Source organism: Bactrocera oleae, chromosome 3 (genome assembly GCF_042242935.1).
Source record: "Bactrocera oleae isolate idBacOlea1 chromosome 3, idBacOlea1, whole genome shotgun sequence".
In the NCBI taxonomy this organism is placed as follows: Eukaryota; Metazoa; Arthropoda; class Insecta; order Diptera; family Tephritidae; genus Bactrocera; species Bactrocera oleae.
Genome location: NC_091537.1, coordinates 90,648,989 through 91,573,080, shown reverse-complemented (window position 1 = coordinate 91,573,080; position 924,092 = coordinate 90,648,989). Strand labels below are relative to the sequence as shown.

General features: G+C 34.0%; 24 protein-coding genes, 9 long non-coding RNA genes, 2 other non-coding genes and 1 pseudogene across 59 annotated transcripts; 18 read left to right on the top strand and 18 right to left on the bottom strand.

Annotated features, from left to right (window-relative positions):
• Positions 1-11,195: 11,195 nt before the first annotated feature.
• LOC106621128 (uncharacterized) lies at positions 11,196-12,060 on the bottom strand. Its single transcript, XM_014239852.3, has 2 exons — positions 11,961-12,060; positions 11,196-11,844 (listed from the first exon to the last, which is right to left on the bottom strand). Exons 1-2 carry the CDS (start codon positions 12,009-12,011, stop codon positions 11,278-11,280), a joined length of 618 nt encoding a protein of 205 aa, XP_014095327.2. The 5' UTR covers positions 12,012-12,060; the 3' UTR covers positions 11,196-11,277.
• A 24,204-nt stretch (positions 12,061-36,264) lies between these two features.
• On the top strand, positions 36,265-156,993 carry LOC106626542 (uncharacterized). The gene is made up of 6 exons (XM_036359982.2): positions 36,265-36,692; positions 75,448-75,487; positions 124,090-124,276; positions 134,350-134,410; positions 155,104-155,781; positions 155,854-156,993. Exons 5-6 carry the CDS (start codon positions 155,242-155,244, stop codon positions 156,991-156,993), a joined length of 1,680 nt encoding a protein of 559 aa, XP_036215875.2. The 5' UTR covers positions 36,265-36,692; positions 75,448-75,487; positions 124,090-124,276; positions 134,350-134,410; positions 155,104-155,241.
• On the bottom strand, positions 101,474-105,849 carry LOC106625141 (uncharacterized). The gene is made up of 3 exons (XM_070106553.1): positions 104,920-105,849; positions 104,596-104,856; positions 101,474-101,892 (listed from the first exon to the last, which is right to left on the bottom strand). Exons 1-3 carry the CDS (start codon positions 104,971-104,973, stop codon positions 101,611-101,613), a joined length of 597 nt encoding a protein of 198 aa, XP_069962654.1. The 5' UTR covers positions 104,974-105,849; the 3' UTR covers positions 101,474-101,610.
• Positions 113,964-114,743, top strand: LOC106623582 (uncharacterized). Of its 2 annotated transcripts, XM_070106464.1 has the most exons (3): positions 113,964-114,056; positions 114,146-114,454; positions 114,557-114,743. In XM_070106464.1, exons 1-2 carry the CDS (start codon positions 114,012-114,014, stop codon positions 114,446-114,448), a joined length of 348 nt encoding a protein of 115 aa, XP_069962565.1. In that variant the 5' UTR covers positions 113,964-114,011; the 3' UTR covers positions 114,449-114,454; positions 114,557-114,743. The 2 variants fall into 2 exon arrangements, with proteins under 2 accessions (XP_069962565.1, XP_014098628.3); XM_014243153.3 differs by having other exon boundaries at positions 114,146-114,743.
• A 10,507-nt stretch (positions 156,994-167,500) lies between the features above and the next one.
• On the bottom strand, positions 167,501-170,042 carry LOC138856346 (uncharacterized). 3 transcript variants are annotated; one of them, XR_011395554.1, is made up of 4 exons: positions 169,958-170,042; positions 169,817-169,903; positions 168,030-168,707; positions 167,501-167,951 (listed from the first exon to the last, which is right to left on the bottom strand). It is a non-coding gene; the product is annotated as an uncharacterized lncRNA (long non-coding RNA). The 3 variants fall into 3 exon arrangements; XR_011395553.1 differs by having other exon boundaries at positions 169,817-170,020; XR_011395555.1 differs by lacking the exons at positions 169,817-169,903; positions 169,958-170,042 and adding an exon at positions 168,775-169,810.
• Positions 170,043-170,175: 133 nt separating this feature from the next.
• Positions 170,176-171,884, top strand: LOC138856344 (uncharacterized). Of its 2 annotated transcripts, XR_011395551.1 has the most exons (4): positions 170,218-170,247; positions 170,327-170,376; positions 171,235-171,520; positions 171,588-171,884. It is a non-coding gene; the product is annotated as an uncharacterized lncRNA (long non-coding RNA). The 2 variants fall into 2 exon arrangements; XR_011395550.1 differs by lacking the exon at positions 170,327-170,376 and having other exon boundaries at positions 170,176-170,247.
• LOC138856345 (uncharacterized) lies at positions 170,378-171,239 on the bottom strand. The gene is made up of 2 exons (XR_011395552.1): positions 170,766-171,239; positions 170,378-170,702 (listed from the first exon to the last, which is right to left on the bottom strand). It is a non-coding gene; the product is annotated as an uncharacterized lncRNA (long non-coding RNA).
• Positions 171,885-174,286: 2,402 nt separating the features above from the next.
• Positions 174,287-175,535, top strand: LOC106622189 (uncharacterized). Its single transcript, XM_070107213.1, has 3 exons — positions 174,287-174,310; positions 174,408-174,521; positions 174,595-175,535. Exons 1-3 carry the CDS (start codon positions 174,302-174,304, stop codon positions 175,387-175,389), a joined length of 918 nt encoding a protein of 305 aa, XP_069963314.1. The 5' UTR covers positions 174,287-174,301; the 3' UTR covers positions 175,390-175,535.
• Positions 175,536-176,938: 1,403 nt separating this feature from the next.
• On the top strand, positions 176,939-177,437 carry LOC138856007 (uncharacterized). Its single transcript, XR_011395162.1, has 2 exons — positions 176,939-177,025; positions 177,089-177,437. It is a non-coding gene; the product is annotated as an uncharacterized lncRNA (long non-coding RNA).
• Positions 177,438-178,474: 1,037 nt separating this feature from the next.
• Positions 178,475-179,113, top strand: LOC138856347 (uncharacterized). Its single transcript, XR_011395556.1, has 2 exons — positions 178,475-178,617; positions 178,701-179,113. It is a non-coding gene; the product is annotated as an uncharacterized lncRNA (long non-coding RNA).
• Positions 179,114-181,965: 2,852 nt separating this feature from the next.
• On the top strand, positions 181,966-183,413 carry LOC106625890 (uncharacterized). The gene is made up of 2 exons (XM_014245710.3): positions 181,966-182,114; positions 182,176-183,413. Exons 1-2 carry the CDS (start codon positions 182,064-182,066, stop codon positions 183,238-183,240), a joined length of 1,116 nt encoding a protein of 371 aa, XP_014101185.3. The 5' UTR covers positions 181,966-182,063; the 3' UTR covers positions 183,241-183,413.
• Positions 183,414-187,299: 3,886 nt separating this feature from the next.
• On the top strand, positions 187,300-188,291 carry LOC106622185 (uncharacterized). The gene is made up of 2 exons (XM_014241275.3): positions 187,300-187,440; positions 187,513-188,291. Exons 1-2 carry the CDS (start codon positions 187,390-187,392, stop codon positions 188,200-188,202), a joined length of 741 nt encoding a protein of 246 aa, XP_014096750.2. The 5' UTR covers positions 187,300-187,389; the 3' UTR covers positions 188,203-188,291.
• Positions 188,292-189,107: 816 nt separating this feature from the next.
• On the top strand, positions 189,108-190,259 carry LOC118680404 (uncharacterized). Its single transcript, XR_011395161.1, has 2 exons — positions 189,108-189,532; positions 189,624-190,259. It is a non-coding gene; the product is annotated as an uncharacterized protein (transcript).
• Positions 190,260-191,617: 1,358 nt separating this feature from the next.
• On the top strand, positions 191,618-192,459 carry LOC106622180 (uncharacterized). Its single transcript, XM_036359977.2, has 2 exons — positions 191,618-191,754; positions 191,827-192,459. The coding sequence occupies exon 2, from the start codon at positions 191,860-191,862 to the stop codon at positions 192,457-192,459; it is 600 nt and encodes a 199-aa protein (XP_036215870.2). The 5' UTR covers positions 191,618-191,754; positions 191,827-191,859.
• Positions 192,460-195,387: 2,928 nt separating this feature from the next.
• LOC106622188 (uncharacterized) lies at positions 195,388-196,775 on the top strand. The gene is made up of 2 exons (XM_014241279.3): positions 195,388-195,507; positions 195,563-196,775. Exons 1-2 carry the CDS (start codon positions 195,439-195,441, stop codon positions 196,325-196,327), a joined length of 834 nt encoding a protein of 277 aa, XP_014096754.2. The 5' UTR covers positions 195,388-195,438; the 3' UTR covers positions 196,328-196,775.
• An 87-nt stretch (positions 196,776-196,862) lies between these two features.
• LOC118680403 (uncharacterized) lies at positions 196,863-197,916 on the top strand. The gene is made up of 2 exons (XM_036359975.2): positions 196,863-197,300; positions 197,361-197,916. Exons 1-2 carry the CDS (start codon positions 197,211-197,213, stop codon positions 197,784-197,786), a joined length of 516 nt encoding a protein of 171 aa, XP_036215868.2. The 5' UTR covers positions 196,863-197,210; the 3' UTR covers positions 197,787-197,916.
• Positions 197,917-199,800: 1,884 nt separating this feature from the next.
• Positions 199,801-200,766, top strand: LOC106622187 (uncharacterized). Its single transcript, XM_014241278.3, has 2 exons — positions 199,801-199,933; positions 199,996-200,766. The coding sequence occupies exons 1-2, from the start codon at positions 199,883-199,885 to the stop codon at positions 200,656-200,658; spliced, it is 714 nt and encodes a 237-aa protein (XP_014096753.3). The 5' UTR covers positions 199,801-199,882; the 3' UTR covers positions 200,659-200,766.
• Positions 200,767-201,654: 888 nt separating this feature from the next.
• On the bottom strand, positions 201,655-202,815 carry LOC138856126 (uncharacterized; annotated as a pseudogene).
• Positions 202,816-203,859: 1,044 nt separating this feature from the next.
• On the bottom strand, positions 203,860-204,813 carry LOC106626485 (uncharacterized). The gene is made up of 2 exons (XM_014246297.3): positions 204,665-204,813; positions 203,860-204,594 (listed from the first exon to the last, which is right to left on the bottom strand). The coding sequence occupies exons 1-2, from the start codon at positions 204,707-204,709 to the stop codon at positions 203,905-203,907; spliced, it is 735 nt and encodes a 244-aa protein (XP_014101772.3). The 5' UTR covers positions 204,710-204,813; the 3' UTR covers positions 203,860-203,904.
• Positions 204,814-207,053: 2,240 nt separating this feature from the next.
• Positions 207,054-208,016, bottom strand: LOC106622179 (uncharacterized). The gene is made up of 2 exons (XM_036359973.2): positions 207,859-208,016; positions 207,054-207,790 (listed from the first exon to the last, which is right to left on the bottom strand). Exons 1-2 carry the CDS (start codon positions 207,901-207,903, stop codon positions 207,101-207,103), a joined length of 735 nt encoding a protein of 244 aa, XP_036215866.2. The 5' UTR covers positions 207,904-208,016; the 3' UTR covers positions 207,054-207,100.
• A 942-nt stretch (positions 208,017-208,958) lies between these two features.
• LOC118680402 (uncharacterized) lies at positions 208,959-209,984 on the top strand. 3 transcript variants are annotated; one of them, XR_011395546.1, is made up of 4 exons: positions 208,959-209,022; positions 209,210-209,629; positions 209,705-209,764; positions 209,837-209,984. It is a non-coding gene; the product is annotated as an uncharacterized lncRNA (long non-coding RNA). The 3 variants fall into 3 exon arrangements; XR_004975934.2 differs by lacking the exon at positions 208,959-209,022 and having other exon boundaries at positions 209,128-209,629; positions 209,705-209,751; XR_004975933.2 differs by lacking the exon at positions 208,959-209,022 and having other exon boundaries at positions 209,128-209,629.
• Positions 209,985-211,727: 1,743 nt separating this feature from the next.
• Positions 211,728-212,813, bottom strand: LOC106622184 (uncharacterized). Its single transcript, XM_014241274.3, has 2 exons — positions 212,646-212,813; positions 211,728-212,579 (listed from the first exon to the last, which is right to left on the bottom strand). The coding sequence occupies exons 1-2, from the start codon at positions 212,694-212,696 to the stop codon at positions 211,881-211,883; spliced, it is 750 nt and encodes a 249-aa protein (XP_014096749.3). The 5' UTR covers positions 212,697-212,813; the 3' UTR covers positions 211,728-211,880.
• Positions 212,814-213,920: 1,107 nt separating this feature from the next.
• On the bottom strand, positions 213,921-214,882 carry LOC106622183 (uncharacterized). The gene is made up of 2 exons (XM_014241273.3): positions 214,739-214,882; positions 213,921-214,674 (listed from the first exon to the last, which is right to left on the bottom strand). The coding sequence occupies exons 1-2, from the start codon at positions 214,787-214,789 to the stop codon at positions 214,030-214,032; spliced, it is 696 nt and encodes a 231-aa protein (XP_014096748.1). The 5' UTR covers positions 214,790-214,882; the 3' UTR covers positions 213,921-214,029.
• Positions 214,883-216,471: 1,589 nt separating this feature from the next.
• On the bottom strand, positions 216,472-217,996 carry LOC106622192 (uncharacterized). 2 transcript variants are annotated; one of them, XM_014241285.3, is made up of 3 exons: positions 217,877-217,996; positions 217,386-217,499; positions 216,472-217,304 (listed from the first exon to the last, which is right to left on the bottom strand). In XM_014241285.3, the coding sequence occupies exons 2-3, from the start codon at positions 217,437-217,439 to the stop codon at positions 216,564-216,566; spliced, it is 795 nt and encodes a 264-aa protein (XP_014096760.3). In that variant the 5' UTR covers positions 217,440-217,499; positions 217,877-217,996; the 3' UTR covers positions 216,472-216,563. The 2 variants fall into 2 exon arrangements, with proteins under 2 accessions (XP_014096760.3, XP_014096761.3); XM_014241286.3 differs by having other exon boundaries at positions 217,386-217,489.
• A 453-nt stretch (positions 217,997-218,449) lies between these two features.
• Positions 218,450-225,249, bottom strand: LOC106622191 (uncharacterized). The gene is made up of 3 exons (XM_014241284.3): positions 224,546-225,249; positions 220,144-220,254; positions 218,450-219,952 (listed from the first exon to the last, which is right to left on the bottom strand). Exons 2-3 carry the CDS (start codon positions 220,204-220,206, stop codon positions 218,891-218,893), a joined length of 1,125 nt encoding a protein of 374 aa, XP_014096759.3. The 5' UTR covers positions 220,207-220,254; positions 224,546-225,249; the 3' UTR covers positions 218,450-218,890.
• Positions 225,250-225,398: 149 nt separating this feature from the next.
• On the bottom strand, positions 225,399-226,851 carry LOC106622178 (uncharacterized). The gene is made up of 2 exons (XR_011395544.1): positions 226,541-226,851; positions 225,399-226,466 (listed from the first exon to the last, which is right to left on the bottom strand). It is a non-coding gene; the product is annotated as an uncharacterized protein (transcript).
• Positions 226,852-232,268: 5,417 nt separating this feature from the next.
• On the top strand, positions 232,269-233,751 carry COX4 (Cytochrome c oxidase subunit 4). Its single transcript, XM_014245922.3, has 3 exons — positions 232,269-232,383; positions 232,879-233,299; positions 233,367-233,751. The coding sequence occupies exons 2-3, from the start codon at positions 232,888-232,890 to the stop codon at positions 233,498-233,500; spliced, it is 546 nt and encodes a 181-aa protein (XP_014101397.1). The 5' UTR covers positions 232,269-232,383; positions 232,879-232,887; the 3' UTR covers positions 233,501-233,751.
• A 5,666-nt stretch (positions 233,752-239,417) lies between these two features.
• Positions 239,418-657,208, bottom strand: sick (sickie). 10 transcript variants are annotated; one of them, XM_070107203.1, is made up of 17 exons: positions 657,101-657,208; positions 634,433-634,862; positions 521,147-521,317; positions 439,022-439,371; positions 382,616-382,746; positions 377,194-377,302; positions 375,288-376,955; positions 341,078-341,757; positions 340,725-340,869; positions 338,522-338,890; positions 338,346-338,372; positions 327,033-327,403; positions 326,775-326,926; positions 240,594-242,428; positions 240,270-240,525; positions 239,711-240,190; positions 239,418-239,636 (listed from the first exon to the last, which is right to left on the bottom strand). In XM_070107203.1, exons 2-17 carry the CDS (start codon positions 634,490-634,492, stop codon positions 239,517-239,519), a joined length of 6,924 nt encoding a protein of 2,307 aa, XP_069963304.1. In that variant the 5' UTR covers positions 634,493-634,862; positions 657,101-657,208; the 3' UTR covers positions 239,418-239,516. The 10 variants fall into 10 exon arrangements, with proteins under 10 accessions (XP_069963304.1, XP_069963305.1, XP_069963312.1 ...); XM_070107204.1 differs by lacking the exon at positions 338,346-338,372; XM_070107211.1 differs by lacking the exons at positions 634,433-634,862; positions 657,101-657,208 and adding an exon at positions 599,514-602,363.
• Cht8 (Chitinase 8) lies at positions 329,619-333,084 on the top strand. Its single transcript, XM_036359971.2, has 4 exons — positions 329,619-329,781; positions 331,446-331,902; positions 331,979-332,226; positions 332,287-333,084. Exons 1-4 carry the CDS (start codon positions 329,703-329,705, stop codon positions 333,006-333,008), a joined length of 1,506 nt encoding a protein of 501 aa, XP_036215864.2. The 5' UTR covers positions 329,619-329,702; the 3' UTR covers positions 333,009-333,084.
• LOC106624216 (uncharacterized) lies at positions 531,929-534,340 on the top strand. 2 transcript variants are annotated; one of them, XM_014243904.3, is made up of 4 exons: positions 531,929-532,264; positions 532,378-532,586; positions 532,646-532,937; positions 533,006-534,340. In XM_014243904.3, the coding sequence occupies exons 1-4, from the start codon at positions 531,953-531,955 to the stop codon at positions 534,182-534,184; spliced, it is 1,992 nt and encodes a 663-aa protein (XP_014099379.3). In that variant the 5' UTR covers positions 531,929-531,952; the 3' UTR covers positions 534,185-534,340. The 2 variants fall into 2 exon arrangements, with proteins under 2 accessions (XP_014099379.3, XP_036215863.2); XM_036359970.2 differs by having other exon boundaries at positions 531,929-532,282.
• Positions 567,180-570,887, top strand: LOC138856341 (uncharacterized). Its single transcript, XM_070107202.1, has one exon. It carries the CDS (start codon positions 570,023-570,025, stop codon positions 570,638-570,640), a length of 618 nt encoding a protein of 205 aa, XP_069963303.1. The 5' UTR covers positions 567,180-570,022; the 3' UTR covers positions 570,641-570,887.
• A 17,485-nt stretch (positions 657,209-674,693) lies between the features above and the next one.
• Positions 674,694-677,532, bottom strand: LOC138856340 (uncharacterized). Its single transcript, XR_011395543.1, has 2 exons — positions 676,423-677,532; positions 674,694-676,156 (listed from the first exon to the last, which is right to left on the bottom strand). It is a non-coding gene; the product is annotated as an uncharacterized lncRNA (long non-coding RNA).
• Positions 677,533-679,979: 2,447 nt separating this feature from the next.
• Positions 679,980-682,179, bottom strand: LOC138856339 (uncharacterized). The gene is made up of 2 exons (XR_011395542.1): positions 681,693-682,179; positions 679,980-680,348 (listed from the first exon to the last, which is right to left on the bottom strand). It is a non-coding gene; the product is annotated as an uncharacterized lncRNA (long non-coding RNA).
• A 57-nt stretch (positions 682,180-682,236) lies between these two features.
• Positions 682,237-908,028, bottom strand: B4 (imaginal disc development protein B4). 3 transcript variants are annotated; one of them, XR_011395541.1, is made up of 11 exons: positions 907,839-908,028; positions 822,429-822,454; positions 790,292-790,449; positions 765,328-765,373; positions 744,995-745,024; positions 711,374-713,115; positions 705,760-706,002; positions 705,272-705,639; positions 704,673-705,204; positions 686,594-689,437; positions 682,237-685,355 (listed from the first exon to the last, which is right to left on the bottom strand). XR_011395541.1 is itself a non-coding variant. In XM_070107200.1 (10 exons), the coding sequence occupies exons 6-10, from the start codon at positions 711,633-711,635 to the stop codon at positions 686,829-686,831; spliced, it is 4,014 nt and encodes a 1,337-aa protein (XP_069963301.1). In that variant the 5' UTR covers positions 711,636-713,115; positions 744,995-745,024; positions 765,328-765,373; positions 790,292-790,449; positions 822,429-822,454; positions 907,839-908,028; the 3' UTR covers positions 682,237-686,828. The 3 variants fall into 3 exon arrangements, 2 of the variants coding, with proteins under 2 accessions (XP_069963301.1, XP_069963302.1); XM_070107200.1 differs by having other exon boundaries at positions 682,237-689,437; XM_070107201.1 differs by lacking the exons at positions 822,429-822,454; positions 907,839-908,028 and adding an exon at positions 822,167-822,310 and having other exon boundaries at positions 682,237-689,437.
• Positions 755,679-756,073, bottom strand: LOC106615802 (uncharacterized). 2 transcript variants are annotated; one of them, XR_011395159.1, is made up of 3 exons: positions 755,930-756,073; positions 755,791-755,853; positions 755,679-755,736 (listed from the first exon to the last, which is right to left on the bottom strand). It is a non-coding gene; the product is annotated as an uncharacterized lncRNA (long non-coding RNA). The 2 variants fall into 2 exon arrangements; XR_011395160.1 differs by having other exon boundaries at positions 755,703-755,747.
• On the bottom strand, positions 804,685-813,112 carry LOC106615139 (uncharacterized). 5 transcript variants are annotated; one of them, XM_036359967.2, is made up of 3 exons: positions 811,990-813,112; positions 811,194-811,933; positions 804,685-804,786 (listed from the first exon to the last, which is right to left on the bottom strand). In XM_036359967.2, the coding sequence occupies exons 1-3, from the start codon at positions 812,951-812,953 to the stop codon at positions 804,721-804,723; spliced, it is 1,770 nt and encodes a 589-aa protein (XP_036215860.2). In that variant the 5' UTR covers positions 812,954-813,112; the 3' UTR covers positions 804,685-804,720. The 5 variants fall into 5 exon arrangements, with proteins under 5 accessions (XP_036215860.2, XP_036215861.2, XP_069963300.1 ...); XM_036359968.2 differs by lacking the exon at positions 804,685-804,786 and adding an exon at positions 805,384-805,502 and having other exon boundaries at positions 811,990-813,111; XM_070107199.1 differs by lacking the exon at positions 804,685-804,786 and adding an exon at positions 805,577-805,666.
• Positions 908,029-924,092: the final 16,064 nt, after the last annotated feature.

Here is a 924,092-nt window from a genome sequence, read left to right as displayed (position 1 = left end):
GAATGGCTGAACTCCTTCGCGCTTACGCTCTGAGCCAACGTGGCCACTGTTTTATTGTTATCCTTTGCCTATTAGATAATGTTCATGCAACGCACAAAAATGTGTTGTAAAATTTATCTATAATTACTTAATTTATTGTAAATTGTGGGGCTTTAACCAATAATCCTCTTATATTATTTGAAGGATTATTTTAAATTACAAAAATTATGATTTTTTGGTAATATGAAAATTTAAATCAGGATGCGCATAATTCATTTAAGAACATTCTTTGTGTCTATAGCCTCTTCTCTGTTTCGATCATTGCGTGGTGTATTTCAAAAGAGTCGAAGTTATATTTTTCGATGTTCCCTCATGTGAAAATCTCAAATTAGTACTTCCAGAGAATGTTGATGAGTAGAGAAGGAGCAAATGTTAAATGAAAACTTTTTGAGTACTAATTTGTAATTCCACAAGAGGGAACATCGAAAAGTATAACTTCGAAAAAGAAAAATACACCACACAATATGCGAAATGCTATAAATAGACACAACGAATATTCCTATATGAAAAATCGTTGCGCATACCTATTTAGATTAATGTTTTCAATTTCTATGATATGACAAATTTATAATTATGAAAAGCCTTCTGAATTAAAAATCTGTATTACCGGTAAAAACCCCAGAATTCATAATAAAATAAACATTTAATAAGCTAGTTTTCTAACTTATGTATGTGCGTTGCGTAAGCAATATACTTATTAAACAAATGATAATAATAAAACGGTGGCTAAGCGGCCACGTTTCCATTTTTGTGGTGGCTTAGGTCGTAAGCGGGAAGGGGTTAAGCACAATCCGAATACGAGCCTATACGTTCGAATCCTAAAACGAATTTTATTTAATTTTTTTATTTTATTAATTGGAGTCTAAGCATATCATAATTCAATTTCTTTAATAGCATATTTTACTTCCTGAGATAATTAAAATATATCAGGAAAATGTAATATGTTCATATGTTTAGGTTTATTGAATATTTCCTTATTATGCGTATTTACACAAATGTGATAATCACACATACATTCTTAAATACACGTACGCTGATGCTTGCTTCTTCTTGCCCCGCACAAGCAATGACTTTTGTGTACGCTTTTTGCTTTTTGCGAGTTGAACGATCGCAGGCAAGGAGGGATTGGGGCGCACCGCCACATAATTATTTCAGATATATATTTTATTTATCGAATTCAGTTTGAAAACGATTATAGGTATGAATTTATTGGTATATATATATTCGAAAAAGAAAAATATATATATATATATAATATATATTATATTACGAAAATAATTTATAAATGCATCAGTATTTTTCAATACAAATTAAGCAACATATCAATATATTATGAGCCCTCACTTGACACGCCTATGTGCATGGTGGCAAGCCAACGAAATAACGGCGAGTTCGCGCGGACATTGTGTTGTTGAAAAAAACCAAATGACGACTTTGCCGACAAACATACATATTTATATACATACATACAAACGAGCTCGCATACAAATTTTGCGCATCGTCGCGGAGTTGACAAAATTTGTTTCAATCGACAATTTTGCGACAATGTCGATCGGCTATGTTGTCTCGTTTGTCCTTTTTGCAGTGGTTTGCTATTGAAAGTTGACTTATGCTCTTTTGAAATATTGCGATTACCAATTGGGCTGCATTTTCATAGCGTCGTATTTAGATAAAATGGGCTAAATCGAAAAACTCTGAAACAATGATAATAAGTAAACATATAAAAGTACTATATGGACTGTGCTTAGAATATATAGAAGTAGTTAATGATTTCATATGAATGTCAATTTGATATAAATTTTATAATTTAATGCCATAAATAGTGCATAATATGAAAAAATATAAATATTATTTAAACTCGAATAGGTCATGTTGCCAATTCTCCTTTCTGAAGTGAACATCAGACAAATTCTTCAATTTCTGATTTTTAGCAAATGTTGTGAGGAAGCAGCTTGTGGACATACAAATGCGAGGGGGATGGTAGGATTTTCAGTGGTGGCTGTCAAATTGTAAAATTGAATTTTTCTCGTTTTACTCATTTATTTCGCATATGCGTAGGAATTCTATATGAAAACCAAATGTGGTTTACCAGGCGCACAGAAAAAATAGCGCGGCGCAAAGTTATGAACGAACGCACTTTGCTTTGAAGCAGACGCACGTTCCTTATGAATGAATTTGTTGTCGTTGTAATATGAAATACTTAGAAAATAAGCCGCGAGTTTGCTTGAATATTATTGGTCGATGATGGTGCGTCTACGTTTTTTTGTCACTTGCGCGAATGTTTGATTTTTTGCGAAAGACATATTGAGGGACATACATATGTACATATGTGTACATATATGCAAATATATTTGGACATGCGAATGAAAGAAGGCAATTTCAAGAATATTCACATATGGACATATGAACATTTGAAGCAAGTAAACAATAATAGCTGTTTGAATTCACAGATTAGACAAAATTACTCGAATATTGTCTATGGTGCTGCTTGTATAGCAGATTTCTTTATTGCAATGTGAAATATTTTGCCTAAGTTCAAATCCTATCAGATATTTTTTTATACTCTTTTTTTATTTTTATATTCCTTTTTTATTAAATTATATTTTAATTCTATTTTCATATTATTTCCCTCATTATTTATATTTTCTTGTCGGAAGTCAATTACTTTCATTTTTATTATTTCAATTTTTGTTTATGCGCATATCAAAGAACATCTGCGCATATGTATGTATATACATTTTGCTTATAGAGTGGTGTAGTTCGTTGCGTAAATTGACAGCTGTGGTGACATTTTATTTTCGAACTTGCGCGTTTTCGATGTTCCTTCTTAGCAATTAACATTTTAGTACTGCTAACATTTGCTCCTTCTCTACTCATCAACATTCTCTGGCTCTGGTACTTCTTAACATTTGCGCCATCTCTATTCATTAACATTCTCTGTTAACATTCTCTGTTTGCGCCTTCTCTATTTTTTAACATTCTCTGCTAAGGCTGAGCCATTTTTATCCAAAACACAAACCAACAGTTTGAGAGCTACTCCCGCATTGGCAGTTGAACATTTTGAAATCGATGTACTCTGAGCGCAACATTTGCAAGTCTTAAATATATTTGTACTTATAAACGAGAAACTATTGAAATAAACATAAAAATAAGAAAAAAGGATTTTGTAATAACATTACATTAATATCAATACCTCTTGTGCCTTTATTGAACCAATTATATATTGCTTTGTACTCTGTAAAATAAACAAATAAATAAATAATTAAATAGCGAAACTCGACCGCAGACATTTCTGCCAGCGCAACCACAGAATAACACTTCCTTCACACTTCCACTGACCACACAGAGCACTAAACCAACTCCAGCTGCCTCTATGCAGCGTTCAGCCCGGAGCTTAATTTTGCAAGTGTAAATTGCAATTTGCAGCACTACTAACTCCGCTGTGCAAGCATGTGCATGGGCACACAACAACAAAAAGTACACTGTGAGCGCAACATTAGCTCGCCTGGACGCCTACAAAAGCGGCGTATCTGACAGCTGCAGCTAATTAAGTTACAAATATCAGTTAAATCAAACGCACCCCGTGCTGACTCGTTGACTTGCGGCTAAGTTGCCAGTGAAGAATAAATTCAGTTGACTTTTAAAACAATGTTGAACCTTAATTTACATAAAATAATAGAGCTTTCCAAATATTACCCATATGGAGACACTCTTAAGATCTTAGCGAACTTATGAGATCATAGAACCATAATAATTATGACCAGCATTATCATTTGAGGAATAATGTCAACGATGCGACCTGATGAAAAACTGAGTCTATTTGGGTTACCTATACACGACTGTCCAGTGATTTTTTAAAGCGTTTACCTGATTACCCAATAATAAAAAAAAAACGCTGACGTGCTTTTTACGGTGGTAATACATGTAATTCGGTTCTTGATCGAATTCTTCTCCGATTTTCGGGTTATGCTTTGGATGCCTTGCAAGCTTAATAGAGATTTCCAACTTTATTTCAACGGGTTACCCCAATTAGAAAAACTTTTCTAAAAAAATATTTTAGAGAAAACCTCAATCGACGCAATGACGATCCATATTTGCTTGCTGGTTTAAGCGCTCCTAGAGCGATACCTACAAAGATTGAAGTAGGTATAGACTGACCGCCTTGTTGGAACTGGATTTCCTCGAGCAACTGGACTTCCTCCACATTTGTATGCATCCCCGAAGTTCTTACATGATCTTATCTTGCAAGTTAACAGAAGCAGACTGAAATAGTTTAATGTGACTTGATGCAGCACCAAGCTTTATATGAACTTTAAGATGAGCTTTCAAATGCATTTCAGATATTTTGTTAAGCTCATCCATCTTGTCTATGCCACAATTGCTAACAAATAGTATAGAAATTTATGCAGCGACAAGGCGAAGGTGTGGCAACATTCACCTTTAACCACAGCAATGAATTGTTGCATACAAAATTTGGCTGCCAACAGCCATAAGCGGGGAACAAAATAAGCAACTACAAAAAATGCATACATATATTTGTTGGTACAAGTATACACTACCATATTAATGTATCTAAAATTCCGCTTGTACAACTATTCCAACAACAACAAGCGCTATTGCTACCCGGCTACAAAACGCAATCGACTGCGTTATACATACACACATACAACATTTTGTTTCTGCGTTGCCTTTTCGAAAGGAAATTGAAAGTATTGAGCTTGTGCGCTTTGAGATGTTGGCACCCAGTCGTAACTCACCGAAACAATATAAGGTGAAGGTAGGGAAGTGCTACAATGTTGCAAGCTCTATATACACAAATATACAAGTACGTGTTGTTGTTGTTGTTGGAAGATCGTTTCGCGCATTTCACGGCAGTGGCGTGTGAAAAGCCGATAATTGAAATTGTAAAGAGGACAGCTGCGAACCAAAGTAACAAGAATTGCAACAACTCCAACGATTTTTATACATTCTGTTGCCGCAAAACAACAACAAACAATTGTAATAAGCATTATTTAGTTGCTTGAGCTGTCAGTCAAAAGTTGCATCTTTCAACGCCTTTACCTACACCTCGGCGCTGTTGCAACATGATGTGGCACCGAGATGTGTACGTGAGCGACCAGCGACCTCTACGCCCTTTCTGTTGAAGCGAATAAAATTTTATCGTCAAAACATGACCGATGATGCTGGCGATCAAAAGCCATCAATATCTGTGAATTTATGTGTAATCGACATTAATTTCATACACACTCACACGTACATACATACAAACACATAGAACGATATTGTAAGCTGGCTTATTTATATCTGGATGGCAGATTACAAACAGCACAGAACAATGTAAATCATAACTAGAAACACAAAAAAAAATATCTACACACATACAAATATGCATATATCTGCATATGCATATTGGGGCGCATATGCATATGGACAAAAAAAGAAAAGGGCGTGTATTGAGTACAAATCACTCAAAAGCGCAACTCAGCGCGTCTCATTTGTAAGGAGGTTGATGGGGCCTGACGATGGCTTCACTTTTCACTAATGACTAAACGCAGGCCGTTTTCAGCACTAGGATGGTTCGAATCGTTGCACGACTGGCCGACTGAGCGCCGACTGCACGTTGCGTCGTTCGGCCTGCTAGATGGGTGGATTGAAATGGATGAATTGTTTTGTCCGTTCTGCTTTATTGCATTTGAAGTTGGGAAGAAAAACCACTACTCTGAAGGTTAGCAGGCATCATAATGTATCAAAATCATTATTGGTAATTATTCATTGTGCATTTTGCATGAGCTAGCGTAAAGAGTGAACCTTTGCTTTGTGTTTTTTCGCAAGGCTTGTGATGAGCGCTGGCTGTTGAGGTGGCCGTAAGTGGTCACATGTGCATGCAAAGGTAGAGTATTCCACGGTAGGTTAGCAATGTGTGGTTGAATCCTGTTGAAGCTCAAATTAAACTTTTGAACTATCGAACGAAGCACCGATTATGTCTAATTTATCGCTATTTCGTTACAATAAATACTTGTCTTATAGTTTCGTCAGCTAACTCAGTGTTATGATTTTTTAGAACATTCTAGACTTTTGAAGTATTTCTGATTTATTTTACGAAGTTATTGGCTGCATGAGATATTGATTGTAAAATTTAATAAGGCATGTGATAATTATTTTCGAGTTTGGAAAATGTATGCTTTATTACATTACTGTCTTTGTGCGTCTGTCGAAACGGGGTATCAAAAATTGGTTTGATTGGCATTTTTCTAATGTCAGTTTCGGTTATGTCTCCTGGTTCGCCGAAGGTATGACTGCTGAAATGTGTGAACTTGAGCCTCGCAAAAGCTGGACAATGGGGTAGAAAGTGTCTGGATGGTTCCTCCCCACCTTTATCCATACAAATTTGACAGTTTGCCTCCGACTGGATTTTAAGTCTTACAACATATATGCCTATTGGACAATATTCATTAAGAATACCTACGATTGCGGCAAGATGAACTTTGCTAAGGACAAGTAGTTTAGTAGATCTACTACTCTAGGATAGTCGTGCAGTCGCGCAGAGCAGGGCGTATGCGAGTATTATCAACGCTAGTGTTGCCGTTCTGCTGTCGAAAAAAATGCTCACCTCTGTGAAAGAAGCACTAAGTCTATGCACTGAACTTCGGAGCACTAAGTCTACTGCTAATAGCAGTCACGACAGTTCTACCCTCCAACCTTCCACCCTAGCTTCTATTCATTAATGAAAAAGCTCACCAAGTCTCTTCTCCTATGACTTTTTTCCGGAGAAACAACCACCAGGAGTAGCTTCTACGACACAGTGGTCCAAGTTTTCAGAGATGTAATTGAAGTGGGAAAAAATTTAAGCGTGACTTTTTGGAAGGTTATTCATACAAGATGGAGTTGTAATGGGTTGGAAGCCTCTAGATCATGGAATACTGGGTCAATGTTATAACGGTTTCGTTTTCCAGCGTTTGTAATATTTGAAATCGCTACGATACGAATACATTCCTCTAATGATATTACCAAAACAAATTCATCAAGCAGATCTTCCCACTCATATATTCGTAAAGCCACGGTAATGTTTTCCCATTGAACTAAGAATGCTTTAAAACTCACTAGCTACAATAACTATTTAGTATTGAGATTATTTACAGTTACTCAGTTTTAAACGACGGGTATCGGAAAAGAACTAATGCAACTGTCTCTTTAAGAGAGTAAGCAAATGCTACAATCTATAAATTTTTAAACGGCAACCCACTACTAGCTTACTTTGTGTCATTTGTAAGCATAACTAGACCTTTCGAATACAACTATACACACATATTTTTAAGTACTGGTATAATCTGAAAAACTCACAACACATTTGTCAACCTCAAGAAGTGGTTGCCTTAGTGGCTGCCGCTCGGCAACTTTAATAGTAACATTGTGTGCTTGAATAAACGGAAATAAATGCATACAAATGTGTCAAAGAGAGACCCATACGCACATATATACACACACTACTACACACACAAAGCTTGTGTTATATATATTTAAGCTGCAATATATGGAAATTTATTTATACGCCATGAATATTTGGCTGAGAAGTTAGCTGAGCAACCATACGCTATACAGTAAACAGTGTGAAGTTGTTGCACGTTGCAAGATGTTTCGCACTGCGTTTTGCTTGGTTGCATGGATGAATAATTGCTGAGCGCTTGTCATTGATGTATGGTAGTGGATACAGCTGCGCTTATTTGGAACGAAAACGAAGAAACGAAGACGATGAATGCGTACCAAATTTTGGAAGCGTGTAAAGAAACGTGATTCCTTAAATAAATATATATATATAGCATATATACATATGTATTAGGGAAGGAAATTAATATTTTTCAAAAGGTACCGTGAAAATATTTATTATAATTTTTGAAAAAAAGTTTAAAATTTATATGATTTAAGGTTGACTTTGACCACAAACAACTTTTGAATGAGTCGACATAGCAAAAGATTGTAACGGACCTTTTTGTAGATCATTAAGTTTGCAACAAGAATATGTTTTAATTTGTACTCTAAAAAAATCTGTTCATATACATTAGACATCAAAAAAAAAAATATATAAAAAATATTGCTGTGTTATTCATGTGCCGTTCATATTAATATTAAGACCTTAAACTTTAGCAATTTTTTTTCGTCATTTCGGATGCTATTTTCACGGTAACTGAGGAAAACAGAATAAAATTTCTATTTTGTTTATATAATATGTGTATATAATATTTTCTACCCGAACTGGAGTCAGTGTATTTATTATGGGAAAGTATTGAGCACTGACTTAAAGCGCTTTAAATAGGATACCTGCCACCTTGTTGTTGTGGTATATATGTTAGAGGAAAATATAAAATATATTCTTGGCATAAAACTCTTCCTCACGTTTACGCAATTTGCTTTCTTCTCATCCCTTAAATTGGCTGGTAAAACTTGAAGAACTTACTAACCAACCAAAACACACACGCACGCGCAAGTTTTAGAAAACTTGTGAAAATTATTTTAAAGTTATTCTTAACACATTGCTCAAATATACCAAATATCTTCAAAGCGTTTTGTTTTAATTTCATTATACCCTGAACCGGGTATATTAAGTTTGTCACGATGTTTGTAACACCCAGAAGGAAAAGTTGAGGACCTTATAATGTCTATATAAATATAAATGTCCGTTATTGAACCACTATAATATATAGCTGCCATACAAACTGAACGATCGGAATCAAGTTCTTCTGTGGAACCTTTTGTATTTGTGAAGGGTATCATAGCTTCGGTGCAACCGAAGTTAATGTTTTTTCTTGTTTTGTTTTACTTTCATTTTCCGAGAAGTTTGTGCACAACAAAAACCACTCCGTTGTCCACTTGTTGAAAAGATTCAATCTGCTTGAGAATTTGCTCGTATTTTCGGCTTTGTGGATTAGTTTGCACACTGCTTACAGTAGTTACACAAACACTTATACTAACACTTATATATTTACATGGCTTGCTCTGAAAGCTTTTAGCAGTTAGCTGCTGTTTGTTTTAGCTTTTTGACTTCCTTGCTTTGCCTTGCTGGGCTTTGTGTTGACATTGTTGTACAAGCTGGCTTTATTTAAATAATCTTCAGTCATACTGAAAGTCAATTGTTAGATTGCAGCAGTATTGGGGATTATTGCCTAAGCTACCGCTGAGTGAGCTAAGGAGATTTGCCGTTATAGCGATATTCAAGGCGTAAGCGTTTATTTTATTTGATAAGATGAATATACCATAAAACAGTACTTTTGCAATATAGGACAGCTGAATAAATAGCAAATGCTATGCACATTACATTGCTGCTAGTTCTAAATATAATATTATATAAATAAATATACATACATAAATTATTATGAATTGGGCAGTTTTACCAAATTATCAAATTCGGTCTGACAAAAAAACAAAAAAAAAAAAAATTTTTTTTATGTATTTTAACGCTTGCTAACGGGTTATGGGGACAGGTGCTTCACAGAACAAATAAAATGATAAACAATCCTTCTCCTTGTACAATGGTAATAACATCGTTAACGATTATTTTATATCTGGTCCACTTTCATAACACGCTATCCAAAAAGCTTCTGCTCCGCTTCTGCGACTGTAAGGTTACACTTGTTGCTTCCTTCTCTGTATTTAATCTGTCACACTTGAGCCAAATATGCTCGGCTGCCTTAAGATGTCTAGCACATCACGTCTGCTGTGAGTCATCTGCACTGCAGTAGTCAAATTTCTACGAATTAAGATGCAGAGAGATAAAGAAACCGAAAAGCGATCTTTTCCACAGTTTCTAGTACATCAAGCTTTGTCATATAAATATTTAAATACTGCACTCTTATAACTGAAACCAACAATGTTTTTTAATCAATTTATGCTCACGAAAGCTTACGGTCAAGGATTTGTCTGGGCGTCGACGCCGAAAGCAAAGAAAGGCAAGTCTCAACAAACAAGTGAACTTTCATAAAATAATTCTCACCATTATTATTATGCCACCAATGGCACCTACGCTGCCGTAACACCAGCACGAGTATTCAACATATATAGAAAATAACAAAATAATACAACAATAACACAATGTTGGCTGCTCTTGACATTGAATTTGCAGCAAAACCATATTGTTTCGTTATTTCATTTTCTTATTTTTTTTTGTATGTATGTGTATGTTTCTTATTCCACGTATTTTCACATGGACTTCTTTACACTTTCCCTGCTTTCAATACGACTCTTTAATGGCGGCCTTTCCTCCCTGCTTTCGCTATGCCTTCCGGCGCGGCTACTTGTTTCGGTTTCGACCACTCTGGCAGCCATAAAGTATAAACAAATTAAAGTTTTAATTAAATTTACGGCTGCATGCTTGTTACTAGAAGTTTTCTTTGCAGAAATAGCGCGAACATTTTCAATATTTATTGGTTCCATACACGAAGAAACTTTCAGATTTACAGCTTGCTGTAAAAGTAATTGGGCACTTGTAAGGGAGATGGCCAATTAAAGGTTTGTTGCGAAATAAAAACTTATAACAGTTAAGTTACGTGTGTATCTAGATAAAGGGAATTATATGGAAAGTATTAAAGCGAGTTGATTTGCGGATTGGTAAAAACTCATGGGTAAAACTCATGTAATTTCGGTTTCACTTTTTTTTTATTTTTTTTATTTTTAATTTTGTTAAATATTAGATTACATTACCTAGTACTTTCAGAGAGCTCTACATAAAGCCTTCTACTACATGGCTCTTCTAATGCAGAGATTGGCTCGCTCTGACACTATTGAATCCGCTGAGAGAGACATAAGCTGTTCATAAGAATTTCATGAGGAAAAATTTTCCATCAAAGATCTTGGTTTTGAACGGTCAGTTTGTATGACAGCTATTCCCAGAAATCAACAGTTTTTTGAGGAGATAAGGACGTGTGCAAAACTTCAGATCGATATCTCAAAAACTTAGTGTATAGTTCGTGTATATACAGACAGACGGATAGACGGTCATGGTTGAATCGATTCAGCTTGACACGCTGATCACTTTTATATAATATATACTTTATAAGGTATCCAGAGTTTTCTGCTGGATATAACAAAATGCGTTGCAAACTTAATATGTAGATTCTATTCAGCGTAGAATTACTAATGACAAGATGGTATTATTTATGAGAGAAAAGAAATCACCTTTTATTTTGAAATAAAATTTATATATATTGATCTTAAAAACTACCAAACTCACTTCTACTTATGGAAGTTTTACAACTCAAAATAATTCCATAGCTTAATCCAGATTTGCCACTTTTCATCCTTGTCACTTTCGTTGTATTGCTGGTGCAAATTCACCAACCCAGCGTCCAACTCCCGCTCCTGGGCTGTCAGTGTTGTAATGAAATCATCAAAGGCCTCACCAAAGAAAAAGTTAAATCTTTGCAACTCAAATGCCAGCTTTTTCTGCTTCTCTACAGCGCTCACTAATTTAATATTCGCTTGAGAAATTAATTCGCCGATTGTGTTGGTCACGAAGCGTACTTCATGTGCGTCTAACGGTTCATTGATTAAATTTATATTTTCAATTTTATTCAAAGCGTTCTTTAAAGCCGTGATTTTGTTGTTATTTGTAACACTTTGCTCTGGCTCAGCTTGCAAGTCAGCTAAAATCACTTTAATTGCTTCACGTGAGAATTGCGCAAATGGCTTTTCAAATTCCAACAACACTTTATGGCGTGCGTTTAAATCGAGTCTACTACTGTCGGGGTGACCATTGTCTCCTATGTTGATTTCTTCCTCGGTTTGCACAGGTATAGCTGAGCTGTTAGCGATCAGCTGAAATTAAATGAAGTGAGGTTTGACTTAGAATATGTATTTATACTTAGTATTTATCTAAATAATTTTATAAAAATATGTGTGAAAGTATATTTTTGAATATGTAGTTAAATTACCTGTATCACGACGAAAGCCAATAAAAAGTTTATACCTAAAATTTTAGTCATGGTTACTTTGTTGTAATCACTTGGTCGCACTGCAATAAACTTAAGAAGATAAGTGACTAGAAACCTATCAATACATTTCATTTTATACTCACTTGTCTTCAATTATATTGCGTTTCCAATTAATTGACTTCGATAATTAGCTGTAAAATTCTTAGTTAAGAGTAGTTCCAGCGAAAGTACTTGTTTATTTACTGAAACAGCATTGGGTGCAAGAAAATGTATGTAAGCATACATAATTTGTTTTTTTTACATGTCATTGAAGAACTAGCGATCTAATTATGACGTATTAGATTTATTCGTGTTACGTGGTGTTACGGAAAAACTTTGTCATTGTTTAGGAGAAACCAGCAGCTAAATTGCGACTTAGCTAAACCTATTCGTAGAATGAATCATTTTACGCATAGGTTTCAATTTGCTTAAAAGCTCCATTCATTACCTCTAATCGATTCAGTAATTGTATTTGTAATTTTAACTGTAATTGTAATTGTAATTGTAATTGGATTTGTAATTGTATTTATATTTGTATTTGTATTCGTATTTGTATGTATATTTGTATTTGTATTTATATTTGTATTAGTATTTGTATTTGAATTTGTATTTGTATTTATATTTATGTTTATATTTGTATTTGTATTTATATTTATATTTGTAATTATATTTGTATTGGTATTTGTATTTATATTTATATTTATATTTGGATTTGTAATTGTATTTGTATTTACATTTGTATTTGTATTTGAATTTGTATTTGTATTTATATTAATATTTGTAATTGTATTTGTATTTATATTAATATTTGTATTTATATTTGTGTTTGTAATCGTATTTATATTTGTATTTGTATTTGCATTAGTATTCGTATTTGTATTTATATTTGTATTTATATTTGTATTTATATTAATATTTGTATTTATATTTGTATTTGTATTTGTATTTGCATTTATATTTGTATTTGTATTTGTATTTATATTTGTATTTGTATTTGCATTTATATTTGTATTTGTATTTATATTTATATTTGTATTTGTATTTGTATTTATATTTATATTTATATTTATATTTATATTTATATTTATATTTATATTTATATTTATATTTATATTTATATTTATATTTATATTTATATTTATATTTATATTTATATTTATATTTATATTTATATTTATATTTATATTTATATTTATATTTATATTTATATTTATATTTAGATTTGTATTTAATTAATTTTTGTATTTAATTGTTAATTTATATTGTATTTATATTTGTGTTTGTATTCGTATTTATATTTGTATTTGTATTTGTATTTGCATTAGTATTCGTATTTGTATTTATATTTGTATTTATATTTGTATTTATATATATATTTGTATTTGTATTTATATTTGTATTTGTATTTGTATTATTGTAGTATTCGTATTTGTATTTGTATTTGTATTTATATTTATATTTGTATTTGTATATGTATTGGTATTTACATTTGTATTTGTAACAATTTGACTCTTCCGCCACCTAACAGTAGCAATGATAACCATCTGGCGAATGTTTTTCAGAGAAATGTGTGTCTATAATTTGTTCTATAGAAGGTGTTAATAAAATATAATAGGGTTGGTTAATATAATGAAAGCAGGATGACAAAGATATAAGAAGAATTGAAATCTAAAATGGAGATTAGGTGAAGTAAAATTTGAAAGGTCTTATCATAAGTAGAATATTGCAAAGCAGAAACATATACGAAGACGGAGTATGGGAAATGCCAGTTCCTTTCTAGGCCCCTTAAAATTATGTAGGCTAAAAAGGAAAAGTGAAATTGAAAATATAAAATATCCAATCATCGTAGTTGACAGTAAAATTGATTCAAATATATATTTGCGTTCAACTTCTACCTCTCTGTAAATATCTTATACACCAGGATGTAACTTTTGCACTCAACAAGCGAGAGCACATCAAATATATGCTATAAACCCAATTATATGAACATATCTATGTCCTTGCACATCACCTCTGCGCCTTATTTACAGGTAATTATTTTCATGAGCATTTCGAAAAAGGTTTATTGCTGTATATTTACATTTTCATACATCAATTATGCGGGCCATTTATTTGAATCAAGTAGTTTACATGTGTATATCTGTGTAACTTACGCCCACTTGCTATTGGTCCAAAGCACACCTGCCGTTGCTTGCCGAAGTGACGCAAAACTTCGAGTTAATTTAAATTTGTAATTCAAATATTTGTGCCTCATTAAACATACATTTTCGATTGCTGTTTGCACAAAACATGTTAAGCCTATATAAACATTGGAAATGCGCCGGAAAATATGCAAAGTAGCTGTGCTATCCGGTATTTGGTTGGCTGCGGGTACAGAAAGGGTCACGTTGGGGCATTTAGTGGGTGGCCTTTTGTTTATTTTGTGCACATACAAAAATCTGTGTGCCATGGAAATTTCACTCGCTTCGATTTCGCTGTTTGTTTGCGTTTGCTTTATATATGCTAATAGGCGACGGGGAACGTGACGTATTTTGTGTAGTATTTATTTTGTTGGATATTTGTGCTTTTGACTGTTTTGTAACTGAAATATTTTAATAAGTATGATTTTGTTGTTCGTTTTTATAAAAATGGACTTATTTGGACATGTTTTTAAATCTATTATCTAATATATTGCATACTTTTGTGCGCGGACTAGTTGAAATGCGTTATTTGCGATACTATATAATCTAGCTTATTGCAACTTGTTGGAGTTGGGTTATTATATATAAGTTTATGAACGTAATTGAATAAATTATCACTTCAGTCTACTGAAATGTATTTAATGAAACTCTTAACTCTATAAGCAAACAATTGTTAGATTTTTTGTTTTGAAAATTATTCTCTAAACAATTTTGCTTCTCAGTGCATTGTTGTAAGTTTAAATCATGTTATATAATATTATATTTCCCCAAAATGTTCAAAATGTGCTTGCATAAGTGACAAGGTGTTGAAGAAGGTAAAATTTCGGGCATCATCCGTTGTTGTTAACCGCAAAGGATGCGCAATAAAGTTAATGGCATGTTAAATGTTTAAGACATTTGCTTACTTTCCTTTTTTAACAGACCATTTCCATAATATATGAGTTTTCGTCTCCCACAAATATTTTGTGTGCCGATTTAAACTCTTTTATTTTTATACCCTGAATAGCGTAGATTAAGTTTGCCATGAAGTTTGAAACATCCAGACGTAAATCTTGGAGACCTTATATGTAAATAATCAGCGTGACAAGCTGAATTGATTGAGCCATGTTCGTCTGCCTATCCGTCTTTCGGTCTGTCTTGACACAAATCAAGGCATTGTGTGGCAAATTTTCTTATTTGACAAGATATCTTCAGGAAATTTGGCAGGAATTATTGTTTAACGCAGCGGTACAATCTCCGAATATATTGTTCAGATCGCACTACTATAGTATATATTGATCATATAAACTGACCTATCAAAATCAAAATAAATATCTTTGTATACCCCTCTATGCTATAAGAAACACACTTGTAAAGGGTATTATAGCTGCGGTGCGGCCGAAGGTAACGTTTTTCCCTGTTTTTATTTTTATTTTGCTTCTTTATTTATATTTATCCACTGCTCCTTATTTCATTTGTTGGCACTTTTTATAGCTGGAGAGTGCTGCTTTGTTTGCCACAGTTTTATTTGCTCAGCTAATGTGAAGGAAAATTTATTTGTGTTTACTTTCTTTATTTTGCTTTGCTCTATATTTGTTCCTCTAAATGCTTACGTAATTTTCGTCTCGCAATGTTTGCTGTTGTGCTGTTTTTGTGATTTTTTTTCATTCTAAGTCCTTTGTACTTTTGTGATCCACAAGCGATAATATATTAAGGTCACGTAAGATTTCGTAAACGTCAGTTTCCTGGTCACGTTCTAATTTCTGAATTGATTCAAGTTTACCACGTGCTTTCCTATGTTTATGTGTTGATTGCTCTTATCCTTTTAGAGCCTTTTGGAAAGAGCTCGAACCAAAAATTTAATATTGCTGAAGATATATGAGAAACTTAAGAGATATTAGAAATTATGCTTCTTCTAAAAGCATATGTATATATTGTGTCACAGGCAAGCTTGCCTTATATAAGTCGGATAATACGCGGCCATTAATATTATACAATCACATAGTACTTTAAATCCTTCAATTAACGCATTACCTGTTACAAATACAACAACAACATAAATATGCTTACAATAAAAAACGTAATCCCATTTAATTTTAATTTTTATACGTATAACTAGTGCTTACAAACTTATGGGGGAATTATGCAAAGCGTTCGGCTAATTCCCTAGAACAGCGTCAAATAAGCATTATGCACTCACACACGTGCACTCAACCGGTTGCAGCAAAGCGTAGTTGCACAAAATTATGCCAAAGTGATGCAAATCTACATGGAACTTATTGTTATTGCTTTTGTAGTGCATATATAGTTGCACACACACTTCTGCAATTATACAGGCTGCTGGAAAGCGCAGCAGTGTCTCATCCATGTGTGCATTAAAAGTAGATGCGCATTTATCCTTTGGGTTGCACGTTCTCAGGGAGAAGTTATGGGTAAGTACTGCTTATAGTCTTTGCCAATTTTTATGGAACAGTGATAGTTGATATGTAGAGTATGTGATTATGTGGTTATGTGAGCATTTGAGAATTTATTTTTAAATATTTGCAATTATTTGTTGAACTATGTCGATATACATGCATTTTTAAAGTGTTTCCTGTCACTATTTACTTCTTCACTCTTCCTCCTTTGGCCTTGTAACTGAATTATATATTTTTATATAATTTTTCCGTACAAAAATGTGTATGTAAGCAATCGAAAGTAACTTTTTGCCGCACACCTCAAATTATAATATTAAAATTCGCGTACCAGTGCGTATACGCAACACGACGAGTGGTCAAAGACAATACTAAAAGTTTTATTCATAAACAGTGCGAATTTTTAATTAAAGAGTTTGGGATTAAAAATACGATTTTCAATTTCCAATTCCAATAATAACCAAAAAAAATTAAATTTTCAAAAATTCCGATTTTGGGATTAAAAATTAAATTTTTAAGATTTTTCGGATTAAAAATATATTATTCAATTTTAAATACTTAATCAAATAATCGGAATTAAAAATTTAAAAAATATTTTTTAAATTAAAAATTCGAAAAACAAATAAATAATATTTTTCAAAATAAAGGCTGTAATTAAAAGGTATCATAAGCAAAGATTTACATTATTCTAACCGAAATTCTACAAATAAAAAGGGGAGTGTACTAAAATCTAGCTTTACTTTTCAAAAGTAAACACAAACGCGAAAAAATGTAAATTCTAAACCAATTCAAATGCTAGTTAAAATATTTTTAAATACATTATTTGTTTATAACGCTACATTTAATTGAAGATGAGCTCGAAAAAATCACAGTTACAAATTCTATAAATATTTTCTTAAATTGATCATTTAAATTACAAACGTCTCCCATTGGTCAATACTATTTTGTGAATCCGTCAGTTAAAGCGCTACCCGTTATTTCTACTTTACTCCACAAATTATTGCCAATCATGCCTTTCCTATTTCTATTCTTAATTTCCGTCTTAAACTTTTTCTTATACTTAGCGCTTGCAATCACAAACTTTCCTGCCGCAAGTAACTTGCCGGCCATCGCATTTAGTGTACAATTGCTGCTTAAGTTGTGGTTGTTGTTGTAGTACACAATCAGCAAAAATAATAAAGTTCAAAGGCAGAAATAAAATAATGAATAAAAACAACAAAATTGAAAACAGTAAACTGTTAAGTGTGAACGGGCATAAAAAATTAACTAAGTTGCTGCATGCAGAGAATAAATAAACTAATACAGAGATAAATAAAGCAAACTTTTTATTTACTTGGTTGTTGTTGCTGTTTAAAAGCGCAAAAGTGAAATGGAAGTGTACGAGACACTACAAAGCCAAGACATTACTTACTTACTCGAAGCTAAGCAGCAATAAACAACAACTATTGGTGGGATGTGGAGCAGCTGCAGGTGCTTGTAGAGCGGAGTGTGGAGAGTGCAGGCTAAGTTGACTCAAATCGTTACTTTTGTGGAAGGACCGAATGCAGTTTGCTTTTTATTTTACTGCCAGCGGTCAGCAGCTGTAGAAGATGTACAATTGCGCTGTCCTCCCGACTGGGCGTGTGCTGCTCTTGAATTATTTATGTATTTGACAATGTGGCTGGCGAAAGCGATAAACCGTGGCGCAGCTAAAGTGCTTTGAAAGCTTTGAATTTTTAAAGAAAGAATTTAAAACCAATGTTTGTTTTTAAGTGCGGAGTTTGTTGTAAATTTTAATTTCAAAAAAAAAGGACAATATATATAATTTTCGCTTTAACTTAACTCGCTGTGATGAGTTTAAATTTTCAATACTCATCGGAAATAATTCTGGTTTGCGGGCAGCGGTTAAGGAATCAGTTTAACTGTTGTGAACTAAATTGTTGCAGATCTTACTGTGAAATTCCTCTCTCTGTGTATTTATTGCGCCCTGAGTATACCAAAAAAATGAGCAAACGTTACAAAATGTCATACATCAAGTGGTACATCTAGTGTGATAGCCTAAAAATAAGGCGATTTTTGGGAATAAACAACAAGCTACTGTACCAATTAATATCGAAATGTAACGGTAATTTATACATATTTTTAGAATACAGTGAATGGCTTGAACAAATTAAAAAAAAAATTAAACATTTTTCGATCTATATGCTATCTCAGAAGGCGCTAAATAAAAGGTCCTCCGCTGCTGAAGGGATTTCGGCTTTCTGCATATATTAAACTTAAAAAAATGTTAAAATGGTTTTTAAAAAGGAAAATTGAAAAGTCGATCAAATTGAAATACTGACACATCATTTGATAGTGATCGGATTTTTCGTCTCCGAGAAATTGCGCAAGCAAATTGGAAAATTGTAGTTTTGATAAAAAAGCGTTTACAGACAAACTCTATAACCTATCCTATTATGAAAACAAAATCGATTTTATGAAAATTCACATCACATTAAGTATGACCCTTAAACACTCTATTATATTTTTACTGAAGTCGGCGGATCTAGGCCAAAGCTGTCTGTGATAGAGTCATATGAAATTTTACACAATAATTATATTATTTGAGCAGAGTGGAGAGTTGGTAAGGGCCTGAAATCGTAAACAAACCTATGTGAAACCCAAAAATGGCTTAACTAAATCTTCTTATATTAGTATACCCCCAGCAAAAAATTTAGTAGCATACAAATTTGTATGGGGTGATCTTATAAGAAATTGTTGATGGGTTTACCAATGCACTTACATATGTGAGGTCAGCCATGAAGCTCAGTTTACTGGTCAATACGTTACTGTTTTTTTTTTTTAAATAGAGACGCCTACTTATAATGCTTGCAATACTTTACACATGTAAGAATGAAATTTTGTAGTGAATTCTTTTCTTTGTAAAATGACTGCAAGTTTATGCGTATGAAAAGAAATACTTAGCATTTTTTTCAAAAGCAAATTTCGTTTATCTCAAAAGGAGGCAGCAAACATTGCCATAGGAGTTTCGAGAAGTTGTGCAATACCAAAAATTGCTGTTATTCCTTGCGATAAACTAAATTGTTGTTGATGTGCTTCCGTAGAAAATCTCTTCTGTGATTTATAGTAGAATATATATTTTAACGTTTAATTGATTTTTAGTTTATTTCTTCTTTAGGCATGTACGGAGAGTTATCTCGCCTCAATAGCAGGGCATCCAGTGAAAAATTAAAAACAATTTTCATAACTCATTATATTAATATTTTTTGAATTAGCCAAAGTTTCAGTTATAATGGATTTACGCAGTGTCCCAGAAAAAGGGATGTGAGCAAGCAGTATAGATATATAGTTAATCAATTTCAAATACCAATTTGTTAAAGAGAGATATACAATCACACGTATACGTTTGTTTACGGGTCAGTTTTCGCACGTTGCCTCTAAGAAAATGTTAGAGACTTCGTTCTAAGTGCTGACAAAATCGTTTTAGCCATGACTATCAAATGACCGGTCAAATGTATGACACTGTTCTTGAGACCAAAGAAACTTTTTGATAATGAAAATAAAAATTTATTTTAATAACTTAATTGCCATATATGAAACTCTCTTTCAAAATACATTTTCCATAATATTATATAAAGGCGTGTATTGCGCTTTGATTTCAATTGTTTTTTTTACCCTTTGATATCTGCTATGAAAGTAAAATATTCCGATTATATTTACAGATAATTTGGCGATTGACATTACAAAATTATTGTAGTATATATTCACGATAATATTTATATGCATATGTAATTTTTTTGACATCAGTAACATTGTTTAACATATTTTCGTAGGTAAAATTGTTGTAGTTTACTCGTTTATCGTTTAATTCGATTTAATCTATATGCATGCAATACCTACAAACACCATACCCGCACATGCAATATTTACAATGGGAAAAGCCAGATGAAGGGAAAGTCTTTGTCGTGGTTAGCATAAGAACAAGTTGAATTATGTGGCTGAATAAATTATTTGACTATCAAATGACAATCCAACGAATAACAATTGCAGAGTGTAACGGAATGGCCTTGACTGAATGGTCGTTATTTCAAATGCTTTGAGGGGGAAAAATGAGTGGAAATCGAAATAGTATATATCAAACAAATAAATAAACACGTAATTTATTGTTGATAAATGTGTGCTTAAAGAAAATATAAAACAACCGTTAGCTAATCATAGAGCACATGGCAATGACAAACAACAATTGGTTAGGGGGAAATATTAATAGCATTTTGGTTACTTTATACGCTTCGTGATTCCTACTAGTACTTCACACTTCAACTGACACAAATATCAATCATTTATTATTAAACTTGTAATCGACTTTATTAGCTGAAACTCTGTTAACTAGAAAATTTTGCAAATACAATAGGCAATTAAGCCTTCAAGTGAAATTCTGCCATGAAAAATATTAGCTTCATAAAGCTAAGCAATCAAAGGTGTCTTGAAACTGTAAGACTAGCTGAAGCAAACTTTTCGCTCATATGTTCTTTTTATAACCCTCATACTGCTACTATAATATTTTAAATAATTTAATTTAAAACTTAATCCCCTCAACTAAAGCAAAAATAGCAGCCAACTAGTTGCTCATGCTCCATACCAAAGCCAGTGTGAACTTCCTCTGTTTGTAACACAATATTTTATACATCCACAGCCAAGTTTATTGTGTATTTTTCACGTATTTACTTATATTTGTATGTGCTAGTACTTGCGGTTTATGCTTAGTGTTTTGACTTGCTGCCCCAGCGGTCTTGATGTCACTGCCATTGCCTATCCGTTAAGGAATTTAGAAGTCGGTCCAAGGCAATTTAATATTAAATACTTAAATATTCTGAATGCTCGACATATTTCCACCTTCAGTTCACCATTTTGCAAGTTTATAGAGTTTGACATATTTGGTCGCTTGCTTATGTCAATATGTCTCCTTCTGTTTGGAACGACATGGGTTAAATATGTATTTAGTTTTATTGAAGGTCATGTTGGTTGACTGAAAAGCATAAACATATTTTTGATGTACACAGGGATGTTATTTTAGTGCTGGAATTTATGTTCTTAATACAAAAGTACAAAGGAGTATTTGCTGGTATATTACTGGTATACTACACATATATATACATACATACTTTTCAACCAACTTGTATGTCTACAAGTAGATACTATAATACCTCTATTCTTAGCACTTGACAAATTAACAAAATATTGATAATTTATCGAGTTTTTTTTTTTTATCAAATAAGAATCTTTTTGTTATGCTGTGGCAATATTAATATAATATTAAGACAAACTAATAGACAGAAACAGCATGCTTGTTGCGTGTTGCCATATAATAGCAATAAAAATAGGGGAAATTAAAATTTTAAAATTACGTATATTTATTTTAAAGGGTCGGCAAAGTTAGAAAATGCCTGTCTAAAGCTAACCTACAGACATTAGTTGTCTAATTACTCTCATTTATCAGCAACGACTGCACGCACACACCTTTGCATCTAACGCTCGTGTACATATGTGCAAGCCTTCCCTAAACTTTAGGCGAGGCAAGGATCTGTGCGAGTAGCTACATATGGTCACGTACTGTTGCTTCCTTTTCCGGTGTGCAATGGCGCTACAACCTACATTGCATGTTAGGAATTAAACATACTTGCCACGGTGACACTTGCTGCTTGCTACTACATGCTCTACTGTTGGGTCTGCACAACTCAGCATAAAAATCTTGATCCCAACGTCTTCTACACTACACCAACCCACACACATACACATATAAAACCGTTTATCTAAATATATAAGTACAAGCATTTCTATTTTCGCAATTAACTCCAAGAGTGGCTAAATATACTAAAGTTTAATCACACACACGTACTCCGGTAAATATGTATATCCATGTATGTACAAGTATGTATGTATGTATGCACGGCGTCCTTGTATAGAGCCTCAAGGCACCGCAAAGGCTATGGTCAAGGTGGATGTGGAAAAAAACTGTAATATCTCGAAGTGTAAAGTCAACACACACAGTCACACATTTAAGGATATTCTTATACAGATACATACACGCATATGAGATTGGCCTTGCGTTCCACAGCAAACTGCTACATTTTGGTGGCGATGTAATCACGAGTCGCTGTCAAGGCAAGGCTACATGTGGGGGCTATCCTCAGTTATAGGTAGATATATTTCCACAACGTTCGTATTCAGGTGTGACTGCATTGCTAATGAATGTGTTACTATAGCTTTACAGTTAACTGGAGGAAAATGTGAAAAATCACGTTTCGAGCATAAAAATACGTGTTTGGGGCGTCATGCATTCATTTGCTGACAACTGGAGAGTGCACACATCCATACGTACTGACATACATAAAACATATATATTAGGGTGGGTAAATAAAAAATAATGTTTTTTACGCTTGGTACTCCGAAAAATTGGTTGGTAGATACCTCTAAGAAAGGCTCTCCAAGTTTTTGCTCTAAATTGTAACGGGAAGGTCCACCGCTTTACAGTTGTCTAGTTCTTTCTTATGTGCGGAATGAAAGATTCATATCTCGCTTTCAACTATTTACTTGAAAAAATTTCGTTTTATGGATCTTGTAGGAAATTGAATGCTCTATAAAATGGTCTCTCGCGGTTTAACGTTAGTTTTTTTTTCCTACCCTAATGTATATTTGCTGGCATGTACAGGGTATATTTGTAGTTAAAATATCGTAAATTATTTCTATTCTCGTTCTATGCCTGACGGACTATTGAGCGATAAAAATATTTGAGCTCCTCTAACGCATCTTAAAAACTCTTTGGACAGTCACGTTTTCTGCAGAAGCTAAATGTGAGTAGCATATCAATTTATTGCGGTTAAATTTGGCTCTTCGAATCGGAGAGATCTCTGAAGGTTCATGTATTAAAAAGATTTTAAAAATTCTTCAATCTTAGCAGCAACAAGCCACAAAGTCGTGCTGATAATGTTGTTTTACTTCGCATATTCATTCTCTGAGCAATTGCTAGAGTTTAGCTTGCATATCACAGCTAGTTAAATCAAAATTAGTACTCACAATATATGATATCCTTGTTTATTCAAAAAAAGAAAATTCCAATAGTGAACGGATGGATGACATCATTCGTTAGCATGATATTTAGTACATATACCGGATACTAGTTTAAGATTACTAAATAATTTTTTATTTATCACATAAATCGAATGACTTGTTCTCACAGGTATGTCGTTAATAAAACTTATAGATTGAAAGTAATCGAGTATTTTGCTTAAAACTTACTTTTACTGTCACTGAGTGTCTCTGCTCACTAACAATAGCATAAAGCTACTTCATTAACATATTCATTTAGTTGCCTGGTTATAGCGGATGTAAAGCTGAACAGAAGTGGTGTCACCCTCATTCCACTAACATCGGTGTGTTCTGGCACTGTACCTAAAGCCCTCGCTTGAGCTTAGCAGGCGTTAGTCGATGACCAGCTCCTTGCGACCGCGATATCCTTTTGGCCTAGAGTAGAATGCAGGTGATCCACTGAACTACTTGCCCTCAGCAGGGTTCATCTTGCCACAGTCTTAGCAGTTCTTACCCGACATCGTCCAATAGGCATCCAGGCGATAGAGCGAAATATTTTATCGGTTGGTAGAAACCTTCAGGCACTTTCTACTTCATTGTCCAGCTTTTGCAAGACTGCGGTAGAAACATCTCGGCATTCATAATTTCGCCGAACCAGGAGTGACAGCCAAAACTGATATTAGCCGACTCAAGAAATTTGTGGTAGGCTTTGTCGAATTATGAGGATCTTTATAATCATCATATAGGAGTTTTAGCTAACACAACGAGCCTTTATAAACAGCATGGGCCTTTCAACCTAACCTATTGTTACTGTGTAAGATTTATGGAGAGCCTCTACATTTAACCAACTGGTAAAAGTTAAATAAAGAAATATTTGAATTTTACAATAAAAAATTTCTTTGACCATAAAAAAGTTTTCGTAGGCTCATCACAATGCAAATATAATTTTCATTATTGTGTAATTAACCAGAAATTACAACGTGTAATTTTAATCAATATTGATATGCTGCAGCCCCTTTAAATGTTTATTTTTTTTCGCCTGGCGGAATTGTATATTAATTAAATCGTCACTTGGCTTCTGGCTTTTGCAGGTAATTTTACGTACGTGTGGACTTGCGTACAGTATTTGATTGCACTTATTCACTGTGGAAATTCGAGGTAATTAAAAACTGATTACTTTTGGTCTAGTACAGGTGTGTTATGCTCATATGGCGAAGAAACTTTTTTCACAGGATCAGCTTTACTTATTTTCTTTTTTGTAATATTTAGCCTTAGCAACTCCACACATTAACTCATGATTAGATCACACAGTTGTTCAAATATGATCAACCCATTTAGCAATCGTTTTTCACTAGTTCGCTATGAATAAAATAAACAGTGACTATGAGTCTTCACCTTGAATATGACAATCATTTCATCTGTGGGGTTTCTCTGATTTTGCTACAATAATTATTTATTCTGCAATTTATACGTTTATATGTATGTACTCCGACCTGTATTCATGGCATTTATTATGTAAGCAGTCGATACGTGCTTTAACAACTTAATTGTTCTGACCTGACCCGACCCAACATTCATTAAATGTAAATGAGTTTTTACGAACAAAAGCAACACAACGAAGATAGTAATACACAAGTGTAATATAGATATGTATATCCGGGATTAATGGACATGCTACTGGATATTATAGGGATTAAATGCTTCCCTATATGCAAACTAAACGTGGTGGGTGAAATATTTTTTACTGCAAATCTTAGTGTGGGAAATTGTTACATTTTCATTCATACACATCGATAGTGGCTCACCAGAAGCTCCGGGAGCTTGGTTGGCAAGTTCTAATGTATTAACCTTATGATGCGGATTCAGCACCAAATAATGGGCGAATGTTTTTGCTAGTGAAAAATTCGCCTTAAAAGAGGCTTCTGAAATTTGACTTTGCCAGGTTTGCCAATAGCGATGATTATTCTTATGAGAGTGCCATATGACATAAGTTATCGAACAAAAATGCGTGTATTTGACCTAAGTCGTATAATTTTAATTATTCTAAGTAAAACTTTCAATTCCATATTAAAAGAATTTATTTATTTTTACTAAACCTAAGGCCTAGGCCAACTCAGCGAACAAAAATATTATTTTCATATTTCACAGAAATGCTATAAAAATATATGTTTATAGTATTCCCCCTCAAGTAAATCATAAAAATTGGACACCACAATGTTTTTATTAGTCGTCGATCGACCTTCTTGGGTGATGCTGTGAATATGCTTGCCGATATAATCCGAATAATTTTTTATCGATTACGATTCTTAATGTAAATACCGAACAATCCACTTGGGATATTGATACAAAATTTGTCTCCAATATTTTAGAAAACTGTGGATGTGCTACTGAGAAGTTAGCAGAGAGCTTATGAGTTTTCATGCTTTCAATTAGCACTATTATATGAATCGCCCTGTACTATCACATATCATTATGCTCAATAATAGCCGAATCGGTTCCCAAAATAGCTCCCAAATTTTAAGCCATAAATTAGTTAACACTGAATAACTTAAATCGCAACATGAAATACCAAACAAAATTCACGCTTCCGCTGCAGCTACGCATACACCCACTTTATTGCAACACTGACGTGTAATAAACGCTTTCCGCTAACAGCGAATAGTTTTTATATGCCACTAACTTTCCGAAATGAACGCCCTCTATTTCGCTGCCTTAATAGATGCTTCTTATTAAAGCGATACACATCTTAATTAGACGCGGCTGCTACAAAAGCCTTTGTTTACAATCGGACGCCTTCAATAGCATCAAGGTTGCACGCCGCCGCCTATGCTGTCGTGATTTGAGATGTGTTGCAAATGTGCGCACTTGCCACATCGCACTCGTATTGCTACTGCCGGTGCAACGCATTGTATTCGCACACGCGTGCATACGTCATCAAACACACTCACACATAAGCGAGCTTTGCGTTCAATTGTGCAGTGGGCGTTGTTGGGGTGTTGCCTGGCAGTTGCAACCCACTAACGCGGCGTTCATGGCAAGCAGCTAGGCTGCAGTTACGGGTATAAATCATAAGGCAACAATGAATGTAGTGACAGACAATGGAGTGCAATAATGTGAAGCCGACAAGTTGCAATGTGAATATTATGGTGAGAAATTCGTATGCATACCGTCTGATCAAAAATGATCCGGACTGACAAAACAAAAATGTTCACGTATTTTAATACAAATATTTACTATGGCCATCAAAATAGGTTCTTTTGTGAGCCAAAATATTAGCTTGACAACGCTTAATCCAGTTTTCCATACACTTGTTATAAGCCTCAACTGCGATGTCCTTCGGTGCCTTCATCAAATCTTTTTCGGTTTCGGCAGATTTTTGGAGCGCCATTCGCTAGATTGTTGAATAGTTTCGTCTCTCTTTACCAATAATGATGCGTTTGGTAATTGTAGGGTCCTCAATTACCTTGTCAAGCATCTCGTTTGCGTTCCCAGGTCTTTAGGTACGCGTCATTGCCACACTTCAAACCCAAGCGTTAATCAAAATATTTTGAGTCAATTCATAAGAGATGTTGAGATCCTCTGCTATATTTTTGATAAGGCTATGCTCTATGTTATTGTGGAAGCTTTTGTAGCTCGATCAGTTATTCACTTAATCTACATTTCTATACCATAAAAAGATCAGATCTTTAGCTGACTGACTGGTAATCAGAAAGCTAGGAAATGTCACTCCAAACATATGTGCCTCGTAACTACGGTGTAACAGAAGCGCCGCAGTATTATTGGGCATCCTCTCGAGCCGCGTACTCCAGTTGTTAGCAGACCTCATTACAAGTTAACACAAATGGTCTTAATGATTTTTAAATTATTTTTAATATCATTAAGCGCTTTCCTTGAAAGAAATCCAACATATGTAAGCTCCGATTAACAGCTTAAACAATTAATTTAACCTTCCAAAAACTCTAGAGGGCGAATGATTCTTAAAGTTCAGTCGAATATGTTGGGGGGCGAAATTTTTTGAGCTGACATTCTTTCATAAACTGGTAAGTCACTCGTCAGATAACTGTCAAAAATACACATCCCAAAACAATACAAAGAGAGAAGAGAGCTTTTAACTTTGACGATACTGAAGAGAGAAATTATGTGAAGTGAGCAGACGCTAGAGAAAAAGAGAGTAAAACTAGTTTTTTAGTTTGAGGAACAATTTCGGAAATCCGAGTTGACTTAATATTATGAAGTTTAAAAATGATTACCTCAAATTACTGATGGGTGGATCTACAGTGGCGAGCAAAACCGTTCGAAAGTTTGACACTTTTGCACTTTCTGTGCTCTAACATTTTGGCTCGCCACTGTGCGTTTATATGTGGTGAATTCTCACCTTAAAGCTATCTGACACGCGCTAGCAGTCACAATCTAGAATGCCAAAACATTGTGAACTATTTTTTGTATATAAATTGTGTATATTTTCCGCCTCTCCTGGATATTTGTCGTTTGGAAAGTAACATATTGAAATTAATAAACATTCAACTCCACATAAAATACTATCATATTTTACACAACACTGCCAAATTAGCCCTGTAAATATTCGCTTTCAACTATATATGTAGAAATGTGCTTTCAGGCTCTATATTCACATCCTTAAACGCATAAATACATCGGGCTAAGCTGACATAGACAAATGATTGCATGTGTGTCATTGCTTGAAGATTTCTCAGACTGCTTGGCTCTACTCGAGCACAATTTTAGCTGGCGGCTTGACTGCTGTCTGCTTAGCTGCTGCACTGTCTGCTCGCTTTGGCCTCTGCTAGACTGATTGACTGGCTGTCTGGCTGCGAGCCTGCCAGTGCTCTGCTGGAATCTGTAACAACATATTTAAAACTTACTTGCTTCTCTAGGCTTAAGAGTATTAAACGAGTCAACTCGCATTTCTTGTTGTTGTTTTCCTAAATTTTTTTTCATTCTACTAAACCATAGCGCTTCAAGTGCCGCTTTGGCTGTGTGTTTAAATTGGCTTTTTGGTATTATTTCGCACCTCGTTGTGGAGTTCCTCTCTTTCTTCGTCCCCTGGCGCTCTCGTTGCCTGTAAATTATGCCTTTAAGAACTTGGCTTTATATTAATTCACGCATGTGTGTCATTTACTTGGAGTTAATTAGAAAATTAAGAATGCTGAAGATGAATTACTTTTGCGGTTTTGTGCAACATTTTAGGTGCGGCAAGTTGAATAATGTATAAGCCATAAATATTCATATATGTCAGTGGATTTTCGAAATGAATGAGGCGAGATAGTACTGCAATTTAGGGCTGAAGACTATACCATATTATTATTCAAAGTGCATACCATTTCTTTTTATTAAGGGGCACACCTAGTGTGATAGCCCACGGTTATTGTTTTTGTAGCGACAGTTTTCCGAGTTGACAGTTTTTAGGCGAATGAAAATCCGTGTCCGTTCCTGTTACGTAGACCCGACTGTCGTGGGAACGGACTCGCGGTCTTCGACGACGCTAAAAAAATATCCTGCATCGTTGCAGTGATCGGCCTTCACCAAGGATGAAATCTTAAAAAAAAATTTCTAATAAAAATTATTGTTCGAAATAATTTATAAAACGGATGCATGTTTAAAAAAATGTTGAACTTTACTCAAAATATTGGTAATTTCTAGCCTGCCAAAAATTTGACGAGATCAACTATGTATAGAACATCGGATCATTTGTCTCCGAATAATCACTCCAGTAAGTTTGATAAAGTAGTTTTGAAAAATGCGCTCAAAGATTAGATGGAGCTGATAGAACAGAAGCGACTACACTTTATGAGGCTGTAACTCAAAAACTATTTGAGATATTGATTTAATATTTTAGTAGGTGGTTTTTAAAGATATAACCTATCGAAATATAAAAAGAAATCGATGTGTGCCTTTTAAATATCTATAGGCGTACTGAGAGCGTCTCTTTTCAATAAAAGTTCGGAACATATTTTAACCTCCACTTCTTCTGTTATAATGAATTTTTTATGTGTTGATATTTTCTCGTTCCCTTTCTAACGTTTTCTAATACATTGATCGCCGAAGGACTGATTTGGCACCGTATTTTCTATGATTTGGGTTGTTGATAGAGAAATTTTGGTCAAATAAAGAGTGCTTTCAATCTTTTTTAAAAAAAAATTGAAAAAATGAGTATCATGTTTTTATCACTACCGATATATAGTAATAAGCGTAAAACCAATTAAAACCTTTTATATCCGTCAGTATGCCGATAATGCCAAACTTTTGGTGGAATACGCTTTTATTTTGCGCTTCTTATAGGATTATCTTTGAAAGTAGTGAAGAAATACGGCTGGATTCAATGGGGTTTGGTATTTGAAAGAGATATTGAAGCATGCTGTAAAGAACACTATCAGCTTATGGAACTTGACTTACTTGATTCAAAATTATAAAGTGTTAGAAAGTGCCACTGAGATGTGGCATGGGGAATTTCTATGTTAGGAAACAGTTTTTAATGCGAGTAATTTGTAAGAAGCAGAACTTGTCTATTGGTTCAATTACAATGCAACTTTGACTTGTTCGTGTCTCTCGCGATTAGTAGACCTCATAGACCTGATATGATCTTAATTAGATGAAACTGTATTTGGCCCTTCAAATTTCGAACAGCTCTTTTTTTAACATGTGAAATCATGTCAACTCAACTATGCGAAAACCCTTTTCGAAAATTCTATAAAATGAAACTTCTGAAATTGTATGAGGACATATGTATATATATGAGAGATTTTTGGAGCAAGTAGTCTGAGAGATAGATAGTCTCTAAAATAGAAGTAGATACTTCTATATTACTCGCCAACTTAATCTTAATTATGATTCTTTTATATGTATAAGTATGGCATCAATCTAAATCGCCTCAAGGTTTCATTGTTTTTGTTTTTATTACTAAACCTAATCTTTTCAATCAAAACTTATTATATATATCCCGCAGGATATAATTCAAGATATTTATGATATTGAAAAGTACTCCTCATTTACACAAACACCCATTGAAATTATCTAAAATACTGCTACACACAATATCCGGGGAAATAATAATTCTTATAGCCAATCGAAACTGATAAAAGCCCTCAGGTGGGAAATTGCTTCTTAAGCGAGAAATGTATAAATAAACGATAAGCAACGGAGTAATGTACGACAATAAAAAATGCGCTCAACGAAATAAAGCCATTTAACCGTTACTCACAGCTTACACACCTCCAAATACTGCAGTTGCACCTTTGGTGCTCATTTCACTTCCGCCAGCAACCGCACAATTTATTACCCATTCGATCGGGCACTTGCGCATGGTTGCATCGGCTAAGCAAATACAAATATATGCATGCGTGTCTTGGCGCAGGCGCCTATTGTACGCCCACTACTGTTTGCGCATATCTACGGTTTAGCGCCTTGAGTACTATTGGTGTTTGCTTTTACCCAAGTACCCGGCAGGCAGCGGCGTAATCTGAGTGAGTGTGGATTTTCAATCAAGACATTATTTACGGGTTTGTAAGTGTGAGATTTTGTCTATTGTTGTTGTATCTAAAGGTACGCATATGCAAATTAGCAATCATCTCCTTGTGGCATTATTGATGATGTTTAAAATGCACCAAAAATGTTCAACTTAGTGAGATTATTCACATGGTGTTCATTAAGGTTATGTCGGCAGTTAAGTTTTTCTACTATCTTTTTCCCTATAACTTTTATTAGGCTTTTACTCGCTTTTTTTATATAATTTTGCTACTAAATCTATTTCAAATTTTTTGCTAATTTTTCTACTATCTTTTAGCTATAACTTTTTCTACTTTTTCAACTACATTTTTCGATATAACTTCTTTTCTACTAACTTTTTTCCCAGAATTTCTACTATTTTTTCTACTATCTTTTTTCTATAACTTCTACTACTCTGTTAACAGTTTTTGGTATGAATTCTAAAATTTTGCTTACTAGTTTTTTCTACTCGCTTTTTTATACACATATGTACATACATCTGCTACTATTCTATTTTCTTCTTTTTCTTCTTCTCCTCTTCTTGCCTACCCTTTTCGTTGGAACTTCTTATATCTTTTTTGCTATAAGTTGTACTAGATTTCCTACTACCATTGCTGCAACTTCTACTACGTTTTGTACTCCCATTTTGGTATAACTTTTCCTACTTTTTCTAATGTTCATAACAACAAGTTTTCTACTACTATACGTTATCAACTACATTTTTTCCTTAACTACTACTACCTAGAATTACTTTCTAGAATTTCTATTAGTAGATTTCCCATTTCTATTACTTTTCTACTTTCAAAATTTGTATCTAAATTTTCTACTACCTTCTTGGTTGCTACTACTTTGCCCCCCCAAAATTTCTACTAAGTTTTTCGCTACAATTTCTAGGACCTTTTCTAGTACATTTTTCACTTTAACTTCTACAACTGTTTCCCTATAAGTTCTACTATTATTAAATGTGAATTCTACTACTTTATCTGCTCTTGTAGAACTTATATTAATTTTTAGCTGCAATTCAACTACTTTTTCTTTTAGTATCTACTAACTTTTTCCTAAAACTTCTACTACTTGTTTACTCCCCTACGACATAATTTCTACTATTTTTAAATATGAGCTCTATTTTTTTTCAACTCAGTTTTTCTACTACCTTTTTGCATACAACTTCTACTACATTTTTATCTTTTTCACATTCATTCGAATTTCTAAAAAGATTCGACTATAATTCTACTTCTCTTCTGATCCCTTTTTGTTTATAACTTCCACTACTTTTTCCATTCCTAATTTTAAATATTTTTATCGGAAAAACGCGTGAAGGGAAGATATATTACTCTTCTCCATAGTTTAATTATTAAATTTATAATTCTTCATGTCTGGACATATGTTAGTACATATGTGTATGGTATGTAAGCCTGAATAACGCACATGCTAGCATTAAGCTCAATTTGCTCGTCCTAGTTAAGACTTTTGAATCAGATTTTCACGGTTGTTCTTCATGTGTCAACGTGTTAATTATCATCCAGTAGCCACAGTGCTACCAGATTGTCAATCAAAGTGTTTGGAAGTGTGACTAATTTACACAATTTGTAGCTGTTAAGCAATGTCAGTTAATCTAACAAGAAGTAAGGCTGTAGTCAGGGAGTAAAACAGACATTCTTAGCTTCGGTTTCTTCAAATACTGTGCAATTGTAAATTTTGTTATGTTTATTAGGGTGATCTTTAAAATTGAGTTTATTTGTTCAGTCTAACATATTTAAGTCAGGGATGGTTGAAATGTGTTGCTCAGGGGTCAAGATTCAAATTACTTAAGACGCAATTAATTAGAATACAAGTTTATAAGTGATATATAAATATGATTGTAAGGACCACCTTAATGCGTTTACAATTGTATATTCATAGCATTAATATTTGCTTAGCTACTGGCTTCCACTCAGTTTTTTGCTTGACCATATCCAAACTTACGCATCATATTAACGTGAATCTTCAATGGGTGTAGTCTTCACGCTTGTAAGCTGCATTACACGCGCTAAGCGCGATAAAAGCTTACACTTACACTTACTATTTTTTACTTGCGATTCAGTAGTTAGCATTTTATGGTTGTTAGAACTCCGTTTATATTTAATTTGGAACGCTTGTTTGGTATTAAGCGCCTACACACGTCCAACTAGCTGCCGTTTAAGCTCGTTCGCGGTGTCACTGACTGCAGTTAGTACATTTTTGCTGCATATTGAATACACCACGGGTAATTTTTGTTAGCCACCACTGTGACGCTTGCAACATGTGTGCTGTTGGAGCAAACTTATCCTCACCGAACAAATCCATGCCATCAAACCAGAGCGCCCCTATAAAAGCCAATACAACAAATATATCCATATATTTGGTTGTTTAGCACGTTTGTTGTTGTTGTCGTAGCAGCAGCTCTACACTCAAATGTGGGCCATTAGGCAATTCTATTCTGCCTGTTGCATTCATTCACGGCGGTTCACCATGCAGCTGCTGGTAAACAGTGGCGAGTGGGTTTGAAGCTCTTCGCCAGCGTTCTTCTCAAGTGTGTGTATGTGTGCATAGTGAAGCCTGAATGTGGGTTGCTTTTATTGTTTTCTACGGGCGTTGTTTGTTTCGGTTTGATGGCGGTTTTTGTTCGAAGACGCCAATTGTTTTCTATTTGACGGTTTCCCTCATATCTGGGGACTGGAAATGCTTGTGCGAATTTTTCATGTTTACCATAAGTTTACTAATTTATATTAAGAATAGATGTATGGAACTTCGGAAAAATTAATAACGGTAAATTACTGATTGTGAGTTTAGAGTAATCAGAGTTATTGAAAGATGTAAGAAAGTTATAAGTAATATTATAAAAAATTTCGAAAACTTAAAAATAGTAATCTTGACTTTATATGTTATGTATAACAAAGTTCTAAGCTTAAGGAGTAAATATATTTGAGAATACTCTCCGAACATTTGAAATCGATCCGGCGAATAGTTTCGGAGATATAAACATATTTGTTAGAATTATTGACTTAGTGTAATCGGCTCCCAAAACTTTATATGCGTTTACCCGAAACGTTATTTTCACAGTGAAAAAAATTTCTTCTGTTTTTATCTGGTATGATCGAAGTTTGATTATAATTTAGATTTTGTAAGCATCTCTGAAGTGTTATTTTTTTTTACATAAAAACAATTTTTTTGGCATAAATGAAAATTATAATTAGTCCTTTTGTATTTAATTTTTTTTTTTGATTTTTGGATTTGAGATAATTTTAAGCAGACACATTTTACTTATCACCAGATGCCTATTTTCTGATCTGCAAAGCTATGGGATCGATGGTGTCCAAAATGTTTCAAAATGAATTGCCGATTATTGAAATAATACATATATATAATATTATATATAATATATGGTATATTATTGGTATTCGTCTATTAAACGCCTCTGCACAAAAAATTACAAAAAAGGCTTTTTCATAATATGGAAAAAAAAGAAATACAAAAATTTAGAAAAACTCGCCTCTGTGCGCAGAGTACCTTAATTTTATATACGTAAGTATCGTATATCACATATCTCTTTTACTTGCAAGCTATTTACTTGCTCCCTTAATGATTCAATTACTGCATTTTTTAAATTTTTTCCAGCATTAAACTTCGTGTTTTATTATTTATGTCTGGTAGTTGCGGGCTTTCTGCCTTCATACGAGCCGTGTGCGTAATAAAATATCCATAATACATATTTCCAGTTTGCGCCACTGTACCCGCCAGCCTTCCAGTTGCAACAAAACACAACATTACAACCCCAAAACGAACCGACGGCGAACTTGTTTTCAAGCAACAGTTGAAACGGCAGTTAAAGCACGAGCATGGAAACGACTACTCATACAATTCGGTTGGCAGCACATATTTTAGCCAATTACCAGTGCTAGCTGCGGTACACTTAGCAAGTTTAGTTTACAATACGAGCTCTTGGACTAATGTTCATGGGTGATGCATACCGGGCCAATTTTAGTGAACGGTTTAATAGCAGATGGTCAATTTGAAAATAAAAATCCAAAAAAAGTAAAAAACAAGTAATGGTTAATGAAAAGTAAATTAAAGTAATTAGAATAATCACTAGCATTACATAATTAAAGTGGGCAATGATTTAAACAAAACACACAAAGAAAGAGTGCAAATGGAATATAAGTAGTAAAAAGTATGCTAACATAATACAAAAAAAAAGAACAATGCTCCAAAAGCGAATTTTAGTGAAGTGCGGTAAGCGTTGACGCGCCCATTTGGGGGTGTGGTGCGGAGCAGATAAGTGTAACGTAGTGCACTCAGTGAGCTATTTCGGCGTTTGGCGCCCACAAAATCGGCTTGCATTTTTGTTGTAACTGTTTTAACATTTTACCCGCGGCCTGCGAAATAAAACTAACAAAAATACTAATATATTTGTACATATGTATGTGTGTGTGTATTAATGTGAGTCTTTCTATATGCTTGGCTTAGGCGACGTCAGCGACGCGCCAGACAAGATTTAAGAGTTGGCAGTGGCTCAGCATCTGGGCTTTGGCTTGTTTGATTCCCTTCGTCTATTCTTTGCTTACATTTTGCTGTTGTTGTCTTTTCCGCAACTGGCTTTCAAGAGCTGGCTATCAGCGGTGGTGGCAGCAGCGCATTTGCAACCGCTGTGGCCGTGTGTGCCACTTTTGTTTGTGTCTCTCCGTTTGCATCTCTGTTTATAGTGCGCGTCCAACTTACTGTAAATTGCAAAACAGTGACATAAAACACAAGAAAATCGAGAAAAAATATAGCTAAGCTAAACAAAGCGAAAAATTATTGCTAACGTGCAACGTGCGTGCGTGTGTGTTTGTGGCAACTAGATAAGTCAGCTGTATATAGATTATTACGCTAACTAAGTGGTATTAACTTAATTAAGAATAAGAAATTTTAAGATACAAAATATTACATAATACTTAATATTCTGATGACAGATATAATTTACTCAACATAAAACAACAACAACACTAACAAAGCTAATCCTAATCATGAACTGAAAGTGTTGATTTTTGAACAAAAAAAAAAAAAAATAATAATAATAATGAATAAAAAAAATTAAAGAAATACAAAAATTTATTAAACATTTTGAAAAACTACAGGTAAAAGAGAAAATACAAAAACAAAAAAAAATAATAATAATAATAAAATTATATAAATACAGTAGCAACCAATAGGATTTTGAAAATATAATGGAAAAATTCATCATTCGATTAAAATATAAGTGTCAATTTCCTCCAAAAAGATCTGAACAATTTTGGAAACACAAAAGCGTGAACGTGCTGCATAAATAATATTCAAAGTAAGCCTGAAAACTAAGTTCAACACTATTTGCATATTGTGTGTGCATAAATAAACATTTGTCTGGTTGCTTTGAAAGTTTTCCCTGCAACATCTCATTTATTCTCCAAACGCCAACTGGTTGATTTCTTATTCTTGTGTTAAAAACTTTTAGAACGTACAAATACAGTTGGCAGCGTATAAATAGGCATTAGGTGCGCGTAGCTGCTTCATTCAGTGAGGTGAGTCCTAAAAATAAATAATTAATATGTAATAGATATGCAAATAAATAGTGGTTCCAAATCTCTTAAGTATGTTGGCATATATTTTATGATAATTTTTTTTAATTTTCTATATGCTTGTACCATGTGTCTAGCAATTGGCTGTTTTACCATTGCTAGATCCTTGTTTAAACTTTACTCCTTATTTGTGTCCCTCCCGCAGCCGTTAGCGAAGCGTGGACTAATAATTATTGGAAAAAAATTCGAGTTCAGATATTTCGCGAAAATTTAAAATTTTTTTAAATTACAATGGGTGGTTAGAGGAAGATAAAATGGTTGAGTAAAATTTTATGTCAAGCTTCCTTTTTTACATTTTTTAGTTTGTGGTCAAAATGTTATGCGTGATCGAGAACTACTTTGATGTAAATATCTGTTTTCTTCGTATGCCAATATTCTAATTCTCTGAAATTAGTAAGCAGTTGTGATTTAGGGAAGATTTTTCAACAGATTTTTGTTGAGAGCATTCAATTGTCTAGCCCTATATGTGCTAATCACCACATATTTGTGAGATTAAGTGTTTGATAAATAGTTGCATTCCTCACTAGCTTTCAGTTTTTCAAATACACTGTACGAAATTCGGCTGGGTAATAGACCAAGGCACCACTCAACCTTTTAAAAAAATTTGGTTTGCTTCAATACTGAGAAAAAAGAAGGTTTTTTCCGTATAATGTTGTGACTGACAAAGCAATAAGTTCTTACACTAAGGTAAAGATAAACACAAATATATAGCTCTTAGACTTATCAAGTGTAGTTCTGTTGCAATATTGTGCAAGAACCTCAATTAACAAAGCTTTTCTTCTATAAATATGTAGTCTAATATTTTATCCACAAATACCCGTATGTATACTATCCAACACTTTAGACCAGTACGTATATCATTTCTTGGATCAAAAAGGTGCATCATTCGGTTAAATCCGAAACATTCCCGATTTTGATATGGAATACTTCCTAACACCTTAAAATGTTCAGGTCATTTTAATACAAGTAACATGAACGTAAACTTTAAAAAAATGGTGATACAAGTAAAAATCGGACGACTTAACTAATGCTGTGGGCAAATACCTACCATTTCAGGTTCTCAATGCCACTGAAACCTCCGAAAGATTTTTTATTGTCCTATCACTTGCAATGTTTTTAATCAATGTAAGCGATTTATTTATATTTGAATACTAGTGAGTTGTGCAGACGATTAAAGCAATCCATGCTTTTATGACTTTTACCAACTTTTGCAACAATAATGGCTTGAATTACTAGACATGAAGAAACTAATTATTAATTTCTATCATTGCTTGTGAATTATTCTTGCTCGACCCTAACTCTTGTTCTTCTTTGCACTTCCATAGTTGCCGCACTAAAAAATAAAAAATCTAATTACTTATGCATACTTTTCAAGAAGCAAGAAGCTACTTAGTGGACGTTCATTCAAGCGGACACATTTCAATTCCAAGTCTTACAAACTAATTACTTAACTGTGCCGCATTTCGCCAGCCCACAACGGTGCATAGACGTTTATATGTATGTGTGTGTGGTTGAGTCTTGAGCAGTGAACTTTCATTGTAATCTAGCCACTCATTGTTCCAAGTATGTTTTTGTAAGAAATTCTTTGCGATTTTCGCGCTTACTAAAGCACCAGCTCGGCGTGGCGGCGTAATTTCCGACGAAAAATATTTGTCTTACATAATTTACTTCGTTTTCGTTTGTGTGCTTGTCTGAAATTGTCTTCATTTGATGTGCGTTGTCAATGCCACAGCCTGTTGGTACTTGAATTATATTGTTATTAAAATGTGTGTGTTGCACGTTTGTAATTTTTTAATGTGACAATAAAAGTTTTATTTTTAAGTGTCATTGCTGGAACTAGTTGCTAAATATGTAGTTATATATTATTATTTTTTGATCCCAAAATGTATTCTTTGTTTTCGAAAAATTATAATTTATCTAACTTATATTCCTATCAAATTGAAATCCTACGATCTTGGTCTTTCAAGCGGAAGTGATGATCGCTTTAATATTTCTAAGAAGCAGCTATTTCTGCAAGTTATGTATGCACTCCGATATCAGAGTATAAGTAGAAGCTAATCTGGTAATGCCTGTTCACAGCGGAATCGCTGAAAACTTTAAAGCCGATGAGCTTACAAGAAAGCAATCATACCCAAATCCCATCAGAATAGACACGAGCAGGTGTTCCTCTCTCATCTTGCGTTCTGGGGTTGGATCTATGGATCTCGCGCGAGCTCAGCAAGCGTTGGTCAGCAATCAGCACATGTAGGGTTGCGAAGTTCGTTAGAGGTTTATTAAATTACTTGCTCTTAGCAATGTTCATTTTACCGCAAGGATAGCAGTTCTAACTTGGCATAGTCCTATTGGCACTCAAGCGATGAGGCTATAGATTTTCGAGGACGCATCTCTTCGATGGTGTATAAAGGAAGGTATACTTTCTCTTTCACTGTCTAGCTTTCCTCAGACTTAGGTTGAAGCATCTCAGTTGTCGTACCTTCTACGAAGCAAGCGAATTGGCTAAAATTGATAAAAATAGAACTTCAATAGTTCTTTGGGCAAATAAGGTCGGAGGCATTTTTGATATTTTGGGTTGACTTTTCCACTTGACGAGATATCTTGAAGAAATTTTGCATGTACTATTGCTTAAAGCAATCGTGTATTCTCAGAAGAAATTATACAGATCGGATTACTATAGCATATAGCTGCCATACAAACTGGCCGATCCAAATCAAGTTCTTGTAAGGAATTTTTTGTATATGTGAAAGTGAGTTAACAATTTTTCTAGTTAAAAAAAATATTTTTTTTTTTCGTTCAAATTGTTGCTAATAAATTTCAATATAATTATTTAAAATATTACAAAAAAATTATGCGTTAACATTTGTGCAATGATGTGGCAATTCTCAAACCATTTCTAAGCCAAAAGTTTGCCAAACAACTTGAAGAAACTAAATGTACGAAATTTAAATTAAACAAGGTTGTTGCATAAAATAGGTCACATGACATGCATAAATACGGTAATGCATGTAAATGCTGAAGCATAGATACATAGGTAATTATGTTACATGCTCGCAGCAATAGCAAATTCAAATATTTGTATGTGCGCATGCGCTTGCTGCGCACACTGTATTGTGTGCCAATGTGTGTGCAAAGTCACGCATTGCATTACAAACTGCAATAACAGCAACAACAAAACATCAGCCAACACATAAAAGCTTATTGTTGTTGTTGTTGCACATTGTTGCTTTTGCCATCTATGGGCAGCTAACAGAATTGCATCACCAGCCAACGGCCATCAGGCGAACGAGTTAGTCGCCGGGCGAAGAGCGAGCAAAACAAACGCGCAAACAAGCGGCGAAGCAGCAGCAGCGGCGTTAACCAGAGAGTGAGCGTGTGCGTGTGTACAGCGTATTGTTGGCAGCAAACAAAAGCACACTATGCACTAATGGCAACAGCAACAGCAACATTGACAATAACAACAATAACACTATCTAATGACAACAACCAAAAGTTTGCTTGCTTGTTTACTTTTTCACCATTGCAATTTCTGCTCACAACACGTTCGCTGGCGGTCAATCCAAAATTTGAGCCAACAGGCGTGTCGGCCACCAAAAGCACACTCACGCACACAACAAAATTTTGTATGTGTGCACTTACAGTATTACATATCAATGACATGTTGCAGTGTGGTTGCTGTTGCTGCTGCGGCTTGGCATCAGCTGTTTTTCTGCACGTTATTTATTTAGCTAAGTGATACTTGGTTTTATATGAGATTTTCTTTTAATTTGATTGCTTCTCCGCTTTATTTCGTTCATATTTCACATCCGTTGCAAGCGTTGTTTTGCGGGTGGTGGCTCAACTGAATGGCTAATCTGCTTGGTGTCTGCTCTCAAATGCGAACGCACGTCATAGTCCGGCAGCCATTTGGTATTAGGGACGCACAGACTGTTTTATGAACACATGCAATATAACATACACATATACATATATGTAAAAATGTTAATGTATATGTAGAAACGTGTTGCACGATTGCTTTTTTTATTGCTAACCATATCAGCAGCTGTTCAGCTGGCAAGCGCCAATTTTTCCATTTACTTTGTTGCCACCGCCAGTGCTAGACACCTACGTGTCTGTATATGTATGCATGCGTAGTTGTGGGTGTGTTTACAGTGAAATGTTGGCTCTTTTGCTTTTCATCGCTTGGATGCGCGCCCAGATTACACTTTCCGATAAACGAAAAGAATTTACTAGTGCAAATTCATGTCGGCTGACCAATTTATGCTTGCAATTCGATGCAATCGCCGATATGGTGGTCTAATCGGTAAAAAATTGGCAGTAAAAAATAAATGGCAGATTGAAAGTTATTCTTTTCAGTTGCGCATAGATAAGGTGGTGTAGGAAAAACCTTTGCGGTAAAGAAATGTATTGCAGAAATAAAAATTTTAAGTTTTTTCCAAGCTTTGCTTGCAATATTATTAGCCGAATTGTAGACTATGGCTGAAAACATGCGGTCTGTAATATAGACTCTACAAATGGTAGTAAGAAATCGCGGAAACACTTCAATGAATACTATTATAAACTCCTAAGCTGAAGGCATTGTCGCTAGTGCTATTATGTATTTATGGGTGGTATAATTATATTTCCTTTAATAAATAAAAAAATAAATATAAAGTCCTACTACTATAAATTCCTCCTACTATGGTATAAGGTCTAGTAAACAGAAATCTATTATTTTTCCAATAAATGGCTTTAGTAGTCTATATCTCGCGTTGTATAAATGCGATTGTATAATTGGTTGAATGGCGTTGGAAAGATAAGATTTCGTAGTAAATAAACTTCTCAGACAGTTTTGTGATTGCTTGACTCAGTATTGTTTAAGTACGCATAAAAGATGGAGACCAGCAAAGAGTAAATACGTCATATTTTACAGTTTTTCCGCTATAGAGGCGAAAACGCACGTCAGGTGGTTAGTTGAATATGTGAAGAGTATTTATAATCCTGATTCCAATTTCGGTTTCGTCAATTCTGTTCCGGTAATATTTGTGTCAAATAAGCACCATGCTCTGGAAAACCAATTGACGAAAAAAAACGATAAAATAATGGAACTATCGATGAGTTCAACGTCATGTAAGCACTGCTTCGTTTATTGAAGAGCTAAACATTGCACCAAAAATGTTGTGGAACCATTTTAATAAGGTTGGATACAAAATACAGCTCTATATATGGGTGCCACACTAGTTGACGCACAAAAATAATTTCATGGACCGAATTTCCATCCACGGCAGACAGCTGAATTGCAATTATATCGATCTATTTCTGAAGCGGATGATTACTGCTGATGAAAAGGGGGTCACTAATGGTAAGGGCGAGCTAAAAAGATCGTAAACGAAACGTAGTGAGCCGGCAAACGTTAGCCAAGCGAGAGTTGACGGTTAGGAGGGTTTAGTTTGTGTTTGATAGGATTTGCAGAAAATCAGCTACTTCGAGCTACTTCCCTACTGCTGAACACTTAATTCGGATTTGTACGGTCAACAATTAAAAGAAAGCAATCGGTCAGATCAGGGCAACACCAGGCCACACACTTCGATAATGAGCTACCAGAAGCTCCTAAGCTCGGTTGGGATGTTCTTATGCATTCAACCTATTGTCTGGAGCTGATACCGAATGATAGTTATCTGTTCTTATCTAGCTTATTAAAATCGACTATTCCAGGTTTATTGAACAAAGCGGTGCATATTTGATTAAAGAGGATCTTATAATTATACTAAATAAATCCTTTAATTCAATGTAAACATAATGGGCTCAAAGCAGCTTTTTTCTCAAGGCTCGTAGATTGATTACTAATCAAGCCCATCCGAATTAGGCATGAAGCTATTATTTGTTTAGAACTTTTGGTGTCTGTGATATTGTCACCTTCTCCAATACCAATTACCAGCATGGACTTGGTGTTTTATGTAGACTTTCGCATAACCGAATAGAGTGCCAACAAAGTTTTCTTCGGCCTGCCAATTTCACTTTAATTTCGTCTTTAATTACAGAAGTAATGCTGCGCCAAAAGTCAAACGAAAGTTAAGCTAAGACGAAAAAGTAAATTAGAAAGGTAAATAAAACTTTCGTCTGTGCTAATTTCTTACAACTTTTTTGATTTGCAATAAGAATGATTACTGCACACATGCATATATGTATTGTATTGTAACTTAGCGGTACGTTTTAAGTGGGAACTCTTCATCACTTTTTAGTTTCATTTTTCCAGTCTTATTACCAGTTGGCTAACTGATTTAGCAGAAAATGCTAACGGCATTCTAAATATTCAGTAACTGTACATGAGAGACATTGATCTTTGATGGTTGTTAGCTAATTTATCGGAAAAAATTTCGTACATATTACGTAAGATATTTGAGTTCAACTAGAAGTCCTACGTTGGGGTAGTATAGCTCGGAAAGTTCATAATTCAAGGTATGTTATCAATGAACCTCCTTCTTGCGACATCTTCCGCAATGAAGAAGCGTTGCCATCAAGTCTCTTATGTCCAAAATACATTTAGCTGGTTTCGATGTTATCACGACATCATTGGCGAATTTCGTTTTCTGATATTGACGTTTCCACCAAATGCGCATTTTCTTGGGTACAAAATGACTTGTACAAAAATTCAGAATTCGATAACTCGAAAACTCAGAGGTTGCTGAGCTGATCATTTATTTATGTACGAGTACTTTATAGGATATCCGATGTTTCCTTCGTTTCCTTATTATTCGTTATTATTCGGCCATGACACAGCCAAGCAAGTTGTATAGTTTTTTGCAACAATTAAATCACCGAAGCGTTGGGTTTGTCTACTATGATCTCCGTTTGTAATCTCTATTTATTTTGACAACTACCTACTCTGTTAATTGATTGACAGTTGCAAGTGGACGACTTGTAAAGGCTTTCGGGTGCACATTCGTCAGCGCACTCCATTTCATGCTTAATTTGCTTAATTCAATACAGCTTCACTAATTAGTTTTGTAAACGTTCATCTCCCAAATGTCTAAACATCACACTCCGCTTGAAATGTGTCCAACTAATTCGAGACTGACAAGTCGTTCGGCAGCAGAAAAAGAAAAGCAAATTCTCGTTGTGTGACATTGTTGCGCAAGAAAACTGGACATGTCGTCTGCGGTCATTCTGGCTCCTCGTGTTCTTGTCACAACAGACTTGTTCTGCATATTTCACTCCGCCGTCATACTGTCTGTCTGTCACTTGACACGCACACACACACACTTGCATTGGTTTCTCATTCTGTTTAGCTGACACTCGCCACCACCAGACACATTGCCTGATTTGTGCAGCCACTGGGGGATTGCAACAATGTTTCGCCAAGATTTGCGCTGGCAACATAACCTCAACAGCAGTAATAAAGAAAAGGAGCGTTGTAAACAAATAAATGCTTGTAAAAAGGCTCAATGACAAATAATGCAATGCAAATTGACCGACAATTATTCGTGCTGAATGATTGCATTGCCGCCGGTGCGTGGTAAGATATAACTGCAACAACAAATACTGCACTCGTTGCAGTGTTGCAATTTACAGCATTGTCCACATTTCGCCTTTGGCAATAATTCATTTATTTTTCTTTCTATTTGTAACTTTTTCATTATTTCTCTTTCTATTTCATGCTTATTTGTATTTTTAATTGTTTTCTCTTTGTTTACTACTTCGTCTGTCGATGTTGCTGTCGTTTTCAGTGCTGTTGCTGCTGTTGCTGACAATGTGTTTTAAGCTGTCATCGCTTCGCTGGAACTTTGTGTTGGTGACAAAACGCCTCTTTGCCGACTTTTTACGATATTTGCTTTTGTTTGACAGTTGTGTTGTTGCGATACTGCTCTTAATTGCTTTTCGCATTTGGCGTTTCGCTTTTTGCCCTTTCCATTTTTATTTTCTTCGCTTATAATTCATTCGATCATTAAACAATTTTGTTACATATTAAATACGTTTAAGCGAACATAGAAAAAAGCTTTGTCTTGAGAACTAAGCGATGTTTCTTACAGAGATATTTTTATAGTTAGAAATGTTATTAAGGTGGCACTTAAAAAACAAATCTGTTTGTTCATATTTCTAATGAGCAGTCGCAGTACTAAATGCATGGATACATAAGAAAATCAACTTCTTAATAAAAACGAAGAATTTTTGCAGTTTTTGGGAGCAACACTTTTAGGGAGTAGCAAAATACACATGAAGATATTTATAGTCTAACTTAGATTAAAAATACTCTTCACCTTGGGGATTTTAAACAATAAGGTAGGTTTCGAATTCCAAAAATTTATGGTGATAATTGCTAATATTAACGATTTCTGAATAGTTCAGTTTAATAAAGGTTTAGAGAGTTATGAGGTTACCAACACGATATAAAAGCATTATCATTGTTTTCTTCAGAAATAACATACCATGAGAACTGCATCTATTGACGCTGTAGAGGGAATATATCTGATTATCCGTATGTTGGTCATTGAATTGGTTATCTTTTAAGACCGACTTTATAAGCTTTTCATTCAAAAGATATTTGAAGAGATTATAATATTATATTAAAAGATCAAATTTGAACCGGACTGACAATCTTTATTAACGCCTATAAAATAGGCTCCCTGGGATGGCCTTCAGCGAATCCCAAATTGGGCTCATTTTTGACCAGCCAATCCCTAGATTTTTAGACAGTTTCGGCATCATATTCATAAAGTCATGTATCGTCTGATGTATTTTATGAGTGTAGAACCCTCAGCCACATTGTCAAGCATCGTTTTGCGACCGCTGCTCGATGTGGTCTTTTCAAAATATTATTTTGGTAGAAATCTAGCATTGACACGCTTTATACCCAAAACATTTACCAAAATGTGCTTATTCGCTCCATAAGAGATTGTGAGTTACTCTGCTATTTCTCGTCTACCAACAACGACGATTTTCAAGCACCGATTCTATTTTGCTCTATTTTCAATGTTATCTTTATTAATAGAAGTGTATGGACGACTCACATGAGGCGAATTTTCGATGACTTTACGATCTTGACTGCATTTTTTTTGCCACTCGAATACTTATGTTCGTGAGAAAGCAGACTTCCCAAAATAGTTCTGCAACGTCTTTCAACGATTCCTTAGCCGTGATTCCATTGGAACCGCAAAATTTCAAGCACATTCGGTGTACAATTTTTTTTCGTGTTAAAAATCGCCAAACAAACTTTTCGTCGTAAACAAACAGCTGTCAAACACACACTAATTGACATATGGAGATCACACGAAATTAAATACCTTGCATTCTCTTCCGATCTCTAGATTTTTCTTTATATTGATCTTCCAACAATTATCGATAGCATAATAACTCTAAATCCTGATCAATACAAAATTATGACCATTTTCTCATCATGCTTAAAGTTCAAATCTAAGATGGATTAACCAACTACAAGACCTATTCAGCCTATCTAGTGTCTTCTGTTGTTACGGGTTTTAGATCGATTCCAACCAGCAGAGAAAGGATCCCAAACTGCTGACTAATTAGAGCCGAAATTATCGTCAGTTGCGAAAAAAAAAATTCCACATAAACACATCAACTTCTTTTGAGAGACCGTAAAGTAAAAATAAAAAATTCGAGCATTTAAAAAACCAAAGCATTTTAAGAGAAATACAGCTATAAAATATAATAAATGAAATGCCAGATTTTATAAATCAGACAACTGGCTGGGAAAGCTATACAGCTTTCAGCGCATACTTGCGAAATATTGCATGTCACCCACTGCTATCAACTAAAAATTAGAAAAAAGCAGCGTTTCGCAATCAAATGACAGCGTTGTGCTATATTTTCAACACGCTGCCAACAGCGAATACAGCACACGTCTTCAGCGGTTGCGAGAAGAGCTTTGTTTGTGCCGTTTCAGACAGGGACTCAAAAGAGTCTCAAACCAGTTTATTGTGGGCGAGGGGACGACGAGGAAAGACGAAGGGACCGTGCCACTCGTGTTCGGGTGGCACGCTTTGTGTTCTTGTTCGTAACAGCTCGCTGCTACCCTTTTCAGCATTCCTTTTCACTTTCAAATCCTTTGAATGGTTGCAAGAGCGCTCGGTTTCAAATGAATTCGATCGCAAATTTGAGTTCAGTTATCTATTTTTGTATGTAATATGCAAATATGTATGCATAGAATAATAGAAATATTATGACAAATTGTAAATAAGGAGAAAATTAAGATATAGATTATGGAGTAAAGAAATTATGAATTTTTAATACGCAGTAAAGAAATTATGAGTTTTTAATACTTAAAGATTAGGAAATTGCTATTATAAATTTGGCCTTGAAAATATTGGTTGCGGATATTCAATACATTCTTGTGGATTAGGGAATTCCCGTCTTTAGTATTTTTTTGAAACTATTTAGCGGGTAGGTACTTGTACTATGCATATTGTTCTACCATATTCATGGTAATTCATTGCAAGCAAAATGTGTGACCATCATCTCAGCATACAAATGAAATACGCAGCACGCAGTGTTGCGCGGTGTTGCGCAGTCGAACCGCACAAATATTTACGAACATTTTGTGAAAAGGAATGCAGAAAAACTAGACTCGAGTTGCTGGACTCTTTTTGACCGTGTGAATGCCCAGAGCGACACCAAAAGAAAATTTGAAAAAGATCAGACTCTTTTGCATCCCTGTCTGAAACGGCACTTTCACACCATTTAATGTCATCGCATTGCACAAACCGCACACATACATATATACCAGCATATGGATGTGAGCGACAGCACAATCAGCTGCCAGTAAAACGTTCACGCATCCTCACTCACGCTTTATTGTCGCCGCATAGATACATATATAGATATCGTAGATACATGAATATTACGCTTGCATGGCGCTGTTGAGATGGCGAATTTGAGACATAACGGCAGACATGTTTATATAATGCATATGAGCATGAAATATGAAAATGCATAATATATAATATATATGCATATTTATATATGACTGCCTGATTTTGCATATAAATTGTTGCATTGGTAACAGTTGGCGCAACACTTCTTGCATATACATACTGTTGTGCAAATATTATATATATATGTAGCTGCATGGGTTTGTGCAAATAATTTCCCAGTTGGCCATCTCATTTTATTGCAATGTGCGCTGCTGCTGCTGCTTTCTTTTCTCCAAAGCACATGCACACACGCGCACCAACCGTCCGTGGCAAGGCATTGTCTTTATCGCATACCAGCAGCGGTGGCGCATTAGACACAGCTGCGACTGCATTTATTTGCTGTGGGAGGCGCACCAAACGGCGTTGTGACGCATTGCGACACTTTGTTTGACGATGCCTTACATACACGCGCACAATGAGCAGCAACGAAGAATGTTAATGAGCGTGTGAGTGCAGAAGCGAAAAAAGTTGCGGTAGAGGGGGGGGACTATGGTGACTGCTGCTAGCAAGCGGCGCAGCGTTTTGCATATGCTCGTAAACAAATGCTGGTGTGTGCCGCATAGCAGCTTGAGTGAACGTTGCTAATATACATATATACACACATGCATATATTAAATGCATTTATATATGTGTGTACATGCCTCGCTTATAGTTTGCTTGTGCCAACGCCATTATCTAAACCTTTTCCCAGCCTCAAAGCTAAGTAATAGCACCGTAGACATACACATGCACATGCACATCTATATAGCAACAAAACAAAAAAAATATTTATAGCATCGCTACTTTGTGAGAAATCATCTTTTTCTGATGCGCAGCAATGGATAATCATTTTTCCACAAAGCTTATGTGAAATTACTTTATCTTAGGCGGCGCAGTCGTTTTGGTTTTGTGTTGCACGGTAGCGCAGGTGTTTCACATGGCAGGATAATTGAGCCAGCCGCAGCTCGGGCAGTTTTTAGCACTTACATATATACATACATACATACATAATATATGCATACATGTATATATTGTATCTACATACATAAATATGCATGTAGTTTGATTTTCGTTTCTTGTTTTACAGAAATTATAAAGTATTCAGCAGATTGCTCTATCAATTACGCATAGTGTTGCCAGTACGGGCGTATATTGCAAGCAATGCTGCCAAACACAATGCATACATAATAAGCACTTTATATTCTTATAATAGGCACTTAAGCGCAAATACATATACACATTTACATATATTATATGTATATATATAATATATGGTTTGTATGTGTGTTTGCTGATGAAGCAAGGAAGCACCTGCTTTGGCGCTAAATAGGTTGCACTTTTTTTTACATAAAAGCATACACACACACACACACACACATATTTGTGCGTCGAACTTTCTTTAAGCTTAGTAAATCACTTTGTCAGCCATTATATATTTCTATTATCCTTTTATCCGCATATACTACATATCTATACTTAGGAAAAATTCATGAGCCGCTTAAGATTGCTTAGCATGTAAAGCAGCGTGTCGACAGCCCAGCATAGCTTTTGTTTATAAGCTTATTATTATGCCATCGAAGGCATTCTTCTGCATACTTTTCAAAGAGCCCTCATGTCTTTTCATTGTTTTTGCATAAAGCGCTTTCAATTGAAGTGATTTTATATAATCGCTTTTATTGAAATTCGTTTAGAGACTTTGTTGAAAAAAGAATGATATTTGATACAAATTTCGATATCGAGATGAGTGTTTTTGATAGCTAAATGAGCTAGTTTAATTTAATAAACTTTTAGCCATTAATTTTAATTTTGAGAGCGTCTATTAGTTGTCTTTAATACCTGCGCCTTAATTATATAATAGTTATTAAGAAACTCAAACTTTGAAGATATTAGTGTAAAAAGGAGAAACTCTCGGCCTAAAAATAACAAAAAATCGTTTTTGATTGAACTTTAACAAAGTTCTGCGCAAACAATAATCCAAGCGATCATTAAAGGACAAATAAGCTAGAGGTATTTAAGATATTCTTTTATGCCTACAAGGCTTCAACTTATGAACAGTTGATTCTGAGAACAGTTGCAGTGTTACAGTTACTGAAAACAGTTCATGCAATCCTAACAACAAGATTTTGGCTCTAAGATCTTGTTGACAGGATAGACCTTTACATTCGAATAGCTGGTATAAGCATTCTCTAGCCTCGTACACCAAGTTTCGTCACAGCTTCTTCTAAAAGTACTTCGTTACTTCACCGAAATAGGTCGCGGAGCATGCCTCTATTTCAATCTACTTCACCGACTATGTTAGTATAGTGATACAGCTCGTCATTATACATCGTTCATACTTTTCGCCATACAGAAACACTCGTACTATGAGCGATCTAATACTGCGAACGTAATTGCAGCGATTCGCAATTGTTGCTGGAGCTACAGGTTGGCATCATTATTGCTGTTAATGGTAGTTTCAACATAAATGAAGTCCTTGACTGCTTCGAAAATATAGCTGCCAACTACTATTGCTAGTAGCCAGTATATATTTCGTCTTGTCCTCATTAACCGCCAGACTCGTTTTGACAGATTCCTTCTCGACAGCCGTAAAAGTTTCGGATTCATAGGCATAGTGTTGGACACAATGATAAATTATCTGTTCCGATGAGAATCTTTACTGCGTAAAACTACCTCCAGCCGAAGTTGAAGAAGTCGCAAGATAAGCAAACGCTTTGTTAGAAACTTCGTCTGGTATCAAAGGGTTTGGAAAAGTCCGTTCCTATATTGATGGCGCTGCGCGGGTTGCTGAACGTCAGTCTGTAATGGTAGTTATAATAAAGTAATTATAGAAGATACAAAAAGAAAGAAAATAATTTGTTATAAATTTAAGTTTCAAAAGTAGAAGTTTATTAAATTTGAACTCATTGTTCTGTGTGCTTCTAGCGAAATCGTATGACATTCGTCTCTAACTCCACATAAGAGTATAAATTTGAGATTTGAGAGCTAATAAATATTTATTAAGCCCAGAAGAGGCTATATTAAGCTTGCCACGAAATTTGTAACACGCAGAAGAAAACATCGAAGACCCTATAAAGTATATACATATATAAATGATCAGGGTGACGAGCTTAGTCGGTTAAATCAATCTGAAATTTTGCACACGTCGTTTGCTCTCTAAGAAGCTGCACGTTTGTTGGAACGGCCGATATCGGAGCAATACAGGATATAGGTGCCATACAAACTGAACGATCGGAATTAAGTCCTTATATGAAAAACTTTTTCGTTTGACGAGATATCTTCACCAAATTAGGCACAATTTATTGTTTAAAGCAATAATGTATTCTCCGCAGAAATTGTTCAGATCAGATCACTATATCTTATAGCTGCCATACAAATTGAACGATCGGAATTAAGTTCTTGTGAAGAGTCTTTGTATTTGTAAAGGGTATTATAGCTTCGGTGCAACCGAAGTTAATGTTTTTTTTTTGTTTTTTTTTTCATTAACTAATTTCCTCTATTTCGCTGACATTGACATTTCTGACCGAAATCCCAACGGTTTCGCAATATTTATGCGTCCAATGTGTTTACATAAATTTGGAAATGCACAAACATTATTCCGCATGCAATACATTGTGCAAATTTTAATGTAGCGATTTTGGAATGTACGAAACGGCCCATTAAACACATTCACCGCACTCGTAACGGCGCATAACACGAGCGTGAGACGGCTATGGGCCGCTCTAAAACCTGCCGAACGCCCACAATTGCACAATGCCATTTCACACATACATATATACCTTTTTATGTATTTATATATTCATATAAGAGTTGCCGAAAATTTGCGGTTGAACTCGCTACTTGTACAAGTATAATATTCATAATAACGCTGCATAAAAAGTATGGATTGCTATTATTTTTAGTTTGCTTTAATCAAGACCCGTATTAGCTGTGAACTAAAATTTTGTGTACTTTATTGTTTGTTGCTATTGTTGTTTGTGTTTTCCACGATATTTGTTATCTAAGCTTTTCAAATTCACATGCCACACATTTCGTTTGCCCGCAGGCGCACATGGCGCACGTGTGTATGTGTGTTGGTAGTAGTATGACAACAAAAAAAAAATACACAAACATATACATATGTGTCTGATGTTCGTGTATGCATGCATGCGCCATTAGTGATTTTTTGTGGCAAACGGGAAGTAAACATTTTTTGGTTACAACGCCGCTGCCGCATGGGCCATGTTGAACGTTGCACATGACCGTCGCCCCGCTTCGCCGCACCAACAACTCACCACTTTACCAACCATAGCCAACCGTGCCAACAACGCCGCAACATAGCTCACTTGCAACTTGCTTTTGTTGCTCCCTTGTTGTTGGCCGCCCGGTTGCCTGTATTTCTGTGTGTGTGTGTGTGTTGCAGGCGGCATTGTTTTACTGCCAATTATTAATGTGATGTGAATATGCTTGGCATGGAGAGCACACAACCAGTAATACCACTGTTTAGTAGAGCTGTGGCATGATGATGTGACTGGTGGCAATGGGGGTAGCTAGCACAAGGTTTTATAGAATGCATGCATGCGCACCGTTAGTTGCAATGCACTCATTGAACTGCGCTCATGCTCGGCACATACTTACACGTCCGAACTATGTAAAATATGTAAACAGTTTGTTTTGTCCTTAGCGACAATTTTCGGGGTTTCAGTTGTTGTTGTTTCGGTTTTTGTTCTTGTTGTTAGTCGCTTTACAGATAGCCATGACCATTTGTAGCGATGGGTTTTCCGTTTTTGCGCTATAAAAGCGTAAGCCTGTCACGGTTATTATAGTAGCTGGCTGCATATTGGGAGTCTTCAGTACTAGAGGCAGTATCACATGTTACAATACAAAATGAAAAATAAAGAAGAAATATTAGTTGCATTTTTTTTCGCTCAAAACCAATTTTGACTCTTAGCTTTTGCTCTTGTGTAAATTTTCAATGTCATTTTTCAGCAAGGTGATATCGCAAAATCTGTTGCTTATTGATAACGTGAAGTGTTTTTTGCTTTTATATATATTTTATGGATATACTCGTATATGTATATGTGTATAAGGTAAACATGAAATTTAGTTTCAATAGAAGCTTTTGTGCCCCTAACCCTGATTAAATTTTAGTAGGACAGATTCATGAAATTCGTAGAAAGTTATAAATATATTAGATATTATAGCATGGTCACATTAGGTTAGGTTAGGTTGAAAGATTGACCCTCGCGCGGAAGGTAGTAATGGAACTTGCTTGGACAGCTGTGAAGATTGGTCTTTTATGATAATTAAAAACTTCTACAAATGATGATCCATTGATATTCATAGATCAACGAAGCGTTTTGAGCTCACCACAAATGACTGAAGACGGTTAATATCAATAGCAGCACATTCGCTAGGTTCACAGAAGATGTGTCTACTGAGATATTTCAATCCCAGTCTGAAGACGGTTAATATCAATAGCAGCACATTCGCTAGGTTCACAGAAGATGTGTCTACTGAGATATTTCAATCCCAGTCTAGCTAAAGCTGGACAGTAAAGAAGAAAGATGTCTCCACATCGCTTTCTTCATAGAATTTTAGCAAAAAGCGTCCGACAAAATATTTAGTCCCATCGCGTGTGAGCCTCTTGGACAGAGTCCAGTCAAATAATCTACAATTGCCACGATATTGACTTTGCTAAGAGCGAGTAGTTTAGCGGACCTCTTCCATTTCACTCTGAGCCAGAAGTATCTCGCTGTAGTACAAGTAATTGTTGTTGACCATCGAAAGAGGAACACGAAGAACGACAACGAAGTATAGACTCGTGAAATGTAAGGCGTGGCGTAAGAGTGTTTTACCTATGAAGCTCATCAGTTTTGCAGTTTCCGGCAATTCCGCTGTGACCATGCACCCAAAAAAGTTTATTATCGAAGAAGCTTGATGATATTTCTAATGATGTCATGCATTCCACGACTAACTTTAATTTTAATTATTTTTAGTTTTACACTTTAAAGAACTATTAAATTCCTATCTAAAAAGTATATAAGTTACCTAACTATTTCAATTTCATTTGGTGTAACTGGAGCTGAATGGTTATTGTTGGTATTAAACCTAAATTTATGGTCCGATCTAAACAATTTGTTTCTAAATTGTACTGTTGGTTTGGACATTAATATTTGCCAAATTTTGTGAATATGTTTTTTTAAATAAAAATGTTTGCAATGCATGGGCTTGAATTAGATCAACCAGTTTCTATGACAGCTTTATGTTATAGTGATCCAATCTGAACAATTTCTTCGGAGATTGTACCCTTGTCTTGAAAAATAGTCTACGCCAAATTTGGTGAAATAAAAAAGTTTTCCTTACAAGTAATTGATTTTGATCGTTCAGTTTGTATGACAGCTATATGCTAAAGCGGTCCGATATCTGTGGTTCCAACAAATGAGTAGAAATTTCAGATCGATATCTCAAAAACTGAGGTATTAATTCGCAAATAAACAGGCAGACGGACGGATAGGCAGATGGACATGACGAAAGCGACTTAGCTCGTCACGCTGATCATTAATTTTTACTTTATAGGGTCTACTTTTTGGTATTACAAATTTTGAGACGAACGTAACATATTCTGTTCAGGGTATACAATTTAATCATGCCTTCAAAATCCAGTAAGTAGTTTGTCAGTCACTGAATCTTAAACTCGAATTTAGTGCAGAGTGATTTTAAAAATGCTCCTCACAGCTTTATACTTTATACTCCACTGTTTGCCACAATTTTAGGCAGCACTGGCCATGTTAAAAAAGTATTGAAGATATTTGTTGTTGTTATTAGTTTTTTTACAGTCGCATATTTTTTTTAACCGTAATGTATGCTGCGTAGTGCCAAACAGTCGACAGTCGCAAGTTACTGTCATTTATAACACTCCCCCGCATACTCGCGGACACATAAATAGAAACTTATACATATGTATATATGTATGCACATAAAGAGCTACACACATTAGTCGAATGAGTGCAACGTAGCGGAACATTTTTGGTTTTTGGTTAGCTGGCATTGTTGACGGTGTGTATTTTGGTCAGCGCACAGCTATGGGCCTTCATGGTGCATGCAACATGCCAGCAGGTACAACCGAAAAACAATGCAGGAACGTGAACTTAGATGCTTTGCAAAGCATATTAACATGGATCACATTCATACATATGTATGTACATACTTATATGTAGTTATGTGCATATTTTTGTGTGTTTTACTGACAGGTTGTTGCAGCATATGTATTTGCATAGTCCATTGCCATTGGCATGTATTTGTTTGGCATTTACATACGTACAAATTTGCCATTAAGCTCCCAACCCTGTTTGCTTGTAATTACCTGTATGTACCAACAACATAAGCCTTGTTTTGTTCTTTCCACAATTGCCGATATGTTTTTGACCGCCTTGCCCTTTGCTTCCAACCCACTCGACGCTTGTGGAAGCCGTTCATTTTACACAAATGTTGTTGTTTACATTCGTTTGTATATGTATACAGGTGTAACATACGATATGTACATATTTAGTTTTTGTTCAAACATGAATGACAGCGACTGCCGATTTATCAATTCGCATATGCATATGCACATACATATATACTAACTTATATACAATATGTAAATATACTATAGTGCGTCAAAAAAACCAAAATTTTTTTTCGCGTGGTGCTCTGAAAAATACATTCCTAGACATTTCCAAGAAAGTCTTTTCAAGTCTGATCTCTGGATTGTAACGGGAAGATACTCCGCCTTATAATTTTAAATTTGTTTTCCTATTACTAGATATAATAATACAAATCTCGTTTCAAATTAATTGAAAAAATATCGCGTATCATAGATTTTGTAGGAAATTGAATGCTTTACAAAAAGTTCTCTGACGATTTTTTCGTAAATCTTACCGCTTAAGAGCTATGAACGGTTACAGTTTAATTATTTTAACACATTTTTTTTTGCTTATGAATTTTATAACTCTATAAAATAAAAATATATTATAATAATTCGGAAAACTCATAGGTTTGTAGAAAATTTACTGCTTTACAAAAATGGTCACTTACTTATAATTAAAAAAAAAGCGAGGAAAAAATATACCGGTTTTTTGGCCCACCCTAATATATACAGAAGTATGTTTTATATTTTTGTAAAACATCGCAACATAACTCTGAAATATGTTGTACATTAGCGTGCATTATATACATATGTTATAAAATATACACATAACTTGAACATACTCGTGCGTACATACGTATATATGCTATAAAAAAATAAGGATTAGCAGTTTTTAGCAGCCTTATTTGAGTGCAAATTTTTTTATACGTAGTTATAAGCTTTCCTCAAATAGTTTTGAAGTTTAACTGTTAAATTTCGAACCAATAAAACGTAGTAAATGTGTATGTAAGTATAAAAATGGATTCAACTAAAATTGTATGCAAATTTATTTATGTTAGTTAAATATTTAGAAATGAGTTTAACGGTATACCAAATATTAAGAGGACAAACCCTGGAAGTTATGTTAATATTCGATTTAGGAGAACGATGATTCCTGGATATATTGGGTGCGTTTTTTACAATTTTATTATTCTTGAAGCTGTAACATTTTCCCATCTTTCTGGCAATTTTTTGATTCCATACCAAAAAAATTGGTCTGGCTTGGTGGCCAAGCATGTATCAAGCAAATTTTGGCTACCCTGTTCTTATGTGAACCGTATTCCAGTGAGGGCGATCTGCATCGATGGAACAAAAGGTTGTCAGAAGGATCAAGATCTGGGCTATAAGGCGCCTGCCACTTTTTTGCAAATAGTTCTTAAGTAGACTTGCAATATGAGGAGAAGCGTTGCCAGAGGATAGTAGCTTTTCAAGGGTTGTGCGGAATATTATAACAATGAAACAGTAATTAAGTTACGCCTTAACTTAGCAAACCGCACAAATATACTTATATAATTTACGCTTACGTATCTTTAAGGTTTGAGGCCAGTCTAGACCCCAAAAAGATGGCTTACGACGGCTTTGGCTATTTATTTGGGAAGCAAGAAAAATTAACTTAAAATAAAAGGGTTAAATTTGTTGAATCGAAACTTTCCAGTAATAAGAAAGACACGTACGTAATTTACCAGATAATATTTCGGTGAGGTATAGTTATAATTTCCTGCAGTTTTGAGAAAAACGGTTAACATTTTTTGTGCTTAAGCTTTGCTGTGAATTGGAGTAGTAGTAATCTAACTTCTACCTTCTTCTTAGTAAAATGTTTTAATGACTTTAAAGAGTACTTTCAGCCAAAGGCGAATTTTTAAATTTTTTGGAAATTTTTTACTAGCCTAATCCTTTATATTAATCAGTGATGATTTGAGGAAAGCATATAACCGCAATTACGTTAAATGTTGGCCCTTCGCTACTTCATATTTTATTTAACTTTATCTCTAAATTAAATTTTGAGTTTATTTGGAAATATTTATTACGGATTTTAATATAATATTTTAATTTATATAAACTGGTAAAAAGCTTTTAATAAATAAGTAATAAGCTCAATTAGCTCGCTTGTCGCCAAGAATGAAAAACTTAAATTCTGATTTATTTGCGTAGTTACAATGAGCGTCTACAAAATATTGTAGTTATATACTATGTAAATACATATGGTATATACATATATAACCTATCTAGATATATTTATATAAAAATATGTATTTTGCTGCTTTATTTATGAACAATGAAAATTTTGCTTTATGCAGATAACCTGCAAATTTATTACTGTGGAAATCCGCACAAAACTTATGAAAATAAATATTTTTGTATAGAATTAAATCTGTGCAAATATATTGTGAATGTGTGCATTCAAATATTTCAATGATTATTTGAGCAAATATTTATTGATAACGCAAATAAAAAGGTCTGCTATTTAAGTGATTCTGGAAAAATTAATTTGAGTCGTAAAATCAAAAAAAAAAAAATTTTTTATTGAAAGAAATGAGAATAAATTTATATTTTTTCTAATAAAAATTGTGGTAAAATGTTTTTTAATATTGAATATATTTCTCTGAACTCCTTTTTCTTGTATTGTTGCTTTTTTATAAATACTAAATTCATTCAAAATTTTTCTTGTTTTCTTTTTAGGTGAGTACAAATTGGCTAAAGCACAAAACCCTCAAGTCATCAAACTTTGTCTTGGGTTAATTATGATGCTTAATAGATGAACAAAAGGTTTTCACGAGGGGCAAATAGTATCTTTTTAATATTTATAAGTTAATTATCATTTTGAAAATTTGACCCGAACAAACAAAAAAAAAAATAAGAAAAACATTTTCACGTATTTTAATACGAATCTTTATAATTGCCAACGAACTAAGTTCCTGAGACAATAAAGGCATGCTAGCGCTTAATCTAAATTTCCGTACATTTATTATAAGCCTCCACTGGGATGGCTTTCAGTGCCTTTAGCGAACTTTTTTTTTTTTTGTTTTTACAACTTCATGATTATTGATTTCAATTTCATTATAGTATTCACCATAATCACGTGTTAATATATTTCTATGCAATTATGCTAGTCTATATGAATTATGCTTATGTAAGTATGTTCAATTTGCTATTCTCCAAGTGCTAGCAAATCGAAGACAGTTGTAATTTCATGATTGCCAGCTTAACATTTCAATAACGAATTCGCTATAATGCTATTTGCTAAAATATGTATTTCAAGTCAATTATGCCATTCTGAATTATGTCAGTTGTTTGTTCGATTTGGCAGTCTCCAAGCTTGAGCGAATCGCAGACAACTAAGAGTTATAATGAAAAAAATTTCCTAGTCAAACTGTAAAAATATTTGATTGGAATTAGTAAAAAGCGTATAATCAGCTTCACAAAGCTTTAGCAGCTGTGACATAAATAATTTAATCTCGCTTTTAAGGCCTTTAATTGGATGCGTGGAAAAGCTTAGCTAGTGGCGTATGATGGCATTGATTTGTGTCATGAATGTTGCAGCTCCAATTACGCAAACTACTAGGGCTTCATACCACAAGCATGCAAGGCAACAACAAAAACAACAACAATATCAATAACAACAATAAAATAAACAATAGTTAAACTAAGCAACTAAAACAATGCCTATAAAGCACCATAACAAAAACTGATTACTTGCTTAGCTATCAAAATAAACAATAAGATATCACAACGGATTCAATAAAACATAGCAACAGCACATATACATATATAAATGCATGTGGGTGTGTGTGTATGAAACAGTGTTTTGTGTTGTGATTTAATTTGCGTAACAATGACAGACAATACAATAGCAAATGCAAATGTGCATAAGTGTCATTGAGCCAATCGCAACATGTGTAAGTGAGCTGTTATTTCACACACATACATATATGTGTGTGTGTGTAGTGCTTCTATAAAAAACACACATTTTATGGCAATTAATACCCGTAATATATTTTTTATGTGCAAGCGTTGACAATAAAAGTGCGTGTTTAACCAGAATTTCCATTCAGAGATGCGGCAAAGGATAGCCACATGAATGGAGTACAACAATGTACACACATGTAAGCACATATGTATATAATATAGTTACACATTTGCATGGCATAAATATAGTATTATTTCCACATATGCATGGAAGAGAACAATTCGATTTGAAGTTTGCATTGTGCAGCAGAATGGCCCTGATAAATGATTAAAATGACTGACAATGAGTGCGCGCAACAAAAAACAAAAAAAATATATATCTATATATATAATATGCACTGCAAACTGCTTGGGGGCTTACAGCATTGCGACTTAAATAAAAATAAATGCAAAGTACTTCGCTTAAAACTGTTTACATTTAAATGAAAAACCTCAAAAACAAAAAAAAAATATTTATATATGCAATATTTGCAGTGCCTGTTGTTGCAACAAATTACACTCGAGGGTTATTTATAGTTATAAATTTTTAATATGCACATTTTAAATTAAATATATTCAGTTTATTTGTTAAAAAACTAAGAGTGTATAAAATAAAAATGTATAAATCCTGTATTGCAAGCTGGACGCTGCACGCTGACGCAGGTGACAATTGTTGCTTTTGACTTTTTGTGAATTCAAGAAGATTTCCAATGAATTTGACATTTTTAGTTCGGAAGTGGTCCCTTTCTTATTTCACCTGGTACACTTACATAGGTTAACATATACCTTTTTTTAAGAAGACTGAATTTTTTGAACTTCATCATGAGTAGCTACAAACTATTTGGAAACATTTTTTAAAAATATAAATATAATATTTTTGAGAAAAAACTAGTTGGAAACTAGGAAAACTTTAGCTACTATTTTTGAGGAGTATGAATATACTAACATACATACATATATATATATACTATATAGCAATTACAATGATCAAAGCCGAATAAAAAAGTATCGAAAGACTGAAATGACGTTTCTCAATACAAAAAAAAAATTAAGAATAATTTTTAAGAAACATTAATATTTGTATAAAAAAATAGTCAATAAACCTTGACAGGTTGGAATGCTTTTATAATTGCAAGATCACATAAAGGAAAAAGACCAGAAAAAAATTAAATACTTAACTAAAACATTTCGTGAAAATTTCATAAAAATATAGTAATTACAGCTTTTTTTAGATTCGTCGAATTCTCTTTTACATGCAAGAAACCAAAAAATAAAATTCATAATCAGCTTAGTTTCGAGTCTTTCTAGCATTTTCTACATTTCATAACTTTAATTTATTTTAAGGGGTTATAACGACTTGTAAAGCTCAAAAAACTTATGTTTTTGCATATATAATATATCGAATATATATATTTAAGACATTCTTCGAAAACTTGAAGTTGCTCCGGCGAAAATTTCGGAGATATGAACATACATATTTGTAAAAATTTTTTGAACTCAGTCTAATCAGCTTACAAAATTTTAAACGCGTTTTTCTCGAAACCCTGTTTTCAAAGTTGGTGGGGAAAACTTCTCCGAAATGGCAGAAACGATCGACTTGAAATGTCTACGAACTTCTTAGAAATATTTGACAGATAATTATCGAAGAATTGAGTTTTTTGATAACAATTTCGTTTTTTAAGCCGCTCTAAGCGTAAAATTTTTCACAAAAAACTACTTTTTCGGGAAGCCGCCATTTTGTCAAAAATTAAAATTTTGGCTAGTCCTTCGATCTGCGATCATGTATTTATAATGTATATTTTATTTACAGTAATAATACATTGCTTTGATTTTTTGGTTTTGTGATGAATTTAAGCAGATAAATTTTCCTCACCGCTAGAAACATTTTTTGGGGAGTGCTACTGAAGATTGACTACGGGATCAAGAGAAGTCAAAATTTTTTCAAATTTATCGTCGATTATTAAAGTACACTAAACGTACATTTCTTTATTGAATCAATAAATAAAATGTTTCTTAAAGAATTACAAACAAAACACGTGATTCTGACTTGCAAGTGAATGTGACCGCAAATTTTATATTCTACTTTGTGAGAGTTATTTGCAATATGAGCCGTTCACAATGATAAAACTAGTCTAAATTTGTAAAACCAAACTTGCTCCTTCGCGACTTTGTTGTTGCAAGGAAAATATTGAATCGTTTAAAAATCAACTGAAAATATGATTTTCAACAATATTAGGCTCGTAAAAAAGCTGCCTATTGGGAAAATTATACTATGTATCTTTACCTTAACATTGACCCTTATTGTGTATCAATCCATTCGTGTGGTGTGAACATTTTTAATAAGTATTGAATACGCTTAGGTGACATATTTCAATGCCAACCTGCCACCTAAGCAAAAATATTATATCTGCTTCACATTTCTAAACAATATTAGACATGAAAAAACCTCTCAAAACCTTTAATTCCGCTTCAGGCGTTTACATTCAACCTCGAATGTCACATTTTAAATAGCTCGTGCAAATATACAGACAACTGTGCCAAATATGTATACCCACGCGCGTATGTAAATGCATTTGCTATGTGCATCTGCAACATGTGGCAGCACAATGTATCCCCCGGATGCGAGTTGTAACTTTTGCCTGTTTGATGTAACTTTTATGTGCCCAGTCGGAAGTGTGTCTGTATGCACATATCAACTTCAAGCCGCAGACTTTTATTCAGCATCTACTGAATCGTCAATTTATGCGCATCGGTTCGATGCAAATGCAGATACAGACATATATACATGCATACAAATACGTGCATGTGTATGCTTTTACATACACACACATGTGTGTGTGTATAATTTTAAACGATTTTACTAAGAGTCGTCGTGAATGCTTTAACCAACTTACCGCATATGCACGCGTGTATGTATGTGCCCCCTCGTTTCATAAAGCCGTTTTGCACTGCTTGCGGTAGCTCTCAGCCATTTTCGCAAGTACTTGGGAAAGTTTTTACTGACTACCTGGTAATGGGTTATGACTATATTAGTGTGACTTTTCGAACTTGCCAGACAGTCGCGGACATCTGCTGAATTTACATTTGTAAATTTGCTTACATAAATATGTATGTATGTATGTATGTATGTATATATAGGCATGCATATATGAATTTGTTCACGTTGATTTGATGGCTGAGTGTTTTATGTAAATTTGCTTAAATTATGCATTTCAAAAAAAAAACGAAGAAATTGTTCTACCTGCAAAGGGAGTTTTAATTCACCAGTTAGCCGACTTTTAGTAATATTTGCTTATGATATGCGCTTTATCTGCTTAAAATGCTGGCAGTTCTATATGGGAACCGCTGAAAGTATATCACTTCAGACACATCACTGCACACATTTGTTTCAGCTTGTGTTAATTTTTTTAGAGAGATATGTGGTCATTAGTATGAGCCGTTGTTTTATGGAATATTTTTGTAGCAATTGTGTATTGCCATATAAATAAACTTTTTAATATTATAATAAATTTTTAGAAAAATTAAATTTCATAAAAAATCAAAAAATATTGTTTTTCTTTTGCTATGTGCCCCTGATAAGTTTGATTTTTCTTTTATTGTAAACCAAGTTTAAGATAAATTTAGAGCAAAACCTCAACACAATTTATCGACTGACAAGAGAAAATTCAGCTAGCAAGCACAAGCTGCTTAAAAACGACCTCACACCGCCCTAATGTGCTTACTCATGTTTGTGTTCCAATCAACTTAAGTGTTTTCAATTAAATTCAGTCAGAAGTCATTGCAATTTTGTTGATTTTCGAAGCATCGTTTTGATTAAGACTGAGCAGATCACATTAACAAAACTTTAGCGAACTTTTAAAAAAATAAATACATCTGGCGAAAACTACCATCTCATCACGCTTGACTCGCACTTTCAAAAAAAAAAACCACATTTTCAGCTATTTTAATACAAATCTATATTATCGGCTTCAAAATATGCTGCTTTTGATCCAATACACGCAATTTTCCGGTTGACGGTTTAATAGGAGAGTCATTATAATCGCGTCACTATCCCAACGGCATCCCAATCCAGTCTGCCATTCACTTATTATATGCCTCGGCTGAGATGGTTTTAATCGCCTTCAGCGAAGCACAATTAATGACTTCAATGGACTCGTGGCGCCTTACCTAAAGCGAATTTTTTAGTTTCGAAAAAAGTCAGAAGGAGCCAAATCTGGCGTGTATGGTGGCTGAGCGATGACTTTCGGTTCGTGTAACAATCATGCTAGAATATGACGGCGCCTTATCGTGTTGAGAGATCCAAACATTTTCTGCCCACAAATCCGGTCGTTTAGGGCGAGTGCTTCTCGTTATAATTATAATTCCTTATTAACCGTTTGACAATGTGGAATGAATTCATGGTGATCAACACGATAATCAAAGACCACGATGAGATAAACCCACGTCTTGTCAACAATATTTATGCATTTAATGATTGTTGGGTTCTCAGCTACGTTGTCAAGCCTCTCTTTTGGGAAGTATTTTGGTGTGAGTCTAGCATTTATACGCTTTATACCCAAAACATAAAAAAAGTAGTTTGAACAAGCCAGTCCGACTAAAATTTGATCAGAAGGTATAATTTATTAAATAAGTCTATAATTTAAAGCAGTGAGCATAAAAATGCAATGGTTTTGTTAGTTTGGTCAACATTATATTTTTTTTCCAAAAGTTTAAGCTTTAAATCCCTGGTTGAAAATTACCTAAACAAAGGGAACAATGGAGCTTCGCTCTAATCAGTAAGTCCATTAATCTTCTAGTGAAAAGTAAAGCGGCAATTGGTGCTATTCGTCGTGGAAAGCTTGGTAAAAGTCATATAGGAAGTGAAAAGCAGATAAGTTGGCACGCTCCGGTGCAGCCAGGAATACAATTATCCTAAGCTCTTGTAGACTCTGGAACTGCTTTAAAGGTTGCTTGAAGCGATGTACTCTAGAGGAACACCTTAGGCCTTGGAACACTAGTAAGCACAGGGCATACAAGTTGGTTAGGGTAATGTTGATAGTGGAGAGACCAAAAAGTTTCTGGTTTTAGGCTAGACGAAGTAACATTGTAGGATTCGTCATAGGGCACCTACCTCTAAAGTCCCACCTTCAAAAAACATGTTAAAGTGGAATCGGCGGTAGTGCCATATTCTACAGAGGATAATGAGATGCTGAAACATTATCTTTACGAATGCCCAGCCTTCAGCCGTTTGAGATAAAATAGTATCACGGCTCCCAATGTTCCAACTTAAAAGAAATTAGGCAAATGGGATAGAACAAAATCAGGTATTTTATCAAATCTTCTGAGTTGTTGAACAATGGCCCTAATAATGGTCAAGTTCGGCCAACTGCGATCTGACGTTTCTGCGCCACTTTTTCCAACCAACCAATGACAACGAAACCACCTTTTTTTCGAAAATACCGTTTCGACTTTTTTAAAATTAATTTAACTATGTCAGGTTGTTAGAAAATTGGTTATAATATCTCGGGATGTGGATTTTTTTTTAGAAAATGTATTTAAATTCTGTATAAATTTTTTAAGGCTAAGGTTTAAGTTCAAGGTCAATGGTCATATATATAATATTTACGAGTTTTGAATGATATGTGGTTGAAATTTTCGAAAAACATAGCGTGCCACCAGTCCTTAAGCTGTGATTTATATACACACTGCACGTCTATTGTTTCCCGACTATCATTCAAATATATAAAAGCACATGTGCCCATAAAGTGAAATGCATTTACCGGATATCCTTTCACCTTCAATTTAACGTTTCACCTTCGTTTTCATTTTCCGTTGCACTTCCTGCATTGCAAGCTATTACTCAGCGTGTATGTGCATACCTGAGTGTGTAAGTCAATTATCGTCATTTGTTTATGACACCAACAGCAGTAAATGTTTCTACACGACGATTACATGGGCTACGTCAAAGCAATGAAAATAAAAATTAATAAATTAAAATGTAAAAAGCTGACTAAAACGGTGAGAAAAAAACAATAAACAATAAAAACACACCATTAGCGCCGCCGAAAACCACAAACGCGGCAGTGATAGTCACAAATAACTGTAATAACCGCAAAGTCACATAAAGTGAATTTATGCATGTCGCACTTACTGCGTATGTGTGTATGTGCGCGAGTAAGCGCACGTGTATATATATATATATATTTTTATTTTCATATTTTCCCGCAGCAATTTACCGTTTTTAGTATGCGCGTGTGTGTGTGCGTTCAAAATTGCCGCATCATCATCAAATCGCGCTTTGTTTTTAACTGTTAGTCCACCGCACCCCACCGCATCCCACCGCAGCGCAGACACTTCTGTTGTTAATGAAAATGCGAAATTAAACGCACTCATACATATGTACATACTGAAGATGTATACCCAGTTGAGTACCCTCTCTCATATTTGTGCTTTCACTCGCCCACTTCACATTATATCGCCACTGCGTCGGCAATTATGGTACGTAGTAACTCCTTTGGGTTGCAACTTTTAATGGCAATTTTGCAGCATCATCTTTCCACTAAAAACGCTCAGCTCTTTGCTTGCATGCATGGGCATATATGTTTGCATACAAATGACAGCGACAATTTCAGGATTCATAAATATTCAAACCCACCGATTACGTTTTGATAATGACCGTAGTTACAACAAAGCATTCATTGCCAAAACAATTTTGTGCGTTTTTTAGGGTTTTAGAGCTGCACGCAATGATTACAAACGAGTTTTAGATGATGAATTTTGCGAAATCTTATGTTTTTGGTGAGTTTTGAAATTATTTATTATATTTACTTGAATTTCAACAATCAAACGAACTTGCTAGGTTCAAACTCTAGTTGATATAAAAATTACAAATTTGTTTCATAAAATCTGGAAATCATAAAATATGGACTGATTTTATTTCAGAGATCCGAGAGTTATTTTTTGTTATAGTATTTTAGTAAAGGTGGATTCGATAATTATTGTTTGAACTCCGTCGCTCTTACTATAAGTCGTAGCACACATCTCTAGGATACATTACACCACGCTTCTGATATTGAGGATATTTTGTCTCAGCACTTTTCCAATATATTTTTAAACAGCCAATTTAATAACAGTTTTCTTAAAAGGTTTTTAAATTTTTGAAAATAATATATTTCTAATTATTAGGAAATAACTATTTTATGCACGATAGCTTGCCTTAAAAGCTGTTTTAAATGAAGGAGCTTTTTATCGTTTATATTGTATTATATTTTTTTAGACAGGTAAGCGGGAAAGCTGTTATAGAAGTTTTTTATATTGAGGAATATTACTTTCTGATGAAGAAAGGGTGTGAATAATTGCTATTTTGTTTTCTATTGGAACTATCGAATATATCCTATTTAGTTTGTATGATTCCCTTTTATGTTCTGAAGCTTTTACTGAACTTTTGGAGCTTTCGTTTTAGACATATCGATAGGTTGAGAAACCGTGTGCACATAGCATAATAAGAGTATATGAGAATTTCATAGAAGTGAAAATAACGATCCGTAGACATGTCACTCTTGAGATAAGAAGGGTGCTTGTATGACAAATTAGCCAAATTGTGTTCCTCTGGTTCTTTCTTTCCTTCTGTCGAAAGTGTTCTGACTCAATTAATCTTGAGATTGGATCCCAGAAACTGTGTATTTGTTTATAATATATATTATATTAGGTCTAGTAAAAAGAGCTCTATTATTATCCAGTAGACAGCTTTAGTAATCCGTATTTGACGTTTTAAGATTTTGTTCGATAAAGTATTATCGTTTGGCATCTTTTAAAAAGGGCTCGATATAAAACGAAGCTTATCGAAATCTCAAGGACAGAATTCATATCTGCTAATCGTTGCTAATTCTTAACAAATTGATCCATTACTGAAGCGGATGGTTACTGGTGATGAAACGTGGGTCACTTACAACAAAGTAAAGCGAAAACGACCGTGGTCGAAATGCGGCAAACCGGCGCAAACGGAGGCCAGGCCAAGATTAACTGTCGGAAATGGTTTTCTATGTATTTGTTGAGATTTACAAGGAATCATCTACTGTGCACTCTTCTTCTATGGCCAAACTCTTAATTCGAATCTGTACTGTCAATAAGTGGACACTTCTGAAGTAAGAAAACGCCCAGAAGTGGTCAGCTTTGGCCTATAGGAGAGTGTTCCATCAGACAAACATCTGCCTACTCACATCGATAGGACACAAGCTCCGGGAACTTAGTTGAAATGTTTTCATACATCCATTTTATAGTGAGAACTGGGCACCAAGTGACTGCTACCTCTTTCTGCTTTTGATAATGATTTTACTGGTGAACAATTTGCTTCATCTGAAGCTTACAAAAATCGACTGTCTCTGTTTTTTTCCAATAGGGACATTTTAAATGAAAATTAGTTATCGAACAAAGCGTTGCAATTTTCACCTAAATCGGATAATTCTAACTATGCTAAATAAGACCTTCTATTTGATGCAAATATAATGAATTTCTTTTTACTAGACCTTATGCAAAAATCAGTCACATTTAATAGTTACATTATATCCAATCCAAGTGCAAGCCACTTATTCTCCATTTATTTCCAAACCTTACTAATTTTATGGAATGTATGCAATTTCCAATCATAAGAGAAACCACAACATCTTCTCTTCAATTGCTGCTGTAATTATTTGTGCGTTGCAATGATTGCTGTTCCTTCACACGTGCCAAGTAACAATGGCACAAAAACTTGATGATTTTAGACAGTTAATGTTTTGACAATTAAACTGACAGATATGTTTGACGCAAGCAACTACAGTTAGTAAGCAGTTACAGACAAATAAACAAGACGTTGTATAAGGTCACATGAGTAGATATGTATAAAAATTTGGTATAAGTATATAGATACATACATATATATATATATATATATTTTAATATGTATAGTATATGTATTTATGTACATATGTTTGTATTTGTGGTGGCCCTTAGCACTTCAGTGTTTATATAACACCAAAAAATTCACAATATTCACTTGCTTCTCACGGTTTGTATACGAACAAACAACGGCGGCTGTTGCCAAAATGCCATCAACAAAATATACATTATCATTTGAAATAATGACATCGGCGACAGCTATGGTTGCAGCTTCTGTTTCGTCATATTCTTCGGTAGATTTCTTGATGTGCTTTTCGCTCATTTATTTATTGCTTTCTTACACATAAACACATACAAACATGTTGCCATGTGTTATGACTCTGCTGTTCTTATTCTATTGCTTTTTTTAAAGGGCAATGCTCTTTTCATAAAACTTACACTTACACCTAGGTAAATGCGGGCAATTTTATGAGCTTCTTCAAATGGATTTTCTGCACTTCTTTTGCTTTTGCTTGCTACATTTAATGTTGTGTGTCAAATCGTATGTTAATTAGCTGATGATAATTACGTCACAAGATCACAAGGTACCGTCAACTTACTGCTCAGTTGCTTCTACTTCATTCAACGGTGGTGAGAAAACTTTGTAATTTTGCGCTCAAAGGTTTTCCATGAATTTTTTTCTTGAGCTAGCATGACAAACACTATTTACAGCGCGGAACTATTGCTTCAACCTTAAAATGTTTATATAATTATTGCAAAAGTGATTGCGCATAACAATGGCAAGATTTCGAATCCATTTAATAAGAAAGTCGTTAATCACTTGTGCTTTTCAATATTATGAACGGAAATCTTCAGATTTTGTAGGTTGAAATTTAATATATATATTTACATAGGACATAAGATTAGATCCGGAAAAGTCAAAACATGTTTTGTATTCCATAATATCCATAATCAATATTTGAATCGTCTTTCTATTCGGGTTTCTAAGTATAATAAACCATAATTTGATGAAACCGTGACTTCAAGTTTTTCAAACATTCGGTAAAGTTCGCAAGGATTGTATCTATATAAATATCGAAAGACTGTATTTAGGTCGATTTAACTCGTTATTATTTCTATGTTAAAATCTATCTTTATGAGTAGAGTTTAATGTTCAACACAATCGCCAAAATAAGTTGAGTTTGTTACACAACATGGGCACCTTAGAACTAAACGACCATGACAATCGTCTCGGGCTAGTCTCGTTATGTATATACCAGCGACTTCACATAACCCCACGAAAAAACGTTCAGCGGTGTTAAATAGCAGGATCTTGGAGTCCATGCCACAAGTCCATGGCGCGAGATAATGCGCTCACCAAAAGTTTCCTTCAATAAATTGATTGTTTCGTTGGCTATGTCGTATGTAGCGCCGTCTTGTTTGAATCAAAGGTCGTTCACGTCAACATCTTCCCAGCATAAAAAAGGCATTAGTCATGGCTCTGTAGCCTTTCCCATTGACTATAACATTATGGCCAGCTGCGTTCTGGAAGAAATATAGACTAATGATTCCCTCTGCCCATAGAGCACGCCAAACAGTGACCTTTTGAAGATGTAACGAGTTGGATTTTGTAAGCCCGCAAACTAAGATCCTTCCACAAAACCTTCCATAAAGTCTATGTAGGTAAAATTTCGTAGCAGTTCGACGTAGTTCTTTCAAATGCCCATTTTGACGAAATGTACACTCTAATTGATATTAAAATTCGATTAATTTTTACTTGAATTCACTTGTAGGAAGTTAACTCTGCGTGAGATTGAATTTTGGCCAATCGATTGTGTTCTGAGTAAGGTGATTGACTCCACTTCTTCTATCCTTGGCTTTAAATCTTTTTAAGTGGCTGAGTTCTTGTTGGTAAATTCCAGGCATTGCTGTAATTAATTTAATTTTGCGATAAGAAAATAATTGCTTACTTTTATTGCTGGTGTACTTCAGCGCTAAACTGACATGCAACACATTTTCACGGCAGATTAACCAAATAAGATAAGAGGATTCAGTATTCACCTATTTGCACTTGGAAAAAGCTCAAATTAAACTCAGACGGCAGACAAATTGCTAAACCGTTAAGATACCGAAAAAATACTAAACCATAAAAAAAAAGAAAAAATAAATAACAATAAAGGTAATGAAAAAGCCAAAAAAGAGTCGTGACTATGATTTATCAATAAATTGGGCTAACCGAAATTTTTTATGAAACACATGGCGTGAATGGCAAATCAAAATGGGAAGTAAAGCACAAAACAAAAAAACATGTAAAGCATTGCCGCTACCGCCAACAATTTTCTGCTGAGGTCGCACAGTATGACGGCACGCAGGAGCAGGGAAAATACCGAAGAGCTTAAATGGAATCGGCAATGGCACGTAAATCACACGAAAACCACATTGTAAACGCGCACGTCACACATTCATACTACCAATGGGACTACATATTTCGGAGTACTTACAAATAGGCAAAAGAACACTGTGTGGCAGCAACAAATCAGGCCGCAGCTGTGTCGCGTCTGGCAAAGACGTCTTTAGCGGCAAAAACGTGATGTTTACTTAATTAACGCCAGTCCGGGAAATGAGATGGCAGCGTGCTTTCTTTCCTCGCGCTGTCCTCGGAGGAAAAGTACGATTTCTTCCGATATTTTTTGTTGCATGCCCTTTTCGGTTTTGAAGTGGAAACACGCGATTAGTGAACAAGCGCGCGTACAAGCGAGTTAGCGAGCGATTGAAGCGCGATTAATTGTGGCCTGTTTTAGGCCAAGTTTGATGCGATCAACGCTCAAGACACCTTTGCAGTTGCACTTATATGTATGTATGTGTGTAGGCGCGCGGAGGTGGCCTGTAGTGGAAAAAAGCGTTGAGAAACAACGCACACAACGGAAATTGTAACGCGTTGCAAGCGTGTAGGCGAGCTTGTCGTGTGCAGCCAAGCGTGGTGGTGAAGAGCGTGCACGGTCCATGGCAAAGGTCAGCGCTGAAAGGTGAACAGCTGTTTCTCTGAATCTCGTTTGTTTAACATATTGTTAGTATGTTTTGCTATTTTCTTGCATTTTTGTTGTGCTCTTCATATTCAGTCGGTATTAAAATATGTGTTTTTTTTGCATTTATTTGTCTGTACGTGTATTGTTTCAAGTTGCTCCAAAAGTTCGTAATAAAACATGTTAATTATTTCCACAAAGTTAATGGTGCAGCAACAACAACAAGCAGTTATTATGGGTCATTAGATTGATGCCGGGAAAAGATTGTTTTACAGTTTGCAATGAAAAAAGCAAGAAAAGTAATAGCAAACCGATGCGGCCGATTTCACACTTGATTAAACAATTCGGTGCTGTTTTCAATGCTCTGCCAATTGCTTAGCTTGTTGTTGTTGCTTCAACTTTTTCACTGCCTTTGTCTGCCCATAAGTATCGAGGCTTTTCAGCCTTCGGGTTCTTCACTGTTTTTGTTATTTTTGTGCATCTCCAATGTATTTATTTTCGATCTTGTTGAGATAATGAAGGTGTCAGCTACGCGCGCTGGAGGTCTCCTCTTGTTGAGCTAGTCACAACGGCTTGAACAGCTGTTGCTGTTAATTTCGTTTACTTTGTGCTGTTGTTGTTGTTTTATGCTGTTTTCCGGCTGTTTGAACGACCTTTCGTCGTTGGTTTGTTTTATTCAACAGAAAACAAGCAATTTTTTGTGCCACATTTATTACACTTTGTTTTTGTTTTTGCTTAGTATTTGTTACATTTTCTACGCCTCGTGGCAGCCGCTGTTGTAGAATTCATGTTCGCTTTAATTGAGAAATTTGTTATAACCATGTAAATATGGTTGCAAGTAGCCTTCATCTGGTCAAAACTGTTTTGTGTTTATAACTTAACAAATCATTAGTTAACGCTAGCGTTGTCTAATTTCCTGTAGAATAATATAAACATCAAGTAATATACTTAAAGTGTAAGAAAATCTCGCAGACTACATATTCCATTTTTATATAACTATACCAAAGTGCAACCGCTGCTTATACCACAGATTTTTGGGCGAGCTGCTTCATCTCCATTAAAACATACAAACTCAAACTCACAATTTTCTTAATAGTAGTTACGCACTTAACCAACTTCTATACAACTGCTGCGGAAATGTAATAAGCTTTAGTTATTATGTAATTCTAGCTACTTCCTGTTTTTAATAGTTGGTGCTTGTAGTTCTTAAAGCATTAATGTGTATTCTTAATGAAGATTTTCAATATGAATTGTGGGAAAGACAGTTTAGCATAAAACTTAGTATATGTGCTATTCGCTGTAGAGTTTACAAAAGCTCTCTTTACTTTCAAAAATTTAATAATGGTCTTTAAGCTCCATATTCGGCAGACATGGCTCTGTGTGTCCAAAAATGCAGAGAACCTTATAGGGCCGTCGTTTAACAAGATAGATAAAAACCGCTGAAATAGCAAAAGGCTATCACAAAAATCGAGTTTTAGAAGTATATAGACGATTGGAAGAAGCGCTGGCATATGTGCAAAATATAAAATGTCGACTAGTTTGAAGACGACAACAATAATGTATACAAATGAATAAGAATTTTTTATAAACCAGAAGTTCCCGTTATTTTTTTGAACACACCTAGTACTCAGCTAATAAAAAAAGATTATTCCCATAAATTCAATATTAAAATCGGTTTTAATAATATTTTTCGAAAAAACTCTAGTTAAGATAGCTTAGTTGGGTAAAATTCCAATAAATCAATGAAAGTAGCTTTTGAGTGAATTTTGTTATCTCGGCTCATCTTTGCGCTCAAACCATTTGGTGCTCTCAATGAAACTACTTACGTACATCCGTTATGCTTTTTGTAGACAGTCATTTAAGGTTTAGTACCATGGATGGATTCCAAGCGTTCGGATTTGTGTTTGAGCTAGGCATTTACAGAGGAAGTGGAAAACTGTTTACTTTTTCCCGTCTAATTTACAGCTACGGCTTGCCTTGTCTTGTCATATTTGGCCATATCTGATTCGTTATCTTGTAATTGTTTATTGAGTTCCATCTGCTCTGAGATACTTGTTGAAAATGCATATAAAGCTCTAGCTGGATCGTCCGCAGCGGACATGTGTTATTGACTCCGCCTTGGATTCGTCTAAAGAGGATCCTAGCTTTGCCAACTCGTCTGACTTTTCGTTACCGTAAATGTACTTGGGACCGAAAACACACATTATGTATAAGTGAAGTTGACATGCCAGTGAGCATAAAGCTTTTCTGCAATTATTGAATACTCTGAACTTAAAGTTTACCGACAACAATGTTATGTTAGTAATTCCTTAGAGCTCCACAAGCCTTCTTATGTCTAATACTTCAACTCGGAAGATATTAGCTGAGTTTGATAGACGGATAGAAAGAGATGTTTGGGATATAGTTAAGGTATCGAAAACCTTTGTTACTGTTATTCGTGTCCGTAGGCTAATTGTTCTTATCTACAGCGTACCTCACATAACTTAAAATAAATTTAAGTCGTAGGATGAAAGAATAGCCTATTTCTCAAGGCCACACATTTCCTAAGTATAAAGTTCATCAGATCTCTTCACTCAAAAACTGGTATTGTTCAATTTTATTGGAGTAGGATAATCTTTATGTTAAGTTTGAGAGGTTACTTTTTATGATCAACATTTTCTGTAAGAAGACCAAGATATGCAATATTATTGTTTATTTGGCTGAAGCGATTTTTTACAACTTACATTTTCATTGTGGACTATCTTCGAAGTTGTCTCAATACTTCGTACACAACTACTCAAACACTTCCTAGTATTTAAAAGTAACCCAAATACATTTGGTTTCCAATATTTTTGAAAGCATTTCCTCGAAAAAGCTCGCCTTTGCGTTCAAAGCATAACATATTGCTAATTTACGACGCTTTCAAATTGAAAAGCGATAAAACCACAAACCATTCTTCAACATCACAAAACTAAGCAATCAAATTCTTGCACTGTGGTTTACTTTTACTTTTACTTTTACCCAAAAAGAAACAAAAGCGTCATATTATTCTGTACTCTCCTCATTGGCTTTGCCGCAGATCAAATCGTTTGGCCCGATTCTAGCATTGAACGCATCACCAGGCATTTGTTACACTCCATTTCTTCAATATTTACCTTCGACCATTGTCGTTAACAAAGCACGCCTCAAGTGTATCATGGCAGCTGGTAATTGTACTGTGTTGTACGAGTGTATGTACAAGTATCTCGGGCAAACAAAAGTGCGGAACAACAAGAAAAACGCTGGTAATAGTATAGCGTTTGTTAGCCTGCGACGAAGCAATTACCATGGGACAATCGCTTTTCGCTTAGTCAGCAAAATAAAACGAGCCGATTAATTAGACGCGATTGTAAATTTTTGGGGCAGATGAGCAACAACAACAGCAACAATGTGGCAGTGGTGAAATGGAGAGCACGATGCAAAAGAAAAGGCACAAAAGACAAAATTATTGCGAAAAGCAGGAAAAAAAAACAACAAATAATAAAGAACAAAATACAAACAAAACCGTTTCAAGCAAAAAGTAGCAAAACAAAAGCTGCACTAAATTTGGACGAGCTGTGCAAATGAAGCAAAACGAAATCATTTGTTGGCTCAAAGCTATAAATTATATATATATATAACTATATCTTATATGTGTAGATGCTTTTTGCATGTGTTTATGTGTGTTTGTGCTGGCGAAGGGCAAAGCGCAAATACCAATTCAATTCACAGAAAATTAACAAGCATTTCGCCCTAAAGACTTCTGAAGCTGCTACATTTCACTGTACTGTTACATTTACGTTAATAATAGCCTGAGAAAATTCGTTCGTCCTATAAGCAAACAAATTTGCTTACACATACATATGCATGCATACATACATACTAAGGCAGTGTAGGCTTTGTGGTTGGCATAGCGCTTAATACATGTTGCTTATTTGAGCTTTGCTTTGATTTGATATTTTTGTGGTTTTTGTTTTTCGCCATTGGCATTTGTTTTAATCTTCATTTCTTATTTTGCGGCGGTTTATTTTTGTGTTGTTGAGTAAAGCGCACTTCAGCGAAAAACAAGCGTCAAGGTGAAGCAAGATAATTAGAGCTAAATGCCTAATTAGGGTGGGCATTTTTAAATTATTTTGGTATTTTTTCAATGTTTTTAATAATATTTGAGCTGGAAAATTGTGCTGATAGTGTTGCCACACTTATTAAAAATAGTAAACTACTTTGGTGTTTATATAAGCTTTGTAAGTTAATTTATTTTAAATTTGAATCACGTAAATGTAGTGAAAGGAAGGAGGAGAGCTATACATAATAATATTCGTATATATTATATTTTGTGATTTTTGCAGTAATTTAAATATTTTTTTGCAAGTATTATAGCAAAAAGTTTAAAGAGCATTCTTTGCTGGAAAAGAAATTGGCTTGAATATTAATGAGTGTGTGTCTCAAACTAAACAAGACCACAACGTCTCTACAGAGTACAGCAATGTATTAAATAATTAAAAAATTTTACTTTATTAATTTTTAGCCAATTTTTTTATACAAGTATTTATGTGGTTAAATAATATCTAATTTGAATTTTTTTATTGCAGATTTAATAGATTTAGTGTAAAGCCGCATAAAAAATTACCGGTGAGTTTTCTAAAAGTATGTAAAATTATTAATAATTAATTTGTATAAAATTTAATTGATCTTAATAGTGAAGAATGCATAACTTAAATGAAAAAAAAAATTAGAATAATTAATTATCAGAAGCTATATAGTGAGAACTGCATAATTTTAATGCATAAACTGTCATTTTCTAATTGAGCGATTGATACCCATGCCAAAGTGTCGAAAAGAATATCGAAGATGTGAGAAGGTGAAAAAGATGTTTGGTTTATAGCAGAAGGTGTAAAAAGAACCAACGGTCTCACTCAAATGCATTAAAAAAGATACCTGGTAAAATAAAAAAATTTGAAATTTAAAATTTGGTGGGAATATGGAGATTAGCGTAAAAGACTAACAGGAAAAAGTATTCTCTAGACGATTACAATCTTAGTAGAGGATTAGGTTTTCATTATCATAGGCATATTATTATGATTTTTAAAAATATGGTTTCTAAAAATATTCCAGTAACTCACAGATGACGTATTTATACACTTTTTTACTTACTTTATAATATATATTGACAGAGCTTTTTCAAGCAAAACTGTATATAAATAATTTGCCAATTTCCGGCGTAACTGCGATTTACATGAAACAAATGAGTATTCATGAAAAAAAAATTAAATAATTGGCATACATATGTACATATATATATGTGCAGTGAAAAGGCTACCTTTTTTAAAGTAGCCCCACTGTGTGGTTAAGAGCTTTTCACAAAATGTTTGCATAACTGCAGGCGCTCAACCGCTCAATTTGTACGGTAACTGAATTTGCTTACTCCCCACAGTGCAATATTTCATACACATTGAATATTTAATGATTTTTTATCTAAAGGTGCGTAAGCGTGTGCGAGTAGCAAAAATATTGCATACTTCTGTGCGCTTAAGCCGGATTTTTCATGTTTTTCTTTGTTCCGGTCGCTGTGAGTAAACTCGAAAAGGTTCTGCCCTTTGAGCCACCAGATCCACTGAGAGTCTATAGGATTTTAAGCACATTTACGACTTTTTCGCTCACTTGCTTTACTTTTTTGTGCTGTTACCCTTTTTGTAACGGTTTTTTTTTTTTTGTATAAAAAACGCCTTTATTAAAAATCAAATAGGGTGTGCGACCGCCAACCAGCCAATAAATTTTTGTCCACAGTCTCCATTCACCTGTTGAAATATTGGCGGCTATGGAGCAGGTCAACGTTTGTAAAAACATGCGTACATGCATATTTAGGTGTGTTGTTGTATTGTGGTGCACACTCTGTTTTTCCATGCGACATTCCATTGCAAAAATATTTCGCATGTTTTGTTGGAACTTTTTGAGTAGTGTGTAAATATTGATTCGATTTGCTTTTGGCGAAAGAATTTAACTCAATGAAAATTGCGAAATTGAGGCCAATAACGCTTGGTTAACACAAAGGAAATATTTTAATTGCAGTTGACAAAGAAAAATGAGACAAAAGAGAAAATGCTTGTTTGAATACATAAAGGATTTTAATTTTTAATATTTGGGATTTCTAGAATTTTTAAAATTAAAATATTTGTTTAAAAATTAAAATGATATTTTTACTAAAAGAAGCTTGTTTATTTTCTCTTAATAAATTCCAAAAATGTATTTAAATTTTTGCTGCAAAGAGAGAAAAATTAAGCACTTGTGTAACTCATGAAATGTGGTTTTAATATATTTACATAAATTTTTTTGGAATTATTTATTCGATAGGTTGCCAAATATATTAAAACATATCTGGCGGTAAAACAGAATATAATTGTTAAATTTCTAAACTATCTACCTTTAAGCTGTAGTTGTTACTGAAATATTTATAAGAGTAAATAAATTTTTGCTAAAATTTGATATAATGCTCCAACAGAAATACCATCGACATTTTAGACTGGCTTCACAAATTCAAATTATTTTCAAAAATTTTATTCTTTTGATCTATACTTGACAAATACATCTAAGCAGGTCTTGCGAAAAGTTCAAATCGATTTCCATCAGTTTCGGAGAAATTTTCCTCACCCGCTCTGAAAACAGTTTTACTAGAAGAACGTGTTCAAAGTTTTGGGAGCCGATTACACGAAGTTAAAAAATTCTTACAAATACGCTCATATCTCCGAAACTTTTTGCCGGTTTAACTTCAAATTATCGGAGACTAATCTTAAATATATGTGTATTCGAAATACTTGAAAAAAATTCCTTCTCGAAACACAAGTAGACTTTATATCTTTAAAGTCCGAGCAAGTTCGATCAGTTTTTTTTGGTTTTCAGAAATGATTTTGTCGACTTGTGCTATATTTTTGACCGCAACAGCCTTTTATGATATCAACTGACTTTATCGTCCTCACAGCTTCTTCAAACCAATGAACACGATAAATTTATACGGTGTTTTATGTGTAAAATATCTAAATAAATATTAAACTGTCATTTTGCTCTTCACTAGAGAACACTTTCGCTTCACTAATTAGAACCGCTTCAGATATTTGCTTTGACAGTTAAGTTTAATGTATGTTTTTGTAAAATTTCATTTGCACCCAGGCGAAGCATAACAAAGTGAAGTAAATTGTAGTCAAAATAGTAGCCATTTCAATAGAGAAACGCACGGAAAGCAAAGCGTTCATTCTGACTTAGCTTTTACTTTCTTCGCTTTGTTTGTAAATTATGAATTGTCAAACAAAATGAGGAAACTTGTATGTGAATCGGCTGCCTTGAGACATGTTTTTTCTTGTATAAAATATTCTTTGAGTATCGAATTTTCACGCTGATAAGCGATTGCTATTAGAAAATTTGAGTCTACATATATTTTAGCGTTGATAACATCAAAAGCTCTACCGCATCTTCTTTTTAATTTCACAGCAAAAATACTTTTAGATCTCACTGCGCGTCCAAGGTTTTGATTTGTTATCGTAAATCTCTGTATTGCTTAGAAATTGCCAAAAATTGTTTCTCTGAAATATTAAAAATTAATTAAAAATAAATTTGAATGAGTTTTGAAACTATATAAAATGATTCCTATTCCAATATACACATTCAAGCTCGCCTCTACCATTTTATAATTCAATTAAAATTGCTGCAACGAAGTTCATTTTCCACATACGAAATTTCGAAAGCAAAAGCTAGCAAAGATTACGAAGATAAAGAAATAAAAACACACATATGCACACACATGCAGATGCTATAACTGTAATCATTTCCACTTGAAGCTTTGCGACAGCACCCAACTATTTTACATATGTACATACACACCTACTTGCACAGGCGTTGCCTACATCCGTAGCTTACAGATTTTATAAGCAGAAGCATCTAATATATTTATCTATGGACGTGCGTATGTATGTAGGTATGTGTGGATGATGCATATCCGTATAATTTGCAATTGAAATAGTTTAGTTTTAGTATCGACCTTGACAATCTCAACGAAGTAAAATAGTAAAAACTGACCTTCCCCAGCCACATTTCGTTTGACTAGCATGACTATTTTACCCGTGCTCACAGCTTTGTGTGTTTGCATGTGTGTGTATGCATTTGCCAAGCGGACGATGCCACTGTTGGGTTTTCAATTTCGTTGCTGGAACAGACAAGTGGCTGAGTGTATGTGTCGGTATGTGAAGACTTTTTAATGATTTTTTAATAATTTTAAGCTTTTTCGTGACTGCACTAAAGGTTGGACCAGCGTTGCTCGCCTTAGTACCTGCCCAATATTTGGCATTACATAACTGACTTGTAGACTACAACAAACCATTTGTGCTTGTACGAGTGTATGTATGTGCGCAATTTTAAGTGCCTCGCCGCTCAATGGCGAAAATAATTGATGCGATTGAAACGGCCAGACGGATGTACGGTCGATTGTACAGCCGACAATAACGGCTACGAAGCTTCATAAAACACCAGCCGGAGAGCAATAAAATTAATAGGCGTAACAACATCAGCACAGATCAAATTGACCGGAATTATAGTTACTGACATTAAAAGTGAACATGAGGGAAAAAAATGATAAAGATTACACATATAGAACTAAATAATAATTATTATAAACAGAAAAATATATATATACATAAAATTGGCATTCGTTTGGGTTGAGATGGCTGAGGCAATTGTTGTACGCTAAATGCGAAGTAAAATAATTAAAAGTCTCTGTAATATATAAAAATTGCTGCACTTAGATTTTTGGATTAGATTAGAAGTTAACTTTCAAACCTTGTTCAATTATTTTACATTTAGATTAAGGAAATAATGACATTGAAAAAGTATCGAAGCTTAATTTTCTTAGATTTTCTTGATTTAGTGATTATACGAATCAAGCTTACTACTTATTGCTTTTATGATTATAGAAAGCTCAAAGCTTTCAAACTAGTGATCAGAACTTGACCATATGATGTATGGGCTTCCATTAGCACCATGAATGAACTGCTTAGATCACCCAAACGCTAGGAAATTGCAGCTTTCATCTACTGTTCTTTTTCTTCTTCTAAGTTCCTTGATTCAAAGCTAAAAACAAGACGTCTTTACCTTTTAATCCGCATTTGAGAAAGAACTAATTATTAGGTCCTAGTAATTTATGACAGCTGATAGATCACAGATCAGTGAAGTTCACGTAGTTAAAACGAACGCAATGAAGTGAATGATAGATAATATTCCATTCATAGATAGTTTTTGTAACCAAAGTTGATAGTGCATAAAGTTTGACAGCAATAAAATATGACGAGTGACAATAAAGATAAATAATGTCAGAATAGGCTTCATGCGAATATAAGTCCATAAATATATAGGAAGACCGAAAGTATTTATCATTATATAAAGAAAAGATAATATGCCTCGTTTGAAGAAGTATATATAAAAGGTCCTAATATTAATATTAATAAGGTAAGTTTACAGACTGTATATGCCATCTGATCAAATTTTAGTAAATTTTAATTTTCTCGACTTCGATTAACTTGGAGCGCCGTGTGCTAGATTGTTGGATGTCATATTTATAAACCCAAGTCCCTTCGCCAGTAATGATGCATTAGATGAATGTAGGGTCCGCAGCTACATTGTCAATAGACTCTTTTGCGAGCTTTACTCGATGTCTTTTTGTAAAAGATTCAGGTATTTTGGTACGAATCCGACATTGACACGCTTCATACCCAAAAAATTTACCAAAATGTGTTTAGTCGATACCTAAGAGATGCTTAGATCCTCTGATATCTTTCTGATGTCAACACGATGGTTTTCGAGAACTGTTTCTTTATTATTTCGATGTTATCGCCATTAACAGATGTGCATTGACAACTCGCATAAGGTAAGTTTTCGATGACTTCACGAACTTCGTTGAATGCTTTGTGCCACTAAAACACTTACATATGTTCGTGATTAATTAGACTCCTCAAAATATATGTTTCTGCAACATTTTCAACAATTTCGTTATTTAATTTTTTTCTTTGGAAAAAATCGTCAGACAAACCATTCGCGTCGTAAAGAAACGGCTGCTAAACACATACTAATCCACATATGGTGATTAAATTTCATTCGAAAATTGAACGAAATTTATCCATCTATGGAAACTTATTTTATCGATTCGGTTTGAGCGCGCAGTTTATATGGATCATTTCGGGTCAAATTAAATCAGATGGTAAAACAGCTGACTCTATAAATCTAATAGTGAAAGAAGAAAATCAATCATTTCCAATCTAAAAAAAAAATAACCGAATCAAGTTGAGACAAACATTTCAGTATCATCAAGTATTTCATAAGACACGAGTGATTTCTATAGTGTTAAAATAATTCAAGACGGAACACATTGATGGGGTATGCATGTAAAAAAAGCCAATGGCCTGCTTAATCCACTTACAGCGCTATTAATACTCATATTTATCGTATCGACGTACATATTAGTTTGACAGCTGACGTTTTTCCGCTGATTGATGGATGATGACAGACGAAAATTAAACGATGTTAAACCAAATCACTACTTTTCCTCCAGCATTCCGCCTCAATTATACACCTTACTACATTTTGCGCACACGCGTTCGAACTTTTTTGCACAAAAACAATTTGCGAAACTATTTTTACACATGTGTGGCCTGTGGCTATCATAAGTGAGTGAGCTTTTAGCCATAGAGCTATATTATTGTCACGTAATTAAATGCACTAGCAGAGCTATAAAGTTGAGCTAAGCGCTGGCAGTGACTACATCTGTAAATAGATACATGTGAAGAAGTATAAATGCTATGAGAACGTGCTGGCAAGCCATAAATTCAATTACGCATGGGTAGCCAAAAATAAAATTCAAATAAAAGTGAAGCGCACAATAAAAAGGCTCGGGGTTCTGGTAGCCAAAAAAGAGCTTCTGATTCACAAGTACAATGGTATTTCATAATTTAATAACCAACAGTACACCTGGTTCCCCCGCTTTGACTACCTTTTTCATTTACTCCACTCCACTGGCAAAATACCTAGTACAACCACACAAAATAATGAATTTGCCAGCGATAATAGCTGCTAAAGCGTGACAAAAGCGAGTGAATTATAAATAAAGTGTGAGCGTTGTGTATCCAAATGCAGTGGAAATAGCAACAAAATGACTACTTTATAGCCGGTAAAGGTGCTGTGTGGTTGCCAACGGAACCGGAAGTACATGTGGTTTTAGGGTGCAACAATACCTATGTCAGTATTAGTTTACTACAGTTAAGCGTAGCAGAGCAAGCGAATTGCCGACACAGGTGTGGCAAGTTAGTATATGGCTGCCATCAGGTGTCTGCTTGTGGCAAGCAGTAGTGTAGAGGAGGAAGATTTGCGGGGATATTTATGAGAATTTGTGGTGATGGTCTACAGGATATGGTGAGCGCAAAGTACACGTGTATTGTAGAAGTACTTGTATATAGATTTATGTAGCATGCGTAGACATATATACAATTATAGTAAGGTAATTTGACACATAAAGGGTTTCAAGTAATTTAACTGCAAAATAGAAGACAAAAGTTGTATATTAGGATTAGTTTAGTTTTAAAGAGCAAGAAGAGAAAAAATAAGTAGAGTTTAGAAACTTTTTAACTAAATCTCACTATCTAAATGCACTACTGGACTAAAAACATTAAATTCATTCGCGAATTAGCAACTTTTTGTAATAGATATTGGTGCAAAGTCTCGCAACGGTCATTAAATTTCTCACTAAGCTTGTGGGGAGGTAATATTATGTTCAATGTTTTTCCACCAAAAGTTTTGTTACCAAAATAATTAATTATACTAAAGAGAGATAATACAATTATAATTTTTTAATGGCCACCCTTTTTTATACACTTAAATCTCATTTGTTCAAATCATGCTTTAATTTTGTTCTCCCTCTTTGCTCGCCTGCTCGCATGTGCAGAAGTGTAGGTGTCTATGTAAACAAACATCAAGGTGTTGTATTATGATTAATTACTGTCTCATGTGTGTGATCCATACATGCAAACGGCCTTAAATATATATATATATAATCATTACACGCTTTAGCGCTTGGATTTGCGTCCAAAAACAAAAACTTTTTCATACTCATAAATACGTGTGTGTTAGTGTCGATTTAGGAGTTTAATAACGAGTAGCAGCTGAGTAGGACTTTCACGAAATTTAATTTAGTCATACTTTCGACTCACTCAAAAATCAGCTGTATAATACATGATTCGGATTCTATTACAGTAATTTTGGTTTTAGAAGATATTCAAGTGCAACTAATTTTAATAGCAAAACAATAAAGATTGATTACTAAATTGTGTTTTGGAATAATAGTTCCGATTTCGATTCGGAACGTAAACTACACTCAATTATTTAGTTTATTATCTGGAATTAGTTAATAACACGAAAAGGTTGAAATTTTTATGTATCTGAGGGAAAACCTAATTAAGGTTAGGTTAGGTTACACTGGGCGGTTTTCATAACATACATAGACTTAATGGTCTTTAGTAATACCAGATGACGGTTAAAGATAATTTGAGCTGAAACAATTGACATACAGGACGTCCACGCTTTTTGCATGGTTTAAGAGAGACGTGATATAAAATTTTGCTACTTCATCTAGCCTCTTGTATTGCAAAGCTAGTAGATTCCAAAACGAGTTCTAGATAATACTGGAGAAAAGTAGAGCAGGTGTTGCACGTCTCTCTCAGGGCTACTTCTCAGCACTTTATACATGTCTCTTCGTTACTAATGCCCATTTGCTCGTATGAGATGCCTTCCTGCAGCTTTTTCAAGACCGTGTCCGTAAAAAGTATGCGTGTTTTGCCTTGGGGCCCTTGCACATGACCTAAGCGATACTGCATGCCGTTAAGGCCTTCCAACTCATCCTGATTCGTCTGTCAAGAATTTTTGTATGGTTTGGCCATAACCTAAGTAAACGAATATAGTTATAATTTCTTACCAAAGATCTTGGACAAGAAGCCCGAAGATCTGCCAGCGAAATTCCAAGCTGTTATTGGCAATTTGTATCGTTACAGATTGGTTACCCAACTATTGCTTCGGTGCCACACAGTATTGACAACGGTTTCAAGAATCTATTGTATATTGCTGCTCTCACCGAAGTGGAGTTCAAGATAACTGCTACCAGCAAGGAGTTCATCAAGGACCCCAGCAAGTTAATAGTGCTGATGCGTCAGACGAAAACGATATGGGTGTTAGCTCAACCGCTTTTAACGATTTATGTATTTCCTGATACATATGACTCCCTACTTTTGAGGACATTCTCCAACATAATACGATGTGAGATTATTGCCTCAATTGCCGCTTGGTTATTGACGTATATATTGATCTTATTTATGTTGTTTCCTGCGTTTTTAGCTATCTCAGCCGGTTTCATAAACGCAAAGACTTCCGACTGGAAAACGTAAATTAGTTACAGTAAGATTTTTTTCTTTGGGACAAACCGGATTGTTCGTTCCAAAAGCTCAACCTAGGAACACTTTGGCATCCAAGGATATAACGAAGGCAAATTAAAGTTACTTTTTACCTTCTTCGAAAACATGAATGTTTATACATATTGCTAAATACATATCTGCATAAAGCCCTATTTTATAGGTCATTATAGACGCATAGCTGTAAAACAGGCGCCTCTTAACGCTTTCTTTTCGTGGATTCAGGTACATATTCCTAGAACCTGAGCTTGAAAATTGCTCACTAGTTTCTAATAGCGGCTAATAAACACTCGCATTAGCATTCTTCACCCTGACCGCTGTGAACACGTGTTTATAGTATCTAAAGCTTTTGGTAACTTTTAAAGAAACAGATGACGCACACAAAAATTCTATTTAAATTGAATATTGAAAAAGTAGCAAAGTAAAGGCTTGCTTCAGCTCTTTGAAGAACGAGCTCTAACAAATGGCGCAAAAAGCTTGCCCCACCGAAAGTGTGGCAAGTCAACTGACACAAAATGCGGAAACCTCTGAAGATAGTCTACTTGTTGTTGTAGCGAATTGAGACAGATAAAACAAAATACACCAAGCACAAAAAGGAAAGATAATGCAACAGAAAAAGGTACGCAAAGAAAAGCGATGCTGCCACACAAAAAACAAGTAAATGAATTTTATGCCTACCTTTTTGTAACAAAAACAAAAAATAAGTAAAAATGGAAGATACAAAAAAAAAAACGTATAAGCTGAAATTAGAACATGAGAAAGGAAAGTGGCAAAGACAAACTCTGAGTTCAAGTAGCGAAGTGAAGCTAGCGGCAGACTAACCTTGTAATGCAGTGCAACCGACTGCCTTTTTGTTGGTATGCAAATGCCAACAGATGTGATAAAAAAAAACACGTAAAAAAAGTGAAGGAGAAAATTATACGGCCTGAAATTTTATCTTTGTTTTTTAGCTTTTTTAGCGCAGATTGAAGTGTGTGCTTTTAAGAGTTTGTTACTCGAATTCTAAAGAATGTTATTTTTAGCTTTTACACTCTTACACATACATACATGCAATAATAAACATGTACATAAAAAGGTATACAGTACACACAACCATAAAAGTATGTTTCGTTTAAAAAACTGTGTTTCCGAGAGTTTGCTTTTTCATTTGTCAAAAGCATGAGCACACATACCCACATATATATATGCTCACTGTAATTAAATATCTTGCTGAAAGTATTAGCAGCGGGCGCTGACACTCTGAGTCAATACTTGCATGCCATAAGCCAGCAGGAAGCTTTTGAAAGTGGGCGGCATAAACACCATTTCACATTTTGCTTTTCAACTAATTTACTTTATTACGTACACGCATATATACACACATGCGTATGGGCGCGGAACAGTCATGCGGCGCAAATTTCTCAAAATTTGTTTTTACAAGCGGAGATTCCATTAGCATTCGGCTTACTGCCGCTCTAATATCTTAAATAAACAGTGGAAATGTTTTTACTTTTCCATTTTTGGTGCACAGTGGGGGACTATGCTCCGCTTAGAATATTATTTTGTAGCAAGTATTCAACTGATGTTAAAAAATAGCAACAAAATTATCACATAAGTAGAGAAAGCTATACTTTGGCACAGAAAACATAAGCTGTGCGTTTTTTGTTAAGCTAATGCAGATTTTAAGTAAGATTTTTAAGACTTAAGGTACCAAATTTTTTTTCAAATTAGGAAGTAGTTCTATTTGACTTAAATCTAGCGGAACACTTGTCCAGCAATCTATAATTATATATAACTATACATATATATATCGAGTCGAGTAATATTTATATTCCCATTTATAACATGTTCTCAAATTCTTGTACGGCAATTAAAGTCTACGTGTGTAAACGTGCATTTCGCGCTAGGGTCGTGTCTATAATTTCTAATATAACCTTTTCAAACTCATCCGGTTCTTATCAAGAAAATTCCTAAACAAATGAAGTGTAAAGCGATTAACACACAATACCAAGCCGAGAGCGAGTTCCTTAGCTAAGCGCAAAATTCATATCTCTTTCTCTGGAGAAGAGAGCTCTTTTTAAGTACTTAATAAGATTCCTGATATCTTTGCCTGAGTTCGATTAGTAAATGATCATCGAAATGTTTTCAGCTTTAAAATTTTAAAGTTTTTGAACTAATTATTGCTTCATACTACTATGGTACTTATCATTATTGAGCCATGTTGGGATAATCCAAACTATTGAATATTGAAAACAAGTTCTTAATGGATGCCTTAAAATGTATACCCTTCCAAAACGATACCTTTATATCACAAACGACTCTAAGAGTTAGTATTATTCCAAGATATAAATTTGCAAAACCGAAAAAGCTACCCAAATCCATTTGCTGCACAAATATCTTTCACAGTCAATCCAAATACTCAAGAACACTTAAAATTCGAGCGTGATGAGAATAATCAGCTGCAATTTATTGCAAAAAAATTGTATAATTAAACTTGTAATTACGAATAAGTACAAGCCCAGCGCGCAAGAAAAAAAAATAAAAAAAAAAAATATTGAAAAAAAGCAGCTGAAATAATACACAGTGGAAATGTGGGAAATTATAATAAGACTACAAGAAAATGCATAAATAAATGTGATTTTAATTGCAGTAATGGCGGTGAAAGCAAACTTCGTGAAAAAAAATTATAAATTCTCTGCACAAGAAATGCGGCAATATTCTTTTAATCGCCAGCCAACGTTGGCGCATATTTTTCTATGTAAATATCCAACCAACACGAAAGCTGAAGGAGACATTCGCCATACAACAGAGTTTACTTATAACTCGAGTCATTAAGCTGCGCGACTGTTCGAATGTGCTGTGTACCCTGCAAATAACGCCCAGCAAACATCCGAGTCTGCTTGACGCCGTCGTCGTGGGAAAGTGCGTTCGAGTTGGCTGTGGTGACATTGATTGTCACACAGTCTACGGTGCTACTTGTGCTGCCTAACGGTTGCTGTCACTTTTCCTATTTTATATTTGATAGCTATACTGTGTAGGGCCACCCACAGACGCCCACAGTGTTGCATCTATGATGCCTGATTGAACGAAACAAATTTACGTGTCTTGCATAAATAATTTGCATGAAATATTTATATATTCTTTCAAGCACTTTCTCCGAGCCTTTAAGTGACTTTGGTGGATATGTATTTAATATATATGTATACATGGATGTTTAGTCCCCAATACAGCATTCATACATGCATATATACTTCCATTTAGGAGCCGTTGAACGGCATACTCGGTTTTATTGCCTACGCTTGAGTTTTGCCTAGCAATCATTATTTAGATTTTCTATAAATTCAATATATGTGCAACATCTGAAATACGAATTCCTCATAAAAAATTTTTGAATTTCAAATGGAAAACATATAATAAGAGGAAGTTTGTATGAATACACATTTATATTGTCAATAAGGTCCTGAATTTCTAAATATTTGCACATTATGGTGGTTCTGATATGTTGGCATACTATTTATATAATGTAGATATATTTTACACTTTTTAATTTTTTTTTTTATTCCATGCGCAAATAGATATACTTTGATCCACGACCTTCTTATATATCTAATAAAAAATTTTTGATATTTTTTGTTTCAAACTTAGGTGAGTTAGGGTTATCCCTAAGACTTGACCCATGCTTAAAGCCCTTAACCAATCACCATGAATAAAAAGGTATATATCTAATTAATATTAATTATAGTCTATTAGTTTTAACAACCACTCTAATACATATACAATAAATATTTGTAGCAGTGTTATCCGTTTGATAAAAATTTAAATTTCTTATGCAAATTTATGTTTCTTAGACTACTGGAATGCTCATGTGTGTAAATATTTTAAATATTGCTTTAAGCGGCTTTTAAGCTATTGCATAGCTTCTATCGCGTGCTTTGAGCGCGGAGACTGAATCTAGAAATTCCGTAACGGAAACAAACCTAACATGATCACAAAGTATGCGCAAAATGTTTGCATACTTTTAGGCGTATGCTCGCATATCTCAAGCGGAACAAATCAACTGAGGAGTAGGGTGATTCAAAATTAATAATATTTATGATACAATTTTTTTATTGGCAAATAAAAATATGGAATTTAATAAAAATTTAATTAATAAAAAATAAATAATTCAATATTCGGAGACATAATATTTGTAACATTATTATTATTTTGGATTGAACAATACAATTAAATTTGGTATTTCAATCGGATTATTAATGGTAATAAATTTGCACTTATCTTGGCTGGCGATTTCAACATCAACTTCGCTGATCAAAAAATCCAAGCGGTTAACAACTTTTCTCTCGGATAAACTGAATTTGAAAATTAATAATAATCTACAAGAATCCATAACAAAATATGGGACCACCATATTTTTCGGTATTGCAATCTTTCAGTGGTGGATATACTTATAAGAGAGCCATAATTGTGGCTATGCGCTCTTTTTAATATACATTTATCTGTTAGATTAAACTCCTTGTCAATTAGCGCCATTCAGCTATCATTCTCTTAAGCTAAGTAAGTGCTGAAAAGCATGCTACCAGACATTTAGTGTTTTCGAAGTTGTGGAGTACCTACCTAGTAGCGGTTTTTTTTTGTTTATCACAAAAATGTTGTACTTATTCTGACTTATGGCTGGACTGTCAAAGACGCCTTTCATTTTCTCAACAAATTTTCAGGTTCGTTTGTTCTTTTCTCAGTATATTGCCATATAACAAGAAAAAAGTGCAACAGTTTCTTCACTTTTACGTTAATGTACTTAAATCTATAACTTTTGCTGCTCTTATGTCTTAATAACATATGCATTTTTTACAAAAAATTTCAATTAGAATTTATAAACTTTGAGTAGGTGTTGCTTAAGCTGGGCACTGACAGCGCAGGTCCAATGCCGTCACTCTCGTCCAATGTTTTGACTATGAATAATACTCCAATTCCAAGTAAGTTCGCCCTACAGTCCTTTATTATTCACATCAATCTTTAAGTTATATCAAGTTCAGTTCATCAATGGTCATATTGTTTGGACCATCTGTTTTAATAGAATCTATGTAACAACCAATTCCATATAGGTATATATAATATTTGAGCAATAAAAATCGATGTTATAAAATTAATATTAATAAAAGTATTCACCAAATCTATTCTTGATCGCAAACAATTAAATTACCTAATGTTCGCAAAAGCTGCGCCCACACCAACTCCACAAATATATTTTCTCAAAGTCAACAACCTCATTTATAATATGGTCAGCCAAATCATCGAATACATTAATACACTTGTTCTCTGTGCAATTTCCGATTAACCTCAGAATAGCCCAGTTCCATTTTCAGCGTCTAAATAAAAAGCGTAATTGTAATATTTTCCGTTGCTCTGTAATAAAATCTGCTGCTCTGAAGCGGTCAGCCCGTGGTTTGCAGTAATTAGCGGCACGCATGCGCAACACGATTTTACTGTGCTCGTAGCGCACAAAGTACGACAATAGCAAAAAAATCGGATTTTGCGGTCAGAGAGTTAGTCTCATAGCTCTTACACTTAGCTACTTAGTAGCCAGCAGCGCTACATTTAGAATTGCTGTGTTAAAAGCAAAACGGAATTGTGTGTAGTTGGACGCTGGCGTCGACTGACCGCTGCTAAGCGCTGTACAACTCACACAAATGCCAAATGTCTAAAATATAGTCAATGTTATGCTAATATTTCATACCATAAATGGTACTGTCGGCAAAATTATGGTAGTAGCACGATTTCGATTGCATAATAACAAGTCCCTATTGAATTACGAATTACCTGATGTCGTCATTTTTCGGGTTGGGCTTGAACTTTTTTTAATGCTTGACTTATTTGGCAAACATTTTAGGCGTTTTCGTTTAATTTTGAAATGTTAACTAAAGCGTTGCATAGTACAATATTCAAAATATTTTTATTCATTAAGCGGATGTGAAAATAAAAGAAGATAGTGTATTATGCTTAAAAATTTATAATAATTATATAATGAAACGGAGAATAAAGATACATGTGTACATATATATGCTATGTTAGAAATCTATTATGGAAATATCATTATTTTTATAATATTAATTTATTAAAAGAAGGGTTTTGTTGTGGTAAACATATAACGCAACTTTCGGGAGCTTTCAAAAGTATTTGAGCTTTGCTTGAAATGTGAAGAAAGTAAAGTTATTTCTACGTGTACAAAAAAACTTTTTCTAGGTAGAAAGTTGAGATCTGAAAACACCAAGCACCTTCCGAACTTTTACAATTTTTCTTATAAGTGTAGAAAAATGTTGAAAACCTAAGATTCTTCTATAAAAGTGTAATTGTATTTGATTAACCGTTGCTATTGAATACCACCAAGTTTCAAAAACTAAATGATTTCAATGAAATTTGTATTTATTGTAATTTGTGAAACAATACTTGAGCAAAAAATTCAGAAAAAAGCTTTTATATGTTGCCTTTTGTTGTTCGAGATATGAGAAAAAATTTAGTAATCGCGCACTTTTGCATAAGTTAAAACAAATTTTCAAAGCATTTTTGCCTCTCTGATTTAGGTATCTCTTGAACCTCCATTCTGAACGCATCAACCGCCTCTTTAGGTGTCGAAAAACGTTGACCTCTTTGTTTATTTTTTACGTCACAACCTTGTCGATACAAGCCTTTTTATGAGCGATTGGCAAATTGTGTGGGATTCAAGGGGAAAAAGTTTTTATTCTTGCATATATCGATAGTCTATACCTTCAAGAATAAACTAAAATATAAATAAATATTCAGCGTTATTATTTTATATCTTAGTAAGCGAAAAACGACAGTAATCTTGGGTAAAATTCTACGTTTTTTTTAAAAGCCATTTTGTCAATTTTTCCGCAAACTCTCTTGCATCGAAGTCGACTTGGTAATGTTGTTGTTGTTTTTCGAGGTAAATTTTCTTGACAATATATTATACAAGCGCGAATCGGAAACGACTAATAACATCGTAAAAAGTCTGTAAGTATAGCTTCTTGTGCTATATAAAGCTTCCCCTTTTTATTGTAACGAAATCACTAAAGCCTCCCTTTCACTACAGTAACTTAAGTGGTGTTTTGATATTCAACAGTTAATTCATAATCGGTCTTAATTGAACTTTTTCCGAGGCTACAATACCATAAGTCCATTATTTCACTTGTGAAGCTACTATAATAATTGTACGTTCATGCTTTCTGCACCTTCGTAAATGTATGTCAGTATTTCTTTGAAATTGCGTTAATCTGCATATAACTATAAAATTTTATATGAGATTTGTATGCTCTAAATCAGTATCAATCTACAATGACACTTGACCTTGTCATTTTGAAAATTACAAACTGAAAAGTTTGCATATTAATATTTAAAAACTTTTCAAGGTCAAGGTAGTCATCTCAAAAGTTAAATTGAGTGCGACATAAAGTTTGACAGCCGACAGAATACCAATTCTAATAAAAGGAAATGCAAAAGTTTGCTTTAAACGAGTCACCGGTATATGCATGTCATTGTAGTGCAAGGGGAGTGGGTAAGCAAATGCTTTTATTAGATTGTTCAAGTTAAGTTTCGGGTATTAACAATAAATGTCGTAAGAAAGGCAAGGGGAACATACGAAAAATTAAGGTATAAAGAATCTTAATACTAATCTACATTTAGATATACACTAAAATAAAATAAAATGGAAATTGAAAATTTAGAATTTATTTTAGAACTTCGAGGATGGATAATCTGTTATGGGTACTATACCATATACAAGTGTGGTGAGCAATTTTACGAAGTTTTGCATATTTTATAATACTACTAGTGGTATTCTAATATATATTTATAATTTATGAAAATCGTAAAAATCTATTTCCTCGCAATCTTCCTCATTTGCACATCTTGCCGAAGAGAGAGAGAGAAGAGATGGCAACAAATCTCTTATTAAAAGCCATTTTAACTATTCTCAAATCCGCAACATGCACAAATAATTGCGATGTTAAAAATAGAAAAGCATTTCATTGCCAGCCATTCGTGTGCAAATGCATGTAACCGTGAGACATTTTACAGTTATTTTTACTTTTTACAGCTGTAATTACAAGCAGCTCTAATTATGTGTCATAAAACACCGGTGTATGCACACATACATACAGACAAACATATTGACACATGCATTTTGTATAATATAACAATATATAAATAGGTATATGCCATATATACATTGTTAAATAAATATTTAAAGTAAAGTGATTTTTGCATACTCCGCAGCGTGCGTGACCAAGCCGAGACTGTAATGTCGACAGTAATATGTCACCCCAGTGACTGAGCGCCCAGCAAACTGCCATGATTCCCAGCTGGCTTTTCATATAACTATGCACACATACATATAAACATATGTGGCTTATGTGGGTTTGTCTTCTTGTATATAAAGAGGTATGTGTGTTTGCTTACCTGACTGTCATTCATTATGTGGCAGGTGCAGTAAAGCATGACCACTGCAACAAAACAGGTGAATAAAAGGCAGTAGCATGTCTAAAAAAACTGAAATGACAAAAAAAAACAAAAAAACGAAAAAAACTGAAATAACTTTTTTGAGAAGGGTGCAATGAAATTCGAGCTCTTTAGTGCCATAATAAAAGCATATGGTGTGTTAATTATAACACAGCAGTCAAGCACAGCACAACAGCAACGTTGTTGGTAATTTTCATGCCGGGAATGTTTGTTATTTTGCTTGACAATGAAAATTTCATGAAAAGTTTGCTGGTGAAAAATCATTTATCTTGAGAACATAGTTGGTAAAGTAAAATCTGCTAGAAAAAGTTATATTCGCAATTTAGTTGTTGTTGTAAGCATGCGATGTTCACATAAATCTAAAAAAATATTATATTTGAAGGTATGCAATTTTTGTGTTTCAAATATTTTCTGAATTTTATAATGCTGGAATTTTTTTTATTCGAATTTAAAATTTTTTTTGCCGAAACTTGTTTTGGTTTTTCTAAAAAAAATTCTACTTCAATCCTTATTTTTCACTCGAGAGTAATTAAAACCTTGCCTATATTTTGGCGCATTGACATTTCAGCATGTAAGCGTACGGTTACCAAACACTTTACTATACCGTTATCTTTAATTTTTCCTAATGCATCGGTTTCAATACTTATTACCAACCAATAGAATAAATAAAAACCGTATAATCATTAACCGTTAGGAAATTCCATTCAAAACACTTGTTGTTGTTGTACAAGCATATAATTACGGGAAAATTTTAAAAAATTTTACTATTTAAAGGTAAATAATTTCATAAAATTTGTCTTCAGTAAAATATTAGAAATTTTCTCTTTTAATTTTAGAATTATTTTATTATTTGATAAAATTTTATTTTTGTTTTCTAAAAAAACTCAGTCCTGAATTTCTCTTTCAGAGGCCATTTTCACTAAAAACCTAACCTAAAAATCCGAAAGGTAATTTTTATACCATACAAATGGCCGAAATTGGTAATACAATGCTGGGCTTTATTGTTAAATTGCTGTCATTCTAACAAATTGGTTTTCTACCATTAGAAGCCCGTACAATAAATAAATAAAAATTAAATTATATGGTATTATATTATAATTAAAGCTTTATAGCTGATTTAAATAGTATTTAAAATCTTTTTTTTAACCTTTTGGAAATTAATATTTTAAATTTTTTTTTAAAAAGTAATATTTTTCAATTATTTTTTAATTTTTTTTATTTTTTATATAACTCAACTTAAGCTAATTAATTGTACCCACACACATATTAATATACATAACTTTTTTCTTATGAAAATTTATATTTTCCATTTAATAAAAAAAAAAAAATTTTGAAATTACTTTTCGATACAAAGTTGTTATTTTAATCAACTTAGCATCAGCTATTTTTTATATGACTCCACACATGTATATCAATATATTCAATAAATGGAAAATTTTCTTCACAATTTATTTCCACGAAATTTCAATCAAGGTTAACGCCTGAAATATTAATAACGCTACGATCACGCCCAAATGCGTGAAATTTGAAATTTAAATAATGGAAGTGTGTTTTAAAGAAAATCAATATTTATAGTAAACAAGCATTAATGGAAAATTGATGTCAGTGAAAAATCTGGTAAAACACACCACAGAAATAAAATCAGCTTAGTAAAAATTCTACATCGAAAAGAGAATGTTAAAAGCCAATAAAAGTTGACTCTAAAACTACAACAACACAAACAGCACGAATAGTTACGCACTTACACTCATATTATGCACGCTCTGCTGCGCTCAAATAAAAGCAGCGAGCGTGAAATATAGAAGAGCTGGCAACGCTGTGGGTATGGATTTTTATTACGAAACGGTCAGCCAACGGCTATAAACCGGATGTGGCACACAAAGCCAAAGTTTTTTTTTTTGGTTGGGAGAAGTAGACAGACGCCGCAGGCGCACGGACCACCAGGCAATCGTAAATATTTGCGAAATGGTGACAGAGTGTCTGGAAATTTGCGTACATTATGTATGAGCGCACACATACACATACATATATAGATAACACGTAAATCTTTATTGGTCAATGCGCACTGAAAATACAAAATTTGTGTGCCAGTGTAAGACATTTTCGTGTGTAGCGTTTGCAAAAGCATTTCCATTATTGTGCGAGTGTCCACGGCTAACTTAGATCGTGTTGCTAGTTTTTTACCAGAGAGCTTTAAAAACACATACCATACTTGTATTTAAAAGACTTTTCATCACATTTAAGAAAATTTGAATTTAGTCCCCTTTTTCTACGAGCGTGCGGAAAATAGTCTTAGTTTATGAACTCACGTTCCAAGTGCGTTTTTTACGTATGTGCATATTTTTATTGGAGATCTTTTCTAGAGATAAATTTCGTGATGCACAGGTTTGCAAAATAATGCATTAAAAAAATATTTGTATTATATGTTTTTTTTTGAAAAAAGATTTTTTTTATAGAATTAACATTTTTCGCGTTCGTTCAAATCAAAAAATAATAAATTCAATTTCTAATCCCAACATCGATATTAAAAACTAATAATTTAATATTTAATTCCAACATCGTTACTAAAAAATAAAAGTTTTATTTTGATCCAAAATTTTTGAATTATAAAATTCGCAACCCTGCTGATTTATTTGCTAAATGTTTGTATAGTCAGTGAAAATAAATTTTTGGATATGCTGAATCCAAGGTAAACCACTTATTAATAACTTCCGGTTTAAGTAAGTGCTTAGTATCAACCATTATTTCGATAACTGAGGTGGATATTAGGGGATATGTATATTTTTCGACGCATATTTTTTGCAGTGTATCTATTAATCTATTATTATTGAGATTATGTTTGTGGAGCTCAGTATTCACGACATCTATAAGTCACCTCTATTTGTTGCTGTTAAACCCCTTTGAATCTATATCAATAACATAATTGCACTCTCGGATGAATTAATAACACAATTAGCATAAAAGAGAGGCTTCATTAGTTCATTTTAATTGAAGTAGTAGATATAAAAAATTCAAAGTAATACTGAACATATTTATCCCATTTACTCTTATTCCTAAAATAGGTTATGTGTGAAATTTTGACAACAGTTAACCTCAAAAGCAAATTTTCAGTTTATAGCTAGCTCAGTTTATTGCTAGCGTTTGTATAGAAGTTTTAGCTTGACTTTTTCAGGGAGTAGAATAGTACAAAATATTTTTTTGTTATACACTTTTTAGCTAAATTTTTATACCATATTTGCATTTTTATTACAAAATGAGGAGAAATACCCATTTTTTGCAGTGAGAGCAACAAAATATTTCATACCATAATTTTTTGTCATCCAAGACCGGTCTTCAAACAGGTCGACTGAAAAACTAGCAACGTTTCTAAGAAATAAATCCTCTAATACTGAATCCATATTCCATGCAATTAGTTATAACTTTTAAATGTCCGAACTTATATATATGATCATGCTTTTTCGTACAATACTTATCCGTATATGGATCATATTTATTGACCAGTTCAATAAAAAAAGAATAAATAAGATAAAAATCTCTTCTCGGTATTGTAATTATTCAAAAGTTTAATCACCTAATAAATATAAAACATATTTTTCACATTATATTCAAAATTTTTCACTCTAGTTACTATTAATAGCTGTAACTTAATCAAAATATGTAAATTTTTTTCAAATACAGCAGAGTTTACCGATTCTAGCCGCAGCTGACCACCCACACATTTACTCTCAGTCGCCTGAGCTTCACTTATTTAAATTTTCAACTCAAAAGTGAATTAACTATGTATATAAACGCCTAACGTTCAGCTTACGACGCGACTGAATAGCCCTCTTGCTATTTCTTTGCCGTTGTCGTTCGCAAAGCAGGAAGCGGAAAAGGAAATGAACCTATTAAGCCTCGCTGTGATGACGGCAAAAATACCAAGCGGCGAGTTTCTAACATAGAAAAGCCAAAGCAAAGTGGAAAAAATGAAATTTGAGAACATTTAGGGATTTGCCATTGGCCGTTACGGCATTACTGCTTGTTGACCAAATTAAGCTGTGTGTATGTAAATAAATTGCTCGGCAGCACGCAAAAGTATAGGCTCGTTAGGTTCACAATGACGTGACTTTTTTGCATTGTTGTTAAGGCGCCTTGCTTGTCGGGATTTCGAAACAATTGCTAGTAAAGACCTTGCTGTTGTTTTTGCTTTCGCTGTGCGCGTTCTGGCAAATGAGGTGAATTCTTGGTTGAGTGAAAGATCTAAAAGCGTGTGCTTGGCAGATTATGGTGTGCAGCTTTTAATTGCAAAAATTAATTTAATTTGTTGACAGCAAAGGAAATCGCTATAATCTAATTCAAACATTTGCTAAGAAATCAATTAATGCTTAAGCTTTTCGTTGAAAATATAGCGTTTTATACAATGGAGTTAAAAACTTTATTGTGGCAATAGAAGGGGTACACTGCTTCTTTGATATAAGCATGAACTGTGAAAGTATCACAAAGACATTTGAATTAAGTTTCAATATTCTTAAATCCAGTTTTTCAAGCTAAAATTCTTTTAAATATATTTTGAATGGGAAAAGCAAATTATACCTTAAGTTCGTTAGGTTTTCGAATGTAATAATGATTAGCGTAAACAATTACTTTTACTAAATATAACAGTCTAACAAATAAAAACAAAAATTATTTTTATATTTTTGCGTTATTTTAGATACAAAACATACAAAAATTCAAATAAATAAGTGTCTAATTAATTAGACGTTTAAAAATTTTAACTTAACCAGCTTCTAAAAATACTTTTATACCGGTTTTATACAATGAACTCCAAAGATGTAATGAGCATACCCATTAGTAAGTTTTCTCTCGCTCTCGCTCTTTTTCTCAGTCTCTTTTATTGTATGCTCTCATCGTAAAAAATATTAAAACATACATTATGTTTAATAAGTGTGCTCTGCATTACGGAAAACTGTTTAATTAATTATAATTAATAAATTTTCTCTTTGAAATGGTTTTAAGGTTTCTCATCTTTAAAATGCGCCCACACATTTTTCCCAACGTTATCACTCTTCATTTCTCTACTCACCTAACAATATTATCGGTGTGAAAATCATATTTAAACCAAATGTCACGTTGACATCGTTATTTTCGAAATGCGTTAAACAAAAAAGTAAACGCAAATGCAGCGATTAACCCAGAAATCGTCTTTCGAAACCGACCACCGTATATATCAGTTTTGTTAACACGTTTTTGAAGCTTTGGACGACATACTTATTAAAGAGCATTTATATGTAACGTCGTCATCGTTGCGGCGCTAGTATTATGTCACACTGTCGGTCGTAAATATCGCGAAGCTTGCTGCGAGCTTGAATAGTGTGGGAGTGCGCAGGAAAAAGAGTACCAGCTCCAAAGTAGCGGTAGCTCTACGGTCACAATACAGTATTTATGTATGTAGGAGAAAACTGTATTCATGGGAGCAAAATATTTAATTGTCAATGCTGCTTATTATCATTGTCTACGGCATGACCGTTATATAATGTACTAAAGATAAATAACTAATATTTTGCAATGTGACGATTACAAGAAATTAAAAATTATTTGTTGTTTTTTTTATTTTCGCAAAATTAAGCAATGAGGCGTAAATATTTTTCAAACTTTAAGCGCATTACTTTTGAAATACATAAAACTAGTTCACCTGGAAAGAGTTCAATTACTTATTGCTTTCCTCTGACTATCATAAATAAATATAAATAAACGGACGTTAACTTTTAAGTTGATGTGCTTTGGTCTTTAATTTTTTTTTGAAGTATTTTAAAAAATGATTAATTTAAAAGAAATTCTTAAGAAGGAAATCGGAGTGTTTCCCATGATATATCACTGGTACATTTTTTCAAAGTCTGATAAGGTTCCACGAAGGCAAACAAAAGCTATGTAAAACAACCCTTAGAAAATTTTGTAGAGAGCATAGGTATAAACACTTGTCGTCAAAAATCATCAAACTTTCAATAACATTAATTCTTTCTTCAAGATTATTCAGTTAAATGGTTATTTTGAGGTTGGAAAATATCTCAAGCATACATTTTATTTTCTTAAGCGGATAAGTGTATCTGGGATGTGGAATACAAAATATTTATGAAATATAAAACTTAATGGGCCATTTATAGTCAGTAAATTGCTCGGAACTGCATCTCAGGCGTCCATTCAAGATTCCGGAATACTGCAGTATCTTCCAGACGAAAGTCTTTGCAGTCAAGTAATAATCTTACATCGCATTACGTCAGAGAATGTCCTTAGCTCCCTGCTTCTAAGTAGATGTAGCGGTTGAAGGAAAGCGGCTGCATATATACTGAGTTCCAGGGCACAAAGGGATTCCGGGAAACAAAATTGCTGATAAAATTGCCAAAAGTGCCATCCGGCTGACTACCGAACAAGCGCAGGATATACGGAAGTCACCAAGATTATGTGCAAGAGCCCCGAAGAAAATCTTGCATACTTTTTACACACACGGTTCTGCTGCCGGACGGTTGTTGGCCTCTTGACAGGTCACAACCTACTGGCAGCACATACTAGCCGGATGGGTATAAGTAAAGACTATACCTGCAGAAAGTGCAGTGAAGCAGGCATGAGCGAGACGCTAGATCACCTCCTATACCTCTGTCCAGCACTATCTAGAACTTGTCTAAAATATCTCGGAGCTTCACAGTTCAATGGGCTAGACGAAGTATCAAATTTTAATATCAAGTCAATCTTAAAGTTCACAAAAGGCGTTCCTGTATGACAATGACTTCACCTTAAATTAAACAGAACCTCGATCTGGGATTACTAAGGAGCAGTAGGTCTCTGTATGGTGTGACAGCCGGCCAGTATAACATAACTTAACCTATATCCATTAAAGATCTCTAGTAACCAATAAGATTAATACTAATTGCAGTCCTAAATAGTACAGTTGTTAGAGCTTGATCAACAGATTGCATAGCATTTGTATATCTAACCCACCATGTTCTTTTGAAGAGCTGTGATTAGAAATAACATAACTTCAGTTTCGTTATTGAAGTTTTCTTTACTTCTTACTTTTTTACACTATACCTGTTGTTATGTCTTTTAGGTTAGGTGTAACAGCAGACTCCATATTCTAAGTGTGTTAGTTAAATATTCTGAGGTTCAACGTTTATTTTTAAATTTCAATCAAGTTGTGTACTTTTCACTTTTAATTCTGTCTGTGTGCCAAGCTCATTTCAACACAATAAACGTTGGACTTATCATACGCCGCAGGCTGATGCGTTTTTCTTTTCGAATTTGTTGCCAACGACTACTCGCATACCATACATACATATGTACTTATATACATTGGTGTATATACATATATACATAAATGTGCACATAAGTATGTGGTGGCGATTAAATAAATGTCAAAATGAAACTCACTTCAATTCATCAATGCGACAATGCGCGCTGACGTTATGTGCAGATGTTGCACGGAATTAATTTTGTCTTTTGTCCAACGGACATTTGTCGAACTTAAATGGAAAGTTTCGCTCGTACTTTTCATCACTGATTGAAATTGGCACTTTTGCTATGCTCGGCTAATAACAGCGAGCTCACTCGTATGCAGCTATGTGTGTGTATGTGTGGACCTTTGTGTTTTCGTCATTGTGGGGCAATTGTGTGCAAACATACCTATGCACATTTGTATTAATGTACTTAGTTGCGGACTTTGCCGATTTCTTTTTGCAATTGATGAAATTCGTTTGTTCGACTTAAAAATATTTTACATACATATATGCAATGGCATTAATTAGAAATTTTCAACTGTCGTGGAAAGGTGAATTGTGCAAATAAGTTTTTGAGCATTTCGAAATTTGTTTGTGTGAAAAAACAGTACTGGCAACTAATTAAGTGTAATATTAGATGTACGAGGATTTTTTAGTAACCTTTTTAATTACAACTTTTTTTTAGAAACTTTAGGCTATTTTTAAAAGTATTGAGTAAGGTTTACATTTTTTGTTAAGCTGACGTCTTGTGAAATCATTTTTGGATATTGTTATGAAACTCGATGCTTTGAAAAAAATGTTTCGAAAATGCGAAGCTGTACCCAATTAATGATTTATTAAAGGATCTTTTTCTGCTTTGAGCCTATCACAATTTGTTGAGGCGACTAATGTCACTTTCGGCTAAGTTTACTGCTTCGCCGAAGATAAGACTACCGAGATGCTTCAGCCTCAGTTTTGCAAAGGTCGGAAAATGGCAAAGAAAGTGCCTGAATGTTTCCACCTCATCCATACAACTTTGACAACTAGCGTCGTATACTAATGGAGGTCTAACTCGGTCCCATTCCGATCGGCTTTGCAGTTGCCAGCGATACCGCTATGACCAGGCACCTAATCGAGTCTGATGATGAACTAGTTTGATGCTATTTCTAGTGGTGATAGACACTCCTTGACTAGCTTGGAGCGCACAGTTAGCGAGATCAGCGCTAGTATTGCCGCTCTGTTGTCGGAGTAAATGCACACCTCCCTGAAAGAGGCTACACTTGGTAGCAGTAAATATACCGCTACCTTAATAGCAGCCACCTACTGCCTAAAAAACACTGCAGTGTTCCGCTCTGATTGACAGAGAGCTCTTACAGAAAACTCCTCCTGAATATAGATGCCAGTGAAAATATATTTAACTCGTATCCTATATATATTATAGCGTATATTCCGATATAAAGGTACAAAATTTAAAAAACACACAAATATTTTTTTTAATTTCTTATTCTATCACCACTGTTCGTCGCTTCACTATTTATTATACTATTCACTGCACCTCTTCGGAACATCTCTTTGGTAAATGGAAAAAGCGCTCTGGAAACGGAATACTGCTGCTTATAAATTGTACTCTTATCGTTTCATTTGTGCAGGGCAAATCAATTTCCGATGACGACAGTTGAGCGCTGTAGACACCAGATTCATCTTCATCTTCGTCCTCATATTTTGGTAAGTGGTTCGGCGGTATTATTCTTTTTTCTTTTGGCGGTTTATTATCTGCGATTGCTTTAATATCGCCGACACTTTCCGAGGGATATGCAAATGCTGTGAACTAATTTAATCGATAAATATATATATTTTTTAATTCTCCGCGATATTTGGCACTAACCTGTAATGCGAGCAGCACACACAATAATAAAAACAATTTGCTGTTCATTTTTTAAAACAACATACCTCTCAACGCTTTGTGAAATAGAATAAGACTGGAATAATCGTTTATTTGCCGGCAATTTATAGTAATTTTAAAATACTAGCTACAAACACAATAAGAATTATCTGCGATTGCAGTGAGTTTTATTGTAATTATCACTTACTGCACTTACAGTTCTATTAGCGATAATGTAAACCGGTTCTTTTCAAGCTGATTTCTGTTTCAAAACGATTCGTCTTACAACTGAAACTGTATTTCTGAGAATATAGTAGCGTTCAACCATTCATAGAAAAAAGCGTGATCCATATAGTAGACATTTTTGATTTGATATCGGGAGCCTAAAATATACCCAAGAATTTCAATTCACACCGTAAACAATGAAAGAAGTAGCTCTCAGAAACGGTTATGCCTAGAACTACTACGACCATTGCCACGCCCAACAAATGTCATTAAGCGAAAAACTGGGGCAAAAAGTTGTAGCCGAAAATGAATTAGCGGCTTCTAGGGGGGTTGAACAGGAATCCATTTTCACAGTGGGACCCCATGCCATAAAGAAGGTCTTACTTAAAAAGTCAGAGATAGGCACTAGTAGCTAACTCCTGACCTGCGCTAGACAAGTTCCACAGAGATAAACTCGGACTACTCGTAATAAGGTTCTCGAATTCATACATCCGAGTAGAGAGCACCTTGTCTGACTGCGCCGAGAAAGATCCTGGATCATTTCAGAGTACTGAGTGAGTCTTTGTGTAAGAGGGGTGGGCACAAAAGACCTTCTTACTATTAAAAATATTATTAAAATTTTAAGTTGAACAATAAATATTTTTTAATGCTTCCTAATTTTATATAATTGTTTAATTATTTATACAGGCATTCTTAAAGTTCCACCGAATATAGAGGGTAAATAAGTATAATTTCTGCTATGTGGTTAATATGGTTGTTGATATGTCAACATTTCCTACAGGGTGCTTAAATAATATTTTTCAGAATAAGTTGAGTGATCCATGCCGTTGCATTAAGTTTGCTATAAAATAACCCTAGGGGCGCATATTAAATGTCATACTAAGATCATATAGAATATCAACTTATTATTATTGAAATTCTTGGAACTCCATCCAGTACTTTAGGGTGGAGTGGGTAATAGAAAAACTACTAGTCATCACAGAACAGCTTCACCTGAGATATCACCTTTACAGTTTGGTAAAGTGAAAAGCGTAGACTGCGAGTATACGCAGAGAATGATGAGACGCTAGAATAATACATCTGCAAATATTCAGTCTTCAACCGGTTGAGACGGGATATCTTCTAAGCCTTAGCCCAATATTCCATTTTAAAATTAATTAGGTAGCTAAATTATTCTTAATTCCATTGAATCCACCAAGTTTCTCAATTGTGCTTAATTAGATATAATTGGGAACACAATGGGCGTAATGTGACCATTTGCGGTCAGACGCTTTTGCGTTTAATTGTTTCACTAAAAAATATTTGTTTATTTCTTGTGTAGTTGTAAAAGTCCTTGCTAATATTAAAAAATACTAAAGCCCAACATTTTTTTTAATATAAAACTAGATTTTAAAGCTGTCTTGTAATATTAAATTCCAATTCAAAATAGAAATTTATATTTAATTTTATGTTAGCTTCATTTACTCTCTTTTTCCGAACATATCTTTGGTGAATGGAAAAGGCGATCTGGCAACGCTATTTGTGCAGATTATTACACCAGATTCATATCCGTTTTCGTCCACAAGGATTGCTGTTAAGTGGTCCGCTAAATCTTTTTTGAATTCTTCCACACTTGGTGTATCCGGTATTATGCTTTATTTCGGCGGCTTATCATCGGCGATTTCTTTTATATCCACGATACTTTCTGAGAAATATGCAATTGCCGTGAACTAATCGATAAATAGGTTAAAGTTTTAGGTATATTTTAGATAAACTATAACAATGAGAATCTTCTGGACTAGAAGATACCTTAATACTTGTTTTACCTTAAAATATATTCAATAATTTATATTTAAATATGTTCACACTACAAATTTACAGGAATTTATAATAAATTGATATATAAAATTCATTTCAAGTAAAGCAGTTGATTAAAACAATGTTCTATTGCGAAAAAAGTTGTTTCGAGTAAAATACAGTTAAAGTTTTAGACACAGTTTTAGATAAAGTTTTAGGTAAACTATCGAAATAAGAAACAAATTTCGATTTTTTTATTAACTAGAATAGAAAACTCCTAGTACTAGGGTTAACCGAAAATATACTCTAGAATTTATTTTCACACAGAAAAGCTGAGATTACTGAGAGAAATATATTTTCTACCTGCAGCAATAATTATTATTGTAAACTTTGATATTTTAAGCTTTAAACAAGGTTTTATGTTTAGGTATTTACAAAGAAAACTGTTTGTTAATATCTCTATAAGTTCCCCTTGTACATTTATATTCCCACACCTATGCTAGGAGTAAAATCCAAGCTTTCCCTCTTTCTAACTCATTGCCTCGACGAATTCACTTCAAAAACTTCTTAGTTTCGCATATCTAACAAAGTTCAAATAATTTTTAAACAGTTTTATAGAAAATATAATTATTGCAATTATAAATTATTTCTACGTTGCGCTGTAACTGGCTTACATCCACAAATACGTGCACTGGGGCACAATAAATATATGACTAATGGCAATACAAGAAAACACAATGAAATCGACGAGCCAACAACTACCCAGAGCTTTGTTTCGTCCCATGCTTTGCTGTTCTGGGAATCATCATCATTTGCTCTATAAACCTCGTTTACGTTCTTCTCCTCTGTCTCCCTAACGGGCATCATGTCAAGCGCATTGTAATCTATTGCAAACTCCGACGTTACACGCTAGAAAACAACAACATTTGTTTATCTTGCAGAAAGCTTTTTATAGTTAACTCTGTAACTTACCTGAAGCTTTAAAAGCACTGCCAGTTGTAAAAGCAGTTTCCAGTCTTGCGACATTCTTGTAGTCTGGCTTTGGTGAATGCAAAAAGATTTTTAGTTTAAAAGTTATTGAAAATATTTACATCTTTAAAATTTCAATTTTATAATTCAGTTATTTCTTTCAAAACATTACTTGACATTTATTTTGATATTTCATATTTTTACTGTATAGTGTTGAGCAAAATTTTTGAATTGTTTGATGCTGACATCAGAGTTTAAAATAATTCAATAAATATATGTATTATCGCATATTCAAGAAAGCTTGCAAAATCTTTGTGAAAGCATGCTAGATGAGATTCTCAGAAGCTTTTTGCAAATTACAATAGCAACTCAGGAGTCAAAAATGTCCACCTATTTGTTTTATAATAGCTGTATTCGATTAGCGAATCAAACAAACTATACCAGAGGTACGAACAATCGCACAGAACTTGCGGTGCAACTCTGTGTTAGCAAGTCTTCTGAGCATGCGCAATTGTGTTCCGATTTTTTCTTGATGGAGAAATTCTTTTGAATCCCTTAGTAACATTTACTAAAAATGGTATAAAATAGCGAAATGCCGAATCGAAGACAGCTAATATTTTTGTCAATCGGAATATGAGAGGAAGCTCGGCCAAATATCGAAAAGACTATACAAAGGGTGTTTTTTTACACATGTGGTTTTAAAGAAGTAATATGACTTATATAATAATATATAAATATACGGGTTTGCCATCATGTTTTAAAAATGATTTCGGGCAAGTGAACGCCGCGGCTGTCTTGAATAAACTCCAGTCGAGAGCCGAGCCCAATTTTTTACCACTTTTTGCAGCAATTGGGGCCGTATGTCGATTTTTGAATCCGTTCGTTATATATATATTATAATTTTAATTATCAAGTAACAACTGTCTAAAAGAGCAACTCCGAATAAAGTATTGCCTTATTGAAAACATATAAAGTAAACAAATATATGTATATATGATAATATTTAATATGTTATAAGCAATTTCTTAGTGCTTAAAAATTGTCTTATTTACTTTTGAATTTCCCAAAGATATTTCAACTTTATGATTTTGAAAACGGATTGAGATGAATTGTGAAAGTTTTTAAATATGTATATGCAGGTGCACATTTATACAGAATTTCTGTGATGATTTTTGTAAAAAATATATAACGTCTATGATTATATCTTTATAACCTGAAATCCATATAAATTAAATACATATGTAAGTGCCTTAAAAAAATATATATATGGTATTTATGTGTCCATATAATGAGACTTAAAACTATCAAACTAAAAATAATTTCACTTTCGATTGCTTTCATCCCAAGAATATTGCGGTCTCAATTCTCTATTATTCACTTGCCCAGTGCGTTGCAATTCCACTTGTTTACAGCCACAAATGCGCACATTTGGCCAAAACATATATTTACATATTGAGGCGAGCACGAAAATTAATGAAATCGCCGCGCACATTACGGCCCAGTGTTCTCTTTTTAACGGTAAAAAATGTTTGGCTTTTGGCTGCGCTCGCTCAGTTGTACTTTCCACCGGCGTTGCTTGCACATTGCTTGCCACTGTGTCATTGAATTGCTCTAGCGATTGTGTACCCATGCACTACAAAATATATTGACAAACTATTAAAAATTATTTAAAAACATAAAATTTGCTTAACTTTAACTCATATATAACATGCCTGCAGCATTACAAATGCACTCAATAGTAGAAATATTGTAGAAAATGACGCCATAATTTCAAACAGACTTCCCGCTACCCAGAAATGTTTATTGCAACTGAAAGTTGCTTTGTGCGAAACGCAAATTTTGGAATTTAATACTCGGAACGTTTCGCAAATGCACGTGGACTTACATGTTTGTACTATTTACATTTACATGTAGGGGAGCCACATATTTTGCGCAGCGGAACGACCCAGTAAGAAATAAACGGTGTTGTTAATATTTCCAAAAAGTTTTTTACTAGGGTTCTCCACCGCTGCAGGGATTTCTGTTAACTTACGGTTGAAAAAAATTAAAACTTGACAAAAAAGCGGACTTTTTTTAACAAGAAATTAACAGTTTTGCTTATTCAAAATTGTGATCGGTTTTGACCAGTCAAAATTCAATTTTTCTTTAGATCAAAATAATGGTAGATCATTGTACTTGTATGGAGAACTATATACCGAAGATGTAGAAAAAATTTGATACATAATTTTTCTCCGAAAAACGCCTTTATATACAAACTGATAGAGCTCATTGACGACTACACTTTAAAAATTTCAAAAGCTTTTTGAGATAACTATTTAAAATTTCGGCATGATATTTTGAAAACTACAACCTTTCGAAATATGAAAAAAATTTTGTTTTTGAATTTCACACTTGGTGTGTCACTTAAAATAGCTATTGTTAATACTTCAAAATTTCCTACTGGGTGTTTAAAGAATGAATAAGCTTCTCTCGAAATAAGTTAAGAGCAAATGCATTTAGCTTACTGCATAATAACTCTATATACATACATATACAGAGTCACTTGAGTGTGTTCAAACAGGTTTTTCTCTGTTGTTGTATTTTGAAAAGTTTGTAAAATGTAGGAAGACGAGCTCAAAACAATGTATGCGGTTTGTTAATGAATTTTATACATGTTTTTTAGAAAGAACAAAATTTATTTCAGTTTATATTATAAACTATTGTATAAAAATTGAATATTAATAGGTGAATAAAATACGGAACAGCATTTGCATTATTTAAAATAATTTAAAATTAAGATTTGGCGGAGCTAAAAGCTCGACGAAGGAAAAAAATGTAATACAGTGCTGAACTCAACTTTAGCCAGAATTTTAATGCATCACCCTGTTTATGTGTAGTTCTATGACGTTTGCTGTGTTTGTGTTAGTAATTCAAGTTAATACCAAAATATTGAGGAAAGCCCGAAGTCGTAATGCATAATGCAACGAAAGTTTTTCGGGTTAAAACTAAAAACATAATATAAAAAAGCTAAAAAGAGCTAAGTAAAAACGATAAGAGCTCTGAGAATAAATGAGAGTAAATAAGCCACAGCTTATAAAGGTACACAGAATTTTTCGTCATATTGTTTCATTAACGCAATAATTTTTTTTTTTAAATTTTTTTAACTAACAAAAATTTTAATTAAATTGCGTTGAAGTAAAAGTTTGTCTAATGAATGATTGAAGAACAATTTAATTTAATTAGCGCCCTTTAAAACCCGATTGCATATTTGTTGAACCACAGGGTGCATAGTTTTTTTCACGGTTTTTGAAGCGAGGGAAGTAAAAAACAAGAAAAAATGTTTACTTCGGCTGCAGCAAAACTATAATACCCTTCACAGGTGCATTTGATAAAAAAGGGTATAAAAAGATCTTTATCATGAATTTGAACGGTACATTTGTGTGGATATTTTCCTGAAGATTTTTGTTAAATAAAAAGTTTTCCAAAAAAAAAAGGTTCTTATCGATTAGCTTGTATGTCAGCCATATCCTATAGTCGTCTGATATCGGCGGTTCCAAAAATTGAGCAGCTTCTTTGAGAGAAAAGTGCGTGTGCAAAGTTTCAGATAGATATCTCAGAAATTGAGGGACTAGTTTGCGTGTATACAATAGACGGACATGGCTATATCGGCTCGTCACCCTGATCACTTATATGTGTATGGTATTAACAGGGCTTTCGATGTTTCCTTCTAAGTGTTACAGTCTTCGTTGAAAACTTAATATACCCTGGGTATAAAAATCGATTAAAAGCATAATATTCATATACATCGATAATCATTACTCAATTTGTCATAGAATTAATTTCCTATACCAGCGCTGTCATTATCTCGTTTTACAACAAATTACACAACAGATCTGCGGTTAAGGAAGTAGTTTCTCATATGCAAAACTGAAAAAGAAAACTTTATTGTATTTTGTAATTATCAATAACAGTGAAATAAATTTCAGTACACACACATATGGATGTATGTATGTGATCTGTAGCTACACTAGTAAATCGAATTTCAATTCATTTAATTTGATTGCAATGTCTTTAGTTTCTAATGTGAAAGCATTAAAGTGCAATGACAATACACATATGTCTAGGAAATACTGTACCGAAATAGAAATAATCAAATCGCAATAGACGAAACCGCAACAGCAAAACTGGTTAGACGCGTTTTATCTAACATCAGCATCAGCGTGTGTCTATGTGTCGCTTTGTGTGATTGTTTGTCAGTTGCATAATCGGGGAAAATCATAAAAAATTGACTAAACCGCACTCGCAGCAGCTGGTTGCTGCCGCAAGACGCTTCACTAACCCAATAGAATCGGCCTGGAAAATGCGCAGAGCGAAGAAATACAGCGAAAAGGCAAAAGCGAGCAAATACGAGTAAGTGAAGTTGAGAACCGGTGGCGAAAAGTAATGAAAAGTGTGCGAAATGTATGGAGCATATAAGATTAAGTAAGTGATTTAATAATTTTTGATACGCCAGTACTCAGATTTTAAAATATCGATGTGAAATCTTGCACATGTCCATTTCTTCCAAAGAACCTGCTTAATTGTCGCATTACCCGATATCGGACTAACTTCACAAAATTTGGCATAAATTACAGCCAGAAGCAACGCTATAACGCTTTTTGCTTGACAATATATCTTTCTGAATTTTGACACATATTATTGCCCAAGACAACGCTACAATTTGTGGAGATATTTGATGGATAGGACTACTATAACATATAGCTGACATACAAATGGGCCGATCACAATCAATTATATTCACCTGCAATTATATTCAGTTAACTAAATTATCAGCCAAGTGACACCACAGGTTGTCAATAACTACGACCCACCCTAATGCATATTCTACCGTAATTTATTCATGTTCACGCAGAGGTAAACATAACCCAGTGCCCCAGGCAAGCGCTGAAAACTTGCAGCGCCGCTTTACCGCACTCCTTTTTGGAGCTGTTTGTTGCACAGTTACTTCGAACTGGTTTGTCTTACTTCATTTATCTCATATGTTTATGATTTTACTCAGTAAGTTAGTCGGTAACAGGAAAACTGCATTGAAAACAAACGCAAAACATAAGAAAATAGTGGGTTTTTATGTGTGTGTGTGTGCGAAATCGCCTATAGTTTTGCTGTTTAGAAGCTGACAGTTGATATTTCAACTTGAAGGCAATGTCCCAGCTAAAGCACAAACACACACGCACACACTAGAAGCACCTTTGAGCGTATTTATGTATATAGTTTAAGTGTGTCCGTCCACCCGCTATGTTGCTGACACATTTGCGCATCAGCGCCCAATCGGCAGACGCAGTCGTGCGGCAAATGAATAGCGGCGTCGGCAGTGGCGACCGGAGTAGCAATCATGTAGGAGTACAACAAAATAGCTGCAATAACCACAATATTCTCTGACTGTGGCTTGCGGTGCTATTGACTGCATTCGTGATCTGTATAGTGTTGTTGTTGTGAATATTGTTGCTGTTGTTGCTATTACTACTTCGCTTGGCAGTTTAAAAAACGTGCATGCGTTTGTCAAAAGCGTACGTCGCGGTTGATGGTAGTGCATTTGCTGATAGCAACAACAACAAAAACTTACTTTGATTTCTTATTTCCAGTTGAATTTTCGATTTGTATAAATTTTCTTTGCATTTCCCTTGCTCACTGAGTTGGAAGTTTCAAAGTGCAAATGACTTTCGGACCAAGTTCTTCGATTTGTTGACTGCGATTACTCACTGAAGCGGCAACACTGCAACAGCTTTAATCTTAAGAGCCGTTATATTTTTTATCGATGTGGGAAAATGTGTTAATTTTTTGCAAAGAGCCTGGATAGAGGAAATGAAAGAAGATTAAGTGTATTTCTGACTGTGAAACTATTCATAAAGTCAACTTGATTGGTGGGTGGCGGCACAAAGCTCTCAAGGTCCGTGTTTTTTTAAGAAATTACGGTCAGTGAGGAACATTTTGACAATTTTAAGCTCGCTTGGTTCTCCCATTTTTATTAAGTACCTGCTAGGAATCGGAAAGAGTCTCAATTTGTTCTGAAAACTAATCTCGAATTTTTTTTTAAAAGCTTTAATAAAAAAAAAAAAAAAATTTAAATCGGATCGTTCAATTTGTATGACAGCTAAGTAGTCTAGTCTAAACAATATTTTCGAAAATTGTAGCCTTACTTTAGACAATAAGTCTTGCCAAATTTCGGTAAGATATTTTATCAAAAAAAAAAAAAGTTTCCATACAAGAACTTAATTCCGTTCGTTCAGTTTGTATGACAGTTCGATATCGGCGGTTCCGACAAATGAGCAGCTTCTTAGGGAAAAAAAGATGTGAGCAAAATTTCATATCGATACTCCAAAAACTGAGCATCTGGTTAACGTATATATAAACAGACGGACGCGAGCTCGTCTAGCTCGCCATATATAATATATTTTATAGGGTCTCCGACGTTTCCTGCTGGGTGTTAGAAACTCCGTGGCGAACGTAATGTACCCTGTACAGGGTATAAAATCAATTTTGATGGCAACTCCTGTTCAAAAGTTCACCCAAGTTTCTAATCCCACGTGTCGCTGTTATATTAATCATTTTCAATCAGAGATCAAACTCGTGCAGCATACATCAGCTGGTTGCATGCAACACACGCAAAATAATGACATACAAACAAAAACAACAAATGGCGTAGTAAGACAAGATAAGCGATGCGGCAGTACAACAGGTTATGTGGTTGTAGGCCAAGTCCACAAGCAAGCACGCATGCGTAAGGAGATGTGCAATAACACAACGTAATGCACAAACATACACACACATACATATGTATATACACAGTTTATGTTATGTAGTAGCTGCTTCAGCCGCATGAGAAATGCGTTGCAATGCCAGACGTCAAAGAGCCACAAGTTGATTTGGTTAGTCAGTCAGCGCGCTGCTGGCTGGCAGGCAAGCCGCTAGTCAGGTCTGGCGATCAGCCGGTCAACCAAGTAACCGAACGGCCTGCCAACCGGTATCATGCGATGACTCTGAGCTGACTTAGCGGTTAATGCGTGTTCTTGTTTATAAATAAACATAATGAAATCAAAGTTGGGCTGCAACTACTACATATTGTTGTTATGTTGTTGTTGTGATTTTTTGCTGCTGGCAATCAGTTATTGCACCATGATTGCACGACTTAATGTGGTATCAATAAACTACATATATACAATCATACACATACACATATACTTTCTTGTGGCTTTGCGCCAACACAGTGTTCTGAGCGCTGTATGTAACTAGTTAATAAAATAGAAGCAGTAAAAGTAATAAAAGTAGTCGTATTGATTACTTGCCACAAAACACTTTTGTAGGTATGTATGTATATATATTGATTATATTGAAGTTTGTTGAAGTGGTAGCAAATACCGTAATTTGCATGGGAACATTTTCTCCTGAGTTTGTTGCAGCAATTACCGCCTTCCCGCCGTTTCGTGCGCTGCAAGTGCTTGCGGGTGTTTCAAGTCGGCGCAAATCAAAAGTTCAGCGTTTTTTACGAAATAAAATAAAGCGAATTGAATAAAAATTCTGTTGATTGACGGAGATTCTATAAATAACATTTTGAACTGGCTTTTGATTGTCAGTTCTCTTCGCTTTTGTATTGTATCTGGTAATTCAGGGCAACAATTGTAACATGTGAACTTTTCTTATGCTTGCGCTCACGTGCGTGCACTTTGGACAGAGCGTGAGAATGCGTGAATGATTATAACGGATATACATATAAAATAGTAGGGACTCTTTAGAAAAAGTATCAAAATTACTCTGTATCTTATTATATTGTTATATTTTAGTCCTGAGTTTAGTATATATTTGTCATACAGGTAAATTAAACTAACAAAAAACAATTTTTACAAAGCCAAAATGTTTTCCAACTTTATCGCAAAATTGCAATACTTTAATTTGCCTCAGAAAATAATATATACCAAATTTCGTGAAGATATCTCTTCAAGTCAAAAGGTGTCCTATACAAAAACTTGATTTTGCTCGGTTAGTTTATATGACAGCTACATCCAATAGTGATCCGATCTGAACGATATCTTCTTGGATTATAGCGAAGCTTTTGGCAGCATGCCACGCCAAATTTTTTTAGGAAATCTTTTCAAATAAAATAGTTTTCATAGAAGAATTTTGAAAGATCCGTTTGTGTAGCAGCTATATCATATAGTTGTCTGATATCGGCGGATGCAACGAATGACCAGTTTGTTGAAGAAAACAGCTGTTGTGGAAAATTTCAGATTGATATCTCAAAAACTGCGGATTTAATATATATACTTTTAAATTTATATATATGTATGTATATTTTATAGGATCTTCTATGTTTAGTAGTTTCTGGCCCTATCCGACTATTGGTTCGCTCGTTATGCATCTTAAAGACTTGAAATGTTATAAATTGAAATATATTGATCTACAAGGTAGTCAATTGATGTCTTCGAGGCGTTAAAGCGATATTTTATAAATCAATAGAGCTTAGTCCGTGCAGTGTCGTATTCTATTTTTCTGTAGCTAAGGCTCGGCGAAGTCTATATATTAAACTTTCGGCCACAAGAAATTATCTTCCGGCTCCATGGTAACCCAAGTGCTATTTTTAGCACTTCTTTTAACGAAGATTTGAGAATTTTTCAAAAGCCTCCACAATTGCAACTCTTCAATTAGAGTAGAAGAGCGGTTTAATAATAGAAAAGTCATTGCAATTTGTTAATTGTGAACTGAGAGCCATGTATGAGCTTTTGAAAATCTTTTTTGTTCATTTAAATTTTTTTTTTCATCTGACTAAGCAAGAAATTGAGTTTCTATCAGTTTCTCAGCAATGTATTTCAATTCTTAATTGTTTGCTTCTCACCATATAAAAAACAATAATATAAACCATGCGAGAAGAATCTCATAAATTAATGATCACTCCCTAAAGCAATTAACACTCCTTTAAATGCAAACACACATCTACTAAAGTATGTCCCCACACACATTGCTATATAGTTTACTGACATAAAAGTTAACTGCAAATGTATTTGGTTAGTAGTGCTCTATAGCTACTCAAACAAGGCAGGCAAAACTGATAGCAGCGTACCGATATGGCAAAATGTTACAGCAGCTTTGTTTCAACCGTTTTTTTAATGGTGAGAGAAACTTTGAAATGAAATGCATATTTAATACAAAAGACACTTAAAGCTCGACCGGTTTTAATTTATTCTCTACCCCCGCATAGTTCGTCGTGTTACAGCAGTGCTCTCTGCTTGATTTGGTGAGCAGTGTTGATGCTGAGTCAACAAATTCACCGCTTTTGGAAAAATTAACAGCAGATCACATCTTCTTTCCGGATGAAATTATGGCGAAGCGAGTTGAATATCAGGATCTCATCGATCCCATTTCAGGCGAAGACGAGGATGAAGAGTCATACGAATTTAAAACTGCTACGGTGTCAGCAACAGAGGAAATGTTGTCTGCTACAAATGACACAGTAATCAGCTATGTGATATTTCCCAAATCCGCTGAGAAAATTTTTCATTGAATAGTGGTCTGTAGAATTATTTCTGTAACTCAAAAAATACTTAACCTTCAGCTTCAAAACTTTTTTACAGTATTCTTAAAATATGTATAAATATTCTCTTTGTTTTAGGCTGTCACTGTCACTCTGAGTGTGCCCCTTGAACTTTACATTTTTTGATTCAAAACTAAAATTATTTTCTTTATATACTTCTAACGACATTTTAAGCTTAAACTCAATCAAATTTTTTATATTATTCTGATGTACGCTACTTTGCTTGCTTGAAATAAATTTCCTACAGGGTGAAATTAAAACTAAATATTAAGTCTCGGAAGCGATGTTGCATTTTTAGCATTTTAATTGAAAATGCTCAAGTGGATTTATTGAATTTAAAATAGTTGTATATTTGAAAGCTAACAATTTTCATGGTATTAGGCGGAATTAAAGTCTTTTGTATACTGAATTCTATATTTAGATGAACTGAATATTTTTCTTTTTTAGTAGTGCTAATGGAAGCTCCGCTCAGCCCAGTTCACTAAGCTTTGAAATTTCCTGTGAATATTTACACAATTTAGCACTATTTTAGAAAATAGAAAACTCATTTACTGAGTATTTTTTTTTCAGACGTCATACCCAGTAATACATAGATATTTATATAATAAATATATATATATACATATATATATTGAAATAAGATTAATGCCAGTTTATGAATAGAAACGTTCATATGTGAAATAAAATACTGCGAATTTTTAAAAATACAGGCAAGTACAAAAGTGACTGCAGACGAAACAGATGCTTTACATAGTAAATATAAGTATATGATTATATAATATTTGTAAAAATGTATGTATGCGAACAAGTACTTGTCCTTTCAGCATCTTTGATTCATATTTTATGTATGTTAATGAAGTGTATTTCGTTAAATTAAGTGGATAAAAATTAACTAATTGGATATTGGCTGCATTCAAGGTGACCTGTTGACCGGTATTAATTAGCTTAACTCTCCTCTAGCTTGAGGTTGAAGTGAAAATTGATAATTATTGCATTTAAAATGTGATCAGTTATATAATTTTACATGTTGAAAAGGGCAATAAAAAATTATTGAATAATTTTAAGCCCACGCGTTCGTATGACAAAGTAAAGACAGCTCTTTCGAAGTGTCATAAATTAGAAGACTAGAAAAGACGAGTAGACTAAAGAGTTTGGTGGGAATAACATAGCGCTAACGCATGTTGGTTAGGTCGTGATATTTTAGTGAAGTGAAAAAAACAAAACAGCCTTACATATTGAAAACGTTCATGAATAAAATAAAACAAAGAAATAGATTTTTTTCGAAATGATTACACACACAAAAAATAAATAAAAAAGAGCTTTGCTAACTAATTTATTAAAAAATAGACATGAAAAAACGTTAACTACGGCGGCACCAAAGCTATAGTAGCCTTAACAGGTGCTTTTTTATAGCATAAAATAGTATAAAAATATAATTTTCTTGATTTTGATCGGTCAGTTTGTATGGCAGCTTATGCTATAGTAATCCGATATGAACAATTTCTTCGAAAATTGTATCGTTGCTTGGGGCAATAAGCTTCCAAATTTTGTTAAGATATTTCGTCAAATTAAAAGGATTCCGATACAAGCGCTTCATTCTGATAGTTTAGTTTGTATGGGCAGCGTCTTGAAGAAAATAGGACTTGTGCAAAATTTCAGATCGATATTTCAAAAACTGAGGGACTAGTTGGTGTTTATACAGATAAATAAACGGACAGACAGACAGACAGACAGTCATACATGGCTAAATCGACTCAGCTCGTCATACTGATCATTTAAATATATACTTTATATGGCCTGCGACGTTTCCTTTTCATTTATAAATATACTTCATATGGTCTACGACGTTACCTTTTGGGTGTTACAAACTTCGTGGCAAACTTAATATACCAAAATAACAATAATAAGTAAATAAAAACATCATAAAAATTATTAATTTAGTACAAAATCTCTTTGTTTATCCATGTGAATTGTGAGAGTTAAATTGCTTTAATTTTTATTGCATTTTATGTAGTATTTTTCTGTCATTGACTGCCATTTTCCGCATATTGTTGGTTTTTAGGCGGAATTACACTTCGCAAATTGTTTCAAATTATTTAAAGCACTTCAGAAAACAACCATTAAAGCTACACCGTTAATTGATAAACACTTATTTAACCAATTACATACATGAATACGTTACAAATACAATATTTTTGAGTAAGTAAATATGTTTTCACTCTTTTTCATTACCAGTATGCCACACCATTTACTCCATTTCTAACATTTGCCACATAATTGCCGGAATGAATTTTTTTTATGAATAAGTGATGAAATAATTTTTATGAATATCACAAATGAAAGTGAAAAAGAAAACTAATAATATTACATAACGAAAAAAAAACGTGAAATAAAATGGCAAAACCTTAAATGGCACGGTTGCATGTGAATATGTGTGCACATATTTAATTACCGTTTGCCGACGATGTAAAGTGGAAAACTTTGTGTGGAGCAAAAAATTTGCATAACGCCATTTCCACAGCAAATTACTGGCGAAAAGGTAGCCAAAAAATATAGTTGTTGTTGTGGCGAAATAAAAAGTTTCGTGCTTAACTATATGCGCTGGCTTGATGGCAAGGTGTGGCATTCGGCAAATAAAAAAATTGCACAGAATTTATGCAAAATACAGATATTATGTAGATTTTCAGCAATTAAAGCTTTAACTTACTATTTTATTGCATTAAAGTACTAAGTTAATTTAATTCATGATTGCGCACATTAGTAAGAAGTTTTAAAATTAATTTAAAATTAAAAGGAAATAATATATATTAATTATATTGGATTCGCGTGTATTTTCTAAAATAAAAAATATTTCTTAAGCTTAAAAATGTATTAAATGAAGCAATTTTTTTTTTTACCAGAGCAAGTTTTTAATTTCAAATTTAGGACAAACCCTAGCTAGAAATTAAAAAAATAATTGAATTCTGAAAAAAATGATAAAAAATAAATTGCACCTCAAAAAAAATATATAACTAATTTTATTTTTAAGAGTTTTCTTTTTTATCCACGCACTTCGCACTTAAACATTTGACCTTAAATTCCTTTTTGTCAAAATTCGTCTGCTGTTCACTAAAGCAGTACTTTAAAAGTCTCACAAGAGCACTTTTATTAACCCAATTATAAAGTTTTATTAACCATCGTAAACTTCACGGCTTACATAAAAGATTTACGCCATACATTATATGGCTCAAACTTTTAGCAAACCATCAACGCTTTGCGTTCCTCTCGTTTGCGCGTATAACAAGTAGGACGGCTTATCGTACGCTGCGTATGCGTGACATGCTTACACACACACACCCATAAACACACGCAAATAGCTGTTTTCACTGGTGCAACTTTACTATATATGGGTGTGAGTGTGTGTTTTACAGCATTTCAGCGCTCTTATAAAGCCAGCACTTCTTGAACTCGAGTGGATATACCTGTGATATTTTGCACGTCTTGCGTTTAAATTTTATAGCAACGCTTCCTTCTTATTTTCGCTCTTTTCAACACACACGCTCAGTTGAGTGACTTATGTATGACAGCTGATAGGCGTGACATTGAATATATGAGAAACAGAAATGTGTAAGTTGCTTGGTGTGCAGAGATTGCTGTGAAGAATAGCTTCAAATACAGGCTATTTAAAAACTTATTAAATATAAGCTTTATTTTGGTGTATTCAAAAAATATTGAAAGAATATTGAAAACTTTGAAGTGGGTAATATAGTCTAAAGCCCTAAATTCTGAGCACTTTTGTTAATTGAAAAAAATAATAACTTGCCAAAAGGTTATGCCTCATTTAAGTGGAAGGGAAAAAAGTCGCGTTACTCGTCGTTAGGGTTTGTACTTTGTGGTCATTGGGGAAATAAAACAATAACGGTTTCTTGAGTACTCGATTAGATTAGATAAGGATAGAGTAATGCACTGCGACCTATGGTCTATTGTGCCCTCTCTTGAGTACTACAAATGTCATTATCGTATGAATCAACAAAACTGGAAAAAAAAATATTTTTTCATAAAATGGCGGCTACTCTAAAATAAATTTCGATTTCTTCACAATTTCTTTACTTTCCTCACAATTTTTAAAAATATTACAAATCAGAAATTTACAGTTTTTAGTTGCTCATAAGTTAGTGAAATAGAGATACTTGCTAAATTTCTAGTAAGTAGACATATTAGAACTTAAAATATTGTGCCGACCGAATCGAAAAAAGTAATTTCCAGAAAAAAGCATTTAAAATTTCCTCGTCCGCCTAAATCAGTCTAGTTGTCCTGACATTAAAGCAGCTATTAATTCGAAAATAGCTTTAGTTTTTAGAAATCCGATTAGTCAGATATTTTTGTATATAATTTATCGAAATGAAAAATATTTTTTTTTTTTCAAGTTTTTAAAGAGAAATGTTTTTAGTCAAGCTCACTGTAGTTGCATATGGTTATTGTTTTGTATATAGTTGCCATAGTCATTATAAATTGCAGATAGAGTTATTTATATAGTCTCAGAATTTGAGCTTTTAAGTAAGATACCATAAATTATATGAACTATTAGACCATAGTCGTAAAATGCAGCATTTTGTGCGCCCCAGCAGAAATATCCTCCCCAGTAGAAACATTGCTTCTTTGGTTAAGCGATGATTTTCTTTCAAAGCAAGTCTTTTTACAATTCGTCCATGCACATGTGTGGTGTGATTTCTTCATTGTATTACAGCGTATAAGTAGAAAGTATATTTATTTTATTTATATATCGCATTATTCCTTATTTTTATGTTCGGTGCTTGCCCACAACATAAATGTACACTTATATATCGTCGGCTAAAGTTCAAAAGCTCAGCAGTCAAGTTCAGCTTATAACCCTTGCTCTTTTCCTAATGCACGAACCATTGCATTGATCCTGCAAGCAATAAATTTCCGCTGTTATATATATAAATATATATATATATACGTATGTATATACTTATTTGAGTTTTTAATAACACACAGTTTCTAGGCACTTTGTTGCCATAATCGATTTTAAAGTGAGCAATAAAGCATTTTTATTGCCTACTTAGCGAGCAGCAAATAGTGCAAATAATATAAAAGTGAAACATTGATAATGTAGATCCAGTGAGTATGAACTTATGACTTATACATGTACATATAACCCTATATGTTAGTATATGTTAGCATGACCTTACAAAACATTCAATTGGGACGCGCTACATCGAACAAATATTTTAACACTTATTATTGTTCACATAGTTCATGGACAGTTGATGATTTATTGATGGACCTTCAGTTTAAGAAATTCAAATGTATTGATATTCTTAAGCAGATTAATATACTATATAAACGTAAGTATGGAGACTCAATCAGCAGTATGCACTCTCCCTTTTAAAGATTCCTGAGCTGATGTTTTTTTTTTCAATATTATAAATATCAGGCTGTGACGCCGATAATATCAACGATCTGTATTTCATTGAGACAAAATGATGGTTATAGAACACTTCGAGTTTATCTTCGATATGTGTGCTATTAAGTAGCCAATGTGTAGCAAAGGCTTGACAAAAATCTCAAATTAATTTAATTTACTAATAAATCAGAACTATATTTGTAGAGAAGGGATGTGGTTGGTGCTTAAGGGACACACCTTGCGTGAAATATTAAAACAATAATTCATTCTGTATATAGTATAGTATAGCTTGGTAGGCCAAAAACGACCAACATTTTGAGTAAAATTTAACTTTTTATTTAAAAAGCGCCAGCATTTTCAGTCATACGGACACTATTTTCTAGATAATTTTTTTTTTATATTTCAATCACGGAGAAGTCCAGATTAACTGCAACAGTGGACACCCTTTTCTTAGCGCCGTCGGAGATTGCGTGTAACTCGAGAAATATTTTTTGTGTGTTCCTAATAGTTCATGCCAAAAAACAAAATATATTACATATTGTAGAATCAAATTTTTTTTCAGAATTATTTGTTTTTAAATTACAGCCTTTAAGCAAGTTTCTTTAAATACCATATAACAAATTCGTGAACAAATGCTCAAAATGTTGCTCATACGCACCCACACTCACTACAAAAAATATGTTTTTACTGTGCATGAATAACACATATTTATTATGATGACTTTTTTATATTTTTATTTTATTTTATAATATTTAAGCTGCTTTTTCTGTATATTCACATGCAAGTACAGTAGCATTTTAATCTCACATTATTTTATTTTTTCAATAAAAATCGAGCACAAATTCACAATTGCACACTTAAAGTCTCCCGCGTGGTTGCATTTAACAACGAAGGCATTTCGATCGCTGAATTTATTTGCTTGCTTGTTATATTTTTGTGTTTGTTACATTTCAGTTGACAGCCTCACAATCACAGCTATATAATAACAGCTTTGAATTTTGTATATAAATGTGTCCTTGCAAGTATTCACGCCCGAGCAACACCTTGTCGAGTGTTATTGCCGAGGCAGCCGTAATTTCACGGCGCCTCACTTAAAACAAGGCTTCACACGCCTTTGTGCATTACATTTCTTTGTTACTTCGCGCTTTCATTTCATTTGTAGTGTTCTACCTTTGTGTTTATGTATAAGTTCCTTGCTTTTATTTGCAACAGTATCCAACCCTGCCTTTTGTTTATGCTTTGTGTTTCTAAAATTGGGCATTTTGTTTGTTTTCCAACTTTCTACTTCATTTGCTCATCAGCATTTGTCTGCTTGCGTATGTGTGTTGGTGTTGTGTATGTGTTTTAGTGTATATGTTCCCCATGTGCTTTCATCTCTTTGCAAGCGTATGTCTTTCAGTTTGCTTGCGTTAAATAAAGCAAACGTTTCTGATGTGCAAATTATCTGGTGTTTGCTGTATTAGCATATAAATTCACATTATAATTTTATTCCTTACATTTTACCTATGTAAAGATACGTACATCGCTGTTTAGCTATGTGTATATACCACAGATAATACGAGTTTAATGTTACTTGCGTAGAATTTCTATAAAGCATTGTTCTTGTGTTGTTTTTTTATTGTCTGTGCATACATAACGGTCTACTAGAAGCAAGGGCTGTTGCGCAGAGTATTCACTTGTTTATGCTAATTGATTATGTTAGCTTGAGAAATCAGAATCTGGCTTATTTACATAATCTAAGAGCTCACTAATTATTTCGATGAATTCAATTGCTTTCAAAAGCTTGGCTAATTTTGCTCTTTATTTTCGACATAAATTTGGAGTTTTAAGTATAATAATGTACTATCTACTGTTTTATGTGTCTTTTATAATACTACTGTTGATCCACAGACGAAATATCTAAATTTGTATAACTTGAGATTATTTAAACTTTAAAAGGCCTTACTTCTTCCATTCCCAATCAATTTATGGCATTAGAAATAAGCTTTTTTTGAATCTGTTGTGGAAAAATACTATATAGTATACAGTGTACCTATATAGGTTAGATTTGGTTATGTCATGTAGTTGATTCTCGCAGCAAAGGTAATATTTGGACAGCTATGAACTCAAAGCATCTAGCCATGGATCATCAGACTTTTATAGATCGACGAAGCGCTTTGAACCGACTACAAATTTATTATGTTGGCTAATTTTAATCTCAGCAACTTCGCCAGATTCGTCGAAAGTGTGTAAATAATTCCACCTCGGCTTCTTCTACATTGTTAAGCTGTCAATAAATAGAGAAAGAAGATACTATATAATATCTTCTATGCGAATGCAATACTTTAGGAAAATTACTACGACTACTATAGGAAAAGAATTACAACTGTCAGTCGAGAATTTATTGACGGTGTCTCGGAGGTTACACAAATAAAACTTTTGATACTGAGGAACTTTATCAGTAGCACAAGCTGCAGGTAGGTCGTAATAGAGTGAGGGGAATTCAGTTCAATTTCATCACGCAGCACGTGAACCTATTGGAGTGTGGCCAGTCAGAACGCTTACCATGACGGCGGAATAAACCTTGCTAAGAGCAAGTAGTTCAGAGGACTACTTGCGTTACACTTTGGGCAAGAAGATAGAAGAAGATTTCGCAGTCGTACAAGTCTTGGTTACATCCCTTGCCAAGCTCACGGGAGATCCAAGTAACCGACGCTAGAGTCGACGAAGGCAGCGGAGTACCAACACATTGCCAATCTGACGAAATTAGGGTAATCTTGCCCTTTCTAGCAAACTTAACGGCTTTGTCATTGTCATTCCTTTACAGTTCTTGAGCGTACTGTCTGCGTGTTTAGGGTCAGTATTGCAGTGTTTTATCAGCAAGAACCACTTTATTAAACGTACTTGGAATATATTATAAAATTAAATTTTGAATTAAAAGTTCCTATTTTAAACAATATATATTTTTGTTTTCGCGAAAACATATATATTTCTTTAAAGAAAGTTCATTCATTCATCAGTAGTTTTAAATTTCTACAACAACTATCCATTGTATGATAATTAAATCTTTTAGTCATTCCTTCAGACCACTCAAAAATTTCTTAATTTGATGAAATAAAATATGTGCCTACTTCTTTGAAATTTTAAATTTTTTGAAATCCATAACTTTTCTTTAGGTAAAAAAAAAATAAAATTAAAAAAAATTATTTCACTTATATCTTTTTTTCATCTTCGTGCATAGCTTTCCACTTGATTCGAAAAACTATGCTTGTTAGCTTCAGAACACAATAAATTTAGTATTATTCAAATATTTATAGCAAAAATATGGTCTTGTATGTAGAGTTAAATTGTATATTTTCTTACAAGCTAAATTGGACAAATATTCCACTATATTTCACAAATGCATAGAGAAATTTATGTTGTCTTGTCACCTAAAGCTTTGGTTATTTGTGACAACCATTAAAACACATTTCTGTACGCAATATTAATTATGGTTGTCTACTGGCACGTGTACATATAGCTAACATATATATTTAGTAGCAACAACAACCGCAAACAAATAAATGTGCAATTAAAGAGGCGTGAAAGTGCTGAAGTGACAATCTGGCATAAAAAAGGTTGGATGGAAATAATAAATGGTTAGTTTGTTGAAAATGTATGGAAAAAGTGGACACTTATATGTATAGGTGTGTTAAATTTGATGTACTTGTATATCTAAGATTGTCTTAACATGATTAATTAAAATAGTACTGCCCGCAATTATTTTTGAGCTCCAGGATATTATCTTGTATGACGAGATTATATAGATTTTGTAAGAAATATATGGTAGTCATGAATATTTTGACTTATTCCATTTGAACGCCATTAAAAAAACATTAAAAAACTATTTGTTTGCTTAAAGTTGAATGAGTAATTGTGGATTAGACTTTACTGGAATCATATGATATACTTGTACTTAGATTTCGTATAAGAAAATTTTAAAACATTTGGAACTCATGTGGTTGCATAATATATCACAATGAATAGAAGTCTTTCAATCATATATTTCCAAATATTTCTCTATATATAGAAAAACTATTATACTCTGTAGCAAAAGGTTGCGGGAGTATCAAAAATGCCATTTGGAGATTATTTCTCTAAATTAAAATTAATTTTCGATTTTACATTCAAGATTTCTTTATTAAAGAAAAATATTTAAATCACTTTAATAAATTTTTTTTTGCAGATTTTATCAACTCATGCGCGTTCTAAAAACAAGATAAGTGAAAAGTGCATTGCAGCATTTAAATAATATGAAACCAGCTGTTTCACTAATGGAGAAACGTTGTCCATATCACATTGCAAGAAAAACTATGAAAAGTTAGACAACTTTCATGAAAATATGAAATTAGCTAAAACATCTAAGCACCGAGGTGAGTAGTCAATCAAATGTAGTTTAGTTCAACATAAAATAAGAAGCTTTAATATTGCAGCTAGCTGCCAGCTTTCGTAAAATATTGTATAAGCTATATTCAATGTGAATTTCAGTTATTACAAATAAGTTTTATTAAAGGAATTCCAGCATTAAAGTCATTATACAAGCATAATCAATCTATAATGTTTTATATGGCAAGAACCCACCGGAAAACAAGAAAAAATATTAACCTCGGCACTACCGAAACTATAAAACCCTGCAACCCTGCTCATGTGCATTTCTTAGAGCAAATAAGGGTAAACAAATATTTGTCTTACTTTCCATCGGTCAGTTTGTATGGCAGCTATAAGCTATCGTCGTGCGTTCTAAACAATATGTGCGGAGATTGTAGTGTTGCCTTAGACAATAATCGATGCCAGATTACGTGAAGCTAACTTGTCAAATTAAAAAGTTTGCCATACAAGGACTTAAGTTTAGTTGTTCAAACGCATGGTAGCTATATGCTATAGTTGTCTGATCTAAATCATTTCCTAAGATATTATAGTGATGGTTTGGCTTATAACCTAGGCAAAATTTTGTTAAGATACCTCGTCAATACAAAAAGTTTTTCATACAAGAACTTAAGCTTGAACGGTCTATTTGTATAACAGCTACTATATGCTATAGCGATCCGATATACGATATAGTACCGTCAAATGAGCAGCTTCTAGGTGAGAAAAGTGTGTGTGCAAAATTTCAAATCAATATATCAAAAACTAAGGAACTAATTCGCGTATATGCAGACAGACAGACGGACATGCTTATCAGTTATACATATATTTTGTAAGGTCTGCAACGTTTTCTTTTGGGATTTACAAACATCGTGACAAAATTAATACACCCTGTTCAGGGTATAATGATACAATCCTTGAGTGCGCCATTGCGTATGAGTGACATTTGTAGACCAATAAAGAGCAGCGCATGCTTTAATGCTTCACAGTTCAAAGTATTTTCTTATTACATTAATACTACTTAAGAACAATACACTTTTTATTGTAATACAAATTTCAACTCAACTCAAGAAATAACTTGCCGACTTTTTATTTAATCAATTTGCGCCTTTTTGCCTTTTATCTATTCACAAGCAAAGGTAATTGCTTTTCGAGTTCACATCTCATGCTAATCTCAAATACCTTTTGCCTTTTAACAATGCATAATTTAATGATAGAAACAGAATGAAATGAAAAACTATCATTCGTTGTATACATTTTTGCGTCCCAGCAATTCAACTAAAATTACAAATCAACAAATGGCATTGGCGCAAACAAGAAGAAATGCCCGGCATTCATTCCGCATTATTCAAATTGACTGCACAGTCTAGCAATGTCAACTAGGCAACGCCGAAGATATAAATGCAAATTAAAACTGGCAGCAATGGTCGGGCAGTAGATTAGTGTAGCGCCAGCAAGGCTGCCACGTTCCGGAAGGGGGGAGGGGTGTGATGATGTGTATATGCAAACTGTGCGCCGGATTACAATGCTCACGTTAGCATTGAAAATATTTTATTATTGTAATTTGTAAGTAAGAATGAAAATAGTGAAAGTGAAAATAGTTGCTCGTTGATGGCATGCTGGTCGAGCTCTATTTGCTTTCCTAAAAAAAGCCAACTAATTAAATTCCCTATAATTGAGTAATGCACAACGGACAGGTGAAATGGAAAACTCTGTCATCAGTTGAGAATTGTTGCGGTGTCAATTAAATGCTGTTCAGTGTGAACTCAATTTAATTGCTGGAAATTGCAGGAAATTTCAATGTGCAGAAAAGAGCTTTTTTAAAATAGGAAACCAATAAATAATGATACACAGAAATAGTTTACAATTTAGAGCATAAATGATAAGAATTAATGGGATAGCTGGCATTTCAAGGACACGCCGAATAAACTCAATTAATTTTAGAGCACATATAAACAGTTTATATTTCATATAGGAGCACTTATTCGTTAGTTCTTATAACATATTGTACTTTATGGAATACTATTTAAACCCTGAACAATTTTTTAAAAATAATTTTAGGTAGTTATTTCACGAGCTTTCACACTTCCTGCAGCTAAATATTCTATTTTCAACAAATATATGTGGTTCACAAGTACTTCCATATTTGCTTTTACAAACACATGTGTTAGTGTGCAAAGCAGCTCCCAGCTACATCCTCTTAATCACGTGGCTTAACATGTGCATGCAGCAACTTTTCAACAACTTTTTAAATGTAACTAAGCTCAGCTTAGTTGCAACTTACCCTCGTTTGCGTTGAGATGTCGCTGGTGGTTGAAAACCACTCTAACAATAGACAATGTTGCTTAGTGGTGATATGGGATTTAAAACTTTTGTAAAATGCATGCAATTCTGTGTAAATAGCAGAAGTAATGGCTACGCATGAGCTTACTAACTGTTTCATACTATCTAAAATATACTAGTTAATATGGCAGTGATTTCTATATTTTTATTTAAAATGTTTCGCATTAACATATTACAAACTTTTTGTTATAATGTTTATCAAGTTATCTGCAAATCAAAAAAAAACGCGTTTCTTCGTAACTTTTATTTTGGAGAGGCTTTTTTATTTAAAAATTAAATAATTAAAATTACTTTTACAGAATTTAATGCACTAATATTGAAAAATGTTTGATATCGTTGGTTACGTAGCCGATATCCAGTAAAAACTACGAAAAAATGTGTCTGACCTGAAAAACTTAAAGTTATCTCAAAGCCAAAGCATCAAAATAGATAATTTTTTTTTTTATATTTTAAGGTTCGACAAAATGGCGACTTCGTAAAAAAAAGTTTTCTATGTTAAAAATTTAAACTTCAGAGTTGCTTAAACTATCGATTAATATCAAAACTCTTATTCCTCTATCATTACCTGACTAATATGAATATGCTGTAAGGAATTTCAAGACGATCAGTTTAACCGTTTTGAAGAAATTTTTCTCACATATTCTTAATAGCGTTTCGAGAAAAGCACGTTTTAAGTTTTGGGAGGCATTACACTAAGGTAAAAATTTCTTACAAGTAGGCGCTTATATCGAAAAATATCATATCAACTCAAAATTTCTCGAGAATATTCTCAAATATATGTACATACTTTTGCAGTATATAATATAAATAATATATGCAAAAAAATAAACAGTTTTTGTTAAATTCCCAAATGTGTTTATATGAATGTAGGCTAAAGATTCACAGGGAGATATTCACACTTGCCTAAGATTTATTCTTCATAAATGCAGTTTCGATGACTCTTATCACCTACACCATAAAACTAAACAAATTCATATTCAAAATATGTTTTTTTTTCAATTTCTACCGCTCTCTTAACTTTCCCAACAGCATCCCATAAGCAGAAGTTCTACATACGCCATGGCAGCCTCATTAAAGCGCATTAACTAAGCAAAATATATGTTACAAATATTTCCATTCAATCAAATCTGGCAACTGCGCCATGAAGTGAAAGATTTTTCAATGAGAAAATTCAATTCCATCTCGCTTATATTAAATGCTGAAAATCTAAGCGTAAAACTTGTTACAACTCAGCGTGGGTGCGACGAAGCCGAACGCCGAGCGAAACGAAAAACTAGAAGACCACAAGCTGAAACCCAAATGGGGATGTAAAAACTGCGCGCCGAGATGTAACAAAATATAATGAAAAGCCTTGCGAACAACCGAAAAAATGTAAAGCAAAACAAATTTAATATTTTTGTTGTTGCTGGCTGGCTTGCTTGTGGCAGTGTATATGAGTGGAATGGGAAACGGCAAAAATTGCTTCCGCTCATGCACTCAGTCGTTTAGCGTATAAAATATATATTTATTATGCTGTGTTGTTGCTGCAGTGGCTGAAATAAAAGCAAAAAAAGTGCAAATACAAAAAAACAAAAAACAACTTGTAAACAAAGCGATGAAAAATCGCAGGCAAAGAATTTATTGCCAAGTGTCAAGGGTGTACGATTACAGCTGCGAGAGTGTTGCAAGAAGAATCTGTTGCTGTCTGTGAGGCTGAGCTACCTCGCTGCTGTTTTGGCTAGCGGTATTTGTAAATAACACTTACACATACCTAAATCTGTAATCTTACACATGAGTGTAATGCACAATACAATCGCAAACTTACACCAAAACACACATGAGCATAAAGATGTAGATATTAGTACATATGTACATATCTTGTTTGCTTACATTTATGCAGCTTAGTTGGGGGAGACTACCACACATATATACCAACAATTTCAAGTGCGACCTTCGCCGAGCAAAAGTAAATCTGAAGGCACGCTTATGGTTGCTCGGCTGGCGCATGAGTATTTAGGCGCAAGCAATTGTAGACGTGCAACAACTGTAGATATAAAAAAATTTGAGATTATATGAATTTATTTACTTAAGCGAATAATAAGTTATATTCAGGAGACCACATTTTTTGAGCAGCAAATTTTCTAACCAATTGCTTTCACTTAGATTAAGTCACGCGTTTAAAAATGTTTAAAATTATTTTTTTTTACGAAATTTAACCGGTAATATTTTTTTTTTGCTGTTCTCGTAGGAGACAAGAAGAAGAATTTTTTAATACTTATGAATATACAAATCTTTTTTCTTTGACTTGGTCTGCAAAAAAATGACGTTCTCCTGCGGTTAAGAGGTTATAGCCACTTGCGAGTTTCAAAAAATCAAATGTTTGTTTTGCATTTACATATATAAATCGAATGTATGCATATTTGAAAATATTCTTAAAAATTTTTTAAGTGATCTGGTAAACTCTTTCCGAGCTATGAGAGTATTTGTAAGAATTTTTTCTTAGTGTAATTGGCACACAAAACTATAAACGAGTTAAAAATTTTTGCGCGACGGTGGGACCGATCGCAAATTTCCACACAACCTTGATACATTAAACAGGTTATGATCGAAGAAATAAGATTTTTGATAATAATTTCGATTTTTAAGCCTATCTAAAATGTTAGATGTAACGTTTTTTTGAAGAATAAGCCATATCGTCATAAAACTGAATTTTGACTAGTGATTCGATTATTTATCTATAGTAAAAATATATAATCTATAGTAATAATAAATGTTTTGAATTTTGGAATTGAAATAATTTTAAGCAGAAAAATCCTGCTCACCTCCAGACAGCTGTTTTCGGTAATCCTCCTTGAGATGGGCTACGAGATCAGCGGAATTAAAAATGTTTATAAAAAAATTACCGATTATTAAATAAAATTAAATTTTGTTAATGTATAGCAAGGTATACTCCAATGATCTTGAAATCTCTCGTTCTATCCAGCTATGAAACTCAGCCAGCATCTTAAGAGCGGAAGTACTGGGTATAGAGAAGTATTGTCGATTTCTATTAAATAACTACAGGAGCATACAGAAAGCAACCATATACATGGCTAGTCAGGCATATGGCTAGCCTTGTCGACGCCACAGATTAATTCTTGCGTACACAAAAATGGCAAGAAAGCTCAAAGCTCACTGGCAGGTCAACTCCAATTCTTCATTATTTGAGTTTCCGGCAACGAAAAAGCAGATAAGTTTGCCAAGTTAGCAGCCTCTTTAGACAAAACCGAGTTGGCGTAAATACCATGCTTGCACCTACCTACGTAGTCTTTGAGCGCAGATTGCTTGCTACTTTCGAAGTAACAGGTTTAACTTAGCAAGCAATTTCGTTATGCTTATGATATTAATAAATTATTTAAATATTGGCTTGGACTGTTGAAAAAATGGTATTTTCATACAAGCACAAAGGGTTAATTTCCATTTTATGTCCATAAAAGCATCAAAGTAACTTCCAAATGAAGTCCAGTTTAGTTTCAAAAGCAGAAATGAAATGGCTTTTGCAAAGGAATTTTTAGTATGATACTTTCAGTCTTTCTATAATTACAATTTTTGACTCAGTCGTGCCTGGAACCTATAAAATACCGAAAGGCTTTCATATACTCAAGTAGTGTACCTTTTAAGCTGTTAAAATTCAGTGCACCAAATGGGCGAAAGGTTGCATGAACATTTCAAAACTGCAATTACAAGCGTCATAAATGCGCTTAAATTGCGAAGCTTAATCTCTCTCAGTTGCATAGCTAAAATTTTTAACCTCGACAAATGCGCTCTGCGAAAGCATAGTGACAAAATTTGCTAAAAACGGCTGCAAGGCGAGCTGCACATATCTCAATATATTTAACCTTTGTTTCTCTTTGTCACATACATATGTACATATACTATATATATGTATATGTAGATGTTTTTCCAGCATGCGACTTAAGTGTCCTTAGGCATATTTATACCGCATGCAGCGTACTTTTTCAGTGCCATTGCCATGGTTTGCAGCTCATAGGCCTGGGCAATAGGGTAGAAAAAAGAGATTGAAATACAGACTTGGCCATTTAGACACATGCAGTCACGTACAAATATATGCTGCCTTCTAAAGGTATATGCGCATGTGTGCAAATGTAAGTGTATGTATTCAGTGTAACAAAAGCTCTGTACCTTTTAACTTGTATGTAAGCATCATTGACATATGACACTAGGCATTCAGCCTTCGAGCTTAATTTTCTAGCTTAAAGCATATATTCTTGCCTTCAACTAGGTATATAACTATCTACTGCCAAGTGGCTACTTCCGCTCGTCTACTGACATCACAATGCTAATAAAAGTTTGCTATAAAATATGTTGCTGCCACTACCAAACCTTAGATATACAGTATTGTAGTGACTATAATAACGGTGTATTGTTGCGAAATTATAACATCAATTAACAGTGTTGAAGAATCAACCTCTCCTTCAGAGTTCCCTCAAGTTGAAGACAATATTTCGCTTACCTTGCCAATCTACATAAACTCTACCCACTTTTGCATAGTAATCCTTGCTCAGCTATAACTGTACAGCTTTGCTAGGATATGCAAGTAATTTGTGTTTACCAACTTTGTCTTTATTCTTGCTTATTCCTGACTCCCATAAGCCACCTAATTGAATAATTTGCACAAATTGCATTTTAATTGGCTAATGGAACAGCATAACGTCTTAGTGGATATATTTAAGTATATAAATAGGACAATTGGCTTATATGGAATATTGCATAGCACATAAAAGAGCATAATTAACTACATTTCCAGTCAACAAGGGAATTGTAGAAGTTAAGAATCGGAAGAGTGATTTTGATTTAATGAAGTGGTTATAAATTCAAGTCTCTTAGTAAGCTGTTGCCGGCAGAACATACTTAAAATAATATATACAGACTCATTTATTATTGTTTCTTGAAAAACTTTTCAATTAACTTTTAAAAACTTTTTTTTCAGCCGATGGTTTTTCCATAGAAATTCTGTAGTAAACTTTTGCAAGGAATACATTTAAGGAAACTTTAATCTCTATCGCCTTTTCTTAATTCGTTTGTAAATGATTTTTTTTAAGTTAGTATCAAAATAAACACTATTGGTGGGAACTAACATTAGAAACTTTACTCAAATGTAACTTAAGGGATTACATTCGCTCGTGAATTTCAAAAAATCGTTTTTTATTTGCTTATATGCTCGAATGACAATATTCTTGACAATATTCTTCGAAAATTCGAAGTTTATCCGGGAAGTAGTTTAGAGAATATGAGCGCACTCGTATTGCTAAGAATTTTTTTACTTAGTGTAAGCGTTGAGGAAAATTTCTCCGAAAAGGCTGGAACTTGAAAGTTTTGCACACCCTTTTTATAAATATGGGTCAGGTAATGAATAAAGGAATAATATTTTTGATAATAATTTTAAATTTTTAAGTCACTCAGATATGTAATTTTTTTTTAAAACATGACTGAAATTTTTTTAAAAATCTCAATTTTTACTAATCTCTTGATTTGTATTCCTCTATTGTAAAATTAATTTTTGGGTTTTCGAATTTGAGATAATTTTAAGCAGAAAAATCTTTTTCTCCACCAGGCACCCTGTTTCATTTATTTTTAATTAGCTATTAAATGTCAAATGTCCAAAAAATTTAACGAAAATAGTGTGTTTCTGATTTAGAAGCGGACATAAAATTGTAAGAACGCTTTTATTTTGAAATCCATTTACGCCTCTCTTGTAACGTATTTGCATATTCAAAACTGGTTTCTATTATTCACTGTTCTCTATGGACTGCTATGTTGATAATGTCCTATAACAATAAAATGAGCATTAGAACATGTGTATATTAGAATTTAACTACGATAATTTTATGGATTATTTGAGAGCATATCAAGACTACTTTTGACTATTTTTAAAACAACTACTTTTAGAATACCTAGTGTATTGTCGTAATAACCTATAATCAGCTTATACTATTTTCCATTTGTCTGAAGTCGATCGTCAAATAAATATAATTTTTGTGCTTTTACGACATTGTTTATATTGTGACTGAAAATGTTGACCAGCTTTGCATAATCCTCCAACTAATTCTCCTGTGCTGTAATAGTAAGTCCTATACATATGCAAATATTGTATTTTCGCTTTATAGTCTCTTCTCGTACGCGATTGTCCGTTCTACTGTGAGTATACATACATTCCAATGCATTTCGCGCTGCTGAAACTTTTATAAGTGTCTGCCTCAAATATTTCACCAATACTCCGCTTGTGGTTCCAGAGCTTTTGGCATTAAGCGCTTTGCATATTCTCGCCTTCTGTGACATAATGGCTGAAACAAAAAAATTTAAATCGCCTTAATATTGCATGCTACAATTTCAATTTCGATTCTTAACGTTTTTACTTGCTTTCTTCTTTTAAAGTTGCTGAAATTTTGAATATTGGGAGCCTATATATAAATTTTTACCGAATTGTAGTTGCTATAGTGACTTTTTTGTTTATTTCTTTTTATTGAGCTTAATCAAGCATTGTATTTATTACTTTTAATTATTTAAGATAAGCTTTTTCGCATATTTGAATATATGCCATACAAAATAGCTTACTAAAATTTTAAATTGATATCACAAACATTTTTTGAGTGTCAAGTTTCGAAAGTGTAGTCGCTCAATTCAATCAGCTTTGAAATGATATTTAAATGAGTTATTCTCGTAATGTCCTTGTCAGAAAATCTCAATATATGAACCTTTTTTATTACAAAATAGCAAAGAAGTGGTCACAATTTCTGAATATTTTTATTTTCTTACCCATACACAAACACAACCGATTCGGCTCACTCCACCAACACTGTTATTTTCAACATCAACAAGCTGTCGCCGACTTTTCAAATCAGTTTAGCTGTCACTGTTGCGGTTTTCCATTAAAAAAAAACAAGTTTACTCTAATAATTTTACAAAATAAAATATTTCTGCCTGTGGTTGCTGTTGTTACATCGAAGAGTAAAAATAATGTAGTGATCGATTTGTGGCATGAACACAATCAACATACTCAACCAAACTTGTCATAGCCACAGCATCGCACTTACACTATTATATTCTATTCTATAAATTATAATACTAACAGAAAAGTGAAGTGCCACTACCCCTTCTGCCGTTGCCGCAACTGACCATTTTCCATTTACCCATCAATCCCAGACATGAAATCACGTCAAAACAAGCAACCGTTATTTTTTCACATCAGCACACAGTGGAGCAGGCAACCATGGAAAATATCAATTCAGCGCAGAAAAAGTGTTTGATAGAGGCAAAAACAATTTGAGTTTTGTTAAAAAATATGAAACTGTACAAATCCTGTTTATTCAGTGATGAGTTTGATTTGCCCCACCGAGCGTATTGTTTCATTTTCATTCTCACTGTTCATATTAGCTCAAGGTTATTTTCAATCATTTTTTTGTTGCTGTGCTACTTACTTGTGATAGGTAGTGATGCGGTTGTCGTTGTAGTTACGAAATTAGTGGTAGGAGCGAAAAGTTTGAGATTTAAAATTAGTTGAAATTCACATGAAGTGATTTTGTGGTTTAACCTTGAAAAAATAAAATTTTTATTTATCTTTAGATAATTTTAATGATATATCAAAAATAAAAATATGATGCATATTTTTTCTATTATCATTTAACCCTCTATCCATTTTAATAAAATATAATCAATGGTTTCTAATTTATTAAACTATTTTATTTCATATTATTTGCAGTTTGTAAAATGTAAAAAGTTTCAACATGGCTTAGAGCAGCAAAGAATTGAAGCTGAAAGCTGTAAGTATTTAAAAACATATATGCGTTATATATTTACGATTTCGACAAATACACTTTAATATTCGTATTAACTAAAATCTAAGAGCAACACACGCACATTAATATTTAATTGAGTTTTATTTACTTTTAATAATTTGATAAATGATTTCAGAGCCCAGGTTATGCTTATTGTTTCCTTACTGCGTGAGTTATATATGACAGCAAGCACAATTGGTTATATCACGTGCAAACATTTTTTGTTAGAGACCCACTTGATAATTTTCGTAGAACTTAGAGAAGTGAGCTCATTTTATTTATCACTAAAATATATTTTATTATAAAATGTTGTACACCAAGGTGACGAATTTGACCAAAGCTTAATGTGGGCTCTAGTAAGAATTCTATATTTCTCAATTCAAAAATTTCTTTGAAGTTATTCTATAAATTTTCTTTTAGCTGAATATATTTTTAAACTAAAAGTGTCATAATAAACCAAATAGTTGTATGAAATGGACTACCATCTCCGTCTCTTTTGGTATATTAATTTATCTTAGCTATCAAATTTTCATTCACATATACATAAGTATATATAATGTGGTTTCTGACATTAATTTCTAGCTCTGCAAAGTGTTTCGTAAATATAACAGAATACTATATTTCTGTATATGAACTACTTTTAATAAACAAATTTTTTTTCAACCCTTTTTACAGCCCTTCTTCCTGCAAATATGTATTTAAATTATAGCAATTATATCCTGCTAACATTGCATATACGGCAACTAATTTCGCAAGCGTAAATATGTTTTTGCACACGAATGCATATAACACAAATAACAACTATTTAAATACAGTTAAACTAAACCGACGCAGCAGCATTAGTACTACAAAGCAAAAGCAACACAAATCAAAAACATTAACAACACTCATACGCCCCGTGAGACAGACTTAAGTGGCTACTTTCCGTGCGCGTAGTGGCGTTCGCTTTCATTTGCTCTCACTAAAGCAAGTTGGGGGTTTCGTTTGAGAGCAATTTCGCCATATGCAGCGTCTTTGCCATTAAACACACAGCTATCGGGGCAAGGATTTTTTAAACGCTGCATTTATGGCCATTTGAGCAGCAGAGTCAAGGCAGCAAAATGTGTGGTGTGTGTGCGTGTGTGTTGGTGTGCGATTACATAATGTTGCTTTGCATTTTTCGCTTTCACACATTTGCACATGCTCGCTGCCGGCCTACGTTTGACTTTAATCCTTTTTATACGAACTTGTTAACACACGGATTAATGTTAAACAAACCTAAGTACACTTAAGGTTCTCTTTAGCGGCTAGCCACAACTACATGCTGGCATATATGCATATATGTATGTGCTACGTGTAAGCTACATATGTGTGTATTAATAAAAATTCATTTAATGCCATGACCTGCTGTGTTCTAAAGTGCTTAATGCTGGCTGTGGCTGCTGGGTTCATGCTTCAACGTGGCTATGCCGTGCTGTTGGCTGTAATAATCAAGAATGCAAAGTCTGGCCTTAGTACTTGTCATGGTTCCACGTGCCATATTTTTATGATTATTCATCTCTTACACGCATATATGTATACTGTATGTTATAGCGGGTACCTGCTCAGCTTTACATAAATTACACCTTTGCAGGCATTTCTCTAAACACACACTCAAACAATTGTACGCTCCCAAGCATGCTAGCAAACAGTCATGCGTGCGCTGAAACATACTGTAACGGAATTTATGCAAGTCAAACAAAGAGAAAGTCGACAAAAAGCTATATTACGTGCCCTTGTCCACTGTCGACTGCCGTTATTCCAACAATGATGGTCAAGGTAACGTGTAGGCATAGTTACATACTAAACTATTAAATTGCCTCTACTTTTCTAGCACTTGAACCATATTTTTATTCCGAAAGTGTGCTTGTGTTATACTATTATTGTGGCTGCAGCATCAGCGCGAGTGTGCTACTCACACGCAATCCACACCGACACACAAGCAAGCCTGCCGTAAACGTCCTTTCAATGTCACTGTGTTGGCGAAAATCACGTTTTTCTCATAAATCACGTGTAAATAAATAAACAGGTAGCACAATTCGCGCTGTCACAAAGCTGATGCATGTATGTCTATTACTTTTTTATTTATGCTTAGTTTGGCGCAAAGCGGTGCGAGGCGTGTGCTGCGTTGGTGTGTGTAAGCGAAAAGTGAATTTAAATGTAAGCAAATTGCCACACATGAAAATGTACTCATTGCTAACAAGCGAAGCTTTCAGTGTGTGGAAAAGTTTTTCACGCCTGAAGGTGGAGAAGCAAATTTTGTTATGCGAGTGATGAAATGAATTTTCAGCAAATAAAAAGAAAATTAAATTCATCCACCAGCGATTTTGTTGAGCTTCTCTACCGAAGCAATAATAGCGGCAAATTTGCGAAGAGAGTTTATGCTTAACTTCGTATAATCATTTGATTGTTTATACAGGTTATAAACTTCCGTGCGCATAGGCTATATATAATAGCTAAAATATAATGCTCTGCTGCAAGGTTGAATATCAAAAGAAAAGAAAAAAAAATTGATTTCGGTTTAACCAAAGCTTAAATACCCTTCACAAATATAAAAGTTCGCACACAAGAATGCGATATTGAAAAGTCACTTTTAATGGCAACTATGCAAGTATGTTAAAGTGTTTTGATCTGAACAAAATGTTGGAAGCTTGTACTGTTGGCTGGTACAATAATCCATGTAAAATTATATATACTTAATAATCAACACTTTAAATTAATGGTATATTAAAGAGAAATTTTATTCACAATACAACACAATTGTTGTAGTAGAAATTCTAGTTCTCTAATATCTTTTAACTCAAATGAGATATGTATGTGATATAAACTCAAGAAAGCGACTAAATTAAGTACATTGGGTATATAGGACAAAATCGAATATCGAAATCAAAATATTGGGTATATGGGGGCTAAGCTACCCCCGATTGCACTCACTTTTGGCACTACAACGTATTATTACCAGGAAAATATATTATTTGAATCTAATTCAGAAACCGCTTAGATTGATCTATATATGTAGGTATGTATATGGTATTTTGACGATCGGAGTTTCGAAAATCTTTATATTAGGAAAGTAAAGACTCGATTTAAAAAAAAAATATATATTGACTCGATTTTATGCATTTCTGACTCGAGGGTACATGAGACTCTCTCTTAATTTCAACAATATGTTAATTCTCACAGATTGACCGATACTTTTAGTAAGAAACTAGCCATATTCATTAATGTCTACATATTCGGTATCACGGGGTTTGAACAGTTACTATCCGATTATAACAAATTTTGTATAAAGGCACTGTTTATGCAAAGTTTTATCCCACTTATTCTTTGGTGCTCGATTAATATACGGTAAAGTGCGATAATCTTATGGCACTTAAAATTTTGTTATATAGGAAGTAGGCGTGGTTGTGGTCCGAATTCGTCCATTTTTACATCGAAACATAGGAATGTTAGAATAACGATGTGTACCAAACTTGATTGAAAATTGGTCAGCTACTTCCTTGTCCAAATTTGATACTGTCTTCGATGAACATATTTATATGAATATTTAATGTTTCTGACGCAAATATTTAGTGAGTTATCGCACTTGAAGTATTTTTCAACATAATCATTATACGGGCAGTAAGCGTGCTTTTTATCCGATTTCACTCATTTTACACTGTCGGGGGGTATACTGAAAATATTTGTCCTGAGCAAATTTGGTTCATCTTGCTTTAGCGGTTTGGGGAGATATGTATATTAAACATATTAATGAGCGGGGTCACGCCCACTTTTTCAAAAATTTAAAAAAAAGAAACATGTGTACCAAGTTTCATCGTGAAAGATATTTCAAAATTTGCTCAAGTTATCGCTTGCACAGACGGACGGACGGAAAGACAAACAGTCACTTAGAATAAAACTCTTCTCGTGTTCCTGATCATTTATATATATTTATATGAATCTCGATTAGTTAGAGGTGACATAAACAACCGTTAGATGAACAAAACTATACGCTGTACTGTAGCAACATGTTGCAAGAGTATACAAATGAATGTTGAAGTTTAATTCCCAACAAAATACTTTTATAAATATATATCTGATAGCAAAAAATGAATTTCTCATATTTCCTACAAAATTCCATATTTATTAAAGCATTGCCACATGAACCCATTTACGGTCTGCATACTTAGCGTTCGAACTCTTGTAAATTGTTTCTGCCTCAAAAACCAAAGCATGTGCACCTAAGCCATTAAATTGGCAGTTAATGTGATAAATGCGGCTGTGGGCTATGAACACGTCTATTTCAGCCATATGCGAAAATAAATCGCAAAATTCAGACACACTAGAATCAAGCAATATCTGAAAATGACATATTGGCGAGGGCGGAGATGTCTCATTTTAAAGAGTAAACAATTGGGTGATAAAACGGTTTATCGGTTGCAAATACGGATGAAAGCGTTCTGAAGCGAAAATTGATACATGGCACAGCATTAAATTTGGCCTGCCTGCTGCAGACTGTTGAGCGTGGTGTAACAGCAAGCGTTTGCATGTAGTGAAATTAGACTTCCGCCTATTGCCGGTTGTGGGCAACAAATCCCATAACAGCAGCAAACAGCAGCCCCAACAAACAGCAGCTATAAGCGATATACGCAGCAGCACGAAGAAGCATATTTCAAGTGGAAAAGGATATCCGAAATAATAGCAACGTATTAGGGCAATATTCGCAAATGCTTGTGTATGAAGCGGTTAAATTTCGCAGCTGGCATTGCTATTGTTTTTCTTTTGGCATAATTTATTGAGTATACGACGTGGCAGACCTTATTAGCCTGCGAACTGCCAACAAATCGAATTTTGGCTACTATATAAAGTTGCCAAACTGTGTTGTTATTGTTGTTGGTTTGTATTTTTTTCTTACCCTTGTTGTTGTTTTTTTATTTTATTTTTCACAAATTTCCGTAATATCGTCTGCACAGCCAACCGCTTTGTGGCTGCCACTTTTGCCGTAAAGAGTATTTGAATAGTGTATGTATATGCTAATATGGTTTACGTTATGCTGCATAGCGGAGTTAACGTCTCGCTCTCCTCACTTCAATATATAGTTACTAGAGCTCAGTGCTGCTTTACTGCATGCTTGTTTGTTCAATGCAAACTCTTTAACTTTTCCTTTTGCTCCTTTATCTGCCATGTTCAGCGTTTGTGCGCTGGGGATTTGCTTTGTGTTCAACACAACTTGACGCTTGTGTACAATATAATATTGTGAATATATATACGCATGCTATATAAGACATATCAGTTGCTAGTATGTACAATATATATGACTTATTTGTAGGTTTTGCAAAACGTGTGCTGCTTTTCCGGTGCTGGGAAGCCTCCAAGGCATATGCGCATCTCCTTTTTAATTTTCGTACTTGTATGAGTTTTCACAGTATCATATACACACATACCCATATACATATGTTGTTGTGATGCTACACACTTTTTTGGTTTTGTTTCAGTTTGGTAAATATTTAATAATGTTATTATAAGACAACTTCACTACGAATTGCCACACACACATGCGCTCATAGCTATTTTCCCTGCATATACATACAAGTATGAATGTATTTATAAATCCACATACTTATTTTTTCGAAAATTACGCAGCTCACAAGAAAGATTTACGACTTCAGTTTTGTGTATTTGAATTCACGCTTTTCACATTGTTTATATAAATACTTTGTTCCTACTCGGTTTAAAGTTGAATATCCTCATTTCGAAAGGAAAATGTATTAACTGCGTAAAAATGAGATTTTAAATTGATTTGAACATTTAGATATACTTAATCTGAGTGAAGTTGTTTATCTCTTAGTAATTTTGAGAATGCGGGCTGAGTTTTTATTTGACGAGAATCGATATGTTACGAAGTTTTGCATGAAGATATTTAATTATGTACAAGTATGTTTTTTTACGTATGTATGTATTTATTAAATTTTAAGTAGTTGTGTTAGGAAATCATTTATGTTTTCTATTCCTCGAGATGAGCCAGAAAATGGAACTTCTGTAATCAGATCCGGGGGTGCTTTTAAGTGTAAGATCCAAGCTGTTTAAGGCGGGATAATCAAGAAGTAGGTGCTGAGATATTTCTACCCTATTTTCGTACAAACAGCTTCTACAATTGACATCTGGTAAGATACCCAATACCAAACGGTTCCCAACTAATTAGAATCCCTACAACTGGGGAAAGGCTAACCATATTGAGGGTTCACTAGTTCTCATCCTTTCACCTTTAGGCAAAAAGAGAGCGCATGTACTTATAATAGCCCACCGTTATGCGAGCTTCCGTGACGCCCATCTATCCAGTAGTAGAAGGAAAAAAGAGTGCGGAGCACCGACACATTCTATTGACAGTGGTGCTAAGGTGCTATTTCTTGCCAGCTCGTTAGCTTTGCAATTACCTGTGGCTTGGCACCCATACTAATCTTCGTTCGTGCGTTGACCAGATTAACATTCTACGTATCGATGACAAGCTCTCACCATCCTTTATCGATGTCTACACAAAACCATAGAAAGCAAGCGCATAGGAATCTACTGGAACTTTACAGAACATTTTGAAGATCTCGCGTATGCTTATGATATTTGGTTACTGTCAGTGAAGCAGACTATATAAGTCTAACGTTGTATCTGTACAGCTTTACGGATGTGAAACCTGGCCGTAACCCACCACATTACTCGAAAGATTCAGAGTTTTGTTAAAATATGGCTACGACGTATCCTCAAGGTGTGGTGGCCTAACGTCTTTAGCAATGAAGATCTATATAAAAAATGCCATATCGAATTCATGGCAAACTATATCAAATTGCAAAATGTGGAGATGGATAGGTAGCACACTGCGAAAAGTTGTTGCAGAAGATTGCCGACAAGCTTTAGTTTAGAACTCCCAAGGAAGTCATAAGAGAAGCCGTCCTAAGTCCACATGAATGAAATTCAAAAATGATGAATGCAAAAAAATTGTGGAACGAACTAAAGACGTTAAAAACAGGAGCAAATGGAAATGCTACATTGAGGCCTTATGCGCCAGTGGAAAATGCAGGAAATGATGATGTTGATATAACTGACTACATCAGGTAGAAGTTGTGATACTCATTACAAGTGGTAACTTTTTCTAATTGGATTTAAATGTGTGATATCGTTGGCTATGTTACGCTAGCCAATCCATATCGTCGAAGTAGGCTACAAAGTTAGTTTTCGATCTGTAGCTAGTGTAATAACATTTCCTTTTTTAGCACTACCTTAAGTAATATATATATATATAGCATATACAATTCACAGTCTTTTAACGTCCTCTTATAATATTAATTATATAATAATATTTTTTTTAGAATTGTATAACTCAAAATAATTAAAGCGTTAAAATTTCAAAATCTGCTGTAAAGCATCCACTAGGATTAATACAACTATTTCGAAGACAGCGACTTTAAACAACTACACTTTGTACATCTATGAAATAAAATATTGCTGTCTCACTCCTTTACATTCTCCCTCCATCTTTTGTAGAGTATACTTGCTACTTCTCATTCTAATTAAAAGTCTGTCATGAAAGTTAAAGAAGCTTACACTATTTATCATATTCAAACAGACAGAAGAAAAGAGCCACCTTATGTACAAGTATATATGTAAATGTGTTTTAAATTAAACTTCCGCTGGCCGGTGAGTTGGACAGAACACTTCTACCGCTAGGAAAAGTTGGTTTCCATTTCAAATGTAAAAGTAGTCACAATTTAATCAAACATTTAAATGCAAATGCTGGCAATAAGTAAGCAGTTGCGACGGAAGTGAAAATAAAGAGGAGACGGTGAATGTGGAGAATGTCTAACAGCTGATAAAAAGTAAAAAAGACAAAGGTTGAGTATTTCTTTTAGTAAACTTGAGCGGTTGGGTTAGATGAAAGCAGCTTTTTAATAAATTCTCCTGGAATAGAAAGTGGAAGTAGAATGAGGATTCGTTGAAATACACTTTTACATTTCGTAGAAAATACTTTTTATTTAAGATATCTTATTATTATAAAATTTCATATTTATGCGAATCCAATTTATATTTCTACAAGTTATACCCGGCAACGCTGATAAAAATAAATTAAAATCCTAGTTACAAGCACATAACGCGCATCCAACAACAAAATATTCGCGCCATTAAAAGCCGCACAAATTAGATGCGCACACTAAAGTTGGCAGTTATTTACCGTTTGCCTGAGTTCGAAATATGAAGATTTAATTTAATGACCTGGCAAGCTGCTTCAACCACAAGCAGCATCATTAAAGCCGCTGGAAGCACTAAGTGTACAATCACAATTCCACAATTCGCTAATGGACCAAAAATGCGGAGCACAAAGCGAAGTGGCAACTCATTAGGCGGCAAATGAGTGAGGCGCATGGCAAAGGCTAAAATTACGCGACGCCAAGCAACGTCGACAGTGTTGCATGCATGAGTTTAATGCATGTGGTGGAGATACACAAACCGTCTCTCTCTCTATATATATATATATACATACATATATATATATTTGCTCACTCCAGTCCATCAACTGTTACGACCAGCATTATCATTCAAAAGTGTTAATAAAATAATAATAGTGCAATAAAAAAGTGCCATCATCACTACTGTGTGCTTGGCTGCCGTATTTAGCAACAACACTTTTGCAACATTTGAATCATTTGTGGCGATTGCAGCTCTATTTAAGAGCAACAATCAGCACTGAGCCATCCTGGCATTAAGTTGGCTCTCTTGCTGGCTTGACTGGACACTAAAGCGATTACATGCAACATTTTGTGGCAAGCGCTACTGGGATGTGCATCGTTGTACGTTCTTATTTTTTTATATCCTGAACATTGTATAATAAGTTTGCCACGAAGTTTGTAAAACCCAACAGGAAATCTCTATAAAAAAATATATATTTTATAGAGTTGTTAAACGATCAACGCTACGATATACGAAGAAATTGTTCAGATCGGATCTTTATAAAGTATAGCTGCCATACAAACTAATCGTTCTAAATCCAATCCATTCTATGGAAGGATTTTTTATTTAACGCGTTATCTTCACAAAATTCGGCACAAATTAATGTCCAAAGCAACGTAATATTCGCTGAATATATTTCACAGATCGTACCACTATAGCATATAGCTGACATACAACCTGAGCTATCAAAATCAAGTTTTTGTATGGAAACTTTTTTTATTTGTGAAGGGTATTATAGCTTAAGTTAGCAATTTTTTCTTGTTTCTTCTATATTTTGTTTTGTTTTTCTCTCTTGTTGCCTCAGCAAACTCATCTAATGTACGCTGCAACACTTAGGTTAAGTGCGTCGACTAGTGGTTGGTTGCATCTTGCGCTGTAATTTGTAAATAATTAATGGTCGGTTGATTTTGCGATGATTTCTTGGGAAGTTCACTTTCACAGGAAAGCAGAAAAATTAAAACTAATAAAATAGTAATAAAAATATGAGTACAGGTACATATAGCATCACATACATATGTCTATAAGTATCACAACACATTAATATATTGCTGTAACTACTTCGAAATATATTTTCCTGTCAGCTTAACATTGTGCATATGTACATATCAGTTGTGAATCTCAAAACCCCCCCCCCCGTGGAATCGCCACTGGTACATATGTAGGTAAATAAGCGCTTAACAACATTTTCATGTCAACATCTTTACGGCAATAGCAATATTTTGAGCTGCAAAAAGCATCACTATGTGCTTTACTTGCAATTCTTGTGAGAATACAAAAATAGTTTATGTTTTTCTGCCATCATTTTAAACACACAATTCTGTGAATTTATTTTCTTTCCGCCTACACCCCTATTCTATTTTTACAGGGGCGTAACTTGACTGCTGTATTTATTTATTTTTATCGTTTGTTTCTATGCAAATTATCACCAGCTTTGTTTTTGCTTTCATTAAGATTTTTTAGCAAGGAATCATGTTGTTTTCTATTTTCTCTTTCAGACCTTCTCGGACGTTATTATTTTCCTTATTTTTATCTTTTCTCTTCATTTTCTGCTTTTCTTTTCAAATGCCAGCACTTCATAACCTTTCTCCAAAATAATCTTTATAAGACGTTATGAAAAATATAATCGAACACATTTTGTCCGAATGTAGAAAGATGTTAATATTTGAGGAGCATGCACATACAGGCTTACATATTTACTTTAGTATGAAATGCACAATTTCCATCAACCCAGGAGTATTTAGAGAATATCTTAGTAATGTTGTGTGAATATCCTTATAGCGAATTCCATCGTTATAGACTTTCTGGTTGCCTGGCTTCTTTCACTAAAAGCAAATGATATTTTTTAAGTGTTGATGTCCTGCGAATTGTCAGTTGTCGGATTGTTCAAAAATATGTCAATTTTAAACTAGTTGAAAAACGACTGATAACTAACTGGCTCAATTTATAGTCTCAGTTAAAAATTTAGTTTAGGTTTTGTGCATAGCATTCGTATTTCTTTTGAGAACATCAGGTGGTTGTATGTAGTGCCCTGTACGAAATTGTGTTATATTTCTGAACCAGCTTTCCAAACACTGGTATAAGTTCGATGATTTTCTAACTAGTTCAATTTTTAATTACAGGGATGTTATACCTACATATCAACTCAACCAATTTTTCGCAAGCATATTTGCCGTATTGTTCCTTAGAGAAATATTGATGTTTACTAAATACTAATGTTTGCAGAATACTTATGAGCTGCGCATCCACGTGTAGCACCTTTCCAAATAAATCTTAATATCACTCAACGTACATAAGGTTACACGAATTACTACTACGTATATATAATATATAATGTAAATACTATATATATTATACACAAATAGTTGTCGCCTACTTGAATGAATATTTGCTATGCCATAATCGCTAGTTGTTAGTAAATACAAATGTATGTATACATACATAGGTATTAATACTTAGAGGAGTCACACCTAGATATAAAAGTATTGTATATTAATGTATCATATCTATTACTATACATGAAAAAATATAATAAAGTATCAGCGTGTTTGATTGCATATTTTTATTAATTTTGGTATTGATAAGTAAAAATACTTTTGCTACCCCTAGCAATGTTGTTTTTGTGGTGTCGAGCTAACAGTTGTGTAGCATTTGGTCTTCATTTCCGCTCTACATGTTGTAATAAATTCTATGTATGACTTTTATGAAGAGCTATGCGTAAATTTATGTGACTTTATTTAAGTCGATATGATAATATATGACGTGCTTTTTATTGTGTTGTGATTGAGGGACATAAATCTATGATTGTTCAAATGGATAGGCAGTTGCCATGAATACCGTAAGCATTTGTTTAAACATAAAATGGGTATATGTATGTTTTTACGTTATAAATATTATATTTTGTGATAGTTTACGATGTATTTCAATATGTACGAAAGACAATGGTTTATTATGATAAATTTAATTGCTAAAAAAACCGTAACAACAAACAATATATGCACAGGTAAAATAATATCAACTAATTACATATATACCAAATACTGTGTGAAATCTCCGTATTTTATTTTCTAAAATTGATTAATGAATTCAAGAGACATATTGAACTCCTTCCACTCCATCTTCTTTCCTTTTTAAGAGTTATTGATTTACTAAACAGCTCGATATCATCATATAGTTGGGATGCTCAAAATAACAACATTTTATGCGCTGCGGTAATAAGTCTTTTGTACTGTGATGTGACTTATATACTCTATGCGATGTGAGATGTGAGATGTCTTATATAAGGACCAAATATAAGGTGTATTATATTATCATGTGATTTCATAAATTGTCCTATATATCATATTATTTGATATAGGATACTGTGATAAGATATCCTATTTACCATGTGATTCAATATAGTATCATCTGATGTAATATCAGGGGATGTGACATCATATGTGGAAAAGATGTTATGTTATTGTTGTGGGTTATGATATAAAATCATGCGAGGTGACATCACAGATAGCATTCATGTGATATCACGAGAATAATGTAATAAAACGTGATATACGTTCATGTTATGAGATGAGATCTTTTATATAGAAAATATGTGATGTGCTATAATATAATATGATTTGTTATAACGTGCTGAAACTACTGAAATCGCTGTTATGTGTATTAAATTAAAACTATTTGAGTAGACAAGATATAATTTGTAAAAGTATCTCGATTTTTCACAAAAAATGAATAAATAAGGCGGACTACAAGACAGATTTGCTTAGTTGTCAGAATTTCTAACCAATAATAATATTTTTATCGGTTTCAATTCTGATTGCGACCACTTTCAGATTCTACCTCTGTATGTATCTATTTGGAAAAATAATTTAATAAACATTGTATATAGTAAATGTAGGAGCAGCCAAATATTTGAGTAAATATTTAATATATGTAATTAATTTACATAGTCAAGAAATATAATATCAACTTGTAGATACAAATTAATTATTTAATAACCAAAGTAATTAATTTTCGGAAATACATTAAGTTACAACAATTGAACACACTAACGCATAAACATGCTTATTCAAGTATTTGGAGTTAACAAGTGAATATGTGTGAACACTTAATAAACCACTAGTTAGATATTTCCTAAGGGTGTAAAAGACTTTGAAACAATGCTTATATGACAACTATTTTACACTCAACTAATACATACATAAACATATATACATATATAGTCTCAATACAACTATTCTATGCTCTGTTGCATAATACTGAACTTCAACTTATAAATAAGCAGAACTAAATAATATTTAAGGCCGCAGCCATAATCGAAAAGACAGCAAGTTGCCCAGGTGAGCACGTAAAAGTTAAACAAATACTGTGACAAAACTCAAACACTTTATATACGAGCACACAACAACTTTTATCCTCCCTCCTACATACAAGTATGATTGGTACATTTACACTTACACATAGAAGAGTGTGTAAACTATTTAGTGTGGGCCCTCGAGCAGTTTTTCGTTGACCGCCAAAGCCATTTGAATTGCCACTTTACTTTCTCTGTTGTGCTCTCTCTTTCTATTCCATTTTCCGTTTGCCATTTGTTGTTTCACCATAAGCTTAGGCATAGCTTTGAATTATTCAGTTTCATTTTAACGATCATAAATTATTACAAATTGCATGCAAACTCGCTGGCGACGAACAACTTTACGGGCGGAGAGTGCAACATTTTAACTTTGGAAAATTTTCCGGGTAAGCTGTCGTTGTTGTAAGGTTCTACGTATTGGCATAAATTGTTTGTCGACAGCGTTAAGTGAGATTGCTACTCTTGGCGAAGTTTCTCATGCTGAAACCTAAAATAGTTTGTCGGAGAATTACACTATTGAGATCTTAATTTTAATTTGATGCTGGAGCGATAGCTTGCTATTTCAGTGCGAACCCATAAATATGTTATAAAACAAAATTTCGAATCTCACCTCACTCCAACCATCTTTAAAACTACCAAATTTCAATATTAATACTTATTCGCGCACGCGCCACTCGTGTTTCGGCAAATTAGTAACGTTGAGCACAAACTTCTACGGCCTTCGCCTCAATCAGCCAATATATTAATTATTTATAATTTTATAGAAATAATTACTTAATAATTATACTCAATTTGAATTAATCTCATTTTAGCCGGAAAATGTGCAGACTTCAACTCGAATTATATTATGAGTGAAGCCCATGAGAATAGAAGATATAATTCCTAATTTATACCTAAATGCAAAAAATGCAAAAAAAGCTTTCGTAGAAACTGCTATTGTCAAGCAACTACCAGCCAGCAACCTTCAGCACTTACTAAGGGTTTCAGAGTCGCCTGCGCGGCTGAGTAAATATAATTGTAGTGGTGGCAGTATGTGCGTGCGCACTTAAGTACCTCACACAACTCAATTACGCTAATGAATTACATACAACCCACTAGACCAGACCACCAGCTCTTGCCCTAGGCAGCCGCTATGTAGTACTCATATGTAGCACTTCGGAAGCAGAAAAGACAACAGTCAGGACGGTTAATGGCTAGATGAAACTGAAAAGGAAGGGAGTTGTAAAACAAAACACTCTACCGCCATTAAACTGTGCAATAAAACAACATAAACTAGCGTATTAACTCAAGTGCATTTGTGTGTGTGTACAAGTATATGTGTCTGTGTTGTTCAACCCATTCATTTTTCTATCGTTGCATGAAAAATGCATGACTGTCCATTACTAAATCACTCAAACAATCAGTTTGTCAGTCATTCTTTGGAATTGACTTGATTTAAGTTGAGTTGTTGCATTCAAGTACCGATGGCTCTGCTGCTGGCCATCGGTCGTACAGCGTTGTGATTTTTTCTTTGGCTCAACGTAAATTCAATTGTCATAATTAAAATGATGAATGGTTGGGCACATAGTGATTGTTGCATGCAACTTTAGTGCGTCGCTTAGTTAGTTGATTTTTTCTTTTTCATCTATTTTTTCGATAAATGGAGTCAAACACTTTATGCAAAGTGAGAGTGAATGTGTAGCATTGAGCGAAATTAAAGAAAAGTGCTGATAATAACAGTAATTTTGGGAGCTTGAGGTGATGTACTATTTTCAACTTTTAAGAGACTGAAAGTAAGGTTAGAAGAGTTAGGAAATCGAAGACTAGGCTTTACGAAAAAGTTTGGTTATAAAATCTTGGCATTTTATAGTAAAACTTCATCTTTAACTATTATATATAAGTACAAATTCGATTTATTCATCACTATTGTTCATTAAATTGTTCAACTGAGGCTTTTTCTGCTACCTTCAAGCAGGTATCTGAGCACCTGGAAGTAGTAGATCTTTTCCAAGAACACCAACATATTCTAGATGAGTAAAAGCCTTGATATTATTCGATTAATATCAGGGCTTTCAATTTAAACAAATAAGCCATTCCAACATTGAGTATGTTCAGACCTTTACAATTTCACATATCAATCTATTTTGGGTTAAAGAACTACTGAGATGTTATGGTTCGGATTTATAGAGTCAAGATAGAAACCTACTAAGAATAGGTATCTTAGTGAGGACAAACAAATTTTTGATACTTAAAGTGCTTTTCAAACTAGAGGTTTAAAATCGCTTGCAAAGCTTATCTTGTTCCGTCCTTCGACTTAGCAGTGGCACTAGTAAATAACGATATGATCTCTCTTTAGATTTATAGCAATCCAAACTGCTTCTATCACCATACATATTAATGGTATTACTTGCTTTAGTTTCGCAAACACGCAATAAAGGGGGTATTCTCAGAGTTTTTAAAGTTTACCTTTTCAAAAAAATTTCCACAGAATGATTTTTCAAAATTAAAATTATTTTCGAAGGCATAAGTATTTAGTTGACCCGGCATCCAAATTGGTTCGGCCGAAATTAATCGAACGCGATTTTCTCGAAACTCTCTTCCAAATGAAATCCATGATTTCTCAGGTACTACTAAACCGAGGTAGATAATCTTCTTTATAGAACTGTGTACGTCTGAAACTATCCAAGTCTTCAAATTTGAACTGTCTTTACTGTTTTTTAAAAATTCGAAAAACTCCAAAAAAGTGGTAAGCAATTTTTTTTTATGCAGTTGCCATTTCGTGAAAATTTTTTGTTACAAATTTTTCGTAGATAAGAGAGATTATTCTAGATTAATAAATATTTTTTTGTTTTAAGATTTCTCGCAAAGTTGAAATCGTAGGTATGGTCACGTGCCAATTTAATTTTTGAAATTTTTAATCTATTTTTATTCTGTATTCTTAAAAAGTTAATAAATAACTAATAAAAGAAAATTGTAGTAAAGATATTAATTGCTTTATTTTTACGACACTTCAAAAATTGCATGACATTAATGCCTCTAAACTAGAATACCCCGTGAAATTGTGCATTAAGTCCGGCACCTTCTAATACTAGGAAACAAGCAACGCACTTGGGTATTTCACATGAGTAACCACTATGATCGACGCGCCACTTTACATCTTTCCGCTGGTGATTATCTGTTATTTTTATTACCAGAACATGCAGCATGTGTTTTGTGTGGCATGCAACAATTGGAAACGGAAATCCAACTACTTGAAATATATTTGAAAAAAAAAATTGACGCGCTAATAACAAAGCGTTCTGCCAAAGCGTGAACATCAAAGCGCCCTTCCGCCTCTACAAGCAAACGTCCACACATGCATACATATATACATACATAAATGCATATATACATGTGTGCACATAAACGCACTGCGCTGCTTTTTATTCCCTGCTGACCTGCGTTCCTTTGCCCATCAGCAATGGACGAATCATGCAATCTTTAATTGCAACTTAGCCACTCATCAGTCATGCAATCATGCCACTGCCACTCACTAAAGCCATTAATATTATTCTTACCATTTGTGCCCTGTATAAAAGAGTATGTTTGTGCGTATATATGACAATGTATGTGCATTTGTGGTTGCTGCTGTTGGTGACTGACTCGCGCTGACTTGTTGAGTTGTTAAATTGCATTGCACAAATTTGTTGCACATAAGAATTTGTAGCATTTTCCATTAGTTGCGGGTACTGTTGATTTTTTTGTTTTTGATCTTCATTATAAAAAAAATACTTACATGCGTTGTTATCAAGCAGCTGATAGCGTTTGCATTGTTATTTTATTCCGAATTGTTTTTGTATTGTATTTGTTGCCAGTCCAATATGTGCCATTTTAAGCAAAAATATGTAGAAATATACATATACAAGTACATATACTATATGCGGGAAAATATGTTGAAGCTCATTCAGTGTATTTTGTTAAAAATTTAATGAAATATGCGGTTTCTTTTATTTTAGAATGCGAATTATTTTTTAGCCTTTCTTCTTGCCTGACTTCACCTGAACGTTTTCCTAGAATATATACATATATGATAATATACTTGTAGTCTGCACGTAAATATGAAAAAAGAAAAAAGTAGAGAAAAAAATATAATTAAATTTGAAAACTTTTCTACTGCTATCTAAAATGTTGTCCATATGTAGTATATCTTTATGATATGCTGGCAGTTTTTGCATTTGTTAAATTTTTCAAACATTTCCGTTTCATTTACCTAAGAGACCTATATGGAACCTTTTGTCAACAAATATTATTATTGGTTTTTACTTTTATGAAGATCAAAGTGGATAAGCTCTAAAGCGACAAAGCGAAAATATATCGTCTGTGCTGTTTGAAGACAGAAAAATTAATATGCCAACTTGCAGTGTAGACCGCCACCTGTGTTAAGCACTATGTACCTTTAAGGTGAAGTTTTCAACAAAATATTAATACCTGCGCCGAATGATTTGTGCTCCTAAAATGTTTGTAACATTTCTGCAACATTTTTAACAATTCCTAAAGGCGTGATTCTATTGGAATCACAAAATTTCAAACAAGCTCGTTGTTCCACGGTAGAAATCGCCAGACCAGCTACCAACCACACACTAATTGACATATGGAGATCAAACTTCACACGAACAAAAGAAGGTTGTCCCAATCTAAGAAATTTTTTTTTCGATTTGGTTTGCGCGCGCAGTTTAAATGGACTATCATCTATATCCAAATCAATCAGATGTTATTTCAAGTTGTACGAGGTATGTTCAGTAAATAACGAAAATAATAAATTCCCGGATAGTGTACTCGCACCATGTTTCATAAATATTTCTTTTGAAAATTTCAAAAATTTTTGGTATTCATAAAAATATAAACAATATGAAGCTTTATTAAAAATTGTATGAGAACCGTTGCAAAATACATATAATCCTATATACTTCATGCTTATTTTCCAAAATAGCCGTTATCATACAAATCCGTTTAATTTGATATAATTTATGCGCTCATTCAATTATCTGCTCTGTTACGGAGCCCGCTGCTGCAGTCTGCCATGGCTTGTGCGCCCATTAATATGCAACGCTTTTAAATAGGAACAGCTGTGTGAGTATGTTTGCATGTGCAAATTGCTTAATATACGCAATCAAATAAACGCAATTACGGCGCCAATATAAATTCCTGCAATTCGAATCATTGCAAAGCTACTGTGTCATATACGTATGAAAGGCGATCCGATAACGGCAGGAATTTCGGCTATGGCTGCTTTGGGTAGCTACTAACAAGCGGTAAATGCCACGAAAATATGCATTTATGTACTGATTAGCGCGAGGCTGTGAAACCAAAGCATTTTTGTGGTTCAATTGCTGGTCGGTGAAAGCGATATTAAAGTTCAAAATTAGCTGTACACCACTACATGGACATTAATGTATTTAAGTGTGTGTGGTGACTTATTAGAATGCCGGTGGCACTCACATAAATGTTATATTCAATTATAATATTTAATTATTGGATGAAAGTTTGCAAAATTTTGCTTATGAAATATTTGTTTTTCGCTACGCTGATTTTAATTTTATTTTTTTAGCTGTTGTTTAGTATGCCAAATCAGTTTTGGCTTGATTTTATGTAATTAGTTCGTTGATATGTAATTTTTGCTTGCCGCTTAGAAATAAATATAACAACTAAGGCATAAATACGTAATCGCAATATTTGCTTACCCACATAGTGGCAATATTTTTTGAGTCCGGTTTATTTATTTTATTAAATTATCTTTAAAATTAAAGCGAACATCGAAAAATGCAAAAATAAACTATTTTTAGTGATATATATTATTAAGCTCCCTAATTTACGAACAGATTCTGCATACACCCATACACATTTCCCATACCATTAGAGCACCAAAGCTTATAAATCTTATTTGCTTTGACACCGCCACCGAATTTTCTATGCACTTCGATCCATATGTTCAATTTCCGCATACGTTGACACTTTTTACATACGTCCGTATGTTTAACGGTGTACTTCTCAAACGATGGCAATACCCAATTTATTTAATTACGTACAAACCGATTCCCAAGCGAATTGTCGCTGTGATTTGATTGCTATTTCCGCCACAGGCGTCCATACCACCCGGACTTAATTCAATGATTTGCACCAGCATACACACACACAGAAACACAAATTGACATGTGGACGTATCGGTTTGCCATGGCCATGAAGTTAGTGCCTAGGACTTTGTGGAGTGCTCTGCTTTGCACTGGAGAAGCAAAAATCAATTTCGCTCTTACAACGTGTGAATGAGAGTTAACATAGTCGTTTGCTGACAGCAACATTTGAAGGAAGTTTGGGTCGTAGGACTTACGCGTTCACATGTCAAAGATTGTCATTAGAGAACAGAGGAAATAGCGCAAATTTCGCATGTGTACCTTGAATTCAAAGTAGAAGCTACAACATAACGGTTGTACTAAGCACATATTTAGATACACATATAAATACTTAAAAATAGCTAGCTATAGAAAAATAAATACTGCTGTCAAATCAATAATTTCTCTTATTCCAATTTATATTCAAGAATTTGCAATTAAATAGTGTGTGTCAAGCCCACTTTTGACTATGTTTCGATACCTGAGACCAGTTTTTAGATATATACCTTAAAAATAGCATACTTAAATCTTAAATCGACATTACAAAGTGTTTTTGAGTTACAGTCTTCTAAAGTGTAGCCGCTTAGTTTAATCAGCTCAACCAATTTATCTTTGAACGCGTTTTTCTCAAAGCAACATTTTTCACATTTGCTGTGATTGCTTGAAGACAAATGGTTCGATCAGCATGCAATTTTTTCTGCTTATTCTGTATACAGTTCTCCATACAAGGTCCTGGCTGGCCAAAAACCACTAAACTCGCCGCCATTTTGTCAATTTTTGTTACTTTTTTATTTTATGGACACAATCTTCTAGAGATAAATTACGGTTTGATCCATGGAGAAGACCCAGTGAAGGACGCGAACAATATTTCATTTATTTCTTAAAAAATTTTACTGTGTATTCTTAAAGTGACTGTTAATTTTTAAACAATTGAAAAAGTCGTTTTTTTTTTATTTAATTACCCAAAATTAGCGTAAAAATACGCTATATTTATAGAACTTAAAGTACAGTCATAATCGGTGATTCATTTTGAAAAATTTTGATTTCCTTGATCCTATAGCCGATCTACAGGAAACCTAAAAAAAATTACTATTACAATAGTTAAGTACAGTCAATGATCGAAAAACTGGTCAAAATATTGATTTTTGACAAAAATTTCGCAAACACTAATTATCGTTATGAACAAATTTACAGCTCAGAATGACTTAAAAAATCGAAATTATTATGAATAATATTATTGCTTCGTTCATTGTCTGACAAACATATCTAAGAAGTTCGTGGTGTGAAAATTTGAAAACGATCGGTACAGGCGTTTCGAAGAAATTTTCCTCATCGGCTCTGAAAACAAGATATATAAATAAAATCGCGTTTAAAACTTTGGCAGCCGATTACACTAAGTTAAAACATACTTACAAATACGCTCATAACTTCGAAACTGTATAATACTCTCTCTTTTTCTTGAATACTCTGAAATATATGTACGTTCGATAAACCTAAAAAATTCAGAAAGAAAAGTCGATTTCGCCTTGAATTAGGATAGTTAATTTCTTACATCGTTTATTTTTTCAAATTAAAATAGACGTCAAACTTTTGCACAAACAAATATGTGTACAGAAGAGGCAACTTAAACGAAATTACATGAAACCCTGTCATTCCCACTGCCTTCTCTTATCTTCAACAATTTCTAAAAGCTTTTTTTGCATTTTTCATTTCAGCATCACTCATGTCAATCACGCAGCCAATATTTGCGTAGCGCTACTCCACATATACACCCACAAGCGACGAATTTCCGCGAACAACCAATCAACGGCTGACAAAGCAACAAAGTAAAGTTAAATAAAGCACGCGCCTAAATGTATGCAACGCAACGTGCAACGCAACTTGCTAAAACTATAACAATGGCATGCAGCGTGCAGAAGCAACCCACTCAACCGCAACACACAACCGCATCAGCAACTGTAACGGCAGCCGCCGCGATACCACCCACGATGGCTGTGACTGCAATGGCAACCGCCAACAATAACAATAACAGTAGCAATACGAACAACATAGCCAGCCAAATGGGAGGCGGTGGCAGCAATAGCGGCAGCAATAGCAGCATGAGTGGCGGCGGTGTTGGCATTCTGGCCGCAGCTATCAGTGACGCGACCAGCAAACCGCTAACACCAAAACCACGGGGCTCATTACCAAATGACGCAAATCAACCGCCACAGGTGGAATTCCACTGGCCACCCATACCGGTGAGCACGCACACTAGCAATCTGCGCTTGAATATGATGAATCAGAATCCGAAGGACCTGCACACGGCGCGACTCATGATCGAGGAGTTGCGTACGAAGGTGCGCTATCAAGCGGAGCACATAATGAAATGGCGGAAAGCATATGCGCTACAGGTGACGCACATTGTGCTTTTATAACTTTTGGTCTGCAATGACATTAATGAAATGCATTCTTTTGTTCCACAGATACAGCAGCACTACCGCTACCAGAAGGAGAAGTCGGATCAGATGAGCACGCTGACCTCACAACTTCTCCTGTTGGAGTCGCGTTTGAAACGTAAACAAAAGCAGATTGCGAGCCTGCTCAGCCATCGCGAGATCACCATACAGCGACAGCAGAAGATTATCGATACGTTGTCGAATCGACTGTCCGATCACGGCTTGGATGCTATTGAGGCGAACTTCACCACGGAGCTGGATTCACTTAATGACTCCGACTCGGCGGTGGTGCTGGAAGATATCGACTCAGATAGCAGTAATATGCCATTTGGCGCTAGGCGACGCAGCAGCGGCGGTGGTTCAGGTGGTGGCTTCGGCTCTAATGCAGCACAGTGTGGTAGCGATGGTATAACCATAGTGCGCTCCATCTCCGATGCCATCGAGACGAATTTGAATAAGTACAGTGGCGTGCGGCGCAACAATTGCTTTCTACGACGGCCAGAAATATTGGAGACTGTCTACTCGGTAGAGGAGGATCCAGAGCCAACCTCTGATGTAGCAGAGAAACGTGATAAATTCCGTACTCGCTCGGAAAAGGCGCTGAGTTCAAGCTCAACGGAGGGCCAAATAGATAGCAACTCTTCCCATGCACCGGCTCACGCACCTTCGACACATCCCACATTACATCAAACTAACGGCACTGAAATGGAGCGTACCAAAGAGAACATACGCATCACACCACCATCACCGCAACGACAACTCAGCATTTCTAAACCGCTAGAGTCACCGACGAAGGACGGCTACACGGCATACAGTGTCATGGTGCCGCAGCTGCGCACCACGGCTGCCACACCGACTACCGAAAGGGTCAACGCTTTGGCGGGTGCTGATGTCGATGGCAGTTCGACTGGCGTTAAATCGCAAGTAACGAACTACAATCGCGTCATGTCCAACCATCGCTCGGTGACCAAACCCAAAGATGTTAAATATAAACGGATCAACAAGGCCAAGTCGAAGAGTCTGGAAGAATTACGTGGCCGTCTCAAAAATCTTGTAGAGCGTGGTGGCAGTACCGGCAATGGACTCGATGCACATGGCGCCAGTGGTGTTGGCGTTTCTCCCTACACACACGGTCTTATGCCACAGACCGCACAGTCATACGCGTGACAATGGCCATCATTTGGTGGTTCCACCGCTACGCTCGCCGTTATTGCAGCTACGGCGCCGATTGCTTCCTTTGATGCCGACATGGACGACTATGCAGTAGAAGAAGAAGAAGAGTGTGATTGCATGAAAATGGTGGCGCAACCACAGCAGGAAATCCCAGCGCCTACTACCGGCACAGTGGCGGAACCCACAGAAATCGATTGCAAGCTGAGCACTTCCGAAGAGCAATTGCGTTCGCAACCATTTTCGCCACTCAAGCATTGCATACCCAAACGTTCGTTGACTTTGCCCCGCATACTCGTGCCGCAAAGCGCATTCGGCTCAAGCGGCGGTGGTGCGGCTGGCTCGGGCCGCAGTGGCGGCGGGCGTAGCGGTTTCTAGCAGATAAAGAAATTTTTCATACGTAATTGTGATAAAAAGTGAACAAGCCGAACTTCGCTCTATTCCTCTCAGCACTCAGCTCTCTCCTCGACATTGGCACTGATTTATTTTTTGTACTCACTTTATAATTAGCTTTTCAATCATTTGGCTTTTGTAACATATGTTTCCTGATTTTTCAACTACACTAACTAGTTTTTAGCGTATATTTACTGTGTTATTCTTAAGTTTGCATTTATTTTGCTAGTTAAGCTGCAAGCGCATTTATTCAACGACAACTGCATACATATATACTTATTTTGCTGCAGATCTAGAGAATTCCAGTGATCTTTATGCATGTATTTTTAATTAGTTTATGCTAGAATTATTTTAATTTTCTAATAAATTTAATATTTTAAAAATATAAAATTTCGTTTTTCTTTTTTGTATTATTTTGTTTATTAGAATCGGCTGTTTGACAACGCTATAGCGTTACAATTGTGTGTGAAAAATTTCGCATACAATTTTTTCAACTTCAAATTCGTGCTTGTCAAAATTGTGCAAACATCATAAATGCTTCAAGATAAGACGCATCGTCATTAATATGTAAGTTTTTATTATATGACAACTTCTTTTAAGATATATGTATATTTATAAATATATATACATAGTTGAAAAGTAACTTTAGGAATTTTGTTAAGTAAGTTGAAATTCAAAATATTTTGCCGAATTTTTTTTAATTGATCTTACACACATCCGAATACTTCGTAACACATTTGGTTTAACTAGATTTCAAATTTATCATATCGTGCTATGACCTTTATCGAAAACAGCGACTCCAACTACATAAATAAGGATTACACTGCTGAAAGCTTACAGGTTTAAAAAGACATGTGCGAATTTTCGATATAATTAAGTATTGATAAGATTTGAAATACAATTTATTGGAATCAAAATGTTTAATAAACCTGAACCCTGAACAGGTTATTTATGCAAACAATTAACTCAATTTTTAAGATATGCATCTAAAATTTTGCACACGATCTTTGTTTCCCAAGAAGCTACTCATTTGTCGAAACCGTTGTACAAACTGAAAGATCGAAATCAAGTTATTGTATGGACAAATTTTTCATTAGACAAGTTACCTTAACGAAATTAGACATTCATTATTGTGCAAAACAGCGCTATAATATTCAAACATATTGGCTATATCGGATCACTATAAGCATTAGCTGTCAAACAAATTGAGCAGTTAAAGTCAAATTCTTGTATGGCAAACTTTTTTATTTGACAAATATATATATTCACGAAATTTGAAACGCATTATTGTCCAAAGCCGCCTATAATCTCCGAAGATATTGTGTAAATCGGACCACTACAACATACACACTGACCGCACAAAATCAAAATAAAAATATTTTAATACCCTTTTGTGCTATAAAAAAAAGCACCTGTCAAAGGTATTATAGCTTCAATTTGATCGTAGTTAAGTTTTTTCTTGTTTGGTTTTATGTTTTAATATGACGAATAAAATGACTCTAAATTTGATATGACGAAATTAATTCAAACTTCATGCACGAAACAGATGTCTTAAGCCTTTTGGACAACTATTAAAAGTTGAAGTATAAATGTTATAAAATGATGCGAGCTAAATATAGTGGAACTATCTATCTAAACTATCTTTGTTAATTAAAAATTAAATAAATATGCTTAGTACAAATTTTTTATTGTTTGTCGCGCTTTCTTGTGCGCTGAGTCCTCGCTTTACAGTAACCTTAACTTTTGGATAATCAATCAGTTAATGAATCAAATATTGCTTTGTAGCAATACTTTTCAATTTTCTTTGCAGCACATAATAAAGGAGTCAATTTAAATTATGATACGTATATATACACCAATAATTGTAATATTTCCGATATAAATAAGTTTAGCTAAGAAACAGCTTTTCCATACATAATATATAGTTAGTGTTAATAACTAGTTTTTTTACATTACTCGTATAAAATGTTATATATATTATAATTGTTACTAGAAATAAAGCTGTTGTAAATCAGACTCTTTAAATTTTATATTAGAATTATATTTACCAATGTACCTAACGAGAATTTATAGACACTCCTACTTCATCGAGCTATACTTGACTCTTCTGAGACTGAATTTGGTTTTATTGTACTAACACTGACACACAAATCTAAATTGATTTATTGCTTAACTCTCTTTATACACAAAAAAAAAGTATTTTTCAATAGCATTTGAACATATCTAAGAACATCATAAAATTTAATTTATTTAAGCGCGAGACGCGGCACTTATACTACACTGTAAATATACACATAAGTATTAAAAGAAAATTATTTAGACAAAAATGTTTAGTGTTCGAATAAGAATTTTATTTAAATTTTATGTGATTTTGTTGTTTTTGATAAACAAACTGTTTTGCATCTTTCATAAAGTGATTACAGAACATGTTTCTTAATCAACTTTATTGAAGAGAAAATGTCGTGTGTACCTTGAATATTGAAATAAAGTAGTTAGCAAAATTGTGAAGTAAAAAAATTGCAGTTCGAATAAAAATATTTGTAATTCTTCGAAAATTAGAAGAAGAAGAATATATAAAATTTATATATATCTGTTACATACATACGTTTATACTAATGAGGGATATACGTATTTATTAAATATAATTTCTTAAAGGCTAATCATCAGTAATTATTAATGTTAAATGTTTATAAAAAACTAAATACAAACACTATATTAACGTGTTAATGTGGAAGATTAAACGGTTAAAATTATAGTTTAACATGTCTGGCTACTGATGACGTTGTAAAATAGTTGTAAGTGCATGCCTGTATATTAAGCAACCGCGTATCTGAACAACTGTGAGTTTCAATTTCTATGTGCAAATTTATTGTAGAAAGTGTATCTCTAAGAAACCTTGTGTAGCTTCTCAAAAAATCAAAGAATTACATCTACATATTGTCTACATATATATTTTCTGCAATTTTTGAAACAAAAAATAATTGTTGATAATACTTATTCAACAAAGGTCACTCATACGCCTGGTAGCACCACTCCTATAGTAAAAGAAAGCCGTGTAAAGCACATTATTCCACAAAAATGAGCATAAAGAAATACACAAATATTTACAAAAGCATACATATTTTTAAAATAACATTGTTGATGACTTTTCACCATACAAAGGCTCTGTTACAATAACACAATAAAAATGGTGTGAACTTAAAAATTAAATTACTCAAATTACCTGAAACGCTAACAATTAATATGAATAGAAAGACGCCCAAACCCAAAGTGAATGTCATATTTTTATAGACCTAGGGTAGATAAGTTTTGAAAGCAAAAAGTCAGAGTAGAATGAAACTCATTGCAAAAGAAAAATAAAATAAAAAAATGAAAGGAAAAATAATTTACGGGCGATCTAAGGTTGGAAAGAGGAAGTGGTGTCTTTTGGGAATTTTTTAAGAAAGTTTGACATAGTAATGTATATACATTATATATCAGCAGAAAGTAAAGATTTCAACAAACATAAATTTTACTGACCTTTCGAAAAAATCTGACATTTTGACATGAGAATTTTTTAATGAAAATTAAAGTTTTTTTATATTAAATCAAAATATGGAAAAAATTGCTATTATTAAGTAAATTAATAAAATGTATTTAGTACAAAAGAAGGTGAGTTTTCAGCGAATTTCGTTAAAGAAACAAAATTTTCTACGACATAAAAATATGAAATTATTCACATATTTTTTGAGGTATTGTGATTTGCAATATAACTTTTTTTAATAGAACTCGTATTTTTTCTAGCAATCGAGACTAACCGTTTTTAACTCTTTAAAATTAAACCTCATGAACTCAGATCGCCAGTAAATTATTTTTCATATAATTTTTTTTTTATTTTATCCTCCTTTTCCAAAGGTTTTTCACCCCACTAAAATTTCTTTCACTTTTTGCTTAAATCAAATGCTTCTGCTGTGGTCTATGTGTGGAAATAAAATTTGTAATATAATATCACTTAAAAAAATATTACTGTTTATGTTTAAACCTCTTGAATATATCTGTATGTATAAGGAACTGTTAAGCAAATGTACTAAAATTCAAAGTTTATACACTCTAATAGAATAATAACCTTTTTTTTTACTACGAAATTTTTAGTAAGTATTATAACATCAACTTTTTGATTCTGCATGCCTCCGATACATCAATAATACTTTGAGAAATTAATGAAGAGAAATGCAGAAATTTATTGTAATCAGGGTTGCGAATTTTTTAATCAAAAATTTGCGTTTAAAAAATAATTTTTTTTAATCCAAAAATGTTGGGAATAAAAATTCGATTTTCATTTTTAAGATGTTTGAAATTAAAAATTTCATTTTCAATTTCTAATCCAAGATGTTTGGAATTAAGAATTGAAGATTTGAATGAATTCGAAAATGTGTTAATTCCAAAGCAAATTATTTTTTTAATTCAAAATTATATGCTTAATATTGAAATGTTTATATTTTTTCTTTTTCAATCCGGTAGTTGGGATAAAAAATTTAAATAAAAAAAAAAAATAAATAAAAGTTGGAATTCAAATTTTTATATTTCAATCGCGTATTTGGGATGCATTATTTTTAATGCATTATTTGCAACGCTGATTGTAATAAAAATTCCAACACATATATAATTTGATAGTGTTAGCTAAAGTTGTTAATTAAAAATTAATTCTAAACCAAAAATATTTGAAATTGTAGCAAAATTCAAAATAAAATTGCTCACTTGAGGTTATGCATAAAGCAAACAACCCAATTGCATGTATATTTTATGTATGTTTAATTAACGAAAACCTGCAACTATGCTGCGGAAGATATGTAAAATTACTTGTAAATTACTTGTTTAATTATATGTAACGGTAAAAATGGTATTTTGATTGAACCTTATATATTGAATACCTCCAGAAGTAGCACTAGTGTGGAGAGTAAACACAAATGCTCTGCAATTCTAATAACAAATTAATAAATAATAAGAAATAATATAACATATATTTCAGTTAGCTAGCAAAATTATGGAAATATTAAAAGTTATCGTTACAAAAACAATTGTATGTGATGGCATCGCACGCGATGCGCGTGGAGAGAAAGCGTCAAATTCTGAAACCAAATTAGCTTAAAATGCGTAAATTAACAGACAAATTTTAGTATATATATAAAATTGCTACAAATAGTCGTAAAACTTTATTAAATGTAAAAATATGATCAATTAAATTGCATAATAAAATATATATGTATGTAAATATTTTTCTTATAACAAGTATTGTCTAATAACGTTTTTTTATAAATTAACAATGTTTAGTGTATTTTAATTTGGTTAATTATGTAAGCTTAAAAATCATAGTAATGTAACTAAGATACATAATTTACTAACTAGTTAGTTTATTTAGATATATTTATTATACAGAACGATACATAATCAACTATAAATAATATATAATAATATAAGATTGCTACATAATCAATTACAATTAACTTATAATTATATAAGCTGTTAGCAGATAGCTCAAACGTTACAAAATTTAGCACATGCGACTAGAAAGTGTGCCGATTCGCATTGATTATACAACAAACTTAATATATAACCAATAAGTGTAAGGCTTTTTAAAACTGCGCGCCTATCGAATATATAAGCAAACCTAATACCGTTAAGTGTATGAAGCTTACAAAAAGCTGCTTCTAAGCTTACTTCATTTTTGCTGCGAATAAAATATGAATTACTAAAACTCTAAATCTATTTTTTATTGGTCAAAAGTGGGTGACTAAATACTATATGATCAAATTTGACCCAAACTGGTCCTTTTCAAGTACGCGCATAAACCGAATGGATAAATCATAAACCATTTTTTATGTTCGTGCGAAGTTTAATCTCTATATGTCAATAGTGTGTGTTTGAAAATTATGCTGTGAGCATCTGTTATGGATCGACTCAAATCATTTTGGTTAAAGTTTTATGTATGAAGCGTGTCATTGCTAAATCCTACCAGAATAGTACAGTACCATGACAACGTAGCTAAGGATCCTATATTCATTAAACGCATTATTACTCGTGATAAGGCGTGGGTTTGTGAATATGACGTCGAAACAATATTTATCAATAATCTAGCGAATGACGCTCCAAAACTGATTCGAAGGAGTAAAAATCAAAAATCGCTTGAGGCACTGAAGACCATACTAGCTGAGGCTTATAATGAGTGTAAGTAAAATTTGTTAAAAATTTTGGCATGCTTTTATTTGCTCAGGAGCCTATTTCGAAGACGATTTAAATGATTTGCATACAACAAATAAATATTAAAATACATGAAAATGTGATTTTTTGTCAATCGTTTAAATTTGTTCAGTAATACTTACAATATAATTCTATAAAGTATTGTATATCAGAAATTATTGAGCGTAAAGTCTTTAAGCTTCGGCACAAGCAGCTTTTCATTCTGTTTTGTCATAATAAAACGCCAAACCTTATTTATTATTTCCAAGTGAAGTGAAAAATGTCAGCAAATAGCATATATATACAATCTATCACACATTGTCTTCTTAAAGTTTATTAGCGCTGCACTCCGCTATACGCTTAGCCTAAGGTTTTTTGCTCTTTTTACCACCGTTATATTTTACCTTAACAAAATCCATCCATCATTTATTACACATTTATCCCCCTGTGTACTCACTTTACATTTTTAAAAATTTTCAAACTTTTTATGCAAAGATTTATCATAATTTTCGTAACTTTCAATCTACAAACATTTTTGTAACCGAAGCTCTCATTTTACGAGCTTCTAAGCGTCTTGTTACATCTATGTGAAATTGAATGCCACTTACACAACCGTTATGATAAGAGCCATTGCAAATATCCGCTAAATTACCGGCGCTAAATTATTACTTTGATAACATTTGTCAGACGGCACGAAGCATCAGGTGGTTGTTTGCGCCACGCAATCATCAACTTAAGTGTGGAAGTGAAAAATATGTTCAGATAAAAATAACAGCACAAACGACTTTTCTCTTTCTTCCATTCTTTTTATTTTCTTCTTTTAATGTTAACGATGTAACAGGTCATAAATATAAATAGGAAAACATCAGGAAGACACGAAGGCTGCTTCCTGTGGCATCAACTCGATATGACAGCGCAGAAGTCTGTAAGCTTCAGTAATTGTGTGTCAGCACATTTTATGTAAGAACGTGTTTTCTTAGCTCTAGAGACATAAACACACGTATAAGGTTGTATATTTGTATGTCATTTAAAATGTGTGATAAATATGCTACAAGCTGTAAAGGTTGCAAGAAATGTCCGTTTACTGTTCATCCGCCATTATCAATTCCCTTGGCGTCGGAGGTAAAAGCTGTACCGCAAAAGCAAAGCTATAACACTCAACCTATAATTTGATAGCAAGCATAACTTTTTTTTATAATTTAATCATTTTAAATCTTAACCACAGCATACACATTTTACGTTTTTTTTTTAGAATTTTATTGTGAATATTACTTGGAATATTACTATTAAATCTCACTTAAAATCTTGGAATAGCAGCTGGGAATTTTCTATGCAGCTATTAATTGAAAGTAAGAGTGGAACAATTACTTATACACATGCAAATATATAACTAATGCACCCTGTAGGACAATTCAAGCTTTCACTTAAAGCTAAGGGTGGTCAAGTTTATACTTTTAGTTCTTAAATTCTTTGAAAAAAATTAAAATTAGTCAAAATTTTAAAGTTTCCTTTTAGTATACATTTATGATGGTTTCTATCAACTTAATAAGATAGTTGGTTTTTATGAGTTATTATGATAGTATATATTAAAAACAGTGAAAATATTATTTACGAATAAAAGCGAATACGTTAATGTCAACGTCCAAGAGATTGTACTTGCGGTAGAGTTGCCAGCAGGGTCATCAAATAACACTATTGATATATTTTCCACGAGTCTCGTGTAAGATCTATGCGAGTCAAGAGGGAGTGTATTCAACACGTGCTTGACATACGTACAATTATATTTGAACATGTGTGTGTGTAACAGTATGCAGCAAGACTACAGTTTGCGGTACTAGTGAAACCAGTAATTAGTGGGAAAGCGCACATAAAATAAACCTGGTGTAATTGTGATAATTGCTAATTAAAGTTATATTCATAAATACAAATTTGGTAAAATGCATGCATATGATGCTTGACAAGGCATCAGAGAACATGTCATTCACCAAATGCATTATTACTGGTGATGAGTCGCGGGTTTCTGAATATGACGTCGAAAGTGTCCAACTATCTAGCGAATGGCAGTCCTAAATTGGACTGAAACCAAAAAACGAGGACAGTCATCGCCGAGGAGAGCCATCGCTGAAGCCATCTATAGTCAAACGGAAGGTCATCATAGCCGAGGTTTATAGCAAGTGGATGGATATTTAGATTAAGCAATGTAATGGTTGTTTTGGCATTTTGAAACCGATATTTTTTTGTAAGTCCGGGTAATCAGTGTGATCAAAAGATGATGTGGGTTGAATTTTTGGTAATAAAATCGGTTGATATATTATTTTAGGTTTTTTTATTTTAAATTTTTAATATTTTGACTTAAAATACTTTAAATTGCAATGCTATTTGCCCCAGATGTTTACAAAATACTTTCTAAATTTATCAACAAAAGTTTTTTTTTGAATTCAATTAACTTTTTATACTCTTGCAACATGTTGCTACAGAGTATAATATTTTTGTTCGCCTAACGCTTTAAATCGGATGATAACCACGCCCACTCCTCATATAACACTTTTTTTAAAAACTATTGTACTAAAACTGTGATAAATCAGTAACGAAATGCGTCAGAGACAATAGGGCTTTATGGGAGCAGGTGTCAAAATTGGAAAATGGGCGTGGTTTAAGTGAAATCACATATATCCGACTCTACTACACCAATTGAAACCAAATTTTGTACTTGGAATTTTCCAATTCCCATGTAACAGTGTCAAAATGAGTGAAATCGTACTGTAACCACGCCTACTTCTCATATAACATAACTTAAAATTCCATTTGATTTTTTCACTTTGCAGCACTAATCAAGCACTAATTAATGTATCGGAATAAAAATTTGCACGAATATTTCCTGTCAGTTATGCCATCTCAGGCCTATCAATTGTCAAAATCGAACCATAACTATTCAAGCGGCCTGATACCGATCGTATAAACGAGCATATGGCTGACTCTTTGCTAAAAACATCGTTCAATCTGTGAGATTTATAATTGAAATTCGAGGAAATTTGATAATAACATATACCCTTGTGTTAAAAGCGGGTGCAATCGGATCAATACTTCTCTTAGTCCCTATTTAATAAATATAAAGATTTTCGAACTCCCAGTTGACTTTATACGATATGTTTATATATTTATAAAATTACTAGAAAATAGTATACCTGAGCAATGTCAAAAATTAATACAATCAGCCCTTCCATTTCTATGCCCCCAATGACACCTGTAGGTATTTCGCCGGCTTTGACTCTTGTAAGTTGCTAGAGTAAAAAATATTCGGTTATACCCGAACTAAGCTCTTCCTTACTAGTTTTCGTTAACTTTATCATCTTCTCGAACATTTTCCCATTCCACACGTACAAACACACGAATAACAGATTCGCTAAATTCGCATTTCACAGTTCAATTGATTCGGGCATTGAACTTGAACCACGATATCACAAACTCTGCGGTTGATGCAAGACAATAACACATTTCGGCATGAACTTCTATATATTTAAATGCATACATACTCATACATATACTGTATATCTCCCATATAAATTAGCTAAGTCACCCACGCTTAAGAAACGTTCCGCTCCGTTTGTTTAGCTCAATTGACAACGCGAATTTTCTTAGCTCAATTGAAGCTTAATACTTAATACGTTGCAGTTGGAGCTTGTACATAAGCAATGAACTTGATATTGTGCCTTGAAAAGTTTCTACAAATATTCATACACATACATATAAATGCCTGCACATACACATACATGTGCTCTACACACATATAGATACCCGTGCATATGCACTTTTGTGCGAATAGCTGCTTCTAAGCTTCATGTGCAAATGTATTTGTCGCAATAAAATACCACCTTCAATTAATTTAACGAGGTCATATGTGGGTCAGCAAACTCAGCTGCTCTAAATTGTGTTTAGTAGCACAAATTTATGTGTTCTTCATACATATACGCATACTTTTGCGACTTACTATAGTAATACATATATCATAAATAATTAACAATTAATTTTTTACAAATATTTTTATTACTGTACTTAATTACTAGTTTTATTAATAAATTACGTATTTTGAATCAACATTTTTGCTAAAAAGATAAAAATAAAAACATAAAAAGGAGTTTTTTTTCGCTTTCCCGCTTATAAGTAATGTTAAAAATAGTATTTAATTATCCTTGCGGCAGTAAAATGTGATAGACATTGTTTTGCACTGCAGTTGCGGTGGCAACATTATTGAATCTACGCACATTGCTGGCCTGATCCACCGACGCAACCGCTGTTGCGCTCACCGATGTGCTTATAACAATGTCCTGCGGACGTGCCTGAATTGCCTGAATAAAATAAATAAAACATAAGTTTGTATAAAAAGTTATAAATATAAAATATTTAAATGTCACAGCCTATCATACCAGGCAAACGTATAAAAATACAATAACACCGCAGAATTTCATCATCTTAGGCACGCATATATTATATGTACAAGTATATAGGTATATATGTACGTATGTATAGTTGTTCTAAGCTATCTCGCTAAGTATTGTATCAGCAACAAACGCTTCTGAACCACATGCAGTGCCAAATACAACTAATCATACGAGCGCTTAACTTTAACGGTTTTATACGCGTTTAAATACATGTTGCATACTAAAGGCTGCTATTCGTTGCTATGCTTACAAATGTATGCGTGTGTGTATGCATGTGTTTATGTGTTAGAGAACACGTAGTCATCAAAATTTGTTCGCGGAATAACAACAAATTGCAGCTTTCCCTGGAATGTTATGACGGATTTATTAATAAGTGATTGCTGATTGATTTTCCCTTGCCATAATTGTTGTTTATTAAATTCTGAATTTGTGGCACTGCTTATAAGAAGTATACTTTATGCAACAGCTGCTGAAATTTAATTGCGGTGATAATGATTTCTTATCAGTTGTTTAATTTAATGCCCAATCACACGGATGCCTTGATGTACTGATAAAAGGAACTACTAGGTAGAGACTTTTACCACGAAAACGAACAGCAAAAAAAACAGGAGAAGCTCGGACAAGCATCTGCCAAACGCGGTTTGCAATCATCATCAAAGAGCACTGCATTATTATCAAAAAAAAAGAAGATATCAAAATTTTATTATATTATATATATGCGCCTTCTAACTTGAGTTTACTTCATGAAAATCCGCATTGAACCTTCCAAATGTGTATGTAACATATGTTCGAAAACGATTTTATAAACTATAACGATTTTTCGGAATTCACAATATTTCATTTGATACAATTTGGGTGAGAGTGAGAGGAAAAATAACGAATGAAAATACAGGGCAATGGAATGAAGCCACATCTTCTACTGTCTGCACAGCTATTTTGCAGGATATATGGTATACCCCTTCAGGTCGTGTAGTCATGTACTGTTTATTGAGATTCCTATTTAGCTACTCCTTATATTTTCACGATCTAACAATGATCGCAAACATCATCGACATTTATGCGGTTTATAAACGGCCAAGTAGTACGATCAGGGAATAATATTAAATAATCTGATCATTGCTCTGACATTGCTGTTTTAATCTTTGCCTATTGAAATCTGTGGCTGCTACCTTCTTGGGAAAGTCAATTGTAATACGAATTCTTACATGGTTACGAATGAAAATTTCAAAAATTCAGCCAAAATCATTTCCGGCCTAGATCTATTACTTTTTTACCCATAAGGTATATTAAACAGATATCCATTATTTTTGCATTAAATTGAAGAATTTATTTAGCTTAGTTAGCATGAGCAGATTTAGGTCAAAAAGTCACCGTTTTTTTTCTATAATTTGTTGCCATTTTGAAGCTAATTGCATAATCCGCCGTTCTTATTGGCAAAAACCTGGCGCAGTCGATTTCATCAAGCTTCTATTAAGTAGAAACTTTCACTACCAAAACCAACGCCACAGACAGCAACAGGTAGTAATCATTTGGTTCGAGGTCCGAATAATAAGATCTATACATAAGAACCTCACAAATATGCTTCCGGAGCGTCTGGCGAGTCACTATCGATGTGTGTGGTCTGGCGTTGATCTCAGGGAACACAATTCCGCTCAAATTGGGCACAGCTGGTGGCTTCTGGACGATTGATCCATATATACAGTGCCTTATTTAACGGTTCCAAACGGTTTTTTGTGCAATTTTAACTACTTGGAAATCGAAATAGTGCTTACATGCTTACATGATGGTCGAACTCGAGGATTTCCATTATTTTCTCGATATTTTCGACAACAAAATTACCAGAACGAAATTACCAGAACCTAAAATTGCCCGTAATTAGCTAATACAATATTAGGACCATAATCACTATTCACATTATTAGCCGTATGGATTGCGTTTTCGCCATTATCGAAGAAAAATTGTGTCTATCTTTGATGCGTGCTTCAACAATACTGAGTTAAATAATCAGATAACTGTCTGAGAGTTTATAAGTTCAAAATCTTATCTTTCTATCTTATCTAGAGTAACTTCTACAACGAGATAAGGAATACTTAGGCCATCTCTTGGAAAAATAATGGATTCACATTCAATCAATTCATATACATAGTACAGCTAGAAACATTTGAAAGCTTGCAGCATAACCAGTTGACACATTTTTTACAAGGTAACGTAATTAAGTACAAAAATATATTTTTTAATCATATTTATTAACTATTTCAATGTAAACTCGTAATCCTGTTAAGTACAAAGAGGCTCTCTTAAGCAGAAATAATTTAATATACAAGTATGTTAAGTGAGTGAATGTTCTTAACAAAATTTTTATAAAATTATTTTATAAAAAAAAAATTTATTTATATATAATAAATTTTGAATTATGTTAAAATATTAGTTCACAAGTCTCAGTTGCAGCAATTAAGTCACTAAGCGCCTTCATGCCATATGTTTTTCGTCCACATTTCATCATCTCGACAGCAGAATGTGAAAAATGTTATTCTGTACAACGCTCGATGTGGCAATATTGCTAAAAGTACGCACGCCATCACTGTAATACACCGACGCGGTCGCGGAGGCGCTCACCGATGTTTTAATAGTAATTTCTTGTGGTCGTGTTTCAGCTAACTGTAAATTAATAAGTCCTTATATATTGTTATAAAAAAAACTCAGGAGTTGCTCTATACATACCGGCAGCAGCAGGCAGAGGCAGATGCTTAACAGTACTAAAGACAGATGAATAAATTTCGTCATTTTTGTGCGTGTATTGAACAGTGGTTGTGATATCCAGCAGTGTTGATAAGCAAATGTTAGATGTAAATATTAGCAGTAGCTTTTTATAACAGTAAAAATTATATCTGAGTCATACTTGTGGTTTTGATGTCTGCAGCACATGTATCTCATAGAAGTTAGAAGCAAATAAACCCACCCATTAACTGCTAAGAATACTTTGAATGCAATTAAAATCTTTTGATAATTTGCATGCCAGTTTACAACTTTAAAAACTTCAATAGTAGGGTATTTTCTGCTTTTAAATCTCCCTAACTACTATACCGTTGCTTGCGTACTTTATTTTACCTTACATGAAATATAATTCTCAGTTATCGCGCCAATTATTGAGAATTTCCAATCATAATCGCATCAACTGTTGCCCTTACAGACACCTGAGTGTGATGCACATCTTTATTGCTCGCTATCAGTGGAAGCTAGTTTCTGTGAATTTTGAGATTGCAATGACAAGGCTAATTTCTGCTTAGTTCTGTTGAAAAAAATAATTTCATTAAAAGCAACTTACATGTGTATAAAAAGCTCCATCTCTGGAATATTTGCATCAGTTCACCACGATAGCTTACACGCAGCAGCTCTAAAAAATACAGAGAAATCAATTCACCATGAATAAATCCCTGACTTGTGTGTTTCTACTCTGCATCTGCCTGTCACTGAAGGTATTTTTTGAAACTAAATAAACTATTTCACACAAAAAAATGCTTATAATTTCTAAAATCTCTGCAGCTGACGGCGGCGCGTCCCGAAGGTGTGGTGATAAGCAATTCGGTCAGCGCTGTCTCCACAGCCAATGTCAAAAACGATCCGAATCTGCGTTCATTCACGAATTTCGCCAATGCCAATTCGGTGCAAAAAGATTTGTATCACATACTTTGCAACTGTGGGCCACAAGAGGAGAACTCAAGCAGTGCGGGACAAGACTGAATGCTGTCGTACTTAAAAAATAATACTATGCATAATATTAAATTAGTTTTAAACAATTGTTAGAAAATTCAAAATAAATACATATTAGATATAATTAAATATTTTTAGAGTTATTTGGCATTCAAAAAGTTAGGCATCCAAGTGATAGAAATTACAAAGCAAAAATATGCATATATAATATTTTATAAGTTTTAGAGCTCAACAATTTTCATTCACTTAGTTCATGTGTCGTACATCCTCAATACCAGTATATTCAATCGCTCAGTCAATAACTTAAGCTCATGCAGGGTTTTTGAACAGCAAATAAACATAAAGCATTTAAAATATATTACAAATTAAGAAAAGCTTTAATACTACCAAAAAGCTTTACAGCTTAGTTTCGCAATATTTCGCGAAGAACTTGTGGACTGTATAAGATAAGGCTGTTTATAATTGAGTTCGGCGATCTGCAAGTGTAACGGTAAATGAAGCTTGCGAATGACTGCAGGCTGGTTAAAGTTCTAAATAAGGTTTCAAAACTAAAGGAGATCGTGAATTCTTTGATTTTTTGCAATCTAAATAATAAAATACTATTTACTGAACTATTTTGAACCAAGCAAGAAAGGTGAGGTTTTCAATCAATCAAATTTCACTAATGGTTGTTAAAGATATTTTTAATAGGTTTCTTCGCAAGTCCTTATAAAGGTGAAGTAAAATATGTTAATATAAAGTATCGTAATCGGCTATACTGTTTTTTAATGGCTTCAAATTTCTAAAGATTATAGTTAATTAAAATTTTATAAATTATGTAATCTTGAAAATCATAATATTTTCTGAGTTTCAAATAATACTTGTAATGTTTATGTGGTATAAAGAACAAAGTTCTGTCAAATACAGTAGAACTAATTTCATAAAATTTTTTTTCAACTAAATCCATATAATGATAAAAAATTAATACTTTCAACTTATAAAAATATAATAATATTTTAGAACTATTTGAATTTTCGAAATCACTAATTCCGTTTTTTATTGTATTTTCACTTTCATTTTATTGTTTTGAATACAGCTATTAATCTACTTGTATATTTACGAAATTTATCACCAAGATACCAGGTCGTATGAGTAACATTGCTATGCACTTATGCATATATAAAATATATTTACCATTGATCTAAGTTAATAGCCAATAAAGCTCAGTAAAAGTTCCTATATATGCAAAATATATTATTAGTAGTATAATGCTGTATTATTTGTGGTAGATTTAAGACACAGAGCATGCAGAACTATATATGCTAAGAAGTCACAAGAGAAGTCTCCATCAATATATAAAAAATTTGTTAGATATGCATCGCATAATCGTGTATAGTCTATAAAACATATAACAATTAAACTTTTTGAAAATCATATTCAGATGTGGGTGGTACGACGATAAGTTAACACCATTCTCATTCATAACTACAATACAATCACGTTGACGGTTAACGACAAAATTTCAGCCGAATCGGCGCTATAGTTTTATTTGTGCGCGTCATGTCCGCGAGTTTTGGAAGCATGAGCAATATTGATCGCTGATTCAATCATTGTTTTGATAAGTGAATCGCGCAGTGAAATTAAGGAGCGCTTTATTGCTGTAGACAGTGACTTTTTTTACTGCGATGAAAAGCGTCTTTCACGGAGTCCAACGTTACCAAAATTCAGGATCTTCTATTGACAGACTGCGATTGAAAATAATAAAAATATTGCGCATGAGAAAGATTTCCCCGCGATTATTACAGTGTGTCCTCACTCGAAATAACAAGAGCAACGTGAGACCACTTCACAAAGCCTTTTTCTTTATTTAGGCGCAAACGGATGGAGTTCATGCGTCCTTTCGTAACAATTTCCGTTGAAGCAATAGATTTCACTGGCGAAACAGCTTTGTAGATGACGGAGACTATACTACCGGCGGAAAAAGGGATGGCCACCATTTTCTAGGATTCTACATTAGCTACCTGGAGAAGGACATTTGGCACAGTGCTGTAATATGCCGAATTGTGAAAAAAAGATTGTCCCATATCTTTGCCATCGCCACGGTCAAATTTATCGAGTTAGGCTACGAACTGCGACCCATCCATGATATTATACAGTTTTTGCTTCATGTGATTTCTTTAAAGTAACAAACCTGAAAAATTTGCTCGCAGTTCAGAAATGTTAGTCGAATGTTACATGTAAATTAATTGTTAATTGGATCATGTGTGTGTAATTGTTAATTGAATCTTTAGCAACATTGTAGTAACATGATGACATAGATGAGTATCTTAGGAGTATGGGGATATCCCTCATACGCAGTAAATGGACCTGATTTCTAACTAGCTACAGATATTCCACCCAGCAATTCATAGAAAACAAGTTTTAAATCGATTTATACACAAGTACGCCCTCATATGCATAAAGCCAATTTCTGATACTGATAATGTCAGTATCATGCGAGTATCGAGAAAAACTAAATCGTAGCAAAACTGGTTTTTATCAAAGCGCGCATTGCCACCGCAAATTAAATGGAAATGGTATTTATGTGTTAGAAAATAAAATATTTACGACTAATAATGATGAATGCACTTATGATGCTATATAAAATTCCGTATTTATTGCCTGCCTATTCAGTTGTTGAAAACACACTCGCAACGAAAGAAGCATCTAAGATTAGCAGAGATTATAGCAACAATGGTGGAATTCTGGGGCATTTTTGTGGTATTTTCCGCCTGCGCAGCAATCCAGGTACGTTAGGTCGCACAAAATTATGTCACAAAAACAAAAAATTATTATATAATGTTTTTGTTGTGCTTTACAGCTGACAGAGTCGCGAATTCAGCATGCTTATCGTCCCACCAGCCTCAGCGCCTCCGATGAGTTATCGGACATTTCAAATAGTATAAGCGACTCCTCGAAGGATGATAGTGCTTCCAGCTCACTTTTGCAAGGAAATATGTTTGTGGATACTTCGGTTGCTTCTTCGGATTCAGCGCAGGAGACACAACGCGTAGAACATTCAACAGTAGCCGAATCAACCGAATCAAGCGTAGAGAGCACAACCCCGAGTACAACTACACCGAAGATACGTTTGAGCTTAAGTGAAAGGCGTGAAGAATTATCTGTATTTACCGACAATCTCATGACTGAGTATTCGAAACATTACGTGGGTAAAACACGTGACGTCATCAAAAAAATTATTGTTGAACTTGAAACCTCAACCGAAAAGAGTGACGATCTTGAAGAGAGACTAATTGCAATAAAGGCTACTCTAAAAGAACTGGATGCTTTTGACATAGAATCCGATGACTTAGATGATGCCTCAGATATTGTTCATGAACTGAATGATGTGCTTGATGAGCCTGTGAATGAGCCACCAGAAATGGTCGCAGCCCTCAAAAAAGTTGGTTGGCTGGATATGCGCCACAAGCTGTACGATGAAACAGTTGCAATTCTCGACAAATTTGGCAAAGCATTCAATCAGTTTGTGGCTACGCTATCGCCGTGGGAGCGACTCACAGAGGCCGGATTAGTCGAGCTAAGCAAACGGTTTAACAAGGACAAAACTGTTGACCAATGGGATTTGTTCGATGAGTTTTGGACATATTTCCAGTAATAAACAACTATAAATAATAGACGCTTATATAGGTAGATCTCTCGTATGCTATATTTAGAATAAATATTATATGCCGACTTACGACTGTAGAATTTCTAATTCAATTTTTCATAATTATCATTTCAATAAACATCTTTGAACTTTAACTTTGCGAGAAATTAGTTTTTATATGAAAAAGACTTACATCTAATTAATTTTTAATTGCCCACTTATAATGAAAAGTAAGCGCCACGAATGAATATGATTAATGAATGCTGCTAACATCGTGTCTCGTGCTAGAACATCTGCTTGCTTGATACGCTAATGCAGGTTCAGTATGCAAATATGAATTTGTAATAAAATTGTTTTATATCGCGTTATACTGATTGCTAGGAATTTTTGGAATTTTTTTAAGCGGTGTTTATTACTTCAGACCTTTCAGCAAGTAACTTCAAATCTAGTTTTGAACATTCTAGAATATGTAAAGTAGTTGCTGACCTAACCTAGTTATAGTTTTACAAATTTTTGTTTCTTGTATGTGATTCCATAATAATTAATATAGTTATAATTGTGGCATTATGTGTCAGGTTGTCCAGAATCAATTTTGAATTGGTCTGAATTTATGACACATTCTCTAAAGTGCCAAATGCAAGGTGGTGCTATTATATATACTTACTTTACTTATGAAGAAATACCCAACTCAAATACGCAAAAAAAACCTTAACCACATTGGCTGCGTCGATCCACAAGCCCTTTGGTTCCGATAAGCGATACAGCCAAAGAAACAATCAATTTATTAAAGCAAATTTTTGGTGAGCGCATTATCTATCGCCTTGGATCGCCGGTCTGTGGTGGTCTCCAAAATCGTGCGATTAAGTAAAGCTAGACAATTTTTGAAATCGCTAGTCTACGGCGATAAGTCTGAGACGCTTGATGCTTAGGAAGAGAATATTCGTCGTTGTCAAAAATTGGGGCTCTCGGCAGGAATTTATTCGATTTATCATTTCTTCTTGAAAACTACATTTCTAAAAAAAAAATTTTTCACATGGTAGCGTGAATAAATCGAATACACATTTAAAAAATTTGGTATTAGACTGTGTTGTATATAGCAGTAGTGTTGCAATTGAAAAGAATATCTGTATCAGATGCTCAACTCTTCAGTTTTATTTTGGAAACCGTTAAGAAAGTACTTTCAATGGTTGTGTTTCTATTGCGCCTGTTTTACAACCGAGTTAAGGTGGCATTCTAAAATGATACTTTTATTATTTGTTATATATTTATATTACCTTTTTGATCTTCATACTTATATATTCTTCCGGAAACAAACATTTTATAATATAATTACTCCAAATACTGAAGCACAAAGATGTAATCAATTGGTACTTGGAAACGAAAATCGCTGTCAAAGCACCCGTAAACGAACACCCTTTCAATTATTTTAAAAAAAAAGCAGAAATACTTTACTAGCTTGCCGGTTAGGGCATGGTAATTAAAATTACAAACTTTACCATTCATATTTGAAAAATGATATAACATGCTAATTGAAAATTATAAAACGTCAGTGCTACTTTATGTAATGCCAATGAAAGTTTTAGGCGACTAACTGATGGCGCAGAGACATGCAATAAAGTGGCTTGTTGGCCGGCTTGTCGTACAGGTTAGGAAAAAATATAAAAATATAAGATATGAGGTAATTAAAATTATTTGTTGTCTTCTACAGTTTGTGGTATCTCAAGGACCAAATCCGATGCGACAATTTTATTAAATATCGAATATGTTAACCAACCAGTTATACGATTAAACCCAATAAGTACAAATTCAATTAAACCAATCAACTCAATAGTAGAAAAAACAGAACCAGAGCCAAAGCCAAATCCAGCTCACATCTAAGTGTAGCAACACATCTGATCCACATGTAGGTCTAAAGACTAAAAAAAAAATTAAAGAAGCCCCCACTTTCAGAATTTAGCTTGGGCAATGACATTTAAAAATATATATTTTCCAAACCAAATAAATTATGATATTTTTTTTATTTCAAATATAATGTATGTAATATATACGAAGTTGTATATCTGAAGCTGTATTGTATTTCGAAAAAAATATAGGTGTTTTGGTGTCCTATAATCCATTCGAAAGCAATTTGATTGGAAATGGGCACAAAACTTTTAAATTATACTTTAACTCCGATTGTATTTCGCCCACAGTTTTTTGATAAAACAATTTTCAAGTACTGTACATTCTACTTTTACTTTTTTATTGCTATTTAATGTTATAGTGGCCATTCGTTGGTTTTACAAAGGATTCTAAGTAGTAGTTTCCTCACATTTTCCTACCACATAAGATTCCATCATACCGTAACTAACACAGGGCATAATACAAATGAAATGTATATGAAACATAGTCTGATAGATATGGTCTGTGCCGAATATACATAACATAGCTTGTGAAAGAGCTGATTATGGTTAATGCTTTCCAAATATTAAAAGATATGCGAGAATCCTCTGTAGTTATCATCTCCGCTAGAGGCCGAACTTGGCTGTCGTCCCAATTTTTATAGACGCCTTATTGTTGTCCAACAAATGGAAGCAGCTGCAAGCGACTATGGCAGCTAATGATTTTTTTTCGAGATTTCCAATAGTCGCAAAACTATCGCAGGTTCGCCATTGTCTACCGCTTGGCAACCCCTGTCAAAATAAATACTTTTGATTTTATCCAGAAGCTGACATCGCGCTAACGCAACACTAACCTTTCAATAAGGCGAGCGAGGATTTTAATCTAAGAATAGGGACGAAATATGGGTTACCGGCAAACAATATGTGAATGTGGATCAGAGTTTTCAGACTCTGAAATGCTTCCAAAAAAATTTGTTTGCCATTTATTTTATCTTCTCGATGTAATTTCATTTTCAAGTCTTAAGAAACTTCTCAGGTCAGTCAAAAAATTGCAATCTACATTCAAATTTGAAGTGACTTCTTTGTGTTGAAGCGTTAACGTTTTCATTAATGACCTACCGTGATGGAGAAATTTTAATTTTAACGGTGTAACATAAAAAAAAAATCAGCTTCATTCAACACTTTTATAAGGCGTGAGCTAAGCAAACTATATAAAATGCTGAATAGGTGACATATTGGTCAGTATCAGTTCAACACTTTTTTACAACAGTTACAAAATACACAATCTACAAGGAAGTTGTGAATAATGGCACAGAAATGGATGTTGTCCTTGATCGGAGTTATGGTGGCTATACAGGTATATAGTATATATATATATAAATATGGGTAGCTATAATTTATTCACTGCAAAATTAACTTTATAGCCTTTTCTCTTTCCAGTTAGTAGCTGCACAATTTGCCGGCCTTCCCGGTGGTTACAATGGCTTAGGTCGACGTATGAAATATTTCAATCGTGATCCTGAACCACAACAAATGGTCGCAACTCCTCTAACATATGCTCAAAATGCTAAGGATCAGCCACAACAGGCCATTGTAGTAGCACTAAATGATGATCCAGCGCCATAATAATTTCCTGATCTACAAGTAAATAGTGGCCAAAATGTAAAGGGTGCCAATTAAATTTTTAAATAAATGCAAAATAAGCGTATTAGCCAATTTAAAATAAGATTTGCTCTTAATTGAAATGGAGCTTAACAGAAGTAGAAAGTACAAACAAATGGATATGAAAAAAATCATTAGCGCTGTGATCTGATTGAATAAAAGTGTCACTTAGTTTTCCAAAACTCTCCCAATCTCCACGGAGGTAATTTATTTGGTATGCTAAATTTGTTTAACAAATTGTTATAGTAGAATTTACTCAACAGAGCCTTAAATGATAAGTTGTTAAGATAGTCCCTCCATTATATTTTATTTAGAGAAGGCAATTTTCAAGTTTATACATTATGAAATGTACAACCTTTGAAAAATCAAAACTATGAAATGTAATTAAGAGTTTTACAAAATGTATTAAAGGTTTGAGAATTGCTATAGAAGTTCAGTACGAAAATGCAAAAACATATTGCTTGCGGCCGCGATGGCTACACAGGTAAGATAAAAATTGAAATTACTTCCATTGAAAATATATTATAGTTTTTTTGGAACACTCTTGCTTGCCCAACTATTTCATTAAAGTTATAGTTCTCCAAATCTATACTAAAACTATATTTCATAAAAGCATCAGAAAAAGTAAGAAAAGGCATCAGCACAAAATAAATTATGAACAATAAGAATCAATTAGAAAAACACTTCAACAACCAGAGCCAAAGCAAAAATATTTTCAAAACAAAAACTTGAAAGACAAGCAAGTTCCGAATTCTAAAAGAAATCTTAAAATTGCCAAGGATTCACTTAAATTGAAAATATCAGAACAACTACCAGCTTCTCCAATTGTTTCAAGGCAAAATCCAACTGCAAAATTGCAAATTTTTGGAAAATTTCTTAAAATAGCGAGATCTCTCAACTATACATTGAGGCAATTAGAAAGGAAAGATAAAACGCCTTTTATGCATATCTCAGCTAGAAATGCTTAAGAACCACGCTTGGTAGAATATCAAAAACAACAATTGTCAGAAATAGCGACATATGATAAAGTGTCAATTAAGCACACCGAAACAGGAAATTTCGTAAAACTAAGACTTGGTAGAAGATTGAAAACAACAGAAGTTTGAAAAATCTAACTCAGAGCAAAAAATACTTAGTGATTCAAAATCGGTCGAGGGATTGAATAAACCGAACAAATCAGAACAACTATCACATTCTTCAGTTGTCATGGAAAAAATTATATACCGAAATCTGACAAAGAATTAATTAAGCATATCGAAACAGCTCAACAATCAAAATTTAAAAAAAATCAAACACAAGGGACTGAATAGCAAAAGTTAAATCCTAAAACTATTGAAACGAATCGGTTTCTTCAAGCAATCGGTGTACATATATACATTAATAATATATTTCAGCTACCACCAGAGCTGGAACAATATCTAGAACCGCGCTGATATAAGAGGAAGTAGTTTTAAGTAATTGGGTACAAATGCTCTATTTTCCAAATAAAGTGTAATATATACAGTAGCAATATTCTATGTCCTTTATACCCCAATGGTTTGGTATATAAAGTTCTTGAAATTTTAAGACTTCTTATCTATATAATATATATATGTATAAGCCGTAACAAATCATATATTTCAAGTTTTTTTGTCATGCTATACAATGCATTCGATTGATTTAAATTTGAAATTTACCATATACTTTATTACTATTAAAATCTGTGATAATGTATTTTTTTGCAAAATTCATAAAACTATACATATGTACAACGCAATATGCTTATTGTTCTTATTCACTATATGCTACAAGTGAAACAAGCAATAGGTACATATAATGTCTAGTCAACACCAAGTAAGAGCTTTGTTGTTGTTTTTACTAGCCTTACAGGTAAAAAAAAAATAAAAATAAAATAATTTTAATGAAGATTGATAACCATCGATCTTATTTTACAGTAGGCAGCGAAACAAACGTTGGCAGAAACTAATGTTGTAGCCAAGACCCTCAAATCCAAACGATACTGAAGCAAAGATAAAGTTTATACCGGTACCATTTGTATACGAACTCCAATCGTCACCACTAGAAGACGAGTCGGAACTAAAAACGCCGGGAATATACGGAATATTAATACAACAAAAAGAAGATCCAAAATAAGGGTTAGAAATTATTCATATAATACGCGCGCCGAAATTGATATTAGAAAAACAAATGGTAAACGGATTTATACTACAATAGGGTCAACCACCAGTTTGTATATTACAAACAAAACAACAAGATCCAATTGGATCCCCTTGTTTAACCATCTTTTAGTGGTAAAATGGAAATTATATACATTTTTCATACACACGAGACCATATAAAATGAAATATCATTAGAATTTTTGAAAAAAAAGTGATTAACAATCAGAGAGTAGACTAACTATGACGTCATCCTGTACCAAAAATATGTATTGTATAAATCAATAAATAAAATTTAATAAAGATTCATAAAATCTCGAAGTCGAATTTGAAAATAAATTAAAATTTTATGTTTCAATATATTTAAACCAATTTTTGAAGTGATGGCATCGTCAATGTGAATGCGCTTTCACTCCCCGAAAATCGAAGGTATAAGTAATATTACCATTTTGAAGGTTAACTTTGAAAAACGGAGAACTTGTGACTTCATTTTTCGAAAAGGAATGGTCTGGCTCAATATACAACCGAAGCTTGTACACTATTATGACAATTTTAATACATGTAACCTATTTTGTTTCCTACTTATTAGTAATATTTGTATTAAAGTTTTCCAAGTATGTCTTCCTGTTAGGCTATTCTTAATTAATTTTTATTCTAATCGTAGTGAAAAATACTTGGAATTGTTTTAATTTCTGTCATCCACATTATAAATATTTATAAAAGTGACAAAATTTCAGCTGTGAAACTGATACTGCGGAATTCATGGAAAGAAACCCCGGAAAATACAAAGTTATCACAGAGCATCAATTAAGAAGAACACAATTTTTAGTAATTAATAACTGCGAGTACTATGCAGTCCTCCTAAATAAATGTGAATGATATAAAACGCTAGTTGAGCACCGCAAGAAGCTCAGTATCAGTCAGTGAGTCTTCACAATTCACAGCAGAAGTGAAAATACATGCTGTAAGTGAGAAAACATTGGAAATGTTGGGGCACAGATTATTTATTGTAATGATAGGCTTGCTTGTAACGGAGGTTTGTATATATTTTGTAGTTTATTGTGGAAAATCAAAAGTAATATTTTTGCTCCTTTTAGTTAGCGGCAGCACATCCTCTATTGACATTTAGCACTTTGTTCGTCTCGGAGGAGGATGGATTAGTAAGGGACATTAAATATGCGGACCAATTGCACTCTTCGGAGGAAGTGGCAACTAAAACGAGTGACAATTTATGCGCTACAATTAGTTTAACTAGCACCCCACCAAAAATTTTGGAAAAGGCTTATAAAATATTCGCTAAAGTTTTGGTTCGCGACTCAAGAAACGTTAGTAAAACGAAATTGAGGGAAGTAAAAGCGATGTATACGGATAAAGAAACAAGCATCGGATATTTCTTCATTATGATGAGAGCTTTTCGTAAAGTCAATACCACATGGGAGGGCGAACCAATATACAATGCATTAGGCGAAATTGCCGCCAATACTTCTAATTCCAATGCGATCGAAAGTAAAACGGCTTGGTTGGATAAAATAATTGAAGGCGTTGTATGTAGTGTGCTAAGAGCTCAAGAACAGGGAGTTACAGATAATTTGATTGACCAAATCACATTTAAAAAAGAAATTAGCGAACACTTCGACGTGTTTAAGCAGTTTTGGTTGGATTACGCGAAATCTAAGAGAGCACAGTATCAAAGTTACACCACCAGTGCACCAATAAGGCAGAAGAAACAAGCAAATCAAGAGATTTCATGTGTAATTCCCCAACATGAGTTTGCCTTAAAATCAGCCCATACAGCTTCCCGCGCATTTGCTGAGGTTCTTGTACGTGATTCGAAAATAGTCGTGGAAAGCAAATTGAAAGCATCAGATCCCATGAATAAGGTTGAGATATCCGATTTGTCCGCAATGCTGAGAAATATTGAAAGCTACGAGATTTTTGATGGAAGTATGCAAGGAAGACTTATGTACCAGAAGCTTCAAAGAATCAATCAAGAAAGGGATGAAGAAAACTCATCGTGGCATATTAATATTATGGATAAGATATTTTGCCTTGCACAGAAAGTGCACTCGGAAAGTGATTTTAAGTTATTCGTTGGAAATACCACAATGACAGCGACAATTAAAGAACACTTTGACATATTTAAACAATTTTGGCTAAACTAAACAGTTTTGATATTAAAACGCGCAAAAATGATATCAAATTTAGTCCAATATAAGAAATTTTTTTTATTTTTTTTTGCAAACTAATTAAAATATCTTAAATTGAGAATAAGAAAATATGTTTTGTATGTCTAACTACTTATTTATTTCATTAATAAACTATGTTTTTATCAGGAGTTTTGCGAGCACTTATTAATTTTTATTTTGCCGTTCATTTGTTGTGTTCAGTAACTTTATGACTCTGCTATCTAACTTAAAATATATATAAGATAAATATTTATCAAAATATCCAATGCTAAGATTTGATATCACTTATTACTCCCTCGGTACCATAGAACACAAAATAAATAATATAATATATTATATCAATAATATATATTTAGTTTTACTAGCGAGCCCGCCCGCTTCTGACACAAATTAGATAACGGCTTCTATACCATCCCCAGGTGACTGTCAATTTGATGAAAAATCGCAATTCTATACTCCTCTCAGATATATTGTAAATATGTATAGTAAGAAGTACCTATAAGCATGTCGAAAAGTAGAGAAAAAAGCTGGAAAATAATAGGGGTATTTAGAACGAACTCTGATCTGCTAATTTGATTGTTGATACTTCGTTAAAACCATATACAGTGAACATACATTTTGCTCTATCTCAGTAGTCTGGTAAATTTGGTTCCAAAACAGTTGATTCAATTTTATTAAATACTTACTTTTGAAACATTTTTCTAAAATAATTTTGTAGCGATCAGCGTATTTTTTTCGCAATTATTCACATGAACTTTTTAGGCTACGACGCGAAACAAACAGCTCATTTGATGTTACCAAGTAACAAAAAATTTATGAAGCTTGTTACTTAGTAGAACGATAATCTGTTAATTTTACAAAAACAAAATGCACGTAAACAGTTACCAAATAACGACTAACGAATTAACAAAGCTGGTGTGAATACCCCTAATAAATTATTGAAAGTGAGAAATGGTTGAAATGTTGTCGCTTAAACAAATACTCGCTCTCTACATAGTTTTTTGTGGAATACTAAAATTTTCCTTTATTAGTTGGCTGTAACACAACCCATATTTTCATTAAAACCGTTGATTTGGGATAGGGGGATCCATCGTCACAGAAAGTAATATATCAATCAACCCACTTCAATGTTTAAATATAAGCTGTGCTAGATATTGTTTTACACTGTAAAGTAAAAACTAGATTATACATAGTTATAAACGCATACGCCCGGAATGAACACAGTCCATAAACTTTACTAAAATATACTGCGGTGTTCTTTGAAACTATTATAAGTGCAATAAATATCTTTATAGTAACGTTAAAAATACGTTAAAAATATTTTAATACATATTAGTTAGTCAAAAGTTTATATGATCGTTCCAAGATAATAAGTAAAATCCTTCCACAACAATCCTATATAATTTCAAACAACTCAAAATTAGCCCTATATTAAAAGTTTATATATTATATAAATATGACAATATGGATATATCGAAGGCCAATTGAGTAAATATAAAAATTCAGTGTAAACTTTTTCAATAAACTGAGAACCGCAACTTGAGGCAGTATAACAACACTTATTAGCTTTTGATTTAAAATTCAATACTTCGAATTTCTATCGTAGATGTTTAGCGAACTATTGTATAATGCTGGAACCACTTATACTTGTAGTCTAATATGGGACAAAACGAAAAATTTGAGAAAATTACGATTTATTTCTTAACATAGCTTCCATTGAAGCCGATAAACCCAGCGATGTTTCAACGTTTTTAACACGCCTGAAAAATACATTTTCTAGAACTCTGCAAAATAAATTTCGAATTTTGTTTTCAACGGCTCTAAGGGAGGGGTTCAAATCCGAAAACCACTGCTATACAAACCATTTATTTCGTTTCACATTTCTGCCCGACAGGTGACTTTTTCAAGTTTGAAAACCGAAATCACTAGTACATTGCAAATACAGAATAGAGTGCGTAGAGCAGCAGTTCGAAACTTGATTCGAGCAACTTAACCATGACGACAGCAAATACGATAGTGGCGCCATTGGGCGGTGCGGCTAAGTACTTATCGGACCGACCTTGTATTTAATGTAAGAATATTTTTATATAAACCACTAAAATCGAATAAATTTATAGATGTACTATATACATTTGATTACCATGAAATTTAGTTATAAACTAGAGCGTGAAGTAGTAAAAGCAGAAATCTTTCAATAACTATAAAAAAAAAACATTTAAAGGTTATAAGATGAAAGACGCGTTTAAAATAACAAATGTTTTATTTGCCGCCATGTTTGCGATGCAGGTTTGAGAATATAAAAAAATATATTTGTTAGAAAATGTTCAATATCCTTTTTGGTCTGTTAGTTATTAAGAGCTATAAGCGTATATTACGATGACATAAACTCACCACCAAAAAACCCAAGGTATTGAAAAGTATAATAATTCGATGTGTGAAAAAATCAGACAAGACATGGAAATACTTAAACATTTCAATGCGTAAATAAATTGGCAGAAATATCTTTAAAATTTTTTAACGAAGATTGTGAAATTGTGCTGATGGAAATCAGTTCATAATTAGATTAGGGGTATTCAAACCGAACACTGATCTGGTAATTCGTTTGTTGATACTTTGTTAAAACACATTTTTTGCTATCTTACTAGTGTGCTATATTCCATTAATTTTACAAAAACAAAATTTAAACGGCAGTTATAAACTACAGTGGTCCGATCTGAAAAATTTCTTTGCTGATTGTAACGATGCCTTGAATAATAATTTATGCCAAATTGCGTGCAGATAGCTTGGCAAATGTAAAATTTTTTCATACAAAGACTTGAGTTTAATCGGTCGGTTATTCCATTTCTCAAAAACTGTGAGACTATTTCGCGCATATACTGGCGGACAGGTCTAAATTGATTTAGCTCGGCACGTTGATTATTTATATATGTATATAGGTCATTTCATGTTCTTTTCTTTATAAAAACCGCTAAGAAAATTTAACGTATATCTAATTTGAAAGCTGAGAAAAAATCGTAAATAATATGCCGACTAATTATTTGTATAATACAATACTTTTCTTAGTGTATGCAAATGTTGAAAGTTACTTTTTTCGAGCATTGAAATTTTTAAAATTCATAACTCCAAAATTTTTCACATTGAGTAGAAATAAAAAAAAACCGACAATATTTTTCCTCAAAGAACACAAAAAAATGTTTTGTACAAAAAAAATGTTTGAATGAAAATTTTGGACCCATATAATTTAAAGGGTCTACGACGTTTCCTTTTGGGGGTTAAAAATATACCCTGTTCAGGGTATAAAAATATTGGAAATAAATGTCTGTTTATGGCGATTTAATAGTACAACTAAATCTGCCTCAAATTTGTCGAGAAAATTAGTATCAATTAAAAATTTATATAAATGAATTACTGCTCTATTTGGGTCTTTCATAAATGACGCATGTAACCTTAATTTGTTTTTCGGATATCTAGAGAAAGCAATACAAAAGTTTGACTATATATAATTCAACCGTTAAACAATTAGAGGCAAATTAAAGGAAAATGCTGTGGTGTTTCATTTTCATTATTCATAACGCGAACAAGTAATTAATGAAAGCACGACTCGATTCTATTAACTGCATCTAGTGGGCGTTGACTTGATCGCACTCTCTTGCGTAACTTTGTGGGGAAATCGTGGGTTATTTTTACACGTTTGAAATATATTTTCCAGATATAAGCTTTTGACACATCTGTCCATATAACATGTATCTTTGTAACTAACAGCGCGTTGTTCTCAGAAATATGCATATATTGTATTTACACTGAAAATCTATGCCCTTACCTATGCAGATATATACAAACTTATATCAATAATTGCTAGCTCATGCAAAACTCGTAGTCCCACATAATTTTCTCAGTCTTTGAAAAGCTTAAATGATTTCCGAGTACTACATGCAAGTACATATACAACCTGTATTTATTGTACAAAAACTACTCACGATTGGGAGAGAATAAGTAAAATCAAAGTTCCAGCGTTAAATGGTATATAAATTAAACGCCGATTGCAGCTTTACTTAAAAGCATTAAGTGCTTCTAACGATACGTACGAAAACTAAAAAGCACACACATACAAACTTATACAATAAAATGGCGAAATCGATTGGATTAGCGGTGCTGTGCGTTTATTTATCGCTACAGGTGAGTTGAGCCGATCCGCAACTTCCAAAAACAATCATCTTAAATAAATATTCTGCTTTCTTATACTTGCAGCTCACTGCAGCCTTTCCTTATCAAAATTCCTTAAATGGCGTCGAGGACGATGACTCAAAACTAATTGGCTTACAGCACAGCAAAGCAATAAAATTAGCCGAGGATGACTTTCGTAAATCGCTACAGCCCGTTTTGGCTAGCACGCTCGACATCCTAGAAGAACACTCAAAAACACTCATATTGGAGTCGGCTAGCTTTCTCGACGATCTACTAGTCGAATTGAACACACTACCCGAGGACAATGAATATGTTAAAGAGCTTATACCACAACTGACAAGTCTGCTGGATCGCCTGGAGAAACTCGATTTAGATGACGAATCGACGCCGGCGCTAGAAGAGAAAGCAGCTGTTTTACTGGCTATCGCTAAGGTATATGGAAACTTCGACCTCATAGCAAGGAGTAACGGTGACAGTGGCGAGCAGGCTGTGGTAAAGGTAGCCTTCCAGAAGTTAGAATCAAGAAGTTTAAATGAGCGTATTAATAAATCATCGAAGAGAGCGGTAGACAAATTCACCACAGTATTTGCGCCTTTCTGGAATTCGCTCAGCGATGTGCAAAAAGAGGAACATGCAGACCTGGCCGATTGGTATGAACGCTTCGAAGCCATTGAGTCCACGCAAGAGAAATTGAAAAGTTTTGTAGAATTTCTAAACATTATTCATGATATAGTTATGCCAAAAATAAATTAAGAACAAAAAAGTCTACAAGTGATATTAAAAATATGTATTTGCTTCCTTTTTTTATAAAATATAATATACACACAATTTTAGTATATGAATTAACTTAGTTGTTTACTAAATGTTTCCTAATTTTTTCATTACGCACTATTTTGTATTTTACTATTTTGAATTGTAAGGCATAAAAAGCTTTTAATTTCATATATTTCATAGCAGTTTTTTTTATAAAATATACAAGTTCCATTAGAAGTTGAAATGTTTCTTGTTTTAACGTTAAGATTTAGTGTTTCAGATTTTTGTACTTAAACCATATCTACGTATATGATAAATATATATATTAATCTCATCAAATTTTAAAGTGCTCTGAAACATCAACGATTATTAATGAATAACTTGAGAGGATCGACCCATTTGCAATCCTAAACTTTCCAATTGAATCTTTTTATAGGATAATAAGCCCAACATGGCAAAAATATATTGCTCATTGAGATCTACCAAGACCAGAGATTATTGTTGCTAGATCTGATTTTATACTCTACACTAAATAGTGCGAAACTTTTTACTAATTTCGCTGGATATGATTTTGGAGTAACAGCTAGTGGTGAATTGACGGCGGAGCTGCCATTTTGCGAGAATAGATGTTTTTTTCAAAAAGTTTGAAGTAACAGTCTATTAAAATGTAAGTTAATTGGAAATCTATTCGGGGCTTTTATTGTATAAATACTCTCTTTAATATTTTAATATATATTATATAATATTACAGAATAGAACCAGCGGTTCTAATTAAAAAGGAGTAAACTTAATATTAAAATTTAATTGACCTTTCTTCCTCCTTGAAGTCCAGTCATGTCAACAAGAATGTACGTATGTATGTACTTACTTACATATATATATATAGATATATAAATGTATGTGTAAACTAGTTAAATGAAAACCCCAGCAATTATTGTATCAATAACTGGCACTAAGCTTAAGCTCATTAAATAATTTTCTCTTTAACCACCCACTGCTGAAAAGCTTCGGGCGCAAATTAAATCCGCAATTTCATTGTAAGTGGCGCTCTTTAATTGGGAAACTACAGAATACAATATACTTAAAACGTATACGATTTATATTGTAGAAAATGAAAATGTTAAACAGGCATTAAAATAAAATACGTTTTACTAAGAACAGCAACTGATTCAAATTGAACAAAATTGTGAAATGTAAAAGCATAAGTAGACATAAAATGTGAGTACGGGAAATCTAAGATTCAGTAATTTAAAGCTGGCGAAGAAGGCAGCTGAAAATGGCAGCATCTAAAAAAATGTTTACTGTTATCAATTTATTTATGATCATGAAGGTAGTTATATTTTCAGTAAATCAATGATTGCCTTTAATACTGATACTAATAAATTTAATATATATTTACAAATATTCAAATAAAATTTCAGCTGATTGCAGCATATCCACAACCACATTACAAAGCAAATGGCAACACCCTGTATCCCACAATTACATATGAATCAAATAGGTTAATAACACCCGTTATGAAAACTGAGAGCAAGTCTTATGCTGAGAGTACTATGCTGAGAGTACGGCGCCCACTTGGCAATCAACAGCTCATAATGATTTAACCGTTACAAAACACTTGCAAAAAACAGATGTTTTACAACACACAATCGACCGAATGTTAAATACCTACACTAAAGCTTTCATACGTGCTTCACTGAAAGTTTTTCAAAACGAACTGAAAAGTACATTAAACACAGAAAACGCTGAGCTTTTCGGTGTTTTGTTGAAAATCAAAAATCTCTACAGACCAGATGAAGCGCTGTTGACCAAAGCTTTATATAAAATATTTGAAATGATGAACGAAGTCAACGCTGATTTAACACTAACTGAAAGTGAACAAACTTGGATGGAGACTCTATTGGAACGCTTCGAACAGATGTTGCAGCTGCAACAACTGAGCACACCTATGACGGATGTATATGAGAGTTTAATCATCGAGAATGATATTGAGCAGAATTTTGATGTTGTGAAGAAATTTTGGTTGAAAATATGAATTACATTAGAAATATTTGTAAAATTACGTAGATGTTAAATATTTTTTCATAAAAATAACAAAAATTTTTTTTATTTTTTATAAAAAATGTAATTAATAATATAATACTATATTTTAATGAAATTAACATATGTAATCATATCACAATACATGATGATCTACATTGTATGATTATAATTAATCAAGTTATTTACTCAGCAATACTTCCGGAGTCAAGAATTAGGATTTGAACCCAAGCTATATAATTTATAATCTCACATCTAGTTTTATGCACCACCTGTGGTTTCATGACGATTACTTATAAAGATAGAATATACAGAGCTAGATATAATATTACAAAAAACAGGGTGTTACGAAATTATTAAAATAAAATCTCGATTTCTACTTTGCTTCACGCAAAGTGAAAATAAATTTACCATTTGTTCAAAATCGACCCGGACTGCCAAAGAAAACTATATTTTCATGTATTGATACAAGTCTTTATATTCGACTTCTTTGAAGAAAATACAAGCATGCTAACGCCTGACCCTATTTTTCATACACTTGTAATAGGCCCTGAGCCTTCAGCGAATTTTGGTTTTTGTTTTCTTTCGGCTTAATCGTAGTGCGCTATGTTATCGTCACTAACAGAAGTGGATGGAAGATTGGCCTGAGGTAAGTTTTCGATTACTTTTACAACCTTTACTTAATGCTTTGTGCCACTCAAATACTTGTGATCGTGATAAAGTAGATTCTTCAACACACTTCTGTAACATTTTCAACGATTCCGTAGCCGTGATTCCATTGGAAACACAAAATTTAAAGCAAACTCGTTGTTAAATTCTTTTCCATGGTAAACATCGCCAAATCAAGGTCAAATTTAATCAGACTGGTATAAACTATGTTTTAGGGCGAGCCAAATTAAAAAAAAAAAAAAATAATTGCAAAAAGTCCCATTGAGGTAGATCTATTAGAAAATATTATGCTCTGCAAGAATTTGAGAGATAAACATTTTTATCATAAATCCTTCTAACATTATGGTATTTTTAATGAAAATAGGTTTTTGAATGGTGTTATTTATATGTTTGAATGTTAATGAATTAAGCAAAAAGTTTTTTTGTGCGGGGGTATTTCTTCCCTGTTTAGAGGATAATTTTAAGCTTTGAATTCGATAAGCTAGTTTGTGGCTCACCCTAGTATATATTTTATTTATAAATCATTGTTTTGAATTCTTCGTTTCTTAAAATAACTTCTCAAATTCTCCAATATCAAATGAAGAAACCAGTTCAGAGCAAGCATATATTGTTATGCTCACATTTCTAAAACTCTCGCTCACTGCAAGCAACTTTATTTTACTCTTAAATAAAAACAAGTAACGCAATGCACAAGTAAGGGGCGAATACCACCTGAAATTCTTAAGAAGCTGATATAAACAAGGCATTGTGTGCAGCTCACAACACACACACTTTGCCGGTTACACGAAACAGCTTGTGGCGGAGAAAACCAAAGCTTTCATACTCGGATGTAAAACAACAAAGGTGCGCACTACACCCCTTATTTTTAAATTTTTGTGTAATTTTTTCTAAGCCAAGCTTTTCATGTATTTACAGTTTACGACAAACATTCAAAGCACCCAACTAATAATGGAACCTATCGAAGTCATCTTAGAAACAACGGTCATAACATTGGATCAGCTGATGAACTTTACCATAAGCCTTACGGAAGCACATTGCTACACACAAATCCATCTATCACACGATTTCACAACGAGGATGCTCAAGGAGTTGAATGCATTGCCAGAAAAAACCGAATATATTCAAACGCAAATCGAGCGCGCAACAAATATTTTGGAGTCAATTGAAAAAAGCGCTTCGAATGAGTCGAATTGTTGGCTAGGCGAAGAAAGACTCGCACTTTTAGATGGAGCTACACAGTTGTTTGTCGACTTAAATGTCATAGCGAAGAGTGAGGAAGCCACAAGTGATACAGTTATTATAAAGAAAGTGCTGGATAAAGCCGATCTGCAAGTGCTGTTCAAGCATGTGGATGATTTGGTAAAAACGACTGAGCGAAACTTTAGTGCAGTTTTTCATCAGTTCTTTCGTTTCTTAGGAGATGATGAGCGAAAAGCTTTTCCGAATTTGCGCAATTTGTACGACGAATATCAGACTCATTCAATGGAAGGAAAATTTAAAAATATATTGAAATTATATGAAATGTTCAACTACTACAAGTATAAATAAAATGTCTGATTAACATATAGGTTTATTCTTAGCTGGTCATTCGTCCTGGTTTGGCAGGGACAGTCTGGATTTTGAGTTAAGCGCCTTGGCCATCCCGGGCTTAGAAACTAAAAACACAAAAATTAATTGAATAAAAATGTGTTGGTTTCTCACTTATTAAATGCCGCGATTTTCAGTAAATTTTTATAAAGAAAAAATCGAGGACTTGAACAAACCGTCCCGGATTTTGCGGGAACAAATATGGTCCCCAAAGTTTAATCTATAAATATATGTATGTATTGTATATGATTACAACGATGTGCTATAGCTTAGGATAAGTGTTTAAAGTAAAGTTTTTAAGGTAAGATAAAAGATTATAAACTTTTCGAATTTTTCCATATATTTAGATCAGTTATAAACACGCTTTGTGCTCGGGCGCGAAAATGGTTGTGCTTTTGTTAGAAAAATTTAAAGCTTTCATACAAACGCGACCAATTGAGAAAGCTTTCTATTACCTTTAGACGTTTATATTGATTAGCACTGATTTATATGTAGGATTTTAATGTGTTTCTTAATCTGAAAAACGGAATAAAAAAATTTCAGTCTATAATTCATATGTCATAAATATTTAAGCACTTTAACAATTATATCGTAGAAGGCGTCAAACACGGTGTTTACCGCGGGTTCGAACCTTGCTTGACCTCTCGACACTCATGCTCTTCCTCATTAGTTTTGCATTAGTAGTAGTAATATGCTTCTGAGAAATATCTTGAAAGAAGCTTATGTTTTCTGAGTACATGTTAATAAATTAAATAATTTTGCATGAATCAAAACCAGTTTTTCATTATTCCGTCTTAATATAATAATAAATATGCCTCGTCGCTATATAACTACGAGGTCGTTTTGAAATGTCAGCGTCACGACCAATTAACTCTATATCATTAATGGTACAATGGCTTGACGATTCAATAAATTTGATTTTGATTAAAACAGATATCCGTAATTTTAGTCACATGCCATTAATCCACTTTTCCGAAACTAAAAACTAAAAAGTAAAAAAAAGCATACATACGCATGTTTATAGAAGATACATATGTATATTTGAAAATATTCTCCGACAATCTGCAATAGATCCGACTAACAGTTTCGGAGAAACAAGCGTCTTTGTAAATTTTTTTTAACTGAGTGTTATCGGCTCCAAAAGTCTGAACGCGTTTTTCTCGAATCATTGTTTTCAGAGTCGGTTAGAGAAATTTCATTACATCTATTGTCATATAAATTTTTTTATTTTTGAATTTGAGATAATTTTAAGCAGAACAAGTAAGGAAGGGCTAAGTTCGGATGTAACCGAACATTTTATACTCTCGCAAAGTCAAATAGTATACTCGTTTGAGATTTCTTTGTGGATTGGCTGATATTTTCGGTAGAAGGTCAACTATAGGCACTGGGGTCCACATATTTAGTACTTAGGGGCTTAAACAGTTTTGGTTCGATTTAGACAATTTTTGGCCACAAGGTGGCATACTTTAATCGCATTATTCACGCAAAGTTTTATCCCGATACAGTCATTGTTGCCTGATTTGCATAGTGGAAAGTGAAATAATCAGATGGAATTTAAAATGGTGTTATATGGAAAGTAGGCGTGGTTGTAGTCCGATTTCGCCCATTTTTGCACTGTGACATAGAAACATGAAAAGAACGTTATGCACCGAATTTGGTTGAAATCGGTCAAGCAGATCTCAAGATATGGGTTTTCACCTAAAAGTGGGCTGTGCCACGCCCACTGTCTAATTTTGAACGCGGTTCCTATAAAGTCATCTCATACCATCCCAGAGATAAAATTTAATGACTCTGGCGTGTTTAGTGCTTGATTTATCGCGCTTTTAGTAGTTTTTAACAGTACCGTTATATGGGGAGTGGGCGGAGTTGCCACCCGATTTCAACTATTTTCACACCGTCAATAGAAGTGCTAAAAATATTTGCTTCCAGTGAATTTTGTTATTATAGCATTAGCGGTTTAGGAGATATGCACATTAAACCTATTAGAGGCGGGACCACGCCCACTTTTTTAAAAAAAATTTTAACTGCAGATGCCCCTCCCTAATGTGATCCTGTGTACCAAATAACAGTCTTGTATCTTATTGCGGAGCTTAGTTATGGCAAGTTATTTGTTTTTGATTAATGGCGTTTTGTGGGCGTGGCAGTGGTCCGATTACGCCCATCTGCAATACCAACCGTCTCACGGTACCATGAAACATGTCTACCAAGTTTCATAAAGATATCTCAATTTTTACTCAAGTTAGAGCTTGCACGGACGGACGGACAGACGGACGGACAGACGGACGGACAGACGGACGGACAGACGGACGGACGGACAGACAGTCACCCGGATTTCAACTCGTCTCTTCATCCTGATCATTTATATATATATAACCCTATATCTAACTCGATTAGTTTTAGGTGATACAAACAACCGTTAGGTGAACAAAACTATTATACTCTGTAGCAACAGGTTGCGAGAGTATAAAAATCTTGCTCATCGCTAGTCACCTGTTTTTGGAGGTCCATCTGGAGATCGGCTACTAGATCAAAGGAATCAAAATTTTTTCACAATTATTAATCAAATTTTTAAAGTATATAAAATTCTCTAAATTTGCCTTTCATTAATAAAAATGCATTTCAAACGTAAAAATTGTTTTCTGCCCTACAAATGGATATAACCTGCAAAACCTAAATTTTTAGATTTTGCTCTATAAGCTTATAAAAACGGATATATAATATATTGGACTAAGAAGTTTGTATAATTGGTGCAAGAAAATTTTTCACTGCAAAAGTCGCTCACTTATCGTGCAGCCCTTCTATAAATCTAAAAACTTTACTTGTTGAGAATTTTGTATATTATTATGATTATTATCGGAGAACACTTTATTTATAAGCGGCCGATATTCATATAGCAATATCATTTTGATTAAGACTCTCCCTAGAAACACAAGCAACAAAATGAGCAGCATAAGGGTAAAATCTTCTGCGATACTCGTTTTAATTTTTGGTCTATATCTGGCGTTGCAGGTAAGCAGCAAAAAAATCGCATTTTAACACTTCTAAAAGGATTCTTTTATTTTAGCATGCCAACGCATTTCCTCAAGAAGCCTTTACTGCTGACAATGACGAAGAAATAGCAGCAAAGGTTGTTGAATATAACGGAAGTGACTCTAAATATTCTCTTTCAGAAAATGCAACACCCGTCCACATTCAAGTAACGGGAGAAAATGAAGATTCAAGCCAAGTTGATTCCTCCGAAGAATTCTTCTATCTGCCAGACATATTTAACACACCAACATATCATCTACAAATTAGGTACTTTAGGCTCATACAAGGCTACGTTAACAAACTTATAACTGAAGGACGAGATTTTCTTGAGGCCTTATTGAAAACAATGAGTGCGCTACCAAAGAATATGGATATCGGAGCGAATTTGACACGCATAAGTAATATATTGGAGCGCATTGAGAGCCAAGATTTATCGAAAAATGATTTGGCTGCGATAACTGAGAAAACCGAAATTATCGATGAACTAACGGATTTCTATGGGGATTTAGTGACGATAATAGAAAACTTCCCTGAAAAGGATGCCGCTGTACTAAAGGAAATCTATGAAAAAATCGATTTGGATGGCTATAATGAACGTTTGGAAGTTTTTCTAAAAGATACGGCCAACAAAATAACGAAAGTGGCGAATAAATTCTTCAACAAATTAAAAGAAGAGGAAAAAGAAAAGTTTGCAGAATTAATCAAATGGTATGAAGACTTCAAACAGCCGAAATCCGATCTAGACAAATATAATGACGCTGTGCTTTTGTTAAGATATCTGCTGGAACATCGCATTTGATAAATTAATGTTAAATTAAGTACTTTAAAATATAAATCAAAGTTTAATGTTTAAATCAAATATTTTAGAAATTTAAAATAAGCATATATATTGCTTTCGATAATGATTATTTTACTGGAAACACAATGTTTTATGCATTTTTTAATGGTTAAGTTATTTGCTTAAGCCAGCCTTCTATGGTAAATGATTCACTAAATATTGTTTATATTGAATATATTCGTAACATATTTACGAACACCTTTAGTTCTTTACAATATCTTGTAATGTTCTGTTATACTAATTATTGCCATGAGGCAGCTTATCAAACTCTGCTTAACAGTTAAAGTTTCTAAGAAAGAGAGCCTACAGACTCACAGAAATAGCAGCTGGGCGCATATAGACAAACAATTTTTATATAAAATAGAATATTTTGTAATTATTGCGCATAAATAAAGTTATACTCAAATTACATTTTCAATTTCACTCAGCATGAGATCTGGAGAGAATCACAAAAACAGCAGTCAACTAACATTTGTAATTTCAAACGGCAGTTCATTAGAATTTTAACGTCATAGCCGAGTTATGCATCGTAATTACGAATATTAAACAACATGTGAAATGCATTTCGCGCAAAAAGGTTATTTCACAAGCTTTCGCAATTAAAGCTCAGAGAGGAATGACAAACGAAACAAATGAACAGTTACATATATAACTTTGTTTGAGAGGCACGTGTTTTTAGCCACTTTTTTGCGATTTATTGTATAAAAGGTGTTAACGAAAGTGAGTAGAACAACACCAAAAGGGAGTGATAATACAACGCCACATTTGTTAAAAGAAAAATTTGCCAATTTCGAAGCAAACTAAATGTCCAACAACACAGTCACAGATATCACAAACACAGCAGATGGACTCCGAAAGTGATGCGGCGCTAACAAGTCGTGATGTTCTCTACACGCAGGCCTGCAAGGAAATGTCAAATTACGCGAAGTACTACGTAAGTGTCTATCTGCCCATTATACAACTCACATTTAACAAATTAAAAGTATTGCCACAGAAAAGTGTTGCACTAGAAAATAAAATGCTTGAATTGCAAAGTGTTTTAGCACAAATTGAAAGTATTGACCTGAAGGCTGACTTTGTGTGCGACGATGATCTCTATGCCATTGTCGGAGAGATAGGAAAAGTAGGAGATGATTATGTGGCAATGCGTACAAAGGTGCAGTATAAATCAGATACCGATTTAATACAACAGATATTGACGGAAGTTGGCTTTGAAGCACAAGAAAAGAGACTAACGGAGGCAAGACGCTTGCTGGTAAAGAATTTCACCAATGCTTTGGATAACTTCAACGCAACGATTAGTGACGCGGAGCGCACGATAGAATGGGAGCTGGTAGAGTTTTATGAACGTTTTAAAGCTGCATCCGATTTTCAAGAGCAATTTAACTATTTCGACGAGTTTTGGGCGATATTCTGGTGACATTAATTTGCGAAAGATCTAATTTAGTTTAGTATGTTTGTAATTATAATATAATATGTATGTGTATGTATCACTATTGCGGCATAAAAATTTTTTATTATAAATACGGTAAACTCAGTTCTCACGAAAATTTTAATCCGTTTCCATAAAGTTGTCATTTATTTTTGAGGTAAAGGCGTTCATTCAGCAGACATATATAAATTCCAAATATTTACAAAAATAATGGAGAAAGTATATTTTAAAACTTTAAGAATCTAAGATTTGTAAATGAACATTAAGCAAGTTCGAAATATGAAATGAGAAGCGCATCTAAAAAATTTAAGTACAATAGACTATTACTAAGTTTCCATTTGAACATAAGGGACGGATATATTATGTGTGCTCAAAATTTCTGATCGATATCTCAAAAACTGAGAGACTAGAATATGTGAACTTCGAAAGGATATGCGCATCTCTAACGTGCTGTCCCTGCATATACAAACATATGTTGTTCCCAAAATACAGCGTCTACCAATAGAAACGGCTTGATTTTGACAACTTTGACAACCATGTTTGTTTACGGATTTGTGTCAAATATTGTCAGTGTGTTCAGTTAGGTTTGCCATTTCATCATGTCACGTTTCACTTTGGTACAGCGCTTTGCATTTATCCAAGATTATTAAGAAGGAATTCACGTTCTCCGAAAAATCCAGAAATCTGAAAAATCATCTTCTCTGGCTGAATGACTTCGTCAACTAACAAAATTGTTGCTATTGGAGTGAGTCAAACCCTCGTTTGGTTCCGGAAACGCAAAAATTTACTTTTGAGTCCGGTTTTGTGGTACGGCGGCATCATCGGCCCTTAGTTCATTCGAAATGAGACAGGAAATGTCGTTACCATCAAAAATTATATCACGATATTGACGGACTATTTTTCCCAGGATTTGATCGACGCGGACGATCTCTATTTCCAACAATCATGTTTCACATCTAAACATGGCCATATTTCGTGCAAAGTGTGGCGACTCGTTAATTTCGAAAAATGGTCCAGTCTAATGGCCGCCAAGATCATGCCTCTACATTATTTTCTCTTTGGATATGTTAAATCAAGTTTATGCTAATCAACAGGCAACGCTCGACTAGTTCGAAGACAACATCAGCACTATAGTCGAAATTCTATCTGAAATGCTGCACCGGGTCATCGAAAATTGGCACAAACGGGTGGAGATATGCAAACTCAGTTGTGATGACCATTTGGCTGACATTTTGTTTCAATCATAAATGACGTAAAATTATCTGCATAACAAAAACGAAATCCATTTTGACAGAATTTAAGTATTTTATTTCATTTTAATATGACGTCGTTCTTGTTGGTCGACCCTGTATATGTGATCTTTGGAAGATTTCGTCATATAGGACTAGAGAATTTTATACAAGCGAGAAGAGAATGCATAAACTTGTATGTTTATGTCAAGTTCTACAACCCTTAATCAACAATCTAGTTTATTCAATTCTCCCTCTGATTCAAGAGCAATCGATGTTATCCAAGTATCTCAACTTTTGATTCTAAAATAATAGTATTAAGCAGTAAGGGGACTAAAACACTGTTAGACGCATATCTCCTGCCGGAATGTGGAAACAATATTACGAATAACTCATCATTTCCTGTTGGTCTGTATATTTTACTTTCCTATACTGAGTAAAGTAATTGCTTGTATTATTTGTAGGTCTCTAATGAGTATACTAGATATGTATGTGTAAATATACTTTTTTTTAATTTTCTCAGTGGTGTGTAACTTTGCTTTTATTTCTGATTTGAGCAAAACAATAAACATAAGTAAGCTGACGTACATGCAACGGAATATATTAAATGCACAGCCAACAAACGGTATTAAAATTCAATTATACTGTCCAGAACATTACCGGGCTACTAAACAGTTGTCTATAAACCATTGTTGCGCAAATTTATAAATGCTACCCGCACGTACGTGTATACATATATGTATATGTGCACTTGGGGCTCATATAAAAGATTAGCATGGCTTGAGCTTCGATTTAGTTTCTTTTCGAATTTTCGAAACAAACGTAACACGAATATACGTAAAGTCATTACATAAAATGAGTACGAGCTGGCTTGTATTACCTTTAAGCTGTTGCATGGCCTTGGGGGTAAGTCACTAAATAAGCTGATAGTTCTTACAAACCACAAATAAACCGATGTTTTTTAATAGCTTGCGGCTGCATTCCCACAACAAGGTACATACAAAACCAACGACCCGCTTACGGCGCTTTCACAGGAGAGTACTACCGAAGACAACAATGTTTCCAGCAACAACACGATTACCAAATTAAGCTTGGCAAAACATGACTTGCTTCTCGACACACTGGAAATACTTGCCAATCAGTCCACCGATATTTTACGCATTTCGAATGATTTAATCAGAAACTTAATCGAAGAACTGAAAGCACAACCTAATAGAACTACAGAAATAGTTAAATACATCGATCGAATCGATAAAGCGCTAAAGAGTATTGAAAAAATTGATTTTAATGCAGAAGAAGCGCCGCTGGAGGAAATTTTCGCGTCGGTCGACGAGATTGGTGATATCTTCTCTGACATTGACTTCATGGACGATGGTGATGACAGCGAACTTTTACAAGCGGCGTTCGATAGAATCGGTGCAGAAAGTATGGATAGGAAATTTAATGAGACTATGGAACATACATTATCGGAACTCACAAAATTATTCGATGACTTTGCGCACTCAATGAGTGAAGTAGAAAGACAAGCAGAATATCAATTGGTCGACTGGTTCGAACGCTTCCAGAAAGAGGAAGATTTTGAAGAAAAACTTGGAAATTTAATAGATGAATTTTTGACATTTTTCGAGTAAAAGTTTGCAGTTGTAGTTTGTTGCTTATACTTGTAGTAGCTATACAACATTTTCAAAGCCACCAGTGGTATATTTTAGAGTTTCCAGTATTAAAGAGCAGTTTCTGTACCTGACTTCTTTTAGTGCACAAGTTTCAGCTGTGAATTTAAATTATATATTTTACTTTAGACATCGAAGATCGTCATTTATGATCATCGTTCAATCACTAGTAGTCTGAAAAGCATTCTCCTCTATGTGAGATTCCTAAGATAACACTACTACCTCATATCTCTCGAGTTTAGCTTCTATCCAGTCAAGTTTAGTTTGTTTTCATAACTCTTATGTGGTTTTGAAAACACAACGGATTTCTCGTCTCGAACCAATCCTTCAAAAGCTACTTCTTTTCAACGCTGCTACGTTTTTAAGCATCTTTTTTGTGACCTCTACTCGACGTCGTTTTAGCAAAACATTCATTGTCACGTTTCATAGCCAAAACAAACCAAAATGTGTTGAGTAAATCTTGTGATCTCTCTCTGATGCCAATACGATGATTTTGAAGCGCTGGTGGATGGACGACTCACAAGAGGCAAATTTTCGATGACTTAACGACCTTCACTTATTGATTTTTGCCAATCAAATACCTGAGTTCGTGATAAAGTAGACTCCCCAAAAGCATCCCCGCAGCATTTTCAACAATTCCGCTGTCGTGCTTCCAGACAAACTTTTCGCTTCGCTGCCAAACATACACTAGTTGATATATGGAGATCAAGCTCCACACGAACGTAAAAACAAAGAATATACCAATCCAGGAATAACTTTTGTATAGATTTGGTTTGCGTACGCAGTTTAAATGGACGAGTCCAAATTTGATCAGATATATGGTATATGTATGTTTCGTGCTAACTTCTTTCCGACTTTTTTTGGTTTCTTTCGGGCATTATTAACAATGAAGAGTTCTACAAGTTCTTAATAAGAATATTTGTATTAATGCTTGAAATGGAAATTGACTACCCGCAATTCAAAAATTCTTCCTAAAGGAACAAGGGGCTTCCCTCATTTATCAAAAAAAAAAGTGAAAATATATACAAATGTTATACAATAAATAATTATGTGTGTCTTAAAATATTGCTTAACTGCTTTGATAGCTGGCAAAGTAGCAGTTATTTTTTGTGGCGGCAAACATCTGTGCAAAATGTGTAAAGACATCATTAGCTTTTTGCTCCTTTGTGGAGTCTCGATAATTCTGGTACCATGCCACCAGCTTGTAGTTCTTAATTTTATCCTGATCCGGTAAAACCGAGACATAAATTCCCATTTTGCGCTAAAAATCATTGAAAAATTCCGTCTTACGGATTTTTAACTCCCTTATCAATTCGTCCAAGCCATTGCGTTTTAGAGCAGTCTCAATAAATACATCCTCATCGGTGTGCGTTGGCAAACTGGTGGTATTATAACGCTGCACGATGTATTCGAACAAATTCCGTGTGTGTATCCTGGGATGATGGAAACCATCCAATGACGAAATATTTGCTGGTAGTGGCTTCAGGCGCTCCCTTGTTTCCGCAATGTAGTCCAGTAATAGTTCTTTAGTCTGGTTCATGTTGTTATTCCCCACAATAGTTTCATCCTTTAAAACATTTTCCAATAGCTCTCTAGTCTTAGTCAAAGAACTGTATAAGTATTTGAAAAGAACACTGTGTTTTCGATTTCAGTGTCAAATTTCATGTTGAAATCGTGAGCGGGAGCGGTTGCGCTGTAAATCACCTACAAAAAAATTTTAGAAATTGTTTGAATTGCGATGCAACGGAATTTAACTATATCTTCTCATATATTGTACTTACAGCTGTTGCGAGTAGCACCAGTATACCTAGTAAAAGTCTGGCTTTTTTCCCATTTAGCGCTCTTTTAGCTTTTAGGGATATAATATTTTTACTATTTCACAGCTCCCCAATTGAATATAGTTTTATTATCTAGTTATTCTCAACTTTTGTTTGCACGTTGTTTGTCCACATACCTTTCGATTTGTAATAATTATATATGCCGATATTTATAAACATATGCGGAAACGTCAAAACTGTCGTTATCTGTTTTATCTATTACGCTTTGGACAATAATGACCACGCCAATTCCACGCTGTTTTTGCAGATAAGGGCTCAAATAGATATACCTATACGTCATTAGTCACTTTTCAAGAGCCTTATAGAGCGAAGCGATGTCGCCTGGAAAGGTCGAGCGGCTTCAGTTCTTGCATAAGCTGTATTTTACTCTTGTATGCTTTTAATTTAAGATCTCGACGTAAAATGCGCCCCAAGTTGTTCCATACGTCAGTCCGAGTTGATGTGAACGGTACCGAATCGACTCTCCACGGTCTTCGTGTACACTCTCAGCTATGTCCGCTATATTTTCTTCACTGCATGCTGGACGTAGACAGTTGATGTTATTGCGAATAGTGCGCTCAGTTGGCCGATTATGTTAACCATAAGTTAAGCGAAGCGCGCAAAACACGTTATTTACAGAACATGCATTTTCGTAATAAAGTCGAGAGGCTAAAAGAGACTCTCCAAGCATGAGCTGTTAATTGTAACGGCCGGGTCCTCGGCTTAACTGTTTTGTATGTTTTTTTTGTTATTATTACTTAGAAAAATTCATACCTCGCTACCAACAACTTGAAAACATATTTCGTTCTATTAGTTTTGTAGAAAATATAATGCTCGCCGAAAAAGGTATATTACAATTTTTTTCGTAAACCTTTAAAAGATATTATCGGTTGAAGTTTGACAGTTTTAAGGCAAATTAGTTTTTTCATTAAATTTTATAACTCAATGTAAAAAAAATTATTTCTAATTACAAAATTTATAATCTAGTAGGTAATCTTCTGCTCTTCAAAAATGGTCTGTATAATTTTTCGATTACGTTAAGCGTTAACAAAATATTCATCGTGAAACATCAATATTCGCTTATACCATATATACCCTATAATAGAGTGGGTTTAAACGCTAATGCACATATATGCCTATGATGTAAGCTATATATATGTATATATTATATATGAAGACGTGTCTTTAGTTCAAACCAAAAAATATAACACTATTGAACGTAATATATTATAAAATTACGCTGGCGAAATTTGAACTGCGTTTAAATTTGAACTGCGTTTAAAACTATGGTATATATATTTCTATTATGTAAACCATTCATAATAAAATTAAAGAAAGTAAAATCTAACTTTAACGGCATCTTCATGCTATTTTTATTCATTACTTTATTTCACTCATTGGTTTGTTGTTCGTTGAAAAAATTGACGTAACGAAATCCATAATTCGCCTTATCCATAATATCTTTATTTTCCAAATAAGTCTCACGGACATATACTAAATCCTTTTCTTTCTCGCGACCCGCTGGTGAAAGCGACTCCAAATACTTCTCGAATTGATCGGCATACCTGTAACCAATTTCGTTCAATAATTTGGCTTCGTCAGCATCGAACTGATCTATACCATGTGCCTTTAAAGCATTGAACCAAATATCATCTACATTCGTAAGATTTTTTTTGTTAAAATAGTGTATGTTGGTAAACGTGTAAAAGTCTTTAAGCACACCCTTAATGCATTTTTTATCAGTACCGTTAAGGATATCATCCGAATCCTTCACAAATTGTTCGAGTACAGCCCTTTTCTTCTTAACATCTTCGCTGCCTATACTATTGATTGCAGGATCGGCAAGTACGTCTTTGATTATTTTATTGCTACCTTCCAATAGAAATTGCTGATGTCTCTTGTCGCCTTCAGCTATCATAGTCGAGAGTCCTTTGCGTTCGCGCGTTATAACGTTTTGCTCTTCTAATGTCAAAGCCGTGAATTTATTAGTATCTTTCGGCTGTGTCAGAGCATTCTGCTCCGTACTGCTGCTGTCCTTGAGGTCACTTTGAGTTTGCGTAGTTGGCAAACAAAATGCGAACTATGGGTGAAATAAAAGTTTTGTAAATGAATTACAAAATGAAAATTGTACAAATTTATTTCCTACAAACCTGCAAATAGGCTGCGAAGACAAAAATTCGGATTATATTTGTCATTTTATTTGTCACTGACTTTCTCCCGTTTAGTAAATACTGCGCGCTGTTGTGGAATGCACTAGGCACCGTTATTGTAAATTTCCAGGCATTTATACTAAGCGCAGAAGCTCGATTTACATGTTTACTAAAAATATTCATAGCTTTTTTAATTTATTGCAATCGCTTTAATTGATAGCCTAATGAATGAACGCCGAAAAAAATACAAAACTGACGGGTAAAGGTTAAGGTCAGTATGACGCGAATGCAGAGGGTCCAATAGGGGGTGTGGACCGCAAACAACTGTTAGGTTAATTGCTCGTTAGAGTACTCGTATGTATTAAATTTGTGTTATTCTATTACTAAATTGGTTGAAAGGTATTTTCGCTAATATTAACGGAGTTTCAATACATTTTCGATAGTATGACGCTTCAAGTCTTTCAAAATTAGAGTTTGTTTCCAACTTCACCCCTAAGTTTAGTGAGTATTTTTTTAACAACCCATTTTTTGAGTCTGGGAAGGAGGAAATAGTCACTAGGGGTCCTACCTGTCGAATTCATAGTTATGCCGTGGCACAAGATGAATGAGCGAGAGCTTTGTCTTGGTGAAAGAGCATGTCATGAAAGAGATTGTATACCAGTTGAGGCTACAACGCTAAGACAACTTTTTATTTGTGGCGCGATCTATCGATGATACCAAAGACTTTTCAGACCCGATAAAAAAAGGAATATTCGAATGTCATCAACTTTAAGAAACTTATAATATTTTTAATTTTATTTTAATTTTTTATATGTTACAACAGATGTTCCCTTGTATAAAACGTTTGGAGACGACACTGGGCAAAGACAGCAAAGACAGATACTACAGTTTATGTTGTGCAAATTCAGCTAATCTACAATAATTAAATTATATGTAATGACAATAATTTAACCATTACATCGTCATACTATTCGCCATATGCAGATTTTTTATTTTGTAAAAGCAGTGTTGTCATTTAATTAATTTTTCGCATATACATTTAAATGAAAGTAAAACTTTCTACAACTCAAGCAGACTTCGGTCTGAAAATTTACAGACTGCAGCAACTAAACGGCAACATTTTACCATAAAAATACTATTTTGTTTTTATTCAACTCGTTTCTTTAGTTAGAATAGATATAGAATAATTCCAGTTTTCAAAATCAATGTTTGTTCGCTCTCTTAATCATTTTATAAACGTTTACTATAACTTTAAAATTATTTAAAACAATCTTTGAGTAAAAGAAGTTTTATCGATTCGACGCCCATAATTCGTGTATTCATTCCATGAAATCTTTCAAATCTTTCTCTTTCTCTCTTTCGGCGGCTGAGAATGTTTTTACATAAAATTCGAATTCGTCCACCAAGTAGTGTGAGTAGTATTTGTAACGTTTATCCACCTCTTTACCGTATTCCAACACACCACGTTTCTTAAGAACGTGTTTCTGTGAAAATATTGGTCAATGTGTGAGAAAATAATTGAAATTCGGAGAAAATACTTTCCTGATGATAGTATGCCTGAGTGTCAAAAATGGGTTAAATCGTTTCAATATTTCCCTTAGCTCCCATATACCTAATATAAAGATTTTCGAACTTCCGGGTGACTTCATACCGCATATATCAGCCAATAATATATGTGGGTTATCTCAATAAAAATGAGAGAGCGTATTTTCCCAATAACGGTGTATCTTTGTGCCTAAAATATGTAAAATCGGGGAGAAAACTTGCCGTAGCCCCCATATAACTAATCACAGCATATTCAAACATCCCATTGATTTTGCTTCTTACATTTATGTTGGTGATAATTTGCGAGGTACCTTAATGAAACTCAGAGAGCATTTCATTCTGTTAATAGTTTGTTGTGTTGCCACCATTAGATAAAATCGGGTCAATATCCCTATATATCATAACCTAATAAAAGAAACTTCCGGTTGACGTATGCCATACCGTATATATCAGTCAATATGTTAGATATCTTAGCAAAATTAATGATTAATTCCACGTATAATATTGGGTATATTATATACATTCGATTATCGATATTTTGTTATAATCGAACACATGTGTTTATCATGTGCTTGCATTTGTAGTAGTTTGTTTTGACAACAGATCACGGTTTTGTGTGCTCTTCGGTACCGAAAAGCGCATTTCAGAATTGCTTCGAGACTTGGAAAAAGCGTTAGCACAAGTGTATTATATCCGAACGGATTACTTTGAAGGCGATAAAATAGATATTGATGAATGAATAAGAACTTTTCATAAACATTCAAAATTCACCTTTTATTTAAAACACACCTCGTATATTACCCTATTATGTAACTCATTCAAAATAAAACTAAAGAAAGTTAAATCTAACTTTTACGGGATATCCAGGCTATTTTTATTCCTTACTTTATTTCACTCATTGGTTTGTTGTTCGTTGAAAAACTGTACATAACGAAAAGCATAATCCGCCTTATCGATAATATCTTTATTTTCCAAATAAGTTTCACGGGCATGTACTAAATCCTTTTCTTTCTCGCGACCAGCTGGCGAAAGCGAATCCAGATACTTCTCGAATTCATCAGCATACAAGTAACCGATTTCCTTCAATAGCTTGGTTTCGTCAGCGTCGAACTGATCCATACCATGTGCCTTTAAAGCATTGAACCAAATATCATCTACATTCGTAAGATTTTTTTTGTTAAAATAGTGTTCGTTGGCAATCGTGTAAAAGTCTTTAAGCACACGTATAACGCTTTTTTTATCAGTACCGTTAAGGATATCATCCGAATCCTTGACAAATTGCTCGAGTACTGCCTTTTTCTTCTTAACATCTTCGCTGTCTAAACTATTGATTGCAGGATCGGCAAGTATATCTTTGGTTATTTTATTGTTACCTTGCAATAGAAATTGTTGATGTTTCTTGTCGCCTTCAGTAATCATAGTTGAGAGTCGTTTGCGTTCGCGCGTTATAAAGTTTTGCTCTTCTAATGTCAAAGCCGTGGGTTTATTAGTACTTTTCGGCTGTGTCAGAGCATTCTGCTCCGTACTGCTGCTGTCCTTGAGGTCACTTTGAGTTTGCGTAGTTGGCAAACAAAATGCGAACTATGGGTGAAATAAAAGTTTTGTAAATGAATTACAAAATGAAAATTACAAATTTATTTCCTACAAACCTGCAAATAGGCTGCGAAGACAAAAATTCGGATTATATTTGTCATTTTATTTGTCACTGACTTTCTACCGTTTAGTAAATACTGCGCGCTGTTGTAGAATGCACTAGACACCGTTATTGTAATTTTCCAGTCATTTATACTGAGCGCAGAAGCTCGATCTACATGTTTACTAAAAATATTCATAGCTTTTTTAATTTATTGCAATCGCTTTAATTGATAGCCTAATGAATGAACGCCGAAAAAAATACAAAACTGACGGGTAAAGGTTAAGGTCAGTATGACGCGAATGCAGAGGTGGCAATAGGGGGTGTGGACCCCAAACAATTGTTAGGATCAAGAATGTAATAGTACTTGTATGTATTAAATTTGTGTTATTCTATTACTAAATTGGTTGAAAGGTATTTTCGCTAATAATAACGGAGTTTTGATACATTTTCGATGGTATGACGCTTCAAGTCAATTAAAAATTAGAGTTTGTTTCCAACTTCACCCCTAAGTTTAGTGAGTATTTTTTAAACAACCCATTTTTTTAGTCTGGGAAGGAGGAAATAGTCACGAGGGGTCCTACCTGTCGAATTCATAGTTATGCCGTGGCACAAGATGAATGAGCCAGAGCTTTGTCTTGGTGAAAAAGCATGTCATGAAAGAGATTGTATACCAGTTGAGGCTACAACGCTAAGACAACTTTTTATTTGTGGCGCGATCTATCGATGATACCAAAAACTTTTCAGACCCGATAGAAAAAGGAATATTCGAATGTCATCAACTTTAAGAAACTTATAATTTTTTAAATTTTATTTTTATTTTTTATTTATTGCAACAGATGTTCCCTTGTATAAAACGTTTGGAGACGACACTGGGCAAAGTCAGCAAAGGCAGATACTACAGTTTATGTTGTGCAAATTCAGCTAATCTACAATAATTAAATTATATGTAATGACAATAATTTAACTATTACATCGTCATACTATTCGCAATATGCAGATTTTTTATTTTGTAAAAGCAGTGTTGTCATTTAGTTAATATTTCGCATATACATTTAAATGAAAGTAAAACTTTTTTAAAATTCGAATTCATCCACAAAGTAGTGTACGTATTCTTTGTAATTTTTATTCCAATACAACACGGCTCTTAAGAGTATCCCATATTACCTGCTGTTGCTGTGTTAGTGGTTCGGCCTTTTAAGTATTTAACCGATTAAATCTGTCGAATCGTTGAATCACAACATATTTATAGCCAGCAGAGAACAAGCGAGTGTACTGACCAATTTGGTCGGCAGTCAGAACCTTATTTAATGCTTCTTTACAGTTCTTCCCATATTTTTTAAGTATACTTTTTTCTTGCTCCATAGATTCACTATCTACACTATTCATATTAGATCCAGCAAGCACATCTGTGACTATTTGATTGGTTCGTTGCAGACGAAAGTTTTGAAAATTTATCGAGCTGTTATTGAACGCCTCCTCAAAGCTGTTGTGATCGTTTGGCAAAGCATTTTCAGCTACTGAGTTATCATTGTTGTTCTGGGTGACATAGTATTATCACCCACTTATTCCGAAGATAAACTCATTAAGCATGAAGTAAGCGGAGTCAAAGAGAAGAATATTTAATTTAATAAATAACAATAACATTTTTTGTTTATTTTGCAAACTTGTATTAGTAACAGCAAGGTGGATGCAAATTGCGCCTAAACATTTTCACTTTTTGCGCTGTACTGAAAGCGATCTTTCAAGTTCCGATGCACACTAAATGCGTAACAAGCTTACTAAAGGTATTTACTTGCGTAATTGAGACACGACTTGTAAGTCTTTGAACAACAAACAAAAGTAATTATTTTTTCACACAGTTCGACAAGAAATAAGAGGAGTTCAAGTTTATAGCGGTACATGATAAGTAAGTTACATATGTAAGTGTATTCCCATATACTGGCACATAAGTATGAGCAATTTGCTTATAATCTTATCTATTACTTTTACAGAGGACGACTCAGAATTAAAACAACAATCAAGTGTCTATATACGAACATTAGGGTGTTCGTTATTTACAAAGTTGGTTTGTTTTCTGCAAACACCTCTTAAGTTTCAGTTTTTGCCCTAAAAAAAGGATCCAACGTTAATAAGCTGTACAACTTTAAGCTTCTAACTTTTAAGTCATTAATACCTTTTTTGTAGAAATGAACATGTTGTAATATAATATTATTTTATTTCAAGCTTGTAGTTTCACGTGTTTCATTGAAAATATCAAAAAGTTATATGTTATATATATGGTAAAAGAAATTTTATTTATGCACGATTTAAATTTAAACTATAGAGCTTGTTTAGATTGGATTCTTTTTTTAGAGCAAAAACTAAAATTTTAGGGGACGTTTGCTAAAACCTTAGAAATCAAGCGAATAAACCAAGTAACCATTATCCAAGTAAGAAGAAGAAAATATTCTAGATTCTCTGATTGAATCACGGTGAGCCGGCGCAACCGGTGGCCAAGTCGGAGTTGACCTATCAGGGGAGTTTTGCTATATGTGTTGGCAAGAAGGATGAGCTACGCCCAGAGAAGGCGAGCTTTGAGCAATAAGAGAGGAATAGTGTTCCATCAGGGCAACGTCAGGCCACTCACATCGATAGTGACTCGCCAGAATATCAGTAGGAAGATTTTTATGCACCCATCTTATAGTGATTACCACCTGTTTCCGTTTAAGGCGATGGATTTTGCTGGATTCAAACCTCCGAAAAATTTTACAAGATAGGACTAAGCGACCACTGAACAAAAACATCTTATCTATTTATAAAGAGAATTAAAAGCAATACGAAGTATTTCAGTAAGTAGATCCTCTGTCACTTAAAGTAAAATAATTTGTGGTAATTGGCACTTGCACAGTTGCTATATTCCTAGCTCTGCCTCCGTTTACGTTGTGCCACTTAATATTAAAAAATTAAAAATCCTACCAGTTTAATGCATTAAATTCGTTATTGCTATTGAAAAAAAATCTTGAAATTGGTAACTTCCGTGACCTCATCTACCTTCTACTAACGGATAGTGGGTATTAATCTGATTAAAACACAGCTAAGTAAAAATATAAGCCTGCTCCATAAAAAATATATAGAAAAGAATTTAAATATGTATAAATAAATGCATGTATATGTGTATAATATATTTATATTCACAATTACTTTTCAGATTCGTACAGAAATAACTGTGCACTGAAATGGAGTGCGAAGTCTTTCGGACGTTTCTCCATTTCCTCGATGTACATTAATGCTCCATATTTCTTTAAAGTTTTCCATGATACCTTTTCTTCTGGTGTGCGCTCTTTTGTCGTTGAGGCTTCTCTTCGGTCGAAGCCATTAAAATGTTCTAGCACAAAACCCTTACTCGTTGCGAAGATCATTTTTATCGGCAGGCAAAATATTGAGAATCTTTGAATATAAAACAAAAATAAATATTTTTTTACACACTTGTATGTAGAATAAGTGTTCAAGACCTATAATGGTGCAATGTATTTGGGTCAGACATACCTTAATAAGAATATTCCTATATACATACTTGATTACTCACAATGAGCCCTGCTCATATTTTAATCAATCATTTCAATAACTTACATCTCAAATTTAAATATATTATACTCGTACAAAATATTTATTATTTTTGAACTGCATAAAAAATTTATTAGTATTACGAATTCGACCTGCTCTTTGTCCAATACTTTGCCTTCGTAAAGACATGTTCTCCCTACATTGGCTCTCGTACAGATTTATCAGACACATACCTTTGGCTTTTACCAAATATTTCGGTAAATTTCTTTTGGAAATGCAAAAGCGGTGATTTGAGCAACGTTTGTGAAGCCTTAAATAGTTGGTATTAATTAACGATCATTTAAAAGTGAAACCGTTTGTTCAGAAATTATTCTATTTTTATTTTATTCAGTAATGTACAATAATTTCTATGCCATGCCCATATTCGATACATATTTTTATTATTATTTACTTTTTCGTAAATTTTAAATATATAACATGAATTCTATCTGGTTATACTTTGGAGTCATACCGGAATAGTTCACCGAACAATCGTTCGCCAAATTCGGCCTTATCCAATCCGAGCTCATTCTTTTTATACAAATTCCAAACTTCCACCATTTCTTTTTTTTTCTCTTTTTCGGCCGATGGGAGAGCTTTCATATAATAATCGAATTCATCTACTATTTGGCAGGTAAATTCTTTCGCACGTTTTTCCATTTCTTCGTTGTATTCTAATACTCCATGTTTCTTTAAAGCATTCCATGAGACCCGTTGTTCTGGTGACAGATCTTCTGTTTTCGATGCACGTCTTCGATTAAAGCTGTTGAAAATTTCCAGCACAAAATCTTTACCGATTGCGAAGAAAAACCGATTGTGATAATCATTTTTATCGGCAGGCAAAACCGCAATTAATGCCTCCTTAGAGTCCTTCACATATTTCCTAAGTACATTTTTCTCCTCCTCCATAGCTTTACTGTTGATGCTATTCATTAAAGGATCGGCAAGCACATCTTGGGCTATTTTATTGGTTCGTTCCAAACGGAAATCTAAAAAGTTTTCAAAGCTTTTGTAAATATTCGCTTCGAATTGCTTGCGACCACTTGGCGTAGCACTTTCAAGTGTTGATGGCGTTGTGGTTGATGTACCATGTGGTATGATATTATCTTCCTCCGATTCCGAAGAAGATGGTCTCGGTAAGCCCGCAGTAAACTGAAACAAAACGTATAATAATATTTAATTGAATAGAAATATATTTTTTTTATTTAGTTTTCAAACCTGTATTAGTAAAAGCAGGGCCAACGTCAGCAATGCAAATTTTTTAAACATCTTTATTCTGTCTCAAAAACACTCTTTTAAATCTCGATGCAGACTAAAGTCGTTGCAATCTCATGTAAGGTATTTATAAGCGGAACTGTGAGAGGACATATAACTCTGAAAGTAAAAGGGAATGTGCGAAAACATATTTTTTGCAAATGTTTAAATCAAAAGTGAGTTCAAGATCTGCGAGGAATATATGGTAGTATTTGATGCATATCTTTATATACTCGTCTTTATAAGAGCATTTACATATAATTATGAGAGCCTTGCTCATTTTCTTATCAATATGCCTATAGAGTAAATTAACACAAAATTAAATATAATATAAAATTTTTGTTAAGCCTATACATATGTATATTAGGTATGTGATCAAATAAAATGAGATATTGAAAAGTGAATGAAATTACTTGAGAAAAAAAATTCTAAAGCAACAAAGTGTAAAAATTAAATTTAAACTTATCTCCTACCTTAGTATATCAATAACAGTAAAAACACTAAGTGACGTCAACTTCGGCTGCACCGAAGCTATAACACCCTTCACAGGTATTCTACATTTCTTATAGCAAAGGGGTATAAAAAAAAAGTTATTTTGATTTCGATCGGCCCGTTTGTGCGGCAACTACATGATGTAGCATTCCGATCTGAACAGTGGGTTTGGAGATTGTAGCGTTGCCTTGGTCTGTAATTCATACCAAATTTTGTGAAGATATCTCGTCAAATGAATAAGTTTCAATTCAAGAACTTGATTGTGATCAATCAGTTTGTATGGCAGCTACAAGTATATGCTATAGTGGTCCGATATCGGCGGTTCCAATAAATGAACAGCTTCCTGCGGAGAAAAGCAGATGTTGAAAATTTCAGATCGACTTGTACACATTAATACAGACAGACAGACGGACAGACGAGACGGACATGGCAAAAATCAATTGTTCTCACTTGGATAGATATTCGTCCTTTGTGATATCCATAAACTCCAAAAAGTGGATCATGCAAAGGGTGCCCTTCTGAGCAAGCACGTCGGCTGAAGCTAAAGCTTGAAGCTATTGCTAATGAGGTCATGCACTCCTTGACTACTTTTGGGCGCACAGTCAGCGAGCTTAAATTCAGTATAGCCGCTCGGGTATTGGAGTGAAAGCTGGACTTCGGAGCAATATATCTACTGCTACCTAAATGGCAGCCTTATCAAAAATCTTCAAAACAAAAATTGAGAGCAGCTTGAGAGAAAGTCCGAAGTTATTTGAGGCACTTCTATACACTTATGTTTTATTTATTTAGTTAAAAGTTAAACAATAAATGCTTGATATTACGTATATATATGAACATACAAGTATAATCAGCATTTTCATGGATTGAAAGTGTCAAAAAATTTAGAGTAAAATTCTGCTTTCTTCTCATCGTCCTTCTCATTTGTAAATCTAGTATACCAGTCAATCAATTTGGTCTCATCCTTCTTTTGCTCCTCCGTCAAGACGGATAAGTAATGTTCGATTGCTTTTTCGAATTTCCCCGAAACCACTTTTAACTCAGCCATCAAATCGTCTTCGAACTTATCTGAGCCATTATCGATAAAAGCTTTTTGAACTGTCTTCGTTTGCTCCAATTCTGGGGGCATTTCGTTAGCATCTTGCAATATGCTCGTTAGCGTAATCATCGACTCGAAAAGCGCCAACATGTCTTCGGCCGCATCCGATTGCCCACCAGCTTTGTTAATTTTAAGGTATTCGGAAATACGTGTAATATTCGCTTTAAGGCCATCACACTTATCTGGAACTGCCTCCAATTGTGTCAGTGTTTTGTTGAAGAGTGGACGTCCATGTTCGGTAACATATTTTGCCAAGCCCACTAAATCTGCCAGAGTTGTGGTCATCAGCAACTGGCGAGGTCTAAATTTCAACTTCTCGGAAGAGTGGGCGGTATGTGTGCTCGAAGGCTTCTGCTCGACTGCAACTTCATCAGCATCGCGGCGCATGCGTGGAACTGCTTGCACCTGTAAGGTGGAATTTGGCGGTTGTATGTCATATATATATAATTGTTGTTGTCACTAAACTTACCTGCAGTAGCAACAAAGCGCTGACTATAAAGATAATGAAAGCTTTAGTCATTGTGAAACTTAACTGATTATTACTGAGTCTCAAAATGTACTGCGAGTCGCTGTTGCATTTCTCAGTTTATATTTGCTTTGGAAAATTTGAAAAATCTTTGAATTGAAAATATTATGCATTTGAAAACATATCTGTTTGCTGTATTTTACTTATAAAAATATTATTCTAATTAAATACTTTGCGATAATAGTGACCCGGTCTTCATTCACTGGCTTATCTATGAATTCTTATCTTCTCTTAACGTACATACATACATACATATGTCTATATAATCGCTCATACTTATTTAATTATTTATTTTTTGCACATTTTCCTAAGAAATAAAAGCAAAAATTAGTGTTCAATAAGAAAGCTATAAACAAAAGCAACAGCTGCAGTGCCCGGTAAAGAAAGCTTACACTATACTTCAAAATTAATTATATGTCAATCAAATTTAACTAATTAAATACTCGAGTACCTACAGGCAATATGAGGCTAAAGCGGAGCTGTGGGGAAAGAGAAATAGTGGGTGTTTTAACGAATGATTGGTTGATATGGAAATCGATAGCTAAACTTGTTTGGTAAAAAAAAAACTAAATGGGTGATCCATCTGCCGAAGTTGTCTGAAAGATAATAAGATATGGCACATCTCAAAACTTACTTTATTGACTCTCCATTTCATTGAGACTAATCAGCATATTTCACGGATATATTGTGGTCTCATTCATTTAATGTATTATTGCAACACTGGCAACATACAATAATTGTGTAGTATCAACTTAAAAATACTATAAAATTATTTTAATCAGTAGCGCCATCATAAATTTATTATGTTCATCACATGTATATATTCATACATATATATAATATATACCTATATAATCAAATTTCAAATCGAAACTAATAAAGGAAGTGAGACATAACCACTTGTTTGATAATCAAGAATCAATGAAATATTTCATTTTTGCCGTTGTACAGTGTTAATCGTACATGATTACAACAGACAGATTACAGACTTAAAGCAAAATCACATACTGACCCTTTTAAGATTTAACTATAAAATCCCACAGATAAAAACTTTGTAATTCCACATAAATTTGTTGTAGTTTTCCGAAAATTATTAGTTACAATATGATTTCCTGGTTCAATATATAACAGTAACTATGTATACAGTTTTCTGCCTCGTAGTGTCCTTTAAAAAATTACGATCCTATAGGTCTCAAGAGATCCTGAACTACAAATCGATAGAAATCTTAATCCAATATTAACTACAGTTTTGCGTATTGACCTTGTTGATCTTGGAAGCATTAAACTCGTCAAATCTTCAGTAACAGTAAGATATTGGTGTCACGTTAATGATGAATATATCCTTGAGAGTAGCACACCAGCAATTGAAGTCTTTCAAATGAAATGCTTTATATACCTATCATCCATCTTATGGAATTTTGACCCACTAGAATACATACTATTCTACTAATAAAGAAACCATGAACTCTTCGACAGTAAAGTCGTTTTCTAAAAAGTGTTAGTCCAATTTAAAGCGTAATAGAAGTTCTTACAATTTTTTATCTATAGACTCCTGTACCATACACACTAAAATATTTGGATTCGCAGCATTTTTGAAGGTATTGTACAACTGCTGTTCAATTTTTTTACTTGATTCCTCACACCAAAATATTTTATTTTTATGAAATAATCAGATATTTGCTATCTCAATACATACTTCAATTGTTTTAATATTTATTTCTAAATTCATCACATACCATACATATGTACATATATTTTATAAATTTGTTTAGTTGATAGAAAAAAATTCGGAGAGTTTAATAACTTCATCGCTGAAACCATCGGTTGACTTGAATTCATCATACCATTTTACAATTTTAGTCTCCTGAGCTTTCTCCGTTTTCGTTAAATGTTTCACATAATCGCGTACCTTTTCGCCGAATGATTTACAGAAATCTTCGAAACTTTTCTGTACTTTTTCGAGCAATTCATAAGCATCGCACTGTTCGAGCGCTTCCTGTATTAGTATTTCTTCAGCACTCGGTTTTTTCAAATTATCGGTATAATATTTCAATATCAAGTCGCTCAATTCGGTTATCGCTACGATGCTGTTTTTGAAGTAACGCGATATCAAAGCTGCGTCCTCTGAGTTCTCGATATTCTTGAATACGTCGTCAGCGCCAATCTTTGTTGAAAGTTTCATTTTAAGTTCTTCCACAGCTACAATTTCAAGTTTCGAAACTAATTTGTTTTCATTAAATCTTTTGGCTACAGATTTTCGTTTATCGTTTACAGATTTCACGAAATCGTAATATTTGTCTGCAAAATCGTTGAACAATTTTTCAAATTTCGCCTTGTGATCTTCAACAGATTCACTGGAGCTAGAGCTGCTAACACTGCTGCCATCGTCAGACGAACGCTTGTTTCTTCCCTTCTGTGACTCTTCAGAAGATTCTGATGATGATGAGGATGATGACGAACGTGAGCTTTCGTCGCTATGTCGCGCGGCTCTGGGCGACGCTGACACTTGCTGTTAATTTTTGAGAATATTTAGTAAAAGTTAGAATAGTTCATTTTATTTTTAAATTTAATAACAACACATGTTTGGTACCTGCAACAAAACGCACGCAATTAACAACACTACCGTAGCCTTCTTCCACATCATTTACTTTAAAACTTGTACAATTCGAATAAGCTTCAGTTGCTGAAATGAATCTAAACGGAACTGAAATTGTGCATTTGATTTATATAGAAATTTTAAAAAGGTACCAGCAGCCAAATATTAATGGACTGCTGATTAATATTTGATAACCTAACGCTAGGTATTTAAAGCTTAGCTCATTTTGTTTTGATGCAAGCACTTATCAGACAGTATTTACTAGCTCAAACTAGTATGATATCACTAAGCATTAGAAATTGGAAGATAGTGACTATTAGGTTTATGCTTGAAGAAAAATAATTTTAAAAATTCGTTTATTCACATTTAGTAAATATGTATGCTTGTAAACGAAAAATATTTTTATGATTATTTTCAGTTAATTTAGGCAAGTCAAATATCCTTAATGCTTTAAATGCCTTTTTACAAACTTGTAGACTTTTCACCTTGAAGATTTTTACTGCTCCCAACCGTAGCCAAAACTAATATGAAAGGTATGGTTCTAATGGCAGTGATCAAAGCTATGTGCCAATTATCTTATCGATATTATCGAAGTGTTCTTGAAAGATAAAGAAAGGCACCTGATCTTTTCAACAATTCATCCTTAACAACAACGCTATATACGGGAAACTATAACTTCAATGCGACAAAAAATCGACATGCTACTACTACAGGCTGCTATTTTATGTTTGTGCTTGCCGTTTGTAAGCTCTGAGAGGATTCCGCAGTGTGCCAAAAATAGCAACGAATCTCTCTGCGCAGAGTAATTGAGTAAGAGCGATATGCACGCCCTCTATTTGCCCATTGAATACCGCAATAAAACGCGATCTCCCAGCCAAGCCTTGATTTATTGCTCCGAGGCACTAGTTGTTGCATTTTTCTCACATTTTTTATTTTCTGGAGATATTGGCACTTCGGTGATCGCAAAAAATGCACTGCGAGATATTTCGATTGTTTCTAGAGTAAGCGATGCGTTTGCTTACGCTGCAATTATGCATCTTCGAAGTGAAAACAAATCATTTAAAAATAGTGGTGTTTTATTAGGCACATTTTTACTGAACATATGAGTTTCGTTAAGCATATACTTGTATGTATGTATGTTTGTATAATTTACGCACTACTCATCTAATGATTACTATAATTTAAACAAAACAAAAAAAAACGTTTCCAATATGAATTAGTTTTTGGCAGCTGCTTAAGATCAGGAAAAAAAAAAACAAAAAAAATTTTGAAAGAGTATTAAATGCAATGATTTTATGGCACTTACGACTAATTAATTAATAATACTTTATTTACATAGGTAAAACTTACGACACAATGCTTACATGTAAACATATATGATATACTAACTTACTTAGCGGCATAAGACATTAGTATTAGTAATAAAATTAAAATTTTTATCTTCCTTAACACTAACTTTATATTACTTTGCGCCTTCAGCTCTTTGCTCTGAACACTACTCAATCTGCATCCATTTTCATTTGGTGAAAAAAATCTTTGTATAGCGGCAGAAATTTGGACAAGACAATCACTTGACTGCTCACATTCGTCGCTGCACCGTATTTTCGATACCAATCCACCAGCGATTCATCGAAAACGCTCCGCTGCTGCTGCTCATTCGCCTGCAGCTTGTCGACATATTCACCCACTGTGCTGTTGAAAAATTTAGTAAACTCCACAAATCGCTTTTCCAACTCCACTTCGATCTGCTGCACACCCGCTTTTCGGAACGCATTATCAATAATCACATTTTCCGCTGTCGGCTGCTTTATACGTGTCGTATTATGTAGCTGCACAAACATTTCGAAATCTCTCGCCATCAATGTTTTCACACCGAATTGTGCCAGTTGTGTTGGAAAATCATTTCCTTTGTTCAGCTGGAGTGCCTCTCGCACATCCGCTATGAATGCGGCGCAGCTATTTTTCACCGCCTCCATTGTCGCACACTTCACCATTTCAATTGTTTCGTCTTGCAGAAACTGGTTGACGACCGATCTCTGTTGCTCCAATGCATAATCAATCAGCCGTGTAACTTCGCGCATCATTATAGACGCAAGCCGATCACGTTCGCGTTGCTCAAGTGACGACACTTCGCTCGTTTCTTCACTAGCTTCGCCATCAACAGCAACATCAACGCCAACATCACCATAACTGGCACTGACACTAGCAGCGGCACCTTCACCACCACTACCATCATTGACTCCACTACCCTCGTCGCCCACATCTACTTCCCCATCGGCTAGTCTGTCATGTTCTTCGTCCCTCAGTTGTGTGCTCGCCTCTTCGCTTTCGCCCACCTCTTCGTTGTTTGGCGTTGTTTTCATTAATTGTGGTGTCGCATGCCTTGTCCTGCTCGCCGCGTCGTCATCTTCATATGTTTCAACTGTTGCTTCATCAGAATCTTCATCGTCTTTGTCGTTAATATCCAGTGCTGTCTCTATGAAACGCTCTGTGCTACTATTTCTGGTACTGATGTCTTCTGCATGGCCTGCCGCCGGTCTTGTTGATTCCGTTGCGACCAACTAAGTAAATAGATGTTTTGATTAACTTGTAGCTCTACATATAAGCATATATATGTGTGCGTTGTGTTTGTTCTTTATTATAGTGCCTTCATCTATTTCTTATTTGTTTAGTTTTGCATGTAGTTTAAGGTCAGATTTGTTTATAAATACTAATAGAAAAGTATAGTGTGGGAAAAATGACACCGACTCACCTGTGCCAAGAGTAATGCGGTGAGCAGCAGCAGCAGCAGTGGCAGCGTCGCTTTCTTCCACATTCTCTCAGCGAAAAAATGCTATACCACACACCAATGACTGAGATGCAACTGAAATTGTTTATCATGTCTATAGTCTTTTATACATTACACTTAATAAAAGAGAAATTGCAATATCTCTTTGATTTGTTTTGTATGTTTTTATATTTTCACACCCTACACGCAACAAATGGAGGAGTGTCAGTTTGTCGCACACATAAAGCACAGAGCGTGCAGTCCACAGCAATTGCTTGGACGTTAAATATGTGATATTTTTAAGTTTTGTAAAATATTTGAAATGCAAATTTTTGATGTGAATAAGTTTTTAACAATATTTACAGATGGCTTGACTTTAAACAAAATTTAAATTAATTTTTTAAGAATTGGATTGAAAAAATGAAAAATTAAGATAATAATAAAAAGAAACTTAATTTTTTAGTAATTTTTGCGAGAATAATCTCCTCACTGTAGACTTGTACATTTATGCGTATATACTCCTTATATAGTATAAAAGCATATCAATAATGCATATATTTTTGTTATAGAAATTGTTATTGCTACTATTAGCTTAACAACAAATGTAGCTACAATGTATTAGAACGACAATAAACGCAGACAGCCTTTACTGTTATTTATTCAAGCTATTAACACTAATGGTATAGCTAAATTTTAGAAGCAATGTGAATTCATCCTATTTTATTTACTTCATTTGCTTTTAAAAACATCAGAATTGCACTAAAAGGGTTGCAACTACAAATTAGGAATAAGTTTTTCAGTACTTTATGAAAAAAAGGAAAATCAAAAAACAAAATACAGCAAAATAAGAGTAGTAAGAAATATTACAATTTATTAAAAAATAAAAAATAAAAAAATTATATATAAATATATTTTACTTAATAAAAGAACATTCGAAAAATTTAGTTCACTCATAAAATAGAAAGCTACTCAAAGCTATTCTATAAGAATATACATTAATATTTAGGAAACAGCATGAGTTCTCCCAAAGAAAATGCAATTTGAATTTTAATTTAAGGAAAATTATGCTTTAACTACAAATTATTTAGTATCACAGAATGTAAGTTAATGCATGGCTCTTGGCCTCAAAATTATGTTAGAAAACGTTAGAGAAGCTCATATTTTGAAAATAGCAAAAGTAATTCAAATATATTATTCAAATTACGAGATACCGTTAACGGTAACGGTTTGAAATTTATGGATATTTATTTATATTACTCTTGAAAAAAGTTGAAGCTATTTTTTATCGCAATAAGCAACCCAAAATGAATCATAATGTTATATACCATATATTATATTATCAATTCTCTATCACAAATCCAAAAATATTTGCGAAGCATAAACTGTCGAATAACACGCGTCAAATATTAAATATCAAAAGTCAAATGATAAACATCCAATGTCGAAAGTCAAAAGTCGAACGCAAAAGCCAAGCTGTCAAATATGAAGATAACTTGTATGAAAACAAAAAGTCAACTGTCAAATGTCCAACTTAAACACAACGTCTCCGACATTAAAAATATATTTAAAGCATCGTGACATTTGTAATTTCTGCCTTACGGCAAACTGTGTTAAAGCGCTCAACTGGACTTATATAACCTCAAACACCACCAAACACAAATCGAGTTTTTAAAAATATAATATTTATATATTTCAAATTTATTCTATATTTAAAATTTGATACGTTATTTTTTGTATATTGCTTCCGTCAGCTCCCCACCGTCGTAGTGCGCCTCATATTCGCACTTGACCGCACCGATTTGCGAACTTGTTTTTAATTGGAATCAATTGCTTGCATTTTCAACACCCAATTACATACATATTTTCATACATAAAAATCACACGCGTTCATAAATACATATTTATAAGAGTACATATCCACGCTTGGCGACACATTATTAGCCCAACGTACTTATATGCAGCTGTACATATTTCGCCTCACAGAGCAGAAGTCTTTATATAGTTGAGCGTTATATTTTAAAAAAATTCATAACTAAATAAATGTATAATATTTTTAATTATGGGTCTTAAAAGCGGTTTATAATAAAACACTTTATTTGCTTTTCAAACGCATATAAAATTAGATTCATACTCAACGCACCAAAACTCAATGCAAAGACTTCTTTAACTGACATTTTTATACAAATTTCAGATTTTTCAAACAAGTCATATATTTTAATATGAGTGTTAGAGTATACGAGTATATATTGTCTATTCTGCAAGTATGAATTTTCTTTGTTAAAATCTACAAAAATCTGTCATCTTACATACAAGTATATACATATTATATATGCATACATGCCCAAAGAAATTATCTTACTGACTACATTTTTTTGTTCCACATTGTATGCAAGTATGCAAAATACAATGTATGTATTTAAATGGGCGCACACTCTGAGCAACTTTCAATGGAAAATAATGCTCCTCTGCAATGCTTTCAGTTGCGTTTTGGGATATCTTCTCTTTATATCTCAATGAATTCTTTATATTTACGGCATGAAGACATTCATAACAACTCCATAATACGTACGTAAGCGCATACACACATGTGCACTTATTTGAATATATGCATATATATAATATACGCTATAATATGTATATATGCGCGCTTGTATGTGTGTCTTAAATTTACGGAATGTTTGCCATTTATATCTTAATCGATAATAGCAATTTGTATGATTATAAGTATATGTCAGTATCGCATTAGCGAAATCAAGCGAGTGATTTAAGAATTTGGTGTGCGAAATTAAGCTGTTTTAAAAGCGTTCTAAATCCGTGATTCATCGATACTTGGCAGCAATAACTAAGAATAATAAACAATATTTATAACTTGTTAGATCCTTCCTTGGTCTCAAGCCGCGCTTACAAAAGTGTATATATATCGATGTATGTAATAACACTGCAATATGTGTAGGTATGTATCTATGTACACTTTTACACACAAACAGACACATAAATGCGTGTATATATGTACATGCATAAATATGTATGTGGCTTTCTATGAGTTCAGCAAAGAGTTCATTATTAGTTTTATTTCTCAATCACAAGACAGTATGCTATTCTAACATAGTAACCACAATGTATTCAAATATAATTACTGTGTATTTTTTCATGCTTTACAATTCAATAAAAAAGTATACAAAGTAATTGAAAAAGTAGCGTAACGTGATTTGTTAGAGCATAGGAAGAGTGGAAGCTTGTGGATTCGTATATGTGAGTATATTAATATGTTGTTTGGTTTTAGAAATAGTGCATCATTAAATTTTTGTTTGAAAGTCTATCATTGGTGAGACTAGTTTATTATTTTTAATTACCGATTTATAATTTAAAATTGTTGTTAATAATATAATTAAAAAAAGTTGAACCAAAAATGTTTCTACTTTTATTTCAGTAGTACAAATATGTACTCTAACCTTAACACTTTTTTATAAGAATGATTCCAAATGGCATAAATAATTATAAATTATTAGTTCGATGAAGTAAAGCCGGTTGATGTGTCCTTATGTTCTATATGTACTTTGAGTCAATACTTTATGATTTTATTGAGATGCTTCCAGACTATGCAATTAAGGTAGTAAATAGGTGGATCTTGTGGTAGTTTGTTGTTGTCGAAAAAATACAAGTTCATTAGCAATGAAATTGAGAAACAAACAGTTCAAAAAATACTATAGACGTTATTATAAATTATTGTTCCTAATACTTATAGAGGACCAGCTGTAAACTTTGATTTACCCGGTGACAAAAACGGAAAATATATAGAAGTTGGAAAATGAACATAAGTCAACGAGACATTGAATTGAGCTAGAGCTTCTACTAAAAACTACTTTTCTAAGCGCAAAAAGCGAAAAAATAGCCGTAATATGTACCGCTGATCTGGAATTATTATATTAGTCTAGGAGTAGACCTTACCAAGTTACCATTCAAAAATGGTAGCAGTTTGCCTTAGAACAATGGTATAAAATTTAAATTGCCATATAAAGCACATATATGTACATATGTATAAATATATTCACAAAAAATTAAATTTATGTTTGATTTAAGAGTTTATAATAGAAAAAAGGAGTTTTGTGATTTTTTTTTTTTTGAAGAGACAAATTTTTTTAATAAAGAAATAAATATATATGCATATACATAATTTGATATACTATAATAATCGTTGAATCAGTTTGAAAAATTTGGATTCTTGAAAGAGGCGATCTATAATAGTCTTGTTCACTTAACGGTTGTATGTATCATATAAAATTAATCGAAATAAATAAAGGGTTATGTGTATAGAAATGATCAGCATGACGAGAAGAGTTAAAATCCGAGAGACTGTCTGTCTGTCCGATACATTGATAAAACTTACCGGAACATATGTAGCACCAAAGAGAGGTCAGTATAACAGATGGGCGTAATCGGACCATCTGCGTAATACTTGTATGCCCATAAACTCTTTTATTTTATAATAAACAAATCAAACATCAATGAAGTGATTAAAATAACTTTTCAAGGACCCAGACGCTAGATATATGGACCCCAGTGCATATGGCGGATCATATCGGTCAATCTGTGAGGGCTAGTATTGAAATTCTGAGAGAATATTTTTGTGATGACAGCATTAATTGTTTAATATAAAGTTTTACAACACCTCAACGTATTTCTACGGCTTTGACATTACTTGTTCTACTTAAAATTATCTCCAATTCAAATACCAAAAAAATTATTAGTGCAATAGATGAATGCTGTTAATGATCGAAGGGCTACTCAAAATTTTAATTCTTCCTAAAATGGCGGCTTCTAAAAAAAAAGTGGTTTTTGGGAAAAAATTTACACTTCAGAGTGGCATAAAAAGTCGAAATTATTTTTAAAAAATCTTATTGCTTTCGTCCTGACAAATATATCTAAGACGGTCGTGTCAAAATTTAAAGTCAATCGACCCAGCCGTTTCGGAGAAATTTTTCTCAGCGACTTAGAAAGCAACGTTGCAAGAAAAGAAAAGTTTTAGGTGCCGATTACACTAAGTTGAACAACTTGTATGCACATATTTCCGAAACTATTTGCTAGATCAACTTCACATTATCAAATTATTATTTTATGCGTATTCGTATATTCGATATATAAAAAAAAATCGATTTTTTAAATTCACAACTGCAATAACCCCTTAAGTAAAATTGTTTTGTAAATAGCTATCTAAGGACTCTCAGCAAAATTAACACGTCTTCACTTAAACAACTTTTTATTATTAATGAATATTTTTGGTACATCTAATATTATTTATTATTAAATATATTTTAATTAATATTTTTTATTATCTTATAAATATTTTTTTTGTCAGTTTTGTTAACCTTGTAGAATAGTATCTACGTGATGATTTTTTTAACACTTGCATTGGTATTCGCTTAAAAATGCTTAGATAACTCGCATACAAGTATATGCACATTTCAACAATTAAGACATCAGCAATTCTTATTTAATTCGCACATACATTAATAATTAGTATTATTAATTATAATTGTTTAAATTCGTTTCACATACGCGCAGCAGACACTCAAGCGTACAATTCGAAAAACTTGGAAATTATCTCCCGTTTCTTCTCCGAGTCCGTTTCGGCATTGAACGCACGATACCATTCGATCATTTTGCGCTCGTTCGCCCGCTGTTCGGCCGTTAACTTTGCCAAATAACTATCGACATGAGCGTTTAACTTTTCGCTGAAGACAAAAAAGCGTTCTATACATTCCACATGTAATTTATCCACACCATTCTTCTTCAACGACATCTCCAAGTATATATTCTCTGTTGTGGCATTCTCGAGCGCCGTCGTATTATGGCGATTTACCAACTCGGTAAATATTGTATAGTTCACCAAACTTTTCGTCTTCGCCCAATTTCTTTAAATTGTCAACGCATGCGACGAAATCGGAAAAATTGCCCAGGTGTGCTAATAAAGAGGCGGTGGGCTCCTTTAGTGTGGCCGCATCTTTGACAACGTTGCGTAAAACTTCCGTGCCATGTTCGACCGTAAAGTTGAAGAGTAGTGCGAGTTGCTCGAGCGTGTAGAGGAGTAGTTTATCACGATCGCTCCATTCATCAGCGTTAACTTTGTTGCCACTATTGTTGTTATTGTCGCTGTTGCTGCTAGTGTTTTCGTTATGTGGAAGAATATGATTATTGTTGGCATTGTTGTATTCGGTAGTGGAAGCAGCTGCTTCACTTATGAGTTGCGCTTCTTTAAACGCTTCTGGCGTACCGTTCGAGTCACTTGCTTGGGGTAAGACGCTGATAAGCTGCGCACATACACACATAAACAGATAATAATTATGTTAATATTTTGTATTAACTTTTGTATATTCACACTAACCTGTGAGCTGAACAGCAAATAGTAGAGCAACATTGTGATTCTCTTTAACATTTTTTGTGTTGTCACGTCGCAGAAGCTCAAATAATTATATTTACCAAAACAATTTGAATGTAATTCTCAGTATTTTTTTATTTTACCACAACCTCTAACTTCTAACACGCCTCAATTCATACTAAATTAGCGCCTAGTAATTTTTTAATACACGAATCGTATTGGTTATCGTCTACGCCACGCAGAAAAAGCTCAATAACGCACATACAATGCTTATAAGCAAAGAGCGCTGAACAAATCATTATTATGAATATGTATATTTACTAAAAAAAAGTATGTTTAATATGAAAGTTCAATGCGGTCAAATTTCAGTGTAAATTATTTTATGCATTGAGTTCCACAGATGATTGAGCTGATATCATGCTGCAGCGCAGCTTTTGGCGCTTTGCTTTCGTGCTTACTGCGTTCTTGTTTTCTAGGAATGCCCTATATCTAAGAAATTTGCATTTTAGCCAACTTACATGGTGTGTACAGGTTGGTTGAAAAGTTGCTAGCTCTCACCAAGAAATAGCACTACTAGCTCCAAATTATCTTTTTCTCAAGTTGGCACATCTGTCGTGAGAACACATACAAAGTTAAGAGTCATTCTGTCAATTAATTCTTTGTTTACAAGCCATTTGAAGTTGACGTGTCAGAGTATTTTTTTACTATGGAAAAAATTTAATATTTCGCAGTGATTAGATTCTTTGTTTGGAAAGGCTTAAAGGCAAAGGAAATTTATGTACTATTATTAGAAGGTCACCTTCAAAACGCACCGTTGAATTTTGGGCTGGTGAATTTAAACGTGGTCGTACTAGGCTTGAAGACGATCCACACGAAGCACGACCAGAAACCGCAATCACATCAGAAATCATTGACCAAGTTCGTACTATTGTTAGTGAATATCCAAGTTTGACTAAGCGTGAAATTGTTAATGCCATAGGCAACTCAGATGAACGAGTACTTCATAGTTTACATGCAGAATTACACATGAAAAAGCTGTTTGGAAAATTAGTGCCGCACACGTTAACAATGCAACAAAAACTGGATCGAAAACAAATTTCTCAGCATAATTTGAAGCGTTTTAAACAGAATAAACCCGATTTTTTGCGTCGTTTTATAACTATGGATGAGACTTGGATCTACCACAAGATCCTAAATTGAAACAAGAATGTTTACAGTGCACTGAAGCTGGTTGTTCAGGTTTAAAGCAGTTGAGGTCACAACGATCAGCAAAGAAGGTTATGGCATGAGTTTTTTGGAATGCTATAAGAATTTTGTTGATGGATTATCTGCAGAAAGGTAAAACAATCAACTCTGAAAATTATTGCAGCCTTTTGGATCAGCTGGATGAAAAACTTCGTTAAAAAATAGCTGGTTTGCAGCACAAAAAAAATAATTTTTCATCAAGCCAATGACAAAATTCAACGAATTAAAGTACGAATTGCATGAGCATATACCGTATTCACCATATTTTGCTCCCAGCGATTACTACCTCTTCAGAGACCTCAAAACAATTCCTGCGTGGAAAACGTTTTTCGTCGAATGAAGAAACTATTACAGCCGTAGACGTGTATTTTGCAGAGCTTCCGAAAAGTCATTATAGGGATGACGTCATATTATTGGAATTGAATGGAAGTTAAGGGAGATTATATTGAAAAAAAATATACCAAAACAATATTTTCTCATTTCATATATAACTACATATAGTATATTTCAATATGAATATATTTAGATAATGTGTGTCTTCGCTCAGATAACCACACCCGCATACATATACACTGTAATGTTTTCTAAGCTTTTTCTAATACACATTTCAAGGTAAACCTGAAAATAAAAACTACACGATTAGTATCTCTATACACATATATATCTTATATGAAGTCTTAGATCTATCGAAAATAGCATACGTTTACCCAGAGCAGAGAACGTAAATGAATTTTTTCCAATTTGCGCGCTTTCGACAGAGAATGTTGATGAATAGAGAAGGAGCAAATGTTAAATGAAAACTTTTTGAGTACTAATTTGTAATTCCACAAGAGGGAACATCGAAAAGTATAACTTCGAAAAAGAAAAATACACCACACAATATGCGAAATGCTATAAATAGACACAACCAGAGAATGTTGATGAATAGAGAAGGAGCAAATGTTAAATGAAAACTTTTTGAGTACTAATTTGTAATTCCACAAGAGGGAACATCGAAAAGTATAACTTCGAAAAAGAAAAATACACCACACAATATGCGAAATGCTATAAATAGACACAACGAATATTCCTATATGAAAAATCGTTGCGCATACCTATTTAGATTTATGTTTTCAATTTCTATGATATGACAAATTTATAATTATGAAAAACCTTTTGAATTAAAAATCTGTATTACCGGTAAAAACCCCAGAATTCATAATAAAATAAACATTTAATAAGCTAGTTTTCTAACTTATGTATGTGCGTTGCGTAAGCAATATACTTATTAAACAAATGATAATAATAAAACGGTGGCTAAGCGGCCACGTTTCCACTTTTGTGGTGGCTTAGGTCGTAAGCGGGAAGGGGTTAAGCACAATCCGAATACGAGCCTATACGTTCGAATCCTAAAACGAATTTTATTTAATTTTTTTATTTTATTAATTGGAGTCTAAGCATATCATAATTCAATTTCTTTAATATCATATTTTACTTCCTGAGATAATTAAAATATATCAGGAAAATATAATATGTTCATATGTTTAGGTTTATTGAATATTTCCTTATTATGCGTATTTACACAAATGTGATAATCACACATACATTCTTAAATACACGTACGCTGATGCTTGCTTCTTCTTGCCCCGCACAAGCAATGACTTTTGTCCACACTTTTTGCTTTTTGCGAGTAGAACGATCGCAGGCAAGGAGGGATTGGGGCGCACTGCCACATAATTATTTCAGATATATATTTTATTTATCGAATTTAGTTTAAAAACGATTATAGGTATGCGTTTATGTGTATTTATATATATATATAATATATATTATAGTACGAAAATAATTCATAAATGCATCAGTATTTTTCAATACAAATTAAGCAACATAATAATATACTAAGAGTCCTCAGTTAGAACGCCTCTGTGTATAGTGGCAAGCCAACGAAATAACGGCGAGTTCGCGCAGACATTGTGTTGTTGAAAGTAACCAAATGACGACAAACATACATATATACATATGAGCTCGCATACATATTGACGCCGAATTTTGCGCATCGTGGCGGAGTTGACAAAATTTGTTTCAATCGACAATTTTACGACAATGTCGATCGGCTATGTTGTCTCGTTTGTCCTTTTTGCAGGGCTTTGCTGTTGAAAGTTGACTTATGCTCTTTTGAAATATTGCGATTACCAATTGGGCTGCATTTTCATAGCGTCGTATTTGGATAAATGGGCTAAATCGACAAACTATGAAATAATGATAATAAATAAACATATAAAAGTACTATATGGACTGTGCTTAGAATATATAGAAGTAGTTAAAGATTTCTTATGAATGGCAATTTTATATAAATTTTTTAATTTAATGCCATATATAGTGCATAATATGCAAAAATATAAATATTATTTAAACTCGCTAATAGGTCATGTTGCCAATTCTCCTTTCTGAAGTGAACATCAGACAAATTCTTCAATTTCTGATTTTTAGCAAATGTTGAGAGGCAGCAGCTTGTGGGCAACATACAAATGCGAGGGGGATGGTAGGATTTTCAGTGATACAAATTCTAAAATTGAAATTTTGCTGATTCTTCAATTTTACTGAAGACATTCAAATTCAATTTCATTCATTTTTATTTTCGCGCATTTGCGGTAGGAATTCTATATGAAAACCAAATGTGGCTTACCAGGCGCACAGAAAAAATAGCGCGGCGCAGAGTTATGAACGAACGTACTTTGCTTTGAAGCAGACGCACGTTCCTTATGAATGAATTTGTTGTCGTTGTAATATGAAATACTTAGAAAATAAGCCGCGAGTTCGCTTGAATATTATTGGTCGATGATGGTGCGTCTACGTTTTTTTGTCACTTGCGCGAATGTTTGATTTTTTGCGAAAGACATATTGAGGTACATACATATGTACATATGTGTACATATGTGTACATATGTGTACATATATGCAAATATATTTGGACATGCGAATGAAGGAAGGCAATTTCAAGAATATTCACATATAGACATATAAACACTGAAGCAAGTAAACAACAATAGCTGTTTGAGTTCACAGATTAGACAAATATGTTCTAATATCATCTCTGGTGCTGCTTGTATAGCACACTTCCTTATTGCAATAAAATGTTTTGCCTAAGTTCAAATCCTATCATATTTTTATATATTATACTATTTTTTATTTTTATAACCCTTTTTTATGAAATGATATTTGAATTCTATTTTAATATTATTTCCCTGATTATTAATATTTTCCTGTCAGAAGTCAATTTCTTTCGTTTTTATTATTTTAAGTTTTGTTTATGCGCATATCAAAGAACATCTGTGCATATGTATGTGTATACATTTTGCTTATAGAGTGGTGTAGTTCGTTTCGTACCCTGATAGTTGTGGTGAAATTTTATTTTCCAATTTGCGCGTTTTCGATGTTCCTCCATCGTAATTAACATTTTAGTACTGCTAACATTTGCTCCTTCTCTACTCATCAACATTCTCTGGTGTCAATTGGTCCTTAAGAAGAAACATCTCATAGCGTAGTTGGGTAATTAACCGGTTTTTTAACCAATGATGGCTTGTAGTTTTGCTTGTTATAAAAATACTTAGATTGACAAGTCGAATTTCCGGTGATCATAAATAATTCTTTAACTACCTGGATAATGTGCCAGACTCGATTGCGGCTGTTAAATAATCAGAAAAAAAATCGAAGCGTGAAACCGCCCATTTGTGAAGAAAATTTCGGAGTTTCGGAGACATGAGCGGTTTTGTAAAAAAATTGTAACTTAGTCGGTTCTAAAACATTATACGCGGTTTCCTCGAAACGCTGTTTTCAGAGGCGGTAACGAAAATTCCTTGGAAACAGCTAGATTTAAATCTTTACGCGACGTTCTTAGGTATATTTATCAGTTATTGATTGTAGGAATAAATTTTTTCTCAAAAAACTACAATGTTTCGGGAAGCCGCCGTTGTGTCAAATATCAAGATTTTGACTAGTCCTTCCATCACCTGTTTTCATCTTAGCAATAATAACATAATTATTTTAGTTTTTGGATTTGAGATAATTTTAAGCAGATAAATCTTCCTCACTGTCAGAAACTTTTTTCGGAAGTTGTCCTGGAGAGCGGCTACGGGATCAGGGGAATACAAAACTATACAAAATGTTACAACCAACTCTACCTGAACTTTCTAGTTTTCTTATATTTATAATAATTTCCAGCCTTATTGTTGCATTTGTGCCTTCCTTATCGTAAATTTTTATATATCCTAGCACTTTTTTTTTCTCTCTTTTTTTTCTTGTGTTGCTTCAGCATTTGTTTCATTTGAAGCGTTATATTAAAAAACAAAATTATTAAAATAAAAATTTTATATATGCCGTTTATATTGTCTTATAAATAATTCTATTCCATTTATACCTCATCGCGCGGCTTGAATATGGTTGTATTAATTTAAGACACATTATCTAAAAACAAATATTATGAACAAAATACAACCCTGTGCCATGTGTTTATTGATTTTCTTGTAGTTACTCGTTATACTTCCAACGATTATATTATACTACTCGCTGCATTGCAACTGTCATACTCCGCGAATCTTACCTCACAAGTCAACCAAGTAGAAAAAGTAAGCTCATATTTAAGGTTTCTGGAAATTTTTATTTGTTTTGGTTTTTTACATATATTTCAAGTAGCAATGACATTTTAAATATTATTCAATATATTATAAAGTAAATCGGTAAACCACGGACGGGCGCAAAATCATTAGCGTGAAAAACTAAAACTATTTGGTTGTGTAACACTCGCTGCCGTTTTTCTGTTGTTAATTTTGTAGATTATTGATTTATGTAAATATTTTGAAAAACCTTACTTACAACTTCGATTGTGGCATTAAATATACAATTGCGTTGCTTTTAAAGAGCCTCGCATATAGTACATATGACATGAATCGGCGAATAAACGGCCAGCGATACAAGTTACATAACCTCTGCGCCGTCATCAAACCGCCCTTCTGTCGGTCAACTACTGCTACTACTCACCAAATTAACTTTATCTTTTCAACGTATTTGTATCAATTTCTTTGTATTGCAACTAATATTTCATACTTCTTTTTATATCGAAGGCACATAAAATGGCTCTCCGTGGTTTCAGCATGTCCATGCAGCGTCAGCTGTTGAAGCAATTGCTTAAAAATACCCAAAGTGGTAGCATTGCCTCCGTACATACATTGGATAAGATTGGCAACCGCGAAATCGTCGGTTTTGGCTGGAACGGTACCGCTTGCTACGCTGACCGCACAGACTACCCAATGCCAGCCATTCGTTTCCGCGAGCCCACCAATGAAATTAAGGCTCTGCGCGAAAAGGAGAAGCAAGATTGGAAAAAATTGAGCCCTGAAGAAATTAAGGTTTTGTATCGTGCCAGTTTCTGCCAAACTTTCGCTGAAATCCAAGCGCCAACCGGTGAATGGAAACAGCATTTAGGTATTAGCTTCATCTTTATCGGCTTGGCCATTTGGATTGCAGTTCTCATGAACCTCTTCGGTACGTATGACATGACGATATGCTATAACTAAAACAAACTTTTACTTATAATAAATTTGCCATTTAGTTTACGATGAATTGCCAGTCACCTTCGATGATGAACACAAGAAGGCGCAATTGAAGCGTATGATTGACTTGGAAGTCAATCCCGTTACCGGTTTGACCTCCAAATGGGATTATGAAAACAAGAAGTGGAAATAAATCAAATAAGCTAATTGTGTGAAATAGTGCTGCCTCTGCAGTTATTTAATAAGTCTAAAGCAATTCAAATCTACATAATATACCATCATTGCACAGTTAATTACGATGTTAGTGTTATTGTAATAAAGCTTGTAAACAAATTTGAAGAATACAGTACATTGTAAACTATGCTATAATTAACTATGTGAAGCTTAAAGTGTTAAAGCAGAGCTTTAGTAAATTTCTAATGTTAAAACGACACAACAAACAAAGAGCGAGTATTATTAAAATACAAACATATATAAAAATCAATGGGGAAATAATTTTGTAGTGAACGATAGCAAATAAAGTAGCTTGGCTTAACAGAGCACTTATAGGTTTTAAGATACTGCAGCATAAATCTAAGTGCAAGGGTTTGTGGGAAGAGTATACATTTTTTTTGTTAATATATCGCAGTAAATCTAGAAAAATTCATAATTTTTCTAGGTGATTTATTTTGTCGAATTCAGAATTATCTAGAAACGGAGATATACCAACTTACCTCCAAATTTTTTAGAAATTTAATATACGCATTATTTAGCGCAAGAAAATTCTCTTTTTAACAACACCTCATTCATCAAAATCGTTTTAGGTTTGCTGAAGTTATTCATAAAAACGTAATTGCTTACATCGGTTAACCACCTACTCTCATCTTTTGCGCGCCTGGTGCATCGTAATGCACATTGTGCCAAAAATGCATCAAACACAAAACAAAATATGGCGCCTGAATGTATGCAATGATTTTGACTCGCGCGGCATTTGTGAATGAAGGTGTCGTGCATAACTTTTGAACGCCCCAACCAATTTTGACAAATAAGGTGTCTAGCGAAAGTTAATTTTCTAGCGATGCTAACGCATGTCATATTGGATTAGAAGGGTCAATTGCAGAATGCCTTTTTTTGAGGGGAAATACTGAGACCTCCTACATTGTTTTGTACCACGAGTTTTTTGCAATGCTTTGATACTTAAAGTCTACAAAAGTAATTCTTATCAGATGTGGTTCAGAAATATCTTTCATATATGAGCTCAGTTACGAAAGTCTGTTTAAATTTAAAGAACTTTTAAAAGAAGTTCTAGTATACCTAGATCGCTCAAATTTTTTTGTTTAAAGAGCTTAAGTAAAGGCAGTAGTTGAAATAGTTTTCACTTTCCAAATTTTAAAATTATACACAAGCATACTTACATATACCATATAGGTACATATGTAGGGGGTATACCTGTATACTTTACTTCTAAACACCATTATATAAAACAACTAATGATCATTTGTGGTAAAGTGGTCTTCTTATTTATGGTACTAAACCGCGAATCCACGATATCAAAATATATGATTTTGCTATCGACTTTGATGCCATAAATGAACACAGAAACATCGAACCTGCTAACATTTGTCTGCTTTAATAAGCATTTTATAATTTTCTACTAGAATTTTGGCTCCATTAGTAGTTGCTTAACTTTTTAAGAACTAGTAGCATATATACGTCTGAGTATTCTCTTTCGCCAGACACCTCACTTATCAAAATTGCTTAAGATTTGCAAAAGTTATGCAAGAAAATCCAAGCGCTTCCCTTGTACTAGCAGCCTCTTTGCTACTTCTGGGCGCCTAGTAAAATGCAAACGGTTGGAAAGCAGTTTTGTCATTCAATTACTTCCAGTTAGTAAAAAATCGTTGCATACTTTAAGGCGACACATTTTGAATTGCATTTATGAATATTTGCCGAAAGCGTATAATGACGTACTAGGCGCCCAGTAGCAGCAAGTAGGTGGCTAATAACGTGAAGCATCTGTATTTTCGTGCATAACTTTTGAACGCCAAAACCGATTCTAATAAATGAGGTGTCGAATGAAAGATAATTTTCTAACGCTGCTAATGCGTATCATTTGGATTTGAAGCGTTCATTACTGAGCGTGTTATTTGCGTGAAAAAGCCCTATAATACAGTTGCTTAGAAGTTTTCACGGAACTTTGTAGTGCTCAAATGTTGCTAAGGTGTTCGTGCTGTCCCGCAATTACTTTCGGTTAATAAAAATGCAGTTGTAGTTGCTATTATATTTAATGCTCTCTTTATTATTGTTTGCTTTGCTCGAATTTTGATTCCGCATTCTTTTATTGATTCCAGCGCAATATTTTTACTTACTTATGTACATACATATGTATATGCATATGTACTGCTTTGCTTAGCCAATGAATTAATAATCTTGTGTTTATTTGGCCCTGCGTCATAGTGAACAAAAATGTTTCAACAAATGGCACGAAATCTATACTTAAATGCACAAATTAGGAAATGCAGCTTTGTTTCGATTTTCGATCGGCTTCGAATCATTCGAATTTGCTCTCATAAATGTCAAGTGAACTATACACATCAGTTGTTTATTTGTTTAATTATTATATTTTATAATATTTTTTTGTTTTAATTTTATTTGTTATTATAAACTTTGTAAACAATTTGTAGTCAATATTTTACGTATATCTTTAAGCAATTAAGAATTCGTGATTTTATTTTATTTTATTTTTTGATTTTTGAAATTAAATAAAAACATATTTTTCATTTTTTTTTTAACATAGCTAAGGTATTTATTTACTTTAACTTCAAATAAATACAATACGCATAATTATTTTATGTTTATTTTCAATAATAATTATTGTAATTACATAATTTGCTTTAATTAAAAATATCTACCGTTATTATACTTGCTCTCAAGCCAGCAATAGTCAAAGGGACTAACGTTTTATCGCGTTTATTTAACTTTATCTTTAATTAGTTAGTAGCAAAAGTTAGTTAATTTATGCTTCTTCTTCTTCTTGACACTACACCCCACAGCAATATTATGCATCGCAAAATAATTTGTATATAGTTTTTTATTATTTTTCATGTACGTATTTATGTGTAGCATATTTTATAGTTAGGTATAGGTATGGTTTGTAGGGTATAAAAAGTGACAAATTCAATAAATTTGAAATATACATACATACAATAATATTAGCACATGTTTTTTTTTTTTAAATTTTTATTCATAGCTTTCAACTATTTTTGTTACACTTATATTTAATTTGTTATTACTTTTACATTCATTTGGATTCCTTTCGTGTTTTGTTTTTGCTTGTTTTGTCAGCAAATTCATTAGCGTTATTTCTTATGGCCGCCTGCTCGCGCCACCAATTTTCGTAATGCCGAAATTAGCTTAGTGAAATCGTTCAGCGCTCGAGTTTCATTTTCATATTCATTTTGTTTTTGTTTTTCCTTTTTGTGGAGATTAGCGCTTCTTTTAACTATTTACAAATATTTTGTTAGTATATACTAAATATTTAATTACAGTTAGTTTGGTATGTGTTGTAGTTTGCATGACTTTATTGTAGCGGTAAATTTATGTTTGCATAGAAATATTTTTTTTTCATATATTTTTTTTTTTTGTAAATATAATCAATAGACATATAACATTTATATTTTAGCTAGTTTTTATCTTAGCATTAAATTGTCTTATTTTAGATCATATATATAGATCTGTGTATGTATGCGTAGGATTTGATGAAAATCACTGATTTGCGTAGGTATTACAATTTTGATTTGGTTTTTGCAATTTTGTATGTTTTTGTATTATATTTGTTTTCACAATTCTATTTTGCACGCTACTGTAGATGCTAGTATGCAGTGATAAATTTTTTGGAATGACTGCTTATTGCGCTTAACTTGTTAAAAGCATTACATATGTATCTACATATACATACATATGTATATTCAAATCATGGGGTAAGTCATTAGGTTTGACAATAAAATGTGAACAAGAGTAAATATAAAGTATAACTACATAAAAAAAACATGTAGGTTGTAATATGTTCTTTGTCAAAAAAAAAAAAAAAAATTATAATAAAATTATAAATTCAAAAAATTTAAATAAAATAATAAATATTATATAAATAATTTAATAAAAATATTTTTAAAAAATTAAAGCAATAAATATAAAATAAAAATAATAATTATTACAAAAAAAAAATAACAAAAAATTGTATACATAAAAATTAAAAAATAATTTAAATACATTTTTTTAATTATAAAAATACAAAATAAAATTATTAAAAAGATAAAAAAAATTAAAGCAATAGTAAAAAATTAAAACACTAAATAAAAATAGAAAAAAATTATAATAAAAAAACATATGAAAATAAAAAAATAGTTTAAATACATTTTTTTAATTATAAAAATACAAAAGAAAATCAAACTAAATTAAAAATTTTTGTATACTTAACGAGTTTTTAAATAATTTTCAAACATTGTGCGTTTCAACAATATCCAAAGTAATAATAACTGTTCATAATAATAGTTTGGAAAAGCACAAAAACACAAAAATTTTAATCAAATTAAATTTAGGCAGCTTAATATTGGTTTACAATTTGCATTTTTAACAAGTGCGTTTAAAAGTGCAATTTTTCGGTTCAATTTTAAAAGCGATGTTTTTTAGTTTGAATACATTGTATGTACAGTACAATGCGCTGCCTGTGGGTCGGGACAAATAAAATTTTCTTAAAGATAACTGCTTTCTTTGAATCGTGCGATTGAGTGCCGAAAGTAGTGCAAGAAATTTTATTTGTACAGTCAAAAAGAAAAAAAAGAAAAATAAATAAATAAAAAACCAAAAAAACGTATAGCCGTCTGCGATTCACCAATTCTCTACTTGCAGACGCGAAAATTGTAGAAATAATTATGTGTAAAAGCAATAACAAAGTTATCGAGTGAATTCGTGCAAGAGAGTATGCGGATACCTAATTAACCCTTATGTTACTAACCGGGTACCGCGGTGTATTTGTGTGAATAGCTAAAAAAAAAATTCAATATTTCATTTTAAGCTCTCAAATCGTCGTTTTTTAACTTAAAAGAAAGATTTTTTTTTAATTTTTTTTTATTCTTTAAATTGTCACTGACTATTAATAAAATAAACAAAATAATAATAATACTCAGATCGTACCCCGGCTGCTAAAAGACGTCGGTAAAGTTGGTTACTAGCATAAGGGTGAAAGTGGTATAGCCGCTATCATCAAAGCTATAAAGTTTTGTTTTGCATATTTAAAATCAGTTTTACTATTGTAAACTTCTCAAATGACAAATGAAAAACTAAGACTCTAAATCCATTATAATAAATTAAAAAAAGAAAACAAAAATAAAAGTTTACAGCGACGTTTTTTAATGCGAAAAAAACAATTTCTCTACTAAGAAAGAATCATAACACTATTGCGCATGCGTCAGAAGATATGTTAGCGCAGGGTTGCACCACAAGCGCTGCACGTTTGTCCGAGCATCTGGTATAGTTTGTTCGATTCGCTGGAGAGTATTGTAACATTTGGCGAATCGAAGACAGCTAATACCTTTTTCCTTTTTCAACAACCTTCTTTTTTGTTATTTAACATTTTTTGCATGCGATTAAATAATATTTTTGATATTTGAAAATAATTAAAATAAAATTGAGTGTTTTTTGGATGATGAGTACCGCTTTTCGAGTGTTAGAAAATTTATTAAATTGAAAATATTTTATAAAAATTTAAAAATCCAATATTAAGTGAATTGAAAATAATAATAAGTTGTAAAATTCAAATTAAAAATATCTTGTTCACATTTCAATGTATAAAATTGAGTTTAGCGCTTAGCAATTATTTGATTTTTACACTGGTATATACTAAATTACACACGCATATATGTATATAAAACATATATATAGTTAAATATGCCTAAATTGCATTTAAAATCAGTGTTGCATTCCCTAAACAAAAGTCGCGTTAAACTTCATAACTTACAAAATATCCAATACGCACATAAATATACTTACAAATATACAAAGCCATGCATATGAATGTTTGATTTTTTAGCGAATATGTTATGTATGTATAATGTTTGTATATAGTTAGGTAAGTAGGTATTTAGTGTTTGATTAGTTTTACTATGGACTCAAAGTCCGCTGCCGCTCCTCACTGCGCTACCAGGAAACATTAACAAGTCACGCACTGGCGTTTACTCCGCACCCGCTGAACTATCGGGCGTAACATTGGAGTCTAAGCTCGCGCAATCCGACTCCTGCTCTTGGTTCTCGGAGTAATTTGCAGCCTCTTGTAGACGCATGAGCATATTCAACTGAAAAAATATATATAAAGAAAGTGATGGTAATTTTATGTAGCTAAAATATTTGAAAATATGTGTTAGCTTACCAGTGGATCCGGGTTATCGCCATTGCTGGCCGCCACACCTTCCAGGCCGACATCTTCTGCATTTATTTGACGCAGCGGTGGTACCGAATCGGGTCCATATGGCCACGGATATGAGTTGCGTATGAAAATGGATGGATCATTCCAGGCGCCACCACGTCGCCCATACAATTGTACGCCTTCGCGCACAGCCTCCACCAGATATGGTGATAAGTGATAGTTCCAGATATCGGTAAACCATACCTGTGAGTCCTTCAAGTCTAATGGACAGGCGAGGAAGAGGCGCGGGCCGATGGTTACATCACTGGAGCTATGCGCTTCCAAGAAGCGATTTATATGCTGCCAAACGCTGGGCAACCAAGCCAGTACAGTGGCCAGTTCGGGCTGTGGATGGCCAGTTTGCAGTTCAAGTTGGAAAAGACGACGACGCAGAAAGCGGCCGAGGAAGCCTTTTACCGGTTCCATGTGATTGGCAGTGAGTACCTTTATAAAGAGGCAGACAATTCATGATTTAGCAGAACTAGAAATTATCTTCGGTTGCTGCAGGTGGAAAAGCACTTACCCAACGGAAATTGTGATGTAATTGCAGATTGGTTGTATTGCATGTGGCCTGAGACATGGTGCCAATTATGCAGGGCAACTTTCCGGCGGGACCCGCGCTTAGCAAGCACGAAAAGACATCACCCAAAGCTGAAGCGTGATGTAGATTATCCAATATGATCACAGATGGCAGTTCCGAAGCGCCATTCGCAATGGCTGCCTGTTCGGCTATATGGCCTAAATATTGTCGCAGCTCCTTTGAAGACTTATGATCAACACTTAAAAAAAAAAATGAAATGAAATATATGTAATGTATTTTCACTTGCTCACTCAAGTCTCTACTTACTTGAATGTCGCAATCGCTTCAGAGGGATTGCCGCGTCCGGTGCGCGCTACCAGAAATTCCGCTAATCTGCGCGCCAAATAAGATTTACCTGTGCCACTAGGGCCGCACAGGATCAAACGTCGATGTTCGGTCAGCAAGCTAATGTAGCGATGCACAATGCTACGCGGTATCAAGCTATCGAAGGCGAGACTACCCACACCTTGCAGACAGATATACAGTGTGCGCACATTGCCGATGATGTAACCGCAAGGCAGCAATTCGGGAAAGCCCATTTCAGGGCCACGCTTTGCCTCACCCAAGTGATAGGATGTAATCGAGTCTGTATTTAAACCCAAATTGGTGCCGGGATCAATACGTGACACGTAGTCCTTGAAAGTCTTGCGCACAATATAGTCTAAATTCTGCCAGGTAGTCTTACCCGAGATGTACGTATAGGCGACGACAAATTCATTTAAACTGGCTGTGGGAAAGGACTTACGCTCATTGATGCCATCCGCATCGACGCCATTCGCATAAAATTCATCTGCCTCAAGCATCTCTTCGCAGTACTTAACAAATGACTCTGGCTGTCCCAGATAACAAGCGATTGCGATCTTTTTGCCATCAGTGACATCGGGCAGCTCCTCAACCGCAGCGGATGCAATATGCGTTGGGCTGGGCATAGTGTCGAGTGCAGGTGGCGGTGGTGTAAGATCGATATGTGTAGAGGGGCTTAGTGGCGGCGGTGGTGGTTCAGGTGCTGGTGCCGGCGGTATGTTCTCCTCCTCAACTTCCTCTTCCAAACGCTTTGGCAACTCCATTGGTGGCCGCGCATTGCCATCGGCTAACGAGTAACGTCGTGACTCGCCAATAGAACCGCTTGGACTAATAGCATTACCTAACGAAGCCTCTGAACCCGCCAATGAACGGCTAGTTACTAGTTTTTGCAAACGTTCATTATTTTGTTTCAGCGACATCATCTCGGCGCGCATTTTATTTACGGTATCCTTAAGATTCTCTAATTGTGACGCTGAACTGAGCGCCTCCAAACGAATATCGGTCAGCACTAAGTCCTTCTCACGTAATTGCTTCTTGAGCTCTTCCACGACCTGATGATCCTCGTGGTCGATTGCGTCGATCGGTTTCGCATTATCTATTAATGTTACAGTCTTTGCCGGACTACCTTTCGTCGGCGACGCATTGGCTGCAGGCAGCGGCGGCGCAGGTTGTGTTGCCAAAGCGGCCAAACCTACAACGGCGTCGGCGTGGCTATGGCCATTAACTTTATTGTAAACTGTGCTGTTGTCGCAATGTAAGCCATGCATTACTTGACCACCAACATTATTGGCAGTGCTGCCAGCTATGCCGACATGATGATGACCGGCATGCCGACTAGTCTTTGATATTTTGGCATTGCGTGAGAACGCTTTGGTGAATGAGCTACGCAACCAACCCTTTTTCTTCTGCTTCTTATCCTGCGCCGAACAGCCGGAACTGATGGAGTTCAAAGAGCACATCGAATCGGAGCTGTGGTGGCGTTGCATAACACCGGTTGCAGTAGATGATGGCGTCGATGAGGCTGTGCCATTAGTAGCGCCATTTTGATTCGACATCGGCTGTTGGGTGATGGCGGTACGACCGAGTTGCTGCTGCTGTTGTTCATGTTGTGTCTGCACGCCCATACTTTGCATATGTGCCGAAGTAAGACCAGCTTGAATCGACTGCTTGCGCAGCAGTTCGATTGTTTGCCGCATGTCGGTTAGCTCGCCATCCTTGCGCTCGGCTGTCGCGGTCAGATGCTGCAGGCGTGACGTCATATTAGAGAGAGACTGCTCGAAGGCGGCGACCACATGAGCCTGCAACAAAGAGCGGGGGAAAGAATTAAATAAATTGGTATAAAAGTGATAAATAATCGAAGTGATTACCATGATAGAAATATCATTTGTCTTATTTAGAGTTTCTAAAGATGTCACGCTTTTGAGACACATATATACAGGACTAAATATAATAGTTGAATTTTAAAGCTTATATAAATCTTAGTGGATGCTTGGGTAGTTGCTTTTAAGAAAATCGCGGCTGGGGGAATTAAAACACCAAACCTGATGGTTGATATAATTAAAAAAAAAACAAATATCGTCAAAGAAGTCACCAGTCGCTAAGCGAGTTTTGGATATCTCAGTATTAATTTCTAAACCTTCGAACTCCAAAATCAAGCATTTTTTAATTTTTGTAACCTGAATAGGCTATATTAAGTTTGTCACGATGTTTGTAACATCTAAAAGGAAGCGTCGGAGACCCTATAAATAAATATATATATATATATATATATATATATATATATAAATGATCAGCGTGACGAGCTGAGTCGATTTAGCATTGTCCATATGTCTGTACGTCTGTCTATACGCGAACTAGTCCCTCAGTTTTTGAGATATCGGTCTGAAATTTGGCAAACGTCCTCCTTTTACTAAGAGTGCTCCTGTGACCGGCAATCTCTCAAAACTTTTCTATTTGCAAGATATCTTCACGAAATTTGGCATAGGTTATTATTCAAAGCATCGCTACATCACCGAACATATTGTTCATTGCAGCATATAACTGCCATTCAATCTGACCGATCAAAAACAGGAGCATGATCTTTTTACGTCTCTAGGCTATAAAAAAATGCACCTGTGAAGAGCATTATAGAGTTTCTGGAAACAAAATTTTGAAATGACACTCTTCATGCAGACCCCCAATCACTTTAATTCAGAGTAATTATATGCACTCACTGCCTAAAAGATATAAGCCTTGAACTGACAGACAAAATCGCTGATGACTTTTTATAAAATAAATTGTTGTTAATTCGTTTTAACAGAACTGTAGACACATTACAAGAAAGCCATATACCAACAACGAGTTGTCTTCAGATATACAATACATATGTATGTTTGCGTGTGCGACGAAAATTCACCAATAAAGATTATAATTTTACAAAATAAAAGTTAAAAACAAACACAGTAAATATATAAAAGCACAAAAACTCAGAATAACTTGAAGCCAGCTTGAGCACAAAGTAAGCCACGAACAACAAACAATGAGCACAACAATGCAACAATAAGCCAGCGGAATTAGCGGGTGGGCACACTGTGCAACATTCCAAGTAATGCAACCAGCAACAGAACAATGCATGCAACCGCAGATGGCACGAAACAGTTGCAGCAACCACGTACAATAGCAATCGCCACTATCAAGTATATGTATACAGTTAGCCGCAGGAATGTAATAATTTACAAAATTACAAAGTGCAAAAATTGCATGGAAGTTCGAAGCTGGAAGCTAGAAGATCGGCGCAGTTGCAGAGTGCACGCTGCGCGAGGTGGTGTAAAAGGATTGTGCAACTACTGATTGAGCTGATGATTTTGCTAGTTAATAACTATGTGCATATAATATAATATTTATATAAAAATTGTTCATGCTTATGTGTGTGTGAAAACGCTTTATTCTTTCATTATGATTATCTTTATCTTCTATGTGCCCTGTAATCTGCTCTTGCGTGTCAGTTTGTTTAGCGTATAATCGATAAGATCGTAATGCTCCTAGGTAGCGCTCGGGCAACTCTTACTGGCTCAGCTGATGGACAAATTGCGTGTGGTAAAAAGAAACATCAAATATTAAATTATAAGATTAGGAGCCTTTGGTTATATGCCAAATACTTTGATAGAGATCAGTTGCATTTAGAAAACACAGAAGAAAGCTGAGAAGTTATTCAATAATGAAATTGGCGAAGTATGCTGAACTTAAAATAAGACAAAACGTTGCTATAATACGCTTTACAAATACAAAAGAATCCTTAAAGAACTTGTTTTTGGGCGGTCAGTTTGTATGGCAGCTATATGCTATAGTGGTCTGATATCGGTGGTTTCGACAAACGAGTAGCATCTTGGGTAGAAAAGGACGTGTCTGAAATTTCAGAGCGATATCTGGAAAATTGGGGGACTAGTTCGCGTATATACATATAGACAGACCGACGGACAGACATACGGACATGGGTAAATCGATTAAGCTCTTCACGTTGATTATATATACATATATGTATATATTTTATAAGGTCTCTGACGTTTCCTTTTAGGTGTTACAAACTTCGTGGCAAACTTAACATACCCTGTTCAGGGTATAAATATTATAAGAGTATTGTGCGAGGTCTTTGGGTATCTCTAACTCCAAAATTGAGAACATATCGCCATTTCCTGGGCAAAATATTTAAAGCAAAAATAAATTTTATCTCTCAAACTTACTGATCACTTAAAATACTGCAAAATTTTTTAAGTAATACCCCTAATCTTTTAGTTGAGCTTAAGTTTCAAAGCTGCACTGACTCGAATAATTGTGCAAGAGAGGTTAAGAGAAGTCTATCTTAACGAGACCGTTCATATTTGGTCGATATTAAGCAGATCAAATTGTCGAGAGAATATAAAAAATATTTCCGAATTGTGCATTCACTTCTATTAAGGACTATAAAATCTAAAAGATATATGTAGTTTATGTTAAAAGCTGAGTCGAAAATTATTCTGTTTTTATTCAAGGAAAATAGTAGTTGCATAGGTACAATACCTCTTTTATATAAACTCTTTTGCATACGAAATCATCTCCGTCAACCTTTTTTCAAAAGACTTAAACTCAGTTTTGCAAAAAGGCAATCAAACAGACTTCGAAGAAGAGATATTTGTCAAATCGAAATAAAAATGAGAAAAAAACTTTAATTTTAGCTTCAAGTTCGGGTATATACAGGCATGGCTAAAGCGGCTTAGCTCATCACGCTGATCTATACATACATATATGTATATATTTTATAGGGTCTCGGACGTTAATTTCCGGATGTTTTAAATTTCGTGGTAACTTAATATACCGTGTTCAGAGTATAAAAACCCAACGCTGAACTAGATTTGTCGATCTGTCTGTTGCTGTCCCTCAAATTCGAAGTCAGGTTCTTAGAAGAAATTAAAGGACATCTCGGCGGAGGCTTAGTATAACGAGTGCATGGAAAATTTGAATAGGGATAACAATCAATATTCAAAATCGACGTGAGTTGAGAATGAATTGAAGGAAATAATATTAAATTATTTAAATATATGGTATATACGTATCAACTCCCCAGAAATCTTCTTCTGTATGATAATTTTCATGAGCAGCAACTAAGCGCATAAAGGCTTTAAGAGTGAAGAGCATTTCTCCCACGAAAAAATAAAAACATTAAAATTACTTTAATAAGAGAAAATACTCTTATTTACTTAACCAGCAGGTTAAACCAAAATTATAGTGATTTGGTGCGCTTGTAGTTGATAAAAACAAAAAACATAGTATGCCTTTTTAACTACACATATATAGCTATGTAAAACAATGTGTGCGTGTGTGTGAGCGAGTAATTTGTTGTCGCATCACGTAAGTCGTCGCACATAAAATTTGATTACATCCCACGTGATGCGATGCGGCTGATAGCTGCAACGATGCTGACTGCCTGCATGGCTGGCTGCTACTGTCCCTAAACCTTGACTGCCGTAGGTAACTCGCGTGTGTGGAGCTGAAGATGGTTGCGTGCGTGTCAAAGGACAAATGGAAGCTAAGTTTGCCAGAGGATTCGCATGATTAGAAGCAGCATAGAAAGAGATTCAGAAATTATAGTTAAATAGACAAAAAAGAAAATAGTTTTTGGGAAGATTTTCTGTTGGAAAGTTTGCGGTTACAGAAACGACACCCTTGGGAGCGCGTAAATAAAGTGGAAACACAAAATTCACAGTGTACAAAGTGGAGGCTATTTTTCTATTTTTGGGAGAGTTTGTATGGATTTTAATGAAATTGGCTTTTGATATATGAAATATATTAAATATTATATATATATATATATTTTTTGTTTTTAATAAATTGGGGCTCTAGAACATGGCTTCATTAATAAACGACTCAAATTAGTTAACTTACATAAATTTTATAGCTGATACCTTTTGAGTATTATAGATATGTAATTGATTATATATATGTATGTACATGCAGCTAGAAACTCTTTTTATCATCGCACTCTAATAAATATCAATTCTAAACGAAATTTCATTTCAAATTTCTATTTCGTATGCAAACCACGTGAATTTTATCATAAAACAGCCACAAATTCGTCTAATTAGTTAAAACATGAAATAAATGCAGCACCACAAAATCACGTTTACAACATATCAAAGCACTCGAGCGGGCCTCGGCAAGTGATTAGTAGAGAAGCATAATTTTTCCACGCATATTACCGTATAGACAAAACATCACTCGGCAATTGGCAATAAAATTTTCAGCGCGCGTTCATTTTTTATACGTTTTTGCCGCAATTGAAACCCCAAAAAGCGTGCAAAATTGCTGTAATAACCGTGCGACTGTCGCTACCACGGCGCTTCCTGGGAAATACATACACACACACGTGCTTTTCTTGTTGTTGTTTACAGTGGTGACATTAATGACGAAAGTGTAAGTAATGACGATTATGTGCTCGGCATGAACGCAATTAACGCTCGCATACACTTACGTGCGTGTCACGCGATAGTCGTTTAGGAAAATATTAAGCGTTTAATTAGAAGTGCTATAGAGAAGGCACAGGATGTTGGTTGACAGCGCAGTGTGGGTGTCATGGATGAGCGGTTAGTTGATTAAGTTACAGGAAATTTAATTCTACTAATTTAAGATTCTAGCAAAATAATTTTGGACAATTATAGTTTAGTTAATGTGGAGGTTGGAGAAAATAACGATATACAAGTATGAACTATGTTTGATTTTATATAGTTGCCTTAGATATGCTACTTTTCGATTGGCGAAGTTTGAAATCTGGTCTCAAACTCTTCAATTATTTAAGAGTGTATACACATATGTATGTACATATATGCAGCATTAAACTTTTTTTTTTGATTTTAACTCATCTCTGGAGCACAGGACCTCTAGAAGATTGCGCCATGTCACACGTTTGAGGGTTGTTGTCTTTGCACTTTTGCGTCCCTGGTGATTTTTTGCATCGGCTAATTCGCGTAGTAATGACCTTCTACATGTTACTATGTTGATTTTGGTCGGCCGCAACTTCTACTTCCTTGCGTATTCCAGTCAAGCGACATTCTAGTAATGTTGTCTGGCGACTTCCTCAGAGTATGGCCTATCCAGCGCCATTTTCTACGCTTTATTTGCTTCAGAAAAGGACCGTCTTTTTTGAAACCCTTTACGCTTGTCTGTAGATGATTCGTAGGCACTTGTTGGTGAATGTTGGAGCCTCTAAGTGATGGAGCTCGAGACCAGCTATGTTTAGCTTGCATACCACAGCATCGATTTTACGTATGTGGAGTATATTTTAGTCATCCGAGCGTCGCTTCTGCTTGGTCATCACACATCTCCGTTAGTTGTTATAGTGCTCTCGGGGTAATAGAAGCTGTTGACGAGCTCCATTTCACGATTGTCGATCATTAGTAGGCTTTTGCTGGCGTGATTGACTTTCATGGCTTTTGTTTTTGTGTTGTTCATCTCAGGTCCGACAGTGCGTTCAATCTAGACTAAGTTTTGACATTTTCTTGCATGTCGGAGAGCTTGTGCTGTAGAAGGCAAATGTAATTTAAAAAAACCATATCTTCGAGTTGCCGTGTTAGATTCCTGTTTTCATATGTAAGTTAGCATGCTCATGACCTCGTCTGGGACGATGGCGAAGAGCAGAGGAGAGAGAGGACAGTCTTGGCATACTCCACTGTTTTTAGGGAATCATGAGGATTATTTTGCATGGGATTGTTAGATGGTGTTTTCTCTTCAGTTGTTTCATGCTTGCACTTTTTCGGCAGCTTCAAAATAATGCCTTTTGACCACGATGGGGGTATTTTTTGTCTGTGCCAAGCCGCAGAGATGTGAGGATGTGAGATTTCAGCTAAAGTTTGTAGGTCGGTCGCATTAAATTACACCAGTCTTTTTGATTTATGACAAAGGTTTGTTCGTTTTGCCACTCTCCAAAATTTAAGTTTATCTATGTACATAGTAAATACACCTTTTAAGTATGTACATATGTATATATAGCTCATATCACTTTCAAATTGCCATCCATTTAGCATATGCTCGTAAGCCATTTACGCGCATAAATTGATATTGATTATTACCAACAACTTAACATGACAACGCAACTTATCCAGACTACGAAGAGTAAATGCAGACTCGTTAGCAAACTCATTATCTTAATTAAAACGAGCCAATACTGCTGGCTAAACGTTTATTGACGGCGTCATTCTGGGCAATTGCGCATGGATTGGTGTTGCAAGTTGTGTAGCAGGATGACCATAACTTGGAGGATGCTTAGGTGTATACAAGTACATTTAAGTGCATAATAGTTACGCAATTTGTAGAGATGATTATTGAAGTAATTATTCTATTGGCCGAAATTGGTTTTGATTAAGTAAATAATGGTGCAGTACAGTGCATAATTCGGCTTGTACAAAGTTAACATGCTAAGAAGTTACACGTGTACCATATTGTGATAATTTATTGATAATCGCTTAAATTGAGTAGATGGTGCATTCAGATACTTAATATGAACAAATGATTTGTGCATACATATGTTTATAAAAGCACTATGTATGTATATCATTTCCCGAGTTGTTGGGATAAACTGAATGTTTAAAATTTTTTCATAAGAATTCGAAAGCATTTTGCTTAATTACATTAACATATAATATTATATATTCGAAATAACTAAATGGTTGCTTAAAAGTTTTCTATTTAATTTTTATACACTTCCTTACCCCACACGCTCTTTAGAGACGTATGTATGTAATAGAAACAAAATTGTCGGAAAATTGTTGGTGTAACAAGTAACTAAACAGAAAGACTGACAGAATATACAACATACATACCACAAAGGTCAGGTTACAGCCGCAACTGTTGCATAACTAATTAGAGGCTACCGTTTTTTGGCCACTTACTTCTCTTAGCCAAGACTATTTGATGTCTAAAGCAAATAATTGCAGGTGCAGCGTAATGTGTTGGCTGTGTAATGAGGACTTCAAAAAACTACAGTTTGCTGCCATGACTGTTGGCAGCCACAAAATTTGTTACATAAGTGCGTACCTTTTTCACGTATGTAGGGGTTAGCACCCAAGTGCACATATATTTCGACTATGAACTGCATTTTGGCTCCTTTGAATAATTTTTGTGAAGATGCGTTTACCTTTGGTTTGATATTACATACTTTGCATGAACTTTTGTGATACTAAAGATTGGATAGTTTTAGCTTTTATATATTAAAGGATCCCCTATAGACAAACAACCGCTTAGTTGCAATTTCAAACAAGAAACATAATAAGATAATATTGTTAGGTAACTGCTAAAAAAAGCTTACACGTTCAGGATTGTTTTAAGAGGTTATAAGCGCTTGTGAAATTCAAAAACTCGATCTTTTGTTTTGCATATATAACGCAAGAACATACAATGTTTTTTTTTCTCTTTAGTTGACGTTCAGTTCTAAACAAAATGGTTAATAATACAAAAAATTAAATATGCAATTCCAAGAGAAAAACAAATACAACTAAAACAACTCGCATCTACTCAATTTGGCACCTTAAGGAAACTTTCAGAAAATTGCTAATTTTTAGAATAGAATCCATAACCCTTTACTACACGAAACACTTTGTACACGGTTTGGCATACTTTCCACCAATTTTTGTATTATTTCATTTCGAATGCTATGCCATTACCGTTGTCAAATCTCGTCCACATTCATTGGGGTTGATCCGTATTTTCAACTTTATTTTCACGATTGAACACAAGTTATCAAGCGGATTGAGATCAGGACTTTGGGCTGGCCCCTACATCAGTAAAAAGTTTTGTTCCGTAGGCCATTACTTCACGATTTTTAATGTATATTTTGGATCGCCTTTATGTTAAAATATGACTTCTTCTTTAAGATAATCACTCTTCTCCACAAAATCGGTTATATGAGTCTGCAAAGTATGCAGATAGTCTTCTTTCCTTATTATTCCATAGATTTTTTGCAGAGTTACAACATGCTACCATAGAAGCAACAACCCCATACCATGACGGCCGCATAACCATACTTCACTGCTTGTTTAACATGGCCTCTTTGGATGGTCTTCCGAGGGCGATGCCAACAATATTGTTTGTCATCTGACTGAAAATCATGTAGTTTTGATTCGACTGACCAAATTTAAAGCTTTCGTCTAATGAAGAAGCTATTACAGCTGTAGTCGGGTATTGTTCAGAGCTTCCGGAGAGGCATGATAGGGATGGCATAAAATTATTGGTTAGAGATTATATTGAACAAAAAAAAAATAACAAATTTTATACCCAAGAAAATATTTTTTCAATTCGAGCGCTTTTCAACCAACCTGTACATCGAATGAATATTTGTATATTTGAGAATATTCTTTGAAAATTTGAAGTTGATCCGGCAAACAATTTATGAAATATGAGTATATTTGTAAGAATTGTTTAACTTAGTGAAAGCGGCTCTCAATATTTAAAACGCGTTATGCTCGAAACGCTATTTTCAGTGAGAAAATTTTTTCGAAATGGCTTGACCGATCGACTTAAAATTTTCCAGGTGATAGAAACCTATTTTCGAATGTCCTTCTGGAGATCAGTTACGGGATCAAGGAATACAAAATTTTTCAAAATGAGTCACCGATTATTAAAATACATAGTTTAAATTCTGTGAATACACATGTTTTGTTTAATTTATTTAAAAAAAAAATTAGTTTTTTCGGACTTGCAAGTGGACCTAAGCCACCAATAAGATTTTAAAGAGAACCACATAATTTTTTGTACAACATGCAAGTGGGTGTAACTCCTTATAACAACAGAAAAACCAGTAAGACTTTAAAGAGAGTTAGCGAGCAGCTGTGGTTTTACAATAGTTATGAACCTTTTCTTTCTTATCATATCCTAAACTTGATGGAAACTTCTAGCTTGACGAGTGATTGGATATGATTTGGATTGCTCTGCATTAAAATAAAAACATAAATAATATATGTACTGCAATACAATACTCTGAATTAGAACTGTAATGGTTTATAAACACACAGGTATTCCAACATAACGTAATAAATCGCCAGCGTGTTATGTTGTGACCAGTGTAGATAAGATAAATTACCGTGAATAAGGCAATAAACGTACGCGAACCGTGATAAACAGAGCATAGAGCAAGTGTAATCATAGCAAGGCAAGTTACGGCATACGCGAGTGTGGAGCTTCTTTAACATGATGATTACAGTAAGTACTCAGCGGCATGTCTGAACTGGTGTGTGGAGGTTGCGCCAACATTTCAGAACGAGCCCCGCAAGCGCGTAACTCTTTGGACGAAGAAGGCAAAGTGCAACTGCGAGACAGACATGTGTAGGTATATATGTAAATGTGTGATATGTATGTACATATATGTATGTAATGCGAATGAGTATTTGAAATTGTGTACGTGCCCACAATCTTGCTATTAAATGACAAACAATTACTCGACGATTAAAAAATCACAACTTGGAGGCATAAAAGATTTTAAGTAAACAAAGATATACACATAGAGTGCTCGAAACATGTGTGTGTATTAAAAAAGCAGTAGCTGTAACAGGTAGCATAACCTCATTATAAACATATATATGCATATATGTTGTATTTTTATTACGGTGAAGTAAAGATTCTCATACACATATACTCGCACATGCTATACTTGTTTGGATGTATTAATGACGATGTATGTTTATTATTATTATTAAACTTTATATGTATGCATTTATGACCATGATATTTTTATATTTTTTCTTTAAAAATATTTTTAGCGCAATTTAAATTTTTTAACTTAATTATTATCAATTAAAATGAAGTCAATAATGTTAGAAATTCTCAAAATGTTAAAATATTAAAATAAAATTTTAATGACGAAGAATGAAGAAAGCCTTTAAAAAAATTATATAGAAATCTCACTTAGTTCTTTATGGCATGCACATGCATAATGAAATATTTTTATTTTTATTACCAGCCATTTAACTAAAACGTGTTTATGACGGAACCCGAAGAAATATTAAACTCAATAAAGATCTAGTATGCGCATATTTGTATAAATTTTTAAGTGCATATGTATTTATGTGAACAAGTAATTGCATTGGTATAGGAACATTGGTACTCGAACGGAATACTAATAAAATATTTTCGTATTTGTGTATTATTTTTTATAGTGCGTGATATATTCAAATAGCTGACACAATAATAAATATTAAATTTAAACTCTTATCATCAGAGTGGGGTAGATGAAAAAAAAGCAAAACAACAAAAACGTTAACTCCGGCTGCACGAAACTACAAAACCTTTCACAGGTACATTTCTTCTAGCATGAAAGGGTAAAAAAACTTTATTTTTTTTTTAGTAGTCAACTGCGATAGCCGCTATATGCCAGTCGTCTGTATCGAGTATCGTGAAGATATCTCGTCAAATGAAGAAGTTTTCCATACAAGAACTTGATTTTGATCGTTCAGTCTGTATGGCAGCTATATGTTCTAGTGATACGATTTAAATTTATTTGGAGAGAGTAGCGTTGCTTTAAGCAATAATTAATGCCAAATTTCGCGAAGATATCTTATCAAATAAAAAAGTTTTCCATTTACGGTTTGATTATGAGCGGTAAGCTTGTATGGCAGCCAAATGCTAAAGCGGTTCGATATTGGCGGTACTGCCAAATAAGCAGTTTCTTGGGAAGAAAGGGACGTGTGTAAATTTTTAAATCCATATCTTATAAACTGACGGATTAGTTCGCTTATATACGGATGGACAAGGCTATATCGACTCAGCTCGTCACGCTGTTGATAAATATATTTACTTAATAGGTCTAAGACGTTTCTTTCAGGCTGTACCCTGTTCAGCGTATATTTATTATTAATTAAATATTTGTATGTTAATCTGCAAGCACTTACCTCAGCAATAATGCTGAGACTCGATCAAGAACTGTCAACTCGCAACATTCCTTAAAATTAACAGAGGAATGTTTTCTGCACCTACAACGATAACCACAACAACATGAAACTAACATATAATTACTTTTACTAGAAATTAATATTACTAAATCAAGCAAGTGGCAAGTCTCCGAAAGATTATGTTCTCTATCTATAAGAAAGTTTCAACAATAGTTTAAGAATTTGTGCTAAGAGAAGATTTTACTCATAACCTCAATTAGTTATTTTGACAACTAAAATCTAAAAAATGTGTGTTTAAAAAAATGCAAAAGAAAGTGTTATAAATACCTTACAACAAGTACATTAATTACAAATATTTATACGAATTTTTAAAATACTGACAATGCCATTGAACTAAGCAAATAAGAAGTAAAATAGTCTACAAAAAATATAACAACTACGTAAATTAAAAGTAGTGAAAAAATTGCATATATTTGCACATTCATTCACTCGCAGTCAAGTGGGGGCAACAAGCAGCAAACAAAAAAAAAAAAAAAAAAAAACAGACTTCGATAGCGAAGCGCCCCGCTGGCAAATGCGCAAATGTAAACGAAACGAAGCGTTGTGTTTCGCATCACATAACACCCCAAATGCAGTGCAGTTTCGAAAAAAGACAAGAAAAATTGAAAGTAAAAACACTGCAGACAGTAACGCAACAGACAGAAAAAAGTAGTCGGAGCAGTAACAGCAATAACGCGCAGCAGCATGAATGCAATGACAAAGTATATACAAATGTCGGAAGGAATAGTGCCAACAGCAGCAACATAAAATAGTTATCACGCAACAGGAAAATATAAATGACCTTAAAAGTTGTACCAAAAGCTCTGAAGCAGAAGCTTTTATACATTATAGATTTTTTGAATGAGTAAAAAAAAGTATTGAATTTCAAGCGTTGCTAGCAAGTTTTTGGAGCAAATTCAAGAACGTATAGTTTTTAAAACCCGAACATACAAATTTTCGATCTAAATTTGATATTTTTTTCGATTTTAAATTATTAACCAAATCTTTTTTATACTGCTTGCCACTAACCATAATGAACCCGCCTAATGTCAATGGTCACAGTGCTGAGCAACTTAAATGCAACAATGATAATGAGAAAAAATGGCCTTACAGCAAGTAGTGCTGCCACCAGATGCATCAACGATAGCAAAAGCGCAACTGAAATTGAAGGGCCCCCTACAAGGCACAAACTACTCCGATGAATATGACTACTATGCGCTACAAACTTTCCGCTACAAGAGCAACGACTACAACACACCAGCGCAATCAAAAGCAGCTTCGCAAATAAACGCAACACTTGTGGGTTTGTGCATTTTGTGTTTGTTGTATTTTTTTTTTGCATTTAATGTTGCCAGCAACATCATTGCAATTTTCTTCACAGATCGTTGGCTCGAAGTCTGCCGTGTAGAATGGCCAGCTTGCCTCACTGGCTGTCTGCCTGTCTAGCGGCTAAAGTGCCGTACCATTGTTCGCTCATTGTACTATTAAATTGAGAAAGAGCATATGAAGTTCGTGCGTCGGCAGCAGGAAGAGCAAATGGAAAAGATAATGGAAATTGTTGCAATTGCAAAAAAAGGTGGCAGGAAAAAATAAAAAAAAAGGAGAAATAAAAGTCAGTTCGTTCCAGAGTTTTTGCTTTTAACGAACTGTAAAAGTTTCGAAAGCTAAATAACAGTTTAATTGGAAACAAAAATTAAGCGAAATTAAATAAGACGGCAGAAAATGGAAGTATTCGAAGTGATGATACTGTTACACACATATACAAGTATATATATATATATATATAATTAAAGGAGAGTTGAAAAGTTATAATCGACAAAACAATAACATTTTATTAAATAAATGAAGTAGAGGGGCAGTGAGCTTCTTTACCGATGGATTAAGGCTAGGAGCGAAGGTTGGTGGAGGTGTCTACTGTCGAGAACTATCCAACAATAGCGTTTTTCAAGACGAAGTTGCCGCCATCAAAGTAGCAATTGAACTGCTGCTCCGGAGCGCAGCCTCTTTTGGGGAAGTGACTATCCGTTCCAGTAGTAGAGCGGCCATACTCGCCTTGAACTCAATAACCGTGCACTCGAATCCAGTTAAGGAATGCCTAACCTCACACTCAGCGGCATCGAGTTACTTCTGGATAAGACTTGTTTAAGTACCATACCTTAGCGCAGTAGCAGGCAACTGCAAAGCTGATACGTTAGCAAAATAGAGCACCTCAACCTTCTGTTGTTGGAGTGGAAACAGCAACTGTTTGTAGGGGTTATATCTGAACATTGTTCTCTTGGTGTCCACTCGGTAAAATTAAACATCTTATCAGATATCAGTTACAAAAGCTGCTTGAAGGAAGACGTGGTAGAAATTAAAAAACAAAATTCTCTTGATTCCCAAAAACCTTACTCAATTGGTAAAGTAGAAAAAAAAACATTTTTTTGGTGACCAATCAGACATCGTGTTGAAGGATTACGCCAGTCTTCTTCAGCATGAAAAACTTTAATCACGTTTTTCTCGAAAATATATTTTTCAAATCGTCGTACGTTGATCGGAGACTATAGCAAGTTCCCACTGAAAACTTTAACTATAGCTTCGCAGTAACAAAATCTGCTCAAATATTATTTCAATTTTTTTATTCACAAAAAAAAAAATTATAAAAGCAAAAATCGGTAAAAAAAAATTTTATTTTTGTTTACAGGTCAGCCATTTTTTCGCAAAATTAATTGAAAACTAAAGCCAGATGTTTCTTACTAGCAACTCTGATATAGATGGAGATTCCGTTTATTATTTTGTTTCAGATAGCAAGAGTTTTTCAAAAATAAAGGTCGTCTAGGAGGCCCTCTGGAAAAATGTTATTCCGAAGATTAGCCTAGCCACCATTTTTTATCAATATAAAATCTGTGTTTATAATTTGTCAATATCTTTAAGAAAGATATTCGATTCTTTTTCCTTATATTCGAAGTAAAATTTAAAAGTTACGCCTTTTTAGGGCTGTAGACTAATACAAACCATTTATACAGAAAATATTTGGTTATCTTTGTACAATCTTTTAAAAATAGTATCTAGTTCTAACAAACAGGTAACGATAGTCTGAAAAAAATATCTTTACAATAACAAAGTCAAATCATTCCAGGAATTTTGGAGTGAAACTTAATTTAAAGAGCCAATTTACTTATATAAATAATAAGTCTTTATTCTTATGCCGGGTAATGCTTCCTAGCAACTTCTTTGCACAAAATATTTATTTGGAGAATTTAACCAAAATCAATTTTATAATATTTCTCTATGCCACAAACAGAATTAACAATTCCCAAGCGATGAAACTTTCACAAGTCCAACAGTAAATTGCACTTTTCTCGATAAATGATGACAAATAAAGTCGCATTTGTCGTAGTGACCTCCGAGATGCGCATACACCTACACACACGTGCACACATGTGTTTGTGTTAATGGCAAATTGTTGTACTACACAAGTTGTATGTTGCAATTTATGTCATCGTGGGCATTTGTAATGGCGTCACATCATTTGCACCAGCATAAACAACACAAAAACATCAGCAAACAATTTTAAAGTCAACAACAGACACACACACACACATACATACCTGCTTATATATAATATATGTGGCATGTTTGCGAACGCATATTTCGACCTGCGGCACAGTGCAGATGAGTGTTGCATTTCGATGTCATTTTCCATATGCTGCGAGGCAGAAGCAAACAGCCACCGAATCGCATTAGTGTGGAAGTGGAGCTTGTGCGACGCCCCGACGCTGTTGACCTTTGTGGTAAATGCATAAAAAGTGCCGCTGCAGCGACTGTGGCGGCATTGAAGATGAACGAGCGCATGTGGTTGCCACCGCCAGCCACATGTAAGTGTGTTAGTATGCGTGTGTGTTGGTTTATGTTTGCATGGGTGGCGTTTATGCCCTCAAGCGCTGCTGTGCTCACGCCCCCTTGAATGATTTATGTCAAGTGCGAGCACTATGCCGACCCAAATGGCACAGCAACAACACACGGCCAGCAAACATTGTCACCACTTCGTGCACCGTTTAGCTGACAGCACTTTCAAAGTAGTTGTAAAGTCATATACCGTTGCACGAACCTTTTGCATTTGCAAGTTTTATGACTTTTGCTGCGGTGGTTGCCGTTGCTGGCGGTGTTATGCATATTTTGCGTATGACAGTTTTTGCAACAACAACAAATACTTATAACACTACAGTCAGACATAGTATATAAATGTAAGTTTGTATTCATTTATGTACCGGCGAATGCATTTGATGAAAGTTAGTGTTGCTGCAATTGTTGTTGTCGCTACACTTATAGTTATTTACTTTGTTGCAAGAGTACATTATTTCTCATGTTGAGTGCGCCTTCAACAGTTGTTCGATCAGTGCAACACAAAGTATTTTAAATCTTGCGCTCTTGTTGATAAATGACATAAATATGTATACATTTTATATATACAAACATATGTATATATTAGAAGAAAAAATTCTAAAATAATTTTCTAAATTTGTTTTCGACCGAAAAGTTTTTCCAGTTGCAAAAAAAAAAAAAAATCAAAAATAATGTTGCCATATCTTTAAAAAATATATAAAGAAATTAAATAAGTATTTTAAAATATTTTATTCTTTAAATAAAAATAATATGCATTTACAGAACTTGATGTACTTTAATAAACGTCGATTCATTTTGAAAAATTTTGGATTCCCTTGACCCCATATCTCATCCGATTTTTCTGCTAAAAATTATCTTAAATTAAAAAACCAAAAATTCAAATAACAAAAATCAAAAAATCAAAAAAAAAAAGTTTTATTCAAATAGATGAATACTGGTAATAAACAAAGGACTAGTTAAAATATTTAATTTTGACAAAATGGCATTCCAAAAAGAAAGAAATTTTCAAACTTCAGCATAGTTTTAATAATCAAAATTATTATTAGAAACCCTATTCTTCGATCATTAGCTTAAAAATACATCTAAGAAGGCCGTGCGAAAACATGAAGTCAATTGGTACATTCGTTTCGAAGAAATTTTTCTCATCGACTCTGAAAACAGCGTCTCGAGAAAAACGCTTCTAAACAATACGCCCATATTTCCAAAACTATTTGCTGGATCAACATCAAATTTTCAAAGAATATTTTCCATTGTATGTACTTTTGACATGTAAGCAAAAAAATCTCAGCTCATCATGCTGTGTATAAATTTTAAAGGGTCTCCGACGTTTCCTTCTGGGTGTTACTAACTTTGTAGCAAACTTAATATACCCTGTTCAGGGTATAAAACGATATTACAGCGCTAAAGTATATTTGAGTGCTCTTTTTAGAGAGATAAATTTTTTGCAATTTTTAAAAAAATTCTTTAATGTTTTAAGTTTAAAACCCTACTCTACTATACTCACTCCATCCAAATGGCAACACAGCAGCATAATATTTACGAATTCACGTCAAAACTTGACGCTCGCTTTGTCATAGTCAGAAACACGCTCGAAATGTTGAAGGTTTTTTGGTGCTTCTCATTTACAACAACCCACTCACCTTGAACATTCACTTTAGTCCGTTTGTTCTACTCGCACACGTACTCTATATGTACATATATACCTATATTTGAAATAAGCAAAAACAACAAAAAGTGTGCTCACAAAGCGCAAAATCGCCTGCAGGCAACTGCGCGCACAAGACTGAAGAGCATGCTGCTGAGTGCATGTTGCATGCAACATTCAATGTCGTTTTGCCGTTGCATGCAATTATGTGTCTATGCAAAATGTGGAATTATGTCAAAAGCGTTCATGGTTGAGATGGAAAGGCAATGCGCGCAGCTTAAATGACATATGTCTAATGTTAGCTTCTAACGCAGGGTTGCATACGAGCTGCTGGGAAGTACTTTAATGTGCATAAGCTTAAGTTGGTAATGATGGGTGCTCAAATTGAGCGTGATAGCAGTGTTTAAGCAATATTTTAGGATTTAGTTTGCATTTTAATATATAAAGCAAATAACAACTACTTTTGTAATACAAATATAATTTATTTATTTTTATTACTAAATACTATAAATAGTAATCACATGAGGTAGTAGCAAAAATTACTGCCTCGCTATAAACTTAGCTGACTGTGGCCAGAAAAAAAGTTGTTATCTAACAGATTTTACTTTTCCATTTGCACTTTTTCGCTTTTTATTTGTAATGGCAAAAGGTCACTAAGTAATTGCTTATTGTGATTGCTACTAAAAGCAGTAATATGTTTAATTAAATTTGTGCTTTTTTCGCACAAAAGTATTTAAGGTATGCAATTAGAGGTCAGCGGAATCAAATGATTTATTTTCATTCTCATCTGTCTGCAGTTGTGTGTGCGTGTGTGTAAGTAAATATTATTTCTGTGTGTTGGTTGTGAAATGCACTTGTCACAGCAAATTATCATCAATCACAACCAAATAAATGCATTATTTATTTATTTCTTACTTTTAGCATTGCCTTTAGCCTTTTCAATGCATTCCAGAGTGAACACTAGCTTATACGTTATTTTTTACTAACGAAAGTCGCATAAAACAAGCGTTGTAAATATTATGGAAATTAATGCTAAATGAAGATTCATTTACTTTGACCTTTTGCTCACTGCTCAATTTACGATTTTCAATGAATTTTTATTTTCTGAATTGATTTTTATATTTTTGCTTACTTTAGTACATGTTTACTATATATTTGGATATCAAGTACAATGGCATGTAATATATAAAATATACTCATGCTTAAACGTAATCAACAGCTAGAGGGCGCTTTTCGATTTGTTTTTGTTTTTTTTGTTAATTTAAGCTACTGTCGTAAACATTATTTCAAGACCCAGTCTTCAATAATCGACAATAGTTTCATTTAACTTTATAATTTAAAACTGTGTTTTATATCCTAACTTTTTAAGAGGCTAGGTCAGTCTAAGGTTTTTTAAACTAGTTCTTGGGTCTTAAGGAGCACATGATATTTTTTTCATATTTCGATAGGTTAAACCTTCAAAGATAGCATACAAAAATTTTAATTCACTGTTTTTTCAAATAGTTTTCGAGTTACAGCCTTTTAAAGTGCCTCTCAGTGCAATCAGCCCCATCAGTTTATCTTGAAACGCGTTTTTATTAAAACTACATTTTTCAAATTAGCTTGAGTCATTACTAGGAGACGAATGATCCGATCAGCATCAAATGTTTTCTGCAGGTTCTGTATATAGTACTTCATACAATGACTAATTAGTTTTCGAATTTTAACTGGCCGAAAACGAATAAAAGCTTGGGCGGAATTCAATTGTTTTTCAAAACCGCATTTCGGAAAATTTTTTCGAACCATTAGTACATTTTTCGGACAATATCTTCTAGTAGAGAATTGTTATACCCTAAACAGGGTATATATATTAGGGTTGCCACGAAGTTTGTAACACCCAGATGGAAACGTCGGAGACCCTTTAAAATACATACATATATAATTAATCAGTGGGATGAATTGAGTCGATTAAGCTATGCCCTTTTGTCCATCCGTCTATCTCTCTGTATATACGAACTAGTCCCTCAGTTTTTAAGCTATCGAACTGAAATTTTTGCACCTGCTCTTTCCTGAATAAGAAGCTGCTCATTTGTCGGAACGGCCGTTATCGGACCACTATCGCTTATAGCTGCCAGACAAACTGTAAGAGCTTGTATCGAAAACTCTTTCATTTGACAACTTCACGAAATTAGGCACGAGTTATTGTTAAAGGTAACAATGTATTCTCTGAAGAAATTTTTCAGATCACATCTTTATAGCATATAGCTGCCATACAAACTGAACGATCGGAACCTTTGTATTTGTGAAGGGTATTAAAAAGTTAAAGTTTCTTCTTGTTTGTTTGACGTTACATGCATGGAAAGGGTCAGAAGACTGCAGCGGTGGAAAAGATCGCAAGTAACTCGAAAAATACTTAATTTTTTTCTTCAAAAATTGTACTCTGTATTTCTAAAATTGTATAACTGTACAATCGTTTTTTGACGACGATGTTGGAAGTTCCAACGACTTTTTTGTTATTGTTGCTAATTTTTCATAAACAATTTACTGTTAATTTTCTGGGTAAAAAATTGAACCTTTTTCCGATCAGGTGACAATCAATTACATCGATAAAAGTTTAACCTTCCTTATACTTTTTACAAAAAATTAATGTAATGTTTTCTATTTTATTTCAGTTAGCGCAAGCTTCAAGAAACGTTGTCGCCCATCGAGGCTTTCTTGAAAAATGTGTTTCCGAAGATTGCGCCAGTTGCAGTCTTTTCTGTCAAAATCTTAATCATTTATGCACTCAAATGTACAATATATGTTTCCAGAATAAATTGTCAAAGTTAAGCCTTTTTGAGGTAGACTTAACCACTCAAGACCCCATCTCGAACAAAATATATTAAGAACGTGATTGTTTCGGTTTTATATACAAACTGCGTAGACGGTAGAATTAAGGGACGTTATAATTAAGCCGAGAAGTTTTAATAACGCAAATTCGAGAATAGTATCGATAGCGCACTGTGCTTTCTTAAATATCTTCCTATAAATTTCTTAAAAAAAATGCATTTAAATGGTATTAAAGTAGATAAGCGCCTATACTTATAAATATATGTAAACATGAAAATGTGATCAGCAATCTGGGTGGCTTTGTAAGACACCAAAAATGTATGAAATGAACTGACATGAAGGCAGAAGAGCTTGTGAAAAGAAAAGCACCAACCGAATATAAGTTGTGTCAACATCTTTAACATTTCACGGTAATGAAAATATATGCAGCAATAACAAATAATAATATGTAGGCGTTAATAAAGCTGACTTTAATCACACATAATCACTTACATACATATTTACATACAGACTATGAAATATACTCGTACCATAAAATATTTGATTATAATTTCATGCAACAATATCATCTTTTTCACACATACACACACACATATTATATGGTATGTATGTATGTATGTATTACATACTATGTTGCTCGAAATGCATTGAAGGCGTTAGAAAATTAATGATTTCATACGCTTATTATAAATAACCATGCCACAAGTGACACCGAACACAAAAAACAGCGCATAAATATAAGAAAAAAATCTAAAACACGACATTACACACAACGATGCCGGAGCTTTCTTCTAAACAGCTATGAAATTGCTCGCGCGCTGACATTTCACTTAACCCCTTCGCTAGTTGTTGCGGTTGTGGTGTGTCATACCGCTCACTACATGCTGAAGTTTGCTTTTGTTGTTGAGCTGTGCGCTATTGTTTCTATTTGTCTTCTGCAACAACAGCAATGAAGCGCAACATAGAAATATACATATATATTTACACATTTATATTCGAAATTTTAAGCCTATCTGATAACTTTTGACACTAATGATTGGACGCTGTGCCAGCGGCTCACTCAAATGTTCTCCGCGCTGTTGTCAACGCCAAAAGCAACAATCGGCCACAAGATGCTATGTCTTCGCACATACATATGTACATACTACATACACATTTATAGTACGCAATTAATTTGAAAGACGGTGGCGGTGACTTCAGCAAAGTCAACAAGATTATTTGCTTCTCGAAGCATATTTTTTTGGTGAAAAACCAGCAGCTGAGTATTTGGTGGCGCGTTGAGATACATTTAATAGCAAGCACGGGTCTTAATGCCCATGAAAAGGCGCATTAAATGTACTTATTGTGGTGTGCTAACCACAGATCGTGTACTTACATATACATATGTATGTATATATTATGTTGTGAAATGATGCACATAAATACACACTAACATATGTACATACTATATACATACATTTACGAGTATAGTTAAACAATATGCTTTTGGACTGCTGAAAACTATGTCAATAATTGCTTAAGCGCATTCATAATTAATTTTGCATGATGTACTACTTATAGAAATTGGTTCTAAAACGTGTAAATAATAAGAAGTTTGGTTAGTGATAATAATGCTATTTAAATATTATATCATAATTGTAAATTCGTCAGAATGTAGTCTATTTTTGGAAATTCGTAGAAAATGTAACAGTTCAAGCAGATTGATAGACCCAATCTTGGTTTCTTATTGCAATATAGTATGTGTAAATATGTCAATGTTGTTTTAGATATTTCAAGAAAATTTAATAAACAGACACATTTTTTAATTTTAAAAATCCTAACTAACTGATTTATAGATTAAAAATATTTTTAAATTTCTTTCAAAATTTAATAAAACAAAAAAAAACATTAACTTCGATTTCACCGAAGCTATAATACCCTTCACAAGTGCATTTTGTATAGCATAAGAGGATATAAAAATATCTGTAACTTGATTTAGATCGGTCGGTTTGAATTGCCGCTTTATACCATAATAGTCGGATCTGAATTATTTCTGCCGTAATTGTGCCGTTGCCTTGGATAATAGTCCATGCCAAGTTTCAAATACAACTCGTGAAATCATAAGTTTTTCCATACAAGGACTGGATTTTGATCATTCAGTTTGTATGGCAGCCATATCGGGGCTGTACAGCAACTCCGAACGTGTGCGAATTTCAGATCGATATTTCAAACCTCGAGATCATTCAGGCGATCATTCATATATATATATGTATTCTATGGGATCTCCAACGTTTCTGTTTGGGTTTTACAAACTTTGTGGCAAACTTTATATATTCTGTTCAGGTTAAAAATATTGTTAATGGCAATAGTATTTATAAATTTTTCATTATACCAATTTTAGTGAAATTTTTCTTGAAAATAAAATCTTTCTTTAATTGTTTCTATTAGTTTCGATATTTTTTGATAATCACTTACGTATAATACTTTAGTGTTGTAATTTGTATTGAAAACTCACCTGAAAAGACAAAGAAAATATATACCGTTAATAATGCAAGCAGAAACTATTTATTGTCAAATAATGTTGCTATGTTTTGTTAAAAATAATTTAATAAGTTTAAATTTCTTGCCATTGTGAGAAAAATATAAATTAAAACACACCCTGTGTAATTTTTAAAAGAAACAAAACATATATATTAATGTGTATAAAATAATATAATTTTAAGACGACTTATAATTAAAAATTTTTTTTTTATTTTAAATTATAATATTTAATTTTCTTTAGTTTTGAAACAACAATTTTTTCCTCAAGTCAGATTTAAACTCTTTCTAAATTACTTAGCGTAGCAATAAAAAAAAGCAGTATTTAAAAACATAAATATATATTTTCTAAGTTCTTAGAAATCTCTTATTATATTATACTATGTTATAGATCCGTTCATAAATTTTTTAATTTTAAATTCGCCACAACATTTACTAATCTTAATTGGAACACTGATGCCATCGCCAACTCAAAATTTTCGTACACAACAAAACCAAGAAGAAACCAACAACAAAAGGCACCGTCCACCACTCAAATGTGGAAATCATAATTGCATTTTTATGTGTGGCCTCACGTTTCCATTTACGGTTATGCGTTTTTCAAATGCGAAATTTCCAGGCAAATGCGATTAGAGCGCGATGCACAGAAACAATAAGAAAAGCTTCGTGCAGTAAATGAAATTGGTGGCAGAGTAGGAAAATCGTAAACATAACCACGAATTGCAGTCAAAAACAAAGAAAACGCAGCAAACAATAGTGTTAGCCAAATGCTAAATTGCTAAGACCACAAAATCGCAGGAATGACATGCAAAGTGACTATTGCAAAAGGCCAACGAGAACCAACCAAACGATTTCGTGAGAGGATGAGGAAATAGAACTGTAGTTTGTGTGGGTGTTCAATTGGTATGTGTGTGAAAAAATGCAGCAGTGTGGTAGGTGGTGAGTAGCCGACAAGAGCAGTGGGCGCTGGCAATAAGCGAATTACGTCAAAAATGCCTAAGGTCTTAATAATGACGAGTCCTTTGGCATGTTGCTTGGCGAATGAAGGCACAGAGAAACGAAAATCGTTTGGCCATTGCTGGCAACAATATAGCTGCATACATATTTACAAAACTACAATTATGATTGTCTAATCTTCGAATATGGATTTATGCCGAGAAGCAGCTGCTCGTGGATAGGTGCGAACGAGATAGTGAAAATGGCAATGACTTAGCTGGAAAACGCACATATTTTTATGTATGTATATATGGTGTATATGCCGTATGTGAACTTATTTAAAAATTTTCTGAACCAACCAATCGCACTAAACTTCCTATCCCATCAATCAATTTGCAATAAGAGCTTTACAAAGCCAAATATTGTTTTTAAGCTCACCCATACTCGCTCGTGATTACACGATGTGCATTTGTATGTGTGTACACGCTGGTCTGTCCATATTTGTCTGCCTGATGTGCGAATGTTTAGAGTTTTGGCACTCAATTATTCGTGAGTGTCTTAAAATTAATTGCTTTCAATTAAAATTGACAGTTGTTTGTTGATAACTGTATACAAATTTTGACAGTTATGAATATATGATTTTATAAATATTTATTTTTTAAGCTTATAAGGCTTTCAACGATAAGAGGATTAGAAACATAGAAACATATGGAGACAAGGCTCCAAAAGTATGCTAGCAGATGGAATTTCATTGTGGGTATTGGTAATGAAGTAAATAAAGTTTACTAAAACAAAAGTGGCGCCAGTTTATGAATGGAAAATTTGAGAAAATTCAAAAAGATGTATTAAAAAAGTTTTTTTTTTTAAATTATAAATATATAATATGTAAATTTATATTTACTCCTGCTCAATCTATCTCTATTTAGTAGCTGTTTCAAAAAGTTAGCATACACGTAGGCGATTATATGGGGTCTTGGGCGAAATTTTCTTAAAAGTTTAAAAACTTATTTTTCTGCTAATGAAGCCAAATTTTAGATGAGTTCTAAAGCATCAATCGAAAACCGCAGTAATCACATAGTGCCATGATGGGTATAAGTGTATTATATGATGGACAGTATTTTTTTCTCATACACAGCTACACAAAAAACTACTATATAAGTGCACTCTTTACAAATACTGTAATGACTACCCTCAATTCACACATCACAGCATTGGAAGGGCAACCGAAATTATATTATATATAAGGTTCAGGTTCAATATAAAAACAGTAAAAATCAAAACAAACAAAAAAATTTGAACCATCATTACGTAATTTAAAGTCTACCCTCTTCAGTCACGACAGAAGCGTTTTACGCTGACAACAGCAATATCAAGTTAATTTTTATAATTTTTATTATGCACATTAAGTTCCAAGTAATCTAAGCGGCATGAAAATAAAATAAAAAGATCGACGAAATATTCACACACTGCTGCAAGAATAAAGAAATGAGGAAAATACGAAAAAAAACAGAAAACAATGAACCCTACCGCAAGGGACACCTGTTATGTGCCCAATTGTTAACCAACTATCGGTTATGTGACAAAAGGAAAAATACAACTACAATGGAGATACAAAAAAAAAAAAAAAAAAAAAAATCAAAAACTGCAGGCAACCACATAAACCGGTTATAGGCCACTGCCAAATACAGTAAATTTTATAGTACTCATAATAAGTAGCTACAAGAAAAGTGCAAGAGTACGTGAGCCCCGGGCAATGACAGCAAGTTCATTGAGAACACAGTGCAGCTGAAGTAGTGTAACCGAAAGAATTGTATACGAGTGGCTTGAAACCACAAATTCTTCCTTTTCAATTATTCAGAAGACCACTTGGACAAAAAGCCACAAACTGACATGCAAACCAACATAAATCTTGCGGACAAGTGATCCCTCAACTTTAGGATTTCTTGCGGTGGCAAATTGAGAAGTATAAGCTGGTGCTGGTAATCACTGAAAAGAACTGAAGAAAATGAAAGAAGACGTATAAAGAATCAAAACAAACAGGCGATAAATAAAAATAAACAAGTCAAGCTGACATTATCCCAGAGGAAATCTGAAACAAACTAAACAAATGATTGCGGACTTACGCCAATACCGAGCGAAGTAATCAAGGCGCAAGAGTTTGGTTTACAAAAACAAAAATAAACTAGTACTAAATAAAAGTATGGAAGTAGGTATGAAGATAGAAAGGGTTAAGAAATCAACCAGTGTATGATTAAACAAGCGCGGTTTAAGATTTCAACGAATTTTGTTATAGAAATCAGCAGCACTGCTGACAAGCTGATGCTGCGGTCAAAGTAGTGAGGATGATACATATCAGAAAAGAAATAAACTAAAAATGTGTGAAGCAAAAAATGAAAAAGAACGCTGTAAATCTTTCCTTTAACTGGTGTACCAGCTACTTGATAATTTTATAAAGTCGAATTTGTTGGAATTAATAATTGATTTTTTGATTATCAGAATTAACATTTCAAATTATCTCAAATAATGGTTCACATACACACACAATTCGAATACAAATACACCAGATTCAGTCCGGCTAGCTGCTGTATGGAATTATGAATAGTGCTACAAATTGAAATTGTTGGTGGAGATAAGAAGTGAAGATCATAATTTAAACAAATGTTTTTAGGCTCAAAATATTATGATTCTATTTTCAAGCATATGTAGCAATTGAAAAATTATTTAAAGAGATTACTTCTTATGTTTCGTTGAATTTTGAAAAGTGGCAATGCTTTTCTACAAAGTATTTTGAGAACATCATTAAAATATACATATCGCTTGGTTGCTAGGAGAGTATTATGAATAGCAAAAATATAAAAATTAAGAGCATCACACTGTACATTCGCTGTTTATCATGAAACACTACTTTAAAACACGGAGTTTACGATATCAAATTTATTTCTAACTTGGCATACGTGCTTATATCCGGGAATATAAGCGTATTTGTAAGAATTATTTCGGTTTTTTTGGTAAACTGTTATTTTGAATTGAGGATAATTTTAGACACATTTGGAGGTCTTGCTGCAGATCAAGGGAATCTAAAATTTTTGAAAATTAATCACCGATTATTAAAAAACATTCAATTTTTGTATCTTAAACAATAATGTTTTGCTGCCCATCGATATGATATACTATGTTGGATAAACGACTGAAAAATTTTACGTTTCCGTTGACAGTTTTGAAAGCCCGCCTGGTATACGTAGATGCATATACTCTATTTAGATCTTATCTAATTTGATTTGATATTGATAGTTTAAAGATTTCTCGATGAAGTTTGTTTGATATTGTGAACTTTTTGTCATGCCATATTCGAAGGCATGATTGAAAAGTTATGTCAGCATATGTACATGTAGACATTGAGCATAGAAATTATATTTAATAATGTTTTCGTTCCATGATAATGCCAAATTATTGCTCTATAGAAAGTAATATTTTGAAATTTATTGTTATTGAAACGGGTGAAATTAACAGTGAGATCATTTAGATCAGAATACATAACCTCATTGTAAAGTCATTGTGAATTATTCTAAAAAAAATAAAAAAAGTGTTTGTCAAAGTTTAATAAAGAGCACTCGTCTTTATTCCCGTTATTACGTCAGTATATGAAACTCAAACTGAACAACCGTGTAATTTTGAGTAATTAGAAGCCAAAAGCAGGATATGAGTGACATATAACAAGGTTGCGCCATCGCGATGAGCTGAATTTAAGAATATGATGAGGCGACTATGAAAACTGTCAAATAGCCTGAAAATTGTTTTCATGATTGAATTCATTACGTCATCGATTGTGTTTTGTTGCTAAATTCTTCTTTACATCTGTCACAGCCTAAACCGAAAAAAGTAACTGTAAAAAATTGCCTATAATCTGTCTCTTTTTTTTAATGATTTATAACCGAAGAAAATTGTATCAAAACTAAATACAACACTTTCAAACTGCACTCTTGTGAAAAATATTATATGTAAATACAGTAAGAAAGTTATCGAAATGAATTTGTGTAAGAGAGTATGCGGATGTTTCATTAAAGTGGTGTAGCTGCTATCTTCAGTGCTAACAAGTTTTGTTTGCCATATTTTAGATCAGTTTTACTATTGTGAATGGTTCAAATGACAAATGAAGAAACGAACGCTATTTTTCTTGTATTTTTGAAAGGTAAGACTCTAAATCATATAGTAATTTCTAGAAAACAAAAGTAAAGGTTTATAGCGATGTTTTTTAACGTGGAAAAAATAACTTCTCTACAAATAAAGAATCATAACAGTATTACGGATGCGTCAGAAGACAAGTTAGCGCAGAGTTGCATCACAAGTACTGCTCGTTTGTTTGAGCATTTGATATATTATAGTTTGTTCGATTCGTAAAATCTGTGAGGTAATGATCTCTTACTACCGTAATGCAAATTTGTTTGAAATTGCAATAAAATTATTTAGAATTTCTCATTACTCAGCATCTTCCCCCTCAGATTTTACTGATTATCGATAAAAATATTGTTTGACGCAATAAAAATTAACTAAAATTCGCTGACTCAATAAAAATGACAGTCGCAAACTAGTAATCGGTTATTAAAAGTTGAATTATTGATAAATAATTAAATTTCAAATACAATACACGTAACCTGGAATAACAAGTAAATAAACGAGCAATAAAAAAATGCGCGCAATGCATGCGCAATAATTATTGTGCAACGAAAGTCAACAAAAACGTTAAACACGAAAAAATTAACAACAACAACACATTTTACAATAAACAATAAATACTACAAATTAATGAATGCGCATAAATTAAGCGCAAAACATTTAATTGTCGTCATACAAAGGAAAAAACGAATACAAATGAAATATCAGTAGAGTAAATGGTAAATAATAATGCGGTAAATAATGGGTGCGCACATATGTACGTACAACGACAAAGCGATTTAACGCACATTTGCGCACAATAAGGCTGAGCGCATGCGCAACACGCCTGGAGCTGCTATGTACTTATGTATTATGCGAGCTTATGTGTACTTGTATGCTTATATGGTTAATAACAATAAGTGCTTGCTGGCGACAGCTGAAATGCTGTTATGTGTAAATTATAGCATTTAATTATTTTGCAAATTTGCTTAATGATTTCCCATTAGCTTTGCTAATCAAAGTAAAACGTTATAAACGCATGATATACCGTTATACCAGTGCTAAAAGGGTGGCATGTCAGCTGTAAATGCTGATAAACGCTGCCACATAATTACATTAATGCATGTGTAAGTGCAATAAGTTGCGTTGAGGCTTCCTTGCAACAAATACACATACACACATACATTAATATGAATTACAGCGTTGTAAAAACGCGTGGTGAATGCAACCACTGACAGCTGCAAAACAGCTGTTCGCCTTAAGACACTCAACAATATTTTTATTAATTTCAACTCAAGACAGTGAGTATTTTTTTTTTTGCGACTGCAGGTGTCGACTTTTATGAAAATCATCTTGCAACAACAATTTGTGCTGCGCATTTTTCCAACGCAGTGCGTCTGCATACTTTTCAAACACGCTGTGTCGGCAATAAATCAAACGCTTGCTAGTTAACTGCTCAAAAACTTTTCAACGCCGCGCCGCTTGATTAAACCGCTCATTGCGCCTCATTGCTTCTACATGATTTTTCTCCACTTTGTTTCTTATTTATATAAATTTTATTTAAGTTTGTCGTTTGCCACTTTCTGTTGCAATTATTATTGCCACATTGCGCATTACAATGCGCTGCTACAAGTGCAGCAGGCACTCGAAACTATCAACACCAACCAACACCAATAGCAAGCTCCTGTTAGCGGTTGCCAGCTAGGCTCTTGCTTAAAAAGCCAGCATTGTCGGCATTGTTGTTGTAATTCGCGCTACTGCCTAGTTGCTTCATTACTTGACACAATGAGTGACAGCTGCTGGTCGCATAAGTAACTTTGATGTTGTTTTTGCTGTTGCCACTCGGTCACTGTTTCCAAGTTGCAACCAGCTGCGGCACGGCTACTGTTTTCTGTAATGACTGTTAGTTTGACTTAGCGACTGCTTGATTATTTTTAGCGATAAGCAGCAAACTAACGACTCACTTGTGGTAACTTGTAGAGAGGACTTCAAAAGCCAAAAAAAAATTTAACTTATTGAAAATGGAAAAAGTTTCCGGTATTTTAGGAGCGATGACAAGTATCAAATAAAACTTCAAACTCATATTGCTGAAAGGACATATTGGACACGCCTGGCGTTCAGAGAGTTTTCATAAAAAGATCTTTAACTTGCTGTTGATTGGTCAGTTTGAATGGTATATACGTGTATATGTATGTTAGAGTCTGAAAATTCTGTTGTTCAAATCTGCACCAAATTTGGTGATGATATCTTGTCAAATAAAATAGTTTTCCATACAAGCACTTGATGCCGATCGTTCAGTTTGTATGACACCTATATGCTATCGTGTTCCGATATCAGCGATTCTGACAACTAAGCTGCTTTTTGGAGAGAAAACGACGCATGCAAAATTACAGATCAATATCTCAAAAACTAAGGGACTAATTCGCGTATATACAGACATACAGTTGGACATGGCTAAATCGACTCATTTAAATATATATATTATAGGATCTCCGACATTACCCTCTCTTCTGCTAGAAACGCCGTAAAGTTCAGGATATAATAATATCATTATTTTCTAAACATAACCGTTAAGTGAAATCTGAAAATCAGTCTGCGGTTTGTATCAATTGGTAACACTGTAAAACGCTTCTTCAATCATTGCAGTATTTACAGCAACTCGGCATTAATTTAATTCAAAGGCTTTAAGTGTCTCTTTGTTGCAAAATGTTTATCGAAACTTTAAAACAACTGAATAGATATCCAGCCAGTCCTGAAGAGATTTAGTAACAGCATCACGTTATCTCAAAAATTAGACGCGAAGTACAGAAACACATTTAGTTTATAATTTTAGAACTCTTTCCAAATTTGAAAAAAGTGTGTTATGACACACAGTTTTTTCGCATTCGCTTTTCGTTTTTTGAAATTTTTCTCAAAAGTAATCAGTTCTTGTAATTGCCTGTTTCGAAGACTAGAAATGTTAAAGCTTCTCACAATGAACGACACAGCACGAAATTCGACGAATTATCAAAGTATTGCCTCGACAATTTTACTATAACAGAAAACGTGCTCATCTCGAATGCGCCGTGACTTTATCGTGTTCAATGGCTACGTAGTTTTCAAAACTGTTTGTATGTATGTATGTACTTTTAGAGAATATCAATAAAGGAGCGCTACGTGCAATTTTCGCATCAAATTGATTGATTTTTTGACATCTCAATTGACATATTAAGAATGCGTAACCGAAAAATTCAAGCTTTTTATAAATTTATATGCGCCATCAAGCTTGAGGTTCGGAAATGATTGATATGTGTGTATATATGTATGTACGAGTATGTGTGTATTTATGTACTTCTTGAATGGCAATTATAAGCTTGTGAATTCGTAACAAGTTGTTCGAAGTTTTTGGACGGTGATGGGGATCTCGTAAAACATATAAAGGCAATATTTCTGAACATACTTATGTATACATATGTATTTCTAAGTATGTATACATATATAGACATATGGCGGTATTTTCTTCTTTTTATAATCATTACATTTATTATTTATCTAACCAAGAAGCATTAGCGAATTGTTGCTTATTTCTAATGCGAAAAAGCAAACTTCAGATGCCACAACGAAAAGAACTTAAAGAATGACAGGCCTTTTCCGTGCGCCGCCAAAGCGCGCAGCCGGTTTTGCCGCGTCAACTAGCAGGGTGTAGTGTTCCGCTTGTTTGTAAGTTGGCAACCTTATTAAATCTAGTTACTGCTGCATTGGCACGCATTTTCCAAAACACAATTCACATGTCGCCGGAACAGCCGCCTGCCCCGGTCAACACGCAGTCGCTCGCATAAACTTGACACACAACTTGCCCGCTTTGGCCGGGCTGCTGCTGCAACGCGCGTCGACAACCGCAATCTTTTTGCTGTTCATATTTTTTTTTCTCTATCTCATTATCTGCGCTCACATTTGATATCGATATATTTATGTTTAGGCTTAACTATAAATTGCATTAAAGTCACACACACACACACACATATACAACCGACTGATATTGCCATACGCGGCTGCTGTTGCACGTTCAAGTATTTATGTACTGTGTCGACTAGTCTGTCTCGATTTAGATTTCCTGATTAACCGCCAAATGTGGTGATTTATAACGTTATTTGCTACTATGTTTGTTAGTTAGTGCTAATTCTAAAAGCGCGTTTTCCTATGAATTCCTCATTGACGCGCCCTCAATAGGAAAATGCGGTTGCAGTATCAGGCGCTGAGGCAACTATATGGCATATACTGGATGATGTGTACTGAAGTATGTACATATGTACACTTATATAGCTTCTACTATTGAAAACATGTCTATTCATCTGCTTTGACATTCACCTTTTTAAGTTAGATAGAGGCAGAGTTTGGATTGCTGCGTCGGCGGTTAACCGATTCTCTTGTTTGAGTCCTATATGCATATGAAAATATGTACAAGTATGTATGTATGTACATACGTACATCATCTTTTTTACATGCAATTTGAAATTTCTCTTAAATTGTGTCATTGAAGAAAGCGTACTTTCTGCAGAGAAATCGTAATTTGATAACGGAAAGCATATTAATTAAGAAAAGATCGAGCAGTAGCCTTAAAATAAATTAGAAAAGGCTCTGCTACACAGCGCCATTTATCTTTAACTGGCAGGAAATGAAAATTTAAGTTAAAGGTGACAGGAAGTAAAAATTTTAGGCAGTTGAAAGAAAATTTTGTCTGTTAAGTATTTGTATGAATTTTTTATATACAGTGTCGGACAAAACTAAAGCACGAAGTTCACCTTGTACACATTTAGTTGAAAACAAAATGTAAAGTTTTGCCAAACTATCAAGTTCAACCTCTATTTATTACAAATAAGATTTTGACATACAAAAGTCTCGCATAATATGTATATTTGCTGCGACAAATCTAAAGCACTAAACTATATTTACTTATTTATTGCCCTTAATTTCAACAAGTCCCGTTAAAATTCCATCTGTAGTTAGAAACCATTTTTTGAAGAACATGTTGAAGGAGTTTTAATACAATTAATTAGATTAGTCATTTGTAATCAACCGCTGGTGTTGCTATGTAATAAAAAAAATTTGTTGTGCGCTCCATAAAAATAGATCCCCTTATATCAGCTAGATCAATCCAGAGCGAATTGGGCTTGAATATTTCGCGCAAGTCCATCCAGCGACGATCTTCATAACATGCAGAAGTGCCAAAAAGCCATACATTTCGTACAAAATCGAAAAGCACGGCTTGAATTAGCAAAATCTCACTCTAACTGGAGTATTACAAAATGGAGGAGTGTACTTTTTCTGATGAGTCCAAGTACAGTATTAAAGGAATTGATTGATTAAAGGGTACGAAGACCAAAAGGTCAACGTTTGAATCCGCGTTATTCACAAGATTCTGTGAAACAAGGGGGATGTAACGTAATGGTCAGGGGATGTTTCTCAGGTCATGGAGTAGTTCCAATCCATCAAATTAATAGCATCATGGATCGTTTTATCTACAAAAACACCCTTCGAAACGTTATGCTTCCTCATGCTGACGAGGAAATGCCGTTAAAAGTTCCATTTTAACAACACGATAACGATCCGAAGCACACGTCCAAATGTGTGAAGGATTGGTTTATTTCCAATAAAATAGAAGTTTTCAAATGGCCCGCGCAATCACCAGATCTCAATCCCATAGAGAATCTATGGGAAATTGTAGATCGGAAACTTCAGCAGAAAAATTGTAAAAACAAGGACTCTCTCTTTACCCAAGTAGAACGGGCATAGAAAAACATTTCTCAAGACATTTTACACAATTTATTGTAATTGAATGTATGCCACGAAAATTTAAAGCCGTCATAAAAAACAGTGGATATGCCACTAAATATTAACAACAAATACTTTTAGTTTTAAACTACATATATGTAATGAGCTTTAGTTTCTACGTATTTATTTTATGTATTGTATATTGTTAATCTTTAAGTCATATTTAAGTGTAAATGAATAAATATGTTATGTTCTTTTTAAAACATCAATAAAAATGTATATTTTTGTGAAATAAAATAGAAAACATTAATTTTATAACACTAAATAAATTATATGCAGCTAAATGGTAATATGGTAAATTGCGTGCTTTAGTTTTGCCCGACACTGTACATATGTATGTACCTAAGTTATATACAAATTACGGCGAAAGAAATTTTCGCATTTACTTTTTTTCAACCAATACATTTAAACTACCTTTAAGGGTCTGTATCCACTTGAAAATTTCAAAAACTCTATTCTTTGCTTATATATCGAGCGTACAGATATTTAAATATTCGCCGAAAATTTTTTAGGTGTTGCGGTAAATAGTGTCGGGCATATGGGCGTATTTGGAAGAATTTTTTAACTCAGTGTAATCGGCTCCTAAAACCTTAAACGTTTATATCTTGAAATCTTGTTATCAGCGTCGATGTGGAAAATTTCTCCGAAACGGATCTATCGACTTGCAAATTTCGAATAATCTTCTTAGATATGTTTATTAGGTAATGATTGAAGGAATAAGATTTTTGACAATAATTAGATGTTTTAAGCCACTCTAAAGTGGAAATATTCATACAAAAAACGACTTTTTTTCGTAAGCCGCCATTTTGCCAAAAATCCAAATTTTGACATGCCCTTCGATCATTATCAGTATTCATCTAATGTTATAATACACTTTTTGGTTTTTGGATTTTGAGATAATTTTAAGCACAAAATTTTTCCTCAGCGACAGACACACTTTTTCAGATGTTCTACTACAGATTCGCTGCGGGATGAAGAGAATCCAAAATTTTCCATAATAAGTTGCCGATTATTAAAGTATATTAAATTCTGTAAATTCACATTTTTTTTTTACTAATTAAAGAAAATGCCTCTTCAAAACAAAAACAAAAAAAAAAATATTCACGAAAAACACATTTTTCTGACTTGCAAGTGAATATAACCCGTTAAGGAAACTACGCTGATAGTTACAAAATAAATATTTACGACAATCGCTTACTCTGCGGCTATTCAAACCCAAGTATGGTGTTTACCTCAATCCCAGTTTGTTTCGAATTTTCCTTAAGATATTTATACCTAATTATTAAATCAAAGTAAACTTCAAAAAATAAATAATAAAAAATTATAAAAGAAATCACAATTTCGGATAATTTTTTCTCATCTAAAATATTTGTTACCACCAATTTAATCATTCCCATGAAAAGTTTCTAATATTGCGCGAGAAAACATGCGTACGCGAATATGAAAAAGTACCGTAAAAGGCGACAAGTACCTTATATATTATATACGACTACATGTACATTTGTATATATGTATGTATTTCAAGCGTACACATGAAAAGTTAGTGTGAGCCAAAAAAGTCAGCAAGTCCGTGGAAATACTAAGTTACGAGTGAAACGCCACAAACGGCGCTACGCGCGTCAACCGACGACCCAAATTGGATTTTCCTGAGCCGTTGTTGACATTGAGTGAGTTAACTTGAAGCTTTTCATAGCTGGCGGTTCATTCATTGTTAGGCGAGTTTATTTGCACACCATGTTGGCATTGATTAGACAGTTTTACTATTTGACGCAAGACGGTGGCGACATTTGTCTGATGGATAAAGTTCATATTGAATGTAGAAAAGGCAACGATTCACGCTTTGGGAAATTAAAGAGTGTTGTTAACTACGATATTAATTTTACTTAAGACGAGATTTGAGCTTTGTGAGTCTTTACTTTAGATCTTTTGGGTGATCTGACAGGAATTTATATGTTCGAGAAGCTTTTAGAAGACAACAAAGATCGTGCAATTTTTGAAAGTTTAGATATTGGAACTAGTTAGGTTTGAACAAGTTTTGCACTATTGCAACCATTACAGTAATATCTAAAAAGCAATCGAAAGAAACAAGAAAAAATTATATTCGTAAGACCAATTTTTTTAGGCACACCGATATATATTCGGAATTACTTTATATTTTCTACAATCTAAGAAATATCGAATGCTCTGTGAAGTTATTTTGTTGGTTCTTCTGATGCAGAACAGTGCAAACTATTTTCTAAACACTCATGTTTTATTTTACCAACAATTTAGCATTACTTCTGCACTCTCAACTCAAGCACGCGTATTCATATCTCAAATATTTTGCATTACCGACACGACATATTCACTATTTTCGCCCGGTCGCCTCTTCATATTTATCTAGTTATGTGCTTTTTGAGCTGCAGAGGCGCATCTGTCATTTAAATTATGCGCTTTTCCTTATCTTATGTGTCTTTCAGTTACATTCAAGTCGTCATGCTTACACGATTTCCCCTGTAGCTACTTAATCTTCTTGCCACAAATTTGTACGAGCTTGTATGTAGTTAACATAACGCGCTAAGGAGTGATTATTTATGTTAGTGATGTGTGAACGCGTGCGACATGCTAAACTAAATGGCTGGTAGGTATCCCTATACGGAGATGAGAACTAAACAATTGCGCCAAATCTGCATTCAAGTTTGAATATATATACCAAAGCTTTCAGTAAGGTAGTTAACCATACTCGGTTACAATAGTTGACCTCGATTCGCCAAGCCTTGGAGCTAATCGGACAAACGATGGGAGATGTTCAAACATTCGTGGTGCAACCCTGCTCCTCCTCTGACGCATGCGTGAAGAAAATTTTCTTTTTTATCAAAAAACGATCAAGGATAGCGAGCAGCGAAATGGCGAATCGAAGACAGCTGTTTACTACTGTTAGACACTAAACTCGTTATAGAGCTTGTACCGGAAGCTGCTCTTTACTCGACATTTTATGGCTTCGTAATCAAAGACGAATTGCTGAGAGCAGCAAGTTATTTGCAAACAATTTGAAAATATAATTAATTTTTATGGAGGGACTTATAGTTATATTAATTTATTAAAAATATACTTCCGAACAAGGACCGTATAATCGAGTACTATTTAAGATTTTAGATGAATTAAAATATTATTTGATAAGAATATACCATCGGAAAATATCGTCGACAATCCCATTAAAATCTAACTAAGATATATATAAGAGATATATACTAAATGGCATTAATATAAAAAATATGATAATAAAAATTAATAATAACCTTATTATCCGTGCTGCGACTCATGCTGAGCGTGTGGCTGCTAGTCGTCAAACCGCTGCCGGTAATCGGTGGACAAGACTGTCGCTTGAAGTCCTTCTTTATAGCCAACTCATACCAAGGAATCACTGGTTTACTGCGTAGCGTCGTTTGACAGCCAATTTTAAAGTCCAATGGATCAACATATTCCGGCGCCAAACGGTTTAGATCCGCAACAGCATCATCAGCCGACGCATAAATATTCCCAGCCGACTTATTCGCTTGCAACATCGAGTGATGATGCTGACGGCCGGCATAGACGGAATAGTATGCGCCATTCATCATATTTAACATTGAACCCATTGGCGAAGAATCATAGGAGCGATATAAGCCTGCGCCCATACTTTGTACACGCATATGACCCAATGTATGATAACGTCGATCGACGGCGTTCTGTAACACAGGCATGGCACTGGGCACGGCGGGTATATCGTCTTGATCTATGGTGTTCAGCGAGTGACTAGTATGCGAACGTTCGAGTATTTCGGCGCTGGTGCTGCGTTGTGCCGTTGGTAGTTGATAGGTACCGTTGGCGATTGTTGTTGGCGAGCGTATTGGCGATTTGGATGGACTTCGACATGGACTTGTCGGTCGCGATTGTGAGGACTGTGCTGGCGGTGGTACGGTTAGCATGGACATGGCATAAATCTTTGGTTTGGCATAGAGACTTTCGCGTCGCACCGGTGTTGGTGGTGCATTAGGCGAAAGCGCTGGACGCCCGGCATATGTTGGACTCTCACTTTCACTGCGATGGTAAGAGCTTGTCATTAATGTGGTCGGACGTGCGCTCTCAATTAGTGACTTGGTGCGACTGTAGTGTGAACTGGCGTTGGATGCATTGCTGCGTGTAGATAAGCGGCGCAGCTTTGAAGGTGAAAAGTCACCGGAAGTGCGACCACTAGGCACATTGTACTCCTGCATTTCGAAAGAGTTCTTTGTAGATATCGGTGAATAGCAACGTTCTGAGTCGCCATAAGAGTGTCGCGTGCTTGTGCTATCCAAGCGTCGTTTTGGACTATTCGGAGCGGTATATAGGAATATATTCTCTTCCTCTGCCGTCGTATAATCAGGTGTTTTCGGTGTGGCGCTGCTCTGCAGTGAGTCCAATGAAAAACGTGAGTTCTTCTTCAGATTCTGATACTCGACAGCAATGCTGCCCGAACCAGTCGAGCCGATGACACTATCACGACAACCGCCGCTATTACTGCCTCCGCCACCACCTGACGAAGATGAGGCATCTGAAAGTGGGCGAAACCCGGAGAGACGTAAATGTGTACTCGCGTAGTGTGGTTCTAAATCGCTGATTGTTGGAGTTTTCACAGCTTTGCCAACAGGACGGCTGGCGTAGATTTCCTCCGCCACACTGGGTGTGTTAGCGCTATTCGTGCTGTTAGTGGTGCTGTTGGCTCTACCCAAACGCTGTGCATTATGGCACATGCCGCTATTGTGTGGACAACAAGAACACTGACTGTAGTCACTTTTTAGTGAAAGTGTGCGTCGCCGCTCTACAAGAACTGGACGACGCATATCTGTGGAACTATTGCTGAACTTTGTATCAGCGCCGCTGAGTTCAGCTTCCAATTCGGCAGCACGTATAGAACGTGACCGACAGAGTCCACGCGAACGTATAGTCGCATAGCCATCGTAGAGAGGGGTCGTTGCGGGAGAGGGTGGCGCCCGCGCTGTTGCGGACATATCGTTGCCTACAATACTGCACTTCTGTAAGTTGCCTACAAGCGCGGTGTCGTCGTCGTCGTCGCAGTTGTCGTCAAAGTCGCCGTAGTATTCGTAATTACCACTGTCACATTTTCTTTCTTTTGACTTTTTTGTTGTTTTGAGTTTTTCAATTTTCTTTTGCAGCTTCAGTTTAACGGCTTCAAATGATGATTAATTGCAACTATTATTTCAATGTAGAAAAGGAAAATGTAAAATATTTTTTATCATTGCAGCGCGTCTGTCTGCTGGCTCATTTGACGGCCGACCAACGCTCTGCAAGGCACAACGAAGTCGAAGTGCGTCTACACTCCGTGGCAGTGATGCTGGTGGTCCAATTTAAATGAGTGGTGCAGAGTTCATTATTATGCAGTTAGCTTTATTATTTTCGTTTTTTGTAATGTTTTTTTTGAGCTAACATGCTCATCAATCATTTCGACATTATTAATCGGTTTCGAAAAATATAAAAAAGTGTTGGTAAATTGCGATATATGGACTTGATTCGTCCAAGTTTGGCATGAGTAGGCATATTTGTTAGGGAGAGGTAAGGAGTTCATTACGTTTGTTGTGTTGTGGGTAGTGATTGAAGAGTTTATAGTGATTCGGCATAATTTAACGGAGTCAAGTTATAACAGTGTTGTAAAATGACAAACCATCAATTGGTTTACAAAACAAGAAAGCAAATAATGTAAGTTCCATATTGAAATCGGACATTACTTCGAGAGCTGAAGATTTATAATTTGTTCTTAAGCATATATTTATTGATCAGACGATAAGTGAAGACGTTTTTAATTGAAATATAATTCTCATTTAAGTGTAATTGTAGAAGAGAACTACTTATATTATACAGCTGGGTGGCACTTTGCTATGGAGAGGTAAGAGATACAGATGCAGTGTCGTATTGAGGAAAAAGCAGTCTTAATATTTTCTCAACGGTTTAGTAATTTTACTTACTATAGCGCATATAATGACACTGTAATGACACAGCTCTATAGTCGGGTTTGGCACCCGAGCAATTGTTAAAGCTTGAACTAGGTATTTGAGAAGCTTATTGGAAATTAACCTTTCCGCTAGACTTTCTTGGGGATTTGAAGCCGATATACGATTTTTTTTCAAATAAATGATAAGCAATTCGATATATTATTTATTGTTACTGTTTTGATTTACGTACTTTCGAATACCCCACCAAATATATCCTTCACATATGATTCACTCTAATAGCTCAAAAACCCCAACAAAAATACGTAAATTGGTCTGATTTTGAAATAATTTTCTGACTTGTCATTTCAGATATTAGTCTGCTTGTTTAACCTTCCCTGAAAACTACATTTGGCGTAATCCAAGGATAATAAAAACCATAAAAGGTGATTAGTACAATTTCCTACAGCTCAAGCCAGAGCTAATTTATTACTTTAAAGCAACTTAATCTCGTATGTAAATAATTCTATATATATGGTATGTAGATATTTTATACTTTTATATATGCATTAAGGCGGCCCCTAATTGTATAACGAATATATTTTTTTATCACGTTTTCTAAATTTCCACCACCGGCCTTAAATATCTTAAATTCTGACGCTGGACTTTTATTGACGAATTATTACAACTTGGTCTCAATTAGAGAGGGGTAAATTCAAGTACGCTGTGGCACCTTTATACCCTGCACAGAGTTGGCCACAAAGTTTGTAAACCCTAGAGGTAAATTTCGGAAAGTCTATAAAATTTATATCTAAATGATTAACGTGACGAGCTGAGTCGATTTAGCCATGCCTGTCCGTCCGTCTATCTCTCTGTATATACGAGAACTAGTCGCTCAGTTTTTGAGTCATCGATCTGAAATTTTGTAGACGTACTTTTCACCTCAAGAAACTGCTCATTTTTCGGAACCGTCGATATCGGACCACTATAGCACATAGCTGCCATAAAAAACTGACGGATCCGAATCAATTTTTTATATAGAAAACTCTTTTTTTTATTTTAAGAGATATCTGCACGAAATTTGGTGTAGGTTATTATCCAATACTACGCTAGCATCTCCTAACAAATTGTTAAGATTGAACAACTATAGCACATAGCTGCCATACAAATTGTCCGATACAAATCAAGTTCTTGTGTGGAGAACTTTTTAACTTGACAAGATATCTTAACGAAATTTTGCATACATTACACTATTGCAAAAGCAAAACCACAATCTCTCAAGATATTTTTTTTTTTGGATCAGACTACTGTAACTTACTGTAGCCAAAATCAAGATAAAGATCTCTTTTTTACATATTTATGCTTTAAGAAATGCCAATGTGCAGTAGAAGTTCAGTTTATTTCTTTTTTCTATCTCCTGTTGAGTCACCCTAATATAAATACATACAGCATGTACGCTTATACGACTGAACGGTTACTCAAGCTTAGCGTGTAATCATACGGAAATTATTGCGCACCATGACAGCGGTCACGGTGACTTCAAGTAGGAAATGTTTACTACTATACTATTTCAAAATCTCTAAATGCATACATATATATGTACGAGTACGTATGTATATAAAAAAGTAAATAGTGTGCAGTTTTATCACTATGCGAGCACAAATTGCCATGTCGCCATGTAAGCTCTACAAATACACTTTGTACAACAAAACTAACAATAAGAAAATAGTTATAAACAACACGCGACGCAATTGCAAAATGAGCACTGAATTACGAAACAAGCTTTAATAATAATAATAATAACCAACAAATGCAACGCTTGTTGGTGAAAAAACAGCGAAATGAGAGTAAATGAAAATGACATTAGAAAATTGTGTAATTTATTACAATTTCCTAGACAAAAAGACAGCGGAGGCAGTGAAAAAGATAAACAATGCACAAAGAACAATAGCCAACTGTTTCTCACTTAAATGTAGAAGTCAAACACACACATACATAACACATATGTGTGTGATTGTAAATAAAAAATTAATGTTAGCAAGACGTTGAGTGATGCGAAGTGTCATGCAGGCACACGTATACTACAAACAGACAAATCTACAATGCAACAGACAATCACACACACACATATACACATACACCGTTGCACTTTCGTTTGCACGCTTTCATGCACATTTGCTTTGTGTTTTATGCCTGTCTAATGCTGCTTGCTTTCCGCAACTGTCAAGTGACAAGCTGCAAATGACACATGCAACATGTGGCACAAACTCGCACTCTCAATATTTTTTTACTTTGCAACATTTTGGTTGCTTGCTCGTAATTTGCAGCAGAAACATGAAACAGGCGCGCACAGCAAGCATTAATAGCAAAACGACAACAACAGCAGCAACAACAACAACATTAGCAGCAGTAGTGTGCACAGTGGCTGCAGTTAATTTTCGTACAACATGTGTAAAGGTCAACACATGTGATATGCGTATAATTCCATGTGGAGTAAGCAACAACAACAGCAGTAACAACACATGCGACTGTTGTATAAATAAATAAAAATGTTGCTGCTGCAATTTACGCACACACACATGCGACACAGCGTGACAGCATGCGGCCAACCGAACAGCCAACACCGATGAGCCTCAAGTGCGCCTGTAGAGTGGTAGGCAATTTGCAGGCGCTGCAGCAGCCAACAAGCGACAACGGTTGCTCTGACACTTGGCACGCCTGTTGGTCAAACTGTAACGCCTTGCCTGCTTTCGATTTCACTATGAATTAGGGAGTGGCTTGGACGCTTGTGCACACACTTTAGTTGGGATTTGAATATACGAATACGTTGTTGAGTTGAGTGATAATTATAAAATCACACAATTTTTGACGATTATTGCAAAGAGTTTGAATGAGATTATTGCTGCTTTTTGGGATATCGAAAACAAAGTTTCAAAAAATATATACATCACAAAAAAAAAAATAGTATAAAAAATTAAAATTTTAGAAAATATAAAAAGCATACAAATAAACCCTTTAAAAAATTAAAATTATAAAATATATAGAAATTTAAAAAAAAAAAAATTCTAAACAAAAAAAAAAAAATTTTAAACAAAAAAAAAAGTTATATATAAAAATTTAAAAAAACGAATTAAAATAAAAAAATGTAAAAATATTATTTTTAATTAGCAATTTTAAGTAAATCTTTTTTTTGAGTTTAGACATTTTCAAATCAATTGGTTTTGGCTATTAGGTTTTGAGTCGAAAAAATTGATACTCCTTAGTCAGTTATTAGAGCGTCTATTTCAACACTCATACTGTTTTCATACACTTATTTAAAGCAGCAGCGTTTAAAATTTCCAACAGGGTCTACATAATGTATGCATTAACTAGGCATATGTAGACAATTTTCTTACGAACGAGAAATAAAACGCACAAGACCTCCAAGTAATAAGTGCCATATGCCTCAGCATAGGAAAACATAAAATATTTTATTGCCGGGCAATTTTGCATTTTGCATTTCGCATGCAATTCATGTATTTGTCCTGCTGACGTTCAAGCGTCTTTATGCTCATCAACGCTGCTGTGCTGCCTTGGCCGACAGTTTAGTCAGCGCTTATTTTTCCACTATTTGATGACTTTTTATTTGCATTGTAACTCGGTCTTTGACTTCTGAGTCATTAGCTGAAAACAACAACAACAGTGGAACAAGGCGTCAACAGCTGGCTGCTTTGTTTGCTGAAAGGAAATGCCACTGCTGCGGCTAAGTGAGACAAAATGTTGCGGTTGTAAGTGTGCGCTTTGGACAAAAGGGAATATTTCTGGTGTTTGTGGTTTCATGAAATACTCTGTTTGGGTATTCAAATAGCTTCTTATAGATATGATTGAGCTTAGCAGATTGAAGTTTATGTATTTAAAAAAGAATAGTTGAAATATTGGAAAAAAATCAAGATTTGTGTAAGTTCGCACTCGTATTATATCAAACAACTGGTGATTAATTTACTATCGAATGCCCTGGCTACTATATTAACCTTTTGCATTGTGTATTGCTACTGACCTCAGTATGTTTGTAAATATATGATAAACCAAAAGCTTGGTTTCATATTTCTTAATTAATTATTTAAATAAATCTAATAAAATGTCAGCGATTTAAACAAAAAGTAATTTTTTGACCATGTGTTTCAAGCTAAAAAAGAAATCGAAATATTTTTTTTTAAACAGCTCGTGTCTGTATATAGCGATATGTTACGTGTATCAGTAAAAATTTTCAAAACAAAACTTTCAAATCTAAAAAATACTATTTTTGACGGGGACTCTAGGACTCGGTCCCTAAGAGTTTAGGTCCCGATATTTCGTAAACTAACATGTTTTCGATCAGATCCTTTCAGCGCATGTTTCTAGTTACTTATTTCTACGTTAAAAATATGGAAAAAAAACAATTTTTTCAAACTGCGTGGACAGACGACCCCCTTAAAATAATTGTCAGCATTGCTTAAAATTTAGGTGCAAGATTGGCTATCGGCTACTATACTCGTTGGTAGCCATACATAATGATGATGATAGAGTTTAAAACTCTTACTTATTGGTAGTAAATATTTGTTTATAAATATAAAAAAAACTCAGATACAAGACTATTAATATAAAAAAATTCGACGAACTCGAATTGACAATATTAACCATAGCTTAGAATCATGATATATAGCGAGGCAAAGATAGATATTTGATAATTACCATATTTAGAATCTATTATCAACCTTTTATAGATCTGTGTTTCCATAATACAGTTGCTTGTAATTGAAAGGTCAAACACGGGCACACAAAGCTGACTCGCTCCTAGACGCTAAGCTTGTCGGTGTTCAAATAACGTTAATTTGTCGAAATATTTGCTAGCTTCAAACATAAATATTTGTATATAATTAGTATGATGTATGTGTATTGACATTAGCTATAAGCCGCAGCAGCAAAACACAGCTGGTGCAATGGAGCCGCAAATTAACTTCGCTTGCGTGCAGACAAATTTTCGAAATATTTTCGTGGGCTTTTGTTCTTTGGATTTTCTCACCTACACATTGGCATGGATATGTAACTACATAGTTACATATTTGTTACTGTTGCATATTGTCTTGAATGTGCAGCTATTGTTGTATCTATGGATTTTAGACAGTTGCTTTCAATTATCGCAGAATGGTCGATGCAGGCATTATCGCAGAGCATATAAGAGCATGTATGTATGTATATACTTATAGTTGTTTAAAATTAAAAACTACAAATAGCTAATGCTTTTGCTGCTTGTTATCGTCAGCAACGGAATCAATGTGCAACGAGCGCTCAGCGGTAGTCGAAAGCGAACTATGTACATATATAAATATAGATACATACATTCAAACATGCATCTAAAAATATATGGCAAGCGTGTAAAATTTAAGCTTACAAAGTCTGCAATTGATTGCATGCAATTATGTAGCCTTTTATAATACACAAAATCACACACACAAATAAATACCGGCTTATACGTATGTATGTGTGCGCGTTATTTGTTAAACGCTGTTAACTCATATTGTCTTTGGCCTACAACAAATACGCTTTGTAGGCCGACAAATTGCTCAACTGACATGGTTAACAATCATTGTTCTCTGCGTTGCAAATGTGCGCTTGTATGTCTGTACGGGTAAAGCTGGGCATGTGTACGGTGTATGTAAAATTAAGTAAGCCATTAAGGCTGACTTAACATGCTGCTTGAACGATCAGCAGCTTTGTTTAACTGGTTTAACGGTTGTGTATGTGGCCAGGTGGTTGACTGGCAGTCTGACGACAGTGACGGCTTGGCTGAAGGCCTCTCAAATGGAGGAGTGCTCTGGCATTTGACGATAATTAATACACAAAGTCAATATCCATATATATTTACAAATATATATGTGTGTATCGAGATAAATATTTTTTTTTTGTAATAAACGAGTTAAAATAAACTAGCTTAAGCGCCTCTGAGACCAGTTAAAAATTATATTTAATTATGGTTTAATGAAGTAATTACTGAGTAAGTTGAACATGAAAATTCAGAAAAAAAATATTAAAAGAAATAGACCAAAAATTACGGTTGTGTTATATTACACATATTTTTTAATATTGTAAGAAAGATGAAAATTTTTAACTACAAAAACAAAATTAAAAAAAATACAAAAAAATTATATTCAAAATTTAAAAAAAAAAATAATATTCAAAATTAAAAAAAAAATAATATACAAAATTTAAAAAAAAAATAATATTCAAAATTAAAAAAAATAATATTCAAAAAAATATATATAAAAATAAATAAATACAAATACAAAAAATTATGTAATTAATAATTAATATAAATTTCTGCTTTATTTTTAACAAAAATATCGATATCAATAGTGACATCAATCGCACAAACATACTCAATCGGAATGCTGACCTAGTCAATGCATTCATACATACATACATATATACCCCTACAAAAGCGTTCACCTAAACTATTTATATTACAAAAAAAGAAAAAAACTTGCAGATCTTTGTTTGCCACCCCCACACAATTCAATCAAGCTGTGAAATTGACTTATCGCCGAAGTAAAACGCTGTCAATCAGCAAACGTCAGTGGCTATTAATTTTAGAGGTGCATTTGACCTTAGCTGACACTTTAAGCAGCCAGCCCAGTCGACTGGAACAAATGCTTCGGAAAATTGGCAATGCTTGAGAGAGAATATAAAAAAAAACACACATAATTTCACAGCCAGATTTGTATTTAACTTATTTTTTATTGCAAACATAGACAACTTTTCTTTGAGTTTAACTTAAAAATATATTAAGAAAATCGAAATTTATAGCAGCAAACAAATCTGGCATAACAATCGCTTTTGTAAGACTTTACCCTGAACCTTTAAGCTTAACATAGCACCCGCTAAGCCGCTTAGAAATCGATAGGGGGCGCCGTCAAAACAAAGTATTAATGGTGTTTGCTCTGTTTATTTTCAATATTTTCGGCTATTCATAATTGATTGCAATCCGATGTTTTGCAGTGCGCCAGTTGGCCCCACAAATGACAACTGAGTGCATTGGCACCGCTAAACGAATTTCTTTAAATTTGCTAACAAAAGTGTGGGTGGATTGGCATTTTTCGTTTTTGTATTTTTAGCTAAATTTCAGCGGCTTAGTGTGTTGCAAAATGTGGAAAGCCGTAGACAGGTCAAGTCAACAGTCAATTGATACATTTGCATATAAAAAATATATATTTCGAAAATTATTCCTAAGGAAACAAAATGACAACAGTTTAGCCATAAATATTATAAAATTTTTGCCTATTTTTAACGAAGTCAATATTTTTGTTGCAATTTTTAGAATGTTAGATTGCAACCATGCGAGTCTCGTGTGTGCACTTTTAATAAATGTGCATAAATTTATAGTAAACAACAACAACAATAACATATTTAATTTGGTTCGTGAATACTAATATGTTGTATTTTGCAAGAAAATCTGATTAAATATGTATGAATAATTTTTAATATTAATTTTAACTGAAAAATTTATTTACTGTGAAAAAGAGCTATTCGTTTTGATTTTTTTTTATAAAATTGTTTACAAATAACGCAATACAAATTAATTTGAAAAATGAGGTATTTTGAGTGCAACGGTATGATTAAAGTTTTAAGCTAGATCTCCACATTTTTTATAAAACTTCGCTATTAATATATATACATGGAATACTCCAACTCAAAACTATTCAATTAATAACCGAATAACGGTACTTAGAACACGAGGCTTAGATTCACTTAAACAATGAGTCTTAAGTAGGTTTATCAGAGATTTATAAGTTGCTATGACATTTTAGCGAAGAAAAATAATTCAGGTGGAAAATGGAGAGAATTTTAATCCAAACTCAGACCTTCGTTCATTAGTGGTGTTAAAATTTTGACATTAATGTGTTCAGTGGCTGCAGTAATCTTAATATTTAGTTGTTTTCATTAAACGTTCGGCTTCGACCAGCACTTTTAATTCAAAAAAGTGTTGTGGGGATATAAAATCTAACATCAAAGTCCTCTGAGTGGCTTGGAGGCGACCTGAAAGTTGTCGCTGCTTCCACTTCACAAGAAAATAAAAATATATGTTACAAGAAAGCGAGAGAATATCGGTAAAAGTTCTGTGCAAACGTCGAATTTATATTGATTTTTGTAGTGGCATCGCAAGACTATTTTCTTCAGAGCTGAAGCTTACTTTTGGTTTAAAGGATATGTTAATAAAAAATGTGGGAGCATTTGGATTGATGTTAATCCACAAGCCGTTGTTGAGACGCCATTACATCCTCAAAAATCACGATTTAGTGTGCTCTATGGGCACAGTTTCAAAATGTTTCTTTAAAAATGAAGACTACCATTGTGTTACGGTCAATGAGGAACGCTATAGAGCCATTATTAATGACTTTTTCGTGCCCGAATTGGTGGACGTTGATGAGGATGACTTTTGGGTTCAACAAGACGGCGATGCATGCCACACAGCACGAAACAATCAATTTACTGAATGAAAATGAAAACATTATCTCGCGTTGTGGGCCTGTGGCGTGGGCTCCAAGAACGTGCGATTTATCCACGCTTGCTTATTTTTTGTGGCGTTATGTGAAGTCGCTTTTTTACGCAGATAAGCCCGAGACAATTGACGCCTTGGAAGCGAATATTCGGGACGTTATTGCTGATATACGATCCCAATTACTGCGAAAAGTGGTCGAAAATTAGGCCTCACAGCTGAAATTGGCCGTAATCATTTTTAAAACATAATGGCAAATCCTTACCGTTATAAAGCTAAATTCTTGACCATAGCCATTAATTTATGCGTTATATTTTTTATGAAAACTACCTGTTTAAACAAAGATTTTTTATTATTATAGTAATTTTTGTATGAAATTTTTATAAACGCGAATTGTAAAATTATAACAATTAATAACTCGCTTTTCTCTATAAAAATGTAGTTTAGTGGGCATGGTTGCATTTTGACACTGTTTACAGTAATTTCTCCGCTTGCCCAACGGCTTATCCGCCAGCTGTCTACTAATATTTATTAGCTGCTATCAATTCACACACACCACATCCCTCTGCGGTTCTGGCATATGTCATATTTTTGACATTTCTGCAGCTAACGCGCATGCGCACACGCCATTTGGCGCAGACACTTTGAATTTCATAAATTATGGCAATTTCCTACTGATCATTTTCGCTTGATAAGCGTGTGCAGTTTTTGCAATGTTTTCTTGTTTTTGTCTTTCTTGGTAATTTAGCATTTCGCTGTCATTGCCTTGCGGTTGGCCATTTAAGGTTTTTATGCGCATATTCGCATATGTTTGTGTGTGTGTGTGTGGAAAGTGTGTCTCTGCGCTTTTCCACAGCACAAATGGGCAGGTTTGAAAATTGGGTGTGGGTTGTGGTGTGTCGCTTTAACTGCGGTTGTTCGCCTCTGCTGATGTGCTTGATAAGCAGCGCGGCGCGCAGTCAATGGGCAATTCCGCTCACCGTAGAATAATCGTGTATGGCGAGTGAAAATCGCACATTTCGGTAAAAAGTGTTGGGCGAAATTATTTTAATTTTATTTTAATGTTTCATTGTGCATGTCAATGGGTGATTACGGTTGTTGGTAAATTAATAAAATTCAAATAAAATTTTCGAGACTATCTCTTTTTACGGTATGTGTGATCATACGGTTTAGGTTTCCTGCAGTGAATTTGTCACCAAAACTACATAAAAATTAAAATTATTCAACACTGAGATTGTTTTCGATAACGCTTGAGACAGGAAATTAAAAAGGAGCATATGCGTAACTATCGCATCTGCAATCAAATCTTAGTGTAGGCTGTAGTCTTTGAATATTTATTTTTCTTTAACCAATAACCCTTCACAAATACAAAAAAAATCCTTGGTTAGTCTGTATGACAGCTACCATATATATAGTGATCCAACTGCACAATTTTTTCTATATAATAACTCATGTTAAATTTCGTTAGGAAATCTCGTCAAATGGAAAAAATTTCGATACAAGCACTTGATTCCGATTCCCCATTCCGTTTAGTTTGTATAGCAAATATATGATATAGTGGTCCGATATCGGCGATTCTGATAAATAAGCAGCTTCTTGGGGAGAAAAGAACTTCGGCAAAACTTCAGATCGATATCTAAAAAACTGAAGGACTAGTTCGCGTATAAACAGACAGACAGACGGACATGGCTAAATCGACTCAGCTAGTCACGCGGACCATTTAGGTATATTTATAGGGTCTTGGATGTTTCCTTCTGTGTGTTAGAAACATCACGGCAAACTTAGGGTATATTCAGGGTATAAAAATCTTTTCTACGGAAATGTCAAACTTCTATAGTGACTTCTAGATAGTAGAAACATTCCAGCACTTTCGTTCAGAGACGTCACGAGTTAATGTATTTGTCTGTCAAACACACTTCGAAAAAGTAGCGGTACGAAATTGTTGTTATCTCTATTTCTATTAAACTTGAACTCAAGTTGATATGATATGAAGCCAGTAAAATATGAGATTTTTTTTAGAATTTTGTACTTTTGAGACACGTTCTGAGTTTTTTCGACGCTTTTCAATAAGCAAAAAGTCGTGATTATCAGATTTGGGGCCATTAGTGAACAGTAAACAACAATAATGTCAGCAAACTCGTTTGCAATTCTCAACATAAAGCCAATGTCAAATTCAAATGCGCAAAAAATAGAAATAAAAGCAAACAACAACACTAAATAAGCAAATAAATAAACAGTGAATTTTAACAATTCAAAACTGTTGAATGGCGTAATGCAGTGAACGACAGGAAATTGCAAGTACTTCTAAGTACTGAATCGGATTATAATCAGGTTCTCTAATGTGTTGAATTTAGAATTGGCGCGCCTGTGATTTTCGTTGAAATTAAATATGAAGGTATGGCAAAATTACTTAAATAAGTTCTAGCATTTTTTTAATATATTTTTTGCATTTTTGCACATAATTTTATACCTTTACAGGCATACATACAAATATACTACTGTTGGTTTTTCTATAATATGTATATATTTCTGGTAGCCCATATCATTATGCTTGCCGAATATTTCTTAATATAGAATCGTCTTAGCGCTAGCTAATTGCCGGATATGGAAATTACTTGTGCGAAAAAACATATTAAAAAAAAAAAATTGAAATTAATTGAATGAACGTTGATTAGCCAAGCCGGTTTTGATTATTCACTTTGTGCTGTCATTAACCGCAAAAAAAGACCAGCTGATGCGGGTCTTACATTGTGCTTTTATGTAATTATTCTATGGTTAGGTTTTTACCGTTGGGGAAAATTTTAAGATATTTCACATTTTTTAACGTTAATAGTAAAAATAATCTTTTTTACGTTACTAGTAAAAATAGAAATTTCGATAGAAATAGATTTTTTCCATTTGTTATTTTTACTCGGAGTCAATAATAATAATAATTTCATGTATGTAAGTGAGGTTATGTTAGCTCTAGGGCACATGTGCAAATTTCATAGTTTAGTGTCCTACGATTAAACCAACATTCCTAATATCACCTCTTAGACGTTTTGTACAGAATTAATAAAATCTACAATAGAGAGACAGGCCAAAAAATTACTAGTATAGTCTGAGTAGCTTTACCTAGAACTTATTACGTATTTGAAAATTTTAATTCTGACAAAACCATAGAATCTATGCGATTGAGAAAATAAATATTGGGTTAGTTGAGAGGTCAGACTTTTTAGAACTCTGGGGCGATTTTGATAAAGATATGTATACATATGCTTCAAAAATAATCAGCTCATCAGAAGCTTGGTCGAAATCATGTAAAGGTTCGCAAAAGCAAATTTTTCTGAGCATAGCTAATGTTAATTTCTGCTGGTGAGCAATCGAACAAATACTATTTAATGAAGGCTACATCTTATTCGTCCATTCTTAACTAGAAAATTTACGAAACTATGCGTTATTATTTGATTCGTTGGTTGAAAAGAGAGGCGCAAGAGCGCCAGACCGCAAGCGGCCGTACTTAGGCCATCATTAGGCCCATTGTGCTTCCGGATGGTAACCAAACAAAGCATTATCCAGCAACTCAGTGCACTTTCTCAAATACCTTACTTTTTCCATCCCTCCTGCCCAATGTCTCTTAAGTTGGAGCATTGTGTGCCGTGAAATGTACCCTGTTTATCCGGCTGTAGGCTGAGCATTCGCAAAGATAATGTTCCAGCGCCTCATCATCCAAGAATATACAACGAAATTCACTGTTAAATTTAACGCTATCAATGCAAACGGTGTTGAATTTATCAATCTCTCGCGCTTATCCCCATACTAAAAATTAAATGCATATTAAGCAAATTCTTACATTCCATTTACATGACATATGAGTTAAGTGGCGGCAAATCGATACAATTTCAATTGACGTGTTTTGTGATAACACATATAACGGGTTTAACAGGCGCCCCACCGCATACACATAAGCTGGTCGGTTAAGTTTCGGCAGCGAGTTTTGCTAGGCAAAGGTGACTAAGGTGAACTCGGTATTCGCTTAGCATTATATCTTATACACTTATGTATGTACATTTGTATGTGTGGCCAACAAGTTTTAATTTATTGTTTTTAATTTTATTATTGTTTATTTATTTGAAAGTTGAAGCAGAAAATTTCATTCCAACTAACTGCATAAATTTGACTAATGAATCAGTGGCGGTATTGGACATGTTTTATAAATAGAAATATAGAGAGGCATAGAAGTAGTATTTTTGTTGGTTTTAAGAGTGAACTTAAATGAAAGTTGTGGTAAAACAGATAGTTGATATTTCTATGAAAATGTTTGAATAAAAATTTGGTGTTCTTAATGAAATATTTGAATTAAGAAATCACAGCTAAAATTGTAAGAAAAATTATGAGATGACAACTTTACACACAAAATAAAATACACTCGTCGAAAACCACAGTAAATTACAACTTTTCAAAATTCTTCATTTTCTTATGTAATATTTTAATAGAATTAATAAAATCTGGCCACCCCACACGTTCGAGTTAACATTGCAAATCGCTTGATGGTTAATTCGTATGCTTTGCTACCGCTGCTCTTCGGCACATGAGCGTTCCGAGGCGTGAACTTTCGTTTATTTACGCAACTCAGCTACGCCTCGCCGCTGTACGTCGCGCTGGAGCAGTTAATTGAGCGCAATAAAATGCAGAAAGTGGTGGAGTTAATTAAAAATCGGCGTTGCGATGGAAATTTACGAGGAGCAAAGCAATAACAAAGCAACACAAGTCGAAGAAGAAGAACAAGAAGTACTGAAAGCAAAGCTGATAGGCGCAGTCGAGGCGTTATAGGTCAGAGGCGCAATATGCCCGTATAAATTAGGGACTTATTCGCTGCGCGCGGAAAGAGCCTCAAAATGTGTGGGCAGAGTGTGAACGCAAGTAAATGCAGACACATGATAAAACTCAATATGAGTAGAATTATGTATAAGTATGTGGGTCTGAAGTAATGCAGACAAATTTATAACTGGTGCAAACAATTTCAAAGTAATTTTTTATTGGAAATTAATTTTTTTAGAAAATTTTTTTTGGAAAAATTTTTTTGGAAATGTTAGGTAAAAAAGAAAAATTGCACAAAATAATCAAAACTTATTATAATTACTATTTTTTAATCTAAAAAGTTTAAAAAAATGTTAACTTTTTTACGAATAAAAAAACACATTGCCTTCTAAACTCTACCTGCAGCCTACTTCACTTAAAGAGCATCTTGTGGAGAGCACTCAATTAAAATTATAACTATAGAACAAGAACTTTTTGTTAGCGGCACATCCGCCCTCAGCTAATAGCATATGTATATATATATATATTCCCCTTTTTTTCGGTTTGTAATTAAAATGCACTTTTACAGCACAACAACAGCAACTATGATTCACCAACATTATGTCTGCAACATCAAAATATGTTTTTGTTGCTGTTAATAGCCACTAAATCGCGAGGAGGCAGCAGTGCTGCGCGTTTTACAACATGCAACATTAAACTATCAGCATGAAGTCATCAAAATCGGCAATCAAAATGCAGACAGCCACCCAAAATGCAACTCAATTCGACTGGGCAGCAAGCAATGGCATTTCGTGGCAAGTTACTGTGTGGCGAAATGCAATCGAAAGCATATGATTTACAAAAAAAAAAAAAAAAATTGTGGCACAATAAGACAAGCAATTGCTTGTGGGGTTGCAAGATGCTGAGGTGCAGCAGGTGAAACTAAGTGACTACAAGTGGCACAGTAAAAAATGTTTTAAAGACTCGCGCATTACTTAAGTGGCGGCAACTTGCAACAAACATTGTTGCAACAATAAGCATAAATGTGGTCAAGGGGGTGCTCTGCAGCAGACAGTCATCCGTTGTTCGATGGCCTGTTTCGTCGTTCATTATTGTTTCCTTGGCTTTTATGCGGCCTATAATTCGTGCGTCCAGTGCGCTCGGCGCTCAAGTGGAGCAGATCTGCTTTGTACGAAATCAGTTCCTCGAAATGTGATTTTCATTCATTTATTGTTTTTTCCTTTTTTAATTGCGTTTATTTATGCATTACAGTAATTGTGCTTGTTTGTTATTTTGTTGTTGCAAGTACTTCACTTTAATGGCAATCAAGTTCTCTATTTATGCTTTTCGCTTGCAGCCGCTTGACTGTGGCTAATAAATTTACATATCTAAAAATGTACATATGTGTGTATGTGCGTTTCTGTGTGTATTTGTATGGCAGCCAAGCAAACTGGTGAGCAAATAGTGAATGATTGAAAAATTAGCTTGCATAAAAGATTTTAATTGAAATGTATTGAACGAAGCGGAAGTGTTGCATGGTTGCCTGGCGAAATGTGGTCAAGCAGACAAGCACATGTTGTGCTTTCAAAGTGTTTTGTGCTTGCTCAAGTAGTCGATAAACATAGTTTTGGAGTTTTGGATGATTTTTTATGTATATAATATAAATAACATATAATATAAATACATATCTTTGTATGTAAATAGGTAGATATTAATGCACGAACATATGGGAAATGTCGAAAACTTGACTTTTTATATGTATGTCCATATGATAAAAAGATATAATATAGCTAGCAAAATGTTAAACAATAGTTTTTTTATACTCTCGCAACATGTTGCTACAGAGTATAATAGCTTTGTTCAGCTAACGGTTGTTTGTATCACCTAAAACTAATCAAGCCAGATATAGGGTTATCTATATATAAATGATCGGGATGAAGAGACGAATTTAAATCAGGGTGACTGTCTGTCCGTGCGTCAGTCCGTCTGTGCAAGCTGTAACTTGTGTAAAAATTGAGATATCTTTATGAAACTTGGTACCGTAAGACGGCTGGTATTGCAGATGGGCGTAATCGGACCACGCCCACAAAACGCCCTTAATCAAAAACAAATAAATTGCCATAACAAAGTTCTACAATAAGATACAAGACTGTTATTTGGTATACAGAATCACATTAGAGAGCGGCATCTGCGGTTTAATATAAGTCAAGAAGACACCAAATTTGATTTTAATTTAATCACGATTTCTTTTAATAATTTTTGAATATAAGGTTTTGCCACACCTGAAGGAATTTCCTGGCCTTTGATTCTTGCGAATTGCGAAAGTATAAACTGTTCGATTACATCCGAACTTAGCTCTTTCTTACTTGTTTAATTTTTTTGTTAATATTAATTTTTTGTTTAATATTATTATTTTTAATATTAGTTGTAAATATTTATAATAAAATATTATTTTTCTACAAATTATAATTATTTTATGTTTTCTAAGTTTTTTTTTAATTGTGTTTTGATTTTATTTACTTATTAATTTTATTTTTGTTTTCTTTCCTTTTATTATACTTTTTAATGTTTTTTTTTGTAATATGTTATTTTACTTTTTAATGTTCTTTTTTAATATTTTATAATTGTTTTTTGTTTAATATGTTTTTTACATCTTTTTAATTTTTAACCGATTTTTTTATATTATGCTCTTTAATTTTTTAAATTTTTATTTTTTAATTTTTATGCTTTTTATTAATTTTAATTTTATTATTTTATTTTTCTTATTTTTCTGCATATAATTATAGTTTTTAATTTTAACAAATTTTCTACATATAAAGTATATAACAGCGCTCTCAATAGCATTTTATTTATAAAAACAGTAAAAATATTTTCAGTGAAAATTTTACCTGTACCGAAGCCGTCAGCCAATTTGGTATCGGCATAGTACGAGTAGAACTCTGCATTTGTGAAATGAATTCAAGATATGTGTATTAAACAGACAATAAGCAAAACTTGACCAAACACCAAACAAAAGTGTGGTATATATTTAGCCATAAATATAATACTTATAGTAATTAGTACGAGGCATTCTGCATATTGCATTCAAGGTCACTGCAAAATATTTCATCTTTTAGCACTAAAAGACCACAACAATACATTATACAAGCCACATATGAGCTGAAAGCAGCTTGAATTACAAGTACGATGAATGTCTTGTAAAAATATCTTCAACTGAGAAAATAATGGTTTTACTCTAAAGCCGTAACGGTAAATTGAATTAAATTGCTAAGCAGCAAACTTTTCAAATAAATAACTGACAGCACCACAAACCGTGTGGTAATTGAGAAGCTTCAATTTGTGGCTACTCAACTAAGCCGAGCTTAGCTTTGTCTAAGCTGTAACAAAGCCTAAGACTGATTTACGGGGTAACGCTTGAGTTGGATAATATTCATATGAAAAGCACTCAAATTAAACTGTGGAGGATTAGAGTGCTTAAAATTGTTGCATGGTAGTTAGTTAATTGCTTTGTTGTTGTTCATGTGTGGATTTAAGTATTGGAATTCACATGAATGCATTAAAAAGAAAAGAGAAAGAGACTAAATATTGGAAGAATTTATTAATTTAATGCTGTGTTAAAAAAAAGAGAAAACTAGTGGTTGAGATTTTCAAAAGAAATTTTTTACAAATATTGAAAAGTGAGTTGCCGAAAAAATTGCTAGGAAGGTCATCGTACAGAACGATTTTATAAATACCTGGAACTAAGTGTTACTGTCAGCGATTGTGAGAAAAATATTGATTTTTTTTGGTATCTGCATTTTATTGACAATAATTACGACAACATGTAGACACAACAACACAATACAAAAAGTAGGTAACGACGTCAAAAACACAATAACTATTGAGTAATTAGGGTCTTCAGTACATAAACACACACATACATACATAGAAACATATACACAAGTTGCAGCAAAACCGGAATAAAGGCGAAAAAAAGACGTTTGTAACAGGAAAGCAGCTGCAGTGCCCAAGAAAAAAGCCGAAGAAAAGGTAGAAAAATGCTAGAATGCAACAGAATCATAGACTGGCACAACTGCAACTACACAAACGCCCTGTCTGCCGAAGTCAAGTCAGGCAAAGGGATGAAAAGCAATATGCGGCAGAGTCTATTTGTGACGGCAGCAATATATTATCCGAGCAGCTTCCGCTGCAACCTCAAACAATGATTACAAAATACGGTGAAAAAAGAATAAAACATGCAGCTGCAAGGAGGCAGCGACATGCAGCAATTATGAGCTGCTGTAGTCACAATATAACTGGCGCACAAAGCGGCTCCTTGTGCCACTTTATTATCAACATGTTGATGGCGGCTTCGAAAATACAATATTGCGAGCAGAGCAGTTAAACGCCGGCAGCTGATTAATAACTTTGTCGCAATTTCAATAAAAAGCTAAACAAAAACAAAAAAAAAAATGAGGAAGACTAACGTGTAAGACGCGTGCCACGGGTCCTTTCGCCTCGCTTGTCGCAATTTTATGACAAAGCGCGTATTAAAGCAAAAGGTGTAATATTTATCAATATAATTGTTGATTTATGGCAGTTTGCCGCGCTGCTGTAATGTGGCAGTATCAACAAGAGCGGCGGTAAACGCTCGGCCGGCAACTAGTTTTTCTAGTAAGCGCTGATAATGACATTAGCGTCGGCAGCTGGCACTTGGCAGCAGCTGGAAAGCAAGCGCACCTATGTTGTAATGTGTGACGTGATAAGCGTTGCATAAAGTTGAAGGTCCTTCAAGGTGATAATTATGTGTATGTATGTGTGTATTTAGTGTAGAATTTTTTTAAATTATAGACTGGGTAGAAAGAGCACCTGCTGAAAGGATACAATTTGTTTCATAATTACTGCAGGAATGCCGCTTGGTATAAGATATTTATATCTTCGTTCGAATGAGATTATTTTTAAATTGCTTAGATATAAAGTTGCCACACATTTTTATATTTTTTAAAAACTTTCTATACATGAATATTTTAAATATTTATACCCTGAACGTGGTATATTAAGTTTGGACCGTCGGCGACCCTATAAAATATATGCATATATAATTAATGAGTGGGATGAGCTGAGTCGATTTAGCCACACCCTTCGTCCGTCCGTCTATCTCTCTGTATATATGAGAACTAGTCTCTCAGTTTTAGGGATATCGATATCTGCAATTTTTCACACGTTCTTTGCTCCCCAAGGACCTACTTATTTGTCGATAGCAGACTACTATAATATTGTATATAACTGACGGATCGGAACAAAGTGCTTGTATAGAAAGCCTTTTAATTTGAGGAGATATTTTCAAGAAATTCGGCATGTAATATTATGCAAAAGCAACGGTATAACCTCTGAAGATATTACTCGGAATCGGATTACTATATCATATAGTTGTCATATCAACTAAACGATCAAATGCGTGTCCTTGTATGACAAACTGTTTTATTTGTCAAAATATCTTCACGTAATTTGGCATGAACTTGTGTCAAAGGTATCGCTATAATCTCCGAACATATTTTAAAGATCGGACTATTATATCATATAGCTGCCATACAAACTGACCGAACCGTACTAAGTTTTTGTATGGACAATTAATTATTTGTGAAGGGTATTCTAGTTTCGGTGCGGCCGAAGTTAACGTTTTTTCTTATTTTTAAGTCAAATAATGTTGCCACATATAAATTGTTTTGTTATAAAATTTTTTTAATAACGATTTATATATGTATACAAGTATTTTTAATCCGTTTATTAGCTATTAGATCTATACTTATATATTGCAATAATCTGGAAAATATTGAAAAAATATGCACTTTACTTTAGCCTCAAACTATTTTTGCCTTGATTGGAACAGTTTTTGATTTTTTTTAATTTGCTCAATTCCTCTACAGTAATCACCTAAACACGCCATCACTATTTCTCTCTATCGGCTCCTCTTTACAACTGTCAACAGAAATTTGCATTTACAATCGCTCAAATTGCAGCGGCGAAAAATTGTTTGCTTGCACGCTTGCATTCCAAGCTGTCAAGACAGTCGTCATCAAGGAGTATACCGCTCGCATATTGCTTGTTTTGTTGTTATTTGCAAAAACAGAGTTGCATGGATGAATGCATATAAAAATATGTAGTTGGTGACTTTTTTTCACCACTGCCAAACTGTCAAACTGACTGTCACATGGCATGAGAAAACTAGCGAGCAGACGGCCTGACTTATGTTCAGTCAGGCGAGTTTATTTTTTGTGGCTAAAAATATGACCAATAAAAGCAAACATCTTTGACAAATGCAAAGCAACTCACTTTCGCACAGAAATCTCCAGTTGCCAACAACATGTTTATTTAAATGTATGCATGTATATTTCTTCGAATGTTTATTTATATGTTGACATTTGTATTTATGTTAATGCCACGACAAATATTGTGATAACTCATGAATATATTGAAGAGTACAAATATTTGCTTTTACAAGTAAGCGTTCAACCGGCAAGAGCGCACAGCAGTGACTTGACTGTCAAATTTTTATGATATGAATGTCAATTACATTGGGTGTGTGTGTATATCGTATATTTTTAGAGTATGGAGTTCAATCGATATATTTTTAGTTTTATATATTTTTTTTTAATAAACATTTTTTTCTTAGCACAGCATTTGTTGATGTGGCGCACTTATTGAATATTGCCTGAAGCTGACCGGAAGCGAAAAATTAATTCGGTTAACCTTGAAATCAACTTAGAGATGTTGAGTCTGAAGCTGTTGCTACATATATATAGATATAAATCCACGCTTTTGTTTAAAGTGTAAACAAATAACACTAACAAAGAGCCAGTCATTTTCAACAGCAATTTTCTAGCCCTTTATGTCCGCCTCTCTTTACTGCTTACAACCACTAAACTTATTATGCAGGTCATCAACGAATCATTAACAACAACTTCGACTTCAGAGCCAAAGGCAATAAGTTAAGTATTGACTTATTTGTATACTTCAGCACTTGAGCTGTTAGCGCATGCGTGGAAATTTTAATGAGTTTATGTCTCTGTGTAAAAAGTCATATTCAAAAGCACATATGTGAGTTGCTTTTCCGGCGCGAAGTGCATTCGAATCTTCAAAGGTTGAAATTCGTATACATACATATATGGATTTCTGTTACGTTTGTATGTAAATTTCACCAGAGGCGTACACCACTCTCACAGTTAATTATCGGCTCACGTGATGACGAGTTACACTCGTTTCTTTATATGCTTTCAAGTGGTGGTTAAAAGCAACTAAGCCTCTTCGTAGTTCTTAAAATGATTTACAAATCATCTGCGACGCATATGTTGGCTGCTGTTGCATGTGTGCGTAGTGGGTTGCCGACAGGAAACTATTTACACAACAAAGACAGATGTGTTAAATTAGCGGAAAGAGGTGGTAACCTGATGTAATCAGAAATTTTCTAGAGACAACCGAGATTAAGAGGGGAAAGCGTGGGAATAATTCGATGGCGAAGTATTTTATGTGGGAAAATTGTATGTAATTCATAAGTAGAAATTAAATATGTATATAAATCTTATTTTTTGTAAAGCAGAATATGTGAAATGGAATTTAAAATGGAGTTTTGGTATTAAAAAAATGTAGGCAACGCTTGAAGTTTGCGGCAAGATTTTAATATAGATATAAAAGCTGTTGCATACAATTAGGCGCATTACCTAATTGCACCATCATTTTAGCGAAGACACGTACCTAATAAGATCTACTGGGTTCTCTACAGCAAATGCCAATCCAAAGAATCCAAAAAGAGATATATTGATTTCTCTACAGCAAATGCCAAAGCTGTCACTTTGTATTTTTCAGCATTACAAATACAAATGCACAAATGTCAAGCCGATTATGAGTTAATTTTTCAACAATTACAAATGATCTCATCTCCACACTAATTTGCAACACAAATATGCATATGATTTCATTTTGCTGTGTCGCAGGCGATTTAATACGATTCATTAAGTTTCCAACTTCCACACGAGCAGACAGACAATTGACGAACCGAAAACCAACGAAGCAAGCGCACACCCAGCACTAGAAGACAAGTGTAGTGTAGGTGCGCAGGCGTCTTGACCAAAAGTGTTGGCGAGGTGGAGCGTTAATAATTATTTGCTGTAATTACGATCACTTGCCAATTCAATCGAATTAACTCATTATGATGACGATACACAGCAGAACAAGCAAGAAAATAGGGTGACCTGCTGGTTAGCGCGCTACAGGCGTTGATGCTTAAGTGCTAAGCTCAAACAAAAAATTAGAGAAGTAAAGAAATTGCTTACCACTTTTGTCCAAATTCGCCATAATTGGTCTTCGTTAAGCGAAATGAAATGAATTGAAATAATTTTTATATGTTGAATTAATTGAAAAATTGCAGACTTGCAAAAAAAATGATTTGAAAGTAGCGCAATCATGTAGAATTCCTCAGCAGTCAGCAATGAGCTCATCACTCAACGTTTGTATGAGCTGAACTAAAAGTGAACCTCACTTGGTGAATGCGCTGTGAACGGATCAGAGCGGAAATAATTTTGATGTTATGCGAATGATTGCAAGCATTTCATTGCCGCACACAGCACGCATTTGAAAGCGATCGTACGTTCGCAAATAATTGATTTGAAATCAGTTGCGTTCGATGAACAACGACAATGGCATGTGATGATCACATGTGATGGTTAAAAGATTAACCGCACAACTTACATTCACATACCGCGCTAACGTAGTAGCAAGTTTCTAAAGTATTTTCGAAAAGTTCACGGCGTATAGATCAGTCATTGATATTGCGCAGGCGCACAACTGCTAGCGCAGCCGATCGTTTAATATGCGGCTGAAGGCATCGTAGAGTGCACATAAAATATGCAAAGCATTGACAACGAAATCTACTATGACAATTTGTGTAAAAGCGTGCTGCACTTTCTGCGCCACAAACTGGGTGAACGCGAATGCATGCGCAATTGACTTTGGTGAAATTTGGCGCAAGTAAATGAAAATATAAATAAATAATGGCGTGGCCATAAAAAGTGCGTCACACGAGAAAGATCAGAGAAAATTAGAGAAATGAAAAAATTATAAAAATGCAGCATGGAAAAATAGTCAACGGAAATATGCATTTGAGGCAGATCAAATAAAATACGCCGTCACGGAAACTTGCCGCCACATATAGTACAATACATGTGGAGAAAAACAACAAAATAGAAAAACTAAAATGAAATATTAGCGCAATGCAAATGCCCTCGCCGCTCGTTGCAACAATTTAGTTTTTCATACACAAGTGCGCACTCATACGCGAGCTGCGTTGGTGTGCGTGTGCACGCATATTTTATTATTGACTGCAAAAATTTTCTGCACTCAAATCGCTTCATTTCGTTTGGCAATTTCTATTTCAAATGTTTATTGTTATGACTTTTTTTATTGCGTCAAAAGTCTTTTATTTAGTAATTTAGTACACTGAGCGGGTTAAAGTGGGGTACACTAGTATGGCATACAAATGTAAGTATATGCATGCATACCTCTCTATTCGAAGTTGAAGAGTCAATTATCAACGTTTGTTGGCAACACTACATATGTTTATGCGTGCATATATTTGTGCAAAACTTTGGCATCCATTGATAGCTAACGGAAAACTTGTTTCTTTTTCATTGGCAAAATTATTATTATTAAAAAATACTTTCAATATGTTTTACTAGCAGCCTTGTGTTTTCCAAACTTTATGAAGATTTAGTGAATTCTTTTAACATTTTTACAAAGTAAACTCTGTAATTGTGCCATTTTAGATTCGAGCCTTACATTTTCTATAAACAACTATAAATTATTTCAAGTCTTAAGTTTAAAAATTTTTTATATATATTCATTTTTGATGCATTAAAATGAAGCCGGCATTCCTTTAGACAATAGCACGACTTCACGGCAGCAGGCTTGCAGTTATCGCTGTTGCCAAATTAAAACTATTTCTAATTGTACAGACGACAATGGGCAGCTGTAATGGTGCCACTAATGTGTAAAATGTAAAATTATTCAAAGCACTAACAAGTGGAACGTTATTTTAGCAACAAAAGAATAAAATAGCTGTTATTTATCATAAGTAATAACAATTGAAAAATTAGAACAAAGAAATCGAGCTATTTACTTATTTTTCGCACAAAAAAATTTCACGAAATATTTAAATTTTATTGCAGTGAAAGGCGAAATTGTGTGCATCAGCTGTTTGATATGTCGCTGCCGTCTTCAAATGTTCAAGAAGCTGGCTTCAAGATGGCAGTTGCAGACAAGGAAATTTCGCTGTCGCTTCCCCGTGCAATGCAGTCGTCTATGTGTTTAAAGCATGAGAGTAATGTGTCGTATGAGCCATTCACAATGGTAATGTTATATGAATTAAACATAAATGGTTGCATTAAAGATAGCGGTTATACCACTTTAATGAGATCATACTCTCTTATACCAATTCAACTCGATTATTTTTTGATATGTCTTTTACATGTGAAATTTTTGGGCAGAGAGCAGGGCTCAAAGATAGCTAGCAGAGAAATGACGAATCGAACACAGTCTATATGTCATTTGATTGAATATATTTATTCCTTATAGAATCTGAATGATTTAAAAATAATTATTATTTATTTTATTAAACAGCGAAGCTTTTTGCTTTACTTTATTTATTTTTTATATTTTGTTTGTTCACTGCTGATTAGCTTATCCATTAGTTTTGAGCATTTTCCTGGTAATCGGATAAATGCGTATATTTAATATAGGTAGCAATGGGTTTAAATATAGATACTTATATTTAGCTTTCTTCTCAAAAAGGCAATTGCTTTGACAATTTATAACCCAAAAAGTATGGGAAAAAACTTACTTATTTTGAAAGAAATTGCGAATTAGTATTTTTCTAATTAACAGCGCAATCAGCTCCTCCCCTGCTTAATTAAAATATTTGTTATTTGTGGGTATATAGAAGGATTTAAAATAAGGGATAGTGTTGAAATCAAAAAAAAACATATAAGATTATTATATTAATGAATGAAAATTTTTGGAATGAAAGGCTTCGCAAAGAACCTCGACCCAAAAGGATCAGTTTGATAATTTCCCTTCACAAGTACAAAAGATTCCTTACTAGTACTTGATTTTCATCGGTCAGTGTGTATGGCAGCTATGCTTTAGTGGTCCGATATTGGCGGTTCCGACAAATGAGTAGCTTCTTGGGGAGAAAAGAGCTTGTGCCAAATTTCAGATCGATATCCAAAAAACTGAGGGACTAGGTTCGCGTAAATAAAGGTAGACGAATAGACGGTTGGCTAAATTGACACAGCGCATCCCACTGATTAATTATATATGCATATAGTATACTTTATAGGGTCTCCGACGTTTCCTTCTGGGTATTACAAACTTCATGACAAACTAATATACCCTGTTCAGGGCATAAAAAATGATGAGAAAACGAAAATTTTCTTCTTTTCAAAGAAATCGTGGTTATTTGGGTGTTACTAACACTAGCAACAACATAAATGCTCAACGATATTTTTTGATTCTCATTAAAAAGCAATTTCCAAGCATTCTTCTCTCGACATTTACTCAAACAATGAGTATAAAAAACGGTTGTAGTGCTTCCTTTATTTTATTTTATTTTATTGTTTCTTCTTCTTTTTTAGGATAAAGTACGCTTTAATTTCTGCGCGCAAGCAATCGTATTGTGTGGAGATAAAGTCACAGCAACTGTTGAGGCAATTCGTTGCAAGTATATACATATGTATATATGCATATGTTTTAATACATGCATGCACACATAAATGCATAAAAATACACATACACATGTACTTGAGTCTGCCTAAGAATAGGTATAATTTAGTGCGACGAATTGATTGACAACGGTTGCATTAAATGCACTGGTCAATTTGCCGCTTTCTTCGTTTCATGGCAATAATTACTTTGTATGTGTGTCTGAGAAAAGTCGTAGGTCGCAAGGGAAAATATATTCGAGTAATGAGTATATAAAGATTTATGTAGAGATAATTTCGAATTTTAGTGAAATAATTCAACCAAGACGTTTGCAATTTATGGTGAAGAGTTAAGAGTAAGGAAATATTGCCGAACAATTATTTTCTTTTAGTATTTTCGTAGATAATAGAGTTCGTTAGTGATAAATAAGCATTAATGCTTGCTTAGCAAGTGATAATATTGTCTTATTGCCAGCTGTAACGTTTAACGGTTTTGTTAGTTGCTCAAATGTATACCAAATATAATTCGTAGTAGGTTTTCATAAACTATTTATCTCACTATTTTTATAAAATTGTTATTTTTGAACAACTCACACGTACTATTGACACTCAAACTGTTTAGCGTTGCTAATCACAAGGCTTTAAAGTTATATTGCAACAGCAATAGCCACACAGCGTTGCATGAAAATGCTATTTGTAAATTTTCGATTCCGAAGCAATTGGTGTTACTCAGTGCTGAGGTCTTGGCCAGTTGAAGGTCAATGCTATTAGCGTGGTGGGTGTTCATTGCTTATTTCTTATTTTTCCTATCAATACTTGCACTAGGTAACAGCGCAAGTCGCCGTGAATAACAGCAAATTGCTGACAAAGCGTATTACAGCAGTTAGCATAAGCACGACAAAGACACGAGGTGTAAAAAAACAAAACAAGAAAAAAATGTACTCCTTCGCTTGTTTGCCAGTTTTCGCTGAAAACGTTTTTTGCTTGAAAACGCTTTTTTTTTGCTCTGTTGCTTTGCTAAGCGCTTGATAATAGAGGTTAAAGACGTGCCTTATTGTAGGTCAGCATGTTTGACCGCTTAACGAAAGGTTAAATGATAAAGAGGATGACACCTCGGCTGGCTTGGAGGCGCACACAGGCAACTACAGTTGTTTGTATGTAGATGGAAATTTCTATTTAGATATTTGTATATATTTAAGCTCATATTCGAAAATAATATGAATTTGGGGAAAAAAAATTTATCAATTTTAAATTGTGTATGTATATATGTATAACAAAATATATGAACATTCCAAGAACGAGGAAACCCAAAAAAATTAATTTTGGGCTCTTTAATCATTATTCTTGTGGAGGTTTGGCTGCGCACTTAATTAAATTAGTGCACTCAGCATTTTATGAGCTATTTTCGTTTAATTGGTTTCACAAGGCAATTTATGGTAATCAAAAGCAGCTTGCAAGTTAGTTTGAACGAATATTGCTACCCTTCAAGCTGCTTGCGCTACAACAAAATGATCTTTTTGACTTAGAAATCTTCAAGATAATTTCATATTTGAATATTTTTAGGTTTGCTATTAACTTAAGCATCGTACGAAGCTATTTAGAAGCATAAAAACAACAAAATATTTACGCTAATGACCAAATGAACTCATAAATCTACAAAATTCTATATTTTATATATTAGGCTCTCAGTACTTATATGCCTTATATAAAAACTATCATATATGTACATATGTATTTGTATATTTGCCTATATTCCCATCGCACTCAAGTGTATAGTATAAAATTTATTACAAGTCCTTCCCATCAATTTTCAAAACCGAAGTAAGTCACATTTTCGTCCATACAACAAACTACTGGAAAAAGTGTTTTTTTTTTATTTCTTATCTCTATGCACGGCATGGATTTACTTGGAAACAGAGGCTGCGGCAAATTTGGGTGTGCTTCCGGAATTTTTCAGTTGCTGACACAGCAGAAATGCCAAGTGTACGACGGCTAGACAGTTGGAGCGTGTAGGAAGAGACACAACAACAGGCACAGGCAAGCAAACACAACAGAAGCAGCCGGCGGCAGCAGCGCCAACGAGGGGTTTCAAGTCAATACACTACATACTCCGCATATGAAGGTATGCTTGTAGAGAAGGTAGGCAATAAATGCAGCGCAGACGCACCCTCGTAAAATAACGGTATATGTGTGTGTGTGTGTGTGAGTGTATGGAAGCTCGTTCATACGGTAGCTTGAGCCTGAGAAATTCCCTACGAAATGTACACACATACCCATATGTGATAACAAAAAATTACTCAGCAGAAGAAATTTTAATTGCACAGACATTGCACAGTTGAGGGTCGTCAGGCATATTTGAGCAACATGCCGGTTGCCCAGCCAGACGCATGCTTCCTACAAGCGTGCAACGGTGTCCGGACTGGGAAAATGAAGTAGCATATCCATGTGCATGCAAACATACTCACACATACATACAAACACAAAAATATTTGCTGTGTGTTAAAAGGTTAGCACATCTGCTGCCACAGATTAAATAACACCAAACATCGATATATGTGAAAATGTGTATAACGGAACGTTTGTGTAACACACACCCTAAAACGCTTGAGACTGCAGAACAACTGTCATAAATGGTGTATTTTTAGTTATTTTTAGGGTTTTGCCTTTAAGTGCAACGCATCTATGGTTGCGTCCTTTCCCAGTTCTGTACGCCCCTACGGTGTCATGTTGCAAGCAAACTCAAGTGCGTGTGTCTCTTTTGCTTTTGTTGTAAAAATAGCAGTATTTGTTGTAGATTTACTTTGGAGAACATGACTTTGAAAACGTGAAATCAATCGTTTAATTTGACAAAATGCACACCATTTAGGACAATCAGTGTTCAATGATCGTTTGGAGGGATGATGGCAGTGGTATAATTGCTGAGGAGGTTTACATTTGTCACAAAGCATGATTTATGTCGTTATAAAGAATTTCGAAAATAAATAAATTTGACAGTTTCGAAAGTTAGCAAAATAAAATGGCTCCGTATCAAAGCAAATAAATGGGCCTTAAAATTCTGAGACCTCGTTCAACTGCAACCTGGTGTGAGTCTATGATATTTTTAGATTTTAAGTTAGAATCTAAGAGTGAATATAAGCTTAGATAAGTCTAATAATGTCAACAGAGCGCTTACTAGGCCAATAGCCGCCTTGGAAGAGTTTTATATTTTCATTCCAAGCGAATTTGGGCTCAATTAGGCTTATAAGCGTTTCATACAGCCTCTTAATTGAGTCAATTAGTAATTTTTCGCTAAACATATTTGTGAAAGCAATTTAGTAATTGATTACATTAAAAACTCTCAGCATTTTCAAATTAAGTAGCAATATTTAACGCTTAGAAAACAATTATTACAATGCTAGAATAAAATCTTACACGATGATCTCCTTAATTATGTGAAAAGTCAGCTAAATAGTATGTTTATCAGCTATGAAAACTTATTTGGGAAATAATTAATTTTTAATTGCCGTCAAACTCAATAGTTATTATAGGTTGAAGCAACTATATTTCATTAGTCTTGAAACCCGCCTTTAGAATATATTTGGCAGACACATCAACATTTATATAACATTTAAACATTTTCAACAGCACCTGAACCTGAACAATAATAAAATTTCTTAAGAAACATATTGTTGAAGCTTTAAAAAAAAATAATAAAGAAATTCATTTTCATACTCTCAGCATATAACACTTTCTCCTCATTAAGATGAACACACGAGCATGTCAGAAATCTATTAAATAAAAATGCTTTAACAACACCTTACTTTCTACGCTTTGGACAACCCATGAGCACGTGATGTCCATAAAATTGCAAAAAGCATAACAAGTAGGCATTAGTGAGGAGCGATTTGAGGCAGACTAGAATTTACATATGTATGCCGATCTATGGTAAAGCGAAATAGTAGAAACGCTGAGAATAAAATTTGTTCTGAAAATTTATTTTTAATTTTCAATTACTATAAACGTAGCTATAATACAAACTCTTCACATATATAAAAATTGCCATACAAGAACCTGGTTTTGATCGGTCAGTTTATATGGCAGCTGTATGCTAAGTGGTCTGATATGAACTATTTGTTTGAATATTGTTGCTCTGCTTTGAGCAATCATACATGCTAATTTTCGTGAAGATATCTTGTCGAAACAACAAGTTTTCCATACAAGATCATGATTTTGATTGTTTAGTTTATCTAGCAACTATAAGCTATAGTAGTCCGATATCGGCGGTGTCGACAAATGAGCAGCATCGTCGAAAGGAAAGAACGTATGCAAATTTTCCGATCAGTATATCAAAAACTGAACGATATTTCAAATAAATATATGTACTATATATAGCATTAAGTCTTTGTTTTCATCCAAACGACTCACCCTAATACAGTAATTTATGCGCACCAAAATAGTTTACGAGTCAAATGCGGCAAACTGATTGCTTTCGTCATCATCGCATGCTGCATGCCACATGCTCGCTTGAATGCAGATGGACTTAAGGTAAGAGCGGCACAAAGCCTCATAAATCAATTTGAAGATTATGCGGCGAAGAATGTTTGGAAAAAATAGCAAAACAAAGTGTTTCGGCGCAGGAACAAAACAAAGAAAACAATATAAAAATTTACAAATTAGTCGGCATAATGCGGCACGCAACCCACAATAGCAACTATATTGCTATTGCTACTTGCAACAAAGGCAATTGTGCGCGTAAATTAGCAACGATTGCAACTTCAATTAAGTGGGTCTCTTCATAGTGTGCTGTTGGAGTAGCGCACAGTTCACACGGGTGAGGAATTAGGAAAAATTGTTTTGTTGCTGCCCCTTGAGGGGTATTTTGCACATGCTTTACACACATTTCCATGCCGACTGCAGTTAATATTGCCGATTGCAAGCGCGAAAGCAACAATTTGCGGCATGTAGCACATATAAATGTGGCACAACTAAGTGTTCGCTTAAATTAAGTGTACATTTATCAAGCTGCGAGTTTGGTGGCGGCTGTCAGCATTGAAAATTCTTATTTATTTATTTATTTATGTCTGGCTTTGCAATAATTGCAATTTGTTGTATTTGTTTATACGCAATGAATGTATAATTAATTCAAATAAATTAAATTTATGTTTCCTTTCGCCAGATATCTGCACTATACTCAATCAAGCGTAATGAATAGTGGGGCAAGTGGCGTTCGAAAAAAGCACCAACAACAAGAAAAACAAAGAATTGCCAGCATGAGAGTTAAAAGTCGAGAGATAATGGCGTACATAAATGTTCATGTTTTCAGTTTTTCAATGCAATTTACCAACACTTACACAAACCAATAACAATGTGCAACATGCAACATGCATATTGTGGTTCATTGATTTTCGCGAGCCAAAATGCGCTGTTGTTTTTGCAGCCTTTTGTTGCTGAGTTTTTGTTAATTTTCCTGCTGGCTACTGCCCGGTCGCCATTCAATTCGCTTTTGCGCTATTTTGATGCTCCATTAAACAACATGAAAATCAGCACTGTTGTTTGCATATACATTGTTTTTTTTTGTAATTCTTTGTTATTGAAATTTGCATGTTTTTTATGCTGCAGCGCCGGCGAACGAGGCGCAGCCATCAAAATGTCGTTCACCGACAGTATTTATTTAGCGACGCTGCGCATAAGGCGGTGATGCATGTTTTGTGAAAATGTTGTTATTGCTTTTATGCGCTTCTGTGGCAGCTTTAACGATTTTTATGCAAATAAATATTTTATATACATTTTTGTGTTATTTGAAAGTATTATTTAGATTTTTATTTTGCAAACATTGCATTTAATGTTTATTTAATATTTATATTGCAAAAGTGAACAATGAACTCTGCACATTTTTGCAGCCACTACAGCACTGGTGGTGTGTGCTTTATTTTCATATTAAATTTTTATGAAATTTCCTTTGAAAATAAAATCGATTTTTAATGCAAGAAATTAATTATACGGTTTTATTTGTATTTTTTTTTATATAATTTGTATTGATTACATATACGAGTATTGTTTATAATTTTAATATTAACAAATTCATTCACATTTTGGTTTTAATTTTTAATCTTTCAATTTTTCAATTTTATAAATTTTATTTAATTTTTTTAATAATTGTTTATTGCCTGTTATAACTTCGAAACTATTTTGTCAAAACATTTTTTGGTACTTTTTTGTAATTTTTAAGTTTTTTACGCGTTTTTTTTTAAATGTTTTTATTGTAAGCACAATTTTATAATAAAAGAATTACAAACACGATTTTTTTGTTTTTATAATTCTTGCAATTTCAAAATTTTGTTTAGTTTTTTTTTATAATTTTTTTTTGCTATGTTAAACATTTTATATAATTTTACGGTACTTTTCCGCAAGTTTTTATGATAATTTTAATAAATACATATTTTGTGATTAATTTTAGTGTTAATCAACTCACTCAAATTAGTTTTTTTTTGTTTTTTTGTTTTAGTTTTTAAGTTTTGCAAATTTTATTATTATTTGTTTTAATTTTTTAATTTAAATTTCGTAACTTTGCCATTCCTTTTTTAATTTTAATATTTTTTATAATTTTAATTTTTTTCGCATTTCTGTTTCGATACTCAACACATATCTTTACTTCAATTCTGTTTATATAATTTAAGTGCTTATTCGAGTTTATAAATATTATAATTACTTTAATTTTAATTTCTTGTTTTTGATTTTTTTTTTGCAATAAATTATATTTTTATAGCGCAAAAATTGATATGCGCATGAATTGTTAAAGAAAAATGCTATTATATATTTTTTTTAATTATAAATTATACGGTTTCAATTTTTTTAATTTCCATAAATTTTTGTTCTCCAAAACTATTTTTTTTGCATTAATTTGTGCGTTTGTTATAATCGTATAAATCAGTGTTCTCTTACACAATGCCGCCTAAATACATATTAAAGTTCATATTCAGTGCTTCTTGTCGTTGCCTTTCGCACGTTGTCTTCTTTTTCACAGTTTCTACTTCATTCATTTAACGAGTACTCAGCTCGTATTTCCTCAGTCCGCTTATCATCACACTTATCAACACTTGGCAATCGATAAGCTCGCTACGCTTAGAAACTTGCGCACTACACTGACGCCACAAGTTGCTTAAGGTGATAACCACGTATATCACCACATATACTTATGTGTGTATAAAAATAATTTACACAAGTTTGCATATTATGTTATTTTTATGCTTACACGACTGGCTTAGCATTACTTAAAGAGTTGCATTTTTATAGACAATAAGTGTATAGACAGTCAGTAACGTTTGTGTATGAATGTCAATACGCTTGCAATTACTATCTCGAGTATGTTCTTATATGTAAGGTGCTTGTAGTATTGTAGTATTTTACATAGTTTATGGAAACTCGCTTCTCCTGATGTATGTTGTCGTAGTCTATGCAAACATTTTTTCTTATCAGATGACCTGCTTTTTAATTGCAGTAACTAGTAAGTGCTTCTAGCTTTTTGTGTCTATTCTGCTGCATACACCTTTAAGCTTTTCTATGGGAATTTTGATAGAAATTATTAGGACACTACGATGAGTTAAGTGTATAAAAATAATTAATATAAAAAAACAGTAAGCTACTGCTAAAAGAGGTTAAAGTTAATATCTATGGAAATATAAAATTGCAAAGAAAATGAAAGTGAAAGCTTCTGCGAAAGCGCTCTGTAGCAATATTTGTCATATGCAGGATATTGGGTTGTAGAAATGAGTTTCGGTAGCTCAAAAAACTTTTTCTAAAATCACACATAACCTAGCTTTCATTAATTCTCAGTTTAAATTCAGGGTTTCGAAGCGAAATGAAGAAAAATCTCAACTCGCTATAAACAAACTAAATGAGGGTGAAGTTTGTATCAATTGATTTTTAAATTTTAAATAAAATGTGAAAGCTCCTGTGAAAGCTCTCTGAAGCAATACTAGCTATATAAAAGAAAATGGGTAGTAGAAATATGTATTGGTATCTCAACTTACATTTTTATCAAATCACAAATTATCAGCTTTCATTAATTCTGAGTTTAAATTCAAAATTTCGAAGCATAAAATGAAAAATAAAGCTCAAAAAATATTACTAAATATGGCTGAAGTTAAATCAATGGAAATCAAAAAAAGTGAAAGTTTAGGTGAAAGCTCTCGTATGTAATATGAAAGAGATTGGGTTACAAAATTGAGTATTGGTATCTCAAACTACTTTTTTCGGATATGATCCACATGATCGTGATTATGATCTTCTCAAATAACTGTAAACATCATTGTAACTAAATGAGTGAAATCCAAGTAAACTAATATTACAAAAACTATAAAGTTTTTTAAGTAGAATAACATGCTTAGCATAAGATACCAAAAGTCGGTTCAGTGGGCTTGTAACTGATTCCAACCCGCCTTCCAGCTTTATCATCAATTCATAATTGTTTCTGTTTATATTTCTGAAACCACGATAAGCTTACGGAATGAAGAGCCATAGAGAGCTTTTATAGGCTTTTGGTTAAAAACATTCTCAGTCTACAGGTTTAATTCAATTTTATGTGTGCCTTATGTAGTATATATGTCGTCTAATTCTTTGCCTTTGGTCTAATTTTATATGTCAATAGAAATAATTTGAAACGATAAACACCTCATAAGCAACAAAAACATAGGATTCAATTTATTAATTTTCTTTTTTAACACTGAAAATACGCCTCACACTATATTTTAATTTTCCAGCACATTTTTATCTTTAGTACTCATCAATTTTGTTTTATTTCAATTCTATAACGGCAATTGATAAGAACAGTTTCAAGGTTGATGAAACGAAGAACAAAGATATGAAAAGTAAGTAATAAAAATTTGGTGGCCAATTTATTTTAGTAACTAATCAAACAAACCTCAAAGAGACACACATTAGTAATTTCGAAACGTTCTAAATAAAATGAATTACAAAAGCAATTGCTTAATTGATTGATTTGTCCCGATTTTTTCCCGACCACACGCTAACCAGTTCACATTGCGAATAGTGGCTGCCACTGTGCAAAAAGCGGTGTGCCAAAAAAAGCAACTTTGTTTATTAAACTTCAACGCGCTGTGGCCATAAATTATATTATTAGTGATATCCGTTTATGTGGCTTATTTTTCGCCTTAGTGGCGCGCATATTGGACTTATTACTCAAACTTCAATTTGTTGTTATTATTTATTTGTTTATTTGCCACATTGGCGATTGCTATCTCGTATGCAGCGCTGTGTGTGTGGATATGTGTTTGCAATTGGCACTTGCAACTGAACGCGGCAACACTTGTTGCATAGGCATCCGCGCGTTTGGTGGCCGACTCAGGCGTGCTGCAGCTTTATCACGCGCCATAAATTTTGCGTTTTTATGTTTTTTTAAAACTACGTTGCTTTTTTTTTTTTTTGTTGGTTTTTTGTGCTCTTGCGTTTTCATGCGTCTTGTGTATTTTCGCATTGCACAAAATTAATTATGAAAATGATTTTTATCGTCATTGCCATCTGTTGCTATTAATTTGTATTGCAAATTTATAATGCTGTTTTGTTGCACCAACAACTTTACAACTTTTGCAATTTTATTTCTTTTTTAACAGCTTTTTCATATCTCTATTATTCGGTTTTATGGCAAATTCACATCCTTTTGAGTAACAATTTTAGTGGCGCCAATGCTTTGCAAATGCACAGAAATCGAAAAGAAGAAAATTCAATGTTTTTTATTTCAAAATTCATACACGTTCAAAAGGCAACAACAAATTAAGACGTTTATTAACGGTTTTCAGATTTTTGTACATTTTTTTTAATTCTTAACTGATTTTATGCACACTTAATGAAGATCAGTTGTTTTTGTGCTTTTTGCACTGCACGTTTTATAATGAATTTTCAATTCTTTTTTTTTTTTTGTTTTCTTGAACAGATTGACCGACTCTACGGTCTCCGTCAGATTGCTGCTGTCGTGAGCAGCATAAAAAATATATCCAATTGTATCCACCAAAGCATAAGTATAAGTATGTATGTGCCGTAAATGTGACGAAGGTGCAAACAAAGCGCATGTGTTGAGAATGAAAACAGAAAGCAGAAAACACTACACATGCTCTGAATGAAAACAATAAACAAAATAACGACTACAAAACATAAAAAACAGTTTAACGCATTTCAATAAATTGAAGTTTTATTAATTTGTTTCTCGCATTATCTTTTATATTCACTTCTCGAAATCAGTTTCATACAATTTATTTTATGTTTGTTTCATTAATTCTGCGTCTTTAGCACTGCTTGAAGATCACAATTCTTTTTTACAACATTTTATTTTTATTTATTCAATTAATTTCACTCATTGTATTTTATTTTAATTTTTCTTAATAATCAGTTGAACAAACACTCCATCAATTGCCGCAGCAGAGCTCAACAATAGGCTTATAACGGTTTACGCCATCGATTTTGGCGCGTCACTTTACTTACAAAAATTAATTTGTATTCTTTTCTTAACGCCTTTCGTCTTTTTTAGCGAACACGCGTATTAACAATCAATTAAATTCACACTTCAATAATGAGAAGCGAAGGTTTTTAGGTAAAAATGTGCGCGCTTACACATACTTTACCAACACAAGTTACTTTTCAAACTAAACAAAATTTCCTTTGAAAACACCACAACCGATCGTGTTGATGTTAGGAGCGATGTATATGGAGAGAGGCATTATTTTAAGGTAGAGAGTGAGAGCGCAAAACTGTACTTTAATATGCGTGTGTGTGGAAATGTGTGCAGAGAGCGCGGAACAGCTGAGTGCGAGAGTTTGGTATTGTAAATTTTTTTACTTTGCTCTCGCCTCATGTTGCTGAGGAAAATGTTGCGCAACTATTTTGATTTGCGCAAACTACAATAGATTTGTGTTCTACTACCGAAGATACTGGATTTGCATGTGTGTATAGGTGTATACTATGTTTGTATGTACGTAAGTATTTTTATACCCGGAACAGTGTTTATTAAATTTGCCACGAAGTTTGTAAGACTCAAAAGGAAACGTCGGAGATCTCATAAATTATATATCTAAATGATTAACGTGATGAGCTGAGTCGATATCACAATGTCAGTCGGTCTATCCGTCTGTATACCATATAGGCGAACTTGTCTCTCAGTTTTTAAGATATCGATTTGAAATTCTGCACACGTCCTTATCTCACCGAGTAACTCCTTATTTGGCGCTACTGCCGACATCAGACCACTATAGTATATAGCTGCCATACAAACTGACCGACCAAAGCAAACTTAAATATATTTGATTTAGAAGACATCTGTATTAGTAAACAGAAGCTGTGGAGTTTCCGTGCTTTAAAGAGTTGCTCAATATCTTATAAAATTGTTATAAGATTTAGTTATTGAAGAGTAGGGGTTCTGATAAAATTCCAAGAGCACACAACAGACGGATCGCCGATCCTTAAACTCTAAGGAAATCAAACTTATGATGAGAATTTTGTATATGGTGAAGAAGAGGATTTTTATAGAAACTGAGAAAAAATATAAGAGAGCTGTTCTGTTGTGCACACATACATATACTACATACTTGTAGTGGATTAAAGCTAAGCCTTAACTTTACGCTTCAAAAACGACTCAGGACCCATAAATACAATAATAACTGTGTTTCAGACGGTTTAGCCAGATGCAAATTAGAGAATAGATATACATATATATATATGAGAATTACAGATTTAGTCAGTCTGAGTATTTGTTCGGCGGAAAAAAATTCTGAGGTGCAGAACAAACGCTATCGAAAATCGATTAGGTGACGCCGTATCTACAACGCTTCTTCAGAAATTCTTAACCAATTCTTTTTATATTATTTGTTGAACTTCATAAATTTAAAAGAACTAATGAGGTTTGAAGTAATATGTTTAATTACTCACTTTTCACCTAAATTATGAACACTTGTAATATTCAATAAAATTGCACGAAATACATACACACATCACTTGTTAATATTTAGTAAACATATTCGTCTCGATTTTTGAATAACAAATTTTAATTACTGCAAAGTATCAGTATTTATTTTCTTTTCACAAACAAACGAACTGTTTTATGACGCGTCCGAAGCGACACTGAACTCGAAATAGGTGAATGTTTAGAACTCCAACATTTCAGCTGACAATTGAATTACTGGCTACCTAAACTAGACAACAGTGGCGACTCGCAACCACAACGTCACTGTGCCAGCAGCCAACAACTAACAGCTTCCACAACTCAATAACGATGAGAAACTCCAACAATATAGCTTTTCGAGTTTTCCAGCTCCCTTTGAATGTACACACACACACACACAAATATACATATACACAAAGGAATAGCTGCAGGATAAATGGCCATCAAAGCATTGGCGCCAAAGTGGCGACACTGGCGCGACTGTGCGAAAATAGCTAAAAAGAAAGCAAGCAATCTCAAAGATACCATATACACACACATATGTATATGCGCTGGTGGCACGCGGAAGGCTGAACTACTTTGTTATCCTTGCAAATTACAGCGTGCTGTGGCATAAAAAGACCTACTCAGCTTGGCGAAAAAGTTCAACTGCAAAAACAATAATGCGAAAAAGTTGTAAACAATCATAAACGCCAACTAGTATTGGAAAAGCGTTAAAGTTATGTTATCTCGTGAAGCGCTTAGCTTTTGGTTGCCAGGCGCACAGCCATCAAGCCATTCTACTAGACAGCTTGAGCGTTAATAGACATGCATATACGTGAGTATATGTATATGTATGTAAGTGTATAATGCTGGCCCTTGTGGCAGATACAAATATGAAATTTGTTTGCTATTTTCTACATCCTGTATCAGTATTCTTTGATTTTCGCTCGGCTGGTGGCGTCATCAAGTCTCGGTTAGAGGGTGGTGGCTGACTTTTTTTGGCGCGCCAATGACGCCAAAGCTATTGCTTGCGCAGTCACAATGAATTTTCGCCAACTCGCGAGGCAATGTATTTACATACATACATTATTCATACACGTATGCACGGTATACATATATGTATATGTACGCGTATATTTGTATCAGATTTATGTTATGTCCAGTAGCTGGTTTCTGTATTGTGTTTTTTTTTGAGTTTTATGGCTCTATCTCTACTCATTTGTTATATTTTTGGCAAGTCGCTTGGTAGTAGCGAATAATAATTGCAATGGCGCAGCAATGGCCTCTAAAGCTAGAGCAAAGAGTAAAAGCTCTATGTGGACTAGCAACTGTGAGCTTCAGGGTTAGTCAAATTTTGGAACGTTTTATGAGGAATATCAAATTCAAATGGTACATATGTGCTTATATATATGTATATATATACACACAAGTATATACCTTAGGGTGAGCCGAATCCTCACTTGTTAAATTTTTTAAGAAACTTACGACCTAAATAATTGTAAATGGTTGAAAGGTTTTGGTACTTTGCATGAAAAAATATTTTTATGTTTTTAAACAGCTCAAGACCAAAGTAGAATATTTTTTTCTATGTGTAGGTTCATTTTAGCTCACAAATTCAACTGGGTAGTTTTAAACACACCCTAATATATGTGTATTTTACTGTGTTTAATATAATATGCATTAAAAGTAACTCATTCCCTTCACGAAGTAATTCTCTGTTTTTGCTTTGCAGATATTCTTTCGAAACGAAGTAGAGTGAATATAGGAGTATATACCAAGGGGGTTGTGGCCTTCAAATAACCGGATCGAAATGAAATTGTGGTTCATAGTAATTTTCCAAAATGAAAACTGAAGTAAGTAAATTTTATCAGGATGAACCCTGCGCTTTTAAATCGAAAACATAGCATACTTATAAAAATGCTCAAAACCATTAACAAAAAATTTATATATACTATATAAAATAGTTAATTTATACACCTATACTTATTTAAGTAACTAGTGATACAAACCTTAAATTATATACAGATATTAACGTAGTAGAAAATTGGGCACTTACCTGAAATGAAAGAAAAAAATGTTATATAAATATTTATGTCAAAAAGTTGCTCTAAGTCTAGTCCACTTAAATACTAAATAGTGTTTAAGTAGTCATAAATTAAAAAATTAGTGAAATAATTAGATTATATTCGATCTAGCGACTATGCGACGATACATGCCTAATATTAGATCTTTAGCTCAAGAACTTGTTTCAAACGATACGATAGTCCCCACCTTAAGGATTATATCCACTTGCGATTTCAAAAGCTCGAACTTATTCGCTTATATATGAAATGTATATATATTTGAGAATATTCCACGACATTTAAAGTTGATCCGGCCAATATTGTAGTTTCGGAGACAGGAGCGTATTTGTAAGAATTTTGTATCTAACTGTAATCAGCACCCAAAGCTTCAAACACAATTTTCTCGAAATGCTGTTTTCAATTTCGGCGAGGAAAATTTCTCCGAAATGACCGATCAACTTGAAATTTTCAAACGACCTTCTCAGATATATTTTTTAGACATTATCGAAGAAGAATATTTTTGATAGTAATTTCGGTTTTTTTTAGTCACGCTGAAGTTTAAATTTTTTCACAAAATAGCGGTTTTTTTTTTTAGGAAAGGGAGAATTGCTTTAAAAATTAAAATTCTGACCAACCATATGATCATTACTTGTATTCAGCTTATTATTGTATTATAATAATATTATTTTTTTTTTTTGGATTTTAGATAATTCTTAGCAGAAAAAAAAATCGATACCTATATTCGGAGGTCCTTCTGGATATCGGTTACGTTTGGTTACAATGGCTTTCCCAAGTTTTTTATAATAAATCGTCGGTTATTGAAGTACATTAAATTTTATAAATCCATATTATTTTTATTTATTTAATAAATATGCTCAAAAAAAAAAATATCTTTCTGACTTGCAATGGATATAAACCCTTAATGAATATTTTTACCAATACTATGTGAAATATATTATATTATATTATATAAGTAGAATAAATTATATATTTGCGAGATTTTTTTATAATATTAGTAATGACGCATGAGAGACCAATCTGGCAAATTAGCTCGAATTTCCTGAGCCAACAATACTTTCGCAATCTCGACATTTTCTTGAGAGCAAATAGCTCGGGTGAGTTAGTTCATTAGGGAAAGTAAAAATTATACCAAATTTTTTTGTAATAGCAGTACATTCTTCCACACGATGAACTTTGCGTAGTAATCAAACAAACAAACGGTATAAATGCAATAGACAAGTATAATCACATAGAGATTCGACAGCTGTTTGCTTTCACTTGTTATTTATTTTGCCAAAAAGCAGAGCTCAACCAGCAACGGTGTAACGAATCGAAAGGCTTGTAAAAGACATACTATTACTAAGGCGGTTTAACTGAGCCTGAATAAAAATGTCAGGTGTCTTTTAGGTACGTGCTTTAAATGGACCAGTGATCAGATGACATATATAACTAAAATGTGTTGAATAAACATTTTAGTAAAGTTTATGGAAACTTTAAATAATTTATTAAATCTTGAAAAGAAGTAAAAGGAAAAGAAAAAGAAAAACATAACTTTTAAATGAAAGTCAAATGAAATGCAATAAAATGAAGTTAAAGAGTGCGAATTGGGCCAGCTGTTGGTTATATATTTTTTGCCAAGACAATTCAACGCTACAATTCATTGCTAATATCCAATAATTTACTTCAACCTTTGGTCATGGATGCCATAAAAGTGTTGGCGGCTGGCTTGTTGATGGCTGCCCGCATCTGTTTGAATGAGTGTGTGTGGAAATAACTGTAAGCGTACGAAATGCAGCAACCAAATGCCAATAACTGCAGCCGCAGCAGCACAACAACAACATGAATTACAAATATGTATGGTATGTATGTATGTGTGTGTGTGTGTATGTGGTGGCGCTGGTGGATGCACACGAATCAATGGTGCATTAAAAATGGAGAAAATCCAGTACTGCTACGCGCAACATAAGGCAAGCACAACAACAAGGCAACAACATCGAAGCGCAAATATTACAACTGTCATAGAGATGCTTTGAATGTACAACAAAAACATGCATACTCACATATTTATTTATGTACATGTATGTAGGTATATACATATGTATGCTTAAATATATGTACATATGCATGTGCTAATATGTATGTGTGTTTTTGCGTTCGCCAATAACCACAACAATGGAATTTAATAGTTAAAGTATATTTGCTTGCGGTCGTCACACCGTTGCCGCAAACACACACACACACACACACGCACTCAACTGTGTAATGCCAGCAATGTAGTTATGGCCTTAGCTGAGGCGATGCTGATTACTTTGGCAATGGCATTGCTGTTATTTGCTAGTGGCAATAGCTATCAAAAGAAGGTAGCCGGTTACAAAAGTGCATTGCAAATAAAGCAAAAACAAGTCGAAATAAGTGAAGACCGTAATAGAGGAGCAGAGTGAGCGCGCGGCAGCAACGCAAGAAATATTGTCACCAATGGCCAGACACATAGCAGACGAAGAAACGCACTTTTCAGTTGCCAATGCTGTTGGTTTTTGTTGGTATGTTGCCTGCTGTCACAGTTGGTAGCCGGCTATGGAATTGCACCCGCATGAGCGCTTTAAAAGTTACAGATTACCGTTAGCTGTTTTGGTTAGAGGCTACTGTATGAAATGTTTTATTACTGGGAGACTGCTTTACTATGCAGCTTTTTTTCGTGATGAAATATGAAATGTTGTTTTATACTACTTTTTTCGACTAACAGTATGTGGAAAATTTTGCTTTGCAGTTATGAATCTGAGCAACCATTATGAGTTTGGAAAGAAAGTCTTCAAAAATTCTTTTGAATTTAGCGGCTTATATCTTACATCACACATGAGTGCTTTTAGGTATATTAACTTGCGACAAACATATTAATATCGAGAAGGAAACGTCGGGGACACTATAAAGAATATACTTATATACAAATGATTTGCTTGGCGAACTGATTCGTTTTAGCGGTGTCTGTCTGAATCTTATTAGTCGCACGGCTTTTGATATATCGATCTGAAATTTTGCACCTATCCTTTTCGCACTAAGCAGCTGCTCATTTGTCCGAACGGCCCATATCGGACCACTATAGTATAAAGCTGTCATATAAGCTGATTGATTAAAATCAAGTTATTAAATGGAACATTTTTTAATTTGACAAGATATCTTTACGAAATTTGCCATGGATTACTTTCCACGACATCACTATAACTCTTTTCATTGTCATATTTATTTGTTTCAATACAAATTTTTTTTTTTAATTTTGAAGTTTCCACTTCATTGTCAAGATATGAAAATATAAAACTTTTAAGATTCTATTTTTTCACATTTTTCATTTAATTTGTGAACACAAACTTTAAAGTAACTTTCGCAACCCTTTTGATAAGCGCTTCATTGACAGAATTTCAAAGTATCATTAAATGCAATGACTTTTGTTGCAACAGCCACAATGTAAGCTGACAACTTTCAATGTCGAGTAAGCAGCTAACACAAAGAAGCACGACGTAAAGCAACAATAAAATTGAGTAAAATTGAGAAAAAAATTCCAACGAGAAAATTAAATGAAAGCAAACTTTATTTTATTCTGCGTATTTATGGCTAGAATAATAAGAAAAATTAATAACAAAAATTTATAGTGAATATTAAGAGATGGAAAAATAGCTTGGTAATAAAATTTAATTTAATTAAATAGTAGCAGGTAGCCGTACTGCGGTAGACAATTTTAATAATGCGGGCAGCAATGCATTAAAACTTTTTTAATCAAATGGTTTGGTGAAACTTTTTAACCAAAGTAAACTTTTCCTAAATGCGTTAAGCTTTTCATTAAGAAACCATCAGCGGTCAGTAGGAGGGGATAATCATGTTGAAGGGCGTTGTAAGCAAGTTGAGTGCCTTGTCATGTCAAGATGTCAAGACAAAACCGGACATTATAAACAAAAACAAAAAAAAAAATTTCAAGGCAAACGGAGAAATAAAAACTTTTTTTTTACATACAATATAAAATATTTTGTTCAAGAAATCATCTTAAAGTGCTTTCATTGCAAAAATTAAATTTTTGAAAATTTATTTTTTGTATTTTGTATTCTTTTTTAAACATTTTATAATAAGAAAAATATTTATTAACTATAGTTGTTGCTATATTATCACTTTAATTTTTTTGTCTAACAAATATTTTCTTCTTCGTGGAAATCTTTTTCTTATCAATTTGTAGCATTTCTAAATTAAATTTACTAGTAAAAGAAGTTGTTGAGTAACACACTTTTTCGACTTATTCAAAAAATTCTGCATAAAATGCAATCAAACTTCCATTTTCTCTACCACAATAGAATTTGTAACAGAAATAAGCAAAAAAAAATAAAAAAACAAAAAATGAACGCTATCAACCAAAAAGCTATCATGCAGCTTCATTTTGATTTACACTCCACTACATTTGAATGGAGTTTTGTGCTTCATTGCGTACAAAAAAAAAACTGAATTGGTATGCGCATCGAAATCGTGTACTTTTTAGCGACAACAGACAACTTTTTGTACGTTTTTTTTCAGTGTTTTATTTTAATGATATATCGAAGAATTAAATAAGTGAAAAAAATTTGCTTCAATAAAAGTATGTATGCGAAAAGTATTTGCAAACTGTTAAGTAAAATAGTTAAAATCACTAAAAATCGTCGGACAAACAATTAAAAGTTCAAAGAAAGGCGAATTATGCTCGCAAAGATTGTTAAACACTTACACAGGGACAAAATAGAGAAAGAAATGAGGAAGTTACAACTAAACGACTGTCTGTTCTTTGCAAAAATTACATTTTTTTTTAACTCCTGTTGGTGAATCGAAGTTTTGTCGGCAATTTTAATGGCATGACAGTGACAATGTGATTTTAAATGACACAAAGGAATCAATGAAAACTAAAAATCAATGTGATTTAAAAAATTAAGTGTCTAAATTGCGAACAAAAGCCGAGCGAAATTATTTTTTACGACACAGCTGTTGAATAAGTAATTGAATGTTAAAAAGGAAATAGCAAAGTAAAATTTTTACGTAATGCCTAAAAGTGAGCTACGAATATAAAATAAATTGTAATAAAGTAGAGTCGTTAACGGTTTCCGAACGTGTGTTTAAATAGTTTGTTTAAAAAAATAAATAATACAATAAATACAATTTTAAAACAATCAATATAAATATAAAACAATATTTTTTCATAAAAGAATTTCTTTAAATGCAACAAGCGTTCTAAACGATAGTATTGACATTTTGCTCAAGCTCATAAAAATTTAAAAAAAAAAATTATAATTTTGTGAAAAAATATTTTTGTGTAGAAAGATAAATTCAATTTAAATTGCATACAAAAAGAAAATAATATAATTTAAATTTTTTATATTTTCTAAACATATAGAAGGCATCTCCTGTACACGCTGAAGTCGTTAGCAGATATATGTATATGCATATTTTTTTATTTTTATTCATATATAAGTGGCGACCACTTATCAACGTAACGCTGTCGCGTTATGCTTAAGATGTGCCTCTTATTTTTTGACTGCCATTTCGTGGTTCCTGATTTTTATGCGAGTACTTTTGCGCATTTGCCAGACACATTTTGGCAGCTTGTCAGAAAAGTTAGCACAAGGACTTATAATATGTATGTAAACTTGTACGTGAATATCTACATGAGGAAGAGCTTTTACATGAAAAAGTGGCCGTAATTTTTATGTTGCCTGCGCATCTGTGACTTTTTGTTGACAATCTCTGCTGGCGGAAAACTTTTTCCATACCGAGTTGGTTATCTTAAGTAGGCATTGACAGACAGCAAGTAGACGGTGTTGATATAAAAAAAAAAGTCTTAGGAATATGTCTTAAGCTTGTACGTATGTAAAGCAAAGTGATGACTATGATGTTGAAAGGTGTGCTTGAAGCTTAAAAAAGTCTGCGAACTTTTACTTGCAAGCATTGTTAGTGATAAGGTGATGAAACAGGTATTTTACGGCCTTATTTTGTAAAGAAAATGTGCATATTTTTTTCTTAGCTTGAAGCACTTTAAATTTGTTGTTAATTATTGTAAATATTTTTTTTTTATACTAAAGAAAATAAAGATTTATGCATATAAATATAATAAACTAAATATTTTTATGCAGAAAATTTATTAAAAAATATTTTTTTAAGCCTGGGTTATACTTAGCAGTTTCAACACTGCTTAACTTTACTAAGAATTATCTACAGCCTAAATGTATGCAGCGAATTCTTACAAGCAAACTACATATGCGTTTGCGTTGTGAGCACATAAATTTAATATTAAATATTTTCACGCTACTTTCTTCACTTTCTCTCTCTATTTTTGCAACTATTAGAATATCATTTAGGATTATAGAAAATCAGTGAAGAGTTGGCATCAGTATATAATATTATTATATAATATTACTTAAAAATCTATGAAAAATGTATTAGATCGAAAATCTGGAAACTAACAAAAAATCCTGATATTTCAATAATAATGATAAATTATTACTAATATTAAAGTTTAACTACTCACATTTGTTGACAGTTGACTGCTCAAGCTCAGCACCTGTTCACGCGCATCCAATAATTCACGCTTCAAACGACGTATCTCGTTGGCTTGACGCTCCTCAGCTGAACCGTATAACGAACTGCCACCGGAGAGCAATGATGCGGCGCTGCCATGCACTAAAAGTAAATAAAATACACATGTAAATAAATATAATATACACTAATAAACGTCCGTTCAGCATAGTGTCTCATAAAATTCGCCATAAATCACGTGAATACTCACCCTCATCATTCTTCTTGGGATATGTGAGACGATGACCTGCCACACTGGCGTTGGCGCTGCCCGGTGCACCCACCAGGCCAACCATGCCAGACATGCCGGCTGGATGTGTCGGTGAGAGCGTACCACCGAAACCGCGACTAATGGGTGTGGGCGAAGTCGGTTGACTCCAGGCGACGGAGGTGCCACTAGCACCCGCTGTTGGCTGTCCAGTCACCTGTGACATTGCCGCCGCTGCAGCAGCGGCCATTTGAGCTGCCAACGAGCCATTTTGTGCGGTTATTGTGCCCACAGGCAGGCAGTAGTAGGGTTCGATTTCGACATCGGGGCCGCGACTCAACATCGAAGGGTACATTTTTTCCGATTTGGTGGATCTGTGGGTAGAAGAGAATAAAAAAATGTTTATTTTATAATAAAGTGTAATTGTGTGAGTAAATATAATGATAATGTTTGAAAGCACATCAAAAGCTTGATGAAAATTTAAAAGCGCTAAAATAGTTAAGCACGATAGTTGGGTAACCTAATCTAAGCATGTTAGAATAAAGTTTGCAAAATAAGTTATGTAGCGAAAAAAAATCACACTGAAATATTATTATGTATTAATTTTATGAAACTAACTATATGTAACATAAGTAATTGTATATTCAATCTTTTTTTTAATTATGTAAATCATTCATTTGTAAGTGCAATGCAAAAATATTCAAACTCTGAACCTCTAGTAAATATCCATAAACTTCCTTATTTCATTCTGTCTGCACTCCAGCTATTTTTAGTGAAAATCTTAATTTCCGTTTGTCGCTAACCACAAAATCGGTAAAACACAACTAGCCAATTGAAGTCAAAACAACTCCTAACTCAATAACACATACACAACTACAACCGCACATTACTTCACACGTCTATTGCCTACAAAAACAACAATTTAATCGACGCAAATTGCATAAAACCGTAGTCTGCTTTTAGGTGCACGAAAAATCGTAACACTTTTAGACTCACCACAACGAACTGGTGTTTTCAGAATTGCATTTCCAACACCAGACGATTGCAAATTTCCGCTACGTGCCACTCACTTAATGAAGCGGCGTAGGCGGAAACTTGCATGGTGTTGGTAGCTGGTGTATTGGTGGTTGGTGGGTGGTAATTGAGTGATGTGAGTTATGTTAAATTTTTTTTTATTCTTTTATAGCCGTGGTGGATATATAATACTATAATATTAGGGTAAAATAAAGTAACAAATAATGAATACCTTAGTAAAGGAATGCTAATTTGTAGAAAGAAACGTTAGGGAAGTAGTCAAGCTTTGGCTGAGCAATGTGCAGAGGTTTATTGCATGAAACGGGGAGTTTTGAGGCAGTTCTTTCAGAATGTAAACAAGTTTTAAGTGTATATACGAGTAAAGGAATTTATTAGATCTTGCATAGTTTAACGGTTTTATCAGTTTTGCATGTGTTTGTGTATAAATCACGCGTTAAAGTGAGGGTTGGGTGCTGCTTGTTGTTTTGAATTCGAAGGGTGTTTCGGAAAGTATTGTATAAGTGATTTTTTCATCTAAGCCTACATCAGCTAATAATACTGAAGGAAAATTGCTTCATTGCGAACTTATGACTTAACGGAGAATACTGCGGACTTTGTAGAATAAATGCATTTGCAGTTCTTATCTTGGCAATTAATTTTTTGTAAATTTGCAATTTGTCGTATTGAATTTTATTGTCAAATCAAGAAGTTTTCTTTCGAATGAATACAGTTTTAATTCTTAAGACGTATTACCACGGCCGATCATATAAATTTAGGAGTCAAATAAAGTTTAAAGCCTGTCAAAGTTCAGATTTCTAAACTTTTGGGAACTATTGTCATTTATGGATCGAAATGCATTGATAGACAGATGATGATGATGATCTCAAAATCACAGACAGATATGAACTGGTATATTTTTTTTTAAATATTTCAGCCACAAAATACTATACACATCTTTACAAATTTATTTTATTTTTTGCTTACTCAATTGCAAAAAAACATTTCCTTTAAAACAAGTTTCTTGTTAAACAACTATTTTATTGATTTTGGTGTGTCAGCTGCAAAGTGCATAGACGATGTTATGCTATTTTGTAATACTTATCAGCTACAACAAATATAAATATATTAATTATTACAAGGTGTAATTGTGAAAAAAAATTCTAGTGTAATTTCAAAAAATAATTTCAAAAGTTGTTAACATTTTACACTGCCATCAAATTTTGTTTCTTTAGAACAAAAACATTTTCTTTGTAAAATAGATTCATAGATATGTGTGTATAGTAATCAAGAGTACACAATAGTCCATATAGAAAGCAAAAGTTTTGAAGCACTTTGATGTTGTTACGATACATTTATCTCAGCGATATCTCTTTTATCAATGCAGCAATGCTGTTATCAGTTAACGGAACAGGTTTGCCAATATTTATCTTTTATTGTGGCATTGAAATTTTTTTTTGCGTTTTTGTAAGGCGGCAAATAGGAATTATTGAACTCAAGTGGGGATTTTATTTGGTAAATAAAGAAGTCTGCCTCTCGCAAATATCGATCGACTATAAATTATCAGAGCGCCGCGATTTCTCGATTAGTTATGATCGAAGAACTGTCAAGCATCAAACAACTTGAGCAAAAAGAAATTGTGACAGTGCGATAAAGTGTGAAATGTTTTTAAAATTATTTGTGCTCGTTGCACTGGCTGTGGTGTTGCAACAGAATGAATGCGCAAATGCGCAAATTCGAAGTGAGTTCAGAGTTGAGGCGAAAATAAAATGAAATAAAAGCGCAATTTAAAGCGATAAATGATTTTTTGGGGTATTTCAAATTAAAACCAGTTCATTTAAACTAATAATTCTATAATGTGCAAAATACATAGAAATTATTTGTTAGCTCTTGTAAGGATAATCAGCAGAATGGTAAAAAATATATATTTCTACTCAAAAATCTGAAAATTATTATATATAGAAAAATTAAAAAAAATAAATTAATATTACTAAATGGCAATACTGTAGAAGATATTTTATTTTCTAAGTGACTGTGCACAGTTTCTGCGCCTCGAAAAGTCACAACTATAAACAAGTGTTAAATTTTTTTTAACTTTGAAAATTTATTTATTTACGTTGGAAATGTGACGAGGCGCATTAAGGAATTCACTTCACTGGTAAATTAAAAGTTTATAAAAAAAAAATACTTTTAGTAACAAAAAAATATCAAAAAATCAATATAAATGAATAAAAGTTTATTTAACGTTTTTCTTGTGCTATAAAAATATCTCGCAGAGAATATGAGTAGACTATGTTTATTTACCATAGATCAGAGAAGATAATTTTTGGAAAGCACAAAAATCATAGTAGAAAGAAACCCATTGGAAATGAAAAATAAAAACGCAAAAATTAATTTTTAAAGCTCAAAAACGGTTTATCTCGATTTCCGGCAAAACCACGAAAGTTGTAGGAAATAAAAAGGTCTAAAACTTTTGTATCTATAAATTTTCCAAAAATTTATAAAAAATTATTATATCTAAAAAAAAATTTAATTTTCAATCAAACAGTTTCAGGTCAAAATATCAGATCTTTTTGAAGTCAGTAGGCTTTATGTTCATTAAAAGCTTTACTTTCTGATTGCATAAAAAGTAAAATTTCTCATGGAATGCAAAAAACGGAAACCACTAAACGATTACCACCTGCATTTTCATTACACTTACCTATTACCTTTTTCTTCCCGACCTCAGCTCACCCGTAAACAATTTTTCCTTTCATTTTGGTGCTTTTATCTTTCATTTCCTAACCTAACCTACTACGAATTTCTTTTACTTTTTATCATTTCCAAAGGTTTTCTGGTCTACCACTTACTATTTTTTTTCTTTTTATATTTAACTCGCGATCGTTTAATCACACCGAGTTTTCAGAAGTTTTTTCAGAAATGTTAAAAAAACTCCATATATTCATTGGAGGGTTAAAGCGTTGAAAGAAATGTAAATCTTTCAAAAAAGTCCTAACTTAAAATATTTTCTAAAAAAAGAACTTAAACTTTGAACTATTATAAAAAAATTACCACCTGGTAGGGAAGAAAAGTTCAAACTTTGTTAATTGATAATTATAACGTCGTAGAAAATATTTGAAAACTTTTACGCTTGCTAAATTCAAAAGAAAACCATTCAAAAATATCCAAGAAGTATAAAAATTAATAATAAATGCAAATAATCCAATTTGTAGCTAGATAAAACTCTTCTTAATTAGACTTATTCACCTTTGCTCATTTAATGATGCTTGCAAACGAGACTATTAAACATAACACTAATACAGCGATATGAAAAAATAATAAGATTTTCTTTTATTTTTATTTTAACTTTTTATTGCACTTCAACACTTTATGCACACCGCTTTCCGCGCCCACCTTCTCCCGCAGAGCATGTTGTCTGTTATCACGGCACTTGGGCCACATATCGCCAATCAAGTGGCAAATTCGACGTGAATACCATTGATCCCTTCTTGTGTACACATCTTATGTATGCTTTCTTTGGGATTGAGGAGAGTGGGGATTTGCGCATTATTGATCCATATTTGGATTTGGAGGACAATGGCGGACGCGGCAATATACGTAAATTCAATGCACTCAAGCTACAAAATCCCACGCTGAAAACATTCGCGGCGATCGGCGGTTGGAATGAGGGTTCGGCGAACTTCTCGATTGTAGCAAATGATCCCGAACGGCGAAAGCGATTTGTGCGCACGGTGGTGCAATTTGTACAGCGACATAGTTTCGATGGTGTCGATTTGGATTGGGAATATCCAAATCAGCGACACAATTTGGACTTTGATGACAAAAACAACTTTATAACGCTGCTGCGTGAATTGAAAGAGGGGTGAGTGGGAGCAAAATGTTCATTTAAAATTTTTGTGGGAACATGTAAGACTATAATCTCTTTCAAATCATAACAGTTTGGCTCCTTATGAGTATCTGCTTACTGCCGCTGTAGGCTCCTCAGCCGAATCCGCTTCGAAGTCGTATAATATACCGGAGATCTCCAAGTACTTAGATCTTATCAATGTGATGGCATACGACTTGCATGGCTCATGGGATCCAGTCACTGGCAATAACGCGCCGCTCTATGCAGGGCCCACCGATATTACCGAGAAGAATAAGCAACTGAATTTAGATGCCATTATAAAATACTGGTTAAGCGAAGGTTTGCATGCGAAAGCTTTTAGAAGTTAAAATAAATTTTCAATACAAAATTTGATTGCAGGTGCGCCACGCGAAAAGCTTGTGGTTGGCGTACCGTTCTATGGACGCACCTTCACGCTTTCCGATGCGGAGCAACACACCGTAGGTGCACCACATTTAGGACGTGGCCTTGCCGGCCAATACTCCATCGAACCGGGCTCAATAGGTTATAACGAGTTGTGCGAGCGCATGCAGACCGAACCATGGAAGGAGGAGTGGGATGAGGCGCAAATGACGCCTTACGCATATATGGGACAACAGTGGGTGGGCTTTGAGAATCCGCGCAGCATTGGCCTGAAAGCGCAATATGTGAAGGATAATGACTTGGCCGGCGTGATGTTGTGGTCATTGGAATCTGACGATTTCCGTGGCACTTGTGGTGGCGAGAAATATCCACTCCTACAAACCATCAACCGTGTACTCTACGATGGTCACACCGCAACAGGCCTAACGCAAGCAGTGCTGAATTCGGTGGCAGAAACCATACAGCGGCCAGCGGCGGCTGGTGTTATGGTGTCGTCCGCTGTGCAGCAGCAACAACAACCGATAGTTTTGGATCCGCGTGGCAATGGCGAGTGTGGCAGCGAGGATGAAGGTTATTTGCGTGATGCGCATGACTGTGGCAAGTTCTACTATTGCCAGCGCGGAGTCAGCTATACATTTAATTGTCCACAAAGCTTGCAATTCGATTTAACAACAGGCAGCTGCAACTACGCGCAATTGGTGCGGTGTAAGGGGATTTGAGCATCAACAAAAAAATCGTAGTTACTAATAGGTGTTGTTTAACGGAAATATATGGTATATCTGTATTGTAGACGAATTTAAGTGGTTTTATTTGAATGATTAAATGAGCATAAATATAGGCAGAAATATGCATAAAATTACAAATGTAATATTTATGTGTGTCTATTACTTATACAAATATATACAAATTTTGAATTATTTTTTAAAATAAAATTTTTAAATAGTTCTTTTCATTCCTTAAGGCTTCTTTTGCAACTACTAGCAGGTTTTAATGTATTGTAGTATTATTTATACTTTTTTATAAATATTCCTATCCTGAAATTAAGTTTAACAAATGCCAATAAGGGTAGACCTAAAAAACCTCGTTATACAAAAGGCTTCAAAGCTTTCAACGATTTCTTTCTATGTTATTTCTCAAACATATAATTTTTAATTTCCGACTCGAATTTTAGTGCCTTAAAGCCAAAACCTACCCCTTAACCCTTGTCTCTATAACAAAAAATTTGTAAAGAAACACAAAATTTACTATCTCTCCTAATTCACTCATGCCGAAGTTTCACTCTTAGTGTTTCAACAGTGTAAGAAATATTTAGTATATACATACAATATATAGCATAAGTATGTTTGTATGAGAGTAAGCACGTGCACTTGAGATAAGCGTGTGAAGCAAATTCTTAGCATACTTTTAGCTGCATGTGTAATTTCCAAGTATTTTGACTTTGAGCGGCGTACAAAAAGTATTAGAAGCATTCTTACAAGTAATAACGGTATTCAATATGGAATATGAATTGTAACAATACTTTTGCACTCATGAGAAATATGGAAAGCAGAATAGAATCGTTTAGTGGAGTTTTCTTTTGTATGTTCTGAGAAAGTTTACCATAGTAATGGACTACCATTAGAAAGTAGAAATTTCAACAAATATAGTGCCAACTGAATTTTTAAATAAGTCGCATATATTTATATGAGATTTTTTGATTAAAAATTTGCGATTATTCGGTTTTTAGTCGAAATAAGGCTTCCTCCAAAATATTTTAAATTAAAATAAAAAAAAATACAGTGTATTTGGGACATAAGCAGATAAGTTCACAACACATTTCGTGAAAGATTTTTTTTTAAGATAAAAATAAAAAAACCAAAAACTTGAATATTTAATTTTTTCATATCAAATTTGAGGTTATATGAAACAGGTGCACATACAAAAATTGTAGATCTTTCCATTACCGACAACTTTGCAATATAAATTTTTTCTAAATTACTCGTAGTTTTGCCGAAAATCGAGATGAACCGTTGTTAAGCCTTAAAACTTCAACCACGCCCTTTCTTTCCTCTTCCCGACCGCAGATCGCACGTAAATTATTTTTCCTTTATGTTTTTGTTATTTGATCTGGCTAATGGGTTTGATCCTACTTTGATTTATTTTGCTTTCAAAAATCATCTATCCTGCTCTATGTGTGGAGTGAAAGTTCGAAGAATTTTTTTTATTAAAGAAACTTTCGATTTTATATATTAATTTTTTTGGATTTAAAGTAAACTAGTTATAAAATTAAAAATATTGTTATTATCTCTCCTAAAAATGTTCTAAGAATATTATTCTATATTTGCATATTTCTTATATTTCTCGTATATTAAGAATGTTAGGTACAAAAAGTCTTGTTTGAGTAGATAATATTAAAAGAGTGAAAGCTGTAAATATAAATTTACTTATTTTATCTTGTTGGGATATTAGCTGAGATTTAAGATTATGCGATTATCAGTTTAAGAATATTAATATATGTATATATTAGAGTGGCCAAAAAAAATCGTAGACACCATGAAAATATAGTACGAAATGTCAAAAAGACCCTGTTAAAGTGTGAGCCTTCAATACAAGTATTATAATAATATTACCAGGCGTAAGGTAATTTTGCCACACAAATAACTCAGGAATATATTTTACTACGATGTTTAATGCATGTGAACAAATTATTTTTTAGAGAAAATTAATAATTTTCCTTGTAAGGAATTTAACGTCCCACAAAACAGGTACGATATGATTTTTTTTAAACAAATTTCTTTATTTTTTTTACATAATAATGAGCAAACCCGTTAAATATCTAATTTTTTATGACTTTTGTTGTTTTTACTTCGACTTTAAAATTGTGAAGTACTATAAATTTTAATAGCATTTAAAGTGCATACAAAGTTTAAGGAAGCACTGCTTCAGACAAAAATGAGCAGAATCAAACTAATGCAAACAATAAAGGATTGACGCGCACTTATAGAATAATAGAAAAATATCGCTTCATCGACAATGACCATATGGTCGGCGCTATAAAAGTCGCACATAGCCACACATGCAAACAAATACCAAGCCACTCTGCAACCAACTATGCAATCAGCCACTCAAGCGAAGAGCCAGTGTCCAGCAGACAGTAGCAGTTAACATACATTTTGTTTGTGTAAATACTTGTATTCACAGTTATCAAACTGAAATGTGTGCTGTGTTATGTGTGTTCATCATACGCCCTGCTGACGCTGTTATTCTGTGTGTGTGTGTGTGGCCATGAATGAATGAATGCAGCAGCATTTCATATTTGCATGCAAAATGCTATTAGTGTCAGTATAGTGGACATACTCACACAAATATAAATAAGAATATATGTATAGCAATGTGTGTTTATAAAGACAATGCGGTTGTGTGTGTGTGTACTTGGCAGACATCAGACTGGTCATCCGGCGACAGTTGCATCATTTTTGCTGGACGACTGCTAATTTTCTGCTGCCAGTGCGCTGCTTCACATTCACAGTGCTGCGCAATTATTTGTGTTCACACACACATATACATACACACATATACATTTGTGTATTCATGCACGGAAGCACAGAAGTACATATACATTCATAGCTGCAAAAAGTTTTGCACATCCTTTATGCTCTCTTTCTTTTGTCCGACACTAACTAACTGCTTCATATTCTTTATACAACTTTTATTGCTTGCCATGGCAATTTTGCTGGAAATTATTACCACTAGCAGATTTAAATATGCTTGTAGATACATATATGTATTGCATATACACATTCGTAATAATATCCATATTTTTCAGTGACCAACTTATTTACTTGGCAATCAGTACCAAAGACTATTAAAATGCTTTATTTTGCGTAGGAATAAATATACGCAGATACGTTAGTATTGTACTCCTTGAATATTGGATTATTTATATACATTCATATATAATATATACAACAGAGCAAATGTGGTTAGACTTTAAATTTATGTTAATTTGTACTTTATAGAGACTTCATACACGAAGCGAACTGTCAAACTTTCAGAGTAATTGTACAAAAAAAGAACCATATCCTCCTTTCGTTCATGACGTCATGCGACAATGTATTTTTCCGTCAGACACATATCAAACAAAGTAATGGGACGAAATTGTGGTTGTCTATATTTCTGTCATTCTTGAGCATTTATACCTCATGTGAAGCTGAAATATTCAAGCTTACAATTTTCAAGCTATTACATAGCTTCTATATAATAAGGAAATAAACCTTACACGTTCACAAAGTATACGCAAAATGTTTGCAAACTTTTAGGCGTATTTTCGCAGCACACATTTATGACACAATTTTTTAATGGCAAATAAAAATTTGGAATTTAATAAAAATTAAATTAATAAAAAATAAATTAATAAAAAACTAATTATTAAATATTTGAAATCATAATATTAGTAACTTTATAATTATTCTGAAACAGTATCTCTCTAAAGTTATGTATTTTAATCGGATTATCAATGGTAATAAATTTCCACTTATCTTGGCGAGCGATTTCAACATCAACTTCGATGATAAAATCAGAGCGATTGAACAATTTTCTTTCGTAAAAAGTACTTTGAAAACTTAAGTTTCTTATTTTAGTTAACTTTATTAATATATTAGTTTCTAATTTATTTAATAAAAGAAAACAATATGTATTCTTATCGGTCTCCACGCTCAAAAAGTGTAACTTGAATTAATTAAAAAAAAAAGAAACAATACTGCATAAAAAATAAATAAATAATTATAGTTGCATAATTTAATAAAAATTGCTATGCAATAGCTTTACCGCGGCAGTCCCCAAGCGCCACACGTATTCTTTTTCTATAAGTATATTCTATTCTGCGATAGTACGCCGGTCTTATTAGCAGAAATGCAAAAATTTATATAAAATTTCATCTTAGAATGAAATGAAAAAAAAGATTTTATATTTAGGTGCATACCTAGCACCTAATAGCATTAAAAATAACATATTGAACATTTAAATCGATACCTCAAATATTTTTTAAGTTACAGGCTTTTAAAGTGTAGCCGCTCAGTTCAATCCGCTCTATCAGTTTTTCTTTAAACGCGCTTTTCTTAAAACATATTGAGATAGATGATCCACGCACTATAATTTTTTTTTTTTATAAAAATATTTTCAAGTAGAGAATTTCTATTTTTTAGATTTCATCCACGGAGAAGGCCGTGGAACTTTTTTTAAGTTGTAACACTGTGTGTGCCCTTTAAATATGTACAAGTATATTTACACAAAAATATCCACCAGGAATCACAACTGCGGCATTTCTGAATATCTTAATCTTACAGTCTTTGAAGCATTTCTGTTTTTTTTTTTTCAAAAAAGTAATTTTTGTAAATACAGCTTTTCAGAAAATTAACCTACTCTAACATCATATGCAGGTAGTGCCCGTCAGTACCACCCAATAGGGTTTTGAGGTTTATATAACCAACCATCAGTAAAATATATTATGGAGTATGGACATCCGTACTATATATTTATATTTTAAGAACTTTTATAAAAAATATTCATTAATTTTTGTAAAGTTTTACTCAGATTTCGATAACAGCGCCATCTGTTTTTTATACAGAGAAAGATTTCTCTAAATGGAAAACTATGGGACACAAGGTATACAAGAACTCGATATATACATATCGACCCCAGCGACACCTAACAAATGATGATTTGAAACAAAACTAAATTTTTAATTACTTGTCTACAATATTATTAAATATTAAAAATTACATATTAAACAAAATTATTGCAGGAAAAATATTTTGAAAGCGTAAAAAATTAATATTGTAGTATTTTTGTTTTTTTTTTTAGAAAAAGCTTAAGCAAACGTTTTTGAATTATATTTTGAATATATGAAATTATTAATATAGTTAATATAATATGTAAAACATGAATGAATTCAAATTTAATTTATTGTTAGTTAATGTTCGAATCGAATGAGAAAATGCATTTTTCGAAAATATGAATTTTAAAGTGAAACAAATACTAAGCGTATTCAAGCAAATTTAAGCGTAATTATTTTTCACCTTGGATATGTCCGTTCTTTCAAGAAGCTTTAGCGCAGTTAAAAGTCAGAAAAATTATTTATTTAATTATTATTGAGCAAAAGTTAGGGTAGTAATTAACGGCAGTATAATATACAAATAAAGATATCAAAGTCATAAATTTTCAAAATAATTAAAAAATTAGCAATTTTACTCACCTAATGCTGTTGCTACGATTTAGTCGTGGGCTTTGCACATATGGCGACTCATTGCCCGCACCGGTTGCCGCCGCAACAGCAGCACCGCCCGCTTGCTGCATGCCACTGCCCTGCGCTGCTGCAGCTGCCGCCGCTGCTGCAACGGCTGCGGCAGCATTACGATGTTGCAACATTTTATGGCTATGGCGTGTCATTGCCGGCGAACCGATTTGCATATTCTCCAGCGAATCGCCCTCGGATAGGCGACTGCCCGCAGTGTTGCTGTGCTTCAGCCACATGGCGTATGTGCTGTACTCGGGCTTGACTTCGGCGTAGGTTTGCGTGTCCGAGAGTGAGCCATCGATCATTTTGCCAGGACGATTTGATATTCTGAAAATGGTGAAGAGGCGTGTTATATTGTATGTATGGGTATATGTGTACTATCTATGGATTTGTGTGTATGCCGGCATTCAATGCAGCTGTGGATTTAACTTGCTGTTATCGCAATAAATCAGCTAAATTATCATGGTAAATGCATGCAATTAGTAGCATTTAATGGCAGTTAGTTACGAAATAAAGGGTGTTTAAGTATAGCTTCAATTTTCTAATAGAAAAAAGTACGACGAACGTATCTTATAGAAGAGTTTTATTAAAGGGCATTAAAAATATTTTTTTTGTTTTTGTTTTATCAAACTTTTGATTATTTAATAAAATTTCTTAACGTTCAAAAACGATTGCAAAAATTAAACTACATTGGGAAAAATATTAGTATATGAGACACCCTTTCTAAATCCGACTAGTATGAGGCTTTAAGCATAATTAGCATATGTTGCGTAGACGCATTAGTGGTTGGCGCGGTGCTAGCCTCTTTTCACCATTTTGATATCCCTTTTTAAACTAGGATAATTTATGAAATACATATATATTATATTAAACAACCCTTACGCGGTTACTAAATATAAATTTGTTATTTTCAAAATTGTTCCAATTTTTTATGTTGCTCCTTTCAGTTGCCTGACATCATTGTGAAACTTGTTGGGGTAACTAAAACTAATTACATCAGTAATGCATTAATTTGCACCAGAGCAAACCACAAAATATGTTTTGCTAATGCTTGCCGCATTGCAGTAATTAAATAGCTGTTGAATAGCAGTGTCGAAGTGACGAACAACGTGGTTATTATTTTACTAATTAATAGAAAATTTTAAAGTAGATATTGAGGTATTGGAAAATAAATTGTTTACTGAGTTGCATGGATAGTTTTGAAAATTATTTAAATGTTTTGTTTTTCAGAAGAGATTCTTATATTTAAAAAAAGGGGATAAGAAGCCAGGAATAAATAACTTTAACCACAAAAGTATTTAGAACAATAAGATGGTGCTCAAAAGTATGCAACAGCTTTTGTGAAAAGAGTCTAGTTTCTCAGTATTGTCATTAACTCTGAAGGCATAGATCTCCAACTGGATAGTTAAAAAAAAAAAAATATTTGCTACAAACAACTACTAATATACTCAGCTTGATAGTACTGTTCATTTACGGCGAGCTCAAGGTCTATTTAGCGGTTCTGTTCAAAATAACTTCAAGCTACTTCCATATAGGCTTCTATAGGTGCCTGATTACAGTGGGATTTCTGGAAGCTGTAAAGCGTATGTGCTTGCAAGAAAGGGCACCCTTACACAAATCCTAGCAGGAAGGGAACGAGCTGGTGTTCCCCTGGCTTTGTAAGTTCTGGCGTTGGATCTATGGGCTTCGCGCAGCAAGCGTTGGACAGCAACCAGCACTTGTGGGGTTGCTAAAGAAAGCAGAAAAGCTTTGTTCCAGAATGGAACTACTCGCCCTTTAGCAAGGTTCACATCGCGGCAATGATAGGTGTCCTAACTGGACATTGTTCCATTGGCAATCACGTGTTGAGGCTAAAGATTTTAAAGTACGCAACTTGTCAAAGCGCAACCTGCTTTCGGCAGATTAAGGTTGAAGCATCTCGGTTGCCATACTTTCTACGAATCTGAGGAATTGGCTGGAATTTACATAAGTCGCCTCAATAAATCAGTGGCGCCTTCTCGATATGCGATGGTCCTTTTGATCCGTGCGTAGGAGTTCGGGGCATCACAACAGAAAGGCGTCTCTAACGCTCCAAGTGGGGTAATTCGTGGCCCTACGTATATCAACTTATTCACATAACCTATCCTACTAATATGCTCATAATCTCAATAGAAGAACTCACCTGTGTTGAAATAGATGTAGGTCCGTGCCAGGTTTGGGTAAACTGTGCGATCCAGTAGCGAGGCGTTCGCGTATTGATTGACTGAGCTGTGTTGCGCCGGGTCCAGTTAAAGAAAAACTGCGATGTTGCGTGTTGGGAGGAAGTTCTGAAATTTGAACGAATTGCAGTTATCAAAATGGTTAAGTTTAAAACAAACAACAACAATTGTGTATAACATTGAAATATGATTTTCAAAAAACTAATATTTTAAGGCAAATCTTGCCAATTGACGTGACGAAAAATATTTTTTGTTGATCTCTTTTCATGTAATTTTCTTAAACTTCCATACTCAAACAAACTTATTTTGCACTCACTTGTCATATCGTTGGGCAACGTCTGAGTTCCACCGGAAACCTTGCGTCCCCCCGCACCTGTGGCGGTGCGCGGCACTGCTGAAACGTGTGCTGTACGTCCAACGCCGCCGCACATGCCACCTGGCGAGCCACCACCACCACCGCTATTTGGCTGACCACCGCCAGCGTTCATCAAGGCTGCGCCCATCATTGCGATGTTCTGTTGCTCCGCCGTTGCTGTGACACTCCCATTGGTACGCTTTACATAGCCAAAACTGGGCGGTACACCCTTAGTGCGACTCGATGGTGAACCTTGTTTGGAAGAGCTACCGCTGCCACCGCCCATGCTGCGCCTTGATGGCGATGACTTTTCAGATTTTTCACCTTTATTGTGTCCATTCATTGGTTCCGGCATTTTCGTCCAGTTGTCACGCCCATTTCGTGAGTTCGAGCGATGTACGCCCACCATACCGGCGGAATGGTGTTGCATGTGTTGCGCATGTTGAGCATGTGTGTGATGTTGTGGACTTGCATTGGCGCTGGTGTTACCAGAACCACCACCGCCACCGCCGATACCGCCACCACTACCGCTATTGCTATCCATTTTAGGGTTCGAGCCACCGCTTGAGCTGGCCTGTGAGGCAGCCGACGAAGGAGGTGCGGTGCCGATGCTATCGAGACTGCCACGGCTGTTGCGTATGCTAAGGGAGAAGAAGAAGAAAAATAAGTATTAATTAAAATCATTTAATTTAAAAATTTTTAAACCTTATTGATAGGTGGAGTTAAAACAAATAAAGTCTATTAATATAGTATTTTAATTTTTTAGCAATAAATAGAAAAAATGTCGCTTTTTTGTGCTATTTTCATGTCTACACTTCCGCTTCATATTGCAACTCATTTAATTTAACAAACTAGTTTAAACTTCTTATCAGCCCATTTGCAATTCTCATCACGCGACCGCTTGCTATTTTATTTGTATTTATTCAAACTCGCCAAAGTTGCTTGACTCTTCGCACAAATATTTGCATTTATATGAATTTACATATGTGTGTGGCAAAGTGAGGTCAAAAGTTGCAGCCATTGCTATTTGCACTGCACTGTTTTGCATTTGCTGTAAGCAAATTCGCGAATTGCTGTAAGCAAACAACAGCTGCAACAGCGGCAAACAAAGAAAGTCAAACACCCTTGTTAGCATGTTAGTCAATCTGTCCCTTTGTCGGGTTTTCACTATGCCCAGCACTCTCCACTGCCGCGATAGCACCCTTGTATGCTCTTTTGTTGCAACAAAGTGTAGGCTGCTTTGGTAGAATTTTCATTTGGCGCATATGCCTAGTGGCACAGTTTTAAACATTGCTGTCGCTCGCTTGTTTTTGCTTTTATTGTCATGACAACACAACCGGCTACAATGTGTCAAATATCGATTTAATTCCTTTAAGCGCGGAGTCATATGAAATGTATGATATTTGCGCTTGTAAGATTATAATTGAAATGTAAACTGGCCAATTGCCTAGAAAACAATTTTTTTTCATTTCATTACATTAGGGGTGTCTGTGTTTTTAGATGAAAACAAGACAAAACGTTAACTTCAGTTGCACCGAAGCTATAATACTCTTTGCAAATAAAAAAGTTCCCACGCAAGAACTTGATTTGCAACGATCAGTTTGTATGGCAGCTATATTTTATGTAGGTCAAATCTGAGTAATATGCTCGGAGTATACCATGCCTATGAAAATAATACATGAAAAATTACGTGAAGCTATCTCGTCAAATTAAAAAGTTCTCCATACAAGAACTTAATTGTGATCGACCAGTTTGTATGGCAACTATACGCTATAGGGGTTTAATCTGAAAAATTTGAAATATTTCTTAAAATATTGCGTACAACTTTAATAAAAGTACATCCCTTGTGAAATAATGTTATGCCTTTACTATTCTCCTCATTTCGTTCATTCTAAATTTTTATTGCTTAATTGGCATCAGCAAGCCAGCAAGTGCTTAATTCTTTTAGTCAGCCCAAGATGTCGTACTCGACATATTTATGAGCTTATTAAATATAATTTGTTTCGTATGTTGACATACACATACATACATATGTATATATTTACATTACAAGTGTATAACAGTCTATGTACAAAACTGCTGGGCGAGCAATGAACTCTTGTCATGCAATACTGGCAGATATATCACACACAACAAGTAACAAAATTTATCAATAATTTTGTATTTCAAGTATTCATACTTGGAAGAGAGACACTAATTTTAACAAAACTTAGACTGTCTATAATATTCAATAAACAACATTTTTTGAAACAGAACTTTCTGATCATCTCACGTGGTTTTGCAGATTTTCTCTTTATTTTCTGCAATAATGACACTCTACAACGGGTTTTGCCTTAGCATGTTCTTGTGTTATCTATTGTTTTTATATAATTGTACACATGTATATTTAAGAATATTCTTCCAAAAATTATAAAAAGTTCATCCTGTAAATAGTTTCAGAGATATAAGCGTATTTGTAAAAACTTTTTAATTTAGTGAAATCCAACATTATTTTTCTCGAAACCTTGCTTTCAGAGTCGGTGGGATAAATTTCTCCGAAAAGGCAGCACCGATTGGCTTGAAATTTTCACACGATCTTTTTAGCTATATTTGTTAGGTATTTGTCGAGGTAGTAAAAGCTTTAATAATAATTTAGATATTTGAACATTCTCTCTGAATTTTCAATTTTAAATTAAAAACATAATACACCGCTATTTTGAAAATTCGCCATTTGGACAAAAATCAAATTTTTGACTAGTCCTTTGATCATTTCCTTCCATTCATCTATTATAATAATTATACCCTGAACAGTGTATTTTAAGTTTGTGCTTGTTTAAGTATCTGACCTTTTCTCACCAAAAATCTGCTTATTTGTTGGAACGGCCGATATCGGACCACTATAGCATATAGCTGCCATACAAACTGAACAATCGGAATCAAGTGCTTCTACTGAAATTTTTTTCATTTGATGAGGTATCTCCACGAAATTTGGCATTGGTTAATGTATAAGGCAAAAATGCAATCTTCTAATTATCATCAGCATCTAGTAATGCTGCCATACAAACTGAACGGTAGAAATCAAGTTTTCTCTGTTTGTTTATTTTTTTTGTTTGGGTTTTAGAGTTCAGACAATTTTAAGCAAGAAAGTCTTCCTGCCGATCAGACACCTTTGTTCGGAGATCCTCATAGAAATCGGCTGCGGAATCAAGGGCATACATGCGTATTATTTTTATTTATTTATTAATTAAAATGACAAAAAAAACGCGTTTTTCTAACATGCAGGTGGATAGGAGTTATATCAACAATAATACGAATATTATGGTATTATAATATTATATAAGTATACTACAAAAGTGAAACTCGGCTTTGATATTTTTCAAGTCGAGAATTTTGTTTACTCTCCACTAGATGTATACCCAACCTCTGCCGTATTCGATAAGTATTAAATATGATCGAAAGCAATCGGCAGTGAGTACTAATAATAATAGCATAAAGCTTGAATTTTCCAATAAATTTGTTAACCCTCGCAATTTAATAGAAAGGATTTTAATGAAAAACTCTCGAAGAAGCTAAAAGTAATTAACTTATCTACAGAGAACTTCTGATTTATATGGATATGCGAAGCTTAATTATTTTGAAACAATATTGTTATAATTTATGTAGAAATCTATCTATCACTGTTTCAAAGAGATTTTAGAGAAGAAAATATTTGAAAATAAAAAATAAAGTAACTAAAATTTTCAACTTATTACAAGAATTGACAAACACCTCTATACTGAATCGATTTGCTCATTTCTTAATTTTCTCAGGTTGAAAGAAGAGCCGCTTCTAATACAATTTAACAAATCGATTAATGAATATTGCTCAGTGCCCTTTTGCAGTTGCATTTGCATTGATAAGAGCAAAAATTCCATTTCAATTGGTAATCAAATGAGCGCACAACTACACACACACACACATTGCATACATCACATTCATTCCACTGAATTCAAAGGGCACGCAAACACTTGCACAAAGAGATGCACATGAGAGCACATCGCCCAAAGAGCACATATGAGCATGCATATAAACATGTGTATAGCGGCGCATAGAATGAATATGAAAGGCATTCAAATATAGTAGACTGTTTGAAATTGAAATTTTGCAAACACACAAAGCAAATATTGAATTGCAAAACAGATACGACTAACGATCGATAAAATTATATGAAAACATAAAAAAGATAGTTAAGAAGCTGACTTATAGATGGAAAGCACAAGAGAGCTTAGCAAATAACTGACTGATGGGTGGGTGGATCAATGTGAAGCCAACAGCAGTCAAGATGTGGCAACAACTCCGATGGCAGGCAGACGTAAAAATATTGAACCTTCAACGAAAATGCTGACTCGATGAAAAGGATGAAAGGCAGAATAATGGCTGCCACAACAACAACAAATCTATTTGAAGTGCTGCATAGAAAAGCACAATCGAGCACCAGCGATTCGCCAGCGCCAAGGTTGAGAAATAACTGAAGTGTTGCGGTAAATGTAGAATTTTCGGGTTGCTGCAATACATAAATTTGTGGCAGACCACGGGAATGCTGCAGCAGAAACAGCTGCAACAAAGATAGTGGTATAAATTATTCAGTGGCAGGGAATACAGCGATAAGCGGCAAACATTACGGTTGAGTGGCGTGGAAACAAAGAAATTTCACAATTAGAAGATATCGAGTTGTGATGCGCAATGGTTGACTTGGTTGAAGGGAGTGTGCTTAATCGCTGATATAAAGAATTAAACGAAAGGATGCTTAGTTAAGAACTTTGCACTTTAGAGTTTAATTATCAATGCAAATAAAAATTATTGGAATAAGTAATTATAAAGAACCAAAGCGGTTTGTTTACTAATCATTATATTTTTCGCCTAAAAATATGCAATTTTATGTTCTATTAGTACAACTTTTGTAGTTTAATAAATAAAATAATGCTAATGCGTTATCCTCTACCATTAATTATAATAAAAAAATATATTTATATGTTTATTTTGTCACAACACTCCTTAATTTCCGCAATCTAAACGCTGCGCACGCCCTAATATAGCTTAATTTACACCTGTTAAAGACCGTAGAAATATGCCATAAAGCATGGTATACATTTTGGCGCTTTAAGCGCCCAGACTTGTTCCCCTTCTTCCGCAGAAATTGTGGCAAACACACCCTACAACAACAAAAACTATTTGCTACACACCTTCACAATTTATGAACAAGCGTACGAACCGCACATAACAACAACAGGGGACTATAACTAATATGCTTGCATATATTTAGGGTTAATTGAGCGTGATATATGAATTTGCCGCAGACATAGAAAAGCGCCGAGGCGTAAACCAGGAAACAGGGAACTGGGAATGGAAATAACATAAAGGTTAATGTGAAAAATGGAGGCAGTACAGGTATTTATGTAAAGCAAACCATAAAGTATACAAATAACCAGGTTTTTTATATAAGCTTAAGCGCCTAGATGCGCACAATGATGTAATATATGTAAATGCTTATACGGCTTTTCTGTAGGCATAATATTTTCTGTGGCGTATTTTTAGGTGTGACTAATCTGTTACTTTGCCACTGATTTAATACATTTATTATTAGAGAATTGGCAACGTACTATAAACGACTTGTATACTCTTTAAAATTAGGTGAAGGCATTGAAGGCGATCCCAGCCGAGACTTATAACTAATGTATGGAAAATTGGATTAAGTGTCGGCATGATTATATTTGCGAAATTTTAAAAGACATAATAAAGATTTGTATTAAAATACGTAAAAATGTAGTTTTTTGTCAATCCGGGTCAAATTTGATCATATGGTAAATAAATCGTGTATATTGACTAATATTTTCACCGTAGCACTTTCAACGATCTACAGTTTTTAAAATTTATTTTGAATTTCTATAAGCTTTAAATTGCGTTACTTATTCTACGTTTAAAGTATATTTTTATAAATTTAGTATTAATTAAATTTAGTATGGAATGTCTACGACGCAGGATGTGCTCTCCTCACTGCCATATTTAAAGCTACTAACACACAGCCAAGTAGCACTGTAGCACTTCCCTCCTACTACAGACAAAACAAAAACCATTTTTTTTTCTTTCTTTTCGCACTTTTTCCCCGTTTATCGCCGTTAAGGAGCGTGTAATATTTGTTGTCCTTTTATTAAATTAATCTTATGCGTGCCGTCTGCCACACTTTAGATTTTTATCATACACTTTATATGCCACTTTAGCAGCTTTGTTGTTATTGTTACGCTGTCTGCTGTGTCTGCGTTATCGCTGGATTGCGGCATTGTCGGCGGTTGCTTTAGATTTGATTTTAATACGGTAGCTTTTCATGTATTTTATTATGCTTTCATTTTGTTTAAGCAAATTCTTTTTATACGCTGATACGTTTCATTATTTTTGTATGGCAAAGATATGGAAGTGAGCAATAAATTGTATTGTAGTAAGAGCTCAGCGGTAACTTTGTAAAAAATAAAAAATATTAAAATTGTGAAGCATACTTTAAGGGGTATATGGCTGGTAAATGCATTTCAAGACTTTAGATCTGAAGTTATTTATTTTTTCAGGGGTGATCACACTAGCTTTGTTAATTCGTTAGCCGTTACGCGGTATTTTTTATGTGCATTTTGTTTTTGTTAAATTAATTTACCGAGTAACGAAGTATCAGGGCGAAAAGCTTGATAATTTTTTTGGTTACTTCGTAACATCAAATCAGCTGTTTGTACTGCGTTGAAGCCTAAAAAGTTCATTTAATTCATTGCGAAAAAATATATTTGCTGCTCGCCACAAAATAATTTAGACAAATTTTTCAAAAATACGTATATAATAAAATTTAGTCAACTTTTCCCAAAAAAATATACTACACTACTGAGATAGAGCAAAATGTATGTACATAGTAAAGTGTTTTAATTAAGTATCAACTAAGGAGCTACCAGATTAACATTTTCGGTCTGAATACCTCTACTGTATTATTTTGGAAAATTTTGTTAAATAACGTTTTTTGAGGTTTTTTCGTACAAATCTAAATATTTATTTTGCTTTTATTATCCTTTTCTTTGCTTACTAGCATGTTGATGACGATAACAGTAATAAATAGTACGCCAAAATAGTACACTGGGGAGCAATAGTAAGTGAAACGTTATAAGTAAGGAGTACAAAGGGCCAAATAAAAATTATCGGCTAAGAACTTGACATATTTATATAACAATAAGTCGGGTAGAAGTTTGTAACTAAATTGTTTAGTTGAAGATATGCAAGGTTTGCTTTAACAAATCTTCAACTAACCTGCTTCAATATACATAAAATAGCTTTAGATAAGATTTCATTATACCATTTCTCACCCGCACCTTTCTTTTTCGCAACCCTTTGACTTCATTTCAAATAAATGCCTTAAAAACTCTGATTTTCCAGCCCATAATTGCCAGTTAGTGTGTCACCTTTGTGATCTACAAGCAAATAAATACAACAACAAATACACGCAAGTATTTATGATTAAATTAGCGCTTGAGAAAATTGCCATAGGCAGGCATATGACAACGAAGTACGGCTTTCTTAGAGTCTACAAAGAGTTGTTGGCAGATATTGTCGCCAATGCACAGAAGACACAGTTTACATACATACGAGGTGTGTTTAAAAAGTAAAGGGAATTTTTGTTTTTTGAAAAAAATATTTATTCTTGCATCTACAATACGGTTGTAATAGTTTCCATTCGATATTCTACGCTTATGCCAGCGCTTCTTCCATACGTTGAAACATTTTTCAAACTCAATTTTTGGAATTCATTTAAGCTGCTTCAGCGACTTTCATCTACCTTATAAAATGAGAGCTCTTTAAGGTTCTCTTTATTTTTGAAAATAGGAAAAAGTCACACGGAGCTAGTAATTTTAAAATTACCGTTATTTTCTGAACACTCCTCGTATATACGAATAATTGTAAATTGCACTAATGTGTGTGTGTGGGTGTTTATATACTTCTTGGAAAAATATACCATAAAATGTTTCGTGCTAATTGAAAATCAATAGGCATTTTCTAGCCACTAATAAACACATTGCACTGTGCTAGTTATGATTGGCTTCAGGCAGCAAGAGGCTTGGCAATAAGCGATATATGTATGGCACATAAATCGATAAAAAATTAGGCGAATGGGTGTGTGGATATTATTTAAATTGCGGTTAACTAAAAGCTATTACAATTAATTAAGAAAAGTGGGCTCGTACAGAGACTGCGTTTTTCTTATAAATTATTATAAAAAACTTAAAAAAAATAATTTAAGCAAAAAATTGTTAAAAAAATATGTTTATATGTTTTTTTTTTCTCCACCATATTATGCAATACAATTTATTTATATGCACAAATTAATGAAATGCTACGAGAAGTGATATCCTCAACAAATTCAATATTCCAACAACTTAGACGCTAAAGAATTGTAAATCACATTGCAATCTAATCTTAATTGAAATCACTATGCAAATAAGCACCAGATATTCATTTCTACAATCACAGCACAGTCATAATTATAGCGCTACTTGCTTGAGCAGAGAATATGCGAAATTATGCAAAACTAATAGACATACACACACACACATATACAACTGCAACGCATACACATCACTCGAAGCGTTAAAATAGTTTTGTATAACTCAAATTGATGGCATACCGAGCGAATTCTGCTGTTGTCAGCTTATTTCGCAGGCAGCAGCAGCAAATAATAGCGGTAAGCCAGAAGCTGTTTCATGCAACCAATTTCATGGCAGCAATTTTTGGGGCAAAAAGCACTCAAATTAAATTTGCTTACTTAAGCGCAAAAACCAACTATGAATTTCTGTATGAGTTTACGCAACATTTGCACTTAAAAAGTTGTGCGTTCGCAAGGTCTGCCTGCCATTAATGGTGCAAGTCTCAACTTACTACGCACACAAGTATTTCCCTAAAGTGCTATGTTGTGGCTGATTGGAAGTTTGGTTTAACGGTACATGACTTCACTTGATTTATTTTCGACAAGCAATAAATCACAGACTGTGATCTTTGATAGCAATACACAACACTGGTACGTGTGCGAGCGTAAAAGCAATGTAAGGCAGTTTGTATAAGTATGCATGTAACTTGAGCAATCACGCCTCAAAGTATGCAACAAAGCGTGTGTATGTGGCAAGCCGCATATAAATTACATGCTACAAGTTTTTTTGTTTATTTCTTAAGTTAAGTCTAAAATAATATCGGCACTTAGAGCAACTATACTAGAACAAGACAAAGTAGTTAAAGAACGACTAATCGATTTAATATTATTATTACACCCTGAACAGGTTATGTTAAGTTTGCAACGAAGTTTGTAACAACCAGCAGGAAACGTCCGAGACTCTATAAAATTGATAAATAAATGATCAGCCTGACGACTCTTGCTTAGACAAGATATCTTCACTACATTTGACAAAGATTATTGCCTAAAACAACGTTACAATCTCCAAACATATTGTTTAGTTCAGACCATTATAGCTTATAGCTGCCATTCAAACCGATCAAAATAAAGAAACAGGTAATTTTTCTCGTGTTTATTGCCTCTGGTAAGTTCTGAAAATTTTTAAAAATTTTAATTAAATTCATTAAAGTTGAAATTAGAAATGTTTTTATCCATCCTGACTGAGCTGAAACTAGTTCGATTGTAACTAGACAGTTACCTCTAAAATAGCCGGGTAAATATTTATTTTGATTTTTAAGTGTATGTAGGAAGCTTGTCTGCTTGTTTTAAGTAAACACTTGGAAAAAAAAAGTTGAGTGCCTTATGTATAGCTACATACGTATGTATATGACTCACATATACATTGTACCAATTTGTAATTGTTTTCTTTCTAAATCGTTTTTCGTGTACAAATTTGTGAACGAGTTTTACAAATACAAGCCGCATGAACACGGCAACAACAAAAGCTGCAAAAATGCATTTTAACTGCAATTTGTAGTGGACAAATTTCGCCGGAAAGCAAACGAGGCACGCTCGTTAGAGAAACATGCAAATTGTTGTTACAGAGAGTATACATACAATATTTGCATCTAAAGAAACAAAAATTTATTTGAGATGGAAATTTTTCGTCGCTTAAAAAAGGAATTATTTCGAAATATAAAGAAATGTACGTATATTCCAATTTTACAAGTATAAGAAAATTAATGTCTTTTTCCAAAATTAAGTCAAAATATATTTTTAAATAAAAAACAAAATTACACCGTATTTGGGACATAAAAATATTATTTTACTCAAACTCCTTGAAATAAATTTTTTTTTTTTGTAAGAGATAAAAAAAAAATCAAAAACTTGGTTATTTGAATTTTAGGCATTTTTGAGGTTATGTGAAAAAAAGTGTCAACAAAAAAGTTTCTAGATATTTTTATTGCCAACAACTTTGCTAGCTAACTTTTTTCTATAGAACTTATACATTTGCAGGAAATAAAAATGAAACTGTTTCTGATCCCGAAAAATTCAAATCACTGCCCTTGCCTTCCTTTTCCCAACCACGTTAAATAATTTTCCTTTAATTTTCGTTATTTTATCTTTCTTTTCCAACGCTTCTATGATATTTTTTTTTTGCCTTCAAAAATTATCGAACTTGGTCTCTTATCATTTACGGTTCAATAAATGAAGATTGAAATTTGATCACGCAGAAAAACGGCAAAAATTACTAATATAGTGAAAGTTGATTATTTTTATGAATAAGTAATGTTTTCTAAATAGTCATACCTTTAAACTGAAATAAGATGTCTTAGAATAAAACATGGAAAACTTTCGTTAGTTATGATTTCAAAATTGTAATTTATTTGCAGTTGAGCTTTCACTTAGCACTTTCGTCTAAGCTTTCGCTGAGCTTTTTCAACAGCATTGACAAAGAAGAGCTACGCGTTATCTCTTATAGCTGATAGATGATAAAACAATGTTTTTGAAAGTATATAAGTATATAAGTAAAGTATTACAAAATATCATTAAACATTTGTATAACCTATACTAAGCTATGTGGTTAATGGTCTGTGAGGGCTATGTGGGTATAAATATGAACTTTCCTTTATATTTTGAATTTTACGACTCTTTTGTTAAAGTGTTCCACTTGCATCGCTTTTGGCTTTGACTCTTTTGCCTTTAACCTTAAAAAGTATATAATTTAGTGTGATCAACTGTGTTTTTCTATTTACTGTTACTTTTTATCTATGGTATTTCGCTTAGAGGTTTTTTTGTGAGTGTATTGTTAAAATTGCAACGCTTGCAACAAAAGCATACTTTTTACACACCTGAGACAGAATAACTTTTTAATACAAAAAGTGGAAACGGAAACTGGTGGACATAGCAGGAAACAGCGTCAGTTGGCATTAAAAAATAAAGCTTTCGCAGTTAAAGTGATAACGTGTGTACTAGAGCACTCATATTCAATTTTTTTAAACAACCTTCGAATACGAATATCATTGTAAAAACTCCTGTGTGTCGCTTTGAATAACTTTATTTTACATAACAAAGTATGCGCTGTTATCTAATATAATATTGATTCTCTTTTCCACGCTTCTCTGCGGCTAAAACCAATATAAAGCCAATATTAAACGCTCATAAGCAATTTATACGCACATATTTAAAGTACAGTTAATCCCATTAAATCTGCCTTAAATAAGTAGCTTATGCGCTAATATACTATACTTGTGATATGTATATATATATATATTTGAAGTCACAGTTATTTCAATGGTAGCGCATAAAAATTTAAGTTTAATCTGTGACTTAACGCGTATCTACTTAGCCATTACGCATTAAGCCGCTTTTATTGTCATATTTTTTATGTATATATTAAGCTATATTATGCGAGTGTAATAATTCTGTGTTTTGGTGCCACAAAGTGCTTAATAAATACTTAAGTGAAAATCCGGCATTGAAATATATATTTGTATATAAATATATGACTACACATATATTACAACTGTTGAATGGCTCCATACATCTTCAGAGCGCTAAAGTTAGTTCGCATTACAATCCACCAGCCTAACACACACACACACATAAAATTATGCCTCTCAAATCTCCCAAACTGACCGCCTGCCAGTCACAGTGCACTGTGTAGGTCAATAAATTACGCACGAACAATGGCCGACTATTTTATTCCCATTAAATTTTGTGGCCTTTTTGGTTGAACGATTTCCATGAATAAACGAGTGAGTGAATTTTGCGCGTCGTTCGTGGCGAAAACATAGGAGAAGCAACTTCAAGTGAACAAAAGCGTCAAAGGACATTAAAGATATGTGCAAAAATACACACAAACACACACACTTGTACATATATGACTGGTCCTGAAGTGTGTTGTAAATCTCTAAGGCTGCCACAGGACGTGTACATGTGTTTGTGGAGCGTGCTGTAGGTGTGATGGTGTGTAGAAGCTGTAATAAAAGTAATGGATTTTCATGAGTTTAAGTTCAAGGGTGGTCAGATGAGCAAAATGCCGTTTTTACTGTTAGTTGACTATGCATGACGTCATCAATGGGTTTGGAAGGGTGTTTATGTGTATGCATCTGTATAAATAGCGTAAAAATATTGCCAAATTGAATGTGTTAGGGAAATCAAGATAAGTGAAACGAGTAAGGGTATGAGGTCTTAAAAAGTATGGCGAAAAAAATATGTGAAAATAGCATTATGGGATGTACAAAGGGTCTAATAAAGAGTGTTGGAATAACAAGTAGAGCAGCATTAATTGAATGTTTCACCACTTGAACTTAAAATTTGGTAACTATAGGAATATAGGTGCAATGAGCCACATTTTATTTATGATAAATATTATATAGGTATATATGATATTACATGTGTAAATGTTATCCAGAAAAGATTTTCTTAAAAATTTCAGTTTAGGATCAGAAACATTTCTTATAACATTTTTTCAAAGTGCAATATATTACACACAGTGCTAATATAAATTTTTTTAGTAAATATAAAATATCTTAAGATTAATGAAAACTGTGCGTTGGCAACTCTAAGTCCAATAAAATTTTGTTATTTATACATTTTTTGAAAGTATATTCGATACAATCCTGAATTTGATTATTTTTGGTCATTAAAAAATATGTCAAGATTAATGAAAACTGGGCGTTGGCAACTCTAAGCCAAAGAAAAATCTGTTATTTAAGGTTTTTGCAAGTGTATTAAATGCAGTTTAATTTCTTTGGTCAATATAAAATAAGTCAAAATTAATAAAAACTGTGCGTTGGCAACTTTGTGTCAAATCAACTATTGTTATTTATAAATCTTTTGAAACTATAGCCAAAATAATCCTAAATTAAAATTTTTTGGTCAATATAAAATGTGTCAAGATTATTGAAAACTGGGTGTTGGCAACTCTGAGTCAATAAAATTGCGTTTTTTATAAATATTTTCAAAGTAAATTCCATATAATCATATAATTATTTTAGGTGAATAAAAAAAATGTCAACACTAATAATAACTGTAAGTTGGCAACCTTAAATCAAATAAAATTGTGTTTTTTCTTTCAATTTTTTCAAAGCATATTCCATACAGTCCTACATTTTATTATTTTTGGTCAATAAAAAATATGTCAAGAATTATGATAACTGTGAGTTGGCAACTCTAAGTCAAATAAGTATTTGTTGTTTTAAAAACTTTTTCAAAGCATATCTTAAAAGCTTAAATATTATTATTTTTGATCAGCAAAAAATGGGTCAAGATCAATGATAACTCTAAGTTGGCAACTCAATGTCATATCAAAATTTTTTTTATTTTTAATATGTGGGGATGGATATGTAATCCTTGCTATATGTAGAGGTTTTAAATATCTCAAATGCGTCATAAACGTAATTGTGTAGAGAATTTACTAATAAAATCAATCAAGAATATTCTGATAGGCATAGGACTGGTGTATATTTTATTTTTCATACATATATATATATATGTAAGCAAACAGCAATTAAAATGTAAGTCATAAAACTTCCTTAAACATTTGGTCATAATTTTTTCCACTAAAACCTAACACGCTTCTCATGTCAAAACAATAAAAAATTCACATCACTTAATTGCTTGGAAGACTCAATTTACTGACTTCCTTTCTTTGCATATGAAATTCGTCTTTTTGCTCTCCATTGTAAGCACACAAATAAAATAATCATTAAAATCGCATGACTATGATGTGTAATTTATGGCGGCGATCATGCAAGGGTCACTTCTATTTCCAAAATTTGGTATTTGAACCAATTGAGCATAACTTGTATGTTATACACACAAACGAGGAAATCTATGTATATTTTTCGTTGATTATGGGGGTGTCTTTTTGTTGAATATTATGCCGTTTTAAGGCGGTATGATGAAAGGAGCGCTATGCATGACAAAAATGGACAAAGCTATCAAATAAAAAGTACGTTTCTTCAATTTCGCTGGGTCATTAAAATTTTATGTTGTTTAACATATTAGTTAAGTGGCAATAAATAGGTTTTTTATAGGTTTCAACATTACCTACTACTACGTGAAATTCAACTAAGTGAAATTCAAATTTTTAGTTTTGCTAGCGAAATTAATGTTAATTGCAGGCTTAAGGATTACAAACATTTTTTATTTAATAATGGAGGAAGAGGAAGAAAAATATTGTGTTTATGAAATATTAAATTAGAGCAAGAAAAAACCTTAACTTCGGTTGCATTAAAGCTACAATACCTATCACAACTTGATTTTTATCGGTAATTTGTATAACAGCTATATGCTATAGTGGTCCGATCTGATTTTTTAGGATTTCTAGCAGAATATACCGCTGCCATCAGCAGTAATTCTTTACAAGTTTCCGAAAGATATCTTGTCAAATAAAAAACTTTTTCCATACAAGGTGTGGACTTTGACTGATCAGTTTGTATGGCTGCTATATGCTATGGTCGGCGAAACTTACACATGAGTAACTGTATATATATATGTAAAATTTAATTTGGCATACATTATTTTTAGCTGTCCTTAACATAACCTTAAGCTAAAGATATCTAGCGCTCTGCTATGAGGTTTCAACTATTTCTATATATTTTTCAACCGACATCCACACAGAAATGTGCATAAAAATTTCATCAGCCACCCTAAGTGCCAATTTTCATTTAACCCACAGTGTGCAGCATACTAACTGTTTGCAAATAGCTGTTGAACGCCAAAAAATATGCAAAGAATTTCGTGCAGCTCAGCGAAGGCAAGACACGACGTTTGTGAGAGGGGCAAGCAATTTCCGAAAGAGAAAGGGACAATATAGCTCACCTACACCACACGATACACGGCAGCCCAACTAAGCGAAAAATTTTAATTAAAAATTACGCTCGTGCCTTACAGCAACTTACTTTAAAAGCTTCGTAAATTGCGACTGCGACGCAGCTGCTAAAGCGATTGCTCGCCTCCTTAGACACAACTTAACAACTTTCCTCTTCATTAGCTGGCATTAACTAGCATTATAGTAAAGTACACAAGATTATATGTAGCCTGGAAGTGGGTAAGATTGTAAAGCAGCCACACGCATATAAACTAGCAATGACTAACAGAAAAAAATAAACAAGTAACAACTACAACTAAGAAAAAAATACAAAGCAAAATACTTGATGTGCCACGGAGCAAAATTATTGCTGAACTTTACTTATTTTTACACAAATATTGTGGAGTCAAGTTGTGTTGTGAACTTAAATTATACAACACCGGAAAATAAAAACAATAATAATAAAAACAAAAACAAAAGTGGCAATTAAAGTTCATTAAAGTGCAGTGAACCTGCGAGGTAGTGAAGACCTAATGCAGAAGCGCCAAGGAAGGACATGTGCTGGCTTTAATAATGCTCGGAAAGAGAAAGCGAATGAAATGTAGAATCTGGCAGAACTAGCAAATACACACATGTATTATATATATCTACTACATCGTAGTACAGCAACTTTTACTTTACAACTATAGTAAATTGGCATTGTATGTATGTTTATGCATATTATATATGTATATGTGCTATTCATCCTCACAAAACAAAGTACAGGCGATCACCTGCTGCGCGGCTCCACCGTTGTCTCACTTCTTTGCTTATACAGCTGACTAGATATACATATAAATATGTATGTATACAAGTATACAAGCATATAGTCAGCCAAATCGCACTTAATTTAGCTACCCCGCAAGCCATTCGGCTAAGGTGTCTATAAAGAGGCGCTGCAGCAGGGTTCAAAACATTAACGTAAAAACACTGTCTGATTGCCAGGTGGAGTTCATTGAGTAGCGTTTGGGTGTATGTATATATATATATATAGCAGCTGACAATTTCGCTATTAAAGCTTGGAAAAAGGAGCACGGTTTTTGCTTGGTAAACGTGTAGGATTAGCCATGAATGAATTGGCGGCACACTTTGTAGAGCTGATTTACATCACATACACATTGTATACAAGGAAAAAAGGCATATATGCTATGTACTGTTACTTTTCAATATGCTTGAGTTTTGTATAAAATATTTATAGCAAGTTACGGCAAGATACATTGGAAAGGAACACGACAAGCTTTTTGAGGCATTTTGGGTGTTAAGAAAATGTTTGTTGTTATGAGAAAATATTTACAACGTAGATATACTAATATACATACTTTTAAATAAACATCTAAGTATGTAAATTATTTACAAGAAAATTTTATGAAATATTTTTTCAGAAGGAAATAATTTTATTTTAAGAACGTTGAATAATTAAAATTTTACTTTCCAAACTTCTTTGAAGATACAAATTTACAAATATGACAACCTTTAGGAAAAGGTTAGAAATATTTTTATTACAAAGTTTTCATCAATAAACACAATTTTCATAAAGCAATGTTATCAGTAGCTGGATTAACCGTAAAACTTTTGGAAGTGGAAAAAATTTTTAATATCTATTATATTATTTAATATTATACATTAGACATCTGATTATTGGTGTATAACTAATATTTGCATTTATACCATATTATCACGCTTAGATGCTTTAGAACAATACTGTTTAAGTTAGATGCGTCTTTAAATATAATATTGTGTGTGTAGCAACCATCAAAAGGTCAGATCCATTTTAATATTTGATGATAATGAAATTTAAAGTAAACAAAACGAGAAAAAGGCCTGTCTGAACAGAACCTAATCAGTAAAAGTATATATATTATTTAATACACCGAATTCGAAGTTAAAGGACTAGTTGGTTTATTATAGCAGTATTCAAAGTCACTTGACGCATCATAATACCCCAAAATACTTTTTGTACCTCTCAGCTTTGGTAGCAACTTTCAGAAAATCGCTTGTTGCATCTAAAAAATTCTATATTTTTTCAACGCAACCTTAAAGCGCACAAAATATCACTACAACTTTCATTTTCACATCAACTACCCATTCGCATTGTTAGCCAAAATTGCAATTCTCAAACTCGCTCGTTCTTTACTCAAATATAACCTATATGAGCCAGCCAATAATCCTTTCCAAGCACGCCTGTTGCAACAATTCACATGCCAATCGTTAGAGAATTTGCTGACTTATTTGTAACTAGCCTCGCTCATATAAAGAACTCACACACTGTGTGCTAAAAGTGCACATACGTATAAGTGAATATGTCAGCTTTACGCTTTAAGCGGTTAAGTGATTTTGTTGCAACAGCTGCGGCCAATACAAAAATAATAACAAACAATGCTATCTTTTTATTTCGCCACATACATTTATTTGTCATTTGTAGTCTCCAAATATGTATTGTAGAGGGTGTACAATTGTTGCTGTGAGTATAGGTATTGGTATAATGTAATTTATTTACGTTTTCCTTTTTCCGGTTTTCGGTAAGGAGTACATACTTGTACATATGTATGTGATTTGGGGGTTCTTCATATATGTGTAGATAATATGTGCGCTTTAGTTATTAGTATTAGCGTGTCTGCATGGCAGCGGCTATATATTTCTTAGTCGAAAGCAATAAACTAATTTGACAGACAGTGGCCCCATACAAAAAATTTCGAAAAAAAAAATTATACAAAAAAAAACCAACAAAAAAAAAGTAATAATAATAGAGTAAACGTTAACTTCGGCTGCATCGAAGCTATAATACCCTTCACAGGTGCTTTTCTTATAGCATAAAAGGTTATGAAAAGATTTTTATCATGATTTTAATCGGTTAGTTTGAATGGCAACTATAAGCTGTAAAATATAGACAATTATTTTTGGTGTTTTAGAATTATCTTAGAACAAAATACATGTCAAGATCTTTTCAAATAAAAAAGTTTTCCATAAATGGACTTGATTTTGATTGGTCAGTTTGTATGACAGCTATTTGCTATAGTGGGCCGATATTGGCGTTTCCTACAAATGAGCAGCTTCTTGGAGAAAAAAGGACGTATTCCAAATTTCAGATCGCTATCTCAAAAACCGACTAGTGACTAGTTCGCGACAGACGATCAGACAGACGGACAAGTCAAAATCACGCTGTTCATTTATATATGGTATATACTTTATAGGATGGCCGATGTTTATTTCATGGCAAACTTATTACACTCTGTGTAGGGTATAAAGAGAAAAAGAAAAAAGGCTACTTAGCAGCAGCAACATGACTCACAAGTTCGCATTTGCAGTCGCCGTTTTGTTTGCCTTACTTCATATATTTTTTCGTTTGCTTGCCTTCGCTGCAATTCTTTTGGCGATTTTTCCAAATATTTCGCTTACTTTGGTACATTTGACTCTTTTTTCTTCTTCTCTTCTTTTACATTTATTTGCAGTTATATCCGTGCCATCGTCAGGGGAACTGTCAAAGATTTATTATCCTTGCAAGCAAAATTTCCGTTACTTCCACGTTTTTTTCTTTGGTGTACTTTATTCCTCTTATATTTCATTTCCTTGCTTTGGCTTAGTTTTCTGCAGTCTTTGTTTAACGCACTGTTGCTTACAGTTCGCTGAGTATCAAAAATTTATAAGTGCACACACTCATAGATATTTACATGTCTACATATAGAATTTTACGGTGCACACTTTTCGTGGCATTTTTGAATTTCAGATATTTATGCATTTATATATATATTGGTATATATGTATATATATATATATATTTTTTTTTTTTTTGAAAAGTACGAATTTGGTTTTTGCAGTGGCGAAAGCAATAAAAGGCCATGCTCCTTTGCACACTCAACACTCGTGCAAAAATGCTTGAACTCTCGACTCGAAAGTCTTGAATATTTTATAAATGCAGAAAAGTGTTTCTAAATGCGTAAGTTACAGTAAATACATACATATAAACACAATTGTATATACATGCTAATCTAAATAGCATGCAACATAGGAATGTGGTCGAAAACTAACTTAAGTTTAAAACGAGTAGTATGCATAGTAACTTTTGAAAAATATTCTCATACGCACATATGTATACTTAGGTATCTGTCTTCATCAATCTATGATAACGAAATGTATCTTCGACTATCCAAATATGTATTTGTTTTTATATACTACATATGTTTGTATACATAGAGTGGCTGCATTTCTTACGAGCAATTCCACCTGCCGTCGGCTCTACCCGCAAAACTCCTCTATATTTTCACCTTTTTTCCGTAATCCTTTACCCTTGCTATCGGACCAGGGTTGAATGGCTCCCCTTTACTCTAATTCCTATATTTACCCATATCTTTACATACACACACACATACACACTCACACATTACTCCCGCTTTTTTCACCTTTTATTTATTTAAGCTTTTTAGTTTTTTTCCTTCACTGCTATTTTTTGTTTACTTAGCCGCTGCAGATGTAAGTCGGGTGTGTGGGTCCGTCCCATATATGTACATACACGGTACATTTGAATTCGTGAAACTTACATGCAAAGCATTTTCACATGCCCATTTGTTTACATTTTCACATTTTTCTGGCTTTAATATGCTATAGTTGTGCACACCAATGTAGATATGTAGTTGTGTATGCACCTACTCGCCGTTATCTATCCCCCAACATCGGCTTGCTTTTATTTGAGTGCCTAAATTCATGTAAAATGCCATGCTTTATTGTTCCACTCCTTGTTGTAGTCGTTGTTGTTGTTGTTATTTATGTTGTTGTCGTGTTTGTCGTTGTCCTTGCGTGTCATTAACCTTTTCGAAATGCATTCGAATTGTCATTTGTGTCACATGAAGCATCACCGGAATGCAAATTCAGCCAAAGTAAAACATTTGTCCGCTTACATGAAGCACTCTCAACAAAGTACGTAAACAAAATGAAGTGTGCTTTCAGGCGTCAATGGATTTTTTTTATATATTGCACTTGGAAACGGTTACAAGTGGTGGGGTTTTTGAAGGTTTTACAACACTTTGCGGAATTAAGTATTTATAGAAAGAGAATTTAAAATGGGAGATGTTACTGCTATAAATACCAAAAAGGGTATTGTATATTGGAAGTCATCATTATTGATTGACCCCGAGCATATTATATTAAGTTTGTCACGAAGTTTGTAACACTCAGAATGAAATGTCGGAGACTCTTTAATATACTTTAAATATAAATGAACAGCGTGACGAACTGAGTCGATTTGTCTATATTCTATATTCGTTAGTCTGTTGCCTGTCCGTCTCTCCGTATACGAGTATACGCGAACTAGTCCCTTAGTTTTTGAGATATTATGCCGACTGAACACGTGATTTTCCTTCCAAGAAGCTGTTTATTTGCCGGAACTGCCGATGTCGGTTCACTATAACATATAGCTACTATACAAATTGACCGGTCCAAACCGAATTCTTGTATGGAACACCTTTTATTTGACAAGATATCATCACGAAATTTGGTATGGATTATTCAAGACAATGTTATAACCTCTAAACAAATTGTTCGGATTGGAGCATATAGTTGCCATATAAGCTGACCTATGAAAATCTATATAAAGATCTTTTTTACCCTTATATGTTGTAACAAATGCACCTGTTAAGGGTATTATAGCTTCGGTGAGCTGAAGTTAACGTTTTTTCTTCTCATTTTAAATTATTATAGAATTGTATTACTCGCAGTTCGACGGATTTTTGTTTCTTGTGAGTTAATAAACTTCAATCAAGCCAGATCAGAGGAATTTCACGTTGATAAAGATTTTGTATCAAAGCTTTTTGTGTCAAAGCTTTCATTTTTAGTGCTTAACAATTCTATCAAAAGTCTAAAGTTTTAGTAAAGGAAAATCTTTGACAACTCTATACATATTACCTAAACCAATACCTACTTTATACCTGATATGAAGTCTCAGTTTTCAAAACCAGTTAACAGCATATCATAAAGATATGGCTCCCTAAGGTATGCTAATTTTTCAATGATTGAAACCACTTTTAGATTTCAGATTAACATAATTTAAAGACGAGAAGAACAATTATTCCAAGAGATATAGTATAACCTACTATATTAATGTATAAACTACTAAAAAATGTAAATAAAAATCTTTAAATAAATATTTTGACTGAACCACTTGTATGTATCAAATATCAATATAATCAAGACAAATGGAATAATGGTTTAAGTTAGAGGAATGGGATTGAACAAAATATTTATATAGAAAAAACTGATTTCTTTGTTTACCTTTGTTACAGCGTGGCTCAGCAGATAGCTCAATAATCCAAGCTTAGTTTTTCATCCAAAAAATATAGAAATTTTGGCAACATTTTCCAGTGTAACACAACAATATGATCACTTTAAGTTAAAAAGAGGCATAAAAATGCCAAACAAAAAAATGCTCACACTAGTAAAACTGCAGCAATATTAAACTTGAGTATCACAGTGCAGTGAAAAAGGCAAGGTGGGAGCAAAAAGTAGTGGCACAAGAGGGAAAAATACAGCTATGACTGCCGCGTTATTTGCAATCAAATATTTTGCCACAAGCACAGAGGCGCGTACACTATTTTGGTTTTAAGCACAACACAGAATATTTGCGGTAGACTTAATGGCACTCGTATAACGGCGTGTAACGGCAAAACCAGCGCTTACACTCAAGTTAAGTGGCGGACAAAACGTGCCGAAATTTTTAATTTATATACATACATATACACACACACACACATAAGTATACATATATATGTATTATTGTTTGAATCCTGACAGCCGCAACAGAATAACGCAAGGATACCGGAAGTGAAATAGCGTAGGGTGTGGCACTATCGTTTTGAGAATACTTTTATTTCAAACTTTTAGTATTATTGCTATATTTTGACATTTTTCGATTGCAATATATTTTTACTGAATTTTTATGTTATACTCTTTACACTTTGCCACCACTCCACTACATACTTAATTATACACAACAGACACGCTATTATTCTTCAGCCTTGTGCGAGAACCGCTCGTATTTTTCGCGTCCAACCGCATCCACCGAAAGTCAAAATATGTTTCCTACTTTAGTTTTCGTCGGCGACGCGTTTGTAGCTGTTGCAAGTAAACCAGCTGGTTATTATTCGATGAAGGCGCAGCGTAAATAATAAATGGTAATGGTAATGTGAGAGCGTGATGTGTTTTCGAAGTACGAATTTTAAGAGTAGAGTTTGTGTGTGAAGAGCAAAAGTAGCGATGGTGAAGTTCTACTGAACGTCGTGTAGAAAGCTGACACAGAGTTGAATTGTGAGATTGATAGAAAGCTTTTGGTGTATAAAATATGCGGTGGGTTTATTCACGGCGCTTGTGTTATTTATTGTTTATAAATAAAATCAAATGTTTGGCGGGTTTCCAATAAGTATTTGTTTGGAAATCAGTGATATGAAAAGTGTGTTTAATGAAAATTTGTATAATTCCATAGAATTTAACTTAATTTCAGAGATTAAATTTTTAAAGCTTTTTCGAACTTCTGTGTATATTAAAGGTGATTTAATGGTGAAATTTAGCATAGCCAAATATAAATGTGCAAAATATCAACTTCCAACCTGTAGAATCGATTTTCGAACTTCACAACAGCTGTCGAAAAGGTAAAGGCTGTCAGAAAATTATCCTGCGTAATGACATATCAGAAAAGAAAATTTAAATGCAAATTGACTACGTTTGTCGGTATTTTGACCAAATTGGACTAAGTTTGAATTTTTGGTAGTCATACTGAGCGAATATTAAATTTCTTGACTTTATTTCGAATAAAAATTCTAACCTTAAAAAGTAGTAAATTTTTGTACTTTAATTGAAATTGAAGTCTCGAAATGGATAAAATTACAGAATTTGTTATTTAAATTCTTAATATTTTTAGAAACTTCGTAAAATCATTTCCATTAATTTTTCATATTTATAAAAAGCATTTAGATATTCTGGGGAAGGTATATTAAATTTTCCACGAAGTTTGTAACACCCAGAAGTAATCGTCGGAGACGCGATAAAATATATAATATGTAGATAGTGTTTGAGATATCGATCTGAAATTTTGCAAACATCTTTTTCTCTCCAAGAAGCTATTCATTTTTCGGAAATGGCGTTATCAATCTCCGAGGGAATTGTTTGTGAACGATCAAAATCATGCCATTGTATAAAAGCTTTTTTTATTTTAAGAGATATCTGCCTGAAATTTGGCTCGACTAATTACTTAAGGCAACGGTTCAATCTCCGAAAAAATTGTTCAAATCGGACCACTATTATATATAGTCGCCATAGAATCCGCCAATCTTTTCTATTTCTGAAGGGTATTCAAGCTTCGGTGTAACTGAGGTTAACGTTTTTTCGTGTTTTTATATATAATTATGTATGTATGTATTATTACATAAATATATCTATATTCCACTGTTAAATAGTTTTCTAGCTCACGCATACCTACAATCATTCCACAGTTGTTAAAATGCAATTTTCAAATCTAAGTGACAGTTGACAGCAACAAATGTCAAAGTAAGAAAATCCTATCCCATGGCAAGCACATACATTAAACTGTATGCGAGTAGCAAAAACCGCCGCAGGACAACGAATACAAATATTCGCACTTATATGAGATAGTATATGTGTTATATACATACATGGCTGCCGGAAATGTCAAAGCAAATAGTACAAAATGCCAGAGAGAGTGTGTATCGAGAGAGCGTCTAATATTTTCGAAGTTCCCAGCAGAATATGCAACAATTGCTTTTCGAAAAGTTGCAAAAGAGCATTTAGCTTAGTTAGCGCAAAACACACTGTACTCTTAGAGTATCATAAAATTTACGTTCATTCATAAAATTTGCATTGCAAACAGCAGTTTACTAAGCTCTTGCAAAACTGCTAGTTGTTGTGTGTTCATATATTTTTTATTTAAATATTTTTGTTTTTAATATTATTGAACAAGGGTGTGCAGGTTCGGCAGCAATAATTTATTTATTTTATTTCGAAATATTTTCCGTTTTGTTTGTGTTTTAATTGTCGATGTGCAAACTTGTCTTGGCAACCCACACAGCTGTTGATTGCTCGCTGCCGCTGCTGTTGCTGCCTACTTTGTGAATGAAAGCGAATTTTGCTTTTGGCGAGCATTACTGCAGTGCAACTAAAGCGTAGTATTTTTTCAATATTTTATTGTCGCCACAGACTGTTGGTTACCGCTGTTGGCGTACGAAACTTGTTTACTTGCTGTTTTGTTTTTGTTACTGCTACATGTAGTACTCACATGGGCGCGTAGTCGACACATGGATAGATAGTTCGTAGACGGAAAGAATGTTTTTGGCCTACGTTGAGCTGTTCGTAAATTGGCGGAAGAGGCGTTAAAGTGGAAAAGTCGCGCGTGCGCATGCGCAGTGCAGTGTGGCAAACTACGAGTATCTGGCAGTTAGATTATTATTGACTGTGGCTTGCAACTAGCCAGCAGGCGATATGCAATTATGCAATCGAATGGTCTGCGAATTTAACAATTTTTAAAGGCATACAGGTGTGTGGTGCAGCAGATGACAGATGACAGATGACAGCTCTGGTGGGCATTTTGCCGGCTCAATAGATTAAGTATAAATTTGTGTGTCGGCGCAGGATCTTAATGGTATATTGTTAGACATTTTGTTTTTGTATTGATAAAAATATTAATCGATTATTTTTAGACATATATAAAAGGTATGAAGTTTTTAGATAATTTTCGAACAAATTAATCATACCAGTTGCGCTGACTTTCATAGCTTATATACATGACCTTTCCGTCCAGAGAGGTTTTATAGTCAATGCTGAATATTTTCTTCAGCATTTTTATATAGAAAATGGAATTTTTAACTTAAATTGTATCGAAACTAAAGGAGGTCTATAACTTTCTCCTATTCGCATTATACATACAATAAAAATTGTTCAATGGTTTCTATGCGGGCAATTACGAAAATTGGCATAGTTTCTCTAACAATCGACGATTTTGCAAAGGAAATGTGCAACTGCTTTGAAGACACATGAGTATAGTCAGCGTGTAGATATATGCATTTGCAGCTAAAATGTTTTAGTACATACCCTCTAGGAAATTTTCAGTTTTGAGTTTTAACTCTATCTGCATGTGTAAAATTAACAATTTATTCAATTTTTTTTGTTAGCTACGACTGTTGACAAGGTGGGTTTACGAATATGGTATTACGTCGAAAATGTCCAAAAATGCTGATGGCAGTGAAGACCATCCGAGCCGAGCCTTATAACAATATATATATATCGAGGCTTGCCAACTGCAGTTTTCTTTATTGGCTTGGCACCTTAGTAGGTATTAGTAGTTACTATGGCTTGTACATACCCACATACTACTAATGTGCATATATGCTTGTAATTATATAAGCTCTAGGCATAAATGCTGTAGCACATGCCATGCTCTATTGGCAACCAAGAGTTAATACCTTCAATTGGCAACTGCTCGTATACATAAATTTATAAACATATCTGTGTGTGTGTGGATGAACTTGTAGATTATTAAAAAAGAAAATTTTTGGAAAAAAATAATTCTTTTTAACACTCACTTTTAAAGGAAATTTCGAGTTAAAATTTTTTAAACAAAAAAAAATTTCTTTTGGTTTAAACTATTAACATTTATATAAAAATTACCGAATTTAACGGCTTTTAAATCAAAATTTATTTTAACGCTTAAGGAAAGTATGTTGTCTTTTTTTTTTAAAACTCCAATAATGACCACAAAAACTTTATTTGAGTTGATAACTTTTAATTGGCCAGAAAGAGGACTCTCCACAGCTTCTAGAACCCTTATCTAAATTTTTTTACGAAATAAAAATTTTAGCTCGAAATTTACTTTGAAAGTGAGTGGGCCGCTATATGTTAAAAAAATTTGTTTTTTCCAAAAATTTTCTTTTTTTATAATCTACAATATTTACGCTCAGGCTAAGCAAAAATAAAACAATTTTTTTTTCGCTCCACCCTTATATACTTGTATATAACCATAGTAGATAGAAGCACGTATCAATCGAATAATTGTGAGTAAATATCTGCATGCAAATTCATATATACCAACACATCCCTATCAATGCTGACTTGTGGCAGCTGCCGCACAACTAGACACAAGTTGGCTTAAGTGGGCGGATGGTGGTAACAAAAATTATAAGGTTGCTAGAAATTAACGATTATTATGATTGCTCCTAGACGTTGCACTGAATTTCTCAATTGGATTTTATGCAAGAAATGCTGGGAAAATATACAATTTTTAGTTACGACAAAAGTGAGGCGAGGGAGAACTTGGAAGTAAGTGGAATTGGCGTGTAGTGTGTATCAGAGCATGAGCTTTCACGTGTATGGTAATCTTAATAAGATGTTGTTATATAATTTTGTATGATTTTACGTAAGCAAATATGTATATATGTTTATGCATAGCTATCATTATCCTTGAAATATCCACTACGTCATTGTCAGCAATGGAAGCTTACACAATGACAGATGACAATGAAATATAACAATGGCAATGATACTCGATTCAGTGATTTAATTTCACTACCGCTTTTGTTTTGCTACTTTTTTCATAATATTTTTTGTGACTTCGTTTCATTCTCTTGTAACATTATTTCTATTGTTAGATAAAATACAATATATGTCTGAGTACGTTGAGACTTGTGGCTTTCGATTTCAATTTACTGAATCAGTAATAAAATTATTCTATATAAGTTTCTAAAGGTTTGATGAATTTGAAAAATGGTAGCTTAAATATAACTGTGTCATAATAATTGAGTATAATAAGGAATAAACATTTTTTATTTAATATACATAAAACGAACTTGAAGAAATCATGTTAAAATTATACCAATTTTAGCAATAATTAAAAAGAAAAAAAAATAGAAAAAATTAATAATATATTTTTATATTAAAATGTATTCTCTCAAATTTTCTGTCCATGTGGGGTCCAAATGTGCAGCACAAAAGCAATTTAGGTAGCATTGGATCCCTCCATACTTCATCTAAGTTTTTCTGTAGTGTTTTAATTTTATTAACTGAAAAAAGTCGGTCTGTAAAAGATTTCAAATATCAACTTTGAATCTGTAAATAAAAACTCATATCATCTCATCATCAACTTACTACCTTCTAATCAAAACCGAATTCTACTCTTTAAATGTGTTGAATTTTTCTCTTAAACTCAACACTGTTATCCACCTTGGCATTACAGCGCTATCTGTGGTAGAAGTGCATGTAAAAGCTTTAAACTTTATTTTTTAATATTTTCCCGACAGAGGTCGCATATGAACTACAGTGAAGGTGAACTCTTTTTCTGAAATCTTTATTTGTAAATCATCGTAATATATTACTTCTTTAAATTTTTTTTTATAGATATCAAAAATTATGTAAACTTTATTTATAAATATTAGTAAGAATTTTGTTCATGTTGATAAAAAAAATTATATAGATTTTTTTGTTTTCAAGTTATTTTGCTATTTTTTAAAAATCTTTATTTTTGAAGAATAATTTAAATTTTTTGTGTTACCTGTTGCTAAAGAAAACCATTTTTTTTTTTAGAAAGAAACACTTTTTTTGCTCTTCGCTTCGTATTAACCCAATTACCCAAATAATCCTTATTATATTATTAAATTATGAGCTTATCACTTTTCATTAACACTCAAATCAAAACAATCTGGGTGACTACTATATATATATGAATAGGGACGCAATAACTCCTTCCAAAAGGTTTCCCTTAAGTAGCATTTATGACATTTAAACATTTTTTTAGGACTTTTCTCTCTTGTCAAGTCATGTCATTTCTATTATTAAACTTTTCCATCCCCCCTCACAATATCTTTTACTCTTTGGACTCTCGAGTTGCCTTGTCTTGTTTGCTTTACGGATTTAGGTTGCTGTGGTATTTGTATAAATTTTCCAGCATTTCTGCTTCTCTTTTATACTGTTTTCTTCCCATTTTTGAGTTATTTTTTTACGCATTGCACGTGCTTGTCTAATGAACTGTGAACGTTAATGTTGTGCGTGCAAGGATAAGCACAAAAATTTTCGATAATGGGTAAAATTGATTATGTTTTCCAACTGTCACTGCTACTGCTACTGCCAGCTACTCATTCAATTTGATTGATTTTATGTTTTGTTTATGCACCTAAAAATATGCTACGTGTTTTAACGTGGTTTGCATTTAAAGTGTTGGAAAATTTGTGCGAATGGCAAAATTTGCTGAAGCGTGGTGTTAATATTTATGGCGACAATTTATTGTTGGTGAATATTGAGTTGTTAAAATATAAGTTTATGTTATTAGTTGGCGCTCAGGTCACTGCCAGTAGTTTCACTGCAAAAAGTTTTGAAACTAAGTTCAGTAACTCATACACTTTTTTTGTTTATTTCTGAAATATTTTTAGAATATTTTTGTATGTTTTTCGAGTAGCTGTAGTTTTCGCTAAATATTTGATTCGGAAAATAAGTAAAGTTTTAAATTGTTCGCAGGCATTAAAAGTCGATATGAGATTCTCTTGAAAAGCTCCGTATTGTTTTTTATAGTAAGCAATGTTATTTTTGTAACGCACACAACATTAAAAATTGTTAAAACCAAGCATTAACGGCAGGACATCATATTATTCAGTGACATTAAAATACAAGCTTGCATATTTTAGTGCGCACGAACTCAGCATGTGAGCGCTGACAGTGTCGGGAGTTGTGCGACGACAACAATAGTGAAGATTTATGAGAGTGGTCGAAGGAATATAAAAATTTTGAAAAAGTATCCAAAGCGCACACTTAAAAGCATGAAAATATAATCTTAAGCAAAAGCACGCACTCACACTTAGAAACACAACACAACGTCTTAGCAATAAAGTGCTTCCGGCTATTGTGGCGTATTGCTGGCGCACATCCTTTCGCTTTTGCTCAGTTTCCAGACAGCGGACGGCATTGTCTAGGCGGCCATAAATCAAGAGCTTCGGCAAGAACTGCGTGGCAGAATTTTTACAGTTAACCAACGCACGAAAATCCACAAGCGCCCACACACATACATGCATACATAGAAAAAGCAGGCGTAGCGTTAGTAAGGTCGACAGGCGTGCAGCTGACAGCCTTGCAGCGAAAGCCGACAGTTTGCCGACTTTGCGAATTGAAAATAATTTCCTTCGCGTATATGTATGTGTGTGTTCGCATATGCCGCTAGCAAGGACATGCTATGCTCGCTTTGGCGTGATAAGAAATGGCTGCTGGCCTTTGGAAGAATTTTCACTTGCTCCACTTACTATTACGTTATAAATAGAAAGCCTCGTTGTTGTGTGCGTTAACGTGCACAATGCAGGCGTCACGCTGTCTGGTCTGCGCTAGACTAACGCCCCTAGACAAACAGCAGGAATTTTCGAAATTCCTTCCCCAACCTCGCCAACAACCTCTGTCCAGTGCGTGTCCAGACGGTTGTGTCGGTTATTATCGCATTTACTATCGCCTACAACTGTTATGAATTTTTATTTATTGCTGTTGTTGCTTTTGTTATTGTGTCTGGCAGTCATTTAAAAAAGCTTGTTGCATGCCATGCTCTCCCTTCTCAGTGCGGTTGTTGTTGCTGTTATATTTAATGCCCTTCATATTTATTTTTTAGATATTTTACAGGTAAGCTTGCAGGATTAGCTGCGTTTTATGGTTGCTATGTTGTTGCTGGACGTGCGGAAATTCAATTGTCGAAGCTGTTGCATGTTTCTGACCAGAAACGTGATTGAATGCTGCTGATTGTTGCTTAGCATGCAAAAAACGCTCTGTGTTGTGCTGTAGTATTTTCAAAGTATACTTTTGGGCGGTGTGAGTGATTAAATGGAAAATTTAATTTTATCGTGTAGTTTAAAAATTCTATTACAATTTTTCTATTACTCTGATGATAATCGATTATGTAAGCTCGCAACAGAGTGTCTCAATGTTAATACTATTTCTTATTCAGATTGATAATAAAATCTCAAAGACAACATCATATGTTAATAATTGCTATTAATAATGCTTAATTGATTTTTTTATCCAAATTTTTTAAAATCGATTTCAATCGATAGTTTTTATCGATATTAATCGATATTTTTAAGTTTTTAACGATATCAATATATATTGATCGATAAATATCTGACGATAACAATATATAAATCTACATTCATATTCCTCAAAATAACGCTTAATATTATCAATTTACTGTATCGTTTTTATTAATGTATGCAAATAAAAATTTATTGGAAATTGAGCGATAAAATTCTTATAGTATACTTATTACAAACATTTTTAAAAATACCTAAAATATTTTTAATAAAATATTTAAATAATATTAAATTTCAAACCCGTTACCTCAATTCAATCGATATATACATCGTTTATTGATAATCAAAATCTAAATTCAAAAGAATTTGTTTTAAATTATTCCAGTTGTTATTTTTTTATATTGAGCCGATAAAAATTTTCGTTATTCTAATATTTGATAATACGTTATCGATAGCTTAAAAAAGTTATCGATTAATATCGATATATTTGTACGAAAATATACAATTATTTAAATATGTGATTGGGTATCGATTATTACACTCTAATTAATCCGTAAACGACTATTAGGTGCAGTTTTTGTAATAAATAAAATCAAACAGTGCTCCATTTAAAGGAAGAAGGCCAATTATTTGTGATTTCATCTACGTTTCCTTGCGAAAAAAATAATAAAAATAATAAAAATCAAAATTAAAGAAGTTAATTGCTGTTTTAGATATAAAAAGGTATAATTAAAAAAATAATTAAAAAGCTGAGTAGTTAGAAGTTTACAATGATTATGAGCGTCGTAAAAAGGTCAAAAATGTAGTTCCCTTTTCGAAATTTCCAAAAAAAGCAACTTAATTTCCTTTTTCATCACAAGTTGTCTCCTTATAACAAAATCTCTACAAACTTAATTGAAACTGCTAATTCAAATTCTCCCTCCCCCACAAATTCAATTAACGTGCAATTCAGTATGAAATTTTTATTACCACTGTTAATGACATAAATGAAAGAAAAAGTAAAAAGTATACTTGACAAAATTTTGGAGTGTGGATTTGAGAAACGCCCGCTTGCATTAATTTGTTAGATCAGACGTGATGATTTGCTCGACGTATGCAGGTTCAACGCGCATGGAGTGGGGAATATGCTAATGAAAGACAACCATCAGCAACAATATGAAACAGGATAGCGCAGAAGAAAAGGACAATGGAGTTTTGCTTGGAAAAAATGTTATTTCAGTGAAGTTAGAAATGAAGTTTCTATGCATGAGAAAAGCAAAGGGAAGTTGGGAGCAAATGAAAAGTTTCGCAATTGTAATCTTGTCTTTTAAGCGTGAGGAAAGGGAGATGCCTGTGTATATGATACGAAAATAATGTAAAAATATACAAAGTAAACAAAAAAGAAATTGAGCAAATGAAGCTACAACGAGATATAAAATAAATTGAGGAAATAAGGGAAATATTAGCAAATATATTTTCAAAAAGCGTACAAACGGCGAATGAGTCATGGTTTTGATTATACTCTAAGTATATGGAGCTTTGATGTGATGAACGATTTATTTTATGGCATGGAATATTATTTGATTTATTTTAAGAAGTGTAGACCTCTAAGCACTTTTGTTTCTTAAATTAATTTTTTGTATTAAAAAAAATTTGACATGATATCGAGCAGTCTATGAAAAACTCTTAATAAAGTAGTTGAAGATAAGTCTCTAATTCCTGCAAAATATGTTGTTAACCTTTCAAAATTTTTTATATGTATAATGCTAGGATCAAGTGCCTTTAAGACAAAGATACTATTACTAAAGTTCTCTCCATTCTCAAACTACCCAGTAAATATTAAATTACTCAGTATCCCATTTTGTCAACTATAGACATATTTAAGTTTGGCAATGATCACTACCGTATCGAGGCAAATGAAGGTGAACAGTTCGAACAACTGTGTGTGACAGATTTTACAACAAAAATTACAAGAAAAGCTAGTTATATAACTAACTTGAAACAAGTAGTTAAAGGCAAGTAGCATTGAATAATTAAAAAAAGCAATCAGTTGTAGCGAAACAATGAAGCCAGTCGCAACAACAACAATGCATAATGATGAAGGTAACTAAGCAACTACAACAGCATAGGTAACAACAACAATAATAACAATAGCACCAAGCAACCACTTGTCTGTCCGTCTATAGCTGGAGCAGCATGTTGCAAATTTATTGCTTTGACAGGTGACAATTGTATTCGGTTGTCGAGGATGCCATGTTCGGTTGTCGACAGCCGACGTGAAGTGGTCGTTGCTGTGCGATGCAAGAGGTCGCACGGTAGGTGGGTGTGGAGTGTGGCTAATAAAGATAGTGGTGAGTTGCGTTGAAGGACGGAAGTGGAAGAATGTTGCAATTGGAATTTCGATTGAATGTCGTAAAGGTGAACAAAAGTTAACTGTGCTTGTAAATATTAAATACAAATTAATATAAATAATATATATATTTTTAAATAATTTAACTTAAGTTTTTTTTGCTTGCACACGCTTTTATAAGTGCATAAAAAATGTTTCAACGGAAATTTGCGGCTCTAACAATTGAACCGGTTAAAGGTTACAAAAAATGCTTTGAAAAATAAAAAAAATTTAAAAAAATACAAATAAAAAAAATTTACATAAATATCAGTGGATTCAAGTTAATGTGCGAATCAACGCTTTTTAAGATTCTTTTTCTTTTGTGTTTTTTTGTTTGCCATTCGTTCCGCCTCTTTGCTATTTGGCGTTCCAGTTACACGTAATTAAATTATATGCCACAATTAAAATGCTCAAAGGCAAACCGCGAGCAAAGAAGAGATAAAAACAAAGCAAGAAACTAAAAATAAGTAGAGGAATAATAAGTAAAACGGCGCAAATGAGCAATGAGCGAGGCAGCGAAACAGCGAAGCAGGCGACAAAACTGGCACTGCCAAGCACAAACAATAAACAAAAACAACAATAAGGCTAAAAAAAAAACCAGTTCAAACGCTGTGACGTTTCATGGCTCAGCAGCAGAAAAGTAATTGGCACAAACGCTTTATTTTTGGCTGAAAACGGGCGCAGCAGTGCAAAATTAACAATAAAAACAACAACAATAGTTTTATAAGTCACAGCATGCACCGCAAGCGTTTTTGGCTGGAACTGAGTGCATTCGTTTTCGTTTTCTTGCTTTGCTGCTACAAAAATGTCACGCGTAAGTGAGCAAATGAAGCGAAAAGTGCGTGAAGAATGCAGCGAAGTGACTCATGCGCGCACACTCATTTATTGCCTGCTGGTGGTGAGTGAAGGAGAAAAAAAAGCGAGTTTTTTGGCACCGCTATTTAGCAGGACTTCTTTTGTTTTTCTTTGTTTGACATTTGTATTCTCGTTGCGTGCTGACTTGCCCTATTATTTATGTGGTTCGAACATGAAAAAATGTGTCTTCGATTCGCACGAAAAAGGGCATCTTCGCGGACCAACCACAAGGATGGCCGAAAGTGACGCGCGAGCTATGAATCATTACACAAATTTTTACTTGAGATGTTGGCGGGTGACTCAAGGCTGACGGTGTGATGTGCAGAGAGATGGAAGAAATTGTATACAAGTATAAGCTGTATGGTATATACCTATGTATAGGTAGTGAGTAAAATGTAGATAGAGATACTTTTTGTTTTTTATGGGCGCGCAAAGCATTCGCTTGGGTTTTTACATGACCCTTTGCTTTCGTACTCAATACTTTCTATAAATTGTTATTAGTTTTAAGTCTCGCGGTAAAGATATCATATTTAAATTTTTTTTTTTTATTTATGAGGTACCCTAAGATGAATTTTGGTGCATGCGATTATGATATAAACAAAAGAGAATCATTTTCGACTTACCGTTCTTCGATGGTCGTCGGCAGTTGTGTCCTCGCACGCATCATGCTCAAGAAATGTTTGGTATGCGCTGCCGAGCTCATACCGCCACCCATTAGCATGCCATGATGACCGACACTGCCACTGCCTTCCGACAAATAACCATTATCTATGTCGTGATAGCGTCTCGCTGTTGCGGCTGCGCGTTGCGCTAAGCGCGCTGAGGCGCTCACTCTCAATGAATCGCCATCGCTGCAGTAACCTTGACTTATTTCCGCTTCAATGAAATCGGCCACATAATTGCGATTGCCACCGCCGCGTACACCGCGCGTCGGCAGTGTCACATGCGAATTGTAGCCACGCAGTAACGGCGGCATCGGCAGCAGGCTCGTCGGTTTCTTCTCCTCATAGATTGTGTCTATTCTGGAGGGTATTGTGTGGAACTTGGAGTGCGAGTGCGCGTGCGCGTGATGGTGTTGATGCGCGGATGGCGAGTCAGGCGATTGCGCGTGACCGCGTAGTGGCGAGCGCTGTGGTGACGCGAGTATACCAGGACCGGCGTTATATTCAAGTTTGCGCGCAGTTGGCGCGTTGCCGGTAGGTGAAGTGGCGGATTTTGGCGGCGGCAAACGACTGTTATTCACATATGTGGCATGTTCTTGTTGTTGATTGTAATAAGCTTGCTGTTGCTGTTGATATTGCTGCTGGCGTTGTTGTTGTAGTTGTAGTTGTTGTTGCTGCTGCTGTGATATGTTTGTGGCGTTAGCGTAATATGGTGGCTTGCTGCCCGGTTCCGGTAGTATCGGCACCGGTTTCACGATATGTGGTTGATGTTGCTGCTGTTGATGTTGTTGTTGCTGTTGCGTTAATTCTTTCGATTTAGCGTTCTCACTAGATATGTTTGCATGCATGCTTGATATGTCACTCCTTTCACGCTTCATCATCTCCTGCTGCGAATTTGAGTTGCTCATGCCACGTACACGATTGTCGCCGCTGCCACCAACACCACCCAAAGGTGATTGCGGCAACTTACTTGTGCCTTTTATGGCAGCAATTGGTTTGGGTAAACCAGTGCCATTAGGGCTGCAGAGACCCTTCGTGGGCGGCACTATCAACGAGGATTTCGAGTCGGACTTGGAATTAAGTGAGCCCTTGGAAGAAGATTTCAGCGAATTCTTTTCGGTAACGCGCGGCAATGAGTTCTTTGCGCGTCCCATTGTAGAGTTGCGGCTCTCACCACTGAAGTCCTCTTTATTTAGCGAGCGCGCTGGACTCTTCTCCTTCTTGTCCAGCTTGCTGACTTTCGTCTGCTCTTTCTTTAGCTGTGCCGCTATCAGTTTGGATTGTTTGGTATTGATTTTGCTCTTGCCAGATGTTACACTGACCGCTGGCGGCTTGATCTGTGATATGTGTCCGTCGTTGAGGCTCAGCGAAGAGTCTGAGCGTTCGGAGCGCGCCGATGAGAAACCCGAAGATGAGGAGGTGCGCTTGGATTGCACTTGCATCTTAGTCGAGGCAGCATTAGCTGCATTTTGTTGTTGCTGTTTTTCTTTATTGAACAACTTAAGCTTGTCAAGCATGGAGTGCTTTTGCTGTGGCAGCGTTGGTCCCATATTAGCGGCTGCAGCCGGTATGCCACTCGGTGGCGGTATGCCGCTGGCGTGCGTTGATTTAGCCGTTGGCGGACGTAGGCTGTGGATAGAGATGAATTAATTTTATAAGATTTTTAAGTATATGTAAAATATGGTTTGTGTTCAATTTGAATAAATTTAATTCTACAATTTTATGATTTGCTGCTAAATTGAAAATTGTGCAGACTTTTTAATTAATTCCATTAAAATTATTAAATCTATGTTTTGGGTGTTGGGATTTAACTGGGGTTCAATTTATTTATATTGCCTTTAATAAAATATATAAAATATATACTCACCCATTATTATTGCCAGTTTTCAGACTTTGTATGGTATGATTAGTGGTTGGTGGACTATTTGGTCGCGCGCTATTAAAATCAACGCCACTTTTTCCTAAACCGGGTATGGCTGCAAGTATAAGGAAACAAAAAATTTGTAAATACTAAATATTTTATAATTTCTGTTTCAATGGTTATATTACAGTTCACTAAGTATCTGGTAAAAAATATAGAAAAAGTGTTGTTTTCGAATATGATTTTGAATAACAATTAAAATGTTATTTGCGTTTACATTATTTATTGTATTTTTAATAGAGCAAATTACAGTCACTGTTTTATTTGAACTATTCGAATCATATAAACATCCATTGAAATTTCAGAGTACCGTTAAATTTTTTTCAATTGAACATAAGTACACTAGGGTCACAGTGACCTAATGTTGACGCGGTGGGTTAAGATATTCAAAGCATGCAAAGCCAAAGTAGCCAAACACACTCAGATTTTCGAAGCGAAGAAACATATACCTTAAAAGGAAGCTCAAAGTAGAATCGGCAGTAAATTTTCATATACTACTGTAATGTGAATTATTATTAAGTAAAATAATAATTAGAAAGGTAATTTCAAACAAGAAAATTTTCTTCTCTATTTCGTGGTGAGAATCATTTAGTTATCATGTTTTAAGAGATTGTCGGAGATCTCTGAACTTTCCATATAAATATTTCACTTTTCCTTCCAAAGCCAAAAAAATATATAATTATGTTATTTTTTTTTCTTTTTTTAAGTTTTCCATCCTAAATCTCTACAATTGCTTACAACAACAAACAATTTGAACAACTTTGGTCATATGTAAGCTTCAGTATTAATTTACGACACTTGCCACCGCTAGTTGTCAACACCCTTTAAACAACATTTTTTCATTTGCCATATTTCTTTTACAGCAGAGTCTTGTTGGCTGCAGCAGAGTCTTGTAAGAGTCTTATACATGTAAAACGAGTGGACATTAATTTAAATTACACGCATGTGATTGCAAGTCAGCTCCACACATGGAAGAAGCAAGCGAGTTGCATTGAAAACTGATTTATGCCAGCAGGACTCAGGCAAGTACTAGTCTAGCATTTGCTTGTAAAGGCGTAAGGAATTCTTTTTGCAGCCGTTGAAGCGAAACAACTGTCGGGCGAACAACAACTTGAAGAAATGCGTTAATTAATTTTCGAAACACGCGCCTACGCAATGCATTTAAGCACGGGCAAGTGAGTGTATATGTATACACGTATGTATGGTATGTGTGTTCATATGCACTTTCCTTAAGAACAGCAAAGGAATTCGTTTTGTTGCTTTGAGGAGGGAGCGTCGATCATTCAGTTAGTTCAGTAAAAATAGAAGCCACAAATCGCATGCGAGTGAAACAAATTAGTGACAAGCATAAATCAAAATCACAGCTTGATGAAGCGATAAACTCGAAATTATTTATGAACACATTGCGGTTTGACAAATACCAGTTTTCACTGCCATGTGTGGGCTTCTTTTAGAAATTTTATATTTGAGGAAGAAAACATGCAATGGAAATTACTTCCTGACTAGCAAGCAGCGATTGCTATCGAGTGATGAATTATATATGCAGTCAAAAAACTTCTGTTCTTTAGTTTTTTGTAACAAAAATCCTTTGGAAATTTAAAATTTATTCAAAGCGCTTTATTTGAATTTTTAATATATTATAATATTAGAAGCTAAAAAAATGTTGAATTACTTTTTTTTTTTAATTATTTAATGTAAGGGTTTCAGCAACCAATTTATTTTGACTCGTATGGAATGATTTGGACTTATCCGAGATTTGAGAAGCAAAAATACGCGTAAAAAGACCCCACAAAGCATAGATCTGTTTTAAATATTTAAAGATTTGATTGTTTCCAACATAATTTGAACACAATCGACATATTATTGTGCTTGTACCTGCTGTTATCGAGTCATGCTAATAATTTGAAATCAAAAAAATTACTTCAAGTCCTCATATCATTGTGGAAAAGCTTCTGGAAATCTATACAAAATGATAGTAGCCACCATAAGAAGTTATGGTGAACGCTTTAACGATAATATACTTTCTATGACCATATTGTCATTCACAGTCTTTCATATAATAATTCCATTCGGCGGAGGCTTAAACCTTGTTTGTTACTTTATTTTCCAGATAATGTCATATATCACGCCTCATATGGCAGCAGAAGCTCCATCAAATATCTAGCAAACTTGTAGACGTTATCCTTATTACTTTTAGTTTACTTAATACTTTTTCATCCAAAGCAACTCTTTCTTTGTGTGGGTGAGTTGAAATAATCATGACTTTTTTTCGACAAAGTTGCTCCGAAGGTTTTATGGATATTCATTTCTTCATATTTATGTTTTAGAGAATCTCTATCAGAAGGAATGCTATTCTAGTCCATCATGTGGCATATTCTTAAAACAAAGCAATTACTTATTTCATAAATGCGAATAATAAAACAGCAGTTAAGCGGCTTATTACCAGCTTTTTATAATAAGTCAACGCTCTCTTTGGAATATAGAGATTTTTTTTGAGTTTTTTGTTTACCAATTTTTGCTGATTAAGGAGCTTATTGATGTTAACCTTACAAAAATAAAAATCGTTGACAAATTTTAGCGCGAAACCATAAAACCACAACAGCGTCATCAGTAACATCAAAAGACTATCACAAGCTCGTAAATCCTATCATTATCAAGCCCAAATTTGAAAATCCCCATGTGTGTTATTTGATATAAGTATTCGTTCGAAAAGGTGCTAGGGTTGAGGTGCGCCACAGCACCATTAGTAATGAGTTTAAGATTTTTTTATGCATTTACTGTACTTAACACCATAACATAACCAGAGCAAAATCTTCCCTTGATGGTGTTCTCTGCGAGATAGATATATATACTTGTATATCAGCATAAATTCATACTTCATGCACTTTGACTGGCTATTTTTACCCTTTTATCTATGGCTAACACAACATTCATTGCTCACGCTCTCCTACTCCCACGCTTTACACTCATTTACTCGTACACCCATTCACTCGTTCTGCATTGTACTCACGCGCCCATACTCATCATGGTTTTCGGCTTGAAGTACAAGTACTATTGTCCTCATTACTCTAGTATGTCTGTGCAATAGAAATCTCGGTCAATTTTCATGTCGTTTTTGGTCGCCTCACACTCACTCACTCTGGCATCGTATGTGTATTGTATTCGTTTTTACTCACACACATTGGCACATTAGAGCTTTGCTTTCAAGATGCATATTTCTATTAATCTAGGCTTGAATCTCTAGAGAAATAAAGTAACGGTGGGTTATCAGCTTGTTAAACGGGATTTATTTTTTATTTCTATATCGTAAATGAAAGCTTGAAAGTATTTCCCCTTTTTATCCTGTTGCTCAAAACGAAGGCATCTGTTTTAGGGGTGATTTCTATGTGGGTCCAAGGATAAGTATATGTGAACGCAGGGCGTACTTGTATGAGTTGTGGTTTTATTGAAAAACGTTGAGTGGATTTTTAATTAAAATTTGTGGAGCAGCTAACAAATATTTGACATGAACTTCAGCCGAACGAAGTTTTTTTTTAAATATGTTTAAGGGAGCTTCGTAAATATAATATGAGTTGAAATTTTAAAGCGGGTAAATTATTTGAGGTTGCTAATAAAGAATATGCGGTGAGTATGTTAAAACTCAATCCAGACGCACTAGTACTGTTACGCTGGGTCTCATAAGGAAAAATATATTGCGTAAATCTAAATAAAAAATGTATTCCTACAACTTTTTCTACTTTTTTAGCTTAAGATTGAAATGACACAATGTCATTGTCAGCGGGTTAAAGCTTAGTGAATAGAGCTGAAAACGTTTAAGTTTGCTGTTATCAATATAATTTTAAGTTAATTTGCAACTGTAATCAATTAAAAAATAATTTCTAATACAATAACACAAACTATCGGCCTTTTGGCAGTTTGAAGTTAACCATTTACTTATAAAAATTATTATAAATAATCATGGTTAGAGGGTTAAGAGTTGCAGAAAATTTGCCAAAGCCCACCTACTTCTCGAAAATATGGCTAACTTTGAATTCTCTAATGTTAAGAGTTTTAAAAATACGTTTTGCACTGTTCCATATCTGACGATTCGGTGCTACTCTCTTCTCGTGTGTTCTACTACTGGATAGCTGGGCTTCGCGGGAGCTTGGTAAGCGCTGGGTTACCATCCGTTCATGCGCTATCACCAGATACTTCTAGCCAATTATCGATCGTAAGATATCCAATCAGCTCTTTGTTCTCAGTAATCCTAGCCTCTCCCTAGTTCTGGGGATTCTAACAGGCCATTGCCCTATTGGCGTCCATGCTGTAAGGGTGGAAATATTACCGGACGCCAGTAGCTGTATGTACCAAGACGAGGCGGAAAGATCTCAACACTTTTTGTTTTTCCCGCGAGATCAATTTTTAAACACTTGGAACTGAACTGGTAGGAATAGAAACTAAACGCCTGAGCAAATTTGTATTGGCCACAAGGCGCTTTGCTGAGTTATAAGACCGAATACTGGAGTTTTATTTTTATGGCTTTACAAAGGACATATAGACCAAGTGCGAACTCTGGCTCAGCTATCTATCCTAACCAAACCTAACTCTTCCATACCATATAGTATATATATAAAGGTTGGTTTGAGATAGCGGCAAAATTTCGTAGAACCTTTTCGACATTGCGGATAGTTATGAATTCTCTTTTTATTTATATTTATTTCTATATAATTTTATAAAAGACTATTGTTTTTTTAGATGTTTTAAAAGCTCTACCAGGTCAAAATGTATGAATACATAAAAGCTAGTGGTCGAAAATGAGAACAGTTTCCAATTTCAAATCTAAAGGGTTACCTTGATAGGGTAAATTATGTAATAATATTACATTCATTATATTTAATAGAATTAAACTATTCCTAAAAGTATCAAAAACTTTTGTGCATCATACACTAAAATATAAACAACTTAAAAAGATAAGCTAATTAAGCTACTGGGCTCATACCTTCATACATTTATAAAGGTTCCAATCCTTTTCTTTTTAATTTTTAATAATTCAGCTAAAATTATATTTTTCTTTATCCTAATAACAGGAACTATAATTACCGTCTCGTCTAATTCTGGACTAGGTGCTTGAATAGGATTAGAAATCAATTTATTATCATTTATCCCCCTAATAAATAATAATAACTTGATATCTACAAATTTTTGCACAAAACTTTATATTTGTGGGCTTCAAAAGCTTTTTTTTTTCATATTTCAGAACAAATTTAATAAATTGTACCAATACAATACCAACTTGTTGCTTTTTTGTTTAGCCTCTACCAAAATATTTAAATACCTTAACACGACTTAAGCGGTTTTCAAATAAAATTGCTAAATTTTCTCAACTTACATGGCGTGTGATTCGGTGTCGGTGGCAGTGGTCGTACTTTGTCCGGTGGGCAGCGGCGTTGCACCATAACAGTGGCGGGCAGCGGTATGGCAGTGCCGCCATTGGCCTTGGAGTAAGCGGTGGGTATTTGTCTGCAAGTAAAGGATAAAGTAAAAATTTAAAATTTTGCGCATATGAAGAGAATGTCATAAATTCAAAAATTTTAAAATAAAATATTGTTGACACTAAGTATTACGCATCTGATTATACATTTTTATAAATATTTGGGTATTTTAAGCCACATAAAGGTGCGCAAGCGCAATTTTTCTTTGTAGTAATTTTAACGGATTGCAAACAAATTCTTTATAATTTCTTATTATTGGTTGCCAGTGCAACAAACTAATTTTAAGCGCACACACATACATATATGTATGTATGCATGTGTGCGTTTCATACCCCATCTTATCGTTTAATCGCTTATGTAAAGTGTTGCGAGTTGCTTGACAAACAACAGCGCAACCACGTTGACAGTTAAAAATTTACGACAATTTTATCACAATTCAATTCACAATGCACTGCGGTGCGCTCGTGTTGCGTTGCGTGGCTTTGCTGACTTAACGCTCCGGTGCGATGCGATGCGCGCTGCTCTACACTTGTGCTGCCAATTTGCATGCACTTCGCTGTGTGAATGCATTCATTAGCTGTAAAAATACTTATACTTATACGCTGGCATGCGGTTTTGTGCAAAAATTACGAAATTATGCAAATTTACGGTGCGGCAGTGTGAAGATGCGAAAACCTGCTGCCTAATACCGCAAATACGGGCTTTTTGTTCTGTAGCGCCTATGCAAAAACAATAACTAAAGCGTTTATTGAGTAAGGGAATGTGTAAGGTTCAACAAAGGTGTGCAAAAAAGGGTTCGACAGTTGTGGAGCGAAAGCGCGAAGAGTTCATGATTGTGTGGGTGTACAGTATATACAATAGTATGCAAGGGTGTGTGCTCTGCAAATTAAAATAATTTTTGGTAAAAAATTAAAACTTTTACCATTACACTTTTAAAGAGGTTAATTGATTTTGCTTTGCATTTGCGTCATTGAGTTGGAAATTTTTAAACCGCGTGCCGCTGACAAAGCAAAAGTGTGGGTTATTATAAGCGCGTGGTATTTATGTTAGTGATTTAACAGGAAAAAGCTCTGGCAGCTGCAAGAATAATTTGCAATGCTTTAACATAGTTGTTATGGAGTTATTTTATGCGTGAATTAAAGGAACATTAACCGCGGTTGAAAGTCACAAGTGATTTTTGTGACGCAAAACCGGGAAGTGGTAATTTAAACTGCGTTTTCACCATTAATTTTTTGAGTTGAATATATTTGGTGAAGTGAAAAGTGCGCTAAACCGAACGCAGAATGAGTCAAATTAAAGAAATATTATTTTAAAGAAATTTAGATAAGTCGGTTGGTGAAACGATTTTTTGACGCTTTTTGTCATAATAATTGAAGAGGTGTTTTGAGGAGTCTACTTTATGACGAACAAAAGTATTTCAGTGGCACAAAGCATTCAGTGAAAATCGTAAAATCATCGAAAACTTGTCTCATGCGAGGCGTCCAACCATCTTTGTTAATAACCATCGATAACATCGAAAAAGTTAAAGGAAGAGTGCTTGAAAATGCTCATGTTGGTATTAGAGCGTTAGCAGAGAATCTCAATATTTATTATGGATTGGCTCAACACATTTTATCGCAAAAGGTCACAAGGTGGTGCTTGGCAACGCAGCTGAGCACCTCAAATTCCTCAAACACAAAATTATTGGTGATGAAACGTGGAAATGTAGATTTTTGTGTTAGCAAATGGACAAGTGAAACACTAGAAACGAGCGTCATATTGGCACCTTTCTGTACGCTGCAGAGGGAATGTAGGGTCATTACTTGTATCATAAAAGGTATAAAAAGATCTATATCTCTATTTTGAGCGGTCAGTTTGTATGTAAACTTTGGGCTATAGTGGTCCGAACTGAACAATTTGTTCGGAGATTGTAGCGATGCTTTGGATAATAACCAATGGCAAATTTCATGAAGAAACTTTTCCAAATAATGAAGTTCTTTATACAAGGACTTGAGTTCAACCGGTCAGTTTGTATGACAGCTATGTGCTATAGTTATCTGTTTTGAACAATTTTTTATGAGATTATAGCTACGGCTTGGATAATACACTGTGCCGAATTTGGTAAAGATATCTGGTCAAATAAAAAAGTTTTCTATTCAAGGACTTTTCATACACGAAATTGCACCAAGAAGACATAATATTCGTCGCGAAATTCAATGCAACTCTGCACGTTTCTGTAGCTACTAATCATAAAAATATTGAACGGTGAATGAATGCATAAATAAAATTCTCACATGAGCATTAAAGACATTAAATTACGGCAAATTAGTAGGCAAGGAAAGGGGAGATACAAAAGCAATATGCGAGTTGCAACTTAAAATGCATGCGGTGGGTAATGAGAAATATACGTGAGCACAGCAATACGCACACACATGAGCAGAGATGCAAAATGAATACAAATAGGCATTTGCTTGTTTGTGTATGTGTGTGTTTACTTGTGCAACACTATGTTGCCACTTGTTGTAGGACCTCAACAGATGTATTTGTTTATGTGCAGACATTTTGCACTCACTGTAAATAAAGCACTAAAGTTGTACATACATATATGGAATATATGAAAGCATGCATGTAGTGGCATTTAATTGCATATCTGCGTGTGTATGTGTGCGCTTGCGACTACTGCTATTTTATTTGTGCGCACCGAGTCTGAAGTAAGCGTTGCCATAAACAAATGTGACAGAATCATTACTTAGTGAGTTGCCTTTTTGGACTTCACTCAGACGTTGGCGTTCCGGTAAATAGTGGCGACAACATTGATGAATGCCAGCAACTGCAATTGGTTGCAACGGCGAAAGGAGTTGTGCTGCTGCTGCTGACGGAAGTCAAAAATAATGTTGCATATTCACATAAATATTTTACCGTTCCTTCCTACTTCTTTTTCGAATGTTGCTACTGTTGCACGGCTGCTACTTTAGACTGTCGCGTCTTCTTTGTTTCACTGCCTATTTGGAATCCTGTTCTTTTTTCGCATTTTCGCTTTCTGGTATGGAAGTTGTGCAATTTCACATAAATAGAAAACGTGCGGAAATGTTGAAATGTCGCTAAATGCAAATGCAACAAAATGCCAACTCACACACACACATATACACACATGCATGTGTCACGAAGTGGCAGTTAGCAGGCAACGAACCAATGCGCTGCATGCTCAGTGAATCAGGAGCAAACAAAGGCAGTCGAGTGTTTTCGCTTTTCGGCTGGGAGTCGTCGTGCGGGAGTGGATTCAGAAGCTTTTGCTGCTGTGGCAACAACCAACAGCACCTTTCTTTCGTCTTCATTAAGCTGAAATATGCACGTTGGCATGCACATTTGCAACATAAATACGCAGTAGCTTGCAAATAGCGGTGACATTTATTTCATAGCGCAAAAATATTCCACGATTTGTGGCTTTGAATGAAGCCCGACGTTGCATGTTCGGGGTCAAAGACATTTTTAAATGATTTGTGGCGCATTTCGCAGAAGGGCAAAAGACGGTGAGGTAATGATTGCGTAAAACGATTTTTTATTTTATTAAGGAAATGTTAAGTTCAGATTATTTATAGACTTTGACTACGAAGTCAGCGGTATGCTCTCAGACAAACCAGCCGCTTGGAGATAACTTAAAACTCGAAGAACCTTTCATTTGTCGGGTTATAACGAAGTTATGGTATCCGAAGATTTCGCCTTTAGGTTCAGAGAAGAATAAGTCGCCAATTCTAAGATAAACACTTTCAATTACTGCTACCTTGACCTAGACTCACTCTCAAAATTTTTTGATGTGAGTCTGGTTCGCCAAACCTTAGAGAGTGGTGAATCGAAAAATCAATTGGTATAAGTAATACATACAAGTATAGCAAATTGCCAACAGTTACATAATTTCAAAAGTTTTCCTGGCAATTTTTACCATGAAAAAATATTTAACAGCGGGTTTCCTTGGGTTTCTTATAGAATCATGGGTAGGGAATCGTTAAAAATATTGCAGCAGTACTCACTTCATCACGAACAGAAGTATTTTAGTGGCAGAAAGCATTTAGTGGAGGTCGTGAAGTCATCGAAAACTTGGCTCATGGGGGTTGTCCATTTACCGTTGTTAATGACAATAACATTAAAAAAAAGTTTTAAAAAAAGCGGTGCTTGAGAATCGTCGTGTTGCTATCAGAGAGATCGACTCAACCATTTTGTTTTGAGTATGCAGCGTGTCAATATTGGACTAAGACCCAAATGTTTTCAAGGACTATCTACCTACATTTATAAAACGAATAAATACTGGTGACGAAATGTGAGTTTATGAATATGACATCAAAACTGTTAAATAATCTCTTAAATGGCATTCCAAAAATGAGCAGGAATCGAAAAAACCACGTCAAAGTCGGACAAAAGCACAGAGGTGCTCATCACCTTCTTTTTTTACTTTGGTGTGGTTCACCATGAATTCCTTTCACAGCATCAAACGGTCACTAAGGAATACTACTTGGCCGTTTTGAGGGGTCTACGTGCAGCAATTCCTCGTAAACGGTCGGAGTTTTGGGCAGAAAATTTATGGGGTTTTCACCACGTCATAGCGCAATCACATTCTAGCATGATTGTTACTTACTTTTTGGCCAAACACGAAACGAGAGTCAACGCTGAGCCACCGTTTGGCGCCCAATACATTTTTTTCTGTTTTCAAAGCTAAACAACTAGAATCGAGGAACGCGCCAAGTATTCATTAAATAACCATTAAAAAGTCAAAGGTCCTGAAGGCCATCACAGCCGTGGCTCATAACAGGTGTGTGGAAAATTGGACTAAGCATTGGAGTGCTTGTATTGCCTCAAAAGGAGACTGCTTTAAGGGCGATAGAAAAAGATTTGTATTAAATATATGAAAACACTGTTTTTTTTCAAACTTGATCAAATTCAACCAATAAGATCTTCAAGCAGCACTCAGCATCTGTCAAAGTCTTCAACACATGTGTTCGTTCAAAGTTATAATTAAAAGACGCACAATCGGCATGCCAACACACATTAAAAAACACAAACTTTACTTCTAAAGTTTTAGATGCATCAATGTAAATGCCAGCACATAAACCCATTCATCACTCAAACAATCCGCAAGGAATAAATGAAGAAAATTCGGAATAAAAACAGTGAAAATTGCTTTCAATTTAAACTTTTTATTGCCGAGAAGAAAAGCTGCTGAGCGAAAAAGTAGAAAAAAGCATAAACAAATTAAGTACTTGTTTTGTCTTATTAAATAAGCGCACACATACATACACAAACATACTTCGGAGACGTTGTGGCAAACGACAAGCTGTTGCTCCTTGCAACAAACAGCAGCAGCTGTGGCAATGAAGCAAAAGGATAACAAACAGTGAAAGCAAATTGCGAACTGTTTGCCGAAAACGATATTAGATTTCCCTATTAACAGGCGCCGCTGCCACTGTGCGTGTGTGAGTGTGAGTGGTGGAAGCCAGCAAGGAGTTTATGCGAAATAGAGACGAGCAGCGGAAGTGTAAAGTTGGCGCGCCGCGTTGTAAGCAGCTTTTGACTTCTTAACCGTGTATGTATGTATGTGTGTGTGTGTGTGTGCTTGCGTCTGCGGCAAAATTTAAAATTACTTTTGTTGCATTTGTACGTTTTTTGTGCCACCATTTGCTGCTTGACTTCTTCTCTTCCTTTATTGCGCGTGTGTGTGAGGCCAAAGTCAATGCCATCTGCCGAGGATCAGTGTTAGAGGGCATAAGAGTAATAGGGTAGCGGCGAATATCCGGGTAAGCTTTTGCTGTATTTTTATTTGTGCGAAGTTAGCGCATGAGGTGTGTGTGTTGTTGTTGTAAGTGGCATTGTTTGCATACACAGCAGTCACAATCAGCTTTCAACACAAATAAAGTAATCTTTATGCACTTCATTCAACGCGTGATATAATTGTGCGACTACTTGGTTGCCAAGAGCGTTGTTTTGGCTTGTTGACGCCAAAGATTTGTGTGCACAAATACATATAAATACATATATACATATACTAAGTTATATATTTATGTCCATATTGTAGCAATATATTATATGACAAAAGCTGCTCCTTTTTGACGTCTTGAAGAGTACTTTTTTACTGTTTTTTATGGCTTTTTATTTTTCCAGCTCTTTGTTGAAAATTAATACGCTACTGTCTACATGTGCTTTGCTTTCTTTTCGCGTTGCGCATATTAGTTCTGTGTTATCCTTGCTGCTTGTCTTTTTTATATTTTAACAAAAGAAGTATATGTTGTTGTTGTTGTTTGAAAGTACTTTGTTATGTCAGTTTTGACATTTTGAAAACAGTGCTCGTTTATGGTTTTAATAATTTAATTTGTTTTGAAGCTTTTAATTTCATATTTAGGTACTTGCAGTGGAGTAAAAAAAAATATTGATGGAAAATATTATGTTTACAACAAAAATTGCTAATTTTATGCTTAAAATTATATCAAAATTATTGCTATAAATGAAATTCTGATGTTGAAAAAATGGCGGTTTCCCACGAGAAAATCATTTTTACAGAGGCTTAAGAAGCGAAATTATTATCAAATAACTTATTCCTTCGCTCATATCATATATATATATATAAAATAATATATATCTAAGAAGGCTGTGTAAAAAATTCAAGTTGAACCGTTCAGCCGTTTCGGAGAAATTTTTCCCAACGAATCTGAAATACTTGTAACTGCTATCTCCGAAACTTTTTTCTAGATCAACTAAAACTTGGCCGATAATATTTTTAAATATATGTATATTTGATACATAAGCAAAAAACACTTTTTGTTTTAATACACGAGTAGATATAACTACTAAAAGTACAGTTGAAGTTCCCAAAATATTATGTAATTTTCCGATTTTTTCAAAACTGTACTTTTCAAATCAGACCATGAAGGTACTCGGAGCATGTATTCAAGTGAAATTTTTGCTGTAGTTTTAGAGTACAAAAATCTACTAAAATACGTACTGTGTATGTTCTTCTTATTATTTCAACTTGTTTTATAAACAATTTTTTGATAACTATATTCTGTCAAAATAGAATGTAGGTATTTTTCTAAACAAGTCCATAATTCTTTAAAAATTGGAATAAAGCCGAAAACTTAAGTATTTTTTTTTTACAATTTTCATGTAGATTAAGATCTATTATTTTTCAAATAGCCAAGTTCCCAGAATCACACTCGGCTGCCGAGGTTCTTTGACAATATTACGTAGATTGCCCAAGTGGCCACTGTTTTGTATGAAATTGTTAATCTACATTTTTTTTATTCACTCAAATACACAAAAGGGATAATCAATTCCTCTTTTCTCACTCCCCAAATAAATTATGACAGTTTGTGAGTTATAGTCTGCCCCACCCTTTAATAAGCAAACCAAAAAACAAAAAATAAAATAAATAAGGAAAAATTCTCTCCTATAACTGATATATAAGAGTGTACAAATTAAAGCATGACATTATCGCCACAATGTCAAGTCCTCATGGAAACAAATAAGCCAACAACAGCTTGAAAAAATAATAATCACTCACACCTCTGCAATAATTAAAGCGCCATTGTCCCCGCCGTGCGGTCGAAGCACAACACTTTTAGTCACTTAACACTTGAAATTGCCACCATACCCCAGCAATAGTTTTTAGCTGCATAGTCAGCTACTCTGCAACTTTTTTAGACAACTCACTTTTGCTTCAGCTCCATTATTGCATCCATACCTATACACCTTCTTGCAACATTTTTCGCCCGGCGCATCAATGGCGCGGTAATTACGCTTATTATCAACCATTCAACACCTACTCAAAAAACTATCACTTATAATAATGCCGTTAACACATACGTTCAGGCGGCGCGCACACACACAGCACTCTTATCCCACCTCGAGCAAGCAATATTTTTGTATGCATGAATGTTTAGCACAACAAGTATACGTCCCACATGTTGCACAAAGCTGTTGCATGATTAAACCAGCGACTTTCCACTATTCCTGCCAGCTAACGAACAACGTGCCACAAATGTCTTGACAGTCGTTGTATAACTTAACAATAGTGCTGAAGCGGTAAAGGGGGTAGTGGTGGACAAAAAGCATTTAACCGTCTTGCTTAAGTGGCGTGTGGGGGAATAAATGTTGTGCTTATGTAGTTTTGCAACTACCACAGCGTTCATAATTTACTTGCAACTTGAATGAGACGTTTAACTCTGGTTTTGTTTTGTTGTTGCAAATTTTTCAGTTTTATTGCCTCGACATGCAAGGCTTGCTTAGTTATTGATGTATTCATACCGACGTGGTCGAGTTGACAGTTGTGCAGTGTGTGCGGCATGCCACAAGTAAACCATCTCGTTGATTCTCTACTTGTTTGCATATTTTTTACCGCCTACTTTTCCAAGTTTCGTGTTCGTGTTGTTGTTGTTGCAAAAGTGTGCTTCGCTTGTTGGCGTGAGCGTTGTGAGGCTAATTTTAATTTTTTTATAGCCAAAAGTCCATTTAACGAAAATTAAATGCAATTTCAGCCAGTTGCTTTATGGCGAATTGCATAGTCGGAAAAATATGGGTTTCAGGAGGTTTGCTGTAGTCTTATTGTTGTTGTTCTGTCGCTTCATGTTCAGAGTGGGTGCAAAGGTTGAGCGATAATTTGATGGCAAGCAAAGCTTGTAAATATGAAAATTGATTAAGTGAAAGTTAAATGTTGGCAGGTTAACAGATTTTATGGTCTATGCATTTGGCCAGCGTTGTTTTTTATGATTGCTTTAACGGTGATGATAGTGGGTTTATAGGTTATGTCAATTGAAAAGTAAGAAATAGGTTAGGTCACGCTTGATGAAATTTTAAAAAGCTTCATAATGGTTTTTGGGAGAAGAAAATTTGTCTTTTAAAATGCATACATACTTTGAGATTCAGTTCTTTCTAGTACAACCAGAGCGAAATGACTTTTTTTGACAAGTTTTTATTGGATGACCTTTCAAAACAATATCTCATAAACTCAATATTAGTGAGGATCTAAATATCGATAACATGACATTGATTTGAGTAGAGTTACAGCTTAGTTTAATGGATATTGAGAGATACTCGAGGTCTTCCAGAAAACCATTAACGCGGTAAAAGCAGAAAGCCAATAGTAGATATCATAAGGTGACTTTCGGAAATACTGCATAAAACCGAAGTAAACTAAAGTAAAGCCGAAGTGAGTGTCGAATATTTTTCCAAAAATTTAGAATTACAGTTAGCTTTCACGAGTGCTGCACTCTATTTTCCGACGAAGTCATGATATCTGGTTTTAAGTGATGGTCCCACAGAGTGGTAAAGGAAAATCGTAGAAAAAAGATAGTTTCGGTACCTCAGAACTAAGAATTTGCATTGAATTGCATACATTGAACTTTGCAAAATAAAAATCGCAAAAAATGTATTTATTGTGCTCTATGATTTCTTAAACCATTTACAATCGACTATGTGAACTAAAAATGCATTCTCAACTACAATTCACACTTAAGCACTTTGTGACATTCTTCAAAACAAACAACACTCCTTTCACTCGAGCACTCAGCACAGAGTCGCATCAGCGCCACAAGTACCGCGGTCTACTCCAGATTCGCACACAACACGTCCTACTTGCCGCCACCACTATGCACACTCGAGTATCTACTCAGCTACTTGTGTATAGGTGCTACTAAAAGCGACTACAGTCGCACGACACGCAGCACCTTAAACAAGCAACCGGCACACCAGCATATCCTTGGTGCTGCAAACAAATATAAACTGTATAAAAGTAAGCGCGTTGAGGCGACACAGCCACTTCATCTACTACACTCAGCTTTTTCAGCTGATGAGATGCCAACATGCCGTCTGTCCCTAAAGTGATACATATGTTCTTGGTTGGTACACATGTATGTTTGTATGTGCATGTGTGAAAGGCACTGAAAGACACACTACACTACAATGTGGGCAACAACGTCGGCTATAAATGTGTGTTTGTTGGCAAAGCAAACAACAGTTGGCGCGACTAAAAGGAACTCGTGTTTATGCGAAATGAAAGGAAGGTATCATAAATGTAAGTGGAGTGCTGTGACAGCGGCGCGCAGGTGCAGGAAATGGGAAGTAGACATGGAAGTGGCATTTGTTGTTGTTTAGATATGTGCGACACTTTGACTAGCTGGCTGACTGACTGTCTCCAACTTCGTTTTCAACTTTGTGACCAAACACGCGCCACACCAGCGAGCAAACAATTGTCTGTGGCTCAACGAAGATATATATTCAGCTATGCATATATATAAAATATTTATATGCGTTTGTATTTGCTACAATTGTATCATGCTAATGCCGGTTTTATACGCTCATAAATGAAAGATAAAAAATGTCAACTTGGTAATAGAGAAGAGGAAGTTGTCGCTCGACAAGCGTGATGAGTACCTTCATATATGTACAACATACATATGTATATACCTATATAAGTATATAAAAAAGTGTTGTAAGTAGAAAAGAAAAAAGTTTTGTGTTGTTTGACCAGCGTTTTATACTGAGTTCAGAGGAAGTGTAGCTGTGCTTTCATTTGTTACCTTTCACATTTTACTTTTTGCAATTTTTATGGACGCATATTAAATTTCGAAGCTTAAACGCTTAATGCCAGTAAAATAATTTTTTAGCACAAATTAAGAAAGTAAGCTGTTTCTGAGAGTTAGAATACTTTGTTGTGCTGGTTCACTATTGTGAATGGTGCACAATTGCGTTCGGGATCATAGTAAGTTATGCTGGGATTTTTAATTGTTACCGATACTCATCTGTAACAAGGGGCATTCTAAGTTACTTCGCAAGTAACTGCTTCTTCCGAATACAACGGATTTAGCAAATTCTTTAGAATGAAACTTAAATTCTATACCCAGTATTAGCTTCCCTTTCAGAGAGGAGTATCTATATGGATGTGTGCAAACTAGTTCGAGAAGAAGCGAGTAGGAGGTGGTGTCTTTTCGGCAAAATTACATTAAAAAAATCGCATTCTGACTATAAAAATACTGCTGTGTCTTCCAAGCGGAGATCATAGCAATTAAATATATATAACTCTGGTTACTTGTAGATATGTAATCGACAAATATGTTATAGATATACATAGCTGAGTCTCGGTGGAGATACTCGCTAACTTCCTCAACAAGCAGACAAACGTGGCATGAATATATTTATATGGGCCACACATGCCGTTTATTAAAATTCAAAAGGAATGACAAGAGAATTCTAATACTTCTACTGCCTTTTTGACAGACATGCCAGAAGACTGGGAATAACATACAATGACTATTGTAAAGCTGCCAAGATGTAGCAGAAGAAGATACTATAGAACCCTTTCTATGCGAATGCAAAGCTTTGTATAGGAAAATAAACGCAGCTATTGGTCTTGATGACGGTTTTGGTGGTTGCACAGATACAACTTTTTGTATTGACGAACTATATCAGGAGCACATGGTGGTTAAGAGAGGGCACAATTGAGTGAGGGGTTTTAGTGCCGACTGTTTTACAGAACTCCACCTTAACTACCTACCTACCTATATGCTACTTGGACCTTAAAATATTTGCTGAGTATATAAGTTTACCCCTTCTGTGCTCAAATTCATACTTCGATGAATATAAATTTTTATAGCTAAGTAAAATATTAGCAATAATGTTTTTTCGAGGCATACTTATCAGTACCGCTTAGAACCAGTTAAAGTAGTTCCACTGTTGGTTAGCATTAATAATGGGTGTAATATGGTACTCAGCCAAGATCAAAGCTATCGAAACACTGCTAGAAAATTTATTTGCGGAGAATCTGAGTATGTGCAATAAGCTCAGCTTGATCTCTGACGTAGTAGTTCATATACACAGACAGTATATTTCTGAGCTATTGCCATCTTTACAACGGCATTTATTGCCTCTCACAAGGCTGGAGGCATTTTAACCAATTTTGTTTAAAAAAAACGCTAAATGAAATTCATCAGCGCTTTATTTTAGTTATGTCAACGTTTTCAAATATGTAAATAATGAACCCTTTTGGTGACACACATTTTTTCAAAATGACTCTAAAATGTCTCCAGCGACTTTTTGTGTTCTAAATCAGATATAAAAATTTCCATATCTAAATGAATTGCGAGTTTATGTTATAATATATTTAACACAGAAAGTCTGTTACTTGAGGAAATCTAAATTTTAATCGGCAAATGCGAACTTGATATAATTTAAGACATTTGCCTCGTTATTTTATATCAATATGGTCACCTAAGTGTTAACAGCCTGAATTTAAATCTTCTCCGCTGGTTTTTTGTGCCTACTAAAGTAGTGTTAAAGATCTTAAGCTTTAATTTTATATTAACTCTATATTTACACAATTTTTGCATTACTTTTTCATATATTCTATAGACTAAATCAAACACAATTTCCTTGCGACCTAATATGTATAGTTACTGCATTGCATACACATACATACATACAAAAAAAAAATATGCAAGTCAAACAATATGAGCTTTAACTTTTTTCTACTTCCTTGTAAGCAAGGTCTGACATTTGCGCCTTACTGCCGCATAAAGTTGCAACAAAGAAACAGCAATAGCTTTAAAGCTGCGCGTAAAAAACGTTGCTTAAAAACCTACGCCACCACAGAAAGTAACAAAAAAATGTCTGTCTGCAAGCGCACCGAAAGCAAATTTAATAAAAACTGTCATAACACTGGTGTAAAAGCCAAAAAAAAGGTTTGCCACACATTGCACGTGCTGGTATTGTTGGTTAAATATTCATAAAAAGGTTTGTTGCACCGACGAGCGCGTTGCCTATAGCGCACTACAACAATGCACACACATATGTACATGGCTGCTTAGGTACCCAACGCATCAGTTACATGCACCTTCCTGTGCAGCCGTGTATGTGGCACATATCAGTACGTGTACGTATGGTATGTGTCTTTTAATAACGCCACAACACTGAGAATTTTACACTTTGCACACGTTCGCAACGTGTCGCATTACGATTTATAATTCATATTTATATGCATACGAGATGATGGCGGTGCGTCGTTACGGTCTCCTGATGTCAACCGTTGTTGAATGCTCGTTGCATGCCACAAAACCTCCATTCATTGAACAATGAAAGTTGTGCAGCGGCTTTCACCGCCGTGTGTGCTGGTTCGTTGCTTGCTCGCTGCTTGTCTGGCAACACTAACGGCCGTTAGGTACTTGGCATAACAACTTTTGTCCCTATTGTCATGCGGTGCCTATCAATTCTATCCTAAAATTCGCTTTTATGCGCCAGTTAGTGGTGGTTTTATTCTATTAAAAGTTTACTATGCAGAGATTTGTGGTACTGATAAATTTATATTTATAGTGTGTGCTGGGTGAAGCTGCTTTTGGTTGAGCAGTGAAGAGATGGGAAAATAATCAAAATATCTAAGTGAGTGTATCTATCTAGCGTAAATAGTTCAAGAGCATTGTACGTAAACGGAATATTCAGAAACAATCACAAAAAATAGAAATACACTCATTCGATAAACTAGACCATACTTTAGCACTCAAACAGATGTTAGCTGATCCCGTGAACCCATATGATGCAGTGAGATTTTTGTTGTATTTCTCCTATGCTGTTTAGATTAGTGTTTTTGAAGCGAATGTTAGGGCATGATAGTACATTTCGAAATCATGCATATTATCTTCAATAAATTATTTGAATTTTATTGATACAATAATTTTTTGCGCTTCTAACATAGTTTGAGTTTTCTTTCTCATGTTTACAATTTTGGCTCAAAATCGATATCTTATATGATCGATTTTAGATCATATATTTTATATATACATATTTAAACTTAAATTAAATTGCTACAATTAATCGAAAGAAATATCGATAACAAAATAAATATATCGATAAAAATAAAACTATCGACAAAAATACAAATTACTAAAATAAAATTTTATAAAATTATTGTGGCATAAGATAATTATTAACCAATCATTATTACGATCGATTAAAATATAAAAATTTCGATAAAAATTATCTAATGGAAGTTTAATAAAATTAATGTCTGGTAAGAAAATTAATGATAGATTTTAATTATGCTCTATTTTAGAAACCAAAATCTTAATACTAATAGAAAATATCAAAGTATAGAAAATTGAGAAGCTTTAAATATTTTTATTGCGAACATATTTCAGAAATATTATGTATGGTGACTGACCGTCAACTTTCATCCACTTAAAATAACAGTTCTTACTATTATGAGAAGAAGAATCATTAAATTTTGTTTATATAAGTAAAAACATGAAAAGATGAGGATTAGTGGCGCATTGATCCCTTCTAATGCTCGTAATAATCGATTTTCACACCGATCGAGATTTCCACACCTTGAACTCGTGGGAACTTAGCTAACTTAAGTAAATATTCAATTTTAATTTTGATCGCACTTAACTGCATATTTGACATCCCCATCGATACGATCAGAATAGGGTGCATCAATCTTTACTCAGCAAATAATTCTAGTTTTATGGGGTAAGTTACACATGCGCAGCAGCTTTGTGCACGCAGTCTCGCCTACTTCTGCCTATAACATATATGGTATGTTTAATGTTCAGAAACGGTATTTATAATCTATTATAAGTGCGCAATAAAGGTTGGTAAGAATGAGCAGTGACGGCGTAACTAATGTGCGGTTGAAAGATATTATTATATGATGAGCATGAAAATTGGTGGTGGGAAAATCGGAAGCAAACAAATAAAATGCAGCCAGATTTTGGTGTAATGAATGGTCTTCAATTGAATTCGGTGGTGCGATAGTCTGACTTATGTAGATATCAAGGGAATCAAGAGCTGTGGATGGATAGCTACAAAATACCATACTGAGGAGAAATAAATATTGAATGAACAAGTAGACTTACTTTACTGTAAAATATTTACTAGAAGGGTGTAATGATACTTTCATGTACTAATCTTCATATGTGGAGACATTAGCTGCATACAAGATATTATAAAGAGTATGGTTAAACAAATATGCTTTCAAAACAAAGGCAGTTTAGACTACTTTGTGTCTTTTCGGGCGACTATCTATTTGCTACACTTTTCATTTATGCATTTTCCTGGTTTTGTAATTTTTTTTATGTATCTATATACGTACATACATATAGTAAATATGACATTTTCGTCCTGCTTATTATTTCCATATTTGTTTGCTAATGGAAATGCCAAGTTTTTATTTGCACTTTGATGTTTATAATTGAATCAAATGCTTATAAGGGATGCTGTTTTTCTGACTTTTTTAAGTCTAAAGTCCGAGCGGTGGTGGAAAACAAAATTTAAGGGTTGCTTAACATATGTGAAAATTTCGAAATCAAAACCAAACCGAAGCGAAATATGAGTTTCTATTATGAATATAAATAATGTATGAATTGGATGCTTGCAACGAGCAAATTGAAAAATAAGTCTATGCACATATTAAACATAGGTTTCGAATAAGTAAAATCGGTTCGATTGCTAATATGCCATAAAAATTCAAAACTAGCCGTAAGCGTTTTACATGCTAACTGGCAGAGTAAAAAAATTGCAAACACAGCAGTATTTTGTTATTTATTTTATTCTAAAAAAATTTATAAATATTTGGGCTGTGGCCAAAGTGGCCAAAGTGGCGTGGATACTAAGGAAGGGTGAAAAACCAAGAATTGCATACGGCTGCAATAAATAAATAAAAATGCAAAGGAGTACAAAGCAGTACAGCATAAGAAAGCTTTCTGGAGCACAAAAAATGTGTACAAAAATTGCATATAAGTAACATTCACCATATGCTGCAGTACGTGCAACAAAGCAATTATTGCGATAAGCAAAGTTTTTGTAGTGATTTGAGTGTATTTTCTAAAGAGAAACAGACAATTACATAGTATATTTACCATATGTATACAGTGTTAAAGAAATCGGCATATTTTTTATGTTTTTTTCCCACCGAGTTTTTCATGCAACACTGCAGATTTGCTGCAGTACCAAGATTAAACTTATTTTCTATGGATTTTTAAGTACAAATATTTGGCAAATAAATTATTATATTAAATAACGATGGTTTAAAAATCCACATCACTATCAAAAGTTTTAAATATGCTGGCAATCCTATTTTGGTTGAGCTATATTCTAAATTTCTATTGATTTTATTATTTAGTACAAGTATATTTTAGGAAAGCGCCCGAAGATTAAATTAATATTTTTCCGTGTGACATTAAGAGGGCTAATATGTAACATAACATTTAATAAGTATCAAACTATGGACTCTAGACACGCTCGAAAGGGTATATTAAGTTTGAAACGAATCTTATAATACCCAGAAGGAAACTTCGGAGACCCTATAATATATACATATGCATGTAAGTATATATAAATTATGAACAAGATGAGCTGAGTCGATTTAGCCATGTTCGTCTGTCGCATATACGCGAACTAGTCTCTCAGTTTTTGAGATATGGGTGTGAAATTTTGCACACGCCTTTTTCTTCCAAAGAAAGTGGTCATTTGTCGGGACCAGCGACAAAGGGTTACTATAGTATATAGCTGCCATACAAACATGTGCTTGTATGGAAAACTTTTATATTTGAGGAGGTGGCTTAACGTAATTTAGCATGAATTATTATAAAATGCTACGGTATAATTTACAAATAAATTGTTCAGTTCGGACCACTATAGCAAATTGCTACCATACAAAATGATCGATCAAAATCCAGTTCTATATGAAAAACTTGTTTATTTGACAAGCTAACTTCTTAAAATTTGGTGGGGAATCTTCTCTAAGGCAACGGTATTATCTCTAAAGCAATTATTCAGATCTGACAACTATAGCATATACATAGCTGTCATACAAATTGACCGATCAAAATCAAGATAAAGATCATTTTATACCCTTTTATGCTATATAAAATTTATCTGTGAAGGATATGATGATAAAAGCTTCGGTGCAGCCGAAGTTAACGTGTTTTCTTGCTTTTTATCTATACTTGTATATCCCTATATTGCCGACTCTACGCTATCACCATATCATCTAATTTTAATGAATAAATGATACATACGTACGATGCAGAATATGCCACGAAAATGCTGAAACTATCAGCAAATGTCGATGGGTATACCTATAGCAGAAAAAAAATCAAATCTCCTCAAAGCTACATTTTCAGATATTTTTGAACTTAAAGCGTTAACTTTAGTTAGAATTCAATAAAATATCACACACATTTTTTTTTTCGATCGCACTTTTTACTTCCAAAAACCATTTTAGTACAATATTTTCTCGAAAATCTATTAAAAATACTGTCATACCACAAAATAGTACTAAAAAGACAAAAAGATAATAACAACAACTAAGAGTTTACAACAAAATGTGAAGAGAAAAGATTTAAGTGCGTCTAAAATTAGCCACAGAACTTGCAACCACATTGACATTCGTTGCTGCGACCGCCGACATGCGCCCGACTAGGCAGCGTTGAAGATTTATAGCCACAGCAGAACGAGCAAATCTTCAACGCCCTCGAATGGCAGCATTAGAAGCGAGTGTGCTGGAGTTAGAAGTGAATTATTTTCGTTATTCGCTATCGCACAGCACTCAAATAATAGGCGCATATATATACATATGTTATGCGTGCTGTTACATATTTACTACAAATCTGTGTAAACATATACATGTACTACATAAAAATAAATGTCTTCCCTTTTTGTAGAAAAAATGCCTCAAATGATTATATGCTGTAATGTGCGCTCATTAACGGCGTTCGGGAGGAACAGATGAACTTATGCAGCACAAATTTTGAGCGGCAGCTGTGGGTGGTGGCCACAAAGCAACTTTGGCGCTATGTAAGAGCCAACCGCAGTGCACGGCATGAATATTTAGTTATAATGATTCGTTAACCCGGAAGTTTATAGCATTCTTTTGATGTGTTAATGGCAAATGATATAGTTCTAGGTGCATGCACACACATACTTGTACATATTATATATACGTATATCTGGCAATATATATGTATAATAATATGTTTTTGTGTCGTGCGTCTCCCCCACCGATTTTCATTGATATTACTTTGGCATAACATCTAACAAAATATTTAGTCACATTATGAATATTCAGCAGTTTTCGCGGCATAATTTTATCTATGCTTTATGTGTTGTTGTTTTCGTTGCTTGCGCGAGCACCGAGTACCTACCTTCTGACATCCGGCGAGTTGGGCAGACTGCGACACTTGCGACTACTCTTGCTGCTGCTGCCATGGCCATGCGATGACGATGAGTTGCCCATGTTGTTGTCGGTGGCAACAAAAACATTTACGTTTTATTTTTATTTTGGTGTTGCTGAGAGAGCACGTGTTTTTTGTGCGGTATTTAGTTGTTCTCCTTTTTTTTGATTAGAATTTACATTTTCTTTCCTCTTTTTTTGGGTTTTTTTTTTTTGGTTTTCAGAACACAAAACTATATTTTTAGTTGTTTTTTTTTATATCAAACGATGTGTAAAGAATTATTTGGCATATTTTTGGTTGCTGTGGTTTATATCTTCTTGATTGTCGAAAAATAATTTTGGCACTTTTGGAACACACTTACATTTTCTTTGCATATGTGTAAGTTATTTGATTTATTACTTTATACATTTTTGCTTGAAACCGTTGAGTTTAGTTTGAAATCACAAATTTTATATCACTTCCTGTGCTGTTATGTAATGTTTTCAACTTGGTATGCCTGATATTTTGAGACAAGGTATATAACAGCTGCATAATTTGAATATTTTTAAGTTAAAAACTGTAATTTTAAATACAAAATTAAATGTGAAACCAAAAAAATTTTTTTTTTTTTTAAATTAAGAATTGAAAGAAGTATTTTTTTAAATTAAAAGTTAAAAAAAACATTTTTTTTAATTTAAATTATTTTTTTTTAAATATTTTTTTTTAATTAAATTATTTTTTTTACGACTTCATTAAGAAAAAAAAGTATATATAACTGTTTATTGCCAAATAAACAAAAATTGCAATGGAAATTTGAGCTTATAATCATATTTTGAAAAAAAAAGTCAGGTTAGATTACGTTTTGGTGTTAAAAACGAGTATTGTATCCCTAAACCTCCACTCTTATTCTTGTAACTTTTAATAAATGTATGTGAAAAAATTCAATATTTATATTATATATAATTTTGGAAAGGACCACCGAGTTTTATTTAGAAAAATCACATAACTGAGCTCCCGACAGTGTCAAACGAACGAGGTTGAAAGTTGACTGCTTCAACAACTGACGCCCTGTAGCCAGAAAGGTTATGAATACAAAGAAAAAAAACCCAAAAAAAAAATTAAAACACTTTAATTAGCCTCGATAATACTTTTTTTCGAGATATAACAACTCATAGTAATAAAAATAAGCAAAGAAATTTATAGCAATTGAATATAAATCACTTTATTATTGCTTTAATCTCCGAAATTTCATGCATATCATATAATATTTGTCAAGCACTTCACAGGTTTATTTGTGGCAACATAGCTTTCACTGAATATGGTTGCCAACCTTAAGGCAAACAATCAACAAAACCTAATCAAACAAAAAATGTCAACTGTCTGGATCATACAAGCGAAACTGAGCCACAAACGAAACCACGTGCTTAGATACAAGTACATAGGTATATACCAGTATGCCTTTGAAAGTAGTTGCCGAACACAATAGGTTGCCTTCGGTCATAACCAAACAAAAGGTAAAAAGCATGCAGGCACAGAAAAATCCTACAAACAATGCACACAACATTCGAATAGACAATAGTCCTCTACAGTTAAGCCACAAAACTTCAACGAAATGACCAAATGTCTAAGCTCAAAAGCCTGCCACACATTTGTGTGCTTTTGGCCTTTATTAGCTCATAATGCAATTAAGCTAACAGATTTCCAACTTCCGTCATGAGTAGGGTAAATAAAAAGCAGACTGTGCGTAAATAAGCAAAATAATCAAAAGAGAATCAGGCGAAGGGAGTAGTACTCGTAACAAGCAGGAGAGAGGGCGATTAAAAATGCTGGAGGATATATGATGGCGCTTGAAATATGAGAATGATCGAATGATGTGTACTATTACACTGAAGTTGGCTAATAAACAAAAATGTCATGAAGCAAATGGGGGAATTTAGTAAATATGTGTGTGCTGAAGTGAGGTTATGTAATGAAGGGGAGTAATCTAAGTGGGAATGTAATACAAATGGGGTAAAATTTGTTTATGTGAAGTGGGGTCAGAATTGAGTTGATAATTAATTTAATGTTGCAACTTGAATTCAAGCACTTTTTGAGGTAAAACTGGAATGTCAAAGTGCGAAGGTCACAGGAGTTTCAAGAAGGATTGGCATTTTTCATGTCGCACTACCAACAATATATATGAGAATTTTAATTAAATTTCGTCCAATAAAAATTAAAATCAAGATTTTCAAAAATGTCAATACTACCAACCATCAAGCACTGAGAAAGTTGTAAGAATAATTGTAAGGCCTGAGCAGCAGCAACATACACAGCATGCTTTTGACAAGTGACAAGTGTCAGTAAACAAATTTGCTTGCTGCAGAATGGAATACAGTAGAAAAAGGAAAAGAAGAAATCAATAACTCACAGCACTTCTTACATATATATTTATAGGCTTATGTTTCATGCTGTAAATTGATACAGCGCAAAATACACAGCTTCCGCAAGACTTCTTGCAATCGAACAGTCGCTTATTTGTGCGGGTGTATGCGTGTTGGTGTCGGAGGGTGGCTTGAAATTGCGTGTAAATAATTTACGCGCGTGTCTGACACGTGATGCAACAGCCATTTTGGATTTGCAGTTGCATGCGCCTGACTGCAGTCACTGCCACACGCACACCCACACACATTACGAGCTGTGAATTAACGGCGGCGCAGTGTTTTCGGGAGTTTCATGCGTGATTTCGGAAACATCAATTTCACTTCGAGTGGCTGCTAAATGTCAAAGCAATCGGTATTACGCATGGTAGTTGTTGTTGCACTTATTTATTTTTCGCCTTTATTGGCAGGTGAAGAGGGTGCGAATTTATTGGGTTAATCAATTTGTCGTAAAAATTAATGAGAGTGGATTCGGCGCTTTTTCTATGAAGAAGTGGATAACTTAAGTTGGTACGAAAGATGCTGTGAGGAGTTGCCAGTTATTTATAAATGATTATGTGCCTAAGTATGTATAACATTATTTATGGGCCGGAAATCGCAAGTAAATGTATTTGAATATAATAATATGAATGTTACTGCTGGGACAAACCACTTTAACGAATGCCCAGAAATTGTCTAGTACATCAATAACTGATATGTGGTAAGTGTGTCTGTAAGTAAGTCAGTGGTTGAAAGCAAAAGGTAGACGGATGCAGAAAAAATGTGAACATATTTTTTTTTTTTTTTTTTGAGAAAATGTTTGGAGAGCTTTTGCGAAAATTACGTAAAATTTGTTTTGAATTATGGGCTAATTTCAATGATTTACAAGCCCTCTAGTGTGCTGTAAATAATAACGGCTTGGGTTGGGGGTAGGAAGCCGTGAGTAATTGCTGTTATTTGGAGGTTAAGTTTTTAGTTAAAGAAATGTTATAAAAGATAATTTGTGTCTGTAGAAGTATAGCAGAACTCAACCACACCACTGGGAGAAATAAAAAAAAGAAATAATTGTTCGAAATCAAAAAAAAAAAAGTCATAAATAAATCAAATATTAATGCCTTTAGAATTTTATTAAAACGGTATTTCCAAAAGGTCAATATAATATTAAAATTTCGACATGTGAATAAAAGGGTGTGTCAATCTTAGGCAACGTTTTTTGTTGCTGAGCTACAAACAGTAACTTTAATTTTTGAATGCTCTAATAAATTTTTTCATAAAAATATGAAAAATAATTTCCATGAAAAACATTTTGCCAAAAATGACACACTTTAATGAATAAGTCGATCTCTTAAATACTTAATTGAGTTATTAAGCGTTTAAATAAAGTTTTCAGGAGAAAATTTTTTTCTAAAATACTATTGTGTGAGCGGCCATGTAAGAATTCTTATTACAGATAAAAAAACTTCCACTGTTGAAGAAGTTTATAAGGTAAGGCGACAAAATCTAGGCAAACACTTTCAAAGTCGAAAAAAATTTCATTACAATGGTTCATGTTGGTCACCATCAGAGTACTGAAATGGTTTGATGGGTAGTCTCCTGCAAAAGCGTTTCACCACTTTACTTCTATTAAAGAAGGATTAAAACTGGGCAAAAGTGTGCCATCAAGCTGTTTTAGAAGGCGTGTTAAAGCAGTTAAGCAATAATCTCTTCGTTGGAGAGCATTGAAATTTCAGCAAGATTCTGCTCCAGCACACAAGGCACATATCTCCCAGCAGTGGTTTAAAACCAATTTTGGTCTGGTTTATTAGCAGCTGCAGATAATTGGCCATCTGTCAGTTCAAATAAGAATCCATTGGATTACGATTTGCTGTCAGAGTTGGTGAACATGGCATGGTCGAATATACCATAGAAATTTGGAGAGTGTCAAAAAATCTTTAGTTCGAGCAACGTCGTCAAAGCCAATAGAAACGGTGCCTTCTGCTAACATACGATTAATTATCAGTGGTCGAATCTTAGAGGGCTTCTATGAAAGCAAAAGGTGATTATTTCGAATTAAATTTAGTGCATATTATAATACAAATAATCACCATATTTTGTTTACTGTCTCACCAGCCGAAATCCGTATAGACAAATTGATTGTCAGTAATTTTGATTAAGACTTTTGCTTTGAAGTATGTTTTAAAACACACAAACCAACAAAAAAAATTTACACAAAAATCGTTTTTGACGCATGTATTGATTTCTTAATTTCTTGTCATTTCTGACAGCTGACATACGAAATGTCATTTTGCAGCGGCAATGCTAGGAACAAGCTCAAACGTCGAACTAAGCAACTTCGTGCGCCATGCACAGCTGCAGTGATTTTGGACGTTTCTTGCATATTCCACACACGCACACAAAAGTCAGCTGCGCTTCGATGGCAATCAAATAAATTGTGGCAAATTTGTGCAGGCAACCACAGCAGACTGTCACAGTGAGCAAAACAAATACAAAGTGGGGGAATAACAAGGAGAAATAAGTGATTGTCAGCAAAACATGAGTTGCAAGAAATTTATATGCCTCTTAACCACAACTGCATAATAATGAATAGGTAATATGCGAAAAGAAGGTACACGTTGCGAGCAATGCAATGGCCAAGCAGCAGCAGCAGCAACAACAAAAACAATATGCAACCAAAAGCAGCAGCGCAAAGCAAGCAAGTGATTGCGGCAATTACAGGCGTCAAGCTGACGCGCAACAACAAGCAGAATTATATATGTAGGTAAAAGATGTAAATTAATAAAGTGCATATTCATGCAAACACACACATACATACATACATGTGTAAGCGCTGTAAAGTGCTCTGGCTGCGGGCAAAGTAGCTAGATAAATCGCTGTGATTTTATTTAATTTATTTTGTACTATTTAATTGTAGCGACACACGTTTGCATGTCGCATGCATCATCTTGCTGGCCGTGGCGACAATGTTGCATGCACATACATTGAAGAAAAGCATGTTGAACACTATGTTGCAGCATGTAGTGGCGCATGTGTTTGCATGTGCACACTTCGGCATCCTTTCATCGCAATTTATTTACATGAAACTAAAAAAATTCAAATAATTTTGTTGAACATGCAAAATATTGTTGTGCAACAACAATAATTATGAGTATTGCAGGCATGTGGCATATGCAAGTTGCATGCAAAATGCGGTATGTGTAACGAATTTGGTTAAACAAAAATTGTAAACACGCAATTATTTGGCAAAACAAAGGTTAATTGCTTATGGAGTCGTGGAAAATTGCTGCTCATGCCACGGTTAAATCTAAAAAGTTGAAGATTTTCGATTTGAAAATTCAAAAATTAATTGAAAAGGGTTTATGTGCATTTATACATAAGAGCAAGTGTGAATGCAAGTGAAAGTGCAAATCGAAAAGGTTAGAAAAAATTAAGAAAAACGATATCAATAATATCCTTGACAGGTGAAAGATATTTTTTCTTTATTTTGATCATCAGTTTATATGGCAGCTATATGCTATATTTATATGATGGCACAGCATTGCCTTGTAAAATAATCAGTGCCAAATTTCGTGAAGATATCTTATGAGATAAAAGTATTTTCCATACAAGAACTTGATTATTATTATGGGTATATTTGTATAGCAGCTATATGCTATAGAGGTCTAATTTGAACACTTTGTTCGGAGATTGTATCGTTGCCTTAGATAATAATACATGCCAAGTTTCCGGAAGACATCTCGTTAAATAAAAAAGTTTTCATTATAAGGACCAATCCGAATTGGGTGAGTTTGTATAGCAGCTATATGCTATAGTTATCCGATATCGGTGGATCTGGAAAATTAGTAAGTTCTAGGAGAGAAAAAAAACATGTGCAAAATTTCAGAACAACATCTTAAAAGCTGAGGAACTAGTTCGCGTAAATACAGACGAAGAGACAGACGAATATGAATAAGTCGAATCAGTTCGCCACGCTAATCATTTGTTTATATATATGTTTATACCTTGTAGGGCTTCCAGCATTTGTAACACCCAAACTTCATGGTATAAATTTACTATTTAAGTTATAAATAGAAAATAAAATTAAATATTTTAATTTGTAAAAAAAATAAAATCAATAATTTTTTTTTTAAATCATACAAAAGTTTGACTGAAATGAAAACTAAAAAAATATGTAAAACTAAATAAAATTTAAATTAAATCAAATAAAATTATACATAAAAAATTTTAAATTTTTTTTTGAGATTTATATTATGATATTTTTTTAAAATCATAAAAAAGTTTGACTGAAAAGAAAATAAAAAAATAAATAAAACTAAATAAACTTTAAATAAAATCAAATAAAATTATACATAAAATATTTTACATGTTTTTTATAGATTTATTGCTTTCAGATCCAAACGTATCCAGCTCATTTATTCTCAATCTACTTGGAATAAGTTTTTTTTTACTTAGCCCTTAAGCCTTCTAGTTGCACCCGCAAACTTTTAAATTCCACTCAACGCCCACAACATTGTCCCCACGTCAATAACGAAGACTGTCAATGTTGCACACATACAATCACATATCACTAATTTATACGATCTATTTTAAATGCGTTTTATCACAATTTTATTACTTTTATACTCAACGGCTAAACTTACAGAACAGCTGTTTGTTGGTAGCACTAACCAAAACCACATCAGCACCACCACCGGCGAACATCATCAACCAGACTGTGCGACGCATTAAGTATTTTACTCATACCTAAGCGCTGCGAAAATCCTGCTAATCGCAAAAGTTGTGAAAAATCACGTTTCAAATACATTAGAATGCAAGCAAGCACATACAAGACTTTATATATGTGCATACATACAAACACACAGATGTATTTATCGTAGATATCTATAAATGAATTTCAGAAAGCATGGCATGAGAAGCATATCATGGTTGCATTTGCCCTTTATTGGAACTTAATGTGAGTGCTTCAGCTACACGGTGAGAAATTGTTTCCATATTTTATACGAAAAGGTGAACAAGATGCAGTTAGACAATTTGTTGGATTTAAAATTATACCAAGTGGTGATATGTGAAATATTAGATTGAAAACGTGAAAGTATAACAATGCTTGTCTACGTGTTTGACAATTATATACACTTGCAAGTTAGAAAAAACGTATTTTTTGTGAATTTCTTAGATTCCCTAGGAGATCTCTAGGAGGACCTCCGAAAAAACGTGACTGGTAGTGAGGAAGATTTTTTGCTTAAAATTTTCTCAAATCATAAAACCAAATTTTGATTTTTGACAAAATAGAGGCTTCGCAAAAAAAAGTGTTTTTTGTTAAAAAATTCACACTTCTAAGTGACTTAAAAAATCGAAACTATTATCAAAATACTTATTCTTTCGATCATTTTCTGAAAAATATATCCAAGAAGGTCATGTGTTTCAAGTCAATCGGACCAGCTGTTTCGGAGAAATCCTCTTCAAGGAGAAAAACGCGTTTAAAGGTTTGAGAATCGATTACACTAAGTCAAAAGTTCTAACAAATATTAGTGTATATCTCCGAAACTATTTGCCGAATTAACTTTTTTTTCAGAGAATATTGTCAAATAAAAAAGCGATTTTTGAAACTCCCAAGTGGATTACCCATTAAAAGTTAAGGCATCACTGAAAGGATTCAGCAGTTATCAGCTAGTTTGCTAACGTGACATTGAGATTTGGATATGAATTTTATAAAAAAAAAAATTATTTTGCATTATAAAAACCTTTTGGAAAATTTGGAAATTTCATATTTATAATGATACTTCTTTTGCTAGATAAAACATTTAATTCAAGGAAATTATAAATCAGACCATATTGTGAAATCAAAATACTCATATGCAATTGAAATAGTAAAAAATTATAAGTTTTACTTTTTTGTGAAGTCATGATCCGCATGTCTACTTCAAACCATACATTTTTCTCAGTGTAGCAGAACATGACGCCTTTATCAGCTGCCGGAATAGTTTAAATGAAAAGCAGACCACAACGATTAGTGCAACATTAAGCCACATTTTACCGCCCCCCTGTTGGCAAAGAGTCAATGGGTCTTTCGAAGAACCACTGCGTTGCCCACAAAAAAGGCGTTATGCGCAAAATTTGTGCGATCGATATGGTGGAAAATTGAAATTTAGTCACGTACGCATGCTTAGCGAACTGCAAGTTACTTAAGTGAAAACTGAAGTAAAGTAAAGAAATTCAAATGGCAGCACACCAAAAGAGGGTTTAAGCTGGCAATAAATGGAGCTGCCACACTGAGCTGATATACATATCTCAGTAGTGTGGAGTGAAAAAAAGGGACAAACACTCAAACCAAAAATGGGCGAAATGTGCTGTAGAGTAAATTAGAATAAGGTATTATGACCAAAACGGTGAAGACGTTCGCCAAAGGAAGGCAGTCGGCGATAAGCGGGCAAACACAGCAATTGCTGGTGATGGCAATGATTGCTTAATTTATGCAGGACTCACACACATATGACATTGCATTGTACCCCGCTCACTTTTCGCACGCTACTGCTTTTACCAACTGATTGTTCAACGAACCCTGTTTGTGGTTGCTTATCGTGAAAGGGTTCTGCGGCTTGTGGCACAACAAAAAGAATTAAAATAACGCAGCAGTAAGACGCGTGCGGCCAACAAAGTATCAGAAAACACATAAATTTCCAAAAGTCAGCCAAGCAAGCGCATGCAGTTTAGTGCCCTACGCTTTTTGGTCGGCTAGCCGCAGTGGCGCTGCAGCCGTTTAACGGCAGGAAATTGCAGGCACGCGTCCACAGACGTCTTTTACCAAAAATCTTTCACGCATAATTATATGACAGTGTGTTGTTGTTGTGCATTTAAATTTTTACGAATCTGCTTGCAGTTGGCGTATGACCTTTTTAGTCAATGTCTTCCTACATTTCGATTTTAAAGCTATTTTTCATTGTTGTCGTTTTTGTTGTTGGTGTTTAAATATTGTTTACGGTTATTTTGTAGCGTACTAAAATTGTCTGCAGAAAGGAAAGAGGAAACAATTAACGTTGTTGGTGTCATTTGAACGTGTTTTGACAGTTCAACGGGAATGCAAGTGCCCAAAACGGGAAGCGAATAGAGCAGAGGACATAAATAAATATTTTATATCACCAAATTAGGCTTCAGCGCATATTTAGCTGGAGAAAAGTTAAGTGACGTGACCATAATAAATAGTTGACGAGTTCCTAGAACACCTTTGGTCGATTTATATTATTGGGAAAAAATGTCGGAAAATTGTTTAAAATTCGTTGGTTGTTTTTCAAAATTACAAAGAATACGTTTGAATAAAAATTGATCAAATTTATCAAATTTTGTTTAAAAGATAACGACTAATTTGCTTTGTTTAAAATATGGTGCTTTTTTTTGCAAATTTTATTTCATTTTGTCAGAAATATTAAAATTGCAAATCTATCTTAAAAATTCGAACTGCTCTTAGAGAAACGTGAAGACATATATCATTAAATAAATACATTAAAAATGTCACAATTTCGACTAAAAGTTTCTGTCAAAAAACTGACACATATTTGACAAAGCGAATTTGGTTCAAGACTAAAAAGCATAACCGGGCCACTCAAATTACTCGCTAAACTTTTAATTAGACATTGAACAAGGTATATGAAATTTATAACAATATTTGTAGCATCCAGAAGGAAACGTTGGCGACCCTAAAAGCTATATACACATGTATATAAATGACAGCGTGATGAGCTGCGTCGATTTAGCCAATCCGTCTGTTTGTCCACCAGTATATACGCGAGCTAATCTCTCAGTTTTTGAGGTATATATCGGAAATGTTGCATACATCATTTTTTCGTTAAGGAGCTACTCATTTGTCGGAACCGACGACATCGGATAACTATAGCATATAGCTGTCATATAAACTGAGCGATCGGAAACAAGTGCTTGCATGGAAAACTTTTTTATTTGACAAGATATCTAAAAGAAATTTGATATAGATTATTATCCAAAACATCACTACAATTTCCGAATATATAGGCTAAGAATGGACCACTATAGCACTGTCATATAAATTGGCCAATCAAAATTAAGATAAAATCATTTTATACCATCGTTTATACTATTAAAAATGTATTTGTGAAGGGTATTACAGTTCCGGTGCCGAAGTTAACGATTTTTCTTGTCTTTTAAATTTTTTAACTCTTTCGAATTCGCCGCAAAACTGTGTTAAATTCTTTTCACTTCTTCATTTTACGTCATTAAATTGCCATTCGAAGAAGCCGAGAAACGCAAAACGATTGATTTCCAATTTTGATAAAGCGCAAACTTAAACTGTGTCACTACAGAATACCGTTTACGTCACTTGTTACTGTTTTTATTTTGCTGTTGTACCAAAATTTTTTCCCATCAAATGGCAGAGCGAAGCATTGCTGTGACATTTATCTTGTGCCGGTTCGTCGTTGGTTGGCTGGTGTAATTTTTAGTACCTTTTTTTAGCGACATTAAATGTCACTGCTGAGTGAACCGAAAAGCCAACAAAAAGAGGACTGTTAGGTAGACGGAGCAACTGACAAATTACCGATTAACTTTGACATATAAAACAATCGCATGACATTGCGTCTGTTGCCGTTAGCAATTTCTTTCGCTATTGTTGGTTCTTAAAGTTTATGGCTTTCCCGGCTTGAAAGGCATCAAAATATAAGGAAGCGAATGTGCCAATACTGCTTTATATTTGAAGTATAATTTTTGGTGTGCGTCTCCTTCTTTACCTTGCATTTTAAGCATTCTCTAAGATTGGCTGCTTTGACAGCTGTCAAACGGTGTGCATTTCAGATAAAAGGCGCGTGACAAAATTTTGCGATTTTTCGTTGGAGAAGGAATTATTTGAAGAATTTTTTATTGAAGTCAAATATTATGTTTAATTCAAGTTAAATTTTATTTAAATGATTTTTTTTAGTGTTAAAAATAATGGGCTTCATTTTATTCTTTTAATTTTTAAATGTTGAAAATAATTTGCTTTAAATTTAACTGTAGGCTTGGCTCAATGTATAATTATTAGCTTTGTTTTTTTCTCAAAACTTTTATGACTAATTTTAAAGATACAAAAAAAAATTTAATTCATATTAATTATTTTTAATTTAATATATTTTTTCTAGCGTCTGTAAAGCAGCAGCAGCTGTATTAAGAACTCATCCATCCACCACTCATCAGACACATTAAAATTATGAAGTGCAGCAATAAAAAAATACATAACAACTGCTCAACTCCCTGGAGCTAGTGCTGCCCTCGCATACTGTCAGTAACAACAATAAAAACCATCAACAGTCAGTGTCATCTCTTGCCATAATATCAATAAAGCGTGAAGCTCATTTACTGCCCACACACACACAAGCACATACACAAAGTAGAGAAGAGCTGTCATTAGCTGGCAAGTGTGCTACTGGCATTGCTGCTGTTGCTGTCGTGCTTACGTACGTTTAGTCCACAGTATATATTAGTTTACGTTTTATTATAGCGCACATTTGTTTTTGTTTGATCTGTTTTGAACTTTTATTCGTAGTATATCTGTTTTTGCCTTTCAGCCGATCTGGAAACGTAAAACAAGTTTATGCTTATCGCATATTTCCGCTGCAACGCACTCAAGCGTGCAAATGTTGTTAGAATAGCAAAACAAAAAAAAAAAAAAAAAAAAAATAACAAAAACAAAGCATATGAAAACAAAAAAAAAAACTTCGATTGCTACAAAAACAAATTCAGTAAATCAAAACTTCGGTAGAACAACAATAATATTAGTTTATGGAAGCGAAAACTTTGCAACAGATGCGGGCATTAGCTAAGCATACACTGCGAAAAAATATTTCTGAAATTGATTTAGTATGTTCTATACTCAGTTACTACTACTTTCTACTTTTCGAGACTTCAGAACCATAACAAGTGCGTTTTTAAGAGACCTTACAAATATATCATACATGGATAGAGAAACAAGAGAACATCACCCCAAAAACGTTCAAAAAAAAAAACTTCGAAATACTTTTAGTCCTTATTTAATATTCTAAGCTGAATTTTTGTATAAATTGTCTAAAGTGCCCTATGAGGGTGACGACGCGACGAACGGATGCAATTATTTTGAATATTTGACAGTTTTTCTAGTCCAATCTTCCCATTTATGAGAAGTGTAATTCTTTAGATTTGGGTATCAAAACATTGCTGTACAGTCGGACGTTATATGTGTAACCAAAAACTAATTCAGAACCTAGCTTTTATATCAAAGTAATGATAATAATAAATAAGGAAGTGTTAAGTTCAGGTGTTGGCAATACTTTATATTAGTCTAGGGGAAGTATTTCCCTGTAGTAGTATTGTAGTCACGAGGATACAACACTGTTATTAGAGAGGTATTATTGCTGAATTTTATTAATATTTCTTACATATTTACCGATGATATATGGTATAAAGTTAACCGAAAGTTCGAAAATATTTATATTAGGTATATAGGGGTTAAGGGATGTATTGAGCCTACTTTTCCCATTTTTGGCACAAGGAGTGCTATCATCACAAAAATATTCTCCTCGAATTTCAATACCAGATCACAGATTGATCGATATGTGCGGTAATAAAAAACCAGCCACATGCACTGGAAACCAAATATTTGGTATATGGGTTCTTGAAACGTTATAGCCCCATTTCGACAACTTTTGGCCGTAAAATGAAATACCTTGAGGGCACTATTTGTGCAAAGTTTTATTTTGATAACTTAATTGATTTTTCAATTGTGAAAGAATCAGAAAAATTTAAAGGTTTGTCATATGAGAACCAGGCGTGTTTGTCACCGGATTTTTCTCATTTTTACACAGTATAATCTTACACACGAAGTTTGGAAATTGGTTAAGTAGTTGCTGAGATATAAGATTTCACATAAATGTGGGCAGTATCACACCTCGTATCCACATTTTTACACCCAAACCTACAGAGTCCTTCCCTACCAACTAGGTTGTGAAATTTACTGCTTGTGGCGCATTTTCAGCGAGTTATCGCACTTTTTGCAGTTTTCAATATAACCGTTATATGGGGAGTGGACGTGGTTATTGTCAGATTTTGCTCATTTTCACAGTGTATGAAGAAATGTTAAGTGGACTCCTTGTGAGCAAGTGTTCAGAATATATGTACCTATGTTAAACCTTCTAGGGAGAGGAATATGTCCACTTTTTAAAATTTTTACAGCGATCCCCGGCACTATTCTCTGTGGCAACATGTTGCGAAAGTATAAAAATTACAACAAAAAACAAACTATTGCGCACGAAGTGCATTTGATAATGATTATGCTATGTAAGATATTCAGCGATGATTTTTGTATCAACTAGTGGCTATCACATTACGTGCGCATACGTTTCTATATTTGTACATATATGAACTTGTACATATCTGATAGCGCATTCCAAACAATGATGCAAGTGAGAACTAGCACAACTGCAATAATAAAACCGACAAACGCGAATGCCACTTGATATTTATCAACACTTTGACAAGTGTTTCTTGACAATACAGTACCTGTCATTTATAATATAACATATAAATCAGCTAATGGTTGCGGTCATTTGTGAGTACTAATGAAAATAACTGTGAGAATTAAAAATAATTTAGAGTTTTATTTAATATTTAATTGCTTTAATTTCAAGCGTGTTATGAGAGAATTATAGCAAAAATTATTTATTAACGTAGCTAAATCTTACAGCTGTATTCTGTCAGAAAACCCTGTTACAAAGTCATGCAACTTATTAACAGCTGTTTCTCACTTCGTGCCTCTTTATTATGCCTTCACAATACATCATTGCCGCACAGCCACTTGAAAAGGTATTTACAAATTAAAATAGTATACAGCTAACTACCCAATTATTACCTAAACGAGTCAATTTAATGAGCCATAAACTCATAATTAAATCACCACTCATGAACCCACTGTTTTACATATCGCTTGCGACACATTTTGGCTGGCAGCAGGCAAAGGTGAGTATTGACTTTTGACACTTGAGCGCAGCTGTTTTTGACACCGGCGCTATTGTACGCTGATAGTATACAACAACACACGGTTGCGCAGCATTTTTTCAGCTGGTCTGCATTTAAACAATTTTATTACGTACTTCACACACTCCGCTCATTTAAAAAGGATTAAAAATTAAATAAATGAAAATATATATTGTAAACACACCTACCCATATACAAATTCATTCATATATGTCAATATGACATTTCATTTGTCTGCCAGACGTTGCTGTTGCTTTGGTATTTTGACAGCTTGCGATTGACAATTGCGATATCATACGATCCTATATGCACCATATACCGAGCGCCCGCTGCAAAGGAAGCGCACATATGTGAGCAAATGACAGCAGATAAGGGTGCAGCGAGCTAAAAAGGAAAGTCAGTTTGATTGATTCCCGTGTGGGCATATATATACTATGTATCTTCTACGGGTTTTATTTGTATTTAAAAAATGTTATGTGCCTTTTATTTAATTTTTTGTAGAGCTGTCAATATGTGCACTGAAGTTCATTGACACTGACTGGCAGTACCCACCGGCTCCAAAGAAGTTCATTGTCAAGATGAGCCAAATGTATTAATACTACATAATAATGTTCGATGTGTGAATGTGGCTGTATATTCAACAGAATATATTTGAATGTGTACGCTTCCAGTAGCAGTTTTGCTTTTCACGCTGTTGACATGACATTTGACAGCTCTGTCATTAGCCGAGAGGCTTAAGAAAATGTGTAGAAAGACAGCGAGGCAGATTAGCGTTAACAGTAGCAGAAATAAGAAGATACAATATTATGTTAGTGTTGGAAAAGGTTGCGAGAATTTGTCAAACAATGAAATGTCTTGTACTGCGATTATTGGAAGTCAGTCACTTATGATCCCTACCATCAACAAGGGTTAAGCTTATTGGCAAATGTTGGTTTGTTGGACATATTTGAGTAGTTTTTGTTGTCGTGCCTTTATTCAAATGAAATCAAGGGTTGAACTTTTCAACAATTGGAAAATGCTTAATACTCGTTAGTGATAAGAAGGCTAAGGGGAGTGAGTTTTGACAAAAATTAGTCGTCAAACTAATCGCTGATAAATCCAATGCACTTCAATGCGAAATATTTACATACAAAATGTATATATTTCCCTATATATGTACATACATACAAATATTTCAACACTTGAATGAATTTAACTTTACAACAGTTTAACTTTTTCCACTCCACAAAATTGCGGAAAGTTTCCCAAGCATTTTTCACTACAACAACAAACTGCTTTTCGGTACAGTGGAAGTACTTGAAGTTGGCTGGAGTTACTACAGAGAAGTGTGCTTCTATAGCAATTCATATGACTTTGTAGCTGTACAAATATATGTACGTCTGCATGTCAATATGTAAGCTTGAACTCCTTTCAAGTGCGCTTTTGTGCGCGCAAATTGGAAAAACCACACAATATTTATATGGTTTTAAAAAAAGGGGGAAATTTATGGTGCTGAGAATGTGCTAAAGTACACAGACAGTGGAAATTGTTATTCGAAAAGTGGAAAAGGATGTTCGCGAACCGAAAACTACATGCTTACAAGTCAAATGAAGATTAATTAAAGCCACGCGGAGTCTTAAAGAAGATAATTAAAAGCATACCGTAGACTGCACAAATTAGCGCTGTTGTTGCAGTCGATGTGGTTATCGGTAATGAGGTTGGTGACAATGCGCTATCAAAGTTGAAAAGGGTTAATCAGCGTGAAAATGTCTGAAGTTGTAATTTGTGGGGTGGTGGGAAAGTGGAAAATTGCTCGGCAGGGAATTTAGTTTTCAAAGGGTCATAAGCCGTGCTATGGTAAAAATATGATATTTTAATTATTTTCGTATTATTATTGTTTAATATTTATATAAAAACATAACTTTAATTAATGAAACTATTATTTTATTTACTTTTGAGGTTAGAATGTAAAATATGTTATAGGAAAATTTGATGTTAAGAGCTACGAAAATTTATTAGTTCTTAACTGGTTGTGATGAAAAATCAACTATAATAATATTAAATGCAAAAAAACATATCATATATATCAAAAATATCTTCACAAACAATTTTTCCTTACTCTCAACAATTTTTTTTCGCGATAGTAAAGTTTTTCAAGCTGCAGACTACCTTCACGAGCGTTTTAAACTCTCCTCTCGCCCTCATTTTAGTCTGTCTGCGACCATTTTCTTATCAAGAATAACCATTTTTACAACAACAAAAAATTTGATCATAAATTTTGAAACCTTGCCAGCTGAAAATTTTTGAAAGCCATACCGTAAACGCACACATGCATTAATTTATATAAGCGTATATTTGAGGTTATGCTCGTATGCGTGCTCCATACACGCACATTTTATGCGGTGTATGCTTGCAGCTCGTAAATTAGCGCTTATCTCAAGCACATTTGTCTGCCCGCTGACCCGACTGCGTGTGGTCACTAAGGGCGCCCATTGGCGCTTTATCCTTTGGCGACAATTTACCGTTATTGCGTTAAGCTGCATGATTTACATATTTAGGTATAAAACGATTTTTTGTGGTAAGAGAGGTAATTACGGGAGAGCTGTTAGTGTATGACATCATCAGACACTTGAATTGGTCAGATCAATCAGATCATTAGCGATAAAAAATTTGTTGAATTTGTCTGTCTGTATCGTACAAACGAAATATAGGCTTTTGTCTGTTAAAACATTTAAAAGTTAGTTCATTAAAGAGTTTTGTTCAAAAGCTGCGCTCGTCTTAGTAGAATAGGTAGTAGAGATTTTCAAGGAGGTTTTCAGCAAAACAGTACAAAAAATTATAAAGGGACAGAACCAGAGATAATTAATAAACTCGTTGATAACATAAAGCAGTAGGTCCAAAGAAAAACAGACTGAGTTTCTAAGAATATTGGCTGCTGAAAGTGCGTACGAAACTGTGTATAAACACAGTTCTTAATACTGGACCGTATCCATCTTAATACTGGACCATTGAGGTAGTAACGAAAAAATATATGTCTAGGTTAGGCCAAACGTTCTTCAAAGATTTTACAATCGCACTACAAAATAAAATAAAATAAAAATAGCAATAAGAGTATTTTTTATTCTATTGTGTATAGTCTATAACCATATTCGTGCGGTTTGCGAAAAGATGGCGTAACTTGAAACGGAAGCATTACTAAGTAGAGTTTATCACCAAATACATGAAGAGCGCTTTACTTTTGGCAGCCTTTTCAAAGCTTCTAAAAGCAGTCGGATACATTCAAAGCATGAAATTGGATGCCAATTAACGACAAGAGACATTCAAAGATGATTTTGCATGTCAAAAGTGCTGTTTGAATGCTAAAAAAAAGAGGTTGTTTTTGCATCGGATTGTGACAGCTGATGAAAAATGGATTCATAACGACAACCCTAAATGCAAAAGTCATATGTGAAACATAGCCAAGTAGCCAAATTAAATACAAAATCGAATATTCATGACGCCAAGATAATGCTCTCTATTTGGTGGGATCATCGGTATATATGACTAGACACGAGGCAATCATTTTTTATAATGACAACGTTCGACCCCACGCGCAAGACCAGTTAAAAACTGTTTGGAAATCAGTGGCTGGGAAGTTTTGCCATACCAGCGTTATAGCCTAGATCTTGCTCCTTCTGATTACCTTTTGTTCTGCTCGACGCAGAACGCCTTCACTTAAATACGGTTCACATCAGAGCATGTTATCAAAGTATTTCATTCTTGGCGCAGTTCTTTTGGAATGGAATGAACAAATTGCCAGAAGGATGGGAAAATGTTATAATTTCAAATGGGCAAAACTTTAAATAATACTATTTTGAATAAATTCGGGTTATTTGAACGAATATAGTTATAGATCCAATATTTATTTATTAAGAAATCTATATATCGCGGTAAACATTAAATTTCTAATGCAAAATAAAATTTTGTTTTTGTTTTTTGAGTAATAACTAGCGGCAATCGAGTTGCCCAACCATATAAAAAAAATTTTTATTTGCTTTTATATTAATTCGATTAATTTACCAATAAAAATATTTTGTAAACAAAAAGCATTATTTATTATATGCACGAGACACATCAAAATGTAGGAGCGATATTTTATTTACTTGCACTGCATACCTAAATAATTCGATTCAGTCTAATTTAAAAACTTGTTTTTGACACTTTTTAAGTAAATTCAATTTTTATTATATTTTTAACATTCAACATATTTTTTATAAACTTCTAACTACTATCCGTATGTGTATAAATTTTCAGCACTACACGCTCTTATTAAATTTTCGCAACTAAACTTGTTGACAACACTTCACTGATAACTGATATCAAATCAATGTTTACTACTTTTAACACGAAATTGCATCAACAACACCGAAGCAAAATGAGCCGACACTCGTGTAAAACTGTTTCACGTAAAAATTGAATTTTCCACGAGACTCGTTCACTACACGGCGCGCTCAATACTTAAACGAAGCAAATAAACGTTCAACACGTTCAATGTCCGCGCGACGACTACGCCAAACAGATGCGAACATCAACAAAAAACTGTGCGACGCGAACAACTTGCACAAACAACCCGACAAAACGACTGAAGCCAAAACATGCACCAAGAAGTTAGACAAGCAGCCAGCCAGACTGCCATCCAGCAGCGCATAATACAAACAGCCTTCAACAACAACTGTGCGGGGTGGCTGACGGGTGGGCGAAATGAGAAAGGAGTCGCTGTGCTTGTAAGTAAATACAACAAAAATATATTTGTGCATATGGTGTGTGGCGGTGAAAATGTTAAAAATGAAGTTGCGTACAAATTGGTAAGGTTGCTCTGCAACTGTTGAGCGGAGAGACAGACATTCGCTCCGCAATTAACTTTTGTTTATAAGAGCGCGAGAGTGTAAAAGCGAATTGTATATCAATCGGTTTTTGTTTATTTGCTTGGCGCATGCGAGTTGCGTGCGTTTGTGTGGCCCTGGAAATAAAATAATCAAAACAGAAACTGACAGCCGGCTGCCAGAAAAACCGGTTCCCAAGCATAGACTACATTTGGTAGCGTTGAACGCGCTGAGCGATTAGAGTAGACTGCTGAGAGTAGAGAATTGGGGGGTTATGGAGCAAGCGCAAATGAGAGGGGACTTTGTGTTTAGTTGGAGCCTCGACATGTTGGATGTTGCATAGGATCAAAGCAAAATGTTTGTAAAAAAATTAAGCTGAATATTTTCTATTTTCTCTTTTAAATTTAGAATTATATGAATAATTTTCTGTCGGTTTAGGGAGGTATGTGCGCAGAAAAAGTTTTCATGTAGGGTTGCCATCATCGTTTTATTATACACGTATATAAAAAAGATTTTTTTGAGGTTCTAGATATATTTGTATTCTAAGAGTTTCTAATTTTCAAATTTTATCTTTATAAAATATTGTTTAAATCTTTTTATTAAATTTTAAATAAATTGTGTTTTTTTAGACGTATAATATAATAATATACAAATGTTATGGTTGAGAATTTAGCATTATTATAAAGATAAGGGTTTGCCATTATGTTTTAAAAATGAGATCGGGCCAATCACTGTCGCGACTGGCTGAAATAAATTCCAATCGAAAGGCAGCAATTTTTCAAGCATTACATTCGATCCTCGCATCGTTTGCGAGGCGAACCCTCAAGCACAGCAAACATAACATTACCATAAAATACGCATAACGCATATTTGAAGCACCCTTGAATTCCCAATAAGAATTCTTAAGTGCTGGGAATTCCTTGCAGAAGCAAGAAAATAGCGCTGTGCAAAACAGTAACGAAATGCGTCGCCGCACTCAGTCTCATGATTAACGCGCTGAAATGCTGAACACTCGAGCCACAGCCAACGTCAAGGCGCGTCAATGTGGCAATGCCGCAACGTCAGCTGCTCAAGTGGCATTGCATTGCGTATGCGGTTGTTTACCTTGCCTCCTCTCCAGGGAACACCAACTTACACATATACATAAGCATATATGAATATTATGCACGTTGCTGGCTTCAGCAACATCATTATCATCAATGCACACGCTGCAACGCATTTTGATGCAATTGCTCAACGCCAAAAAGGATTTTTCCACACCCGTTTATGCGCTATGCTGTGCTCTGCTGCTGCCGCATGTGTGTATGTAATGCATTTGTTGTGTCTCGCTGACTGACTGCAACACGCACGAGTTTGCGCGCCACATTTTGGAGTCTTTGCCCGCACATCGGCACATCGTACGCCGCAGCCTGCCGCGCGCCGCTTTCATTTGACTGACGTTTGAATTTTAAAAATAGCCGCGCATTTGATGTACGCGCACAAGTGGAAGCGTTAAATTTGTGTTCTCTTCCTATTTTCCGCATCTTTGCATGGAAGAGTTGCACAGCCGGTCCGTTGGACGTCTGCTGCGTTCAGGCAGAGGTTAATTTGCAACTACTTGGAGTTGTGATGTTTGCGGAAATGTTTGGAAAAATTAATTAGAATGTAGAAATGGAAAATATCTAAGTAGCAGAGACAGATGTACATGCAATTTGTATGCGTAAAAATAGACGCGCAACATAAGCAAGAATAGTTGCAAGTGTTGGATGCGTGGCTTCCTATGGTGAATTGCTAAATCTGTTAACCAGAATAGGTTTAAGATCTCAAATATTGCAAAATTCTCTCCCAAGATACTTTGAGACCACAAAACGGTCACTCAACGCCATGAACCCAACAAAGCAGGCTAACAAACGTCAAGTAACTTTTTTCAAACGTCAAGTCTTTCGTCATTTTTATAGCAATTATGCGACAATTAATAATAATTTGTTAATAGCAATAAATAACAACAATAAAAATAGCAATTTATTTATATAAGTAAGCAGCTAGGCTGTTGTATTGCGAATTGCGCTTGTGAGAAACCACAATGAAATTGTTTAATCATCGCATTTAATTTCTGCTAAATGCTTACTTCCACTGGACTCTGGCACGCCTAGACCGTCCGCCATTTGGCCATATATGGTCACTCGCTCACTTGCCCGTGATAATGAATTGCTCTTCAATTGCTCGCTAAACAAGCCATGTAATCCGCTTATGCCTCTACTTGTACTCAGCGCAGCGCGCCGTCTGCAGTTGGAGCGCGATTACCTCGTAGTGCAGTGAAAAGCACACGCGTCGCGTCGTGACTCCAAATGGAGCCACTTTACGGCTTGTAATTAATGCGATCACTTTGCTGGACAAATGACGCTAATAAGTGCGCTAGTGAGCCTTGTTTGGTATGTGAGCGCATGTGTTGCGGGCATAATTGTCCAATGTGTGCGGTACTGAGCTGTTCTCCACGCGTCTTTAACTTGGTTTCATGTCAAACCGGTTTTTTGCTGAATGACCTTCTAATGATTGGTTTGCACTTTTGTGGCGTTTGCGCGCTTGTTGACATATCCAAATATACTTGGAGCAGTAAATAAGTTCTCTTTGGAATCTAGGTTTGATAGAACTTAAAATTCTCATTGGATACGTTTACGGTTAATCAAAAAATTTGAACAATAGAAACAAGTTGGAAATTGCAGATTGCAAATGAATTTCAATAGAATATGAAATATTTAAAATGTTAGGTTCGGTAAGGTTTGGTCGTAGGCTTAATCCAAAATCAAAGGATCTCACTTGGACAGACATTCGTCCTTTGTGTTACCCAAAAACTTCTAAAAATAGATACTACAAATTTATTAAGGCGGTTAATATCAATCTTAGCCACTTCGTTAAGCCTGACCTGATGTTTCCACTCCGCCTTCCACCATACAGCTTTGACAAAGAGCGTGCGGCAAAATATTTTGCAGCACTGTGTGTGAACTATTGGACAGTGTCCAATCAGAACACCAACAATCGCGGTGAGATTGATTTTTCTAAGAGCAAGTAATTGGAAGGACCTCTTATGGTTCACTCTAGGCCAGAAGTTTGTTGTACAACGTTTGCTGAGCTCACTGGAGGTCTATAGGTTCAACGCCAGAACGCAAGATGCCATTCGCTTCCATTCAGATAAAATAAAAAGGGTGCCCTCCCAAGCAAGCTCATATGCTTTGCAGTTTCCCGAGATTCCGTTGTGATTGGGCACTTATACAAGTCTAATATGAAAGAATTTGAATAACGAATCTATTACACCTTAAAATTTAAATTGACGATTCCACTCAGGAACTTTATTATATTGTATTAATGAGGGTTCTAGAACTAATTGTCACCATTCGACTTGAGACTGCAGATAAGTGAATTTCTTCTTCTCAACTTGAAAATATTCGGTCAAGTCCAGGACTATGGCTAAGCTGCGCTGGAAATTAGAGTTTCAAAGGAACGAAGACTTGTTAAGGAGATCTAAAAAGGATTTCTTCAATGTAGTTGATCTCAAGAACAATTGATTTTCAGGAAAAGTAAAAACGAAAAAGCGTTTGAAACGTATATAACTGAGAACTGATAGCAAAGTGCTGGTATTTTGGGAGCTGGAACGAAAAAATAACTCGATAGCGGACCCTAATAACACCGTGTTTCCTAATTGGCTAAGCAAAGTAATGAAATAAGATTTGAAATTTTGATAAAAGCTTCTTAAAAACCTCTGAAACTTCAAGGTTAACAAAAGTTTGCCTTTTTTGTCAAATTTAAGATAATCGTAACTGGGGACGCTTTGACCCTAGTCGTTGAAGTCGGAAAAGTGTATGCAAAGATCTTAATCAAGCTAAATTTTTTTGCGCTCCAAAAATTATTGTAGCTTCAGTTGTTGATACATATAATGTAGTTGCTGCTCTTCGTATTTCTAATATTTCACATTTCCCACAGTCATCAAACAATTTATCTTTTCTTTATCTCATTTACTCAGTATCTGATCGGCAAATTTGTTGCGACCGAACACATGTGAGCTTCACTTTCCATTTAGCGAACACAACCTCACTGTTTAACGTATAAATATAACAGTATGTCATGAAAGTACGCATTTGTTTGAATGACTCGGTAGTATGCACTTTTGCATCCCCTGCAAAAGATAAATTTTGTTTATTTTTCATTTCAAACACAGTCTATGAAAATATTTGAACTGAAACGTTTAGTTTTACAGCATCCCTCAAGCTGTTGCTTGTAAACTATTTGCGGGTTGAGTAACTGATTGCATTTGGAGGAAAGTTGCTGGATATTAAATGCGAAAGCACGCGTGATTTCTGATGAGAAACTCATATACGGATACTTAGTGGACGGTGCAGTCAAGTCTTTTAGCGTGCTACTTCTATTTGTTATGTCGTGGGTTCGAATCTGGCGGCGGTTAAAGAAATTACGGCTTTTTAAATATGGTATAACTTTGTGCTTGACAGCTAAAATCAAGCGCTTTGAGGCACTTCACAATAGTACATCTTTGATTTTTGGGTTAAGTTCAGACAACAGACAGCTAATTGATATAGAAGTTCGGCCAAACACCTGTCCAGCTTCTATAATCGCTTTCATATACAGTACGTGTGTTTTATGAACGCTATAAATGACCCTTAGTAATTTTACTCCTCACGCAATGCTGAGGGATCAGCCATTTAACCTAATCTAACCTAGTAATTTCTCTCATGCATGTAAGTGGCTGCTAATATCGCAGTAATGGTAATCATCTGTGCGATTTAGCACATTACTATCCGAAAAATATATCCACTTATATTCGAATGAAAATACAACCCTTTCCTGATAGCGCTTTGATAAGCCTTAACATAATTTCCTATCGTCAGCAAATTTTGAACAATTTTCGCATGATTGCCTAACACTTTTCGACGGTTTGACATTAATGGAACATGTTGCTTATGCTGCTAAATAATTCGCACCCTATTTTATTACATTATGGATATTTTATTTATATATGGTATATATACAGTGATATATACATTTATTAATCAGAAAAGCGCGTGAAATGCTCAAACAGCTTTCGCCACGCGCTGAGCGAGCTCAAAATTAATTTATGCCAACTGGCCGCTTTCCGAATTTCTTTACGAGCGCTTGTGGCTGTGTGCGTTAATGAGAAAAGGGATTAACAAATTTAATCAGCAACACCGACACTTCGCCGTCAAAGCATTGATGTGCCTTGTTGGCTGCTGCTGGACAACAAATTGGACGCCTTTTGACACCTTTGACGTCCTGCTGTCAAAACACACTACAGCTAAATTACGATAACAAACTTGTTATTATATTTATGAGCACAAATACTCGAGAGAGTTAATTACAATGGCATTAAGAATTTAATGCATAACAAAGTAGTAGATTAAATACTTATTATGTAGTGTATTTAAATTACGCAGGGTTGCAATTTTTGTGTATTTCAAACTAAGCTGAATGAAAGTGAAATTAATGCAAGCACAAACGTAACTAATGAACTAAGCGTTCCCCTGTGCATTTGTTTGGGGATAAACTCCACTTGTATTTCTCTACAACTTCATTTCGCACATAATTCATTGTTAGTACATTTTTTACGCCCACCAGCTGCAGCCTGCGCTATGTATCTAACTGTATGAGTTATTTTTGCAACAGTAATTTTTCGATTTGAACGGCGTACAGTCAGCTCGTGGAGGCGGCGTGCTCGGTGCTACAGAAAATAAAAGATGAAAGTACAACTGTAGACGACAGTTTGCCATAAAACCCATACTACAAGTATATATCCCCGGCTAACCGACTTCAGTTGCTGTGCTGATGGTAAAACGTTTAAGCAGCAAGTGCTGGGGGTGGCAGGCCAGTTGTATAGGAATAGGAAGGTAAACAAATGCTCGTAGTTAGTATTCGAAGTAGAAAAAAGGGAGTTGCTCGCTCAGCGCGACTCTTCCTTGAATGATTGAGCACCAACTACTGTTTCTGACAGCTGAATAAATAGTGTAATATTTTTTTCGTAAACAATAGAAAAAAATTCTAATAATCACATAAATAACAAAATGCAGCGGGTGCACGGAGTTGGTAATGAAATTGTCGCAAGTTTATTTCGATTGCACTGTGGCAAGAAAAGTTTGTTTTTTAAAGGGATATATAAGTTTGTGGTTTTTTTTTGTGTATAAAAATATAATTGGTTTAGCATTTCGTGGCGTTTTCTGAGATTTCAATTGGCAAGCATTTAAGCCGCAGGAATTAATACAAAGCGTTTATAGACCTGACACTGGAATTCAGTAAACTTCTAACTTTTTCAAATTCAACTATAAGGTTGAGATATAAGGTCTTTTAGCATACTAGATTTCTTCTCCGAAGATTCTCTACGGCCCTCGTTTTTATGTTTCTATTCGCCTATAGTTATGAAAAAATAGATGTAAAATGATCGCCGTTTCGTTTATCGCTGATGAATATCTGGCAGAACACACGATTATGATTAGAACATAATTTAAACTGGAACATAGTAGAAAAAAATTATAAGATCAGTATTTTTATCTACGAATTTTGCTCTATTACGTCATTAACCTGAGAAATGCATATAAATCAATCAGCTGGTAGATAGAAGAGCCTAGCAAGTAACTTTAGAAGATCACATCATCTGAAGGGATGTCTGATTAATTATATTATGTTCCAAAGCTTCGAGCGCATCTTCACTTTAGATGTCTAGAAATATCACAGGATATTTTACCACCTGTCGAGAAGATGATTTGCACTGCGAAATAATTAGGAGCACTTTCAGATTTACTTACATTTAAAAAATCCACGGATCTAAATATTTTTTTCTAATTTGCTTAAAACAATGGTTTAAGAACTTTTAGTTTAGGTATTTACATTAAAGAAAAGAGAGTACCTATTTTATATTAATGTTTTTAAAAAATATCGGATTCTATTGACTATTTCAATATTTACTATACACATATTGATTATAGAAAAGACAGCCAGTTATCTCTTAGCTTTAGCGAAGTCTTATAAGGTATTAAAGGATAATTTCGTAGCACTTTATTTTCTTCTACGTTACTCTTACTGTTTTCTTTCCTTAAGCGTTGCAATAAATAAGCGCATTTGACAGCTGTCACCCGCACTTGTACAACTCCTATGACAATCTTGTGTTCACCATATGACACCGCCTAAAAAACTGGATTGCACTCTGTAGTCGTATATTAAATCTGTCGCCGAAGTGCTAAAAAACCAGTTGCAACCCTTCAAGTTGGCAAACAATTGTTAATTAACGCATGCAACACTTGTCGCCCTTATACCCACACTAACAAATTTGTGATTTTATTGTCGATCATACATAGGTATATACATATATATATATATATATATAAATATATATTACAAAATATATACTTTTATGACGCTTCTAGTAAAAACTTTGTGTGTGTATATGATTTCAATAAATCAGCGCACACAGGCTTGGCTGTCATTTAGATGTCAACTGCTCAACAACCGTTGCAAATGCTGTCGCTACTCGCCACTCTTCTGCTGCAATTAATCCCACTGCCACTTTTCCGTCAAAGCATTGCCATCTACGCACTGTGTAAATCGACAGATAATGACCAACCCTTGAAAGCTTTGGTTTATAAGCGTGCATAATGCACTTTTTAGCTTCGCCCTTATTTAAATATCTGGTTTTTTTCGCAGAAATCATTTGGTCATCGCTCATCAAGCGTCTCATTGTGTTTGCTGCATAATTGTCGTTCACATTTTCGTACGTTTTTTCTAACTTTTATTTCATAATGTGGCATCTGCATTAACATGTCAAAATAAGGGCGTAACATTTTCGAAGTTATGGGTTGGTTTTTATGTTTGTATAGAATCGTGAAATGTCAAACTGTTGAAAATTATATTTAAACTTTTAGTTTTAAAGAATTAATTCACTTGTTAAAATTTAAAGGCAATGTATACATTAGAGAGGGTTGATATACAGGGAGCCAACATAATGGGAAAAACAAAATCGGACAACTATGTATAACATATACAAGTATCTCCCATACAAAAGCATAAAATAAATTTTAAATGTATTTTCAAAAACATTTTTAAAATTCAACCCGCATTCGAAATATATTTTCAATTTAATTAAAAACTCGTTGAGATAAGAAAAAAATAAATTTGTATATGGGAGATACGAGTATATGCTATAGTTGTCCGATTTTATTTATTTTCACTATCAATGTTAGATATATTATATATTAGAGGACTATTTTTGAAAATTACAAGCTCTTAGCTTATTAATTGAAAGCAGGCAAACGGAAAATAAAATAACTAAATAATCGGTTGCATGGCAGATGTGTGATATAGCTGTCCAAACTGGTCGATTCCGACAGCTGATCAATAAAATTTTAAAATGTATTTATGTATTAAATTTCATTCGGATATCTCAAAACTGACGACGAAATTTTAATGATGCCGAAAAATAAAACGTCACCTAAAAATCGCTGGCTCTAAACCAGTTTTAGACCCATATTCTCTTAGGCAGAGTTGTTCAGAATGATCCACAGAACATTTCCTGCATACCCGATTTTTTAGGAAAGAAATCGACCCGCTCTAATATAGTTAAAATTTTAAAAAAAAAATTTCGGGATCCCGAAAAAGTTTAGACCTACATTTTTGTTTCTTTTATTTAGATTAAGGAAAAAAACGATAAATAACATTTTTAATATAGAAAATTCGGGATCCCGAAAATTTTATTGATTAACTTGCATACACATATTTTCCTTTATTTTATTTAAGTTCAGTAAAAGTACAATAATTAACATTTTTTTTTTTAAATTTCGGGATTCCGGAAAATTTTAATGAGACTGAAATGAAATTTATATTATTAAAAACACAGCTAAAAAGAAACTGATTGCATAAGCTGATTGATAATAGCAGACATAAAGTACGTCCTTATTCCCTTAAAATTTATGAATATTACATAATATGTATATGTACACATGTATGTATGTATGTATGTTTATACATATGTATGTATGTATACTATTCAATATTGAAATCAAAATTTAAGACAGAAATACCAAGAAATATAGTATATAAATATATAAATAGTTTTATAATTCAGTAAGTCTCTGGTTAAGTCAAAAAAAATGTTTATCCCGAAAAAACATTTCAATTGAATTCGAGAGACTAAAATTGTGTCAATCTTTTTCTAAATAAGTAAGTTTCTGATTAAGTAAAAAAAGATTTAGGATTTCGAAAAATAATTTCGAGATTATTTATTTTAATGTAAAAAAGCAACTGAAATTAACAGACCAAAATTGTGTTAACCTGGTTAAGTAAAAAAATTTCGAGATTTCGTGAATTTTCGGAATTATTAATTTTAATGTATCATAGTGTTAATTTTTTAATAAATCATATAGTTTTTGGTTATATCAAATAACTTTCGGTATTCCGGAAAATCATTTCGGGATTTTTTAATTTTCATGTAATATAATAATTTTATTTGTGTCAATTCTTTTCTCTGGTTAAGCCAAAAAAATTTCGGGATTATTCATTTTAGTGCAAAGGGCTTAATTATGCAAATGCGCCATAACTGAAAAAATAGTATATTTTTTAAATGGCTAAATTTTCATTTGTCAACAACTTTATTATTATTTTATAAATTTAATCTTAATTGCTCCATCCACACCCAAACAATGAGTGAGAGTGCAGGCACACTCCAAATGCAACAATATGTTCGACAAACTTTACGCAACGAAGCCATAAACCACAAGAAGACATGCAGCCAATAGCTAGACGTGCCATTGCAAACACTGAGCGAAATTAATTCGACATTTACGAAATTAAAGCAAATGAAATTACGAAAATTGCAAACGCCACAGGTAAAACAAACACTTCTGATGGATGGGCAGCAAGCAAGAAGTTAAGTGAACAGCAGCAGACAAGAAAAGTGTGGACAGCACTTTTTGTTTGAGGAGCAACTACATGTAGGTTGCATTGTAATGCGAATAATGCCGCAGGATGCCAAAGTTAAGCCACAAAGGACATCAAACATCCATATGGCATTAGTGTGAGAGCAAGAGAGTGGAATGGCACACCGAAAGCATTAAAATTTGCAATTCTATCGGACAGTTAGTTGAGTAATGCGTCAATATGTGGTTTGCCTGCATGAAAGTGGCCACATTTACGCTTCGACAGGCAGCAATTTTTTTTTTCGGATTTCTGTGAATAGCAAATTTTTGGCCGTACGGAGTCGTGGACATTTAGGAAACTTGTATAAATATTGCACTGAGCTATTTTTGCTCTATATCCTTAGGGTGTGCTTTTTGCACGCCTAAATGCATTTAAATTAAAGGCACGTACAACAGGCTCGACTGTTCCCCCACCCGACCGCACGCTTCAAGCATTATCTATAACTACACTATGTTTATATGTATGTATACATGTGTGTAAGTCTGCACCCAGCTGCGTTAACGCCGGTTAGGTGAGCTTTAAGTATGTTATGTGATCACATACAATCTGGGGAAGGGGGTGTCATCAGTGGGGAGCCGGTTATAATGACAGCTTAAAATTATAATGCGTGTGCACTGGAATTTCATCTACATAAATCGCCCACTAACAGGGGGGGACTGTGTATGTCACACAGACTTGCCGCTGAAATGCCAACACTTGCTGTTGCAAGTTCATGGTTAATGCCACCAACTGTGTGGCAGTAGTTACGGGGTTGCTTGCGGGTTAAAAACGATGTACATGAGCGACCTTAGAGCGGGGGAATAACAGGCAAAAGGCAGGCGTAGCAACAAATAGCACGTTTGCTAGCTCTGGCAAGTGTTTGGAGGCGCGGGAGTCTGTGGCATTGTCATTGCCTGCAATTTTATTGCCATACAACTGTATGTTTGCTACAAATTGTGTTATTTTATTTTTGTTTACGTTTTTATTTGTATATATATATGTGTATATGTGTGTGTGTGTGTGCAGAAATAAATACATTTGGAAACATATTGTTGTGTCTGGGGATAAAACAACAACATTTCGTTACAAACGACCGACTTAACTGTAGTTTGGGGATATGGGGGTTGTAATTGGCGCTTTGCCGGGTTTTACGCGCCGTTCCATATTCCATCTCTTTCTCGCACTAGACGCATTGCATCGATTGTTGTCATCAGCTGCATTTTATGTGCGTAATTTTCGAAATAAACTTTTCAACAACAATAAATCTGCAGAGCAGTCGTGTATGTCCTTCGCTTGAACGAATTCGGATGCGCAGCTGTGTTTTTTTTTTTGGTTGTGGCGCTTTGCGAGCTTTCACTACTTTAAGCTCATAGCTGATGTGGTAGGGCTTATTGATTTTGTAGACGTATTCCTTAACTTCCTTAGTTCTTCAGATTCTACGTCGATTTAAGCAAATGCGCTGCATAAGTACAGGTTCAAAATTTCATTTTTAAATTTTTAAAACTATTTTATTTTCAAGCGAGTAAAAAACTTAGTATTTCAAATGGAGAATTCAATATTAAATCCTTGACCATACCTTCCGTTATTTTTTTTTAAACCTTGTTACTATTTTGCAACTATATTTTTTTCTCTTTTTCTTAACTTAAGAAGCAATATCCATTGTCAAGTCAGAAAACACTTTTTTTGGTGATTTTTTTTTTTTTTTTGAAAAAGTATTTTATATAATTAAGAAATAAAAATAATGAAAATTTATTGAATTTAATGCACTTTTATAGTTGGCGATTTGTTTTGGAAAGTTTTGTATTCCTTTGATTCGGTAGCTGATCTCCAGGAGGACCTTCAGAGAAAGCTAATTCTACTTCTTCTTAAAATTATTCCAAATCTAAAAACCACAAAAATTTATTTCGACTGTAGAATTAATGAACGAAGGACTAATAAAAATTTTGAGTTTTGACAAAATGATCGAAATTACACTAGTTGCCAGTCATTTTGCGACTGTGATGTTAGAGGCTGTTTCTTGCTAAATTTGGGTCGCTAAAATCGAAAATGATAGTAAAAATTTCATAACGCGTAGTATTTTACCATTTACTAATATGACAAAAAGAGCTGTACGTAATGGAAAATTTTTGAACTCAAATTCATATTCAGGACACCTCAAAAACCCCCACAGACCTCTTAGCACATCAGTCGCAAATTTTTCCTTCAGATTTGTTGATTAGTGTTATTATCAAAAATCATATTCCTTCGATTATCACCAGACGATAAGTACAGGCGTTTTGTAGATTTTCCTCAGCGACTCTGAATACAGCGTTTCAAGAATATCGCGCTTAAAGTGTTTGGAGCCGATTATACTGAGTTAAAGCATTCTTGCAAATGCGCACCTATTTTCGAAAGTATTTGACAGGATCACCTAATCCCTTACTCTCAAATATATGTACATTCGATAAAAAGCGTTTTGAACTATGATCTATTTTTCTGCCGAAGGATTTGCTTTTAGATGAAAAATTAATAGCGCATAAATTCTCTAATTACATTAACATGAAAATCAGATAATTCATTCGAGATATTCATATATAATTCTATTGTGCAAAGTGACACTCATAATATGATTAAACACCTAACTTAACATAACTTCTTCGCTTTTCTAACTTAACTGAATTTTGGACTGACTTATTAATTATCCTTCCCGCTATGCATCATTACTTTGCGCTGTTATCATTCTAGCTGCTTTGAAGTATTTTAATTATCTCTGGCAAACAACGCCCACATCCTCATACTAACGAAGCCATGGCGACCCGGAGACATTTTTGTAAATATCAGCGCACAAACACACATACACACACATACATGCATATGTAACCAAGCAATAAATGCATAAAATAGCCAAACGCATTCCACCGATTCAATATTCACTTGTTTTCGATATATGGGTGCTTACTTATCCTGTCTGATATTGTTGCGCAAATGCTTGTTGCTATGTTACCTTATTGGCGTTGTTGTTGTTGCTATAGCAACATGTGATTGCCCTTGTTGCTGAATTGCCTTTCTCTGTTTGTAAGATAGCTAGGCATGGAGAATGAATGGCTATGTTGCAACATTTGCTACACTCTAGCCATTTCTTTCTCTTTCTCATTGTTGGCATGTGTCTGTAAGTAACGGTCTTCAAGTGGGCAATTTATAAGTACATAAGCGTCAGGATAATGTTTCTGAATCCCTATAATATCCATAAAACGACAGCTTATTAGAGAGCATGAGATAATTTATGTTAGTCTCTGAAAGGAGCAATATAAAGGGTGGCTTTTAACGAAATACCATATTAAATAAATTTAAATTTTTAACGTCCATTTTTTAGTTTGTGTTTTTAAGTTCGGTAGTTTAAAATTTATATGTATACCATATGTTATAATTTATTAGTTTTTAATTTATTAAATTTTTAGTAATTGGTTGTTATATACATATGTACATTATGTAACGTAATGCTATACTATGCAACGTTAAATTTATATGTTATTTTACTTTACCTCGTTTAATTTAATTTAACTTTATTTATTTGAAGTATAGCAAAGTATTTTTATGTAATTTTACGTTAAGTTACGTTAAGTTATAATATATTTTGTTATGTAATGTTAAATTTAAATTCAATTTAACTTTACCTTGTTTAATTTAATTTAATTTTATTTTAAGTTACATATGTTATGTTAAGTTACATATGTTATGTTATGTTATGTTAAGTTACACTACGTTATTTTTTATTTTGTTGTATAACTTTAAATTTTTATGTTTTTTACTTTACTTCTTCAAATTTAATTTTATGTTATTTTAAGTTAAGTTATGTTAGGTTATGTTACGTTAGGTTATATTGTTATATGTTACGTGGTATTTGCATGCTATTTTACATTATTTAATTTTAACTGTTATGTAATTATATTTAATTTTTTATATATTTTTATTAATTTATTACCAAAATTTTTTTTGTTATGTCAATCCACTTCTCTTCAACCTACTTTCCATTGTCATTTACAACGCATTGTTGAAATTCCGCCATTTTCATTTTAATAGCTTTACATTTTGAAACGTTAACTGTTTTTGTGGTATTCTAGGCCACCTCCGCTGAACTGAATGCGCTTTTCCGGTTTGGCGACTTTTGCACATCACACATTTTTCCATTTTTTCAACATTTACTACATACAGTTATACTTTTGTTTTTACGGCATTTGGGTATAAATTTCGTTTTTGCATAGCAATCGGTGATTCTTTTGCCTCCTCTCTGCCTCTTTTTACTGTCTGTTTGCTGTTTAAATCTGTTAAAACTCCACATGCCCCAGAGGCCGCAGCGCCAACAAATATCCTGCCTTCAGCCGCCACAAGGACCTTTGTACTCTTACGTACTCTCATGCATGTTGTGTGTCTGCTCCACTTGTTTCGGATGATGTCTGTCGGTTGGGTATTTGTTTTCAATGTCGCCGACAAGGTTGATGGTTGAAAGTGACTCCGGTGGTTGACTGTCGGTTGTCGGCTGTTGGCGCTCGGCGGTTTGAGGATTTTCGCTGCAGTTGGAGTCAAGCCGCAGACGCTATAAACAAGTGGCGGGCAAACAGACAGATTTTGTCAGTTGGCCGTTCGCAAGGAAGAGCATATGCAGGCGGGAAACAAGGATACAATGTATTCGCAGAAACATGCAAAAGTTTTATGCTGTTAGTTTGTGGTTTTGGGTTTTAGTTATATTTTTGTGACTATTCACATTGTTGCTTTAATTGAAGAGACGTTTTTATTTGATTTTAGAAAATGAATTTCCGTGTAAGGCTTGTTTTTGGACAAAGTGTAAGTTATAGTAGACAAGTTATGATATGTTTGTTTGTGTGGGAAAGTTTGGCTAATACATGCCATATATGCAAGTACGTATAATGTTTTAATACTTCCAAATTAATAGTGGAAATGAATACCGATTGCTTTGGCTCTCCTCCACTAATTAAAGAAAATACCAGCGCTCACTCATTAAAATTTATTTCTAGCATTGTATATTTTCTTTCTGATATATAAGTTCTGGGTTTTTATCACATTTTAACATTCCTATATTCTCCTATTATTAGGTAATAGTCAATAACTCATTTGAGTTAAAGATAACATTCCATAACCCTTCACATATACAAAAGATTCCTTACAAGAAACATATGCTATAGTGATCCGATCTGAACAATTTCTGCAGTGGTTGCATCACTGCTATAGGTTATAACTCGTGCAAAATTTCATGAAAATATCATTTCAAGTTAAAAAGTGTTCCATAGAAACATTTGATTACGATCTTTCAGTTTGTATAGCAGCTATATGCTGACTAAGGTGTGCAAAGAGCTTAAGTGTCCACCGAAATGTCATCTTAAGTTCTAAATACAGTTCTAACTAGTTCTAACTATAGATATATGACTTGAAGTGGAAAACAGTTTGAAAATCAGATTGTTTTTTATTTAAATATTTCTTTAGAAGCAGTCTTTAATACGCCTAATTTGGATGAGCTCGGCAAGAAAGGACCATCTTGCTCCGATTACATCTGATTGTGAACGAGCTGGGTCTCTGTTGTCTTCTTGCGTTCTAACGCTGCACCTCTGGACTTCGCGTGAGCAAAGCAGGCATTGGTCAACAAAAAGTTGCTACTCTGAGCTCCACTGACCTAATTGCAAACAGTAAGCTTCATCTTATCTCAAAACAAACGTAGGAGGCTGAATATCGTCTAATAGGCGAACAACCGTTAATGCTAAAAATTTTGTCGTAGGCTAGTTGTCGAAGCCATATAGAAGAATGTGACGTACAAATATCCAGGCACTCTCTCCTTCATTATTCAGCTTTTGCAAGATTGAAGTTGAAACATCTCGGCAGTCATACCGAGCCTGACGAAATAGTTGGATTAGATTTCAGCCGCCTCAACAAATTCGCGGCAGGCTCAAAGCGCTTTGTCGATTTTTGGTAATTTGTTACTGATACTTAGAGATAGTTAGGCATCACATAGACCGACTTTCTCAGCTGTCCAAGTGGCATTCGTTTTTGTATCGAACTTTTAACCTATAATCTCTATGTATAGAGTACTATATAATATTTTCATTTTCTCAAAACGGATTAAGTTCATAGATGCATGTAGAAATATTTTTTATTTAAACTAATGGATTAAATGGACTGGATAAGATATTATTTATATATATAAGAACAGAAAATTAAAATAATTTTCTATGGCAGATGAAGACTGCAAATTGTATGTTAGTTCAGTACATTTAACACAACCTCAATTATAGAAAAATCCCTACACCCCTAAAAAGTAGGTTTCAAGCTCAAAATTCCACTTCAATTCCAAAACTTAAATCACTGCTTATTATTGCCACTCGAATTATATATAAAATCCAGCAATACATCTACCACTCCCGTGCACTTGTGCACCCTCCCACCGCCGCTGCTTGTAATCCTGTTGATACATATTGTATTTCCGTTTCGCATTTAAATTTCATAGTCAAAGCATTGTCCAAAGTCATCATCGTCATCAACACTATTTGACTATCTCCCTGGCTGCGGAGAGGTATGCAAAAATAAATGACCCCAACCGCCCCACCGCATTAATAAAAGTCGCACCATAAAACCAGGCTAATGCCCCAACGCACACCGAATTCCAGCGCTTCCTTCGCCCTCGTGCGCAAACAAAACCGAAAGTTAAATGCTTTCGCTTACAACTTCTGCAGCTAACGACCTCCATTCATGCAAAGCACAAACAACGCAAACAGCGACTCCCCAAAGTACGCTGGGGAGTCACCAAAGCCATCAACAACAAGTAACCCCCATTTCATCAGACCCACCGCTATCATCTGCTTGTTTGACTGTGTATTTGTTGTAATGTTGGTGGAGTAGCTTTAAATGCGAGTGCATACCGAAAAGCAGCTTCCGTTTCCCGTCTAACGGGATTTCCCGCCACTTGCGTCATTTGGGGTTGTTTGCCTAGTCATGTTCTCTGCAGCTGCTCCCCACCGTCCCATCGCTTTGCAGTAAGAAGTGGCAGCATCAAAGCGCTGCGTTTCCATGACGATGCCAGTGGTGTGGTGGTGTTGAGGGTATGGTGCAGGTGGTTGTGGCTAGCAATAGCAGTGAAGGTGCGTACGTTTGAGGCAACACAAATAAACTTGAATCGAAAATTGGTCGGCATGTTTTGAATTTTCTAATATTTGGAGAGTTTGCTGTAGCTCCACAGTTGGGCAGTAAACGCACTTGAGCGCACACCAATGCAATTTTACATACGCACACACACATACAACGAAATGCAAAAACGGTACCCTCTTTTAAAAGCAGCAAAAGCGTATGTTTAGCAAAAAAAATTAAAAAAGGAAAAAAATAAAATAAAATAAAAAAATTTTAGCTGTGCGAAATGTCAATAAAAAACACAAAGACGTTTTTTTTGTTGCTGTTGTTGCAGCTGGGTGAACTTTTTCCTTTGGAATTTCATTTCGAAGTTTAACTGAGATTGGAGTTTATTGGAGTTGATTGAGTTTGTTGGCGGTTTTTGTGGAGCGCATAAAAAACTGCCGTTAACACATACAAACACATACAAACACACGTATACATATACACTCAAGTGCAAACATTTGTGCGTACTAGAAACGGAAATCCGCTGGGAATCGATATGCGCTGTAATTTCCTAGCAAACAATGCGATAAATCATATTAGATTTGTTTTGCTGGCAGACAGGAGTACATCGCACGCACACAAACGCATGAAGTGGCATAGAAATACATATAAACATATATATTCGTATTTACATAAACTACATGACGTTTTCTTCTTCATTTCCGTTCAACTTTTAATAATGCTTTTTTATGGGAATTTTTTTATTTCATAAAACTTTGTCAAATGGCAGTCAGTTGTTCATTTTTTACATTTTGACCAACAAACTGTTCAATTAAAGGAATTGCGAATCTGACAGCTCAATGGCAGCAGTTATTATTGAGTGATTTTGCAGTTGAACGAAGTTTATTTACACAAGTCGTACATTTTTTTTAATTAACTGAGTTGTCGTTTTACTGCTTTCTTATAAGTTAGAGCACTCATAATTGCGTCTTTAATATTTTAGGTACTTGAGTAGTAGTTATTCATATTCTCTCGTCAGGATACACTCGAAATTGGGAAAATGGTTCGGTTGTCTTTTTGAATAAGAACTTATCACATTTTGAGTGGTAGCCTGGAGATCAATGATGATTGTTCGCCTTAATACTTTTAATTTGGTTTTGAAGACTTGCTGAGTTAAGGTGCGAGTTTTGAGAAGTGCTCCACTTTTTAAAAGAGAGGTGCAGTAATTTACATAGGATAAAACCACAATTTCGCTGCAACCGCCTATATTCGGAGACAGCAGATCAACATATGTAAATCTAAAGCACGCTGTTCTCTTGCAGCAACTATTTTTCGAAGAATATCAAAAGGCACCCTAGCCCCGCTATCAGTGAAATAGAAACGGCCGATCGCAAGAGCTCCAGTAAGCACTTTGCCCTTAGTGAGGCTAGCCTCTTCCTTAAGAGCAATTTTCACGTTTTGTCTTCTACCTTTTCTACTTTGAACGTCTTCAGTTTCAAGAATACCTTACAGAAAAATCATTTATGCTACTAAGTTACTCTAACATTTAAAAAGGCTTTCAGCTGTTCTCAAACAGCAAATTCAGCAACCGAAAACGAGTTTATATAGCAGCAACATGAACCAGTTATTGATTACACTCAAATAGCAACGTTTAAAACCCACAATATTCTTCATATTCGTTCCCACTTTATATTCTTGTTCAAATGTTGTAATAATTTGTACCCACTTTCAATGCTGTTCTCATATAAAATCATTCCCAATATACCATATAAAATGAAAGTAGTTTCGTTTACCCCAAACAACAACCTGTGTTCAATTAAATATAAACTGTTATTTCAACATATGGTGAATTTGGTACTCACCTATTCAACATGGTTTCATTGCCGTTTTGCAGATGCTGCTGCTGTTGCTGGTTTTGTTGCAGCTGTTGATTACTAGCGCCAGTCGTCGCGCCTGTAGGTGTCGTATTATTTGTTATCGCAGCCGAGGTTGTATTGTTAGTTGCAGTATTTGTTGTGCCCAATACAACATTCGCATTTGGTGTCGTGCTCGTCGATAATTGCTTCGATTGTTGTTTGTAGCGGCTGAGCGCAAAGAAGAGCGCCAAAACTGCTTTCAAACGACCGGCACAGATGTCATTGGTGGTGATGTTATCCAAGCCGCAAACCGCCTGTGTCCGCAACACATTCAGGCATGAATTAACGTTGTCATACTGTGTGGTGAGAAATGAGAGTAAAGTGAGAACAGTTAGTTGTGTGGTGGTATGGTAAAATTGGTTGAGAATAGTTTGGTTGTAAATGGTGAGAACTTTAATTTATAGTAAATGTCATTGATGATAATGAAATTAGATTTTTAACTTCCCGCTAAGAAAATTGAAAATTTTCTAAAAATCGGGAAGATATTGGTTTCACCCCATTTTGCAAAAATCGAGTTCTCAACAGATCTCGACGTTTTGAGGGTCGAGGAAGCTTCCCCGAACATTTCTACGATGATGTCCGTATGTCTGTATGTATGTGTGGATGTATGTGTGTGTGTGTGGATGTATGTGACCCTCTTATAACTTTTAAACGGCTCAACCGATTTGAATAAACTAAACGGCATTCCAAAGGGTTTCATTGCACTTGAATTTCGTGTGAGTTTGGACCCAATCCAAACCAGTAGATTTTGAGAAATCTCAAAAATAAAAATTTTGAAAAATCGTTTTTTTCGAATTTCTTCCAAACGACTTGACCGATCGACACCAAAAACTAATCAGTTCTAAACCTTAAAAAACACATTGTTTGCCGCAAACCGGGTCGAAATCGGTTGATTTACTTGCGAGATATCGAAAACGAAAAATTTCGAAGAGCTCAAAAGCAGTGAAAAAAGCGAAATTTGAACGTTAGCGTATGAAATTAGAGGGAAGTTGCAGGGATGGCCCTTGAGGCCAACCGTTTTCCACATTTTTTTATATGTTGTTATCCAATATTTAGGAATAACAGTTATATTATACATATATATAAATATACATTACTTAGTTGAAAATATATATGTATAACTTTTAATTTTCTTGGAGGTCGGACAAGCTCCATGTTTTCTTTATCGTTTGATTGCTACAAGCGGTTGGCACACTATTTCTATGCAATGCATATCAGTAGTGGCTTTGGATAGCTCATAATTTGGTCTATTGTAAGTCCGGTACTACAATTCTTCTAACTCAAGAAAACAATATATAAAGGTTGCAATTTTTTCCAGCATAACTTGATTTCGTAGCATATAGCAGATTCCATATAGATTAGATTGATCTCACTAACCTACATTCAATTAATTTTTCGAGCGATTTTTTTGGATCACAAACATTTTTTGGCTTTCATAGAATGATATTGATAGTCGTTCTGGTATATATGTACGTATGTATTAACAAAAGAAAAAAAAAATAACTGGTGGGTGGTATAACGTTGGGCAGTATATAGAATTACAAATCAAGCAGTATGATTCATTCTATAGGGCCTCACGCGACTATAGTGTCTATCAAAATCTGCGGTCAGAACAAAGTAACTTCCTTTACGAGCTCAAGAGAAGGTACACAAATTTACATATCGCAAAAGCTTTTAAGCAGTTATTTTTTATTCATAAATGCGTATGAGCTTGTAGGATCGTGCTATGAAAAGAAGAATGGACGCATAACTGTTTGAAAGGTTTCAGCGTTAAAGGAAGCATACTAGTATAATTTTTCTTAGAGCAATAATTATTTTACTATTACAAAATGACCTTGAATTTAGAGAAGTGCTTTTCATATGTTACATAAAATCGATAAGTTTTCAAAATCAATAAATCAGCCACCCAGGCGACACTTCCGAACAATTAAATTGAGTAGTAAACGCTTACTAAAATGCTCTATACAATGCTTTACTTCATTTCACTGCTTTTGATGCATTCAATATGCTTAAAACCACTTTAATAGTTAACTGGCAATAAAATTTACTAGCTATGAGAAACCTGCGCACACGTTTTATGTAAAAGTTGCTTTAAAAAAGGGCCTAGAACAAAAAAAAAACAAAAAAAATAAAAACTAAGCTGCTCTGTAAACAAATGAGCACTTCATTCATCTACAAGTTTTTACAATTAAGCCGTTATGCATGTGAATGACAGAAAAAGCAATAAACGAGTTGGACTCAACCACCTATATACTTGTACATATGTATGTACACATGTATGTGTGTGAACAAATTTTCCGACCACACACTTACGCAACCACAGAACCCCACTGAATTGTGTGCGGTGTAGCTTTTTATTGAAGTCGTGATTTCCATACGTCACTCAGCCATGAAAATTTGTCTAAAAAGTACACTAAGATAAGTCAAAAACTTTGTGTTCGCCGACATCAAACAACAACAAAAAAATTAATACTCACACATATATCAAACTTAGATTTGCTTGTACCGCGTGACGTTTGTTTGACAGCTTAAACGTCAAGAGATTCTAAACAAGCCACGAATTTGTCATTACCGCGACCATGTACATACATATGTGTCTGAGCGTGTGGCGAAGAGATGGGTTCTGTTTCAAATATATGTAGAGAAAGAGTGTTTATAATGTTGTGCTTTTTCAGAATATTATTTTTACCGTTTTATCAACAAACATTTAAAACAGAAATTTGAAATTCTTTAAAGTTAGAGCAAAGCAGATTTTTTTGATGTACGAGGCTTTCCAGCAGACAGGCGCATTGATAAATGACACTGACTTTTTACTGTAAACTGAGTGCGAGCGTTGAAAAACAGCTGATTGCTGGCGGCATTTATTTTAAGCTTTTTTGTTGCATGGAAAGTTTGTTGCAATGAAAAGTTATACATATGTATAAAATATCTGATATTAGCTTAAAGTTTTTTGCTTATGCTGTACACCACCGCCTGTCCCTCACACACTGTTGACATTTGCGCAATTTTTCAGCAGTCAATTTCCTGCTCCAACTGTCAGTGGCTGTCGTTGACATTTGCCGCTTAATGATCGGTCGCAATGTAGTGGCGATGGTTGTTCGGTGGTTCCACAACAAAGTACTAATGCACTTGTATATATAGTTATTATATAAAATACTTGTATGTATGTAGCAATATATAAGTAATATACAGCAATGTATATAAGAGGCTCTATAGGGAAAATTTAGTATTTCTTGATCATGACTTGAGTAGAGAAGAGAAAGTCTTTCTTATTTATAATCGTGAGCTGGGTTCATATAGTTCAAGTTCAATGTTGGGCGCCGCAATTTACTTTAAGACTTTATATGCAGAAAATGAAATATCATGTGCATGCCAATTAACATATTCGATCATTTGAAGCTAATCAGCACCCAGTAGGAAAAAAATACCGTCAAAAAATATATATGTACATACTGTAATTTTTGAGCGCGTTTGGATATGACACATTTTACAATTATTTGTATATGTTTAAAAATCCCGAAATTATGTCACTTGGATATCGGGATGCCGATATACATAGCTTTATAATTTATAAAAATTAATTGTGAATTCAAATAAAATTGGTTGAAAATATAATAATACATTTATCAATATCGTTGTTATATTACATATCGCTACAATTCCTTTCTATTTTTGAAAATTTTCGACAGTAATTGCTTCAGCATCCAGAAATATATTAATTTAATAAATGGAATTGATTAGAAGTTTTTAAATACATGTCCATACAACTTTCCATTTCATTTGTTCGAAAATTCCGAAGTTATGCCACTTGGATATCGGGATTCCGATATCGATAATTTGCTAATTTCTTATATTATAATATATGTAAATTAATATAAAATTGATCTGAAATGACAATGTATATTATATAAAATAGATAAATTTAATCAGCTAATTACATTAGTTATTTATATCAATTATTCTTGGCTATTTCTGACATTTTTCGACAGCGATTGCTTCAGAATCCTGAGCTATATTGTCTCAATGATATCAAATTACATTCTATAGTCAATTGTTTTATATTTTTTACTACAATATCGTCAAATCCATATGACTTTTTTGCAGAACGTTATAAAAATTATTAGTGAGCCCAAAATGTTTGAAATGTCGGAAACATAGAAAAATGTATAATCATATAAACAATGTTTTTTGCAGAATTATGAATGATGCTTGAATAAATAAAATATTACTGCGAGTAAATTTTCCAACAGGGTACCAGCGATTTTTCCTATAGGGTGTATATTACCCACGTCACTGACCTGCTTTTATTACCGCATCTGTTACGATCTACATCTGTCCGATGCTGGTATTTCCTGAGCATTTATTAAAGCTGATTAAAAATTTTGCTTTCAATTATTAATTGATACACATAGGCGTACATACATACATACGTACATAACCACAAATATTTTTTAATTACCCGACAAGCTTTTGCTTGTTAGTTAATAAATGGAATTTTTGTTCAAAATATATTTTTTTTTGACGCATGTGTTGTTGTTTCTAATTTGTATTGGCGTGTATTCGGCAAGTAGACCGCCGCATTCAATTGAGGTCATCTTCTTAATCAATCAAGTAAGTGTTCGAAAAGAACATGAAAACTGTGGCTGTGGTTGTCTTTATCTACGTATATACACATACATATATACATATACCTATGTATAGGTATGTCAGTATTTTTATGCGCGTTTTCCCAATCTTTTAAGTCAATAATTGCCGTTAACTGTTATCTGTCATGTTCGCGCAGCGGTTGTTCTACAGCACCACCCTTTTGATCGGCTATTTGTTGTCCCACATGCTTGACTTGTACTACATATTAACTTCTAGACAATCTAATTTAGAGAATTGGCTTAGGTTGTCATATTATTTTTTTACGTAAATTGGTAGCGAAGTGTTTTTTCCTGCGCGCGTCTTTTGTGACACTCAAACGTTGTTTAAAAAACCGCCTTAATTTTGCGCTAAAGTGATCAATCAACTTAACAAATTCGCACAAAGAAGCGATGTGATTTATCGCGCAATAGAAATAAAGTTGTCGCAAATACTCAAGTGTTGATGGTTAATCAGCTTAATGGTGTTAGCCATTTGCTTATGTAAAACTTTTTATTAGGTGTTGTATTGTGATTTTTGAATTAAAAAAGGAAAAGCAAACGCTTAAAATTATTTTAAGACAAAATATTTTTTTTGGTGTTTAAGCGGTTATATCTACTTGTGGATTTCAAAAAAGGCGATTTTTTGTTTTACATATTTATGGAATGTACATATTTGAGAATACTTTCAGAAAATGATCCGGCAAATATTTTTGAAAATATAAACGTAATTGTAAGAATTTTTTAACTCAGTGTAATCTGCTTCCAAAACTTTAAACGCGTTTTGCTCGAAACGCTGTTTTCGGAGTGACTGAGAAAAATTTCTCCGAAACCACTGGACCGATCGACTTGAAACATATGACCTGCTTAAGTACATTTGTCAGGTAATGATCGAAGGAATAAGATTTTCGATAATAATTTCGATTTTTAATTTAACAAAAATCGCTTTTTTTGGGCAGCCGTCCATTTGTCAAAAATTAAATTTTGACTAGTTCTTCGATCATTACCTGCATTAATCTATAGTGTTAATGCATTTTTTTGGTTTTTGGGTTTAAGATAATATTAAGCAGACAATTTTTTCTTACCGCCAAGCACCTGTTTTCGGAGATTGATTCAAAATTTTTCGAAATGAATCACTGATTCCAAAAGTACACGGAATTCCATCAATGTACGCTACTTTTATTTATTTATTAAATAAATGCCTCTTCAAAAAAAAAAAGAAAATAAACACAAAACTGAGTTTTTCTGACTTGCAGATGGATATAAAGTCTTAAAGCAAGAAATACTCATTGTAGGATTGCCAAATAAGAATTAATTTTTTCCTGTAACAACAGTACATAATTCTTAATGCAAAAAATATATTTTTCAGTGTTGCCAAGTCAATTCAAAAATGTTTTTTTTTTTTAAAAGAAACTGATGTTTTGTACGATGCTAAGTACTCTTAAAATCTCAAAGTCAAATATAACAATTTAGCAGGAACTTTATCTAAAGGTCGTCTCTCACGGCAGGCAATGTTAAAAACTCTGAGTATATGAATGACATAAAAAAATCAATTATTCTTAACTTTTTTGCAATATTGTGCAGAAGTTCTTGTACTTCCTAAAAAGCTGTAAGGCGTTGCTGGAGTGTGGTTTAGAAATTATAACTTATAAGCTTTGAGCTTTTATGTTCACAATACAATTTTAGTCTTTTCATAATATCACAACACATCTCATACGTATGGTACACATATGCACAATAGGTGTGAATGCTTCTCTATATGTATAAGAATCGATATGCATAAGAATTTTCCAATCTTCCCTAACCAACGCTGGCACATACCTTTGGCCGTCACAATTCAAAACCATAACAAAAGCGCCGAAGAATTAGAGCACAAAAGCAGTGAAGGAAATAATGGAATTTCCCACGCAACTTTCCGCTTGCCAAGATTGACCCAGGGCCAATCTCTAGACAATGGATGCAGCAACGGTATGTGTCATATGTGTGGTCAGATCAGCAAGTGCCAAAATCAGACGTGCCTGTCAGCGCACTAGCGACTATACTATGATACAAACGGATATACTATGTATGCGTGTGAGTGTGTGGAAGACAGCAAGGAAGCGCACGGAATAGCAAATAGCGCACACGCCCGTGGAGCACAGAGCGAATCGGCTGATTGCAGTTGCCAATAATACAATAACTCGACTCATCCGATTGCAGCGGACACTTGCGCGCAGACCAGACCAATGTCAATGCAGTGGCGACTGCAGAGAAGCCGCATCCAGCTACACACTCATAAATCGACGCTGTGTGGCGGCAATAAATGCCACTTGGTGTCTTCATTTTAAATGGAAAACAGAAAAACAAAAGTGGCTAATGTCAAACGGTGGACAGCAAATTGTGTAGAGCGCGCATTATTGTAGAAATAATAACAACTACAACATATTGCCAGTAAGGATAACATAAGCGCGTATGTCCAAATCTGAAATGAGTGCAATGAGCGTGAGAATGTACATTGGGTCCACACCGGTGGTCGCTGTGTGCAGCTAGTCTATTTGACCAGTCGCCACCACAGACTCAGCGCTCTGACACTCATACTCTCGGCCATAATCGATGGTGATAAGAAATATTGCAATTGACATAAATGACAGAAGAAATGGCAGTAAAGTGCATATGAACACCAACTTATACGCAAGGACGTAGGAAAACACATACTAGTACAAATCTGCCACTTATTTCATTCATTTGCACGGTAAGATGAAAGTAGAGAAAACCGATTATGCGAAGCAGAAAATCTTATACGACTTGAAAGCTCATATAGTCGTAAGTAAAGTGCAAATGCTTTTCGGAATGCGTTGAGAGTTTAAAAATTCAGCAATAAAGGAAATTAGAGGGTTAAGGGGTTTAAAGAACCCCAAACTTTAGAATATCTTAGCTACTATAGATTCAAAAGAGAAGTTATAATGTAAATCGGATATTTTAATATTTTAAACTAATACTACAGAGTGTATCGCTACCAGATGGAACGGGTTCAGAAATATTGATGATTTTAAGACTAAATAATTAAGATAAAAAGATCTTGAGAACCTTTGTAAGTAACAAATAATTTCAACAAAGGGAAGAAAAGAGTCTCAAAGACGCCATCGAACTACTATAATTGGATATTTTAATTTTTAAAACTCATACTACAAAGTATATCGCTGCTAAATGGAACGGTTTCAGAAATGTAGAATACTTTAAGACTAAAAAGTTATGATAATGATTTAAAGATCTCGAGTACCTTGGTCCGTAACAAATAATTTCAATAAAGCGAAGATTAGGGCCTCAAAGACTCCATCAAACTTTTAGAAGTGGATACTTTAATTTGTAAACCTTATACATAGTCTATCGATATTAGGAATTAAGATGAAATTTTAGAAGACCTGAAAGATATCATTGAAATTTTATTGTCTATTTCTTACTTATTTTTGGAGCAATTTTCAGATTTCAATTTTTTCACAATAGCAGATGAAAATATTAAAAATTCGTTATATATGAGCGATGTAGAGTATAGGGAGTCAAAATGTTTGAGCATATAAGAAAGCGCTTGAAGATGACTAATGCTGAGTGTTTTTTCCGAATATCTCTCTACTAATTGTGGCAAGCATATTGACGTTAGCTAACTAAGGAAGGGACTTAAGCCACTTCCGAACGACTTATGTATTTTATGAGAATATTTTATCAAGGCTGCATGCGGTGCATCGATCTTCGTTACTAAATTTCAAAAATCTCTAACTCCTCCTTCAACGAAATTCAACGACGCTGCTGTTTAACTACCGCCAACCGCACCATTATTAGTAGTTACTGCAATCGCAGCGTCGTTGCTTTGACCACTGTAAATATAACTGCGGATATCGCTTATAACTTCATCAAACCAACCGTTGCTTAGCTGGTCGTGCGCGTCCACAGCTTAACTACATTTCACCTCACACCAACAATGGCAGTGAACGGTGCTATCGCAATATCGCGCTGCTGCCACACATTTGCGGTTGCTATGCACCGCGTGAGTTCATCGCAGCGCGCAACAAAGCAATTCATTTCGAGTATGCCACATGTTTCCTACTTATTAGTATGTTCGAGTATACGGTTGCTCCACCGATCACACCACACACCGCTGTCGTTAGCGGAAAGTCAAAAGCTCAGCGGTTTCAATTGCAATTGACAGGCGGCCGGTCGGTCGGTCGGTCGGCCATACTCGCATGTGGCGCGTGTGTGTGGTCCACATATTGCTCTATGAATTTCCGTTCACCATTGACGGTGTGTAGTATTACGTTTGTAGGTGGGCGGTTGCGCAGCTCCTGAAGTTGCATATAGTGGAGGCAAAGAAGTCTTAATAGCAACGCCACTTTTGTGGTTTCATCTTTCAATTTATTTATTAAGAAATTTTTCTTGCGCATTATTTATAAATTTCATAGATTATTGTCAACAAAGCGGTTTGTGTTGCACAGTGTGCAAAATAATTGCAAAAGAGCGAATGGTTGTGGAGGAAAGGAAGTGGTCAAGTTAGTTGAGCTGGGAGATAAAAAGTAGTTATTGTCAATAAGATTGAACAGTAGGCGACTTTATTTAACGATACTTCACAGCAAAAATATATCATAGCTTTAAATACTAAGTATAGAGTATTAATTATTATTCTAGAAGTATATAAAAGAATTATTAGAACAATCGCAATCTAACCAACTAATAAATCTATAATATTTTACATTAGTATACAGAATACTTTGCCTAATTATAACGGAAAAGTTTATATCGAAACAACACTTCAAAATTGTATTCTTGACGACTGAATACAACATCTACAGCGATGAGACACAGTTCTGGCTTAACCTAAACGATGAAAAGTTTCGTAATTGTACTGCGCAAAGAAGCATGAAGAGACTCCTAATGATGCATGTTACTGTATAATGTGGTATAACTTATTGAAAACAGAAGTCACTACATAAAAATGACCTGCAACCTTCTGTCTTCAAAGTCAATTTTATAAGTCTAGATGTCCTATATAAAGTAGATAAAAGTGTATGACACAGAACGTTTGTCTGTGTTTTGGTTAGCCATTTGATCTAACTGACCCAAAACGTAACCGAAAATTGAGGTAAAATACACAATATTTCACGTATGTTTGGCCTTTGCTCCGACTAAAGCAAGCAAGGTAGAAACCCAAATGAAGAGAAGTGAGAAAGTATCAACACTGTATTGGACTTTTAATAACTTTAGGTTTATCATTTTTACCGCTTTTGGCTTTACTATGTACCGAGTCTAACATAGAGTCGCTTTAACAATTATTTGTTGGTTTTCATCAAGCGTTAGAGACAAAAAAGCAGCAGGACTTTAATCGAATTCAAATGACAGAATTCTAAACTAAGTTTTCAGGGATGCCGTCGAAGAAGCAGAGAATTTCAGAATGTCTCAGTTGAGACGCTTTCATGTACCCAACTTCGCTAATTTTTATAGCGACATTCGCAACAATGCACCTGCCGGTATTATCGACAAGTGAATCCTAAAAATATGTATTTGAAATTGATATGAATTTTAAAAAAATGTATTATAACCTACAGTCATAAATTGTAAAAAATTTAATTACCAAAAAATATCCGCAATGAAATAACCATGTATTTTTAAGGAGCCTCGCATCCAATTCATGCTTGTCGCTATGAATATTAATTGAGCATTAAAAAAAAAAAAAAAAACACAACAATAAACAAAATAATAATATCATAAAAGCAGTTTTTAATATTCAAATATGTTTACACCACATTTGTGGTAAATACTTTTACACTTTTGTTCTTGACAAAGTATTTGAAAAAATGCAAAATTTTTGTGCAAATATTACAAAAAAAAAATCATTATATGCGAAAAATATTTTATTTTTGACAAACAAATATTTATGAACATATTACATACAATCGCTGAAAGAGGATTGCGTTAAAATAAGTTTTGAAAGGTAAAACGGCGTGAAATCTCAAAAAATAAGTCAAAAAAATCCAAGCAAAGTAATAAAAAAAGTATGAATATGGCATCAAGTGTGACCAGGTTTTAAAAATTTTATGAATTTTTTAGCTTCACCTGCACATAAACATGCACAAAAAAGAAGATGCGAGAGTATGGCAAAAAAATCTAATAAAAATAACAAAAAACAAAAAAAAAGAATGCGGGGCAATGGCAAAAGCTAAAATAAAAAGGATTACTGAAACTATATATAAGACAAAGTGACTAAATAAAGTTAAATGCAATTTGAATAAAGCCATTAAATATCAAATGCCACCAATATACACACAAATTCCAGTGTAGTGTGAGCTTTAAAATGGCATTTTGAAATTGTTAAATACCAGTAGCAGTCTGCGGTGAAGCGATTAATTTTTATGGGCATTAAGTGGCAAGAATGCGCGCAAAAAAAACAAAAGAATGCAGCGCAAAACTCAAAAAATGTAATAAAGCGAGATTTAAAGCAGATAAAGGGATGCTAAGCATGTGATATATATAGCTACTTAAGCTTCAAGTGTTTGTATGAAATTTTAGCAGGGAGCCTTAGAAGCTCTGTAGAACATAAGACCAAAAAACCGATTTGAGATTGGATATATCTACGCCTGTTGAGAGAAATGCTTAAGTGTTCAACGAAAAAAGAGTAAACAGTAGCAAGAGCGCACACCTACAAGAGCAGCTTATAGCATTAAAAAGAGTAAGGCCTTGATGCTCAAGTTTAAGAAAATTAGCTAATAATCGCTATAAAGCGACTGTTTTCTGAAGAAAAAACACTAAACATACTATTTACCTTCACGTTCAGCAGTTTTACTTCAACTTTCGCTTTGTGTACAATTTGAACTTTGACTTTACTCTTGAACTGAACTTGTGAAACGTTTTAACGCCCATTCGAGCATCATTGTGGCATTACACTCAAATTTCACTTGAACTTTTGAGAATAACGAAAAATTGTGCATGAATGCTTTGAATTGTTTTGTGATAGACCCTTGAGGGAAACTTTGACTTTTGTATAGCTATACAGTTGTTGACATTGCAGCAATATTACATAGATACATACAGACTTACAAACGCCATTGACCATTGATATGCGCTTCTAATGAAGAGAGAGAGACGATTAAATTTCATTGAAATCGATTTAATGCTCAGCTGAATTGACCGCAATAACCGCCAGCAGCCACTGGCAAGCCACAACCAACTGTGTCACCCACACGCACATACAAAACACATACAAATACTCTAAACCAATCAACCAAAATTTGCAGTCAACAAAGGCTCACTGATGTTATGAAGTAGATATGCTTTTAGCAGTGATGGTATGGGGGAAGCAGTGTTGTAAGGGCAGCATAGTAGCGACAGTAGGTGGCTTGTGGCTTGCATTATATGCCCGCTGAAAGCATAGGACGACGAAAATGTCAGAGCAATGATGAAAATATGATAATAGTGATTGAAAGTTTGTCACTTTGTAGGAATGTAGCCTTTGGTGGTAAAGTTGTTATTTTCAGTTACTTGTAATTTATGCTGGAATTTTTATGTTGCAAGATGTGAGTGTATAAGCAATTTCGTAATTAATTTGTTAGAAATATTATTAAAACTTCAAAAGCAAGTACTAGCAAGAAAAAATATCCGTCGTGGACTTAAATTTTTCATACATCGGTAACTAGTTCCAATGTAATGTTTTTAGTAACTACTTAGAAAAGGTATAATTTGATTAATATTTTTAATACTTTATTTGCTATATCAGAAATTTTTTTCATTATAAGATTAATTCATAACATTAAGAATACACATTTCATATCAGGCACTGGTCCGAAGGTAATACGTAGTGGACCAACAAGTAGTTTGTTATTAAAATTATATATAAATTTCAAAAGCGAAGACTTTCAAGAAAAATATCCGTAGCTGACTAAAATTGTATATATCAGTAACTAGTTCTAATATAATGGGTGTAGTATCTACTTAGAAAATAATGCATAAGGCTGGTATTTTTTTCAAGATATTGTTTATTTGCTATTTAAAAATATTTTTTTCTATTGTAAGATTAATTTTTGAAGCATGCATATTTCTTGAAAGGGGTAAGATTTCTACTCACAAAAATGAGCATGAAGTTGGTAGCTATCCATAGCATATTTCTTATTTGGCTTTAGACCGAAGGTAATAGGTAGTGGTCCAAAGAGAAGGGGTAAGATTTCTATGTACAAAAATAAGCAAAAACAAACCAATATAAAGGTACTAATATTATTATTAAGTAAATATTTCCCACCAAATAGTATTTAGCGTGCATAGGCTGCTGGTTTGAAGGCAACTAGTCCTTTTTTCATATGCTATAGGTAATACGGCTTACGAAGTCGGAAGTGGTTTCTTTTGAGATTTTTTAAGCAGAACAAATTCCTCCATTCTCTCGGTTTTTTAGTTAATATTTCCGTAATTCTTTTCGTTTTTTTTTTTTGAATTGGCCCACAGAGCATTTCCTGCCTTCGGGCACATTTTGCCAGAAATTGCGATACCCACTTAGAAGCTACTAAATTAAAAAATATATACAAACGCATATTTTTCTGCTACTCCTTTTCTTTATTGCTCTTGACCGCATTCTGCTGGCCTCAGTCAGCTCGCCCTTGGTCGGTCACTGCAGATGTGAGTGCATTCAATTGAAAATTAAATTTTCAGTTATTGGCAGCAAGTACTGCAAAGTTCAACCCGCAGCCACACTGGTAGTTTCTTTTACTCAATCTCTTGCTGGTAGAGTGCTCGTGCCATGCACACAGGATGCGGGCGCGCCTGTACTTCCTGCCTGCCTGTTTGACTGTCTGCTCATTACGTTGAGCTGCCAAGCTGCTCGAAGCAACATCTTCTTTCGATATCTTCAATAGACTACAACAGTGTTGGGTCTGACTTCTTGACTTAAATTTTTTTGGCACTTTTTTGCAATTTCCTTTACACATTTGTGGCAGCCTGCTGTTGCACACACACAAATATATACACATACACATATATACTAAATATAAATATATACTTATATGTTTAGCCACTTCCTTATTTAATGTCAGTGCATTTTCATTGATTTGTCTACGGATTTTTTTATTCGCACTCACTTGCTGGGTCTTTGCGAAAATTCCTTAAACTTGAAATTATTGAAATTGTCTTCCTGCTCAATGCTTCACATGCTCCGCATACTTCTGCCGATCCCTTGCCGCACGGCCAGCGCTTACTCAATACAGCCATTTAGCAGTCAGTGGCTTGACTTGGCTTTTCAGCTTTTGTCTGAGTGATTTTCTTCGAAATAGTTTTTGATATTTCAATGTCGAGGCGCTTTTTGTGGCAGCTGACCATGTCCTGGATGCCGCTCGTTGCCCAAGAGGCCGCTACAAGCATTAATAATGAAAATATTTTGCACCGAAATTTGCTCTTGAGCACCAGCAGCAGTCGGATGATGTTTACTTTGACGATGACGATGATGTGCAACATGATGATGGCGATGTTGCTGCTGCTGCTGCTGCTGTGTTCATCAGCTGATGCTTGGTGTTGAAAGTGCTGATGCTAAGCATATTTACTGATGCAAAATCGCTGGCAATGTGCTGAGTTGTTGATGGCTGGGCGTGCGTTGGTGTGTGCTGGTGTTTTGTCGGCAATCTGCCTTCGCAGTAGACTGGAAATTATCTACAATCAGTCGCAAACGTGTCAGCATGTGAATTCAATTTGGTATTTTAATTGGAAGTGCAGCCAATTTTCGGCAAGTGTGGGTGGGCGAACGGTCGGCTGGACTTTGGGTTTGCCCGATATGAGCTTAGCGGAAATATGACTTTGTAGTATTTTCATTTTAATTAAAAACTTATTGTAAGTACGTGAGATGTGTAATGAGCCTTGAAAATGGCACTGAGCATTTCTGAGGGGCAATTTCAGTGATTCCAAATTTGTAGGGATCTTTCTGCGCTCGTGGAAATCAATTTTAAAGAAATAAATTTGAATATCAATGAAATCAGTACAAAATATTCTAATGGGGTGATTCTTCAACTTCAGACCTTACATGTGTACCTATAAAAAACTAAAGACGCATACTCAAAAATTGGTTTCAACATCCATTTCAAATCTTTTCCTAGTTGATCGAACTTTCCATATCGAAATGACATCCAAGGCACGAACCAGCTTAACTAGTATATCTAAGACACAAGCACAGAGTCTAAACTCTTTCGTCTTACAATATATTGTAAACAAAACAAGAGCAATACGTTAACTTCAGCTGCATCAAATACTCGTATCTTATAGCATAACAGGGTACGATAAATCGTGATTTTGAACGCTTAATTTGTATGACAGCTTTATGCTATATTGATTCGATATTGGCGATCTCGACAAATGAGCAGCTTCTTGTGGAGAAAAAGACGTGTGCGAAATTTCAAATCGATATCTAATAACTGAAGGACTAGTTCGCGTACTTAAAGACAGACAGAGATAGCTAAGTCGACTCACACTGATCAGTTTTGTATATACAATATATACTAATGACCAAAACTTGTGGCATCATTATTCAGCGCCCTATATGAATAACATATCTTTCCCTAGTAACATATGGACCCATTGTAAGTTTTGTAAGAAATTTGAAAAAAATTAGTTTTGTTACGAAATCTTAATTAAATTCCATTCATTAAAATGTCTCGTAACAGTTGTGGTTCAAGTGTTTTACTATGAGAATTTAGCGTGTTTTTATTAATATTTTAATTTAAAATTTATTTCACTGCTTTATTTGCAATAAAAATTTCAATAAGGTGGCAACACTCACACCATTACAAATATGTATGGTATGTTGTAATGTTTCATAAATTTAACATATTATAAAATTGAATAAAAAATTTGAAACAATTTTTATCTTTATCAAACTCAAATAATTAGTTTTTTTAAATTAAATAATTAATTTTAGATTTTTACCTATAGATATTGCTCAGTATGTTTTCTTGAACTTAGAACTTTTGAACTTGTATATTAATAGCCTAGTTGCAGTAATTCATTTATCTTAATAAATTTGTAAATTAAATATTTAAAACGTATGGCAACACTCTTTCAGATTATTTTCAAGCGTTAGCTTTATTAAAACATTTCCGTTTGATACCCATATTGCGCTGTTTTTGTTGCAAAAATATTTTTTTTTACAAGTTTCAACTTAGTGATCTTTTCAGCAATATATTTTAAGAATAAAGAATAGGAAGGATTAAAATTGTTTACATTGACACTCAAATTGTAATATTACAATTATCTTAATACATTTTTTAGTTAAACATTTTACATGATTGGCAACACTATTTAAAATAACTTTCAATCGTTAGCTTTCTTAAATCCTTTCAGTTTAATACCCATATTATCGTGTTTTTGTTTCAAAATTATTTTTCACTTAGAGATTTCAAACAAGTGGCAACGTTTACTGCTTTAATAGATTCAAGATTAACACCAATAATCTTAAAAGATATTAAACACATCAGGTTTCACTGGATATTGAACCATTTTATGGTGAGCAAGACAGAATTTTGCATAACATTTTTTGGTTTCAGTCGATCGAATTAAGCTTTTTGCCTAAAAAAGTTGCACTTTATTAATCCTTTACTTTAAATTAATATTTTCCTAAATAATACTATTTTAGGGCATACTATGAATTTCCTTGATAATTAGTTCTTGCAAGTTATATATTTCATATATTTACATACATATCTCATGTAAGTACATACATACACACATATTTAAATAGATATGTTTACCATGCATTTGAATTTTGTGCATGTTTTTATGGCCCGCAAATATTCCGCAGAACAATAATTGTTTAGTTTTCACTACCCCAGCCATTCAAGTCATAGTTATCAAAGAAAAAAGGTAAGTAGGTACTCGAAGCCAACCTACGCGGCAAACAAAATTCTTGCAAAACACTTTTCCGTAAACACTTCAATTACAATAATTACAAATTTGCATGCACAAACATGCATAGCGCTGCTGCTTTCTCACATAAATAATCAATGAAAATGCACAACGAACAACTCACAACAAAAGAAACAAAACCAGTGCAAGTGAGACTCCAATTACGGCTCGCTGTCGATTGGAGTAGCCGAGCAGCCGAGCGCCCGCAATTTGCTGTGTACAAAATGCAGCAAATCAACACATTGGACTTTTTGTTGGTGTTAACATTAACAGACGCTCACCTGTATTTGCACACTTGTAGGCAAAATATCCCAGCATTTATTTTTGTAATATTCAGCACACATTTTTCACATATAACATTAAAATTATTATAATTAAAACCAATTATTTCACAATACACTATATACACACACGACGCGCACTAACACCGAACCGAACGAATTACGACTGCGCGATTAACTAGTAAACGATGCTATTGGCGGCGAATAGCGAAAATCACAAATAAACAATGCTGTCAGGTGAACTTTAATTTATGCCCACCACCCTTCATGGATGTGCAGTGTTGCATATACTTACTTACTGAACAAAGTTAAAAGATGGTAAGAGTGATTTAGAAGAAAAAACAGCTGGACTTCTTTACATAACGCATTTTGCTTGTTCCCTACAAGATGGCCGGTGTTGATGCAAAACTCTTCTGTTTAATTTATTTAGAGAGCCCATTCTCATTTGACATTTGACAATAATATAAAATCTAGGCTAACTGGAGTTTAAACGGCAAGCTACCATGAAGAATCCTGTAGAAATAAACGACGAAATATGTTCGTTATAGTTATTTATGAGATCAGATTATTAGTGAATTTTACCGGTTAGCTAACTTGTATTTAGTGACCATTAGTTTTACCTTTAGCAAGATTAACAATCTTTCCCGAGGTCAATAACCTTTTTGTTGACCTTGCGTGACATCAACAACCTTTCCGCTTTGGTTTACCTTTTGCCAAGTTAAAAAAGTTCCTGCATGGACCCATTGGACAATGACCCGTTTTTGTACATTTAGCTAAGTCGAAATTCCTTCCTAAGGTCAAGCGACCTGTTTGTTTAAATTTAGCCAGGACAGCACCTATTCGCGACCTTTGGTGCGATCATTTACCCTATTGCTTACCCTCAGCCAGGTCAACAACTGAGGTCACTGATCGTGTTGTTCACCTTTAGCCAGAGGTTATTGGCCTCTCATGAGGTCAAGGAACGTTCTCGATTTCAATGACCTTAGCAGAACTAGTGTTCTATAGAAAGAAAAATTTAGGTCGTCTTTTCTCAGAAGTGTTTTTAATTAATATTTTGAATATTTTCACTGAGTAATGAGGCCTTGTAAGTTAAGCTACTTATTGAGCTTTTCTGAGCATTCATAGTCCATAACGATAATATTTTTGAGCATAAGATCTAAGCTATTGCGTTTTTGGCTATTGGCTTTATATAAAAAAAAAAAATACCGAAGCCATAATACCCTTCATAGGTACATTTCTTAAAGCATGGTATAAACCCGTATAACCAGACAGTCGGACATAGTTAAATCGACTCAGCTCATCACGCTGATCATTTATATACATAGATATACTTGATAGGGTATAGGTACATTTCTTGAAACATAGGGTCTCCTACGTTTCTTTCTGGGTTTTACAAAAATTGTGGCAAACTTAATATGCCCTGTTTAGGGTAAAAATAATATAATTTTTGTGTTTTACAAAATACTTTTCTGTAAAAATTTTTTCGATTGCTCTCATTTTAGCATCTTTTGGTTGAATATTATAATAATAATATACTTTCCATATCTCTAAATATCACTGCACTTATAATATTGCACTTGCCTGTCAGGCTTTGGCATGTCATTAGTGAACTCTGCCTCACCCCCTTACCAGCGCACTCAAAAGATGACGTTCGATTTCTTCGGCATCCGCTACAAATGTTGCCAACATATTTCCCACACTATTTCATTGTCATTGCTATCGATTTGAATGTGCGTTTGACTGCATGCTCTTTTTCCTATTATACGCTTACAACAACTTACAAACAGCAGAACAGATATGCATGGGCTTTCATTGCACATTCGCACACGTTTGGTAAATAAATTTCTCTGCAGCTATTTTGCTATTTTCATGCTTGTCTAGGCGCGCTGCACACAAATATCGCAGCGTTACGATCGGAAATATGCATCCTGTTGTTCCCTCCACTGAAGTTGAAGTGGAGAAGCGTTGTAATTTTGGAAGACGAAAGAGAGGTATAAAAATGCGCAGTGAAATAAAAGAAAGTTCTTTTTTTTCGAAAAGGAAGTAAATTGCAAAACAAGTGGAAATTGCGCACGTCGAATGAAAATTGTGAGTTGAAGTGCTGCAGATGTGTGTGTGCATATGTACATGTATTCAAAATGCCTCGCCTCTTGTTTACACTTGTGCTAAGAAAATTGCATATGTAAAGTTTTCCATTTTTTATTGCTTTTACTCAACTCATATTCGTTTTGCTATATTGAACAATTTTCCTTATGCTGTTACGTTTCCTTACGCTTTTTCGCTCTGATGCTTTATAGCTGGAGTTTCACTTCTCTCTTTCCCAGCAAACCACTGTTGGCAATGATTCATTGTTGCCCTTAATATAGCGGTAGAAAACGATTGGTGCTTAGGTTGAAGTTTGTATAAGAGTAAAGTAACATATATTTCATGAAAGCTTTATAAAGTGATTATAAGCAGCTTTTAGAGAGCTTTCATAAATGTGCTTTCATAAAAGGCAAGATAATCCAATATCATGTGAAAATCAAATAAACATTGGCAACTATATTTTCAAAGGAATCTAATTTAATGTCAATCTATATTTTAAGTAAAATTCTAAATTCAAAAATCATCATGTGTTTTGTTTTGTGAAAATATTAGTTTACATTCGAGATGCTCAGTACACAATTTAGCTCTCATTTCAAGAACCTTTCCGATTTCTACTCGTATAACTTATGAGATAAGTTTTTTTATTCTCATCAATAATATATTTATTCTTGTTAAGAAAAAGTCTGTTGAAAAACTTCACACCGCTTTAGTATATTTTCTTTAGATTGAAGACTGCATTCTTGTATCCAACAGACTTTTTCTTAACAGTAATTCTGTTTTTATCTTCTTTGTTTAGGAAGCATAACGCCGGCTTTTCAAGGCTAATATTGAAGCCAACTGCTAACTTTCATTCTTTTAATCATCCAGGGCAATCTGTATAGGAACTAATGGTGTTTCAAGACCGTTGTATAGTTAACCCACAAAGAAGACACAGTTTAAGAGATTATACTCACTTGTGTGTCAAAAATCACTCGGGTTGCGGTGAATTTTTTTGAAGAGGCATTTTATTTAATAAATAAACTAAAGAAATGCGCGTATACAGTTTTAAATATTAATTTAAAAAGTTACGGTTTCCCTTGATCCATTGGTCAATCTCCAGGAGAATCTTCGAAACAAGTTGTGTAAGGTTGTATTTTGCATAAGATTGTCTCAAATTGCGATAATTTCAAGTTGATCGGTGTTGCCGTTTCAGAGAAATATTCCTCACTGACATCGAAAACAGCGTTTCGAGAAATATGCGTTTAAAATTTTATTAAAGGATTCGAATGCTAGGAGACGTCTCTACAAATGCCCACATTGCTCCGAAACTATTTGCTTGATCAACATTAAAATAGAATATTCTCAAATATGTAAGTATATGTACATTCGATACAAACTATGCAAAAAAAATCGATTTTTTTTTAATTCACAAGTGGATAGTTGTTTGTTAGTTTATTTTGTTGTTTATTCAGTCACTCTAAAATAATATCGAAAGTTTTTGAAATCGCGCAAGAAAAGATTAAGGTTTATATCACTGCATCAGGCCAAAGTTTTCCCCATAGCTTCCTCAAATCACCGGAAAATAAATGTTACACAGGAAAGAGGTACAAATTAAAGTCGTAGGCATGAAAACTAGTTGAACAACAACACTAGTAACAACAAATGAAAGCGGTAGAGCACTTTTCCTGCCACACACAAAAGATAACAGCAAAGGCAATTTGAATAAAACCACTTCCTTACAATTGCCAATCGAATAGCAAAGAATGCTATATGCAACAAATAAGAAGCTGTGGCAGCTACCTATTTACTAGCGGCAGCAGCAACAAGAAAAAAGTATGAAATGATAATAAAAGTAAATAAATAAAAATAGGAAGTAGCAATAAAACACTTTTGAGAGAGGTATGTGTGCTTGAATGACTAAGCCGTTGTTGGGCGCGGCGAAGAGAGCGCACGCCATAGATTAACTGTAAAGATATGCGAACACGCGCAGATGAGAAATGACGAAGCAAAGCTAGCAAGCGGGGTAAATAGTGCAAGAATATGCATAATGCTTCGTGGGCAAGCGGCTGCAGGCGAGCAGAGAGTGGCGCAACGAGTTGAGTGAAGTGGCGTAGAGTACATGAGATTGGTGTACGTGTTGTAATATCGTGTAATGCGAATGCACTCATTGTTAAGTGCTGTAAGCTTGTTGCCTGTTATTGTAAACTATCGATGAACTTTTTTTATCGGAAAAAAATAAACGATTTGCTTAAATACCTACTTAGCTTTATGGAATTATGCCAACTCTGTTGCCTTTGTTACACTTCTGTCACGTTTACCTTTATGCATTTTTCGTTGGGCGGCTGCCAACTAGCATTTCAGCTACTCTTTGCTAAAAACCGATTTGACGTTTGCTTTGCTGTTGCCGATGAAAGTGTGGAGATATTGCGCTATAATCGGCGGCAACCTTTGAAAATGGTTTTTTGTAGCTAATCCAAGGCTTGCTATTAAGAATTAGCCTTTGAAAGGTTAATATTTTGGAATGAGTAGTGCAATAAGTATAGTCTTTCGTGTTTTTACTTTGAATTTTTGTATTTTTTTAAACGATAAAATATTGAACCAGCAATAAAAAAAACGTTCACTTTGCTGCACCGAAGCTATAATACCCTACACAGAAGTAATTTTTATAGCATGTAGGAATATAAAAATATCTTTATCTTAATTGTGATTGGTCAGTTTGTATGACAGCTATATGCTGTAGTGGTCCGATCTGTACAATATGTTCGGAGATTATAGGATTCGTTTGGATAACAATCAATGCCAAATATTGAGAAGGTATTTTGTCAAATAAAAAAGTTTTCCATAAAATGACTTGAGTTTTATCTGTCAGTTAGTACGACAGCTATCTGCTTTAGTTGTTCGATATCGACGGTTCTGACAAGTAAGCAGCTTCTTGAGGAGAAAAAAACGTTTGCAAAATTTCAGATTGATATCTCCAAAACTGAGGGACTAGTTCGCGTATATACAGACAGACAGACGGGCATGGCAAAATCGACTCAACTCATCACGCTGATCATATATGTAGATATATAAATTTTTTTCTAAGTCTAACAAACTTCGTGGCAAACTAATATAAGTTCAAAGTATATAAGTAATAACGATTTAGTTATCAAGCGTGCATGACGATGCATACATTTAGGCGCATTTGAATATTTGTAATGAATACATTTACATAGTTGATAGTATTGAGACAGGTTATTCGATATTGGAAACTGCGATGGTTTTGAATAATTTTGTAAGCTCATAGTTCGAAGCAAATGTATGGAAAATATTGAAAAATAAGTAAATCGTATATTAGTGTTTAAAATGTGGCAAGTTTTTCTTTGAAAATTTTTACTGTTATTTAGTGTATAATTAATATATAAAATACTGCAATATTATTATTATTATATTTATATTCTAAAATTAACAATGTAGCTTTTTAGAAACTATATAATATATTTTAAGGGCACAACTATTAGAAAAAAAAATCGATTGTTGTTTTTGATATTTTAAATCGCGGTCTCAAATAGTTTTTAATCGTCCATCAGTTTATATTCAAACGCGTTTTGCCCAAAACTACATTTTTCAAATTTGTTTGGGTGACTACTCGGAGACAAAGAATCCGATCTGGCAGGCCAAAAACGAACAAGATTTTGTGTTAAATTCAACTTTTTTTTAAAACACCGCCATTTGGTCAATTTTGGGGTTTTTTGTCGACCGTAGATTATTGTACAGATAATATTTTCTGGCGGAGAATTTTTTTAGGTTTCGGGCACAGAGAATGCCGGAAACCTGCAGCAGTGAAAGAACCTTTTTTAGTCGAAGGTCGCGTATAACTCGCAAAATATTTAATATGTTTTTCAAAAACTTTTATTTATTATATATAAAATATGCATAAATATACGCTTAAAGTTAAAAAAAAATGATATAGTACTTTTTTTTTTTTTAATATCTAAAAATCTTCTATTTTGTATTCTATTACACTAGGTGTGCACCTTAGCACTCAAACACTGTTACCGTAAAGCGTTTCATACCTGTTTTAATCCGCTCGAAATATGTATTTTATCACCGGCATGTATTTCCAAACAAATTAGTTTATAGAGAATGCTTTTGATTATAGAAAATTAGCGACATTTGTTGTAATTGAATTTTGGAAAATTATTTTGCAACAAAATTAATTACAAATTGTAAACGAAAACAATCCGAACGCATGCACATAAAGGGACTGTGGATAAAATGAAAGCCCAAAAGCATTTAGTTGCATTTAGAGCGCAACAAATACAAAACCTACACATACAAATGCAAGTAAGCTTAATATTGAAGTGCATGTGTGTAGGCTTACTCGAGTAGAGGTATTTGTGCCACCGTACAGGTGCTTAACGGTATTTATTGTGGCGAAATTTAATCGTTTTTGAAATGAAATTTCCAGGAACACAAACCACTATGCATGAGAAAGATTTAATTATAACAAACAACTCTGATAAAGCAGTTTAAATGAGCACATTTGTGGTGTCCCAATGGAGGCATTTTACATTTCAAGGCAACTGTGCAAATTTTGAAATAAATAAATATATATCATTTGAATGAGTGGAACCAGCGAAGTTTAGTAAATCATTAAAATTGGAAAGTGAAAAATATAAAAATAAAATTCTAAATCAAGCACCCAAAAAGAAAAAATTTAACTAACATTTCTATGTCTTTCATTTACTTTTTCCCACCTATTGGCAATTCTCTCTTTCAAAACAACATATGGCTTATTCCACTTCACTATCTGCTCCTGTAATTAACTAATAAACTACTCAATACTTTTGATTCTTGTAGTACAATCAATAACTAGCAGCGTAATGAGATCCATTTCAGTTCCAGTTTTCTTCATTTTTTCGCAGAAAAAGTTTCGATTGCAATTTCGCTGTTAATTAAAATTGAAACACTACAACAAAAGCAACGTCAGAGCACATAGCGCAAAAGGCAAACTAATAAACAATATTTTTTTACATTTTGCGTTGTGTGCTTTTTCCACTTAAATCGTTATAATCAATCAATGTTGCAAACAATAAGAGGAAATGTGGAGATTGTGCACAAAAAAGTTTATTAAACTTTGCCGAACTATGAAAAAGCATTACTAGTGGTTAGCGGGCACAAACATTTAACAGTTTGATAAATTAAAAATATTATAATTGAAAAGTTTTCTGGCAAAAAAAAAAAAAGATAAAGGTTTAAAACAAAATAATTGATGTATGAAAAAAATAATTATCTGTTGTTAATGGCAACTTTTGAAATGAGCGAAATAGTAATTAGTTGGATTCAATAGAAACTTAATTTATATTTTTGAGTAAAAAAATTATAATTATTAAAAATTCATGAAAACTAATGGCAAGCTACTAAAAAAGAGTGTGATCAAAATGCGTGTTACAACCTATTAAGTAAATGACTAAAATCATTCAGCATATTCTATGCAAGGTAGAAGGTAGAAATATGTAAGACGAAGTGAAATTAGGAGAAGTGGCTTCAGTAAATAATTTTTGTGGGGATCGCATACTTTTTTTTTTACTTTTTAAGATTCCAAAAAATATAAAATTTAAGAGTATAGCTTAAGAAAGGCCTCGGAATTAGCTTCTTTGAATATCAGTATAACTTTAAGTAGTAAATATAGGAAATTAAATTTCATTTTTTATTTCGAAAAATACTTTTAGATCTCTTAAAAATTTTGTAGAACGCAACTTGTCAAAGCTGCTACGAGGAAAATGAGGTTGAAACATCAAGACTGCCCTCACTGTCCAGCTTTCAACAGACTGAATAGTTGCCATACTATCTACGAACCCGGTTAATTGGCTGGAGTAGATACTAACCGGCTCCACAAATTTGTGGCTGACTCTAGACGCTATGTAGATTTACAACGGTCTTTTTGATCCGTTCTGGGCCACACAACGGACAAGCATCTCGAGCAGTTCAAGTGAGATTATTCGTGGTCTCACAAAAATCAGTCTATTTATCTAAGTTAATTTAACCTAATTAATTAATTCTTGCGCTTGGATATTTTTATAAATTGAATATTTTTTTTCAAAACTCTGCGATTGACACGAAAAACTGTTGCACCATTACGATGTACTCTTTTTTTTCATAGCGAAAATATACACGATAGACTCGTGCTTAAAAAAGCACCACTTTTGAAAAACCGCGTTAATAGATAAATGAGTCACGAGAATAGTTAGGCCGGCAACGATTTTGGGTCTCGATGTTTTACATACTCTAAAAATAGGCAAATAAATATATCTTTTTTTAAAACACGAAGGTAGACGACTCGCTTGAGTGCCCTAATTATTTCATGAACCCATTGAGAATTCCAATTTTTTGGTGCTGTACGAATGAAATGATAATCAGAAAGCACACTATGGATAGTGATATCTTCCAATAGTGAATTAGCGGTCAGTAAATGCGCTTTTTTTTACATAATTAGCGAGAAAAGTTTTAAAAATGAAAAATGTATTTTTTTCAGAAGTACTGATACGTTAGAACCGTAAGCGAAGCTACAAAGGTGTTGGAGCAGGCAACGAAATCTGCAAACTTTACTGCGAAAGTGATCGAATGGATGGATGGAGCAATCTAAAATATTTATTTATTTTAAAATAAGCATACGCATAGCTTAGAAATAGTTGTTCCTTCCTTGTGAACCTAACCTAAGAATAAATAAGAAGTCTCAAATACCTTCCAACAGATATGTGCTGCGGTTATCTTTTTCGACAATAATTGCATTGTATGGTCTGTGTGACACAGCTTACACATTGTTTTCACTCCGAGTCAACAGTATAATAAAACATTTTTAAAGCAATCCATTATTTTGTATTGCTTGCGAATTGAAAATAAAATGTCTGTACAATTTAATTGAATGTAAAATTTTATGCTTTTGTATTTGCTTATCTAACATTGTCAGCGTTGAAAATGCCACCAATGGTGTCATAAAACAAAAAGATACATTTAACGCTGCAATCATAGTATATAGCAACAAAAGACATACTCACTCATAGCACCATATATGTATGTGTGTGTTTGTACATATATGGAAACGTAATGAAAATTTCCACTTGATACTGTAAAACATACCTGAAAATAAAATAAACATGAAATGGTTAAATAAAGACATACAGATTTGTAAGCACGCACACATATAAATATTTATTATATGAAAATATCAACGATATAGCGATAAACATATTGTACTAATATACATATAGTATATCCTTATAAATTTTTTGCAACTATTATTTAACTACCGAACACAGCATGTTTTCATCTGCATATGTGTATGTGAGTAAGTAGCTCGATGATTTTTTATTCCGATTTCGCTATATTTTGCGCATATTGAATATGAAGTATTGCCCTGCATTGGCTCAGTGTTGCATGAAAATATTTGTGTATGGAAAATTGTGGTGCGATGGGTATTTATGGGGGGTTTTCAATACATTTGCCATTTGTTGCGTCATAAATTTTTGAATATTTTGTTGTTATGTATATGTGTGCGTGCAAATTGTGAGCTTGTTACAAATATGTTCAGCTTTTAAGGGGGTTTGTTGAGCAAAGTAGTGCTACAATATAGTATGGGTTTACTGCGGTATATGTGTGTACAAATAGAAACTGGTCCAAAATTGTACTTTTTTGAATGCATTTGTGAATATATGTATGAGCACAGCAAAAAAAGGACTATATATAAACTCCTTTAGGACTAGTATGAATCACTAGTTCGACTAGTCAACAAGTTGCCTTTCTGCTACACAAGCAACGATCCTTCTCCACACGAATTGCTTCATGAAGTAAATAGTCAGAGTTCGGTCCGAAATATACTAGTATCTTACTAGGCCAAGATAGACAAAAATCTGTTTCAATTATGGCCTAAAGTCGGTTTGAGTTTATTGAGTATTAAATCGAAATAAATATTTGTTTATATATATGAGTATATAAACTAGTTTTTTATCATTTCTATATATAATATTTAAAATAAATTTAAAAATTCATTTTATGTATGTACGCCATTTACTAAACTATTAAAGTTAACAAAATTATTTTAATATTTGTGACAGTACTGCACCGTTCGGTCTAGTTAATTTCCTGTCCGAAAAATTTGATTAATAGTCGTTTTTTTAACTAGGCCATTTTCAATCGGTCTAGTCTAAAGCTGAACACACTAACTGCTAACTAGTTCATTTTCGGCACCTAAGTAGTTCATTTTCAGTCCCATACTTTTAGACTTCAACAAGTTTTTCTCAGCCTAGTTCAACTTTAGGCTTGAAATTTGAGTTATGATTGGTATTTTTCGGTCTACTTTCATTACATATTTTTTACGAACTAGTGTCTTACTGACTAGTCCAGTTTTAGACCATTTTAGTTGTGCTTGGTATTTTTCGGAACAGATTCAGTTTTTTAGTTAGTATTTCTCGAACTAGTGAATTTTACCTGTTTGTTTGTTAGTGTTTTTTGGCCTAGCCAATTTTCAATCCTAACATCTGAAATTTAACTAGTGGTTTTCTTACTATTTAGTTCTTTGTCAGTACCTGCCTTCTCGATGTAAACTAGTACTTTCTATAGCAAATGTCCACAACGAAATGTAGTTTAGTTCTTTTGTGATAATAATTTTCAGTGCGAAATTTCTACATTAAAACTAGTATGGTTTATATTAGTTCAATTCTAGTGCCAAACTTCTAGACTTAAAATTTATTTCTCCGACTACTTCATTCTAAGCCTTAAAATTTTTGTTGTAATTTCTATTTTGTGAACTGGCACATTTTTAAGACAAATTTTTTGTTGTAAACTAGTACTTTTAAGACTAGACTATTCGAAGCCATAAATTTCTTGTTGTAAGCTAACATTTTAGGGCTCGTTCACTGTCAGTTCGGGTTGTAAACTGATATTTTTTCCGCATAACCTGATTTAAGTCTTGAATTTTTAGTGAAAATATAAAATTAAAATTTTTGCGAGTTTAATGGGGTATCTTCCACGTATAGCCAGAATGCATATATATATACATACAAGTATTATGTGCTTGTAAAGTTATATCCTTTCGTCACATATTTTTTCGCTTCATAAAAACTATGTGCACTTATTATTCCACAATTTTTTCCTACAATGTATTTGTATTTATTTATAAAAATAATTCTGCAAACACATATTGCCATTTGTTTGCTTATGCTGTTAGTTTTTGGAGCATGCAATGTGAAATTGATATTTTATTGCCAAAATCCGCGCACACACCAGCTTTAAGCTTTCACTCAATACAGCGTTGTATGCTAGTGTGCTTCAATTGAATCTCAGCCAAAATTTACAGCAATATATTTTGCAAACACCACGAAAATATATTTAAACGAAACTTTATTAAAATCTAACTTTTTTTAATTCTTTCGCATCCCTCTTGAATATATAAGCTTAATTACGACATGGCGCACAGCGTTTATCAATTTATTACATTTTAATTAAAATAAGTTATTTGCTTTTATTTGGTGCATATACAATAACACATTTGGCGGTAAAAATATTATGAAAAAATTTTAAATTATTTTATTATATAAATGCGTGATGCTATTAAGGAAAATAATGAATATAAAAAATTATGAAATATGTTACACTTTTTTTGATAACATGATTTAAGCTTCAGCGCTGATTGCTTGAATATTAAAGCATAAATTAATAATTGATATGCTTCAATTTAAGGTAAAAGCTTGAAAAATGGTCAATAATATAAAAGTTAAAGTGACTTTTTCTGAAGCCACCCATTTCGTAGTCGGAAATCGTGGTTTTAGTTAACCTAACTTCAAAATCGCAGTTATTTAATGGTTATATAAAAGAAACAAAAACGTTAATTTCGGTTGCAACAAAGCAATAATACCATTTACAAATACAAAATACTCCTTACAACAACTTTAATCGGTAGGTTTGTATGGCAGCTATATGCTATAGTGTTTCGATCAGAACAATTTCTTCGGATATTACATCATTACCTTAGATAATAACCCACGTCGAATTTCGTGAAGATAACTCGTGAAATGAAAAAACTTTCCATGCAAGCACTTGATTCTGATCGTTCAGTTTATATGGCAGCTATATGCTATAGTGATCCGATATCATCAGTTCCCACAAATAAGTAGCTTTTTGGCGAGAAAAAAACATTTGCAAAATTTCAGATCGATACCTCGAAAACTGAAGGACTAGTTCGCATATACAGACAGATGGGCTCGACTTAGCTTGTCACGTTGATCATTTAGATATATATTTTATCGGCTCTCCGACGTTTTCTTCTAAGTGTTACAAACATCGTGGCAAACTAAATATACCCTGTTCAGGGTATAATAAACGTCGAAGATGTCATCACTGGCGCAAAAACATTGTCTAGCAGAAGGAGGGAGTCCAGGCAGAGCCACTGCCACACAATTATCTAACAAGTAACTAAGCAAACTAATAATTTATGCTCATTATTTCCGCAAGTCTTCGAAGGCTTCAATTTTTCAATTAAATCAAACTTTTCTGAGCGACTGCGATCGCAGTAAGCGATGCGCGAGTTGGAGGCGGCGATATACGAGACTTTTCGTGCAATTGTGGCATAAATTAAATTGCAAATACCACCAAACAAATAGAACAATAAACAACAATAACAAAGAAGTACCTAGCAACATTGTTGCCGTAAGAAATATTGTACTTGTTGCTGGAGTAACAGGCAGTCCCCGCACACCCATACACACGCACAGCCGCAGAATTATGCATACAATGTAGAAATTGTTTGAAGTCTTTCAAATGATTTTATATGAATTTTTATGATTTGCGCGCAACAATTTTGATAGACGCACGCAGCAAAGCGTACCGCAAATCGGCCGCGGCGTCGCTGCTTGCGGTTGTGCTGGAGACACTGGCAGTCTAACTTATGACTTCAATTGTGCTTGCTGCTTAGTGCATTCCTTTGTTGTTGTTGTTGCTATTGCTTGTGTTGTGAATATTTGAAGTTAAAATAAAGGAAAAAAGTTGAATTATTAATAAAAAACGCAGGCGTGGCCGCTTTCAATTCAAAGTTAATAATTCTCATTATTTATTGCAATGTTTGGAGCGATAATAAAGCTGTTATAACTCGCCGAGACACATATTTACACAAATACATATATGTCGACATTTATTGGTATTAATTTAAAAATGAGGAGCAGCGTAGCAAATAAAATTCTAATATACACACGTTCCTACGTAAAAACATATTTACATGTAGTGAGTAAGCATATTAAGTTGTTTTTTATGCAGCTCACATGTTGAGACTCAAAGCTTGAAATATTTTTGTGCGTAACACGCCGGTGGAATGTTGGTAGGTATTAACGGTTATTTATTAATTTGAGAAGATAGCGATATTCATATGTATATGTAAAATAAGTATATAAAGTGTCTACAAGCGCAAGCTTTATTTAGGCACACTTAAGACATCTTAGATAATGAGTGAAACTTTTAAATAATTTTTCATAAATTTTTAGGAAGGTTTAAGGGATTTGCAGCTGGATTAAAAAAATTTAAAAATGCAAAAAAGTAGTAACACTTTTTTTTAAATAGTTTTTGATACTCAAGGTGAAAAAAATCACTGGGTTAAAGATTTTTTGAACTATTCCAAACCTATTCCAGACTGAATTCGGAATAAAATTTGTTGTGTTCGATAGGGTTGGAATACCTTAGATTAGTTTTGAGGTATGCAACGATATTTTGGAATACCTTTGAATGAGCTAATTTTGTTAAAATACTAATTGTTTTGGAATACCTTTGAATAAGCTAATTTTGTTAAAATACTAATTGTTTTATTTCTTGGCATGTTAGTAATACATTTGAAAAATAAAAAATTACGGTTATCTAAGCACACTACTGTTTTCAAAATTCTAATACCTCTGCCTCGTGGTTTACATACTGCAAATTTTCAAATTAAATAATTTGAATTTACATAATTTTTTTAAAAATATTATCTGATATAATTTCACTCGGACTGATGGACTTTTCCAACCATTTGTATTATAATTTGTGGCTGGGATGACCTCCAGCGAATTTTGATTTTTTCGGTTCGGTTCAGTTTTGAAACCCCATTCGCTAGATTGTTGCGCAGTTCCGACGTCATATTCATAAACGCATGTCATGTCTCGTCAGCGGTATGATAAATTTGATGGGTGTTGATGTTGATGAATGGCTACGTTGTCATGTTGCTCTTTTGCGTTTTCTAATCGACGTCGATTTTGCATAAAATTCAGGTGTTTTGATACGTGTCTAGCCAATTATTAACCAAAATGTGTTGAGTCAGAGGTTGATGGACGATTCGCATAAGGTAAGTTTTCGATAACTTCACGACCTTTGCTGAATGCTTTGTACCACCAAATACTTGTGCTCGTTACCAAGGAAACTCCCCAAAACACTGCTGTAACATTTTGAATGATTTCCGTGTCCGCATCCATGATTTCATTGGAAACATAAAATTTTAAGCAAACTCGTTTTTAAATTTTTTTTCTAAACTAAAAATTGCTAGACAAACCTATCACGTCGTAAACAAACAGCTGTCAAAAACACGCTAATTGACATAAAAAAAACAAACTTCACACAAACATTAAGAACGATTGTACCAATCTAGACAATACTTTTTTATCGATGCTGTTTGCGCATCAAATGGAGCAGTCCGAGTCAAATTTGATGTTATATTTTTTGATAAAATAATTTTAAATGATTTTCTTATGAAACTAATTAATTATATTCATTAATTTTAATATTCTATTTATGGTTGTTATTAAAAAAAATATGTATATCAATTTGCAAATGCGTTTAACAAGCCCGCAGAAAACCACATATCAACGCTTCGATCACTTTTTAATTTATGCAAAATGGCATATTTTCCCAGCGAATGGAGCTAATTAGCTACAGTCATATGACGACAAACATACGAGGTATAATCAAAAGGTTGCTTGACTTTTTAATGCAATAAACATTTTTTCATTTACTCTTCCGGAAGTTGTTACCTTCAAGGTCAATCTCTCTAGATACCTATGACAAACTAAACGCAACGTCTCCAACTACTGACAAAGTACTTCTACCGAACTCGTTTTGGAATGGTCTATAGTTCGTCCAGCGTTGAAGATCTTCTCTATTATAGATAACAGTTGCAAGTAATACTCCGTACTTTTCTAGATTACTAAAGGGTTGAAAACAAGTGCCAGTTGAAACCAAAGGCTTAGCGCCTTAAAAGTTGCAAATAGCATAATCTTGATATTCTCATATTGTAAAACCCAAATTTTCGGAGATATATATGTATATATTTTTTTTACGCAAAAACAATCGAAATGTTGTCGAATAAAGCAGAGAGCGAAATATTTGCATTGTAAACTGTCATGTTTTAGTGTTTGTTTTCATATTAATACAACTATTACAGGTTGCCACAGGGCCGTGAAGAGAAAACCGGGGATAATTCTAGTGAGTAGTTGCAGAAAAAATCTGCAAAACATTGCTGCAGAGCACCGGGCCCCTCTTACAACTGCAGGCCTCGAAGGAATTGTGTCCATTTTCCCCCGTGCCCCCTTCATGTGTCGCCATTTATTACTTGACTTTGCAAAAACAAACTTCTAGGCAATGCTAATAAATAATATGATAGTTCTTCTCAAATTGGAAACAAATTCCGATATCACACAACTTATGTTCAAAATATCTAAGCAATTGAATTTCACATATCAACTAAGTTAACAACAACTTCTCAAACGGTATTTAAACGACTTTTGAAGTCCCTTTTCTTCAGCGACGTTCTTAGTCGCTTTGGAAGAAGTGTTTTCTTTTCGAAATCCGCCAAGTTCGGTGCACAAACCTCGTATATACTTCCATGTAATAGAGATTTTTTCAAAGTGAAATCATCTTGCTGATTTACGAGTATTTACAAAAACAAAAATCGCATTTAATTACTTTCAATTATGTTTAATTGCTGTGCTGTGTTAATTAAGTCAATATTTTTTTCGCAACACTAGTTGTCATGACGAACATTTGATGTGAATTGCAGATTAAATAAAAAAAGCGAAAAATAGTAGATCAGACATAGGCGAACTTAATTAAGCGCACAATGACATGTGAAAATGCGCGCAAAAACAAAGTGCGAATTAATGAATTTTATTGTCATAAAGCAAACAGATTTTTTTGCAAATACAGAAAATGATAAAAAAATATACCTACATACACACGCACATGTGTATTATGGGGCTTTCAGTTCATTAGGCTATTAATTTTTAATTTAAAATCACATTTGTACACGCAACACTTTAATAAATATGCAAATTAATGCAAAGTCAAATAGCGGATATACATTTATTCATTATTCATTGATATTATCTATGAATGAATTCATTTATTGTCGCACAAAGTAGATAAATTGCAAAACTATTTGCAACAGAGGCAATTTGGAAATGCGATTTTTCCGCACAGCAATAAAATAATTTTCTCAAACCACGAGTTTTTTGGAAGCCTAAAATAAAAGCCAAACGAAATCACGAATAATAACTGTATATACATATGCCAATGAAAAGCAACCAAAAACAGCGCAACACCGGCGGCGGATGACACTTGATAAATATATGTCAATTTGACAAGTAGCACAAACAGCCTGACATCAGCAGTAAAAATAAATGCAAAGACAACGGTAACAAAATTGTGCGCCAACTGTGTGGCAATCGCGTATAAAAACATCCGCCCACAAGAGCCGAGTGATTGCGCGAGCATGCAAATACCACCGGGAGCGAAAAAGGCGAGAAAAAACGCGGCATTAAAGCATAGTAGCCAAAAGAAGATTTCAGCGAGTGATAGCAGAAAAAGCGCGACTCAAAAAAGTAGAGAAAATAGCGCAAAAAAAGCAATAACAACAAGCGGAAGCGTTCAGCGAAATTAAAACATTTCAACAAAAGTGTTTTGCTGCAAAAAAATAAAAATAATAAAATGGAAAAAATAAAAATTGGCAAAAACGCGCGCGCTTGGCGTTGACGAAGCTACTCGTTGGCGTAAAACATGCAACAGAGCCTTTTGTCAAACGTCAACCGTGTGCAGCACTTGACATTGACAATTGTGTATTGTATTATATATATATTTTTTTCTTTTTGTTGTTTGCAAACAAGTAACGCACAGAAATGCAACATTTAACATTTTTTACTGTCAACCTGCAACATGCACCGTTATCTGCCATGTTGCTGTTAAAAAAGTGCAGGGACCCTGCTACGCTTGTCATTGCGCTCAGATGTCAAAGTTTCACTTGTTTTTATTTTCATTCGTATTTTATTGCTTTTTGAATTTTCTTTTCTTTTTGTTGTCACTTCGCGACTTTTTCCACGCAAAGTTCCACAATATGATGTGATAACAATCGCATTTTGGGTAGAAGGACATTTGGCGAGAGAGTAGAGAGTTTGCAGCCAATTTGTAGCCACTGTATATATTCACAAACATATTAATTATCTATATGTATAGAAATAGGTAATAGGAAGATATATAGCTGAACCTATCATTATGTTTTTTTTTGAAAATGGTTGCTATCCACTTCTGTTAGCAGTGGATTTCTATGTTGAGAACTGTTTCGGCTCTATAAATTTTGGTATATTTTATCTGCATCTTTTGTTTTTATTATCATGGTAGAAAAAAAATTTCCAAAGTTATCGAGTAAACAATGAAACACTTTTGGTATACCGCGTTGTTTAGTAAAAGCTTTTGTAGGATCTGTGAACGATAGATATTTCCATTGCAATCTCTTTTTGTTACTATATTCAGCATCTTCGATTCGCCAGCTCATTCGGCGCTGCTCTCTACGTTTGAAATTAAATTTTTCTGTCAAAAAGTTTATACACGAAAGCTAAAGCAATGTTATCCTTAATGCATATCAAAAAATACGCGATACCGCATCATTTTGCTGCCTTGCTATTGATTATACCAATATATATTATATTTATGCCAGTTGTTTGTTGAATTCTTTACCATCCAAAATTTGGCAATTGAAAACTGCTGGCACCCAATTAAAATCGTATAAAGGCTTAACCTTCTATCTCTATTTTATTATACCAATTTATACGATTTATACCATTGTTTGTTCGATTCATCTATCTACAAAACCTAATAAAATATTTTGACGAAAAATAGAGTATATTTCAACTGTATAAAAATTTCGAACTTTATTGATACAGCTTCATAAAATATATCCTGTCTTAACAGCATAAAACCTAGTGTATTTATTTAGAAAGTTTTTAAGCATTGATTGAAATGTTTTTAAGCATTGATTGACATGAAAAGGAGCTGTGTACATATATATAATTTTGTATTATAAATAGAAATATCAGCCACTTAAATTTTTGTTCATTTATGCTACACTGTTACTCATATGATATTACTCATCAGTTTCGGTTCAGTACCAACATAGTTTACCACTAAGAGAGATAGCAGAGAACCTCAACGTCTCTTATATATCGACTCAACACATTTTAGTTAATATTTTCGGTATAAAGTGGGTCAATGCTAGACTAGTACGAAAATATTTGAAACTTTTGCAAAAACGACGTCGAGTAAAGGTGGGACATGTGATGTTTGACAATGCAGCTAAGAATCTTACATTGTTCAAACGTATCATAACTGGTGACAACAGATTGTGATGAGATTTGAGTTTATGAATATGACGTTGAAACTGTCCACCGTAGTACCGAATGGCACGCAAAAAATTAGCTGAATCCGAAAAAATCACGGCGAGGTATTCGTATTTGCCAGATTTGGCCGCCTGCGATTTTTTTCGGTTTTCGAAATTGAAAAATTTGCTAGGCGTCCACTTCCAAACTTATTAATTTTTTATTTATTTTACTATGTTTCGTTCTAATAAGAAATAAATTTATGTTCTATGAAGAGAAAGTGCAGTGGCGACAAAAATAACTTTCTAAACTTCATAGTATTAAGAATTAGAAAAGCAAAAGCCGGAAATTTAACAAATTTGGCATACTAGCTTATTTACATTTCCAAAACATATAACAGTGACATCTTAATTGAATTCTCATTGCTACGCGTAATTTCACTTACTCAATGTCAAGTGCTTAGAAGGTTAACGCTGCTTGTGTGCTAGCTGTATGCTTGTTCTATGCATACTGAAAATAAATTCTACATTTTTATTATGGCAATTCGCCTAGATAATTAGCATGGGAGAACCTACTTAATGCACACCAAATAAAATGCACTCAGGAAGCAATTATCCAAACAATGCAGAAAGAAGAGCAACTGTGCAACTGAAAATAGTGCGCTATGCTTTGACATACATACGTACCACTTATATGAGTATATACATGAAGGTTCGACATTGTTATCAAGACACTTGACCACTAACACACCATCTATGGTATTTGGTGAGGAAGAAATATTTGACAAACGAATATCAAGTGTCGTCAGCAACTGGTCACGTAGGTGCATAGAAAAATTGTATTGACATTAAAAAAGAAGAAGATAACAAAAACAAATTGCACACCTGTTCACAAAAGCGGTTAGAATGAGCGTAAGCAAGCAAACGAAACAATGTGCAAAGACATAATGAAAACGTTTCTACTGCCATTGAAGAATGCTCATAAAATATTTGTTTGCGGACAGCTGTTCTGGTTGACCAAATGGCACTAAACGAGACAAACAATTGTCAATTGAACATTACTCATTTTGGTGAGAAATGAAATGCAAATAAATTTCGAAATGTTGCCACAGTAGGTAGGTGGTTAGAAAGCGGGTGAGCGGGTCACTTGAAAGCACCGACTACCTGAGTTATCGACGTACTGCTCGTACACTTGCATAAATTTGTACATCAAAATGTGCACACATATGTGTAAGTGTACAAGTGTGCTCTGCGGCATTGAGACACCTGCCAACTGCTGTCATACTAACCGTGATTGCTGTGTTTGGCCAAATGGCGGTCTCTTATTGACACAAGCGCAGCGCTGTTTGCTTAGATTTTTATCGCGCTTTTCTTTGAATGGCAGTTTTTAATAAGCGCTCCGCTTGTGGTGGAAGAAAATTGCTATTTGCGGTTAAATTAAATGGAAATTTGAGCTACGTTGGCATTTGTCATAAGCAAAAAGTTTTTAATGACAGCTGAATCGATATTCGATGTATGTATGAAAATGTGCAAATTGTCGGAGTTGGCGGTAGCTACGAGTATACAAGATAAATTAATTGAGACTAGATGTGATTGGTGTAAAGTATGAATTGTAAAGTTGAAGCAAAATAAAGAAAAAATATTTAATAACTATAAGAACTTAGGTTTTAAATATTGATTTAGCGTTTTTACAAGGTCTTCAGTATATAAGAGTATTGCGGTTTTTTGGGTTCATTTAAAAATTGGTGTGTCTTTAGAAAAAGTGAAAATTTCAACTAAAGCTTTAAAACCTTCACAACTTAAAAATGGTTTCATATATTATAAAAAACTTCTGCTTATGGCAAACTTAATTCAAACCAACAATTGAACCGTCTGAAGGAAGCAATATGCAGCAGCGGCCAGATTTGGCTAAAGGGAGAGAAATTGTGTTCCAACAGGAACAACGCCAGGCCGCACACATCGATAGTGACAATCAGAGGTTCTGGAAGCTTGGTTGGGCGCTTTTTACACATTTACCATACAGTCTGGTCTAGCACCAAGTGATTACAACTTTTTCCTGTCAATGGCAAATTACTTTGCTGGTAAAATATTCGCCTCAAAATAAGCTTGTGAAAACCGACTGACCCGGTGTTTTGCCAATAGGGACGTGGGATTCTATGAGCGTGGAATTATGAAATTATTTTCAAAATGGCATAGATTATCTAGCTGCATATTTGGCACTAATAAATGTAAATTTTTATATAAAGCGAAAATTTTTGTTTGTGAATCTAGTTAGGTTTATAACAAAATAGACACTTCAACAGAAATATTATTATACTTTTTTCCACAGTCACTGTGGCACATTCAAATGCAGGTAGCACCAAACAAAGTCAAACATATTGTCTTCATGCTATATTTTCGGGGTTTGTGAGTGCAATTTATATTCCCATTTAAACCATCCAACCCCCACTCTTCACTGCAATAACTCAAAAATGATTGCTATAAAACCAATACACTTCCTTATTGCTTCGCGCTGCTTAAACAACGCTTATTAAGTTCTTCCGTGAACACCCGAAAATCAATAATACCGATACGATTAACTGTATTTAGTTCCAACAAGCTGTAATCGTCCACTATATACATATATCATAAACACTTAAGCATCTCATGATTTCAGCGAAAAAAGCGGCAAACAATAAATAATTCACGCAAATTTAGCGATTGGCTACCAGAAAAAGGGCGACCACTTCACGGCAGCGGCGGTACCAGCAGCACCATAAAAGTAGTCGGAGGAGCTAATTTGTTGCGCCCATTTCCGTAGTTGGTGCAAAAAAGGTTAAAAGCGCGTTGTGCGGTCTATTCACACAACGGTGTTTAACTTTTAAGTTGTTGCTATTGTTATTGTTGCTGGCGCTGGACCATAGCGGATCGCATGCGTGCCCTACTGCTTTGTTTATGCGACACCTACTCAACATCTTTTTTGTTGCATTGCAAATTTTGCGGTTGATTGCGAGGTTAAGCTGTTGGACAAGCAACAGCGCGACGCGACAATTAACGGCGACACCAGCGTGAGCAAAAACAAAGAATTGTTGGCGTATAACAGACAGAGCGGTTGTCTGTGTAATTGTTAGTGTGCGTGCATGTGTGTATTACAGCTGTGCGCACAAGAAAGCTCAATTCAATAAACCGTTAATTTAGTAACTTTCTGGTTACTGTTTGTGGTCAGCAAATTTTCGCAATAAAAAAAAAGAAGAAAAAAAGTAAATAATGTTAACTGATTGTTGTGGCAACTATTTGCTGTAGTTGCAACCGCAAGCCACAAAAATGTTGTGAGTGTTTAAAGACAGCAGAGCTTGTTGTCTAATTAAATGTATGGGTAAATATGTATGAAGGCATAATATATGGATATGTACATATGTTCCGTTATACAAACATACATGTAGACATGCATACAAACATGTTCAAGCCGCATAATGCAATTAATTTGTATTAGCAACAGCTGCTGAATATATGCTGTTGCAAAGCTTTTCATATTTCTTCGCTTCTCTTTCTAAACTTCAGCCTTTGCTGTTCGAATGCATTTGTCCACTGCTGGCTTAAACCGTTAACCATATTTGAAAAAACAACAAAAAGAAAAAAATTGTAAACAACAACAAATGTCTGCTGTCAAAAAATTAAGCAAAATTGGATTTTCTTACCAAAAGCTGATAAATTACGTATAAACTGTTATTGTTGTTGCTTGACCACTAGCGGTTGTTATATTTAAAATAACAACAATAATAAACGCCATAAAATATATACATAAAGCGTATTGCCGCCGGTTGTCTTCTATGACTCATGATACTATTTTACGCTTTTCTGTGAAGAAACGGGTTTTCTGCTTGCAATTGCACTCTGCCTTGCTTTGGATTTTTGAATTTTTTTTTTATTCCAAAAAGATAAAAAATGCGCCAACAGCCGGTTCAACAAACCTTCGTTATTAATACACAAAGCTTTAATTAATAATGATTTGCTTTGATTTGGAAGCACTGCACGTTTCTTAGAAATCTACGAGAGGCTGAAATTGGGAAAGGTCGGGATATCAACGAATAATTACTTATAGCGTAAGAGGCTTATTGAACATCGGTCCTGATTAATTTATGAGATGAAAAACAAAATAGGTAAGAAATCAAATTTAAGAGGCTAGCTAACTAGACAACTGTTTGTAGAGTTTAAGAAACCTCGACACAAATTACAATCTTCGAAAACCAAAATTTCATATTTAGGTCTTTAACTATATTCATATGGCTTGCCAAAAAACGAATGTCCTTGCGCGTTTTTATACTCTGAATAGGGTATATTAAGTTTGCCACGAAGTTTGTAACACACAGAAGGAAACAGCGTAGACCCTATAATATATATATATATATATATAAATGATCAATTGATTTAGCCATAACCGTCCGTCCGTCCTTCTGTATATACGCGAATTAGTCCTTCAGTTTTTAAACAATTGATCTGAAATTTTGCAGCTCTCTTTTCCTCTCTAAAAAGCTGCTTATTTGTCGGAACGGCCGATATCGGACCGCTATAGCATATAGCTGTGATACAAACTGAACTATTGCAATCAAGTGTTTGTATGGAAAAGTCTTTCATTTGACGAGGTATATTCAAGAAATTTGGTATGGATTATTATCTAAGGCAATATTGCAATCTTCGAAGAAATGGTATAGTTCGGATGACTATAGCATAATGCTCTCATATTAACTGAACGATCGGAATAAAGTGCTTGCATGGAAATCTCTTTTATTTGACGAGGTATATTCACGAAATTAAATCAGAATCAAGTTCTTGTTAGAAACCTTTGTATTTGTGAAGGGTATTGTAACTTCGGTGCAACCAAAGTTAACGCTTCTTCTTGTTTTCAGTATATGTCATTCATTTAAAGCGTAAACAACAATGTTTGTGCACACAAATATGTCGAACTTTGTATCTGAAAAAGTGTTTCTGCGGGGAGTTCTTTATCATTAATTAAGAATGAAGAAAAACTAATCCTAAAGTCATCGTATAATAGTGAAAGTTTATGGTGAACGTGGTGTAGCTGATCGAACGAGGCAAAAGTGGTGATTTTGGCTTGAAGGACGAAAAACGTGCTGAGCGTCCTGGGCGTCGAAAAAAGTTTGAAGATGAGGAACTGAAAGCACTCGATGAAGATTATTGCAAAACACAAGCAGAACTCTTAGAATCTTTGGAAGTCACTCAAGCAGCCATTTCAGAACTTTTAAATGCAGCTGATTACATGCAAAAGCAAGGAAATTCGGTACCAGGTACTATATGAGTTGAAGCCAAGAGGCGTTAAAAGAGGATTTCTTATGTAAGAAATACTGCTGGAACGCTGCAAAAAGTAGTCGTTTTTGCATTAGATTGTGACCGGTGATGGAAAATGCATCCATTACAAAAGCATTAAACGTAAAAAGTCATGGGAAACTCAACCAAACCGCTAAATCAAAGGCAAAGTCGAATATCCATGATGCAAAGCTAGTGTCTTGTATTTGGTGCGAGCAGAAGTGCGTGCTCTATTTGAGCTTCTAAAGTCGGGTAAAACTATTAAGGGGGGCCGCTTCCGACAACAACTCCTCAAATTGAATCGAGCATTTGCCGAAAACGCCCGGAATTTTGCCACTAAACACGACTTAATTACTTTTCATAATGATAACGCTCGGTCTCATTTAAAAGTAGTGGTAAAACAGCGGCTGCGAAATTTTGCCTCACCCACCTTATAGGTCTTGCCCCTTCTGACGACTATTTGATCCGCTCGTTACAAAAAGCGTGTCAAATATTGGCTGACTCATTCTTGGCGGACAAGCCGGTGCAGTTCTTTTGGGATGGAATCTATAAATTGCCAGAAAGAAGAGGGAGGTATTGTATCTCCAGATAGGCAATACTTTGAATTAACTTTAAAAAAATAAAAACTGCGCGAATATAGTTATAGACCATTGAAGTCGGGGTTTCGAAGAAACGCGGAGATTAGTAACGATCATCAATGAATGAACAGGATATTTCAATGAGCCTCAATCGACTTGAGAGATATTTGGACACGTTTCAAGAAATTTACTTATTTATTTTACGAATTTTCTAAAAGCTTATGGGAAAAATTGTTCTAGAACCGCAAGTTACGACGGACTTGAAAAGTAGTGTTTGTGAAACTCAAACCACACAATAATTAACTTCCGCGTCTCACACAATAAACGCCTTAACAGTTCAACAGTCATCAAAATAGTCCTAGCTCCTGCCAGCTGGTTACATGCGACAACGAGCAAATGCAGCTGCAAGCAACAATTCGTGTACAAAATCGGGAACGGAAAAAATTGGTTGTCGCCACAAGCATTGCAATACACAGCGCAATGCAAACATACGCGGCATATGCATTAACAAGCGCTAGCATAGCAGCGGAAACAGTGGCAGTGACAATGTTGCTAAACAACAATAACAATAGCAACAACTGTTGTTCGCAACATTTGGCATCGAGCGCCTACTAAAACATGCAAAATTCAATTAACAATTGTCAGCGCCAACAGTTGTAGTGCGCACGCCCACCCCCACAGGCAACCACACACATATACACAGCCGCGCTGATACACAATCATCAATGCACCCACACAGCGGCGCAACTCCTTCAAATGTCATAAACCCGCTTGCGAAGGCTTCGTGTGGCAGCAACAGCAACGACAGCAGATTGGCCTATTATGACCGTTGGCAAACAGTTACGCAGCGGTGGCAACACAAAATCCACTAACAGTTGCATGCTGCTACTATATACAAGTATGAGTGTGTAAATATGGTGTGGCATAAACAAAATTATAGCCACCGACTCCATTTGGTGCTCCCGAAACTATTTGTTGTGCTGCGTGAGTGGTCAACGTGCGACAACTTCAACGGGTTGCTGCCTCGTTGCTGCGTAACGGTTAAAGTAGAGTTAATTTTCGGTCATCGGCCATAATGACACAAGCAACAATAATGCGTGCAATCAACACTTCATCACCAATACACTTACACTCGTATGTATGCATGTATGTGTGTGTGTCATGGTAGCTTATTAATGATTGGCATTTGTTTGTCACAATTCGCTTGTCACTATGTACACTGCATAAGGTGGGTATGTGCGTGTACACCGTACACGTTGGAGAGCCGTGCGAACAATTTATTTGCCAAATCCAAATAATGTGATGTATCTATTTGCACTGCACAAAGTAAATGCACATTTGCATATGGAAATAATTGACAGCACTGATGGACAGTTTGGTGAGTTTATTAGTTTGAGTCTATTAGATAGATTTGTATTTTGAATTTTAAATTAATATTTAAAATTTAATTATTTACTATTTAATAATGAAATGAATATTTGATAAATTCAAAAGCTGGGTCATCTCTACCCTCTCGAGCTGCCTATTTTAGCCTTTTGTGTAAATAAATGCATATAATATTGGACTATATGCTAAAGGGTAGTTCATAGTGTCAATGGAATCTCTTTTTTGATATACGATACCCTATTTTTTGTTGATGCTGATCAAAAGTATTATATATGTGAATATGTGATATATTTGCCTATAATAGTCTCAATTCTGAATATTATATAAAACAATTTTTATCAGCCTTCGCATGGTACTCCAAACTTTTACAGTTATGTGACAACACTAATTCTGTTGCTTAGGGCGCAATACATACAATATATTATATGTTCATATATATTCAGGTAAATTTTTTTTCCTATACTAATGAGGGTTATATCTGCTTGTGAGTGCCAAAAAGTTTAATTTTTTGCTTGTGACATATAAGGGGTTACATGGATTTCAGGGCTTTAAAAAACCAAAAATTTGTTTATTGCTTTATTTAATTTTATAACATCTTTTAAATATTGTCCAAAACTCTCAAGTTGATACCTGTGATAGTTTTGGAGAAACAGCTTTGCGCGCTCGAGGTCAGCTATATAGTCTCTTAAAAGCTTAAATGCGTTTTTCTCGAAACTGTGTTCCGATCTTAATGAAGTTTTACTTCTTGCAGATATCCTTTACATGGTCTTGAATTCAATTACAATTATCTTCTTTCAATTAATAATAATCAAGAAATTTTCACTAAAATTTGCTATTTTTTTCAAATGTCGGCCAAAAATTAAATTTTTACTTTATTTGCTTTCTCTCCATCCAATACCTAGTTAATGATCTTAATTCAAACACGTATCTTTTTCTTTTTACTTTTGTTGATCCTGTCAGAGGTTCTGCTGTCAACGCGGAAGCACTTTTTTTTTTGAGGGACTGCCGGGAATGACGTCGTAGTGACTGAGTTTTGAATATTTTCTGTTGAAATTTTCACAAAATCTTTATCTGTTATGTATCTTCGAAATAGTAAAAACTTTGAATAAAATATTTAATTTTTTATATGAAAAAAAAAAAATTATTGAAAATAGAGCGTTCGTTGTTCGACGAAACCCATGTAACCCCATAAGTGAATGAACATATGTTCGAGAATATTCTACGAAAACTTGAAGTTGATTCAGCAAATAGTTTCGGAGCTATTCACTAATATCTGTACGAATTTTCTAAGATAGTGTAATCAGAGTCATAGTGTTTTCAGAGGCGGCAAGAAATCTGTCTCCGTAACGGAATGATCAACTTGAAATTTCATACTAACTTCTAAGATATATTTGTCAGGTATTGATAGAAGGGAAACGATTTTCGCAAACAAAAAAAAAAACAAAAAAACATTTTCAAGCCATTCTGAATTTGGGGGTCCCGCCGTTTCGACAAAAATCCAAATTTTGACTAGTATGATAAAATCATTGCCTGTATTCGTGTATAGTTATAATGCTTTTTTGGCGTTGAGATAATTTTAAGCAGATAACTTTTCCTCCCCGCCAGACAACTTTTTCGGATCAAGGGAACCCAAACTTTTAAAAAATTAATCGCCGATTATTAAAGTAAAGTAATCTGTTAGTTTACATTGTTTTTACTTATTTGTTAAATCAAACGAGTAAAATTTTGAATACAAATTTTTATATAAATTATTAAAATCCCGAAATGTATTTTCTCAATTTTAATAAAATATTAGTTTTTCGCCAAAAGTTTTGTCTTTTAAGTTTCTATCTGAATCGCAATGTTGGCCTTTATCAAACTCTTCTCTTTTGTCACTTTCGATCCACTGTGCTTATGTTAACTAAACGTGATTTTCTCTTGGGCGCATTGAGCCTTTCTAAATAAAATGCAAATTTTCATATTCGTCATTCTATTTCCCATTTCAAAATTCATAAATTCTAAATATAGTTTTATTATTAGAAAAATGTTTCCAAGTAGCCAATGCTAACACAGTAGACGCGTAATAGCGTAAATTTGACTACCCTTTGGTTAGTATACAAACATGAGTATTAAATATTTGGCGACCACAATGAAAAACTAAACAACGTGGTAAATATTTTGCACGTGCAAATAGTTGCAAATACGGAATTAATTGGAGCTAAATACTATTGTTTGCATTTTTGGGTTGGATTTTAATTAAAAAGTATGTTTTGTATTTTTTATGAAAAATTATTAAAATTTTGAGCAAAGCTTTATAATTGACGGATTATAACATAATATAAATGCTTTGCAATATTTATACTAGTAGCATAGCTAAGCAATTCCAAATGCAACTCTGATTTTTTTTCTGTTATTTGTTGCAGTACGAAAAGGCATTACAATTTCAACAGTAAATTGTATAACTATATTATTTTTAATTAGTTATTAGGTTACTCGTTTTTCACGATATATAGCATTATTATCAGTTAAATAAATCGTGTTTTCTACTACTATTACACCACTATTTTTACTCCTAATTAACTTCTGTTTAGTTCTTCGGCATTTCATCAATATTTCTATATTTTCTATTCCAATTTGCAATAACTTTTTTCCAGCTGCGTCTTCTAACACCATTAAATGTACCGTTTACCGTCAACACATGAACTTTGTGCGCTTCATGTTCACACTAATTTATTCGCTCAGTGTTCCCTAAAGGTTCGCTTTTATCATCAATCAGCGCATCTTTAAATCATTTAATTGTTTAATATATGCGTCGTTTATTTACACTTTTTCGGTTTGTAGAATTATTATCTGTTAATCAAAGGTTTGCTGACCAACTGCCAACAGCTGCCAAACAAAATCATAGATGTGCATATACATATATATATATATATAATATTTTTTTTCTATATTTGCATATGTAATGGCTAGATAATTACGTTTTTATGTAAATTTGGATTTGAAGATTGGTTGGCACGACTCCGGGTGTGCGTGTGCCTATGCGGTTGCCAGAAATATATACATATACGGGTGTATGTATAAGAACTCGGTATCTTTTTTGATCTCTCTGCTTAAAAAGATTTAAATGACCAATAAAAGTATCATGCAGTTTAATTGTTGTATAAATGTCAGGCAGAAATGTTTGGGTTGAAGTAATTATCTCTTTTTCGAAAGAGCGGCACAGAAAGTAGTTATGTAGATTCAAGCGGCACACCTAGTGTGAAAATTTTGAAAAATCGTTTTTTTCCACATTATGTTAGCCTATACCTTCAAAAATAACATACTGAAATTTTAAATTGATATCTCTTGCATATATATATAAATACATGTGGCTATATTCATTTCAAAGGTACTGTCATTTCGCGTCGTTTTCAGTAGATGTCATTTGTTTTAGCGTGAACAATAATTTGTTTCATTCATTTGAAAATGTCGAAATTTGCACCAGATAAAGTGTTTTTGCGAGGAGTTCTTCTTCACGCTACCGATAGCCATCGTATTTTACTGGACGTTTATGGTGACCATGTTTTAGCCGAACGAACGTGCCAAAAGTGGTTTGCACGGTTTAAAAGTGGAAATTTCGACTTAGACGACGGAGAACGACCCGGACAGCCAAACAAACTTCAAGACGAAGAATGGGAGACATTGCTCGACGCAGTTGCATGCCAGACGCAAGAAGAACTTGCAAAAGTGTTGGGAGTTGATCAAGCAATCGTTTCCAGATGATTAAAATCATTAGGATTCATCCAGAAGCTTGGAAATTGGGTGCCTTATGAATTAAAGCCAAGAGACGTCGAACGTCGAATCTGCATGTCGGAAATGTTGCTTCAGCGCCACCAAAAGAAGTAATTTTTGCATCGGACTGTCACTGGCGATGATGAAATGGATTCATTATGATAACCCAAAGCGCAAGAGATCGTATGTGAAGCCCAGCCAACCCTCAAAATCCACGGAAAAGCCGAATATCCATGGTGTCAAAGTTATGCTATGTATTTGGTGGGACCACAAGGGTGTGCTCCATTATGAGCTATTGAAATCGGGTCAGAAGATCAATGGGGAACTCTACTAAAAACAATTGATTCATTTAAAAAAGGCCATCGCGGAAAAACGACCAGAATGTGCGACCAGACACGAATCAATAATTTTTCATCATGACAACGCGGGGCCACATGTTGCAAGGCCAGTTAAAAACTATTTGGAAAACTGTGGGTGTGAAGTTCTACCTCACCCGCCCTATAGCCCAGACATAGCACCTTCCGATTACCACTTGTTCAGATCAATGCCGAATGCCCTCACCGGAGTACGCTTCACTTCAGAACAGCGTATCAGAAATTGTCTCGCTTCTTTCTTGACCTTCAAGCAGGATTATGTATATTTTTCCATCCTACCAGAATTTTTGGTTGAGCTTTGAAAATCGAATTTCGATGGGCAAAAAAATACTAAAATTGTGGATAGAATTCTACTTTTTTTGAAGTGTCGCCTCTTGGTAATTATTATTTTATTTTTTGAAACTCTTCTAAGGCACTCTGGAAGCGCTTCGCACTGTATTAGGCAAAAAAAATATACATATGTATATTAAACGTTTTTTCGTTTATTCAGTTTGTTATTAAATTTAGAACATGGAATCCCGCCGAAAAGTAAACAAGGTGATCCTCTAAATAGGAGGAAGGGAATAATACTTAAACTTTTGGAAGATGGAAAAACATATGGTGTAATCGGTCAAATTGTTGGAAGAACACATTCTTCCATAAAAAGAATAATAAAAAATTACAAACATACCGGATTTTTTATATCTCGGCCCGTCCAGGGCGACCAAAAATACTAGCATAGCATGAAACATGTTACAATGTGTTAGCAAATATGAAGCAAACCCCCCTACTTATGGCAACAGCCCCGGCACAAGATTGTATTGTCCAATGAAAATAGTTTTGGGTCTTTGGAATCAAAAGCCGCAAGATTTTATGTCGAAAAGCAAGCCAGGCACTCGATGAGTAAATCTTGATACGTACTAAGAAGCACGGTGCTGAAAAAGTAATGATATGGGGTGCATAGCTGGTACTGGTGTGGGCCGAATGGAAATGATAGAGTCCACCATGAACAAATATGCATACCTTAATATAATATCATAAAAAAAATTTTAAACAATAAAGCGGAAAAATTGTGTCCTGCAAATGACTTGTTGTCATTGTTTATATGTTATTGTTGGAAACTTAAATACTTACTATAATACTATATAATTATAATTGATCATTGCTCAAATAATCGCTTATATTATATATGAACTTGAAGAACACACCAAGTTAGTATTTCCCACAGATATATACAGCTGCAAGACTTTCAGCTATTAAATTCAACAGAAGCTTTTGTATAAATATAAATGTTTATGTATAATTCTAACTGTACATATGTATGTATATTTATTACATATTTATCTTATTATATATAAATATTTATAGCTATATGCTTAATTCCAAGCTAAGTGCAGCAAAACTCTAATTGGAAATAAGCTTGCCATTATTTTGTAATTTGCTACTTTTATTAATATTTACTATAATACTATATAATTGTGTTTGTATGTATGTGATTGCTTTAGTTTAATAATAATTATAAAATTATTAACGCTCGACTTTTTAAGTCACGCGTAAAATCTGCTCTAACTGCCTTTGCTATCATTAGTTGCTAAGTGGTCGGCCGACTAACAGTCGGCATGATTATCATTGTGAGCATAATTTTACTCGTATTTTTATATGAACCGGAAAATTATAAAATAAAAATAATAAAAAATAATGAATACGACAATTGGTAACAAATTTCCGAAAAATTCGCTTTATTGATTTTTAATGAAATGAGGAGAGAATAATAAAAAGATACTTTTATAAAATACCATATAACCATTTAAGTTGGGCTGTTTCTGTTAAACCGTGCACACAAATACAAATCAATAAAAAATCTGCTACAACTTTCTTTATGTTAGTAGCAAGTTTAAACTCCATATATCAATATGTATGTGTTTGACAGCTATTTACGTTTGTGACGTGAAAAGTCCGTCTGACGATAGAAAAAAAGTCAAACAATGGAATCACAGCTCGTTGAAAATATTGCAGAAGTATTTTAGGTAGTCTACTTCAGCACGAACATAAGTACTTGAGTGGAACAAATAATTCAGTGAAGGGCGTAAAGTCATCGAAAACTGACCTCATGCAGTCGTTCACCACCCTCTCTTAAAGACGATAACATCGAAAAAGTTGCTTGATTTGATCGTGTTGGCTTCATAGTGATAGTAGAGGATATCAACTTCTTTTATGGAACGACTCAACACATTTTGGTTAAAGTTTTGGGTATGAAGCGTGTCAATGCAAGATTCGTACCAAAATAACTGAATCTTTTGTAAAAACGATGTCGAGTAGAAGTCGCAAAAGAGATGCTTATCAATGTAGCTGAGAACCCTATACTCATTTTATATATCATTGCTGGTGATGAGATGTACGTTTATGAATATGACGTCCAAACGGTACAACAATCTAACTAATGGCGCTCCAAAAATGAGACGGAGCCGAAAATACCTAAACTTGCTGAAGGCGCTAAAGAACATCCTAGCAGAGGCTTATAAAAAATGTAAGAAGAATTGGATTTTTTGGTGTTCAGCAGCATATTTTGAAGGCGGTAATAAAGATCTTATTTCCATAATAACCTATCTGTTGATGGCATTGCATGGTGTGGGGTTTAGTTTCAGATAACTAAACCATGAAATTTTATTGTAAATATAATTAATACATAAAACACATAGTCAATAAAACAATATTAATTAAAAATTTTATAAACTATATGATTGAACAGACGTCGAATTCGAATTCGCTTTCAGAAAAGAATCTAAGGCTAGGCATATAGTGACACGAGAAGCATAATTCCTATTAGAGCAAAGAAAAATTAGTCAACTACAACACTTATTCCTTGTAATATAAAACAATGTCAGAAATATTTTTGTACGTACGAGTATTTCACAAAATTTTTTCGAAGGAAACTTTAGTTTTCCTTCATTTATTTAACTATAAAATTAAGCTTGGGTGGACCTAAGAAATAAATTTGATATATATTATACTTTAAAAGTTTTGTTTAAATAAAACCGGTTTAATTTCTTTCAAGGTAAGGAAACCTCAGTTCTAAAAAAAATCTTGAAAATTTGGATTATATTTTTCACAAATATGTGCGTAGAAGTGAGCAATTTTGAAATTTTTGATAGACCTACAACTATCCAGCTCATGTAAGACTAGTATATTCAATAGAGTATTTTAGAATTTTATTGGAGGCAAAAGTGCCAGGTAATGCTGAAAACAATATATTTCCGCTTACTCTCAATTAATAAACTCCCATGCATGCAAATTTCTAATTTTCCACAACTCACAGTTGATCTATTTCAAAGTAGTTCACACTTGTTTGATGTGCGATTGAAAATATTTACACACTCTTGTTTTGAAATTGATTTTTACTTCATTCTTTCGCCTTTGCTTTTGTGCTGCACTGCAATTATAATTGCCACTTCCCATTCTTCACGCTCACACTTATGGATTTTGCTTTATTTGGCGGCGTTTAATGGCTTCCTGTGGTCATTTTTATGTCGCCACTTCGGCAAAAATACCCATTCACACACACTTATACACAAACATACATACATAGATGTGTGGCAGCATATTTGCGTGCAATTTGCCCCAATTTTCCAGTTACTTACAATTTTTATGCTGATAGCTTCTTTTCTTCGGTTTTTCGGTTTTGTGTGCGCAGAAAGAGGAATTGCAATTTTCTTCAGTCATAAAAGCGTTGAAAGCATGCATATTTTTTGCCTATTAAATTGAGGCTTTGATAGCAGCGCACGCCGCATGAAAACACTGTCTATATGCGTATGTATACACATATGTATGTGTGTGTAAGTGTTCGTAATTGTGATGTTAGCTGGTTATTAGCGGTTTTGATGATTTGTGTCTATATAAAGCATGTGCATGTGTGCGAATTAATGACTAGACATGCTTGCTGGCCACAAAGTGTTGCAATTAGCCCCTTTTTATCTACTTCGTTTTTTGTTGATTGTTGTTGCTGGTATGAAATATGTCAATTGCGAAGCACAATTAACCCAGATGTTTGAAGAAATCTGCGTTTGTTAGTCCAACGCCATAAAAATCTGACATTAGACATAAAAACTTAGTAGTGTTCTGTAACTACTCACACACGTACAAACCTAGAAATATTAGTTACTAAAAAATGTCAACGACATTCCTTCAATTGGTGTTTTCACATGGTTCACGCATTCGTTGCTACTTCGCCCATCTCCACTTACCGCTAACTAATAACTGTTTTATAAGCTGATTAAACACAAAAGCCTTAACAATGTTGCAACCCATTTGTGCTTCACGGGTGCACAAACATCCATAAATACAAGCAGGCCGCACATGCTGATCCATTAGATGAGTCATTACCAGCCATTAAATAGAGCCTTCAAGCAAGATGCACGCGCTTAGAATTGTCTGTGTTGCACCTGAATGTGGCATGCTGCATGCACGCGTTACGCATTTGCGCCTGCTTAGATTGCTTGTATGAGAAAATTCGGAGGATGAGTCATATTTGTGGAATGTGAAGGAGTTGCAGTCATTTGGTTTTTGATTAGCTCTGAAGCTGTGTTAGAGTATAAAATAAGGTAGGAAAGAAAACAATAAATTTGCTGTAATTCTCAAAGAATGTTGAGCTTTTAAAGCTCTATAAAAGCTTCTTCTTGAATATCAGAGAACTTTTTGGGTTTGTCGAAGGTTCCAAAAGCTCTACACACCGAAAGTGCTGATTTTTCTTAAATCAAGAGAATTACTCACACATCAAGAGAGTGAAATCCAAATAAGTTTTTTCGCTCAGCACATCAACATCTTTTCTTGAGATCTTTAAGCTTGTGCTGCATATACTTATATATTGGGTTCCTGGCCACAAGGACATTTCGAGAAACGAAATAGTTGAGAAGATTGCCAAAAGTACTATCCGCCTAGCTGTCAAATCATTCATGGCTGCACTTGCGCGCCGGTTGGGCATTAGAAACGATGATCGATGCAGAAAGTGCAGAAAAGTAGGCATGAGAAAGACGCTGGAACATCTACACTGCTTTTGTTCGGTCTTATCTAGAACACGTCTTAGATATCTAGTAGCTTCGCAGTTTAAGAGGCTAGATGAAGTAACAAAATTAGATATCAAGTCGCTCTTAAAATTTATAATTGATAGAGTAAACGCTCATTTCGTTGTGCGATTTTTTATGTGTAGAGAAGTTTTCCGATTTTATAAAGCCTGTCTCTGTAATTTCAAACTCTTAATCGGTTGAGATTTGAACCGGTCATTCCGGCAGTCTCAAAGTAGTTCTCTTAAGAAATCGTATAGAAGACAAGGTAGTTTCAAGAATTAAGAAACAACTTGTAAAAACTTTTGTTTCTAAAAGCAGCTTAGAATTTCAAGACAGCTTTTACATTATACTCTAAAACCTGTGATGAATAAAAACCTCGCAAAATACCGTAAAAATACAAATTTATATCCACGTATAAACCTTAAGTTCTTAATTAAAGGCGACATCAGCACTGATGACCACTTTGTCATTTGTGGCAAGTCAAGCTTAACCACAACAACAAGCAGAATTAAATAAAAGTGAAAGAATAAAAAAAATTTTCTTGCTGAAAACGTATTGACGTAAAGCGTAAACAAAAAAAAAACAAAAAAATGGAGCACTTAAAATAACAAAAACTTGACAGACAATAAAGTAACAGTCAGTTAGTGCGTCAACTCTTTACGGTGCATAGTCAGCAGACGAGAGACAAGTGTCTCGCTACACATGTCAATACAGATCGATCGATGCGGAGACAAATACTGCATGTATGTATAGCTGTAATCATATAGACCAACTGGCTGACAAATACGGCAGTTTGGCGAAGCCGCCAGACACGTCACAGCTGCAACGAACCGGCAAAAAATCAGGCGCACAGTTGAAATGACAGTTGACAGTGAATTAGAGTTGCAGAGCAAGGCGAAACAGACTGCTATACAAGTATATACATATATTTGAAAAAAAAGAAGACTTAGATAAAGATATTGCATTCTGCTACAAATACACATACTACGTATACATTATATAGTGTGCAGCTGGCAGTAAGTGGCACAGTCCAGTGCGTCAATCGGCTGCAACTATTCGCTTATACCTATTTACTAGTTGTGTTGCCGTTGTAACCTTGCAGTTTTTGCATGCAAAATGTACATATTTATACAGACAAATAGAGATTACTACGGCTGACAGCCAGCATGCAACGACGACATTGACTTATGTGGCACATCAGTTAAGCGAAGGTTAAGCATATGTAAACAACAACAGCTGGCTGCTGAGCGGTAATCGCTGCCTCAAAAGCGGCTAGTGGCTGTTGGCCGCTGAAAAGTGGGTTAAAGAGGCGCCGAAAAATCGGCACTTGCCGATAGTGACGTCAGCAGTTGAATGGTGATTGTAAAAGGACTTTGGAAATGTGGCGAGAGAATTGAATTTAATTGGTTGAAAGTGTTATTTTCGACAATTGATTGGTGCAGATTTAAACACATTTAATTGCATTTTTCACGATGAAAAAATTATTTATACATTTAGCGCTTTTGCTTTATAAAATTTATAAAAATAAATATTATTTCTATAATTTTTTGATTTTTTAATTTTGAAAATTTTTAAATTCTTAAATTTTCCAAATATATTATTATAATAAAAAAAATTCTATTTTAAACTAACATGAATACTTAAATTAATTTTTTTATTCATTTTTTTAATTTTTTTTTTTTATTTCGTCAACCAGCACATTTTCTCCTTGTCGACCGACACTAAATTGTTTACAATTCATTAGCGGCGATTAGTTGTTTGTTTTGTACTTAACTCAAATTTAACTTTCTGTAGAATGAGTAAATATTGTGGTGGTGAAGTGAAGAAACTGCTCAGAAAAAAATTAAATAACGCGGGTGAACTATGAATGAACAAATTTTCATGGTTTAGAGAGCTTGTGAGGGTTTGCTGTACATTTTTAAATTATTAACGATGTTAGAAGCGGGTTACAGAAAATAAAATTGCTATTTTTATAGTAACTTTAAGACTAGTTTGAGAACTGAGTACGGAAGTATCATGTAAAAATTTTTTGTTAATAAGATACACACAAGATCAAATTTGACCCGGACTAGTGCATAGAACACCGTTTCTTTAACTTTCTCGGTGTTATCGTCAATAACAGATGTGAATGTACAACTCGCATGAGGCAAGTTTTCGATGACTTCACCACCCTCACTGAATGTTTTGCGGCACTCAAATACTTAGGATCGTGTTAAAGTACACTCCCCAAAACATGTCCGTGATTCTATTGGAAACACAGAATTCCAAGCAAGATAGTTGTTCAATATTTTTCAATGGTATAAATCGTCACGACACGAATATAAAAATAGGTTGTGCTAATCTAGAAAAAAATATGTTTATCGATTCGGCTTGCTGCTGCTCGCGTTTATATAGAACAATCCGGGTCAAATTTGATCTTGAGTATATTTGCACGACTTCGAATATGCCATTGCCATGCTAATGTCAATTTCTGTAACCTTTTCGGTGGATTAGCTTACGAACAGAAAAAAAAATATATATTTTCCTTAACCCATCAAATATTAGAATCATTTTCGAACCCAGAATGATGTAAGTACAAGTTACGACTTTTTACGTTACTTTTTTGGAGTGCGTTTAACAGAAAAATATATTAGTTTGAGACGTCATGAACCAAAGAAATAAAAAATAGAAATAAATAATTTTTGAATATAATATATATATATAATAGATTTAAATAGTAAGCAAAGTGAATGCGTGGTTTCAGTTATATCTAGTTAACTTCGAATAGTTCAATTTTGTATAGTATAAATACATTATATAGTATAAATCATCTGTGAAGTATAGGTCACTTACATCCTTGAAATGAATTTCTAACTGAATTCACTTTTAATTAACAAATTCAGAATTTGTCAGCTTCCAGACTGAGACCCCACACATTTTTCTCCTATATATAATTCTTTACAACTACATATGATCACATATGGTCCACCTTGAAAACACTCCCTCGCCAGCCACATTTCAACACTTTTGACATTTCAAAAGAGAAACCATAATTTATCCATACACAATCGGCGGGATTTAATTTACAAATATAAAAAAAATACACAATATGTATATATATATGTTTTATTTGGAAGATATGCCAAGATCAACAAATAAGCATAAATGCGACGATTGCCGACGGACGACACACCCAAATTGCAACACTGGAAAGATTTACAAGTGTCAAAGCAGTAAGACGTAAAGCAGCACAGTTCACGCTGGGCGATAAAAAAAGAGCACAGCGCTCGTAATATTAACAACATAAATAAAATTAAGTGGCCGAATGCAGACAAAAAGGATGAAGTTAAAATATAAAATACAAAATAAAATAAAAACGATAAAACTTTTGTCAGAAAGACATAATATGGATAATGAGCCGGCAGACCGGACACCGTTGCTGTTGTCCGCAATGACACTGTGGCAAAATGTTGCACTCAGTGCGAAGTGGCACAGTGCACCATTTAGTTGTTTGTGTTGCAATTTTTAAACAGTGAACTGCTGATTGACTCACTGACTTACTGACAGTTTTACTGTTGCAACCACTGACTGATTTGCAGCGTGCTGAATATTTACAGCGCGCACATGGCTACGGATTGAATCAAAATAAAAATAAATCTTTCTGCTTAACTGACTCACTTGTGGCAGACTTCCGGAATAACTGCAAGTATGTGAACTTCATAATTTATTTGTTTGCATATTTGCGCTTTATGACAGTGCGGAAGAAAGTATTCGAAGTAAATAAATAATATAACATGTAAACAGAAAAATATTACATGTAAAATTTAAATACATTTTTCTTTGGAAACATACTTGTACTGATTTGGAGGTTACATTGGTTACAACAAAGGTAATTAAAAAGTCGGCAGCATGGAATATATTTACATCTCTAACTTGTGCCAATTTAGTTAATTTTTTTTTAATTCTCTGGCATTACTATTTCGGCGATTGTTTGAAAAAAACAAAATTTTTTTTACCATTTTTTTTCTATTTTCTCGTGTTTTTGAAAAGTAGTAAAAATTGAAATTTGGGGAAGAGGCTAGTTCGTACTCGAGAGATGTTTACTTGTATATAAAATATTCTTTGAAAATTTAAAGTAAATCGGTCCTGCAGAACTCGAGAAATCGTGGGTATCGTAGTGAAAAAGTCTGGACTTAGAAAACGCATTTGAAGTTTCGCGTAAAGTCTTTTGTTCGATTAGACATAGCGGAACCACCCGGCCTCCAGGGTAAGTAAAATATCTATATCTTCGAAAATAATTAAATTTTCAAATATTCTCGTACACATATTCTTTAATAGTTAAACTTTGAAAATATGGAAAAAAATTTTTTTTTTTTAATTTTACTCTAGAATACCCCCTTAAAGTCATTTGTAGAAATGTTTTTCAGCACAACGGTTAACACTGCTTGAATGGCTGCGATATCAACACAAAAGCTGCTTTCTTGTTGCTTTTCAGTTTTGGAAATAGAAAATAGTCACATGGTGATAAATCAGGTGATTGCGGAGGGTGGTTGACGAGAGAAATTCGTTTTTTCATAAAAAAATCGTTTACTGTTTTTGGTCTTCATTTAATTCATGTGGAACAAAACGTGTTAAAATTTGCAACGATGCCAATAATTTCGTGGCTTTATTCCACCAATTGAGCATGATTACTAACTTCTTGGCCGCAAAAACACATGCTTAAGGGTCACGCAAGCCCTTAATAAAATTATTCTGAAAGCGATTAGAAAGACTAAACTAATAAACGTCAATCATATTATAAGAAATGGTTATAAGAAAAGAATGGATTCACCAATGTGAACTCAATGAATTTTTATATTGTAACATAAACAAAAAAATGATTCATGCTTGAATTTTGTAAAAGAAACCGAACTACTGAACTACTTTCACAGAACACTAAGAAAACACATCTGAAGGTGTTTTATTTGTCTATAAATGAATCTAATGAATGTTTTCTAATATAATATCGTCCAATCTGTTTCGATTCGCTAGAGTGCCCACAATACTCGATGTCTGGAATTGAAACAATTGATTACTTTTGGTTTTGCTTCGATTTTGTATACATCTGATGTGGATTTGGTTTAATGGCGAAAATGGCGGATAACATCTTCCGATTATAGTGAGGGTTTTGCCATGAAAGTTAATTTTTTTGGTGTTCTTTGATTTATATTTATTTCCATGCATCTCTTGTGGGTCCTGAGCTTTAAAATTGCTATAACTTAAAGTGCACAGCTAGTGTGAAATTTAAACAAAATTTATTTCTGACTGAATCATCAAATTTCGAATAATATTATATTTCGATAGATTATATCTTTAAAAATAACATACTCAACTTTTCAATAGATATCTCAACCAGTTTTAAAATTACGGCCTTCTAATGTGTAGCCGCTGCCGCTCAGTTCAATCAAACCCATTAGTTTACATAAATATAAACGACTTTTTTAGAAAACGACATTTTTCAAATGTACTTGAGTGATTACTCGAAGACATATTAACCGATCACCAACAATATTTTTCTATGTATTTTCAATATAGTTCTGAATAAAAATCAATTACTGGCAGGTCAAAAACGTCCAAAATTTTGTGTAGAACTCTAAATTTTTTTAAAACGTCTTTATTTTTTTTTGCCCTTATTTTAAGTAATTGTACATACAATAAGTTCTAGTAAAGAATGTCTTTTTGGGTTTCACGGAGAAAGCCGAAATCACTGCAGCAGTGAAGCATGTAAATCGAAAAATATTGAATTTTTTCTTCAAAAGTTTTACTAATTTTTTATTTACATATTTTAACTTTTTAACTTCCCGCTAAGAAAATGGAAAATTTTCTAAAAATCGGGAAGATATTGGTTTCACCCCATTTTGCAAAAATCGAGTTCTCAACAGATCTCGACGTTCTGAGGGTCGAGGAAGCTTCCCCGAACATTTCTACGATGATGTCCGTATGTCTGTATGGATGTGTGGATGTATGTGTGTGTGTGTGGATGTATGTGACCCTCTTATAACTATTAAACTGCTCAACCGATTTGAATAACCTAAACCGCATTCCAAAGGGTTTCATTGCACTTGAATTTCGTGTAAGTTTGGACCCAATCGGACCAGTAGATTTCGAGAAATCTCAAAAATAAAATTTTTTTCGAATTTCTTCCAAACGACTTGACCGATCAACACCAAAAACTAATCAGTTCTAAACCTTGAAGAAACACATCGTTTGCCGCAAACCGGGTCGAAATTTACTTGCTAGATATCGAAAACGAAAAATTTCGAAGAGCTCAAAAGCAGTGAAAAAAGCGAAATTTGAACGTTAGCGTATGAAATTAGAGGGAAGTTGCAGGGATGGCCCTTGAGGCCAACCGTTTTCCACATTTTTTTATATAAATATATTCAATTATTGCATTCTTTTTTTGTTTTTTTGTAAATTCCCAAAGATCGACTTTTTTAGGCTTTCTAGAACCTAGTGCAGGTGTGCTTCTCAAGATCTGTATCAGAGAATGAGAAGAGGACATTGTCGATTAGCGAATTTCGCTTTCAATATTTCAAATAAAAATGTGTTTATAACATTCTGGTGATTTCGATCTATGCAACTGGATTTGTAGAGTAAGTACGTAAGTAAGAGAGAGGTAATGTCGAATGTCAATTAAATTTAAATGAAAATGAAATTTGAAGTACGATTAGTTAAGATTACCGAAAATATATGGGTGTAACTAATAAATAAAAAACATAAAAAGTGTAAGATAACATAGATAGCAGCAAACATGTGTAATTAGCGCAATCACAAAATAAACACACCTCAATCTTAAAAAAAAAAAATAACAACAACATTAAAAGTCTGTGAGCGGCATGGCGCCGCTGCTAATGCCTAATCCAACATCAATAAATGTGCAAAGTTAATGAGGCATGATCAAATGATGAACGCGAGATATGGTAATGATGAAAAAATTAACGAAAAGTGTGACAACATAGTTAACACCAAAGTACAAATGTAAATATTTACTAATCTATATATGAATATTAGGGTGGCACAAAAAAAAAATGTTTTTTAACTTAGCCTGGGGGTAAAAATTGTAGATTATAAAAAAAAAATTTTTTGGAAAAAAAAACAATTTTTTAAACATCCCACTCACTTTTAAAGTAAAGTTTCGAGTTCAAAATTTTATTTTGCAAACATTTTTGATAAGTGTTCTAGAAGCTGTGGAGAGCCCTCTTTCCGGTCAACTAAAAGTTATCAACTTAAAAAAATTGTGTGGTCATTATTGGAGTTTTAAAAAAAAGTCTTAAACGACAACATGCTTTGTTTAAGCGTTAAAATTAAGTTTGACTCAAAAACCGTCAAATTCGGTAATTTTTATATAAATGTAAACAGTTTAAAGCAAAAAAAAATTTTTTTTCTCCAAAAAAAGTTTTAACTCAAAATTTACTTTAAAAGTAAGATGAGCCTCTATATGTTAAAAAAAAAAATTGTATCCAAAAATTGTTTTTTTTGTATAATCTACAAATTTTACCCTCAGGCAAAGCAAAAAAAATTAATTTTTTTTCGCTCCACCCTAATGAATATGTATATTTGTATATCTCTATGTAGTATATATAGTATGTAGCATGTGGATATACTTGTATATAGATGTAGCTCTGGGAATGTAGGTATGTGTTTATGCGCGCGCTTAAGTGAAAAATCTCCGCGCCTAACAAGTAAACTTATGCCGAAAAGATTTTTCAATAGCACCTACTTACATGTAATTTGTGCATGTGGCAACTGTGTGGGCGACGCGCACTTCTAACTGCTCAATTACAGCGAGCGCTTAGCATGCGCTGTCGCTTGCTGCCTCTTTGCGATTTGTAATTTATAATGAAATCAATGCTAATGTACGCAATTTCCGTTTGCGCCGGAATTAGGTGTTTACAACAATGCGCCATTAAAGCTTACGAGCAACAAGCGCATGAAATTCAGCATATGCCTGGTGCGTGTTTGTGTAGGTGACTGGCAGTGCGCTGTGGCACATGTGTAGGCGCACAAACACCCATTTCCAATTTGAATTCACTAAATGGCATTGTGTTAGAACGCAAACGATGCGCATTTTTCACTTTTTATATGTGCGCATGTGCGTGTGTGTGTCAAGTACAATAGTATGCAATCAGCTGTGGCGCGTTGAGTGATGTAAGGCTGCGTTGCTGCGCCTTGGCATAGCTGCACGCGTGGGAAAAGCGTTTACGCATAATTTATGCGCGCGAGTGTGTGTGTGTAGTTAGAACGTTTTGTATGCGTGTGTATGTGCATGCGGCTGCAAGCCAAGTAACGCCTTTTCTTAATAAATTATTTATATGTCATTTATTCGCTGTTATTTTACATGTTGCCAGCGCAATAAAGAACAGTGTGGCACGTACACATATTTGGTTCTGTGTGTGTGTCTGTGTAATAATTCGATTTGGTTGAAGTTGGAGCCAAAGCTTCGTCACTGGCGCCATGGCAGCATGAGGAGCAGAAAACACTGCGCATATGAAATACGCATGTAAGGCACGCAACAAACATGCTGACGCGCGCACAACTACATAAAAATCTATATGAGCAATTGTGTTGCACACAAAAATAAAATTACAAAAGGCCAGCACCAGCATACGCCAGCCTTCACATGCGCTGTTTAAAATGCAATAAAATACAAAAATACAAACAAATTATTTACACTATCATTAAAGGCAACAAGTGACACAATTGCGTTCGCGCGTCTAGCATTAACCCTGCCTGCGCCGCACGCTCAGCGTCGAATGAAGCAGCGAAACTCCTCTATACACTCCCGGCTTAATAGTTGTGCCTTTTTTCGCTTTGCCATTCAATTCAATAAAAATTAAAACAACATTAGCCTGTCAGAGTCGAAGAAAACGCGCAACAGAACACGTTGTAGCGGCGCATAGTGTGAATTGTGCGTGTTACAATGCGCGCATGCGCACATTTTGTTGCCGCCACTATGGCACATGCATACCATTTTAATGTTGTGGCCACATTTACTACAATATCGAACAGCTCGTGGTGCGACAGCGCGAAATTATATAGTTGTTAAGGCATCGCCCTATCGGTTATACGAGCATGAATGGCAGAAAATTAAAATATTGTGGAAAGATGCTTGGCTTATGAGCAAAAAAAAAAAAATCTTAACTTTAACCTTAACTAACCGAAACTACAAAAAACGTTTAATTTCGAAACTAAAATACCCTGCACAGGTGCATATCTTATAGTGTAAAGCGTATAAAAAGAACTTTATCTTGATTTTGTTCTGCCAGTTTGTATGGCAGCTATATGCTATCATGATCCGTTCTGAATAATATGTACGGAGTTTGTAGCGTTACCTTGTATAATAACCTTTATCAAATAACGAGACCCTTGTGAAATAAAGAAAATGTCTTAAAAAGAAATTGACTTTGAGCAAGCAGTTTGTAACATATGATAGTTTTATGGTACAGTGGTCCAATACCGACGATTTAGACAAATGAGCAGCTTCTTGGGGGAAGAACGTGTGCCAAATTTCAGCCAGATATACCAAATTGAGGACTAGTTCGCATATATACAAACGGACATGGACGGACATGGTGATATCGACCCAGCTGATTACTTATAGTTGCTATATATATTCTTTATAGGGTCTCCGATGTTTCCTTCTGGGTAGTGCAAACTTCTTAGCAATAATATATCACGTTTAGGCTATATTAAGTATTTGATAGTAGTTTTTATATTATTATAATAAGTTGATTTAACGATTACGGATTTTCTAAAATATCAGCACTGTTTAATAGAAACGCCTCAACCCTCTGTCTAATGATTGATGTTACACAGAATTTGCTCTGAGGTCCCATATTTCTCATTATCGATATTATATTCTACAAGTCAGGTCATTTTAATAATATTCCAAGTTTAAGGACTTTTACCAATCCCATTACAAAACGGTTACTGATATTTGCGCCAACTCAATTAGCAAATAATCTTTATGCTTATATAAATAACCTTTATGATTTATCCCACCTTTCTTCTGCTGGCGGTTTAAGAAAGATGCTCGAACCATTACTTGACAACCTTGGAGCCAATAGCGTTAGAAAGTTTATAGTAATGCGGTTAAAATGTTAATAGGTTTCTTTCTTGAACAAATATGGAATGATTTTTTATAATATTTTTAGTGGTTTTCTCTACAGCTAAACTCGAAAACGACTAACAGGAAATCTATTAGATGGTGTTGAGGTCCGGCTATACAATTTTCTGAACCGATAATATTGGGTGGTATTTAGTAATGCACAGCAGTTAATAGATAAGCACACATTCTTTTCTTAAAGCATTCAGTGAAGGTCGTGAAGTCATTGCAATAATTGCCGCACACGAGTTGTCTATCCATCACTGTTAATGACGATAACATCGAAAAATTTGAAGGCAGAGTTCTTGAAAATCGTTGTGTTGGCGTCAGAGATAGCAGAGCATCTCAACAACTCTTATAGATCGACACATTTCTTATAGTTGAACACATTTCAGTTAATGTTTTGGTTATGAAGCGTGTCGATGCTTAACTCATACCAAAAGAATCCTGTATCTTCTACAAAAATGACGTCGAGTAGTATTTTGAAGGCGGTAATAAAGATTTGTAATAAAATACGGGAACTTTTTTTCTCAGTGCGGGTCTTACTTGATCGGACGGGTGCATGTCTGAAGTAAAGTATATTGGCTTAAGCTGAATTACTGTGACATATCAACTCAATTGTTAGACGTATTCAGTAATTCGTACATGCTCCAAGTGACGCAAATCAATTGAGATGTTCAATCATGACAATAGGTCACCAACAGAACTCGGGCCACCCATAATGACAAACACGAAAAATAGTTGTTTGAGCGGCATTAAACATGGCGCTAAATAATAGAGAGAATATTAGTAAATGACATAATTGACAGCTGTCAAATAAAATGGCAATTCATGACACTACAACAAACAACAACAAGAAACGGAATATTAGTATGAGTACAGAGCGGAATAATAAGCAACCAAAAGTCAGGGCACAAAACAATCGAGCAAACAAAAGAATGACAAACAATCTTCAAAGGAGCTTACAAAAAACACAAAGAGAGAAAAGTGATTAAAGCAAATAGCTAAACATGCTGGTGAAAGGTGAAAGTGGCGCGAAGGAAACCTGAATGAAATATCAGCAGCATTAGGTGAGTGGACAAATTATGTAATTAAACGCTTATCGAAAGGCATAATGCATAACGAACGAGCAGTAAGCAACTACAAATAAGTGAGTGTGTGCGTTGATGGCAATAATTTGTTATGAAATTTATGATAAATGTGACAAAACACGCATGCCACACACAAAGCGAGCATAAATATTTAACGAAATAAAGGATATAGGAAGACAATGGCTAAAAGGCATGACAAACGCACAGTTAAGTTGTATGACAAAGGCATGGTAATTGACCGCTGTGCGGTGTGCAAGGCACGGAAGCAAAAAAATATGTGGCAAGGACATGTGGCACAGCAGTAAAGGGAGCAAATGGCAAAAAACTGAAAGGTGCTCGCTATGCACTTTAGTTGAAAGCGTGTGGTAAATTGGTATTGTCATGTTTTTTGGTATTATTGTACTATTATTGCAGCAAACAATTGGCATTTTCATATGGTCTACAATTAATGGAAAGCAAAATTGTCGACAGAAAGTAATGAAGCACACAGAGATAAAAGCAAACATAGCGTTAAGTGGTGGTGAGCCATCAATGGGACGACAGCAGGCAAGCTAATAAAAATTATGGCAAAAAGAAGAGTAAAGAAAGGCAAAAAACAGCATAAAATGTAGGAATTATTAGCAAACGAGGGCAAACGTTTTGTACGTAAGCGTAGGAGACATGTAGAGGGAAAATACTGTATATGAGACAGTTGTTGAAAAGGATAATGAGCGCGGGTGAGCAATAAATTTCCATGTGGTGTTGCTACTAATGCAAACAATATAAAAAAGTATATGCTTTTATATGGAAAGGTGGAATTTGTTGATGGAAAACATTGCATAAAATGCATTTGTGGCACCTTGCGTTGTGGAAAGGCAGTAAAAATTAATGGATATGTAGATAAAAATAGTCAATGAAAAATAGTCATTGCAATCGGTGTTTATTTGGAAACAAAAAATTTAATGCTTAAGCCTTAATTTTGACTAAAAACATGCGCTAATGTATACTTGCAAACGCGCTTCAAAAAAGGTAATGGGACGAAATTGACGTAGACTTATTAGCTTTCATTCTTAGTTCTAAGTGGCTTTGTAAAAGTTCTGATTATCTATGATTATCTTGACCCTGAATGAGAACCTTTAACTTAAAAATAATAGCCTACTTTTAGGCGCATATTCACCTTATTCAGCATATAATCGTTATAACGAGTCACAAATTCTCTATATTTCTTAAGGAAGAATTCAATCCTGATTTAGAACGAATATTTATATAATAATTTTGGTTCGAAACTTTATAGATAAATTCTTCGTGAGTCTGGGCGGGGATATTAGCCTTAAGATCGCTGACTAAATAAGATGACTATACTCGTTATCTCTAGCATCGAGTTACTCTATATTTTGACTGGTTTATGTGCCTGGTCACAGTAGTATTACAAGAAACTGCAAGACGGATGGGCTTGCCAAGACAAGTACTTAAATCCTAATAACTGTAGAATGGGAATGGATAGGTGCTCCGTTGGCTTCTTGTGGTTCACAAACTGGATTGTTGAGCTTGAGACCAGCTCAGCAAGCGTTGGTAAACTACTAACAGCTGTGGAAGGTCCTTCATGCCCTGGGTAAATCATGAGAGGTCTACTGAACCCTTTGCTCTCAGCAAAGTCCACCATCATTCAATGGATGTAGAAGTTCTAACTGCATACTGTTCGTTCGGGGTTCATGCGGTAAAATTATACATTTCATCAATGAAGTTGCATAAACTGTTTGGAAGAAGATGACATCATCTTAGCACTTCTTCCTCGAATGTCAGATCACATACTTTTAGACATCCAGGTGCAATCACGGTAATAGAGAAAATAGAAATAAAGCAGATTTGTGAAAGGTTCAGGGCGTTGTGCCAATAGCTGATATCCTATTACAACATTTTTTCATATGGGTTTTCCAAGGACTTTACATGCAATGTTGAGGGATTAGCTATGCAACCTAACCTACGCTAAATTAGTGAGTCTGAACTGAAAGAGTGTCAGGACTAAGTATAATCACAGTACATAAAACATAAAAAAAAATTGCTCAATCCTATTTGCTTCGAAGAAGCTTATGAAACTTCGAAGTTTTCTTTTGGGTATTCGAATGCCACCAAAAAATTTCAAAAGGTTCTACTCTCAATTGTTTAATATTATTATCTTGCTTTGATATTTGTTACTGACCATAAAATATTTATTTGGTAAGTCACGTCACACGTTTTAATTTTCTTCCCCAGAAGTGGCACGTTAATTCAGATCAATCAATCAGGAGTTTTCGGAAAAGCTTTCCACAGATTACGACTCTGCCTGTTTGTTTCTTCTATTTGAAATTTATAATTTTTTTATTTCGGCCATAAACTCAAATATGGCTGTTTTCTGTATTCCATTACTAAAAATATTTCAAAATTTCTTTTGATATAAATCAATAAACAACAGCTACCAAATTCGGCAGGCGTTCTTACCTTGCGAAAGCCACTGAGTACTTTTTATGGTGAAGTACAAAAATTTCCAGCAATTGACCCACTTCTTCGGTGAACACAGAAAGCGGTGTTTGAAAACAATTATAATTGCGCACTTCAAAATTCAAATTTGTATAGTCAAGTAGCACAATTAGAGCCGCTTACACTTATGGTCGCTGAAATATTTCAGGAAATGACGAAAAAAAACAATAAAAATAGCGAATTGTATTTCAATTTGAATTAACTTATGTACGCTGCGCACTTCAAAACCAAAACAAATATTTTAATACTTTTTTTGCTACACTTGAGATTGAGATAATTTATTGATCATTATTATTTATTGCCGAAAATGTACAAACCGCAGGCACTTAAGTTGATTTGTTTGCCAATTTTGCTAATTTGAATTTTTACATTTGCATTTAGATATTTCTACATAAGTATGTATTATATGTGCTCATCAATTTCTGAACTTCTACACTTGACTGCACAATTTGCCGTTGGCACTTGTTGTTGCTGGCTGCAGTCTTATATCAATTGCTACAATTACTGAAGTTGATTTCTGCTTTGCTATTTTTAAACACAATAATTAATTAAGCAAATATTTGCTTGAGTAATAAATTATTTTTAGACGCGACTTATGTGACAAACAGAAACCGCACGCTGGACGTGGCTTGCAAACCTTGATCTAGGAACGTTAAATTTTCATTTGATTGTTTTGTCTTAATTTTTTTGAAAAGAAGAAAAAACTGGAAGGAATGTCCTACACGAAAATCACGCGCGTTTCGTGCCGCCAATTATATCGATTCGTTATTGTCGTAATTTTACTATTTTCACTGCTTCGCCAACAACACACACTATCTTAGCAACACGTGCGCCACACTCAACAGTTGGTTGCCTACTGAAGCGCGTCTGGCGTTCATAACTGACGCAGCCACAGTCACTGGCGCTGCCGGTATTTGAATACAATACAGCGACTGTCTGCACCGCCTTCGCCACTGCGTAGTCACCGGCTTTCGTAGTACCCACAATGTAGAGTTCTTACGTAGCCGCATATCGGTAGGTTTGTATGTACGCTCGTATTTACGTTGATCTCGTTACGTAGCGTTTGCTGGTTGTGGCGTTTATGCCTGACTTTTTGCTGTTGATCCACTCGGTTCGATCGTTTTGTGTACCGTCTGTGTTCGTCTGGTTTCATATTTGTTTGTTGTTCTTTGTGCTCTTTGCACTTCGTGCCGGCTGTCCGTTCCCCAATGTGTGTGTGAGTATGTGTGTTCATTGTTTGCTTATGATCTTGAGTAATTGTTTTTGTTTGTCTTTTCGATTTTATCGCAATTCAATACTTTCTTTGCAATATTTGGTTCATTGGCTACTTTTTTGTCGAAGCAGGCAATTTTGGATACACGCTACGATCCGAATCCGTTGAAAGAGTCATAAGCAGAAAATTATAATTAAGTTTAAAATGGAAAATACTCATATGGCATGTGATGTCCTTAGAATTTGAAGTCTCAATGAATATATTTACAATAAGCGCTCATATAACTGGACTCATAAAGATTTCAAATGCTTAATAGAGATGAAAAAGTTAAAGTCAAGTTGTTCGAAAATTATCACGATACCAAAAAGTGTTCTTGAGAAAGACTACTGAATGGAACAACGTTTTTAACAAAATCATTAAGAAAAAAATTAAAATAATATTTTAAATATAATTTTGAAGTTTTAAAATAATGAGATTTGAAATCTTTATAGTGAAATCCATTCAAAATGTTCAAATAAGGTCTAGTATACTTTCGGAAGTCCAAAAGTCCGGAGTGAATAGATAACTGCATCATTGTTACAATATCTACCATAATTGTAGTCTTTCAGTTGGACTAGCTATACCGGCTATAGCGCACCCTTGAATTATCTCTTCAAAACGATTAAGCGGCAAAGTGTTTAGGAATTATTGTGTTGGTACCACACTTCAACTATGCGAAAGTGTTGTCTTTTGGAAATCTGTGGTTTTGTGGTTAGTAAGAATGCGTATTATTTTATTTTTCTAAGCTTACGTCAACACCAACGACTGCCGGGCTGATGCCCAATGCGCCGTTAATGACTTTAGCAGGGCATCCGCGCTGATCGATTATTTTGTTTTTCTTTTACGAATTGCGGAATGTAAACAAACACCATAGGCCAACATGTGCCGAATTGTGGCGCGCAGCAAAGGCACTAAAGGCTATAATGGTGGCACAATAACGTGAAAGAAATGAGGAAACAACAACAACAAGACTAAATATATTGTGTGTCAATACATATGGGAGAACAGCCGTTGAATAGATTCCACAATTGTTTGTGAATGAAAAGAAGTTGTAGCTATATGTATGTGTTGCTGGCAACATGTTGACAGGCTGCATCTGCGGCAGCATGTTGCGAAAGTTGTTAAGTTACATAGACTGGTCAAAATTTGTTTTACAACTAAATTTTACTACAAACTGTTGGCAACTTCAATGCGCATGATTATAATTACATAATTTACCTTATAATTTGAAATTTCTAAAATTCCTTCTAACATTTTTCCCACATAACTTTCACCGCAAACATGTGCAACACAATCTTTCAACACTCATTTAACCTTTTAGTCATTAGAAAATTGAAACAATTTTCTTAAGTAAGTCAACAAAGGATTAATTTGTATGCCAGACAATGAATTGCGGCTACCAGACAGATGCTCAGTTACACACACAAATATACATATGACAAATCTAGAGTCATAGGTATATGAGTCGTTAGCTGCGAATGTCTGTATTAGTATATATAATATTTACTTGGGCGTGCGCCAGATGTTTGCCGCTGATCGGCAACACACTGAACCCAACTGAACCAGAAACTCTTACATACGTAGATGTATGTACGGCCTACACGCCGTTCAATGAGTAAACAAAATTTAAATGGAATTCTCAATAAGTCATCACACTCGCGCAACGAAAACAAATACTGTATGGAAAAAATGGAAAATAAATAAAAAATAGTTCAAAATTAAGAATTTACAATGAACATCACAACAATAGGCGAGTGAGGTGCCTCCGTGCTTGTTGAACTAATCGCTGATCGAAGCTGTCAGTTGAGTTGATGGAAGACGTTGGCGAGTTCTTTGACATCTTCGACTTGTTAAGTCGATCACTATTGAGTAGGGCAGTTGTGTATGAGGAGTGGATGCACTGTAATCCTTATTGCAGGCGGTTGATGTTGCGTTTTTTTTTTTAATTTGGGGAAAAAAGTATTTAGTAATTGTGGTACTGGTAAAATAATGCTGATTACAGGTATAAATACAAACAAAAACAGAAACTTATAAAGAATTGCCTTATAATAGTTTTGATTAGTAATGATATTTTTTAATTAAATGTATTATCTTGTTGTAATGGCATTATTGCCATTAATAATTGTAAGATTTATTAATTTTGTATTGTCTAGGGCAATGATGATGGTAATGGAAAAAGTAGTGGTATTGTTTAATAAAATTTTACTGTAATTTGATAAGCCAGACACGTTAAAGACACTACTCATTATTTATATATTTAATGTAATTATTAGTAATGTGCTATAAGTAATGATTAACGAAAAATTTATCATTATACTTTATTTATATAATTTACGTCATGCGCTCATAATAGCAAAAAAATTTAATGGTAATGTATGCGGTTCTTGCAATATTCATTGTAATTATAATCATAACTATTGTAATTATATATTATTGTTATTATAAACACTAATATTATAGTAATTAATATTTTTAAATAATATATTATTATTAAATATGCTAGTGGGACGATTATGAACAGACAATTACAAAATTATATAGTCTTCGTATTACAAGAGAAATTTTAAGAATAATGCTAAAAGTTATTACGGTAATGGCGTAATTAATGTAAGTAGCCGTACAATAACAACATAACACAAACGTAATACTATATCATTAACACTTCCAAAACATTCTAAAAAATGATGACGATAATGATTGTAGTGATCTTCTAAAGTAATGGGAGTAATCATGTTAGAACTACGAAGTTAAAATGGAAATACTTTTTGTTTCAACACACAAGAATTGTTACTTAATAAAAATGAAAAAGAAATGCTAATGCAATGGTAATGATTATCGGCATCGGTTGTGTTTTTAGGCAAATGCATTATAATAGGATTGCTTAATTTCATATTATTGCAGAACTAATTGGAAGATACATATATGATAGTAATGTTTGTAGTGAACTTTTAAAGTAATTAAAGTAATCATCATAATTACTAATTATTTTGTAAGTATATACTTTTTCTAAACGGTACGAATGAATTGGTAGTTAATAAATTGGAATGCTAATATAATAGCAATGAAAACAGATATTGTTTGTGTTCATCAGTAATGGTAATAGAAAGGTATTGCTTGTCTCCATTTTACTGCAAAACTAATTGAAAGCTTAATTATATACAAGAGTATGTACGATAATGATGACTGCAATCACATTAGGAATAAGTAAATTATAATTTTATCTTTCCATAAAACATAAATCTACGCAATTTTCCGCTCCAGGGTTAATAGCCATCACGCATAGCCATAGCAAAAGCAACCATTTGTCATCTACGGCGACTGATCGAAATGACTTAAACGACATAAAAAATTAGCCGCGCACAGCTCTAGTAAGCTCAGCGCCTTCGCTCGCCATGAAAATTCGCCAATCGCAAAGAGATGAAGCGTTAAGATAAGATTACGATCGCACCGAACGAGGATCACTAGCGGCTAGTAACCTAGATATGTGTGTTTCTACGAATTTATTACGGTTGCAATTGCCAATTGTGGTCACATAAAGCAACAATGCAATTGTAGCAGGCTAAGCTCGGCTATGTAAGGTAAAATGTCGTGGCTTGCATTTTCCATTTCCACTGAATGATGTCGTCGCTTTTCTTTTGCTTTTTCGGCTTGTTACAGTTTACTGTATTGTTTTTGTCTCATTTGCATTCATTTGTAATGGCGAGTCGTGATACTTGTTTGCGCGTATTTTACTCTCATTGATCAGTCTAAAATGTTTTTTAACCATGTATTTATGGCGAAATCAGCAATAAGCTAAAACAAGCGCGCTAATGTGCGGTGAAAAAGTATGTAAAAAAACAACGTATGGACATTCAAGTGTGTGAGGCTGCAGCCAGATGAGTCGTGGGTTCAAAACACGGTTTAAAAGGTTTTTCCCAACTGGCGAACGCTCGCTTAAAATTTTATTACTTGCTTGAGAAAAACGAATTTGTTTTGATTTTTTGCGGATTAGCGAGATGTAGATTTTCACAAATTGGTGAAAAAACTAGGTCTAATATCTGTCAAATCTAATTACTATATTTCGGAGAAACATATTTATTTACGCTGTAGAAGATTATCAACTTTGTAAATATTTATTTGACATCAATGAATAAAAAATATGCATAAAGATTTGTGTATACGACGCATTCGGCTCAAGTTGGACCATAAAAGCATAGAGCGAAGGCTTTATAAATTGCTCAAGAAGTAACATAGACTCCTATAAAACAATTCAATGCAATGTCTTTTACCTCTAAGATATTTATTTATTTTTTCTCTACTGTGTTTCAGTGGTCTGAACTTTGAAAGGGTTTCCCAAAAATCAGTTGATCTACTTTCGAATTCACACTTACTTATCTTACATTTGAAATGTTTTTCTATATCTGAAAATCACCAATAAGCTTGATATTACCTGTAGAGGTCCCATAAGGCTTTATTTCTAATACGTGTCTTTAGGTAATCTCAAATCTATGGGGAGGGCCCATAAAGCTTTATTACGGATAAAATGTGGCTTCAGAACCATTCTGATACTAGTACTAAGAGAATCCACTCAACTACTATACCTCCAAAACGAGACAATATCTGCTATTTCTACAGTTTTTAAGGACTATTATCTGTTTTGCGGTCATAATTTATGCTTCGAATTGAGTAAAACGAGGGTTTGTACCATATTATTACAAACAAGTTTGCTGAGTATTTTCTTACTGTAATATATTATATTTACTGTCAATTGGATGGTTCCGGCTTGCCAAAATTTTTATTAGCACAATTTATGCCAACTTCTTTGTATTAGCATTTTTTTAATATTTAAGATTCGAAAGTTTTTCAAAACTAAAGTTTTAGTGAAATATATGAAAGTATCTATGTGTGTATGTATCTATGTGTGTATGTATATATAAATGTGTAACAAATAAATATATGTTATACAAGTCTGTTTGTGTGATTGTTTTTGTTTTTCTCCCAAAATTATAGTATGTTACGAGCAACTAGTGTCTGATAGTTTGTTTACATCATTACAAACGTATACGCAATCTAATTTAGAGCGCACTCTATATATGTAGTATATAATAGCATGAATATGTGGAAGGTGAAGTACACGTAAACGTACAAATAAATGTTTATGAACCTACTGCAACCTAATTCACCGACCAGAAATAAAAAATAACGAAAGACGAGAAATAATTTTTCTTATAGCAGTATTTAGTTCAAAGATGAAGTTCCCTTTTGTTTATACGAGAAATAAAAAAAAGAAAGAAAATAAAAAAGCTATTAAAAACACTAAGCTTCATATGCTAATACCAAAGAAAGGTAGAGAATATTTTACAGCAGTATTTTTTCCAATTTTGTAATAACTGAAAACAGTAAAGGGATTTTGAGTCAATAAAATTTGTTTATGAGCTTTTGCATTTACTAAATATGTATTGATGTATAGCATACTTGGCTTACAAAATGTACAAAATATAAACACATATATATTTTTTCGAATTTTTAATTTATTTTATATTTATAATTCCAAAATGTTTGTAGACTCATTCTAGCACAATTTTACTTAGAATTTGTAAAGAAAATTTTACAGAATTTATTTACGAAATTTATTTACAAAAAAAAGCTATCTTGAGTATTCAAAGGAATTGTGAATATACATATGTACATGTGTATGTTACCATCGTATTTGAAAGAGCTACCTTTTTAACTTAAATTTTCGATTTTCTCCTAGCTAAAATTTGTTTGCAACAAAATCAACAACACATGCTTGACAGTTAGTCAATATACTGGCAATGCTCAAACAAGTAAATACGCTGTTAATTGGTACTTGTGTATATATATACATATATATAGTGTGTATATTTCCAAATTTGAATACAAACTACGTTTACTTGGTTCCAAAGCACACACTAAATAACTTTTACGCACACTCAGGCAAGAAACTACCAAAAATTCATCATGTTCCTCTTATGAATATATGTGTTCATTTGTACATAAGTAAATTTGTCAGCATGTGTGTACATATGCAACACATTACAGTTACACTTCTCTAACAGCGCTGCACAAATCAAATTAAGAGCAACGAATTTCAATATTCATGAAATTTCGTGAAACGCCTTTGACAAGTCGCAGATGTACCCAAATGAAATTTAATACCAATTCATGGAGTACCGACGCTTGTCAAAGGCAAAGTTTGCTGGAGTGCAAAATTTTTTTGTAGAGAAAATTGCTCAAAATTTCAACAAGAATATTTAAGCTGTCATGGCGTATTTAATATATAAATTAAAATGTCTAAAATCAAATTTTTTACTTATTCCCAATTAATATTTATCGTAGAAGCACATGAAAGCTTAAATTATTTTATAATGAGTGAAAGCTCTCACAAAATCTTTAACAATATCAGATTGATATTTGAAATATAGTTAATAAAATGCTATTCAAATATTTTCAAAACACATTTCTGCTAGAAACACACAAAAGCTTAACTAATTAAGTATGTGAAAGTTCGCGTTAAAGCTTTAATAATATGTGAATAGTATTTAAAATATTGCATATAAAATTAAATTTGCGACGTGCTTTCAAATTATATTTTTATAAGAATCACTCAGAAGCTGAAGTTACTGAATACGTGAAAGCTCTTAAAAAAAGCTTTATCAAAATCCGTATAGTATTTATAATAAGGTAAATTAAATAATTTTACTAGAAAACGCGAAAGCTTAATTATTGCATAAGAAAAAGCTCTCACAAAAGCTTTTACCAACTAAGAATATTATTTAAAATACTTGTAGAGTAAATAAAATGATGTTGTTTACACATTTGCAATAACGTTTTTAATTATGTGAAAGCTCAGGCAAAAGCTTTAACAATATCCGCATAATATTTTATGTAAAGTACAATATATAAAATGATAGTTCCGACACATGTTCAGCATACTTTTGTACTATAAGCACACGAAAATTTAAATTACTGAATAAGTGTAAGCTCCCACAAAAGTTTTCAAAGATATAGTGCTTAAAATAGGGTAAATTAAAAGATTTCTGTTACAAATTTTAAAATATATTTTTACTAAAAGCACACGAAAGCTTAAGTTTTTAAATATGTGAAATCTCACGCAAAAGCTTTAAAATATTATAAAATAAAAATCGAAGGGTTCTGTATTTTCTTATGGGCGCCTCAAATCCGCGTGTGCTGAATATATATATATATATCAGAAGCTAATGTCGTCAAATCTCAAACCAGGCAAAATTCAAATTATGTAGGTGAAGTTGTTTCTCAAGACTGTGGATCAACCCATTTTTGAGGAAGAAAATATTTTAACATACTTTCAATTTAAAAATTTCAATTTTAAGCACTAAAGCGATATTTCTTTTATTAACATAAATGAGTTGTTAAATTGCATATATTAGCTACAGTTCACTGCTAAATGTAGCTTTGCTCCAGCACGCCAACCAAACGCCAAACAGCAAGCCAGCCAACTCAACTCAATTGAATTGAGTGAACTCATTCTTCGCGCGCATTGAGCATAATTTCCAGCGCGGCGCACTGAAGAGTAATCACCTTTGTAATGTCGCGTAATTTATGCAAATCGAGCGACTCCCCCAGGAAGGGCGCTGCGCGAACCACAGGGCTGCTTATTTGAATTGCATTCGGCGACAGTTCAACGCTAAATTATGGGGCACGACGTCTGAAGACGTTGGACTTGATTTAGTGATAGATATTAGGGTGGTGTGATAAAAAGGGAAAATGCATCACTTTAATACAACATTTTCATTGTGTGTGTGTGTGTGTGTGTACGTGAGTAGTTGTAGTGCTGCGCTCGCATTACGGCGAGTTAGCGCAATTGATTGGCGCAAAAGTTGCAAGAGTTCGACTACAACCAACGCGAACTCAAGCGATTTGGCGAGACTGCAGTCTGGGTCGTTGCACAGCAGTTGCCGTTATGCAGAAAATGTCTACAAATGAGCTACGATTTACAATTGCTTGGCTACGCAAAATGGCACTGAGTATAGCGTGCCTAAGTGGGTGAGTGGGGGAGCCTCAACAGGCACGGCGTGTATAAGTGGGGACCACAAAATATATATATGTATATGTCTCGTTGAGTTTTTAATGACCAAAGTCAAGTTGAAGTTTCACTTGCGCGCAGGTTAATTTAGAATTTATTGGTGCTAAAATCGTACGCTACACAGCTGGTGTGCTCGGCTGGGCGTGTGTAAGTGAGCGCGTGAGTCAAGGGATTGTACCGTTTATGAGAAAAGTTTACAGCAGAATTTATAGGTGTGAAAATTAATTGTAGGCATCGTGCCAAGCCGATTAGGGGATTTAAAGTTGGCACGTTTACGGCACAGGAATACAGCGAGAGGGGTGTAGTTGGATAGTGTATTTGAGTTGTAGAAAAATATTTTGAAATTACATGCATGAAAGCAAAATTGTAATAGAATTTATATTTGATCATTGGAGGATGGAAAATACTCGTGAGAAATGCAAAAATGCTTTGTAGCTGCCTGGAAGAAATATTAGACGCACATTAGCTGCTAAGTTGACCATTATTTCAAATGCGCCCGGCAGGAAAGTAGCATTCGCAGAAATGAGCGTAGCACATGGCTGCAGGTCAGTCAAGTGGCGAACAGTACCGTTTCTGAAATTTGTGTACTAGCACGAAAACATGTGAAAATGCATTTAAATCGATGCACACATCACACGTAATAAAATACAGTTTTATATCATATCACATGGTTTATAATCATTTCACTCTTAGTCATCGTTTTTCATAGTTCTGGTAGAAATACAATATTAAATTATTTTTCAAAATTCTGGTAGTATGTTGTACTTACTTTTATTTATGTAATAAGTCACATGACCATAAATATCGTGATGTCCCATCATATGATGTAAATTTATGTCACTACAAGTTTTGTGCAATTATGAATATGAAAAGGATCAATTTTGAATTCATATCACATTCAAATATGCAATCACATGATGATAAGTCACACGATGTCTCAATCGCTGATATTTTAAAATCATGCACATACCAAAAGACAAGTCATATTTCATTGATCTTAACAATATAATGTCAGGTCAATAAATTACAGATCATATCATGTGATTTCTTGCAAGAAAATGGATGTTAATACTATTAATTTTAAATCTTACAATGTTCTTCTAAATGGTTTTATGGTTTTTTTATTAAAGCATATGCTTCATCTTTCATTGCATCACTGAAAACTTAGACCACTATGGGAAGGTTGGAGTGTAGTTTTTTGTAAGGAACTTTCCGAAAAACATATGTATTTCAGGCTCCTGGATCACTGTAGCGTTTTTCAGGCAGAAGCAGCGTTAAGTTCGATTACCATGCCTTCTTTATTATAAGACTCGTTTGAGTGCCTCGTCGCGGCGCAATCGCTGGAACTGCAAAGTCTTTGAAATCACAAGAACGGTTTTCCCTTGTCCGGACTACATGGGATTTGTAACGGGCTGGGTCTGAATTTTTGCAGTCGTAGGGGTTCTTTATGGACATTGTCCAAAAGGTGTAGAAGTAGTAAGATAGATATTTTTATTACGTGACACTTTCTCCTCCATTTTTTAGCTTGTGTAAAACCGAGAATGAAACATCTAGGAAGTCATTTCTTCGCGAAGATATTATATTAGCCGAAATTGATATTGGCCGCCCGAATACATTTGTGGCAGGCTTAACGCTCTTTGATTTCGATTCGATCCTTTTCGATTTATGAGGGTCTTTCCTTCAACACTTAGTAGTTATTAAGGTATTATGGACTGCCATTTTCAGTTGTTCAGCTGGAATCCTTTTAGCTTTTGTCTCAGGAACGAACTTTAAACCTAGCCTAAGAGTCTCCCTCATAACTCAAGTAATAAGATTACAATGTGAATGATGGGAAGATTTGTACTTACCCCAATATATATCTCTAATAAAAGTTACGAAAATTACGGTAATTCTTTCGCAAAGCTAAAGAAAACTCGTTAAAAAATTCGAAATTTTCGACAATTGAATTTTAATGCTATTTGTGTCAAAAACGCATGCGCAGTATAAAATTAGCTGTCGCTCAGTAAAAATTAACTCGCCTAACTCAATTTCAGCAACATGTCACACACGTACACAGTTACGCCCACTCAACACAGACAGAGACACATTTACAATTGAGTGGCCTACGTGCAGAATAAATGTTGTGCTTTGAGTTGCAAGAAACTGCGGCAGCGAAGCAGAAAATATAAAGTGAGCGCAGTGTGGCTGCTGCTTAACTAATTTGCCAAATTTCAAGTTTGCCACTTTTTAAAAATTTTTTTTTTTTACTTTTACATTTCTCTCTATTTCTTTTCGCATTTTTTGCGAAGGCATGACTTTTCAGCGCATACATACATACATACTCATAGTAGGGTTTTTTTTTGCTTTCCACTCATGTCACGTTCGCTTTCCAAATTTTCTCTTCACGTTTATTATACGACATGCCGCACTTTCTGGGCGTTGCATTGTGTTCGCACATATAGCGCGCTTTTAGGCGCCACGCAGCGTTTGCCAGTTACTGGCTAGCAGTTTGCAAGTGTTGCGAGTTGGCATGCGGCGTTTCTCATTGCTTATGCAAAGCGTAAACTCGACAAAAGTTGAAATAAATTTTTATTTCATAGACTTGCTGCAGACGCAGTGCAGTGTAGCGTATTGCTCTGGAGCGCGGTGGCTATGAGGTGATTGCTTAAAGTTTATTTTTTGTTTCATTCCATTTGTATGTGTAACTCATAATGCGATTTTGCATTTCGACAATGAACTTGAGCTCAATTTGGGTGTAGATATGGTTGCGCTTTTTTAGTTGGCTCGAGAATTTGAAAATTTTAAACTTATTGTTAGAGATATCACTTTTAAGAGAGAAAATTGTAGGACAAAAGGTAAACCAAAAAAAAAAAAACACTTAAATAGTAATAAAAATATTTAAATAATTTTTTTAAATAATATAAAATTTTTTTTATTATAATTTTTATTTTAAATTTTTCGCACTAAAAATTGATGTCTCTAAAAGTTTGAAGCGTGGTTAAATATGCTGGAAAAATCACTTAAAATTATTTGTAATATACTTAGGTATATCTGGCAAACCTAAGACTTTCTCCAACTTAAATTTCAACCGTCTCAACCAATTTAAAGCTCATTACAACTCACTGCGCACTTAGTTCTCTTGCTATCTGTGCTACTCACTGGACGGCCAACGTCACTCAAACAAACGGCTAACACATTTAAATAAATTCAATACAATCATAATAAAACTTTTAAATCAAGTACGGGCGAATACTTACACCTTGCGCCACCAAGAACAAAAACCACTCTAGCTTCTTACTCTAATTCTTTCAAATTGCGCTACCGTTGGTTTTTTTGTTCACTGGCAACCTTTTCCTCTTGAGTGCTCAGCACGGCTAATGCAAACACGGCAAGTTTTTAATAAAGTTTCGAAACAAAACTTGCACAGAAGTTGACAAAAAGCGCAAAAGAAAACGGAAAAGCAAAAGAAACAGTGAATGCAATGTGTGCGCGAGGGGGAAAGGGGTGAAAATAGAAAATAAAACAAATTTTGTATGCGCCGCAGCCAACACTTTTTCTAATGAGTGGTTTCAGCAAATGCGCGCCAAGTGGAACAAAGCAAAGCGAAGTTGAACTGAGTTGAGTGGAGTGAAGCGCAAAAAAGCGCGCCTCCCCGCGCACCGCCACTTGCAATACGCGCATGTAGCGAAAAATCAGCGAAATGTAAAAGTGCTCAAAGTCAAGTCTGCCAACCAGCCGTTCGTGTAAATTTTTTTCAGTTTTCAAGCGCTTTTTTCACTCGCCATGCCGCTATTGGCCTGTTACGCGCTTGCATTTTTCCTTGCGCTATTCAAATGTTGATTTAAGCAAAAGTTTGCACCGTATGCGCAGTACGTAAGGGACTTTGTGTGCATGTGTACGTTTTATTCTATTTATATTTGCATTTTGCGCTACACCGAAGTGGTAACTAAGCAAAGCTAGAAAAGTTGTAAGAGGATTTTGATTCATTTTACGTGTCTTTGAACTTCAATAGGCAAATGGGCGACAGATTCTCTGCCGAGGGAACCATTACGTGACAAGTTTGTGCTGTGTGTGTAGAAAAATGTGTGACGAGTGGTCCCAGTGTGTTATGGGCAGTTGGCTGGTTGGTGAAATGTGTGACAACAGAACTAGAGCTTTTAGTTTAGGAAGAGGATCATATACCTAAAATATAAATAATATTATCGCATATAACTTACATTCTTCATAAAATGTCTTTGATTTAATGTTGTGTCACAACATATAGTATGATGCCGACATGACATGAATTAAATCCCTGGTTTCAAAATCGTATATGATGCATTAAATAAACGAAAAATCACCTAAATTTCACGACATAAGGACAAACAGCAATACATCACATGATATCAGATCATCTCATTCAAAGATTTTGCGTAATACAAAACTACAACTGACGGTCAGTCAACGTCAATTAAGGTCATGGGATATAATACATGCTGTTCCATAACATGATGCCAAATCACATCATTTCAGTATCAGTGTTCATAAAAACTTTTTCAGAAAGTCACATGACTATTCGTCACATGATATAATATATGCTGTTCCATAACATGATGCCAAATCACATCATTTCAGTATCAGTGTTCATAAAAACTTTTTCAGAAAGTCACATGACTATTCGTCACATGATATAACATGACACAAAATATCTTGCTTGAACTTCAAGTCTTGTGGATAGTCATGTGTGTCCTAATATCAATTAGGAACATATGATTATGTATCACGTGATATCATATCACATCATTCCAACACACTTCATTTCAGCATATCATTTCGTAATATTTTTTTTTAAAAATCACATGGCTGATATAACTTCACATGACACAAAATATCTTATATCAAGGAAATAAATAATTTGAAGTCACATGACTCTAAATTACTTTATAACATACATGTGTCAACAGCATTTAAGATCTTACTGGAGAGTTATTGAGTTATCTATAAACAGATCACATTCAATACAATCCAGATGTCCAAAATCATATGATGTTTTATCAAATCAAATCTCGCTTAGGCATTTTAATGTGGAATGAGTAAACCTGAGCTTTATATGAAAATTCACAATTTTCACAAAATTCTTAATTTGGTACACTTTTGTACAGATCATTACATGACTTTAGATCACATAATATCTTCTTATATGACATGACAATTAATCGTCACATACCTACTGTATTCGTACATATACACATGCAACTTGTATTATTTTATAAAATAAAGTCACGTGAATATTACTTATCACTTGATCTGCCATTAGCAACATTTAGCAAAAGACTTTATATCATATAATTTCATGTCGTATTATATGATATCTCAACACAGATAAAAGCTTCGACCTGCTTGGAAAAATTCTGGTCATAATAATTGAAGTATATTATATCACATCATGCCATGTCATATGACAGTATTATTTTAAGCCATATGATTTACGTCATACAGCCATATATTACATCATTCAACCCTTCTTCCGTCGTATTAAATATTGCTCATGAATTTTATTTCAATCCATTTTATTTAAATGTCAAACAGACAGCTCTTTAAATTCATAATAATTTCATTTGGACGTTCGCATTTGTTCTTTCCCCTTATTTATTTCATTTATTTATTTTAGTTTTTACTTTAATTTAATTTAATTTTTTCGCTTGTAAGTTTCTACCTTCATTCATTCATTTGCTGGCAAACAGTTTGTCATTAATACGATTTCCCTCAACTCCGATGCTGACACTCTTTCAACCGCGTCACCGAAGGATATGTGGCAACACCAGTCATGCTGGTTGTCGTGGCTTTTCAACACGTCGCATTGCGTTACAGCGCAGTGCTAGACGTGGAAAAAGACAAATCCACATACATTGAGCTATATACACATATGTGTGTGTCAATGTGAATGATGGCAGTAAATGGAGTTAGTGTTTGCGTAAATATGGATGTGTGCGTGAAGAATAAAGTCAAGTGCTGAATATGTCTGTCGCCAAAAATTGTCCGAAAATTATACCCTACATGCTGATATGCTATATTGGATTATTCAGGAGCATAGCAAAATTCATAATTTTTTACATATGCTTGAGGTATACTTATAGACGCTAAAATAAAATTTCATGGATTTTTATTGTGAAAATAAGCAACATTTTTTTTTTTGTAATTATGACACCTTTTTATACTATAGCTAGCAGATATAACGTTATTTTTCTGTGTTAAAACTTTAGCCTGCTCAATCTTTCTTGGGTATAGAAAAATATGCAACGACTTCTGCTTACTGTACCGCAAACTACTGCTTCCGCAACAAAACGCTATCTAACTGTAGTTGAAAAAAAAATGGGGAAAATGAAATATTTTCACGTTTTGTGCCGCGACTTTTGTATGTGCGAAAAACAATTAACGAGTTTTCTATTACGCGGCAGTTGCTTCTATTTTAAACACACTCCACATACACACACATACAAACAAACCTTTTTATGTATGCATGTGTGTGCCGTGATATCAGCGTTTGCCATGGATGAGTCAGACGAGTGTAATGTGTTTGTTGTTGGAAGTGTGACAAGCACTCTTGAGGGAAAAGTGCACTTCTACACACGTTTACCTGCGCATTTTGCGGTCGTGGCTGCTAAAGTTTTAGACATTTGCGCTTAAAGCCTTAAGGTGTGTTGTGCGCTTAAGCGAGCTTTATTTGTGTGTATTTTTTAAATGTTGCTGCACTCGTATTACATAGAAAACTTTGCAGCATAATTACGAAATTGCATTTGATGTATGCAATTAATTACGGAATTATGATTTTTATAACTTTAAGAGGTAATTGAGTGATATGGTATCATGTGATTAGTTGATTATTAAATAAAATAATATTTTCAAATGAGTTGACAAGGATATTTTTATTTAAGTGATGGCAGGAAATATAATATTAAAAAAAAACATTGAGTTTATATTTATAGGGTGACTTAGGAGCAACGATTTGTTTATATAAATAAATAATTGCTTTGAAGCAAATATAGTTTTCAGTAAGGATTCCTGCTTTTGAAATAAGTTCATATTTAACAAAAAGTGATAAACATAAATTATAAATAACTTTTACTAAAAGTTAAGTATTTATTTATATTCAAACTCACCATTTGTTGCTGATTTTTAGGCTTTTTCACCAAATCGGGCACTTTAAACGACGTCACCGCTTCAATGACTTCCGCAAGTAGCAGACCATCGCGACAGTCTGCTGATAAATCGGTGACTTTCTTTTTGGATTTGGCACGCTCGAGATAATAGTTGGCCCAATCGGTGTAAATCTGCAAGAAAGAAAGTAAAATTAAGACTTTTAAGTTAATCGTGAGAGAATATAAGGAATTTCACATACAAAGGTGAGTGAAAAATTTTGAGTAATATTTTCTAATTTTGAATACGGAGGTTTCGCAAACTCATTTTACTAAGAGTGGGGGAAAATACAAAGAAGTAAGAAGGAAAAAAAATTGAGTTAAATTAATAAAAAAGTAAACGGATATTAAGGGGTTATATCCACTTGCAAGTCAGAAGAACCACATTATGTGAATTTTTCTGAATCGGAAAAGTTTCTATATGGTTATTTTTGAAACCAGCGAGTTAAATAATCTATATTTCTATCCCTAATTAGGGATTGCCATTAATTGCCATTTGCTTAAGGGATAAATATATGTACATATTTGTTAAAATGACATAATGGATCGAATAAAGTCGGAATTGTTTTAGTTCAGAACTTGCGAGAACGAAATAAATATATTGTACTACAAAAATTTAGAATTTGAAACTATTTGTCTAAATTTTCACGAAATGTAAGCCTTTGTACAAGTCATAAATATAAATACAATACTTATGTATTTTTATTAAAATATTCTTATAATATAAGTGTATCCCTAAGTTTATTTGGTTGTATCTCAGTATATACCTTCTGCTCAAATATAAACGAGACTGGCTCAAACAACAAAAATGGTTAATTATTCTTCAATATTTATTTTATCCCCTTCAAAATAGTCACCATTAGAGGCCATACACATATGCCACCTTTTTTTCCAATTTTCCTAACACTTCTGGTAGGCCGCTTTAGGTATGGCTTTCAGTTCCTTTTTCGAATTCTCTTTTATGACTTCAATCGACTGAAAATGTTTTCCACGAAGCGGCAATTTGAGTTTAGGGAAAAGAAAAAAGTCACACGGTGCCATGTCGGGTGAATACGGTGCTTGCGGAACAATATTTACGTTGTTTTTGGTCAAATAATCGCGTACAAGACGAGACGTATGAGCTGAATTTTGGAACAAGTCGAGCAGACACACGTCTCATGCCCAAAACATCGTGAACAATGCTATGAGCGGATCCATTTGATATGTTGAGCTCACTAGCTATCTCTCTTTCAGTCACACGACGATTTTTCAACACAATTTTCTTTACTTTTTCGACGTTTTCTTCGTTTATTGACGTTGCTGGACGACGATCATGGGGCAAGTTCTCCAGCGATGTACGGCCGTCCTTGAACGACTTATACCAATCAAAAATACGTGCACGTGATAGGCAAGACTCCTTATATGCCTTCTGCAACATTTTTATTGCGTCCGTCGCACTTATTCCATTGGAATAACAAAATTTCAAACAAACACTTTTTGCTCAACGATAATTTCCATAGTAAAATTCGGAAAACACACTCGAGGTTGACTTGTTTATAGTGCCTTAAAAAAAAAACTATGTGACAGACATGTCCTGCCAACCTAAGCAAAAAAAAGAATGGCCATATGTCATGTCCTTGTCGAGTTATGGATAAAGTCTCGTTTTGCGTTGAGCATAAGGTATGTATATATGGTATATAGATATATGTATATTTGTATGCAGATATCTCAGATATTCTCACAAAACACTATAACAACGAAACTTGTAGTCGGAAGTAAGCCATTAGGCTATAGCACCATAATGCTAGTGCGAGTGTAATGAGCAAATGTGTTGAGTGCCAAACGATAACGTATACGCCCTGCTGACCGAAAAGCAAGCAAACAAGCTAACACAATCTTATGCAGAATTGGCAGAGTGGCAACATATTATTCATCGTTTCAGTGATGTTATCATAATTATTGGCAAAGGACTTTTGTAATTTCCGCACACCAACGCATCAAGCAATGCCAAACCATGTTTGTTAAGAGGCGACGAAGGAGAGATGATGCTACAAATGCAATTATATGGGAATTTATATATAGTAAATATAAATATATGTATTCAAAGTGACTTTGTTAATATATTTAATTAATATATAATATACAAGCTTAGAAGAAAATATACAAAACTTAATATATTTGTAGAGCACAGGCTTAACAAGAAACTTGAAATAAGAATGCAAAGTTTTGTAGCAAATCACAAAGATTTAGTTCGCTTTGAAACAGCTGTTGGTAATAAAATATTATGTAATTCAACATGAGAGTGCAATAAAGCATGAGCTTGAAACAAAAATCTACAGAAATGTAGAAATGTAGCTCAAAAATAAAATTTCTCGCTTACGAAAAATGAAATTTTTGCATGAAGCAGAATATTTTATGCCTACAAATTTTAAATTTCTGAAATATATTCCGAAAATGCACTTTTATGTGTTGGTAAATGTTATATTACAAAGAAATCTATATTAGCTTAGCTGCATTTCAATTGTGCATTGTTGCAGCAAAACAATTAGTAACTGCTATGTGCACGAATTACTCTTTTGTATATTCTTTGTGGCGCTGACAATGAAATTAGTTTCATATTTCCTTTAGGACTAGAAAATTAAGACATGAATAAACATGAAAATGCAAATTCTTGCATCAAATATGCAAGAAAACTAGCTTAGAGCACCTGCTGCGCTGTTGGTTTTGCTGGATTATAGCAGAGCAACAAGAAATGAGTGAAAAGAGAATTGGGTTTTAAGAAATTTCAACATTTTACAGGCCTAAGAAAATGGGAAAAAATATATATACTGAAGGAATGTGTGCAGTTAAAAATTATTATATTTTTATAATAGTAATTTCGAGTTCTGTCAACAGTGGGATAAAAATCGTATTGTTCTAATCGTATTGAAATATTTCGTATATAAGTAGTTTATACATATGGAATTCATAAAAGTCATAAAAAACGCCGAACTTCGAAGAATAAATTTTAATCATATTTTCAGACCCTCCATGCTTCGTCCTTGTTGTTTGCTGGCTTGAAGTAGACGCTAAAAACAAAAATTTAGCTTTCAAAATTAGTTAGTTATGCTAAGACTTTACTTTGAATAAAAAATTTCATAGAAAGAAAGAGACGAAACTTAAAAAAAAACACGTGAGTTTTCCAACTGATTTCCCGAATTGATCCACTGTCCAACATACACGCCTAGCAATAACCAAAACAAAGAACACAAAACGCAAATCTATAACAAGACAACACAAGCTAACTAGCAAAGAATATGGCAAACGGCCTGAAGTTGACTACAATAAAATGTAGTATCTATGATGATGGCGGTGATGATGCTAACTCCATTGCCGCCAGTAACTGTTGCTGACACGAAAGTAATGTAAGTAGAAGTATCCAAAAGGCGAAAGGGACGAAGAAGCAAAGAACACACGAGGTAACTAAGTAACAGAAGCGTTGTTGGCCAGAAATAGTTCGGGTGGTGTTAGGCGAACGATGTATGGAGGTTGCAGCAAAAGCCTAAGAATTCCAAATGCTGGCAGGCCTGATAAACTTGACTTTCAAAAGGATAAAGAGCATGTGAAGTGACAGGCCTTTCAATTTAAATCCAAGTGGAAATATACAGGCGAGACGGCTGAGCAGAGCAGCTTACACAACAAGTAAGTTGTGTGTGTGTGTGTGTGCGAGCGCATTCCTCTGCAGCAGGCATTCTTTTATTGTGCCTGTATTGTTTCGCACAGCATAGCGTAGCATAGCATAACGTTGTATAGCGTAACGGAGGCATTAGTTGTTGTATGCAGTCGTATAGTTATGCGCTCTCATTCGGTTGCCAATGGCAACACATTTTATGTTGGAAAATGCATGATGTGTGGAAAATTGTATGAAAAGTCTTAGCCAAAGCTAGCAAACGAATATTTATTTTTGTGTGAAAATAACTATAAAAATAAAATGGATTCAAGAAGAGTTTGTGCAGTAGGTGTGGCTTAAATAACTTCAGATTGAAATGCAAAATATTTTTTAAGAGTTTCAGTTGTAGAAAATAGTGATTTAATACGCTCGTATTGAAATATTACGATATTACACTGGTATGTAGATACACATTTACAAAATAAAAGACCTTAAGAAAACAAAAACTTTTTTAAATACAGTATTGAACATTGAAATATGTGCATAAGAGATTAATAATAGTAGCAATTTATTTTAGTTAAATTTACTACAAACCTTCAAGTAGTCAGCGCCTAAAAGTGCCGCAACGTCGTCGCTGGAGCCTTGCACACTTACACAACGGCCCAACATTTCGAGTTTTCGTAGAAGAATTAGGTAATTTTTAATATTTTAACACTTTTTGTAACATTTTCGTAATTTTTAAACACAAATCTTCTTGTTTTTGATAGAATTCTTGAATTAAAATTTTTTACCATCAAAAATTTATCCACAAAGTATTTTTCAATAGCTTAAAAGTTTTTAAAACATTTTAGACATTTTTGGTCATATATGTTCTTATTTCCAATAGCAGTTGTTTGAAAACAAAATTTTTCACTACCAAAAATGTTTCCTAAAAGTATGCAAAATATATGTTATATCTTTCATGACAACAGAAGGAAATACTTTTTATTGATTCAAAACTTTTTAAAATATTCAAGAAAAACTTTCACAAATATTTTATTCATCTCCCACAGCAGTCGTCATGGAAACAAAATATCCCTGCTACTAAAGCACTTATCCTAAAAGTAGGCAAAGAATTGTACACTTTTTGTCACAGTCTTGAAATTGTCTGATAATAAATTTTCTTATCTTCGACAGCAGTTGTCATGTAAATAAAGATGTCCACTACTGAAAAATGTAGTAAGAGTATGCAAAGAAATATTAAAACAGTTTGAAATGTTTTAGAAATTTTCGATAATAAATTTCTCATACTCGAAAGCAGTTGCATGAAAATAAAATTTTTCATTACCAAAAATTTATTCTTAAAGTATGCAACCTGTCATGTCATGTTCAATAGTTTAAGACTTTTTTAAACATTTTAGAAATTTTTGATAATACATTTTTTTATCTGCGAAAATTTTCAAATACAAAAATTTAACCCTAAAAGTAGGCAAACAAATTTTTTTAAGACGTGCTTTCTAATATTTCAACATATTTTGAATCATTTTTGGAAGTTGTGTTGGTTAGCTGTTGTCAAGAAAACATAAATTCCCGATACTAAAATTTAGCTATAAAAGTATGCAAAAAACTTGAACTTCACGTAAATAGTAATAACTATATTCATAAAGAGAAAACTAATGATTTTTCATTAAAATAAAAAGTAAATAATACGTTTTGATTATAATTATAATAAAACTCAAACAATAAATCCGGCATACAGCATTTTGCGCCAAAATATATGCAATAATTTCATACCCCATAAAAGTACTTAATGCAAGCACAATTCACATCCAAAACTAATTTGCATACACAATTATGTTGCATATTTTCATGCTTAATTGTTTTGCAAGCCTAAAAGTAGGCTATTACTAGCGACATAACAATAAATGTAAACAAACAAAATTAGCATTTTCCGTTATCACCATGCGTGCAAAAAGCATTTGAGTTGTATCCCTTGTACAATTATACCGAAATATTATTTCAATAAAGAACGTAATGGTAGACTACGCGCTTAAAAGTATGCAATAACAATAAATATTAAATTGAGTGCATGCTGCGTTAAAAGCTAGGTATTTGAGTTAAGTACTTGAGCATAAATATTAAAGTTTTATATAAAAAACATTAAGCAAATTGTGTGTACGTCGGTGGAGACGGGCAGAGTGGGTATGGGCAGCCTTATCAACACTGAGCAGCCACGCCTAACACACAAAAGTCAGCACAACCCTTCCGACTAGTATTTAATAGAAACGTGAGCCAATTCACCTAACCCAAAATGGTTATATGGCCACTTGCTGCGCTTGGCATTGGCATTAGCATACATTTTATTTACATATATTGCATATTTCCGGGCGTTTTGAAAGGCACACGCCCACAACTGTGCTACATAATTACAAATGACAGTGTAATGCAGCATAAAAGAAAGTAGCAACTAAGCCGCTGCCACGTTTTCATGAAGCACGTGTTGCCAGTCATTTTTTGGGGGTGACACGCTGCGCCGAAAATTATGCTCGACCAGCAGACAACAGGTTATTGGCCGAAGTCACTTTGCCGCATGCCTCTGACACTTCCACACTACCGCTACTTACTTGGAGAGCACGCGGTCACACCCTTGTCAACAGCTTTTGACAGCTAAAATTTTAAGCACAAAAGTAGGCTTGGCGCTGTGTGGCTGGTATACATCACTTAAGTGAGTACAGCTCGCTGTAGTGGTAAATTCCGGCATACGGTGGTGGTGTTCCACTGCCGATAAGAGCACAGTCGATGCATACACGTTGTGTCAAATCAACTAAAAAAACAGAAACGTAAAATCAATTTTCGTAATTTCTTGCTTCATCTGCATGTGCGCCTAAAGGTATGCAGCTGTGATAATAATGGGCAACCGCAGTGGCAGCATTACCATATACGCTATGGCAAATATGGGGATAAAAACAAAAAGCCGGTGATATGTAGTGAAATTTATGCAAAATGCCGAGATGATTTGCAAAATACATGAAATGGGTGGCATGATGGAAATGATACTTGTCGAATTCGCAGCAGAAATATCTGTGCGTGTTGAAGGGGATAAACGATTGGTGGTTGCTTGGCACAAGTGTTGAAGTGAAACAAATTGCTGACGCCATCGAAGCATTTTAAAGATTTAAGAGACTGATACGCAGGCAATGACATTTACGATATGAGTGACGTTGTAAAAAGTTACTACGCAATCAATAAATATTTGCTACTACTTGTGGGGGTGATATAGATGTACATACATATCTACATGCAAACATATATGAGGAAAAACAGGAAATATTGATATACATTTATATTACTAGAAGGTTAAAGAGTTTATTTTACTAAAGCATACTTTTAGGCACCTTTAAGCTGTAGGACGCATGGCGTTCTCTAATTTAAAAAAAAATATGTATATAATTCGCAAACAGCTTGCAACATTACATATACTAACCACAATTAAGTAATATTTTTTCCGGCAATGCAATATTTAAATACCAAACATTACAAAAAATGTATTGCGTCACCCTGCTAAGTCGTGCATCTTCGATAACTGTCTGTCGATAACTGAACTGACTGTGTATTGATATAAAGAAATAATCTCCATAGTTATTTTTTATGCAAGTATAATAAGTAAGACTCAAACACAAATAAAAATATACAACTTCTAGCTATGTAGTCTACATTCAGGCGCATTTGCATTTTTGTGTTGCATACTATTATTTTTGTACGATTTCTCTTGTGTTCAACCGATACTCTTATTTTAATATAGCTAAGCGTGTACTGTTGGCAGAACTGCCTGTCAATTTGAAGTGTACAGGAAGTACGAATTGTAAGAAAATAAAGACCTGTCGATTGGTACGTTTTCAAGTGCAGAAAATTTATGCAAAGTGGAAACAAAAGCTTATCAGACTGTAGGAAAATATTTGAATGTATATATATAAATATATATTTTTCATCTAGGAAGAACATTGTACGCCTTTTTGTACTTTACATACATATATAAATATTAGAACTATTTTTTTGAATTAAATTGCTTCTGGAGAGCTCGTCTGTAATCGTAGCAGAAAGCTTTCTAAGCCAATCTATACTCTATCACATTACAGAAAAAATAGATTACAATAAGTGTGGAAAGTATATTATCTTCCACATTATGAGATTATTATATAAAAAAAATAAAATTATCAAGAAAATAATTAAAGAGGGCTTTGTATAAAATAAAGAATACCAGACTATTTTTTTCCTAATAATTTGTTTTACAATTTTTTTTTTTAAGTAAGAACTGTCTAAATTTATGTATTTCAAAGAAAATTTTTCTAATATCTATTTTGCTCACTTTACCATATATATACCATTTACTCTTTATAATTAACTAACAAACCTAGAAATGGAAATGTCAAATTCTATTTCAGTTTGGCCAATAACAAACACCAAACAATAACAGAGTTTCAAAGACTTTAGTCAGTATAACTTCATTACAGCTGTAGAAATGTCATTGCAGTCATTCTATTTACGCCAACAAACTAACTTTTTCAATTTTTCCATAAACAAAGTTTTTCTATCTGTCTAAGCGCCAAAAGTTCCACTCAATCTCGCGCGCCACACAACTCAACAAAACATCAATGACATGTGAGTGAGCAGGCAATAATGAAACAAATACCGCTATGTCTGAATTGAGGAGTATAGTGGGAGTATTTGTGCTCAACTCATAATTCACCAGAGAAAAATGTTATATCATTCTGTTGTCTTTTATTTTGTTTTGCTGCCGCTTTTTTGCCTAATTTTTATTTATTTGTTTTTTGCTTGTTTGTCACACTTCGCTTTTGGCAAGCGCCTGAATTGGCGCCAGTCGCGTGGGTGACTCGCTCATAGTTCTCATTGCTCGTTAGACACACTTTTGCAGTGGTCAACTTGCCGACTCGATGCCGTTGATGCGTTGATGACGTTTTGGCCTAAATTTGTTTTCGATGTTTCATGTCATTTCGTCAGCCTGCGCAGAATGTACAATTAATTTTCGCTTTTAATTGACTTGTTGTGAAATGACCGGAAAGTGAGAGTTCGAAAAAAAATGTTTTGTTGATTTTTATAGCTTTAGCTTTTTGAATTATGTGGCAATATTGTGTTATGTAGCAATAAATTGAGGTGTGTGAAATCTATAGCAATAATTGAGCTATATTTACAATAGATATAGTAAAATGCATTGTTGGCAAAGTAATAAGTTTACAAAGACTTGAGTGGATATGTGTATTGCTCTATTCGATCTAAGGATTTTAGCACAAAATGTGTTCTTAGCTCTAAAGCTCTCACAAAATGAAAGTATTTCCTTAAATATTTCCTTATCCTCAATAAAAAGTTAGCTGCGAAATACTTTCATTTCAAACAAATAAAGTAAATAACGACAATCAAACGTCGCAATAAAATGTCATAAAAACCCCACCAATTTAGCAATACTTGCAATTTTTTATTTAAATAGTAAAATATTTGTAAACCACTTAAAAGTGATTCATGGCCACAATTATAAAGGTAGTTAAGCGACCAAAGCAAGTGCGTAGAAAAGTCGTAAGATGAAAGGAAGTAAAAGAAAAACGCGAACAACAAAGAAAGAGAGGCACCAACCAACATTTACTAATGGCAACTCATCAAATTTTAATGTGACCCACTTATGGGTCACCAAAACTGACAAGCTGCCAAAGAAAATGTAAGAAGATGTAAGAAAGAAAAACAGACTGACAGATATGCGCGTTGACACACAGTGACAAATATTACAGCATTGACAGCATAAATATGAATGCGTAATTTTAAATAAGTTGTCTAGGTGTACTGCTCTCTCATATAGATATGTATTTCTACATATTTATAGACTGTAACATACATATGTGCATAGACACTGTACCTGTACCAGTGAATATTGTTCATCTGCGTTTATGATCAAAGCACTTGACTTTATGTCTCCACTGTGTCACCTTTTTAGCAAATTGATTTTGGTAAATGCTGCGCTCTGCGCTGAGCTGTCAGAATATTTCAATATACTCGTTTATATATCTGTATCCACATATACCATTTATGGTATACTCATATATGTATATACATAGCTATATCTATTCATTCTGCTTATCAACGCGTAACTTTTACCTCATAAAAGTGTGTATGTCCATTCTTGCGAAAACTCAGGTGTATCATTTTTCATATATGCTTCTCATATTTCCGTTTTGTTAGCAATTGTTGCAATTTTTTTCCTTGAATTATGCATCAAGGGAGTCTCATAAAGATATGATAGGAAATGTAATAGAAATTTATGAGCGCAAATAAATTTTTATTTTTTATTTTGTTGTGTAGCTTGGCGTGAGGTGAAACGCGAAAAGAAGAAAAGTGATGAAAAGACTTGAGAAGCTTATTTGGAGTTAGAAAAATATGTATAGGGCCACTTTAGAGAGTGCGAATTTATTTTTGAGCAACTATTGACAAATATAACGAAATTTAACGCTACCTATATATTTAGGTATATAAATAAATGTGTCGGCAATTACATGGATATTTTTAGTACTCTTAAGAATCCGTCTATGCAAGTTTTAAATTACTTGTGTCTAATATATAGATATATGCGTACATGATATAGGTTAGAATAGGTTAAGTCGGATTGATCCTCGCGCTAAAGGTAACGTGCGCTCGCTTAGACCGCTGTGAACATTGGTCTTTTGTGATACCTAAAATCTCTTAAAACTGGATCACCAAACCTGCATAGATCGACAAAATGTTTTGAGCTTGCCACAAAAGCGATAGTATAAACCCCATCCATTACGCTAGGTTCGCCAAGGGTATGTCTATCATGATTTTTCAATCTCGGTATAAAGAACGCTGGACAGTGGAGAGAAAAGTGCCTGCTTGATTTCACCTCGCCTTCCTTTAAACAGCTTTGTCAAAAAGCGACCGACAAAATATTGTTGGATGGTGTCTAGTGTGTGTCTAGGAGTGCCAACTCGCTTCCAATCGGTTGAAATTGGGGTCTTGTATAGCAATATATAATAACTCAAGACTTAAATACTTATGGGGGGAGTGCAACCAATAGGTTTGCCTTTTCTTTAATGCCAATAATATTTACATAACAAAATTGTAATTGTAAAAGTAATAAAAAAATGTTTTTGCTTTTGAAGAAATTGGCTTGCAATGTGTTACGTACGATTTCTTACAAAACGACACACGCGATACGAGCAGCTAAAACACGAAGCGATCTAACGCCAGCTGTATTAGTGCTCATACTACTATTTGTGATCATATACTACTGTGGTTATCGCTTACGCACCGGCTATAAAACTGATTTAGAGATTAGTGATACGAGAGAGTTGTTAGATCGAAATGTGGTGATGGATTTCGGCGGTCCGCATGAAAATTTCGTGGTGAATGATAGTGTGTGTAAAATACCACGCATAAGTACATTTTCACCGGATGTAAGTACCAACGCAAAGGTAACAGTATGACAGGTCGTTTTGTGGCTCGTATGCTGACAGCCGAATATTTTCTCTCAGTAATGTTATGACATTTCAATATCTTATATTTATAGCTGGCAGCTATACAAGCGCCGAATGTGATTTGTGGAACGAAACTTCAACGCACAAAACCGTTGGTCTCTAAGCGATTCGATAATATATCCAGTCGTTACTATTTGCATATAAATGAGGAATGGAAACCTCTATACTTGCAGGAGGAGCGCGCTGAGCTTACTTGCTGTTTTAGAGAGATAAAGAATGAGGCCAGTGCTGATAAGTTGATGTACTGAAAGCGTTAAGGCTCCGGTTGCACTAATAACAACAAATGCATTATGTTTTCAGTGGTACACCTTGTTTCATCTTCAAGCAAGACTTTATCGTACCACTCGATGTGGTTGGAACTATTGTTAACTGTATGCAGCGTGGCGACAAGAAAATTGTTTTCATGGATGCATTTTCGTTTATACATAAGCGAAATTTTAGCAAAGATTGGACAAACAGTAAGAAAGTTGGTGTATTGCTTTTTGGACTGGATGGTCTGTCACAGATTAATTTGCGCCGTCGAATGCCGAAAACATACAGCTACTTACAAGATAACAATCATCGTTGGTTCGAGTTGCTGGGGTTTAATAAGGTTGGCTTAGTTGGCTACCACAATTATAAAACTTTCTAAAGAAACTTCTCCCTTTCATCTTATCTCAGCTCGGCTACGATGCCTTTCCTAACATAATGGCGCTCTTAACGGGTCGCCAGCTTCAACAGCAGAAAACTGTTTATGCTTGTAAGCGAGGTGGCATTCTTGACGGCTGTCCGTTTCTGTGGCAACAGGTCAGTAATATGGGCATGCCAACCGCCTACGCTGAGGATTGTAGGTACGACAGCACTGAGACTCTACGATTCCAACATTCGCCTACGGATTATTACCTTCAGCCATTTTTGCGGGCCGTGGAGCGTCGTCTGCGAACGGATACATACTACATAACACCACAATATTGCTTGGGACCGCGGCTCGCAGGCAGTTATGTGTTGGATTATGCTGTCGAGTTCGCGCAGAGTTTTGCCGGCGTTGGCGGTTTAGGTATATTTTGGGTAAATAGTTTTAGCGAACAGCATGTGTTACCGACAAAGATTGATCACGTATTCGCCAAATATTTGAGGTTATTGAAAAGCACTGAGGTACTTGAAAATTATGTGGTGTTATTACTCAGCGCTAATGGCATGCTACGCGGTCGACTTAACAATCTCGCTAGCGGATTTTATGAAGAACGTTTACCCTTACTTTACATTTCACTACCTGAAGCTTGGAAGACGACTCATCTGGCTTTATTTGAAGCCTTACAACTAAATCGTAATCGTTTGGTGAGCCCCTTGGACTTGCATGAAACCATCCAACATGCTCTAACGATTGGTGCAGGCACCAGAGAGCCACACTTTACTGACTGCGCGAGCTGTCAATCGGTACTCAGGCCAATAAAGGCGAATCGCAGCTGCAGCGACGCTGGCATCGATTGGTTTTGGTGCAGTTGTGAGCCCTTCGTGGCCAAGTGGTGCAACTCTCATGCGTCCAGCTTGCTGCTGAAGTCTCTGCTAACGCATATGAATGACTTATTACAGCAGGTCGGTTTGCTCAACGGCACTTGTGCAGTTCTAAGCGTACACACGCTTTACGGTGTCTATAATAGTCAGGAAGAGAGCGACTACTATTATGTGAAATTTAAAACATTGGTGAAACATGCCGAATTCGAAGCGGCGTTTTGGTATAATAAGAACTCGCAGCAGGTTTTGCTGGATGAGAGCAAACTAAATCGCTTAGATCACGAGGCTACTGAATGTGTAGAGCATCACAGTAAGTTGCTGAGAAAGCTCTGTATTTGTCTCTAGTTTATAGTGAATTGTTTATGAAGGCAGAAACTTTGAAGAAAGGGTGTACAATTGTATTTATAATATTATATATATGGAGCTGATGATGATGCATTATTGACAATTATTAACCAACATTTTGACTATATTAATAAAACTTTATGTGTGTCAATAATGGATTTATTTTTTTATTCTATGTTCTTCGAAGCTAAAGATTATGCAGTATTTAAATTTGAAATCTTGATTCAGTTAAAGGATTATATTTCTGTGTTAATTGATCCACAAACCCGCAGCAATTTAAAAAACCTTCCAAGCTATTGAAAAGCTGGAGTCAGTATCTATTTGTACGGTAGAATACTGAGAACCCTTAGCGTTTTGTGGAAACACTCAGTATAATAATTATAAGCAATTCATTGGATAATAGAAAAATCGGTGTTACATACACTTCTAAATAGGCCGTAAACTTTTAGGGGTGTGTAGCCTCTAATTTGGCCGCATAACTGCAATGCATAAAGTATGGTTGAACTAAATTTAAATACACTGAGTCACACATCCATACTGTTCCTAAATTTTAAACTACTCGTATGAACGAAAATAACTCTTCGTATATTTTATTCTTAAAAAACGATGAAAAAATTATTAAGGATTGCTTAGGCATCGGTGACAGGTATTGTTTGATATCACTCTGCTGAAAATACTCAGTTCTTTAAGTTGCTTGAAAGTGGAAATTGTGTGGTTAAGGATGATGATAAGTTCCTTATTATTTTCTAGTCGAGAGTTAAGAATTGGTTTATGATGCAAACTTCAGAGTCACAAGAACATGTTTTTGAGGAAAAACCTATTCCCTAAATTTGAAAACACAGATATCCATAATGAATAAAAAAGATATAAAGACTCGAACTTTCAAAAAGTGAACTTTATAATTTTTATTACTTCGGAAAATGTTAGAATATCTCTCATATTAAAAAACTTATTCAGAAACCGTAATTTATTCTTTAGTATAATACTTTTCATTTGTGAAATTTTTAGTTGAATGATCTATAATAATGACTGATTTTCAAAAAGCAAAGAATAACAATTTTGAACTTCTTACCGATTCAAATACGGGTATCCTTGAAAAATATAAATAATTCATGATTTAATAACTCTCTCGAACCCTGTGGAAATTAAAGCTGAAATAACTCAACATTATAGTTAATATTTATGTATGCTCGACAATATATAACTCGCAGTACCCTCCCCCTCTATCTAACTAATAAAATTTTCTTCTCATTTAAGCACGAAAGAAAACACTTGTAAATCCACTCATTGAATCTCCATTGAGCAAAGCTGTTCACCTACGACATACAATATAACCAAATCAAATTCAGGATGACGCATTTTCATGCGCAATTATCGAATAAAAGATAAAATCCAGGCGAAACATGTGTTCGACAGGACCTTAACATGAAAGCACACAAGTGCGAGTACAATGCTGCGACCAATATTAGGGATGTAAACCAAATCAAGCAGGCGGAAGGGAGGTATAAAGCCACTGCGCTGAGCAAATGATGTAAGCGAAAAAAGATAAGATTTTAAGGGTCAAAAATTATGCGCACAAAATATGTGAGTTGGTACGTTAGCGCATATCGATGAGCTGGTAAATATATAGAGAAAATCAATATAATGTTTGACTGAAAATTACGCCTGCTAAGCAGGAGTTGGCATTACATATATGCATATGCATTACATAAACACACGGTATGGTCACTTTTATTCACTGTCACTTGGTCATCGATGAACATTGGTTGCCAGAACTGATTGTGTTTTATTGACTTATGTGACTTCCATCGCCAGGCTGGGGACCATAAACACTTGCATTACAGCTCATATACGCAGATATGTATGTATGTGTATTTATGTAAGTAGAAGTGTGTATGTGTTTGTGTTATTTATGTGATTTATGAAAATTCGCTAGCCAAATGTTCTGTTTTCTGTTTTCTGTTTTTCCAACCTCAAACTGCCAGAGAACGTGCCAGTGCGAATTTATGGAGATTAACAACCCTCCGATTAACTGGTGGTCATTTGTCATCGTAAATGTGCAAATTAGTAAATTCATTTATAAGCAATTTCACTTCGATTGCATGCGTTGATGGCTGCAATTAGATTCATGTGTAAGAAATTAATTCTAAGCGGACAATTGCATCGATAAGGATCACAGTTATAAGTGAAGGGAGATAGAAAGACATTTTTTGGAACATTAATAGTTTTATGTAATTGCATTATTCAAACGTTTGTAGACCTGTAGTCAGAACTACTTCTATAATTAGAAAATACTCAGCAAAGTATACTGAATTTCACTGTCACATTATTCTTTTACTGAACTTTTCACGAACAATGTCTAAATATTTAAGAGTATTACTGCACTGCATCTAGGCATTGCCTATATTTAGGCTGATTTTGAATTTTGAATTTTTTTATAATTAAACTATAGGTATTATATCAAGGTTTTTCTAATTTAATATTTGAAAACTGCAAATATCACGTAATTAATTAATAATTTTTCAATTAATTATACATTATAACTGTTTCTTAACCCCTTCCATTTTCACTTATTTAAAACTGGAATTCATAAGTACAATTAATATTCCTGAGAAATACGGCTCAACATATTGGTAATGACTATTTTCAATTTGTACAGCTTTAGCGCCTTAGCATATGCCACCCCACTTAGGAGAGGGGAGTCATCCACTCACAATCCTTTACCTGCTGTTGCCATTATACATAATTTATACGCTAAACGATTAATAAGTTTGTAGTCAACGTTTGTTTAACGCCCGCCGTTGGTAAAATATTCGTTAATTTAATTACCTACTAAAAAAAGAATCTATATAAACCTTTAAGCAGTGGCTTGGCGATGGTTTGAACGCACACAACTTTCTTAAACAGGAAAAACTGAGAGAAAGCAAAACAAAGAGCAAAATTATTATGCCAAAGGCGTAGTTGGCAGAATGTGTTCAAAAAGTGGATTAGAGGGGGCAGCTGATTTGGTTGGGGTTATGGGAAACAGCTGCTTCTACATACTTTTTTTTTGCCACTTAATTTATACCCCACACCACAGCAGAGGCTGCTCGAAGGTGATTTCCTGAAACAACAGCAGCCGAATCGGGCTTCCGCTTTACACATACAAAAAAATATGTATGTATCGTATCTATATCCGGCTATAGTGGGCGATTGAGTCTGGCAATCCGAGATACGTGAGGCTTTTTTGGCATCAACATGTGCATAACAATACAAGGAAGTGACGGCGGAAATGAAGGAGCTACCAAAAAAAAAAATAATAAAAAAAAATGTGAGGAGATTTGCTTGACGTTGTTAAGTTGCCGCGAGCGAGAAAAAGTATGCGAAGTGAGTACGACGAGTTGGTTAACGAACCTTAAGGAAGTAGTTTGTATACATAGCACTCATATATGCCTTGCCTGGTAGAAACCGGGGAGCGTTGAAGCGCATTTTTATGAAAACAATGCGTCTGAGCTTCAGATTTAAGCCCTTACACGCTTTGAATAAGTAAATATCTCAAAAAGTTCAAAAAAAAAAGGTAACAGGGAGGTGCAATTAGAGAAAGGTAACTAAAGCGGACAGGGTAAACATCACCAACCAAGCCATTGTCGACTATTTCAACTCTTCTATTTTCTTAATTATGAAAACGGATTGATAAACGGAAAAAATTCAGAACACTGATAAGCAGAAATAAATAGAGAAATCGGTATGTGTTAGTGAACGAAAATAAGTAAAATCAGCAATCAGCTGCCGGCAATCAGTCAGTCAGCCGAAATTAAGGACTACACCTTCGTAGATGTGAACAGATGTGTGGATGTGTTTGTGTGGATTGCATATGTATGTATACTACTATGTAAGCAATGCCTATAAGATAGCAGCAGTGGATTTTTAGATGATGGAAAGGTTGTCAGAAATCAAGTAGGGACAGTTACGCTTGTTTGCACAGGAAGTGAAGCATTAAATAAGGCTGAACTGAAAAAGGTGACAAGTTTGGTATGCCTGAAGGTGATGTGGAAAATGTTTAATAGAAAGCTACGAAATGTAAGAACGGATTTAGATATCTGAATGGTTAGGCAAATTTATATAAGTTTCTGGCACATTGATGGCTTAATTTTTAAAGACATACAATTTGGTATTTTATAAAGCATATTTTTTGTTTTAATACAAAATACTCCGCGGTTCCTCTCATATACCATTTATGACTTTTTATATGTAAGATTTACAAGAAGCTATTACTTTAAAAGATTATAAAACATTTTCGCCAAATCTACGTAATAAATGTAGAAAAATTTTGAATACTAAGATAAGTTAAAATTATCATAAACAAAATGTTGCCTACATTCAGGCGTACGTTGTAAATTTAGTGGAGTCAGCTACCCAAATTGATTAAAGCTAAAAACCTTATTGGATTAAAAACACTTTAAATGTTTACATAGTAGCAGCAGAGTAGAGAGAAACCCGGAGCACGGGGAACATGTAGGATGCTCTCTCTGAATTGTTGTAAAAAAAAATATATACACAATTGTTGCAGACAGATCTCTTCCCCACTCTTATTCACAGTATTGAACCATATATATTTATAAATGTTGCGCATTTTATTTAAAGTTAGAGAGTTTCACGGCTGTCTGATCATTTAGACAACTATTATATAATTTAATGAAATGAAATTGTCAAATAATTCACAGTAACACTAGTAACAATACATACTGATCAAATAATCATTGTATCCAGAGCTTAAAACTCGTAATTAAAGTGGCGCTCATAACTATGAATTTATGTTTAATTTAGAGTACTATATGCATGCTCTTAGACAATCTGCAAATACGTTTCTGTAAAAATGTATAACCCTTGTGGTGTCAGCGGTGACGCAAACCTCGAAAAAATTAAGTCTTGAATTGATTAATTGTTGCGATATATTCGCTGTAATTTGCTTTTTTCTTCTAATCTACAGATTACTAATTTTTGATTGATTTTGAAACTAAATCCCTTAATTGCACTCAAAAATATCACATTATTAAACATTTTGTATCTTCAACAACACAACTTTCTACACTCCGGCATTATTTCGTAAGTTTTCTCTTACATAACTCGATAGCATCTGATTTTCTTTGCAAATACACTTAATACCGTTATATACACAAAGCAATTGAAAATTATTTCCACTAATTTTATTGACTGATCCACTTGTAAGTCAATTGCTAGGTGAAATCACCCACAGCATAGACTTACACAAGAACACATGCACATATATATCATTTCTACTATATACTCGGAAACACAAGCGCTCCAACTCGTAAATTGCGCTTAATTAACCCATTTTTAATTGAAAAATTTATAGCACGATTGGACTAGCCGCCACCCACACGCGCACGCTCACCAACACACGGAGCTGCAAACGAGAACCAATACAATTATAGACGCTCGTTACAAGCACTAATTATTAGACGCAGATGAGCGCAAGATTTTATAGAAATATATATTTTGTTAATTTCTGTTTACATGAATTCACCATTAGAGACGGTCAGCGGTCACGCAACTGCATTTCACGCGTTCACCGAAGCTAATCACACAACAGGCAACAACAAAACGAAAAATAATGCCACTGTTTACTCGCGTGTTGCTAGTTGATTGCACGCTGACTTGGCCATTCGGCTGCTTGTTTACAAAACACGCAACGCTTTTCAATTTTCCAAACACTTTTCGTTGCTGCGCGCTTGATTTCACATCAATGCGCGCGGCGTCACTGATCGCGTAAAAATAGACTCATGTCGAAGATGTTTCAACAGCGCGAAGGAGTTCTGCGTCGGCTGATTCACAAAATGTTTATATTTAATTTAGCTGCGCATGTGATCGCGTTCATGTTGCAACTGAGCGCGTAGTTGGCGCGTTTGCAGGCGCAAGCGATCGTCTCGGAGTTTTCGGCACAAAACTCTCACTCAAAAGTTGAGCGCTTTGCCCGCGCCACGCGAACGCTTTTATTTATATTGAATTAAAATTTGTTTTTCTTATTTATTTCCTTTTAATTGGCGCTGTGGACCGTAGCCAACAACATGTGACGAAAATTGGTGAAAAACTGCATGCGGCAAGTGCAACAGTCATTGGCTTCCCTCTGCCTGTTAATGTGTGGTGTCTGCGTATCCGCAGGCAGTCGGCAGCCGCTGACTGACAATCGCACACGTGCCGTGGCGCTGTCAAGTTGCAGTTATTTTTGTAACAAATTTCTTATACAATTCCGTTTGTGTTTGTTTTTGGAAATTCAAGGCGTGCAACGGCGCGTAACGCAATTTCCAAAGAAATAAACGCACGACAGTTCCACTTTTTCAGATTTGAGCGCATATTCCGGCGACTGAGCACTTTGATTTTTTTAAGCTCTTCCAAAATTCTTGAAATACTTTAGTTCAGTATCACCGTCTCTCTCTCTCTCTGCTAGTGCTTTGCCTTGGAGGCCTAAGCGACATGTGTACATCTGTCCCCACATCATTACGTAGATTTATGTGTATCACCAGCGGAGGTTGTGTACCACTCGAGTTTTGTGCTGATATCTTATTAATTATTTTCGCAAATGACATGTAAATTTTATTGGCTTTAAAAATGATAATTATACCCTGAGGAGATCACACTAACTTCGGCAAGTAGTTTTTTAGCACACAGCAGGAAACGCCGAAGATCCCATAAAATATATATCTTAATGATCAGCATGTCGAGCTAAGTCGATTTAGACAAGTCCGTATATACGCTCCCCCTGCGGGTAGGGGTAAGAATTTACCCGCGGTAAGGCATACCTGTCGTAAAAGGCGACTAAAAGCCAAATGCACTATGACTGTTAATTTATTTTGCCCAGAATTATCAGTTCAAGCGACAAATGTTGTAATGGGTTGCTCAACTGGCAGTAGTTTCGGCTAAACAGTCTTACTGGAGACTTTCTGGTACCACGGGGAGCAGAAAGCCCTTGGACTTCGGTCCAATCTGCTCATTGGGTTGTGGCCCCTTTGGGGAGATTCGTGGTGGCTGTGGTTGAAACCTAAATGAAGGAAGAACTGAAAGTTCAGCCTAACTGTTTTTTCAGTTCTTAAAAGAAGTTGCAAAAAGCTACTGGGTTCCGTACCCGAAAACGGAAGAAGTTTTAGGTCGGCCTCGAATCTTACCAAGATGGTAGTGTGGGCCCAGACACACTGCCACTGGTAACTAAATTAATACTTGCAAATACCTCGTATTATTTGGGGCGCTTATCAACGCATTGTATTGATACGTTGTGCTTTGAAGCACCGTGAGGTAAGGCCGTCGCCGGCAGGTACTCACGTAAATCAACAACGAAAGTTGTCTGTATATACCCGAACTTGTCCTTTCTTCTGCAAAAAGCTACTCTTTTGCCGGAAACGCCAATATCGGGGCGCGGAAGTATACAAACGAATCGATCAAAATTCCGTCCCCATATGGAAAACTTTTGTATTTGACGAGTTATCTTCACGAAATGTGACATTTTCAGATCGGACTACTTTATCATATACATATAGTTGTCATACAATTCAGTGCAATCGAAGTTGGTATTTCTTCTTGTTTTAGGGCTCCCTTCGACTTAAAGCGTGATTTGGAATAATGCGAATTTTTTAGGGAAATTCCCTTTCTGAAGTAGTGAATACAATTCAATTAAGATACTTTCTTTACTTGAGTTGGCAGACCTTAGACGTTGTTCAGGACGTGAAGATATAGGAAGATAACTGCTGATCTCCAAAAATAACTGATATTTCAAATCCGCGCAGAAACGGTATACTGATTGTTGACTATTTTACTGAGAAAATTTCTGGATTGGTCATAAAAACTTCAGTTAATAGTGATCACCCTTCGAAGTCTTTACATTTTAAGGCCATAAAATTAAAAAGCACGTAGCTTTTGACGAAAAAACAAAGCCGGTTTGCCAAGAAATGCCGATCGAAAACGAAGCAAACGCTTTACTATGTTGCCCAGCTTTGATTACCGCCACAATATTGCAACAAAAAAAAAAATATTATATCTAACACTTAAGTAGCTTCAAAACCACTTTTTTAATAAACTTTTCCATCCGACCGAACTCTGACCATACGTATTTTTACCTTTAGAAGCCTATATGAAGTAAGTATATGTAGTATACCTGTGAGTAAAAAGAATATCTTCAGTATGTAAATTATTAAAAATTGATACCCCATTTTATGAGTTTCACTTAAAATAGTCCGAAAGCTCACTAAGAGCTTTGCACTTCCACAACAACTTAAGAGCTGCAAATTTTAAGCATTTAAGAAAAATTTTGCTTGTTTTCACTAGAAAAAACTTCCTGAACATTAAACCATGACTACTCGTAAAATCTCAAAAATGGAAAGCAAAAACTTCAAATGCCCGTAAAGCTTTTCGGCATTGAGTTTTCAATTACTCATACCAATTGCAACGGCATTGTTAACGAAATTGTATAAATTGTGGCAAGCAAGCATTGCGGTAAACAATTTACACAAGCCACGAGTACACACAAGTACTCAAATGTTTTAAATAAACAATTACAAATTTCGCAAAACAACAATAACAAAAAAAACCAGAAAGTTGCAGCTTAGAGAGTGAAAAGAGTATATTGCAGCAGAGTTTTCGGCAGCAGAGTTTTCGGCAGCAAAAGGAAAATACCAAACAGACAAAAAGCGCTAAAGAGCAACAAGCATAAAATTAACAAAACAGCAATAACAACAACAAAAACAAAAAGCGAAACCAAAAAGTTTACGAAAACAAAATGAATGTAATATTAACAAGTAAAATAGAGTGAAGCAATAATGGCAAGGTAAAAAATTATTTCAAAACTCTGTGCGTTTGTGTGTGTGTGTACTTGTATGTATGCATGTTTGTTTATGTAATGCTAAATGGAAAAGCCGAAAGCCAAAAGTTTCGAATTTCTCGATAACAATTAAAAAGGATCGTCAGCAGCGGGTGTTAAATGACATACCGCCACACCGACTGATTGACTGGCTGGTTGATGGATAGCTGGTTGACATAATGGCATGCGCACTTTTTTCTTGATTTCGAAGAGTTTAGTTGTAGACATTGCTGGGTCACTGGTGTGTCGGTGTGGTGTAAAAAAGGTTATAACATAGCAAAAGGGACAGCATATTTTATTTTTTCAAATCTGTAGACACAACTAAACAAACAAATTGTTTGCGTTTGTGTTGCAAATTACTTTGTGGGTAAAATAGAATTGTTGCTTGGGTATTTTCCATGCAAAAATTAATATTCATTAACCACAAAGCCAATTAAATAAACTCAAAAATAATTAAGCCACAGCAATATTGCTGCAAAGATATGTTACCATTGTATAAAAGTTGTAATAAAATATTCGAAATTTAATTAATTCGGCATCCATCTAAATTTCAGCAAATATATTTTACTTTAATGAAAATGCTCCACATGATGTGCATTACATTTGGCCTGCCGATGAGTCACCGAAACAAAGGCAGTGTCTGCTCTAAAATTTTTATTTTTTGTATATAGTACTGTGTGTAGATATATATATATATATATATATATGTATGTATTTAAGGTAGCTCCTGCTATTGTTAGACATATTATGTGCTCATTTACACGTTGACATTTGCATGTGGCTGAATTGTGACAGCAGACGTAGCCAGCTAGCGATAAATGTATGCTACAGTAGCAGCACTAAGCGAAATAGCAAATATTTTAAATTAAAATGTGTCACTAGAAAACCGCTCTAATTGATAAATATACAATATTTAAATAGGGAGCACTTTTAACAGCAAATCATTCTAACCACTTTTTAATTCATTATTGAAATTCAATGTTTTCTAGTATTTATATAAATAAATATAAAAGCTAAACTTTTGAATAATAAAGCATTTATATAACTTTCGCATTAAACTTATCGATTTTTTTTACATTGGCAATCCTTTTTTTTAAATTTTTTACACACATAACCAATGCTTTATGTTTTTAATTCCATTAAGTCTATACATATTTTTTCCTTTCCAATTTGTATACAAATTTATTTATTATCATTTAATTGACTTCATTAAAACCTTTCACAGCAAACATAATAGCAAAGCTACCTCATTGACGTGATTTTAGCGTATGTACAGTGACAACAAGAGACCCCGTCGGAAATCGAAAGTTAAAAATAAATTTTTTTTTAATAATTAATACTATATATAAAATATATTTGAATCAATTAATATTATATAATTCATATATAATATGAGAAAAATTATGTTCCTAACAACCAAAAAGATTTTGTGTAGATTTTGAAAACTTTTGAATATGAAATTTTTTTTGATTTTCTACCATTTGGTATTTTTTTTTTGCTTATAATAAACTTTCGAAATTAAAAGTGGTGAAAGTTAACTTAAGACTCTTTTGAATGAACCTATAGAGAAAATAATATTTAAGTCACATTTTTGCAAAAATTTTGAATATCAAATATAAAAAGGAGCAAAGGTTGCCAGCCAATTTTATATTTTTCGCATAGCAATATTTATGAATTTTTGTCACATATCCAGACTTATTGAATGTAATGCATTTAAAAGAAATCTGATAGTTTAGATTTAATCGATTTTTGCACCTATGAAAATTTGAAAGAAAATAGAAAATTAATAAAAAATAATAAATAATACTCAGAAAAGCCAAGCCTCCTTCAGAGTGGTGACTATATATACTTAGTATATAGTAGGGCAGCGATATTTGCATTGAGCTCGCTGACTGTATGCTCAAGGTTAGCGTAGGGGCGTTTAGACTCCTCATCTCTGACATCTACCCGTATTTACTAAATGATTAGACTGGTTTGGGTATCTGGTCACAGCGATATTGTAGGAAACCACAAGGCGGAAGAGCTTGCTACGTCACTTGCGCAACTGTGTGGTCACGAAATCCTTCTAGCTCAGGGTAAATCATAGCTCACAGATCTAGTGAGCTCTTCGTCATCAGTAAAATATATCTTCCAATGGTTGTAGCAGTTCTAAATGGACGATGTCCCGATCGGGATGAATGCGGTGGGATAAAACATTTAATAGTTGCATAAGCTGTTGAGAAGATGATGAGATAGAATCATCCCAACGCTTCGTGCTCGAATCTCCGATCTTTGCAGATCAAGACTAGAGCACCCCGCTTCACATATTTGATAGCTGATACGCAACTACTTGGTTTTTATCTGATTTTATCTGACTGATCCCACGCCATCTGAGGGATTGGCCATCTAACATAACCTAATCTAATCTAGCTTAAAAACCCTTAAACAATATTTCTAATTTGAAGTTTGAATGATATGATTACAACCAATTTTTTAACTTTGCTTAGATTGTGCTTACAGTTCACAAAATTTCATAAACACAACCCCGGCGCTCCTAAATTTTTCTGCTTGGGATTTCGAATCTTTGATATATCCAAGATCTCTTTTGATGGAAGGATAAAAATTGATTAAAATGTGGACATTATTAACTGCGTATCCTACTTTGTGGAAGAAAATCGTAACGATTTGCTAAGCTATTCAAATAGTCATCGCTTTGTTTTTCCGACCTAACCTAACTTTCTGCATCGGTATCTACTTTCTCACTTTACATGCTGCCGTAATTTTAAATGCAATCAATATGTCATAATAAGTCGCTGGCACAAAAGAAAAATATTATTAACAAAATTAAAAGAGAAAATGTAATTATAAGCATATTAATATGCACAACAACAACAACAGCTGCAAACACATGTGCGCAAGCGTCACTCATTTGCTATAATTAAATGACACAACTGGATTATAGAAGATGTATTTGGGTATTAACTGACAAAAGCAACAACTATAGCGACGGCTAGAATACGGTACATGTAAATAAAAATTAATGTCAACACGTGGCGCATGATGACGACACTGTCATCCGGACACGTCTGTTAAAATTCCTGAACATTTATTCTTTTGTTTTTAAATAACATTGTGAAAGCCATTCATAAATGATTACAATATATGCGAGTATGCGCTGGTGACCCTGGAAAAGTATCAATGCATATATCACTTACATCCCTAAAATTTTGTGGCAGGAACCGCTCAATGCTGCCGTCGCTGCAGCCAAAGAAATTAACGTAAGTGTAAATTATGTGCTACTTTGTTGCAGCAATCAGTCACAATTTTCCACTGCGTCCTCGACGTACAACAACAAATACACTACGGATAGATACAGACATAAACATGAAATGCATGAGAAGCCCCACTGTTGTTGTTGTGCCGGGCTGCTCGCTTTGTCTCCCTCGTTGCTCATTAAGACTCGTAAATGCAATTAATTATGTGCGCAAAGAGCTTGGCGTAGGTGCCGTGGCTGCAGGCTCCACCCAATTGCGCCCAACATGAAGCAAAAAAAAAAAAAAAACAAAATAAAACTTTCGTGTTCATAAACTTTAATATACATTTATGAGGCAAAATTATATGAATGTGAGTGGCGGAAAAAAGTTGTGGGGATTTGAACCTGTCGCAATTTATTATTGTCGCAACAAAACGCGCACATATGCCAGCAGGCATCAGCAAGTTGGCGTGATAGCTGTAGCTGTTGTTTTTATTGTTGTTGTATCAAACTTTTTGATGATTCCAACTCACGTATACGCATACACATATACATATTTAGTTAAATATGTGTACTTAAGTTTAAAAATAGTCCTAGTTGTTGTCCCTTTGGGGGAACTCCCCGCCATGTGTAGCATATTTTTAGCGGCGCACATAAGTTTTACTACTTTTGTTGACTGCGCGACTGTGACAGTTGCATCCCATCCCATTGACAAACGCAACGTGCCTTATAAGGCACGAGACAACCAGCGCTAGGGCGCAGTGGTGCAAAGTTCATGTATGTGTGTAGCTAGTGGTTTTTCTAGCGCACAGATTTCAATTGTTTACACTTTCCCCTTTGCCTTGGCATATTTTTTGTGAGTTCACTTTGATTTTTCTCCAACTGCAAGCGCTCTCACCCCTTCAACCTCCGCTGTCTACTGTAGGAATGCTTTTATCTATATTTAAGTAGCTCATCTACTTCGTCTTTGCCTCTGTGGTCTGTTTGTATGTCTGCCAGCTCGAGTTCGCCGACCTCATCTGGTTTTACTTTTCCGTCGTCTATTGACACCTTAACGCTTGAATTAGCGGCACTTTAAGTTTGAGATTTGTGCGCTCGATTTGATTTGTAGGCGCCTCTGTGCGCCCTTTGTACTTCAGATGTTGTGAGTAGTGTCCATTTTCCCTTCATCTAACAGTAATAGTGTGATAATTGCTTGCAATTAGAGATCTTAAGCAGTTTAGTAGCGTCTGTTGAAGCCCTTTATGCTTTCTCAAGCTGATTGATTGGCGATTGAAATGCTGCGTTGGCGTTGAAAGAAGGAAACGTATCATATTTCAAAGACAGTGATAAACAAAATTGGTGCTATGAGTCTGATTTATACCAGAGTTATAAAATAAGGTACGGATGTAATATTTTTTTTTTTTTTGATATTTTCTAATCGATATTTAAAAAATCTAAGAAAGCTCAATTTTCTGCATGTGTCTATGTATGAATGACAGGGTGATTCCTAAATTTGAGTGAACACATTTTTGAATTTGAGCATCACATTTCCAGTCTTTAAGAACGCATTTAGAGAAACCAAAGAGACCTTAAGCTCTATCACACATATTAGGAGCTCAGATTAGTAAAATTAAAATTATTTTATTGAAAAACCAAGGCTTCAGGTTTCTAAAGGCGCACACTTAGTGTAATAATTTAAAAAAATTAACTTATTTAAAATTTTTGTAGGTTTTATCTTTAAAAATAACATATTAAAAATTTAAATTGATATCTCAAATAGTTTTCGAGTTACAGCTAAAGTGTAGCCGATCAGTTCAATCGGCTTATTCAGCTTATTTTAAAACGCGGTTTTCTCCAAACTCCATACATCAAATTTTCTTGTGTGATTGCTAGGAGAAAAATGACCCGATCACTATAAATTTATTTCAAGATGCTCTGTATATAAATCTCCATACTATGACCAACCAGTTTTGCGAAATTTTGTCAGGCCAAAAACAAGCAAAGTTGGGATAAAATTCAACACGGCCCTTTTTTTAATTTGGAAGATCATTCAAAATCAACTGCAACTGAATCACTGCAGCTGAATAAATATGTTTTTCAAAAACATAAATTCCCGTTATTTTTTGAACACACCTCGTATATATATGTATAAATACGACTATATGTATGAGTGGGGCTCGTCGCTTGGTAAAACATTTACTACTTTTATATATATTAGATATGCAAATTCACGTACTTTTAACGCTTTTTTTTATAGAAAATAAAAGATATATTTTTTTCTAACCACAAATTATTTAACACATAATACCTGAACAAATTCCAAAGGCAATCATTGCAAGGCTTACTTGCACTCGAGTGATTAAAATCAAAGAATTTTTACCTGCAAATAAAAGAGAGGAAAAAAATTGTATTAGCAAGTGAAGCAAATATTGAATAAATTTTAACAAGAAAATGAACTTAATTTATGGCAAGCATAGTCAGCCACAAGCGCTTATGCAAGTATAAAAAGCTAGTGAATTTCACTTAAACCTACAAATTTGTAGCAATTAGAAAAGCAATTCTAAATACTTGCTGACTGAGATGAATTTCTTATGCAACAGCTTAGAGCAAAGCAAAATTCGAATATATATATATATATGAATATATATATATATGTAAATAGTTATGTTTGTAGCTAAATGTGGGCAACTGCATTTACTGTCCATGAAAGCTTTAAACACTGTTGATCCTTACGTAAGCTCCTCACGGGCATTTAGGTAAATCGAAGTGATTGCTTTGGTTGGCAGCAAACGTTTTTGCATTACATAAGAAATCCTTTGCTAAACATTTTCTTAGAGCTTTTGCAGCAAAAGCAAACATTTAATATGCACATGTAGGCACAGACACACATATATATATAGGGGGAATCAATGTACACACACACAGTGTCTTACACATGCATACACATCTATGTAGTACCCTAAGGAGCTCAGCATTTTCGTAGCATTTCTTTTAATCCTTTTGCTTTTTGATTCTTGCTTGAGTGACTCCGTACGCCTGAGATGTGTGCGCTGGACACTTGAATTTGCTTCTTATTTCTTTTTTAGTTTGTTGTTTCAAAAAGAAAAGATCAAGTTTGATTATTTATGTATAAAGATGTTTACATTCGCCTTGAAGTCTTGCCTTGAAGAAAATAGAATGTATTTAGTGCATTTAAGCATGTATACATATGTATATGTATGTTGTGGCAAGCAATTTATATGGATATGCTGTCATGCGCTGTAGGAAAAATTTGCTCACGTGACAGCAAATTGTCGGCGAAAAATAAAAAGATTAAGTTTTCAAATGTTGCTTAATATTTTAATAATTAATGTATTTTAAATAAAATTGTTCTTTTAATTCTAACACCTTTTCAAAAAGTAATTGATCGAAAAATGTTAAATATGTTGCAAAAACTATCCTCGAAATTTTCTATTTTAAATTGTTTTCTTTTCAATATAAAAAATAAAATCGTTATTCAATTTTAAATATAAACCTCCTCAACTAACGTTAAAATTTTTTCGTTAAGAATATTTAAATATGTAATTGTATTTTATCGATAATTTTTAGATTAAATGTTATCGAAACCAAAAAAAAATTAATAGGTACCTACTATCAAGATAATAAGGAATTCTATATTACATTTCATATTTTATGATAACAAAATTTCAATACGAGTATATCGACAAAAACTAACATTTTTTTTTATCGAGAATTTTTAAATTAAGTGTCATCAAAATAATAGTAAAAATATTTATAGAATCCAATGATCAGGCTAACGATGAATTCTATATTATATTCGAACTTTTCCAATAACAATATTTCAATATATCCATAAAACCACAAATGATGTTTTATAGATAAGTTTTAAATAAAATGCTATCGCTTTAATAAGAACAAAAATCTTTATATATTAAGTGTTATAAAAACCGAAAAAATTTATAGATACCAACGATCAAGAAAATAATGAATTCTATATTACATTCCATATTTTACGATAAAAAAATTTCAATATATCGATAAATACTAACATATAATTTTATCGATAATTTTTAAATTAAGTGCTATCAACATAATAGAAAAAATATAAATATAATTCTTCTCCTACTTATGCGATAACAATATTTCAATATACCGATAAAAAACAAAAATGGTGTTTTATCGATAATTTTTAAATTAAGTATTATCGCATTAATAAAAACAAAAATATTTATATAATCCTACGATAAAGCGGAATATGAATTTCATATTAAATTTAAAATATTTTAATACTTGTAACAATATTTCAATATATCGATAAAAACAAGACTGGTAGTTTATCAATACTTTTTAAATTATCAGAAAATTTTAAAATAGCATAGAATTCAAAGCTTAAGCGAATGGTAATTAACTAAATTTCTATGGAGAGCAGAGCAAGCCTTAATCCTGGCTAAGTACGGCTGTTGGAGCATCAATATCCCCTTCCGATTACACAAAACGTTGGCCATTTCAAGACTTAATCCAAACCATCAAATATATGACTTAAATACACACTTTTAGATTCGTATTCAACTTGCCCGTAGTTTTATTTCTTATTGGGTATTTGGACACACAAACGGGTTTTCTCCGTAATATGCAATATAACTTACACTTCATACTTTAATTCACTTCAGATATTCAAACAGAAGGTCGCATTACATTCTTGTAAAGTTTATTAAAATACTTGAGGGTTTTCTTGCACTAATAGCTAACCAAAAGGATTTAAAACTTGTAAATGCTCGTATAAATTAAAAAAGGGTAAAATTGTAGCAACCGAAAAGAATAAAATATATATTGTAGAAATAAATGTTAATTTCTATAAAAAAATGCAGCAAATGGAATTTTTGAATTTCAAATATTTGTTTTAATAATTTCAAATGGATTATAATGAAACGGTATATTAAAATATTCTACGTTGGCAACCCTCTTCGCTTTTTTAACTGACACTTATTGAAGTTGTCTTACCCATATCATGTTAGTTGACTAGGTGATGTAATTTTTACTCAATTTAAACAGCAGCCCTTTTTAATAAATTACAACTTTTTCACGAATACTGATTTTCATTCACGCTAATAAATTTTTGGATTCCACAGAAAAATTTCATGTAATTATTTTCTCTTTATAGGAAAGTTGGTAGTTCATCTTAAGTTGAAGCCATTTTTTGATTTCATTTCTCACATCCCGATTTCACCTAAGCGCATAATTAATTTTCTGAGTACATCCCACACACGTTGCAAACTTTTAGGCGCTTTCAACTCACAATGGCGTATCATATTTTCGCTAATTAAAATATAAAGTCTACACAAAAGCCCCACAAGTCGCCACACACACACAAAAACGCATAAGACAATGCGTAAATCTGCTTGGCATTCTAAAGTTCCCCCAACTTTTCGTTCTCTCTATCTTTCTCATACTTAATCCATCATTACGCGCTTGCATACAGGAGAGCTTACACGCAGCTATAAAGTATGCAACGCATATGTTGATGGCAATGTTTTAGCAATATTCAAGCAACCAAATAGCATGGGGTTGAGGAAATTTAATAGAAAACTTATAAGCAGTTTGTAAACTTATGGTTGCTTTATTGTGTGGAATGGAAATTTATTATTTAAATGTCTAAATCTGTTGGAAACTATAAACTGGCAAGGGAATATGAAATCATAAACAATATGTGTACTCATACTTGTATATGTGATATAAATACATACATAAAATGTTTAAATTTATCCTTCATTTGCTTGAGTTTGTTATGCTGTTTGTTGCAAGCGGTTATGCCCCTAGAACGCTGCTACCGTTGTTAAAGCATGATTTGCCAACAATTCGTGGTTTGCGGTAATGCTGGGCGACAGGCAGCTAGTTAGCCAGACAAGAGATTGTGGCGCGGATTTTAAGGGTTTGTACTAAAAAGTTTCTATACGTTGTATTGGGCACATGTTTGTTTTATAAAAACGTACGGTTATTTCGAAATTTGTTTTCTTGGCTATAGAATGTTTTTAGTAGTATATGTTGAGTGTATTATTGGGTCTGTTTTAGATTAGTTTAGTTGAGTTTGTCACAACATACATAGGGTTACTGTTCCTTAGTAATGATGAAGGTTCAGTTTAATTTGAACTGAAGTATTCGTTATACAGGACGTCAGCGCTTTTTGCGAACTTTAAGAGAGACTTAATATCTAATTTTGATACTTCATATAATCCCTTGAACTGCAAGCTTCTAGATATCCTAGATGAGTTTTAAACAATGCTGAACTTTCGCAAGTGATGCCAACAAGTTGAGACCTGTGGCTGGGCGAACAACCGTGCTGCAGTTATCTCCAGACTGTGTGAGTAAAAAGCATGCGTGTTTTTCATCTGGACTTTTAAATGTGGTTCTGGCGATCTTGCATGTCCTAAGAGCATTTCATTTCGCCCTAATTAATCTGTCAGCCCTTTTGAAAATTTCATTGTATATCTATTTTATTGACTTTCGTATTTCCTGTATTTACTCGACAGCCAGACCTTTGACACTTTTGGCAATTTCATCAGCTATTTCATTTCCCGGAATTCCTTTGTGACCTGAAACCAGTATACATGCAACCGCTTTCCGACAGTACAGTCGCTACATCTGCTGCCTCGCAACCTCTGAGGACATTTTCGCACGTAATGCAATGTGAGATTATTGCCTTAATTCCGCCTGGCTATCGACGTACGAGTATATATTGCTATTCTTAATGTTGTTTTCTGCGTTGTTAGCAATCTCAGCCGCTTTTCCGACCACAAAAGCTTCCGTCCGGAAGATACTGCAGTATTCCGGAAGCTTAGAGGGTCGCCTGAGATCCAGCTCCGAGCAATAGATTCCGGCTTCCACTCTATTAGACATTTTTAATCCGTCTGTATAGATGTAGCGATGGTATGAGTTAATTTTTGTCTCAATAGATAACGACACTATTGAAAAAGCTTAGATCAAAAGCATGGAAAAGCTTTCCAAATGAATCAGGAGTCGATAAAGCCCATAATGGCTATAAAATAACAAAAGCTCATAATTTACTTTCTGTACCTTATCAAAGCTTTCGATGTACTATTTGTTAGGATTCTTAAAGGGTTTTTAATACGATATAATTACTTCTGAAACCTACATAATCTAGCTAAAAATTATGCATGCACATATTATTGCGAGGTATGCCATGAGGGAAACCTTTCCAATTATTAACTTAATAAAGGAAAGAGGCAAAAGAACGAACAAACAACCTTTTAAGATCATTTTCACCAAACCGTCAGTTGTACATACAAACACATGTGAAAATTTTACAGCATTTTATACAAAATCTATAACCAGACTGTCGTTTTAAATGGATTATAGGTTTCTACAGTGTTTTTAGGACCCTTTCCACACAAAGCTATAATTTTTGTTTTTGAATTAAGCAACCCAAATCAGCCTTTTTTGTCTATGTAAAATGGAGCTAATCAATGTAAATCCTCAGCAATGCTTTTAAGTGTCACCGCTCATACACCAACAACCCGATAATCGGGCAGCTTTAGCTATGTTAGGCACTTTTGAAATGGGTACAACTGATTTCCGTTTTCACTTAAGCTTTCACCTCTCATTTGCTGACATAACCACCGCTACACACACACACACAAAGCTATGCACATACATATTTACACCAACAACTCGCCTGTCCGTTCAAGTGCCAATTTTAAGTAGAAGTTTCACTAAAACCATTTCCCGCAAAACCATAGCTACCGTTAGTGCCAGTGGTAAGCAGTTATCCGTCACCGTTAACTCCCCGTTGGCTGACAACACTTGAGAAGGGTTACGCGCCAAAGGTTGTTTAACTCGCACGCGTTGTTGTATTGCGTTAAAGTGTCCTTCGTATAACGGTTTATGCGGCAGTTTTTCTGCTTCAGCACACAACTTGCTTCGGGTGTATGCTCATCGCTGTTACGTTCACACTTTCCTCTTTGCTGGGCTTGCCGGCAGCCAATTTAAGCCCCTGCCTTGGCTTACGCCCCCTGCACGAGTGGGCAAGAGACGCATTTTCAAAACAATCGTAAACTTGAGTGTTATGAAGGCTTTCCGACATGTTTTGTAGCTTTTATGTACATATGTGTGCGTGTGGTTTTGTGTTCACAGTTCGGTCATATTTGTTCCTGTTTAATCAACGTTGCCCCTGTCATCGTCATAAATTTAAATTTTGCTTAACTTAAATGAGAATATGTGCTTGGGTGGCGATGGAGTTCTTGCAGGTTGTATTGCTTTTATATGTAGTTAATCCCTTCGGCGGCCGAGCCGAGTTGGAGCAGCAAGTCCTTTGCATATATTTGTTCTTCATTACGACTCGCTGGAGCTAATTTTTAATTTCCATAGCTCACATATTCCATGCGCCGCACACACACATACATTCAGCGCCGTGATAAGTAGAAAAATGTCCCAGCCCAAATAAACTCGCTCATAAAATGAGTAATTACCACTCGTGGGCGAAGCAGACGCAGAAAACAGTTTTTTTTTGCTGCCTGAGGGTAATTGTTCTTTTCTTTCCGTTTACCGTTTCATTATAAATTCTTTTAAATGTAATTTGAAAAATGGTTTCAACATTTTGTGGCCGAGGGGAAGTATGCGCGGGAGCACCCACATATAGTAGTTAAGCGCACAAATTATATATTAATTTTTTAATATAGCGACTTGCCACGGCTTAAGCCTGCGGAAGCATTGTTGTGCACTCTTTTCTTCATGTCAAATGCAAAATTTCTTTAAACGGCATAGTGTACATGGTAGAAAGCTAAATGAGTAGTTTTGTTAGGTCTAACTTTGAAGCTTCAATACTCCAAATTTGTCTTTTATTTACCAATTTAGAATTTATATGGAACAACATTCGTTTTTTTATCTCCCTTTCTTGTCAATTTTCATTATTATACTTACTATTAATTTGCAGTTTAATAATAAACCGTTGGTACATATTAGAATTTATTAATAAGTGTCAAATCCGTTGGGTAAAATTTTTTACTAACAAAAACTAATTGCTTAACTTAAACAATAGTTCAGTTGATAGTAAAAGCTTAAGCATTCCTGCAGTTTTCTCGTCACTATTAGATCCCAATTTCGAAGACTCAATTAAATAAATTATTGTAATTAATCATAAAAATTAAGGCTCCAACGCCATTAAAAGCCGAAATGCTATCCTTGAACTAGCAGCTTAGAATAGCATCTAAAGCTTTTAATAAAACAACCACAGAGCAAATTTATAAGAAATTAGCTATTTTTTAAAATAACTCTAAAAGCTTGGTGCTCTTCTTTTCGTGCGTATAAACAAGTTGGTTGAAAAGTTGTAGCTCTCACAAAGAACAGCACTACTAGCTCCAAATTTTTTTTTTTCAAGGTGCTACATCTGCGTGAGCAAACATGCAAAGATAATAGTCATTCTGCCAATAAATTCTTTGTTTACAAGTCATTTGAAGCTTACGTGTTAGAGTATGTTTTTAATATGCATAAAATGCAATATCGCGCAGTGACTAGATTCTTTGTTTTGAAGGGTTAAAAAGCAAAGGAAATTTATTAACAATTGTTAGAAGTGTATGAGGATTCCTCAGCTTCAAAACGCACAGTTAAATTTTGGTTTGGTGAATTAAAATGTAGTCATACTAGGCTTAAATATGATCAAAAACCCCAACCACGCCAGAAATCAATGAGCTAGTTTATAATATTGTTAGTGAAGATCCAAGTGTGACTAAGCGTGAAGTTGCTACAGCCATAGCCATATCAGATAAAAGAGTACTGCTTATTTTACATGAAGAATTTCATATGAATACAAATTTCTCAGCATGATTTGGAGCTTTTTAAGCAGAATAAAACCGATTTCTTGCATCGTGTTATAACTATGGATGAGACTTGGATCTACCACCATGGACTGAAACTGGTTGTTCACGTCTAAAGCAGGTGATGTCACAACGTTCAGCAAAGAAGGTTATGGCTTAATTTTTTTGGGATGCTAAAAGAATTTTGTTGATTGATTATCTGCAGAAAGGTAAAACAATCAGCTTTGAATATTATTGCAGCCCTTTGGATCACCTATATGACCTGGTTTACAGCACAAAAATCATTTTTCATAAAGACAATGCACCTGCTCACAAAGGTATTTTAACAATGACAAAATTCAACTAATTAAAGTACGAATTGCTTAAGCAATTACTGTATTCACCATATTTGGCTCCCAGCGACTACTACCTCTTCAGAAACCTGAAGCAATTCCTTCGTGGAAAGCGTTTTTCGTCGAATGAAGAAGCTATTACAGCCGTTGACGGGTATTTTGCAGAGCTTCCGGAAAGTCATTATAGATAGGTGATGTAAAATTATTGGAGGATCCTTGGAATAGGTGTATTGAAGTTAAGGGAGATTATATTGAATAAAAAATTATATCGTACCAAAAACAGTAATTTTTCTTTTCGAACGCTGAAACTTTTCAACCAACCTGTACATATAAAAATTATTTGAAAAACGTACAGGACTGAGAAAGAGAATACATTTTTACGTATATTTATATAATTCTTTATTACTGTTTTCAAAATAGGCTCCTTTTTGGCAATACACGCATGTTAACGTTTTAGCCTCGGCTGCGATGGTCATCGGTGTCTTCAGCGAAGTTTGGATTTTTCAGTTTACAAGTAGGCTCATTTTCGCAGCGCCATTCAATAGATTGTTGAACAGTTTATTTACTTGCTCGAAATCATTTTTATTTTTATTATATTTCTAATTGAAAACCACATGTCTAAAATAGCACCTTTTATCCACATAACGAGGCAGTTTCCTGCAGATGTGACTTAAATCGAGCTATGTACACGAATTTTTCGAAATAACTTGAATCAGCGTCATCTAGCGGGCTGAGTAGAAACTTTTCAAAAATGATAGCTGATTTTTAGTTTTGATGGATCACTGCTTATTTCTTTCGATACAACTAATAAATCTTTTAAAAGTTAATAAGAACACTTAGTGATTTTGATGGCTAATGATGGATGGGATGCCAATTAGAGTACTGAAGGGTTGCCATCACTGTTTCAAACTACAGAAAGCACAATCAATCAATTTATCAATAAGTTTTACTTATATATCAATGCTTGTATTAGTGAGTCACCTTACTACAAATATTTAATTATATAAATATTAAGAAAACATATTAGAAGTTTTTCTGCGTTGCAAGCTTTACTCACATACTCTCGATAAACGTCACTTATTCGCATACTTCTGTGACAACCAATAAATAAAGTGCAGAAACGAATTTTGGCTTTGATTTATTTGTAAGTTTTCGTTAAATTATTACCAGAAGAGAAGAATAAAAAGAAGTCACAACTTGCTTGCTATTTATAATAGAGAATATCAGAAAGTTTTTGTGCACCTGCGGTTCCGGGTGCGTGCAAGTAAATCATTTTGGCCCAAATGCGAGAAGTTGAAAGAAAACTGTGCACAAGTGAGTAGTAGCTAGCTACATGATGAATGATTAGCTTAATGGTGACTGTTGGGTGATAAGCAGCGCCAAGAAAATATGGCGGCGAGCATATGAAGAAAGTACATTTTTTTTGCAATGCAAGCAAAATGCGAAGAAACTTAACGAGGACTGGCTAATATTTTTCTTTTGCGAGTATATGTAACTATAAACGGCACACATGTGTTTGTATGTGAGTTGATTATGAAGCAGATGATGAAGCTGCCCCCCAAGCAGCGTCACAAGTCGCTTGTAATAGAAAGTAACTTAAATATGTGTGTATGTATGAGTAAATACGTATGTGTGTGCGTGCGTTGCCCCGACAATGATGATGATATTTGTGTGGCATGCAAGCTAATTTTTCAATTTCTTGCGTGCGCAGCTGAAATCAGCACAATGTTGTTAACTTTCGCAAGCAACACACACGCACGCACAAACAGCTTGTACGGCTGTGTGTTTATGTTGCCATGCATATCCTTACCAAAAATGTTCGTGTTTTCGTGCGCAGCGTTGACAAATCGTGCGGAATGGCACACATATAAATGTCTGAAGCGACAGCTAGTTGGAAATCACTGCGACTTGCGCGCATATGCGTCTTGCCACGCGCACTAACTTAACGGTCTGCCAGTGACTACTACTGTGTAAAACGAAACTTACATTCTTCAAAAGTACAGAGCAGTGGCAGGAAACTTATAAATACAATGTACTCGTAATCGCATCACGTGACTTATGGTCATGTGATGATGAAATGTTACGAAATCCACTGAAGCATATAATTCGCTTAATGTTGGGACCAGCGCTTGAGCGTGTGGGGCGCAAGAAAGTTTCGCCGATTGCAATGGAAAATCAAAATAATAGTTGGTATAATAATAGCTCAGTGAAATAACAGTGCTTTTGGCGCATAAAACAAAAGGCGGCCATATTTCATGTGACGGCAAGAAATCACGAATTGGGGGTGTGCAAACTACCAGCTCACATTGGCTCGACCGCGATACCAGCTTAAGGCGGTGTAAGCTCAACGGTGGCAGCTGCGGCTCTTGGGTCATCCATCCATGCCGGAATTAAGCAAGCAAGCAGTAAGATGAATGACACAATTGTTCCAGTCATGAATCAAATATCAATTTCATGCGCTGCTTAATGAAAGCATGTCAGCAATGCGAGTCACCGCTTGCTAGGGTGATATACGCTGATATACGCATTGCAAAGCGCAAATTTGGCACAGTAGTGGCCACCTTGTGCTGCCGTTGATCTACAGCTGTTGGCCAAGCTTGCATTTCATTTCAGTTATTTGCTTTCATTTCGCTGAAGGATAGCTTGTCGCTGCTTGATGCCTTGCGCTTCATTTGTCTGCGTTGGCTTCCTCCCGCATTTCAACTGCTTTTTTACTGTTTGATTAATAATCACTAACTTTGGGCGTTGAACTTTAATGCAATTTAAAATGAACTCCTCTTGGCTTTTGGAGGCGATGACATTATCGCAGGCAATGCGAAGATTAATGAATTGTCAGTGTTTTAAAGTGTTAAAGTTTCGATGTTTTTCTTTCGACTTTCGAAGAGTGTAGGTGTAAAGAGGTGTTGTGTTTTTACGGTTTTTAGTAAATAACTTACTTTTACATTGGGGGAAATTTAGGTTGGAAATGGAGTATAAAAAACAGAATATCAAAAATAAGTGAGAAGTATACATTTAGGCGCACTTTTTTAAACATTTCTTTGTGCCTTGAACAGGGTATATTTAGTTGGCCATGAATATTTTATCGCCCAGAAGGAAGCGTCGTACACCCTACAAAATGTGTATATAATTGATCAGCGTGACGAGCTGAGTCGATTTACTCATGACAATTTGTTTGTCCGTTTGGCTATAAATTGAGATATCGATCTGAAATTTTATACACTACTTCTTCTCTCCAATAACCTGCTCATTTGTCAGATCGGTCTACTATAGCATATATCTGCGGTACAAACTGAACGATCGGAATCAGGTTCGTGTAGAAAATTGTATTTTCTTGAATTTTGGCATGCATTATTTTCTAAGGCAACGGTACAACATTCAAAGAAATTGTGTAGATCCGAATAATATAGCATAAAGCACCCATACAAACTGACTGATCAAAATCAAGACAAAGATCTTTTTATACCCTTTTAAGCCATATTTATGACTATACCATGTACCGCTAAAATTGAAAAATATCTTCAGCTTACAACCAGAACAAAGATATTGGAATATCCTACTTGAAACAGTCCTAATAAGTGCTTTTGAACAAGGATTGAAGAAAAATATATTCTTGGAATAAGTCATAGTTTGTGTCTTAGAAATCTTCTAATGCAAATTTGTTTCACAGAGTATTTAAATTATGTTGTCTTTCTTATAATGTGTATTAGTAAATTATACATTTTAACTAAAATATAACCAATTTAAGCTTTTCTACACCTAGTCAATAACGCAGTGTAAAATTGGATTATGGAGAAATTGATATACAATATAATCGGGTTTTATGTTTTGGTATACATGGAGGAACGAAAAATATAAATAAACCGTTAGATTGAAGCTCTTCTCGATTTTCGATATATACGAGTTTTCCAGACTTTTATCGAAGGTACATTAGGTTTGAAAGATAAAAAGGTATAATGTGACCTGCTTGTATTTCTCTGTAAAGAGAATAAAGAGAGCGGTAAAAGAGCAGGCATCATACCGGCTATCGTTTCCAAAAAGAGTGAGTAGCGTTAGTAATAGGTAATTAGTTAGGCATAAATGCATGCATTCATAAAACTTTTATGAATGTTTGCCGAATGGCAGGTTTTCTTAGTTTTCGGTTTGGTCGTCTCCATCACACTTTGAACCAACAGCTATTTATTGTTGATTTGGAGTTTATATGCCTCGGTTTAGGTAAAATAATATGTCTGACTTCGTGGGAAGTAAAGCGTTAAAAAACGAATTTCGCCAGCTAATCTAATAATTTAATTAATTTCATGCGATGGATTACCATAATATTTACTTTCTTTAATTAACTTGTTAATATTTGATCCAAGCTGTAAAATAAATTTCGCTTCGGTAACAGTCATTCAAGTTCTAGGCGTGTATTTGCAAGGGCGATAGTTTTCAAAAAAAAAAAAATAAATTAAATAGTAGTATAAACTCATTGGAAAAGGAGGGAGTATAACAAAAATCAAAATAAATTTATTTACGTGCGTTATGAGATCGGAAAGTAAAAGGTAGGTAGAGGGTTGAACTTATAAAAATAAATTGGTTTGTTTCGATTTCCGGAGATTTACAAGTATGATGGAAAAAATGGAAATGACAAAGTTGTAGGTAATAAAAAGATCTATAACTTTACTGTTCACATTTTTTTCACATCACAAATTTTATGAAAAATTCAATTAACCAAGCTTTTGGTTATTTATTTTTATCGCATAAAAAAAAAATTTTCATTCAGGAAATTTGGAAAAAACTAACCATTTTTTTCCAAAAATCACATCAATTTTAAAATTTATTGGATTTAAAATATTTTTTTTCTGCTTATTTTGGCTAAACATTGGAATTTGTATGCCAAAATATATTTAAGTCAATGAATTTTTGTTAAATATCTACCTTCTGATAGTAATAAAAATAATATGTAACATATAACATAAAACATATAAGTTTTCTCAGAAAATTTTCAAACTGCCGGAGCACATAAAAGATTCAAAGTGATTTTTTTTTTAATTCGTCTACCTGCTACAACTTACTTCTCAAGCAGCTTATCTTGAATCCAATATTTACCATCTAAACGTCGGTTTAAGGTGTTTCCCTTAACCAATTTTTTTAATGAGTGCTAAACTGTGACACATATTCTGAAAGCCTAAAACAGCGCCACAAGCACACCATGAAGGCAAAAGCACGCAATAATTACCAACAAAAAAATATGCGGATAAATAAAAACAAAAATATAAATATTTCGTCATTTGTCGTGTTGGGCACGTTTTGTCGCCAAAAAAAAATACAACAAAAATCAAATATGTACATATAAATCAGCGCAAACAAATAAATAGAAGAAGAATCAGAAGAAGAAGAAGTGGCTAAATGAGCCTACGTCGTCCCGAAAACCTACACCAACACACCTCACACATCACTGACACGCAACATTCACCACATCACCTCTCGCAACATTCACCACCTCACTTCACGCAACATACACCTCACAGAACGACACTACCACCCAGGATACACAACACACTAGGCGATCACCCCACCAACCATCAACAAAAACCACGGACACTCGAAGCGGCGGCACTCTTTTGCGTATCTAAATTCGAAGTGGACATCTCGTCACCGTGCTGATTCCCGTAGAAGTATCGAACCTGACCCGGACAATCAATCCATTTTTCCATTTTTTTCTTTTTTTTAATGCGCTGCGTCGCAAGTGACATTGTATCAAGTGGGTGTTAGATATATTAAAATTCAGTTTACTCGATTACTGCGAAAAATATTCAAGTGTATTCAATTATTGCGAAACGATATTGAAGTGTGAGTGGTGAGTGTAATACTTCCAAAAGGTTGGAAAATAGACATGGTCCTTCGAGCCGGATTGGACGGCACTATGGGGTATAAAACATAAAAAAAAAAAAAAAGTGCGGTGAAGTGTATTAAACACATATATAAAAAGTTATTTATACATATATGCACAGTGTTTTCGAAAAAAGATAAAAATAAGTATATATATATATATATACCTATATACATACATATCAAAACTAAAAAATGTATTAACAACATAAAATACAGTGTCTGAAAAGTGGTGTGATAAAATCATAAAAAACAGAGAGATATAAGTTTAAAATACATATTAATTTACATACAAATAACAACAATAAACACAAAACGGGCGCGAAAATAATCCCAAAGTCATTGCGGGCGCGATCTAAAACCAAATTTAATATTACAAGTTTATACAAACAACACATACGGGCGCGAATTAACAAAAAGAAATACACAAAAAGCAACACCTAGCAAAATCAGAAACAACAGAGGACAAAGGAATTGGAAAGCAACACAGAAGAACACATAGACGTACATACACGTAACTATTATATACACGCAATACATATTCCCCAAAAGCCCTTGGAGGAAATCAAAGTGAGTCCATTCGATTCCTTTTCTTATATTTATGCACATACATATGTATATTCATTGCGAATTACATATTATATTTTGTTCAAAACTGTAATAAAACATCAAAAAACCGTTCAATATCTTGTTAACGGGTGCCAATTTGGTCTAACTTACCGGTTTAAATTGCGGGTTCAAATAACGAAAAACCGTTTATTGTATTATATATGTACATTCATACACATACATATACGACAGATATATATATGTTCATAATATATAATAATTGACTACCTGTATCTGCTTACCTTCGTGTATTCAAACACAATATACAAAAAAAAAAAAAACCCCAAATTTAAGTATTTCAATACTTACAAATTTTTCCGGCAATACCCCTTACGCTTAATTAAGCAGTAAGCAGGATTGCGAAATATATGTGAGCAAAGGAAAAGTCAAACGTAAAGCATAAAAGGCAAAATAAATATACATACATATATACAATAAACGAAGTTAAACGAAAAAAAAACAAAAAAAAATATATATATATGTATATATAATATATATACGTACAAAAAGGAGTACTTACAATTACTTCTACGTATATATAACAATTACATATATAAAAATTATATACAGTGCATAATTACGTATACATACATATGTATTTTAAACATTAAATATTAAATATTAATATCGTATATCACATATCGTATTTTACATACATATGTATATGTCCTATACATCATTTATACATGCAATTAAAACCTTACATACATACTACAGTGCTTACGGAAAATTGCGCCATTACATGCGATTGCCAATTTCTCTTTCGCGCTCTTTTACGCTTATACATAATTCGCTTTTTTACATTACTTCCAATATACAATACGCTTATACTTATATACCGTATATATGTACATAGGGTAAATACGGTTCGGTAAATAAAACGCGGATTATTTAATAAAAATCATACTATCTTATATAAATAATACAAAATTTCGAACAATATACATACATATTGGTTCAAACTAAATTTATATTTATATTCAAAGTCCACTTTGGCATATATCCCGCAATACCCCTTGCAGCAAGCAAGCAGGATTGCGTACAAAATTTTTCAGCACAAATAATTCGTGCTTACTAGTACATAGGTACAAAGTGCATTGATCTCTTCAACGAGCTCTCAATTGCACAAGTACATATATACATAACTACAAGTCCGTGCATTAGGGTATACCTATATACCCCTAAATAAGGACATCAAAAAATAAAAAATAAATTAGATAAAAAATTTATTCAATAAATTGGTAAATAAAATTAAATTAAAAATAAATACGAACCGGTATCTATAACAACTAAATCCGGGAATTTCAGTTATTTATTTGAAATTAAGAACGCTAATCAACAAAAAAAAATTTTTTTTTTCGGTTATACATACAAGTATATACGGAAATTAATATTAATTTGGTTCGAAGTGAAAAACTCTATTCACTAACAATAGCTTTCGTTCACACATTTATACGAGTATATACGAAGATATTTTCTGAATTATCCATCAGTCGACACTGAGGAATTTTTAATTTATTTCATACAATTTCTAAATGAGCTCAGACTCAAAAGATTCAAAAACAACACAGTCTCTAAAAGTACCAAAAATGATTTCGGACGAAAAAAGTCCATGCACACCTGCAGAAGCTACACGCTCCAAACAAGGTGCGACAAAACAAAAAAGGGGTAGAGACATTTCTTACACAAAATTCATTTCGGAAAGTGACAGTTTAATAAGATACTGCACTAGATTCTCATCTTCGCCGATTCAGGATAATTCTGAATCGGTAGTAGAAATCAAAAAAGACAATCTTGACAATTTTTGGTCACGTCTCCAAGCTGCATATGACGCAATTGTAGAATCTGACGACTCAGATCTACCCGAAAATTTCAAATCTTCGGCTTACGCAAAATACGAAAACTGCTTAGACCAATTCGAAGAAACTAAAGCAATGATTTTCGATCAACTTAAGCTAATAAAAGCAATTGCACCTACTCCAAATCAGCGAGTAGAGCTGCCACAAGTACAAAGTCATGAGGCAAGTTCAGGCATACATCTCAAGGTGCCCACATGTGATACAGAAATATTTCATGGTGGTTATGAACAATGGCCGTCCTTCCGGGACATGTTTACAGCCGTTTACATAAACCACCCAAAATTAACAAATGCGCAAAAATTGTATCACCTCCGATACAAAACAAAAGGTCAAGCAGGCGTCATAGTAAAACAGTTCGCACTAAATGACGATAATTTCAATCTGGCTTGGGAAGCTCTTAAATCAAGATTCGAAAACGAAAGAATATTGGTCGATAAACAAATATCGATATTAATGAACTTGCCAAAAATTCAAAGGGAAACTAGTGAAGAATTTATCAAACTTCAATCCACTGTTTCAAATTGTTTGTCGGTTTTATCGACACAAAATATTCCCACAGACAGCTGGGATCCAATACTGGTAAACATATGCACTGCCGCATTACCAGAAAAATCATTACTTCTATGGGAACAATCGCTCTCATCACGAAGAAAATGCCCCACGTGGCAACAAATGAAAGATTTTCTAACTACCCAATATGAAATCGCAGAAAGGGTAGATAAAAAAATGGTCAGAACGAAACCCGTTCAACATGACCTAAATAGAAGCTTCCACAGACCCCAAGCCAGTAGCAACAACAATTTAAATAGAAGCTTCTTCAAAAATCAAACGTTCACATCCGAACAGTACAAGCAAACGTCATGCGAACTATGTACAGGAGGGCATAAGCTCAAATCTTGCGAGAGATTCAAAAAGATGAATATTTTCGATCGAAACAATTTTATAAAAACGAAAAGACTTTGTACAAATTGCCTATCACATGCACATACACTTAAAGAGTGCGAAAGCAAATTTAATTGCGTTTATTGTCATAAACGACATCATTCAATGCTGCATTACAGCACATTTTCCAGCTCACCCCCAAACAGCGCAAATACAAAAAGAGCCACGGGTTTAGTTGCAACAGCAAATCCCGAAGTGCGAAATCCCGAAAATTGCCAAGAAGCACCATGCTGCTCAAAGGCATTAAAAACCCAAACGCTACACAGCGAAAATCAAAGTAGAGTACTACTACCCACAGCAGTCGTCTCCATCGAACACCGAGGAGAACTGTTTAAACTTAGGGCCTTAATAGACCAAGGATCACAACGATCCTTCATAGCGTCTAGGGCTCAAAATAGGCTTCAACTGCCAACAAAACTAGCCAATTTTGAAATTACAGGAATGGGCGGAAAAGTAGTTCAAAACTCTAATAAAATCTGCTCCATTACCTTAATTTCCCCCCAAGCGGATAAGCACATACAAGCAGAAGCTATAGTCTTACCGCAACTTACAAATATGCTTCCAAGCTATCACATAAATAGCAATCATTGGCAAAAGGTTTCACACCTAAAGCTAGCAGATCCCAACTGCAACACTCCCGCTCAAATAGACCTTCTATTAGGAAGCGATCTCATACCACAGATTATACTCGAAGGTATTGAGAAAATTTCAAATACACTTCTGGCACAAAATACTATTTTTGGGTGGATCCTAAGTGGACTAGTTTCGGAACCAGTTACCACCATGACCACTCAGGTTGAGGAAATCTCAAACGAATACCTCAATTCACAATTGAAAAAATTTTGGGAGTTAGAAGAACTCCCCCCCATATCAATCACAACCCCTGAAGATCAGTATTGTGAAGACTTTTACAAAGCCACAACTACTAGATCAGATAATGGTCGGTATGTCGTACGACTACCACTAAAACAACAATTTCCCAACACAATCGCCTTAGGTCACTCTCGCACCTCTGCTATACAGCAGTTTTTAAGTATGGAAAAAAACTTACTTAAAAAAGGTGAGCTTAAGCCAGAATACGATGGCGTGTTGGAAGAATACCTCCATTTAGACCACATGGAGGAAGTAAGCCCATGCGAAAAAATCGTAAATGGCAAATATTACTCATTTTACTTGCCTCATCACGCAGTAGTAAAGCCAGACAAAAAAACAACTAAAGTAAGAGTTGTCTTTAATGCATCAAGATCTACTAGCTCGGGGAATTCCCTAAATGATATTCTATTTACGGGACCCACGCTCCAACCAGATTTAATGCTACTCATTTTAAATTGGCGTATATTCAAATACGTATTTAACGGAGACGTCGAAAAAATGTATAGACAAATAGTCGTACATAAAGACGATCAAGATTTTCAGCGAATTATTTTCCGAAAATCTCCCAATAGTCCACTTTGCGACTATAAATTGAAAACAGTTACCTTTGGCGTCAACTGTGCTCCATATTTAGCCATTCGAACACTGCACGAATTGGCAGAAAACACCAAGTCAGAATTTCCTCTGGCTACCCAGGTGTTAAAAACTCAAACGTATGTAGACGATATCCTGTCTGGAAGTCACAGTCTTCCACAAGCATACGAGTCACTATCACAAGTGGTAAAGGCCCTCAATACCGCAGGGTTTCCGTTGAAAAAAATAACGGCGAACCACCCTAACATTCTAAAAAATATACCAAATGAAAATTTGTTAGATACTAATTTCCTTAAATTCGAAAAGGAAAGTACAACAAAAACTCTGGGGATCCAATGGAATGCGATATCTGACCAGTTTTCATACACTACAGAGTCAATATCTGCATTATCCGCCATAACGAAGCGACAAATTCTATCCTCTGTGGCGAAACTTTTCGACCCCGCAGGATGGCTTTCGCCAGTTATGATACAAGCCAAAATTCTAATACAAGAATTATGGCTAGATGGAACCGACTGGGACGAACAAGTAAAACCACTTCGTTTAGAAAAGTGGTCCCAGTTTGCAAACAATCTAAACGATATCTCACAGATACAAATCCCACGATGGGTAAATTATGCCCCAGAGCACAAAGTCGAACTACACGGCTTCTGTGACGCTTCTGAAAAGGCATATTGCGCAACTATATATGTTCGCACACAAAGCGACACTGCGACCACAAGCCACTTACTAGTAGCAAAAGCAAAAGTAGCTCCGCTAAAAACAATAAGTCTACCACGACTTGAACTATGTGGAGCGCTATTACTAGCCAAACTAGTGTCCATTATACAAACGCATTTAAACATGGCACAATATAAATTATATCTATGGTCCGATTCCGAAATCGTATTAGCATGGTTAGAAAAACCACCACATGCATGGAAGACGTATATTTCCAATCGAACGTCTCAAATCCTTGACCTAGTAGGATCAGCCACTTGGCGACATGTGGCCAGTGCTGATAATCCTGCTGATCTAGGTACAAGAGGGTGCAAACCCCTGCCTCTTGCCACCAACACACTCTGGTGGAATGGCCCCCGCTGGTTAACAGAATCTCCCGATTCTTGGCCACAAGCGCCCATGCGCAATATAATTGCCCCAGAAAGTCGAAAAATCGACTCTTTTCATGCAACATCGGATGATACTGACATCCTTGAGCGATTCTCATCGTTCCCCCGAGCCCTCAGAGTAGTTGCCTACATGATCAAATTTATAGAGCAGCTCAAAACTAAAGTTACCGGAACACCTCCAATATACCCCCAATGCGATACATTAACGCACCTTCACTTACAAAAAGCAAAAGGCGCTCTTATCGCATCTACTCAAGCGCGCTACTTCAGCCGAGAAATATCATTGCTAAAAGATTCGAAGCCAATCGATAAAAAGAGCTCACTTTTAGTATTAAATCCATTTCTGGACACAAAGGGTTTGCTTCGTGCGAATGGTCGGCTTGTCAACTCTAGCCTGACATACAACGAACGACACCCCATAATCATACCAGAAAAAGCACGGCTTGCCACATTATATCTGCATTATGTCCACATACTGATGCTACACGCCGAGCACCGCCTCATGCAACAAATAGTCCGCCAAGAGTTTTATATTCCCCGACTTAAGCCTCAAATAAAGAAGTGCATTTACATGTGCAAAGTTTGCACAACGTACAAGCAAAAAATGCGAACGCAGATAATGGCAGCACTTCCACCTGAACGCTGCAATTTTGCTCTGCCCTTTACAACAACAGGTGTCGATTTTGCTGGGCCTTTCCAGATAAAGGCTTCAATGTTAAGATCTCCCACTTTAATGAAAGGCTATGTGGCAGTTTTTGTTTGTTTTACGACAAAAGCTGTTCACCTTGAGCTATGTACAAATCTGACGACAGAGGCTTTTCTCGCGGCATTCGCTCGCTTCGTCGGACGGCGTGGTTTTCCCTCAAAAATAATGAGTGACAACGGCAAAACGTTTATTGGAGCCAAAAGAGCCACTGAGAAACAGTTTGTGGACTTTATCAAACAAGTCTCACCTGAGATTGTACAGAAGTACGCACCCCAAGGCATTAATTGGCAGTTTATCCCCCCAAGCGCTCCTCATATGGGTGGTTTATGGGAATCAGCTGTAAAAAGCTTCAAATCCCACTTCAAAAAAGTAGCTGGAAACTACAAGTTTAATTATGAAGAATTCTCGACCTTATTAATTCGAATTGAAGCCGTACTCAATTCACGGCCAATCACAATCCTCTCGCAAGATCCCTCCGATTTCACCGCCCTAACTCCTGGGCATTTTCTCAAAGGAGCACCCATTCTGGCCATACCTGAGCCAGACGTGGAGTCGCTATCCTTATTAAACCGATGGGAAAGAATCAAAATTCTCCATCACAATTTTAGCCGCCGATGGAAAGAAGATTATCTAAAGGACCTCCACAAGAGGTACCGCTGGAAAGCTCCAGAAAAGGCGCCGAAGCTTGGAGATTGCGTGCTAGTACACGATGATTGTCTCCCCCCTACCGAATGGCGGCTTGGCCGCATAGAAAACCTTCACCATGGTTCCGACGGTCACATCCGAGTAGTCGATCTCCGTACGCAAACCGGAACACTAACTAGACCGCTCGTAAAGCTATGCTTTTTACCCACAGCCGATAATACCGAACAAACGTAAATAATAACCCGATAAGAACCAAAAACCGCTAAAATTAATAAATCAAAAAAAAACCTAAATCCGGTAAAAGGTCGATCGAACCAACGACCCATTTATGCCACTTAACGTGGCCCAAATTTCCAACACAAGCATGCGACAAACTTATAATCTAAATAACTTTTTTCCCATATAGATCATTATGGACGGAAATGCACCAACACCAACGCCAGCAATACGTTCGGCCGTTAATGTGCCACGCCCTGGGGCAAATCCTGCACCCCGAACTACGGCTACCACAGCCCCTCCAATCGCTCCAAGTAGTGGCACGCGGCCACTACCCCCGTCAACATCGCTGTCCGCGGAGCAGCACCGCCTCCGATGCCCGCTATGTCGTCGCCCACACCGGTTGCAACATTGCGGCATATTTAAAGGTATGCCACCAGTCCAACGACAGCAAATCGCCCAGGCACATGGACACTGCCTGAATTGTCTGGCGCACACCCATGCAACAACCGCATGTGAGTCAAGGGGGCTTTGTCAGATGTGCGGTGAGCAACATCACACACTCCTTCACCGTACCGCGAGGCGCGACAATGGTCGACTAACTGCCTCCCATCGCCGCGGCGTAGTCAGGCGACTCCCAAGGCAGGCATCAGCACGACCCCGCCGATCGGCACCCCCTCCGGAGCCACGTTCCTGGCGCCCACGCCACAACGCAATTACGCGCCGTAGTCAGCTTAGGCCACAACCCCGCCGTGCCACTGGGCTGAGCAGCGTCGTCTACACGCTGCAACAACTTCAGCGTCTGCTAGGCTAATATTCGCCTAGGGGGGCCGGGATGGCTAAATGAGCCTACGTCGTCCCGAAAACCTACACCAACACACCTCACACATCACTGACACGCAACATTCACCACATCACCTCTCGCAACATTCACCACCTCACTTCACGCAACATACACCTCACAGAACGACACTACCACCCAGGATACACAACACACTAGGCGATCACCCCACCAACCATCAACAAAAACCACGGACACTCGAAGCGGCGGCACTCTTTTGCGTATCTAAATTCGAAGTGGACATCTCGTCACCGTGCTGATTCCCGTAGAAGTATCGAACCTGACCCGGACAATCAATCCATTTTTCCATTTTTTTCTTTTTTTTAATGCGCTGCGTCGCAAGTGACATTGTATCAAGTGGGTGTTAGATATATTAAAATTCAGTTTACTCGATTACTGCGAAAAATATTCAAGTGTATTCAATTATTGCGAAACGATATTGAAGTGTGAGTGGTGAGTGTAATACTTCCAAAAGGTTGGAAAATAGACAAGAAGAAAAAGAAGAAACGCAAACTCTACGCATTCCAACCCAACGAATCTAAGTAATTTTCGTTGTAGTATTATTGTGTGCGTGCTAACAAATAATTTCCCAGGATAATTGCAGCGGCTTACTTATGATGGAGCCTACGTTAGAACTGAACGCACAAATCTACATAGTATTTGAGACGCTCAAACACCGGCAGCGTGCAGGAAACTTACGCACATTCCTTTATATGAGTTTTCGTACCGAAAAGTTTGCGCACAAACTTTGAATTCGTGCCACTTTTGTGTGTTTTAGTTGTGATTGTTGCAACTTTCCTTGTTTTCTTGTTTGGTTTTGGCTTATCTTTGAGGAAAGTGAAAGTTTTTTATTTCATTCATCTAACAGGACATTTGTGTTTATTAAATTAGGTCTGCGAAACAAAAACAAAAGTGGAGAAAAAATAATAATTGCTGCTGCCTGTTTATGCCACACCCCAAGTCACCAGCAATTATAACGTACACTTTGCGAACAAGCACACCAAAGACTATTAAAATAATAAGAAAATTGTGAAAAGTTAGTAACTTTGTTTTTTCTACTATGCCTTACTCTTCCCTCTACCACGAACTCCATGAATTCCACGAACGGTTGTCAAAGTAGAAGTCTACAGTGTTCCGTCTCACTCCCTACCGAGAAAATTACACCAGCCTAACTTGTAATAACTTTGAGTTGCTGTGCTTTGGCCAACGTTAGCCACATGGGCGTTTATAATTTGTTTGTTGACACAATATAAAGCATATACAAAGGCGCTGAGCAAGCACAACGAGCACTAGGCAGCGCCATTAACATACACGAAGTGTAGGCGCTCTTCACCGGCAGTGTGAGCAAATTAATATGCATGACCAGTGTTGGTTAACAGCATACAAACAACTTCGCTGCTTCAGTGTATCAAACAACACTCAACGCCTCAAAGTATGCACACAAAGCAAAATTGAATACCATAAGTATCTCCGACAATTGAAATGTACAGAGCAGAGGAAAGCTATTCGTGCGCCGAAACGGATCGAGTTCATTATTTGGGTATTAATTTTACATTTTGCGGCATTAATATTAATATTAATATTTTTTCGGTTCGTGTCTCCGGCTCTCGCGAAAATGAGTGTTGTGTACACAAAAGCTTACATAGACAGCATCACATACGTTTTGGGTATGGGAAAATTGTATTTTTGCGCTTCTCCATTCAGTGTGTTTACCCTTTTGGGTGTCCAAAGGTAGCAGCAGGTATTGCTGACCTATACAAGTGGTGGGTGGAGAAGTGTTTGGAATTTTATTTTTTGTAGCTGCTTTAAATACCTTTTTTGAGAGGTTGCTTTTGTGTTGCTACAAATATTTATTTTGTTATTTTTGGTGCTTACAAATGATGAGGAATGCACTGAAGCGTTAATTGTTGGTTTGCAGATTTTGCTGATTTAATTTTGGGCACTAACGCTTTTAAATTTCTAAGATTTAATTCGATATTAATTTTGTACAAGTTTTTACCAAAGTTAAGCCTTACCTATGCACATACGAACTTCTAATTTTTTACCGCTCCTTCTACAATCTCTTCATAATTTGACAAAAACTATTATTTCGCTGCGCTATTTTGTGTAAAATATTCATTCCCACAACTTCTAGTATAACCAAAAATATATGCGCAGAAGCTGAGAAATATACACAAACTTACAGAAACTACAGAAATTTCAGGCCGCCTAAAAAGCTTCGAAAAGTTTTATAAAACTTTCACTAGTCGCGGCGAGGTTTCATAAAGCATTAGATTTTAATTTTTTTATATGAATGCAGCCCGCAAAGCTTTCCCACCTTCTTTAAAGCTTTCACACCTTCTATACAGCTTTCCTTACAGTATAAAATTTTAAATTAAGTTTTTCCATTGTAGAAAATTTATTTTTGACCTGTTTAGCTGAAGTACTTATAAAAAAAATATTCCGAGAAGCTTTCATAGTTCGATATGGCATGCTTAGTTTGAACCTTATTATTTATGTTTTTAAGCTAAGGAATAAACAAAACTTTGCAAGTCTTTCTACAGACCTTGCAAGCCGCCTACAAAGCTTTCACAAGTTGTACAAAGTTTTCATCGGTACTAAAAAGCTTTCGTAAAAGATTACAATTTTTATATGATTTTTGCTGTTGTGGGAAAAATTTATTTTTGACTAGAATTTGATCCCAAAATTTTTTTAAATAAAAATATATCGAAAAGCTTTTAGAGTATTATATGATATATTTTAAGTTTGAGTCAAATTATATTTATCAAAAAAATTCATAGTGTTATAGATTAAAAAATCTTAAGAATTTCAAAATTTCTCATCAACACTTTTTTTTATCACATTTGACATAACTGTTTACATTTTTAAAAATATAATCTGCCCCGTCAACAGCCACACATGCTGACATTGCATGCCACATTTACTCCTGTCAAAGTGGCTGTCATAAAAGGGCGTTGCAACCCAAGTCAGCAGCTAGCAGTTGCAAGGCAAACAAAAAATTGCTTCCACAATAAAAACAAACACACAAAAAAAAATAAAGAAACAGTGTAGGGTTGTTGCAAAAGTTTGAAAAGTAGTACAAGCAAAAGTACTTTTAAAGCTTTTTGTAAACAGGCTTTTTGTGGCAAAAGTTTTTTCCGCTGCATTTCAAAAATATTACTGAGTAGTCGGTTTGCAAAAAATAAAGTGAACAACCAAACTAACATGCAACTTTTTTCACCATCACCCTATGTATATGCGCATATTTTGTTGCTTTTGCATTTTTAAGTAGCTTCCGTTGCTCTAGTCTAGTGTTTTGCAGCTCCCGCTTTTAACTATTGGTAAAAATGCATTGAATTTGCATGCAAATAGGTGTTGAAAGTACCTGCTCCATATTTCCGAGTCACCATTTTTTGGTTTGGCCATTTTGAGTGAGTGTTAGTTGCCACATATGCGTTGTGCCGCTTTGATATGCAAAGATTTGCTAGTTTTTTTTTTTTTTTTTTTTGCTTTTATGCTCTGATTTGCATGCTTACAAAAGTACTTTGTGTTGCAGAAATATGCAAAATCCTAAACGAGCTTTTATAAGTAAGCACTATGCTATGCTGTATCGAACGTGTGCTTTTGTGTGCCAGTGTTTCTAGGTGGTTGTATGTCCTTCGTTTTCCTTTTAGTTGGCTGCATACTTTGTGCGCTCATTAGAATGTGGGTTGTGGCATACTTGCAACTAAGTTTGGCCACATGTAAGTAAAATGGAGCAAATTTTTTTAAGATTTTCATTTTTAATGCATATGTGATATGGTAGATGGAGAGAAGCAGGGCGCTGAGTGTAAGAATTTTTAATCAAGATTCTTTGGTTAGAAGTTGATTGAACTCTCTACAATGGGTGTACATATTTAAGGCATTTCCCATCGTTGCAGTTGAACACATATGTACATATATACAGAGTTTAGGATAGTAACTCATTTCATTGCATTTTATTTTATTTTATATCTAATATGAAACAATAATAAATATCGATTTTAGTATAGGGATTTATATGAAAATACTATGTTTAACGTAACCAAATATTCTATTAAGACAAGAAAAAATCTATTTAATATAAGAAGAAGTTAACTTCGGCTGCATCGAAACTATAATACCGATCACAGGTGCATTTCTTATAGCATAAAAGGGCTCAAAAAAAACTTTATCTTGATTGTAATCTTTCAGTTAGTATGGCAGCTATATGATATAGTGATGCGATCTAAACAATATTTTTGAAATTATAGCCGTGGATTGGAAAATAATCATTGCTAAATTTCATGAAGATATAATTACAAATAAAATAGTTTTCAATGCAAGAACTTAATGTTGATCGTTCAGTTTGTATGACAGCCATATGCTTTCGTGCTCCGATATCAGCGATTCCAACAAATGCGCGACTACTTGGTGAGAGAAGTACTTGTGGACAATTTCAGATTGATGTCTTCAAAAATGAGGGACTGGCTCGCATATATACAGCAGAACAGACGGACATGGCTATATCGACTCGTCTTGTCACGTTGATCATTTGATATACTTTATATGGTCTCTGGCGTTTCCTTTTATGAACTTTTTCCTGTTCAGAGTAAAATTTTATATTTTTATACTATCATATATTAATAATTTTAATTATTAGATAATAACTCAGTTTGTTTCCCAGGAATTTGATTTTAATAAAATAAAAAAAAAATTTGTAATATATTCCCAAAATTTTTCTCATATAAGTTTCATCCCTTTAAATTAAATAAATCTATTAACATCCACTATATATAATATTAATTCCCCAAACTGCACTAATCCTTTTAAAAATAGCCTCAACGTAACTCGCTTCATTTACAAGCCACGAGTCACACGTGCTCGCTGTAAGCCGACAAGCACTCCTCTCACCGCAGCTAAGTTCAAGCAAAGACTGCCAGACAGACTAGTAAACATACAAACATACATGCAACCAAGTCGCGAGCTGCCACATCGCCTCCCCTGCTGGCCGCTGTGATAAATGAAGACTGCAACTGTCAAATAATAAACGACCCTCAATAGTCGCCATTTTTCAAATAAACTGTCGCATTTTTGTGCACTAAACGTTTATCTTAACATTTGACGTCGAGTCATTTGGCATTTGACTGGGGCGTTTGACAGTTGCCGCTCGCCGACGAGAGGACGCGTACGCGAGGAGTAGCTAGTTTGGAGAGACTCGCAAGCGCATCAATTTGACTTGATGACACGCTTGGCAGTGAAGCGCGACCGTTAAAGAGTGAATGATGATAGTGTTATTGGTGGCATTGGAGCTTAGTCTTATATGAAGCCTATCTGTCTATGTGCTAGTATTTATAGCAGTGTGTGGGTGTAGCCTGTGTTGACAGCAAAGTGTGTAGGGAATTCATTTGCATTTTGAATTGTTTGCATGCACTGGGGAGTTCTGTTATAAATTGAAGATTTTTCGGGTTATTAGTGCTGTGCATGAGTGAGTGGGTATGGAACTATATTTTCGGTTGGTGATAAGGAAGTACATAGTAAGCAAATTAAAGATGAGCAATATATTGTACTCGTAGTTGTATTGAGGTAAATAGGCGATATAAATTAAGGCTATAAATATTTAGTCTTTGATAATAGCAAAGAGCAGGGAAGTCAGTACGAATTAATTTTCGTTTATTTTATGACTGTTTTGAAATCTTGTTGATAGATAGATATAGTTATATAGCTGATACACTCGTATTGAAGTCATTTAAATAAAAATGACTCACTGTATCTAATTATATGTACATATATTATATAATTACTATAAGAAAATACTTACTGTTGGCATTAATAACAAATTAGTTGACAACTAGTTGGGGACTAGTTACAGCCTAGTTGGGAACTGGTTGCTGTCTAGTTGGAGACTGTTAGGAACTCATAACAAACTAGTTAGGAATTAGGAATGGTCTAGTTTGGTATTAGTTATGAACTAGTTATGGACTAGTTTCATAGAATTTACTCAATTATTATCCAAAGCTAGTTCTTTACTAGGCCCAAGATAATCTGTAACTAGGCCGTAACTAGTACCTAACATTCACATAATGAGCACAAACTAGTGCGCAACTATTGTATTTAGAGATAGTTGGTTCAAAACCTAAATCCTTTTTTTTTTTACCATATATAATTAGATATTGTGATTCAGTCGCCAATCTGTTCAAAAAAAGATATGTTCAATTTCCCAGTGCTTGAAACTCTGCTCTTTCAAAGTCATTTATAACCCAAAACAACAACAAGTTATCAAAGCCTTGAAAACTGCTCTTTTAGAATATTTATAAGCTGCTTTTTCAAAATATTTATAAGCAAAAACAACAACAAGTTATCAAATTGAATTCGATACCAGAGATATTTTTACTGTTAGCTAGTTTTGTTTTACAAATTACTGTCAAAAATTAAGCTAAAAATTTAATTTAAAAACGCAAAACTCGATTTTATAGAAAATGTTAGATATGAATGCTACTACATGAATTTAAGGCATTTTTAAAATTTTATTTTGAGCGAAAATAAGCATTTTTGCAAAATAGAAAATTTTGACCATCAAATATTTATTTACCAATAATTAACTAGATTAAGTGGAAAATGTCCTACAATATTTTTTAAAACGCTTAAAAAATAGTTTTCGTCAAAAGGCGATAAATTTAATAGACTTATTTAAACATTATATTCATTAAAATTTTGGCGTATTTATTCTTATAAAAAAACGTTCGCACCATTTTTTTAAACATTTTTTTAAAAAATTTTTTCTTAATCGAAATTTTGCACAAATAAATCTTTAAACTAAAATCAAATCTAAAGCACTCAATCATACGACATATTGAAGTCAATGGCGCTAGCAGATAAGCAAGTACTGAAATAATTAAATACTAATATCAGCGCAAAAAACATTCAATCACTTTCACCAAACAAACAGGCGTTCAACTTTCACAACCAACTCATCTTCATCATTAATTTCCACTTTAATTATCTTGCTGCGCTTCAAACAAGCAAACAAAAAAAGAAATTAACAAAAAACACAGTAAAGTAACAAATGTAATATAAGCGGCGAACAAAGGGGTTGTTGTTGTCAGTTCCACCCTTCAGGCCGAACAGCTAAAGCAAACCACTTTGTTGTAATGCAAATTCCAGACAGTCACGTGGTTAGCGAAAGTATGTAGCGGCAGCAGTTTGTTGCAAACACCCACCAATTTCAACCAATTTCGAACAAACACTAGCCATAACAATAACAATAACAGCAAACATAATGCGCGTAAATGCAACAATCGTCCGAGCAAAATGAGGGTGTCAATGTCAACACTTTCCCCCCCGACAGCCTAAATGTTTGTACAAGCCAAACGTGGGCGGGGATGGGTGCAAGGTAGACACGAAAGCCAAGTGTAATGCTCTGCAATGTGCATGGTAAATCTGTGTGTGGAGAGAGAAAGTGCAAAGCTAGGTAACAACAACAAAACGCTAACAGAAAAGAAGAGTAAATGCAAACGAAGTACACGGTTACGAGTGTATTTACACAGCCTCAGTCGGAGGGTTGTCGACGACCGTGCATTAAATGCTGATTTTAAAATTACATTATTAGAAAATGATGATCGTCTGAAATCCGAGATGAGCCAAAGCGGGTGTGTGAATGGCTGATTCAGCTACACCGGTGTACACATGTTTTAATGTAACTCTAGTTATTTGTTGTTGGACGCTTAAATGCTCATTTCAGGGGTAGCATTTCCGAATTGCAGAGTTGTTTATAATATTTTTAGAGAAAAGCAAATATTTATTTTTCAACACTAATGGCTTTGGCAGTCGGCGCGTATTTTAGCTGGTAATGATTGCTGAAGCGAGTAAAGGCATATTTGCCGTCAAATATGAGCCATTTCGCTGCGCGCTAGGTTGGTGTTCCTTAGTCACAAAAGTTGAAGCGAAATGAATTCGAGTGGAAGCAACAACAAAGTAACGTAGTCTATTTCCATACGAGATGGCACTAACTTTCAGCTTGTCTAAAACTGGCTGTCTTGAAATCATCTAGCTTACATGATTTCTAGCAGTTCGATTCGCCACTACATATGAATTTTGAATGTGCCTGCATACCTAAATGGAACTTAGTTGATATATCGTAATAAGTTAATATAGTGTTCCTGGCCATGGCTAGCTTCCTCGACGTTTTGAATGTGGTGTTGGGGATTTTCACAGCCTACTTAAGCTTGTCGAAAAAGAAAACGAGTGGACGAATTTGGGAACCTTTTCAATAAGATTATGAATTAACAACAACAAAACCAGTTATCACGAGTATGCCCAAAAACATAATCCATCTCTTTCCAGTTGAGTTTTTGTTTCTGGAGATAGTAGATATGAGAGAAAAGCTCAATAATTAGCCCTTGTTCCGATTATATTGGAAATCGATGACTCAAATACACTCCATTGCAAATTGTTGTCATTTTCTCCCAAGCAGCTTGCTCATTTGCTGTTACCGCCAATATCGAATCACTATAGTATATAGCTACTATTCAAACCGACCGATCAAAGTCAACTTTTTGTACGTAATTTTTTTTTATTTGACAAAATATCATCTCTAAATATTTCAGTGATTATTTTTCAAAGCAGCGCTACAACTTCCAAAAAAGTTGTTCAGATGGGTCTACTATAGCTGCCATTCTTACTGATAGATTAAAATCAAGACCTTTTATAGTCTTTTATGCTTATAACCAGAAAAAAAGGTTTTTACAAACTTTGTGGCAAACTTAATATACACTGTTGCAAGAAAGCTGGTGTTCCACAGTCTTCGTGCTTTCGTTTGCTGCATTTATGGGCCTTACGGGAGCTCAGTAAGAGTTGGCCAGCAACAAGGCACTTGTAGGGTTGCGAAAGCTGAAAGTTGACCTCACAAAAATTTAGCTTATTTACCTAACCTAACCCAACTTATGCTTATAAAATGTGCTTCTGAAGGGTATTATTGCTTTGGTGCAGCCGAAGTTTACGATGTTTCTTCTACCTCTAAGGTAGCATTACATTTTTTTAGATGCTAAAATCCTTTTAATATTATAAACTTTAAAGAAATACATATCATTTTGTTCGCTTATATGTATAAGTATATAATTCTCAACCGGTTTATAAAATTTATATTTCAAATATATTTGTGCACAAAGCGAATAGTAAGACAACCATTTTTTTCGATAAATTCACTATGCATGATTATTAGTGTTTCAATTTGAATTTATATTTTCACGATCTTGAAGAGAATTTCGAATTTTGCTGATAAAGACTATCAAATTTGTAAAGGAACTTTCATACAAACCTACATAGCTCTGTACATGACCGGAGTTTAATAATGTTTAGTAATAGTATAGCGCTGCAAATCATAAGTTCGAGACCACAACAAGTATTATACAAAGAGATGGCAATCGCAAGCATTTACACGCTTATTAAATGCAGACACGAAACACTAAAAGTGCAAATATTTTCAAAATTCGCTACGGGCTGTAAATACAACTGTGCATGCATGTGTACATATACATATAACCAAGGGAACGTGAGCAAGTGTTGTTAGCAATTATTTGGGTAATACCATAATAATGCCCGCCCAACGAAGGTGAGCAACAAAGCGCAGCAACTCAACACATACGAATACATTTATGCAAAAGACAACAGACAAATCTTGCAACCAAAGCGGTCTTCGTATGTACATACATGTGTGTGAATATGTTTATAGATAGCAACGATATGCGGCATAATGGGCATATCCAGAGCCATGCAATTTTCGAAATTAGTTTTGCCTTAGCAAATAATTATGGGCACATTTTAAATTTCTAAATACATCCATAACTGTATTTGGCATGCACACACAATATGTATAAACCTACATACATACACACATATTCATTTACATTTATGTATGTCTATAGACAAAGGCTGTTGGATTATTTCACTTTGCTTGCTTATTTGTTTATTTTTTGGGGTTATATCCTTGCGATGGTACTGCACAACTATTGAGCCAGCAACTTGCCACATGCAACTGGCGACTGACGACGACATGTTCAGTAAAGTGTCAAAAAAGTGGGGTTGCTCGCTTGTGCAATAGTTTTTTGTGGATGGTTTGTTGCGTGCCGCAAACAGCGGTTCAACAAAATGCTTACGAAAATTTATTTTGTTAAAAAACGAAAAAAAAAATATTGGAAAAAGGTAAGTGTGTTTGAGCCGTAGCTAGTAAGTGATGGTGTTGATGTGGATGATTTTTGCTTTGATTCTAAGCTCAGATAGGCATATCTATTGTTGTTGTCATAATGCGTTGCTGATATTTTTGCTAGCGCAAATCCGACCAGAGAAAACCAAACAACCAGACAGCTACGCATGTTTGCTGGTTACTATGTATACGCCCCACACCCCCATACAGCCTTAACTACTCACCAGCAGCCCCGCAGTCAGATCAGTCATTGAATTTTGCTGCGCGCCAGCCAACGAGTCGACACCCTGGTGTCATGCTGAGTTCAGCTTGTTTGTTTACGAGATGGATTTTTGTATATTTTGCGCATTTTTAATTTGATTTCCAAAATTTCGGGGTTGAGTATGCACGAAATGAAATGTTTCCCTAGAGTACTTGGTAATAAAAAAGCTGTTGTTGTTGTTTTTTCTTACGTTTTTTGCAATACATTTTGGTTTCATTTATGTTTTTCATTTCTATTTGCAGTTTTTCGTTTTTGCTGGCGCATGCATTTGACAGTTAGACAGCTTTGTAAGTATGTCAGCGGAAGCACTATACCGTTATTGGTGTAAAAACAACCATGTATGTATCCGCTTTGTGGTGGTTATCCTGCTATGGGCGCGGAGTGTGAAGTGTTTTTAGGGAGGGGAAAAAATTATTTTCATTTATTCTTAGCGGTAAATTCATTTAGGAGTTTTATTGAGTGCGTAATTTGCATTCAGCTGCTGTAATATGCTCAGTTTTGTTTGTGTTCGATCGCTAAGTGTCGGTAAATTACAGGGTGCGCTTGAGTGGGTGGTGGAATCAGTGGGTTAATGAAGGTTTTGCAGCAGTTTGACTCGGTAAATTTGTGTTGAAGTATATGAAATTGATTAAAATCTTGCAAGCAGCCACCAAATAATTTGTAATCTGGTGATAAAGAAGTGTGAGAAAAAGTTTGTATATTAATAAGAATGTTTTCTTCCATTTAGAGTTATGCGGGTATAAAGACATTTTATTGTTTTCTAGAAATTTTGCGATTATCGCTTTGTATAATTATTCGTAAACAATGAGTTTGTTTATTTTATTGACATTACTTTGGTTAATGATTTGGATTAATGCGCCTGATTGTAGGCAACGTTTTTATTTGAACATTAAATAACGTAGCTCAGCTCTAGGATGAAATTTTTTTTAGCTTCATAAGAAATGAAAAGAATAAAGTGAATGCATAAGCTCATTCCAACCAAGCTCCGCAGGAATTGAAAATCAGTATAGAGATGTATGCAACCTTGCGTTGTGCTATTGGAACACACTCCCTCACCTATTGGCCAAAGTTGGCCGCTTCTTGCCAATTACTTGCTTCAGACAGTTCAATTTTTGATAATACAGGTCATAATAAAGTGTTTGGTTGCAAGGAAGGAGCTCATACGTTGCAGATGATTCCCAGCCAATCTCTACCAAAGACACAGCACCTTTCTGATCGTCAGTCCGGGTTGGGCCACCGTTTGCGAGGCTCACTGCGATCACACTTATATAACGGTAGCTACAGATTACTAAAGCAAATGGAAAAATAGTGGATTTCTTCTTACTAGACCTAATGTAGACCATATGTGGTTATAATATGAATGTGATGCCTAAAAATATTTGACGATAGTTTGGAAACAGCTTTAACTTAAATTTTATAATTAATTTTTCTTTAGAGGACTGCAAACCAGAGGAGTAAAATGGAAAATAGCTGATGAAATCAGGCTTGTATTTTCATTACCACTACAAAAAGTGGCATTGTAAGCTGGTATAAGTAAAGGTATCGCGTTTATAGAAAGTTTCTGAATAGAAAACTGAAGAATGCATCTCATTTTAAACACTACAAATCTGCCTAGGGTTCCTTAAGTTTAATAAAGAGCGATTAATTACATCAGTAAAGGTTTGAAGTCGAAGAATTTATGGAATACAAATTGGAGGATTTCAAATGTGATTGACTAAACGCTGTATAAGCTAAACTTGTCAGCTTTTGGAAATACAAATAAATTTTGTTCTTTTATAAGTCTTTAGTCTGCTTTAGAAAAAAAAAATATTTTTTCTTATTACCAATACTATTTCATATCTAGTACTTCTTGAAAATACGATTTTTTCCACCTTCGTTGCTCATTTCCAATAATGATCACATATTCAAAAGACAAATCATTATAGCCATCATCATCCCCATCAGCGTTATCATAAATTGTAATCATTGCTTGCCATTAGTGTGTTGATGGGGCACCATTTCGCCAATACAATATCAATTATGGGAATTTGCACGTATGTCTGCTTAAGACGCTCGTCGACTGGGGGGTGCACACACACATACCCGACTACAATTGCAAACACACACGCACTTGCATACAAACATACATAGATGAACTCATTCATTCACATCAACAGCAATGCATTACATGGCTTTACCCTTGGCGAAAGGCTATATGCAGAAAGGAGGGGGAGAAGAAGGCACACAACAGCATGCGAGCGTAAAGCCTTCAAGCAATAAAATTCCGTTTCGGCACGAAGGAGAAGTGCTGAGCACGTGGAAAGCGTGCTGGCAGCTTTTTCGCTTACTCTTTTTGCTTGCCCAGCGATATGCGCGTTTTTTGCCTACTTGTTCTCAATTTATATATTTATTTTTTTAGCAAGTCGTGCGTATTGGTTTTTGTGTCCTTTCTCAGGCTTCCCTTTTTGGATCTGCTAATATTTATGCCTGACAAATAAATCCCGTCTGCTTTTTCTACACAGGAGTATTCAATTCCACTCACTGATATTATGGTCGTTGAAACGCCCATTTTATGTTTGCTCTCGCTGTTGTTGTTGTTTTGTGGTGCAACGAAATCCAGGTTATTAATTTTACTCTGTTTGATTTTGCGTTTCGTTTGCTTGTTTATTTCCACTTTTTTACTTCACCCACACATTAAAAAGCGCAGACGATCACACAAACTCTCACAAATATATTTAGTTGCACATACTTGTATTCTATAAAAATTTTCTGTTTCATACAGCTTTTGCTCTACTTCCGTGTGTTTTCCGTTATTCTATTTCCTGTTATGCTGTTCACACGCACACTTACAGACACATTCACAAATTTTCCTTTTCTTGTTTATTTGTGTTAGTTTAGTGTCGTTTCCTTTGCTTAGTGTCCATCTGTGTTTGATTTCGCCGGCAATAACTACTCTTGCTTATTGGCTGCTTCCCCTACTTTTTGGTTGTGTTTACTGTTGTCCTTTATTGCTATTTCCTTTGTTTTTTCGTCGTTGTTGACATTATTGATGAGCGTCAGCTTGGCCATTTCACAGCAGCAACAATGTTCGCTCGCTTGTAACTACGTAACGTAACATTCGCTAACGGCTGGCAAGGATCAGCGGTTACCTAACGACATATAAGTATGTATATGTGTGTGCGTGTCGCTGTAGATTAGCGTTTTGCCATAAATTCACGGGGATCAAGTTTCATTTGGCAGTTGTACAAGTCTTAGATATTCATGCGTTGGGCTTATGTTACGTAAAACCTTCACGTCTTCCTTTTGCTGAGGAAGAATAGTTCCTATTTTTTAGAAATATTCCGCAGAAATGTGATTACTAGCTGTTAGAACAAACTAGATGCATAGATGAGCCTCCAGCATTAATTTTGCAAAAGAATAATTTCCCAGGAAGCGGCATGACCTTTCTTATTGAGCCATCAATGGGCTGAACGTGTCTAGTTCATTAGTGCAAAATCTCTGACATATTTGAAGAATATGGATACCCGTTACATAAGGTCTGAGGGCAATTATTTTTCCACTAGCTTTAGTAATCAGTATCTCGTATTGAATAGATGCTAAGTGTTGTGCGAAGTGTTTGCCAAGTGAGAGGTGTTTGAAGCAAGGGTTGTGAAAATCCCAGACAAAAAAGGATATGTACCAAAACGCAGACGCTAATTAAAGGAGCTATGAAATATACGCGAGTCCTTTGGTTCCTCTATACAGTCTTGCGCGCGGAAGAACGCACTTCCAAAAATTATTCATTTTATTTATTCAGTATCTCATTCAAAGTATTCCAAAAATATGCTTAAAAGAAGATGTCGACCACAGCGCCATCTATGAGCTCAAACTTACAATAGCAGTGGATCAAATTCAATCACAGAAATGTTAGTTAGTTTAGTTTAATCTCTTTTTAAGATATCAACGATACTTTGAACGAGTCTTTGAAAAATAAATGTCTACAAAATGCATCCCTTATATTTGGCCCCAGTACTTAATTACCTTTCAAGTAATCCAATGCAAAATTTATCAATATTCTTTGATCTTCATTTTTTCAAGCGACTATCTCTTGACCGCTGCTTCTGTTAACTTTAAAATATGTTTTCATTTTTTCGCCCTAAAATATTGCATCGCAGCATTCAAGCTTCACTTGCCGTGGCATTTTCTTGCAAAGCGGCGTGTGCTATTCCATCCGCACTCCCTTGTTGATTTATTTGTTGATTACATATCAAAAGAAATAAAAGCATAAATACAAAAATGTACAGCAGAGGTAAGGTACAGCAAAACTAGTAGCAGCTGCAGCCTGGGGATAACTTGTAAACATTTTTTATGACTCATCAGTTACGTAAAAGCTGCTATAGATGCGTAGGCAGCAAGGATACTTGTAATGTAAAACGCTAAGTGGTTGTTTTATGTAGCAAAACATGTTTGTGTGTGATGACTTACAGGTAATTGCAGTTATTTCTCAAGTCCTTAGGGCTTGCTTGCCTATGCAACGCTGAGCAATTATTTTTTTCGTAGCACACTATTGGGAGTGAGGCAAATACATGCCTGCAACTAAAGCGATTGCATTTTAGTTGTTAATACTAGCAGCTGGGGACTGTAAGTTTGTGAAATTAATGAAGGCAGCAATGCAAGCGAATCAAGCATTATTTACGCTTAAGAAAACGTCTTAAAGTAGGCAGTCAATAACTGCTAAGCCTTGTTTTACAGCTAAACAACTGAGTGATGCTAAGATGAGATGATGCGCTTGTGTTGTAAAGTGATTAATTATAGCGGTAATTCATAAACAACAACAAATTACATAAGTTGTTGTAAAAAAATTGTTCGTATAAAATGTGAAGAGCATCTTATTAAGCAAAAGCAAACTACAATACAATGTTACATGAAACATAAAGGATGACCAGCTTTCAGTCTTGAAGCGTTATCAGTCATCCTGCTGCCAACACAGCAAAGTGGCAATAAAAGTAAACGATAATGATGGAAGAAATGCAAACCAAGTGCTATTTAAGAAAATAGTGAAAAATCGCAAAAAGTGTAAAGGAGCAGAGAAGTAGCGAACGTACACGAAACGACTGCAGAATATACGACTGCCATTCATATATGTAGGTGGAGTTGGCGGAAACTGTAACTAAGCGGAAATTGCAAGAAACTGTAACAGCGAAATGCAAGATAATGAGAGGCGATACAAATCCCAGCACTGGCTTGTAATATAACGAGAGAAAAATCGTTGAAAAAAGTGTGCGGCGAAGTGAATTTTAAAAGGCAGAGCATGACAATTTAAAGTGTTGGGCGTTAAGTGAGCGCAACTTAAAAGCACTTAAGTTACAATGACGACGATTAAGCTGCTACAAAAACAAAGTGTGGCAATCGCAATTGCCCAGCATAAAAACGATACAGCGAAGCAACAAAGCGGTTCAACTGGCAGGTATTTGACGCTCTACTAAGAATATCGTAAACTGTTGCCTACAATTAGGCGTTGATATAATTGAAATTCTAATTTTACTAAGTTTAATACTTCTCACTTTCGTATATTGACTTTTTAGTTGGTAAACTATTATGTATATAATTTAGCGCTTAGTGAGATAACCACCATAGTGCTAGTGCTGGACTTGGCTGCAATGATTTAATAATCAACAAAATCAGTAAGTTGCACTTTAACCAATTTCAACAAACAATGAATGGCAACGTCGAAGACGTAAATGATCAACCAGACTCAGTTTTTGAGATATCGATCTGAAACCTTGCACACGCTCTTTTCTCTCCAAAAGCGGTTCATTTGTCGGAACTGATATCATATAGCAGATATCGGATCACTATAGCATATAGCTGCCATACAAACTGATCGCTCAAAACAAAGCCACTATTTAACTAAAAGATGTCAGCATACTTAAGTATATATCTATCTACCTTATCAATATTAAATACTATACTCATTTTTGAAGCTGCCGCATGAGAAATTATTTTATATTTGTCGAATAAGCTCATATGAAGCGTAAAGCCTGCGCACTCATGTTTAATGACAGCAACAAAGGGCCGCTTGTCAGTCTTCCATGTGGGTGCACTCATACTAAGAGCGCCTTGTTGCAGGCAATTTGCACAATTTTCCACGAAATTAAGCTGCATATCTGCATACAAGAAAGTCTTGCATAACGGCAGTGCAGCGCCGGCATTAATGCAATATGTGTAAAGAAGAAGAAGAAAAAGAAATTAAAAACGCATTTGCCAAAACAGTGCTGGCAAATAGCGATGCAGCGTTGCCATATTGCAGTAACAGAGAAATATTCATATTTTTATTGCCTTACACAACAGTTGCTTTTAATAGCGAATCTAGTAGAGGAAATGCGAGGAAATAAAGTATAAAAATACGCGCATAACGGTAATGGCTTATATTGAAGTGTATGTGTGCATGAAAAGTGCTTTATGCTTAAGCGCATGTCAGTGCACGTGTGTGTGCATTTTATTGAAAGCAATCGCCTGATGGAAAGCTGAGCAAAAAATACGAAATAAAAAAAAAATTAAAAAATTAAAAATATTGTATACAGCAATGCGAAATGCATTTCATTTTGTCAACCTACTCAGGCATGTAAGCGCAACGTATGCACACACACTCACACATGCGCACTGGTTGAGAGCGGAGCGGGCGGGTTGAGAGCCAAAAAATTATGCACGTTTGCAATGAAATTAACACTGGCTAGTGGAAATCAAATAAAGCGGCAGCGGAAATGAAATAAAATGAATTTTTAACCGCCAACAAACTGAATCAAGCGACCGCATGGCACAACAACAACAGTAAAAATAATAAATAGCAATAACAACAATACAAATGGCAAGAACATAATTCATAACGGCTCTGATGCATCAATGTCTGCGAATGCGATTATAGCTTTGTGCTTGTGTGTGTGCAAAAGTGTGTGTGCCGGCTCACTAATAAATTCTCAACTTAATGCATGGCATAATGTAGGCATTCACTCAATTTATATAAACATATTTGCATATGCAGCAGCTTATATTATTGTACGCATACATGCAGCTATTTGTAGTTGCCACATGCGCTCATGCGCTGCAAAAGAGTTATTAAAAATACGCTAGCATAATTGTAGGCGCCCGTGCGCGCATTTATTATAATTGGCGTTGGTTTTGCGCGCTGCACTAAAGTATTGCAACAGCAGTGCTATAATTATCACTGCGAGTATGTATGTATGTATGTGTGTGTGTGTGTGTTTATGTGCCAGTCGTCATTATTTACAATTTTAATTTGGAGAAAATGCTCAGCCTGCGCTCATAGTTGTTGTTGTATTTATGCGCGTGGCCATGTGTCTGCGGCTGATTACAAATTGCTATTAAAAAAATTGTAAAAATGCACTTCATATAAATGTTGCTGATTAAAATCACCGTTAAGTGTTAAATATGTTGCAAACAGATGTTGTCGGATAATTTTACATTATGCTTGTTGTGACGTACGTACAGCAGTAAATAAATAAATTGTTAAGTCTGCAGCCATTGCTTTATGGTTTATGGCAGTACAAGAGTTTGTATTTTGTGTTCAATTGATTTATGCAATACAAATGCAGAAATGTAAAGTACTTGCCTACGAACTTTCAGCTGAATGAGTTATAAAATTTATAATAATACGTTTTTTTTACTTACAGGTACTAGAAAAATATTGTACAATGTTTTAAACAAATTTTTAGTACATAAAATACTTAAAAATTTTGTAAAAAATTGTTGAAATATTGAAATACCGAAATTTTGCAACAACAAAAATGCAACTTTTATAATTCGAATTTATTAATAAAAACATATCAATTCAATGGATGTATTTCCCACCTTTTAGACCGGTGTATTCACTAATATACATATATGATATATAGGGTGGTTCAAAAGTTGTCGCGAAAAATTTTTCAGACCATTATGGTAGAGTAACAAATTTCCAACAAAATTATGAGGTTTCCAATTTATAATAATATTTTTTATTGAGTTAAAAGATTCCTAAGAAAAAAAAAAATTTGACTTAAAATAATCAAACTTCAACCCTTTCTATCTTTTAAACGGTGAGGTTTACAAAAAAATCGTAAGAGACCATTTTATAGAGCAATCAATTTCTTATAAAATCTGAAACAAAAAATGAAACGAGATATTTTTTCAAATAGTTGGAAGCGAGATATGAATGTTTCTATCTAATAATAATAATAATAATAATAATAATAATACAGAATTTTGTGAGGCAGAGGACTTTCTCGTTACAATTAAGCGCTCTTACTTGGGGAGATTATCTTAGAGTTGTCTAAGAACATATTGGTCAGAGTAACAAAAGTGAAAAAAAATATTTTTTTTGACGCACCCTAATATCGGCTTTTGCAATAGGGATGATATGATTTCTAAGTGTCGTTTCGGCCATTTTTATTATATTATTATTTTTTATCGTTGTATGCAGTAATATTTATAATTTGATCATGGAGGGATATACGCAAAAGCAACGTTTACAAATTATTCCAATACATTATCAAAATAATCGTTCTCCAATTGCAAATTTTCGTGCGCTCTTCGAGGCTCACCTTGATCTGAGTTGTGCGATAAATAAAGAATATTGTTAATTCTGGTGCGAAGAAAAACTACAAATTATTCATGAACAACCAATACATTTGGCTAAATTGACAGTTTGGTGTGGTTTTTAATCTGGTGGATCATCGATCCGTACTTCTTTTGTAATAAAGCTGGTGACACTGGTACTTCCAATGGAGAACAGTAGAGTTCGATGATAACCAACTTTTTATGGTCGCAATTGGAAGAAGTTGATCTTGACAATAGCTGGTTTCAACACACAGCACGTGCAACAACCGAATTATTGCGAAAAAAGTATGAAGATTTTTCTGACATTGAATGGCCTCCAAGGCATTGTGATTCAACCGCATTAGACTTCCTTTTGTGTGGTTATTTGAAGTCATTGATCTTAAGCACTAAATCAGACTCTCTTCAAGCTTAAGAAGTCTATATTGAACGTGCTGTTCATGACATACGACTTGATTTAGCGGAAAAAGTACTTGAAAATTGGGTTCATCTAATTCGTTCCTGCAAAAGAAGTCGTGGATGCTTTTTGAATGATGGTATATTCAGAACTGGTTTACATGTATACAGGATAGTTTCTCTTTACCAATCGGAACTACAATAGTAATTTTTTTTAAAGGGTACCACTTGTGTGTAATTAAAGAAAAAGAAATCGATGTTTTAAGCAGTTTTTGAATTGTAGCCTTCTAAAGTGCAGCTCCATCAGTTTATATTTAAATGAGTTTTTTTTCAAAAATACATTTCTTTAAATTTGCTAAAATAATCACATGGAGACAAGTGATTCTGCATGCTATGTTTATAGTTTTCCATATAATGACATACCAGAAACGCCGTCATTTTTTTCGAGTCGCCGTTAGGAGATCGCGTGTTACGCGAAAAACATAAAATTTTTTTCTTCAGAAATTTTAATGCGTGTCCTTTAAATTATTATAAATATACCCATACAATTTTAAAACAATTAATACAATATTTCTTTTTGTTTTAATTCTCAAAACTCGCACCTTTTTAGGCATGAAAAATCTTTTAAATAAAAGTTTTATTTAAATATTAAATATTACATAGAATAAAATATTCCAACTTCTTACACAACACATTGATTAAAAACAAATGTTTTACAAATTAGCAAAATATTGTAAGTAGTCAGCAACTAGTTCGCAATTAGACAATTCATTTTTCATAACTAGTTTGTAGCTAGTTCGTTTCCTTAATTTTTGGTTGGTGTTGAACTGCTTTAACTATTTTTTCTAACTTCATGCTAAATGGTTATAATAGCTAGCACTTAGCTAAAGTGTCTTTGGTTCTTTTCATAAAATCTCAAAATAGCATAAAGTATTCAACTTCATATTTTCTCTCTTATATTAGTTCTCAATATGTCGCAGCTATGCATAAGTCAATACTTTTTCAAACCTTAATGAGGATAATTTTTTTTTCCATAAATATAAAGATTTCTTACTTGATGACTACATTCTTCTACGAGTAATTAACAAAACATAAGGAACGTAAATATAATTTTGGATATACCATCCAAACCATACCAAGCCTCAAAATTCCTTTTAGAAGAGAAGAGATGATAGAAATATAAACTTGTAATACCTGTGAACCCTACCACAAGTATAGTTGAAGCGCCGAAATGTAGGCAATTATATCTACAAGTTTAATTTCTTGCTCATTTATTAATATTAATTATAAACTCGTAACATAACATAACAGATTAATAACGCCATCTATTGGAAAAATAATGGGTTTCTTTTTACTACACCGAATATAAGTTATTACCTATAGACGTGGCTTTAAGACCTTCTCAAATTGAAATTGCATATTACAGAATTTTTTTTTCTGAGCAGTCAGTAACATTTTTTTTAACTCTCCGTAATCAACTCCATCATCTATAATTACCTTCAACTTTCAATATTAAAAAGTAGTCGCCGAATGCATATCCTGCCCTGCAGCTGTAAATCATGCAGCAACATTTTTGTGCAAGTTTACACACACATACACATAAACGGTAATTTCCGATTGGCGGAAGTTAATAACGCATTTAATGTGACTTAAATAAAGTATGAAATTAAAAAGCAATTTGTATTATCCGAAGCGAAGCGCACAAGCTCGCGAATTAATTAAAGCGTATGCACATAAACGGTGCTGGTAGCATGAGATGGTAAATGAAGAGAATGAAGCAATTATGAGAGTGCTGGCGTGCAATGCCGGCAAGTACAGGGAAGTGTCGAGAAAAATATTAAAAAAGGTTTGGAATGAAATTATACAATATTCATATCCTGAACAAGTTTTATAATATTAAGTTTCTGTCTGTATATATGCGAATTAGTCCCTCAGTTTTTAAGATAATCGATCTAAAATTTTCCGTAAGTCTTTTTCTACACAAGAAGCTGCTTTTTTTTTTTTGGAATCGCCGATATTGCACAATTATAGCATATAGCTGTCATACAAACTGCGCGTTAAAATTCTAACTAAAGAATTTTTATACTTTTTTTACTATTAAAAATGCAACTGTGAAAGTTCGGTGCAGCCGAAGTTAACGTTTTGTTTGCATTAATTGCTTTTTTCTTAAATTTTAAATGTTTTCGAACATTTTCTTCGCTTGCTCTGGCAAAAATTACCCGCTTCCGGTCAACTTGAGCACTAACTGCCCTAAATATGCACTTACACAACAAAGCGCAATGCCAAAGTAAATAGAAATGCCACAGCGTTGCGGTGGAGCATTTTGAAATCACGCTTTCTGCAATGACTCACCATTCAAATGGCTCAATTGCCTAGAAAAATTTGCATAAATGGCGCAGCTGAACGAACCGACTGACCCACTGGACTGCAAAGCGGGGCACAACGGTGAATAAGGGGCAAATGGATTACTTGAATGAATGGATGAGTGAATGAATAGCAGCACAAGTAAGTAGGTGGGCAAGTGCCTTGCTCTGCGCCTAACAGCAGGCAACGAAGCATGAAATACATCAATGCAAATGCGTGGCTAATGCACGAGCGCACACACACACATACACGTACAATATATACAGGAATAAATGCACTGTAGCAATTGAAGGAATCGAGCTGAGCGTGAGTGCTTTAAAAACATGCACACACATACACAGCCACACATATGCACTCCATGCTTTTATGCATTACAGCCGCCGGCAGTTTTATTGCAGTCATAAATCACACAAAAAAGTCCGAGTGTGGGTGTATGCCAGAGCGCAACAAAAGGGGCACAAGCGCTGAAACACGCGTCTGCAACTGAGGATTTGTCAACTCGGCAAGTGTATATGCGGCGTGTGCCGACCAAAAAATATATACATACTCAAGCTAAAAGCAATGCAACCCTCGGTTTGCATATTCTTCGAGCGGTCAGCGTATGACAAAATAACGAACTGCTGATGATTATTTCACAACCAACGGCAAGGGTGGAAAAGGGCGCCTGCAACACCGCTGTTGCGTTGTAAGTAATTGTGCTGTGCAACCACTGGTGGCAGGAAACTTTTGGCGAGACAATTTTTACAACTTATTGGGCCAATAACTGTTGCAGCAACTACAACACCAACAACAAAAAATAAGTAGTAAAAAGCGCACTTTGAAACGTGTGTCTACGTGCCACATATGCCGCGCGGCGGCACCGAGGCCAAATAATTTCTGTAGCAAGCGTGCGCTCAGGCAAACCTTCACTAAGTAGCTCACGCGTGTCGAAGCAAAGGCGTGTTTACTCATGTTTGTTGTTATTTTTTATGACATTTAATTGTGCTTTTGTTTTGTTTTATGATCTTTGGAAAACATAATTCTTTCCGTTTAATGCGATTTTCGAGCTGTCTGTGCGCCATATGACGTCTTGTTCCTGGAATTTGTCGCATTCGAAGAGTTTTTTTGTATGTGCTGCCCTTTTTTTATTTGGGTTTACTGGCATAGTCATACAAATAGAACTTTGTTGACTAATAAATGTTATCTTTATTTAGATATTTATAACTTCCGAAATATGAATGAAAATTATATAGTCCCTAAATTTTTATAAGTTAACAAAAATGCATAAATTTTTCAGATAACATATCTGTCTTCAAATATATTTTAGTTCAAAGGGTATCAAAAAACTAAAATTTGTCTGATTATTCATCAGAACTAACATTTTGCTCTATCTCATAATATACTTAAGCATAAATACTCATACATTAATATAAATCTCTTAGGTAAAGTGTAGTAAAAATTGTGTTGCCTACATTTAGGAGCATATTTTTGTCATTTCCAACAACCCAGGTACTCAAGCACTAAAAGCTTTACCAAATTTGCTTTCAAAAGTTGTTAAACAAAATTATTTTTACTATAGTAACACCAACTTCAATCTCATGCTACTCATATTTCACACATTCATACTGCCATCTACGATTAGGTACAATTTCCTGCTGCGCTCCCACAATCTCACTTATATTCTACAACTGTAATTGCATGCTTGGGCAGTGTTGCATTACCTATTTAATTACTAAAGACTTCAATTTCGAACACAGCTTCGTGCATTTGTCATTTGACACCCCATTTTACTGTACAAAACAGTCACTCACATGTTTGCCTCTCTTGAATTGCTACGAATGAATGAATGTCTTATACCGCCTGCTTTGCAAATTCTTGTTTGTAATTTTTGCTTGCTAAAATTTCGTATGCAATCAACGTTTCGCATATCAACTGGGTGATGTTTTGCGGTATAGCCCGCACGCGCGCCTAAAACTATGCGTATGCGTGACGTGGTGCAGTGTAGCGTGTCGGTATGGCAAGTAATGCGTATCATATTTTTTCTTTACACTTGGGAAGTAGATTTTAACTGCCGAGCGTCTGCGGTCTTAAGAGATATTTCTGTTTATATCTGTATAATCTTAGTTAATGCTGCAAGAACTAGGCTTCAGTTTTGTTTATATGTGCTGGTGTTATAATTGTAATTGAATCTGACAAAGAAAAGTTTGAGTTTCGCAGAGTTTGGGTTTTTACAGAGTGACTTTAATACTAATTATTTGTAGTAAATTGAAGAGCAAGTTAAAAAGAGTTGATATCATTGATAAAGTACAACATTTTTTCTAGGCTGAAATTAGCTACAGACTTCGGAAACACTTCTTTAAAAACTTCGTTTTCATTATTTTAAATTAGTAAGAACTTAGACTGAAATTTTTATATATAATAATATAAGAAACCTTATTGAAGACAGAAAAGGCGCAATAAAAAATAATAATAATATATTGATTTTATATCAATAACCGTTTGTGAATTTCAAACCAATTAAATCACGAACGAAATATTTTAGGAAGTGGTAGTAAAAGCAAATTTTTTAACAATTCTCGACACCATAGTGAAAAATGGTTTCAACATCACTGACAACCAAACCTTCGTTTTGAAACTCAGTCCCAAAAGAATCAATCATAAAACAAGCATATTTCTAAAAATGTATTTAACAATTTTTCTGAAAATAATATTTAAAGCTAGGCGTATAAAAAAAATTAATAAAAAAAATTATTAAAGAAAAAAAAGTTCGATACTATCCATACAAGTAGCTATACGGAGGGATTATAGATCCCTAGAGATAAGTTTCATACTTGGTTTAATTTTCAAACCCAGCCTTTTAAAACGAATTGGTTTTAATGCAATATACTGAAACTAATGCTAGACAGAATAAATATCTAAGAACAAGTTTAATGAAATTTGATAATCAATTTTGTGTCTGAAAATCTACAATATATGATATAAGATAGTGTATCGAATGGCATTAAACGTTTAGACAAGAATATTCATAGCTGTTTTGGGGTGGCGTAAGTCTTATCAAGCAAATTTCATTAAAAAATATTTGAAATTAGCTTGCTAGAGTTTAAATGCACTCACCAAAAATAATATCTTTTTAGAGAAAGAAATTTTCTGGGGGATATTCTACTCTCGATTTTTTTTTCTATATTTAAAGTTTAACTATTTAAAAACAGAACTCTACAAGACTATATTTCAAAACTCAAATTATTTTCGTTATTATATCGGAGATATAGACATACGGAGAAATAACTCTACACCAAACTTTAAACGCGCTTTCCTCAAAACTGTGTTTTTCAAAACGATAGCCACAATTTCACTGGTTCTACTTGATGAATTTACCTGCCATATTTAGAGAGTCTTTTATATAGACTCATTTATGTCTGGAATTATCCATATCCCGATTTTAAAATTTCACTATTTATATTAAAATTCTAAACTTCTTAAAAACAGTGTTAAAATCTTTTTTTTTCAGGCAGTCACCATTTCGTGGAGCAAAATTTTGCCAACTTTCCTCCCCAAAAACTCCGTAGAACCAGGTATTACGACATTATTCTAGATTATACTCTTTTTTTGGCTTCAGGCTGCCAGGAGGAATCAGGAATCGAAACCTCACTTCATCAGCTGATTCTTGTAATGTTAATGAATAACTAATAAAAAATGGAAAGTAAAAATATAAGTTGCCTTTTCGTTATGAAATTTCAAAATTTACCTGAAATTCGTGTCGCTTATTTAGTATACCCTCTTAATTAATTATTGTGAGAATTAAAAAGTTTGGGTGGATAATTGGTACTTAGCCCAGCCCTTAATATGATATTAAACAAAATGAGTATAAAAAGTGCGTGATAAAAATTCATGTGGCATACTCCTATAACTATATAACTAAATAACGTGATTTTACAAAATTAAATTCGAAATCGAAAATAAAAAATTTATATTTAGCAAGCTCAGCAAACATGCATTGAAATAGGTATATATATATATGTATGTGTGCGCCATATATGATATTAGCAATCAAATTAAAGTGCTTAAAATTTCCTGAACAGCTAGCATTTGCTGCACTTTAGTCAGTCGTAGAAAATCATTAAAAAAATAGAAATATATTTTCCAATCGCTCACATGCTGCTTGCCTCACCAACTTCACTTAGAGTTGCACGAATAGTGCGCAAGAAAGCACTAAAGCAATTTGGGTGAGGCAACGAAAATTTGTGCACACACGCCGAAATGAATCAAGGAAATAGCGACGATGTCGACAAGGCAACGATTGATTGCTCCCAAGGGTCGACAGCAGCAGCCGGAGTGTTCAGCTTGGCAGAAAGGGAAAGCGAAAAAATGCAGTTAGCGCGCTGTGCGACGCGTTAATGGTGGTGTCACTTGCAGCAACGCGGCGATTAGAATTTTTACGACGCACACGCACATACGCAAATACTCCATACATATGTAAGTATGTGTGTATGTGAGTATGTGAGAAGGTAAGTGGTAAGAGGGTGCGTTGTTGCTTGAACGCTGCAATCAGCAACACCCTTTTGTGTATATAACGGCATTGCAAGTGGCAAATAGCAAGAAATCAAGTGTTGCACTTCACACAAGGCGAAGCAATAGCAGCAGCAGTAGAGGATGTGGCAGCAAAAGGAAGTGCTTCCACAGGACATAAATGCTATTTGTAGCTGTTATTATATATGTACATATGTATGTGTGTGAGTGTGCTTTCGGGCTCCCTGGATAATTGCGCGCATTTAACCCGCTACCCAACACGGCACGCACAGCGCGGTAACCAAACAAGAAATTATTGCAATTTCGCAACCAATTCGACCAATTTTCTTCTTCAGAGAGTGAGGTGGTGGCTTTTGGTGGTGCAGATAAGCAAATGACTTCCGCTCTGCATCATGTACAATTTCCTTAACTACATCTTAGTCGAACGGCTTATATGACTGGCGCGGCAACATGGGAAATGCATTTTCCATGGGTGTCGCTGATAAATTGCGGAAATGAGCCCGCAAGCGTGGGAGCTGCCGCCAGTGTGGGGTAGCCCTGAATATGCGTATAATCATTGTTGCAAGGAGCGATTTAAATGTGTTAAGATTATTAGAAGTTATCGCACCGCTGCTGAGAAAGCTGAATAAGCTAAGAAACGCACATACAGTGCGCGTTAGGGTATTATATCTAATCATAAGTTTTGCTAAGCCGCTTAGTGGCCGGTGCGGTGCGTGCGACGCGCTGTGGTGCCACTCATAAATGTGGTAAGTCGTTACTTACCATCAGATTAATAGTTAAAGCAAAAATATGATTCTACATTATGTTTGTTGTATTTTCGAATTTAGAACCGCATTGGGATTTGAGTTTTGTCATCAACAAAAAGGACAAAGGAGTGTGCCAGTTGGCAAAGTCATTAAAATAAATGCGAATTGTTGTGGGTTAATTAACTGCTTTACTTATATATATATATATTATATACGAATCTATCTGTATGTGTAAGTAGACCTAATCTTCTTCAAATACTGCATGGAGTTAGAGAAGTTATAATGTTCTGTAGCCACTCTACATAAGATAAGATTTATATTTGAAAATTATAATGATTTGTGCTTTTTCGCAATTGTATGAAGTTCCAAACTTGCAGATGAAAATAATAGCATCAGACTCCAAGCGAACAGGTTGGTTCGTAAAGACTTTACTGAGTCAATCTCTTGCCGATAAAGCAGTTGCAAGCCTTATTAAAGAAGTTATTTCTATGATGTTGAGAGAGATCAATGGATTATTTGAAGCTTTTAATAACTCCTAAATAGTATGACAAGAGGCTAAGAGATGCGTTAAGCTGCCATTCCAGCGGCACCACTGAAGAACGTCCTTCCATTTGGATATCGATTAGGTTTATATTTTAAAACAAGAAGAAATGTGGGAATGGTTTTTCAAACTTGCCATCATGGAACTTTATTGCTGTTAAGCTCCCATCGATAGTAAGCATTACAACTAAATTTTTTGAAGTCTAACCAAAACGGAAAAAAAGAAAAGAATATTTCCTGTAACCACGAAAGTCGATTCTGAGTAACCGGAACAGCCCCGGATTTTTAACCGGCCAAGTACTGTCAACTCGGCATCGTTCCGCAAAACTACTTCAGAAATGTTTTCTGCCGCTATAACAACAACAACAAAAGATTGTGGTCTACCAACACCCTATTTTTCAGGATCTGAAAAGTGTCGACAATTCCCGTACATATCAGAGGTTACCAAAACTCCGGCGACAAAAAATACTGAAACTATTTTTCTACTGCAGTGAATGAATGACGATTATCGGATTAGCCTCAAGCAAGCAATCGGGAGCCAAATGGAGTCCGCGAAAGTCAACTTGCTGGGATCATTTTGCGCGCTGTTCTTAAAAATGCTGTGTTTGTGGTAAAATACGTTTTTCGAAGCCAAACGGAGCGACATAGTGTTGTTGAGAGGCAAACGGAGACAAGTGAGCTATGGCGTGAGCACCCCTGGAATAAATATTATATTTAAACTGCTCTATTATATCGCTGTAGTCAGTTAGATGCTGTTAGTAATTCAGAGTTTCTTGTTAAGGGTTCTCTAATTTGAAGACCACACTGCTATCCATACATTCTCTGAAGTAATTGGAATCGCTGACAAAAATCTTAGTGTATAATGAATATCTATCGATTCTTCCAAATTTACAGTGTTTTTGTACTTTTTTTATAAACAGAACGATAGTGTTTTAAAGAGCAGTTTAATAACAACTGAAATCGAAAACAAAGATGAAAGGAATGGGTCGAATTCCTTACTTTGGAATCCCATGTTGCTTCTTATGTGCACTCATTCTGAAAATATGTGTTGAGTCAAACTATAAGCATCGCACTACTCCCTTGACAAATTTTCAAACTTAAGAACAAAAATTATTTGCTTCTGAATCATTACATACAAGAGAATATTTACAAAGTGTTTATGTCCTGAAAGTTGTGTTTTAATACTAAAGGATATTTCCTTGAGCTCGTACATCTATATTGAACGCTTATATTATATAGCTTATCAACTAACTAACTTCTAAATAAGGTATACCCATAACTACTTACCTCAATGTATCCCTGTACGCTGTCGCACTGTTGAAGCACCAAAATCGCCGAGTTAAATTTCAAAGCCGAGAGCTCATCGGGCGAGCAGGGACTCAAGAAGCCGCTATCCGCATCACTGTGCGAAGACAGTGGTCTGGGTTTACGTATTTTATACGGCACATTACGACTTGGCACCGGGCCCGGATTGAATAACACATAGTTCGATTCGATCGGCACGGTACGTGCGCGTAAATGTTCCTTGCTGTCCAGCAGCATGTGCTGCAGATGTAACATATGTTCCGAACTGACCAGCGCTGAGACAGCACGTTGCTCGGTGCTTAATACACCGGCACCATCGGAAATAGAGGAGCAGTTCATTTTATTGTCATTACCTGTGGAACGCTTGCCGCCCTTATTATTTGCGCTGTCTGCGCTGCTGTTTGCAGATGAGTGTTTCGACGAGCGAAACGGTGAAAGATTCAGAAAGGTTAAACGCTTTTTTGTGCGTTGCAGCGTTGTTTGCGAAGACGTCGCTGAGGTGGATGAGCTCGTTGAATTGGTTGAGGTGGAAGATTCTACCAAAGCAGTTGATGTAGTTGTGGTGGTGGAAGCGGTGGTATTTGTGTCCTTTGATTCCTGGCTATTTGACATGCTCGGCGCTGCATCGAGTACTTCGAGTAGCTGCTCCAAACTGGCGGACTCTCGTAGTATAGGCTCAACGGTATTTGCAACAGGCTGCACCGCCAATGCCTCTAAGTTAGCATGCACTAATTGCTCATTCGTGTATGGATTTGGTATGCCAATATCAGTTATGGGTTCCTCTTCAAAATCATCCGGATCGATGACAAAGTAGTTGTGATGATCGAAATTCGCCGTGTTCGCTGCACCGCCGCACGCCTCCTCAAATGTTACCTCTACAACGAGTGTGTCTTCGTCCGCTGGCAGTTCCTCATTGTAAATCACTTCGGGCACAATTTCTTCTTCACTAAAGTTCAGATTTTGACGCGAACTAAATAACGGATCACGTAGACCATGTACTGCTGACGGCTCAAACATGCCACCTAACTGTGCATGTGTTCGTTGACGCATGGCTTTCTCATTGATAAAGTCTACGGGATCGAATAAACAATAGTTGTCCATATGGGATACGTGTGTCTTACGCTGACGCACCGGTAAGTTCTTCAATTTCTCACTGTAGTCCGCATCATTATTATTCGAAGCATTCGAATTCGGTGGGCTGGCATCAGGTGGCGCCGGTGGCGGTGGTGAGATCTCATTCGATGAGGATGTGACATCGTCTTGCGTCACACTACTCGCTGTAAGTGACTTCTGCGAACCGCGACTAAGCGATGCAAATAAACCACGCGCCAAACAATTCTTCAGCTCAGACACACGACCTTTATAGGGACTAGACTGCGCACTTGCACTACCCCCCGCATGCTCGCTGCCATCATACACACCCAAACGCGCATTCAACTTACTCAACTCTTTGCGTTCCTTCTTGCTGAGCACAACCTTACCGCGCGAAGGTGTCGCTGGTGCCGACAGGGAGACACCACCCTCGTTGGATGTTTGCATCGCGAGATAGCGCGAATCACGCGTTGGCATTTGCGAGATCGGTGGCGGCGTTGGTGGTGGTGGCTCACGATAAGGCGGTGGCTGCGGTGAGTGCTGCGCCGAGAGGCCACATTTCGCGAACTGTGAGTTCGTAATGACCGTCGTAGACTCATAACTCACAGGAAAATCACAAAAGAGCTCAGTAAACTGTGTCGAATCGGCGCCGGTATAACGTCCATTGTAGAAACTTAATTCCATGTAGTTAGCGTCACGTATGGCGTTCGGATCATCGCGAAACTCGTGCGTGTGTGTAAATGAGTCATTGCAGAGATTACGATTGATATGCGGTTGCGAAGCATGCAATGAAGGCGAGCCAATCGACTTCGGTATTGTGCCAGGCGCGCTGTTATGTGAGTTTAGCGATGCAGTTAACGGATTATGATCGGCGCTGAAGTCACCGGTGGGCGAAGACGCACTAGCAGCGTTATTCGCGTTACGATCTGCGCCAGCTATTGACTTGCTGTGTCGCAGCTTATTGGACTTTTCTTTACACTGACGTTGTGACTTCGGCATGCTGCTTTGTAGTTTCGTAGTGGATTTATGTATACGTTGTGGCGGTGGCGTTATTGTTACTTCGTTGGGTATCGTTCGACGTCGCAACTTTCTACTTACCTCCGCCGCAGACTGTTGGCTTTCATTAATTGCATTATTGTTTCGTTTATTATCACAAATATTTACTTGGTTGTCTTCGGTGGTATTCTCCTCAATGCCCGCCGCAGCGCTTTTAGACGTCAAAGCTTTCACTGAGAGTGCGGTGCTTTCGGATGCTGCATTCTGTTGTACCTTCGCATGGGCCAAACCTCGTGGCAGTTGGATCGAAGCGCTTGCTACTGTGTGAGGACGTCGGTTCCGTCTCTTTACAGTGCCGGTAAATGAGCTGGGTGAGTCCCAGTCGTAAATTGATGTTTTTAAATACACACTTAGCGCGCTGGCATTTTCGTTGACGGCTGTGTTCTCCGGCTTGCCGCTGCCAATTTTGTTTCGCCGTTCTGTTTGGCAGTTATTGTTATCCTTCACCTCATGTTGGTCACTCGTCTGTGGCGTGTCAGAATCTTTTGCTGCAGCTCTTCGGGTTTTATTGGCTTTAGCCGTGTTCCGTGTACTATCCAAGCTGGCGTGCGCTGTGACTTCCACTAACACTGTTTCATTATCATCAACACTTTGCTCTTTGTGCTCAGTTGCTCTGCCGTTATTTTGCGTATCGTTTACATGTGGTGTTGTTGCAGATTGAGGTCGTCGGTGTTGGCTAGACATTTTCGTTGCCAATAATTAGAAGGAGATTGGGTACACTGCAGCTCACTGAACATCGCATTTAGGGTAAAATAGTTGTTTCTGGAATTTGTCTTGAGATGTGGGGTGGGTAGGAGTTTTTTATAAGGGGTTAACTGCTTTTGCATGCTTTTGAGTAGCATTCTGTTGTTGTTGTGTGTTGAAGTGTTGCTTGCTGCAGTTGTATACGCCTATGTGGACCGCACCGCTTGAATTATCATAAGTCGTTTTTTAGTTGTTTGCTTTATGTTGCTTGTGTATTCGAGCAATTTTAATATGATTTCACAAGCGCAATTCTGTTTCACATTCTTTCACGTTTCACTCACTGCTTTTTTTTTGAAAATTTTTTTTTTTTTGACCAATGCAAATTCTGCACATTTTCACGCTCAACTGACCAAGCAAACAATTGGTCGTTGGCTTTGTACTGTGCGCTAAGTTACAGTGCTTTCTTACTTCATCATTTTACTTCGTTATCACTTTTTTCACTTTTCACTTTGTTCACTATTTTCTGGCTTTTTGGTTTTTAATTTATCTGCGCATTTTTTTGTTGGCCTAACTGTGTCGTTAAAATAAAATGAAATTAATGGTTTCATAAATCTTCATCCTTATGTGCCTTATCTCCACCCTTAGCTTGGCTATCAAATAATTTCTTTTTTGCCGTCAAACGGATACAGAAAGTGTAAGACTTAATGGATTTTTATTGTATTTGCTTTCAAACAGTGAAAAAGTCCAAAAAAAAAAAAAGTATTAAACCGTAAAATCATGTGGAAGATGGAAGTGCCAACGGCATTTTTGGCAATCACCGAGCGGCTTTCACCCTTTAGGCAGGCAAAGTATCTGTAAATTGCTATTGTGCTTTCGTCGAAGCTTTTGCTTACTTTCATGCGCTTTTCTCTTCGCTTTGTTAATTATTATTCAGTTTTTTTATGAGGCTGTTTTTTTCACTTTAAATTGTATTTTGCAGCAGAAAAAATTATTAAGCCAGCAAAAAATATATATACAAAGAAATGTGTGAGGACAAAGGCTGTCCCTTAAACTTGAGAATATTTAAGCATAGAAATACATATATATCTAATCAATATAAAGTCAGGGTTTCTCAAATTTAACTAGTCCTTCCTAATAGCGAGATATCGTAGTCAAGCTCAAAAATATGGAGAGGCAAATAAAACTTTAAACTCTACATATGCTCGAGTTTTGCACTCCTAGAATAGCTTATAAGAACTTATTCTTTATACAAGTTCCACCATTATTGATATGAGGAACCGTACTAAAAGAAAAAAAAAACAATACAAGAGAAGCTACTGAAGGGTTTTGGATGCGACCCAGCTCCAAAAAGGCCACATTATAGCAACACTAATTCTACTACTAGCGCGTAACTAAATCATAACTACTTAACAGCAAATTTTAATGTGCTACTAACTCAACTGTGGTGATGGCTTTAATTGTCTAATTAGTAAACTGAAATAGCAATCAAAGAGTCGAGCGTCCAGTAGTCGCCGCTGGCAGCCCGTTGAACCAGTCGTTCGCATTGTACGAGTACGTGGCAGCTCTTAGAAATACGCTATGTCTAGCAATAAGTTGTAAATTTGCAATTTTCCAGCCACTCGTCAACCACATTGCGCACCACCCGCCCCGAGAAAGTTAAATTGCCAAGACAACCGAGCAAATTGATTCACGCTGTTTTGTTTTTTTCTTCATTTTGTACGCTAATGAACTCCAACAAGTTGCATAATTGTTGGCGCATGATGAATTTAAATGGCAATGAAATGAGCTGTAAGCCGAAAACGAAATGGGCAAAGTAATATGCATAGAAAGGGAGAGCAATATGCATATACAGCGAACTGGCCGTCCAGCAGAACTTTTGTCATTACCTGCAAGGCCGTTGTAATTTCACGTTACTTTTGTAATTAAAATGTAAATTTTTAATTGAATTGCGAGCGTCAAGATTGTCGGTTTTTGGGGCGGTGAAGTTTATGTGAAGAAAGGCATACAATTAGGCGCAGCAATGACTTATTACAATTATATGAGGTAACTACTTAGGAAATTAGGTTAGTGTGTATTACAAGTTGATATTACACTGTGTTTATTTTGTTATGAGAAAAAGTATGTAAGTAATAGCTGAAATGTTGAGCGACATACTTTTAGGCGCTTAAATTGCTAAAAATATAATTTGTGCGTCACACAAGCAGATATTTGTTAAAAAAACCTGTACATGCTACTAGCAATTACTGACATATATTTGTTTGAATACATGTTTACATAGAACCGAAAACAATTGCACAAAACGTAGTATAGTTATAGGTGCATGACAATTAATTTCCTGTTTTCAACGGATAATATCAGCGATTTCGAGTAAAATTCGCCAAATTTGATTTATTATATATTTTTTGTTCCATAAAATGTAGTATAGTTTCAGGCGCAGGAAAATTTGAGTATTGAAAAATTGAGTAATTTTGCGTTTTACTGATATTTTATAATGAAATTCTCAAACTATGTTTTATTAAACTTTTTTTGTAAAAAAAATGCAATTTGTATGACTTCAAGACTTGTTTTAGAAAATTAGCTACTTTCAAAAACATTTTTTTCTTCTTTAATTATATAAAAAACTTGAATTGGCTCTATAACTAGAATAATGTTAAAGATAATTGTCTTGTCAGAAAAGAATCTGTTCGCATATAATAAAAACGCCTTATAGTATGCTATAAAATTTTATAATTATCTTTTATTTCCAACTTAAACACATTTCTTTCCAGCAACAACAACACAACTTAGTCGTTAACTAAGCAAATACTACTAGTAGTACAAAAACAAAAGCAACTGCAACCATGAAGTAGTAAGTACACTACATCTAATGCAATACACTACTTCGCTTCAATGCAATACTTTGCGTCAACTTTCACCGCCAGCCAGCGTCAGAGAGAGACAGTGGCGAGAACGAGTGCTTAGAGTCAACGAGGAGCACTCATCAAATGTCACAATCCTTGATATTTACACTGCGCAACATTGAAAGCTCACCAGCAACGGTCAACATATATTACAGTAGTAGTTGTAATCATCAAATACAAATAGAATTGGTCAGCCATGTGAAAAGCTGTGCAAACAGTTAGAGAGCAAAGTGAAGCACCAAAAATAAAACCACCACAAAAATGATGAAAAAGAAACTTAAAATAGTTGAAAAACGCATTTCTCAAAGTAAACAAATTTAAAGCGTAGCATAAGTGTGGCAGCACATAAAAGTGAAAGAGATTAAAAAGCTCGTCACTTAATGAAGATTCTAAAACTTGCACTTAGAGTTGCTAAAGTTTTAGTTAGAAAACGGGCGCATACTATGAGATTGTAGACACATTTCCAACAATGCGCCATGAACAACAGCACCAACACACACACATGCACTCTGCGAAGAAAAGTCTCAACTCTGCAGAGCAGCTACTGTCAATAGCATGTATACATGCTTCACGACGCTCTTTCAACTCATTCCATTGCTGTTGCACAACACTTTTGCTTTACTTTTTTCCTGCTTTTATTTGCCTCGCTGCAAATGCATTGTGCGGTTTTGTGTCAAAATCTTACCGAACTTTTGTGGCAAGCACAGCAAATTTACTCACTTTTCATTTGTTTTGGCTGCCAACGCAGCTGCACATCAACCGAAAACTGATAGCAGCTCAACTCCATTCAGCGCGAGCAAAAAGGAAATGCAGTAGAAACTTCGAACTGCTTTTAAGTGTGACATGAAAGCGCTGAAAGTGCTCCAGTGGCGCTGGCATAACAACTGTGCCACGATGCTCTAGTTTTTTTTAGTTATATTAGTATGTATGTGTGTATATTTGCGGATATGGATGTGTGTATTTTTGGCAGATTTTTGAATAATATGCAATGCTTGTTAAAGTGGTTTCGCGCCTTAAAGTATGCAATATGTTTATATTTTGCAGTAATTTTGGAAAATATGAGAATGAGCACGAGAGAAATTAAAATTAAAAATTATGTAGAGGAGTATTTTATGTTGGCTACAACACCCCAAAACTTTTTGGTCGCAAGAACCTTGAAATTCGCTTATTTTTTCTTTCGATAATCTCTCGTGGATTGGCTTTTCTGATGGTACTTGTCAAAAATAAGTACGAAGTACTATTCTAACCCTCCATTCTTATCCGTAATTCTTAAAAAGCTATTATTAAGTAACCTTAACAGCCATTCAAGTTAGTTGTAACAACAAATGACAATACAAAAATCTTTAGTGTCAAAAACTTCCAAGAACAATTTTTTTCGACAAACAGGATAAAGCTTAACTATTTTAGTAACTTACTACACACATATATATATATATTTCCAATATACTTCTATTTTTTCTAATAACCAAAGAAAAATTTCATATTTTAAATTAACTCCTTAATGTATGCTTTAAATAAGCATTTAATTCCCTATATTGACAAAAAATAGTAAAACTTGTTGTTTATGTTTAACTAAATCTGTTTTACAGATAAGAGATTTTGATCTCGTGTATATTTCACACGCATATTTACATAACCACCAAGCCAAAAACCAACATATCCTACCTACATACCTAACTGCTGTCCAAGCCACTCATAAAAATGTAAATAAATGCCCGTTGCTACTAAATTATGCATACACCACTGAGAACTGAAGCTTTGCTTTGCGCAAACCAAATGAAATAATAATAAAGGATTTTGGCAGTGATTCGCATAAAATATGCAATTGGACCAAAAACGCATTAAATGAGCTGAAGCTGCAAGCCAAAGCCAGATACATATGTATGAGCCAACATTATATTAAAGATTTTACAACTCTATTTAAAGATTGGAGCACATACATACTTATGTATATAACCGCACGCATATTCACTCCAGCAAGCAGCTCCACAAAGGCGACCTACATTTTGCATGTATGTGTGTGATAATACTGACTGAGCAAAGTAAGGTAAATATTTGAGAGGAGCATGTAAAAGAGAGATGAACTAAAATAAAGCTGATAAAGGAAAGAAACAGTAGAGAGATTGCTTGAGGATACTTGTGCGCTGCTCCTTTGTGCTTTGTATGTCGAAGTAAAACGCTGTAAAAAGCATACTTCAGGGCGCACAAGCAATGATTGTACTTATTGGTTTATTAGCACTAATTGAAAGCGCTCTAACGAGCAACAGTGTCTTTAAGCGACATCAGATATATAAAAAATCGCAAAAATAGTAAACATTTTCAGAAAAATGTTCAGCAAAATTTTCGGCTTTTGAGGCATAAACAATGCAAAGACAAACTTCTAACATAAATTTAGGCTACAGCTTCTGCACCAGCGACTACACATTAAATTTACTCCGCCGAAATGCCTTCGCAAATAATTGTGTTCATAACTTAGAACTGCAGCGCAGCGGGCATGTCAAAACCCATTAACTAAGTCGACAAATTTGTGCAAGCCTTCCAGCAAAAATTTCACCAGCGCATACCAGTTAAACGCAGTGTCAGTGTCCTTGGCTGCCAGAATTGAGTGAAATGCAGAAAGAAAGGAAGGAAAAAAACTAAGAAACGTTTCAAAAGCAACTGAACAAAAATTGCAAAGTAAATATTTTCAGTCATAATTTACTGCCCACTGCCTGAGCGGAAGCCGGCACAGCAAAAGGATTTCACAAAAAAAAAAAAAACCAGCAGAAGCGCACACAAACGTAGAAACGCACAAAACTGGTAATGGATGACGCTTGAATATGGGCACGCGTTGAGCTCATAATTTTAGCCGGACCATTTTGCTTAGAAAACTCCATTGGTCCCACGCTTCACCCGCTCCGCGCAAGCATTATGGTATTTTGTTAGATTTGCAAGCGAAAATGTATTCCAATGCCTGCGAAGTGACTAGGCGACTATATGCGAAAGCACTTTTTATGATTACTCCAGCATAATTTTGGGCTTTATCGCTTAGCAGTAGTGCTATATCTGTATATGTGTGCGAGTTATGAGCTTAGCGTAGCATTTATAATGGCCACCACAGTGTAGGTTGACAACGTGTTCATTTTTCGTTGTTGTTTTTTGAGGGATTCAGAAAGGGTGACGCAAATTCGTTGCATAGCTGCCGGCGTGCTGCATTTTTGTGTGTATGTAAAGAGAGGAATTATATGAATAACTATAATTTAGTTGCCTTTGTCACGTTTAAATTATTTAGGGGCATTGAAACCGGGTACCTTAATTAAATAAATTTAAATGATAAATTAGAGTGGGAGAGGAAAGTCAAATAATTTAAATAAAATAGAAGAAAAATCTTGAGAAATTCTTTAGAATTAAATTTTGTGGCTCTGCTTTACAGCAGCTAATATTATGAATTTTTGAAAATATTTTTTTTATCTATTTGCATCTAATTTTATTAGCTATATGTTGCTTTTAAGAAAAAGTCTTTACTAAAAAACGTTTGAACATTTGATTTTATCGAAACGGGTGTGAGACTTGGCTTAAGTAACACAATATGCCTAAAGGTATGTTATATATAATTATGACATTTTTTCACTGTTAGAATGCAAGCAGTGGATGTATTTAAGAAGCTTGTAGATAGTAGCGGATCAAGTTAGCAAAATATGGAAAGCGAAGTTAGTTAAAAGTTATAATTAGAAAAATTATAAATCTATATATATATTTTCACTATTTTATAATATTTGGAATTATTTATGCCTAAAGCAGTCTACTATATATTGAACACCAGCAATACCATAAAAATATTTTTTTGGAGTACGAAATTGGTTAAAAGTATGACAGTTTCTTCTACTTGTATATATAGATTATTCCCAAATTTTTCTTTCAACTATGACATTTCATTAATTTTGGTTTGAGACTTTGCTAAAGTATCACAATTTGACTAAAGGTACGCTACAATTAAGTATGTTATTTTCGAACTCTTTACATGAAAGCCTTGCATACATTTAAGGATTTTGTGGATATTAGTAGATCAAGATAACTAAATGTGGAAAGCGAGGTAACTTAAAAGTTGTAATTACGAAAATTATAAATATATACATATCTACTTTTCCTATATAATATTTATTTTTATTTATGATCACAGCGGTCTATAATCCAGCCAGTAAGCAATAAAATTTATTTTTTGTAGTTAGTAATCGGTTAAAGGTATAACATTCTCTCTCTAATTACAAATTGTTCTCTGATCAACGAATTTGATTAAAGACTTTCTTTAAGTATGAAGACATTACCCCTAAAAGTGTGTAACAAATACACTTTTGTTTTAGAAAAATGCTTTATTCTTCAACAACTAACCATTGCATACATTTAGGGCGCTTCTGAATAGACAATTGAAGTAATATCTACAACCACATTAGAACCAAAATTTTAAAACAACTAAATCTCTGAATTACCGTTATGATGTTTGCCTAAAAATATATATACAATATTCCTTCCGACTTTTCAGTCCACGCATCCACTGCTCTATTTGCTTGACCAACTAAACGTTGCCTTTGTTGTTGGCGCTCTCCTTTTTCCAAACAATCAACTACTAATCTAGATAACAGTTTAACCCATTTTATTGCATTTAGAAAAGAGACTACTATAAATACCTTAAGAGCGCACCGAAAGAGGGAAACGCAATGAGATTTTCTTACAGCCGTACCCCCACTCTTAGAGCGCTGCTGCTTGGAACGGGGTCAAATGACAATGTGTAACGGAATTATCCACTTTCTTCTTTGTGTGTTCACTTCATTTTTCGAGCGATTTAATGGTACATTGAAAGCAGTCTCATTTTTCAATCGCAAAGCACACTGAGATGATAGGGGCTTAACACAGGAAGCGTACTTGTACCGTTATGTGTTTTCGCATGCCAACGCAAAGATGCGAGCGTATACATGCGTTTATGGCGGCGGATATGAGAATATGCGAATGTGAGGAATGTGAGCGCTTACGCCCATTTCATGTACTCATATTCAAGTGTTTGTTTAGCAATTCTTTTTGCGCTTTTGTTGGACAAACCGAGTCTGAAGGCGGAGGGTAAGCAGTGGCGCTTAATTTCCGCTTAGCCCAGCACATTTTTGCGATACAAATAAGCGCACATATGCTCTCGGCTCAGCAACATACACATACGCAAAGACAAAGCCAATGCATATAGGGCGACAAAGAGTCAATCGTTGACGTCCTCTTCAAACGCTCCCTACATATCCGACATTTGTTTGTAGTTGTGCGTTTATTTGTTTGTTTTGTATTCTAAGTACACAGGCGGGCTTCCGCCAGTATCTTTCGCCTCAATGCGGCACTTTTTCGTGGGCGGGTGAATACTTCCGAGGCGGAAGTGTTTTGTGTAGGTTAGGTGAGCGTTGTGCACACACATGCGCTTTGGGTGTATTTCCGCGTATGTGGAGACGCTTCTAAGCGTACGTGTGTGGGTCAGCGCCTGTTTGTATGCTTCCATATAAAGCTGCGATTTAATTGTTAGTTGTGTTTGCGTTACTCCATATTTGTTTTTTTGCAACCACCTCTGTCCTCGGTTACAACTTGCTTTATGGTTGTGCTGTAAATTGTAACTGAATAAATTGAATTTCAATGCAGACTTTTATGCGCTTTTACTTAGTAATGGATTTGTGTTTGTAGCTGCTGTAAAGTCATTGGATTTATTTTGAGTTACGATTGAAATGTTGGACTGATGAAATGGTATTTGCCATGTAACATTTTAGAATAAATATAAAAATGTATTAGAAATCTATAGCTTTGTGGGTTTATGGTTTCAAAGCCGCCTTTTAGGGGCATATATATTCGTAAGCCAACTTGAACTAATGTGATTAGAAAAGAAGATTATGTGGAAGACATTTTATACAAATTCATTTAAAGAGTTTTTCAAGCGGAAGTGACATGAAAGAAAATAATTTAAATATATTTTTAAGTATTTCGAAAAAATATAAAATTCAAATAAATTTGACTAAAGATAAAGAAATTTTAGAAAGAAACCATTTTGAAATGGAGTGCGTTAAAGCATTTGTCAGTTAAATATATTTAAAAACAAATAAAATGGTTAACTTTGGTTGAACCAAAGCTATCATACGCTTCATAGATGCATTTCTAATAGCATAAATGTGCATAAGAAGACCTTTAGCTCAATTTCGATCATTCAGTTTGTGTGGTAGCTATATTTTTTATTGGTTCGGTCTTCGGATTTCTGCGGAGATTTAAGCATGGTGTTGAGTACTAATCTGTGAAAACGTTAAGATATCTTGTCAACTCAAAATGTTTTCCATACAAGAATTTGAATTTGATCGATCATTTTATATGGTAGCTATATGCTATAGTGATCCGATGTGAACAATTTCTTCGGAGATTATAGCGATGCCTTAAATAATAAGCTCTGCCAAATTTCGTAAAGATACCTCGTCAAATAAAAAAACTAACCATACAAGAACTTAAGTTTGAACGTTCAGTTTATATGGCAGCTATATGTTATAGTAATCCGATATTGGCCATTCCGACAAATGAGTAGCTTCTTGGTGAGAAAAATACGGTTGCAAAATTTCGGATCGATATCTTAAATACTGACTGACTAGTTCACGTATATACAGACGATATTCTATATTCTCTTAAACAAATAATTTGTCATACCATATCTTTCTATGCATTAAAAAGATTAATGGCACTACACAAATTTAATTAGCCAAAAATAATGAGATTTGAAATAAATTTGACATACGTGCGTGCCGAAAAGTAGGCAATAAAGCATTCGCTGTCTTCACAAATGAAAATATTTCTTGCTATTAGTATGCTAGCTGTAGCTAAAACATACACAGCCGACACGAGAACACCTCAAACACGAAACAGCAGTTACAACGCCTAATATCGCACTTTGATTTCCACAATGGCAGCAAACATTTCGATGTGAAACAATTAAAAGTTGCCAGACACGTTTTGTGGCAAACTTAAATAACTACTTACATTGTTTGTAAAGGAAACCACGCACAGGCACAAACAACACTAATACAAAACTATAGTAGGTGTTTAGGTGTACGCCTAAATGTAGGCAATTTCAGCGACGTGCGGTTTCGAAAATTTCAAGACATTCTAGTCACACATTTCATTGCTTATTTTGTGCTCGGATTTCGCGTACACAACACAACTAAACTAAACAAATATTAAACACTTGTGCGCCTAAAAGTGGGTACGTGGCAATTGCCAGCGAGTAAACCACAAAAACAGCAAACAGTAACAAATAGAAAATAAATGTACCGTATACAAATAAGAAATCTCTTTATTATTTTCATTATTATTAAAACTCTTAATGCTATAAGTGCAAGTAGACGAAACAGTTTGCGAGCGCCTACGCATTTCGCACGCCCTAAATATAAAATGTATAGTCTATTTTTCGGCTGTCGCCGGTGTTTTACCATTATGTGGCGCAATTTTATGTGCGCACATTTCGCATTTTCCGAGCGTAAACAAACAAAAGCAAAACAATGCCAAGTGGCTGCACGATTACAATATCACTTTGGTACTTAAGCCACTAAAACGTAATAAGTAGCAAAGATCACGTAAACGACAAACCGAGCCCAATGTATTGAAGTATGAAGGCAAAGAAAATGTAAAAGAGTGTGTAGGCTGTCTGTAAATTTGTGAGCACAAAGCAAAAAGGGATAATTGAGCTGCCACATGTGTTTAGTAGCAGCGCCTATATGTATACTACTACGTATGCATTTGTAAGCATCTTGGTTAACTATAGCGAAGTGAGGCCTACAAGAATAACAAAGTAGTCGACAGAGGCGCCCGTCCGTCTACACTAATCCGGTCGAGACATTATTTTTTATTATGACGCATTTATTCTGCTCTTACTTTGTTTTAGTGTGTTTGCTCTTCGATGCTCGTGCTGTTTGTTGACTGTGTTTGCGTTGGTATTTTATTTTTGGTACTTTTTGCTTCACAAATTTGTTTATTTTTGTAATTTTGGTGGCATTGTCCTTCTTTAGTGATAATATTTATACGACATATTTTTAGTAGCTCAATATTTGGCTTGGTCATTGTTGACAAATCAAATAAAATTTTTTTTTCGGCTTGGTTGACTTACTGTTTGAAAAATTGGCGATGTGAAGTTGAAAACGATTTTTAAAGAGCTTGAAGTCATAATTAAAATCATTAAAATTCTGTGGTGAATGGGTATCAACCAGGAGCTAAGGGGAAAAATCGTTGAGCTCATGGGGGTACATGGAAGAATGGGTGTCGCACTGAGAAGTTATTGAATTCTCTGAATTGAAATATGCAAGAAGAAAATTGCCCTTGTCTGGCCTATGCTTCACGTTTTCTATTCTCTTACTTTCAACTTAATAATTTGCAAAAAAATATTTAGAATAGGGTTGCCATTTTCATTGCAAATTTGAACATATTTTAACGTGAGCCTAAAAGTATGCTTTAACCTTTTAGTTTCTATTAATAATTTTTCAATTGTGCAAAATATAGTGATATTTTTTATACCATACTAATAAAATATTTATTTTTTAAACAGTATCCTTACATACGTGTCAACACCGCCGTGCGATACGAAAAAACCTAACCACAAATAAAATTCATTGCATACCACTAGGCGCGGAAAGCGACCGTCATAAGATGCAAAGAAAAAAGGAAAAAAAAGAAAGCGGATAAAAAATGTAGTAAAAAATGTTGCGTGGTTCAGCGTGTGGCTTACACAGAGCCTTACGAGACCCAAAACGCACGTAGCTTCTGCTAAGCGCACATTAGCGCTGACAGCGAAGCATAACGGCACTGCAAAGGCTAAAGGGTAGTAAATAAAATAAGCGAAACCACAAAACAGCAAAAAAGTAATTTCGCCATTTCGTTTGCAAATGCAGCTTTCGCTTTTTCACAGAAAAAAAATACAATAAAAACAACACTTTTGCTTGCACTTTCTGGCGTCTGGGTGGGAAGACACGCGGCCTGACATTGGCGGGCAGTAAAAGCACATAAAGACGAATGACTTTCGAAAGTAGAAAACACTTGAGCGCACTTTTTGTGCTGGCAATTGTTTCACTGTATTGTATTTTATGTTTGCATTCCTGCATATGAGACACGGCAATAGCAAAAACAACAAAGGCATCTGTATTGTAACGCGCACAAACACACGCGCCGCTGTGTAGTACAATGCGGAAACGGAAATGGCAGCGGCCGCATATATATACTTAAGTATGACACACGAAAATTTTATGTTTATAAAAGCACAGGCACACACACACATACATATTTCTTATGCTTATGATTATGGCTTTCGGCTGACTCAGCCACGACTTATGTTGCTTGGGTGTGTTTGCGTGGAGGCATTTGAGTTTTTACTTGCCTACTTTATGGCGGCGCAGGTGTTGCGAGTCTCAAATGTCGCGGAATACTTGAGTTTTTCATATATGTAAGTATGTAGGTGTATGTGTGAAGACACTAGTATTCTGCATGCTTATCGCACGGTTTCAGCTTTCTTATATAGCAGCCAAAAACGATGTGAAAAAATCACAGACAACACAAAATGACACTACAGAGTTGGCTGTAAGCTGCTGCTTTGCCAGTTTTGTAGCATAATTTTAGGTGCACACACGTGCAATTCACGTTTTTTGGCTATATCGCGCTGTGCTGCATACAGTCTGCCACAATAAACCGTTTTAAAGTATATTTAAACTACGCGACGCTGTGTGTTGTCTTCGTTCTTCGTTCTTTTTTATGTGTGTATAACACTTGGTAAGTAGGTATTTACGATTAACACTTGATTATCACTTCACTGCAGTGTCTTAGCACATTACATATTTACGGGCGTTGAGGTAAACGGTTATTTTTCGGTGTAAATTTGCTCAGTAAACATGTGCATAAGCTGTTTAGAGCGCAGCAAATATCTTTTGCGTTTAATTCATTTTCAGGTTATGCATATGGTTATCATGGCTTTCGGAATTATTTCCTAAATTCTTTTTTGCCGACACGATTTTGTGTTACACTTCTTAAAAATATTAGATTATCGAGAGAAGATAATTAAGTTTTGTGAATCTCAAGCACTTTAGCGTTCGGTAGGTCTTATAACGTTTTTTAAAGAAAAATTTATCTTTCGTAGACTTTTACAATTCCCCAAACCAATGTTGTGTTGAGTATGTTTATTATTATGTAAAGATTATGTAACTCATTTTCGTATTTTATAAAGGGACTTGATTTGCATTTTCTTTTTACATTTTGAAAACTTACTAGTCGCTGGAGTATGGCATAACTTAGTTTAGACTACAGGAAACTTTCTAAGCCCACAACTGAGCTCAAACTCTAAAAAGTATAGCATACCCTCAGGCATACTAAATTGTTAGCAATATTTTAATTATTTTAGGGTATAAGGTTTAGTAAGAATAGACCCATTATTTTTTGCTTTCCAATTAAAATTTTTTTCAGCATAGTTAGAATGAACTATTGTAGTTTAGTTAAAATGTGCACTGATCGATAATTTGAAGGTAAATATATAGTGCCACACTAATAGAAACTCTCGGTCCTATTGGCAAACAACTGGGATAGTAAATTTTTACAAGCTCTTCTTACAGCGAATTTTACAACAGCCAACTCATTTCTCATAGAAAGGAACAGATAGTAATCATATGGCGATATTTTAACCTTATTACGTTCAAAATTTGAAGTTTATGCAAAATAGAGTATATTTTCCTACTTCCTCTGCAAAAGCCAAGGTCACTAAGCGGACCTATTGGTGAAATGGCCAGCACAGTTTATTAAGCAAATGGCCAGATACTCGTTGATCTTAAATGTTTTTACTAATCTCGGAGGGAGAATTTTCGATATAACTACATATATATATACCTCACAAAAATGTTATCAAAACATTAACTTTCAGGGTAGATTAACTGATATACTTGTATGAAATAGTACACTCATTTCAGAGCTTATAGAAACTGCTAACAGAAACCGTTTGCTGTGACAAACATAAAATATTGCATTTTCCCTAAATTTCTGAGGGTTGCGATATACATTTCTGGTATTTTGACATGAATTCAGTATATTTATTAAAAATTCAAACTCTCAAGCTCTTTTTTATAAAAAATATTTCGTCTGATTAAACATTTTGTTGTGGTTTGTGCAATTTGAGACATATATCACTGAAAAAAAGGACTTAAACCAAAGTTCTATAGTATCTAAGAAGTTAAAAAAAAATAATTATTGCCACAGCTATGCAGCTGGAAGAGTTAATTTGGAAAATTAGTAATAAACCCCTTTTTATAAATAGAAATACTGAACTCAGAAACCGAACTGGGCAATTATATAATTTTAACGCTAGATAGGCCAGTTTTTAAACCTCCTCTACACATCGTTTTTAACATATTAGAGATGCAAAAGCGCCTAAAATTTTTTTTTTTTGTTTGTGTTTTTTTGCATGAACAAGTCTTTAATGATCCACTTAATTGTTATAAAAATAATTTTTGTTTAGTTATCATTAAAAATTATTTGACGAATTATTATGTGAATATGCGTTTTAATCTATAATAAATTAAAATAAACCACTTTTATAACATTTATCACTCTATTTGCCAATAAAATTCCACGAATAAACGCTAACGGCGATATTTCACAGCGCAATTAAAATATATAAAACAAATTAATTTCCGAAACACACCTTTTTGTTGTTTTGTTTTATGTGATTTTTTTTTTTTTATATTTTTGGAAAACTATTTTGCCACATTTATTTAATTACTTCTCCAGTGCAGTGAATTGAAGTTTCATCAACGAGTTCACACAGTGCATTACTTCAAATTTTTTTCATACGCGTCCTTTCGCCGTTAACAACAAAACGCGCACTGAGTTATCGCAGCACGTCTCATTAAGTCGAAAGAAAGTATTTCGACAACTTTCAGCAAGAACACTTGTCTACGCCTGATGTGTCCTTCTACCGGCAATGACGCTCCGCAACTGAAATATCCTGTTGCAAAGCATTGGCTTGTAACTGAAAGTCTTCTGCAGGGAAATTTGCATGAGTCAAGCGGCAAGCATTTTCCACCGAAATAACCACAATTGGGAAATATCCTGTGTTGAGAGTATTTGTGTGCGTCACGCTCTCTTATGGTTCGTCACTGGAAAATTTCGGTTTGTGTATGTTTGCGGCACGCTACACACTGCCGCTGTTGTTGTTTGTGCCCTTAGCCTTCATAACTGTGCATTTGCCGGCTCGGTCAAGGGTTGTTGTCCTTTGTGCCGTTTTTGCAAGGGAAATTTCAGTTTTTGTTGTTGTTGGTGGTTAGGCAAGGCATGTGCTTGTCGGCTTGACTTCCTGTTCGTTTACGTTTGGTGCTTGTGTTGCCACTGAACCACATGTTGTCAACATAACTTCAGTGTTGTTGCTATAGTCGCGTGTTTATGCGCTTAACAGGTTGATTTGTGACGTCATGAATGCGTGTTGACAGGGGAAATGTGTTGTCATTGCCCCGCTGGAAGTTTATTTTGGGATATTTTTGTTTGCAATAGGAGCGTTGGGTATTTTTGAATTTAGTGGAGCGGAGGGGTATTTTTTTTAAATACTTTCTAGAAGTTTGAAAAACGATAAAATAAAATAAAATAAAATAAAATAAAATAAAATAAAATAAAATAAAATAAAATAAAATAAAATGAAATAAAATAAAATTAAATAAAATAAAATAAAATAAAATAAAATAAAATAAAATAAAATAAAATTAAATTAAATTAAATTAAATAAAATTAAATAAAATAAAATAAAATTAAATTAAATTAAATTTAAATAAATAAAATTAAATTAAATTTAAATAAATTAAATTAAATTAAATTATATTAAATTAAATTCATTAAATTAAATAAAATTAAATTATATAAAATAAAATAAAATTAAATTAAATTAAATAAAATAAAATTATATACAATAAAATTAAATAAATAAATAAAATAAAATAAAATAAAATAAAATAAAATTAAATAAAATTAAATAGAATAAAATTAAATTAAATTAAATTAAATTATATTAAATAAAATTAAATTAAATTAAAATAAACTAAATTTAATAAAGTAAATTAATTTTATTAAATTAAAATAAATTATATAAAATAAAATTAAAATAAATACAATTAAATAAAATTAAATTAAATAAAATTAAATTAAATTAAATTAAATTTAAATAAATAAAATTAAATATAATTAAAATAATAAAAATAAAATAAAATAAAATAAAATAAAATAAAATAAAATTAAATTAAATTAAATTTAAATAAATAAAATAAAATTAAATTATATTAAATAAGATCCTTTTAATGTCAATATTTTATCAAAATAACTTTTTTTAATAGCGTTAGACCAAGAAATTAAAATATTTGCGAAGCAAAAAAACATAATAAAAATAAAATTAGATATTAAAATTTTTTTTGCACTTTGAATTTAATTTAGTTATTGAAATGAGTTCATCCATTTTGATATTGATGTACTCAGCTTCAAATTCTTTTTGCCAATTCAGAAAGCACCATTACTTTGATTTTCAAAAAAAAGTGAAGTTATTTAATTGAATTTAAAACTATGATCTGTTGTTTTTCTAAGCCAACACATGATGTTTGTAAAGAGTTCCTAAGCAACAATAATTTTAATTAATCATCATAATGAATTTATATAATTAAGTGGAGTTTTAGCACTATATTCCTTATATTCAAATCAAAGCTGATTATTTGATTCTATTTTATTTCAATTACCACTTCATTATGCACTATTTATATATATATGTACATAAATATTTTACTTTTCATCTAAAATTATTTGCATTATTGCCCCTCCCGCTTATCTAAGCAAACTTTAATTAAGCGCCGTCAACGCGCTAACAATGCGTATTTAGTGCCTTTTATGCCGTGGAAAACAATAGGCGAAAATCCAAAAGTCATCAGCCAACAAAATAGTGAAAATTCAACAGTGAATTGAAAAACAACAACGCAAACGCAGTTATGAACCCTAGGGTATAGAACAGCGCAGTAGCGCACACTAACATTTACACACACACAAACACCTAGAGGTTCACACTGACGCATCAGCGCAAAAGTGCAAAACAAATGCAAATCATACAAAAATTGTATGTAAATTCTGCAGGGAATTGTGTGGCGCGGCGACAAAACAGTGGACAGCGAGTTTCATTCAATATGTGACCAGTTGGAAAAGCCAAAAAGACGCATGAGGATATACAACTGTATGAAATGTATATGTGTGTATAAGTGTGTTTTTCGCATTGCTTTGATTTACATTTGAGTGTGAATGAAGTTTCGGTGTACTGAGGCAGATTCGCTGGCCACAATTCAGAAATCAATGGCTGGCTGTTTTCATTTAGAAAACAAGTTTTATTACGTTTGGAGTGAATTTTTTATTTAAATTTCACATCCATACGGTTCAAAATAAAGAGATTTCTTAAAAATTAATTAAAAATCTGAATATTTGTTTAAAACATCTAAACAAATTATTTCATAGTACATCTATTGGAAACTTCCCTCCAAACATCAATATATTACTAATTCAATATATCTCGACAAAAAATCGAAATTTCATATTTTAGTAAAAATTTGAATAACCTCTTAAAAACGCCCTTTGAGTCAGTATATGCAGTTTACTTTAACTATTTTATTAAACTCATGTCACTTCTAATTTACTTCAGCTGGATTGGTACTTAGAGAAAAAATAATGTTAGTTATAAAAAGTTTTCCATAGAAAATTTACCAGACCAACTCCTCACGTAGGTAAATAACTATATAACACACACTAATATCAAAGCAGTTTGTACTAACCGAAAATACATCACTTCTGCTTACAAATAGTGTTTAATTGAACCGAAATATTTATTGAATTTTTTTATAATTTTTTATTTTTTTTGTTTTATTGTAGCCATTATTAGTAATATTTTTTAAAACAATATTACAACTCTCAAATAAAACACCAAAATAATTTTTTTGGTATAAATTGAAATATTTTGTTGTACTCAGTTAAATGGTTACATGGGGTTTCCTCGAGCAAAAATGTTGAAAAATTAAATATTTTATTCAAAATTTTTATTAATCTAAAGATACAAATACAAAGATTTTGTGAAATTTTCAAAGGAAATTATTCAAAACTCGGCCATTACGGCAGTCCCTCGGAAAAAAGCTGCCTCCGAGTTGACAGCAGAACTTCTTACAGGATCATAAAAATAAAAATAAAGAAATAAGTGTTCTAATTTAGATCATAAATTAGGTATTGGATGAAGGAAAAACAAAAAAAAAGTAAAATTCGTTTTTTTGACAGACGTTTTTACAAAAAAATGCAAATTTTGGAGAACATTTCTTGACGTTTTTTTCTTTCGAACGAAAAAAGAAATCCTCCGTTCAAACCGTGTAAATTTATATTTGGAAGACCTGTGCAAAATTTTACTAAGTTCGGTTATGTCGTTCGCGAGAAGTCTTGACAACCGAATTTGAAGACACCGTTTCGAGAAAAATGCATATAAAGTTTTAAGTGATTATATAGCTGACCTCGAGTGCGCAAATTTTCAAAACTATGTCGCCAAAACTATTATTCGGATCAACTTGCGCATTTAGAAAAATATTCTATAGATGTTATGAAATTACCGAAATGAGACAATAATCAGAGAATGTTCATAAATACTTATTACAGAGAATGTTAATTTAAAAGCCGGTTCGTCAAAACAGAGAATGTTATAAATAATGTTTATTAACATTCTCTGTAATAAGTGTTTAATAACATTCTCTAAAAATAGCTTCCTGCAAAATGAATGTTGTCTTCGAAAGTGAAGTCATAAACCAGACAAGCTAAGTGTTTTAACTTTTCTCGAACTTAAATATCTCCTATAAAATCGAAATCGAATTCGAAAGCATGCTATTGTGAATTATTCATCAACTTTATAATTTCTTAGTGTGCTACTGTTCTAACAAATTTGCTATAAAATTCGAAGATGGGTGTATTAGGAGTTGTAAAACGCTATAAATTTGATAAAGGTGTGATACTCTGATAAGTTATTATAAATTATGAAGTATATAAAAAGAGGGGCAATTTATAGGAACAATGGAAATGTTTTGATTGTGAATCAAAGTTCATTGCAGGTACTTAATAAATATATTTTGAGGTTTTAAATGGTAGATACTTATTATGTAAGAATAATATACAAAAAATGAAACTTTTTTTCATTAAAGTTTTTAAAATTAATGAAAATAATACACAAATATCTAAGGAATATTGATGGATTTGTATGTAACTGAGAAGTAAAACTCTACGTTTCTAAGCTTTGCAAAAAGTTCTTATAAAATAAAATTCCACATATCTAGCCCACTAGACTGGGAATGGTGGTCGAGCTAAGAGCAACTTCTAGGCTGTTTTTCGGGTATGACAATAAAGATAATAATATTTATTAAAGCTTTAATAATATACTAAAAATAAAAGAATCGAAAAAATTTCAACAATTTAAATATAAAGTGGTGAAAAAGTTTAGTTTATACATTTGTAAGTACTCAAGTGTTCTAAAATTTTGTTTTTAATGAGGTAACAACAACAATGTAATATCCGACGAAATTGTTTAGATCAGGTCACTATAGCATATAGCTGCAATACAAACTGAACGATCGGAATCAAGTTCAGTGCAACTAAAATTAACGTTTTTTCTTCTTTGTATTGTTTTTTTCTTTAAGAATGGTTACTTAATCGATAACAAAATATGTAGAAACAATAAGCCAAATGCGTTATTTTAGTAAGCATAGATATGTACTAGCGCCACAACAGCAATTTAGGCGGCTCAACGCCTGTTAATACGTGTCGGTAATCACATGTCGCCATAATACAAAAGTAAATACAATTTCATATTAATTTCACTGAACCACAATTACAACAAACACAAGTAAAAAGCAAAAACCACAAAACGAACAAAGCAACAAATAACGGCGAAACAATAAACAATAAAATGAAATGTAATGCTGGCAAAACATGAGTAAAGTGTGAGCACAAGCAACCGTAGGCATAAAATCAAAAATAAAAACAACTCCGAGAATTGAGTTTGTTTGGCGTAAATGAGCAAAACGCCAGCATACAACAAACAAGCGATATTGTGGCGATAACAAGTGAAAATAAGTGTGAGAAAACACTTAAACACACACACACACGCGTGCACTCGAAGACTTTTGCACAACCGCAAATGTAATCAAAAGCCGCCAGCAGTGTAAAGCAATTTGACAAAGCATACTTTGAGGCGTAGTGACGCGCAAGCCATTCAACGCGCTAAGCGGTTGAAAGCAGTAAGCCAAGTGAAAGCGAAAAATGAGCATGAATGAAAGGAAATAAAGCAAATGCTTGCGGGCGCATTTGTGTGTTTGTGTGGTTATCTAGCTGTAGGCGCTTAAAGTGAAAGTGGCAAAAGCATTTAGAAAATAAAAATATCGCAAAGCAATCGTTGACGGCTTAACACATACGTACGAAATGAACTGCTAGCGTTGTAGGTAGTTGTGTAGCCGCCGAATGTTTGTTTTGCGCTTAAGCCTAAAAGTAGGCTGTGCTTATTTACGCAATAGCTTAAACAAACTGTCGGCTGCCAGCCAAAATCGCACGTAATAACAAATGTTAGGTGTCGAATGGCGACGGCGCTGTAATGGGATGTGCGAAGCATGCTCATATTGCGGTTTAGTTAGGCACAACTAAGTGCTAAATTATCCGTGTGCTGTAAGCTGGCATATTTGCTGCTGTGTTGTGTTGATGTGCGGAGTAGTTGGTGCGCCTTAAAGTGTGTTGTAATATATTGGGTATGTTCAAAGTAGAGAGTTATGAAGAAATACTGCTTTAAAACTTTTTAGATAAATATAATAAGAATTTAAAGTATACACTTACCATATTATGTGTATAAGGTAACATTAAGCCTTAGTCAATTGAGGACCAGAAAAAATATAAAATTATCGATTTAAAGCATTTATGCAGGTTATAAAGATTTTAGCAATATTTTCTTGACAATGCGTTTAATATTTCTAAAAAAAATATAAAAAATATTATGCATCGGTTAAAATATATCGATAGCATTTCCAAAAAATACATATTCGTGCATAATTCATATATTTCAATTATAATTTTAAAGTTTATTGAAAGAAAATTAAAATTATCGACAATTTATCGATAAATAATCGGACATTTTAAATATATTTTATGTTATCGATACTTAAATTGCATATTTTTATTTGAAAAAATTTAAAAATATGAAAAAATTTGAAAAAATTTGATACATATCCGATATACTATCGAACATTATAAAACGATTTTATGTTTTCGATATTTTAAGTAACAATACACGAAATCTTTATATACACTTGCGATTGTCTAAACTTTAGTGAAAAACCTGAGAGTAACGGAACTAAATTTACCCCAAAAAATTATATTGTTATCAACACATCAGAAAAAGAAATATAAATAAAATCCTGAAAATTTGTTTCCACTAAAATCAAATGTCATGCACACAAAGCGAAAACACATTAACACGTCAACTTTATATAACGCATTATTCACATAACAGCACAAAATCACATGCACATAATATGGGTTTTTAATATACTGCTTAACACGCTTTGTTGTTGGACATACAAAATGAGAGTCTTTGTTGTAACCAAAAAGTACCCAAAAATTTATTAGCCAACCAAATGAGTTGTAAATACGCACTTATGTGCCCGCAAAAGCATGCAATAAATTTTCAACAACACATAATATTTGTGAAAGCTTAACATAACGCCCAAAAGTATGTAAATCAAAGCAGACATTGTGTCTATAGCCGTTGGCTTAAATGAATATTTTTGTGCGCTGTCGTCTACATTTGTAATTAACCTTCGGTAATATTTTGTAATATGCAAAGTCATTTATAAGGTTTTATTACAAATTTACAAGCGTGTCATAATATATTGCATACATTTAGGCAGCATATCATTTACAATTTGCTAAGCTTTATGTTAATTTGAAAAGGAACGACAACTTGTCGTGGCGTTTTGTTGAAGTTTAGCGTTAAATTTAGCTGAACTGATAAGACAGAGAGAGAAAGGAAGAGAGTGATGATAAGAGCATGTGCTTTCGCAATACCTTAGAATGCCGCCCACGCAATATATATGCGTCTCACATGAGCACCCTTCCAATTTCACGTTTACTGCATTCTGTATGGGAATTTCTAATGATGTCTGCCCGCCTTTACGGATTTACGAGTAGTAAAGGCTCAGGCAGCATACTTATACACACGCCTATGCTGGAGAACCAAAAATGACTTTTCCGATTTATGTTTATGTGAGTTTCCTAGTTACTTGCCGTTTTTATTTGCTTGCCTTTTTGGTGCAACCTTCCTCGTTTATTTGCTTTTTTGTTGTTTGGAGAAAAAACTTTGACAAGCCGCGGCATTTACTGACTTTTTATAATACTACTTCCTGCTACTTTGGCAATTGTATCTCTGTTACAGCCCAGCCAATTTCGCCTATGCAAGCAGCAATCGAAATATAACAAAAAGAAAGTTAAAAGTTACGACCTTTGCGAAGTTTTTTATGTTAATTTACTACTTTACATGCACTTGAAGAAGTTTAGACGGCTAAGCATGGTATAGTTATGAGAATGGGTATGAGAGGTAAACTAATAACAGACCGAAGGTCCACGGTAGCTAAATTGGTTACAACTTGAATTGAGTATGAATTTTCGCTGATTGAGTTTGGTTTTGAGCCGGAAAACCACGGGAATTTGGGGAAATATGAAAAGTTATGCAAAACAAAGCATACTTATTGAGGCAGTAAGCGAAATGTGTGCTATGCAAATAGAATAAGGCTCTTTGGTAGGAGAGAGAGAAAATATAATAATAAAAAAAAAACTTCTATTAAAAAATAATAAGTACAAGCACACTTTTAGGCAGAAAGAATAACATTTGAAATCAGCAACTAAAATTAAACAGTGAGGAAAAAAAATTTATATAAAAAATCCCTTATTAGGACTCATCGAATATTAACAAAAAAATTAGTAGCCTGTCAAAATACTTGGCCGATAATTTTTGCAGCACACAATCCACAAAAAAAAACCATCTTGCAACATCAGCTTATTACTGCCATCTCAGTGCCAAGATAATCGCCCATCAGTTTGTCAAACCATCATTAATCTTTCATTTGCATGTCAAACGCCTATAAGTATGTCATACTGATGAGTAGAACTTACAAGAGTGACATAAGAAAGCGAAAGTCAAAAACAGACACAAGGATGCACACATATATATATACAAATAACTGACTCAACTACATGGATCATACAACATTTATGGTTGTTAGAAGGCATATCCCCGACAGCTGACTTGACAGTAAACCTCCGCGCTCAAGACGTTGCTTTGTGACTTTTTTTTCGTTTAAGTTTGGTTTTCTTTTTGCCTCAATATTTCTGCGCACACAGCATCCTCTTCAGTCTCAATTGCGAAAGCTTATTTATATAATATTTTTGGTAATATTTTGCAACTGATTTAGTATTCAAAACATGCGCTGATACACCAAGCAGATTTAGGCGCGTAAAAAATAAAATTTATGCAAATTTTTAAACATGAAAGGAAATGTAATACTTTTCTTATGTCAGCTGGTACATTATATTGATTTATATTTATGAAACTTGCATCAAATTGGCAACATCTGTAACGAATTGAATTTGGCACAGCAATGAATATTGATTTACATGATTAGCATAATTTTAGGCGCAAATACACCTAAATCTATTCAAATCTGTTTTGTAATTTTGATAGACATTTTTGGAGAATGTAAGCATTTGGGATGGTATATGTGTTACACATTTATACATATATGTACAGCGTCTACCAATAGAAATGACGGGATAGATACAGCTCGTGGCGGCTATGATTAAGTACGTATTTGGGTCAAATTTTCTCTGTGTGTTCAGTAAGGTTCGCCATTTTTCATTTCACGTTTCACTTTGGCACAAAATTTGGAAATTGTCAAAGCTTAAAACGCAAATTCACGTTCTACGAAAAAATCACGTTCAATGTTGTTAATGTTTTTTAAATTATTTTCAAAATTTGCTTACAAATATTTTTAACTACATAAATATTTATACGTTTTGATATTAAAAAAAAATTTCATAACAAATACATTAGTCGCTGTAAACTTTTATATCGCTTATTTAATCATACATCTCAGTAAACATATTTCAATGGCAGCTTTTAGGCGCTTTGCAGCTGCTATTTCAGTAGAGCCTTCAAAACAAAATAAGAAACGAACAAGGTAAGTTTCTCACTTTTCGTTAGCAATCGCAAATTTCTATTTAAATACCATATTCGTATTGTTTTTTGCCTAACCGAAGCAGGCATTACGCGCGATGTTCCTTCAGCAAGTCTGCACGCTCCCTATGAGACTACAAGCTCAGGGTCGTGGATACATAATTGTCCTTGCCATTGACAAACAGTTTGTCGATATGATACGACGTTTACCGTCGACATATAATTTAACTCATGTATATAAATGCTTGTGCATACATGCACACATATGTATAGCCTTATGCATTCACACAGACGCAACAACAAATTCACCTAAACGACAAGACAAACTAGACATTTCCGTTTACTGCAGGATATAGGTGCACAAGGTATTTGTTCACAACTGTTGTGCGAAAAAAGCAGACGCTAGCATGGATATATGGTTTACCGTTATTTGAAAGCGGAAAGGGTAGGAGTAAAGGGTGAAATCGTATAAAACGCCGATGTAAGGTAAAATCGAATTTATTGTCGAAGCAAAGCGAGCGAAAGCAAAGTATAAAATGACTGAAGTTCAAGTGCATGTTGGTCTACAATTGGCTTCTAACCCTAAAGGTATGCAACACTGAAAATGGTAGACAATGCATGTAAGTGATATGGAAATATATACACATGCACAAACACCAAGAAAAGCGTGGAGTCCACGATTGTGTGTTTGATAGCGATTCAATTGAGCTCGGTTGCACTCGAACAGCTGTATCGGTTACGCCTCAATTTATGCAATACGACAGTGATTTTGAAACTAAACATAAGTGCGTTGCGGTTGTCGGGTTTCTTTCGGTTGTAATAGTTGGCAGGTGGAGGAATGCATACTTTTATGCTACTGTATGTATGCTAAAAAGCTTGGCGCCTAAAAGTATGTTTAGAAAATATATCTTGATGTCTTTACAGATGACTTTAAATATAACATAGCTCATTATAATAGTTTTTAGGAAATATATGTTTATACATAATATATTTGCAATGAACAGACACCGTTAAGTGGCTCCAACGCCTTGATATATGCCAAAAACTTTTAAATTAAATCGCCTGTAATTTATTCATTTTTAATTATTTTATTTCATCCATATTCTTAGTCCCTAGTGAAAACTATAATTGACCCTTGAAATTTGCATATTTTATTCACAGTTTACCCGCGCGAAAGCTAAACGCAAGCCATTTGTCCACAATACTATGGCTATGAAGAAAACCGTAAAAGAAAATACGTAAGGAATAACAAGTAAATCAACGGTAAACAAGTCGGTAAGTATTGCATAAAAAATTAAGGACACCCTGCTGCCCACAATTTCACCTGCGGGTCAATACGAAGGTAAATAGTAAAAGTTGCAAGCCATCAGACCACAAGGACTACAAGAAGCGGCTATCGGGCGGCAACAACAACCTTGCAACAACGACAAAGGTAATGTGTGGCAAACAAAAACAGACCACTTCTAGAAGGTAAAAAGCAACAACATTGTAAGCACATATAACCACAGCTGCACTTAAAAGTTGCGCGTGTTGGCCGGCGCAGGATGAGTAGGATGTTCAGAAATGCTAAATAGCCACTTTGTGTACGGTGCTCGCACAACAAGAACGCATACGGTAATAGCTCCTGCGGCATGGCGTTGTTTGCAGTAAAATGCGGCAAAGTCATAGAGAGTGAGCTGAAGTGAGCTGGGGCAAAGTGAAGTTTTTACACTTTGCGTCTTTGTTAACATTTCTCATTTTACACTCGTGCTTTTTGCTTTTGTTTTCAACCATTTGTTTACTTTTTGTTTCTATTAATTTAACTTTGGTCCTTTTTTCTTAGCTACTCTGATTTCGCTTGCGGCCAACGACCGCCCCAAATTGCTTTGCTGATGTGGCTTCAAAAAAATGCTCAAGGAAAAAAATTAAAATGCTAAAGTATACAAAAAAGTGAAGCAAAAGTCACCCTGTGTTGTTAGCTCACAGCAAGGTAAGACTTTTGGTCTATTTCTGCACTTGTCTTCCATTATGTTTATATATATCTCAGCTATGTTTGGTTTTATTTAGGCTGGTCATAGAACACTCACGACTAGTGAGCGCTTCAATCTCAACAGCGAAAGTTTGATTAGAAAGTGCATAGTGCCATAGTACGAGCAGAGGTAGAAAATTTGATGTACACTGAAAAAAAAAGTTGGACTTAAAAGCGTGACAATATGTAAAATATTTATTGAAGAGTAGTATGTCAACGTAAGGTCTAATTTATTACCCTTTATATGAAGATTTGTCTTTAGAGCTATTTTTTGTCACTCGCAGACTCAAAGTATATCCCATGAACTTATATCACCTGATCAAATTTGACCCAAACTGGTCTGTTAAAACTGCGCGTGTAAACTACATCGATATAGAAAAAACTAAACAACGAGTTTGTTCGAATTTTGTTTCCAATGGAATCACGGCTACGCAAATGTGAAAAGAAGTGCTCGACAAAGTTTTCCCTCTCTCTGGTTTGTGAAAGATTTGATTAATAGTCGTTTTAAGAATCTAATTGCTAATGAATGCTCGACATAAGTTTAAACTCTTACGGATAAACGACTAACAATAATATTTTGGCTCAATTGCACTAAATATAAACTAAATGCAGGTATAGAAAACTTTTTTCTTTTCTATTTATTTTTGAATTATATTTATCAAACGTTTTTAATAAGAATACAGTTCATTTAAGTTCATGTAGCAAATATGTTCTAAACATTCAGCCTCAAAAAATTGAATACTAAGAATATCAGATGGTCACTTTCTGATAGTTTTGTTATTTTGAAAATGTTACTTAACCCATTTTGACATTTTTTTAAATACAGATAGTGCAAAGAGTTCTTCGACCAAAATAAAAGCGATCTTATCTAGGTTTTAATACACAAGTCTTGAAGTAAAGGAAACATTCTTAGATTAGAAACTACCTTGAAATATTACTATCTTTGAAGATGCTGCCTGTATTAGCTTAAAAAGTCATATTTCATCATTTTTCCTACGAATTCTCACAGTGTTGTGAAACACAAAAAAATCACCGCCAACATCAATGGCAGGTTCAAATGCAGGCCAAACGCTGAAGGGATGCACAACCGCCTTCAAGGTGGTAGATATTCAGACATACTACGACTGTAAAACAACAAAGCAACAACAAGAGTAGATGAATGTGTACGCTTATGCCTAGTCGGAAAACACACACCACCAGTAACTAAGTTGGGTTACTCATCTTGAATTTCAACCCCCACCACCGCCAACAATAGCTAGTTGTTGTAATAGCATTTTGACACTCATATTACAGTCATTCATAACACACTGCTCATGCCAGCTACAACTACAAGTGCGTACTGGTAGAGTTGGCCGACAGCACCCCCAGAAGTATGCAACGAAATTTAATTTCAGCAACAGCAAGCAGACGACAGCACCCAAAAACCAATACCACCACGAACAAACCGAACAACCTGCACTCTTTGCCTCTTTAAAGCATCTCCTATTACACACACACATACACACCAATACTATTACAAAAAATTCGACGGATTTTGCCACAAATGACGCGCAGCTGCCAGCTGACGAAATTTCATTGTTAGATTTTTTCAAAATTTTACTTTTTGTTGTTGTGCAAATGTGTCTGGCGCTTTATGAAGTGAAACGAAACGAAAACTTTGTACAACAACCACACTGCCAATTTTCTAGTGCAACAAAATGTGTGTGCGCTAAAAAAGAGTGAATACAAAAGCGAACCGGCATCTGTGTAAGCCTTCTAGCTGAAAAACAAATTCATTCATATGCTCTCGCACTCTCCGCCAAGCTACTGGTGTTTGGAGAGCACTCTCACTCTCAAAATTATTAAGTTTTGAGTGAGGCGAGCTCAAGGTCTCCAAAAAATGTCAATGCCGCCCAGGAATTTGTTGTAGGAAGTCGCATACAAATGTTTTGCAAAAGCAACAACAATGAGTTCAAGCATTTGCTTGAAATTCCAACATTTAAGTCACGTGCTTTGCTTGCTTTACGCAAAAAAACAAACAAATACAAAGCTGTGTAGAGCATAATCGCATGCCAATATTGTAAAGAGAGCGTGTTTTTGCTTGAGTGTGAGATGGCAAATTATGGAAATGAGAGCGAGTGGTATTGCGAGTTGTCTTATGTAAAGAATTAAGATTGAGATTTTGGTAGATTTGCCCACTTTCTATAGTTTTCAAAATTTGATTTAAACGTACTTAATTTTCTGGAACATTTTGAGCGCAAATATTATGGCGCAATAAGAACTTATTAAATGTTATGCTTATAAGAAATTGTGCCACTCTTGAAATATTCGGGTTGAGAACTTCAAAACGCTAGTTCTGAGTTCAAAAGAAAAGCATTTGATGTAGTCTAAAAACCCATGAAGATCGAATTTCGTTACCCGCTATGAAGGTTTCTGCACTTTCAGTGGGAATATTTACCGTCCTAGTCCTTCTTCGTTCATGTATTACTTTCTTCCACAATCAAGGTATATTACGAAACTTATAAAAAGCAGAAGGAAATATCGGAGACCTTATAAAATTTATATAAAATATGATCAGTGCGACGAGCTGAGTCAATTTAGTCATACCCTACTGTCTGTCCGTCTGTATATACGCAAACTAGTCCCTCAGTTTTTGAGATACCGGTCTGAAATTTTGCACACGTCCTTTTTTCTCCAAAAACTGTCCATTTGTCAGAACCGCCTATATCAGACCTTTACAGCTATAGCTGCCTTACAAACTGACCGATCAAAATTAAGTTCTTATATGGAAAAATTGTATACTTGATAAGACTTTTTCACGAAATTTGGCATGGTTTATTATTATTATGCTAGTTGATGTAGATGTGTTATCAACCTAAAACCCTAATACGTACAGATTACATTTGCTAATGGACTCAATTAAGACCTCTTAATAACATGCAAATCATAGATAATCTCAGTATATTTCTCACACACGCCGCATAACAAATTCCAATCGCCAACATTGCCACACTCTTCCATTATTTATATTCATTCTAAAATGTTCATTGTCATTCCACAAATGATGAGTTAATTATGCAAACAAACTAATTAAAGCACTTGTAAACATAAATTTTTGCTTATTGCGCGCAAATTAAAGACATTAAAACTTTACCGAATATTAAGATATAACAAATCTTCCACACCGCTTTCTTCACTCTTTCGAAAACAGCAAAGTTTCATCTAATCTAATTTAAGCATGAAAGTTTCGCAGTATCAAAGGCAATAAAAATTTCATATCCCGCACAATAAATGTCAAGCAGCGTCACTCTGCGTAGGTGCTGAAGCGTATTAGAGAGACAAAAGCGCGGGAGCAAGTGGTTAAGATTACCAGATAAAAGCGCGAAGTTTGGGCGGTGAGCGCAAGGCAAATGGTAGACGTGACAAACAACAAGCATTTAAAATTCCTCAACAACGTTTCATTAGCCTGTCAAATTGCGCCAATGGGGAATTGAAAATGAGCGTTGAGCGCGAAAGAGTGGCATTTAAACGAAAACAGTTTTCTACTCGCGAGATGCAGAGGGAAATGCGTTTTGGTTTTGCATGCTTTCCGCTTACTTATCTCGAGTTGTTGCAAGGCGATGCGGAAGTGCGAAATTTATTCATAAAAGTTTAGAGATTGTGTTGAAAAAAAAATAATGGTTAGAGTATAATGTGAACGGTAGCAAGAAAGAGCGCGTTTTTGCGTTAGTTATGTTTCTCATATTCACTTAGTGAAGTTGCTATGATAAACTTCTAATAAAAAATTGTTAAAAAATATATGTTCCAATAAAAATGTAATTAATTTCGAAATTTAAAAAAATATCGTCGTTGAGTAAATTCCTGAAATATCTTGGCATTTCAAGGTAACTATGTAGGCTTAGCCAACCATTTTCTTCATACACGACTATAAATCGAGTCTTCTTAAAAGCAACTATTTTCAAAACAATCGTATTTGACACTGAAGATGTTGAAAATCATATCCTCGACTCGGCGACGTAGAGCGAAAATTGGAGCCTGGCGAGGATGTAGGATGCGTATCCTATACTCTTGATTTATCAATTTATTTATATTATATATAGAACACCGGCCCCCTAAGAACTCCGGGCAAGAAATGTCCCCGATCTCCCACCCTCTCGCTTACACTGCATAGAATGCTTTGAAAGTCATGAAGGAATCACGCAATCATTCGCTAATTAATGTAACGAATTGTTGAAATGTCAAAGAACCCATACGTCATTCAGCAGCAGTTAGAAACGTCACTCGAATTCGAATCGAATAGGTATATGGCAGTAAGCAATAGCCTGAGCACATTATATATAAGATGCCTCATGCGAGTCGTCCATCCATTTCTATTAATGATGATAACTTCGAAAACAATAGAGAACAGTCAAATCGCCATGTTGATATCAGAGAGATAAATCTCTTATGGATCGACTCAACACATTTTGGTTAATGTTTTGGGTATAAAGCAAGCAATTCTAGATACCAAAAACTTGAACTTGACTTTTCTTTCGTCAATTCGGTTAAAATTTAATGACGGTATCAATATTGTTTTGATACCCAATAATCTAATGCCTGGAGTGTTGGGAACTTCTTTTTAGGCGGAACGTAAAGTATAAGGACGAGAAAACCGAGAGTGAGACTAAAATAAAAATTTGTCGTTGAGCAGACAATTTGGCTTATTATGAGCTTAACTCCAAATTAAGACTATATATTTCCTATCAATATAAATCAGAGATATGAAAAGAGAATTTGTAGAGCAGATTTATTTCTATTAAAACTGAAACAACAATGTTGAAATAAGAAAGCGAAGAGTTACGTGGATGGTCTTCATAAATTACCGCGGCAGAGCTATGCAGGTGGATGTAAATATGGTCTGGAAATGGATTTTCTCAATGTCATATTGAAGAAGATACACATATGTAGTTGGCAGTGGTTTATGGAGTATTATGTGCCAATATCTGCTATGAAAAGGCGCTTGCTTTGAACTAATATGATATATAGAATCAGCAAATCACGCAGTGAGCTATTTTCGTGTCTCTCAAGCTTTGCTGTTTCGATCAGCTTTTCGCAAATAGAAAAATATTTTAAGCAAATTTCATTTCTTGAATAAGTTGTTGCCTTTTGTAATATTTTGCTATTGTCTATTACTTCAATTTTCTAATTTCTCCTCCCTAATACACCCAGCGCTAAACCCTTGTCCGCATTTACACCAAGAATTTATCTAAAGTCCTTATGAATTTAACAGCTGCTTTGGCAAATTGCCTTCTTTCTCACACCACTTAGATGAAATGGCATTTGGTCGCGTGCCACGAGTTGTAAGAAAAAAGATACTTGTCATTGGCTTTAAGAAGAGTCATTTATTTTGCAAAAAATACAAAAAAAAAAGAAGAAATTAGAATAAGAGTTATCAATTTGCGTTAATTAAGAAAGGCTCGCCGGCTACAGAACCTTGTACATTTTTTGTTGTTATTATTCCTATTTGTTTTTTTTTTTTAGCGAATTGCGTACAATAATTTTAAAAGACTTAAGTATAATAGCTACAACTATTCCTGGTGCTTAACTAAAGTCTTTTCACATTTTCATTACTACTTGCTCTTGTTATTGTTGTTTTGGTTTCCCTCTACCCGGAAGTAGAAAATAAAATATTATACACAATCACGCCAAGCGCGCGTTTACACTTCAACTTGCAAGGACAAGTGCTCGCAAACATACACAGCCACATGTACCATATATATATGAGCTCATGCATTAATTCACACACACATAGCTACAGAAACAACCGTTTATGTCTGAACAAATGTCTTAATATGAAACGAGTCGGTTTTATATGCAAACAAACACTTACCTGTATCGTTTCCTGGGCGGAGTACTTCCGGTTGTAGTCGACATGATGATGGTGCGGCATTTTCGCTCGAACACTTTGCGCTTTTTAACGCTCCGCTAGTTGACGGTGTGAAAATTTCTTGCTGCTTTACGGCGACTACTTCGCTACATTCATAGCGTACACATATACATATGTATGTATGTAAATGTGTGTGTGTTTACTCCTTCACTTTGCTTTCGCTTAGCCTGATTGATTGCTGGCTAATACGTTTGTTGTTGTTGGCTCTTGCATATTGCTGACACATATATTCCGTTAACTTTTATGCGCAGCTAATAAAGAGCTTTGCGTTGATTGCAATTTTATATTGTTGCCACTTTCACTTAAGCGGTAATTGACGGGTTAATTTATCACCTGGCAGGTGTATGCAATGTGCTCTATGGGCGAGAGAGTTCTGAAAGTAGAGAAGAGAGGTAAGTTGTATAAATGTTGGTAGAAGTTTATATTTGTAAAAACAAAAGATCTCAAAAATCAATTTTCGTTAAGCTAAGCTAATACAAAAAAAATATTGGCTTGTCCTCTGTACATATATATTTGTGGTGCACAACGCTATGCCGCTGAATATTTTGCTGTATATAACACCGCTGGGTGGCCCTAGCTGCCGCTTCTCTGCTCACATACCATGTAAGGGAAGAACTCGCTGGAGGAAAGGGGCGCTAAGCTTGTGTACGGATGGATCAAAGCTTGCGGGGAGGGTTGGTGGAGGAGTATACTTTTCCAGTATTTTCCATCAGCTCCAGTTTTAGGCTTCCTGACCACTGCAGCGTCTTCCATAAAGATAGCAGTAGATCTACTGCTCCGGAGCGCAGCCTAAATCAGGGTGGTGACTATCTAATTTGATAGTAGGGCAGTGATATTAGTCTTCAGTTCGCTACCTATGCGCTCAAGCCTAATGAAACGATGTCGAAACTCTTTATGATTAGACTGGTTTGGGTGCCTGCCACAGCGGTATTACAGAAAACTGTAAGGGCAGGTACTTCAGTCTCAATAACTACGGGATGGGAACGGGTAGGGTTTCCATTGGCTTGTGGTTCACTACTGGACTGTAGGACCTTAGGTCAGCTCAGCAAACGTTGGTCAACCATTAGAGTCATTCTCGTAAAGATCTTCTGGCTCAGATTAAATCGTAATAGATCTAAGGAACTCTTCAAACGATGACTTTATTTGTGTATTATGGGCGTGAATATATATAATTTAGTCTTGATAAGGTCATTCAATAAATATTAAAGAATCGTGTTCTTTTTTCAGAGTGACTAAGTTAGGAACGAAAGCTGTTCCTTCGGCGGAGTCCATACTTGAACTGATATATCGATAGCTTGAGCTGATATATCATTTGTATTACCAACAGCTCATAAACATGAATCTAACTCTTATTAATCAACCAAACTGCTTGCGCCCATCACAAATGGCGGAAGGGCCTGACTTCGACTCCAAGTAGCAAGTAGTTGTCTGACTAACTAAAATTAGGCATTTCGATGTTAGGCTTGTGAAAGATGGATAGTCCGGAAGAAAGTATGCAGATGATTCTACCTCGCTTTTTTCCAAATAATGGCGACAATTGTCCTCGGATTTTTAGCTTCACCGCATGGATGCTTATTGCGCACTGACTAGCTTTTACCCTTACAGCTAAGGCTAGATGAACCTTGTTAAGAAAAAGGAGTTCTATAGATTGGTTGCGAAATACTTTGGGCTGGAAAGACCTGGCAATTGGGGAACTGCTAGTGTTTGTTCAGCTGTCACAGACTTCCCGCCAGGCCCAGCCCGTTCGTTAATAAGCCACGTAAAGACAGCAGAGCGCCAACCCATTTCAAGTCTGACGATATTTATTTGAGAATATCGCGTGAGGAGAGCGAAGCTCGATGAAGTAATAAGAATAACCAGTCTTTGGCTATGTGTATTTTTAAGCGCAGAGTAAATGAACTCTTAGAAATATAATAATATCATTTGGCAGCCTCGTCTTTACTCTAAAACATACTTTGTTCAAAGACTTAGGATTTATGTCGAACCCAATTTCTAGTATGGATTGTAAGCATTGTATATATCTAAAGTGACTGCAAGGCTTCAAAAAGACCTGTCTTCAAATCACCGCTGAAATAGAATAAAATTCGACCTCATAAGTACACAAAGAGCTTTCGATGCAAATACCGATATGAGACAATGCAAGTAGTCATTTTTATCAGTAATGAAACGGAACTAATCACCTTGCTGTGCGTTCATAACCTCACTGTTAAGTTTAGTGCAGTAATATGTCCCGATGAGGATATTATATTGGTTGTATATTTTTAATATCATAAATTCTCTGTAATGATTAATTCTCTAATATCCAAGTAAAGTAAAGTTCCTAATAAAAATAAAACATAAAAAATAGTAAAACAGAAATATAATGCATTTATAGACAATATTAAATTATAAGGCAACCCCAACCTTCACCTAATCTAAATCCATGCACCAATCCGTTGGCTTATCATCTCATATCACTTGATGCGCGTCAAGGAATTTCAAAACGCATTGGCATACGATACGGGTCGTCTTTCTTTGTCTCCTTCAGCTTAAAGCCCCCCTCATATAAATAATATAAATACATAACTACAAAAGTATGTGGACTTGTATATCTCCTGTATTGTAACGCTAAAAAGCGCAACGCTGACACTTTGCGCACACAAAGCGTAATATGTAAGTAAGCTTACAAGTGTGTTCGTATGTGTGCGTGCAAGACGAACCCGCATGAATTATTGCCAACGTCCTGTATTGTCCTTTGCGAGTAGCGAACATTCAGTATTATTACTTTGCGTTCGCTGCCATTTCGCGTTGATAATTCCCCAAAGCAAGCTGTCAACATGGGGTTACCAGCTTTGGATTATGTCAAGCCAATGGATTTGAATGGCAATTTTGAAGAGGTTGATAAGATGCAAGTAGCGTCAGGCGTATTTGTGCAGATTCTTCGAATTAAGCGAAATGCGATAAATTTATTGCATTTTTCAGTTTTTATATTGAAGGAAAATTTTAACTTTTTTTTTTAATTTTGAAGACTTCTAATAGGTCTAGATTCGACTAATGCAGAATAAATTACTTCAAACAAATAAGGATCGCCATTAGACTAATTAATGTGTTATTAAAATTTAGATAAAAAATTTCGCTGCCAAAAAAATATTTATTTATACAAAATGAAGGTCCAAAGCAAATATTGCGGCCTTACTAAAGCTTTAACTAAATTCGGCGCCTCTATGTACTTATCTATATATATGTATGTATGTACAAGTAGTGAATATTTTCATTACTTTTATCTTCTTTTGGCTGGATTTTTGTCACGGCAGGCTGTGCTTCTCATTTTACTCATCACTCCCTCTCCCCAGCCGTGTGTTTGCCAAGATGAAATGGCAACAGAATTTTGCTATTTTGTTGTGAAAATACGTGCTTGGACTAAATTTAGTACTCACTGCGATCCCAAAAGGTTCATTGTCATGAGCTACAAAGTTTTTGTTTTTATATAATTTTGTTTGCGATAATTTTCATAAGACTATTTATTCTATTTGCTTTAAGACAAAATTTAAAGGAAATAAAAGTTTTAAATTAATCATGAAAGAGCGGAAGTACAGAAGATGTGTAAAATACGAAAATTAGCTAAAAACTAAATAAGATCTCGTTTCCTAAGGTTATCATAAAAATTTTGCTCAGTTTTGTCAGTCTAGATATCCAGTTTTTGCTAATTTACTTGCCATTTGAATAAATTAGCATATTTCTGCACAATCTATTCTATTATTTAGAATATATAAACGACTAAGTCAAAGGTTAAACAGACGTGCGATATTCAAACGTCTGGCGAACCAGAAGACATAGCTGAAACTGACATTAGCCACCTCTACAAATTCGTGATCAATTCAAAGCGCTTCGCCCTTTCTGAGGTTCTTTATAATCAATTTTATAGCAGTTCTAGGTACTACAACAACCGTCTATAAACTGGCTATGTGAGATCCTGTTGGGATCGACCATTTAACCTAACCGAAGTTAAGTCAAAGGCTTCTCTATTTAGGTCGAGGATTCAGCGACATTCTGGGTCTCACGAAAGAACTATTAATCATATTTTATTTATATATAAGGTACCTACATATCTATCAATTACCGAAGGAGTGAAATTTGCTTGCCAGGTACTGCATCAAAAGTATCTGATCCGTTATTCTTCCGGAGAGACATTTGATTAAAAAAAATATATATATATATTCCAAGAAGTATGTAGATTCCACTTAATGGACGGTTCGCTAGACATTTACTCGAAGTAAGTGTTGAGTAAGTTTTTGAATAAGAAAGCACGATAGCCTACCAAATAATTTTCCAAATAATTTTAAAGAATGCTGTTGGTTTTACCGGATATAATTACGGTTACATTTCGGGTACGTTCAATTGCCACACTCTGAGAACGCATTACATTCCGGAGAATCACATGGAGTTCTTCCGCTTCCTATCGTAGCAGAAATTAAGAAATTGGGTGCTCGAGATAACACACGATTAACTCCACTTATCTAACCATATTTTATGTTACAAAAAAAGACTAAAGAAAAAGCTCTAAATATTAAGAAGAGAAGACAAAAAGTTAGTGGTAGAATTGGATGAAAAACTTGTTTATAGTCCATTCATATACAAATTATTTGCTCTCGTAAATTGCTAACACAATTCCTCTTTGGTTAGCAGAGTGTGCATTAAGATATTCACATTTCCGGTTTAAACGCGAAATTATATATGGTTACGGATTAGGGTGGAGCAAAATTTTTTTTTTTTGCTTAGCCTGAGGGTAAAATTTGTAGATTATAAAAAAAGAAAATTTTTGAAAAAACAAATTACTTTTTAACATCTAGAGGCTACTCTTTTTTAAAGTAAATTTCGATTTAAAATTTTTTTTAAGAGTTAAAATTTTTGATCAGTGTTCTAGAAGCTGTGGAGAGTCCTCTTTCTTGCCAATAAAAAGTTGTCAATATAAAAAAAAAAATTTTGGTGATCATTATTGGAGTTTTAAAAAAAAGTCTTAAACGACCACATATTTTCCCAAAGCGTTAAAATAAATTTTGAGACAAAAACCGTCAAATTCTGCAATTTTTATATAAACGTGAAGAGTTCAAACGAAAAAAAATTGTAGCTCGAAATTTACTTCAAAAGTGATGTTAAAAATTTTTTTTCGCTCCACCCTATTACGCGTACAAATTATCATCTATACATATTCTGTATATACTAAAAATAAGTATCCAGCAATAAATTCGTTCGAAATACTAATCGCTTACGTTCGACATTCACTGTCATGCCAGACCTTTTAAATATCATGAAACATCCTAGAAAAAATAAACACCGTGAGAGAACTAAGCTTTTTGGCAAACAGCTGCTATTTTAGAATCACGCAGATAATGGCAAATCGCCAAGGCAAGTCAGGTTCATCCTACTTACTGCCAACTTTCTTTGCTGCCACAACTTTTATCTGACATATCCGAGGCAAGCATTGCCTGGCACGTCGGCAATCGGCAGGCTGTCATGACGACAGCGACGGTGAGTTGAACATGTGAGTTTGTTGAACCGGAAAATGAGCTAATTTACGCTTCAGATACGCACACAAAGAAACCAAAATATCTTTTCCCTACTTACTCTCTTCACTACAACAACGCATGAATGCCGCAATGGCAAATGGCGAATGGCACGTGCTTTGGGGTTGACAGCGAAGAAAAAAGTTAGCGGAAGGCAAGATGGTGTTGCAATCAGCATAGCTTTTCACGCATTTTTCGCATTTTTTCCCAATTCGGTTTCGCTGGCCTTATGAGTTTTGACCTTAATTTTGGATTGTTTGTTTGATCGCTGGTTTTTCTTTCTTCTCGTTTTTGTGGTGATTGATGTTTGTGCTAATTTGTGTTGAGTTTGAGGAAGTAGTGGCAATCATGTGTGTTCTTAAATTGTTAGATTTATTTTTTCTTTTTTCCTATATTTTTTTTTGCCATTTGTAGTATCATATGTTTGAGGATATATCGAAAAATGCGAAAATATTCATTTAATCTCACTCCACATGTCGCAAATGAAAAATCAATAAGAATTGCAGAGCTAATGTGGCGTAACAGCTGCTGACTCCTCGTGCCACATTGACTATGCTACATTGGTGCGCCAGTTCTTTAACATTCTGCGCCGTCTTAATGGCACTTCAATTGTCGTTAGTTGGCGCAAAAAAGCCAATATTAGAACTTTTATGATAATAACGCGCGTTAAAATTTATGCTGCGGAAAAATTATTATGTCAACGCCATTAGCAACTTATTAAAAGTTCATGCTCACAGAACAGCTACTATACACAGCCTTGCGAGTGTTGCCATATCTGCGATATTATTTAAAAATATTAAAGCTTACTAAAGTCAACTAGGCAGACCCAAAATAGATGCCGCATCCTTAAATTTATTTTCCAATCGCGAAATGCGTTAATACAGTTCTTATGTTTATTTCTTAATATTTACGAAACCATTTCGTTGTCAGAAAACATTAAGGCGCCCAGCATTTTCATGCTTCAGAAGTCTTAGAAACCAGTTACGTATTTACTGTCTTCAATTTATCGGATAACTCCGCTGCGTACTCTACGAAGAGGCTCACAAAACTACTGAGAGATCTATCCAAAGTTTTTGTTTCAAAAAGCTCAAATAATACTATACACCTTCGTAATATATTATGGTATGTATATGTATGTATTATTGTTCCAGAAGCCCTAACAAATAAAGGTCGTCCATGATTTTGGTTGTATTGTTTTGTTTTGGATTTAGTGGCAGCTTCTTTTATCGGTTTTGATTTTTGTTTTTTCACTTTACGTTTGAGTGTTTACTTCATCTTGTAACTCTATTTCTTTCGTGTTTTTGTTTTGATCATGAATTGTTGTTTTCTCATCTTAGCTTATTTTGAAGTTTTTTATGACTTTTTTATACCCTGAGCATACAGCATTTTATTGGAGGCTATATCCATACAAACTTGTCCATACAAGTAGTTTATTCCGATCGTTCAGTTTTTATAGCAGTTATATGTATATTTGATGCAATCTCCGTAGCAATTATTCAGATCAAGTCCTTATTGCATATAGCTGCCATACAAACTGACCGATCAAAATCTAGTTCTTGGAAGGAAAATTTTGCATTTGTGAAGGGTTTGTTGTTTTGTTTTCTTGTTTTTATTGCAACCAGGGTCCGTTCTAATTAAGTTCACGATCATCGAGGTCCCCAGGAAGCTTGTTGCTGCGGCAGCTGCTGCTTCTCTCTAGTTGCTGGTGCTGCTGACGAAAACAAGTCATTCAGACGAAGACGAAGATATGTGTTTCGGTCTCTTCGACTAAACAGCTCAATACTAAAGTATAAGAGATTTAAACTTCTCTGATGTCGATATCAGGCGTCAGATAACCCATATATCGACAATTTTCTAAGAATTATACTGCGTTCCTTACATGGCTTGAGTCTTTCTAGAAAAATAAATTGAAGCAGAAATCAGCTTGAATACAGATGTGGAAAACAGAAATAATTTGAAACTCTTAGTCCATACATATGGACAGTTACGCAGAGAGGCCACAAAGCATAATAAGGTCTCCAGAAACCTTTTCTGCTGGCTTTTTTGCTTACATTTCCAGCTCATAGATAGGATCTCACTTCAAGACAAATTATCATACTTTTTTAGAACCGAATCTGCTCAATCAGCTTAATGACACAGCAATGAAAGTAAACTTCAAAAGGCATATTGCCACAACACACCCTTATCAATGACGCAAATAAGCTTCTCAACTCCGAACAAAAGCTATTTAAAGCGCGCAGCTACCTTGGCGGGAGCAAAATATCATTAAGAGAACACACTTACTTCGAAAAGCATAAATATTGAGGCAGTGAAGTGGTGTGAGAGCAAATTAAGTTGTAAAACTTAAAAACCCGAATGGTTAATAAAAACAGCATGAAAATTACTAATTTATTATAAAGCGGCAGTTTATGGTCAGCGTTTTGAGGTTAAGTAAAATTTAACACATCAAAGTTTCAGATGTAATAAAGGCAAATCCACAAAAACAGCTGCACTGTGTAACGGGCAATGACCGGACCGTTAGCATTGTTGTGACACGTGACCAAGCTCATGCTGCCGCTGGCGTAAAAGCCGTCTGCGCTGTCAAATTGAATTTTAAGTCAATTAGCAAACAACTGGCGCTGCCGGTAGAGAAAGCAGCCACCAGCAACTGGCTGCTGGTGGAAGTGGCAATGGTAGCGTTGCAGAGGCAGCTTAGAAATTTTTGAGTCCTTAAATATTGATACGAATGCAACAATAAATCAAGCTGCGTTGCGGTGTTTCGAACATGTGATTTATAGTCGAAAATCAACTAAACGACAGCTAACCGACGATAAGACAACCGCTATGGCATCGCTCTGAGCACTCACGAGTAGCAAAAATAGCGGATTTTTGACTTTTTGAGCTTTGTGCTTACAACAAGTGTTTACACTTCTTGCCTGTCACGCTGCAGATAACTGCCACATTAACTTCATATATTCACAAATAAATATGTTGTACGTATGTGTGTGTATTCTTAAGTATATATGTGTGTAAGTATGTATGAGTATGTACAATATAATGTTAGTGAGCTGACACAAACACGCACAAGCCTAACAAATTGCACCCACGCAAACAAACTGCAATTTGTAATTGTAACGGTCACGTGCTGTATACCGTTATTGTTTGACAGTTGAGTCGTTTGCCTGGGAACGGTGTGTTATGGCAAATAAAAAATTTACGACCTGATCATCATTGATGAATAATCAACGAACTCACAGTTTACTCATACATACATATATACATACAAACAGTGTTTACACACTAGCAATACCTATATGTGTCCGTCCACCACCAATCAGCGTTAAATGAATAACCAGCGAGTATGGCTATATGTAGCTGGAGTATCTCCACCCTGTTTTTTTTTTTTGTTTATTTGTAGAAGAAGGGTGCCAAGCAAGGGCTCCACTTGAAAAGCTCCACCACCACAACGCCCTGCGGTGGAGCTCTTCAAAAGCATTTAACTGCTGTTTGTTTTGGGTGAAAAAAATTCATGTCAGTCTAGCAGTCATCCCCGGAGTATTGATTATCTGGTTTGACATGTGCATCATGCAGGAAAACTAAGTGAATGGGGATCGGATAAATTAAAGACAGTTGCACACTCCGAGGTAACTGAAGAAACCATTTTGACGCCGTTGTAATATCTAGTTTCTAAATATAACAAAAATTATAAAGACATATGTAACTTAAATACAACGAGAGGAACCGAGTTCTGAGAAAATCGTTAAATTTTCTTTGAAATCTTTGCTTTTATGGAAAGAAAGTAAAAGTTAAAAAAAAAATTAAAGTTTGGTAATCGATTTCGGTTTCGTGATGCTATTTCGCTAAAATTACCAATATAAGTAGTAAAACTTAATCGAAGTCGTACCACTGCTTCTCACATTCTCAGCATTAAAAAGATATAGATTTCAATGTCTCAAATCTGACAACATTAAAATCCCTATGAGCTCAGAAACTCAAAAATGTGTAACATAGCGTTTATCTATGAGAGCAAGCAGAACATCCTAATCCAACTTATTTGCCCCACTCAATAAGTTAAGGGAATAATGGAGAGGTTACACTCTAGCATACGAGGGTATGCTATCGTATATAATATTATAATATTGAATAAGGATTACAATTTACTTCTCTAGATGGAAAATATTGATAAGTGATTAATTGGTCGGTTGTGGACTCGAGCTAATTTGCATGTGCTGAGCTGTAGACAACCGGACGGGTCACAGGTTGCGGATAAGGAAAGACCTTGAGATATGAGGTTTAACTGCCAATAACCAATAAGCAGTCTGGAACAGCCTTCATCGGCTAAGTGAAGAAAGAGTGTCAGTTTTAGGCTGCTATGAACGCTTCATATATCCTGAGCTCCGATGAGAGGCATCATTATATAAGGAATTTATAGCAACCGGCGATTCGTCATTCATGTTAATGCTTTAATGTACAATATAATCAACCACACAAGAGTCGGTAGCCTCATGTTGTAGGCATAGCAGCGGATGAGCTCCAACTATGCCAGCGGTATCGGCGGCAGGCCTCCTGAAAGTCTATTATTACTAGGCTGGTATTTATTTAGCAAAGGACTATAGTTTCCACTAAGCTCCGGGAAATATACAAGCTAGTGTTAATTTCAACATGAATCAACACATCAAGATTGGAAAGTCTCCAAGAAGTGCAAAATTCATGCAACGTCAACACGAGTTCTATTGCAGAAACCACAAAAAAGCATCGAAATAAACCGCAAAATACATTCAGCCTTAAGTCGCGTGGAATCTAAGCCACATGGAATGAATCTAAGAGCGCTCTATCACTGCATTAAACTACAACAAGGAAGCACTTAAACGAACTAACGTCGAAATAATGGGTTCTCAGCGTATAAATGGAACGATTTTGAAGAACACCAACTAACAACGGCAAAAATATTGTTATATTCTGGTAGAGAACCAAACGATATTTATAATGATGGGGTCGGTTTTAAAGAGAGAGAGATGCTCCTGTTAGAGATACAGGCAATGGTGATGATGACTAGTTGGTCGAACAACGGAATTTTTTAGGTAACTCAAAAATTAGAAGCCGATCGAACTCTTATCGAATGTTCCCTTAAAAGTATTCGGTATTCAATTTTTATTTTCGGATTCTATATTAGAACAAGTGGTCTATTGTTGAACAACATATCTTCAGAATACAAATGCTTTACAAAATGTTTTTAGCAAAAATCTTACTAAGCACATAGATTCTGCATATACACGAAAATAGTATAAATATTTAAAGAAAACACTGGAGCCTGCACAATTTTGTGAGATTACTCAGTTAAATGTACAATTCTAAGTTAATTCACTTTCAAAAGGCATTTAGAATAAGCCAAATTGGGGCACGAATTAAAGTAGCAATAATTAACACCCGCAGGGCAAAGCTTTCAAAGGGAAAAGCACAAATGAATTAAGCATGTCGTACAGATTAAACACACAAATGGAGTCACTGGCGTAGTTTAAATTACTGTAAGAGGTGCTTATTAATAATTTTTATATATACTACCAAAACTTAACTTAACCAAAATGTTATAACTAATGTCAGAAAAAGTAAATAAGAATGCGAGATTAAAAATATTTTCATGAATCCGTGTAAAATAGAGTTTGCCGTCTGTCTGCAACAGCAACTTTTATAGGTAGGACTTTAAATTCTATATTTCTTTATAATAAATAGCGTTAAATGATTAAGAAAAAATTTTTTATTTGCTTTTAAAAATTAAAAAGGAATTATTAACATAACTAATTGAAAGCGCACCTATACCCCTCCACCCCCTCTGGCATTTTTGTTTCTCGCTACGTCACTGCTTGCCATTAAGCATGTGCTTAACCATTACTTTATGGTACATAACTTCATTAAAGAGCAATTTAATTTATTTTCACAGTTACCATTTGTGCTGCCGATGCAAAGTTTTCCAAAAGGCGCAAACCAGTGAGGAGAGCGCAGCAATTAAGCTGAAAATATTTCTAAGGTCTAAGCAATGCTCGTAAACACAGCTAATAATATTCATTGTCAACTGACCGAAGGTGACCAAACGGGATCAAGAGCAAGCAATACATGTACGCAAGTGGAATTTAATACACCACCACATACATACACATGTTGTGGCAAGCAGCTGGCGTTGGCAGATTAACATGTCCTTTTTGGCGCATAAACTTGCCAACACTAAAAGGTGAAATGTGTGGTCATAGCGAAAGCAGCTAATAAATTCCGCTTTCCTTGTGCGCAACAACAACAATCAAGTTTGAAATAATGAAGAACCAACGCTGGATGGTTTATGCTCTTACACTTATACATACAAATATATCATACATAGTATAAATATACATAGTATGCTTTAGTATGGCCATAAACATTTTGTGGTTCATTACTTGCTGCGCGGCATGTAAAGTACTGTACTGTCGTTGTTCTATACTTGTATATGTTTGCTTGAGTAATCACAGCAGAGTGTACGCTTAATTAATGCTGCACTAGTAATGTACACAGTAGCATACTACCGGGCGCACAAACTTAATTACGCTCATATTCTTATGCGTGTGGTGTTCCACTTGTTCAGTTAGCTTAATAAGACTCCACGGTGCATATATATTAATAACATGGTTTGTAAATCATTTTTATTTATTTAATTAAGCATGTCATGTACACATACGGCCATAACAATAAAAACGAGGTGCTTTGTCTTTAGCGCGCTCATAAATTGTTACGCCGCATGGTCAGCAGTTACTTGAGGTGCAACGCGTTCGCTTCATTGAATTAACTCATTCAACATGTTTGCTTTCACCTACCGTTATGCCGTCTCTCATAGTTGGCACAAACAATTTGGTGTGCTCTATCGCTTTATCCACAAATCACTTGCTGCAGCTGCTGCCGCATGCAACGACGTTGCGAGAGGTATAAAGCAAAAACACCCCAATTCTATTTGACTTTCGGATGAACCGAAAAAGAATGCCGCGCATTTGGGCGAGTATTTGTTTAGGTACACCCACATATCATTCTGTAATTTGCACTCTACAAATAGTGATTGTTAGACTATCTCGGAGGAGTGTGGGTGTGTAATGAAAATTGCGAGGCACTCGCAGCAACTTGTGCTATCCCTTTTCATTTCTACAACAACGACAGCAACAACAACTACCCTTAACAGTTAGTTTAACCGTCTGTCGGTCGCATGTGCAGCTTGCAATTCGTTATGCTTAAATAAATTATCGCCTCATATGGCAATATTTGCTGCGAATCGGAATTGCTTTGTGGAAATGCACGTACTTACTATGACTTTATTGAACTTTGCTGCCATTGCAAGCATTTAACACAATGGCGTTTGTGAAGTTTTATTAAATCGTTGGTCAGACAGCTTTTTGACATTTTAAATGAAATAGAATTTATTAGTTTGTATGTAATTGCTGCTTGAGAGTTGTACAAAATAACAAGTGAGAACGTGAATTCGAAAAGTCTGTATGTATTTGGTTAACGATTTCGTGTCTAACAGCTTTCTCGTTCTGTTTTTTTTCCAAATGTCTGACACTTATTAAGAAGTTTTTGGAAAAACAGAGATTCTCAACAGAATTAACGGCCTTTGCCTTTTCAAAAGAAAATTCAAGTTCATAAAAAATTTAAAAGATGTATAGCGAACCAAGATTGCGACTTCGATTCGTCACTCTTTCTACTCGCTACGTTTGAACTCTTCTCTCTTGTTAAAAAAATTGTATGCGAAAACAACAACAACAATTTGCAGTTATGTAGCTCGTTATATTAGTTTAACCGCTTGCTATACCATAACTTCCTAATTATGCCAGTTTTGAGACTTATACCAGTAATTTTTTTCATTACTTTTGAAGGCTTATTATAGCGAGTACGACTTATGTATATAATTTTCTATTAAATATTATTGCATTGAAAGTAACTTTTAAAGTTTGTGTTTATCTGAGAGAAGTTGACAAAATTTTAAATTTTTTGCGAAAAGAGGTTCTACCATTGGAGTTGTATATTTAATAAATGAAAACGGACATTAGAAATATATTGGTTGTAAAAGTATTTTTTGTTTTTAATGACACCGTATGGGCTATTGTTCCCGCTGCCTCCTCCTCCTACAAATTTAATAGTTTTAGTTCTAAATTAATATCAATACTAGCGAAGAAATGGTATAAGCCTGCAGCCCTATATCAATAAGGAAATTTTGATAACATACTCAAGTTAGCGAAATATCTTTATCCTTCTTTACCTTTGTCATAGAACCTCGATCAAATGGATCGGTTGGTTCTGTCTATTGTGGACTAATTTGTGTTCTACAGAAAGAAGAAGAAATCATTGCTTAGTTATCAGATCATCGAATGACTTTGTTTATTAGATTATTAAATTTTTTTGTAAGCTTAGATAATTTTGTAAGCGTTTCCCTTTTCATAACTGTGCTGAAGATAAATTGATTAACCAATATACGAGATGTGTTCAAAGGATAAGATGAATTTTGAATTCTTTTGAAAAGTACTTATTTATTCATCAATATCTATTTTGTTCCCTTCAAATTAATCCCACTCGAATATTAAACACTGCAATCTTCGAAGCACTTCTGAAATGCGCTTTTTGGTATGGTCATCAGCTCTTTCTTCGATTCTGACTTGATCTAATAGATTGTGGCAAAACGCTTACCTTTCGTTGGTTTCTTTAGTTTTGGGAATAGGAAAAAGTCGTAGGGCGCCAAATCAACCGCTTAGGCAAACCTGGATCGTTGTTGACGTATTCAACAACTCCTGAGCGATAGTAATTCGACCTTGCTTTTTCTCCAAACATAGAAATTTTGGAACCAACTTCGCTGCCACACGTTTCATGCCCAACACATTCGAGAAAATTGAATAGCATTAGCCAATTGATATGCCAAAATCCTCTGCAACTTCCCTAATAGTAATTCGACGATTTTCAAGAATAAGCACAACAAGAAGCACTTTATTTCATTTTTAACGCAAAATTTAATACATATTCTTTGATCCATTTTTTTCAAAAGTTAAAAATCGAAGAGCACCCAAAAACGTGACAAACATTTTCTGTTGCCAAAAATAAACTACTAATCGAAATTGGTTCCTAATGCAAGCACATGCTAAACATATGTGTCCGATTATACTTGTAACAAAATATCGATAATCGAATCCACATAAAAATTCACCTTCAAAACACACCTCGTACTCATTAACTTTTAGCTTTGGCCGAAGTTAACATTTTTTTTAATATTTTTGACAAGGAAAGAAAGAAATATAAAATAATCACAACAAATATTTACTTAAATAATCATGTTCTTGTTTCAGTAGTTTTAAAAACAGATTCAACCACATATAGAGCATATAGAAAAGGAATACCAAAGAGATAACTTTCAGCCATGTCCTAGAAAAGTTGGTTGGTGATGAGTTGACAATGTTAAGTGTCAAGTACTTAGAAGTATGAGAGGCAAGTGACAAGTGGCATGTGACACACAAAAAGTGGTTCAACAACAAAATATAAACAAATATTAAGGAATATATACAGGGTGTCCCAAAATAACGTAAAATATAACTTTGCCGCCATTTGTGGTGATGAAGCACATTTTCACCTTGATGGGTTTGTTAATTGCCAAAATTACCGCTTTTGGCGTTCTAAAAACCCATATGAGATTGTCAAAAAACAAATGCATCCACAACGTGTCACTGTTTCGTGCGGGCTTTGGGCTGGAGGCTTTAAAGTAGGAGATTTAACGTTGTATCAATGAAATTCAGCCACATTTATGCAGAATAGTCATAGAGAAGTTCGACAGTGCGTATGTGTATGGAAAGCCGTGTATGGTCATTTGAGCGATGTCTTATTCCATAAATAAACCTATCTTATGTACTTTATGATTCAATAAAAAAATAACAATCGAAAGGCTAAAAACTATGTTTTATATTTAATTCTAAGCTTGCGTTAATTTTGGGACACGCTTTACATACACACGAGAGTATACTATACGATTATATAGGCACATACTTCCTCTGTAGAAGAAAACTGAGTTCACATCTTGCCTATTCATGATGCCTAAAGGAAAGGTAGACAACAAAAAGTTTAAAACAATAGCAACAACTCAACAAATATTAAACAAAAATGTTAAAAAAGATGCTGTAAATATGACTGTATAAATAAAAAAATAGACATAAAACTCTGTGTGAGCTTTGCAAACATTGAAAAGGAAAACAGACTAAACTGGACCACAAGTCAAATAAATATAATTTCAGTATTTTTTTCTTCTTACAAATGTTTACATATACATGCAACCATATGTTCAGATAAAGGAAACGCTGAGGCTCATAAAAGTGACTGAAGTGCTTAGACAAGAAAATGAGTGAGTGGCGTATAAGTGAGCGACCAACTTGGGCAAGCAGGGCACAGCTTGTTTGTTTCTTACGCCACTGCATACATTGTCAGTTTTATGTGTATGCATAAGCTTGCTACACAGCCTGTGCGCCTGTGTGTATGCCTTTGACATTTAGTCTTTATGGCAAATGTTTATTTAATGGGGTAGGAAAGTCTTGCTTTCGCTTCCCCAATATCCTTTGCTTTACATACATGCCTATATACAATACATCTATTTATATACACAACTACATATTTATAAATGTATGTGGTCATTAGTGTGTCTGCGTGTACTTTGGATTGCTATAATATCCAACCCAAAAGTCGAAGAATTTGGTTATTGTGCGGCTGTTTTGTGGTTTCCTAAAGTTAATGCTTAAAGTAACATAAACCGTTATGTGGAAGCTCTAAATTTCATTTAATCGTAATCTTAATAAATTATTGTGCGTGATAATGTATATATATTAGGGTTAATACTAAGTATGTGGCATTAATTGCATTATTATTTGGAAATTAAAAATGATTTAGTAAATGAATAATGTGGTTTGAATGATGGACAATCAGTAAGGGTGAAATTATTGTTAATGCAACATTATTAAATAAATTAAGTTTATATTTTAACACAATCCTGTCCGTAGTTGAATATTTTATTACCTTAGTGATGACTAATGAATTATTTAAATTACATTTATAGTCAAGTATGAAACTACCTCACAATATAGCGTCTCAAAATTTAAGATAAATGGTCACAAGTTAAAAATTTTATTTTTCACGGCATTATGATTGCCCTTATCGAGAATCTAGATTAATAGGTATGTAGCCTATAGTGGGGTGACAAAATAGAGAGAATATAAAATACGTGCGAAGTCAGTGGAAGGCGTCAATGAAATTTACATTTATACTGCTGAGTTACAGAATCAAACAGCCATCGAATGATATTTTTTTTAACGCATGATGACGTTTCATTAGTTCATTTATATAGCCCTAAGACCAGTAATGTGTGAGAGCAATTCAGCACTTGACAGACCGATAGAATCAGACGAACTGAAAACTTTATTATAGCTTTAGAAAATTTCAAGTCGACTAAAAACTATAAGTCAATTAAGGCTATTACTGGTGCCACTGAGTATTTATTTTTGAGTTAAGCGATACATTTAGAGGGACAGCTTAAAAGCAGCGACATTTGGGAATTAAAACACTACCGTATCAATCATATGTATTCTAGGAATAAACAGTCAAAGTTTTTGAAAACAAATTTTCGAGTTACGCTTCATCTCCGACGATGCAAAAAAAAAGTTCTTATGCTGCTGCAAAGTAAAAAAAAAAATTCTCTGCTAGAAGATATTATCAGTACAATAATCCAGGGTAAAAAAAATACAAAAAAATAATAATTTCACCCGTTTTAGGCCTGCCAAAAATGCAATTTTTGATTAGATCAGAAAACGTTGTATGAAGTACTATAAACAGAACATTACAGTATTTTAACCTTCCTGAAACAAAAATAAAGATATGTCTGGCTTGAATATCTGCCTAGAAAAGTCAAAGATACACGAAAAAAGCGACGATTGTTGAGGTGCACGTAAAAGTCTAAGTATTTCGAAACTTTTTTGGAACCAACTTAGGTTGGGCTGCGATTCAAGGCGATAGCAGTATTAGTATGAGCTTGTGGCAAAACCGAAGACAGAACTCGAATGTCAAACCAAAGACTTAAGAATATTGGTAAGGGCTTGTGGCTAAACCGATAACTTTATTCAAGTGTTAAACCACAGATTTAAGAAATTTGAGCCATTTTAGAACAACAAATAATTAAACTTATTTTCTGCTGAAAAAAACTGCATAAGTTTTTAAAGATCAAAGATTGCAGTAGTTTTGTCACCTAGCGGTACATCAGCTTCAACTAAAGCCAACAGTGACTACCAAAATTCGGTATATACATTTTCTAATGACAAACGAAACCAGCTGGCCAGCTTTGTTACACGAAGCTAATTTACATTTATCCTCTTAACTAACTAAAAACGTGCTTTACTACCTAACAACGTAACTTCAGCACAAAACCCCACAGAGTACGAGTATCATCATATTTTTTTATGAATACAGCCGCAGATTAGCATAAATATTGTTGCTGATGTTTTCCAACAGATTAAGCAAGGCAGCAAGTTGGAAAATTTTTACAAGCAACAACAACAGACACTTTGCTGAATGACAGCTGACGAAAACACTACACTTGAAGAACTATGAGACTTCCTCGGCAAATAATAACCAGAGCAGGCAAAGTCGCGAACAGACAAAACTGTAACGCCAATGCACCGTGTTAGATGGTAATCTAAAGAATACTTCAGACGAGAGGAGTTTCGCTGTTAACATGAACACGAATGACAAGTGGTTTGATGATAACGCTGATAGCATTGACACCAAGCGAGCAGCTCGCAAGCAGCTAGAAAGCGAATAAAAGGCAGGAAAAAAATAAGGATGTCGTAGGACACACCACATTACAAGTAGATGAGTATGAGTCGCCAGGAAAACTTTCTTTGTTATCGTGGTGTTAGGCAGTTAAGGCCTGTTGGGTGGTGGGATGGATTACGGGCGTATAGTTTGTTTGGCGACGAGTATGTAGCGGTATACGAGAGTGGAGTGTGGAGTGTTTTGTGAACTACGAACAAACTGGGTGGTTGTTTGCGGACACTTTACACAAATAAAATGATAATGATTGACAAATAAAGGGCCAAGAGGCTATCAGGCTCACAAGAAAGCTGGCACGAGTGTCAAAGCGCCCCAAAATTGTGTATGAGGCTTTAAAGGGAGAACATTAGCTGGAAGTTGGAGTGAGTGGAGATCTGATTCCAAGGCAGCAGAGGGTGAAGAAACGCAGGGTGCATAACTAAATGGTTTTGCTGTAGCTGGCGAGAAGTGCGCGTGGGCAAATTAGTATGAAAGCGTTTTAATTTTGTAATTAAAGATTAGCTGTTACAACAAGTGTATTGGGTGGAAACTTTTAGTGGCTTAATGATGTGTTCCTTGATAGCTTTTTAACTAAACGCTTAGTTGATATCGAAACTGATTTATTAACTGATTTGTGTTATGGTTTTGACACTTCACTAAAGTAAGATTTTACGGTGTTTGAACCCTCACATGGCTTGTAAGTTTAATGTACAGGTTAGGTTAGGTTTGGTTGTAGAATTAATGCTCACACCTAAGGTAGCCCTGGATCTCACTTGGATCCTTTGTGATACCCAAAAAGTCATAATGATGAATCAACAGATTCTCAAAGACCGACGAAGCGTTTTAAGCTTACCATAAATTTGTTAGGGCAGTTAATATCAATCCCAACCACTTCGCTAAGTTCGCCGAAGGTGATATTTTGATCTCAGTCTGATAAAAGTTGAAAATTAGAGTAGAAACTGTCTATATGCTTCCACCTCGCCTTCCTCCATCAGGTTTTGCGAAGAGCGTCCGACAAAATATTTAACCACACTGCATATGAGCTCATTGGACAATGAGATTCACTTAGTGCCAGGAGGATCTCGCCGCCGCACAAGTTATGGTTGTTGATGAACGCTTGCAGAGCTGACTGGAGTTCAAAAAGTTCAGCACTAGAGCGCAAAAGGACAAGAAAGCACCGATCCGTTTCTAATCGGATGAAATTGGGGTAAGGGTGCCCTCTCCACTTCCACTGTGACCGACAACGTACAGAATGTTAAAAAAGAGTTTATTTAGCTAAGGTATGACGAGACAATATGACCAGTAAAATTAAAAGATTACTATTAGTACGAAGCGCGCCAATTTCTCCTTCTACTTGCTTCTGTGCATTATGCACTTTCATTTGTCATAATTATATTAGTCGGAATTTTTTACATTTACACATTTATTTATTGCATCCCTCAAGACCTGCTTCTTTCCATACATACACACAGACATCAAAACAATATTCTGGCAAACAGTGCAAATGCATTGCCAACAAGCGCGCATTTAACATAAAATGAGGAAATTGGAAAACAATGCAAACAGAAGTGGTAATAATACTAGGGTAATAAAAATGGCGCAGGAAAGTAATAAAAGTGCAGATGAAGTGACAGTATTGCCGGAAAGATTCATGCGTCTTACTTGTGAAATATCCCCCTTTGTAATCCAGTGCTCCAATAGCGTTCAAATTACAAGCCCACACTAGCATGATTCATAACAGTTTCATGCGCTGCCTTAATTGTGTATGTGAACAGAAAATTCAAACATAAACTCGTGTATGAATCATATAGCGAACTTACAGGAAAAGCGAGATGAAATGCAATGTCGATGACGTAGCAAGCTTTGGCGCCGCACGTGTAGGCGGCTTTGTTCTTCATAAGCGCCTGTGCATATGCTACAGAAAATGTCATTGTTGTAGTATTTATCTTGCTCTAGCAATTCCTTTTTCCATTTCCATTTCATTTGCGCCCTTAAATGCCGCACACTTTAAATTGCCACTTCGTCTTTTGTGCGAAACATCTTACTTTGGGCTGCTTAAATTGTATATACCCCCCAAACTTCCATTAAACAAATACACGTGTACTTATGCACTCAACTCACGTTCCAATTTTACTTAAGTCTGCTCCATATAACGCAATATTATGCCACCTGGGAGCTCTCCCTGGGTAGTTGTAATATTTACTCGTAAATATTTTTATAGACTTTTCGCGCACACAGCTTCGTGTGCTTTTCATGTTTGCGCCTGCAAGTATGCTTGCTAGTTGGCGTCAGCATCACCAGGCAGCAAAAGTATGCGTTATTGCCACCTTTTTGCCAGATTACTTCATTTTGCTTTTCACACACGTTTTGTGCAACGGAAGCAAAATTCAATTTTGCCTTTTCACCAAAGTTTGCGTCGGCATTTGCTTTCGCTTTTGTGCCGTTTCGCTACTTTCATTTTTTTTTTCGCTATTTACAAAAAAGGTGTAAAATATTTAATTTTAACCCGGTATGAGGTTGCGTGTGTACGAATGCGTTTTGTTGCGTAACATTTGCTGCTCGATGTTAAGGTGGTTGGCATGATTTTTGAGGCCATTGTGAATTAGGCATTTAAAGTGACGATAAAAAACATTGCACGTATTTTGCTGAGATATTATGAATGAAGTATAGCAAGCTTTTTGTTTTATATGTGTGCATGCTTGAATATATAAATATTATCAGTTACACAGGTGCCTTTCTCTAGGTTTTGAAAACAGTTATCAGCTGTTTAAATTAAACTTCTTGAGTTTTGAAATAGTAGTCCAAACTATTTTTGGATTTCATTGAATTTAGTTTACCAAAAGATTGCGATAATTGTACTTATTCCGAGTGGATACACTTGTAGTTCTAGAAATTGTTGGCCTATAACTCTTGCGCTCAGGGTTTAAGATCTCACTCTAATAATACTTGAAACAATATAAAGAAGATCAATCGATCATAAATAGCCAGGTGGCAATTAAGATAGGATTATTATATACACAATACGTCAGAGAATGTCTTTAGCAGCAAGAACAAAGTAGAGGTGTGGTTGCCGGAAATCAGTAGCATATATACTGGATTACAGGCCATAAGGACATTTCGAAAAACGAAATAGCTGAGGAGATTGCCAAAAGTCTCATCGGTCGCAAAGTCGCTAAAAGCCATACAAAATAAAATTTTCGAAAGGGTTGACTGCCGGATCAGTGTCAGATGGAATGTCTTAAGGACATGCAGGATCGCCAAGCTTATGTGCTAGAGCCCCAAAGTAAAACACGCATGTTTGTTACTTATACTTTATTTCGAAAGGCCTGCATGTCATTAGGCATCACATGGCCATTAGTAACGACGATACATGCAGAAAGTACTGAAAATTAAGCATGAGAGAAACGCAGGAACACCTCCTCTGCTTCTGTCTAGTCTTATCTAAAACTTGTCGTAGATATCTAGGAACTTCGCAGCTCAAGAGACTAGATAAAGTATATATAAAGTAGATATTAAATCAATCTTAAAGTTGGAAAAAACTGTTGACTTGCTATATGACGAATACTTCAGCTCAAATTAAACTGAACTCTCACTCTGACATTACTAAGGACCAGTCTATATATGGCGTGACAGCCAGTCAGTATGACCTAACCTAAAGTAATTGGGTGTCAATTGTAAGCCGGATTTTAAGAAATATTATTCCAATTGAACTGAAAGGCCACATATTGAGGATTATAGAGACGTGCAAATAATATTTTTTTTTGATTTTATAATGGAGAAACTGAGATGATGACCTTGTATGTCCTTTGACCCAAGTTTGGAAACATTTTTGTTTAAAAAATCTTCTTTGTTTTGCGATTGGGATGTCCAACAATACAAACCAATATTAAATAATGAAATAAAAAACATTTTCTAATATTATCGACTTAATTTGTTGAAGTACCGCAAGATCTGGTTGGGCACGAGTACTTGAAGCATAAATAACTAATAACGTTGAAGTAACCAACCAAGCGGACAAAGTTAGATGGATGCCATTAATTTTCAAGCACTAACGTTTACTTTGCAAAGGATTAGCATTAGACGTGGCATGGCTTAACATATTATATTGGTTCATATTTACATTTTTACCCCATGGAAGAAACTTGAAAATAGGTCAATTATAACAATGAATGCATTTTTGCTTTGACACGTATATATGATTAGGGTAATAAATTACGCATTTACGCAATATTTAGCAATAAAATCGACTTACCCATCGGAAACCAATGCATCCGCATGCGTAAATCCACTGTGTAATCCCTGTGTCGCAGCAAGAGTGACAATTTATATTCTCCCACTATGCACTAATAAGTGGTGGTTACCGTTACACACACATATAAACACTAAAAACTCAAATGATTTTCACTACAAAATATTGGCAGGGGCTGAACTCGGTAGCATTACCGGTATGCATGAGCGCGCATCACTTGCTTATTGCACTTTTTTGTAAAAAGCTATTGTTGCTTTTCACATTCACTGTTGTTGTTGCAGCATTGCGTGCACCGATGGAGCGATTAACGCGAACATAAAACACTTACACCGATTTAAGATAAACGCGAAAGCGCCATATAGTAGGAGGCCTTGAAGCGCGAAACACGTAATTTATGTGGGTGTGTGTAAGCAAGTATGTGTGTGTGTGTGTGTGTGTTGCCGCTCGTAGATGGTGTGATATGCGTTGAAGCGTATGCACGCAGGTTCATGCCTTTGTGGCACATTGTAAATTTGTAGATAATCAGACATGTTGTGCTCGTACTTGATTCAATTAAGATATGCAAAATTGGGGGTTTGGTTGGCGTGCAGTGGACTCAAGTATTGCATACATACTTACATATGTATATATTTGTATGGCTGTGTGTTTGCAGGTATGCGCGGTGTGCAAAAACCGGCAAATTATTTCGGGATTGCATTTGTATAGCTTTTAAAGTTGCATAATCGCCTGATGCTTTTCACAATCATTGAACTGATAAACGGGAGTTTTTGAAATAACTAGTAAAATTTTACACTGGGTAATATTAAAAATAAAAAGTTTTTACATAATTTTTTTTTAAATATTTTTTACATAGTTTTTTTTAAATATTTTTTAATTTATTTTTTTTATATATTTTTTTAAATATATTTTTTTCATTTATTCACTAAAATTTAGTTCACTAAAATATGTTTACAATTTTTATCTTAATTTCACTTTATGTCATTTTTACACATGACACTTTTTATATAATTGAAGTATTTGTTTTGCACGTAACTTACTAGTCGATTTTCTATCTATAACTTCACTGTAATTTTTTTTTTTAATTTTTATTATCACGAATTTTATAAATTTAACTATTTTTGGTGCCAATTCTTTGCAAATCGTATTAACTTGACTTATTTTATGTTTTAAATTTCATTAATTGCACTCTTTTCAAAAATATTAATATAATTTACCTATATTGCACACTTTTGCATTGAAAAACTTTTAGCTTAAATTAAAATAACATCACTCCAAAATTTTTATTTTATAATTGGCATCGTTTTTTGCTTAAATAATTTTCCTCTTCTAATTTAAATACAGCCACTTTTATTGTTAGCATCGAGCTTCTTCTATCTGTTTGCCAAGCACCGCACAATATGGCCACTTTATCACCATTCAACGCGTAACTTCTTTGTCCATTTTGCTTATATCACACTTTCACTTTTCTGCAGCATGCATTCATTTCTCATGCAGCATTTCTATCGTTTGTTATTCATTCGTAATCTCATTTTTTTTTCTTCACACAATTTCAATGTTATGAAATTCGCACTACACTTTGCTATCGGCTTTCCGCATCCCTTTCGCTGGCTGCACAAATGTAATCGGCAAGGCTTTGCATTTTATTTTACCGACCGCCGCCTACGCCTCGTCAGCGCGCCTGCCTCTCTGCCGCACGCACGAGTATCACTTGCCGTTTGCTTAGCCTTGACTTATCAATTCACCCTCGCGATTTTTCCGCACAACCTTTCAACGCGAATGCCGAAACGAAACTGGAGCGCACGGCCTCGCTCACTGATGGCACGTTACACGCGCATATTATTGGGTGGCTGGGTGGCTGGGCTTTAGGTGAGCAAAATGCCCATTTCCGTTAATTTGCTCTCCAAACACTTTGCGGGCGTTTGCGTTATTTGTGGGAGAGCGACAACAACAACAACGCACACACATAGTTGTGAATGGAACTCCAATTGTATTGGCGCTCAGTTGCTCTTGAGTTCGCTCACTTGCCTTGCTTTGTGCTTGTTGTTAGTTTTGGAGAATCCTTGACATTGGCGCTTGAAAATGTATTTGTTATTGTTTTCTGTTAAATAATATTGTGTTTAACTTTTTCATTGCCAATTTTTTTTTTGGGGTTTGAAAGCTTTGGAGCGACAATGCAATTATTTGTTGGATATACAACAAATATTGCACAAAAATTTGGTTGAACGGTTGTTGTTGCAATTTTGAATGCGTGTTGATAGGGGTGCCAAAGGAAAATTGTGTTTAGTAAATGAAGAAAATTTTACAATAATAATTCTTTAAACAAGGAATATAGCTACATAAATAATTTTTAAGGTTTTAGGAATAAAGACGGTTCATAATAAAAGGTTTTTGGGAAAAAATTTATTTTGAAGAAGAAAAGTGAAAAACAAAAGGCTATATAGTCACAGTAACCAAACAAACATTAAAGAGAGAGTCTCTCTAGAAACACTTAGGAGCAATATCTCAATATTATCTCGCCTTCGGTGGACAACATATTTTTATCTATTCAGGCAATCAAATTACATGATAATAGCTGACCTCTTCGGCCAGATCTTGCCGGAACATTGAGATCTTGAAGTAAAGTTGAGTAGCAGCACACTTATAAAGTACTCAGCCGAGGGAATTTCAATACAAAAGATAAATAAAAATTAGTTAGGCTAAATCTAGATCTTCACTTTAAAAACGTCGGGCGAAGATAACGGAATATCTGTTCGGAGTTATTGAAATAGAACTGCATTACCGAGTAAATTAGTCCCAATGTGAATGTGAAGAACTGAGATAATAAATAGAGCACTCAGAATTTGGAAAAGAAGTCAATGCAGTCTCTCCGCTAACATCGGGAAATATATTTCGGAAAAGGACAACCAAGTAAACAATTGTTGCTTAAGTCGTAACTTCGTCGAGAAAAAGCAAGCTCTTTTTTTACCAAGAAGCTCTTCATTTGGTGGAACATCCAATATCGCACCACTGTAGCAAATAACTGCCATACAAACAGAACAATCGGAATCAAGTGCTTATATGGAAAACTTTTTGATTAGAGAATATATCTTCACGAAATTTGGCATGGGTTATTGATTAAGGCAATAATGCAGTCTTCGAAGAAATGGTTCAGATCGGATCACTATAGCATATAGCTGCCATATAAACTGAACAATCGGAATCACGTTCTATAAGGAACCTTTTGTATTTGTGAAGGGTTTTACAGCTCCGATGCAACCGAAGTTAACGGCTCTCTTGTTTCTTGTTTGTTTTTGTTTTAATATTAAGCAGGTGAATATTTGTTTTCAGCCAATCCAAAAATATTGAGTTTCAATTTAATTTAATAAAAGGCATATGCTTTTTTCAGCAGTTACTATTTCTTATATGTTATGTTATATATGTATATATTTCTTTTTTTGCATATATGTATATGATTTTAAAATCAGTCAATATTTATAATATTTTCATTGCTGTCTTTTAATATCATCTACAAAGTAGCTATGGTTGGGAGACAATATGCAACAACAATTGCAAACTCTGAAATCTAACTATTTGAGGGTTAAAAAGAAAATGTAATTTTTCGACTTTACATATGAATGTGTATGTGCACTCACATTTATGGACTCACACACATGTGTTTGCTGTCGTCACTGATTGAAAGGCAATAAAGGCTGACAAAGGGGCGCGTGGAATAAATATGAAAGGATATATTATACAAATGCATATGTGTGGGTGTATTTAAATACGTATAATATTGTGTGTTTTGGAAAAATACAACTCAAGTAGCTGCGCATATATTTAAGTGTAATCACAAAGTAGTGTGTGAGTATGCCAGTGTGTGTGGGCTTATCTTGATATCCCTTTTAGGAAAATTTCGTATAGCCACTTTTAAAATTTACAATGTGTTTGTTGTGACTGTGGGTGGCAAGTAGCAACAGTGAGTGGCATATGAAGCATATCAGCTAACGGAAAACTATGTGACCCTCATTTAAGCAAAGCAATTTCGACTTAAATACCTATACACATAAATATTTTCGAAGGTAGTTGGAAACTAATGGGCATTTAAGTTAAATCTAACTTGAGTGAGTTATGAAAATAGAATGCATCAAAAATTATGCTAATGAAGGTTGTTATTACAATAGAAATATATTTGGACGGAAATATTAATGTTTGATACAATAATAGAGGATATAGACTATTTTTTACAAACTATTATTTTTACTACTTTTAACTTTGAGTTATTTTAATTAAGAAAAACATGTACACATTTTTTATTACAAACATGTGCATTTCATATAGGACAAAAATATATAAAAAGACTTGCACCTTGATTTTGGTCTATCAGTTTGTATGGCCGCAACATGCTTTAATTGTCCGATCTGAACAATATGTTCGGAGGTTGTAGTGTTGCCCTAGATGATAATCTAAGATTATATCATTGTCAAAGAACAAAGCTTTCCATACAAGGGCTTAATTTGAAAGATCAGTTTGTATGGCAGCTAAATTTCAAAATCAATATCTCAAAACCGGAGCGTACATTTCGCTAACAGTTCCTTCTTGGCGTCACTTAATATAGTATAACATAATAATAGGTACAAAAATATCAAAACTCATTGAGCAAAAAATTTTGACTCAAAAATTATTTAACTATTTTAAATTTTATTTAAAGTCCCGCCACATTTACATATACCTGTTGATTTTTTCCACCTTGTCATTCGCACAACTCCACGAACCACTTTAGCAACACCAACATTCATGCTCCGCGCCATTATTATTCCAGTCGAATATCCACTCCTTTTCTACTTTTTGCAGGCATTGAAGTGTTATTAATTTATTTAGTCATATCCCTAATGTCATCCGCCAACAACAAAGTGTACATAGCAACCAGGGCGAAAAAAATATTGCTGAATGAATGGAAAATTGGGCTAGTATAATGTGAGGCAGTTAGTGAAAACTTTTAACTAGTCTAAAACGTACGAAAAGTGAACCAGTTAAGATAAAGCTAGTATTAATCGGGATAATTAAGTTATGAATGTGTTTCGTGTTGGTCAGAATTAAATATATCGTCCTTGAATAACCAAAATATCAGCCAATTTCACAAATGTAATCATCAATATTTTATGGGAAAAAGTTAATTTCTGTCCAAAAATATTCGAAATTTTTTTTAAATATATATCTGATATTATAAGATGAGCAGAAAAGACTATAGAGTTTAGATGCTACGCTGGCACGATCATAGCTAACAACTTTACAAACGCCCATTTTATAAATATATAAGCATTAGAAATAATTATTTGACTCTATTTTGAACAAATTCGAATATACCACAAATTTCGTAACTGTTTTTGCAAAATTTTAACACTGCTCCAAAACAAACTAGTTTAGAACTAGTAATTAAAATTACGAATCTTTCACCCATTAATTGATTTAGTAAATTTTTAGTTAAAATTTAGCAGTGTGCCAAAACAAACTAGTTTGTAACTAGTCATTAAATTTTGGATCTACCCCCCATTCATTAATAGAATTGAATAATTAAACATTTCGCTACATTTTGAGTAAAATTTAGCACAGCACCAAAACAAACTAGTTCGTAACTGGTTATTACACTACCAAAATTACCACAAAATATTTATGTGAAGCAAATACCATGGTGTGTTATTGCAGACCATTGCAGCCGCATTTAACCGCCCAAACTTATTCTCTTTTTGCAATTTTGCGTTTCAATTTCAATAATGAAAATCCACACTTGACAGTAAAGCTGAAGTGGCAGCACTGTTTTGGTTGCAAGTCGCATTGTTAGCGTTTGTTGTATTCTGTTTGCACAATTCAGTGCTGCGGGACAATCGCTGAGGCGCGAGAGATTTAGCGGAAAATACTTGATGTTAGCATAACTGTTTGTTATGTTTCGTAAATTAGTAGTTCTGTTAAAATAGTGGTGTCATAAATAAACATTAGTTGATGTGAAAAATTAATAAAAAGTAAAACAAACATTTTTTAAAATTTTAAGTTTTTTTTTTGGTCTTAACTAACTCCAGCTCGTTGTCTTTTAATAAATTAAAAGTATTTTTTTTATGCAAATGAAAATTTATCTAAAAGAAATTCTTTGCGCGAGGTATCACCATATGCGGGTTATTTTTCAAAAGTCGCTTACTTTATATTTATGTTGTTTTTAATTTTATTTGATCGACTCCACAAAAAGACAAGAATGTATGCAGTCACATATTGGGGGTATACTGAGTACCCTAGATACAGAAAAGTAAGTTTTCGCATTGACAGAACCCTTCGTATTTCTAGTTGTCATTATTTTTTCTCCTAGTTGACCTAAAGCTTCTAACATTTTTAGTGAAAATCTTTAATAAGTTAACACTTATATATCGAGAGAGTTAAAAAAATATAGCAAATTTTCCGCCAGTCAGCATAACATCCGAAACATCTACAATCCACTTATTACATTCAGATTCTTCCATTAAACTGCTAAACATCCCAAAAAAAATATAAATATAATAATATAATACTTACATTACATGATAAGGTGGTTGATGCCCACTTTACATGCTTAACACACCAGCTGCTTGTGACGTTGGTGCACCTCATTTCACAGACACTACTCTTTCATGATTCTTGTAAATCAACACTTTAAAACAATAATTAAAATGCAAATTAAGTTATGAGGGCAACAATCAAATGACAAATGTCAGAAAACTATACTGTTCGGATTAGTGTCGCGTGGCAAGCACGTGCCGCTTGTGGGTGTGATCGGCCGAAGTAGAAATACTTAAGGGTAAAAACTTAATTGTGTTGAACATAAATGGAGCGGTAGTACTTGGTGAAGAAACAGATGTTTGTGTGTGTTTAAAAAAAAAGTTTATATTTGGATTGAGGCTATGACACGCGTACGTCCACATTTCCCATTAAAAGCTCGCTGAAACTCATTACTGTAATGTTATTTATGAACTCTTTCGAGCAACTTTTTTATGTATCAGATTTTTAGTTATGAAAAGAAAGAATTATTAGTGGCATTATAACAAGCTGCTGACTAGATTCAAGGATATTTGAGCTCATTTTAGTATCACGCTGACAGAAACTATGTCGCTGTGTATATAAAAGCTCAAGTTAGCCATTGACTGAATATTTAAACTTTCATTTAGAGATATTTTAGGTGAAAGCTCCTCTAAAAAGAGTTCTATTCGAAACTACAATATTTCATGAGAAGCTTTTTGCTTAATTTCTTCGTCCTACTTCTCTGAGTATCGCTTGGTTGTTATTTATCAAAGGAAAGGTCTACAAGTTTGAAACCAGCTCAGCTGAACAGCTGCTTTAGACGCTCAATCAAGAAAGATCGTGTACTGTGATTTCGCAATCTTTTGAAGATATCTCAGTTCAAATTTTCAGAACATTGCTTAGATGTTAAACTAACTAAGAAGTTCTACATATTTGAATCTGCCTCCAACACAGCTTCATATTATTTTATAAGAACGCTTTTTCAAATTTCAGAAATATCTATCTTATTTTTCTGTTTTTGTTTAAATTGTTCTGCTGTTTTTTGTTGCAAATAAATATTTTGCAATCAAAACTTTTGTATTATGGTACTGCTAGTAACTTTTGCTGTCATCAAGCACCTAAAGTTCTTTAACAAACATTATCGTAAAATATAGTATTTTTATACCCTGAATAAGCTATATTTACTTCGCCACTACGTTTGTAGCACCCAGCAGGAACCATCAAAAGTCCTATAAATGGATATTTAAATAATAAATGTGACGAGCTGAGCCGAAAACCGGCTGTCATTCTGTCGAGTTATATACTAATTAGCAACTCGGTTTTCGAGATATCGACCTAAAATTTTTCACACGAAATTTTCTACCAAAGAAACTGCTGATTTGGCGAAACCGCCGCTATCGTATCTATATATCATATAGCTGCCATACAAACTGAATGAGCAAAGCCATATTGTATGAAAAACTTTTTATTTGACGAGACGTCGTCACGAAATTTGCGACGGCTGACATACAAATCAAACGATCAAAATCAACATAATAATCTTTTTACCGAAGCTTCATTTTTTTATTTCTTTTTATTCAAAAATTTATTCATAAAAAAAAACGCATTGCTTTCACTGAGCTTTAAGCTCTGTTCACCCTTTGACATAACGACATTTTTAATGATAAACACTCAGTGTGTATTATCCTTGTATACATAATTAATTAATAATTTACTTTTTATATGCAGTTAGCAGCTATAATTTTCATATTTTTTAAATATTTTCATGACCATAACGCTGCACTTCACATCAGTGCTGCGCAGTTAATTTGCAATTTAAGGATAATAATTAATTTCATCGTTGATATTCGCAAGTCATATTATAATATCGTAAATCAATTAAAATGATTTTTATTTCATATTTTCACGCAAGTGGCACTTAAAATGGATATATTCATAATAAAAAAAAAGATATGAAAAATTGCAGCAAAATATTACCATTCAAGAGGCAATTGCTTTCCCGCCACAAAAATACCTACCACATACATACATACATACATACACATTCAGACCAGCATGTGGCATAACGGACGATTAAAATCAACACAGTTTCAAAATACACAACAACAACAGTAACAACACTATTATACCAACAAAAGCGGTGGCAAACACTGAGCAGACGATTGAAATGCTCAATACAAATGCCAGCCGCTAGGATGCGTCAGGATGATGGTGAGCTGCAATGGATACAAAACAGCGCGCCGACGACCGCAACGGACAGCAGCAAACCAAGCGAGTAAATCATCGCAGCGCGCAGAGGGTGAGCGTAGCAAAAGCAGTAAGGCGGAGTGGAGAATCCTATATATATATATATATATGTATATGGGTGAAAGAATTATTTGAATGTTGATATAACGTACATTTTGTTCTACCGTTATAACTGCATGTGTCTGTGTGTATGAGTGTGCTCACACATAATCGAATGTTGGAGCGGCGGTAACGTGACCAAAAGCCTGTGTAACAAATCGAATTGCCGTAATTGTTGTTTTTTTTTATTTGTACCCAAATGGTGTTTGTGGTTGTTGTTGTAGTCGACATTCGTATACAAAACGCATAAATTGTGGTTTGATAAAATGCGGTTAACATGCCAGCAGACGCACCAACATGCACACGCCGCTTCATACACATACTCATATATATACCTATACTTACATACATACATTTATACTAATAAAAGTACACATACGTATTAAGATATATGTATGTATGGGTAAGTACATTCTTTCTCCTTCCCAAAAAGGATTGGCTTACAAATATAATAACAGCTTCCTGGTTTCATTCCATCACCACCCAAAATAAAATTTCGTTTGGATTTGTATAAATTTGCAATCAAATCAAATTATTCTATAATTTCAAAATTGATGTGTGCATTCGAAAATTGTATAAATAACCTTTGACATGCCCATTAGCCTTTCCATCTATATTACCATGAGAGCGGAGATAAATCCGATTTTTGCCTGACCTGATTGAAGGAGGAATTAGAAATCTTTTATTTTCATGGAGAAAAGCTTGCTGACAGAATGAGAGATAGAGAGAGGCAGTGAGAGAAAGTGTGCGGCAGTGACCCTGTTTAACTACAGGTTAGAGTCAGTTAGTAAGTTATTCACAGACATTAATACTAACTATTGAACTGATGGTCTTTAGCGAATTTGGTTGTTTCTTCGATTTCGGCTCATTTTTGGAGCGTCATTCGATAGAATGTTGAACACTTTTGACGTCTTATTCATATTCATAAACCCACGTCTCGTCACCAGTAATGCTGCGTTAGATGGATAAATTGTCCTAAGCGACGTTGTCAAGCATCTCGTTTGCTACCACTATTCTTCGTTTTTGCAAAAGATTTCAGTCTCTTGGTACGAGTCTAGCATTGACATGCTCCATAGCCATAGCATTAACCAAATTTTGTTGAGTCGAACCATAAGATATGTTGACATCTTCTGTTACCTCTCTGATGCCTACGCGACGATTTGCAGCACAGGTTCTTTAACTTTTTTGATATAACTGTCATTAACATAAATGCTAAGACGACTCCTATGAGGAAATTTTCGAAGACTTCACTTCACAACCTTCACTGAATGAGTTGTGCCACCCACTTATTGTATATTCGTGATAATTCTACTGGAAACACAAAATTTTAATCAAACTCGTTGTTCAATTTTTTCCATGATAAAAATCGCCAAACAAACTCTACGCCACGTAAAGAAACAACTGCCAAACACACAATTCATGTAGAAACCAAACTTCACACAAACATGAAAAAGCTTGTAACAAATCAGATTTTTTTCGATTTGATTAGCGCGCGCAGTTTGAATGGACCAGTCCGTATGAAATTCGGTCAGATGTTATAGTTACAAATGTAGATGGACGTAAAAATAGAGTTCCATAAGAGTTTGTATGGATAAATGGGTTGCTCAATTAAGAATATTAAAAGGATAATGTAAACTAGTATCCGAATCCCTAACCTAACAAAGTCATTAATTTATAAAAAGGCTAAAGTGCATGAAAGCAAATGTTTTTATTGGAGTAAAGGTACATATTTCTTCTCCCTACATTCATTAGGCCAAGTAACATCGATCAAACCACTTTTCCAAAACTGGAACGCAGCCACTGACACCCTCTGTCTCAACCCACTCATATATGTAGCTTGGAGTTTATTGAAATCTTAATTAGCGGGTTTACAATAGTTTTAAACCAATCTATCCTTACTTCATTAACTAAAACTTAGAAACTATATCTGTAATTAATTTTGAAAAGACTGATTCATATCGTTATTTATACTTGTGATGTCGTCAACTAATAAATACATTTTTTATAGTGTCAGTTTTGAAGCTTACTCCAGAAAACAGTTCATATTTTTCAAATTCAATAAGCACTGGGTATAAAAGCTCAAGATTTTAGCGAATATTTTCACCTAGTAAGCGTTTTCGGAGTAACCGTTTCAATGGTTCTTGTCAGTACTAGCCGTAATACAGGGAAATATATATATCAAAGCTTGATATCGAAAAAAGTTCATATTAGCAGCTTTTCGGATATCCGAATATTACTGAAAATTTATTTAGTAGTAGTGACAACCACCAGCTAGCAGTAGTGTCTTTGCTAAATAGGCAAACTTTTTTTTTTATAATACAGGGAGACCCAAACGGAAAAATAAATATGGGTATATAAAAATAAATAATATATATATTGTGCACCAAATTTAGTAAAAATTTGAAAAATAATACAGTTTCTATATAATGAAGCTATCACTAGAACTCTGTACCAGGCTTTTGAGTGTTGGTGTCAGGTTGCGGCTTTTCAGGTATTTGATCAAAGCATCTAAAGCATGGTTTGGAGTTAAAAAGTAGTAGAGTTTAGGTTCTTGGCACATAGAATGATGTGTGCCGGTTCCTTCGAGAGAAAGTGTGATTAAACTACAGAGCCAGGCAATTGATAGCGGGGAATAATGACCACTTGATTGAAAAACTTCTTTTCGCGATTGATTATCATACATAGTCGTACATATCGAGTGCTTGAACCCTTTTTTTCGAAAACACCACAATAGTCCTTTCTAGCATCCAGCGTTTATTCTGCTTAAAAAATCTTTAGCTGAACATAGCGCTCAAAGCAAAAGCCTAAGCTGATTAAACATAGGATTACTGTATAAGGCTAGGAACGTTTTCAAAAAAGAGTTGCATTTTTACTAGATTTCTTAAATGAAGAGATATTTAGTAACAGAGAGATTTTTTCCGAGCATCAAAGTCACCTTCAGCCCAACTGGTTCAAATTTCTTCTGATAATTGAATTAAAAATCTGTAAACATTTATTTTTAATTATTTTATGCTTTATTCACATTATATGTGGTTTTTTTTTGTTTTTCTATATATTGTTTATTTAATATAATATAATATAATAATTCGTGTATTATGTGTTAGTTAATAGCTTTTTGTTGTTCTTTTTAGCTTTAGCACAATGCTCTTTGGTTGGTTTCCAGGTTTTCATATGGCTGAGGAATCAAACCTTATTTTGTGATTTTTTTTTTTCTTTAACAGTTTTGAAATATTACAGCAAAAAATTTTAGGAGTTTTCTTTAATGAATGGAACAATAAAATGTTTCCCAGACCATCTTCAACAGTTCTATATAAAATTTCCTGTAATAAATTTAATACAATATACATTCTAAATGAAAATGAGAGACAGAAAAATTATGAGGTCTGTGGTAGAAATCCCCCAAGTTCGAAAACCAAATACAAAAGAACTACGAAATGCTTTAGAGTCAAAGTCAGTGACATCCTTAAAGTCTATGTTTGTTAACAGTTTGAAAGCTTCTTTTTTATCCTTGTAGAAGGATTTCAAGAAGTTAAAAAATATAAAAAATATAAAAAACATAAATCTTTTGAGCACTTATGCTCTTTTACTTTCTGTAACTGCAACTGACTAAGTGGGTGAAAAAGAAAAGTCCATATTTGATTCCCCGGATTAGCCCAAACTCGGATATATTCTAATTCTGTAACATTATTTGCTTCCCTTACTAAAATTCTGTACTCTCACACTCCCATCACCTTCCGGTCTTTTTTGCAACGGCGTTCTTCCAGAAACCAACCAACTTTAGCTGTTCTTTCTTTCTTTTCGTAATCTCTTGCTTCGCACCGAGGTTTCCGCACATTTAAAAGTGTTTTTTCCTTCTTCTTCCTTCTGCGCCACATTCATAGCTAATAATGGTTTTAATAATTTGCTCATTGGTTATAAACTATAAACTACACACGCACACATAAAAGAGAGAAAAAATTTTCTTATTGATTTCTTTTTTTTTTATATTTTTTGTATCTAATATTTATTTATTTTGTTTTTGTATCTAAGTTTTTGTTGTATTTTTTTTTTTTTTAGTTTTTAGTTGGTGACTTTTGTGTTTTGTTAATTGTTTATTCTATTAATTTGTTAGTTATACTTGTATGTATGTGTTTGTGTTTGCTTTCACTTTGCATTTGTTATCCTACAATTTTTTATTTATTTATATATGGTATATATATAATATTTGTTTACTTTCCCACTTCTAATATTTGTTTAAATTATTTTTTATTATTTTTCATTGTCTTTGCCGCCCTTGCTGAGCAGTACTCATGCGGTGTATTCTTTCTTAAGGAATTAAATTTAATTATACTAGCTCGCATACGTTAACATTTTAGCTGCATTTACTCAATCATTGCTGTTATGCAAGTACTTTTTATTTTTGTATTTTATTTATTTTTACATTTTATAGTATTATTCAGATATTTTATGAAATGCAAATGAGAGGAAACCTTTGAGAGAGTTTGTATTTTTGAAAATGAATATAGTGTACAAATGAAATATTTTTATGCATCAGAGGTGTATACTTATAAGGATTTTTATTGAAAAAAAAATTAATTATTAATATAAAATTAAAATTAATCAAAATATTGGCATGTAGCATAAGTACTACAATTATTATGCCTGGTTAACACTATGCCATTTTTAGCCTTAACACAGTATCAACACTCGTAATTTTTCTTTATTAGTCACTTCACTAGAAATTTTTAATTTTTTAATTTGAAAAATAAATTTAAAAGATTTTACGTCCCTTTTAAATATTAAAAAAATAGCATAAAAATCATATTATTTTACAATTTATTTTAAGCTTTTGAAGTGCTATTTTTTTACAATTTTGAATTTTTTCGCCAAACACACAGTTTTGCACTCTCTTTTTGTTTTGTTGTTATTATTTTATTAATTTATTTCTATTTTTAGTTTTTCTATATATTTGTGTTTTTTTTTTTTTAATTTGCTTCTTAATTCTCGTCTTGTTTCCTTCCTAGCTCCATTATCATTATTATGCTTTAACAAAATTTTCAACAATTTCTAATTTCAGTTTTCAGTTTTTCAATTTCGTTTCAGTCTTTCCAAAATGTTTAGCCAAAATTGTTCGCCATCGCAACACTGTTATCGAAATATTAGCACAGATACGAGTTTATGTTTTCAAATACTTATTTTATTTTAATATTTTTTGCTATATACCTTTCGTTAGAAATTTTTTTGAGTGCCTAGATTTTTTGTTGTTATGTAGTAAATGCTTTTATTTCATTTCTCTTTAAGTTAGGTTTTTACTTTAGTGAGAATTTGCTTTCTGTTGTGTTCCTCGTTTAATATAATTATATTTCATAATATTTTATTACAGTTATTTTTTGTTCTTGCGGCTACGCACAAATCACATTTACTTTGAAAATCTATTATTTTTATGTTTTGTTTGTTCTTAAATATTTTTTTTTTTTATTTATTTGAGTATTGTTTGTGACATATTTTCTTATTGCAATTATATTTTTATGCATTTTTATATGTAAGTATGTATGTATGTATGTTGTTGGGTTATTGTATTCGGTTGCATATTTTGATTTGGTGAGCTGGTGATTAAACTTAATTGGATCACGCTGTTGGCGACTGAAAGCTTGAAACCTTATGCTACAGATTTTCACTACACTCCAGCAACTTAGTGTGCAACGGTTTTTCACCACAAAATACACCTTATAAGTGAAATTGTATTGCTTGTCAGCCTTGATTTTCCTATCTGTCACACATAACCTTAAAAAAAGCATCAATTTTCAATCGCCAACAAAATGTTGATGTTTTGAGAATTTCTGTTTTTGCATTTCTGTGTAAACTACAGACGCATAGATTTAATTATTTTATCATATTTATGTGCGAAAGTATTTTGTCCTCTTTTTTTGTGTACCAAGGAGTTTTCTTTTGTTTTACGCTTGCATAAGTACAGTTGTCGTGTGACATTTTGTATGCACTGTATTGACATATATATGTGTATGTGTATGTTGTTAGACCTTTGAAATGTGGTTATATGCATGTATTGGTTAGTAGTTGTAGGCATATCAGCGTATGCTTAGCAAATAATTTTTACTTTTTTTATTGTGATATGGTGATAATAGTAAAAAAAAAAGTGAGAATAGTAAAATTTCAAAATATTTATTTATGCATTGAATCATTTAGTGCTAGAGATAATATACTAGCTTTCAATTCAAATAATTTATTTTGGCTTAAAAAAATATATTAAAATTTTTAAATTTTGCATAAATGCATCCTAAATCAAAAGTAAAAGAAAAAGTTTAAGCCTAAAAAAATATTAAAAACAATTTATACTTTAAAAAATAAAAATCAAAAAATTTGATTAAAAAATTATAATTCTAAATATTAGCATAACAAAAATTCAAAAAATATATTTTAAAATTTTTACATTTTGCATAAATTTTCCTTAATTAAAATTAAAACAAAAAAATTATAATTAAAAAAAACTTAAATGTCTAAGTTTTTTAAAAATTTCTATTAAATTACAAAATGTTAATTAAAAAAAAATAAGATTTAAACAATAATAATTAAAAAAATTTTGATAAAAAAATATTTCAAAATATATATACATTTTGAAATTTTGCATAAATTTGCCCTAATTAATCTTAACAAAAACTGAAAATTACAAAAAGAAGTATAATGAAAAAATAATTTAAATTTTTCTTAAATTTTCCTTGACAAAAATTAAAAAAAAAAAATTTTTTTAAAAAAAAAACGTAAAAATAAAATAAATTAAAATTTTTCGTACATTTTCCTTAATTAAAATTAAAAATAAATAATTAGAGCTAAAAACATTCAAACAATAGTAAACTTTTTAAATTTGCATTAAATTCCCTTAGTTAAAATTAAAAAAAAAATATAGAATAAAAGATATTAATAATAAAATGAATTGAAAGCAAAAAAAAATTTGAATAAAAAAGAACAAAATAAAAAAAGTAACTTTTGAAGTGATTTGATATATTTTACTGCATTTAAGAGTTTTAATTATTGAGTTTTAATTATTCTTTAAATTTTTTCTCATTATTTCACAATACTCTTAATTATAATAAATTGTTTTCAATAAATTTGCATTTAAATATAATTATTAATTATTTAATTTTAATAATTTTTAAATTTTTTTCAAACTCCAAAACCAATTTTTTAACCGCATTTTAACTTGTTTTTACACCACATCATCTGTTGTCTTTAATTTTTTTAAATTCCTACAATATTTGAATTGCTATTGCATTATTGAAATTTATTTAATAATTTGTGCTTAGATTTTTCTTAAAGGATTCATTTTGCTTTACCACATAGCTACATTTGGTATATTACTATATATAATAATTATCATATATGATATATTTGTTTAACGTAGACATCGAAAAAGTGGAAATTGTTTATAAAATAATTATTGTTGCATTGTTCGCTATATCTTTATATGCTATTTTAAGTGCTTAGTATCTTTACTGCTCTCTTAATATAAATTTTTAAGTGACTGTAGAACATACTGTTGTTTAAACTTAAAAAAAATTGAGGCTCTACTTATAAGCTTTTATAAAATAAAAAATATTTTTTTGTGTTAATTTAAAATTCTGCTTTGTTTTATTGTTAGCAATAGTGAGCAAATGTATTTTAATTGTTATGTTTTATTATAATATAACGTTCAAATCATATGAAACTTTATTTAGTAGTAAAGAAAAATTAGAAATCGGACAGCTGAAGTCGCAAGGAATAACCACTTAAATTTACTTTCACTACAGCTGAGTTGTGGATTTGTGCTCAAATATACACCTATTTTATTCTGTCAAGAAATATTCAAGAAATTGCAATTTAAATGTTTAAAGAAAATGTAATTCAATGCGCTACAATCAATGCTTTGCGTGAGCATATCAAAATTTTTCAATAACGAGTTAAGTCGCTTTTCCTTGTGGCCATAAATTTGTGTAGATTTTTCAAATTTTTCCTGCTATTATTCGTTTATCACTTTTCTTACACTACTTTCATTTTTTTATAACAAATTAAGGTTTTATGTAGTAATTTATTAAAATTCTTGTATTTTTTATTTATTTTATTTTAATTGCTAAACATTTTGTTATTTTATAGTTAAGTATTCAATATTTTTAAGCCTATTAGTATTTAATTCTAATTAATTCTTATTTTTAATGTTATAGAGTTTTATCACACCATTTGAATATATGCTGGCGGGGAGGTTTGCTTTATTTGTTTTGCGTTTTTATTATTCATATTTTAGTTGCAATTTTTTAATAATTTTTTACTTCTTATTTTTTATTTTTTATTATATTAATTTAGTTTTAAAACTTTCAGAATTTATGTAAGCATGAAACTAAATTTCAAATTGAATATTAATTTTTTTGACATATTTTGCTGTAGGAAATTCTTTTTGGTAACTGAAAATTTTTATTATGACTCATTGCATTAAAAAAATATTTTCCGCTTGCATTTTAGGCGCAAATTAATGCAAACTCTTTAAAAATAATTGCTTTTTTGATACTTTTTATGTGCCCTTTCTTGGATCTCCCATGCATATTGCTTCAATTCAGCCAAGCCAATTATAGCGTTCTCTTCTCTTCGCTCCCTTAAAATTTTTGGTATTTCTACTATGATTTTCATTTACTTTGCTTTTTTTTGCCACACTTACATATATCAAAATCTTTATTTGGGCTTTGATTTATATACTTTTTCAGCAACATTTTTATGCGTTCCTGACAAATTATTAAATGATATCACGATATTTCTCTTATTATAATTATTTTCGGACGTTTTCTACACTTCACTTTAATTGGAGTGGTTTGTTTAATTTTAACAACTTCTTTACGCTTAATTACTGCTCACTATCTTTATTATTATAATTTATTTTTTTTTTCTATTAAATTTATTTTTATTACACTCCTCTAATATTTTTATAACCTCAGCAACATCACTTTATTATTAAACGCTTCCTAACCTATCATCTAACATTGAGTTGTGCTTTTCTAACTTCCGATTTATTATTTTCCTATTCAAATACATTTCTAACTTTATTAAAGAACTAAATTTATATTGAAGTCTTCTTATGAATCAGTTTAAAAAAAAATTGAAATTATTTAATTAAAAATATGTATATACGAGTATATGTGCCGCTCTCAAATCGTTAGTTTTCAAGTGTTATAATAATGAAGAAAGTGTTTTTTTACTACAATACATACAAATAAATATACTGATTGTTTACATATCACAAATGCTTAAGTACTTATGTATAAGCAACATTGTATGCCAATTAGGTAGACTACTAAGATTTGAAGTGGTTATACTTGGTATGATAAGGATGCACTCGTTACTTAAGTACAGTGTCTAATTTCTAGCTTAATTAAAATAGTTGGTTGCCTAACATTTTCGGAAACTGCTTACATATAATCTCTTTGCATGTCTAAAAGCAACTTGCAAATTAATTAATTGTGAGGTTCGATTGCAAATTTACAATTTTAAAACTTGCCAATTTAATAACATTATTATTCATACTAAATAATTGGAACGAACTCTGTGGTGTTCAATGAGGCAATATATTTTTTTCGGAGTTGGTTTTTTTTACAGCTGTAACTTGATTTATACTCAGTTTTTCTGCCATTTCATAAACAAGCTATCAAGCGCGTCGCACGTTCAGTGAATGGGCCCAAAACGTGATGGCCACCGATCCTGATCACCATAAGAACATTTTGTTAAGCGATAAAGCTCAATTTTGATTGAATGGTTACATAATAAACAAAATTGTCGAATGTGAAGTGATTATAATCCACAAGCCATAATTGAGACGCCATTACATTCTAAAAAAGTCACTGTTTGGTGTGCTCTTTGGGGAGCGGTAATCATTGGTCAATATTTCTTCAAACTGAAGCCAGCCGTCATGTTGCAGTCAAAGGGGAACACTATAGAATCATAACTAATGACATCTCCGTGTCTGAATTGAAAATTGTTGATGTGGACGACCTTTATTGAAGGAGATTTTTTGTGAGCACAATATCTCACGTCATGAGCCTGTGGCATGGCCTCCAATATGCTGCGGATAAACAACGCTGGACTGTTTTTTGTGGGGTTATTTGAAGTCGCTTGTCTACACAGATAAGTCTCAGGCAAAGAATAATCGGGAGTGAGATTGCTGACATACGCCACCAATTGCTAGAAAAAACGTCGAAAATTGGGTACCGGCTGGAATTTAATCGAGTTTAATTGTGTAAATGTACATTGTTTGTAGTTATTTATTATATAAGTTTATTATATAAGTCGAATAAAATCCAGTTGCGAACAACATAAAATTCGTTAGTATAACCGAATTCTACAACTAGAAAACTATTGGGCCAAAACTCAGAACTACAAAATGCAACCCATAATTCGAAAGATGGTCGCAAAATAAAATAAAAAATCTTAATTACTTGAAAATTTACCTCTAGTTCTAGGTTTCTCTGGTTATTATATAATTGAGTTGCTCACTTCGTTTCCATTGCCGTCGTATTTTGTAATTTCAAAATTTATTTTATCCTATATATTATATATACTGATTTCTGACAATTTCTATGTTTTTATTTATATATTTTTAGACACTGATAAATTTAAAGCATGTTTTTAACACTGAATTCTACTATTGGTTAAATACTATCTTGAACTCAATTTTAAATCTCAGAATTTAAAATTTTTCCTTGACGAGTTTTTACTCGTGAGCAGCACTATGCTTTCGATTAGACACTCGAAAACAGCTGAAGTTTAATAAATTCATTAACTTCGCACTCTTTATTAGGCTGCGAACTTATTTTAGCTTTCACATTAAATAAAAACTTTTGCTCATATGAGGCTTTGCAAATTCAATTTTTTTTTTTTAATAATTCACATTAATTTTTTTATTGTATCACTAATTTTAAAAATTGGATATTCACGCTTTTACTTTTTCTTATAATTTGAGTAAGAAATTCTATTTGCATTCTATTTGATATATTTTTATTAATTGTTATTGTTGTTGTTGTGGTTATTTGTTGTTGTTTATCGTTTTTTGTTTTTGCAAAAATAGACTTCACTACTATCACATTGAGTATTAGAAGAGGTTAGACGGCAAATGCTGACATTGAAAGCGAGTCATTTCGAAAAAGTTTCTTTTATATCTACGTACACATGTTTGTAAGTATGTATAGATAATAGATATCATTTTTTGTTTGTATTACTTTAAATATTTGTCCCTTACTATACATAACACACTTGACTCATATACATATTTATCATTTACTTTTGTTGTTTATTTTATAAACTATACATTATGCAAATATACTATTTGTATTTGTATTTGCATTCCATCATTTTAATACTAATATCATAGCTATTTTGTGAGTATCGTTTGTATTTTTACAAGGATTATTTCATTTTCAGCGCAAACGCTGTCTACTTGCTAATCTTAAATACAATATTTACAGGCAAGTATTTTAATTGATTTAAAAAATTGTTTGGAAAAAGTTTGTAAAATTAATTTGCATTAAAAAGTAATGAAATAAAATGAGAAAAAAAGGAAAAAATTAAAAAAAAAAATTATAATTGAAAAAGAAATAATAATTTTAATTAAAAAAAAAAATATTATAATTTTAATTAAAAATTTATATTTAATTAAAAATTAAAATAATTTTTTTAATAATTAGATTGAAACACGAAAATTAAAAAATAATTTGAATATTTAATTAAATTTAAATTTTTAATAATTATATTTAAATTTTTATTAAAAATAATTAAAATAATTTTAATAATTGTAATCTTTAATTAATTTTAAAATTTTAGTTAAAATAATTTAAAATAAAAATTTAAATTTTGAAACACGAGAATTGAAAAATAATTTGAATATTTAATTAAATTTAAATTATTGAAATAAAAATTAAAATTGTTTGAATGAACTGAATTGAGAAATAATTTGAATATATATTTAAATTTAATTTATTTAATTAAACATTAAAATTATTTGAATAAAAAAAATAATACAAATTAATTAAACATTTAAATGTAGTTAAATATTCAAATTGTTTTTCAATTCTCGTGTTACAATAAAAATATAAATAATTTTTTTTATTAAAATATTTTAATTTATGTTAATAATTTAAATTTAATTAAAAATTAAAGATATTTTAATAAAAAATTTAAATTTAATTAAAAATTAAAAATATTTTAATATATTTTTTTATACTTAAGTAAAAGTTAAAACTATTTTTAAATTCTCGTGTTTCAATATAATGGTGATTATAAACGCAAAATTTGAAAAAATTATATTATTTGTTTTGTCTTAAAAAATTTTATATATTAAAAATCCAATGTTTTTTATTATTTTTATTAAAATTCATTATTATTAAACTCGTATATATACTCATATATTTTTGACTTAGAAACAATTTTTATAATTCTTTCTTGGCTTTTTACAAAACCATCTCAAATTTCTCACTACTTAAATTTTTTTATTTAACCTAAATGTGATTTTAACAAACAAAAAAAAATATATAATATATTTTTTTTAGTTTGTTAAGTTATTTAAAATAAGTAAAATAATGTTACACATTTTTCAAAATCTCATTTTTTTTTTTTTTTGTGATAAAATGCATTAGATTCAAATCTTCGACGACAAATACAAATACATGGTGTTTTATTTTGTTTCTACTTTTAGCTCAAGACTATTTGCTGCCATTTTTAGCAACCCTTTTTAGAATTTTTTTTAATAATCTTGTTTATCTTTTGACCAATGATATTTCTAAGTTTATTGACCGTCTCCACAGTCAATAATTATTGCCAGCCAGGTAGCATTTTTATGACTAACCAAAAAAAAAAATTTCATTTCGAAATTACCTTAATTTTTCAAATCGTTTCCTATCACTTTAGTTTTTTTTTTTATATTTTTAAACCATAAACTTAATATTGGAAAAATATGCGATTACTATAATACGTTTAACAGCATGTAGTGTTGAGTGCTTTTTCGTATGCCAACATTTATAGTGGTTTAGTCATTGAATGGTTCTTGCATAAGACGCCGAGACATCACGATTAAAGCATTCTTATTTAGTTTAATTAAGCTCACGCTCCCAATTGTGCAACATTTAATGATAAAAGTTGTCATTTCGATAAATTTCTGTTTATAGACACAACATTTTGACATTGTCTTCTCACATATCTCCTTGCATAACGCTAGAATGACGTCACTTTCAAAATAAAATGTGTCAAATAAAAAATTCGAATTCGATTTATTTTGTATTGCTGAGTGTTTGATGCTATTCAAAATAGAGGCATTTTAACTGCAGATATTACAAATCAGCTATAGTATATACCATATGGTATATAATGTAGAATTGGAACTTTGCCAATTCTTAAAACAGCAATTTTTAAATTGGAATTGACGCGGATTTTATCCGGCCAAGAGCTGTTATTTCAGCGATCTAACACTGTTGGGATTGGTCTACTCACTAATGCTTTTTTAAAAGGTCGTAATTTAATTTAAGTTTTTTGTGACCGTATTTAAAAAAAAAATTTTAACTTCCTTCAATTTTACAACACCTTGTAAATGACTGACCGATTTTATCCTAAATATCAGTTGTATCTGCTTTTTAATTAGGTCTTTAGTTTGCCATTTAATTATTTAAGTATTAATTTAAGTGTCAAATAGCAAATAATTCAAAAGATGCTAATTTATGTACATTTTGCAAACAACCGATTACTAATTCTGCACACCTAACTAGAGCATTACCCAATTACTCGCCTTTGCGTAGTTATTTCTCTTGCAGAGAGGAAGGATTATTTTACGATAAATATTTACAATGATTTAATGCTGAGTATTTCAATGAATTTCTAAAATTTATGTACCTACAAACTGCTAATTACTTTCCTATCGTACATACATACATACAAGTATTTGAGTTAAAAAACATTGCTCGTCTACTTTACGTCAACTATAGACACTTTCTCTTACACGTTTCAATTATTTACCGTTAAGTAATTTTGTATGTTTGCATGTGTTTATTATTTTATGAAAAAATGTAAAATAGCTGCCATTAAATGTTTGTATTTTTGTTCGCTTACATTTCGTATGACTTATTGTATTAGTTTTCTAATTTTATAAATACTCGTTTATATTTTTAGGTGATGTCTTGTGGAATTTTATGTTTAATTTTTTATGATCCCTACTGTTTCTCTTAAAACTTTTTATCCATAATTTATATGTTTATTATTCATGTTTTTTATTGTTGTATGTCCTTTAATTTTTTGTTATTCTTGGTGCTTTTGATATGATTTTCCATGTTTTCTCTTACACGAAATATGTGCTTGCGTCCGCGTTCTCCTTCTAAATTTTGCTCTCTTGCGTCTGAAAAAATGGAGTTTATTTAATATAAGAATACATTTGAATTTTTTTTTTACTTTTTTATTTAGGTATGAAATCTCCAAGTAATTATGTAATTATGCTTTCAGGGGATCCACTTTTTAATGATGGTCTCTGAGAGAAAAGTGAAATGCTATATGAATGGCGGTTAGACTACCAATGTCACTGAAATTACAAAAAAAACGCTTATTTCCTTTAGGAAAGTACCCTAGAATTAATACTTTTTGATACTGTGAATATCTACGATCCTGAGATGAGCGAGAGAGAGGGCAAGAGCGAAGGAAAGTGTCATATAGAGTTGAGAATTTCTTGTTTGGGGTCTAATATATTTTTAAGTCCTTCTTAATCTATTTTAATTATTTAAATGATTAGTTTCTCAAAATTTGTTTTGAAGTATACTTTGTTGTAAATTTTCTCGTAATCCCAGACTAATCATCAAAGTATGTTAGACAAAAAATATTTTGTTTCATTTATGTAAGTTTTTGCTTCCATGGATAATGACGTAGACACGATATGCGCGACCAATAGTGGATTGTAAAGAACCAAGGTTTTTCAGCAGTCATATGCTGTGTCTTTCGGCATAAAATTTCGGCACTGTTTCGCAGTCGACGTGGAAAAAAACACGCATAGATGGTGAAAGTTTAACCTACAGAAGCAGATTAAGAGGCAAACCTAGCGTGGTAGCCTTAAAAGGCGATTTTTTAGAATTGATATTCTGTGGACAAAAGTTTAATATTTTTCGAGTTACACGCGATCTCCGATGGCGCTCAAAACATTGAAGTGATTTCGGAATTTTTCGTTAATGAAATCTAAAAAAAAATCGTTTTAGAAGATACTGTTCGTACAGTCGCCTACGGTCGAAAAAAAATCAAATAATTGACAATTTAAATGACGGCATTTCTAGAAAAGGTAAATACCACACAAAATTTTAGTTGTTTTTGGGCTGCCTATATTCCATTTTTGATAATTTTTTTGTTTCTGAGTAATCGCTAATAATAAGTAATAATTTAGAAAATGCAGTTTTGCGCAAATCGAGTTTAAGGTAATATGAAGGCTGATTGAACAGTACGGCAACAGCTTGTAAGCCTACAATTTAAAACCTATCTGAGGTATCGATTTAAAATTTTACTTTGGTGTTTGTTTTTTTTTTTTTTAATTTCACACTAGTTGTACTGCCTAAGATTTGAGTGTAAAAGCCTTAAAGTCTCTTCCTCAATTGCAACTTGTTTTATTTATTTAATAATAATAGCACTAACATAATAAGTAAACATGGAGATTTCATTAGCCTAAATTTAATATGGAAAATTGTATGAACCATAGGCAACTTACCTACACCAACTGTAGTCTAGAATTTAGCTGCATGGCGGGCCTTGAAACTACTTTCTATATTTTCGGCAATTTCTCCAGCTATACATTTCCGTTTAGCCGCTTTCCGGTGTATATTTTATGCTTAGATGTGTGGGTATGTATGATTCTGGTATCTCATAGACATTTATATATATTATATATATATATATTTACATAATTACATAATATTTTATATTATTAATGTGCGTATCCGAGATTTTTTGCCTTAAACTAATATTAATTTGGTGAGTAAATCACCACGTTTTCGTTTATTTTTTTTGGAAAGAAAAATCGTGGCTTGTAAATAAATAATAAAAAGGAAATTCTAAAAAGTACAAAATAACTCAAGTTAAGAAGAGTACAGTTAGCTCTTAACAGTTGCATGTTAGTTTGAGTGGGAGTGCCAAAACTCTTCAAAAATTAAAAAATATATATAATAAATATTTATGTAGGTATATGTGTATGTATTGTTTTTTTTTTTTAATATTTGTTTGAAAAACATAAAATTTGGTGAATAAAACAAAAATTATAGAATTTTTTGATAAATGTATATGTATTTTATATTTATAAGTTTTACTTTTTGCCTTTTTTGTGTTATAAATTAAAGTAAACATATGTTTATATTGATAATTGCTATGCTTAAGGGGAACAAATAATATATATAATTAATAATACACATAAAATTAAATAGAACCAAATTCGTTTGTATTTAACGAAAAAGATAAATCTTGCTGACTTAAAGCACAAATAACTGTTTTTGTGGAGAAAAATTAAAAGCGATTTTGCTGCATATATATATGTTTATAAACATGTATAATATTAAAAATTGTATGCTATTTTTGTAATACAATTATTTATATATGAGTATATATATATATATTTAATAATTGCATTACAAACATATACATTACAAGTGTATATATTTTTGCTGTGTTTGCATATTTATATATATAAAATGGGTTCTAGGTTATCGTATTTTTTTAATTTTAATTAATAAAATCAATTTATTTTTCATTGAGACCAAAAATCGTATACCAAGAGTTTTTTTGTAAGAAACGAAAATTGCCTTAAACTTTTTAATGCGCTGTTTTTGTTTTTTAAATGAAATTGCATTCTCTTAAAAACACTATTTTTAATAATTAATAAATTTACAAAAAATTTTGGACTTATAAATAATTTTTTGTTTATGGTAATACAAACTAAAATGACTTTTTTGTGTGTTTGCTTATAAATAAATTTTTTTTTTGTCAAAAAGGATTTAATAGTAATAATGCATAATTACACAATATTAGTTTGTTATTAAATTATAAAACCAAAAAAAAAAAAATGTTTTATTGCAATCTTTTTTTTTTGATTTGACAGCAATTATTTACAGCAAATATATAAACTTTGTTTATTTGAAATATATTAAATTTTTTGAATTATAAGCAAATAAGTTAAAATTTTCGATATTTTCGTAATTTTTTTTTTTTCTGTTCTCATATAATGCATTTATATAATTTTTTTAATATTACATTTGAGTTGTCATTTCTACTATTCTTCGTCGGCCGTTGACGTAATTTACAAAATCATACACTAGAAAAGTAAAATCCTTTTAAAAAATCTTAAAAGTGCATGCTTGGGTATATATTTATTTTTAAATGTAATTTAATTATTTTTATTTACTACATATGTGTTGCTGCACCGCCGCTGTACATATTTAAATTTATTGTTTTTAGTTTCAGAAACTTACTTGTTATTTATTGTTGTAATATTTACAATTAAAATTACAAATTAATGCTTTTACGCTAATTTAATACTTTACACACGCTACAGACGTCGTATAGCCGATTTGTTGTTGTAGCGAATACTTAAATTGCCTTAAAATGCTATATATAAGCAATATTCATATATCAATAATTTCATTTTATTTTATTGTTGTAGATATTGGAGTTCGAATATCTAGTTGAAAATATTTTAAATTCATTGCTTATCGCTTTTGGTTCGAAATTTAATAGTATTTACATATTTATAATTTGCAATCGCATATATTCGATTTCAAAACTCGTATTGAATTCTCCACTATAAATATTATTTTATTTTTTATTTGTTTGTGATATTTCAATGACTTTGACTTGTGTGCTGATTGCTGAGTGGGGTTGAAGGGCTATCAATAACATCTAACTTCTGCTAAACTGTGCTTGTGTATTTGTGAAATGGCATGTACAGTTATACAAGTACGTATGTGTGCTCTGAGATGGCTATTGATATTTATTTGGTAATTACAGTATTCAAACAGTAGTATTTGCAGTGCCGCGGCATTACTGATTTCCACGACCGATAATGATGCTTATGTGAGTGGTGCGATATGATATTAATAATACTCACTGCCCTGCAAGTGTACTTATGCTGTGTATGATTTGGGTGTGAAATTTCCTTTGTTGTAGGTTTTGAATTATATTATTTCACATTTTGAAATTGTATTCACTTCACTAAAAATCAAAAATTGACTTATTCAGAGCCATTTAAACATTGAAATAATTATTTCAGTAAGCTTTATGCTTAAAAACTCTAGAGCTTTCCTCAACTCTTAAGGTTTTATGCGAAAAAAGCTTTAGCGCTTTCATCAATTTCTCATGCAAAAAAAGTCAGTAAAGCTAGCAAAGCATAACGCTCAAGTTTAAGCTGAGTTTGTGAGTTTCATCTTACTTAACTTAAATAACTGCGGTTGTTTTAAGACACCAAAAGTTATGCGATTTTTGAAAGTTTTTATAAAACAAAAATATTTGACAAAGAATTTGAATAATCACGTACATTTTAGCAAGAAATATATGCCCTATAATTATACTCTCGCAACTTGTTGCTACAGTGTATAATAGTTTTTTTTCATATTCAGAGCTTTCAAGTATGATTTAAGCTTTGGAAAGCTTGCCGGTTTATTGTTATTTATAGGGACGGCAAGCTTTCACTGAAATTTTTATTTTATACACATATGTATATAAATGTTTGGGACAAATGTTACACATTTATTTCAAACAATTTCATATGTGATTTAAGCTTTGAAAGTTTGAAACTTTTTTTTCCACCTATTGAGACTGCAAGCTTTCTCAAAATGTCATATTTCAGGTGTTAGGTAATATTTCGAAAAGTTCGAAATATGAGCGGTGAGCGGTATGGAAGCTTCAAAAGCTCCACCCATTCTTTTGAGAGATTATTAAATTTCATAAATTTTTTTTTAATCTCAAATATGAGTTATATAATAATATTTTTCGTGAATAATTTTGTTGCAAAAACAAAAATACACTTACCTTACACAAACAAATTTCAGCTTTTTTAGATTTCTTGAGTTTTGAGTCAAATTTGAATGCATTGCAGGACAGCTGATATTTTATTTAATTTTGATTGTGAAATATTTATGTATGTATATATATTCTGTACTTTAAGACGTCTGGCTGAATTATTGTATGTTTTATTTGTGACACACCTGTATTGATGGCTTGATTAAGTGCTTGATGATTTGTGATTCATGTCGGCAATGATGTTTGTATGAATATCTAGGTGTGTATATTTGCTCAGCTACAAATTAGTATGTTTTTGTATTTACAATGGTCATTAGGTGATCTTGATTGTGGTAGCGGTTTATTTTTTCTTAAAGTAAATATAGCCCTGTAATTTATTTTAAAAGAATATTGTAGTTTAGTGCTTTTGTGTAGACGAGTGTATTTGAATAGCGAATAATCGATTAATTGTGGTAGTGATAAACTATGCGGCTTTTAATTTTAACGGAGAATTTTTGACTAACCCGAAAAACAGTTAATCGATTACTCAGAATATTTTAATGTTAATTCGAGTTAGTCGATTAATCTGAAATTAATCTGAGATTAGTCGATTAGTCTGAAATTAATCTTAGATTAGTCAGCCAATCTGAAGTTAATCTTAGATTAGTCAATTAATCCGTAGTTAATCGCAGAGTTATTGACTAAATTTTACGCTGTATACAATTTACTTTACCGATTTGCTATTTGTATGATTGCCTATGTACTTCTAATTTCACAGTTACTAATATTTATTAATGCTTTTTAATTTAGGTGTTTTGTTTAAATGCATTTTGTTGCTTTTACAGCAGAAAGCTTAATACTATTTCATTAAATTTGTATTGAATTTTTGTTAATACTAATTTGCGCGACACATTTTGATTTTCGTCTAAATTACCCATGGATTTGTTTGTGTATTTACTGTAAATCTTTTGTTGTTATTGTAAATAATGAAGATTTTATTTATATTATGTTTTCATGAGAAAAATGAGAGGCAAAACAATCCAGAAAACTTCGTGAGCGATATTCGCGAAAAATCTGTCTCACACGTAAACTACCATTTGAGCTTTTCGACTTCAAGACATACATAGTTTTATACTGTTCAAATGGTTCTAAAGAGTGGAAGTTTCTTCAATAATGAACAATTATATTAAATGGAACAAATTTTTTGATTCATTCTCCAACCGATTACTGAATTTGAAAACCTGCAAGAACTTTTTTTTATCCAAAAGTCATTAAAATTTACTGAATCTCTCACCCTTTTAACTGAGAACTATTCTTGACTATAGCACATTTATCTGTTCGATTCACTCTCAACACAGTTATTTGCACCTTTTTTAAATTTGGACTTTTATACGAAATCACTCTCACAAGCTTTCTGGATATAAATTTGTTGACTAATGTAACTAAGTGTCGAACTTTTGAATGTCTTTGAATTCATGGTGGTTAAAACTATATTTTTTTGATATATATATTTATATATCTATTACACTTAATTAAATACAAAATCCCTCGCCATCCACACTAAGCTAAAGCCATCTTAATAAGTATCTTCAATATTTAAAAAAAAAAAGTACCTTCGAAACGCACCTTTATCAATATCGCTTAGAAAACCCTAAACATCACATATCTGTTTCCTCTTTCGAGCAGTTCGAATCGTAGTTTAATATTAAATTAGATTTAATCACTAGTTCTCACGCACTCAGTTACAATTTCTGCTGAGCAAGTGTGTTGACAACGCCGCGCTGGCTCAATAGAACCCCTTGCCGTTGCTTATCATGCTCAAAACCGATGCACCCAATTTCCAACTAAATCACATTAGTCATCATTTTAGTGTATTGTAAATATTGTCAGCCACCTCCTCCAGTTCGTTTGCAATGCTCGCAGCTGTAGCGCCAATACTACCGCCATTGCTGCTGCTGTTGTTGTGCATATCATTCGCCGTTGCCGAGTTGCCTTCCAGCGCCACTGTGGTGACATGCGCGCGGCTCTTGTTGCCCACTTTGCCACGCCTTGCCGCACGTTCGCGCTGTTTGTCGTTGTGCAGCGGCTCATCGCCCAAATATACCGTGTGATAGCTCACCGGACTGACGGAGCTGCAATTGATTTGTACGCGACTGATCGCCAGTCCTGCTGGTGGCGCTGCTGCGCTGACTACAGTTTGACCGCTCGTCGACTTGCTGAGAGCGCTGGCAATGCTCGCGCTACGTGCGCTACCATTAAACGGTTGTGCGATTGTGGTGTATGTTAGCGATGCGTAGTCACCATAATCGTCCGAGATCTGCGTGGAGTGTGTTTCAGCCGAAAACGTGTCACGCGTGGCCGATGTACAAATGCCGCCCATAGCCGAGACTGTGGTGCCAGCTGTTGCTGCTGCATTGTGGCTAACATTGTCATGGCATATTTCCGCATAGATATTCTCTTTATTGTAGTCGATCATATTGAGCGCCTGACAAATATTACCCGTTGGATTTTCCGATGCCGATTCGTCACTGGAGAGCACCAATGAATCTCGCACGCTCGAGTAGGGCAGATCGTCAATTAGGCTGGTGGGTGTTAGCGGTGAGGCGAGCGCAGTGTGATTGCTTGAATGACCTAGACCACCAATGCCAGCAAGCAATGAAAGCCCACCAGCAGCACGTCTGCCAGTTACGGGTTCGCCGATATTGAAATCAAGTCGTTTGTCACCTAATGACGGTTTTGCTGCTAGGACGCCATTGTTGCCATTGTGCTTCAGTTGCGCCAGCGAGCGCTTGTTATCGTGTAACTGCATTTTCTGTGGCAATGAAAAATTTAAGAGTTGATGGAGGCTCGATGATGATTTGCTGTACTGCCGCGTTTTGACGTGGAACTCATTATAAAGCTTTTCAGTTATAAAAGACTGTGGCATGAGATCCTGATTTTCGAGATCTTCAAGATCGGTGCCCGCCTCTGAGATGGTATCAGTGTTTGGTAGCAGATCAGGTTTGCGTGCAGCAGCACCGCCGCTAATAAGCTCAATATCCTGCAGCGACATGGATTTTTTTATCATTTTGTTGCCGCTCGTGTCGACTTTCTTGAATTTTTCATCGATAGTCGCCAAGGTTGTAGTCTCCGTGTCCGAACAACCAATATCCGACGCGCCGCCACTCGGTTCCGAAATTGATTCATTCGCGTCTTGTAGCTGCGTATTTGGTTTATCGCCGAAACGCTCCTGCAACAGCTTCGACATATCTGAATAGCGTTCCATGCTCATGCGTTTCGCCTGCACATCCAGTTCGTAGGAGGTCATTGTATGCGCTGCGTGTTTGTCCTGTTTGCGGAACCATTTCTTCTTAGTCGATTGAAAAACTTTCATCTTATCACTAATGCGGTTGGTACTGCTAGCTGCATTTTCAAAAGCTGCTTGTGCAGCTGCTTCCTTGGCCTCCAAATTAGCGAGATCCGATTTGCTGAGAAAGATTATAGAGTCTTCCTTCTCATGCGCTGGTATTGTGGTCTTTTCACGTCGCAGCAGCTTTGGTAGATGTAGTGGTTTCAATATTTTCAAACCTTCACCACGACTCTTCGAACCAGACCGCTCTGGACGGTGCAATATTTCCACCTCGACCATCTTAAGAAATTGATCACAATTGAATTGACAAAACTTCAATATATTTTGCACATTGGGATTTGCCAGCATGCGTTGTTCACTCTCGAAACCGAGTGAGCTCTTCAACAAATTCATCTCTTTGGATAGATGCAGCTTGCGTAAATGCAGTGGACTTTGCACTTCCACATCCTCGATGGGACAAGCAATCACCACATTCTCAGTAGTTATGTGCGTAATACAAACATTCTCGGGTATCGCGCTACTACAGCCATGCGGTCCGGAGATGTAACGTAGTGTTAACGGTAACTCTCGTTGTGGCGTTATCAGCGCCGTAATGCGATGCACACAATCCGGATTCACTTTTTTATTCGCTTCATTGCCGATACCACCCAATTTCTGCAGTATTTGTGGTATACCCGGTTCGATCTCGTAAAATTTGCCCTTCGTGGAGAGCGACACATACAACACCTGCCGATTCTCATTCAGCAATTGTGCATAGCGTCCTTTTTCCTTCTCACGCCCATGATTGTTATTCGCTTTTGTTGTAACACCACCGGTACAACCGATTGTCGTGTGATCTTGTTTGCCATCTTCGAAAACGGCAAGCAGTCGAAAGACTTGACCACCTCGCGCTGTCGTCTTCACATACTGTGGGCGATTGTTGGTCGGTGGTGGCGGTGGTTGGGTATATATTGGTATGCAACCCTCTGTGGGTAGGTTATTTACGTTGGGTTGGGATTCCGTGAAGGCGGGCATATTGTCGACTGAGACGAATTTGTACACACGTTCGCGCACCAGCTGTATCAGTGAGGTGTAGAGCGTGGCTGTAGGTATACCCTTGTCATTGAGCAGCGAAAAGTAGCCTGAAATGAGAAAAGCGAAAAGTAAGTAAGAAAGGTGAATATCTAAATAAATAAAATTTTTGTAATTTTAAAAATACTTTACAAGTAATATTTCGTTCAAACTGTTTGCAAAAGATTTATGTAAGGAAGCCGGAAAATCAGAGTTTGGGTTTTTTAGGGTTAATAAGGGAACAGAACCAACAACATGGTAGGTATTCTAAGTAAGTTAGGAGCTGTTTGGTTTAAAAAAAACTGGAAGAGCCATGGATGTTGCTGTAAGATTAAATCTCAAAGACTATCATAGATGTGTTAGGAATCGAAAAAAGATGTAATACGAATTTGTAAAGCCCGTACAGCGCCGCTTTATTCCAACATTCAAAAGTTTTTAGCTCTAGACACGAATTTTTTGTTACCTTTTGGATGGTGTGGGTCTAAACTTGGGTGAAAATTTAGTAGTTTGCTTTCAGTAACAGTTAATCGAAAACAGTAAAAGTTTAAGCTTAAGCCTCAAAGTCAGCTTGGCATTAGTTAGGTTACGGTGTGAGACTTAGCTAAAAATCCTGCAAATTTTAGAATATTGGGCTGTTTCTTTCATGCACCATTATCAACTTAAAATTCTCCAATGAGTTATATAATTTTCGGAATATAAACTCAATTATGCAATTTTGAAATTTTTGGGCACACCAATCACCTTTATCTCTCTCTCTCTAGTATATCTCCCTAGCGGGTATATTACATTAACTCAGGCCTAAGTAAATGTGCTTGAATTCTTGTTGCTGCAACATTAAGTAACTTGCAATTAGCACGTGAAATGAAAATGTTAAATGGCGCATAAATATTAAAGGACGCCAAAAGGCAGCATATTGGTAAAATCAGAGCGGCAAAAACTACTACAATTGCAAAAGGCAATGCGTGAAAAGCTGTGTGAGAGAGAGAAAATGTTAATGGTGCCAGTTAGTATCTGCTGTGTAATATCTGGGGGTTAAGCCATGTTAGCAATGAACCAATAAAATATTTGTATTTTACCAGTGAGGAGCCACATCAACAGTGAATTTTGCTAGCATATGTCTGTGCCTTAGTATGTATGTATGTATGACATGGGGCATTAATGACATGATTATGTGCTGCAGTGACCCAAGGGAGCGTATGATTGAAGTGAAACGTTCTTCTGATACGTTCTTTAAGTACAGTAGGCTCTTTATATTAAGAACTCGTTTGTGGGAATTTTTAGAATTTTGCTTTGAGATTTTTTTTTTAATTTAGGAAATGATTGAAATGTTAATTAGAAAAAAGCTAATAATTAAAAGTTGTTAATATTCGTTGGAAGAAACTAAATTTTTTTTTTAAATAGTTAAAATTAGAAAAAAGATCTTAATATCAAATTAATAATCTAGCGCGTAGAATGACTTTGAAGGAGTTGAACTTATATAGAGTTTACTGTGCATTTGCATAAAATATACATATATGTGTATTTGCAGGTTAATTAACAAGGTACATTTAATTATTTCAACATTTGCACACAATTTCAGCAGCAAAATAAATGATCCAGCAGGGTCAGTAGAAGACAGAGTATACTTAAGTGGATAAAGGAAAGCATAGTGGTGTGTTTATGAGAGTAGTGCGTATATAGATTAAAAATAATTATTTTTCTTTTAATGTTAAAAGCGAACACATAGTGTGAAAATAAAAAAAAAATCGAAAAAATGGATTTGAGGTATAGCCTTCAATCAGCTCCAATAGTTTAACTTTAAAAACGTTTTTTTCGAAACTACATTTTACAAATTTGCCCAAGTGATTATTCGAAGATAAATTCCCGAATTTTCTATTATATTGTAAAAAAAAGTTTTTAAAAACCTTATCGAAAAGATAAAGTAATTTAGTTTTACCTTTTTATAAATTTAATTAAAAACTATGGAAATACAAAAAAAAAAATTAAGTGAGTGAATAAAATGAGTATTCTACCCTCATATATTGCCTTCAGCACAGCTTTTTTCTACTAACATATAAATCATGATAAATAATAGCAAATGAACTGACACTTGCACTGAAACACAAACAAATTATTCAGCAAGCATTTCGGGGGAGGCACCCATTAACACCAGCAACCAGCAACAATGGCGAGGGCTAAACTGGGGAAATAATTTAATTAAGAGGCAAATAAGTGGAAGGTGAATAAGAAATGAAAAAAGTGCATATTATATAATTACAAATAAACATTGAAAGAAAAAAGAGTGAGCGGAGAAAGGGAAACGCAAAAAAATGCATTGCTGCCACAGCGCTTTGGCTCATGCGGCAATCGACAGCAGTGGCATTAAATGAAATGCTTCAGTGATTTAGAAATTGCCAACACAAATGCTGAGTGGCGTAAAAACTATTAGAAAAGTGCACAACAACAGCAACAAGCATGGAAGTTAGGAAAGTCAACATGCAAATGCAAGAAAATAATTTCAAGAATTTACATTTTTTAAGATATTCGCGAAAATTGCGGAATTAAATAAAGAGATTGCGTATTAATGAAGTCGAAAGCTTAGAAATTGCACAAAAGAATTGCAGCAAGAAAAGCGCAGCTAATAAAGCAATTTGTAGCAAAATGCGAGGCGCTTAAAACCATGTAAAGCATATTTTTAGGCGCTAGTGGGTGGGATGTTAATTGAAGATAAGCGGAAATAAAATGCTAGAAGAAGAAATGTTTAGAAGAGTAAGAAGTGAAGCTAAACTGTCTTGAGGTTTAATATTACTAACTTTTAAAGTAAGTTTTGCATACTTTTAGGCGCTTTATTTCGACAATATTAGATATTTAGACAATATTTAATACTAATTGAGATCTTATTCAACAGAACGACATATTTTGCCTGCTTAAGTGCAATGGCTTTAATTATGAGTTGTATGGAATGTATTGTTTGAAAATGTGTGAGAATTCTCTTGCTCATCTCGCTTGCGAGAGGTAGCCGCAGATAATTTTTAGAAAAAATTACAGATTTTATGACATGTTACGCTACAGAAAACACTCAACTGATAAATTAAACTAATGTACTATTATTAATTTTCATAAATTAAACTTTCAGCCAGCTTTTAAAAAAGTATGGCAGCTTTTAGGCGTTGTTAAATCAGCACACTTTTCGTTCGACTTTTCTACTTTGACTTAATTTCAAACAAATTTTACATTCAAATAAGAAATTACAAATAGCGCACATAAATATTAATATTTTAATTACATTTGGTTGCATTAAAAGGCAAATGCGAAACCACAAACGGCGACAGCTAGACAGACAGACGTCTTTCTTATGTGTTGCCTTCATATTTGCTTGTGTACTCATTCACTTTTGCGTGCAAATTAAGTTTATGAAGTGGCATTTTCCTCCACTTTTACATTTTTTTTTTTTAGTTTTTCATGCAGCAAAAAATTTGCGACGGAAATATAAAGCGCTGAAAAGCTCATAAAGCTTTAGCGTCATAAAGGCATTAAATGACAGAAAATATAATTTCGAGCGAAAAATGCGTGCTACACAGAGAAAAGCATAAAAAATTAAGAGCGCTGAAAATCTGTAGATAGCAAAGTAAACACAAAAAAAAATAAAAAATAAGGCAACGTGAATGGATATGCCACGAGTACTGCTGGGGACATGGCAAAGAGACTCTGATTTTCTGTTTCAGTTTGTGTTCGCACTCATTTTGTAGCGTGTATTTTTTAAAATTGCATTTTTTTTGTGAAATTTTCGCTTGTCAGCAAACAGAAGCGTTGACGGCAAAAGGATATATTTAATTTAAAAGGAGCTTTGACGTATTTTTGCTATTCTATTTTTGATATTTTAAAATAAGCTGACGCTTTTGGAGTTATTATGAGTTTTGGCGTCACACAGTGAGCAGAAAATATTACTAAACTCGTTAGTTTTTATACTCTAGTAGTGGTGGTAGTGGTTAGTAGTTCTGAATCAAAACAAGAAAAAACGTTACTTCGGTTGCACAGAAGCTATAGTACACTTCACATATACCAAATATATATATATATGGCAGCTATATGCTATAGAGATCCGATCTGAATAATTTCGAAGGAGATTGCATCATTGCTTTAGGCAATAACCCATGCCAAATTTAAATTTAAAGAAATAATTCTTTCAAAAATGTTAAATGTCTTTCATATCCATTTTTCAGCATAGGCCAAATTCGTTAAAGTTTATATTAAATGCATACTTTTAGGCTATGGTGTTTATAACCTAAAAACCTTGCGTTAGAGCTACCACTATCGAATTATATAATATATATATATATATATATATTATATACTTAACTTATATATTTATATATATATATATATTATATATCAGGTGATATTGACAGCTCGTGGCGGCCATGTAAATGTACAGATTTGCGTCAAACTTTGTCATTGTGTTCAGTAAGGTTTGCCATTTAATAATGTCACGTTTCACTTTGGTATAACGCTTGGGAATTTGCGAAGAGTTTTGTGCAAATTCATGTTTACCGAAAAATTTACAACATCACGTTCATCGAAAAAGTATCTTCTTAGATTAGGTCTATGTTTGGCCTCATGTGTTCGTCAACAAACCAAAATTGTCGGTATTGGGGTGAGTCAAATCCTCGTGTGGCTCAGCAAATGCAGTTGTATTTCGAAAAGTTGACCTTTTGTTGCGGATTGTGATATGGCGGCATCATCGGGCACTATTTCTTTCGAAATGGGACAGCAAATACCGTTACCACCAATAGCGATCGTATTATAAAGATGTTGATCGACTTTTTTCCCGAAGGATCTAACAAGATGGTGCGCCGCCTCGTGTTTCATGCCGAAATGCTGTATGGAATGCCGGGCGGAGATATGCACACGGAGATGTGGTGGCCATTTAGTCGACATTTTGTTCAAATCATAAATGGCATAAAATTATCTCAACAACAACAACAAAAAAAAACCGGAACCCATTATAATATTTGAGTGTCTTATTTCTTATTAACATCACGTCGTTCTTGTTGGTAAACCATTTATATTCATATATATATGTATATGTATATTTACGATAATAACAAATATTTTGTTTTGTCAATTTGGGTCATATAATATTTGATCAGATGGTATTTTAAAATTTCAAATATAACGGTAAAAACGTATTTGCTTGCACAGCCGCTTTGGTAAAAAATCGTAAATTTTTGGCAACAGTCATCTCTAACTAAATAATTTTTATATACAAATATGTATATTATTTAGCACAATGACAGCTTGTTACATAACCTTCACACATCCACACAAACACAAAGATTTCCATCTGTTCTTTTTTTTTGTTGTGCAAATTTTCTTGCGATATTTTACTCACATAACCTTTGCGAAAATATTGTCTTTTTTTTATCGCCACCCCTTTGTTTGTCTATGGGGTTGGTTATGTAAATAAAAGTTTGTTAATGCTCCACAAACAATGCTGTCAAATATTTTGGCATAGCATAAATTTAAAAGCGCAAACGAGTGTAAAAAAACGGTGGACTAAGCTGAGTATATTGTTGTTATCAAATAGCAATTCGCAGTAGTGGCAAGACGGTGGAGTTTGAGCAAGAAAGTTAATGAGAAAAGTAGTACGGAGAGCGCTATCATCTAGCATAATATTTTTCTAATAACTAACGGATATAGAAACTAGTGTGAGTTATACTTCTCAGTCTAAAACTTTGAATAATTTGTCAAGAAATTTGTTCATAGTAATTCTGATATGGATATGGACTCAATCTCGATTGAAATGTGCTGCTGCTGGCCACCTTTTCAAGTATGAAATTAGATGTTGCATACCAAGCTTATATTTTTGTTTGCTGAAATTGTATACAATATAATACTGACCTAGTTTAGGCTAGAGGAGTAGCTCGGTGTGATGATTTTTACTTTTCCGCGTGGATGTCAATATGAAAATGACCAGTTATAATTCCAACTGCTTAAGCTTGCTGAGAACGAAAAGCTCGCTGATTCTCTTGCCATCTTGCTGTTCACTGATAACCAGCAAGAGAACAGCGGAGCTCTAACCCGTTCTCACTCCAACGACAGCGACACTAATGTGCCCTTCCTTGTCAACTCATCAGTTTTGCAGTTGCCTGCAATTCCGCTTTAGCCTGATATCCAACGGGGTCTTTGCGAGAAGTACCGCGACAGTTAACAAGCAGATGTCATCGAAGCTTTTGTGTCGACAAAACTGCAGTTCTTAACACTAGAAGAGGTATATGTGGTCCTCTGTTCAGATGCCGCGAGAATTAGGTCAATGATATTGCTTTAATGTTGTAATAATTTCCATATTATGTCTAAAGCAATTTTCTAGTCTAGAAGTTTGAAAAAAATCGATTTTTTCACATATCGAAAGTTTTGGTATTCAAAAATATCTTTTTCAAAACTCAAATTACTTTTGAAGTTATGGGAGTTTTAGTGTTTTGGCAACTTGGCCGATTTAGACAGAACATATCTAACAAAAGACGACTGGAGGAACTTTAAACGCGTGCTACTCGATACTACTTTTATAGATGTGGTCTTCGCTATTTATTTGAAATTTGGCAGGAATATTCTTTAAATGTACATCCATCATATTAAACTAAAAAAAAAAATCGAGAAAACTAAAATTTTTTGAAAAAACTGAATTTTTTTTAATAACCGCTATTTTAAGAATTTTTTTTTTTCAGTTATATTGGTTCATTGGATAATACTATTTATACTAATTCACAATTCGCCTATGGCTTATTTTTCAGATGACTAATAGAGTAGAAATCATGAGAATGAGTACACTGTCGTTTTTCTTTCCACCTTATGGATGCATACCTTTATGTTATATTTCCTTAAATTCAAACCAAAAGCTAATACGACTACCTACTGACCTAGGCCTGTAAACACTACCAGGCGCAGTGTCATATATGTCTTATTTCCCTTTCATTTATAGAAAATCAAATTTTACTACTCAAAAGCATTTTCTTCCAAGAAAATCCGTAGTAAAGAGTTTCTAAGGCACACCACTAGAAAATGCACAAATAGAAACAAAAATAGGCACCAACAAGAGCGCAAGCATGAGAAGCACAGTAAATAATGGCGCAATTGTACTTGGGTGCTCAGATGGAAGGCTCGTTTGATTTTGTAATCCGCCATTAAAACTTGCTGCATGTGGGGGTGTTTACGCCTCTGTGCTTTTGTGAGCATGTGTGGGTGCCAGACTACTTCAAATTGCCGGCAACAAGAGGTGAAAACAACTACAAAAGCCATTGCGGCAATGACGGAGCCTTAAAAGCATCATAAACATAAGTGTAATTTGTCGTAATAATTTCTATGTAACTATGTGTATAAATGAGTGCATATATATTTATATATATATATGTATATATGTGTGTGTATGTGTAGATTTGAAAACAACACGGCATGTGGTCAGCGTTGGTGTAAGGGTAAAGGGCAAAGGTGCAAGTTGTGGGGGCGAAAGGGCCTTTGCTTCAGCTAACCACATGTGTGTGTGTGTGTGTTGTAGTAGTAGAGCGGTGCAGTGCGGGTGTGTGAGTGCGCATAACTCTGCTGTTGCAAGAAGTGCGGCTTTGCTGGTTTTTCCTGCCAGCACTTGGCGCCAAATTAATATTGCAATTTGCAAACAACTACAAAGGCGATTATAAGGCGCAACCAACATTCATACGCAACACATACAAACCGAGTTGCACTTTCAAACACACACTTGGCAGAGCGCATAAATAAAATCCTCTAAGCCAGTGAGACGCGCAAACACAATAAACGTTTATTAGACGCTGCGGCCTGTGTTAAATGGCCAGCTGCACTTGCCAACTTGCAGCAAGTTGCACAAATTAAGCAACCAGTGTTGCACAGGCACACTTCCCTGCCGCCACGAAGTATGAGCAGTACTTAGACTTGCGCCCGAGCATAACTTGTGGCGAGCAAACGTAACGCTTAGTAGCGCGTTGCCACAATTGCTGCAATTTGGCAGCGTGCAACACAACTTGACGGCGTACTAAATATATTTGGCAAATGCTTTTAGCCAAAATGTCAACAACAGCCGTAAATGGTGGTTATGGCATGCAATATTAGTATACGTTTTAATTATTCGCCTTTATGAGGGCGCATACACTTGTGATGTGTTGTTTTTGTTTGTTTTTTGGTACTCACATTTAAGTAGTGCTTAGAGTGTGGAAAGGCATTCAGAGCACAAATGTTATACGATTATTATTATCGAAACAATTCTTAAGCAGTCAAATCTTATATTTGACTTTTTCTTAATGACTTTTTTATGGTTTTTTTTTTTTGAAAATCAGTATAATACAAATAAATGTACAATTTCATTTGGAACCAAAGCATATGCTATACAATAGGGTGAGCCAAAACCTAACCTGTCAATGAACCTAAATAAAGACATAACAAGAAAAAACATTAACCCTGGTCGCATCGAAGTTTGAATACCTTACACAAAAGTAGAATTTTCCATACAAGAACTCAACTTTGATCATTTAAATTATATGGCAGCTGCACGATACAGTGCTTCGATCTAAAAAATGTTTTCAAATATTTTAGCGTTGCCCTGGACAATAATGCGTGCCGAATTTTGTGAAGATATCTCGTCAAATTACAAAGTTTTCATACAAGAAATTGATTTTGATCGATTCATTGTATGGCAGCTATATGCTATAGTGGCTTGCTATCGACGGTTCCGACAAATGGGCAAGTTCTTGGAGAGAAAAGGTTGTTTGCAAAATTTCAGACCGATATCTCGAAAACTAAGGTACGATTGCGTATATGGCAAACCAACAGATGTACGATGGCCAGACAAACAAACTAAATCGACTCAGCTCGACACGCTGATCATTTAAAGCAATAATTTATAAGTTCTCCAACATTTCCTTTGGTTGTTAAAACTTCGTGGCCAATTTAATATTCTCAGCCTTTAAGCATTCAAAGTTTCCCATACAAAGAACACGTAAAAAGTATTATTTCATTACAAAAAAAAACCATAACTTTTGAACTTTTTTTGATAAAATATTTTTACAGTTTTTAAGAGCATAAAATTTTTACTAAAAATCTATTTTTAGTTGAGTTGGATTTTGTTCAATAAAAAAAAATCCGTATATTTCAAAGCTTGAAAAGTGATTAGTTTTTGGCAAATCCTTATATATAGGGGATAGGGTAGTATATTTTTTTAGTCACGACTAAAAAGTCTAAAACTAAAAACATTTAACTAAATCAGTATTGAAATTCGTTCAGTGCTTTCGACGTCAAAGAGAGCTGGCCAGTTACTTATTTAAGTGCTATAAAGGTGAGAGAACTGAGAAGATAATACAAGAAGTAATTTCGAAAAGCGGTGATTTCTTCTGATTTGTGTAGATTTATGAATGAACTAACTCATATTAAACTCTCTTTTTACTGGTCAGCTGAGAATCTAAATCGAAAGCTAAGCTTGTTAGGCATTCTGGCATTCTGTTTAGTGGCTGTGTTAGCGAATCAGTGAGCATATTGAACTTACAATTTTATGCAAGGTATACATATACAGCTATTAATGGATGGTATTAGTGTGAAACTAAGTAAGAAAACTCTTTTTGTCATATACAAAAAGCAAACACTATTGTCTACCTAACCCTTCCAACAACTCAGCTTGTTTGTAACGATCATACTTGTTGTCATAGAAATCCGGAATTAGCTTAACAAAATTAATAGTCCATACAGCAGACGTTAGTTATGCGCATAAATTATGTAGAATTATTTTCTCTTTGATAATACTGTCATTTCAGAGTTGATTTTTGCAGCAAACAAGCAAACAATGCCAGCCAGTTTGAAGCTTCATAATTAGAATGCTATAAAGCTCGGAAGGTCGCTGCTCGCTGTGTGCGTGTGTACGTGCGACGGCGGAGTACTACATGTTGGCACAACGGACCTGCAACAATGCATGACATTAACTACAGTTTGTGGTTAGTTGCAGCAACAGCTAATTTGATTTATCACCACCCATGTAACAGATGTTGACCGACATATTTACATGTAAATCTATGCGTGTGTGTGTATGTGTACAAAGTTGTTAAAAGTTCTAAACAGTAACTTGCGGGCAGTCAGGTGCTCAAATGCATGTTTATACTTGTATATATATTTATGTGTGTGTTATTTGTATGTATGTACATACATGTGTGTGCAAATGTGGTTTAATAAGTGTGTTGCATGCAGTCGTACATACACATACCTGTTCATACACGTGCCTATTTAAATAAATGCACACATGACGAAATCATACGATAAATAATATATTGAATTATTTGCTATTTATATTAGATATTGCCATATCAGTGGACAGCACGGTCGCTTATATGACTATAATATATTGATAAAAGTTTAAAGTATGCGTCCATAGTTATAAATAAAATATAAAATAGGCACAGAAAAAGTTTTAATTTTTGATAGCAAACGAAATATTGCTTGTGAGATGTTAGCAGATCGGTAAAAAAAGATAATTTTAGCAAATTAATATATTTTTTCGTTTTAAAGTCTATGCCCTCTCTGCCTTATAGCCAAGTGGTAATATTATTTTACTGTTTTTACTTTTTAAACTTTTTTAATACACTTATTTCTAGAAGAATATTATCAATGTAATGCGTTTTTACTGTTATAAATTTTCAAACTAGTAAACAAGCTGGATTTTTCTTTGCGCTTATCTCGCATACTATAGCAACATCACGATTACTAAAGTACCATTAACAACAATAACAAAAAAGCATAAACCACTGTAGTGCAAACAGTATTCTATTGCTTAAACTTATACAAATACCCAGTAAGAATTTTGTGTCATTGTGTCAAAAATAATAGAAAGTTACATTTAAATAGATGCCCTGTAGGAAATTAATGTCATTCTATCTAAGGCAGAAATCAAAGTAATAAAGTAGCCTCCAAAAATTTCAGACAATATCTAAAGGAGTATACGAAAACTATCGTTTATAATCTTTTAATAAAAAAATTAATTTTTAAGAATAAATAATTTTTTAAGAAATTTTTTTTTTAAGCAAATTTTTTTATATTTTTGTGCTGATCACGTGAATTAAAAAAATGAGGTTTGCAAAAAATTTTTGTTTTTTCAAAAACTCATTTTTGGACAATTTTTTCAATTTTGTGCTGAGAATGATAACGGTTTTTTGCTTTTACAAAACATTTCCTGTTTTTTTTTTCATAAAACAAAATTTTGTAATACCTTATGTTATATTTTATTTAGAATCCAATTTCATTAATGTTCTCATATAAGAAGATACATGAAACTCACGAATTGTAAAAGTGGTCTCTACAAAAAGTAGCTATTACGCAGTTGAAGAAAATATTAATCTTGAATATAAAGAGCTGATTAAAGTCAAAGCAAAAGTCTACAGCTTCATGGGTGGTCACCAATTAGAATTTTCTAAAATTATTATTATTTTTTTTGGTTTAAAGAAATTGTATTGAAAGTTATCTAATTTTTCATAACTTTATTATGAGAAGTTGCCAAACATGTGATATTTAAGGAAGCCAATCGATATCTTAATGGCATTTGTTATACCCTAAACTGCATATATTAAGCTTGGCACGAAGTGACGAGTCGAATCGACTTAAACATGTCCGTCTGCCTGTCTGTCTATCTGTATGTATGTATGAATCGCTCAGTTTTTGAGTTATCAATTTGAATATTTGCACATATTCTTATCTCTCTCAAGAAGCTGCTCATTTCTCGGAATCGCCGAAATCGAATCTCTATACCATATAGCTGTCTTACAAGCTGAACGATCGGAGTTAGGTTCTTGTATGAAAAACTTTTTTTATTCAAAGAGACTTCATCAAATTTGCAACGGGTTATTGTCCAAGGCAATGGTACAATCTCTGAAGAAATTGTTCAGATCAGTTCATTATAGCATATAGCTGCCATAAAAACTGTGCGATCAAAGCTAGGATACAAGTCAAGGAATTAAATTTAAGACACAAATATTATAAAAATATTTTTGAAAATATTAAAAAAAAACAGGAATTACAGATTAAATTTTAAAAAGTACAGTACTTTTTTTAATTAATTTATTTAAAAATGTATAGCCTATTTAAAAGCGGCTATAACTTTCAAAAAGTGTATTTGTGCAATTTTCTTATGGCTTCAACATTCCTTCAGAGCACATATATCAGTATTTTTAGATTAAGTAAATATGTGCACATGTAAGTCTTTACAAATATATACAAAACATTGCATAGGCGAGTACATACGAGTATGTTGATAAGCGCACATGAGAAATAACTTCCATAATGCCAAAGTGCGATTGTGTAAACACTAATGTAATAATATAGCGGCAGAAGCTGGCAGCAGCAACAACAAAAACAAAATATAAACAATAGCGCCGAAGGCAGTGGCAACATGGCTCTACAACATTTAACCAAAACGCTGGCATTATGGCATTATCATGGCTAACAACGAGCTATAACTACATATAAAACTGTATATTTTTTACACACACATGCACATATACTTGCTTAAGCAAGCTAATGATTATAGTAAAAATATACAGCAACAGCAACAATGAGCACGACGGTGGCAACAACAATGAGGCATGTGTGAGAATAGCTGTGGCTTTGGAAGAGAATAACTGTATGTAAATATGTATGTTTGTATGTATGTGTGCTTGTATGCATTACAAATGCTACATTTGCCATCGTCGCCGTTTGCCATCGAAGTCGTTGACAGCAAATGATGACAACTGTTGTCAGAAGGACATTTGGCATTGCCAACCGACCGCCATAATCATTTCATTTATTGCTTTCCTTTCATTACACAACTACTAATGCAGACAGGCATATGTGTAGCAAGATACATACATACATATGCAAATCCATACATATGTACAATAGTTGTGTGCTTCCTTTCAACACATACGACAGCATCGTAGCCGCTGTGTTGCCTTACTTTGCCTTCTGTATAGAAATTATTCTATTGTTGTTTTTGTTGCTATTATTATTTTTGCTTATACAATTTTATGAGCCATTCTTACACCACATTTGCATTTTTCATATGATCGTGACCGGCCAGCTAGCATATACAGTCATATAGCACACATACACACACTCATCCATATGCAAGTATGTGTATGGGCACGTCGATTATTTGTTGTTGTTAATGTAACGACCGTTATGTCATTGTTTGGCGCTACTGTTGCTGGCCAAAAGTACTTAATATTAATGATAGCCAATTGCATTCAAAAGCTAATACCGTATCCACTCGCCATAAACTATGAGCAATTCTGATATGAGTATCGTGGCTGAGAAAAAAACAAAACAAAAATTGATTAAAATACATACATATAGGTCATTAATATTCCCTTGCAGTTCACAGATAATTACGTGAGTGTCTGTATGTTTTGCTACGAAAAGTGCTAATTTTATTACTTTCCAATGAAATATTTCAATCTGTATTGAAATTCGAAATCAATTGTTATGTAAATGACGTTTGAGTGTTATTTAAAAACCTGTTTATGAGCCTTCTTCGCCGCTTTATAATTTTGTTGACAGCTGAGAGCACTATGCAAGCTGCGTTTTAATTTAAGTTATATTATATGCATGATTAGATATGAAATTTGTTTTTTATAGAATTATTGTTAGACAAAAACTTGATTAAATTAATGAAAATGTGTTTTAAGAATTTTCGCATGAAGCTTACAATTACAAAAATTTTAAATAAAAGTATGTTTTATAACAACATGTGGCAATCAGTTAAATAATAAAAAAAATTGGCCTGAACGTAGGCTAGCTTTTACTCATATTGGTTTTCTTTCAGGGTTACTTCACATAACCTTGTTAGCCAAAACCAAGATTGATGTGTAACAGTAAACACTCTCCAACACCTTTACGAAATTTGCGATTTTTAAAAGAAGCAATTTGCAGCTTACGGTAGTATTTCGAAACCAGTAAAATTATTAGTATTCTGTTCTAAAGACTACTAAGCTCCATTTAGTACTATCTCAAGTAGTATGTTATATTGGGTTTATGGGGTTATAGCTATACTCGCGCGGTGGCCAAAAGATACTTTCACATAATTTTCATGCAATAGTTCCAATATTCCAAACATGCGTTGGAATATTAATGTGCTTATGAAAAACGATTTTGCATGTCAGAAATGCTGCTCGAACGCCTCAAAAAGTAGCATTGGATTTTGACCGGTGATCAAAAACGGATTCAGTAAAAATCGTATGTGAAACCTGGCCAAACAGCCAAATTCATTCGAATGTCCATGACTGCAGGTAATGCTGTATTTGGTGCAATCAGAAGGGTGTACAGTATTATGAGCTTCTAACACCGGCTAAAACCACTAATGGGGAACGCTACCAAAAAAACTCATCAAATTGAAATTCCTGAAAATCGCCCGGAATTTGCGACTTCACCATAGACCAGACAATCATTTTTCAACATGACAAAGCTCGGTCTCGTGTTGCGAGAGCGCTTAAAAACTATCTGGAAAACAGCGGATGGGGAGTTTGGCGCAACCTGCCTTAGAGGGGAGACCTGGCCTCTACTGACTACGATTTGTTTTGGTCGATGCAGAACGCCCTGACTGGAATACGGTTATCATAAGAAGCGAGTATCAAAAATTGGTTTGACTCGTTCTTGACCGCCAAGATGGCGCAGTTTTTTGGGGATGGAATGGAATAGAGTCTAAAGAAATCTTAGGAAATAATATGCATATCCAATTAATATAAAAAAGGATTGAGATTTCATTATTAATTGTTTCCCCAAAAGGCTTTCTTCATTGTAAATTAGCAGAGACACTATTCTATTATAGAAACTTGATCAATTAAGCTAAAAGCTGTCTAAATAAATATCGAAAATCCTTAATATAATTATTCGTTTCGTTCTTATCACTTAAGAGCATTTCGGACCTCAGCATTGATTAGCTAAGACTCAGTACTTCTACCGTTTTACACTTAATTTCACAACATTACACCGAGGGTTGTCTTTTGTACTGTTATATATATGTATATATATATATATATACAGCAAGAAAACATATTCATACATATAGGTATATTAGTCAACGAATTCTTGCTGCGCATATTTTCATAAAGACACGTACGTACCTAAATTATCAGCTTTAAAAAGAACTTTTTGACGCTGACTCACATACTCATACATATACATATGTATGTATTTGTGTGTATATTTAAGAGTACAATAGCCAATATGAATTCAATTAAAAATTGTGAAGGGCATGAAATTGCTTTTAGCTTGTCATTGTCATTGCGTCAGCTCGTTTTTCACTTGACTCACCTGGAAACTCTTGCGGAATCAGCACACCTTTCTTGCGGCTCGCCGCCGCCGTTTTGGCATTATGCCCGTGAAATATGTGACGCAGGCGTATTAGCCGATAAAGCAAGAACAGCTCTCCGTGATCGGCATGATCACGACTATTCGCATCGGCATTGCCGTTACCGTTAATTGCTGTATTTGACTGAGATGCTGCAGCAGCTGTTGTATTATGCGAGGTGGAGTGCTTGGCGGTCACTCTTTCACCGCTGCTGCTCGTATTCGTAGCACCCGAGCTGTGCGCATTCACATTGCCGCTTGAGGAGGCCGTCGATGACGAGGTACCGGTGTTAATGGCCACCGTCATGCCACAAGCGCTCACCGACGAGTTCGAGGCGCTGGTGCCGGTGGTATGTGTTGTAGCCGTGGACGAGCCATTCGATGAAGACGACTGCAGCGTTTCGTCCGAGAACTTCGTCTTATAAGAGATACGCACTACGCGCGGCAACGAATAGCGATCGAGAAAGATGTCCGCAGGTAGCGGCTCGTGCTGGGACTAAAAAAAAAAGAAAAAATAGAAATTTCATAAATTTAATTGAAGTTTTCTCAAGTTCAGCACTCACCTCATTGCTATACTTGGATGCTTTGCTATCGCCGGTGGAGTAATCGCCGCCACCACACATGCTGCCATTGCCACAGTTGCCCGCACCGCTGCCATTGCCATTAGCGCCCAGTCCGCAACCGCTGCCACCGGCCAGATTCGCGCTCATGCCAACACCGGCCGCAGAGCCATAACCACCGCCGGCACTCATGCGCATGCGTCGTGCCAAGCGCTGTTTCATTTCGATTTCATTGCGTCGCGCTAGACGCGCATTTTCGAAATCCGCCACGGAAAACATATTTGCGCTGGTGTCGTGCGAGTTGAAGCGTCGCAATTTCGGTTTGCGTCCCTCGACCGCCGCGAAATGGCCTAACGGACCGCCGGAGACAGCTGTAATGTGCAAAGTAGGTGTTGTAATTAGTCATTTGCATGTCACGAATACAAATGAATAGTAAACGGCGCAAAATGCGAAAACTAAAACCTTAACAAATCTGCTTGCTAATTACTTACCACTTATCGCATTGGGCGGCGTAGCAACACCTGTAGCAGCTGGTGACGCATTGCTGCTGTGCTTGCTGCCATTGACAAGATTGCCGTTTGTGTTGCCATTGTTGGAGACTAAGAAAAAGACAGGAGGCGGTGGATTAACGTTGCTGCCGCCACCACAACTGCTGTGATGCTTAGCATTCAATTGCTGTTGTTGATGATGTGCGGCGGCTGACGACGACGACATGCCATTTGTATGGTTGCCACCTGAAAGTGAAGAAAAAGGCAGGCGGGAGAATTGCGTTAATAAATGACTGGAGAATGAGTAATGTACTTAAGATTCGATTAGACAGAAGTAAAGAATGGAAAACTGCAAAATGCAGGAATTTTTTTAATTCCGTTTAAAATTTTTATTCAACTAAGCGCTGGCTAGACAAGAAAATTTGCGCAAAAATCTAATTTAACTGGTGGGCGTTAAAGTCATGGCTTCGAGTTACTCAAATTGCTTTTAAGGCGGTTTTATACTTATGCTTTGCAGGCAAGGAATTAGCAAAAGATACTCTGCTATTTCAGAGCTTTCAATGCAAAGAGCTTTCGCTATGTTCAAAGCTCTCTTAAATTGGAGGTAAATTTTATTTCTTCTAAAAAAGTTTCATGTATGAAAAGCATATGAAAACGGACTAGTTGTTGGTGATTTGAGTTGTTTGTACTATTATAAAATTATTTACAATTAAATTTTTGCTTGTTGGAGATTTTTTATTATAAAAATTTGTTTTACAGAATTTCGCTAGCAATCTAAGGGAAGAGTACTAAAAAGCATTACTTGTCACTGAAACGTTGATAATTATATAATATTTTTTCTCTCTAGCAATAATTTTAACTATTTTGGGCAAGTAGTTTTGATAATATTTATCAGTTGGGTTTATTTGTGGAACTTTGAGAGGTCTATGCTAAAGTCGTACTAAACATTTTAAAGCCCTAAGCTTTCTGTTGAATATTTGTATGGTTCACGTTATGTTAATATACAATAAAGAAAACGTGGGTGCATGGTTTGAGGTGAAAATGTTTGAATGCCAAGTCATTTGTCTTTTTAATTAAATTAATCAAGAGCGAAGTTTTATGAGTTTAAAAAAGCTTTCTTAAGTGATAATAGAGCATCCAAGCTAAATATATATATTTTCAAGGTGCGTAAATAAAATGGAAAAGCTTGACGAAATTTGAGTCAAACGTAGATGCCTTTTTTGAAAAATTCATACTATGCTCAGTTGGTTCGAGCGGCTCCAAAAAAAAAATGCTATGAATATTCCGAGTTAAGAAATATATTTAAAAAAAAAAAAAACAAATTTCTCCCGATTGCATATCAAATTTGTCTCTTTCATATACGACATCTTTTTGTATTTTTAATATGCAATAATTTCTCTTCGAAATTACTATTCCATAAGCAGCGCGATAACACTAAAAGTGAGTTTCCCTTGCTTTCAGCATTAAAAATTATTTGCTTTTATGTTTACTAATTTTAATTAAAGGTGGTTTTTTTAGACGTGTGGTTGAGACAAAACTTTTTCGGAGTTGTTCTTTTTGACAGCTGTTACGTTTTTTTTTACTCAGTTTGGTTTGTCATTTCATAATGATCAGACTTATTCCAACAACGTTTGCAAATGGTGTAAATTTATTACCAAAGTAATGGTACAGTAAACAAAAGAATATTTTGTTCACCGCTGAAGCTTAGTTTTTGTTGAATCCATACGTTAATGGAAAATTGTCGAAATTGGAATGATGACAATCTACAAGCCATTATGGAGACACTGATTTATTTTTAAAAAAGTTCACTGTTTGGTGTGCTTCATAAGCGAAGGGTTCATATTTTTTCGAAAATGAGGCCGACCATAATGCTACAGTCAATAGGGAACGCTACCGAGCCATGGTTAATAAGTTTTTCGTGCCGAAATTGGTATATGCATACAATTAAATTATATACGTTTTATTTCTTCTGGAAAAACACATGTCAAAAAATGTACCCTTTATTAAGGGGCGAAATCAGTTTAGATGATTCAACCCCGAAGCGCACAGTTTTTTTAAATGCGTTTCTCTCGAAACGACTGTTTCTCAACTTGCGGGAATCCTAGCTCGAAAAGTTATTGACGAACCGATCTTAAAATTTGTGTAAATATCCTCTATTCAAGTCCGCAAAATACGAATCAAACTCTGGAATGATATTATTAAGTGAAATATATTTTTTATGTAAGAAAGGTGAAAAAAGTTATATGAAAATATAACATTATATTCAAACCCCTCCAAACCATTTAGTTTTCAACTCTTTTGGTCAGAGTTTGGTTCATGTTCTTAGAAAATATGTTACTAACGAAAGACAAAAAAATTAATGATTTCAGTTCAAAACTGTGACCTCTAGGTGTCCCGCCAGCAGTCAACTCTGATGGCGATCGTCAATGGACACCACCCTTTAACTCCACCACTTCTGGCGGATTGAAAAATTTAGTAGAGTAGTTCAAAATAGGCTTAAACTATCCTGCTAGTTTAAACGAATTATTACTACTCTTTCTTAGTTACAAAAAAATCACTAAAACTCTCGAATTTCGGCCTCCTAAACTGGTTTCCCCCCTTGGAATGAATAATACAACTTCTTTTAATGCTTATATCTATGGCTAAGTAACCTTTTTGTAATAATTACTTTAGAGACAAAGTTTGATGACCCCTTTTCATTGCAATTGTGAAAAAATGTAATATTTAGTAATACACATTTTTTTTTATAAATTTTACAAAAATGCCTTGTTAAAAAAAAACAATATTTTAGTGGTATTTTACTAACATTATATATGCAATAAAAATAAATATTTAGAAATTGTAATTAATTTAACATATTTATTATTATTTATATATATTGTTCAAATTTAAAAATTATTATTTTTTGTTTTTCAATTGATGATAAAGAAAAAATGATTTTTTGTTTTTATAAAAAGTTTTATGGGCGTAGACGAAGGTGAACGATTTCACGCTCAAATTTCGGGATTCGTTTCAGCGTTAAATTGTAAAAAATACGCTTACTATTTGCTTAAAAGATTTTTTTTTTCGCGAAATAAGTTCTTTTTTATTAAGTTTACTAACATATTTGTCCTTTTGTTTAACGCAAGTATTAAACTGAGAATTCAACTTCAAGACTAATAGATAATTGTTGAAAGCAAAAAAAAAAAAAACAGATTATAGCGGTATGAGAAATATACGTTACTTAGGAAATTTTTCAGAAAGTGCACAGCTGCTAAGCTAACCAGCTGCTACTACGAAATAATAGGTAGATGAAAAAAGAAACAACAGCTTTGTATCGTTTAGTGGGATCTTGTTTTGCATTTTCTGAGAAAATTTACCTCAGTAATGTATATATTTCAACAAACATAAAGCCTACTGACTTTTTGGAAAAATTTTAGATTTTGACGTGAAAGTTTTTGTGTAAAAATTTGGAGTTTTTTAATGTTAAGTCGAAATAAGGTTTCCTCCCTCAATTTTGTTAATTAAAAACAAGAAAAAACGTTAACTTCGGTTGCGCCGAAGCTATAATACCCTTCACAAAAACAAAGGCCCCTTACAAGAACTTGATTCCGAACGTTCAATTTGTATGGCAGCTATATGATATAGTGATCTAATCTGACCAATTTCTGTGGAGAATAATTTGTTGCCTTAAGCAATAACTCGTGCCTAATTTCGTGGAGATACCTCGTCAAATATAAAAATGTTCCATGCAAGCACTTTACTCCGATCCTTCAGTTAATATGGCAGCTATATACTATAGTCATCCGATCTGAATAATTTCTTCGGAGATTACATTGTTGCCTTAACTAATAATCCGTGCCAAATTTCGTGAAGATACCTCGTCAAATGAAAGAGTTTCCCATACAAACACTTGATTCCGATTGCTCAGTTTGTATGGCAGCTGTATGCTATAGTGGTCCGATATCGGCCGTCCCGACAAATGAGCAGCTTCTTGGAGAGAAAAAGAAGTGTTCAAAATTTCAGATCGATATCTCAAAAACTGAGAGACTAGTTCGCGTATATACAGACGGACAGACGGACGGACGGACAGACAGACGGACATGGCAAAATCAACTCAGCTCGTCACCGTGATCATTAATATATATACTTTATATGGTCTCCGACGTTTCCTTCTGGGTGTTACAAACTTCGTGGCAAAATTAATATACCCTGTTCAGGGTATAAATACAGTGTGTTTGGGAAGAAGGTAAGTTTACATCAAATTTTGTGAAGAATTTTTGTTGCACAAGATTAAAGTAAAATACCTGAAAACTTGGATGTTTAAATTTTTTACATTCAAGTAAATTGTGAGGTTATGTAAAAAAGGTGTTGATACAAAAGCTGGAGAAGCCTACGTTACCAACTTTTTTTATAATTTTTTTTTTATTGGACTCGTAATTTTATATTTGTTTAATTTTTTATTAATTTTATTTTAATATTTTGTTTAATTTTTTATTAATTTTATTTTAATATTTTGTTTAATTTTTGCGGAAATAGAGATACACCGTTTTAAACGCTTAAAAATTCAAATACGCACCTCCTTTTCCTTTTCACTGCCTCAAATGGGTTTTTTTTTCCTTTCGTTTACAATGGATTTCAACCTATTACGAATTTATTTTACTTTTTACCGTTTTCACTGGCACTGGCCTACACTCTAAGAAGTTTTCCAACCTTTTTGAAGTTTTGCGCTAGGTTAAGAAAATATATTTTTGAGTACTAATAATAAATTTATCACCTTCCTTTTCACTACCTCAGAGCGCTTATAAATTATAATTTCCTTTAATTTTTGTTATTTTACCTTTCGTTTGCTATGGGTTTTAACCTATTATGCATTTCTTGCAATTATTAGCATTTTCAAAGGTTTCTGCACTGGCCTACATTTCAAAAAACGTTTAAAATTGTTTGACGTTTTTCGATAAGTAATGAAAATATATATTTGACTATCTTTTTATAATTTAGTCCTAATATTAATAAATGTATGTTACACGAACCGATTTAAGTATTTATTAATCGATTAAAGTGTCGATTTTGTCGTTGACTCATTTCAAAAACTCATTTCAAATTGAAATTGTGAACTCAAAATAGCGATTAATTTCACTGCTACGCGGTCATACAATTAATTGCTGCTTTTTGCTTTTTGCACATGAAAGCAATTATTCGCAGCATCATTTAAGCGCTATTAAACGCTGTATTAACCACTTAAAGCATTCCCAGCGCATTGTCAACGAGCGCGTGACATGTGAAAAGTTCAACAATTTCATTGCCAGAACGATTAAAATGATTAATTGATTGCAATGAGCATTTCATCATCTTTGAAAGGCTTCTTATTGCTTTTCTGTTTCGCTATTTGTCTTTTTCGCTGAACACGCAACATTGTTGCGGTGAGCGCGAGCAGCGCTAGCCAAAAGCAAAGCAGCGCTACGCTACAATGCCGCTAAATAAATCAACGCGCGTGCGTTTGTGTGTGTGCATAGTAACTGTCGCGTATATATTTAACTACCCTATAATATCGTTGCATTTTTTTTTGTTTTAGTTTTTTGCTACATTTTAATTTCTAAAGAATTTTCGACGCGCACCGCTGGGGTATCTTACTCACCTACTAGATTGGTTGTTGACGACGCTGTGTTTTTTATTGTTGTTGTTGCTGCTACTGCGCTCGTAGTGGTCGTAGCTGTCGTGCTATCTGTTGTTGCACCAGCTGCTGTTGCCGTTGTTGTTGCTGTTGTTGCAACGCCGGCGACACTCGTTGGTGTTGCCATGTGCGGGCTACTCTTGATAAACCAGTTGGCCAAGTGTCGTTGACGTTCGAATTCGATACTGCTGCGTTGCATTTCGGATAATTTTATGGAATCAGTCATTTCGCTAGGTAACAAAGCGATTTGAGCGCGCGCGCAAAACAATCACAAAAACAACAAACACCAAAAAATAAACAAATAAAACTGAATTCGATAACTATGAGGAGGAAACACACAACAACAACACTTTAATTTGCTTTTATTGTTTTGTTGTAGTTCTTGTTGTTGCTTACTGGGAGCAGCTGCCGTAAGGGTAGGGCGTGCACGCCTGCGCACAGCACAATGAAGTGATCGCACACTAACACACGCACGCACACAGTGAACGCGATTTTGTTTTTATTTTATTTTATTTAAATTTTTTTCTGCTCTGCTTTGTTTGTTCTTTTGCTTTGCTACTGGAATGTTGCACGCACTACACTTTACTTTTGTTGATAACTTGAGTGCACTTGCTTGCCTGAATTTGCTTTATACGCTTTTCACTTAAAAATTAACTTTTTTATTATATCTCGTGGGCACTTCGAAATCCTTACGAAAATCACATTTTGTTTAGTTTTCACTCTTCTATGCATTTTTTGCGGCTTTTGCTTTGCATGCACTTGGAAAATTATTTACACGCTTAATTCTTGCCAAACCAAAGTAGCAGCACTCGTTGTCACTTGGTTCTATTCTAATTCACACTGTGCTAGCCTGTCAACTGCCGGCCCGTATTTGGCATGATCTACAGCCCAAAAGCACTTATACACAAACAATGGTAATGACGGCGTTGACAACGCTGCTGCTAACGACAAACGGCAATCGACGTAGCTACATACACACCCAAACACACATATATATGTGTGTGTGTTTGTGGCTGCCGATGTATTGCTAAGCGGAAAAATTTGCGCTGACGACCTTAGCAACACGCGTGCTCGCGAACACTCGTCGTGCCAGACTCACGTAGACTGTAGACGCGACCCGTTCCGTTGGCGCGTCGAATGCAACTGCCGGCCAACGTCAGCGCTAGCCACATGCGAAGCTCCACACGGTTCGTTGTATGTCTCTGCTTGTGCGCGCGCCTATGCGTGTGTGTGTGTGTGTTTGTGCTCCAAACAAAATTCACAGCAACAACAACAGCGCGTTTGTAAGCAACACTCCGCTATAAACAATGAAGGCATGAGCTGCCGCTGTGACTCAGTCAGTCAATCCGAGCGTTCGGGCGTCATCGTCATCGACACATTCAACCAACGACATTTGTGTATGTATGTATGTATGTATTTAGTTGCGTTTTGTTGTAAAATCGTTGACTGCGACGGCGGCGACGTCCAAATAAAAAAATGCAACAACAGCAACAAATGCCAAAAGGCAGTCAGTTAGTTGGTTAACTGAATGATTTTGCTTGCTTGTTCGTTGGCTTCGCTGGCTTGATTGGTGAGCGAGTGGGTATGTGAGTGCTGAGCACTACAACAATGTGCTGAGTAGCCACACAATGCAAAAAGCAGAGAGGCAGGCCGGCAGACCGCTGTATATGAATCTTGTTGCTTTGCTAACTGGCGGGGTTGCTTACCTGTGTGTATGGCAAAAAGAAAGAAAAAAAAACAAAAACAACAACATTAGTTATGCTCATACAATTGTAATGTGTCTTTGAATACTTGTAATAATTGTAAAAATAATTATTCTTATAATAATTCTAATATAACAATAGTTTGCCAGCTGTAATGGCTGAGTTTATTCCTAATGTATGCCTGCCGCTTGCTGAGCAGCGCGTCTTCTTTTTGTTGTGAGACATGGGACAATGTGCTGGCAGTATTGGCGGGTTATATTCCCATGTCCGTATGCATTGTATGTATTCATGCAAGTACCTATATGGTATACAGGTCATATGAATACAGCACAGGTACTTAGAACTTTTAGCACAGAATATTTATACTCTCAATGACTTAAACGGCATATTTTTGCTATAAGAAAACTTTCAATAAATAATATATTTATAAAAACATATATTCAGGTTGGTCCAGTGGTGTAATATGTATTAAAAGTTGGGTGTATATTGCAGTTAAAATTTGTTAAAAACAGGTAGTTAGTGTTGCCACTAACAGTTTAATAAATACTTATTAAGGTAGTAAATGCGCATACAAGTTGTAAAGTTCAAATTATAACAGGTTTATGCTAATTTAAACATAAAATAAAATAAAAACAAAATAAAAATTGGGTGGCAACTCAGTTTTTGTGAAATTTCTCGTGCCCTCCAAAAACAAACTTGATTGATTTCAGAGTACCCAGCATATATTAACCCTGGTTTATAAAAAAAAATTTATATAAAATCATTAAAATTGAAATTAGGTGGCAACTCGGCTTTTTTTTAGATTTCTTGTTCCTTGAAAAATTAAAACTGGTTTGTTTTGGACAATTATAATTTATACCAATAATTAAACTATAAAGGACATTTGCTGAAAACTTTTAAAAGCTCTGTTGAACCTGGTTAAAAAATATATAATGTAAAATGTTTGAAATTGAAGTTAGGTGGCACCCTTATCCCTTCCAAATATAAAATTGATTTGCTTTAAAAAATTTTGATTTACACAAAATGAAATTTAGTTTCGTTTTCTCTTTCACCAAAAGCTTTCAAAAGTTTTATTTTTATTTGCTCAAAGCTTTCGAAGGCTCTTTTATTCTTTATATATCTAGTTTTCGAAGGGCTCATACAATTTAAAAATTAGTCTTAATTTGAATTTAATTCCAAAGCCGACAATAACTTTGGATATTCCGAATTTTTACCATCCCAGTTGAGCATAATTTCTACTCAATTGACTAGAAAACGTGCAGGGTTGAGACCTTTTCATATTAATTTATGAAACTAAAACGGTTAGGCACTGCAGACGTAGATTCTACAAGTATAACGGTTCCACAAGGCCATATTCTTCAGACAGTTTTTTCATAAATTATTTCTGTATATGAGAAGTTGTAGCACAGGTGCCCAAACAGGTCGGTCAGTTACCTGCGGTTCGGGCTACGTTAACGTCAGAAGTTATAATGATAAGAGTCCAGCGACCCATGACCAGAGTGAACTCACAGCTTTGCGATTATTTATAATAGGCCAATGTCCTGGTACGCACGTTTGATATCTAACTTTATGGTAGAAGTCAACACGTAGCACCTGAAACTGTCACGTACTCTCGACGAAACTCAACTTAACTCAACTCAACGAAACAAGGCAGTTTCTAGTTAGCTAACTGGTAAGCTGCCTAAAAGGTTAATTTCGTTGGGTAATACGATTTACTTGCAATATGGTTACAAGAATGGCTATTTATATGATAGATACAGCAGTGACAACTCTTCATAGTAATACTAGTCTAGCGTCTAGGAGCACGCCGTTTGCAACAATACAGTTTCAAATTATTATTGAGTTGATTAACCTATTAACTTAGAGAGTTTATATATTGTACGTAAAAAGCAAGGAAGTGGCCTTTATATTAACGCACTGATCCAAGAAAGCACGAAACTTCCAAAAAAAAAGTTAATTAATTTCCAAGTTCGTTATATCGAGCGTTCACTGCATTCAATATCAAATGTGCTTCAATTCTAACCATTCTGACAATAATAGTTTGTTATCAAATTTTATATTTACCTAAATGCTTAAGAGCTTAAAGTTATTTCGAGATAATTTAGTTTAACGTAATTTACGAGTATGTAGTAAGGGTATGCTCTAATACAATGTACATATGTATGTCACTTGTTTACTGAAATAATGGCATAATAGAAAAATGTAGACAATTGAAGATTAACACACATAAAACTTTCAAGCTTTTCGGCATGAAAAGCTAATGAAAAGATCAACCAGCGAGAGTTTTTAAATGCCGTTAAGCTATATTTGTAGGTAGTAACGTTATAAGGGGAGTTGCTTTGTATATATGGTAGGAAATTCAGATTTTTTGAGTTATGCCACTTTTTATAGAAACGCGATACATATGTATGCATGCAGTGTGACTTTTCAGCTAAAAGCAAATATCAAAATAATTTATGGTTATTCCCGGTATAAGCTTAACTGTAATCTCTTAAAGATCAAGCTTTTGTGTTTTAGAATTAAGAAAATATTATTTTATACAGTTTTGTTCAAGTGCTTGGCAAAATTTGGCTTTCTGACATATTTAAGCAGGAAATAAAATTAATACCACTTTGAAGGAGATAAGCAAAACACACGAAATAATAATAATAATTTATATCGAAAGAGGAATCGCAAAAAATGCGCACGTTTAATCTGCACCTCCACCTACAACACATCGAATCATATACAAACACATTTTATTCTATACATAGGTATATACACATGTATGTATGTATGTACATATGTACATTTACGAGCACTGACATGTTCACCGATGACTGGCGATAAGCTTTCGCGCTGGCTGGCAATGCGCTGTCTCGCGGCAGCTGTTAAAGTGTGATAATTAAAAAGCGGCCGACGTCACTGTCGTACTGGCCGTCACTCGGGCTGCCGCGGTGCTATTCCTAGTTTTGTTGTTGCCACTGGTGGGGGTTTAGCTTAGCGGTGGCGTGTTGGGGTGCCCTATTTCTAAATTACTCGCGCAAGCAATTGCTTGCGTCATATGGGGGAGGGGCGTGTTGTTGAGGGGGGAGCGAGATTTTTTGCAATGTACATAACACGATATCTATTTATGTGCATACGAATACATAGTATGTAGCGTAAGGCATGTCGTCGAGTACGTTGGAGCAAAAACGTGTGTACTTGGGCTACAAATGTTTGTACATACAAAAGCACAGAGGCATACTCACGTAGTACATACATTCAAACATACATACTTACAAACATTTGGTTTTGGTTTCTAACTCAATAATAATTATTGTTGTTATTATGTGTTTTTGTTGAATTTATTGTTCTCGCTTCCAATTTATTTAGACCGCATCAGTCTGTGCTATATTTTGTTTGTTGTTGTTGTTTATTTTCCTAAAACGAGTATTTATGAATTATTACGAGCGCTAGCTTTCAAGTGTGCATATAGTCACTTACACACATACATATGTACATATGTGATTTTTATGGTTTGCTTGAGAATTTTCACTCTGGGCGATTTTACTTAATTAATGAGTGTGACCTTGAGAAAGTGTAGTGTGAAAAAAAAATTAAGATTTGTATGAACTTTGACGTAGTTCAAATTCAAGTACTTATTTATTTTTAATTCTTGTTTGCTAAGTCTTTTCATTAGCCCTTAAAGCCGAGTCATCTAAGTACTCGAAAACATAAAAGTGACTTCAAAGAAGTTAATGAGAGTATGCGGCAATTCTGTGACCGTGAGAGATATTTAGCTTGAGTAAAATTTCTTAAAATTATTCATTTTCAAATTTTAGAAATCACATAGTTTCAAGGCTATCTGAGGTATATATTTGCTGACAACATCTTCTCTTTAGGGCAGTATGAGTAGTCAGTACCCCATCACTTCCTTATCTCTCCACTGTTATCATATATTTACAATAATGATAATATTATTACTTGGATATGCACTCAATAATTTTGTTTGAACTGATTGTTTTTGTATGCGACATCGATCATCCTTCAAATTTTCTAATAATAAGCTATCGATCCTCGTAGTCATATTCTAAGAGTCTAGTGCCGGTACCAGTTTCGTAGATAAGATGATACATCTCGATTGGTGCCTACAACATATAACAAATTTTGGTAATTTCGACGCGGGTCGGAACGAATGCACACTGAGAGGATCTAGGAATGAATTAGGGTAGTTTACCGCAAGTACTCTTAGTGTTCCTGCGCTGATCCCTCTTACTGCGGTCTTATACTAGATACGACGAGAAAACATCAAGATCTTTTGTTATGTTTCCCAAAACTAACTGATATATTTATTGGTGTTCAGAACTACTTATATGAACGACTGTATTAGATACTGGTCTTTTAGGCTTGACTAACGCTGCTTCTCTGTCTCTTTCAAGTTTTATTCTTGTTCATTTAAGAGCACTCAAGAAACTACCAACAGCTTGTAAAATCTAAATCCTTTGATTTTGATTTGCGCTCTAGTGTTGAATCTATGGATCTCTCGTGACCTTGGCAAGCGCTGGTCCACCACTAAGCTTTCAGCGGCTGCAAGATCCTTCTGTTCCAAAGTGGGACGCAAGAGGTCCATTGAACTAATTGCTCTTAGCAAGTTGCATTTCGGTGTGTTTTGAATGACTCAATAGGCTCACGAGCGGTGCGATCTTGGCGCGAGTTGCAAAAGTTGTACGAAGGAAAGCGAGGTGGAACTTTCTAGATTATTTCTTCTCAACTATCCAGCTTTTACCAGAATATGGTTGAAACCTCGGCAGACACACTTTCGGCGATGCTTGCGAAGCGACTGGGATTGATATTAGCAACCTTAACAAATTTGTGGAAGCTTTTAGGAGCTTCGTCGATCTATAAGGATTTGGTGATCCATATCTAGAAGTGATCGGAATCATAAAGGACCACCGTTCACAGCTGTCCAAGTGGAATTTTGCGTAACTATTGCTGCGAGGACTGCACTGCTATCTAACCTAAACTAACAAAGAAGCTTTAGAAAAGGTCCGAGAGTAATACAAAATCACAGTTGACAGTTATAACATGCAGCTTTAAGGCTCCGCTAGACTCAATCAGCAGTTATAAGAGATTTCTATGATCTTACGTGTTTGAAAATAGCCGATGTGGTGAAAAAAGTATGTTATTAAAAAAGGAAGCAAAATATTTTTACAAACCTTTTATACCCTGGACAGCGTACATTTAGTTTGCCACGAGGTCATAACACCCAAAATGAGTTGTTGGGGAAGCAGATGTTTGGTATATGTAAATTATCAGCGCGTCTAGTTGAGTGTATTTAACCATGTTTGACTTCGTCTTCCAGTTCTTGTATGGAAAACTTTTTTATTTGCCGAGATATATTCAAGAAATTTGGCACAAAATGTTATATAAGACATCCGAACATATGGTTTAGGTCGAACAACTATGACCAGCTATAGCTTACATTTTAACTGACCAATCAGAATCAAGATAATTTGTACACCTGTGAAGGGTATTATAGCTTCGGTGCAGCCGAAGTTAACCTTTTTTCTTGTTATAGAAGAGTTTAATGACTTCATTCTGGTATGGCATGATTTTTGGCTAGTGTGTTTTATTTAATTTCACAATTAAAATTTTATTGCATAGACTTGCTGTCATTAACTTTTGTCGTCGTTGTTACTATGAATCACTGTTCGGCATAAGTATATAGGGTACACATACATATTTATATGTAGGTGTATGTGTATATAATATTACATATGTAAGCATATGTAAACACATAGAAATGCAGGAGCATGAGAATATGTGTACATATGTATATGGTGTGTAAGCGAAGAGGAAGGTCAATAACGTGCGCGCATTTAGAACCAGTTGACCACAGCTGTGGCAGGGGCCCAAGGCGGTGAAGTGCTAGACGCTAAAAAAATATACGCGCGTATATATTTACGTATATACATATATACACATATTTAAATGCGCCGAGTGTCAGGCCATAAAATAACTAAAACGTGCGGCGAGGAAGTGAAGCAGGCAGCGAAAAAAGTGGAAAAGCACAACGCAAGCAGTATGCGAGTAGACACGGCAGGTAGATAGGAAAGTACGCCGAATGTAAACAATATAGCTGTGATTTAACGGTTCATTGGTATGATATAAAATAAAGTAGATAAAAAAAGAACAAAAAACACACACACATTTAAGATTAAATAAAAATGCGCTGCAAAGAATGTGCAATCAAATTAATTTATTTTTTATTTGGAAACAGTTGTAGGTAAGCGTACTACCTATGTAGCTTAAATGCCAAAAGCTTCGTTGGAGGCGCACGAAAATATGTCGACGCGTCAGTGGGGGGTATATTTGTCAAATATTAATACATACTTCTACATACATATATTATAGGGCCATTGAAAGCTTAGCAAATCAACCAACTGAAATCAAGAGATTTCAAAACATTAATAAATTATGCACCACCAACAACAACAGCCACAGCAAACGGTGTCAGAAAACGCACAACATTCCAACCTTATGAATCGTTCCGAATGAAAGTCACTTGAATAAAATTAAACAGTGAAAAAAACGAGATAAAGAATGAATTTAAAAGAAACCATTTGAATTTCATCGGGTTTTTGTCGACATTGTGGCTGCGTTTCGTGGAATGCCGTTTCATTACCATTTTTTGTTGTTTTTTTTTTTGCTTTTTGTACCGCTTTAGTTGCTCGACTCACTTTTGACTTTGTGTGTGAGTAGTTGCCAACGGGGAAGACCTTGAAATTGACTTTGAACTACTGCTGTGTGTCTTCTGTGAATTGAACGTAAATTGAATTGCGTATCGAGTGCATTGGGTGAAGTCCGTTGATAAATGTTGTTGTTCTGCTTGTTAATGTTGTTGTCGTTTTTGTTATCATTGTTGTTATTGTTTGTAGGCATCAAATTGTGTGCGTAATCTTATCAGAGTTAACCAACAAGTGGATTGGCTAGTATTTAATTTCGATGAATATTTATTTGGAGATTAATTGCGGCATATGAAGCAATATAACGAATATGCGGAAGTGTGTGCCTATAAAGTCAAATACATGCACATAAAATATACATATGGGAGTGTTATCACTTAATGCCACAAACACATAGCAGTAATTGTGTAAACATGTCCTCGCCAGCTGTTTGTTAATATCTACTGATCTCAAGTGGTGAAATTGATATCGAACAAACTGTCAGATTTTGTTGTGTGCAATAAATCAATACGAAGTAGAGACAAAGGAGATATAGAAAAACTAAATGCAAAACAACAGAACTAACTAACTAATGTAAAGAAATAAAATACCATATAGAAAAAACTAAAATAATATTAAAAAAAATATATATATAAGAAAATTTATAATATATAATATAAAAAAAATTAAACAAAAAAAAAATCAAATACAATTAAAAAAACAAAATAAAATAAATAAAATTAAGATTAAAATTTAAATTTAAATTTAAATTAACAAAAAATTAATACTAAAATTAAATTAAAATTAAAATTAAAATTAAAATTAAAATTAAAATTAAAATTAAAATTAAAATTAAAATTAAAATTAAAATTAAAATTAAAATTAAAATTAATATTAAAGTTAAAATTAAAATTATAATAATAACTAAAATAAAAACTAAAACTAAAATTAAAATTCAAAATAATATTAAAATTATATTAAAATTAAAATAAAAATCAAAATTAAAAATAAAATTCAAATTAAAATTAAAATTAATATTAAAATAAAATTAAAATTCAAAATAATTTTAAAATTAAATTAATATTAAAATTAGAATTAACAATATAATTAAAATTAAAACTCAAAATCAAATTAAAATTAATATATAATAAAAATTAAAATTAAAATAAAATAAAAATTCAAAATTAAATTAAAATTAAAATTGAAATTAAAATGAAAATTGAAAAAAAAACCGGAATTAATATTAAAATAAAGGAAAATAAAATTACACCGAACTATAGTGTATATTATCTAATATGAGACTTGGAACTATCAATACTTAGACCAAAGGTCGTTGAGGGTTTATATCAAAACTGGTCTTATGGTTTGACTTGACACGTGATTTGTGATTCAGACTAACAGGAGACAAACAGACACGGATGAGTCAACGAATTCGATTAAGCTAATCTCTTTTCTTATCCATAAACCACTGCTGAACTACAAAATATAATTGGCCACGTACGAGCTTTGATGATTTACAAGTTTTACTCTGGGGTGTAGTTACGTAAACTTAAAGGTATCACCATTAAAAATAGACGTATACAAGTATATAAGAAAGCTATCAATGTATAAATTGCAATATTCAGTACATAGATAGAAAAATATTTCGAAATAGTAACACCTTTTAAAAGCGCCCATATGTAATTATGTTTTCACAATGATCTAATGACAACAAAAAAAAATTGAAAAGCACAGTGGAACATCACACACTTTTATGCAATATGATGGCCAGAGCTGAAAAAAAGTATTAAAAAATAATTGAATTAATATTTAAATATTGTTTTTTTTTTTTAATTTTGAATTCCGAAAGTATTAATCAAAAAATATTTTTGAATTTCTAAGCCAAAATACAGGATTTAACAATGAAAAAAAAATTTAATTACAAAAATTGTTTTTGAATCTTATTTACTGTTCTACTATTTTGAACTAGAGTTATACTATATACTATATATTTATACATACAAATGATTTATATTTTACCAATTCTTAAATTTTTTTCGGGATTAAAATTTCTGTTTTCAACTTCTAATATTGGTTTTGCAATTATAAATAAAATTTTAAATATTTTTACCCAAAATTGGAATAAAAATTGAAAATAATTTTTTTATTAAAAAATTCGCAAGCCTGTTGATGGTCTACAAACATTTTTAAAGATAACAGCAATGAAAATGAAAAAAAAAAAAATCGGTAAAATTATTTATTTTTTTTTATTTTTATTAATATTATTGTACTATTGGTTTTTTTAGTGCGTTTCCTCACCTGGCCGGTTTCACTGTGCGCTACTTGCGCCATTTGCGCCTGTGTGTGATGAGAGCGTACGGTGACGGCAAACATGTCATTGCCATTTTAAGTGATGCACGAAACACATAAACTTTAAGTATTTCTACTTATGAACACGTTATTCAAAAGTACTTACTTATAGCGCACACATATGTACATACATACGAATGTAGCTAGTTAAATACAAATATAAACAATGCAAAGTGGGAGTTGGGCGTACATACAAACATATGTATGTATATACATATATAGGAGTATATCTGTATATACATAATATATTAGTATTAGGGCGGGTAAAAAAAAACTAATGGTTTTTTTCGCTTGGTATTCCGAAAAATTGGTATGTGGCCACATATTCTATTTTTTTTTACCCACCCTTATATGTTTATATACATGCGTTTTTTTTAGCCTTTACGAGGGTTTGTGTAAATTTACAGTACAATATTTATCCATATTCAAATATAAATATATAATATTTACATTACAATGCATCATGCGCTAAATATGACGGACGTGCTGCTCCTCACAGCTACATATATATTATATGTACAATATGGTATATATGGTTTGTGTTTAAACATATGTGTGTACATATGTAACGATGAGGTGTAGTCTTATTTATGGCTTTGTGGAGGCGAATCTTTCTCATTACGTAATTGCATTGGTGCATTAAACGTGAATTTATTTTATTTTTTGATATTTAATGTTTTTATTATAAAAGTGAAACGATTCTGAATGATTGCTTTAAATTTATTTATCGGCAATATGAAGATACCTTACTTAGTAGGTTCTTGATTGTAATCGCATTATTTAAAGATCTCTGCATGCTAACTTATTAACATATATTTTTTATTTCTTAAACTTTTGTTGTTTTTCCAATTATTTAAAAAAAAATTAATGGTTTATTAAATTTTGGCTCAAAAATTGTATAGGGCTTTCAATGTTAGAAACACGCACAAAACCAGCCATTTAATATTTTAAAATTTTTTTTGTAAAGTTTTATAGTTTGTAAGATAAAAATTACATAACTTTTCTATTTTATTCCTGTTATGTCAGGTACTAAAATCAATTGAAATGAAAATCGTGTTTCTGATTAAAAAAAAATTCTTTTGAATAGAGTTGCCACACAATTGTATATATAAAAAGTTACTTTATTTTATTAACGGAATACATATGTATATAAATCATATAACCATAATAACTATTTTTAATTTACATAAGTTTTTTTTGAACAGAGTTGCCACAGTTTTGTAGTATAAATATGTACTTTACGTTGTTTACCGAATACATGTATAAATGAAGCAAAAATTATGACCCGTTAATTTAAAAAATTTTTTTTTGTCACAATTTTAAAGAACAAATATTAATATAATTTACTTTAAAGAGTTATATCTATTTGTTAATTTTATTATTGTATCAAATGCAAATATATTTGAGAATATTCTCCGAAAATTTTAAATTTATTTTGGACTATGTATAAGCGTATTTGTAAGATTTAATATAGCGTAATCGGCTGTCAAAGCTTTGACCGCGTTTTTCGAAATTCTGTTCAATTCAAAAGCGGTAAGAAAAGAATCGCTTATAGCGAACGACTTGCAAGTTTAACACTACTTTTATAGATATATTTGCAAGGTAATGGTGAAAAGTATAAGATTTTTGATAATATATATTTCCGATTTTTTAAGCCAAAAAAAATGTTTACAAAAAAACTACTTTTCTGGAAGCAGCAATTTTATTTAAAATCATAATTTTGACTTGTCCTTCTATATTTACTTGTATTCATTTATAGTAAAAATTTTTTTTTTTTTTTTTGTATTTTGAACTTGAGATATTTTTATGCAAAAAAATCATACTCATCACTAGACAACTCGTTTCGGAAGTCTTACAGGGAAGCAGCCACGGCATCAAGGGAATACAAAAGTTTATAAAATGCATCACTTATCATTAAAGTACATTAAATTCTATAAATTTACATTATATGTCAAAACGTTCTGTGTATAAATGACACCAAAAATGTCAAATTTTACAATAAAGTTGTGAGTTGATAGTTTTTAACACTAGGGTTGGAAAATAACGAAATATAAATAGCAGCCTAGGTATTGTAGCTGACGCATACACTTTTCAGAAATATAACTCTGCGTTTTTCAATGCTGCGAATTTATTTGTTTCGATATTATTCTAATATGTCTGTTTCGAGAGACCGACGGTAGCGATACCGACTATACCTAGCGTCTGTTTTTCTATTGTATAAAGTGACACTTCCTTCACAATATGCCTAGTAATATAAGCGTTTTTGAATTTATACTAGCGTGAAAAATTCTAATAACAACAAGTAAGGAAGGGCTAAGTTTGGATGTAACCGAATATTTTATACTCTCGCAAAGTCAAATGGTATACTCGTTTGAGATTTCTTTGTGGATTGGCTGATATTTTCGGTAGAAGGTCAACTATAGGCACTGGGGTCCACATATTTAGTACCTAGGGGCTTGAACAAGGTGGCATACTTTAAAAGTATTATTCACGCAAGTTTTACCCCGATATAATCATTGTTGCTTGACATGCATAGTGAAAAGTGAAAAAACCAGATGAAATTTAAAATGGTGTTATATAGAAAATAGGCATGGTGTAATCCGATTTCGCCCATTTTCGCACTATAACATAGAGATATGAAAATAACGTTATGTACCGAATTTGGTTGAAATCGGTTAAGCAGATCCCAAGATATGGGTTTTCACCTAAAAGTGGGCTGTGCCACAACCACTGTCTAATTTTGAACGCGGTTCCTATAAAGTCGTCTCATACCATCCCAGATATAAAATTTAATGTCTCTGGCGTGTTTTGTGCTTGATTTATCGCGCTTTTAGTAGTTTTTAACAGTACCGTTATATGGGGAGTGGGCGGAGTTGCCACCCGATTTCAACTATTTTCACACCGTTAATAGAAGTGCTAAAAACATTTGCTTCTAGTGAACTTTGTTATTATAGCAGTAGCGGTTTAGGAGATATGAACATTAACGATTAGTTTTAGATGATACAAACAACCGTTAGGTGAACACAACTATTATACTCGGTAGCAACAGGTTGCGAGAGTATAAAAATAGTTGAAGTAGTTCAGTCAATTATCTTTAATTTTTAATACTAAAATAGACGCCATTAAGAGGCCAAGCGCCTCAAATGTCTTATTCAATATGCAAATGTGATTATAAAAAACAGAAAGGTACGCAAAAAATACATGTGACTAAGGCAAATTTTTCGTAATCTTCAATGATTACTGAGAAAAACTCAAATTTTATACTTCCTAATAAAAATGGAATCACCAATAAACACTGTGCAACCAACTGAATAAATTCCATTTAAAAAAAACAAAAGCGCCTAACAACAAGCGAAGTGGGCGCCTATTGATTATATTGAGACTCTTGCGAAATTGAGAACGTGCACAAAACCAGCTGTGACTGAAAGAAATTTAATAATTAACAAATAAAAAAAAAGATATAAACACACAAAAACAAGAAAACAAAATTAAAGACACACAAATAGCAGCAACAACAACAATTTAAATCAATGAAATTCGCTCGTTCATATGTTTTGCCACCTGACAGCTGAAAACAGCTGACAACGTGACGTCAATACAAATTGCCGCAGAATAAGCTACAACAAAGTGCAGTTAGCGAGCAGCTAGCCGTGAGCGCGCGTGTGTGTGCGTGCGTGTAGTATAAGTATGCACTACGCTACAAAGAGAACAGGCAATGCAGTAAGCAAAGCAGCAGCAACAACAACAACAATACTTGATACCAAAAGGCTGGCAAATAATTGATTGACTGACTGACATGACTCTATTTTGTCGTACGAGACTGCTTACGCTCGCTGCATATTAATAAGCCCAACAGCGCGTAATAAATAGCGAAATGTGATTGAACGTGCTTTAGTATGTTCGTATTTTAAGGCGAACAAAGTGCCTAAAGAAGTGTGGTGTATGCCTTTAGGTGGGCGGTCATAAAACTTGGGTGCATACATAGTTACATAATTGTAAGCGCAGGAGTGATTGTCGAACGAACGGCTTCGTTTGGCAGGTGCCACATTTGAATTGTAAAAATTTTGTAATGAAAGCAAAGTAATTTTGGTGACGGACGCCGCTTTATGTGCGGCATATAAAATGCATTATAAAACGAAATTCAAAAGAAAAAAATTTTTAATAAAATAGCACAGACACATTTAAAATTATTAACATAGCATACATGTTAAGAACAGACAACAAAAGGCGTGGTTCATTTGCGCTTTTCTGAAAGAATTACATTGTTTCAGGTTTTCATGAATTTTCTATAATTTTTTACTTTTTGGCGTAAACCTTCTGGTATTATTTAAGCTCTTTATTATTTAAAATTTCCATTGAAAAAATTTTATTTAAAACAAAAAATATTAAATTGTAATTACAAAAATACACATTCGCTGTTTCGCAAAATTTTTTATTAATTGAGGATCTTTTATGTACCAAAATATATCGAAATCATATGGCAACTCTAACAATTTGTTTAAATATTGCATTTAGTAAAAATTATTGTGTAAATTACATAAGCAGTTGCTGCTAAAAACTAACTGGAACTTTGTGCTATATATTTTTATAGTAGTCATTAGGGTGGCACCAAAAAAAATTGTTTTCCTTTAGTTAGTTTAAAAATAATAAACTTTAATAAATTTCTTTTTCGTCATTTTAGACGATATTTTTAAGGCATCTAAGTTTAAAAATTAATAATTTTTTGTTCATCCCAGTAGCCTCACATTTTAAAAAATTGTACATTTTATGTTTTAAGTATGAAAATTCTCTACATATACCGAATTATATACCTTTTATAAATTTAAATTAATAATTAAGAGATGTGGCAACTCTATTGAGAACTATTTTAGGCAGCCGAAGGAACTGTCATTAGAGTTGTTATGTACTATAGCTGGTATAATTATTTAGACTTTTATTTAATTTAATAAATAAATAAATATTTAAGATGTTCTTAAATTTGCTGAAACTTTTGTTTAGTAAAAAAATTAACCAAACTCTGTTGCACCTAATATAATAAGAAAACAATAAAAAACGTTAACTTCGGTTGCACAAAAGCTATAATAACCCTTTACAATAAAATAATTTGCTGCAAGAACTTGATTTTGATCAGTCAGTTTGTATGGCAGCTGTATACTTCAGTGGTCGGATCTAAAAAAATTATCCGAAAATTATGGCATATCTTGGATAATAATCCCAGCCGAATTTCGTGAAGATATCTTCTCAAATATACACTTTTTTCATACGCGAGCTTGACTCTTATCGATCAGTTTGTATGGCAGCTATATGCTATAGTGGTCCGATATTGGCGGTTACGACAAATGAACTGCTTCTTGGACAGGAAAGGATGTGTGCAAAATTTTAGAACGATATCTCAAAAGCTGATAGACGTATTTCCAGACCGAAGGACATGGCTAAATCGACTCAGCTCGTCCCGCTAATCAGTATCCACGATACATATCTATTATATGGTATATATTTTATAGGGTGTCCGACTTTTCCTTCTGGGTGTTACAAACTTCATGGCAAACTTTATATACCTTGTTCAGGGTATAAAAATACGAATAGGGTTGCTCATTTTTTAACTAATAAAAAATTTTAGAAAGTACTTGGAAGTATTATGAACATTTTTCACAAATTATTTTTAGGATATAGCGAAATTTCAAAGTGTTTAAAATTGACGGCATATCGATCTTTTTTTAAATTACAATAATTGTAGAACAAGATATCTGCTCTTAAATTATGTACTGTAAAAATTTGTGGCAACCTCTTTCGTTTCTAAGTATCACAAATTTTTAAATCAATTTGGGGTCATTGACATTTCATATACTGCAACTAAAAATTAAAAATGGTGGCTACGTGTTTCAATATCTAAAAAAATTTTTATTGTGGAGATCTCATATTGAAGACATAAAATTTAATTTGTTTTGGGGAAAATTTAGTATTCAATTTTAATGTAAAATTAGACAATAAATAGACAATGTATATAACTGCAGTAGAAAATTTAAAGAATTTTACCATAATTTTTCGAAAAAAATTTCACTCATTCCACAAAATGTTCAGTAATTTAATCGCCTAACCTGAAAAATATTGCACATTAAGAAGCTGTAAAAAAATTAAGGCACAATTTGAAATAAAATTCGTATTACCGATATAAACGAAATTTTGTTGCACCTACAACTCGTACAAGTTGCACTGATGACGCGCGCCAGTACGCCATTAAAATGCAAATGCTCATTTACTCTTTTCTAGTCAATCATTTCGCTATGGGCACACCGCTGTGGCGTCGACGGCAACAATGTTGAAACTGAGTGTGGACGGCGCGAGCGCACAAACCATCTTTATGGGTAATTAAATATTATATGTTGCATCGTCACCCCGCGATTTTCACGGCAAATACACAAAAGCACACATACATTATTATGTACAAACTTAGTTATACACATATGCACATACAAACATATACATACATATGTATATGTAATATACAAAAAAGTCGTCGTCGTTGCAATTCTGACAGCTGAGTTGTGGCTGGGCGGTTACAACCGGAAGTGACGTGTTTGTCGCGATAATAAAATTGCCGTCAAATTCATTGCGCTAAATACACGCTTTTGATGAGTGAATTTATAAAGATTTTTAATTGTCGGTAATTAAATGAAATGAACCAAAATTGATTGGAATACTGAAATCGAAATCCGAGCAAAGTAAATACATTAACAAGTAAATAGATGGCCATCTAAATGTGTATGTGTTATTGTAAATAACGAGTCAAGTGAATGTAAATATTTATGAAACGAATGCATGCAATCAAAGTCATTTCGCCTTTGTTTATTTACGATTTTGCAATGTAATTTTATTGGCTTTAATTACACACAGAAAATAGGAGATGAATTATAATGCAGAATAATCAAAAATGTAAATTTATATTTTTTTAAATGCATATTTTCTGCTCACAAAGAAGCGCTCGGCTTAAATGAATGAATTTAAAATTTGAATTCGGTGATTCGATCACACCTTCAAATGCACATTTACACAACTCTTAGGAGACTTGATGTTCATGTAACGGTTCTTTGTAACAATTAAAGTTAAGCCAGGTTGATTTATGGTTGTATATATTGAATTAGTCAAGCTATAAAAACCAAGTTCAATGCCGACACTTCGTTTATCATTATTTTCGTCATAATCAATACTGCGAATTTGAAAAAGATCGGGATATAAGCACAACCATGTCAGAAAGTGCGATAATTGCGAAAAAGTAGTAGAAAGAACTCTATATTAAGGGATTATATCCAATTGTAAATTAAAAAAGTTTAATCTTTTTTCTCGTACTTATATCGAATGAGAATATATTTTAGTATATTTTCCGAAAATTTGAGCTTGATTTGGCAAGTAGTTTCGGAGATCTGAGCATATTTGTAAGAATTTTTTAACTTGGTGGCATCGACTCCCAAAACTTTAAGCGCTGTTTTAATAGTCGGTGCGCATTTCGCCGAAACGAATGGACCGATCGACTTGATCGAATTTACCCACGACCATCTTAGAAATATTTGTCTGGCAATGATCGAAGGTATAATTTTCAATTTTTGAAGCCGTTGTAAAGTGTGATTTTTTTTCACAAAAAAATGTGTTTTTGGAAGTGATCATTTGATCAAAAATTAAAACTATAACTAGTTCTTGGATCAATAATAAACTTTTATTATTTAATGGCACGATGTAATAAAAGATTGTAATCTTTCGCTGTAATAGTTTTTTTTTGTTTGGTTTTTGGATGGAATATAATCTTCATTCATATTTTTTGTCCGATTTTTAACGTATATTAAATTTTGTAAATGTACATAATATATATTATATAAAATGCTTCTTAAAAAAATGTTCACAAAATTGCGTTATTCTGACTTGCAAGTGGGTATAAGTCCTTTAGGCATAATAATAAAATGAAGGGTCTAACTTTTATATAAATGAGTTGAAAAAATTCACAATTGGTTTGAAATCGTTTAATTTTGTTAAAATATTTACCATAGTAACTAATTAATAAGGTAACTTTAGTTCATATGGTGTATGACTGTGCTAGGACTCCATGGTTGGCAACATGGCTAAATTCTACTAACGATAAAATCGACTCAGCGAATTAGAGGGAAAACAACAAACTGTACTTGCACCCACTGTATTCCTTAATCATGCTACTTACTTTTTGTGTTCACTCAAATACGTTCGATATGAAAGTGCACATTTTTCCAGCATCGCAGGGCTCAATGAAAATTTATTGCCTGTAGTAACATGATCTATAGCAAAACAGATGCGATGCAGATACTGGCACTCACACAAACACATAAATACATGCACATAACTGTATGAATTTCGCCGCTATTAGGCGTATTACAGCAAAAAAGCTTTGCTTTGTGTGCGTGCACAGTCAAAACGCCCAGCCGAAGCGCGAAGCGAGCGGAAGGATATGCGGGCCGGCAAGTGGGCATGGGGACAGTCAGCTGGAGATAGCATAGTGAATTTTCGCTGTAATTTAGCAGCAATTTAACTTTTTTCCCCACTGCAACCAGCGCTTTATCTAGTTGGATTTGTTTATTACGAAAAGGAAAACTGCGCTCGCCATTTGGTGCTGTTTTGCCTTGTGCGCGCGCTTTATATGACTAGGATTTCCTACTAATTCGACCATTTCGTTTACCAACTTTTTTATATGCACACTCTTCGTCATGCTTTTGCCGCCTGCCTTTTGGAAAGTTTGCAATTTTTAAAAGTCAGCGTCGCATGTTCTTTTACAATTTTTTTTTGTTTTTCTGTTTTTTTTTGTATGTAATTTTAGAGTGGCTTGGAAGTGCGAAAAATTGCGATAGTCACTATTTTAGGAAGTAACGGCAGTAATAGGTTGTTGTGCAGTTACGGAGGTAGCAATATGCCAAGCAAAAAACACTTGACGTATTCGCAGTGTGCGCCGGACAAGCGAGACTGCGTTTGAGTGTGCGCATGTGTGTGTGTGTTTGAGCTCGCGTGTGTATGGGTTGTTTGGAATGACTCGTTAGATCGATTGTTTTTTCTTTAGTTTATTATTCTTTATTTTCTTCCTATTTTTCGCCCCTCTCTGTTAAATTTTTTCTGACACTTTTGTTGTTTTTATGGTTTTGCTTTTATTACTATTGCTATGCCTGTGTTATTTCGCATTAACTATTTACTGTAGTTGTTGCTCGTTAAAGTTAGTTCGCGAAAAGTGCGAAAAACTTCTGTGACTTGCCAAAAAAGTTAACGAAAAGTAAATAAAAGTTTAATTTCTTCTCACTACTTCATTTCCAATTCGCAATGGGAAGAAGAAGAGAAAAAAAATTTAGTTCTTTGATAACATTTACTTTGCAGTTGGCATGACAGCTATTCAACGGCATGTTACCAGTACAGACCTGTTGAAATATTGATTAAATTATTATAGTTGTGTTGATTTGTAATTGAACGTGGAATTTATATACTGATTGATATATTTACATACTCATATTAACAACATTTTTAACAAATAACCACGCAACCTACCACTAAACACAGATTATATTCAGAGATAATCGCGATATGGAAATGGAGGGAGAGAAAGAGTTAAACGAAGGTAGAGATCGAAAGAAATATAGGGAGTGAGAAAGATATACTATTTACATAGCTAGAGACAGAGGGAGAGACAGAGGGAGAGAAAAAAATAGAGAGAGAGAGAGAAATGAAAGGATTGAAAAAAGAGATGAAGGAAAAATAATTATAGGAAAAGAGGTATAGAGAAGAAAATAAATATATACGGAGACAAATAAAAAGATGCAAAAATTTAGTTTCAGAAAGAAATAAATAAAAGGGTGAAAAAGGGTAAAAGAATCAACGAGTGAGAGAAAGAGATATATAGGGAGAGAGAGACAAATAGATGAAGAGGGAAAATAATAAAGTGAGGGAAAGAGGTATACGGAAAGAGAAAAAAATAGAGATATGGAAAGAAGTAGGGGCAGAAAGAAAGAAAGAGGAAAAGATAGAAAAAAATAAGTACAAAGAAAGAGATAGATAGAGTGAGATAAATAAATGAAGGTTAAGATAGGCCAAGAGTAGGAGATACAGAGTTCAGTAGAGCTGAAATATCAAAGCTCTGGGTCTTATACATCAAAACTAACTACTCGTACACCGATAAATAGATTTCATGGACTAAATATACAATCTCATTTCAATTTTAAAGATATAAACCGAAACCAAACAAAGATCTATAAAAATTAAGATCCTTCTGCGATGCTTGTGTAAAATTTCTGACTTATTTAGTGTTTACAACTTGATGTAATCAGATTAGTGGAAGATGCATACTCTTTAGAGCCGCTCTAAAAGTCAACCTATTTTTTTGTAGTTATTTTTGTGTAATAAATATATTAAAAAGGTTGTCAATATCTGCAGAGAGACGTTCTCAGTTGAAACACACTCAGGCATATATTAATGCTTATCGACGTTCGCCTTCAATATTTCACGTGTGTTGATATTGTTTAGCAAATAGAAATACCTGCAGATGTGTAGCCTTAAGCCTTCTCCGATTAATAGCAATATGTTCAATGTTGAGTGCAAGCACATGGCTGAAATAAATATCTAATACGTAGTTAGTTTACTTTTCTCAGTTTTAAATAAAAGAGATTTTTTTCCGAAGAGGTTTGGTCGAATAAAATATCAACGGTATTTATATACAAAACCTCTCTGTCATTTTCCTTAATATTTCTTAACTTGAAGTTAAAATTCGAAACCATTGAAATGCGCTCGAAATAGAAGCCAAAAAGAGAAACGAAAAACCTTACAAAATAAAATAAAATAACTGTCATGCAAAATGCTAAGTGCCTTACACATAGCATTCACCACAACCGAAGACTATAAATACTTTTATGCTACTCGAAATTACTTTACAGTACCACTAGACAACTCTCGAACTGTACAAAATTTTAATATTTACATGTCTATAAATTTGTTAGTGCACACTCAATGGCACCCATGGACGCTGAGCAGCACACACACTTGTGTCGAAAAGTGAAATTCAATTAAGCACTCCGAGAGAGTAAAGAAATATTGGCCATTACTTACAACTAACAAAAAATGTAATAAAAGTGCACAGCAACAACAACAACAAGGCGGAGCAAATGGGCAAAAACGCAAGAGCAAATTAAAATAAACAAAACTGGCAGTAAAAGTTAGTAGCAAGTGCCTAAGAAAATAATACGCAAACAACACAGACACACTAACGCACACAGATGGTCGGAGATGTGTTCACCAAAGGCGGTGTATGCCGGTGCGTATGCGTAACTTTGATAACGTTTTTCACTTAGAGCTGCATGTGGTGTTGGAGGCTAGTAGAGTGTGTTATAAGAGAGATGCGAAATCTGGCGCAAGGCGTATTCTTAAATGCTGCTGCTACAATAAATGTTTTGTGAAAACTGTAGACATACAATTTTTATGTTAAAGACTTTAATTAAAATGTTTAGACTAATAAATGCAGAGATTTTACTCGAAATTCCTTACTGCCGCAAGCTTTTATTCTAATATTTTAAATTCCATTGTTTTAACAATTTGTTGCAGCATTTTATTTTAGCTTTTTCTGTAGGGTTCCAATGAACAATTTTTGAACAAACACATTTATCATAATCAAGCGTATTATCTGCCGTTATTCCATAACAGCGAAAAGTTTTCTTTATGCTTATTTGCGCGAAGTGCAGTTTTTGGCTTCCATTTTGTGATGAAATATGTATGTATACGTATGTTTGCCTATGTGTATATATGTATGTCTGTACATATGTACCCGTATATCAAAACTTTTAACAAAGCGTTTTTTCGGCGCAGCAAGTGATTAACATAAATGCTGCCGATAATCAGTATAAAGTACAGTTATGGCGAAAAAGCAGCTTAAAAACACTAATATTAAAGCGTGAGTTGGAAAAGCACTTTTCAAACGTTTAACTATGTAATAAAATTTACGAATATGGTTGGTGTTTATTTACATGGAAGTCTTATAAGGAAGGAGGTGTACAAAAATTTGCATAAAATTATTTATATAAAATGTTTTTGTGGAAATATGAAGAGAGGGATATAAATATGATAACTTGGGGCGATAAATGTATGGTGTCTTATGGGAGAAAATTACACGGCTGTTTTGTTTTTTTGTAAAAAATAACAATGAAAGCAATTATTTGTTTATTTAACAAGTAATATAGATCAATGCTTATAATTTTTTATAATCTGAATAGTCTATACTAACTTTGCAACACAGTTTGTAACATATAAAAGGAAACGTCGCAGACCCTATATAAAATATTATATGTACACATATATGATCAGCATGATGAGCTGAGTCGATTTTTTTTTTTGGATTTCAATACAATATCGTATACTAATTAACATATTCATCAAAGCTAACAAATTTGGTATGCAAAGTGCGACAGTGCGTATGAGCAACCAGCATATGTGACGCAAGGAAGGTGTAGGAAAGAAACCAAATAGCCACTACACTGCATCGAGTAGACAAAATATAAGCATTTATTTTGCAGTAATAGTGCTAAAGACAGCACCTTTCTCCGAGCACTACAAAACCACATTGCCCACACCTACACAGAGCTCCAAGTTATGCATTCCGTTGCCTTTTACACTGGTTAAGCTTCACGCAAATTTGCAAACATCATCATATGTATACGCTAGCACTGCTTATATTATATAATAGAGCATAAATTGTGTAATATTATATTGCTTGCATACATAAATCTCAGAACTGCCAAATATCTATCATTCGCTCTCACTCGCCGCGCTGTCGCTCTGCGTGTATTTTTGCAGCGGGTGTTTGGTTGGGAAGAGTCTCGTTAAAAATCACTTAAAATTCCATCATCATAAATTTATCAAGTTTTCGTTGCAGTCTTTACAAGCGGAGCAGTCGAAATTATTACAAAAGAATATTAAAATTTTAACGTAAACGAAAGATTTTGTTGGTTACAAAATTATTAAAGCGAAATTTAAATGCTTCTTAATAAGTCGTAGTGAGTGTAGTATAGTAGTGTAGAGTGTAGCTCTGATTCATACAGCATTTCCATTTCCATCCGCATTTAATTCGATTCGGTTAATATCGACTAGAGCACATATTTGTATGTGATTAAGGTAATAGTAATCGCGGAACAGCCTTTTTCAAATAAAAGATAATAATAAATTTATACATTTTTCGTTAATAATACATTTAGTGAATAAAACATATATTTGAAAAATGATTTTTTGAAAATTTAAAAAATACACAAAAAATTGCAGATATGGTTTTTGGGGGAAAATATGGAATTTAATAAGTACAATTTTGTTTTGCTCGAAAATTAATATTATTATGCATTAAATACATTAAACATTTTTTTTTAAATATTTAAACGAAATTTTGATACTTCTACTTTAGTTTTTGTAAATTAATACATTTGAAATTTATTTGTCTGCAAATTCCTCAGAAATATGCATTTTCTTAATTTGAAGTATTTTTTACATATTATATTTAAAATTTTTTTTTCAGAATATTTTTTGATTTCGAGGCATTATTTCCTTATACTTAAATAAAAAAACGAAATAGGATTTAGGGTCTTTACCAAATTGGTGGATTATTTCCAAGAGATGGCGCAACTTGGTTGCAATTTCATTGCTCCAATATTCCGAACATCCACTGGAAAGCTGCTGTCTATATGCGTCTTTTTCAATATATTATATGTAATTCATTTAAAAAAAAGATCAAAATATTTTTTCTTTTCACTTAAATATGTATGTATGCCTACCTTCGTGCCGGGAAGAGCGCCTTTGCTGGTAGTTATTCTTCTTTACTTTAATATGAAGAATACGTGAAACAAAATTCATCGCATTATGGTGCTATTGGCTTGGTAGTCGAAGAACGTCCTAGGCGGCCAAGAAAAGTTTGAAGTTGAAGAACTGCAAACATTTCTCGATAAAGAGCAAGAAAATTGAATATAGTTGTTAAAGACGATTTCGTATGTAAAAATGCTGCTTCAAAGCTAAAGAAGTAGAAGTAGTAGTTTTTGCATCGTATTGTGATTGGGGATGAAAAATGGATCCTTTACGACAACCCTTAATTCAAAAAATCAAATGTGTAACATGGCCAACTAGCCGAATCGTTGGCAAAGCCGCAAACCTCTGACGCCAAGGTAATGCCCTGTATGTTTTGAAATTAGAAGTTCCTGCTTTATTATAAGCAGCATAAAAATATTAATTTTTTTTTCAAATGAAAAAATATATGCTATATACTGTTGTTAATATTTGCTATGATTTTTTATTATTTTTGAGTTGAATATTGCAGTTAAATTTGACAAAGTTGCATTAATATATTTTTATGTAGTGTAGCGTTAACTTGCTTAAATAGTTTCCAAATTTTTTTGTGAAAATATTTTAAAATTGTCAACCTTGACTTGCCATCAAAGCAACCAATTATCTTAACGGTTTCAAGATTTCAAAAAAAAATATTTCACGTAATAATTCTGCAAGTTCACATTAGCATAGAAACAAACCAGTTTTCGCAGCTCAGTGTTAATCTAGAGGTGTTAATTTTCACGCTGCCGCCCAACAATGTGGCTTAGTGACATTTAAAACGTTGGCGCGGCGCGTACACCGCTACACCGCTCTACCCACAGTACCGAAAACACACAGCAAGATTCGCTTACAAACGTCTTGGAGTCGCTTTTAAACAAGCCTGAATGACAGTCAAGCAGCTACTGCAAAGCCAAGTGTAAAACGGTTCTTGAGTTTGATTATTTTTTATTTATTTAGCGTTTTTTTTTTTGTTAATAGAGTAGTATGCGACTTCTATTTACTTTAATTAGTTTTTTCGGCACTCAACTACAAGGAAACAAGTTTTGTCATATCTAATTAAAAGTGTCAATTTTCGTTGTGACCACTTGAGTGCGTTGTGCTTGAAATTTCAGTATTTTTGACTTCGCTTCAGCAAAAGCTTTGATGTTAAGCACTCGTTGCGCATAAAAAATAAACTGAAAAAGTGCACATGAAATACAAGCCGTACGTTAATCGCTTAAGTGGTTCTGTAAAAAGAGATTAAAATTAATGAAGCCCGCAAATATCCAAGCTTCAGGCACGCCATTAGGTGAACAAACATTTAGAAGCTCAGCAGCGCTACCGTTGGCGGAAATCTGACAAATATGCCGTCAGCTAATCACCGATGGATTGCACGTGACAGCTGCCAAATCACTTTACTTCAGGTTGACGCTTAAATGACGCAAGTTTTCATCAATATCCAAGTTTTTTTTTTTTGATTTTCGTTTCGTTTTATGTTACTTTGCGTAGAGGTTTTTAAGTTTTATAACTACGCATGAAGCTTGTTTTACCGCTCGATTAAGATATATAGCAAAGAATATATAAATTACTGATTTTTGATAATTGCAAAATTAGTAAAATTTTTAAAATGAGTTTGAATTAAAAAAATGCTTTTTCGTGTTTTCTTAGGGTAGGCATTTCATAGCGACAGAGTTTATTTATAGGAAATATGAAGTTTGATGAAAATAATTCTATTACTATTTCAATAAATGGCTTTCGTTATCTGTTTATCGTCTTCTACAACTTCGATTACGCTTGGATCACCGTCATATAAGCACTGTTTTAATTACGCAGCACCCAAGCATCGCTCTGGATACCAAAAAACTTTTGATTTATAGGTCTGACACGAGTGTACACAAAAAAACTTGATGTTGTCATAGTGAGCGGGCGCAAACGTTGGTCAAACCAGGATTGATGGTCAGAAAGGTTTCGCCATATACGTAAATTGCCTTTTATATTTCGGCATTTGGCAACGCTAGTGCTGCATCTGGCAACTCACAAGTTTATCCTAAAGTTTGACACTTTCAATGGTATAGATGCTCAGAACGTTTTGATATATGAGCGATATTTGTGTTGTTTACAGTAACTTAAAATATTCATCTCGGCAAAAACATGGAATTAAATCGCAAACATTTCCAGCGCAAGCTTGACTGAGCGGTTAATATGTTATATATTAATTTTATAATCCGAAACCGCACCATGTGATGACGACCTGCTCCTGTCTATGGCGAATGATTATGCTGGTAAGAAACTCACATCAAGAAACGCTTGTAATATTCGACTCTCCCAGGTTTTTGCTTTTAGGAATGAGGGTCAAAAAGTAATCGATTAAAAGCGTGCAACATGCGGTTAAATCGCCTTGTCCTTACTAAGCAAAGTAAAACCTTCAATTTGTAGCAAAAATAATGAATTTATTTTTACTTGTCGTTATACAATAAAGGTTTGTTGAAAATTAACATAACTTGAAAATTTTTAGAAAATCACTTTTTTCAAACTTTCAAAGAATGTCTTAATATCGAAGTTGCACTGGGTCTTCTGGCATCAGATTTTTTTAAATATACTAAGGAGAGATGTGATAGGGGCAGACAGAATAACAGGAAAAACATCACATACTTATGTCGAAATGTATAACAATTCTTCTCAGAAACACGATTAGAAGAGCGGTCGGAATTTGAACTGTGACGTATGTGTAAAAAGCTTTTTATGCTTCACCTATTACAAACAATAAAAAACTGTGACGACAAGCTCCTCATAGCATCTTATTGGAGTTATGGCCTCTGCTTTGCAATCTTTTCTGCCACATTATACATTCTATTAAAATATTATTCTGTATGTACTTTAAATTATGTTATACAAGCATAATTATTGTGCTAGACCAATTCAAATCTTAATTCCTTCTTTTCGACAAGTATCACATTTCTGATTGACCTCTTAAAAGGTTCATCAAAGCCACTGTTAATTCACACTAATGCAACAAAAGCATAAATTATTGTATAGAAAAAAAGAACAAATAAGGCTTTGGAATATTACAACAAAACTACAAAAGCAAAAAGTAATGCGTTTAGTTCATTTAATATTCACAAACGTTGATCAAAAAATTCTTCAAGGCTATTAACATTATAAATTCTCTTTGTAGCTATAATATTGGAGTCTTCATGCATATATATCATACAAGTATATTACTACGTGACCATAATATATTGTACATGTGTGTAACGGGACTTCGCAGTAAATGCACAAAATCAAATACTGCAAAAACAAAAGTAATTGAAACTACGATAAAGCTTCACTACAGCAAAATAATAGATATGGTGAGGCGGCTCATAAATATTAAAATATGAATAACTGAAAAAAGAAAAGATAATAATTTATGTGAGTTAATATTTTGGTTTTCGTGTTTTTTTTCTTTTAATATTTGAAGTTAAGCAAGAAGAAGCATATAAATAACACATATGATATTTTACCATATTACAGCATTTTCCAAATAGCAATATTTATTTATAAATACTATTTTTCGCCTGCGCGCTGAAATGTAGACTACTTTTTCTTAACCATTTCTAGTATACAAAATATCTTGCTCGGTTCTAGTAAACCATATTGCATAACTTTTGGCGCAATATTGTATAAATGGACAATTTCTTTATTGCAGTCTTTTCAAGTTTCAAAAAGGTTACACGGTAAAGGTTTACAAAAATTTGGATGAATTAGATGTACCCATATATATCACATATACATAACTCTTTCACCATATTACATCTTTTTCTGAACTAATTTTAGTAAACATTAAGTTACAATATATATGGATCAACTTTAGTAAACTATATTGCATATCTTTTTGCGCTATGTTGTATAAGTGGAACTACTTATTTCTTTATAGTTGGCTTTCAAAGCTTGAAAAAGATTATTACTGGACAAATTTTGCTAGTCAGTATATGAAAGTTAAGCTCGGCTTACTGAGGGCATACGAAGACACTGCTTTAACACAGCATTTGTTTGAACTATATTATCTATGCGAAATCAAAAGTCTAAATATATTGAAAATCAAAACCTTTTTGACAGCTTTTTTCACATTTATTTTGAGCGACACTTTGGAAACTCTCGAGTAAATATTGGAAATTTTCATGCAAGATCTGAGACATTTCTCGCTGTTGGGTGAATTATAACCAAATTTTAATTGCAAAATTTTCAAAAAAGCAGCCTTAAAGAGGAGAAGAAACTAACGTAACTAGGAAACTTAACTTGAGCGCTAAGAGGCTACAAATGTGCATGTATGCGTGTATACACACACAGGCACTAAGAGCATCAAAATAAACTAAACGCACAGCATTTTACGAGCTCGTTCATGATTTATGAGTAACATCGTTTTGCAGGAACATGAAAAGCATGGCAGCATATGCAAACATAAATACAGAGATGTACATATGCATGTACGTGTTTGGGAACTTGTGACTTCAAATGTTTGAGTGCGTTAGTTCTGCAATGTGCGCTTGCTGGTTATGTTAGCAGACTGTAGTATATAAATTTTTGGCTGATAAAATATATATTTGTCATTTTTCGAGTCATCAAAGGACAAATGAAATACTAACATTTTCGCAATGAACAGGGAAAGGCAGAAATTAGATATTTTTAATTCTCTCCAACAAGCTTAATTAATACTAAAAAAATAAATAAATATTTTACACTCATTATTGTTTGCATTTACAGTATTTTGCAACCATAAAGTTTCGCAAAAAACGTTTAAAAAGTTTACACGCTTTTTATCGCACAAACCATGCGCACGCACACACACACACACACACGTTGACGAGGCAGCGACGCTGTAATGCGAAAAATTAAATCAAAGCAACCGATACACGAATCCAATCTATGGAAATGACATCTCCGCGCCCAATGTACCGCAACGTGTGCCATCAGTTGGGTTGTTGAACTCATAAAAGTGTGGCATTGATGCAACATATGCCACCAGCGAAGCTGCTGTCGACATCAACAACGAGGCTGCTAACATGCCGCTCTCATGTGCTGCCTTGTTACTGTGATGTGCAGCAATTGATGCAATGACTCATAAATTTTGCTAAAATTTTATAATACTAAAAATGGATTTTTGTATTTTACAGCGCATCATAAAAGTCAAATACACGCATGACACCAATGCACGAGTGGCTAATATAAAGACTTGGGTATACAAGCCCACTTACATATATGCGAACTGGTGGCTGTGATGTGCTTGTGCTAAATTTTTTATGATTACATACATACTCCGCTTCACTTGTGATTACTTACGCTTGGCTGGCGGAGATGCAGTTGACAATTGAAGAATTCTTTTGCGCGCTGCATAAAGTTAAATTAGTTGAACTAAGGAGCACTAAAAGTGACTGGGCGACAGCGGTAGTTAAGTTAATTCAATTAAGCGAGTTTTATATTTTGTGCCTAGTTATACCCTGAACAGGGTATATTAAGTTTACAACGAAGTTTGTAACACCCTCAAGCAAATCGCCGGAGACCCTATAAAATATATACATATACAGGTATGATCAGCATGATGAGCTGAGTTGACTTAGCCATGTCCGTCTGTACGTCCGTCTGTCTGTATATATTGTATACAAACTAGACTAGTAAAGTGATTGCATGGAAAACTTTTTAATTTGACGAGGTATCTTCGCACAAGTTATTGTTTAAGGCAACAATGAATTCTCCGCGGAAATTGTTTAGATCAGACCACTATCTCATATAGCTGTCATACAAATTGAACGTTCACAATCAAGTTCTTGTAGGAAGCCTTTGTATTTGTGAAGGGTATTATAGCTAGTTAACGTTTTGTTTTTGTAATGATTTTGGAAGCATATTTAATTTTCTGTCGAAGAGGAGAGACTTGACGTAAATAGTCCGGTGCTAAGTGTGCTGGAGACTGTACTCATTAAATATATGTCAGTTTTGAGCGAAATCTTAATAGATGTTGCATTTGAATAATTTGTTTATTTAGTTTTTAGTATACATTAATCTTATGATATACTCTTCCTTGTCACTTCTTGGGTTTCATATGACATTTCCGATTTTTTTTAATGGTTATTAATAAAATACAATTACTATGTTAACATGTGAAAGAATAATGTTTCTTTGGTTAAGGAAGCTAGCGATATAAAGTATTACTGAAGCAGCACTTGGCAGGAAAAACCACAGTCAATTTCTCGAAGTAATTATGACTGCACTCCATACATCAAGTCAGTGATTGAAATTATTAGTAAATTTCTTCGATTGATCTCCTAAAGTTTTTTGATCTTCCAGAAAGCTATACCACTGTGTTATATCTCTATAGCATCGCACTCAGTGTATATAAAATAGTATATTAATATTTTCTGATTTCTTTCCGATCTTCCCCAATCGTCTATAGGTGTAATATATCACAAGTCAAAATGTAGAAATTTGGTGATATGTGTGAAAATTTGATTTGTTCTGATTTTATAAATTTGGAATTTATACAAACGTTATTTAGTTGGTGTCTTCGATTAATTTTTTGAAGTTTGTAGATCTTCCAGAAACCTATATGACTGTACTTTATTTTCATAATGACGCACTTAGTGTATATAAAGGAGCATTTTAACATTTTTTAATTTCGTTCCAATTTCGCTCAATCGTTTCATCAATAATAGGTACAACATATCGCAAGTCAAATTTTAGAATTTTGGCAAAGTGCGTGAATTTTTTAATGGTTCTGATTTGAAAAGTTCGGATTATACAAAAGCAATATATATCCTTGTTATCTTCGATTAATTTATGGAAAGTTTCAGATCTTCTGGAAACCTTCATAGGTATTTTACATCTCCATACTTCTGCACTTCATTTATATAAATTAGTTGCATACCATTTCTTAATTCCATTTTGATTTAATAAAAACGCGATGGAAAATTTCTTTTAGATGAATTAAGCTCAAAATTGTCCAGATTCAATAAATTTGGACTTAGCAAATAAATATATCTCTTTAGTGTAAACAATTTATATTTTCCCTAATATTATTATTCTATAAAAAAAACCGTAATCATATAGACTTGTATAATCAGTGAGTTCAATTCTTCATCAAAATTGAAACTTTTTTATTTACAATTTAGGGACTATATTTTAAAGAAGATATTAAGTAGCAATAGCTTGGCTTAAGAATGGCCTTGAGGTTTCGAAAGATGTTTCGTCATAATATTTGATTATTTATGGTGGTGATTTAATTCAGAAATTCGAAAAATCTAGGCAGTTTTACACTAAAATATAATTTTAAGTAAATTCTCTTTTTTATTTACATTTCAAGTAAAATTTCATCGGAACCATAATTTGCGGGACTGAATCGAAGTTTGCTACATTTGAGGAGAAAGCGGACGATTCTAATAAAATTGGGAAACAAAAATGAATAAATTTTGATCGAATTATAAGATTTATTCTTGTCAGCTTTTTAACATATTTTTCTACCATCAAAACTAAGCAAATTTTTCTCCAAAAGCGTAATGCATTCACGAAACCAATAGCAAGCTCTTAAACAATGTAATTAAAATCAACCAAATTGACACACCAACTTCTAACCAATTCAATTTATCACCAAAGCATGCAATTTACCATTAATTGAAGCATGGAGCATAGAAAACCAACGGAACAAAACTAGACTATGAATCAGAAGACAAGCTCTGCTTAATGGTAACACCCTTGTCGCCGAGACCCTGACCATGCATAATGGAGAGTATGGTAGAGGCGCCGCAAAGCCTGACACCCAGCTCGTCTGGCCACAACAAATTGAGACAAAATTAAATTAATATGCCATTTAATTGAAATTTAACCACATTTGCATTTATCGATGCAAAATATACACAAACATAATATATGCACACATAAATATATTTAGGGATGAGAAAGGATATGATTTAAGCGCATCAAAGTGGATGGCTCACGGAGGAAGTAAGCCATTTCGTTTTGGTGACACTCGACTAAAGGTTACCAGGTGTGTGTGTGTGACGGTGCGTATGTTAAGTTTGAAAATTGAATATTGTATGCAATAAGGTAAAACTTCCTCAATTTCATTTAACACGAAATTTGATTGAAAATTAATGTCCATACTTACACGCTGACGCCTGAAGCCAGTAGTGACCGACCAGCAGTGACCAGTCGCGCAATGTGCAGCAGGTGTGGTGAAAATAATGTGATTGGAGCGAGCGCAAGAATAAAGCTGTCAACAACAGTACATCGCCTGCGGGGTGACGAGATAGCGAAGGATACTCGCACACATATACGTATATGGTGATGTGTTCCTTTTTCAGTTTAAGTTTTGCTCCAAAAGAGGAGGTAAATCAGTTTGAGTGAATGATCTAGATTTGCGGCGAAATATACAAGTATATTTGATGAATTAAGCTTTATTTAAGTGTTGGATTTGGATCGATCGGCTAAACTCTGCAGAAAAAATATAAGCGCTGAGAGCGCGAGAGTTATATACGAACATTTAGTTAATGCAACACTGTAACACTATCTTATAGACCGAAATAAGATAAAAATTAAAATTATCATTACAGAAATTTATTATCTATATATATATTATATGTTTGAAAAAAACTCTGAGATTTAAAAACAAATGACGACTGTGCATGGGTCTACGATAATCTCAATGTGGGGCTTTGCGGCACAAGCTAGTAACCAATTTTTATTTTCGGAGTAAACCATAAAAGATTTTAAATTTTGATACAACCAGATAGGTATGTCTAAATTTGGGTTTAACCGAACATTTAATATTCACACAATTTTCAAAGATCACAGTCGTGAACATATTTTGGGGTATTCCGGTGGTCAACCGGAAGTTTGAAAATTAAGATATTTCACAATTGTCTACATATTCGGTATTTAGGGCTTTAAAAATTATTTATGGTGTTTAACAATAAATTTCAAACATTTTCACAGAGTCTGGAAGAGAGAGATGTTGAAAAGACTTAAAATTTTGAAAATAAATTAATACTTACATTCAATTATGCCGTCATTGCAGTGAAAATCTGAAAAAAGAAGAAAACGTTTTGAATAAGTTAAGAAAATAAAGTACAAGGAAACTAATACAACATAATTTTTACCACTTAAAAATTAAAAAATGGGTTTCATGGCTTCAAAAAGCAAAAAAAAAAATTTATTGTCTTATTTAATTCTATAACATTTTTAGAATACTTTCCTAAATTCCTAAGTTGATACCAGTAACAGTTTTTGAGGCACAGGCTCGAGGTCAGCTATATAGTCACTTAAAACTTTAAACGCGTTTTTCTCGAAACTGTGTTTTCAAAAAGGGTTGTCAAGATTTCCCACAAACTGCTCAACCGATCCTAATGAAATTTTACACAGTTCTTAAATATATTCTTTAAAAGGTCTTGCATTTAATTACAATTACCTTCTTATAATTACAATACAATTATTTAAAAGAAAGAAACGTTGAGAAATTGTCACCAAAATTTGCGTTTTTTTTTCAAACGTCTGCCAAAAATACAATATTCACTTTATTTGCTTTTTTCTCCGTCCAATAGCTAGTTAAGGCTCTTAGTTAAAACACTTATTTTTTTCTTTTTACTTATGTTGATTGTCTCAGAAGTTCTGCTGTCAACGCGGAAGCATTTTTTTCTGAGGAACTGCCAGAAATGACGTCGCAATGACCGAGTTTTGAATATTTTCCTTCAAAAATTTCACAAAATATTTATCAAATATGTATCTTTGGAACAATAAAAATTTTGAATAAAATATTTCGTTTTTTATATGAAAAAAAAATTATTGAAAATAGGGCGTTTGTTGCTCGACGAAATCCAGGTAACCCCTTAATAGCAGTATTCACCTGCAAAACTTATTTCAATATTTAGATTTCGGCACGCTTGATTACTAAAAAGGGTCTTACTCCTTTTCCCAAATTTCGAAATTGACAGCCACAGAATGCAATTAAAATCGAAACATGCACGCGGGTGGTCAGCGCAATGCTTTAAATATCGACAGCGTTGCATTTATGCTGACATGCTAGTGTATACGACATGCGGAGATCCACATAATTCGTTTCGAAAAAGAAGCGCAGAGCAAGAGTTATGTTTATACTATATTATGTAAATAATGGTAATTATTATTATGTTTGTAAAGCAGAAATATTGAATGCTGGAAAATAAGGGTACTTAATTACTCATTAAATGGCTAACTAATTCAGTCCGCCAACGCAAAAGCGCCGAGCCATGGCGCGTGTGTGGAATTAAAGCATACTTTTAGGCATATAATTCATTGACTAAACTCTTGTTAAAATAGCAAGGCGTGAGCAATATTTTCAGCGCAAAGTTTATAAGTTCTTTCAAAACCCTTATTGTCTTTGCAACCTAGATCCTATCTTCTTATTAGTTCTTTGAATATATGTTCTTTGCGACTTCTATCTTCGCTTCAGCTCATCGATATTTAATATGTTCGCACAAATTACCCAAAAATTCATTTAAACTGTCTACTAAAACTTCACACTCCTCTAATGGCATTAATTTGTGCCTTTGAATTCGTGTACTCGCCCAAGGTGGCAAGGCTCGGCAGCGGTGCGGGTTCTTTGTAGCTGCCAACAGCAGGTGTGCTTCAAAGAGGACTAATAACGAGGTATTCCGCTATAGATACCTAAGTGGCACACTCACGCAAACACGTGTTACACGCACACATACATACACATTCTCACCGTTATTCTTGGCTTGTTTTGCATTGAACGTTGGCTGTCGTGTTGGTTGTGTAACTGATTGTATTGGCTCACCGGCCACTGACCAAGCAGGCAGGCAGGCAGTCGGTCGGTCGGTCGGCTGGAACATGTGCGCTGTTCGTTAGCGATAAGGACATTTCCATGTAATCATGGATGAATAATTGGATTTTGAATCTCAGTTGGTGACTGAAATGGTCACATGCTGGCACAGGTCTTTCTATTGCATTGTGTGTGTGTTGCAAGCACATGGCAGTGGCATGTTTTGTATTTGGACATGTGTATTGGTGGACATATGTGAAACTATGCACACAAATGCTGCTTGGCTAGCGTTTATAACCCAAATAATATTCACACCGGGAAGCCCATATTACTATTTAGGTATTTTCTAAGTCATATTTATTTATTACATTTCAAATGAGTAGATGTGTGTATATAAAGGGTGTTTTTAGAAGTATGCAATTTCTTTTTGTTCGTTTAATATATGAGAGAGTCATTTCTAATGAGAACAGAATTCTATGGTCACCAAAAGCTCGATGCAATCAAATGATAGTGACATTTTCGGTGATGCTTGTTGAAATATTTTACTGGAGAAGTTAAACCTTTTTGTTATAAAAGTGGAGAAACAAAAGTTTAAGATACATTTATCTGCAGAGCTCATCAAGTATGCTGAAAGTATAAGCGTAATGACTACTAATTCTCTCCAGATAGCAAGCTTTACAGGTGCTTAAATTAGATTAGATAATCTCTTTAGTATGGTTTGAAACATTAAATATTGAAGAGAACTGTTTACTTTGACAGGGGATTTGACCGATAATCTCATTAGAATAATTTATATCTCTAAAAAAAGCACCCTATATGTAGAGAATATTGCAAAAAATTTGTGCGCTTAAAAATGTAATAAATAAAATATTTATTGTTAGGTTTAATTAATGGAAATATATCTTTATGTATTTTTATTTATTTACTTTTGCTAGGCTTGAGCTTAAAATTCCTATTAATTTTTTTTTGTCGACCAGTGTTGATAATTAGGGAAATTAAAACAAGAAAAAACATTAACTTCGGTTGCATCGAAACTATAATAACCTTCGCAGCTGCATTTTCTATCGCAATGAGGGGGAATAAAAAGATAATGTTTATTTTGATTTGGATCGGCCAGTTTATATTGGCAGCTAAATGCTATAGTGGTACGATCTGACCAATTTCTTTGCCGATTCAAGTCAAATTTCGTGAAGACAAAGACAGGTGCAAAATTTCACAAGCTCAGCACTCGACTCAGTTCATCAGGCTGATCAGTTATATACATATATTTTTCATAGCGTCTCTGACGTTTCCTTCTACGTTACCGTCTGCTTTGTGAAAAACTTAAGATATAATATAAGCATTTAATGAGGTCGGGAAGTGAAAGAGGAGGAGGGTGATTGAATATAAAATTTAATATAGTAATATATAGTTTTCTTATACCATCCGAAAATAAAAATTTCAATAAAGAAAAAATATACTTATTGTTATAAAATAGCAGATGTTTTGACGTGAAAATTTTTGATTGAAAATTGGGATGCTTTTTCGATATTAAATCAAAATAAGGTGAAAAAACTCATATTTGAAAAAAAAATATATTAAATTTTGGAATACAAAAAAATAAATTTACACCAAATTTCATACAAAAAATATGTGTTTTTTTGCAAGGCATATGCATTTGGGGTACCGCAGAATGATCCAAAGTAGCGCCAAGTAAGTCACCAGCAGCTTGAAGTATTCAGAAGTTTGATGTTTTATTCTGGAAGTGTCAGATTATACTTTCAATGTTTCTTAACCACTATTAAAGGCGGGCTTAGCGCTATTCTCTGGCGCTGGTAGCCAGAAGCTACACCCAACTTACAATTATACACATAAATGGAGTCACGACTTTTAACTAATTCAAAAGCTTATATACACTTAGTACCTCCCACAGAATATGTAAGCAGATCATATATTTGCACGTTGGAATAGTATATATTTACATAAATATAAAAGTATATACATATATCAGCATACAACTACACTTATTGTAATTACGAGTTCAATTTCATTATTCTTGTATAAAAAATTCATGATTGTGTCTGTAAATAAATGCGCTCTAGTAATTTACTCATTTCGGCTGCATTCGAGTTTCTTTTTGCAAAACAGAAAAAAATTGGAAGAATTACTTCATTGGCCTGATGCGTGGCGAATACTAATTTAGGATAAAAGCCTTTGTGCGTAGTTTGAAAATCTGCATTACAATAGCCTTTGGCACGATAAGTGAGTGCCCCAGAAAATATTCATGTATACTCGTATATGCGAGTGTACAAAACAAAGCGCACAGTTAGCGAAAACGGGAGAATATGAGAACGAAAATTTTATTGGAAAATTTAATAATTTAATTAAAAACATTTAAATATTTAATCAATTTATATAATATATAATGTTTCGAAATAAAGCTTTTTTTTAATTTCCCGGTTTTAGTTTCCACGCCTGGGAAGTAAGAGAGGAATATACAAAAGCTCTCCAAACTTTACTTTACCACTTTCATGTGGCGGAATGAAAGTAAACTAGTAGATGTTAAGTCAATATTAAAAAAAAAATTATAAAAAACTTGTTTTGAAATCTGTGATTTTCAGAAGCTTCTCGGCCCTTTTTTTCAATTCTACATTTAAAGTTATTTCAAAAGTTTTATTAAAAGCTTCACTGTTCTGGTATTTTAGGAAGGTTTTCTACCTTACCACAACGAAACAATTAACTGATTTCAAAAAATTTTATAAACGGCTCTTCTTAAAAGCTGCAATAATCAAAAGCTTTTTTTCCTTACTCCTTCCGAACAATAAAATTTGTCAAAAGGCTTTATAAAAAGCTCTATTGGAAGTTTGTGGTCTTCAGAAGCTTCTCTATGTTATTTCAATAAAAAATAGCTATTTTCAAAAGCTTTTTATAAAACCTTGCTTTAAAGCTGTGATCTTCAAAAGCTTTTCTTACTTATTAAAATCAAACAAAAAGTTAACTCTTTTAGAAAATCTTCATAAAAAGCTCTATTTAAAAGTTGTACTTTTGATTTTTAAAAGCGTTTCCTCCGTATCACAACTAAACCAGTAACCAGTTTGAAACAACCTTTTAAAATGCTTTACTTGAAAGCTGCGATCTGCAAAAGTTTCAAAAAAAGCTTTACTAAAAAATTGCGATCTTCAAAAGCTTCTCATTTCTTTAACAAACAAGTAATAAAAAATCTTCGAAAAGCTTTATTAAATGTTCTTGAAAGCTTTGATAATAAAAAGGCGCTTCTTCACATCAAAGAATTAAAATTTTTACTAAAACAGCAACTCTGGCTCACTGTGCTTATAAATTTAATTCCATCTATGAGTGTGTGTATTGTTCTATACCTTACATATGTAACCGAATATCGTTGCCTACTACACTTCCAATATTCAGTTCAAGCCATAAAGTTAACTAAAGTCCATTCGGCTGCGACGATACCCACATATTACATGCATATGTACGTGTATACATACACATTTACACAAATACATACCTAGATTCATTAGTATGCAAGTATATATATGTATTTACGTGCATGCATCTCATCGCCTACAATCAGGAATTGGCTTCGCTCTGCAAATATTAACCGAACACATACAAATCGTCATATACATGTACTATGTACATATGTGTATATGTGTAGCTTGGATAACCAGAGCAATACATACCTGCCACGTCTGCTCAATCTATTTTTGCATGCAACAGAGTTTGTGCAACACATATGGAATTTATTGATTGCACACACGCAATTTAGGCTTCGTGCGATTGTCCGTCGCTTGGACGGTCATGTCTATACAAGTGGCTGTGTGTGTGTGTTTATGTAACGAGGTACACAACAAGGCAGCGCTCCTTGTGTGCATGACCACGCTCGCCGTTACCGTTACCATGTGTGCTGTATATTTGTATGTAAATATGTGCGAGGTTGTAAGCACGTTTGTGCGTTTATTTGCATGGGCGCAGATATTTTTTAATTAAAATGCAAATATGAGCTGACATTTGCTTAACGCACGCAATGCACAGATGCATGCATACAACTACACACACATACGCACACAGCAATTACTGCATGACTATGCATTTCCGTGCAGTTTGGCAATAATGTGTGTATGACGTGGCGTATGAGTGACCAGAGTGCATTTTAATTTCCTCTTTGCTCGCATTTTTTCTACACTTTTATGGCATAAATGAAGTCGTTACTATATTACTGCACTAAATTGCATGAGGAGTTGATGCGTACAGCAGTTAATTTGCGCTGATAAAGGTATTTGCGCTTTTTCGTGTTTGAATATAACTGTTGACTTCAGTTGCATTGAAATAATTATTCTAACCTCATTTAATGAACTGAATACGAAAAATATGTTAGAAAGAAACGCTTCTAAACGTAAGTACTTAAATTTATATAAAAATATTGCAAATGTGGCAATAAAAATATATATAATGTATATTTATATTAGGGTGCAGCGAAAACTATTTTTTTTTTTTGTTTAGCCTGAGGGTAGAATTGGACAAACAATTTTTTTTTAACATCTAGAGGCATGATCCACTCACTTTTAAAGTAAATTTCGAGTTAAAATTTTTTTTGGACAATAAAAAAAATTTTGATGGGTTAAAACTCTTCACATTTATATAAAAATTACCGAATTTGACGGTTTTAGACTCAAAATTTATTTTAACGCTTAAAGAAAGCATGTTGTCGTTTAAGACTTTTTTTTAAACTCCAATAATGGCCACAAAAATTTTTTAAGTTGATAACTTTTAATTGGCCAGAAAGAGGACTCTCCACAGCTTCTAGAACACTTATTAAAAGTTTTTTACGAAATAAAATTTTTAACTCGAAGTTTACTTTAAAAGTGAGTAAGCTATGCCTCTAGATAAAAAAATATTTTTTCCCACAAATTTCCTTTTTTTTTAATCTACAAATTTTAACCTAAGGCTAAGAAAAAAAAATTTTTTTCGGCCCACCCTAATGTATATATATATAATTTCCGACAGTTTTGTTATTGGTTAATTCAATTTTGTTTGAGCGCACATCAAAGATGGACACAAGCAATGAGCAAATAGCTATTTTTGACAGTTTTTCTTCGATAAGGGCGAAAACGCAAGCCAGCGCTTATGCGTCCCGGTAATTTCGATGTCAAAGATGCATTACGCTCTGGACAACCAATTATCGATAAAATAATGGAAAACGCCGAGTATAAAATAAAAAAATTGTATACTAATATTATAAAATCTTGGTAAACGCATTAACATGGAACGCGATGTATTTTAAAATTAATTGCTAAATTATTGCTAACTGTACAATCCTAAAAAAGTTTTTTTTTCTAGTTTTTAATGATATTTACAAAATATTTTCTTATTTTGCCAAAAAAAAAAAAAATTTTCAACTGTCACAATATTTTAGGCAGTTAAAGTTTTAAGTAAACTCAACTTGTGCTCTTAATATGTGCCTAATACATGTATACTCATAACAGCATTAAGGGGTAAACAGAGATTACTAAATAAATAACTATAAACAAATCCAGTCAAATAATAAACAAACTCTTTTCTAATTGCTATTGAGCGCAGTTATAACGGAATGCCTATATGCTCTGATAAGGCCAAATAATACAAATAACGCTGCTGTATTTAGTAATTATTTGCTCGAACAAGTTTAGCGCGTCATATGTTTTTGTTATTTCAATTGTAATCAATTATCCGCTAATTATATATCGTACAACAAATAATTGATTTAATGCAATGTAATGTCAGTTAGGAAACTTTGCTTACGCTAGTAATTGGGAAAGCGTATCAAAATTGTAACTACAAAAACAACTACAAGGCAAAGACGATATCTGCTTGGCGTTTGCGAATGGAAAATTAGTGAATTCGCTTGAAAGGAGAAGTCGAGATGTATGAGCAAAATATTCATTAGTAATGCGAGCTGCCATGCAGAAGAGTGATGGATGTGAGCGCCGAGCACATAGACTGATAGTAATACATTCTGTAAGGTGAAGCTAATGATTTCCACATCGAACAAATAAATATATATTTGTAAACGAAAGTATTATAGCATTAGAGATAAGTGTTGCACAGCAAAAACTTAGCAAAAAAATAAAAAATTCTGAGCAAGCCAGCTGATAATCGTAGTATGCAAATTAAGTGCCGGAAAGTATGCTTTAATTAATGATGATGCGGTTTTGCTTAGCCCAACACTTATCGCGTAGTTTATTGTTTTGTTTCAAACAAAGATTTGTTGCTGTTGGCATATTTTGCTTATCACTTGCAGCTGATTCGAAAGCAACACAAACAACATAAAAAAAAATCATAAATTCACTTGAATGCAACGTTGAGCTTAAATGTTGACGTTATTGTATTATTAGTTGAAAAGTTTTTTTTCTCTAAACTTTTTCAGAAACTGATTTAAACTAGTTCGTTGACACTTTATATCACTTTTTTCTGTTATTCTACACTAACTTATCAAAATTTTTGCGAGGAACTTGCTGGAACTACCACATAATAGAAAACAATAATTTTAAAACCAGGGCTGCAAGCCGGTTTTCGAACCGAACCACCTCTCTTCACTGGCCTTGCACCGAACCACAAATCAAACCGCTTTTATTTTAAAGTGCGAAAACCGAACCAGAAATGACTCAAAAAACATATTTTGGTTCGGTTCAAAACGAAAATCCCCAATAAGCATTTTTAAGTTAAATACTTGTAATACACGACGTGCTTAAAACCGCAACCCTTATGATAAGCTGTCACAAATTTGCTTGAATGCAAGGCCATGAGATATCATATTTACTGCAATTTCAAATAATCGCGTCTGTGTTCTCAGAAGTTTGGCATACTTTTAAAGTGATTATTTTGTAAATATTTTTGCAATGAGTGTGAATGCAGTGCACAAGAGCTTCTATTTTGACAGAAATTATTATACAAGTGAGCGAATACATTGCTAATTTGAAATAAAAGTAAAACATACAGCAAAATTTTGAAATTTTTTACAATTTACTTGGTCTTGAGTATTTTTACTGAAATTCGTACTAACTTGAAAGGCAATTTTCGTACAAACTCACTTTCAGTGACTGGCTTAAAGACTAGTTGGTGGGAATTTACATAAAATATATTTTTCACATAAATTGTGAGCAACAACAAGCAACTTTGATATGTTCTTTTATGTTAACTATTGCAAATTTAAGAAAAATAGCAGTTCCTTTATGTACTGAAAAAATCCTAAACAATTTTTTTTTTGAAATTTTGAAATGTTTTTTTTAAAATTGGTTTTTTGAAAATTTTGTTTTGCAGAATTTTAAAAATTATGAATTCACTTTTATGATAAAATGATCTAAAATTTTTTTTTTTTAACTTTTCTTATTATTGATTTTGAAAAATATATTTTTTTAATAGAACTGTTGGAAACCACCAAAACTTTTGAAATTTTTTTTATAGATCTAAAAGATTTTTTTTAATTTATATATTTTTTTGTTTAGTTTCGAATAATATATTAAAAAAAAAATATTTAAAAAATTTAAAAAATATTTGTTTTTAAATATTTAAAATATATTTTTTCAGAAATTTAAAAAAAAAATGGTTTTAATTCGGTTGTGCAGTTTATATAGAACTCCATATTACAGAATTTTTGATTAACCTGCTTTACGCTATATGATATATGCTATATGCGTTTTGAGCGTACTTTTGAAAACCACAAAAAATTTTCGAAAACATAATATTTTTTAAATAAACCTTTTTTTATTAAAAAGTTTTTTGGATTGAAATTTTTTTCAACTTCGAATAAATGTAATTTAAAATTTTTTGTTTTGAATCCAAAGAATTTCATAAGCTCTTTATAAAAATTATATAGAATTTAAAATTTTTGCAGACTTTTTGACAAATTAAAATATTAAAACTATGTTGAAAATCATAAAAAAATCGAAAAAGTACATATTAATTTTTAAGTATAACTAAATAAATTCTATAGATTTTGGATCTTTTTTTTTACCTGAAAAAATTTTTAATATAAAGCTAAAATATCTTTTGATTTTAGCTCCTTTTATTTTGATTATATACAATATATATATTTTTTTAATTTAAAACAGTATTTAAATACAGAAAAAGTTTTAAAAAATTGAATTTTTCTAAATAAGTCATATAAACTTTAGATTTAGATTTTTTTGTAATTTTTGAAAAACATTTTACTAACTTAAACAGAAATTTTTAAGTGCTTTAAATTAGTATAACTATCTTATAGATAAAAAATCTAACCCCTACATTTGTGCAACATATGCAAAATGTTACAATAATTTCAAATATATTTAAAAGTTTTGCATTATTTTATTTTTTCAGAAAATTTAAGAATGCACTAGGCTATTGCGAGTTTGGTTTTAAGTTTAAAAAAAAATTAAAAATAAACTCATTTTGTTAAAATAATTTTGTAAATATTCAAAATTAAAATGAACGAAGAATAAACAAAAAAAAAAAAACAATGTGCGCTCAGTTTTTATCGCCGGTGTAAATTAATTTCTTATAAATTTAATTTACTATCGAAAGTACATGTTCTTAATAACATATTCTGGCGTCCTCATAAAGACTTTCCAAGAATTACGTCTATACATATATAACAAAATTAAACGCAAATTGATAACATGCACATATTCAATTTATTATTATCACTACAGTATATGGTATAATATTCAATGAAAACGCATATGAAATTGTGGGTAAAAATAATTGTATTTGAAAAAAAAATATACCAATTTATTAAAACGTTGCAGTGCAGAATTTATTATTAACTAAATTGTTTTAATCATTATACTGAAGCCATGTGAATTAAATTCACTTCTTACTCATATATATATATACAGCTTTGAAATTCAAGTACTGAATGAGTATCACCATGAACAAATCAATATTCTTTCTAGTTAAAGTTGATATTTCCGGTTTTTATCGATACTTGCGATCCTACATTTACGACTACTCTTTAAATATTCCATGCTGAAATAACACTGAAATATTATTTTAGTCCAGAGAAAATGTGCAAGTGCTTACTCCTTCGCCAAACTCTGCATGAGTACACTCAACTTGTCAATGGAGCTTTCGAGCCTATTTAATCTTTAAATGAAAATTATATCACATAAATATATGCTTATTAAAATTATTAAACTCATACTATTGCTAACACAATCACCTATTGGACAGGCTGCAAGCCGAGCGTTCAGATGTTCAGGAGTTAGTTGTTATTCAAGCAAATCACAAAAGATATAGAAAATATGGTATATTAGACTTGGTATTCAAATCAAAACTACTCCATACAAGCTCTATACACTCGTTTTATTACTCTGTATTTAATTCATTCCCTGCAATACGAATTGCGTCCACGTCTGTTTTTATAGCGCTGAACTCTTTGCCGCCATCGAGAAAAATTGTGATTGCTTCATCGGCTGAGACCTCGACAACAGCTGTGATTAACAAAAAACCGAGTAAACCCGTCAACACGTTCATCATCTTTGGACACATGCTTGAGACTAAGAATATTAATGTGAAATTCAACATTCCAAACTTGAGTGAGGGGTGCTCTCGTTTTCAATGAAGCGTACATACCGAGCTGCGGCGAGATTAGTGGCATAAGTGTACAGCTAAACAGATGTATGTTTATAAGAGTATATATGTTTATATATAGTATATTGATGTAGATAACCTCCTAGAGGTTTGTGGACAGCTTTTTTGAAGCTTTCAAAATCGGAAATCTTAAAAAATCAGCCATTATCAATCAAGCCTTTATGTGTTGGTTTGAATAATGAAATAGATAATTAAAACAAGTATCATTATTTAAGGTGTATTTAATTATGCTCGCTCTTCGCGGTACTTACTCATCAGAGTCGCTTATCAAGCAAACTGATTTTAACTCCAACTCATTAAAGAACTATATAGAACGGCGCGCCATTCTTATAAATAAGCCAAGGCTAATGACGAAAAGAGCAAACAAAAAAGAAGAGAAGAGAGAAACTAAACAAAAGTGCATATAAGAGCGATATATTATATTTTCGTAGAACTATAAAGCGCAGAAGACAACTTAGTTTCGGAACTTATTCTATTTAAGCTCTTAAATATGATATTTCGTGAATTTGGAAGGCAAACTGGTACAAATATATGGATATGACAAAACATAAACTGGAACTGAATAGAAAACGTAACCGATTCCAGAGATAAGTTATATGCTAGAATATAGCTTTAAATATCACAGCTTTTAGGTGAGGTTAGGTTAAAAGGTCGATAGTGACAGGAATCAGACTTAAACAGCTTTTAGCTGGTCCGTCGTGGTACTTAGAACTCCTGTAAAATTTATTTGAGATTCGAGGCAGGATTGCCTCCGTGTGGTGCATTCTGGGTAACGTTAAATCATATGCGACCTCCATGGCATTTAGACTACTACAGATCTAAGCTTTTACCTTCCTCTTTATTATTAAGCAATTATAGCATAAATAGTTACTACTTTAGAAATTATAGCAAAGAATTTTCAAAAAATTTTCTGCGACCACTATTACTAAAATATAGTTGGTAAAAACAATCTCTTATATTAACGGAAATTAAGTTAATAAATTATATATATACATATACATCTGATGTGGTATTTACTTATATGAATTTACAAAATATATAAATTTTTATGTTCTACGCCCAAAAATATGTCAGAAACTGATTTGGCAATTTTTTCACTGCTTTTGGGAATAGCAAAGCAAACACAAACAGAGATTGGTAAATATTTTTGGCTCCACACACATACATATATGAGCGCATATGCATATGCAGCAATGAATTTCATGTATATCGTATATACATATATCAGCTTCAGTGGGCTTTAACATATGCAAGCCCTAACATATTAAAATTATTCATGAGAAGTTAATATTTTGCTATTGGGAATAAGGTGTTGCTGCAAAAAATCAATGAATTTTTATTAAATATTAAAATTAAATTGCGGTTAGCACAAAATTTTCACATATGTGTAGTGCTGGGGAAGCTTGTTGGCATTTTATTGTAAATTTTGAGTATGTGTTGTTGTATTTTGACGTATAAAAACTGTACAATAATAGTATTTTCACATTTCATACTTGCCACATACATTTGCACACACACTTCCGGTGGAGCAATGTTAATAACCTAACGCTACAAATGACTGTACATCTGTATGTGTACACGTATACACACATGTGAGCCTGCATGTGTATTTTTTAGGCAGTGAAAAATGTGCAAAGCACCTTTGCAGATTTGAAGTGATGCAAGAACGGCAAAAAACACTCACGCACACATATATTAATATCTGTTACACACACACACACAATTTCATTATTGTATGTATAAAAACCGGCAAGCCGGCAAGTGCAAAGAACATCACCAGCGATGGGAAGTTGTAAAGAAATATTTGAGCACACACATACACACACACTACCATAGAGTTTGCAAAATGCGTTTCCTCGTCATATGCTTAGTCGCTACTAGCAAAGTGTTTGCACACTCGCACTTCATACCTCTGTGTGTACCTATGAACTTATGAAACGGCTTGTATGCCACTATGCAGGAAGGTAGCATACATTTAGGTGCAATGGCTGTTATAGAAGTGCTTTTTCGTTCACAGCGCAATCAAGTGCTGCATGCTTTTAGGTGCATTTAGGTGAGCGTAGTCCATTAAGTCTATACGCACACTACGACCCATGTAGAAGTCTGAAACTGGTTTTAGTTAAAAATGGTAATGACAAAAGAATCGCAAAATTATTACATACGAGAACTAGTCTCTCACTTTTTGATATTACGTTTGGACATTTTGCACACGTCATTTTCTCCCCAAGAAGCTACTGATTTTTCGAAATCGCAGATATCTGACTACTATAGGTTATACCTGCCATACAAACTGAACAATAAGAATCAAGGATTTGAATGGAAAATTTGTTTATTTAACGAGATAGCTTTACGAAATTTGACAGGCATTATTTTCTAAAGCAACTTTACAATTTTCTAATATATTGTTCTGATCGATTCTGATTACTATAGCATATGGCTGCTATACAAACTGACCTATCAAAATTAAGTTCTAGTATGTGAAACTTTTTGATTTGACAAACCATATTCACAAAATTTGGCTGGAATTATAACTGAAGGCAACGGTACAACCTCCGAATGAATTATTCCGATCGAACCACTATATCATATAGCTGTCATACAAACTGATCGATCAAAATTCAAACGTTATATGCAAAACTCTTTCATTTGAAAAGATATCTTCGCAAAATTTTGCATAGACTATTATCTACGCCAACGCTACAATATTTTGAAAAATTTTCAAGATCGGACCGTTATAGCATAAAGCTATCATTCAAACTGATCAATCAAAATCAATTTAAAACTCTTTTTATACCCTCTTTAGCTATAAGAAATCCACCTTTGAAGGGTATTATCACATCGGTGCAGCCAAAGTTATCGTCTTTTCTTATTTTTGTTATATTTTGTTCAGTTTCACAGTTTACGTTTTACAAAAATATATATATTTTTTTTCAATTAGAGCAGCTTATTGCGTTGTTTTCTAGAATATACAAGTATGTACGAAAAATCAGTTCATTTGTAGCAGAAAATCACTTCTTTACTACTTTGCCACTATAAATTTTACTTTTTATTTGGCACCATAATCGAATTGCTGATGCTTTACGCTCGGATTGTGTGGTAATTGATTTGGCGAGTGTGCGCTTGTGCGTTGTTTTCGTTGCAGCATTAGCTGCAACATTAGTCAAGTCGCTTAATAAATCTTCTTTCAGCCAACCAGCTCTCTTGTCGCCCTCAAACATCGGCACTCCCACAGTGAGGAGTCTACTATGCTGTAGCTTTTTGATATTTTTTCTATTTTGTACTCATCTTTTTTTGCACTGTGGCCACATCGTTAAAATAACCAGCAGCGCGGCGCGTATAAACGACAACATTTTGAGGTTTATTGCCAATGCTACAGTGCTGCCATGATCTGCGTAGACTTTTTGCATTTGTTGCTTTTATTTTTGTCACCACAGTCTTTCGATTAAACGGCAGTTGGGCACTTGGCACAGTCAATTTCGCACATACCAACACACACACACATATATGTGTACATATGCATATATGTTGCAAGAGCAACAAAGACGACAGGCGCTGGTACCGCCATTGCAGCTGTCAAAGCAGCCATGACAGATGGCATTGAATGCAATAATTTTCAATTTACCGCTAGAGCTGTGATCCACAACATTTGCGGCAGCTGCTGCAAAAGCCATTCTAGTCATCACTTCACACCCAAACAAACAAGCAGACAAACGCGCGTTGGTTCTTCCGCGTTGTTGCCGCGTAAAACTTAGCCGCAGCAGGCAGTGCATCATTAAGTGCTGTTCATTTTCTTTAGCCGTACGTTGCTTTGCCTTCTACTCCGACTCTCTGTTGAAAAGCGCATAATTTTCGTACATGCCACGCCTCGTTGCTTTTTGGCATGGTTTTTGTTGCTTTTGTTGTTGTGGCTGCTGCTGATTTTATTATATGCATTGTTGTTGTTGCTGTTGGATGCATATAACCGCACAATTTCGCTTTCATGCTGGGCGTATATGCATAATTAGCGCTGATTAATGTGATTATGTAGCACAGTTTTGGGCGCGAATTGCATTTCGTAATGAAGCGTCTATGCGCCAAATACTCAACGTTGGCTAGAGAGTGACAAATGATATAGCAACAATAATGCTCGTGGTATAATTGATAGAAAGATAGAAAGCAAATAAGATAATTAATAGCTATTGAGTGCTTAACTTAGTTGAACTGATGGCTTGTGGCGTAAAATATTAAGAATTAGGTATCTATAAACTTCTACCAAATGTACCACAAAATATTTTATTAAATGTACATATAACTAAAATAATACTTGATACTCCTTTAACCAAAAAATTATTTAAAAGTGTAAAGACCCTGCTTTAGCTGTGCTGGACTCTTATTAAAATCTGATCAAATTTGAACCACATTGAATTATGCCAACGCTTACACCAGTTTTCAATAGCAAAAGCCCTCACTATGATAGTGCTTTCATCGCCTTCAGTGACTTTTTCGGTTTTGGCTCGTTTTCAGAGCGCCATTCGTTTCGTCGTAATATTCATAAAACATCGTCTCATTACCGGTAATGATGAGTTCGGTTAATGTATGGTCCTCAGCTTCGTTATCAAGCATGTATATTGCGATCTCTATACGACGGGTTTTTTGCAAACGATTCAGTTCTTTTGATACGATGCAAGCATTGACCCTCTTTATACCCAAAATATTTAATGTGTTGAATCGATCCATTAGAGATGTTCAGTTTCTCTCTGATGCCAACATGATGATTCAGGCTCTGTTTCTTTAAAATTTTCGATGTTATCATTATAAGCAGGGTTATATGAACTCCTCGCATGAGGCAAGTTCTCGATGACTTCGCGACTTTCACTAAATGCATTGTGCCACTGAAATACTTATCAGCGTGATAAAGTGGACCCCCAAAAACAGCTTTGAAACATTTTAAACTATTACCGTGATTTCATTGGAAAAACTTAAAATTTTAAGCAAACTTGTAGTTCCATTTTTTTCATAGTAAAAATCGCCAGACAGAGTTTTCGCGTTGTGAACAAAGATCTCTTAATAATCTAATTGACAGATGGAGATAAAACTTCACACGAACATAAAAAAAGGTTGTCACAATCTGGAATTTTTTTTTTTGATTCGGTTTGCCGTACAATTTTTATGGCGCATGGTCTTTCGAAGAGTCTCATCTGACGATCATGATCAGCATTTAGGTAATTATATCACAGCTATCTGACAGTCATTTGACAGCATTTGAGAACTTTCTGACAGTTATTTGACAGGATGGCCACCATGTGAGAAACATGTGGCAATAGTCACCGTATAGCCACTACTTGACAGCTATCAATTAACAGTAGCTATTTGACAGTTGTCTTAGAGTTTTATGAAATCATTTGGCAGCCATCTGACAGTCAGATTATTCAGATCAAAAAGTTAATCTCCAACAAGACCTAAACTTTATTTGATTTTGCATTCATTATAGCAAGGCCTGCATTACGCCCTACATTACGCTCTAACTTCTTTTTATCGCATATTTTATAGGCTTAGTTATTTTGTTTAAAATTATTTGACTACTGTTTAGTCATTTCAGGTATAGTAGGCTTTAATGACAATAAGTTTTGAGTATCATGTACGCTTTCTAAAGCTTCTATTACACTACTAAGTCGGCATATTCAGTTCGAGGTAGCAAGTTCCACTAAGGGTAACAAATTCTACTTCTAAGCTACTCTTTCGCCTAAGAAAGAGTTTGAAAAATATTTTCAAATCACGAGTAATCCAATAAAAGACTTTCTTACTTCAAAAAAGTAAGTTTTCCTCCAAACTCATGTTAGCTAATTATAATAATTTTACGCAACTATAAACTACTCTTTCAGTTACGTAGGGGCTTGAAAAGAAAGTCTAATTCATGCAAATAAATACTTTTTAGTTGCAGAAAAGCTTTGCTCTAGATATAGATTTGGATTTTTTGCGAATAAAAATAAATACAAATTTACTTCATTTATTTTGTTCTGAAATAAATAATTTTCATAGGAAATTTATGAAAATTGCGCTTTTTTCGCTTTAACACACCTCTTGTTGCCTATTTTATGGCGCATTTCCAGCAAAAATGATTGAATAATGCGATTAATGAATTTTGGTCAATGAACCATATCTATCTGTCAAATTGGGTGCGAGTTACTTCTCATTGTTGCAGTTGTTGTGGATAAATATGGTTTGAGAATTCGGAAAAGAAATGTTAAAAAAATTGCAGAGACAACACAGATGTTTTTTAATAAAATAATTTTTTATTATATTAATGGCGGTGAGACTAGAGCGAAATGGAAGCGGATGTATTATAAATTCACTTTTTTGGCTAAAACTGGAAAGAATTTTTAACATACAGAAAATATAATACACTTAAAACGCAGCATTTCGCAACCAACTTTTTAAATGATTTTTTTTTTTTTTAATTTTAAATGAGGAAAGTTAATGGAGCACTGACTAAATGATGCAAATAACATTCGCTTGGCGCATAGACTATTCAAATGAAAACTAAATCTATGCGGAACAGCGCCATACACCATTGCACTTCAATTTATGACGCCTAGATGTATGCTAGGGCTTTTACGCCGCCTTCATTTTTTTCCACAATTTACACTGACGTATTTTCATAAAAGTCGGTGAAATAAAGAACTTAAGTAATTTATATTATTGTTGCAACAACAGCGGCACGACAGCAGCGGCCACACTGTAATATTGTGGCATTCAGCTGAATTTTACTGTTACTCCAGTACATATGTTCTCGATTTCATTTCTAAGCAGCCACATTGCAACAGCATGGGGAATAGGGAATAGCGAAAGAAACCCCAGCAACGCAGCGCACGAATAGCGCAAATAGCTGGTAGTGCAAAAAGTGCGGGTGAACGGCAAAGGATTTTTCTTTTATACTGCCATACTCACAGCTTCCGCATGCCGCTCGTGCTTTTGCGCTTCCTGTGCTAAATCTGCTGTGTTTTTTCGTTGTGCATGGTTCCCTGGTTGACGGTTGAAATAAAATCGTATTTGCAGTTAGAAACAGAGATATCCTTTTCTTCGCACGAAGTCTGTTGAAGAGCTCTAGTTGCACGTGTGTGTGTGTGTGTATGCGTGCGGAATGCAGATAAAGCTCGGATTTTATGTGATGTGTAGCTGGTGAGCAGTTGTGGCAAAAGTTAAAATTCACCACAACTTCTAGTAATCACTAGGATATACCCCATGTTGTTGTTATAGTTGGAAAATAAGGAAGGCTTAAAATTTTATGTGCAATGCAATTGGCAGAGATTTTCTTAGCAAGTGGAGGAAAATTAAAATAAATTTAATGGTGAGGTTATGTGGCACAGTTATACTTGTACAAATTGCGGTTGTTCTGAAATAATATAGGTATACTCGTATGTACTTATACTACTTATATATGAAGAAAAGGTATTTTTCTAAGATTAGAAATGTTCAAATTTTCTCCTTTTTGTATGTTATTTAGTATTTTAAAGGCGATGATCGTTTTTCCGAATTTCTGGGAAACTCAAAAGGGATCTTCCAAGTCAGGCTTGAAGAATTTTTTCTTTACTTTTAGTACAAGCTCACGAAATGGGTGACTTTTTACATATGCATAGTCTTTAAAATTTTTGCGAAGTTTGTAATTTCACGACTGTGACATATTTGTCAGCCATTTTTAACACAGAAAAGCTTTTCTGGTAGTATACGTGGTCGAAAGGCCACCTAATTTTTTTTTGTGATATAGGTACAGAAACTATTAAAAATCGATCACAAGATCTTCATAAATCGACGAAGCATTTCTATCTGACAACAAATTTGCTAAAGTGGTTTATATGAATCCCAGCCACTTCGCTATGTTCGCCGAAGGTGTGTCTACCGAAATATTTTAACTTCAGTCTGGCAAAAGCTGGCCAGTAGAGGAGAAAATGCCGATAATTCCACCTTGTCTGTCTCCATACAGCTTTGGCAAGGCACTTAGCCTCACCGCATGTGAGCCTATTGCATAGTGTCTAGTCAGAAGACATACAATTGCGGCGAGATTGACTTTGTTTCGTGCAAATAGTTCAGAGCACACCTTACTATATTATTCGTTGAGAGATGAGCAAAAAAGACACTAGGCAACAGAACACAAAATAATATTTTTTTAATATTTCTAGCTTCGGCAAAAGGAGAAAACCTTATAAGAAACAATTTTTTAAGTAAAATTAGGGTAGTTATTGCAGATCGTAAGAAGTGTTCCCAGTTTATTTTTCCGGTTCTGAAATCATTTTTGAAAAAAAAGTACACAAAATTTTCAGCTTTTTCTTTGCTAATGAAAAGCTGTTTTTCGTAGCAAAATTAAATCATTAACACTAATAAGTTTAAAAACAAACTTATTGGAGTACATGGTTATGTTAAATTAGGTACTAGGTCTGCTGAGTCGGAAAGCACGCGAAACTCATATATCACGCTTAGTTGCCGACCAGTCCTTTGAGATACCAAAAGTATCTTGTAAAATAATAAAATTACACATAAATAGTTTAAGTATTATGTGCTTGACCCAAGTATGTTTGCGGGAACTAATTTCTATCCCAGTTAGTTTACCTGAATGACCAAAGCAATGAAATACAAAGTATTTCAGTCTTTGTTTAAGAAAGCTGAACAATCCAGAAGAAAAAATCCATCTGTAGTGGAGAGTGATTCCATATATAATATTCATGACACCATATTTTTTGCTTTGAAAGTTTGCTTTTGCCTACTACGAATAGGCCTGAATTGCTCGTACGAACATAAAAGAAATACTAAAAAATTTTCTACAAAAGCAAACTTTAATAAAAAAAAAAAATATTTTTCTCTTATTTTTGGTGTGAGAGAAACTGAAATTTAACATGCAGTAGTTCATGTCGACCGGTAGACACAAATATCACAAAAGCCTAAGCAAAATTTCATTTACAATTAAAAAAAAAATTTTAAGTATTTGGTACTCACATTTTTTGAACGCCTTTGTGCTACAGTTGAGTCTTGCTTTGAATTACTGGAAATATATAGAAAGATGGTAGAGCTTTATTATACCAAAAAATATGAAAGCGTTAATAAAAATCAAACTCTAGAATATACACTTAGTTTATAAATAAAAAAATAAAACAAAAAGATTTTCGTATTTTGCACTTAAAATAATATATATACTCGCATATGTATTTATTTATATATATACATATAATAAAGCAAGCTTTTGCAATGCTCCTTGTTTATATTTGCAGAACTTTAATGCAGCCAATATAAGTGTGCGAAATATCACAGAAACGCCATCAAAATTATGTCATAAATATTTGATACGGTCTGTGTGCTAAATTGCTCAAGCCATCTGTAGAATTTCAAATGTGTGGCAAGCGAATAGCAGTTCAACTCAACAGCAACAACATGGCGCACGATATGCTTCGTTACAAATGACACATGTCTGCTCTGGCTATTACTCACACAATTACAATATAAGTGCTTCGCATATGCACAAATACACACTGACATGTGCGATGTGTGCTGCGCCTAAATGTATGCTAGTCCGCTGTTGTTAAATGTAATTTCCTTTTGCATAACCATTATTTTGCATAAAGTGCAGCGACGAGAGACCAGAATTGCGAATGTAAGCAATAAAACTCAATAGTTGAGTGGACAAATAAAATTGCTGACAATTTACATTTCTAAATAAATAAGTGAAGGGATAATATCGTAAGGAACTGCAAGAGAGTCAAGCGTTAATTTAAGAACTATAGATAACTTGTAAGAAGTAAAAATAATAACAAGATAATGGTGGTAATTTCACGAGTGTAGTGTGTGGTAAAATAACGAGTTTTAAGTTAGGATAGCTCTACTATGCTATTTTTTTTCATAAATTCATTGAGAATTGCGAACAAATGCATTTGACGAAAGAAATTTTCGGAAAATTGTCGTTTATAGGGTACACATATACATATTTTTTTATCTAAACATTTATGTTACATGCATAAAAATAAATTATCGATATACCTAGGTAACTGCGAGCCTGGGCACTACGGAATCCTCGTAAACTTTAACCGAAATACCTCTATTAACAGGTCGCCAAGTCTAGCCCTGGCTGTCAGGTCTCTGCTCTTAAGCCTTCTAGGAAGGCATGAAAGAGAAGAGAAGATAGATTAACGTATAATGGAAACTATCTATCAGCTCCAGTTTTAGGCTTCCTGTCCACTGCAGCGTCTTCCAAGCGGAAATGCCTGCCATAAAGATAGTAGACTTTTTCGGAGTAGTGACTATTCATTCTGATAGTAATTAGCCTTGAGCTCGCTTAAAACTAGTGAACGGATGTCTACACTCTTCATTTCTAGCATCGAGTTGCCACACGATAAGACTGCTTTAGGTATCTAACCACAGCGCTTTTACAGGAAACTGAAAGGTTGATGAGCTTGCTAGGACAGGTACGTCAATCTCAGTAATTGCGTAATGGAAATGGGTAAGAGCTCCGTTGGCTTCTTGCGGTTCAGTACTTGATTTTTTAGGCCTCAGATCAGCTCAGCAAGCATTGGTACTGGCCCAATGCAAATCGTAAGAGCTCTAGCAAATTCCACCTTTCCATGATTGTGGACACTGTCCGATCAGGATTCATATGGTACGAGATGAATCCATCTACCGGATGCCTATTACAGCAGCTGTTTGGAAGAAGATGAGATGAAATCATCACTTACTCCCCAAATGCCCCTACTTTGCCAGTTCAAGACAAAAACACCTCGGATTTCATACTTTTAGACCAGATCCACGTGAAATATAAATAAAGCAGAAATATAATTAAAGCATCTAGGCAGTTTTGTGATAGATTCAGAGCGTTTTGCCCGTAGCTTATATTTTATTACTGGAGATTTTCATCTGGCTTTACAAAGGACTGTACAGTGCCATGTGGAGGGATCAGCCAGACAACCTTCTGATTAAATGACCTATGTCAAGAATACAGTAGTAGTATTCTCGGGAAATGGTTTGGGAATCAGAAAAAATAAAGACACTAAAGCTTTCTGATATTTGAAAGTGCGTTCTCATCAAGCTTTTGTTTGTGGATATTGTTTTCATAATTTAATACCGTTAGAGATTCTATTACCGATTTCAATTACAGAAGAAGTCTAAAATGGTACCTTGCAAGTGGAAATATATTATTTTTTTTTTTCGTTCACGGAGTTTTCATATTGATTTCGCTAACCTCAAACCTAAAGCTTCTTGTTAAGTAAGCTTCTTGTAAGTTGGGAGGGAAGCATAACAGATTAAAAGTACGACTGTCGGCAAGCCGGCATCTCATACTGGCGCACTTAGAAGAAGAAATACCATAAACACAGTCCAGTCCGAAAAGTAGCACCTTTTATTGGTCTTTCAACACATAAACCTGGAATATTTACAATTTTTCGCAATTCATGAAATCCTAAAAGTATGTTAGCCTGTTTCACTTGTTCAACTCTCTGTTAGTAAAGCTATTAAAGGGTTTTGCATGCAACCTTTTTTTTTAATGTTAAAAACACTATTGGTTTATTATTGAAATCTATTTATCGTTCAGCTATTTGTACATATATTTCGAGCCGAGCATATGCCGAACACAATGGCGTGTACTGCTGTTTGCACTAGTGTTGCGGCGCAAATATTTATATTTTTAAAATACACAATAACATTGCTGGTGTTTATATGGATTCGCAGCCATTTTATTTATATTTCTCAATCTTTCATATTTCCCATTTTCTGTTTTCTGGCGCGCCTCGTCCGTGCGCCTGCCCACATTTGGTGTACTCGTATAAATTAAATGGCATATTTCCGACAGGTAACATAAAAACGGCACATGGAAAATAAATGAATAAATATCAGGATACACATATGAGTATTCAAAGTAAGCCTTGCAAGCATTCAGCAGATTTATTTTATTGTTGTTCGTTCGATTTTTGGCGCGCCGCCGGCGTCGCAGGTCATATACAGGCGGAAGTTGTTCATCATACAGCGTCCAGTTTGGTGTGGCACGAGCGAGGTGTAAGAATGCTATAATGGTGCGAGCACACACTGCGATAAATGCTTTTGCCGCAAAGGCTTAGTAGACAAGCTTAAAATAAAATATAAGATTCGAAAGCAAAGAGTGCACTCGAACGCCATGAATGCGTTAAAAATATGCGGAATGCAAAATTTAAACTTCATTTTGAAACAACTGCAACCATTTAAATTGCTGCTTTCTTAAGCTTTATTGCGAGCTTTATAAGTTTCTTCTACCTTTTGCTTCTTGTGTCATTTATTTCATATCGCTCGCTACCTCCAAACACCCTCATCTTGATTTTCTATATTTTCAAATTTTTCGCCGTGTATTTGCAGTTGTATCAGCCAACTGTAGGCATCACCAGTTTTCTTTGCACATTTTTCTGTTTTTGGAAATATATTTTTTTTCGTTTTGGCTCGATTTTTTTCAATATCTCGCTAGCGTGCGCATACGAAATAAATTGAAAACCGCAGAACGAAAATTCGCACACACAAAATACTAATGTTGTTGTTGTTGCATAAATATCAGAAAATCGGAAATCGAAAAATGCCAAAAAGGACCTGCAGTAAAGGCGCGCGTTCGGCGCACATTTTCCAGTCATATAGGCGGTGTTAAATTCACCTACGGCAGTGAGTAAATACGAACATATAAAAATATATATATATGTGTGTAAACACAGCATTTACTTGGCGTTGTTATTGAATAATATTTGCTCACAATTTTTCGGCTTAACTCCTTTACGCCAACGACTTTCGAAAGATATTTCACTGATTTTCCATTCCAAAGCAAATATAGACACATACTATAACTGATTTTTGAGAGAAGATATGCATATAAACAGCACATTGGTACTTTCTTATAGACCGCTCTCGAACACTAGGAGAAAAAAGTTCACGAGCGCTCTGCGAGTTTATCAACATATTGCTTTGTATTCGCGAACGAATGCTCCTAACACTCGTGAATTTTCGACAGTTTTACCTATTTATTTATAATAATTTGTCACTATTGAACATTTGTTAACTTTGTTATAGGCAAGTAGTTCATTAGATCTCCAGCGTTCTGCTCTAGTCCAAAAGGATTTTGCAATCGCACAGGAACGAGTCGTCGACCAATGGCTGCTAAGCGCGCGTGAGGTCCATTGGTGCAGTGGTAGAAAGCAAGATGCCATGGACATCCAACTCGTTACGATTCCTGTGTGAGTAGAGCAAAGAAGGGCCAGCTCATTGGCTTTGCAATTACCAGCGATTCCGATCTAGCAGTAAAACCTGCCTGATATCGAAGTAGCTTGTTGGTATTTTTAGTAAGGACAGAAACCCAACCATGAAATAGCTCACTGCGCCTTTTCACCACTTTTGGATAGAGTCCCCAGCTTTTCTCTATAGCTCGTTTGCAGCAATATATGGCAACCGATGGCTGCTTTACTCTCTCCTCAATATTTGGCCTTCATGAAAGCTTTCTATCAAAGATAAGCCTTAGATATTTCATCTAATCAACAGAGTGGCTTGTAATACTGTAAAATTGTTCAATGTTGCTCATTTAAAGAAAAATCCACTTTGTACGATTTCGCCACGTTTTATGACTTTTTTCGTAAAGAGAAAAAAGAAAGGTATTTTCTAAATCAATGAAATATAAGACACTATATCACGTAACAACCGCGATGAAGCTAAGAAATTTTTAACAAATATGAAGAGTGTTTCGAAAGTACCTTACTCTCACACTCACTGTTAACTTCAAGGCTTATGACTCACAAACTTAAAAATTTGAGAGAAAAAGGAAACGGTTGTGAACTAAAATAGGCTTAAGAATGGGTTCATTCCAGATATAGGTCAATAAATTAATAAATTGAGTCAGCTTTTATTTTATACCAATATTATAAAGAGGAAAAATTTGATTGTTAGTTTGCTTGAATAGAATAAGCTCCCAAACTACTTGATGGATTTGAAAATGTATTCACCGTTGGGGAGCTACAGTCTATCCGGTGAATAAAGACTGTATTATAGTTTAAAAAAATTAGGGTATTTTATACTCAATGTCATAAAATAACGTGCAGCGCGGCTCACTCGCCCAGTTGAATATAAATAATAGTAAAAGTCCCAAGTGAGATTGCAAGTGATGTGATCTAATAATTTAATATGAATTGTGAAGAGTTAATGATATAGAAGTAGAACCTAAAGCATCTTCGCATTCTCTCTCACATTCTCACTCTCCGCTCTCATATTTTTCTCCTTCTCTCTTTTTTTTTTAGTATCCCGGTAATGTTTATATGCCGGAAAGATAGAGTTGCTGCTCAACTATTATGAAATCTACCATATTTTAGGTTTGGTATAACACCATGGAGAGTAGAGAGAAAATTATAAAAAAAAATTTGTTTCGCATATTTCGATAGACTATATCTTTAAAAAGAACATACTAAACATTTAATTTAAAACTTAAAATAAATTTTGAGTGACATCTTTCTAAGGTGTATCGGCACAGTTTAATCATCTTAATTAAAACTGCATTTATCAAATTAGTTACAAGCTCCTAGTGCTTTAATTTTTTACAAATATTTACCAATTTTCCGAATGTATGAAAAATGTAGTTTTGGCATGTTAAAAATCATTTAATTTTTCATTTCGAATTCGAAATTCGAATTTTGAAGGCCTGCCAAATTGTTAAATTTAATTATATCATGAACAGGTACATTGGGTTTGCCACGATGTTTGTAACACCCGAAAAGAAACGTCGAAAAGCCTATTAAGTAAATGTGGTATATATGTATAAATGAACAGCGTGACAAGCTGAGTCGATTTAGTCAAGTCCGACTATCAGTCCGTCTGTATATATGCGCAAACTAGTCCCTTAGCTTTTGAGATATCGAGCTGAACTTTTGTGCGTGTTCTTTTCTCTTCAAGAAGCTGCTTATTTGTCGGAACCGGTGATATCGGATAACTATAGCATATAGTTTTCACATAAACTAAACGAGTGGAATCAAGTTCGTGTATGGAAAACTTTTTCGGGGTATCTTAAAGAAATTTTGCAGAGATTATTACCCAAGACAGCGCCACAATTTTCAAAGAAACTGTTCAGAACGGACTACTGTAGCATTTATTTGCTATACAATTGGCCGATCAAAACCAAGTTCTTGTAGGAAAACTCATTTATTTGACAAAATATCTACACGAAATTTCGCACAAGTAATTGCTCACGGAAACTCGACAATTTGATCGATCGCACTCAAGTCCTTGAATGGAAAACTTTTTCATTTGATAAGGTATTGTCACGAATATGTTATTATAAGGTACATATGGTTCAGGCAGGGAACAGCATATAGCATTTAAACTGACATGATAAAAGGCACCACAAGGTAAGTGGTACATCAATAATCCCCTTTAAATTTTGAGAATATCTAATCTAGTCATATTAAAATTTTGCTTTAGGGTAAAATATAACAACTCCAGCCATTTCGTAAACACTCTAAAGTATACACAATGAAATTTATTTCAGTTGCAATTTTTTTTTACTTTTGTTGTAGTTAGCTAACTTTATTACCCTCATGTCGAAAATATTCATTGCTCTAATCCGACAGCCAACAAAAAAGTTGATTGTAAAACCGAAATATTTCATTTTTAAATTTCTGTCATGAAATTTCACTATATTTTATTTCAATAAACACATACACACACACAAGAGCACATGCATACATGATTTTACTTATATTACTTTGTCATTTCCGCCACTCGCATATTTTTAACGCTTGCATGTTGTGCGCCGACAGCAAAAAAATTGGGAAAATTCTGGATTCTCGTCTCGCTGTTCATCAACTATGTATAAAGCCGGCGAGTTATATAACGGCGGCTGTGGGTGCGCGCGCGTGTGTGTGCGCTGCCATTTTTCTACTTCAAATTTTGCACCCATGCAGCGAATTTTTATTAGAATTGTTTCGCTTTACTTTCGTTTATTTTTCTTTATCAAATTTCATTTACAACTTTTGTAGCGGAACTTTTTGTTGTTGCGCTGAAATTCATTTAGTGTTTTGTTTTTGTTGAAAAAGCAGTTCACTTTTACGTTTTTTGTATTTTGGTGTTTTGTGTTTGGTTCCCTGATTGGTTGCATGCAACGTCTGTCATGGGTGCTGTTATGCAGGTGATAAATTTATAATGAAAATGCGCATATGACAGCGCCAAAGAACAACAATACAAAGTTGAATGAGTGCAGCAGCAGCAGCAGCAGCAGAAGAGTGAGTGCTGCACATAAACTGTGTTGCCATAATAAATTTATTTTTTCGAAAACTGTGCTGGTGTTTTGGCGGAATGACGGCCGCCAGTTTGTGGTGCAGCGTGGGCGCGCAATTTTTGTTGGGTTTGTCTTTTGCTTTTGAGTTTGCTTTACTGTTAGCGCATAGGCAATCACAACAGCGTGATCGCTGACATCGTTTGGCTTTAAATGATTTAGTGTTTTATTTTTATATTTGAATGGCAGCTTAAAAAAATTGCATTGAAGCCTGCTTTCTGGCGTTAAGCCACTTATAAATTGATTGATTCGGTGTGAATTTAATGGAACTCGCGTAAATAATGTGATTATTGGCAGAGATGCATGAGCAGAAGTTGCAACTATGTTCACACGCTGAATTAAATTTCTGAATTGCCTACTTTTAGGTGCATAAGCTGAAATGTAGCGGAAATGGATGTGGTGCTTAAATTTTAAAGTTTGAAAAGCAATATTTATATTATTAGACATTTTTGTGATTGAGTATAATTTCTATTGCATACATATAGGCGCAATGGTTATTACGTAATGCATTTGAATGCTGTGCTTATGTGTAGAAGTGCGGAAAATAATATTTATCTAATATTATTAATACTAGATTTTTGTGACTATTTGAAATGTTTTATTGCATACAGTGAGGCGTCTAAGCATACAAGTTTCGATATCTTTTTAGAACTCAGAGTACTTGAAAAATGCGAATAGATATGAGAATATACTATCTTTCATAAAATGAATAATGCAATTTTTTTGCATATTTTTAGGAGCACTAATACTTGAAATATTACTACCTGATAACTAAAGTTAATATTATGTGGTAAAATATACCCACATCAAAAAAAAAAAAATTCTACACTGCCGGTAATATTTAGGAAAGTGTAATTTTGTTGCATACCATCAGGCACTTATATATGAAATTATACCTAAAAAAATAAAACTTTCTCACGACTTTCTAATTCAGTAAAGCATATTTCACTCTCCAACAAACTATTCACGTGTATAAATAAACAATTGCCACTTTTTCGCTCGAATTCGCTAACCTAAAAGTATGCAATAATTCTAGCTACTGTCTGGGGGAGGATATAATTGTTATTATAAACGTTGGTGTTGATTTTCATTTATATCTTTAGCGCCCACACGTTTCTCGCTAATACTTAATTTTTCTAGCCATCAATTCCCTCCACAATTCTTTTACACGCACAAAAGTATGCAATAAGCTATGCAAATTGCTGTTACTTTGCTTTTTGGTGTCGTAAAAGTTAAATTTGCGTTAAATATTCCCACTTAATTGTGCGTGTCGCGACAATTCTATTGCTTTGGCAATAATTTGGCATGTAATTGACACATAGAGAAGACAGAGCCATTAAGTGTCCTGGGTTGGCAATTTATTTTGCATTTGCTATGTGAAATATTTAAATGGTTATTTGTTTTAAGATTTATTTCGCACAATTCGGCAATAAAACTTTGAAAGCCGAAATGTTTCTAAAGCCACAAAAGTAATATGAGTTTAAGAATATGGACCAAAGTACTCCATAGACAATTTGTTTTGTTTTAGTTTAGTGATCGTTGGGTATTTTGGCGGCCTTGCTTTGGTGACTGTAGAATTTCTGTAGACTTATATTACTATTTTCTCTGCTTTTGTGATATTGTTGCATGAAAAATCAGTCTATCTAATTCTCTCAAGCAAACGAACGATAAATAGAATAAAATAATCTTGCGTTCCATTGCATCAGGAATTGAAAGCAGCTTATTAGAAATCATTGAAAGAAAATCAAGCAGGCAACTAACAAATAATATTTGATTTCCTCATATTACGCAAAATCAATTATTTCTACGCTAAATTCACGGGTACCAGGCGCCGTTATGTCTACCGCAAAAAGTATAACAATAAACAACGGTAGCATAAACGTCTAGTGAGGAGGTGAGACTGTCGAAGGTTTACATAGTTTGAGGATTTTTACGAGGAGGAAACAACTAACGTACACACTCACATAATTCACTCGCTACAAATGCCAATAAAACGTGTAATTGCTTGTATAATGAGCTTTACAGCAACAACAACACTTGCCACTCATTCGCCTAGCATGTAGTTATGTACGACTCTATGCCACTCTATTGCCGTGGTGCCAATGTTATTTCAACGCTCACATAACGCACAGCTTACATAGTTCGTTGTTGTTAACAACGCAAACAACTCGAACACCGGGAAGCTCCAAGCATTCCTTTCGCAAATGCAAGGACCTTGCTATACTAGCTATCTTGAGTGTTGTTGTTGCCGTTGCTTATTGTTTTCGCTGCATTGTTGGGTGTTTGTTGCTGTTGCTTTTGTTAGCATGTTTGCAACTTGCGTTAGCTGCTTATGCAAGCAGCTTAGAGTCGCATATACCCAGTTAACGGCGAGCAGCAAACCAAATTAAATCAAGAATCCTCGCTTCGCAGTGCCAAAGCAGTCTAAAGACTCCGCAAACGGAGCTGATATCCGTAGCGACGTTTGTTGGTCTCTTGTTGCTTCTATTGTTGCTTTCTTGCACAGAAAACAATAACTCCATCTCGGTGGGTGGAAAGTTTGCATTACGTCAATAGTTGGGTACAGCTTCGAGCTAACTGTATTTGTATGCAGGTGTGTGTATAGCGGCGTGTAAGTGTGTGTGCTTGTGAGCGCATGAGGATACTAGAAGTGTACATATGTATATACGTTGGTGCGTGCTTTCCTGAGTAGTTCATCTTCTTCTTCTAGTTGCGATAACGGTAGTAACAATTTGCAATGCATAATCACACATATACCCTGTGATATATGTGTGTATGTTTGTAGGCTTTGGTTATATCTAACTTCGAACGGCGAATTGCAGTTGAGTGGCTTCGCTCATATAACCGGGTAAGTATAGGGTGCGCTATCCTTAAAATCGTTAATCGATAACTTAAAATAAAAGCCTTTAATATTTAAAATATTATTATATAAACTGTGCACAGCGATTTTTCTCTTACAGAAGCTGCACATTTGTCGAAATCTTTGATATTGCACCACTATAGTATACGAGTACAGCTGCCATACAAACTGACCGACCAAAATTAAGTTCTTGTATGGAAGACTTTTTTATTTAACAAGTTAGCTTCACGAAATTTGACATGGATTACTAAACAAAGCAAGGCAACAATCTCTGAATATACTGTTCAGATCAGAGCACTATAGCATATAGCTGCGTATGAAAGTGCCGATCGAAATCAAACTTTTGTATGGAAAACTTTTTTATTTGACAAATTATCTTAACGAAATTTGGCGTGGCTTATTATCCAAGGCAACCCTACCGTCTCTGGCAATATTGTTTTTATCGGCCGACTATAGCATATAGCTGCCATAGAAACTAACAGATCAAAATATTATTTGAGAAATTATCTTTACAAAATTTAGTATAGAGTAACGCTTTCCATGAACTATAAAACCCCATGATCAGTTTGGTGCAAGTAAAAAATAAAATTGTTTAACTCGTTTTATTTATCTTGAATAAATTTTCACGATTGCGTTACGTTGTTTCGGTCTTATGCGGTTCATGGTTTCAATTGTACGGAATAATGATGCTAAAAATGAGTAACTAAATGTGAAAGGTATTAAATTTCCATCTATACAAAAAAAAAACACGACACCCTTTGTATATGCCTCAATACATCCACGTTTGTTTTCATGACATCACACTGCTTTCGTTTTGCTATTTTTTGCAATTCAGTTTACTTATTTATTATTTTCTTCTCCTATGCTTATGGAATATTTCAATTTTCTCAAACTTCAATACATTTTTCTATCGACAGTGTGGGCAGGCGAACGGCTTTAAATTGGAGTTAAACATAGACAGCGTTATTGTCGCTGTAGTTTATTATATAATGAAGGTTGTTAGCAACGAGCTTACATTGTCATAAGCTCTTGTACATTTCAAATCAGTGTGTTGCATGCAACACTATTATTAGTACTTAAGTGTCGTTAAACACATTATATAAGTAGTACTAATAATATGATCGTAAAAAGAGTATAATATTTTCTATAAAAATATGCGGGTTAATAACAAAAAAGTTGTGGTTTGGAGTTTTCTTTCTAAGGATAAAAAGCAGGCACCCTCTCATACATCTTACTAAAAATATTAGTTTACAATCTTACATCTTAAGTTTACAAAAACGCCTAAAAGTTAACAATGGTTGATTTTTAAGTTTAGTTACCATCCAAGCATTGCCTACATTTGGGCGTTTAATAAAAAGGTAAGCCTATGAGGTATAAATAGAGTAGCAAATGATTTAGTACGTGATTTTCGCCTGATAATATTTTGTCAACGTTCTCTAAAATTTTCCAGGAAACCATAAATCGAAAAATCACGAAAACTCAATAAACGAAACTATAATGTTATATAAATCTTTGGATATCAGCTGGATTTCTTTCCAACAAATTTGAGTGCTGAGAGTGACAAACAAAGCGATAGTTTCCATTAGGAAATTTCCTTAATGAAGAAGCGCCATAGAGTGAAATGAAGCGCAGAAATGCTAGCATGTTATTGTTGGAGACTTGAAAAGGACTTGCCAGGAGCTAAATATTTAGAAAAATCATAATATAATATTTTGTCTATACATGACAATAATTTCTCTAAATATAGCTGATATTTCTATTATTTAAGACAATATATGTTTTGATGTCAGAAAACAATCTGACGTGTAAATGTGACAAAAAAAGTTAATATTTTGTAACAAAGTGTTATATGTGATTTCAGCAAAACTGTGAACCGCTCAGCCTTAAATAAATTAAAGAAAAAACTATTTTTTTTTTAATAATATTTTGCAATTTCAAAAGTTCGTTGCCAAAATTTTTAGCATTTTCTGTACTGAGGCATTAATTGCTTCGGCGGCAAAGTTTTTGAACAATTTCATATTATAGAAAATCAAAGTACTGTATTTTATTTATTCGATAAACTTCCAACTTTGATGCGTGTTACATTGTGTCATACTTAATGAAATGCTAAAGCAATTAAGGTTAATTTGCCTATCGATCTCCACCCTACTCCGTGAAGGGTCATATCAAAGGCAGTGCTGAACTGTTGCGTTCACTTGTAGCTATCAAGCAATTATTCTGCAAACTATAATCTTTTCTTAGCTTCTACTGTAACAGTTAATAGCAATACAGACATAGAGGTACATAAGCTTACCATTATACTTGTACATTATGAAGCCTCAGTAGAAAAAAATTTTACTTATAAAGCAGAACTTTTCTAAAACGAAATAATAATAATTACTCTATCATGACACTAAAAAGATATATTATATTACGGTTAAAAAAATTTCAATTTTAAATATTCACAAATTTTGTGCAAACCTTAGTAAATCTAATAAAGGTTTTCATATACAGAAAAAATTCAAAATTATGTGAATATTTTTATTTCTGGTGAATCAGGAGGTAACCGAAATTGATATTGGTCTTCTCAATAAATTTATGATAGGCGCAAAGCGCTAGGTCGGTTTATGAAGGCATTTATAATAAATGTATAAACATTTTGTGTATCACCACGGACTCGCGCCCTCAGCAGTCTATATAAGATCCTAACTGGTGTTTGTAACAACCTTTTAACCTAAACTAACCTAACCTTAAATTCAGCCGTTTAATCCAGTCAATTTTTTGTAGATATGTTCCATAATTTCGTACAGGCCATCGACTGTTGTAGAAAAACACGTGTGTCTGTACGCGAAAACACTTCGGAAACTACTGCAATTGCATTCATAAATTATTGAAAATAGCAATTTTCCGCATATTTCCCATGCACAGGTGCATGCCAACGCAAATAGAGGTGTCTCGTGTGCTACTATCTCTAAGGCATTATTTTCTCTGCCTTCCTCCTGTTGCGGTCAGAATAAAGCGGAAATTTGTATTTGACTTTATGTTAGGCTTTCGCCACAAATCTGTTTGAATTTCCTTTTGAATATGTGAAATTATGGCACGCATAGTAGAGCAGACTTGTTGCATATCTGAAGGGGCTATATAGAAACATATTGGAAAAGAAGATTCTAGCAATACTTAAAGAGCAAATTTTTTAACAAAACATATTTGAAGTGATCACTTTTCATGTCTTAAAGTTGATTTAAGTTGTTATGTCGAAAACCCGCCACTTTCGATACGTCAAACTATGTTTTTTTGTTTTTAATGGAACTTAGTTGCTATTTATTTAATTATTGCTGCTTTTTCTTAATTTGGACCATAATAGGGTATGTTGAAGACCTGACAACAAAACTGTTATTCGTATATAAAAACAATTCTACCTATAAACTAGACTTATTTAAGTGCCACTGCTTTGATAATTTCTAAGAGCAAGTCAATGTCCTATAACACCACTTAACGACTATATACGAGCTCATATTGCAGCAGACGATATACATTTATAAACAACCAGTGCGGGCAAAACACGCAAGTCCACTCAAGTTGCCTGCTAAAGGATTCTGAATATTTAATGCCGTAACCAGTTTAATAACAAGCGCTTTGTAATTAGTGCAGTCATTTTAATTTTTCGCAAAACATTCGCGTGTAACGCTTTTGCTTGCCCCGAGCGTTGGCAACATTTAACACGGTGTAAATGCGAGGTCACGCAAATGTCGCTTGTAATTTCAGAATTTGACAAGAATTTACATTCATTAGCTGGTGCAACATTTTTACCTAAAAATAACAAAAAAGAAAAAACTTCTGTGTGACTGCCTTTTATGGCCGTATCAAAAACAGGAGACGATTTGAGTACAGGTTTTAGACCACTTGAACTGTTAGCTAAGTATTTTTAATAATTCGAAAGTAATTTTTGAAAAATTTAAGACGAGAAACTTGACTTTAAATTAAAAAAAATACTATGAAGCTCATGGTTCGAACTTCAAAGAGTCTCTTACAGCTTATCGCTTATCATTGAGACCAAGAATTTTTCCTTTAATCGATATTAATTTAAATTCGATCTAGTGGGATCGAGTAATTTTAGGTCTTATAAGGGAGCCTTTTTGAATTTTGAAAGATGGTTGTCTTAGCTAGTACAGTCAAAATCGGGGTTATGCAACCATACTAAATTTCATTGAATGTCTTAGATCATAAATTTTTCTACGTTTAGAAATATTTTGGAAACTACCAATTCTGTAAACTACATAGTAGTTTACCGCTTATCATTCAGATCAAGATTTTTTCCTCTCTGGATTTTGAAAGGTGGTTGTCCTAGCTAGTACAGTCAAAATTGGGGTTATGCAACCATACGAAATTCCAGTGAATGTCTTAGATGATAAATTTTTCTACGTTTAGAAATATTTTGGATACTACCAATTCTGTAAACTACATAGTAGTTTATCGCTTACCATTCAGATCAAGATTTTTTCTTTTCTGGATTTTGAAAGGTGGTTGTCCTAGCTAGTACAGTCAAAATTAGAACCTAATATAAGGTGGAATTTAAGCTAAAGAAGTAAAAAGCGTTGACGATAAGAGAACTTGTCGAATTAAAGAAGGTCAAGGGTTGCGAACCAGACTAAACCACAATGAAGGCCTTAGTTTATAAATTCTGATAAAATTTAATATTTGGAATATTAACAATACTTTAGACTCTCTTAATTCTTATTTTGATATCTCTGAGCATCTTAAAAACTCTTTCTCGATATTCTAGTGATACGTTATAAGACATATCTTTTACCAGCGCAGTTGCGACCCTCATTATGGAATCTTGGGTATATTCAACTGACTTTGAGGAGCTTTTGCTAGTACCACAAGCCAACGTTAAATGCATATGTCTTAGCTTATTTCATGATATATGTATAATAGTTTAATTTGAGATCTGTAAAAGATTTAAGATACTAAACTAAACTATACAAACATTTATGACTATATAATCTAAACAAGAGAATCACTTCACTATATCCACTAAATTAAGTACACTAAATCCACCTAAATAATCTAAATTTAACTGCTCAAGTTTTGGATAAGCCAATTTAACTAAATTATATTTCGAATTCGCCAAAGATACCGCTATTTCACGAGGAAATAAAATTGTTTCTCAATCAAAATGGACTTAACGGTTTTACGCGCACATTAAGTTGCAATAAATTTTGCTGTTTTTACCACTTCTCTTTACGATCAACCGAAATTGTAATTAAAAGCCGTTGGAAAACATGATTATCAAGCACCAAGTCAACACCTAGCAATAAAATTGTAATAATAGTGTTTTGTTCGGCTAATAAAAAGCCAGTTAAAACCAATACTAAGGCGCTAGCGCAGACTTATGCGCTGACAAAGGCAGCCAATGATAATGGTGAGCCACTAATTTTTGGTTTGGAGACAGGGCTACGAATAATGCAAGTGAATACAATTATTAAAATTACAAGACACGCAACTTGACGGCGTGTTAAGCGAAAAGCTAGAAGGTAAGAAAGAAGCTTAACTTAGCAACTACTCGAAACTTAATGCGACTTTGACTGAATTAGAGCAAGTAAGGTGTGGTTTTTTAAATACAATACAACAACAAAATGAAATAAGTTAAATTAAACTAAAATATTAGAAACCAAAATCCACATAATCTTTTTACTAAAATTAAAAATGAGACCGCAAAATTCATAAAAAATAGTACTAAGCAAATTGGTTTACAAAAACTTAAACAAAATAAATCTCAAACAATCTCTCGGAAAAAACGCGCCGCCTGCACCGTCGAGTCGGCGAAAAAAAGGTCAAGCCGTCAGCCACTAAAAGCCAAGAATTAAGTGGCAACGTGACAATTTTATCTTTTTTTGCACACACATTTTAATCTTGTCTCCTTTTATCTGCGTCTACTGTGTAACTTGTGCCTTTTTGGGTTTGGTTGGTTGGAAAATGTGCAAAGACACAAGTTGCAAATAATAAAAATAGCAACTAACTGGCTTTTAGTCCCTTTTAAATATGCTAACAATGAACTTTTGCAAAATTTATGGCCACAAAATGCTGATAGCAGGAAATTTCGCTAAGAAACATAGAGTAGAGTGTGCGAAGGCATAGACGAAGGAGCGCAGGAGACAATAGCAAACAAAGTGTGGCACAAATTTCGTTACTGAAATACATAAATTACAATGCAAATCAATTCATTTTGTAGCAATTTAATTAAAATCGTGATTTCCTGGCAAACAGGACAGCTAAATGGAGTTGTGACATTACTTAAATATTTATGTATGCGTATGTATCTATGGCTTTGCGAGGGGATGCTCTAAGTGATGAATGTTTTTCGAGTATGAAAAATTCAAGGCAAACTCAAATTGATTATCTGCAAACAAATTTGTTATAAAGCGAGTGCAGAGTTGAATTAGAATGGATTAAAAGACGTATATATTTGCATATAAGAAAGAGGCGCTTATGCTTTATGAGAGGAAAAAATCGAAAAGGAGAGAGTAAGTAAATATACTTGTTTTGACCTTAATTAAACATGATAGAGGAGAATTGAAGCACGGACGTTGAAACGTTCAACTTCATATGACTGAGATGTATAAAAAATATAACAAATGGGTTAGTAGTAACTATCTACTTCTTGTTTTTAAATTAAGCTAAAAAGGGAGTATACTTCTACATAATAATAATATAGTCAGGGATACCAGTTGACTAAAATTTTTGAAAAATAGGCGTGGCTCCGCTCTCTAAATGGTTGAGTGTACATATCTTCCAAACCGTTTAAGCTTTGTCAACCAAACTTACTAAGAAAAGTCACTTTTCACCTCTTCAAAGTCTGTGAAAACGGTTAAAATTGGATAATAACCACACCCAATCCCCATATAACGATTATGTTGAAAACTACTAAAAGTACGATAATTTACTGAACAAATGAGTCACAAGCACTAAATTTCACAACTAGGATGGTAAAGAAGGCTTTATAGAATTTGGTGTAAAAATTGTGACAATGACAGTGGGCGTGGCACCGCCCAGCTCGAGGCAAAATTCTATATCCCAGAAACTACTTGACCGATTTCTACCAAATTTGGTGTGTAAGGTTACCCAAATATTCCTATTAGACACTAAAAAAGTGGGCGATATCGGTGGACAACCACGCCCACGTCCCATATAACACACATTTAAATTCCGTCTGAAGCTCTCACTTCACACTAGGTATACTAATTAAACAACAGTAAATTTATCGGAATGAATCTTTGCACAAAAAGTGTTCTCAAGGTGTTTCATCTTACGTCCAAAAATTGTGGAAATCGTACTATAAATTGTGCCGAAATTGGGTAAAAGCAGGTCAACACTTCCCTTAGCCCCCATATACCTAACATAAATATTTTTGAACCTCCGGTTCAGCTTATACTGCATCTATCGGTCAATATGTAAGAAATCTTAATGAAATTCAGAATTCATTCCTAAAAGGATTAAATCACGGCGACACTTTCCTTAGTTTGATATAAAGTTTTACTAAAACCTGACAAGAGTATAAAATATTCGGTTAGACCCGAATTTCGCGCTTCCTTACTTTATAAAGCATCAAAGGATCTTTATTTCAATCTTGATCAATCAGTTTAAATGGGAGCTATATGCTATAGACAAGCAAATGAGCAAGTTTTTAGTTAGAAAAGAGCGTGTACAAAATTTCAGATCGATATCTCAAAAACTGAAGGACAGATGAATAAGTCTAAATCGACTTAGGTCGTCAAGCTAATTATGTTTATATATACTCTATGGGGCCTCCGACATTTCCTTCTGGGTGTTACGAACTTAATATACTCTGTTAAGGGTGCAAAAATTAATTCAGGGATGATATTTAATGGATTTATTGACTTCTTTTAAATTCTTATATATAAAATATATTAACATGATTTAGGTGGTTGCTGAACCTCCGATCTACTACTAAACGCAAGCCATCAAGGAATCTATTTTGACTTGATGTAAGGAGTCTTAATATTCTTAAAACTATTGACGTATAAGGTATAACAAATAATTATTTATAACATAAACGAATATTAGTGACGTAATACTATATCATTAAAAATTTCAATAACTAAAGCGAAAACATGTAACATAGTTTAAGCTCAAACTCTTCTCAAATTAATTATGCATATAATTTGTCAACTCAAGTTTTTAATACAAGGTAATTGAAAATTTCTCCATTCAGGTGTATGAGTTGTATTTGCAGGGGATTAGAAGTAAGTATGTATGCTTTTCGTGGTCTGCATTAAGCACGCACAGCCAGAAAACCATCAACCAAGCGCTGAGTACAACAAGCATAATTCATTCTTTGTGCGCGTATGTGTGTGCAGTGGTCAGTTGCATATGAGTAAAAAGCGAAATAAAATTCTCTCGTACAAGTTAACTTAGTTGAGTTTGAAGTTGGTGCGTGTGCAAGTTTTTAATATCTAAAATGTGTATTTTTATTTTACTCTCCAAGTGCCCAGCGGCTACTTCACTTTTATGAGTCGAGAGTTAGCAGAACAACTAAAATTTATAGCCAACATACATATCGACGTTAGTTGTGTTGGTGCTAGAGTTGCTCATGTTTTACAAAAATATAATAAGTCCATTGCAAGTAAAAGAGTTATAAAGTAGTGTGAAAATAAAAGCTTAGCAGATTTTGTTTTGTTTTTCAATTAAAATTCCTTCAATTTCTATCTCTTTCTTGTTGTTTTGTTGCATAAAGTACGGGTATAAAAGCTGGTAAAAAATGTCAATTTAAAAACAAAATTTTTCCTACAGGGTATTTACGCATATACACTATATATGCGAGCGTTTGGGTTATGTTGATTGTTCTGAAAACATCTGTAGTTGAGCAAATATACTTTCAGATTTGAATACATAATCTCACATGGAAAGTTGGTTTATTTGCTTTTATTGCATAACAAATCCATACGCTTAAGGTTAAGTACACAAATATTAACTAATTAAAGTTATGCATATGTAATGGTGCTTGCACTTGCGAAAATATTTATATGTATATATGATAAGGTGGAGCAAAAAAAAAATTTTTTTTACAAAATAAAAATTGTAACTCGAAACATTACTTTAAAAGTAAGTGAGCCGCCTCTAGATGTTAAATAATTTTTTTTTTCCAAAATTTTTTTTTTTTCCAAAAATTTTGTTGTTTTTTAAAACCAATTTTTTTTTTATATAATATACAAATTTGACACCCTCGAGCTAAGCAAAAAATATAAAAAAAATTTTCCTCCATAACTATTATTGCGGCTGTACCGAATAGGTTATGGAAATAGTTGAAGTGGTCGTTGGAAAGCAGGACATCATGAGATATTCTGCATATAAAGCGCCTCTGCTGGTGAATGGCATTAACATTCACTCAGATATATTTTTGCGAGTGAAACAGAACTATTACGTAATATTTCTTGGGGAACAAATCTTTGAGCGGTTCTATTAAAACTATTATATATTAAGAGGGACTATTTAAGGCCAAAAAAAAACGTTGAGTAGTTTTTCAAAAATAGTATTAATAGAAAGGACTTACTGTCGAAAGTTTACGCTAAAAATATAGTATAATATCCAAGACTTTCTTCTACTCCTTTTTCAGAAAATGTTTGACATTGAAAAAAGCTTTTGAAGGAAGATACAATTTTTCGTCTATACCAAACTTTATTTACCTACGCCATCTTCGTCCCTACTTTACTGTTATTTTATATATATCAAGCACATTTCTATATAAACCGCCTAAAAGCAGCTTACATAATTGTGCAGAGAATAAAATGACATTAGCACGTACGTTGCCAACTGTCATTATAATGTATTTAGAGAGAGAAAAAAGCAATATTATGCAATAATATTTAGTTGTATCACTGGGATTCAGCTAAATGCGCCTAAATGTATACTTTCATAGGGAATAAATTAGATTTACACAAACTGAAAATATTTTTATGCTAAAACCAACAAAAAAAAATTAATTACAGCGAATTTTTAAAAATGGCAATTTATAAAATCAATGTAAACAAGTATAAACATCACCTTCGACTGCAGCGAAGCTATAATGCCCTTCGCATTCTTTATACCAGCAATATGTAGAACTTAACGTTAAAACGTTTATTTATTACAACATCTTTTTAGGTACGTTGTTTGATATAAATAAACGACAAGTCGAATTAAGGTTACCTAATAAGGAAAAAAGATGTTATATAAAGAACTTTGTCATGGCTTTGATTGGTCAGTTTGTATGGCAGTTTGTATATATGCTGAGGATGTAGCATTTCCTTGAACGGTCATCCATGTCAGATTTCGTAAAGATATCTCGTCAAATAAAAAAGTTTTCGATACATGGACTTGAGTTTGATCGAACAGTTTGTACGGCAGCTATATCATATAGTTATCCAATATCGGCGGTTGCAACAAATGAGCAGTTATTTGGGGAGAAAAAAACGTGTGCAGTTTCAGATGTATATCACAAAAACTGAGGAACTGGTTCGTGTCACGCATATACTTTATTGGGTCCCTGACGCCAAAAGAAAATGGCTGTTATATACTTCATGGCACACTTGATATACCCGGTTCAGGGTAAATATATATGTTGATTTTAAGTTTTATTTCTCACTAGACACCATAATTTCAAGTTAATATTTTCTTAGGACCTCTGCACCAACGATACTTTCTCTTGTTTATTTAGTGAACAAACTTTTCGCAACTTAAAACCTCCTTTTCTCAAGCGCCTACCCCGTTTGACCACAGCAGCGCACACGCAAACACACAGAAATATTGATATTTCGAGAGTGGTTTATTCTACCACGTCCACCCAATGGTCATAAATATATGGCACTAAGCGTGCACTGGGAGCGATTATTTTTTCATGAAGCTGTCTGTCGACCTCAAAAACACATAAACGAGCTGAAAATTGGAAACTTTTAATGTTTGCAATGTTTAAGTTGAGTTGAGCTCAGTTTGGGTTTTCATTTCAGTATTTTGTTTGCTCTAATATTTTCGCCCGGTCCTCTTGGTAATGCTTAGCGAACTCGTAGAGTTTCTAAATAACCCAATATGCTGTCATGTTAACAAAACCATGCAATATTTATATACCATAGATTTTGGGTACTTGCTTGTGTGTGCGTCATTATTATTTGTAAACAAAAGTGCAAAATTTGCAAATAGTTAAACATGAAAAGCAAGTTGCTCGGTTGAGAAGTGCAAAATTTCATTTTTAAAAGTATTTGCCTACCATTAGATAGAACACACTTGAGTGTTTAGCATACTTTACGGCACTCAGATGTCATCTTAATGGTTGAAGCATGCTACCAACTGATCAACTGAGAGAGAGAGAGAGAGAGGGAAAGTTTCTGACAAGAATTTATTTGAATTTACTTACGAGTTACTTGAAATTGAATGAGTTGCGCTTTGTTGGGACGGAATTTATATAATTATTGATATTCTTTAAGGTAGTATAATTTTAGGAGCTTTTTAAATACAGGTTGCGAAGTAGTTCACCGAAAAATTTTGGAATAAAATGGCAGCTAAAATGAGGATAGTGATAGTGACGAGTCCATAGATATTTCATAAAAAAAATTTTTTGATGGCAGAGCGCGAAAAAATTGATAACTAGTAAAAGGGTCATAAGGATATTGTAAAGCACAGTTCGGCAATTTTTTGTGAGATGGTTGTACTCGCATAGTTTTGTATGAATCTGGACATAAGAAGGGGTTTGAGAATGTAATTTTATTGAATTCGAAATACGGATAAAGAGATCTAAGCAAACCAGGATGAAATCGGCATATAGGCGATTTGAAAGACAAACTCATAGAGGTAAATATAAAAATAGAAAAAGAGAAAGATATAGATATAGATATAGATATAGATATAGGTATAGATATAGATATAGACATAGATATAGATATAGATATAGATATAGATATAGATATAGATATAGATATAGATATAGATATAGATATAGATATAGATATAGATATAGATATAGATATAGATATAGATATAGATATAGATATAGATATAGATATAGATATAGATATAGATATAGATATAGATATAGATATAGATATAGATATAGATATAGATATAGATATAGATATAGATATAGATATAGATATAGATATAGATATAGATATAGATATAGATATAGATATAGATATAGATATAGATATAGATATATATATAGATTTAGATATAGATATAGATATAGATATAGATATAGATATAGATATATATATAGATATAGATATAGATTTAGATATAGATAGAGATAGAGATAGAGATAGAGATAAAGATAGAGATAGAGATAGAGAGAGAGAAAGAGACAGACACAGAGACAAAGACAGAAATAAATATAATAAGGTTCTAAAGATTGAAATCGTAGAAATATTGAGAAAGGATGAGCAAAGTAGAGACTGAAGTGCACTTGTCTTTACTAAAGGACTATAATTAGTAAGAAAATATAAGGCAACTTAATTGCTTTTGAAAAGCTACTGTACACTATTCACTCACTGAATGTGATCTGTTTGTAATTCCTTTGTGTCTATATTAAAATACCGATCCTTTCCCCACATCACTTTTTCATTCAACACACGGGAATATCATGCCGTTTAAAGCAATTTAATTCTTTCTAAAAAAAACTGCAAAACTTTGTGCCACCAAATCAAAAGTTTCTGATGAGTGTGGCATGCAAAATGCGGCATGTGGCATATGCAAAAGCACGCTGCTACATTTTTGCGCCCGCATACGTGCGTGTATGCTATGTGTTTATTATGCGTTTGTGGCATGTGGCAAAGATAATGGTTTAAATTAGTTGTACATGCTACAAAAGCCAATAAAGCGACAACAAAAACAACAACGCACAAAATATTAACTGAGCAAGTTGCAAAAGCAACAACTCGCTCTATTGAGAGCGATAAGTTGCCAGGCAGAAAAAGCAAAAAAAAAACGAAAAGAAACAAATTGTTGCGAAACTTCATACAACTTTGAAATAATTTTACAGTTGCACGCCTGGCAATATGCATTGCTAAAATTTTTATGTAAAACGAATCAGTGTGTGTGCCCACGATATGTAGTGGGAGTGAACGACTGTGTTCAGCTGGCAGTCCATTGCTGTCTTATGTAGTATATTTTCTTTTTGCATATACCGCCTAAAAGTAGATTATGCAATTGTAAAAATAATAACTGCAATTGCACACATACTTTCTTAACTGTCATTATATGAGATTTTGAGGCAAGAAAGAGATTATAATATGTTGTGTGAAGGTATATTTTGTGATCGAATCTGAGCGCCTATATGTATGCTACAAATTTTTGAAATGTGGTTGAAAACTGGTGGATTAAATGGTACTTTTTGAAAATTTTATAAATTAGACTAAAAAAATTGGTGATATACAATGTATTTAAATTCGATTTATTAAGGTTTTGCTTCTAAATGTATACCATAAAACTGGGAAGTTGACTTAAACCTAGATAAACATGTTATATATATTATATTTATAATTCTTTATAATGCTAGAAAAATTTTAGTTTAATGTGCTTATAATGAATTTTCTAAGACTTTGAGCCTAAATGTATACTTCATATATAAATCGGAAAGTTATTTGAAAACTGGCAAGAAATTTCATAAATTTTAGAGAATACTTTATTCAATCCTTATAAACCATACTCAGGCATTATTATATAAATTTTTTCAAGAAGTCTACTATTTTCTCTCTCGTTTCAGAAACTTACTTCGGTGAAACTATACTGCAATAGTAATGTTTAATAAACACTCTATTTGTGTTTTCTTTACACATTATTTTTATTTTTTTTTTGCTCTCGTTTTCGTATTTTTCAACTCTCTTTGTCGACAAAACGAAAATTAATTAATTTGATTTCCTGCTTGCTGCTATGGCTGCCGCATCGCAAATTCATATTTTATTGCGCAAATTGCGGCAAGCTCGTATTCAGTGCAACTTTATTGTTTACAAAATTTATTTACTATATATTTGCAAATCAAATGGCATACACCATACAATTATGTGGCATAACTCTCTTTCTAGTATGCCTATTTGATGGCTGTGTGAGAATAACTGAGTAAATGCAACAAAGGCTTCGTCAGCAACACTACTCACACAACCAAATAAAAGTCGCTTAGAAATTTATTATAGAAAAATATGAACAATGAAAACAGATTTTTTGTTTTGTAAGTGAAAAGTTGTGAAATTTGATTACCGTGCAAAGAATTTTAGTGCAAATGTTATTTAATTGAAATATAGAAGCCGTTTTGCATAAAACTCCATATAAGTTATTGAAATTTAATTAAAAAAAAATTTACATGAAAAATAGAAAATATATTTTTGTAGTGTTTTCATTTAGTCAGGCAATTTTTTGATAAAAATATATCGAAGCATAAAAACATGGCATCAATTTTACAGCACTCCTAATTAGGATTGCCATGGCAACAAGCATACCTTCAGGCGGATGTCCGGATTTTAGACAAGCGCTCATTATATTAGGGGAATAAACATAAAGCAAACAACATACGTTTTTATTTAGTCCTATACAATTGTATATACATTTTTCCGAGCGTGTATTTTTTGATGTGGTAGAGAGAGGAAGAGTACACTCACTTTTCGTTAGCGTCGGAAAATATGCAATACACGCTGTCCCTTAAAGAGTTCTACAAGTATAAAGGCAAATAATTTTTGCACTAACACATATATTTATGAATAGAACTATACATATACCTCTTCAAAGTTTTACATATATAAGTATTAAGCTACATTTAGTTTCTCGCAACTCACCATTGTGTTATTTCTATATCATCTCTTTTCTGGTTTGTGTTTGTGTTAGTTTTTGGATCCCCTTTTTGTTTATGTCGTTGCAATTGCTATTGTTTTTGTTTAGCACATGTATTTTGCTTCCAAATTATTTAGAACATTACACAATTGCACGCACGTGACTGCAAATAAAGATGAAATAAAATAGGGTAACTGTTAATAAAATCGTGAATGAGTAGGGTCGTTTGATATATGTGAGTACATAAAAGCGTGCTTGAAAATATATTACAGTTACAGCTAGTTTTATATAAATGCGTTACTGTATTTTGAAAATGGCAAATATTCGAATTTTAGAAAGCTTTTAAATTTTTGAGAATTTAAGCAATGCACTTGGGTGTAAACCAAAGCTTGATATGCGTGCTGATATCATCTATAGCAGAAAATGTTTCTAAAGGAACATATTTGGTAACAGAATATTACTAAGAGCTTCAGTTAGAGATTTCACCATATAAAAAGCTTTTAACTCAAGAGCTTATAATTTTTGTTTGACTATTTGAGATGTTACTATCGGCTGCCTTACGAACTGCTTCTGTCATACAACACCAAAGCGCTATTTAGTCCATATGCGTGAGTAACTGGTTTATAATAAAGCCTTCCTAAAATATACTATTTCCTTCCAAAGTAAACTTTTATAAGGAAAAAATTATCTTATTTAGAGAATAGGTTAGTTGCAGTTCCTTCAGTTCAGAAACCAACTATATGGTGCTGTTTTCGGCACACCACACAATCGGTGCCACAATCAAACGTTTGCATTATATTTATGACAATCTAGTTATCAGTCCTTGTCGTGATGATTTAAAAAGGCTAGATCTCTTGAAGGTATAGCGGGAAAAATTATTTTTTTACAAAAAATATTTAATGATTATTAATTCCAACAAGCCGACAGATAAAACTAAATATCATCAACAAGGTCTTGGAATTCGAACAAACTTTAAAATATAAGCACTTCATTGTAGTTGTCTTTTTAATCAATAGAGAATACACACTAGGAAGTATTGTTTGCAAATGCAAGGGTCTTAAAAAGAAGTTTTGAGTTTCCTCCACACTACGTTATGGAGTGATCTTTTAGCGGCGATGGTCTAAATCTGCACTTATCCAACGGACTAAATGTGTCTTTATGAAATCAAAACCAACTTCGGTCATAATTTATTCAAATAGTCAATGCACCATACGTGCTGGATGAAATTTCGTGGCTTATTAACTGATTTCGAAATTAAACTATAGAGTGAAACTGCAAAAACAAAAATGAAAATTCTAAATATATATCCTAGGAAAGAGGAGCAGGATGCGCTTTTCAGGAAACGCTGTTTTTAAGAATTTTGAAGAATTTTTCATGGAAAGGGCTCAACCGATCGACTTGAAACTTTCATATGATTTTCTTAAATCTGTCAGCAAATGATGGGGAAAAATAAAATTTTTAATAATAATTTCGATTTTTTATGCCACTCTGAAACGTAAATTTTTTCACAATTAACCGGGTTCTTTTTGAGAAACCGCAATTTTTCAAATAATCAAAATGTTGACTAGTTCTTCGATCATTTTCAGAACTCATCTATTGTAATGATACTTTTTTTTTGGGAATTTTCGATTTGCGATAACTTTACGCAGAAAAATCTTGAAATAAATTAGCGATTGTTAATGTATACTAAATCTTGTTAATATGTATAATGTTTATTTATTTATTAAACAAAATATCTTCTCAAGAAAAAATCTTCAAAGAAACGTGGTTTCTCAGACTTGGAATATATATATATATATATATATGTACTTGCTGAGGAGAGCCCAAAAGTGTTTAAAGAAACGATTCGTAATGCCAAAAAACGCAGAATTGGAAATAATGAATCGTTGATTTATTCAACGGACGATAAAAGGTATAGTCTGCCATAGAAACATTAAGGGGAACTAAATTTGCTTTAACTTAGAACTTCCAAAAAATGATTGCTTAATGCAAATTGATTTCAGCTTAGAAAAAAAATTTTTAAAATATTTTTTTTTATCCTATACAACACACAGTAAGAAGAAAGAGAGAGAGAATACATCTCATATATTTAAGTTACCGGCGAGTTTCTTAAACTTTGGCCTAATATTGGACCTGCAAAAACAAACTACTGCATGTTGCCACACCAGTTTTACCTTACAGCACATAATCTCAATAAGAAAAGTGAACCTGGTAGCCACACTTCTTCATAATATTTATGTGTTATGTGAAACCTAAGAGTTTTCCCCGTATTAAATAAATAAAACGTGAACTGCGGCGCACATGTTTACAGAGCATCTACTCAGTCATAAATTTGCGCATACCATCGACTGCTGTGTGACCCCAAACGTGAGTGCCACAAAGGTAGCAAAAGAATTTTAAAGGGGACGCACTTACTTGCATGCTTACAGTTGTACATACACGCATGTATACCTACACATGCATGTATATATATATATATATACATATATATATGTATATACATTATATAATATACTAAATGGTGTGCATTCACATGAACACACATAATTTAAAGTAGAAACGCTTTATGCGCTGACGCATTGCTAGCACGCTGTTGCCAGGCAAGCTTCTTCACCGCTGTTGTTGTTATTCCTGTTGTTTGCCATTCTTTTCTTCTCCCCCTATAGCTTTTTTCCGTATGAGCTTTTTTGCTGCCTTTTGCACGCAGTCTCTATTTCATCTCCCTTTAGCCGAGCGAAGTTTGCATCACTCAAAGTTGTCGCACACACACACACACACATATATTAAACCCAAATGAATATCCGGCTTATCGCGATTGCGTGCAACGTGCGTTGATTTCCCACCGCTATTTGTGTTTATATGTTTATATGTTATTGTTGTTGCTATTCCGTGTTTTTTTTTCATTTTGTTGCCTGTTCGCTTTTTGTAGCTGCTGCTGCCGCTGAAATGGGGGTCAACAGCTTTGCTATTGTGCAAGATGAAAGAAAAGTGTGCTGCCGTCATCAGCGCTGAAGTAAAACTTTTTAAACCACATGCGGCCAACTCGTACACATTGTTTTTTTTGTGTGTATTGTAATGTGAATGACTCTAGGGGTTGTTGCTTATGCCTTGCTGGCTTGTTGTTGTGTGTTGTTGGGTGGGTTGCGATATTGTCAGCTTGATTAGTCGCCTGCTTTATGCCCTTATTCTGTTACTTTTATTATTATTTTTAACACTTAGGCGTTCAATTACGTCGAAAAGGGCTTTTTTCCTCTCGGCATTGCTAAGCCGGTAGCTGTCAGTTAACTCCATGTGTGCAGTTGCCAAGCGCAAATGCGGCGTAAAAGCGTTCAGCCAACAAAATTTGATATCTCGTAAATATAAAATGGCATGTGAATGCAGTAGCGCTTTTTTGAGCTTATGACACCCATCAATTTTCAAATGATTATAGTATTAACAAAGAGTATGTTTCTTCTATGTGTAGATGTTTCCAACTCGTCTTCCTTCCATACAGCTTTTTAGCTGGCGTCCGGTGAGATTATCAGCCTTACAGCATGAACACCAATGGAGCATGGTATGTTAGAACTCCTACAACTAGGGTGGGGCTAGTCTTACTGAGAGCTCACTGGAACTCTTACGATTGATCTTGGGCCAAAAAGATTTTGTGACAGCGGATGAACCGATGGTAGCCCAGCGCTAGTCAAGCTCCCGTGAAGATCAGCTATTCAGTAGTAGAACATATGAGGAGAGGCCCAACTGGTTCCCATTCTACTGATATCGGTGCTAAAGTACCTTTCCTTGTGGGCTCAGCTCGTGAAATTTACAGGTATCTGCGATTCCGCTGTAGCCTGGATACCATGCTAGTCACAGAGTGACACGTTGCCCTATTGATCACGAGGTAAGGCACCTCAACTCCAACGGCTTCTACCCACCCAAAATTCTCTTGAAGGCATGTGAAAAAGTCGCCAGAGTTTGGTTTGGCTAATTCATGATTCGAAAGATCCGGTATGAATGTTCAGCCACGTGTTCATATAGAAACTGAGATTCTCTAACTCTGATAGCAACTTTCAGGGATATACATCTTCCAGCTATATCTATGGCCACGATATGCAGAAGGGCATTAAGTGCCGTGTTTGGAGTGTTTCTCAGTGCGCCATACATGCTCATGAGCGCTGCTCGTTGAGCTTCCTTGCAAGTGTGATCCACAAAACCGCCATAAGGCATAATGGGCTTCAACGTTGTGTCGTAGAGGCACAGTACCACGCCACACCATTTGTCAATGACTCCTCAGCAGCAAGCAATCAAGGCCTCATTTGTTCTCCCCTCAATTTTAGGTTTTCAGGTTCTATCTAGAATCCTTCATACTAGAAAAAATGATTTTTTACCGTAGATAAAGGAAAAAACTTTATTTTTCGAAGTTTTTTACATGAGTCAATCAACAAAGCTTCCAAAAATGTCTTTTCCAGAAAAAAGTTTCCTTTATAATCAGCTTTTTTGGCCTAAATAAACACAGAAATCATTATTTAAGTACATTGCACTCAGCGTCAACCGTTAAAGCTTTAATTTAATTTTAATGAAAATATGCTGATACCAGCTTTTTTGAAAGAAGTTTGTTTCTCAAAGATTTTTCTTCATCTCGTCTAAAGATTGAGTTAAAAATAATTTAATATTTGTAGTTACAGGCTTTTGGTATTGCCATAAAAGCTTAATTTAATATTTACTTAATCAGTTTATTTGGAAGATGTCTGTAGCTTCCTCAGCTAAATAATTTAAAATGCAAGTACATTTTGAATGCCTTAACTTATATTGAAGTTATCTAGAACCTAAGGCAAATTTTTCTAAATTCTCTGACCGCACAAATCTATTTAAGGAATGTTGCTGTTGTATATCTTTTATCGCTTTGTACTCTCCGTTTCTTTACTTAAAACTTATTTATCCAGTTGCAAGTCAGAAAAAAACGCGTTTTTTAGCTAATTAATTTTTTGGAGAGGTATTTTATAAAACAAAAATTAAAATAATGTACATTTACAGAATTTAACGTACTTTAATCACTGGTGATTTAATTATCGGTAATTCAATTTGAAAAATGTTTGCCTTGTTTCCGCAGCCGAAGATCACCAGAACAAGTTGGCTGGCGGTGAGGAAGATTTTTCTGCCAAAAATTATTTCAAACCCAAAAACAAAAAGAAATTACTACAATATAAGGTGAATACAGGTAATGAACGAAGGACTAGTCCAATTCTTAATTTTCGACAATAGGCGCTTTTCTAAAGAGAAAGTTTTATTTATGAAAAACTTACACAAGTACAAAGTGGCTTAAAAATTCGAAATTATTATCGAAAATCTTATGTAAATTATGTAAAAGTCTTGAATCGATCGGGCAAGCCACTTAGCAAAGACCGACGAAGATCCGACTTTGGAAACAGTATTTCCAAAAAAACAAACAGCGCGTTTTAAGTTTTGTGAACCGATATAACTCCGAATTTACCGTAAAACTTCAAATTTGCCGGGCGTATTTTCAAATATATATGCCCATTCGATATACAAAACAATTTTTGAAATTCACAACCGTGGACTTACCAGCAATCAATGAGTCTCAAAGAAATAATAAATATAAGAATTAGGATGTTATTTTAATATGCCATATTTTTGTGCTTTTGTACCTTAATATTATTTTCAGACCAAGTTTTTGTAAGCACAATTGATATTCCAAAGCGTCAAATCGAAACCTAAGTCCAAGACCGAAATCACCTCACAAGGTAATAATTTCAATACTTTTGTTCCGCAACAATTTTCATCCATCACAGTCGCTTTCGCCTTTGAAAGCACTTTTTACTGTTACTCCCACAAAGCAGACTCTCAAACGAGAGCACTTCATTTCACGCAGTAGCCGGTTCGTACAGTATATAAACCAGCTGAGAACTTAAGACGCGAACGAAATGCGTAACAAATTATTAATTAATTAAGACACAAAATTTTAATTCTAATTTTGTTTACCCTCATTTTCATTATCTCACAGCAGCGTAACAACGCGCCCTCTCGCTGACATAACAGGTGAACTTAAGAAATACGTAATTGCCTTTAGCCGCAAAGCAATATAAAGTGCGCCGCACACCGCTCGCGACAGCCACAACAAATTCGCCGCGTCGCTCTTCACACACATTGTGCGACCGCGTTCAGGTGCATGCAACCGACTGACACTTTGGCCCATCGAATATCATTATTTCTATTGTAATAAGAAGCAGCGCTTGCTTGTACCCCATTTTAATATGATTATACAACAACAAGGCACAAAAGTGAATTGCGCAATCGACCCACCCGAGTGTTGGTGGCAGTAGTAAGTTAGTCAGTGGGTAAAACTGTATTTCATTTTATTTGTACGAGTGTTTTCTCTTCATTATTTCATTTTATTTGTACGATGGTTTTCTCTTCATTATTTCATTTTATTTGTACGAGGATTTTCTCTTCGTTTGAGCCGAAATAGTAGTAAATTTTCCCAGCGCCTGGAGGCAATTGTTAAATGGTGACTTTGAAATTTTGTAAAGAAAGTGCAGTGGCATCTTCTGGATTTGGCAGCTTGCCCAAACGAGCGAAATGCGACGCCGGTGGCTGTGGCTACACACACACACTCAAACACACGTATACAAAATGCCGTCAGAGTCGCTCGTTGTTTGCTCAGAAACTTTGCAGACACATACTTTATTGCCAGCATTTCTTATTAATGCGTTGTTGTAGTTGTTCTATAGCCACAGCCAAAGATATGAGTTGTGACAGTGGCGATTCTGAAAGCCATTGTAGGCGCACAAAAATAAATAAATGTCATTTATATTGCTTGCATGCAATTATTTTCACAAAAGCACTGCAAAAGCCACAGTAAGCGGGGGACATTCTCAAAGAGAATGAAAAATTACATAATAATTGATATTTTTCAGTGGAGTCGGCTCCAATAAATAATTGAATGCGCTTATTATAATGCAGCTGTGTGTATGTGTGTGAGTGTGCGTTTGCACAGCAACTGCCACGTCTTAACTATGCTTACGTTTGCATAACTTGGGAAAAAATAATTAAAAAAAAAAAAATGTCCTCTCTTCTTCAACGTATATGTAATTATTTTAAGTAAGCGCTGCTGTGCATGTACGCATATGGCAGCAACGTCATTATTTGCCGTCTTGTTGTCTGCTACGTAACTTTGCGGCTACCGGCATGTACCATAGGTAAGTCACTCACAGCCACACGCACACATGCAGTTATATATTGCCATGAGACCACCATATTTCTGCAGGCATCTCCAGAACGCTTCGCTGACTAGCGGTGCCAGTGGCAGTGTGGTATGCTTTCTGTGCGAAATTCTCTGGAATCTACATACGTAACATTTTATGCTTGCGTTCACTTTCGCATGCAAATTTATATAAGTAATTGAGGTGGTCCCTGCAGGAAAAGTCTGGCTTGGAAGGGTACAGTGTCAAAATGTTTATCAGAAGAAGAGTGCTTTTCCTCCATTCACTGTTAGCCGAATTTGAGTTCCAACAGTACTATATATTATAGATTCATGATAAATGCGTCTTCGCTGAATTTGCTATTTTGCTGACGTCACATTAGCGGATATGCTTTGAAGGCTACCGATCACTCATCTACTTGAACTTACTCGTTGAACATTGGTGCCGAATTGGAGCGTAAATTGGTAAATGACGAACTCTGTCTTGTCTAAATGAAAACTGGACTTATCTCAGAATAACCCGGAATTTTTTTTTATTTATGTTTATATTTCTATGAAGCAAACTTTTTATCAAAAATCAAAGTTTTGACAAGTACTTCAGTCATCAGCTGTATGCAGCTATAGTAACAATACATTTTTTTCCGACTTTATATTTTGACATAACTTTAAGCAGAAAATACAGCGTTTTTAGGAGGTTCTGCTGGAGACTGATTGCGAGGTCAAGGGAATTGAAAATTTTTCAAAATTATTCGCTGATTACTAAATTTTGTAAAAGTACATTATTTTTGTTTATTTATAAAAAAAAAATCTATTCTAAACAGTTCATAAAAACGCATTTTTTATAATTTGCAAGCGGATATAACCTCTAATGGAAGATATTTGAACCTTTTTCATAATTCGCAATAGATAACTATGAACTAAAAAAATTTAAAACCATTGATGTACAAGTTCACATATTATCCTATACGGCTTGTACTCTTCCAGATAGAGTCGACATTTCGTGGAGAAGGCAGATGAATTTGAATCTTATGAGATTGTAACCGGTCATAGACGATATAGATAGATCATAATGAGTTTTTAACGCTAACGACCAGAAGTATTTTCAGCTGAGCTTTGGAAAAATATTAGAATCACATGAGTGCTAAATTTCCTAGAGGCCACACTTAGCCATATATGGTGCGCTATACGAGTATAAGCATGGATGGCATGCAAACGTTGGCATAAGAAAAAAATATTGCAGTCGCATTGAATTACACGTGCCCATATTACTGGCCAGGCGACTTAAATTATACAAGCTTCGGTACAAACATACTCTTATGTAGTCGTAAGAGCGTTCATATGACTACATGAGCATTGTTTTATTACTCTGTGGTTTGTTGTTGTTGCTATCGTTGTTGTTATGTGTGTTTCATATGAATTGGCGCATTGTTGGGTTAAATGCGGGTCACAGCAACATTTTTCACATCAGACCCGACACTGAACGCGCGCGATCAGATTACAAGCGCTTGGCTATGCACTCGCAATTTTCATTTCATTTTATTCTTTGCAATTTGAAGAATAATGCAAACTTTAATATATACATATGTACATAATAAATGTTAAGGATTACGTAATTCAGAGTTTTTATATTTTTAAATTGTTTCTGAAATTAATATATATAACTCAATATAAAAGAACAGCACTCAAATTTCGAATTTATAAAATTTAATTGAATATAAATTGTTGTATTTACATAGAAAATTTTGACTAAAATTTTAGAACTTCTTTTGAACTTTGTTTGTAGTCTACAAAAGCTATTTACTTTTTGTGCCTTTATTGCAAAAAATCACAGAAAAATATCAAGTTCTTACTTCAAATCATGTGGAAACCACGTAAAATCATTTTTTAGTAAAAAAAAAATTTTTTTTGTTTTTCAAAAAAAAATTTTGTTCATAACCACTTGCTAGTTTTAGAAAATCGTTACAAAAAAGTTTAACTCTTGTTGCAACCCTGTCTCATTTAACTTTTCATAAAATCATATTTTAGTAAAAAAAATATTTGAGCTCTTAACCACTTGATATATTTAGGAAATAGTAATATAAAAATTTTATACGGGTGGAAACCCTGTCCCATTGAATTTTTGAATTTATAATGTTTAATTCAAAATTTTCAGCATTATCAATAATTTTGACAAACATTTTAAAACTCCTTTTCAATTGATTAGACTTCACATAAATATTTAATTTGTATACTTCAAAAAATGTGGCAACACCACAAAAACATATTTTAGTAAAAATAAAGATTTCAGTTCATAACCACTTCATATTTTAAAAAAATTTTTGTATAGAAATTTAATACGGCTGGCAACACTGTTTTTCCAACTTTTGAATTTATAATATTAAATTCAAAATATTCAACCTTATAAACAGCTTTGATAAAAAATTAATAAAAAAAATTCCATTTCAATCATTAGACAACACAGAAGTATTTAATTTGTATACTTCAAATAATGTGGCAACATCGTAAAATCATATTTTAGTCAATAAAGAGCATTTAGTTTAAAACCATTTTAGGTTTTTAGAAAATATTTATATGTATAATATATTAAATAAAAATGTTATCTAGTTGGCAACGCTGTAACATTTCATACTTATTTAAAGCCTGAGAAAGATTTAAAGTTTTATAACTACGCTAAATGCAAAGTTTACTTCTTCATATCACAAATATATTTTGTTTGAAGTCACGTGGCAACTCTATCAACCCAAAATTTGTGATAAAACTTACTTGAATGTTCATGTAGCTACGGTTCATATAATTTTCATTTTACAACAAGTTTTTAATGGCACAGAAACATGTGGCAACCATTTGTAAGTTTTTTAAACGTTTTGTGCTCTAAAAGTAAGCCTTATAATTATAATGCTTATTGTGGTGTGTTTTCAAAAACTAGGTATTACTTTGCTTATTTAAAATTTAATAAGCTGTACATTGTGCTGAGACTACAAAGATTTCATACTCTTCCCTCTGCCAATGTGATTCGTCAAAATATAGTAAAATTATATAATTTTCTTAAGTTACTATTTTCTATAAAGTTTTGAAGTTGAAAATATCAGTTTCATAGAGAGAACGAATGCTTTTTACTTTCAAAAAGCGTCTTTTGAATCTTTTTTAAAAAGAGTCTTTCCTAACTGCTTAGGTCTTCCTTTTGTTTTGAATCCGCTCTCTTCATCTCTCGCTATTAAACTTTTTAATGACCTTCAAAGAGGAAAGATAATTGCTATACATTTACCTTTGGCTGAATTTTCCACACACCCAATAATATCGCAGTCTATGTAAGTATGTCTCGCGATTTAGTCGAAATAATATATTTATCTTTATATTACGTACCTTTAAGTAGAAATAGATATATATATATATATAGACCCACGCATATGCGATATATCATAAAAAATGTCACATATGTGATAATTCAGCAACTGTCAATTTTATTGAACATATTTTCGGTTTATTCGCCTAATGGGTGTCACAGCTTTTTATGCGAATATATTTTTTTTATTATTTGTGCGCTGTTGTGTTATATATGGTATGAACAAACAAAATTTTTTTTGTTTTAAATTTCAACTTTAAGTGCAAGTCAGCCAACTGTCAACGGCGAGCATTGTGTTTGTCATAATTTCATTATACGTCATGGCACACAAGTATGTAACATATGCGTACAAATTTATGATTTATAGATATATATATATGTATATACATACAACGTATTTTTGAGAACAAAATCAGCCGTTTTGCTTGGCTTACTTTCAAGAGGAAAAAAAAGTATTTCAAAAGCAGCAGCTTGTAATTTTATTAGTGACAAGAAATTAAAGAAGAAGCATCGCAGACATAAAATTGCAGCTGATTGATATTGATATATGTATATTTCTTACGCGCATGCCATTAAATATAATTGGAAAGGTATAAATGTAAGTGAAGTGACTTAAGGTTAAGTATTTAAAATTTTCCACAGACTTTTCAAGATTTAAAAATTTAAAGCAAAGCAAAATTGTCGAAAAATCTTAAAGCTTTTAAAATCTAAGTTTATTTGCAGGGCTACTAATCATATTGGTCTTTCATACAATAACCTAACATAAGAAATAAAAAAAATACCAAACCTAAATAATTACTTATGATTTTCACTTGAGAATATTTTTTTTTTGTATAAATTTTGCCATATATCCAAAACTCTATAAAAAAATACAAATTTTCACTCTATATTAGTGTGCGACTAATTTCACCCATACCAGCATTAGGAATAAGAAAAGGCAAAGCGCATGCGAAGCGTGAAATTGCGCGCTGTCACAATTCGACTGGAATAATCAACATCTTGAGTACTTTTAATATTTGTAATTGGAGTAAGTTTTCGTTTGCTTATAGTACGACTATTAGGGGTGTGACTATATCCAGGAAATACATTTTTGCGCGCGATAAACAAATTTTTGGAAAAAAGATATAATAGCTTGAGAATAATTAAAATAGTTTTTCTTAAATGACAGAGACAAATTTTTGTACACGATAAAAATAAATACGCAAAAATTTTTAAATTAATTTTTCACATAAATTTTGAGGTTATTTGAAAGAGTTGTTGTTACAAAGGTTTAAATCTTTTTATTGTAGATAATTTTGTTGCACAACTTTTTTCAATAGGACTCGTAGTTTTGCCGGAAATTGAGTTAAACCATTTTCAACACTAAAAAATTCAACCACGCCACTCCGCATCGTCTTCGCGACCTCATATCGCCTGTAGATTATTTTTCTTAAATTTTTGATATTTTATCTTTCATTCCAATGGATTCGAACCCATTATGAATGTCTTTCAATTTTTACCATTTTCAAACTCTACTGCACTGATCTATTACATTCTTTTCTCACATAGAATTTTTTAAACTGTGTGACGTCATGTTTAGGAACAAATTGTTAATGATATAATTGTTACACTTTTTATTACTATTTACTGATTGCCGCTTTCGCTTGCAACTGCTTACAATAAAACGAAAATATTTTTCATTATAAATAACTTAATTTGTATTTTCTAAATATTTTTCTATTCTTTTACTAAAAATAAATTACAAAAAAAGTGACATACCCCTAATATGTATGTATACCTATTATATATAAAGCTACGCTAATATTAGCCCGGTTATGCATGCAAGCATGCGTGTTGCCAAACTTTATGGTAATATATTTTAGTTCGCAGTTTTTGCGTAACTGTATTTGACGCATGTCAACGCCACTGTCAGATAACTATTTACCCATTATTTGTACGAATGTCGGTGCGCCGAAACTCGCATAAATTGCACATGTTTATAAATCTTATTAACATATTTGATGTGAGAGAAATCGAGAAAAACTACGAAGGTCGTGAAAAATTTCCAAATTGCCAAGCGAAAGTTTCGAAGAAAATCGGTGAAGAAAGCGGGACATGCCTCAGCATATGTCTCAAGCGTAACAAATTGCGTTATCAAATTGAGCGTATTGCGTAAGTATCTAGACTAAAGTCGGTTTTCCGTAAAATTGTGATCGCTTCAGTAGCTGAAAATGAGAATTATAGAAATGAGGGAATAAAAGGCATTACTGGTGCGCCGCTGAGGTATTTCGTTATGACAGATATGTTCTCTCTATTGGTTATTACACTACCGGAATGAAAATTTCGCGATGGTTTTAGTCCAGAATCACTCTATTGGACTCTAAGCTTGAAGACGAAAGGTAGTCGAAGAAAAAACTTTTCAATATATATATAAAGCATCATTACTGGTGAGGAGAACTGATTTTATCAATATGATGTCGAAACTGTTCAATAATCTAGCGAATGGAGCTCCAACAATGAGCCGAAATCGAAAAACAAAATGCGCTGAAGGCACTGATTTCCATTCCAGACGAGAACCAAAGCTCATCAGGCAAAGTTGTATTAAGCCTTTCAAAGCATATTACCTTCATTATCAACCTAATTTTATGACATAATTTATGTATTAAGGTAAACACATAATAGCTGAACTGAGACTAATTTTAAAATTAAGTACAATTATTTACAATCATTCGAGACGCTGTTGTCATTGGTGCTGCGTGACAGTCATGCAATTCAATGCATTCACGGCATTCATGGCATACAATAACAACAACAGCATATAGACGATGCCTATCTGCCGAAGTTGTCAACAGAGAAAATCGCATCTTTAAAGCAACTAAAAATGAGCAAATACCAAAAGCAACAACAACAAACAATTAAATAATGTTGCACGAAAATCTGTTATGACATCAACCAAGCAACTAAAAAATATATATTAGCTGCTGACAGCTAGAAGGGGCCGCTGCACGCTTTTTCATGTTTATGTGCACCTGGTTTGTCGGTGTGTATGTATGTATATATGTACGTATGTTTATTGTTGCATTGCATGGTGCATTACTTGCAAGCCCCCAATATTCGTTCATCGCTTACATTCCAAATTTGTTGCACTGCTTACATCCAATAGACATGTATTTATGTGCATATATGTACATATGTATATGTGTGTGCAATTTGTACTGCAGGTGGAATGCGGTATGGTTGTTAATTGTAAGATGCAACTAAGAGTATAAAAATGCATTAAGTAATAATTTTTAGAGCCGGTAATTGTGTCATCATCATCATCATTACAATTCGGTTAGTGGGTAATTGTAATGCTCGGTTGCATTCGCAATGCGATTTCAGATACTGTGCATTCTGCTTTAAGGTGGGAAAGGGAGAGGGAAGTAAAACTATGATTAATTGCAAAAAAATCACCGTGCAGCAGTATGGTTTATTATGGTTATTATTATTGGAAAAGTTAGTGTTTGTGCTAAAAGCAAAAATACTGAGTTTTGGTGTAAGTAACGGTAATATATACCACAAGGTCGGTTAATGTGACGCTAACTTTTTTAGGAAGAAAATATTGTTTTTTAATACTCAGAGAATTGAATTCGAAATTTTTTTCATCCATTGTTATACCAGTCTCTTTTATTTATAGCAGTTTTTATATTTTTACCAGTATTTTATATTTTATTACCAGTCTCTTATAATTATACCAGTTTACTACATATATTTATATATTTTCCTCTAATTTAAACATGAAACTGTTTGTTCGACTCACCACTCCTCAAATATTAATTTCGCAATATTTTTGTTAATTTTTTTATTATTACATTTACAAATTTTTTTTTTTTAATTTTTCCGGATCAACAATTCGTTTTGAAAATTTAATCAGTAATTTATAATACGGCCTTAGGTTTTCGCCCCTCCGATATCGTAGCTGCAAAATATAGAACAAATAATAGCTAAACTATTTGAATTAGTCAGCCAAAATTACAGACGAAAATTTAATTTAATATAAGACTACATTAAATAAATAGATATTCATAAAAATTAAAAAAAATATTAAAAATAAATTGATAGAAGAAAAGTGAGAGCCATCGAAAGTCATTATTTAAAGACTAAGTTATTCTTTAAATTTGAAAAACTACTGTATTTTAATAATTTTTTTTTTCTAGACAACATGCATGGTAACATTACATATTTATATATTTAACAAAAGCGTAAAAGTGGCGAAGCAAGCTCATAAGCCTCAGCTATGACAAAGGATCTTAAAAGTGTACTCTTAATATTTTTACCTATTCAGACCTGCAAATAAAGGTTTTTGTTGATTTCTAACAGCCCAGAATTTTTGTTGGACATTTTTGCTATTAATTATGACTATGTGCTAACCTACAGAAGCAGAAGTTGCTAAAACTACAAATTGGAATTTTGGTTTGATATTTCAACTTTTATTAAATTAAAAAAAAACGCAAACATTTTTACATTTACAATTTATAAACAAATAGTTTTTGTACAATTTTCATATAATATTACATACTATTATTAAGTGCAAATATATTAGTCTTTTATGAACTGATTTTCTATTTTGAAATAGCCAATTTTCTTAAAATAATTGCTTTCTTCTAAATTGGATGGCAAATGCGTGTAGATTGAATTTTCAATGTAATTCACAGTTAAACTGGATGGAATACAATAAACGTAGTTTATTTAGTAAACTCTTTGTTACTTAAGATCATCCTTTATTTAAAATCCAAATAAATACAATACTTAAAGCATTACCTCAATAGCATACACATTTGTTATGACTACGAAGAACAGAAAGAGAAAGAAAACAGTAAAATTCTGGAATAAAGAACAAAAATTAACAAATATAGATTGTAAAGAATCGTAAAGCCGAAGTAAAAATAAAAACTAAAAAGTAACAGAAAAGTTTAATAAATTAAAACTACTGAGTTTAAAGCGAATATGTGTAAGACGTTTATGTGGTTAAGTAAAACACATAAGGTAATTCTATTCTGCTTAACTTAACTTAACACGGCTTAACCTAACATAACGTAACACGACTTAATGTAACTTAACTTAAAACTGCTGAAGAGTACTGTACTAAACTTTACTTAAGCTATCGTAGTGAAACTCACCTTAACTTAAGTTAATCTGACTTAACTTAACTTTACTGCTCAGTAATACTCTAATTGCGTAACTCACCTTAACCTAACTTAACTTAAATTAATGAGACTTAACGTAAAACGTATAGAAGCTTCATATAATTACTTAATTGTATTGAATAAACTTAACGTACTGTAACTTATCTTAACTTAAGTCAACTTAACGCAAAGAAACTTAGTAAATTTGCTTAGTCGTATTGCATCACACTTAAGTTAAAGTAACTTGCCTCAGCTTAAGTTAACCTAACTTAACTTTACTTAACTTAGCATAATGAAGCTTAGTCAAATTGCTAAATTGTGTTATACCAAACATAATTTAACTTAACGTAACGTAGCTTAAACTGACTTAACTTAAATTCATATGATCTTAAATAAAACGTACAAAAACTTAATAAAATTACTAAATTTTATTGAATTAAACTAAATGTAACGTAACTAAACTTTACTTTACTCATCTTAACGTAAAGAAACTAAGTAACATTTAAGGCATATTACTGAGTAACTCAGTAACATTTAAGGCATATTAATAAGTTTTCTGGGTTTTCAATTTAAATTCTAAATCAATATATTCTTTTGGTTAGTTAAGAAATGCATTCAACGACACAAACACAATTTTATTACGCAACATCACTTTAATATCATTTCCATCTTTTTACTTTATATGTGTAAAGCTGTTCTTATTTCACTTAGAAAATTAAAATAAATTGAAGCTTTTTTGCAGCCACAGCTGAGACATGCTGCCACCCTTTTTTTTGCAGCATACAAAAATACATACATACATATGTATTTTGCCAAACGGCAATCAAAGTAAAATGTAATTCAATTCTATTCAATTGAATTCAAAGTGAATGGAATAGAAAATAAAATTTATATTATCTACATATTTTACAAAAGATACACTGCTGTGTTTTTTCTCAAACAGCACACGCTGTTAGTAAGCTTTAGAAGGGAGTCTTTTGAAAGGAAAGCAGGAAAAATGAGAAGTGCTCTATTTAAGAACTGGAGACAGCGCTTTAAAGGAGAAAAAAATAAGTATACACCACACCGGGTGAGGTTTCAATATATTCTACTATATGAAACAAGAAACCTTTAATTTAGAAAGCATTACCGGTGAGACATGTATAAGCAATTTAGTAGTATACTATTTTACATCGCATACTTTTTGGCGCTTTCACATATCACATAAATTTCGAGCTTTCGCTGCATAAACAGCAGCTAAGCCTCACACTCCAGTATCTTTTCGCCTAACACCAGCAGTCTAAGCTCAATATTTATTTACCTCGACGTGGTCATTTATCAGCGCTTAATGCTGCAGCAAATACGCCTATAAGTATGCTATATTTTAGTGGATTTCTACTTTTTGCATTACTTAGGACTTTTTGTATAGGTGAGAAGTTATTGCTAATGGCACCTAGGGCTGTGATTAGTGCAGCAATTTATAGTCTATTGATGAGAGTTGGAGCATGGTGGATTCTTTGCTTGTTCACCTAAACATGTGGGCGTGCGCCTAGGCAGATAATGGCTAGTGATTGCAGATGAGTGTAAATTAAAGTCGCTGTAGAACAGTTAAAGAAAAGCAAATAAGCGTTGAATGCAAAATTTCTAAAAACAAGTATTAAAATCACATTTTGGTAGCTCTAGCGCTACAAAACAGTATATACAATGATTTTTTTTTCAGGGAAATAACGCTACTTGTAGATATTTCAAAACAATTTTAGTGTAAAAAGTATTTGTGTGTGATAATGGTAAACAAAGCGATAGCAAGCAATCATTTTAGCAAAGCAGTATGCTAACATTTAGATGCTAAACAACCTATATAACCACTATGCACGCACACATATGCTTTCGAAAATGTCCAGATATTGCAACTCTGAATAAAATTTTGCAGAAAATAAAAATTTAGCATGCATTTAGAAGTGAATTAGAAAATTGCTAACTAATGCAAACGGTTTGTGCAGTTATTTGCAATGCAAACATGATTTTGAAATTACAATGCAACAACAATAACAAAGAAGCAGCACAAAATTACTACAGTAAATGCATTGAATAAGCGAACGCTACCAAGCAAAACTATGTGAAAAGGAAATGGGAAAAGCAAATGAATTGGAATTTGAAATGCAATTGTCACACACACACACATACATATACACACGCAAAATGCATAGAAATATATGCGCGTGTGCGCTGACTATTGCTAAACCCTACTGCAGTTGCATAAAAAAGCTGATTGGCGCTGTGCGTTGGGGCGTATGATAAACAAAAATGAATGCAAACGCTTTTCGATTGTCGGAAAACCAGCTAAAATGCATAATTTAACGGAATGATACAAAACTAATGGAATCGATATTTTCGAAGCACGGAAGCAGGTAATAGCAATAAATGAGAATCAATGGGCAGCACTTTTTCGGCAACCTAAAGAAACTGACTCTATTTCAAATATGAATATAGTAGTATGTATGGCTAGTTAGAAGGTTATGAGAGGTATCTCAGTGTGTTAAGCAGATACAGCATGAAAGATTAACGTACAGAGTAAACCTATGCTTTGGCAAACAAACAAATCTGGGCTACCTTATAAGTAAAAAAATTCTTTAACTTGATTTAATTGGTCAGGTTGTATTGGTAGGTATATGAGTCCGCACCGATCTGATCTAAACAACTTGTACGCAGATTGTAGCGCTGCCTTAGGTAATAATTTATGCCACATTTCGTTAAGATACTTTGTCAAGTAAAAAAGTTCTCCACACAACAACTTGATTTGGAACGATCAGTTGGTATGGCAGCTATATTCTATGGTGTTCCGATCTGAAAAATTTGTTCGGAGATTGTAGCATTTCTTTGGAAAATAATCTGAGCTAAATTTGTTGAAGATATCTTGTTGAATAAAAAAGTTTTCCATACAATAACTTTATTTTCGTCGTTCAGTTTGTAATGACCGCTATATGCTATAGCAGTCCGATATTGGCGGTTCCGAAAACTGAACAACTTCCTGAAGAGAAAAGACCCTCTGCAAAGATTCAGAGCAATATCTCAAAAACAGATGGAGTAGTTCGCTTACAAGTATATACAGACTGACAGACGGCTATGGTTTAATCGACTCAGCTTGTCACGCTGATCATTTATATATATTTTTTTTAGGGTCTCACACCTTTTACGCTGTTACAAACTTCGTGATAAACTTAATTCTCCCTGTTCAGAGTATAAAAATCTATAACTCATATTTTTGTTTATTATTTTGAGGAACCTTAAGCAAATTTCTACAATATAAGAAGACTGCTAGAAAAAAGTTTTCTAAAGATCAAATCCTTTACCCATACGTTGGGTCGCCTGTATATGCCTCCGAAATTGCAACAAACTTCAAGTCTATAAAAGACCTCAACCTCTTCACCAACTTTCAATCACAATAAAGCGCCTTTGGAGCTACATATAATTTTTGCTTAATGCCAAAACAAAAACAAAAACAAAACTTAGTTCTTGCCTTTCAATCATACAATGCATTTTTGTCCACTTGAAAGCACTTCAGACACAATCTCTCTGGACAGCATACACCGAGTGACAATGAACACAACCAATTATACTGAAGAGCTATATCCTGTTGCATCATTAAGCTGCGCACTAAAGTAGAGCAACAAAAGTTGCCTTCCCCGAAAAATGTGAAAGAGAGGTGTTACGTGCATAAAAAGTTTTTGAAAATAAGCTAGCTAGCTAGCTGACTGGCTAGCAACAGAGTTGCGAGTGCGAATAATTTCAGATTTTTCAGCAACTCGAGCACTTGAGCTCAACACAACATACAAAGGCAACAAGCGTGCCATTCAGAGAACTTTTCATTTTTAGCTGTGGCACGTTCACTTTGCAACACAACTGAAGTGCTGTTGTGGAGACAAAAACACTTTGGCACACAAACACCATCACACATGCATTGCCAGGTGGTGGAAAGGTACTTAAAGTTAGAGCTGTGAATTGGTTGTCTCTCATTGGAACTATGGGCAACTGCAAAGCACTTCACTGGCGATGCCATAGGCTACTAATGGTAGTGGCATCGAATATATAAGGGGCTATGTTAATGAGTGTTACAGATAAACAACAATGCATAATTTATCTGAAATAATAATAAGTAGAAAAGAAAACTATCAAGTAAAAAAATGTTCTTTAAGTTCCGACGAAAAAAATTACACACGCGATTAAAAAAATTTTTTAAGTTCACGAGGGAAAAAACAATATTCGCGAAAAAAAAAATTTTGTAAATTCGCGAGTGAAAAAAATATAATTCGCGAATAATCACCCATTTAAGTTTTGGAGTGAAAAAAAAACCCGAAAATCAAAAATTCGAGAAACTCGAGAATAAAAAAATCTTCTTAAAGTTCGCGAGTAACAAAATATAACTCGAGATTAAAAAAGAGCTTGTTCTCTTTATTTTTGCCAATATTCGAAATCACAAAACTTCTTCTCATTTTTTCCTAAGCTATTCAATAGCTAAACATTAACCTTATTTAGGGAACTATTTCCATGCATGTGTTCATAAAAGCTCTACATCTTCTCCACAAAAGCTTTTGTAAACTTGCGAAATTTCTTGATTTCTGATTTGCTATTACTTTTTTGAAAAATATGTGTAATGCATAAGAACAAAAGCTTTGAAGCTTAAACAAGAACTCAAATGAAAACAAATCAACTTAACTTCAACAATATGACAAATTTTATATTCGTGTATTTATAAGATTACAATCGATACATATATATATGCCTACAAGTATACAAACGTTTATATCAAAATTATACATACAATACATACATACATTTACAAAGCACATACAGATTAAACTCGAATATAAAATAGTCACGTATAATCCACACCAAAGCTTACATGAGCACAGCAGTTAAAAATGATTATGAAAAGTGAAAGCTTCAGTTAAATAAGCTTTCATTCAAGCCCAAGCTTTAAAGCATGCTTTAATTTACTTATTTAATCTTTTTAATGGTAAGATTCTGGCTGTGGCTTAACTTTCGCTTTCTCACAGCCCATACAAAGTGTTGTCATTTTGTATGATATGCAAATCATTAGCACGACTTGCAAAACTTTGTGCACCTGCTGGCACTTGTACTAGGTGTGGATTAATGCTCAAGGTACGATAGAAAAAAGCCGTTAAGAATGAAGCGCTCACAACGAATGCAATAAAGAAACCCAAACAGAAAAGACAATCCTTATTAACCTGTAGACATAGGCAGACTGCAGCACAAAAATCGGTGATGACATTCCAAAGGCGTGTGCATAGCGGCGGACGACGCAGAACACTCGAGGAGGGCGAAGAGTTGGCCTCAATGTGTATGGTGTGGTAGGTGCGTTCACAGGGCGCATCGGTATTGCTACCAGCTTGACCAGCGCTGTCGGTGACTATGGACGTGACACGTGGCGCATTCGGATCCTGTGTTAGATCGACTATGGTCGGCGGTTCAGGTATCTTCATCAACGCTGATTGACTGGTTGAGCCATGAAATTTAGACTTTGACTGTATGCTGTTGATCTCGCTGGTTTCGGTGACGTCATTGTAGGTTGTGGTGACTGCGCCAACAGAGCTAGTCGGTGGTTCGGTTCTGGAATCAATTATGAGTGCATTGATAATATCATCTTCGGTCTGTGAGAGATCTCTTGCTATGGAGGAGGGTAATCGACTGTATGAGCTAGTTTCCATGGGTGACATTTGTACTGCAAAGTAATCGGTAGAAGTCTGACAGCCAATAGTGGTAAGACTTTGCACGGGTAATATGCGTGCTGCATAAAGCGACGTATCTACAGCTGGCGGCCTCGGTTCATCAAGTAGCTCCAAACCGCTAATTGTAGTGGCCATATCACGGTACATCGGATCTAAGCCAGCTTCGGTTTTTTGTGGATAGGCGGTTGTGCTAGATGTGTTGCAGGACTTGTGCGCAATGCTTTGCACCGCTGGTGCTACTGCAAGTGACATATTTCTTTTATTACTTTTGAAACAAAATTTTTATGTAACTTACCTTTCCTAACATCGCCTTTGCTTTCGCCGTGCACCTCCAAATAGAATTCATTGTAAACACTACCGGCTGATGCAGCGCCAACAGCCGCATCAGCATCAGTTTGCTCCGCGCTGCGTGCGCCTTTAAAGCTCAAACGTCTACGCAATGGCAATGTTGCATTTTCGCCAACTTCTTCAGCCGATTGCAGGCCAGGCATTTCAAGACTCTCCAAATTTTTGGTGAAACTATCGAACATCTCCATTATTTGTCGAAAACGTTCGGCGATCTCTTGGTTTTCGCGCTCCACCTGTTGAAAGTCGGGTCTTTCGGCCAAACGTTTCGTCGCAGGCGAAATATTTTCTGCCACAATACGTTCCACTTCGTCGTGTGCCATACGTTCGACTTCTGTAAATGCCGCAAACTCTTCACTAAGCTTGCTGGTGAAGCTCAACTCTGATGCTCCTTTAATGGTCTCCAATTTCAACGTTTCTCTCGGTAAGTCTATAATTTGTGCGGCGCTTGCCTGTGGTGTTGCCGCATATCGCGGTGATGAACACACGCCAGTTCCGCAGTCCTCTAAACGACTTTCAATCTGCTTCACATATTCTCTCACATTATCCACTACTTTGCTGGTCGACGGCGTCGGCATTCCCAGCTCTTCCATGACCTCTTCGAAATTAACGTGCTTATGCATTCTAGCGGCGCTCGCTACACTCGCCAACGACTCGGTGGTGGTGGCTGTCGTGTGTGTACCCTCGAGTGTTAACATCGGCGTTGGTAGCTTGAATTCCTTAACGCTGGAGACCACATGTAAACCGTCATCCTCATCATCTTCAGTGTCGTCCTGTTTTTCAACTTCTTTCGTGCGTTCGGCTACTGTTGCATCCTCAGCTTGCCGTGAACGATTTGATTCGGCGTCCTCGTCATCATCTTTGGTTTCATCTTGCGAATCTGTAGTCTGCTTATTATCTCTTTTAAAATCCATTCTTAATAATAATCAAAAAAAATTTCGAAAAACTCTAAATTTTCTTTTCTAAGAATCCAATTATATTTGTTTGTTTTATTATTATTTTGATGTTTTGTGCTACTTCAAATTGTTTACCAATATTTTTCTTACACATTTTTCTCTGTCACTTGCGAGATGTCTGTGAAACGAATACTAATTTTGAGTTAACAAATGCGCCTACTCTATTAAGGCTTTGAGGTCTTCTAACTTCAGATAAAAGTTTACATCACATAATACACGGAATCTAGGGTTAATATTATTAACTTTAGATTTCGAGTCATTTCTTTTAATCTTACGCAATAACTTTTTAGCTTGAAAAAGATGGAATAAATGAACCAAACGAAGCTCTCTTGAGTAATGGCTTAGAGCACAATGATGGCCTACGGGCGTCTGTGGACTGGCGCTCTTGCGTCTCCTCTTTCAACCAACCAACCAATAATTTCGATGTCGGGTTGGTATAAGAGTTTACTGTAAGAGCTGCGTGAATATTGATGAGAAGACACTTGACACCAAATGTCAAGAATATTCTTGTGTGATTTTGTTGATTTCTTGAATTGAGTCATCTAAGTTAGCAACGTTGTTTAGATCTTAGAGATTCCATATTCCTTGTAGACTTGACCTCCGCTATCCTCTTGCGGTTTACTATTCGAAAACTGGGCCTGGCGAGAGCTTTTCATTTGACGAGACATTTTCACCAAATTTGGCATGCGTTATTGTCCAAGGCAATGATGCAATCTCTGAAGAAATTGTTGAGATCGGATCACTTGGACATAATCTGAATAATTGCCATATAATCTGAATAATTGGAATCAAGTACTTGTATGAAAAACTTTTTCGATAAATGAGATATCTTCACCAAATTTGGCGTGGGCTATTACCTAAGACAACAGAGCAAATCCGGAAGAAAATTTTCGTATGACATCACTATAGCATATCTTGTAGCTGACACACAAATGGACCAATCAAAATTCAATTTTTATTAAAAATTCGCTGCTACTGAAGTTAACGGTTTTTCTTGTTCTGCTTTTACAATGGACTGGTCAAAATCAGTTCGAGCGTGAGCTTCTCTTGGGATAGCTTTTATATCTGCAATATGTTTCATGACATAAATATTCTCGAAGTTTTGTCATTGACTTAGGTCCATTAGAAAAGCATTTATATATGTTAGTGGGAGAAGAGATCGCACTTAAGTCTGAAGCGAAACTGTGTCTCAAGTCATAACTGATATACATATATACATTTTTCGTTAATATGTTTTTGCTAAAATAACAAAAAATGTTTGAAAGTGTGAGATGTAAAAGCTTTGGGGACATAAGCCTTCATTATTAGAAAAAGCTTTCACATATTATTTTTTCTTTCAAACTTTCTTAATTAAAGCTAATTTAAGCCAATGGCAAAAAAAAAAGATTTTTTTGAATTATATCAAGTAGAGGAAATGACTAAGTTAGAACAAAAGTATTTGCTCATACACGAAACGCTAATAAAATGCCAAGCAATTTAGTAAGTGCACAAAAGCGAAAATTTAAGCGCAGCGCCATGATATGCAATTTTATATAATTTTTAAGCGCCACAATCGAGCCATTAGCACATTTAGATACTCTGCATTAATGCGCCACAGATACACAAAGATGACGGTTCAGCCGCATATATGTTTGTATGCATGTGTGTGTGTGTGTGCTTATTTTGCCATCAGTGATTGCATAGTCAATTGTTGTGCAATTGTAATTAATGCTTAGCCATGAGTGCTGCACTAAGTTGCTAATTCTTCACACTTCAGCTTCGAGGCGCTATGCTAACATACAATCTTTCATGCACTCGTCTTTGCACGTGTATGTCTGTGTACAAACGAGATGAAAAAAACTATGCCAAATTCATACTCGCTCGCATGCTAAGCATGTAACACAATCAACGTGACATGCGATGCCGCAAATCATTCACAGCGCTGGCATGCGGTGTTGCGGCAATATGTTGCATGCAACATCGTCTGCCTATGTACAATAGTAGCGCGCTGGCACATTGCGCGAAAATATGTGACTATAAGCGTACATACAGAAAAATAGAATTTGCAAAGCGCAAAGAAATGTGCAAACTCACACACAAACGCGGTGTAAATGCTTATTAGTATGTGTGTGTTTGCGAGTTGCTTCAAATTCGCTACCTGTGAATATAAGTTGATTGTTTTAGCATATTCGTATAACACATTCGTGTGATTTTTCTCGTGTAAATCTGCCACTTGCGGTGCTCGAGCATTTATGTAACCGAAAAAAAATTAATACACGTGTGTAACTGTATATATGTGTGTGTAGCGCGAAGTGTTGCCACAGCGTTGAGGAATTTAGTGCATGCGAACTAATAGTTTTAGTGCACATATTCGCATGCAACTGCATATTTATAAATGTGTTTATAATTACAAATGTGTGACAACATCTGAGCGTAAGCTAGAATTGAATTCAAAATCTGAAATCTGAAACCTGTAAGTATTAAAAAAATTTCAAAAAAAATTATAAGTAACAAGTAAGAAAGAGCCAAGTTCGGATGAATCGAACATTTCATACTCTCGCAACTTGCACGTATCGGGGAAATACTCTCAGATGCTGGGAAAACTCTTTTTTGAAGTAGCGGAAGTACTGCGCCGATTTCGTCTATATCCAGCAAGAGGATACACTGTTATAAGAATGCTATTCCCCCTGAATTTCATTAAGATTTCTTACAAACACATATTTGGGGTCTGGTTTCTTGAAAAGTTATGGTCCGATTTCGACAACGGAGTTGAAATAACTTGAGTGCACTATTTGTTTCCTACAAAATCTATGCAACAAGCTATTTTTTCAAATAGTTGTAAGCGCTGATATGAATTTTTCCATCTGATAATAACAAAAAAATAGAAAACCGTTCATCAGAGGACCTTCCCGTTACAATTAAGAGCTCATATTTGGAGAGCCTTTCTTAGTGGTGACTATCAACCAATTTTTTAGAATACGAAACGAAAGAAAAACCATTTGTTTTTTTTTTTTTAATCACCCTAATATATATGTCAAAAAACCCATACAATTCGTTTATTTTAGAAATATCGTGCAGAAATGAAAACCGAGAAGATTGCTACTTTTTCAAATATTAAATATTTAATAAATTACGAGCAAACTACTATATTAGCGTAATAAAATTCAGGGTTGTAAAACTAATTTTGGCAGGATAACTACCTAACAATAGCATATAAGGCTAAATTTTTGCAGATATGAATATATGTTAATACTTCAAAAGTACTGTTTTTGTTAGAATATTATTTCAAAATTCACGTTTGGTATAACTAAAGCGGGGTTGCCACATATTTATAACTGGGATTTGCAATATTTTCAGCCTCATAAAAATCAGCTTTCCACATATATCTTTTATATATATACTTCAAAATTACAAAAAAAAAAAAAAATGACGCCGACTAACAACTTAACTAAAAATATTTTTGCAGAAATTCAAACATTAATCGAATTTTTTTATGAGTTTTAACTCATATTCAATTTTCCCACACAAGTGACATTCAATTTGTCATGTAATGCAGCTGACGCGCTCACAAACAACATACAAATATAGTAAGCCATGTGCGCACTGCTTTAAAAATCTCATATCGATTTTAACAACGCACAAATATTTGTACAATTTTAATTTTCATCACCAACACAGCGACATACCGTCACTCAAGCCCACGTTCGTTCAGTCACGCGTCACGAAAACCCCTCCATTAATTGCAAGTCCTCGATTGACAAATTAAATAGTGCGACTAATTTGCCGTTGGCCGGAAATGCACGCCATTTTCAGTGTGGCCCCAGCGTTGTATTTGCCAAATACGGTTAATTCGAGCGCGGCTACAACATTATTTGAAATGAGTTTATGAGTGCAGTGGCTCGCGAGTGTGGCGAGATCCATAATAGCGCCATACTGATTGGATTGTATACTACACAATAACAACAGCAATGTTCAGCGCCAAATAGGGCAACGAATGGAAATGGTTATTTCTCGCTAATTGTTGGTATTTGAATTAAAATTTTTATAGCTAGTAGAGGTTGTTTAAATTTTGGAAATATTGCCTTACTTAAATGAGAATTTATATCGCTCGTAATTGTGCAATATTTCCTATACTATTTCTAATGGAAAATAGGATAATGAAGTTGTCTGCGAGTTTCAGTAGAAATTGCGAAAATTATTTCAAGATGGTTATGTTGTAAGTGTTGTTGTAGTTGAATGTACCGAATTTTGTTTGGTATGCGGGTATCATGCTCCTTTATGCGAATAGACTAAAGGCTGTAGACGCCCTCTAGGTTCTTGCTTGGAAACTTTGTCTAGGAAATATCAAACTGCGATGAAAGATTTTTTTTTAAAGAGCGTTAAACTATAATATAGCCATTATTATACGTTGCTGATATATCTTACATATTGACCGATATATATGGTATAAATTCAACCGGGTGTACAATATTTTTATATTATATTAAGCATGTTATATGGGATATTGACCCGATTTTCTCATTTTTGGCTAAAGATTTTATTTGACCGATATTTTCGATATAAAGTTCTATGATTCGTACATAATTTTATTCTGATGAATATATAAAGTGAAAGGCTCACATGCAATTTTAAATGGTGATATATGGGAAGTAGTTGTGGTTGTAATCCGATTTCAACCTAACAATGGACGTAACATGAGTCGTAACTCGTTTTTACTTTGATTTAGAACCTTTAATAATTTTTTGCTTAACGGTATTTTATGTGGGTGGCACTGTTCCAATCCCATCCATATGCAATGTTTCATCATGGTCTCTGAATTTTTACTGCAGACGAACAGACGGAAGGACAGAGAACCAGTCACACGGATTTCAACTTGTCGCCTAAACCTGATCCTTGCACGAGTATAAAAATGTACATGAAGATGCTTCTTAGGAAAATTTTCAGCTCTTTTCTGGTGTCTTAAAATAGTCAAAATCCCTATTTGTAGTACAACAACGAAAAGATTGAGTATTCGACAGCGCAAAAGTGCAAATTTATAAGAAAATTATAAGAATTTAGTTTTCAAAATTCAAGTTTAATATTTCTGCCTCAATACTTAACTTGCACACACATATCTTGCCCACCACTTCATACAATCCTTTAGCAACTACAACAACTTTCACAATTTGCACACACAAACAGCCCGAGGATGCCATCTTCGAAAAAATAAATAAAGTTAGCTAAACAAATATTTTCGTTTTAATTAGAAACTCAATCAAAGCACCCAGCACTCAGCTTCACGAGCAAAAAGTCCAAAAAACAAAAACACCCAGCCACATAACGTTGAACATATTTCCGCAGCTTGTATTTAACTCCACCAAAGCGGAGTGACTTTGCTTCAATTAAGCTCCATGCACTGATATGAAGGAGAAGTTATGACCGAAGTGGTGTGTGTAGTGCACAGCGTCTTTCTATGGCTGCGCGCTTTAATCAGTGAAGCGCAACAACACCTACCAACTTTGGTGTGCAACACACAATGGTGATGGCTACAACTACAACAACAACAACAACACTTTCAATTATGAAAACGTCTAGAACCGTGTCCTTAGTTCTTTTTGGGCTTCTCTCGCCCCGGATCGGGCGAGTGCACATATAATGCTCACTTTATCGAGTCCCGAGTCCGTCAACAATTCACCTTTGTACGAGCTCAGCAGCAATTTGTTACACTCATCAGCACAATCTTTCATCCATCTTTCCATCCACCTATCCATCTACCTTTCTATCTATCTAACTATCTATCTATCGTGTGGCATTCAATTCGTTGTTCATCGGACTTTTGTGCTCGACAGGAACAGCAAAAGCACAAAAGTTCAAATGGCTATTATATAGCGTGCTTTTGAATGGCCATGTTTCTGCAATTACCCCGCGCGCACTCTACTTTCTCTCCCTATACTCCACCCCCACTCACCTGCTGTTCTTTGCCACTATCTCCATTAACGAGTTCTCTCACTCAGTCTCCAGTATTTTCGTTTACCATACCACCAATTTTCGTGAACTTCATTGGCTATCAGCGCCACTCAAAGCGAGCGTTTTTTGTTGCTTTAATCTTCTGTTCATTACACTTGGACGTTGTGTGTGAGTGGGTGTGTGTAAGTGTGGCTCTTTTATGTTCTTTTAATTATTCAGCGAGGCATTGGCTGTGAAAATGTTGTTTTTGTAATTAATTTAATCGCTCGAACGCGCCATCCACCGATACACGTCAATTACTTTGCTCGCACGAATTTGCATAGCTCAATGCATAGTTGAGAAACACTTGTGCGTAAAAGTATTTGACACTTCAATACTGTCACTTTATTGATTTATCCAACTTGAAAGCTTAATTTAGTCACTTTAAATGTTTTGTGGTTAATTTTTCAAGGCTTAATCACAGTTAAGCTAAGTTCAAGATATGGAAAAATGTGAGATAAAATCAAGTCCATTGGGCAGGTTCGGACTGAAGTGGTATGGAGCATAATAGCGAAACAGTATGAGATATGATTTCGAAGTGGGAATAAATGAAATGAGGAGTATTAGATCAAGAGGAGCGCAGTGGATTAGAAAATATTCGGAAAAAAGGAATGAATTGGAATTGATAAATGAAACGAAATGGAATATTTACTGTTTGTTTGAGTCAGAACAAAACCATATTATGAATGCGGAATAAAATGGAATGGAACATTAACTATGGGAAATATACTGAAAACCAAGTAAAACATTGTCGAACAAAACGGCGAATATTTTATAGTGAAAATTATTCACTTTTTTGGAAGCGACAGAATGAAGTAGAAAAAAACATTAAAAACTGAAACGAAATGGAATGGAACATAATATATCCATAGAGCGACGTGTATTAAAGGAGAGCTGAATGAGTCGGAACCAAACCGAATTATGAATCCAGAACGGAACGGAACGGATCATTCACTGAGGGAAAAATACAGCTAATTTAATCAAACGGTAAAAAATCACCAAGCGTCACTTTCTAGCTAATCGAATAAACTATAACAGATGCACAAACAAAGAGCAGCAGCTGTGGTGCAACCCTGCTCTAACATGTCTTATTCATCAAAAGTGTTATGATTCTTTCTTAGTGGAGAAATAATTTTTTTCGCGTTAAAAAATGTTGGTGTAACCATTTATATTGGTTTACTATAAATTATTATAATTTTTTTTAAGTCTTATGTTTTAAAAATACAAGAAAAAAAGAGCTTTGTAATTTCATTTTTCATTTCAACCATTAAAAAAGGTAAAAGTGAAAGATGGATGATAGAAGTTATACCACCATAATAATAATAAAGGTATCCGCATACTCTTCTGCTTCAATTCAACTTGATAACTTTGTTGTTGCTTTCACATGTAAATTTTTTGACAACGACCAATCGAAGACAGCGATTGATGCAAAGTATCGGTTAGGAGGATATCTAACAGCTAAATCTGAAATATGTAACGTAGAAAAAATAAGCAAAATTCGAAATGGGAATTTTCAAATATTTGAATTTTTAGCCCTGTTGCCAAAAGAGAAGATGTGATTATAAAAAATATTACATTATAACAAATGGCTGAGTTAAACTCTACTTTTCAATACAATAGAACAATTGATATTGTTAAATAAAAAAAATTTCTGCTTGAAAGCACTGAAACCAAATCTGGTTTATTTCAAAAAAATTCAACAAAAATATGAGAACATTGCCTGTGTGTAACCAAAATCCCAATTTGCAAATGGCAATGACGAGCAGATGGTTAAGCAAACAAGTTGCGGTCGGAATTTCGTGACATCAAAGGGGTAAATGGAGCAGAGGAAATTACCAAATTAATGGCAACTGAATGGCCTTACACATAAGCGCATGTAAAATTTCTTTGTGTGTGAGTGCTGGGCATTATATGAGCATATAAGTATATAATTTTGTAACACATATGTATACCCAACGCTACATATATATTATATATACAAACGAGTTCATATTAGGGTGGGTAAAAAAAATTTACCGAACGAATTACCTATACTGGTACACAGAGAAAAAATATCACTGGCAGGATTTTAAGTATAATTTGGGAGCGTTTAAAGTTTAACATTTATTTAACAGGTAAAAAATCTTTTTCCATTACAAATACCATAATTTTTGTACCGTTCAAAATAAAATTTTTGCATCTTGGATTCTTGTAGAGCATAAAATTTCTCAAAAAAAAAAATCAATTCAATTCAAAAATTCGTATATATAAAAGTTTTGAAAAGTTAACAAAATTTCGGCTCACCCTAATATATTTATATATATATTTATATATTACATACCCCTTACGTATCCATACATACTATATGTATATATGTTAGGCTCTGTAACTCGCCTATCAGTTAGAGCTATTGACGAGTGTCACATGATGATGCGCTTACCACTACACCCACACTACGCATCGTGTGTCTGGCATGTTGGTTTAAGCAAAAGTGAAAATGAAGACATTAATAATATTGCTGCTACTAATGTGAATAGCAAAGCAACAACTCGTACATACATTTGTAGACATTCCAATGTACAAACGTACATTAGATATGTTTGTGAATATGAATATGTGTGATTTTGTAATTTGCTTTTGTACGTGTTTAAGCTTTTTTATGGTTTGACAGTGTTAATGTTGATGCTGGCGCTCTTAGCGTAAGTGCCATTCAATGTCCAGCGGCCACATGGCTAAGAGCATTTGCAAATACACAAACATATGGGATATACATATATATATGTAAGTATGTATATGTATGCATAAAGTGTGTGCATAGAAAATGATATGCCAGGCGACATACGGGTACTTCTAACAATGCATAAAACTTTTATTTGCAAGCGGTAAAGATAAAGTTAGTTATGTAACACTTACTAATTAAACTGGAAAAATGGTCCGAAAGGCATGAAAACTAAACCAGTTGCATGAAAAAAAGGGGTCACTCAGCAAATTTGTTAACTTTTGAGTGTTTTTATGCAAAATAAAATTATGCTAAAATTTAATTTTAGCGCACAGCATAGTCAAAAGAGCGTATTTATTGTTTATAGTATAGAAACTAACACTAACGCTGAGTAACCCATACATACTTAAGTCCTTAAATAAATCCGTCTACTACAGTGTAGCGCTTCAATTATGGCACATGCACTCAAGTGTGTTCTACTCTAAGGAATAATATTTGCTCTCACTTACTTATCACACTAAGTTGTAACTTTTGTCACCTGCCATTGAGTCTTACAACCTCTCCTTTGTATTTACTACTAGTGTTTGCTATAAAAGCAACACGAGCTAGTATAAGCTTCGGTGGATATCCTTCATGTCCTTTGCTTTAATGCACATAAGTGTGAGCTCTCAAGCATACCTTTATATAGAAATGGGCACAGAGTTGCATTTCAATATGTATGTGTGATTTATTTTTATATATTTCAAGATAAATTAGTTTTTAGACACTTACCACAATTTATACATTTTTGTTTTTATCTGCAAAAGAAACAAAAAAATTGTTAAAATTTGCTGCATAAATGTGAAAAAGTATATTTTATAAGCAATAACTGTGACAAATGTTGATCTCATAAAACAGATTACGTTTTAATTAAATAATATGGTTTGTATTGACCAGTATATCATTAATATAAATTTTTGTCACATCAAAACTCAAATTATATCATACTAGCGCCATTAAACAATAATATGTGAATGAAAAAAAAATTGACGCGCCAGGTTTTCTTGTGACATCAAAACATATACAATAGTTTCTTAAAAAGTAAAAATATCAGCTATGTATGTTTAGAGAAATGATTGCCGAATATAGAAAAACTTATGATTTTCCTTAATATTTGGCTTCTTGAAAGTCTCTTTTATGTCTCCAATATCCTGCTAGCATTTCTGCGCTCCATTTTATTCGATAGCGCTTCTCCATTAAGATAATGTCCTGATGGAAACTTTTGCCTTGTTCGTCACTTACAGCATCCACATATGCCGGCAAGAAATCCAAATGAGAGTCCAGTATATGTATTTTTAAGAACAACCCCAAAGATTTATATGACATAAGAAGTTAATTTATTGAGTCTTCGTAATTTTCCGATTTACGGTTTCCTAGAAAGTTTTGAAGAATGTTGAGAAAACATTTAAAGGCGAGTATTACCTCATCACTCAGTTTTTCTTCAAAGTTTTTCTTATCAGTCCATCCATACTTGTGGATCTAAAAATATTAATTCTTTATTTTTTGCCTCGCTGGGTTTGAGGAATTTCTCTTTCAAATATACAAATCGACTGCCATCTCTATGCTCTAGCTTTTCCAAAATTTTAGCCAGGCCAGTCTTTCTCTGCAATGGTGATTAAAGCTTAACTTAGATTAAAGTTAGGAACCATCAACTTACAAACTAGTTAAGGTCTGGTAACAAACCAGTTTAGTTAAAGTTGCAAACTAGTGCGCGAAAAATAACAAATTACTTGGACACTAGTTACAGCTTAGTTAGATATTAGTTACAGACTACTTACAAACCACTTGAGCATAGTTTCCGACTAGATGGTAACACGTTGGGTACTAGTTGAGGAATAGTTAGAGCCTAGTTGGAGCTTGTTACGGATGAGTTAGGGGTCTAGTTGAGAAACAAGTTGTGGGCAGGTTAGAGACACGTTACGAACAAGTTGTGGTCTAGTTACAAACTGGTTACGGACTAATTAAGGCCGTGTTATAGATTAGTTGCAATCTAGCTTTGAACGAGATTGGAACTAGTTGTCACCTAGTTATGGACCAGTTACGAACTACTAAAAGACTAGTTACGAATAAGTAAACAGCAATACGTTTCGTGTCGTATATAAAAGTGCTAATTAGTGCTCCTTCTGAAGACTTGCTTAAAATAAACGCCAAAAAATAATAAAACTGAGTAAGCAGCTAGTCTGCAAGCTGAAAAAATGGCGACACGTATTTTATTGTTAATAGCTATTCCTATATTTAATTTAAATTATTCATTTCAATTAAATTTTTTTCATTTTTTTTACTTTTTTTGAATATTTTTTTATTCGTTTTTCTACTTTTATTTTTTGTTTTCTATCATATTCACGGCATCACATATGCAAATTTGTCGCGCGCGCATGCGCCCAACCACATATATAATACATTTGCATGCGGTTAGGCGTTGGCGGTCACAGTGCGGCAGCCACTTCCCACGCCTGTCGCATAATCATTTTACTGCCAACTGATCAATAGCCAGCAACAAAAAAAAAATACAATAGCAACAAAAACATATTAAATATTTTAAATGAAATAATAAATTAACGCGCCTTTGAAGCGAATAAATTAGCAAGGGTACGACATTATGGGACAGTAATAAATGCTACAACAACAACAACAGCCAACAACCGCTGATTAGTAAATGAAGTTAAATTTCTTGTCAATTCGTTAGGCGGCCGCATATAAAATGTGGTGATTTGCATTAAACATTAGCTGTTTTTGCTGTTGTTGCACTCAGCTTAGCTATTGTTGTTACTGCTGACTTGGCGGCTCAGGCTTGGTAGTCATTGAGCCCGCCAACGCATGCGGCTCAAGTACAATATCGAGTTTCGCTCAAGCGCCGCTGCGCAGCCAAACTAATCGGCGGCACACAAACATACACACACACACTCACATATATTTGAACATAAAAACGCATTACAGTAAACGCTAAGACAATAAATGCATAGGCAATGACGAAATAGCATTTGCAATTAAAAGTAAAAATGTTGTAATTTTTATAGTTTTACGACTTAACATTTTTACAGTTCTTGTTCTTGTTGTTGTGCAAAAAGTTTCCATTGTGATATGTTTCCGCGCCTCAAAGCACGTTCGCGCGACTCCGCGTCACCTACACAATCGTGGTGGCAGCAAGCGCAGCGCCGGCACTGTTGTTGCAACACCAGCCATTGTTGCTGTTGCTACTTTGTGTGCAATTTGTATTTGCTTTACTATTATAATGTTCAAAAAAAAAAAAGTTTTCAAATTGATTTAACCCGCTCAAGGCGCTACCACAGTGCCCATGAGCCAAATTTCGCGTTGAAACTTACAAATTTATTCTCGATTTTTTTCTTCGAAAATTCGGTTAAAAGTTATTTTTTTTTGCTAGACTTCAATTTTAGCGCCTCGCGAAGGCGTTTAATTTGCGCTTTGATGCCAAGGTAGAATTTTTCGAATTGACTTCATAATAAAAATATAAAAAAATAATTGAATTCTGTGTAATGTGTACGAAAAAGAAAACGGAAAACGCATTTTATAATCATTTAGGCGTTGGAATTCATATTTGCGGTAAATTATTTGTACACATACACCTAAAACTAAACCAGACAGCTACAGGGCTCGCATATATTAGACTGGCTCCTAATGAGTAGACGAATCTCTACGTCCGCCCACTTTTGGGAGGGATTTGCTACCTCACAAACTGCTGGACTCTTAATTGGAAAATAAGGAATTTCATCTCATCTTTATGATACATTTTGAAAATGAGCGAAGTCGATTTACAACCACGTCCACCTTCTGTAAAGAAAATAACTTTAGTATCAAGGAAAATGGAACACCTGGCGCAAAAAAAATTTGATTTAGGTAGTTCATCGGTTATGTTTCAACTCTAATCTAAAAATGTTTCGCATCGGCTGTATCTTTTAAAGCTTCCGGATAACGAAAACGAAGGCTTCCGACCAACTTCAAACTAAAACAAGAAAAAATCGTTAACTTCGGTGGCACCGAAGCTATAACACCCTTCCTCACAAGAATTTTAATCGGTGAGTTTTGGACAAAAACCCATGCCAAATTACTTGAAGATATCTCGTGAAATAAAAAAGTTTTCCATACAAGCACTTGATTCCGATCGTTAAGATTGTATGACAGCTATATGCTATAGTGGTGCAATATCGGCAGTTCTGAAAAATAAGCAGCTTCCTCAGGAAAAACAGAATTGTACAAAATTTCAGCTCGATATCTCAAAAATTGAGGGAATAGTTCGTGAATATACAGACAGACGAACATGGCTAAAATGACTCAGCTCGTCAACTTGATCATTTATATATATATTTTTATAGGGTTTCCGGCGTTACCTTTAGGATGTTACAAGCTTCGTGGCAAACTTTCCCAGAGCATAATATATATTATTATTTATAAGTATTAGTCAATATGTGAGATTTATTAATAAAATTAATGTGGTTTTTTCGTGTCACTGTGACTTGGTTCTAGTAATAGCTAACTCCACTAATGCCTATATACATTCCTGATATAATGACTTTCGAAATTTCGGTTGACTCGACTAACAAAATTAAATAGCAAATACTCCGAAGCATAGTGTAATTTGGAAGTAAACATGGCTGAAATCGTCCTAGACATTTCCTAAGTTCTCAAATACTTATTATAATTTCACACACCTTAATTTGTTGCTTAGAATAACAAAATTCATTACTATTAACATCATCTCTATTAATAGTATACATTTTCTATACAGGTTCTAAAAAATTGGTTTACAAAAAAAAATCTCTTCTCCAGTTGCCACACAAATATTTATCATAAAGTTACCCAAAAAGATATATTGCGGTTACAATTGCCCACTAATCGATAAATTTGATAAAGTGCCAAAAGTTGTTCCACACAGTGGCATGCCACGCTCCAAACGCTCGCTGATTTACTTTGCCTCTCTTCTAGCATTTTATATTCCTTTTTTTGTTCGTTTTGTCGGGTATTTCTTTATTTGGTGGTTATTGTGTGTTCTCACTTCTGTTTTGCTGTTTTGTTCATTTACGAATGATATTATTGCGATATGCATAAATCATAAGCACAGCAATAAAAACCACCGTTTGGGGCCAAACTGGAAACTTACTAAATTATAAACTTTTGTTGCTTAAGGCAAGTGTAGACTTTAAAAATTTATTGTACGTTATTTCTCAAACTAGTTATTCTAGAATAAAGCATTAAGGCAGAAAATGGAACAAAAAGAAGAGAATAAATTTACAAAATTATTAAAAATTATTCTTATATAAAAGTTTATGAAAATATTCATTGGTCGTGTGGAGACGGAAAAGGCTGTACACTGCCCAGCAAATGTTCAAGAGAGGGACTCTTAATTGTCAGTCTGTTTCAGCATAAAAAATTTCTATAAATCGTGGATTCATGGAACATTTATTAAATACTATAATGAGAGTAATGCGAGAACACAGAAAAATATCTACAGTAGCAAAATTTTTTCGATATAAATTTCATAAAATTTTGTTTTAACTCCTAGTGGCGTTAGGTTCCGCTCGCTTGCTAAGTAGTCCTTAAAACATCCAACTTCAAAATCGAACTAGCAGAGGGTACTGGTAGCTGCTTTACATGTTTATACAAAGAAGTATATGATTTTCAATTTCAGATTTGCTTTAAGTGAAATCTTTAGTTAAGTGAATTGATTATGTCTTCTCAGGGGAATCTATTATAATGAAATTATTGATAAAAGTTAAGAAATAAGTTGGCTACGGTTCTGTAGCAAACTGACAAACGCTAACTCTTCGTTCACTTTTTCTCCATGAGAGCACCCTGAATAGTGTATATTTAGACTGCCACGAAGTTTGTAGCACCCAGAAAGAATTGTCGAGATCCTACAAAGTAGATACGTAGTATATAGGTACATATAGAAGCGATTAGCGTACCGAGCAATGTCGATTTAACCATGTCCGTCTGTCAATCTGCCCGCTAATAAGTTCTAAATTTTTGAGTTATTGTTCTGAATTTTTTACACTCACTTTTTCACCCCAAGAAACTGCGCATTTTACAGAACCGCCGATATAAGTTATAGCTGCCTTACAACATAATTTAACAAAAATAAGTTTTTGTATAGAAAAATTTTTTATTTTACAAGATATCTTCACGACATTTGGCATTGATAAATTTTCAAGGCAGCGCTATAATCTCTGAACAAATCGCTCAGAAAGGACTTTTATAACATATAGCTGTCATACAAACAGTTCAATTAAAGTCAACAGAAACAGCTTTTTATACACTTTTATGCTATAAGAAATACAGCTGTGAAGGCTATTACAGTTTTGATGCAGCTGAAGTCTTTTTTGGCTTGTGAAATTGGTTTTTTGCGATAACTCTATGTCAATGAAATTAAAAAAAGTCGAATAATTCTTAAATGATAATTTTAGCCTTTTTTTAGTTGGAGACTAGATCCATCTGTTTTTTTTGTTTTTTTTTTTTTGTTTGTCTATTTTGTTATCGCGCAACTGTCTTTCGCTGCTTCTGCTGAAATCATAAAACATTTTCGAGCACTGCAGCTTATCTTAGTGCTGTTCTTTGCTATAAAAGCGATTGATTTGTCCCTACAGACACTTAAACGAGTATGAAGGTAATGAGTCTATATAACTGCTACACTAGTTCCATTGTATATATGTGAAAGTAAGCTCACACTAATTCCGATAAAATTTGAATATCCACTTAACAATATTACCACAGCTTAGCAGCTGCTAGCATATAGAGCAATCACTTGACAGACTTTAAGTACTTAAAGCTCTCTTTTGAGCGGCAGCTGCATGGTTTAAACTTAATAGTGCTCGTTTTCTTTCAAATCGGTCTTAATTATTTTCCTAAACATATGCGACCCTGAAAACTCAAAGAATGGTTAAACTTTATTATTATTATATTTGTTGTGGTACACGCCTCTCAAATTATGTTGAGTAACCGTAAATTAGCGTTTCACCGTCAAATGAAACTGCAGTAAAAAATCGACGCCGTCAAATGCAGTTTTAAAGCAATCAGTTTTACTAATGACTAACAGATTGTGGTTTTTTCTACAACCAATTGAGTGCATGTGTGTGTGTGTGTGTGTGTGTGAACGCAAACCGCCGCACGCTTCAGTGGTTAAGCGGTTGCCGAAGCGACTTACTGCATTGCGCTTGAGTCGCAGTGTGTGTGTGCTTGCGCGGAATTGTTGCTGTGCTCCAATAAAAAATTTAAAAAAAATTTAAAAAAAATCGAGCACTCAATTTACATATCAATACCAGTCATTAGTGTTTTACTAACATGTTATTTATTTATTTATCATTTTGTGTTAGAAATGATCACAATTAAAGCGTAATTGATAGCTGAGATTGGTATTGCAACGGTTTTTTTCTACGAAACTAATATGAAACTAGAAATAATATTAACTGCGGCTGCAACAAAGCTGTAATACCCTTCACAGGTGCATGCCTAATAGCATAAAAGGGTATAAAAAATCTTTATTTTCGTTTTGATCGCTCATTTTGTATGGCAGCTATATGTTATAGTAGCCCGATCTGTACAATTTCTTCGTAGATTGTAAAGTTATCTTTGGGAATCATCTGTACCAAATTTCATGAAAATATCTTGTCAAATAAAAAAGTTTTCCATACAAAGACTTAAATTTTCTGAGTCAGTTTGTATGGCAGTTATATGCTATAGTGGTCCGATATCAGCGATTCCGACAAAAAATCATATTTTTGGGGAGCAAAATATGACTGCATAATTTCCTACTGATATACCAAAAACTGAGGAACTAGCTTGCGTATATACAGGTAGCCAAACGCACCTGGCTAAATCGACTCAGCATGTCACGCTGATTATTTATATATATATATTTTTAAAGTGTGTCCTATATTGCCTTCGCTGTTATAAACCTTGTGGCAAACCTAATAAATCTTGTTCAGGATATAAAAAGTAACTAAATAAAAGAATTGCGAACAAATCATAAAGTAGTTGCAATTAGACCGTACTAAATGTGAGCAATAAACCCACGTGGGTCAAAGCACGTGGACATAAAATCACTTTAATGTCGTGGGTGTGAGATTATATATGCATTCATGCATATATGTGTGCCTGTGTGGGCATATGTGTGTATGTGTGTGGGCCACTAGGAGTGCAATAGAAAAAATATGTTCGAAATTTCTTTAGAAATTCACTTGCCTGCGCGCTTAAAGCAGCAAATTACACTTTAAAAGGTCAAAGTTCACTTCGCTGCAGTTTTGAGTATTTATAATCGCGCCACGCATGCAAACGCAGCACTATCGATAACACTGTTGTATCGTGCTGGTAATTTATTTAAAACATACGCCAGGCATGTGTGTGTGCGTGTAAGTATAAATAAAACCGCAATATTTTATATTGCCTCATAAATTAATGCGCAACTATGGAAGAAGAAGGCCTAGTTAAAAAAAAGCGAAATATTTCCCAACACTTATTTATATAATATTTATAAAAGCCTCGAGGGGCATTTGTTCGGGTGCTATAATTTATGGCGCTGTGTCGCGCGTGTACACGCTCTGCCCTTACTCATTTCCTATAGAGACCCATATGCAGACATTGTTCTCAGTGTGTGTCTACTTAAAGTTTATTATGTGCGCCACTTTTAAATTTAAATCATTACATAACCTAAAAGCGCACTTGCGCTCTTTAAAAATAATCGATAATGTTTTGTGTAGAACGAAAGTCCAGTTGACTTGTGGCTACATATATTGCACGCTGATTTGGTGGGTTTAGAAAATTAGAAACTTTGTAAAAAAAGTGCATTTCTTTCATTGACGGATTCGCTTTATAATTCTCTTTCGGTTAATGAAAATATCTTTATATATCTAAGTAGCTCCAGTGAGGCTTTTTATTTTTTTAAGACCTTTTAGAGCATCTTTAAAAGCTTTCAAGCTCAGTTCACTAAATTGCACAGTATTCCGATAAATAATTTTTATCTCGATATTACCTAATACACTTTCTTTATTGTATTGAAACCTTTTTGGGAAACTTCTTGTAAAGGTCTGTTAAAGTGGTTAAAGTTCATACAGATAATACACATTCATCATGACTTCATTTCCCGGCAATCCTTTGAATATATACAAAATCAGAAGTAGTTTTTGGATATTATTTCGACTACACTAAATACTCAGTTTTACTTTAAATTGTAGAAGCTTTCAAGATCCTAGACTATATAGCAGCGAAACCTATTTTCATCAGTAAAGCCTTACTTTTAGGTTACTAATTGTAGGCGTCAACATAGGGCACATACCTCTTAGATCCCACCTTCAAAAAATTGGTAAAGTGGTAGAGACTTGACGAACGCCGATATTTTGCATTTCTATCCTACTGATATATTTTTAAGGGCACATTTTTAAAGAAAAAATTAAAAATGTTTCGATTTAATAAGCGGAAAGGAAGAGAGAGTATCACAAGCTTAAGGTACAAAAGACTCCGAGTAAATTAGCTACATATAAAGCATTACAGTTCAGTTTTTAAAAAAGCAACATTTTTTTTATTAAATATGACCACACATGATATATACTTTATTGACCAAACATGCCTTTTTTCAACGTGTTTTCACAAACAACGTAAAACGGTCTAGCTCATCGACTGATTTTATTTAATACACTCAAATGTGACACATGTACTCACACACTACCCAAAACTAAAATTATGCACTTATGTACTTTCATTTGTACAATGAATGCATTCGTAAAACCAATAAACTTAAGTATATGTGTGTGTAAATCGCAATTGAAAACGTGTAAATAAATTGCGGTGGAAATATGTAAGCTTGTGGTGAGTGAAAAAAATTGTGAAAAAAAATAAAATTGTGCTGGCAAATAATGTCAAGAGTGTGCAGCTGGAAAAAAAAACCACAGAAAAAGGCGAATTAAATACAGAACAATAAAAATAAGCCATGAATAGTATATAATGCGAATATGAAGGGTAAAAATGATATGTGGCGCTATTTTAATTAAAATAAAATAAAATAAAACCAAGCGCAATGCTGCTGTATGTGCACAGATGTGGTCATTTATGTGTTTGTATGTATGCATAATGTATCGTATGTAAGCATATCGTTAATAACAAGCAGGAATTACGCTAAAAATTAAATCATTATATACAACTACAAATACAGTAGTGGAAAATTACAACGTTTTATGTAAATATTGCACACACAAACGCCTATAAGTGCTCGTGTTTGCATATATCGTAATTAACGAGGCCTTTAGGAAAGCAAGGTTGTGTTTAGATTATTAAAAAATTTTTTTTTATATAAATGCTTAGTATTGCTACCTTAAGTGAAGTAGTAATAGTTAAAATTAATTTTAAGATTTTTAAAATTTTGTTAACATTTTTCCTACAAGGCAGTTAATGGCTATACTTAACAACGCAAATTATCAGCCCGTAGGCGCACACGTTTCGATAAAAGCATTTGAACTGTTAATAAAATGCATGGCTCGTGTGTTTTAAATACATATTTGTGGAACGTTAAGCTCACAATAATTGATCAATTCATCCGCCGTAGACAGGGGAGGCATATCATATGATTACGCCAATATACTGCTGTTGCTCATTGAATGCATATCTATAAATGATTTTTTTGCAGTGGCTTCTTTCAACTTAAGGCGGTGAGGTGAGTAAGTGCATTTCAGACTAAATAAACACTCCCTTAATATATATTTGATCAGTGTTAACAATTTTGATGAAATATGAATTCTAATAATCGAATCAATCTATATATATTAAGGAAGACAAAAGCCTAAAGAACAATCTAACAGGATTGCCAACTGTTTGTTTTATGTTTATAAAATATGTATGTGTACGAGCATATAGCGGCGAAAACTGGTATAAAACCATATTATATACAAGTATACTATCTCAAAAAATATTTTTGAAGAAGAAAACAGCTTGAAAACTTTATCACATGATTGCCATCTATTTTAAATTTATGCAATATTTTCAGCACTAATAAAATAAACACTAAAAATAGTATAATTTTCTTTTTGTTTGGAAAAATTTTTCAAAATATTTTGTTGATTTTAAAAGTCTTGCCACCAACTATATATTGATGGAAATATTACTAAATCATTTGTAATAAATATAATAATATATTTTGTTAAAGTTAGACAAAAATTTACAAAACAGCAAGAAAGCAGCAATAGGTGCGTTGATTATGTAAAGAAATATTTGAAAAAATGTGTTGTAGCATTGTCAACTAATTTCAATATATAATATTTTTATAGATTAGTCAGCAAAAATTACAAATTTTTTAATGCACATTCTTAAATAAGGTGACAAAGTCTTTATTTAAAAATATTTACAGAGTTGCTACCTATCATTAATTAAGTTTTATAAAAATTTAAATTTTACATAAATGTTTTTAAAAACTTATTGAATTTTCAAAATTAAATTTAAAACAACGGACAGAGCTGCCAACTATGATAAATAATATAATCAAAATTTTTTATAAAATTTAATGTATTGTTATTTTTATAAAATTTAATTTATCATAGATGGCAACTTTGAAATTTATTTTTAATATAATTTAGTGAAAATTTAATAAGCTGTTATAAAAATTTAACTAACCAATTTCAATTTTATAATTCATATAGTGATACTCAGAAATATACCGTTTACGAAAAATGTCATAGAAATGATTTCATTTAATAAACAGATAAAATTGCAAACAAAAAAAATGTTATTATGTTGACTGAACCAAGTGCTTAAATGTAACAGTTTGAAAAAAATATTCTTTCTGTAACATAAAAATACATGTAAGTGACTAAAAGTAAATTAATTTCCATCACCCTGTGCCTACAGAAGAATTCAACACAAAGTAATGCAGAGAAATGATGCAACAAAGTCTGAAAATGAAAAGAATTATAAAAGCTGCAGGCAATGAAAAGCATAAAGCTTTACATAAATTTGTCCCTACTTAAGGGGGAATAGAGAAAAACGTGAAAAAATGAATAAAAGGTAAATAATAAATGAAAGGCACAATAATTGCTTCGAAAAAATTACTTACTCACTTTACCAAATCTGAAATATTCTTTGCAACTTAACAAAAATGGACTTCTTTTATTTACTTGAAATTGTAAGTGCTGGTTTTTTTGTTTTTGCTTTGGAGAAAAACATGTCTCATCCACTTACAATTAATTATGCAAAAAAAGGTCAAATGGAAGTATATTAATGGCTGCAGGGAAGAAAAGTGAAAATTTGAAGAAAATTAAAAATTAGCGCAAATAGGAATGTGAGTCAAGAGAACGTTAATTTGCGTAATTTTCATAATTTTGATTTTTTCTACTTACAGAAAATATTACTTCACTTACTTCTGCATTACTTAAATGCGTTATCGCAATTACGTTGCTCGTTCAAGGAAGTCAAAGCGCACTTTTTAAAAAGTAATATAAAATGAAGATACATATTTTTGCCGCATCATAATTGATATGCCATTAAATTGCCTTTATTTGGCAATTTCCATTTACAGATTTTTTTTCTTATAATTATATTTTGTGCTTATTTTTTACCGTTTCATTGCCATTTTCACTTTCATTCAATGACTTTGTAAATTTGCCAGAAGTATGAGCTAATCGTCGAAAAGCAATTTATTGGCAGTTTATCTTTTGCAAATATGGCTCCGCACAAAATTGGCATTTGATTAAAGTTCCATTAGTGTGTGCCCACATGAGCGTGAGCGTGAGCTCGAGCGATGTCTTGCGGTGCCTGAGTGTCAGCCAATATGAACTTCAAGTCAGTGAGAAAATCGATTTGTGCAAAACATTTTCGACGTGCGGGTGTAAGCAGCTGTAAATTGAACTACTCAATTTACGCGAAAGAAAAATATTTATTGACTTATGCCAAGATTTGTAACGTTTTGATATGCTGTGATATGACCAGCGTGATATTCGTTAATATAATGCGAGTTGATTTGGTATAATACGAAATTGCTTTGTTTTGTTTTGTATAACTAAAGAGGGATTTGTATTCCATAACATGGGACATGCTGCGTCGTGTAGGTAACCATACTCTGTAGTTGTTGATATGGTATGATATGATATGACTTTTTATGATGTGACAGTGATTTTGCTATTTGATTTACTTAATTTTTTATGAAGAAAAACAAACGTTTAGCAATGATAAACCATTTGAAATGGCAAGATGTAGCGATGTTATGTGAACCGAATGATATAATAAATATTACTGGGTGTGATGTGATATGTATATATGAGCTCTTGTAATATGATATAATGCGATTTGAAATGATATGACACGATATGATACGATATGATATAATACAATATATAATATGATATGGTATGATACGATATAATATGATATGTGATTATTTAGTGTGCTATGATGATAAGATAAGATCAATGTCATTTAGTAATATATTGTGTCAGTGCTGCGTTGTGAAACTGCATATTACGATATGATTTCATAACTGTTTAGCAATGTGATATTACTTGCCACGTTATGATATATTTTATTCTGACCAAAGTTCGATGAATTTCGTGTGAGATGATTTAATATACTTTATTGTATTTAAGTCCACTCGATATGGCTCAATATATGAATTTTATATACTGATATCACTTGCTGTAACATATGACACAAAGGTAACATATGAGCTACATTGTAGTCATGTTTTTTAGTGTTGCATGTGGAATGACTTTATAATATCTAATATGACGCTATTGTGAAAATATATGACGTAATATGGTGTGATTTGTTGAAATGTAATGTCAAATGCACTCGCATGATGCGATGTTTAGAAACATTTTTTTTTGATATTTTAAGTTTAAGCTTTTGGAGTTAATGTGCAATAATTTTACAAATTTAATTATGATCACGTGATTTGACCGTATATGATGTGATGTCAACTCAGTTTCTATTAATATAATATTATTATTATATATTAATGTGCGCTATGGAACGACTATTTTTAGATGATATGATGCTACTCTAAGTAGGTATGACGTAATGTGGATATGGTAATAATTGGATTTTTTTAACTATGGAATTTAATGTGAAAAAATTTTATTAAGTTTAATTTATTTTAGTTTAATTATGATCATGTGATGTGATCTTATTTCAACTGAATTTTTAAAAACTGATAACATATAAGCATATTGACTTGAAATAGGAAAAAGTATAATGCACATAATGAAAAAGAACGGATTGGTGTTATGTCGTGTGATATATGAAGTTATGATGTGATGTGATGTTATTTGGTCTAGACTGTTCAAATATGGCAGTGGTAAGGATATAGAATAAGTATTTCAGATAAATTGTAGTATACAGCTAAAGGTGCTCCATTCCACCGTTATTCAAAAAAAAAAAAGGTATGATAATTTTTAGGCCTACCCCTACACCACGTCTTAAAGTATGTTGTACTGTCAAACCTCGCTCTTTGAGGGACATCACTCAGTCAAAGGAAGGTGATTTCCGCATTACGAAAACGAGCACTTCAGACTCTGTCAACAAAAAAACCAAAAAACAAATACTGCAGCCCAAGTGAGTGAACTCACTTCTTTCCAAAAAGAAGCCATTAAAAGACGTAGACCGCAATTTAAGGACAGTGAAAAAGTTGCTCTGAGCAAACGAGCGGAAACTGCCAACTGCATCCTGGTGATGCAGTCATGCCTAAACACAAGCGCTTCTGAGTCATTTAAAGTGAAATGTTCCCTCATAAGTACCCGCATACATGACTTTGTATTTTATTTGACAAGCTTGTATGTCTATGCGTTAATGTTGTTGTAAAAGTTTGGATGCAACCGGTAGTTAAAAAGCGTTAAAGCTAAATTGCCACTTTTTAAAAGCCACTTGAATAGGCAATTGGCTAATAATAACATAATAACAACAATTACTTCGCACAGCAAAGAACGTCTCGGCTCGGCTTTGCACTGCTCTCGGCTGGTCTAGTTAGCAAATGTATATGTGTGTGCTTGTATAGCTTTTTTAATATGCGGCTTAAATGCTGTCGGTTTCGCCTCGAGCGCTACTCGTTTTAATGTTAAAGCTCGTCTGATAAATGCATATAGAGGTGACTTCCGGTGAGGGCTTGCCGATGAAGCGGTAATTTCGTAGCACCGTGGGTTGACTATGGTACGGAAGATGGTATCTGTAATATAGTAGAATTATTGGCGCTTATTGCTTTAAAAAAAAGCTTGGAAGTACAATACAATAAGTTCATCGAAGAAATTTTAAATCGATGTTGCTTTTTAAAAAAAAAATAAAAAAATAGCTCAAAAATATACGTGAGCCCTATAAGAGGGACTGTTTTCTGTGAAAAAGCATAAGCAGTCAAAAGCTTAAGGAAATTGGAAGGTATGAAAATCGATAGGGTTGGTGAAAGCTCCAAACGGAAGCTTCACAAAATGTAGCTTTCACCTTAGTATTGTATATAATATTACACAAATAAACAAATTGTGCAATATTAAGAAGCAGTTAGAAGAAATATATATTTATGCACATCGAAAGCTTCGGTGAAAGCTTGTGAAAAAATTTTGAGAAAAATGTAGCTTTGACGTTAGTACAGATGTCTATAAATACACAAATCATCAAGGCAGTTGACAGCTCCAACAGAAAGCTTTGAAGCAAAGATTTCTACAAATTTTAAAGAACAGCAAGGTAATATATCTTTATCAAAATCCGAAGAGTAGCTGAAAGCTTCAACCAAAAGCTTCCGAACACAATTTTCTAAAAAATTTCCAAAAACAGCCAAGTGTATTTGTGCATTTCTACATTACCCTCCGTTTTTGCTTCAAAATCTTTTCCGTTTTGCCGAGCTTTTTAACTTTTTTGTATAAAACGTTAAATCTTTCCTTCGTTTCACCATATAAATATAATTGAAAATTGTGCCAAATTTCGTAATTTCAACCCACTGTGCGTAGGCAGCTCGTTTTTGACTCGTCTAGTCTCAGCTGTTGCCGTTGAATACTCGCAAGTGAAGCATGCACAAACATTAAGGGGTGTGTGTGCTAAGTAGCGGCATATGCATGAAAATAAATGCGCGCTTCGCTGTTTTTAATGACTTAATTGGCCTTCAATATATGTGTACATATGTATATATGTATGAGAAACACATGACTTAAACAAGATTGCATATTCAATTACATAAATTCACACACACACTCACGTATCTCACAGCCTTATGCGCTAGAATAAGACTTAACAACACACACACACACGCATAGAACAGTACATACATACATATATAAGTATAAATGTATGAATATATGGTTGTAAGTTTGAATGTATGTTGTAAAATGTGCCATTAGTCCCCCCATTTAAGTTTGAATAAAATGCATTTTCTGTTCACAGCCACGACGCAAAGCGCTCTAAATGGTTTGCTTGATTGAATTAGTCGCTGAAGTGGCAGGAAGCAAGGCGGCAATTCGTTGCAATGCTTTGGCTCATTTTACTTTTGCGAAGTATTATAATTTTATTTTAGTTTTTTTGTATTTTTTTCCTTCTGAATATATTTTTATTAATCTCATTTTATTTTGCATCTCTCGCTTGGCAGCGTCTGCTACGTAATTGATTTGTTTCCATTTGGCTTGGCTGCGCAAATTTAATTAGAATTTTTGCATGCCACCAATTGTGCGGAACACATTGCAAATAATATTGTTGCAATTAAAGAAGCAGCATTTACGCTCGATGCTACGATTATTTTTGCACTATGACCATTCAAGCAAACACACTAAAGATGCGGAAGTGATGGATGGCAAAGTAATTGTGAAAATCAATTAGGATTTTATGGCATTAGTATAGAGTTTATTTTCCCTTTGCAATTACTCATTTTACTTAATGACCGGTATGACCATGAGTGACCGAGTTCGCCAAGAAAAAATATACACATATGACTAATTTAGTACAAAAACTGCATTTTATGTCAATGTGTATTCGTTTGCTATCAAAAACGAAGTGGTGACATAAAAAATGGTATGACATAAGAAAATTATGACAAGCAAATCGAAAAAGTTTTAGCGTATATTCACATTTTGCAAACTATTAAAAACAACTTAAGAGCATATGTCATAAATTATGGCGTACCATAAAAGCGATATACTATAAGAAAACTCAAAAAAAAATTTATATATTACATCACTAAAATTTTACCAAAATAAAAAACAACTTAAGCATAGATGCCATAAAATATGGCGCACATAAAAAATGTAATCCATAAGAAATGTCGGCAAATAGATGTACATAAATATATTATATTTTATTATAATTCAAGTTATTTACATATGACATGAAATATAGCATACGATAAAAAATGTCAAAAAAAATATATTTAAAATATTTTACAGAAAGCAATAACTGATATATGTTATTAAGCCGCATGGATTCCTAAATTATCATAATGAGTTTGGTTCTTGTACTAAGTTCGAAAATTTTAACTCACAGAATGGCCATTTTAAAAATAAACAGTAAAGTTTTTCAAAAGTGTTACGGTATTTATATAAGGTTCTTGACTCTGACATTGAAAAAGTTAAACGTAAGGGAAATAAAAGAATATTTCCTAAAATTTAACAATTGAACAACGACTGTCTTGACTTTATAGAATTTAAGGTTAAAAACTGTTGGTATACAATATACAACATAGCAGACACAAAAATTTCTGACACAAAAATTTCTGACACAAAATATAACTGGCACGAAAAATGTCTGAAAAAATATAAATGAATAATGTCTGACATAAAACATGACGTGAATTTAGTCTGTCATAAAAACTGGTGGGTCTAAAAAATGTCTGATATGAAATATAGCATGAGTTATGTCTGACATAAAACTTTTGCGACAGAAAAAATTAAATCAAAAATGTTACAAAAAAATATCTGTCAGAAGAAAATGTGTTGTAGAAAAAAATGTCTGGCCTGAAAAATAGCTGATATATAATATGACATTAAATATGTATGATATTAAAAATTACATGCTTTAAGACTGACATAAAAAATTTTTTAACATCGAATAAGTAAAATTAATGACATCAAATCTAACACAATAAGAATGGCACTTGTAAAAAATTTTGGGGCTGGCAAGAGGTTGAAAATATAGCACGAAATTAGCATTCGCAAAATGTTCTAGAAATAATTTCCATGATATTTTATATCAGACATGGTTCTAAAAATTTTCAAAATGAAAAAAAAACCTGTGTAAAAATTAAATAACAGTTAAACACTTCTACAACTCTTTGTTTGCGTTTTTAGTTTTTTTCTCTTGCAAAAACACTTGACTTGTTTTGATCTCTTCAAGCGGCTCCGCACTCAATCCACCATACACTTGTTTACAACATTCTACAACACAAAGGCGCCTTCGTCCTTTCACGCACAAAATCCCACACAGTTCACAATCCAGCAGAAATTACAGCTATTTTGGCAATGCGCCAGGCCAAATCGAAAACAACGGCTGTCTTTGAATGTCAAACAATTTTCGTGTTTTTTTTTTCTCCCAATGCTCTTTACTGCCTGCTTTACTTCACTCATAGCCGTCACACGAGCCTTGACTTTCCTTACATCCGCTACTTCACTCCCGAACTATTGCGTCAATCGCGGTCAGCATTTGATGTGCGCTCTGTGTCAAGCTGTTCGCGTTTCCTGTGCAGTTACAGTTAGCTCTTCAATATCCCCTGTGCGCCTAGATGTATACAAGCGCATATAATGCAGCTAAGTTAATCGTACACAGTTGGTCTGTTCCTCGTGCACAATTAAGAGTCTATGGAAAACGATTTGTATTGTGATGGACTGTTGGAGTGTTGCCATAAACAACTTGTCGAAAAAAAAATTGCTTTAACGCGAGTAAATTGTGAAAGAATTGGAGAAAAAGCATTTGTGCGCCTAAAAGCTGCTAATAAAATATTTTAATGACTTTTAGCGGTTGAAATCCTATTTAAATTTTTAAAGTTATCGTGTTGTATTACCTAATTTAACAGCAAAAATTCTAAAAGTTATATAATAAAAAAATAAAATTTTGTTTTCAAAATATTATTTTTAAGCTTTTTACTGAGCTGATTTCAAAGTTCAGAGAAAAATTTACAGAAATCCAATTTTTTTTTAAACAAAAATATTGAATTTTCAAGAAATACCTTCTATGGTATTTGCTTATAATTTACTAAAATTAAGTATATAAAAAATTTATAAGTTGTATGTAGAAGAATCACTTCTTCGATAGCCAGCAAAGCTCCGCCTCGACTCAGAAATTTTACGAAGCGATGTTTTAGTTTTTTGAGGTGAAATCTGTATATATTTATGGGATCTTAATATAAATGTGTGAACTGCTATAATTCCGCCAACTAAAAAACTGTCAAGGAATAATATGTGAAGCAGCAATACCATAACAAATGTCATTACAAGATGATATATGTAGACCCCATAAAGCGGTCTGTCCTTGCCGCTTACCTTTTTACGGACTTCTGTTTCAGCATTATTATGAAAACTGCTCACCGAAGATTCTTTAAAGGTGGCGGAACATTAAATCAGCACGTTTCTTTCTCTAAATTCCAGCGAGAAAATTAACTCTGTTGAGGCGGGAAGCGCAACTTTCGACCACCTTTTGCAGCAATGGGGGTCAGCAAAATCGCGCCGAATACTATGGTATCTTCCGATTCGTCAAATCACTCGGGCTTATCTGCGTAAACCAGCGACTTCACATGACCCCACAAAAAAAAAGTCCAGTGATGTTAAAACGCATGATCTGCCTTCAACCACGCCAAAGGCCCATGACGCGAGGTAATGCGCCGACAAAAAGTTTTCTACAATAAATGTATGGCATGTAGTGCCGTCCTGTTGGAACCAAAGGACGTCCACATCAATATCCTCCGATTCCGGCATGAAAAAATCATTAATCAATGCTCTATAGTGAACTCTCATTTACTGTAATATTAATATATTTTCGACTTCATTTGTGAAGAAATTACTAATGATTCCCTTTGTCCATAGAGCATACCAAAGAGTGACTTTTTCAGGATGTAACAGTGTCTGAGCAATTGCTTGTGGATTATCATCAATCCAAATGCGACAATTTTGTACATGAACGTACCCATTCTACCAGAAAAGAGCTCCATCGCTGCACAAAATTTTGGTGTCGGTGGCCATCTCGTTTAGGACCCACTCACCGCACATGCCATGCGTGTGGTGGACGTTGGACTTTAATCTCGCACGTATTGATTATTGTAAGTCCGCAAACCAAGATCTTGTCGCAAAATCTTCCAAAATGTGGATAGGCACAGCTCTAATTGATACGCGTCATGGCGGTTAGATTCATTTGGGTCTTCTTCAATACTCTGCCCTACAGCAGCAATAGCGTCTTCGGTGCGCACTGAACGTCATCACTGAGGTTTTGCATTATCTACTAGAGTAAAGATGGCAGGCGACCGGTCCATGCTTGCTCGAATCACCGATGCTGCAAATATCAACTCAGAAAAAGTCGAGTGGTGAAGTTTAGACAACGTGTGGATATACATTTTTGAGACTTCATAATACAGCTTTCTTCCAGTCCCTTGTAGCGGTTAATATGCATTGCACCTTCAACTCAACCAAGAGGAATGACAACATATGACTTCACCACAAATTCAATTAAACATTTCAAAAGAATAAATCAATCTTTGACCTCAGAATCTCACGTAGAGCTTCCTCAACTGCCAGACTTCTACTTCCCGCACAAACGAAGTCTGCATAGCAAATTTCATGTTATACACGCTTGCCACATTCGTAACCACACACACACACATATCAAGCGAATGCAAAGAAAGCAATGGATGCATGCAACAGCATATTTCTGGCGATAAACAGAGCGTCAACCCAGCGATGATGGTGATGAACAAGTGGTGCTCAAGTATCGCTGACAGAAATGCAAATACAACTAAGCGGGTGTTAAGAAGAACACATGTATATATTTGTATGTGTGTGTGTTGCAACTTGGTTGGTTGTCATAAATTTAAATTATGCAAAGTGCGGACTCAGGGCGAACTACGCGCAATTCTGTGATTGCAAGCTGGTCGAAGTGTGTGTGTGTGCGGTTGCACACCGCCAGGCGCTGTTGCCACCAATATAAACACGACAAGCTTTGCGTTTATCAATATTTTGCATGATATTTTGCACAAAATGCAGCTGAAGCGTTGCTAGAATAATAAATTGTGTGTGTAATAACGCTTGATAAGCGACGGCAAGCGAGTAAAAATAAATTATTGAAAATAAGAAGGGAAGAAATAAACTGCAAGTGTCATAAAAAGTGCATGACATTGTGCAAAATTTAATCAGCAGCTGCTGCAGCGTGCGCGCGGGCGAATAATAAGCACCCAGCAGAAGTGATAATGATGCGTCACAGCGTCGGCGACAGCAGCAGCAGCAGCTAGCATGATATCAGCAACAACAGCGCAACTGTGGCGACCAGCAGGGCGTATGAGTGATAAAAAGGGAAGATATGTCAACAAATCATTTGCACTCGCCGCAGTGATGCATGCAAAAATCTTACAATGCATAATGCTGGCAAATAACAGCAGCAACAACAACAAGCGAACAGCAGGCAAGCAATAAAAGTAACCACAGCAATGACAACAGCGCCGGGTAAACAACAAAAGCCGCAAAGAAGAGAAAAGTAGAAAAGGAGAAAAGCGAAAACAGTTGCAGCGCAATGTGAAAAGTAAAATGAAATCACAATAATACAACAACATAGTGTGACATCAACTAACCAACCAAACAACCGTCCGACCGCATTCTTTTTTACAGTACCAGAAACACTATTGTGCCACTGGCTTCGTTTCGAGCAATTTCTCTAAAATATTTGCGCTGATCTTTGTTATTTAACTTGCCACTCACACACACAGGCACACAAATTTATTAGCGCATAAACATATATATATATGTGTGTGTGTGTGTTTGTTGTAGTCACTGAGAATGTTGGGAAAATGTTGATTTATCCAAAACACCCCACAATTGCTGCTGGTTTTCTATGAAGCGTTGCAATTCGTCGAAAAAACGCGTGAAAATATTCAAGTATGCGATATCTCATTGTTGCCGCGTGGAAAACTACTCATTTACTGTTGCGTAAGAATAAAAGTGCGGCAGATAGTAAGCGAGATTGCGTCAAAGGGTGCATATATTTAGCGTGAAGTCAATGCCTGCTAAATTTTTATGCGTTCAGTCGCCTTGTTGCTCAGAAAATATGTGTAGGGTGTTTGGTGGAACTGTTGGAAGTATTTTAAAAGTTATGGCTTACTTTTGGGTTTACAAAAAACAAACGGTAAACATTTCTTTGAAGTTTCTTTGATGAAAAAGAAAAAAAAAATTCGCAAAACATATGAAGAATGTCAGCTTTGGAAAAAAAAACGTTTATAGCTTTGTACTAGAAGTAGAAAAATATACACATTAATGACTTCTTTCAGCAGCAAACAGATGTAAAAATTCATTAATAAATTTTGAAAAAAAAAAACTAGAGAAATTATTCTGCTTAGGCCAATTGGAAGTATGTAAACTTGATCAGAGGGTAAATATATTTTTTGCTTATGATTGCTTATGAAAATAATTTGTCTTCTGCAATTAACTACATTATAGTTTTAGGTAATTGCACAGCATATTCGTATGTAGTAATTCCGAATAAACAATTTTTTTTTTTGTTTTTGAAGAAATAAAAAACTTATTTTTATTTATTCGACAGGTTCTAAATTTATAAATTGAAGGAATGTGATTTCATTCTTTTGGCTGAATCGAGTGACTGCTGTCACTAAATTATTACTACTGATGTGTTTGATATTCCTCAATTATTTGAGTAATTTTATTATAGAATCAGGAAACCTGGAATCCTCAGTGCGGCTTAAAACAAATATTTAAAAAACAGCAAGGATAAACGATATTTTCGGCAGTACCGAAGTTACAATACCTTTCACAAAAAAAAGTTTTCCATACAAAGAATTGATTTTGATAGATCAGTTTGTATTCAGCATGTCACGCTGAGTCAAACATGTCTTAACTGCTTTAAACTAACATTTTAAAATCTGAATTCTTTAACTTCCTCCGATGCCAGGTTAGTCAATTTAATGATATCTACCTCATATTAAGGGGTACGGCCACTGAAGAAATTTCAAAAAATCGTATTTTATCGCTTCACTATCATAAAAATAGTTGATTTGAAGCGAGGAAAATTTTTTCAAACAACTTTAAGCTTTATTTTATATGCTTAAAGCCTCTCTCCGGCTCAGCTATAGCTTTTCTTTTCAATTGGCGAGACCAATAACTTTGACAATTTTTATCCCAACGACTTCAAATTTTGAGATTATCTTCAAAATTGAATTTTGCATAGAAGTGTGGAGGGAAATATGGATTGGTTCTGAACTTATTTTTTATGGCCAGCTTATTACAAGATAATTGACCAAAAATTTAATTTTTCTGTTTAAATGCCAAATTATTATTTCATGTAGAATAACGACGTTTGTTTTATTTTGCTCCAGTACGACGAAAAAACAATCAAATGACATCGTACGATTTACTTATTATAGTCAACAAAGGTAACCAAAAAAAAATGCTTCCAACAGGCCTGAGAAACTATGCAGTCAATGCCGAAAAATCACTGAACAGTCACCGAGTTTTGCTTAGAATTTTCGTATCGTTAGAGAGCGTGTGTTCCTGTGAACTAAGCAAAGTCAAGCAAGTTTTGTCGAAGCCATTCATTTTTTTATTTTAATTAAATCTTATTTTATTCGAACTGCTGTAGATGATAGGAATTATGAAGCTACTTGATTCTACGGCCTTCCAAACTGGCCAATTTCATAAGTGGACTAGCTTGACTTCTCACAAAGCAGATACTATAAATAATGGAATACTACGATTTGGATTCCCACTTTTATTTCCATTATAAACAGACCTTCTTGCAGCGTAGCACTCAGTCCACTCATCAATTATCTCACAAGCACTTCCCTCAACTGTAACTACTTCAATTCATAATAAATCAAACATTTAACACTTCAATTTCACACAGCTAATATTTTGCGATTCCATAGTTTCTCTTCTGACTTGCCATCAAAAAATCGAAAGAAAGCTTAAATAGAAAAACCACAACAGTAAAAACAAAACTGTAACAAACCGGAAAATTTCGCACGCTGTTGCCATAATTATGGCAGCAACTGTTGATTTGCCTGGCAGTTGCGTAAGAAAAGCGAGACGCACGTTACCAATTTTGAGTTCAATGCCTCATATTTCCACAAACTTGTTGCAACAATGAAATGCAGCACATTGCAATGCGTTGGTAATGCAGAAAAATTTACAATAACAATAACGAATGTGTGGGCACTTTAACACTACGGAGGGACGATGAAGCGAGATTATGCAAGAAAACATAACCAGCACTTAATGCTGTATCTGGAGTTTAGTAACGGTAGGCTTGTGAAGTAAATACTAAAAATAACATGAATTCCCAATAAGCAAAAAGTTAAATTTTTTGTAAAATTATGAGATTATAACTTGCGGCATAAGTGTAAGAGTAGATAGCATTTTAAGTCTGCTGTGTTAAATATTAGCTCTTTGGCGGTGGTTAGTATTTAATAGGAAGCAAAGAAAAAACGTTAACTTCGGCTGCGCTGATAATACCCTTCACAGGTGCATTTTCTATGGCATAAAAGGGTATAAAAAGATATTTTTCTAGATTTTGATCGCTAAGTTTATATGACAGCTATATGCTATAGTGATATGATCTGAACCATATGTTGGAACATAATAGCGATGCTTGAGAAAATAATATACGCCAAATTTCGTGATGATACCATGTTGAATAAAAATGATTTCCACACAACGTCTTGATTTTGATCGATCAGTTTGTATGGCAGTTATATGGTCTAGTTGCCGAATCCGAGCAATTTCTTCGAAAATTGTAGCAATGATTTAGATAAGAATCTGTGCTAAATTTCGTGACGATACCTTATCAAATAAAAAAGTTTTCCATAGCAGGACTTGAGTTCTTCAAACTATATATATAATACTTGTATGTTGATTTGACGTTAAGGCGTTAAAAATGTTTCGGCTGGGCACTGTATTTGCTCCAGTTAAATATTAAAATTTCTACATATAAAAAACTGTTTTATAACCGCAGGTTAAGATTATAGAATTTTAAAACAATATTTGGTTTAGGTTTTTTCTAATAATAAATAACCAAAATAAATGACGTACTCCTTATGCTATTTAGAGAACGAATTTAGAATGCCTACTTTCAAATCAAACGCTTACAAACCAGTGGTTATCTTTAAGTTAACTGTCTATTAAATATGAGCATATATAATTGTTTTATAGGTTTCAAAAAGCAATCAATTTCTTCTTTAAAATTCTAGAATTCTCAACTTAAAATCAAGTATTTGTTAACCGGTGGTTAGCTCCACTTTAACTCTCTTAATTTTATAAAACCTCTTAAATTAGTTTCAAAATGTAAACATTTTTTTTTTCAAATATCTAGAATTCTCAATTTTGAATAAAATGGTTAATCCTACTTTAACTTTCTAAAATTGGTTTCAAAAAAGATAAATTTTTTCCCTAAAATTCTAGAGTTCTCCATTTCATAATAAATATTTACTAATAAGTGTTTAAACTTACTTTAACGCTTTAATCAATATATATTGAATTTTTTTTTCAAAACTCTTAAATCCTGAACTTTGAATAAAATGTCCGCTTACCAGTGGTTAACGCTACTTTAATTCTCTAAATTTTATAAAACCTTTTAAATTAGTATCAGTAATCAATCAATTTTTTCTTCAAAATTCTGGAATCCTCAATCTTACCTTAAAGCTATAAATTTTGTGAACCCAATAAAACTAGTTTAAAAAAGTAAAACAAAATTTTTCAAAATTTTGGAATCCTCAATTTTGAATAAAATGTCTGCTAACTTGTGATTAAGCTTACTTCAGCGCTCTAAATTTGATCAATGTTTGTTGCCGTGTTAGTGGAAATATTGGTAAGCAGTTGCGGTTTTTTTATCGCGCAGGCAATGTAAAATAGGCAGCGCCCATAATCAGCACAGCTGGTCGGTAAAAATTTTATTATTCCGCGGGCACATTTTGTTGTGGCTGCATTTCATTAGAATGCAACCTGAGCTGGACAGCGCAGCGCAGAGCGCGACACGACAAGCCTTTCAAGTAGCGCAAGCGTTGTAACGTTGGCTGTAAAATTGGTGGCGTGACGGGGTTTGCGCGCTCGCTCACGCTGTTTGTTTGTTAACTTGTTTGTTTATGCAGCAGGCAAACACAGCTGGAATAATCGCTTTTTGCTTCAAACGCTGTTTGCCTGCCTTTCTTAAGACTTTTTACCCATGCGGATTTGTGAATTTTTTGTTTCGCTTTGCTTTAACTCTAATTTTCTTTATATTGTTGTTGTTGTTTTTTCTACATTTAATTCTTAAAACTTTTGTATAGCTGTAGTATTTTCAATTTCTTTTCAATAAACTGTGGCAAAAGTCACCAGCGGCTGTGGGCAGGGAACGTGTGCCAGCGCTTGCCTTGTCAGCGCGGAAATACCGAAAACAAAAAATAAAAAATAAAAAATAAAAGTAAAAAACAAAGATGTAAAAACTGCATAAGAGGCAGTTTAATTAGAATTACAAATGAGCAGCGCTGTGCCGTCTCGTCTGCATGCCGTTGTGGCCGCCACAATCGTTTGCATTAATTTTGTGGCGCAATGACAGCGCACAACCGACCAGTTGTTGGTGGCGGGCGTAAATTTGCCGCGTGCGCAGCATTAATAGCGGTGGAATAGAAATGTTTAAAATATGCTATGCAAAAATTTCAAATGTGCAACGTGCGGCGGTTTGCTGCAACGTGTCAACGTTCGATTGCATAGTTGCATGTAATGAGTTTATATTCACTTGAAATGTAAACGAATGTATAGTTGTATATATTCTTTTGATGTTGGGCTGCAATCGCAAAGCATTTAATGAATTTTGACAGTTTTGAAAAATTACATTTTTTTCTACGAAAAATATTTTCTGAATATTCAATACATATAACTAAAACTATAACCCTTTCTAGTTTTGAAATGTAAATACCGTTAAGCGATATAAAAAAGAAATATTTTGCTTCTAAAGTCCAGCTCTGGTAAAACCACTTTCCAGTTCAGAAGGTTCTGCCCTGAAGCAAAGAAGAGTATACAATACTCCTACAGTAACTTATTTCCCAGAAGTAGCATATCTGATCTTAGTTGCTGTAAATGTGAGCTTTTAAAAATATTAATTTAACTATCAGACTTTTTTCGAGAAAAAATCTTTGTTTGGAAGCATTAACACCTCTCTTACTGGAATTTGAACTCTCCTACTTCACTTTATTGCTGAAGGTAACTTCAATGGTTGATAGTTTGGGAGCCACTGAAAACATGATACAATTTTTCAGTTAGAGTTGTTGTCTTTAAAGTATCCTATAACATTCCTCAAAAATCGTTTTTACGCGCTAAAAAATATGGCTAAATATGTTCCGATTTAGAGAGATTATATTATTGTGCCAATAGTGGTGTTCCCCTTCTGGCCACTTCCATTTACTTATCATGTTCTTAATTTAAAGTTAAGCGCTGGAAAACCTCCTATGCTTCTGTCTAGGCTCATCTAGAATTTGTCTAAGTTATGTTCGCAGTTAAAGGGACTAGATAATGTATCTTAATTAGATATTAAGTCGCTCGTAAAGTTCGCGAAAAGCGTTACCGTTCTGTATGACGAATACTTCAGCTCAAATTAAACTAAACAGCCATCTGGCGTTTTTAAGAACCAGTAGGTTTATGTGGTGATGCAACAGCCGACCTTACCTAACATAATCTTATTTAACTTAACCTACAATAAACTAACCTCACTTGAACGAGCTATCAAAGCAACATTGCGACTATATTTTTACAATCGAAAAGTAGGCTATTTTTTTCATGCATGGTGCCAGACCAATTCAAATATTTTTCAATGTGATTCTCACGAAGTGATCAAGCTATGCATATCTACTAATGGTTTTTTTAAACTTCATTAGTTAATTTGACTTTAATTTTAATAACTTAATAAACGAAAAAGTTAAAGTTACAAAATGTAGCACTCATATTAGTTTGAATATGTTTTAATTCTCTGTGATAAATTTACGTAAGAGGTCGGTCATTCCCTTAAACTCTTTATAAGATATATATATTGTACTTCTATCTCTTCATCTAAATTTAATATATTACCATATATGGTATCTCGGCCAGTAGTTAAAATAATCTTAATAAACTTAGGCACAATTACCACATTGTGATTTGGTGTCGAAAATAGATTATATAGGACAATATTTTCCCTAGAGCTCATATACCAAACCAAACGAAATCCGCCGCTCACCTTCATTTTTTACTTTGTTTATGGACTAGATTTAGATGACCATATTTGTCCCGGCCAAATCCTGGACGTTTTTTTTTAGTCATCGATTTGTTGCATATTATAATTCACTGAAAATCGCGACATACAAGTATTGTATAATAGGTGAGAGAGCAACACAATTTTACTCAATTCATTCTTTTTTTTTATTTCTAAGCTCGGGACGACGGGGACGCTTAACTCGGAATCCGGACTGTCCCGGCCAAACAGTAGCGAATGGTCAGCTAAGGCAGTGAAATTTTGGAGGAAATTCTTTCTTTGCATAATACATAACTAGCTGCAATTACTCCCAATACTGATATAGGCCAATATATAACGAATCATTCCATTTTCTATCTGCCGGTTGACTTTATACTTTATATATCGGGCTAGTATAAGCGAAGTCTCTATATAATTTCTTAATTCGAATTTCTTATTATATAGAAAAATTTACTGAGGCCTTAAAGAGCAAACTTGGTGTGAAGTTTAACAAAAAAAAAAAGCAAGCAAACTTTATTTTTAATGTTTCGATAATTTATACCTTTAAAAGCAACATACCAAATTTTAAATCGATATCCTAAATAGTTTTTGAGTTACACCCTTTTAAAGTGTAACCACTAAGTTAAGGCAGTTCCATCATTGAATCGTTAAACGCGTTTATCTCAAAACAATATTTTTTTGATTTGCTTGAGTCATTACTTGGAAACATGTTCTGTATATAAACCTCCATGCAATGTCCTACCAGTTTTTTGATCTGATCAAAAATCAAATTTTGCCAAGTCAACAACGATCAAAATTTTCGATCAAATTCAACGCCATTGTCAAGTTTTTATATTTTTACGACCGTAAATCATTATACGGACAATATTCACTAGCCATCTACAGAAAAGTCGGAACCACTGCAGCTGTGGAGAATATTTTTAAGAGAGAGGAGAATTTTTAAATCTCCTTATGAATTTTGTGTCTAAATTTCAACTTGACTGAAGCAAAATTGGCGAATTAGGAGTATTTTTACATCAGATTGCAAAACACTAAACAATTTTTCACAAAATGGCGGCTGTTTGAAAAATATGTTTCGTTATCTCCCTTTTTTTTTGCCGTTCGGATTTTTTTTAAATGAAAAAAAAATGTTTTTCCAAAATTCTCTTATAGCGCAATAGTATAAAGTATAAAAAAGCTCTGTATAAAATTTCAAGTAAATCGTAAGTAGTTCAGTGAAAAATTACTTTAAAGCTCATGTCGAGCTGCCATTCGCTTATGTCGGCGCATCACCAAATTGTGCTGTAACTCCGATAATAATTGAAATTTCAAAAAATCTTTTTATGGACATATTCTTAAAGGGTTTTACTACATTAATATGCACAACAAAAAATCGATGGTTTTACATTTCTAAGCCAGATTACCCCCTTAACCCTCCTCCCACTGTGACGCTGTCGGAGTTGTAAATACCATAAATATGCTTACAAGTTTAAAACTTTCCATATAAAAAGTTTTATATAGTAGATTCTTTTTTAAATTTCCAAACATAACTGCTTTTAGGCTATCACACCAGGTGCGCTGCTTAAAAATTGCGGCTGACTTTTATTTATAGAAATCGCGTGAGCATGTAGTATTCAGGAACACCTGAACAGAACTGTTTCTTACTTCTTTTTCTAACTTTCTGCTTTTTTATTGTGTCTTTATTTTTTTTGGCAAATTTATTATATATATTTTATCAATAATTAGGAAAGCAATAAAGTAATTTATTTCACCTTATATGCCTTTTGGCATCCAAACCTTCATATAAACCAAAATTGCTATTTTTCATTATTATGTATCCTTATTAAAAAAAACCAGCTGACTATAGCCAACGCTGCCAATCGTGCCACGTGCACGATAAATATTTTCATTTATCAACGCATTTAATTAGCCAAACAGTTGCACAGCGAAAAGAACCAAAGAATTCCTCTATTTACCTACGGCTACTACACACTTACTAGAGATGTGTGTTCGCTTATAATTAAGCACAGAAGCTTATGTTGTTCTTCGCTTGGTTTTGTTAGCATAGCTATATGTTGCATATATATTTTTTCGTTTTCTTCGCATTTCTTTTTCTGCTAAATGTATATTTGATTAAACGCTCGAATAGCTTGTTATTCTGGCTTATTGAAGCGTATGTTTGCATTGGCATGCATGTATGAGTTTTTGTGTGTGTGCGTGTATGCGCGTGCATGTTTATAATGTTCTTGCAATTAATCAACAACTAATCATGCTGTGTTGCAAGCAACAACACACATACACGTGATTAAATGCAAAAAGGATGCGCTACTTGTCTGACTGAAGTGCTGAATATGCACTCATACACACATAAACACACACACACTATTGCAGCTGGCTGATTGCATATAAATGTTTGCTGTGAAGCAATTCAAAGCAGTGCACTCTCGCACGCTGACACTTAACCCTCCGGTAAGTCATAGAGAAACGTAAACACACAAACACATGCAGGAAGTGCCAGCGCCACCCACACTCAAACACACTAGCGTATGCATAAATAAGTGTACGTTTGTGTGTGCGTGTGGTGTGCGTTTTGTCGCATAGCTTTGCTCGCTCGCCTGTCTATTTGAATGACAGTCATTCAGCAGCTAATTAATGTTTGCGCTTGCTTGCGTTTTTACTCGCAACCAAAGCCAAAGCAACCGCGCCAACACTCTGTCGCTCTGTTTTGCTCGCCATCTTTTATTCGCATGATTTTATTTTTATATTTTATGTATTTTGTTTTACTCTTTTCTCTTCTTTCATTCATTTGCCGTTTTGTCCTTTAGCAAGTTTACGCTCGTCTGCTTCGCAGCTTGACAATCTGCTAGAGTTTACCCACTTCGACCTTCTGGAGCGTCGATACCCCTCGCGCGGTTTTTTTGGCTACATACTTATAGCTATTACTGTATGCTAGTTCACTTGGCTGTGCCAATTAATGCCATCAATTACTTAGTATGTCATCAGTGCGCACAAATCCATGCCGATGTTTGCCATTTTATCACCTTTAACCAACTCCAAGCAGCGCGTAAATGGCGGAGGAAATCTTTTCTGGTGGAAGTCAATATTTGCACTTCTAGGAACTTTTGTTCAAAATTTAAATTAATATTATATATATTATTATATAACTATATACTATTATATGACTAACCCAAACCCACAAAGCTCGCTCAGATAGTTAGAGTAGGCAGAATAACGACAGCATTAGCTGTTCAATTACCCAGATCAGATTCTTTTCCAATCCAGTTAACTAAGCTGTTTTCTATTTACATGTATCATTACATCTGCTTGAGAGAGGAGCAATTTATTATGAACTACAGTAATTTTCACGACTTCGAGATACAAGCTCCGGAAGTATCCTTTTCCACCACTTTTTGCAGCAGTTAGGGTCGTATGTCAGCAATAACGCACCGACTATTTTCTGCCAAGGCGTCAATCGTCTCAGAGTTATATGCGTGGAAAACCGTTTCCCAGAGGCCATAACATTATGGTTGTCTTTATTTTTAAAGAAATATGGACCAGTGATTCTGTGTACCGATAGAGAACAATAAACCGTGACCTTTTGAGGAAGTAACGGCGGCACAACAACGGCTTGTGGATTATCATCATCATCCGGAGTAAGTCCATTCATTATGAAATGGCACAAACTGAGTGTAAACCGAGTAACAGCCGTCAAAAAGACCAACTCCGAATATTGAATCATTAAAAACTACATGTCTAAAAAATACCCTATATTATACCCATCACAAAAAAGTTTTCATACCAGACTTGATTTTGGTCGACCAATTTGTATGATAACTATATTTCACAGGGGTCCGATCGGAAAATTTTTTTCGGAAATTGTACCATAGTCTTGAACGATTTCAGATTCATGTCTAGTATTTCAGCGTTCTTGGTTTCGTTCTTCACTAAAAATTATTCAACAGAAACATTTTATCATTGGGTCATCAATATTGCTTATTGTTTTAAGAGCATCAATTTTTCAGTTTAATGTTCTGTAGTAGTGATCACTGACCTAAAGGCTCCGATCGATATAATTATCGATTGTCGTTATGTGTCTAAAACCATTATTAAAGCGACGAGAGTATTGCTTGTTCCCATAAGCACTCCTAAACGTTAAGTTGTTCAAAGAGGCCTCCACACAAACGATGGAATCCCCAATGATCTTATTACAAAAAAGAAGACATAAAGAAAAGCTGACAAAATATTGTACAATTAAATAGTTGCTTTGCTATAAAGGAGTGCATGACCTCATTAGCAGTGACATCAAGCTATTGTACTTCCATAATAGACATGGCTGAGTGCCTAATTCCAGAGCTGTATCGGCTCAACCTAAAACGATACTTAGAACTCTTTACCACAATGTACTAAAACGATACTTAGAACTCTTTACTACAACGTACAACAATCTGGCTGTATTTTTAAGTAGGTATACCAATGATTTTTTGTTTTTTTGGTTCAAACACCAATGCTAGAAAACCATCGATTTGAACTGATCTGCATATCGTTTAATAAATCGGATAATTTGCATTATTTCAACCACTTTTCTGAAAAACGCTTTAGTTCAAAATTATTTGATATTCTGATAATAATAAATTCACTATCCTTGATAATAACAGTTATATTTTGTAGTCGAAACATACCCCAAGTAAACGTTGTAAGTCAAATTTTTATTAAACCATTTTTAAGTTTGCTGATTTAGATAAAGTAGCTCCGATAGCAGATTTAAATGGCTTCTATTGAAAATCTCTGGTTCTACCTGTAAATTACTATGTGCCGATCATGGCTTTAAGACAGTGGTGAGTTCACATGCATACACAATTTTACCCCAACAGTCTGGGCTACAACGAGCTCTTGTAGACAAAATTTTTTAATAAAGCAAACTGAAGTAAACAAATACAGTAATTCAAAATAAACATTTACCATATGTTTGACAACAATTACTACACTTGTGCTAAATGAACAAATATTTGTCTGCGAAAAAGTGTTGCACTTGCAACAAAATACGACGCCGCTCTTAATCGCAGCATACAACAGCGTCAGTTGTCGCTAAAACAATGTAAACTGCAATAAAGAAGAAGGACATGCGAAAGTTAAGCGAAAATAAAAAGTAAAAGATAAAATTTGGAAAGCATTTATTGCGGAAGAGGAAATAAATGTTGCAAAAGAGTAAGAATGTTGCACAAATAAATGGTTGCTGGAGTTTAAATTGAGCTCAGTAGTAGGCGATCAATTCGGCAGAACAAAGCGATTACTAAAGATGGCTTTCTGCTATATAAACATATATAATTTTTTTTTTTAATTTTCTAAATAAAGCGTCTAATTTATGGAATGTGGATGTCCTTCTAGGGACGATTTACTTCTATCTTTATCTCTAATTTTATCTTTATCTATATTTTTATATTTATCCCTATCTTTATCTCTATCGTTATCTTTATCTTTAGCGCTAAATCGCGCTTACAAAGTTAAGCTTCAAACGAAACAGCGAAAATAAATCAGCAAAAATTAAATAAATAAAACGCATTATGCTTTTAGCCAACTAAACATCCCCGCCGTTTCTTAAGCGTACATCCTGAGCATTTCTGCTGCATGCGAACCATGACTGACTATGCAGTCTGCTTGAAAGTAGCACCACAGTTGCATATTTGTATAACGGTGTATTTTATCGGACTTTATTTTCACTTCAGCAATTAAATAGTTGAGATATTGGTGTGTTTTCAAGTTTTAGATAATATTTTAGCAAATATGAGTAGAAGTACTTGAAGTGTACACTGATAAGGACAACATGGCGTATGAGTAACAAAATAACCAAAATATAATTTTGAAATCTTAAAGAAAAGTCGCCCTTTAAAAACTTTTTGTAAACATGTTTCAAGCAGATAAAACGCGAATTATTGAAATAGTTTCGATATTTGACAAAAACCAATCGCTGATATGAAGAGCATTTAACTAGTTTTATTGCCACATTTTTAAAAGAAAAATGTTATCAGGGAAATATCTCAACTTATTTCACTTTAGTTATGAATTACCTTTACTATGAACCCTCTTTTTTATGTTTCCTGCTTAGTAATGTGCTGATTTAATCTCTCGTCGTTTAATGATACCTTATCCCATCCAGAATCATCATATCACAGCAAAGAAAATGAAAAAAATAGTATCCAGTTGAAAACAGATGAAAAATGCTCTCAGGACACCTGTTCTCATCTAACTCTTCTCTTAAATCTTTTGCCATTTTTTATAATCTCAATTCATCTCATAGAGAGATATCTTTTTCACATCAACTGATATCATCTAACGGTATCTCACACACCATGATATATCTGATCCTTTCTCACTCTCCATATTCCCCTTTATTTCACTCTCTATGCTTCTATCTATCTCCCTTTCACTTTTTAGATATCCATCTATCTTTCAAAAATATCTTGGAGAAGAATTGCCTATAATTGCAACCACAATACTGTATAGAGAGTCGAAAAACTTTTAAGTCATCGATCTGAAATTTTGCAAGCATCATTTTGTCATTAAGGAGCTGATCATTTGTCGAAGCTGCCGATATCGGTGCAATCTAGTATATAGCTGCCACGCCAGCTGACCGATCAAAACCAAAAAATGCCTTGTATGGAAAACTTTTTTATTTGACAAGATATCTTCTCGAAATTTTACACAAATAATTGTTAGAGGTAATTTTAAAAATTTCAAACAAAATGTTCAGTTCAGATCACTTTATCATATAGCAGTCATACAAATTGACCGATCTCGTCTTATTAAAACACCAGAAAAAAATTATTCTGAATAAAAAAGTAAGTATTGTCAATAATATGAAAAAATATATATTTTTGTTTCAAAAACGACATCCATTGACTAATTCCTATCCCTTTATAAAAATAAAAAAAAACTCATAAACAGTCTAGTATATCTTAACTCTTTAACAACTCCAAATTTATTAAGAGTATTAAATTTCGGTCACAGCATGCCTCTGCTATACAAACAGACACTTTAAATTCCACAAATATTATTTCTTCATTTAATTTTAAATATACGCAGATAAAGTTTATTGTGTCCTCAAATCTACCTTACTCAATTCGGACCTTGCCAGAAGGTCGCTTGCTACTTGCTCACTGCCATAAAAATCATTTATTAGCTCTTAAAAAATATTGTAAATTTCACAGACCTTTTCAAGTGAAACAGCAGAATTTTTAAGTGAGCACACAAACACACTGTCGCTGGAATCTTAATCAAAAGGACCGTAAAAATCTGCAAATTTTGTATCAACTTTGTTGATGTGGTTTTGCATTTTAAATAAGGTTAAGTAGCATACAAAGGATAACTAAGAAATACAGCAAGTATGCAAGCGAAATGTATCATTTAATTATACGAGCATTATGTGTAGAATATTAAATCTCTTTTGGATAACTACAAAATATTTGTAGTTTTATAAAATAAAAAACTCAGAAATGAATACAAAAATTTATTGCATATTTTTATCTTTTTGGACTGGCATATGTTAACGAAAAAACGACACGGACCAAAAAATCAATTCTGAGGCACACATCTTTCAGTGCAAATGCTTATTGCGATTTCTCCTTCCCCACCGCAAAACACTAAAATATTAAACCGCTTGCATCTCAGCAGCCGATTCAGCACTCAAAATCGAACCATGTGCATATACTGCGATTTACTCGCAACACACCTGCCCTTAAGCCGCCCGCTACTTTCAACGACACAATCCTTTTTCTTCGCTTCGCTTCTGCGCCCGCCATGAGCAGCTTAACTGGCTTACGCTTCGAGTATTCTGTCTGTATGGCGGCTTTCACATCAACTGAAAATCAATCAAGATTATGTTCTCAGCTGGACAGTGGTGTTCGAACCCATGCCGAAATGTACCGCTTATTCAGCCTTGTAGGTGTTCGAGTACGAGTATTATGGCAGCAAAGCTTTTAAGCCCGCACATATACTTAGGGACCGTCGCACACACACACAGTACACATACAAATGCACATACGAATACATGCAGCACACTAGTGTTTCTCCCACGCCTTCGTTGCAACACAGCCGGTCAACCATTGCACTTCTACTATTGCACAGAAAACCACAGGAGGTACATCGGTTGCCGATACACAGCTGAATAGACATCGCGTAGTGTTTGTATGTATTTTATGAGCATGTGTAGTTACAAAAAAAGAAACATTTCATTGCGCATGTTTGCATTTTTTGGAAGGGACTCCCTTTTGCCATTAGGTCTTTACTTCTTTGCTCTTTACACATATGAATGGTTCATAGTTAAGGCACCAATTTAAGCCGGTTTTACGTTTACTATGAGTTTTGGTTATGCTTTTCTAGTGGAAATGAATCGAAATCGGCTTAATGGGTAAATAGAAATGTTCAAATTATATGAACATATTATCTTGAATAAGTATAAAAAATGTTGCCTACATTTAGCCGTCAATGATAATTTAGCGAAGTCACATACCAAAATTATTGCATGAAATTCTCGTTTCGGATTTCTGCTTTACTATATTAAAGCAGCCAAAGAATTATTTAGCTCTAACTTCAGTGATACTTTTACGAAATCAAAAAGACTGGGTTGACTGAAGATCCGCAATTATACTTCGTAATTGACAGAGTTTTCTCAAGTGAAGACTTTATCAATTAAAACTACTCACGGCAGCCGTATTGTAAAAAAAAAAATTCGAACACTGGTACAACTTTTTTATGTTTTTGTGAAGTTTGATCTCCATATGTCATTAGTGTGTGCTTGCCAGCTGTTTGTTTACAATGCGAAAAGTTTTTTTAGCAATTTTTATATATTTGATTAATGCAGTTTCGAAAACAAAAAATCACGGGAAGAAAATTTGGCAAATACGGTGGCTAAGTAAGCTCCTACTGAGTAAGAATCAAAATTTGATGGGCTTTAAGAGAATTAGTAGTTCACAAAAGAGTATAAAACAGCATAAAACATAACTTAAAACCGTCATAGCTTAAATCGTAGTAATCGATAAATAAATGAAAAATAAACTGAAATTTAAATTTTGTTGATTCCTCAACAGCTGTTTTACTCGTACGGGTCCCGCTGATAATTTATAGTATCGTCCGCATGAAAAAGAACAGCAAGAGAATCTCGAATAGTTGTCTAGAAATGTCTGAACACTAAATTGTAGAAACAATTTTGGAATTCACAGGCTTAAGTTTCTGTAAGGGGTTATATCTACTTGTGAATTTCAAAATATCGATCTTTTTCTTATACGAGCATATCGAATGTACTTCTATACGTATTTTGAAAATATTCACCGAAAACTTTATGTAGATCAAGCAAATAGTTTTGGAGATATGAGCGTTTATTCGACGAAGTAACTTTGTGTAATCGGCTACCAAAACTTTAAAAACTTGTTTTCGAAACGCTGTTTTCAGAGTTTTAAAGAAAGTCTCTCCGAAACGTCTGAACATATCGACTTAAAATTTTAATTTTCATAACTTCATTGCCAATAATATATATGCTACTCTGTAGCGAAAATTTTAACTAGTCCTTCGATCATTACCTGTATTTATATATAGCAATAATAATTTTTTTTTTTTTAATTTTGCCGATTATTAAATTCTATATATGAAAATTTTTTGTGTTTATTAAATTAAAAGTTTCTTCAAAAAAATTCTCGTTTTTTCTGCCTCATATGGATATATGGATATAAATCCAACCCTCACCAAATACGTAGTACTATATGATAAGAATTGCATTCACATGTAATATAAATTTCTAAACGTTTCGTTATTGATTTTGGTGCTTTTCTGACTTCGTTTACTTGTACAAGTTCTTTTGAGTTCTGACACATAAAGGAATAATTGTGTTTATGAAGGTTTATGTAAAAATTTTGCCTACATTTAGGTGCTGCTATAATTTAGTAAAGTTCCTAACCCAATAAAAATGCAATCAATATTGTGTGGATAGCAGAAAAAGGTTTTATTATAATTGTTGTAATAATGCTGAAATATATATTTATACTCGTAAATAGCCAGCGTGACGAGCTACGTAGATTTAGCGAAGTCCGTCTGTCTCTCCGTCTGTCTGTCTGTATTTCTGATATGATCTGAAATCTTGCACATATCCTTCACTTATTAAGCAATTGCTCATTTGACGGAACTGCTATATAAACTTAACGATCGAACTCAAGGCCTTGTATGAAAAACTTTTTTATTTGACGAGATATCGTCAAAAATTTGGCGCTTGCTATTTTCTGAGGCAACGAAATAATGTATGAAGAAATTTTTCAGTTTGGAGTACTATAGCGTATAGCTGTTGTACAAACTGACCGATCAAAATAAAAAATAGATATATTTTAAACTATTATATGCTATAAGAATTGCACCAGTGAAGATATTATAACGTTTTTTTCTGTTTTTAGTTTATTTCAATGATAGTTTTTAGTAATAAATAAAATTAATTAAAAATACTTAGTCGCAAAAATTTTGAATCGAACGCAAACAAACGATATGTAATTGAAGATATACTCGAATCATCCAAATATAGCCTCCACAAAGAATTTATCCACCAGTCAAAACAAGCCACACTATTATACATCGACAATACACCCATTCTCCAAGCGCCCTGCTATTTTCTTGTTATGCTGCTTGTCTACACTTTTGGCTACTGTTGCTGATGGCAGCTGAATTTTTCATTTACCGATGCTATAACTTCTGCCAGTTGCTGCCACACTACCGTAGCCGGACGGCGCATTCAAGTAAGTAAATGCAAGTAACAGCAAAAACAACAGTAACAACAACGAAACTGGCTCGGCGCAATGACGAAGAACAAAAAAGAAGTAAATATAAAGCAAAGCGTTTATGCACATAATGCCTGTGTGAGTGTGTGTGCTGCACGTACTATGGCGAAAATTCGAATCTTTCGAAGAGCAGGGCGAACGGCTGCGGAACCGAGTTAAGAACGTGAACGACGGCGACGGCAACGCCGACGACAGCGATGCGCACAGGACATTGTGACGTTTGAGCAAATTTATTGCTCATTGATTTATGGTCGAAATTGTAAATTGTGTAAAGTGCGAAATTGCAATTGCAAATTGTGCGAAAATTCCAATTCGCTTTATTGTACGACGGACATACAGACCTATACCTACTAGTGCCCTGTGTACTATGTAGTATTTTGCTTGTTGTTCTTGCTATTGTTGTTATTGTTATTATTATTGTTGTCGTTGTTATTGCCGTACCGTCCGGCGTCACAGACGAATTTAACTGCCGCTAACAATGTTGTTATTGCAAAATTGTTATGTTGCTACAACTGCCGGCGGGAGCGAGTGCGATCTGCTGCTGCGGGGAATTGAGTGCGTGTCTTTGCTATACATGACAAGCATTTAGCCCAATGTGAAATTTGATCGCTGGCGTAAAATGTGTGCTTTTCAATTAATTTTACAGTTGTCCAAATGGTTACGAACAAAAAGGACAATGAAGAAAATTTATATTTTTCTCTTTCTTGTTTTGTTTACCTTCAAGCTGGCATGTTTTTAAGATTGCGAGAACTGGAGATGAGCTTTGACATAACAGAAATAAAGAAGAGTCTTAAAAAAGTAAAATTAAATTGAAATTAGATATGAATTGAAACAAGAAAGAGTTAATTTCGGTTCCACCACAGCTATAATATATATCAGGTGCACTTCTTATAACATAAAAAAGTGTTTATCTCAATTTTCATCGTTTAGTTTGTATGCTAGATATATGCTATAGTTTTTGGATCTAAACAATATTTTCGGAGATTGTAGCGCTGACTAAGAAAATTACTAATGCCAAATTACGTGAAGATATATTGGCAAATAAAAAAGGTTACCATACAAGTGCTTGAACTTATGCGGTCAGCCTATATGGCAGCTATATGCTATAGTCATACGATCTCAACAATTTAATCGCAAATTTCACAGTAGCCTGGGATAATAATCCCTGCCAAATTTCGAAAAGATATATTGTCAAATGGAAAAATTTCCAAAACAGAACTTGATTTGAATTGGTAAGTTTGTATGACAGCTATATATATGCTAAAGTGAACCGATATCGGCGGCAAATGAGCAGTTTTTTGAGGAAAAAAGGGCGTGTGAAAAATGTTATACCAATATCTTAAAAACTGAGACTAGTTCGCGCCTATACAGACAGACGGACAGTGGAAATACAGACATGGCTAAATCGACTCAGCATCGTCAAGCTGATCATTAATATACAAACTTTATAGGGCCTCCGACGTTTTCTACTAGGTGTTACAAACTGCGTGGCAAACTTAGCATTTCCTAATCGAAGTATAAAAATAACGATGAATAACTGTAATGTCGTTGTAGTGAAACTTAATGGTTGTTGAATTAGCTGAGTTTATGCTTATACCCAAGATATGAGAGAAAAAGAGTGAGAGAACAATGTAATGTAATCAGCTGAGAAATTGAGCAAAAGAAAGAGAAGGAGAAAAAGATAGAGGCAGTAGATCATTGGTAATCTCCTTATAATTAAAAGGTTATTTTCATTAGCGTAGTTCCCTACCCATTTATTACTAATGAAAAACGGCTGGATCTTGCAACCTATACTTTTTATGAAACCAAGAAAGCTTTCATTCAGCTACTGATAAGATATCAACGTTTTCGAAAATTTTATTTTAACAGGTGTTCCAAATTGATATGCATTATAAACCAATCGAAGCTTTTTACTTTGGTTAGCCATTAACCAATTGTGCCAATATGAACGCAATTCGAGAACTCAAAATTTCATGGAAGTGCTAATAAAAAGGGCTAATCGGAAAAGCGCGAAGCTCGTGACCTAAAATTCTTACTTTTTAGAATTTTAGCGGAATCTATTACAAGTATTTGACTTAAGGTGAAATTATACTTTTTATAAGGAAGCCAAAGGAAAAACATATTTTTGTGCTAATAAAGACTAGGCTTTAAACCAATTCAATACGATAATGCGAGAGAATGCAAATACAATTATTTTGTTTTAAATTTATATTTTTAGAGTTGTAACAAAGATAAGAAGAAGAGTTGGTCTACTTGATTTTATAAGTTAGTAAAATTTATCAATCTTTTAACAACTACTAATTTCGTTTAGTTTTCGTTTAACAACTACTAAATAAAGTTTAAATTTCATGAAAACTACTCAAAACCTATCAAACTAACAGAATTACATCAAAATGCAATCCAACGCACATATTTCCTATTGGGTCGCTCAACACTCACACACACGCTACCGCATTTGGTGTAACTTTTCGGCACACGATTGCTCATATAACAAAGTAAGATTTCTGCTAAACAATATTTTACAATTGACTCGCTCTCTCTCTCTTATTGGTGCGAATGTGCCATAAGTTGGTCATGTCACAGTCGATAACGCAGGAAAATAGCCGAAATTTACAAACTCATCCCGGGCTTAGTTACATGAACGCAGCCAGCGATGCAAGTGCAAAGTATAAAACACACACTGACACATGAAAATTTACATTTAAGCCGTTGGAATGCACACAAATGCCAGAGTGTCCTTTTATTTTGCGGCAACGAAACTCCACTTTGACCTCCACAGCTGCCACACGTTGGCTAGCCGGTTCCTACACATCCATATACAAGTATAGAGGAAAATATCGTATGGTTGAGGTTGCCTGCAGGCCGCCCGCTGGTCTATACAAAGCATTTTTGTGCCTTTGAACGCTTCAAGTAAATACGCAAAGCGCTTAGCTCACATTACTAATGTGCTAAGTGTGCGTGCAGCACTTGTGTTGTTGCTTTTTTGTACAACTGGCAACTCATCCGTGAGTAGGTAGGTATGTGGAAATGCTACAAACGAAATGTTAGCCAAATACCAATTGCAAATGCAATGACGGCAATCATGTTGATTTGGCAGATCATTAATTTTGTCCTGTCTGACCGAACAAGCGAGCAGCGCAGCCGCCGCCGAAGCAACTGGCTGGCTGACCAGCTGGCTAGAGAAATACACACTCCATCCTGTGTATGTGTGTGTGTGTGTAATTGTGCAATTGAATGCTCATATGAACTTATATAATAGTTGCTTGGTGTTGCAAGAAATCACAGGACATTGATATGAGCTTCATATTTGTGTGTTTAATTGCCTTAAATATCTGCTTATTTGGGACAATAAATCTCAAAGTCTGGCAATATGTAGCGAATATTATGTTTATGTATATTTTAGACTTGATAACAGTAAATAGCTTAGCTGTTTGATATGTTTATGTGGAGTTTAAATGTATTTGTGAGTAGTAAATAGGCTCCTTAGTGGGTGCCTTGAGACCAATAATTTTACTTAACGATAAATTCTTAGGTTACGGTATTGTTATACTCGCGCAACATGATTCCACAGAGTATTATAGTTTTGTGAATTTGTACGTCCGTCCGTCCATGCAAGCTTACATTTGAGTAAAACATAAGATATCCTTATGAAACTGGGTACACATATTACTCTGCGCTTTAAGAATTTCATTATTCTACAAGTAGATGGGCGTAATTGAATTACTGTCACGCACACAAAATGCCGTTAATCGGAAATCTATACCTATATATAGCCAGAAATTAAGATATAAAACTGTAATTTGGTACAGTTAGTCGCAGTAGTAAGTAAATATATGCTTTAAAAATTGTTTAGAGTGGGCATGGCCCCAACCCTAATAAATTTATTGTATATATCTCACAAACCACTAAAGCTTTGTTAATCAAAATTCGCTCAGAATAAACCTTTTGAGTACCACCTCTCTCTCACTCTCTCAATTAGCCAGACAAGTGTGTATAACGGGTCGAAAGCGGACTACAAACATGGCTACTGCTAGAGTTGTGCAGAAGCCTTTGAAAAATGATCAAAAAAAGAAAGAAATTCATTGTAGTCTGAAGCCCATCGAAAACGAAAGATAAAATGACAAACAGTAAAACAAAAAAATTTACGCGCGATCTGTGGTCGGAAAAAAGAAAGGGAGGGGCGTGGTTGAATTTTTAAGGGTTCAAAAAGGGTTTATCAGGATCTCCGGCAAAACTGCGGGTTTTATAGAAAGGAGTTAAATGGCAATGTTGTAGGTTATAACTGTTGTATACAGGCCTTTTTCCCATAACCACAAAGTTTATGTAATAAATTCAAATAAGCCAGTTTTTGGGTTTTTTTATTTTTATGCTGTACAAATATGGTTTTTTTCACGAAATTTGGTGGTAAGTTTATTACCTTCTTATGTCCAAAATACATTGTATACTTTTTTGAAATATTAATTTTTTCACCTTTTATTGACCTTATATCGAAAAACCCCCAATTTTTCAATCGAAAATTCCTTATTCAAAATATCAGATATTTTTATTAAGGTATACCATATGTTCGTTGAAATATCTACTTCTTGATGGTAAAAAAAATTTAAAAAAAAAAAAGATACCCTACTAAACGATTCAAAATAATTTTTGTTTAATGCTGTAAAATCTATTTGAGTTTTGTTTGGTTAGTACAATAGATTTGTGAACCCTAACTTAAGTCGTAAAATGAAGGAAAAACAGAAACAGTCATAGAAGTTAACTGATGACGTAATACCATTTTAGACATCTCTCTCTCTCTTTTTCCCTCTTTCTTTATCTCTTTTTCTCACTCTCTCTTTCTCTCTCTTTCTCTTTCTCTTTCTCTTTCTTTCTTTCTCTAAGAAATATCAGGGATTTCCAAAAACTGTGGAAGTTTACAAATAACTAACGAAGGCTGGTTGATTTTTTAAATTTTTTTAAAAGGTATTTACAGACGCTACATAAAATGCATGCTTCCAATTATCTAACCTTTGCTAAAACTTGCAATAGCATTAAGAGAAATTGTAATCGAAATGACCCTTGTAAAAAATTACGAGTTCACGCGAAGTCAATAAATTCCAACGAAATTGCATTATAACATTAAAGCCTATTTTCAAAGCAAATTGTATAAAGTCTCAAACCGCCAATTATTCACTTTATGCATTCCTTTAACTCTACACAACACTCACCACTTAACAACCGAAATTTCATTAACAACCTTTCATTGTTTCTTAATTTCCAACGGCACTTAAATCTTTCGAAGCTAACCGCAACTGGCAAAAAGTGAAATAAAGGCAAACCCACAAATGCTCCAGTGACAAAGTCAACTGCACTTTGTGCAATCTAATCCAGATTAAATACACGCTCACTTTGCCGCCGACACCGCTATTCACCAATACCAGCATTGCCACCACCACAGCCAATGCTGTGAGACAACATTTCCGCTCGACAAATAAAATTTCCTGCAACCAAGTGTTTGCCCACGAGAAGCTCCCTTCTCTTTTTGCATGCATTTTCATTTCAGTTTTCTTGTTGTTGCAATTTTTTTCGGTGAATTTTTCACTTTTCGGCCAACATTTTAATAAAAAAAAGCGAATTAAGTGAGGCAAACAACAAAAACAAGCAACGAAAAAATAAATAAATTTTATGTCGTCTGCATTTCCCACTGAATTAGTATTTTTACCGCTTGCATTTTCTGACATTTTCATGTCTCACCGCATTTTCGGTTTATAACCTCACTTTTTCTGCCTGCTTTTTTTTGTGCCGTGACGCAAAGGCTGTGTACTGGAGATGCCTTCTGGGTTTGCACTTCCTGCTTAACCACATGCCTCAGCCGCTGCTACACAAAAGCCTGTCTGACTGCCTGCCTGCCTGCCTACCGGCCTGCCTGCCTACCGGCCTGCCATCCTGATTACCCTATCACCGTCGTTTCCATGTGTCAGCTACGCTCGCACCTTTGCTACTCCACTTTTCACACACACACACACATGCATACATGAGTTGAGCTTTTTTATATTTCATTTTAGTTTATTTGCTGGTACCCACTCGTACTCGCAATTATCACGTGATGTTGTGCGCGGCGTGTTAGTTATAATTTCCATGGTTGCACCGTTGTTGTTATTGTTATTGTGTTACGTTACGATGTTCATGTCACTCATACTCCTCTCGTTTTTTCCTTCATTTCGAGGTTTTATTTGCTGTCTAGCTGTCTGGTTGCCACCTACCAAACCACATTAACGCTTCACATTGCTTACCTGCAAGTAGAAACAAGAAGAAGCAGCAGAATAAGAAAAAATCACATTAAATGTGTTTCAAGTTAAAATTAAGTACTTAGGTAATGCAATGTCGGGTGTTTGGTTGAGGGGCGATTAAGAGGGCAAATGTAATTTTGTGGTGTCTTGTTGCAATGTTTTTGTTTATCTGTTGATTTACGAAAATTACACGAGTTTTGTGTGGCACTCTGGTAATAAGAAAATTGCAATCATATGTAATGAAGGCATGTGGTAATTTTCTTCTGTACAGTATCAGGCGACTGCGATAAAAAGGATTAACTTACGGGAAATTTTAAGCCTGAAAGCCTGAAAGTCTAAAGAAAATTTTACCGCTAATAAATTGTTGTGTGGAGATTGGTGCAGACTGTCAGAGATGTGGTTGAAGAAGAGAAGAGAGAGAGTGTATGGTAAGGCGCAAATTGAGAAAGATTAAAGGTAACCCGCAAAATAAAAAAAATAATATTTAGCTTAATTTATTTATGTTAAAATATTACTCTTTTTTTTAAAAAAAATATAAAAAAGATAAACTTATATAAAATAAAATAAAATTTATTTAAATTAAATTTATTTATTTTTAATCTTTAATAAATTAAATAATTTAAATTAAATTAATTTTATTTATATGTATAATTAATGATTAAATATAAATTTAATATAATTTAATTTAATAAAAACTATGTTAAATAATAATTAATTAAATTGGCTTTTGTTAAAATATTATTAATGTTTATTAAAAAAAAAGTATATAAAAGATAAATTAAATTATTATTATTTTTCTTCAGTAATATAAATTTGTTTTTTATAACTTCTTTGTAATAAAAAAAATTATTTGTAATAAAAAAACGTATTTAACTTATTTTAATACAAATTAAAAAAAAATTATTAATAAATAAAAATAATAATAAAAAGGTATACAAAGATCTCTCTTGGTTTTGATTAGTCAGTTTGCATGGCAGCTATAAGCAATAATGGTTCGTCCGATCTGAACATTATATTCGCAAATTGTAGCGATGCCTTCGAAAATATTCTACGCCACATTTCGTGAAGATACCTTGTCAAATAAGTACAAGGATATTATATAATACATATCAAAGACTTGAGTTCGATCGGTCGGTTTGTATGATAGCTATATACTAAAGTGGTGCGATCTTGGCGATTCCGACAAATAAGCAATTTTTTGGTAGGAAAAGGATGTGTGCAAAATTTCAAACCGATATCTCAAAAACCGAGAGGCTAGTTCACGTTTATACAGACAGACAGATGAACGAAAAAACGAACATTGCTAAATCGACTCAGCTCGTCAGGCTGATCAATTATAAATAAACTTAACTTCAGGTTATAATTACTCTAGAATACCGTTATTTAATTAACCAAAATGTGTTTAGCAGACACTATTTCTGGATGCCTGGTTGAAACTTGTATGCAAAACTTTTTTATTTGACAAGATATCTTTAAGAAATTGGGTACGGACCATTGTCCCAGGCAAAAAAAAAAACAACCCAATATCTGCCATACAAAATAACCGATCAAAGTCTAGAGAAAAATCATTTCATACTCTTTTTCCAGGTTATTCCCAACGGTCCTATGAAAGAACGTTACTTCTTAAGGCACAAAAATAGATGGTCAAAACCTTTTGCCAAAAGAAAGAATAATTTTTAGCTTTAGTTAAGACTTGTGTGCGGCATGAATATATTTAGTAGCTTATCTCTAGTTTTAATTCTTTTTATTCTTATTTCTATCATAACTTAATTTCAAACAATCATTTAAACGACCTATGCACGTTTCGCTTTACGATTACACTTTTTGTAGAAACCTCCAAGGACATTGTGAATGCATATTGCATTTAACAAATAAATAATTACAATAAGTAAGCACTTCTATTAGGGCATAGCAGTTTGCTACGGGCCACGTGTGGCATAAAAACATGCGCACACACATACTACAAAAGCCATGTGTCTACAAGCCAACAAACGTGTCATAAATGGTGCTTTATTCGTGGAATATACCGCATACCGTTATCTGACGCCTTAATGTCTGGTTTTGGTAAAAGCTTTTATTGTTTGTTATTTAATTTAGCGGCGGGTGTGCTGGAATTTCCATTATCCACACCAAAACCATTATCTCGACGACTGGGGCTAGTCATGCGACAGCGGCGATATAAGCGTACCAAACAAACAAGCGAACGGTATTACAAAACAGAAATAATAATAAAATATTAGTTGTGACTATGTGTTATTAAGTATAGCTGTACCTCTGCGTTAATGTAAATATTTTGGCTCTCAGACAGACATGCAAATATCTGCAGTAATGGGGTTGTTAAACACGCTGCCTAAATTGACTTCTATTTCAAGGTAAATCAAGTCCTGTAGTTGATTGGATATTTGAACTTACTTGTAATGGTTTAATATATTTAAGAAGTTTACTTAAAGCTGCAGCCGGATCAATAATCCGGAAACTGCCATCTCTCAGTTGTATTATTAAAAATTAAAACTGTTCGCATAAAATTCGAAGTTAAGAAAAAAGAGACAGCTCTCTCGGTCTGTTAAGGTCAACATGGGCAGAAATTTATATAGAGACTTGCTAGTTAGCTTTATCAAGATCGCTTATTGATTTAAGCTTAGAGATCAGTATGTTCCTAAGAATCTCGTAGTAACATATTTTCCTAAAAAATATGGTGAATAATGAACTTGCTTCACAAAGCTGTTGTTCAGCAGAACTGATCTAAAGATGTATAATACTCTTTAGTAACTCGAATCAGACCTATCCGGTAAACCCATAAAATCTTCTTTTCACTCTCTATGATAACTACTTAAGTAAGCGCAAAAGTCAAAAAATCTCATGAAAAATAAGTAGAATATAAAAAATCTTTCATAGTTTTAGTAATTGTTATTAAAATCTACAGGTGACGATATATACGTATATTACCTCATGAAAAGATTCCGTGGTCGAGTCTTCAGTATGATAAGTAACTTCATGCCTTTCAAATTATACTCCATTAATTTTAAATGTAAAGATTAACGAAAAGAATGTAATTAAATTTAAACAAAATCCTTTTCTTAGTTGAAGGCCGCACTCTCCCTCTCTCTCTCTCTTTCTCTCTCTCTCTCTCTCTCTCTCTCTCTGTCCCACCGGTTTTCTATCTCTAAGTCCCGACGTCGCTTGTGTTTTTATCACTATTTCTGTCGAGCTCTTTCCCCTCCTCTCTCTCTATTTCTTACTCTTTTTTCTTCTCTATTTCTCTCTTTCTCCTGATATATGCCTCTGTCTCATCTCGGTCTCTTCTACCTCCCCCCCTTTCTACTTTCGTCTCTCCCTATTTCTCTATATTTCTGTCTTCGCTCCTAGCTTTCTCTTTCTGTGTCTCTTTGTCTCTATCTCTGTCTCTCTATACTACCACCTCTGTTTCTATCTATCTATCTGAGTAACTTCATACCTCTTAAAATAAATTCTGCTCGCTTAAGGTGTAGCGATCACTGAAAATAAATTAAGCTGCAACTCAATTTAAAAAAATCCTTCTCTTAGTTGAACGCCTTACTCGCTCTCTCTGCGTTCCTTCTGTCTTTCCGCTCTTTGTATTTGTTTATTTGTTACTGTCTCTGCATCTTTCTATATCTCTCTCTCTATCTTTATCTCCCTTTTTCTGTGTATATATATACATTTATTTTTCTATCTCTGTCTATTCCTAGCTCTTTGCATATCTGTCTCTCTTTTTCCATCTTTGTGTCTTTCCATATATCTCTCTCTCTATCTTTAACCATGCTTCTCTTTCACTGTCTCTATCTCTATTTGCTTTTTTTCTCTTTGTTTCTCTGCCTCTGCCCGCTCTCTCCTTGATTTTCATCCAAAAACCTCATCTAACTTATTTAGCACATCTGTTAATTACTTCGCGTGAAACTCCTCATAATATAGCACAATTGATTTTTCGCTTCAGCTCTAATTAATTAAAAATTGAGAAATTGTGTTCTCTCAAAGTTATGAGTTGTAAAAAATCTGGTTTGCTCCCACCCACTACTCCCACTTTGATATGCAAAGTATTTGCTCGACAATTAATTGCGCCCATTTCTAATGCACAACATATTGTGTTACTAATGCAGTGACAGAGCGCGCATATACACACGGACACACATAAATATAAATAAATGGGAATTTCCAATTACACAGCGTACCGACGACCTTGACCGCGAGACGTGTCCTTCGCACAGTACAAACGAACCGCAAAGCTTGGCAGCACACATTTCTCTCTCGCTTTTTGTGCCATTCCAATTTTCATCAAGCGGCCACACCTTTCGCTCAACACCAACACAACTATGCAGCATATTCAAATATACGCGTGTGAGTGTGTATGTGTGAAGGTGTGTGTGTGTGAGTGGCAGGCGAATGAAAGTAGGTGTGTGCGAGCGACGTGTACGCTCGATGCTAATCGCTGACAGAAAATTAGTATAATCGACCGAAATATGGGTGGCATTAATTGAAGTAGAAATAATCGGAGCGCTGAGCAAAACAAAAAAACCTAAACGAAAAATAATAATAAAGAAATAGCAGTAAAAGACAATGAAAGAAAGCAGCAAATAAATGAAATTACTGTTGAACAAAATATGCGCACAAAGAATGCTAAACGCCCGAACAAAGCCACAAATGTTTCTAATAAATATGGATTAGTGGGCAAAAATGTCTAAGCGATGACAGCTCTTACAAATGGCTAAAAGTGTGTATGTGTGTGTGTAAGCATACTGTGTATTTTCAGCGCTTGTATGTGTATGTATGTTAAGAGCTTGCCAACGCGTCACGTGCTCATCAGATACACAGGCATGCGAGCATGTCCGATTGCCACCGCGCACTCGCCTCAAGCGGCCACATAAATCTCATGAGTAATCACTTGCTGCTTAAGCGCTCACTGACTGTTAAAATCCTTCGCCACTCATTGGTTACACCGCGACATCAAGGGAAATTACTTTGGCACTAATTTTGTGCGCATTTTGCTGTTGTAATTTTGTTGCTGACGCATTTCACTGAAATGTTACTCATACGTCTTGGCGTTTTAAAGGGAATGAAATGGCGATGGATTAACTAATGGTGACCTATATCTGTTAAAACATATCCACGATTAATAATATATTACGGTGAGGGTGTAAAAATTCTGCGAAAAAAATATTTGGTTAGCGCTGTTAGGGTTTTTATATTTATAATAAAATATTTTTTTATTTTATAAAAACCTTAGGAGAAATTTTCAGCTAAAATTTCGTTAGCTAGCCCTTCCATACTTAGACCTGCGGTATATACTCGCTAAACAAGTTCTTTTTGAATTTATTATAGGTACGATCGAATTATATTTGAAAAATTACCTAATATTTTATTATATTTCAAATTTGCTTGTGAAATAAAAATTATTTCTCTGAAGTAACCGAATCACATTCAAAAAATGATCTGCCAATGATTTGGTAGATCTGAAATCATTGAGGTTTAACATCTTGATCTTCAATGCTTCAGAGTGTGTTTTTTCTGTTAAAACTCAGGTGACTAGTCAATATTGAATATAGAAATCAATGCAAGCCAGCAGAGCCGATTATGGGTTTTATGAGTAAATAAAACCTAACATATGATACTAGAATACTTCTCAACAGCACTACTCTGACTTTTGTCCTTACAGACTGCATGAAGTAAAATCCGAATAAAATGAAATGGAAACTGCCCTAAATAACTAAAGAACAATAATCTCGGTTTCGTCGTTCTTATCCTGCAAATAATTTTTAATCGTCGAAGACTCTATAAAGTACATACATACATATATAACTGAACAGCGTGACGTGCGTCCCGTCTCCGTATACTCTAACTAGCTCCACAGTTTTTGAGATATCGACCTGAAATTTTGCATACATCTTTTTTTGTCGAAGAAAGTTCTCATCTGGCGGTGCCTCTTATATCGTACCGCTATAAGATATAGTTGCCATACAAACTGAGCGCTCAAAACCAAGTCCTTGTAGGGAAAACTGTTTAGCTGATAAGGTATCTTCAGGAAATTTGGAATAGCTTATTATCTAAAGCATAACTATAAGCTCCGAACATATTGTTTAGATCGGACCACTATAGTGTATTGCTGTCAAGCAGTTAAGTTCTTGTATGGACATAATTTTATTTTGCGAAGGGTATTTTAGCTTCGATGCAACGGAAGTTAACGTTTTTTTTTTTTAATGAAAGATCTTCAGTATATACTCAAGCTTTTTCCATTAAGGATCATATATCAGAAGTCGAAATTGGAGTAGAAAAATCAATTAATTCATACATACTTAAGAAAGAATTGAGCTAGTCTATAAATAAAAAAAATCAATTTATTTTTTTATTAATATGCACAATTTAACTATTTAAGAATATGTCTCGAGAGAATTATTACAAATTATTTTCGGAGATATACATAGATATTTTTGCTTATTCTAAACTGTCTTTTTCAAAACGACAACAACGTTTTATCAGGTTCTGCTAGACCAATTTACGTAAACTTTTTAGACAGCCTTTTTTATAAACGTTTCTATGTCTGAAAATATCCATATTCCTAAACTTAAATTTTTACTATTTTTAAAAAATTCGAAACAGTCAAAACAGTGGTACAAAATTTGGTTTTTCCCAGACAGTCACCATTTCGTGAAATTTTTTTTTTCAATTTTTCCGTACAACCAGACATTGCGATATTATTCAAGATGTATGTATATGTTGTATGTATATATATGTTTTTTTTTTAATTGCTAATTGGGTTGAAATCGTGGTACCATACTCACGTGCTAACTATTTTAGATCCTCCACTTTATCAGCTGCTAATTTTAAAATTTTTTTTTTCTGAATTCTTGCACTGTTAATAAATACATGAGTAATAGAAAAATGTATGGTAAAAATATAAATTGCCTTTTTTTACGACACTATAAAAATAACCTTAAATACATGCCTTTAAACTAGAATACCTCCATAAACGTTTTAGTAAAATATAATATTATATAATATAAGAGACGGTTTTGGTAGTAGTTTGAAAGTGGAGGTTAAAAGTAATTAACTTAGTAACTACCTAGTATGAGAGCCCTAACATTGTCATTTGTCATTAGACTCCATAAGCTCCCAGCTGAAAATTATTTAAAAATATAAAGTTTCGTGTGCATAGTTAAGGGGTTGGGGGTAGACAGAATTTTTAAAAAATCAATTTTTTTGTTTGCATTTTCGTTAAGTGTAATATCTTGAAAATATTCTCTGAAAATTTCAAGTTGATTCGATAATTACTTTTTGCGTTATTCGACAAATAACAAAGAACGCTCGGGCAGCTGCAAGAAACTTTAAATGCGTTTTTCTCAAAACTATGTTTTTTGAACTGGTGACAACTGTAACTCGAAAACCGCTTAGTAGATTTTAATGAAATTTATACAGCTTTTAGAATATATAATAAACTCGGGCCTGTTTGAAGGATCAAAAATTTCGATTTTTTAAAGCCAATTAACTGTTGGTTTTTCCCAAAAATCTAGAAAAAAATTTCCAGAGGCCGCTATTTTGTTAATTTTTGATTATTTATTTATAAAACAAATTTTTTTTATTCGATTGATTTTAAATGAATCTTCAAGGACTTATGATTTTCACCGCAAGGAGCTTTTTTTGGAACTTGGTCAACACAGACAGCTATAATTTATTAATATAACTATTAATGTCATATTCCTATTTTAGTAAAATATCATGATTTTATACAAAAAAAAAATTACTGAAAATTTTAATTTTTTCATGCCTCTGACTACCCCTAAACCCTTAAATCTGTGTAACATACTGCGAATTCGGAAAGTTATAGAAGTCAGACTAGTTACAATTATTGACAATTTTTCGACTAGAAGAAAAAAGCTTCGCCTAGGCTAATTTTAGTAGATATTAACTAAAAAACTTCAGCTAACACAGACAGTCTAGTGGATAACTGAAAATACGACACTTGGCCGATATATGTAGTTGCTTCTCCGAGTTTGTTTCAGACAACAACAATACAAGTAGATAAAGGAGGGTAAAAAAATACAGCTCATTAAAGCAAGAAGAACGAATTGTGTTTTGCATTTAAAACATAAACTTCCTTAAAACTCCAATCACCTGCCAACCATGGATATATTCATTTATTCCGCACGCTAAAAGCAAGTGGGGCCAGAAGGTCAGAAGGTAAGCAAGAGTGTAGCCACTATATAAACAAGTCGCATATCAATAACATTTGAGACGCCAGCACGGATCGCCTTTAACTCAACACTAGCATGAGTCATGACTAGCATAAGACTGTGACTTTCTTAAGTGCAAATGTGTTTATCAATAAGTTGCATGCAACGCTTCCCTCCCCTGCGGCTTTAGAACAACTGCAGCGAGCATTTTAATGGAAGTGCAATAAAACTAACTCACGTTGAGTGAAAATTCTTTATTTTTCTTGCTGTTGCGTGTTATCTAATATTTTTAAATATTAAGCACACATGCAAGCGAACACACACACACACAGTCACATATGTGTCAATATTAAAAAGCTATCGATTCGCTTGAAAGCATAGTTTCGAACACACATAGCTGGGTATTTGCAAGAATTCATGCACATATTTATTTGTCGCAAATAAAACGCTCGCCTTACTGTCTATCGAAGCGTCAGCGCACACACACACACGCACATACATACATGCAATATTTTTATTTGTTTGTTTGTCTAGCTGCTGTTAGAAGAAGTCGAAAAAAAAAATATAAACAACTAAGTAGAGTCGCAGGCAAACCGACGACTGGCTAAAATTTGAAATGCACACCCAGCAACCCTCGCACCCCTGCACCACCAGCACCAACCACTGCATTGTGCTGATAAAACGCCAATGAGGAATATATTCCACGATGAGCGATGTTAATGGCGACAGTGATGATGATTTTGATAGTGACGACGGTGACAGTCGCTGGCGCAGCGGCAGCCAGCGCGCGGTGTATGGTAAAGAACGTCGCTGGCAATGCAGTTGGTGTTGTTGTTGTTCGTTCCTCATCAATGTTTGACTAGATAAAATTGCAAAGCGCAAAAAATAAACACATCAATTTCATTTCAAGCGCGCAAACAAGCGTGTTGTTTTTTGTTCTTGTACTTGTTGTTGCAAAAATCTACCAGCGCTTAAGTATGCGTGTGTTTGTGTGTGTGCATTTAAAGTATATTGACATGCATGTTTACGATATATTTACTTTTTAACGCTTCTACCATTGACATGAAGGAAAAAATGTTGTCGGTGAAGTAAAGAACGAAGACAACACAAGCAACAACAAACAATGCAAAATATTTCACATCAAACGACTAGAGTCCCCAATGACCCAAAAAGCCTTCACGTAATGTGCGGGTAATGTGTGCTTATTTGTTGTTGTTGGTGTTTTTATTGTTGTTGTCTGATTGGCATATGGGTTCTGCTGCGCTGTGAATTTTAGCGGAACAAATTTTTCGTTCTAGAATGTTTTCCGTTTAGTCACTCAGAAGTGCACAAATACCCCAACAAGATAAATAAACAGCACATACATGTATATATATACACTAATACATTTATACACCCATAAAGATAGACACGAAAATTTTCAATTCCCTGGAAAATTAATAATTTCTCATATTCTGTGTAGCTCAAATTTAACCTAAAGCTATGTACACTGTAAAATAAAGTACTAAAACAGATAATATCATGAGAGTCATGAGTTTTCGGCAATGACGGCATGTTTGCTTGGTTTGCTGGGTTTCGAGTCTCATCACCGTTTTCGCAAAAGATTTAGGTCTTTTGCTGCGAGCCTAGCATTGACACGCTTCATACCAAAAACACTAACCAAATTGTTTTGAAGCGAACCATGAGAAATGTTGAGATCTTCTGCTATTTCTTTAATGCCAACACGACGATTTTCAAATAATTTTTCTTTAACTTTGCGCTCCTTTGGTTTAACTTTTTACTTACCAATCACAACAGCTTTAGATTTTTGAAATAACAGGCCTGGGTCGAGAATAAAATCTGGATTAACTCCAATAATGTAGAAGTGGCTGTTGTGTGAATGGCCTATATCCTTGAATATAGACTAGACTTCAACATTTTTGCCGATGACGTCAAAAAACTGACAGTGAACAACTCCCAATTTTTGGTGTTACATCTGATAGTCTGCACTTCTTCCACCTTACGACCGCGATCATTAAGAACAACATTCTCAAGTCGCCAAACGCTGCTGGCCATTCACAAGGTAATCGGCTGACCGCTCATTAATTACGCAGACCCAATATGGTGAACTGTATGCAGCTGGGTACAGCTAAAGAAGATACAGACAAGTCACAACACTTCGGACTGTCACAGGATGTCTTTTAATGTTCTCTGTCGAACACCTTTGGAATGCTTTTGCAGAAATTACCCATGCTGTCATCTGCCTGAGCTATCTCTTAGGAACAGCAAGCGAACATTTCTGCAATAACTCGACGAACTTTAACAATATACCGACATGACCAACTTCAGACGTGTACTGAATGCCATTGACAGCTGAGCTATTAACACTTTCATTAAATAGCTTCCCTGAAGTCGAAACACTATCCAGCTCAGACCGTGAGCTCTAGTTTCTGCATGAAACCAGAGTTCACCTAGCGCAACTTCGTTTAACTTCTAACCTAGAGCCAGGTTATTCGTCAGACATCGACGAGCTTCCGTTTCCACGATATTCGGGTATATATATATACTTTCATGCTAACTGTTTACTTCAGAGATGTTTTCTGTCACTACAAAAGCGAACTACGAGTGTCGAGAAGTACTGTTTCATGTGACTTGAGGTCTGGTTACTTTATGAAGCAGTGCCTATAAAATATACTATTTCCAACGAAACTATTTGACAAGTTTCTTTCTCAGTAGTTGGTACATGACACTATTTATTGTAGTAAGATGGTTCTATTATAAGATTGAGGAATTCTCATTGGTGTATAAGAGAGTTTGCTTGCAAATCTTTCGATTTCTCTTAGCTTTGCTCGGTCGTGGATTCCTTGACGACGTATCAGAAGTTGCTAATATAAAATTATTTGTACTGATGAACTTCATCAGGAGCACAGGTTGGTTCAGAGAGGAGACGATAGAGTGAGGGAACATTAGTCCCGGTGGTATCACAATGGGCCTCCTATAGGCCTAGGTGCGTCATTGGACAGCCACTCAACCTACCTACCTACCTAGCTTTGCTTTCAGTAGTTTATGAGAAGAAGAGTGAGCAAATGACGACATATTCGAAAGAATTATTTGTGTGCCTTTCCAGCTCAGCTGGAAAATAATTATTAGTAATCATTTCAATATTGATTGCCAAGAGATGTTTCACTGAAAAATTATGCTACCAAGATAGTGTTGATGTAGTAGTTAGAACCGTGCTGAAAAGGTTTTCCGAAACACTTGAACTTACTCAAACGTTAAATAAATATTGCAATTACTCAAAAACGAAAAAAAATTTGTTGCACCCTGTATGCTTAAAAATATGAAAAAAATTTCGTGTGTAAGCAAAGCTACTTCAGACCTTCCGTTGTTGATTTTAACATTCAAAAAATTAATAAAGGAATTATTTGCATTTCAAAGCGCTGAACTGTCTAAATAAATAAAATGCGCATTAAAAGCGACGTGCATTTATTTGCACTAAAAGCATATTGACACAAGCAACTTGCATATATATTATGTAATGAAATTGCAGCATTTAAGCGAATTTGCTTCAAAATCCATTTAAGCAGCATTTGCTGGTAATCTTTTTCACTCATTAAATTTTGTTTATTATTTATTGTTTTTTCATGCTTACTTCGCCATATTTGTTAATTAATATTTCAGCGTGCCATGAAGTGGCCTGAGTTATTTGGTATTTGTAATTGTGTATGCTTTTCAATATTTGAGCGTTCTTTTTGCCACTGCAGGCATATTTATATTATTTTTTATTTATTATTTTTTGCGCGCTTTTGCCGACAATAAGACCCAATGTATGTTTTTTATGTAGAAAATAATTTTTAATTAAGCTCGAAATGCAGGCGAATCCACATAGCCAAAGGCAGCGAAGTTGGCAGGAATGCCAAAAAAAGTACACACCACAATAAAACACAAAAACAATAACAACAACAGCGCCAGTAATTAAGGCGCTTTTGCCAATTCATGCGCAACTCACAGGCGTATTGAAGTGAGCCAGCCAAGTGAGTGCAGTGACTGATATGGAGTTTTTGTGTGGCTGGCTAGGCTAACAGGCCGCCGCGAGATCCTTAAAAGCTGCTGAGTGGTGCTTAAAATTCGCAAAAGTGATTTCTTTTCGATAAACTGTAATTACAGTTTGGCTTAAGTGAGGGCTCACTATTAGCGATTTTTGAGGGAAGGTAGAAGGAATTGGAACATTTCTCTGTTGAAAATTAACAAAAAAAAAAGTAAAAAGAAATAAATTAGAGTATAGTTCGCGGCATTACCAAGAACTGCTTCATATAGATAACCAAAAACATATATGATTTGCAAAGTGCTATTCAAAAATTATACTAATGCTAAATGTAGGCTACGTTTTCTGGTGGTGAAGATATGTGTAGCCTACCTTTAGGCTGATTTCAAATTAGAATCTAATATATTTTACTAAAATTTTTATTAGTGTTATTGATTAACAAGAAAAAACGTTAACTTGATTTCCAACGGTGCTATTGTAGAACACCCTTCACATAAAACCCTTCACAAAAAAAAACTTCGCATATCAGATGCTGGTATTGATCGATCTTTTGTCTTGCAGCTATATGCTATGTTGGTCCGATCGAACATTTGTTATCAGATTCTAGCGATGCCTTTTTTAATTATTTATGTCAAATTTTATGAAGATATCTTGTTACATAAAACAAGTTTTGTATGGCGGCTATGTGTTGTAGTTGTGTAATCTAAGCAATTTTTTCGAAAATTACAGCGTTGTTTTGGGCAATCATCTGTGCCAAATTTCGTGATCAGATCTTGTCTAATAAAAAAGTTTCCTGTACAAGAACTTAATACTAATTGCGTTTGTATTGCAGCTATATGCAATAGTGGTCCAATATGTACGAAGATTGTAGCACTGCCTGGAATATTAATCTGTGTCTAATGTCGTGAAGATACCTTGCCAAATAAAAAAGTTTTCGATACAAGGATTTGAGCTTGATCGGTCAGCTTTTATGACAACTACATATATGCTGTAGTTGTTCGATTTAACCACTTTTTTTGCTGGTTTTGAAAATAATCTGTGCCAAATTTCGTTAAGATATCTCGTCTAGTCAAAAAGTTTTCCATACAAGAACATAAATTTTATCCCTATGTTTGTATGTAAGCTAAATGCTAGAGTGGCGGAATTTCGACGGCTCCGGCGAATGAACAACCTTTTGGAAATAAAAAGATGTATGTTATGCAAAATTTCGGATTAATATCTCAAAAAACTGAGGCAATTAAAATAACCTCGAAAAAAATATACAAAATTAAAATTTACTGTTTTGATATTGGCAAAAACATATGCTGCTCGCATATTAGGACTATATGTCAAAATATATATCAACCCTAAATGTAGACAACGCTTTCTGGTTGTGAACAGATGTGTAGCCTACATTTTGGCTCTTTTAAAATTAAAATTTTATACACTTCATTAAAAACTTTTAGCAATATAGAAAATTAAAGTAGACTTTTCACGAAAAAAACTAGCTTGTGCTAAATCTATTGCTAATAACTACAAAAAAATTCTTCCACAAACATACAACTATAAATTAATTTTGTATATATCCAATGAAGCTTCATAAAAAGCATAATTTATTGTATCTTCAGCGAATTATTTCAAGGACATTACTGTAGTTCGACGACGAACTACGAAACAACTACTAACAACTATTTTGCTTGATATTTATTAATTTTTTGCCTGGCGCTCGAGCACAAAACGATTATTTATCATGTTGCATGGCATGTCAGTTACATGACACACATAATACACACAAGTACAAACAGATTTTTATAAAGCGCCATGCAGCAATGGCGGAAAGGCTATCATTAATCACAGTCGCGAAAAATTTGTCAGCACAGCGAAGTGACATGAAAAAATTACTTTAAAAAATATAATAAAAATGTTCTTTGCTTCTATTTATTTCTATTTTGTTTTCATCATTTTTTATTGCGTTTTTAATACATCCAAACTTTTTACTAAACTCACAACCATCAAAAGCAGAGCTAATTTTCATTGAAAAATTTTTTTGGTTTTTATATGCAAAAAAGAAAACCAGCTGCCAGCTGCACTTTGAGCCGATTTGCTTACGGCGAAAATTTAATTTTTTGCGTAAATTTAGTAAAAAAGCAAATCCTGCTATTTGCTCTATTGTTTGAATAACCGTTAATGCGATTAAGTTTCAACACATTTTAAATGTATTCAATTTAATGAAAGAAATGAATTGAAACAAATTCAATTAACTGGGGATTAATATGCTTTAAAATATTCTATACATAACAATAAGGTTAATATGGGTAATTATGGGTTATACTTAAGGTATAATTTGGGTGTATTTATATTTAAGCTTAGCATAAAAGTGTAGATCATTAGTAATAAATTTTACAATTTTCACAATTTTTATACTCTTGCATCATGTTGCCACAGAGTATAATAGTTTTGTTTACCTAACGGTTGTTTGTATCTCCTTAAAATAATCGAATTAGATATAGGGTTATGTATGTTCATATATATAAATTATCAAGATGATGAGACGAGTTAAAATCCGGATATAATCGGACTGCTGTCACACCCACAAAACATCATTAATCGAAAACATATAAAATACCATAACTAAGCACTAAATTAAAACCTAAAACGTTGATTTGGTACAGGGATTGTAGTACACAGGGGCAACTGTTGGCTAAAACTTTCTAAAAATGGGCGCGTGGCCCCGCCCTCTAATAAGTTTAATGTACATATCTCTCAAAGTATTCAAGCTTTATCACCCAAATTCACTTAGGACAAATCCTTGAAGAAGCCCTACCGACAGAGTGAAAATGGATGAAGTCGACTTATAAACTCTCCCTCTTCCCATATAACGGTTTTGTTAAAAACTACTAAAACTACGTTAAATCAGTAACTAAATGCTTCAGAGACATAGTACGAGCAGGCTTTATAGAAGCCAATGTAAAATTTTGACAATGGGCGTAGCACCGCCTACCATATATTAAGGTTCATTCAGGATTTCGTCAAACAATAAAGTTAAACGCTTTCAATACATCTGCAAGAATATGAAATGTTTCGTTACTCCCGAACTTAGCGCTTCCAACTTGTTCTTCTTGGAATTAACTGGATCACTGCAAACATTAGTTGTGTAAAAAATTTTGGCGTTTAAAATAGTTTCTCAGTGCTGACTAGTTTTCGTGTCAGCAATGACTAATCACCATTTCAGCCAAGCCCACCCTTTATGAAAGTATATTCTTCAAATATTTCCTTCTTCTTCTTTGAAACCACAAACGTGAGCCGGTCTGGGCCGACGACACAAAACTTCGCCAGTTGTCTCTATCCTTCGCGGGGTCACGTCCGTTGTACATCCCAAGTGCAGAAATGTCCTCATGCATTTGGTCTTTCCATTTGATGCATGGACGGATTTGCTTCCATTGTCCACCCACAGGTCTCACATCGAAGCGACAATTGGTTGGAGCATTTTCTTCCATGCGGACGTCATGACCTAACCAACGTTTTTTGTGTGCTTAACTAGATCCATGTCGTCGTAGAACTCACACAGTTAATGGCTACAACTTCTTCGGTACTCATCGCGCACGCAGACGGGTCCAGAGACCTGGCGGAGCACAGTTCTCTCAAATGCTCCAAGTGCTTTCGCATCACGGCTCGTCACCGTCCTTATTTCTGCAAAGTATAATAGGACGAGAATGAAAAGAGAGATATCTGCTTCTCAATTTCCTTCTAATCCCAAAGTAGCACATGTGGCAAGAGTTATTCTGCGCTAGGTTCCAAAGCTTAGACAATTGATGGTATTTTGCTGAAGCGGAGACAACAAACAGTTCTTCACTTTTTCAAATTAATAGCTGCCAAGAGTGACGTAGTTCTCAAGCCGCGAGGAATCTTTATATGCAGCATACAGTAACCTCGTCTTGCTTTCCACAAGCCAAGCATTTTCAAATACTCTACATAACAATAAACTATTAATTTTTTAAACAGTGTTGACCGTTTCTCTCATCAATGTTGACCGCTATGCTGAGCTCTTAGCTCTGATCTCGCATTCTGTATCTCAAAACACAATTAAAAATCGTTAACATTCTACTAATATTTTAATGGAGTTTCCCCCATTTTTCAAGTAACTGCCACTCGTGACTTTTTATTATCTAGCTGCTTGCTCGTTCCTTTTGCCTTGCTTGCCACATTCGTTTACCTCGACGTTCTTTACCTACGACACTGACACTTTTATTGTTATTACCCACGTTTGGAACCGGTTCTTGTAGCTAAGCCTTTTTCGTGCCATGTCGCCAACGCTTCGCAGACGCTTAGTCCTTTTGTTCTAGTTTCTGCAAATACCCAGCCCAGACTCACCGCCACTCACTCTAACCTCACTTTCCACAACTAAAGTATTTATTTTATTCACTTTTCGACGCACCATAACTTGTTTGGTTTATATGTCCGCTCGTAAACGCTGATATCCGCCCATTTCATAGCGGACATCGCCGTACGTCGTCATCATTGCTTGCCTCGTGTCCCACCCTGCAGCTCCGCTTCTGCTCGGCATAGCCATCAATTTGCCTTCTAAACGCAAACGTACGAGTAGATCTGTTCATTCAACCTGGCTGGCCGTTGACTACCTGTTTCGTATCGTACATGCATTCTGTTGTTGTTGCTTCTGCTGTTGCTGCTGCTGTTGACCAACCAGTCACTCAATCTGAGCTGAGTCCAGTTGTCCAATGCAGTTGAGTTGAGTTCTATATCCAGTTGATTGCCAGTTAGTTCTTCAGCGCTTCGCCAGCGTTGTCTGATGTCTTCAACAAGTTTATTGCCATGCCAACTATTTTTGAGCTGTCGGCTGCGCTCTGCTCTTGCCGAGCTTCTGATATGGTTGTTGTTTTTATTTCTGTGCTTTCTGCTTCGTAGCTGCATCTTATCTGCTCCGCTGAACTCTATGTGCTATTATTTCCTTTGAATTGCCATCCTGTTGTTCCGTGCTTAGTTTACTAATAACAACAATAACAACTGTAGGCACCTTTTTCTGTTGTTACTCTATCTACTTCGGCTATCTTCGTAAATTTTATTTTCATTTCTAGTCATCGCATATGTTTTTGTGCATTTTACGATCTCGCGACTTTCAGTTGGACGCCGTTAAACTATATGTTGTTGTTCGTCGCTAAGTTATAATAGTATTTTGAACAAAAACAAAACACCAACAACGACCACAACAACAAAGAACAATATAGCACCGAAAACAGCATCTAAACGTCGTATGGGGTTATACTACGTGCGGTATAAAAAAGAGCGGCACAGAAATTTTAATTACGTTTTTCGCGTTAAAAGCTTTAAATATTTTTACGAGCTGTGTGCACCGAAATATTGCCTGCAGCAAATGTCTGCGCTATTTCTTTTAATTTTCAACAAAAGTCATAAAACTCCAATCGCATTGCGAACATTTTTCATTTCATCCTAAATATTTACGTATTTTGGCATTTTACAAATTTTGGTCAGCGGCGAAGTAGCTCAGACTACCTACACGCACCCTGGCTAATGGGGGCTTAGGTGAGATGTCCAAGCCAACTCGTGTATAGCGTTGGAGCGCGGTTGAAGTAATTTAGGTCTTAAGTAAATCTTCAAGACACAATTAGTTAAAGAAAAGACCGCGAAACTCTTTAAAAAGGATATCATGTATCGAAAACCCCACAGGAATCGATTATAAATTTGTCTAGTCAATTTATGATTCAGGTAATTAAACTATTGTTAGGTATACACAAAGGTATTTCAGCCTTAATATTCCAACGGCGAAACATTCAAAAGAGAAGTTCTGAATGGTTATACCTCTCTCTTCCAAACAGCTTCGAAAACTGCCATGCTCATGCACCGGAGGTCTTCTGGCAGTGTGGATAAAATTTCCTGGAACTGAAGAGTGATGAACCTTGCTCCTTGCTCCAACTCGGTTCCATTTAATTGTACCTTTACGTTTCATTACAACCTCATAAGCTTAACAAGGCTCACATTGAATACTAGGGTGGAACGGAAAAAAAAAATTTTTTTGCTTAGCCGGAGGGTAAAATTTGTAGATTATAAATAAAGAAAACATACTCACTTTTAAAGTAAATTTCAATTTTTTTTTTAACAAAAATGTGTAAACTCTTTATATTTTTATAAAAATTACCATTGCCTCAAAATTTACTTTAACGCTTAAAGCATGTTGTCGTTTAAGACTTTTTTTTAAAACTCTAATAATGACCACAACAAATTTTTTTTAAGTTAATAACTTTTATTTGGCCAAAAAAGCTACTCTCCACATCTTTTAGAACACTGTTGTCCAAAAAAATTTTTAACTCGAAATTTACTTTAAAAGTGAATTTACTTTCCAAAAATGTACCTTTCGTATAATCTACAAATTTTACTCTCAGGCTAAACAAAACAAAAAAAAAAACAAATTTTATTGCCTAGTGTTTCAGAGACCGCTGTAATCAGAGACTCATTGATAGTAAGACGTAACATTCCTTAGTTAATCTCGCAATCCGTACAATCAAGGCAAGCTTAATTACAGTCAGCTATTAAGATGAGATTATAGGTTAATTGAGCAAGGACTATGGTGAAGCAGCTAAAGCATATTCGGTTTTAAGGTTAACTGAGGTGTCAAACTGTCAATAAGAGAAGTGACTGCCAGTATATCATCAACAGTGCCGTTGGCTATAGAAGTAGAGAAGCAGAGTCTGAGATATAGCGGATGCTATGGATGAGTCAAAATAAGAAAGTATTTAAGCATATGTGTAAAGATTTTAATTCTGAAATGACTCGCCATAATCTACATCAGAGGTAAAGAGGTTGCATCCCATAAAGTTTTACTTATCTTCCAATATGAGTGAATGCAAAATAGTCAAGTCTCTCATATTCTAAAGCATTGATTTTAATACCAGGCTAAGCAAGAAAGGAGCAAACAAACATACTTAATATGAAGAAACTTATACAAAGCCTGAGCTACTGAGCTACGTCAACATTTACCAGCTAGCGGTATAAGCAAATCTCTCAACCCTCGTGAATATTTACGAAGTAGATGTTGTAAGCTTGAAGAGCAGTAATATTCAGAACACTTTTAGGTATTTAGAATTACTTATTTCTGTGAATTCCATAAAAAATAATTAACTTGAGCAAAGTTACTGGAAGTGAATGAAAGATCAACAGCACAGTTAGGAAGAAGATTACAATATTCTGGGGAAATTTCAACAGAAATTTGAGGTCAAAAACCTTCCAGGAAACCAAGAGAGTATCAAACAAGGCTCACAAGTATATAATAATTGAAAAAAGCAACTGTGTTTGATGGAGAGAGCATTCCACATATTTGGAAATGAATTTCGTTCTCCGCAATCATACAAATTATTGTATAAGAGGTAATGATTGTCGTAGAACATACAAAGGTTATATAGAAACGTGAACGACATTTGTCTCCTTGTTTGATTAAACCTGAAGCAGTGGACTTTAGGTGACTTAAAAAATAAACGAAAAATAATAAATTAAATAAAGATTATTGTCCCGCACCCCAACGCCCGGTCAATGAGTTTGTTTATTTTATTGTTAGAAATTAATCTGACAATATCGTTTACTATCGCAACCCTTTTTCTGGGAACAGTTACATGCGGAAATTCTGATACAAAATTAAAAGAAATAAAATCAGATACGATTATTGGGGTGACTATTAGCGTAGGAATAAATGATTCCCAGAACTTCTAGCGCGACTACTTCAAATTTCGCAAAAGCTATAATACAACCACAGCAGAAATAGAACTCCATACAATTACAAAGCTTTCACAACAACTGACAACACTACCCTGCTCCTCGAAATTAGACAAATAAATGCATTGCTCGAATGCACTCACGTTTTGCTGAAAAATAGCAAATAGAAAAGTCAGAAATATCGAAAAAAACAGCGCATAACGAACAGCTGCAACTATATCAACAACAAATCACATTAACATAATAACAACATGTGCCGAGCGTACGCCAAAACATGGCAGCCACCAGGCACTAGACACTAGGCACCAGCGCGCACACTGTGGAGCGTAAATTTGCAACAAAAAAGAAACGAATGAAATAAAGACACGTTTATCATTCTATTCTAAGAAGGCAGAAGGAATAGCAGCGAACGGGCATGGCATTAGCTTGACTCGAGTGTTCGAGTATTTATTTCGAATGCATACACTTTGTGCATTTGTATGGCTGGTGGTATACGTCAGGCAGCGAGTAGGTGGCTACGTGCATTCTTCAATCTTTTTCGCAATGCTCAGCATTTCGTATAATTTTCGCTGGCAAATTTCTAGTTGGCGTAGTTGAAATTTTCGTTTTCTCCCATTTGTCTACAGTTTTGCTTCTTTTGCTGTATTCATATTTTGTTGCTATTTCGATTTTGTTGTTGTTGTTGTTGTTGTTGGGTTTTCAAATTTTTTTCTTCAGCTGCCTCAGTGTCCAATTGCTATGAAAATCGTTTCAGCCTTCATTTCCTGGCATTGAATGCATCAGTTGTTATTCAAATGCTGGCCGCTGGCAGCCGATCTGCATTACAACCGGTTTCTGTCTGCATAGAAGGGCGCAGCCGACTACAATGTCCACTAGCCCTTGACTGAGTGACGGGCGGATTGTGAGGCTGAGTGACGAGCGTTGTGTACACAACATTCACTAGTGGGAGCTATAGCGTTAGATAAGCGGAATGTTTGGCAGTGTAGGTTGTATTTTGCTATGAAGAACTCAGTAGTATACGGCGCATGCATAGAAAGTTAGAAAATTAATATTCTTTTGCATCTTCAACAAGTTTGAAAAGAGATAACTAAGAAAACAAGACCACGTAGATTATATATCCACAAGGACACTTTAGCTTTGGTCTTCAAAAATCGGTCGGAAATGATATAGAATAAAAGTAAGCGTACTTATAATACAAGTATAAATAGACCTACGGCATTACTGTGTCCGAAGTAATGAATATAGTCCAGAAGAATTAAAAATTTAAGTTCATTGGATTCCTCTAAATGCAGAAAACTATACGGTACAGCTCTCCTCACGAAATGTTATGGGCCAGTCTCAATATATCTTGACATATTTCATGGGAAGCCCATGACTCTTTTAGAAAATCATCAATTTTCATGAAAATATTTTGCAGATCTGCTTAGGGCAAGACAATGACTAGCCAGTCAAGGCGATGATTACTCTTTCGGCAAATCATGATATTTTTATAAAGGAAGAATGCATGCCAGACCTACTTAAGAAGGTTAGAGAACTCATAGTATGCAACACAAGACACACTTCTTCTTTAAATTGTGTTACGAAAGACAAGCATAACCTTTTGTGAGTCGAGTAACGACTCTAACGTGATCGCGAAACCTTGCACCGATTCTGTTTTTTTGCTTTGAACTACACTCATTTCGAAATGTGCAGTAACTCTACGATCTTTCAAAACATATCATAATCTAAGAGTCTGCTACGGATTCCCTTTATTTGGTATAAACTTCGCTCCTTACAAACTTAGCTGGAGCGCTACGGTCTTTGAAACTGGATAACTCTCTATACTGACATAAATCAAGCCATCTTTAGATATCAGCCAAGGTTACAAATACGAGGGAGTCACAAATAACGAGTTTTATTTTACTTTAGTCGGTTCAGGAGACCTTTAGTACTGAACATTTTATCAACAACGACCTCCTCTTGAACTCGTTATGCCGACAAATGAAGTGGGTCAACACAACGTCAGAGAAGTTACACATTCACAAGTTAAACTAGAGGCTTGACTAATTAGAGATCATGTTGCCTTGTTGTTGAAGGTGACACGAACTTTAAATAAGTTCCAAAAACGAAGTTGGATATTAACAATATTCCAAATATATTGACGATATTCCAAAATTTTCGTGGCACAAATATTTTAATTTAAGAATATCGGATTATCCATACACAAATATACATAAAAAATCAGCGTAACAAGCTGAGTCAATTTAGCCATATCCGTCTGTATATACGCGAACGTCTGTATATACGCTTCAGTTTTTGAAATATCGATTTGAAATTTTGCACACGTCCTTATTTCTACCAGGAGCTGCTGATTTGTCGGAGCCGCCGATATTGGACCTCTATAGCATATAGCTACCATACAAACAGTTTAATCAAAATCATATCCTTGTATGGAAAACTTTTTATTTGATGGGATATCTTCACAAAATTTGGCACCAATTATTTTCCAAGCCAGCGGTACAAACTCCGAACAAATTGTTTAAATCGGACCACTATAAACTACTCTATCACTATTCTAGCTGCGATAAGTTAACGTTTTTGCTTGTTATTATATCAAACAGAGTCTGTATATGATGATGGCCTATAATACCTCTCTAATAGTACTAAGGTATCGGCATGTTTTCCATATGTTTATATGGTATATTAAGAGAGTTATAGATGTAAAAGTTTCCAACTCTATTAAAGGTACTTAAGACGTCTTGTAATGGGTTCAAGGTTCAGATCTTCTTAACCATATTCATCAAATTTTCCATAAAGAACTACAACTGTAGAATAATTCTACAATGAATATAATACAGCTAGTTTTGTTTATGAGAATACCCCTAATGTACAGACGTGTCTAAACAGGTAGTCGATGAAAGTCATGTATTAAGCATACAAATATCTCCACTTGCACTCACTTATATATATATACTTGTATATATATATATATACATATTTATATATATATAATATATACCATATTTACTACTAACAAAGCAAGTTGTTGTCTGTAAAGCATAAAATTCACCTAAAAGCATGTAATGAGTTGTAAAGCTATCACTATTAAGCAGCCATTTTATGCAGTACATTTCTCAAGCATTTGCAGACGTTCGCCTGACAAGACATGGCTGTGCGCCTTCACAGCGTTCTGCTGACCAGACAGATCATCATACTACCGGCGGCCAACATTTGCACCATTTGATGCAATCAATTTTATGTTTGCTTGCGTTGGACAATCATAATATGAATATTTTGCAAAACTGAGTGCTGAGCAGCAGCAAGAATGCTACAAAGAAATGAAGAAGCTCTACAAGCGCAGATTCTGTTTCAGATTTGTTTCGAGTCCTGTCGTTGCTAAGAGCGTGTAGCTACAGCACCTTCAAGTGCAACTGACTGGCTGAGTGAGTGCTTTTAAGGCAATGGGCGGTGTGAGTGTGTGTGGTAGTGCCTTTGAAGCAATATTTATATACCATATATAATATAAAATCGTATAGTTAAATTTATAAAAAGCGTCAGGCAGTATATAAGTGATATGAGTGGTATTACTGCAAGTCTTTTACTTTTATTATCAATCTTTTATTTGCTTTAGTATATCTTCACTTAAATAAACATAAAATAGAACTGTTGCTTTGCACACGTCTCGCAAGAACAGCAGCCAATCAGCTGGGCAGTTGGTTTTTTAAACTGTTGTCGCTTTCTTTAAGACATTTACTACTATTATTTTACTATTTTTCAAGATAATTTTAGCAACTAATACACACTTATGCTAAATGGAGCTTGAAATAATGGATATTGTCGTCGCACAATAAAATAATTAATTGCCGAGTGAGGCTGGAAACTATTAAGGTGAGATAAAAATATCAGTGGACTTATATACTCGTATATATAAAGCTGTTTTTATGCATTTTTTAAGCAAGGAAGGATAGCAGCAAACCCAATGGTGAAGTATGGTGGCACGCATAATCATAGCTATAAAAATTTTGTGTTATATATGATTTTGATAATTAGTTTCAAATTTATGAAAAGTTTTCGAAACTTTTAGAAAAATAAGCTAACATTTTTACGAGGCATTAAGCTTTACAGAAGCTTTCGAGAACTTCAAAAGCAAGAAAGCAAACCAAGAAAATAAAATATGCTCCTAAAATTATGCAATAATTTTATTTCATTAGACAAGTTGGTAACCTCATTAAAAATATTCTTGTTTTTGAGTTTGAAGCTACCAAAGGCTTAATTTTCTGAAATTTTATGAAAAGTTTTCGAAATGTTTAAAAAACTTAGCTCACATTTTTACGAGTTCTTAAACTTTGCAGAAGCTTTCGAGAGCTCTGAAAGCAAGAGAGCAAACCAGGAAAATAAAATACGCTTCAAAGAGTTGCAATATTTTTATTTTATACGACTGACAGCAAACTTTGGAGCCTTAAGTGTATATCTCTACACCCAACAGATCTAAAGCTTTAAACTAGAAATTTTGAGTTAAACAAAGCTTGTGAAGATCGTGCTAACTATAATAATAGCTCGTTGAGTATATATTTTTTGGATGTAGAAACACAATTAATTCTATGAAGCTTTTAAGCTTTACGAAAACTTTTAATAGATCAAAATGTAGCTGTGAGCTCCATATTTAAAGTAAAAGATATCTCGAAGATGGTTGTTTCTAATATAATAGCAGGTTGTTTTTCGTTTTTAATGTGTTGAAACACAATGAAAATGGTTGCTTCTCGGAAGCTTTAACTAAACAGTTTTTTTTGAAACGTGATTTTGATGATACAAAGACTTTTTATTTGTTTTTTGAGCCCAAAAATCTTAACACTAATACTAATGAATATTTCAAAAAATTTCGAACCGTTTACTATTTTCAACTTCCTCCTTTCATACAGAAACACATATACCTATATCTTAATTTTTCAGAGACACAAATGCACTTTTAATCTTGCCAGCACATCAATACGTGCTTCCGTTGAGTTTGAAGAAATATACAGTTATATATATTGTATATTGCTTGCTTCCTATCTACAAACACATATGACTTCAGTAAGCTCTCTGTGCTCGTATGCATTAACACATTCGTTTTACCTAACTACTTTGTTGCTTAATTTATTTTTGCTAGCAAATTGCATAGATCCTGTTTTTCTAAAATGCATTTCACTATTTCCTCTCATAGAAATTTATTTCTATACACATACATGCGCACGCACATCCGGCACTTATGATCCAATGCGTTGCTTTACTAGCCGCTCTGCTGTCCCCAACTGTTTACGAACTTTTTGAAAAGCAAAAACAAAAACTTAAGCTTCATTCTCTCTCATTTATTGCGCCATAGAGATTTATGAAATTTAAATGCTTTCAAATGAAATTTATTTCATTTTCAAAATCACCGGAAGCAGACATTACGTATACGCACTGACCGCTTGCTTATTCAGTAGCTTTGCCAGGCATTTTATGCTGGGCCAGGAAATATTAGTTGCTTGTTTTTACTTACTTTGTGTGATTTAATCATGCACTGGCATTTGTAGCGACAAAATGCATTTTATATTTGCGAAAAAGATGAAATTTACGAAGTCAGTGCTTTATTGAAAGCCAATCATTTGGCCATAAAGCACAGAAATCATAAACCAAGAAAGCAACAGAATACTTACGCCATATATTTTGTAGAAAACCCTCTAATTTTTACGTGAGCTAAATATTCATATGCTATCTACAATAAACTATGAAGCTTATTAATCCAAAATATCAGATTGCTGAAAGATTCTGCATTATTCGCAACACTTTCGTGGAAGCCTGCTGGTGCTTTAAAAGCTGTTTTACGATGAAGACGAACCAAGAATCGATCTTCAGTTGTAATGCATTTTTAACCTAACTTTTATTTTTTGATATAATTTAGGTGTTCGCTTTATCCTTGCTAGCTGTTCGGGGGGTCTTCAACTCAGCAAAATCTTATTTTTCGAACACTATTAATTTTAAAACCACTATTTCCAAAACAGTAAAGGTCTATGTAATCAGAATGGATAGAATTTATATCCAACCACGATTTGAGATTTCAAATATATACAACTTCCTGAAAGTTGATTAGTTTTAAGGCAAAATACCGTTTTCATCACTGTCGGGACGACCTAACAAGAATGAATTAAATTTATATTCGCCTAAAAACTATCACATCTCAATAATAATTTAGCAACATGTAAAAGCTTCTATGTTATAAGACAAAAGTTCAGCAATGAGGTATTTTGGTTTTGAAAGTTTTTCTCAAAACAGTGGATATTAATTTCTTAGTAGGTGACTTGTGATAAAAGAAGCTAAAAAGTTTTTGCTAAAATATTAAGTTTTTAAGCTGAAACTTGTTATTCATATATATTCATACTATCAGTTAATGCCTACGAATTCAAGACTTTACCATTTCTTAGACATTATTAAACACAACTTTGTTAGTATATACATATGTACGCTAATTTGGTATAGCTATATGGATATTAAGGTGAGCCAAAAACCAAAATATTGCATTTATGGGTTAAAATAATTTTTTTTCACTTTTTAAATCTCCTTGAGATAAAAAAAATCTCGCTTAGCTAGCTCTAATGACTAAAAGTACGAACTTTCGAATAGAAAAAAATTTACTGATGTAGATTTTCTAGGATATTTTATGCTCTGCAAGAATTAAATATAAAATTTTTTTAATTGAATCAAATTTCCCCAACGCCGAGTTTTTTGAGAATTTTATGCTCTGCAAGAATTAAATATAGGCATTTTTGAATCGAAAAAAATCTGCCTGAGGTAGAGTTTTTGGGAAATTTTATGTTTTACACAAATTAAATTCACGCATTTTTTAATTTAAAAATATCTCTCTGAGGTAGCTTTTTTAAAAGTTTAACGCTGCACAACAATTAAGTATAGGAATTTTTAATTGCATTACAAGAAAAGAATTAAAAAATTCCACTGAGGTAGTTTTTAATGAAAATTTTTTGCTCTACAGGGATTAAAATGGCGAATTTTGAATTGAAAAAAACCCTTCAGGTAGATTTTCAGAAATTTTATACTCGACAAGCATTGAATATCCCTGTGGCAGATTTGTTTTGGGAAATTCAATGCTCTGCAAGAGAAGAATTGAAAAATGCCACTGAGGTAGATTATTTGCAAAATGTTAAACTCTCAAAGAATTCGTGATGTAAAAGTTTAAGAAAAAAAAGATCGCCTTTAAAATTAAGCAAAAAATCTTGCTTTGCAGTGACATTTTTACTCTGTTTATAGGTTCATTTAATACAGTAGGTTATTTTTCTTGCCCACCTAATGGATCTAAGCGTTAATGGGTAAAGAAACTGCCAACAAGGAAGTAACAAATGTTTATTTTCATTAATTTTTGCAAACATATTTTATCAGCAAAAATGATTATTTGCTTTAAATGATTGATTAGCAGCTGCGCAGCAAAGCTTTCATGCAAATATTCTGTTTATTTACCGCTATTAGCAATAACTCTAAACAATATTTACTGTAAACTCAAAAAAATTAATATAAAAGTAAATTTGTAAAAAAGGTATGGCATTAATAATAACATATATAATTGTATATATATATATTATATATGTATAAGTACATATTTACATATACATTTATATATAGTTATTTAGTTGTGAATAGTAAGCTGCATTATTTGCGCTGATCAAATCGTTCAGTAAACAATTTTATTCATACCTTGTTGTTGTTGCTGTTTTTTCTTTTTTCTATGCAAAAAAATATAGTGTTTACTAACGGTGTTGTCGGTCGGTTATGCAATGCAAGCTGTCGTTAGTCAAGTTATAATGCATTCAAGTCGAAGTTTAGCAAAACCAAAGGCGCAACAAAAGAAAATAGAAGCGCAAAATGTATAAGAAAAAGCGGCGTAAGAAAGAAAAACGAAACAGTTATGCAGCTTGGCTTTGATTTGAGTGCAACCAACGAAGAACGGCAAATGGCAAATGAAGGCCTTCAATATACAGTTATGCGACAGCACAGCAAACAAAATGAGGTGTGACGCTTTTGTTGTTGTTATTATTGTGGTAGTTACTGCTATGTAACAAGAAATCAATCGCTGATAGTAGACATAACACTTTTCTCCACTCACTGCATATTCCAAAGAAACTATGTTAGAAGTGCAAGCAGATATCGGAGCAGAAATAGCTGTGTACATACATACATACGTATTTATTATATGAACTTCTTTATATGTGTATCACTGCAGAAAAAAGAAGCTGGTCAGCTAATAAGTAAGCCAGTTATTTCAGCAAAAAAAAAACTAAGGCAGTAGCAAAAACGCTTTTGAGCTTGCAAGTATGTAGATCAATATTTATCTTAGAGATGTATGTGTGTGTGTGCGGAGTACTTTCATTACTTCAGACCAAACGTAGAGTATTTAGACTGTTTATAGACCAATAAAAATTGACCAACTTAAGTACTAACCGTAACTAAACGTTCTCTTAGACATTTTACCTCACTTTTGTGCTAATATCGAACTGGACGGTATTTTGAATTCTGAAGTAGTTTTGACACTAAAAAAAAAAAATAAAAAAAATAAAATATATCGGAAAATCGAATTCTGCTGCACAAAGCTAACGTTGCCTTAATCTACAGCTTTAACAAATAAAGTAATGTAAGATTCCCTAACAAACAAATACATCGATTCCTAATGCTGAATCTCTATACTTATACAAAATTATTATAATATAAACTGTAATTAGCAAAGTCGTTAACTTTCTATATCTTAGAAATGACATTCTCAGTTATATGGAAAACATATCAGTTTGATTCCAGAAGCTTTATGCTTTAGAATATCTATTTTACGCTTGGTGTAGTTCCTTGATATAGATGAACTGAATATTTGTAGGCTCTAACCCAAAGTCTGTTAAGACTTCCGCTGACAAAACGTGGTCCAATCTAATAACTTTAGGTTGCCGAAATCGCTAGTGAATTCTGAACTGATGTGCACTTCAAAAGCTTGCTGAGTTAAACTGAAAGCTGGCATTGAAAATCTTACGTGAACTAGCTAAAGATATAACTAACAGTTTTTGTTCTGCTCAGGAACGCGTGGGGACTCTAGTTAACTCTGAAATAATGCGAAATTTAAAAACTTTATAAATTTCAGAAATTTCAAAGGGAAGAAAGCTTCAATTAAAAAACTTTATTTGAAAAATTTCCAAGAATTAGGTGATAAGCTTACGACTGATTGGTAAAACCATGGAAGATTTCTCCAACAAAGGTTGGCAAGGTCGACAATTACTCAAGTTGTAACTGTAGAGTGACTTATCTCACTATAATAGCTTTGAGCTCGCTTACTTTGTGCACAAAATTAGTTAAAGAGTGCATGACCTGATTAGCAATAGCATCAAGCTTCTTCCTTATTAAACTTATGTGGGTGCCCGGTCGCTGCAGAATCGCTGGAAACTGCAAAGACGCTGAGCTTGTTTGGGAAAGCACCCTTACACTAATTGTATACGATTGCAAGTAACTCCATTGACCTCTTGCGTTCCAGCGCTGGTTGGATACTTCCCGTCAGCTCGGCAAGCATCAACAACCAGAATTTATGCGAATGCGAGATCCTTTCGGCCACGAGTAAACCATAAAAGGTTCTCTGAACTACTGAAAGTAAAGTCTTATGACTGGACACTGTGCCATAGGTTCATTAAAGCACTTTCTCCTCTAATGTCCAGCTTTTGCCAGACTGCTGTTGGAATATCTCCGAGATCCTTCAATAAAATCAACCCTACGATTTAACTTAACCTAAACTGACGCCTCTAGCTTCAATATTCTGCTTCATAAGATTGCTTTCTTGAGAACAGGTTTGTAGTTTACGGCTCATATAAAATATAACGCTGATTTCTTGGGATCGCGTGATATATCTGTGTTTTATACAAAAGATTTCCGAAAGATTTTGGAAACTCCTAAAGGCTTGGAGAACGTACATTTACGATTTTTACACGATTTATCATTAGTCAGATTTGATCTAAAAATTGTGTGAAATAGTATTGAAGTCTGAAGACTTATGGACATTATTCAGATCAGTATTCGAGAATAAATTTATAGATATATTAAATTTCTGTCACAGCCCGTTAAGGGCTTTTAGTAGCTTTACATTAAATAAATAAAAATAAATAAAAATCAGAAGATACTATCTAAACTAAGTGTAATATTCAAGATAGGCGAGCCAACTTCCTGCATTATCTAAATAAAGTTGAAAGTGCTGATGAAGTTTTTTATCCAGCCATAATTTTTTTACTGTTTTAACTGGTTTTAAATCTTTCTTTAAATTTATGCACATTTATTCATCCGCCAGCACCTATTTCCGCCACAATTCTACCAGACTCCATTTCCATACAACTATTATATATCCTCCTGGCGTACACCTGAGCACTACCGGGAAGCGTGAGAAGCATAAAGCTACCAAAGTAGCAAAGCGTAGCCGGAGAATTGAAAAATGCTTAATGAAAAATATAAACAGAAAAGTGTTAAAGTTTATGTGGCACGGCAAACAACTGCAGCTGCAGCTGGACGCAACTCCAGAGAACGTCTGTTTGCCCAGCGAAGATGGAGCGGGTGAGTGCCTCTAAAGACACACGCACAAATACAGCTTGCGCCGTGCGTTTGCATAAGTATCGCGCACTTAAGGAGCACAGCCAATGAAAATCATAAAAAATCTGCATACCTTCTTCCCCACTCATAAGCTTTATGGTGAAAATAAAGGCAAGCGGACAGACAAAGCCCAGCGTAGGCGTTGTTGATGCGCTCGCTGTGATGATGCTGCTATTCTGCTATTATCATAGTTGACAATGTGTTGCAGTTGGAATTTGCTGCAGACGCTCAAGTGGCAACACTGGCGTGATGCTGCAACGTAGCTATGATAAAAATATAGTGGCAACAACAACTACAGCGACAACTTCACTTTAGTTTAACTACGCCACTTTGGAGTTGCTGCCGCAGTGGTGCGCTGTTTGCTTGGCAATCTTGCAACGTGCCATTGGCTTATGGACCAGGCTTTGCCGGCAACAGCAGACATGTGTAAGTAAATATGTGAGTACGAGTGTGTTTGTGTATATCTATGGAATTATAAAAGCAACGTATTCTGCACTCGCGCTAAATAGAACACTGTAGCCTATCTCCATCAAGCTATCTATCCACCTAGTTACGCACTCACATAACTGAGGGATTATCTCACATACTTTGTGACTTCTACTTTTTTGTGTATTTGAACTCTTATTTGAGTTGAAAGTTTGTGACTAAAAGGCAAGCAAAATTTACACTGTAATCTTGGTGGGTGTGACTCATATAATCTTAGCTTAATTGATATCTCTGTGACGTTTCCACACACACTTGAGATTCGAAAAAAAAAAACTGCTTTGAGGTCAACTGTTATATTTTCAATTAGTTTGTTGCAAAGGCTTCTTGTGTAGATTAGAGTCGCTGTGTTAGGGTCGCTGTGTTGATCCTAGCGCCATAGGTAGTGATGGAGCTCACTTCGACAGCTGTGGAATCTGGCATCTCCTAAATAGATCACCAGGTCGTCATAAATCGACGAAGCGTTTTAAGCTTACCAAAAATTTGTTAAAGCGGTAAATACAATTCCAGCTACTTCACTAGGTTCGCCGAAAGTATGCCTGCCAAGATATTTCAGTCTCAGTCTGACACAGGCTAGTAAATTAATTCACTGTTCGTGGTGAGCTGTATCAGATATTGTCAAGACGCAGATCATACCATAAAAACTTGTAGTGCAGAAGTTTGGCTAAACACCTCAGAGAGATGTATACCCGATTATATATATAGATACGAGGGGATTCAACCATATTTCAGAAACATACTTTGTGGTAGTATTAGCTTTAGCAAAGGTCACAGCACCATTTCTTGCGCTTATGTGCCATTTGTGCTACGTTTTTCATAAGTTTATAGTTGGTAGAATCAAAAATGATTAGTGAAACTAGTTTTAGCTTATTTCCAAATCTATTCTGATATCACTTTTTAAGGCTCCACAAACTTATTTCAAAGTGATTTTGGCTATAGCAAAGGTTACAGTACCATCTCTCGGACTTATGTATCATTTATGTCAAGTGTTTCAGAAGTTCAAAATTGGTAGAATCAGAAATGATTAGTGAAACTAGTTTTAGCTTCTTTCCAAATATTTTCTGATTCCACCTTTTAAGACTTCATAAGCATACTTCGTTGCCCTCTTGGCTATAGCAAAGATCACATTAGCATCTCTCGGGCTTATGCATCATTTCTGTCAAGTGTTTCATAAGTTCATATTTTGCAGAATCCGAAATGTTTCGAGAAACAGTAGATGACTCTATTCTTTGAGTAGTTTAGCAAGATTTTTCAGTAGGTCTTTTCGACAATCTTCACTTCACTGCATTCATAAAATATATAGTGAAATTCTGCAGATGATTATTGACTTCTAACCAAACTTTTAACATCTAAAAAACAAGTTTTTCGCTTTGCTGTCTATAACCAAAGCTGTAATTAATAAAATGCATTAATTCTGCTTCTTTTAGACAGCTCGCCGACCATCAATTATTATGATCTTTAATTTCAAGCAACTACAACAAGATTCAGTGACTCAGTAGGCTTCACGCCTACTCAATATTAATTAATTATCCGCAAATATTCTGCGTTCCTTATTTACAACATATAATACCTTGAACCCGGATCTCCTTGTGTGTGCTACTGGTGCGCTTTTGCATAATATCAAGTGGAGCTAAAAAAAACAAAAAATATTTTTTCTTCAATTTCCAAAACAAAAAAGTTAAAAATTATATAATCTCTAGCCGCTTGGTGTTTCACATTACGTAGTTTCGGGCGAAATACTACAAGCAGTCATAAATATTCGTAATGAGAAGTGAGAAAAAAATTTCTTTGTCAGCGATTTTAGATTTTCTACTTTTTTTCCGTCTTTTTCGCAAGACACTACGCCGGCGTTAAATTTCTCCAAGTCACTGTTCGTTGTCTCGAATAAATAACTTGTGTTGCTACCTATTGTTTGTTAGATGGATGAGCGTTTAAATAGGTTGTGCTGCTTGTCAGTTCGCTGTTTTTCTACTTTTCTACTTTAAGTTGTTGTTTTTTTTTTTTTGTGTGTGTGTTTCAACACTTACACATACATTGTTTTTTGTTTGAAGTGTTGTTGCTCCTCTTGCTTTACAGTCTGCTGTTGTTGCACATAATTTATGCCGACAGGTGATACTTTTCGGTGATTCTACGATGCTAGAATGCCATCTTTCTTAACACGTACAAGCTTTTTACAAAAAACAACAACCTGGTAACATATTGTGTACTGCGCACTCTCCTCCGCACTAGCGGTAAAACTATCGTGGCATACCCGCACTCTGGCTTGTAAAGCTGACTATTAGTCGTTGTTATTGCATATATTGGTGCTGTAACGGCACTATATTTTTTGGAAAGCATTTTCCAAAATTTTATTGTGTTTGTGTATTTTTCAACTTTTTTATTTGATTTTTGTTTTATTTTTTTTTCGCCTTTGTATCTTGTTTCATCGTATATAATAATTTTTGCATAACTGACAGCTGACATTTGGCAGTTGACAGTTGACAGCGTAGCAAACAGCACAGCCGAAGCTGAAGCCAACACTGAGCCAAGTACGCGAAGTATGAAGTCAAAAAGCACTTACATACATATATGAAATAGTATATACAAATGTACATGTATGTATATTTATATATGTATGTTAAAAACGGCGAAAAGTGCGCAAAAAATTTGCATTAATTTCTTTCAAAACTTAAAAATATATTTTTTATTGTTATCTATTTTGGCCAATTCAACTATCTCTAGTCGCTTGGAACTTTCGGACACTCAAAAGTAGCACGAAATAAAATTTTTTTTGGAAATCGGTTAAGCTCAGACAGATAGCTATATCAATACTACGCATATTCTAGCTCTCCGGAGCTATACAGAAACATATATTTAGCAGGAGCATAGTTTTATTAAAATTTTTGTGTTCAAAATTTTTAAGTAACTCGTTTGAAAAACTCATATATTTTAGATAAATATGGTGGAGAATATAATTTATTCGAACTATTTTTCTTAAATAAAGATATATGAATAAAAAAAAAATTATATAATTTTGTTAAGGTTTTTTTATTTTAAAAATATTTTTCAATATTTTATATATTTTTTTAATTTTTTTTTATTCATATATCTTTATTTTAAATTATTTTTAAATATTTTATGATTTTTAGCAATTGTTTTAATTATTTGTATACATTTAGTTTGGAAATATTTAAGTTTTAGAAAACAACATTTGCATTTAATAATTCGGTAAATTACTTTTATATATGAAATATTATTAAATAAAAAATACATATACTAGTATAGTATCAGTAAGAATGAATATGAGGGAGTATGGGTAGTTCTGAGTATGGTTATGAGCATGATTGATTTTTTACAGTTAAAGTAAGCCAAAAAAGTACGAATGCGAGCAGGTGTGAGTGTTTGTTTGAGTATGAGTATACTTGTAAGTAGACGAGTATGGAACTTTATGCGGTTAAAGCAGACTTTATATAAACTTAACATATGCAAAATTAAGATTGTGTATAATTTTATAACAAAGTTTTACATACAAAGTATATTTCGAAAAGGTTTTGAAAATTTCTGCCTGAGTTAAAGTATGAATACAAGTATGAGTATTGAATGTTATACGTAGTCATAGTAACCCTTTAGGGTTATAAAATATATGTGTACGAATATGAATCTAAGTAAACATAAGTTGTCTTTTCTACAGACAGACAAATTTTCTGCACATTATAAGTTATGACAAATTATGCTGAGTATGACTATGAGTACAACTAAGTATGAGTATTAGGTATACGGAAGAAGAAAATTTTAAAAACACTAAACTAACGAAAAGTTATGAAAGAATAATTACATATTAAAGTATAAATATATATAAGTTTAAAAAATTAGGAAATTAAGTTTTTCTGATACGGTAAAGGAATATTTTTGTAAAATAAAACTATGAAAAATTATGGCATACACAAGTATGAATACAAGTACGTCCGAGTATTGAGTATAAGTATGAATATGAGTATGGGTATGAGTATAAGTAAGTGATGGTTTTAACTTTTATGCTAATAAATAATTTTCCTATGAAAGCCTAAGCTATGAAAAATTGTTTATGTAGATGAGTATGAGTATAAATAAACAATAGTATTGAGTTTTGTATGGTACAATTACAGTTTTTTTTTGTAAATATGAGAATGAGTAAAAGTAAGTGTAGGTTTTAACCTTAATACTGATAAATAATAATCCTAAACCATGAAAAATTGTCTATGTATATGAGTATGAGTATAAATAAACAATAGTCTTGAGTTATATATGGTACAATTACAGGTTTTTTTTTTTGTAAGCCTGAAACTATGCAAATTTTTTAAAATTATTTAACTGCTTTAACTAATTACTTTATTCACTTTAGTGAATTTTAACACAAATTTTGTTTAATTTTACTTTCATTACAACACAACTTTCACTTCCTGTTTAAAAAATTTTAAAAGTATTACTATAGATATATGTATTAGTAAAAGTAAACTAAGCATTCCAAATACTTAAGCAAAAATGCCTTTCTGTTGTTTTGAATTTTTTTTGCGACTTGTAAAAATTCAGACCACGAGATGTTTAAATTTGGCGTGATTGATGATCTTGGTGATTGAATATTAATTGTCTGTTTGCATATAAATACATGAATATGTATTTGTATGTATTAATATTTGGGGTATTTATTTTGCAAAAAATATATTATATAAAAATAAATAAAATACAGTTTATATTTTTAGAAAAACCAAAGAGAAAGAAACCCCGAATTTCAAAATTTGAAAATGAATTGAGTTTAGAAAGAAAATAATTTAGAAAATGTATGTAAAATTGAGGTAAGTATGAATAAAGGTCTTCAAAAATGTACCTGCTGATTTTTTACAGCTGAAAAGCAAAAAAATACCCAGAGCATCATGACTACCGCAACTCGAATACATTGAAAAATTAGCGTGGAAACTAATTCAAATGCACATTGCAACTCATTAGCCCTATGTCGAAGAAAGGGAAGCATGATGAATGATCAGACTTACCCAAGAGTTTAGGTTAGTTTTGTCCATTCGGTCTTAAGGAAGTCATAGAACAGCAATGAATATCTGGTAGTGCTGTCGGATAACTATTTGTGACTTAACCGATAGTTGGCTTGCTGGGAAATGAATATATGCTCAATATACTTTCGCTTAAACCCAAAGGCAGCGAACAAAAACCTTAAGAGGGGTGAGTCGATTGCAAGTGGATTATTTATGTGTGTTACAACAAAATATATTAAAATATTTCAAGAATTTAATTTCCGCATTCAACTCACAGATGCAAATCTAGTATTTAAGGGTAATCCCTGTTTTTTGCGAAAAACATTATATAAAGTATATAGTTTCTTCTTATTCAATAGTAATGAATATTTCCTTTTAGGACATTTTCACCCTCAAACTTCAACCTTCTTGTTCAGCCACCACTGCTTTCGATGTTTACATAACGTACTTATATTTTTCACTTAACATTTGATTTGCTAAAATTAGAAGAAATGTATTTCACAGAGTGATTAACACCTGCTGTTTTAGGAAAATCGCCAAACAATGCAGTAATAAATTACGCTGCCGCACTCTTCGTTTCAAGAAGGCGAAATATACATATATAGAGCGCTACAGATATGAGTCTAAATTTGTATGTGTGTTTGTTTATGCTTATTTCACTGGGTTTATTAATTAATCGCTACTTTTACATGCGATTTTCACATAATTAATCATTTATGAGATATCATCCACCAATGCAAATTGCGGAAGTGCTGATATAAGTTAATCTTTTTGTTGTTGTTGTGCAATAGCTAAACATCTAAAAAAGAAACATATGAAAGCTGTTTGTCCGGTATATATGTGAGTAATTATATAAAAATATATATGAATAAACCGGTTGAGAATTGCAGCCAGGTGCATTCTACTCAAATTAACACTTTTAGATTGCGTCAGTATGGAACTTTTTTGTAATTTATTTAGAATCATTAAATTTCCAAGTGGCGCTTGAGAAAGTTATAAAATACAGTGGGTGTTAGATTTTGAGTGACAAGTCTGATTTGAAGAGATATTAAACTCATAAGTTTATCTAAATATATTGGACCCAAATAGTAGTGATTTTTACAGTTATAAATTTTTTGAAAATTTTGAAAATATTACCATATATCAGAGAGTTTGAAAAGTTCGTATCATTCCAAGAAAAGTAAAGTTTTTCGCAAACTCGACTTTATTAAACAACAAAGATACCTTTAAGGGTTGAGTGGTACTATGTCGAACTTTCAACTTTACGATCACGCATATATTCGTAGTATTTTTAGTATATGATCGCAAAATATTGCTGTGTCTCGGCGATTTTTTTTTAAAGATATTTCTTTCTTAAAGCCTGAGAACATAAACAGCTCAATAAAGGTAAGATTCGAAGAATACGGTAAATTCGTAACTAATTCGAAGCAAAATTCATTGAATTCAAAATTTGAATTATCAAAAGTTCATAAATCATATGTCAACTCTTTCGATCAACCTAATTTTAAAAACACCAAGATTCATTTTATTTTAATTTTTGGTATTTTTCTCATATGGAATCCCGATGCACACTGTACATTTCACGAAACCCTAATTTATCTCTTTTTATACCCATAATAGTATATATTAAGTTTGCTAGGAAATTTGTAACACCCTGGAGGAAACGTCAGACACCATGTTCGTTTATATATACGCGAGCTAGTCCCCGGGTTTTGAGATAACGATCTGAAATTAATCGATTTGAAATTTTGCATGCATCCTTTTCTGCCCAAAAAGCTTTTCATTTGTCGGAACTGCCGATATTGAACCACTAAAGCATATAGCTGGTATATAAACTGAACGATCGGAATCAAGTGCTTGTATGGAAAACTTTTTTATTAGACAAGATATCTTCACGAAATTTGACAAGCTGTATTTTAAAAAGCAATGCTATAATCTCCAAAAAAATATTTAGATCGGTCCACTATAGCATATAGCTACCATACAAACTTAGAATTCCAAATCAAATTCTTTTATGGTGAACTTTATGATTTCACAAAATTTCTTTACGAAAATACGTATAAATTATAAATTATAAACGTTGTCGGCGCTACAATACTTAAACATAGTGTTCAGATGAAATCATTATAGCATATAGCTGCCATACAAACTGACCGAAAGAAAAATATATCCCACGAACCAGTTGTCTGACAGCAGTCAAAAGTGTCTTGTGGTGGTTAGGTTTACCTTTAAAATATATGGGTTAAATTTTAGAGGCGTCTTAACTTTATATACAAGTATGTATATATATATTATATATACATATATAAAATGTTTTATGTGTTTTCCATTTTTCTTTCCCATTGATTTTCTCATTTACTGTATAATACAATCGAATATTATGCAGAAATCTCACCAAACTTATGCATAAATTAGTTAAATATTATTTATCGTTAATTATCTTTGGTGGTTTCATTATATCAGTACGCTACTTATTGCTTATGGTATACAATTATGCAACTAAAATCAGTTTAACCATTTAGTTGATTATTTTAACAAATTTTATGTGTATCACACATAAGCGCAATTTACAGTTAAAATACACTAATAAATATTTTGGCAACCGAAAAAGCATAAATGGTAGTGACAAACAATATAACAAGCACACACACAATCACTGATCCACACACATATGCAAATATGACTTGGTACAGCAGTAGCGACCATAAACGGAAATATGCAAATGATTATTAATAAATTTTGTATTTTGAAATTGTTATCGCCAATGTATTTTCGCTAATTTCAGCTGCTTAAAATTTTTCGCATTAACAACGTTTGTCGACATAAACATACTAATATGGCGAACATTTATTTGTTTTTAATATACTTGATGGCTCTTAATTCATAATGAATTGTATTCGTTGCATTTACGAATTGTTGTTGTTTCTGCTTGAGTTTTGTTTTTGTTGGTTTTTGTTTGTCATTCGTGTGTTATTATTAGCGAGTTGAAATCATTTTATGCTTGAAAATTAGAATTTAATTGATTTTCTAATACCGTAAAATTGACAGATTACGAGCAGTTCAGAAATTTTATGCCGAACGCGTGGCAAATGGGCACCAGGCAGCGCTTAGACGAGTATACAAGTATATATATGTACTTGTAAGTGTTCGATCTCTGTGTGAATGTGCGTAGGTTAATATACTTAAGTGTGAAGCCCTATATGGTGAATACAGCATTGAAAGTGGTAAAATTCGTTATTTAGTGGTAAATTTAAGATATGAAGAGGTGAATTCGTTACGAAATTTTACGAGTTCAACAAAAAAACCTTTGAAAACGATACGCCTATTATTGCGATCTTCCAACTTTTCGGTATCATATTCGTAATACGTTTGGTATATGGTTCCAAAATTGTCCTTAGTCTCGACGATTTATTTCTTAGGTCTGAGCACAGACAAAACCGATGGCGTTCAGATCTAAAGAAGAAACTTTATCTTGAACCAGAATTTGTGTTTCTAACCACAACTTCTCGCTTACCGTACACTCGAGACCAGTGAAGGTATGTTTCGACTTCTTTCGAGTTACTTCAAGATTACACTGATTTGGATTGCAGTTAACTGTTTGGCTGATGAGCTTGCCAAGTAAGGTACTTCAGTCTGACTAGCAGCAGAACAGGCACGGATAGGAGTTCCACTGACTTTTTGCGATTCACTACGGCATAGTTAGGCCTCTGTCAAGCTCGACAAACCTTTGTTAGATACCAGAAAGGTCTTTGTGATCTCTGGTAAATCGTAAGAGGTCTAGTGAGCTCCTCGTTCTCAGCAATTTTCACCTTTCAATAGCTATAGGAGTTCTAATTGGACACTATCCGATCAGAATTCATGCGATAAGATTTAAAATTTTAACAAATACCAATTGCACATGCTGCATAGAAGTGTATGAGATAGATTGATCTGAAGACTTCCTTCTTGAATGTTCGACAACTATTAGATTAAGGCTAAAATAACTCAGATTCGAGACTTTTAGACATCCAGGTGAAATGGTGCAAGAAGATATAAACTACATAAGCAGATTTGTGATTGGTTCAAGGCACTTTGTCGCGAGTTAAAATTCAACAGCAGGAGTTCTTTTCTAACTTCACAAAAAATTATATTTAGCAGTCGAAGTAAGATCCCCCGCCATCTTGAGGATCAGCCATCTAACCTAACCGAACTTCAATTGAATGCTTCAAGTAACTGCCTTTCCTAGTGGCTTAATCTTGATACTCACTTCAAATTTTGAAGTCATTAGGTGGCCATCGAGCTTATTGTCTAAAAATTGATGGACTTGTTAATATAGTTTTCTGGTTGTACTTTCACATACCTGCCGTGTGTTTAAACTACTGTTTATGGTCATAAAATAATAGCCCCGATCTAATAAGTTAATAGCTCTTGATGATTTCCAACCTTTCAATGTATACTAAAAATTATTTTGCGACAACTTTGGGTGGTAAAAAGGGATATCAAAATTACTCTGCTTAACTTAAAAGAGGTAGTCGGACTAGAAAAATTGTACATAACCTTTCACAGAAGTGATAGTTGGTTCGAGTTCAAGCTAAGAAACCATTAAACTATGTGCGAACTCTGGGACCGCTTTATTATTTTGTTAGTTAAAAATAGTTGTTTAAGCAGTTTTGACTGTAAGTTTTCGGTTTCGCTTTTATATCAACAAAAAATTTAGCAAACTTTACTCACCTTATAAATTTTACCGCTGTAGCAGTGCAGTTGGTACACAAATACGCCTTCAAATCATTACATTTTTCTCGCATAATTTTCTTTTAAACACTACGCAAAGTAATTAGTTTTAGCTTTTTTACAGCAATAAATTTTTAATCACTTTTTTATTTGTTTTATATGCCTTTTTTGGCGCAGTAAAATTAAATTGGAAATATTTTCTAATTTTTTTTTTTTTTTTAAAGAAACATTTCAGCGTTTGCGTTTGCTGATATATTTTTAGCAGTATTCTTATATTTAAACAATTTTTAGTATTTTATTTTATTTTTACACACATTTTCAAATTTATTAACGCGTTCAATTTGCGCTTTTCATTGTTTAATCAATTAATTAGTTTGAATTTTCTACCCAAATATTGCTCATATTAATTATTCAAGTAATTTGATTGAAAATTTGTTGTTTTTTCGACATTTAATTTGTTAGAAAATGCATACACACACACTCGAAAAGTGATAGTTAGTGGGGATCTCACAAAACATCAACAGCAGACTTGCAAATTATCACATAAGAGAGACGACGTTCACGCCGGTTTTCTGCAAGGAGAGTAAAAAATAAATTTTTAGAAATTATGCATAAATTTTTGAATAAATTTTTAAAATTAATTATAAACCTATTTCAGTTATGATTAATAATGGACAGCTAAATTGTAAACACGAAATTAGTTAACCATAAAAATGAGAACAAAGCAATCGCAAGTAAGGCAACAAAATAAAAACAACAACAATAAAAAACGTAAAAAATTAAAACTCAAACACAAAAGGGGATAACTGCACGCGATTTTGTGTTGGTGGAGCAAAAAAAAAAACAAAAAAAGTTGCGCTGCTTTGCCGCTTAGCAACAAGTAGAATAGCGTGAGAGCGACCAGTCAGCGCGGCGGTCGGTTATTTGACCACAAAGTACACGTAGTGGCGTACAGCTGTTCGCTGAACTGTTTCAACTCACCGAGTACAAAGGGAAATTTACAAAAAACAAAAAAAAAAACAACAAAAATTACAAAAATAAAAACAAAAGGCAAAAAACAACACAAAACAATTGGCACATTCAGAACGTAAATAAATTAGAGGCATCATAACTGTACATACACATACTTGTAGACACACACACACGCACACAAGGTATGTGCACGCCCGCATCTATTGTACATCCAGAGCAAAAGTAATTACTAAAAACGCGCATTGGCTCGATTTTTACGCTGGTCAACTTCCAATGAAGGCTGTCTGTCATTTTTATAGTGCTCAATGCGAGACTGACTGACACCGGTCATATATGAGTACGTACAAAGATATTTATTTTTATTATTTCTAATTACTATATGTACATTAGCCTCGAATCAGGCCAAAAATACTAGGCGCTTTAATAAAATATTTGTGTTGTGTGCGTGACTACTATTCTGATAGACCTGAGTGCGAAACTCGATCAAAATTATATATATAAAACTAAAAATATTGTACTTAAAAAGAGACCTTAAAGACAATCTATCGATGCTCAAAGGTGTAAGATTCACAATAGCCAGTTTTGAGGTTATGTACTAATAATAAATCTGCTGAAATTTATTCGGTTATTTTCTCACTTTCGATGTTAAAAGCCACTTTTTCTTAAGAATTTTAATATTAAAGATGGATTTTTCCTTATAGCAGACTTTCGATACTTTAAGCAACTTTTTTCGAAAACCCATGTTTTGGAGAATAATTTAGAAATGCGGGTTGGTAAAATTTTTTCTTAAAAAACAAAAAACAGAATTTCAATGCTGAAATTTTTACGAATTCAAGTTTAGAACCAAATTTTTTTGAAATTTATTTTTAGAGGCAAAAAAATTTTTGGTAAGACAAATTACAATTAGCACAAATTTAGTTATCAAAATATTTAAAAAAAAAATTAAATAACCAAAAATATTTAGAAAAAACAGTAAACAAAATTTTTTTTTTTAATTTTAAAATTTCAGTATTAAATTTTTTTTTTAATTTTGTCAAAATTTTATTGTATTTTTTTATTTATTTTGGCTACAACTTTTAAATTGTTAAATTTACAAAACTAAATATCGTTAAAGTTATAATACAAAATATTATAAAAAATGTTAATAAATATTTCGAAACCAAAATTATATTTTTTAACTATCGTTTCGAAACGTTCTCAAAAACTATTGCTCTTAATTATAATTTTTTTTCTGCGTTAAATACTCTTTAATAACTAATTTTATTGTTATAAAAAATTAAAAAAAATTTTTCTGTTAAATTTAATTTAAAAAAAATAACTTTTTTAAATATTTTATTAAGTTAGAAAAATTGTATCCATTCGTGAACTACAATTTATTTAATAATGAATCAAATTTATTTAAAAATCAAACACTTGAAATACAAAACTTTTAAAAGGAAGTGTTTAGTTTGTAATGAAAATTAACTTTTGAAAATTCTCATTTCCATAATCTACCAAAACTTTAGAACATCAGCAATGCTGATGACAAAGAATTATTTTCAAATATTAAAAAAAAATGTTAAGGCTATTTATTTAAATATTTTCATATATTTCAATTTTATTTTTGTCGAGCACATTAATTTTGACATTTAAAATATTTTCCGTGTCAAAAGTAATTTTTGTTTTCAAAATTTATTTTTCAAATTTTTTAAATATATAATAAATTTAAACCAATTTTTTATTTTTTTTCGAAATAAATTACCCAAAATTTTTAAAAATATTAAATATTTGCCAAAATTTTTTTTTCAATTTTTTGTTTTTTTTTTCAAAATATATTTTTTCAATTTTTCTAAAGCAAATATTTAATTTTGTATATTTGCACCAAAAAGAATTTATTCCAAATATCAGAAAAAATATTTAGAAAATCATTAATTTTTTACTTCTGCATGTGTTAGACAACCAAATATTTTTGTGTTTTTGTTCACTTTTGTAGATATAATATGTACGTGTGGTTGTTTGTGTGCGTGCTTGTCCACCCATGCGAGTGTCAAGTAGTCATGTGTTCACTAATTTTTTTCGTGACATGAACATATTAATTCTACACGCGGACAGGCCTCTTTTATTCCTCCATGCCAACAAAGTGCCGTTTGCTTGTACCTAGCAACAAAATTACATATTGCTGCTGTTGTTGTATATTGACTATAGTTATAAATATATTGTGCAGATATTTAATATATGTATTTGATGAATTTTTCGGTTTTTTTTTTTTTGAGATTTTTGTGTAGTTGTTGCTTTTTGTGTTGTCATATTTTTGCTGACAGCAAACAAAATTAATTGCATGTTAGCAAAAAATGGTTAAAAACATGTGCAAACATGAGCATGAACATCAAATGGCAAATGGAAACGTTTAGACAAACATGCCGCGTCATTATAATTATTAGACAGAAATGGAGATTAGGTTAAAGAAATCGATGGCCGTCGAACGCAATAGTTGTCAAATAAAGTTATTGCACTTTTGTGGAATGTTTGCGTAAATTTTTTTTCAATAAATTTAAATGGAATTAATTTGGAAATTAAATTATTACCAAAAATACAAAAAAAAAATTATAAATATATTTCATTACTTATTATTACTATTATATAGATTTACTTTATACATTTTGGAACTATATTATAATAAATAATATAGTGTGTATTTTTGAAGGTATAGAATGTCCTAGAGGAATAGCTGTCAAACCCAGCTGTCAAAGCAAACACATGCGTTTGGATATTTTTGTTCAATATAATTTGACGAATTACCATAAGAAGACTTACACCAGAATAAAGTTTAAAATTACTGTCTTATACCCTGAGCAGGTATGTATATATATTATATTAAGTTCAACACGGAAGTTTGTATAAAACATATGTGTGTATATGTAAATTATCAGCATGATAAGCTGAGTCGACTTAGCCATGTCCGTCTGTCTGTATATATGCAAATTAGTATCTGAGTTCACGATATCGATCAGAAATTTGCACACGTCATTTTCTTCCCAAGAAGCTGTTCGTACGTCAAAACTGTCGATATCGAACCACTTTATGTTATAGCTGCCATACTAACTGATCTTTCAAAATAAAACTCTTGTTTAAAAAACTGTTTCATTTGATGAGGTATCTTCACGAAATTTGGCACGGGTTATTGTCTAAGGCAATGGTGTAATCTCCGTAAAATGTGTTCAGATCGGATCATTTTAACATATAGCTGCCAACAAATTTAACGATCGGAAATAAGTTCTTATAAGGAAACTTTTGTATATGTGAAGGCTTTAAAGCTTCGGTGCAAGCGAAGTAAAATTTTTTCTTGTTTAGTTTAAAATTAATTATTTTATTTAATAAATAAATAAAAATAATATTTATTTAAAAAATGTAATGTACTTTAGCAGTTGGTGATTCATTTCGAAAAATTTTTGACTCAATTGATCACGTAAGCCATCGCAATTAAAACTTCTGAAGAGAAGTGCCTGGCGGTGAAGAAGATTTGTCAGCTCAAAATTATCTTCAGTCCAAAAATTAAACATACACAATTAATTTAATAGATGAATACCGATAATGAACAAAGGACTTGGCAAAATTTTGATTTTTAACAAAATGGGGCTTTGCAAAAAATTATCTGACAAATATATGTAGGAAAGGAGTGTGAAAATTTCAACCCAATTTGTTCAGCCGTTTCAGAGAAATTTTCATCGCCGACTCTGAAAACAGCGTTTCGAGTGTATTTAACCGTTTAAAAGTTGGAGTGAGAATAATCATTAAAAGGCTCTAGAGGCTGACATGCATACTAAAGGTTTATACTTTTCTAAGACTAAATATATGTAGAACTAATATTAATGTGATTATTAAGCGGGTTGAGCAAATATTTCCCGACGTTTTGATCATTGTCAACCGTCAAAATACCAAATAGTTCCAGTAGAATAGTGTTGCTAGCCAAAAGGCTCGCTGACCGAATCGTGTCAAGAAACGTTTCTGACGAATGGTCACCTAGGCCATAAAAAACACTTTAAGAACAGGAAAATGTTTTTGAGTGGCAACTCGGAGGAATTTTTTAACTTTTTAGCTATAGAGTGATTGATTTAATTTGGTTAAACTACTTTTTTTTTAAATTATTTCAAGGGAGTGATTTTTGCTGAAAAACCAACTACGATTGACTTTTTGAAAACCAATATTCTCATAAGGCTGGCTGTTCTGGAAAAAGTGGTGCACATTTGGACCAACAGAAAATGTAGTGCCCAAAATACTAAATAATAAAGCCAATATATTTAATATTTCTTTAATTTTTCAATGTATTATTTTAACTAAGTTTTGACTAACTCTAAAAAAAGACATCCTTTATTGCCTTAATACAATATTGAGAATACAAAAATCTGTATATATATGCATACAACATATAAACTAAATGACTATAAAACCATTTATTATATATTAATATATATGTAAATTTGGAATACAAATATATCCATACTCTAAATGGGGATTAGCAACACAAATGACTTGGCTGCAATTTCCCCAAACGCATCACATGATTTATTGCTTTAGTTACAGATTTTTACACAAATACTTACATATTTATCTATTTGCAACACAAAGTAAATCAATTCAACCGAGAATAGGCGATTTGGCAAGCTTTGAAAGCCGAATAGTTGAGGTAGGACCACATAGTACGCGCATTAAACGGAGCGCAAATGAAAGCAAGACGCTTTGCAAAACATTTTCGTTTCTTTTTTATTTTTAACGGCAACGAAAAGGGTGTGTGCTTGATTTATACATTCATTTATGTAAATATTCGGGCAAATGTGTGAAAGGTGAGCAGACTGAGGATGCTTTTACTTTCACCTTGAAGGCGTTAACTTTCTTTTTCATTTAATTACATATCATTATTGGAATTGGATTGGTGAAATATATTTGGATATATATTCGGTAACGCGTACCGGGTGAGGTATTTGGCTTGCCCCCAAAAATTAAAGCAACCTTTCAAAAAGCTGCAAATGCTAAGTAGAGTAGAGATCAAGCGAAGAAGATGACTGTTAAGAGGAGCAGAATAATTTTTTTATAATACAAACTAAAAGAAGTCGAAATTGGAGTTCACTTACAATAAATATTCATACAGTTGAGAATTAGGAGTAAATTTTGTAGAGCAATGAAATTATGCAATTAAATAATCATCAGTGAATTGAATAGACTTTTGTCAAATGTCTTTATTTGACAAAAACTTCGCGAAAGTATATATTTTGCATACAAAAATTTGAGCTAACTAAGGTTTCATTCATCGAAAATTAGTTCTTTATTTTACAAAAGTCATAATAAAATATTCAAAAATGTTTTATAAATTCTCTTGAAAAAATTTATTCTTAAAGCAAATAAATTTGCAAGGGAAAATATTAATGACTACTTTTTCTAAAGAGTTTCTGTGGGTTTTACTATTTGTTAAAATCTGATAATCTGGTAAGCAAACTTCATTGCGGAATGAAAAAAAAAATTTAATGATTTATATTTTACTTATTATATACATTACCGTATTTAGTTACTATTCGGATATCAGTCGAAACCCACAAATTGTTAGAGGGTTCGGACAACTTGACAACTTGTGCTTGAGCACTAAAGAATATGGTAGTTGATGCTCAGTACCAAACAATGACTCTAAAGCTTAAAACCCAAGGCTCAAAAAATTAAAGTGAAGATAAAAAAATGCAAGCTCACTATTTTTGCAGTTATTTACTTAATTTATTATGATATTAAAAATTGTTTGCGCTTTTATTTATTATAATTTTCATTAGCTGGCAACCATAACTACAAATAAGCTATTTTCGTATTGAGCTAGCTCTTTGTGTAACAAAAGTGTTTAATGCTACTGAAGAAATCAATAAAAAAATCTATATTTTTTATTTTTGTGAGTACTTATTTTTTTTATATTTATTTTTCTTAGCATTAATTTTTGTAATAATGCTTCAATTAAATTAAATTAAAATTACAAATAATGTGACATCACTAAAAAAAATTATGAAAAATTCTTGAAAAGGTATACAGGCTACGTTAACCATTAAATATTATAAAATATATTTTATGTATTTTTTTTTGTATAATTTTTTAATAGGTGGCAAGCCTAATTTAAAGTATACGGCAAGTACTTATATAGTGAAAGGACTACTCATCACTTAATAGGCGACTTATTTAAATAAAAAATTTGGTAAATGGTGAAAACCTAGAGTAAATACTTTTTCTTTACTTCAGCAGTTGTGTTCATTTCTTTCTCTAAACGCTGTTTTAAAAGACGCCGGGGAAAATATCACAGAAACGGCTGGCCAATTGACTTAAAATTTTAAAACGACTTTCGTAGGTGTAGTTGACAAGTAATGATCGAAGCAATAACATTTTTGATAAAAATTTAGACTTTTTAAGCCACTTTGAAGTGTAAATTTTTTCACAAAAATTTACTGTTTTTTGTCAGAAATCAGAATTATGACTAGTTCTTCGTTCATTACTTATATTCATTAATTGTTTTAGGATTTTTTTTTAAGTTTTGAATTTGAGATAATTTTAAGCAGAAAAGTCTTCCTCGCCGGCAGACATTTTTTTCGAAGATGATCCCGGAGATCGGCAACGAGATCAAGTGAATCCGAAATTTTTCAAAATGTTCATCATTTTTAATTATCTATTAAATTAAAAGCATCTGTACAAAAAATTAAGGAAAAAATTGTTTTTTCTTGCTTGCACGCGGATATAATCTCTTAAACCATTTATATAAGATTATTTACGTGCAATATTCGTTCGTTCCTCTTAACGTACAATATTCGTTAATATAAAATAAAAAAAGTAATAAAATTATTGAATTGTAAATTTTGTTTTTATTGATTACATACTTTAAAACTACTGATTACTTAATATAATTATAAAATAATTAAGGTTGAAAGCTTGCAACTTTTCACACATAATTTTTTATGTAATAGAAAAACACTAATTGCGAATCCGATTTTAACACTAATTAAAAAATATTTGATTACTTTTGAAATAAAAAATAAAAAAAGCGTGACTGTACTATCAAAAAACTATTGCACTAATGACCCATAACCCAATGCAGGCAACAAAAAAAGCTTCAGCTGCGAAAGAAATCAGCAAATAACGCAGCAAAATGCGCGGAAAAATTAAAAAGCCTTCGCGGTAAGCGCAATTCGCACAGATATTAAGTGGAAACACTCCATTAATTCAATAAATATTTCTTAAATTTTTTCCGCTTTTCACTTTTTGCTTAAAACAAACATTTCTGTTAACAAACGCTTTATTTGAGTTGTGCGAAAGGCAGGTATTGGCCGTTGTCAAGCAGAGATTTCAAGCAAAAAGTTACTAAACAAAAAACAAAAAAAAAAACGTTAGTATTTCATATTAAAGCACGTTCGCGGCGAAAAGTACGCGCTCGCTTACTACATTTTGGCGCATTTGTTTATTTAATAAGTTGTAGGCGGTGACTTGTGGTAACATAAACACAGCGTGTGATGAGAAATATGAAAAAATATTGAAAATAATTAACGATAAAATTTAATAAACTCATTTAATTATTTTTTATGATTTTTTAAGACCACAACATAAACTGCAAAGCAAACGCGAAAGTTCACTGCGAACTTTTTGATTTCCGTGTTTACTGCATACGCTCATACAAACACACGCACGTAGACATACACATACGCGTGGATTTCATAATAACGCATAATTTGTTAGCAAATAGCTCACTAGCGTCGTGGTTCAACGCTTTTCAGACGCCTGCTCATTAGTTGGAAGTGCTTTTTGCGACTTTTTTCACTTTTTTATTGCATGCGATATTTTTTTTTAAACATTTTTCATTTCATGTAATTTTTTTTTTTTGCCAACACACTGTGAATTGGTCATGCATTGTTGCATTTAAGCAATTAAACCATATTTGACCTTTTCAAATTGCCAACTGGCCAACTAGTCATTTCAGCTTCAACGCCAGCACGGCTGCACACACACACACACACATACATATAAAAAATACATGTACCCACACACGCACACATTTATAGCAAACTTATAGGTAAATACTTTGTCGCGGGGGGTTAAACGGTGCGCAGCCAACAATTTGCAAGAAAAAAATATTATATTTTCAACATTTTGCTCGACGTTTGACAAATGTGCGGAGCGATTAGCGAAACCCCAAATGAATGCGCAAAATGGAAGTGTTTGCACAAAAGAGGAAATACAACAATGCAAATACTTGTACATGGTCATAAAATACAACAAAAAGTAAGAAAAAAATATAAAAAAAATAACTGAAATAAGTGATGAAATAATAGACTAGAAAAATTTGCAGAAATATATATACAAATAACTATTGAGTTAATAAAACAAAAAAAAATAAAAAATAAAATACTTTTAGCACATGAAAATGCTATTGAGTGGCAACTTCACAGAATTTTTCTGTACCTTTTTGGCTTTAGAAAACGGTAATGACTTCGAACATTAAATATTTATTTTTTTTTTGACAACTCACTGCTACTGAAAATTTAATTTTAGTGTTTATAATCCGACAAATATTTTCGTATAGGGTTGCCAATCAGCTGTGAAAGAATGTATGTGCTAAATTATAAGAATGTGAAACCTTATTTAACGGGCACAATTTTACTTTTAAGCAAGTCTTCACTTTAGCATACTTACATAAAATATTTTCAGTAGGGTTGCCACCTAACTACATCTACTAAAATAATTAACAAACATTTCCAAATCTTAATATGATCAACAATATATTTTTAAAAAGTGGTTTTGAGTCAAATTTAAAAAAAAAAAAAGTTATGTCTAAACAAAAAATTAAGGCTACACAAGTACCTCAAATATTAGGAGGATGTTTTGAAACTAATTTCATTTCTGTTTTTCATTTCAGTATATAATTATTACTTTCATTAGGGTTGCCACCTAACTCCAATAATTCACAACCACTCTGTGTATTAATATTGTTTATTAATAATAAATTTTGAAAACAGTGTTCTGAAAAAATTTTAAAAGAAAAGTGTTGCCATCTACACCAAAATATATTACTTCAAATAATAATAATCTTACGAAAACTATTCAAATATAGTTTCCGCAATTTACAAGACAATTAAGTTTCAGCTTTGAACAAAACTTATCTTTGCTCAGGCCACCCGAAAAAAAACTCGCGAATGCACATTGGAGACTAAAAAGGAAGAATATTTTCTTTAGATCCTTCTTATATTCTTCTTTACTTGCATTTTGTACGGTCCACTATGGACCAAATATTTATACTGCGTTCAATCCTGGAAAAGACACGAGAATATGAAATCGACTCTCGGAATATCTTCTTCGCTTACAAGGCAGCTTTCGGTAAACCATAAAAATATCAGAGACATAGTTAAGACATTTGTAAACAGAGCAGCTTTTGCAGCTATCGAGATGAAATCTGGCACAATGGCTCAGTCGTTAATATAGAGAAGACAAAATATATGCTGGCTACCAGTAAAAAGGTGCAGGAGAATAAGCTAGTAACTGGAAATCATAGTTATAAAGCAAACAAGGATTTCGTTTATTTAAGCACCGACATTAATAGCAACAATAATGCCAGCACGGATATCCAGCGGATAGAATCGCAGCTATTGCGGACCCGGTAGGCAATTAGGGTGTAAAGGTTTTTGGCGCTTTACGTGTTGGCGACGAGCCTCAATCCGAACAAACGACGAACTGTATGAGCTGTATCAGGGCAGTGGCATTAATCAATGATTTAATATCTAGCGGTGGGCTAGCTTATCATATTTTTAGGATGATTGATGACGCCCAGCGAAAAAAGTTTTCTGCGCGGAAGTCGGTGGTAAAAGACGAGAGGTAAACCATGTCTCCGGTGGTGTAACCAAGTAGAAGCGGCTGTGACGAAACTTGGTGTACCAAGCTGGAGAAAACTTCAATAAAAACCGTATATTATGTTTTTAAGAAAATTATCTCCAAATAAGAGTACTTAAAAAGTATTTTAGTCAAAAATTCGCAAACAAAAATATTTAGAATTACTCTTAGAGGGACACCCTGTTCGCATAGTTTTACAACAGCATAAGTTTTCAAGTGTCTCACAAGTGGTTTCCACCATCATTAATACGAATTCTTTTAAGTATAATTTTTGTTGTTGTAATGTTGTTGTTGTTGTTTTTTTTCAACTCTCAACAAGAATTTTAAATTATTTTTCGCGCTCGGCGCGTATTACTGCTGGCGCAATTACTGTTAAAATGAATTATATAACTCTTTAGTTTCAAGTGCTTTAACTGCGTTCGTTTGTATTTTAATAATAATAGCAACAGCAACAACAATGGCATAAGCGACGCAACATAATAGACACAGAACAAGAGTAATGAACAAGAGAGTTGTTGGCTGCGAAACAAGTCCGAGCTTGGTACACAAGCACAAGTGGCAAAAGCAGCCAACAAAGCCAACAATTGAAAGATGAAATAACAACAACAACAACAACACGAACAAAAGCACAAACGTATATGTGTGTGTGTTTGTGTAGAATTGGACGTTGAAACAACTTAAGCTGCTGCCGCAATGAAAAACAAGTTAGCGTGCCAAGCTGTGATAGAAGCATGTGAGCATACTTATACTTAAGGCTCTACATATCTTTATCACTATATAGATATACTTGTATATATATATATAAATGTATATATTACATACTTATATACACATAGCTACTGGTAGCTAAGTATCCGCACCATTTGATAGATGGCGAGTCGCAGAGGGTTCAAAACGTCCAAATGGCCGAGGCCAATGTGGAGGCGCAGCAATAACAACAACAACCACACCAGCAACAAGAAATATATTTCTAAATGAACGAAAAAACAAAATTAATTAAAAAATTAAATAAGTAAATAAATGAAAAAAAAGTAGCAACGGAAAATACTGAAATTCAGCATAAAGAAATCAACTACAGTTTGCCAACAACAACAGCAGCAACAAAACGTGAAATAGAAGCTGCCAGCTTGGGCAACACTCAGCAAAAATCTTTGCTGTAATCGAACAAAGCAGCAAAGTTTTTGAGTTTTTGAGCTTAAAGCAAAACATAATTCTTGCTTTATTTTGCACTTTATTCGCCGCAGACAAAAAACTATATATATTGTATATACATATATACAAATATATTTACCAATGTATATACTAAATAAGTATATCTGTTTATCGGTTGGACTGCTGCAAGCGGTGAAAGAAATCTGCAAGCAAAAAAACAGTCGCGATTTGACGAAAAAAGAAGTTTGGCGACTTTGCTCTATGCTTTGTTGCTTTTTGTTGTTGCACTTACATATTCTTCCTTTTTTCTGTTGTCTTGCTGCCCTTGGTTCATTTATTGGGGAAACTAAATAGTATATTTAAAGTAGTGTGTTATGCAAAGATGAGACTAAGAGAAAATCGCCAAAAAGTTGCATGAAATGCAAGATTTAAATGAAATTAAAGAACAAGAAAGTTTTTGTTTTTGTTATTTAAAAAAATCCAATGGTCAAATATTTGATTCTAAAAATGTTCTAAATTTCTAAAATTTCAATTCAATGCGCACAAAAGCTACAATAAATTTTATGCGGTAAATCAAGAAGAGACCAGGACTCCAGACTCTATTTATTGTGTCAAAGAGTAAACATCTAGAGCGCTAAGGAAAGTTAGGCATATAGCTAAGAGAACTCTGAAAGTGTATATATTGCAAATTTTATGCTCACGTCTAGTGAAAGGTGCCTTAGATGTCTTTTATTCTAAATAAAGTGACTATTTCCGATTTGAGGTTTTTATGCTACTGCACTGCTTTTGCGCCAGATATATTCTTTGTAGACAAGCAGCTAAAATCCAAAATCTTGACACTCGGTGATGCTGACTCTGTGATACTGATAGTTGATTGATAAGGGTATTTACAAAGAAAAGTCTTTTCCTCTATCGTCTACAGTCTATATATCAAGGTTTAATCTAAACGCTTTGCCCGGCTGACCTTTTGAGAGCTATACATACATTCGACTGATTCGAACAGTATACTTCAAGTTTGAAACGGATAATCCGCGGACAGCAAACAAAACAAATTTGGGAGATTAATGCATCTCTATACCCGCTATTCCGGAATTAAAGAAAATACAGAACATTTAAACTTTTTATAAATTTACTAAGAAACTAATCCCTCTCGAAGTGTGGCAGACTTTTATGCTACTTTGAAGAAAATAAAGTGATAGTGAGAAAGTTTCTAAAATAATTTTATATTCACCTAGTCAAAAACAGAAACTATTTAACCGATGTCAACCAAATTTGGTTCACAGCAACCGTAAATAAATTATTTAATATTCGGAGTCATAATATTAGCAACATTATTATTAAGCTATTGCTTTTATTGCGGGCTTTTAAACCGAATCAAGAAATATCATAACGAAAATAAACCTAACACGGTCACAAAGTATGCGCAAAATGTTTGCATACTTGTAGGCGCATATTCGCATATCTCAAGTAGAGCAAATCAATTTAAGAGCAGTGTGATTCAAAAATAACAATATTTAAGATACAATTTTTTAATGGCAAATAAAAATATAGAATTTAATAAAAATTTAATTAACAAAAAATAAATTATTTATAAATAAATATAGTTGCATAAGCTGTCCCCGAGTGCCACACGTACTTTTTTTTGGTTGTTTTAGTATCCTGATACCGAATATGTAGACCTCAGTTAGCTGATTTTTTAATGAATATTTTTACCGAGAAATATAGATTTTATACCTTCGGTTGAATTTATAGCGTATATACCTATGTAAGATATCTTAATGAAATTCAAAGGGAATCTTCATCTAGCCTGCATATACCTAGTATAAGGATTTTCGAACATTCGCTTGATTTTATACCTTATATTTGTATTAAAATTTCCGGTGTGATTTATAGATATACGCTATATATATATATCGGTCAATATGTAAGATGTGTTAGCAAAATTAGATATACTACAGTTTAATGCCGAAATGTGTGAAATCGGTGCACGAATTATCCCGGATTCCATATGCTATATATCATATAATGATATTTTTTATAACATCAGACTTAAGAAGCAAACTCTGCTCAATCTATAAGTTCGATAAAGCAAAATATAAACTGAACTGAAGAATTGTAGAACTTGTAGAATCCAATTCTTGTTGATTTTCTATTTTGTCAAGTCGTAAGCTTGCTCTTTAGTTCTTCTTAATATCTCCGAATTTTTCACTCGACGATTACTAGTTAGTTTGTTCTAGCTCCTCTAACGTGGCAAAATTGAACGCTATAAAAAGGTATCATACCATACTCTACTCATTTTAATCATTCTAAGAGTGACTTTACACGCTTGAGTTATATATTGCCTTCTTGCATTAAAGCGCTAACGAATTTCACGACCAAAGCGAATTGAAGTCAAAACATAGATGTCAATCAACGTTTGAGCCTAAGAGTTAAACCTAAAGAATGACGTTGATTACGGCGACGACGCCGAAGCCGATGACTTGAAATGAAATGACCAGACGGGTAGACAGAAACACTTTAAAGTGTCTAAAGAAGTAAAAAAAAATAGACAACAAAAGTGCAGCTTCTGGTGGCTGGTGTGGCAACTAATCGTCAACCAGACACTGAACTCATTGCGCGCTTGTAAGCCGCGCTATGTAATGCTTGTGCGGGGCAGGCGCATTAAAAAATACTTAAACATGTCTGCTCGGCGATATGCGCCTTCATACGTACGGAGTATATCTCGAGATCTAATAAAGTGTCTTTTTGTATGTAAGCAACCGCAAATGTATTAGGTATTATGCAAAAGCGGCAGCTGGCTGTTTTGAAAACTGCTAAAACTGCCAAAATGCTGGCCAACGACACAAACCAAACGCGCTGCCTCGCAGACACCCAGCCAGCCAGCTGCTGGAGCTTGGAGCGCTGGCGGCACCCATGGAATTGTGGCTCAACTCTGTCGGCGTATTTGCGGTAAAAAGCCGGTTTTCGTTGAAAATTACAAAAAAAAAAAAAAATTTTTTTAAAATAAAAATGAAACCAAATAAATGTGTTTGCAAGTTTACAAAAATTTAAGCGTAAAATAAATAAACAAACAATTCATGTTCGTACCAGTTACGTTTAAATTTAACAGTAATTTTCGAAGCCGTGAAAAGTTGTGCTACAAATTTGGTAATAGTTCGGCAGTGGCAAAGCAATAACAACAATGCAAGTAAATAAACAGTGTTAGGAAACTGAAGGTGTGCTCTTATAAAATTGTTTTCAATTAGCTGAAACTGGGTTACGGTACTTGCGAGTTGTATATAAAAAATTTTCATAAACTATTCGCCGAACTTTTGTGGGTTAAATTGAGGAAATAAAGTGTTTTAATACAAACTCGACGGTAGCATTTAAATTCATTATTTGAAGCTACAGTGTGAAAATATAATTCTATATAACGGTCCTCACATATAACGGTCATATGCGCCAAATTTAAAATGCAGTCAATGTCTAAAGCATAAAGGCTGGAACGTTGAATTTCACTACAATAATGACTAACATGTGATTCAGTTAGAAAATATTTGATAACTCATAAACTAGCTGATCTATTCCAGCTGAAATTTGTGCTGGAAGGTTCGCATAACACTTACATAGTTTGCAGTTATGAGCAAATCTACTTTCCATAGCAAAGTCATCAGCTTTATTGCATTTCCAATAGATTACTTAAGCACCAGCATAGATATAGAAGTAAAACCGAGCACAAATAATACTTAAGGCATAAGCCAGCTCAAATGCTATAATGTTCGAAATCACTTGAAGTCTTCTACTAGCGCTCACATGCACACATATATGTATGTAATAATTTAAAGATGCAAAGCTCAGTGGTAGCTGGACTTGGATATTATGACGTTGAAAAGACTGTAGATATCCCAGACAGATAATATTGAAGCTTAGCTGTTCGAAAATTCTCGAACAGTCAACAGAACCAAAAATAACGTCATAGCAAACATTGAAGATCTGTAGTATAAACTAAATTGGTTTGAATCTTTAAGATTATATGACCAATGCTTTTCGCCAAAGTAAACATACAAAGTAAGAAAATAATTATCCGTTCCAACGACTGTCGATTTTGCTTAATTGGAGGGGACTCAAATTTTTAACCGACTAAGCACTGTCAACTCGGCAGCATTTCTTGAAATTACCTCAGCGATTTTTTCTACCACTAGAATAACGAAAACAGCTTATCTTCTACTTTAGAGTGAAAGAAAATTCTTTGTTTTTCATAACTGCTTTTCATACGAC

Coding starts and splice junctions, on each gene's coding strand:
- LOC106621128 (XM_014239852.3), bottom strand. CDS start 12,011: ATGACTAAAATTTTAGGTATAAACTTTTTATTGGCTTTCGTCGTGATA. Junction 11,845..11,960: donor TGGCTTTCGTCGTGATACAG/GTAATTTAACTA, acceptor ATTTAATTTCAG/CTGATCGCTAACAGCTCAGC.
- LOC106625141 (XM_070106553.1), bottom strand. CDS start 104,973: ATGTCGCAAGACTGGAAACTGCTTTTACAACTGGCAGTGCTTTTAAAG. Junction 104,857..104,919: donor CAGTGCTTTTAAAGCTTCAG/GTAAGTTACAGA, acceptor GTTGTTTTCTAG/CGTGTAACGTCGGAGTTTGC. Junction 101,893..104,595: donor CAGTTACAGCGCAACGTAGA/AATAATTTATAA, acceptor CGATTAAATTAG/TTCACAGCATTTGCATATCC.
- LOC106623582 (XM_070106464.1), top strand. CDS start 114,012: ATGGCAAAATGTTACAGCAGCTTTGTTTCAACCGTTTTTTTAATG. Junction 114,057..114,145: donor TTTCAACCGTTTTTTTAATG/GTGAGAGAAACT, acceptor ACCCCCGCATAG/TTCGTCGTGTTACAGCAGTG.
- LOC106626542 (XM_036359982.2), top strand. CDS start 155,242: ATGTATGCAACGCAACGTGCAACGCAACTTGCTAAAACTATAACAATG. Junction 155,782..155,853: donor GGAAAGCATATGCGCTACAG/GTGACGCACATT, acceptor TTTGTTCCACAG/ATACAGCAGCACTACCGCTA.
- LOC106622189 (XM_070107213.1), top strand. Junction 174,522..174,594: donor CCGCCTGCGCAGCAATCCAG/GTACGTTAGGTC, acceptor TGTGCTTTACAG/CTGACAGAGTCGCGAATTCA.
- LOC106625890 (XM_014245710.3), top strand. CDS start 182,064: ATGTTGGGGCACAGATTATTTATTGTAATGATAGGCTTGCTTGTAACG. Junction 182,115..182,175: donor TAGGCTTGCTTGTAACGGAG/GTTTGTATATAT, acceptor TGCTCCTTTTAG/TTAGCGGCAGCACATCCTCT.
- LOC106622185 (XM_014241275.3), top strand. CDS start 187,390: ATGGCGAAATCGATTGGATTAGCGGTGCTGTGCGTTTATTTATCGCTA. Junction 187,441..187,512: donor GCGTTTATTTATCGCTACAG/GTGAGTTGAGCC, acceptor TTATACTTGCAG/CTCACTGCAGCCTTTCCTTA.
- LOC106622180 (XM_036359977.2), top strand. CDS start 191,860: ATGGAACCTATCGAAGTCATCTTAGAAACAACGGTCATAACATTGGAT.
- LOC106622188 (XM_014241279.3), top strand. CDS start 195,439: ATGAGCAGCATAAGGGTAAAATCTTCTGCGATACTCGTTTTAATTTTT. Junction 195,508..195,562: donor GTCTATATCTGGCGTTGCAG/GTAAGCAGCAAA, acceptor CTTTTATTTTAG/CATGCCAACGCATTTCCTCA.
- LOC118680403 (XM_036359975.2), top strand. CDS start 197,211: ATGGACTCCGAAAGTGATGCGGCGCTAACAAGTCGTGATGTTCTCTAC. Junction 197,301..197,360: donor CAAATTACGCGAAGTACTAC/GTAAGTGTCTAT, acceptor GTATTGCCACAG/AAAAGTGTTGCACTAGAAAA.
- LOC106622187 (XM_014241278.3), top strand. CDS start 199,883: ATGAGTACGAGCTGGCTTGTATTACCTTTAAGCTGTTGCATGGCCTTG. Junction 199,934..199,995: donor GCTGTTGCATGGCCTTGGGG/GTAAGTCACTAA, acceptor GTTTTTTAATAG/CTTGCGGCTGCATTCCCACA.
- LOC106626485 (XM_014246297.3), bottom strand. CDS start 204,709: ATGACAAATATAATCCGAATTTTTGTCTTCGCAGCCTATTTGCAG. Junction 204,595..204,664: donor TCTTCGCAGCCTATTTGCAG/GTTTGTAGGAAA, acceptor TTTCACCCATAG/TTCGCATTTTGTTTGCCAAC.
- LOC106622179 (XM_036359973.2), bottom strand. CDS start 207,903: ATGACAAATATAATCCGAATTTTTGTCTTCGCAGCCTATTTGCAG. Junction 207,791..207,858: donor TCTTCGCAGCCTATTTGCAG/GTTTGTAGGAAA, acceptor TTTCACCCATAG/TTCGCATTTTGTTTGCCAAC.
- LOC106622184 (XM_014241274.3), bottom strand. CDS start 212,696: ATGTTTAAAAAATTTGCATTGCTGACGTTGGCCCTGCTTTTACTAATA. Junction 212,580..212,645: donor CCCTGCTTTTACTAATACAG/GTTTGAAAACTA, acceptor GTTTTGTTTCAG/TTTACTGCGGGCTTACCGAG.
- LOC106622183 (XM_014241273.3), bottom strand. CDS start 214,789: ATGACTAAAGCTTTCATTATCTTTATAGTCAGCGCTTTGTTGCTACTG. Junction 214,675..214,738: donor GCGCTTTGTTGCTACTGCAG/GTAAGTTTAGTG, acceptor TCCACCTTACAG/GTGCAAGCAGTTCCACGCAT.
- LOC106622192 (XM_014241285.3), bottom strand. CDS start 217,439: ATGATGTGGAAGAAGGCTACGGTAGTGTTGTTAATTGCGTGCGTTTTG. Junction 217,305..217,385: donor TTGCGTGCGTTTTGTTGCAG/GTACCAAACATG, acceptor AAAAATTAACAG/CAAGTGTCAGCGTCGCCCAG.
- LOC106622191 (XM_014241284.3), bottom strand. CDS start 220,206: ATGTGGAAGAAAGCGACGCTGCCACTGCTGCTGCTGCTGCTCACCGCA. Junction 219,953..220,143: donor CCGCATTACTCTTGGCACAG/GTGAGTCGGTGT, acceptor CTATTTACTTAG/TTGGTCGCAACGGAATCAAC.
- COX4 (XM_014245922.3), top strand. CDS start 232,888: ATGGCTCTCCGTGGTTTCAGCATGTCCATGCAGCGTCAGCTGTTGAAG. Junction 233,300..233,366: donor AGTTCTCATGAACCTCTTCG/GTACGTATGACA, acceptor TTTGCCATTTAG/TTTACGATGAATTGCCAGTC.
- Cht8 (XM_036359971.2), top strand. CDS start 329,703: ATGTTTTTAAAATTATTTGTGCTCGTTGCACTGGCTGTGGTGTTGCAA. Junction 329,782..331,445: donor CGCAAATGCGCAAATTCGAA/GTGAGTTCAGAG, acceptor CTTCTCCCGCAG/AGCATGTTGTCTGTTATCAC. Junction 331,903..331,978: donor CTGCGTGAATTGAAAGAGGG/GTGAGTGGGAGC, acceptor AAATCATAACAG/TTTGGCTCCTTATGAGTATC.
- LOC106624216 (XM_036359970.2), top strand. CDS start 531,953: ATGTTTTTGCTTTTGAAGAAATTGGCTTGCAATGTGTTACGTACGATT. Junction 532,283..532,377: donor ATGTAAGTACCAACGCAAAG/GTAACAGTATGA, acceptor TTATATTTATAG/CTGGCAGCTATACAAGCGCC. Junction 532,938..533,005: donor AGTTGCTGGGGTTTAATAAG/GTTGGCTTAGTT, acceptor ATCTTATCTCAG/CTCGGCTACGATGCCTTTCC.
- LOC138856341 (XM_070107202.1), top strand. CDS start 570,023: ATGGACGGAAATGCACCAACACCAACGCCAGCAATACGTTCGGCCGTT.
- sick (XM_070107211.1), bottom strand. CDS start 602,363: ATGTCTAGCCAACACCGACGACCTCAATCTGCAACAACACCACATGTA. Junction 327,404..338,345: donor AAAGAACGGACATATCCAAG/GTGAAAAATAAT, acceptor TTCTACCCACAG/ATCCACCAAATCGGAAAAAA. Junction 240,191..240,269: donor TACATCACAATTTCCGTTGG/GTAAGTGCTTTT, acceptor CTCTTTATAAAG/GTACTCACTGCCAATCACAT.
- B4 (XM_070107200.1), bottom strand. CDS start 711,635: ATGACTGATTCCATAAAATTATCCGAAATGCAACGCAGCAGTATCGAA. Junction 706,003..711,373: donor GTCAACAACCAATCTAGTAG/GTGAGTAAGATA, acceptor CTTCACTTTCAG/GTGGCAACCATACAAATGGC. Junction 705,205..705,271: donor CATCCAAGTATAGCAATGAG/GTGAGTGCTGAA, acceptor TTTTTTTTTTAG/TCCCAGCACGAGCCGCTACC.
- LOC106615139 (XM_014231217.3), bottom strand. CDS start 812,953: ATGGATTTTAAAAGAGATAATAAGCAGACTACAGATTCGCAAGATGAA. Junction 811,934..811,989: donor CAAAGGCGATGTTAGGAAAG/GTAAGTTACATA, acceptor TGTCACTTGCAG/TAGCACCAGCGGTGCAAAGC.